The sequence below is a fragment of the Schistocerca piceifrons genome, chromosome 5 (genome assembly GCF_021461385.2).
Source record: "Schistocerca piceifrons isolate TAMUIC-IGC-003096 chromosome 5, iqSchPice1.1, whole genome shotgun sequence".
Taxonomy (NCBI): domain Eukaryota; kingdom Metazoa; phylum Arthropoda; class Insecta; order Orthoptera; family Acrididae; genus Schistocerca; species Schistocerca piceifrons.
The window spans coordinates 275,964,084-277,117,516 of record NC_060142.1 but is presented as its reverse complement, the minus strand read 5'-3'; the positions used below and the strand labels follow the sequence as shown (position 1 = coordinate 277,117,516).

The 1,153,433-nt window shown below is 43.1% G+C and overlaps 1 protein-coding gene, 3 long non-coding RNA genes and 2 other non-coding genes across 9 annotated transcripts; 3 read left to right on the top strand and 3 right to left on the bottom strand.

Moving 5' to 3' along the window:
* Positions 1-305,594: 305,594 nt before the first annotated feature.
* On the bottom strand, positions 305,595-1,051,601 carry LOC124799283. 4 transcript variants are annotated; one of them, XM_047262858.1, is made up of 20 exons: positions 1,051,462-1,051,601; positions 463,763-463,854; positions 437,381-437,512; positions 426,041-426,124; positions 413,063-413,166; positions 400,077-400,181; positions 398,990-399,107; positions 391,567-391,694; positions 391,333-391,483; positions 383,049-383,597; positions 375,489-375,624; positions 362,287-362,456; positions 349,553-349,697; positions 342,676-342,771; positions 338,999-339,110; positions 331,393-331,494; positions 317,234-317,332; positions 316,094-317,143; positions 314,127-314,276; positions 305,595-306,560 (listed from the first exon to the last, which is right to left on the bottom strand). In XM_047262858.1, exons 1-20 carry the CDS (start codon positions 1,051,587-1,051,589, stop codon positions 306,222-306,224), a joined length of 3,990 nt encoding a protein of 1,329 aa, XP_047118814.1. In that variant the 5' UTR covers positions 1,051,590-1,051,601; the 3' UTR covers positions 305,595-306,221. The 4 variants fall into 4 exon arrangements, with proteins under 4 accessions (XP_047118814.1, XP_047118815.1, XP_047118818.1 ...); XM_047262859.1 differs by having other exon boundaries at positions 362,329-362,456; XM_047262862.1 differs by lacking the exon at positions 317,234-317,332.
* Positions 306,011-351,529, top strand: LOC124799284. Its single transcript, XR_007017005.1, has 3 exons — positions 306,011-306,582; positions 351,232-351,375; positions 351,472-351,529. It is a non-coding gene; the product is annotated as an uncharacterized LOC124799284 (long non-coding RNA).
* On the bottom strand, positions 556,530-556,603 carry Trnat-ugu. Its single transcript has one exon. It is a non-coding gene; the product is annotated as a tRNA-Thr (tRNA).
* LOC124799285 lies at positions 570,097-790,974 on the bottom strand. Its single transcript, XR_007017006.1, has 3 exons — positions 790,934-790,974; positions 668,372-668,433; positions 570,097-570,148 (listed from the first exon to the last, which is right to left on the bottom strand). It is a non-coding gene; the product is annotated as an uncharacterized LOC124799285 (long non-coding RNA).
* On the top strand, positions 886,689-886,763 carry Trnas-gga. Its single transcript has one exon. It is a non-coding gene; the product is annotated as a tRNA-Ser (tRNA).
* Positions 1,051,602-1,123,853: 72,252 nt separating the features above from the next.
* Positions 1,123,854-1,125,010, top strand: LOC124797839. Its single transcript, XR_007016886.1, has 2 exons — positions 1,123,854-1,123,976; positions 1,124,635-1,125,010. It is a non-coding gene; the product is annotated as an uncharacterized LOC124797839 (long non-coding RNA).
* The last annotated feature ends 28,423 nt before the right edge of the window (positions 1,125,011-1,153,433 follow it).

The window sequence follows — 1,153,433 nt, the reverse complement described above, 5'->3', positions numbered from 1 at the left end:
CAGCGCGGCTGAGGTTTAGACTGTCCATCGTATCTGCTATGTTTTCGAATGCACGACTTGCTGATAACACGCAGTTCCTTATGTACCGGCAGAAACCACTTTTCTATAGAAATTGTTTAGACTGGTATTTAGAATGTGCCAGCCGGTGTGGCCGAGCGGTTCTAGGCGCTTCAGTCTGGAACCGCGCGACCGCTACGGTCGCAGGTTCGAATCTTGCCTAGGGCATTAATGTGTGTGCTGTCCTTAGGTTAGTTGGGTTTAAGTAGTTCTAAGTTCTAGGGGACTGATGACCTCAGAAGTTAAGTCCCATAGTGCTCAGAGCCATTTGAACCATTTAGAATGTAACAAAACAATAACATGCCATACTTCAAAATACATTCTTTTCTGCTACCACTTTCTTTCGCCGACCCCATAAATTATACAACCCAATCACAGACATCGATTTGTTCTAGGAATTTGGAATTCACACTGTGGTCCAACACTGCGAAAACTTCGGAAAAAAAAGAACCAAACTATATACTGACTCATAACCACCACGGATTAAAAAAAAAATTACATAATAGTAGCTAAACGCAATTACCTCTTCATTCTCATGAAGTAATGAGTGCTGTCGTCAAAGAATCTCAAACTTATTCCATATTTCTTGATTTCCACAACGCGTCTGACCTCGCCCCCACAGGCGGCGGCTATTAATCAAATTGTGTACCTATCCAGTATCGTCTAAGTTGTGCTACTAAATTAGTGATTTCATGTCACAAAGGTCACAGTTTGTAGTAACTGACGAGAAATCATCTAGTAACATCAAAGTTATATCAGGGGTTCCCAAGGAAGCATTACAGGACATTTGTACTATTCTTCATCTATATAAACGATTTAGGATATAATCCGGGAAGCCCTCATTGTCGGCAGATAATACCGTCTAGTAAAGTCATCAGAAGATGAAAACTAATAACAAAATTATTTAGACCAGACGCCTGCACGGTGCGAAGAATGGTAACACTCCAGATATTAAAAAGAATGATGTCCTCTACATGAAGACTAAAAAAAAGTCCGTTAAATTTTGGTAACACGACGTATCACAGAAATTTAAAGGTTGCCGATTCAACTAAATAACTAGGGTTACAAATGCGAACAATGTACATGGGAACAATCACGAAGAAAATGTTGTGGACGGGGCGAACCACAGACTGAGTTTATTGGTAGAACACTTAGAAGATGAAACAAACCTACTAAAGGGACTTCCTGCACTACGTTTGTACGTCCTCATCTGGGGTAATGGAGCTTGGCACGGGATCCTTACCATATAGGATTAACGGAATACATCGAGAAAATTTAAAGAAGGGCAGCTCATTTCGTATTATGGTGGAATAGGGTAGTGTGTATCACGGCGGTGATAAGAGAGTTGGCGTGGCAATCATTAAGACAAAGGAGTCTTTCGTTGCGGCGAGACATTTTCACGAAATTTGAATCACCAACTTTCTCGTCCGAAAACCAAAATATTTTGTTGTGTCCCACACACATATGGAGAAATAGCTATAGCGCTATTCGAGAGTGGAAAGGTAGATGAACAGTGTGAAAGCAGTTTGATAAATTTTCTGCCAAACACGTAAGAGCGAAGGCTAGTTTTTGCTTTATTTTCAATGGGAATACCAGGCGTACAGGCAAGAAAGATGTCTAGCGTGTTACAACAATCTGTTCTGTCCAGCTTAGACGTTCATCTAGGATTATGCAGAGATATTTTACTGCTTTTATTTATTTTTTATTAAAGGTAACGAGGTACAGTAAGGAAGTAGAGCAGGATCAACTTCACGATAGTACTCACTAATCACTGATGACTTGCTCCTTCTCAAGATTCAGTTTTAGGTTCACGTTTTGTGCTCATCTTGGCACGTAACAACAGTCATAATTCAAGCCTGATACGAGCTATATTCTTTGGTCTGGTACTTAGTTACAGCGGATGGCGATGCCGTATTTATTGTGATTGGGTTTTTCAAATATTCTCTTTTTTGTTACATGCTGTAGGATCGAGATTACTTGCCGGTTTTCGATGCGTTTCAACTGACGAAAGTTCCTGATGTGTCACAGGAGAAGTGGTTAACCTTGATAAGAGTCGTGAAACCTGCTGAATATAGATACAGAGTACAGCTTGACTGCTATCGGTTGGCAATCCTACGCCCAGCATTCGCTGCGAGACGATATGAGATTCGCTATACATTGCAAGCGATATACGACAGCGATGGGGAGCGAGCGGACGTATTAAATTTAAAGGGAAACGATAAAAGATCCATGTCGGGGCAACAGCTATGTGCGTCGCTTGCTGCGTTGCACGCTGGTTGCGCAGAGGTATTAGTCTGTGTATTAAAGAACCTTTTCTTTTTCCTTCCACAGGAAATAATGACAGGAGTTTTCGGAGACCTTTAATCTTTTTTTGTTCCTTGAAATAGAGTGAAGTGACAAAAACTCACGCGATATCTCCTAATATTGTGTCCGACCTCCTTTGCCAGTCGTAGTGCAGAAACTCGACGCGGCGTGGACTCGACAAGTCGTTGGAAATTCCCTGCAGAAATACAAAGCCATGCTGTCTCTCCAGCCGTCCATAATTGCGAAAGCATTGCCGGTGCAGGATTTTGTGCACGAACTGACCTATAAACGTTCGACGTCATTCAAGTCGGGCGAGCTGGGTGGCCAAATCATTCGCTCAAATTGTCTAGAACGTCCTTCAAAACATTCGCGAACAGTTGTGGCCCGGTGACATAGCGCATTGGCATCCATAAAAATTCCATTGTTATTTGGGAACATGACGTCCATGAGTAGCTGAACATAATCATTTCCAGTCAATGACTGATTCAGATGGACCAGAAGATTCAGTCCATTCCACATAGACACAGCTCACACCATGCCTTCGTGGGGTCTGCAAGACACTCGAACCCTACCAGCAGCTCTTACTAACTGAAATCGGACTCACCTGACAGGCCACAGATTTCCAGTACTGGCCAATGAAGGATGCACTCTGCGGGAAGCAGTACATGGATGATGGGAAGGTTATTGATACAGGAAGACACTGTCTCTGACGTCGACCAGTAGAGTGGTACCATGTGGGCATACAAGCACTCGCAGTAAAGCAGTGTAAGGCCGTGAAATTGACCGGAGATTATGTTGAAAAATAGGGTTTTGTAACCAAAGAGTGGGGAATAATATGGAGTACTGGAATCCTGAATAAAACAAACTGCTTTCACAAAAAAGTGTTGCTGGATTTATTGAACGTCCTTTGTGTATTTTTATATGGTCCATACAAAATGGCTCTGAGCACTGACAGCGGAGGTCATCAGTCCCCTAGAACTTAGAACTACTTAAACCTAACTAGCCTAAAGACATCAGACACACGCATGGCCGAGGCAGGATTCGAACCTGCGACCGTAGCGGTTCCACACTGCAGCGCCTAGAACCGCTCGGCCACAGTCCATACTACCCGACACTTTTATTAACATCTCGAATTATAAGTCTAAGAAGACCTTTTATTGCTGTGTGTAATTTTGGTTAGAAATCTGTTTTCACCGTTTATACAAAAAAGTTCAAATAAAGGTTTTCTGCAGTTATATCTCATTTCAAAACAACAACAACAACAAAAGTTTTATACCAATTTTGGCTTATGTGGCCCATACTAGGCGCCGTTCCACCACTGTCACCACGGCATCGTCCATTCTGAAAACTAAGTCCGTGTGAGTATTGACCAAAGACTGATGAACTGGGTGTCCTCGGATGCTCCCAGAAGAAGTCATCCCATAGCGTCCTATCTGGAGACCGAGTTGTCCGTGAGACAGAACAACCGCGGCGACACCACTGTTGTCAAAACGAAATGCAATAACTATGTTATGAGCCGCCAGATATTGTGGGTTCCCTATAAAAACGACTTGAAAAAGATAGAAGAGCGAGGTACCAGCGACCGGGCGGACAGACTATGTTTGTCGTACCACACCGCCCATGTCCCTTTATCCCCGCCCCCTCCCCATACCCACGCAATTCAATTCCTCGTGCGGCTCACACACACACACACACACACACACACACACACACACACGGGCGCGCGCGCGCGCGCCCACGGAGGGGGAGGGGGAGGGGGAGGGAGGGAGAGAGGGAGAGGGAGAGGGAGAGGAAGAGGGAGAGGGAGAGAGGCCCAACAATATTCGCCCAGTCCATTGTATAAATTAGGAAGAACGAAGTCCGCAGCTCTTGGTCGTGCGGTAGCGTTCTCGCTTCCCACGCCCGGGTTCGATTCCCGGCGGGGTCAGGGATTTTCTCTGCCTCGTGATAACTGGGTGTTGTGTGCTGTCCTTAGGTTAGTTTGGTTTAAGTAGTTCTAAGTTCTGGGGGACTGATGACCATAGATGTTAAGTCCCATAGTGCTCAGAGCCATTTGGACCATTTTTTTGAAGAACGAAGACGATAGAGGGCAGAGCACGCGGAGCGATAATTTAATCGGCTTTCGGTAAGACTCTTAACTTAAGCTGACATCCAAACCAGGAGACAGCGGCCTAAAATAAAATATGAACAACGGCGATTTCTTGTCTTTTGTGGCACAAGAGTCACATGCGAGCACCTGAGCCATTCTTGAAATGTTCGTATACCTGCGAACTATATGCCAACTACGAGTACGTCCAGCCAACCTCATGAACACAATCAAAGAGCTGAGCAGAGAGATCTAAAAACCATCCCGACGGACTAAAGTTAGAGATATGCACGGATAAGAAAAATACTGTCCCCATCTGCAGATGTTAAAATACTGTAAACTGGAGCTCTGAAGGTAGGCTTTACGCCTCGTATGAATTTTCGTCTTCTCTGTTGGACTAGATCTATATACACACACGCACACACACTTCGCAAGGCATCCTACGTTGTGTGGAGGAGGGTACCTTGTACCACTACTGGTCATTTCCTTTCCTGTTCCATTTGCATATACAGCGAGCTAAAAACGACAGCCTATATGCCTTCCTACGAGCCCTAATTTCTCTTGTCTTCTTGGTCCCCACCCGAAATATACACTGGTGGCAATAAAAACTTTCTACAGTTAGCTTCAAATGCCTGCTCTACGTTTTCTCGATAACGCTCCATGCTCCCGTGTTTGATCGAACCTACTGGTAAGAAATTTAGCAGCCTGGCTTTGAATTGCTTCTTTGTCTTCCTTAACTCCGGCCTGGTGGGGATCCCAGTACGCAAGAATGAGTCGCATTAGTGTTCTATATTGTCCCGGGATTCTTTCACAGACGAACCACACTTTCTTAAAATACTCCCAATAAGCCGAAATCGACCATTCGCGTTCCCCACTACCGTTCTTGCGTGCTCGTTCCATTTCATATCGCTACGCTAAGAATGTAGATAGACCTGTTCGTACAGTCGTAACGCACACCGTGACAGATTGAGAGAGACAGAGATGAGACACACCGTGGTGTGGTTTTTAGTCAGTTTCTCACGTTAATTCAAGCATATGCTGGGCTGGTTCCCAAATTCCGCCTCAGAGAATACAATTTACAAACAGTTAAAATACAGTAACACACAGAACAAAGGTTGCTTGATTCACAGACAGATGGTGGACAAGGCTTCCCTCCCTTAGATTGCCTTGACGACGAAGGAGCATCTCGCCACAACGATAAATAATATATATTTGGCAAATCCTCGAAAAGCGGACCTCGTATTACGCGGGGAAGAATGTTGATACCGATCATGGCCACATTTTAGTACAACTTTGTCCGCCATCTTCTTGATAGTTTTCTAAGTTAAATTTTGCTATCGTAATTATTGAGATGAATTCCGTGAACTTTTCTGCAGAATATTTTCCCAATATTGATAAGCGAAATGAAATCGTGTTACACGTTGCACAATGTTAAATATTAGTCATACAAACAATCCAGTCTCACTGATGTGACCACCCCGTACTTTCGACGTCAATGTGTAATTAGCACTCACAGCCAGCAGGTAGCAGCACTAGCAGTGCCGGGTATACAAAGCGTGTCGGGGAACACTGAAAACAATGCTGTCGTCGTCGTAATGCGGAACCGGGGCAGTTTATCTGACGTCCAAATGGGCATGATCTTTGGTTTTCGGGCCAAGGTTGAAAGCATTTCTGAAACGTCTCAGTTTGTAACTTGTTCATGTGTCGCCTATACTATGCATGGCAAAATGGCGCTATCCAAAACCAATACCGAGGCAACTGTGGTGCACCCCAGGCCGAAGATGACAGAGGAGAACGACGGCTGCGGAGATGTGTACGGGCGAAGAGAGGTTCAACTGCCGAAGTAATCGACCGCCCAGATGAACCAAGGGGCTATCAACAGTGTCTCCTCAACGACAGTTTAGCGAACATAGCTGTGTGTGGGCCTCCGCAGCAGACGCCTGGGTCATGCGCCCAATCTCGCTGCTAATCATCGACAACGAAGGCTGGAATTTGCACGTCAATACCGCAACTGAACTTCAAGTGAGTGGCGACAGGTGACCTTTTCAGATGAATCACGATTTATGCTTCATCGAACAGGTGGCCGTTCGTGAGTACGACTTGAAACGTCTGAAAGCAAACACCCTGCAACAAACGTCGTCGGAAGGGTCCAGGCCAGAGGAGGGAGTGTTATAATCTGGAGAACGTTATCGTTGCATTCCCTGGGTGATGTCGTCACTCTGAAAGGAACAATGGATCAACACAAATACGCATCTATCTGGGGACCATGTCCACCACTACAAGCAGTTTGTTTTTCTTCCGCACGATGCATCTACCAGCAGGACGATTCAACGTGTCACATAGCTCGCAGTGTACTTGCGTGGTTCGAAGAACACCACAATGAGTTTACCGTACTCCTCCGGCCAGCAAACTGCCAGTTCTAACCCAATCGAGAATCTGTGGGACCACCTCGATCGGTCTGGATCCTCAACCGAGAAACCTAGCGCAAACGGCCAAGGCACTATAGTCGGCATGGTTCCACATCCCTGTCGGTACCTTGCAGAAACTCACTGACACTCTTCCTGGACGTCTCGTGGCGGTCCGCACAGCAAAAGATGGTTATTCAGGCTTTTGACAGGTGGTCACATTAATGTGTAGTATAAATGTACGTTACTGGCTATAATGTTAAATCATGTTGACGTGTTACAACTCACAATGTAATAAGCGTAGTAGTGTACTTGTTGATTTTTGTAAGCCACTTTGCGACTCCTAATCAGATACAATGGAATCTCGCAAACTGGACAGTTCAGCCTGCTCACAGTGGGAACTTTGTAACTGTTTTGGGTGCGCCCACCAGAAGCATCCGGTCGCTTTGATGCGGACGATTAGGTAGCAAGTAGTTACCTTGGAGACTCTGCAGCAAGCAGATGTACATTGATCAGCTAGAACATTATGGCCACCGACTAATTATCGACAGAAACTCGTCCAGGAGACAGCAGCTCACCTGGCAGGAAATGACTGCTGGTCAGACACACGCACTGTGCATGTAGTATCAGTGAGCGTGCTGTCTCTGTTTGTAGAATGGGGAAGGCGCGCGATCTATCTGTGTTTGATGGAGGGCAGATTGTGATGGTTCAGAGTCTCGGAAACTGCACGACTTGTCGGGTGTTCGAGGAGTGCTGTGGTGAGTGTCTTCAGCACGTGGCGAAACCAAGGTGAAAACACGTCCAGAAGTCGGGCGGAACTAACATCAGACTTTAATAGTGGGCAGAATACAAGTGTAAAATTGAAACAATTGAGCTTTCGGTCACGATTTTTTTGTCTTATTAACCAGGTTTCAACACTTCTAAGAATGCCTTCATCTGAATTTAGACATTTAAAATTGGTCTATAACAAAATTACAAATTTATGGGAAGAAAAAATTTTTTATATAAAGAAGTGTAAGTACTGACTAACAATGCAAGACAGAGAGAGTACTTACATGTCACGTATAAAGTAAATAACTGGCCAGAAGGGCTTTAGTCAAAAAATATTTAAAAGTAATGTGTGAAGGCGAGCCTCTAAGGGCTGCTTATACCTGTACAGCCACAGGTTGTAATCTGCCCTTCTGGCCTGTTATTTGTTTTATACGTGACATGTTTGTACTGTCTCTGTCTTGTATTGTTAGTCAGTACTTACACTTTTTTATATATAATTTTTTTCTTCCCATAAATTTGTAATTATGTTATACACCACTTAAAAGTGTCTAAATTCTGGTGAAGGCACTCTTAGAAGTGCTGAAACCTGGTTAATAAAACTAAAAAATTGTGACCTAGGGCTCATTTGTTTGAATTTTAATTTATAAACGGTCACCGAACCAAACAGCTATGTTCAAAACTTTGAGAATACAAGAGTGTCTGAACATATGCGGCACCGAACACTAACGATGGGCCTTTACGACCCATGCATTTGCCAATGTTAACATCACGACATCGGCATCTACGACTGAAACGGGCACGTTACTTTCGGTACTGAACGTCAGCGCAGTGGCAGAGCGCTGCATGGTCTGATGAATTCCGATACCTTCTTCATCATGCCCACGGGAAGGCACGAATCCGTCTTCTTCCAGGGGAACAGCTCCTGGACACTTTTACTGCAGGACGGAGACAAGCTGGCGGCAGCCCCATTATGCTCTTGGGAACATTCACGTGGGCTTCCTTGGGTCCAGTGGAGCTCGTTCAAGGCACCATGACGGCCACGGAGTATCTTATACTGATCGCAGACCACGTACGCCCCTTTATGATGACCATGTTTTCCCGATGGCAGTGGCATTTTCAACACGATAATGCACGATGTCACAGGAGAAGGAGTGTGATGGAGTGGTTCGAGGAACACAGTGGCGAGTTCCAATTGACGCACTGCCCCCAACGCGCCAGATCTCAACCCGATCGATCACATCTGGGATGTGACTGAACGTGGCGTCTGAGCTCATCGACCCCTCCCTGGAATTTACGGGAATTAGGTGACTTGTGTGTGCAGATGTGGTGTCAGCTCCCTCCAGCAACCTAGCAAGGCCTCACTGCTTCCATGACGCGATGCGTCGCCGCTCTCATCCGTGCCAAAGATGGACATATCGACTATTAGGTACGTGGTCATAGTGTTCTAGCTGATCAGTGTATTCATAGTATGGCAAGCGCCGCAGCGAGAGGAATGCACTGTGTCTTGTCACGTGTTAAAATAACAGGTAGCCGGCAGACACCGTAGCAAAAGGAAGTATGTCTGCGCCAGCCAAGCACTGCAGTGGGCAGGCTTGTTCATTTTGTAAGGCATTACAAGAACAAACGTATTTTTATGCGAAGGTTTGCTGAAAAGTAGTGGCTTCGAATTTTTTATGTGAAAACTCTTAAAGCTTTTTAAATGCAACAAACGTCAGTAATATTCTACATCTTTAGTCTTCAGTCAATATATTTACTTCTCAACATAGTCACCCTGGCGAAGTACACATCTCTCCCAATGGGAGGCCAATTTGTTGATACCGTCGCTGCAGAGCGTTTGTTGACGGAGCCACAACCTTACCTTTACTTGCACCGCTTCCTAACAATCAAAATGAAGTCCTCTAAGATGTTCTTTACGTTTTGGAAACAGATGAATATAGGATGGGGCCAAGTCGGGACTGTATGGAAGGTGATCGATGGCACTGAACCCAAGGTGTCGAATTGTTGCAGATGTTGCTGCGTTCGTATGTGGTCTGGTGTCGCAATACTGATGGAGATGGTACTCCATGTGTGAATAAACTCTTCGAATTCGAAACTCGATTACAGCACGCTGTTTCTCAAGCACCGATATAGTTACGACACACACCGCCGTGTTACACGCTACAATTTGGGGCCCTCTAGCGGCAGAGGGTTGCAAATATATAGACGTGAAGAATAAAGACGCAGAATGTTATTAACATTTGCTTTATTTAAAAGCTTTAGGAGTGTTCACATAAAAAATTCCGGGGCATTACTTTCAAGCACTCCCTCGAATTAGAAGAGGTGATCGTGTAATTCATTTGAGTGAAAATAAGGAGAGATCAATGAATACCCCGTAATACACGCCCTCGAGGTAAAAGTATTGTAAATGTACCCATGCAGGACCAGACGCTTGCAAGTGAACTGTGCACAGTAAATATATTTAAGAGAAATGTTGACGGAATCACTGGTTTTATGCGAAACACTTTTTTCCCCGCACGTGATGCACAAATATGAGTCTCAATATAAAGTTAAGTTTCCAATGGATGGAGTGATCCAGAATAGTCTTCAAATAAATTTGTGATGGTTTTCAAAAATTACCTGAAGGACTTCTGTTGATTCAAATGAAACGGGGAACACTTAAAAGTAAGGCAACTGCTCGTAAGAACGGAAGCAGAAAGTACGTGTAACACTGCTGAAAACCGGAAGGATCATCACGTCATCCTCTTTAGCACCTATAGAAGTCAACAACGCTTCTATGATCTCCAGGACACTGCGCATTCAAGCCAAATCACAGCGCATTTAAGCCATTACAGTTTGCCCTTTTCTGGGAGCGGAGGAATCTGGGGAAATCTGTCCACTTCCAGACGGTATGGAATGTTTCTCAACCGGCCGCTGTGGCCGAACGGTTCTAGGTGCTTCAGTCCGGAACCATGCGGCTGCTACGGTCGCAGGTTCGAATCCTGCCTCAGGCATGGATGTGTGTGACGTCCTTAGGCTAGTTAGGTTTACTCAGTTCTAAGTCTAGGGGACTGATGACCTCAGATTTAAGTCCCATAGTGCTTAGAGCCATTTTTTGACTGTTTCTCTCGGTGACCAACCTCAGCTACCAAACAATAAAACACGTTAATAGTGTACTTCCCTGTGTTCTTTTGACTTCTTTCAATTTTATGCACAGTATTTCGACGAACGACCTAGCAGGCTTCTTCAGGTGCTGCGAGTCTTGCTGTTACGTGTACTCGCTGCCTGGTCTCTTAAGGGACTATGGGTCTGCATTGTGCATAAAATGTAAAACAACAACTCTGCAGAACACCGGGAAGCACACCACAATCCGTCGCGCTGAGAAAGCCTTACACATCACAACAGAACACGTTGTAGCATCCTAGTAGACGTTCTAAATGCAACGTTGATTCCAGCGTGCTGTCTGCCGTGTGAGGAAAAGGCGGGGCTTGTTTCCCCTACACCTGTCCTCCATCCGCAGCAGCGCATAAACCAGGTGGTGATCGCTGCTTACACTCCCAGCATACCTAGTTTCGTTAGGACTGCTTCCAAACTGCAATGCTATCTCGTGGCAAGCTGCAGCGTTACGATCCTTTCCGTTTCAAAAACAATTGCGTAAAAAGTCAGAGCACTAGCATTACTCAAGTACGCATCCTGGCCGCGAATGTAAGAGTAGGTGCCTGACACTCGTCTGAAAATGACAGTGGAGCAGCGACTCAACATCAAGTTTCTTGAATCCTCAAGCGTTTTTTGGGCGAGAATTCGTCGAATTCGGCCCGAACACCGAGAGGCAGGTTCGTGGCTGGTCTTCCACGACGACACCCCAACCCACAAAGCGAAGATTGTGCTCGAGCTTTTGGCCAGAAAATGGATCACAGTCCTAGATCACCAACCGTATTTGCCGGATTTGGCCCCATTCCACCTCTGGTTGTTTCCCAAATTGAAGTTGATAATGAAATGACACCGTGATGACGCAATTAAGGGCATCCAAGAAAATTGTACTGCAGTATTGAATGCAACTCCAGAAAGGACCACCGTGACTGTTTCAAAACACTTTTAAAACGATTTCAGTTGTGTTTTGATTCGGGGAGATACTATTTTGATCAAGGATAGTGACTTTCAGAACATAATCCACCAATTTTATTTTCCGAAGCCACAGCCCTAACGTAATTGGGATTGTAAAAGAGGCTTAGTAGATGAAGTTTTGATAATGAACCCATGTCCAGAAATGTACCATTTGAATGGAAAGTAAGTTTGCAGATCTGATCAGTTTTGTATCTCCCGCTTCACGGTAACAGCGCAGTTCTGACCTGCGCGCTTTAGGAGCACATGGCACGGACAGTGTTTCGAGCTTTTGTCCTCGAGTTCTCTTCTGCTGACGAAGGTCATCTTCAAAGTCGAGAGCGCAGCGTGTCCGCAGAGCACCACAGCCAGCCCTCCAGGTTAACGGTACATTTCCGGACAGGCGTTCCAAATCAAAACATCCTCTACTAAGTCCCCTCTACTAAGTCCCCTCTACAACCCCTAGAGGTCTGTGAAAGGAATTTTGAATCCTTTCATAATTGATGATGATAATAATATCTTAACCCTCTATTGCATGGTGCCATTTGGCAACAAACCGTAAATTTGCGCATAAGGAAATCATTCGCTTATGCGTGACGCTTCTGTCTGGCAACACACACTAACTGCATCGAACTGAACTGTATTTGCCTCATTATGTTGGCAGAAACAGTTGAAAATCGGCAATCTTCGCTAAAGGTCGAGTGTACGGTAAAATAATCGGAAACAGCAGAAAGACTGAATTATTAATGCCAGTTGGATCACATCTAGTTAAATTTTTTTAGGTATGTAAAATGATGCTTAATAATAGCACAGGTAGTGATTCCGTGTCTCTATAACTGAGCGATTTATAACTGAGCGATTTATAACTGAGCGATTTATAACTGAGCGATTTATAACTGAGCGATTTATAACTGAACGATTTATAACTGAACGATTTATAACTGAACGATTTATAACTGAACGATTTATAACTGAACGATTTATAACTGACGAATATTTTAGTTTTTTTTAATCGTACGTCAGTTTCTATGTTCAACTTATTACATAGTATTTTGCGTATCTGATCGTAACGCCCAGATACTTTTTTCACAGACATTGGTTTCCCTAAAGTCATGCAACAGAGGTTAAATTACAGTAATTATTATTATTATTATTATTTTTATTATGACCGCCTCCGTAGCGCAGCGTTAGCGTTACCGCCTACTACGCAAAGGGGCCCGGGTTCGATTCCCAGCAGGGGACTGGGTGTTGTATGTCCTTCATCATCATTGACACGCAAGTCGCCGAAGTTGCGTCAACTAAAATGACTTGCAATACGGCGGCCGAACCCCGAAGGGGATATCCCGGCCAATAAATGCCATACGAACATTTCATTTCATTATTATTATACATAGCCAGTACTGCAACAAATGGAGAAAAATAATAATACTGACTACAGTACACATTTACTTTTAAGCACAGAGTAATTCGTATTGCGGATATCCGCGCACCTCTATGGTGTATTCAAAATAGGTGTACACTCTAAAGGACTCCACAGGTGAACAGGCTGCAGTGGTGGACGAAAGAAAAACCTGAAGTAGCAGGATGAAGCGAGCCCTCGTTCAGTATGTGTGTGTTTTGTAGCAGCCAATGGAAGCGGGGGCGAGGGAGGCCGGCGTTACGCTGGCCGAGTGATCAAAGAGCCCGAAGCGGCCGACCTGTGGCCAACAGAAGCCAGAAGCCAGAGGGCAGAGCATAGTGGCCCGCTCCGAGCGTCCGCTACATCACCTGATCCCGCTCTGACGGTGAGTGCAGTCAGCTGGCGTGTTGGAAGGCATCACCACGAACGCGGGGGGTGAAGTTCTTTACCCACTAATACAAATCCGCAGGCAACAACGAATGCCACGTTAACTCACAAGGGGACTCCACGCCGTTCGGATCATGAATTTATTTCAAACTTCGTACTCTTTTAGTAGGCCATCAGGCAAACGAAGTGTGCAAGTAGTAAGGCGTACTACTTGGGCAATTTCGAGAAAATCGCGAGAGCAGTCTTACACATCAGTGATGTACCGATGCGCTTGCGACCCTGAGCACGAGATGGAATGGGCATTTGGATAGCGTTCAAGCTCCGTAATCTGCGAATCGCTGGGCCGATTCCAGCTCGTTTTTTTTTTTTTTTTTTTTTTTTTTAATTTATAGCTTTTTCAACACAAGCCATATTATTTTATACTTATTACATTTGAAAGATAATATGATAATGCACGTGTATTTACATAAAACTTTTATTGAATTACCAATGTTATTTGGTTGTTCGCCACTTTTTATTATCACAACAAATATTATATTTGCTGTTGTCGACAAGTAAACGATCAAACGTCCGACGTGATTACCGAAATCCCTTATATCTGCAATCGGGTAGGGTACTGAGAAATGCTTTGTACCTGGACGCTTCGATGTGTAGACACAGGTTTCAAAAACGAGGAACAGGAATGTAAAGCTCAAGTCAAATATCGATAAATAAAGGTGCAAATAACTTTATTCGATTATACAATTATTTACAATATGCCGGAATACGATCATAATGTACAATTAATCGTCGGATGTGCTTTCGACATTTCAAGTCCGCGGGATAGTATATCTGATATAGACACTGAAAACATAAAATTAAAACGTCATCTACTACATCGAATGAATGCAGGAATCTTGTGAGTTTCTAAGGAAAAAACAAGCTCGCTGGCATTTTGAAAAATGTTTCTTTCCTCCGACAATATGGATGCAAATCATGCGAAACGTAACATTTTCGTAAATATTGGTTCCGAAAGTTGGCGATGTACGATTGAAGGTATTTTAAAAGCATCTTCAAGAGAAGCAATTTCTCGTTCGTTGTCAATCAAATATGACCAAGTTTGAAGGCGCTTGATGAAGTTTTTAACTTCCCTACAGAAATAAAAGTAGCATAATATCTATTGTAATAATGAAAATTAGTAAATAGAGAAACAACATTGGGTATTCAATAAAAGTTAATGCAAATCCACATGTCTTTTCATAAATATTACTTTGCAAATATATTATGTACGAAATAGTACAGCTAGCGTTGAAAATAATATAAATTAAAAAAAAAAGACCTATGAGCGATCCACCGATTACGGAGCTTGAACGCTAACCACGTGACCACCGACAGCTCGTGCATAGGGTCGCAACGCAGCTGTACATCACTGTCGCATAAAATTACTCTTGCTATTTTCTCGAAATCGCCTTACCATTTGCACTGAATGTTATCCCAGTTGACTATTAGAAATGTAGAAAGGTTAGAAAATTCGTGATCCGAACGTCGTGGCCTCCCTTGTCAGTAGCGCCAAAAATTGTCTATGAGCTATAGCAATCCACGTAATGTGGAGCTCATGGCAGTAGTTTCAAAACTAAATGAGTATTCACATAACAAACTGCAGTAATCTGGTCGCCTCTTAAAAGGCTTGTTACCCAGATTTCACTCACTCAAGAAGTTTAGGGAGTAATGCACGTATCCCCACCTATTCCCCCCCCCCCCCCCCTTTGCTGTTCCGGTTAATGTTGCAGTGTCTCTAAAAACCAGGAGTCTGGGTTCAGTTCCGGCGCAGCAAAAAGTTTTAATCTACCAGGAAATTTTGCAACACAAACAGCTGCACAGCGAAAACTTCATCCTGAAAATAGCATGAAATGCTTCAGCCAGTCTAGTACGAAGCTTTGCTGCCAAATCTGACTGAAAGCTTTTTCGTATTTACACATCCAAGTAACAAGGAGGCTCTCCCCCTGTAACGATCGAAGATCAAAGGTTGTTTTCATCGTCACCTCGTTTTAGAGGTTTTAATTGCCTACGCGTGTACTTACTACATCACACATTCCGACAGACTTCGTATCTCTTAATACTTTGCCGCCAGCTGCTGTATTCGTATCAGGTCTTTACTCCATGGGTCAATTTCTTTATCGACTACATATCATGCCGCGCAGTGGTTTGTCAACGTGCCAGTAAGACCAAAGGGAACATCAACGCTCAAGAACTCCATTGTATAATGATGGCATTGCATTAACTGCAGTAAAATGCTGCGAGTCTTATAATGCACACTAAGGGAAGCAAAATTGAAACTGAAAACTTGAAAAACAAACGTAATAACTGTCAAAAAAATCCACTAAAGAGACGCAAAAAAGCGTCAAGATAAGCGTTGAAAAAACAACAACAATGCAGTAAGTTCTGCCACTGAGGAAGCAATTACACTCGAAACAACAGGTGCGCCACGGAAGTCAGGAGAATAGCCCTTTGAACAAGATTCGAGTAACAAGAAACTGCTTATGACAAGCAGGTACCTAATTATTAAAAGCACGAAAGAATTCATCAAAACATTTGTTTCGCGTGTTTTTTATATGCCTATGAAAGATGGGTCCTAATGAAATACGATATCCAAAGGTTAGAAGTAATGGAAATGTGGAGCAGGATGCTGAAAATAAGTTGGAGAGAGGAGAAGTCGAACGAATGGGTTCTCAGGGAAATAGATGAACAAGTTAAGTGTGGACCACCATAGATATCCGGCGTTCCCCTAGGAAGTGTTACAGGCCCTCTATTGTTCCTGATATGCAGGTTGGTCCAGCTGAAGTTTCGGATGAGATTATCTCGAAAACTATTCATCGGGTAAAAATAGTGGGTAAGACAAGTTCGTAAGCTCAAAGGGGGACATCAAATGATACTACACGTGACCCCCCAGCCCTGCCCCCTTGGGTGGGGCGGGGGACAACTTTTAAATCTTAAATTGAAACCCCCATTTTTTATTGCAGATTTGGATTCTCCATAAGAAACAACAGAGTTGCTTGGATGATAGATGGTGAGTATTCAAAGTTCCTCCGAGCCGATACCTTCATTGTTGGCTATGCCTCGCCACAACCGTCACACCCCCAGATAGTAGCTGTACTTTTGATCGACATGGTCGGTAGCAGACTTTGAGGGGATATTTGAGAAGCAGCCCAGTTCTAGCAAATCGTTTCCCATGTCCCGAATTCGTGATGCGATCGCTAAGTCGTCTGCTGAAGCAGTCCAGGCATGTCTCACTATGAAGTTAAAATCCGGTTAATCGTACGAATCTTGTTCGTCGATGACGTCCTGACGTATCTACAATGTTTACTATTCCAGTACGATGCCAGAAACAACAGAACACTCTTTCAGCAAGTCAAATACAGTGAGCTGTTATTCTAATATTTCAAGCTCAAGTATCCACGAATTAGACTTACTGAAATAAGCACCCTCGATACTGGAAAACTATTTAAGTTTACTCAAAGTCAACAAGGCCCCAGGCCCTGACGTAATTCCTATCAGATTTTATTTTACACTGATACGATGAAGAACTGGCCACTTTCTTAACTCAGATTTACCGAAATTCTCGCGTGCAGCGAACAGACTTGGTTGATAGAATAAGAGCACAGGTAACTCTTGTTTAGAAAAGAAGGGTAAATAACTGATGCACAGAATTGCAGACCAAAAGCGTTAACGTCCATGCGTTACAGGAGTCTGGAGCATGTTCTGGACAAAAACGTTACGAAAAGAAGCATGGTAAACAGTAGAAGCAGGTGAGCAGAGTTCATTTTATTAGATTTACGAAAAAAGATCGACACTGTGTCGCACCTTCGGCTTTACGGAGTATCTTTACCTATATGGGATGGGTCGATGACGTTTTGGTAAACGGAACTCTCTGCTTCAATGAGGACTTTCACGACCGGATAACATTGCTGCTGGTAGAGTTTTCGGGAAACTCTTCAGGAACGGTCCGCAGCTCGTGTCTAGTGGCTAGCGTCACTACGATTACGGGGTCCCGGGTTCGAATCCCAGCCGGGTTGGGGAATTTACTCTGCCCGGGGACAGGGTGTTTGTGTTGTCCTCTCATTCCATCATCATCCTCGTCATTCTTGACAGTGGCTATATTGGACTGTCACAAAATTGGTACTTTGTACGGGCGCTGATGACCGCGCATTTGAGCGTCCTACAAACCAAACATCATCTTTAGGAACAGAAATGTTTCATGGACCACGACATTATACCCAGATGGGTTTACCAGCAGCAGAACTCTGTGTTTTACGATGGAGTGGGGTCGACTATACAAGAAGCGTATTACAACTGATGGGTTAAAAGCGCACCGCTAAAAGTACACAATACTAGACGTCTCAGTAAACGTGGGCTCTTACACGTATACCTTAAGAGCTAAGAGCGCTTGCTTATCCCGTTACTGGGAAACCAATCTCTTCTGCTGAACAACTCCCATAAATCTTAATGTATGAATTTTAGAACCCATATTACTGAATTTTTATTCTCGATCTAGCCCATACTGCCTCCTCCAAAAAGAAGGTAAACAAAGGACTTGCAGTGGAAGAGACGTGTTTCACATCGAAGATGAACAAGTGATCAACAGCTCTTAAGGTATGAATTAGAGCCCATATTTGTTGAGACTTCTTTTTTGTTTTGTTTCGAGTGTCGTGTACTTTCAACCGCATGCTTTTACGCCATTAATTTGATACACCCTGTCAACAGAAACGAAGGTAACGTCAAATGTACTATCAGGAAGCGTTATAGTGTCTTTAATATTTTCAATATACATAAAGGATTCATGAGATTGCGTCAACAGCAGTTATCAGATTGCCGGCCGCAGTAGTCTAGCGGTTCTAGGCGCTCAGTCCGGTCGCTGGTTCGAATCCTGCCTCGGGCATGGATGTGTGTGATGTCCTTAGGTTAGTTAGGTTTAAGTAGTTCTAAGTTCTAGGGGACTGATGACCACAGATGTTAAGTCCCATGTGCTCAGGGCCATTTGAACCATTTTGAAGTTCTCAGACTGCTCATTGATGGTGATGACGTGTGCAGGTAGGTATTGTAAAGGGACGAAGGTATCGTAATTGGACATCATAAGGAAATGAAGAAAGGCTTTAACAAAATTTTCATTTTGTTTAACGAATGGCAGTTTTCTTTAAACAAGGACACATGCGAGATATCTATAACAGAGAGTCATGTATAGTATCCAAAGAGAAGGCAAGAAGTAAATATCTGGCTCAAGACACATCGTTTAGATACAGAGTGTTTCTGGAAGAACAGTAAATGTTTTATAAGATGGTAGTATAGAGTAATTCGAATAAAATATTCTGCGTGACGTGTACGATTTTTGTTGTTTAATGACATACACTTACCACTATTCTATATCTGTTGTTGTCTTGCCTGTGTTATTACTCATGCAGTCAGCTACAGAGAGACATGAAGTGAAAGTACTGTTGGCATCTCAACAGAAATCTTAGCATTCTACACTCGAAGGCAATCAGTCACGTTCTAGTGGACAAGCATCAAGCGGTTCCCATTGCGAGAGCGTAGGTAATTAGTCACGCTTGTGAATGCTGAGAATGCAAGTCTTTCTGGAAAGACATTATTTAGCAAGAACTCCGCAACAAGCTGCGTTCAACCCAATTTTGTTAAGTCACTATCTTTGTCGCTTACAGCCATATCATCAGGTGCATGTCTAAAAAAAAAAAAAAAAAAAAAAAATGGTTCAAATGGCTCTAAGCACTATGGGACTTAACAACTGAGGTCATCAGTCACCTAGACTTAGAACTACTTAAAACTAACTAACCTAAGGACATCACACACATCCATGCCCGAGGCAGGATTCGAATCTGCGACTGCAACAGCAGCGCAGTTCCGGACTGAAGCACCTAGAACCGCTCGGCCACAGCGGCCGCCCATGTCTAAACAACAAGAAATAAACTATAGTAGTTATTGAACCCATATACATCAAAGCAACACCAGAGACATAAGCACCTAATTATGAGAATAGAGAAAAGCACTAGCCTACTATTTACTAACATTAAAACATGGTGAACATCTCATCTCAAAGTAGCAATTGGAAACTACGTCCACAATTATTTGCTGGATGTATTCCAATCTCTGTCTTCCTCAGCAATTTTTTACCCTCTACAGCTCCCTGCAGCACCGTGGAAGGTATTCCGTGATGTTTTAACGGATGTCCCTTCTTCTTGTCACGTTTTCCATACGAGCATACACCTTTCCTCGCAGATTCTGCAGAGAACCTCATTTCTTACCTGATCAATCCATCAATTTTCGATGTTCTTCTGTAAAACCATATCTCGAATGATTCGATTCTCTTCTTCCCGGTTTTTCCACATTCAAAGTTTTCCTACCATATTATGCTGTGCTCCAAACGTACATTCTCAGAAATTTCTTCCTCAAATTAAGACCTATGTTTGATACTAGTAGACTTCTCTTGGCCAAGAATGCCCTTCTTGCCAATGCCAGTCTACTTTTTTTCGTCCTCCTTGCTCCGTCCATCGTGGGTTATTTGGCTGCCTAGGTAGCAGAGTTCCTCAACTTCATCTACTTTCTGATCCCCAATTCTGATATTATCAGTTCGGCTGCTTTTTTCGTTTTTCTTCGCTCTATCCTCTATCCATATTCTGTACTCATTACACTGTCTATTCCATTCAGCGCATGCTGTAAGCTAGCGTGGATAGTCAATGAATGAAAAGGCAACAACGATATGCCTATAATCAAAGAAAGAAAATGAGACGCTGGACCAAAATCATTGATTATCCGTCCTACGGACATTATGGTTTTAACTATGTAAGGTGGGCCTTCTACATTCTCCACCATGTTATTTACCATGTTTTCATATTTGTAGGCACACTGTTGTTTTTATCTTTTCTCATAATTAGGTGCTTATGGCTCTGCTATTACTTTGATGAATTGGGGTTCAATCACTATCACTGTTTATTTCTTGTTGTTTGATAATGCACCTATGATGTGGCTATAAGCCATAAAACCTGCAGTGCCTTAATAAATTTGGTTCAAAATACAGCTAGTTGTGGAATTCTTGCTAAGTAATGTCCTACGAGAGGTGTGGATGCCCCGACCACAGAATCGTTTGTCTGTGGGAAGAATTTCACAAGCCTTTAGTAACAGATGTGAATTCTTTGAAACACACGGTTCAAAAGAATTAGGAGAACACGTGTATCACCGTCTGTTACCCACACTTCACATGCACTTTGCTTAGCAGACTTACGTGGAGAATTAACAAACGTTTCCAACATGAGAGCCAACGAAGCAGGACTGGTAGATGCCCACTGTCTTCCTGAATATCACAAATCGTTCCACGCAATTCAAACTTGTCAATGATGAATTTCATTGTTAGGCAGGTTGGCAGTTCCGTTTCAAACTCCCGCCTCCACTGACGTTGACTTCAACAGCATTATCAAGCTTGAAAAATCACTTCACAATACATTTATGTTTCTTTAATGCCAAGCGTGCTCCAACCATCTTGTTTTCTCAATACTGAGATGAAAGTACTAACATCTCTTGTGCCAAAGACCATACTACAACACACTCTTAACTCAAATCGAACAACAATATTGATATCTCGATAGAGCCTGACAAAGAATGTATACATTTTTCTGGCAGACTCTGTATTATGAGTGAGTGTGATTGCAGGTGAATGACAAAACTGTCAATTAAGATTAGCAAGGACTTGGCGGTGTTTTGTATCAAACCAAACACAATAAATTAAAGTTTTTACTCGCAAATTATCTTTCAATTAATCACTCAGTTAACCTGATACTGAAAGACCTTTTAACGTGACCTGCAAAGATGAGTAGTGCAGCAAGTTTCTGCTACAGCTTTTTCTAGCCAATGAACAATATGCATTTTTCTAACAGGGAAGGCGAGTGGACTGAACTGCAGAAGAAGAAATCACCACAAGGTGAATGGAACTGTTTTCTGTTGGACAAAACACAAATAACCATGCTTTTGCCCATAGTCAACACATACTACGAGAAACTTTGCACTAATATACAGAAGTGTGTCAATGCTGAGAACATCGACGGAGTGTATTTGTGTATCAAAATGGTGATGACGTGTGCAGGTAGGTATTGTAAAGGGACGAAGGTATCGTAATTGGACATCATAAGGAAATGAAGAAAGGCTTTAACAAAATTTTCATTTTGTTTAACGAATGGCAGTTTTCTTTAAACAAGGACACATGCGAGATATCTATAACAGAGAGTCATGTATAGTATCCAAAGAGAAGGCAAGAAGTAAATATCTGGCTCAAGACACATCGTTTAGATACAGAGTGTTTCTGGAAGAACAGTAAATGTTTTATAAGATGGTAGTATAGAGTAATTCGAATAAAATATTCTGCGTGACGTGTACGATTTTTGTTGTTTAATGACATACACTTACCACTATTCTATATCTGTTGTTGTCTTGCCTGTGTTATTACTCATGCAGTCAGCTACAGAGAGACATGAAGTGAAAGTACTGTTGGCATCTCAACAGAAATCTTAGCATTCTACACTCGAAGGCAATCAGTCACGTTCTAGTGGACAAGCATCAAGCGGTTCCCATTGCGAGAGCGTAGGTAATTAGTCACGCTTGTGAATGCTGAGAATGCAAGTCTTTCTGGAAAGACATTATTTAGCAAGAACTCCGCAACAAGCTGCGTTCAACCCAATTTTGTTAAGTCACTATCTTTGTCGCTTACAGCCATATCATCAGGTGCATGTCTAAAAAAAAAAAAAAAAAAAAAAAAAATGGTTCAAATGGCTCTAAGCACTATGGGACTTAACAACTGAGGTCATCAGTCACCTAGACTTAGAACTACTTAAAACTAACTAACCTAAGGACATCACACACATCCATGCCCGAGGCAGGATTCGAATCTGCGACTGCAACAGCAGCGCAGTTCCGGACTGAAGCACCTAGAACCGCTCGGCCACAGCGGCCGCCCATGTCTAAACAACAAGAAATAAACTATAGTAGTTATTGAACCCATATACATCAAAGCAACACCAGAGACATAAGCACCTAATTATGAGAATAGAGAAAAGCACTAGCCTACTATTTACTAACATTAAAACATGGTGAACATCTCATCTCAAAGTAGCAATTGGAAACTACGTCCACAATTATTTGCTGGATGTATTCCAATCTCTGTCTTCCTCAGCAATTTTTTACCCTCTACAGCTCCCTGCAGCACCGTGGAAGGTATTCCGTGATGTTTTAACGGATGTCCCTTCTTCTTGTCACGTTTTCCATACGAGCATACACCTTTCCTCGCAGATTCTGCAGAGAACCTCATTTCTTACCTGATCAATCCATCAATTTTCGATGTTCTTCTGTAAAACCATATCTCGAATGATTCGATTCTCTTCTTCCCGGTTTTTCCACATTCAAAGTTTTCCTACCATATTATGCTGTGCTCCAAACGTACATTCTCAGAAATTTCTTCCTCAAATTAAGACCTATGTTTGATACTAGTAGACTTCTCTTGGCCAAGAATGCCCTTCTTGCCAATGCCAGTCTACTTTTTTTCGTCCTCCTTGCTCCGTCCATCGTGGGTTATTTGGCTGCCTAGGTAGCAGAGTTCCTCAACTTCATCTACTTTCTGATCCCCAATTCTGATATTATCAGTTCGGCTGCTTTTTTCGTTTTTCTTCGCTCTATCCTCTATCCATATTCTGTACTCATTACACTGTCTATTCCATTCAGCGCATGCTGTAAGCTAGCGTGGATAGTCAATGAATGAAAAGGCAACAACGATATGCCTATAATCAAAGAAAGAAAATGAGACGCTGGACCAAAATCATTGATTATCCGTCCTACGGACATTATGGTTTTAACTATGTAAGGTGGGCCTTCTACATTCTCCACCATGTTATTTACCATGTTTTCATATTTGTAGGCACACTGTTGTTTTTATCTTTTCTCATAATTAGGTGCTTATGGCTCTGCTATTACTTTGATGAATTGGGGTTCAATCACTATCACTGTTTATTTCTTGTTGTTTGATAATGCACCTATGATGTGGCTATAAGCCATAAAACCTGCAGTGCCTTAATAAATTTGGTTCAAAATACAGCTAGTTGTGGAATTCTTGCTAAGTAATGTCCTACGAGAGGTGTGGATGCCCCGACCACAGAATCGTTTGTCTGTGGGAAGAATTTCACAAGCCTTTAGTAACAGATGTGAATTCTTTGAAACACACGGTTCAAAAGAATTAGGAGAACACGTGTATCACCGTCTGTTAAGTTAAATCTATTTTGATACAGTCGGTACCTGTGGTCTTATTGCATGGCGTGTGATCTTGGCTTTGAATTTAGGCAACAATTAATATCATTCGCCATCTATTGGATGTGTTATGCAACACAGTTTAAGATGACCCCTCAGAAGGAAGTGAATCTACAGATTTCCAAGGTTCTTTGATGCTGCAGGGTGGCTTCAGTGTTTACAGCCATACTGATCTCCTCCATTATCCATGGTCACCTAACCGCCACGCAGTACATCGAACGGATTCTGTTGGCCTTGTGGTGGCTGCTGCATATGGTGGTGGTCCAGAATTCCTTCCACCCGTGCGGTGACCGTCGGCAGGGATATTTTGCGAAGCCTGGAAACTGAAGCAAAGGACTGGCCGGCAATGAATCCCAACCTAAACCCCATCGTGCGTATGTGGGACGTTCTTGACAGGCGTGTTCGTGGTCGCCCTGTTCCACCACAGACTCTCCAAGAACTCCCCTGGGCTCTCATTGAGGAATGGGGACGGATGCTACAGGGTGATCTCAGTAGACTCACACGGAGCGTGCCACTTAGGTGTGAGACAGTAATAAACACTCACGGTGGGGATACATGTTATTGAAGATCAAAGTTCAATGAAAAGCACTCAGGATGACGAGATGATTGACTTTTCCACTTTGTTTTCGATCCATGTCGGACATTTAAGTCCCCTTTTACGTAAACGATCAAGGATGTGATGATGTTTCGTAAAGTACTTTAGCTTTGAAAGGTACAATTTTTGTTCAATGGAGTATGACAAACGCCCAAAGTTCTTTTGAGCACTGTAAAAAGCATATTAATTTCTGATTTTGTAATGAGATGAAGTTGGCCGTCCATACTGTGAAAGAAAAACAAATACGAGAAGAGACACGTTACTGTTCGATTACGCTATTGGAGAAACTGGAAGCAGGAACCACTGTAAAATACCTTTGAGTCCGTCCGGAGCGACCTAAAATGAAATGATCACTTAAAAACTAATTGTACGAAAAGCAGATGCCAGCCTGAAATTAACTGGAAGGATCTGAAGGAAATTCGTACACTCAAGATGTGGCATACAAAACCGTTTCCCCACGTTGGCATTCACGTATCGTGAGAGAGCGGTTTAATGATAAGCCATCTCGGCCGCAATATTTCAAACGCAGCGGGAGAAATCACGCCAACAGGAATACTGTAATTGATAGCCTGTGCCTGCCAGAGCTATAGTACTGTTTAGATAAGTTGACATTTCACAGGGAGCGAGGCCTGAACTGTTTAGGGCAGCAAACGAACGTGAGCCGTGCTGACGGCTCCCACTGTGTTACCGCTTCTGCTGCACAAAGCACTGAGCCTGCCAAATCTCAGAGACGAAACTTTTCTGAACGCGAAAATTTCGCCTATTGCTTGAGAAATTACAATTAAAGCCGAGAACAATATTTTTACTTGCTTAGAGACATTACAGAGATTTATATCAAACGCGAATTTCAAAGTTACTTGTGTGATTTTGTAGAAGAGCGCGATTTTAGACTTCATCTTAGGAGTTAAATACCAGCAAAGCCGCAAAAGAGGCCGTATTCCGAAGCTTATATACAGCAGCTGCCATGCGATAAGAAACTTTGGATAGATCTGTTGCCGAGCGAAGTAAGCTTACCAGACACAAAATTAGTCACTCAGGTGCGCACATAAAGATGAATCGTTATGTCTTTACAGTTGACGCAACGATCTAGTCACGAGCTCAATCGCATTCGCGCTGCCTCTACGTGAGCATAATGCTGTAGCGATCAGTGAGACATCTATGTTGCAAGCGGACATTTTACGTGAACATGACCACATGTAAAGATGTAACAGAGTGACAGAAACGGGAAATCATGTTTGGTCGTGACCACGGTCATATTGTGTGTGAAGTTGCGACATTTGTTGGCTTCATGGCGGACTGTCGAACGTGTCTACATGCACACGTGGCCACGAAACGCAGAGTCAGAATTATGGCCGCAAAAATATACGGACTGAGAGCGACCGACGACTCGTTCCAAGACTCGTAAATCGAAATGTCTTCCAAACTAGGCAGAAATTGCTGCAGGCAGTGAATAAAGGTCCCTACCGACTTGCTGGTGAGAGAACATTGCGACGGGAACAGCACGTAATTAACATTAGGAGTCCGTCACCTCGTAAGACGTCGCTGCTCATACACGAGCATAAAAACGACAACAGCAAAGTTCACTGGGCCGGAAGAATATGTGGTTTCCTGAACACTCCCCCACCCTCGATGGGCCCCTAGAATCGCCTGACGTGAATCCCATAAAAAATCTGTGGGACATGTTGCAAGAGGGGGGGGGGGGGACGCCGCAATCAACACACCCGCAATATGGTGAAACTATGTTATCAAATCCTCAGAGTGTGCCCTAATATGGATGCGATATACCCGCACAATCTTGTGGACTCGTTTCCTAACCGAATACAAGCTGTTATCAGGTTCAGGAGCGGAATTAGACGGTATTAAATAATGTTTGTAATGATTTTTCTAGCGGAAACCAATTTTTTGTCCGTTGAGATTATATCGCTAATAAACAACAAATTTAATTGCAAGGCGTTCAACAGTTTTCGAGATATGACGTGATAAGTATGAAACAGTGCCCTAGCGAGATTTTTCATCTGTTCCAAAACCGTATCTCCGGCTGTAAGGAAAATTAAAAATAGAAATCTGACATGCTTAAAGGCACAGCAGAGGTGTATGCCGTACGTAAATTTAAGATGTTTTAGCTCATTTTTGCAGGATACAGAGACTTTAAAGCGATTTTCTATCGCCGCGGAGAGCGGAGCGGTGTAAACGTCAGATGCCAACTAATTTAAATTACAGTAGAAATCTGGCCAACTCGGGCCCTGGGTTAATACTTGCAGTATTAGTTCGTACACAACAATCCTCCCGTACTATCACCAGTAAGAATTGATCGGCAGCTCTCACTGCTAGTCCCTCGTTCAAGAAGTCCCTCTTCGGAGGCTCTGACTCTCCATCAACGTGATTCTTTTGCACTACTTTCCGAGGCGGTATGTACAGCTGGTGGTATGTACAATAGACATCAGTGCTGTCAAGGAGATCAACCGCTAGCTAACAAATGTATCTTTTGGGTTGCTTAGTGCCTAGACACACCCCAGGATGAACCAAGCACCTCTCAAAATGAAAATTAAACAAGAGCAGCGGAAAACTAACGAAAGTACGTGACGCGGTAAACAGTTATTTGGCCTCCCTATGTGAAGTTCTGTTTCTATCGCCTCTGTTCTTTCCTTGTTTGAGTCTTAACTAAGCGGTCAGTTTTCCCGGGAGAAAGAAGAGCGTCTGATTATGTTTCATAAACACGGGAGTATGTGTAAGTGCTGTTATTTACTTTTAATCTCTTTCAAATGGTTAAAATGGCTCTGAGCACTATGGTACTTAACATCTGAGGTCATCAGTCCCCTAAAACTTAGAACTACTTAAACCTGACTAACTTAAGGACATCACACACATCCACGCCCGAGGCAGGATTCGAACCTGCGACCGTAGCAGCAGCGCGGTTCTGGACCGAAGCGCCTAGAACCGCTCGGCCACAACGGCCGGCTTTAATCTCCTTATAAACTAAAATAACAGTATTTGTTGCTACTTATCAGACGTATTTTCATCGGTTATTACGTGTCACAACAATAACCACGTATCACTGGCAAGAGCGTTACGGGTTCCCCCGAGGGCCCGTCCTTGACAGCTGGTGTGGTTATTTTCAGTATTAGCCACCAATAACGCTATTTTTGACAATGATTAATTTAATTACGGCCTGAGAGGTAAGCCTCTACCAGGAGAACGATCCGGTCGTCCGCAGCCTAAGCGACTTCCTTTCTCGGCAGCGATTAGATGACCCCTGCGCTGGCATGGAGTGTAGGTGTTGTCGGGGAAGAATGTAAACACGGCAGGCAGGAAGGCCCGCGTCCGTCATCGGTGCAGCTGGCTTCCGCTGCCTCGGCGTACACATTTCCAAGACTGCGTCGCGCTATCCTCCCTTCAACTTACCCGACGTTAGACCACCAGCAACATTTCAGCAACGAACAGTTTAATGAAAAACACAAAAAAAGATGGCCAATACATTGTAACTGGTGCTATCACAAGGCTAGCGTAAGGTCTGCAAGCCCTACTTAACAATGACTTTACCTTATATAAATACCCTCGCTAGTTCCACAGGATGACAAGGTTACGTGCCTGGAAAGAATGTTCCAATGCAAACACAATTCCGTACAAGTGCGTACCACCAACGGGTATCTGTATGAGTAGAGCTGTAAGCATATATGACGCAAAGAACAGCTACGAGAGTGCATTACTATTGTCCCTTGTGACCGTATTATAGGGCTTCCCAATCTATTATGGTTGAGACCGCTAATACGGGAAACCCCAAATATTTTTGGAAGATTGTGCTCGACAGCTCGTAGATATCTGAAGAGCGTCAATGACTTACCGCCCAGTGTTTCGACCATAGACCATCATCAGGTTCGGAAAAACATTTATATCACAGTAGGCGATATACAATCAATGGCGTCAGATAATAAATACCAAAAATTCTTCACTGCTGCCCCCGTTCGTGGCGCTAATGGTGACTGTTGATACAGCTTGAAGAAGTGCAGTTTCTGGTACATTTTATGATTGACAATGTAATTTATATACACTCCTGGAAATGGAGAAAATAACACATTGACACCGGTGTGTCAGACCCACCATACTTGCTCCGGACACTGCGAGAGGGCTGTACAAGCAATGATCACACGCACGGCACAGCGGACACACCAGGAACCGCGGTGTTGGCCGTCGAATGGCGCTAGCTGCGCAGCATTTATGCACCGCCGCCGTCAGTGTCGGCCAGTTTGCCGTGGCATACGGTGCTCCATCGCAGTCTTTAACACTGGTAGCATGCCGCGACAGCGTGGACGTGAACCGTATGTGCAGTTGACGGACTTTGAGCGAGGGCGTATAGTGGGCATGCGGGAGGCCCGGTGGACGTACCGACGAATTGCTCAACACGTGGGACGTGAGGTCTCCACAGTACATCGATGTTGTCGCCAGTGGTCGGCGGAAGGTGCACGTGCCCGTCGACCTGGGACCGGACCGCAGCGACGCACGGATGCACGCCAAGACCGTAGGATCCTACGCAGTGCCGTAGGGGACCGCACCGCCACTTCCCAGCAAATTAGGGACACTGTTGCTCCTGGGGTATCGGCGAGGACCATTCGCAACCGTCTCCATGAAGCTGGGCTACGGTCCCGCACACCGTTAGGCCGTCTTCAGCTCACGCCCCAACATCGTGCAGCCCGCCTCCAGTGGTGTCGCGACAGGCGTGAATGGAGGGACGAATGGAGACGTGTCGTCTTCAGCGATGAGAGTCACTTCTGCCTTGGTGCCAATGATGGTCGTATGCGTGTTTGGCGGCGTGCAGGTGAGCGCCACAATCAGGACTGCATACGACCGAGGCACACAGGGCCAACACCCGGCATCATGGTGTGGGGAGCGATCTCCTACACTGGCCGTACACCACTGGTGATCGTCGAGGGGACACTGAATAGTGCACGGTACGTCCAAACCGTCATCGAACCCATCGTTCTACCATTCCTAGACCGGCAAGGTAACTTGCTGTTCCAACAGGACAATGCACGTCCGCATGTATCCCGTGCCACCCAACGTGCTCTAGAAGGTGTAAGTCAACTACCCTGGCCAGCAAGATCTCCGGATCTGTCCCCCATTGAGCATGTTTGCGACTGGATGAAGCGTCGTCTCACGCGGTCTGCACGTCCAGCACGAACGCTGGTCCAACTGAGGCGCCAGGTGGAAATGGCATGGCAAGCCGTTCCACAGGACTACATCCAGCATCTCTACGATCGTCTCCATGGGAGAATAGCAGCCTGCATTGCTGCGAAAGATGGATATACACTGTACTAGTGCCGACATTGTGCATGCTCTGTTGCCTGTGTCTATATGCCTGTGGTTCTGTCAGTGTGATCATGTGATGTATCTGACCCCAGGATGTGTCAATAAAGTTTCCCCTTCCTGGGACAATGAATTCACGGTGTTCTTATTTCAATTTCCAGGAGTGTATTTCCACGAATTTATAGCTTTTATAATCTGATGCCAAAGACTTTTTTATCGCCTAGTAAGCTGCTATGTTTTATGAAACTGATGATGGCTCGTGCACAAACTGGTTGTTCAATGAAAAAATTTTATCAGCAGCTCTTGGTGGTAAATCAATACGTTCTTAACCCCAAATATATCACGAGCGACTGAAAGTAGTGATGAAACAAAACGTGTTGGCCCACCTTCAGAACCCAATATAGCGGCGATACTGCGTGGAATTGATTCGACAAGCCAATGGTAGGTTTGTGAAGGTATGTGTCAAGATCTCCACGTACAGGTCACGCAGTTCTCGTAAATTACAGACCGGTGGTTGTGGGCGCGGAGCTGGCCTCCTATTGCATCAGAAATTGTTCCATCGCGTTCAGATCATGGGAATTTGGTGACCAAGACATCAATGTGAATTCACGATCATGCTCCTCAAACCACTGTACCAGTATTCTGGCCACATGGCACGGACAGTCATCCAGTCATCCTGATGGGAGATGTCATCGCCGTCAGAGAAGCATCAAGGAACGAAGGTGGTCGCCCATAATGTGCACTTAAGCCACAGCTGTCGGCGTAGTACTGCCCGCACTGGCCAAGCGCGAAGCATGTTTCGAGCAGCCGTTCGCCCGGATGGCGGCGTGTCAGGACACGATCATCGACGTGGTGTAACGAGAAACATGATTCATCTGACCAGGCGATATGTTTCCACTGATCCACGGTGCCATCACGATGATCTCGTGCCTACTGTTATCGCAATTGGCAACAAAGGAACACGTAGGGGTCGGCTGCTGCGGAGCCCCATCTACAACGTGCGCTGGACGGTGTGCTCCGAAACACATGGTGCCTGAACCAACATTGTGCCCTATCGTCAGGTATGCAACAGTCTACCGCGTATCTTGCCTTACAGAGCGGGCAAGCCTCTAACGCCACGTTCTGTGATGAGGCGTGGACGTCCAACACCTTGCCTACTTGTAGTTTGATCAGTTCATTCATTTTCCACAGACGCTCATGATAACAGCGAGCAAACAGCTGACCTGTTTCGGTGTTTCCTAGGTGCTCGTTCACAGACGCTGGGTCATAAAATTTTGCCCTTCTTCAATGGCGCTCATGTCAGTAGATTTCCTCATGTGCTGCGCATATCGTTGCTAGAATGATCCCTTTTGGTTTCTGCTCCGCTTACATGCTCTCTTTACCGGGTAACGTGCCCGCGACACCACCAGGCGGCACTGAATGTCGCGATGGGCTGAATTCGTCATGTTTCTGCTCATCAGTACATATCAAGATGACGTTTTAGCTGAATTACAACGGAAAACGAGGCGAACTTTCTGACGTAAGCATGTAATTTTTAACACTTATAACCGTAAACGGCTGCATTCTTTTTCTTTAATATAACTACATACATTATCTGGGTCATTGGAAAGAGCTTTCGAGGAAGACTTCAAAGACATAAGATATGTGGAACTTTATCAATTATTAACAAGGTAAGCTCGACGCGAAACTTAGTCCCGTCGTCAAGAGAAGAAATTCAATAAATGTTTGCCACACTGTACGAAATGTAAGAAAGCACGTAACTCAGGTACGGCGCGTGTGTTTACCATTATTAGTACAGTAAGTGGTGTCCGCGGCTCGTGGTCTCGCGGTAGCGTTCCCGGGTTCGATTCCCGGCGGGGTCAGGGATTTTCTCTGCCTCGAGATGACTGGGTGTTGTGTGTCTTTCATCATCAATTCATCCTCATTCACTCGCAAGTCGCCTTAGTGGCGTTAAAGAACTTGTGGAGCGGGGGCCGAAGCACCCCGCTCATTATTATTACAGTAAGTGGTCAGGCACTAATACATGCCATAAAGCGATTCCGGACAGACAACGCTGAAATTTATCTGGACATATCGGAATTTATCTGGACATATCAGGAAGTGTCATACAGTATTTCATGCTTTCGGGAGACGACATTGTTTACTATTAGACCCCCTGTTTTATGTTGGCTCTGAGCACTATGGGACTTAACTTCTGAGGTCATCAGTCCCCTAGAACTTAGACCTACTTAAACCTAACTAACCTAAGGACATCACACACATCCATGCCCGAGGCAGGATTCGAACCTGCGACCGTAGCGGTCGCGCGGTTCCAGACTGTAGCGCCTAGAACCGCTCGGCCACTCCGGCCGGCTGTTTTAATGTTTTTCAGAGATAGAAAACTAGAGATGTTAAGTCTAGCGAGCGTGCAGGTCATTTTGTGTATCACGAATGTGCTGTTCACCCTCTGACTGCAATTCTTTTTTTTTCTCTCCGGAGTGAAAGACAAAGTATGCATCGCCATTTTAATTACTGCTGTAGTCAGTTCCCTCTGTTTCATTTTCCAATGTGGGAAAGGTTGGTGCATAAATGGCTACTTCTATGCACCTCTGAGTTTTAGGAAGACGACTGTGCAAAAGCAAGACACACAGGAAACAGACACACATCAGTTGACGGAGCACCTCTCCACTCATCCTACAGGTGCTCGATTAAGAGCGCAGTTTCTGACGCGGCAAACTTGAATACGTGCGTGCAGTTCAGAGACACGAATCGTTCAGGAATGCGCGACATTTTGTCATGCTGGTACCACATGAACTACCTTATTTACAGTGGGATATCTTCCAATAACTGCAGCAGTAATTTTGTTAGGAGCTGTAGATGCCAGTGATTGTTTTGAGTCTCACCAATAAAAACAGCGAGCAATGATGCGATAGTACGCTGATCAGTATTGAATGTTGCAAGGACTGAGTTCCCCACAGTTTATGAACGATGCTTCATCCGTAAACAAAATCTTTCACAGAAACGCCGCATCACTTTGCACTTTTCGTAGGCATTATTAAGAGAACTATTAATTAATGCGTTGGGCTCCCACTGTAATTTCCATCCGCCACACTTTTCTCCATCAAATTGACGATTCCTTGAAGAGTCAGGCCTGTGAACCAGTCCCTTCTTTTGCTGAGGTTGTACCATAAATTTAGTTTTTCCTCAAATCGATTCAGTAACTCCTCATTAGATACTCGATCTACTCGTCTAACGTTCAGTGTTTTTCTGTAGCATCACTTTTCAAAAGCTTTTATTGTCTCTCTTAGTTTATCGTCTATGTTTCGCTTTCGTAAAAGGTTACATTCCACACAACTAGGCCCACGTCCAGAAAGAGACTTTCTAACACTTAATGATCATTGTATAACCTCTCGGCAAGATACTATCCATTCCGTTCATCTGTTCTTCCAAGTCCTCCTCCGTCATTATCAAGCCTCAACGTTTTCATTTCTTCTCCTTGAACTTTGATTCCCTTAACCCCGCCTCACTATCTTCTTAACTACAGCTTCCCTTTCATGCACTTCGACTCTTGTAACTGGGTTTTCCGCAGAACTCATTACTTTTACCGAGCGAGGTGGGGCAGTGGTTCGCACACTGGACTCGCATTCGAGAGGACGACGGTTCAAACCCGCGTCCGGCCGTCCAAATTTAAGTTTTCAGTCATTTGCTTAAATCGCTTCAAGTATGTGACGGGATGGTTCCTTTGAAAGGACACGACCGATTTCCTTCTCTAATCCAAGCTTGCGATGCATCTCTAATGATTTCGTTGTCGACGGCATGCAAAAGACGAATTTCCTCTTCCTTCACAACTTTTCGTTCCCTATTACCTTCAGAATTTCAGAGAGAATGTCAATAGTTGCTTAAATATCTACGTAGATAGAAAAATTACTTTTCCTACCGTGCAATTAACTTGTTTAAAAATCTCTATCGTTATTGGATTTAAGCAATTATTTATTTTACTTATGAAGAGTAGAGCCCGCGAGGGACCCTCAGCCAACCAAGCCAACTATTCTTCTCACAGTTTGCTGTACATGAAGTTGGGAGGCAAAAATTTTTGGATGAGAGGCATTGAGAGTCCAGAGTATTCATGATGATAACGGGCGTAAGATTAAGAATAAGAAACTGTATTTAGAAAAAAAGAAAAGAATAATAATGCTACATCTAAAGAGGTAAAGGAGAATAAAAATGGTTCAAATGGATCTGAGCACTATGGGACTTAACATCTGAGGTCATCAGTCCCCTACAACTTAGAACTACTTCAACCTAACTAACCTAAGGGCATCACACACATCCATGCCCGAGGTAGGATTCGAACCTGCGACCGTAGCGGTCGCGCGGTTCTAGACTAGAGCGCCTAGAACCGCTCGACCACACCGGCCGGCAAAAGATAATAGTACAAGAGGTTATGAACAAGACAATATAAGATTTCTGAGGAAAAAAAATAAGTTGACGAGATGAGGGTAAGAAAACAGTAATGACAGAGAAGCAGTATTTGCTTATACTACATGGAGAGGCTCACGCAACAAAAACGGGGGAAAAAGATACTGCGATAGGAAAACTTCCGGTCTATATTAAACACGGGATCTTATGTATATTGTAGGAAAATTCAATTCAGGTGAATTCAGGTAGGTAGGTAGGAGGGGGGGGGGGGGGTAGGGGTAGGGGTAGGGGCAGATGTGTGTGTGTGTGTGTGTGTGTGTGTGTGTGTGTGTGTGTGTGTTTGTGTTTGTGTGTGTGTGTGTCAGGAATGGGAAACTGTTCGTGAATGAACTTTCATAAAGAGAATTTGTTTTGCGAGCACACTGTGAGAGGGGTAAAATAATAACGAAAGCGGTGGGCACAAGAGTAACTTCGTTTCCAATACGGGGCGTGTTTTTCTAGCTCAATTTAATTTACCTCCCTCCTGGGATGCGTAGTATCTAAAACGAATAAAGTTACGGTTTTCATTAGTTCTGCTCCGCTGAACGTCAGACCGCTACGCGGTATGACCTATTTGTGTAACTCTCTTTTTTTTCCTTCGTCTCAGTTCGCCACTGTTTTCCGATGCGTTTTCCCAAGCTGCGTACAGTGTGCGCAGCGACCTTTAAAATTTTGATGTAGGAAGTCTGTGATACCGGGAAACCTCTACCGTCGAATCTTAAAAGAATCTAGCTCTCACGTGTAACATGTCATAATTCCGGAACTACGAGGCGAACGATGATTTACTTTTGCAGGTACATTCGATGGTACATGTGGATGTTCTCTGGAAAAGTGTTGCGAATAGAATTAATAGTAAAGAGGTAATACATTAAAACTTAATACCTGATGGTGCAGAACAGCTTTTTTCCTTTCATTACTTTCAGGAGGACGTCAGCGAGAATAAGTTTCGAAAAGTTTTTAAAGTGTGTGTAAAGTTGGAAGTGCCTAATTTCTCTCATTCTCAGGTACTGAATGAATAGGGTCAGGATAATATGCACGCCGTGAGTTATGTCGCCTCAAAACATATATACAGCTACTTACTGTAATACTGACAGTGTTAAACCTTTAACATACAGTTACAGCTCTTAATAAGTAGATCATGACAGCATTTTAATTTCCGTCAATAACTGTTTAAAATATTGAAAACCATATATTTAATGCCCTTGACGGTCGTTAGATAGGCAACCTGCAACTGGGCAGCTTGGATCGTGTTAACAGTTTCGTAATACACACAGTGCAGTTGCAGCATTTAAAAGATCATAAACAATTCACTGTCGACGTTAAGTACTGTAGGACGTGTCGGTTCGATGCCATTAGCTCTGGTGTACGGATCCTCTTAAAAAAAATTTTTTCTCGTAATTGTAATAATATAGCGTACTCTGTTAAATACTAATCGCCATCGTAGCGGTGCTCTTTCAGTGAGAGAGCTACGCTATATTCGGTTTTGTACCCACACAGGATGAAATCCCTTTTAACAGTCTATCGATAGTAGGCAATGAAAACCTCGTAACTCCGTATATCTGTATATCTGTGGAAACCCCGAATTCCAGTGACCAGTAGCTCCATACTGGATGATCTGTAAGTGCTTTGATCTCTGTTATCTGTTAAGAACTATGCTTCTAGTATACAGTTCAAAATGGTTCAAATGGCTCTGAGCACTATGGGACTTAACTTCTGAGGTCATCAGTCCCCTAGAACTTAGAACTACTTAAACCGAACTAACCTAAGGACATCACACACATCCATACCCGAGGCAGGATTCGAACCTACGACCGTAGCAGTCGCGCGGTTCCGGACTGAAGCGTCTAGAACCGCTCGGCCACCGCGGCCGGCTACATAGAGTTACATATGTAGCAACTATCTATATAACTTTATATTATTTTTTAAGAAACCACGTTTCTTCACCTGTAAAATTTAACAAAATGGTAGTTACGAGGTTTTCATTGGCTAACACCAATATGTTACTCCACGACAGAAGGAAACAATTGGGAATCACCACTCCGTCATCAGAAACTGAGCGCAAGTTTGGCTTGGGCATAGATGGAAAAAGAAAGAGAGGAGGTGTATTTTTCAAAGCAATCATCCCAGCGTACACCTTCAAAAGATGTAGGGGAAACGACCAAAAACCTAAATGTGGATGGCTGGACGGTGATTTGACTCCCGCCTCTTTCGAATGCGAGAGCAATGACAGATGTACTGTGCCAGTTACGAAATGGTTGAATCCGCGGCCTACTGAGAATAGTTCCCATGGGAACAATCCGAGATATCGCCCAACAATCAGCGAATCACCAAGTGCAGACTATTAGGTTTATTCTCGCTTTATATCCAACGTAGCCCTCCGTATGAAACTTAGGAAAAACTTACCAAGTTAGCACATTCAAAGACACTAATGTATTACGGTATGAAGATCCCATTCTTTTTACAAGTCGCGGAATCGCTTCAAGCATACCGATAAACAAAATGAATTTACTACACAAACACACTATGATCAGTACGAAGAATCTTTCGATCACTGCAAAATTAGGACATTAACAGACAGTGGTCCGTCCTGGTGCCTTTTACACACCGCAGAGTCTTAAGGATTTGAAACAAAATTACTTACGAGGATAGAAGTGTTTCAACAGTGAATTCTGAGGAGGATATTGGGATTTCACAGAACAAGAGACGGTCAGTATAGAAGACGATTGATCCAAGGACTGTTATGCTGATATACAGAGTATGTCTGACACAATCAGGAAAAGAATGGTAATCTTCTTTAGAAATCCTTACAACTGACGAGAAGAGGCTGATACATCGTCAGATACGAGTGTACCATCTGTGTGATTGGACTTAAGAATTTGGAGCTAACAGAACGCAGAACGTAATTCTCAATGTAGAGAATCATTGACACACAGGAATAACCTCGGGCGTACCCCAAGAATTACTACTTTTCACGATATACATAAATGACCTGCTTGATAATGTCAAAAGTTCCACGAGGCTTTTGCAGATGATGCTATTGTATACAGAGAAGTCGCAACGCTAGAAGACAGTAACAAAATCTGGGATCGACACTTGGTGCAGAGATCAGCAGTTGACCCTCAACATAAACTAAAGTGAAGTACTGCGCCTAACAGAAAGACCAATTATTGTATGATTACAGGTTTTCAGAACCATCACTGGAATCAGTCTCATCCATAAAATATCTAGGAGCGATTTCAAGTGGAACGACGACATACAATTAATCGCAGTAATGCAGATGCTGTAGAAATTCATCAGAAGAATCTTCAAGGGGTATAGTGTACACCCAAAGGAGATAGCTAACAACATCCTCGTTTGAATATTGCTCGTCAGCATGGAATCTCTCCAGAATAGGATTCATAGAGGATACGAAGAAAGGGAGAGCCAGTCCCGACAAAACTCTACCATCTGGTGAACAAGATGTATGAGACAGGCGAAATTCCCTGAGACTTCAAGAATAATATAATAATTCCAATTCCAAAGAAAGCAGGTGTTGACAGATGTGAAAATTACCGAACAATCAGTTTAATAAGCCACAGCTGCAAAATACTAACAGGAATTCTTTACAGACGAATGGGAAAACCGGTAGAAGCCGACCTCGGGGAAGATCAGTTTGGATTCCGTAGAAATGTTGGAACACGTGAGGCAATACTGACCTTACGACTTATCTTAGAAGAAAGATTAAGGAAAGGCAAACCTACGTTTCTAGCATTTGTAGACTTAGAGAAAGCTTTTGACAATGTTGACTGGAATACTCTCTTTCAAATTCTGAAGGTGGCAGGGGTAAAATACAGGGAGCGAAAAGCTATTTATAATTTGTACAGAAACCAGGTGGCAGTTATAAGAGTCGAGGGACATGAACGGGAAGCAGTGGTTGGGAAGGGAGTGAGACAGGGTTGTAGCCTCTCCCCGAAGCTATTCAATCTGTATATTGAGCAAGCAGTAAAGAAACAAAATAAAAGTTCGGAGTAGGTATTAAAATCCATGGAGAAGAAATAAAAACTTTGAGGTTCGCCAATGACATTGTAATTCTGTCAGAAACAGCAAAGGACTTTGAAGAGCAGTTGAACGGAATGGACAGCGTCTTGAAAGGAGGATATAAGATGAACATCAAAAAAAGCAAAACGAGGATAATGGAAAGTAGTAGAATGAAGTCGGTGATGCTGATGGAATTAGATTAGGAAATGAGACACTTAAAGTAGTAAAGGAGTTTTGCTATTTGGGGAGCAAAATAACTGATTATGGTCGAAGTAGGGAGGATATAAAATGTAGACTGGCAATGGCAAGGAAAGCGTTTCTGAAGAAGAGAAATTTGTTAACATCGAGTATTGATTTAAGTGTTCCGAAGTCGTTTCTGAAAGTATTTCTATGGAGTGTAGCCATGTATGGAAGTGAAGCGCGGACGATAAATAGTTTAGACAAGAAGAGAATAGAAGCTTTCGAAATGTGATGCTACAGAAGAATGCTGAAGATTAGATGGATACATCACATAACTAATGAGGAGGTATTGAACAGAATTGGGGAGAAGAGAAGTCTGTGGCACAACTTGACTAGAAGAAGGGATCGGTTTGTAGGACATGTTCTGAGGCATCGAGGGATCACCAATTTAGTATTGGAGGGCAGCGTGGAGGGTAAAAATCGTAGAGGGAGACCAAGAGATGAATACACTAAGCAGAAGGATGTAGGCTGCAGTAGGTACTGGGAGATGAAGAAGCTTGCGCAGGATAGAGTAGCATGGAGAGCTGCATCAAACCAGTCTCTGGACTGATTACCAGAACAACAACAACAACGAAGAAAAGCCAAAGAAGAGCAGCGCGTTTAGTTACACGTGCATTTAGTAAGAACGAAAGCGTCACGGCGATGATTAACAACTCCCGTGACAGACGCAGCAAGAGAGGCGTTCTGCACCATGCTGTAGTTCACTGGTGAAAGTCCTTGGAGCGTACGTTCGTAGAAGAGTTAGCCACTATATTCCTTCCTCCTGCGTATATCTCGCGAAAAGATCTAGATAAAATTAAAGAGATTTGAGTTCGACGAAGGCTTACCAGCAATCGTTCTTTCCGCGATCGATTCGCGGCTGGAACAGAAAAGGAAGGGGACGTGACACTAGCACACAAAGTACCCTCCACCACACACCGTAAGGTGGCTTGCCGAGTATACATGTAGATGTAGATAATGTGTGGTTTGGGAACTAGAGAAGCCCAGCTCTGGAAGAAATGGGAATACATGAAACAGATTTACAACGGATTATTTTCGAATAAAACATTGAGGCTACCACACGTTTCGAGGGCAGAATTAAACTTCGGACAAAAACATTATGGACAGAAGAGCGAAGAGACCGCGAAATGAGAGAGCGAAGGAAAACTGGACATGGGTAAAGAGCAGAAGAAACGAAGCGAAGAGGAAAACTAGAAGTAAGAAATATTAAGAAACAGGGCACACACTACCACACGAGTAGCAGCTGAAAACCAATTGAAGGGGCGGTCGGGGTGGGGTGGGAGGCATAACAGGGGCAGGTAGATTGTAGAGAATAGGTGGCAAGTCACAGGAACTAAGATCTGCCAGAAACCAACTTTCAGGTTGTAATGGTACTTGAATTACGTAACCATTACGGCACCTCACCGCAACCTCTCGATACCAGCAATATTCTGCTGTGTTTCTGTAAAGTAGTGAACATATTTCTGAGACAACATTCAGATTTGATTTCATTAATGTAGAGGTACTTTGATACATCGATATGTTCATATTGCAATGATATTATTCTTATGTGAATTCTTTCTTTTGTCACTATGATCTTTGACGTACTTGTAACTCTGGTTTTTGGGCACGTAAGCGGTTATTAGAGAGTTAAGTCTTGGTCGTCATGTTGAAAAGACGCAAATTGTAGTCAGTTTATAATATGTAAACTTTAACAGTGAGGAAGATATTTTCAAGTATGTTTTATATGATGAAGTGATGTTTTGTGTGTTACGTGATAGTGCAACAACAATAATAAAAAAGAAGTGTAACTTAAATTCGGAGTGCTGATTACTTTTTTTTACATCACCATTGTGCTAACTTGCAAAAGTTTAATCTTCAAGAATGGTTTATGAAACACGTCTATAAAACTTTTGAATATCGCAGAATAACACCTAGGCCTCTGTGCATCCGAGCTTGGAATCATCACTACCTAGATTTTTCGACGATTGAGCCATGAGTTCACAACGAGACCAGCGTGGGAAACACGAAAATGTGTCTAGTTTATCCATTATTTCACGAAATGACTTTATTAACTATGCTCTAATGACACCTGCCACATAATATAACTTTGTTGTTGCCCGAAAATGCAATATTTAGCAGCGTGAGCAACACTACAATCGTAATTAATTTTGGCCTTTGTTGTGGTAGGGTTGTTAGAAGGTTTATGACCGAACAATACATGGTAAATGTTCCCACTCTCATCCTGAAGACTTCATGAGTTTTGTTTCAGAGACGTCTCTTGGACTCATAGTGTAGATAACTTGGCGAAAGTGGTTTCCAAGCGGTTTCCTCCCGCTTGAGAGCGTCGTGCGTACGGTGATGGCGGGTTAAAGTGGCGAGGGCTGAGAGCATCCATCGGGACAGCCGCTAATTGACACTTAATGGCGCCCATTACAGCGCGATTGGCCGTCCGCCGTGGGCACGTCATCATTTGGGCGCGCCCACGTCGCTTCGCTACCTGCATATCCCACTTTAGCACACAAACTCAGCAACAGCTAGCTATAGGTGCATTTCTGCGATCAGCCACATCCCTTGTTAAGCTATCTCTACATGCAACATCAAGGAGGATGCATCTGAATGGAATTAACTATGGCACAGTTTTCAAATTTAAGAAAAGAGTAGTAAGAATAACAACTAAGTGTAGTAGCCGAGCTCACTGTAAAGAACTGTGCAAGAAAAATTCATATCCTTACTCCACCAAGTTAGTACGCCTACCAATCTACTGATCATATCAAGGAAAACCTCGGTTAGTATTTCACTAACAGTTCTGTACATAATCACCAAACAAAGGCCAGTATGGGCTTACATTTTTCAAGGAAAAACAAACAAAAAACTCAAAATAGCGTTTTCTGTCAGCGAACAAAACTATATTGGTTTAGTGCACAAGTTCGAATCGTTTTTCCGTAACTTTAATAAACAAAACAGATACACAAAACAAATGTTTTAGGCATCAATAATACAGTCTCTTTCACCATTTACAAGTACGCCAACGTTGGAGTAACTTTTAGATTAAGCAACAGTAGAAATCACATGCTTTTGACTCGTCCAGCCATGTTAGGAGGGAATTTTCATCCGGTATGAAAATTCCTTGAATATTGTTCGACAGAGAGCGGAAAAGGTGAAAATTTGAGGGCATAAGATTAGGTGAATAAGGTGCGTGCGGAATAACTATTCAAATGGACTCCTGTATAGTGTTTTTACTCTGTCTAGCAGAATGCGTGCGGGCGTTATCGTGGAGTAGTACCACTTCATGCAGTCTTCCTGCGTCTGCAAGATGTCTGAGTTGTTGACAATAAATGTCAGACGGGATGGTTACATCTCGGGGAAGCAATTCGCAGTACACCACACCGTCGCTATTCCACCAGATGCTTAAAAATCTCTTGTGGATGGGCGCAGGTCTTTTTATGGAGGGTTGCTGTTTTGCTTTTTTCCCCCTTATGTTAGCATGAAGACACCATCTTGCGTCACCAGTAACAATACAGGACAGGAATAGTCAGTGTTGTTCACGAGACAATTGATGACGAGTAAGCAGAGATGCGCATATGGCCACCTGCTGATATTTGTGATTTTGGTTTAGCGCTTGCTGTACCCACACAACTGAGTTTTGAACCTTCCCCATTCCATGAAAACGTCGCACGACGGTGGAATGATCACATTTCATCACATTTGCCAGTTCTCGAGTGCACTGACGCGTGTCATTGTGGGTCAATGCGTTTTAAGCTACCTTCATCAAGCCCCGAACGTCTTCCTGTGCCGGCCGTGGTGGTCGAGCGGTTCTAGGCGCTTCAGTCTGGAACCGCACGACCGCTACGGTCGCAGGTTCGAAACCTGCCTCGGGCAAGGATGCGTGTAATGTCCTTCGGTTAGTTAGGTTTAAGTAGTTCTAAGTTCTAGGCGACTGATGACCTCAGATGTTAAGTCCCATAGTGCTCAGAGCCATTTCAACCATTTCGTCTTCCTGAACGTGGAGAGTCGCACATCCACTATAACACTGCCTGGTCACAACTGCCTAGTATGCACATCTGTTGTTTACAGTTGTTAGTTTAAACTGCCATCGTATTTACTGCACTGACGTCGCTTATACGCCACGAATAAAATCAGTCTCGCCACTTTTTGGACGGACTTTGCACATTCATTGTAACAATGAATGTAATTTAAATCCATATGTGTACATATCTATACTATCATTCAAGATCGACGTACAACTTCCGAGAATGCGAATGAGGACAAAAGAAAATCTTTGCTCCGCCACAGGCAAACTGTGTTTAGTGTTGTGTCATCAACATCATTTGAGGCGTAACTTTCTGCAAAGTGATTAGTGCTTCAGGAGTAACCTACGGACTAGATAAGTAAGTATTGCCACGAAGTCTACATTATTGACTTGGCTCTGAGCACTATGGGACTTAACTGCTGTGGTCATCAGTCCCCTAGAACTTAGAACTACTTAAACGTAACTAACCTAAGGACATCACATACATCCATGGCCGGGGCAGGATTCGAACCTGCGACCGTAGCGGTCGCCTGGTTCCAGACTGTAGCGCCTAGAACCGCTCGGCCACTCCGGCCGGCGAAGTCTACATTATGATTGCATTATATAAATAACTCCAAGTACTTAGCTTAAAGTGCTCACTTGCTTCGATATTTCTTTCTTTCTTGCCACAGTTACACACAGTCCCTCGCAATGCTGTAAACGATCACTGTGAAAAACTAAAGGGGAATTCCACCTTATGCAAGACACAGTATTATAGCCTAATTTTCACGCATACATGTTTCAACACCTTTTGTGCTGTCTTTACCTGATTCATTCGTTTATTTACTTGTTCAAATGAAGTTATAATTGCTGGCAGTTTCAAACTTACTACACAAATTGTAGTTTGTCATAGCTTTTGATGTTGCTGTATTTTTTCCCTTGTTTGTGTCGAGTTAACAAATGGCTCTGAGCCCTATGCGACTTAACTTCTGAGGTCATCAGTCGCCTAGAACTTAGAACTAATTAAACCTAACTAACCTAAGGACATTAGACACATCCATGCCCGAGGCAGGATTCGAACCTGCGACCGTAGCGGTCGCCCGGTTCCAGACTGTAGCGCCTAGAACCGCACGGCCACTCCGGCCGGCTCGAGTTAACACGCGAATTTCTTTGTTAGCTAACAAATCATACAAAATGGTTATGTAACGGCAATAGCGAAAGAAATAAGCGTGTTAACTCGACACAATGGAAAAAACACAACAGCATGAGAAACCGTGACAAGATGTAGATTGTGTACTAGATTTGAAGTTACCAGCATAAACATCTAACAGCTTAACGTTAAAAAGAAAATAAATAAACCTACTAAGGATAGCACAAAAAGTGCTGAAACGTGTCTGGGTGAAAAGAAACTATAAAACGGTGCCTTGCGTAAGGCGGAATTTCTCTTCAGGTTTTTTTTAGCAAGCACGGATATGCGAAGAACTGCTACGTCCACGAGATGATGATCACTATAAATTGTATCATCTCCTGATAAGTCGCTAAGCTATTTGGAACGGAAAATGGGAAAATAAAAATTGTACCGGCACCAAAGGCGACTGAAAATCGCTTAAGATCTTTTTTTCTGAAATATTCTTGCGTTAGTGCTAATTATAGTAACTTCCCTTTTGCAGTGCTGTGGTTACTGAATATCGTAGTAGCGTCTCGCAAGAATACATTTCGTAACGAGCTCTGAAAGCGCTCCCAACGCTGAGGGCCGGGTACACGGAGACGCATTTGCACATTTTGTCTTACAAAGCACTGCCATTGGCGCGGAGCTAGGCCGCGCGGAAGCCGTACGCTGCTGTGAGGAAGCCGCAATGTCCGCCGTTGAGCAATGGGCGTGTCGGCCGCCGGCCGGCCGGCTGGCGGAAGAGCAGCTTTCTTCTGTAAAACACTGCCGCCTCTGCCGGCCTTGCGCCTCCGACTGTACATGAGACCCGACGGTACGGTAACCAACTCTCTCGTATTTCCCGGGATCTACCGTATTACAGCAATTTTTTCCTATCCTCCTGGTTACCTCATTAACCGCCTGTTTTTTTTTCCCATATATGTCGTCACCGATCAATCTTAGAAGTATGAACCAGCGAAATACTATCGATAGTTCACATTTCCTAATCGACAGAACTCTAAACCCATTCGTATAATAAGCGATATTATTGTCGATATACAACCTTCTTTCTGTATGTGTATCTACGGAAAGAAGACGGTTTGGCTCAAGGGAACACTAGGAGTGGAGAAAGACTGACACAACCTCTGTGTCTAGAAAGGTCGTGAGAAGGGCAATGTTTATTTGTTTCTCGGTCAGTACTGACAACCAACGGATGCGCTCCACTCGCACCGATCAGTAGCTATGGCAGTAGTGATGATGATGATGATGATGGTTTCTGGGGCGCTCAACATCGTGATCATCAGCGCCCGTATAAATTCCAATTTCTCCATTTCCAGTCTCGCCACTATCCGAATGATGATGAGGACAACACAAATACCCAGTCCCCGGCCGCAGAAAATCCCCGACCCGGCCGGGAATCGAACGCGGGACCCCGTGATCCAGTGGCAGCAACGCTAGCCACTAGACCACGAGCAATGGACAGTAGCTATGGTACTGAATAAATAACACACGGAAGTAACAAGTATTCGCGATGACGGATTATAGAGACGTTCATGTTTAACCAAACTCGTTACATTATTTATTATTTCACCTGACTCGAAGACAGTCAACACGGAATATTCTGATTTGTGTATACTACACTGGTGTCCAAAATTAAAGCGACAAACAGAAATTTTGCAAGATTAGGGCCGGCCGTTGTGGCCGAGCGGTTCTAGGCGCTTCAGTCCGGAACCGAGCTACTGCTACGGTCGCAGGTTCGAATCCTGCCTCGGGCATGGATGTGTGATGTCCTTAGGTTAGTTAGGTTTAAGCAGTTCTAAGTTCTAGGGGACTGATGACCTCAGAAGTCCCATAGTGCTCTGAGTCATTTGAACCATTTTTTTTTTACAAGGTTGGGTTTATTTTGCCACAAAGCAGTATAAACAGGTAAGAGTAAAGTAGAAACAGTGTAAAGAGTACAGAATATAACAACTGCAACATGCATACCGGTAGACAAAAACGTTCTTTGTTTTTTCCAACTTAACGGATTTGCGCACACATTCAGACAACTGGTTAATGGGCTCAATAAGGGATGTGACCACCTCTGGCAACAATACAGGTGCCGCGCGGGATTATTCGAGCGGTCTAGGGCGCTGCAGTCATGGACTGTGCGGCTGGTCCCGGCGGAGGTTCAAGTCCTCCCTCGGGCATGGATGTGTGTGTTTGTCCTTAGGGTAAAAAAATGGTTCTGAGCACTATGGGACTCAACTGCTGTGGTCATCAGTCCCCTAGAACTTAGAACTACTTAAACCTAACTAACCTAAGGACATCACACACATCCATGCCCGAGGCAGGATTCGAACCTGCGACCGCTGTCCTTAGGATATTTTAGGTTAAGTAGTGTGTAAGCTTAGGGACTGATGACCTTAGCAGTTAAGTCCCATACGAATTCACACACATTTGAACAATATAGGTGTGACACCAACTGGGCACGCCAATCCTTACTGCAGAGCTGCTCGCAGTCTTGGAGAGTGGTTGGTAGGCCACGCAATGCGTGCAATTTCTTCTGTTTCCAAGAAAACATCTGTGAGATTGAGCATTAACGACCATCAGTACGAAGTCTGGACCCATGGCACCTCGCAACAACCGCAAATGAAGTCCCAAGATCTCGTCACGATACTTGACAGCAGTTAAACCTTGTTTCCTTTCGATCAGCGTCCTCTCACTACCCTTACGGCCCATGGCGCTAATTACTCTGTATCGGCACCGTTTAGAATCACAACAGGCGATAGAGTGGTGCCGCGCACGGTTGACTCTAGTGTGTGCCGTGGGTCAGCGTTATAGTTTAATCACTGCGCGCAAATGGTGTACGAATACTTTATGAACTAGCTCTTGTATTACATTTTCTATTTTGTTAACCTTGCTGTCGATTTGGATTATTTCTGTCCTGCCTTTTCAACAAAAAAGACTTACCGAGGTACTTCTTACATGACTGGCTCTTCAGATTTTGTATACATTTCTTTTCATGTTACACGGACTTTGTTTTCTAAAAGATATGCAGCGAGACGAATACTTTTTGGACTCACTACAGCTCGGGGAACGGCAGGTGGCCGATGCCACGCATAATGTGTTCTGACTATCGGCTCCGTCTAGTCAACAGTATGTTTTGTTTACTGTGCGGGTCGGATTTGGCTCTGAGCACTATGGGACTTCACATCTGAAGTCATCAGTCCCCTAGAGCTTAGAACTACTTAAACCTAACTAACCTAAGGACATCACACACATCCATGGCCGAGGCAGGATTCGAACCTGCGACCGTAGGAGTCGTGCGGTTCCAGACTGAAGCGCCTACACCGCTCGGCCACTCAAGTGTTATAACTTCGTGTTATGATCCCGAGTGTCGCAGTCGACGAGTATACACGGAGTGCTCTGCGCTCGTTGGTGATACACCGCGTCCTATACTCGTCCACCGCGGCGCTCGGAGTCACAGCATGAAGTTATAACACCTGATGATGGGCGTATAAGAGCCCGAAACCGGTCGTAATTTAAATAAAAGAACCTCACAACGCTATTTTCTACCTCTGGTATAACGCTCAGTTGCGGATGTTCCACCGTCAGGACTGTTTTAATTGTCAGGACTGTTTTAATTGCACTTTAGATGCTGATGATGGAAGATAAGAATGTATGGTGTCGTCCGAAGAGTGAGGTCCCATAGTAATGTTGGTACTTCACGACGGAACCACATGCCAAAGACGGTCACTGCCGCTAATGAGAGACGGCGACGAAGGCACCCTCTCAACAAGTCCGACACGTCGCCGCTGCATGGAAGTCTACTTACGTTAGAGCGGAACGCCGCTCGTCCATTCTGACAGCAGACTAATAGTTCAGATACAGCAGCGGACTAGTGTCGTTAGTGAGAACAGGGTACTAGACTTCAGAGTCAAATGTGAAAAGTGAAACTTCACTGTCATGTTTGCTTCAGAACATTTGTGTATAGAACTTATCTAATACACGAGCCATAAACAGCTGAGACGACAGCATTAGGCTACTATTATTCTATGTAAAGAACGGTTTTCATTGCGTGTGGGTTGGCTGGCTGGTTGATTTGGGGGAAGGGACCAAACAGCAACGTCACTGGTCCCATCGGTAATTTTTATAAACAGAGTAAATATTCTAAATATGGTTTATTTCTGGGCAGCAAAAATCAGGTCTTCAGTTTCCTTCTGTAGTACTGACCAGTCAAGACCAGGTCTTTTCCTTATCTACTTTGGCTTCGATCTCCTCTGCATCTAAGAGTTCACTGTTTTGAAACATCCTGACAGTCTGAAACTGTGTGACGGACCAGGACTGAAACCCATGCTGCTCTTACTGACTGATCTATCCAGGCATGATTCTTGACTCGTCTTCACAGCTTCACATCTGCGAATATCTCTTCCTTACTTTCCAATCTTCACACACTCCCACAGGCTGTGGCTAAGGCGCTAAGCTGTTTCCCGGGACTATGGGGAAGGAAGTCGGCCGTGTCCTTTCAGAGGAACCATCCCGGCATTTGACTGCAGCAATTTAGGGAATCACGAGAAACCTAAGTGAGGATGGCCTACACCGAGTTTGAACCGTCGTCCTCCCGGATGCGAGTACATTGTGCTAACCACTGCGCCACCTCGCTCGGTGTGTGTGTGTTCTGAGATTGTATTACGTATTATCATTCCACAGAAGGATCGGGATGTCTTCTAAATACAAGTATTTGTTATTAAAGTGTTCTATTGAAACTGATCAAATGGCATTTAAAAGTTGTAGAAATTCCTCGACCTCCTCCAGAAGTTAAAACCGTGGAACTGTCGTCTGGGCTTGCTACGAGATATAAAAGAATGGACGTAGCATCTTCAAAAATTAATAGCAATTAAAAGCCTAAAGCGACCTTAACGAATTAAGTGTGAACTGATAGCGTTTTGTCAGCACTATCGGAAAACGGAGACAGTTTTTGCATTACAGGTGAAAAATTTGGATGATGGTCGGGAATGTGAATTTAGAGAATTGAAAAGATATTTTAGTGCAAAATACATTTCAAACCAAACGTAGCAGCATTATTACATAACAGACTACAATATTTTGTGGTTTTATTCATAGAGGTTTTTCCTCAGCAACTGTAGTATGGTATATATGAGTATTTCTGAATTAAATCAGTCATCAGTTGCACAGTTATTTTTATTATGCTTTGTCGGATTCGGCTGATTGATCTATCACCTTCAGAATCATGCAAAATTTGGATTATACAAATCATAATAAGAACTTGGCCATACATTTATGTAAAGATAAGAAGTGAATTACAAAAAAAATTGCTTAACATAGGTTTAGCAAACCATTTCACTGAATAAGATGCAAATAACCCAAAAACCAAGAACCCAGCAGGAAAGTCACCACAGAAAAGCTGACGTAATTATCGTGTTATAAAATAGGTAAGTTAACGCAATTTTAATGAAACAGGCATTTCTTGACATCTCACAGGAATTAGACTGGACAAGCACGACCCATTTAAAGTGTCTGGATGTGTATTTTCTGCTCTGATATGTGCAGTATGTGTAACTTTGTGAGTTTTGAAACGATAGATCGAGACTACAATCGTATAAGAGCAGCGGCCATGTTGACCTAGACCAAGTGGCTACTCGCTATCAGTGAGTCAAGAAGCACGCTGATGAGTGTCATGTCAGTTGCAATTTAAGTTTTTTAAATTTTGCGGGCGTCAAGTCTTGGAACTTGTAGAATCTCTGCAGTACTTCGGGAATTCACAAATGATTTCTAACACTTCCGCTCGTGGACTTAACTCTGAACAACAGTGTTAAACTTGCAAAATCTCTGCATAGGTTCGTGGGCTTTGAATTGCAGAGTCGTGTCAAGACCTATGAAATTTCAGCACAGGCTCGCGGCCTTTTAAAAATCATCATCAACCGAATTTATCGAATTTTAACTCTAAACATTCATGCGGTGAGCCGAAATTAGCGCAATCTAGATCTGGCTGATGACTCGATCTGTCGTTTAACTAACAGTGTTAAGCAACGATTAAATAAACATTTAACTGCTGTAACCAGCTTGTGTTGAGGACATTTATTAATTTCCCCAGTCATAATCATGCCTGCAAATAATCAAGTTATAGGAAGTTCACAGAACATCAAGAGGGTGATGCGACAAAGGTGTGGCCGTCTCCTATAAACATACTTCAAAAATAGGTCAAGCCTTTTATACACACAAAGGCTGAATAACGAGAGAGAGAGAGAGAGAGAGAGAGAGAGAGAGAGAGAGAGAGAGAGAGAGAGAGAACGTTGCAGTATCCTGCACAGCCAAAGTGGTCCCACAGTCCGGAAACGAGCGCATGTGAGCAGATGTAGGGAACTTGCATCGCAGCTCGTGGCAAGGACCTAGTGGAGGTTGTTAGCCGTTGCTTTCCTCAGATATGTTCTGAAGTGTGTATCTGTGTCGTGTGGGTGACTGAGGAGTGCCTGTACGGAGGTCTGTGTACCCTGTTCCAGCATATACCTTACTACTCTCGAATAGCACCAAGGGGGCCGTGGAACCTAACGACCCCATACGACGAACGAATCACCATCAACAGTGTCACATGCGCTCTCGTCATGAGACACTTTGGAGAGGTTTGGAATTTAATCTAGGAATTTGGCGTAAAGACTGGTAGTCAGAACTTAACGCCAGCACCTTTCATCCTTTTACCGACCACAAACTGGCAGTGAAAATTTTCCGGCATCAGGAATCGAACCAGCTTACCTGCGAGTCGATCGACACCGCACAGGCGTGCGTTAACGACTTCACCTACGTACATGGCTAGCCTGCAGAATATGGAGATGTAGAATTACGGTACCCTCTCGGGAATAATTTGACAGTTCGCATCGAATTAAGACTGACTCGCCATACAAGCGCCAGCGTTTATATCAACCCGTTTTCTACACGACTTTCATGATCGGCAGTGCTACCCGACTGAAGCATAGTGCACCGAATCGTACAACTCTCACCACTATGATGACCGAAACAGGCACATTCTCAGACCAATACGGTCTTTCTGTTAACACACCATCCTTGCTACGAAGCTGACAATGCAGTCACCTGATCCAGCACTCACATTGCACCGAAGCGTCCTCTGTACACTATTTACATTAATTTATTCACTTTACTGGTTGTTGAGCTCACTGACTACGAATTATATTATTTTAAGAAATACAGCAATCAGTCAGTTTTTTGTGTGTGTTTGTGTATGCCAAAGTGCGTTTTGGGTTTTCCTCCATCTTCTGCTGGCGTAATACATGTTTAAAACTTCACTTAGCTCATCGTTAGAAATATACACTGCAAAACGGCGAATTTGGGCTGTTTTTTGTGCAACATAGAAAGAAAGTGTTTTCGTCACGATTACAAAAGCGAAAACTTGGAGGAGCAACTAGCAGGATTCAAAAATAACTGCTGTATCCAAATTGCAGTCCATATTTTTAAAGGTGTGCTACCTGAATATTTAAGTATTTATTACGACAACTGAAGATGCGCGAAAGCCTGAAAAGCATAAAGTGATTGGTTGCTGTATTTCCCAACAGTATTGCCTGCAGGCACGCCTAAGTGTTAACTGGTTGAGTGAATCAGCATTCGAAAATGAGAAACGTCTCCCATTGCCTGCGCGATACGCGTACCATCCGACAAAACGGGAAATTGAACGCGCAGACGTCAATAGTGCTGCGCCTTCTCTCTCGCTCCTCTCGAGGACCGAACAAACAAGAAGAGCAGCAGCGTCTGGCGGGCAGCGCAGTGAACCGCGAGAATCCAGAGCAGTGGTTCCTAACCTCTCTCAGACCACTGCCTCTGAACGATATCGTATCCCCAACAGAGTTTAGTGCCTAAATAAATTTGTTTTTTAAAAACGATTGCACACCGATATTGTACAATCTATGTTAATTATTTGTAGTTCGGGTACGAAAGGTCTCCAAAGTCTTCGAATCGCATTCGATGAAACCTTTCGAACTATTCATTCTTACTAGCAAGCAGTTCACTAGTGATTATTTCCGTCGTACACTGCACTACTTTTTAACACTGCTGTTACCCACCGACGACGGCTGTTCCCTCTTCTTCTTCTTCTTTTTTTTTTTTTTTTTAAAATCACGGCACAGCACAACAAATGTGGCAGTTACTAGCTTGACTCGCTCCAACACCAACTCGAACCACTATGCGCGGCACGGCGCCGCCCCTTCCAGATTGAGTTTTCGAGCACACTGTTTCCTCTGATGTATCGACAACAGACGGAATGAGGTCAGCGAGAAGCCCTTAGTGTGGAAATGCCTTAATGTATTCAGACATTATTAGTCTGGACATTCTGAAAGTATAGATAGGACTGGCACACGAACCTCTACTAAAGAGATACGACTTAAATGACAACAAAAAATTATTTGAGTATGTTAGCTGCATTAGGTACACAGTAGTGTATAATCTGAAGTGCACCAACCGAAAATAGCAGCATAATTCACAAATTTTGGTAAATTCGTTGAGTTTCTTAAAGAAAAAAAAAAAAAGGTTCAAATGGCTCTGAGCGCTAGGGGACTTAACTTCTGAGGTCATCAGTCCCCTAGAACTTAGAACTACTTAAACCTAACTAACCTAAGAACATCACACACATCCATGCCCGAGGCAGGATTCGAACCTGCGACCGTAGCGGTCGCCCGGTTCCAGACTGTAGCGCCTAGAACCGCTCGGCCTCTTAAAGAAAGAAACAGACGTGGGATCAATCTCCTCCATACCTTAAAAATGGAGGATGGAATGGGATACAGAAATTCCCTGTGGGTGACTACAGAAAGTTTCGAAATTCTTCTGAAAATTACTGGGGTACACATTTTGAAAAAGAAAAACGAAAATTTGAAACTACCTATTTCTGCTTCCCTCGACGTCACACGCCGCGCACCTACAGCACCTGAGAACAAAGTGAAGCACCCAGGTGACATGGTCTGATGCCAATGTACTTTCGTACCATCGGCAGGTATGTAAATTATCACAGGTCCATTTGTCTGTGACAAGATGAACCACCATCAGACTGCATCAGTGTTCTTCGGTTGTAACCTGGTCCGGTAGAGTACATAAGGGGTATGAACAGCGTCAGTTGTCGAGCGATTACTGTGAAGGACACAAAGACACTGCGTACTCTTTATCAGCACCTGACAGAATTTAAAAGAGGCCTCACTGAGGGTCGCCACATGGCCAGCTGGTCGAATTGGGCATAATCCAGATTTGCGGAGGCATCTGGATGTGACAGTCGCCTTACGTGGAGTGCAGGCATAATCGTTGTCGACGTTCCGGTCGATTACGTCTGACGACCACAACGGAGATTTGCTATATTGTACACCAAGCACATAGTAAGCACTTCACATTTGTGCCAACCATCCGAGAACAAGTAATGGTTCGGGGACTAGTAGCAGCCAGACTAGGGAATACCGTGCCGCGAGTATGCTGCTGTTAACACAAACGGCCGCTTTTGGAATGGTGTCGTGACTAGGATGCGTGGACTGCTATATATGCATTGCATTCAGTGATGAATCACGGTTCTGCAGTACCTTTTCGATCATCGACGACGAATATGCTCGCCTTTGTCCGTCGACTTAGTTGGCGAGCGAAGTGCTAACGAAAGAAGAACTGTGACCAAACCGATAACTCGCTGGACCCAGTAACGAATATACTGTACGAAGCAAGTGGCTGGCTGTGGCTAGCTGCCATTGCAAGCTGCACGTGAATTTCAGACAATGTCATTAATACATTCGCTTTGGTCTTCCGCAGCATCATCTGTTAAAGTTCATATTGGACAATTTTAGAATCAGTTACCTGTCTAGAAATTATTAGCACAACGAGGTACTGAAATCAATCTTTTAAAACAATTTAGTTTCGTAACTAAACCCTAATCGAACTCTTCCTGTTTTTAAGCCACCGGAAAATTTCATTTCACCTGTCTAGGAGGTAATCACCCTCAGCTTGGGAACCACTGATCTAGAGGCAATGCATATGTGTCTGACCGAAACTAATCCTATAAAGTGAAATCCAAAAATTACGAAACAGTTAGTTAAGCCGATCATTCTGCACGTTAACGGAACATGGCGTCAAGGAACGACAAATGGAGGAGTGTTCACACTAGGAGGCCGTCGTGGCGCTGCCAGCATTCCTGGATGGCTGTAGAATTTATTACTGACCCAAGAAAACTCGTAATGGAGGTTCTTGACACAGGTCGCAGGGCAAATTCTACACAATTCTGGAAACTGAAATGTGTTATACTAACTTTCTCAACATCAACATTTATCACATACAAAAATATACTAATGATATATTTACTAAGATGGTATCTGTTCTTTCGGACATGTCCGAAAGAACAGATACCATCGGTGACCAAGCAGCTCGTTAGAATGAAATTGCAATGAAATGAACACCCTTAGCTGCTTACAGGCGTTGACATACGTCAACGGGGACAGATGAAAATGTGTGCCCCGACCGGGACTCGAACCCGGGATCTCCTGCTTACATGGCAGACGCTCTGTCCATCTGAGGCACCGAGGACACAGAGGATAGGGCGACTGCAGGGATTTATCTCTGGTACTCCTCCCGCGAAACCCACATTCTCAACGTATTGTCCCGCACTACATTCGTAGTGCCCCCGCCCATTATACTCAGTCCAGTCTGTGCCCTGTACAATCGTTAACTGCCGTCGTGGTTCTGACAGCATACAGACCCGCAGGGGTCGTCTGCTGCGGAGACCAATGTTCAACAAAGTGCGTCTGCCATGACATGTCCGAAAGAACAGATACCAGCTTAGTAAATATATAGTTAAGGCTCACCGGCCACTTGACCATCTTCTCCTTCTGTGCGAAAGCACAAACAGTGCCCGAACTCTTACGGGAATCGGCAACGCGCCGCGAGTAATGAGTATAATGGGCGGGGGCACTACGAATGTAGTGCGGGACAATACGTTGAGAATGTGGGTTTCGCGGGAGGAGTGCCAGAGATAAATCCCTGCAGTCACGCTATCCTCCGTGTCCTCGGTGCCTCAGATGGACAGAGCGTCTGCCATGTAAGCAGGAGATCCCGGGTTCGAGTCCCGGTCGGGGCACACATTTTCATCTGTCCCCGTTGACGTATGTCAACGCCTGTAAGCAGCTATGGGTGTTCATTTCATTGCAATATACTAATGAACCCAAATACTATGACTACCTGACTAATATCGTGTTGGTCCACTTTTGGAACGCAATATAGTTGCGATTCTGCGTGACATGCATTCGAGAAGTCCTTGGTAGGTTTCTGGAGTTAAGTGATAGCTATAGCCTACACACGGACACCACCCTCGGGGAACCCATCAGTCATGAAAAGATGCAGGTGGTCCACAGTAATGTTTATGTAATATGCAGCTGCCATAGTGTCTTCCATTACCACTACAGATGCCGCGGAAGAACAGGTGAGTGTCTCCCACAGCATAACACTGCACCCACCGGTTTGTGTCCGTAGTGTGTCATTCGCTGGGGCGATGACGTATCTATACGCAACCGCAGAGCTGATTCAACGAGAAATGTGATTCATCCAAACAGGCTACAAGTTATCATCGATCCACAGTCCAGTCTGTGCCCTGTAAAATCGTTAACTGCCGCCGTGGTTCTGACAGCATAGAGACCCGCAGGGGTCGTCTGCTGCGGAGACCTATGTTCAACAAAGTGAGCTGAACGGTGTGCTCCGAAACGTATGGTGCCTGCGCCAGCGTTGTATCCTATCGTTACGTCTGCCACAGATCATGCACGGCCTATTCTGTTTCACAGAGCAGGCAAAACGCCGACCTCCGCGTACCGTGACGAGGCATGGTCGTCCAACACGTTGCCGCCTACTCGTGGCTTCAGCCATTTTCCATAGATGCTCACGACAGTAGCACGCTAACAGCCGACGAACTTCGCCGTTTGCGAGATGCTCTTTCGCAGGCGCTGGGAGAGAACAATCTGCCATTTGTCAAAGTTGCTTTGACAGAGGGTTTCCCCTTGTGTAGCCTGTTTCATCGCTGGAATAATCTCCCACTTGTCTCTATTCTGCTTATATACACTCAAAGAAAATAAATACTACGCACAACAAAGGAGATATGCAACTTGGTCACAAACTGATAATCACACAGGTATCGACGGAAAACCCACAATTGTAACTTCGGCGGGCGATGAATGAATGTGTAACGCTGCGGCGCAATTTCACCGCGCAGCTGCAAGGGTAGTAGACAGGACAAAGTAGCTGGGAATTTCATTCCGTATACTCAGATGGAGAACAACAATGCCTCGCTGACAGGCGGGTGAATAGTATACGCAGATGTCAGCATTTGGGAGAGGACGTATAGTTGGGCTCAAAGAAACTGGATGGAGTAATCCGCGAATCGCTCGACATTTGAACAGGACCGCTGTCATTATCCGACGTTGTTGGCAGGAACGAGTGAAACATGGCCGAAGGTAGCGGTCAATCTCGAGAGACGACAGAACGTGAGGAACGACCAATCGTCAGAGAGGCACTCACCCTGACTCATCACTACCATCAATACCACGTGCAGCTGGCGCCTCAGTGACCACAAGGACCATTATAGTCAGATTCATGAACGATGGGGGACCGCGCAGATCGAGGCACGGACGAGACTTGCATTGTTGCCAATTACAAGCGACAGTTGTTGTACGTGTATATAAGGGCTTTACGATTGAAGAAAGCGTATGTCCTGCAAATCATCTCTGACGCCTGCTTATATAAAATGTGTCCTTGCCACCACCATCAGGGATGGTAACTCGCAACAAATGGAATAAAAATTTACTAAATAATTCGTTACAATCACGTTCAATGTTCGCATCGGCTACTACATTCACAACAGAGCGATCAGAACACTGCTGGAAGCTCATTGACTGTCGAGGAATGCGTGACATAGGTGCGCAGAACAAACATGAACTTGACCGCCATCGTTCGTCAACTCCAACTACAATACGCGACACACAGAAAGGGGGCTGAGCTCACGGTGCCCTTTGTGCCTATTACCATTGACTTCTGTACTCCAACAAGCCTGTTTGCAGTGGTGTCGGGCACATTTGGCTTGGAACCTCATTGACAGGAGTAGAATTGCCTTCAGTGATGAGTCCCGCTTCGAACCGAGCCCCGATAACCAGCGAAGACGTGTCTGGAGACGCCCCAGACAGCGGTGGAATACCAACCAGTCGCCCGCAATACGGCCCGACGACCAGGAATGATGGCCTGGAGGTGCCATTCCATAGCAATACCCCTTTAGTTGTCATGCACAGCAACCTTACAGCACAACGGTACGTTGACGATAGATATCCTACGCTCTAGATTGTTGCCCTTCGTGGTAAGCCATCCTAGGCTCATATATCAGAAAGATAATACCCGCCCACATACGGCGAGAGTTTCTACTATTTGCCTTCGCTCTTGCTAAACCCTACCTTGTTCAGCAAGGTCGCCGGATGTCTCCCCAGTTGAGAACGTTTGGGGCATTATGGGTAGGGCCCTCCAATCATCTCGACATTTTTGACGATATAGCGTGCCAACAGGACAGAATTTGGCGCGATATTCCTCAGGAGGACATCCAACAACTATCACTCAATACCAAGCCGAATAACTGCTTCCATAACCGCCAGTGGTGGACCAACGCGTTATTGACTTGCTGAATTTGTGAAACTCTTTCTCTTGAATAAATCATCTATTTTTTCTGAAATTGTAATCATTTGTCTGTACATGTACATCACATCTACCTATTTCCATTCCATTCTGATAATTCCTTTTTATCTTACAGTGTACTTTCCTTACCGCGTCATGTGGTCACGAAACTACCAGGCCGCATAAAGTCTCATTGTGTGAAGTTTTGACGCAAGAATGTATATCGAGTAGCAAATTTCGCTAAGGTACAGCGGACAATGGGAAGAATTTTCTGACGCAAGCAATTAATTTGTAACATTTGTAGTTGCTTATGATCAGAATATGCGCTAATGTCCTGTATTAAATCGCAGATTTCACCAGGATGGCTTATGATGCGACAGCATGATACGACACTTTCAGGCGATTCGTTCGTCAGACTGCTACAGTCAGCTCCGCTGCCCCCTCCCCTCCCCCCACCGCCCAAATAGGATGTTGTTCGAGAGGAGAAGGATATGAGTCAGTAGCAGATTGCGTTCTCTTCCTTTTGTCATCATCATCACACACACGAGAGACGACGACTCAAATTTTGAAGTTACAGTTTTTGAGCGGCCGTGTTGTGTAAGATTTAAAACGCAACACAACAAACCACCATAAACGGGAATGAAACTTTATTTTACCAATTCCCTTCTTGTTCTGGGGCATTCTTATATATCAATTTTGGCACTGGTATTTGGTGGCTGGATGTCATTTCTGACGCCACCAATTCGCCCAATTTGCGAAACGTGTGTCTGAGGCTGGCCGTGGGCTCCAGCCCGGTATTCTCCTTGCTGAGCGGGGGAAACCACCTGAAAATCACACCGAAGCTGGTCGGCTCACCAGAGCTCGTCTTTAATTCGCGAGGCGGATTCGATCCGGGACTGACTCTCCTCTCCGTGCCCAAAAGCGGGCGTGTTAGCGCTCTCGGCTATCCGAGTGGGTTATTCATTTTACTGTTACTTTATGTATATATTTTCTGGATGCTGAATGTAGCACCATGAAATGTACAAGTCGTTAGTTAAGTTATGGAACTGAGTATGTGTTGCCATTTTTCCTGGAATTAATAGATTTTGAGCTACTTGTTGACTGCGTTTAAGCAATATTTGTGTTTACAGTCCCTGAAAAACAAGTCATTGATTCAATCTGTATTAGTACAATGGAAAATATATACGCCTATGCTAGAGCTTCCATTGCATTTCATCAGGATAGTACGATATGTAGAATGAAAAAGAAAAGATGCATCTCACCAAAACTGTACTCAGCATCCCTAAACTAAGTTTTCTGATCTTTAAACTGGGAAAACAAACGAATACGTGTTAATAGAACATAACTGAACACGGTTTGTTCCACCTGTGAATTTTACTGTATGCCTCTACCGCAGGGAAAGTTCAAGAAAGAATTTAAAAGAGCATGTCTGGAAGTAACCATGACTTAAATAATGCATAATCAACATACCGAAAAGAATATAACAAAAGTTAACAGTGAACTAACAGAATCATATGGTGATCCACCAAACTTTAGCTGCAGTTAAAATTTAGCTTTAACCCGTTCAGCCACCCTCGAAGCGCACCGAAAGGCCAAAGGTAAAGCGCTCCCGCCCACCTTATACGCCGGTAGACGAGCAAATTGCGCAAGTGTACACAGAAAATCATAGCGGAATAGTCCAACTGCTTAGCTGAGTGGTAACGTGCTTGCCTACCATGCAGCGGGCCAGGGTTCGATTCCCGGCCGGGACGGGGATTTTCTTCACTAGGGGACTGAGTGTTACGCTGTCATCATCATCATCCTTTCATCACCACCACCACCACCACCACCACCAACACGCAAGTCGCCCAATGCGGCGGCGTCTGAGAAGACGCACCCGCCGGCCGAACTTCCCCTAATGGGGCCTCCCGGCCAACAATGCCACACGACCATTCCATTTCATAGTGGAAAGAATACCATATGAGGAGCCGAGACATGCTACTGTGACGCACTCTTTGACGGACGCTGTATCACAAATTCTCGTCGACGAGGAACCGTAACAGTGCCTATGAGAGTTAACTATTACCAGTGTCAGATTCGACATTTTGTCAATGTTAAAACTATCATCGCGGTTCAGTAAACCATCTGTCAAACGCATTGCATATGATTTCCTGACTGCGGAATCATAAAAGGACGAAACAGATGTTTAACTCCGGATATTCTAGTAGTCCTTAAAAAAGCCTGTTTTATCAGGCTATAGCATCGACATTGCGCGCAACATTCTTGAACTACAAGCAAAGCACGTCCGATATGCGATAAACCACACTGACAGGATATCTCATACACGCCTGCCTTCCGTATAACCACATCATTCTTCACTGTGCCGACGAGCGCGGCTATCTTTGGTGCCGCAGCAAAATAATCTTGACTTTATGTTTATAGTGTATACGAGCTACTTTAGAAGCAGCATTTCCTACAACAAGAGGAAGGCCACGAACTTGGAACTTTCCTCTGCAGCGTCTTCAGACTGGACACTCACCCTCCGTTTGAACTGCAAAGGCGTGGTGGATAGCCAATATATTAAAAGAAAAATGAGTTTAAGTTAGTCAGTTAACACTTTCACTATCGCGTCGCACGATAGCTTACCAGTCACATATGTGCTACTGCATGTCTCTAAGTTTCCATCTGCATGCGCGCCGTGGAGTACTTTCATTAAGGGCAGGTGTGTTACAACACGTAAAAAAATCATCCACTCCACACTGGCGTATCGAACTAGTTTGTGTCTACAGACAGACAGACAGCCCAATTAAGAGATCTGCAAAGCGGGTTGCTATCATGCCTTGTAAGAAAATTCGTGTGAACAAAGTTGACGCACATACTACCGTCAGCCCTGCCACAAACGGTATTCATATGTAGCATCTACACTCCTGGAAATTGAAATAAGAACACCGTGAATTCATTGTCCCAGGAAGGGGAAACTTTATTGACACATTCCTGGGGTCAGATACATCACATGATCACACTGACAGAACCACAGGCACATAGACACAGGCAACAGAGCATGCACAATGTCGGCACTAGTACAGTGTATATCCACCTTTCGCAGCAATGCAGGCTGCTATTCTCCCATGGAGACGATCGTAGAGATGCTGGATGTAGTCCTGTGGAACGGCTTGCCATGCCATTTCCACTTGGCGCCTCAGTTGGACCAGCGTTCGTGCTGGACGTGCAGACCGCGTGAGACGACGCTTCATCCAGTCCCAAACATGCTCAATGGGGGACAGATCCGGAGATCTTGCTGGCCAGGGTAGTTGACGTACACCTTCTAGAGCACGTTGGGTGGCACGGGATACATGCGGACGTGCATTGTCCTGTTGGAACAGCAAGTTCCCTTGCCGGTCTAGGAATGGTAGAACGATGGGTTCGATGACGGTTTCGATGTACCGTGCACTATTCAGTGTCCCCTCGACGATCACCAGTGGTGTACGGCCAGTGTAGGAGATCGCTCCCCACATCATGATGCCGGGTGTTGGCCCTGTGTGCCTCGGTCGTATGCAGTCCTGATTGTGGCGCTCACCTGCACGGCGCCAAACACGCATACGACCATCATTGGCACCAAGGCAGAAGCGACTCTCATCGCTGAAGACGACACGTCTCCATTCGTCCCTCCATTCACGCCTGTCGCGACACCACTGGAGGCGGGCTGCACGATGTTGGGGCGTGATCGGAAGACGGCCTAACGGTGTGCGGGACCGTAGCCCAGCTTCATGGAGACGGTTGCGAATGGTCCTCGCCGATACCCCAGGAGCAACAGTGTCCCTAATTTGCTGGGAAGTGGCGGTGCGGTCCCCTACGGCACTGCGTAGGATCCTACGGTCTTGGCGTGCATCCGTGCGTCGCTGCGGTCCGGTCCCAGGTCGACGGGCACGTGCACCTTCCGCCGACCACTGGCGACAACATCGATGTACTGTGGAGACCTCACGCCCCACGTGTTGAGCAATTCGGCGGTACGTCCACCCGGCCTCCCGCATGCCCACTATACGCCCTCGCTCAAAGTCCGTCAACTGCACATACGGTTCACGTCCACGCTGTCGCGGCATGCTACCAGTGTTAAAGACTGCGATGGAGCTCCGTATGCCACGGCAAACTGGCTGACACTGACGGCGGCGGTGCACAAATGCTGCGCAGCTAGCGCCATTCGACGGCCAACACCGCGGTTCCTGGTGTGTCCGCTGTGCCGTGCGTGTGATCATTGCTTGTACAGCCCTCTCGCAGTGTCCGGAGCAAGTATGGTGGGTCTGACACACCGGTGTCAATGTGTTCTTTTTTCCATTTCCAGGAGTGTATAATGAGATTTAAAAACGTGGAGATATGCAATCATCCTCTGAGACCACGGAGATGCTTATGAATAACCCTGTATGTCCCACACCTTCCCGCTTTGGAAAACGAAACGGTGGGAAAAAAAATTTTTTGCGTGTTGTTACACCTAAGTACGATAGTATATGAAATAATCGAACAACAACGTCTTTCAGACTGAAAAAGAAAGAAAAATAATGTGAAAGGGTTACATACTGCGACTTGATAGCCGGTAAAAGAAATAGATAAGTAAACAGCGCCTCGGGTGATCCTAGTACAGTAGAGTTTCCAAAACTAAGTTTCTAATGAGGCTCGAAAGAAAAAGTTTACTATTAGTGCGTATTACCAGTTGTGACTAGCATGGACTTATAATGCCAAAATGAATCAGAAACTGAGGGTTGGTCTGTGAGAAACAGAGGGATGCAGGCTGTCAATTACGAACCAAGGTGTCAGGAACCAGACTGGAGTGTAAAACGAGGTCAAGACAGTATTAAAAATGAAATGTACGTTCTGCTTGTTGAACTAACCGGAGAAATGGAAAAGGGCCTCGTCACTTTTTTTTGCCATGTCTTCGTCTTAATTGATGGAAGACAAAGTTTCTTCAGAATGAGATTTTCACTCTGCTGCGGAATGTGCGCTAATATGAAATTTCCTGGCAGATTAAAACTGTGTGCCGGACCGAGACTCGAACTCGGAAGGTAGGAGGCGAGGTACTGGCAGAAGTAAAGCTGTGAGGACGGGGCGTGAGTCGTGCTTGGGTAGCTCAGTTGGTAGAGCACTTGCCCGCGAAAGGCGAAGGTCCCGAGTTCGAGTCTCGGTCCGGAACACAGTTTTAATCTGCCAAGAAGTTTCAAAATTTCTTCACATAATCATCTTCGCTTTACGTAAGCTGTTACTTTCAGAGCTTGAGCAATTTGGATATTGCTAGGATGATAGGGTAGCTCGTTGTGTAAAACTCGTCTAATCGTGCTGTTGCAAATGCCATGTGTTGTGCCACGTTGGTGGTTCGGCTTCTTTCGTTTTCAGCTCTTAAACGCTCGATGTTTTCGGACTACGTACTGCCTTTGGTTTCCAAGGCTTCTTTATCTTCATTGACCAAATCTCTTCAAAGTTCTTAATCCACCTATCAATCGCACAGGCAGACGACAGAGCTCCGATCCGATTAATCCGAAAATGTGTACGAAAGGCACGGCGTGCCTGCACGTAAGAACTGACGTTTTGGTAACACATTTTGACAGCGCAAGCGCGATGCTGTGGTGTCCACCTCTCCATTGCTGCTGAATGCTAACGTGTCAGGAACACGGCCGACAGTATTCGCACCACCCATCATCTGAGCACGATTTCCGTGCATTTCGCCGGCCGCAGTGGCCGAGCGGTTCTAGGCGCTTCACTCCGGAACCACGCGGCTGCTACGGTCGCAGGTTCGAATCCTGCCTCGGGCATGGATGTGTGTGATATCCTTAGATTAGTTAGGTTTACGTAGTTCTAAGTCTAGGGGACTGATGACCAAGTCCCGTAATGCTTAGAGCCATTTGAACCATTTTCCGTGCATTTCAGAACTACTCTTTACTCTGCTCCACTCCGTATGTGAACCTGGCTGAACATCGTAATGGATGAATAAGTCTTAAGAGGAATTTCTTCCCATAGTGAACGTTGTGGTGTCGCCAGAGGAGTGAGGTCCCATGTTAATGTTGGTACCTCAAGACGGAACCACAACCAACAGACAATCGCTGCCAGGGACAGCGGTGAATGATGCCACTCTAGTAACAGCCTCCCCGTACTTCTGATCCGGGGGCGAGCTTGTGTCGTAACTCAGAACTGCGCACTGTAGTTCCTAGATAAATATAAAGCGACATTCGACTGTCACTCAGTACAAGGACTAAATTGTTCTTGTGTTCTGCGATTGTATCAAATGTATAACGCCCCTTATGTGGGCATACATTTCTTACGAAGTATCATGTTTCCAGAATGAGATTTTCACTCTGAAGCGGCGTGTGCGCTGATATGAAACTTCCTGACAGATTAAAACTGTGTGCCGGACCGAGACTCGAACTCGGTCCGGCACACAGTTTAAATCTAAGTATCATGTATTAATGAGTTTTATTGAAACTGACCAAATGTTCGTTGCATGTTCTAGGATCTACTCGACCTCCTCCAATGGTAGAAACACAGAACTGTTATATGGCTTTGCTACAGCATATGAAATGAAATGTGTGTACGACATTTGTGGCCGGGATCCCCCTTACGGTGAATTCGGCTGCCTGTTGCAAGTCGTCTTATTTGACGCCACTTCCGCGACTTGCGCGTCTATAATGATGCAATGATGATGAGGACACCAAACGCACACACCTAGTTTCGAACGGAGAAAATCCCTGGCCGGCCGGTAATAGAAACCAGAGCCCCGAAATCGATTGGCAGCAATACAAACCACAAGACCACGAGCTGCTAACGCCACGACATACAAAAAATATTAAATTGATGGGTGTGGCTTATCTTTAAGAAATTATTTGAGGAACCGAATACCATATGTATCCAAAGTACAGACACAGTTTTGAGAGAATAAGAGGTCTGACATTTTTTTTAAAGAAGTCTGGACATCCTATTTTTCCTATAAAAAGTAATGTATTCGCTTTACGTTTTGAAGTATTAATTATTTTTTAGGATTTTATTTAATATTAATTCACAATATTTGCTTGGGGTTGGGTTGTTTGGGGAAGGAGACCAGACAGCGAGGTCATCGGTCTCATCGGATTTGGAAAGGATGGGGAAGGAAGTCGGCTGAGCCCTTTCAAAGGAACCATCCCGGCATTTGCCTGAAGCGATTTAGGGAAATCACGGAAAACCTAAATCAGGATGGCCAGACGCGGGATTGAACCGTCCTCCTCCTGAATGCGAGTCCAGTGTTTAACCACTGCGCCACCTCGCTCGGTCACAATATTTCCATGTATAAGCTAATGACAATAGTGTGTTCTGGTTGTTGTAAATTTCGTAATTAACGAAAAACTAAATCCACCAAGCACACAATTATGACCTATTCAACAATTCATAGTCCTCGTTATCATCGTTTTCATTAGGCACATTGTGGCTTGAGAGTCGGATAAAACTGACAATATACACTATGTAGTCAAAAGTATCCGGACACCTGGCTGAAAATGACTTAAGTTCGTGGCACCGTCCATCAGTAATGCTGGAATTCAATATGGTGTTGGCCCACCCTTAGCTTTGATGACAGCTTCCACTCTCGCAGACATACGTTCAATCAGGCGCTGGAAGATTTCTCGGGGAATGGCAGCCCATTCTCCACAGAGTACTGCACTGAGGAGAGGTATCGATATCGGCCGGTGAGGCCTGGCACGAAGTCGGCGTTCCAAAACATCCCAAAGGTATTCTACGGGATTCTGGTCAGGACTCTGTGCAGGCCAGTCCCTTACAGGGATGTTGTTGTTGTGTAACCACTCCGCCACAGGCCGTGAATTATGAACAGGTGCTTGAGCGTGTCTAAAGATGCAGTCGCCATCCCGGAATTGTTCTTCAACAGTGAGAAGCAAGAAGGTGCTTAAAACATCAATGTAGGCCTGTGATGTGATAGTGCCACGCAAAACAAGGGGTGCAAGCCCCCTCCATGAAAAACACGACAACAAAGTAACACCACCCCCTCCGAATTTTACTGTTGGCACTACACACGCTGCCAGATGACGTTCACCGGGCATTCGCCATACCCACACCCTGCCATTGGATCGCCACATTGTGTACCGTGATTTGTCACTCCACACAACGCTTTTCTACTGTTCAATCTTCCAATGTCTACGCTCCTTACACCAAGCGAGGCGTCATTTGGCATTTACCGGCGTGATATGTGGCTTATGAGCAGCCGCTCGACCATGAAATCCAAGTTTTCTCACCTCCCGCCTTACTGTCATAGTACTTGCAGTGGATTGTGATGCAGTTTGGAATTCCTATATCATGGTCTGAATAGATGTTTGCCAATTACACATTACGACCCTCTTCAACTGTCGGAGGCCTCTGTCAGTCAACCGACGAGGTCGGCCTGTACGCTTTTGTGCTGTACGTCTCTCTTCCCGCTTCCACTTCACTGTCCCATCAGAAACAGCGGGCCTAGGGATGTTTAGGAGTGTGGAATTCTCGCGTACAGACGTACGACACAAGTAACGCCCAATCACCTGACTACGTTCGTAGTCCATGAGTTCCGCGGAGCGCCGCATTCTGCTTTCTCACGATGTCTAATGACTACCGAGGTAGCTAGTATGGAGTACCTGGTAGCAGGTGGCAACACAATGCACCTAATATGAAAAACGTATGTTTTTGGGGGTGTCCGGATACTTTTGGTCACATAGTGTACCTCCGATTTTGAAGTGTTAGCACTACGTACGTGATATAGATACAAAATTATGTCGGCAACCATGGATAAGAATTGAGCAGTGCAGAGCAACAATATTATTCTTTGTTATTTGGGACCATATGGAAATGAATATAAGAGAAATAGGTGAGACAGGTGACTGCTCATATATACAATGTGGGCCAACAATACAGACAAAACTGGGTCACCGTAGACGGTGTGCTTTGAGCCCTTATGGTTCTCAGTGCCTCATTTCTTAGTTATCTCGAGTAATCGCATGGCGCCTTTGTTCCTGAATTGTTTTCTTTCTTTTCCTGGCGGGAAATGATTGTGTTAAGACTGCGGAGTGCTATTCTTTCGCCGGGCACACACTACACAAGACAGCTATACTCATGATACAGCACTCAGTTTTCGCGAAGGTAAGATGACAATGTGCGGGACGAAACAAAGCATCCTCGACTGCGCGGCTGGACGTACCTCTCTCTGTATGCTGCCCAATATTGCCTCTAGACATAACTTCAGCCAAGCTCCACCTCGAGGGCTTCGAGACGACAGCCAAACTGATAACGACGTGTGCCCGTGCCAATAGAAGTTCCATTTCGTCGGCTGTATTTCATCTGCCAGAACCAATAAAAATGTCTGAAGTGATCATCGCTACAAAGAATGAAAGCTGTATATTGTCTCTCTCTCTCTCTCTCTCTCTCTCTGACTATAACACTGCAGGAAAAGATTGTTCCCTGACTCCATGGGATATGGAATGTAGTCCAATTAAATCGGGCGATGCTGTGGGAATTAGATAAGGAAATGACACTACAAGCAATATGCGAGTTTCGCTGTATTGTCAGCAAATTAACTGATGCTGACCGAATTAGAGAGTATATAAGATGTAGACTAACAACATCAAGGGAAGCATTTCTCAAAAGGAGAAATTTATTGACGTGGAATATAAATTTTAATGTTAGTCTGATATGTGATCCTGAGAGGACAAGATGGCTTCTCGACGCAAGTACTTAGATCCGAAGTGATCGAAAAACCGAATCCAATAAAAAATGTGCAAGTGAGATGGAACAATAAATGAGATTATCTTATATCTATATGGAGTCTAGCCTTGTACAGTACTGAAACGTTGAAGATAAGCAGTTCAGACGAGAAGAGAATAGAAACTTTTGAATTGTGCCACAGGAGGATGGTGAACATTAGATGGACAGATCGGGTAACTTACGAAGAAGTATTGAATCAAATTGAAGATAAAAGAAATGTATGCCAAAACGTGACTAAAAGAAGGGGTTGATGTGTTAAAAATTGTTGAGAGAAACCACGGCTACAATATAATAAACAAGTTCGGATGGACGTAGGTTGCAACAGTTTTGCAGAGATGAAAAAGACATGTGTAGGACTACCACAGCAACAACAGGAGATTTTAATATGAACATACAATAAACCAAACGACGGCGCACAGGGGAGTTTTAATTTAAAGTTAGTCTTCTTATAATAGTTACTCGCAACTCAGGAAATGTTAGCATCAATCCTATATTGTATTTCAGTGTGTGTGTGTGTGTGTGTGTGTGTGTGTGTGTGTGTAATAAAAGGGAGGTTCCGTTCGGACGTATGTATTGAAATTGCTTTTGCAAATTCTGTTTCCTCATTTCACAAGTACTTAGTCCTAAGTGGGTGGTACATGAGTGCTATGCCATTAGATCCACTAAGAGTAATCTTCGCTAAAACACCAAATAAGAATATATACATCTGCTCTTAGTATTGTTCTCTCCCTTGGAACCAGTCATTGGCGAATCTTTATAAACTACCGCATATGCCATTTACTGAAGTATTCCCGCTTGTAATCAAGGACATCAAATCATTGCTTGCTCACTGCCAGATCACTGGAGGCCTTAATTGTATTTCGACAATGTAAATTCGATTCTGCGTTCTCGCCATCTGAATTTTATGTAGTCAGCAACTGGTCCACAACGCCTAATGTACATGGATGTAATGTTACAGATCAAGGATTGGAACTATTCTCTGATTGGGGCACTTCGGCACGCAAGAATGAATTAACAGAGACAGCAGAAATACTTTATAAAATACCTTATGCAGTCGTTTATAAGGCTAAGTCAATGACTGAATACAAGGAAGACATATAACTTAGCAAATATTACTTGTGGAAATTTTATATTATATTATATAGACTGAAACAAATAAAAATTAGCTGGAAAGAGCCGTGTTATTGTAAATGTAGTTATGGGCTTCACTTACAACGCCTGAGTTCTTGTAATTTTTTTTAGTATGGCACAGCTTTAACGAGAACTTCTGCATCAAACCAAAAGCTAAAGATTTCGTTCATAGCACTACTACGTAAACATACGAAGTACAGGGTGTTTCAAAATGAATACACGGGTTTTAAGGCTTTGAGCATTTATTACATTTAACTTACAATTATAAGTAATACATTAAATAAGAGCAACTATAACAGTTTTTCTTAAAAGTGTTCAATGTGAGCACCATCGCCACACGCCGAGGCGATAGGTGAGTTTTTCCGAAACCTTGATCACTATGTCTATAGTAATTGTCGCAACAGTGCTGTTTCTGAAGTCGGATAGATCACCTGGTAACGGTGACATATACACTTCATCCTTTATGAACACCCAAAGGCAAAACTCTCATGGGGTCAGATCGTATGTGAACATGAAGATCATATAAAACTCTCCCTGTCATCCAGCGCTTTGCGGCCAATCCGGCGATCGGGTACAGCGTCGTTTAAACAGTCGCGTGCTGAGTTATGTCAGTGAGATGGCGCACCATTTTGCTGCTGAGAAACACCAGTTACAGTTGCTTCACCGAAAAAGTCGCGAGGAGTCTCGTTGCAACTGTACCATCTCGTGGGGATTTGCTTACCCCCAGATACACACATTACGTGTGTTCACATTTCCATTCAGGTGAAATGTCGATTTACCACTGAAGACGACACGATCCAGAAGATCTTCATCTCATGCAGAAAAATTTCGTTTACGAAGCTGGCACGTAAACCGTACTATGTAGGCTTTAGAGCTTGTAACAACTGCGAACGACAAGGACAAACTGATTGCTTGGGACTATGCGTGATAGACTGTCACTCGTTCAAGATGTTTTTCATTCATTCTTCCATATTCTTCCCTATGCGCGCGGATATACAAACAAATCTGTGTTACTCTTTCATTGATGTGTTATTTATAATTATAAGTTGAATGTAATGAATGCTACCAAGCCTTAAAACCAGTATACTCTTTTCGAAACCCCTGCATTTAGCACAGATGCTGCAATTGGGTGATGGGCTGCAAGAGGTGCGTCTGATATCCAGTGACTGAACATTTTATGTATACGTGCATGTTATGGGGTCTCGTGCTTATCTTCATGTTCTCATTTATTAAATCTTCTTTAACGGGGGCTCCGATCATTTGTTATCAGTCGCTAGAGTTTGTATTTCCTTCAAAAGGTCCAAGGACAAAAGGCATGAAAATTGTTTAGATACAGGAAAAACACACACACACACACACACACACACACACACACACACAAACACACACACACCGCACCGCGCTCTAATAGACTTCCGGACGGACACAGGCATAAATATGGCATATAAATATATATATGCAATAGGAAACTTTGTTAGCAAAAATCTCTGAAAGTTCCTCAGCGATTTACTTCATATTTTTACATGGTACTCAAACGTTCATAAAGACACATGCAATACTTTTTTTCAAACAGCAAAGTTTCTGTAAAATCCGACTGCGAGAAATAAAATGTTATTAAAATGTACGGTTTTGTTTTATTTCTCGCAGTCAGTTTTAACTACCATTGCAGGGCATTTAAACCATTATATAAATTGTTTCCCAGTCAGACATTCTTTCTCCTTATATATAATTTTAAATAAAATTTGCATACATAAACATGTGCTGTTTTCTTTCTTTCCTCGTCGTCGGTTTTAACAGAAAACAAGAAAGTTGTATTTATGGCTTATCGGCTTATCATTTAGAGTACTACTCTGAATCATCCGCAGATTAAAAGTATGTGAAATACTGTCATTGACGCTGCTATCCTCGAAGATCCAGCAGCTGGAAAAGTCTCTATATTTGGATGGTACTTGAGGGAGCTGTAGAGGGTGAAAACTGTTGGGGAAGACAGTGGCTGGAAAACAACAAATAAATAATTGAGCATATTGGCTACAAGTGCAACTCTGACATGAAGAGGTTGGCACAGGAGATGAATTCGTGGCGTGCCGCTTCGAACCGCTAAGGAGACTGCTGGGCCAAGAATTTTATACGTACAAAGTTCGGCTGAAATTAATTCAAGTATGTTGGAATTACGGTTTATATGCCACTCAGTCCTTCCGTCAATCCAACCTCTGCGGGAGAAACAGGAATGTCACCAATCAGTCCCACAATTCCTGTGCATTACACACCAATATCGTTTGTTTTCAATTAGTTTTACAAATTATCTGTTCACATCCCTTCCTTCCACTAAGAGTGCAGGGTGTCTTATCTCGACAGTACATTTTTTCTAGATAGTGAGTTATGTAGTTTTCAAGTTTGGTAGATAGTTCATACCCTCCAGAGCTACACTCACGTATCAGCACTCGCCCACCCTCGTATCCATAAGTAGGAGTGCTAGGGGTGTCTTACATCCACGGTAATTGTCTAACATCACTAACATCATGAATTTGAAAGTCATTGCCTGGGCAACTGTTCCTTAAAGTGGTAAACGCTTTTCTCAAACAAACTAGAGAAAATCCTACTTTAATATTTGAAGATTTTGTAGCGATGCGAAGTACAAAACATTTTCATTTTCATAGAGCCGCCAAGGCCGTGGCGTATGTTTTGTAATCGTGAAATAGCTGCTTCGATTATCGCTAGGAGCAAGATTTTTTAAAATTAAATTTCGTTTTATATTTTTTCAAATAAAAATTTTAACTAACAAATGTTAATCATAATTTTTGTGAGTGCTCTTATTATATGGATCTAATAATTACATTAAAAATATGTTGTTTGTGCTAAAAAATTACGATTCAATATTTGTTAATATCTCCAGATTACAACAAATATAAAACCAAATAAAAATAAAAAACAGTTATTCTTGACAAGAATCAAACGAGTGACTTCATGACTATAAGGCTAATAATACGCTGCGCACTTGGCTAACGGCGACTCTATTAACACGTTTGAACATTTGAAAACTTTGGATGCTGTGAAGTACTAAACATTTCAAAAGCAATGTTTTCGAGTTTGTTTGAAAATTTAGTTGTACTGCTTTAACAAATTTATGTCCAGGAACTGCCTTAAAAATTTGTATTGCATGAAGAAAATCGAAGAGAGGCCAGACCATAAGATTCCCTTTTGAGTCATTTAGTACCAAGTTCTGGCCGTCTGCTTCGGCAACAAACGTGAATCTGTATGTTGCGCCTCTCTGCCGTCATACTACATGGCGGTCTTTCCAGTGCTGCTGTGACAGGTGTGGACTCGCTCGACGCTATCTCTCATCCCAAGCGCTGTCGGGCCCATTGCGAGAATGACCTCTTGTAGTCCGCCATCTTACACGTTACACGTTCCGCTGCAAACCTCGACGCTCTGTATCGACATCGGATGATATTTCTGGAGTTTCCTATCCTACACTTGTGCCTCAAGACCCTCTACTATCACTCCAAGTCTATCGTTACACTCTGTACATAGAGGCAGGTAAACCCTTTTTGGAAATGCATGTAGAGCATTAGGCCACTGTGGAGCGTCGAAGTTTGAGGGCAATTGCGTCATTGCATCCTGGCACTGTGTTCCGCATCCTCAGTAGTTATGCAACCCATTAACCATGACCGTTATGGTAGATGCACGGTTTTCGGTGCCCCTTAGGGACCAATTTCCAGACAGGGATTCCATCTTGAAAATGGTCAGTTCACCGCCCTGTCCAACACATTAACCTCCCGCAGGCATAGTCCGTGCGTCCAAATTACTCTCATGGCTTAAATTACGTTATTAGTATATCTTGGTCTTGCGGTAGCGTTCTCGCTTCCCGCGCATGGGGTCCCGGGTTCGATTTTACCTTCCTCGAGATTACTGGGTGTTGTTGTGTCGTCTTCATTATCGTCATTTACATCTACATCTACGTCCATACTCCGCAAGCCACCTGACGGTGTGTGGCGGAGGGTACCTTCAGTACCTCTATCGGTTCTCCCTTCTATTCCAGTCTCGTATTGTTCGTGGAAAGAAGGACTGTCGGTATGCCTCTGTGTGGGCTCTAATCTCTCTGGTTTTATCCTCATGGTCTCTTCGCGAGATATACGTAGGAGGGAGCAATATACTGCTTGACTCTTCGGTGAAGGTATGTTCTCGAAACTTCAATAAAAGCCCGTACCGAGCTACTGAGCGTCTCTCCTGCAGAGTCTTCCACTGGAGTTTATCTATCATCTCCGTAACGCTTTCGCGATTACTAAATGATCCTGTAACGAAGCGCGCTGCTCTCCGTTGGATCTTCTCTATCTCTTCTATCAACCCTATCTGGTACGGATCCCACACTGCTGAGCAGTATTCAAGCAGTGGGCGAACAAGCGTACTGTAACCTACTTCCTTTGTTTTCGGATTGCATTTCCTTAGGATTCTTCCAATGAATCTCAGTCTGGCATCTGCTTTACCGACGATCAACATTATATGATCATTCCATTTTAAATCACTCCTAATGCGTACTCCCAGATAATTTATGGTATTAACTGCTTCCAGTTGCTGACCTGCTATTTTGTAGCTAAATGATAAAGGATCTATCTTTCTGTATATTCGCAGCACATTACACTTGTCTACATTGAGATTCAATTGCCATTCCCTGCACCATGCGTCAATTCGCTGCAGATCCTCCTGCATTTCAATACAATTTTCCATTGTTACAACCTCTCGGTACACCACAGCATCATCTGTCATCCACCAGGTCATTTATGTATATTGTGAATAGCAACGGTCCTATGACACTCCCCTGCGGCACACCTGAAATCACTCTTACTTCGGAAGACTTCTCTCCATTGAGAATAACATGCTGCGTCCTGTTATCTAGGAACTCCTCAATCCAATCACACAATTGGTCCGATAGTCCATATGCTCTTACTTTGTTCATTAAACGACTGTGGGGAACTGTATCGAACGCCCTGCGGAAGTCAAGAAACACGGCATCTACCTGTGAACCCGTGTCTATGGCCCTCTGAGTCTCGTGGACGAATAGCGCGAGCTGGGTTTCACATGACCGTCTTTTTCGAAACCCATGCTGATTCCTACAGAGTAGATTTCTAGTCTCCAGAAAAGTCATTATACTCGAACACAATACGTGTTCCAAAATTCTGCAACTGATCGACGTTAGAGATATAGGTCTATAGTTCTGCACATCTGTTCGACGTCCCTTCTTGAAAACGGGGATGACCTGTGCCCTTTTCCAATCCTTTGGAACGCTACGCTCTTCTAGAGACCTACGGTACACCGCTGCAAGAAGGGGGGCAGGTTCCTTCGCGTACTCTGTGTAAAATTGAACTGGTATCCCATCAGGTCCAGAGGCCTTTCCTCTTTTGAGCGATTTTCATTGTTTCTCTATCCCTCTGTCGTCTATTTCGATATCTACCATTTTGTCATCTGTGCGACAATCTAGAGAAGGAACTACAGTGCAATCTTCCTCTGTGAAACAACTTTGGAAAAAGACATTTAGTATTTCGGCCTTTAGTCTGTCATCCTCTGTTTCAGTACCATTTTGGTCACATAGTGTCTGGACATTTTGTTTTGATCCACCTACCGCTTTGACATAAGACCAAAATTTCTTAGGATTTTCTGCCAAGTCAGTACATAGAACTTTACTTTCGAATTCATTGAACGCCTCTCGCATAGCCCTCCTCACACTATATTTCGCTTCGCGTAATTTTTGTTTGTCAGCAAGGCTTTGGCTATGTTTATGTTTGCTGTGAAGTTCCCTTTGCTTTCGCAGCAGTTTTCTAACTCGGTTGTTGTACCACGGTGGCTCTTTCCCATCTCTTACGATCTTGCTTGGCACATACTCATCTAACGCATAATGTACGACGGTTTTGAACTTCGTCCACTGATCCTCAACACTATCTGTACTTGAGACAAAACTTTTGTGTTGAGCCAACAGGTACTCTGAAATCTGCTTTTTGTCACTTTTTCTAAACAGAAAAATCTTCCTACCCTTTTTAATATTCCTATTTACGGCTGAAATCATCGATGCCGTAACCGCTTTATGATCGCTGATTCCCTGTTCTGCGTTAACTTTTTCAAATAGTTCGGGTCTGTTTGTCACCAGAAGGTCTAATATGTTATCCCCACGAGTCGGTTCTCTGTTTAACTGCTCAAGGTAGTTTTCAGATAAAGCACTTAAAAAAATTTCACAGGATTCTTTGTCCCCGCCACCCGTTATGAACGTTTGAGTCTCCCAGTCTATATCTGGCAAATTAAAATCTCCACCCAGAACTATAACATGGTGGGGAAATCTACTCGAAATATTTTCCAAATTGTCCTTCAGGTGCTCAGCCACAACAGCTGTTGAGCCAGGGGGCCTATAGAGACATCCAATTACCATGTCTGAGCCTGCTTTAACCGTGACCTTCACCCAAATCATTTCACATTTCGGCTCTCCGTCAATTTCCTTCGATACTATTGCACTTCTTATCGCTATAAACACGCCTCCCCCTTCACTGTTCAGCCTGTCTCTACGGTATACATTCCAATCTGAGTTTAGGATTTCATTACTGTTTACGTCTGGTTTCAGCCAACCCTCTGTCCCTAGTACTATATGGGCATTGTGATCGTTTATTAATGAGAGCAGTTCTGGGACCTTTCTATAGACGCTCCTGCAGTTTACTATTAGCACATTAATATTGTTATTCCCTGTTGCATTTTGCCTACTCCTACCTTGCCGCGTCTCAGGAGGCGTCTTGTCGGGCCTAGGGAGGGGATTCTCTAACCTAAAAAACCCCCATGTGCACTCCACACGTACTCCGCTACCCTTGTAGCCGCTTCCGGCGTGTAGTGCACGCCTGACCTATTCAGGGGGACCCTACATTTCTCCACCCGATAGCGGAGGTCGAGAAATTTGCACCTCAGATCTCCGCAGAATCGTCTGAGTCTCTGGTTTAAGCCTTCCACTCGGCTCCAAACCAGAGGACCGCGATCGGTTCTGGGAACGATACTACAAATTGTTAGGTCTGATTCCACCCCGCGAGCGAGGCTTTCCGCCTTCACCAATTCCGCCAACCGCCTGTACGAACTGAGGATGACCTCTGAACCCAGACGGCAGGAGTCATTGGTGCCGACATGAGCAACAATTTGCAGTCGGGTGCACCCAGTGCTCTCTATCGCCGCCGGTAGGGCCTCCTCCACATCTCGGATGAGGCCCCCCGGCAAGCAGACAGAGTGAACACTGGCCTTCTTCCCCGACCTTCCCGCTATTTCCCTAAGGGGCTCCATCACCCGCCTAACGTTGGAGCTCCCAATAACTAATAAGCCCCTCCCCCCCTGTGCCTGCTCGGACCTTGCTGAAGGAGCAGCCACATGTCCACTCACAGGCAGAGCGGGCGATGCCACACGGCCAGCCTCCACATTGACCCTCCGCCTCGTGCGCCGCGAACGCCGCTGAACCCGCCACTCCCCTTGGGGAGAGGGTGGCCCAACCGCGCCCGGTACCGGCGAAGATGTCTCGACAGCAGGGACAGTGTGTGAAGCATGTAACACCTGGGGTGTACCCTGCGACGCGCCAGACTCCCCACTGCCGCTACACTCCGAGGCAGCAGCCTGAAGACGGCTGACCGCGGCCATCAACATGCTCAGCTGTTCGCGAACAGTGGCCAGCTCCTCCTGCGTCCGTACACAGCAATCACACATCCTATCCATCCTAAGGAATCAATTTACTGAAGAGAGTTGTTCAACCTTTAACTAGACTGCTAATTCACTAAAGGCGGCTGTTTATTCACTAAACTGGGGTTGCTAGCCACTTCTTGTAGAAAACAATGAAAATTGCACTACCTGTCTCTGGACTGTATTGAAAACAAACACTAGCACTACTGGCACTATGGTTGACTAAAGCGACTCTCTCTGACTGTATTCAAAACAAACACGAAATCTATGGAACACTATTAATAGCACCAGACAATTAAAGCTTCCTAAAAGCAAATACACACGGAAGAAGTGACAATTGAGAAAAATACAGTTAATACTTAAATTAAGGTAGCTCGCTGCACAGCAGACGTGAAGCAGACGGCAGTTACGACGACACTGACTCTACTGGCACTTACCCGCATTACGGTCGGAGGAAGGCAATGGCAAACCACCACCGTTAGGACCTTGCCTAGTACGGCGGTGCGGGTCTCCTGCATCGTCCCGTACGCACCACAGAGTATGGGACATCATCATCATCATCAGCATCATCATCATCAACTAATTACGTTACCGAACACAATCAGAGTAGGCTTTGACGCCACCGCTCTTAAATTTAAACGTCCTACACCGCCGAAAATGGCCTGTCAGCCGTCTGGCGCATCATCATAAGCATCAAATTGGAGGAAATTTCCTCCTCGTACATGACAACATTCATTTATTTTTCCTTTGACCCACACACACACATCACCAACGTGCTTTATTCAGTGGTTTTGTTTAGTTTTTATATTATTGCGCGTTTCAGTATGCCTTTAATCTACGCCTTACCAGTCAATGATGTGAATATTCGTCGTAAACGGCAGTGGTTAGGATTCCACGTTCACCTAGCTGTAGGTCCCATTCCCCCCAACAGGATTCGTATAGGATACGGACACCCAAGTCGTGAAAGTGGAGACCAATTTAAAGACGTGCACCAAGTCGTCGTGAACTACACAAAATAATAATACACTAGTGGCCACTAAAATTGCTACACCACGAAGATGACGTGCTATAGACGCGAAATTTAACCGACAGAAAGAAGATGCTGTGATATGCAAATGATTAGCTTTTCAGAGCATTCACAGAAGGTTGGCGCCGGTGGCGACACCTACAACGTGCTGACATGAGGAAAGTTTCCAACGGATTTCTCATACACAAACAGCAGTTGACCGGCGTTGCCTGGTGAAACGTTGTTTTGATGCCTCGTGTAAGGACGAGAAATGCGTACCATCACGTTTCCGACTTTGATAAAGGCCGGATTGTAGCCTATCGCAATTGCGGTTTATCGTATCGCGACATTAGTGCTCGCGTTGGTCGAGATCAAATGATTCTTAGCAGAATATGGAATCGGTAGATTCAGGAGGGTAATACGGAACGCCGTGCTGGATCCCAAAGGCCTCGTATCACTAGTAGTCGAGATGACAGGCATCTTATCCGTATGACTGTAACGGACCGTGCAGCCACGTCTCGATTCCTGAGTCAACAGATGGGGACGTTTGCAAGACAACAACCATCTGCACCAACAGTTCGACGACGTTTGCAGCAGCATGGACTATCAGCTCGGAGACCATGGCTGTGGCTACCCTTGACGCTACATTACAGACAGGACTGCCTGCGATGGTGTACTCAACGACGAACCTGGGTGGACGAATGGCAAAAAATCATTTTTTCGGATGAATCCAGGTTCTGTTTACAGCACCATGATGGTCGCATCCGTGTTTGGCGACATTGCGGTGAACGCAGACTGGAGGCGTATATTCGTCATCGCCATACTGGTGTATCACCCGGCGTCATGGTATGGGGTGCCACTGGTTACATGTCACTGTCACCTCTTGTTCGCATTGATGGCACTTTGAACAGTGGACGTTACCTTTCAGATGTGTTACGACCCGTGTGTCTACCCTTCATTCGATCCCTGCGAAACCCTGCATTTCAGCCAGATAATGCACGACCGCATGTTGCATTTCAGCCAGATAATGCACGACCGCATGTTGCAGGTACTGTATGGGCCTTTCTGGATACAGAAAATGTTCGACTGCTGCCCTGGCCAGCACATTCTCCAGATCTCTCACCAATTGAGAACGTCTGGTCAATGATGGACGAGCAACTGGCTCGTCACAATACGCCAGTCACTACTCTTGATGAACTGTGGTATCGTGTTGAAGCTGTATTGGCAGCTGTACCTCTACACGCCATCCAAGCTCTGTTTGACTCAATGCCCAGGCGTATCAAGGCCGTTATGACGGCCAGAGGTGGTTGTTCTGGGTACTCATTTCTCAGGATCTATGCACCCAAACTGCGTGAAAATGTAATCACATGTCAGTTCAAGTATAATATATTTGTCCGATGAATGCCCGTTTTTCATCTGCATTTCTTCTTGGTGTAGCAATTTTAAAGGCCAGTAGTGTAGTATTTATTGTGAAACCAATAAAACTCCGTCCGAACGGGCCTCGGAACATCCATCGGTACCGATCGACCACCGTGTCATCTTCTGCCGATTGACGTCACTGGATGCGAATATGGAGGGGCAAGTGCTCACCACATCGGCCTCCTGGCCGTTATCAGTTTTCGTCACCAGAGCCGCTACTTCTCAGTCAAGTAGCTCCTCAATTGGCCTCACAAGGCCTGAGTGCAACCTGCTTGCCAACAGCGCTTGGCACACCCAGGCGGTCACCCACCCGAGCCCGACAGCGCTTAACGTCCGTGATCGAACGAGAGCCGATGTTACCACTGCGGCAAGTCCGTCGGCGTAAAACCAATAAAGATAGCACAAAATGTTGAAACATTTGAGGGTAAAAACCAAAGGTAGATGCACTGTACATCATGAATAGCGGAAATTTTCTCAGACTTTTACAAGCACGTAAATTAAGAAGAAGCCGACCTCGGGGAAGATCAGTTTGGATTCCGTAGAAATGTTGGAACACGTGAGGCAATACTGACCTTACGACTTATCTTAGAAGAAAGATTAAGGAAATGCAAATCTACGTTTCTAGCATTTGTAGACTTAGAGAAAGCTTTTGACAATGTTGACTGGAATAATCTGTTTCAAATTCTGAAGGTGGCAGGGGTAAAATACAGGGAGCGAAAGGCGATTTACAATTTGCACAGAAACCAGGTGGCAGTTATAAGAGTCGAGGGGCATGAAAGGGAAGCAGTGGTTGGGAAGGGAGTGAGACAGGATTGTAGCCTCTCCCCGATGTTATTCAATCTGTGTATTGAGCAAGCAGTGAAGGAATCAAAAGAAAAATTTGAAGTAGGTATTAAAATCCATGGAGAAGAAATAAAAACTTTGAGGTTCGCCGATGACATGGTAATTCTGTCAGAGACAGCAAAGGACTTGGAAGAACAGCTGAACGGAATGGACAGTGTCTTGAAAGGAGGATATAAGATGAACATCAACAAAAGCAAAACGAGGATAATGGAATGTAGTCGAATTAAGACGGGAGATACTGAGGGAATTAGATTAGGGAATGAGACACTTCATGTAGTAAAGGAGTTTTGCTATTTGGGGAGCAAAATAACTGATGATGGTCGAAGTAGAGAGGATATAAAATGTAGACTGGCAATGGCAAGGAAATCGTTTCTGAAGAAGAAAAAATCGTTAACATCGAGTATAGATTTAAGTGTCAGGAAGTCGTTTCTGAAAGTATTTGTATGGAGCGTAGCTATGTATGGAAGTGAAACATGGACGATAAATAGTTTGGACAAGAAGAGAATAGAAGCTTTCGAAATGTGGTGCTACGGAAGAATGTTGAAGATAAGGTGGGTAGATCACGTAACTAATGAGAAGTTATTGAATAGGATTCGGGAGAAGAGAAATTTGTGGCACAACTTGACTAGAAGAAGGGATCGGTTGGTAGGACATGTTTTGAGGCCTCAAGGGATCACAAATTTAGCATTGGAGGGCAGCGTGGAGGGTAAAAATCGTAGAGGGAGACCAGGAGATGAATACACTAAGCAGATTAAGAAGGATGCAGGTTGCAGTAGGTACTGGGAGATGAAGCAGCTTGCACAGGATAGAGTAGCATGGAGAGCTGCGTCAAACCAGTCTCAGGACTGAAGACCACAACAATAACAACAACAACAAATTAAGAAGTGCTACAGTATCTAAAAGATTATACTAAGTGTTGCTGGAATTTTTAAAACACCTTGAGTAGATACGGAAGCTGTGAAGAACCCAACGTACAAACATAAATATGGTCCCAACACGTAGCTCTGTGGAACGAACACCTGCCATTCGCCCTTCCCACTTGACACAGAGAAGGCTCGAGCCGCGAGCGTCGGCCCGGTGGAACAGCTACGATGCCTACCTGCGCCATTTTTTTTTTTTTTTTTTTTTTTTTTTGAATATATGCTGTGTAGCTATGCAAGCAGCGGAGCACTCACTGTAAGAGATTCTCAAGAACAAAAAGCGTCCCGCCACCGAACCCTGTGGAAACCTGTCGCCTCTTGACACAGAGACGGCTAAAACCAGGAGTACCGGCGTGTTGGGGTCGCTGCGATGCCTACCTGCGGGAAAGACGTCGCACCACCCGCCACGCTGTGCGAAGGCAGCGGCGACGTCGGCTGCTGCTGTTGCTGTTGGTGCATAGCCAGACTCCGCGTCGCCATGGCTATGCGACTGCCCGGCACCGGGACCCGCGTCACGGGCATGGCTGCAGCGCTCAGACACCCACACGACACACTACACTACCGACACCACCACTAACTACCAGCACAACTACGACCACCACCACTAGCACCAACACGGACAACGGCAACTCTACTGGGCCGAGGCGCGGCGAGGACGTGCTCGCGGCGCGACTGCTCGCTACTTACTGCTGCTCGAGGCGACGACGGCCACGAGAGAGGAGGAAGACGGCCGCGGCGGCAGAGACCAGCGGAACCGAGGCGGCCACCACAGCGGACGCGGCAAGGCGGCACCGGAAATCAGATAAAGAGGAAACGCAGCTCAGCGCTCGCTCCACTGCAGACTCGCGCTCTGCCCGCTCGCAGTGCTCATTCTCGCTCATTGGTAATTGGCCAATGATGAGGGCACGGGCAGGGCCGCTGTCTTGTATAATGGCGACCAACTGCAAGGGCCACGTTATGTCTCATAAATCAATTGCTACGAGTCTGTCAATGATGTACGATGTGCGCGAGCTTTACACTGCTTCGCAGTCCTTTTACACACAAAGTCTTGAATTAGGCAGTTGAGTCGCTGAAAGACGAATTTTTTTATTTGCACAGAAAAATGACAAACTACGGTAGGTGCAAAGAACGTACACAGTGTTCCAAAAACACCGTTACACAGTTCTAGGACTTGTAGAGCGGAGTGTGTACGTAGTATTTGGAATAGGAACCTATATCTGGAAACGTACCTTTTCCGTACTACAGCCGTTTGAAAACATGTTTGCTAGGTAGCTGTGCAACAGGGTAGTCTCGGTAGGGGAGAGGGGTAGTTAAGTCGAATCGGCTGATGTCATTTGACGTCTATCCTACCTCTCTGACGTAGTTCCAGCCTCATTCGGGTTAAGGAGGATAGGACGTCAGACGGGCCGACTTGGAGCAGGAGAGGCACCACAGGATATTTTAATTTCCACTGTCTATACTTTTACAAATAAATTCATAAAACTTTGCCAGCATGACCAGAAAGGATTCAGGATTCATACTCATAGCAGTGGAAGTTCAAAAAAGTAACAGAATAAATTTTTTTAACATGTAAAATTTCATCATTTTTTTCACCTACTATTGGCTGCATTTGTTGCTATAGGTACACTTTTCTTCATAAGTAAGAGAGATTCTTCGATGAATTTTGCACAGCATACAAACCATACTTACAGATGTATGAAACGCTAGAATTTTCCAAATCTATTGGAAACTGTGGTAAAAATTGAGATAATTAACTATAAAATTTGAGTTTTTTCTAAACATGAAATTTAAAATGTAACAGCTCATTCAGTTTTTCATAAATTAAATAAATTCTAGACTTTCATACACCCTTAAGTATGGTTTGCATGCTGTGCAAAATTCATTGAAGAATCTCTCTTACTTATGAAGAACAACGTACCAATAGCAACAAATGCAGCCAATAGTAAGTGAAAAAAAGATGAAATTTCACATGTTAAGAAAATTTATTCTGTTACTTTTTTGAACTTCCACTGCTATGAGTATGAATCCTGAATCCTTCCTGGTCATGCTGGAAAAGTTTTATGAATTTATTTGTAAAAGTATAGACAGTGGAAATTAAAATATCCTGTGGTGCCTCTCCTGCTCCAAGTCGGCCCGTCTGACGTCCTACCCCCCTTAAGCTTATACACTGATGAGCCAAAGAAACCTGCACAAGTGCCTAATATCGTGTAGTACCCCCGCGAGCACACAGAAGTGCCACAATACGACGCAGCATGGACTCAACTAATGTTTGAAGTAGTGTTGGAGGGAACTGATACCATGAATCCCGCAGAGCTGTCCATAAATCCGTAATACGAGGAGGCGGAGTTCTCTTCTGAACAGCACGTTGCAAGACATCCGAAATATGCTCAATAATGATAATGTCTGGAGTGTTTGGTGGCCAGCGGAAGTGAACTCAGAAGAGTGTCCCTGGAACCACTCTCCAGCAATTTTGGTCGTGTGGGGTGGCGCACTGTCCTGTTGGAACTGTTCAAGTCCGTCGACATGCGCAATGGACATGAATGGATGCAGGTGATCAGACAGGATGCTGTCTGTGTCGTATCTAGACGTATCTGGGTCCCACATCACTCCAACTGCACACGCCCCACACCATTTACAGAGCCGCCTCAGCTTGAACAGTCCTCAGCTAACATGCGGGGTCCATGGATTTATGAGGTTGTCTTCATACTCCGTACACGTCCGTCTACTCGATACAATTTGAAATAAGACTCGTCCGACCAGGCAGCATGTTTCCAGTCATCAACAGTTCAATGTCGGTGTTGACGGGCCCAGGCGAGGCGGCGTCAAGCTTTGTGTGGTGCAGTCATCAAGGATACACGAGTCGGCCTGCGGCTCCGAACGCTCATATGGACGATGTTTCGTTGAATGGTTCGCACGCTGCCACTTGTTGATGGCCCAACATTGAAATTTGCAGCAATTTGCGGAAGGGTTGGACTTCTGTCACGTTTAACGATTCTCCTCATTCGTCGTTGGTCCCGTTCTTGCAGGATCTTTTTCCGGCCGCAGCGATGTCGGGGATCTGATGTTTCACGGAATTCCTGATATTCATGGTACACTAGTGAAATGGTCGTACTAGAAGATCCCTCTCGGAGGTGCTGTATCCCATCGCTCGTGCGCCAACTATTATACCAAGTTCAAACTCAACCTGCCATTCTAGTAGCGGTAACCGATCTAACAACTGCCCCAGGCACTTGTCTTATACAGGCGTTGTCGACCGCCGCGCTGTATTCTGCCTGTTTGCATATCTCCGTATTTGAATATGCATGCTTATACCAGTTTATTTGGTGCTTCAGTGTATATTACGGATGTTTAAGAACCAGTGACTTTATTCAATAAAAATACAGAAAAATGCAACCAGGCATTTTTGGAAATAGTTATTTGTTCCATTAACCGGTTTTCGAACCTTGGTGTACAGGAGGATATATAGCTAGTTCAAAGCGTAATGCCGAGTGCTGAATCTGTGACAAGAAGCATGGCTATGCATTAAGGCATGTTCCACCTTTCTGTCACAGAGCCAGCATTATACTTTGAAATAGCCATGTAACCTCTTTTACACCATCGGAAGATGAGCCTGAAAAGGTTCGAAAACCGGTTCAACTATTACAAAAAAAATTACTGGTTGCAGTTTTTCTGTATATATATCTTCATTCATGTGTCTGTGAATATTACAGCAACATGGTTGAGTATACATTTGCAGAATACATCGACATGATCTTTCTGAATCGCGAAGCTCACGGTAATGGAAGAGCTGCTCGTCGCCTTTATTAAGATCGTTCTCCACAACGCCCGACTCCATCGCATACCCTTTTCGCGACAATTATGCAACGGTTTCGAGAAATGATACCTTCACCATCAGAAGGCGTGATTGTGACGCCACACACCCGATTTGGAAGAGGCCATACTGCATCACGTTGAAGACAACCGATCAAAGAGTACACGAGCAATGTATTTGGCTATTAATGAGTGGAGTTGTAAAACAAATGATGTAGTGGGTCACGCCTAATCAATTACTTGGAAGAGTGGTTGCATCACCAATATGTTTCAAAATGATTGTATCACGGTAACTGTAAGTTTCCAGAGACGGGTTCCAATTCAAAATATTATCTATTCACTCCCCTCTACAGGTTCTAGAAGTTTATAACGGGTATTTCCGGACCCTCTACTGGGTACAGAAAAGCAGCCTGATAATAGGACCTGAGCTTCCAGAAGTATTTCCAAATAACCATTTAACGACAGCCAATCAGAGATGAGCACGTGGAAGTGTAGGCATTCAAAGTTACTTTCTCAAGTTAATGGCCGTTATGCTAAAGAGACCAGTTACTAATTACATTAGCTGAAGGTAATTGTTTCAGCCGCAGAGTTAAAGCTAGACAAACTTTAAATTCATGGCTGGTTACGTATACTCGGATTGTTCTGTGATGTTTATTGGGTAAAGACTATCAAGTCATTTACGCTAAAAGTTCCGCAATTCCACTGATTTGTCAAGTTAATAACCAATGCTGCAAAAACAGCAACTCTGTAAGATAGTTTCATTGCCAGACACATTGGCTGTCGTTTCATGGCCAGAGTCTCCACAAGATTACATTTATGCCTACGATTACTTGATTAAAAAAAGTAACGTCCCGTCCACATAGGTCGACATCGTGATCGTTAGAGACGCAGCACAATATCGGATTGGGGATGATTCGGGAAGGAAATAGACCGTGCCCTTTCAGAGGAGCCATCTTGCCATTTGCCTTAAGCGATTTAGAGTATTCTTGGAAACACTAAATCTGAATCAAATAAATTGCAAAATGAATTAAATATCTGTATGGCGCGAAAAGTGGAAATTGACTCCAAATAAAAAAAGGAATCCGCTAAATTTGGATTACACGATAAATCACAGAAGGACTGTACATCCAACTAAATGCAATTACGGATAACTTAAATTGGAACGATCATGTAGAAAATGCTATGGGGAAGGCCAACCAAAGGCTGCGTTTTATTGGTTCAACACTTATAAGATGCAACACGTCTACTAAAGAAACTGTCTATACTACGCTTGTCCCTGCTCTTCTGGAACACTGCTGCGTGGTGCGGGATCAGTGTCACATAGGATTGATGGAGGACATCGAGAAAACTCGAAAACAAGCGGCTCGTTTTGTATTATCGCGAAATGGATAAGGGAGGGTGTCTCAGATGTGAAATGCAAGTTAGAGTGGCTATCATTAAAACAAAGGCGCTTTTCGTTGCGGCGAGATCTTTTCACGAAATTTCGATCACCAACTTTCTCCTGTGAACGCGAATATATTTTGTTCACTCTCGCCTACAGCTCTCCTAGAGTTCGCAAAGAAAGATTTAAGGGTTCGTTTTTCCCGCACGCTATTTGAGAGTGCAACGGCAAAGAGAGGTATTCTGAAAGTTCTCGGAAAAACCTTCTGCCAGACACTTCAGTGTGAAGTGGAGCGCAGACGTCTATACGTAGATGAAGATGGATGGCCGAACGGGGATTTGATTCATCGTCCTCAAGAATGCGAGTACAGTGCGCTAACCACGCGCCACCTCGATCTGTCTTCGGTCCGAATTCCCATAGACTGACCTTATCACCAGTCTGCTTTCCCCCCCCCCCCCCCCCGCAATCCTCTTTAGTGTGGACTGGCAACAAGAAGAAAAGTTTTTTTCTGAAAAAGAGAAATATATACAAATAAAGATCTTCGCGATGTTCAGCGAAATAAAATTTTCTGACAGTAAATGGAAGACGACTGCACGTCTTCTGAAATGTCGCGGACATCCTGCTAATTGACGCGCCAAGAAAGCCAACAAAATTTCATTGCAAAGAATAATATGGTAATTTCGAATACAAATTGAAGTGTTGGGAAGTCTTCTATGGGTACGAAACATGGTCGATATACACCATAGATATGAAAAGAATAAATACTTTTGAAGTGTCTGCCACAGAAGAATGTTGAAGATTCATTAGTTATCTACGACAAACTGAATCGAATTGAACACACTAAGTAATGTAGATACGAAGAAACTTACACAGAATAGACTAACTTGGACAGTTGCATCAAACCAAACTTGAGACGACGACGACATACTTAATGATGGCCTCTGAAAGAGTGTCACAAACACTGACGGTATTAACCAATATGACGAGACTTTACAACCCGAGCAACTACGCATACGTGAATTACGACAGTGGAAGGCTACATTTGATAGAGAGAAAACGGCCATTAAGACACAGGCACAGAAGAGAGTGTACATTTTCCATCCAACACGCAGGTATAAAGTATGAACGGTGTCTGTTAATTCCTTCATGCAGTGCGTAAACCGAGCTTTAGAGCCAGATTTCTCTAAAAGAAACTTCTGTGTAGGCCAATGACGGAAAGGCTTTGTGATCGGATTGTCGACTCGTTACCAGTTAGCATTCGGCATGTAGGTCTTAATGGGTGATATCTTCATATATGAAACCAACCTTGAGCGCTGCGTTTAAGTGATACTGGCCAGTCGCTGCTCAGGACAGAGTAGGAATTTTAGGAGGCCGTTCGCGGATAGTGCAATTTTATTTTCAGTACTTGGAAAACCGGTTAGTTATGACGAACTCCAGGAATTAGGAGAGTATGGACGTTTTGCGTAGGGATTGGCAGCTGAGCCTCGACATAAATAAACGTAACATATTACACATAAGTAGCCAGAACGAGGCATTAATATACGGTTACGTGATTGGCGGTCAACCACTTAAAAACAGTAACGACATTAAAATACGAGGGTCATTTCAAAACTAATGCCTTCAATTTCTTTTTCTCTTGACAGTTCCGATCCACACTATGATAATGTAGCATTAACTTTTTGATCTCCCTTCTAATACCCTGTTCGTCCCGTTGTTCTGCGACACACACACACACACACACACACACACACACACACACACACATCATTTTGGAACGCTCGCCTTCTGTTGGTGACTTCGAGGTGCGTACAAAACAAATGAGTTGTTGAATTCCTCATTGCTGAATAACCTGCGGCAGCTGATATCCATAATGGACTTGAGTAATGCAAAGCGGTGGCGTACAGCGTTTCAATGGCAGTGGAAACGATGTGCACGTCTTGGTCAGTTGCCATCCCTCATAATGAACAGCGTCTCCGTCAACTCATCTTAAACCATCGCCGCATTCGACCATGGAATTAAGTGTCAGCCGTTATGCCTTAGACAAGATGTTGAACCATCTTATCGCAAAGTGTGTGCGTAATGTCATCCCACGGATACTTACGCAAGGCCAAAAACCATCATCGAATGGAAATTTGTCAGGACCTGCCGGACCGAGAGGAGGCTGAAGCTAACAATTATCTGAACACCACATCGCCTGTGACGTGGTGTCGTCACTACGAGCCAGAATCCGAAAGACTGTCCACAGAGAAGCAACATGCAATATCTCCAACAACGAATCAGTTCAAGACAAAGCACTCTGCAGGCAAAGTAATTTGCACAGTCGTCTGGGACAGGCAGCGTGTGGCTCTTTCAGATGTCTTGTAGCGCTCGAAATTGACACTTACTTTAGGCTTCAAGACGACTGGGAGTCATTGTGAAGTTTAGTTGGATCGTCCTACCACATCTACCATAAAGTCCTCTTTTAGCATCTTCAGATTCCCATCTGCTTACGCTGATGAAAGATGGAATAGGTGGCTAGCATTTTCCAGATTCAGATGCTGTCGTCAAAGATGTAGACTCAGCTGGTCCAGGTTATTTAGAGAGAGGTATCGTTGTTCATTCTTGGCAAAAGTTCATAATGAATGGTGGTGATTGTGTTGATAAATTACAGTCCGTATTTCAAATGAAATGTTTTTTCTGTGTCTGTCGTAATTTCCCATGAAACTAAATTAGAGGACACTTATATGGCAGTATGTGTCCAAAGCGACCTAAAGCGGAACGAATACATAAAACATATTACAGGAAAAGCACATAACAGGCCGAGATTCACTGGAGGAAAAAAAGGCGTGAAAGTGTAACTCGTCCACGAAGCGTCTTACAAAAATCCCGTTCGACTGATTCCTGAGAACTGCTTTTCAGTTTGGAACCACAACCATGTATGACTGATAGATATGATACACGAGTTCCAAAGCAGAATAGCGCGTTACATCTCGGATTCGCGTATTAAATGCGAAAGCGTCACAGAGATGCTCATTTAACTTAAGACGCAGACACTACCCCATTGGTTGGTAGGTAGGTTTTAAATTGGGGGGGGGGGGGGGGGGAGGGGGAGACCAAACTGCTTGGTCATCGGTCCCTACGCTATGCAAGAGGTGTTTTGCATATCAGAGGGGTCTACTGCTATAATTTCAAAACTGGAGGTCCCAGGAAGAGTGAAGTATCATAAGTATCATATTTTTCCCACATACATTTCGTATAAAGAGCATGAGGGTAAAAAATCAGAGAAATGCAAGATCATATGCGACCTTGCCGACAGCAGTTCTTCGTGTGCGTCATTCACATATGGAGCAGGAAAGGTGGGAAATTATAGTGGTAGCGGAAGTATCCTGAGTGCTGACAATAAGTATGCTTAGGAAGTATACACGTAAACGCGTGATTTTAGCGATCCATTCGAGTTCCAACATTTTCAGATCGTGAACTTCATTAGCAGAGCGTAACAGTACAATGGAAAGTGGAATGCGTTTAACCTCGTATCTTGTAATTAATTACGACAAATAGGTTTATAGTGATTGGGTGACACTGGCTCCTGAGTTTAAGGGACTACAAATGGACAGTACAGCTTTAACACACGTTAGGCGTCCTTCTTGGATGCACTGGTCTGAGAAGCCTTTGCGTACCGCTAATGCTCCGTCATTGAAGAAAGGAGGGAAGGTAGCAAGACTACGGTTTAGTGTCGGTCCAAGTTGATCATGAGAGACTGAACGAAAGCTCATATTGTCTAAGGATGGGGAAGGAAATACTACATTCTTTAAAATATTCTCTTTGCACGAGGCATAATACGGTCCTCTGCGATTTCTAAAGGAGAAACCTCCTGGATGATTATTCCTTACGTACACGATTTAGATGGCGTTACTTCCAATTATGGGGGTCGTTCAATAAGTAATGAACCCATTTCTTTCTTAGCCTAATTCGGTTGAAAAAATGCGGAATTTGTTGTGGAACATAGTGGAATATTCCTGCTTTATTCCCTACAGTTTCATGAAGTTCCGACAGGTGGCGGCGCTATACGTAGCTTTCAAAATGGATTCTGTAACGGAGGTGAGCTCCTAGTAGGAGCTGTCATTGAGTTTCTTTTGGCGGAAAACCACAGCATCGCAGCTATTCGCAGTTGCTTGCAGAATATTTACGGGGACCTGGCAGGGCAAGAAAGCACTGTGAGTCGTTGGGCGAGGAGAATGTTATCATCGCAACAAGGTTGTGCAAACCTGTCCGACCTCCCGCGTGCCGGCCGCCCGCACACAGATGTGACTACTGTAATGCTGGAACGTGCGGACACACTCCTTCGTGGCGCAACAAAAATGCAAACGAACTTCTCCTTCTCCATGACAACGCAAGGCCTCACAAAAGTCTGCGTATCCGAGAGGTGGTCACAAAACTTCATTGGACCGTTCAACCTCATACACACTGCAGCACTGATCTCGCACCTTCCGACTGCCATCTGTTTGGGCCTCCGCGGGAAACAGTACGTGGATAACGGGGAGATTATCGATGCAGCAAGACGTTGGCTTAGGTGTCGACCAGGAGAGAGTACCCTCCCAGTGAGGTGGCTTAATTGCCATCGCACTGAAAGTAGGTTATGTTGAAAATAGGATTTTGTAGTCAGAAATAAAACCAACCTGGTTTCAGGAAAAAATTGTTGCATTACTTACTGGATGCCCACTGTACTCTGTGTGCCGGTTACGCTGAAATGTTCATCACTTTCGTATACAAACATGTTGGTCTGACGTATTTTGCATGGCACTTCCGTGGCGTTGCAATTTTAGTAGCCAGCAGTACAGCTTTAGCAGTGGCGCTCGCAGCGAGTGATCTGGGCGAACAAGGCAGACTTGGAAGCCCTGGCCTCAGCGCTTACGCTGCTGATCCGGCACAGAGATGGCAGGATAGTCCAATACCGCTGCGCATCAATAGCTGGCTCTATCCTCACCAGCTCACCGCCTCGAGACGCGCACAGGACTAGCTGTTGCCCACGCCTGCCTCTACTGCTCAGGGACACGCGAAGTGTAAACAGTACCATGCTTGACGATGCCATTATGGCCGTATCACTTTAGGAAGATCTGAGGATGGTCAATACAGACTGAAACCGGTCATCGTCTAAAGAATTCATATTGTGATCACAGACTGAAATAAAAAAAGCGTTTTACAGTATTGGATCACTGTATATGCGACTATGTCGCAGTTGGTAAACAGTACCACTTCTAGCTCTAACAATGCTGACAAAGATCGTCATCTGAAGTGACGGGCATGAAATAGACAGTGATTGTTCAACAAACACAAACGCGTAAACACTTCCTACTGAATGTCTATGTGGTTATGAAAGAGCGAACCAAATTCTGGCACGTCGAAGCTGACCCTCATCATAGTGACAAAAGATAATTACACTACCTTGTAACTAATTACAGGACCCTACCTGCCAGTTTGGAAACTGATTCAATATGCTCCTGAACGTATTGCTATCCTGTACAGGGTGAGTCGACTGTTGCTAATTTGCCGGCCGAAGTGGCCGTGCGGTTCTAGGCGCTGTAGTCTGGAACGGCGAGACCGTTACGGTCGCAGGTTCGAATCCTGCCTCGAGCATGGATGTGTGTGATGTCCTTAGGTTAGTTAGGTTTAACTAGTTCTAAGTTCTAGGGGACTAATGACCTGAGAAGTTGAGTCCCATAGTGCTCAGAGCCATTTGAACCATTTGTTGCTAATTCAAACTTTGATACATCGAACTAGTTGTCCGGTCCTTCGAATAAACCCAGATAAATCGAAGAAATCCTGCGTATTTTGACACACTCGATAAATCGAACTGATTACCATGACAGCTTACCCACAAACACACCATAATATACAATAGCTAATTCGAATGTTTCGTTAATAGTTTCGTTACTTCTCTCGAGTTTCAATTTTTCGCCACTGTCGTTTACTCAATAATGAATAACGTACGAGTACTATAATATACAAATCAGTTCTAAAAATGATTTCAAACAACATTCTGCTAGGTCCGTCTTCCTGACTTTGCGCAAATGTGACTATGTACATTATTTTGAACACATGGAATTCCGCGGTGTCCTGATTGACGTTGAAATTTAGTTTGTCCTGGCTCACAAATGCGGAGACGATGTAAAAGCAGAAGCACAAGCGCCGATGCCATTTGTGACTCCAAAGAGACGAAGTCGTTGAGCATGTACGTCCTAAGCCGTATCCCAATACGCTGCAGGCCGCTGAAGCAAAAAAGGATGCCTCTTTTCTTTGCAATACAATACTGAAGTCTTGTTGTGTAGTTTCGGAAATCAGTACCTAAACAGTGTGTTAAAGTTAGGGCTATGGCTATGAAAAACAAAGGTCATGGATTATGTTCAGCTGGCGTGTGTGGCCGAGCGGTTCTAGGCGCTTTAGTCTGGAACCGCGCGACCGTTACGGTCGCAGGTTCGAATCCTGCCTCGGGAATGGATGTGTGTAATGTCCTTAGGTTAGTTAGGTTTAAGTACTTCTTAGTCCTAGGGGACTGATGACCTCTGATGTTAAGTCCCATAGTGCTCAGAGTCATTTGAACCATTTTTTGATTATGTTCACAAAATCACTGTATTTCTTCGAAGTAGTCTCCCCCTGAATCAATACACAGCTAAAATCGTTTTAAAATTGTTTCGAAACAGATGCTATAGTCCGGTTCTGGAAATGCATTTAGTACTGTAGTACAATTTTCTTGGATGTCCTTAATTGTATTGTAGTTGTGCCCTTTCATTGTCAAATTCAATTCAGGGACAACCAGGAGTCCAGCAGGGCGAAATCCGGCGAGTCATTCAGGACTGTCATCCCTTTGCTGGCCAAAAACGCGCACACGATCTTCGCTTTGTGGGCTGAGGCATTATCTGGGATGATTGACCAGGAGCCTGCCTAGCGATATTCGGGTCGAATTCGATGAATTATCACCCAAAAACGATAGAGGACTAAAAAAAACCTTGATGTTGCCTCGATAAGTGTCAGACAAGTCATTCGCAGCCAGGACGCCTGTTTTAGTGAAGCACTTTGACCCCCTACATGACCGGCGTCCAGACTTCAAGTATAGTAACGCCAGAACTCGCAACGCATTGCAGTTTGGAGTTTCACACAAGCAGTCCTAACGGAACTAGGATACAATGTGTATTTTTCGTTTGCAGTGTTAAAATCATCTGATTTCAAAAGGCTAAGCCTTGTCTCTGCAGACGTAGCATCGTCTCTTCAGAATTCCTCTTCATCTCCATGTATGAAGAACATCCCATCTCAGTGATCATATTTTTTAAATAGCATCACCCCTTCCGTTTCTTCCCTCCGACCTTTCCTTCTAAAATGTTTTGTAATAGATCATGTCTAAGTGCCCAATGATTTTTGCTTTCAGTAGCTCATTCTTCTATTTCTTGCAGAACCATCTCCTTCACTTTCCAATCTTTCCAGCCGAGTCTCCTACAGAACCACAATTCCGCAGCTTCAAGGAGGGCTTTCTCCTGCTCCACTAACTTTTTTGCAGGTTTCACATCCGTATGTCAGGACACTTCATGCACAAGGTCTTTACAAGTCTTTTCTTATTGTGGAAACTGATGTGCTCGTTCAGCAGAAGGTTCTTATTTCGGTAGGTACTCATGGTCAGAGCTACTCTTCTCTTGAATTCCTAGAGCCATCTATTCTTTTCCTGCACATTGATATTGTCAGAAATTCGGTTACTTCCTCGAGTTGTTCACTGCCTATTCTCAAGCCAGTCTTACCTCCTCCTCCTTTCTGATCTATAATCATGATTTTTGTCTTCTAGGTATTTATTAACATCAAAATGGAACTGATGGCTCTCAAACTAGCCTGTTTCGCTGAGACCTACTAGCGGCTGCGCCTGCACACGATGTTATAAATTCTTCATCGTAGCCAAGATAGCTGTTTTTCCTAAGTTCTAGCAGGAGTTCAGCATTGGTCCCTCAGCTAAGATCAATAGGTATCTAAGATTATTGACGGATCTTTGATCATCTTTTACATTTAATAATGCCAAGATTTGTGCCTTGTAAAGCGTTGGGAGATCATATTAGTGTAATGGAGTAATGTAATCCAGCCAAATTTAATCTGAAGACGCGATTCAATATCGTGAAACCGGTTGTATCTTGATTCCACAATAAACGAGGACTAGCAGGTACAAGCGGACTCTACAATATTTTTATAAAGCAGGATCTCAAAACAAACAAAGAATTTCAACTGCGTTTATAGATCTATGTGCGGTTTATATAATAATGTGTGGAGGAAAAGGGCAATATTCAAACTTTTACGAGTCTTACTATGTCATAAAATTGGAAAACTCGTCAACACTGTGCCAAGCAACAGATCCTTCCAGTTCTAATGGGCAATAAATTGACCAGCCTAAGGAAGCATAATAATGGCCATCCACAAGAATCAGTCCTACCCCTCATCTGGTTTTCCTGTATATAGCACATAGGCCTAAGACAGCATCAAGGAAATTTGGATATACTGAAGACTGGGTTCTTGCTGCGCGCACAAATACTTGGGCATTAGTGAGCATTCTTGACAAATACTTCAAAAACTGGAGGTTACAGTCAAGTGCTGCCAAAACAGGAGTCATCATTCTCCATCTTAACAACAAGCTCGCAAATAACTAAATAAAAGCATATTTTGAAGGAAAACAGTTCAGATACAACATAAAAGAAGGTTCTCGGTTGATCTGCGAGCCAGGAATGCACCGCTTCTTTCACTGCTTCGTCCGAGGCAAATCGACGGCCCCTAAATGCCTGTTTGAGTGGACCAAACAAGTGATAGAAGGGGGCAAGATCGGGACTACATGGAGGATTATCCAGTACTTCAAATTTGAGTTTCTGGGGCGTTTCAGCAGTGTGGGCAGCAGTATGCGGACGGGCATTGTCGTGCAACAACACATCACCTTTTGACAGAAATCCTCGGAGTTTGCTTCAAATTGCAGGCTTTAGCTTGGTAGCAAGCATCTCACTGTAACGTACACTATTTATTGTTGTGCCCCTTTCCCCATAATGTTTTAGTACTGGACCTTTTGCGTCCCAAAAAACAGTAAGAATCAGTTGTCCTGCGGACGGTTGGGTCTTGAACTTTTTCTTGCACGACGAATTTGGATGTTTCCATTCCATACTCTGCCGTTTACTCTCTGGCTCGTAATGATGGATCCAAGTTTCGTCACCAGTGTCTATCCTGTATAAGGAGTTGTCCCCTTCATTGCCATAGAGATCCAAATGTTTTCTGCAGATGTCCAAGCGCGTTTGTTTATCCATCTGGCGCGTTTGTTTATCCAACTGTGTGAGTTGTTTTGGGACCCATCTTGCACAAACTTTATGAAACCCAAGTCTGTTGTGGGTGATTTCGTAGACAGAACCGTGACTTATTTGCAGACGATGTGCCCCTTCGTCAACAGTTAATAGTCTGTCTAAGAGAATCATTTCACGTGAACGCTCAATGGTTTCTTCATTTGTGGCGGTAAACAGTCGTCCGGCTCCTTCATCGTGCGTAACACTTGTGCGACCATTTCGGAATTTTTCAATCCATTCCTACACACTCCGTTGTGGCAAAACACTGCTCCCGTACTGTACCGAAAGTCTTCGATGAATTTCGGCCCCTGATACGCCTCCCGACAAAAAGAGAGACAGCGGAGTAGCCATGATTAACAGCACGGCAGCGATAACGAAACTAACCTAGCAGCTTGAAAATTGCAAGGATATAACAACAAATAAAACATGTGTCATCAACGTAAAACGACAGTACTAACAAAATAAACAACAATATAACTAAATTGCGGATAATAATTGACTTACTCTCGCACATCCAACACATTAGTCTGTTGCAGCTGCACATTTTACAAACCATATGATATCGACTCTAGATATTAATATCTTTGTACTCTCAGCTTCCACAATGTGTGTTAACACCATTCTCATTTTACCGCTATTGCAATCCAACCACCATGTTGTCTACACGAACGGTTTATTTCGGTGCATAGTGTGAATGTAGTTTTTATTTATTGGAAGGAGATCGCTGTATTGCGCTTGCCACAAAGTCTGAACTCTTACGCTGTTTGGAAAAATGGGGGCCGCGCGGGATTAGCCGAGCGGTCTCAGACGCTGCAGTCATGGACTGTGTGGCTGGTCCCGGCGGAAGTTCGAGTCCTCCCTCGGGCATGGGTGTGTGTGTGTTTCTCCTTAGGATAATTTAGGTTAAGTAGTGTGTAAGCTTAGGGACTAATGACCTTAGCAGTTAAGTCCCATAAGATCTCACACACATTTGAATTTTTTTTTTTTTTTAATGTGCTGTGGTTATACCACCATACATGTTTGTATTGAGACTGCTGGGAACTGCGTTCCAGCACGTCAAGATTTAATGTTGTAAAGGGGGCTTTAACATCCCACGTAAGTATCTTTATGTTTTCAATTCTAAAGTTTTGTTACATCTGCAACTCATTCTTATTTTATTTAGTGATAGTGCCTGCTTCCATTAAGCTTGAAAATGATAACCTGTCGAAATATATTTAACGCCCATAAGCGGAATGACTACGTATAATATGTAGTCTATCAGTTGAGTACAGATGACTAAGAGGGAGAGATTGAAATCCGGTACCGGCACGAAACCTACTATTCCTAAATAGCAACAAGTGAGCCGCCAAGCTTAACGTCCCCATACGACAGACGGAGCACCATTAACAGTGTCAAAATGCCCGCACTTCAAAGGAGACTAAGAAGAGGTTTGGAGTTTAATACAGGACAATGACGGACGCGCTCTTGATTAGAAAATTTACGCCACCACCTCTTCTCCTTCCACTGATTAAATGCTGAAAACTAGGATTCGAACGGTCTACTTCAGCATCGAGCACTTCGCTGACGTGCGTTAGCAAACAATACTAGCTACGGAAAAGCTGTTTGGGAGTTACCTACATTGGTAGGTATTTAGTGAAAAATCTGAGAAAAGATTTCCTACAAGTATTCAACGCGTGTATCGTTCGTCAAACTGCATTCACATTTTATGAAAAGTCGAGTTATAACTTCGCATTCACTCATGAGTAACTGAATTACACAGGGGAGGGAGGGGGAGAGGGAGAGGGGGAGGGAGGGGGAGAGAGAGAGAGAGAGAGAGAGAGAGAGAGAGAGAGAGAGAGTTAAGTCGTTAACACAGTTGGCTGGAAGACTAATTATTGTCTAATTGGAAGGGCAGAGAATGGTACATTTCCGTAACGAAGTGTATCTGTTCATTACAAGTGACTGATTAGTGCGTATGCAGTTTTGGTGTTTGGGTCGTTGACGGCGTTGAAGAAGCGGTAGTGCTGGGATAGATGGAGGGAAGGTAGGTGGGGGGGGGGGGGGGGGGTGACGGATAAACTTGAGTGACGACACACAGCCCACTCCTATCAAAGAGCACCAACGGGTCCGTTGAATTTACAGTCTCTTTCCGGCAGATGGATCACCCTCGACAATGTCAGTTCATGAGACAATACAGAGAAGTACACAATTTAACCGAGGTTCAAAAATGGTTCAAATGGCTCTGATCACTATAAGACTTAACATCTGTGGTCATCGGTCCCCTAGAACTTAGAACTACTTAAACCTAACTAACCTAAGGACGTCACACACATCCATGCCCGAGGCAGGATTCGAACCTGCGACCGTAACGGTCACGCGGTTCCAGACTGAAGCGCATAGAACCGCACGGCCACACCGGCCGGCTTAACCGAGGTCACTGGCCATACGTTTGGTCTTCAGCAACTTTGCGCCGCCACCACCACTCTTTCCTTCCCAGTCAAACAGTGACCATCCAATTCCCTTCTACCACCACGATTCGAAATCTGACTTGAGCGCCCTTTCGCACGCATGTACAACTACTTCAGTCGGTATTAGATCTAGGTACAGATGGACACGGTGGTGCTGCTGCTGCCGCCAGGGTGGGTGGACCAGTTCGGCTTGCAACGCTTGGGAACAATTAGCTTGGACTGATAACCGGCTGCAAATGTTGGTATACGTCGGCGGCCAAGTACAGGAACGTCGAAAACAAAATGATGCGCTGAAGCCCCATTCCGAACAGGACATCGTTTAGACAGGTGGTGGAAGTGTTATTGTGTGAGGGATTTTAACATGCGACGAAACAGTCTTCCTTGTCTGTCACCGTCTCTCGTGGGCAAACGGTACAGGAACCTACTCTCCGATCGTGTGATCTGTTTTCTCGCTCTGCACTCTACAGGTGAGCTTTACCATCAGGACGGCTATATGCCACCTCATCGTTTTTGGTAAGTGGTGGTAATGATTTGAAAGAAGGAAGAAACATGAGGATTTAACATTCCATTGACAAAGAGGGTTAACACAGTCAAGGATTGTGCGAGAAAATCGAGCGCACCCTTTTCAAAGGAACGATCCAGAAATTTAAATGTCAGAGTGCGGTGCCGCTTAGATTGGGAAAACCGGTAGGCCTGTTGCCATCGGCGTAGCGGAGCATGAGCGTAATATTTGACTGAGGCAGTACAGCAGATCGGCATTTAATGAGCACCATCGCAGTTCTGGGCAGCCTAAAAATTTCAGGAAGTTCGAGTACGTGCGATACATTCGTCGATGCGCACAAGCAAAATAAAAGTGCCAACGGAAACCCTGAAGCACAACAGAAGAAATGTTGGCTACACGCTATCGGCACCCTGGTAGCCAGCAATCCCGGCACGACAAGCCGAGTGCGATCGCAAGACATTGGTCTCACCGGGCACGGCAACGACCGGCTGAGCAAGTGAGTGCATGCGGAACTGGCGTCGTTTCTACTGGCCTAGCAGTTGGAAAAACGCAGCCCCCAGATGCTTGTTCCCGACTCGCTACCAAGTAATAGCAAGTCCGGTAACTCTAGAATAGTCTTCCACAAATCCCCTCCCTCTCTCTAACACCGCCCAGCGGTATTTTAGGACCAATAAAGCCAATAAATGTCACATCGGTGCTCTTATGATACCGTGAACGAAACAACACAGTGTGTCCCAGGAGAAATGGTCAATAATCAGAGGTATGACAGGAACTATCATTCGAAGCAAGAAGGTCTAGTAAACATGGGCTCATACCTGAAGAGGTATGAGCACTTTTAAGCTTCGCTATTGTGAAACCCATCTCTTCTACTAAACAAATGCTCACAGCTCTTGAGGTAAGTACTTTAGAGCCCATGTTTACTGGATTGTTTTGCGTCGAATATCGTTCCTGTCATATTCTCCTGAGACACCCTGTATACTGAAACACCCACTGCCCAGCTAAATCAGTCTATGAACTAAGGAACGCCGCTGAAGGGCGAACAAAACGCGGAATATATTTGTATTTTAGCACTTTAAGTGTTTCACAAAACGATGTCGCATTGCACCCAGAAGGATATTCAGGAGACATGTAGGTATATGCCTTGACTGACTTAGGTAAAGGACGAATACCTGAATATGAGAGGTTGGAAGGGGATTTTAACAGTCCCCTATCGAATACACTATCTAGTTAGGTAGAATGGTTTGAGAACTGTCGCGTGGCACGAGGGTACTTGTGTGCCCCACCACATGTGAGCTCAGTTGTACTGAAAATTTTGAAGAAGAAAGAAGATTAGTGTTTACCGTCCCATCGACAATGAGGACATTAGACACGGAGCACATTTTCGGATTAGGAAAGGACGGGGAAGGATATAGGCTGAGCTCTTTCAAAGGAACCATCCCGGCATTTGCCTTAAACGATTTTAGGAAATCACGGAGAAATTAGGATGTCCGGACGGGAATTTGAACAGCCATCCTCCCGAAAGCAAGTCCAGTGCTGCGCTACGCGTTGCGCCACTTGAGCGTTTTGGGTGCAATGTTGCGAGGCATGTGCACCTTCGACCCAGCTCATACCACTTTCAGCGCTTGGTGGATAGAGGTTGGAAGGACTCTTGGAAAGATGCCACGATGAAGCGTCGCCTTCATTAGAGCGGGACTGAGTGCTTGACCCAAGTACGAAGGTTCCTGTAACTCAGCTGCTCATGAGTGTTTATCGGTACCTTTGGAGTAATTCAAGTGATAACTTATTTAACTGTGGTTCTATTGTCGGAATTGCCTGTTGACAGCAGAGGCACGTAAGCACACCGCAAAAAAAGTCACCTCCAGCAGAAACGACGCTAATAACGCCGTCCCTAGCCACAGTTCGGCGAGGAGGAGAGTTCACAATTTTATACGGGTATACCACTCATTAATGATCAGATTCCGTCTAGCTACTGAATTGCGGGGATGTTGATTGCTAAGTTTCACCCGCCATTACAAATAAGAAAGGACGCAGCACTTCGTCACCGAGAATTCTGAAATTAACACCTGGCTGATGATCAAGGTAACATCAATGAGTGGACCCTAGTCACGGTACGGAACCCACCCACGAAATATCATAGAACCACTTCCGACCTTAACTATACCCTCCATACCCTCTTGGTTAAACACATTTCCACTTTGTGCGTTGCTTAGCCAAATGAAAACGTCCAACTTCTAGTGTCATCGTTAGCAACCAACCCCTTTCGGAAGAACCCTCCTCCAAATGTCCATTTTATGCCGTCCCCTTCGTAATATTCGTTCGGAAACTGGTCGAGATGGATCTGCGTTCACTGACAGCAACAATTTCTGTCGCGCTTGAAACTGAGTGTCATTGACATGAAGATGTAATGGGCGTTCCGCGTTGATGCACCAACAAATTGGGTAACTTCCTCCACGGTGTGGTCATGGGCACGTCCAAACACGATAGCTCCTGTCTGACATTTTGTCACGTCTCCACGTCTTACTGCCCTGATTCCACACGACAGGCTGGGACACACAACTATTTTACTGCCATTAATTACGTCAGGGAGAGTGTCAAATGAGTATCTGGTACCACTTTTAAACCATCTGCAGCGCTCCAAAGCGAACAGTGTGATGTTTAAAAGGGGGGACTAATATTTTGTTGAGGAGCTTGCTCAAGATTCGTTATGAATTCTCCACAGAAAGAAATGGCATACTGTTTGATCGATTTATTGTGAGGCAAACATGCCCGGTTGGTTGGTTGGTTGGTTGGTTGGTTTTGGGGAAGGAGACCAGACATCGAGGTCATCGGTCTCATCGGATTAGGGAAGGACGGGGAAGGAAGTCGGCCGTGCCCTTTGAAAGGAACCATCCCGGCATTTGCCTGGAGCGATTGAGGGAAATCACGGAAAACCTAAATCAGGATGGCCGGACGCGGGATTGAACCGTCGTCCTCCCGAATGCGAGTCCAGTGTCCAACCACTGCGCCACCTCGCTCGGTAAACATGCCCTGTCATCTGGTCGACTTCGCGTCATTCAGTGGTTGGGGACGATTTCTTAAGCCATCCCACAGGATACGATTAAGTGTGACAAGTTAAAACTGCGTGCCAAATCAGGTTTCGACCACAGATTCCTAATTTCATGGGCAGTGCACAACCAGTTACGCCATTCGGGCACCGAGTGAAAGCTTCAACTTGCTACGGGTACGTTTTTTCCAAACTCTGCGGAGGCTCCAGAATCGAATCCAGTGCTGCAAAGCGTTTTATCTTGTCAAATACAATCATTATAGCAAATACTGCACTTACAGTAAAACGATTAACCAATGATCCCATGCTGGCCAGCAAAGAGATGTTCTATCTTTTAGTTCGCTGCTTCGTCTCAGACTTGAAAAAACAGCCTCTGTACTAGCATGCCGACATGAAAGCCGGCCTAGCATAAGTCAATGAAGACTAGGATATGACTGAATGACACACACACACACACACACACACACACACACACACACACATATATATATATACACACACACACACACACACACACACACACACACACACACACACACACACACAAAAATCACAAACCCTGTTATACTGGAATATCCTGTTTGCAGTACTCTGTATCGACAGATAAGAAAATGGAATCTAGAAAGCCACCTTCACGCACCAATAGCACTCTTGCGACCTTGACCTGCACAAGTACGCTTTAAAAAGCTTCTCACAGTTAATAAACGATGTAATTACAGCTGGAGATAATTCGCTACTACATGTTGTTATGATTTATTTTCCATCACTATTGGGTTTTATCACAAGTCATTCTTAAGTGTACAATAGAGGTACAAATCATACAAACTGTATGAATAGAAAAATAGATTCTCATGCAAGCAGAAAGTTTCGCCATTTTATAACTTATGGTATGAAGCTGTGTGCGAAGGCTCTCCCACATAATCAAACTTAGGTTACGATGCTCTTCGAAATCCGTGTTTCTCCTTCTAAACAGACGTCCAGTGCTTTTAACACTGACTTTATCATTCTGAGCTTCACAATAAAGTTTTGTACTGCATGTACATTTCGCTGTAATTACCTTCCCTCTTTCCAAGCTGACAAAGACATAATGCCTTCTGTTCGGGCCGCTATACTGTTATAACGCATCACTCAAACGGTAACTTGCGGAAACGGTTTACGATCATGCATCCCACTATATTGGTGTCTGTTTCATAAGGGCGTTATTGTTACCAATCAATACTTCAAAAAGGTGTGGTAATCATGTCTCGCGTAGTATTAATATAAAGACAACGGTGTCGGCTTATTTTACATAGAGACGCCTCTTTAACGATCTTGGAATCCTTCTACTCACTTCCAACATTTACAACGTAAGGATGGTTGTCGATGACGATAAGCACTAGTTTACCTGAACTGTGATTCGCACGTTCACAGCACAAGACACTAAAAGTAATTTAATGTGCACTTTGACTCCCTATCTACAGAGTGGAATTATGGGTTCTGTTGCAACGGTCTTTAGACTGCGCCTGTCTAAAATAAAGCAATAACATGGGAAGCCGTGCCAATTCAAAAGTGAATAACCTAGTGTATTACCCACAGCAAAAAATTGTCCGATTGTTTAGATTTAAGGATTGAAATTTTTTTGTTATTTGTACGTCATGTTTCAGAGTATAGTAAAACGAGTCTGATACTAAACATGGGGCTCTCTTGTTACAGGGAAGTCAAGGAATGCCATATTTGTCTCTTTTCCTTCGAGGGTACACCAAGGAGGATAGTGCTGTACTCTCTTTCCTACTGATGTTACAAATGCCCTACTTTTTTTCAGTAAAGAGGTAAAACAAGTCCATGCTATTGCGACAGATGGATTTAAGCTGTGGAGAAATTGATATTAAACGTTCTGAAGAGTTAGAATGTGAACTACACAGCCAAGATAAATCACCCGCACATGAACAGAATGAAGGCAAAATGTAAAATGTATTTTCATAACTAGGAAACAAAGCAAAAGACAGACCTACTTCGTTTTAAAAATTCGTACGGTATTACTTATTAAACTATAGTTTAACTTTACATTGAACTGAAAAATGCAGTTACAAAAGTTTAGTTTGATCTACATCTCAAGTGCACTTGACAGTATTACATTAAGAGGGCATAAAAGGAAAATAGGAACGAAGCTGAAAGGTCAGGAAATATTAGGAAGGTGTGTCGTAATCCTGGGGCATCCTACTTAAACTAAAAAAGGAAATGACGACTCAGTAGATACAATAAAAATCGCTAAAAAAAACCTTTCAGGTGACTACGATGTAACATTAAGATTTCTTACCTACTCAGTCACTTGAAAAATCGGTTACAAATCGAAAAGGACACAATCTTCCAGAAAATAAAGTGGTTGCAATTTGAGAGTGGGGGGCAGGAGAGTACTCTTTACCGTTAAGTCTAAAGAGCACACAACACAGACATCGATTTCTATTCCATAATTCTCAATAAGCGTCAGATTCATTACCTTTTATTTATGTAAGTTGACATGTTTTCTTCGAATGCTTGCCTGTGATTTTAAAGACCAGATCAGAAAAAAGTCGGCAAGACAGCAGCAATGAAAAAGACGATACGATGATGAACTAATACATGACATTTAATTTTTTGAGCATCATCTTCTCATTTCTAGTGCGTGTGCGATTTTAAACTTGGAAGAATTGTATGTTCGTTGCATAACCAATGTGGGCCCATTTAATTGTAATGTTTTGCTATGTATAAAAACAAAAATTTAAATGTTCATTTGTTCAGAATCTTATATCTCCGAAAGTTCTTGAACAGTTGGTTTGAAATTCTGACACAACGTTGCAGGCGTGTTCTGTGGTACCTATTCCTTCAAGAAGGGCGCGCTCCGAAATTTCTTCATGGACTGCTTTGAAATTTTGACACAAAGTTGCATTCGAACACACTAGTTTTTTATATATCTACTGGAACGCCATCTGGTATATATGTATATAAAAAGAGTAACGTTATAAAAATACTAATGTTGTGTTATCCAAAACCCTAAATCTCCGAAATTTCTTGACCGATTGCTTTGAAATTTGGACACAACGTTGAATTCTGGACAACATCGTTATCAAAAATATCAGAAGGCACCTCTCCTATTTACTTCAGGTTTTCACACGTTACTGTAATTAAAGTTTAGACTCATATAAATACCTTTTTAACACACACACATCAAAAAAAGTTTTGAACCACCTCGGTTCTGAGAGTTCAGCAACCTGTACAGAAAACTGGAAAAGAGATCAACATAAACTTCAATTCCGCCCTTTTTATTACTCATGAAAACCACACATTGCGCGTTGTACCACGATACAGCGAAACCTTCAGAGGTGGTGGTCCAATTGCTGTACACACTGATACCGCTAATACCTAGTAGCACGTTCTCTTGCATTGATGCAGGCCTGTATTCGTCGTGTCATTCTACTCACAAGTTCATCAACGCACTGTCAGTCCAGATTGTCCCACTCCTCAACGGCGACTCGGCGTATATCCCTCAGAGTGGTTGGTGGGTCACGTCGTCCATAAACAGCTCTTTTCAATATGTCCCTGGTATATTCGATAGAGTTCATGTCTGGAGAACATGCTGGCCACTCTAGTCGAGCGAAGTCGTTATTCTGTAGGAGGTCATTCACAAGATGTGCAAGACGGGGGAGCGAATTGTCCATGAAGACGAATGCCACCCCAATATGCTGCCGATATGGTTGCACTATCGGTTGGAGTGTGGCATTCACGTATCGTACAGCCGTTACGGCGCCTTCCATGACCACCAGCGGCGTACGTCAGCCCCACATAATGCCACCTCAAAACAGCAGGGAACCTCCACCTTGCTGCACTCGCTAGACAGTGTGTCTAAGGCGTTCAGCCTGACCGGGTTGTCTCTAAACACGTCTCCGACGATTGTCTGGTTGAAGGCATATGCGACACTCATCGGTGAAGAAAACGTGATGCCAATCCTGAGCGGTCCATTCGGCGTGTTGTTGGACCCATCTGTACCGCGCTGCATGGTGTCGTGGTTGCAAAGATGGACCTCGCCATGGACGTCGGGAGTGAAGTTGCATATCATGCAGCCTATTGCGCACAGTTTGAGTCGTAAAACGACGTCCGCTGGCTGTACGGAAAGCATTTTTCAACATGGTGGCATTGTGTCACGGTTCCTCCGAGCCATAATCCGTAGGTAGCGGTCATCCACTGCAGTAGTAACCCTTGGGCGACCTGAGTGAGGCATGTTATCGACATTTCCTATCTCTCTGTATCTCCTCCATGTCCGAACAACATAGCTTTGATTCACACCGAGATACCTGGACAGTTCCCTTGTTGAAAGCCCTTCCTGGCACAAAGTAACAATGTGGACGCGATCGAACCGCGGTATTGACCGTCTAGGCATAGCTGAACTAAAAGACAACACGAGCCCTGTAGCACCTTCGTGGTGGAATGACTGGAACTGATCGGCTGCCGGACCCCTTCCGTCTAATAGGCGCTGCTCATGCATGGTTGTTTACATCTTTGGGAGGGTTTAGTGACATCTCTGAACAGTCAAAGGGACTGTGTCTATTATACAATATTCACAGTCAATGTCTATCTTCAGTAGTTCTGGGAACCGGAGTGATGCAAAAATTTTTTTGATGTGTGTATAAACATATACGCAAGTGAAATGTTGTCAGTAAAGAAAATTGTTCAAATGGCTCTGAGCACTATGGGACTTAACATCTATGGTCATCAGTCCCCTAGAACTTAGAACTACTTAAACCTAACTAACCTAAGGACATCACACAACACCCAGTCATTGTTGTTAGCAAATAGGAAAGCTGTATTTATGAATTATTAGTTTATGGTTAGAATACTACTACAGAATCTGAACTTGCGGTAATCATAAATAAAGTTCAAGGACAGAGAGCGACGTGAAGAGGATATGGACTAAAGTGTGGGAGGAAACGGACATAGAAAACGGGAAGGAGGAGATGGACAAAGAGAGGGGGGCAAGAGGAGATGGCGAGAGAGCGCAGGAGGAGATGGATATGGAGAGAGAGAGAGAGAGAGAGAGAGAGAGAGAGAGAGAGAGAGAGAGAGAGAGAGAGAGAGGGGGGGGGGGAGGGGGAGAGGGGAAGAGGGGGAGAGAGAGGGGGAGAGAGAGAGGGGGAGAGAGAGAGAGAGGGGGAGAGAGAGAGGGGGGAGGGGGAGAGGGGAAGAGGGGGAGAGAGAGGGGGAGAGAGAGGGGGGAGGGAAGGAGGGGGGCGTTGGGGGGGAGGAGAAGATGGACAACGAAAGGGAAGGGAGAGATGGACAGAGACAGGAAAGGGAAGGAGGTTAGGATGTATACCAAATTCCAATACATACATATTAGGAACGTGCGCTTTCTATTTTCTTTCTTTACCATTTAAGCAGAATGAACCATAGCAAAGCGTGGCCGGGTACTGCTACTGCATAATAATGTAGGCTGATATAGAATTCAGTATTTCCAGTATTAAAATATGTTTGTTCTTTTACAAGCAATTGGCTCTCAGATAAAAAAAACTGTAGTTTATAAATAGCTTTTTTTTCAAATTTCTGTTTTCCTGCATATTATACGTTTGTAGTTAAAGAACTTGAGCACTGTTGTCCTGAAGCTAAGTAAGCAACAGGATCCTTCCCTCCTCCCCCCCCCCCCTTTTTTTTAAAAAAAAGTAGTGACTTACTGCTAATTTCTAAGGTTATGTTTAGCTACTGAAAACATAATAATCATAAGCATTATTCAATGCACATATAGGTGAAGCTATCCGCAACTCGGAACCGCAGTGTTTTAATGAATATGGTCCTGTTGTACAATTTATGACCTTACTTTCGTCAGAGCATTAAACTGACTTATCCAGTCAGTTATTAGGGACCTAGAGTTGAATGTAAGCTCCGTACCACGATGCAACTCGTCATTTTTCACATACACAAATATTTCTCAGAGGTAAAAAAGAGGCGAAAAGTGACAGAAAAAAATTCGTAGAGCCTACTGAGGACCCAACTGGGGAAGTTTGCATTCGTACTTTCATGGCAGAAAATAAAACCTACTCATTCCCTTTTTATTTTTACACTCCAACAGCGGCATTAATTGTTTTCAAATTTAACTGCTATTAATTTCGAAGAAACAAGATTCCACCTTCAGGCACTAAATGCGAGAATCGACATATGGCATATCGGCAAGAAACCGTTCATCCCATCATCGGCATAAGCCACAGAGGGGTGGCTTCTGCGTGATTGAGTCGACAATTTATTTGGACCTGGCAGTCGAGGTGTTTTTATACTTCCCGATCTTTGGATGAGCATTTTCATCATGCTCAGATGAGACGCTTTCGGGTGTATCATACACTGATTCTCGCAGCTTGGGCCTGAAGAATGAGTCATTTGGCTTCGCAATTGATAGCAATTAAATTTGAAAGCATTGAATAGAGCTGTTTGGCTACAAAAAGGCGTATCTATAGCACTTGTATGTTTCTTGACGATTTCCCGACAGACATAATATGTCATCATTTTTGAAGTGCATTTGGGACAGCAGTACATGCTATAGCGATATTTCAGTCATGAGCCTTACTGCCATCTTGAAGGCGAGTCAGTGAAAACGCTCTTAAAGGTATTGTTTAGAATTATCGCTGCCTCGCACTCTGACACCTGGCATCCATTTTCATCATTAAGCACTTACATGATAAGCACTGTAAATTTTCATGCTCGGCGCTTGCAATGTTTGCATCTTAGACGAATAAATTGTATCCGTGGCGCATGCGCATTTTACTCGATTAGATAGCTTTGAATCTCATGGCTTTATCATACCAGCGTATAAATACGTTACGAGCGGACACTCGGAACTCACTCACCGACTCGCTTTGAAGACGACTATCAGGTACACATCCGAAAAATCGGAAGAGGACGTACTGTTGTTCGAAAAATGACGAAAAAAATTTATTTTCTGCAGTGACATGTCAGGAACTGACATCCGCATCAATTTTGTTACTGTGAAAGCTACAGGATCCGACACTTACCCAAAGAGTCACACTACTACACTATATTAACAATGAGTTTTCATTAAGCAGCGTAGTGATAGTTCACTGTGAACACCATCTATACACTCAATTTCTAAAAGTTGCTCGTCTTTTGTTTTTGTGCACCGTGACTCATTCCACGTCCCTGGTCATTCTCCCTCCTGAAGGGCCATATGGGATTACTACGAATGGGCGAAGTGAATCCTGGTATTATTTCTTGATCACTCTGTACTGTGTGTCCGAGAAGAACCCGTACCTCAATGCCAAAACACTGAATTGTACATTTGAGTACTTAAATATAAAAACCATGAATCGAACGTATCTGTGTGTGCACCCTCGCGCCTTTCACTGAGATCTATGCCCCTCCATGTCCTCCTTGGTATATTGAGCAGCATCTCATGAGTTATGGTCGAAGGGTTCCTCAACCGTCTTGCGCAACTCTTCATTAGACTTATACCCACGTTGAGCCACATGGGACTTTAACTACCGCTAATGAATTGTCTAGAGTGGTAAGGTCAGCACTTCGTGGCGGCCACTTCAATATTGTTGGAGATGTTGCTGAATCACGCCCAATACAGCAGCCTCAAAACTGTTCATGAAGAATCTCACAAATCTGAATAGCAAAGTCTGCTTCGACTCCGTTCTGATGAAACCACATGTGATCCATAATTATTTGGTCTTCGAGCTGACTTATTAACCATGTGTGTCATGTGTTCAAACAAGAATTTTCATTCGCTTGCCCATCAGAAAATTAGCATCCGAACTGATAACATGATGACAACGCGGCGCTTGTCATGAGACCAATAAAACCATCGCTCCCGATTCTTTAAAGAATCGAATTCCAGTGTATAAAACAGCTTCAAACGTCTGACTACTTCCAAAAGAACTATCATATAAAATATTTGAGGTTAAGCATGTAAACGAGAAAAAGTTTAGAAAATGTTTGGAATTATCAAACATTGGATGAGTATAGTCTAGATAATTTGTGCTCCGTTTTCAGCAAAAGCTAGTTTTTCACGAGTCTCAATGTTTATGACGTCAAATCTCCTTTACCATTTGTCGCAAAATGATACGTGTAATTTTGCAGGTACAGTCAATGTATTGGTGGATATTGTCTGCAAAACGTGTAGCAAATAGAGCTAGTAGTAAAAAACTAATAAATTGGAGCATTATGCCCGATGCTAAACTTTTACTGCATGAAGAGCGAAAATACGGTAAACGATAAACTTTTCTTCCTTTCATTATTTAGTCGGAGATGTCAGCGATAAAAAGTCTCTTAAAGCCTTGAAAGTATGTGTAAAGTTTGTTGCAAGTCAATAAGTTTTCATTCTCAAATATTGGACAAATGGTAAAACTTTCATAAGACAACATAGCGTAAATATTTCTTTATTTACAACCAACCAGTTTCGACAGACTTTGCTGTCATCTTTAGGTCCTCAAAAATGTAAGGTTCCTTATACGCTGTCTAAGGTGGATTTTCAATTATAAGAACATGTACGGCTAAAGTTAACAGATGTGCTACTGTGCATTTTATTGTATAAAGTGTTTATTATGACTTAACTATCATCTGAGTATGGCCAAGTGCACAAGGCGCTTCTTGACTGTAAATGTTTTATTTATGAAAAACTTTTATATTATGTGCAACACTTTACCTACATGACAATTTGGCGTGAGCGCCAACTCGAAATGAACATAAATTATAACATAAATTTTTGGAGATCTGAAAATGACAGTCAGTCGAAACCGGTTGTTTGTAAAGGAAGAAATATTTATGCGATCTCGGCTTTAGAACGTTTTTGCCAAGTAAAACAGATCGCTTCTTCTAATTTCTCAGCACGAGAAAATTCAATCACATTGGATGAACACAGTCTGGGTAATTTGCGCGCCTTGAGTTGTGTGCCTCAAGAAATCTAAACAGTCTGTAACTATAACACTTGTCTTACTGTGTTAAACCTGTAACAAAAGAGTTATCTCTTAATGAGTTAATTATGACAGCATTTGTAATTTGGTCAATAATTACATGAAATACTGAAAATATGATCTGCTGCCACTGAAAGCCGTTAGTAACATAAATGAGGCGGGTTCGTTTCCAACTCTTGCACATAATGAGGATTTTCCTTAGACTACTCCCGTGCGATCTGCGATACATCGCACATTCACCTGAAAATAATACTGCTACGCGAGACACGGAGTTTGGAAATTTCGCCAACAAATCACGGCAGGCTGCTCCGTGTCGTTGTCAGGAAATTCATTCACAAACATCGGTCGATGATTTTTCCTTTTCAAACACTTTTCTTCATGTGGTCGTGCATTCCTGGACACGACACTTTTCGGTTTAGTTGTTCTCATGCGAATGGATGCCAAGTTATTTCCCCAGATGTAAAAAGTTGAGAGGGGTACCGCATCTTGTCGGACACCCGGTAAACAGCTAAAGACAGAATGAGGACGTTCTTCGATAGAAACTGCGCTTATAGTCAGCACGAATGAATTGCGCAAATGGATATTCAGAGAGCAGGCGTCCAGTAGCCGTAGGGAAGGAAGGAAGATTGGGTTTAACGTCCCGTCGACATCGAGGTCATTAACGACGGAGCACAAGCTCTGAGTGTCTCAAGAATGGGGAAGGAAATCGGTCGTGACCTTTCAATGGAACCATCCCGGCACTAGCCTGGAGCGATTTAGATAAATCACGGAAGACCCAAATCTACACTCCTGGAAATTGAAATAAGAACACCGTGAATTCATTGTCCCAGGAAGGGGAAACTTTATTGACACATTCCTGGGGTCAGATACATCACATGATCACACTGACAGAACCACAGGCACATAGACACAGGCAACAGAGCATGCACAATGTCGGTACTAGTACAGTGTATATCCACCTTTCGCAGCAATGCAGGCTGCTATTCTCCCATGGAGACGATCGTAGAGATGCTGGATGTAGTCCTGTGGAACGGCTTGCCATGCCATTTCCACCTGGCGCCTCAGTTGGACCAGCGTTCGTGCTGGACGTGCAGACCGCGTGAGACGACGCTTCATCCAGTTCCAAACATGCTCAATGGGGGACAGATCCGGAGATCTTGTTGGCCAGGGTAGTTGACATACACCTTCTAGAGCACGTTGGGTGGCACGGGATACATGCGGACGTGCATTGTCCTGTTGGAACAGCAAGTTCCCTTGCCGGTCTAGGAATGGTAGAACGATGGGTTCGATGACGGTTTCGATGTACCGTGCACTATTCAGTGTCCCCTCGACGATCACCAGTGGTGTACGGCCAGTGTAGGAGATCGCTCCCCACACCACGATGCCGGGTGTTGGCCCTGTGTGCCTCGGTCGTATGCAGTCCTGATTGTGGCGCTCACCTGCACGGCGCCAAACACGCATACGACCATCATTGGCACCAAGGCAGAAGCGACTCTCATCGCTTAAGACGACACGTCTCCATTCGTCCCTCCATTCACGCCTGTCGCGACACCACTGGAGGCGGGCTGCACGATGTTGGGGCGTGAGCGGAAGACGGCCTAACGGTGTGCGGGACCGTAGCCCAGCTTCATGGAGACGGTTGCGAATGGTCCTCGCCGATACCCCAGAAGCAACAGTGTCCCTAATTTGCTGGGAAGTGGCGGTGCAGTCCCCTACGGCACTGCGTAGGATCCTACGGTCTTGGCGTGCATCCGTGCGTCGCTGCGGTTCGGTCCCAGGTCGACGAGCACGTGCACCTTCCGCCGACCACTGGCGACAACATCGATGTACTGTGGAGACCTCACGCCCCACGTGTTGAGCAATTCGGCGGTACGTCCACCCGGCCTCCCGCATGCCCACTATACGCCCTCGCTCAAAGTCCGTCAACTGCACATACGGTTCACGTCCACGCTGTCGCGGCATGCTACCAGTGTTAAAGACTGCGATGGAGCTCCGTATGCCACGGCAAACTGGCTGACACTGACGGCGGCGGTGCACAAATGCTGCGCAGCTAGCGCCATTCGACGGCCAACACCGCGGTTCCTGGTGTGTCCGCTGTGCCGTGCGTGTGATCATTGCTTGTACAGCCCTCTCGCAGTGTCCGGAGCAAGTATGGTGGGTCTGACACACCGGTGTCAATGTGTTCTTTTTTCCATTTCCAGGAGTGTAGATGGCCAGACGCGGGTTTGAACCATCGTCTTCGCGAATGCGAGTCCAGTGAGCTAACCACTGCGCCACCTCACTCGGTTAGCCGTAGGCATATGAGCCGGAGCTCCCGCGCGCCGCCAGCGTGGCTCGGCTCGGCTTAGCGGCTGGATGGGCGCGCCAGATACCGTATCGCTGCCTAAAAGCCTCCTCCCACGCGAGGCGGGGCCAGACAACACTCTGCTCTGCCCTGCTCTGCACCACACGCGTTCCCGCACAGCAGTCTCCTCTCTGTAGTTCCCTGTCTTACACAGCAACACTGTCTGACAAACTAAGTTTTCGCTGAACGTGCCTCTGTAGCAGACGCCTTCACACGGTGTTTCACTAATATTCATTCCCTTAGTTACATCGGAACTAACGAGATTACCAAACGAAACCACGCAATAATTTCATCGTTATCATCATACCGCTATTTTAAAATACGACTTTATTAAGGCAGCACTGTTTAGTTTAGAGTTTTGCTCAGTCTATAGTGCATCTAGAGATGCAACACTTCAAAATTAAATTGAAGTGACAATATGAAAGCATCTACAATTGCACTGGATGTAGCGTTTTCTCAGAAATAGTGTGATACTTACTACAGATGCGGATACAGCATCAGTGTATGTATAAACAATCACATTCCATGCCCAGTTGCGAATAGTATGATCGTGAATTCACACAGGTCAAAATACACTGCCTGACCAAAAAAGTGAAGCACTAGAAAGACAAGGTTGGTTGGCAATGTAACTCTATGCGGGCACACACAATCGGGGGGCATGTAAGTGATTAGAGCTGCAATTCTCTGTGGCAGGTAGAACGGACAACAGAGTGCATTAGTATTGTTCGTGCTTATTTTATTTTTTATTTTATTTACTTTAATTTGTGGCACGTACCTAAGGGACCACATTTCTGAGCTCATCGGTCCCTAGGCTTACACACTTAAACTAACTTACGCTAAGGACAACACACACACACACACACACACACACACACACACACACACACGCACGCACGCACGCGCGCGCGCGCGCGCGCGCGCGCCCGAGGGAGGAACGAACCTCCGATGGGGGGAGCTGCGTGAATCGTGGCAAGGCGCCCCAGACCGCGCGGGGTAGCCGCGCGGTGCTTATTGTTGTCTCCATCTCTCGTATAGTACATAAGGGGCATGAACTGTGTCAGATGTTGAGCGATCGCTCTCAGGGACACAGAGATACCGCGTACTCCTGTGAGATAGCGTTATCAGCATATGACAGAGTTTGAAAGGAGCCTCATAGTGTATCTCCATTTCGCCAGCTGGTCTAATCGTGCAGCATCCAGATCTGTGGGGTATTCAGGTGCTAGAATGACCCGATGTGGGCGCTGAGCGCACGCATACTCGTTGCCAAGGTTCCAGTCGTCCACGTCTGAGAATAGCACAATTGGGCATCAAAGCACATCGCAACCCCTTCACATCTGCGTCCGGGAACAATTAATGGATTCCCTGCAACATTCTGCCATCCGGCACCACTGGCCGAACACTAGTACTAGCCGGATTACGGAATTTCCGTCCCATACGTCGTTAACATAACAGCACAAACGACTGCATTTGGAGTGGTGGCATGACCGGTAAGCAGGGCCTGCAAATGAATGACGTCGTATTATGTACAGCCATGAATCACTGTTCTGCGTACCCTGTTTGTCCATCACGGGTAAGTATGGCGTCGATCTGGAGAGAGGTCTAATTTTTGTCACATTCTGGAAAGGCTCAGCTCGGTGTTACCCTGCGGTCACGATGCGTGAGCCATCGTGCTTGACTTCAGGTCACGGTTGGTAGTGATTAAGGAAATTCTGACGGTACCACGGTACGTCACGCACATCCTGCATCTTCATGCGTTTACCTCTCACGCGACAATGCCGTTGTGCCATTTTCAACAACACAATGCTCGTCCCCACATGGAGCGTGTCTCTATGAGCTGTGTGGGTGATTATGCACTCCTGTGGCCAGCAAGATACCGAGATCTAACATAGGGAGTCACGAAAGAGGTATGCGGCCATGTTGAAAATGTATGCAGCCTGCAAAATGATAAATAGTTGCTGACGAAAAAGTCACTGCATTCAAGCTGACTAATGTTACTCCAAGCGTTTCGGACACAGCCATCGTCAGATATCCTGGAACACCATGTTGCACATAGATATAAAAGTTATATGTTGCAGTAGTAACGATTAGAATCTGATTATCATCGTTGCTACTACAACATGTAACTCTTGTAGCCATGTGCAACGTGATTTTCCAGGATATCTGATGATGGCTACGTCCGAAATGTGTAATATTAGAATAATAAAGTCAGCTTACGCCCTGGCTATGTCTTTTCTCCAAGCGTCCTATTTATCAGCGTTTTCCAAGTTGGACATATCCCGGGATGTGTCCGCAATAAGATCTGTGTAAGACCAGCTCGGACATCAACTCCGCCACACTGCCAGTATCGAGGATATCAACGGCCCATTACAACAGTTGTAAGCTAACTTTCCTCATAACAGGATACAACTGTTCTGTGAAACCTTTCCTAATTGAATCAGTGCATGCATCGAGGCTAGAGGGGGCAACGTCATACTGGTAAACGGAGCTATACTAATGCGTTATTTTTAAATTTCACTCGATCTTGAAATCACTGGAATAACTTGATATACTCTCTCAACCCGTGAAATAGCATTCCGGTTCCTTCTCTGCTTTTGGGCGCTTCATTTTCTTTGTTAGGCAATTTATAATGCGCATGGAGAAAGGTTGTTTGTTTTATGAAGCTGCAATAGAAGTGATAAATAATTTTGTCCTAGTTTCCAGACACATGTCTGCAGTCCTGGTGCGCAATAAAGCTCCCGCGTTACGGCATCGAAGCAGGTCGGTATCACAGCGTTGCCCTTATTAAAATGGACTATCACGTGGCAATTCATTTTTGCATTTGGAGGGAAACAACGCTACGAAGAACTATGCTGACTTGGTGGGATTGTACGGCAACAACGCAACATCATGGTTGGGAAGATAAAACGCTTGCAATGTGGCCAAGGAGGTCTGAATGAACGAAGTGATAGACCATCTCTCCATGAAGAACCAGGAGTCGCAACAGAAGTGAAGCCTCTGGTTCCTGAAGATCAACGTATCACAATCGAAGCGATAGTCGAAGTTAAAATCAGTAACTGATTACTTTTCAACATCTTGCCCGACATCTTGAACATGGCAAAACTGGTAGTCCATTGAGTTCCGCGATTGTTCACATTCATTCAAAATACCCGCAGAACTGAGGCAGCAACAGAGTGTTGTAGCGGTGTCAGGCCAATACAGATTACTTCTTTAGCATCTTAACTACCTGGGGGTAGTGCATGGTGTATCACTATGAGCTCGGGGCACATGAATAAAGCAAGTGGTGGAAGCATTTGGACTCACCACCATCACAACTACCGCCATCAGCACCACCACGATCGAGCAAGCGATGCTGAGCGGCTTTTGGGATCATTACGGTGTGATCCCAACAGATAATGCTCGTAAGGGAGAAACCATGACAGAGGCATACTGCCGAAATTCCCAACGATGTAACGGGAGACTGTCAGGACGAACTGTCGAGGGAAGTTGTGCAAGATGCTGTTTCTTATCCCCGACAAGGACGACGCAATGATTTCCGATGTGGAAGGTTTCCTGAATAGCCAAAATGTCGGCTTCCACTACTAAAGTTTCCGTCAAGCCATCCAAATGCGTCGCACTGAAGGGTAAATATGCCTAGAAGGACTAACACCACTAAGTTTCATGGTCGCAGTTTGGTTTTTTTCACGAAGTGATAATTGAAACTGTATGATTATCTCTCTTAAACATTTACATACAGACTCCGCGAGCCACCATACGGCGCCTGGTGGATGGTGTCCTGTACCGTTACTAGTCACTCCCTTTCCTGCGCCACTCGCAAATGAAACGAGGGGAAAAAGTGTATATACTACCGTTTGAACCCCGATTTCTCTTCTCTTTGCGGTGTCACATCCGAAACGTAGGTTGGTGGCAGCAGGGTTGTGCTGTTGTCTATCGCAAATGCCGGTTTTCTAAACTTTGTCAACAGTGTTTAGCGAAAAGAACGTCTTCTTCCCTTCAGGGACTCCCTTTTGAGACACGAAGCATCTTCGTAACTCGCATGTTGATCAAACATACTACTAACAAATCTAGCATCACACTGCTTCGATGTCTTTCTATACTCCGGCTTGATAGGGTTCAAATGGCTCTGAGCACCATGGGACTTAACTGTTGAGGTCATCAGTCCCCTAGAACTTAGAAATAATTAAACCTAACCAACCTAAGGATATCACGCACATCCATGGCCGAGGCAGGATTCGAACCTGCGACCGTAGCGGTCGCGCGGTTCCAGACTGTAGCGCCTAGAACCGCTCTGCCACTATGGCCGGCACTTGGTAGGGATTCCAGCCACTAACAGTAATCGAGAACACGTCACACGTCGCACTTGCGTTCTACACGTGGCATCCTTTACAGATGAGCTGCATTTCTTAAAACTCTCCCAAGAAAGCGATGTCCACCGTTCACCTTCTCTGCCACAATCGTCATATGCTCGTTCCGTTTCATATCGCTTTGCAGAGCTAGGCCCAGATATTTAAACGACGTGACTGTGTCAAGCAGGACACTACTAATGCTGTACCCGAACATTACGGGATTGTTCTTCCGACATCTGCATTAATTTACATTTTTCTACATTTAGAGCAAGCTGCCATTCATCACACTAAATGAACACCTGTGAAAGTCATCTTGTGTCCTCCAAAGGTCACTTAATTACGACACCTTCGCTTGCACGACAACATCGTCAGCAAACAGTCGCGATCGCTTTCCACTCCATCCGCCAGATCATTTATTTATATAGAGAATAGCAGCCTACCTATCACAGTTCCCTGGGGCACTCAGGACGATGCCCTCGTCTCTGATGAACACACGCCATCCAGGACAACGTACTGTGCCTTTGTCATATTGCTTACGAAGTCTTGGAGCCTTTCCGTCTTCTGGGAACCTACTCCGTATGCTCGGACCTTTTTTAACATTTTGCAGTGGGGTACGTGTGAAATACTTTCCAGAAATCTAGGGATATGCAATCAGCCTGATGCTCTTCATCCATGGTTCGCTGGAAATCATGCGAGAACAGGGCAAGCAGAGTTACGCTTTCTAAAGGTGAGTTGATTTGTGGACATCGCTTTCTTGTCTCAAGGAAATTTATTGTATTCGAAATTCGAATATGCTCAATAATTCTTTACTAAACCGATGTTAAGTATGTCACATATATCCGTAAGTGGACAGGACGGCTAGTTTTAACAGGCGACCCCCGCGTCCACGTGAGGGCAGAGAGCCGCAGTAGGCGAGTGGCCGGCGCAGACGCGGTGCAACTCTACTGAGAGTAATGCCTGCCGTGCCGCCCGCAGCTGCGTGTCCTTGGCGGGTGGCACGACCCACGCATATCGATGCGGCCGCGCTACCGCCGCTACCACCACTGCACCTGTTCCAGCGTGCGTGCCCGCCTGGCCGGGTCAAACGGCTGCGCTACTCGCTCACCACCACGACGTCGACATCCAGCCGTAAAAGAGGCATTTATTTGAACAGTGACAAAAAACGTCTCCAAGCGAAACAACTCGTATCAAACACAATTTGATCCTCTTTCTTCTTGTTTATGGCCAGCAGCATAATACATGTCTGATAACGACGCGATTATCTTAATAGATGCACCAAAGTAGCCGCTTATGAAAACAAATCTTTATTTACGACAGACTGTTTCGGGGGACTGGAATTCGATAGTAGGAAAAGGAAGAGAAGGAAACGTAGTAGGTGAATATGAACTGGGAGTAAGAAATGAAAGAGGAAACCGCTTAGCAGAATTTTGCACAGAGCATAATTTAATCATAGCTAACACTTGGTTCAAGAATCATAAAAGAAGGTTGTATACATGGAAGAAATTTTATATAATGGTAAGACAGAGATTTAGGAACCAGGTTATAAATTGTAAGACATTTCCAGGGGCAGATGTGGACTCTGACCACAATCTATTGGTTACGAACTGTAGATTAAAACTGAAGAAACTGCAAAAAGGTGGCAATTTAAGGAGGTGGGACCTGGATAAACTGAATGAACCAGAGGCTGTACACAGTTTCAGGGAGAGTATAAGTGAACAATTGACAAGAATGGGGGAAAGAAATACAGTAGAAGAAGAATGGGTAGCTTTGAGGGATGAAGTAGTGAAGGCAGCAGAGGATCAATTAGGTAAAAAGACAAGGGCTAGTAGAAATCCTTGGGTAACAGAAGAAATATTGAATTTAATTGATGAAAGGAGAAAATATAAAAATTCAGTCAATGAAGTAGGCAAAAGGTAATACAAACGACTCAGAAATGAGATCGACAGGAAGCGCAAAATGGCTAAGCATGCATGGCTAGAGGACAAACGTAAGGATGTAGAGGCTTATCTTACCAGGGGTAAGATAGATACTGTCTACAGGAAAATTAAAGAGACCTTTGGAGAAAAGAGAACCACTTGCATGAATATCAAGAGCTCAGATGGAAACCCAATTCTAAGCAAAGAAGGGAAACCAGAAAGGTGGAAGGAGTATATAGAGGGTCTATACAAGGGCAGTGTATATGAGGACAATATTAAGCAAATGGAAGAGGACGTAGAGGAAGATGAAATGGGAGATATGATACTGCGTGAAGAGTTTGACAGAGTACTGAAAGACCTGAGTCGAAACAAGGCCCCAGGAGTAGACAACATTCCATTAGAACTACTGACAGCCTTGGAAGAGCCAGTCCTGACAAATCTCTACCAACTGGTGAGCAAAATGTATGAGACAGGCGAAATACCCTCAGATTTCAAGAAGAATATAATAATTCCAATCTCAAAGAAAGCAGGTGTTGACAGATGTGTAAATTACCGAACTATCAAATTAATAAGACACAGCTGCAAAATACTAACGCGAATTCTTTACAGACGAATGGAAAAACTGGTAGAAGCCGACCTCGGGGAAGATCACTTTGGATTCCGTAGAAATGTTGGAACACGTGAGGCAATAGTGACCCTACGGCTTATCTTAGAAGCTAGATTAAGAAAAGGCAAACCTATGTTTCTATCATTTGTAGACTTAGAGAAAGCTTTTGACAATGTTGACTGGAATACTCTCTTTCAAATTCTGAAAAGTGGCAGGTGTAAAATACAGGGAGCGAAAGGCTATTTACAATTTGTACAGAAATCAGATGGCAGTTATAAGAGTCGAGGGACATGAAAGGGAAGCAGTGGTTGGGAAGAGAGTGAGACAGGGTTGTAACCTCTCCCCGATGTTATTGAATCTGTATATTGAGCAAGCAGTAAAGGAAACAAAAGAAAAATTCGGAGTAGGTATTAAAATCCATGGAGAAGAAATAAAAAATTTGAGGTTCGCCGATGACATTGTAATTCTGTCAGAGACAGCAAAGGACTTGGAAGAGCAGTTGAACGGAATGGATGGTGTCTTGAAAGGAGGATATAAGATGAACATCAACAAAAGCAAAACAAGGATAATGGAATGTAGTCGAATTAAGTCGGATGATGCTGAGGGAATTAGATTAGGAAATGAGATACTTAAAGTAGTAAAGGAGTTTTTCTATTTGGAGAGCAAAATAACTGATGATTGTCGAGGTAGAGAGGATATAAAATGTAGACAGGCAATGGCAAGGAAAGCATTTCTGAAGAAGAGAAATTTGTTAACGTCGAGTATAGATTTAAGTGTCAGGAAGTCGTTCATAAAAGTATTTGTATGGAGTGTAGCCATGTATGGAAGTGAAACGTGGACAATATTGAATAGAATTGGGGAGAAGAGGAGTTTGTGGCACAACTTGACAAGAAGGGACCAGTTGGTAGGGCATGTTCTGAGGCATCAAGGGATCACCAATTTAGTACTGGAGGGCAGTGTGGAGGGTAAAAATCGTAGAGGGAGACCAAGAGATGAATACACTAAGCAGGTTCAGAAGGATGTAGGCTGCAGTAGGTACTGGAAGATGAAGCAGCTTGCACAGGATAGAGTAGCATGGAGAGCTGCATCAAACTAGTCTGATGACTGAAGACCACAACAAAAACAACTGTTTCGGCATTTATCGTCATTGTCAAATACGTCTAGACTGATGTGACGTCGACATCACGTCGTTAGTGAATTGTCTTATAACTGTCACTTTTTTAGTAAGATGGTAAATGACGTAATATATTGGAAATAAAACGTTAATTATGGTAAGATAGTAGTCTGACAGGTCCACTGTTACGATACTATATGTTTACATATAGCGTCGTACGAGTGGAACTGTCGAACTACTGTCACACCGTAATTTACGTTTTATTTCCAATATATTACGTCATTTACCATCTTATTAAAACAGTGACAGTTATAAGACAATTCAATAACGATGTAATAAGGAGGTCACATCAGTCTAGACGTGGCCGGTCGGTGTGGCCGAGCGGTTCTATGCGCTTCAGTTCGGAACCGCGCTGCTGCTACAGCCGCAGGTTAGAATCATGCCTCGGGTATGGATGTGTGTGATGTCCTTAGGTTAGTTAGGTTTAGCTAGTTCTAAGTTCTATGGGACTGATGACCTCAGATGTTAAGTCCCATAATGCTTGGAGCCATTTGAACCATTTGAATCAGTCTAGACGTACATGACAATGGCGATAAATGCCGAAACAGTCTATCGTAAAAAAAGACTGGGTTTGTAAGCAGCTATTTTCGTGCATCTACTCAAATAATCATGTCGTTATCAGACAATTTGCTCTATTCGAACGCGATATCTTGCGAACAACACAGACAGGTGAAAAGGTAGGTTAGGTTTCACGAAGCCCCCGAAAGACGTTCGACACTATGCCACATAGTGGAGTAATAAATAAGGTTCGATCGAGACTGTATTTTTAGTCTCAGTGGGCACGATACCAGAATCGAATCTCTGTCTCTGCTGAGATTTTAAGGAATATGAGCAATATTGCGAAAGATGTATCAGTTTCTCAAAATATAGCTTTGATACAAATATAGGAAAAATTAAACATAATTAATCAAGTTTGCAAAAAATCTTTTTAATAATATGTATGCTTACTCCCGTAATAATTCTAATAATGGAGATCAAACTATGTAATGTTTTAGAACTAAAACAATTTTCCGGCGTTCTCTCTATTACAACGTTTTAGGCGGAATGAAGGCTATGTGATGATGCTGTGGTGCTAGGAAGTGCACAGCCACAAAAACAAAGGCATAGCGCTCCTGCTGTCAAAGTACTATAAAACCGAAAACCGATATTGACTAAACTAGCTGATATTAGATAAGAAACCAATCTATGTGATGTCCCCGATCTCTTACTCGGATGACGTCCAATAACAAGTCCACATCCGAAGTCACTGAGCTCTAAGGACAGATACATTTTGCTGTTACTGCCTCTGTGGTATACTTAGGTACCACACACGAAGAGTTTGCGACAGTTGGTACCAGAAATACCATGAATGTCAATCCGCAGCAGTAACATCACTAAGCGCAAACCAATCACGCCCCTAGAGCGCCAGCGCTACAGGAAGATTGACGCGCGTAAGTTACCGAGCAGGAGTAGAAGTTGTGAGTGGCAAGCTGTAAGTCAGCCCGAGTTTCGTTAGAAAGTTCCTGCAGAACGTTCGTCGAGTCTTCAAGTTTTCTAGTAGTCGAATGAGTTAGAAAAAGTGACCAATAGATAGACAGTTGTTAGTCTTCTTTTGAAACAGAACAGAGAATAGAATTACCGTGTAGGGACAGAGACGGTCTGCCTAGAGAATTAAACTAAGTACTGTTAGTTTGGAACTGTTCTTCGACTACAACATCAAGGCAAAAGATTAGTTTTCTTCCGACTTTAGTTCAAAGAACATCATTTAGTTTGTATTCATGGAATTGTAGTCAACGTAGAAAATATAGGCTAAACCTTTATTCTACAATTTCAGTAACCAGCATTACAGCAACTGTAGAATGAAGGTTGAATAACATATTTTACTATTCACTATTGTGGGTTGCTTTCATTTTGTGTGTGTGTGTGTGTGTGTGTGTGTGTGTGTGTGTGTGTGTGTGTGTTGCCCTAGAACCCAAGCAACGGTCCTACCAGGACCCCTTTATTAGTCTTTTCCAGCGGCAGCGAGATTTTCATCAAAATGGACGCCACCCCCCCCCCCCCTTCTACCGACAGCACAATATTCCCCACCCGTGTTTATACTGGCGGATCCGCCTCTCGTCACAACTAGTGGTCAATTCTCAATCACGAAAATAACCCTAATTCCCGTACGTGCAAGAATAATACACGTGAGTACACATCTCAACGTCGGCTCACGATTGCTGCTAGAAAAAATCTCTCGCGCTCGACTGCGCTCCCAACACTATGTGCACAAAGTACCTTACTGAGTCCAGAAAGGTAGTTTTACTTGTTTGCTCTATTCGCTGACGCCGTTGCCTGACGTGGCTCTTTTCCATGATAGATAACGGAGCTAGAAGGGAAAACGATGAACTTCCAGTTTCCGCCCTATGCTCTATAAAAACGCTAGCGCTTTCCACGGTCGTTCATTAATTTGATTGTTATTTTTGCCCCACTTTGCTCTCTTACAGTCCTCAGATCCGTAAAACGTTTTCCTCTCACTTATCTCAGTCTTGCTTCCATCGTGTAGCGCTGCAATACACACCAATACGCTTTCGAAAGTGTAAAGGTAGCCGTCGTATAAAAGATTAGTACCACAATAAAAATTGTCGTCCCGACCTTCCCCCACTTCTAACGTACTACATATACCTAATATTTTAATAATAATAATAATAATAATAATAATAATAAAAGTAAAAAATATATAATGATTTACTATGTACTAATAATAATTTGTTTAGATAGTTCTAGCCAAAATTTCAGTACACTGAAATTCAGATAAATATAGTTTTTTAAAAGCATTCGAACAAATATCTTACACCTGTAATGCAAGTGGTAACGAAAAAATATGAGAATGAAGTAATTCGCATAATACAACGTGGAAGTGCGCACTCACCTTTATCGGTGTTCACTTAGAATTGCTACGGTGAAAACAGCTCTTCAGACTTCGATTATTGAAGCGTGCAAATTGGGGAAATAATTATTTCCGCATAATTTGGAAAATTCAGTCTTATTATTTTCCAAGTGGAACTCACCTCCTTAGTTCATTAAGTTCTTAATCACTTTTTCCCACTTTCCTCTACTGCATCCGTTCCCCAAATATCCCAAAACCTCACACTCTGCGTCGACTGTTCTTCCCTCAAGCATGCTTCGTTCAATCTCATTTATGACCTCTTAGCTGTGATCACACTCCACTTTTTTCGTACTAATCTAACACTCCTTACTCCGATGTATTTAAACGTAGATCTCTTGCCTTACTCAACTTCCCGTGGTTTGTCGGTTCTAGCTTTGGGCTCGCGAACCGTGTTGGATTTGTTGTTGGCTGTGCAGTAGGTAGGGCCAGCGTGTGATCTGGCGCCTTTACCTGCTTCCATTGTTTTCTGCAGGCGGTGAGGCTAGCCCGGGAGCAAGCAACTGCAAAGTATACTGTGTTAAACACAGCCTGTAATTTGCTAAGTTTCCTTGGCGTTGTCAAAACTCTTCATACTACTTACTTTCTGAAAGTTTGGTTAGAAATTACGAAACTGAAATGAGTAAAAATATAAAAGCTCTCAATAAAATGTTCTTAGAGGGGGGTGTGCTCGACCCCCAGTCCCCACTCCTTGCATCCACGTCTGGAGCCAGTAATGCTGTCGTGTTCTCCGGATAGGTCCTTTCTTCAGAGACCGGCGTACATCAGTAGAGGACCCGCTTGACTGTTGTGTGTAGCGGGTTGCATACACCAACATATTCAGGCGATTCTCACACCCTGGCACACAGTAGTCGTCTGCTCTTACAAGCGAAGAATACACACGACGGCTCACCGATACTGCTCGCCTTTCGCACGGTTGTTGTACATATCTAGCTATAACGACAGCTGACGTAACATTATGTACGTCCGAAGCGTTGTCGAGAACTGAAGGTCGAAAGCTTCACGTGGCTATTCACCAACAGACGAGAGCGCCAGCCGTTCAGCAGCACCCTTAGCGCAGCCGGCAAAGGCGGCGGGCGGACTAGAGGTCTGCCCGTGCTGCTCTTGAATCGCGTTATTTTATTTTATTTTCTAATCTTCCAATAAACACTTGTATCGCTACAAGGAGTCATTTTTCTTAGCACAGGAAAAATAACATTAATTATAATCACTGTTGTGGCAAAGTATAATCCAGATATAATTTTCAGTCGGGATGAAATCAGCATTTACCTACCGACATACTGACGTGCTTTTCGCAAACACAGCGTGCATTATTCAAGATACGTATATTTCGGTAAGACATCACTACAGTATGTGCATGAACCTATTGATAAATAAATGTCACGAGTCCTTGTTACACCACGATTGCACGTAGTCATGAATGTACCACAGTGGTTGTTACTATTACAGGTAGTCAAATGAAAATGAGTCACACGGTAAAAAGTAAGTTTACTGTTTATTACTTCAAAAGTGATCACTGTAACTGATAATACATTTATCCCACTGTGAGACAAGGTGGTCAATGAAACTTCCTGGCAGATTAAAACTGTGTGCCCGACCGAGACTCAAACTGGGGACCTTTGCCTTTCGCGGGCAAGTGCTCTACCATCTGAGCTACCGAAGCACGACTCACGCACGGTACTCACAGCTTTACTTCTGCCAGTATCTCGTCTCCTACCTTCCAAACTTTACGGAAGCTCTCCAGCGAACTTTGCAGAACTAGCACTCCTGAAAGAAAGGATATAGCGGAGACGTGGCTTAGCCACAGCCTGGGGGATGTTTCCAGAATGAGATTTTCACTCTGCAGCGGAGTGGGCGCTGATATGAAACTTCCTGGCAGATTAAAACTGTGTGTCCGACCGAGACTCGAACTCGGGACCTTTGCCTTTCGCGGGCAAGTGCTCTACCATCTGAGCTACCGAAGCACGACTCACGCACGGTACTCACAGCTTTACTTCTGCCAGTATCTCGTCTCCTACCTTCCAAACATTACAGAAGCTCTCCTGCGAACCTTGCAGAAGTAAAGCTGTGAGTACCGTGCGTGAGTCGTGCTTCGGTAGTTCAGATGGTAGAGCACTTGCCCGCGAAAGGCAAAGGTCCCGAGTTCGAGTCTCGGTCGGGCACACAGTTTTAATCTGCCAGGAAGTTTCAAATCATCGCACACTCCGCTGCAGAGTGAAAATCTCATTCTGGAAACATCCCCCAGGCTGTGGCTAAGCCATGTCTCCGCTATATCCTTTCTTTCAGGAGTGCTAGTTCTGCAAGGTTCGCAGGAGAGCTTCTGTAAAGTTTGGAAAGTAGGAGACGAGATACTGGCAGAAGTAAAGCTGTGAGTACCGTGCGTGAGTCGTGCTTCGGTAGCTCAGATGGTAGAGCACTTGCCCGCGAAAGGCAAAGGTTCCGAGTTCGAGTCTCGGTCGGGCACACAGTTTTAATCTGCCAGGAAGTTTCATGTCAGCGCACACTCTGCTGCAGAGTGAAAATCTCATTCTGGAAGGTGGTCAATGTCTTCATAGAGTCTATGGTCTACATGACTACTTCGCAATTCACACTTACGTGATTTGTACAAGATTCAGAGAACCACTTTCAGTCTGTTTCTCGACCAGTTTGTTTTTCTTGATTGTAATCCCTAGGTATTTATGTGAAACGGCGACCAGTAAATTTATTTGATTTATCGTCCGAACTAAATTTAACAGATTTTTTTTCTGTATTTATGAGGAGGGTCTCACTCGGACTACCGTCACCTTAGTGGAACCATCCCGGTATTCGTTGAGTTATCTGAGGAAGGTACAGGACATCTAAATGTGGAAGGCCAGAGGGAGACAAACATTGTCCATCCCGACCGTGAGTCCTGTGCCTTCACTGCTGCACTTCCTCGCCCCGTTTTACTGCTAGTCTCCTATAAGAACCTATTCCCAAAACTGGAACAGTCTAGTCTGAAACGAACTGTGTCACGAAATTAGATGTGTAGCGTACATGTTTCAGACGATGGAAGACTAACTGAAATCAACGCCTGTAAAACAAACGTTAGGGGTCTTCCATATCTTATCCAACATGACCGCTCCTTAGTTGTCACAAAGCGATACTAATGTTTTGAGACGGATAGTGCGAGTGACGAAACTGTATGAGTAGTAAATTTCATTCTCTCTGAGGGTTTCGCTGGGCAGGCGGCCAAAGGGGAGGGGGGGGGGGGGGGGAAATCAGGTGGTGGCGGTTGCTGATCGTGGGAAAGAATGATGGTTTGGAGCCTAAATCGTTGCCGGCCGCTGTGGCCGAGCGGTTCTAGGCGTTTCAGCCCGGAACCGCGATGCTGCTACTGTCGCAAGTTCGAATCCTGCCTTGGGCATGGATGTGTGTGATGTCCTTAGGTTAGTTAGGTTTAAGTAGCTCTAAGTGCTTAGAGCCATTTGAATCTAAATCGCTACAGCAGCAAAAAAGGATAAAAGCAACAACGCTACAAACAGTAGCGTAGTTTGTTTTCCACTTTACATCGTAAAGCTGTTCGGTAGCTAATGTTGAGAATCCAACACACACACACACACACACACACACACACACACACACACACACACACACACACACACACACAGAGAGAGAGAGAGAGAGAGAGAGAGAGAGAGAGAGAGAGAGAGAGAGAGATGGGGGGGGGTGAAGTATGTGGAAGACACGGATTATGCGGTTACAGAACCAGTTTACGAGATTTTTGTGCGTGGATGATCAGAAAAGGGTGGGGGGCTGGTAAAAATGGCAGTGTGAATTACTACTTCCAGCTTATGGCAGTGAGACGTGTACTTTTACTGCAAGAACAATTCAAAAAATTAGGTGTTCTGCAAACAACCGAGAGATGCATGTTCGGAATTATTACTGGAATGCAAAACGTATTAATGTCTAATGAAATGGAAGTTGGTGGGGCATGTTTTTTGGACGATTTGTTGGGGATAGACGGTTAAGGGACTGAACATGAAGTCATCAGCCACTCTCCCAGCCTACCACAAATTAGTAACGGAAGCCAGGAATATGACCGAGTTGTGATGGTACGTAGGGGTGGTAAACTCGAGACACTGAAAGTACTGCTGGTGCCACAGACAAGAAATAACTGCACGAGTGGTAGAGGTGTAAGTGTCGCACACCATCCTAGGAGGGGCTGATCTGCGTCCGATTGTCCCGCGGATCCGATGTACGGATAAGATAATACGGGAATAAATAATTCCTTGGAACCAGGTGGAGAAAAGATCCTTAAGATTAAAAGTGAAAAGGCTGAAAACGTTATGGATGTCAGTAGGACCGAAAATATTAGAATGCGAGAGAAGTAATCTGGCCGGGAAGTGTGCGGGCAGCATGTGGTGGGAGGCGCACCTCCCACATGCCACCCCCAACCAGTTACTCTCAGAGCACTGGTTCAAAATGGCTCTGAGCACTATGGGACTTAACTTCTGAGGCCATCAGTCCCCTAGAACTTAGAACTACTTAAACCTAACTAACCTAAGGACGTCACACACATCCATGCCCGAGGCAGGATTCGAACCTGCGACCGTAGCGGTCGCGCGGTTCCAGACTGTAGCGCCTAGAACCGCTCGGCCACACTGGCCGGCCCTCAGAGCACTAAAGATGGCAATAGAACTTACTCTCAAGGAGGAAGCATAAAAAACTGTTCAACTGTTCTTTTGTCGTCAAATAATACCAAGCATAAGGAATTTTTTTAGGACTTGGTTTCATCGGTCTGCTACATGAAGAGGCACTCTTAAAAAAAATACGATCAGGCAGAAAAAAAGGTTAACTGCATCTAAAAGCGATTAAAACTAAGTGAACGAGGGCTGACTAGGGTGGCAACGGAGAAGGTAGGGTCGAAGGTCCCCTGGGCCTAATATGCGTCAGGAGACTTGCGGTGGGACACGTAGCGAGGATAATACGAAGCTGAAAATATCAAATTTCTGAACACTAATAATACCATACAGGGTGATTAAGCTGCCCCTGCCTATGGTTTTATGCAGCCCAAAACGCCTTCAAATACCGCACACAAGATTTTAACTTTCTCTCACTTGCTGTACAGAAGCTATTAGCCCTACGGAAAAAATGAACAAAAACTTTTAGTAGGAAATTGAATGTATTTTAATTTGGTACTGGGATACATTTTCGCCAGAGACCGCTGTTTTCGAATTATTAAAAAAAGAGTACAAAAAGGACCTTCAAATATGTTTTTCTTGAAGAACTCGAAAACTGTGACCTCCAACGAAAACGTATCCCAGTACAAAATTTAACTACATTCAATTTCCTACAAAAAGGTTTTGTTCAATTATTTCGTAGGAAAAATAATGTGTACTTAGCGAGCGAGAGAATATGAAATATCGCGCGTGGTTTTTGAAGGCATTGCGCGTTGCATGAAACTCACGGGTAGGTGCAGCTGAATCACCTTCTATATACAGTAATTTTATTATACCACTGTACCAAAAGTGTACAAGAGTTGTTGCAGGCAACCAGGAACTTAGATACAGGAACCGCCGGAACAAGAGTCGTAAATTATCGTACCTGTGTTGGGAACGTACCAGAGCTCTGAGCGCTAATAAAAAGCACGAATGCTCAAATAGGTACTGAAAGCTGGCTAAAGCCGAAGATAAGATCAGCCGAAATTTTTGCGAAGAACGTAACGGTGTTCCGAAAGCATAGGCTAAACACAATTGGAGATGGTGTGTTCGTTGCTTTAGAAGTACTTCATCTTGAAATTGAAGTAGATGGTTCCTGTGAGTTAGTATGGGCAGAGGTCATTGTTGGCAACCGGAATAAAATAATATTTGGATCCTTTTACGGACCTCACAACTCAGGTGATACAATTGCTGAAAGATTCAAATATAATTTGAGTTTCATTTCAAACACTTACCCGACATACAAGTATACTTGGTGGTGACTTTAATTTACCCTCGATATGTTGGCGAAAATACATGTTTAAATCCGGAGGTACGCATAAAAGATCATCCGAAATTGCGCTGACGCATTCTCTGAAAATTATTTCGAGCAGTTAGTTCATGAGCCCACACGAATAGTAAACGTCTGTGAAAACACACTTGACCTCTTAGCAACAAATAATCCTGAGCTAATAAGAAGCATCAATACGGATACACAAAACGGGTCAGAACACTGTTGCAGAAACAATGAAAAAAGCATACCACATTTAAACGCAAAATCTCCAAGAATGGCGATCTTTTACAAAAGCTCAAAATTTAGCGCAGACATCAACGCAAGATGTTTATTATGGTTTCCACAACGAAACTTTGTCTCTAAAACTGGCAAAAAATCCAAAAAGAGTCTGGTCGTATGTAAAGTATGCAAGCGGCACAATCAATGCCTTCTCTGCGCGATAGCAATGGAAATACTATCGACGACAGCGCTACCAAAGCAGAGTTACTAAACACAGCCTTCCGAAATTCCTTCACCAACAAAGACAAAGTAGATAGTCCAGAATTAGAATCAAGAACAGCTGTGAACATGAGTAACTTAGAAGTAAACATCCTCGTAGTAATGAAACAACTTAGACCATTTAATAAAAGCAAGTCCTCCGGTCAATACTACATACTAATTAGGTTCCTTTCAGAGTATGATGATGCAATGGCTCCATACTTAACTATCATACACAACCGCTCGCTCGACGAAAGATCCGTACCCAAAAACTGGGAAGTTGCAGAGGTCACACCAATATTCAAGAAAGGTAGTAGGAATAATCCAGTAAATTACAGGCCCATACCATGAACGTCGATACGCAGCAGAATTTTTGAACATATATTGTGTTCGAACATTATGAATTACCTCGAAGAGAACGGTCTATTCACACACAGTCAACACTAATAATGAAATCATTGTTCTTGTGAAACACAACTAGATCCTTATACACATGAAGTGTTGAGTGCTGTTGACAAGGGATTTCAAATTGATTCCGTATTTCTAGATTCCCAAACGGGTTTTGACGCTGTGCCACATGAAAGGCTTGTAGTGAAACTGCATGCTTATGGAATATCGTCTCAGTTATGTGACTGAATTCGTGATTTCCTGTCAGAGAAATCACAGTTCGTAGTAACTGACGGAAAGTCATCAGAAGATCAAAACAAATTGCCACACGATTTAGAAAAGATTTGTGTATGGTGCAAAAATTGGAAATTGATCCTAAATAGCGAAAAGTATGATGTCATCCATGTGAGTGCTAAAAGGAATCCGTTAAACTTTGGTTGCTCGATAAATCAGTCAAGTTTAAAGGCCATAAATTCAACCAAACGAATTACAACTGTGAACAATTTAAATTGAAAAGAACACACAGAAAATGTTGTGGGTAAGGCTAACCAAAGACTGCGTTTTACTGGCAGAACACTTAGAAAATGCAACAGATCTACTAAAGAGACTGCCTACTCTACGTTTTTCCGTGCTTTTTTAGAATACTGCTGCGCGGTGTGGGATCCGTATCAGATAAAATTAACGGAGTACATCGAGAAAGTTCAAAGAAGAGCAGCACGTTTTGCATTATCGCGAAATAGGGGAGAGATCGTCATTGACATGATACAGGATTTAGGGTGGACATCATTAAAGGAGTTTTTCGTTGCCGCGGAATCTTCTCGCGAACTTTCAATCATCAACTTTCTCCTCCGAATGCAAAACTATTTTGCTGACGCCAACATACATAGGGAAAAACTATCGTCAGAATAAAATCAGGGAAACCAGAGTTCGCACGGAAAAATATAGGTGTTCATTTTTTTCCGCATGCTGCTCGAGATTGGAATAATAGAGAATTATTGTGAAGCTGGTTCGATGAACACACTGCCATGCACTTGAGTGTGATTTGCAGAGTATACGTGTAGATGTAGGTCAAGTAAATTGATAGCCTCAATAAATAAGGAAGTAACTGGAGACCACGATGCAAGTAAAGACCGAGGAAGTGTCTAAATGACATTAGGAAGCACATACAAGCAACACGGATGCGAGCAGCTTAGCACCCACTCGGATAGCCGCCCGCGTTGTGCTTCCGGGATTCGGGGAGGCGCTAGCCCCTGAGCGAATCTGCCCGACGGATTAATGATGAAGGCAGGTGTGCCGACTAGCCTCGATGTGGTTGAGGCGGTTTCCCACATCTCACTGGTGTGCGGACATTTGCCACGGCGGACATTTGTCACGATTTTACCTGCTCCGAAGGGTTGAGTCTCCGCCCCCCCCCCCCCCCCCCTCTTCCTCCTCACCCGCCGCCCGATCCGCAGTAAAGGGACTTACTGAGCCTTTCTGCTGGTTTACTTAACATAGGACCAGAATCTCTGTGGATTTTCCGCCACATTTCTAGAGAGAGTTTCATTGTGGAAACTATTAAATGCATCTCGCATTGTAATCGGCACCAAATTTCGAGCCTCAGTAAAACTTCGCCAATCTCGGAGATTTTGCATTCGTCTGAATTATACGTGCCTTTTTCGGTGCTCCTGCAGCAGATTTCTGTCGTGTATTGTGTACCATGGGGGATCAGTTCCGTCTGATATTAATTTATTTGGTATGAATCTCTCGAGTGCTGTTGATACTATTTCTTTGAACTTAAGCCACACACGGTCTTAACTTATATAGTTTGGAAGGATTGAAGAATTTTTAGTTGCTTTTATAAATAGGTATATTTCGCGTTTAGTTTTAGTGAATTTGTTTGTTACGGAATTGAGTCTCGCTACCACCGTGTGTTCACAAATCCCTGTATCCGTCATGATGCTCAGGATTATTTGTGGCTAAGAGGTCAAGTGAGTTTTCGTAACCATTTACAATTTGAATGGCCTCGTGAACTAATTGTTAAAAATAATTTTAAAAAAGCATTTAGAACACTTACGGAAGTTGTTTTCTATCTACAATAGGGCCTGAAAATGTATTTTTGTCAAGATACGGAAGGTAGATTGAAGTCACTGCCCACTATAATTGTATGATTAGGGTACCTATTTGCGATGAGACTCTAGTTTTCTTTGAAATGTTGAGCAACTATTTCATCTGAGACCGGGGGTCGGTAAAAGGAGCCAGTTATTAATTTATTCCGGTTGTCGAATATAACATCTCTGCCCGTACTAAGTCACAGGAACTATCTGCTTCAATGTTGCTTGTGAGCTGCAAAACACATTACATTATTTTTCCTTAAGTTGTGCTTCTTGTTTCTGTTGTAGTCCAGATCGTTACAATTACGGCTTTTCCCTCCAAAATGGGATGCTTTCTCTGTGACCCTGTCAATACCAGAGCTAAACAATGTAGAACAACAACGTACGTTACAAGCATAGCATTCTGTATTACTTCATTGCCTTATTCCTAACATTTCAGAATTGTACGTCGACTTTGGATGACATGTCAATCATAGATGTTCTTATCTCTGTTTGTGAACGTACTTTCAGACATGTTTTGAACATTGCCCCGCTATACTTTATTAACTAATGTTTCGCCGCAAGGGATATCGGAATTTAAAGAGTAAATTAATATGGAGTATGTCGTTTTTCTTTTCAAACATTCACATACCCATTTCTTCTTTCCTTATTGTCTTTCGGGCATGCAGTTGTGGTAATTAAAGTAGACACAAATACAGTACTAAAAAAGAAATGATTAGCGTACATTTGCATTCTCTTTAATTCGTTCCTTTCTTGTTGCTCTCATGGCGATGGACTGTTTCTATCGCAATCAGTAAGCGAGAAAGGAAGCTACCGTACAGACAGGGGGATCTATATTTATACTTGGCAGAACTAATTACATACTGACATAATCGTCGGAATTGACTTCGTTTCCCCAAAGTTATAAATATTTCGATTTCGGAAAAGAAGCTCTGTACTTCGCCAAGATGTCGAAGAAGAAGGTCCCTCACGTACTGGTTGTATCGAGTTAGATGTGGAGACGGCGGTTTGAAAGCGGACAGAAGTAGTACGAGGAAGGGCGTCCCTTACCTGAGGGATCGCTACTTAAGCTACCTGGCGAAGGCGCAAGTGTGGCAGAAGTCCGGCGTGGCAAATGTCCGGCATTCATCTCACTAGATACATACCAGACTGCTATCCAAGGGGGCGGGGGCGAGGGCGGGGGGTGACGGCATGGGGAAGAACATCGCGTCACCTCTACCGCTAACACTGCCAAATCCAACAATTCACATGTTGACTACGTACGATATGGCGTAAAGGACAGTAAAAAGAAGGAGAATGTTGAAGAAGACGGATGTCAGTAGCTTTAGCCTGCAATGATGTCTTTTGGCTACGGCGATCTCGTATTTCTGCCATAGAGAATTCGTGACTCATGGAGAAAACCTTGTCAAGGATGAAACTGAACCGACTCGTCCATCAGGAACGAAGCTACTCACGAACGCCTCGAGGTTGCGATAGATGACGACGTGCTGTTGCGAAGTAATCCGATCGTGCGAGAATCCAAGTTTGTACGAGGCATGCTCTGTGCTAGAGCTCACAGACAGGTGTATTAAACTGGAAAGGACGGTTAGAGTTTGGCGAATTGTGAATTAAAAATCCGGACAGTTTGTAATATCCTATAGTACTTATTACTTAACCTGTTTTCGGCCGTTAGTCATTATCAGGTCGAATATAAATATGTGGCAATGAAACTTTTAAGATCAAACATTTTAAACTAGATGTGACCAAAGTCTTTCAGTTTACTGCTAAAGAAGATGGTTATCAATATCCGATATAAATTTACAGTGAGAGGAATTATTCCGATAAAGATGTGAAGTAAAAGCTATTTAGCTTAGATAAAATATATGACACAGTTAGTTAATGAATTACGTGCCAAATCACAAGGACCGTTCAGAGTACAGATTTTTATTGAAATAATTCCTCTCAGTTTAGTTTTATATAGAACAATGACAGTTTTCATCTTTGACAGCCAAGTGAGAGATTTTTTGGGAGCACGTAATTTAGAATCTTTAATCTCACAAAATTCACAACCGCACAAATTAACCTTTGTGCCTGATAATGACCTAACAACCGAAACCCGGTTAGCTAAATAATAAATATTGTAGAATATTACACAAATGTCGTGTGTTTTTCATTCATAATGTACAAAATGTTAAACTAACAAGCGGCGGAACAGTCATTTCAAGTTTCGCGACTTCTCGACGTTAATACAGCCTAAGCGCTAGCTCGTCGACACGATGAGGACGGGAAAGGACGAGGCGATGGTATATCGGTGTTTTTAAGGTACAAGCCAAGAATTTGCATAAAGCGATGTAGAAAAATTCATGGGAAAGACAATATCAGCATGGCGTGACTTGGATAGGATTGTAGCTGTGATCGCCCTGAATACCACACCAAAACACTAACCAAGGTGACACTTGCTGCTCTGTAGCATTAGGAATATAGGCGTTGTGGAGAGCATTGTTTGTTTGATAGTGTTAGACACAGCGCCTAAAGGATTATAGCAACTGATCGTAAAACAATCCAGGTTGCTTTCTATGTATATGTTGTGATTCTATTAGATTAAGAAACGCTCTTTAGACTAACCGCCAAAAAGAAGAATGAACATGCTACAATTTCCACCATGAGGTGATGTCTTTGGCAGCATTGATGAAACAATATCGTACCCGTCAGCTGTGTAACGTATACAGATTGTGACTATGTCAACTGAGCACTGTTGGGCAAACAGGCAATGTATAATGCTCTGTTCCATATTATACTGTAAGAAGAAGAATGAGGAAGAAAGAAGAAATAAAAATAGAGAACGACGTACCACGAAGAAATTATCAAAAAGGGACGGAAATCGGTAGACGTGATGCACATTTACAGAGAGATAAATTACTACAATTTCAGAAAAATTGGATGATTTATTCAAGAGAAAGAGCTTCACAAATTGAGCAAGTCAATAATGCGTTTGTCCACCCCTGAACCCCTGACCCTTACGCAAGCATTTACTGGGCTTTGCATTTATTGCTAGAGATGTTGGATATCCTCCCCAAGAGGTGTTGGATGTCCCCCTCTAGGATATCGTGAAAATTCTGTCCACCTGCCTAGATTGTCAAGATCCTGGGCTGGTTGGAGGGTCCTGCACGTAATGCTCCGAGCGTTCTCAATTGAGGAGAGATCCAGCGACCATGCTGGACAAGGTAGGATTTTGCAAGCACAAAGACGCAGTAGAAACTCCCGCCGTCTGCGGGTGGGCATTATTTCGCTTAAATGTAAGCCCAGGATGGCTTCTCACGAAGGACAACAAAACGAGGCGTTGAATATCATCAACGTACCGCTGTGCTGTAAGGATGCGGTGGATGACAACTAGAAGGGTACTGGTATGAAAAGAAAGGCACCCCAGACCATCACTTCTGGTTGGCGGGCCGTAAGGCGAGCGCCAGTCAGGTTGGTATCCCATCGCTGTCTACGGCATCACCAGACACCTCTTCGCTGTTCATCGGGGCTTAGTTCGAAGTGGGACTCATCACTGAAGGCAGTATCGAAACTGATGATGATGATTGGTTTGTAGGGCGCTCAACTGCGCGGTTATCAGCGCCCGTTTAAATTCCCAACCTTTGCTCAGTCCAATCTCACCACTTTCATGAATGATGATGAAATGATGAGGGCAACACAAACGCCCAGTCATCTCGAGGCAGGTGTAAATCCCTCACCTCGCCGGAAATCGAACCCGGGACCCCGTGCTTGGGATGCGAGAACGCTACCGCGAGACCTCGAGTTGCGGACGTATCGAAACTGGATGTCCACGGAGTAGCGACAGATGCTCTTTTCAGACGAAACATAATTTATGCTCTATTGGAAAGATGGCCGATGGCGCGTACGGTGTGAAACGTCTGAAAGCAAACACCCTACAGGCGTTATGGCCTGTTTCAGTAGAATTCCCTGGGTGATCTCGCCATTCTGGAATGCACAGTGGATCCACGCTTGGTGACCATGTCCACCACTACATGTAGTTTCCTTTTCCCCGATGGCATCCACCAGCAGGGCAATGCAACGTCCCACAGCTCACAATGTACGTGCGTGGCTCGACGAGCGTCAGGACGCATTTACCGTACCCCCTGGTCACCAAACTCCCCGGATTAATGCACAGTCGAGAATCTGTGAGGCCACCTTGAGCAGGCTGTTCACGCCATGGATACAAAAATGATAAACCTAGCGCAGCTTGCACTGCACTGAAGTCAGCATGGCTCCACATCCCCATCGGCAGCTTCCAGAACCTCATTGACACTCTTCCTGCACATGTCACAGTGGTCCGGGTGGCAAAAGGCGGTTATTCAGGCTTTTGGCAGGTCGTCACGTTAATGTGATTGGACAGTGTGTATAACCTGCACTATTCTTGTGTAACAACACGTTTCAAAACCTTCTGTTCTATTCTTATCTGGGCCGTGTATCGTTCGTACAAGACTACTGTCCAGGCAAATAGCCAACATTTAAAATTGGTACTAGACGTTAACAAATTCCTCTATTTCAGAACTGCCACTCTGCATTTTCTATCTTCCCTATCCCTTCCATCATAAGTTATTTTGCTGCCAAAATAACGAAACTCTTCTACAACTTTCAGTATCTGATTTCCTAATCTAATTCCCTCAGACCGACCGCCTGATTCAAATCGACAGAATTCCACTATCTTCTTGTCTCTCTTCTTCAAGATTCATCCACAGGATTAGAATGTAATCGGCACACCTCAAAGTTTTTGTTTCTTCTCCCTTAACTTTAATTCTCTTTTAAAATTTATCCTTGGTTTCCTTTACTGCTTGCTCAATATACAGATTGAATCACACAGGCTGCCACCCTGTCTCACTCCCTTCCCAACTACCACCTCCCTTTTTTATGTCCTCTGACTGTTACAACTGCAGTCTGAATTTTGTACGTGCTGTAGATGTCCTTTCGCTCCTTGTATTTTATCTATGCGACATTCAAAATTTCCACAAGTGCATAAGTTTCAGAATTCATTACTGCAACGGTGAATGTCTCATGGCAAGATGCTTCGCTGAGGCATGTACGAATTTCGTAATAGAAGACGTCGTTTTCTGTCATTCTCACATAAGGCAAAGCCTACAAACGAACTTTGTCCCCATCGCATGTTGGAAGGGAATTCGTTGACGACACACGCAAGCACTGGTGATGAGGTCACGCTCAAGTTAACTTTAGGCATGGCGTTGGGAAGCTAATGCTGCAGGGATTCTGCATTTTTATCTCGTCTCTCTGACAGGCTATATTTTTATGCGACAATTTTGCTTACGCCTTGTTACAAGGCTGATAGTGATACACCATTCCTTGTACACACATTGGACAGCCAACAACTAGGGCACCGTTTTTCACTGGATGTTGATGGACGCGTCCAAAGGCGATAGCTTCTTTCTGCTGTTATATCACGCATTCACGCCAAACCGTCTCAGTGCGCTGATTCCACACCACGCAACCCACTGACAAATACACAGACAACTGGGCTGCCACGACTGAAATCAGCGGCGGAGCGTCATATGGCCGCCTGATACAACTTCTACACCATTTCCGGCGCACTAAGGCAGGCTAGGTTGCTGTTTTATGGGGGGGGTGATTAATACAGTGTGTATCAAAAAGAATCATCCGATTTAAAAAAAAAACATAACTCTTGTGTTATTTGAGATATGTACTGTTAGAACGAGCAAACTCAAGAGTTTTACATGGTTCCCGCTAGGTAGCAGTGTGTGCTCACTTCAGTTCTAGTGAAAATGGTGTCGACGAAAAGAGTTTTGTGTTTTTCGTTTTGCGCAGTGCGGGTCAGTAGTAGCTGTTCAGCGTGACTTTTGTACTAGGTATGGTGTGGATCATCCTACAGCACAGAGCATTAGACGATGGCATGAAGAGTTCCGATAAACAGGTTGTTTGTGTAAAGGCAAATCGCCCGGCCGTCCGCGAGTGTCTGACACAGACGTCGAACGCATCCGCCATACTTTCACAAGGAGTCCGCAGAAATCCGTTCGCCGTGCAGCTCGGCAGCTAACCATGCCCCCGATGTCCGTCTGGCGTGTGTTGTGTCGACGTTTACACATGAACCATACAAAATTCAGCTACAGCAAGCTCTTCGTGAAGGTGACGAACAACAACGTTTGGTGTTTTGTGATTTCGTTCTTGTCAATATGGAGGATGACAGTTTTCTTCCACGCTTAGTGTTTAGCGACAATGCAACATTCCACTTAAATCGAAAGTGAAGTCATAATGTGACGATATGGGTAAGAAACAACCACATGAAGTTGTACAACATGAGAGGTACTCTCCAAAATTTAATGTGCCTTGCGCAGTTTCTTTGTCGAGAACACTGTTACAGGAAGCAAATATCTCGATATGCTTGAGAACTTTCTTTTCCCACAGTTGGAGACTGATTCGAACGGCTTCGTTTACCAACATGACGGGCCATCGCCACACTGGCGTCTTGAAGTGCGGGAATTCTTAAATCAAAGGATTACTGGACGATGGATCTGTCGCACTGGACCAAATGATTCAGCCTTACATTACTGGCCTCCAAGGTCAAGGTTTATCTGCCTCCGTTACCAACAACAATGAATTAACTGAGACATCGCATAACAGCAGCTGTGGAAGTTGTAACTCAAGAGATGCTGGCTGTAGTGTGGGAACAATTTGAATAACGCATCGAAGTATCCCGTGCATCCCAAGGGGGGTATACTGAACATCTATGAAAAGGCATGAAAAGAAAAAAAAAAACCTTTTGAGTTTCCCGTTCATCAAAAAACAAAATTCATTGTATATGTTTATTAGTTTCAGATATTATATTTCTGCCAAATCCGATGATTCTTTTTGATACACCCTGTATTTTGTCCGTCGAGTTTGTATAAACCTGACAATATACATGGTACAAAAAGAACGATTAGATTTGTTTTGATCTCACGTACAATGTATCCACATCAATACAACCGGTGAGTTACCCAGTCTTAGAACTGCGATTATGTTTTAAAGGACAACATCGGGGAGATGGCCTCCTCCTTCGTGCACACACATTTAAAGTCTTTCTTTGAAGTTCAGCATAACTTTTGTCAAAGCGTCCTGTTAAACAGCAGCAATTTCTTCATGTATTCAAACATCAGATCGAACATTGAACGAGGTTTGCGGCAGTAAATGATCCCTTAAGAAGTAGTCGCAAACCCGACAGCTCTGGAGAGCGTGCAGGCCAGTGAAGATCGCCGAAACGTGAGGTCAAGTGTTGAGAAAACATTTCTCGAACAACTGCCGTGGATATATTAGCCGTGTTGGCTAATGTGGAACCACATTTCTGCCATGTTGATCCCAAAGCCTCAAGTCATGCCCGCAAGAAAGTGCGTAGCATTGTAACATAACGTTCAGAATTTCCTGTTAAAGTAGCGCCACCTTCTTTAAGAAGGCTCAATGATCTCCATTTTGGAAGCTCCACACCATACTGTCACTTTACTACTGTGGTTTATGATGCAATTCTCTTGCGTTGTCTGCTGCCCAACAGAGATACTTTTGCTTATTTACAAGACCGTCCAAGTGAAACTGAGCATCGCTCGTCATTAACACAAATCACTAGTAGCAAGAACATCAAGCATTTTCTCACAAAACAAGCTGCCGTCTGTCAAACTCATGTTCGCTATGCTTCTGTACGGTCATCATTTTATAAGGATGGAATTGTAACTCACAGGTCAGGATGAGCTATAGGGAGCGACGAGACATGTCCAAATTCGGACCACGCCGCCTAATGGAGCAGCGAAGACTTTGAAGAACAGACGCCCTTACTCTACCGAGATTTTCTACAGTTCGCGCTGCACGAGAACGACTAATCGATCTTCTTTTCTTAACTGATCCAGCTGTGCGAAATGACTCAACCAAACGAAGTATTGGCCAGCCGGGGTGGCCGAGCGGTTCTAGGCGCTACAGTCCTGCCTCGGGCATGGATGTTTGTGATGTCCTTAGGTTAGTTAGGTTTAAGTAGTTCTAAGTTCTAGGGGACTGATGACCTCAGATTTAAGACCCATAGTGCTCAGAGCCAACGAAGTATTGTGTTGCGATTAGGTATTGAACAATTACACTCAACTTTGAACTTTGTACGGAAAAGTCGTTGAACGGAACCGACAGAATAACAGCGTTAGGGGGTGACTGAGCGCTCCTCTCCACTTCGACTATGCAACTTAAATCCATGTATCTGCTACCCTTTACAAACAAGTCAGAGGTAGCAGAGTTTAACAACCCAACACTAGCGACATGAACAAGCTACATATACTGTTTCAGGAAGATATGTACACACTTTTGGAAACACATAGTATCTCTTTTCTGATGTTAAGCAGATTCCTGTCGCCTATCCGTGGCTGTAAGCCATAAAGAGGACAACAGCTTAAAGCGCTGTAAACAGGTTAGGTCTAATGAGTGTTGCTCACGACGCCTGCAGGACGTCAAATGACATGGTGCTTCATTCACGACTTAAATATTTTGAATTACCATCAGCTCCGTACAAGGCTAAACAAACATTTGCCACTTAAAATCTTAGATTTGCAGAATATGGAGCAGTTACTTTGCAATTCCACCGTTCTAGCCCATGAGGCGCAGTGGTTAGCACACCGGGCTCACATTCCGGACGACGACGGCCTTTCTGATTTAGTTTTTCTGTGACTTCCCTAAACAGACCAGGCAAATGCCGGGATGGTTCCTTTTAAAGGGCATGGCCAATTTATTTCCCCATCCTTCCTTTTCCGAGCTTGTGCTCCGTCTATAATGACTTCGTTGTCGACGGGACGTTAAACGTTGATCTTCCTTCCTTTCTTTTCCCATGAGACGCTTCTGTTGTCCGTTGCAGAGTAAAGAAAGTTCACGCTAGTCGGTTGACACAGTTGCGAGAGGCGACAGTCTTCAGCTGACACTCTTATCGTACGTCTGTAAGCAAACCTGTCGGTTTATCATCGAGCCAACGCGACGTCTGTGGAATTTGAAGCTGCGACCTTGCCCAAACACTTGCTGAAGACGTGGAACTTGCGAAAGAACTTCTGCGCCCGTATAAGCATAGTCCGAAGCGAGATGCCGTACAACACGAGAAGATGGAATGTGGTATTCGAGACTTGTCTCGCCACCGACATTTCCATGCATCTTCCGCTTTACCACAAAATTCTGTAATATAAATCTTGTCAGTGAAAGCTGACATCGGGAAATTGTCACACGCACTAGATACAAAATGAAAATTTCACTATTAGCAGAGCAGGTTATATTTTTTCTTCACATGTTAGTTTCTAGTTCGACGGTGCAAAACATCAACAAAACACTGTTTCAAACATTAAGACTCCAGCCATATAGAAAAGTTTGTGTTATTTTTAAAAAGATGAAATCTACTACAGTCACCTCTAAAGGACACAGCGTTATTGTTAGTACCTGTCTTCTGGAAAACGACATCTCTATTGCAAAATATTATGCGTTCCTAAGGCAGACGTGAAAGAATAATAAATCCTGCCTTTTAACGCACCATTTCAAGCTGCCAAGAATTTGATATCTGCTTTCAAACATTGTAAGGTATTAATGCACATATGTACTCTTAATGAAAGTTTTGTACCTTCTGTATTTATATAAAGAGTCCTGCCGCTGTAGGTGACGTCGCTGGTGCAAGAGTGACCGGTGTCCCTTGTCTCTAACACAGCTGATTCCGATCTTTATAGTGGAAGAAATTTTGAATTTTTATTATTAGTATTTGAGCGGAAAGGGGAGAAGACGTGGCATACAGTTTTCTATCAGCAGACTTGGCACCAATGTCATGGTTCAAATTCCAAAACTTCCCTCCAGTATGTTGGTTCAAATGGCTCTGAGCACTATGGGACTCAACTACTGAGGTCATCAGTCGCCTAGAACTTAGAACTAATTAAACCTAACTAACCTAAGGACATCACACACATCCATGCCCGAGGCAGGATTCGAACCTGCGACCGCAGCGGCCGCTCGTTTCTAGACTGTAGCGCCTAGAACCGCACGGCCACTCCGGCCGGCTCCAGTGTGTTGAATGAAATATGACTGTTAGTGGTGGTCCGTCCGTGAGATGGGGACGTTAACCACGGGGGTTCTCTTTGTACCAGCCGAAAGGAAAACTTATAGCGCCCAAGTGCTGTAACAAATATGTATGAAAAGGCCGCGCGTAGAATCGTGATTTTGGAGGGGAGGGGAGGGGGCGGGCGGTTCTTAGTGATCGGTTTTAATTTGAGCTACGGATAAGGTAAAAAGTTTTTGGTTTAGCCCGGACAATCGGCTATTTGTATAGCCATTCGAACATTTGACTTACTGTAGCTCTGATACAGTGCATTAAGCAAGGTTTGAGTGACGAACTAGAGTTGTCGTCCAGGAAAATTGTGAGAATCGATTAATTCATCTTGCAAAAGATTTTAATTGGTTTGAAATTAACTCTCTTCTAACGGCACCATTTGTATGTGCACAGTTTAGATTTTACGTGCAAGAAGCACGGTTTTTTTAACGCGCGCCACTTTTATGTTCCAAACTTGTGCGAATCGGTTCAAATTTTTTAAGAAGGTAGACAAATACAAGTAATTAATAGGCATCCTGTTCCTTTGAGAAAGCTTTATCTTTTGTTACGATACAAGCAACACAGTTCGAAAGACAATAAAAAACCTGTACCGGATCAGTCGCCGCGCGAGTCAACAAAAATTTACTTCGGTTGCCAAGCTATGGCGTTCCAATGTCAAAATTATGGTAGAGTAAAAGATGGGAACCGGAAAGAAAAACGCTCATATCATAGTTCAAAAAGGCGAATACGCCCTGGGCAGAGTTAGAGATTTAAAAGAAGGGAACTAGCTTTTCGACTTGTTTGGCAGCTTCAAAGACATTTAAATCAAAACATCTTGACATATTCGCGCTATTTGAAGAGTTAACCCTACTTCCCAACGCAGTAAGCTCTCTTAGCTTCAAGGTGTTGGCACATCTGCATCTTGCGATTTAGAGGCTAAAGTCCCTGATCATTTGCCCAACCTTCAGACGATTCGCAAGCCATAGAAAACAACATATAATATCTGTGGCTGGAAAGCATGTATATATACAATGCCTAAAAAAAAATTCTCAGAGGAAAAAATTTCTAGGGATGGATTTGCTTCTGAGGAGACGCTAAAATAATTTCTTGATCTATGAGTGGGGGAGGGGTTGATTTTTTCCCCGAGGGGACCATTTCTCCTTCAAACCCACCTACTGTGACATGTATGGTGAGGGATGTAAGAAGAAATAGACACCAATTTATGTGCTGCTAGAGAGTGGGATGGATATACAACAGGAAGTATCCGGTAGTAGGGGTGCATCTACAATAGGAAGTATTCCAGAGTGGGGATTCATGAATCAAACTTTAACGACACTTTGTATCATAATGCAGTACATGACAGATGCCATGTTGGATAACATGATGGCAGGTGTCGTCATGTGTCGTGTTACTTTACTTGACACGAAGCATTATACGAGTAACATTTCATAAATGAGGTACAGGTCGGCATTACTGTCTATTGTTTGATGTAATAACAATGAAAATTACGTCATATGTGGTTGGGAGCTTTTTTACCGCTGTGTAATCTAACATAAAATTGGCGACAGGTAGAGATGAACCATACAAGACCAGAGGTCGTCCATCAAGATCAAAACCTTACGTGACAAATACCCTACAGAAATATAGAGTGCATTAAGTGAAGTTTGTGGTGAGTTTACAGCGGACCGTAGAACAGTGTCACCTTGGGTTAATCGTTTTCGTGGCGGTAGTATGAGCGTAGACGATAATCCAAGACTCAGACGGTCAAAAACGTCAACAGATGAACGAAGTGCGGAACTTGGGGCAGAGGCTCTTGAAGAAGACCGCAGTGCGACTTGTGATAAACTCTCTGAAGCCACCAGAGTTCTCCAAACATCAGTATTCCGTATTTTGACAAATAATTTGAAGAAGAGAAAAATTTCTACGAGATGTGTGCCACACTGTTTGACTGCTGAGAAGAAGCAGAAACGCCTGGACATTGCAACCTTGCTCATACAACAATACGACCTTGAAGGCCAAGGATTCTCGTGCCGAACTGTCGCTCCTGATGAAACGTGGATCAGAGACTTAGAACCGGAGTTGAAATCAGAGTCCAGTGAGTGGAGAGCTTCAGGTTCTCCACCTCAAAAAACATTTCGACGATCTGAATGAAAGCTCAAGAAAATGATGATTTTTGCTTATAATCTTCAGCACTATATTATCGCAACTTAACGAAAAACCTGTGTAGAAAATTCCACAAAACCCGGCCTCAGGTGCTCGAGGCTGGGCCACTCATTCTCCACAACAATGCTCGCCCGTATATCGGCAATGTTGTAGCCCAAAATCTGCGGGAATACGGATGGGAAATGCTGCCGCATACTCGCTACAGCCCGCACGTGAGTCCATCAGACTTCGACTTGTTCCCGAAGTTAAGAAGACCTATGCGTGGAAGTTATGTTTCTATGGAAGAGCTTTCCATCTCCGTTACCCGAGCTATTCGACAGATAAATAAAAGAGGTGTCCTGGGTGAAATTATAGAGCTTACGAGACGTTGGGATTCAGACACAGAGAAACAGGGAGACTGTAATTAAGGACTGTAAAGAGATATTGAAAATAAATAAATAAATAAATAAACGTGTAAGTAAAAAAATAGTGTGCATTATTTATGAAAGGTCTTGTCGTCAATTACAATTAGTTTCCTTTCCTGTTCCATTCGCAGATAGACCGAGGGAAAAACCTATGTCTATATGCCTCAATATGAGCCTTAATTTCTCGTACCTCATCTTCGTGATCCTTACGCAAAATGTATGTTGGAGGCAGTAGAATCGTTCTGCAGTCAGCTTCAAATGCCGGTTCTCTCAATTTTCTCAATAGTGTTCCTCGAAAAGAACGTCGCCTTCCCTGCAGGTATTCCTATTTTAGTTCCCGAAGCGTGTTCTTAACACTTGCGTTGGAACCTACCAGTAATAATTGCTTCGATGTATTCCCTTAAGCCGAACTATTACGGATCCCAAACACTCGAGTAGTACTCAAGAATAGGTCACACTAGCGTCCGATATGCAGCCTACTTTACAGATGAACCACACCTTCCTAGAATACTCCCAACAAACCACAGTCGACCATTCGGCTTCCCTACCACAATCCCCACACGCTCGTTCCATTTCATATCACGCTCTGCAACGTTACGCCCAGATATTTAAAAGACGTGACTGTGTGAAGCAGACACTGCCAATCCTGTAACCGAACATTGTGGGTTTGTTTTTCCTACTCAACCGCTTGACAATTTTGTAATTACTGTATTAAGTTAAACAGGGAGCTGATGAACTAAGCTAATAACTGACTGGGAAGCACTAATCTGTAGTCAAACAGAGTGAGCTGTCGCCGCCGTTAAACATATAGACATGACAACAGTAGGACACGAGAAGTCGTTGACGTGCAAACAGAAGCTTGCTCTCCGAGATTAGTGGCTACGCAAGAGACAAGAGTCTGAGTAACTGAGGTCTGACCATGCGCGACTCAGGCGGAAAGAACGTTCATTTATTGCGCACTGACCAAATGTAAACAAGCATTGCGGTTTCATTTGCATTGCCTAACATGAGTTTCGGTGTTTTGCGAGCTCACGAAAGTGTCAGTTGCTAGTTCGCTTAGCCAGAAAGTAGTATTGTCTTCCTTATCGGTTTCAGCTAGCCATTAGCACAGTGGTGTAGTAAGAAGTTTCAGTCAGCCGCACACAGTAGAATGAACATCGCAGTGGTGTAGAGTTGGGCAGCGCAGCGTAATATTAACTGTGGCCTGGTCGCGAGAGATAAGGCCTCATGCTAACGCAGTGCCGCCCCATCTGTATGTGTCCAACGTTGTGTGCTGCCGGTCTGCGAGTTGCTTTCTCTGTTGTAGCCGAAACGCCGGGGGCAGCCGTGGAAAGCCTGGACAGCGGTGCTGCTGTTCCTGTGTTTGTACAAAGCGACCTAACAGCATACAGCAGGTGTGAATTGTGAAACGCCGTAAGTGGCTACTTCAAAGACGCAGAAGAACATGTGTCGTCACAGCTGCACTCCTCTGTGACAACAGCTGACGTAAACCAAGCCAACCGTACGCTCTAAAGCTGCTACGTGGCGTGGGGGGCTCTGGAAATCATGGCTCCAAGGCACGACATTCGTGCCCCGGGATTTCGGCAGAGAAAGGTGAAGAAGCGAGTCTCCCTTCCTCTCTCTACGTGAGCGTCCACGTAGTGACCGCAACGAGCTGTCAAAATTGGTGTAGGCTTCAATAAAGCGAATGTGATGGTTTTCCTTGATTTACTGGCAGACGCTTTCAACAAACACTCATATCCAGCAGATCGAGTGTATAACGTGGACGAGACAGGCCTGCCCATTGTCCAAATCAAAATTCCAGTAGTGATAGGGATGAAAGGGAAGAAACAAATTGCAGCTGTAACGTATGCAGAAAGAGGGGCTACAATCATAGCTACCGCGTGCACGAGCGCTTCGGGACATATGTCCCGCCAATGATAATTTTCCCTAGAACCAACATGTCCCAACCTTTGATGAGAGGCTGGCCCCCTGGTGCAATTAGTAGAGCCTATCCTTCAGGATGGGTTCAAAACAATTAGTCCACCGAATGGTTCGTTCACTTCATTGAGAAAACATGTCCGACTGAACAAAGGCCTGTTCTCATCATCTTGGTCATTATAGCCACGTTCGAAATACAGATGCGATTGACTTGGCGAAAGAAACCACGTGACTGTCATCACACTACCTCCACATTGCACCCACAAACTGCAGCCTCTAGATAAGACGTTCGTTGGGCCTCTGAAAACTTACTACAGCGAGGCAGTGAGAGAATGGTTCCATCACAATGGGCGTCCTCTCACATCGTATGACGTTATGGAGGTTTTTGGCCAAGCCTACCTTCGCATCCAATCAGCTGAGATAGCAATAAACGGATTCAAAGTAACTGAGTTATACACTATGAACCATTACATCTTCACGGACACTGATTTCATAGCTGCTGAGTTGGTTGCAGGAAAAACTTGCTCCACAGTGGAACACAGACCTAATGTTTCTGAATCACATGCACCTCTACTTGCTATCATTGGACCATCGACATCATCTGCTTCTTCTTCGAGTTATCCTGATGTACAGTCACATTAAGTTCTAGCTATGCCAGTTGATGAAACCACTTGAACACTGGGACGTTCTCCAGGGACTACAACAAGTGCTGTTTCACCATTCGGCATATCTCCTGTCCCTAACATTAAGAAGAGAACCACAACGCGGGCACGAAAAGCAGCAATCGCCTGCCACATCACAGGAAGGCCATACAAAGATCAGCTGACAAAGTAGCTTGACAAAATTGCTGTCAAGAAGAGGACGTTGAGTTTCTCTGGGGTTAGAGGCCGCCCTGCGGACAGAGGTGCAAAATCCAAAGGCCTTCAAAAAAGGAAAATTTTTTCCACAATACTATCTGATTCATCATCGGACTCTTCAGGCTCCTGCAGCCCTCACCTTGTGAACAGCGATAATGACTTTGATGTGAACGATGGGGATACACCGGACTCAAGCGATGCAAATTGCATCTTTTGTGATGAAAAGTTCTCTCAAGACAGGAGAGGAGAGGTGTGGATTAAATGTGTTACGTGCCAAATGTGGGCACACTTAGATTGTGCTGGCGCTGAAGGAGCTACTTACGTTTGCGATTACTGTAAATAAATTCAGATTTCATGCATAAATGTACGAAAGTTGCTATTTGCAGACTAGTCTACCATTTTGTATTGTTTTAACCCATTTCATTAAAATATCTTAAAAGATTTCTTGCACCTTTTTGTGAATGCCCGTATTTGCACCTCCTTTTTTTTAAGTTCCATTTTACAAACTTTTTGTAAATCTTTGTTTCGTCTCTCATCATTTGTTAAACTCGTTATAGTTGTTAAAGAAGGTATACAATCTAGAACTTTTACAAAAGAAGGTACCTTTAAGTCAAAAACAATAGGGGTGTCCATATTTACACCTTTTCCTCTAGTTTTATAACAATTCCGTACATTTAACACACGAGGTGCATAACATGCAACAAGCACAACTTAAAATTCAACGGCGGAATTATAAAAAAAGTTAAGAATGGCTGGCGGAACTATACCAAGGCTTTCACCCCCCCCCCCCCCCCCTCCCGCATAAGTCGGTGGGACAAACCTCGCCCCTCTACTCTATTCAGTCACTTTTTAATTTTCTTCTTCAAATTAGAATGTAATTTTCTTTTTCACGTTTATGTACACTTTATGTTCAATAACTATAAGTAGAAAAGTTGCATTACATAAAAATTAAATAAGAAGAAAAAGAAACAGAGAAAATAAAGTTCAGGCTCCACGTGGTATTGATGGGAAAAATTGACTGGTTGAATCCGATACCGGTATTTTAGTTCTCAGTGACCGGTATTTTTCGGTATTTGTTTGGCCTCTGTTATAACACGTGTTTTTTATTCTTTGCTAATAACTGGTTAAAAACCGAAATATCAATTAGCCATGGTAGCAGTGCTAGAAGTTTTCGTTTTTAAATAAACCATTTTTAAAAACTGAGTAATTTTTATTCGTAAAATTTCGACTGCTTTGAAATACTGCGTTACTATATAAAATGGGAGAAGCGATCAGTGCTATTTCAATAACAATGCGGACAGAAACGAGCAACTGACACATCGCAAAAGAGTTGGTACAGCGTTGCTGAGACAATAACGCACCTGTTACCATGTGGCGGGGCCTACTGGGTGGTAGACATGTACATGCAGTGTTAAAGACTTGCCCCATCTGGTCTATATGCAGAAATCAGTTGCATTACAGAATGGCACCATCCGGAAGTATTTTACGAAGTTTAGTGTCAGTGAAGTACAATGCCCCATTTGCTAAGAAAGAGAGGAGCCACAACAAACTTATGTCATCTTGTCAGGAGGAAACTTGACAATTCATTTATAGTTGACAATGAAGATTGAAAGTGGTTAACCCGTTGCCTGTGTCTACATAATATGATTCAACTGCTTGTAATTGTTAAAACGGGACAAATTAACATGAAAAATAGAGTTCTTCAACCTCAGTATTCACATTTTAGCACTGACTATATGTAATGCCCAATTAGTGGTATGATATTCGATTAAAACATTTTTGTGCAGAGTAAAAAGAAAGTAATAGAATCAATAGGAGAATATTGGGAATTTTTTGTAGTATTCAACCAGATATTAATTTTCGAGAAATCCACCTGTCATAAAATAAGCTATTCAATACCGCTTCAACCGCACGCGGGCCATGTACCGGACATCCATCACGCTGGAAGTACATCGCCATACTGTCATGCAGTGAAACATCTTGTAGTAACATCGGTAGAACATTAAGTAGGAAATCAGCATACATTGCACAATTTAGAATGCCATCGATAAAATGGGGGGCAATTATCCTTCCTCCCATAATGCCGCACCATACATTAACCCGCCAAGGTCGCTGATGTTCCACTTGTCGCAGCCATCGTGGATTTTCCGTTGCCCGATAATGCATATTATGCCGATTTACGTTACCGCTGTTGGTGAATGACGCTTCGTCGCTAAATAGAACGCGTGTAAAGAATCTGTCATCGTCCCGTAATTTCTCTTGTGCCATGCAATTCCTGGTGCATAGAAATATGGTACTGGTGCAACCGATGTTGATGTAGCATTCTCAACACCGATGTTTTTGAGATTCCTGATTCTCGCGTAATTTGTCTGCCACTAATGTGCGGATTAGCCGCGACATCAGCTAAAACACCTACTTGGGCATCACCATTTGTTGCAGGTCGTGGCTGGCGTTTCACATGTGGCTGAACACTTCCTATTTCCTTAAATAACGTAACTATCCGGCGAACGGTCCGGACACTTGGATGATGTCGTCCCGGATACAGAGCAGCATACATAGCACACCCCCGTTGGGCATTTTGATCACAATAGCCATACATCTACCCGATATCGACCTTTTTCGCAATTGGCAAACGGTCCATTTTAACATGGTAATGTATCACGAAGCAAATACCGTCCGCACTGGCGGAATGTTACGTGATACCACGTACTTATACGTTTGTGACTATTACAGCGCCATCTATCACAAAGCGTACTACACGAACATGTAATAAAAAATGGGGGTTCCTATTTTAAAAAACGCAGTTGATATCCGTTTGACCTATGGCAGCGCCATCTAGCGGGTCAACCATAGCGCCATCTGGTTTCCCCCTTCAAGCTAGACAAGTTTCGTTCTTGTAGTGTTTTCGTTTGATGCTTATTTCGTGAGATATTTCGCCCGGTCACGATCAATGGACCACCCTGTATATCCGATATCATGTTGTACACGTAGCATCAGTCGCTGCTCTATCGTCTCTCGAACAATCTCACAACGGAATGCCTCCACTTCCGCCACACAAGACAGACCCGAAGCGACACGAGTAAATAGGATCGCTCTAAAGTTCTCGGCCCCTCACGCCTCAATCGATGGACGGTGAGGAGCGCCAGGGCCCGGCGCCGAGTTTATCTTGGAAGATAGCGCGCACTTTTTGAGCCTTCGATAAGCTGCTGGATTAAGCCCAGCATGCCGGATTCTCACGCCTCCCGTGGAAGGCTGACGCTCACAAGCCCGTACTGCAGCAGGGGCAACGGGGAAATGGTCCCAAGCTCCCAGCTAACAGAGGCATAGTATTTGAAGCAAATGAGAAGGTAATCTGATGTACTGGTCACTCTTGCAGCATTTATTGTCTACCGAGAAACTGCACCAACAACAATGCCTGGAAAAAAAGGAAAGTATCCAGAAGGGGAGGAAGAAACGAAATGAAACCTCACGGTTAAGATGGTATGAAATGTTATTTCAGTGATTACAAAATTGAACCCAATTTTCTAACAACTTCGCAGTATGTGCCCACTTACCAGTATGACGTTGCACACCATTTGACTTTTATGCATGCACTGATTTTGTTGGGAAGTGTGTAGTAATGCCGTTGTATTCTCTCCTGAGGAAAGGTGGGACACAACTGTCGTAATTGGTGCTTGATTTTCTGGGTATTGCCACCGGGACGAAGTTTACGTCTGACCTGGTACCACATATGTTCTGTAGAGGACAGATGTGGGCATCTTGCTGGCTACGGGGGTACCTTAACATCACGCATACAGTTCAAAGAGACAGGTGTCATGTGTGAACGAGCATCGGCCTGTTGAAAAATGGTCCCACGATGGCGTCGCATGAAAAGTAACACATGAGGATGCAGGACGTCAGTGATGTACCGTTGTGCCATCACAGTACCTTCAATCACTACCAGATGTGACTGAATCCATACCCTATGGCTCCCCATCCACAACATCAGGCGGAACACTGGTTCAAATGGCTCTGAGCACTATGGGACTTAACATCTGAGGTCATCAGTCCCCTAGACTTAGAACTACTTAAACTTAACTAACCTAATGCCCAAGTAAGGATTCGAACCTGCGACCGTAGCAGCAGCGCGATTCCGTACTGAAGCGTCTAGAACCGCTCGGCCACTGCGGCCGGCGGCGGAACACTGCCGTGCCTCCTCAGAACATAGGAAGAATGGGAACCCTCCCCAGGCCGCAGCCATACTCGCTGAAGATGGTCAGCGAGGTTAGTGGAGAACCACAATTCCTCACTGAACACAATGCGAAGCCATTTGTAAGCAGTCCATGCTTCTCTGTCACGGCACCAAATGTAGCCGTTTGTGTTGTGGTGTTAACGGCAGACTATGCATGGAACTGTAATTCTCGAGTCTGACTACTACCAGTATCTAATTAATGGTGTGGGGTGACAATGAATGTTACAGGAAGTCCATTATTTGGTAGGTGCTAATGTGGAGGGGTTGCCTGGTGCACAGTACGGTGATCCTCCCTTATGGTGGCCGGACGTGGTCGATCAGAACCTTGTCGACGAGTATGACTGCCCTCACGATCAAACACAGTCCAACAACGCTCCACTGTAACATCAAAAAGCCCTCAAATCTAGATATTGCACGATTCGACCAGTCGCCCAAATCGAGACCCAAAATGCCTCTTTTACACTCAGCCAGCTGTTGATAATGCTGCCTCAAACGCGTATGCGACATCTCCATGTCCTTCACGGTGATCACTCAACATCTGACGTCGTTCAGGCATGTTAAATAAACTACCAGTCCTGTTAACAAAATTAAGGTAAAGTCCCCGAATATGGTCCCTTATCCAAATATGGCTACCCTATATAAACTCTGCAGCAAGTGGCGGTATTATAGTAAACTACTTCACAGGGCGCTGATGACCTACGAAGATTGCGTGAAACAAGAAGCTTTCTCTGTGATACTCCGAAATGTTGTGTTTTCTTTTCGGAGCAAAGGTAAGTTTTGGGACGTTTCAGTTAAAGAATGTGGTTCACCATGAAATATAAATATTAGGAAACCAGTTTTTCAATCACAGGTAGTCAGCATTCTTTCTTTATTTTGGATTTGTTGAACATATTTTACATTACCTGTACCGTTGGCACTCATGCGACATGTTCAGTGCATACCGTTCTCTTAATATGGTCCACATACCGGATCTAATTATGGCTACAGGGCCATATTTAGGTAAATAGTTTAGCATATCGCCAAATAGTTTCTCTTCCCATTTTAAGACGGCAAAACGACGAAATTGGAATAAAAACGCAATGTTCAGTGCAATTAAAGCTGTTCAAGGGGAAAATGTGCTTGTTAAACAAGCCGTTCGCGAATTTCGGATACCGAGAACAACAATGAGGACGTATTTGAAGACCCATAAGTCGTACAACGCTGATTCTTCAGATGTTTTGAATGTTCAACTAGGAAATAAAACTGTTTCACCCCCTAAGACAAGGCTCAGCTCGTCGAGTACCGCAAAACAATGGAGAACAATTATTATGGGTTACATGCAGATGATGTTAAACGTATGGCTTTACGGCTAGCCATTACAAATAATATTGAGCATCCTTTTAAGTCTAAACAATGACTCTCAGGTAGGAAATGGTTACAACTGTTCACGAGAAGTCATCCAGATATCTCCTTCAGAACAATGTAACTGCTGTCTAAAGCTAGAATCCAAGGAGAATGTGGACAATTTTTCTCGACGCTAAAGCCGGAAATTGAGAAAATGAAACATAATCCTATGAAAATCTTCAGTGTTGATGAAACAGGCTTGACGATAGTTCACCATAAATGTAGCAAAATTGTTGCTGTAAAAGGCAAACATCAAGTTCACTGATCGTCTCCTGCTGAACGTGCTACACTTGTAACTCTTGTAACGTGAACGTCCGCATCTGGATAGTTCATTCCGCCCACGATTATTTTTCGACGCAAGAATTTCAAGGCCTATCTACTATACGGAACTCCTCCGGGTACCGGGTACGATCGGGGCAATGCATCTTTCTGGGTGGATACAGCTGGACATGTTCACGAAATGGTTTCAGCACTTCATCAACATTGTCAGACCATACAAAGAGAATAGAGTGCTCCTGATTTTAGATGGCCACAGGACACACGCTCGTAACATCGACGTTACGCAGCTTGGCCCAGATAATTGTGTTTCCATAGTTTGTCTGCCTCCGCACTGCGCTGGTAAAATGCAACCGCTGGAAGTTTCCCATTAAAATCGTACTATGCCCAAGAAATTGGAAAATGGTAGGATGCTAACGAAAATAGCGTTGTTACTCACTATCAAACAGGAGCTCCGATGGATAGTGCTTACGCAAGAGCTGCAAATATGTCAACGGCCATCAATGGGTTTCCCCACGAATGAAAATGTCTTCGACCCACATTTTATACAAGCAGACCTTGCTCCAGAAGTACCATATGACCTACGAATATTCGATCTGTGCGCGTCATCGAACCAAATACTTCTACCCGACGATTTTCAGCTACCCTTATCACAGGCTCACCTCACAAAAATATTAATGTGGAATCACATCAGAGAAAGCAAAACAAAGAGGAATCAGCTGCAAGGGAGAAGACAGGTTGTGCAAACCGAAGGAGGAAAAGGAAAGTTTCTTCCTCTGAATCCTCTGGACATTCTGTTTCTCAAGAAGATTTCGGTTCAAATTCTGATGAAACAGATGTTAGTGACGAATGTGACGGCGGTGAAGATGCAAAATGCCCAGTTTCCAACAAACTTTATTCGCAGGACAACAAAGGACAAAAATGGATTCGGTGCGTAGAGTGCTTTTTGTGGAGCCATGAAAAATGCCATGGACGAATTTCACATAAAACTGCATTTATTCGCACTCTTTGTTTGAAACTTAAATATTAATACTCGAGAGTTTTCTAGAGTTAACTAATTTTTGTAAGTTCTTACGTGTTTTGCGATTTTATTACCAACTGTCAAAGTTTTGTGTGCCTTTAATACATAGGGGCCATACTCGGATCACCTTTCTCATAAATAAAGGAGTGCCACTTTTTTATCATCATTATTTTTTACATTCTTCATAAAGTTATTACAAAAGTTGACCTTGGTACATACAGTAAACATACTTGGGTGTATAATGACCCTTTCACTTGTCTTTCTTCTAACAATTTGATGGATTTACAAGTGATGATAAAAAATGGGGCCATACTTGTGGACCTTACCTTACACATGAATAACACTAATGCACTCGGGTGTGGCCGCTCTGTCACAAGAGAATAACAATTCTAACCATTTACATGCCCACCAATGTATGTATGTATGTATGTATTTATTGAAGTGGGGACCTAAAAACGACGGAGAGGCTCCGTCCCCGTCGTAGCCCTCAGTGGTACAACAACTCCACAACAGGTTACAGCAGTCCACTCACCCCACCGCCACCCCACACCGAACCTAGAGTTATTGTGCGGTTTGGCCCCCGGCCCCCAGTGGACCCCCCCCCCCCCCCTCTCTTCTCTTCGCGCACGGGAAGCAGCGCGGCTAGCCGGGCGGGCTTCCCGCCAATGATGTGTACGAAGTTACAATGACATCCGACCGTGTCTTCTGGCAGGCAGTGTAGTTGTAACGGAAGCAAGTTTCATCAATGACAAACAATGTACGAATTGACCGGCTTCACGGTCAACTGGCTAACGTTACGGGCTACAGACGCGTTCGATTCGTGGTCACCACCTCATATATTTCAGTGGTTCAAAGGGCTGGACCTTAGTCCATGCAGGAACTACTCTAGCGAGGAATTGTTCCAATAAGGAAGCAGCGAAATTGGCACGCAATAAACGCAGAAACTACTCCAGTGAGGAACTACTCCAATAAGGAAGCAGTGACTGTAACGCAATCCCCTACGTCAAATAGAAAAGTTTTCGTCAGGCTGGGAGCCACAAGACATTTATCTAAAATTGGATGAATTTATCCACGAAAGGAAAGGCTTACAAAACACTTGTTCAACCGATTTTTTTAATATTGCTTGTCTTTCCGGAATCCTTATTAGATTATATATCAACAATACATAGAAGAGTAGCGAGTTTCGTTGCGGTTTGGTTTACTAAGCGCGAGGTCGTCAGGCAGATGTTCAACAAACTGCAGCGACAGAGACGGAGCGAACTCAATGTAGCTACGTTGAGGAGGACGGCGGCTAAGTCCATCGTCCAGCCATCGAGATTCATGTTTTTGTGGTTCCTCTAAATCGCTAATTCCGAGATGGCTCCTGTGGAAAGGGCGTGCTAATTTTCTTCCCCAATCCGAACCTGTGCTTCCCTTGTAACGATCTCGTGGTCGATGTATTGCTATCACTTTTATACTTTTTTTTATTTCTGAGATACTGGAGGAACTGTGCTTTTTAAAATGAAACGATTTACTGTTTCTTTAAGGCTGGTAGTGATAGAGGGGACCCTGCTGGGACACAGAGGGTGAGTTACTGTGAATAGTTCAGTGATAGGTTTGTTCTCATTAGAATCGACAGCTAACCAACACCAAAACAGCAGTTCAGGTAGACATGCGACGTCGCAAGCAGAAAATGAGGACGTTGGACGGATAATTCAGAATGTAAAAGGAGATGAAATCTAATAGTCACGGGGGATTGGAATGTGGTTCAAAGAGAAGGAGTACAAGAAAGAGCTACAGGAGAAGATTGGATTTGCAGAAACGAGAGAGGAGAAGAATGATTGAATTATAAAATAAATTTCAGCAAGTAATAACTAATACTCTGTTCAGAATCACTAGAGGAAGAGGTATACTTGGAAAAGGTATGGGATACGGAAACATTCCAGTTAGATTACATCATGGTGAGGCAGAGTTTCCGTAATCAGAAACTGGATCATAAGCCGTACCCAGGAGTAGATATAGACTTAGATCACAATTTTGTGATGATGAAGAGTAGGCTGAAGAGACTAGTCAGGAAGAATCAGTGCGCAAGGAAGTGGGATACGGAAATACTAATTAATGAAGAGATACGCTTGAGTTATCTGAGGCTATAGACATTGTAATAATGAATTATTTTGTAGGCAGTTTACTTGCAGAGGAATGGAAATTTCTAAAAAGAGCACAAAATGTGTTGAAAGGACAAATACGGATAGCAGGAAGTTAGCTGCGACGAAACTTTGGGCAACAGAACAAACACTGGAATCGATCGACGAAAGAAGGAAGTAAAAAATTTTCAGGGAAATGTAGGAAAACATAAATGCAAATTACTTAGGAATGAAATAAATAGCAAACTAAAACGAAATGGAGACGTGAAAAATGTGAGGAAATCGAAAAAGAAATGATTGTCGAAGGACTGACGCAGCATATAGAAAAGTCACAACAACCTTCGGTGAAACAAGAATGCAAAGGGAATACCACTGTTAAATGCAGAGGAGAGAGTGGATAGATGGAAATAATACCCTGAAGGCCTCTATTGGGGAGGGGGGAGGGACATTTGTCTGGTGATATGCTAGAAGAAGAACGAGAAGTCGATAGAGACGAGGTAGGGTATCCAATATTAGAATCAGAATGTAAAAGAGCTTTGGGCGATTTAAGACCATATGAGGGAGAAGTGATAGAAAACATTCCATCGGAATTTCTAAAATCAGTGAGGAAAGTAGCAACAAAACGACTATTCATGTTGGTGTGCAGAATGTATGGGACTGACAGTATACCATCATACTTTTGGAAAAACATCATCCACACAATTCCGAAGATTGGAAGATTACAAGAGCCGACAAGTGCGAGCACTATCGCACACTCCGTTCACGCATCCAAGTTGCCGACAAGAATAATTTGCAGAAGAATGGAAAAGAAAGTTGAGGATCTGTTAGATGACGATCTGTTTGGCTTTAGGAACGGTAAAGGAAACAAGGAGGCAATTCTGATGTTGCAGCTGACAATGAATGCAAGACTGAAGAAAAATCAAGACATGTTCACAGGATTTATCGACCTGGAAAAGCCGTTCGACAGCGCCATATGGTAGAAGATGTTCGGAATTGTGAGATAAACAGGGGTAAACTATAGGGAAATATACTACCAAAAGGGAACAATAAGACTGGAAGACCAAGAACGAAGTGCCCGTATTAAAAAGGGTCTAAGACAGGGGTGAAGTCTTTCGGCCCTACTGTTCAATCTATACATCGAAGAATCAATGGCGCAAATAAAAGAAAGGTTCAACAGTGGGATTAAAACTGAGGATGAAAGGATATCAATGACAAGATTCGTTGATGGCATTGCTATCCTCAGTTAAAGTGAAAAAGAATGACAAGATATGCTGAATGGAATTAACACTCTAATGAGTACCGAATATGGATTGAGTGTAAATCGAAGAAAGACGAAAGTAATGAAAAGTAGCAGAAATGAGAACAGGGAGAAACTTAACACCAAAAGTGGGGAGCACGAAGTAGACGAAGTTAAGGAATTCCATGATGGACGGGGCAAGGACGACACGAAAAGCAGACTAGGACTTACAGAAAGGGCATTCCTGGCCACGGAAGATCTACTAGTATCAAGGACAGGTCTTAATTTGAGGAAGATATTTCTGAGAATGTACGTTTGGAGCAGAGTACTGTATGGTAGTGAAACATGGACTGTGGGAAAACCTGAACAGAAAAGAGTCGCAGCATCTGAGATGTGGTGTTACAAAAGAATGTTGAAAATTAGATTGACTGATAAGGTATTTATTTTTTATTTTATTTATTTATTCAACCGTAGACAACTTGTGTTGTATGGATGTCGTCAACTGTATACATGGAATGAGTATATACATAATAGTACTTCTGGTAGTACATATTTCTATGGTGCAACTTAATCGTTTGTACACAAAACAAATACAGACCAATCTTAGTTACAAATAAATATAAATTTACAAATGTATTCTTGCATGGATTACACAAAACAAATACATACCAATCTTAATTAAAGATAAATATAAATTTACAAAGGTATTCTTGCATGAACTGAGGTGAACACATGTCATTTACAGTATTCTTTGACAGTATAGTAACATTTATCTGCTAAATAATTTTTTGCAGCTTTCCTAAAGGCATGTATTCCAGTTTCAGCTTTGATCTCCTCTGGAAGTCTATTATACATTTTTAATCCATTAAATAATAAACTATTTTGGGTTTTTGTTTTGTTTTTTCGTATGAGATGCAAATGGTGGCAGGATCTAGTCCAGTGTTGGTGTATAGATCTGTTTTGTGTGTACTGGTCAATGTGTTTCTTTATATATATCACAGTCTGAAAGATATATTCACATGGTACTGTCAAGATTCCCATGGTTTTGAATAAATCAGTACAGTGAGCTCTCTTGCTGCTTTTTGTTATTATTCGTACTGCCCTCTTTTGCAGCTTGAAAATTGCTTGTATTTTCTGCACATTTGTGCCCCAGAAGGTTATGCCATAACTAATTATTGAATGCACATATGCAAAGTATGTCGTCTTAGCACATGAACTATTGCATACTGACATAATTATCCGGAGTGCATAGCAAGCAGTAGCAATTTTGTTTTCTAGTGCTGGAATATGGTCAGTCCAGTTAAGCTGTGAGTCAACATGCATTCCTAGGAATTTTGTGTTTGTGACACAATCTATAAGTTCATCTTTAACTCTTAGGCCTATGCTATTATGTTTTTTATTTATGTGGAAATTAATACTGTTTGTTTTTTAATATTGAGGGTTAATTTGTTGCTTACTACCCACTTGCATACATGATCGAGAGTTTCTTCAGCTTTATCTCTCAATTTGTCTGGTGACTCGTCACTGATAAGGATGCTGCTATCATCTGCAAATAGTATTGCTTCCCCGTATTTCCACACTCTGGGGAAAATCATTGATATATATTAGGAAGAGTATTGGCCCTAACACACTTCCCTGAGGGACTCCTATGTTAATATGTTCTGGTTTGGAAATGTGTTTTGTCAATGTGCTGAACTTCGTTTGTGAGATCTCTACACACTGTACCCTATTTTCCAAGTACGATTTAAACCAATTATTTACTGTTCCCCTTATTCCTAGTGCCTCCATTTTGTTTAGTAGTATTTTGTGGTCTACCGTGTCAAATGCTTTGCTAAGGTCAAGGAATATGCCTGTTACATGTTCACCTTCGTCAAGTGCTTCTAAGACAAAGTTTGTGAAGTGAACTACTGCTGAGCCTGTGCTTCTTCCTGGCCTGAAACCAAACTGTTCTTTACACAGTAGGTTGTACTTGTTTAGGAAATCAATTAGCCTCTTTTTCATTATATTTTCTATTACCTTGGAAAAGGATGAGAGTAATGAGATGGGCCTATAGTTTTCTATATTTTCTGGATCGCCTTTCTTAAATAGAGGCAGGACTTTTGCACATTTTAAGTATTCTGGGAAGCAGCCTGCAGTGAAAGATTCATTTATGATGTGTGCCAAAGGATGTTGTATGCTGTCAATGCAGTCCTTTAGTAAGCACACTGGCACTTCATCTAAACCTGCTGATGTTTTATTCTTTAGAGTCTTCACAACCATCCTTACTTCTTCTGTAGAAGTCGGTAACAGTAACATTGAGTTATCCATATAAGGTAAGAAACGAGATGGTTCTCCACAGCATCCGCGAGGAAATGAACATATGGAAAACACTGACAAGAAGAAGAGACAGGATGATAGCACATGTGCTTTGTGGTAAGACATCAGGGAGTAACTTCTATGGTACCAGAGTGAGCTTAGAGGGCATAAACTGTAGAGGAAGACAAGAGTCATGACACCTTTCCCAACCGATTCAACGCAAGCGCCCAGCCCTGGGACTGAAGACGAGAGAGGAGGGGATGGGGGGTGGGAGTCGCCAGCACCGTCCTTGTGGCAAGTGGGCTCGTACTGCAAAGTTGTTTGTGAATCATGATCTGTGAACCCGTAAATTTTCATTTCGCGCTGTCCTCCCCTTCTGTGTGCTTTTCTTTTTGCGTCAGGCAGTGTAGTTTTACGTGGTCGTTCCACCCTAGGCTCCTTTGAACCAATGCCCTTCTGAATACGAGTCCAGTGTGTTACTACCACGCCTCATAAATCGACAGATGGATGGATAGATAGATAGATAGACAGACAGAGACAGAGAGAAAGAGGGGGGAACCTGGCCATTACTGGTGCGCGGCGATACCGTGTGTGTGTGTGTGTGTGTGTGTGTGTGTGTGTGTGTGTCGGCGTGCGCGGCGTTCCGTGCGGCGTGTCGCGGGTCAGCTTTCAGCCGCTCCACAGAACAGGCCATCGCGGCGCGGCCCCCCAACGTGCCGCCAGACACAACACAACACAACAGCCAGACACCGCGCCTCCTCCCTGCCCGCTCGTCTGCCCCGACACTGGTCGAGCTTTTATTTTCGGACCTGGACTGGGAGGGAAGGCACCCACCGCTCTATTTACAGATCCGTCGCGCCCCGCGCCTACCGCAATGGACTACTTGGCTGGACGTAGCAATGGGACACACGTCTCATCTCTGTTCCACTGTCCACGTCGTTTGAATTCCACCACCACTTATGTTCTGGCAGCGACACATCATCATCTTCTGGCGTGTAGCGCTTGACACAGTCACGTCGATTAAATATTTGGGCGTAACATTGCAGAGCGATATGAAGTGGGACAAGCATGTAATGGCACTTAAGGGGAAGGCGGATAGTCGTCTTCGGTTCACTGGTAGAATTTTGAGAAGATGTGGTTCATCTGTAAAGGAGACCGCTTATAAAACACTAATACGACCCATTCTTGAGCGTTTGGGACCCCTATCAGGTCGGAATGAGGGAGGATATACAGGGTGTTACAAAAAGGTGCGGCCAAACTTTCAGGAAACATTCCTCACACACACAAATAAAGAAAAGATGTTTTGTGGACATATGTCCGGAAACGCTTAATTTCCATTCGCGATTCAATAGATCGACCTCCCGCCGACTTATCTCCAAGGGTTTATTGCTGCCCAGGTCACCTGATTGTCGTTATCCTGTGAGCCTAGTTTTTCGAATGCGACGCAAAACTGACAGTTAAATGTACATTTCACAGTTAATTCTCACACATCACAGGAAGGTAAATTGACATTTGGCGCCAAGAAAGACGTCCTTTGTAACTGACCGGCTGAGCGTACTGCTCAATAGAAAATACCACTAACACTAATTGAAGAGTGGAAGAATCAAGTGCCAAATCTGACGTTTATCAGAAGAATCAAAAACCAACGCTTCTCGTTTTGTACATAACTTATTTCTGACCGAAAATTGAGAAGCTATTCAAATAACTCAGAGCTCTACTTTTCAACTCGTCACTGCAAACACTGATAAATTCGAAAATAAATACATTATTAAGAATGTACCATACCAGGGAAATTACTGGTCCTAAATTCGAATAAGCAAGTTTTTGTTTCAAGTGCGATTAATATTGAGGCACTATGATTTTTTATTTTGATATTAAAATAATCGTTTTCAATAAAGAAAATTTCTTCAGCCGCACATTTCCAAGGGATATGACGAGAGAATCTGCAGTTGATGATCCCCTTGCCACATCCACGTTTGCTACTGGTTGCTGCCTCCTACACACATTGGTTTCTGCCTCATAGAAAGTCTCTTAATTTTTCCATTTTTTTTCTATCACCGATCTTTCGCATGGCGGCAGCTCAGGTAACTTACTGACGACAAATTTTTCAAAGTCAGATAACGAATCCTACTATCGTTGTTGTTGTTGTCGTCGCCGTCGTCGTTTCTGCTGTGGTACAGGGAAATGAGGGAATTTTACTTACGTCACTACTGCTGGTGCTAAGCAACGCAACATTTTCTGTAGGGAGGAGGAGGAGGTTAGTGTTTAACGTCCCGTCGACAACGAGGTCATTAGAGACGGAGCACAAGCTCGGATTAGGGAAGGATGGGGAAGGATGTCGGCCGTGTCCTTTCAAAGGAGCCATTCCGGCATTTGCCTGAAGCGATTCAGGGAAATCACGGAAAAACTAAATCTGGATGGTCGGACGCGGGTTTGAACCGTCGTCCTCCCGAATGTGAGTCCAGTGTGACAACCACTGCGCCACCTCGCTCGGTTTTCTGTAAGGAGACATGCTTCTGTTTAATATTTTCATAACTATGAATTGTAAATGTATATTTCCGTAATTTTTGGTAATTTCCCGTAACTCCGTAATTAAGGAGATAACTCCGTAACAATTGAGCAGAATCCATAATGGCTGCCAGCCGTGGGTTAAGATACACAAGCAAGTCAATTTAATGAATGTTTTGATATAAAAAAACAACCTTGGTCTAAATGACTTGCTAGTGAGTAATCCGTTTGCTCTGTTACTCCATTTATCACTGTGGCTGCACTGCACACGAATCCAAATGCATATGATAAAGAATGTGAATAGTTTTAAAGGCTATACTTCTCCTCCTCCTCTTCCTTCAGAGTTCAACTAGGTACTGCTCAATCCTGCTTCAGGTTTTCTTACTGACAGCGTACACCACCATCAGCCGTTTGGAATCTACTGGTGGATAAAGAAGGTCACAAATTACATTTTCCAGTTATACACAAACATGCAGCTTCTGAATATTTTCTACGCTCTTCTACGTAGCTTTTATTATATGTTCGACTGTTTTATCTCTTGGAATTCAGCAAAGAACTTCCTTGGCCCACCTACCCTTCATTAGTTTGTTACGTCTACCGCCTAACTCCGTTTTATTTTCGTTATAATAATAATAATAATAATAATAATAATAATAAAAATAATAATTATAACGATTTCCACTCCCGTTCTTTCTGTGAATCACTTTCCTTTTTTCCGTTTCTCCTGGGAACTCCTGTCGTGTATTGCTAAGTCAGTAGAGTTTCGTAGCCTGGCTGTCTCTGTGATGCTATCTTTCAACAAGACAACGCAAGACCTCGTGTTGCCGTTCTGTACTGACCTACAACGATACAGAACGTGTTAGACTGCTGTCTTGGGCATCACGTTCCCCAGATCATTCACCCACTGAAAACGTCTGCCGACGATCTGCATAGACTGGCAAGCTAACACTCACCAGCCAGTACCGTTGGTGTTCTCTGTTATCAAGTTGAACCAGCGTAGCAAGATGTATCAGTATCTGCCATCCAAGCTCAGTGCGACTCGAGGCCAAGCCGAGGTGGCAGTTCTGTGTACTAAATTTCGCACCATACAGAGTTATTCGTAACCACCTCCGAGATTTCAGAGGAAGATTGCGCGAAAATTACAAGGCATACACAAAATAGACTATATCAGTGGATAGTGCGTAACTCCAGGTTTTTAACTCACATAACAAGTGCACATTGCTGGCACCATTTGTGACACGACAAATGTCAATACGATGGCCAAGCTCTTGCCATGCACATCCCAGTATCTCAAGGTTGATATAAGAGATTTCAATAATTATCCTTCCTTGCAACTCTTCAAAATTAACATAACCACGTAAGAGGAAATTACTCAGGATCACATGAGGTGACTGTGGCGGCCACTGAAGAAGCATGTCCAATCCAATGCCGAGGCAGTTCGGCGGCGAAGTAATCACGACAGTCTGAAAGAAAGTATGATTGAGCACTGTCTTGCTGTACTTGTAGCATAAGCCATTGCTGCAGAGATGTTTTCCTCGCATCTCGTAAGCAGCCAGTCTCTCAGAATGTATTGTACCACCGAAGGATTGTTTTGTCTACTGGAGCATTCACTTGTATTTGGTACGTAATCGCCTCTGAGCGATAACACGTATCATTCGGCGAATGGAGAATTCTAGGGCATAACCAAGCATCGCTCAATTGTAAGCCATGTTCTGGCACAACTGCCACCTAGTGGAAAATCTGCAACTACATCACGGTAAGTGATGTTCTATCCACAGATGTGTGTCATTTTTCTGTACGCCTTTTTTTTTTTTTTTTTTTTTTTTTTTTTTTTTTTTGCACAGCCGGCTCCTGAAACCCCGGAGGTACTTATGAATAACCTCCTATATACCTCGTTAATCGTGTATTCCACTGTCTGCACTGTATATGCACAAAATACGAAATTTTGTTACTTGTTACCATTCTTGGTAAAGCAGTTTCAATGGCCAGTAGTGTATCTACACATATTACGCATGGGGACAGGTGTCTTAACTCAGCTACTGCGATGGTTTTTATTATTGTCGACACTAATAAAGGAAATTGTGAAACGAATAACAGTCAACTTAGAGATGAGAAGTGATCCTCTGGAAACAGTTTTGTGGGTAAGTGATAAAACGCATATAGGTGACTGGGTGCGCAGCATTTATTCACGTCAATAATCGAACAAATGTTATTTCAAGACTCCTAATACATATTTCAGATCATTCGAAGACACAAACAACTTCTACTACTACTTAGAACCTGCTTTTACCAATATTACAGCGATCAATCTTTGGAAAAGTTTCCTACAACATTTGGTATAACTCATCTTCCATATATCTGACACTTTTTTGTCCCAATACTGTTCCGTAGGATACAGATCGGAGCTTGAACAATCCAGTCTAGGAAGTCTACTTGACTTTCTTAGAACGAAGCACTAGTCATGGCTATCGAACTTTATTAATGTAGGAAGTGGTATGGTTGCTAGTAAAGGAGATAAACTTCATTAATATTTAAGACAACGCACAAGACATGGTATCAGGCGGACATCAAGAAAGCGCGCCAGCAATCAGCATGAATTCAGACTTGTTGATTAGGTGAGGACACCGCCCTCGTGCAGCAAAGTGACTAGCAGACGCCGGCATATAGCCAGAATGGTCAAGAACCTTCTAGGTCTGCAAGCATCTTTAGGGAGACCTTCGGAAGAGTCAGGGGAAAACATCTGAACGGGAGTAGCTCTCAGTAAAATGCCGGTAAAAATCAGTAGCCGCCAGTGCAGATGGCCAAGTCAGTACCATTAGTTAGAAGGAATTATTATCAGGAAGCAGCCAGGGGCACTACGACAGTCGAGTCGTCGGGAGCAGTTATTACAGAATGACACTTTGATGCTGCAGCAGCAAAAACTAAAAGAAGACTGTACACATTCGAGGGAGGACAACTGCATTTCCGGTAAGTATTCCGCAACAGTTATTATACTGAGTTCTCTTCTCGTTAGAAAAGAACCAAGCTTTGTGGAGCTTATCTCTAGTAGTAGCAATGATTAACAGTCGCTGTTTCTGTGTCTCAGAACGTAAAGAGGAACGAGCACTGCCTCGCACTTGTCTGCTATTGTGAATGATTGCATGTAGTCACAACGAGTAATATTCGATATTTTCTGAGTGTCAAAATATACGAAGGAACAAGTGCTGGCCCGCACTAGTTCCATAGCGGTTAAAGTGTTTGTGTATTGTCGGAATAAGGTGCAAGCGGAATGCTCATCTCTGATAGCGAAAGCTAGATCTCAGGAACTGGGAGTTACTGAAAAGGACTAACATATAGAGTGGCAGTGAGTAATCGTAGATGTGCACGGATAGAAAGCCGCAGTAAGACATTTCTCAGAATGAGGTGGAACTATTGCAAAATAAATCGTTATTAAATTGAATCCTTAAGTGTTTGCACTCTTATTCACCCCCTACGAAGCCAACAACTTACCCTCTCTGCTCCAAAATCACTTGCGCATTCCATCCTAGGAGACGTTCTCCTTCTCACTCCGTTACGGCTAACTTAGTGCACCTCAACTCCCACAGTCGTCTAAGCCCTGACTGCGCCATGCTGACCACGCCTACGTCCAAGCTGGTGACAGAATCTGTGCCGAGACGTGACCGGAGTTCTTATCCACAAAGCGTTTCCAGATTATCTTATTTTCAGACTGACAGTAATTCATTCTGCAATCTGTTTTATTAGCTTACTGAAACTGATCAGTATCCATTTCCAAACTGAAGCCATAGTTTCGGAAGCTATTGCGTAAAAAGTTCTTATAAACGGCTGCGTTCATTATGCTACTGACAGATATATTGGGGAGAAACATTGTCAGACCAGCTGGGGGGAGGGGGGGGGAGGAGGAGGGGAAGAGGATTATTATTATTATTATTATTATTATTATTATTATTATTATTATTATTATTATTTCTTTTCTTTCTCAGGCGTTATGTCTGGTTAAAAATGGAAAGTGACGCGGATCTTGATCAAGCGTGACTTCCTTTTAGCTGTACGGTATATGTTACATTGCATTTAGGAACTTTCGGGTAATTGAACATGTATCAATAATTACAGATTTCTGTAGTTGTGTATATAAGTTTGGATGTAGCTGTATTGCATTGATGTACTGGTGGATATTGTGTGGTATGACTCCTGTAGTTAATAGTATAATCGGCATAATGTCAACTTTATCTTGATGCCACATGTCCTTGACTTCCTCAGCCAGTTGGATGTATTTTTCAATTTTTTCTCCTGTTTTCTTTTGTTTATTTGTTGTATTGGGTATGGGTATTTCGATTAGTTGTGTTAATTTCTTCTTTTTATTGGTGAGTATGATGTCAGGTTTGTTATGTGGTGTTGTTTTATCTGTTATAATGGTTCTGTTCCAGTATAATTTGTATTCATCATTCTCCAGTACATTTTGTGGTGCATACTTGTATGTGGGAACGTGTTGTTTTATTAGTTTATGTTTTATAGCGAGTTGTTGATGTATTATTTTTGCTACATTGTCATGTCTTCTGGTGTATTCCGTATTTGCTAGTATTGTACATCCACTTGTGATGTGATCTACTGTTTCTATTTGTTGTTTGCAAAGTCTGCATTTATCTGTTGTGGTATTGGGATCTTTAATAATATGCTTGCTGTAATATCTGGTGTTTATTGTTTGATCCTGTATTGCAATCATGAATCCTTCCGTCTCACTGTATATACTGCCTTTTCTTAGCCATGTGTTGGACGTGTCTTGATCTATGTGTGGCTGTGTTAGATGATATGGGTGCTTGCCATGCAGTGTTTTCTTTTTCCAATTTACTTTCTTCGTATCTGTTGACGTTATGTGATCTAAAGGGTTGTAGAGGTGGTTATGAAATTGTAGTGGTGTAGCCGATGTATTTATATGAGTGATTGCTTTGTGTATTTTGCTAGTTTCTGCTCGTTCTGGAAAGAATTTTCTTAAATTGTCTACCTGTCCATAATGTAGGTTTTTTATGTCGATAAATCCCCTTCCTCCTTCCTTTCTGCTTAATGTGAATCTTTCTGTTGCTGAATGTATGTGATGTATTCTATATTTGTGGCATTGTGATCGTGTAAGTGTATTGAGTGCTTCTAGGTCTGTGTTACTCCATTTCACTACTCCAAATGAGTAGGTCAATATTGGTATAGCACAAGTATTTATAGCATTTGACTTGTTTCTTGCAGTCAATTCTGTTTTCAGTATTTTTGTTAGTCTTTGTCTACATTTTTCTTTTAGTTCTTCTTTAATATTTGTATTATCTATTCCTATTTTTTGTCTGTATCCTAGATATTTATAGGCATCTGTTTTTTCCATCGCTTCTATGCAGTCGCTGTGGTTATCCAATATGTAATCTTCTTGTTTAGTGTGTTTTCCCTTGACTATGCTATTTTTCTTACATTTGTCTGTTTCAAAAGCCATATTTATATCATTGCTGAATACTTCTGTTATCTTTAGTAATTGGTTGAATTGCTGAGTTGTTGCTGCCAGTAGTTTTAGATCATCCATATATAGCAAATGTGTTATTTTGTGTGGGTATGTTCCAGTAATATTGTATCCATACTTTGTATTATTTAGCATGTTGGATAGTGGGTTCAGAGCAAGGAAGAACCAGCAAGAACTTAATGAGTCTCCTTGGTATATTCCACGCTTAATCTGTATTGGCTGTGATGTGATATTATTTGAATTTGTTTGGATATTAAGTGTGGTTTTCCAATTTTTCATTACTATGTTTAGGAACTGTATCAATTTAGGATCTACTTTGTATATTTCCATTATTTGTAGTAACCATGAGCGGGGTACACTATCAAAAGCTTTTCGGTAATCAATGTGTGCGTATGTAGCGACCTTTGTTTAGTTTTAGCTTGATATGTCACCTCTGCATCTATTATCAGTTGCTCTTTACATCCTCGTGCTCCTTTGCAACAGCCTTTTTGTTCTTCATTTATAATTTTGTTCTGTGTTGTACGTGTCATTAATTTCTGTGTAATGACTGAAGTTAATATTTTGTATATTGTTGGTAGGCATGTTATGGGGCGATATTTAGCTGGGTTTGCTGTGTCTGCTTGATCTTTAGGTTTCAGATAAGTTATTCCATGTGTAAGTGTATCAGGGAATGTGTATGGGTCTGCAATGTAACTGTTAAATAATTTAATTAGATGTGAATGTGTTGAGGTGAACTTCTTTAGCCAGAAATTTGCTATTTTATCTTTTCCAGGGGCTTTCCAATTGTGAGTGGAATTAATTGCTTGGGTGACGTCATGTTGCAAAATTATCACTTCAGGTCTTTGTAGTATCATCTTGTATGTGTCTGTTTCTGCTTGTATCCACCATGCATGCCTGTTATGCTGTACCGGGTTTGACCATATGTTGCTCCAGAAGTGTTCCATGTCTGTTATGTTTGGTGGATTGTCTATTTTAATGTGTGTTATCTATTGTCTGGTAAAATTTCTTTTGGTTTGTGTTGAATGTTTAGTTTTGTTTCCTTCTATTTTCACTTTTTTTTTATCTTCTAAGTCGTTTGGCCAATGCTTGTAATTTCTGCTTCTTTTCATCTAATTGCTCTATCGCTTGTTGTTGTGAGATTTTACCTAACCATTTTCATTTTTTGTCTGATATCTCATTTCTTATAAATTGTGTTAGCTGTCGGATGTCTTTTCTCAGTTTTTCTATTCTGATCTGTAGCCTGTGTTGCCATGCTGGTTTTGTGGGTTTCTTCTGTGTCTTGGTTGGTTCTGATCTCTGCCTAGTGTGTATATTTAGTGTGGTGAGTGCTCCTATATAAATCAGTAGTTGTAACTCTTCCATAGTTGTATTTTCATTTATTTTGTTGTGTATGATTGTGTTGATAGTTGTTATTGTTGTTTCGACTTGTGGGTTATTTGGTGGTCTATGCAAGAATGGCCGAATGTCTGTATTTGTGTCTTTGTATTCTATATGTGTCAGTTGAAATTTTTCTTTAAATGCGAACATTTTTAGGTTAGGCTTTACCGTGACTGTTACTGACATCAAATGAAACAACAAGTTTACTGTTACCAGTCACCGTTTTATTTTTTCCCACGACGCGTTTCGAAGGTTTAAACCTCCATCATCGGGTGGATTTACATTAGTTAGTATTACATATGTGTGTATGTTGTGTTACGACATTTGGAGGAACTTATGGCACTGCCTAGTGGAGAAACAAGACACTATTTCAGAATATGGTTTTGGATAACTTTTGACAAAAAATTAAACTGATATTTAATGGTAAACTTTAACAAGTAAACTAGAGTACCCATCAGTTGTCACAGGTTCCTTTTTCTGTCGTAACACTTCACATGTAAACTGCCACATTTGTAAACAAATATGGCGTCTGGAATCAGCTGGGTGCAAGGTTCGTACAGCAGAAGAGAAGACATAATCGCAAAGTGCAAAGAATACATATTGTAACAACATTATTACAGAATAATCGTTTAAACCATTTGGAGGTGTTTGTTTTGAGGTGTCAAATATGTGTGTGTACTTCAGGTGGTATATAAATCCAATTTTGAAAGGTTAAAACAGCTAAACATTCGTACTCGTTTATGCAATCAGGTGAAAAGTTAAAATGGCTTAAACTTCATACTTGCTAATAACAATTAGGTAAAATGTTATAGGCTTCAATTACAATGATCATATTGGCTACAGCAGTAAAATCATACATAGATGACACTCTTTGAAGAAAGAGAGAGAGAGAGAGAGAGAGAGAGAGAGAGAGAGAGATGAAGGAGTGATTATTTGAGAGCAAACATTTACATGGCAAGGAGTCTTAAGATTACATGTTGCATATATTAGCTGCCTAAAGGTTGGGGTAATACACTGGTTAATGTTATAAAATATGCAGATAGATATACATTTGTGCCAGTAGATGATGTACATACAGTTTTAAGCTGACAGGGGGTACAAGCTGTTGGTGTGATGAATTATCTGTGAACGAGGTCAATCTCTTGTACTCTTGGCGGCTGTCAATATTTATGGTAAATATTAGGGTATGTGCACGTGTGTGTGTGCGTGTGCGTGTGTGTGTGTGTGTGTGTGTGTGTGTGTGTGTGTGTGTGTGTGTATTTTAAGACTGTAGGCAGTTGCTGAAAACAGAGATGATACTATTGTAAATATTGTTATTTTTGTCATTTAAGATGGATTCTGGTTGTTCCATTTGGTGTTTTTATATTTGGAGTGTTTCAAGGATGTCTAGTTTTCTGCCTTTTGGTTGGATGTGTAGGATGCTAATACTTGTGTTGTTAACATGGTGTTTTGTTTCATGTAGGTGGGTAGCTATTGCTGATGTGTGGTATTTTTTGTTTTTTAGTGCTGCCATGTGTTCCTTGAACCTAATCTCAAATGATCTGCCTGTCTGGCCTATGTAGAAGCAGTCATAGTCCAAACATTCAATTTTGTACACACCTGTGTGCTGAAGTGGGTTTCGTGTGCCGATGTTGTGGGGTAACTTCTGTCCAATCTTGTTGTCTGTTGTAAAGGATATACTTATGCCTTTCCGTTTGAAGACATTAGCAATCTGGTATGAAATGTTACCCAGAAAGGGGATTGTATGCAAGACATTATTTTCCTTTTGTTTTTTGTGTTGTGATTGCTTTGCCATTATTGAGTGTTTTAGAGTGTCTATTGTGGAGTTGTTATAGCCATTTTCAATAGCTGTTTGTTTTATTATTTCAATTTCTTGATCACGTTTATCTTCTGAGAGTGGTAGTTGGATAGCTCTATTAATCATGTACCGGTATGCTGCCATTTTGTGTGCTGCGGGGTGGCAAGAGGAGTTGTGGATTGTAGTATGTGTTGTGGTAGGCTTCCGATAAATTTCAAACTGATGTCTGTTATTCTTTATTGTAATGGTATGGTCTAGGAAATTTATACTGTCATCTTTTTGGTGTTCGACTGTGAATTTTATGCTTTCATGGGAGTTGTTGAAAAAATGATTCAACTCACTGATGTCATCTTTAGTGCCTTTGATTAAAATTATGATATCATCTACATATCTGTAGTAGTAGATGATATTTTTGAGGAGGTGGTGATTGGAATTCAAGATTTTGTCTTCTAGGTTACTAATAAATATTTCTGCTAACAATTCGGAAAGATTTGAGCCCATTGCCAGACCATCTGTTTGTTTGTAGATTTTATTGTTAAATCTAGAGTGTCTTGCATACGTCGGGAGAGTTGACAATAACTCAATATTTAATTAACGTACGATTGACAAAAGTAAGAAATAAATTAATTTTTTGACGGTGATGGTTTAAGGTAAGTCTGCGAACTGGAGAGCGAGAAGGTTCGTTCCCTCCACCTAACTACGCCAGAAAGGACTATTACAGGCTGTTTCATGAAGTTATGCCGAACGTCATTTAAATCAGCAGCGATGCAGTGTGCAGACATGCCCACAGATTGTTCTTTCTCACTAACTGCGGTAAATGACAAGGAACACAAATATTGGTAATTAATATAACTACCGGATGAAACGAACAATGACAAACTAAATACGAGGCGTGTTTTTTAAGTAAGTATCGCTTTGAAATTAAAAAAAGAAGTCCTAACACACCTCAATTTTATTTTTACATTAAAGCCCGTACCTTAACACTTCTCACAGAAGTCTGTCGCCTGACTTGTTAACCACTGCATCACCACTGTTTTGACTTCGCCATCGTCTTGAAGACGCTGACCGCCCAGGTGTTTCTTCAAGTGCAGCAAAAGATGGTAGTCACTGGGCGCAAGATCGGGGCTGTACGGAGGATGGTCAAGAGTTTCCCATCGAAAAGATGTGATGAGATCTTTGGTCCGATTCGCCACATGCTGACGGGCATTGTCTTGCAGCAAAACGATGCCCTTGCTCAACTTCCATGGACTGTTGCTTTGATTCTGGTGTGACGTAGGCCACCCATGTTTCATCGCCCGTAGCAATTTGGCTTAAGAAATTACCACCATCGTTGTGGTACCGCTCAAGGAAAGTCAATGCACTGTCTAAACGTTTGGTTTTGTGCACATCCGTCAAACATTTTCGGTACCCAACGTGCCCACAATTTTCGGTAATTCAAGTGCTCGGTCACAACGCCATACAAAACACTAAAAGAAACATAAGGAAAGTCATCCCGCAAGGAGGAAATCGTGAAGCGTCTGTTTTCTCTCACCTTATTGTCCACTTCCTGCACCAAACCTTCATTAACGACCGAAAGACGCTCACTCCGTTGTTCATCATGTACATTTGTGCGGCCATCTTTAAATGCTTTCACTCACTTTCTTACCATTCCATCACTCATAATGTTTTCTTCGTAAACTGCACAGATCTCACGATGAATATCGATCGCTTTTAGGCCTTTAGCACGAAGAAATCTTATAACAGCCCTTACTTCACAGTCGCAGGACTCACGATTATCGGAGGCATCTTAAACACTCAGTACACAACGTAAACAAGGAAGAAATGGTTCAAATGGCTCTGAGCACTATGGGACTAAACATCTATGGTCATCAGTCCCCTAGAACTTAGAACTACTTAAACCTAACTAACCTAAGGACATCACACAACACCCAGTCATCACGAGGCAGAGAAAACCCCTGACCCCGCCGGGAATCGAACCCGGGAACCCGGGCGTGGGAAGCGAGAGCGCTACCGCACGACCACGAGCTGCGGACAACAAGGAAGAATCGGACTAATGGCATCAGTGCGTAGATTAAGGTACAGGCTTTCATGTAAAAATAAAATTGAGATCTCAGCACGTCTTTTTTTTAATTTCAAAACGGTACTTACTTTCAAAAAAAATCACGCCTCGTAATTAAAGGCACGATTCTTAGAACGGCAGTTGTGGCGTTCTTCCGAACCACTTCCACCACGACAAGCACTACTCGCTATTCATTTTAAGCCCGTTTTACACGAGCGACTTTCTTATCCAAATCGACTACGTGTTGGGGTTGCGCACCACGATTTTGCGTGTAAATTAGACGCTAACCACGTCAGTGTGGGTAGTGATGTCAATGATCAACTGACTCTGCCGAGAATGCAATTCTAGAATCTTGAGTTAATTTTTGTTTATTTATTTGCAACACGCTAGTTTACAATATTTTTAATACTACGAGTATGGTCCATTGATAGTGACCGGGCCAAATATCTCACGAAATAAGCATCAAACGAAAAAACTACAAAGAAAGAAACTTGTCTAGCTTGAAGGGGGAAACCAGATGGTGCTATGGTTGGCCCGCTAGATGGCGCTGCCATCGGTCAACGGATACAGCTTCGTTTTTTTTAAATAGGAAACCCCATCTTTTTATTACATATTCGTGTAGTACGTAAAGAAATATGAATGTTTTAGTTGGACCACTTTTTTCGCTTTGTGATAAACGGCGCTGTAATAGTCACAAACGTATATAAGTACGTGGTATCACATAACATTCCGCCAGGTCGGACGGTATTTGCTTCGTGATACATGGACCGTTTACCAATTGCGGAAAAGGTCGATATCGTGTTGATGTATGGCTATTGTGATCAAAATGCGAAACGGGCGTGTGCTATGTATGCTGTTCGGTATCCTGGACGACATTATCCAAGTGTCCGGACCGTTCGCCGGATAGTTACGTCATTTAAGGAAACAGGAAGTGTTCAGCCACATGTGAAACGTCAACCACGACCTGCAACAAATGATGATGCCCAAGTAGGTGTTTTAGCTGCTGTCGCGGCTAATCCGCACATCAGTAGCAGACAAATTGCGCGAGAATCGGGAACCTCAGAAACGTCGGTGTTGAGAATGCTACATCAACATTGATTGCACCCGTACCATATTTCTATGCACCAGGAATTGCATGGCGACGACTTTGAACGTCGTGTACAGTTCTGCCACTGGGCACAAGAGAAATTACGGGACGATGACAGATTTTTTTGCACGCGTTCTACCTAGCGACGAAGTGTCATTCACCAACAGTGGTAATGTAAACCGGCATTATATGCACTATTGGGCAACAGAAAGTCCACGATGGCTGCGACAAGTGGAACATCAGCGACCTTGGCGGGTTAATGTATGGTGCGGCATTATGGGAGGAAGGATAATTGGCCTCCATTGTATCGATGACAATCAAAATGGTACAATGTATGCTGATTTCCTACGTAAGGTTCTACCGATGTTACTACAGGATGTTTCACTGCATGACAGAATGGCGATGTACTTCCAACATGATGGATTTCACATAGCTCGCGTGCGGTTGAAGCGGTATTGAATAGCATATTTCATGACAGGTGGATTAGTCGTCGAAGCACCGTACCATGGCCCGCACGTTCACCGGATCTGACGTCCCTGGCTTTCTTCCTAGGGAAAGTTGGACGATATTTGCTATCGTGATCCACCGACAACGCCTAACAACATGCGTCAGCGCATTGTCAATGCATGTGCGAACATTACAAAAGACGAACTACTCGCTGTTGAGAGGAATGTCGTTACACGTATTGCCAAATGCATTGAGGTTGACGGACATCATTTTGAGCATTTATTGTATTAATGTGGTATTTACAGGCAATCACGCTGTAACAGCATGCGTTCTCAGAAATGGCAAGTTCACGAAGGTACATATATCACACTGGAACAACCGAAATAAAATGTTCAAACGTACCTACGTTCTGTATTTTAATTCAAAAAACCTACCTGTTACCAACTGTTCGTCTAAAATGTGAGCCATATGTTTCTGACTATTACAACGCCATCTATCACAAAGCGAAAAAAGTGCTCCAACTAACATTCATATTTCTTTACGTACTACACGAATATGTAATAAAAATGGGGGTTCCAATTAAAAAAAACGCAGTTGATATCCATTTGACCTATGGCAGCGCCATCTAGCAGGCCAACCATAGCGCCATTTGGTTTCCCCCTTCAAGCTAGACAAGTTTCGTTCTTTGTAGTTTTTTTGTTTGAAGCTTATTTCGTAAGATATTTGGCCCGGTCACAATCAATGGACATTATAAGGCTTGTGTTGTATGATGATGATGATGATGATGATGATGATGATGATGATGATGATGAAAGGAGAGGGTGAAACCTGGTGCTGGCACATAGCCTACTCCTCGCGAATAGCACCAAGCTGGCCGCCATGATTTACGTCCGCATCAGACGGATCACCATCAATAGCGTCAAACGGCCTCACTTCATGACACATTGTGGAGAGATTTGGTATTTAAAGCAGGACATTGGCCAAAGGCTGATGATCAGGAACTAGCCAATTCTCCCCTTGCCGACCAAATAGTGGCAGTGAAAATTTTTTCCATCACCAGGATTCGAGCCGGCTTACCTCCGTCGAGTGCCACCGCGACTTCGGCCACGGAGGCACGTTAAAATCTCGAGTACGCTACAGAATGTGCATGTGCAGGTACAGAGGATTGCAGCTTCGTCTGGTAACTTCAGAAGTTAACCTATTCTCGCCGAGCACGCTCCTATGATAGCAGTGATTTGGTGTTTTTTGTGCGTGCTTGATCTTTATTTTCTTCTCTACTTAGCCGTCGTTGTACACTAGAAATGTTGCACGAGGGCCCGGTATCTTTCCAGCTAGGGTTCGACACAAAAGAGAGGTAATATCCGAACGCAAAAAGGTATTTACGTTTTCAATACTGGGATAAAAAGTCTACGCTATGTACAAATAAGAAAATTAAAAGGTGAAAGTTTTTTAACTAAAATTATTTCAACGGTGAAAAGTCAGATCCACTTAACGAGAAACGTAATTTTCAAGGTTACGAGGCAAATAGAAAACAAGATACACAGAATAAAGTAAAAAGGCGCTGTTTAATGCCTTTTAAATATCGTCTAATGAGTTCGCAAGTGTGTATTTTCTCGAGAAAATAAAGATCTGCTAGAATATTTGTGTGACACTTTTCCTATTCATTCAGTTATCAAGAGCGTGCAGAATTTACCATACGACCTTTGTCAAGAACATTCACTACAAAAATTCTTATGGTCACTAAGAAACCCTACTATCATTGTTGTTCGTAGTTTTATCGTAAAGTCACCTTCAACGTTCAGTGCCGAACGGCACAGCAGACAGCTGCCACAATTCACAACGGGCGCAATTTTGGCGCTGAAGATTACACAAAATCAACCAGTCGTGACTTATTACAGGAGCAAAACGTCAGGAGCGCTATTTAATTCTAAAACACCACGAGTGCTCGACTGAGACAAAACATTCGCTAGCTTTACATGCAAACTGTACCGCAATAAGTCAAAAAATGGATGGTTAGACGGTGATATACACTGTTCAAAAAGTATCCGGACGAGTACTATTGGACATTAATAAGCGATGCGTCCACTCTTCAGCTATCAGATGGCTTTAAGGCTACTGGACGCACATTCAGTGTGTTGTCTGAATGTTTGGAGGAATGGCAGGCTATCTAACTCAAGAGCTGAAATTGGGGCAGCAGTGATGTTTGACGCTGGGGACTGCAGCGAAGCCGACTTGTGACTCATCCTAAAGGTGTTTCACTTGGTTTAAGTCGGGATTCTGGGCGGGTCGGTCGATTTCACGAATGTTATTGTCCACAAACCATTCCTTCCCTCACAGATACTGTTTTATGACAGGGAGGACTGTCATGTTGATACGATCAATCATTTCTCCAAACTGTTTGTCTACAGTACGAAGTAGACAATGATCTAAACTTTATTCGTACCCTTCCGTATTTGCGTTTTCTTAAGCACAATAAGAGGACCACACCCTAACCACAGCCGGCCGTTGTGTCCGAGCGGTTCTAGGCGCTTCAGTCTGGAACCGCGCGACCACTACGGTCGCAGGTTCGAATCCTGGATGTGTGTGATGTCCTTAGGTTAGTTAGGTTTTAGTAGTTCTAAGTCTAGGTGACTGATGACCTCAGATGTTAAGTCCCATAGTGCTCAGAGCCATGTGAACCATTTTGAACCCTAACCACGAAGAAAACCTCCAGACTGTAACACAACCTCATCCGTACTTCACTAATGGCTTTGCAAGTAACGTTCGCCCAATCCTAGCCCTTCTATCGGGTTACCATAGGGTACAGCGTGATTCGTCACAGAAAATCACTCATTTCTAGTCATAGATTGTCTAGTGACGTCGCTCTCTGCACAATCATAGGTTGGTTGGTTGTTTTGGGGAAGGAGACCAGACAGCGAGGTCAGCGGTCTCATCGGACTGGGAAGGAAGTCGGCCGTGCCCTTTGAAAGGAACCATCCTGGCATTTGCCTGGAGCGATTTAGGGAAATCATGGAAAATCTAAATCAGGATGGCCGGACGCGGGATTGAACCGTCGTCCTCCCGAATGCGAGTCCAGAGTCTAACCACTGCGCCACCTCGCTCGGTCACAATCATAGGCGTCACTTACCAATGACTACAGGAAAGTGTGCCTTGTGAGGAGCTGCTTGACCATAGTATCCCATTCCTTGTAACTCCCAACGCACTAACATTGTGCTAGCTGGGCGGCAGATGGCAGTTTGCAAGTTACGAATCGTTCCTCCTGCTGATTTTTACCACCAGTCTCTGCAATGTTCGACTGTCCCTGCCTGTTATTAAATGAGGTAGAAATGTTTTTAGAAATTTGTGGTAAGATCCTTTGGGACCAAACTACAGAGGTCATCGGTCCTAAGCTTACACACTACTTAAACTTACACTTGGGACAAAACACACACACATGCCCGAGGGAGGACTCAAACCTCCGACGGGGTCTGCCTGGTCTTGGTTTAACTGTGGATGTTCCTTCGCATCTTCACACCACAATCAGATCATCAACAGTCGACTTGGACAGTATTAGAAGGATCGAAACGTCGCTGATTGATTTGTTACTCAGGTGACATCCACATCTACATCCATACTCCGCAAGCCACCTGACGGTGTGTGGCGGAGGGTACCTTGAGTACCTCTATCGGTTCTCCCTTCTATTCCAGTCTCGCATTGTTCGTGGAAAGAAATATTGTCGGTATGCCTCTGTGTGGGCTCTAATCTCTTTGATTTTATCGTCATGATCTCTTCGCGAGATATGCGTAGGTGAGAACAATATATTGCTTGACTCCTCGGTGAAGGCATGTTCTCAAAACTTTAACAAAAGCCCGTACCGAGCTATTGAGTGTCTCTCCTGCAGAGTCTTCCACTGGAGTTTTACTATCACCTCCGTAACGCTTTCGCGATTACTAAATGATCCTGTAACAAAGCTCGCTGCTCTCCGTTGGATCTTCTCTATCTCTTCTATCAACCCTGTCTGGTACGGACCCCACATTGGTAAGCAATATTCAAGCAGTGGACGAACAAGTGTACTGTAACCTACTTCCTTTGTTTTCGGATTGCATTTCCTTAGGATTCTTCCAATGAATCTCCGTCTGGCATCTGCTTTACCGACGATTAATTTTATATGGCCATTCCACTTTAAATCACTCCTAATGCCTACTCCCAGAAAATCTATGGAATTAACTGCTTCCAGTTGCTGACCTGCTATATTGTTTCTAAATTATAAAGGATCTTTCCTTCTATGTATTTGCAGCACGTTACACTTGTCTACATTGAGATCCAATTGCCATTCCCTGCACCATGCGTCAATATGTTGCAGATCCTCCTGCATTTCAGTACCATTTTCCATTGTTACAACCTCTCGATACACTACAGCATCATCCGCAAAAAGCCTCAGTTAACTTCCGATGTTATCCACAAGGTCATTTATGAATATTGTGAATAGCAACGGTCCTACGACACTCCCCTGCGGCACTCCTGAATCACTCTTACTTCGGAAGACTGCTCTCCACTGAGAATGACATGCTGCGTTCTGTTACCTAGGAACTCTTCAATCCAATCACACAATTGGTCCGATAGTGCATATGCTCTTACTTTGTTCATTAAACGACTGTGGGGAACTGTATACAACGCCTTGCGGAAGTCAAGAAACACGGGATCCACCTGGGAACCCGTGTCTACGACCCTCTAAGTCTCGTGGACGAATAGCGCGAGCTGGGTTTCACACGGTCGTCTTTTTCGAAACCCATGCTGATTCCTACAGAGCAGATTTCTAGTCTCCAGAAAAGTCATTATACTCGACATAATACGTGTTCCAAAACTCTACAACTGATGGACGTTAGAGATATAGGTCTATAGTTCTGCACATTTGTTCGACGTCCCTTCTTAAAAACGGGGATAACCTGCGCCCTTTTCCAATGTTTTGGAACGCTACGCTCGTCTAGAGACCTACGGTACACCGCTGCAAGAAGAGGGCAAGTTCCTTCGCGTACATTCAATGTCTAGTCTATGTTTGTAGCTACTGAGGTCTTCTGAACGACCTATTCTACTGCAACTTCCTGGCAGATTAAAACTGTGTGCCCGACCGAGACTCGAACTCGGGACCTTTGGCTTTCGCGGGCAAGTCCTCTACCATCTGAGCTACCGAAGCATGACTCACGCCCGGTCCTCACAGCTTTACTTCTGCCAGTATCTCATCTCCTACCTTCCAAACTTTACAGAAGCTCTCCTCCCAACCTTGCAGAACTAGCACTCCTGAAAGAAAGGATACTGCGGAGACATGCCTTAGCCATAGCCTGAGGGATGTTTCCAGAATGAGGTTTTCACTCTGCATCGGAGTGTGCGCTGATTTGAAACTTCCTGGCAGATTAAAACTGTGAGACGAGATACTGGCACAAGTAAAGCTGTGAGGACGGGGCGTGAGTCGTGCTTCGGTAACTCAGATGGTAGAGCACTTGCCCGCGAAAGGCAAAGGTCCCGAGTTCGAGTCTCGGTCGGGCACACAGTTTTAATCTGCCAGGAAGTTTTATATCAGCGTACATTCCGCTGCAGAGTGAAAACCTCATTCTGGAGACCTATTCTACTGTTATAGTTTTTCCACTGACAACACGATACTCCCCGCCTTCTTATATAGTGGCATGTCCGCCTCTCGTGACAAGTAGTGGTCCGTTCTGCATTACACAGTGATGGCCGGACACTTATGATCAGATAGTATGAAGAACCCCTATCCTCCTGAGGGAGGGAGGGAAGAACGGAGAGAGGGATTGGAGAGAGAGAGAGAGAGAGAGAGAGAGAGAGAGAGGTTTGTAATATGTTTAAAACGTCGTCCGGAGTATGAGTGAAACGGTAAAGCAAGTTGTGTCGCGGCTGGCACCGGGCCAACAGCAGGATGCGTCCGTGAGCTGCTGGAGGTCGGGGCGGCTGCGCGTGCAGTGGTGGCGGGGACGGGGACGGGGACAGGGTGGCGCTTAGGTGAAAAGGCTCGCGAGCCGCACCGCACCGCAGGCTCGGGCTGTCCTTTTTTCTGGGAAAGGTCCGCCCAATAGCTGGCAGCGCGCCAGCCCGGTACGGCACGGCCAGTGAATATCACGACGCGACCCGCGCCCGCGGCCCTAGGGGGACGCGTCCCGGCACTTGACGCCCTCGCCCTTCTACACACGCTACCTGGCCACGCACATCCCTGCTAACTCTGCAGCGCGCTGGGACGTTTCTTCAAGCTCACTTCTCATATCTGGCAAAGCTTCGCGCGACTAAGTAAACTCTAGTCCCAGCCGCAGAGACGTCTAACGCGTTCGATTGATAGAAGTCGGCACATTCTTCAGGGTGCACCAACAAACCCAATAATGAAACCTCCTGGCAGATTAAAACTGTGTGCCCGACTGAGAGTTTCATATCAGCGCACACTCCGCTGGAGAGTGAAAATCTCATTCTGGAAACCCAATAATGTCATATTAGGGTACGAGACTGAACGAGCAAAATTTTTCAAATAACCTCAGCTCAGAAAACTGCGCTGTCGAGTTACGGACGTAGAACTAACCAATCGGCGGCGAACGCACGGCAGTGTGCGCATTTAAACAACTAACTTGCTCCAGCTAATACCTGTTACTCGGAAGAGCGAAGATACTAATTAACTTTATTACAAATCTTAAAATTAAGAACACATTGTCCCAAAAACAATAGAATAACTACACACAAAAATCAACAACACAACGAGAAATACTACACCACTGGCCATTAAAATTGCTGCACCAAGAAGGAATGCAGATGATAAACGGGTATTCATTGGACAAAAAAATGGTTCAAATGGCTCTGAGCACTATGGGACTAAACTTCTGAGGTCATCAGTCCCCTAGAACTTAGAACTTCTTAAACCTAACTAACCTAAGGACATCACACACATCCATGCCCGAGGCAGAATTCGAACCTGCGACCGTTGCGGCCGCGCGATTCCAGACAGTAGCGCCTAGAACCGCTCGGCCACTCCGGCCGGCTTCATTGGACAAATATATTATACTAGATCTGACATGTGATTACATTTTCACACAAAAAATGGTTCAAATGGCTCTGAGCACTATGGGACCTAACATCTATGGTCATCAGTCCCCTAGAACTTAGAACTACTTAAACCTAACTAGCCTAACGACATCACACAACACCCAGTCATCACGAGGCAGAGAAAATCCCTGACCCCGCCGGGAATCGAACCCGGGAACCCGGGCGCGGGAAGCGAGAACGCTACCGCACGACCACGAGCTGCAGACATTTTCACACAATTTGGGTGCATATATCCTGAGAAATCGGTACCCAGAACAACCACATCTGGTCGTAATAACGGCCTTGATACGCCTGGGCATTGTGTCAAACAGAGCTTGGATGGCGTGTACAGGTACACGATACCACAGTTCATCAAGAGTAATGACTGGCGTATTGTGACGAGCCAGTTGCTCGGCCACCATTGACCAGACGTTTTCAATTGGTGAGAGATCTGGAGAATGTGCTGGCCAGGGCAGCAGTCCAACAATTTCTGTATCCAGAACGGCCCGTACAGGACCTGCAACATGCGGTCGTGCATTATCCTCCTGAAATGTAGGGTTTCGCAGGGATCGAATGAAGGGTAGAGCCACGGGTCGTAACACATCTGAAATGTAACGTCCACTGTTCAAAGTACCGTCAATGCGAACAAGAGGTGACCGAAACGCGTAACCAATGGCTCCCCATACCATCACGCCGGGTGATATGCCAGAATGGCGATGACGAATACACGCTTCCAATGTGCGTTCACCGCGATGTCGCCAAACACGGATGCGACCCTCATGATGCTGTAAACAGAACCTGGATTCATCCGAAAAAATGACGTTTTGCCATTCGTGCAGCCAGGTTCATCGTTGAGTACACCATCGCAGGCGCTCCTGTCTGTGATGCAGCGTCAGGGGTAACCGCAGCCACGGTCTCCGAGCTGATAGTCCTTGCTGCTGCTGGAGATGGTTGTTGTCTTGCAAACGTCCCCATCTGTTGACTCAGGGATCGAGACGTGACTGCACGATCCGTTTCTGCCATGCGGATAAGATGCCTGTTATCTCGACTGCTAGTGATACGAGGCCGTTGGGATCCAGCACAGCGTTCCGTGTTACCCTCCTGAACCCACCGATTCCATATTCTGCCTACAGTCATTGGATCTCGACAAACGCGAGCAGCAGTGTCGCGATACGATAAACCGCAATCGCGATAGGCTACAATCCGACCTTTATCAAAGTCGGAAACGTGATGGTACGCTTTCTCCTCCTTACACGAGGCATAACAACAACGTTTCACCAGGCAACGCCGGTCAACTGCTGTTTGTGTATGAGAAATGGTTTGGAAACTTTCCTCATGTCAGCACGTTGTAGGTGTCGCCACCGACGCCAACCTTGTGTGAATGCTCTGAAAAGCTAATCATTTGCATATCACAGCATCTTCTTCCTGTCGGTTAAATTTCGCGTATGTAGCACGTCATCTTCGTGGCGTAGCAATTTTAATGGCCAGTAGTGTAAATGAGTACACATTACTCTGCAATAAAACACGCACACACGAGAGAGAGAGAGATATTAGTCTGCTCTTTCCACTAAAAAATTAAAACCCTAGGAGATGTTCTACCTGCAGATCAGTTTCTATGTCAGCTTCTCCATTAAAAATTTGACTTACTCTAAATATTATCTCTGGCGCGATTAATATTTACGTTTCTTCTTTGCGTCACACTTAACCCTAGATTACTAAACCCTCGTAATTTGCAGATAGTATTAATTCGCGTTCCCGCCAATCTGGTATTGTCAGTCCAAAGTATAAAACTTATTTTGTAGGCGACTTATCACTGGAGATCTTATAAGTGTAATTAACTAGAGTGCAAACTATAAATTTTTACTTCATTTGAATGGAGTAGTAAAATTTACGGTGGTTTTGTAACCATGTAGCGTTCTAGGGTTAATGAACTAACGACGACAAAACAGTAACAATTGCAAGCAATGCCTCCTGTTCAACGCAGACTCTAACAACGCACGCGTCAGAGAGAACGACAGAATTTTATGTTATTCACCGATCGTCAAGTGAGATTCTGGTGCTTAACGCGGATATTGGCATCACATGCATGTGTATACCACTCGTACTATGTTCAAGCGTAGTCTATTGAACATTCTTATGAATATTCCCCGCTTAAACAACAGATCTGAGCATTGCCATACATCTTTGGCCGTATTTATAGATAGGGAGTTCGGAGCAATTTTCCTGTTCGCGGTGACAGACGGTAAGTGATCCATTGCTGTACGCTTAGTGTTAATGTACGTGTTTACATATTTATTTTTTAAATTATTTCTAAGTGTTGTCCTTACGTGCTTTCTTACTAATAACACACATTTCTCAAGCCAAACGTTATTTCAACTATCAAACCCACTCAATAAGCGCAATCCTCCTCCCTTCCTCAGAGCCACTAGCTACCTCATCCAACCATTTATACAGAGTGTCTCAGGAGGAATCCTCAATATTCACGGATGTAACAGGAACGATCATTCGAAGCAAAGAAGTATAATAAACGTGGGCTCTAAAATGCATACTTTAAGACCTCTAAGCACTTTTTCATCTTCGATATTGTTAAACACACGTCTCTTTTACAGAAGAAGTGTTCATTGCTCTTAATGTATGCATTTTAGAGACCATGTTTACTAGACTTTTTAGATTCGAGTAGTCGTTCCTGTCATATCCTTAAATATTGATCACTCCTCCTGGGATAAACGATATAGATATGGATATGGGAAAAACGGTATGTTTCTTATCGGAGATAGCAGCCACGGTGCAAAAATAATCAAGGGACATTGTATTCGTGGTCCAGTGCTATACATTTCTGCATAGCACACGTAGAAACTTTGTGTCAGTAATAACGGATACAGGGGCTGCTTATGAGCTCATTCTCCGCACAAAGGGCAAGTTATAGATGGATGATTCAGAAATAAAGGCGAGAGTCACTTCACTTAGTCATAGCAATGATGCAGGGAATTTGGCGACGTAAAACTGTGAATCACTTACAGAGGTTACTAATGCAGGAGATTTTATCAATTTCCTTTATAAAACAACTGATGTTACAAGAAACTCTGCTTTTTCGTTTACACTATTACTGGAAAGACAGTTTCGTTGGTAGGACGTGTATTTTACTGGATTTATTTGCTAGTATAGTCCCACACTATCAACGATAATGACTCCAAAGAAATCTGTAGCATCCACAGTAAATATAATCATGCAAGAACATGAAGGAATACTTTATTAAAACGATGTACAGAATCAGTGCGAAGCGTGAAGACGTGTATCTGGCGTTTGTTTTTGTAACGTCCACAACACTCCGTGTGGTATATCAGCCACCCATCTATACTTTGAAGCACTCTGGACACCATTTTCTTTCTACAGTTAAAGCAGCGTATGTCTGATGGGTAGTCTGTCCAAAACAACCATTTCCAAACTGTAACTAAATACTTCGAAATTCCGGAGAAACCACTGCAGTTGTGACGACACTGGAATCTTAAGCAGGATGATGAGGGTTCAGATTCTTGTCCGACCATTCTGATTTGGGTATTAGGTTGTTTCCCTAAGTGTAAACCATTACTGGCGAATGTCCAGACGGCTTCTTTAACAAGACCATGACCGATTCGTTTCTGCAACGCTGCCCACTTGCACTAGTGGTTTGTCTCTGATGACCCTGATGTCGCCTTTGATATCTTATAGAACGTACACGAATACATTATTGTTTCTTAATAACGTAAGTTTTTGGAAAACTAATCTGAAAGCTGTACGCAGTCCGGACCATCTTCATGAGTAAGCTTTTCTTTTCCAAACCAGCGTAACCAATCTCCAAATGTTGTCTACGAACGGTCATACACCTCAAGAACATCAGTTTAGGAGTATTTTCCGTCGGATTCACTCATACGTTTAATAGTCATATTGACATGGCACGTGATAAAATTTTTTTACACCAATGCTATTTAGTTTCGTTCTCCTGGTTAAACATACGCCAGTGTGCAATATTTCGGTGTTTTTATGTCAAGAAAATGTGGAGAGCTTCAAGCCAACGTGAAGTTTGGCTGAAAAGATCAGTGTCAAACAACGGAAATAGTAAAAGCAGACGACACTTCCAGAGGTAATAGTAAATCAGATAAAATGGCCTACCACTGACGATAATATAAATCAATAAAATGGAATGGGCAAGGTAACACAAACACTCTTTTGTTAGTAGTTACAAAGATATTTGTAAAGCAACTATGGACCCTTGTCGTCCTTCTTCTTCTTCTTCTTCTTCTTCTTCTTCATCCCAGAGCAACTGCTTCAAGCGACATCCATTGCTTATTGTGTATATCTTTTGGTCTCCCTCTACAATTCTTTCTCCCCCACAAATTAACGATTCATTGAAGGCTCAGGATCGTCCTACCAAACGATCCCTCTACTAAGAAAGTTGTGCCATAAACTTCTTTACTCCTCATTCGATTCAGTACCTCATTAGTCACGTTATCTACCAATCGAATATTTGATATTTTTCTACAGCACCACATTTCAAAAGCTTCAATTCTCTTGTTGTCTTAACTTTTTATTCTATACGTTTTACCTCCGTGCAAGTCAACACTCCATGTAAATACCCGCAGAAAATATTTCCTAACGCTTAGATTTATACTCCATGCTAATAAATTTCTCTTTCTGAGAGATTCTTTTCTTGGTATAGCCAGCTGACGCTTTATATCCTCTCTATTTCGGCCACCATAAATTATTTCACTGTCCAAATAGCAAAAGTAGTTTACTTCTTTTAACCTAACTCGCCCACCATCACCCGATTTAATTCGATCATACATCTTTTTTTTATTGATGTCCATTTTATAACCTCTTTTCAAGACACTATTTCGTTCAACCACTCTTCCAAGTTCTTTGCTGTCTCTGACAGAATTATAATGAGACCGGCAAACGTCAAAGTTTTTATTTCTTGCATCTTGGCCTTTAATTCCCTTTCCAAATTTCTGCTTTGTTTACTTCTCGCTCAGTGTACAGACTGAGTAACACTAGGGACAGGTTACACCCTGTCTCACTCCCTTCTAAACTATGACTTCCCCGTCACGTCTTTCGACTCTTATAAAGGCAGTCCGCTTTTCGTACAAGTTTTAAATAACCTTTCGCTCTCTGTATTTTATCCTTACTGCCTTCAGAATTCCAAAAAATGTATTCCAGTCTACACTGTCAAAATCTTTCTTTAAACATGCAAATGCTACAAACACAGATTTGCCTTTCTTTAGACTATCTTCTAGTACAAGTCGTTGGGTTAGTACTGGATACTATGGACAAAATAGATACACAGATGAAGAAATCATTAGTATGAATGCTGTTGCTGAGAGGGACGACACGCTTGAGATGCAAAGAACGCCAATGGAAAAGCGAAACCACGGCTAGACCCAGAGTGTCACTGGCAACATTCCACGAAGAGAAACTGACCATGGACTGCAAACTCTTGTAACTCCAGCAGAGATTTCCGACAAGCCGCTAGGTGTACTTCGTAACAGCCTCTAAGCCTTGACGATGTCTGAATCGGAAACAAATCTTCCTTGCAATTTATTCTTTTAGTAATGACGCTTTTCGCTTTCGTGGGGCATCTTTAGATTATCTTAAAAATTTGCTTTCACAAAATTTTCTAAACAATAAAACGGCTCTGTGCTATACTGAAGCACGCTGTGAACCAGATAAACATACAGAGGCCTTAATAAAGTCGTATTGTCAGGCCAAAATGGTAAAACGGAACGGTTTTGAAAATGTTGTAAAAGGGAAATTTTAAGATAATCTGAAGATGCCCCATGAAGGCGAGACGCATTGTTAGTAAAGAATAAATTGCAATGAGGACTGTTTTAAACTCAAATATTCTACATAAGGTAGCAGTACTACCCGGACTAACGGACTGGAAGATATTTTACTCGCTGATGTTGATTTCATACAATCAAATTTCTCGACGTATCCTTCCATTTCTCTTGCCTACATACGGCACACGTAATCTGAAGCACTGGCTGCTGCCTATTATGCATATTTCATGATTTCAACAATGTGCATTCACAGGCTCTGTTGGCAGACTCCTGCAGAGAAAACCGTCGCTATTCTTTGCATATTCAGGAACCTCTGTCGTAAGTTAAACAGCTCGAAATAGCGCCCGATCCTATAAAACAGTTCGGAATTGCAACGTTTTCCTGCTCGTTACTGGAATGAGACGGGATCAGCAGAATACACACGAGAAGGTCTCGAAACAGGGTATCTTCCGCGCTCTAAGACACTACAGCCGGTACAGCGAGGGAACAATCATACGTGTCAACAATGCTCATACCGGTCATTAGTAAATCTCTGGAATCCATCCAAAATACACCACCACCACAGTGCGAGAAAGACTTAATACCTGGAAATCAGGCAGCATTTTAAAATAAATAAAAACGTAACGATCGACCCGGCCCCAGTGTGCCCCATCTCGCGATCGTGTCCCATGTTTTTGCCTGGATGCTGAGCGCGCTTTAGAGAATGGTACTCGTGCGTCTACTATAAGCTGGTGATACTCCGGAATTCCAGCACAAACCATCGAATTAATGAAATCAGTTGTCGACGACATACCAAGAACAGTAGTAGTCAACAATTATCAAACCAATGCACACTCAAACGACGAGTTCGGCTGGTTACTTTTACAACACCATTGGTGTATAGGTTACATACCACAGACACATCTGCTACCACAGAAAAGGAACGAAAACCTAGTCCTGAACGCAGATACCACTTTAACATGGATTAAAGTATGTCGTATAATAATCACTGAAAAGCCTACTACTGGTATCTACATATGAACTTAACGCAGAAAAAGAGACAAAAACCTGAAGACTGATCCATATATGGGGCAAAGGTTAACGTCAACCACTGTAAAAAGAACCCACACATAGCGATGGATGCCAGACTACCTTGGGAACACACGTGGGCGACCTAATCAGCAAAGCAGGAAGCAGATTCTTATTTATCAGATTTGTCAAAGGCAGAATAAATGCTGCTGTCATAGAGAGTAATCACCAAGCAGCCGTATGTTTTCATAAGATGTTAATTTATTAACATGACCAGTTTCGGCATCTCATTAATGACATCTTGAAGCCCCTATGTACTCCATGTATAGAGAATCAGATACATCAAAGGAAGCATAACCGGAACCACCAGTATCTTGATTCCGCGAAATTTTTTGTGGAGTGTGTACTTCTGAGACTTGACAGCAACAGTACACTACTTGGACGTACACGCTCCATAAAATATTCACAGGATCCAGGCATTGGTGGCTCCGATGACGTATGCTTCGATGTATTTGATTCTCTATATATGGAGGTGCCAAAACTGGTCGTATTAACATAGTAACAGCTTCTGAAAACATTCAGCCGTTTGCTGATTTTTCTTTGGTAAATGTCTGACCGGCCGCTGCCCCGTACCCACGATGGATCAACTGATAGAGATACTCGTCCACACATACAGGACGTTCATGAGGCCAGATCAAGACTACGTTGAGGAGGTGTGGACGACTTTAGTATAACACGGCAAGAATATTCAGGACAGACGGGATTACTCAAGAACTGCACCGAACAGCAACAGAAAAGAAATCACGTTTGGAACCGCCACAGTAAAAACATTATGTACATGGTCAGTTTGCAATACATAATTAAACGAAACTATAACAACTGATCTCTTAAACGGATCAATAGTGGTCTTCTTAACTCACGGTTCCAGTGCCCTAACCTAATGCGTACAATAACGCTAAGCATCCACGCCACAAACATCGATCTCCTGGACCCTACACCGTGACTATGTATCTGCCAGAGGAGCACAGTAGACACATCAGATAAAGACTGGAAAATTCGGGAAATACACTTAGCAAGACCTGACAGACATCTCGTCCACAGTTGAAGTTTTTATTAACTTTGGTATGATGATAAACACAGCTAAAACATGTAAAATATTCCTGGATGGAAGGATGCAGGATGTTTCTGTGACATCATGCGAATTCCCATGGATAATGGAGAATGGCAGGTGTATCATCATGGAACTACCCTTCCACTATTTGCTCAAAAGTATCCAGACGCCTATTACTGGGTATTAACATGCGATGTGTCTACCTTTGCCTTTATGACGGCTCGAACTCTGATGGAGAGACTTTCATTGAGGTGTCAGAATGTCTCTGGAGGAATGGCAGCCCGTTCTTCCTCAAGAGCCGAAACCAGAGAAGGCTATGTTCGGGTGTCCGGATCGCACAGTGTATAACAGCCCAATTATTATCTTAAGTAACTGGAACGAAACACAAGGTGTTTCATATACAACACAAGCGCAGCTTCTGGCGTTGTACGGGAACCAGAACCTAATAGGTTGGCCCACCCCGTCGCATGGCACTCCGGCCCGTTTCTCGGACGGTGTGGCTAGAGGGGCATCGGCATCAGCCGTGAATAAACATGGGGCAGCCTTGAAAGGAAGTGTGCTAAATTCGTTGCGGCATTGAACATTTCGGACTGGTATGTAGTAGCACCTGTTCATAAAGTAAAGCAATTCAACGTAACTACAGTGCAGCGATAGCACACTTGCTCCTGGCTGGAGAGATCTACGACATGAGAGTTCGACGAGGGTGGAAGCTGTGGAGGAGGAGGGGGGGCGGGGGGGGGGGGGGGGGGGGAGAGCCTTTCCACGAATCTTCAAGGTCCAGCGGCGCCCTCACAAGTTGAATACCGTGGCGTAGCTAGCGTGTGTATCTACAGCCTTTCAAGTGAAGAGTGCCTACCGGCTAAAGGCGACCGCATTAGGAAGACAAGACTGCGTTAATGTTGCAGCCTCAATTCCGGCGACTGCAGAAAATTAAAAAAAATTAAACAGATCAACACCCTACTTAAAGCATACTGCAAGTCCAGCATACAATAAAGAGCTCTGAGTGGTGCCCACCCATATCACAATTTTTTTTAGGAAATCGTTACAACCATATGCAGAAACGTAACTGGGCGATTTGAGGTCATGTGTCGGTGGAATACTGCGTAGTTTTTTTAAAGAGTGGGGTTTTTAAATGCTACGTGTCCGGGACAAGCCTTGCAACTTTTAATATGGGAAGAGACAAGGCAGTGTTTACCATACTGTTTGCGTTCAAAAAATGGTTTAACATCTGCGGTCATCAGTCCCTAGACTAAGAACTACTTAAACTTAACTAAGCTAAGGACATCTCACACATCCATGCCCGAGACAGAATTCGAACTTGCGACCGTAGCAGCAGCGGCCTTCCGGACTGAAGCGCCTAGAACCGCTCGGCCACAGGGGCCGGTCCTGTTTGCGTGTTGACCCTTATGAAGACCAGGTACTTCTTAGTTAGATGAGATTTACTCAGTCATTTGTTTACGGGTTTCCCAGTAGAGTGTTCGAGTTGGTGTTTTAGATTGCTGTAATTTTTGAATCAATCAAATAATGCAAATGCATAAGTACGTCCTTTATTACGAATTGTACATTCGACTATGGACACGTACCAAGGCATCGGGTATTTTTAAACGTGCCATTGCTGTGAATGACCTATAAATACATAATAATATAATTCATAGTACAGCTTTCCTTCGAACTTCATGTGCCGTATCCGACAAAACCCTCATAACGTAATTCGTTGAACACACTGTACCTTAATTTCCGCAATTGACGGCTGCCTAATATATGAAGTATAAAATCTGAAAATATTGAAAAGGAAAAACAATCTTTTCCCAGAATTATTTAGAGCAACATTTGTAATCTTTCTCAATGGACGGTCCCTTTTTATTAAACTGTACAATGTCAAAACATTTAAAATACAGACCAATCAAAAATTGGCATACCACATACGGTACACTGCTGAAGATTAGATGGGTAGATCACATACCTAACGCGCTGTTGAATAGAACTGGGGAGAAGAGGAGTTTGTGGCACAACTTGACTAGAAGAAGGGATAGGTTGGTAGGACATGTTCTGAGGCATCAAGGGATCACCAATTTAGTATTGGAGGGCAGCATGGAGGGTAAAAATTGTAGAGGGAGACCAAGAGATGAATACACTAAACAGATTCAGAAGGATGTAGGTTGCAGCAGGTAGTGGAAGATGAAGTTTGCACAGGATAGAGTAGCATGGAGAGCTGCATCAAACCAGTCTCAGGACTGAAGACCACCACCACCACAACAACAACAACAACAACAACAACAACATAATAAATAATTAAGAGAGTCAATAAAATGTATATTGCAGATAGGTAAGCGTACACGAGGGTCAGACGGGACGAAATCGCATGGAATCAGCGTGAGGAATCACCTGTAAGCTGCAAAGTGCTGTCAGCAGTCCAGCGAGTACGATGAGTGTGCGTAGGAAGTTGAAAAGAATGGGGTGCAATGGTCGAGCAGCTCTTCATTCGCTACACATTTCTGGAGTCACTGCTAAGCGACGCTTGAGGTCCTGTAAAGAGCGACTCCACTGGACAGTGGATGAATGGTTCAAATGGCTCGGAGCACTACTGGACTTAACATCTGCGGTCATCAGTCCCCTAGAACTTACAACTTCTTAAACCTAACTAACCTACGGACATCACACACATCCATGCCCGAGGCGGGATTCGATCCTGTGACCGTAGCGGTCGCGCGGTTCCAGACTGAAGCGCCTAGAACCGCTCGACCACACCAGCCGGCGATGAATGGAAACGAGTGATCTGGGATGACGAATCACCCTATGCCAACCCGATGGTAGAGTGGGTTTGGCGAATGCCTCGAGAACGTAACCATCATGGGTAGTACCGACAGTGACGTACACAGGAGTGGTGTTGCAGTATACGTCCTGGTTTCGGCTCATGAGGAAGAATGGGCTGTCATTACCCTATGAACATTCAGGCTTCTCACTGAAAGTGTCCACAATAGAGTTCAAGCAGTCAAAGGTGAAGGGTATCCTGATACTGTTGATCAGATAGCGAACTATTTCCTCCAATACATATCTCGCTTAAGGGCACAACGTTGAAGTGAGGAAAAAATACAGAAATCTGCTGATAGTCTTTTCGTCGCGTACCATCCCCGAATGCAATACGACGCTGGAACGGGGACGAGGAGGTGCGTGGTGGGGGTGCACTGGTTCACCAAGTAGTATGCTCCACCTACACAATAGGGTGGCCTGCGAGCTCAGGAGTAGATGTAAGTTCGATCGAACGTCATTTTAACGGTTGTATCGTTATACGATATGTGAGTGTCTCGAAAACTTTTTAAGTAATTGAACACAGTGCGCTGACCTCGACGAGTGTTCATCAGAGACAAGGAGTCCCCAGTGAATGTCTGACAGAAGCTCTCTTGTTGTCTACACAAGGTGTTTAAAAATTCTTATGACAGGTTTCTAGAGGTTGTAGGGAGGATATAGCACGGAAAGTTTTGTAAGGAACCCATGTTCGGAAACGTCCCGTTTGGACATAAAATAAGTTTGAAAAAGGGATCACTTTCATCTCTGTCGCCTCACTGTACGGTATGTAACGGTAGAGCTGCAGGGGGCATGTATCGATAACGTTTTACGGATAGCTTCGGTCCTTTACATACCAGTTTTGTTTGGCTACAACAACGGCTGCGACAAACTGGGATATTTACAGCTAGGAGTGTTGACTATCGTGTGCCACGAACGCTCACCAGTGTCTGCGGACCGTGTTTATTGAAGTGTGCATCCCAGACACACCTTGTGCAGCGAACAGCAGACACGCCGCTACGTGGAGGACTGAGTTCACAATCATTGCTGTGTGCGTATCGCGAAGCAGGAAATTTGGAAATGATCCGATCTTTAAATTTGTTTTACATCCCAACGGTAGAGGAAAGGTGCCTAATATGAGACACACTTATGTAAACTCATTTGAAAGGTCTAAAAGTAAGTACAATTTTATTTTTATGATGGTAATAATATCTTGCATTACTTAATTTTATCATACAATTATCGTATTTACAATAATAAACAATCTTTCAGAGTAGTTATTAAATCTTCACAAACAAGGCATTTCGTAGAAATGAGATCAAGGTTTCCTAATATGAGACAGTAATAATATTTTGCTTTAAATATTTTATTACAGAATAATGACATATGAATATACAATTTTTACATGTTCATTCATTTCTGTTATCCTTCACTCATTTCACACTACTTAGGTTTATATTAACGACGTTCGGGCCAATCAAAATTGTCTTCTGTGACACCGCAATCTTCATGAGCTCATAACATTTTGTGCACTGTGCCCATTTCTCCCCGTGTTTGTCTTCAGAAAAGCACCCAGTACAGAAAAGACATTCTGCGTCATCGTCATCACTGCTGTCTGAATCCCCACTGTCATCAAGATGGACATCGGATGCTGAGTCACTAGACGATTCTTCTGCTTTAGGTCTACGATTTGAAGATTTTCCACTCTTCTCCCCAAATAACTTTCTGGCTGTTTTCTTAGCTTCAGCCTCTGATTTCTTCTGTTTAAATTCTTGCAATTGCTTCACATAAGAAGTTGAAGCTAGTAACACAGCAGAGCACGAACGCGATGTTTGACCTATTTGACTATCTCCAAGTAATCCTTGTTTATGATAATTTAATCGAATTAAAATAAACGCAGTTGCCAAAATTTTACTACACTAAACGATAAAATATTGTTATCTCATGATAGTATAGCGTCAATTACATATAACAAATCGTGAGAGAACGAGTTCCCCCAATATGCGATAGGTATCGTAATATGCGACACTGTATTTGGATCCCCATACTATCGCATATTAAGAATTTCGCCATCTTACACAAAGAATCGCGGACTTGCTAACAAAGTTCGTTGGAAAATTAACCTAATTGTCAATGATTATAGGTAATACCGTCACAAATAACAGCAATAAAAGAGTGCAGTAATATCTACTCAGCTTTAAGCTGAAATATTGTCTTAACACCGACGTCGCAAAAACTCCAAACACAAGAAATTTTGTATCAACCTCTACATACTGTGTCCGGCTCAACTATGGCGTCCTACTCGCTGTGTCGTCGTCTGGCACGCAATATACGTGTTTAATAAACTCTCCACCAGAGTGCAACCCCTAACATGAACACAGGAACTATCGCATAATATGCACCTTTCCTCTACACTTCCAGATATGAGCCCCTTATCGAAACGCTACCTAATACGTCCTCTCTGCAACATTTAGACACCTGTAACAGGAATTTGGAAACAACTTGTACACAAAAAACAGTCTGACGGAAAGCGTGAGCAGCAATCTGCGCTGTTTGTTGATGACGCTGTAGTGTACGGGAAAGTGAAGTCGTTAATTCTGTGACTACCATCGGGTCGTATGTTTCCCACGACAGGTTATCGGAGAAACAACTGGAAGTTCTTGCATCTTTTTGCTGTGTCAGAGTCCCACTGGTAAAGGGAAGCCAGCAAATGTTTAGTAGCACTCTTATTATTTCAGATGCTCCTGTAGGTTGTGTTGTCCTCAAGTTTCATTGTTAACCCTCGTCTCCGTACTGTCACATCGAATTATTTCGCACCTGCAGATAGGCAACTCAATTACCAGATTCGCAAAGCGGGCTGCCTTCGCGTCTTCCCAGAAACATCGTGTCTCCGATTTGCACCCACGAATTGACGTTTGCCACATCTCATCACAAACGAAGCCCATACTGAGCACCTGCAGTACGTGTTGAACAGATGCTCTGTTCACTGACGTGTGTCTGTTTTCAGTAAATTTTGTATGAGGATACAGGATGACTTGGACAGAATTTGTAATTGGTATGATGATTGGCAGCTGGCTGTAAATGTGGAAAAATGTAAGTTTGTGAGTTTATGGGGACGAGTAAGAGATAAAATTGTGTTACGTTTAATACAGTATTAGTGGTATGCTCCTTGACACAGTGATTTCGACCAAATATCTATGTGTGACGTTACAAAGCGAAATGAAACGGGGAGAGCACGTAAGTCGGTTGTAAGGAAAGCGAAAGGATGGATCTTCACCAGGTCCAATTACAGAGATACAGCGAAGCAATTAAGAGGCGTGTTGGTACATTTCGTTCCGGTAGGTTTGATCAACACGCGAAAATTATGTAAATTCTCCGTGAACTCAAATGGAAATCCACGGAGGGAAGACGACCTTCCTTTCGCGAAATACTCTTGAGACATTTTGAACAATAACGGCTTGGCTGGTCTTGTAAATTTGTTTAACGACTGGTTCCGTAATCATCAGGTTAAATCTGTTAAATTAAAAAAGGCTTTCGCTACAATTATTGTCGAATTATAGTTACAATCAACAGTGAGAAACAGAGCAAATTATTTACATGGTGAACCAGTACACTGAAGTTGTAACATGGACGGAACCGAACATTCCTTGTCTATGAACAAATCAAGAAATCAGCGCATCGTCAGGTAAGCGCCGTTCCTCAAGCGTGCCCAAAAATTTCTGAAAACCCTAACACCCGTCAAGAAATAGCGTCCCAACCTAATGCTATCAAAAGCCAACGATGGGCTAGAACATATACTCAAAAATTAAAAATACCTACCATGAGTCCAAACGGACGACAATAGGCTGAACATAACCAGTTAACAATTGAATACAGCAATCCATCTAGAATCCCCAAAAATTAATAAAAATGTGGGAAGTATCAACAAGAATCCGCTTCGTAATAAAAACAATGTAAAACGATAACTGTTGGCGAAATTTGTGTGAAAATGACAAACGGTAAATACAACAGACCGCAGTGCATGGAGATGCAAGAATGAAACTGGACAGCTGTGGACTGAGCGGTAAGTCGTGTCGGTGGCGGAAATTGGGTCTACGCATAATTCAAGATGTCTACTTATGACCACTGTTGTCCCGCATACAAGATAGTGCTTAAAGACAGAGAGTTTAGAGAATCGGATTATGCGACAGACTGCAGAACTATCCTGTTGCCACCAAGGCACATCTTGCGTAAGGATCGCGATGACAAGAAAAGAGAAATCAGGACTAGTACGGTAGCACACAGACAATTGCTTTTCCCTAGCCCCATTTGCCAGTGGGACGGAAGAGGGAATGACTAGCAGTCGTATATAATGGATCCTCCGCTATGTGGCGTATAGTGACTTACGGAGTAGGTTTGTATATGTATATGGTACAAGGGGTCACTAGAGGCGAAGGCAATTTGGCGAGATGGCTCCTTTGAAAAGAAACGGCCTCGCTTCCGAATTGCTGTTTCTCTAGTGACGATAAACTCTAAGCGTTCCTTGCTCGCTTATTGAATACACACCGCGGTGCTGCATGTTATAGAACAGAGGGACGCAGAGTGGCAGCGCCCAGCTGTGCCTGTTGTGGCCCGGAGTGTGGGCCCGGCTGCGTCACAGTAGTAGGGGGGGAGGCGGTGAGGCGCAAGCTCGGCGCATTCCACACTCCGCCACGCGCTCCTGAGCACCAGCCAGCGCGGCGTAGCCACAGCTGGAGCACCACCCCCTTACGGCAGCCTCTTTCTCCTGGACCGTCTACGCGACCGTTCTTCACTGCAGTAATGTGACACAGCTCTGAATGGTTGTAACTGGGCGGCTTTGGTGCCGGGTCGTCAGTCGTATCTGGATACCAAAGTCGGTAAGAACAATGGGCATCATGGATAAAATGGCCACCACGGATAAAACTGGCGTACCGGCAAACAGTTCCAACCGGCAGGAAGATTTCATAGCATCCACGCTGCTCCTGCATGTTTTCTAATGTGATCTACCCCCGTTCCGTTAGATCGTCGGCCTGGACTTATTTTTGAGAATCCAGTTAACACCTTCCTTGATGCATCTGGAAACAATTCTTGTCCATTTAAATTTCATTTTCACTACAGCCATAATTACGTCTTCCACTCCAGTATCTTCCCTAACCCGTTACGAGTATCTTCCCGTCTCTTGTATTTTACAATACACTATCTGTTCAAAAGTATCCGGACACCTATTAGTGGAGATTAATATGGGATGTGTCCACCATTCGCCTTCATGACGGCTTCAGCTCTGCTGGGGATCCTTTAAATGAGGTGTCTGTCTGTGGAGGATCGACAGCTCCTTCGTCCTCAAGAGCCGAGACCAGAGAAGGTATTAGTGTTGGACGCTGAAGTCTGGATCTAAGTCGACGTTATAATTCATCCCAAAGGTGTTCCATTCAGTTCTTGTCGGGAATCTGGTCGGGGCAGTCCATTCCAAGAACGTTATTCTCGACAAATCATTGCCTCGTAAATTCCTGGTAACTGCCAAACCCTATCCATCCCATCGGATTGGCCGACCGGTGTGGCCGAGCGGTTCTAGGCGCTGCAGTCCGGAACTGCGCGACAGCTACGGTCGCAGGTTCGAATCCTGCCTCGGGCATGGATGCGTGTGATGTCCTTAGGTTAGTTAGGTTTAAATAGTTCTGAGTTCTAGGTGACTGATGACCTCAGATGTTAAGTCCCATAGTGCTCAGAACCATTTGAACCCATCGGATTGCCACAGGATACAGCATGATATATCACTCCAGATCACTCGCTTCGTCCAATGTCCAGTGGCGTCAAACGTCGCTTAGCACTGACTACAGAAATGTGTGAAGCGCTTGGCAGCGGGTACTTCTCAGTGAACCACGTGTTAGAGCTTCACCCCGTTTCATTCGTGTTCCCCATTCCTTTTAACTCCCTACGCACAATCATAATACTAAGTAGACAGCTGGCAGCATTTAGAACTTATGAGTGATTCGTTTCGCTGATTTCATGCAATTTTTTAAAAGCACCGTCCGCAATGAGTGGTGGTCCCTACCTGTAACTACCAGAGGCTGTTGCTAGTTTGGTTGGGGCTGTTTTTTTTTTTTTTTATTTCCACTTCATAATCACATCACCAACCTAGACAGCTTTAGAAGGGTTGAAAGATCCGGAATGGATTTGTTACTCAGGTGATATCCGATGACCTGTATACAGTCGAAGATACCGAACTCTCTTGAGCGACGTATTCTACTATTGCTGCACCTCTAACAACACAGTACTCCCCGCATCATTTTATATTGCCATGTCCGCCACTCGTGACTTCTAGTGATAAATTCCGCATCACTTAGGGAAGTCCGAATACTTTTAATGGCAGAGTATATGTGTTGGACGAAATATCAAGTTTTTTCGTATTCAAGTCGCGTCCATAGCCCTCTAAACATATTACTTAATGCATAAACTGGGTACTTCACTGCATTTAATGTATGACGCTATATACAAATGATCGTGATTGGAAACATGCCCTGTGAGTAATGCTGTTTTTTTATGCCATGAGGATGGTCTGTGGTTTAACCCAAACTGGTAGGTTGCATGAAGTAACATAACTACTGTGACAGATCATCATTTTTCAGAATAACTTAGAAGTTGTAAATCGACGTAGATACTATGCAAACCACTGTGAAGTGCTTTGTAGAGGGCACTTCTCAGTGTATCACATGTTAGGGCTTCATCCCGTTCCATTCGTGTTTGGAATGTGGGGATAATGATTCCTTAAATGCCTCTAGGTAATTAGTCTAACCACTGTCTTCGAGATTCCAAAGGATGCGATACGTAATATGGTCCTGTATTCATCACTTAATACTATATGGCTGGGGTACCACTTAATTGTATCAGTATTGTAAGATGGGTTGCACAAGTGATTTGTAACCAATCTCCTGTGCAAAATAGTAATCATCAGAAGATCAAAACCACTTGCAAAATTATTTACACAAGCTGTCTGTATGGTGCGAAATGCGACAATTTACCCCAAACAATAAAAAAGTGTGAGTGCATTCATACCAACATTAAAAGGAATTCGTTAAATTTCTGTTACACGACAATCACTCAGATTCAAAAAATATCAGTTCAACTAAATAGCCTTGGATTACAATGACGAACAAATCAAAGTGGAAAGATCACGTGGAAAATTTTGTGAGGAAGAGGAACAACATATTTTGTTTTACTGACAGACACGTAGAAAATGCAACAGGTCTACTAAAGAGACTGCCTACACTAAGCTTGTCCGCCATATTCTGGAGTATCGCTGAGCGGTGTGGGATACTTACCTATCACGGATATGAAACGCGGAGTTGAGGCGGCAATCATCAAAACAAAAACGTTTCTCGTTTCGACTAATCTTTTCACGAAAGTTCGATTGCTAACTTTCTCCTTCGAATGTGCGAAATCTTATTGACTTCCACTTACACAGTGAGAAATTACTATCAGGACGAAATAAGAGAAATCACAGCTCACACGGAAAGATCTGAGTGGTCGTTTTTCCTAGGTGCTATTTGAGTGTGGAACGATAGAGAAATAGACTGAAAGTAGTTCGATGAATCCTTTGCCAAGCATTTAACTGTGAATTGCAGAGTAGTCATGTAACTACAGATGTTGACTGCATTTTTCTCGTACTGTTCCAATGAACCGATGTCTGACACCTGCTTTACCTACGACTGAATTTATAGGACACCACTACACATTTAGACAAAAAATGGTTCAAATGGCTCTGAGTACTATGGGACTTAACAGCTGTGGTCATCAGTCCCCTAGAACTTAGAACTACTTAACCCAAACTAACCTAAAGACATCACACACATCCATGCCCGAGGCAGGATTCGAACCTGCGACCGTAGCAGTCGCGCGGTTCCGGACTGCGCGCCTAGAACCGCGAGACCACCGCGGCCGGCACACATTTAGACACCAAGGTATTTGTATTAGTTCACCGATTTCAATAGTGACTCTATACTGCAGTTATAAGATGCTCTGTTTTTGTTTGTTTTGGGAAGCAGGTTACACAATTTTAGATTTCCGACACTTAAAGCGAGCTACCCTCTTTGCACGGTTTTGAACTCGAATCAAACGCTGACTAAATACCTGTCCAGCGTTTTCGAAACAGTACTTCTTTATAGATAAATGGATTATCTGCGAGAAGACTGACATTAGTGTTCTACATTTACATGGTTACTCTGCAATTCACACTTAAGTGCCTGGCAGAGGGTTCATCGAATCATTCTCAAACTACTTCTCTACCATTCCACTCTCGAATGGCGCGTGGGAAAAAGGAACACCTAAATATTTCTGTTCGAGCTCTGATTTCTCTTATTTTATTATGATGATCATTTCTCCCTACGTAGGTGGGTGTGAACAAAATATTTTCGCATTCGGAAGAGAAAGTTGCTGATTGAAATTTCGTAAATACATCTCGCCGCAAGGAAAACCGCCTTTGTTTCAGTGACTACAACCCCAACTCGCGTATCATATCAGTGACACCCTCACCCCTATTGCGCGATAACACTAACGGGCTGCCCTTCTTTGCACTTTTTCGATGTCCTCCGTCAATCCTACCTGGTAAGGATCCCACACCGCACAGCAATATTCCAGCAGAGGACGGACAAGTGTAATAAAGGCTGTCTTTAGTGGGTTTGTCGTATCTTTTAAGTGTTCTGCCAACAAAGCGGAGGTTTGCCTTCCCCACAATATTACCTATGTAGTCTTTCCAATTTAAGTTGCCCGTAATTGTAATTCGTAGGTATTTAGTCGAATTGACAGCCCTTAGATTTGTGCGATTTATCGTATACCCAAAATTTATCGGATTTCTTTCAGTACCCACGTGGATGACCTCGCACTTTTCTTTGTTTAGTGCCAATTGCCACTTTTTGCACCATATAGAAATTCTCTCTAGATCATTTTGTAATCGGAATTGATCGTCTGATGATTTTACTAGACGGTAAATTAGAGCGTCATCTGCAAACAATCTAAGGGGGCTGCTCAGATTATCACCTAGATCATTTATGTAAATAAGGAACAGCAGAGGGCTATGACACTACCTTGTGGAACGCCAGATATCACTTCGGTTCTACTCGATGATTTACTGTCTATCACTACGAACTGTGACCTCTCGGAGAGGAAATCACGAATCCAATCACACAACTCCATATGCACGCAATTTGATTAATAGTCGCTTGTGAGGAAAGATATCAAAAGCCTTCTGAAAATCTAGGAATATGGAATCGATCTGAGATCCCTTGTCGACAGCACTCATTACTTCAAGGGAATAAAGAGCTAGCTGTGTCGCACAAGAACGATATTTTCTGAATCCGTATTGGTTATGTATCAATAGGTCATTTTCTTCAAGGTGATTCATAATGTTCGCGTACAGTATATGCTCCAAAATCCTACTGCAAATTGAGGTCAATGATATGGGTCTGTAATTCAATGGGTTACTCCTATTTCCTTTGTTGAATATTGGTGTGACCTGTGCTACTTTCCAGTCTTTAGGAACAGACCTTTCGTCAAGTGAGCGGTTGTATATGTTTGCTAAGAAAGGCGCTATTGTTTCTGCATACTCTGAAAGGAAACTGATTGGTATACCATCTGGACCGGACGACTTGCCTTTCTTAAGTGATTCGAGTTGTTTCGCAACACCTAAGATATCTACTTTAATACTGACTTCCCTGGGGCATGTCTGAAGTTACTTCCACATCTGTTGAGTCTCTCTCCAAGCTAAAAAGATGTGTCCTCCGTTACCAAGAAACGCTAAAAACAATCACAAGTTTCACTCGATTCCCCATACGATCGTACTTTGGATATGTAGTTGTGATACTTAGTGTTATGCATTTTGGAAACCAACGAATGCGCCATCTACCTTACTGCCGTGATCCACGTATTTCAGGACGCCAAGTGCGACCAAAAGCGCGAGTTAGGTTTCACAGGACCGAGGTTTCCGAAATCCGTACTGACTGGAATGGAGAAGATCATTCTGTTGGCGGTATATCATTACGTCATCGCTTCTTTAAAATAATATAAATACCTATTCAATGAACGATGCCTTTGGTGCACGTTGCACATAGTTGTTACTCATCGAGGCTTGCTCGTTAAAAAGAGAGCGCGCATGTCTTATACGGCGGAAGATCCTGAGCCGCACGCAGTGTCTGCAGCCATTGAGGTTAATCACCTCCAGTACCTGCGCCGGTGCAGTCCAGTCTGCTGACCTGAGGCGTGTGTCACACAGCAGACTGGACACATAAATCAGCAATCCTATCAAGCGGCAATACCTGTTAAATCAGGCGAAGCAGCGCTGACTCATGCATTGTTCCCACAATTCATGGCCACTAGCCGAACGGCATGCAGTTCGAATCTGTAGCTGATTGCCAGCAACACATTTCGGCCGTTTTTGTGTTACCAGTAACCCTAGACTCTTTTAAGAATCGAACTTTCAGGTGTAAAACAACTAAGTGCTCTCATCATCCAACACAGGAAGAGTATAGTCTGGGTAAACAGCGCTCCGTTTTACTTGAAAGCTAGTTTTTCACGAATGTTTATGCCGTCACATTTCCTGAACTTGTCGTACAATGATATAATTCTGCGGCTATATTCAGTGGTGTATGTGGATACTGTCAACAAAACGCGTTTTTATCGCTATAAAAAGGTACGAACAGGTTTGAATGAATGTGTGAAGTTTGTTGTACATCGCTAAGCACTCTCATTCTCAAATAATGGATGAATATTTGTTTTAAGCGCCTGAGTTCCGCTGTCTCCAGATACAAATGGTTCTGAGCACTATGGAATTAACTGCTGAGGTCATCAGTCCTCTAGAACTTAGAACTAATTAAACCTAACCAACCTAAGGACATCACACACATCCATGCCAGAGGCAGGATTCGAACCTGCGACCGTAGCGGCAGCGTGGTTCCAGACTGTAGCCCCTAGAACCGCCCGGCCATTCCGGACGGCTCTCCAGATACAGTTTACAACTGTAATACTTGGCTCATTGTGTTTGTGTAAGTTTATACCACTTAATGGGTCGATTATACCGGCATTTTAAATTTTTTGTTTCAGTCAATAATTATATAAAATAAAGAATATGAATTTTTTTCATGGAGATATAATAATGTCATGACGTCACAAACTTGAAACCGACGTCCGCTAAACATTAACTTCTGGTGAAAGTGTCTTTATCAAAAACGCCAACTTGCGTTCTTTACGGCTGTACTGACCATTACGATTAGTTTAAAAGAATCACGTTCATTCGTAAGTGGTCTCGTTTAAGCGATACTTTCGTTTATATTCGTGAATTTTGGTTGCTCTGTTTACTTCTACTGTAGCGACTCTATTTTTTTCACATGTCTAGATTTGCTGTCAGTGAGAGGGATAAATTGGAATATGTGCTCAGCATTTTCGGGAAGACAACAGAAAATAAGAACGAAGAGCAATCGTAAACAGTAGTCTGCTAATGTTTTGGGACATTTAACAAGGCGGCGTCAGCTTCAAAGCGTCGTAGAGCCTTAGTCTGTAGCGCATCTCCCCGTATGATACCTACATGAATTTTTTCATGCTCCTAGCACCTGTTAGGCAACCTGCAACTGGAACCAACTGGTTGGTTTACAAGTCTAGTATATACATGTCCTGCAGATTCCGGAACGGAATTTCAACTGCCTCTTTGAAACAGTGTTCTTATTAATGGAGCTAAGCAGACACGACAAGGCCCCACAGCTTTACTTCTGCCCTACTTTCCGAACATCACAGATGCTCTCGTTTATGCCTTAATAGCGAAGCGCACTTAGAAGAAAAGATATCGCGCAAACATGTTTCAGTCGCGGTGCACATTCTGCTCCAGAATGAAAGATTCACTATGGAAACAATCCCTAGATCGCACCTGAGCCATTTCTTCCGGAATATCGTTTCCTCTAGAAGTGCTAGTTCTGCACGGTGGTCGCGAAAATTTCTATGAAGTTCACCTTCAGACTATTGCTCGACCGTTCCATTCTCGAATAAAATGTTCAAATGGCTCTGAGCACTATCGGACTTAACATTTGAGGTTATCAGTCCCCTAGAACTTAGAACTACTTAAACCTAACCAATCTAAGGGCATCACACACATTGATGCCCGATGCAGGATTCGAACCTGCGACCGTAGCACCAGGGCGGTTCCGGACTAAAGCGCCTAGAACCGGTCGGCCACAGCGGCCGGCGAAAAAAAGTGGGAAAAATGAACCTAAATTTTACCGTGAAAGCTCTTATTTTACTACTATGGTCATCTATCCCTCTGAAGCTGAGAGTCGACAAAACATTTTCGCTGTCGGAAGAAAAACTTAGTGATTGAAATTTCAAGTAATAATCTCGCGACAACGACAAACGGCGTTGTCTTAATGATTGTCACACCAACTCGCTCACCATATCCTTGGCATTCTCTCTCCAATTTCAGTGTCCTTCGTCAGTCCTATCTAGTAATGATCCCATGCCACTCAGCAGTACTCCAGAACAGGACGGGCAAGCGTAATTTAGCATATCTCTTTAGCATATTTGTTGCATATTCCAAGCGGCTACCAGTAAAACGCAGTCTTTGGTTATTTTTGCCCAAAACATTTCTTTCCAATTTGATTCGTTCGTAACTGTAATCCCTGGGTATTTAGTTGATTTGACAGACTTCAAATTTGAGTGATTTATCGTGTAACTGAAATTCAATGGATTGTTTTCAGTATTACTGGGGAGCAGTACACACTTTTTATTGTTTACGTTCAGTGGCTACTTTTTGCACCATACAGGTATCTTGTGTAAATTTTGTTGTTCTTATTTATCTTCTGACGAATTTACTAAAAGGTAAACGATAGCATTATCTGCAACCTAACAATAAGACAGCTCCACGGATAGCCTTCTATGTCGTTTTTTACGTTGCTGCCCTCTGTACACAGTTGCGTCGTCAATGTTTCAGCCTCATACGCCTACAGACTGTATCTACCACGTCATTTATAAATATATCGTGAATACCAGCGGCCCTGTCACGCTATCCTCGGATACTCCGGTTGCGACTCTTGCTTTTTATGAAGCCTCCACTTTAAGAAAGGAATACCGAGTTCTGTTTCCTAGGAAGTCTTCCAGCCAACTGTATATGTCTTTCGATATTTCCCATACACGCGTTTTGCTCCCTACGCGCCGGATCGGTGCTCTGACGAACGACTTCTCGAAGTGGGGAGAGAGAGAGAGAGTTCCGTTATAGGCTGTCTTCTGAAACTCAAGAAGGAATTTCACACGGTAAGAGCTTGCGGAAAACATGCTGATTCCGAGGTAGTTGTCCCATCTCCACTGGAGTCATCGTATACGTTTTATCCTTCTACAACAAGTTCACGTCAGTAAGACAGGATTATAGTTCTGTGCGTCGATTTTGCGATTCTTCTTGTAGATTGAAACGACCGGTGTGTCAGGGTCTGTTTTCCCTGCGATCTGCGTTAAGTCGATGCTAGTAGTGCATCCAGTTCAAAATGGTTCAAATGGCTCTGAGCGCTATGAGACTAAACATCTGAGGTCATCAGTCCCCTAGAACTTAGAACTACTGAAACCTAACTAACCTAAGGACATCACGCACATCCATGCAAGAGGCAGGATTCGAACCTGTCGGCCACACCGGCCGGCAGGGCCTAGTTCCTCGGGATATTAAATACAGAATCCGACGGACACTACATCAGGTCCTGTGATTTCCTGTTATCGAAAGATCTGAGCTGTAACTTAAATTCTCTGCTTGCTTTGAATTCACTAATGCTTCTTGCACAGCTTCGTTTGACTTCATCGTTCAGCTTCTGTTTCTGTTTTTCAGAAACGGTTCCACTAACAGACAGAAGCAGCCTGCCAAATTTGGCAGTTAATTGTGCTAAACAGAGCTCGAATATAAGCCGTGATATATATGGCGGATGTACAAAAATACAGGAACACCAAAAACACAACACGTTACCCTGCCTAATACAGTATAGGAAAACCTTTGGCGTTCGAAACAGTATCCAGTTGTCCCGGAATGGTTTTCACGGGACCCTCCTACCATTCTTCGTACAAAACAGTGACAAGTTCAATTAACGATGATGGAGGCGGATAGTGATCACGCATTTATCTCTCCAAAGTAGACCACAAAGGCTCAATAATAATGATATCTGGTGGTTGCTGTGGCTAGGGCGTGCTCACAAAACAAGTCTTAGAAGATGCGAGCTGTGTCAACAGAGCATATCGTCTTGGAACATAGCATCGTCACTGGGGAATAAATATTGTACCATTGGATGGACCTGATAAGTCAAAATGGTCACATAATCATGGTGGTGGTAAGATCCTATGGGACCAAACTACTGAGGTTATCGGTCCCTAGGCTTACACACTACTTAATCTTCACTACTGGCCATTAAAATTGCTGCACCAAGAAGAAATGCAGATGATAAACGGGTATTCATTGGACAAATATATTATACTAGAACTGACATGTGATTACATTTTCACGCAATTTGGGTGCATAGATCCTGAGAAATCACTACCCAGAACAACCACCTCTGGCCGTAATAACGGCCTTGATACGCCTGGGCATTGAGTCAAACAGAGCTTGGATGACGTGTACAGGTGCAGCTGCCCATGCAGCTTCAACATGATATCACAGTTCATCAAAAGTAGTGACTGGCGTATTGTCACGAGCCAGTTGCTCGGCCACTATTGACCAGACGTTTTCAGTTGGTGAGAGATCTGGAGAATGAGCTGGCTCGGGTAGCAGTCGAACATTTTCTGTATCCAGAAAGGCCCGTACAGGACCCGCAACATGCGGTCGTGCATTATCCTGCTGAAATGTAGGGTTTCGCAGGGATCTAATTAAGGGTAGAGCCACGGGTCGTAACACATCTGAAATGTAACGTACACTGTTCAAAGTGCCGTCAATGCGAACAAGAGGTGACCGAGACGTGTAACCAATGGCACCCCATACAAGCACGCCGGGTGATACGCTAGTATGGCGATGACGAATATACGCTTCCAATGTGCGTTCACCGCGATGTCGCCAAACACGGATGCGACCGTCATGATGCTGTAAACAGAACCTGGATTCATCCGAAAAAATGACGTTTTGCCATTCGTGCACCCAGGTTCGTCGTTGAGTACACCATCCTAGGCGCTCCTGTCTGTGATGCAGCGTCAGGGTAACGGCAGCCATGGTCTCCGAGCTGATAGTCCTTGCTGCTGCAAACGTAGTCGAACTGTTGGTGCAGATGGTTGTTGTGCAAACGTCCCCATCTGTTGACTCAGTGATCGAGACGTGGCTGCACGATCCGTTTCTGCCATTCGGATAAGGTGCTTGTCATCTCGACTGCTAGTGATACGAGGCCGTTGGGATCCAGCACGGCGTTCCGTTTTACCCTCCTGAACCCACCGATTTGATATTCTGCTAACAGTCATTGGATCTCGACTAGCGCGAGCAGCAGTGTCGCGATACGACAAACCGCAATCCCGATAGGCTACAATCCGATCTTTTATCAAAGTCGGAAGCGTACCTCGTTACACGAGGCATGACAACAACGTTTCACCAGGCAACGCCGGTCAGCTGCTGTTTGTGTATGAGAAATCGGTTGGAAACTTTCCTCATGTCAGCACGTTGTAGGAGTCGCCACCGGCGCGAACCTTGTGTGAATGCTCTGAAAAGCTAATCATTTGCATATCACAGCATCTTCGTCCTGTCGGTTAAATTTCGCGTCTGTAGCACGTCAACTTCGTGGTGTAGCAATTTTAATGGCCAGTAGTGTAACTTAAACTAACATATGCTAAGGATAACACACACCCATGCCCGAGGGAGGACTCGAACTTCCGAAAGGGGGGGGGGGGGGGGGGAGAGCCGCGTGTACCGTGGAATGCGCCTGAGACTGCGCGGCTATACCGCACGGCGTCAGATAATCCTTGGCAGTAGTGCGAACGCGCAGAGGAACCATGGGATCTACGGAATACCACGATATGGCTGCCCAAGTCAACACCATAACCCCGTCAGGTTTCAGTCTTCGGACTTAAACTCTGTCAGAAGTCAGAATCAGTGTGCAACAAGACTAATCCGACCAATGACTCTTCGATTGCTCCATACTCCAAATTTTACGCCTTCGGCAGTACGTTTTCCTGTTACGAGCATTTGCAATACTGATCAGTGGATTTACAGTTCCAATTGGCCCTGCAATTCCCTTCTTATGGAGCTGTCTTAGTGCTGAAACGGTAAGCGAGTGAAACATTCAGTTCTGCAGTGATTTTTGCTGCTGTCGTCCTCTTATTTTTCGTCACAAATCTCCTCAAAGTCTGTCTGCCATCATTCAACATACACTTTGGTCCGCGATGCGACTTCGCAGATGATGTTTCTCACTTTCCCTGTATACAGTATAAAACATCTGAAACGACGGTGCCTCTTGAAATATCAAAAACTTCGGCTACCTTGGTTGCGGCCGTACCCACTATACGAGCACCAACAATTTGTCCACGTTGTATTTCAGTTAGTTCCGACACAATTCACTCACAACTACACAAAACACTGTTCTGACCACGACTGACACTTTTATCATATTGAGGGGCATTGCATAGATGCCGCTCGGGGTCAAATACAACAGCGCAATCTGCAAGCTTGGCTAGGCTCTGCATTTATGTTCAAGCGTGCATTTCTCACGATTTTTTCATAATTCTGTCCAATTCCTGTATTTAAATTTCCACTACGCTACAGAATCTATACTTTGAAAGGGATTTTCTTGTGATCTAAACTGGTTGCCTAACAACACGGGGATTGAGGCCACCACTGAATTCAGCGCTGCGTTCTTCCTAATGAGATAAGTGGACTAAGGTAGCTGAAATCCGCTGTTAGCATTGATAAGATTACCCGCCGGGGATACGGGGGTGGGCAATTCCCTAGGCGCAACCAAGCTCTTCGGTAGCCGTCTTCGTCATTTTAACAGCGTGCGGGAGTCGGTGATGCAATCGTGTCGTTCGTTTATCAGTTGTGGCCGCAAGTCGTCCGTGTTTCTGACAATTAAAGTCAGCAGTTATGGCTTCAGGCCTTGGAATAAATTCGTACGACAGGATGCCTTCATTATTCTACTAGAAAAATCTCCTGTGGAAGGACAGAAACTCAGAAGGAAGATCAATGTTCAGTGTCCTGTTGACGCCGAGGGGATTATAGTGGGAGATGAGCTTCATATGCAGTGATGATTTTTCTTGTTACGGTTGTTCCACTGTTTTCTTGTTCTTCTTCCTCCTTGTCATTTTTGTATGCTGACATAAAACACTATTTTCTTCGTCGGTATCAATCCTGGACAGAATTAATAATTGCTGAAAGCGAGCAGCGAGAGATAAAGAAACAATTTTCCGCACATTTTATTGTGTTTTTCCCTTTTTTCACTGCCGTGGCTCACGGCCTAGTGCAAGCCTCTTTCACTGTTGGTGCTACTTGGGCGGTATGCGCGTCAGGTTTCTTTAAGCAGCAACAGTCTCGACAAACTCACAGTCTCGTTTAGAGAGCAGATGATTTGCGTCTGTACTTTAGAGCTGTTGACAATGATGATGATGGAGATGGTGAAACCTGGTACCAACATATAACGTAAGCTCTTGAAAAGCATAGAGGAGTTTGCCGAACTCAACACCCCATCCATAGGATCACGTGCCCTCACTCTAAGAGACACTGCAGGGAGCTTTGTAATTTAATCCAGGACATTGGTGCACAGTTTGGTGATCAGGGCCTATACGCCACCATATCTTCTCTCCCTGCGAGAAAACTCTGGAAATGAAAATTTTTTCGTTAAGGTTACAAAATGTGCAGTACTCCTTTCATTAAATATTTTAGCCTTCTACAAGTAATGAGAACGACACGCGATGATTGGCACATCGATTGAGTCGAATTTTGGAATGGGCATCCCCAGTATGTCTGTTAAATAGTGGCCTATTGTTGTTGTCAAATGTTTAATATTTAAGAGATGACTGCCACTTATACGACGCCTTTAGAAGAAACTTTCAACCTTTCCATTGTTGAATGTTTTAAGAAGTGTTGTTCACCAACACAGACATAAACGTTTAAAACAAACGTCGATAAAGAGCACGACTAACGAGCTACTACAAAAAGACGTCGATTTGGCACAAAGATTCTAGAAGAGTGAAGTGCACCTATCGTGGGACACAGAGGAGATGATGATATTTGGTTTGTGGGGGCACTCAACTGTGTGGTTATCAGCGCCCGTACAAATTCTCTATCTTTTCACTGTCCAGTCTCGCCACTTTCCCGAATGATGCTGAAATGATGAGTACAACACAAACACCCAACCCCCGGGCGGAGAAAATCCCCGACCCGGCCGGAATCGAACCCGGGACTCTGATCCAGAGGCAGAAATGCTAACCACTAGACCACGAGCTGCGGACCGGGACACAGAGGGAAAGATGGTTGTACGACCTGTATTATTGCTCCTGAATGTTTGGGCAGATTTAGAGCAACGGTATTCCGAGAAGACTACGGCAGTTCTGCTACTTCTACCGTGTATCTCGAGTTCCGAACATGAAACTACGACGAGAGAGAGTAAGGTGTATGTACTGGCACACAGTCACAACTTCATACGTGATTGCAGGTGATACGAATTCCGCTATCCCCCCGCCTCCTTCCCCATCCCCAATATGCACTGTGTGTAGTAGCTTTTACTTTTTTGAATTAGTATTCTGACTCATGGAAGTTATTACCTAATCGAAGTGACCTTATAAATAAAATTACGTCAGACACTGTTTTTTGACAAGAGTTCATTTCCCGCTCCCATGACACACACACACACACACACACACACACACACACACACACAGTTTGAAAAGTTACCCATACATTATCTCCGGGGGGGGGGGGGGGGGGCACGTTTTTGCCAGGCGGATTTGAACTGGGCAGTGTAGTGCAGACAATGAGAAGTTTTAGATTCGAGCGCGCTTGCATTTTCGTTTTTCTCATTCGGCTGCTGGCAGCTAAATATTCGGGGACGGCGTTACGGGGAATACTGATGAACATAAAATTTGAGAGTAATACAGACGAGAGGTAATGAGGGCAACAGTGAGGAGAGGAAGAATATTAACTAGTATTACGGTGGACGAAATGGTAACAATGATTTATTAACCCTGCTGTTGTGTTCGGATTAACATGACCTGGAAAGGAGTTAGTTCTTCTATAATTTCTTATATTTAAACGCTAGCGCTCGAAACTTAATGACTCTCTGGCTACGCATTCTACATCGCTTAAGCCTTAAAGCTCAAATGAAATAAAAAAAAAAAAGGTTTCTCTCTCCTTATTACAGATTGTTACATTTGCATCCCTTGAAAGCTATACGATCCTGGTATTAAAAATTCACAACATGTACTAATGGCAATGGTAAAATTTTGTTTCTACGTATCTGAGAGACATGCAAATTGTTTTTAGAAGAGTGCAGGTCATTGCTTGGTTACTGTCGACATTTGTGTAGTTACACAACAATGCAGGTCGCTTGGTAAGTTAAAATTATCAAACCATCGTCGCTACCTGTAATGTTTCGTAAAATGTTCACCGCGGACTCGGTTCACGTATCTAACTTAGTAATTTCTGTGTGGCTTTCACGATGGAAAGATTTCTTTTTGAAAAGTTACAAGCTTTAGTAAATGCATATTTCTGAAAAAGAAAACCACACCAGTACCGACGGCATTCATCTCACATCTGAATCAGAAGACACTTCAGACATCTATACTTCAAATGACGTGCAACCTACTGTGCAAGTGGTTCAGTAAAGACAAGTATATCATGTAGAACTTGGAACCTTTTCCACATACTGGAAGAGTATCCACTGACTATTGTTCCAACAAGATACGCTATATCCTGAGTACGATATCTGAAACCCTCTTTTCAAGTTCTTATTAACGAAATTTTCCCAGTATTGTGTTGGAAATGACTAATATTGGGGTTAAAAAAATTTTATGGTGACGGCGGGGAAGACTTAGATCAAATTACACATGAAATCTGTATTGGTTTGTTATTACAGGTTGGAGTGTATAAATCGTCAGGTGAATCAACAAAGAATCTATGGGATCCAGAAACATATAGTGTGTCAAGAATATCAGTTCACGAATGCACAAAATGTAATCTTCCGCTTTTGTTATAGCATTTACTGATGTGTCACAGCAGTAAGCAGTTGTTAGTGGTTTACAATGCTGTCCTGGACCGTCCAGGTCTGTGGCAAGGTTACTTCCATATTTTCTGCCCTAATGTCACAGACGTTTCACTTGTGTCTCACGTCTGGTCGAAGAGCAAATGACAAGCAAATTGGCATCTATAAGAGTTCTATAGGGAAAGTGGCTGGGAATACTTTTGAAACTTATATTCTGGCACAAAGTAACAGTAACAATTATGAGTTTATCACTATTATTCCCTTAAATGACTATCGGGTCATTAAGAGCCGAAAGATCATGTATGTACAGCTTAAAACTGTTCAAGTTACAACTGAGTGTGAATGATAAACAGGATATGTCCTGTACGATTTTTCATCTATGTTTTCGTAATTTTTGGGAAATGTTTTAGAATGACAATAACCAGCGTAAAATTAGTATTATAGCAATGGTGACGAGGGCGAACTGGAACTGTAGGGTGAGACATGCCTCTATAATAAACAGCGGGGACATTTAAATTGAAATGGATAATAATCAAGCTATATTTAAATCGAATACATGGGATGTGTACTAGCAGGTACTAGGCACATGTTCTCAGCTCTTAACTACCAGTGTTCATTATTATCCGAATCCAACCCCTCCCCTCTCGCAACACAAATAATTCCCACTTGTCTTTAATTAAATTTGCGACCGCTTAGGTCCACGAAATATAGAACGCAGTGAAGACGAAAGCTTAAAATTTGTATTCGTTTCATCAAATCGTGCTTTCCACAGTTTCTGATAGCCGAGTGGCTAGGACAAACGGCCCTGAATTGTGAGTGGGTGAACTCTAGCCAAAGGTATCTCTTACGATTTTCCTAGTGAAACTTTCAACATAATCTGCATGGTAGCAATGCATTGAGGGAAAACACTAACAAAAGCGGAAGAATTCTCTTTCTTAGAACTACAGTTGCATCAGCACTCTTTTCAGTAACATCTGTGCTGGTAATTGGCAGTCCAGAGCTCACTGTGCACGGGGCGCCGCTACGATACTACACTAAAGAATCCGAAAGAGATTGTAATAACTTTACTTTTAGGAAAGGCGACAAAACTGAATCTCCCTTATTTTAATTACTCTAATTACATGCCTCCTCCAAAGATTACAAGAACAAATCTACCGCAATAGTGGCGAATACCAAGGGGGGTCCCGCATTGGTCGAGGTTGTAGGGAACAAATATTGAATTTAAAATTACAAAGCCCTCAGCAGCAGCCCGATCATATGCTCCATTGTGGACTTCAAGAAGGCGTACAATTCAATCGATAACGAACCCCTCCATCATCCTCTAAGAACAAGGATTCCACCTGGAAAACCTAAATATCATCAAACACTCACCAACACAACCCCATCACCCCCCAAAGTAAAATTCATGGGAAAAGGTGTCAAAACAATTTCTGATCAAAATAGGAATTAGGCAGGGCGACGGTCTATCAATCATCTCCTTTAATCTAGCTTTGGACAAATTTATCCGAGGGTGGGGAAAAGGAATTTAAAAAACAAAACTATTGCAAACCCACACAACTCTGAAGACCTAAAAATAAAATTCCAATTTCTTTCCTAGCTTTCGCAGACGATCTGGCAGTTTTAGCAGACGACGAACGACAGCACTCAAACAGAAACTCTAAAGGAATACACTGAAACATTTGGGCTCAAAAACTGCAGGTACATCTGCTCACAACATCCTAGTCAAAAACTGATCACAAAATATAGACAAATCGTCTGTGTTTCGTACGTCCAGTATTCAGGCGAAGTCCTTTAACCTAAGGAGGGAAACAAAATGGCACAGAAAATTCGCATGCAAAAATTTAGGAAAACATACGGTAACATCTATAACAAAAACATATTTATGTGGGACAGAGGAAGGAACTGTGGAGCCACTACCAGCTTGCACAGTGCCTTGTTGACAACCTGGGTGTACGGCCTCGCGGGGTCTGCGCCACACTCGACCCCTACCATCAGCTCTTACCAACTGAAATGGGGACTCATCTGACCAGGCCACGTTTATCCAGTCGTCTAGGGTCCAACCGATATGGTCACGAACCAAGGAGAGGCGCTGCAGGCGATGTCATGCTATACTAGCAAAGGCAAACTGGTCGGTCATCTGCTGCCATAGCCCATTAACGGCAAATTTCGCCGCACCGTCCTAGCGGATGTTTTCGTCTCACGTCCCGCACTGATTTGTGTGGTTACTTCATGCAGTGTTGCTTGTCTGTTAGCACTACTCTTCTCGGTCGTTAAGTGAAGGCCGTCGGCCACTGCGTTGTCGGTGGTAAGAGGTAATGCCTGAAAACTGCCGTTCTCGACACTGTCTTGACTCTGTGGATCTCGGAATATTGTATTCCCTAACGATTTCCGAAACAGAATGCCCCATGCGTCTAGCTCCAACTATCATTCCGCGTTCAAAGCTGCCGTCGTGCGGCCATAATCACGTCGGAAACCTTTTCCCATGAATTACGAGTACAAACGGGGAACGACTGCTCCTTGACTCCTAACCATTAGCGAGTTTTCTTTGCTGAGCATGTTGAACACTGAGGGCAAAAATATGCTGTTTCTGCTGGTCCTGTGAGGAAGAGTGAAAATAAAAAGTTTCTCTATACGAGCCGGCCGATGTGCCCGAGCGGTTCTAGGCGCCTCAGTCCGGATCCGCGCTGCTGCTACGGTCGCAGGTTCGAATCCTGCCTCGGGCATGGATGTGTGTGATGTCCTTAGGTCAGTTAGGTTTAAGTAGTTTTAAGTTCTAGTGCACTGCTGACCTCAGATGTTAAATCCCATAGTGCTTAGAGCCATTTGAACCATTCCCTATATTAATAGGCCTTGGGTGATGTGATGATATCATGTGTCTGCGTCAGTGCACTTCCCTTTTATACCGTAGGTACCCGATACTACCGCCATCCAATGACTTGTCACCTCAGAGTATGTTGAAAACCAATTACATGTCACCGGCCGTTATTGTCATCCAAAGAGCGAAAGGAAACTATAAACAGAATGCGTGACCGAGATTGTTTTCCAGTGCGTTGTTGCTTTGGTCGCTATTATGTAAACAAGTATCTGGAAATGTTTTGCTATTCCGATCCGGGTTCAGGGCACCGCCGTCTGCAAATCTGGCATTGGCAGTACATGGTAGGTCAACACGGCGTGAGGCAGTATTCGTCCTGCTGGTATATCAGGCCTACCAGCGAGTAGCGAGCGGGCGAGGGCGTCGCATTCGGTAAGGGACCCCAAAAAGGGCGCGACGCGTCGGATGTGGAAGCAGCGCGATCGCCTGGCGTTTAAGTGCGGCGTGTGCTCACCAGGACAATTGAGTTGATTTGCTGAATTAGGTCACAGTTGACCTGCGTAGGAAGAGGATGCTGGACGCGGCAGCGGCAGCCGGGCAGCAAGCCCTGGCCGAGCGCGCCTGCCTCTGCCGCAGCGCCAACGGTGCAGGGCCTCACCTGCTGGTGAGGTCGCGACGATGCGTCGACCGCTGCGTGGCCCTCGCAGCTGGCGGCGTACAGAGCAGGCGTGAGGCACGCTAGGATGGGGTAATTATCAGTGGGGTCATGACATCCCCCCCTCCCCCCCCATTTACTAAAACAGTTTATATTATTCATACACTGCCGGAAGTAAATTAGTAACCTTTTAGAGATTCTAAGTTCACTCAAGATTTGTAGATCAATAACAGAAGGGGTTCAGAGGTACCAGGCATCGATCCGTTCTGAAACACCCACATTACACTACTAGCCATTAAAATTGCTACGCCACGAACATGACGTGCTACAGACGCGAAATTTAACCGACAGGAAGAAGATGCTGTGATATGCAAATGATTAGCTTTTCAGAGCATTGACACAAGGTTGGCGTCGGTGGCGACACCTACAACGTGCTGACATGAGGAAAGTTTCCAACCGATTTCTCATACACAAACAGCAGTTGACCGGCGTTACCTTGTGAAACTTTGTTGTGATGCCTCGTGTAAGGAGGAGAAATGCGTACCATCACGTTCCCGACTTTGATAAAGGTCGGATTGTAGTCTATCGTGATCGCGGTTTATCGTATCGCGACATTGTTGTTCGTTGGTCAAGATCCAATGACTATTAGCAGAATATCAAATCGGTGGGTTCAGGAGGGTAATACGGAACCCCGTGCTGGATCCCAACGGCCTCGTATCACTAGCAGTCGAGATGACAGGCATCTTATCCGCATGGCTGTAACGGATCGTGCAGCCACGTCTCGTTCCCTGAGTCAGCAGATGGGGACGTTTGCAAGACAACAACCATCTCCAGCAGCAGCAAGGACTATCAGCTCGGAGACCGTGGCTGCGGTTACCCTTGACGCTGCATCACAGACAGGAGCGCCTGCGATGGTGTACTCAACGATGAACCCGGGTGCACGAATGGCAAAACGTCATTTTCTTGGATGAATCCAGGTTCTGTTTACAGCATCATGATGGTCGCATCCGTGTTTGGCGACATCGCGGTGAACGCACATTGGAAGCGTGTATTCGTCATCGCCATTCTGGCATATCACCCGGCGTGATGGTATGGGGTGCCGTTGGTTACGCGTTTCGGTCACCTCTTGTTCGCATTGACGGTACTTTGAACAGTGGACGTTACATTTCAGATGTGTTACGACCCGTGGCTCTACCCTTCATTCGATCCCTGCGAAACCCTACATTTCAGGAGGATAATGCACGACCGCATGTTGCAGGTCCTGTACGGGCCTTTCTGGATACAGAAAATGTTCGACTGCTGCCCTGGCCAGCTCATTCTCCAGATCTCTCACCAATTGAAAACGTCTGGTCAATGGTGGTCGAGCAATTGGCTCGTGACAATACGCCAGTCACTACTCATGATGAACTGTGGTATCATGTTGAAGCTGCATGGGCATCTGTCCCTGTACACGTCATCCAAGCTCTGTTTGACTCAATGCCCAGGCGTATCAAGGCAGTTATTACGGTCAGAGGTGGTTGTTCTGGGTACTAATTTCTCAGGATCTATGCACCCAAATTGCGTGAAAATGTAATCACGTGTCAGTTCTAGTATAATATATTTGTCCAATGAATACCCGTTTATCATCTGTATTTCTTTTTGGTGTAGGAATTTTAATGGCCAGTAGTGTAGTATGTGGTGTAACCTCCACAGCCAGCAATGCAGGTGCTGAGTCTGGCATCTAGTCGATAGTACAGATGGCGAATACTGTCCTGGGATACGTTATACCACGCCTGCTCGATCTCTTCACGTAGTTCTGTAGGAATAGTTGGCTGACGAGTCGCATGAGTCACTTCTCTTCCCATGATACCCATGCGTGCTCGACTGAAGTCCAGAGATCGTGCAAGTCAGGGAAGTTGCTGCACGTTTTGCAGGGCACATTGATTTTCGCCGGCAGTGTGTGCGCGAGCATTGTCCTGTTGAAACAGCAGCTCACTTTCCTGTTGCAGGTACGGCAAAAGAACATTCTGCACGTACCGAGCGCTGGTTAGCGTCACTTCTGGAAACACGCAAGGTGAACAAGAGCCGTAGCTTATCACATCCCAGACTAAGAAGCCTGAGGTGGGGCAGCAGCGTCAGGGACGAATGCACTCGACAAGACAGCACACACCAGGTCTACGTCGTACGCGCAAACGACCATCACATGCGTGTAGGCGGAAGCTGCTTTCATCGCTGAAGACTGCGGCGCGCCATTCCATCTTCCGAGTGATCTTCTGACGGCACCAGTTGAGCCGTGCACTTTCAGGCTATGGCGTGAGGTGAAGACGGGCTACAGGTATGCTTTCCCGTAGTCCCACTGCCAATAACAAGTTCGCAACTGTTAGTGTTGACACATCTGCGCCCACAAGCCCTCTTACCTGTGCTGTGGTACGAGGGTCACTCCAAAAGAAATGCACACTATTTTTTGTAAAAATACAGTTTTCATTCTGCATGTGTGAAAGTTTTACAGTGTGTAGATACATCCTTTCCGCTTGTTTTCAAACTTAGTTCAACCCGTTCCCGTGAGTGGCGCCGTCACAGCATGTCTTCAAGATGGCTGCTACACTTGACGTTCGTCAGAAGCAACGTGCTGTAATAGAATTCCTGTGTTGTGAAAACGAGACAGTGGGAAACATCCACAAGAGGTTGAAAAGGGTGTATGGAGATGCTGCTGTCGATCGCAGTACAGTTAGTCGGTGGACAAGCAGGTTACATGATGAAAGCGGGCACGGCGAATTGGTGACTGCTGACAGACGCATCACAGTGAACGAATTGTCACGCTACGTTGGGATAGGGGAAGGAAGGGTTTGCAGAATACTGAAAGTGTTGGCGTTAAAAAAGGTTTGACCAGGTGGGTTCCCAGGATGTTGACAGTGGTTCACAAAGAAACAAGAAAAACGGTATGCAGCGAACTTTTGGAACAGTGTGAATGGTGGAGATGAATTTCATGGAACAATTGTGGCAAGGAAAAAAAAAAAAAATATCAAAGCCACACCTTCTGCTGGAAAAGTTATGGCTACGGTGTTTTTCGATTCAAGGACTCTTGCTTGTGGACATCATGCCAAGTGGAACCATCATAAATTCTAATGCATATGTGACGACATTGAAGAAACTTCAAGCTCGACTGAGTTGTGTTCGACCACATCGCCAAAAGCAGGATGTTTTGCTGTTGCACGACAATACACGGCCACGTGTCAGTTATAAAACCATGGAAGCGATCACAAAACTCGATTGGACAACACTGAAACACCCGCCTTACATTCCTGACCTGGCTCCATGTGACTATGATCTCTCTGCGAGACTGAAAGGCTCTCTTGTGCACGCTGCCTAACAGTGGCTCGAACAGATCGGTCCAGAATTTTACCGTTCGGGTATACAGGCGCTGGTTCCAAGATGGCGTAAGGCAGTTGAGAGGGATGGAAATTATGTGAAGAAATGAATATATTGTTCCTAAGGGATGTATCTACACACTGTAAAACTTTCGAACATGTAGAATAAAAGATGGATTTTAAAAAAATAGTGTGCATTTCTTTTGGAGTGACCCTTGTAGCTGTACGATCTGTTACTGCCGCTCTTACTGTACGACGATCCTGGAGGGCGTCTGTGCTGTCTGGACGTCCAGCCCTCGTCTACGTCTGTGAAGAATGTTCACGTCACCACTGATACCAGCATAGTTGCACAACTGACGCAGTAAGCCTAACTTGTGCGACAAATCTCCGAAACGACCATCCTTCCACTTGGAAGGCCACAATTTGACCCGTTTCAAACTCACTCAGTTTGCTGTAGGAAGCACGAGTGCATCGCTGTGGCATGGTTGCCTGCTTGCTTCACACGTCTGCACCGCATTGACCCTTCTGGCTAAGAGCATTCCCTATTAAAGGGTAGGCAAGATGGCCCTACCGTAGCTATGCCACTACGCTGTCACTGGTGGAAGACGTTGAAACCACTATCAGTATATTTGCTATCCCCCAGGTGGCACATGCCTTCATCGGGTCAAAATCGACGCCGTTATTCAGGGTGTGCTAATGTTTTTTCCGACAATGTATATCACTCTCCAAGGTTCTTAGATGAGTTAAAAATTCAGAGCTGAGAGGCAGTAGTCGATATGTAAAACTACTATCTGACAAACCCGGCACTATCAATTCATTTTGCAGTGAAGTATTAAAAAAATAATTTCATGTATTCTTGAAAACATCCTTGAAAGTACGAAATTATCGTATAAAGAAATACGCATAATGTACAAATGTATCAGTACTGTACCCAAATTAAGAAACATAATCCCGGACAGTTTCTGTACACTGTGCGCAGCTGCTTCGCGTGTCTACAACGCGATTTTGTAAAAGTCTCTATGGCAACGTCTCTTCATGGCTCTATAGACGGCTATGGTTTTCGCCTACGGCCGTTTGCGCTTCACAGATGAAAGCTGTGTTTCACGCGTCTCAGTGTTTACGACTCCATATATTCTGAACTATGTGTCGTGCATGATATACTTGTGTAGGCACATTCAGAGATATATGTTTGTATTATCTGCGAAATATGTTGCGAATACAGTAAGTAGAAAAAAAGTAACAAATGTCATCCACGATGCGGCAATATTTCACGAATCTCACTGTTCATGACGTCGTATCACCTGATTTATGGGTTATTTTGTAGATACATTTGGCGGCACATGTGAATATTTCTGCAAAATGTGTTGCACATAAAGTTAATAGCAAAGAAGTAAAAAATAAATGCCATGCATTATGTGGCATTTTTTCATACATCTCATTTTTTATGACGTCAATTTTCTTGAATTATCATACGTAGATAGTTCTTGTTGTTGTGGTCTTCAGTCCTGAGACTGCTTTGATGCAGCTCTCCATGTCACCCTACCCTGTGCAAGCTTCTTCATCTCCCAGTACTTACTGCAACCTACATCCAACTGAATCTGCTTAGTGTATTCATCTCTTGGTCTCCCTCTACGATTTTTACCCTCCACGCTGCCCTCCAATGCTAAATTTGTGATCCCTTGATGCCTCAGAACATGTCCTACCAACCGATCCCTTCTTCTAGTCAAGTTGTGCCACTAACTCCTCTTCTCCCCAATTCTATTCAATACCTCCTCATTAGTTATGTGATCTACCCATCTAATCTTCAGCATTTTTCTGTGGCACCACATTTCTTATCCCACAGCAATTGTTGCCTGACAGTAGGGGAGATGTGTACCAAGACTGGTTGAAATCGGTCCAGTGGTTTAGGAGGAGATTTGGACACACACACACACACACACACACACACACACACACACACACACACACACTGATATTTATAATCTTGCCTCCAGAGCTAGAGCCCTCCCCCGGCACGACGATTGGTCACGTGATGTCAGCTCCGCGATTATCTCTGGCTGGCATCATCTTTCTCGACTAAAAGTAATCGATGGTCTTTCTGATGGCGCAAAGTCGACATCCGTATGTTATACAATTTAACACCTTCTTTTTAAGTTGAAATTATGAAAGTCATTGTGGATCTCGTAAGGTCTCTCTATACATGCGCGCAAGGTAATGAGTTCTCTTTGCTAAAACGCTGTCTCACTGAATTTTATTTCGTGATTCCGGAAAACCGGCCGTTGTAACCGAGCGGCTTCAGTCCGGAACCACGCGGCTGCTACGGTCGCAGGTTCGAATCCTGCCTCGGGCATAGTTGTGTGTGATGTCTTTAGGTTAGTTAGGTTTAAGTACTTCTTAGTCCTAGGGGACTGATTACCTCAGATGTTAGGTCCCATAGTGCTTGGAGCCATTTGAACCGTTTTTGATCTCGGAAAACATGTTCTGCCACAACAGATTTGTCAGTATGTCCCAAACGGCAGTTCGTTTTGTGTTCGGAAAAGCGGGTGTTAACAGTTCTTTTTGTGGTTCCAAGGTACATTCGCCCACAATTACGAGTATATAGAATTTTATACACCTCAAGTGTCGCTACGTGATGCCATACCACTTTTGTCATTCTTAAGTATTCTTATATATTTTAGGTGGGTCTAAATATTGTTTCAACCCCTGGACCAATACTTTCCCGACGCGATGCACAATTTTGTTAATAAACGGGAGAACTCTTGCGCCCTTAGTTCCTGAGTAGTCCTGGCTTTCTGACTTATTCAACGGAATATTCGATGCACCTCCTTAATAGAGTAATCATCTTCCTTGAAGGCCAACCGTAAGTGAATCATCATCTTATAAAAAATCCGATTCGCAAATTTTATTAGCTCTGTTCACTAAGGCTTTAATCACACCTCTTATGTCTCGGGTGATGTTTACATTCCTTATGGAAATTTCGATCAATGTGTATAGCTTTCCTGAACACCCTATGGCCGAAAATCCCACTCACCCGTTTCATCACAGATTCGTCAGGAAACTCAACTTGCTAATTGCTCTCTTTCCCCGTCGCGAACTGCCATCCACGAAACTCTATAAATGCGGACGGCTCGCAAGTTCTTCATGCAGCTGCCGTTTTCCCTTCGAAGATGTCTACCGCAACGTTAGGGAAGTAGTTTTGTTAGGGGCGATCAAAAAGATTCCGACTGAGGATGTTGCTGTAGCATATATGCAACGTAGCGAGACTCCGACGCGGCACTCGTGTCTTTCAGACGTGCGTGCGGTATAAGTGGAAACATGAAGTATGGCGACATTATTACCAAATGCGTCCAAACAGTACCGCCGCGCTGTTATTCTTTTCTTGACTGCCGAAAGACAAACAGCAGCAGACATCCATCGGTGACTGAATATTGTGTATGGTGCACAATGTCTGCCGCAAACCAACGCCGTGCAATGATGCGCCAAGTTCCGTGCTCCTCGCGATTCGACACAAGACGCCCTCATATCACAAATGTCGTAACGCGGCGTCAACAAATATGCGAGACACTCGAGCACCCGCCCTGTACTCTGATCTCTCTTCATTCGATTATCACGCCTTCGGTCCCTTACAAAGGCCTTGAAAGGTCGGGCGAGATTTTGCAATAGGCAGTTACGGCCTTCTTCACATATCTCCTCATTCGATTATCACGCCTTCGGTCCCTTACAAAGGCCTTGAAAGGTCGGGCGAGATTTTGCAATAGGCAGTTATGGACTTTTTCAAGCAGCAGGACATGATGTTTTACCCAACGGGTATGTTTAATCTGGTGCGGCGGTTGGATGATTGCCTCAAAGCTCACGGCGATCTTGACTGAGTGGCATAATGGTTCTGAACTGTACGACTTTCGAACGGAAACTTTTTGATCGTCTCTTTACACATACTAACCACGGCCTCTCAGCCCGAAAGTTGTGACTCAAGCAAATAATGATCCGTGAACGCCCTCATTGAATTCTTAGGTAGTTTCCAGAAAATAAACTAGCATGAAAACAGTATAAAAACTGCAACGAATTCTAGAAAACTACAACCTGTCTTTAACACATGACACATTTCAGCCGCTTAGGTCAGGCAGCAGAGAACAGTGCCGATTCTGATCGGCAGATCGAAACTGCTGAAACAAAAAATCAGATATGCGTAAAATTTGGTTGACAGGACATTCGCAAGTGAGTCTCGTGGAATCAGATAATAAGGTGCTTCAGTTGTAAAAGATTTACTTGTTCAGTCAAAACCGGTTTCGGGCGATTATAAGCCCATCTTCAAGTGAAGCAAGAACGATGAGGTGCGTGGCTGCCGCACATTGGACTCTAGGCTGCGGACTGGTGACAGTTGCACGTGAAGGCGGTCGCCACTGAACAAATAAATCTTTTACAACTGAAGCGGCATATCTGATTCCAAATCAGAGACTGTTCTTGACCCCGTTGGTAGAACCAGCAAAGCACAGGAAGTTATTTAAGGTAAAGTAGACATGGAGAGGCCCTAGAGTAAGCAAAACATACAACTGTAGGCGTAAATGACTGAAAGAAAGAGCTTTTCTCTTATAGACTTAGCTTGTAGGCCTGTGTTCACAACTCAAATACTGATAAGGGTGAGCGCACACAATGCATAAGTGGGCAAATTAAACGGGACCAAATCATGTTTTACAAGGAATTGAAGCGCGATTGTTGAACTCTTCAACGAATGTTGTTGTGTTGACTACGAACAACAATTGTAGGTCCCCTCCAGTTGAGTTTTACGCTTGGATGCGTAGCAATGTGTCCCCGACAGGAAAACTTTGCGTTTATGTTAAAATGGACATTTCAGCGAAGAAGCAGGCAAAAATAATTGCTATTCGTGAACACAAATCTATACGAGACACTACCACCGTTGTTTGTGTGGGAAAATCTTGTATTTGAAAACGAAAACACAACCACGGAACTGACAAAACTCTATTTAGAAACAATAGAGTTCATACTCCTTCAGAGAGAATTCCTGGCTACTGGGATTGAAACTGACTCTTCAGCGGTCCCTGTAGGCTTCCTGATTGTGGGGAGAAGGCACGGAAGCTAATAAAGAAGTAGTTGTTAACCTTCCCATGAAGAAAAATCGGTTGGAATGGGCCAAAATATATAAACCTTGGACCTCCACCCTACTGGAAACCTGCAGTTTTCAGTTATAACTCACATTTTATTGTTCAAGGACACATAACAAGGGTTGTCAGGCGAAGCACCGACGAGGCAGTGAGAGCAGAGCATCTTAAACTGACTGTAAAATACCCTTCCAATTTTTTGTGTGCTTTTTTCACTGTAGGTGGCCTTGTGGCACTTGTTCTATTTGATTGTATGATGAATTCAACCAAATACGTGGAAATCCTTGGGCGCAGATGATACCATTCCTACAGACCTTTGAAGATGGTAAAGGAACATTTAAACATGATACGGCCCCGCGTCACGCTTCTAAAGCAGTCAAGACGTTCTTGGAAGAAAACAACAATAATGTGCTTCAATGGCCTGGTAAGTCACCACACTTAAATGCCATCAATAATTTGTGGAGAACTGAAAAGGCGTCTAGGTAAAATGGACTGTTCAACTAAAGAATGAAATTGTGGTTTCATGACGACGAACTACGAAACATTGTCACTCTTTCAGCATTCCACAGTCACGAGTTGTGCGCGGGAAGAATGAATGTTAATCAGCTTCCGCTGTGAGTCCCAGTCTCCCTAACTCTACTCTTACGGTTTTTTTTGCGAGATATACTTTAAGAAGAAGCAATATTTTGGCTGTCTCTTCCTCCAACTAACGCTCTCGTAATGTTAGCAGTAAACCGTAACGTGATGCACAACTCCTCTCTTACAGCGTCTGCCACTGGAGCTGGATGAAAATTTCTAACTCTTTTGCACTTACTAAACAGAGTTGTTATGCAACACACTTCTCTAATTCAACTATCAGTCCTTTCTCGTGCTTGTCCCAGACTAACGAGTAATATTCTAGTATCGATCGTGCGACGCTTTTGTAAGTTACCGTCTTCGTGTGATTGCTAGACTTTCTGAGGATTCTCGCAATGAATCTGAGTCTGGCACCAGCCCTTCCTACGATTAGTTCTATGTGGTCTTTCCACTTTCAACCGCCCTGAACTCACAATTCCAGATACTTAATGGATGTGGCTGGTTCCAGTGCTTCTTTTGCAATCGGGTAATCATTCAATGACTGGTTCCTGCAATTTTCAAATCGCTACAACTTTAATTTCTGCAGATGTGGTTCTAGGCCCATATGATTTTTTTTTCTGAACGACGCCGTTATTTCCACTAAGACCTTATACGGTGTGTAGCATAAGACGGAAAACTTGTTTTCTTCGCCAACTATTCGAGATTGCTACACGAGGATTTCGGCAAATAATTGTACGTAGAGGGGCACGTAATTTTATTGCGTTTAATTATCGTAACTATGTTTTTTTAACTGAACTTTTCTTAACGGCTTTCAAAAGCCCTTTAAAACTGGGCACAGTGATATAAAGGTCGTTAATGTTGGTACTGAAAATTTTCGCAAAAATATCTGAGAAATGCGTTAAAATTGAAAGGCAAGGTCTCCGGTGTGAAACCGTAGAGTGGGGCTCCCAATGCCAGGTTACGTCGTCGTTTACTAGTTTCCACAAAAGCAGTTCACTTAAAAATGAGTGTGTACACACATCTGAAACATTTTTTTACACGCCTTCTGATACGCTACAACTTAGGATATAATTCCATTATAACAGCCATAGCTGACCCTGTTTGTGTTTCGTATACAGTGGGGGCCATGCAAGATCTCAACGATCCCAGTCTACTGGCAACCAACAGGAAAGACATACTGTGTGATTCAGTGATGATGGAGAAGGGAAAATTCGTCAATTTGGGGTATGGGACCCTAGTCCGGAAAAGACAGACTCGAAAGGTGTAAGTGAAAAGTGACTGAAATTCCACATCAGACTCGCGAAGCGCTCAAACTATGGGCCCCAACTTCTGAACCCAAATCGTGACATATAAAATTCCCCCTGAATACTCCCCAGTACCCTCAGTTAATTACCTTGGTTAATAGCTAGTAACAGCGCAAGCAACTTGATATCAAAGGGACCGAAAATCCTGTCTACGGTACAGTAATGATGAATTCCAAGTACCTCCACAAGTTTCACAAGCTGCTGCATTTATAGCAGTTGTTCAGAATGACGTCCCCAACGTCAATGCAGGCATGGCATCGTCGCACAAAGTTCTGTCGTACCCGTTCTAATATCCCCGCTGTCGTTTGAACCGCGCCACAGGCAGTGAGAATTCTTGCCAGGAGATCCTCTTCACTCTCGATACGCGTCTCGTACACGAGACTTTCCACCTGGCGCCACAAGAAGAAATCATCTAGGGTGCGGTCAGCTGAACGTGGTGGCCACGAAACAGTAGCACCTATTCCTATACACTTTTCAGGGATTGTCTGATCCAGGTGTTCACGGACCCTTAGAAGAAAGTGAGATGGGGCGCCATAATGACGTACCACATCCGTCGACGAAAAACAAGTGGCATGTGTTCCAAAAACCATGATAGTACATTTCTCGTAAGCACTGTGTGAATTTAAGCGGGAGGAAGACCAAATGGGTCTAGTACGTAATCACTGACTATGCCTGCCGACACAATGACTCGTAACTGGCTCTTCAAAACTTGCGTAGTGATTCTCATCGGCCGAAACATGACTACTGCGACTATTTACTATTTAGTTTCTGGTGACAAGCACATATTCAGGAAAATGAGGGTCGAGTGTAAGGCGCTGCAAGAACCAATGGTTCAGCACGACGCGAGGTCCCAAGTCAGCAATAGTCAAAGCATGCATCTTCTGTGGATGGTAGAGGGTAGTTGGATTCTCCGTAATACTCTCCATACAGTACTCTGCTAAACATTCATTTCACGTGCTATTTGCAGGGACCCCATCCACTCTTCTAAGTAGGGAGTCTGTGTAGCTCGTCGTTCTCCTCAGTCGCCGTACTCTGGTGTTAACTCCCCTGGTTCACTTAATCGCTGGAACAGTTTTGGAACATGGTGTGAGCCGGATGTCTTGTACGCGCATATACAACTTTCCCACCTCTCTGTTGCTTGCATTTGTTTGTCCATATGCGAATATCATTTCTGCAACTTCCTTCACCAGGTGCAACTCCATTTGGTTAGGGCTGTACTAACGTCGGTTAGTACAGGGTGACAATCATTGAACTTTATGGGAAAAAACGTGAATTACTTTCAAACACTTTATGCAACATGTAAACGTCACTAAAGATATTCCGATTTAATTACGACAAGTTCCATATGCCTGCCATCCTTAGCGATGATGTGGCGCAGACGAAATTCTGAATGATCCGCTGCAGTGTCGGAACATTGGTGCTGTCGATGACTTCCTGAACGGCTCTTTTCAGCTCAGCAATGGTTTTGGAGTTGTTGCTGTACACCTTATCTTTAATATAGCCCCACAAAAAGGAGTCGCACGTGTTTAGATCCGGAGAATATGGCGGCCAATCGTGGCCCATGCCAGTAGCCACTGGGTACCCTAGAGCCAGAATGCGGGCCCCAAAGTGCTCCTCCAGGACATGGAACACACTCCTGCTTCGATGCATGAACCACATCTTGTCGAAATTAGGGTCACTTTGGACAATGGGAATTAAAACATCTTACAAAACCTTCAAGTATCGTTCGGGCCATCAAGGAATATCGCACTGAGTATTCCGTAACTGAACACTAAGCACCACACAGTCATTCGTTGAGGGTGAAGAGACTTCTCGATCGCGAAAAGCGGAGCCTCATTCTCCCAAATGCGCCAATTTTGCTTATTGACCCACCCATCCAAATGAAAACGGACTTCGTCGCTAAACCGAACCGTGCAGCTCGTCTGATCGATTTCCTGAGGCTGGTTTGAAACACAGAGCGTGTCTTTTCAATGTTTTCTGGCTTTTTCATCCTTTTAGGATGACCGACATTGACAACACTGTTATCACGAACACTACCCATTTTCTCAAACTTGCGAATCAAATTTTTGATTGTTAGCACACTAGGACCGGTTGTCTTTAGCTTGAACTCGGTCGCAAACTTCCTTCCAGCCGCAGTTGGGCTGTTATTGCTCGCATAATAGGTCTTCACAAACGATACATGCTCAGGCACTGTATCGTGTTATTTTCACGTGCGAATGGCCGACAAAAAGGTGCGTGCGCATGCGCATATTAATTCCCATCATGCCCTGCTGCCAACCGTGTAGTTTGTACGTCCTAGCGCAAACCATTCAGAAGTTACGACGGTTTTCCTTCATATTGTACTTCTGCTTGTAATCACAGACTGTAGTCTACTATAGTACAGACACTGTACACCAGCACTGCTCATGTCAGAGCACAGTACGGCATCTACATTGGATTGAGTTGTTACCCTAATTTATACGCCTAAGTACCAGTCAGGACCGTCTACCCTACAATCTTAGCAACAACAGTACAGGTACATGTATTCTACTGTCAGACGTATCAGAACGATTTTAGCTTATAAGTCTCGACTCTGTCGTTTCGAGGCCGGGGTCCCTTCCCTCAAATTGATACATTTATCCTTCTCTATCATCCCTGAAAGTTAGTAACATCTTTACGGGATCACTCTGTATAGGGTGTAAAAAACACTAAGCATACAAAAATTTTACAGCGTTTAATAGAGATGTTTCGAAGCTAGTGATGTTCAGAGACAGTGTTCTAACTGCCGCCTGATGAAAATTGTGTTTAAGAAATGGTGCTGATGCAATAGTGATCGCCGGCCGGTGTGTCCGAGCGGTTCTAGGCGCTTCAGTCTGGAACCACGCGACCGCTACGGTGTGTGATGTCCTTAGGTTAGTTAGGTTTTAGTCGTTGTAAGTTCTAGGGGACTGATGACCTCAGCAGTTAAGTCCCATAGTGCTCAGAGATCTTTTTTTCTATATATTTCTTTTTGTGGAGGCGAGATGCAGCGTTTGTGTACGAGACACCGATAGACACTCCATAAAATCTGGCTGACCGTTCGGCTGAAGCTGCTGCCATTATTCATTAAAACTTGGTTGTTTTAAACATGTTAGACAATCTTTAATACTCAGATGTCGGATATACAGTATATTAATGTAAACGGACAGCAGTTTCAGCATCAAGTAGTCATTTCTCAATATCTGGATCGGCTAGACATGTCAGGTAAAAGCCATAAATAATTGGCCAAGCCACGGCTTAATGAATAACGACATGATTCAATTTCAGCTTGGAGTGTTGGGTCTTATTCTTCTGGAGGACAGTTTGTTAACGTGCCATGGCCCAATTATCAGTGGAAGTTGGTAACCTATACTACTGCCAGCATTTAATAATCTACTTGTTTAGGCAGAGGCTGTATTTTATTTACCCTAAAACACTGATGTAATAAAGAAGGCGAGTTCCAAAGAGGAGCAAAAAGCTTTAACGTTGCAAATGTATTCCCATAAATCACAGTTTCCACGACTTCCTAGCGGAGCAAGTCTCGTTGGTTATGAAATATGCTCGGGATGAAATCACAGTGCAGTGCGATGCTCACTTGGTTCACAAAGGCTGCACGCTTCCGGCGTAGAACGGCTGCGGTCCATGTTGACAAGTGGGGAGGGTCCGTAGTTCGTGTTTGCTCTCCACAAACACTGCGGTCGAGCTAGGGCGGCAGCGGCGTGGCTGCTCTTCTGTATCAACCCTGACCAGGCCAACGCTAGAGCACTTCTGGCCGCCGCTTTTCATGAATAAGCGCCGAGAGAATAGCTCAGAGCGACTAACACATGCGGCACTGTGTTTGGCCTTTTAATATGCATGAGGTAACAGGCACTGAATGCGCGCGCGCTCCCACGAGAGAGAGAGAGAGAGAGAGAGAGAGAGAGGGGGGGGGGGGGGCAGGCCTGTGCACGTTCATTCACTAAGATTGTCAACACAGATCAACTCAAACTAGTTGAATGATTAATACGAGGGAGGATGGGAAAGTAACGCACAATAATTCGTTTCTCCTCTGGTATTGCAGCTGGAACGTTGAAATGTCACGACGATATATAGTCTGAAGTCTGTTGTTGCTGTTGTTGTCTTCAGTCCTGAGACTGCTTTGATGCAGCTCTCCATGCTACTCTATCCTGTGCAAGCTTCTTCATCTTCCAGTACCTACTGCAGCCTACATCCTTGTGAATCTGCTTAGTGTATTCATCTCTCGGTCTCCCTCTACGATTTTTACCCTCCACGCTGCCCTCCAATGCTAAATTTGTGATCCCTTGATGCCTCAGAACATGTCCTACCAACCAGTTCCTCCTCCTTGTCACGTTGTGCCACAAACTCCTCTTCTCCCCAATTTATTCAATACTTCATCATTAGTTATGTGATCTACCCATCTAATCTTCAGCATTCTTCTGTAGCACCACATTTTTCGAAAGCTTCTATTCTCTTCTTGTCCAAACTATTTACCGTCCATGTTGCACTTCCATACATGGCTACACTCCATACAAATACTTCCAGAAATGACTTCCTGACACTTAAATCTATGCTCGATGTTAACAAATATCTCTTCTTCAGAAACGATTTCCTTGCCATTGCCAGTCTACATTTTATATCCTCTCTACTTCGACCATCATCAGTTATTTTACTCTCCAAATAGCAAAACTCCTTTACTACTTTAAGTGTCTCATTTCCTAATCTAATACCCTCAGTATCACACGACTTAATTCGACTACATTCCATTATCCTCGTTTTGCTTTTGTTGATGTTCATCTTATATCCTCCTTTCAAGACACTGTCCATTCCGTTCAACTGCTCTTCCAAGTCCATTGCTGTCTCTGACAGAATTACAATGTCATCGGCGAACCTCAAAGTTTTTTTTCTTCTCCATGGATTTTAATACCTACTCCGAATTTTTCTTTTGATTCCTTCACTGCTTGCTCAATATAGAGATTGAATAACATTGGGGAGAGGCTACAACCCTGTCTCACTCCCTTCCCAACCACTGCTTCCCTTTGATGTCCCTCGACTCTTGTAACTGCCATCTGGTTTCTGTACAAATTGTAAACAGCCTTTGCTCCCTGTATTTTACCCCTGCCACCTTTACAATTTGAAAGAGAGTATTCCAGTCAACATTGTCAAAAGCTTTCTCTAAGTCTACAAATTCTAGAAACGTAGGTTTGCCTTTCCTTATCTTTCTTCTAAGATAAGTCGTAAGGTCCGTATTGCCTCACGTGTTCCAACATTTCTACGGAATCCAAACTGATCTTCCCCGAGGTCAGCTTCTACCAGTTTTTCCATTCGTCTGTAAAGAATTCGCGTTAGTATTTTGCAGCTGTGGCTTATTAATTTGATAGTTCGGTAATTTACACATCTGTCAACACCTGCTTTCTTTGGGATTGGAATTATTATATTCTTCTTGAAGTCTGAGGGTATTTCGCCTGTCTCGTACATCTTGCTCACCAGATGGTACAGTTTTGTCAGAACTCCCTCTCCCAAGGCCGTCAGTAGTTCCCGGTGCCTTGTTTCGAGTCAGGTCTTTCAGCGCTCTGTCGAACTCTTCACGCAGTATCGTATCTCCCATTTCGTCTTCATCTGAAGTCTGTTACAGAGGGTATTTTGTTTTCATGTGTAGCTCCACCGACAGAAGCCTGAACTATGAAACAAACATGTTTCTCATGTTACTGTCGTCAACTTGTGAAGAACAGTCGGCCGGTGTGGCCGAGTGGTTCTAAGCGCTTCAGCCTGGAAATGCGTGACCGCTACGGTCGCAGGTTCGAAACCTGCCTCTGACATGGATGTGTGTGATGTCGTTAGGTTTCAGTAGTTCCAAGTTCTAGCGGACTGATGATCTCGGGTGTTAAGTCCCATAGTGCTCAGAGCCATTTGATTTTGTAGTTCGATTTTTGGGGCCAAAGACTTAATTCGAATGAAATTCACACAGACACGCTTGGCGTGTATGGGGCAACCCGTTATGGACCGTAGCAATGTCTCCTGGTGATGGTTAACTCTACGAAGAGATCCGTGTGAACCTTAGTCATTTGCCACGCTCCGGGCGGCCGGTAACAGCTAGAACAGTGCGCTTGTTCGCCCACTGCTTGAATACTGCTCAGCAGTGTGGGATCCGTACCAGATAGGGTTGATAGAAGAGATAGAGAAGATCCAACGGAGAGCAGCGCGCTTCGTTACAGGATCATTTAGTAATCGCGAAAGCGTTACGGAGATGATAGACAAACTCCAGTGGAAGACTCTGCAGGAGAGACGCTCAGTAACTCGGTACGGGCTTTTGTTAAAGTTTCGGGAACATACCTTCACCGAAGAGTCAAGCAGTATATTGCTCCCTCCTACGTATATCTCGTGAAGAGACCATGAGCGATTGGAGCCCACACAGAAGCATACCGATAATCCTTCTTTCCATGAACAATACGAGACTGGAATAGAAGGGAGAGGTAATCAAGGTGCCCTCCGCCACACACCGTCGGGTGGCTTGCGGACTATGGATGTAGATGTAGAGAACCCCGTAGAAAGTCGGAGCCATTAGGCAGCTATTTTAAATGGCCAGCGTGTGCGGTGTACGGTATTGTTCCTGATACGTTGAAATTTCGTAAAGTTAGTGCTCGCTGGGTGCCTAGGACCCTACCGATAATCACAAGGGCCAGCGAATGATGACAAGCCCGGATTACTTAACGCGTTACGCTGCAGAAGACATGTCTTTTTGAAAGAAGTCGTGGGCGGTAAGTCGTGAGCGTACCACTACACGCCCGAAACCTAGCAGGCCTCTATGGAGTGGCAACATGCTGGTCCCCCAGTATGGAAAAAAAAAAAAAAAAAAAAAAAAAAAAAAAAAAAAAATCATAGTGACTCAATCGGCTACGAAAATGCTTGTGACAGTATTCTGGGATATCCATTGTGTGTTATTGGTGTACTTTGCTGAACACAGGACTACTGTGATACTTCATAACATTGCTCGCCCGTATGTTGTTGCTGCAATTCGTGAGGAAACTGTCAAATTTTTTTTACAGCTTGTACAAAATAGATATATCTTTCGAAGTTTTACTGGCCTTCAAAGTAGTCACCAGCATTGTGTATAATCCGTCGCCAGCGATGTGGAAGTCGTAGGATGCTCTTAGCAGTGCCAGTTGTGTTGACAGTTCGAGCGGCGCAGTCTATTGCCTCACGAATTTGTAGCAGTTCTGAAGCGAATGCCGTGAAGTGTTTCCTTCGGTTTATAAATCGAATTCAACTCACGAGGGCTTAAGTCAGGGGAGTGCAGTAGGTGGTACAGCACTTAGCAGCACCATCAGTCAAACAAATCAGTAACAGCTCGCACTGTACATGCTTGAGCATTGTCCTGCGAAATCATGGTCAGGTCCTGCAGAAAGTGTCATCACTTCTGCCTCTATGCTGTTCATTTTTGGAACACAACCTACGACCAACTTAGAGACACAAGTGATGACACTTTCTGCACGACCTGGCCATCATTTTGCAGGACAATGCTCAAGCACGTACAGTGCAAGCTGTTACTGATTTGTTTGGCTGATGTGGCTGCTAAGTGCTGACTTAAGCCCTCGTGAGTTCAACTCGATTTCTAAACTGAAGGAAACACTTCACGGCATTTGCTTCAGAACTGCTACAAATTCATCTGGCAATAGACCGAGCCGCTCGAACTGTCATCACAACTGGCATTGCTAAGAGTATCCTACGACTTCCAACGGGTTATACACAGTGCTGGTGACTACTTTGAAGGTCAGTAAAACTTTGAAACACGTATCTATTTTGTACGAGCTGCAAATAAATAGTTGCCACAATTAAAGTTCCAACCCTCGTAGAATGTAGGCATGACAACAAGAGTATCTAGTAGTTGACGTGAGTACCACTCACAACAGTATATAGAAATTAGAATATTTACTGGACGCTGTGTTGGTTGGCGATGGAGTGCAACCCGGGTTTCGAGGCACATAAACCTGCACTCTTCCAGCCACTAATCACTTAGCGGTGTACGCGCAGATCAACTAGCGATAAAGTTGCAGCATTTACTACCATCACAGTTCTCTGATTTTCACAGTATACACGCCATCAAACCAAAAACGGAATAGACAATGTTTGTGGAGTTGGGGCGTAACATCAAACGCGCTTGGTGCATACATCAATAGAATCCACGCCATCCTTGGCTTCTCATCTCAAAGATGAGGGTGTTTCTCTTAACAGACATTTAACGAGACATTTGTTCAAATAACGCCCTTCCTAACTGCGATTTCTGACTCAGTGAAGAGGATATTGTACATACATTAATAGAATCTTATAAATACAATCATCCAAGAATAATTAGGACGTATAATGTTTCAAAAATTACCGATTATTTTTCTGTTAACAGTTGCTCTTAGCTCCATGAATGCCTTGTCATTCATTTCTGTAAAAGAGAACTTTAAAATTTTACGATATTTTCCCGCTTTCTATAAAAATTGTTTTTTCTTGTAATAGTGCAGTCAGACTAATGTACCTTTTAGAAAAATTATCTCACATAATTGTTTGCTTACTTTATATATTCTGGTTTTAAGTAATGGGCAGCATTTCAAATTTTGTTGCTAAGACCAATAAATGTCCTCTTTGTATCATTGGACAACTGATTGTATCTCGTCAAACAGGCTTTGGCTGAAACTAATTACAAGACATATATGGCTTAGCTGCAGATGCACGAATTTCCTGTGCTTCCAGAAATGGTTCAAGGTTCTCAGTGGCTCTGCGTGATCACACGTAAGTCTCGTAAGATAAAGCGGACGGATTAATCAATCAAAAACGGCCAGAAAACATTGAAATATACGTTTCTCAATGTTCTTGTACAGATAAACAGGATAATATCTTTATACACATTTCAACCCACGTTATGGCGGAGCCTAATCACCATTCTGCTGCAGTCATGGACTGTGCGGCTGGTCCCGGCGGAGATTCGAGTCCTCCCTCGGCCATGGGTGTGTGTGTTTGTCCTTAGGATAATTTAGGTTAAGTAGAGTGTAAGCTTAAGGACTGATGACCTTAGCAGTTAAGTCCCATAAGACTTCACACACATTTGAACATTTTTGAACCATTTCGCTAGGTAAATCTCGAGTCGACTCTGGCAGCACGCGGGCAGAAAATGTCTAAGATCAGGGACTCCTTGTTCACCTCCATCACTGATTGTTATGTACCTTTAATTTTGTTTACTAGAGTGTATGATCAGAATGTATTTCCCTATACATCCAGGACTTAATTTAACAATCGAAGTTTGTCACAAATATTACCGTGAAGTGTGCGCACATAATTTTGTAGATAACCACCACACTGAGTGGGAAACGACTATTATGATTTAGTACCCGTCGGAGATTCTGAAGACAAATGGCGGGCTACATAAATCGTTTAAGAAGGACGCGGACGATTTCCATCCTCTTCCTTCTGCAACCCAAGCTTGTTCTTCCTCTCTTGTGTCCTAGTCGTCGACGGAACATCAAAACCCTACCCTTCCTATATTTTCCTGAAAGGAACCTTGCCGGACGTATCCTTAATCTTTCTACTATCATTAAAAACACTATACAGATACTCTCTTAAAGGTTATAATAATCCGATTGGAATTTACGGGCGTATATTATTATAGTTTTTCGAGCCAGAACTATATAGTTTCGAAAGTATATCTGCCCACTTTTCCCACAGAACTCTTATAGGGGCCAACTTTTCATTTGCTCTTGAGACTTAACACCGTAGTGCAACAAACTTGAAATGCAACAATCATTTTTATGACAATGCGGCAAGAACGATGGCTCTACCTGCTTGTGGATCCTACGAACTCTCCATTGATTCGCCAGACGATTTATATACATCACCTGGTAATAACAGACTTGTATAACGCTTCCCACAGGGCCAATATAAACTTTTTGACCTTCAAAATTAGTCATTTCCACCACAATAATCTGAAAATAATCGTTCATAAGAGCTTTAAACATGGGATTTTATATCACCGCAAGCTCTTCCAGTTTGCGGAAAGTTTCCAAGCTACACATGACACTTTTGTCGTTTGACTGTACCGCTTCCACCGCTAACAAGTTGCCATCCGATGTGTCAGTGTCTGAAGTGTCTTCTCATTCAAATGTAGAATGCATGCTGTACGCACAGGCGTAATTTCGTTCTTCAGAAATATTCTTCTCACTGTCAGATGCGGTTACTAATGCTTCCAACTTACTGTCAGAAAGAAATCGTTTCGCCATGACAGCCACAAAGGAATTACTACCTTACAGATACGAACTGTGTCTGCACCCGGCACTTGAAACATTATTTGTATCGATAAGGCTTTGATAATATGAACGTAATAAGAGAGCTGCATTATTATTATTATTATTAAAAAATAACCGCTATGCATATCCCTCAGAAATGTAGGAATAAAATGTTGCTACTGATATTTATACATGCTGTGAATTTTAACACCCGGATTGCATAGACCCAAGGCACTCCAAGTGTAACAATTTAAGCTATAACAAGGGCGTGGGAGGGGGGGACACAAAACCTATGTTTTCATTTGTGCCTTAGACTATGAACATTTACCAAAAACAAAGTCAAAACTTTTGAGTGCTAGCGTTTAATTCATTTCTAACTAACGAACTCATTTCCAGGTCATACTGACCCGAAAATACAAGTAACTTTAATCCAGTTATAGAAACCACAGACAACAAAACCTGAATAATTAGAAAGATCTTAAGCTCGTTTCATTTGTATACGTCCATTGCCCCCGACTGTGACAACTTGCTTGGTAACTGAGTGGTTGAGAAAGTCCGGTGACAAGTGAATTAACGACGTTTCGTCTGCAATTAGGCCTGCCATCACTTAAATTGCCGACCCGGACAAAGACTTGGAAAACCGCGGCCATTTGGCTCAAATCTGATTTTCCGGGCTGCATACTGTCTGTCGACGCTAAGTTGATCGTCACAAATAAAACCATAACAAGTTGAAACATCTTACCAAATATAAACGATTCAGGCTCACGCAAAGTCGATGTAATGCAGTATCGAGATAGTGTTTGCGCCACGGACTTGTGGAGTGACACGTACCCCCGCACAATTTCCTTGAACATGCACAATTATCTGGCGGGCGGACGACGACGACACAGTGCATGCGATAGTCGACTGTCGGTGGCTTTACACTGTTCTCAATAAAGAAGTACGTAAAACGTGTATAGGAGAGCGTCTATGCATGCTTGCTGGTGTTTTTTTTCATATTAATAGGAACGAAACTACAGTGGCAGTCTTCATTTAGTGAATTTTAATAAATTTACTATTTACTTTCAATCAATCGTATTTCTCCAGACACAAAAAAGTTTGGATTTAGCCCGGACAGTTGTATAGAAAGCTCCCAGAACTTTGCCGCGCGCCCTCAAAATCAGGACAAATCCGGAGGAACCAAAACGTATGCCAGCCCCTCGCCTTCAACGGAACAATTCCTTGTGAAACTCTGTAACTCCCGAACCAAGCACCGAATAGATTATTGGGGATGCGATGCTGAAAATTGTAGACGAGTTTTACTCTTTGAGCTGCAAAATAACTGACCACGACAGAAGGAAACAGGACGTAAAATGTAGACTGACAGTAGTAAGAAAAGCTTTCCTGAAAAAAAAGTATTGAAAATTTGATAGGTTTGGTTGGATAACAAACGAAGTGGCACTGAGTGGAATTGGAGGAAAACAGCTTTTGACACAATCTTACTATAAGAAGGGAGAATAGATAGGACACATCGTGAGGCACCAAGGAATAATCAATATTGTCACGAAGGGGACTGTGAGGGGAAGAGGTGGTTCTGTAGAGAGAGATGATGTGATTGGCACGGGATAGGCTGACACGGAGGATTTCTGGTATTCATAGACTTCTTTTAATCAAACCTTACTTAAAAGGGAAGTTAACGATCCTAGTGATTGAATGCTGGCCCTTATTTTTAATGTACTCAAGGTGAGATTCCTCCAATGCTTCAGTCGGGGGGTTCTCCAAATTGATGACTACAACAGCAACAGGCGTACAAAATGTGCTTTGCCGTGAAACAGCTTGGAATCTGCGATTTACGGAGTATTCCCCTGTATTGGTTTAAGTATGGAGAAGTGACGATCACGACTTCATATACAGGGTGATTCAAAAAGAATACCACAACTTTAAAAATGTGTATTTAATGAAAGAAACATAATATAACCTTCTGTTATACATCATTACAAAGAGTATTTAAAAAGTTTTTTTTTCACTCAAAAACAAGTTCAGAGATGTTCAATATGGCCCCCTCCAGACACACGAGCAATGTCAACCCGATAGTCCAACTCGTTCCACACTCTCTGTAGCATATCAGGCGTAACAGTTTGGATAGCTGCTGTTATTTCTCGTTTCAAATCATCAATGGTGGCTGGGAGAGGTGGCCGAAACACCATATCCTTAACATACCCCCATAAGAAAAAATCGCAGGGGTTAAGATCAGGGCTTCTTGGAGGCCAGTGATAAGTGCTCTGTCACGGGCTGCCTGGCGGCCGATCCATCGCCTCGGGTAGTTGACGTTCAGGTTTCATAACTAACCTTTTTCGTAGGACTCTCCATACAGTTGATTGTGGAATTTGCAGCTCTCTGCTAGCTCTGCGAGTCGATTTTCCTGGGCTGCGAACAAATGCTTGCTGGATGCGTGCTACATTTTCATCACTCGTTCTCGGCCGTCCAGAACTTTTCCCTTTGCACAAACACCCATTCTCTGTAAACTGTTTATACCAACGTTTAATACACCACCTATCAGGAGGTTTAACACCATACTTCGTTCGAAATGCACGCTGAACAACTGTCGTCGATTCACTTCTGCCGTGCTCAATAACACAAAAAGCTTTCTGTTGAGCGGTCGCCATCTTAGCATCAACTGACGCTGACGCCTAGTCAACAGCGCCTCAAGCGAACAAATGTACAACTAAATGAAACTTTATAGCTCCCTTAATTCGCCGACAGATAGTGCTTAGCTCTGCCTTTTGTCGTTGCAGAGTTTTAAATTCCTAAAGTTGTGGTATTCTTTTTGAATCACCCTATATTATGGAACGCAAATACTCGAGATCAGGCGGATCTCGATCTTAAGTTACATATTTTTTTATGATTATTATTATTATTTACTCTCCCGATATGTGAAAAAATTGCATCACGCATTATTTTTTCGAGTCCCCTTGTCACACTGGTGGCATGTACAAAGCAATAGCATTCCATCCCCTAAGAGCGGGGAGTGGCATGAGAACGGATAAATAAGCGGGATGACGGCGGAGGCGAACACGGCCGAGCCTACGAGAAATGCCATCGCTGCATTGTGCGGGCCGTTAACAAAGGCACGCAACCAAATTCCACGACGTCTGCACGAGCGTCCACTCGGGAGCAACGAACGTCCATTTCGCATGAGTGTCGGGGAGTACCCAACGCAGATCAAGTTATCTGCATTAAAAAAATTGACTACAGGACATACGGTAAATGTGACAAAGCTATTCAACGGGGCATACAATTAACACGAAATAAGAAGAAGCAAGCGTCAAAGCAAAGGCTGGTTTAAAAACTGAACTGCTTTACTAAAACTGGCCCAGTGGAGGTGGTAAAAAAACAAACAAAAAAAACGAGATTTCCAGATTTTTCTGGCTTGAAATTCCACATTTTCCCGAGCCCATACTTTTGGTTGGTTGGTTGGTTGTTTGAGGTTAAAGGGACCAAACAGCAAGGTCATCAGTCCCTTGTTTCAAATAGACTCCATTCTGCTAACGGGACATCTCAGTATAGTCAGAAAAATAAAACGGATAAAGGGGAAACGTAAAAGGGCAGTCACGTTGTCATTAGTAAAAACAAATGAGGGAAGTTGGCAAGAGAACGAACCCAACACTATGCTGAAACAGCATAGGCAAGACCACCTGTGACTTAAAAGGTACAACTGCTATAATGCAGAAAGTACGTATGGGAATAGAAAAACTAACCAAGCCTTAAAAAGAAGGGGTAAAAACAGAGTAAAAGGGAAAGAAAAGAGGATTCCGGTCAGGGAGGTGAATCGGGAATCTCTGAACACTGCCTACAGTGGGAGACACCCAAACACTCACCGCCCTGCCCCAACACCAGAGGGAGATTAAAAACTTTAAAACTGAGAATAAAAACCACTCTCCCAGAGGAAACCTAGAACCAGAGAGACCATCCGGGAATCGTCAGCCAACATCAAAGGTAAAGTGTGGGGGAGTCTGTACTTAGCACGCAGAGCCAAAAGAAGGGGGCATTCAACCAAAATGTGGGCCACTGACTGGAAGGCTCCACAACCACATAGCGGGGGTGGCTCATCACGCAAAAGGAAACCATGGGTCAGCCTGGTATGGCCAATGCGGAGACGACACAGTGTGGTCGAGTCCTTGCGGGAGAGGCTAAAGGAAGAACGCCATGGGCCTGTATTCACCTTAATGGCACGAAGTTTATTAGACAGTGGAGTAGCCTCCCAAGAATTGGCCCATGACTGTGCAAAGTGGGATTTGATGTGAAGCCGTAAATCCGCTGCAGGAGGGGTTACGGAAAACGGGGGGTAAGTAACTGCTCCCCCAGCCAAACGATCAGCGAGCTCATTACCCGGGATACCCACATGGCCCGGGACCCATAAGAAGTCAATGGAACAAGCAGCACGGTGAAGATCAGCGAGATGGTCATGGATGGCAGAGACCAAGGGATGGCGCGAAAAACACCGGTCAATAGCAAGAAGGCCACTCATCGAGTCCGTACATAACAAAACGCGGTTGTGTTGGGATTGTTTAATAAAGGTAAGGGCCCGGGAAATTGCCATCAATTCCGCAGTAAACACCCCACATGTAGGTGGCAGCAGATGATTTTCCGTTCCAACAGAGGACGTGAAGGCATACCCAACATGATCAGCAGATTTAGAGCCATCAGTGTAAAAAATAACAGCATCCCGAAACTCCCATAAAATTTGGCGGAAAAAGGTACGGAACACCACCGGGGGGATGGAATCTTTCGGTCCGCGGCGGAGATCCATCCGAAGTCGAGGCCGAGGAACTAACCAAGGAGGGGTGGAGGGGAGGGAGCGAGGAAGACAGGACAAAGAAGGAAGCCGAAAATCACGGGTAAGAGACGCAAGGCGCAGCCCAACCGGTAAACCCGCCCGAGGGCGGGAGTCAGGCGGGCGACGTCCATGGTCTAGGAATAGGATAGAATAGGAAGGATGAGCGGGAGAAGAACGGATAGTAAGGGCATAAGACACCAGAAGCTGGGACCGCCGAACAGAAAGGGGGGGGATCCCAGCTTCAACCAGGAGACTATCAACAGGGCTAGTAGGGAAGGCACCGGTGGCCAAACGGATACCACGATGGTGGACTGGATCCAGCACGTGCAGCGTGGAAGGAGCAGCTGAACCATAAACTTGACAACCATAGTCCAAACGTGACAGAACTAGAGCACGATAAAGACGGAGGAGGAGGGAACGGTCCGCACCCCAGGAGGAGTGGGCAAGGAAGCGAAGGACATTGAGTTTACGGAAACATCCTACCTTCAGGAGTCTGATATGGGGCAGCCAAGTGAGCTTGTTGTCGAAAAGAAGACCTAGGAAACGAAACTGTGGAACCACAGGCAATCTTTGTGCAGCGAGATAGAGCTCTGGATCAGGGTGGACCGTAGTACGGCGACAGAAGTGGACCACCCGCGATTTTAAAGGAGAGAATTGAAACCCGTGGGAGAGGGTCCATGCAGAGGCACGCCGTATAGCCACCTGGAGCTGCCGTTCTGCAGATGCCATCGAGGAGGAACTAACCCAAATGCAGAAATCATCCACATACAGGGCAGGGGCGACCAAGGGACCGACAGAGGCCACAAGTCCATCGATAGCAATGAGGAAAAGAAGGACACTCAAGACAGAACCCTGTGGGATGCCCGTCTCCTGGGTCCGTGGAGAACTAAAAGCAGTACCAACTCGAACTCTGAATGACCGATGGATCAGGAACTGGCGGATAAAAATCGGGAGTGGGCCCCGAAGACCCCACTGATGAAGGGTTAGTAAGATGTGATGGCGCCAGGCCGTGTCATAGGCCTTGCGAAGGTCAAAAAACACTGCAACCAAATGGCGGCGCTGGGAAAAAGCCTGCCGAACTGCGGATTCCAAGCGAAGCAAATGATCGATTGGAGATCGTCCCTCTCGAAAGCCACACTGGTAAGGGGACAATAGATTCCGAGATTCGAGGACCCAAGTGAGCCGACGGGCTACCAGCCGTTCAAGTAACTTACAACCAACATTGGTCAAACTAATTGGCCGATAGCTGTCAACAGATAGGGGGTTCTGACCAGGCTTAAGGACAGGAACCACAATGCTATCCCTCCACTGAGAAGGGAAGTCACCCTGGAGCCAGATACGGTTAAACACCCGAAGAAGATGGTGCCGTTGTGGAGCACTGAGATGTTGAAGCAGCTGGTTATGAATGGAATCTGGGCCAGGAGCCGTATCATGAGAAGCAGATAGAGTAGAAAGAAATTCCCATTCAGTGAAAGGTTCGTTGTAAGATTCTGACTCACAAGTGGTGAAACATAAGGTGACAGCTTCAGCCTGCTGTTTTTGATGAAGGAAAGCAGCTGGATAGGAGGCCGACGCTGATGCCACTGCAAAATGGGTCGCAAGATGTTCTGCGAGAACTAATGGGTCCGTACAAATGCCATCTGGGAGGTGAAGGCCTGGGAGGGTGGACTGCCGATGGCAACCTTGGAGAGAGCGAAGTGTAGCCCATACCCGTGACAGAGGGACAGTGGAACCAAGGGAAGAAACGAATCGTTCCCAACATATCCGCTTGCTCTGTTTGATTAAATAACGGGCTTTAGCGCGAAGGCGCTTAAAGGTAGAAAGGCTGGCTACAGATGGGTGCCTCTTAAAGTGTTGCAAAGCTCGACGGCGATCACGGATGGCAATGGCAATGGCCGTACTCCACCACGGGACTTGCCGACGACGAAATTGTCCAGATGAGCGCGGGACAGCAAGGTTAGCAGCGCGAACAATCGCGTCAGACACGTCACGTAGGACGTCATCAATACAACCCGACAAAGAGGGAGAAAACTCGACCTGTGCAGTATATAGAGGCCAATCGGCGCGGTGGAAAGACCAACGAGGTAACCTCTCCATCGGGGAGCGGGAAGGGAGCGTGATAATCAACGGGAAATGGTCACTATCACAAAGGTCGTCGTGTGGCGACCAGTGTAATGAAGGGAGGAGAGAGGGAGAAGAAAGAGAAAGATCAATGGCAGAAAAGGTACCATGACCAGCACTGAAATGAGTAGGGGAGCCATCATTAAGAAGGCACAGGTCGTGGTCTGCAATAAATTGGTCGATAAGAAGACCTCGTCTAGATGGAAAGGCACTGCCCCACAAAGGATGATGAGCATTAAAATCCCCAAGGAGGAGGAAGGGAGGAGGAAGTTGCTGAAGAAGGGTGGTTAAGGCAGCAGGTGTAAGAGTCCTGTCAGGACGGAGATAAAGATTGCATACTGTGACTGCAGAGTCTAAGTGGACCCTAACAGCAACTGCTTCCAATGTAGTTTGGAGAGGAATCCATGTGCTAGCAATGTCTGTACGGACCAACGTACAAACGCCACCAGAAGCCCGCAAGGGTCCGACCCGATTTCGACAGAAAACACGGAACCCACGGAGGGTCGGTGAGTGAGCATCAGTAAAATGAGATTCCTGGAGAACCACACAAGCTGCTGAGTAGGACGAAAGAAGGGATTTCAATTCCGGAAGGTGACGATAGTAGCCATTACAATTCCATTGGAGAACCACAGAACGATGGTTTAAATGAGGGCTGAACACGCTAAATCCAGTCATACCGCCGGGTCCCCACCCGTCACCGACAAGGAGGGGGCGACATCCATAAACGACAGGTCAGAATCCGGTTGCGAAGCCGGGGAAGGGACCTCCGGTGACACCAGAGGCTCTTTGTCCCGGGACTTATGTTTCTTCTTCTTTTCAGGCTGAGATCGAGGAGGGCTGTGTGGCATAATGGAGCCAGCTGCAGCAAGATCAGGAACAGAAAGAGACCGGGCGACCTGGGGGCCGATAGCCCGCGGCTCTCGCGGTCGCCGCGCTGCAGCAGACCTTTGACCTGGAAGGTGCCGGGAAGGGGCATCCCGGGAGAGGCGCCCTTGACCGGCAGACGCCGAAGGAGTGGGACACTTCTCCGGCCGGGGAGGGGGAGCGGCGCCCAGAGGAGAAGGTGTGGGAGCCGCAGGGGAGGGGGGAAGGAGAGGGGTCCGGGACGGGGGTAAGGAAGGGGGAGGAAGGGATGAAGATGTAACCAAGGCGTAACTAGATGTCATGGACACAGGGTGCAATCGTGCATATTTCTTACGGGCCTCTGTGTAGCTTAAACGATCAAGAGACTTATACTCCTGTATCTTTTTTTCTTTCTTATAGACTGGGCAATCTGCTGAACGTGGAGAATGACTACCATGACAATTTACACATACAGGAGGGGGAACACAGGGACTCCCCTCATGGAGTGGACGTCCACAGTCACCACAGAGAGGGTCCTGGGTACAGCGAGAAGACATGTGGCCAAAACGCAAGCACTTAAAACACCGCATAGGAGGTGGGATGTACGGCTTCACATCACAGCGATAGACCATAATCTTAACTTTCTCAGGGAGGGTATCCCCTTCAAAGGCCAGGATAAAGGCACCAGTATCAATACGATTATCTTTAGGACCCTTCTGAACACGCCGAACAAAGTGAACACCCCGCCGTCCGAGATTGTCCCGAAGTTCCTCATCAGTTTGAAGGATGAGGTCTCTGTGAAAAATCACACCTTGTACCATATTTAGAGACTGGTGAGGGGTAATGGACACGGGAATTGTGCCAAGATGGGTACAGGCACGAAGGGCCGCAGATTGGGCAGCCGAAGCAGTTTTTATCAGTAATGAACCCGACCGCATCTTGCTCAGGGAGTCCACTTCGCCGAACTTGTCTTCAATGTGTTCCACAAAGAATAAAGGTTTGACACTGGTGAAAGTATCTCCATCAGTCCTGGTGCAAACTAGATAACGGGGGAAAGGTTTTGCCCCTAGACGACGGGCCTGACCCTCCTCCCAGGGGGTAGCCACGGAAGGGAAGGCCGAAGGGGCAAGAGAAGCAGCACTTGAGGAATCAGTACCACGCAGAGAGACGGCCGCAGAAGAGCGGCCAGAGGTTTGGACCCTTATGCGTTTCATCTGCATAGCGTCCGCCCTGATACCACCCACTCCGATCAGGGGCTCTCCTCACGGGCGCCACCCAGCCACAGCAAGGGCCGTCTGGCACGGCGGCCATTGCCGGGAGTTCCGATGCTCCAGGATGACGAGCAACCACTCCAAGGCATGCATGAGGAGGTCACAGCTCAGGTATCAGAAGTGTGATCCCTGTGTGTTCAGGGGGCTCAACCAAAAGGGTACATAGCGACCCCACCACACGGGCTGGCTACCGTGCTGGCTATGCACCCTAGCATCAGACAACGACGTAGAAGAAAAGGTGGAATATACTAGGAGGGCACACGTCGGAGACACTAGGTAAGGTGCTCTTCCCCAAATGGCTCACACTACGGGAGAGAAATTTTGGAATGGAGGTCAAACCCCAGAGGGGGACCAAGGAATGCCAAAAGGAGGAGATGATTACGCAACAAAGCCAGAGTGTAAAACCAACAGAACCAGGAGGATAGCGGGGGCCAACATAAGCAAGGACACCAATAGAGGGAGAGGAGAGGGCGAGGGGAAAGGGGTATGGAGGGGAAAGGAGGGGAAGGGAAAGGAAATGCAGCCCGGGAGAGAAAGAAGGCTGCAATGGCTCGGGGCCCCGTGCTCGCCACGCACGTATCCACGAAAGAGTTGTGGACCCCCTGGGGGGGCCCATACTTTTGTTACCTGTGAGACCAAGTTTAAGGTTACTCGCTTTTATGGCCGAAAGTGAACATTTATAGAGTTACCACGTGACTCATTAGTCGTTATTCCAAGTTCAGCTAAGATTTATATTTTCATCAACAATTTCATAGGATAAGCTATTGCCGCCCTTGGTAATTCCTTCGTTACCGACTTCCACACTATTTCGTGCCACGTAGTGTCATTGTACGATAACCAAAATTATACGACAGATCCTCTGAGGAACTCTACAAAACGCTGTTCCGGAACTTGTAACCATTTGTACCGCAGGTGCAACAAAAATTCGATTTACAATAAAAATTATTTCATTACACTGTGGCAGGGCGCAACAGCAACTAGTTCGAATTATTCCAGAGTAAAAACGGTCTTGGTTGCGAAATTATCTGATGTCAATGACGCGTTTCACCCTTTTGGGGCATGATCAGATTGTGTAAAAGTAGCTGGATATGTAACTGATCCACCATTAAGCTATTTAAAATGGAAAATGCATACAAGTTACTGTTGCGTCCATTTACCGCGTTATATGGCTTTATGATAGATGGGTTACATTTCCAGCTACTTTTACACAATGTGATCTTGCCCCAAAAGGGTGAAACGCGTCACTGACATTAGATAATTACGCAACCAAGACCGTTCTTACTCTGGATCGACTTACCACATTCTGCGTAATTATTTACCGAATTTAAAAATTTGAAATACTGTCACAATCTGCTCATTAAGAGGTTTAATCTTATGTTAAAAGTTGAACACAGTGAAGACAAGTATAAAAATGGTGAGAGGAAGAAAGTTTATCCCTTATTACCTTTCCATTATTCATGCAGTAAAACTTCAGTGCCAGGCGTGAATTTTTAATTTACTATTTCTTTGTTACTAATTCTAGTCAACGGCCTTGCCGCAGTGGATACACCGTTTCCCGTGAGATCACCGAAGTTAAGCGATGTCGGGCGTGGTCGGCACTTGGATGGGTGACCATCCGGGCCGCCATGCGCTGTTGCCATTTTTCGGGGTGCACTCAGTCTCGTGATGCCAATTGAGGAGCTACTCGACCGAATAGTAGCGGCTTCGGTCAAGAACACCATCATAACGACCGGGAGAGCGGTGTGCTGACCCCGCGCCCCTCCTATCCGCATCCTCCTCTGAGGATGACACGGGGGTCAGATGGTCTCGGTAGGCCACTCGTGGCCTGAAGACGGAGCGCTTTTTTTTGTTCCTATTTCTATTGGAAACAGATTGTAAACGGTATCCACATATACTATTGCATGTGTCTGCAAAATTATATCATTTTATTATACGGTTGAGGAGATATGGCTCATAAACATTTAGATGCGTCAAAAACTAGCTTTTGATGACAATGGAGACCCAACTACGTATTTTGTATCCATCTAGTGTTTCATAATGAGAGCACTTTGTGACTTCCAACGAGCTTCTAGCATAATTTCAAACCTCTACTATACTTTTTCTATCTTACATTCTTAAAGGCAAATACATCACACATTAACTTATTTATAAAGTAATCAGACGTTTGAAGCTGCGTTACACACGGGAGCTCGGTTATTTAAAGAATTTACTGTAATGCTAATAGACTGTGATAGTAACGACAACAGCTGTTGTTAAAATATCGATAATTTCTCCAAAATGTATTGATATATATCGGCGATATTCTTTTACATAATAGGCCTATATCGATGTCGAAATGGCAGTATCGAGGACCAATATTTTATTTTATATTACGTTTTATCGCAATTTTCAATAAATATTTGAAGTTGTTCTTTTGAAACTGTAGTAGAACATAATTTTATTTTCATTGTGTGGAGGAGTCTTACTACTTTTACAGCTTCCATCACTTTATCATTCTTTGACTGTGTGAAGCAAATACAGTGACACCAAAGTAGTAGTCCGAAAGCACTGTGAGGCGGGGGTGAGAAAGGAAAAACAAGATATCCGATGTGAAGAAATAGCACACTAGTTGCATTAAAAACAACTTTTAACGCAGCTAGTATGCTATTTCTCCACACTGGTGTTCTTCAAAAGCACTAGCTCAAACTCATGAACAAAAATGTATATGACAAGGTTAGTCTTTGCGGTGGGCGGAGATGTGTGAGAGAAAATGCTGACGTAATCGGCGTTTGGCACTACTAAAAGAAACTGCAACATTTTTCACCACGTAATTTAGGCACTAGTATTGCCAGGTCGCCGGAGTTTGCAGAAATGGAAAAATCAGGGAAATCGACATGAAGTGCTCCGAACAAATCCGAAAAGGGACTAAACCGAACGACGGACCCGTCGGACATGTTTTATTGTGACACTGAATGCAGTTACCATTGTTAGCAAAGTGGTCTTCACCAAGCATTAACGTTCATCGTTTTCCTTTCAATTCTTGATATAATAAGCAGGCTGCTGGGATGTTGATCTACAATGTGTCTAATAATAAATCAGTTCTTAAATATACAGCTTTAATACCGGCAGTATATTTACAGTGTGCAGGTAATATTTTATAGGGCGGTATGTGCGTCAAAATCTCCTGATTCTTCCCTGACTTTTCTGATAAATTTAACTGTCCTGAGAATCTCTGATTTTGCTGGTATCAAAATGGTGAAAATGGCTCTAAGCACTATGGGACTTAACATCTGAGGTCATCAGTCCCCTAGACCTAGAACTACTTAAATCTAACTAACCTAAGGACATCACACAGAACCATGCCCGAGGTAGGGTTCGAACCTGCGACCGTAGCAGCAGCGCGGGTCTGGTCTGAAGCACCTACAACCACTCGGCCACAGCGGCCGGCTTTTGCTGGTATCATTTTGTCCATTCTTCGACCAATGGAGAAATTCCACTCATACGTACGGTAGAATACATAGTTTACAGTGGAATCAAACACCGAGGTTCTTGGCATTTAAAGCCGTGAAAAGTATAAATCATATCAAATACGAGGAGATTTGAAAAATTAAGTTATACATTATTATGGCTGGCCAAGTAACTTGCACCGAATGCTCTATTACACTTCTACGTGCAAGACACATAACACTATTTATCAAGAAACCCACTAAGTGTCTAAACAACGATCTGAACGCCCTACTAGTCGTTTAATTCCTCGACGGTAGAAATCCGCTACTTTGTCACACAGCCACTTGAGAACCGCTATGTGAATGCCCTCATCGTCGGACCGTCTCTTCCCCCCAGTCCTGATGTTCTTTAGGCTTGCCGAAAATGTGGAAATCGCGTGGTGCATGATTTGGACCGTATGGCACATACTTCCAAATCTCGCATCGAAAACACTGAAGCAAAGCTTGTGTTGCGCGCGCATGTGGAATGTTGCAATGTCATGTAGGAGAAAACAAAGCCTTGTTTATTTTCCACGTCTCTTGTTCTTTACGGACATAAACCTTGAGACACTCTGTACAGGTGACTGATCACGGAAACCAGCGTGAGCACAATTTCCGATGCCGCGGATGATCTCGAACCGCGAAATGGGCACTTCTTATTAAGATGCGCATCTGCCCAGCAACGTCTGCAATAGTCACTCAGCGACTACTGCGAATCAGCTTCTCGATTGCCTGTACACTGTGGTCGATGTGAATGGCCTCCCTTTCCGAACAGAATCATCCATGTCTGTGCGGCATTGATCAAATTGTTGGCAACATTTCATTACGTCTGGACGCGACACTGCATTTGGTGCTTATACCGCCAGAATTTCGCGGCGAATCTGGGTGCAATTTTGATGTTATTTCACTCACACACTGTGATACACTTACCCGCACGGCAGCAAAATGGCTCTGAGCACTATGCGACTTAACTTCTGAGGCCATCAGTCGCCTAGAACTTAGAAATAATTAAACCTAACTAACCTAAGGACATCACTCACAACCATGCCCGAGGCAGGATTCGAACCTGCGACCGTAGCGGTATCTCGGTTCCAGACTGTAGCGCCTAGAATCGTACGGCCACTCCGTCCGGCGCACGGCAGCAGAACTGTCTCTTCAGCGAAGAGCATTGATGCATGCCTGTATCCGTCGGGACATACTATCCACAAGTTCATCAAGGCACTGTCGGTCCAGATTGTTCCACTCCTCAACGGCGATTCGGCGTAGACCCCTCACAGGTTGGTGGGTCACGTCGTCCATAAACAGCCCTTTTCAATCTATCCCAGGCATGATTGATAGGGTTCGTGTCTGGATAACACGCTGGCCACTCTAGTCGAGCGATGTCGTCATCTGCAGGAATTCATTCACAAGATGTGCACGATGGAGGTGCGAATTGTCGTCAATGAAGACGAATGCCTCGCCAATATGCTGCCGATATGGCTGCACTATTGGTCGGAGGATGGCATTCACGTATCGTACAGCCGTTACAGCGCCTTCCATGACCACCAGCAGCATACGTCGGTCCCATATAATGCCACGAAAAAACAGCAGGGAACCTCCACCTTGCCGCTCTCGCTGGACAGTGTGTCCAAGGCGTTCAGCCTGACCGGGTTGTCTATAAACACTTTTCCGACGACTGTCTGGTTGAAGGCATATGCGACACTCATCGGTGAAGAGAAAGTGATGCCAATCCTGAGCGGTCCATACGACATGTTGTTGGGCCCATCTGTACCGCGTTGCATGGTGTCGTGGTTGCAAAGATGGACCTCACCATGGACGTCAGGAGTGAAGTTGCGCATTATGCAGCCTATTGCGCACAGTTTGAGTCGTAACACGACGTTCCTGTGGCTGCAGGAAAAGCATTATTCAACATGTTGGCGTTGCTGTCAGGGTTCCTCCGAGTCTTAATCCGTAGGTAGCGGTCATCCACTGCAGTAGTAGCCCTTGGGCGGCTTGAGCGAGGCATGTCATCGACAGTTCCGGTCTCTCTGTATCTCCTCCATGTCCGAACAACATTGCTTTGGTTCACTCCGAGACGCCTGGACACTGCCCTCTTTGAGAGCCCTTCCTGGCACGAAGTAACAATGCGGGCGTGATCGAACCGCGGTATTGACCATCTAGGCACGGTTGAACTACAAACAACACGAGCCATGTACCCCCTTCCTGTGGAATGCCTGGAAGGTTTTGGCTGTCGGACCCCCTCCGTCTAACAGGCGCTGCTCATGCATAATTGTTTATATCTTTGGGCGGGTTTAGTCAAAGAGACTGTGTCTATGACACAAAACCCACAGTCAACGTCTCTCTTCAGGAGTTCTGGGAATCCGAGTGATGCTAACCTTTTTTTCATGTATGTACTTTGTGCCACCTATATTTACTTCTCACAGTCAAAGAGAAAGATTGGACGTGATGAAAGTTCAAACAACAGCAAGACCCCTTCAGACAGTGAAAGTAAATTTATGTTGTTCTAGAATTTTAAAAAAAAATCCAAATACTTACCAAAAATTGCGAAAAAAATACAAAACAAAAATATCGGCACTCGGTATTGCCATTTCAATATCGATGTATCTGTATAAGTTGTTCCGCATACACTTAACGCTGTTTTCGAAAAATATCTATATATCGATATTTTATCTATAGCTCTACCTCAAATATGCAGCGAGCAACTGAATGCGAACGAGCTGTTATATTGCAGACAGAGCGCTCCTACCGCCACAATGCTTGGCACAATTTGGCATCTCATAGCTGGAATACCGTCAGACTTTGCACTGGCCGTTGGCGTGGCAGCCGAGACAGGATGGACAAGACGCGCGGTACTGAGGTATTTGATCGTGATCGGGCCGCGGCTACCCAACGCAGGGAACATGCCATCTCTAATATCGTGCAAGCTCTATCTCAATTATCAACTTTTGTACCATTTTATAACTGTCGGAAGTGCAGCTTGCAGACCATCTGCTTTATGCCTCTAGTAGACAATTCACTGGCAAACTTATTCTCGAGGCAATTTTAACCTCCTTAGATAGCTGCTTACCACACATTTATGGTTACCTTCGTGCAGTTAAGGTCAGACATCGAGGTTCTTCTGAAGCGGTTACTACAGCTACATTATTCCTCTTAAATTCACACTTAAGTACTTGGCACCGGATTTCTCAACTGTTCCACTCTCAGATTCCAAATGGGAAAAATGAACTACAAACAACTTTCCTTGTGAGCTCTGATTGTTCTTACTTCGTCACGATGGTAATTTATCTTTTAATAGGTGACAGCAACAAAATATTTTGCCGTTCGGAGGAGGAAGTTGGAGATAGAAATTACGTGGAAAGATCTCGCCACAACGAGAAACTCTTTTGTTTTAATGAGTGTCACCCCAACTCTTTCTCATACCGGTAGCACACACTCCCCATTTCTTGATAATATAAAACGAACTGTCCTTTTCGGGACTTTTTTATGTCCTCCGTCAATTCTATCTGGTAGGATCGCATGCGGCGCAGTAGTACTCCGGAAGATGACGGACAAGCGTAGTGTTGACAGTCTCTTTAGTAGTGTTCTACCAATGAAATGCAGTCTTCGGTTCACCATTGTCACAATATTTTCTACGTGATGCTTCCAATGTCGATTGTTCGTAATGGAGAACTCTGTACTGACCTGCAATCCTGTGCTTTCGAATCGTCATCCAATCCTCGAAACGAAACTCTCCTGCTGCGAGTGGTGTTTCTGTCTAGTAACGTTCAAGAGGGGAGGAGAGGAGGGGTGATTTCCCTTACAAAACTAGGTTTAAATGGCATATTTGTTGCATTATACTGTGAACTTTGCCAGAAGACTACAGGACGAGGACGAGATCGAGATGTGTTCAACGGTAATTTTGTAAAGTCGGAGATGCATTAGCCCGAATCGCTGTTGTGTTGGTAAACATGTCTGAAAAATATCTCTACAGTGTTAGTCATGACGGGTATTTTGTCCGTCGTGAGCTGTCAAAAAGGTTACAGGTGTTTTAGTAGTATTGGAGGTTATTTAATTTATAAGTATAGAAATGTATCAGATAATTTGTATTAAATTCTGCTATACGAACGGAGTAAAGCGCAGCAATGTTTTAGAAATGTTAAAAATTGTCTGCGAGTCTGCTGTGAGCAAAACAAGGGTTTTGCGAGTGGTAAAGCGTTTCGGAGAAGGCGATGAAGTCTTTGAAAATGCCCTAGCACATTAACAACCGATGAAATCATGCCAAAAGAAATCACTAGGAACGATCGTCAAATTACAATCAGAAAAAATAGTGCTGGCATATCAACTTTTTCACGCTATGAGGTTTTTTCGGAAACATTTTTCCACACAAGTGACATACACTGCTGTTCTAAAGTATTGCACGCTCTTGACTGCAATGATGATGTTCTGTTAGTTACAAATTTTTACGCATATATATATATGTGTGTGTGTGTGTGTGTGTGTGTGTGTGTGTGTGTGTGTAAAAATTTGTAACTATATATATATATATATATATATATATATATGCGTAAAAATTTGTAACTAACAGAACATCATCATTGCAGTCAAGTACATATAAGGTGGGGGGAGGAGCCTTGCGACAGTGCCTAGTAATAATGTGATCTCATACCGCCATACACTGCCTTAGGAAGTGCTCTGTGTTAACTCAGATTTGGAGTTCTCTAGCTCTGGTCTGAAAGTAATGCTGGATTTTTAAAAGTTTCTTCCTGCTGTGCTTGTGTGTATTTACCGTCATAGTGAAAAGTCATGAATTATCCCTTGCAAAGAATAAGCACATCGAGGTTTTACACAAGACCGAAACAACACTGAAACTGCGAAGAGATTAAACTGTTCGAGGTCATTTGTGAGTCGAAATCTGCAGAAGCTCATGGCCACAGGAAATATGGAAAATGAACTATAATGCGAAGGCCCACGCATTTCTTCGCACCGGGAGGACAGAATCTTCGTCGAATAAGCACGGATAACAGGAGTGGTTCTACACCGCAACTGGAAAAAGCACCCGGCCAGAGTGGCGGAGCGGTTCTAGGCGCTACAGTCTGGAACCGCGCGACCGCTACAGTCGCAGGTTCGAATCCTGCCTCGGGGGTGGATGTGTGTGATATCCTTAGGTTCCTTGTAAGTAATTCTAAGTTCTAGGGAACTGATGACCTCAGCAGTTAAGTCCCATAGTGCTCAGAGCCATTTGAACCATTTTTTTTTTTTTTTTGGAGAAAGCATGGCAGGAGGCAACGGGAGTTGATTCTACCTCCGCAGCTGTTAGGGAGAAGACTATGTGCAATGCGGATGAAGCCTACAGCTGCCAAGAAGAAGTCGTTGTTTGCTGCTGCAATGATAAAAACGAGGCTGGCAGGGACTAGAACGCACGTAAACTGGACAAAAGGGCAGTGGAGAACTGTGGTATTTTCAGATGAAAGTCGATTTTCCATGATGGATGACAGACCAAGGCTCGTCAGGTCCGAACCCAATGAAAAGGATGGATCCTGACTGCCTTCTGCGAGCCATAAAACATGCTCCATTGTTAATGGTGTTGCGAGCAATGACATACTAAGGTGTTGGAAGGCTTTTACTTTGTTAAGGGAACAATGAACAGTGATCAATAGGAAGCTCTGTTGCGACGCCTTCTGATGTTCACTGAACGTGATGCTTTCCCAAATGTGCAGTGGAGTTTTCAACAGGATCTGGCTCCGTGTCACACACAAAAAATATGGTTTTTGGTTATTTCATCTTTAAAATACATTTTCCAAGGTTACTTCTGTTACTTATCGTCCAAATCTATCGTTTCAGATTCGTTCGGTCATGACTGAATTGGGTACCAGAGAACTTCCTTGGCTGGGAAATTCGCCAGACCTTAATCCAATTAAGAATTTGTAGCGACTGGTTGGGAAAGGGATTCAGAAGAAGAAGCCTGAACAAAATAGGTGGTCTGGGAAGGGATTGTGAAAGTATGGCACCATGAAAGTGACATCAGTAGCATTAGAAAATAGATCGACTCCATGCCTGACACAGTGAAGGCTGCTGTAAGGACCAAGGGGGTCCAGCAAAATACTAGGATAATTTAAAGAATGATTACTGAATAATGCACATGTGAAACAATACATTTACACTATGGCGAAATTAAAAGAAAATTGCATAAAATATTTAATATTTAACTTCGGTGTCATCAGTGACGTGGCATTAGAAACAATCTTTTCCTTCATTATAATGTTCCTTCACACTTGTAGACCATCCTTTTTTAATAAATATTTGAAATTTCAAAGACCAATGGGTTTTCAGAAGTTCTGCACCAAAATTCTATAGGAACGTGCAATACTTTAGAACAGTAGTGTATCATTTGCACCCCCCCCCCCCAACTCTTTTTTTCCCCTCATACACTTTCACCCGTGCTAGTTTTCGCTACTGATAAGCAGTGTATAAAAGTATAAAAGTCTTGTACTTTTACCCCCTTGGTTCCCCTCTCAACTTTGCGACCGAAAGCGACCACTACAAACTGTGATACGTCGAGTATAGATAGCTTAGAGTGGTGGTGCCTCTGTTATCTCTCTCACCTCGACGCCCCAAGCGGCTTGTGTTGCTTGGAATTTAAACCAATCTTGAGAATGTGTGATAGCAAACTTGTTCCAAATTTATCGAATTTCAAACAAAAATAGCAACGAACGCAAATTACTCAGGAAGTGCTAAATGAATTCAGCAACGGTACCCGAACCGCTTAAACGTGTCATAATAAGTGATTTAACGTGAGTCTATGGTTATGACGTCGAAGCTAATGCTCAATCGTGCAGTGGAAGCATTCTCGGTCGCAAAGACTGAAAAAAGCTCTACAATTGCGGTCAAATGTAAATGTTATGCTGTGTTCTTCGATTTTAACGGCACCGTAAATTCGTGCCACAAGGTCGAACGATCAATAACGAGTACTATTTATGCCCTTTGCGTGAAGCGATCCGAAAAAAAAAGAAGAAGAGTTCCCAGATTTGCAGCGAAACAATTCACGCCTTTCACGTCACGATAATGCATCCAGTCGCACTTCGTTGCGTGTTCGTGAGGTTTCGGCCAAAAAAAATACTGCAATGATGTCCTAGCCTCCATATTCGTCGGCAAACTTAGATACAATTTTTTTCTGTTCCAAAAAATAAAGAAAACCTTAAACGACCGTCGTTTTACAACCACCTATTGGCTTAAAAACACAACTGCGTAGTATCTATTTCGACGGAGTTACCATTGATGTAGGTGAATAAGCAAAAATTTTCCGCAAAACAAAAGTTCTCTTTCTTGTATCGTATCTCGTATTCTTGCCATGAAAGGGAAAACTCGACTGAGCCGCCGTGAGTCTAATGCACAGTTTATCGTTACAATTTAGCCACATGCCTTCCAGAAGAGCTGCATGCTTTTTTTTCTCTAGGGAGGACTATTGGAGTTTTAGATGACTGACTGTAATTACAGCTTTTGTCCACCTTTATAATATTTCCTTAACTATACTTCACTTTTGAGCACTGGTATAAATTCTACATTGCAATTTCTTCCACGCTCTGCGATCTGCACCTATACCGCACGACATGTACTAAAGAAATGCGACTGAATACCATTGCAACATGAGGGTTGGGTTGATTTTGGGGAAGAGACCAAACAGCGAGGTCATCGGTCTCATCGGATTAGGGAAGGATCGGGAAGGAAATCGGCCGTGCCCTGTCAAAGGAACCATCCCGGCATTTGCCTGAAGCGATTTAGGGAAGTCACGGAAAACCTAAATCAGGATGGCCGGGGGCGGGATTGAACCGTCGTCCTCCCGAACGCGAGTTCAGTGTGTTAACCACTACGCCACCTCGCTCGGTCATTGCAAGATGAATGCTGTGTTGCTTACAATGTACTTTTCTACACAGAAAAAAATTCGCTTACAGGAAGAAGCAATTTTTGACGTTGCTAACAAGTAGCCTGGTTTTCTTTGCAACATCGAAAGTCGATAATTTATCTTTAATATCAATGATACGAATTTTCGTATTTCTGTATCTATATTGAAACATCGATATTTTTACTCTCAACGCTGTAAATATCGATAACCGAACATTCACTATACAGTGACTTGCGGAGTATAAATTAGATGTGCACTGTCATAATCACTGACTCAACCTGGGTTATTGTCCTCGCTACCAATCCATTTTATCCAGAAAGTCGTGTGGCAATTTCGTTTAAGCGCGACCTTTAGCTAAAAGATTACACGTAGGCTAGAATTCTTGCCAAAATACAGTAAAGCGAGAGCCAGTCGGACTCCTAAAACGGCAATGTTCCACGCGACCGGTTTGTTCGCTTCGCGCCAGAGCACTACCCGAATACACAAGTATCCGATGACGGGTTCCAGCTGAAAAAGTGGTGTACGAGGTGAAAATTCAAGGTCTTTGGAACGAATCAGCAATTAGAGCACAGGAATTGTTTGCAAAGTCCACACACTTTTGAGCGTACAGAGAAACACGCAAATACTGCGCGTTTTTGATCCTTCGCTTGAGACATTATTTAGTTGTTTAAAAATGTTATAATTATTTATTACAGTCACTGTCGGTCTCTCACGGAAGAGACGCGGGAAAAACATGCCGCAGAATAAGGGTTTCTACTCAGAATGATACCCACTCGGTTTCCTTTCAGGAATATCGAAGAGTGCAAGAGAATTTAAGAAACGACATGTCGACTACACACGGCTCAGTAAGAACCAACAACATGAAGTAATGTGAGGGGGAGACATACCTCTACAGAACAAGCTTTGAAACAAATAAAGCCCCGTTCAGAGGTATTCAAATGAAATGCAGGGCAGTACCACATAAAAGAACTAACAATTTAAAACAATGGTACCCGATGATGGAGACTGTCTCAGAATTTCGCTGCCACAAGTGAATAAAATCGGAAACTGAATGACAAATGAGGTTAGGTATGCAAATAATTTAACCTACTTTTGGCCTCACAGTGCACTGTATCCTTAATAATAATAATAATAATAATAATAATAATAATAATAAATCACAAACCCGCTTGAGTCAATCAGTTGTTCGATTTCCAGTACGGAACAGCTGGTTTCCCCATCTGAGTCTGCATGCAGAAACAGGGATTTTTGATAACGACGCACTACCAGGCCGTTGTGCAGGAGTCTACCATAAGTCTATCCAGGAGAAGCAGGAATAGATGATACCTGCAGAAGGTGTGAGGGATCAGAAGGAGACTATGCCGCACATTATATATGGATGTAAGGCTCCGGCACACAGAGAATATTAAGAATGGAAATGATGTCCCATGCGTCTTGACAGAGCATAGGGGAACGATGTAGAAGACCCGCACCGCTGTACTAGGCAAGGTCCTAATGGAGGTGGTTTGCCGTTGCCTTCCTCATACCGTAATGGTGATGAATGATGATGAAGATGACAACACCCAGTCACCTCGGAGCAGATGAAAATCCCTGACCCCGCCGGGAATAGAACCCGGGACCCCGTGCTAGGGAAGCGAGAACGCTGCGGACAAAGTTAAGGAGAGCAGAGTTTATGAGACCTTGGGGCAGCAGTATCAGGCTACAAGTTCGACCCTTTCACTGTTACGAAAAATGACAAATTCAAAATTTACTTGTACCGTACGGTAACTACTGATAAAACAATGTGATGCAATAGATCTCACTTAATAATGATCATAAAAAGATGGGTACGTTGTGTGCCTCACAGACATCGCTGTACCCAGCACAAGCGATTTGCTTAACCATCTGCAATGAAAAGATGGCGACAAATAGGAGGATCTGGTATGTGATATAACAGCTATGTGGAAGCAGAAATTTGAACTGTAAAAGAGGGTTGCGCTGTACATAATATGTACAGCGCACATGATATACAATAGGTTGTCGATGTCTCCGAGAATGCAGTTAACATACTTCTTATATAGACAATTATCAATATCTATGTCACAGTAAGTGCGCCAACAAATAATAATCATAACAGTAAAAAATAAAAATCAGAACATAAACATGAAGTGTAGATATTACGGGGAGATTTTCGCGCAAATGTCAGACGGGTAACTGCGAACATGAATAGTGGTGTTGGTCACTATCTAGCGCGTAAAAACAGCATAGAAAAACAGAAAACAACTCGCTGACTTATGTGAGAATCATAATTTTTGTCTATCCCCACACGTTTTCGACGCCTGCCCACAAAGGAAACAGCACAAAGGCCACCTGAGACAACATTAAGAAAATTCGAAAAGATCACGTCGCTATATCTCAAAGGAACAGTCCATAAATAATTAAAGTCGGGCGAAAAAGGGAATTACTACGTTTGACTTGTAAAGTTCCGACCCAAACCTCCTAACAGAAAAAACAACACTATAGCTGTGTATCGAACCAAGAATTTACAGGAAAAATAAAATTAATTCAAAGAGTTAACTCAATCAGAAGACAAAGTTTTCGAAAACACAAAAAGAATATTACAGACTGCAAAGTAAATCCTTGGTTTCAAAGAGAAAAACACATGGTCCAATAATAACTGCAAACGAGCATTAAAATCTGAAAATAGTCACTGCTGACCAGAACCGGTAGGTCAAGGACCAAAAATTTTGTAATCATTGAAATAAAACAAATTTGTCCTACACTTCCTGAATTAATTTGTGTGGCCATCACTGTTTTAAGCCGTCACCATGTCTAAGCTTGTGAAACGAAATATATTCTATGTTAGAAAAGATCAGTGAGAAGATGATGGAAAAGAATTACGTTTTATGGCAAGGTAAAACGAGTCGCAGCACGTGGTCTTGCGTTAGCGTTCTCGCTTCCCGCGCACGGGGTCCCGGGTTCTATTCCCGGCAGGGGTCAGGGATTTTCCCTGCCTCGAGATGATTGCGTGTTGTGTCGCTTCATCATCATCATCATCATTCATACCCATTCCGGTCGGAGGAAGGCAATGGCAAACCACCTCCGCTAGGACCTTGCCTAGTCGGCGGCGCGGGTCTCCAGCATCGTCCCCTACTCTCCTCGCAGTATGGGACCTCATCGTCATGATCATCAAAACGAGTGAGTGATGCGTAATGGAATAAATGTGCCTGCAACATCTTTGACTTGAAACCGAAAACAAGAATACCGTGGTAAATGAAGGTCAAAAAACAAACACAAGACACCCAAACCAGCATCATCTTCAGAACAGCTGCAACGATTGATACTTTGCAAAATGAGGCGGATCATGTAATTTCGTCGAAAACATCTAGTCTAGACGAAATTGGTATACAACCAAAAGACACCAAACTGAGTAAATCTTTGAGATTTTGGGAGACGAGAAACGAAATGGTGAGATGGACGCCGTTCTAGGCACAGAGTGATAAAGAAACACAGCTGGCTTAAACAGAAAAACAACAGAACAATTGTGTCCACGATGCATCATCAGAGAATTGTTATAAAGGCTATAGGGCTGTCGTGGTCCCTAGATTGTCGACTAAAAATAAATGAAAAAGCAATAATAATATATGCCAAGCATATTTTGCCGAAAAATCCAAATATACATAAAACTTCGCATACCAAACGAATATTCGGTGAAATTTTGTAAATACTTCCAATCATTATAGCAGCAGTGATCATAAAGAATCGCGAGACACTTGCGCTGACTTGTGGAGAAAGCACAGAATGACAGCAACTCTATTTCAATCACGGGAGAGGTGGGAGATACAGAGGGGAGGGAGAGAAAAGTGGTTGAGGACGACGAGGAATTAGCGAGCATTTTTGATTAACCTCTATCGACCGAACCGGCCAAAATAAGTTTTGCGATTATGGATCGCATCATAAAGGCGGAAAGCTGACGTATACGGAAGGTGCTTACGTTTAGTGCCTAACAAGCTTAATACTAGAAGAAGCAGAAGCTCTTTGTACGTAGCTAAAAGGAATATTAGAATACTGTAATTATTATTATAAAACCAGTATTCAGTGGATGCAGAGCCTCGAGTTGCCCGTGAGACAATAAATCAAGTCGTAATCTACGATGGTCATTTCATCTTTAATGCAGATATGGCAACAATAAGGACAGAATAGTGAAACAATACTGAATATACAATGGCAACCTCGAAGAGGAAGCGAGTGTTTCTCACTCACAGCGCTACTGGTAATAAAGCGAGCTTGAAATATAATTTACACGGGTCTCTGCCACTGACTTTTGAAGATCAAAGTTCGAACACTAAAGTTCGAAACATCACGTCGCGAACACCAGACAGGAATCCCTTATGCTTTAATTGAATTTTGTCAGCGACAATTTAACAGTTACCGTAACCGTAATACAATTTTTTGCTGATGGAATCCTCTTGGTACTGTTCGTGTGAAGTACGACCGAAAAGACGGGAATCGTACAAATAAATGAATGAGATGTAAAACTTGTGACTAACGGACTTCACGAGATCGTCATTCACCAACATTCTGAGACTAAAGGCATTTAACCAACATTAGTATTCCAAATTCTTACAGATGTCTTTAACAAGGGCAAAGTTTCTGCAATTTGCATATCTCACAGCTTGATTTCCAGACAGAAGCTGAGACGGCTAAGCACCGAAGCCAAAGATTCTACGCAGCAGCTGAAGAACCTTGCATCTGAACATACAGTATCTGATCAGAAGTTATTCGGACATCCATTACAGGACATTAATATGGGGTGCGTCCACCCTCCGCCTTTATGGCGGCTTGAGCTCTGCTGGGGACAATTTTATCTCCTTAACCACGAAAAACATTCCCATGCAATACCACCACATCGATCGTTCACTGCTAGCCCTTCACGTTATAGTAGGTAACGTTCTCCAGCCATTCGCCAAACTCAAACCCTTCCATCGTACAGAGTGATTAATCACTCCAAATCATTCGTTTCCAGCCATTCACTGTCCTGTGGTGTCCCTCTTTACACCACCTCAAGCGTCGCTTAGCGTTGGCTACAAAAATTTGCAGCGTATAAACCACAGTACCCGATTCTACACTCATGTTCAGAAAAAAAACCAGAACACTTTGAACGATTGTAAACAGGACGTTCGTACTCACAAGATACGTACATCAGTAAGTTCTGCAGAAATGATTAGCATTTTATTCACATCGGTTCAGCATGTGGCCTGTTGCCGAGTACACACGTGGTCCGCCATATGGACCTGGTAACTTGTTCCGTGCTTGATGGCATCGACGCGTATAAAGCATGAGTGGCGTCCTGTGGTATAGCCATCCATGCTACATTCATATGGTTCCGAAGTTCCTCTGTAGTGACCGCCACTGGGTCACAGCACTGCACTTGTTGTTTCACCTCATCGCACACAATTTCGATTGAGACAAGTCTGGTGATCTGGCGGGCCAGGGCGAAAGGCTGACATCCTGTGAAACCAAGAAGGCACGAGTTCGTGCAGCAACATGTGATCGTGCATTGTCATGCTGAAAAATGGCTTCTGGGGTGGTGTACAGAAAGGGTATGGCCACGGGTCGCAGATGTCATTCACGTAGGTCACACTGGTCACAGTGCCCTGGACACACACCAACTATGATTTGTGGTTGTTCCCAATAGCATCCCACACCATAAAGTCTTGAGTTGTCGCTCTATGCCTTGTGTGAGTGCAGTCACTGTGATGCCGCTCCCCCCATCTGCGGCGAACCAAAATGCGGCCATCATTTTCAAACAAACAGAACCTGGATTCGTCCAAAAAAACTATCTAATGCCATTCCTGTCTCCAGTGACGTCGCTCCATACACCATTTCCGTCTAGCATGTTTCTGCACGTTCGTCAAAGCTAGGCGGAGAAGTGGACGACGCGCACGTAGCTCATGCTGCAATAAACGGTGACGGACTGTCACCCCTGACAGTGTACGGTGTGTTACACTGTTCTACTGTTGCGCTAGAGCCAAGGAGAATGCAGATCTATCTTGCAATGCTATACGGATGGGTGTCAATCTTCTCATGATGTGGTGTGGGTGTTGCGACCTGACCAAACTCGTCGTGTTCTACGACCTTCCATGAACATTCTGCACCGCCCATTGCACTGCTGGAACACTTCGTTCCACACAAGCAGCAGTGTCCCGAATGGATGCAACACATTCTCTGATGTTAATGATGGGCCCTTTTTCTGTCCCACAACATAGGGCAGGGAGAGCTCTATAGGCATAGTGAAGCCAGCTTCCCTAAACGAGTAAACCTCATACAAATCCTCGTCCTCTAAGTTGGGGGTTGGGCAAGCGGGTGACAACCCCTTCCTGTAAAAAACCTTCTTCAGAAACCTCAGAGAATTGAGGAGGCCAAGTCCCATCCTGGAATGTATGCCAATGGAAGAAGGAGAATCATTTCTGCAGAACATACTAATATTCATGTCCTGTGAATATGAACGCCCTATCTTTAGTCGTTCAACGTGTTGTGTTTTTTTCTGAACATGAATGTATTTAACTCCCTATGCACAGTTGCTGTGCTAGCTGTCAGCGCTTCGGAACTCACGAGTGATTCCTTCCGATTATTTCACGCGATTTTTCATAACCACCCCTGGGGCAATGCATAACGGTCCTTCTTCGTCAGTACATGAGGTCTGCCTGGTCTTGGATCGGCTGTGGTTGTTTCTTCGGGATTCCTACTCACAGTATCATGTCCTACAGCATACTTGGGCTACTTCAGGAGGGTCGAAATGTCCCTGACTGGCATCGGGACATCTAAGCTGCGCCGAGGAATGAGCTGAGAAACGGCCGCGACAGGGAGCAACCGTGACAGACAGGACTCTGGCAACACTGTGGATACAGATGCCGTCTGACATTCCAATCACGAGACGCTTATGACGTTTTTACCCCTGACAAACTACACGTTTCGATCGAGGATTTCCATGTGTTTTTTCAATCACATGCGGCAATGTACAAGACGCTACCTGCTGGCAGTTGCCTTGGAGCTACATGACCAAAGTGGATACAATTAGGTACTTATATTTGATTTTATACATGGTATGGTAACTAAGTTGTGTACCATAGATTATACACTGACTAGCCAAAACATTATGACCACTGCCTGCCGCGAGACTGAATACAGCCGCCTGGTGGAGTTGAGGACACGTGAGGCGGTAAGGAAAGGTTATAAGCTGAGCAGAGACCAGGGAATCATTCTGATATGGGGTGCATGTGGGGAGATCAGGAAAGAAAGGGCAGGTTGTTGTGGCCTGAAGCCTGGGAACAAGGGTCTCGGCTGTTCGCGTGCTTCCGTCTTGAGCATCTATGGGAAGTAATAGCAAGACGGTGTAAACATCAATACGCGACAAGCTGTTGGGATGTCTACGCCTCATCATAGAAAGTGGAGGTAGGCGACTTGGGCAACTCTGATGAGCAAAATGTTGGTACAGGCACAAGTAGAGCTGCGCTCTGGCAAAACTACAGTTCGGTAGTTTTTGGTGCAGCGCATAAATGACGTAGTAAATACTCATTTTACTAAGGTTTGAAGCTCCTCTTTTTGTTCTTCCGTGTTTGTGATTTAAAAACTGGATTGTTTTTGAAAAATCGGCCTTATACAAATTAAATTAAATTATTTTTATATTTACCCAGACATGTTTCGACACCTATGTGTCATCTTCTGTGGGTCAATTTTTTTTTTTAATTTCTGTAAATGTAGTAAATGGTAGGATTGCCTGTAATAGTGGTAGCGTTGCGTGAGAGAGAAACTGCCAACGACTGTCCCTTGTTTTTGTTACTTTGTTTGTTTCGCACATATGCCACACATCCTTCAGTGTTAGTCCATTGTGTATTTTATATCCTTATAAAACGTAAATTGCATTTTATAAGTAAATTAAATTCGTTCCTCCAGCAACTTCTGCGCTCTTGTAACCAAAACAATTACTTCTGAGGCAAGTAACTTACAGTTTATATGCACAAACACAAAAAATTTATATAATTAGTGTTGTTGATGTTTTGTATTCAACAGAATGTTCTTCATTATCATCGATGGCCAGAGTTACATGTTGTACTGAAGCAATGTCTGATATGTTCTTGTTTTGCTTTTCTTTTTAATATTACCTTTCTTGATGAAATTGCGTTTTCTTTAAGTTGTATGATGAACTGTTTTTTTTTAATTTAATAATCAACAGTTTTCGAGTAACACTTGAATTAAACAATAAAAGTTTCAATTTTGCTATTAATACCGTTTATTTTTAAGTAACATACAGGACAGTAAGTATGCTGAACAAAAATGTTCCGTACATTACATGGCCCTTCATATATTTACACTCAAGTTTCTAGACGGTTCACCGCTTCCGGTTTCTACGGGAATCTGGTAAGAAACTGATCATATATGCAAACAAAGCGATCGAAATGAGGTAACGCCCGATAGGTATGCAACACACCTGGCATACAGGTAACGCAGTTACGATCTTAACTGAGCAACGATACTAGGAAAACTGCCGTAGTCTATGCTTGCTTAGGATAGTCTGCAGTAGCGTACGGTAGTTTTACAACTCTAGACACATGTGTCGGATCGCACTGCTCAGCACACCTTGTTGAACATGAACCACAGGAGAAGAACCCCGCGCGTTCCCCTGTTGACCCAAAGGCAAGTCAATTTCGATTGCTGGAGGGTGGGGGCACAGGATGCTCGAGATTAGACCGTTGGTTAACAGAAGCGCGTCGCCTGGTCGAATGGATCACGCTTATTGTTACACCAAGTCGATATACGTTTCTGATACGTCGTCATCCAAGTGACGTCTGATCGAAAATTACACAGCGCCGCAGACGCTGGCCGATGCAGTAATCTGCTATGGGGCACATTCCCCTGGGATTTCATGCGACCTGAAGTAGTAGTCGATGGTGCCATGACAGCTGTGAACTACGTGTACATTATTGGGAACTCAAGTGAAGCCTTTCACGCTTAACGTCTTCCTCGATGGCGACGGCACCTTCCTGCAGGATGACTGTCCGTGTCACATGGACACAATCGTATTACAGTAGTTTGAGGAGAATGATAGTGAGATCTTGTTTATGCATCAGCCATCAAATTCGCGTGATCAGAACTCTAAGGAACACGCTATCGGGCTACAGGTCCGCGCCCACGAATGACCAGCCCGAAATTTACGGGAATTGCATGACCTGTGCGTAGACACAGGGTATCACGTAAGTCATGAAGTCTACCAAGGATTTGTGGAATCCATGTCACGCAAAACCGCTTCTGTTTTGCGTTGCAGAGGTGGACCAAGACACTACCAACCTAGTAGTCATAATGTTTTGTCTCATCACTGTATGTTGTTTTTGTAATTTTAACTTCATCTACAGATCTGAGGATGGGTCACGTGGAACCGAAAAAGGTCATTTTAAAAATAAAATAAATCTGGATGGACAGTACAATCTGTTGAACAACAAGTGATTGTTGATTTTCTCCGAGGACACTTCATGGATTTTTGCAAAAAATTTACAGTCGTATTTTAAAGTTTAAAATCTACTCCAAGTTTGTATCTTCATTCCTGATGCAGAATAGTCTTGTGAAGACGGGTGAATCTTACTGAAACGCTCTGTGTTTTTCACACATAGATATCTTCGCCGGAGGTGAAAAACGATTACTGACGAAAGTCCTAGAACCGACTGAGGACTGAACTCTGAATCTTTTGATCAATAGTTTCACTTAACCAACGAGCCACTGAACAATCTCATGTAGTAATTTAGCTGAAAGTCAGCGTACTACACAACCTACATTTCATCGTCGCATTGCTTCGGTGTAACGCATGACAGTGAACACAAAAATAGAACAAAAGTTATAATCCCCGACCCAGGAACGGTTTGGTCACCCTTGAACCTACAGCACACACGACCCTCTCCTCTGTCGCAAATTTAAAATGACTCGTAGGGGGTTTGCCTGGATGCGAGATAAGGAGCGTCGTAATACACGCAAACAAAGCTGCACACTGTGTTTTTTACTTACGTTCTCACAACAGTGACAAGGGCGCAAAAGAAAAACCTACAGGGAGCCTATCTGTATCAACGGATAACTTATTGTTTCATTACGCCTCCATCTACGTACACTGCATGGCATAATAAAGAAACGACTACTACCGAACACACTTCTATCGCTAACATTACGTTTTGTATGGCAACAGTGCGCTTGGCTCACCAGCAACAAGTCGCTCATATTCAACATTGGAGTTCTTTCAGCTAATAACTGTACGAGCGTTCTTAGTCATTATGGCTATTGACAGCTGTTCTCGAAGTTGAATGCTCGTGTAAACAAATCTGGTCATCGGCTGTGTCGCTCAAGCATCTGGTGTTACAAGATCACAGAAAATCGGCTGTACTTATTTATTAGGTATTATCACTCTAAAGCGGAAGATACTCTGGAACGTGCTACAGAATAGAAAGTCTTCTTGTATCAAATTTCATGGACTGTCGGTTCGCTATGCTTCAGTTTCATTAAATCTACTTACAAAGTAATAAAATTTGCTTAATCCGCATAGAACAAAATCCTGAAAGAGTTTCGTGGGGGAGGGGGCAGCTTTGGCAATTCTGGCAGGGGTATAGGATCCACCTTGGTACGGCTCTGCCTGTGTACGGGATAGAATTTTTCTAATTCTACATTCGTCTTTACTGTGCGGTGTTTGTTGGAGCCTGAACATTTGTGCACCCGTTTTGGGACGTGTACTCTCGAAATTTTGTGACTGAGGCTTTTTGCGTCTCCTGTATAACGACTTCTACTGTCGTTTGTTGACCATTTCTGCGATACCCTCTCTGATCAAGGACGCGCGTAAGCACAGGCTATGTAGGAAGTAGCGTAGGTGGCCGCACCTCTGAACGACCCACACCACGAAAATTTAATACAAAAAAGTTTTACTTTTAATACTGTGCGCATCCCCTTATAATCGTAAAAGACGCAGGCCTGGGTATTTTGTATGGACTTCTTCGGCTGAGTTTTTTAGTGGACAGCTGATCTGCATAACTAAACAGCTAACTGATGCACGGTTTCAGTTGCATGTTGCTTATCTAAAGGCTACAAGAGGCAACAAAAATTTGATCTTCAGTATTTCATATAGACATAGAGCTAATTTAAAATGCTGTCACAATCTACTCATTAAAAGGTGTAACCTTATGTTAAAAGTTTAACCCAGTAAAACAAGTATTAAAGTTGGAAACTGTGCTCATGCCTTGCGGCAGTGTAACTCACAACGCGCAAATTATCCTGACTACATTCATCCAGTATTTGAGAATGAGAGCACTTGGCCACTTCCAACAAATTTTCCACATAACTTCAAACCTTTTTCTCGCCGATATCCCCCCCGCCCCCCTCAGACACACACATAAAATTAATTTAAAAAAAAAAAAAACAATTGTAACACCTATACAGTTTCGCTGTTCGTGTAGTGAAGCTCAAGCGTCAGGCATGATAGTTCGATTTATTTCTTCCGTGCTACTAACTCTATTCGCAACACATTTTGCAGGCAGCATCCACATACATCAGCGAATGTACCTACACGATTATATCATTGAACGACACACAGTTCACGAGGTATGACGTTTTACGTACGGGAGTTCGATTATTTAAAGGATCGACGATAGGGGTGAAGGGTGCGGGAGGGGAAGTGCGTTACTGCTACAATTTAAGATAAATTCAACTATAAAACCTTGCGTCAAATAACCAGCGGCACCAGTCACACACGTGGCACTTCAGTTGTCAAACCCGTAACAATATTAAAAGTAAGGTTAGCGGAATTTTGGCAATTTAAGATGAGTTAGTTTTCCGGAAAATTGTTTCCACGTCTCATTTCATCCTAACCAGGCTCCATCAAACGTGAAAGTTGTTTTCTTAATATCAAGGTCAGTATAAGAATATGAACACAACCGAAACCTTGATATTCCGTGAGACGCGTAAAGTTTGGTTTTGCTCGGCAATGAAAATGATAAAAATATAGGATCGTATGGCATTTCTGGCCAGGAGACCCCTGGGGTTGTACGACCGTCTAGTGTGAGTCTTTTTGCTTGACGCCACCTCGGCGACATACGCGTCGGTACAGAAAGTGATATTTTATAATAACCATGAAGATATGAAGTGTGAACGTAAACCAATTAGACAGTTTAAACCTTTCATTTTAAGACTGTACACGTACAAGATCCAGTTGGAGCAGCAACTGAAACCCCATGGCCCGTAGCAACATTCTGAATTTTCCCTTCGGGTTCTGGCACGTATCGAAATTGATGATCTGTGACCGGGCAATATTCTACGAAGTGACAAGGCACATTTTACACTACAGGGTGCAGTGAATACGCAGAACTGCCGAATTTGGGGTAGTAGTTGTGCACGGAGAGCCACTGTACTCGCCGTTTGTGACTGAGTTGGTCTGGTCCGTTCTTCTTTGAAGACAATACACCCAGAGGACTTGTCAGGTGCACCGTGACATCTGCGCGTTATCGAGACGTCCTTTTAAAGTATTTGATTCCTGCACTGGAAGAGTACAACTGAGTGGGAACCACTGCTTTCATGCAGTATGGGCACGCCGCTCGCCCACTGAAAGATCTGCTTAATGCAAGCTTGCACGAACGTGTATTCTGCAGAGGTTTTCCAGATGCATGGCCAGCAAGATCATCTGATCTGAATTCATGTAACTTTTGGCTTTGTGTTACCTAAAAGAATACGTTTACCGAGGACACGTTCGGTTTCTACCGCATGCGAAGGCCAGTACATAGAACGCGTTGCTCAGATTCCACCAGAATTGCTGCGAGCAATTGTTTATCACGTGTTTTACACACACATATCGTCGGCGTCTCCGGTTTTCATATTGAACAAATTGTTTAAGTATGATATTGCAGTCCTCGTGTTATTCCGAATTAAGATGCAAGCATGCATTGCATCGTAATTCGGAAGAACACAGGCACTGCAATATCGTATCTATCGGCAGACACCGGGGCAAGCGATTCCTCTGTTCGGGAACATACATAATGGATGTACGAGTACAGGTTGTAGAACATGGTTGACGACATATAGAAGTTTGGCTCTGGCCCTGGCTCGGATACCCAAATAGTAAGGAGACCAATCGCAATAAGCGGGAAATCCGAGTTAGAGTCCCGGTCCGCCACAAATTTTCATTGTCATTCCATCATGCAGCTGATGGTTGTCCATATTCGCAACTGCGAATATTGTATAAGTGATTGGGTGACCTTTTTTTACTCACATCCCGTTCCTAATTCATTACCAGGGTGGCTACTCAGACATGGAAAAAATATATATATATATCTCCCTGACAAATCCAGGTGTTAGAAGGAAGACAGTGCCAAGAAGCTCCTGACAAGTTAATGGTAAGCAGGGACGCAGGGTGGGGGGGTGGGGGGTGGGGGAGCACACCACCATAATCACTTTTCTTTCCTCTCAGCTGTGCTATATATCAGCCATAAGCAGTAGGTTAACTATTGTTTTTAGACATCGATAATTTATATGAAATAATATTCATATAATTACCACACTTTGAAATATTAAATATTGTAAAATTTATGATTTATAAAACTCAATAAAACTACATTTCAAAGCTCGATTAAAACTCAGAGTTCCCTGAGATTTTTCTAATTTTTCAGGTAAAATGTAATTCCCTGAGGATTTCAGGTTTTCAGGATGAGTCGCCACCCTGATTACACATTTTTGCATTTACAACGCCAGATTTGCACCTGGTTGCCCAAACTGGAACCTTTTTTTCATCGTAAATCGATTCTGCATTAGTGCACTAGAATATCTACCAACTTTCTCTTCTTCTTCTTCTTCTTTTCTGTTTTTGCTTGTGCCTTTTCCCTGCAATGACGCAGGGTCGGTATGGTTAATCGGATGTAGCAAGGTTAATTTAAGGGGTGGCCGAATGCCCTTCCTGCCGCCACCTCGTACCCCCCGGGACGGAATTAGTGTACCCCAACTGTCTGTGGCTAATGTAATCCATGGAATACTGCGAAGGTGTCCAGATGTCTGCGCGCCTTGTAGCTGAGGCGAGACGTGGGGACCAGCCCGATATTCACGTAGTTGGATGTGGAAAACCGCCTAACAACTACATCCAGGCTGACCGGCACACCGGCCTCTGTAGTTAAGCCGCCAGGCGGATTCGATCTGGGGCCGGCGCGCCTACCCAAGTCCAGGAAGCAGCGCACTAGCGCTCTCGGCTAACCTGGCGGGTATCTACCAACTTTCTCTGCCATACGATAATTACAGCCCACACTGGACCTCTGTGAGTAGGTGCACTTTAACTATAACCACCCGGTAGTATCTTCTCGACCTCCTCCAGAACTAGACTTGCTACAATATACCACATTATTTGGACAGCAAAGTAACTGATGATGGCCGAGGTAGAGAGGATGTAAAATATGAAGGGCAGTAGCAAGAAAAGCGTTTATGAAAGAGAAAGAAATTAGCACCGAAAATAAATGTTACAAAGTCTTTTTGTGCAGGTAACTGGAGTGTAACCTTATACGTAGGTGGAACGTGGCTGATAAACAGTTCAGACCAAAAGGAGTAGAAGATACTGAAATTTGGTGCTATAGAAGGTTCCTGAAGATTAGTTGGGAAGATCGGGTAACTAATGAAGAGGTACTGGATCCAACTGATAAGGAAATAAATTTATCCCACAACGTAACTGAAAGAAGGTGCCAGGTGATAGGTCACATCCTGAGTCATCCTTAAGGAATCATCAATTAACTAATTATTAAGGTAAGTGTGTGGGGGTGAAAACTGTAGAAGGAAACAAAGGGTTGAATACAGTAAGCAGGTACAAATCAACGGTAGTTGCAATAGTAAGAGAGATGACGATGCTAGCTTGCACAGAATGGACCACTGTGGAGAGCTACATCATACCAGTCTTTGGACTGAAGATAACAGTGTAAGACGCTTCCAGGATATACGGCTTATTACAAATTTCAGCAAATTAGCTTCTCTTAAAATACGAGGGTGAACAGAGAGGAATAACAAGTGCGATAGTGTAATGGTTAAGGTCTTTAGCTACGAAGTAAAAGGTTCTGTGTTCAAACCTTGTTCGATGCTTGATATTTTAGGGTGCACCCATCTGCAGGTGGTCGCTCATGTCGGCACCAATGATGTGTGTCGCTATGGATCGGAGGAAATCCTCTCTGGCTTCCGGCGGCTATCTGATTTGGTGAAGACTGCCAGTCTCGCTAGCGGGATGAAAGCAGAGCTCACCATCTGCAGCATCGTCGACAGGACTGACTGCGGACCTTTGGTACAGAGCCGAGTTGAGGGTCTGAATCAGAGGCTGAGACGGTTCTGCGACAGTGTGGGCTGCAGATTGCTCGACTTGCGCCATAGGGTGGTGGGGTTTCGGGTTCCGCTGGATAGATCAGGAGTCCACTACACGCAACAAGCGGCTACACGGGTAGCAGGGGTTGTGTGGCGTGGGCTGGGCGGTTTTTTAGGTTAGATGGCCTTGGGCAAGTACAGAAAGGGCAACAGCCTCAGCGGGTGCGGGGCAAAGTCAGGACATGCGGGGACCAAGCAGCAATCGGTATTGTAATTGTCAACTGTCGAAGCTGCGTTGGTAAAGTACCGGAACTTCAAGCGCTGATAGAAAGCACCGAAGCTGAAATCGTTATAGGTACAGAAAGCTGGCTTAAGCCAGAGATAAATTCTGCCGAAATTTTTACAAAGGTACAGACGGTGTTTAGAAAGGATAGATTGCATGCAACCGGTGGTGGAGTGTTCGTCGCTGTTAGTAGTAGTTTATCCTGTAGTGAAGTAGAAGTGGATAGTTCCTGTGAATTATTATGGGTGGAGGTTACACTAAACAACCGAACTAGGTTAATAATTGGCTCCTTTTACCGACCTCCCGACTCAGCAGCATTAGTGGCAGAACAACTGAGAGAAAATTTGGAATACATTTCACATAAATTTTCTCAGCATGTTATAGTCTTAGGTGGAGATTTCAATTTACCAGATATAGACTGGGACACTCAGATGTTTAGGACGGGTGGTAGGGACAGAGCATCGAGTGACATTATACTGAGTGCACTATCCGAAAATTACCTCGAGCAATTAAACAGAGAACCGACTCGTGGAAATAACATCTTGGACCTACTGATAACAAACAGACCCGAACTTTTCGACTCTGTACGTACAGAACAGGGAATCAGTGATCATAAGGCCGTTGCAGCATCCCTGAATATGGAAGTTAATAGGAATATAAAAAAAGGGAGGAAGGTTTATCTGTTTAGCAAGAGTAATAGAAGGCAGATTTCAGACTACCTAACAGATCAAAACGAAAATTTCTGTTCCGACACTGACAATGTTGAGTGTTTATGGAAAAAGTTCAAGGCAATCGTAATATGCGTTTTAGACAGGTACGTGCCGAGTAAAACTGTGAGGGACGGGAAAAACCCACCGTGGTACAACAACAAAGTTAGGAAACTACTGCGAAAGCAAAGAGAGTTCCACTCCAAGTTTAAACGCAGCCAAAACCTCTCAGACAAACAGAAGCTAAACGATTTCAAAGTTAGCGTAAGGAGGGCTATGCGTGAAGCGTTCATTGAATTCGAAAGTAAAATTCTATGTACCGACTTGACAGAAAATCCTAGGAAGTTCTGGTCTTACGTTAAATCAGTAAGTGGCTCGAAACAGCATATCCAGACACTACGGGATGATGATGGCATTGAAACAGAGGATGACTCGCGTAAAGCTGAAATACTAAACACCTTTTTCCAAAGCTGTTTCACAGAGGAAGACCGCACTGCAGTTCCTTCTCTAAATCCTCGCACAAACGAAAAAATGGCTGACATCGAAATAAGTGTCCAAGGAATAGAAAAGCAACTGGAATCACTCAATAGAGGAAAGTCCACTGGACCTGACGGGATACCAATTCGATTCTACACAGAGTACGCGAAAGAACTTGCCCCCCTTCTAACAGCCGTGTACCGCAAGTCTCTAGAGGAACGGAGGGTTCCAAACGATTGGAAAAGAGCGCAAATAGTCCCAGTCTTCAAGAAGGGTCGTCGAGCAGATGCGCAAAACTATAGACCTATATCTCTTACGTCGATCTCTTGTAGAATTTTAGAACATGTTTTTTGCTCGCGTATCATGTCATTTCTGGAAACCCAGAATCTACTATGTAGGAATCAACATGGATTCCGGAAACAGCGATCGTGTGAGACCCAACTCGCCTTATTTGTTCGTGAGACCCAGAAAATATTAGATACAGGCTCCCAGGTAGATGCTATTTTTCTTGACTTCCGGAAGGCGTTCGATACAGTTCCGCACTGTCGCCTGATAAACAAAGTAAGAGCCTACGGAATATCAGACCAGCTGTGTGGCTGGATTGAAGAGTTTTTAGCAAACAGAACACAGCATGTTGTTATCAATGGAGAGACGTCTACAGACGTTAAAGTAACCTCTGGCGTGCCACAGGGGAGTGTTATGGGACCATTGCTTTTCACAATATATGTAAATGACTTAGTAGATAGTGTCGGAAGTTCCATGCGGCTTTTCGCGGATGATGCTGTAGTATACAGAGAAGTTGCAGCATTAGAAAACTGTAGCGAAATGCAGGAAGATCTGCAGCGGATAGGCACTTGGTGCAGGGAGTGGCAACTGACCCTTAACATAGACAAATGTAATGTATTGCGAATACATAGAAAGAAGGATCCTTTATTGTATGATTATATGATAGCGGAACAAACACTGGTAGCAGTTACTTCTGTAAAATATCTGGGAGTATGCGTGCGGAACGACTTGAAGTGGAATGATCATATAAAATTAATTGTTGGTAAGGCGGGTACCAGGTTGAGATTCATTGGGAGACTGCTTAGAAAATGTAGTCCATCAACAAAGGAGGTGGCTTACAAAACACTCGTTCGACCTATACTTGAGTATTGCTCATCAGTGTGGGATCCGCACCAGATCGGTCTGACGGAGGAGATAGAGAAGATCCAAAGAAGAGCGGCGCGTTTCGTCACAGGGTTATTTGGTAACCGTGATAGCGTTACGGAGATGTTTAATAAACTCAAGTGGCAGACTCTGCAAGAGAGGCGCTCTGCATCGCGGTGTAGCTTGCTCGCCAGGTTTCGAAAGGGTGCGTTTCTGGATGAGGTATCGAATATATTGCTTCCCCCTACTTATACCTCCCGAGGAGATCACGAATGTAAAATTAGAGAGATTAGAGCACGCACGGAGGCTTTCAGACAGTCGTTTTTTCCGCGAACCATACGCGACTGGAACGGAAAGGGAGGTAATGACAGTGGCACGTAAAGTGCCCTCCGCCACACACCGTTGGGTGGCTTGCGGAGTATCAATGTAGATGTAGATCTTTCTTAGCTCGCTGTTCCGCTGGAAGCCTCGAGTGCGCAGCTGCAGGCATGCTCAGATTCGAGGACCTTCCACAGAGGAGCATGCCTTGCTGTTAAGTGGCGAGATTAAGTTAAGAGGGTCAGTACACACGCAACAGGCACTTGATGAGGTCGCCTACGAGTCTGGACCTTCGTGTTTTGGGCAATGACCAGGGCCTTGGCCCCCTGGGCCTGTTGCGGACATCATTCCTGTGACACTACCACTTCCTCGCCTCCACTGCTGTAGCAGAGGCACAACAGCTCTGATTGTTGGAATATGGTTTGGGTAACAGTGCAGTCACCTGTACATGCTGTCATTAATTTTGATAAATATATTGTTTTGTAGTTGTCTTCAGTCCAATGACTGGTTTGGTGTACCTCTCCATGCTAGTACAATCTGTGCAAGTCACGTCATTAGGGACAGGAAACAATCGATTTTATAGCCAAATTTGGTGTTACTTTTTGCCAAAATCGGTGTTTTATTTTGCCTGATACGTTCTTATTTGTTCAGATTAGTTAATACTTTTGCCAAATTATTTTTCTGCCAAAGCCGGCCGCGGGGGCCGAGCGGTTCTAGGCGCTCAGTCCGGAACCGCGAGACCGCTACGGTCGCAGGTTCGAATCCTGCCTCGGGCATGGATGTGTGTGATATCCTTAGGTTAGTTAGCTTTAAGTAGTTCTAAGTTCTAGGGGACTGATGACCACAGATGTTAAGTCCCATAGTGCTCAGAGCCATTTTTCTGCCAAATTTGGTGTTTTTTGCCAGATACAGAGTAATTTTCTTTTGCCAAATTTGGTATCTTTTTGAAATATTCGGTGTTATTTTTTGCGAAACTTCGTGCTTTCTGCCTTTTTTTGGGCAAATTCGATGATATTTTTGACATATTTGGTGTTACTTCTTGTGCCAAGCTTGGTGTTAGTTTTTGCTACTTTCGGTGCTACTTCAGCCGTCACATGAAAGTTCGTTACGCCCGAAATAAACGCTAAGTTTAAGATTATACACAAACCTCAGCCTTGAGGACATTAGAAGCCAAAATGTCATTTTAACATTCAATAACTATCAGTTACGAATATTAGTGAACTACCGTCCTCTGATTTATAACGTTTGTACGAAAAAAAAAAAAAAATTTCGCAACATCGCGTTGTTTCACTAAAAATTGCTAAATTCGTATTACCGTAAATTTCCTGTCCTAGTCATTCTCTCTACATAACTACTGCAGCCTACGTCTATTTGAACCTGCCTTCAGTATTAGAGCCTTATCTTCACCTACAAAATTTGACCCTCTCCTTGCACTTTAATTCCATTTCCAAATTTCTCTCCTTGGTTTCCTTCAGTGCTTACTCAGTGTACAGGTTGAATAACATTGGAGGGATAGGCTACAACCCTGCCTCACTCTCGTCTCAGCTACGTCTCCCCTATCACGTTCTTCGAATTTTGTATCTGCAGCCTGGTTCCTGTACAAGTTGCAAATAATCTTCGTTCCCTGCATTTTATCCCTGCTACCTTCAGGGTTTAAAAAGAGTGTAGCCCAGACAACACAGCTAAAAGCTTTCTCTAAGTGTGGAAAATGGTATACGAGGGCGGTTGGTAAGTCCGCTAAATTTCCATGAAAGGGAAGAACACTTGTTTCGCCTTCATGGTTGGTAAACTTGAGTACTTCAAGAATCGTATAAAAATTTCAACAACATACAGCGTCCAGTTCATAGTTGATAGCCGTCTGAATGTGTCGACTGCGATTGAAGACGGCAAAACCCGAGTTCAGTGCTGCTATTGAAGTTTTGGACCGCCGCACAAATAAAAACAGAATTGGATAAAGTTCACGTGGACTCTGCACCATCGCTGAAGACCATTTACTTCTGGATTAATGAATTTCAACATGGTCGGACACGCACCGAAAAACGAAGCGCGCTCCGGCGGTCCAGTTGAGGTCACTACAAAGGAAACAATTGACAAAATCCATGATATGATAATACAAGATAACCGAATAAAAATTCGTGAGACTGCTGAGACTGTAGGAATCTCAACTGAGCGAGTGCACAACATCCTTCACGCAGAATTGGCTATGAAGAAACTGCGTGCGAGGTGGGTGCCGCGATTGCTCAAAGTCGACCAAAAACGCGTCCGGCACATTTCAACATAGTGTCTGGCGATGTTTAATCGCAATCGCAAGAATTTTTGGACCGTTTTGTGACTATTGATGAAACCTGGGTCCATAATTACCAATCAGAGTCAATAAGGCAGTCAAAACAATGAACTAAGGCTGGTGAAAGTGCGCCGAAGGAGGCAAAGACCATTTTGTCAGTTGGTAAGGTGATGGCCATTGCTTTTTGGGATTCTCAACGAGTAATCTTCATAGATTACTTGGAGAAAGGCATAACCGTATCTGATCCCTATTATGCTTCCTTGTTGGAGCGTTTGAAACTCGCGTTGGCTGAAACGAGAACAAGGATGGCATGCTAAAAAGTGCTCTTTCACCAGGATAATGCACTAACTCACATATCAGCGATAACAACGGCGATAGTGTATGGACTTGATGTTGAATTATTTCCTCATCCACCGTATTCATGAGACTTAGCCCCACGTGACTTCTTCCTGTTCCCTAATATGAAACTTTGGCTTCCTGAGAAAAAATTTTCATCAAATGAAGTGATGGTTGGAGTCAATGAGTATTTTGCAGAGAATAACAGAACCTATTTTTCCGATAGAATGAAAAAGCTAGAGGATCACGTAGCAAATCGTCCTCGTAAAAGATTTGCTTTTCCTTACCATATTTTTCAAATTAGGTCACAGGGCCATTATCCACTCGCATGTTCCTAAATTTCTCCGGAACCCGACCCTATTTCCCCGATGTCGGCTTCTACCTGTTTTTCCAGTACTCTGTAAATAATTCGTGTCAGTATTTTGGAAGCACGACTTATTTGTATTGATAGTTCAGTAATAAAAATGGTTCAAATGGCTCTGAGCACTATGGGACTTAACTTCTGAGGTCATCAGTTGCCTAGAACTTAGAACTACTTAAACCTAACTAACCTAAGGACATCACACACATCCATGCCCGAGGCAGGGCGCGGTTCCACACTGTAGCGCCTAGAACCGCTAGGCCACCCCGGCCGGCAGTTCAGTAATATTCACACCTGTCGCACCTGCTTCGTTGAAACTGTCATTATTACGTTAGTTAATTCTGCTGGAATGACATCCAATCCGGGAGCCTTGTTTCGACTTAGGTCTTCAAATGTTCAAATGTGTGTGAATTCCTAAGGGACCAAACTGCTTAGGTCATCGGTCTCTAGACTTTAACTAACTTATTCTAAGAATAAAAACACACACACACACACACACCGGCCCGAGGGAGGACTCGAACCTCCGGCGGGAGGGGCCGTGCATTCTGTGACATGACGCCTCAAACCACGCGGCACTTAGGTCTTCCGGTGCTCTGTCATATTCAGCAACGATTAGCGTCGAAATGTAATTTGTCAGAAGACTAAGAGATTGAAGAACAAGGTTGCAGTCCATAACGGAAGTATGCACTACGTTTTCCACAATTCTATTGTACAAAACTGCTTTATCGGGGAACCGACAGGGAAACTGATAGTTGATTAGGAGAGGACTAGTTTGGTTTTAGGAGCAGTTGGGATACAGCAGACGCAATTTCAGCAGGATTGCTTGTCCTCGCAGTCTGTATTCAATTTGTATATTGAAACGGCAATGAAGGAAGTGAATAAGTATATTGCGGTGAAAGCTGTCAGTCATGTGCAGAAAATCAGCATGATACGGCTCGCTTATGACGTTACATGCTCGCCAAAAGTGAAGAGTGAGTCCGTTGTTTCATGATGTAGAGCGACTGCTGACGGTTATGAGTGGACACGAAGGTAATAGTGTGCCTAAAAAAATCCAGAAATATGCAGTCTCAGACCGGAATGATTTTCCGATTTGCATCGTAGCTTTGTATAGGTAGGAAACACGGACAGTTGAGAAGACAGAAGTGAATGATCAGAAGTCTTTGAAGAGTGGTGTCAGAGGAGATTGTTGAGAATCACGTGTCCTGATAGAGTAAGGTATTACGAACTCCACCGAATCAACAGAAAAAATGACCAATACACCCATAATGAATCAGAGACAGAATGGTCGGGTTCATGTTACGATACAAGTCGTTACTAAGAACAGTATTTGAAGGGATGGCGAAAGGTTAGAATCCCAGGGGCTCGACGTTAGGTAGCAAAGTGTTGACGTAGGATCCAGAAGTTTCGCTGAAATGAAGACAATAGCTGGCAAGCGCCAGGAATGCACCAAACCAAATGGATGACAAATCACGCTTATGGTTAATGATTGAAATAGCAATTTCACTGCCTTATTACATCCATTCTTTCTTTCCTTTTTAAACCTACTGCGTCAACGTCGAGGTTCTCAGTGATGAAAAGGTAATTCTACTGGTCATATACAATGGTATACAACGATCGTGTCGTTACAAATCAACACAAGTATTCAACACAAATGCCAAGAATCGTAATCATATATACCGGATGGAAACGTGAATCCGATCGTCTTATCCACTGTGCCTCGTCGCTCGATCTTCATTGACATAAAAGAGGTCTAATTACGACGTAGAACGTCAAAAATTTCAAAGTAACCTTTTCTTTCCAGAGTATTCCGTTAAATTCATTACACTTCTATTTCCCACCACCTTCTCTCATCATCTCCGTACTACATCAATCCCTACTTCGCCGAACGCAGTAAAGATGAAAAATTCACAAGCAATTAGAGAACTTGCATTTTTTTCCCGATGAGACTCCCAGGCTGGAGCTGGAAGAGCAAAAATGACACGTTACGCCTGATTTATGAGAACAAATACTGACCAAATACCGAAATGTACGACTTTTGTATTTACTAACAGGCAACTGATGTTGCAATTAAACGCTTACGTAATGTAACGCATTATTCGGATGGCAGTGTTTGATTTGTGACGGTACGCACCAGTACTCCGTTGTGGTACCTCTGACGAAAAAAAATAAATAAATAAAAATCAGAACCGCTGACTTATGAGGTGTGGTAGACAGAACTCCATTTTTTACCAGAAGAAATTCGCACATTTAAAATGCTCGCAAAACCGATGAAATAAAGATTTAAGAAGTCTAAATTTGTGTCCCGGGCACTGAACACGTTACAATTCGAGCACTGCGGAATGGTATTATTCCCGTTTTATCTATGCTTCCTCGCCTGCGTGACTTAGCCGTTGCTGGGCACGATCGCTTTTATGTGACTGGAATCATACCTCCAGGGAATCTAAATGATCTATTTTAAACTGTGTTGGCTACGTTCCGATTCGAGCCGCTGTCATCTAAAGTCCGAGCTAAGTGAGGTTTTCGCGCGAAATGCGCGTTTATTTTGACTTGTGCGAATGGCATGGCACACATCGGCCAAGCAACGCAGGCAACACGTCGTCGCTCAAAACAAAATTCTATATGAGTTTTATATTAGTCCAACACCACTCTTTAGACAGTTACCCTATAGATTATGCTGTAGCAGCAGAAAGAACGGTCAGAATAAAAAACAACAAGAATAACGGCAACATATATTCCAGACAACGTGTGATTTCCTGCCGTGTATCTTTGTTGCAGCATATATCGCAAAAAAATCTAAAAGCTACCATCGAAATACGTAACATGTAGCAAATCGAAGAAAAACGGCAGAACAGATACTAACGACAGTTCAGGGGAATATCTATTATCAAACTTTCCCCAGGGATCAAGATTTGTGTTTACTTATGTCGCACGCACTCCTGCGTTACCATAGCGAGCAACTGATGCGCATCAGCACGCCTGTGACGGAATGTTTTCTGACAGCAACACGACAAACTTAAGTTTTAATCCGACGGCGCAACTGAAATTAGTTAATCATGTTAACTGAGCTGCAGTACAATTACAAAACTATTATCAGCCGCAAGTCATGGAGACACTCGGGATATTTGAGGGGAGTATAATTAGTATGTAAGGAGTATAGAGCACATTGTTTACATTCGGTACCGGTATATAAACAAAACTGATGAAATGAAAATAACTTTTATAATGAAAATATGCGGTTTCCTTAATCCGAAAATATCATGCTTCGCTAACTATCGTACAGTACGCATTTCGAATGAATTCACCTCGTACGCGCAACTATCAATCTAGAAACGTTCATGACATGATTACAGGGAGGTCACAATAATAAGATATTATTATAAACAAATGAACAGCTCACATTCTTTTTCATGAATTTTAATGTAGTCGATCGCTTATTATTACTAAACACAATACTCACCGAAAACTATCAAACACATTTTCCTCCAAGTTCGCTCGTATCAGTGTAATACAGGTAATGAATGGCAAGTTTTTACTGTATATAATTAAAATCAGTTTACCATATCTCATTCTGGGTTACGGACGGGTATCTACTTTGGAATTTAATTTAGGAAATGTTTCCTTAGCGACTGAAAAAAAACCTCCCGTTGCAGAAAGTTCCTATCATTATTGAATAACGAGGATGAATCGGTTAACATAAACCCCAACTAAATTCAACAACACAATTTTTGTTGCACCGAGGTCTTACAACAAATTATCTTGCTCGAAACAGATGCAAGCAGTCGGCAAAACAAACGGACAACATTTTAACTCGCAAGTTTTGGCGCCACATGAGACACCTGAGATATAGCAAAAGCTTGTTTCCTTTAAATGCCGCTTAAAATACCAATAAAGAGATTAGAAACGCTAATAATACATCTTAGACTTTGGTGGAGTCTTACCACTTCTCTGCATTTTCGGAGGATATCCACTTCATTCACCAAATTCACATAACGAGCGAACCTGGCACTCTACTGCACACAACACTTGCCAATGTTTTCAAGATGCCTTTCACTGCCAGTGTGACCAACCTTCCGCAAGAAACTTTATGTCAAACCAAGTACCAGCGTAGGACCAAAACAAATGATAATCTATGAAGGATAAGAAGATGTTTACTTATTGTCATGTTTAATGACAACATCTTCACACCAAAACATAATTTTATTTGGCTGACGGGTATTGGATGAGTGCATGTATATGTTAACAATCAGCTGTTAACGCGACCTTTAGTGTTATCGACAGAAAGTGAGCTACTGTCAAATCAAAATAACGTTAAGTGGTGTTGGAACATAAAAACAAATTGTAAAATACTGTGAACAGTGGAATTTAGCACTAAAGATAGGTACTAATAATGTGTAGTATCGTAATAACAATTGAATATATTAGCACTGTTTTTGTTTCCCAAAAGACAAATAAAAACTAATTGTTTTTAGCTGCTTACCGAACGCAAAGAGACTTAATTTGTAGGATTTAGAGCTTGAACTTCTAATCGTGGCAGTGTGATTAGTGTCTATAATAATAAATTATATTATTTGAAATAGATGTACATAAACCTACCAGAGTTACATTAAAACTAAAGTAATATTTCCAATTGTGCCGTATTTCGTCGCAGTTTCACGACTTCCTGGCTGTTATTTGTACAAGACAGATTTGTTTATTGGATTGTCACCTTATTATACTCGGAGTTGTTACTGTTATTAAAAACTGTATAAATATGAGACCACTTTTTCCAATTTTCACATGATGATCGATAATTTCAATATGATCTATTACGGTATACAAAATAACTGATAAAGTTAGTTTGCACATTACTGTCACAGGGCAAATAGATCTGCAGATACTCCACACAAGGTTTCCATGTGTTCAGGTACTCATCTTATGTAATCAGAATGTTCCAATTTATCTTTCAAATAACTGTTAAAATATTTATTCTTCGGTGATTGTGCTATTAGAAGACCACAGTTAGATCTTATTGCCAGTTTTATTGTTTTTCTTTTAGTTGCGTCAACCCATGACAATTGCCAGGTGAAGACTCGAAGATATGAATTCTTATACATTACAGTGCCAGCCACAGAACATGAACAGCTGAAACATTTCAAAAACCTTGATCTCTGAAATAGGAGCTCTTTTCTCTTGTGATTGTAATTAATTATATAAGGTTGTAGCATTCATGGGTAACTAATGACTGGACACCAAAAGTTATTTTGCAGTTGCATGATGGCAGCGGAGAGTCTGATTCACTACATTCATCATTATTTTTGTCTTTTTATTATGCGAGTTAGAGAGAATGAATGAGGATGAAACTATAAATTAACATACATAGAAGGAAATATCTGATAAGCTGACCCTAATGATACCATGTGTTGACTTTGTCCCGTAATTTAATGATGATGGTTTGGTGTATGATGTCATACGTGCTTAAACAACACACTGGCAATATTTGTTTTGTGTCTGTATCAGTTTTTGGAAAATGGATTGTGGTGACAGACTGATCTGTAGTGTGCCCCAATGTTTTAGTTAAATTGGAAGGTGGCAGTTTGGTTGTGGTTGACAAAGCAGTATTAATTGCTTCATTTATCTGAGAAATCTTTGTACAAAGCTTTAACAAGTTGTCACGTTTGCAACAGTTACAAGATACAACAATTATTCTGAACCTAGTATCGGTTATCAGACAAAGAAAGAGAAAAGAGTTGGTGGAAGTGGGGCAAGTATTAGAAAGGGTATACATCTGGAACCCACTTCAGTGGAAATATAAAGGATTGGAAGACGGTGGAAGATGGCAAGCCATTCACAGAGGAGAGTTGGAAACCAGCATTGGAAATATAAATTTTAATGACAGCAGTTGGTAAGTCAAATATAAGACAAGAATGTGTGAAAAATAAGCTTAAATGATTGTAAGAGCAGAGATCACACTCCTGTGCCCATAACATAGACGAATTTTCCCTTTGTTGATATTGATATATTATTAATATCTTCATCATCATTTTACCTTCCTGAAATAAATAAAAGCTTTTTCTGAGCTTAAATTTATATGTTTGTTTAAAACATATATGATTAATTTTGCTGTCTCATTTGCACATTTATGTCAGCAATAGTTATCTGTTTGTGTTGTAACATTCATGTCATCTTTCTCAAAATTGACTTTTAACTTGCTGATTTACAGCTCCATACTATAATAGAAGATTCATCAACAAATAATACCTGTGTAATGCCAGCCGCTACTCTTCATTTATGATATATCCATTTTTTCAGCAATCAGTAGCTGGAACCCTATTTTTCAATGCTTCCACATCCACCATGTTCTTATAAGCTGTGACTTGCCAATGCATGCAATCCAAAGATATCTCTGTCCATTGGATTGAGGTACATTGGTCACTTCCAATAATTTCCACAATGTAAAATTTCTTCAGTGACCAGTGAAGTAAAGTGACATAAGTTGAGAGTCATCATTAGATATATAAATACTTCCAGTGTACTCCAGAGAAACGATTGTGGGCCCTTGCTGTTTGTGTTGTATGTTACACTTACACCTACATCTTCATACAAACTCCGCAAGCCACTATATGGTGCATGGTGGAGGCTAGCCTGTACCCCTATTAGTCGCTTTCTTTGCTGATTCACTCAAAAATGACTGTATTCCTCTGCCTGTGCCCCAGTTTCTCCTGTCTTCTCTTTGTGGTTCTTACGTGAAATGTACTTCGGTGGGAGTATAATCATTCTTCAGTCAGCTTCAGATGCTGCTTCTCTAAATTTTCTCAATAGTGTTCCATGAGAAGATTGTCGCCTACCCTCCAGGGATTCTCATTTGAGTTCCTGAGATGTCTCCATAATACTTGCATGTTGATTGAACCTAATGGTAACAAATGTAGGAACCCATCTCTGAATTGCTTCAGTGTTTTCTGTCAATCCGATCTGTTTGGAATCTCACACACACACACACACACACACACACACGCACACACACACGCACACGCACGCACGCAGTTCTGTAAGCGGTCTCCTTCACAGATGACCCACACTTTCCTAAAATTCTCCCAATGAACTGAAGTCAAACAGTCACTTTCCCTACCAAAATCCTTACACACTTGATCTGTTTCATATCACTTTGCAGCATCACATCCAGATAGCTGATCAACATGACTGTGTTGGGCAGTGTGCTAATAATGCTGTATTTGGAAATTATTTGGTTGTTTCTCCTACTAACCTGTATTAATTTACATTTTTGTACATTCGGAGCTAGCTGCCATTCATCACACAAACTAGAAATTTTGTCTAACTCATTTTGCAGCCTCTACAATCACTAAGTGACAATATCTGTATCACAGCATCATCAGCAGACAGTCACAGATTGCTGCTCACCATGTCTGTCAGATCGTTTATGTACATAGAGAATAACAGCATTTCTTACACACTTCCGTAGGGCACTCCTGATGATATCCTTGTCTCTGATGAACACTCACCTATAAGAATAACATACTGAGCTCTATTACTAAAGAAAGCTTTGAGCCACTCCCATGCCTTGAATCTATTCCATATGCTCATGCCTGTTAACAGTCTGCGGTGGGGCACCATGTTAAACACATTTTGGAGATCTAGGAATTTGGAGTCTGCTTGTTTCCCTTCATCCACGGTTCGCAGGATATCATATGAGAAAAGGACAAACTGAGTTTAGCACATGTGATACTTTGTAAAACCGTTCTGATTTGTGAACAGAAGCTTTTCCGTATCAAGGAAGTTTATTACATTCAAACTTAGAGGATGTTCAGAAATTCTGCAGCAAACTGATTTTAAGGATATTGGTCTTTAAATATGCTGATCAGTTCTTTTATCTTTCTTTCATGTTAAGTTCAAGCTAAATAGAATTTGGATATCATCTGGACGTGGCAGCTTACTTGTTTTTAACTGTTTCAGTTGCTTTTTATGCCAGGGATGCCTATTAGTATGTTTACACCGGGGAGGCCAATTACTATATCCGCGTATCACTATGCGATTGTCAAACGATGGTATGTTTGTACATTCATCCTGCTTGAACAATTTCTTAAACACTGAAATTTAAAAGTTCTGCTTTCCTTTTGTTGTCTTCAATTGCCACGCTACACTGGTCAGCAAGTGGCTGGATAGAAGCGTCCAACCTACTTAGCTATTTTGTGTATGACCAGAATTTTCTTGGGTACGTGGGGAGATCTTTTGCTAAAGTATGATGGTGGTAGCTATTGTATGCTTCGTGCATCAACTTTTTTTGCATACGCATGAATCTCTACTAACTTATGCCTGTCATCATGTGATCATTTTCTTGGAACCAAGAGTCTCTGTTTGCTCAACATTTCGGCGAATTTTGTTATTAAACCATGATGGGTCTCTTCCACCTACTTGGCACATGAGAACACTTAGTAACTTGCAACAAACTTTACACATAATGTTAAACTATTGCAAAACTTTTTCTCATTGATATCCCCCACAAAATGATGGAAGGGAAAAAAAAAAAAAATATCATTTGCTACATTTTTGCTGTTCATACAGTAAAACTTCAGTATCAGGCATAACGTTTTAATGTACTGCTTCTTTACTACTTAGTCTATTCATAACAAATTTTGCAGACAGTATCCTTATATGATACTACTGAATGTACCTGCAAAATTATGTCATCATACCACGTGTAGTTCAGGAGATATTATGTCATAAACATTGAGATGCTTGAAAAACTAGCTTCTGCATAAAATGAAGTGCAAATTATGTAGACTATGTTCATCCAGTGTGTCATAATAAGAACAATTAGCAACTTCCTTCATTCTATCTTCAGAAGACACAGGCACTGCTGACTCAAGATTTTGCTGTGCATGTGGTGTTCAAGCAGTGTTTTCTGCAGCATTATGCCAGACAGCCATATTATGACACATATGTGTTGGTCACAGGTTAGGTGTCATTCACCTGTGCAAGTGTGTTCAATGCCCACAGTTTCCATGTGTAGACAGAGGCAAACCCCCACACCACCCACAAACAAGGTCATCAAGAGAAGTTCACTGTCAGTGTAAGAGCTGGCAAGGCCCCATATGTTTCCTCCTTGTCTCTCAGGCAACATTAATACAACATTCATCTGAGAAGTGCTGCCGGAATTACATATGTAGTTCCAGCATGGTTGGGCATGTTTCATTTATTGCATATTGAAAGACCTGCTGCCTATTTTACAATTTTGCGTGTTACAATATATTGTTCCATATTTCTAACATTTTTTCTCTTGAGCAGTAAAATAAAGAGTAACAATAATGGGTTGGTAATGGAATAAAATAAACATAAATTGAGGTAAAGCAACCAGAAACAATTTAAAAAATTAAGAAGAAAGTTTTTAATGGAAGAAAGTGTCCTGCTACTTGGCTGTTCCAGGTTGGAGGGCTTCAGAACAACTTCAAGCCAGTCACAGATGGAGCAGCAATTTACTTAGGTCTAAGTACAAATGATATTAGAATGTTATTTTCAATTTTTCATTAAATATAATAAATTAGTATACATTTTGGATATTAATTTTACTGTTGTCTACTGGTAATGTCATGGCTTTTCCTGTGGGAGAGGAGCCTCGAAAGTTAGTTAAGCCTCGCCTCCCCAGGAAGTTTCATCCCAGTGTATTTTTCTAATGTATGCTGTTATGACGTTAAATTTAGCAATTATTTACATATGTTTTTATACGTTTTCTATTGTTAGATAGTGTTCAATGTATACTTAATTATTATTAGTACTTATATTATTCCACGAATCCAGATTGTCTTGTTCTGAGTTTGTTGAGGCATCCGAGTCAATGGTTGTGTTGTTGTCGGAATTGTGTTGTCTTGTGGGGTGATTCCCTATTCTCCATCTCATGTATGGTCGTTCGTGTCTGCATGCTGTATGGAGTGCTTGTGAAATTTTGTTGGTGATGGAGCTTAGTTCTAATCAGTCATCTGGCTGTCTCGTCCTTTGTTGTATGGCACTGTTATGCCATTGCAGTCGCAGATGTTGTGGGTATGGTCCATGTCCCATAATAAAGTCAACCATACCATGTGTCGGATCTATATATTTCATTTGTTCTCTGATGTTTGTGAAGAATTTGTGTACTCTGCGTTCTTTTTCTGTTGCATCCTATTCAGCCTGCCAAGTATCTTTTCGCCATCCATTAAGTTGTTTCTTGCCAGTTATTTGTTTTTCCTGTAGTTTCCTGTACTTTGTCCTGTTGTCCCCTCTTTCCCATATACTTAATGTCTATTGGGCACACAGCTAGGTATTCTGCAGAGCCGTCTGGATGTCTCAGTGTCAACAGTACAAGTGGTGATTTGATTTTCACAGTGTGCAGTTTGTACGGCATTTTATTTTCCAGCTAATGTTGTCCTAGTGCTCCTGTCTTGTCTTGTTCAGTTCAGTTTTATGCCTGTCTTTAGTGTCATGATAGATTTGAAGTCTAATTTTTCATTCTCGTCCCATTTTTGACCTTCGATAGTGTCGTCTTATTGTCTCGTGAGTCTTTCCGGAATCTGATCAGCATTGTGGACTGTGGGATTTCCTATTTGCATCCTTCTTTTCATCTGGCATGGCTTTTTGTAATGTATGTATCAGTGTGTAAACTCTGAAATCGATACTACCGTGTGTGGTATAGAGGCATGAGTTATTGATCTCCTCTCCCAGAGTTGCCAGATTGCTTTGTGTAGCAGCAACCATGGGTGCTGTGTTGTATGTGTGTTTGTGTCAGTAGATGTTGCTGCGTGTGTGACTTACATTGTGATCACAATGTGTGACTTTGTCTAGGACATGCCAGTTTAGAAAGTGTGTGGCTGATTTTTTATTTGTGAGAGTAATGTCAATGTTATTGGTTCCACCTGCATATCGACAGAAGGTCCATAGTTGTCGTGCTCTATTCAGTACGGAAAGGTTACATTCGTTTATTGTGTGTACAGCATTCTGCCCTCTGGCCTTCATTCTGACAGCATATCAGAGGGTCGAGCATGCATTGATGTTGGTGTGTATCAATAAGCTTCTGCCTCGTGTGATTATATTATCCCCCTTATTTTATTTGTTAAAGGTTCTATTTCAAGTGAGTACTGAGTATACATGGAAGAGATTACCCAGTGTTCCGTACCTAGTGAGATTTCTATTGTTACTGAGTGTTCCATGTTCAACTGTGTAATTTGTGTGACTGTTATCTGTGTGTTTGCCACCACAATTGTTGCCTTTCTGTTTGTGGAAACTGTGATTACAAGTTATTTATTGCCTTGGAATGCCAGATATTTTTCCATTGCGCATTTATGGTTCCTGTAGGCAGATTACGTAAGCTGCTTTGTTCTTTATTGTTTCAGTTAGCTCAGTCCCCCCTAAGGCACTACTCATGTCATTTAGTTGGACAAGTTTCATGTTATTGGTGGATATTTTGTGTAGACATAGCTATTTTGTCCTGTCTCTTTGGGGTTATAGTAAACATGCCCATGTGCCATTACAAAGTCCTTGTAAATTTTTTTTCAGTCTATTCCTTTACCCATTCTTGAGCATGCATGTCACAGGAGTTTGATTAAGATGTGGTGGTCTGTCAGGAGATTTGCCTTTCAGAGTATCATTCTATCTGTTTGATCAGTGGTTGGAAAAATATATTTTATCCACTTCTGGATATTTCATATGTATACCATTCCTTGCACTGTCTGGAAATACCTTTATTTTCTAGTCTACGAAGAGATAGGTTACTTTCAAATTACTTACATATTAACTCGCTGTTGTCTGTTGTACTTTGTTTGTCATCTGCGTAGAAGTAGAAGTTTATTGTCTCATAACATACAATTTCAAGCCATTGACTTAAAATATAGGAGACTCGCCAAAACACAAAAACGGTTTACAATTTTCCTTATAATACCAGTAATATAGTACACAATACTGAATAATTACTTAATTAAGCAATTCATAATTTTTCTTCATAAGTAACAAACTTTTAACATTAATAATCCTAAGTACTTGCTCTCCCCTGCTCAAATTTTCAGGTTGTCATTTATGAATTCTTCGACTGAATAATAACATTTCTGCACTAGTTTATCATATAATGATTTTCCAGTGTTTCTAAATTTATGCTGAGCAATTATCTTCCTTTCACTTTGTTATAAATTTTCGTACCCATATAATGTGGAGTTTGAGCATAAAGTTTTAAATGGTGGGTGGGCAGCATAAAATTATTTTGATTTCTGGCATTGTAATCATGTTGAAAATGATTTGCTACAAATAAATCAGGGATACTGTGTACAAAGATAATCAGCTCATATATGTATAGTGAGGGACACTTAGTATACTTAGATTTTTTAGGAGTGGGCAACATGATTTTCTTCACCCTACATTGTGCATATTTCTAATTGATGGTTTTCTGAAGTTTTAGTATTCAACACATATGGTTTGAGTTACCCCAAAATACAATTCCATACCATATTACTGACTCAGAGTAGCTGTGATATACTGCTTTTCTTATGCCCATACTGGTAGCATTGTACAATACATGATGCTTCATTTGTTGTTGTTTCTATCTGTTGTATGTGTATCTTCATCTAGTTTTGTTTGAGCCGAGTATTTCTCCTTGCCTGTGAGTGTATTTGATGTGGGTGATACGCTGTCTGCTTATATTCCTACAGTATAGTGGCTGTGCTTGCCTTTTGTTCTTGTGTTAGGTTTGTTTTGCTGTTTGGTGTTTTGGAGATCTTGTGGTCTTCATTGGTGGCATTTGTGTGTAATTTGACTGTTGATGTATCTTGTGTACTGTGTTGGTCATTTTTGTTTTCTTTCTTCAGTGTATCTGGGCTGTGTATGCTGCCTTTGTATATAAAACATATTGGTTTTATTTTGTTTTTACATTTTGTCATGTCATACTCTTTTTTGTTTTCTGCATTTTCATATTGTGTGCTAGTAGTCTGTGTATTCCTTTGACTCATGTGATCTTTCTCATTGTTATGCGGATGTGTTGTGTGCGTACTACTACGGTGTCGTATGTCATTCTTTGTGTGACTTGAATGCGTCTTACTTTTGCTTTGTCTCTCTATTTTGTGTAAATTGCTATGTGTTACTTGATTTACACTATCAGCTCTCAACAGTGTTACATAATGGAATGTTGCCCACTGAAAGAGTTCATGTTTGATTTGCCTAGCTAAGTAATAGTCCATGGCTCCTTGTGTGCCTGCATCATTAATGTAATCCGTCATGCGAAAGTATTTTTCTTCTACGAAGTTACCCATAAGGAAAAGTGAGTCTTCATTGTGCTCAGAGTCTATTGTTTGTGATAGACCTAAGTGTTGTCTCCAGACTACTGTGCACATCCATCCTCTTCTTTTTGTGGTGGGTGACTTGTATTTCCTCCCATAGCTGTTCTGGACTGTCTCAGTAATGGCAGAGTGGGATGTTGCCCCAACTGTTTCATATTCTGTTATATTATTAAACATTTTATAGTGAGTCATAGTCAGTTCTTTCTATTGGTCTCTCATACATTTGTCTGTATGTAGGGAAATCTGGTCCACTGGCTTAATTGCATGTTCTGCTGTGGTATTTGCGTGGTATACAGCCTATAGTGATATCTTCTGTGCAGTCAGCCATTTTGTTACCAGGCTTTGCACATTTACTGCACACTTGCTCTTTGTCACACCGTTCTTTTGGGTGACCATACCCCAACAGTTGAAGCATTTCTGAACCACCACAAACTCTTTAATACTAAGTGATTCGAACTGGATTCAAATTTTGTCGCTTTGTAATAATTTCTGGTGAACTCTTGGGCTGATTTCAATTACGTTATTTCCCCGTTTGTTTTCCCCTTGGACCAGTTTTGAACTTGATTGTTACCTGTTCTATGAATTGTTCTTTAGACATATGATTGCTAAGATTAATTTCGTGCAGTTCCTCCAAGATGTTATCATCCGGTAATGTTGTAGGAATGTTACACACTGCCAAGAGCGGCCACAACTGGCGCCGTTCTTCACACCTGATGTGTTTTAGGTTTTCTGTTTTTGCTATAACTCTCCTTTTGTCTTCCAGAGCTTCTGTTTCCAAAATTACTTTATTGACTGTTGTTCTGATTACTTTGACCTCAATTTTGTCGTCTCTTGGATTTGAGACCTTGATAATTGTGTATCTAATTGTGTTTGCATTTTGGTTACTTCCATATTTGAAGAACAGTATGCTGGTTTGTTTTGCTTTAGTCTATAGAGTGCTATCCTTTACCTTGCTTTTTGGTTTTCATACATTAGCTCTTGCAGTGACTGCCACAAATGACAGAGCAGGAGGTTTGGTTCCTGTACGCAATTTATTATTTTCAGCTTTTACGTCTGCTATTTCGGCCTCCAGATACTGTATGCGATCTAGTGCATCAGGGTCTTTTGCGGTGGCTAGTTCTCTCTGTAACCGGTCATTTTCTGTTCACAGTTCTTCATTCTGTCCGTAAAGTTTCACCTGTCCTAGAGCCAAGACTCATATTTTGTTCTTAATTGGTGCAGGTATAACCAATGACTCTCTCTTGTCTTTAAGTGTTGTCTATAACTCTTTCAGTATCTCATCTACAGGCGCCTTCATTCATGTTTCCCTGGCTCTCCCTTTAGGTGTAAGATCCCCCCCCCCCCCCCCCCCCCAAGAGTGTCTTCATGTCGGGGTATCGTCTAGAGCGTTCCTGCGGCCTCCAGTGGGGGTACAATTCACATCAGTGATGTTTCCAGCTGCAGGTGTCAGCTTTGCCAATTTTCGCCACTCCTTGTGTTCATGTTGTTAACACAAACAAGGAGCTACTGGTCACTTTGGAACCAAGTTCACATGTCCTATGTATTTCTCATCGGGAGATTTTAGGAGATTGCTGCAGGTTTCCGTTGCTAAAGGTTTGTTATTACACTTTGGTAACAGCTACATTACTTAAAACAGTCTCCATATACACTGAAGCACCAAAGAAACTGGTATAGGCATGCGTATTCAAATACAGAGCTATGTAAACAAGCAGAATACGGCACTGCAGTTGGCAATGCACATCTAAGACAACAACTGTCTGGCACAGTTGTTACATCAGTTACTGCTGCTACAATGGCATGTTATCAAGATTTAAGTGGGTTTGAACATGGTCCTATAGTCGGTGTGCGAGTGATTGCAAACAGCATCTCCGAGGTAGCAATGAAGTGGGGATTTTCCCGTACGACCATTTCACGAGTGTACTGAGAATATCAGGAATCCAGTACAACATCAAATCTCCAACATTGATGCAACTGGAAAAAGATCCTGCAAGAATGGGACCAATGCAGACTGAAAAAAATCGTTCAATGTAACAGAAGTGCAACCCTTGTGCAAATTGCTGCAGATTTCAATGCTGGGCCATCAACAAGTGTCAGCATGTGAACCATTCAATGAAACATCATTGACATGGGCTTTCTGAGTTGAAGGCCCACTCGTGTACCCTCGATGACTGCACGACAGAAAGCCTCTGCTGTTCACATGGGCCCATCAACACAGACGTTGGACTGTTGATGACTGGAACATGTTGCCTGGTCGGATGAGTCTCGTTTCAAATTGTTTCGAGCAGATGGACATGTATGGGTATGGAGACAACCTCATGAATCCATGGATCTTGCATGTCAGCAGAGAACTGTTCAAGCAGGTTGAGGCTCCGTAATGGTGTGGGGCAGTTGGAGTGATATGGGACTCCTGATACATCTAGATACGACTCGGACAGGTGACACGTACGTAAGCATCCTGTCTGATCACCTGCATCCATTCATGTTGACTGTGCATTTGAACTGGACTTGGGAAATTCCAACAGGACAATGTGACACCCCACACGTCCAGAATTTGTACAGAGTGGCTTCAGGAACACTTCTGCTGGCCATCAAACTCCCGAGACATGAACATGATTGAGAGTATCTGGGGTGTCTTGCAACATGCTGTTCAGAAGAGATCTCCATCCCCCCTTGTACTCTTATGCAATTATGGACAGCCCTGCAGGATTCATGGTGTCAGTTCCCTCCAGTACTACTTCAGACATTAGTCGAGTCTATGCTACATCATGTTGCGGAGCTTCTGCGTGCTCGCTGGGGCCCTAAACAATATTAGGCAGGTGTACCAGTTTCTTTGGCTCTTCAGTGTAGTTATAAATTACCACACCCTCAATGTTTCTCGCAGTCACTAAAAGACAGTCTATTTCTAGTTTGCCTGTAGCATAAAACCAGATCGCTTAGGGCAAAAACTAGTCACATGCCAGTTGGATGGCACTTTGCGGCCTACTTTGCATGTTGTTACTCACATGCACATGTCAACACTGTTACTGCTGACACGTCTGACGTTTCTGCAGTTGCTAACATCACAGGCCACATATGCCACAGAATCAATGTCCTCGGTGGCCAGTGGTGTCGGCTGGTACGCTGGTGCTGCTGCTGATGTAGGCTCGCTGACATTTCGCAATCCAAAGCAATGCTCCATGCTATGACCCGGGCCGTGGAGAATGACTGTTACACGTAGGCAAAAAGTATTTACACATCTTTTGTGACCACAATTTTATCTGTACAGGTCACACTCACTCGCAGTGGTACTGATGGCACTACCTACACTCGCTAACCGAATGTGATCGTTAGTGGATCCCGTTTTCCACCGTAAATGCGTAGTACAACTGGAGTGGACATTAACCCATTTACAACACAGCAGCCAAGAGAGTGCACCTCACACACTTCATTCAAGCTGTCAGGACCCATATTGGATGTATGTTTGGGGATCAATGGATTGGTTGAGGTCGCTGTTCAAGGCAACCTCGATTGCCTGACCTCAAGTAATTGGCCTTCTACCTGTGGGGCCATCTGAAGATGTGCTGTAGTCACCGGACAATGTAGTGTTGAGGCTATATGCAGCGTGTGGGATAGCTTGCACCATGCCCGATTATCTTTGAGCGAGTGTGGGAGTCACTGATACCCAGATGTCAGGAATGCTGTGATGCTGGAGGCAGGCATTTTGAGCACATACGCACTGAAAGACCTGAGTCAAAACAAAGCCCCGGGAGTAGACAACATTCCATTAGAACTACTGACAGCCTTGGGGGAGCCAGTCGTGACAAAACTCTACCATCTGGTAAGCAAGATGTGAGACAGGCGAAATACCCTCAGACTTCAAGAAGAATATAATAATTCCAATCCCAAAGAAAGCAGGTGTGGACAGATGTGAAAATTACCGATCTATCAGTTTAATAAGTCACGGCTGTAAAATACTAACGCAAATTCTTTACAGACGAATGGAAAAACTAGTAGAAGCCGACCTCGGGGAAGATCAGTTTGGATTCCGTAGAAATATTGGAACACGTGAGGCAATACTGACCCTACGACTTATCTTAGAAGCTAGATTAAGGAAAGGCAAACCTACATTTCTAGCATTTGTAGACTTAGAAAAAGCTTTTGACAATGTTGACTGGAATACTCTCTTTCAAATTCTGAAGGTGGCAGGGGTAAAATACAGGGAGCGAAAAGCTATTTACAATTTGTACAGAAACCAGATGGCAGTTATAAGAGTCGAGGGACATCAAAGGGAAGCAGTGGTTGGGAAGGGAGTGGACAGGTTTGTAGCCTCTCCCCAATGTTATTCAATCTCTATATTGAGCAAGCAGTGAAGGAATCAAAAGAAAAATTCGGAGCAGGTATTAAAATCCATGGAGAAGAAATAAAAACTTTGAGGTTCGCCGATGACATTGTAATTCTGTCAGAGACAGCAAAGGACTTGGAAGAGCAGTTGAATGGAATGGACAGTGTCTTGAGAGGAGGGTATAAGTTGAACATCAACAAAAGCAAAACGAGGATAATGGAATGTAGTCGAATTAAGTCGGGTGATGCTGAGGGAATTAGATTAGGAAATAAGATACTTAAAGTAGTAAAGGAGTTTTGCTATTTGGGGAGCAAAATAACTGATGATGGTCGAAGTAGAGAGGATATAAAATGTAGACTGGCAATGGCAAGGAAAGCATTTCTGAAGAAGAGAAATTTGTTAACATCGAGTATAGATTTAAGTGTCAGGAAGTCGTTTCTGAAAGTATTTGTATGGAGTGTAGCCATGTATGGAAGTGAAACATGGATGATAAATGGTTTGGACAAGAAGAGAATAGAAGCTTTCGAAATGTGGTGCTACAGAAGAACGCTGAAGATTAGATGGGTAGATCACATAACTAATGAGGAAGTACTGAATAGGATTGGGGAGAAGAGAAGTTTGTGGCACAACTTGACTAGAAGAAGGGGTCGGTTGGTAGGACATGTTCTGAGGCATCAAGGGATCACCAATTTGGTATTGGAGGGCAGTGTGGAGGGTAAAAATCGTAGAGGGAGACCAAGAGATGAATACACCAAACAGATACAGAAGGATGTAGGTTGCAGTAGGTACTGGGAGATGAAGAAGCTTGCACAGGATAGAGTAGCATGGAGAGCTGCATCAAACCAGTCCTCGGGACTGAAGACCACAACAACAACAACAACTCTAATTGTATTTAATTCGTAAGTGGCGAAAGCATTGTTGTAAGGAGTACCCACTATTCGATAAACTAAGAGTCTCAATTGCAATGGAACATTTAATTTTTTACATTTGTTTCACATGTTCTTTACTTTGTACAATGTATTTTAATTTCCTGTACCCATGGAATAAATGGTAATGTACGTTCCTTATTGCCACACATTCCAGAGGAGTAGACGGTGATGGCTGCTGCGGAGGCCAAGACTCGTCTCTGTAATTTCGATGTTTTTATTCTCTGTCTGTTACACCCTGTATACTATATCACAAAACTTGGAGATTGCATAGAGTGTCCTGGGAGACAATACACTGTGGAAAAAAAAGCCCATGTCCAACACCATCAGCCACGATGGCAACAGAGCACCACTTTCGTAGGAGCCAAGGCTTGTCTGTGCAGCAGCTAGTTTCATCTGCTCCATTGGCGATCATGGCAGTCTGTCACAATCACCGAATATTAAAACCACAGATCTCGACCTGCCCTCAGTCTGTTCCTATTCAACATCGTGCTTGCTGCCTGAGGGTGGGGCTGGAATGGATGCCTAGTGGAGAGCATTGGTGCCTATAACTTAACACACACTGTAACGTTGTTGGATAACCTTTCTGGTCATGAGTTCATATTCCCACTTTGTTCCTCACAATACCAACGTCCCCTCAAAGTTTGTCAATGTAAATTTGAAACACCCTGCATATGCGTGGTGCCTGTTCTGTCGGACGTGTGCTTATGTTGGTTTTGTTTTGTCGTCATTTCTGGACACTATCTCACTTGAATGCCCTCTTTGCCACTTCTAACATCTGAGATTTTGAAATCTCATTCACTGCTGGCATTTGTTTGTTGAACTGTATACTATTATGCCTTGCATGTCCTTTCCTTGTGAAGTTCAAGTTTCTGTGTCCTTTTCTCTCTTCCTATTGAGGAAAGGCATTTCATAACACAAAAGCTACTGCAAGCATCTGTTAGATCTATAACTCAGGGCTTTATTATCCTTCTTGAGATTATAATTGTCTCAACAGCTGGATAAGGATTGGCTTTTTATGCATATCCTGTGCGGTTTGCCACAGTGATGTTATGCTAGTGTGCTCTACAACAGACATATATTTGTGTTGATGACTGCCAAAAGACATGACGTCATATACCAGCAGTATGCCTGAAGGATCAGCAACCCTTGGGTGGAGAGGCATCGCATACATACGTATCTCCAAGGTGGCGTCTCGCAAGACTTGGCCAACGACAACAGTCATATTTAAACAGGGAGATGGTGGGGAAAATGTCACCGGAGGTCCTCCTCACTGGGGATGTATTCTGCTCCGCTGAGTTATTTGCATGGAAATAGATCCACAAGTGTACCTCCGTGCAATGGCTATTTATAACAGCGCTGTTCCACTCTTTGGCAGTTCTCTGACAATGCTTTGGACCACCTCACGTGCTGGATAATCCTAGACTTTCAGTCACAGCCTAGTAGGAGCCACCACTGCAAGACTTTGAACCTCTCCAACTTCATCCCCAAGAAGTATCTTCGGCCATCTTCTGCCAAGTACACTGTACTTCCTTCCTGTGGGGAAACTACGTTAGGTTAGTCTCTATGTCCTATCATCTTAATTCCCTTTGTTGTTTTCCAGCGGCCCACCTGATAGAACACGGAGGAAGTTTTGTATTAATTTTTGTGAGAACAATTTTTTGTTTTGCCAGTTCCTGTTGTTTTGTTAATAAACCGTTCCCTTTTTGATCTGGAGTGTGTCTCTTAGGCATCTCACTATCTGACATATAGCGGTAAATATCCCTCTAGCAAATTCTGTTTAAAACAGCAGAGTGAAACAGCACAGTGCCAAAGAATCATTGTTTTCCTAAGACACCTCTGAAAAATTACATGAAGTTTTCTTCACGGAAACCATAACTGATTCTTTGCACTATTTTAATTATATTGATACAAGTGATTCATTTCCAGTGATAGTACTTTTGAAAATGGGTCACACATACTTCACTCCCCTTCCCAAACCACAAAAAAAGGCATTTGCCAGTTGAGAACCCCAAGTTGAACAAAATGGCGACTAATAAATAAATTGTTGGAATGATAATTGATCTATGCTGAGTGTATATGTAAGTTAGAAAGAGACTAATGGGGCTGGTATAACAATTTGCTTTGCAGTTTAAGTAAATTATTTTAGCACAGAAAATGTGTAGTGGTAATATTATATAGAAGCAGCAATAGATAACAGTTAGAATCTGTATAACCCATTCTTCTCTCCTGGTTACCATTCATTCTTGATCTGTACCGTGAACTGTATTTCTCTGTATGACGTAGCATTGCTTTTATGTTGTCCTCATTGAGTGCGCATTGAAGGACTCGAAATCATTAGTTGTAGTGTGCACCTTTAGTATTGCAAGAAGTAGTAGCTGGGGCTCTGCTGTTCACTGACAAGCCATTGCTGAAGTTAAGGTTTCTCTGATGAACATTCTTCATTGAATTTGAAGTAAAATAGTTCAGATGCTACTTTCAACTACAGTTTTCATACAGTGCTGATTCAGCACTTAGGAGTGAAGACAGACGATAAATGTGTGATGCTAGTAAACAACATTAGCTTTTTTCTAACTCTTCCTTTTATTCATTTTTGTTTCATCTTATTTTTGTTCTTCTCCATTCCATCCAGCATATCTTAATCATCCAAGCCTTTATTTCTTTTCATTCTGTTGTATTGTTGCCAGTAACTAAGTCTTATGAGAACTTTTTTAGGACAGATCTTTTGCTTTAATGGTGACGAAACATCTTAAACTATTATATGGGACATTAACTTTCGAAAATCCTGTAAACCAAACAGTTCTTGCAAATAATAAACAAACAAATTTTTCTTTATTTATTTTGTTTATAATTTTAAAGCAACTAACTGTTTGGGCTGTTGGGACTTTTATTTATGCTGAACTATGCCACCAGAGATTGTGTTGACCTGGAGCTTTTATTATGTTGAACTGAACAACCATAGGTATGCCAAGTAGTTTCTCACTCTATTTTTACCTTGTCGCTTTTGGCTTCTGGCAGAATACAACAGAAACAAGATTATGTATGTAGGAAATTGCTTAGGCTACCATCATCACAGACACAATCAATTTTGTAGAAAATTATTGTGGAATAAGGACCCAGTTCAAGGTTGGAAACAGCCATATACTATTACACTATAACAGTTTGTTCCTTAGTAATGCAAATAGGTTCATTTCTTCTGTGACAAGGTAGTTGTCAGAAGGGTTAGGGAAATTTTAATACAACATTGAAGTGTGGTGGTAAGCCTGCTGAAAGCAGATAACTTTGTTTTTATTTTTTCACTAAATTTTTATGTTTTTCTGTTTGTCCAACTAGTTCCAGAACTGAGGGAGGCAAACAATTGAAGATCATATTAGTCACAACCACATGTAACTTTATGGAATTTCATTCTAAGATTATAATTTGAACACCCCCACCCCTCATGAACCATGGACCTTGCCGTTGGTGGGGAGACTTGCGTGCCTCAGCGATACAGATAGCCGTACCGTAGGTACAACCACAACGGAGGGGTATCTGTTGAGAGGCCAGACAAACGTGTGGTTCCTGAAGGGGGGCAGCGGCCTTTTCAGTAGTTGCAAGGGCAACAGTCTGGATGATTGACTGATCTGGCCTTGTAACAATAACCAAAACGGCCTTGCTGTGCTGGTACTGCGAACGGCTGAAAGCAAGGGGAAACTACGGCCATAATTTTTTCCGAGGGCATGCAGCTTTACTGTATGATTAAATGATGGCATCCTCTTGGATAAAATATTCCGGAGGTAAAATAGTCCCCCATTCGGATCTCCGGGCGGGGACTACTCAAGAGGATGTCGTTATCAGGAGAAAGAAAACTGGCGTTCTACGGATCGGAGCGTGGAATGTCAGATCCCTTAATCGAGCAGGTAGGTTAGAAAATTTAAAAAGGGAAATGGATAGGTTAAAGTTAGATATTGTGGGAATTAGTGAAGTTCGGTGGCAGGAGGAACAAGACTTCTGGTCAGGTGACTACAGGGTTATAAACACAAAGTCAAATAGGGGTAATGCAGGAGTAGGTTTAATAATGAATAGGAAAATAGGAATGCGGGTAAGCTACTGCAAACAGCATAGTGAACACATTATTGTGGCCAAGATAGATACGAAGCCCACACCTACTACAGTAGTACAAGTTTATATGCCAACTAGCTCTGCAGATGACGAAGAAATTGAAGAAATGTATGATGAAATAAAAGAAATTATTCAGGTATTGAAGGGAGATGAAAATTTAATAGTCATGGGTGACTGGAATTCGAGAGTAGGAAAAGGGATAGAAGGAAACATAGTAGGTGAATACGGATTGGGGTTAAGAAATGAAAGAGGAAGCCATCTGGTAGAATTTTGCACAGAGCATAACTTAATCATAGCTAACACTTGGTTCAAGAATCATAAAAGAAGGTTGTATACGTGGAAGAATCCTGGAGATACTAGTAGGTATCAGATAGATTATATAATGGTAAGAGAGAGATTTAGGAACCAGGTTTTAAATTGTAAGACATTTCCGGGAGCAGATGTGGACTCTGACCACAATCTATTGGTTATGAACTGTAGATTAAAACTGAAGAAACTGCAAAAAGATGGGAATTTAAGGAGATGGGACGTGGATAAACTGACTAAACCAGAGGTTGTACAGAGTTTCAGGGAGAGCATAAGGGAACAATTGAAAGGAATGGGGGAAAGAAATACAGTAGAAGAAGAATGGGTAGCTCTGAGGGATGAAGTAGTGAAGGCAGCAGACGATCAAGTAGGTAAAAAGAAGAGGGTTAGTAGAAATCCTTGGGTAACAGAAGAAATATTGAATTTAATTGATGAAAGGAGAAAATATAAAAATGCAGTAAATGAAGCAGGCAAAAAGGAATACAAACGTCTCAAAAATGAGATCGACAGGAAGTGCAAAATGGCTAAGCAGGGATGGCTAGAGGACAAATGTAAGTATGTAGAGGCTTATCTCACTAGGGGTAAGATAGATACTGCCTACAGGAAAATTAAAGAGACCTTTGGAGATAAGAGAACCTCATGTATGAACATCAAGAGCTCAGATGGAAACCCAGTTCTAAGCAAAGAAGGGAAAGCAGAAAGGTGGAAGGAGTATATAGAGGGTCTATACAAGGGCGATGCACTTGAGGACAATATTATGGAAATTGAAGAGGATGTAGATGAAGATGAAATGGGAGATACGATACTGCGTGAAGAGTTTGACAGAGCACTGAAGGACCTGAGTTGAAACAAGGCCCCCGGAGTAGACAACATTCCATTGGAACTACTGTCGGCCTTGGGAGAGCCAGTCCAGACAAAACTATACCATCTGGTGAGCAAGATGTATGAAAAAGGCGAAATACCCTCAGACTTCAAGAAAAATATAATAATTCCAATCCCAAAGAAAGCAGGTGTTGACAGATGTGAAAATTACCGAACAATCAGTTTAATAAGCCACATCTGCAAAGTACTAACACGAATTCTTTACAGACGAATGGAAAAACTAGTAGAAGCCAACCTCAGAGAAGATCAGTTTGGATTCCGTAGAAATACTGGAACACGTGAGGCAATACCGACCTTACGACTTATCTTAGAAGAAAGATTAAGGAAAGGCAAACCTACGTTTCTAGCATTTGTAGACTTAGAGAAAGCTTTTGACCACGTTGACTGGAATACTCTCTTTCAAATTCTAAAGGTGGCAGGGGTAAAATACAGGGAGCGAAAGGCTATTTACAACTTGTACAGAAACCAGATGGCAGTTATAAGAGTTGACGGACATGAAAGGGAAGCAGTGGTTAGGAAACGGAGTAAGACAGGATTGTTGCCTCTCCCCGATGTTATTCAATCTCTATATTGAGCAAGCAGTAAAGGAAACAAAAGAAAAATTTGGAGTAGGTATTAAAATCCATGGAGAAGAAATAAAAACTTTGAGGTTCGCCGATGACATTGTAATTCTGTCAGAGACAGCAAAGGACTTGGAAGAGCAGTTGAACGGAATGGATGGTGTCTTGAAAGGAGGATATAAGATGAACATCAACAAAAGCAAAACGAGGATAATGGAATGTAGTCGAGTTAAGTCGGGTGATGCTGAGGGTATTAGATTAGGAAATGAGACACTTAAAGTAGTAAAGGAGTTTTGCTATTTGGGGAGCAAAATAACTGATGATGGACGAAGTAGAGAGGATATAAAATGTAGACTGGCGATGGCAAGGAAAGCGTTTCTGAAGAAGAGAAATTTGTTAACATCGAGTATAGATTTAAGTGTCAGGAAGTTATTTCTGAAAGTATTTGTATGGAGTGTAGCCATGTATGGAAGTGAAACACGGATGGTAAATAGTTTGGACAAGAAGAGAATAGAAGCTTTTGAAATGTGATGCTACAGAAAAATGCTGAAGATTAGATGGGTAGATCACATAACTAATGAGGAAGTATTGAATAGGATTGGGGAGAAGAGAAGTTTGTGGCACAACTTGACCAGAAGAAGGGATCGGTTGGTAGGACATGTTCTGAGGCATCAAGGGATCACCAATTTAGTATTGGAGGGCAGCGTGGAGGGTAAAAATCATAGGGGGAGACCAAGAGATGAATAAACTAAGCAGATTCAGAAGGATGTAGGTTGCAGTAGGTACTGGGAGATGAAGAAGCTTGCACAGGATAGAGTAGCATGGAGAGCTGCATCAAACCAGTCTCAGGACTGAAGACCACAACAACAACAACAACAACAATTTGAACACTTATATGTATAAGTATATATTGAGGAGTCCAATTTTACAGTGAATATACTTAAAAGTTACTTATTTAGCTAATGCATATTACATTTTATACCATGTGTCGTGCCTGGTTCAAAAATTGTCTTTAATAATTGGAATCCAAATATTCAACACCAGGTTCTGGCTTGCCAATTGCCATAAGTATTTTCTCTGTGAATCATTAAATAAAAATGATTAATGGAAAATCTCATATAAAGATGTGAAACAAATACTAACAAAGAGATAGAGGGGATGGCCAGTACTTATCTCAGTTCAGTACAGCCGATAGATCCACAAAAAACAAAACCGAAAATTTACGTTCCTAGCTTTCGGAATAAATGTTCCTTCATCAGGGAGGAGAGAGGGGAAAGAAAGGGAAGAAGGGAAAGTGGACTTAATTACTCACAACCCAGGTTATGAAGCAACAGGGAAAGGAAAACAGGGAGGGTAGCAAGGATGGTGGCATGGTTGTCAGAGGGAAGCCAAAGATATTCTACTGTAAGTACTGTGCCAGCTTCAGTCCAAAGAGGATACATACAGAAGTAAAGAGGTATATAGTATAAAGATAAACACAACTATGTAGGATGAGAAGATGCGTGAATGGCTAAAGAGGAAAGGGAAAGAGAAGACTGAAGAGTAAATGGGAGTGAGGTTGTTTAATGTAGGTTCAGTCCAGGGGAATGGCGGGATGAGAGGAACAGCCATGGGAACCAGGATGGCTCCGTCCATTGCCAACCTCTTCATGGGCCGCATGGAGGAGGCTTTCCTGAAGACCCAACAGCTGCTTCCCCTGGCCTGGTATAGGTTTATAGATGACATCTTTGTGGTGTGGACTCATGGTGAAGAAGCACTCCTTAGTTTCCACCATAACCTCAACTCCTTTTCGAATCTGAATTTCACCTGGTCCTTCTCCAAAACCCAAGCCACCTTCCTGGATGTTGACCTTCATCTTGTTGCAGCTCACATCCACACCTCTGTCCATATCAAACCCACAAACAAACAACATTACCTTCACTTTGATAGCTGCCATCCATTCCACGTCAAACCTCCCTTCCCTACAGCGTAGGTATTCGTGGCAAACGTATCTGCTCCAGTGACGAATCCCTCAACAATTACACCAATAACCTGACCAGTGCTTTCCTCTCCCGCAACTATCCTGCAGACCTTGTCCACAAACAGATCTCCCGAGCAATACATTCCTCCCTGTCCAACAACAGTGTTCCTACCCCCAGACCACACAGAAGCATCCCCCTTGTCACCCAATATTATCCTGGCCTCGAATACATCAACAAATTACTCCCCCAGGGATATGACTTTCTCAAGTCAACCCCTGAAATGAGATCATCCCTTGACAAAATTCTCCCCACACCACCCAGAGTTGCCTTTCGTTGCCCCCCTAACCTCCGTAACATCCTTGGTAAACTCTACAATATTCCCAGACTACTTTCTCTACCCAGCGGTTCCTACCCCTGTAACCGACCCCGCTGCAAAACCTGCCTCATGCATCCCCCCACAACCACCTACTCCAGCCCCGCTACTGGTAAAACATACAGAATTCAAGGCAGGGCCACATGTGAAACTACACGTCATTTATCAGCTGACATGCCTGCACTGCACAGCCTTTTACATCGGTATGACAAAAACTAAACTGGCTGAGCGCATGAACGGGCACAGACGAACTGTCCGCCTAGGAGATGTCCAATACCCAGTAGCGGAGCATGCCCTCCAGCATCATTCTAGGGACCTAGGAACCTGCTACACCATATGTTCCATTTGGCTTCTCCCACCCAACACCAGTCCCTCTGAACTGCGGAGATGGGAACTTGCACTCCAACACATCCTTTCATCCCGCCATCCCCCTGGACTGAACCTACGTTAAACAACCTCACTCCCATTTACTCTTCAGTCTTCTCCTCTTTCCCTTTCCTCTTTAGCCATTCACGCATCTTTTCATCCTACATAGTTGTGTTTATCTTTATACTATATACCTCTTTACTTCTGTATGCATCCTCTTTGGTTTGAAACTGGCTCAGTACTTACAGTAGAATATCTTTGTCTTCCCTCTGACAACCATGCCTCCATCCTTGCTACCCTCCCTGTTTTCCTTTCCCTGTTGCTTCATAACCAGGGTTGTGAGTAACTAAATCCACTTTCCCTTCTTCCCTTTCTTTCCCCTCTCTCCTTCCTGATGAAGGAACATTTATTCCGAAAGCTAGGAACATAAATTTTCGGTTCTGTTTTTTGTGTATCTATCAGCTGTACTGAGCTGAGGTAAGTACTGGCCAGTCCCTCTATCTCTTTGTTAGTATTTGTTTCATTAAATAAAAACTTTTACTTGTATTTTGTCTTTATTGTAATTTACATCATTTATTTAGAAACATTACAAAATATGTACATATATGATTGTTTAGTACATTATTAATACATGATATACATAATATACACATTGTGTACTAATACACCTGTTTACAAAGGCACATAATCTTTGGAATCTTTGAGAAGTAAAACAATAATATCTGTTTGGCACTTACAAACTATACTACTTCATTGATTAACAGTCTTGAATGATAAGGTATCACTGTGAAATAATGAAAGATCATCCAGAAATAAAATATATGATTTTCAAAGTTCACTGAGATTTGTCTATAAAAGGAGACCTTATGAGTGGCTAGTTATGCTTAAAGCATTTGGTCACTTTTTCACTCATGTATTTAATTACACATAGAATGTGAAGTGATTGGAAAATTAAGTGGTCTGTGTAATTTCTATCAGTATACATGGCGAAGAAAAAGTAATACTGATGGACAGTTTATTTATGATTATACAAGTATGTCATAATCTCAGATATGAAGAGATACCATATGTAATGGTACTCAGTAAATCAATATGTTTGCGAAACAAATCGTATAAGCTTTTGTAATGTCTGTAGGATGAGTGGATTTCACAGTATTGATGTTCATTTATGTTGCAGTTGCTCCCAAAATGCGATGCTAGATTGCAAAGTCTTTGCCCTAGGCTTTTCGTTCAGAGACGGCATTGAAACTGATATAGTCTTCTGTTCCACTTGCAGTTCATTTGGAGGTGAGGATGAGAGGAAGCTGCTGTCATCTGAAGTGTATCCAGGTGTTGAGTCATCCTCCTGTCTAATCACACTGTTCCTCTGAATGCTTCTCGGTGGAGACTGGCTCGAATCATGTCCATGAGTGTACAAGTTTCGATCCATCTGCGCTGGCAAGTTTCGTTTGAGGCCTTCACGAAACTCCCTGGAGATACTCCTTGCTGTCAGGCTGTGTACCTATGTTCATTTTCATTGTTAGGTAATTTGACAAAGACTAGTCTCTTGTGATAAAATAACACAGTTGTATAAGCATGAATTAAAAAATTCTTCTAGACTTGGAGTGCAGTGAGATGTATGCTACAAATGTAAATTTGCACAATCAGTTTGTATGCTTGTCTTATCAGTGCACACATTAGAATTACTACCGTCAAAAATGGAAAAACTGATTGTTGTTAGAACAATAGAGCTTCCCATAACTTACTTACCATCTAATCAACCTATATTACGTAAAATTCTTTTCTTTTCTTCTCATTCATTCATCATGTTCTGTAAACTCCACCATGAAGAAGAAATTAAGGGATGTGGAGCTAGTTGAGATGTACATTTTAAAAAAATCATAGAAACATAATCTGTACACCTTATCAACAACAAACTATCACTTTAATTCGTAATACTGTCTGTGCTTATGTCAGACAAATTTAACCTAACAAGTTATAAGGAAAGCAGATAATGTACCTTGAAAAAAGCTGCTGCTGCTGCTTAGGTTATATTAAATAGCTATTCTTTATTTTCTATTGAAAGTCTAGTATTTACCTGATTACATTAGTATTTGTCAAAGAAATTAGTTACTTACATCTGTAACAAAAGAAATCTGTCTACAACACACTAGTGCCTGTTGTGGAGCTTTACAGTGAACACTGATACTTGTCATGTAGCTAGTAGTAATTTTCAGTCCTTGAAGTTTGATAATCATTTAATTTATAGGAGTGGCTAAGTTTCTTTCGAACTGGCAAGGATTCCACAGGATGGGAAGTTCTTGTACACATTTGCATGTTCTTGGGTGCTGATTTGATTATCTGAAATATATATGTGTCTGTGTAGGGGGGGGGGGGGGGGGGGGGTGGCAATATACCAAGAAATTATTTTTGTGACGGTGATTCATCTATTTTTTTTAGTGATGGAAAATACTCAGCTACAAATTTTCTGCCACATTCATTTTTAGGGATAAACGGTTGACTGTATTTTGAATGGCTTATCTTCATTTTCTTTTGCCTTTCTCTCTCCCTTGCCCCCTATTTCTCTAAGACAAATGAGCCCCCCAATATATGTCTAATCAAGTTTATTTTCCCTCTTTTTATTACATCCAGTTCGTGTCTTTGCTCTTCTCAGTACCTCCCCATTTTTCACTCTATCCCTGCAACTTTTTGTTGCCATCCTCCACCATATTCACATTTCAAAAGCCTCTAGTATTGCTTTGTCTTACTTCCTCAATGTCCATGTTTCAACACCATACAGGACACTCCATACGAAAGATTTTATTGGACTTTTTCTCAAATCTTTGTCCATGAAAATTCTCCTTTTCTTGCAAAATGCTCATTTTGTCATTGTTTTCCTGGTTTTAATATCTGTTCTGCTCTTCCATTCGGTTTCTACCATGTTTTGTAAGTATTTACAGTTCTGCACATGTTCTAATATTTCTCCATTCAGCATTATCTTAACATTTCTATTTCCTCGTATTGCCATTACTTTTGATTTCTTTGTACAGATTATCATTCCATAAATCTTTCCTTTAGCTTTGATGATACCTACTATATCCTGTAATTCTTTTTCATCTGTTACTACAAGGACCATGTCATCTGCAAACCTCAAACAATACATTCTTCTTCTTCTTCTTCCTCTTCCTCTTCCTCTTCCTCCAATTTTTGCCTCCTTGTCATCCAGTGGGCAATGGGCAGTCATATTTTCTAACCACTGACTCAAGAGTGTTGGCAATAGACAGAAGCTTTTTCTTAGTCCTTTTCCTAGTTCTGTCCAGTTGGTACTTTTCCTCTCCACTCTCACTGATACTTTTTGGTTCAAATATAATGAATTTATAACTCTCCCTGTTTTCCAGTCAACTCTCGTTTCCTTCATTATAGCTGCAAGCTTATCCCAAGCTACATTATCAAATGCATTTCTCATGTATAAAACACACAAACACATATATAGCTCTCTTCCCTTTTCAATAAACTTCTCCCCCAAAATTTCCAAGAGTCCTACTGTATCTCTTGTGCCTGTATTATGTTTAAAGCCAAGTTCTCTTCAGCCAAATTCTCCTCCATTACTTTTTCCAATCTGTTATTAATGGTTCTTAACTTTACTGCATGTGAAAAGAGTCAAACTGTCTTACACTACCTGCAATTTGTGACATTTTCTATTACTGTTGCTATCGTTATATTGCCTTTCCTTTTTGTTTTAACAAGAGCACTGTTCATTCACCCACACCATGCTCACATGAAATGGCGCTGATGGCCAAGCAGTTTAGCACTCAACAATATTAAATCTATCCATCCACTGGATATTTGTTTCTTTGCTATTGGAATCATTACCATTGTCTGAAAGTCCTTTGGTCATTCACCACTGCCAAGGTAAGTAACTTCTGGAACTGTCTCAGAATTTAATAGTTCCCTTTCATTAATTTTACTTTTGACCCAGTTACATATTCATCTGCACATCACAATTTCAATACACAGGGAACTCCTCACAGATGTTGAATTAATCAATGGGAAGCACTGCTGCAAACTGTTCCTGTGTTGTACAAAACTATAAATTATCAGTAAAGGTTGCTTTATGTTATGACAATTATAGGTTCTAGCTTGTATGTATGTGCATATGTATTTAACTGGGGACCAGAAATGATAGGGAGGCTTTGCCCCCGCCGTAGCCCACAGTGGTATCAAAGTCCCCACAACAGGCTACAGCCTTTCCGCTCAGGAAGCAGTGTGTTGGACTGCAGGGCTAGCCGAGCGGACTAGGTACTAGCTTACTTATTTTATTCTTAAAGTAGTTACACAATAACACTTTACTCTAAAAACAGAAAACAGCTGCTTCGAAAAGAAGTGCTGCTTTTCCAGTTATAGCCTATCGACATCTACATGAATACCCTGCAATTCACAATTAAGCACCTGGCAGAGGGAATTGTGTACTTTATGTTTATTGAAGTACACAATTACTATTGAGAATGTTGGTTTATTTTATTGTGAATTTAATAACCCACACGACTGATAGGCATTGACAACTCCTGAAACCAGATAGTTTTATTCCACACAGAATCTAGATTCAGAGTTACATGTCTGCTATTTAAAATTCTGCCTGTACATCAGTACTTTGTAAAACATCATATGGTGAATGTCTACAACAGATCTAGTTAAAATGTCTGCTTGTGTCTGTGTATGTGCGGATGGATATGTGTGTGTGTGTGTGTGTGTGTGTGTGCGAGTGTATACCTGTCCTTTTTTCCCCCTAAGGTAAGTCTTTCCGCTCCCGGGATTGGAATGACTCCTTACCCTCTCCCTTAAAACCCACATCCTTTCGTCTTTCCCTCTCCTTCCCTCTTTCCTGATGAAGCAACCGTTGGTTGCGAAAGCTTGAATTTTGTGTGTATGTTTGTGTTTGTTTGTGTGTCTATTGACCTGCCAGCACTTTCGTTTGGTAAGTCACATCATCTTTGTTTTTAGATATATTTTATCAGTCACCTAGACAGTGTAGCAGAAAAGAATAAAAAATAGAATTTTGAAAACAGCTTGGTTTTTTAGACTGCTGTTAGAAGTGCTCTTGCTTCTTGAACAGGGGGAAACAAGTTACATGGCTCCAATAACATAGCCTCATAGCTTACAGGTACTGTAATGAACTGTATTCTCTTTCATCCACTGGGGATACAGAAATGTGACCCACATGCTTTTATGTAGGTATGTTGCAAATGGTCTTAACTAATTACTCTGCATAGAGGGAGAGCAGTTAACCATCAACATACACACAAAGTACAATACTTATTTGTGCAAGACTTTTGGGAGAAATACTATGAGAGGAGAGTATTTTAATCAATAGGAGGAATTTCTTGTGAAGAAATAGTTCATTAAGAGTGAAAGCAACTGACTTAGAGGCACCAAAGGCATAGATTGAGTAGTCAGCTGAATAGAAACTGATAAGAAATCCAAAATTCAAAAAAACATAGGCTGGGGAGGGGGCCAGGGTATGGGTGGGCAGGAAGTTGGTAGTAGGTAGGTCACTCAAAGAAAGTGCAAGATGGGCCAAGTAAATTTGTCCCAGGAAATACTTACAGTAAGACTCTAACAGAGTTTTATTGTGGTCAAACTCTTTTTGGTTAGTTAGGGTTTTAATTCATAGAGAGCTCATTTTGCCACTAAGGGTTGTATTGCAGATATTTGTGGATGTTTTTCCAAAACACTTCCAGTCTTAAGCTCTTGCACGAACAGTTCTGCACACAGAGACATTTTTCACAAATTGTGCTTTGCAGAACATGCAAAAAAACACTGTTTTATCATGAGCACTATTTTGTGTTGCATTCAACTGGTCACTAAACACTTCTGTTCCTCTCACTTACTCACTTGAATGTAATAACACAGTACTTTGGACAGAGATGTGTGTGTGAAATGTCAGGCCAACCGATTAGTGCACTGAAGTTATGGTTGCAAGCATTTTCTGTGATGGGCAGTACTCCTGTTCATGAACAAGGGCCAATTCCATGTCAGGCTTATCAATATTTTATTTTTCCCACTCTGTATGCACTTTTCAATCAGTTGCCACTGTCTACTTTACTACCCCTCCCAACCATCTCCTGTCATAGATTTTTAATATTTCATTTGTTAATATTTTAAGTACCAAGTATCTGCATTTCTTTTGCTACCAGAATGACTTCAACAATGTTTCTACTAGGTGCACTGAATGAAAATCCTTTCTCAATGTGGGTAATACTCATAAACCAGGAAACTAACCCAAGAGAACTTGATTACATTAGTAGCTAAATTATGTAGCTTGTCTTATTGTGAAAATGTCTATGCTAATGGTATGAAGTGATTCAAAGTGAGATGGAATGAATACATAAAATCAGTAACAGATAAGAAAGGAAGGAAGATTAGACTTTAATGTCCAGTTGACAGTGAGATCAGTAGAGACAAAGCACAAACTTGGATTATGAAAGGACAAGGAAGGAAATTGGCTGTGCCCTTTTCAAAGGAACCACCCCATTATTTGCCTGTAGGAGTTTAGAGAAGTCACAGAAAACCAAAATCTGGAGGAAAACTAAAATATGGATGGCTGAACATGGATCTGAACCATCAAGCACCCAAATGCAAGTCCAATAATAGAGAAGATGAATGGGAGGCTTACATTCATTGGGAGTACTCTGGATAAGATTGGTACATGTGTTAAACTGCATACAAGACACTAATGCAACCTGTTCTAGAGGTGTGCTGCACCACTTAGTAACTGTATCAAGTAAGTACAATGGCCAGATATTGGACAGATCAGAGGTCCACTACCCAAATTGTAACAGACCAGTATGGTTCATATGAAAGTGTATTGGTACATAAATGAGTATTATTTTCATGAGGTGATGATTTACAGCTTCAAGTTATGCCAAGTTTTTTGCCACAAATATACCATGTGCTCCAGATTTATATCTGAATTAACACATTGGAGTGTTGACATGATGCTTGGTAGCAGTTGTGATTTGTCATAAATCTGATTATGGTGGCATAAGGTAAGTAGCAAATAGGTTATGAATGACGATTACAAAATTTTGACTGTTTTTGTAATTACTCAGTGAGCTTCACTTTGGTCTTTATGTTGTACGTAGACAGCTGAAGAGGGTCATTTTGAGACTGAAACTGATTGTGTAATAAAGTGTGTGAAAACCATTATTTTTCATAAATTAGTATCTTTGGAAGAGAGACTGGATAAGCTTAGAGAATGAGCATTATGTGATATACCTCATATACCAGCTCTGCTGTAATCATTGCACAGATTCTTATTTATTACCAACAAGCTGCCCACTAGGATTACTGTCAGCTACCAAACTATGGCAAAGAGCAAAATGGACCAATCTGTGGCACAATATGCAGCTGAACATAGTAAGCTTGAGTTTAATGGCTGCTTCACAAGCCAGGCCATCTGGATCCCAACCACCACCAGCTTTTTTGAACTGTGCAGATGGGAGTTACCCTTACAACATATTCTCTGCTCCTGAAATAATCCCAGCTGCAACCTACAGTACCCTACTGTCCCCCTCGCCTTCCACTGAAAAATGTCTGCCCTATCTCTCCTATCGTCTCATCCGAATTCACATTCCCCCATCCTAATTGTGTGCCGCTCTCTGCCAAATATACCTCGGTCTCCTCCCCTTCTCTGCTCCCCTGCCCCCTTAACCACAGCCTCCAATGCTGTGCCTGGTAGCCTTGTCCTTCTGCCATCTAGTTCCTGAACGCTCCATCAGACAGCAATCTCCTCTCTGCCAAGCCTGCTATCCCTCCCCCTTCCTGGCCCCATTCTGGATTGCTGCTTTCATTCACCATGACAGCTGTATTCTGGTCAGAGAGGCCAGGGACAGTGGTCATGAGTGTGTGAAGTGTGCTTGCTTGTGTGAATGTGTTTACTTTTCTGAAAAAGGCTTTGGCCAAAAGCTCAATGTGTAATAGTCTTTTCATTGAGCCTGTCTACAAATCAGTGTATCATATTTACTGTGAGAAGCAGTCTACCCTTTTCATAATACTGTTGATAGTCCAACCTGGACTTTCCATTGTTTGAACCAGTATTAGAGGTAGATAGTGCAACCATTCTCCTGCTTTGATTTTATTTTATTTTCAATGCAGTGAGGCATAAAGGCACCCTTCATCCTCCTCACAGGAGCTGGTTACTTCTCAACACAGGTATCTGAGTGACCTTTCCCAATTTATCTTCCTTTTCTCCCGGAGCAAGGAACTAACACTACCAAATACCAGGTGGAGTTTTTTCTACTTTTAAATGTGTCTGTTGACAGTGCTTGGTATTTCACCACCTCAAGATAAGAATCTACCTACCAATCTCTCTTTGTAACTGTACATATAGTATTTCAGATTTTATAAATTTATGCTACAGTTATCATCATCTGAAATTCCTAGATGCTACACTGTCTAGGGTGTTGTATTAAGGTACCGCATCTTCATAGCTAGAAACAATATATTATCCGATTTCCAAGCTTAAAAAAATAAAAAATAAAAAAACATTATTTTCAAGGAGTTCAAAATTGTGCAAGAATCCATCGTGCAGACTTAGGCACAAAAATTAGTTTATACAGTCTGCTGTTGTGTGTGGTGTGCAAGAAATTTAAGTTTGATTGAGCATAGCTATATGAGGTCCATGGGAGGCAGTGATATGTAATAAGTGTGCCTGCAAGTACTGTACATAGCTTCACATGCTGCTGTGCAAAATGACATAGATTACACGTAGAAAATTTATTTTTGCATCGGGACCAGTCTTGTGTCGTGGGAAGCAAGTGTATCAGTATTCTGTGTCTGGAGAAGCTGTGAAAGAAGCATATTACTACGGTATATAAATGCAACTGTTTTGCAGCATCAAGAAAATTTCTTCTGTACAACCTCGTACTGTTTTTTGAGGAAAAGGTGCTGAAGCAGGACAACAGAAGTGTAACTTTATTAAAAAAGAAAAAAGCAGCAGTGTTCATTCCAGCACCACAAGTGTCTATTGAAATGACTCTCACTTTCTATGAACTGCCTTAACATCTTTATGGTGACGCAAGTAGCTAACCTCTCGCGTTGCATGATTTGGGCTTAGGTTGTGTCTTCCAGTCATGGGGCCCTCCATAGGAGGGGTTGCATCTGGGGTGAGTCTCTCTGGAGTTGACGCTGTCTTCAGCTTCCCATCTGTTCGATTCCACATCGGCACAGGGCTTGGACACTAGAAATGAGAGATGGGTTATATACAATATTTTCATCTCTTTTGTATGGAATTTCCCTAACTTTCATTGTTGTAAAAGTAAACATGGAACAAAAAATAACAGTTGGAAGGGTCACACTGAAAGTTATGAGCAGGCCACTGTTATGAGCAATAATTTTTATTTTTTAGACCAACTACGTACATCATTTTAATCTACAGACTTTTCTGTAATTTTTCAATATAGTCTCTATTTCTCTGCTTACATTTTCCCATAATTCTATAGGGCTGAAGATTCCTACAGCATATAATTCTGCTCCAGCATCTGCCCAAAGATACTGACAAAGCACTTACTGGATGCCCTCAAGTGTTAGTTTTGTAGCTGGTATTTCTCAGAACTGAAATGCTGGTAATCATTGTGAAAATGTTTATAACTTGCCACAATATTCTTCAGAAAATTTACTCTTGTCAAACTGCCTGGTAGATTAAAACTGTATGCTGGACCAGTACCCGAATCTGAGTCCTTTCTCTTTTGCGAGCAAGTGCTCTACCAGCTGAGCTATCTGAGCACAAAGCATGATCCACCACTTTTGCCAGTACCCCATCTCCCACCTTCTCAACATCACAGAAGTTCTCTCGCATAAATAGTGAGACTATCATTCCTGGAAGAAAGGATACTGTGGAGACATGGCTTAGCCACAACCTTGAAGGTTGATTCCAGAATGAAGTTTCAGTTCAGTGCGGCACATTGCAGAGTGAAAATTTATTCTGGAATTATTCACTTAGTTTCAGAAGCTCTGAAGACAGTTTTGGATGATGGTTCATTTCTAAACTTTGTGGTCTTTGGACACAAACTTTTCAGTATTCCAAGCTTTGAGTTATTTCTGCACCGGAATATGCCCTATTGTAAGTATTGTTGTGATTTCACTGACAATGACAGTTCGTCTTTTTCAATGAACTCGTCAACTTTTTCCTTGTTGCATAGCGGGCATTTTGAGAGCAATCACTATGAGTTGATCGTGGATGCTTATGTTCCCATCTTTGAAGTATGTGATCCATTCCCTAACACTGCTGACATCCAGGCATCCCTCTCAGTACGCATGCTGGAGTTGGAAATGAATTTAGATAGTAGATTTTACCTCATTAGGAAGGAAATTGGTGCCAGACATTTTGCAATTTTAGCCTAAGGCTATACAAAAGTAGTTATGACCTTACAATGTGTCAACACATTTTATAGAGTTTCTAGATTATGATAAAGCAATCATTGAAATTGTTGATCCAACAAATGGTTTGCACATAAGTTTCAGTATCATCCTCTTGCACATAATTTTCAGTATGATTCTCTTAACATTTTTGCAAGTACTCCAGTTTTCTTAGACTTTTCCTTATAAGATGTTTTCAACATTCAAAGTCAGTGCTCATCCAGTACTCTGTTTCTGACTGATGTTAATACGTACTGGAAAATCATACCAGTATTGGCATGAGGAAAGATAACTCAACATATTATAGAAGCACAGAGCAGTGTATTGGCACACAAACAAGATATAATTGAAAGTATTATAGAACCATAGAGTAGTGTATTGGCACATAAACAAGAACTGGAGAAAATCTCACAGATTTATTCTCATGCACACACGCACATTGCGCGCACCCACTCTCTCTCTCTCTCTCTCTCTCTCTCTCACACACACACACACACACACACACACACACACACACGCACGCACACGCACACACACACACACACACACACACACACACTTTACAGAACTGCCATCATGCTTCACAGTGATTTTGTATTTCTGGCACATACAACAAACAATGAAAGAAACAGTTCTTACCTTGACTGAAGAAGCTGATGAGTCACTCTCATGCATTCCTTGGAACTGTTTGGCTAATCGTTTCACAGATGGCAAGAGATTGTAGACTTCACTATCTGATGAATTAATACTGCCTTCACTTGTTACCGACATCGTATCTTGTTTACATGATGAATGTAAATGTCGTTCTTTCATTGCTTGTCTAAATGTATTATTTACATCGCTTTCACTGTTATCTGATGCTGTGCTGACAGTTATTTCTGGACTTTTGTTCACAATCTCAATATGTGAAACTGTCTCACTGATATTTGTTTTCAAGTGAACTATATCAATGTTTCCTTCTGTTCTTGGTTTTGGCACTGGTTTAACATTTCGTTTGCTGTGTCCATTTTGGATAGTTTGTTGTGGTGTTCCAGATGTCACTTTATTTTCCTTTGGGTTGCTGCTGTTGTTTATTTGATAATTATGAGCACCTGTTCTCATTTTAACATTTCCATTCTGTTTTGTATTGTCATTGTGTTGAACGAAAGTCCCTGCTGTCTCATGAATTTTATGTTTTACTTCAACAGTGTTATCAAGCCCTCTCGTTCCATTAATATTATTATTGTCTGAAACACTTATATCTGAAATTTTATTCTTAATTCCTCCATTTTGTCTTAAGCTGTTTATCTCTTGTATGTATGGTTCTCCAACATCTTTCTGTGTACTGTGTGTGTTGCTGCTCTCCTGGCGATTCATACTTGAAACCTTAGTTTTCACAATCCTGTTCTGTCGTAGACTGTTTATATCATCTTCATATGTCTCAACATTATTCACAGTTTTTCCATTCAGGTCTTCTTTTGTTTTTGTTTTGCTAATCTCTTGAAGGTAAATTTCTGCTATTTTTGGTCTCATTTCACTTTTATTATTATTAATACTTCTGCTTTTGCTATCATTTTTCACATGTTCAATTTTCTGTAAGTTGTTGGAATTGTCTGACATTACAGCCTCTGCATTTTTCATCCAGAGTTGTTCAGTTTCATTGATGACACTCTGCCAGCGAGCAATTTCACTTATCACTTTTCCAGGAGCCTGCAACAAATGGTTTGTTATGAGAACAAGCTAAAAAAAAGTGGCGTACAATGTTATATTTACATATAAAACAAGAGATCTGAGACTCACCGGAATTTCAGGATCACTCTCATAGTTAACAGAACTCTTTCTGTCCGATACTGGTACCTTCTCAGTGTTATTAAGAGGTGCCTCCTCCTTGACACATATCTGTAAAAAATCATTTAGATTACTCCAGGAAGGCTACGTCTAGCGAATAGCTATCTTTTTCTTTTGTTTGTTTGCTTTTTTCATTACAAGACTAAGATTAAGACAGGCTTAATCCAAACTGTGATGGAAATTCAAACAATGCTTCAACCAAACTCGTGTTTAGTACAGTGTGAGGCAACAATGTAGGGAAAAGATAGATTGCCACTTACCCTAAAGACGACACATTAAGTTGCCGATAGGCACAGTTAAAAGACACTTATGCATTAGCTTTCAGCCACAGCCTTCATGAGAAAAAGAAAGAGAAACGCACACACACTCATTCATACAAGCAAGTGCACCTCACACTCACATGATCACCATCTCTGGCAGCTTGGACCAGAATCCAGTGGTGTGTGTGTGTGTGTGTGTGTGTGTGTGTGTGTGTGTGTTTTGATGAAGGCTGTGGCTAATGTGTAAGTGTCTTTTAATTATATTTTTCTGCAACTTAACATGTCATCTTTACAGTAAGCAGCAATCTATATTTCCCTTATATTGTTGATATTCCAACCTGGAGTTTCTACTGTTTGACAGTGTGAAGCAATTTCTTCCAAAGGAAAGCTATGACGGCTGATCCTTTTGGCAGAAAACATGACATAGGCTGTCAATAAAAATGATGCTGTGCTTAACATTTAAATTGTTAGTTTCTCCTACAGGGAGGAAGGGGAATAGTTTAAGGAAGGTTGAAAGTTGAGACATCTCACTCAGGTGTTGAGAGGGATCCACATATTGTGACGTTAAGGAAGGAAAAAGATGAAAGTGGAGATGTCAGAGCAGTAGGTCAAAGACAGTATAGTGATAAGTACTATGGCAGCTGATAGAAGGATAGAGTGCGAAGTAAATATGGATTAAGAGGGAAGAAATGAAAAGTCGAGAAAATAGTGCACACACACACACACACACACACACACACACACACACACACACACACACACACAGAGAGAGAGAGAGAGAGAGAGAGAGAGAGAGAGAGAGAGGAGGGAGGGAGTGAGGATAACTGCAGGAGGGTGGTAGGATGCAATCAGATATCGGAAGGCAAGTTCCCATTTTCCGATTTCAGGAAAATCCAAATGGCCTGTGTATTGTAGCATGAGTCAGTCTGTACAATACGCTCAGCAATAAAGTACTTGATATCGTGATATCCACAAGATGGATAGGTCTTCTGTTTGCATTCAGTGTTTAGCTGGTTTAGTGGTGGTAATTCCTACATATTGGACAAAGAGTAAAGGAAGTGACAGTTCTGAAAGCTAATTACAGTTTTTTCTACTTCAAACTGTCTATTCGCAGTACTTGAAATTTCACATCCTAAGTATAAGTACTGTCTTCTGGTGTATTTTTAGTTTTCTCAAGGTGGATTTTTCTTTTGTTACCATTTAAATGTGGAACCCCCCCCTTCCAAGAACCATGGACCTTGCCATTGGTGGGGAGGGGCTTGCGTGCCTCAGCGATACAGATGGCCGTACCGTAGGTGCAACCATAACGGAGGGGTATCTGTTGAGAGGCCAGACAAACGTGTGGTTCCTGAAGAGGGGCAGCAGCCTTTTCAGTAGTTGCAGGGGCAACAGTCTGGATTGACTGATCTGACCTTGTAACACCAACCAAAATGGCCTTACTGAGCTGGTACTGCGAACGGCTGAAAGCAAGGGGAAGCTACAGCCGTAATTTTTCCCGAGGGCATGCAGCTTTACTGTATGGTTAAATAATGATGGCGTCCTCCTGGGTAAAATATTCCAGAGGTAAAATAGTCCCCCATTCGGATCTCCGGGCGGGGACTACTCAGGAGGAAGTCATTATCAGAAGAAAGAAAACTGGCGTTCTACGGATCGGAGCATGGAATGTCAGATCCCTTAATCGAGCAGGTAGGTTAGAAAATTTATAAAGGGAAATGGATAGGTTAAAGTTAGATATAGTAGGAATTAGTGAAGTTCAGTGGCAGGAGGAACAAGACTTTTGGTCAGGCAAATACAGGGTCATAAATACAAAATCAAATAGGGGTAATGCAGGAGTCGGTTTAATAATGAATAACAAAATAGGAGTGCAGGTAAGCTACTACAAACAGCATAGTGAACAATTTATTGTGGCCAAGATAGACACGAAGCCCACACCTACTACAATAGTACAAGTTTATATGAAGAAATGTATGATGAAATAAAAGAAATTATTCAGATAGTGAAGGGAGACAAAAATTTAATAGTCATGGGTGTCTGGAATTCGGTAGTGGGATAAGGGAGAGAAGTAAACGTAGTAGGTGAATATGAATTGGGGCTAAGAAATGAAAGAGGAAGCCACCTGGTAGAATTTTGCACAGAGCACAACTTAATCAAAGCTAACGCTTGGTTCAAGAATCATGAAAGAAGGTTGTATACATGGAAGAAGCCTGGAGATACTGACAGGTTTCAGATAGATTATATAATGGTAAGACCGAGATTTAGGAACCAGGTTTTAAATTGTAAGACATTTCCAGGGGCAGATGTGGACTCTGACCACAATCTATTGGTTACGAACTGTAGATTAAAACTGTAGAAACTGCAAAAAGGTGGCAATTTAAGGAGATGGGACGTGGATAAACTGACTAAACCAAAGGTTGTACAGACTTTCAGGGAACAATTGACAGGAATGGGGGAAAGAAATACAGTAGAAGAAGAATGAGTAGCTTTGAGAGATGAAGTAGTGAAAGCGGCAGAGGATCAAGTAGGTAAAAAGACGAGGGCTAGTAGAAATCCTTGGGTAACAGAAGAAATATTGAATTTAATTGATGAAAGGAGAAAATAATAAAATGCAGTAAATGAAGCAGGCAAAATGGAATACAAACGTCTCAAAAATGAGATCGACAGGAAATGCAAAATGGCTAAGCAGGGATGGCTAGAGCACAAATGTAAGGATGTAGAGGCTTATCTCACTAGGGGTAAGATAGATACTGCCTACAGGAAAATTAAAGAGACCTTTGGAGAAAAGAGAACCACTTGCATGAATATCAAGAGCTCAGATGGAAACCCAGTTCTAAGCAAAGAAGGGAAAGCAGAAAGGTGGAAGGAGTATATAGAGGGTCTATACAAGGGCGATGTACTTGAGGACAATATTATGGAAATTGAAGAGGATGTAGATGAAGATGAAATGGGAGATACGATACTGCGTGAAGAGTTTGACAGAGCACTGAAAGACCTGAATCAAAACAAGGCCCCGGGAGTAGACAACATTCCATTAGAACTACTGACGGCCTTGGGAGAGCCAATCCTGACAAAACTCTACCGTCTGGTGAGCAAGATGTATGAGACAGGCGAAATACCCTCAGACTTCAAGAAGAATATAATAATTCCAATCCCAAAGAAAGCAGGTGCTGACAGATGTGAAAATTTCCAAACAATCAGTTTAATAAGTCACGGATCCAAAATTCTAACGCAAATTCTTTACAGACGAATGGAAAAACTGGTAGAAGCTGACCTTGGGGAAGATCAGTTTGGATTCCGTAGAAATATTGGAACACGTGAGGCAATACTGACCCTACGACTTATCTTAGAAGACTTAGAGAAAGCTTTTGACAATGTTGACTGGAATACTCTCTTTCAAATTCTGAAGGTGGCAGGGGTAAAATACAGGGAGCGAAAAGCTATTTACAATTTGTACAGAAACCAGATGGCAGTTATAAGAGTCGAGGGACATCAAAGGGAAGCAGTGGTTGGGAAGGGAGTGAGACAGGGTTGTAGCCTCTCCCCGATGTTATTCAATCTCTATATTGAGCAAGTAGTGAAGAAATCAAAAGAAAAATTCGGAGTAGGTATTAAAATCCATGGAGAAGAAATAATAACTTTGAGGTTCGCCGATCTCATTGTAATTCTGTCAGAGACAGCAAAGGACTTGGAAGAGCAGTTGAACGGAATGGATAGTGTCTCGAAAGGAGGATATAAGATGAACAACAAGAAAAGCAAAACGAGGATAATGGAATGTAGTCAAATTAAGTCGGGTGATGCTGAGGGAATTAGATTAGGAAATGAGACACTTAAAGTAGTAAAGGAGTTTTGCTATTTGGGGAGCAAAATAACTGATGATGGTCAAAGTAGAGAGGATATAAAATGTAGACTGGGAATGGCGAGGAAAGCGTTTCTGAAGAAGAGAAATTTGTTAACATCGAGTATAGATGTAAGTGTCAGGAAGTCGTTTCTCAAAGTATTTGTATGGAGCGTAGCTATGTATGGAAGTGAAACATGGACGATAACTAGTTTGGACAAGAAGAGAATAGAAGCTTTTGAAATGTGGTGCTACAGAAGAATGCTGAAGATTAGATGGGTAGATCAAATAACTAATGAGGAGGTATTGAATAGGATTGGGGAGAAAAGAAGTTTGTGGCACAACTTGACTAGAAGAAGGGATCGGTTGGTAAGACATGTTCTGAGGCATCAAGGGATCACCAGTTTAGTATTGGAGTGAAGCGTAAAGGGTAAAAATCGTAGAGGGAGACCAAGTGATGAATACACTAAGCGGATTCAGAAGGATGTAGGTTGCAGTAAGTATTGGGAGATGAAGAAGCTTGCACAGGATAGTGTAGCATGGAGAGCTGCATCAAACCAGTCTCAGGACTGAAGTCCACAACAACAACAACAAATGTGTATTGTGATTTATGACACTAGGAGTAACGACTGTGACAACTTTAAATTTTGCCCTACATGTTTAAAAAAATCTTAATTCATCAGAGACGTTTCATTACTTTTCAGCACAATCTTCTTTGATCTACCTGTGTATTTCTTGTATCTCTCTATGTTCTTCATCAAGGTGTCATAAAAGAGAGAGAAATCAACATGTTCCGACAGACAATAAAGAGAGTTTCTCCAGTAGAGCTACCAAAGTTACAGTGTTGATGTAATAACTTTCAGAGATTTAGGTCATTTGATCATGGAACGAGAGGAAAACGTAACATACACAAAGAACTATATTTTTTTGCAATGGACTCAAATTGTACAACCCCATTGCTCAGGAACTGGAAGAGAGAAACAAAACTAACATTTTGAAAATGGAAGTTAAAGCAAACCTCTCAAATAATACAAACTATAAAATAAAAGATTACTTAAATAACACAAATTAGGGACTGGAAAAAATTAAAAAAACTATACATCTCTGTTTTTCCACAATACAGGGTGTTACAAAAAGGTACGGCCAAACTTTCAGGAAACATTGTTCACACACAAAGAAAGAAAATATGTTATGTGGACATGTGTCTGGGAACGCTTACTTTCCATGTTAGAGCTCATTTTATTACTTCTCTTCAAATCACATTAATCATGGAATGGAAACACACAGCAACAGAACGTACCAGTGTGACTTCAAAAACTTTGTTACAGGAAATGTTCAAAATGTCCTCTGTTAGCGAGGATACATGTATCCGCCCTCCATTGCATGGAATCCCTGATGTGCTGATGCAGACCTGGAGAATGACGTATCACAGCCGTCCACAATACGAGCACGAAGTGTCTCTACATTTGGTACCGGGGTTGCGTAGACAAGAGCTTTCAAATGCCCCCATAAATGAAAGTCAAGAGGGTTGAGGTGAGGAGAGCGTGGAGGCCATGGAATTGGTCCGCCTCTACCAACCCATCGGTCACCGAATCTGTTGTTGAGAAGCGTATGAACACTTCGACTGAAATGTGCAGGAGCTCCATCGTGCATGAACCACCTGTTGTGTCATACTTGTAAAGGCACATGTTCTAGCAGCACAGGTAGAGTATCCCGTTTGAAATCATGATAACGTGCTCCATGGAGCGTAGGTGGCCAAAACTAAAATGAGCTCTAACATGGAAATTAAGAGTTTCCGGACACATGTCCACATAACATCTTTTCTTTATTTGTGTGTGAGGAATGTTTCCTGAAAGTTTGGCCGTAGCTTTTTGTAACACCCTGTATACTGTCAGACTATAATATATGTTTGTGGTTCAGACTGTAATATATGTTTGTGGGGCAAGATTCTAAGATTGTCATTTTTGATAAGTGATTCTGAAAGCTTGAAAATGTATCCTGTCCCAAGAACTAAATTTGCACAAAACTTACTGTATCACAAACAGTTCATAGGTATCCACTCAAAGCTTTTAAGTATATTACTTTGACACCTAAGTGGTGAGCATAGTTCATTAGTTTATGCTAAGTTCATTTTTTATTTTATTTCTATGAATATTCATACTACCCTTTAGGTTCAGCGATCTGAAATTACTTCCTTGTTATGATAATATCCAGGGTATCCAATGAGTTGCAAAAATATTTCTATTCATGTGTCAACTGTCTTAGTGTTACACTGAAAATTAAAAAGAAATATGGCAGAAAAATAGGAAATAAACTTTGAACAATGTTTATTCAACAGTGATGCCACCTATTACAATTTGTTTGCTTAGAAAATTTTACATCTGGCCTTGTAAATGGATTTATCCATCACACAGAGCCAACATCTGAGTTCATACAACCATCATGAAATTGGTCAGGACAATCGACTTTTTAACAGCCCAGGATTGGGCCAAGATGGTCTTCATTATCGTGCAGCCATGCAACTGAACTACAGGACTCTTAATTCTACAGTTGCTTGTTGTGCTCTGCAGTACCCTGTAGAATTACAAAAGGTCCTAATTCCTGGTGTGGTCTTGTTTTCAACTTCGAAATTTCACACCTTCTTTTTCCTTTTTACTTGACTGGTGCATTTTGGTCCATAAATGAAAACACGTGTGGTATAGCATGGCCATGTTCTCCAGCAGCTATTAAAGTAGCTTGGCCATGTAAACCAGAAACTCAGCAAGTCACCATGTATCTTCTTCGTCCACAGATAGTAAACTACTGATGTGATTATATTGTGTAACAAGGGGAGGGGGCATCCTCGTGGGATCTGGTCAAGTTTACTACAGCCATGTTTAGGTTGTAATGAGAATTGTTTTGGGATCCCTATGCCAGTATGTTGGCTTTTTAACACCTTAGTAAGGGCTGCATGAGGGAGTGACAGAGAAATGATTGGGAACTTTATATGGGATCAGTTCTACAAAGATTTACTTCCATCTTGACTGCGTGGCAGCACTAAACCTGCCTCTGCATTAAGGAAGTAATGTAATATCCCGCAAGCAGTGTGGAAACCAAATAAATCCAAGTTACTCAGTAACTGCTAAGTTTACAGTATTGCAGTTCTATACCTGTGTAGCACATTTGCAGAAATAATTACTGGAAATATGTGAGAATTATTGCAAAGAATAATACGTCCACACTTATCCCCTGTTCCTATCCTTCTCGCCCCTCCTTGCTGTCAGCTATTAACAGCAAGGGCGACAAACACATTTCTCACATTCGAATGTAATAAATGTTATTTATTTGAAAAGCCATTATTTCCATTTTCACATCAACATACATACAATCATGCACATTCCTGTGTAAATGTTATGGCTTTGATCACATACCAAGAGGTAATACTTAGCATAGAATTAAAATATTACATTTTCTGTTGAAAGAGGGAACTGAATAGTAGACTTCAGCTGGAAATTATATGGGAACTGTGGCTTATGTGAAAGATCACCATTATTATAATAATCCGTCCAAACCGGCCTCGGAAGGCCTAACTGTACCGACCGACCGCCGTGTCATCCTCAGCTAATAGGCCTCACTGGATGCAGATAAGGAGGGACATGTGGTCAGCAAACCGCTCTCCCAGCTATTGTCAGTTTTAATAAATGTAAACATGGTCCGTAGTAGGCTGTAATGCAATGTTTATTTAATCATGGCTACTTTTTATTTGTAATTAAGACTGATTTGAAAATGACATGAAATACAGATGTTACAAATGTGCTTGACAATGAAGCTTAGTTGAAATTAGCTAATTGCACAATTAAATAAACACTGCATTACAGCCTACTAAGGGCCCAAGTTTATGCTTATTAAGCATTTGGAGGCTGTGATCCCCAGAAATACATTTTTTTTTTTTGTTTTCAGTTCTCATGAATGGGGCCACTACTTCTCAGATGATGACAAGCAGATACTTCTATCTGCTGTTAAATTCTTGGGATTACAGCTTGACAATAAATTCAACTGGGAGGAGCACACCACAGAACTGCTGAAGCATCTAAACAAATCTCTATTTGCAATGCAAATTATGTCAGACATAGGGAGATACAAAAATGAAAAAGCTGGCTTACTATGCTTACTTTCACTCCATAATGTCATATGGGATTATTTTTTTGGGGTAATTCATCAAGCCAAGCTACAGTTTTCCGGGCACAAAAACGTGCAATAAGAGTTATATGTGGTGTGAACTCAAGAACATCCTGCAGAGGCCTGTTTAGGGAACTAGGGATACGAACTACTGCTTCCCAATATATTTATTCCTTAATGAAATTTATCATTAAAAATATATCACTTTTTCAAACCAACAGCTCAGTTCATAGGATCAATACTAGAAATAAGAATAATCTTCACAAGGATTTAGTCACTTACTCCTGTACAAAAAGGTGTGCATTATTCAGGGACACACATTTTCAATAACTTACCAGCAGCCATAAAAAGCTTAACAACCAATGAAATTCAGTCTACTGATAAATTTCTCAGTAGAACCAACTGCTTTTGTTTGTTAGTTTGTGTGTATGTGTACTGTAGTAGTTCTGTTATATGTTTAATACCATATAAATAAATAAAAAACATTTTTTAATCCGATCATTCCACTTGCGACCTGTGGAAGGTACATTAGCTTATTTGTTTTAGTTGCAAATATTTGTAATGTATTATTGTTTTTCTGACATGTTCTGCATCCTGGAGGACCTCCTCACTATGGATCAATTGGAATGAAAGTAAGTCTAATCTAAATCTAATCTAATCAGTCAAGTAGCTGCTAAATTGACTTCACAAGGCCTGAGGACACCCCGCTTGACAACAACGCTCAGTAGCCTGGACAGTCACCTATCCAAGTACCAGTCAAGCTCGATAGCACTCAACTTCAGTATCTGATGGGAGTCAGTGTTACCAACTGCGGCAAGGCTGTTGGCCATTATCAGGATAGCTCCACAAAAATTATTATTACAAATTAGCAGTTAGGAGCTACCTAGTTTCTTTAATAAACAATGATGTACTTCAGTCCTCAAAAATATGAAATGTAAGGCTTAAAATGAAAGATGTCATCAACCATTTATGTAAACATTTCCACTGTTGAATTTAAAGTGAAACAGAGGGTATAAGTCACTGATCTTTTATGGGCAGGAGTGGTGTTCAAATCCTTGTCTGACCATCTAGACTTATTTTCGTGGGTATGCCACTTCTTCCCCATCCTTGTCAAACTGAATTAGTGCTCTGTCTCTTAACAATGTATATGTCAATAGCACCTTACATTTTTTGTAGTTTTAATTCCCTCCTGAAAGTTACCACTACACATATGACACAGGTAATTGCTGTTATATGATCTCGTACACTTCACAGATTGATTTTGACAAAAACTATTACTTGTATAATTGTGTTTATTGTAATTAGTTCTCCATTTTTGGCTGCTTAGCAGTTCTGCATAACCAAATCTATATGGCTAAAAAGAGTTAATTTTTCATGGACAGCTGACTCAGAAAGGAATAACAAATTTCTCAAAATGTAGTATTTATCTTTGTGCCAGTGTTTGTCAATGTACGTCTCAGTTTCATTCTGCTAGCAACACATGCAAACCAGTCACATTGGCATTACATATGCTCGGTGTATGCCACTTCTGCACCAGTGAGAATCTCATGACCTGGGACATTATTTGATGGTAGATCTTATATACATTTTATATGTGTTGTCTTGTATTTGCAACACTTTATGTCAGACTGGCAGAATGACAGTTTTGGCTCCACTGGTATGTTCAAAGTTTTTGAAATGTTTGGCTGCAGAATAAGCTTCTGGTGGTGCTGGTGATTTTTCAGTTTCTCAAGTTAATGAACATTTGCTGAAAGGAGAAGTTTTCATTATTTAATGGGCTATACTTTTTCTTTCTATTATTCTACTACACATTATTTGCGAACAATGGAGAGTCCAGGTTGGAAAAATGACAGTATTATGAAAAGGATAGATTGTTACTCACTATATAGTGGAGGTGTTATGTTGTAGACAGGCATAACAAAATGGCTGCTAAACAAGTAAGCTGTCAGCCAAAAGGCCTTCTTTTGAATTTCACAACATACACACACACACACACACACACATTCATGCAAACACAACTCACATACACATGACCACGACAGAGTTGTGTTTGCCTGAATGTGTGTGTATGTACATTATCCAATTCAGAAGAAGGCCTTTTGGCTGAAAGCTGACTTGTTTAGCATTAATTTTGTTATGCCTGTCTACAACTCAACATCTCCACTATATAGTGGGTAGCAATCTATCATTTTCATAGTACATATTTTTAAGTTTATTGTTAACAAAAATTCTTTATTAGATTATTCGATTAACATCTCTTCTGAGTTTTCTTTACTTTGATCATAAGTATTATGTTGTCTGTGAACCTTAGACCTGGTATCCGATGATGCCAGCCAGCGAGATGGTGCGGTGGTGAAACACTGGACTCCCAACTTGGGAGTAGAGTGGTTCAAATCTCTGTGTGACCATCTAGATTTAGGTTTTCTGTGACTTTCCTAAATTGTTTAAAACAAATTCTAGGATTGTTCCTTTGAAAGGGCACATCTGGTTTCCTCCCTTTTCATGCTTTTGCACCATCCCTCATTACTTCATCTACATCTACAAACAAGACTACTCTGCAATTCATAAGTAAGTGCCTTGCAGAGGGTTGATTGAACCACCTCCGAGCTCTTTCTCTACTGTTCAACATTTGAACAACGCACGAGGGGAGAAAGTTGGTGATTGATATTTTGAAAAGCTCTCACCACAATAAAATATGCCTTTGTTTTAATAACTTCACCTCAACTTGTGTATCATATCTGTGATGTCCTTCATCAATCCTATATGATATGGATCCCATACCATGCAGCAGTACTCTAGAAGAGATCGGACAAGCATAGTGTAGGCAGTCCATTTAGTAGATCTGTTGCAACTGCTAAATGTTCAACTGTTTTACTTCCCCCACAACATCATCTGTGTGAATCTTCCAGTTTAAGTTATTCATAATTGTATTCCCTAAGTACTTAATTGAACTGACAGCCTTTAGTTTTAAACAATGACAATTAAAGATTGGAATGTCAACAACATAAGAAAAAAGATAGATTGCTACTGTCACCGAAAGATGACACATTGAGTTGCAGAAAGGCACATCGAAAAGAATGTCACACATTTAGCCTTTGGCCAAAGCTTTCCTCAGAAAAGAAATACACACACATTCATTCACACAAGCAAACACACCTTATGAACATGACTCCCGGTGATGGCAGTCATGTATGTGTGTGTGAGGTGTTTGCATGTGTGAACAACTGTACGTGTGTGTGTGTGTGTGTGTGTGTGTGTGTGTGTGTGTGTGTGTGTGTGTGTCCTTTTCTGAAACCATATAGCCATATGTAAAAGGAACACGGGACTTAAAATCCAAATCATAATACATGAAAAGTGTGTGTGCAGAAAACAACTCAAATAATTGCAGTAATAATAGTCACTGTAATTCATATAGCTTGTATATAGTGTCCTGTTAAAAAGTGAGACTCCAGTGCTACAGTCAGGTTTTAAAATTAAATGCAGTTCACAAAGTATTACACATAGTCAGAAATTTTCTGTAAAAACTAGAAGGAGCTATCCAAAAGATAAAATGTTAGCTACTTCTGCAATTTTATTGTATACCTTTATGCTTCAATAATGTACTCCCTTCTGTGCTGTGTTCAGATTTATTTTATCTTTGTGATGGTCATGTTTTTTTCTTGTATCACAATACGTACTGTGTCTTTTCTAAATTGTATGATTTTTTGTGACAAATCACGGAAGTGAGAAAATGTATTGGCATCGCATGGTGAGGATCCCTGACAGTTGGAATAAATTTCTGTAAGAGCATCTACTCATAATTCTGAGGACCCTCTTCTGTGCCACAAGGACTTTATATGCAAGTGACTGGTTTCTCCAGAATATGATGCCATATGCCATAAGTTTGTAAATGGAAATTTGCAAAGGTAGAGTTGGTTGGTACAATAGGTTTATGAAGCGTAATGACTTAGTATGCAAACCAAAATATCTCAGAAAGAAAGCAAGTTCAGATGATGATTTTCAGGGATTTTATAGGTCAGTTCGGTTTTACAAACTAAGAATGTTTTTAGGCAGTTGACCCTAAATAATGAAAAGTTAGGTCATCCACATGAGTGCTAAAAGGAATCTGCTAAACTTCGGTTACACGATAAATCAGCCAAATCCAAAGGCCGTAAATTCAACTAAATACCTAGGAATTAAAATTATGAACAACTTAAATTGGAAGGAACACACAGAAAATGTTATGGGGAAGGCTAACCAAAGACTGCGTTTTATTGGCAGGGTACTTTGAAAATGTAACAGATCTACTAAGGAGACTGCCTACACTAAGCTTGTCCGTCCTCTTTTAGAATACAGCTGTGTGGTGTGGGACCTTTAGCAGATAGGATTGACGGAGTACACTGAAAAAGTTCAGAGAAGGGCAGCACGTTTTGTATTATTGTGAAATAGGGGGGAGAGTGTCACTGAAACAATACAGGATTTGAGGTGGACATCATTAAAACAAAGGCATTTTTTGTTGCGGCGAAATCTCCTCACGAAATTCTAATCACCAACTTTCTCCTCTGAATGGGAAAATATTTTTTTGACACTGACCTACGTAGGGAGAAACAACCCATGATAAAATCAGGGAAAGACATAGGTGTTCGTTCTTTCCGCGTGCTATACAAGATTGGAATAATAGAGAATTGTGAAGGTGGCTCAATAAACCCTCTGCCAGGCACTTAAATGTGATTTGAAGAGTATCCATGTAGATGTAGATATGCAGCTTTGATTATTTACAGATGCAATTGAACAAATGGCAAAAACTTCCAAATTACACTTCTGGAACCCAAAGTGACTTTTATTAAGAATATTGTGTTTATTACCATGATCCATAATCCTCTTGTACATAAGCTTATCCAGAACTTTAGGAAGACTTGTTGGCAGTTTAACTCGCTGATATTTGGAAATCTCAGATTTATCATCCTTTTTGAAGAGTGGTGTGTCAGTTGTATGTTTGAGTTATAGAGACAGTACCTTGATTCAGAGACTCATTCAATATGTGACAATGAACTTTAAGAATAAATTTACATACACATTGATTGTTATATTGTCCACATCAGTGACATTTTTGTTTTCCATTTATTTTATTCATTTCTTAATCATTTCTGTTGTGATACGGGGCACAGGTATTTGGCTGGCTAATTTTGATCTGTACTGATTTTATAGAATGTTCAGGGCTTCAACCATAGACCATTTACAACCAGTCTGATCAGCCACTGTCCAAAAATGGTTGTTGTACTATCAAAAAATGGTTGTTGAAGATACTGGCAACTATTTCATCTTTTTCTACCACACTGCTGTTATAACTAACTTTGATACTGCATATATACTCCGAACTTTTGCATGTCCGCCTTTTTAACACCTTCCCAATTGCTTATATTTTATTATTTGGATCTGATGAACATGCTCTTGGATTTTTAAATCACATTATTTAGCATTCTATACTGTAATGTGTAGTGCTCTGTGGCCCAAGGTTTATTGGAATTTCTGAGAAGTAAAAGATTTACAGGATGTTTTGACTCCTTTAGTGAGCCACTGTCTTGAGCAATCACTAAGTTTGTTACTTTTTGACATTCTCTTAGGAAATATAGCTTCAAACAGGGCAACAAATTCAAAATTAAATTTATCATTGGCATTTTGAACCTGATACGCTTTGTTCCACTCCAGCTGCTGCAAATGTCTGCTGAATATCTGTAAATTTCACTGTTGATTAACGTAAAGGTTGGTTGATTTGGAGAGTAAAGGGACTAAACAGCAGGATCATCAGTCCCTGATTAACGTAAAGCAGCAGTGTTTTATTGAACTACAACCAACAAAGAATTATGTGGAAAAATACATACAGAAGTTTCCATTGCTGTGTTGTTAGTCTCACACTGTGCTTCAAGCGCCTTCTTTGTTTCAGAAATGGGTTCACGAACTTGAGCAATGCTAACGTTGTTGACCTAGAATCAAATTAAGCATACTATGATAGTCATCCATTTATTACTTAACAAGCAAATATTTGGCATAAAACTGAATCTTTGCACTTGATTTACTTCATGTCATCTGTGATAGATTATATAAAACTAAAACAGAGAATGGAGTAATTATTTTTCTGAAAAACAGGTCACATCCCCTCACTCATAAATAGTAAGAAATGATGAAAAATGCAAACTGGATAGAATTACACTTTTTTATTTATTTTTGTTTATTTATTTATTTTTTTTTTATTTGGCCAGTTCTGTCTCAAATGAAAGGGGGTTAAATCTGCAGGTCAGTTTCCTGTACCAACTTCACAAGAGATAATAAGTAATTCATTAACTCCACCAAAGTCAAACAAGCGTAAGACTTGTGTGGAGATTCATTCCTTGTGATATGGTTCATACAGTGAACCAATATTACTTAACTGCTATAATTTTACTGTTCTTCATCTGATAAGGATAATGAGAAACCTGCATATAGTTACAACTATGGAAACTGAAAAACTAATAAATACACACATTTAAATTGTGTTATTAGTAATTCAAGACCCATATATAATTTTGTAGAATTACCACACATTTTAATGTAACAAATTAGTTCTCATTACGAAGATGGTTGTCAAATCTATTAAAATGTTTGACAGTATAACCGATTTTTTGACTGCTAGTTGTATAAAAGCTCTTTGGCTGCTTTAACTGGTGTGCATTATCTTGGAAGCCACAGAATAGGCATGTGACATCTGGAAGTCTTTGTTCCTCTGTTTTTTTTTCTGCTAGGCAGGAAACATAATATTATAATATTATGTTAAGGTAGAAGATACTGTAAGAGTATCAAAGATGCAAATAAGTGTGGCTTAATTTTTAGTTTCTACAGTATGGTAATTCTACACTTACAGCTGTATACGTTATTACACAGGTTAAAAACACCACCACCTCTTTTATTAGTCAGCATTTTGAACGGCTCCTTTGCGACTAACACGTTTGTAAGTTACAAGGAAATATACCAGTAGAGTTAAACATTCATACTGGATAGTTCATCATAATGAAGAATCTTAAGGATTAGTGCAGTGTAATGTATAGTGTCTCCCAAAATGTATCCTCATTCCCAGTAACAGACTTGTGACAGGCTACATTTAAACAGGAAGTATGATACAGTTTGTCCCTATCAGGTGAGAAACTTTATGAATGAAAAAAATAAAATAAAGTATTTAAATACAAAGATTCAGAAGTTAATTAACATGAGACCATAATTTGACATGTGAAACTAAATACAACTTTGAATAATGAATATACACCACATAGTTTCATACTGTTGCACATGTTTGCAATACTGTGATAGTCTTAATTCATTCATATCTGAAAAATGAATTCCTGTTTCTTTCCAAGTAATCCTGCCATACCAGAAGCAGCAGCACAGCTATTCTTTTCCTTTTATGTATATTCTATTGCATGCATTCGACTAAACATGACCTTAAAATATTTGAACAACTGAAATAGATTTCCTATTCTCACTGCTCCTGTTTGTAACTCATTAATAATCCATCACTTTCATCATTACTTAAACAATAACCTTTTGTGACCTACTTTGCATGTGGTTATTAATTTAGCCTTTTGATTATCTACTAAATGTGAGATATCTTTTGACATGTCTTGCTAGTGGTATAAGTGGAAGAGAGAACACTAACATCAAGGATCGATGGAACACAAATAAATAAATAAATGTCTGCTGTGTGTTGCAGCATTATTACTGATAAAAGTTAGTCATGCTCATGCTAAACATAGCATCATTTACTTTACAGCAAGGAGTTTGGACAAAGGAGAAAGACTTTAAACCCTAAAATACTACCAAAGCTTTACAGAAAAAGCATTACAAGTAGATAGTGTTAAATTACTTACCATATTAAGAGCACTTTTTCTTGATGTACACAGCAGCCTGGATTTGCATGTGTGCATTTTACTCAGTATAATGTTTGAATTCAGAAATAAGAAATTCAAGAGTAAGGAAATGACTGACTCAGTGCTTTGTGAGATACAGACAGCCTGAACCGGTTGCCTAAAGTACTAGAAAAGAATTACTTTTCACTTCTTATGTTGTGTGAATAATTCCTTGATAGATACAGCAGATGCAAAATGCAGTAATGAAGTACAGCATCATAAAAACATTCACTTCAAAGACAAAATATTAAAATCTACTAGCCAGCTGATGAAACTGCAGCAGTCTGGGTAGATCTGGTAGAAATGAGAAAGAAAACTGTACTGTGTTCCTCTGGAGCACGTCTGTCTCATACAGTACACATCTATACTCTGCAAACCACTGTGAAGTGCATGGCAGAGGGTACGTCACGTTGTACCAGTTGCTAGGATTTCTTCCCATTCCATTTGTGTGTGGAGCAAGGGAAGAATGATTGCTTGAATGCCTCTGTGCATGGCTGTAATTATTCTAATCTTATCCTCATGATCCATATGTGAGTAATACGTAGGGTTTATAGGATATTTGAAGAGTCATCATTTAAAGCAGAGTCTTGAAACTAAGTAGGCTCTCTTGGGGTAGATTTCTTATATCTTCAGGAGCCTGCCTGTTCAGTTTCTTCAGTATCTCTTTGACCTTTCCCATGAATCAGACAAACAAGTGACCATTCATGCTACCCTTCTCTGCATATGTTCAGTATCCCTTGTTAGACCTATTTGGTACAGATCCCACATACTTGAGCAATTTTCTAGAATTGGTGACATGAGTGATTTGTAAGCAAAGTACCATCAGCTTTACCCATGACTGAACCTATTTGATCATTACACTTCATATCCCTATAAAGTATTACATCCAGGTACTTGTACATGTTAGCCTATTCCAACAGTGACTCATTGATATTATAGTCGCAGGATACTGCAGTCCAAAATTTTACATTTTACAACATTTAAAGCAAGTTGCCAATCTCTGCACCACTTTGAAATCTTATCAAGATCTAACTGAATATTTATACTGCTTCTTTCAGACAGTACTTCATTATAAATAACTGTATCATCTGCAAAAAGCCTGAGGTTACCATTAGTATTCTCTATAATGTTATTAATACACAACATGAACAATAAGGATCCCAACACACTTCCTTGGGGCTCACCCGAAGTTACTTCAACATCTGACAATGACTCTCCATCCAAGATATCATGCTGCGTCCTCTCTAACAAAATTTTCTCTATCGTCACAAATTTCACTTGATACCCCATAATATGATCACACTTTTGACAATAAGCGTAGGTGTGCCCTTGAGAAGTTCTTAGTGAGTTTTTGCTCCCTGCTTTAGCATTATCCCAGTCCTTAACTTTCTGCATCACTATTCCAAAGAAGGAACTGCTAATTTTGAAATATACTGATGCTTCGTCCTTTCTTGTGTGTTTATCTCAGCTCTGATCTAGTTGTTCAATTTTTGATGCGTAGTAATGTGTCCCTTTGCAACCTCCCACATTTGAAAATAACTGAGTATAATGACAGTGAAAAACTAATGTTTCTGGTTGATGCATAATAAATCATTGCATCAATGTGTTTATGTTTACGACTCAAAAGTGTATTCTAGTATCTGCCGGATAATGCTGTATCATGTGAAGTAACACGGGTTCTCGACAATGGTCTGTTGTTGGTATGAAGTCTGTTGTTTGGTGCAAGGAAACAAAATACACATAGCATGTAAAATGATTCACATATATTCCTATAAATTTAAAATTTTGCAAAAAACTGGAGCTTAACAACAGGCCATATTAATAGGGACATGCTCAGCTGTGAGGTACGGCGTCTACATGGGTTAGACCACAAATCTAAAGGTTCTGGGATCCTCCGAATTGCTCGTACAATTTTCACTGGCAACTGACATGATTTTCACTCCTGTGAACGCTGTTTATATGGAAATATCAAGTGTCACAATGCTTCTGATTCTTCCCACTATAATTGCGTGGATGAATTGGTTCTAGGGACAAAGGACTATCATTTTGGAACATGCCTATTAACAATCCTGACTTTGTTTGAAACATTTTGTTTTCATATAAGACCACCTTTCATCCTTATATATCACGTTCAAATTCAGGGTTCACAACAGAGGTTTAGAACTGAATGACTGATGTGAGCTAAAATTGAGGTAATTGTTGTAACTGCGACCAGGACAGTTGCGGGGTAGCACCGATGGAAGGTGCAGCGGTACCCGCGGAGAGGCCCGCGAACAATAACACAACAGAAAAGGATGGATACGACCAATGTAGGACAGGATGAATACGACAAGACCGAACAAAAGAGTCACAAGGAAACAAACTCGTACACGAACCAGGAAGAAAGCAGTCTAGCGCAAGCGAGGTGTAAACCGACGTAAGCGAGATTAGACTGCCTGGATGAGCGAGTGGCCGGCGCTTAAGTACACTCTCAGGGGCACCGCTATTGGCCGCTGGGACCATGTGTTCCACTGTGGCGCCCCCACACTAAAAGCGGGCCAGGAGGCGTGCGCCACCGCAGCTTGCGGTGCAGAGACCTCTATGGGTCTTTGACGTCCATGACGTCCGGCACGGATTCAAATTCCGCGGCGTACCAGAGTAATACCCAATACTGTTGCAAAAATATTTAAACTTTCTATTCATAAGAGCAACTAAAGTCTATGAATACTGAAACCATCAACAATTTATAATGCAAAAATTAAAATTATGGACACATTCTTATGCACTATATGAGAGAAAAGTTTGTCATAATGTTTTGTGCTGTAAATGTACAGTGTAGCCTCATATTGAAATGAAGCATAGATGATAAACAGTTCACAAAACAAGAGATCTTTTGAAACGTGTGAAGGTAAGATAAATAGATAAAGCAACTAATGAGGAGGTACTGAATCAAACTGAGGAAAAAAGAAATTTATGTCACAGTTTGAGAAGGGACCAGTAGATACTACGCAAGGTGCAAAGGAGGAAAGTATGGAGGTAAAAATTATGGAGGCACACCTAGGCAAAACAAAGTAGGCCAGGTAAAATGAATGTAGGCTGCAGTAGTTATTCAGAGATGAAGGGGCTTGCACAGGATAGACTAATATTGAGAGCTGCATTAAACCAAATCAGACTGAAAACAAGAAAAACATCAATGACAGATTTTGTTTGCTATGTTCTTTGTAAAAAATTTAATACACTTATATCTACTATATTTGCAAGGTGATCTTTGGACGACTTCTTCTTTGGATCTACACAAAATAAAGGAGAAAAAGAGCTACAGTAAAAGTCTGTACACAAGTCTAAGGAACATAAGAGCCTAGCTCATGAGAACAAGCAGCTAGTGATGTGTACCACAGATGGTAAGTAACTGGTGAATAAATGTCACACTGACATAGTGGTAAGGATGCTGAATAAAAGAATGAACTGCAAATGGCAGTAAAGTTGCATCCAGCCATTCCGATTCAGGTTTCCCGTGATTTCCCTTAATTGCTCCTGGCAAATGCTGGGGTGGTTACTTTGAAAGGTTATGGCCAATTTCCTTTCCCATCCTTGACACAATCCAAGCTTGTGCTCCATATCTGATGAACTCTATGTCGACAGGACATTTAATAGTACTCTGAATCTTAAAAATTAAACCACTCTAATTTTCCAATCTTTCCATATACCCTTGTCTTTTCTGATTACAGATTTGTAGTGACTTTACATCCCTCCAGCATTTGCACATCTGGCTCTTCTCCGCTTGTACTTTGTATCGATTTCTTTTAGTGAATAAATGAAAAGAAACGCCAAAGTCTAGAAAGGGAACCATGTTTTATGATTTTTGCTGCTATCAGACTGTTTCAGTTGTTTCTGTTTTGGTCAATGGTATTTATATTATCAGACAGAGTCTCTGTCAGATATCCTTATCTGTCTGTCAATCATCGCCACCATCATCATCACTGTTCTGACATAGGTATTCTGCTAACATATTTTGCCGTCTTACAAGGAGTTGTAACTTTTGTCTGATTGATTCTGCAGTATATATTATTCCTTCTTGTATATCTACATAAGGCAATATATAAAAATCCAACTATGGAAACAAATGTGAGATGTCCTGTAAGTGAAAGTTAATGAATAATTCTTAGGAAAATTGTTTACAAATGCTATTGAAACCGTTTTGTATCATTTCTTAACATATGTTTGTTTGGAAGAAAATTCTCTCTCTCTCTCTCTCTCTCTCTCTCTCTCTCTCTCTCTCTCTCTGTCACACACACACACACACACACACACACACACCTCATTGTAAATTTTTTCTTGGGTGCATAAAATGCATAAAGAAAACAGAATATTTTACTATGGATCTCTGTGATTTTCTTAGAGAGTACAATTTATTTACACAACAGTGTTTGACATAAAAGTACAGTATCAGATTATAAGTGATCAAGAATCAATACATTATTGAGTTATAATGTATCTGTTACACAATGCCACAGTAAAACAGTTTGCACATGTACTGCAATTATTTTCAGTTGAGCTTTTATGTCTAGATAAAACACTTTAATAACAACATATTGGTTTTTGTGCATGCATGTGTTTGCAGTGAACGGAAGTCATGCATGGAGTAGTAAGTGCTCAGTAATGCAAATTATACAACAATGGATTTTAAATAAAGCATACAACACGAACTACAGGAGAAGCAAGATACAGTAGTGCAAAGTTCAGATTCTACAATAGATAATTTCAGATGTCATGCACAACTCACTTTAGTAGTTACAGATTACAACAGCATTCTGATTTACAAGTAAATACAAGAGATTCTGCAACAGCTCTTCATTAATAAAATATGCAGCAAACAAAAATCATACATACCACAGGTTTTCAGAATTTATGATAAAAATTAAGCTTTACGAAGTTGCATACTTCAATGATGATAAAAATGCCATAGTATTAAACAAATAGTGGAATGGTAGGGCACATCAGTTTCTGAAAATACATAGTGAATGCTTAATTGTGCTACTTTAGAGGGCTTAATGCACAGAACTGTAACTCAGTTATTTATTGATCAAAGAGATGTCAGGTAATCATGTCCCCTAAACTTTCGAGTTCTGAGGCTCCCTCCCATTCTAATATTAGTATCTCCATGTCTTGGTCTGTTCAGCTTGAAGCTTTCAGATCTTCGAATTTTGGATAAAGGTTCCAGAGTCCTCTCAACCACCTGAGGGACTTTAGGAGGAATAAGCCGGAGTGAGTGAGAAGCTGACTGGCTTTCAACCAGAGAATCCAGAGAACTACTGTAACCTGACTCCGAATGAGGGTTTGTTCGCTCAGCATCCAAAAAGCGACGTCCAGTACTGGAGTTGCTGACCTTATGTCTTGAAATTTTATCTAGACTAGATTTTCCTGCAGCTTCAGCATGATCGTCAGGTTCATAGAGAGGATTCATTTTGAAATGTGGGGAAGCACTTCGTGACCGTAATGATGCATGGTGAATATCTCTTTCCATAATTTGCTTTTCCAGACCATATACTGCAAAATGTGCAGTATCACTTACCTGGGATGTATTATTTCTTGGTGTTTGTTCTCTTGCCATGTGCCTACTGGGTAGCTGTGATTTTTTTTCAGGCTCTGGTGTTTTGGAATTTACGTAATAATCTCTCCCGTACCTAAAAGCAAAACACAGTATACTGAAATATTCTTTATTGTATTCTGAAAGAAGCAATAAAACATAACAGTAAATTACTTATAATCTTGAGTTCACTATGGAGAGCTTGAAAACAGCTGTTAATACGCAACAATGACCTTCTTTGCTTGATATTATAGTTACATTTATTTTCAATAGTTTCATTACAGTGTTTCTCCCTACAGCAAACATGAGAAGGAATGTTACTTGTGGACTGCTGCTGTCCTATGTAGTAATCGGATTTTTATCAATCACAGTCTGGATTTTAAAAGCACTTCTTTATTGAGGCAGCTGTTCCCTGAGCAAGCAATAAAATTTTGAAATGATGGAACTATCACCAATTGGGAACTTTGGTGACTTATCAAAGGCATTTGATTGTGTTAATCATAACATTCTATCACAGAGTTAAGATTTTATGTGTTATGTGGCTACGCACATGCCTGGCATAGTTCTTTCTTATTCAAGACACAGGAACACTGGGATATTTAAGAAATACAAGTACAGATACCACCTGCATGGGAAGAAATCACAATGACCCTTCCACAAGATTGGAACATGGGGCCATCCTGTTCTTGCTCTTTGTTCATCATCTTAAGAGTTCATTAGAATCAGAAGGCAGAATTAGACCTTTCTGCAGATGGTTCAAACATTAACATCAAGCTGAGCAAAGAAGCATCTCAAGGAAAGATAGTAAATGATACAATATGTGATCAAAAGTATCTGGACACCCCCAAAAACATATGTTTTTCATATTAAGTGCATTGTGCTGCCACATACTGCCAGGTACTCCATATGAGCAGCCTCAGTAGTCATTATACATTGTGACAGAGAGTGGGTTGCAGCGCTCCACAGAACTCACAGACTTCGAATGTGGTCACATGATTGGGTGTCACTTGTGTCATACGTCTGTATGCGAGCTTTCCACCCTCCTAAACATCCCTAGGTCCACTGTTTCCAATGTGATAGTGAAGTGGAAACGTGAAGGGACATGTATAGCACAAAACCGTACATGTCGACCTCGTCTATTGACTGACAGAGACTGCCGACAGTTGAAGAGGTTCATAATGTGTAATATGCAGACGTCTATTCAGAACATCACACAGGAATTCCAAACTGCATCAGGATCCTCTGCAGCTACTTGGACAGTTAGACTGGAGGTGAGAAAACTTGGATTTCATGGTCAAGTGGCAGCTCATAAGCCACACATCATGCCGGTAATTGCCAAATGACGCCTCGCTTGGTGTAAGGAGCATAAACATTGGATGATTGAACAGTGGAAAAACGTTGTGTGGAGTGATGAATCACGGAACGCAATGTGGCAATCCGATGGCAGGGTATGGTGAATGCCCGGTGGACTTCATCTGACAGTGTGTGTAGTGCCAACAGTAAAATTCGAAGGTGGTGGTGTTATGGTGTGGTTATGTTTTTCATGGAGGAGGCTTGCACTCCTTGTTGTTTTCTGTGGCACTATCAGAGCACAGGCCTTCATTGATGTTTTAAGCACCTTCTTGCTTCCCACAGTTGAAGAGCAATTCGGGGATGGCGATAGCATCTTTCAACACGATTGAGTACCTGTTCATAATGCACGGCCTGTGGCAAAGTGGTTAAATGACAATAACATCCTTGTAATGGACTGGCCTGCACGGAATCCTGACCTGAATCCTATAGAACACCTTTGGGATGTTTTTGAATGCTGACTCTGTGCCAGGCCTCACCAACCAACATCGATACCTCTCCTCAGTGCAGCACTCCATGAAGAATGGGCTGCCATTCTCCAAGAAACCTTCCAGCACCTGACTGAACACGTCTGCAACAGTGGAAGCTGTCATTAAGGCTAAGGGTGGGCCAACTCCGTACTGAATTCCAGCATTACCGATGTAGGGCGACAGGAACTTTTAAGTCATTTTCAGTCAGGTGTCCAGATACTTTTGATCACATAGTGGTTTTTCATAAATGGATTAGTTTCAACATAAATAAATAAAAATTGAAAAAAAAGTCCTAGCTCATTCAGTTTAGGACTGTAAAAAATATCCCACAAAAGAGAAGAAGAGAACAGAAGTTTTAGGAAAAAAAGGTATGGCATGTTGTTTATGATCTTCTGCCACATTAATAATTGTTGCGTGACTAAGTAATTTTCATAGCAGTTGGACAGTAGGAGTTTCATTGCATGGTGGGACAGGCAATAAGGAAGTTAGAATCATTGCCACAAAAGAAGGCAGCCAAGACTTTTGGGAATAATAAAAAAGCCACAACAAATTACAAAGTTGCCCTTGTAGTCATTGGAGTAATGCTATTGGCTAATGGCGGTAGCATGTCTAAGATCATTCACTTTGCATTTGTCTATTTATTGGTGCAATATAGCATAATATTCTGGAGTAATTCTGTTCAAAGAGAAGCATGAAAACTCACTTAAAAAGTTAGGATTGCTGATTTGCTATTGATCCAAGCCTCAAGTTCAGAGGAAACTGTTCCATTCAGCCAGTAAACAAAAGATAGACAAAGGGTCTTTATGTAAGCTGTAATTCAGTGTCTACTGTTGAGAAAGGTCTCCATTACCTTACAATTACTGTTCCCCATCAACTCCCTCAATAAACAGAAAAGCCTGCTGTGATACCTAGCAGACTGTCAAGATTACAATGATCTAGTGTCAGTAAGTCTGTTCACCATTGTGGTCTGGGCTCCACGTGACTCAATGTGGCTGCTTTGCACATCTGTCACAACTAATCAAGTTATGTGATTTTGTTTATATTTCTATGGCAATGGCTCAAGGTTGGTACAGTTCTAGACAAAAATGGTTTTCAGTCCGTCCTGATGACAACCTTTGGTATGGTACATGCTTGGTGGTCTCCTCACTATGGACCTATGGAACAAAAAGTATATATCTATCTATATATAGATTGGTAACAAGTGAAACCTGGGAACAGCATTGCCAGCTGTCAGGGTTCTTCTCTCGCTTGGAAATCAACTGAGCTACCCAGTGCCTCAAAGTTTTCCGACGTATCAACTGAGTACTATTTTGAGACCAGTAATGTTACTATTTAAACCACTACAGAAAGTAAAAGGAAAAATTGTACATAATACACGTTTACATATTCTCACTTCTGCAGCTTGAAGAAATAGGTGAAAATATTCTTGCAATAATGCCCAATCCTGAGACTGTTTAAGATTTTTTGCTATGTAACCAACAAGTTCTGTGACCAAAATATTCTAATTTAAGGATTGCCACAGATTTTTAAGTAGTAATTAAAACAGTGCTCTTTCCGCCTAGTAGTTCACTACAGTGTAAAGGTTCTGCTGTGCCTTTAATAAGTACAAACAGCATTTTATGTGATACACTTAACAACGAGAGGCTTTATATTTTCCACTCACCTACCATCAAGATGACACAATGATTGTCTTTCTTCTACACACTTTATCACATATCCTCCCAGGTTACAGACTTTTCCTACGGTGACATTTCCAAACACATTTGTCTCATACATTATCATAACAGCACTGATAACTGTGAAATGTGCCTACATATTATAAACTGGTGAATAATTACATACCGCTTAAAGTCAAGATCTTGTGGAGCACAGACGATATGGAGAGGTTCTGCAATGGGACGTGGCACCATATTCTCATCTTGTAGGTCTGGAAACTCCCTAAAACACAAATAAGTGGTTATTACAGTATAAATGAAAAAGAAGTTGCTCTGAAATAAAACTGACTTTTGTCACCAAGTAAATGCAGAATGAATAGGCTTACCAAATCCCCCCCCCCCCCCCCCCCCCCCCAAATGGTCTGTGGATTGCCGGTTCATAGTGTCCAACAGTCACTTTATATTTCAGTTATCAAACACATCATCATTGTCAGGTGCAGTGACGAACTAAGCTGCTTGGGGCAAGTGGCCTACCTATATACCCTGCCTCCCCATGAGCCACACACTGTGTGATTCGTGCCAGAGGGCACACATCGGCGATTGCAGAGGCAATGGAATCAGTGTCTGTGGTAATGTAAATGTAGTTTCTCTGTCCATCCTGGTCACCAGACTGTTATCTTTCCTGAGGGTCTTCTTAATTAGACCCTTTGCTTGTTGCCAAGCCTTGCTGAGATTATAGTCACAGTCCCGGTTGATGAGATTGTGTGCTACAGTCCTGGTACTTTCATATTCCATCACATGATTGCCAGACAAATGGTGCTCTGTAACTGCTAACTTGGCAGGATACATCAGCTGAGTGTACCATTGGTGTTTTTGGCATCACTCTTCAATTGTTTGCTCAATATGTCTTGTCACTCTGGCATCGAATCTGATGTATCCCAGGATTCTGCAAACCAAGGTCATCTTTGATACTTTCCAATAATGGCTGTGTTTTATTGGGTGGGAAAAGACAGTTTTTACTCTGCACTTTCTTCAGTATGCATCTTATTTTTCCTGATAGTGTGTTGGTGTATGGTATAAAGACAGTGGCTAACTCTTCCGCCATGACTTTTCTGTCTCCACGAGCTTAACTGTAACGGTGGACCAGACCTGCCTAGTCTGCCTTTCTAAGTAACTGTTTTTTCAGAAAATAGTTATGAGGTGTTCCAATTCCTGAGACAGACTCTCATCAACAGAGATGGTGCACACCACCTGTACTAGTGTTTTTAGTACCCCATTTAAATGTACAGGGTGGGAGCAACTGACTGCATGCAATTGCAGGCCAGTGTGGATTTTCTCCTGATACACATTGTGGCCCAGGGTGCCATCAGCTTTTCTCTTGACCCTGACATCCAGGAATGGTATAATTCCTTCTGCTTTGATCCTCAAAGTGACTCTGATGTTGGGATGTATGGAGTTCAGATGTGAAAGCAATTCAAGGAGTTTGTCTCTTCCTTGTGGCCAGATGATGGAACAATCATCCACATAATGGAAAAAATAGACAGGTTTCCATTTGGATGATATCAGGGCTTCTTCCTTAATATGCTTCATCTACAAATTCGCAACCACAGGCAAGACTGGGCTGCCCATTGTGACCCCTCCATTTGTTCATAGTATTCTCCATTAAATAGAAAATACATGGACACCAGGACATGCCTGTAAAGTCTGTGGTCTTCACATTAAATTTCTGACCAATAAGTTCTAGTTATTCTCACAGAGGCACCCTGGTAAATAATGAAATGACTTGTGCAAGGATTTACCCACATAAGGGTTTAATATTGTGTCAGATATTTTACCAACAAATATGTGGGACCCCCTGATGTTGCTCATTGGATACAATGAACCGGCAGTATACCCCCAGACCATTCAATCAACAAATACACCCAGAGAAACAAGAAACACTGCATTTTTCATATGATGTGGTAGTCAATCTTGGAGGTAAATGTGGATTTTGAAATCTACAGACAAGATGTGGTCATTACAAGAAAGTAGAGAGTAGCTAATACAGCACACTAAACAAACCTGTATGTTCCTACACAGAATCTTGCACTAAGTAATGGAATGTTTTGATGAAATATCTCTTGCTGACAAATTAAAATTTTGTAGTTTCTGATCTTCAGTAGCACTCTACATAGAAAGCCACACAGATGCGCTTAATAGATCACTTTGGACTCCTTTCAGTGAGCAGTGTTAGTCCTACAGTACTGACAGAGTTTTAAATGCGGTTTGCAACAGTCAAAGGAAGTTAGCGCTTGGTTGTAGCTTTGTGTATGTCCCATGTGTACAAGAGAAATCCAAAATTTTCATTTGTTATGTATAATGAATTTGATAATTAAGACACAAAAGGAATTACAGATATTGGTTGCTAATGGGCACTGGTTAAACGAATGCATCAATGCGGAAAATTGAAAATTTGTGCCAGACCGGGATATCCAATGCATGGGCGACTATTCTTTTAAACTTGAGCCACAATTCCTCTACATTTCCCTGCCCTGTGCTGAAAGCTTCCAATTCTTCATTGAGATATGACACTGATGTTTTATCTAATTTTCTGCTCCTGCAGAAGTTCAATGCCAGCCAGAACAAATGAATCTTGATGGCCAATATAGGACAGTGTCACTGCCATTGCATTGCACTCACCTAGTGAGTGTGCCACTATCTCACCACTTGACTACACTGGTCAACAGTGCCCCTCATGGTCGGTATGAATACCACCACATCTTTACCACTCGGTAATCATGTACTTTATCCAATAGCATTCGCTTTCTATCTCCTCTGTACTACTGTCTGCTCGCTGACAACTTCACTTTGATATTGGTTTTTCTCTCTGGTCTTGTTTTGGATTGTGGTCGTACTTGATCTGTTGAGAGGTCCATCGAACTTCGTTGTACCCTAGACTGCCTTGCTTTTGTTGTGTTGGATCTCCCTGTTGCTCGATTCCGGTGTGAGTTTGAGGCCCAACTGCAGGGGGTCTTCCAGCCTTGCATCATCATCATCATCATCATCATCATCATCATCATCATGTCTAGTCTGTTTGCTGATGTGTGTGCCGGTTTCCAGCAACTCGTGAATACAGCATATATCTTGCTGTTTGTTTTAGGTTCCCTTTGTACTAGGGTAATCATTACTGCCACAACCACATCATGATCACTGATACCAGTTGTGATATGAACATTGTTAAAGAGGTCAGGTCTATTTGTTGCCATTACATCCACTACATTAACAGCTTAGTGGGGTTTCCAACTATCTGTTCTAGGTAGTTTTCAGGGAAGGGATTTAGTAAAGTTTCACAGGACATCTTATCGTGCCCAGCAGAAATAGAACTGTAATTTTTCCAACTGATCGTTGGATTATTAAAATCTCCACCAATGATTACAGTATGATTGGGGAACTTACGTACAAGTGAACTGAGATGTTCTCTGAAGTTTTTGAATACATTAGGAGATGAGTCTGGTGTGCGACAGAAGGATCCAATTACAATTCATGACCACTCGTCACACTGAGTCTTGCCCGTACAATCTCTCATGAAGCTTCAATATCTACTATCTCGATTGATTTGAGTTTCTCGTCGACTGCAACAAATATGCCACCTCCATTTCCCATTTGTCTATACTTTCGATATACACTCAAATTTCCCCCCAAAATTTCATTGCTATCAATTTCAGGTTTCAACCAGCTTTTTGTACCTAATATTATGTGAGCTTCACTGATTTTCAGGAGTGTTTTGAACTCTGGTATTTTGTTTCAAATGGTTCAAATGGCTCTGAGCACTATGGGACTTAACATCTGAGGTCATCAGTCCCCTAGAACTTAGGACTACTTAAACCTAACTAACCTAAGGACATCACACACATCCATGCCCGAGGCACGATTCAAACCTGCGACCGTAGCGCGGTTCCAGACTGAGGCGCCTAGAACCGCTCGGTCACTCCAGCTGGCTTGTTTCAAATGCTTCGACAGTTAACCGCTAGGATATTAAAACTCTCTCCTGTAGGAGGCATTTCTTATAATCTTACACCAATATTTCTGGGCCTCCTACAGATATCATTATGTAGAATGGATGCAATGTTGGTTAATCCAAAAAACCCTTGTGCGCACCCCACATACAGACAGCTACCTGGACAGCAGTCTCTGATGTGTAGTGTGCACCTGACCCATTTAGTGGCACTCTATAGATCTCAAACCTATGGCACAAGTCCAGGAAGTTGCAGCCTAGCTTGTCACAGAACTTCTGAAGTCTCTGGCTCAGCTCTCAACTCAGAACCAAGGGGTCTCAATCAGTTCTGGGGACAATGCTGCAAATTGTGAGCTTCGCTGAAAGTCCACATGCAAGGCTGGCCTTCTCAACCTTCCCTGCCAGTCTGTGGAATGGTCCAAGTATGACCTCGGAGCCCAGGTGGCAGGCATAATTTGTTCCAACATGCTTCACAATCTGTAGTTGCTTCCATCCTGTTCCCTCAAGGGTTGTTGGAATAGCCTCTTCAAGATACTGAAAGAGGCCCCCAGACATACACACTGAGTGCTCCTGGTGCCCTTTCATATCCCTTGCTGCCATGTCCCTAAGGGGTATCATCATTCACCATTCGTTTCAACTGACGGTGATTAATAAACCCATACCCTTCCTTGTCCCCGGACACATTGTACAGGTAACCTAGATCTACCGCTGAAATGACACTAGTAGTCAAGTGGATGAGTAATGATAGACCCCATACTTTCTGCAGAGGAGACAAGACCCACAGGAGAGAATAGTACTTGAGGTACCTTGGTACTAGTACCTCAGGTTCATGACCCTTGGTAACTCTTCTGACACACTAATTCAAAGCAGCTGCCTATCATTTGACAGTAGTCAGGGAAATTTACAGCTGGTTATAAACATCAACCAACTTATCCTGTGTTCGAAAACGGCATTTACTGTGGGGCTGCATTTTGGCTGGTGCAATGTATTACAGGACAGTGAACAAATACCTTTAAACTGAGCCTGCTGATTATCTTTTCTATGTGTTGAGCTAAAGAATAACTAATTCCCTTTAAGAATTGAAGCAAATACACAAGATTAAGACAACAGAAAAACCTGTGGCAAAATTATTAATTTCATAAAACATTTTGAGGTTAATTAAAGTAATTAACAAATTCAAAATATAGAGTTAATTTACAGTAAATTTTGATAATATATACGTCTCTTTAAGGGAAAATTAAATGTAAGACAATATGTTAGTGATAATCATAACTAAATCACAAATGCCAATTTACTAAAAATTAGATTATGCAAAGAAGAATGGTAACTTCAGAAAATTTTCAAAAATGCACATTTATTTGCATTGACATACAATGAAATTCAGGATGATCTTTTCTTTGGCAGTAACTGTGAATCACAAAACTATGATTTGATACGAAATAAGTTATCCAAAAACACTCATACCAGTAACTTATGAAAATATAGTTTTGTAAATGCCAGAAAATTTTCAAAAATTACCTGTTTCTCACATAATGAAGCAATGAAATTAGAAAACATCTGGTTATCTGATTGTTTTCTCAGAATTTCATGCTGAATTTAATGCTCCCCATGTTTTTAGCAACATTAGATTATCAGAAACTATTCCACCAAGTGTGCAAGATACATGAGACTGGCGACTTACGCTCAGACTTCAAGAATACTATAATATTTCCAGTTCTGAAAAGACAGGTGCTGACAGATGTGAGTATTATCGAACTATCAGATTAATAAGTTATGGTTGTGCAATATTGACACCAATTTTAAGCTCCATACAAATGTAGGAACATATGAGGCAGTACTCAACAATTTATTTTAGAAGTTAAAAACACGGTAATTCTATGTTTGCAGCATCAGTAGCAACAGTTAAACCTTTTGACAATGGTCACTGGACTATAGGTTTTGAAATTCTGAAGACATTGGGTCTTAAAGAACATGGACATGAATGTTATTCAGAACTTGAACAGAAACCAGAGTGCAGTTATGAGAGTTAAAAGATGTGAAAGGGAAGCAGTAGTGGAGAAAAGAGTGAGATAGAGCTGTAGCCGCTCTCCAATGTTATTCAATTTGTGCACTGAGCAGGCAGTAAAGGGAAACAAGGAGAAGTTTGGAAGGATAATTTAAATTCAGGGAGAAGAAATAAAAATTTTGAGCTTTGTCAATGACTTGAAACAGCAGCTGAATGAAGTGCTTAGTGTCTTGAAAAGACGTTACAAAATGAACATCAATAAAAGTAAAATAAAAGTAATAAAATGTAATCAAATCAAGTGGTGCTGATAGAAGTAGATTACGAAATGAGACCCCCAATAGCAGATGATGAGTTTTGCTATTTGGGCAGTGAAATAACTGGTGATGTCTAAACAGTGCTAATATAAAATGCGGACTGGCAATAACATTTCGGAAAATGAGAAATTTGTTGAGATCAAATGTAAATTTAAGTCTCAGGAAATCTTTTCTGAAGCTATTTGTCCACCATGTAGCCTTGTACGGAAGTGAGACATTAATGATAGACAGTTCAGAGAAGCTTTTAAAAGTGGTGCTGCATAAGAATGCTGAAGATTAGATGGGTAAATCAAGCAACTAATGAAAAGGTGCTTCATCAAATTCAAGAGAAAAAAAATTATGGCACCAGTTGAGTAAAAGAAGGGATTAGTTGGTGGGACACATCCTGATGCATGAAGGAAATATCAATTTGGTAATGGAGAGGAATGTTGGGGCCAAGGAACTGTAGAAAGAATACAGTAAGCAGGTTCAAATGGATGTAGGTTGCAGTAGTTATTCAGAGGTGAAGAGGCTTGCACAGACTGGAGAGCATAGAGAGCTGCATCAAAATAGTCTTTTGACTGAAGACCACAACAACAATGGCAACATAGTGGCATTGCACTACCTTTCAACAAACTCTGACACTCTGGGAACATTTTATATTGACATATAGATTACTATAGGCATTGTCAGTGTCTAGTTTCTGATTGCCATAGACACACCCATTAGAAGTACAGACAAAAAATTACGACTTCACTAACAGTATACTCACACAGATGCCTCACTGCTACTGCTCTGGCTGCTTGAGAGCTTCATTCTGTTGCTGAGTCGTTTTGAAATGTTTTCTGGTGAGTATGGATTATTTGGCAAAGGTGGAGCAGTTTCCCATTTCTTGTGTTCCCTTTCTGCAATTGTACCTGTGCATAACAGAAGGAGTTCAATACCATGCATGTAGTTAAAACAAAAGTAAGTTTCCCTGTTTAATTACATAGCAATGTTTGACTGGAGGATACTATAATTTTCATATTAACTAGTTTCTTGTCCTACTGACAGCTGTTATTTGACATTAACGACCGATCAGTGTAGTTTTTGCACAATAATGTATGCTTCATGTCATAGGTACTACAGGGAATATTCTTCTTACCTTACTGTATCAACATGTTATCCATCATCTATTCATCGTTTCAGAAGACAAAGAAATGTGTAGGATACAGACGATTTTTCTATCACATCTACAAGTAGCAAACTTTGTATTGTGGGCATACACAGCTCTATAAGTGTAACATGATGAAAAAGACCACTTCAGCTACACAATAAATGTTTGTGATCCAACTAGTTTCACAGTGCTACACCCACACCTTCATGGATAAATTTGTATATAAACAAGAGCAAAATGAATAAATATCCCATATCAGTTAAAATGTAGCTGAACTGTACATGAAGCTATATAGGAAAAATTATGTACTCAAATTTATTTCGTAATTTATTTTGTAATTTATTTCAAATGATAAATGACCCAACATTCTTTTTTCAGTCATGATGAAATTATTCACCATCACGAGGTTGGTAGTCCAATTTAAAATAGAGCAGAATGCAGGGAACATCATTCTGATATAGGAAGTCTAGGATAAGAATCTAGAATAAGAATGAAATGGTAGACCAGATGGATATAAAAGATAAAAAATGATATGTGTAGGTGGTGAAAGCTATTCACCCTGGCAAGGTAGAATAAATCTCATAAAGCAGAGTCTGTACGACTGTGTGACAGGTAACAATGGTGCAGTCTGGATAAAATGTTGCTTACAAAATACACCATACTCTAGATAAAAGAAGGACTGAAGAAAGGAATACTTAAAACCTTGTATACACTTACAGAAAGGGTAACATTGTCACAACAACATGAGGTCTCAGCTCATTCATCTAGGTGGTCACTGCGGACATCATGGTGTCTTGGCAATGTTACCCTTTTTATATGTCCGTATTAGACTTCAAGTTTTCCTTACTCTGGTCTTTCTTTTATTTAGATGATGGTGTATTCTGTAAGCAGCATTTTATCTAGACTAGACCACTGTTATGTGTCACGTGGTCATGCAGGCTCTGCTTTATCAGATTTATTTTACCTTATCAGATAAACACGTTTCATCACCTACACATCATTTGTTTTATATTTTCAGTCCATCTGGTTTTACTGCTTTATCATTATTCTAGTTTCCTGTATCGAAATGATGTTCCTTGCATTATACCTTTCCCCAGTCTTTGTTTTAGCTAGCTGGTGTATTTTATAAGCAGCATTTTACCTAAACTTGACCTTCATTAACTATTGTACAATCACACAAGCTCTGCTATATGTAATTTTTTTTTACCTTGCCATGTGGATATAGCTTGCACCACCTACACATATTTGTTTTGTCTTTTATATCCATATAGTTTACCACTTTATTCTTATTCTAGATTTCAATCGGGATGATGTGCTCTGCATTCTGCCATATTTTAAATTGACAACCAATCTCTTGAGGACTGAACATTTTCATCACAACTGGACAAGAATGTTGGCTCATCTACTGGTTATTGTATGATATAAGTTATGAAATGAATGTGAGTACATAATTTCTCCTATAGAGCTCTAAGTAAGTTCAACTATATTTTAACCAAAACAGGGTATTTATTTATTTTACTCTTCTTTATACACAGATGTATCCCGGAAGATGTAGCTGTAACATTGCAAAACTAGTTGTATCATAAATAAAGGCTTACCATACAGCTGAAGCACTCTTTTTCATCATGGTACATTTACATGTGTTCTCTGCAAACCAGGGTAAGACAGTGTACCAGTGTCACCCCTCTCCCCCCTCCATGTTTCCTATTTCATTTGCAGATGGTGTGTGAGATGGTTGTCAGTAACTCTTCGCAGACATTGTTTGGAATGTATGATGTCGGAATTTTGTCAGTGAGGCTCTCCACAATGCAAAAAGTTTTCTTGCAACATATCCCACTGCAGTCAACTGATCATTTCTGTGATAATGAAATGAATGCCAAGGTGGGAGTTGGCTGAGTGTGTGTTCTGTCATCAGGGAATTAGAAACCTAAAATGCTTAAATCACATGGGTGACCATTTGCAAAAAAAGAAATTAAATCAAGTGTCACAGGAAAACAACAAAATGTGTCTTCTCTTTACCTGCTCATTGGTGATGAAATAGGGAAACTTACTTTTGTACTTACGCATATCGCTGATAGTCACAAAGTAACCCAAATTTCCACATGCAAAAACAAACAGAACGTGAAAGAGACAAACATTAATTACTTAAAAATTGCCTTCGTGCTGTTTTAAGTATGCATTTACATTCCACATATAGCTCAGAATTTTAATCAAGGACAAGAAAAGTGAATACACACATTGAAGAATTAGAAAACCAAGACAGCACATTGAGTTAAAAATCAAAAAGTGTATCGGAAGAATGTGCAAACAGAAAACCAAAGGCAATATTGTAAACAGACGTGCACAAACATTTTAAGCAGTGCATCAGCAAATAGCAGTTTAATATTGCTAAAATTTTAAATATTTAACTCATAAAAGTTCTTTTGGTTAAATATTTAAAAGTTAATGTAGATGAGTAGGAAAAACAAACCCGAAATGTTTGCATACATCATTAGTTGCGAGCTGCTTGACACAGTCACGTCGATTAAATGTCCAGGTGTAAGTAACACTGCAAAGTGGTATGAAATGTTATGAGCATGTAAGCATTGCAGTAGGGAAGGCAAATGGTTGACTTTGGTTTATTGGAAGAATTTCAGGAAAGTGTGGTTCATCTGCGAAGGAGACCACATACAGGACACTAGTGCAACCTGTTCTTGAGTACTGCTTGAGAGTTTGGGATCTGCACAAGGTCAAATGGGGGAGGACATACAGGAAATTCAGAAGCAGACTGCTAGATTTGTTACCAGTAGGTTTTAACAATATGCAAGTTTTATGGAGATGATTCAGGAATTCAAGTGGGAGTCCCTAGAGGGAAGTTCACGTTCTTTTCTAGGAATACTACTGAGAAAATTTAGAGAAGCAGCATTTGAAGCTGACAGCAGAATGATCCTATTGCCACCAACATACTTTTTGCATACGGACTATGAAGATAAGATATGAGAAACTAGGGCTCATATGGAGATAAATAGTCATTTTCTCTCATTCTATCTGCAAGTGGAACGGCGAAGGAAACAAGTAATAGTTGTACAGGGTATCCTCTGCCACACACAGCATGGTGACTTGCAGAGTATGTGTGTAGATGGAGAAGGAACATAATTCCTCCAAACCTGTGTGGGAGGATTAATCCAGAAGCCTCCATCACCAGGGTTATGATAAAAGTGCTTGTAAGCCCAAGCAATATTATGTACTCTAATACTTTTTCATTAATTGGTTACTGTTTACTTTATAAAGAATTTTCTGTGAAATGAAGGACAGTCTGACCAGTGCACTCCCTTCACTGTTTCATTATTTGTATTCTGTGCTTTTCCTTCAATTATTTATTACATTGATGAATGATAATTCCTCTTGTAGTTGTCATCCACACATTAAATTTTTTTGTCATTTTATAGAGGCTTCAATTCCAAAAGTTAAAATTTTTTCAACTGTTTCGTCAAATGATTTGTTGAACCATAGACTGATGAGTAACTGTATTAAAGACAGTTACTTAGTAGTGTGTAGCTGCCCCTTTCACCCTCGTGATGGCAGTGGCACACAGTGACATGGGCTCAGTGAGACATCAGAAGCTTTGGGGGGAGGGTGCACTGTGATTCATGATCACTCAAATGCTGGCCATAACTCTTAGATATTGGTCAGAGCTGGGTCCAAGACACGCACATATTGCTCGATGGTGTTGCATATGTGTACAATAGAATGGCAGTGATTAATTCTTCTTAGGAAATTAGCTAAAAAGATATTAATTTCAGAGCAATATTTTAGTAAGCTTATTATTTGTCATCTTCTGGGAAAGTGTCTATGTTCTATTGGATGGATGCTGTTATTTACATGTTCAGTGTTGTGTCTTTAATCTCCTGGAGTTACACCAGGTTGGTCAATTGCAAGTGCATTGAAGTGAGATTAGCAAATGGTGGTGACAGAGGTGCTGAGGAAGTGGCTGCAAATCAGGGCCACCAGTCCGTCCAATTTATTGCTAGTCTTATTTTCAGAGACATACTAGACTCCATAAAAGATCCCTTAGGACTAAGAACATTACATGCACGGCATCAGGTGTAACTGTGACTGTCAGAACATTGGCCAAAGGCAATGTTGCATCTCACGAAGATGTGTGGAACTTGTGCTGGATATCTGTCTTAAGTAAGCTGAAAGAAAAGTCAGCCATATTGAAACACAGCATCATCTAGGGACGTTCGACTTTGAAGCAGCAATAGAAATTAAGAATACCTGAAAATTTACTGAAAAGAGACAGTGGCTTCCATTCCAGCTCCACTTGGAAGGAAGTAATACAAAAAATTTGTCAAGAGAGTTCCCTGGTTAGGGTGGCAGCATGGACTGTGGCACTTGGACTCAACTTGCGAATATCCCCTCATCCCCCTGCCCACCTCCACATATGCAAGAGACTCATTTCTAAGTGCTCAGAACAGGCCTCTCTAGTGTAACTATGGTAAATGAAATACATGATCCTGAACATATAAATAACAGCATCCGACATGACCTACATGCGTCACCATAAGATGGAAAGTAAGGAATTTGTTGAAACATCACTTCAAAATGAAAATATTACTAGAATGATTTCCTAAGGAGAACTCATCAGTTCAGTTCAATGAGAAAGCTTGCATTCACAAATAAGATTGCAATCAGGTGAACTAGGTGGTGGTTGTTGGGATGTTTAAGGGGGACTAAACAGCTAAGGTCATCAGTCCCCCATTCCAAAAAAAAGGCGAGACAGAAATGCACGAAGCAGGTAAAACCCCAAGGGGAAGGAGACTCCCCCCCAGGCCCTAAAAGAACACAAATGCGGTAACGAACACTACAGACACGAAGACACCAGACAAAAGGAAACAGAACAAAAGAAGATGACGGGAGACTGGTTGACTGACCACGACAACAAAAAAGGGAAAGAGTCAACCAACCGACTACACACTAAAATCTGCAACCAAATATGAGAGACTCGAGGACAAGAGACACACAAAGGGAAAGGTGCAGGACCACTCTAAATGGAACCATAAAAAGGACTAGCACGGATAAAATGTAAAACACTGTCAGCCATGGAGGCATCGTCGCATAAAATCAAAGGCAAGGTGCCCGGGAGATTAAAAGACTGCCGAAGGGTGCGCAGTCGGGGACACTCCAATAAAACGTGGGCGACCGTCAGCCGGGACCCACACCGACACAGGGGGGATCCTCCTGGCGCAAAAGATGGCCGTGCGTCAGGTATGTATGGCCGATGCGGAGCCGACACAGGATAACAGACTCCCTGCGAGAAGACCGCAGGGAGGAGCGCCACACATCGGTCGTCTCCTTGACGGCCCGCAGTTTATTCTGGGCTGTCATGCCATGCCACTCAACAGACCACACCCCAAGCACCTTACGGCGCAACACCAGCTGCAGGTCGCGAGCTGTGAGGCCAACCTCCAAAGCTGGGGCGTCGATCGCCCCTTTGGCCAGCCTGTCAACACGTTCGTTCCCCGGGATGCCAACGTGACCTGGCGTCCAAACCAAGACCACCGAACGACCAGAGCGGGCAATGGCGGAAACAGACTTTTGAATAGAGGACACCAGAGGAGAAGAGGGATAGCAGCGGTCGATGGCCTGAAGGCTGCTCAGGGAGTCACTGCAGATGACGATGGACCTACCTGAGCAGAAACGCATATGCTCAAGAGCGCGCAATATGGCCACCAGCTCTGCAGTAAAAATACTGCAGCCAGCCGGCAAGGAGCGCTGCTCAACATGGGCAGCGTGAGCAAAAGCGTAGGCAGTGCGACCATCAACCAGGGAACCATCCATGTAGACAGGCTCACAGTCCGAAAATGAGGCGAGGAGCGCAAGAAAACGGCGACGGAGGGCCACAGGCGGAACCGAGTCCTTGGGTCCCTGTGCCAAGTCCAGACGGACGGACGGACGGACGGCCGGGACAAACACCAGGGAGGCGTAGGTGCACGAACCCGGAAGGGAGGCAGAAGAGGGAATGACCCCAGTTCTGACAGCAGGGACCGGACGTGGACAGCTACGGAAAGCCCAGACCTAGGTCGCCGTTCGGGCAGATGGAGGACCACGGCAGGGAAAAGCAGGCGACGATTGGGATGGCCTGGCGAGCAATGCACGTGGACAGCATAGTCGGCGAGCAGACGATGGCGGCGAATCCGCAGCGGGGGAACCCCGGCCTCCACCAGTAGACTATCCACGGGGCTAGTGTGAAAAGCGCCAGTGGCAAGCCGAACCCCACAGTGGTGTATGGGGTCTAACAACTTCAACACTGAGGGTGACGCAGACCCATATGCCAGGCTCCCATAATCAAGCCGGGACTGCACAAGGGCTCTGTACAATCGCAGCAGCGTGCAGCGATCTGCACCCCAAGAAGTGTGGCTAAGGCAGCGGAGGGCGTTGAGGTGCCGCCAGCATTTTTGCTTCAGCTGAGTAACATGAGGAACCCATGTGAGCCGGGCATCAAACACGAGTCCCAAGAAGCGGCAAGTGTCCACCTCTTCAAGCAGGTGGCCGTCGAGGTAAAGTTCAGGATGAGGGTGGACTGTCCAACGCCTGCAGAAGTGCATAACTCGAGTCTTGGGTGCAGAGAACTGAAAACCATGAGTCAGAGCCCATGATGCTGCCTTGCGAACGGCGACTTGCAGCCTGCGGTCGGCGACTCCCGTAGTCGTGGAGCTAAATGAGATGCAGAAGTCGTCGGCATACAAAGAAGGAGACACCGACGGCCCCACTGCTGCAGCCAGACCATTAATGGCCACTAGAAATAAGGAGACGCTCAACACTGAGCCCTGTGGGACCCCATTTTCCTGTATATAAGATGAACTAGAGGTGGCACCAACTTGCACCCGGAAAGAGCGGCGCAATAAAAAGCTTTGAAGAAAAGCCGGGAGCCGACCATGAAGACCCCACTCATGCAACGTGGCGAGGATGTGATGCCTCCATGTGGTGTCATACGCCTTCCGCAGATCGAAAAATACAGCAACGAGGTGCTGACGTCGGGCAAAGGCCATACGGACAGCAGATTCCAGCCGCACCAAATTGTCCACTGCAGACCGGCCCCGACGGAAGCCACCCTGGGATGGAGCGAGGAGACCGCGCGACTCAAGGACCCAATACGTTCGAGCAATTTGCACAAAACGTTGGTGAGGGTAATGGGACGATAGCTGTCCACCACCAGTGGGCCCGCACCGGGCTTCAAGATGGGGACAATAACACCCTCTCGCCATTGCGACGGGAACACGCCTTCGCTCCAAATGCGATTAAATATCGCGAGAATGTGTCTCTGGCAGTCCCTGGAGAGATGCTTCAGCATCTGCGCGTGGATGCAGTCTGGGCCTGGTGCTGTATCAGGGCAATCGGCGAGGGCAGCGAGGAATTCCCTCTCGCTGAAAGGAGCATTGTATGTTTCAGAACGACGCGTGTAGAATGAGAATGGCGTCCACTCGGCTCGCTCCTTTAGAGAGCGAAAGGCAGGGGGATAAGATGCAGTCGCAGAGCTCTGAGCAAAGTGCGCGGCAAGCCGTTCAGCAATGGTGGCAGCGTCCGTGCAGACAGCGCCGTCCAAGGAGAGCCCAGGGACACCCATAGGGGTCTGGTATCCATAAATCCGCCGGATCCGGGACCACCCGAGTGAGGGGGAGACATGGGAGCCCAAGGATGAGACATACCTCTCCCAGCACTCCTGCTTACGCCGTGCAATAAGACGATGGGCCAAGGCACGGAGCCTCTTAAAGGCGATGAGGGTCTCAAGAGACAGGTGCCGCCTATGACGCTGGAGAGCCCGCTGACGGTCGCGAATAGCCTCAGCAATCTCCAGCGACCACCAGGGTACAGCCTTCCTCCGAGGGAGGCCAGAAGATCGGGGGATGGCAGCCTCGGCCGCTGAAATGATGGACGTGGTTAAAACACGGACCACCTCGTCAATGTCACCCTGTGGGGGAGACTCAATGGTTGCAGCAGAAGTAAAAGCCGGCCAGTCTGCCCTGTGGAGAGCCCAGCGGGGCAGGCGCCCAGAAGAACGACACTGGGGTAGTGACAAATAGATGGGAAAATGGTCACTACCGCACAGGTCAGGGTACACCCTCCAGTGGAGGGATGGGACAAGTCCGGGGCTGCAAAGAGAGAGATCGATGGCCGAGAACGAGCCATGGGCAACACTGAAATGCGTGGGAGCACCGGTGTTCAAGAGGCTAAGGTCGAGCTGAGCCAACAAATGCTCCACGGCCCGACCGCGGTCATCAGAGACAGTCCCACCCCAGAGAGGGTTGTGGGCATTGAAATCGCCCAGAAGCAGCAATGGTGGCGGGAGTTGAGCCAGCAGCGCAGCTAAGACATGTCGGGGGAGCTCCCCATCCGGAGGAATGTAAACAGAGCAAACAGTAATAGCCGGCGAGAGCTCAACCCTGGCAGCAACTGCCTCTAAAGGCGTCTGAAGGGGTACTGGCGAGCTACAGACAGAGTGGTGAACAAAGAGGCAAACCCCACCTGACGCTCGTTGACAGGCAGCATGGTTCTTATAGTATCCCCGATAACCGCGAAGGGCGGGGGTCCGCAGGGCAGGAAACCAAGTTTCCTGCAGAGCAATGCAGAGAACAGGGGAATCACTCAGAAGCATCCGGAGCTCAGGCAGGTGGCGGAAATAACCACCGCAGTTCCATTGGAGAATGGAAGCAGGAAGGGACTGGGAGGGCGTGAATGCGACTAAGAGGCAGACAGCGCTTCAGAGCCAACTGCTGCCACCGCGGGAGAGTCAGCTGAGTCCATAGGAGAGGCCCCCAAGGGTTCCGTGAGGGCGAGATCCGCGGCAGAGGCGAGAATCTCCACCTCATCCCCGGAGCCAGGACTATGTACAGTAGGCGGTGCTGAAACCGCCGGAACATCCTTCTTCTTGGACACATGCCGTTCCTTCTTCTCACGTCGGCCCTTAGGGTGAGAGGGCTGGGAGAGCTTCTCTGAAGGAGCGTCGGAGGCTGACGACGACGCAGAAGCCCTACGACCAGCAGGTAGCGGAACCTTCAGCCACTGGCTGACATCTGGCTGGGAAGGAGAAGAAACGGAGGAAGGGAGAGCCCCGAGGGACCCCTTCCGCGAGAGAGGAACTGGCGGAGGCAAAGCCGGCGGAGAGGGAGGGGGAGGGATCGAGCCTCCCGGTTGTGGAGCAGATGTCACTCCCGACGTAAGCGTGGGGGGAGCGACAGAAGAGGGTTTGCCCCCAACTGCTAAGGGGGCAACAGAGGAAGGTTTGCCCCCAGACACGAGGGAGGCAGACAGAGATACACGGCCCCGAGGGCCCACTGAAGGCGGCACAGATGAGGCGACAACCGTCGCTCGCGTGGGCGACGAGAACGTGGCTGCAGCATAAGATGGTCGAATGGAAGCAGGATACAACCTTTCATATTTCAGTTTTGCCTCTCGATAAGTAAGCCGGTCCAGGGTCTTAAATTCCATGATCTTCCGCTCCTTATGAAGAACGGGGCAATCCGGCGAGCATGGAGAGTGGTGCTCCCCACAGTTGACACATACAGGCGGAGGCGCACATGGAGAATCAGGATGAGAGGGGCGTCCTCAATCTCGACATGTAGCGCTGGATGGGCAACGGGAGGACATATGCCCAAACTTCCAGCACTGGAAGCACCGCATCGGGGGAGGGACGTATGGCTTCATGTCGCAACGGTAAACCATCACCTTGACCTTCTCGGGCAAGACATCACCCTCGAAGGCCAAGATAAAGGCACCAGTGGCCACCCTGTTAGTCTTGGGTCCTCTATGTACACAACGGACAAAATGTACACCACGTCGTTCCAAGTCGGCTCTCAGCTCGTCATCAGATTGTAACAAGAGGTCACGATGGTAAATAATCCCCTGGACCATATTTAAGCTACTGTGGGGAGTGACGGTAACAGGGACGTCACCCAGCTTATCGCACAAGAGCAATGCTCGTGACTGGGCTGGGGAGGACGTCTTGAGGAGGATGGACCCAGTCCTCATTTTAGACAACCCCACCACTTCCCCAAACTTATCCTCCAGGTGTTCCACAAAAAACAGAGGCTTCGTCATAAGAAAGGAGTCACCATCAGTCCTGCTGCAGACAAGGTATTGCGGTACGTAAGGCTCCCGCTTGGCACCAGATCGGCGTCCCTCCCATGGCGCAGCCAACGAGGGGAATGACTGAGGGTCATATTGTGCAGCATCAAAGTCTACTCTACCACGCTTAGAGACGCTGGTGGCCATGCGACCACCAGCTTGGTGTGATTTATTGCGCTTCATTGCGCCACATCCGCCCAGATGCCACCTACTCCGAACGAGGGCTCTCCCCAAGGGCGCTACCCAGCCAAAGCAACGGGTACCTGGCCGATATCCCGTTGCCTGGAGTCCCCGTGCCCCAGACAAGATGGGCACATACTCCTTGGCATGCATGGGGAGGAAACAGCTCTGGCATCTGTAGTGCGATCCCTGCGTGGTCAGGGGGCTACCACCAAGAGGGTACATGACGACCCCACCACAACGGACTGGCTACCGTGCTGGATTTTAGGTGTTGGAAGGGTCCACAGTTGTCGTAGGCGCTAAGAAGAAGAGTGCGCACAAGGCGAGAAGGAGACAACCCAGAAGGTGTTGGGCGTAGTCCCCCCCCACACAACAATAGGTAACATGCAAAATGGTGGAGCATGATGGACCAATAGAAAAACACCACGTAAGGTGTCCTTCCCCAAATGGCACACACTAACAACGGAAATTTGGAAAAAAAAAGGAGGTCAAACCCAAGAGGGGACCATCACAGAAGGCCGAAACGTTTGAGACTCCTTTTAGTCGCCTCTTACGACAGGCAGGAATACTGCGGGCCTATTCTTACCCCCGAACCTGCAGGGGGTTCAGGTGAACTAGGAGGTCACACTATCATCCTCATATCTTTTGAGTACCTCAAATCTGTATGACAGAATTTTGGAGCAGTTGTCTGAAGACATTGTAGGTCATCTGCATGGTGTTGTAGGTGAATGAATGGATGGATGCCAATGACTTGACATTGGAATCCTGTACTGTATTATATTTTATTACACTGCCAGTGAGAGATGATGGCAACCAAATTAGGGATCTAATTTCCTTATATGTAAACATCTACCATACAAGAGTACCTCCAGTGACTTCCTGAATGATAACCATCAGCAAGAGAGATGCATCAACTTATGGGGCTTTTGATGTACTCATACCCTGTTACTGGAATGTACCAATTTCTACCAGAATCACTACTTCATGTGGCAGTTTTCTGTACTTCAAGCATTAAACAGCTGTGTTCCTGAGTCCATGGTGATCTGTCCCCTATGATGCATTGTAAAAGGCACATGAATGGGGCAGTGGTTTTTGTACACCATAACAGGAAGATTGCGCTGGATGGTATGACTTCTCACTGACTGATGTTGTTGTTGTTGTTGTTGTTTAAAGGGCCCCTGATCATCAACACATAGTTGCTCATGGTAGTTGACTGCGGTGGTGGCAGTTTTCCCCAAATCAATGTTGAAGTTGTAAAATGTTTTCAGAATATGATCTCAGATATGGAGTGTCCCCACTCATCACACAACCACAAATGGGCCCCAGAAAGCTGCACTTTACACTGCATGTCTCGTCCATCCTGTGTTTGACTAGTATCATAGGCAAGTACAGGGTCTGATGACATTCGAGTCACATGTCACATGATACATTAAACCATTCAATTTACTGTGGCTACTAGTGCAGTGTCTCATCAACAAAGAAACCATATCAAATATAATTACTCATGTAAGGATATAGATGACACCCATACAATTGCAAGATAAAAAGAAATATTAAAACTTTCCTTGGTTTCACCTAGGGCAACATGGACCCATCAGATTTTCTTTGGCACTTGGGATGTCATGCAACAGTGTGCCCTAAGTTTGGCTCATAAACATGACTGTGCTTGTTAATACAACTTTTATGAAACTTGGAAAAGTAAATATCTTAATTTCACAGGAAGAACTCAGCAGCATGCAACATACAGCATACAGTTTAATGTCCTTCTGATATAATAGGCAAGTAGAATATACAAGGTCAAAAGAAATTTTCAGGATTTTCTCACATTTTCCTTAAAAATGTTGCATGACACACAATTTTTTTTTTTTTTTTTAATTTTTGGCTCATGATGGCCAGAGTTCTGTTCGGATAGAAAACATGGCAGTTCACACACACACACACACACACACACACACACACACACACACACAAAACACACATAAACAGATAGATAAGCAACATCTGAAAGGAAGATCAAGTGTGTTTTAATATGACATCACTGAGAAGTAAACCAAGAACTCCAGTACCTGTGCAAGGAAGCGTGCAGTTTCCATCAGAGTTTTCTGTACCTGGCCGAGGTGGAGCCGCAAGAGCTGATGTCTCCTCATCCACTACAGAAGAAGTCACAGCGTCATCAGACTCTGCCAATGGTTCCTCTGCATCTATATTCGAAGGCTCATCATTTGGCACCATTGATCTGCACAGAATAACAACTTTAATCCTTCAGAAATTGTCTCAGGAAATTCACACTTACGAGTGACTAATATTCCACAGTGTGTCTGAATTACAGAAAATGATGTTCAGTTTCAAGTACTTGATTTAGTTTTATTTCATGATTATGTCAACAGAAAACTGAAAAATGACTGGAAGAAAAGGAAAAACCTCAACTGCAGCAGTTGCACATATCGCTGGACTTGTGGCAGTGATTAAAGAGAGGAGACTGTAGTGGTGTGGGTACTTAATGTGTCAGGAAGGCCAGATCACTGAGCACATGGGGCACGAAGACATCAGAGGGAACAGACCTATGGGAAGTCCATGTCTGAGAAGGATTGACAGGGTCAGAAAGGATATACGTACAATGGGACAAGCTGTTGAATAATACATGGATGAAAGAAGACAGAGGAGGCTAATTGGTGAGGCCAAAGACCACCTGCAGTTTGTGTGGCCAATGACGTTCTAGTAGAAGTGGTAGTAGTAGTGGTGGTGGTGGTGGTAGTAGTAGTAGCAGAAAAATTAAAATGTCTGAATGGTTATTTTGTTGACCAGACTTGTGATCCTTTATTCAGTGCAATCAGAAGGGTAACTCAACAATAACTTTCATCATACATGTGTTCTCAATATGAATGATTGCACATGCACAGAAACATGATTACAGTGAATCTGACAAAACAAATAATCCAGTGTCACCCTAGCCTCAAATGCTTCAATACATTTCTCTGACAAGGCTATGATTTATGTTAGTAAAGCCCTATATGAAATCATCTCTCCTTGAAATCCTTCCCACATCACCCACTGTCACCTTTCATGCCCTTCTAACCTCCACAACATCCCTGTCAAAGCATGTGACACTTCCAGACCATTACCCTACCTTCTTGTTTTCCTCCTGCAATCATTACCTCTGTACAACTGGTTCTGCACCTACCCACCACTCCACCTCACCAGTGTTAAATCCTATAACATGAAAAGCTGAGCAACACATGAGTCCAACGTATTTTCTTCACCAACTCACGTGTGTTCACAGCTTGACTTTTTAGATTGGAATGATCACCACTACACCGGCTGAGCACATGAATTGACACAAAAGAACTATCCACTTTGGGGATACCTGAAACCCAGTTGCTAAGCATGCTCTAACAGCATGTCTTAAGGGACCTGAGTGCCTGCTACACCACAGAGACAATTTTAATCCTCCCACCAAGTACTTGTTTCCCTGCATACCACAAGTTGGGACTTGCTGTCCATCATAGTCTTACACCCTGTAACCCTCCTGGACTTAACCTTCATTAACAGTGCCTCATGCCCATTGTTTCATTCTTTTCTTCGCTGGTAGAATTTTATTTAACAACGATGGGACTTCCTGGATGGAAAAATATGTAAAATAATGAAAAGGCAACCACTCACCTACAGTGGATACATGTGTGGAGCATAGAAACATCTCACACTAGCTTTTGAGCTCCTGATCTTTTTCTAGTAAAAATACACACATACACACATTCACACACACACACACCACACAGAAGCCCAAATACACACACCCATGTTCACAATGAGACTGATCATTAATAGTCAACTGTTGGAAGCAACTGGCTAGGCTGATGAAGGTGAGGAGGGGTTAGGACAGTATGCAAGGAGGCAGTAGCAAGAAGGGGGCAGGTCTTTCAACAGAAAACCCATTGACTACACAAAAAATATGAAAGGAGAACAGAGGGTATAGCATAAATGAGATATAGAAGGAGGGAGAAAGGGAGGAGGAGAAAAAGGAGAGGAAGGTGGAGACGAAGAGGGAGACAGGTTTGGATGGAATCCCAATTCAGTTTCACGAGTACGCTATGGCATTGGCCCCTTACTTAGCTTGTATTTATCACAAATATCTCTTCTAACACAAAGTCCCAAGTGACTGGAAAGAAGAGCACGTGACTCCTGAATATAAGAAAGATAAAAGAACAAACCCACAAAATTACAGATCAGTCAGTATCCTTAACATCAGTTTGCAGAATTCTTGAACATATTCTTATTTCAAATATAATAAATTTTACTTGGGATGTCAAAGCTTTTGTCTGTGAATCATCACGGTTTTAGAAAGCATAGTGAAGCTCAAGTTTGTCCCCCCCCCCACCCCCACCACACACACACAATATCCTGCAAACTATGGATGAAGGGCAACAGGCAGATTCCACAATCCTAGATGTCTGAAAAGCATTTGATACGGTGCCCTCTGCAGACTGTTAATGAAGATATGAGAATATGGAATAGAGATGTGAATGGCTCAAAGACTTAAGAAACCAAACCCTCTACATTGTCCTCGACAGTGAGTGTTCATCAGATACAAGGGTATCATCAAGTGTGTCCCAGGGACATGTGATAGGATCACTATTATTTTCTATATACATAAATGATCTGTTGCACATGGTGAGCAGCAATCTGTGGCTGTTTGCTGATGATGCTGTGGTTTATAGGAAGGTGTCCTCACTGAATGAGTGTAGGGCAATACAGAATGACTTAGACAAAATTTCTAGTTGATGTGATGAATGGCAGCTAGTTCTAAATGTAGCAAAATGTAAGTTTATGCAGATGAGTATGAAAAACAAACCCAAAATGTTCACAGACAGCATTAGTAATGTGCTGCTTCACAAAGACACATGGATTAAATATCTAACATTGCAAAGTGATACAAAATAGAATGAGCATTTAGGGATTATAGCAGGGAAGGCGAATTGTTGACGTCAGGTTATTGGGAGAACTTTAGGAAAGTATGGTTCATCTGTAAAGGAGACCGTATATTGGACACTAGTGTGACCCATTGTTGAATGCTGCTTGAGAGTTTGGGATACACACCAGGTCAGATTAAAGGAAGACATCAAAGCAATTAAGAGGTGGGCAGCTAGATTTGTTACTGGTAGGTTTGAACAACATGCATGTATTACAGTGATGCTTCAGGAACTCAAATGGGAATCTCTGGAGTGAAGGCAATGTTCTTTTCAAGGAACACTATTGAGAATTAGAGGGGTGGCATTTGATGCTGACTGCACAACCTTTCTACTGCCACCAATGTAAGATTGCATAACAACCATGAAGATAAGGCAAGAGAAATTAAGACTTGTACAGAGGCATACAGACAGTAATTTTTCCCTCACTTTATTTGCAGGTGGAACAGGAAAGGAAATGACTAGTAGTTGTATAGGGTAGCCTCTATCAAGCACCAAAGGGTGGCTTGCAGAGTATGTATGTATGTAGAAGTAAGAAACGGAGAAGGGTGTAAAATGAAGACAGAGGGAGGGAGAGGAAGAGAGAGGGGGGATGCCAGCATGGAATGGAGGAAGACTGGTTGAAGAAGGCAATACACGATCTCGAGAGGGAAGGCATGGTATGGACAGAAGACAGGAAGGAAAAGGTAAGGTGAGGCAGTGTGGGTAACAGGAAAGCAGAAGTTTGGGCCAGGGGGATCGCAAGACATAGTATATGCTGTAATGAGAATTCCTATCTACTGTACATGTAATGAAGCATCTATTGAAGTAATTTGTGTTTTGTTGCACAGCCATGTTTGGCAGTTGGATGGTCAATTATATGGTTTGCCACAGTTTGGTGGTGGCCATTCATGCGAGTAGACAGTTGGTTAGTTGTCATGACCACACAGTGGGCCCCCATTCCCTCCACATTTGGATCCTGCCCCACCATACTGGTAGATTTATCAGTATCAGTTTGAAGGAAGAAAATTAATGGATACTGACAAGTAACAAGTGTACCCAGAGCCATTTGCAATGAAATCTCGAAACTATTTTGCCATTCACCACATATTTTCCTTCTGACTGGATCTGTGAAATGATGCATTGTATCTTCAATCATTGGTGTTTTTATCTTGTGTTACCAGCTAATGTCAAAATCTAAGAATTTGAATATTGAAAATATTCTTTTGTATTTGAGTGTTAGCTCCCTGATAGCAAAATAATATGTATAAATCTCATCTATACAGTTCTGTCTTTGTTAAGTATAATATATGTAGCAGATACCTATCTAAAATGGGAGCAGTAATGTGTTTGGTGATTACTAATCCTGCTATTGCTAAGGAACAGGAAATAAATAAAAGTACATGATTAAACCACGGGGAAGGGTGGCAACAATATCTTACTGTTAACATGATTTTGATTATGAATTATTTTTACTCACTAGTACCAATGGTGAAACTGCAATGTCCTCAAAATTTTTAAGGTATCATTAATGAGCTTCTCTTATGGGCAGCAATGTGTCTGGAAGAAGAAGTCCCTCTCTCTCTCTCTCTCTCTCTCTCTCTCTCTCTCTCTCTCTCACACACACACACACACACACACACACACACACACACACACGCACACACACTTTTTGTTGCTACATCTAACTTTTTGCTGTGAATATCTTTATCTTTTTTGTTGTAAATTTTTATTCCATATGTTGTGGAGTCTGAGTATATATTTTGGTCATGGAGCAGGACAAAATTATCCATGTGTCTTGCATTTTATGAATGAGCAATATCAAGTTCATTAAGTAAGTCCAGTGTGCTGTATAAAAACATTAAATTTTTTCAAAACTTTCTTAAATTTGTTGAAATGTGACATTTTCTGTTTTCTACTCCATAATGTACTTCAGACCTTCCTGAACATTTTCGTATATAATACATTAAAATCAGACAATTGTGAGACCTTCAAATAATATACTGAATGTTGACATGTGACTATCAAATTTCGCGGCTACACAGTCATATCTAGGGAACTACAAAGCCTAGAAGGCTGTGAATTGCTTTGTTTTGTGCCTACTGCTACGTCTCAGAAGTTAGCATTACAAATAAACAAATCAATCCTTCGTTTCTGATAATAGTTTTCATTGAAAGTAGTGTGATTATTGGCTATTTTTGTGGTAAGCCAACTTCTATTGCTTTTTATATGTAAATAAAATGACTAGCATAAAAGTAACTGAAAGAAATGCAAATTTGCAGGTAACAGATGTGTGAGACCTGTATTTTCTTTTGAAGTACTTGAAAACATGAATATCAGCCGATGAAAAGCCATGTTATGCTTTGTGTCCACCTCCACCAAACACTCAGTGTAAATATAGGGAAGCTGAATTTTCTGGCACCCTGCATGAGTTTACACATAAACATTCTCTTCCTTTGGCAGTAATGGAGGCAATCAAACCTATTTACAGAGGTATGGAAAATCCTGAGCTACTAAAGATGTATTTACATGGGAAGACCTAGAATGTGAATGAGTCCTTCAATAACGTTGTGTGGTGCCATGAGCCTAAAAATGCATTTGTTGGCCTTATGACTCTAAAGTTAGCATGGTCTGACGCTGCAATAACTTTTAATGGTGGAAACTATGAAAGACTTAAGGTTCTGGAGATGTAGACAGAACACAGCTAAAGGACTGTGGGAACTGAATGAGTTTCGTGCACGTGAAGCAGAGTTAGCTGCTCAGCAAATGACAAAAGAAGGTGGCATGCACTGGGCTGTTGTTTAGTTTAGTTTAGTTTAGTTTTGACACTGAAGATGACACAGACTATGGGCCAGGGCAATTCTGGTGCATAAAAGACGCAGAAATGTAAGTCTGTATAAGAATTTGTAATAAAAAAAAGTTTTAAACCTCAATATCTCTGAACTACGTTTTTTGCAATAAATGACCTGTTTTCTAAAAAAGTACTGATGGTAGAGACATGAAATTTTCACAGCATGCCAAGCGTGAGATTCAACACATATGGAACTAGAGTAATTAAAATATCCTGAGTTGTTTTGTTTTTATGCTCATTTATTTACAAAAGTTTGCCAAAAAAATTGAGTGTTTGAAAAAAAAGAAGAAAAAAAGATAACATGCCCCACAGTACAATTTTGGAAATAATTCTAGTTCAATGTATCTGGAAATGTGCATTAAATAACTATGGAAAATTGCAAATTGGCGTCTTAAAACGTTTCCAAGACAATGAGTCACAAAATTCAATAATTTAACATTAGCGGCATAGGACATACAATGTCCCCTTAAAGTTCTTCTTGTGCGCAGAATTATAAAATGGAACAAAGTTTAAATTTCTTATTTTTGTATTGTATTGCATGGTTTTTTATGATTCCTGAGCTCTAACATGTACAATACAAGCACTTTAGGTATTGGACATGTAAATGTTTATAAGTATATTGAATTTAAATAGATAATTACAGTTGAATATCTGACACATATACATAATACAAATAAACTGTGATATGTGCATATTTGTAATAATAGGACCTAACAGTCTCGAGGGGGGTAGTTTATAAATGTAGCAACTTTAAACAGAAATCACAACTGAATCACTGATTCATAAACTTTAATATTGATTATCTTAATACTGGTAGAAGTTTTCTATAGAACTCATCTCGACTACAGAAGCAGTGCATAAGTAAATATCCCCTCAATGCTGCTTTAAATTTTATGTCAATTATTATGCTAATTTCTTTTGTAATCTTATTGTAGGAAGAGGAAGAATTCCCATCTTTTTAAAGGAACATATGCAGGGTTTGCTCTTCTTTCCTGCCAGTATTCTCACCATTAATTATTGCATCCTAAAGAGTTTTGGGCTGGATATGAGTTGTCCCAGACACTGATCCCATATATTAGGGTACAATATACATTAGCATTAGTCATCAGACAATCTTTATGGCAACAATACTCAAGCACTCTCTTTAAATACCACATGGTACTTAATCTTTTAAATATACTATCAGTGTGTCTATCCCATCTAAGGTTGCCTTGGAGCCAGACCCCCATAAGTTTTGTACTGGCCACACTTACAATATCTATGTCTGACATCTGAATTTTTATGTCCTATTCACTATTTCTCTTGATGTTATGGAAATTTCGTGCTACTGTTTTATTTTTATTTATTATCAGTTTACTATGGCTGAACCAGTTCAAAATAACAGTGTTTGCTGAAGAATATCTTCCCTCTTATCACTGGTTAAGATGCTTGTGTCATCTGTAAATTGAATAGTGTTGCAGCAGTGTACATTTAATGTTGGATCATTTACTTGGATCAAAAACAGAATGAGCCCCAATATTGGCCCTTGTAGCACAACATATAGTTTGTCCCAAGAAGAATGACCCATTTTTGACTTGTAATAATATTGAGACAAATGTCACTAAGTAACTGAAACAGCTCTAGATGTAATCAGCATGGTCTAGAGTTTCAGGAAAAATCCACTAGATGTTGCTACGAGCGCTGACCTGGAGCATGCAGCCAGTCTCACGCAATATGGTGTCCACGCAACAGAAGGCGTATTGTGTTATTGAATTTAGTTGTACTCAATTAGTGATTGCAGTTCATTGGGCATTTCTTATTCGATTTTGTGCTAAACCACCATCACCAAAGAACATTTGATGATGGTATAAGCGGTTTGAAGAAACAGGGTGCCTCTGTAAAGTCAAAAGTCTTGGCCAGCCACACGTTCCTGAGCAAACAGTGGAACAAATCTGACGAGCATTTGAGTGGAGCCCCCAAAAATATACACATCGTGCTAGCCGAGAACTTGCATTACCACGCATGACAGTGTGGCATGTGTTAGAGCACCGTTTAGCCCTCAAACCATACCAATTACAATTGGTACAAGCTCTTCAAGATACTGACAAAGTGAAGTGAGTGGACTTTAGCAATGCTATTCTAGAGGACATGGAAGGTGACACTTTTTGTCATGGTTGATATTTAGCGATGAGGCAACTTTCCATATTAGCGGTAAGGTTCACTATCATAATGTGCGTATATGGAGGCTCAAAAATTCTCAAGAAACAACTGAATACGAATGTGATTCACCAAAAGTAAATATTTTTCTGCTCTTTCCCAAAGCAAGGTTTATGGAGTCTATTTTTTTGAGGAAGAAACCGTAACAGGACAATCATATCTTGCAATGCTACGGAACTAGTTATTCCCACAACTTGACTCTGACAATTTCATCTATCAGCAAGATGGAGCACCACCACACTGGCACAACAATGTGCGCAGTTTCCTCAATGCCAATATGCCTCAACGTTGGACAGGGTGTACAGCACCACAAGAGCAGGCTTTACACTCTTGGTCTCCTAGGTCCTCTGACTTAACACCATGTGATTTCTTCCTGTGGGGATATGTTAAACAATGTGTTTATGTTCCTCCCTTACCTAGTGACATTAATGAACTAAAAACCAGAATATCAGCTGCTGTAGCTTCAGTGACAGAAGACACCTTACGCTCAGTTTTGGGTGAATTCGGCTATCAGCTAGATTCGTCCGTGCAGCCAATGGGGGACAGATTGAACATTTATGATGGATTTTTATTAACTTCTGTCTTTTCTGATTCATTTAGTATGCGATTTGTTGGTGTTAAGCCCTTCTTCCTAATAAATAATTCTGTTTAAAATTGGGTCATTCTTTTTGGGACACCCTGTACTTCTTTGCACTCGGAATAGTGACTGATTAATTTGTTGCTTTTGTGAAATAGTATTTCTACTACTTGCTTGCGGCCAGTAGGCTATGATCTTAGCCAACCCTTAGGTGTCCCTCTGATGCCAACTTGGTTTCTACAGCAATTGATTATGGTTTTTAATGTCAAATGCCTTGGACCAGTCAAGGCATATACTTGTGAGTTTTCATGACTACCAAGCTTTTGGAGCATTGTGTTAAGAAATGAAAGTACTGCAGTTTCTATTGATGTGCCATTCCGAAAAAAAATGTTAAAACAATACTTTCTTTTCTTGAAATATTTTTCTAGATATTTCCAAAACACAGATAACAGAACAATGGTTCTATAATTGGCTGCTACTACTACTATTTCTTTTTTCCCCTTTTTGAAAAGTGATTTGAGCTTCACCGTCTTTTAAACAGGAAGGAGAGATTCCTATTGTAAATGTAATGTTGAATGGTGGGCTAATAATATTGCAATAAGGTCACCAGAGTTTTATTGCCAACAGCCTTGAAAACACCAGTTCCTTTCAGGTTACCAAAGTTAAGCAATATCAGGCATGGTGAATACTTGGATGGGTAACTGCCCAGGTATGCCACACACTGTTGGCAGCTGGGAGCATCAAGTTCCTGATCGCCAGGCTTGATACCAATGTCCTGATGTCCTGAACTAAATTACAAACCTCTTCACAGTGTTTCAATGCACAATATGAAACATGACAGCACTCTCTCTCTCTCTCTCTCTCTCTCTCTCTCTCTCTCTCTGCAGTCATCGTACCAGGTACACTTAACACATGACTCTCACACTTCACCAAGGAGAGATGCCAGTGTGCATGAAGAATAGGAAAAGCCTTTCCAGTTAGGCAGCTGAACTTGCCTCTCAGGGTCTCCCAGCCAACCAAGTCATACAACTATAGTTTTATAAGAGGTGTTTAAAGGATTTAGTCTGGAATTTCATCCAACCCAGTTGAATATTTCACAATTACTGACATTTCTTTGGATTTGGTTGGAGATAAGAAGAGTGAGTCAGAGTTTCTATTTAGGTTTACAGGTTATATTGTATGATTTAATAACTATTCACTAATATTAGAAAATTATCTATTAAAGATGTTGGCTATCTTTGCTAGGTTGATAATTTGTTTGCCATTTTGATCTAGCAGCAGGTTTACATTTTGAGGAAGGCCATTTCCCTTTTTGCTGTTTAACTATTTCCCCTCATTTTCATTTTATACCTATCCATTGTATATGGTGGTCATTTGCCAGTTTTTTACCTTTTCTTATGACTTTTGAAGTCCTCTCTTATAATCATTAAAGCAGTCCATGTCAATAGCTGTGTGGCCAGTGTGGTGGAATGCCATGCAAATGGGCCCGAGTTTGATTCCCGGCTGGGTTGGAGATTATCTCCACTCAGGGTGTGTGTTCTCTTCATCATCATATAATTCCCATTGATACGCAAGTCGCCTAAGTGGCATCAACTAATGAGACTTGCACCAGGCGACAGGTCTACCCGTTGGGAGGCCCTGGCCACACGACATTTCATTTCATTTGATTAAAGTACACAAACAATACTTCAGACACATTTTGTGTCTCTGAAATTCCATAAAGTCTCCTCTTTTCAGCACAAGATACGAGGGCATATCAAATATAAAAGGGATTTTATTTTTTATTTAAATTCATTTACTGAAAAACTCAAGGCAATTATAATTTATTTTTCCACATAGTCTCCTGCCTTGGAAAAGCATTTGTCTCAATGTATGGGCAGCTTTTTGATGCCCTCATCATAGAAAGAACTGGGTCATGTCACCAGCCAGTTGTGCACGAAGTCTTCCACATTCTTGTCATCTTCAAATCGTCACCCCTCCTAGAGCTTCTTTAAGGAGTCTGAATAAATGTAAATCGCAGGGACATAAGTCCAGGCTGTAAGGTGCGGGGGGGGGGGGGGGGGGGGGGGGGGGGGGGGGAAAACTGTAGAAAGAACCTTGCCCGCTGACAGTCGAGTCTTGGCTTTCACTGGTGCTACTTCCCCTTTCCTCTGCCACTCCTTACTGGCTTGTTTGGATTCTGGAGTGTAGTGGTGAACCCATGTTTCATCACAGGTGACGATCCGACTCAAAAATCCATCATCTTCTTCCATAAACCTTGCTGTAAGCCTCTGACAGACCTCTAAACATCTCAACTTCAGATTTTCGGTCAAAAGTCTAGAGACCCATATGGAACACATGTTATGGAACTGTAGGTAATTTGTGATGACTGCTTGGCAGCTCCCATAACTGATTCCGACAGTTTTTTGCAATTTCTGATACTCTCACCCATCGATCGTCGTCAATAATGTCTTTAAACCACATGAATGTTTTTGTCTGTAACGCTGGTCCGAGGACGGCGATTATGTTGCTGATTTTCCAATGTTCTTGTCCTTCCTTGAACTTTTTATGCCAGGCAAACACACTCATCTCTGATAATGTTTCATCACCAAACTGGGCAGTGCAAGAAATTTGATAATTACGCATTGCGCAATGGAGGACCAAAAATCCCATTTATATTTGATGCCCCTCGCATTTTAATAACTGATGTCAACCAAAGTACATTTTTTCTATTAGGTTTTAGTTTCTGATGTTTAATTAGAAATGAAACATTGAAATAATGAGAGGATGTTTCCATGAACATGTCAAATTTTTCACTGTACCCCCAGTTTCACACATCATTCCATGTTTCTTTTTTATGAGTGCCTGAAGTCTTCTGAGTTATGAGGTCTCAAACGTCCTCCTTTTCTTGTTATTTATGATTCAGCAAAAAAGGCAGTGGCCTATATTGCAAACTCTTTAAACTGCACCACTGAAAACTTTATCCATATTTTTACTTTTTTATAAATATTTCCCTGTATCTATGAACACCAGATCTATAGCAATTCTGGACGATTTGGTAACTGTTAGGAGATGTAATGAGAGCATGCCTGTTGAAAGTTGTAAATAAGCCCTTCAATTTTCATCACTTTTTGGGCATTATTAAAATTATTGATGCTATAGACTCTGTAGTGAAACACTTCCTTCAAGTGTTTGAGGACCAAAAATGTGCTCAAGTCACCTTTTGTGATATAAACAAGACCCTTGACTGTGTTGGGCATACATCACTTCTAGAAAAAAATTGACTTCTGGGCAATCAGAGATTAGAGATCCTATCTATAGAACCCGTAAGCATGTTGTCTGTGTTGGTAAAGAAATGTCTAGTACAGAACAAGTTAAGGTAGGTATTCCATATGGATCTGTACTGAACCCCTTCCTTTCCTTAATAATGACTAATGGCCTGCCATTACTTATCAGATACAGTAAAGTACTACTGTAGATCCAGATAACACATCTTTTTTCACAGCAATGATCAGCAGCCTTATAGCATGTGTTGATAAGGCAATTGCTCAAGCATGCTATTGATTTAGAGCAAATGGGTTCTTGCTAGATGAAAACGGAAGTCATCAGATGGTTTATACACTTAAAAGACAAGTTCCCTCAGATGATCCAAATTATGTTAAGTTTTCAGGGGTGTACTCAGATGATAAATTATCCTGGTAAGTTGTCTCGAGTAATTTATTTGTTAAAATGACTTATGGATTGTGTGCAGTTGAAATATTTGTTAGAACATCATATTTTTCATTTTACCAAATGGGAGTGTCATATGGTCTTATTTTGTGAGGAGACTCTACTTGCGTGCATGACATCGTAATACTGGGGCACAGTAAAATGTAGAGTACTATAGAGCTTGGTGCTTGGTCCCTTAAAATTAAAACTAAAACTAAACTAAACTCCACTCGAAAATATGAAGGCCCAACAGTACCAACCAGCTGCCATGTCATCCTCAGCCTACAGGTGTTACTGGATGCGGACATGGAGGAACATGTGGTCAGCACACCACTCTGCCAGCCATAAGTCAGTTTACATGACCGGAGCCACTACTTCTCAATCAAGTAGCTCCTCACTTTGCCTCACAGAGGTCCCTTACTTTTCTTGATCTTTATTAATGATTTCCATGGTGTATCACACAAAAAGCACACTTCACACTCCTTGCAGATGACACAACCATTATGATAGACAAAGTACCAAAATGCAGTCTTCAAAGAAGCTCTAGAGTGGCTCAGTTCAAATTATCTGTCCCTCAATGTTTAACATGACTTAATTCATTCACTTTCTAATAGCAAACAACAAAGTGGAAAATACTGAAATGAAATGTGATGATGAAGTTACGTCTTCCAAACTCCGAGATTAAATGTTAACAACACTCTAAATTAGTCTGTTCACATTTGACCAATGTAAAAAACTGAATTTGGCAGCATTTGCCATTCACTCAGTTTCACCTGTTTGTGACTTGGAAACAATCAGAGCTATATACTTTGGATATTTCTGTTCACCTATGACATAAGGCATTGTGTTCTGGGGAAACCAGTCACAACCAAATAAAAATATTTTGAATGTTATTTTTAAAAAAATATTTTTTTTCTTTGTTTTCAGTAATACATATTTTGGGTATTATACACATAATATGCAACATAATTTGCCCTAATTACTAATTTCAATTTTATGAAAGTAGCAGCATACCTTGGTTTTGGCACTGGAGGTGTGGTTGGCTCTGGTTCACTCAGGTTTGTTAAACTATCTATCTGGCGCCGTGTTACAGCATCATAATCTTCTGTATATTCACTGTCCTTCTGGCCAAACTCGGATGAACAGTCGACTGTTAGATTCAGAAAAGGTTTTAAATGACCAAATAAGTCACTGTCTAATAGACACACATGAGACAAGAAAATTCTAAATATGAATTTAAGAAAGGTATGAGGAAATAATGAGGTAAAATACACATGAACACAAATTTCATTGTCTCTGTTTCTTCTATGGATAGTAAGTGCATCCAAAACTCAAGACAATTTTATGCATAATTTTATCAAAAGTAGTAGAACATTCCTTGCAGACTAGTTTTGATTATTTTTGTCAATCTTTGTCTGTTTCCATGGGAATGGGAGTACTTTATTACAGCTTTCAGGTAGATATGAAGCAAAGTTGACAAATTTATCTTTTAGTGTTTGCCTTCCAACACTGATGTATTCAGTTAACGAAATCAAATCTGGCTGCATTAAAAATGAAATTTCAGGTAACAAATAGGGCGCACTAGGCTGCATTAGTTGTGTTTCTCGCATTATCATAAAAGGCTGCTTTACTGAGATGACTGATAAACATGATCTTGAAGGTGAAACAATCCCACTGTCTGGTACTGACATTATGTTACTGTGAAAAATTGCTACTACATGTAGTTTTCCAATTTCTCTTGTAATTATGGATGTTATTTACAGCTTTAACTGCAAACCATACAAGATGACAATGTTAATTATTTAGAACTTCACAAATAATTCATGTAGTCACATTTTGGTATGAAAAACCTTTGGTTTTTGGATTAACAACATATTTGTCTCATAACAAACTGCTTGTTTCCATTTCAGGCTAATCACCGACATTCAGAACATTGCAGAAACATAAAACAGTCTGAGGTCTTGAGTTTCCTTACTGATGCTATGTGCATTGGAAAATGGATGGACAACAAGAGAAATAAAAAGAAGAGTAAAAAGGCCTGAGAGTTTTCTGTATTAAGGGGATTAGCAATCATGATGTCATTGTTGCAACTGTGGTTATGAAAGTTAATAAATCAGTCAAGAAGGCTAGAAGTTTGATAGATAAGCAGTTATTAACATCTCACTTAGACAGTGAATTGGCATCCTTAGTTCCAGTAAGATTGATGAAGAGGAATTATGGGCAAAGTTTAAGCAGATTATAAATCATGGTCTGGAGAATTATGTGCTTAGTAAGTGCATAAAGGATGGAAAACATCCACCATTGTTTATTAACAAAATTCGGCGGGTGTTGAGAAAGCAGAGGCTGTTTCGCTCTCTGTTCATGACAAGCAAAGGTTAGCAGAGATTCATGCATCTGTGAAAAGATCTATGTGTGAAGCATACGACTACCACCGTCACACCGTAGCAAAATATCTGGCAGAGAACGTGAGAAAATTCTGGTCATATGTAAAATTGCTAAGTGGGTCTGAGGCTTCCATTCAGACCCTTGTTGGCAAGTCTGGTGTGGTAGTTGAAGACAGCATAACAAAAGCTGAAGTTTTAAATTTCACATTCAAGAAATTGTTCACACAGGAGAACCATACAAACATACCATCATTTGACCATTGGACAATCTCCCATATGGATGACATAGTAATACACATGTCTGGTGTAGAGAAACAACTAAAGGATTTGAAAACAAATAAATCATCAGGTTCGGCTAGATTCCCAGTTCGATTTTACAAAGAGTACTCTATGGCATTGGCCCTTACCTAGCTTTCATTTATCTTGAATCACTCATCCAGTGCAAAGTCCCAAGCGACTGGAAAAAAGTGCAAGTGACTCCAGTATATAAGAAAGGTGAAAGAACATATCCACAAAAATACACACTACTGCTCTTCCAAGTCCTTTGCTGTCTCTGACAGAATTACAATGTCATCGGCGGACCTCAAAGTTTTTATTTCTTCTCCATGGATTTTAATGCCTACTCCGAACTTTTCTTTTGTTTCCTTTACTGCTTGCTCAATATACAGATTGAATAACGTCGGGGAGAGGCTACAACCCTGTCTCACTCCCTTCCCAACCACTGCTTCCCTTTCGTGCCCCTCGATGAACTGCCATCTGGTTTCTATACAAATTGTAAATAGCCTTTCGCTCCCTGTGTTTTACCCCTGCCACCTTTAGAATTTGAAAGAGAGTACTCCAGTCAACATTGTCAAAAGCTTTCTCTAAGTTTACAAATGCTAGAAACGTAGGTTTGCCTTTCCTTAATCTTTCTTCTAAGATAAGTCGTAAAGTCAGTATTGCCTCACGTGTTCCAACATTTCTACGGAATCAAAACTGATCTTCCCTTTTGTGGCGGTGTTCGTAGCGACAAACACTTCGCTGTAGAAACGGCTTACGAAGTCACCGCCACACTTTTAATAGCGGGCCGACCGGTCCGCTGGAACAGTGAACAGAAAGATGAAAACCCAAACACTCTGATTAAATAAAAGTCGGTACTTATCTTTATTACGAAGATACAGAAATACAGTAGTGAACTCCGTGTCTACAGAAATCTGTCTAGTTCGAGTCGGAGCGGCTAGGTCAGCGTCGGCTGACGACAAACAACAACTCTGCTGCGATGAACACACAACTGACTAGCAAGTACACAATTCGGTGGCGAGTATACAACTGAGCGGCAAATACAGAACTGTCCTAGCGCTCGCGACTCCAGCGCTTAAGAAGCCAGAAACCAGCGGTGGCGCGCGCAGACTTGTGGCGATTTGCTGTCTCGCTGGCGCTGCTTATGCGGACGGCGTCCGGACTTTGATGCTGCCAACCTTTTGGCAGCGGGCTCGGGTGGCATTACTGGCTAGAACATAACATTCCCCAAGGTCAGCTTCTACCAGTTTTTACCTTCGTCTGTAAAGAATTCGCATTAGTATTTTGCAGCCGTGACTTATTAAACTGATAGTTCGGTAATTTTCGCATCTGTCAACACCTGCTTTCTTTGGGATTGGAATTATTATATTCTTCTTGAAGTCTGAGGGTATTTCGCCTGTCTCATCCATTTTGCTCACCAGATGGTAGAGTTTTGTCAGGACGGGCTCTCCCAAGGCCAGTCAGTAGTTCTAATGGAATGTTGTCTACTCCCGGGGCCTTGTTTCGACTCAGGTCTTTCAGTGCTCTGTCAAACTCTTCACGCAGTATCGTATCTCCTATTTCATCTTCACCTACATCCTCTTCCATTTCCATAATATTGTCCTCAAGTACATCGCCCTTGTATAGACCCTCTATATACTTCTTCCACCTTTCTGCTTTCCCTTCTTTGCTTAAAACTGGGTTTCCATCTGAGCTCTTGATATTCATACAAGTGGCTCTCTTTTCTCCAAAGGTCTTTTTAATTTTCCTGTAGGCAGTATCTATCTTGCCCCTAGTGAGGTAAGCCTCTACATCCTTACATTTGTCCTCTAGCCATCCCTGCTTAGCCATTCTGCACTTCCTGTCGATCTCATTTTTGAGACGTTTGTATTCCTTTTTGCCTGCTTCTTTTACTGCATTTTTATATTTTCTCCTTTCATCAATTAAATTCAATATTTCTTCTGTTACCAAAGGATTTCTACTAGCCCTCGTCTTTTTACCTACTTGATCCTCTGCTGCCTTCACTACTTCATCCCTCAGAGCTACCCATTCTTCTTCTACTGTATTTCTTTCCCCCATTCCTGTCAATTGTTCCCTTATGCTCTCCCTGAAACTCTGTACAACCTCTGGTTTAGTCAGTTTATCCAGGTCCCATCTCCTTAAATTCCCACCTTTTTGCAGTTTCTTCAGTTTTAATCTACAGTTCATAACCAATAGATTGTGGTCAGAGTCCACATCTGCCCCTGGAAATGTCTTACAATTTAAAACCTGGTTCCTAAATCTCTCTCTTACCATTATATAATCTATCTGATACCTACTAATATCTCCAGGATTCTTCCACGTATACAACCTTCTTTTATGATTCTTGAACCAAGTGTTAGCTATGATTAAGTTATGCTCTGTGCAAAATTCTACCAGATGGCTTCCTCTTTCATTTCTTAACCCCAATCCGTATTCACCTACTATGTTTCCTTCTCTCCCTTTTCCTACTCTCGAATTCCAGTCACCCATGACTATTAAATTTTCATCTCCCTTCAATACCTGAATAATTTCTTTCATCTCATCATACATTTCATCAATTTCTTCATCCTCTGCAGAGCTAGTTGGCATATAAACTTGTACTACTGTAGTAGGCATGGGCTTCGTGTCTATCTTAGCCACAATAATGCGTTCACTATGCTGTTTGTAGTAGCTTACCCGCACTCCTATTTTTTTTATTCATTATTAAACCTACTCCTGCATTACCTCTATTTGATTTTATATTTATAACCCTGTAGTCACCTGACCAAAAGTCTTGTTCCTCCTGCCACCGAACTTCACTAATTCCCACTATATCTAACTTTAACCTATCCATTTCCCTTTTTAAATTTTCTAACCTACCTGCCCGATTAAGGGATCTGACATTCCACGCTCCGATCTGTAGAATGCCAGTTTTCTTTCTCCTGATAACGACGTCCTCTTGAGTAGTCCCCGCCCGGAGATCTGAATGGGGGACTATTTTACCTCCGGATTATTTTACCCAAGTGGACGCCATCATCATTTAACCATACAGTAAAGCTGCATGCCCTCGGGAAAAATTACGGCTGTAGTTTCCCCTTGCTTTCAGCAGTTCGCAGTACCAAAACAGCAAGGCCATTTTGGTTAGTGTTACAGGACCAGATCAGTCAATCATCCAGACTGTTGCCCCTGCAACTACTGAAAAGGCTGCTGCCCCTCTTCAGGAACCACACGTTTGCCTGGCCTCTCAACAGATACCCCTCCGTTATGGTTGCATCTATGGTACGGCAATCTGTATCGCTGAGGCACGCAAGCCTCCCCAACAACGGCAAGGTCCATGGTTCATATGGGGGGAGGAACAAACGTATGAGCATACAGAATAAGTTCACAGCTATGTGAGTGGATCGAAGACTTCTTAAATAATAGAATCCAGTTTGTTGTCCTTGAAAGTGAATGTTCATCAGAGACAAGGGTATTGTCAGGAGTGCCCCAGGGAAGCGTGATAGGACCGCTGTTGTTCTCTATATACATAAACGATTTGGCTAACAGGGTGGGCAACAATCTGCAATTGTTTGCTGATGATGTCATGGTGTGCAGTAAGGTGTTGAAGTTGAGTGATTGTAGGAAGATACAAGATGACTTAGACAAAATTTCTTGTTGGTGTGATGTGTGGAAAAATGTAAGTTAATATGGATGAGTAGGAAGATCAAATCTGTAATGTTCAGATACAGTATTGCTAGTGTCCTGCTTGACACAGTCAAGTCATTCAAATGTCTGAGAATAACTTTGCAAAGTGATGTGAGGTGAAATGAGCATGTGAGAACTGTGGTAGGGGAGCCGAATGGTCGACTTCAGTTTATTGGGAGAATTTTAGGAAAAGAGGTGTTCACCTGTAAAGGAGACTGCATATAGGACACTAGTGAGACCTGTTCTTGAGAACTGCTTGAGTGTTCGGTATCCACACCAGGTCAAATTGAAGGAAGACATTGAAGCAATTCAGAAGCAGGAAGACACTGAAGCAATTCAGAAGCAGGCTGCCGGATTTGTTATCAGTAGGTTTGAACAACATGTAAGTGTTACGGATATGCTTTGGGAACTCAAATGGGAATCCCTGGAGGGAAGGCGACATTCTTTTCGAGAAACACTAATGAGAAAATTTACAGAACTAGCATTTGAAGCTGACTGCCAAATGATTCTACTGCCACCAACATACATTATGCATAAGGACCATGAAGATAAGATACAAGAAATTAGAGCTCATACGGAGGCATACAGACAGTCATTTTTCCCTCGCTCTATCTGCGAGTGGAATAGGAAAGGAAATGACAAGAAGTGGTACAGGGTACCCTCCACCATGCATTGTATGGTGGCTTGCAGGGGATCGATGTAGATGTAAATTGTAATAAGACAAAGACTGGGGTTGATACTGTTGGCCTAATGTGCAATAAATATTCAGTAACACAAATGACAAGAAGATGGACAATTGCTGTGTGTTACGCATTGTTGAATATGGTGGTATCAATGCACAGGTATTTTTTCAAGTAAATGAAAGGAACAAGAAACATCCACTTTGAGTTTTTTTAAACAACTTTTCTTTTCAGCTCATAAAACCACATCTTATCAAAAGATTTGTAAGACCAAATTTACCAGCTGATCTTAGCATGTGCCAGCATCATTATGAAGGTCAAATGGTGCCCATACATAAGCAACCAATGAAGAAAAAAGGTAGATGTGGAATTTGTGGAAGGGTAAAGAATAGCTCCACAACTATGAGATGTAGTTCTTGTATTTATTCTGTTTGCAAAAATCATTCTCAAACAACAGTTCTTTGTGAAAAATGCAGTGTGCATTCACCTAAGATTGAAGATGATTAATATGCGAGTAAATTATTTCTGTTATATATAAAAACAAAGATGAGGTGACTTACCGAACAAAAGCGCTGGCAGGTCGATAGACACACAAACAAACACAAACATACACACAAAATTCAAGCTTTCGCAACAAACTGTTGCCTCATCAGGAAAGAGGGAAGGAGAGGGGAAGACGAAAGGAAGTGGGTTTTAAGGGAGAGGGTAAGGAGTCATTCCAATCCCGGGAGCGGAAAGACTTACCTTAGGGGGAAAAAAGGACAGGTATACACTCGCACACACGCACATATCCATCCACACATACAGACACAAGCAGACATGTCTGCTTGTGTCTGTATGTGTGGATGGATATGTGCGTGTGTGCGAGTGTATACCTGTCCTTTTTTCCCCCTAAGGTAAGTCTTTCCGCTCCCGGGATTGGAATGACTCCTTACCCTCTCCCTTAAAACCCACTTCCTTTCGTCTTCCCCTCTCCTTCCCTCTTTCCTGATGAGGCAACAGTTTGTTGCGAAAGCTTGAATTTTGTGTGTATGTTTGTGTTTGTTTGTGTGTCTATCGACCTGCCAGCGCTTTTGTTCGGTAAGTCACCTCATCTTTGTTTTTATATATAATTTTTCCCACGTGGAATGTTTCCTTCCATTATATTAAATTATTTCTGTGTAACACACTCGTTATTGTTAATTATGAGCTTAAATGTTACTTGTAATCACTGTATGGTGTAACATAAATTACTGCAGTAGATGATAGAGATATAGCACTAAATAGTCATGTATAAATGTGTACATAATAAACTGTGCATTTGATTCTGTACATTAGGAAGCACACCTGCTCTAGGGTTAAAATAGGTACATTTATTCCAAGGTATCTGTTTTGTGTTACACATGGGATACAACTGAAATGAACAGTACTGCTTAGGACCATAGCATTTCATCTATGAATTACACAATCTTTATTCTGGTGAATATTAATGCTATCATCCTACAAATCTACGCAAAAAATCCCTATATTTTGCTGTCAATAATTATTCCAATACTCAAAGGAAAATATTTATCACAGAAGATACTTACTTGATGCTTTCATTAGCTCCAAGTTTGTTGCTTCTCTGATATCCAAATCTGCATCTAGGGTAGAACTCCCTTCTTCATCTTCAGGTCCCGTTATCCTTATCAGTAATTCACTGCTGTTGTTGCCATGAGATTTTATCTCAATACTTTCTTCTTTCAGAATATCAAAATCAGACGTTTCTCCTATATCCGGCATCACAGGAAGCTGCACATTATTTCTGATGACTTGTACATCCTCGTGCTTTTTGTCTTCATCATCTTCAACATCAGCTAACACTGTTTCTTCCAAAGCACTGTCACTGCACTCTGATAAGTCAGAGATGTCCTCAGCATCTCTGTCCCCAATTAGGGCTCTGAATTCCTCACTCGGGTTAGGAACCAACATTGGTACAGGCATCTGAGTTGACGCTCCACCAGCCTTTAGGCGCCGACGCTGGAACAACCAGTTCTCTTCCCATGATTCCACAGGGCTTACAATGTCCGTTGGCTTGTGGTCTGTTGAACTATCAGAAAAGTTATCATTTCCATCCTCATTATTTCCAGTAGCTTCACCTGAAAATGAAGACAACAATTTAGTGTTATGCAATACATAAACACAGTTCATCAGACTTGCAAATGGAAAAGCTTGGAACACAGCAAGACTGAATTTACTTTACTAACAGACACATTGATTTATTATATATTTAGAAATTCTCCTCTGGACTAGATGGAATTCCCAAACAGATATGATTTCAATTTGCATTTGAAGTTAATTTTATTGCCAATTAGATTCTTTACATCACTGGATAAGTGGCCAAAGATTTAATTGTTAATACGTGATTCCTTTCTCAACTACACCTAGGCTGAATGATGTCGGGTGTTAAGTCATTTCTCCTTCTGATGTATCTCATGTGAACCAATAACACTCCTGAGGGCAGTAAATGCTTGCTTTTGGAGAGGGAAATAAACAATTTTGGACAATAAATACCTGGTAAATATAAAAATTATTTCAAAGGCTTTGTTTTCTAAATTCATGTTATTTGGACAGTAATCTATGTTTTTCCATCCTATGTCATATTTATTTTCAATGAGAAGATTTTATTTTACAGAGGACCTGATGTTCACAATTTTGTGTTGTGTGCCATAAAAATTTTGTGTGTGGTAATCTTTTTCTGGAACACTCTGGCTTATGCAATTGAAAGTACTAATTTTCCTGATTATAGAAATATATTTGATTTTTGTATTGTGCAAAAAATTTTTAGATACCTTCCTTATTTGTTTGTTTATATGAAAAATGTATTAATGAAAACTGACTGAATTTTGCTCCAAAAAAGGGGCAGGTTAATTTATTTTTAAAAGGCATATAAATTACAGAGATACACAAGGAAATGTGTGTTAAGCCTAGTATGATACTGGCTAAAATTACACGATAATAAACTTGTTGGAATAAGTTCATCTTAATTTTTTGTAAAGTGTTAATATAAATACATTCCTACTTACAAGACAACAATAATAGGCATACTTTTACAGTTACCAGTTTTGGCAGTGATCTACAGCCGCCTTCATAGCACTGCTGCATCACACAGGGGTGTATGTATAGCCTCTGTGTGTTGCAATGTTGGTCAAAGATGGCCCTAGATCACAGCCAGATTAGTAATTGTTATTATCATCCAGTAAATACAAAAATAAAAATGGCTTATTTATCAATCGTAGTATTCTCTGATATGACAATTATGTCATATTTCACAAAATGTTAGAAAATAGTGGTGAAAGGTAATTTTCAATCTTTCTCAGGGCATAAAAACCTTGTTTTAGGCATATGGCAGAGAAGCCTAGGGTACTCTTACCCCCCCCCCCCCCCCCCCCCCCACTGTCAAACTGTGATTTTTTTCACAGTTATTAACAATCATTTAGAGGGATAATGCCTTCTGTAGTATCCATTACAAAGAGATGGTCATGGAATGGGAGTGGGCAGGAGAGACAGGAACAGTAAGGAGAAGGAAGACTGTGCTGGTGTGGAAAATATAAGTATGCAGATGGGAGTAGGCACCTGTGCAAGACAGAACAGAGAACTTGTTTAAGGGAGAGTTCCTGCCTGTGTAGTTTAGAAAAGCTGGTGGAAAGAACCCAGATGCCAAGGGTTATGAAGCAGCCTTTGCTGTCATCTGAGCAATGTCAATAACTGGATTATCTAGTTGACCGTTGTCCAGTTTGACACTGGTCATTCATTCATCCATTCAGGCAGTCAACTCCTACATAGCCACAGCATGTAGAATGCTGTGCAGTGAAGGACTCTGCAAAAACTGTGACCTTTGTCGATGACGGACATATACTGATACATGATGCAAACACAGCCATGTCAGAGACACACGGACACACATTGGATGAGACTTGATGTGTGAATTTCCAAGACATACAGACAATTTGATTTAACTAGAAAGCTCAGTTTCGGTTGACTTGGAGTTAGATATCTCTCTCACCATGCTGACTGTTGAGGGACTGCTAGACTATTTCCACTCAATGTTTTGTCCTTCTCTATGACCTAATCTATTTGAAGGACTCAACAAAAGGGTGTGATAAGACTATTCTTTAAAGTTGATAACTAAAGCCTCTTTGGGGACCTTGCAATTTTCCATAAGTACCTTTCTTCACCGATTCTGCAGATAACCTCTTCATTCTTTATCCTATTATCAGTCATAATTCACTGTTTTTATATTTTACGGAAGTTGCCTGGAGTGGCTGCTTCTGCATATGGACGTACAATGTGACTCATTCCACATCCCAAAGGCCTCTACTTCATTATGGAATTTATGTACATTAAAGATGACTGAATGGATGAATGAACAAGGGATGGAGGTTATTAAATGGTGTGGCTGCCTCCACTGGTAACCAGCCTGTGACAAGGTAAGAAATATCAGGAACTGTCACTACTGCAGAAACATAATATAGAGCTCCACACTTTTAGGTAACCACTTTCTCTTCCTGATGCTATGATCGCAAGTTCTGTACCTGATAAATCTTCACTCACTGTGAATGTGGTATCTTTCTTCTGTGGCTCAATCCTTCTGCTAGTAAAAAATCAACTTAATGGAAGAAGGGACTGCTTCTATTTCACGTGAAGTATACTATCAATCAATTACAGCTAGTGCTAATCTACTCACATCGATAATTATGGAAATTACTGCTTATTTTCTTTATCACTATATCAGCAAAGCAGCACCAGCTTCTGGTGTGTTTGTGTGTGCGTGGAAGGGGGGAGGGGGGGTGAAGACAGAATCCTTTGATTCTCTAAATAATGGTTACATTAAAGCCTGAATGTGATGTGAACATAAATATTAAATAAAATTTATAACAATATTAGAGAAGGAAAGTTGCCACTCACCATATAGAGATGCTGAGTCACGATAGACACAACAAAAAGATTCACACAGCTATAGCTTTCAGCCATTAAGGCCTTTCTCAGCAATTGACACACACACACACACACACACTCACACACACACACACACACACACACACACACACACACACACACACACACGTCTGCAGTCTCAGACAAGTGAAACCACACTGCGAGCAGCAGCACCCAGTGGCAACTGGGTGGGGGTAAGGAGGAGGCTAGAAGTGGGGAGGGGGAGGGATAGTATTGGTTCTGGGGGGGGGGGCATACAGTGAAGTGCTGCAGTTTAGGTAGAGGGCAGGAGAGATGGTGTGGAGGGGGAGAGTAAGTAGCGGAAAGGAGAGAAATAAAAAGAAATTAAAAGACTGGGTGTGGCGGTGAAATGACGGCTGTGTAGTGCTGGAATGGGAACAGGGAGAGGGCTGGATGGATGAGGACAGTGACTCAAGAAGGTTGAAGCCAGGAGGGTGATGTGCACGTAGGATGTATTGCAGGGAAAGTTCCCGCCCGCGCATTTCAGAAAAGCTGGTGTTGGTGTGAAAGAACCATATGGCACAGGCTGTGAAGCAGCGTGCTCAGCGACAGGATGGTCCACTTGTTTTTTGGTCACAGTTTGTCGGTGGCCATTCATCTGGACAAACAGCTTGTTGGTTGTCATGACTATATAGAATGCAGCACAGTGGTTGCAGCTTAGCTTGTAAATCACATTACGGGTTTCACAGGTAGCCCAGCCTTTGATGGGATAGGTGATGTTAGTGACCGGACTGGAGTAGGTGGTGGTAGGAGGATACATGGGACAGGTCTTGAATCTAGGTCTATTACAGCGGTATGAGCCATGAGGTAAGGGATTGGGAGTAGGGATTTTGTAAGGATGGACGAGTATATTGTGTAGGTTCGGTGGACGGCAGAGAACCACTGTAGGAGGGGTGGGAAAGATAGTGGGCAGGAAATTTCTCATTTCACGGTATGACGAGAGGTAATCGAAACTCTGGCGGGGAATGAAATTCAGTTGCTCCAGTCCTGGATGGTACTGAGCTACAAGGGGAATGTTCCTCTTTGGCCAGACTGTGGGACTTCGGGAGGTGCTGGAAGACTGGAACGATAAGGCACAGGAGATTTGTTTTTGTACAAGGTTGGGAGGATAATTACGGTCAGTGAAGGCTTCAGTGAGACCCTCATATATTTTGAGAGGGACTGCTCGTCACTGCAGATGTGATGTCCATGGGTGGTTAGGCTGTATGGAAGGGACTTCTTGGTATGGAATGGGTGGAAGCTGTCGAAGTGGAGGTATTGCTGGTGGTTAGTAGGTTTGATACGGACGGAGGTACTGATGTAGTCATCTCTGAGGTGGAGGTCAATGCCTAGGAAGGTGGCTTGTTGGGTTGATGAGGACCAGGTGAAGCAAATGGGAGAGAATTAGTTGAGATTCTGGAGGAATGTGGTAGGGTGTCCTCACCTTCAATCCAGAAAGCAAAGATGTCATCAGTGAACGATGTGAGGGGTATAGGATTCAGGGTTTTTAGGAAGTATCCTCTAGATGTCCCATGAATAGGTGGCATAGAATGATGCCAAGCGGGTGCCCATAGCCTCCTTGCAGTACCTTCTCTCCATCCACAAAATTCTCCTGCTATGTAATCCCAAATTCCTGGAACCCATTGAAACTCTTGCCCTGCAGGAACTTCAGGAACATGCACAACGCTACCTCAAAAAGCTCTCCATCCTACTCACTTCCTACTCCCACCTCGAGTACCAATGTCCACCACCTCTACAACAACCTCCCAACCTCCCCCATATCCCCTCATAGCTGACAAACCCTGTCTCGCAGACCTGGTACACTTACCCCACCTTCCAAAACTCCCTCCTACCACTACACAGAACCCAGAACCTAAACCGACCCGCAACACAGTCATGAACCTTTCCACCAGGAGCCTTAGCCCCACAGAAATATCAGTCCTTTCCAAAGGCCTCACCTTTTGCCCCATTCCTAAATTCAATCATGCAGGACTGGTTAAAGATCTTCTATTGGTCCCTACAGCGGAAACACTTTTTCGTCACCAATCAGACTCAACAAAAGACCAATATTGAACTTTACCTGACTCAGATCACTTCTCTATCCAACCTTGATCCATCCCCACTGCCTCCCAACCACCCCCTGTTAACTTTCCAGAATTTCTTAACCTTGAACCTTGCCTCGCCATCATTCCCCAAATCCCTCAACATGCAAACTAACCTTACATCCATAGAAATAACTGCAGTCCACCATCTAAGAACTGATCCCAACCTTATAATCCTACATGTAGACAAAGGCTCCACCACTGTTGTTTTGAACCGCATGGAGGAAGGACTCCATCAGCTGTCAGATACTTCCACCTACCAAGGGTCTCACTGAAGCCTCACTGACCGTAATTATTCTCCCACCTTTGTACAAAAACAACTCTCCTGTGCCTTATCTTTCCAGTCTCCCACCAACTCCCATAGTCCCACAGTCCGGCCACAGAGGAGCATTCCCCTCATAACTCAGTACCACACGGGACTGGTGCAACTGTATTACATTCTCTACCAGGGTTTCGATTACCTCTTATTGTGACCTGAAATAAGAAATGTCCTGCCCACTATCCTTCCCACCCCTCCAACAGTGGTATTCTGCCGTCCACCGAAACTACACAATATGCTGGTCAATCCTTACACAACCCTTGCTCCCAATCCCTTACCCTGTAATAGACCTAGATGCAAGACCTGTCCCGTACATCCTCCTACCACCACCACCTACTCCAGCCCTATCCCATCAAAGGCAGGGCTACCTGTGAAACCAGTCATGTGGTCTACAAGCTAAGCTGCAACCACTGTGCTGCATTCTATGTAGGCATGACAACCAACAAGCTGTCTGTCCGGATGAATGGCCACCGACAAACTGTGGCCAAAAAACAAGTGCACCACCTTCTTGCTGAGCACGCTGCCAAACATGATATCCCTCATCCTAATGACTGCTTCACAGCCTGTGCCATATGGATCCTCCCACCAAAACCAACTTTTCTGAATTGTGCAAGTGGGTTCCTTCCCTGCAATACATCCTACATTCCCGTAACCCTCCTGGCCTCAACCTTCTTTAGTCACTGTCCTCACCCATCCAGCCCCTCCCTGTTCCCATTCCAGCACTGCACACACTGGTAAACTTTTGTTACATGGATATATTCTTACAGTTGTACAAGAGCCTGGTACATGTCACACAATATCTACCAGAATGAAATTGAAATCAAAAGGTAATCGTATAATGCACATTACATACTTTTTATAGCTAGATAATCAGTGTCTTCCCATTTTCATGTAGATAAAGAATTATGATATGCATCTAAATGTTTCTTGTTGTAATGGGTTATGTTATTTTATTCTGCTTAACTTCTGATTTTGATTTCATGGTTTAATTTGTAACTACACTCCTGGAAATTGAAATAAGAACACCGTGAATTCATTGTCCCAGGAAGGGGAAACTTTATTGACACATTCCTGGGGTCAGATACATCACATGATCACACTGACAGAACCACAGGCACATAGACACAGGCAACAGAGCATGCACAATGTCGGCACTAGTACAGTGTATATCCACCTTTCGCAGCAATGCAGGCTGCTATTCTCCCATGGAGACGATCGTAGAGATGCTGGATGTAGTCCTGTGGAACGGCTTGCCATGCCATTTCCACCTGGCGCCTCAGTTGGACCAGCGTTCGTGCTGGACGTGCAGACCGCGTGAGACGACGCTTCATCCAGTCCCAAACATGCTCAATGGGGGACAGATCCGGAGATCTTGCTGGCCAGGGTAGTTGACTTACACCTTCTAGAGCACGTTGGGTGGCACGGGATACATGCGGACGTGCATTGTCCTGTTGGAACAGCAAGTTCCCTTGCCGGTCTAGGAATGGTAGAACGATGGGTTCGATGACGGTTTGGATGTACCGTGCACTATTCAGTGTCCCCTCAACGATCACCAGTGGTGTACGGCCAGTGTAGGAGATCGCTCCCCACAGCATGATGCCAGGTGTTGGCCCTGTGTGCCTCAGTCGTATGCAGTCCTGATTGTGGCGCTCACCTGCACGGCGCCAAACACGCATACAACCATCATTGGCACCAAGGCAGAAGCGACTCTCATCGCTGAAGACGACACGTCTCCATTCGTCCCTCCATTCACGCCTGCCGCGACACCACTGGAGGCGGGCTGCACGATGTTGGGGCGTGAGCGGAAGACGGCCTAACGGTGTGCGGGACCGTAGCCCAGCTTCATGGAGACGGTTGCGAATGGTCCTCGCCGATACCCCAGGAGCAACAGTGTCCCTAATTTGCTGGAAAGTGGCGGTGCGGTCCCCTACGGCACTGCGTAGGATCCTACGGTCTTGGCGTGCATCCGTGCATCGCTGCGGTCCGGTCCCAGGTCGACAGGCACGTGCACCTTCCGCCGACCACTGGCGACAACATCGATGTACTGTGGAGACCTCACGCCCCACGTGTTGAGCAATTCGGCGGTATGTCCACCCGGCCTCCCGCATGCCCACTATACGCCCTCGCTCAAAGTCCATCAACTGCACATACGGTTCACGTCCACGCTGTCGCGGCATGCTACCAGTGTTAAAGAATGCGATGGAGCTCCGTATGCCACGGCAAACTAGCTGACACTGACGGCGGCGGTGCACAAATGCTGCGCAGCTAGCGCCATTCGAAGGCCAACACCGCGGTTCCTGGTGTGTCTGCTGTGCCGTGCGTGTGATCATTACTTGTACAGCCCTCTCGCAGTGTCCGGAGCAAGTATGGTGGGTCTGACACACCGGTGTCAGTGTGTTCTTTTTTCCATTTCCAGGAGTGTATTTCGTAAAATATTTCCTTTGTGTGAGTATCAATCGCGGAAACTTCACTCACCTTCAACAATATCCATGCCGAACTCTGGAAATGGTACTCGTCTTTGCAGTAACTTCAAATCAGGTACAAATAACTTCTCATCAGAGTCACCATTGTCATCTTCACATTCAGAATTACTGTAAGTGGTAACCTCCTCAATACGTTCCTCTATCTGTAAAAAAAAGAAAGGGAATGGAAATTAAATCATTTTTAAATTGTAAAATGTGTAAAGTACATGTCTGCTTTAATACTTACCATTAGAGAAAGTGAGGGGTCTGTTAGTTCTGATTTTTTCCACTGTATTTCATCTGAATCAGATTCACTAACATCTTTTGATGAAATACTTTCATCATCGACCTTCTTTACTCCTATCTCCAGAGAACCTTAAAGACAATCATCACAATGACTTAATCAACTGAACTATTTCATATATAGCAGACCAGGATTGGTATTCCATAAATGACAGGCAGATGAAATCATAAGGATTGAGAAATACAACTCAAAGCAGATAATTAAGAACATAAACAGAAGCAAATCATACAGATACAAATAATATCATACAGATAACCAAATATATAAAATAAACAAATTCTATGTTTACATTATATCCAGTGACATGTGGCTATGTTTAACTTAAGTTACAGATGTCCTCAAATTCATAAAATTTATGTACTCCTCACCGTCCATTTTCAGAACAAAAGGAATAAAAAAGGCTTAGGAGAGTAAATTTCTGGCTCATGAAAGTGTGTAGCTGTTAGGTCTACATCTGTAGCTCTTTTATCCAACAAATTACACAGTCTCAGCAACAAAATTGCTATTGTTCTCCAGAGTAATATGAATTTTTCTTGGGACACAGTGCATTATAGAGGAATATAAATCACACATTCTCTGTTTATAATTTATTTGTGGAGTTCAGAGATGATGATGAAAAACTGAATGTGTTCTATGCACAGAATTATTAAATTTGTTACTGAATCATTTGAATTAGAATTGTTCCAACAATTGCATGCATTTCTAAAATAAATATGTTTTTCTTTGTGGACAACAGGTAAAAGCACAGAAAATGACAATGACAAAGTTTACTCTAAATTCCACGTTTGACAAATATTTTAGGAAAGTTTGAAAAGCTGTTCTTGCATTTTTTGGTTGGAAACAGAAGATATCAATTATTTTGCAAACAAAGAAAATATTTACATCAACAAAGATAAATCTCTGCGACTAAAGAAACAAGGAAACAAATAGCTCAAACATATTCTGAGTTGGCTGCATAAGGTTTGTTGAGTCCAAAGATAACTTTCTGAGATAACCGAAGCTATAACTTTGAAGGAAAATGATAAATTTAATTACTGAGATAAAATAATCCTATAATCATATTAATACTTTACATTATCTCTTATAGTGGTGTTAAGTTTAAATTTTCCTCTTTATGGTTCTTTGAGTGCACAAGGCAATTTCAGCGTAACACACTTTATGCAGCAAACACAAATGTCATAGCTAATTTAGCAGACTAGTTCTGATTTTGAGAAATGGTATGAAAAAGGACAACTATTGTGGCAGGAGAAAATGCATGTAAAGGTATTGAAATTTGCAAGCTTTCACGGCCAGTTGCTCCGTGTGGCAAAAGGGGAGGGAAGACAAGTGAAGGAAAAGGACTGGTGAGGTTCAGGAAATGGGGAGAGTTCGGAAAGCTAAGTGCATTATATGTGCTAGCGGTGGGGGGATGGTGGAGCAGCAGGGACAAATACACACGTCAGAAAATAAAAGATATAGAAAACTTACAAGGAGAGAAGTAAGGAATAGTTACTGAGACGAAATGCTGAGACCAAAGACGATGATGTAAATTAATTGAAGTGGGTGGTGAGAACCAAGGACATGTTGTAACAAAAGCTTCTCACCTATGAAGTTCTGAGAATCTGGTGTCTAGGGAAAGAATCCAGATTCCACGTGTGGTGAAACAGGCACTGAGATCACGACAGTTGTGTTGTAAAGCGTGCTCTGCAAAAGGATATTGTGTGTTGCCAGTTTTCATCCTCTGCTCATGCCCATTCATCCTAACTGATAACTTGATGGCAGTCATGCCAATATAAAAAAGGCTGATCAGGGTTTGCGTCACAGCTGATACATGATATGTGTCATTTCACAGGTGGCTCTCCCTTTCATAGCTTATAGGGCTCATATAGGTGATGGTAGGAGGGTGCATGAGGCAAATCTTACAGTGGGGACAGCCACAGGGGTAGGAAATGGGTGGAGAAGGGAGCATGAGGTCTGACAAGAAGGATATTTCAGAGATTGGGAGGATGACAAAAAGCTATTCTAGATGTGGTAGGAAAAATCTTAGAATTACCTCATTTTAGGGCAGCATAGCCTTATCAAAGTAGCTGATCATACATTTAAGACTGGAATATACTGAGCAACAAGAGATATACTCTTTTGTTTTTTGGAGGGTTCAGCAGTACCAGGATTGGATGTGGTGGCCCAGGAAATCTGCTTTTGAATTAGACTGGTGGGGTAATTATATCCAGTGAAGGCTTACACAAGAATGGTGTATTGCTATAAGGAGTCTGCATCTGAACAAATATGTCTGCCTCGAGAGCCAAGGCCATAGGGGAGGGAACGTTTGACATGGAAAGAATCGCAACTGTCGAAATGTAAGTACTGTTGTTTGTTAGTGGGATTAATGCCAAAAGAAGTGTGTAGCTGGCTCTTGGTGAGGATGACGAGGTCAACATTGAGGGCAGTGGCATGTATATGAAATTTAATTAAATAGGGAGGATGTATTTTAGCCTTCACTAGATGTGATTACCCCACTAGGCTAGTTCAAAAGCAATTTTCTGGGCCATCACATCCAATCCTGTTACTGATGACCCCTCCAAAAATGACTCAGGAGTACAGCTGTTTCATTCAGTATTATAAGTACTGTATTACTCAGCTACTTTGAAAAGTCTATGATTTCCTAAAATCATGCTCTGAAATGAGGCCCAGTCCATCCAACATATCTCCCATCACACCTAGAAAAGCTTTCCATCACCCTCGTAATCTCCGCAATATTCTTGTCAGACCTATGCTACTTCTACACTCATTTCCCTATCAATATGGCTCCTACACCTGTGACGGTCCCCACTATAAGACTTGTCCCATGCACCCTCCTACCACTACCTACACAAGACCTGCAACTGGCAAAACATATACTATCAAAGGGAGAGCCACCAGTGAAATGTCACACGTCATATACCAGCTGTTATGTAAACACTGTTTGACCTTTTACATTGTCATGACTAAATCAAGTTATCAGTTAGCATGACTGAGCATAGCCAGAGAGTGTATACTGGCAGCACACAATATCCTGTTGCAGAGCACTCTATACAACATGATAGTGGTGACCTCGGCGCCTGTTTCACACCACGTCATCTGGATTCTTCCTCCAGACGCCAGTTTCTCAGAACTCTGCATGTGGTAAACTGCTGTTACAACATGTCCTTGATTGTCGCCACCCACCTGGCCTTAAGTTACGTTAATTTCTTTTGTTTAGCATTTCTTCTCAATAACTACTCCTCTTTTCACTCCCGTCCACAGCTCGTGGTCTCGCAATCACGTTCTTGCTTCCCGAGCACGGGGTCCTGGGTTTGATTCCCAGCGGGTTCAGGTATTTTCACCTGCCTCGAGATGACTGGGTGTGTTGTCCTCATCATTTCATCGTCATTCATTCATGAAAGTGGCGAGTTTGGACTGAGCAAAGGTTGGGAATTTGTACGGGTGCCGATAACTGCGCAGTTGAGCACCCCACAAACCAATCGTCATCATCATCATCATCATCATCATCATTTCACTCCCCTTTAAGTTTCTATACCTTATTTTCTGACCTGTCTATTCCCCCCCCCCCCCCCCCATATCTGCCACATACAATGAATGCACTTACCCCTTTTTCCACCTTTAAGCTCTCAGGCTTTCATATCTTGTCTAGTGCAGTTCCGAACAATCAGTCTGTCCTTCTCACCCAATCTCTCCACATTTCTTAAATCTCACCACTCCTTTTCCTTCACACCTCTTCCTTCCACTTCAACCCTTCTGCCAGAAGAAAGGGACACTGACTCCGAAAGCTTACAAATTTCAATACCTTTATATGCGTTTGCTAGTGCCAGTGATTTACTGGTAGGTATTTTTATCTATCCAGTGGCTTCACACTTACAAAAATTGATTATTTTCAGTAACTGCCTTGAAATTCATTACTGCTATGATAGGAATATCGTTGTCCAATGTTATACATTAATTGTCGTATTGTGACTTATGATTCACATCTTTCCCAGTTTGACACATGTGTAAGTGCAGAGAACATGTAACTATTTCCTAGAAATTATGAGGTGTTAAATAAATAAGGAAGATTACAGTGATTTGCTCTTGTATAAGGTTGCCTTTTCAGTTCACGCTAATGACAGTGATGTGAGATGTGAAATCACTATTGTTTAAAGCTTTTATTAGCAGAATGTTTTCTTGGTCAAGCTTCCACCAGTGAGAAACTGCGACGATTGACCAAAATTTGATGTTGTTCCAAAAAATTCAATATCAGATATAATAATGGAAAGTCTACAATGCAATAACTGCAGTATTATGAAAACAATAGATTGCTGCTCACCATATAAAGGAGATGCTGAGTTGCAGACTGAGGACACAGCAGGCAGAGACAGTGGTCGTGCGTGTGTGTGTGTGTGTGTGTGTGTGTGTGTGTGTGTGTGTGTGTGTTTTCTACTTCAGAAGAAGGCGTTTTGGCTGGAAGCTCAATGTATAGCAGTTTTTTTGTTGTGACACAACCTCTCCTCTATATGCTGAGTAGCAATCTATCCTTTCCACAATATTGGCAATATTGGATATATTCATACAAGACAGAAACCAAACAGCAGTCTAGGTGTTTCAAGATGAACTGAAACAAACAAAATTGGTTCATTCATAATGTACATAAAATAAAATGATGAATTGTTTCTTTGATTACCATAAAATAGAAGCAACCTTAGACAGACTTCACTACATTCTGCTGTGCAAAAGATCTGTTCCCAATGCATTTTGCACAATTTGGCTGAAGCTCAAACATGTCTATTGGTGCAAGGGAATTCTCAAAAAATTTGCAAACACAAAGTACTTTCAAGAAAATTGTCACTTGTTTCTTTAGTTACATTGGACATGTAGTGACCATTGCTTTAGAGGATAAGAGAATAGTAAATGCTGAATGGTGAAGTCAAGTGAAACAACTGAAAATATCACATAATTCTTAATCATAAAAATGCCAGCTGTTTCACAGCATGTCAAGCAGTTCATTATTTGATTAAAATCTTTTTGTTTTACAAGCCATATCACTCCAATAAAACACTTGAGCTATCAAGGCTGTTATCTACCATCACTATCAGGAGTAAGAAACAACTAACTACCAGGCCTGGCATGGTGTTTTGCTTTCATAGCCATGATAGCAGCAGTTGGAACCTTCAAAAGAGGGCCAAAGTGATGCCTATGCAGGAAGGTGAGATGGGCAGGTTGTAGTAGTTGTGGATTACTGCAGAACCGGTGATGTCAAGTGATGAAAGGAGCCAGCACCATGTTTCCCTACAAGCATCAAGCATCTGTCTTTGCTTTCACTTGATATCTGAAGCCTGTCCCCATGCCCTACCAAGGGTATACATCTGCTCTCTGTTAAAACTGTTGCAGTTTAGGCTAATCTCAGCTGCCTCCTTTATAACAGAATCCTCATCTTTTTGATTTGTGTTTTATGTCTTTATTCCTGGAAATGTTCAGCTACAGCTGACTTCTCAAGTGCCCTTTGTTTAATATGTTGCACATGTTCAGCATTCACGTGCCTTCACAAAAGACTCCAAGAGCACATTGCTTACGTGATGGAGAAAAACACTGAATTAATATTTCATTGCCCATATTCACCTGATTTAGGACTTAACTATGTACTTTTGTTCCCTTATGTCACACAAAACGTGTGAACAACCAAACCTTCTTTTGAGATACCAATATTACAATGGAAAAACACTGTTTCCAGTATTGGTTCAACCACATGCAGAATTGTACAAATTTTAAAGACGAATATTTTGAGAAACAATAAAACAGTTTTTACCAAAACAGGCAACCCCGATCAGTCAGTAGTGGCTTCACCATACAAAATATTTCTGTTTGTACTGGTACTGTACACAATGATTTGCCTCAATAGATCTGGTGTTTCATTAAAAATAAGACGAAGGTGCAGTGGTGCCTCAACTGTATGTACACTAAGAAAATGAATGGTGGAAGACTTCGTTTGTTATTGTATGTTATCTGTGTACTTAGCAGATGGAAGATGACTGTACTATGTACAGGGTGAACCAGAACTTCACTGACAATCTTCCTGAGATTGTTCAGAGATACCTTTTGAGTATTTTGGTATAAGGTCTCCAGTGGCTCATTATGAAGTAATAATGCAATTATTGATTGATTCAGTTTGTTACTGCAGTTGCCTTCATTTCTGTAAAAATACCTTCATAATAGTGAAGAAGCCTTTATAAGATGCAATAACCAAAATGCACCACACACAGCACAGAGTAATGCCATAGCCGGCTGGTGTGGCCGTGCGGTTCTAGGCACTTCAGTCTGGAACCGCGTGACCGCTACACTTGCAGTTTCGAATCCTGCCTCGGGCATGGATGTGTGTGATGTCCTTAGGTTAGTTAGGTTTAAGTTCTAGGGGACTGATGACCACCGATGTTAAGTCCCATAGTGCTCAGAGCAATTTGAACCATTTGAGTAATACCATAACACTTATATAAAGACGCAAAAATGCTGCAATTCTACTGTTGTGTATCACTGTTAATGTACAACTAACACTGATGGAAAATAAAACCCTGGACAGAAATGAGCAGTACTGGATGCAGACTTGAGAGCAACAAGATAAGGAGGGTATTACGGTTGCCAACAGCATGTACCATGACCAAATGGAAACAAGACACCCAGTGCATACTATCAACATTTACACTGTTATGCAATATTTTCAGTGCAGCACAGATACAAAAATTACTGGGGCAAGGAAACAAACACAATACAATAACACTGTAATGATTTGCCAGAGACTGTGGTTCCTTTATAAAAAAATTCTCAGAACATATCCCTGATCAACCTCTGAAAGTTTGTTGGTGGAGTTCTGATTCACCCATAATTATTCCTCACAAAACCAAGCTTTTAAAATTCAGAACACAGATTTTCAAATAATCTTAATTTAGAAAATAATTAAACCTTTCTAAAGAAAGTTTTTGCTTTGAGAAATAAGACTTTACAATTTTTAACAAGTCTTGTTTGTAAATAGATTTTGTAAACACATTTTTCTGTTTGATGATACATGGCTACAATAGCCTAAGGATTATTATATGCACATAAGAGTATTAAACATTTACAAATTTTGTGACATCTTGTTTAGTACATTTTAAACAAAATATATTTATGATTTTTTGACTTATTCTGCACTCATAAGGACCAGTACACTTGGGATCTGTGGAAGGTAAATTAGCATATTTGTTTTTCTTTGTAAATGTTTACTGTGTCTCTTATTTTTAAGACATGTTCTACATCATGTACGATCTCCTCACTAAGGATCTTTTGGAACAAAAAGTACATATAATCTTATCATCTGACAGCTCTTAAATTTTGCGACATAACTTACTTATGTATTTTGTTTGTTGCTCCATGGACACTGTGGAGTAGCTGGAACTGAGGATGTTGCTGTTGCCATCAATGGCTGAACCGTTATGAAACCTGTGAGCCTGGTATTTTTCAATAACCTACAACATGAAAACTGATCTTACTTATGACAGTCTATCATGAGAGTCTCTGTGACTGCTAGTGTGAACAGCTGAGCTAGCTTGCACTATGCTGGCTTCCTGTTCCTGAAGCTGTCAGCCAGTATTGAATTAAGCCCGAGTGTAGCACAAAGCCATACAAGTTGTACAATATTTCAAAGTCTTCACATGGACTAAATAGACTGCTCTGGAAATATAAATAATTTTTCTAGAAAGTATACATAATGGACATCTTATTGTTGATTATATTTACTTATCTCCTTCTTATACATTTAGGATGAAAAGAGAAAGCAAATTCTGCATTACTGATTAGTGTATCAGTTAAAGTGGTTCATGCATTATAATGACACCAGGGATATATACAATTCCTACTTAATTTTTTTCTTCCACTGTACACAGAACAATGATTGACAATACAAAGAAAGATACAAGGCTAAAATTAAAAAAAAAAAACCTAATGACTAAAATTTTAAAAAGTAATGGCTACTCCTATTCTAACATTCGGAAACAAGTCTTGGACATGAACTGAGGAAGAAATGTAATTTTTGAAGCAAGGTAAAGGAAGCCTACTCCAGTAGGTGAAGAAAAAATATTAATATCTTATCAGCAAGAAACACCGTGTCTTCTTCAGAAAGCTAATGTGTTGTGAATCAATATTTTCATGTTAATCTTATCCTTGATACAGTAAAAACATAATATTTTTGGTTTCGGTTGTGGTTTTTTTGTTACTTTCAAATTAGGATTTGGAATTAAGACTTAAATACTGATTAAAAAAAGGGTATACAATAAGCAACTCCTTTCTCAAAAAACACTACTCGTGGCTTATTTGTCATGTACAAGCTGGAAATCCTCTCTCAGGTTTAAGAAATTACAGTGTAAAGTTTAACAAACAACTTCTTCACTAAAGTCAGTGCAAGGAAATTTTTCTAACACGTGATTCAGATGACCCACCTTGTTTAAAATTGCTGTTGCTAATATATCCTCATAGGTTTTTAAGGCCATTTCATCTTCAGTTGTATAATTCTCTGGCATAGCTGCTTTTCTAACATCCACCTGCTACAAAATTTTGTGTATCTATTAGAATTTTATTGACAATTATGTTTGTAACACACATCTAAAATGTAATATTACATTTAACTATCAATGTTTATTCTGTAGTTCCTCTTATTTCATGCAACTATGGGCCTGCACAAAAAATGCCCCTGCCCTGGCTAATTACATAATAAACTATACAGTTCATAAGTTGACTAAAGTATTTTTGTTTATTATAATTTATAATGAAAGGCACATGGTCACACTGAATAACTTCCAACTTCAATTAAATTAAACTCAGAATGGAGAAACACCACTTTTGAGCAGTAGTAGATAATTTTCTAAATATGTTCAAGTCACTCCATTTAAAATTAATAGCTTTACAAGGAACTAAGTTAAGCTATACAGTGGCAATAAAAGTTTGGTGATGAAATTAAGGAAACAATAACTAATGTAGATGCCGGTCAGGTGGACATTAAAAATTATACAAAATCACTAATGTAATGATACTTAAAGTGTACTTTTCAGATCTTCCATAATTTTCACTGAATTTACATAATCTTTTTCATGCTTGGGTCCACAGCCAAATTACATTCCTTGAAAAAAGCTATTTTCCTTCAGAAGGAGCAATTTCAGAATTGCCAATAGACACATCTTCCCCAATCTGCCCTTCTCTTGAAACTTCCTGGCAGATTAAAACTGCGTGCCAGACCAAGACTCAAACCTGGGATCTCACCTGTTGCAGCAAATGCTGTACCAACTGAGCTATCCAAGCACGACTTACAACCTGTCCTTGCAGTCCTACTTCCACCACTACTCCATCTCCTGCCTTCTGAACTTCACTTAGGTCCTCCTGAATACATTGTTGGATCAATATTCCTGAAAGTACGGCTACTGCAGAGACATGACTTTGCCACACTGGAGGATTGTTTCCAGAATGAATTTTCACTCTGCAGTGGAGTGTGCACTGCTTTGTAATTTCTGTAAACGGCATAGGTCCCAGGCTATATTCTCTGTCTCGTAGGTGCTGATAACCATGCAGATTAGTCCTTTTACTCCCCAAATCAACCAACCAAATTGTGTCTGGCACACAGCTTTAATCTGACAGGAAGTTTCAAGTGGGACAATTCACTCCAGAGAGAAAATTCATTCTGGTATCCCTCTATTCTTCCCAAGGAGGAAACCGTTAGTTCAAAAAATGCTCTGATGCCTCCCCATGGGTCTTTGTTTATCCCTATTCTCATTGTAAGTGGGTCCCTCTCATCATGGAGTCTGAGTGAACTGCCTTTCCTTTCTAACCTCCCCCAGTTTATCCCCCTCTCCTCCCCAAGGAAGGAATTAATAGTTTTGCAAACTACACCCTAAGGATATGCACTTATGTATCACATTTATTAATTTTCTCAATTGAAATTTCCTTTGAGACATACACTGGAACCTCACTCATTCAAAATAAAGGAATTTTTCATTCCCTTCCTCTATCCTTCGTCACCAGGCATAGGCTTGATAGATAAATGATGTAATTGGAATGATCACACAGAAAATGTTTTGGGGAAGGTGAATCAAATACTCTATTTTATTGGTAGAACAGATGGAAGATGCAACAAATGTACTAAAGAGACTACCTACACTATGCTTGTTCATCCTCTTCTGGAGTATTGGTGCACAGTACAGGATCCTTGTCAGATATGATTGATGGAAGCCATCAAACAAGTTTGAAGAAGAGCAGCTCATTTTGTATTATCACAAAATAGGAGACAGAGTGACACACATAGGAAGTTGGATTAGCAATCATAAAAGAAAAACATTTTTTTGTTACAGAAAGTTCTTTTTGCAAAATTTCAATCATCAGCTTCCTTCTCTGAATGTGAAAATATTTTACTGACGCCCATCTACATAGGAAGAAATGATCTTCGTAGTAAAATAAGAGGTATCAGAACAAACATCAAAAGATTGAAATGTTTGTTTTTTGCACGTGATGTTCAAGAGAAATGATAGAGAAGCAGTCAAGGGAGGGTTCAACGAAGCCTCTGCCAGGTACTTCAGTGTGAACTGCAGATTAGTCATATAGATGTAAATGCACTTTTGTTATCAATAACCAGCAAATCCCGTTATACACAATAATGATTGAGTAAAGCTTTTACGTCAGACAACAGCTGTCTATTAGATTAGTAATTAAAATCATAAGGGGCGTAAAACATTATCTTTGGTTTTTCCTTAATATGCACATTTCTAGAAAAATGTTATTATTGGCCAACACAGTCATTTACCGAGTAAAAATATTGCTTGAGTATATATTTTATAAATTCTGCCATTCATCTTCTAACCTTCTGATGCAGGCTGGCAGTCTGTTGTAAAGTTTAACGCTGATATGGCGTATATAGCTTTGTGTGTCTGTTCTTTTTGTTTGCTATGTATGGAGTGCCATGCTGTTTCCAGTATTGTAACTACAAAAGTCACCATTTGTCTGAAAATCTTCAAGTTCAGTCTGATATATGTAAAAGACATTTTTGTATATGTATAGTGAATGTACTGTTAGTGTTTCAAGCTTTCTCTATGTGTGTTATTATTTCTGTAATTGCTTAAGTGGCAAATGGTGGAACCATAAAATATTATTCGGTATGTTGCAAGAGACTGAAAATAACGAAGGTATGCCATCCTGGCACCTTCTGGTGTAAAAATGTTTGTGATAATTCTACAACAAAACAGCTGAATTGAGTTTCCATGCAAACTTTATTACATGGTCACTAAAATTTGAGTTTTCATCAACATGAATTCCCAGCAATTTTGTAGATGCTACTCCATGTCTATGTCTTTGTCATCCAACACCAGATTATTTTTCCCTATTGTATGTAGACTGTTACATTTACATTTAATGTTATCCTGTTTGCACTGAACTTAGGGTGGACATACTTGTGGACTTTATCGGTAGTTGTTTGCAGCAACTGCTTTGACACACTTATTGTTACCCTATAATGTTATAGCATGCATAAAAAATCTACTCTCCAAGTGGTGGCAGAAGAAAATGTATACAAAGGGTAAGTAAAATGCAAGGTTTTCGAGCCAGTGGCTCCTTCTTCTGATAGGAAGGCTGAAGGGGAGGGAGAGGTGTGAACGACTGGACTGGTGAGTTTTAGGAAATGGGGAGCGTATGGGTAAGGGGTGACTTAGCAGATGGGATGAGAAGGAAAGACTGCTGTTTTTCCTTCTTTCTGCCAGAAGAAGGAGTCACTGACTCTGAAAGCTTTCATTTTTGCTTAACCTTTGTACATGTTTTCTGCTGCCACCACTTAGCAAGTAGATTTTTTATCTATGCAATTACATTATATTTTCAAAAACTGATTATTTTTATTGTTTTATTATCACACTAGTATCATCTGTGTATAGCATGATGTTGGGTGCACTATCTGAGATGTGTGTCATTTAATTGATATGAAATAATATGGGATCTAGAACTCTCCTTTGTGATACTTCTATTTCCACTTTTTTTCTGTTTTTTTTTTTTTCGTTTCTTTTTTTGCATCTAATACTAAACTGATTTTGTGATTGTAGCAAGCTTATATCAGTCCCACTATCTGTATCTAGCTTTGTAGTTTGAATCCAAACTGCTTTTTGCCTGTCCCTTGAATATCAAATACATCCAATTTTTTTTAAAAAGGAAGCAGTAATTGACAGTGTCAAAAACTTTGGGGAGATCTAAATTAACTCCTATTGTTTTTTTTTCTAAATTTCTGATTACTTGTTTAGTAAAGTGCATTACTGCTGTTTCTGTAGTTTTACCCACCTGAGAGCCATGCTGTTTTGTTCAGTAAATTATGGTAATTTAGATATTTGTTGAGTTAGTGCTTCAACAATCTTTCTAATCTGGACAGAGTGATATTGGCCAACAGTTTTTTACCGCCTCCTTCTCACTGCTTTTAAATAATGACTTCACTTTCAGGATTTTCAGCCTTTCAGGAAACACTCCAGCATTGAAGTTGCAATGTATGCCAAGTTCAAATGGTTCAAATGGCTCTGAGCACTATGGGACTCAACATCTATGGTCATCAGTCCCTTAGAACTTAGAACTACTTAAACCTAACTAACCTAAGACATCACACCCACACCCAGTCATCACGAGGCAGAGAAAATCCCTAACCCCACCGGGAATCGAACCCGGGAACCTGGGCGCGGGAAGCCAGAGCGCTACCGCACGACCACGAGCTGCGGACGTATGCCAAGTCCCTTGCAATCTGTGGAGCAGTCTAAATTATATCAGGTATGTCAGGCATCAGCAACTCATCTACTCCTGCTGGTTAAATTTCAAGTTTTTTATCAGTTTTAACATTTCATGTTAGTTTGTTAGATCTCCACTTGTGGCACAAGCAGGGTTTGAACATTCTGATTTTTTTTGTTTTTTTTGTTTGATTTATGAATTCTGAGTATAATGAAGTTTTGGCATATGAGAAATAATTGCTTATATAATTTGGCAACTCTTCTTTTTTTAATATTAACGTTTTCTGTGCTTTTGAGAATGCTACCCTGTTCCTCACATCCCCACATAGCTTTAGATTTGCTATCAGACCTGTCATTTCTCAGAAATTTTGCCCTGGCAGTAACTATTTGATGTACTATCTTGTAATTATTAACATATTAAATAAACTGTGAATTAGTGGATATTTTAATTTACAAAATTAATCTTTTACATTGCTGCAATAATTTTTCATGCCAGCTGTGGTCCAGCAACTTGGCTGTCTGTCACCGTGCATCATAGCGAGTAGACTCGCTATGCGTGCATTTAAGTTTTTGACATCTTTGGAAAGCAGATATCAAAATATTCTACAAAGATTGAAGAAAATGAATTATATGCATCCTTGGTATTTGTCAGGGACAGCATTTTCACCCAGGAGTAATTATTTGGGATGTTTACAAAGTTTACACGGTTTTTGTAGAAAATGTCATGTATGCATCAACTGTACTTTTCTTTCTTTCAATGGTATTGAAGGAATTTTGAAAACTAAAGCATTGTCAGATACCCCTAAACCAGCATATATTATTTCTACTTCTGTATGTCCTACATCTGAAAATGTATTGTCTATGAGACTGTATTATTTATATCCAAAAACAAAGATGATGTGACTTACCGAACGAAAGCGCTGGCAGGTCGATAGACACACAAACAAACACAAACATACACACAAAATTCTAGCTTTCGCAACAAACGGTTGCTTCGTCAGGAAAGAGGGAAGGAGAGGGAAAGACGAAAGGAAGTGGGTTTTAAGGGAGAGGGTAAGGAGTCATTCCAATCCCGGGAGCGGAAAGACTTACCTTAGGGGGAAAAAAGGACGGGTATACACTCGCACACACACACATATCCATCCACACATATACAGACACAAGCAGACATATTTAAAGACAAAGAGTTTGAGCAGAGACGTCAGTCGAGGCGGAAGTGCAGAGGCAAAGATGATGTTGAATGACAGGTGAGGTATGAGTGGCGGCAACTTGAAATTAGCAGAGATTGAGGCCTGGTGGGTAAAGGGAAGAGAGGATATATTGAAGAGCAAGTTCCCATCCCCGGAGTTCGGATAGGTTGGTGTTGGTGGGAAGTATCCAGATAACCCGGACGGTGTAACACTGTGCCAAGATGTGCTGGCCGTGCACCAAGGCATGTTTAGCCACAGGGTGATCCTCATTACCAACAAACACTGTCTGCCTGTGTCACAGTGTAGGCAGGTCAGTTGGTAAATCACGTGGGTGCTTTCACACGTGGCTCTGCCTTTGATCGTGTACACCTTCCGGGTTACAGGACTGGAGTAGGTGGTGGTGGGAGGGTGCATGGGACTGGTTTTACACCGGGGGCAGTTACAAGGATAGGAGCCAGAGGGTAGGGAAGGTGGTTTGGGGATTTCATAGGGATGAACTAACAGGTTACGAAGGTTAGGTGGATGGCGGAAAGACACTCTTGGTGGAGTGGGGAGGATTTCATGAAGGATGGATCTCATTTCAGGGCAGGATTTGAGGAAGTCGTATCCCTGCTGGAGAGCCACATGTGGGAATGACCAGCAACAAACTGTCCATTCGCATGAATGGACACAGGCAGACAGTGTTTGTTGGTAATAAGGATCACCCTGTGGCTAAACATGCCTTGGTGCACGGCCAGCACATCTTGGCACAGTGTTACACCGTCCGGGTTATCTGGATACTTCCCACCAACACCAACCTATCCGAACTCCAGAGATGGGAACTTGCTCTTCAATATATCCTCTCTTCTCATTACCCACCAGGCCCCAATCTCCGCTAATTTCAAGTTGCCGCCACTCATACCTCACCTGTCATTCAACATCATCTTTGCCTCTGCACTTCTGCCTCGACTGACATCTCTGCTCAAACTCTTTGTCTTTAAATATGTTTGCTTGTGACTGTATATGTGTGGATGGATATGTGTGTGTGTGCGAGTGTATACCCGTCCTTTTTTCCCCCTAAGGTAAGTCTTTCCGCTCCCGGGATTGGAATGACTCCTTACCCTCTCCCTTAAAACCCACTTCCTTTCGTCTTTCCCTCTCCTTCCCTCTTTCCTGACGAAGCAACTGTTTGTTGCGAAAGCTAGAATTTTGTGTGTATGTTTGTGTTTGTTTGTGTGTCTATCGACCTGCCAGCTCTTTCGTTCGGTAAGTCACATCATCTTTGTTTTTGGATATATTTTTCCCACGTGGAATGTTTCCCTCTATTATATAGACCGTATTATTTGTTATACTTATATTCATCCAGCCATTCTTGTGCCCAGTACAAGTCCAAAGCCGGGTCAGGGTTAGCATGGTACTTCTCCACTTCTGTGCAGAACCATACCTTTATAAAGGTTGTTATTATGATGAGGTTGTTACTCAAAAAGGCATTTTAAAGCTACTGGTGCTAGGTTGACTTCACAATGGTGTAACTGCGCGCCTTGCTGTGAGGATAAAATAACTAAAAGTTGGATTTTCTTTTTTTATGCTATTGAAAATTTGCTCATGATTAAGGTAAATGACTAATTACACATTTGAAACATAGTTTCAAATGTGTAATTAGCAATTTCCACTAAGCATCACACAGGTATACTGCAGTTGGTGAGAAAGTAAGCAACCATGCTCATTGCATGTGACAGTGCAGAGTGGAGAAAACATGGAAACCAAAGCAGGGCTACGTAAGTGTGAATGTGCAGACTGTGGGATTCTCATGTACGGTTTTGTCATCAGCAATTTCCAAGAAAAGAGGAACATAATACAAGAAGGTAGACATACACCTGGATAATGTGTAACAACTGAGATGAAATCTTGCATAGTGCTTCAGTACATAACTATATGAAATTTATTTGCAGTTGTGAATATGGACACCATCAGCTGTATAATGGAATGATGACAATGAATATCTGTGCCAGACCAGTGCACAAACCCAGATTTCCCACTTATCATGAACCGATGCTTTACCATTAGGCTATCTGAGCGTGACTCACAGCCAGGCACAAACCTCTGTATGTCATCAACCATGTGTCAACAAAGTAATCAATCATGTGTCAACAAACTGAACTTATACTGTTCCAGCACAGTTTTCATTTGGACAGCTGATGGTTGCCTATATTTGCAAATGCTATTACAAATGATTGAAGCGATTTCATAATTTCACTGTAGCTCCATTCATTGACATATGGTCACGACACACTACAGATACGTAGAAAAACTCATAAAGTTTTGTTCGGCTGAAGCCGCACTTCACATTTCTGCCACCAGAGCACTCGAGAGTGCAGTGAGACAAAATGGCGACAGGAGCTGAGACAGCGTATGTCGTGCTTGAAATGCACTCACATCAGTCATAACAGTGCAACGACACTTCAGGACGAAGTTCAACAAAGATCCACCAACTATTAACTCCATTCGGCGATGGTATGCGCAGTTTACAGCTTCTGGATGCCTCTGTAAGGGGAAATCAACGGGTCAGCCTGCAGTGAGCGAAGAAACGGTTGAACGCGTGCGGCCAAGTTTCACGCGTAGCCCGCAGAAGTCGACGAATAAAGCAAGCAGGGAGCTAAACGTACCACAGCCGACGGTTTGGAAAATCTTACGGAAAAGGCTAAAGCAGAAGCCTTACCGTTTACAATTGCTACAAGCCCTGACACCCGATGACAAAGTCAAACGCTTTGAATTTTCAGCGCGGTTGCAACAGCTCATGGAAGAGGATGCGTTCAGTGCGAAACTTGTTTTCAGTGATGAAGCAACTTTTTTTCTTAATGGTGAAGTGAACAGACACAATGTGCGAATCTGGGCGGTAGAGAATCCTCACGCATTCGTGCAGCAAATTCGCAATTCACCAAAAGTTAACGTGTTTTGTGCAATCTCATGGTTTAAAGTTTACGGCCCCTTTTTCTTCTGCGAAAAAAACTTTACAGGACATGTGTATCTGGACATGCTGGAAAATTGGCTCATGCCACAACTGGAGACCGACAGCGCCGACTTCATCTTTCAACAGGATGGTGCTCCACCGCACCTCCATCATGATGTTCGGCATTTCTTAAACAGGAGATTGGAAAACCGATGGATCGGTCGTGGTGGAGATCATGATCAGCAATTCATGACTTAACCCCATGTGATTTCTTTCTGTGGGGTTATGTGAAAGATTCAGTGTTTAAACCTCCTCTACCAAGAAACGTGCCAGAACTGCGAGCTCGCATCAACAATGCTTTCGAACTCATTGATGGGGACATGCTGCGCTGAGTGTGGGAGGAACTTGATTATCAGCTCGATGTCTGCCGAATCACTAAAGGGGCACATATCGAACATTTGTGAACGCCTAAAAAAACTTTTTGAGTTTTTGTATGTGTGTGCAAAGCATTGTGAAAATATCTCAAATAATAAAGTTATTGTAGAGCTGTGAAATCGCTTCAATCATTTGTAATAACCCTGTACATTTCATAATGGCTGTAGTTGGTGCAATGCCTGTTCCTTCAGACATGCATGCATGTCCAAAGAAACTTTGCAATGTATTTGTGATTGTGAACAACACAGGCACTGCAATATTGCACAATACATAACTTGACAACAATAATGAATAGTTGTGATGATACCCTGATCACAAAGGCCATGTCTGTTGTTTATAAATTATAAACCTATTTGGAATAGTGTTAGTTATTGTGTCATGTCTGATGTCCATGGACATAATGGAATGTTTAGCTGATAAAGTTTTTTTCTTATCAGTGGAAGAGATGGTGCTCAGAGAAAATGATGGATCACATGGGTCCCTGAATAAAGGTAAATATATTGAACTCTTACATCTCCACAGTAAATACGATGAAAAGCTGAAACATCATTTAAAACATCCTTCAATGTTTAAAGGAATGTCAAATCCAATGCAGAATCACTTAAATGTTCATGTTTCACACACACTCATGAATAAAATAAGAAAGGAGCTAAGTGAATCGAATTTTGTCTCTGTTATTCTGGACGAAGTAACCAGTGTGAATAGTTTATTGCAGGTGTCAGTACTTTGCTGTGTCATAGCTGATGGTGGACTCCATGAAATATTTTTAAAATTCATGGTGGTGCAGTTATGGCTGGTCATTTGAATGGGTTGCAGTCTACACTGAAGAACACATTTCCTAGTGCAATGTTTGTTCACTACTTCACTCACTGACTGAATTTAATGCTATTGTAAGCCATGTCAAAGGTCAAAGAATGTAGACTGTTTTCCTCTGTTTGAATGGTCTTGGCATTTGCTTCTCCACCTTATCCAAAAGAACCAGCACTCTAAATGAAGAAGTACAGAAATGAGTGCCAGAAGTGGAGCTCTGCATCTCATTCCATGAACTGATTTCACTTTTCAAGAAGATAACAGATTCAGATAAGAAGTGAGACCAAGGAACAGCTCATGGATTTAAAATCACTATGCAAGATGTCAGTTTCAGTTTCTTTCTACACACTCTTGCATATATTTTCCCTCTCACTGGCGCATTATCCAACTTACTGCAAGCCAGAGATTATGACAGTGAATATTACGTGAAAAAAAATTATGAATTCTGAGAAATGTTGAAAACCAAATGTCACAGATTTGAAAGAATTTGGGAAAAGAGTCATTCATGGGCAACATATAGATGAACTGTTAACTAAACATCCTAGGTACAATGCAGTCAGCTTAGAAGCAAACTTAAGAAAAATCTAGTGTGAAATAATGGACAGTTACAAGATAAGAGTCCTTAACATAGACTATGTTATTTTATGAACTTTTAAATGTATATAATATTGATAAATATAAATACTATGTTCCTGAACTTACTTTACAACAACTAAAATACCACTACGGATAATTTTTGATTTTTACTTCTAAGATCACAGCTAGTGGTTAAATGTATTTCAGGAGAAATGTGATATGAATGTGTTGTTAATTTGTTCAGGTCTATTAAGTCAAATAGACTCCAAACAGAATACCATAACATTGTAAATCTCTGAACTTTTTTGACTTTTCTTGCATATAGTGCCTTAGCTGACAGAAGCTTTATAGCCCTGGAAAGGATAAAAAATTATGTATGTAATTCACAAATTCAATAAGATTTACAAACTTCACTCTATTATCCACTGAAAAAGGTCGCTTCTGACAGTTGAGGAGTGAATCTGAGGAGGAGGAGGAGGAGGAGATTAGTGTTTAACATCTGTCGACAACAAGGTCATTAGAGACAGAGCACAAGCTCGGATTACGGAAAGATAGGGAAGGAACTCAGCCATGCCATTTCAAAGGAACCATTCCAGCATCTGCCTGAAGTGATCTAGGGAAATCACGAAAAACCTAAATCAGGATGGACGGACGCGGGATTGAACTGTCATCTTCCCGAACGCGAGTCCAGTGTGCTAACCACTGTGCCACCTTGCTCGGTGGGTGAATCTGAGTTTCACAACCTAGTGGTCAACAAATTCACCAAAAGGAAGGCATTACATATAAAATGAAACTTTTTTCCTTTTGTAACAGATTATCTTAGTGAAAAATTCAGTACATGCCACTGGCAACTGTCCTGTATTATTAGTGACATTCAAACAAAAACCCAAATGTTCAGTTTCAAGGGTAAATAAATACAAAATAGTTTTTAATGACAAAATTATGAATAGAATGGACTGCTACTCGCCACATACTGGAAATGTTGAGTTACATACAGGCACAACAAATGCAATTCTCACACACATCTGTAGACCCCAGCATATGCCAGAGAATAGAATATTAGAATAAAATAGCTATCATCTATGCCTGCATGCAAATAAAAACTATAACCTAGCATTAGTGATTGATTTTCTTATGCAATAATAGTCCATTTGCTTTCTTCTGTCTGCAGCTAAAATGGCTATAAATGAATTCTCATTCAGTAACACATAATACTTATCAGCCATACTCATACTATATTGTAAATTTAAATGTGAACTACACTCCTGGAAATGGAAAAAAGAACACATTGACACCGGTGTGTCAGACCCACCATACTTGCTCCGGATACTGCGAGAGGGCTGTACAAGCAATGATCACACGCACGGCACAGCGGACACACCAGGAACCGCGGTGTTGGCCGTCGAATGGCGCTAGCTGCGCAGCATTTGTGCACCGCCGCCGTCAGTGTCAGCCAGTTTGCCATGGCATACGGAGCTCCATCGCAGTCTTTAACACTGGTAGCATGCCGCAACAGCGTGGACGTGAACCGTATGTGCAGTTGACGGACTTCGAGCGAGGGCGTATAGTGGGCATGCGGGAGGCCGGGTGGACGTACCGTCGAATTGCTCAATACGTGGGGCGTGAGGTCTCCACAGTACATCGATGTTGTCGCCAGTGGTCGGCGGAAGGTGCACGTGCCCGCCGACCTGGGACCGGACCGCAGCGACGCACGGATGCACGCCAAGACCGTAGGATCCTACGCAGTGCCGTAGGGGACCACACCGCCACTTCTCAGCAAATTAGGGACACTGTTGCTCCTGGGGTATCGGCGAGGACCATTCGCAACCGTCTCCATGAAGCTGGGCTACGGTCCCGCACACCGTTAGGCCGTCTTCCGCTCACGCCCCAACATCGTGCAGCCCGCCTCCAGTGGTGTCGCGACAGGCGTGAATGGAGGGACGAATGGAGACGTGTCGTCTTCAGCGATGAGAGTCGCTTCTGCCTTGGTGCCAATGATGGTCGTATGCGTGTTTGGCGCCGTGCAGGTGAGCGCCACAATCAGGACTGCATACGACCGAGGCACACAGGGCCAACACCCGGCATCATGGTGTGGGGAGCGATCTCCTACACTGGCCGTACACCACTGGTGATCGTCGAGGGGACACTGAATAGTGCACGGTACATTCAAACTGTCATCGAACCCATCGTTCTACCATTCCTAGACCGGCAAGGGAACTTGCTGTTCCAACAGTACAATGCACGTCCGCATGTATCCCGTGCCACCCAACGTGCTCTAGAAGGTGTAAGTCAACTATCCTGGCCAGCAAGATCTCCGGATCTGTCCCCCATTGAGCATGTTTGGGACTGGATGAAGCGTCGTCTCACGCGGTCTGCACGTCCAGCACGAACGCTGGTCCAACTGAGGTGCCAGGTGAAAATGGCATGGCAAGCCGTTCCACAGGACTACATCCAGCATCTCTACGATCGTCTCCATGGGAGAATAGCAGCCTGCATTGCTGCGAAAGGTGGATATACACTGTACTAGTGCCGACATTGTGCATGCTCTGTTGCCTGTGTCTATGTGCCTGTGGTTCTGTCAGTGTGATCATGTGATGTATCTGACCCCAGGAATGTGTCAATAAAGTTTCCCCTTCCTGGGACAATGAATTCACGGTGTTCTTATTTCAATTTCCAGGAGTGTATATAACTTTCTGAGTTATTTGATAAATGATTTTCTCACACATTATTTAATACTGATCAGTTAATCTTACCTGCATAGGTGGAAGAGTCATTGCTTCTCCTATTATTTTATGAATTAACTTCTTTAGGGCAGCATGAGCAGCTGTTGGTGAGTCTTCCTCTGGTAAAGGCTTATCTGAACACAAACCAATATTTTCTTAAATTTTATTTTATTCAAAATGCATATAAAGTCTCAAAACAGCAGTTTTTCCCAAGTTTGTTAATGCTTATAGTGATGAATACGTACTCACACACCAACTTTTACCTGATACCTTTATGTGAGAACCAGCCATTAACTTGATACTGCAAAAACCATTTTATAAAGACCTAAGTAATCTTATAGATCTGAACCTTTAAATCTTTTACAGACACTCTTACTATATTATGGCCATCATATACATCCTCAGTATGTAATGTGTGTTACACACCCTTATCAAAGATATCTGAATGAAGCATACAAAAGGTCAGTAAGTTAAGTCTACCATTCATATTAATAACTATGATACAGGTTTCATCTTTTTATGTGTAACTTGCTTTACAGTAAATAGAATCATCTTCTAATAAATTCTATACAGATGCCAAAGAGGAATATACTAGCAATAAAAATGATGAAATACGAATGAATGAGGAATACATTGTGACAACTGAAACTTAATGCCCAAACATTTCCTTGATTTCTTCCTTTTTGTGAGCTGTCACTTTAACCTTTAGGCTTTCTGAGAATGCCTCCAGGCCTTGCTCAAACTTTCAAAGACCCTGACGTCTCCATGTATTATTTCTGAATGTTGTTACCAAAGGTTCCCCCATGGGGTATGTGGGAATGGCACCACTAGGGGAATTGCGTTGGTGGAGGACTGTAGCTTACTCTGCCATAACGGATGACCACTGTCCACCGTGTGACTGAACGTCACCTGGTGTTGTTGTGGAATGTAACATGTTAAGGAAAGCATATAAGCAGAGCGTAGACAAGTGGGGAATATTATAAAATAATACACGCTGCAAATGGGGAAGTCACTGACATAGGCAACCTTGACAACAGGCACATTGTTATGGCCCAACACCTGGGAAACAACATCTCAGAAATGCTGTTCAGTTGTTAGTGTGCTACTGTCATGAGCATCTGTGGAAAGAGATTAAACAACATTTAATCCATGAGAAGGTAACAAGGAGATGTCTACACCTCATCACAGAGCATGGAGGTTGGAGGCTTGGCTGTTCCATCAAACAGGATCGGTGGTGATTTGTGGCAGATCTGAAGACAAAGTACTATGCACGTGCAGACACAAGTGTTTTGGAGCACACTGTTCAGTGTATATTGTTGAATATGAAGCTCCGTAGCAGGCAATCTATACCTGTTCTGATACTGACCCAATATCACTGTCAATTATGATTGCAGTGATTATGGTATTCGACTGTGGATCAATACAAAGATGTAGCCAAGTCAGATGAATCACTTTTCTTGTTACACCAAGTTCATAGTCACACACCTCTGTCCAGGCAAATGGCTACTTGAAACATGCACCATGCCACAGACATAGGCCAGTGGGGGCAATATTATGCAGTGGGGATCAGTGACGTGACTTCCATGGGACCTGTGGTAGTAATCAAAGGCACCATGGTTGCTGTGGACTCCATGAACATTATTGTGAATTATCTACATCCCTTCATACTTGATGTTTTTCCCCATGGTGATTGACTCTTACTGATGTAAGACCATGCCACAAGCTCTGAATCATGCTGCAGTGGTTTGGGGAGCATAAGAGAGAACTCACATTGATGTCTTGGCCACCAAATTCCCCTGACCTCACATGATGGAATATAACAGGGATGCTGTTTGAAGCCGGCTCCATACCCACACACCACCAGTCAGTGATTTACGGGAACTGCATGACCTGCTCATAGGTATTTGGTGCTGGACACAAACAGAAACCTACCAAGAATGCAGCCCACAGGTGCTCACTATACTACTAAGCAGGTGCTCATAAAGATTTGGTCCACCAGTGTATATGAAATAATTCAGAGTCACTGACAGGAAAGCATAATAGGAGTGAAGTAAATGAGGATACAATGACATGAAATGCTATCAGGGAAAGCCAGTTAGAATTTTGGAATTTTAGGTAGAAACATCAACGTCAAAGAAACTTAAGTCATGTCTGGAGGCATGGTTGAAGGGCCTAATGCTTAAGGCAACTGCTCACAAAGAGCATGAGATCCAGGCTCAAGTCCTGGGCTGTCACAAAATTTTTGGTTATTACTACATACTCACTATATTCCAGCTTCAACTTTTCTCACTGGCTTTCACTGGTATATTTCATTCCATTTTATTTTACTGATTTCATCGTCATCATCAATTCATTTCAGCAGATATAATTTGCTTGATGAAAGAATGAGTTGCAGTCATTAACAGCCAAACTCACTTGTGAAATCAACAAGAATCAGCTGAAGGTATAGAGGGCAGGAGATCTGAGGGAGAAGGAGTGAGAGCAGACAAAATGGAGAGCAGAAACTCAAAGTCAGATAAAATGAATCAGTCCACAATGCCTGATAAGAAAAGCGAAGGATTCATAACGGAAGGAGGATCAAATTTACAAAGAATTTGGCAGTATAACCTGACTTATTAGTATGATGTTGCACCATCTCTGGCCTGGATGTATGCACTGATTTGGTTTGGAAGAGAGTCGTACAGCTGTTGTATCCTCCCAAGGCAAAATAGCCCATAACTGTTGTAACTGGTCCTTGCATTCAGGCTACTGGCACTGGAGCAGAGTTGATGTTTGACCTGGTCCCACACACGTTCTGTCGGGAACAGATCTGGGGTTGTGCTGGCAATGAGAGTACCTCAAGATCGTGAAGACATTTCATAGAGATATGCCATGTGAGACAAACATTGTTGTGTTGCAAAATGGCACCACAATGCCACCAATAAGGAGGTAATAAATGAGGACGTACATTGTCCACAACATACCATTGTGCCGTCAGAGGTCCCTCACTCACTACCAGTCGTGACCTGAAGCTATACCTGATGGCCCTCCACATTGTGACACCAAGACTAACACTGTTGTGTCTCTCCAAAATGTTGGAAGACTGGATCCTCACTACAGGTTGCCACCATACTCACTGATGATGCTCATCTGGGGTTGTCGAGATGAATTATAATTTTTTTTCTTCCCAATTCAATTCAGCATATCACTAGTTATTCAATCTACCCATATAATCCTCAGCATTCTTCTTTAACGCCACATTTTGAAAACTTCTATTCTCTTGTTGTCTGATCTGTCTGTTGTCAATGTATCACTTTCATAGAAGGCTACTCTCCAAGTAAGTGCCTTCAGAAAAGACCTCCAGATTCTTAACTTTAATTTTCACGTTAACAGATTTATCTTCTGAAGTACATTTTTCATGTTATTTTCAGTCTGCATTTCCAAACACTGAAATTCATCTACTTTTTTTCTCATATCTTACTCTTAATTCCTTCAGCTTTGTCTTCTTTAATCTGAAAACATTCTATTATACTTGTCTTACTTTTACTCATGTTCATTTTATGACCTCTTTTCGAGACACTATCCCCTTTGTTTGACTGCTCTTTGGCATCTCTGGCAGAATTACAATGTTATTAGCAAACTTCAGAGCTTTTATTTCTTCTCCCTGAATATTATATCCCTTTCCAAATTTCTCCTTGGGCTACAACACTGTCTCACTTTGTTCTCAAGCTACTACTTCCCTTTCCTATCTTTTGACTCTTATAACTGCAGCTTCATTTCCATACAAGTTGTAGATAACCTTCTGCTTCCCTTGCATTTTATCCCTATTACCTTCCGAATTTCAAAGAGTGGATCATAGTCAACACTGTCAAAAAATTTTTTTTTCAAGGCTAAAAATGCTGCACATGTAAGCTTGCCTTTCTTCAGTCTATCTTCTAAGGTAAGCTGTAAGGTCTGTATTGTTTCAAGTGTTCTTACATGTTCCAGAAAACAAACTGATCATGTGTGAGATCATCTTCTACCAGTCTTTCTGTTTTCCTGTAAATAATTGGTATGGTATCAGCATTATGCAGTATTTTGCAACCGTGAACTATTAGACTGATGGTGCAGTAATAGTCACATCTGTCAGCACCTACTTTGTTTGGGATTGGAATTATTACATTCTTACTTAAGTCTAATGGTTTTATGCATGTTTCATCTTAATGTGTACATGACATTCTGATGGTTTATCGCAGAACAATAGTTTTCTCAGTAAGCCTATAAAGCCGTTTACAATGGACCATGCTAACAGAAATCTTGTGTTTGAATCGTAATAAACAGTGAAGAATTGCTGTAAAGGTTACTTGTTAATTTTCTTTCAAATTTATAGAGATTCTCAATTTATTGCTCTACATCAGGCAGGAAGATCACTGCACTGAGGTACAGAATCCCATTTTGCCCACTAGACAAGAAGGCAAAATCTACACAGAAGTTACTTTTTGTTCTATATTTTCAGTTTTGTGACTAAGTAAAGTTACATTAAATAGATTACCTAGGCAGTAATATATAAAAGTCTATGTGTAATACACAGAACAGATATTCAAACACCAAAAACATGGAATTCCACAAATGCAAACAATAAAACTTATGTACATATTATAAATAAAATACTTAATTCTACATACAAGAAAAATATATCATGTAGACCACATGTGAAAACAACTTTGGAGTGAAGGCAACCTTGAAAATGTTTATGTAGTGACATGAATTAATCCTATCACTCACTAGTGATGCACTGCAATAGGAACTGCAGAAATTCAGAGTAAGATAATTCTTACTGAACATTATGTTTGTGTGTTTGTGCTGCTTATTTGTTTCATGTGAATGTAGTACAACTGAGAAACCAACCCTGGCAATTATAAATTAAATATTTATCATCTGTTATGGATATAGTAATGTGTAATGAAACATTAGAATGCATACAATGCATGAAATATCAAACTAAAGAACAAGTGTGTTAGTACCTCCACATCAGCATGCCAAGGTAAATATGATGTTAAAAGTTAAAATAATATGCCCAACTCCATGGTCAAGGCTGTTACACTATGATGATATGGCCGTGCCTAATTGATGTTAGTCACATTGAATCCCAAAAGTGGAAAGAAGTTTCATCATTCAACATAAGCTATCAGTGTAAATGAGGTGATCTTCCTTTCACTTTGCTGCTTCTGTTTCCAGGAATCTGCATCATTGTTCCAAATCACAATGCTTTCTTTTACACAGTTTTTGTAAACATGGTTCAGCTCATCCACACCATCATCAATGGGTTGCTAATTTTGTCTGAAAATTCTGATTTGAACAAGAGTAACAGTTACCCCAATATTAAATTGGGAATGTGCCATTAATATTGTTAAAATACTGTTTACACTCAGTATTACTTTAATGAATTTTTGTTTATTCAAGTGGCTTTCCACTCCATGAAACTTGTTTTTTTTTTTTTTTTTTTTTTTTTTTTTTGCTGTCTGGCATGTAGGTAAGGGTAAATAATAAAAAAATCTGTGGCATAATATAAATCCAAAAAGCAATGCTGAATGTTACATGGGGTTAAATTCTATTGAAAGTCTCATTGCAGTGAAGACATTTGACACTGATGATTACAACTTATCCTTTGTGTCATGCCCTCCTCCTGGTCCTAACAACCATTAACAATCCTCCTCCCATTTTTCCACTTGCTTCCCTCCTTCCAACCCCGAGGTAGAATTTCATTATTTAATGAATTCTCTCTCTCTCTCTCTCTCTCTTTTCCTCTTCCCTTCCAGTTATTAACTGCATAATTCACTCCACTCTGTTTCTCTTCTTCTTAATACATCTTTACTTCACACTCTCTCTCTTTTATCACCTCTGAACTAAAACTGGCACAGTGCTTATCTTTGACATCTCACTCTTAAATCTCCCTCTTCATCTTTATCTCCATCTACCCTCACAACAGGTGACTTCCTCTCATCCAGAGGTCTGAGGGACCTGTGCCTCCTTCACAATTTTACGGTCTTCCCAACATATTCACCTTTCCTCCATTACTGTAGTGGCATCTTTGAAACTGAATAGCCTGTGTAATATTACTATCTTTTTCCTAAAGGGTGCTTGCCATAAGGTGCATCCTCTGATAAGATCACACCAGTATCTGGCATATAAAAAGGCTTAGGAATGGTCTGAGTCAGTTGTAATGCTGTCTGTGGAGTGCACTGTGAGTGTGCTATTAGTTTTGCTATGGTGTTTACACTGTGGACTCTATTTGCCATAAAATGAACTTTGATATGGTGTGGTCTGGGCATTGCTTTGGAATACACTTACAATAGCTTGCACTGTTTCTGAGGAACATCCTGTACATACCTCTTGTTGTGAACATACAGGGCCAAGCCTCAGTTGAGTGTGTTCATGTGCGTAGATCACCTTCTTACAAAACTGAAGGAGGAGTACAAAATTTCATAATGATTGGAAACTTTTTCTACCTTAAATGTTTCTGTCAGCACTATTTAAAATTTTATTCTCTTGTAATTTATCCAACAATGATTTGTTTGTCAAAAAGGGATATTAAGTCTGGTGGTGTACAAGGTGCTTTTTACCAGGACCAAGGTATGTGATGCCACTGAATTTAATCTTTTAGCTTTCTTCGATTTCCATTCTCACCTACACATCATTAAAATGTCATTTCATGTAAGAGACATGCATTATAGTCAGTTAACATTTCACACGAGGGATACATGCCACAGGGAAACTAAAATAACTGTCTCCAATAGCATCTGTTCAACAGCACCAATGAAGGATTCCCATAACTTTTCCTCAGCAATTACAGAACACATGAGCTGATTCAAATGAGGGAAGATGAACACATACCAACTGTTAGTCACGTGAAGAAATTTATCAGATGCGATATGTACACAGGGGAAAAAAAATTGCAACCCCAAGAGGATGTTGTGCAACATAGATGAAAGTTGATGGGTATGTTTCTACATCTGAAAGATAATGTCTATTCAGATTTCATGCCAAAATCAGATTTGCTTTAAGTACATACGGTAATGGTAATGAGAGTTAGTTACATTTGAGATTAGGTATGGTGAGCTGATGTTTGTAAAAAATGCCTTTAAGGTGACAATGTTGCCATTAACACCACCTCAATGAGTTTGAATGAGGTAGTGTAATAGTGTTATGAGAAGCTGGATGTTCCTTCTGCAATATTGCAGAAAGACTTGGCAGGAAAGTAGCCACTGTACGTGATTGCTGGCAGCGGTGATCATGAGAATGTATGGTTGCAAAAAGACCAGGCTCTGGACGCCCACATGGCACTACCAAGAGGGAAGACCTTTGTGTTTGGTGTATGGCTCTGGTGCATCATAATGAATCTGCAGCAGCAATCTGGGCAGCAGTTGGCACCATTGTGACACAACAAACTGTTAAAAATCAATTACTTCAAGGTCAACTCTGAGCCAGACGAACTGTAGGATGCATTCCACTGGCCCCAAACTTAACCCATTTAGGACTTCAGTGGTGTCAGGTGAGAGCTCACTGGAGTATAGGGAGGGGGTCTGTTGTGGTTCTGCCTCAGTACCAGTGATGGGTGCGTGTTGGTTAGGAGACCAGCTGAAGGTCTGCAACCAACCTGTATGTGTGCTAGACACACCGGACCTACACCTGGAGTTATGATCTATATCTACAGGAGCACTGTGGTTATCCCACGCACCTTGACTGCCAATTTGTATGTCAGTCTAGTGATTAGACCTGCTGTCCTGCCATTATGAACAGCATTCAAAGTGGTATTTTCCAACAGGATAATGCTCATCTACATACTGCTGTTGTAACCCAACATGTTCTACATAGGGGTGACATGTTGCTTTGGCCTGCTCAATCACCAGATCTGTCTCCATTCGAGCACATTTGGCACATCATTGAATGACGACTCCTGTGTCATCCACAAACAGCATTAATCATGCCTGTATTGGCCAACTAAGTGCAACAAGCATGAAACTTCAACCCACAAACTGACATCCGGCACCTGTACAACACAATGCATGCACATTTGAATGCTTGCATTAAACCTCCGGCTGCTACACCAGTTATTAATGTAGCAGCATTTCACATTTTAAATGGCTTAATATGCACTTACATTCACCTGTCATATTCCAATGTTAATCATTCAAGTATTTTACTCAGAGAAATGTATTCCCAAATTCATTACGTAATATTAATTGTTTTTTGGTGTTAAGATTTTTTTCTGTTGGAGTATTTACTTCTACAGGACAACAAAAAGAAAGATTACAGAGTATAAGTGGAGCATCTCCATTTGTTCTAGAATCACTACTATAGTAATTCTGACAATGTCAGGTAATTATTTTTCCTTTCTTTTATGCAATATTCTTTTGGGCTACAATCACCCAATAAATATTAAAAATTATTTTGGCTATGTTCTCCAAATTCTTATTATGCACATAGTAACTTACGTTTTTCTGATTTCTGGCATAAATTTTACTAATGAGCTTTATTTATGGAAGAGCTTCAAGCCGGCCGGTGTGACCAAGCAGTTCTAGGCGCTTCAGTCCGGAACCGTGCTGCTGCTACGGGCGCAGGTTTGAATCCTGCCTTGGGCATGGATGTGTGTGATGTCTTTAGATTAGTTAGGTTTAAGTAGTTCTAAGTCTAGGGGACTGATGGCCTGATGACCTCCGATGTTGAGTCCCATAGTGCTTAGAACCATTTGAAGAGCTTCAAAAGTGAAGTTAATAGTGGTATGTGCTCCAAAACATTTTGCTGCAACATTGCCCCAGATTAGTAAATAAATATACACACACACACACACACACACACACACACACACACACACACCACAGTCTCTCGCTGCTGAGGCCAGGCTGCAAGCTGCATAGCATGATTGGAGAAGCAACCAGGTGGTGGAAGTACGGAGGAGGATGGGGGAAGTGGGTGGGGGGGAAGGGGGGGGGGAGAGGAGGGATAGCCCAACATGAAGTCCTTCATTTCAATCACTGCTTCCATGGTCCTGTGCCATCTGCATCTTTCCCACCAACACCATGGCCTCAAACTTCATTAGTCATTGTCCTTACCTACCTAGCCCCTACCCTGTTCCCATTCCAGCACAACGCAGCCCCCTATTCCACCAATGCACCCACTGTCTTTACTACTCTCCTCTTCCACCCCCCCCCCCCCCCCCCCCCGGTCTGCCCTCTGTCTAACCTCCAGACTCCAGATAGTTGCCATGCCCTGTCTTCACCTCGTCCCTGTGTGCTCCCACAAGCAGTACTTTACTATCTCTCACCCCCAAGCAGCTATCCCTCCCCTCTCCGCCCCAGCCTCCCCCTTACCGCTACCACCCAGTTGCTTCTCCCATCGTGTGTTGCTGCTTGCAATCTGGTCTCAGCAGCTAGAGACTGGTCTTGTGTGTGTGAGTTCCATTTCTGTGTGCATGTATGTTGTCTATTTCCAACGAAGGCATTGTTGGCCAAAGGTTCACTTTCAGAAAATCTTTTTGTTGTCCCTATCTGCGACTCAGCATCTCCACTATATGGTGAGTAGCAACTATCCTTTTCATAATATTGTTACATTCAATCCTTGATTTTCCACTACGCAATAATTTAATTATTAATTAAGTAATTTTAAATTAAAGATTTTATTTTTATATAAAAATTTAATAGCACTAAATTCTATTTCACACAAATAGGACTTGATTATAAGGATTTTGAAATGATATGTGAATTAGGTGATAACTAGAAGAAAATAAGCATTAATTATCCAACATTATTATCTAAGATTATGTTACCATAAACTGTATGAAATATTTGAAATACCGGTATAAATTCACTCTAACTTACACTATGAGACAGAGCAGGAGTCAAATCTTTAGTTGAAGGTATATTTAGAGAAAGCTTTTATGGGAGAGTTCTAAGAGCAGCAGGCAATATTGGTATGTAAGTGATGTGTGGCATTTCAGGCTATGACTAAAACTTGACTCCTTAGTGAAACATAATTTTTTTAAGTCATAACTTTTAACACAAGTCTACTTATATTTATAGACTGAAACACTACAGTGTGAACATGGTCTTGGGTCAATACAGTTTAAAAGAATGTCTGCTGGTTTCCAGTGATTTAAGGTGATTCAAAGATTTTTTGACTAAGTACTAAACAATCCTTGTTGAATGATTACTACTGACTAATGCGAGATTCCCAAGACTGCCTCTCAACACCATAAGAATTCATATGATGGCATACAAAGAAGAAACCCAGAAAATAAATAATTGGAGGAAAACTAGGAAGCAGCTGAAGCAAAATTTGGGTGATGATTGTCAGTCTTTACAAAAATTTAAAGTACGTTAACTATGAGAATGGTGTTAAATGAAACTATTGGTATTTATGGAATTGAAATACACTAGACTGTCAATAATCCAGCCATTCCTGGCACATATGGGTGCCGGGTTAGCAGAAGTGCTGGATTATTGGGTATCTGAAATTTATTTTGTTTTTTATTTATTTTGAAAAAGTAGGGGATATAGTGTACTGTACTTTATTAAACCGAGGGATACAATTTTGAAACATAGAGGATATACTTTATTAAATCCAAAAATATATTAATTTTCAAAGAAAACTTAGTCCTTGAGTGTACACTTTACATAATTATACAGTCGTATCACTAACTATAAAACATGTCCCTAATTTTTAACTTTCGCAATGATGAAATGTGACGGTGCCATGCTTTATCATGCAACTGCTTTACAAGCATTACATTGGTACTGCATGTATTTGGTAGTTGCATAATGTACTCCAGGAAGACCTCCGCAGCTTCAGCAGCAGCAGTGTGAGAAATCTTCATGTTCTCTCCTCCTGTGTCCTCTTCTTCATCACTTCCATCATTACTTTCTTGCACACTTTTGATTATTTCTTCATCTGTTAACGTTTGGTCCATATCACAGTTTTCCTCATTCAGCCACTTAGTAACATCTTCATCATCAATTTATTATCCTCCTAGCAGGTTGTGGAATATGTCAGTGTGCAAAGTAATTGATAATTCCAAATTGACTGGTTCATCACTGTCACTCACTACTGGATCCAACTCAGCATCAATGGTTCAAATGGCTCTAAACACTATGGGACTTAACAGTATCAATGGATGGCCACAATTTTCTCCAGCTCTTCATTATGGTAGCGCTCTCCACTTTATCCCATGCTGTGGCTGCTTGGAAAACAACATCACATATGTTAATTACTTTCCATGCCTTCAGCATAGTCTCGGTAGAGTCATTTTCACTTTTGTTCAGCAAGGAGAAGGGAAGTGAATGTTGATAATGATGTCTGATTCTAAAATTCCCTGGTCCATCGGACTATAGAGAAACACTTTAAGGATGACTGAGAGCGTTGTCAATTATAGGGATAGCTTTCAGTGGAAGCTTTTTCTTCTTTAGCTCCTTTCTGACTGCTGGTACAAACATTTCATGGAACCACTGAGAGAATATTTGTCTGTCCATCCATGCTTTCTTCCGAGCGCAATACTGCACTGGTAGAGTATTTATGACAGTGTGTTGAAAGAAACGTGGATGTTGGGATTTTCCAGTCACCATAAGCAATAGTTTATGACTCCCATTTGCATTACAACATGCCATTAATGTTACAAGCTCTTTCTGTTGCTTTTAACCACAAACTTCCTTCTCATTCTTGGCAGATAATGTTTTTGAAGGAAGCATCTTGTAAAAGAGTCCTGTTTCATCAGCATTATACAAGGCATCAGCAGTTAAATCTTCTTCCTCTATTATCTTCCATATCTTGCTTACAAACTCACCAGCATCCTAATCATTAGCTGAGCGACTTTCCCTGGTGACTGTCTGCTGCCGAATGCCATGTCCTTTTCTCCAGTTTGATAGCCAGCCTTCACTCGCTGCAAACAAGTTACTAACGCTAAGTTATTTGTTAAATGCAGCTGCTTTTTCCTTTATAATTGGGCCACTGTCTGGAATTCCTTTACTGTGTTGTTGTATGAACCATTTATAAACAGCTACGTCCAGTTCTTCATTCTCACTCTTTCGCATAACCTTCCGCTTTCCCAACTCGCTATCCATTTGTGTTGAGTACTGTCAGATAACGTCATCTTCCTTTTTTATGTCATAAACAGTTGCTCATTCAACATTGAACTCAGCAGCAATGGCTTTCTGTGAAGATCCTTGATTTAACTTATTTAAAATTCTGAGTTTCTGCTTGAGGTCTAACGTAATGTGTTTCCTTTTAGAAGACACGATTCCAAACTGTAATGAAAGCTACAATTTCAAATACAGTATATAAAGCATTGTTTAACTGAGCATTGTTGCACACGATAATTCATTGTGCATGTGGTTTTGGATGTGCGTCGGATTACTGAGAGGCTGGACGACTGAGGGCTGGATTAGCGAGAATCTAATGTGTGTTAATAACTAAAGGGCTGCGTTAAAATACCAGTGAGATCATCTGCTTGAAAGTGTTGGAGGCACATTATATGTTACCCCTACTTGGCACACAATGTGATGAATCAGACAACAAAATATTGACCAAATTTTTACTTTTGAATAACTTATTTCCATCTTATTCATTCTAAAACAGTTCCTGCAAAGAATAAGATTCTATAACGTAAAAACTTAAAATTCTGTGCAATGTTTTAAGCTGACATCCTTAACTAATGAAAGAGTGAATATCCATTAGTAGGAGCACAGTAGTAGATACAGTATTCTCACAGTGTCTGGCGGTACAAAAGGGGGCATAACTGGAAACAGGAGTAGGGATCCATCTCAATTTGATACTGCTAATTACTCAGTGAGTTCAGCAGATCATTTTTAATGGCATATGTACTGAAAAGAGTGACAATAAATATAAAGAATTCATCTTTTGTCTTTTTATTCTTATGATGTTCATTCATTACAGATTTATGTATCTTATCATTTTGGTCAGCATTCTCTTTCTCTAAGTAATCAACAGCACATCATGACAAAGAAATTTCATTAGAGCAAAACATATATTTCAACTTACTGGCAATTGCCATCTGCAAAGCAAATGAAAGCCTGGCAAGAGCTTCACACAGATTCGCGTGGTGGCAGGCAAACATGCGGTCATCTGCAACAGCCCTCATTACAATGCAGCCAACATACAGTTAGGAAAGCTTACATGCATAAGTCATTCAATCCCTCAAAGATCTGCATCAGCATTTGTTACATATTTTTTTATGTGACACTATGCATGTTTCTCTTGAGATCAGTTCTGTTGTTAGCATATGTCATCTATATGAATTTGGTCATTGCTTTCAGACTCTTACAATGCAAAAAAGTAGTAAAACCTATTTCTCCACTGATGCAGAGCTTTGATGTAATTGTGTTGTTCCTCAGAAAAATGCTTTCTCACCCATTCCTTTCTCATAATTTTGCATTTACATGCTGCTGGACATGAAAACCACTGTACACCACAACAAAACATGACAGCGTACAAAATTATGTAGCAGACATTATAAAGCATTAGCAGTTATGCTGTATATAAATGTATACACAGAAATAGTCATTATCGATATTTGAGAAACATTTGATGTAGCTATGGCATACATTTCACAGAAAGATTTCCAAGCATGCAAAATAGTAGGCAAAGTTGCACTGCTGGCAAACCACACTGTAAGCTTATATCAATCTTCATTCCTTGTTAAAAGAATGGTAATATATAGCATGATAGAAAGTAGGGCACAGCTTAGATTTCTTTGTTTGCAAAAATACATGCAATTGTAAAATTTTGGTGTTAGCCTTTAATGATCTGATTTGCTGTATGATGGAAGTATATTTGCCTATATTTGCACTAATGAACCTGAAAAAGGATGACAATGTATTCAATACTGAGCAAATCCAATGGCAATACTGGTACCAAGGCAGAAACATTAGCAGTATCACAGTCAATGTCTTTTGACTCAGTCCTCTGACAAACAGCCCATAAACACTTGCATGCAGCTCACACACACACACACACACACACACACACACACACACACACTGCTGTGTAATGATTGAAGGCTTCTGTAAAGTGACATCCTAGTATCCATATAGCATCCCAGTGCTTACTTCCTGTTTACATTCATGGATTGGCAAATTTATATTACACATTTTGATTTTGTCTTGGTTTACAATTTGACTTTTGACTCAGATGATGAATCTGTACACCAGTTAGTTGAGGATTTTATAACTTCTTTTCAACAGATAATGACCTTTATACTTCTGCCACTACCAACAGAGCAGTCACCAGCTATGCACATTTGCTGCAGCATTCAATGAATATGTTCAAGGGATACTATTGTTCCCATTAGTATAGTGTTCTGACACACAAATATGAGAAGCTATAGGTTACCACAATACATAATCATGCCAAATTCAATAAATTAAATTCAAAAGTTTATGATGAAACTAAAGACACAAACTCCACAAGATATGAAAACTTTTTATAATGATCGCCAATACAGCATATTGCACATTCCCTCACAGTAATCTCCCTATTAATTTTTATATATTAAGTAAATTATAATATTTAAGAATTTTATGTATTTTACATACAGAAGAAATACTTTTAAAGAAATCTTGTCTAAGATTTACAAAACATTGAAATAAAGAGGTCAGAAGTTACAGTCATTGGGAGTTAAAACTCTATCAAAATAGATGCTGTAACTCTTCAGATTTTCCACGTGAGCTGTTGACACATTGAGGTGTCGGGTATTCTGCTGGATATCAACATTGTTCTTGCATGATATTTCAACAACATGACTCGTTATCTTCATAAGGTGCTACCTGAGACTGCTGGTTGAGTGGAGTGGATCCAGTTTTTATATCTGTGCTCTTCCCCCCCCCCCCCCCCCCCCCATCCCCCCCCCCCCTACATTGTCGGATCCATGCATTCTGTCTGCAGTTCACTCTCACTAGCAGCATTCTTAGGCATACACTCTTCATTCCAGAGTGCCTATCTGTGGGCTGGCATTCCATTTCTGATCTGCTGCAGTTCCAGGTGTTCTCTCTGTGATATGTTCCTGCTAGAAACATTCTTAGGCATTCCGTCCTCAGTCTGATGTACCAGGATGAGTTCTGGTGTCTTGTTTTCAGGTTTCATGCACCCGTCTGCATACTGGCATCCCATTTTTGGTCCAGTATGGTTCAAGGTGTTCCCTTTGTGGTCCAATCCCTCTACAAGCACCCTGCAATGTTCCACCTTCAGTCTGATGTACCTGGTGCTCTATCTGGGGTTTATTTCCTATGTCCACACCATTAGCTCTTTTTTTGTGGCATTTTGCTGCTGCCCTATTGTGTTTTAAGCAACTCCAGTGCAGGATCCCAGGCTTGGTACTCAGAGTTGCAACTCATCGGATTATTCATGACTTTTATCTCCATAGATTTTCTTATAACAGAGTTCCAGTAATTGGGAGTCTGTACCTGAACCCTCATTTCATCATAGTTATGGAGGACCCACGTACAGACTTTTGGAATGTGACCCTACAGACAAACTGGCCAAGAAGACCCGGGGTCTTTTGAAGGAAATTGGTATGCCTGAAAAGTTTGTTAAACAACTATGAACAAGAGCACCAGTTTCAACTACACTTCATGGGCAGCCAAAAGTACACTAAGAGGGTGTGCCACTGCCTCAAGCTGTAAGTAATGCAGATGCATCAATGTACCCAGTAGCCAAGTACTTGAAGTAACTGCTGCTCTCATACAAGGGAAAGTGTATTCATCACATCGGCAACTTGGGGGGGGGGGGGGGGGGGGGGACTTCTTACAATGCCTCAAGAAACAACATATTACACAATCTGATAAAATGGTCAGCTTTGATGTGGTACCCCAGTTCACTAGGGTGCCACTGAAAGACTCACTGGAACTGACTGCAGAGAAATTTGACGACACTCTGCTGGACCTGTTCAAACATGTACTGGCCTCAAATTATTTTCTGTATGGGGGCAATATTACAAGCAGGCAGAAGGTGAAGCCTTGGACAGCCCTTCTGTCTCTGGTGGCTACAAATATATTCATGGAGAGATTTGTACAGAAGGCATTACTAGGACTGTGACAACCAGGAATTTAGAATAGACCTTGCCAATGTGGCATTTTGTACACTGGTCAAACAACTAGGATGGTGGACATAAGCTGCAAAGAACATCAGAGGCATACCTGAGCAAGACAGGCAATTAAATCAGCCATTGCCAAACACTGGAACTTAATCACTCCATGAACTGTGATGAAACAAAGGTTCTGGTACAGACCCCCAGGTACGGGGACACTGTTATATGAGAGACTATACACATAAAGGTAACAAAAAGCCTGATGAATGATGACAATGGGTACCAACTCAGCAGAGCCTGGGATCCTGCACTGGTGTTGTTGAAAATGCAATGAGGCAGCAGCAGAACTCCACAAAAAGAAGAACTTAGGGTGCGAACATGGTAAACAAACCTCAGATGCACCAGACTAAAGATGGAACATCAAAGGGTGCTTCTAGTGAGAGTAAACTGCACAGGGAGCACATGGTACTCCACAAAATGCCAACAGGCAGTCTGGTGCATGAGGCTGAAGACTAAACACCAGTGCTTGGCCTTGTGCACCTGACTGAAGAGGGAATGCTTAAGAATATTTCTAGTGGGAGTGATCTGCAGAGGAAAAGAGTGAAACTGTGGCGGACCAAAAACCGAGTGCCAGCCCACAGACAGATGCTCTGGACTGCCTAAGGATGCTGCTAGCTGGAGTGGACCGCAGAGGGAACACCTCAATCAGCAATGGATGGAGAAGAGCCCAGGTAAGGCTCTGTTCCACTCAGTGAGCAGGCTCAGGTAGCACCTAAAGAAGATAATGAGTCATACAGTTGAAATATAGTGCAAGAACAACACTGATATCCAGCAGCATACCAGACACCTCAAGATGTCAACACAGAAGTTCCTGAAGCTTTGGCTATCAAGTCTGAATGTAGCTCATTGTATGACAATGCATTCCAATGATGGTACATTGTGAGGTTGGACCAATGTGTTGCGAAACACAGGAGCCAGTTCCTGATGAGAAAACTGATGGTGCATGTTAGACAGTATGTATGTATGACTACCTGCTCTCTGTATGGTGCTGCCATCTTTGAACGTCGCATTCGGGAGGACGACGGTTCAATCCCCCGTCCGGCCATCCTGATTTAGGTTTTCCGTGATTTCCCTAAATCGCTCCAGGCAAATGCCGGGATGGTTCCTTTCAAAGGGCACGGCCGACTTCCTTCCCCGTCCTTCCCTAATCCAATGAGACCGATGACCTCGCTGTCTGGTCTCCTTCCCCGAAAGAACCAACCAACCATCTTTGAATGTTTTCTAGAGCTACTACAAAAGCAGATATAGCAAACTTTTAACAGCTATAGTCTGTGCCAAAATCAGTGTGTGCTCATGTCACTCTTGAGAAATGTGCCTCTCTTGCCTCATTTTCACAGTTTCTTACAATTACTTTTGCAAATATGCAACATTTGGTAAAACAATAAATACATGAAGTGGTAGCAGAAATGGTTTCATGAAAAGCTTCTCACGGATGCTGCAGATACTTTTGTTTTTCAGTGTGACACTAGCCATTCTTATCAAATGAATGAACATCACTTTTCCATAATTTGTCACTAAGTTTGTGAATGATTAATTTGGAGAGGCTGAGCACAAGCTAAAGAGAGCTATTTGCTTCAACCAATCACAACAGATTTCCAGAAACACACTTTCTACAAAAAAACTTAATAAATTAATAAAATTTTACAACCTATCCAGCAAAGCAATTAAGAAGAAAACGAGCTGACAGTATCCTAACTGAAGTACTCCTTGCTTCATCACAGAATGCTTCAAATTGTTTCACATTATTAAAGCCAGTCACTTGCTTAACTGTTGAGGAGGAGGAAGAAACAAATCAGGAAGAAGTATCACACATTTTTCCTCTCCATTGGAAAAATTATGATGAATTAGAGTGTCACAATAAAGTTGTAAATTTGTTTTGAAGGTTGATCCTTTGTAATATGAATTACTCATTAACAATGAAAAATAATAAAATTCATAATAGAGTTATGCTTTAAGATATATGAAATTCAATACATGTCTACATTATTCATCAAGAATGTGGACCCTGTTCCTTTTGAATACCAGTACAATGACTTAACCATTGTGCAAACTCACTCAGAAGGCTAATACAAGCTCTCTCAATAATACTGAGAACATGAATAGGCTGAATTCAGCTTTGCTGATGTTCAACTGTGCTGTGACTAGTGTTACCAGATGTCTGGAAAATGCCAGACATGCCCCACATTTTAACTTTATGTCCAGCATCCAGGAAGAATTTAAGAAACCTCTTGAATGTCCTTCATTCTGAGGAAAGCCTTAAACATGGGCAATTCAACTATACAATTAGCAGTGGGAGTTTTAATTGGACTATTTTCGCCCTGATTTCTGTGCTTCCAGATTCAATGGGTTGCTATGAAGTTCTCCTTATTTTTCTCTATAACTACAATTATGGGAGCCTTTATATGCTGTGGCATGTATCATGTGCTCAGCAGTGCAGATCATGGTGGGCTTATACTAGTGAAAACTGCAACCTGGTCTTGCTACACTGTGTTTGACATTTGTGATCATTACTGTCTGCAAGTCAGTCTTGTGCTATCACAAGATCCACTGTGATCTAATTTCATTTACAGATGCTGTCTCAGTGTATGATATATGATAAATGTGTGTTCTATTTGAAGTCCCTGGGTGTATCATTTGTACATTAAAATCATTTGAATAGGCATATTTAAATTCAAAAGTGTCAATAAATGATTTTCAAAGCTGTTTTCCATTTAAAAATGGTGTGATGGTTGTTGACATACATTGTGACCTATTACATAATTAAAATTACTTTTTTGAACAAAAACTGTATCCTTTCAAAATTTAAATTTTAATGATGAATGGCTTAATCAAACAATGGAAATTTGGGATGGAATAACAACAACATGGAAGGTATTGATGCTACTAACCACATGGAAGAAGTGTTGAGTGGCAGTTGGCCACACTGCAAGAAAGACTGCTTATATAACTAAGGTATCGAACTTAGTAGTCTTTCATCAGGTATAGATAAAATTGTGCACACACACATGCACACGCACGCGCACACACACACACACACACACACACACACACACACACACACACACACACACACACACACACACACACAAAGCATCACAGTTGTCTCTAGCTGATCTGGCCAAACTGTGACTATGGCTGTGTCTGAGATGGGCAGTGATCTTTTTGTTGGGGTAGGTTGTGGAGCTACAGAAGAGGTGTGGGGCAGTGGGGCAGGGAGAGGGAGGGATGGCAAGGTAAGGGTGGGAGAAGTGTTTCCCATTGGGAGGCTGTACTGGAGTGATTTGGGGGGGGGGGGGGGGGGGAGGGGGGGAGTTATGAGCAGGGAGGAGGGCAAAGAGGAGAGGAGATGAAGAAAGGGGAAAGGACTACGCAAGTGCATTGGTGGGATAGAAGGCATGTGGGAGGCTGGAGTGGGATGAGGAAAAAGGATGGGCAGGAGGAAGACAGGGACTAGCAAAGGTTAAGGCCAGGGAAGTTACGGGAACAAAAGATATGTTGCAGGGAGAGTTCCCATTAACACCAGCTTTTATGTATTGCACAGGTGGTAACTCTCCCTGCAATGTATCCTCCCTCTCCTCAGCAGAGGTAACCTACACTTCACCTAGTACCCAATTATCCTGTCCCTGTGATGTCCCTGCACACTTCCACAACCAGCACAAGCATCTTCCCCCACCCTTACACAGCTATCCCTCCCCATTCACACTCCACACTTCTATATGCCTACTATCTACCCAGGAAACATCACTGCTCACCTCAGACGCAGTCTCAGTCAGCTCTTAATGCCTGGAGACAACAGTGTGTGTGTGTGTGTGTGTGTGTGTGTGTGAGTTTATTTGTTTTGTCTATGTCTCTGACAAACAATTTAGCCCAGTTTGTAAACCATATCTAGCAGTCTTTTTTCAGTGTGCCTGTCTGCCACATAGTGCCTCCTCTATGTGGAGAGTAGCATCCATCATTTGTTGGTAAATGATTTTGACATTTCATCATACAGAACTGCAGAAAATGGAACAGTACTTTTTCCATTACTCCAGTACATGATGCAAATGTTGAATGTGTTTTATCACTTGGTCTCCCATTATCATCACAACAGCTGGCTCCCTCTCATTCTGGGATCCTACCTCAGTTTCGTCCCTGAAGAATGAACTAATTGTTTTGAAAGTTAGAATTTTTTCCCTACATTTACATGTCTCTCTCTTAAATAGTTGGAATTTCCCTTCCTGAAAGTGCTAGCCAGCTATTCTAGATCTTTGTAATTTAGTTGTTGTGGTCTTCAGTCCTGAGACTGGTTTGATGCAGCTCTCCATGCATAATGTAGTTATGTTTCACAATAATACAATAAGTAAAGTCAAATTTTACCTTCCAGTATTTGATCTTATACTGTATCATGATATCCTACATTTTTCGACCTTCATGTCTCATATTCCCTTGTCATATCTTATATTTTACACTTTCATGTCCTTCATTTTCTTGTGCTGCAAAGAATTTCAAAATACCAATCACTGTTGCAAAAGGCTTTTACCAGGATGACACTGTATGCTACTAATGTCAATCAATACAGTTCTCTATATCAGTTTAGTTAGTCTTCCTGTCCTTGTTACCACATGAAATGTGCCTTATGGAGCTTGGTATCGATCAGATGACAGGAACAGGGAGTCAGGGTGGAGTTTAGATGTTCTAATTAGTTAGTTGTTTACCTGTTCCATAAATCACAATTGCCATCTCTCTTAACGGCACAGAGTTCTATTGGTGACTTACCACACAAGTTCCATGGTTATGTGGTAAAGGAATACAAACAATCAAATCAAGATCCAGGTAGGAATGTCAACAATGTAGGAAAAGACAGATTGCTACTTACCATAAAGAAGACATGTTAAGCTGCAGACAGGCACAATTAAAAGACCCTTACATATATCTTTTGGGCACAGCTTTAATCAGCATAAGAGAAACACACACCATTCATACACATAAGCAACCACACCTCACCTACATAACCACCAACTCCAGCATCTCGGCCGGAAGATAACTTCTGCGGGGGAGGGGGAGAATATGTTGCACGGTGAGTATGAATGGTGTGTGTTTCTATATTGATTATGAAAGCTGTGGACGAAAGCTATATGTAAGTTGTTTTTTTTAATTGTGCCTGTCTGCAACTTAACATGTCTTCATTATGGTAAGTTGTAATCTGTCTTTTCCTACATTGTTAATACGAGAATGGAACATTGACGTATTGTACAATGTGATGTGATGGTTGGTTGGAAACATAGAAGATGTTTATTCAAAATGTAATGAAGCTGACTTAAATACAGTATACCTTGTGTATCTGCTGACTGGAGATGAGGAGTGCATGTCTGCCCTCAATTTCTTGTATGTTTTATTTTGTTCCCCATTATTATCATCTTTCCCTTCCAATGATGAACACATTTTTAAATCTCAAAGATCTAGAGATTCTAGTATTATTACTCTTCTTCTTATTATTATTATTTAACATATGAGCCACTATGGACTACATTTATTTTTGCCCTTTCTTCTTTTTTTTTTTTTTTTTACATTTCTCTCATCATTTCTTGATGTTTCTCCCTTATTTCTTCTGTTCAAGTGGATCTAATCTTCTTCTTAGGCTTTTCATGGACACCTTTTGAATCTGTGAATTTCTGTCTGATTTGCAGTCATTCCTCAATATCTTGTAGAGTAATCTGGAGTTTGTCCCTTCCAATTTCTCTGCACCATATCCACCTGTGGTAATGTGTTTGCCTACAATGTCGTGGGCCTGGGTTTCAATCCTGGCCAGGTTGGAGATTTTTCTCCACTTGTGGACTGTGTGTAGTGCTGTCATCATCGTCATCTAATCATCACTGACACACAAATTGCTCAATGTGGCATCATCTGAAATTAAGACTTGCACTCGGCAGCCGAACTTCATCAGATGGAGCCTCCCGGCCAACAATGCCACACGATCATTCCTTTTTTCTCTGCACAATGTGTTATCAATTTTTAATTTCCCAAATAAATGACACACTTTTTGTCAGTCTGTTGGGATTAATCCTCTGTATGCGGTCTTAGAAAGCTTAATCATGTCTCTTTTTTTTTTCAATATGTGCATAAATTTCACTATTATGTCACCTTCTGTATTGTGTTCGCTCTTTAACTGGTACAAAAATTTTCCTTAATATTTTTCTTTCTGTGATTTCCCGTGCTTTCATCATTGTTTTTTCATTTAGAGTTAAACATTCTGGTGCATAAAGCGCTTCTAAGTAAATTACTGTAGAGCAGTTTCTAACTTTGGCATTTAGGGATGTTCATTTCTCGTTATATACAGTCTTAGTCAGGTGGTGCATGTTTTCAACTTATTAATTCTTGTTCAATAGCTTCTTTCTCTGAAATGTCTTGTTCAATTATTTCTCCTAGGTACTTGAATTTGTCAGTTTTCAATGTTTCATGTACAGTTTTCACTATTTCAATGTTTGTCATAAATTTGGTTTTTTCAAGGGAGACTTTTAAGCCTACTTTATTCAGCTTGTTCTTTATTATCATCATTATCATTATTATTATTATTATTTGTGAATCTTTCTTTTATCCTACAGCTGTGCCTGGTTCTACAACCGGTATATAGACAGTCAAACCTACCTCAAGTACTGTTATTATTGTTTAATTCTGCTTCAGTTAATTTTTCCTTTCTTTTTGCATATGGAGGAACTCCAGGTTACAAATGCTTGTGAGTCATTCAACTTTTGTGCCTGCCTTTATGTTTTCTTCTCCCTATCTTTCATTACCTACTCATGCAAATTGGGCAGGCTGTTATAGAGCTTTGTTCTTTTCTACCCAATGTCCCAGCAGGCTGTGAGTGAAGCTGAAGGGGTTCCAACTTGAAAATATTTGGAAGGTGATTGCCAGTTCTGGCATTTGACAATTGACCAGAGAAAACTTCCTGAAAACTATGACTGGAGTCATGGGGCTGGTCCTATTTTTAACGTTCCATACAAAAACAAAACGGATTTTATGAGTTTTTACAACAGTGGATATAATGTGTTTTCTACGTTGTAGTAAAGTCAGTGATGTGATCCTGATAATTGATAAAACCCAGAAAGTGCTTCAGAGAATGAAAATGATGACTATAATGTGTTTTGCATCTTCTTTAACCTTTTTCTCCACCATCCCTCATTCCTCAAACAGGTGTGATCTGAAATACTGTCATGCAAGTTTCCCATAGAACACATCCAGGAATACTCAAGATGAAAAACGTATTTCATTAATAGTTATTCACATTTGCTGTGTTGTAAGAAAGTACACTACTAAAAAAATGTCTATATGACTCAAAATTTATTAGTGTCTCTGATGTGACATATCATTAGCAGCTCCATCAAATGAAATCTGCCTCCAGAACACTCTATTACTGGAGACTGCCTGACATAGCTCACTCTAGCATGTCTCTGTGAAGGCAGTAGAAATTATTATATTTTTGTCTACTTTGTTTAGCTTCAGTACAGGAAACAGCGAACGATATTATTTTCTTTACAGCAGAAAATTGTGAAACCTCAATATTCTTCACAATTTATCATACCTTTAAGTATCTACACAGTTTCAAAACATAATTTGTGATGTAGTGGTTTCCATGTCCAGTTATCAACAGCAAAGGAAAGTTTAAGAAACTAAGCTGAAAAAAGAGAACCTTGTTAAAATATATTATATTATGTGGAATATTTTATGAATAGTTAGGACACAAAGGCAAGACCAAGTGAGAGAGTATGACCTCTGATAAATTAAGCCAGGAAAAAAAATTGTTATGGCAGAGAGATGGCATACAGTGTGTTAACTTTAACTTGTAAAGTAAGAAATCAGTCCATTATTTTGTGAAATATAGCTTCATTGTAACCATTATGTGTTTTGGAAAGATATTTTAACTCCAAAATCTACAATACATTATATTACTGCACAAACATAAATATTGAAAAACAGAGAAATGATTAAAATTCAAGGTTGAAACATCTATCAGTCATCACTAATAATGTCACCATAATAAATCCTAGACAATGAAGACTAGGGAGATGATCAAACAACCCTTCCAAAATGTGTTTTGATTCTAATAAAGTGTATTTCACAGACATCCATAACAGTTCCAAAGTAAAATCATGCAAGCAGAGATGATTGTATGTTGCAGCAGATGCTGATTCAAGCAGAGTTTAGTCCTTAATGTATGAAAAACTTCGTTTAATTAAGAGTCAGTTCAGAAATCTGCTTACAGTCTGGGTGAGAGTGGAGTTTGCCAACACACACGTCATCCAGCCCGCCGTGTACCAGCTTCTCTACGAGTTTTTCAATGAACTCGCGCACCTGCAATGATTCAGGCTCCATCCCCAGGCCATTGTCATCATCTGTAAGAAATTGTCACATATTTAGTCGTTTTTGGAACTGTTGGTTACTTGGTGTATGATGATACATGTCTTCCTCTTCAACTCAATGATTTTCCATTTTAGCTTAATTGCTTTACTTTCTGCAAACTGTATAATCATTACTCTTACAGGTTTCCTAACCAACATGTGACATAAAAGTAAAATGTTCTATGTAATATATTATTTTCTACATAACATACTTTTCTATATAATATATATTTTCCATACAATATATTATTGTATTTTCCTTAGCAGTTTAACCCAGCACCAAAAATACTAACAACATTGCTTCACTTCATCAATCTCAAGAAGAACCAGCAGAGAGACTAGAATCTGAACTGCAGACGGGAAGGAGAAAATGATTAGACAGAATAGCTACAAAATTCTAATTTTATTGACAGTGCTCATAAAAGCATGGGGACTAATATAAAATATGACATTTTAGAATGGAAAGAGAGTGGTTGGGAAAAAGAAGTAACATCTTTCTAAGGAATTTGCACTTAATCTGAGTAAGTCTATCTGTGCTCGATTCAAATTTGGTAAGTAATGGAAACAGTCTTTTTTACCTTGCTCTATTTGCAAGTGGAACAGGAAGGGAAATACTATCCTCAGCCACGTGTTGTACAGTGGATTGCAGAGTATCTATTTAGATGAAGATGTAAATGTATGTGGAATTACATTTGAATTTTACATGAACTCACATAACACACATTCTTAATGGGAGCCATTTTATAAATATATGTTAAATTTATTTTTCTTTGTCACTTTTGCCTTTCCATTCAAAATCATAAATTTCAAAATGCAGCATAAAATAAGAGCCAAAGGGAAAAATATAGGCTTACTGGTGTCATGTAACTGTATGCTGTGCAGCCTCACCATATGAGTAAAAAGATTCAATAAATACTGCAAGTAACAAAAATTACATGATAATTGTTTGATAATCATTTTGAACACCACAAAAAATATACATGATGTATTTTACTGCTTCTTGCAAACATATTCTAAAATCTGTATAACTTACATCAAGGAGTTACTGTGCTGAAATTATTCTAAAATCTGGCCAATATTGATAAACAATTCTACAAAACAATTTAACCCTTAATGCTACGAAATGGCAAGAATCAACAGGATCAAATGTTGCCACCTTTTGAAGAAATCATAATGACATTTACCTAGCAAGAATAAGGAAACATAACTGGGATGGATGGGGAAACATTTAACCCAAATTCATCAGAAAGCAATAAATATCAAAAGGCTTACATCATGGTGCAACTGCTTATTTATTCTGTCGCCTTCACAATATTGAGGAAATTCTTTGAAACTTTTTTTCACACCCTCCAGTCAAGAAAAATCCAAGGTGCTCACTGTGGTTTAACCTTGGACCTCAAAGGCAATTGGCAGTGCTCTTTATCCACTACGATATGTTGGAAGCTTATCACTTCCATAAAGCCATACCTCTTCTAAAAGGACACCTACTTGTACAACATAAACATGCAAACTCTGCAAGCAACTACCATCCATTCCCTTCCCTGCTTCACATACTAATGGAATGAGGGAAAAATGACTACCTGTTTGCCCCCATACAAGCTTCAATCTTTCTGATATTGTCCTTTTGCAACGTGAATATCAGAGGCAGTAGAACTACTCAGCAGTTTGTTGCAGATTCTAGTTCTTTGAACTTCAACAGTGTTTCAGAAAAATATCATCTACTCTTTCAGGGTTCCAATCTTAGCTCACAGAATATTTCTGTAACACTCCCATACTGATCAAATGAACCAATAATAACTCCAGCAGCTCACTTCTGAAATGCTTTGATGTGTGCCTTTATTCCAACCTGGTGGGGATCTGAAACAGTCAACCAGTACTCAACAATGGGTCACACAAGTATTCTGTGTGCAGTCTCCATTTGTAGGTATGCTGCACTTTCCCAGAATGTGTCCAATAAACCAAATCAATCATTCATCTTCTTTACAAACTTATGTGCTCATTCCATTTCATGTTTCACTTCATTGTGCCTAGACATTTAATTGACATGATAGGGTCTAGAAACATACCATCATTTCTGTATTTGAATGTTACAGTAATGTTTTTCCTACCTATTTCTACTAACTTACACTTATCCACATTTAAAGCAAGCTGTTATTCATTGCACTAAATAGAAATTGTGTCAAAGTCACACTAAATACCCATACAATCACTCAAAAGTGATACTTTTGCATATACAACCTCTGATGGTGAATGAAGTCAGAATGGTCTATTGGGCAATACTGACAACTCACAACGCTGCACATGTGTAGCAGCCGGTGTTGATAACCTGCACCCCCCAAAGTGCAGTTGAGCATTGTGTTTGTTCTGTGTCAGACCTGTAGGATGAAGTGCCTGAGTAGTGCATTGGTTCTGAACCGAGAACAAGACAATGAACGAGCAAAGGATCAATTTAAAGTTTTGTTTTAAGCTTGGCAAGACACCAAAAGAAATGCATGCAATACTGGTTGTGTTTATGAGAATCAAGCAAGCACTGTCCATGAAGCATGTGTACAAGTGGTTCACTCATTTTCGAGTAGGCCAGGGAAGTGTTTCTGCCAATCCCCATAGTGGATGACCGGTGACTGCCATCAGTGAAGAAAACACTGAGAAAGTGAGGACATTAATTACAAACAACCACTGATTAACTGTGAGCATGATAGCAGATAAACTGCAGATGAACCGTAAATCTGTGTGACAAGTCCTTACCCAGGAGTTAGGGTTGAGGAAAACATTGCTATCTTTTGCCACATCATTTGACTGATGATCAGAAGCAGGCTCGTTTAGAGGCTTCACAGGATTTTGTCAAAACAGTGGGTACGACACCCAATTTCTTGAACTGTACTGTCACTGAGGACGAAACCTAGTGTCTCCGGTATGACCCTGAAACGAAACGGCAAAGCATGGTGTGGCATTCACCGTCATCACCTTGTTGGAAAAAGGTCTGAGCCGAAAAATCACACATCAAAACAACGCTCATCACCTTTATCGATAGTCAAGGCTTTATCCACAAGGAACTTCTGCCTGAGGGAGCGATGTTGAACACTGCATGGTACATTGAAATTTTGACCCATTTCATGCAACGTCTGTGCACAGTATGACCCCAGTACGCACAACAAGGTTCATAGTTTTTTGTTCACGACAATGCTCGCCCACACACAGCCAATATCGTCAAACAGTTCCTGGCAAAAAAGGGGCTGGTGCAACTTGAACATCCACCATACTTGCCATATCTCAATCCTTCAGACTTCTTCCTATTCCCTCGACTCAAACTCGCTTTAAAATGAGTGATTTGACAATATTCCTAATGTCCAAAAAAACATGACACACAGATTTTGAATACCATCCCAAAGGAAGACTTTGTGCAAAGTTTCCAGGGCATGTATCACAGAGCTCAGTGGTGCATTGTTATGGGAAGTGGCTATTTCGAAGGACAGTAAGGTAAATGTAGTTCATAGTTCATAGGTAACTGTAGTTCATAGTTCATCTACGTTAATGCTACAGGACTATTCACTAAACTTTATTGTCAGAGGTTGTAAAACGTTGCCATCAGCAAGCAGTATCCTACTGCTGCCTACCATACATGACAGCCTGTTTGTATACAAGGGGAACAAGAGTAATTTTATCACACTTCCATGGGGCACTCAGACGTTAACTTTGTTTCTGATGACGTAGTGACATGTCTAGCAAAGCACTGTGTTGTTCCAGTTGGTCATCAAACTGATTACTACTTAACTTATGAACTTTTGAGCATGTAACAACTGTGCTTTGAAGAGAAACGGAAGTGTGATTCTGAGAATGAAGTGCATGAAAAACACAGAAGCCAGCAGAAATCCCTCCAGAATCCCACACTGCAAGGATATTAAAAGAGGAGCATAGGAAAGGTAGAAATGAAGAGCCAAATATTTATATTTTGACGCATAAATAAGCTCTCAGTTTAATAAACACACTGAGCGAGGTGGCGCAGTGGTTAGCACACTGGACTCGCAATCGGGAGGGCGATGGTTCAATCCCGTCTCCAGCCATCCTGATTTAGGTTTTCCGTGATTTCCCTAAATTGTTTCAGGCAAATGCCGGGATGGTTCCTTTGAAAGGGCACGGCCGATTTCCTTCCCCATCCTTCCCTAACCCGAGCTTGCGCTCCGTCTCTAATGACCTCGTTGTCGATGGGACGTTAAACAACACTAACCTAACCTTTAATAAACCTCAAAGTGGTCATTCATGTAGGCAGGTGTATACAGAAACAAGAGATGTGTTTAAATAAAAATTGCATAATCACAGAAATGTTTGTGTAAAAGTGTACAAACCCTGAATACACTAGCAAATTAATCAACCTGTAAAAGATGAAATGCCTTAAGTAGGTCCAGTTATTCATATGTGGTTGTGTGATCTAAAATCAAATTTAAAATGTCAGAGAATCACATGGCCTATGGTGAACCTGAACTCCACCGAATACCTTTCTATGAACTGTAATGCATTACATCTAAAAGACTACTCTGTAATTCAGACTATTTCTCAACTATCATTTTTGAGTAGCACATGGGAAAAATGGACACCTCCATCTTTCGATTTGAGTTCCAATTTTTCTTATTTTATTACAATGATCATTTTTCCCTATATAAATGGAAGGCGAGAAGATGGTTTCATATTCGGAGGAGAAAGATTGTGATTGAAGTTTTGTAAAAGGATCACATCCTAACGAATGATGCCTTTGTCTTAATGATTGTCCACTAAACTCACATATCACATCTGTGACACTATCTCCTCTAATTCGCGATAATACACTGTCCTTTGAACGGGTTCAATGTCTTCCTGTCAGTTCTATCTAGTAAGGATCCCACACTGCGTATCAACACTACCTTGCATCAAGTGTTCTACAAATATACCCTGTCTTTGGTTTGTCTTCCGTACATTTTCTGCATGATGATTCCGATTCAGCTTGTTCCCAATTTTGATCCTTATTTTTAATAGGTATTTAGCTGAATTGTCCATCTTTAAATTAGTGTGACTTATAGTGAACAGAGTACTTGAGAGTTTCACAACAGTGTTATAACTTTACTCTTCGCCCTCAATTTGAATTCAGTTCTTTTTTGGGCAGTTTTAGATATACTCAGCAGTATGGATAGGTTTACCAGTGAAGAGTTGGCCGATATGTGTCTTGTTTGTGGATTCACTGAATGAATTAGAAGGGCAGCACAACGATGCTATGCTATTACCATAGCAACAGTAACTGTATTACAAAGAACATTGTTTCGTCCAGGACTTCAGTTGGAAAATGATGGCTTCCAGTACTCACCAAATTTTTCAACATTTTCCAGACAGGTTCAAAGGGATGTTACTCTGCAGTAATTTTTATTTTACGCAAAGACGGCCTCTGCTGATCGTCTCCCAGTTGCCAACCAGGATTTCACAGATGGCAGCAGGTACAATTCAGAAAGAGGAGGTACAGCTGAAATGATGAATCAGACATATGATCCACCAAAAGGTATTTCTTAAAGGGGTTACAATCTCATTCACAGGACTGAATGAGTGTTCACACTCAGTTGTTGGTATAGCAATAGTGTCTGAGGCAAAAAGCAGTGGCAGTAAATCATGAGGCTTCCTTTTAGTATTTCTGTATTCCTTGTATCACTGAAAGCTTTCATAATTTTCTTGTTATCTGCGATTGTAAATTGCTTGCAGAGAAGACCAAGTAGTTACCAATCTTGATTCTAAATTGGTAGCAAGACTCCTGTGAAATGGTGCTTCATGAATGATTTGTATTTTATCGGATCTTAACGGAGGCACAGATTAGAATTTACTTAATTTGGTCCTGTTACCTGTAGCTACTTTGGCATAATGGCCAAGATTTTGCTACAACAACTGAAGTGCTCTAACAGTTTTTTTATCAGCTGCTGGCAGTGTCATTTGCCAGACCACATGAAAGACCAGGTAATCCTATCAATGCATCTAACATTATTCCTAAATTTTCTACAAACTGTGCAGTGCCTAAATACGGCTGTTAACCAGAATATTTGGCTCTCCTTCTGATCTCTTGTAATATCATTCTCTGCCATGACAAAATAGGAATATAGACTCTCAAAATTTTCCAAAACAGCTTGTATAGTTCTTTTAGTTGATGAAATCAATTGAATTGTGGAAATTTTACCAATACACCACATATGTTGCCCCAAAGCTGTTGCACAGGTGTTTACACTGATTTGAAAAAAGTTACGGGATACCTCCTAATATTGTGTCGCAGCACTTATGCTTGGCAACTTGATATGGTGTGGACTCCAAAGTCATTGGAAGACCCTTCCAGAAATCTGAACCATGCTGCCTCTACAGCGGTCATAATTGCAAAAGTGTTGCCAATGCAGGATTTTGTGCACTAACTGTCGTCTCAATTATGTCCCATAAATGTGCGATGGGATTTTTAACAGGCGATCTGGGTGGCCAAATGAATTGTCCAGAATGTTCTTCAAACCAGTTGCGAAAAATTGTGGCCCAGTGACATTCCATAGTTGTTTGGGTACATTAAGTCTATGAATGGCTGCAAATGGTCTCCAAAGGAGAGAGATAAAGTCAATGATGGGTTCAGTTGTACTAGAGGCCCCAGTCCATTCCATGTGAACACAGCCCACACCATTATGGTACCGCCACCATCTTGCACAGTGCCTTTGTTGACAACTTGGGTCCATGGCTTCGTGAGATCTGCGTCACACTCGAACCATACCATCAGCTCGTGCCAACTGAAATCGGGGATCATTTGACAATACCGCAGTTTTCCAGTCGTCTAGGGTCCAACAGATACGGTCATGAATCCAGGACAGCGTTGCAGGCAATGTCGTGCTGTTAACAAAGGCACTTGCGTCATTCATCTGCTGTCATAGCCCATTAACGCCAGATTTCGCCACACCGTCCTAACGGATACGTTCATGTCATGTTCAATATTGATTTCTACGATTATTTCAGGCAGTGCTGCTTGTCTATGAACACTGGCAACTCTACGCAAACACCACTGCTCTCGGTCGTTACGTGAAGGCCCATCCCTGGTGAATGGTAATGCCTGAAACTCGATATTCTCGGCACACTCTTGACACTGTGGATTTCAGAAGTTGAATTACCAAACGATTTGCGAAATGGAATGTCCCATGCGTCTAGCTCAAACTACCGTTCTTCATTTTCAATGTCTATTAACACGTCAGAAACGTTTTCACATGAATCACGTGAGTGCAAATGACAACTTGACCACCGCCACCACCTCCAGCAGACTTAAGGAGATCTCTGCCAATGCACGGCCCTTTTACAGCCCGTGTACGCGATATTACCGCCATCTGTAGGCCCTACTGTGTATGTGCATCATTGTCCCACGACTTCTGTCACCTCAGTGTGGTTCCCTTGGGTTCTTAAGAGGCTGATTGTATAGAGCCTACAGTTTTTCTAGAAATATCTGAAAGTAATTTATTCCATGGACTTCTCTGATGGAATCATAAATGGGTAGCTCTAGTCAATGGTTCCTGCAGCGCCACGTTATGATATAGGGAAATAAATTTTTAAATTGTACCCCTACACCACTCAGCTTATGAGACATTCCTCTAAATATTCTTCACTCATTCCAAACAAGTTGAGGTTTTTTCTAAGAGGGGTAGTAGTAATACTAGAAGCTGTCCCACACTCTAGTTCAATCAGATCTAAATACATAGTTTGACAACTGTCAGCGTCTTCCATAGGAGCTTTTAAGCATACAACTAGTATCTGCTTTCTGCTTCACGTGGTAGATCGTATATTAACTACCTATTTTCCGTTTGTTTTCTACAATATGTTTCTTGATCCTTTCAGCGATATCAGACAAGATATTAGCGCAAAAGAAATTTGTGTGAAGAATTCCTCCAACACTGAGCTCGTTAAGAATTTGGAGATGTATATCAATCGGCGTATCAGTATAAGATTTCTGATATTTTGCAATTCTATAAGCTGTTCTAAAAACACGAACAGTGGTTTCGTCTGCTTCTTGCATTGTTATAACTCCTTGTTCTAAGTATTGTTCTGTGCTTAATTTTCCTATTTTTGACGCAGATACGTACCATTTGCTAATTAATGTTCACGATTTTTTCCCTCTAACTCTGTTCTTGAGCTTGTTTATCACTTCCATAACAATTTATGTCCCCTTGCATTCATTCCTGCGAAATGTAAAGTTCGTGAGGCTTGTTAGGAATAAAATTTGCCTCTGAACATATCTACATCCTAAATTACCTTTTAGATAATTATCCACGGCTTCAGTATTAAAATAATTATAGTGAATAGCGGTCCAACAAGGAGGCAAAAGAGTGACGTCATTGAATAAACCCGTTACACGATTTATTTCAGAGCTACTTACTGTATTTCCCACTGCGGCGGGTCTTTCCACTGCACTTACGGCACTATCACTATCTTTATTTGAAATTTCTGAAACATTACATTCAACTTCACCGGTTTCACCACATTTCTTTTACCACCTCAGTAAAATCATTCTGCTTCTTCTTTCACGACCACATACATAATACGTACTTCATTCCTAACAAGATACGGTACCCGAAGCCACTGAAATCGAAATTCTGTTAACGTAAAAAATGATTGAATCTTCGGTCATCGCTAAACAGTAAGGTATCGCATTGACTATTACCGATTAACATTTAACATGTTTTGGTGCAAGCGGAAGACAATGGTACACTTCAGAAACTATCTCATTATTGAAGCACATTTTTATTGTAGTTGCAAAGGACTAAAACGTGAGGCAAAACGAAATATGTTTCTTTGATATTACAGTCTCACCCATTATTAAGTGTATGGTATGAGATTATTTTCTATTATAAGACCGTTTTAGTAAATTTATAGAATTTTTAAACAATGATAGGATTGGTATTTTAAGAGCTGGTCCATAGCACAACATATCTGCAGGTTTTAGAACTTCCGACACCCTATTCGGACAATTCTGTAACTACCTGTACGGTACTGCGTGCCGGTGAGTACCGGCCCAGCTAAAGCCCCGTTTCGTCGGAGAGTTGTTACAATATTCTGTGTTCTGTATTGTAATCCTACAATTTGGTGACTGCATATTACAGGCTTTTTCACAGTTTTAGCTTGTAGTCTTGTGTTAATTTTACTGACTCTCGATTCCCGGGCGCGTCGACGGCTTTCTCCGTTCGGGACTGGGTGTGTATGGTATCATCATCGACGTGGCGTCAAATAAAAAGCTTGCACCAGGCGGTAGGACTCACCGCAAGGAGTCTCCCAGTCAAAAATGACGTACGCATATTTTTTCATTGTTTTGAATATATTTTCACAGAAACAAATGTAATTGGCGTAAAAAATTGCATTTTATTCTGTAACAAGCCACCAGCGACTACCTCCGAAATCTTCAGGTTCACCACGTACAGGATGAAAAAAAAAAAAAAAAACCGACCACTGCTTCAGACGAAAGACATTAGTAGGTACCTATCTGTCTTGTCGAACTGGAATATTGATCCCAACTAGCAAAGTTTCCACAAGAAAGTTACTTATATTTTGAAGTAATATTTCTGAACTGATACAGAGGTTTAACATATGATACACGATGGTGACCAGCATGTGGCTTCGGGTCACGTTTAATTCATAAACAAGTTTTTCTGAGTTCATAATAAAATTTTAAGTTTTGCTCCCGTGCTTGCAGAAAACAATAATGAATCAGAGAGGATCCACCTTCTTGCACGAACATGATAAAACCTAAATGTGCAGTGAAGAGTGTAACTAAGCCGCAGCGGGATAACAACATGACTCATCACTGAGCAGCAGAAACATCATTTTAAACTTAAAAAATATGACAAGAAATACAGTTAGCAGCCAAATAAAAATTAAGTACAGCTCAGGACAGGTCATCTACAGCAATAATGACATTTTTCATCCATTTACAGTGATGAGCCAAAACATAACCGCTTGCTTGTCCATCTTTGGAACGAATTACATCACTGATTCCGCGTATCAGGTATCCGTCACTTTGTTGGTAGGTTTGTGAAGGTATGTGTCAGATGCAATGCACAGGTCATGCAATTCGCGTAAATACGGGCCGCTGATATGCGTACTCGGTGATGATGCCCGATAGCTACCCAGATGGGTTCCATAAGATTTACATCAGGCGAGTTTGATCGCCGAGATAATTATCAACAGAAATTCACTATAATTCTTCTCCCACTACTGTAGCACGGTTCTGGCTCCGGGACACGACAATTATACTGCTGAAAAATGACATCGCCGTTGGGGAAGACATCAAGCATGAGGGATGCAGGTGGTTCGCAGCTGTCAGCGACTCTTCGATTAGTACTACAGGTCCCATGCAAGAGCAGGAGAATGTCTCCCACACCACAATACTGCTCGCACCAGCCAGCGCCCGTTGCGCGCTTCACGTTTCGAGCCGCCGTTCGCCTCGATGACGGCGTTTGTGGATACGACCATGGACCTAATGTAGCAAAAAAGTGATGATTCCCCCGAAGAGCTGACACGTTTCCATTGATCGACGGTCGAATCCCCGTGGTCTCGTGCCCACTGCAATCGTTAACTGACCATGTCTCTGGGTCAACATGTGAACACATAGGGATGGTCTGCTTAAGTAGAGATTAGATTAGTTTTTCGTTCCATAGATCCGTGCTGAGGAGATCCTCGTGGATGTGTAACATGTCAATAATTTTTTTAAGCTGCAATAACAATACTAATAGTATGAATGTATACAATACATCATTTGTTTCTATTAAAAAAAGTCGTCAATGGAGTAGAGGGAGTTGGCCACTAGTAAGTCTTTCAGGCTCGTTCTAAACTAACAAAATTTTTTATGTTTGCTGGCAAATCATTGAAGATGAGTGTTCCTGAGTGGTGGACCCCTTTTTGAACTAAAGTAAGTGCCTTTAAGTCCTTTTGCAGATCATTTTTGTTCCTGGTATTGTATGTATGAACTGAGCTGTTTGTTGGAAAAAGAGATATATTATTTAGGACAAATTTCATTAAGGAGTAAATATACTGAGAGGCAGTAGTTAGTATACCCAGTTCTTTGAAAAGGTTTCTACAGGACGTCCGTGAATTTACTCCACAAATAATACGTATTACTCGCTTTTGGACTCTGAAAACTTTTGTTTGACTTGAAGAGTTACCCCAAAATATTATACCATATGACATTATGGAATGGAAGTAGGCAAAGTATGCAAGCTTTTTCATTTTTATGTCGCCTATGTCAGCTAACACTCGAATTGCAAATACAGATTTGTTAAGGCGTTTCTGCAGTTCTGTAGTGTGCTCCTCCCAACTGAATTTATTATCAATTTGTAATCCCAGGAATTTAAGACTGTCAATCTCTTCTATCTGCTCTTCTTCATACTTTATGCATATGCTGGGTGGAAATCTTTTACAGGTTCTGAACTGCATATAGTGAGTCTTTTCGAAGTTTAATGTCAGTGAGTTGGCTTTAAACCATTTATTAATATCCATGAAAATATCATTAGCAGATCTTTCTAGAACTACACTCGACATACTGCGGAGCTCATTGTTCAACACTGAGCTCCGAAACACTGGTGTGTGCCAGCATTGTGCTCTTTCAGTAAAGATGCCACAGATCACCATCTACCCTGCTTTATACAGCAGACAAGCCTCCGAACCCCACGTTCTGTGAAGAGTCGCGGACGTTCAACCGTTTAGTGGTAGTTTCGCTGTTCTCCTAACTCTTACCTTAGATGCTCACGAAATTTGTACGTGAACATTCGACCAGCTTCGTCGTTTTAGAGATACTGGTTCACAGGCTCTACGTAATAGTAATCTGTCCTTTGTTAAAGTCGCTTATCTCATTTGATTTCCCCATTTGCAGCCCATATCTTTGCTAGGGTGATCCCCGTCCGAGTGTGTTACTGCGTCACGTGTCCGAAACGCCACCAGGCGGCATCCATCGTCGTAGTGGGCAGTGGCGATTATGTTTTGGTTTATCTGTGTAGACTTATGGCTGATTTCTGTTGGCATCGATAGGGCACAAACAAAGTAAAAAGAAAGAAAGAATAAAAGAAAACAATGCTGAAGTATGAGTAGGATTTGCACTAGCGCACTGAGAGTTCCGTGCAATATTCTGTGTGTGTGTGTGTGTGTGTGTGTGTGTGTGTGTGTGTGTGTGTGTTTGCGTGTTTGCGTGTGTAATTCATCGATTTTGGGAATCGAGAATCTCAACGAGTTTTGCATGTTTTCAATATAGATAGTGGTTTGTTACCGGTCCTAGGAATTCCAAGTCCGTATAAAAATCTCTACAGTAGTTCCTCAGACGAGCCCGGGCTTACAAAAAGAAGCGAGCAGGGGATTCAGTTTATACAGGGTGTTACAAAAAGGTACGGCCAAACTTTCAGGAAACATTCCTCACACACAAATAAAGAAAAGATTTTATGTCGACATGTGTCCAGAAACGCTTAATTTCCATGTTAGAGCTCATTTTAGTTTCGTCAGTATGTACTGTACTTCCTCGATTCACCGCCAGTTGGCGCAATTGGAGGAAGGTAATGTTGACTTCGGTGCTTGTGTTGACATGCGACTCATTGCCTTACAGTGCTAGCATCAAGCACATCAGTACGTAGCATCAACAGCTTAGTGTTCATCACGAACGTGGTTTTGCAGTCAGTGCAATGTTTACAAATGCGGAGTTGGCAGATGCCCATTTGATGTATGGATTAGCACGGGGCAATAGCCGTGGCGCGGTATGTTTGTATCGAGACAGATTTCCAGAACAAACGTGTCCCCACAGGAAGACGTTCGAAGCAATTGATCGGCGTCTTAGGGAGCACGGAACATTCCAGCCTATGACTCGCGACTGGGGAAGACCTAGAACGACGAGGACACCTGCAATGGACGAGGCAGTTCTTCGTGCAGTTGACGATAACCCTAATGTGAGCGTCAGAGAAGTTGCTGCTGTACAAGGTAACGTTGACCACGTCACTGTATGAAGAGTGCTACGGGAGAACCAGTTGTTTCCGTACCATGTACAGCGTGTGCAGGCACTATCAGCAGCTGATTGGCCTCCACGGGTACACTTCTGCGAATGGTTCATCCAACAATGTGTCAATCCTCATTTCAGTGCAAATGTTCTCTTTACGGATGAGGCTTCATTCCAACGTGATCAAATTGTAAATTTTCACAATCAACATGTGTGGGCTGACGAGAATCCGCATGCAATTTTGCAGTCACGTCATCAACACAGATTTTCTGTGAACGTTTGGGCAGGCATTGTTGGTGATGTCTTGATTGGGCCCCATGTTCTTCCACCTACGCTCAATGGAGCACGTTATCATGATTTCATACGGGATACTCTACCTGTGCTGCTAGAACATGTGCCTTTACAAGTACGACACAACATGTGGTTCATGCACGATGGAGCTCCTGCACATTTCAGTCGAAGTGTTCGTACGCTTCTCAACAACAGATTGGGTGACCGATGGATTGGTAGAGGCGGACCAATTCCGTGGCCTCCACGCTCTCCTCACCTCGACCCTCTTGACTTTTATTTATGGGGGCATTTGAAAGCTCTTTTCTACGCAACCCGGGTACCAAATGTAGAGACTCTTCGTGCTCGTATTGTGGACGGCTGTGATACAATGCGCCATTCTCCAGGGCTGCATCAGCGATTCCATGCGACGGAGGGTGGATGCATATATCCTCGCTAACGGAGGACATTTTGAACATTTCCTGTAACAAAGAGTTTGAAGTCACGCTGGTACGTTCTGTTGCTGTGTGTTTCCATTCCATGATTAAAATGAGCTCTAACGTGGAAAGTAAGCGTTGCCGGACGCATGTCCACATAACATATTTTCTTTCGTGGTGTGTGAGGAGAGGAATGTTTCCTGAAAGCTTGGCCGTACCTTTTTGTAACACCCTGTACATATATAGGGTGGTCCATTGATAGTGACCGGGCCAAATATCTCACGAAATAAGCATCAAACGAAAAAATTACAAAGAACGAAACTCGTCTAGCTTGAAGGGGGAAACCAAATGGCGCTATGGTAGGCCCGCTAGATGGCGCTGCCATAGGTCAAACGGATATCAACTGCGTTTTTTTAAAATAGGAACCCCACATTTTTTATTACATATTCGTGTAGTACGTATGAAACATGAATGTTTTAGTTAGACCACTTTTTTCGCTTTATGATAGATGGCACTGTAATAGTCGCAAACGCATAAGTACGTGGTATCACGAAACATTCCGCCAGTGCGGACGGTATTTGCTTCTTCATGATACATTACCCGTGTTAAAATGGACCGTTTACCAATTGCGGAAAAGGTCGATATCGTGTTGATGTGTGGCTATTGTGATCAAAATGCCCAACGGGCGTTTGCTATGCATGCTGCTCGATATCCTGGACATCATCAAAGTGTCCGGACCGTTCGCCGGATAGTAGCGTTATTTAAAGAAACAGGAAGTGTTCAGCCACGTGTGAAACGTCAACCACGACCTGCTACAAATGATGATGCCCAAGTAGGTGTTTTAGCTGCTGTCGCGGCTAATCCGCACATCGGTGGCAGACAAATTGCGCGAGAATCGTGAATCTCAAAAACGTCGGTTTTGAGAATGCTACATCAACATCGATTGTACCCGTATCATACTTCTATGCACCAGGAATTGTATGGCGACGTGTACAGTTCTGCCACTGGGCACAAGAGAAATTACGGGACGATGACCGATTTTTTGCACGCGTCATTCACCAACAGCGGTAACGTAAACCGGCATAATATGCAATATTGGGCAACGGAAAATCTACGATGGCTGCGACAAGCGGAACATCAGCGACCTTGGCGTGTTAATGTGTGGTGCGGTATTATGGGAGGAAGGATAATTGGCCCCAATTTTATCGATGGCAATCTAAATGGTGCAATGTATGCTGATTTCCTACGTAATGTTCTACCGATGTTACTACAAGATGCTTCACTGCATGACAGAATGGCGATGTACTTCCAACGTGATGGATGTCCGGCACATAGGTCACGTGCGGTTGAAGCGGTATTGAATAGTATATTTCATGGCAGCTGGATTGGTCGTCGAAGCACCATACCACGGCGCGCACGTTCACCGGATCTGACGTCCCCGGATTTCTTTCTGTGGGGAAAGTTGAAGGATATTTGCTATTGTGATGCACCTACAACGCCTGACAACATGCGTCAGCGCATTGTCAATGGGTGTGCGAACATTACTGAAGGCGAACTACTACGTATTGCCAAATGCATTGAGGTTGACGGACATAATTTTGAGCATTTATTGCATTAATGTGGTATTTACAGGTAATCACACTGTAACGGCATCCGTTCTCAGGAATGATAAGTTCACAAAGGTACATGTATCACACTGGAACAACGGAAATAAAATGTTCAAACGTACCTACGTTCTGTATTTTAATTCAAAAAACCTACCTGTTACCAACTGTTCGTCTAAAATTGCGAGCCATACGTTTGTGACCATTACAGCGCCATCTATCACAAAGCGAAAAAAGTTGTCCAACTAAAACATTCATATTTCTTTACGTACTACAAGAAAGTGTAATAAAAATTGGGGGTTCCTATTTAAAAAACGCTGTTGATATCCATTTGACCTATGGCATTGCCATCCAGCGGGCCAACCATAGCGCCATCTGGTTTCCCCCTTCAAGCTAGACAAGTTTCGGCCTTAGTAGTTTTTTCGTTTGACGCTTATTTCGTGAGATATTTGGCTCGGTCACGATCGATGGACCATCCTGTGTGTGTGTGTGTGTGTGTGTGTGTGTGTGTGTGTGTGTGTGTGTGTGTGTAATTCATCGATTTTGAGAATCGAGAATCTTAACGATTTTTGCTTGTTTTCAATTTAGATAGATAGTGGTTTGTTACCGGTCCTAGGAATTCAAGTCCGTATAAAAATCTCTACAGTAGTTCCTCAGACGAGTCCGGGCTTACAAAAAGAAGCGAGCAGGGGATTCAGTTTATATATATATAGAAGATTTAATAAAATATTTTTTACTTACTAATGCATGACTATAGCTTCCATTTCATGTTTGCATGCAGTAATGATCATGCTTTTGACGGTTGATGAGTGCAATGCATGTTGTAATGACAAAAAGATTTTTTTTGTGTGTGTGACTTACAATTTGACATTTTGTAAATTTTTTTTTGCTTTAATTGTACTGTGAAACCTTGCTTCATGCCGAATTTCATGATTCTACGTCACGGGAAGTACTCCATAGGGTTCGACGAGTGAGTTTTCGGGTATCAGAATATGTAACATAAATGGTCGTATCATTTGATTGAATTGAGTTAGAGTCTTAACATTTTTACATTCCTAATGGACGATAGAACTTGGTATGTGACGTTAATTTGAACCAGATACTTGTACCCGTTTCTGAGAAAAATGGTTTGTGATAGTCGGGCAGACGTACAGACGGATAACAAAGCAATCCTACAACGGTTCCGTTTTTACAGATCGGGACACGGAATCCTGAAAACCCACTGAAAATGCCACAACTGTGGTGAAACCTATTTTGGGATTAAACAACAGAAAAACTGTAAGATGGCGTATTGTTTTTAATTCATTATTATGCTGTGTTGTTTTTTCCTCATTCGATATATGTGGGCGAAAGTTACGAGAATCTGAAAATCGTTCTTCCTAAGGATCAGCAGAGCATGAACTCGATTAAACTGAGACCACAAAAGAGGGCAGAAACAATTTAGAAAACTAAAAAAAAAAAAGAAGATATGTTTGGAGTATGGTGGCTTTCTGTCCCACGGGAACTGCAGAAGCCGGGTAGAAGGTATCAAGATGCAGGAAATGAGCGGCACCATTTACGTCGCCTCTAGATTGGGATAATTGCCAGAGAAGAATGGAGGAAGCCTGGGAAGGGCGGGAGCTCTGGAACGGGTCTGTCAGCAGAAGTGGGATGAAGGTGCACGTGAGCCGAGGTTGAGGCGTTCGCGTTAGCAGCAACTAGCGCCTCCATCTGGGGTGTTGCCCTCTCAGGCTCAAATTTGTTAAGCAACAAAACTTACGCACTGTGAAAGAATGCAGACAAAATAAGCAACGCATATTTTATTCGTGAAAATATACCTTTCATAAACAGCAAAGGAAAAAGCATCCAATGAAGCAGGGCCGTACCGAGTGGGTGGCAAGATAATCCCTCGCCAAGGACGCTAGCATAGAGAGGATAGAAAGATTCACCGAAAAAGACGGTTTAAGGGGGTCGGGCAGTTTGGTATGCCCGGCCTTGAATAATGTAAAATTTATGTACAATTACGGTATTTTTATCAGAAACTAGTGGGAATAAAATTTTTAAAAGGTATGGCTTGTACGTTACACATTTCAAATCAGGATTTCTATAAATATTGCGTAGTTTTAAGGTAACAATTAAATTTTGTAAAAGGTGGCCATCAAACTAGGAAACTGTACATTTTTCCATGTGTGTAGGGCTCTAGATTTTTTAAATTTACAGAATAGGAAAACCTCTTTGTTAAAACATGCACAATACTCATATTAGTGTACCCTGTAATTTTGAAAAATTGTGGCAGGTAGAAACTGAGAAAAAGTACAGTTTATTCTTAAAAATACAACTTACGGGAAACAGCCATTAAAGTTGTCAATACAATCCAGCTCCATGCGATGGATTGCCTGCATTCTCTTCCAACCCACCTTGCAATGCTGCAATGTCCGTTTTCCTACTCGTCTGCATTATCTTGTTCTTGGTTCAAGGGCTCTAATGGCTCTATCTGGTGTCCTAACTTTTTCTTTATCTACAGTTAACATTCGTTTCACTGTGTAACGACCAATAGTTGTAACAACCTTTCCAGGACTTCAAATATTGCAACATTTCCCTCACTGAACGTTGCTGCTGCAGCAAAGACATCAAAATGCTATGTGCTAATTGACACAAACTCTGTCTTGGAAATTCTGACCCAGATTAGGCTGCTGTTGGACACATTAGGATTCTGGGTGCGGCCGTTCAGACGTTTCTTTAATAGTCTTACATCTGACAAATCTCTGAAAATTTCTTTCAAGACTTCCACTATGGCAAAAGGTATAGCTAGTTTGTGACTAAATTTCTCACTGTTTTGCAGTGCTCTGTTGTATTTGCACCGTGAATCATTTCCTGGAGGACATAAGCCACGAACGGGTTTATCATCTGTTGAAGAGGGGTAAAACTAAACTGTCCATACAGCTTTTCTCATATTTTCTTACGCTACTAATATTTTGCCCAATGTCACGCCATAGCAATTTTGGATTTTAACAATGGCAGATTGTGTTAGGCTATTCTAACTAATCCTCTGTCATCTTTCAATTTCTTTTTCTTGTATGCAGTTTTCAGTTGTCACAGCCTCGTACTCACTCGCTTTTGTACATGACGTATTCACTACAGTTTAGTGATAGTTACATGTTCTCCTTATGGCTTTTCTTCGTCAACTGCTTTCAAAATTTTTGATTCTTCGTGTCCTAAATAATGGCCCTCGTGGTGGGTGAGTCAAAAAAATCAAATTCCAGTCTGTAAACTGTCAAATGTGTATGGTCACATCCACACAGTGTTTTGTTTAAAATTAATGAATAAACAAGAAATATATATATATAGTTTTTTTTTCACTGATCTTAATCTACGCAATCTCCTCTATATATGAAGATGGTATCTGTCCCCGAAGGAAAAGCTGCCGACAGGTGTTGTTGATATACATCAATGGGAACAGCTGAAAATGTGTGTCCCGCCCGGGACTCGAACCCGGGATCTCCTGCTTAAATGGCAGACACTCTATCCATCTTCTTCTTTTTTTTTTTTTTTTTTTTTTTTTTTTTTTTTTTTTTTTTTTTTTTTTTTTTTTTGTAATCTCATTTTGTTCGTTTTCGTTCGTTGCATCCGCTCGGGGCGGATGTCACAAGACATCCGTTTCAGTTCGTCGTTGATCCATTAACTCAGTTTTTTTATTATAGATCCATCTGAGCCACCGAGGGCACAGAGGATAGCGCGACTGCAGGGACTTATGCCTTGCACGCTTCCCGTGAGTCCCACATTCCCAACTGTCCACAACCTACATTCGAAGTGTTCCTAATAGATATTTGCCCATTCACTCATTGCTCGCGCCAGACTTAGCTGAAGAGTCCCGTAAGAGTTAGGGCAAAGCGTGCGCATTTTCAGCTGTCCCCATTGATGTATATCAACAGCACCTGTCGGCAGCTAAGGGTTTCGATTTAATTATCATTTAATTCTAGAGAAGCTGCTCGGTCATCAATGGTGTCTGTTCTTTCGGGAACAGATACCATCTTCATATAGTTAAAAGCTACCCAGCCATTGACCTCCTCCTGTGCAGCCGCAGCTGTTGAAAGGCATGATGTTAGGAGGAACTCCGCTCACAGCTGGTAAAATTGTTGTTTATTAAAACAAGGCCGGTTTCGCCGCTTTAAGCCACATCATCAGGTCAACAATGTTAAAAGATCATAGGCATACCCATCGCTCCAACGTTCGCGCGGACCGCTTTTGCCTTACTCTGCAGTGAGCCGCCCTGCTGTCATACTGATGCAGCAAATTTTAGAGAATGTGACATGTCTTCTTTATCTTTCACTCAACACAATATTGACGATATTCTCTGAAGAGTAACTTTTGACTAGGAGTGATGGGTATGGCTATGATGCTTTAACATTGTTCACCTGATAATGCGGCTTAAAACCGCGAAACGTGTTTTAATAAAAAACAATTTTACCAGCTGTGAGCGGAATCCTTCCTAACATCACGTGTTATTAATTTTTGTACAAAGACAATTTCAATAAAAACTCCAGTAATATTACTAAGCAGCTGCAGAAGTGCTATTTTTGAACTCTTTTTTATTCACACACATGATCGTACCAACCAAAACTAGTGAGCAGCGAAAGTAGTGATATGCGGAGTATGTACATTAATTAGTACATGTACATTATTACATACCACAAACCCCTCTTTCTTTAAAGAATCAAACTCCCATGTATAAAACGGCTTCAAACTTCTGATTGCAACTGAGTTAATCTGTTTAATATTTGCCTTTAAGCATGTAAACGACAAAAAAAGTTTAGAAAAGGTTTGAAATTATGCTTAGAGTGTGTTGGAAGTCGCTAAGTCCTCTCATTCTGAAACATTACATGAATATAAAGTGGCTTATCTGCACTCCATTTTAAGCAAAAACTAGTTTTTCATGCATCAAATTGTTTATACCTCATTTCTCTTGAATTGTGACGTTGTTGTGGTCTTCAGTCCTGAGACTGGTTTGATGCAGCTCTCCATGCTACTCTATCCTGTGCAAGCTTCTTCATCTCCCAGTACTTACAGCAACCTACATCCTTCTGAGTCTGCTTAGTGGATTCATCTCTTGGTCTCCCTCTACGATTTTTACCCTCCACGCTGCCCTCCAATGCTAAATTTGTGATCCCTTGATGCCTCAGAACATGTCCTACCAACTGGCCCCTTCTTCATGTCAAGTTGTGCCACAAACTCATCTTCTCCCCAATTCTATCCAATACCTCCTCATTAGTTATGTGATCTACCCATCTAATCTTCAGCATTCTTCTGTAGCACCACATTTCGAAAGCTTCTATTCTCTTCTTGTCTAAACTATTTATCGTCCATGTTTCACTTTCATACATGACTATACTCCATACAAATACTTTCAGAAAAGACTTCCTGACACTTAAATCTATACTCGATCTTAACAAATTTCTCTTCTTGCAAGTACATTCACTGGTATATGTGGATACTGTCTGCAGACTGTGTTACGAATAGAGTTAAGAAGTAATAAATTAAAACGGAGTGGCTGACGCTGAAATTTGACTACATTGAACAGCGAAAACGAAGTAAGTAATAAATTTTTTTTCCTTTCATAATTTTTGAGCGATGTCAGGGAGAAAAAGCTTTTTTAAAGGTCCGTAACTGTGTGTAAAGTTTATGAAAGTCGCTAAATGCTCCCATTTTCAAATACTGGATGAATAAAATCCGCGTACTTGCATGCTGACAGTTACGCTGCCTCAAGACAAACATACAGTTTCTAATTGTAATACCTAACTTAGTGTGTTCAAATTTTTACATCAGATTATACCTCCTAATGAGTAAATGAAGACAGTATTTTAAATTTTTAAATTCGGTCAATAATTAGGGGAAATATTGAAAATCAAATTTTGCTGCCCCTACGTTGCAACTGATTCCGTATAGCGCTCTCGTCATCTACATACCCTCTATCACGGATACTAGATAATATCCGTGCCCTCCACCTTCTTCACTTGCTTCGTCTACAGTCGCATCTTGCTCAAGTGCTCAGTCGGAGAAAGTCGGGAATAATCGGAGCTTTTCTGTCAATTAGCACATTATTTGCTTCAGCAACCCCTCGCTGATCTCTGAGATTCTACAATACCGTAGCGAAGTAGTAGCAAGGTCTCCATTGTTGAACAGGGGTGAGCCGTATAGCAGTGTTGAGAACTTTACTCTCAACTAATGTCTAGATGGTTTCTTAAAAATGGCAGTGTTGAAGAAAAGCCGCTAGATACGATTAACATCTCTAAAATTCCTCATATTTTGTTTGCAGAAGTTAAAAGCTCATTAAGACATTGTAAATATCACAAGATAAGAACTCAATAATATTGAAATATTGTAGAATGATTATAATTTATATGCCAGTGCTGACAAGATTTAGTTGCATGATAGTTCACTTTTTAAAAGCTTGTTTAATTTATTAACACTAGTTCTTCTCTTCCACCATCAGAAACGTTCGACGCACGCCAATATCACAGAACTATAAAATAATGAAATAACAGCTTATTAAAACCGCTCAACAAATATAACTGCACAATTTCTGTGGGGATTTAGGGGATTTCAACCCTGAAAAACAATCCTGTAATATAAAATTTTAACTGTAATTGTAATGCTATACATCAAAATACAGCATAAAACCGATATTTAAATATGGAATACGCACCAAACTGAAATTCTTTAGTTAAAATATGTAAAGACCCACTAGTGATTGTTTGTGTTAAAAATCATAGTGTTGGGGTGTGCACTGCAGAAAGTCGATCGCAGCCTACTGTACCAGTAGAAGTAGATGGTCCAGAGATGAATTCTGGATCTGTGCCGATTTTTTATAGAATCTTTTCTGCAAGTTTGCAGTTCTTGCAACATCTTTTGTTCCTTCGTAAACCCGCACATACTGTCAGGACTGTATCAAGCGTTTTTACGCTCATTTAATTTCTTTTCTTCGTTTTCGCTCAACTTCAGCATTGGACCAAGGCAATTAAAGAAGCATAATGTCAAATTTAAATAACTTTGGAAAAAAGATCAGCCCTCTTGCGGATTTTCGTTTTGATAGTTCACTCCAAAACGATACTGTATTCTTAGTCTCGGAACATTTGACTGTTGTTAGGCCTACCAACTACACTACAATTTTTGAAATTTCATTTGCTGCCAATAACAACATCACTGCAAGAGGTCCCGTCTCCGGCCATCCTGATTTAGGTTTTCCGTGATTTCTCTAAATCGTTTCAGGCAAATGCCGGGATGGTTCCTTTGAAAGGGCACGGCCAATTTCCTTCCCAGTCCTTCCCTAACCCCAGCTTGCGCTCCGTCTCTAATGACCTCGTTGTCGACGGGACGTTAAACACTAACCACCACCACCACCACCACCACCACCACCAACACCACTGCAAGAGGAAATAAAGGGTCTTTTATTACTTTTACAGCATTTTCTACAGATATGAATGCAATCGCCCTGCGCGTTTCGAAATTCTGAGGAAGCCTCTCTTGTAGCACTTTCAATAGTTTTGCAAGAAACCTCAAACAACGACCTCGGAGCTGTCGATCCTGCTCTGAAGACAATTTCAGCCTTTCACCTTCACATTCAAATTCACAGAAGAGATAGGCATTTACATCAATATAGGAATCAACGTTGTCTTTAAGAGGGGTTGAGGATTAAGCGGTAGGTGGAGAAATGTATGGTACACAGTGCTGTCTTACAATATACTTATTCACAACCGGGTTCGATCATTGATCATCTTCACAGTGGAAAAATATTGTTACAGCTTCACATATCATTTATGCTATTTAACCAGAAAATAAATAGCATGTATGGTTAAATAGCATGTATTGTTAAATAGCATGTGTGACATGTAAAGCTGTAACAATATTTTTCCTCTGTTAAGGTGATCAATGATCGAAATCGGTTTTGAAGAAGTATATAGTAAGACAGCACAGTGTGTACCATGTATTTCTCCTACTATGTCGATGCTGTTGACAGTCGCCTGAAAAAATTTGTTTTAGGCGGTAGGTTGGTTAAACCAATTTTGTAGCCTGCACTATTCGACTCAAATGACTTACTTACTGCCCGTACTTCACAAAATAATTGGTTTCAAAAATAGCAAATAAGCTTGTAAGGTTTCATATTATACTGTAATTCTACAGTGTAACAGCATTCCTTACAAGGAGCCATTTCAAAGAAAATTTTTCAAAGAAAAGCGGCAGTTGCGTGAAGCGAGTGCACTGTTGCCATGAAACCGTGTTAGACGTATGTTCGGGATAAGTCATTTCTTTAGAATGTTGTTGGATACAACAACATTCTGACAATAGCGTTTGAAGCCGCGGGCCAAGGAAAAGGCTTCACGTGGTTCGGACTACACGTTAAACCGTAGGTCCCCTTGCACTGTTTGTAGAGTTGGGGTAGGTTAGTGACGAGCAAGTCGCCAAAATGTCGTCCAATTGAAAGACTTGCATTCGGCCTTTGAGCCACTCGAAATTATTGCTAAATACTGGACTTCTTAATGGTTGTGCCTTTAGACAGCTGTACTTTGTTTGCCTAAACTGAACCTTTCGATAAGCAAACGTAAAATGGAGATTTTCTGAACTCTTACAGTCCTTTATTTCTAATTAATAATTTTAAACTAATAATTTAAGAGAAACAAAACCTGTTACTTACTATGCATTATATTAAAACCAATGTACAGCAGCTGATATTTTTGAAGGTTTATACAATTTGTAATTTATTTGCGTCAATGGTACATTTCATTTGGTGTGTGCAATATTTTTCTTCAATACCCGGCGTGCAATTTATTGAAGTATTATTTTCAGTCATAACACAATAAAAAAAGGAAAACGCTGCACCACGAAGGAATTATCCGAATTGAACGAAATCGGCTGACGTGATGAACATGTACAGACAAACAAATGACTGCAATTTCGGAAAAATTGGATGATTTATTCAAGAGAAACAGGTCCACCAATTGCGCAAGTCAGTAACGCGTTGGTCCGCCTCTTGCTTTTATGCCGGCAGTTATTCTGTTTTGCATTGGTTGATGCAGCTATTAGGTGTCCTCCTGATTGACATTGTGCCAAATGGTGTCCAATTGGCGCGTTAGATCGTCAAAATCCCGAAGTGGTTGGTGGGCCCTGCGCGTAATGCTCCTTACGTTCTCAGTGTGGGAGAGATCTGGCGACATTGCTGGCCAAAGTAGGCTTTGGCAAGCAGGAAGACAAGCAATAGAAACTCTCACCGTGTGCAGACGGGCATCATTTTGTTGAAATGTAAGCTCAGGATGGCTTGCCGTGCACGGCAACAAAACAGGGCGAAGAATATCGACGAACCGCTGTGTCGTAAGAGTATCGTGGGTGACAACCAAAAGGGTCCTGCTATCAAATGAAGTGACACCCCAGACCATTAATGCTGGTTGTCGGCTCGTGTGGCGGACAACAGTCAGGCTGGTATCCCACCGATGCCGTCTTCAGTCTGTAATGTCATTCACTGGAGTATAATTGTCTTCAGTGATGAGTCCCGCTTCGAATTAAGCGACGATGACCAGCGCTGACGTGTTTGGAGACACTCCAGACTGTGGCCTGGTGGACAGTTTATTTTCACAGTAGGATCCCTGTGGGTGACTTTCGCGGGACCCTTACAGTACAGCGGTACGTCGACCATATTCTATGCACCCGTTTTGTCATCCTGGGCTTACATTTCAACAAGATAATGCCCGCATTATTGCTATTTGGGGAGCAAAATAACTGATGACGGTCGAAGTAGAGAGGACATAAAATGTAGACTGGCAATGGCAAGGAAAGCATTTCTGAAGAAGAGAAATTTGTTAACATCGAGTATAGATTTAAGTGTCAGGAAGTCGTTTCTGAAAGTATTTGTATGGAGTGTAGCCATGTATGGAAGTGAAACATGGTCGATAAATAGTTTAGACAAAAAGAGAATTTCGAAAAATGTGGTGCTACTGAAGAATGCTGAAGATTAGCTGGGTAGATCACATAACTAATGAGGAGGTATTGAATAGAATTGGAGAGAAGAGAAATTTGTGACACAACTTGATTAGAAGAAGGGATCGGTTGGTAGGGCATATTCTGAGGCATCAAGGGATCACCAATTTAGTATTGGAGGGAAGCGTGGAGGGTAAAAATCGCAGAGGGAGACCAAGAGATGAATACACTAAACAGATTCAGAAGGATGTAGGTTGCAGTAGGTACTGGGAGACGAAGAAATTTGTCGAGGATAGAGTAGCATGGAGAGCTGCATCAAACCAGTCTCAGGACTGAAGACCACAACAACAACAACAATGCCCGCCCGCACACGGCGAGAGCTTTTGCGGCTTATCTTCGTGCTTGCCCAACCCCACCTTGGCCAGCGAGGTCGCTAGATCTCTCCCCAATTGAGAACGTTTGGAGCATTACGGGCAGGGTCCACCAACCACCTCGAGATTTTGACGATCTAATGCGCCAATTGGACAGAATTTGGCACGATATCCCATAGGAGAACATCCAACAGCTCAATCAATGAATGCGAAGGCGAATAACTGCTTGCATAAGACCCAAAGGTGGACTAACATGCTACTGATTAGCTCAATTTGTGAAGCTCTTTCTCTTGACTAAATCATCCAATTTTTCTGAATTTGTAATGATTTGTTTGTTTGTACATGTGCATCTCATCTACCGATTTCCATCTCATTCTAATAATTCTTTCGTGGTGCGTCGTGTTTTCTTGTGTAAAACACCGCTGCACTCTCATTAAACCTACTTACAAGGTTACGAAATTTTCTGAATTTACGTAGGGAAAAGTTGCAGAAAGGCAATTTTACTGAAGGCCGGTCACAGTGCATCTGAGACAGAGTAGCAACGCAAGCAGTGGATACATCTGGATTCATCAATGGGTCAGCGCTGAGGACCACTCCGTTTTGCTATCGACTGCGCAATGCTTCCGTGTACTCACCGATTGCGGCGCTGTTCGCGGAGCGGGCCGCGGTTCTGAAGCGGCGGGACGCCTGCTGCTGCCACCAGTCCCCCGTCTGCTGACGCACCTCCCTGCACACAAAACACAACACTCCCATCAGCACAGCAACCCAGCTCACCACCCCGTTCCTCGCAACACTTACCACCTGCTCAAACTGTGTGCCGGTACGTGAACGCCAGCTGATACGAAAGATAACGCCCTTAACAAAGAGAAATATAGTAACTCTGTTTAGCACTTGCTATCCGATAGATCCTCCTCTCCCCTCCTCCTTGAACCGTGGTCTTTGACGCAGTGAGGTGACTTGCACGTACCTCAGCGGTACAGATAGCTTTACTGTAGACACAATCACATCGGAGGAATATCTGTGGAGAGGCCAGTCTAAATTATGATTGCCGAAGAGGGGAAGCAGCCATTTCAGTAATTGCAGGGCAATAGTCTGGATTATTAGCTGTCCTATACATTAGCCAACAAGGCGTTGCTGTACTGGTACTATGAACGGCTAAAAGCAAAGGGAAACTACAGCCGTTATACACCGACGACTAAAAAAGCGACGCACCCAGAAGGGGAGAAGGAAACTAAGAGAAACATCGCGGGTTGAGGAGGTATTTGATGTTATTTTAGTGATTACAGCCGGTGTGGCCGAGCGGTTCTAGGCGCTACAGTCTGGAACTGCGCGACCGCTACGGTAGCATGTTCGAATCCTGCCTCGGAAGAGGATGTGTGTCATGTCCTTAGGTTAGTTAGGTTTAAGTACTTCTAAGTTCTAGGGGACTGATGACCTCAGATGTTAAGTGCCATAGTGCTCAGAGCCATTTGAACCATATTGAGTGATTACAAAATCGAGTCAAATTTACAAAGAACTTGGCAGTATGAGCCCAACTGGCTCTTGGACGGAGTACACATCCCAGCTGGTCCGACACATGTTCCGTCCGGGACAATTAAGGAGATCTGGAGATCTTGCCGGCTACAGCAGTACCTCAATATCACGCAGATAGTTCACACAGATACATACCATGAGTCAACGAGCATTGTCCTGTTGAAATATGGCACCACGACATCGTCACATGAGAAATAACACAGTTACGACCACCGAGCGCGGTGGCGCAGTTGTTAGCACTCTATACTCGCGTTCAGGAGGATGATTGTTCAGACCCGGATCCGACCACCCACATTGAGGCTTCCCGTGATTTCCCTAAATCGCTCTACGTAAATGCCAGGACGGTTCCTTTGAAAGGGCACGGCTGAGTGCCTTCCCCATCCTTGACACCCATTCGAGCATGTACTCGATCTCTAATAACCTAGATGTCTACGGGACGTTGAATCTAATTTTCCTTCCTTCTTTCCTTCCTTCCTTCAATCGCGACCAGCCGTGACCTGAAGTTTGCTTCCCACACCATGACGGCAGGAGCAACAGCGCTTTGCCTCTCCAAAATATTGTAAGAATGGGAGCTCTCCGCAGGTCGCCGTCATAATCGCTGACGGTCACCATCCAGGGTAATGCAAAACCGCAAATTCATCATTGAACACAATGCGGTGAACTCATCGCCACTCCAGGGTAGGGCAGCACTCCGAACGCAGCTATTTGTGTTGTGGTGTTAACAGCAGCTTACACATGGGACGGTAATTCCCCACTCAGGCTGCTGTTAGTCTCCGACCAATGGTATGGAATGACAGAATGTTGCTGGGATTCCATTACTTTTTCTCGGATGGAGCCGCAGATTATAAGAGGTTCCGATGTGCTTGGAGCACAGTACGGCGATCCTCCCTTCTGGCGGTCATACTTGGTCGACCAGAACCTTGACAATGAGTATGTCTGCACTCACGTTCCCCTGCAGTCCAACACTGGGCCACTGTTACATCTGAATGCTCCACAAATCTATACATTTCAGGATTCGACCAGTCGGCCAAATGGAGACCCACAATGAAGTCTCTTTCAAACTCTGTAAGGTACAGATAACACTGTCTCACAAGAGTGTGTAGGATATCCGTGTCCTTGACAGTGATCACTCAACGTCTATTCCCGCCCCTTACATACCCTACCAGGGCTGTTAACAACACTAAACATGAACAATACTCATGCACTCCGGTAGCCGTTCTACATGTCAAATAGAATTGTAACTTATCATCTACATACTCGCCTATGGTGTGTGCATTACACTGACATCCGAGTATATCTTCTGCGTGCTTGACTTTCCTCGCCAAGCAATGTATTTCCCGAGGATATGCGCCTCTACTACTTGGTTTTACCCATTGGCTTGTACAACCGGCTCACACCTGGCCGCAGGTTTCAAGTCCGGTATTACACTGCCGACTGTGAGATGGGTCGAGGAGCTACAACTTCTTCTTTGAGTCTCTTCTCTTCTGTTAATAGATGCGTGACATGTTATACACCATTGGAAAATCGAGAAATCGGTCTGTTTAGTGGTGTACAACACACTCGATTTCTTTCGATATTTTGCGAGTTATAAGCAATCATTTTCTCGTTTTGTTAGCTTTATTCCCCCCCCCCCCCCTTCCCCTCAATCCCATCAATAAAACACCTTCCAGAGATTGTGTAATGTGCAATGCAATGAAGAAGAAGAGAAGTGAGACACGGTATGAATGTGAGAAATGTCTAGTGGTGTTGTTTCGGGCACACCACACCAACAAAAACATCTAAAACAGTATTATCGTCACTCCTTATCACTTCAATCGAAATGCCGTGTGGCTAGGGCCTCCCGTCAGGTAGACCGTTCGCCTGGTGCAAGTCTTTCGAGTTGACGCCACTTCGGTGACTTGCGTGTCGATGGGGATGAAATGATGATGACAAGGACAACACAACACCCAGTCCCCGAGCGGAGAAAATCTCCGACCCAGCCGGAAATCGAACCCGGACCGTTAGGTATGACATTCTGTCGCGCTGACTACTCAGCTACCAGGGGTGTACATCACTTCAATAAACAATGATTGATTTACAAGAAATTCCTATCAAAAAAGCTACCTAATTTTTAAGAAAAAGTGTAAGACAAAATGTCCTTATTTTCCTAAATCTAAATGGTAAATGTAGGGCCGACTATGGCGAAAAATATTAGTAAGGCAATGCGTTAAGGATAATGGCATCCTCCTTAGTGAAATATTTCAGAAAGTAAAATAGTCCCCAGTTCGGATCCATGGGCGATGACTACTTAGGAGGATGTTATCATCAGGAAAATCAAAACTGTTTTTCTGCTGGTCAGCGTGCGTAATTTTAGAACCCTTAATCGGGTAGGTAGGTGAGAGAAGAAGGTATCAGAACAACCCTCCGCCGCTCGCCTTAAGGTGTTAGTTGTCCAACTCAACCAAATATTCATTTTTCATCCTATCTATGCTCCCTTTTCTCTGAAATATCCAGCAGGGTCTTAATAAGATTTCAGAACGATACAAAAAGCGATACCTTGTTTTAAATGATCAGATATATGCGAAATTTTGCACTTTACAAAACGCAAAAAACATGATGTCGTATAACGACAATACTAACGAGCCACATTTGTAACCAGTCAGTTTCCATAAATAACTGAGCGTAGCTATTTGCAATGATAGGAAATGGAATGTTCACTTAGGCTCAGTCGTGAGTTAACCAGGTGGCAGACTACTTCTGTTCATTGGTAGAGCCGTATCCAAGGGGTACTCGACTTCCCGGGCTACAGCTATGTCTGCAGGGTTGCCTACGCGGCAGTCGTAATCAACATGCCACGTGTTTACTGTCTAGCTTAAGGATGACACCAAGTCTGACAGATGACGCCAACGTAGCTGCATTACTTAACTCCTTCAGTGACGTGCACTGATCTGGTGCACGACTGTATCCTTCCGCTGAGCTGTCACCATGTTGCCAGAGGGCTCTCTACAGACAATGAATGGTCTACGACTGTCTATTTCCTGGAGCCTGTGAGCCATCGTCTCTAGATTTGACTTAGTATCTGGGACGTGTAATCTACTTTGTTTGGACTTAGTGACCAAGTGATCATTAGCAGGCTTGAGGTAGAACTGTTATTATTGTAATTGTAATACATGTATTGTCTTTAATTAGATTCTTTAATTAGTTCTGTCACTTTGTAATTGTGTAGCAACCTTTGTAAATTGAGGCATTAACTTTTGCATGCAGTAGTACCGAAAATCAGAGCAGGTGGGCACTGGGAAAACACAATCAAGCTACAAAAGGGACTGCATGTATTCGACCTAGAACATTACACAAGTTTATCGAATGTGCACAAAGGAAGTCAGCACTAATGGTCACAGATTCGTTTGAGCCGTGGGAGAGTGTTGTAAAAAAATGGTTCAAATGGCTCTAAGCACTATTGGACTTAACATCTGAGGTCATCAGTCCCCTAGACTTAAACCTAACTAACCTAAGGACAAACACACATCCATGCCCGAAGCAGGATTCGAAACTGCGACCGTAGCAGCAGCGCGGTTCCGGACTGAAGAGCCTAGAACCGCTCGGCCACAGCGGCTGGCAGAGTGTTGTACCCCCGTACGTATTGCTCCAGTAGTGATCGGGGTAACTATATTAGACTAATTACAGCGCGCGCAGAGCCGTTTAAACGGCCATTCTTCCCGCGCTCCACACGTGAATTGAAGAATCCGTAACACATAATACAATGGGAAGCACCCTCTGTCATGCACTTCACAGTGGTTTATAGAGCATAGATGCAGGTAAAGCAGTTAAAGTCTGATTGATAGAGAGGTCATTAGAGCCGGCGCAGGAGCTTGCCCTGAACATGGACTGGACAGGAAATCGGACTTCACTTTACCCTAGGAACAGCTCTGGACTTCGCCTGAAGTCATTTACAGGAGTAACTGCAACCTTACACTGAAACTGCGTTCTTTTTGAAAAGCGTTTTCCCCAAATACGAGATCTGTGTGTTAGTAATACAGCCATTCTGCCCCGTTACTTAAGATCAGACCTGTGAGTCCACCAAATTCGTTTTTCTTGCGTGAAAGCTGATCCCGAAACGCAGGACTCTCAGTCCGAGTCTTCAGCCAGTAACAGTTTAGCCTTTAATGAATATGAAGTGCAATGAATATATATTTTACGTGTAGCAAAGAATTTATATTACAAAATCAGTCTGCAGTAACAAGGCTGAAACAAAGACAGTAAAGATAGCTCACGGACACATTCGGACGAGGACAACAGAAGTTACAGCACATAATGGATGGTCATTGGAGCTAACATTTTACAAACGTACACATACAGACAGCTTATAGACACTGACATTTTTCCTTTTTTTTCACGTCTACTCCTCAGGTTCCATCTTCCCTCTCTTTCGACGGACATAAGTTATTTTAATTGTAGCACTACCTCTTTAAATCACAATTTATTTAATTTACATGTTTATGTTCGCTTTCCTGAGTGTAATCGATAGGTTTTAAATTACTCAATTCGACCACGTTAACTTTAGGACTAAGATTTATAACAATAAATTAAAACAATCATCTGTGTCAGGCACTTTACATTTTCCTCAACGACGCGCTTCGAGGGCTTGCTTTCTCTTCAGGTGGATCAGTGGATTAAATTACAGTTTTGTTTGCTGGATGTAACCACTTGTCTGTTTTGAGTTTCGTTTTGCTATTGGTACGATATGATTGGCACTTGTTGATGTAATATGGCACTGGAATTACAAATTTTAAACAATAATAAAGCTATCTACGAAATGTTCCAGCAGAACGAATCCTGAGTGTCGTTATACATTTTCATCTTTAGATGCCATCTAGTGTTATTTCTGCTGGAACAACTTGTAAGTAGCTTTATTACTGTTTAAATTTTGTAATTCCAGTGCCATATAACGTTCACAAGTGCCAATTACAGCTTATTTGTAGCGAAATGGAACTTATAAGAGACAACTGGCTACATTCAGAAAATAAAAATGTAATTTAATTCATACTTCCACATGATGACGAGGCTGTAAGATCTCGAAATGCGTCTTGGGAGAATATAAATGTGTCTGACGCAGACAATTGTTTATCTTTTGTGTCATGAACAGCTGCAATTTACGAAAGGACAGTCCAACATGAACGACGTAAGTTTAAGACTACGAGTTACAGACATAATGTCTTTTCCCTGCAACTTTCTTGCTCAGTACAAGCTTGGCACTTTATTAGTCTTACCTTTTCAGCGCAGTGAATCCTCTTCCTGACGCCTAAATGCCACCTTAATGCAACGAAGAGAAAGTCGTGTACGCCATCTGAATGTTAAGAACTATCCTATCGTCAAAAACATCTTCTAATACTGTCATTAGATTGTGCTGCGTGTGCTCCAGAAGAAACTGCTTGATGGAAAAAGACTATTTCAATAATTGGTCTTGCACTAATTGCACACCATTCTTCTGTTTTCACATTGTGCGGAGGCTTTTAATGTAACAGATGAGGATTATCACAACTCGTCAACGTTGTCAGTTAACAAAACGCAGTGTTTTGTAAAGTGAAAAAGTGAACTTTCGAGGGAATTCTCGCAAAAATATGTACTGTGTTGGTGTCTGTATTTGCACAGTAGATGGGAATGAAGACAAGAACGGAAACTTCGAAATTATGACACGCTACCAATATACAATAATGTAAAATTGGTCCTACATAACCCAGCAACGTAGAAAAAATAAGTACTGAATAAAAGTAAACATTTTAGATGGCACAAAGACGATGAAACATGATTGGGAATCTATAAAAAAAGTTGTTTGGATAACAGGCAGATATGAAATGCAGTAATTTTGTCTGCCGACGCGGCTACTGCTAGAGCTTCAAAACCAAATGATGGATGATTATCGTATTCATGAACCGACACTACCATCATATAAAGAGCAGTCACTGAAAACAAGACAGATGGGAAAAAGTAAATAAACTGTTCACTACTTGAAAAGTAATGGCGATTTATCCCTCAGTGAGACAAGACGGTCAGGGCCTTCATGAAAAATGTTTGCGGTTGTCTACGGAACCATGTTGTACCCAGGCGTGCATCGCCTCCTCCGAAGGAAAGCGACGGCCACGAATATCTTTCTTCGAGGCTACAAAAATATGGAAATCGCATGGCGAGAGATCGGGACTGAGTGGAGGATGTGCTAGTACTTCCCAACGGAACTTCTGTAGTGTAATCGAAACAACCCTGACAGCTCAGGCTGATATCTCGCAAGTGTGCTTTTTTTCTCCTTAATTAAAAGGTCAAGGTACTGATGTTTCCTTGCTAAGTGTTCTGCCAATAAAACGCAGTCGTTGGTTCGCTTTTCCCCGCAACATTTTCTACGTGATAATTACAATTTAAGTTGTTCGTAGTTGAGGGATACTTAGTTAAATCGACAACCTTTAAATTTGTGTGATCATCGTGTAACCGAAATTTGAAGGGTTCATTCTAGCACTCATGTGGAGGACCTCACAAATTTTGTTGGAGTCAATTGCCATTGCAGATAGCTCGTATGAATCATTTTGCAGTTGGTTTTGGTCTTCTGATGGTTTTAATAGACGGTGAATGACAGCATCGTCTGCGAACAATCTAAAAAGGCTGCTCAGATTGTCTCCAAAATCATTTGTATAGATTAAGAACAGTGGAGGCCCTATAACACTTCCTTGGTGAACGCCAAGTCATCCCTTCTTTTTCACCCGATCGCTTTCCGTCAGTTACCACAAGGAAAGGAAATTTATGAGAGGAAATTACGAATCCGGGTGCACAATGGCGACGATACTCCGCAGCGAAGCAATTTGATCAGGAACTGCTTGTGAGGAACAGTGGCAACCAGTTGGAAATGGTATGTCCGTCGTTCAGACCTATAATCGTTTATCTGACTAGTGGAATGTTTGATGCTTTACTTTCCATTCTTGTCTCCCTATGCATTTGGCTGCAAGAGTAGGTCCGGAGTTACAGATGTAGATAAATAGCGCACTCGTATCGAAGTATCGAAGTAATGCCAGGTGACAGTTGAAGCTCGTGTGTTAGTGTTAAAATTGTATCTGTCACGTTGAGACCGGCTGCTGGACGGTAGCAATATACACTACTGGGCATTAAAATTGCTACACCAAGAAGAAATGCAGATGATAAACGGGTATTCATTGGACAAATATATTATACTAGAACTGACATGAGATTACATTTTCAAGCCATTTGGGTGCGCAGAAATCAGTACCCAGAACAACCATCTCTGGCCGTAATAACGGCCTCGATACGCCTGGGCATTGAGTCAAACGGAACTTGAATGGCGTGTACAGGTACAGCTGGCCATACAGCTTCAACACGATACCACAGTTCATCAAGAGTAGTGACCGGCGAATTGTGACGAGCCAGTTACTCGGCCACCATTGACCAGACGTTTTCAATTTGTGAGAGATCTGGAGAATGTGCTGGCCAGGGCAGCAGTCGAACATTTTCTGTATCCAGAAAGGCCCGTACAGGACCTGCAAGAAGCGGTCGTGCATTATCCTGCTGAAATGTAGGGTTTCGCAGGGATCGAATGAAGGGTAGAGCCACGGGTCGTAACACATCTGAAATCTAACGTCCACTGTTTAAAGTGCCGTCAATGCGAACAAGAGGTGACTGAGACGTGTAACCAATGGCACCCCATACCATCACGCCGGGTAATAAGTCAGTATGGCGACGACGAATACACGCTCTCAATGTGCGTTCACCGCGATGTCGCCAAACACGGATGCGACCATCATGATGCTGTAAACACAACCTGGATTCATCTGAAAGAATGACGGTTTGCCATTCGTGCACCCAGGTTCGTCGGTCGTCGAGTACACCATCGCAGGCGCTCCCGTCTGTGATGCAGCGTCAAGGGTAACCGCAGCCACGGTCTCCGAGCTGATAGTCCATGCTGTTGCAAACGTCGTCGAACTGTTCGTGCAGATGGTTGTTGTCTTGCAGACGGCCCCGTCTGTTGACTCAGGGATCGAGACGTGGCTGCACGATCCGTTTCAGCCATGCGGATAAGATGCCTGTCATCTCGACTGCTGGTAATACGAGGTCGTTGGGATCCAGCACGATACGATAAACCGCAATCGCGATAGGCTACAATCCGACCTTTATCAAAGTCGTAAACGTGATGGTAAGCATTTCTCCTTCTTACACGAGGCATCACAACAACGTTTCACCAGGCAACGCCGGTCAACTGCTGTGTGCGTATGAGAAATCGGTTGGAAACGTTCCTCATGTCAGCACGTTGTAGGTGTCGCCACCGTCGCCAACCTTGTGTGAATGCTCTGAAAAGCTAATCATTTGCATATCACAGCATCTTCTTCCTGTCGGTTAAATTTCGCGTACGTAGCACATCAACTTCGTGGTGTAGCAATTTCAATGGCCAGTAGTGTAAAATGAAGGAAGGACGAAAAAGGACAAGTGTGTCAGATGATTGCGAGACGGAGTAGTGGAGCAGACTTGACCAGCAGCAACGCAGAGGCAGCCGGCGGAACGCAGTGTTGGCCGTTGGTTTTTCTGAGCGCACGTTCGGCGGGCCTAACCGCGCCTTCGCCGCAAACGAGCTGGTAGTCTTGTGGTCCTCGCGTTCCCCGCCGCCAGACACCGCCACAGTTAGGCGCCGGGTCCTGTGCTCTGACAGCGGACTCTGCCATAACCTCAATCACTACACTGCTGGCTGCCACGTTCTCCTGTCCTCCATTCTCCATGAAACTGCACAACGGACTTGGGGAGATTATAGCAATCCTAGGAAAATTTCTATCCGTCCTTATTTTCAGACTGATCGGTTTTGCGTCAGCAACGTGCATTTCCATTGCTTCTGTGCACCCCTTCTCTTTTCACACGCAGTCATCAGTTTGGAGCTCCCGCCTGGGAGGATTTCTAGGATTCAAATTGTTTGTGGGTTCTGTACCTGGCAGCCAAAAGAAACTGTTTATACAGGGTATCTTAAACCTTTTGCATCAAATTGAAACAGGTGATAGTGGCTCCACAACCGATTATATAATGGGGAACTGAAGGTCGGAAATGCATATTCATTGTTATGGACATACTCAGCGTACACGGCATTACAAAGACGTAGCCCACAGTAATTGGTCAAAGCTAAGACTGCAAGTCTCAATATACGTATTACAACGGCGCATGGAGTTCTACCGCATTCTCGTAAAGATCTCGGATGTCTGGAACAGGTAGCAGGTGATAAACAGCTGACCACCGGACAGACATAGTGCACAAAACTTAGCCCAAAGCACGTTTCTCATGTGACGACCGCATGCATCGCACCAGCATATTAACCTGTGCCGCACGCACACCTCTATCCCTGGTGTCAGATGTCCGTTGCAGCGGACAGCTTGTGATGTATCCATGGTGAGGTGTTCAAATGGTTCAAATGGCTCTGAGCACTATGGGACTCAACGGCTGAGGTCATTAGTCCCCTAGAACTTACAACTAGTTAAACCTAACTAACCTAAGGACATCACACACATCCATGCCCGAGGCAGGATTCGAACCTGCGACCGTAGCGGTCTCGCGGTTCCAGACTGCAGCGCGAGAACCGCGCGGCCACTTCGGCCGGCATGGTGAGGTGTGTTACTGTGTACATTACATGACGCATAGCCAGAGATGGAACGTTACTCGTCACGAGAGTTGGTAGACACGCATTTAAAGTATGGTGCGGCAGGATGTAGTGCTCGTAAAGCAGTACGGATGTGCACAAACGCTTTCCCAACCGGCTTCATCCCAAATGGAAGAAAGTCCGTGGATACCAACTTAAGAGAGACGAGGTCGTTCACGCCAAAGAGAGCTGACTAAGGTCCCAGCCAGAGACATGTCCGAACACAAGACTTTGAGGAGACGGTACTGGATCGTGTGTACGACCACCCAACACTAACAAGGGATACTCCCCATCAGATCTCACCTTGATTTAGTGGTAAGAGGGCCGAGTGATCGGCCCCTCAAAACTGGACACAGATCAAGCATGAAAACAGGAAGGAAGTGTACTGAATAGTGAAAAAAAGCAAAATAGAAACAGTGAACGGTCCAAGTATAGGAACTGCAACACAGAGCAGTTTGAAATAGCGATGGCGCCGTTGTAGTGTGCTCACGGTGTTGGACTGCAAAGCGGGCGAGCCGTATTCAAAACTACCTCCTGTCAATTTTTTTTTCTTCTTTGCTGTTCACTGTATTCAAATTTCTGTCTGTGTCGTGGTGTAACGTCCGTTTGCAACAGCGAGGTGTAAGGAAGGGACTTATAATGAAAGTTGATTCTGCACAACTACTCTATTACCAGCCGGTAGGAAGTGGCTTTCGAACAGGAACCGCAAACATTTGATGACAAGGCGAAAAAAAAAAAAAAAGATTCAAATGGCTCTGAGCACTATGGGACTTAACATATGAGGTCATCAGTCCCCTAAAACTTAGAACTACTTAAACCTAACTAACCTAAGGACATCACACACATTGATGCCCGATGCAGGATTCGAACCTGCGACCGTAGTAGTCGCACGGTTCAAGGCGACACGTCAACCGAATCTTCCACCGGAAAACACGTCTGGTGATGACAGGGATTTAGTATCGATGCACCTCATTTGTAGGCCTGGTGAGTGAGATATGCCTCCTAGCCCGATTCAAGTCTTCGTATGAATGTGAATGATCACTCCCAAGGAGACGACGACAACATAGTAGTTTGTCATCTAAGTTGCAACAAATTAACGCGACAGTTTCACAATCACACAGTTTTTCTGTGTTCTGTACAAACATCTTTATAACCTTTTTGAAGTTGTGTTCCCTTTTGGAAGTTTGGACTCTTGAAGTCTTTTGTTGTAACATAGTTCACAATCGTTTTATTTGTTGTTTCCATATCTGTGAGACGTCTATTGTGGTACCTTGCCTGCTCTCACTATTCATCACATTTACTTACGATAGTAAAGTATTCTTGCCACATGATTCATATCCCACAACAGGTGCATAGTATGACAACTGCTAAGACTGCAGAAAAAGAACAAATTCTTTAATGGCAGGACGGACAGTTCATAGTGTTTGGGGGGGGGGGGGGGGAGAGGAGGGATAAACTGACAAGGAGTTTTGAACTCGACTCGTTCGCTTTGCAGTCCAACACCTGAACACTTAACCACGACGACATCGCTGAGTCCCTTTACTCAATGTTGTATTTGTTAAGCTTGGACCGTTCATTGTTTCTATTTTGCTTTTTGTTCAGTGCACCTTCTTCCTATTTTCATGCTTAGTCTGTGTTCAGTTTTTGGTGGGCTAACCACTGGACCATCATACCACTAAATCTGAGGGGGGTGCGACATGGAGTTTCCCTTGTAAGCACTTGTCAATTTTCCTGTGAAACACACACTTCGAAGGACAAAGTGTTGAGACTACTGGTCGGAGAGGTATTACACCCCTGTCATAAAGAACGTGTGCAAGCACTGGGACCAGCGGATTTTAAGCCCCGTCTTCACTTTTGTCAATAGATTATCCACTCCTGTCCTGTAGTAACGAACTTCGATGAATTTAAAATGTTCACGGATGAGATCTCATTCACCTGTGATAGTGTCTTCAACAGCCTCAACAGCCACGTCTGGAGTAAAGATACACATTGGTGGCCACCAACAACAATTCTCTTTCAAAGTACGGGCTGACTAAGATCAGCTTATAGCACCTTATTTGCTGCCTCCCTGTTTGACTGGTCCACGTTACTTGGTGTTCCTGCGAAATGTGCTGCCACAATTCTTGTAAACTGTATCCCTTGTTCTCCGCTCAAGGACGTGGTTTCAACCCGACGGTCCACCAGCGCATTTCGATGTTAATGTCCATGAGCATCTGAACAGCACGCACCCTCATCGTAGGATTGGAAGGGGAGGTACTATCACACGGCCAGCGCGATAGCCGGGCCTCACACTTCTGGGGTTACGCCAATACGCCAATACGTTGGCTCCATTTAGCAGTTAACCTGCGCAGCGGCGAGACGTTGCTAATGTAGCACGAACGAATAGTGTAGGTGCAAATTTTTTGGATGTCACAGAATTCACACTTGTACATGAAGGTGTGAGCGGGAGTTGAACCGTCGTCTTATACACGTTTGTCTTACGAGTCTCGAACGCTACGCACTTCAACACCATGAACTCCGACGTTCAGCACCTACGCACAGATACATCTGTTGCATAATAGACGCGTAAAAGTTCTCTTGAGATTTTCTCGAAATTGCCAGAGTAATGCACCTTATTGCTTGCACATTATGTTATTTTAATGACTTCTAAAGGTGTACAAAGTTCGAAATAAATCCGCGACCCCAACGTCGTGGCTTCCCCTCGTTAGTTTCCGATTGGCATTTCTCGAATATACTACTTTACAAAGTCACAAAAACATTTCCAGGCACACACTTTACACCAGATTACGAGGCTCACCCTACGAAGTGCAAATGAAAAATATTATCGTCTAATACTCCTATTACGCAAAGCAACGATGCGGATTTTCGCAACATATTTTCCCGTATTCGAAGTTCACCGCGTGCTGCTACATCTACATCTACATCCATACTCCGCAAGCCACCTGACTGTGTGTGGCGGAGGGTACCTTGAGTACCTCTATCGGTTCTCCCTTCTATTTCAGTCTCGTATCGCTCGTGGAAAGAAAGATTGTCGATATGACTCTGTGTGGGCTCTAATCTCTCCGATTTTATCTTCATGGTCATTCGCGAGATATACGTAGGAGAGAGCAATATACTGCTTGACTCCTCGGTAAAAGTATGGTCTCGAAACTTCAACAACTGAGCGTCTCTCTTGCAGAGTCTTCCACTGGAGTTTATTTATCTTCTCCGTAACGCTTTAGCGATTACTAAATGATCCTGTAACGAAGCGCGCTGCTCTCCGTTGCATCTCCGCTTTCTCTTCCATCAACCCTATCTGGTACGGATCCCAAAACGGTGAGCAGTATTCAAGCAGTGGGCGAACAAGTGTACTGTAACCTACTTCCTTTGTTTTCGGACTGCATTTGCTTAGGATTCTTGCAAATAATCTCATTCTGGCATCTGCTTTACCAACGATTAATTTTACATGGTCATTCCATTTTAAATCACTCCTAATGCCTGCTCCCAGATAATTTATGGAATTAACTGCTTCCAGTTGCTGACCTCCTATACTGTAGCTAAATGATCAAGGATCTTTCTTTCTGTGTGTTCGCAGCACATTACATTTGTCTACATTGAGATTCAATTGCCATTTCCTGAACCATGCGTCAATTCGTTGCAGATCCTCCTGCATTTCAGTACAATTTTCCATTGTTACAACCTCTCGATATACTACAGCATCATCCGCAAAAAGCCTCAGTGAACTTCCGATGTTATCCACAAGGTCATATTGTGAATAGCAACGGTCCTACGACACTCCCCTGTGGCACACCTGAAATCACTCTCACTTCGAAAGACTTCTCTCCATTGAGAATGACATGCTGCGTTCTGTTATCTAGGAACTCTTCAATCCAATCACACAATTGGTCAATTAGTCCATATGCTCTTACTTTGTTCATTAAACGACTGTGGGGAACTGTATCAAAGGCCTTGCGGAAGTCAAGAAACACTGCATCTACCTGGGAACCCGTGTCTATGGCCCTCTGAATCTCGTGGACGAATAGCGCGAGCTGGGTTTCACACGATCGTCTTTTTCGAAACCCATGCTGATACCTAGAGAGTAGATTTCTAGTCTCCAGAAAAGTCATTATAATCGAACATAATACGTGTTCCAAATTTTACATCTGATCTACGTTAGAGATATAGGTCTGTAATTCTGCACATCTGTCCGACGCTAGGAAAGCTTCTGTCTTCTATTTCCGCATCGCAACGTCGGCCTCGCAGCTCTTACACTACTGGCCATTAAAATCGCTGCAACACGAAGATGACGTGCTACAGACGCGAAATTTAACCGACAGGAAGAAGATGCTGTGATATGCAAATGATTAGCTTTTCAGAGAATTCACACAAGGTTGCGCCGGTGGCGACACCTACAACGTGCGGACATGACGAAAGTTTCCAACCGATTTCTCATACACAACAGCACTTGACCGGCATTGCCTGGTGAAACGTTGTTGTGATGCCTCGTGTAAGGAGGAGAAATGCGTACCATCAAGTTTCCGACTTTGATAAAGGTCGGATTGTAGCCTATCGCGATTGCGGTTTATCGTATCGCGATATTGCTGCTCGCGTTGGTCGAGATCCAATGACTGTTACCAGAATATGGAATCGGTGGGTTCATGAGGGCAATACGGAACGCCGTGCTGGATCCCAACGGCCTCGTATTACTAGCAGTCGAGATGACAGGCATCTTATCCGCATGGCTGCAACGGATCGTGCAGCCACGTCTCGATCCCTGAGTCAACGGATGGGGACGTTTGAAAGACGACAACCACCTACACGAACAGTTCAAAAATATGGTTCAAATGGCTCTGAGCACTATGGGACTTGACATCTATGGTCATCAGTCACCTAGAATTTTAAACTACTTAAACCTAACGAACCTAAGGACAGCACACGAACAGTTCGACGACGTTTGCAGCAGCATGGATTATCAGCTCGGAGACCGTGGCTACGGTTACACTTGACGCTGCATCACAGACGGGAGCGCCTGCGATGGTGTACTCAACGACGAAACTGGGTGCACGAATGGAAAAACGTCATTTTTTCCGATGAATCCAGGTTCTGTTTACCGCATCATGATGGTCACATCCGTGTTTGGCGACATCGCGATGAACGCAGATTGGAAGCGTGTATTCGTCATCGCCGTACTGGCGTATCACCCAACGTGATGATATGGGGTGCCATTGGTTACACGTCTCGGTCACCTCTTGCTCGCATCGACGGCACTGTGAACAGTGAACATTTCAAATGTATTAAAACCCGTGCCTCTATCCTTCATTCGATCCCTGCGAAACTCTACATTTCAGCAGAATAATGCACGACAGCATGTTGCAGGTCCTGTACGGGCCTTTCTGGATACAGAAAATGTTCGACTGCTGCCCTGGCCAGCACATTCTCCAGATCTCTCACCAACTGAAAACGTCTGGTCAATGGTGGCCGAGCAACTGGTTCGTCACAATACGCCAGTCACTACTCTTGATGAACTGTGGTATCGTGTTGTACCTGTACACGCCATCCAAGCTCTGTTTGGCTCAATGCCCAGGCGTATCAAGGCCGTTATTATGGCCACAGGTGGTTGTTCTGGGTACTGATTTCCCAGGATCTATGCACCCAAATTGCGTGAAAATGTAATCACATGTCAGTTCTAGTATAAAATATTTGTCCAATGAATACCCGTGTATCATATGCATTTCTTCTTGGTGTAGCAATTTTAATGGCCAGTAGTGTATATTCTGCGTGTCGCAATGGACGGCGTGTGAGCAGCGGTTTGGAATGGAGACGTACAGTGGACGGCACAGAGACGGCACAGGGGACGGCGGTGGGAGAGACGGCACACAAGCGCACACAGAGCGCGGTGCCTGACCTGTGGGCGTGGCAGCGCGCGCACAGCCAGTGGCCGGGCTCGCCGCTGCCGCTGCCGGGGTCTGCCGCCCGCCACCGCCACGCGGCGCAGTCAGCGCAGACGGGCCGTCCGCAGTCGTCGCAGCGCGCACCGTCCGATCGCTGCACACCGCCGCCCCCGCTGCCGCCTCCGACGCCACCTCCGCACCTCTCGCAGAGCTGGCCTTCCCTGCCGCCGGCCCCTGACTGCTCCCGCAGCTTCCTGCTGGACCCAATCCCACGCGTCACACTGTGTCCACACTCTCTCTCCCTGCCAACTGTCAACATACACTACACATAAATGATCTTTTGGATAGCAATGTGCGGCTGTTTGCTGATGATGCTGTGGTGTACGGGAAGGTGTCGTCGTTGAGTGACTGTAGGAGGATACAAGATGACTTGGACAGGATTTGTGATTGGTGTAAAGAATGGCAGCTAACTCTAAATATAGATAAATGTAAATTAATGCAGATGAATAGGAAAAAGAATCCCGTAATGTTTGAATACTCCATTAGTAGTGTAGCGCTTGACACAGTCACGTCGATTAAATATTTGGGCGTAACATTGCAGAGCAATAAGAAGTGGGACAAGCATGTAATGGCAGTTGTGGGGAAGGCGGATAGTCGTCTTCGGTTCATTCGTAGAATTTTGGGAAGATGTGTTTCATCTGTATAAAACACTAATACGACCTATTCTTGAGTACTGCTCGAGCGTTTTGGATCCCTATCATGTCGGATTGAGGGAGGACATAGAAGCAATTCAGAGGCGGGCTGCTAGATTTGTTACCGGTAGGTTTGATCATCACGCGAGTGTTACAGAAATGCTTGAGGAACTCGGGTGGGAGTCTCTAGAGGAAAGGAGGCTTTCTTTTCGTGAATTGCTACTGAGGAAATTTAGAGAACCAACATTTGAGGTTGACTGCAGTACAACTTTACTGTCGCCAACTTACATTGACCACAAAGATAAGACAAGACAGATTAGGGCTCGTACAGAGGCATATAGAAAGTCATTTTTCCCTCGTTCTGTTTGGGAGTGGAACAGGGAGAGAAGATGCTAGTTGTGGTACGAGGTACCCTCCGCCCCGCACCTTATGATGGATTGCGGAGTATGTATGTAGATGGAGATGAGACTGGTATAGGCATGCGTATTCAAATAAAGAGTTACACTATGTGATCAAAAGTATCCGGACATCAGGCTGAGAATGACTTAAAAGGTCGTGGCGCCCTCCATCGGTAATGCTAGAATTCAATATGGTGTTGGCACACACTTAGCCTTGATGACAGCTTCCACTCTAGCAGGCATACGTTCAATCAGGTGCTGGAAGGTTTCTTGGGGAATGGCAGCCCATTCTTCACGGAGTGCTGCATAGAGGGGAGGTATCGATGTCGATCGGTAGGGCCTGGCACGAAGTCGGTGTTCCAAAACATCCCGAAGACGTTCTATAGGATTCAGGTGAGAACTCTGTGAATGCCAGTCCACTACAGAGATGTTATTGTCGTGTAACCACTCTGCCACAGGGGGTGCATTATGAACAGGTGTTCGATCGTGATGAAAGATGCAGTCGCCATCCCTGAACAGTGGGAAGCAAGAAGGTGCTTAAAACATCAATGTAAGTCGGTGCAGTGATAGTACCACGCAAAACAACCAGGGGTGCAACACCCCTCCATGAAAAACACCATACCATTACCTACGAATTTTACTGTTGGCACTACACACGTTGACAGATGACGTTCACCGGGCATTCACCATACTCACACGCTCCCATCGGATCGCCACATTGTGTACCGTGATTCGTAACTCCAGACAACGTTTTCTCCCTGTTCAATCGTCTAATGTTTACGCTCCTTACACCAAGCGAGGCGTCGTTTGGCATTTACCGGCGTTATGTGTGGCTTATAAGCAGCCGCTCGACCATGAAATCCAAGTTTTCTCACCTCCTGGTAACTGTCATAGTACTTGCAGTGGATCCTGATGCAGTTTGGAATCGCTGTGTGATGGTCTGGATTGATGTCTGCGTATTACGTATTACAACCGTCTTCAACTGTCGGCGGTCTCTGTCAGTCAAGAGACGAGGTCGCTTTTGTACTGTACTTATCCCTTCCCGTTTCCACTTCACTGTCACACCGGAAACAGTGGACCTAGGGATGTTTAGGAGTGTGGAAATCTCGCGTACAGACGTATGAGACAAGTGACACCCAATCACCTGACCACGTTCGAAATCCGTGAGTTCCGCGGAGCGCCCCATTCTGGTCTCTCCCAATGTCTAATGACTGCTGAGGTCGCTGACATGGAGTACCTGGCAGTATGTGACAGCACAATGCACCTAACATGAAAAACGTATGTTTTTGTGGGTGTCAGGATACTTTTGATCACATAGTGTATGTAAACAGGTAGAATACGGCGCTGTGGTCGGCAACGCCTATGTAAGTCAATAAGTGTCTGACGCAGTTGTTAGATCGGTTACTGCTGCTACAATGGCAGGTTATCAAGATTTAAGTGAGTTTGAGCGTGCTGTTACAGTCGACGCACGAGCGATGGGACACAGCATCTCCGAGGCAGCGATCAAGTGGGGATTTTTCCGTACGACTATTTCACGAGTAAATCATGAAAACCAGGAATCCGGTCAAACATCAAATCTCCGACATCGCTGCGGCCGGAAAAAGATCCTGCAAGAACGGGACCAACGACGACTGAAGATAATCGTTCAACGTGACCTAAGTGCAACTTTTTGCAAACTGCTGCAGATGTCAATGATGGACCATCAACAAGTGTCAGCGTGCGAACGATTAAACGAAACATCATCATATGGGCATTCGGAGCTGAAGTCCTCCACTTCCCTCATTGCCTTTTCAGTATGTTGTCGTTGTCGTCTTCAGTCCTTAGACTGGATTGATGCAGCTCTCCTTGATAGTCTATCCTGTGCAAGCCTTTCCATATCAACATTCACTACTGCAACTTGCATCCATTTCAACCTGCTCTCTATATTCAAGCTTTGGTCTCTTTTCTATAATCGGCCCACGCAACTCACCATTAACAAATGCACGACTCCTTCATGCCTCAGTATCCCTTCTATCAGACAAGTTCTACCACAACTTTTTCCTCCCCACTTCTATTGATAACCTCTTCATTAGTTATCTGATCTCATCTTCAGCATTCACCTGTAGAGCTACATTTCAAAAACTTCTATCCTCTTCTTTTGTTAATTTTTTCCTACTTACGTTTTAGTCCTGTTCAAGGCTACGTTCCAGACAAATACCTTCAGAACTGAATTCCTAGCACTTAAATTTATGCTTTATGTTAGAAAATGTCTCTTTTTTCAGAAATGCTTTCCTTGGTACTTCCCGGCAGCACTGTACACCTATACACGTTACTAATTTAAAGTCATCCTCGACGTTTCTCTGTCTGTATATGAAGGCTGATCTCAAGAACTACTGCAGAGATTTTGATACTCTTCTCACTAATAGACTAATTCACGAGGAAGTTTTGTGAACGAGGAGAGACCTATCATCGTGGGACATGTGATCAGTTGCCTCCAGTCCCTACGGTTGTTATTTCCAGTAGATGAATAGTGCTGCTGCTGCTTCTTTATTCAAACATTTCCTCATTTGACCTCACGTGGCCGAGTGGATCCCGATCCAGACATCCCTGCCTCAGAAAAAATTTCTCGAGGTACCAGGAATCGAACTCGGCTCCTTCCGCGCCGAAGCCATCGTTACTTATTCTGCTAAATTATCATCAGTGGTACTAGTGAGCAACTGTGCCTTACACCTTTCCTGATTTCGATCTTCTGTGTCATTCCGTCAGCGTTGACCATTCCAGCCAGCTTCACGCAAAAAGCTTCTACCCCTCTAGTCGTGCCTGCGCAGCGCGGTCGGTAAGAACATTATTAGTGAAATCAAGGCTCGAGTCCCGGTTCGGCATGAAGTTTTAATCTGACAGTGAGTTTTAAAAGAAGACACACTTGCAACAGACCGAAAGATTCATTCTGGAAGCACTGTTAACTCCATCGAGTGTTTGGTACAGAGAGTGTGAAATATTCACTTTTATTACGTCGCAACGAAGCCAAGGTTCCGGAAAAGCTTCACAAATGGGTTTTTGACGACGGGCGATAAGCACTCATCTCTATGCTACATGGATGTAGATATTTGGTCTGTAAGCGTGAAACTTCCACGTGCTTGTTCACTCTTGCGCTCTGCATCGGCTGCCGCAGTTTACAGGCTGGCAAAATAAAAGTGGTCTGGAAAATATTTCACGCACCCTAAGATAGGCAACCCAACTTAAATCACTGCGCCACCCCGCTCGGTCACGTTCTCCCAATATTTTAGAATAGGAGCACCAACTAACTTGAAACAAATCGGATGATTTGATGGGGTTGTCTGTCTTACGGTACGTGAAATATTTTTCATTTTGTTCAGCAAAAAGTTTCGATCGGTCTGTATGTGATTAAGGGTTAGTTGCAACCTTCAGACTACAAACCTAGTATCACGGACAGTAAGAGCGAAGGAAGCAAGGAACTGTCTGATCAGCAGGGCACTGCACTGCTTTATGAGCAGAAGCGACATAATCGGAGTGAAAACTTGCTCCACGTAAACTACATATTTACAATCTCACTCGTCCAAATGGCAACAGGAAACTTGGTGCTCCAAAAATATTTAGTGAGCTTCGTATCTTTACTGCAGAGAACTCAGAAGCATTTCGAATGCCTTTCCCAAAATCTGTCACCTTGAACACATGTAACATCCGTAAGTGCAGGTAAATTTTTTGAAAACTCGATATTTAAGCCAGCTGTTGAAGAAAATATAATGTCACATTTTCAGTACATGTCTCTATGACACTGCCATCATGTATATTATTAAGCAGTTATCCCGGTTCATGGTTCATGATGACAATTGTAGGACGCCTATCTGAAAGCATCCAGGGCAACAAAAATTTGAGTTTCAATATTTCATGTAATTATTCGCAGAAGTCAAATATTTAAAATGTTGTCATAATCTACTCATTAAGAGGTATAATCTTATGTACAGGTTTAATACTATATGACAAATATTGCATTCAGAAACTATGAGTCCTGAGGCAGGTTAGTATACAGCGCGTAGATACCCAGATCTTATCCTTCCAATTAGTGGAACACATTAGTGTTTTAATGTCCCGTCGACAACGAGGTCTAGAGACGGAGCACATGCTCGCATTAGGAAAGGATGGGGAGGAAAGCAGGCGTATCCTTCCGAAAGAACCATCCCAGCATTTGCCTTAAGTGATTTAGGGAAATCACAAATAATATAAATGAGGATGGCTGGACTGGGGTTTGCACCGTCGTCCTCCCGAATGCGGGTTCAGTGGACTAACCACTGCGCCACCCCACTCGGCCACGTTCTCCCAATATTTTAGAATAAGGGCACTAACTAACTTGAAACAAACTGAATATAATTTCAAACCCTTACGAACTTTTTCTCGCTGACACCCCCCATAAAATGATAGAAGGAAAAAAGTTTATCGCTTACTACATTTTTTCATCAGGCATGGCGTTTTACCTAATTACTTCTTTTCAACTAACTCCGTTCGCAAAACATTTCGCAGACAGCCACGCCTACAGCACTGAAAATGCCTTCATAATTATATCAACGTACGACACACAGTTCGAGAGATATGGACTCATAAACATTGAGATGACTGAAATACTACGTTTTACCTACAACGGACGGCTAATTACCCACACTAATCTCATCCAGTATTTGATAATAAGAGACTTCGAACAAACTTTAAACATACCTTCAAATCTTTTCTAAACTTTTTGTCACTCACGTGCTCAACGTCAAACATTTAGCGCGTTAACTCATTTATAAAGTAATCAGAAGCCTGAAGCCGTTTCAAGCTTGGGAGTTCGATTCTTTGCGGAACTCATTTTAGATTCTAAAGGCAGTTTATACTCAAAAATACCTTGTTTATATGTAATATGTATGGAATGTAGTCGAATTAAGTCGAGTGTTGCTGAGGGAATTAGATTAGGAAATGAGACACTTAAAGTAGTAAAGCAAAATAACTGATGATGGTCGAAGTAGAGAGGATATAAAATGTAGACTGGCAATGGCAAGGAAAGCATATCCGAAGAAGAGAAATTTGTTAACATCGAGTATAGATTTAAGTGTCACAAAGTCATTTCTGAAAGTATTTGTATGGAATGTAGCCATGTATGGAAGTGAAACGTGGACGATAAATAGTTTAGACAAAAAGAGAATAGAAGCTTTCGAAATGTGGTGCTACAGAAGAATTCTGAAGATTAGATGGCTAGATCACATAACTAATGAGGAGGTATTGAATAGAATTGGGGAGAAGAGAAATTTGTGGCACAACTTGACTAGAAGAAGGGATCGGTTGGTAGGGCATATTCTGAGGCATCAAGGGATAACCAATTTAGTATTGGAGGGCAGCGTGGAGGGTAAAAATCGTAGAGGGAGACCAAGAGATGAATACACTAAACAGATTCAGAAGGATGTAGGTTGCAGTAGGTACTGGGAGACGAAGAAGCTTGCACAGGATAGAGTAGCACGGAGAGCTGCATCAAACCAGTCTCAGGACTGAAGACCACAACAACAAAAACTTGTAATATTTATTAGAAGTGTAAGCAATCGACGTCAAATTCGTCCAAGAGGCCTCTACATTGTTTACAACTCTTCATTTTGCGAATTACGCGAATTACAGTACCTAATTTATTGAATTCTGCAGGCCGGAGTGGCCGTGCGGTTCTAGGCGCTACTGTCTCGAACCGCGCGACCGTTACGGTCGCACGTTCGAATCCTGCTCCGGACATGGATGTGTGTGATGTCCTTAGGTTATTTAAGTTTATGTAGTTCTAGGTTCTAGGGAACTGATGACTTCAGAAGTTAAGTCTCATAGTGCTCAGATCCATTTGAATCGTTTTTATTGAATTCTACTGCATCTCGTGGCGTTCTTTTGTACGACTGTGGAAAGTATGAGCAAAATATACGTGAAATAAAGCATCATCAATTTTTGATCAGCCTGTCAGTATAAAGAAATACTAGATTTCTGAAAAGATACAGCAGAAGTATCAGTTTTTTCTGATTTAATCTAGAAATAATCTATCTTGATCTTCTTCAGACATCTGAAACATGCGACGTAATAGGCTCATGTGAGCCATATTGTATTTGGGCAAGGTACGTATCACGGGGATATCTGACTAGCACACTTAGACGGGAGTAGTTCGATCGGTATCCGGTTCACACAGAGATCACCGTTAGTAAGACAGGTAAGACGCTACACTAAGAAATGTGAGTCGTATGGCATTGTTGTCTGGGATATCCCGCGTGGCCGGTTCAGCCACCTATCGGATAGGATTTCTTCCTCCGCGCACATTAGCTCCTTTCCTTAAAGATATGTGAGAGTTGTGTCGTATGTGTATTTTTAATGGATGTTTGGTTCTATGTTGATGATGATGATAATGATCAGAGAAGGGAATGAGGGAAATTGCTGCTGAGCTTAACGCCCCCATTCGACGGACGGATAAGCCATCAGCAGTGTCATACGCCTTCGCTTCATGAGACACTACGAAGTGAATTGGAATTTAATCCAGGGCATTGGCGCGAAGATTGGTGATCGAAATCCTTGTGCCACCATCTCTCCTCCCCATGCTGGCCGCTGCCGGCAGTGAAAATTTTATCCACTGCCACGGGTTCGAACCGACTTACCTCCGAGTCGAGCGATTCCACACAGGCGAGCGTTAGCGTCGTTGGCCACGGAGGGAACAGGTGCCACAGTGACCGCTAGCCAACGATAGCAAAACGTTGCACGGGATTGTGGGGTGACGCGTGCGTCTGTTTTCGGCAACTGCGGCCCCTACACGGCAAATGACGTCACATGCACGGTCAGGCAGCACGTCATGGCGCGGCCTTCGCCTCTGAAGTTTTACGGCCGCAATTAGGTGCCATCTCGAGCCGGCAAACAATTTTCTTGTGGCCTCGCCGCGGGCCTGCCGCCTCATTATTCCAGCGAACGAGTTATCGAGAGGAACGATGCCTGCCGAAGACATATTCGCTGAATAAGCGTTAGCGCAGCGCTCGTTTTAGCAATAGCGTCGACGAAAAGTCCTTGACCAATGCTGGATACTCCTGCCAACAAAGATTAATTCGAAGAGATATTGTAACTAACTAGTGAACCCTTCAGCTGGGAGACAATCTCCGACTACAGCAGTACACGCGAGGCCGAAATCATTTAGTAAAGCCGTCGAACGGCTATCGGTTGCACGCGAAAGTATCATATTGTGGCCGCGCGGTCTCAGGCGCTGCAGTCATGGACTGTGCGGCTGGTCCCAGCGGAGGTTCGAGTCCTCCCTCGGGCATGGGTGTGTGTGTGTGTGTGTGTGTGTGTGTGTGTGTGTGTGTGTGTGTGTGTGTTTGTCCTTAGGATAATTTAGGTTAAGTAGTGTGTAAGCTTTGGGACTGATGACCTTAGGAGTTAAGTCCCATAAAATTTCACACACATTTGAACACACATTTTATCATACTGAGAATAAGCACACCGGACAAAAAGTTAGTCGCCTGGAGAAATCATGCCGGTAACGCCTCTTGCCTCGATAATGACTTCAGTTTGTGGAGGAAGAGAGACCATAAGTTTTTTCGAGTACGCAAACCCAGCTGAAGGCACTGATTGATGATTAGATCCCACAGAGATGCCATATTGCGGGGGTGTTGGCTGTCATGTTTCAAGAGCAGTTCCAAGCAGTCCCACACGTTTTCTTTGGGATTTAGATCGAGTGGTTTAGCGGATCAGCCCAGATGCAATAGGGTGATCGAGTGTTCGTCAAACGAGGAACGTAAGCGTATGGTCTCGTGAACACGATTATTGTCATCTTGGAAGACGCGAGTGCATCTCTGGAGGCAAGACGGTCCACAAGTAACTTGTCCCTGATATCGTCGATACTGGCACTGGGACGAAGTTTCTGTCCAAACTGGTCCCACACGTTACGTTGAGGACACATCGTAAGTAGGCTGTTTAGGCTTTTATGTTGGTAACGCCACATAGCGCTCTGTGTGTAAATCGATGAGTGCGCTGTGTACAGTCTGTGGTTGGTTGGACTCATTGTTGGAACATTCGCTTGTGTAGTGTTGGGCATTGGATGTGAACAGCCCGAGGCGTTGAGCAGTTGGAGGTGAGCCGCCAGCGGATGTGGGGAGAGAGATGCCAGAGTTTTGAGAGCGGGTGATCTGAACGTGTGTCTGTCAGAAAAAGGAAAGTTGTAAGACTGGTTGTCATGAACTGATATATATATATATATATATATATATATATATATATATATATATATATTACGATTTTTGAGCACTATTAAGGTAAATATATTGTTTGTTCTCTATCAAAATCTTTCATTTACCGACCATACTTGTCGGTAGTTAGTACCTTCAGTAGTTTGAATCTTTTATTTAGCTGGCAGTATTGGCGCTCGCTGTATTGCAGTAGTTCGAGTGGCGCGAGATTTTTGTGAGGTAAGTGATTCATGAAAGGTATACGTTATTGTTAGTCAGGGCTATTCTTTTGTAGGGATTATTGAAAGACAGATTGCGTTGCGCTAAAAATATTGTGTGTCAGTTTAGTGATGATCAGAATAAGTAAAGTCTGAGTTCGTTCAGCCTTGCTCAGCTGTTTGAAAATCAAATAATGTAAGAGTTTTTCCAGCACTGTCATTCTTTACATACGAAGGGGAAGTTTCAACATCTGGGAAATTGGTGGCCACGGGAGTACCTCAATATCACGGCAAGTTTTCGTAAGAGACAAGTGATATGCGTGGACAAGCGTTGCACTGTTGAAACATTGCACGACGATTCTGTCGCATAAGAGTAAATACATGAGGACGCAGGATGTCTGGTGACGTATCATTGTGCCGTCCGAGCACCGTGAGTCACATGTGGTGACCTGAAGTCATACCCAATGGTTCCCCACAGCATGACGCCACGAATAACATCCACTGTGCCTCTCCAAAACATTGGAAGAATGCGACGTCTGTCCAGGCCATCACCATATTCGCAAACAATCGTCACAGGGGTAAGGCTCATGTGAGCGCAGAATTGAGAAGTATTTTCTTCTGCATTCTAGTGTCACTTGCGACCGACAATATTGTATTTGGGCAAGATAGGAAGCACGGGATTTCTGACTTAGACGGAACGAGTCTGACATACGGTTCACACAGAGATCACTGTTAGTGAGGCAGGTGAGATGCCACAGTAAGGAATGTAAAAGTCGTATGGAATTGTTGTCTGGGATATTTCACGTCGTGAGTTCAGCACGATTCATCGCTAACTTTATGCGACGCATTCATTAGCAATTCATGCTTCCCAATCACAGCACCACTGCAGACACAGCCGTTTGTGTTGCGGTGTAAACAGCAGCCTACAGATGTGACCGTAATTTCACTGTCCGGCTGCTAGTAGTGTGCAATCAATGGTGCAGTATGACAGCAAACGTTTCAGGCAGTCCATTGCTTGCTCCCGGATGGAAGGATCAGATGTGAAGAGGTTGCGATGTTTTTTGTCCACAATACGGCGATCCAGTGGTGGCCAGACATGATCGACCGCACACTTAATGACGAGTACGCCTGTTGTCACGTTCGAAGCAGTCCACCATCGGGTCACTGCCACATTCGAGTGCTCCACAGATCAGGATATTGCACGATTATACCAGTCGTCCAAGTGGAGATTCGCAATGAGGCTCTTTTCAAAACACTGTGAGGTGCTAATAACGCTGTGTCACACTAGTGAGCCGTGGCCAACTTGCGTTGATGCCGTTCGTTCTTTGGCAGTTTGTCGCAGTCGAGTTATTACCATAATGAGTTGCTGACTTGCCTCTGTCAGCGGCAGCAGCAGCTCTTATCGATATTAGAACTACTGTACCATCTTTGGTGTGACCGCTATATTTCCATGTGGTGGTGTGTGTGGCAGTCGGTCGGTCGCGACGGAGCAGCGAGGAAGTCTTCATGGCACGAGGTCAGGCCGGGACCGCTGGCGGCGTGCACGCGCGGTCGGTTTGTGAGGCACTAGCTGTGAGAGCTAAAAAGTTCGTTGCCCACCGAACCTGGACACTGAAGTTGAGTGATCAGTTAACCTGTTATGAAACCTCAACTGCTGTGACATCTCTTCATTCATTGTCAGTTGTTGCTTCCTGGGCCGTCCAGGCTAGCAGCAACGTAAGGTGTGTTGGAGTCGGCGAAATTTTGCAGCCGTCTTCCTGTGTGGTCACTGACTATTAAATTGGTTGGTAGTTATCAGTGAAGTGCACCAGCGGTATTTTCTGCTTTCTGGCCGTTAACGCCGCAGTTACCTGCCCTGGTCATTAGTGTAGTTTTCCGGTAGTGTGTTTTTCCTCACCGTGTTGACGCAGTCTGGCACGGCATGTAGTTCGACAGCCTTTGGTGTTGTTCATATATTTGAGTGGTTAATGTGTCTTGGCTGTATTTAGACGTCAATTTTCAAGACGTAGTGCTGCTGGTATCTTCATCCTCGATGATTTTTCCGTTGTCGTGCTGTTGGTTGGGCGGAATGAAATTGATTAGGTTGTTGGTCAGTCCTTCAGCTGTCCCTGGGTCAGGTTGCTATCTGATTATTTAGTATTATGCTTGGCTGCCTGTCTCACCGAAACTTATATTAGAGCTAGTTCCTCAGGCCGATCCTTGGTACACTGCTGAGCATCACTGTTCTGTTGGTTTTAGATTGTGATTTTCATTTTAGTCTGATGTACTGTGCGAGGCCTTCAGCTGTCTATTAATTTAGTTTGTTTTAATTTTAAGATAAGGCTTTCAGTCAAATTAAAGTTTGAAGATTGATTTGTTTAATAACTAAAATTTTGAAAGTTTGTTCTATCTGAAATTCTTGTTATCCAGGCCCAAAGTCCTGAGTTGTTCAATGTTCAGTGTGTGGCGTTTAGGTGAGCTTTTACGTGAAATAATTTTAAGATAAGGCCTTCAGCTATCTTAAATTAAAATTCTGAAAACTGATTTGTTTAAAACTAATTTTTTTAAAGAAAAGATTTGCTCTATCTGAAATTCTTGTTATCCAGGCCCTAAGACCTGAGTTGTTCAATGCCTTGTGTGTGGCCTTCAGCCGAGTATTTACGTCAAATATTTTTTTCAAGTAAGGCCTTCAGCCGTGTGTATTCTTTAAAACAATTTTTATAACTTGTGTTCAGGCCTTCAGCCGTTCTTGTTTCTGGTGTGGTTTTGGGCCCTCAGCCCAGGAGGTATCGCAAGTTTTCTTAACCAGGCCTTCAAAAAAATGTGTGTGAAATCTTATGGGACTTAACTGCTAAGGTCATCAGGCCCTAAGCCTACACACTAGTTAACCTAAATTATCCTAAGGACAAACACACACACCCATGCCCGAAGGAGGACTCGAACCTATGCCGGGACCGGCCGCACAGTCCAGGCCTTCAGCTGTATTGTTTTAGTTTGCTTGGCATTGTGTAATTAAATGGTTCTTAGGAAGATAAAAGTTTGTCTGTTTTGTGCAACTAGCAGTAACTGATTACGACCCCCCCTCCACAACAATAACCTGATCCGCTCTGTCCAAAATATGGTTCAAATGGCTCTGAGCACTATGGGACTTAACATCTGAGGTCATCAGTCCCCTAGAACTTAGAACTACTTAAACCTAACTAACATAAGGACAACACACACACATCCATGCCTGAGGCAGGATTCGAACCTGCCACCGTAGCGGTCGCGCGGTTCCAGGCTGAAGCGCTTAGAACCGCTCGGCCACACCGGCTGGCTGTCCCCTGGATACTTCATTATTTTTTTTTGTCAGGCGGTGTAGAGCAAGCACGTGCGATGCCCTGTTGTTGTAGTGAGTGCAGTGTACTGGGCAGAAGCGCGGAACGAGACAAGCCGCCGACGGCAGAAAAACCTGGAGCAGTCCTGCGTGTAGCGTCAGAGGCAGAGCGCTGGCTGCGGCGTCTCGGTAATTATCGCTGGCGGACGGGTTTGGTCGCAGTTAGCGCTTCCCGCCTCCTAGTCGCAGCCGCATTGCTATTCCCCTCACTCTCCACGGCAGCTGCTTCTGACAGGAAAGCCAACTGCTGCACTTTCCCTTACGCTGAACGCCGTTCGTCTTCTGACTGAAGACCGGGCTCTACGGCACCAAACCTAGCAATATTAACTCATTTTCCACAATGCGTGCGACTAAATTTCGTTGGTTGTTCTTAACTTCTATTAAAATTTTTAAATGGGCACTGATGTGTAAGTAGGGTCAGGAACTGAAGATATCTTGTAAAACAATCTCAGCAGTATCATCGCGTTCTCCATAACGTTTACTACTGAGGGTGGAGTTGGGAGGGGGGGGGGGGGGGAAGGATGGTACTTTATCAACACGACAGACAAATTTAAAAAAAAATACAAATTTCGTTAATTTTCACAGACTTTTATTCACTACACACTTTTTAAAGATACGTCGATGAGCCAAAACATTATGACCACCTTTTTAATACCGTGTTGTTCCACTTTTCAAGCTGGCCGGTGTGGCTGAGCGGTTCTAGGCGCTTCAGTCCGGAACTGCGCTACTGCTACGGTCCTGTCTCGGGCATTGATGTGTGTGATGTCCTTAGGTTAGTTAGGTTTAAGTAGTTGTAAGTCTAGGGGACTGATGACCTCAGATGTTAAGTCCCACAGTGCTCAGAGCCATTTGAACCATTTGAACTGATTCCGTATGCTCTGCCCTCCTTTAATTGTCTGCATTGCAGCAGCGTGTTAAACGCTTTCCGGAAATCTAGGAGTATGGAATCTATCTGTTGCCCTTCACCCATACTTCGCAGGATATCGTGCAAGAAAAGGACAAGCTGAGCTTCAAAAGTGCTATGCTGCATAACTATGTGCTGATCTGTCGAAAGATATCTTGTGTCCAAGGAAATTCATTACTTTCAAACTTGGGTAAGTTCGAGAATTCTGCAGATGCTGGCCCATAATTTTGCGAGTCCGTTCTTTTATGCTTCTTGTATACGTCAACTTCACATTTTTCCAGTCACTTGGGACTTTGCGCTGGGCGAGAGATTCGCGACAAATGTAAGCTAAGTGGGGAGCCAGTGCCTTAGGGTACTCTATGTAAGCCGCACGGAGTGACCGCGTGGTTAGAAGCGCCATGTCACGGATTGCGCGGCCCCTCCCGCCGGAGGTTCGAGTCCTCCCTCGGGCATGGGTGTGTGTGTTGTTCTTAGCATAAGTTAGTGTGTAAGTTTAGGGACCGATTACCTCAGCAGTATGCTCCCTTAAGAATACACACACACACACACACACACACACACACACACACACACACACACTGTAAAACCGAACTGGGATTCCATCCGGACCTGGCGACTTATTTATTTTCAACTCTTTTCAGCTGCATCTTTACGCGGGGCTGCTTCCGAGGCGTATTCAGTATAAAAAGTAACTATAATTCCGTCACAGCCTGGTGCTTTGTTCGCTTTAAGCAGTCGTAACTGTTTCACAGTACCGGTCATTGCTTAACTCTCATTTGTGAGTCTGTGCTGCGATCAGACATTGGTAGGGCAGCCCCGGTTGAGGTACGAACTGTCGGTGGGTCTCCCCACGTGCAGCTGTGCGAAGCCGAGGTCAGGCAGCACTTTGCCGCTGTACACGGCCATCAAATGGGCACTGACTCCACGTCCGGATGACTTTATGGCGGCTGCTCGCCTATGCGTGGCCACGTAACGGCAACTTCAGCCTACTCGCCACACCCCCAATCACTGCGCTCCGCTCCGAGGTCCCAATTGCTTGTACAGCACACTCCGTTGCACTCCAGGTGGCATTATTTCGAAAGCACTGCAGCAGAACCAGAGTTCACCTCCGCGTTTTACGGTTTTCGCACTGAGCTACATAAAAACGGATCGATTGAAGGATAGGCACTTAGTCTCAAGAGAATCACGTCAAAGAGACTATGAAATGGTTTACATGGAGGTGACAAAAGTCATGGGATATATCCTAATATCGTGTCGGACCTCCTTTTGCCCTGCCTAGTGCACCAACAATTCGTTGGAAGCCCCCCTGCAGAAATATTCAGACAAGCTGCCTCTATGGCCAGTGCAGGATTTTGTGCACGAACTGACCTTTTGATTATGACCCATAAATGATCGATGGGATTCATGTTGGGCGATCTGAGTGTGCAAATCATTCGCTCGAACTGTCTACAATGTTCTTCAAACCAATCGTGAACAGTTCAGGCCTCGAACTGTCCAGAATGTTCTTCAAACCAATCGTGAACAGTTCAGGCCTGGTGATGTGATGTCCATGAATAGCTACAAACGGTTTTCAAGTAGCCGAACATAACCAGTAGCAGCCAGTTATCGGCTCAGTTGGACTGGGGACCTGGTCCTTCTGTGTAAACATAGCCCATACCATTATGGAGCCACCACCAGCTTGCACAGTGATTCTATAATGAATTTGCAGCTGTTAGCCCCTCTGTTATCTATAATCTCTCACAGTTACTTCGAACAGAAAAACCGTAGGCAGATGTTGGAAAAAAAACATTGGCCACACACAGTTAATAAAAGGATAGTAGAAGTGATCTACAAAATTACTCTCCAGTACCATTGATATCAATTTTTTGTAGGATCTTGTTACTATACTGAGTTCAAACATAATGAGGTATCTCGAACAGAATGGCCAGCTTCATGGATTCCGGAAACATCGATCATGTAAAACCCAAGTTGCACTTTTTTCATATGACATAGTAAAAGCTTTGGATCAAGGCTGTCAAGAAGATGCAGCATTTCTTTATTTCCGAAATAACAAGACGTCCGATGTGAAAGACTAGCACATCAGTTGCGTTAGTGTGCTATTTCTTGATAGCAGCGTTCTTCAAATACAGTTGGTGCTGACGAACAAAAATCTAAATGACAAGATTGGTCTTTGCGGTGGGTGGAGAGATGTGAGGGGAAATTCTGACCTAATCGGCGCTCCACCACCCAATTTTGACATTACAACTGCTAGGTCGCTGGCATTTCCACAAATGGAAAAAAAACAGTGAAGTCGACATGAAGTGTTCCAGACAAATCCGATGTGTGGCGAAACCGAACGACGGACCCATCGGACACCTTTTATTGTGCCACTTACATGCAAATACACTTGTTAGTTTTCATTTCAGTTTTGCTCTAAGGGAGATAAACAGACTGCTAGCTTGTTGATGTACAGAATATCTAATAGTAAATCAGTACTTAAATATACACCTCTAAAACTGGCAGTATATTTACAATGTGCCAATATGCAGCCTTTTTTTTTGCGGGAGGGTGGGGATGGTACGTCGATATTCTTCCGTTGAATATCGATATAACGACTATATTTATGGACACATCGATGGGCGTTAAGGATATATTTTTAAATATCGATATATCGGATAGCCGATATTTTTAAAAATATGAAAAGTCCTAGTATGTACTACAACCTCCTGCATCTCTCTCCCATAGGGATCGTGGGACAAGATTACGATGAGATAACGAAAGTCATTGGACAGCGGTATGCACATACACAGGTGGCGGTAGTATTGCGTACACAAGATATAAAGGGGCAGTGCATTTACGGAGACGTCATTTGTACACGGATGATTCATGTGAAAAGGTTACCAACGTGATTACGGCCGCACAATGGGAATTAACAAACCTTGAATGCAGAATGGTAACAGGACATCCCACTTTGGAAATCGTTAGGGAATTCAATATATGGGCATGGTACGACTGTATTGGTCGACGTCGGAGCCAAGGGTTTGCTGCATCAATAACCTCCCCATCATCCATGTACTGCTTCCTTCATTGAGTCATGGAAGGGCCGAGATCCAGGTTGGATGAGCAAGAACAGTCCTATGAAGTTTTGTGAGCTCCTCTACCGACAAAGACGTCGATTTGAGCTGCGAGGTGTTTGTCCGAGTGTGAGTGTCCGCAAGTTCCAACATTGCATGAGTCACAACTGTGTGCGGCCGGCCGACACGAGGGAGATCTGACAGGTTTGCTCGACTCGTTGCGATGATGACAGACGCCTCGGTCATGACTCTCCGTGCTTTTGTCCACTGCCATGTCTCCGTAGACATTCTTGGTTGGTTTGTGGGGGTCGAAGGGATCAGACTACAAAGGACATCGGTCCCTTGTTCCACGACCATAAAAACCTACAAGGAATAAAAACAAGTAAAAGAGGTAACAAGGGACGACACAGAACAAGAAAGACACAAAGACCAGAAAACAAGGAAATAAAAGCACCTAGAGTAGTACAGTGGTTGGCCGACCATGGAAATGAAAAGGAAAGGCCAACCACCAAGAGACACACTATAAACTCCAATCTAAAACCGTAGGCCAAAGGCCAGACGCAACACAAAACTGGTTCAAATGGCTCTGAGCACTATGGGACTTAACTTCTGAGGTCATCAGTCCCCTAGAACTTAGAACTACTTAAACCTAACTAACCTAAGGACATCACACACATCCATGCCCGAGGCAGGATTCGAACCTGCGACCGTAGCGGTCACGCGGTTCCAGACTGTAGCGCCTAGAACCGCACGGCCACTCCGGTCGGCAACACACAACTAAGCCTGCCATGGCAGCATCGTCAGTTAAAAATGCAGGGAGCGTATCAGGCATCGCTAACGTCTGCCTGAGCGTGTAGACATTCTGCTAGTGTTCTGTTCGATGAACCCTCTGCCAAGCACTTAAATTTGAATTGCAGAGTAATCATATAGATATAGATGAATTTCTGCGATGCTCTAGTTTTTCACCAAAAGAAACTCAGTGACAGTTCTCTGTTTAGAACGGGCCTCCGTTACAAACGCCATTTCGAAGGAAGATGAAGTAAATATTCAAGAATTCGAAACCAGAACAGCTGTTAGCAAGAGTGACATAAAAGTAGATATCTTAGGTGCTGCGAAACAACTCAAATCACTTAAGAAAGGCAAGTCTTCCGGTCCAGATGGTATAAGAATCAGGTTTCTTTTAGAGTATGCAGACACAAAAGCGCCTTTCTTAGCAATCATATACAACTGCACACTTGACGAAAGGTCTGTTCCTAAAGACTGGAAAGTAGCACAGGTGACACCAATATTCAAGAAAGGAAATAGGAGTAACCCATTGAATTACGGACCCATATCACTGATCTCAATTTGCACTAGGATTTTGGAGCATATACTGTACTCGAACATTATGAATCACCTTGAAAAAAATGACTTATTGATACATAACCAACACGGATTCAGACAATATCGTTCTTGTGAAACACAGCTAGCTCTTTATTCCCATGAAGTAATGAGTGCTCTCGACAAAGGATCTCAGATCGATTCCGTATTTCTAGATTTCCGGAAGTCTTTCGATACCGTTCCTTAGAAGCGACTATTAATCATATTGTGTGCATGTGGAGTATCGTCTCAGTTGTGTGACTGTATTCGTGATTTCCTCTCAGAGAGGTCACAGTTCGTAGTGATATACGGTAAATCATCGAGTAGAACAGAGGTGATATCTGGCGTTCAGCGAGGTAGTGTCATAGTCCCTCTGCTGTTCCTGATTTACATAAATGATTTATGTGATAATCTGAGCAGCCCCCTTAGATTCTTTGCAGATGATGCTGTAATTTACCGTCTAGTAAAATCATCAGACGGTCAATTGCAATTACAAAATGATCTAGAGAGAATTTCTGTATAGTGCGAAAAGTGGCAATTGGCACTAAACAAAGAAAAGTGCGAGGTCATCCACATGGGTTCTAAAAGAAATCCGGTAAATTTTGGGTATACGATAAATCGCACAAACCTAAGGGCTTTATACCTAGGAATTACAATTACGAGCAACTTAAAATGGAAAGACCACATAGATAATATTGTGGGGAAGGCGAAACAAAGACTGCATTTTGTTGGCAGAACACTTAGAATATGCGACAAACCCACTAAAGAGACAGCCACTACATTACACGTGTCCGTCCTCTTCTGGAATATTGCTGAACGGTGTGGGATCCTTTCCAGGTAGGATTGACGGAGGACATCGAAAAATTGCAAAGAATGGCAGCCCGTTTCGTGTTATCGCGCAATAGGGGTGAGAGTGTCACTGATATGATACGCGAGTTGGGGAGGCAATCACTGAAAGAAAGGCGGTTTTCTTTGCGGTGAGATCTACTTACGAAATTTCAATCACCAGGTTTCTCTTCCGAATGTGAAAATATTTTGTTGACACCCACCTACATAGGCAGAAATGATAATCGTAATAAAATAAGAGAAATCAGAGCTCGAACGGAAAAATTTAGGTGTTCCTTTTCCCCACGCGCCATTAGAGAGTGGAATGGTAGAGTAGTAGTATGAAAATGGTTCGATGAACCCTCTGCCAGGCACTTAAGTGTGAATTGCAGAGTAAGCATGTAGATGTAAATGTAGATGTAGCGCCGCCACCAATCGCCTCTTATGAAACTGGAGGGGCTGAAGAGGGATTATTCCACGATGTCCCACAACATCCTGCATTTTTTTTTCAATCGAAATTGGCCGAGAAGTAAAAAGGTTTTGCATTACGTATTGAACGCTCCTTGTAGATGTAGACATATCGCAAAAGGGTCGCACTGGAAGAGCCAGCAAGGGTTTGTAAAGAGTGTGTAGAGTTTCCGTCAAAACGCGCTGGCTCGAGGCAGTTGACCGACGGACGGACGGGCGCAGCCCAGTCGAGGCACGAGCCGTCGCGAGGCCATAAGCGGAGCTGCGATCGGCCGCCGCCTATGCAGGTCGCCGGAAGCCGCTTCCGGCGCACGCTTCCGGCCACCGGTTCGCGCCGCTGCGGGGGCGTGCGGGGGCGGCCGCCCGGCGGCTGCTGCCCGGGGAAACGCGTCGCTGCGAGGCCGAGCGGCGCCGCATGCTGCGTGTCGAGCCACATGTACCGGAGAGGCCCCTGTCCTTTGCAAACACACACTGTGTTCGAGCGTTATGAATTGCCTCTGACAGAACGGTCTATTGACACACAGTCAACATGGGTTTCGAAAACATCGTTCTTGTGAAACACAACTAGCTCTTTACTCACACACAGTGTTGAGTGCAATCTACAATGGATATCAAATTGATTCCGCATTTCTAGACTTCCAGAAGGCTTTTGACACAAGCCTATGCTTATGGAATATCGTCTCACAAGGGGAGGCCACGACGTTTGGAACGCGGATTAACTGTAAATTTCGAACACTCGTAGTACTCCATTAGGACAACAAAATGTGTAAGCAGTAAGCAGCGCGTACTTCTCAAGCGTTTTTGAGGAAATCGCAAGATAATTTGGGTCGTCAAATATCGTCAAATGTATACCTGTGCGTGGCCACTTTTACCAGGAAGAGTCGGCAGCCGAGTGGTCCTCCGACCAGCTTCTCTCGATCCACCGAGCAATGTGGCACCTATTTCTCCATTATTGTACCACGTCGCCAGTTGTCTCATAGAACTCAGCTACGTTCGGGCCGGTCTTCCAGTCACCCGTCCTCCCCGTACAAAAGATTATTATCATTTGTTTATGCTGTCCAACCCTTGCGACCCCATGGTGCTACAGCATCCTGACATTAACTGGCGAAGGGTTTGGGGGTGTGTGCATGCACCCTTTTTACCGTCGTCTGTGTCTGCACTCTGGTATGTTTTAGTCTATGGAAAATTCCCGACTAATAGTCGACTTTATCGCATAGGACTGGCCGCCTCCCCACTCTGCCCTGACACCGACGAGCACCGTCTTACGTGCCCCTGAACGAAACGTATGCCTCCTTATCCAACGAATCGTGGGCTTTTACCTCCGTGCCCCGCCAACGACGGTAACCCCGGATTTCTTGTTGTTGCCCCACTACCCTCTTGCTAAGCACCATACCCTAATCTGGTTTCGAGGACAGGCTTTAGAATACCTCTTTCAGAGTGGTCCGCATACAGTCCTTGACTTCTGGTACAAAGTTGTGACCGCGCATAGCACCCTCACCCGAAAACCATCTTACCGACAAACTTTTGCCGGTTATCTCCGCAGCGTCTTCCTTGACCCCCCTCATAGTTGGGGTGTGCCATGCCTACCTGTCACATGATGCAACACCCTTATCCACGTTCTCATGCATCGACCGGAAAACAAATAAAAAAAAGGAAGAAGACAGAATATGTTATATTTTGTTGTATTTAATGTTTTTTTTGTTTAACTAACAGTCATTTGTATTTGTTTAAACGGTACCTTGAAGAACTCTTGCACAGTGAATATATATGTACTTTCAGTTTGTTCAATGAAGATTGTTAAAAGTTGGTAGAGCACTTGCCCGCGAAGGGCACAGGTCCCGAGTTCGAGTCTCGGTCCGGCACACAGTTTTTAATTCGCGTTGTTGAAACGTTTGTATGTGTCTGAAAACTTTTCATTAGCCACATTAATTTCGCTCTTTACAGCGCACCAAGAATGTAAATGACAACGATGCGTAATGTTCACAAAAACTACCTTAGTATATTAGTTTGTTCAGAAAAAAAAGTGGTTAGCGTTCAAACCCCGTAATCGGTGGGTCGCTGGATCGAGTCCCGCTCGTCAGTTTTTTTTATTTCTAACAAAATTATTTTCTTTACTATTTATATTACAATTGATGTAATGGGAAAAATACGTGTAATCGGATGAACTTTTATTAAATTTACAATGTTATTTGGCAGTCTACATATTTTTACTATCACAAATAATATAATATTCATAACTACCGAGTAGTAAACGACCAAACGCATAAAGTGATACTGAAAATGTATGCGTGTCCGTGTCTTCAAAATTGTTCGTATTTAATCGAAAGAGAACGAGAAATTGCTTCTCGTGAAGACGCTATTAAAACACACCCGATACTTCATGACCAATGATCAGCGCCGGTATTTAAGGAAATGCTGCGTTATGCATGGCTTGCTTCCAAATTATCGGCTGAAGGAGAAGTTTTTGAAAATGGTAACGAGGTTTGTTTTTCCACGGAAAACCTCAAAAGACCTTGCGTGTGCGGAAACATAGCATTTATTCAATGCAGCTGGTGCCGTTTAACTTTGTTTTTAATTTTGTACGAAATATACCATCCCGCAACTTGTAATGTCGAAAGCGACGATTAATTGTACATCTTTCGAAAGCCGTTTGTGCCGGTCAAAACTTGGAGGTAACAAGTCGTTTCGGGCTCCTTCCAGGTATAAGGATTTCACAAATCACTGACAAGCATCCATTTTCAGTATCACTTTATGCGTTTGGCCGTTTAATAGTCGCTAGCTATGAATATTATATTATTTGTGATAATAAAAATTTGTAGACTGCCAAATAACATTGTAAATTTAATAAAAGTTCATCCGATTACACGTATTTTTCCCATTACATCAATTGTAATATAAATAGTAAAGAAAATAACTGTGTTAGAAATAAAAGTAAAAAATACCGACGAGCGGGACTCGATCCAGCGACCCAGCGATTACGGGGCTTGAACGCGAACCACTCGGCTGCCGACTCTTCCTGGTAAAAGTGGCCACGCACAGGTATACATTTGACGGTATTTGACGACCCAAATTATCTTGCGATTTCCTCAGTAACGCTTGAGAAGTACGCGCTACTGCTTACACATTTTGTTGTCCTCATGGAGTACTACGAGTGTACGAAGTTTACAGTAAATCCGCGTTCCAAACGTCCTGGCCTCCCATTGTCAGCTACGCGACTGCACTCGTCATTTCCTGTCAGAGAGGTCATAGTTGATAGTAACCGACGGGAAGCCATCGAGTAAAACAGAAGTGATTTCCAGTGATCCCCAAGGTAATGTTATAACTCTCTCTTTTTCCGTATCTTTATAAACGATTTAGGAGACAATCTGACCAGCCGTCTTAGGTTGTTAGTAAATAATGCTGTCGTTTATCGTCTAGTAAAGTCATCAGAAGATCAAAACCAATCGCAAAACGATTTAGATACCATACCTGTACGGTGCGAAAATGGCCAGTTCATCTTATATAATGGAAAGAATGAGATCATCCACGTCAGTGCTAAAAGGAATCAGTTAAACTTCGGCTACACAATAAATCAGTCAAATCTACAGGCCGTAAGTTCAACTATAAACCTAGAAATTACAATTACGAACAACTTAAATTGGAAAGGACACACAGAAAATGTTTGGGGAAGGCGAACCAAAGGCAGCGTTTTACTGCAGAACACTTAGAACATGCAGCAGATTTACTAAAGAGACTGCCTACACTACGCTTGTCCATTCTCTTTTGGAGTACTGCTGCGCAGTGGGGGATCCTGACCAGACAGGATTAACGGAGTACTTCGAGAAAGTTCAGAGAAGGGCTGCGCGATTTCTGTTATAGAGAAATAGGAGATAGAATGTGACGGACATGATACAGGACCGGGTGTGGAAATCATTAAAACAAAGGCGTTTCTCGTTGCGGCGGGATCTTCTCACGAAGTTTCAATCACCAACTTTCTCCCCCAAATGCGAAAATATTTTGTTGACGATGACTTACATAGGGAGAAACGATCATCACAATAAAATAAGGGAAATTAGAGCTCGGACGGAAAGATATAGGTGTTCGTTTTTCCGCCCGCTGTTCGAGAGTGGAATAATAGAGAATTATTGTGAAGATGGTTCGACGAACCCTCTGCCAGGCCCTTAAGTGTGATTTGCAGAGTAATCATGAAGATGTAGATGAAATTTTAGTGGGCGGCAGTAGCGACAGTTTGAACAGGAGCTTGCGGAATATCGGACCTGCTCTATGACAGGATTCAGCACTTTCTACCAGAGAGAAATTGGTTATCACGAAGTAAATGGAGTTCAGGAGTTCTGCTACGTAGACAGCAAAATAACGCATGATGGGCGGAGCAAGGAGGATATAAAAAGCAGACTTGCGCAGGCAAAAAAGGGCGTTCCTGGCTAGGAGGGGACTGCTAGTATTAAAATAGACCTTAACTTGGGAAGAAATTTCTGAGAATGTACGTCTGGAGCACGGCACTGTACGTTAGTGAAAGACAGACTGTGAAAAAAACCGAACGGAAGAGAATCGAAACATCTGAGATGTGCTACAGAGAAATGTTGGAAGTTAGATGCACTGATAAGGTAAGGAATGAGGAGGTTCCCCGGAGAATCAGTGAATAAAGGGATACATGAAAAACACCGACAAGAAGAAGGGACAGGATGGTAGAACATCCGTTAGGAATAACTTCCATGGTACTATAGAGAGCTGAAGAGGATAAAAACTCTAAAGGAAGGCAGAGATTGGAATACATCCAGCAAATAATTGAGGACGTATGTTGCATGTGTTACTCTGACATGAAAAGGTTGGCACAGGAGAGGAATTTTCGCATCGAACCTGTCAGAAGACAGAGAGAGAGAGAGAGAGAGAGAGAGAGAGAGAGAATTCAATACATCCTTCATAACGGTGTTAATTTGACATGTGTAAACGTGGCGTCGCTTACTGTTTACCATGTAGAGGATGTCCCATTTAGTTAAATGTTTACATGATCCGTAGGTCATTTGAACGATTCTTTTATCTAAATGATGTTTAACAGGCCACCGTACAGAACATGTACACATGATTTGTTAACGAACACGTTTTTTAGACCTACTAATGCAACAACTACACTTAAAAATAGTTTTAATTTTTGTTTAGTTTTACTGGCTACCAGTTCTGAAATACAAGTGCAACAATGGAATATAAGTTGGCCAAGAGAAATGTTTTTAACTTACATTTAAAACTTGTTTTGCTACATGTCAGACGGATAATGGTACTGGGCAAATGACTGAAGATTTTTTTTCTGCGTTGAGGACTCCTTTGTCAGCCACTACAGCTTTATTAAGGGGTAATAAAGGTCATTTTTCTCTTTGGTGTTGTAGGTACGGACGTTACTGTTCATCTCAAATTGTGATGGATTATTTATGACGAGTTTCATTAACGAAGGTATGTGTTTGACGGCGGGGTTAAAATGCCTACCTCCTTGAATATCAAATTTTATTCTTACTGCTCGCTTTTGTGCCATCAATGCTTTCTTCTAAGTAATGCGTTACCCCAGAAAATTATTTAAGACATTATCGAGTGCAAACACGAAAAATATGTCGGGAGAGTAATTCATTATTTCCCACATTAGCAACTACACGAAGAGCGCAAGTAACTGAATTTAATTCTTTAAGAAGCTCAGTAGTATACTTCTTCCAGCTCAAGTTTTCAAAAAGCAAATTTGCAGCATTCTATCCTGTTTATTATTGCTTATCACGTGCTGCATCAATCGTTGGGTTGACTAATTGTTGTACAGAACTGAATAAAGCGTGATTTTTTTTTTCAAATTTTAGGGAGAGTCCATTTTCTGAGAACTACTTAACAAGTATTTGTAAAACATCATTTACAATCTCTTCTGTAACTTTCTCTCAAATGGGGGTGGGGGTCATATTTTGTTGCAAGTGTCTACTCTCAATGTGGGTAGTTAGCCTTGTTTTCTGAGAAGGAGTGGTAGGTGGCACTCATGACGCACTGAGAATTGCTTTCTCATTATTTAGAAAAGGTCATCAGAAATAAGTAGTACCAAAATTCTCATTGACTTGTTATTAGTTGGTAGTTTAGTGATATACGTACAAAAACTTAATATAATTTATCTTCCGTCAGTTTACAAATGAAAGTTTTCAAAGAAAATTCTTTTTCAGCCTAAAGTTTAGTTACACGCTAAGGTTTAGTTATTCGCTGATCTTGTGTGGCTTGGTAGCTAAGTGAGTAAGAGTCAGGGTTACATATTTAAAGTTACTGCGTTCAATCGTTGGGCTGTGCTAGGCAGCTTTTTCCTGTCACTTATGTCTTCTTTCACCTCTAGTAACGATTTGTTAATGTGAGAAATTCGAGTCCGCATAGTGACTCGGAGTATAATTGAAACTGTATGTCTCCCTATAACTTTTCCCCCTCTCTCCATTACGTGTGGACTATCACATTCCTATTTCTCTCTGTTTGCCGCCCTTTCTGTCAAATCTCTTACTGACGCTGCCCAAGTTGTAATTTGTTGTTCTGCTTATCAGGATGAATATCTTTTCCGCTGTTGTTACTACTGTTCACATTATTTACGTCACGGTTATTTGTAGGTATTGGTTTTCATATTAAATGTAAAACTTCTTATTACATATACATGATGTGAAATATGTAGACTGCTGGGTCAGATTTAATAGAGGTCCTAAGGGTTCTAATCTTAACGGCGTAAATAAATAAAGATAACCGGCGATAATTCAGTTTACACATCAGAGTAAAAGACAGGCATGCCAATTGGAATATGGCCATGCCTCGTGAAACACTGTGGTGTCCAAATCAATCGTTGGGTTGTGAACAGTTTTACATCCTTATTTCCGATTCAGCATCCTCACCCTTTAGTTTGAAGAGACTTCCAAACAGTTCAACAAATGAGATGACATTTTTGTGTTGTTTAGCGTAGTACTCCAATAAACATTTAGCTATCAACATGTACCATGAGGTAGTAACGTTTTTGATGTGAATTCATTCCTAATATAATTATGGAATATAACGTTTGGTTTTATGTGTGTAAAAGAATCTGATAACTGCAATGCATAATATGTAATATCAAACATGTGCCTGAAAATGGCTTACTACCGAAATTAGCTAATGGCACGGTTTAAATAAAGAATGTTTATTTTACAGCCTATTACGCACCATGCTTTCCTTTATGAAATATTTAGACATGAAACTAGTTAATGTAATAGTACAGAAAAATATTTTCCTTAGCAAAAATCCTGCACTTTTAACCAGCGTGCAGATATAAACTACTGTGGTACTGTGAAGAGCACGTCATGGTGGCACGAGGCTCGGGCAGCTGCAGTTTTGTTGACTGTATGTGGTATCTTTGTGTTCTCGCTCTTACTTTCTGCGCAAAACGTTCTTATTTTCACCACTTCTAATTCGCTCATGTGGTGGTAATATATGGTTGGCCTGATTATCTCAGGTCTTCTAAAGATGTCACGTTGTCTTTCCTGAAATTCTTCTCATTAGCTTGCGGCTTCTAATACAGCTATTTTCAACAGGAAAATAACTGTGGCTATTGATATTGCTACAATTGTCATTACATTAATGTTCAAAGATTTTGATTTAAGAAAAATGGTTACCATCTTATTTATTTGACCAAATGAGTGAAATAAAGAACCACTTACAACTGGCGATATACCAGAATCAATGTTGCGTGAGAACCGGTAAAAATTCCCAAGTCTGTGTTACAATCGAGACATCTAATCACAGTATTACAGTCTTTTGTTAAGGGTGATTTAATGTAAGATCAAATGTTGGTCGAGGCACTTTCAAAGTATATTTCACATTTAACATTGTTCAGTGGGACAAGCTGATGGATATTTTGAAGAGGAAAGGAATAGATTGGAAAGAGAGACGACTGATACAGAATCTATATTTATACCAGAAAGTAAGGATAAAGTTGGAAATAAAATGTCAGAAGGAAGCAGCATTGGACGAGGTGTTAGACAAGGTGGTTGTCTTTCACCACTGTTTTTAGCGCATACCTTGAAGAGATTATTGCGTAAGGCTTAGATGGGAAAGAAGAATATGCATTGGTGGAAAGAGAATAGGATGAACAAGATTTGCTGATGACATGGTATTAGTGGCAGAAAGTGAGCGGACAGTGAATAACATGCTGAAAGATCTGAATGAAGGTTGTGTGGAATATGGGATGCAAATAAACACAGCAAAAACAAAGAGTATGGTCATCAGTGCAAGACGCAGACCGTCCAATATTAAAATAGGACAATCTACCACTAGCCAAATAAGTGCATTTAAATATCTTGGAAGCACAATAACAGAAGACTTGAGATGTCACCAGGAGATGAAAACTCGAACTGCTATAGCGAAGGAGGCATTCATCAGAGGGGACTCTTATGTGGCAAATTAGATAAAGGTCTAAGGAAAAGGCTTGGCAAATGTTTTGTCTGGAGTGTGGCACTATATGGGGCAGAAACATGGACGCTGAGACGAGAGAATGAAAAAAAGGTTAAAAGCATTTGAGATGTGGATGTGAGGAGATTGGAGAGAATAAGCTGGAAGGAAAGAGTGAGTAATGAAAGAGTATTGGAAAGGGTTGGTGAGAGAAGATATGCGCTGAAGGTTGTAAGAGAAAGGAAAAATAACTGGTTGGGACATTCAATGAAAAGGGAGTGCTTGCTAGCAGATGCTTTGGAAGGATTGGTTTGTGGGAGAAGACTGAGAGGAAGAAGGAGATAAAAGATGATAGACGACATAAAGGGAAGAGGAAGTTATGCAGTCCTGAAGAGGATGGCAGACGACCGGACAGCCTGGAGAACTACCATGTGAAAACCTGCCTTTTGGCAGAACACTGATGGTGATGATGAACTACAAAACTGCAACTTGTCCACTCCATAACGAGTTACCAGTTCATATCACCGCGCACCAGCTTAATGACCACGCCTAACAGTTTCCCACTTGGCCGAGCATGGTGCGTTTCTGTTAAGAGATCGAAAGCTCCGCCGCCAGTCATCACGTTGATTTGAGTTCTTTAATCTTACGAAATTTTTTTAAACAAATAATCTGAAATGTCAGTGTGGATAAGGATTTCTCTATGGTCAGCTTGGTATTTTATAAGTTATGTATTAATTATCACTTGATGTTACGTATATTGCCGCCAGTCTTGTACGGGAGTTTCCAAGGTCAAGCTCAAGGATGAAGTCTCCCACCGACAGAAACTTAATACGTTACGCAGATCGCCTACCGACTAGTACAACCATACTATGCAAAAATCTTGCACCTCAACTGTGGGTCTGTATGCCATGACTGTCAGTGCCAAGAGTATACCACTACACATCCAGGCTCATCCTACATGGTCAATAACCGCAAAATGAATTATCGCTACTATGAGCATAGCTACAGCTTCGCCGATCTTAGTTTCAAACCATTACCAGCTTTGAACACCATGCGTGGTACCGGTAAACAATAAGTGCGTGTTCTCTCCAGTCGCCCACGAAAGAACTGTGGGTGGAGCGTGACGCTTCCAACACTGTAGGACAATCTGGTCACGAAGTAGGCAGCTTCGGGGTCGTTTCGCTTGACTTCTTCAAGATACTCGATCCACGTGACTGATCTCAGTAGCTGCGGAGGGTCGCGGCCGGAAAAATCTAACTATACGCCAATTCCGAGACTCGTTCTGCCCTGGACTTTCGCAGTACGGGATCACTTTCCTAGAATATAAAGGCGCCAAATCTGCAGCGAGTGAAGTCGCACAATAGCTAAGTAATTTGAGAATCAAAGATTCAAGATTGTCTTTCGACAATTCAGATTTACATTTTCCTAAATCTCTTACGGCGAATACCGGAACGCTTTCTTTCAAAAGGATATGGCCTATTACCTTCGCAATCTTCATCCAGTTGTGATAACACAAGTCACAGCGTCCCTTTAAGTAGTTAAATATGTTGTCAGAGATATATTTTGTGTTACAGTAGGTTAGTAAATGTATTCCTTGTAGTTTGCGGATGTGATATCATGCGGTGTGTGTGTGGAGGACTCGGTACAGCGATGAGCATGCCATTCTATTTTTTGGCGTTCGCGGGGGCATCATCTGTGGTACAATTTAGTAAATGTGTTCTGTGCAAGTCGTACTTAAGCTATTACGACAGATATTCAAATATTTAAAAATATTTTCCAGTTATTATTTTAAAGCTGTAGAGTTTTATACAGCCCAGTCTGGTGTTCCGTTTATAATGACTAACGACATGTTATTGACGGAGAATTCAGCTCTTAATCTTCCTTCCTTTACTCTAAGCAAATTTGTCGCAATGTTTCCTCATTCACTGTACACAGTTGGACATTTAAATGTTATTTAACTAATGAAATCAATTATTTATCTTCACTGGCTCAGTAGCACCTATTTTAATAAGAATAGAATCTCTGACTTTCTACATATGTTAAATGTCATTCGAAAAAATAGAGGGTGCTGAAAAAACTCGCAGCTTATTTACTTATTTGAATTAAAGATTGGTACGTCTATGTGTAATGAGATTCTTATTAACTACTGATTACATGTGAGAACTTGCTTTTTGCCCGCAGCTTCGCTCCCACGCACATATGTCACGTATATTTCAGACACACATATTTTTTCAGAAAAAAAAATTTTCGCTCTGCAGCGGAGTGTACACTGATATGAAACTTCCTGGCAGGTACATATATTTTTCTTATATTTAACACATTTCACATTTGATCTGTATGTGCAGCGAATTTCACCCCACTGTTTATTTGCATCCTGAGGGAACTTATAATTCTGCCTGGATAAGAAGAATACAATAATTATGCAGAAGTGTTCAGTTTTTTAGATGTGAGAATGAGACAACCAGTTTTTACGTTTGTAAGACGAAAACTAACCTTACTTCTTTCAGTTCACTATTACTTATTTTAAATAGTTTGCTTATCGCACTGAACAATACAAATAAGAGACCGACTGCACTTCGTACTAAATACAGTAAAGAAATACCGAGTGTTCCCACTATTCGAGCCAGAGGTTTGGTAGAACGAGTGATGCCACAGGTTTAGGTTTCGCATCTTGTGGAAATACCTTCGGAAACTTTTCAGAAGCATAGAGGCAAATGAAAGTTTTCTTGCTATGTATTTTATGTCCAGTAGAGATGCTCATCCAAAGTTATACCAAAGTTCTTCATTGTTCTTTTATAACATAATGGAATATCGCCGAGAAAAAATCGGAGGAAAATTTTCGTAGAATTCAGAACTTATTAATTTCTGATAGGGTACTAAAGTTACTTGGAACTTTTTTGGCATTTAATTTAAGCCCCAAGTAAGGTGGCCATTTTACCACGTAAGACATATCATTATTCATATATGAAGATGGTATCTGTCCTTTCGGACATGACCATGCAGCTCGTTAGAATGAAATTACAATGAAATGATTACCCCTAGCTGCATACAGGCATTGATATAAGTCAACGGGCACAGTTGAAAACGCGTGTCCCGACCGGGACTCGAAGCCGGGATCTCCTGCTTACATGACAGACACCCTATCAACCTGAGCCACCGAGGACACAGACGATAGTGCGACTGCAGGAACTTATCTCTGGCACTCCTCCCGTGAGACCCACATTCCCAACTTATTGTCCCGCACTATATTCATAGTGTCCCTGGCCATTATACTCATTACTCGCGGCTTTTTGCCGATTCCCGTAAGAGTTAGGGCACTGTTTGTGCATCCTCACGGAAGATGGTCAAATGGCCGGTGAGCTTTAACTATGTATGTGAAGATGGTATCTAGTCTTTCAGACATGTCCGAAAGAACGTACCCTCTGTGTCCTCGGTGGCTCAGATGAATAGAGCATCTGCCATCTAAGCAGGAGATCCAGGGTTCGAGTCCCAGTCGGGGCACACATTTTCAACTGTCCCCGTTGACTTATATCAACGCCTGTGTGCAGCTAGGGGTATTCATTTCATTGTAATATTATTATTCGTCTGAACGATCGCTATATTGATGTCTTAAGGTCTGGTTGAGTAAAACTGGCGAATTTCCGGCATACAAATAAAAAAAGGATCTTCAGCAGGACAGGACTGACGAGATGTCATTGACAAGAAAGTAACAGTGGGCTCAGTACTGTCCGCTCTCAGCAGTGCCACACTTGCAATCTCTTTTTATTTCATGTGCAAACTCATAACAAGTGCAAGTAATGCCGTACTGAGGTGCAGTCTGTCGGCGCTCAGTAGCGCATTTCGTGGTCTTCTCTAACGCGCGACTGAACAGTAGAATGCGAAAGGTGTAAGCGCAGTTACCAGAGACGGCATACTTATGCTGACGTCGCAATACTGTCGCTGACTTCTTCATTATTCTTAGTTTTTATGTAGTTCATAAGCGTAATAAGTATCAGAATGAACGACTCTGGCTTTAATCGTACGTGAAGGTAGACCTGTTCTACAGTGGAGTATTTCTTGTCAATTGTCGTGCGCCATCTTAGGCACATCACATAAGAGAAATTTAGTGTTTGCAGTTAAATGGAAATGAAAGGATGATGTCAAATGTATGGAGAGTGCTGTAAGAAGATTATTCAGTATACGTGTGAAATTAAGGTGCGTCTCAAAATTAATTTGTGTGTTACCAAGAACCGTTATCATTGAGTGACTGCTATGCATAATATTCGGCTGCGCAGAGGAATTTGCAATTTCTACAATATCGCAATATTCCTCTTATCATCATTGGACACTTCAACTAAAAAATCGCATTCATTCCGCTCCACGAACTCCGAAATCACATGCAGCAATTTACCATTGCACCCAGGTAATCCCTGATTCATCCACATGGCTTAGAATATATCCCTGTGTGTGTCGTACTAAAGAATTTCAGGGAGCGCAGCAGCTTTCTGCGATCAACGTAAAACGTGACTTCGTCAAGTAAGTGAAAACCGAGTGTGTGTGTGTGTGTGTGTGTGTGTGTGTGTGTGTGTGTGAGATCAAGAGTTACAGTTCTGTCGACGGATTATGCAGTTGAATAATCCATCACTGAGAATTAAAGACCGACAATTGCATTTTTATATCAGTTCAGAATTTCATCATTGCACATTTAGTGTAATTATGCGCGATTCATGGCAATGACTGCTATCACTTAAAATTCAAGTTCATACTCGCGAGCTATTGTAAGAGTCAGATCTATTAAATGGCAGTACCAGTTAGTGAATGATTGATTAAAGAGTTTAAATGTCCAGCTACTTCGAACTTTATAACTTTTCAGCATTAAACGGTTTGGTTTGTGAGAATGTATGCTGTGTAATCCCAACTTACCATAAGTAATCGAATTTCTTCTCGATATATACAGTTCAGTTGCCAAATAAACTAACAAACGAACGGACACATACATCCACTCGTATTTCGGTAAAGAGAGAGATTTTTAGATTTCCAGAAGGTTTTCGACGCTGTTCCTCACATGCGTCTTCTAACCAAACTGCGTGCCTATGGAATATCGTCTGAGTTGCGGAACTGGATTCGTGATATCCTGTCACAAAGGTCTCAGTTCGTAGGAGTTGGCGGAAAGTCATCGAGTAAAACAAACGTAATATCTGGCGTTAGCCAAGGAAGTGTTAATGGCAGTCTGCTGTTCCTGATCTACATAAACGATTTAGTAGACATTCTTAGATTGTTTGCAGATGATGTTATCATTTACCGTCTTATACGGTCATCATATGATCAAAACAAATTTCAGACCGATGTGGATAAGATATCTGTGTGGTGCGAAAAGTGGCAATTGACTCTTATAATGTAATGTAAATGTCGTGTGACGAGGACATCCCGATGGGTAGACCGTTGCCCGGGTGCAAGTCTTTCGGTTTGATGCCACTTCGGCGACTTGCGCGTCAATGGGGAATGATGACCAACCCGGGCCCTTGGGATTGACATGTCGCGCTGACCCCTCAGTTACCGGGGGCGGGCGACTCTTATAATGATAAGTGTGAAGTCACCACATGAGTAGCAAAAGGAATCCATAAAATTTCGGTTACACAACAAATCACACAAATCTAAAGGCTGTAAATTTAACTATACACTTAGGGATTACACTAACGAATATCTTAAGTTACAACGATCATACAGATAATGTTGTGAATAAAGCAAACCAAAGACTACAATTTATTGGCAGAATAACGAGAAAATGCAACAGGTCTACTAAAGAAACTGCCTACACTACACTTGTACGTCTTTTTCCGGAGCACTGTTGTGCGTTGAGGGATCCTTGTCAGATAGGATAGACAGAAGATATCGAAAAAGTTCAAAGAAGGGCAGCTCGTTTTGTATTATCGCGAAATAGTAGAGATAGTGCCACAGACATGGCACGTGAATTGGAGTGGCAATCATTAAAACAAAGGCGTTTTTCGTTGCGACGGGATCATCTCACGAAATTTCAATCACCAGTGTGCGAGCGGTTCTAGGCGCTTCAGTCTGGAACCGCGGGACCGCTACGGTCGCAGGTTCGAATCCTGCCTCGGGCATGGATGTGTGTGATGTCCTTAGGTTAGTTAGGTTTAAGTAGTTCTAAGTCTAGGCGACTGACGACCTCAAATGTTAAGTCCCATAGTGTTCAGAGCCATTTGAACCATTTTAATAACCAATCCTCTGATTGCGAAAACATTCCGTTCGCGCCCATCTACGTAAGGAGAAATGATCATCACGATAAAATAAGAGAAATCAGGACTCACACAGAAAAATTTAAGTACTCGTTTTTCCCGCGCGCCGTTCGAGAATGGAACGGTAGAGAGACAGCTTGAAGGTGATCCATTGAACCCTCTTCCAGGCGCTTTATAGTGAATAGCACAGTAATCACGTAGATGTAGATATCGTACACAGCAACGTACCAAGAGCAGTTACGTGAGTGAACGGTGGTTTGCCGGATTGGTCGCAACACGATTCGCTTAGATTCACTGTCTACCCCTTGGTGCTAGTGGAATGTACGCTTCGGCGTGTCGTCACCGCATGTGGATGCCCTCCATTGTTCTCGCAGTGGCTGTGTTGAGGGGCGGCATTAGGCAGGGGGCAGGAAGACAGCGCCTCTTGAGGACGCCGGAAGGTCAAGGCCGACGGCTGGTTGTCTGGCTGTACGAGGTTCCTCTCCAAGGCCGACTTCGCAGAGGCCAGGGCCCTCCACGCAGCAAGCTGCGGCTCGGAGCCGACACATGTCCCTGGGCACCGCACCACCACACAGGCGAACCTGTCGGCGCTATAGGACCATTACATTACGTTACATATCGCGGATCACGGACCGTTAAGATCGTGCGCTGACTTTACAACGTTCCTCCATATACGGCGATCTTGTGCACTTTGGATCCATTTCTCATGGACATCCAACTGCTGAAGATCCTTCTGCATTTCATCCTCCCATCGCTTCCTTGGTCTTCCAATTGGACGCGTTCTGTCAGGTTTTCCCATAGGCACGGCTTTGGTCGGGCAGGTTTCTGGCCTCCATCACTCTAGCTCGCCAGGTCACGATGATCTTTTTCAAGAAAGCTGAAAAGCTTCGGGAACAGCCCATCGCCTTGTATGACTCCTGTTTTGATATCAAGGGATTCTTTTAGGCATGTTAGGAACTTTATTTTGAGTTCGTAACCGACAGGGTGTTTCTACTTAAAGTGAGCAGTTTAAGGCCAACCCTGAATTTAGGGATCTTTGAAAAGATTATTAATGTATTAAAATATTTTATATCTTTTATTGTTATTATAATTATGATCGTAGGTATCCCTTGCACCACCAACAACACCTCAGAACTGAACTGTTGATCCCCACCGGAGCCCGATACACATCTGCTAACAGTAGCTGCGCCAACACTACAAACATAAGGCGTTCCTGCTTATCACTTGGTGGTCCGTCATTACTAATTCAGTTTTCGGTAAGTAGATGTAGATGGCAACTCTGTACTTGTAGTGGTTTTTTGAGCATTTCTGCACTCAGAAATACGCTGGTAATATCGGAGATAGAAAGAGTTAAAGGGAGTTAAAATTATATACGAGTGACCGATGGAAACACTAGAGTATGAAGCATCTGAAGAACTAATTAGGTAGATTCGGATGTTCTACGACAATCTTGAAAGTCGATTAGTATCCACTGGCGGGGGGGGGGGGGGGGGGGGTATCAGGCGACTTCACATTTCTCAGGGGTCTGCTGTTTGTCCTCTCCTCTTCATCATAATAAAGTAAACGAACACCAGAGGTCTTCCGACATTAGCACCTTCCACAATGCTGCATGCTGATAATGTTCTGCTGGTTTCTGAAGACAAGAATTGCCTTCACGACAAGTTCAAGCATAGACGAACAGCTTTGAGCAGTCCGGACTACGTCTCAGGCTAAAGGAGACTGAATGTCTCTCAACAGATGCAAATAATACGGACACCATCAATATCGATCGTATAGATTTGCCAAATTTCTTAAAGAACCTTGGCTCAAAAATCGCTGCCAACGGCTCACTAGTTCCCTGAATCACAAAGCATGTTAGCAACGCTTTGCTTAAGTGACGGAGAATGACTGGTTTGTTTTGTGAGAAGAAGATCCGGGACCGACTCAAGTCGAAAATATACCGTCTACAATCTGCCGAGTTGTCTTGTACGATGCAGAATGTTCGCCGCAAGCAAAGAAGTAGAGCATCGTCTTGTTATAAGGGGAACCAAAATGTTTCAGTGGACATCTGGCCTGACTCTTCGTGATCGTGTGGCCAGTGATGAAAGTCGCAGGCGGCACCGAGTGGCACCTATCGCTGAGAATATGAAGGAAAGTCTTCTTCGGTGCTATGGACATGTGGAGGAAAATATCGAAAAGGGAGGACCCCGCTACACTGACGGATAAATGTTGAGGAAGAAGAACAACAACAATAAAGTGATATGAAGATGGTAACTGTTCCCGAAAGAACAGATACTGTTGATGACCGTGCAGGTTCTCTAGAATGAAATGATAACTAAATCGAAACCCTTAGCTGCCCACAAGTATTGTTGATATACATCAATGGTGACAGCTGAAATGTGTGCCCCGACCGGGACTCGAACCCGGGATCTCCTGCTTACACTCGATCCATCTGAGCCACCGAGGGCACAGAGGAAAGTGCGACCGCCGGGTGGCGATTGCAGTGTGGCTCAGATGGATAGAGCGTCTGCCATGTAAGCAAGAGATCCCGGGTTCGAGTCCCGGTCGGGACACACTTTTTCAGCTGTCCCCACTGATGTATATCAACAACACCTGTCGGCAGCTAAGGGTTTCGATTTATCATTACAATAAAGTGCATTATGGCGTTTGAAAATCTATTGATGTGATTTCTGAAGGTATCAGGGGGAAGAATTCGACACTTTCAAATTTCTTAACTTGAAGCACGCCCGAAAAGCAAATGTTTCCTTTGATCTTTGTTCGCACAATTACGAGGGTCGTTCAGTAAGTAATGCAGCACCTTTCTTTTCTCGACCAATGCAGAATTTTTTGGGGGACATTGTGGAACATTCTCGCTTCAGCCCCTATAGTTTCATGAAGTTTAGACAGTTGATAGCGCTCTTCATAATAGCGTCTGTAATGGAGATGCGTTCCAAGTAGACAGCTGTCATTGAGTTTCTTTTGGCGGAAAATCAGGGCATCGCAAGATATTCATAGGCGCTTGCAGAATTTCTATGCAGGCCTGGCAGTGAACAAAAGCGCGGTGAGTCGTTGGGCGAGGCGTCTGTCATCATCGCAACAAATTTGCGCAAATCTGTCCGATCTCCCACCTGCTTGCCGGTCGCACACCTCTGTGTCTCCTGCAACGATGGATGTGTACGGTCACACCCATTCGAGGTGATCGGCGGACCACAATGAAACACATCGCTGTTCAACAGGAGGTCTCAGGTGGTAGCGCTGATACACTCGTCCGCCAGTTGTTCTTCCTCATCCACCCCACAGCCCGCATCTCACTCCTTCGGACTTCCATTTGTTTGGCCAAATGAAGGATGCACTCAGCGGGAGAGCGTGCGTGGAAGAAGCGGAGATAACTGGTGCAGCAAGACGTTGATACCGACGCCGATCAGTAGCCCGATACCATGTCGGCATATACACTCATGCTCATAAATTAAGGATAATGCAGATACATGGTGAAACAACGCTCTGGTGGGAGGTTTGCGGATTTAAATCACCTCGGGGTATGACCATGCAGCACATTTGACTTGCCGTCGTCGCACGGTAGCGCTGGCAGCAGTCCAGGTGTGTTGGTGCATGTCAGCGTACGGTGCAGCGACTAAGTGCGCAGACGGTTTCAGACGTGCTAATGGTGACTGTGTGTTGAAAATGGCTCAAAGAACACATATTGATGACTTTATGAGGGGTAGAATAATAGGGCGACTGGAGGCTGGTCAAACGCAGCAGGTCGTAGCACGGGCCCTCCGTGTGCCACAAAGTGTGATCTCACGATTATGGCAACGATTCCAGCAGACAGGAAACGTCTCCAGGCGCTACAGTACAGGACGTCCACAGTGTACAACACCACAAGAATACCGATATCTTACCACCAGTGACCGCAGACGGCCACGGAGTACTGCAGGTAGCCTTGCTTGGGGATCTTACCACAGCCACTGGAACAGTCCTCTCCAGACACACAGTTTACAGACGACTGAACAAACGTGGTTTATTCGCCTGGAGACCTGCAAGGTGCATTCCACTGACCCCTGGTCACAGGAGAGCCTGTAAAGCCTGGTGTCAAGAACACAGTACATGGTCACTGGAACAGTGGTCCCAGGTTATGTTCACGGACGAGTCCAGGTACAGTCCGAACAGTGATTCTCGCCAGGTTTTCATCTGGCGTGAACCAGGAACCAGATACCAACCCCATAATGTCCTTGAAAGGGACCTGTATGGAGGTCGTGGTTTGATGGTGTGGGGTGGGATTATGAATGGTGCACGTACACCCCTGCATGTCTTTGACGGGGGAACTGTAACAGGTCAGGTGTATCGGGACGTCATGTTGCACCAGTATGTCCGCCTTTACAGGGGTGCAGTGGGTCCCACCTTCCTCCGGATGGGTGATAACGCACGGCCCCACCGAGATGCCATCGAGGAGGAGTAGCTTGAGACAGAAGATATTGGGCGAATGGAGTGGCCTACCTGTTCTCCAAACCTAAACCCCATCGAGCACGTCTGGAATGCTCTCGGTTGACGTATTGCTGTACGCCTTCAAATCCCTACGAAACTTCAGGAGCTCCGACAGGCGCTGGTTCAAGAATGGGAGGCTATACCCAGCAGCTGCTCGACCACCTGGTCTAGAGTATGCCAACCCGTTGTGCGGCCTGTGTACGTGTGCATGGTGATCATATACCATAGTGGTGTCGGGGTACACGCGCAGGAAACAGTGGGGTTTTTTCAGCACATGTGTTTCGGGGCGGTTTTTTCAACTTATCAACAATACCGTGGACTTACAGATCCGTGTCGTGTGTGTTCCCTATGTGCCTATACTATTAGCGCCAGTTTTGTGTAGTGCCATGTTGTGTGGCACCAAATTCTGTAATTATCCTTAATTTATGAGCATGAGTGTATGTCCTCCAGTAAGGTGGCGTGACGCGTCGCGTTGACCGGATATTATGTTGAAAATAGGGTTTTGTAGCCGAAACAGTCGGAAATAATACGGTATCCTGCAATCCTGAATAAAATCTACCTGGTTTCAGAAAAAAATGGTTTGCTTTACTTATTGAAAGTCCGTCGTATTTTCTTTAAAAAATTATGTTCGTTAATTCATTCAGTTACACGGGATGTGCTCCATTGAATTTCTCAGTCCTGTTTACTCCTATGAACGATCAACTCTTCAGTTAGATGCAACTTTTAAGTCAGGGATACCAATTTACGTATTTATGCAGTTTATCGGCACCGTAACTTCTGTGACTGTCAGCAGATTTTATTGCAATCAAATCGGTCGCCTCAATGTGCGTATACACTGTCTGATCAAAAGTGTGGGGACGCCCCTGCGTCATCTATCACAAAGCGGAAAAAGTGGTCCAACTAAAACATTCACATTTCTTTACATACTACACAAATATGTAATAAAAAATGGGGGTTCCTATTTAAAAAAACGCAGTTGATATCCGTTTGACCTATGGCAGCGCCATCTAGCGGGCCAACCATAGAGCCATCTGGTTTCCCCCTTCAAGCTATAGTTTTTTCGTTTGACACTTATTTCGTGAGATATTTGGCCCGGTCACGATCAATGGGCCACCCTGTATAACCTGAAGATGGCAATCACGCCAATATAGGCCTAGTGTAATAAAAATATATTCGAATACAGCAGCATTTTGGTCTCAAAGCATAGGATTTAATGTCTTCATATGAAAAATATACAGATGAAACCGCTACATAAAACCACCTTACTAAACGTAATGTGTTACGCGACACCCTGGTGAGGTCGAATATGACATATTACAAGTTCTGCACTTCGTTACCATCATCCAGCGAAGACACTTTCGTGTAGAGGAGGGCCTCACAGAAAACATGCAAAGCGAGCAGACAGTGACCTTTCTAGCAGCGAGTACAGTACCCTCTCGATCGTCACTTGGAATAGAATGGGGAGGCATGTGGTGACGTGTGTAAACGAAAAAACGATACCGAGGTAAATATTTGTTTGTATTTTCTGTCACAGCGCAGCTCAGTTTATTCAAGCGCGAACTACTTGAAGGTTTCTCATTTTCCCATTTAGTTGCACTGCGAATTCTGATTTATTTTAAAATGACTCGCCCCGGATGCGGACACACAAAATAATTTTAAGTCCACGACAAACGTACATTTCCTACACTTTCTTCAGTGCTGTTAAGAATGTCACCTCCAGTTATGTGCCTGTGATATATACACTTCCAAAGACTGCTAAAGAATATTCAAAAAACTCGGCACAAAGATTTTTGCAGGATGGCTCTGAACGTCGTCTGCCATAACCTAGTAGTGTTCGATAAGGCCACCACCTGAAAGTTATACCTGAAGCGGACATAAATTTTCAGTTGCAACTACCAAGTATTCTTTTGTTAAATCATCATCCAAAAATTATCACAAGGACTTTGCTAAAAGTAGTACAATTTAGAAACTCATCCTAACGGCACACTCACCTGATTTTTCTTCCTCCTCTTTTTCGTTATCGACAGCTTCGTTTAAGTTTTGAAAACCTCTAGTACACGCTCAAGTTCTTCGCATTTTCCATTCCCGTATTTTTTAAAGTGGTAAGACGTGTAGTGCCTTTGTAAATTCAGCTTCCTGAAAGTATTCGTGTCTTATGATACACTAAACATTTTGTGGACTCATATTTTCAGTAAACATATAAAATTTCTCGCAGTGCGGATTGAAATGCGAAAATACTATCTGTGTTACACACTAGAGTTGTGGCGATTCGTGAATGAGTCGTTCATTTGAACGACTCTAAATAAAGAATCGTAAGAATCGAATCGTGATACGGACGAATCGTCGTTCAAAAGAATCGTAAGAACGATTGCGTGTTTCCTAGTCGTGACGATTCCAAGTTCCAACGATTCATCGATTCTTAGTACGCTATGCTTCGAAGGCAACTTCCCGAACCATGCCGAGTCGTGCCGTGCCGAATGATTACGACCGCCAGATGGCAGTCACGTGGAGGATGCGTGTGAACAAAGGAAGCTCGGAAGGAACAAACGAAGTTCGTGGGCCGTAATATTACTCGACGTGAAAACCAAGATGACACTTGGCGGTGGCTGACGGGAACGAGCGTAAAGGCATTTCCCATTTACTATCCCCATATAGTGCACATACGCGGATTCGTATCATCCTACGTTTTTATGTGCTCTTTCTAATTCCACAGCACCTTATATTTCACAATAAAGCAACTGTCAGCCCTCACACACTGAAAATTTAGCTTAACTTTTGTTTCGTCGAAATATAAAGCATAGGTATTTTGCTTTTAATTTGTCTGAGAACTTGCTTCTGCCACTACTATTTACGTGAGAAGACGACATACTTTTAAAGTGTAGGATACAATCGTATACAGCGTCATTAGTTCACTGCTAATTTGCTAATTCTGCTAGATCCACCAGTCCCGCCACTAAATGGCTGTCGCACTAGACCAATATTACAGAGCCTACATAGAGAGAATATAGGCTCTCTAACCAATACCTTTCTTGGCAGATCGCCGTGTAATACCGCCTTTAAACAAAAGCTTTTTAATTAATAATTTCCAGTTCGAGTTTTCAAATGTTATCCTGTTCACATTCATATTAAATTTTAGTGAAGTAATGTCGACGTATACAATTGAATCCTATTGTTTAGAAGTATGTCGTCTTCTCACGTAAACAGTAGTGACAGCGGCAAGTTCTCAGACAAATTAAAAGCCAAATACCTATGCTTTGTATTTAGAAGAAATGAAAGTTACGTTAAATTTCCTGTGTGGGAGGGCTGTCAGCTGCGTTATGAATTACAAGGGTGATGTGGACTTGGAAAGACATCTTAGCACAGGAAAACTTTGAATGATGTGAGCCAAACCACGTCTGCCTCACTGCTAGATTTTGTTATTATAAAACAGACGTCTGCAGTTAGGCGCGTTCAAGCCACACAACCAAACTGGCATACCACGTAATTTTGCACCATCTTCCGCACAAATCGACTCCTCTCTCCTGGCATACTGAAATAAAACAATAGATGCAATCAAATCAAACGTGACCTTTCAACAATCAACATTACACGTATAAATCGAGAATCGCACTTGTAACGTCATATGCATGTTTACTCGTAAATAAACTATTTCTGGCATATCTTATCAGTTCGATTCTAACCCCTTTGACAATTTTAGACCTGTCCTGCCATCTGAGAGTAAGATGTAGAACTTTTTGCATTCCGTAAGAATTGTGCCATCGCAGACTAGAATGAATCGTGAAAGAATCGTGAACGAATCGTAGGAATCGATTCGCAATGTGAGATTGAATCGTAGGAATCGAATCAGGAAAAAGAATCGTGTTGCCCAACTCTATTACACACTGCCGACTCGCCATTGTGCTATTAGATGGCATCGCCGTCAGAACTCAGCTTCCCCTATTTCACAGCTGGCGCTCCCCTCGTGTTGTGGAGACCACATGGTGTGCGTACATTTCCTCACTCCCCACTACGCCTCAAGCGCTGTGCTCGCGAGTGTGAGCAAGCACGAGTGTTCAAAAAAATGGTTCAAATGGCTCTGAGCACTATGGGACTCAACTGCTGAGGTCATTAGTCCCCTAGAAGTTAGAACTAGTTAAACCTAACTAACCTAAGGACAGCACACACATCCATGCCCGAGGCAGTATTCGAACCTGCGACCGTAGCGGTCTCGCGGTTCCAGACTGCAGCGCCAGAACCGCGCGGCCACTTCGGCCGGCCACGAGTGTTCACGCTCGAAATCAGCGAGTTGTTAACGCCTCTAGACAATAGCGTCGTCAGCGAAGAGTCTTAAAGTAAAAGTAAAGTTGTTTGCTACGTGAAGATTGGTTTGAACACCACAGTGCTTTACTATAATCTGTTCATCGTAAGAATAAACTAGATGCAAAAATGATTGGTCAGTACACACATCTAGGTGTCGTCACGCTCTTGGAAGTAGGTCCTACTTATGTATTAGATATCTTATTGCTAAGATGCGTTAAAGGAAACTTTAAGGTATTCTAATGTATTAACAGCCATCAACGTTTTTCTTAATCACTCTTTAGCTATGCAGTTTTTATTTAAAAAATCGTGTACAGTCACAGTCTCTACACGGTTGTGCTCCGATTGTCGTGCTGTTAATCCGCAGTATGCCACTTGCCTGAGGCTGTTTCCTGCTCCATAGTGAACCACCCTTATGGAACACGGTTTAAAAGCGCCGAGAAATGTGTTATTAATAATGTTTTTCGTAAATTTCCAGGAAAGTCGGCCATTAAGTTTTCCAAGGGACTGTATTTGATACAGCTGACACACAAATACACATTGGACATATAGCGGAAACGGTAGAATAATACCAGGATGGCCCAGAAGGTAATGCACCGCATTTTTTCTTCAACAATTCCTTATTGAACATAATGAGAACTACACACACGAAAGAATTGTGTTTTATCTGAACACCATATTTTTCCGCGTAATCTCCATCCCATTCCATGGCTTTCCTCCAGCGCATTTCTCTGCATTGAGAAATTCAATGAAGGCATATTCCTTGTAACGTATGTCACCTACAAACGCCTGTCGGTACCAATCCTTGTCCTGAGGGTGGTGGAGCCAGTGCTTCACTGTTTGAATCACCTCATCATTGACAGATACAGCGCCAACTGCCGAGTAGTAATGCGTCTGTCCTCGCGAATGACAACATCAGCTCGCTGCAATTTGTCAGGTGTGACAGCTGTGTATGGTCTCCCCGGACGCTGCAAATCGTGGAGCTCGCCGAACCGCCTTCTGATGACCTCACCTTCCATGCCCAGCGACTAACTGTATTTCTGTTGACAGCAGATGCTCAATAGATTTCGCACAAGCGTTTGTGAATATTCCACACAGTTTCTTTCTCTGCATTGAGAAATTCAATGAAGGCATATTCCTTGTAACGTACGTCACCTACAAACGCCATTTTGGAATTGTCCTACAGCTACGCTATCTGTCGGAAGTGGCGAAAACTTGGCGCGCTCACTCAGAACACTTCATACAATACATATGTAACGCTTCGCATTCGTAGCATTGTTTTCAGCTGAGAAAAAAAGTGCGACGCATTACGCTATGGGCAACCCTCGTAGATTAACAACCTGGCGCTGTTAATGGATTACTGGTTCAGGTCTCGCTTTGGTCATCCTTTTTTTTAGTTCACTTTGAAACACCTCCATCTGGTAATTCTAAGATTCATCATAATTTTTATGAATAATGCAAGTCTTTTTGTTTCTAATTACATATTGCACGCGAAATTCCTGTTTTCATTTCAAATATAAATTCTTAGTTATCGATATTTTATGGAAGATTGTTAATAAAGGTTGCTCAAATTAAGAAACCCTAACAGTTTAATATTTTAGGACAAAACTGGAAATCCAAATACTCTTTATTTGGACGATGCCTATTGTTTTATACCACAAATGTAGTCGGACACGAACCAGCGTGATGTGTCGTAGAAACACGAAAAACAATCATTTTCACAGCATCGAGCACACTATACAAATGCTGTTTTTTTTCCGTTTTCCACTGTACCATTACAATATAAACGCAACAGAACTGATCTGGAGCCAAGTTAACGGATATGTCGCGAGAAATAATAAAACTGTTAAACTGCCAGACGTACTGGAACTAACGCACGCAGCTGTTTCACACGTCACTGCCGAAAGTTGGCAGGATATAGTTCCGAAGGTGCTTTGAGAAAGGGAACTAAATCCAAGGGAATTATGGTAAACTGTCTAGCTTCTGCCAATGATTTATTAATTTTGGCAAACGACATAGAAACTGCTAGAATTCAGACTGAACTGTTAAAGGAAACCACTGAACAAACTTGTCAGCAGATATCATTTTGAAAAAAAAAAAAATAAAATAAAAAAATGAAGTAATGGCTGAAACTAAAGGTGTCCCCCAAAACTGCAGACGAAATATGGAAACCTCAGCAGAATAGAAAAATCTAAGTACCTCGGTGAGATCATTAAGAAAAACGTACTGGACAAGGAAACAGTTAAGAACCGGTTTTGTAAACTTGAAATACCCAACCAAACGTCGCTGAAGATCTACAATAAAAATGCCTTTCTCAAAACACTAAAATACATCACTATGAAACAGTTCTGAAGCCAGTAGTTGTGTGCATTCAGCCGAAACCCTTTACCAAAATGCAAATAAAGATCTCGAAGAATTGAAGAAAAAAGAGCGTAGCATTATTAGGCCTATTATGAGAGTCAATTATAAGAATGGATCCACCAAAATAGATCGAAGAGGAAAGTGTATGTAAAAATAGAGAAAATTGCAGACACAACCCGCTAAAGAGGTGTCGGTCATCTCAAACGAATGAACGAAAACAGGGTCACCCAGAAGACCTTCCACTTTTTTCATCCAAACATCAAAACCACAATTCCCTGGTTTAGAAATACCAAAGTATTCCTCCAACAACGCGAAGACGCCTGTGACAAGAGCCTCTTCCGCAAGAAATGGTTCAAATGGCTCTGAGCACTATGGGACTTAACATCTATGGTCATCAATCCCCTAGAACTTAGAACTACTTAAACCTAACTAACCTAAGGACATCACACAACACCCAGTCATTCCGCATGAAGGTAGTGACTAATTGGATACAGCGAGACGAGCAACGAAAAAGAAGACGCGACAATCAATTGGACGTGTGAGCGTAAGTAGGCGCTCTCACAAAGAATTAAGGAAATTGGGCTTCATAAAACGCAAATTTCACTGTCAAACGTAAAAAGACAAGATGGTTCTAGATGGAACCAGCTAAATAATAAAATTAATAATAGTAAGAAAAAGAAGGAGAAGAAGAAGAATTCGTATGCCAATAAAGCAAAATCGCCGTGAGGCGACGCACCCGTTTGGTAAAACACGGGGTCCTGCTGTGTGTAAAAGTCCGACAGGAGTCGTCGACCCTTCAACGCCTTTTTTAAGGGACCCAAGGTATGATAATCGCATGGAGTGAGATCAGGGCTACAGGGCGGGTATTCGAGAGCGTCCCACTGGAAGAGGCTGGCCTCTTAGACCGACCGGCGGCCAGCAGCGAAGTTGGCGCACTATTCAACAACGGTGGTTTTGGACAGACATGTTGCCCCAGACACATTTTTCATTCTCCAAAGGATGGCTACCGGCGCTTATCCTTCGGCAGCCAAGAAAATAATAACAGCACTTTGGCCATGTTTGGACGCTTCTGGCAATAACGTTGTCACAGTTGGCGTTTCTGCATTTACCGCAAGCACGTCGGAAAGAAACAAATGCTACGCTAATTCCTTGCCCAGAGTCGTGCTACGTTGCATACACACCGCAGAAACGCCCTCGAAAATCGCAATTCAGTTAAGTACAGCATTTGGAAAGCTTTCGTCCAAATATCTGAGAAACGTGTGTGTCATTTAAGATATCGAATGAAACACCAAGTTTACTGTTACCAGTAAGTGATTTATTCATATCCACAACGTGTTTCGAATGTTTAGACCTCCATCTTGAGGTCAACCTTGTGTGAATGCTCTGAAAAGCTAATCATTTGCATATCACAGCATCCTCTTCCTGTCGGTTAAATTTCGTGTTTGTAGCACGTCATCTTCGTGGTGTAGCAGTTTTAATGGCCAGTAGTGTAAGAATATGCTCAGATTTTCTGTTGACTTTTGGAATGCACCATATGCTGGTAACAATTTTTTTTTCATACGTACTGCTAGAAAGAACTGTTTGCTATACAGGGCGAACCATAATAAAACCGAAAAACTGCAGGGACAGATCCTTGACCCGAAATGGAGGTAAAAAGATCCTATGAACATGTGTCCGGAAATGCATCGTTGGCATGGTAGATGGTTCTGACGAAGGACAGTTGCTCTGACCATGTACATTGTGTAACTTGTGTGTTGCACGCTGTGTGATTGACGTAGCGTACTGTAAGCAGCAGCATGGTCCGATATTCAAGTCGGGAGCAAGTCGAGATTGTGTCTGTATATGGCCAAGTGTATGGAAACGTTCGAAAGGCAGCACGGCTATACGAAAACAAGCACCCGCACGTACACCAACCGTATCACACAAAATTTCAAGCGCTTTTTGGGCGTTTGTGTGATCATGGCTCTTTTCAGACATACGAACGTGCAGGGATTCGGCGCACTGTGCGTGCACCAGATTTTGAGGACCGGATTCTACAGGATATTGAGACGTACCCTAGCACAAGCTCCGGACAGGTGGCCAGCCAGCATGGTGCAAGCCAAAATACGACTAAGTGTATCGTGCATGACAACCGCTACTGTCCCAGTTTCCTTCCAGAGTATGCAGACACAATAGCGCCATTCTTAGCAATCATATATAACTGCTCACTTGACGAAAGGTCTGTTCCTAAAGACAGGAAAGTAGCACAGTTCACACCAATATTCAAGTTAGGAAATAGGAGTAACCCGTTGAATTACAGACCCATTTCACTGACACTCAATTTGCAGTAGGATTTTGGAGCATATACTATAATCGAACATTATGAATCATCTTGAAAAAAAATGACATTGATACATAAACAACACGGATTCAGAAAATGTCATTCTTGTGGAACACAGGTAGCTATTTATCCCATGAATTAATGAGTGCTGTCGACGAGGGATTTCAGATCGATTCCACATTCCCAGATTTCCGGAAGACTTTTGATACCGTTCCTAACAAGCGACTATTAATCAAATTGCGTGCATATGGAGTATCGTCTCAGTTGTGTGACTTTATTCGTGATTTCCTCTCAGAGAGGTCACAGTTCGTAGTGATAGACAGTAAATCATCGAGTAGAACAGAAGTGATATCTGGCGTTCCACAAGGTAGTGTCATAGGCCCTCTGCTGTTCCTGATTTACATAAATGATCTAGGTGATAATCTGAGCAGCTCCTTTAGATTGTTTGCAGATGACGCTGTAGTTTACCGTCTAGTAAAATCATCAGACGGTCAATTCCAATTACAAAATGATCTAGAGAGAATTTATGTATGGTAGAAAAGTGGCAATTGGCACTAAACAAAGAAAAGTGCGAGGTCATCCACATGGGTTCTAAAAGAAATCCGATAAATTTTGGGTATACGATAAATCGCACAAATCTAAGGGCTGTCAATTCGACTAAATACCTAGGAATTACAATTACGAGCAACTTAAATTGGAAAGACCACATAAATAATTTTGTGGGAAAGGTGAAACAAAGTCTGCGCTTTGTTGGCAGAACACTTAGAAGATGCGACAAACCCACTAAAGAGACAGCCTGCATTACACTTGTCCATCCTCTGCTGGAATATTGATGCGCGGTGTGGGATCCTTACCAGGTAAGATTGACTGAATACATCGAAAAAGTGCAAAGAAGGGGAGCTCGTTTCGTGTTATCGCGCAATAGGGCTGAGAGTGTCACTGATATGATACGCTAGTTTGGGTGGCAGTCACTGAAACAAAGGCGGTTTTCTTTGCGACGAGGTCTATTTACGAAATTCCAATCACCAGCTTTCTCTTCCGAATGCGAAAATATTTTGTTGACGCCCACCTACGTAGGGAGAAATGATCATCATAATAAAATAAGAGAAATCAGAGCTCGAACGGAAAGATTTAGATGTTCATTTTCCCCACGCGCCATTCTAGAGTGGAACGGTAGAGAAGTAATATGAAAACGGTTCGATAAGCCTTCTGCCAGGCACTTAAGTGTGAACTGCAGAGTAACGATGTAGCAGTATCACTGCAGCCCCATGGAAGCCACTCTGAAGATGTGTTGTGGCGTAAATGCAATACAGGTCTCTACTGTGTTCCGGTACGATTTGTTGCCGTTGCATGCACACCGTCCATTTCCAGACACATGCTCGCAGAAACTTTTTTCCCTACATTTCCAGTCGGCAATTCGTCCCTACAACGTGTCGGTTTTATTAATGTTCACCCTGTATAACTTTTGTCTTACTGTCCTGACTTCTTGTGTTTAAATGTAACTAAACATACAATACGGAGGATCTCAAAATACGCTCTTGTGTTGTAGCACTTTCTTCCGTTGACCCTTTCATATGTAAAAATGTAAACGCTTATGCAATATTTATATGCAATATTCTGAAGATGGCAGGGGTAAAATACAGGGAGCGAAAGGCTATTTACATTTTTTACAGAAACCAGATGGCAGTTATATGAGTCGAGGGACATGAAAGGGAAGCAGTGGTTGGGAAGGGAGTGAGACAGGGTTGTAGCCTCTCCCCGATGTTATTCAATCTGTATATTGAGCAAGCAATGAAGGAAACAAAAGAAAAATTAGGAGTAGGTATTAAAATCCACGGAGAAGAAATAAAAACTTTGAGGTTCGCCGATTACATTGTAATTCTGTCAGAGACAGCAAAGGACTTGGAAGAGCAGTTGAACGGAATGGACAGTGTCTGAAAGGAGGATATAAGATGAAAATCAACCAAAGCAATACGAGGATAATGGAATGTAGTCGAATTAAGTCGGGTGATGCTGAGGGAATTAGATTAGGAAATGAGACGCTTAAAGTAGTAAAGGAGTTTTGCTATTTGAGAAGCAAAATAACTGATGATGGTCGAAGTAGAGAGGATTTAAAGCGTAGACTGGCAATAGCAAGGGAAGCGTTTCTGAAGAAAAGAAATTTGTTAACATAGAGCATAGATTTAAGTGTCAGGAGCCATGTATGGAAGTGAAACATGGACGATAAATAGTTTGGACAAGAAGAGAATAGAAGCTTTCGAAATGTGGTGCTACAGAAGAATGCTGAAGATTAGATGGGTAGATCACATAACTAATGAGGAGGTATTGAATAGAAATGGGGCGAAGAGGAGTTTGTGGCACAACTTGACTAGAAGAAGGGATCGGTTGGTAGGACATGTTCTGAGGCATCAAGAGATCACCAATTTAGTATTGGAGGGCAGCGTGGAGGGTAAAAATCGTAGAGGGGGACCAAGAGATGAATATACTAAGCAGGTTCAGAAGGATGTAGGCTGCAGTATGTACTGGGAGATGAAGCAGCTTGCACAGGATAGAGTAGCATGGAGAGCTGCCCCAAACCAGTCTCAGGATTGAAGACCACAACAACAACAACAACAACAACAATGGGGGTGAGGGTGGGGGTGGGGTGGGATGTTCATGACTTCCATAACGTCCTGCCCCTCCCTTCTTCGACGCGATAGTTGGAATCATACCTAGCGAAGAGTGCAGGGTGACTTGCACACCCATGCGCTGTGTAGGGCACTGGTGGACACGACGCACGGTGGGCTCGACCACTTTCTTAGATCTCCGAAGCTAACGGCAGCGCGTTGCCCGACTCTTGCATTTGGTCAGAAGGTCCGAACCGCTTTCGCTTCCGCGTCCGCATGCTGACGTAACGTTAGGAAAGCAGCAGTGCCGCATGGACCCGAGGCGCGCCCATTAACCTGTTCCTCATCCCAAGCACATTCCGTACCGCATGCCACGGCTCTTGTCTACACAGTGTGTTACACAATTCCTACTAGAGGTTTCTAGCGTTACACACGGAACTTAGTAGTTCTGATGAGGAATCCATGTCCGGAAATGTACCGTTTGGATGTAAAGTATCTCTGAAGATCAGGTTACTTTCAAATATCCTGCTTCACAGTATGCTCACGAACTGAGAAGAGGGCGCCGTCATGAGTCTCTATTGCTATTATGACCTTTTATGCCATTTTCATTCGATCTGCAAATTTATTTTACATACAAGAAGAGAATAGAAGCTTTCGAAATGTGGTGCTACAGAAGAATGCTGCAGATTAGATGGGTAGATAACATAACTAATGAGGAGGTATTGAATATAATTGGGGAGAAGAGGAGTTTGTGGCACAACTCGACTAGAAGAAGGGATCAGTTGGTAGGACATACTCTGAGGCATTGAGGGATCACTAATTTAGTATTGGAGGGCAGCGTGGAGGGTAAAAATCGTAGATGGAGACCAAGAGATGAATACACTAAGCAGATTCAGATGGATGTAGGCTGCAGTACGTACTGGGAGATGAAGCAGCTTGGACAGGATAGAGTAACATGGAGAGCTGCATCAAATCAGTCTCAGGACTGAAGACCACAACAACAACAACAAACGGTACATTTCAGGACACATACTATCAAAACTTTATCTACTAAGTTCCCTCAACAAACCTTAAAAGCCTGTAATACGAATTGTGAAGCATTCTGTATAAATCTTTTCGAAACAAAACTTCCCCGCGAAAATGTAAAGCAGATGACTAGCAACAACGGAGTTGGTCGGTATTCTCCTTTGACATCAAAACATAGATTTGGCACAGTGATTGGAAACTTCTTCGGTACAAAGGACAACGTATATGCTAGTGTGCAATGCAGTGAGACACACGTTTGCCATCTATATTTGTTTTGTTACGGAATTAAGACAGAAATAAAAAGAACATTGCCCTCCGAATTTTTTTGTGTGTCCCAGAGTAAGATGGGTATTTCGAATCATCATTCTCTCTATACAGGAGTAATTTTGGGCAAGGTTAACTTTAATGCAAGGCCTTCCAAACTGTGATTAACAGTCGTCAATAAGGTGGCGGTGAACGTTAGAGAGGCCTCTTGGTTTGAAGGACGCAAGGCGCATAGTGATATCGTCATGAGAGGTAGCTGGCGGTTGGAGCCAGCCAGGCAATGGTAACGTAACAGATCTGTAGAGCTCGCTCCGAACTCGCTCTTGAGGCGGTTATACCTTTTTGTAGTAACGCCAGTACAGGGAGGCAATAGAAAATAGGATCTATTTTGACAGTCTGCTGCTTTCTTGTTGGGAAGGAGTTTTTTTAACAAGATCCCGCAAGGTCACTCATACTTTGGTGGTGTCCAGGAGCAGTCGACACGTAGAATCAGTGTTCGTCGCGGAGCAACTCGTGGTAGTCGCCACGTAAGCGAAAGTATGGCTCTAAGGCCTTTCGCACTTTAGGTTAAAAATGGTTTAATGGCTCTGAGTACTATGGGACTTAACTTCTGAGGTCAACAGTCCCCTAGGACTTAGAACTACTTAAACCTAACTATCCTAAGGACATCACACATCCATGCCCAAGGCAGGATTCGAACCTGCGACCGTAGCGGTCGCGCGGTTCCAGACTGCAGCGCCTAGAACCGCTCGACCACTCCGGCCGTCCTCCGCACTTTAGGGCTAGTGAGAGGCTTTGAGAATCGATTCGTGGGACGTAAATGACCTACGTGATCCACGCGACAGGAAGACAACCGCCGGCCGCCGTCTCCATAAACATGCGGAGATGCTGCGTCCTACAGGCTAAATAGCACGCTATCATGCTCCGCGATTGGTCCTCACTGCTAGTATTTCCCTCTCTCGATCGTCTCAACACTATTGTGGCGTTCTTGCTATCATTTTGTACTTTTATTTTTAATTCATGCTTGATCACTTATTAAACCTAATACTGAATACTATTGCACTCTTTCTCTATATTTCAGTGCTTAACATGCGTTTCCTGTTAGTTGCAAATCTTAAGTGCAGAATACAATATAATGAGTAAAATTTAAGCTCTTCCCATTTTTATGACGGCATTGTGGCCTTCTTGTTTACCTGCATCACCTTAATAAGCTTTCATTATCAATGTTCATACTGATTGCTTGATTCATGCCTGTAACTACACTCCTGGAAATGGAAAAAAGAACACATTGACACCGGTGTGTCAGACCCACCATACTTGCTCCGGACACTGCGAGAGGGCTGTACAAGCAATGATCACACGCACGGCACAGCGGACACACCAGGAACCGCGGTGTTGGCCGTCGAATGGCGCTAGCTGCGCAGCATTTGTGCACCGCCGCCGTCAGTGTCAGCCAGTTTGCCGTGGCATACGGAGCTCCATCGCAGTCTTTAACACTGGTAGCATGCCGCGACAGCGTGGACGTGAACCGTATGTGCAGTTGACGGACTTTGAGCGAGGGCGTATAGTGGGCATGCGGGAGGCCGGGTGGACGTACCGCCGAATTGCTCAACACGTGGGGCGTGAGGTCTCCACAGTACATCGATGTTGTCGCCAGTGGTCGGCGGAAGGTGCACGTGCCCGTCGACCTGGGACCGGACCGCAGCGACGCACGGATGCACGCCAAGACCGTAGGATCCTACGCAGTGCCCTAGGGGACTGCACCGCCACTTCCCAGCAAATTAGGGACACTGTTGCTCCTGGGGTATCGGCGAGGACCATTCGCAACCGTCTCCATGAAGCTGGGCTACGGTCCCGCACACCGTTAGGCCGTCTTCTGCTCACGCCCCAACATCGTGCAGCCCGCCTCCAGTGGTGTCGCGACAGGCGTGAATGGAGGGACGAATGGAGACGCGTCGTCTTCAGCGATGAGAGTCGCTTCTGCCTTGGTGCCAATGATGGTCGTATGCGTGTTTGGCGCCGTGCAGGTGAGCGCCACAATCAGGACTGCATACGACCGAGGCACACAGGGCCAACACCCGGCATCATGGTGTGGGGAGCGATCTCCTACACTGACCGTACACCACTGGTGATCGTCGAGGGGCCACTGAATAGGGCACGGTACATCCAAACCGTCATCGAACCCATCGTTCTACCATTCCTAGACCGGCAAGGGAACTTGCTGTTCCAACAGGACAATGCACGTCCGCATGTATCCCGTGCCACCCAACGTGCTCTAGAAGGTGTAAGTCAACTACCCTGGCCAGCAAGATCTCCGGATCTGTTCTCCATTGAGCATGTTTGGGACTGGATGAAGCGTCGTCTCACGCGGTCTGCACGTCCAGCACGAACGCTGGTCCAACTGAGGCGCCAGGTGGAAATGGCATGGCAAGCCGTTCCACAGGACTACATCCAGCATCTCTACGATCGTCTCCATGGGAGAATAGCAGCCTGCATTGCTGCGAAAGGTGGATATACACTGTACTAGTGCCGACATTGTGCATGCTCTGTTGCCTGTGTCTATGTGCCTGTGGTTCTGTCAGTGTGATCATGTGATGTATCTGACCCCAGGAATGTGTCAATAAAGTTTCCCCTTCCTGGGACAATGAATTCACGGTGTTCTTATTTCAATTTCCAGGAGTGTATGATCGAGCCAGATGCTTCCAAGGCCACACGGTATGGCATCACCTCCTTTGAGGTCCACTTGTTAGACGAGATGGTGGGCAGGCGAGGTCTACCACCACACTATCAGACGCCTCGTACCTACTTTTGCCATGATAAAGTAAGAGGCTCATCCTCGTGTTTTGAGCACTCATCGGTCAGAGCTATGTGAAATTTGATGGTATGCATTTATATTGGATTGGTGAGGTTAGATAATACTTGCTATTTAAATCTCATTGTTTGTGAATCAACTGGGGGTAATTTAATTTCAGATGTCAGATGTATTTGAAAAGCCAAGCTTAACTTGTGCAGGTACAACACGCTACACAACACTTCGAGTTTTGTATCTGTTCCACGGTTCATACATTCATTCAACGTAATCAGAAAATAAATATTTTTAAAAGAACGTTACAACCTCCCATCATGTATGGTGCAAAGCTGAAGCACAGAGAAGGTGGTACGACGGTATGGGCTTTTTTCGTGGTTAGGATGTGAACCTCTTATTGCGCTTAAGAAAATGCTGTATGCAGAAGGAAGTGAAAACATTTTACAGCACTGTGTACTACCCACAGTAGACCAGCAGTTCAGCAAGACAATCCACCCTGTCAAAGCAACACCTGTGAGGCAATGGTTTGTCAGACTATAACGTTCCTGAAATGCACTGGCTTACCCACAGTCGCGACCTGAATCCAATGGAACAACTTTGGGATGAATTATAACGTCGACTTCGCGTCCGATATCATTACCTTCTCTGGTTTCGGCTCTTGAGGAACAATGGTTCGCCAGACATTCAGACATTTCTTTGAAAGCGTCCCCAGCAGAATACAAGCACACAAAAAGGTAATGCGTGGACATAACCTATATTAATGTAAACTAATAAGTGTCCAGATATTTTTGATCAGATCATGTGCGAATGGACTCGGTTCATAAGTGAACGTACGACGTTAGTGGCAGCTTTTAGAATGCAGAGCAATGTGGCGTTTTTAGCTGCACGCGTCGAGAGCTGGATCGTACATGCCTTCGATACTACCAGAACAGCAGTTTCTCAGATCGATTCTATATGTTCTGGATGGAAAATATGGTTGTACGTCCCGTCATACTGGCGTTCCTTTTATCCTGCAACCAGTTCATTTCACCTTCTTGTGAAATGGGCTTTTGAGTGTAGCAGAAAGACAAGCTACTTTTCGGCGTCCATTGTTACTATTTCAAACGACACTTCTTCTACATCTACATGATTACTCTGCAATTCACATTTAAGTGCTTGGCAGAGGGTTCATCGAACAACAATCATACTATCTCCCTACCATTCCACTCCCGAACAGCGCGCGGGAAAAAACGAACACCTAAATCTTTCTGTTCGAGCTCTGATTTCTCTTATTTTATTCTGATGATCATTCCTACCTATGTAGGTTGGGCTCAACAAAATATTTTCGCATTCGGAAGAGAAAGTTGGTGACTGAAATTTCGTAAATAGATCTCGCCGCGACGAAAAACGTCTTTGCTTTAATGACTTCCATCCCAACTCGCGTATCATATCTGCCACACTCTCTCCCCCATTACGTGATAATACAAAACGAGCTGCCCTTTTTTGCACCCTTTCGATGTCCTCCGTCAATCCCACCTGGTAAGGATCCCACACCGCGCAGCAATATTCTAACAGAGGACGAACGAGTGTAGTGTAAGCTGTCTCTTTAGTGGACTTGTTGCATCTTCTAAGTGTCCTGCCAATGAAACGGAACCTTTGGCTCGCCTTCCCCACAATATTATCTATGTGGTCTTTCCAACTGAAGTTGTTCGTAATTTTAACACCCAGGTACTTAGTTGAATTGACAGCCGTGAGAATTGTACTATTTATCGAGTAATCGAATTCCAACGGATTTCTTTTGGAACTCATGTGGATCACCTCACACTTTTCGTTATTTAGCGTCAACTGCCACCTGCCACACCATACAGCAATCTTATTGCGCTTAAGAAAATGCTGTATGCGGAAGGAAGTGAAAACATTTTACAGCACTGTGTACTACCCACAGTAGACCAGCAGTTCAGCAAGACAATCCACCCTGTCAAACGACACTTCATCTACATCTACATGATTACTCTGCAATTCACATTTAAGTGCTTGGCAGAGGGCTCATCGAACCACAATCATACTACCTCCCTACCATTCCACTCCCGATCAGCGCGCGGGAAAAACGAACACCTAAACCTTTCTGTTCTGTCTGTAAATTGACTCGGGCCGCGAGCTACACACTTACACTCTTTACACCTCCACACAATAGTTTAATGAACAAAATAAGAACCTACGGAATACTGAAGCAGATCTGCAACCGGATTCAGGGCTTTCGGCCGTATAGAAACCAGCTGGATCAAAAACTGTCAGACGTAACAGTGGTTTTGTGCATAACAAGACCACACTGTTTGGTTATAACTTCTACGCCCGTCTGTCTCTAACTAGCAAAAGCAGTGATGGTGCACGGAAAGACGCGGGCGGACTGAAGCGCAGTGTGCAAGGGTCTGGAACTGGCTGGGCCACTTTCACTTCGTTTGGGGGTCTCGCGCCGGACTTCCCGCCCGGCGCTGACCGTAATGTTTATCCGCCACATAACTCACTGGCGGCGCTGAAACATGCCGCAGTAAAAGCTAGGAGGCTGACGCTACTGCTGCAACATGCAAACTTACAACTGTATCAAAGAGGGCAGAGCTCTCACGGCTAGTGATGTGCACTTTTGTGGAAATAGTTGCGTCTTGAAAGCGTTTACGTTTATAGATGCATTGCTCTTTTCGTCATATCCTCGAAGATGATACAATCATATGGTTCAAATGGCTCTGAGCACTATGGAACTTAACATCTAAGGTTATCAGTCCCCTAGAACTTAGAATTACTTAAGCCTAACTAACCTAAGGACATCACACACATCCATGCTCGAGGCAGGATTCGAACCGCGACCGTAGCAGTCGCGCGGTTCCGGACTGAAGCGCCTAGAACCTCTTGGCCACCACAGCCGGCATGGCACAATCAACCAAGCCATCTGTCGTTGAAATGAGGAAATCACCGCATGCCTGTGTACAAGCATGTAATAAGTCTCGAGAACAAACTTGGTACTAATAGCACTGCACAGTGTGTTATATTGAATGGACCCAATTTTTTTCGTGGATGTCGAGTTAATTTCAGACTTGATGCTGGCACAGGCAATACTGGAAGTGGATGGTTTACTCTAGCTATCGTCCGATGTGAGAATGCGTCTCTACCTGGACTCGAATCATTCGCCGACCGAGATGTCATCGCTTACAAGACCTGGCATTGTGGAATAGATGCTGAGTCCCAGTCCAGACCTAGTTATATATATAGTAACATGCCTTTTACATTGTATACCCGTTCTTGTCGTAAAGTTAGTAATGATGAAAAAATACATGTTTGGATGAAAGGACTTGGTGTACTTGCTGAATAATGTATCACCCATAAGACGTGTACTTTACTTCTTATGAAGGAGAGTTGACATTACGATAAGGTTTAAGATCATCACCGTTAGGTGTCAACCTAGAAAGTCGCGGCTGGAGGGTAGGCCTCTCACCGCCGGTTTGGCCCTGAGGCTTTCCATACCTATCCATACTCGTAATAAATACTTCTCCTTCTTCATCGTCGTTTGGATCTACTGAGGACAAGGTCAACATCCGGCAGATAGATTACGGCACTCACGTTGATGCTATGTCCTTTGACCTTGCGAAAGCATTAGATACACTACCATGGGGGCATCATTTTGCAACATGGCGCGATGTACAACCGAGAAAAATTTATGTAAATTGACTCGGGCCGCGAAAGCTACACACTTACACTCTTTACACTTCCACACAATAGTTTAATCAACAAAATGAGAACCTACGGAATACTGAAGCAGGCCGCCCGGTGTGGCCGTGCGGTTCTAGGCGCTTCAGTCTGGAACCGCGTGACCGCTACGGTTGCAGGTCGAATCCTGCCTCGGGCATGGATGTGTGTGATGTCCTTAGGTTATTTAGGTTTAAGTAGTTCTAAGTTCTAGGGGACTGATGACCACAGATGTTAAGTCCCATAGTGCTCAGAGCCATTTGAACCATTTGAATACTGAAGCAGATCTGCGACCGGATTCAGGGCTTTCGGCCGTATAGAAACCAGCTGGATCAAGAACTGTCAGATGTAACAGCGACTTCGTTAATACCCCAAGGGGGTGTCATATAGACTCAGTATTACTATTGACGACATCTATGAACGATCTGGTGGATAATGCCGGTTGTTCCGTGACGCTGTTCACTGCTGATACTGCAAGAAGAAAGAAACATTACAACGCCAAAAACTTGGTGCCGGTACCATAGATTGATCGTCAGTGTAAATAAATGTAACGCACTGCGTATAAGAGCCATGACGTTTCGATTACAGTACGACTAATCACGGAAGAATCAGTTCAATAAGTCATGGTTGTGAAAAACTGACACGAAATACTTACATAAAAGCAGAAGAACTGGTAGAAGCAGAAGACAGGCAGGCTCAGGTTGGGCTCCAGTGAAATGTAGAAACATGTGAGGCAATACCAACCATACGACTTATCTTAAAGATAATCGACATTTATGGCGTTTGTAGATTTTGAGTAAGGTTTTTACAATTTTGACTGGTATACATTCTCAGAAATTCTGACTGTAGCATACTGTACGAAGTGCGAGGAGCGAAAGGTTATTCGAAACTCGCACAAAAACCAGGCTTCAGTTATAAGGATCGAAGGATATAAAAAGAGGAACTAGTTGAGAAGTTTGCTACATGACAACAACATTGTGAGACTGATGTTCAGTGAGAAGCATATGCGAGATCCGGCGGCAAAATGCAGCACGCGTAATGTTCTTCTCGCACTTTCAAGTCTTAACCTAACCTCTTAGACATCTCACATGCTCCTGCACGAAATCGCCAGTATGTATAATACACCTTCCACCTGTTGATTGTGGTTAGCCACAAAATAAAACTTCCTGACCCGAATTATACATTTTTCGTGTAAATATCTGTTATTAATTTTTTGGTTAGAGTTACTTTTTTTTAAAAAAATAAGAAAAATAAATGCTGCCCGGAATGTCTCTTACTGGAGAAATGGCAAGCACATTGTTTCGTTAGAGGAAGTGGCAACCGAATGGGAGCTGTTATGGCGGAGGGTAATTTGGTGAACTGGTGGTGGCAGCAGTCCACTCCTCAAGCTGTCAAATGCTAACTACCGCAAATCGGGCTATAGTAACGCTAAAAGTGTTCGATACAATCCCTCACAACCAGCTAATGAACAAAATACCTAAGTGCGGAATATCAGACCACTTGTGTGACTGATTTGAAGAGTTTCTAACATAGGGAGGACAGCATGTTATTTTCAACGGAGAGAAATCTTCAAACGTAAAACTAACTTCGGGCATACTCCAAGGGAGTGTTGTAGGAGCATTATGTGGTCCAAGATATACAGGGTGTTCCAGGAGGAACTATCAGTATTCAGGAACGACCGTTCGAAACAAGGTTTAGTAAACATAGGCTCCAAAATGCATACCTTAAGGACTATGGGTACTTCATTTTCGATACTGTGAAACAAACCTCTTCTACTGCAAGCCGGCCGGGGTGGCCGAGCGGTTCTAGACGCTACAGTCTGGAACCGCGCGACCGCTACGGTCGCAGGTTCGAATCCTGCCTCGGACATGGATGTGTGTGATGTCCTTAGGTTGGTTAGGTTTGATTAGTTCTAGGTTCTAGGTGACTGATGACCTCAGAAGTTAAGTCCCATAGTGCTCAGAGCCATTTGAACCATTTTTTTTTACTGCAAGGTCTTTGCTTTCAATATTTTGGGAGAAGGTAGTACGGCCGAGAACACGAGAAATAGTCCCATAAACATGGTCTATAAAATGCTTACATTAAAAGCTGTGAGCACTTGTTCAGTAAAAGAGATGTGCTTTTCAGTGGCTAATGAAGTGCTCATAGCTCTTAAGGTATGCACTTTAGAGCCCATGTTTACTTGACATTTTTCTCTTTGCATAATCGTTCTTGTCATATCCATGAATATTGGCCATTTCTCCTGGAACATCTTTCACAAATAACCTAGTTGATAGCTTGCGTTCCAAGGTGCTTTACGCCGATGCTGCTGTTCTATGCGGAGAGGCCGCAGCGCTAGAAAATTGTAACACGATACAGCAAGAGCTCAGAAGATCGATTATGGTGTAGGGAGCGGCAACTGACACTCAACATGCACAAATGTGACCCATTACACATAAATAGAGAGAACCATTGTTGCATTATTGCACCATTGCAGAACAATCACTGGAAGCAGTAAAATCCATAAAATATCTAGAAGTAGGCGTACGGAGCGATTTAAAGTGGAACGACCAGATAAAATTAATCGCAGGTAAGGTAGATCGAGATTCATTAAAAGATTCGTCGGGAGCTAGCTTCCAAAACCCTAGTTCGATCAACACTAGAATATTGCTCGTGAGTCTGGGATGCGTACGAAATAAGATTGATAGACGAAATAGAAGGATCCAAAGAGCGGCTCGTGACATTACGGCTCAGTTAGTAAGCATAGAGGTATCATGGAGACGAGCAGCCAATCCAGTGGCCGACGCTGCATGAGAGGCATTCTGCATCACAGGGTGGCTTATTGCTAAAGATCCGAGAGCGTACGTTCCTAGAAGAGCCAACAAATATATAGCTTCCTCCGACGTACATCTCGCGAAAAGACGACCAAAGTAAAGTTAGAGAGTTGCCGGCTTACACGGAGGCTTGCTAGCAATCCTCCTTCCCGCGAACTATTCGTGACTGGAACAGGAGAAGTGGAAGTGACGGTGGTACACAAAGTACCCTCCGTCATACACCGTACAGCGGCTTGCGGAGAATGCACTGAGGTGACAAAAGTCATGAGGCAGCGATATGCATGTATACTGAGGGCCGTAGTGTCGCGTACACGATGTAGAAAAGGGCAATCCAATGGCTTAGCTCTCATTTGTATTCGAGTGATTCACCGGAATAGGGTTTCTTCGTGATTATGGCCGCATAACGGGTCTCAAATGACTGCGAACGCGGAATGGCTCTGAGCACTATGGGACTTAACATCTGAGGTCATCAGTCCCCTAGACTTAGAACTACTTAAACCTAACTAACCTAAGGACATCACACACATCCATGCCCAAGGCAGGATTCGAACCTGCGACCGTAGCAGCAGCGCGGTTCCGGACTGAAGCGCCTAGAACCGCTCGGCCACGACGACAGTCTAACCCGAATTGTAGTTGAACTAGATACACGGGGCATTCCATTTTGGAAATAGTGAATTCAAAATTCCGAGATCCACAGTGTCTTGAGTGTGCCGAGAATACCAAATTTCAGCCATTACCTCCCACCACGGGCAATGCAGTGACCGATGGCTTTCATTTAACTACCGAAAGCAGCAGCGTTTGCGTACAGTTGTGGGTGATAACAGACAAGCAACACCGCAAGAATAAATGTGGGAGGTACGACGAACGTATCCGTTAGGAGCTCGAGACCATATCGGTTGGACTCTTAAAAAGCTGGAAAAGTGACCTGGCTATATGAGTCGCGATTTGGTTGGTAAGTGTTGGTGTTAGGTTTCGAGTGTGGCGAAAACCCCACGAAGCTATGGACTCAAGTTAGCAACAAGGCACTGTGCAAGCTAGCACTGGGTACATAATGGTGCGAGCCGTATTTACATGCCGCGTGGCCATGGATTGCGCTGCTCCTCCCGCAGTAGGTTCGAGTCCTCCCTCGGGCATGGGGGTGTGTGTGTTGTTCTTAGCATAAGTTAGTTTAAGTAGTTTGTAAGTCTGGGGACCGATGACTTCAGCAGTTTGGTCTCATGGGAATTCACACACATTTGAACATTTTTTGTGTTTACATGGTCCCCTGGTGCGACTGAACCGATCATTGACTGGAAATGTGGAAGTTCGGCTACTTGGAGTCCATTTACAGCCATACATGGACTTCATGGTCCCAAAAGTCCGCGCCGATAGTTGAGTGCTGTCGGTACGGTAGCTCAGCGTGATCGGTCAGAGGGCCGAACAGATGTAACGAACAAAAGATGCCGGCACGGTAGCTCAGCGTGTTCGGTCAGAGAGCTGGTTGGCCTCTATAATAAAAAACTGAGTGAAAGGATCAAGAACGAACTTGAACGGATGTTACGTGACGTCCGCAACGACCAAACACAACGATCAACAACAAACAAAATGAAAAAAGAAAAAAAAGTGGTCAGCGTGACGGATTGCCGTCCTACGAGCCCGGATTCGATTCCCGGCTGGGTTGGAGATTTTTTCCGCCCAGGAACTGGATATTGTGCTGTCTTCATTATCATTTCATCCCCATCCGGCGCGCAGGTCGCCCAATGTGGCGTCGAATGTAGTAAGACCTGCACCAAGGCGGCCGGACCTGCCTTGCAAGGGGCCTCCCGGCAAATGACGCCAAACGTTCCTTTCCATTTCCATGTTCCCAAACAATAATGAAATTTTTACGGATGACGATGCGCCCTGTCATCGGGCCACAACTGTTTGTGATTGGTTTGAAGAACATTCTCGACAGTTCGAGCGAATGGTCCACCCACCCAGAGCGCCCGACATGAATCCCATCAAACATTCATGATACATCGAGAAGTCAGTTCGTGCACAAAGTGCTGCACCGGCAACACTTTCGCAAATATGGACAGCTATAGAGGCAGCAAAGCTCAATATTTCTGCAGGGGACTTCCAACGACTTGTTGAGCCCATACCACGCCGAGTGTTGCACTATGCTTGGCAAAAGGAGGTGCGAGTGTATATTAGGAGGTATCTCATTACTTTTGTCACCTCAGTCTACAGGGTGTTACAAAAGGTACGGCCAAACTTTCATGACACATTCCTCACACACAAAGAAAGAAAATATGTTATGTGGACATGTGTCCGGAAACGCTGACTTTCCCTGTTAGAGTTCATTTTATTACTTCTCTTCAAATCACATTAATCATGGAATGGAAACACAGCAACAGCACGTACCAGCGTGACTTCAAACACTTTCTTACAGGAAATGTTCAAAATGTCCTCCGTTAGCGAGGATACATGCATCCACCCTCCGTCGCATGGAATCCCTGATGCGCTGATGCAGCCCTGGAGAATGGCGTATTGTATCACAGCCGTCCACAATACGAGCACGAAGAGTCTCTACATTTGGTACCGGGGTTGCGTAGACAAGAGCTTTCAAATGCCCCCATAAATGAAAGTCAAGAGGGTTGAGGTCAGGAGAGCGTGTAGGCCATGGAACTGGTCCGCCTCTACCATTCCATCGGTCACCGAATCTGTTGTTGAGAAGCGTACGAACACTTCGACTGAAATGTGCAGGAGCTCCATCGTGCACGAACCACATGTTGTGTCGTACATGTTCTAGCACCAGGTAGAGTATCCCGTATGAAATCATGATAACGTGCTCCATTGAGCGTAGGTGGAAGAACATGGGGCCCAATCAAGACATCACCAACAATGCCTGCCCAAACGTTCACAGAAAATCTGTGTTGATGACGTGATTGCACAATTGCGTGCGGATTCTCGTCAGCCCACACATGTTGATTGTGAAAATTTACAGTTTGATCACGTTGGAATGAAGCCTCATCCGTAAAGAGAACATTTGCACTGAAATGAGGATTGACACATTGTTGGATGAACCATTCGCAGAAGTGTACCCGTGGAGGCCAATCAGCTGCTGATAGTGCCTGCACACGCTGTACATGGTACGGAAACAACTGGTTCTCCCGTAGCACTCTCCATACAGTGACGTGGTCAACGTTACCTTGTACAGTAGCAACTTCTCTGACGCTGACATTAGGGTTATCGTCGACTGCACGAAGAATTGCCTCGTCCATTGCAGGTGTCCTCGTCGTTCTAGGTCTTTCCCATTCGCGAGTCATAGGCTGGAATGTTCCGTGCTCCCTAAGACGCCGATCAGTTGCTTTGAACGTCTTCCTGTCGGGACACCTTCGTTCTAGAAATCTGTCTCGAATCAAACGTACCGCGCCACGGCTATTGCCCCGTGCTAATCCGTACATGAAATGGGCATCTGCCAACTCCGCATTTGTAAACATTGCACTGACTGCAAAACCACGTTCGTGATGAACACTAACCTGTTGATGCTACGTACTGATGTGCTTGATGCTAGTACTGTAGAGCAATGAGTCGCATGTCAACACAAGCACCGAAGTTAACATTACCTTCCTCCAATTGGGCCAACTGGCGGTGAATCGAGGAAGTACAGTACATACTGACGAAACTAAAATGAGCTCTAACATGGAAATTACGCGTTTCCGGACACATATCCACATAACATCTTTTCTTTATTTGTGTGTGACAAATGTTTCCTGAAAGCTTGGCCGTACCTTTCTGTAACACCCTGTATATGTAGCTGTAAGAGGGGACGGTTAGAGAGTTTGACGGCAGTTGGCTCACCTGCAAGGGTCGTGCAGCGCCCACACTACCATCGTGCCCGAACCGAGACTAGGCTAGAGACGGAGCTGGAGCTCAGTGGCCCTGGTAAGCCAGCGGCAGCCGCGGCGCAGGCGGCGGCGCCGGCCAGTTGTCGTTGTGCAGCGGTCGCGCGTCGCCGTTGGCGATCTTGACGATGACGGCCTCGAGACAGCAGACGAGGAAGAGCACGAGGAAGAGCGCCAGGTCACCGGAGCGCGCCGCGGAAGCGAACCCGGGGCCCTCGCCCGCCAGCGCCGCGAAGTCTGCCAGCATGGTCCGCTCCCACCTGACGCCGAACAGACGACTGCGGCTGCAGCAGCGGAGGCGGAGGCGGCGACAGACCGGCCCGGACGAGCACTTTCTCCGCGCGGCGCGGCTGTTACGTCACGCGCACTCATCCTATCCGCTACCGGAAGCACACTCCCTACCCTCGCACACGTAACACAAGCCCCCGAGACAGACGGGTATAGTCTGTCTGCAGACTGAAGAGCGAGCATGCGAGTCCCTACTTCCTGCACCACAATAACAAGGAGACCTTAAGGATAGGGTTGCAAGGTGTCCGGCATTAGAAGGACATACTCTCCTCAATATACGGCATGTTACACGCTACTAGAAGCTGTAGAGGGCACTTAGTAGAGCAAGTTTTACATAGGGACCCATGTCCGGAAATCCATCCAACGACGCTACAGACCTTGGCTGTGAGCAGGCACTGATTGAATCAATGGGGAAAGTTGAAAATTTGTGCCGGACCGGGATTCGACCTGGGTCTCCTGTTTACTAGGCAGATGCTCTGCTCTGACCACTTTTTTAAAAATCTCCTTTTGCTCGTTACTCTATGCTGCATTTGTTCGGGATGGACGTCCCAAGACACCCACCCCAAGTGCATCACCGGTCCATTCACTCAAATCGTGCGGAGTGGTGCAGTGGTTAGCACATTGGACTCGCTTTCCGGAGGACGACGGTTCAAATCCGCATCCGGCCATCCTGATTTAGGTTTTCCGTGATTTCTCTAAATCGCTTCACGCAAATGTCAAGACGGTTCCTTTGAAACGACACCCCCGCATTCCTTCTCCATACTTCCCTAAGCCGAAGACGCTAAGCTACCACGCCGGCATTAGCCACCCAGATACAGAGGTCATTGCAACTGCACGTGCTACCCTAGCTTGCCTCCCATCGGACCCATATTCTCAACTTATCCATGCACTACTAAAGTAGTGTCCCTTACCCATATCCTCATTACTCGTAGCACTTCGCCCATTTCCGTAGGATTTCGAGCCTGATGTGCATCTGCACTGAAGAGATCACTCGTAGTCTCTCCTTAATTATAAGACTATGTGGTGTCTGTTCTTTCGGACATGTCCGAAACAACAGACACCACATGTACATGGTGGAGCAGAGAAAGCCCATGTTTTCCACTATTGAATGACTGGGACACGGTTTGATAAAAATAATAAAAACAAGCATTAAGTGATAAATTTTTAATGCAGTTTTGAAATATACATATTTTAATTAGATTCGAAAAATAATGTCTTGGAGATGACGTCGTTCTTGCTGGATACAAATCTGTTTCCTCTCCCGAAAGTCACGCATGGCTCTCTACAACATTTCATTAGGAACAGCTTCAATTTCCTGACGAATGGAATTCTTCAGGTCATCGATTGTGCGGGGATTGTTCATGTGGACTTTTGATTTTAAATATCCCCACAAAAAGAAGCCGCATATCGACAAATCGGGTGAGCGATGGGGGCCAGTAAACATCACCATATCTCGAAATAACATGTCCTGGGAACATTTGTCGAACCATTTCCATGGATCCTCTCGCCGTGTGAGCTGCGGCACCGTCTTACTGAAAGCATATTTCTCTCATGTTCACTTCACGTCTTTGAAGTTCTGGACGAAAATAGTTGTTCAACATTTTAATGTAGCGCGCTGATGTCGCAGTAACTGCAGTTCGTTCCTCTCTAAAAAAAAAAAAAAAAAAAAAAAAAAAAAAAAAAAAAAAAACCAATTCCCATCTTTGAAATGCAGCACCACACTGTTACTTTTAAACTGTGGAGAGGTCGTTGGTGTAATTAATGTGGGTTCTCCGGCGCCCAATACCGACAATTTTGAACATTGACGTAACCGTCTACATGAAAATGTACTTAATCACTCACGAAGACTGTAGCATCTGCATCTTCCGTAAAAATTTCGTCCATTACGCGACAAAACTCTCTGCGCTGCACAAACTCTCCTTCACTAAGCTGCTGGACGATCATTATCTTGTACGGGTGAAACTTAAGATCATTGAGTAAGATGCGGTGAAGCGAACGACGTGACATACCCAGCGCTACAGCCTGTCGTCTAGCAGTTCTCACTGGGTATGGAGTATGAACTGAACGGGGAAGACCAGGTGGTTTCTTTTTCATCACAGATCCAGTACTTCTAGAGGCTGTAACTCATCGGAGTACAGTTTTTCGAGCAGGCACTGCACCTCGACGTCCAATTCTAAAATTTTGACGGAAAAGATGTTGCACTGTGACTACGAAATCACTGTTTGTAAAGTACTGCTCGACAACGAACACACGATGCTCCAACGCTCCATAGCGACTGAAACTGCATTGTATGTGTACTCTGCCAACATTCATTCAAGGGCAATACCCCCTCTCGTCGCCGCATACAAGCGGTTCAAAAAACATACGTTTCCTCTGCTCCAAGCTGTATAAATACGAGATGCTCGAGAGATACATCAGTGCATCAAGAACTCAGTGCGGCGGCGGGATGATGCAGATATCCTGGTTAATAATAGAGGGCATAGAACATTTCGTTTAGGAAAGCGTGGCAAATGAAGAAAACTCCATCGGCCAAGACCGCTAAAAAAGCATGTTTATTGGATGACCGGTTTCGACAGATCTATCACCGGATCTTTTCCTTTAAAAATTTTTACATTTTTGCAAAATATTTTGAAGCATAATATCCTATGATGAGAGCATAGCACTGTCGAAATCAATCATCCAATCAAATGCATTTTTAGCGATCTTGGCTTTTGTATTTTTCAGCTATCATACATTGCAGATCGCCCCCAGACTGGCCATGTCAGGAATATTTAGGAAAGTGTTCCCTAATGTGCTAGTATCTTCTTTTCTTGTGTATTTCTCATGATTAACGTGTTGAATAGTTGTAGAAACTGAGCTCTAACATGGAAATACAGCGTTTCCGGACCCGTGACCATATAACGTCTTTTGTTCCTCTACGTTTAAGCAATGATTCCTGAAAGTTCGGCCATACGTTTTTGTTACACCCTTTATAGTGCCCACCTTGAAGGATGAAAACCCTGCAGTGATGCCATCAGTGGCTGTGTACAGCCTTTAACACTTTATCTATCTCATGTTGGTTCGCGACCTCGGTGACTGTGATAATTTAAACGACCTCCATGCGAAGGTTTTCGGGTGCCTCGAATCTTGATCCCAGGAAACGTCCAGTGGCATAATGTTCGGAAAAATAAAGTCGTTTGGCATAGTAGGTTGTGCGAAAAATGGCTCTGAGCACTATGGGACTTAACATCGTAGGTCATCAGTCCCCGAGAACTACTTAAACCTAACTAACCTAAGGACATCACACACATCCATGCCCGAGGCAGGATTCGAATCTGTGACCGTAGCAGTCGTCCGGTTCCAGACTGAAGCGTCTAGAACCGCTCGGCCACATCGGCCGGCTGGTTGTGCGACCAACAATATGTTCCAATCGCCTAACTCCTTACATGCAGTACTTCCCTGACCTCACATAATACGACTGTTGTGTCTCACGTCATTCAGCTCCAAGTGGGTGGTTGTAATGAGTGCATACAGAGTTTATCATTCTGTTTATGGTGGTGTTGACGATGAGAGATAGAAAGGAGGGGCTGAAACTCTGCGTCTGCACAGAAGCTACCCCTCTCGAATAACGCCAAGGGGATCGCTGAGCTTTAAGTTCTCATGCATGAAGAGCGCTATACATTTTCACAACATGATACATCTACATCTACATGGATACCCTGCAGATCACATTCAAGTGCCTGGCAAAGGGTTCATCGAACCACCTTCACAATTCTCTATTATTCCAATCTAGTATAGCGCGCGGAAAGAATGAACACCTATATCTTTCCGTACGAGCTCTGATTTCCCTTATTTTATCGTGGTGATCGTTCCTCCCTATGTAGGTCGGTGTCAACAAAATATTTTCGCATTCGGAGGAGAAAGTTGGTGATTGGAATTTCCTGAGAAGATTCCCTCGTAACGAAAAACGCCTTTCTTTTAATGATGTCCAGCCCAAATCCTGTATCATTTCTGTGAGACTCTCTTTGAACTTTTTCGATGTACTTCGTCAGCCCTATCTGGTAAGGATGCCACACCGCGCAGTAGTATTCTAAAAGATGACGGACAAGCGTAGTGAAGGCAGTCTCCTTAGTAGATCTGTTACATTTTCTAAGTGACCTGCCAATAAAATGCAGTTCTTGATTAGCCTTCGCCACAACTTTTCTATGTGTTCCTTCCAAAAAAATGGTTCAAATGGCTCTGAGCACTATGGGACTCAACTTATGAGGTCATTAGTCCCCTAGAACTTAGAACTAGTTAAACCTAAATAACCTAAGGACATCACACACATCCATGCCCGTGGCAGGATTCGAACCTGCGACCGTAGAGGTCTCGCGGTTCCAGACTGCATCGCCTAGAACCGCACGGCCACTTCGGCCGGCTGTTCCTTCCAATTTAAGTTGTTCGAAATTGTAATTCCTAGGTATTTAGTTGAATTTACGGCTTTTAGGTTAGACTAATTTATCGTGTAACCGAAGTTTAACGAATTCCTTTTAGCACTCATGTGGATGACCTCACACTTTTCGTTATTTAAGGTCAACTGCCACTTTCCGCACCATTCAGATACCTTTTTTTCAATTCGTTGTGATCTTCTGATGACTTTATTAGTCGATAAACGACAGCGTCATCTGCAAACAACCTAAGACGGCTGCTCAGATTGTCTCCCAAATCGTTTATATAGATAAGGAACAGCACGGGGCCTATAACACTACCTTGGAGCCGCCTAGGGTGGCCGAGCGGTTCTAGGCGCTACAGTCTGGAACCGCGAGACCGCAACGGTCGCATGTTCGAAGCCTGCCTCGGGCATGGATGTGTTTGATGTCCTTAGGTTAGTTAGGTTTAAGTAGTTCTTAGTTCTAGGGGACTGATGACCTTAGAAGTTAAGTCCCATAGTGCTCAGAGCCATTTTTGAACTACCTTGGGGAGCGCAATAAATCGCTTCTCTTTTACTCGATGACTTCCCGTCAATTACTACGAACTTGACCTCTCTGACAGGAAATCACAAATCCAGTCACATAACTGAGAAGATATTCTGTAAGCAAGCAATTTCACTGCAAGAAGCTTGTGTGGTACAGTGTCAAAAGTCTTCCGGAAACCCAGAAATACGGAAATACTGAATCGATCTGAAATCCCTTGTCAATAGCACTCAACACTTCATGCGAATAAAGAGCTAGTTGTGTTTCACAGGAACGATGTTTTCTTAACCCATGTTGACTGTGTGTCAATAGACCGTTCTCCTCGAGGTAATTCATAATGTTCGAACACAATATATGTTCCTAAATCCTGCTGGATATCGACGTTAACGATATGGGCCTTAATTTAGTGGATTACTCCTACTACTTTTCTTGAATACTGGTGTGACCTGTGCAACTTTCCAGTCTTTGGGTACGGATCTTTCGTCGAGCGAACGGTTGTATATGATTGTTAAGTATGGAGCTAATGCATCAGCATACTCCGAAACGAACCTAATTGGTATCTACATCGACAGCTACATCTGTACTATGCACGTCACGTTATGGTGTGTGGCGGAGGGTACTTGGTGTACCGCTGTCACTTCTCGCCCTCCCCCCCCCCCCCCCCCTCCCCGTCTCTTACCCGTGAATGATACGCGGGAAGAACTATATGTTCTGTTGGTAATCCTCCGCGTGAGCTAGAATCTCTCTAATTTGACTTTCTTTTTCTTTCCGCGACATATACGTAGGGGGAAACAGTTTATTGGTTGACTCTTCGAGGAAAGTACGCTCTTGGAAGTTTAACAGTAAGCCACACCGTGGCGCACGACACCTCTGAAGCTGTGTCGAAATGCGCTTCTCTTCTTTGGATCGTCTCTATTCCCGCTATCAAAACTATCTGGTAAGAATCCCAGCTGACGAGCAATTTTCAAATACTGGTCGGACGAGGATTCTGTGCCGGTCAGGCATCTGCCTCATCTGCGATTAGGATTATGTGGTCGTTTCACCTTCAGTCACTCCGTACACATTCTCTCAACGAGTGTGACTGATTCCAGTGATTGTCCTGTAATCGTATGATCGTACGACAATTGGTTATTTTCCTATTTGTACCCAAGACATCACATTTGTCTGTGTTGAAACTCAACTATCAATCGCTGCACCAAGTAACCATCCTGGAAAAGTCTTCCTCCAGTTTTCTACAAGTTTCTAGCCTCGTGACTTCTCTGTATACAACAGCATCACCCGAGAATAGCCTCGTGGAACTTTTGACGTTATCTACTAGGTCATTTATATATATTGTGAAAAGTAATGGTCCTATTACTTCCACTTGAGGCACTCCCTTAGCTACTTCTACGTCTGAAGATTTCTTTCGTTTGACAATGGCATGCTGTTTTCTATTTGCCAGATACTCTTCAATGCAGTCACACAGTTACTCTAATATTCCTTACGCTTGTGTTTTGTTCAACAGGCAGCAGTGCGGAACTGTGCCGAACGTCTTCCAGAAGTCAAGGAACGCGGTATCGACCTAGACGCCAGTATCTACCGCTCATGGACGAACTGGACGAGGTAGGTTTTACGCGATCGCTGTTTTCGGATGTTCACTCAAGTGGTACATAAAGAACCAACCACACAACGAGAAGACTTTCTCGTGAAACTACGAGCGGGCACGATTCAAGGGTGCTCAAGAAACGTATTACTTCTTTTAAATTTCAACGCGCGTAACAAGCGCGTCGCTTTAATGAGAGAAATTGAGGGCTTACACGAACTCGAGCCGACTCTTCGTTCTTATCTTTTCATCTTCATTACCCGCGATGTAATGCAGTACAGTGCTCGCCATTAAAAGTGAAACACCAGGAAGACTACCCCACAAATAGTGAAATTTTCCTAATTTTACCTACGCAAAACGGTAGGAAGACTATACGCTTATATTTGTAGGTGAGTTGGGGGTATACGGGGTGCAAAATCTAGTACACAGAGCGGCCATGGCCCACTTCCTTTCGAACTTCAATTAGAGATGAAGTGATCCTCACACGCATTCATATCGGACACCTCCCAGTGTCGATACTTACCTCTTGCGGCACGAAGACAAAATGGTTCGAATGGCTCTGAGCACTACGGGACTTAACTTCTGAGGTCATCAGTCCCCTAGAACTTAGACCTACTTAAACCTAACTAACCTAATGACATCACACACATTCATGCCCGAGGCAGGATTCGAACCTGCGACCGTAGCGGTCGCGCGGTTCCACACTGAAGCGCCTAGAACCGCTCGGCCACACCGGCCGGCGCACGAAGAGACACCCAGCGAGGTGGCGTATTGGTTAGCGCAACGGGCTCACATTCGGCCGGACGACGGTTCAAATCCGCGTGCGGCCATCCTCATTTAGGTTTTCCGTTATTTCCCTAAATCGCTTCAGGCAAATGGCGGGATGGTTCCTTTGACAGGGCACGGCCGACTTCCTTCCCAACCTTCCCTAATCCGATGGGACCGTTGACCTCGCTGTTTGGTTCGTTCCCCAAAATCAACCCACCAACGATGACCCAACGGAATGCAGTGTTTGCAGCGTCATACTCACGGTGCACCATGTTCGAGCGCCGTGCCTTTTTTATATGGATGGGAGGGAAGCCTTTGATATGACGGAGGACTTACCCTCAATTTTAGGCAATGACGAAACAATAGTAATCGTTATTTTGCGTGGCGTCAGAGCTCCTCCTCAATGTAATTGGACGAATTTTAATTATTAATGTATGACGACCGTATAAATAGCTGTACTAGATACTGTATGCGGACATTTTTTATGTCTGTGATTCTAATTTACGTTCTTTGCTTTTAGCTTCAACAAGAGTAACTACTGATCATAGAATGAAGGCTTTCCCGGCAGGTGTTGTCATCACTTAAAACTTCCGGCTGAGATGCCGTGGTCCATACATAAGACTCTCCCCTGACGATTGTCCTCCGAGGACAATCAGCGATTGTCCTCGGAGGATGCCTTCCGCAGTCGAAGGCGAAACGACAGGGGAGAGTCTTATGTATGGACCACGGCATCTCAGCCCGGAAGTGTTAAATGATGAAGAGTAATCTTTAGCTGCATACAGGCGTTGATATAAGTCGACGGGCACAGTTGAAAATGTGTGCTCCGACCGGGACTCGAACCCGGGATCTCCTGCTTACATGGCAGATGGTCTATCCATCTGAGCCACCGAGGACAGAGAGATAGTGCGACTGCAGGGACTTCTCTCTGGCCCGCCTCCCGTGAGACCCACATTCGCAACTTATTGTCGGGTCAGAGTTCGGGCAATACGTGTGCATCTGCACAGAAGAAGAAGGTCAACGGCCGGTTAGCCTGAACTTTATATGAAGATGGTATCTGTTCTTTCGGAACATGACTGAGATTTTTGACGTGAACGGGCAGCGGAGAACGCTGGCCATGTGGAACACCTGTTACCATGTGTTGGCCCTAAAGTGCATACCTGCAGTTTGGATCCTCGGGGACTCTGCCATAAGGTGTTCATGTAGTCACTCGTAATACGTCACATCGGGGAAACTATTGGTTGTTAGCGTTATTCGCTTGTTTCACTGTCGTCTACTCGCCTCTTTTGTTTGTACATGAGATACTCAAACACTCTATATTTTGTTCGCCAAGGAATTGTCGACCACCAAGAAATCTAAAAAACTAATCAGGTTATTTCATATCCAAGACTTGCCATATATATGACTCTGAACAAGAAAAGGATTATGAACATTTATCTCAAAAATGTTCAAATGTGTGTGAAATCTTATGGGACTTAACAGCTAAGATCATGTCCCTAAGCTTACACACTACTTAACCTAAATTATCCTAAGGACAAACACACACACCCATGCCCGAGGGAGGACTCGAACCTCCGCCGGGACCAACCGCACAGTTCATGACTGCATGGCCCAGACCGCACGGCTAATCTCGCGCGGCCAACATTCATGTCCTTGGCAGAAAGTCCTGGCAACCTGCAATACATAGAAGGCTTTGGTCGAATGCACTGGGGCGCTAAATTTGGATCTGGCAGAACATGTTTTTGTTGTTGTTTTTGCAGTTGCGGTGTTCAGTTCGAAGACTGATTTGATAGAGCTCTCCATGCTACTCCATCCTGTGCAAGCTTCTCCGAATAACTACTGCAATATACATCCTTTTCAATCTGGTGACTGTAATCGTCCCTTGGTCTGGCTCTATAATTTTTACCACCCCTTCCCCCACCCACACTTCGCTCCAGTACTAAATTGGTGATCCCTTGATGCCGCAGAACGTGTCCTATCAACCGATCCCTTCTTCTAGCCAGGTTGTGCTACAAGTTCCTTTTCTCCCCAATTCTGTTCAGTACTTCCTCAGTAGTTGCACAACCTACCCAGCTAATCTTCAGCAAGCTTCTGTTGCGCCAGGTTTCAAAACCTTCTATTCTTTTCTAGCGTAAACTGTTTATCGCGTCCACGTCTCACTTCCGTAAATGACTACACTCCATACAGATACTTTCAGAAAAGACTTCCTGACACTTAAATCTATACTTGACGTTAATAATTTTCTCTTATTCAGAAATGCTTTTCTTGCCATTGGCTGTCTACATTTTATATCCTCTCTACTTCGACCATCATCAGTTATTTTGCTGCCCGAAAAACGAAACTCATCTACTACTTTCAGTGTCTCCTAATCTACTTCCCTCAGTATCACCAGATTTAGTTCCATTATCCTTGTTTTACTTTGGTTGATGTTAATAGGAACACAACGCACGACGAAAGAGGTGCCAGCCGATGCCGTTACTGACGTCACCACGTCAGATGCGCTGTCTGGAGCTATCTGCCTCGCTTATTGCTGCTTTCTTCCCTCCCATCTGCCGCGCAGCGCCCAACTGGCTACGCAGCGAAGCGGGACTAACGGAAGCAGCTTCCGGTAACTACCACCATCATTCGTGAGCGGAAGAAATACCTCTGCGTTTTATATATACAAACGAAACTTGAAACATACAATACGGTCAGCATATCTGTGACAAGTTAAAACTTAATGCTGGGTCAGGAATCGAATACGGATGCCTGATTTTCTCAGGAAGCGGTCTCACTGACTGGTCTAGTCGTCTTCGGTTCCTCTAGAAGACCACATGTCAATTGTTGCTCTCGATTCCTTCCAAATGTAAGAGAATAGAAGAAACGATTCCAGTCACTGTCAACATATCTTCAACATGAAACAATGATTTCTTAGTTCTTCACTTAAACAGGTATACATCCTTGTTGAGAAAGCAGATGCTCCATAGACTTTGGCCAAGCGTTTGTGAATATTCCCCATAGTTTCTTTCTCTGCAGTGAAAAATTCAATGATGGCACGTTGCTTGTAATGTACATCACCTACAGACGCCATTTTAAAACTGTGCTGCAACTACGCTATCTGTCGGAAGTGACGTAAACTTGTCGCGCTCACTGAAGAGAGTTCTAACACATACGTAACGTTTCGCATTCGTGGCATTGTTTTCTGCTGAAAAAAAAATAGGTGCATTACTTTCTTGGCAACACTCTTAAATAGGAAAACGCTATATAGCTTTCGTAACTAATATAGCCATCGTTGGGGAGGTGAGATGGATAAAAGGAACTATTATTTTCGAAAATTGTCGGGTGGCTATAACTGTAGTGGAACTACTCACAGAGGTCCAGTGTGGGCAGTAATTATCGTATGGTAGCGAAACTTAGTAGATGCTCTAACGCCTTAATGCGGAACCAATGCACGCTGTAAAAAAATTAGCTCCAATTTTGGCCACCAGGTACAAATCTGGCATTGCGAAGACGTAGAGAAATGTTTCAAATGTAATGGATTAGGAACGGGTCGTAGGCAGAAAAGGTCACACAAGTGAGAAAGGCATAAAGTTGATTTTATTATTAACCTCTGGTTACACGATTTGTTCAATATGAACCCCGGAGACGTCGTCGAGATGCTCTTCAGCGCCAGATTAGTACCTGGTGGCCAAAATTGGAATTAATTTTTTGGAGCGTAAATCGGTTCCGCATTAACGCACTGAATTATGTACCAAGTTTCGCTACCATGTGACAATTACAGCCCACACTGAGGCTGTGTGACTAGTTGCACTCTAATTATAACCACCCGGCAGAAATTGTGTTCCTTTTACTTTTACATGTACCTATCGGCAGTACTACGCATTTCGCCTGCCTAAGGTAAGTATCGGTCAAAAGGTTTCTCTCAGAAACCATCAGACGTGTAGGCATTGTGTAGTACCCAGTAAGGACACGTATGATCATACTGTTTGTTATCGAATGAAAATCTATATATATGAAGATAGTATCTGTTTCCGAAAGAACAGATACACTCGATGACTGTGCAGCTTCTCTAGAATGAAATGATAATTAAATCGACACCCTAGCTGCAAACAGGCGCCGATATACATCACTGGGAACATGTTGAAAATGTGAGCCCCGACCGGGACTCGAACCCGGGATCTCCTGCATACATGGCAGACGCTCTATCCATCTGAGCCACCGAGGACACAGAGGATAGTGCGTCTGCAGGGGCTTATCCCTTGCACGCTCCCCGTGAGACCCACATTCCCAACATCACCACACCACTACATTCGTAGTGCGCCTAATAGATGTTTGCCCATCACTCTCATTACTCGTGGCAGATTAATCTACGAAGTACCGTACGAGTTGTGGCATTGCGTGTGCGTTCGCACAAGAAGGTCAATGGCCGGGTAACCATATTTAAACCATATATATGAAGGTAGCTGCACGATCACCAATGGTATCTGTTCTTTGGGGAACAGATACTACCTTATATATATATATATATATATATATATATATATATATATATATATATATGTAGCTTAAATATGGCTACCCAGCCATTGACCTTCTTGTGCGAACGCACACGCAAGGCCCCAACTCGTACGGGACTTGGCAGATTAATCTGCCCACGAGTAAAGAGGGTCATGGGCTAACATCTATTAGGCGCACTACGAATGTAGTGGTTTGAACATGTTGGCAATGGGGGTCTCATGGGGAGCGTGCAAGGGATAGGTCCCTGTAGGCGTACTATCCTCTGTGCCCGCGGTGGCTCAGATGGGTAGAGCGTCTGCCATGTAAGTAGGAGATCCCGAGTTCGAGTATTGGAGGGGGCAGACATTTTCAACACGTCCCCAGTGATGTATACAACGCCTGTATGCAGCTAGGGTGTCTATTTAATTATCATTTCGAATGAAAATCGATAATAATGGAATGGTAACAGCAGTTTAAAAATGGTTCAAATGGCTCTGAGCATTATGGGATTTAACTTCTAAGGTCATCAGTCCCCTAGAACTTAGAACTACTGAAACCTAACTAACCTTAGGACATCACACACATCCATGCTCGAGGCAGGATTCGAACCTGCGACCGTAGCAGTCGCGCGGTTCCAGACTGTAGCGCCCAGAACCGCTCGGCCACTCCGGGCGGCAATAGCAGTTTAATATCGACACAGGGGCGACTAATGGTGAAAATAGAAAACCAACGATCCATAGACGGTACGACTCAGCTTAAAATGTTGGAAACTGTTGTATCTTCTATTTTCTTTGTTTCGTGATTTACACTGGACAAAATTAGTTCACAATTTGGCAGCCACATGCAAATCTGGCGCTGTGAACGCAAGAAAGACGTACAAATACGCTTATATATGTAACGGTCCAGGAAGGGGACGTAGGCAGTAAAGATCAGGCGCCGGCCCGTGTGGCAGTGCGGTTCTAGGCGCTACAGTCTGGAACCGCGTGACCGCTACGGTCGCAGGTTGGAATCCTGCCTCGGGCATGGATGTGTGTGATGTCCTTAGGTTAGTTAGGTTTAAGTAGTTCTAAGTTTTAGGGGACTGATGACCACAGATGTTAAGTCCCATAGTGCTCAGAGCCATTTGAACCATTTGTACCAAAGTTCAGGCAAGTATAAAAGGCGCAATGTTGATGTTATTACGAGTATAAACCGCCGCTTACGTAATTTGCTGAATATGAGCATCGGAAACGTCGACCAGATGCTGTACAGCGTCAGATTTGCACCTGGTGGTCGAAATTGGAACTGATTTTTTCCACTGTAGATCGGTTGAGACGCTGGTCAACCGACGCTAGTCCAACTCCACCTCACCCCTGCAGACTGACTAACTTTGCCTTCGCCACGGGCTCTAGTGTGGTGTCACCGCCAGACACCACACTTGCTAGGTGGTAGCCTTTAATTCGGCCGCGGTCCGTTAGTATACGTCGGACCCGCGTGTCGCCACCATCAGTGATTGCAGACCAAGCGCCGCCACACGGCAGGTCTAGTCTAGAGAGGCTCCCTAGCACTCGCCCAGTTGTACAGCCGACTTTTATAGCGATGGTTCACTATCTACATACGCTCTCATTTGCAGAGACGACAGTTTAGCATAGCCTTCAGCTACGTCATTTGCTACGACCTAGCAAGGCGCCATATTCAGTTACTATTGACATTGATATTGTGAATCATATACCGTCAAGAGCGACGTTCATCATTAATGGATTAAAGTTAAGTATCAAACTAATTACGTCCGCTTTCTGAATTCTAATTCCTTGTCATGTGCCAGACCTCACGTCAATATAGTTCTTCTCTCCTCACGCCAGCCTGCGTGAACTAAAACGCGCGCATTTCGGACTCCACTAGTAACACGGTGTTGGTTTTTATGCCAACAAAATACTAGTAGCGGGCTGCGGCTGTGACTGCCGCGTTCTTGCGGCGGACGAATGTGGCACATGAAGTCAGTAATGTCACGCACGCTATTCCCTTGCGAAACGGCGCTTTTTACGGCTCCATTGACAGAGGGGGAACACAGGGCTTTCCGCGATGGCGTCAGGAGCCGTAGCCGCATCGCGCCGTTTCTTGCGCCGTGGGAAGACGCGAAGAATGGGTATTGTTCCGCGGGCGGCCCGCTAGCCACTAGCCGGCTAGGCTAGAGGAAGCGGGCGCCGCTAGCCCGCCCCAGCCAATGAGTGCGGGGCCCGCCGTGAGGCCGGCCCAACACCGGAGCTGCTACTCCCCGCTTTTTCCGGCTGCACCGCGCCAGTCGCGCCGCGGGGCGGGAGGCATCCAACGCTACACGACTTTCGTCCCGTCGAGGGGGAGCAAACGGAGGAAGCATTACCATCTAACACGTCGAGTGCCACGAAGCCGCCGGTGGGCACAGCAGAGCCTCACGCTTGATGCCCTGTGTCTCCCGGCGGCCACAAGCTCCATCCTGTGTAGTACAAGTTAAAATGGTTCAGATGGCTCTGAGCACTATGGAACTTAACATCTGAGGTCATCAATCCCCTAGAACTTGTTGTTGTTGTTGTGGTCTTCAGTCCTGAGACTGGTTTGATGCAGCTCTCCATGCTACTCTATCCTGTCCAAGCTGCTTCATCTCCCAGTACCTACTGCAGCCTACATCCTTCTGAATCTGCTTAGTGTATTCATCTCTTGGTCTCCTTCTACGATTTTTACCCTCGACGCTGCCCTCCAATACTAAATTGATGATCTTATGACGCCTCATAACATGTCCTACCAACCGGTCCCTTCTTCTTCTCAATTTGTGCCACAAACTCCTCTTCTCCCCTATTCTATTCAATACCTCCTCATTAGTTATGTGATCTACCCATCTAACCCTCAGCATTCTTCTGTAGCACCACATTTCAAAAGCTTCTATTCTCTTGTTATCTAACTTATCGACTACGTTTCACATCCATACATGGCTACGCTCCCTACAAATACTTTTAGAAACGACTTCCTGACATTTAAATCTATACTCGATGTTAACAAATTTTGCTTCTTCAGAAACGATTTCCTTGCCATTGCCAGTCTACATTCTATATCCTCTCTACTTCTACCATCATCAGTTATTTTGCTCCCCAAATAGCAAAACTCCTTTACTACTTTAAGTGTCTCATTTCCTAATCTAATTCCCTCAGCATCACCCGACTTAATTCGACTACATTCCATTATCCTCGTTTTGCTTTTGTTGATGTTCATCTTATACCCTCCTTTCAAGACACTGTCCATTTCGTTCAACTGCTCTTCCAAGTCCTTTGCTGTCTCTGACAGAATTACAATGTCATCGGCGAACCTCAAAGTTTTTATTTCTTCTCCATGGATTTTAATACCTACTCCTTTATTGCTTGCTCAATATACAGACTGAATAGCATCGGGGAGAGGCTACAACCCTATCTCACTCCCTTCCCAACCACTGCTTCCCTTTCGTGCCCCTCGACTCTTGTAACTGCCATCTGCTTTCTGTACAAATTGTAAATAGCCTTTCGCTCCCTGTATTTTACCCCCGCCACCTTCAGAATTTGGAAGAGAGTATTCCAATCAACATTGTCAAAAGCTTTCTCTAAGTTAGAACTACTTAAATCTAACTAACCTGAGGACATCATACACTTCCATGCCCGCGGCAGGATTCGAACCTGCGACCGTAGCAGTCGCGCGGCTTCGGACTGAAGCACCTAGAACCACTCGTCCACTGCGGCCGGCTTAGTAAAGGTACCAGTTTTAGGTTGGCGGGGGGGAGGGAGGGGGGGGGGTAGCACATCAACACCGGGCTTGGCAACGCACCGATCATGACGGTAGATATAGAGATAGATTAGTTATATGCTCAGAATTAGGATAATTAGATTAGCATAGAACTGCAGCGACAAAGTCATCGGACAGTCCAGTGCCAGGGGCACTCCCACTGGGGTTAGCTCAGTGGGAAAGGCCAGCAAAATTAGGTTTGTTTCTTCTGGCACACCTGTGACGCTACAGGTAGAGTAGTCATAGTAACATGTTAAAAGTAGTATGAAAGTCTAACAGAAATAGAAAGTTCAATCCAATTATCATAACAACATGCGTAGTAAATAACAGTAGAATAGTCGCCATAGTGGTGAAGGCATTATAGTATAAACCTGTAGTGTTAGAGCCTGCCGGAGTGGCAGTGCGGTTGTAGGCGCTACAGTCTGGAGCTGAGCGACCGCTACGGTCGCAGGTTCGAATCCTGCCTCGGGCATGGATGTATGTGATGTCCTTAGGTTAGTTAGGTTTAATTAGTTCTAAGTTCTAGACGACTGATGACCTCAGAAGCTAAGTCGCATAGTGCTCAGAGCCATTTGAACCATTTTGTAGTGTTAGAAAGCAAAAGCTGCAGATTGTCAATTGTAATAGTTAGAAATAGGGCCTACAACTGTACTTAGATAGTAGGTTAACTTGTATAATTATAATGATTTGAATAAAAGTACCAGTAAAATCCTAGATTCTTTAAAACAGTGCTCTTCAAATTTTTTTGGAGAACGGCCAATACTAACATTATGATATGTCACGTTGGGCCGCATATGAACCGATCTTATTAATAACTGGTAACCTTCTTTCATTAGTATGTTATGTGCCGCTAACAGACTACAGTGAGGGCGCGATAAACTGACCGCCGGCCGCCAGGTACTGATTGTTAGAAGTCGTCACCATTCGGGAAACTTCGTATTGACCGTTCCCTGTTTCTGGTTTCTCTCACCCCCAGCGAACCAAAAATTGTGACATCGTAACTACCTGACGAAGTGTTCTTGTATCACCTGTGGGCGGGGCAGATGATTAATTGATTAATCAGAGTAACTGTACTTATATTTATATGCATTATGCAATTTCTGACACGATCACAAATGTTTGTTAAACGTTTTCATGCCATTTTTCTTCTACTCATTGCATTATATTAAAATAGCCTTAATTTATTTTTATATTCTTTGCTACAAATAAGTACCGCGTTTGAAGACAACAGTCTCTGTAATGTACAGTCACGAATCCGTGTTCCTTCCGTGTCAAAATTTATGCCATAGCGGCTGATCGGTACAACTCGCGCAGGCCCTTGAATTGTCAGTAATAGAAGACAAAGAATAAAACACCCGCCAGGTCAGCCGAGAGCGCTAATGCGCTGCTTCCTGGGCTCGGGTAGGCGTCCCGGCACCAGATCGAATCCTCCTGGAAGCTTAACGACGGAGGCCAGTGTGCCGGCCAGCCTGGATGTGGTTTTTAGGCGGTTTTCCACATCCCACTAGGTGAATACGGGGCAGGTCCCCACGTCCCGCCTCAGTTACACGGCTCGCAGACATCTGAACGCATTCGCACTATTCCATGGATTAGACTAGACACAGACAGTTGGGGCACACTCAATCCGTCCTGGGGGGTACAGGATGGCGGCAGGAAGGGTATCTGGCCACCCCTTAATTTAACCTTGCCAAATCCGATTAACCATGCTGACCCTACGTCATTGCGGGAAAACGGCACCAGCGAAAGAAAGAAGACAAAGAATAAAACATTCCCCTTCTCACATCCTCTAAGAACCACAGTGGTCGCATTGCTTACCCCTATGACCCTGATGTACGTGGCCGACTTTACTTATCTCACTGCCGAATTCACCAATATCGATTAAAACTAAGCACATCAAAAAATGTTACTGGAAGTATTTTTGTTTATTATTGAGCAGGAAAACTGCACTCTTAATGTGAAACGTCCCCTTAGAAAAATTAATGAATTACTGTGCTGATAAACCTCTTACACTATTTGATTTTAAAACAGCTGAGCAGAACTGAACGTACTCAGACATTTCGCTCTTTACCTATTCTGATCAACATTAAACTGACACACAATATTTTTAGCGCAACGCAATCTGACTTTCAATAATCCCTACAAAAGAATGGCTCTGATTAACATTAACCTACAGCTTTCACAAATCACTTACCTCACAAAAATCTTCGTTACTCGAACTACTGCAATACAGCGAGCGCCACTACTGCCAGCTAAATAAAAGATTCTAACTACTGGAGGCACTAACTACTGATAGGCATAGTCAGCAAATGAAAGATTTTGATAAAGAACAAACAATGTATTTACCTTAATAGTGTTCAAAAGTCATAATATATATAGCAGTTCATGACATCCAGTCTTACAAATTTACTGTCTCTGATGGACACACGTCCAGATCAACCGCTCTCAAAACTCCGCCATTTCTTTCCCCACATCCACCACTGCTGGCGGCTCACCTCCAACTGCGCAACGCTACGCGCTGTTAACAGCCAACTGCCCAACACTACAATAGCATATACTCCAACAATGCAAACCAACCACAGCCTTCACACAAACACAGTCAGTGATTTTCATATAGAGCGCTACATGGCGTTACCAACATAAAAACCTAAACAGCCTACTTACAAATGAACAGGAAAACTGCACTCTTAAGTAGCTCTTAATGTGTCGACTGTTTGTGATTCGTCTGTTAGTTTCTAGATCATGTTATAAAATAGGCTGAGAACCGCTGGCCGCACCAATACTTCATTCGGGCCACATGGTGTCGCCGGGCGCAGTTTGACGACGACTGCTATAAAGAATCGAACTTCCACTTATAAAACAAATTGAAGCGCCCAAGTACTTTACAAATGAGTTAATGTGTCAAATATTTGACGTTAAGCATGTAAGTGAGAAAAAGTTTACTTAAGGTATGAAATTACGCTTACAGTTTGTTGTAAGTCATTAAGTGCTCTCATTATGAAACACTGCTCGAATATAAACTGGGTTATCTGCGCTCCATTTGAAGCAAAAGCTAGATTTTAAAGCATCTCAACGTTTATGATGTCATGTTTCCTGAACGATGTGTCGCACATCAATATAGTTCTGTTAGTAAATTAACTGATGCACGTAGATACCGTGTACAAACTGTGTAGCGTACAGAGCTATTAGTAAAAAAGTAATGAGTTAAAGCGCTATGCCTAATGTTGAAGTTTTACTGCTTGAACAGAGATAATATATCAAGCGATAAACTTTCTTCTTTCATCATTGTGTGAGGGGTACTTGGAAGCAAAAGTTCCGTAAAGGTTTGCCATTATCTGTAAAGTTTGCTGCAAGTTGATAAGTGCTCTCATTCTCAAATACTGGATGAATTAAGTCTGTGTACTTGCGTCCGTCAGTTGCGCTGCCTCACGACAAATGGTTCAAATGGCTCTGAGCACTATGGGACTTAACTTCTGAGGTCATCAGTCCCCTAGAACTTAGAACTACTTAAACCTAATTAACCTAAGGACATCACACACATCCATGACCGAGGCAGGATTCGAACCTGCGACCGTAGCGGTCGCGCCGTTCCAGACTATAGCACCTAGAACCGCTCGGTCACCTCGGACGGCCGCCTCACGACAAACCCGCAGTTCCTACCAGTAATATTTATCTTAATGGATTAAAATGTTAACATAAGATCATTCCTCTTAATGAGTAGATTATAACAGCACCTTAAAATTTTAAATTCAATCAATAACTACAAGAAATATTGAAAATCAAACTTTTGTTGGCCCTATACTGCAAGTAGTACTGGGTTCCGGGATTCCGTTTGGTAATATACACTGTGCAGTACCATTCAAGGTGTCCGCCCCTGGTAGCTGAGTGGTCCCTTAACCCATTTCATTTGAAGCTAAGCCGGCACTGTAGCTCAGCGTGTTCGGTCAGAGGACTGCGTGCTCTCTGTAATAAAAAATCTGAGTCAAGGAACCAACGATCAACTTGAACGGATGTCTTTTGACGTCCGCCCAGACCAAACGCAACGAACTTTACCGGAAAAAAAAGTGGTCAGCGCGACGGAATGTCATACCAAACGGCCCGAGTTCGATTCACGGCTGGGTCCGAGATTTTCTCCGTTCAGGGACTGGGTGTTTGTTGTCCTTATCACCATTTCGTTCCCATGGACAAGCAAGTCGCCGAAGTGGGGTCAACTCGAAAGACTTGCACCAGGCGACCTGTCTACTCGACCGGAGGCCCTAGCCACACGGCATTTCCATTATACCATTCAAGGTTCACATTTTCGAAACCAAGAAATTGCCTTATATTTGGGTCAAAGTGCCTACAAACTTCCTCTGTAACGGTGCGGAAGCATGCCGCCCTGCGACGTCACACTCGGGCTCGGCAAAGCTTCGAAGAGCAGAGGTTTGACAAGGGCGAAAAAACGCGAAAGCTCAGAACTTAGCGTGAGGTGTAAGATGTGTAAACGACATTACATTGGCACCAAACTTCATCACAATTCAGCCAATGTCACCGTCGACGTGTCGCACGACGGCAACGTCATCATACCACCTCTTACCCGCATCTCAACCCTTTCGTTGACGAACCTCGATGAACGTCAGTATCACGACACCCAGCGTTGAAATCATGCGGTTATCTTATGAGTGGACGAGGTAAACGTTTCAGACACACCACCGCACAGAATCGATACGAAAAGATCTGAGGAAGTGGCATAAACGGCGTCAGTAAAACCACCCATTCCCTTGAGGCGTTGATTCCCAAACATTTGGTTGTCGAAAACGACAGTTCGCAGTGCGATGAGCAGCAGAACTATGTTCTTGACAACCTTTGACAATTCTCGAGGTATGAATTAAAAAACGCCTTCAGTCACAATCTTCCGTGTTTTATTCGGTACACGATGCATTTCGGACCCTGTGGGTCCATCTTCAGGTGTAATTCGTCTTAATACATGATTCATTTGAATGAGATGAAATGCATATTGTTGTCACGAAAAGGTTTGATGTTAGGTCAGACACGGGAAATATGTCTGAAATAGTGGAAATTATGAATAGTGTAAACTTATCAAATAATCCAAGAAAAGCGTTTTTAATGTTTTAATAACAGCAAAACGATGGAGGAAAAAACTTACGCTGTTGCTAAAATGTTAAAAACGCTTTTCTTGGATTGTTTGGTAATTTTACACTATTCATCTTTTCCACTATTTCACACATTTTTCCGCGTCTGACTTACGAAGTTCGTAAGTCGCAGCGATTCATCTCCGACGACGAGGTGAAAGAATTTCATAACTTTCTGAACAACATGGCGGCGAGCTGGTATGACATCGGCATACAAAAACTGCCACAGCGTCTACAACAATGCATCTACAGAAATGGTGATTATGTTGAAAAATAGTTAAATGTTCAAGCTGTAAACTGATGTAAACCATTGTAGATACAAACAGGTCTATGTACTTATAAAGAAAATAGGAGACTTTACTTTTGGGATTACCCTCGTGCACTAACCTGTAATCTTGCAATGTTCATCACTTATGTACGCTACCTAGACAAATGTATCCCTAAATTTCATTACTCTACGTTAATAATGTTTTGACGCTGCGATTTCTTTCTCCGTCAGTGTAATATAATGACAGTTACACGCGCCTTGTTGATGAAACATTTACTGTGGATCAACGTTACCTGTAAAGTCGATCTTGAGTTGGCGAGGTGTTACGAGTTTAGTCTTGGTCGCAGTTGTAGCTTCTTACATTTGTACTTGCTGTAGATTTCTTGCAGCCCATTTCTTGATTATAACCAACAAAGTCGTTATCAATGGCACGGCTGCCGCTGTCAGTACTGCCCACAAACGTATCTTACTCTTGAGAAAAACGTCGAAATGTTTATTCTTCCAGCATCCTCAGTAATTTTTCAACAGTGAAACTAGTCTTTTCTCGATGTGTACAATCGGTTGACGATAGCGGATCCATCTGAGTCATTACCACCACCATCACCACCACCACCACCACCACCACTACTACTACTACTAATACTACTACTACTTTATTACTATCACTACTACTATATCTATACTCCGCAAGCCACCTGACGGTTTGTGTCGGAGGGTTCTGGTACCACTAATTGATATCCCATTCTCTGTTCCATTCGCGAATGGCGCTTGGGAATTGTCGGTAAATCTCTATATTAGATTTCTCGAATGTTCCCGTTTTGGTTATTTCGCAAGACGTATGTGGGAGGTAGACAAGCTCTGTGCTTTCCACTTTTTGGGAGGACCAAATCGAGGGAAAATCTAAGACAAAAAAAGACGCATCACTAAGGAAGTATCCCAATGGGACAACTCGTGGTTGTCGGGTCTTACGGCTGGCGACAGTCCGTTTGGTGTCCGACCGCTACCTGCGTTCGGCCACAGTTGGCTACTGCCTGCCAACATTGTCGAATAGTGGTGTCGCTCCTATTCAAACGTCGAGCGATTCGTTGATTACTCCAACTGGCGTTTACGGGGTGTCCCAGGAGGAACGGTGAATATTCAGTGGTATGACAGGAACGATCATCCAAAGGAAACCGAGCGAGCTGGCGCAGTGATTAGCACACTGGACTCGCATTCGGGAGGACGACGGTTCAATCCCGCGTCCGGCCATCCTGATTTACGTTTTCCGTGATTTCCCTAAATCGCTCCAGGCAAATGGCGGGATACTTCCTTTGAAAGGGCACAGCCGACTTCCTCCCCTAATCCGATGAGACCGATGACCTCGCTGTCTGTTCTCCTCCAACAAACAACCCTTCAAAGGAAATAGGTCTCGTAAACATGCACTCTAAAATGCAACCTTAAGAGCTATGAGAACTTGCTCTGCAGAAGAGACATATTTTACAGAAGATGAACAAATATTCATAGTTCTTAAGGTGTGAACTTTAGAGTCCGTGTTTATTGGATTTCTTGTTTTGGTCCGTACTACCACCCCTCAAAATATGGCAAGCAAAGAGCTTGCAGTAGAAGGGCTTTTCCTCACACTATCGAAGATGAAGAAATGATAATAGATCTTAAGGTATGCCTTTTAAAGGCCGTGTTTACTATACCTTTTGCTTTGGATGATCATTCCTGTCATATCCCGGAATTTCGACAGTTTCTCCTGGGACACCCTGTACGTATTCAATCGGGGAACAACCCTAAGAGCGATTATATAAATACTTTGGACAATCGAACATGGGCGTCCGCAGAAATGTATCCAAGAGGGGGCAAGATTCCAAAAGTGCTATTTTTTATGCAATGTATAAGAAGTATACATTTTAAATTTATTAATATGGGTTTGCAGCTAGGAAACCTTCGGAAACAACTATCAAACTGGTCGGTAGAATCAACTATTAACAGCCTAGGACCGAACAAAAACAGTCCTTGTCTCCTTGGTTAACAATGTTTTGTATAGCCGTAGCAACTAGACTTCGGAACTCAAAACTTTATTGCTGTTTTGCACCTCAAGTAGTTTAAGAACCATATAGTTTAAGAACTGTATAGCTTAAGAAGGCCCAGACGCCTTTCCGACCTTAATATGTCATACTTTTTTCCCTCTCTTTCAGCGGGGAAATTGGCATTTCCTTTGGATCTGGGCCCACCTATGAAGTATAGGTGAATATACTTACAGTATAGCTAAACCGTGTTCTTCACACTCTGCCACCATCCCCGTACTATGTAAAACTGAAGGAAGCCTCGGCAAGTCTTGACGGGTCAAACGCAAACCTGCTGTTAAGTTTAAGAAGTCCAACAGACGAAAGGGATGTTCCTGTGGGAACTGGGGCGGGTGTCGCGCTGGTACACTGCAGCCCTGTTTGTGCTGTGCTGGGTGTTGCAAACTGTCCCTTTCTGCAGACTGTTAATGGTTGTTTGAGTACTGCATTTTGGCAATGTTCCGTAAAGGTTAAATCCCAAAGGATTGAAAAACCACTTCGAAACCGCCTCTACGACAAGAAAACGGTACAATTTCCCCTGAGCAACATAACATCCAAACAATGTAGTGTTTACTAAAGCCGCAGAGTTTCCCCTGTGCTTGGCAACGCTAAATGTGCGGCTTAGTAGAAACAGAGACTCTGAAAAGCTGGCCTCTCTCCCTTGTGGATGGCTATGCCTTCGAACAAGTGTGTCGTGTCGTGTAGGTTAACAGTCACCCGCACCGGAATGGTACCGGTGGTACCGGGAGCCATGAGCACGCACGTACTTCATACCTTCGTGCGAAAGTACAGTATAAGAGAAAGTGTACGTCAAATATGAATTTTCACGAGTGGCTGACCACTCGATTCGTTATCGCGTCGTAGAAACTACATTGATCCGTGCCACGACGGTTAAGCGCGCCCTCGTGGACAGGAACTGTGTATCGTGCAGTCTGTGCCTAGCGCGGCGAAAAACGCTATCTGCGGAACTGTATCTATCGACAGTTAAGGTTACTCTGGGGCTGGAGTAGGAAGAGCACGGCCCACATTTTGCGTATACTTTCTGGTCTAAACAGGAAAATGATTTCATCAGTCTCCTGCGAGCGATTCTACAGTCTGTCCTTTCATCTCTCATGTGGATGTTAATGAATTGCAGGAACGCATTCTGTTGGTGGAAAAGGAGAACGCGGCCAAGTCTGCAGTGGTAGATTTTTTGTATATATCCATATCTGCCTCCATCGGCTAACTTCTTTAGCTTTATTGCTTTCAAATGAAATGTAATTCACAGATATTATATCGTGTGCAACTTAAATGTCTTTTTCAATAAATAACTACGAAAATAATTTCTGCAGCAGTCACATGCTATGCTTGTGTGATCTCACATTGTTGATTTTGTCACCGTTGTTGCAAAACAACTGATGGACAACTGTCTTCCTATTTATATACTAACTCGTTAATGAAACATCTGTTCAAGTCATCTTCCGTTAAAATTCGCAAATAAACTGAAATGTTTAGAACAAGATCACACATTAAGAATGATTGAAAAAAAAGATCAATTCCGTACTGAACGGAATGTTCCTTAAGCCATCAAATAGTTACAGCAAAATTAAAATACAATGATGTTCATTCATCTAAGAATATGAAAAAAATTCTCTCTTGACGTAAAACTTGCCATCTCAGGGACTAAATGTTCTTGTCATTTTATCTCACAGTTAACAGTGGTCTTGTATGCTTGCATAAATTTATTCTCACAGTGTCTTTATAGCTAAATGTTAAAATTTTTAACGACAACGATATAATATGGAAATGAATGGTTGCAATGTTAACTACAATGACACCATGCCACAGCATTGTTTGCCAAAGGGGGTACATAGACGTTACCGGCACCGGTCAACACCGTTCATCGTCGTAGTGAGTGTTCGCATATAACCATCCATATTTCTGCCGCGCTCTTTACAAATTTGAAGGTTAAAAAAATATTGTCAGGTAGCGGGGTAACGACCTGACAGGACGCTTACTTACTGTACCACGTGGCGAGAAAGAATGTGGTTGTATTGGGTCTCCAGCTGTGGTGGCACACTTACCTGTAACAAAAAGAGACGCAAATAAGTCGCTACATTTTTTACAAAAAAAGTACCTTTGAGGTTATTATGAAGGAATTCCTCATAGGTGGAAAGAAGAATATCATAAAAAACACACATATAAAGGAATTGAACTGGACAGGAATTAAATGAATGGATCACCGAGGAAAAATCAATGAAGATCGAGTGATATCAAACCGTAGCAGTACAACTGTTCAGATATGCTGGACCTGCAACGTAATTAATATGTCCTGACAGCTGTAAATTCGTGCTAGAGGAAGAATCCGTAACCAAGTTTTCTGCTAATTTCTAGTAGTCGCCTTATAATTAGATGGGATGTAAATTTTATTCCTTAAATTGATAGTGAGTAGATTTTCGACGTTGTATACCGCTGTCTTTATCATCCAGTCACCACCAGGGTCATACCATTGGAATACACACTGCCTCTGTTAGTTAACCCTTTGAATTTGTAAATGCTAAAAAATGTAGTTTACTGAATCCAAGTAGATATTATTGGCGTGTAAAACTTGTTTATACGACAAAAGTAGATGAATGTATATACATCTTATCCATGTACACAGAGATTCAACTCCTAGAGAGACGACGTTGCACTTACGCGCCTTCAGAACCACAAGCCTGCAACCCGTTAAGCATTAATCCTGGGACTTTCCAATACATGAACTTGAAGTATAAGTTAATAATGATAGTGCCTTACACAACGTTGGTCTCCGCTACCTACAGAGGCGTAATGTATGAGCATGTGAATAGGTGCACAACAAAGAGATTACTACAAATTGTCATCAAATCTGATCAAGGGATCGAGAATAATTACATGGAATTAACAAAAGCCGGCCGAAGTGGCCATGCGGTTAAAGGCGCTGCAGTCTGGAACCGCAAGACCGCTACGGTTGCAGGTTCGAATCCTGCCTCGGGCATGGATGTTTGTGGCGTCCTTAGGTTAGTTAGGTTTAACTAGTTCTAAGTTCTAGGGGACTAATGACCTCAGCAGTTGAGTCCCATAGTGCTCAGAGCCATTTGAACCATTTTTGAATTAACAAAAACGTAATTTGGATTACTCAAGATCCGCAGAAAGCGGCTATAATGACCTTGTGTTTGGAGTATTCTGAGAGCTGCAAGGAAACTGAACGTTAATGGAAAAAGTGATATTGATGTGGAGATGGGCTGGTACACAACTTTTAAGGTAATGAGGAGACAGACCAAGTAGAGAAGCGAGTGATGTGTAAAGAGCACGATGATGAAACTCCCTCTCAAAGTGGGCGGAAAAATGATAAAAATACAATCTAGATAAAGGACAGAGCTATGTACACACAAAATCACAGAACCCATGGCAGCAGTTGTCCCAGAAAATCTTCTATACGCATTTCACTACTGAGATTTATTCGGGGGCTATATAAGACACATTTTCACCGTACTGGCGTACTGGTATGCAAAAGTAATTTTGCAGCAATGAAGAAATATATAAATCACGTCAAGGTTTGACTGAAAAATAGTCATGGAAAATCAATGAATCCGTAAATATTATGATGAGGCTGAATTAAGTCTACAGTTTGTATTTGGACACTGCTAATTACAAGGTGCAATATAAAGCAGAAATTAATAAGTTCAGAATTCCGCGGGCAATTTCATGTTATAGTGCTTGAACGGCTTGGGTGTAACACTGAGCATATCAACTGGGCAGAATATACTGTAGCAATGTGCAAGAAGACTACCAATTACCTCTATGCCATGAAAAAGTTTCACAACAAATTTCCACGTGATGTGAATTGTAAACACGGGCATCACTCCTTTTAGCGAACGTCCACTATCGTAATGTAATTCCGCAAGACACGGGTAATGGTCGTTCTACATGGTTAGAAACTAGGCATGAATGCTTGTGCGTGTTACATCTGCGACACTCGTCGATACGACCATATGAGTGGTTGCAGCCAGGCACGTTACATAACTACCACAGCTATGTTTACTTCACCGGCTTCTCAGTGAGCAAGCACCCCTGTACCTCGCTTCGTAGATTAAATGCCTGTCAGCTCATTATAGTCGAAACATAAGGTCCCACTTACTTAGTATCCCTGCTGTGCCCATTCATAGAACAAACACATTCGCAACTCCTTTGCCTTTGCTGCAGCACTCCACTGGCACAAGCTGGCTGCACTCTGCGTGCACTTAAGTGCCCTGTTGCATTTAAGGAAAAGCTGAAGCACTTCCTTCTGTCCTTCTCATTACGCTTTCCCCTAAAATTAACATGGCCAACTTTCGCTCTGTCAAATAGTGAAGCCGATACTCGTATCTTCTGCCACTTACTTTCTTTCCCGTTTCCTTTCTCTTTGGGTCACACCAAATTTCTTTTCCCTTCTATTCATTGACTGTAGGTTATATCATGTTCCTCTTTCTCTGCTTCTTGCACCCTTTTCTCTTATGCCCATTGTTGCTATCGCTCGTAATTAAAACCTAGCTTCCCGTAATTTCTGTTTATCGTTGCAGAGAGTCCGGCAGAATGAATAGTAGGATATGTAAAGTATCTAACCTGGGAACAAACTGCCAAATTTATTGAAACACACATTGCAAACAATGAAAAATATCGTAAATACCTGACCTTGTCGGCTGGAGAGCGATCAATCAATCCAATGTAAAGGAAGCTTCTGTGTGAAGTTTTTTATTGCCTTGATCGCATGTATGCACACAGGATTACTAGTTTCGAAAAGACAAAGCTGCCATTTTCAGATCCACAGATCACGAAATCATGCAATGCGACACACCATACGTTTGTTTTCGTACTATGGAAGCAAACTCATACCAAAAAAACAGAGTAAAAATTAAAAAATTACAGCTGTGCCTTCCCATGAACAACATTAAACATTATAGCTGTGTCTTGCCATGTTCTATTCTGTTTTTATTGTGAGTCCGTTTCAATGGTATGAAAACAAATGTGTGTTGTATCGCACTGCATGATTTCATAACCTGTACACTGCGGATCTGAAGATGGGAGCTTAGTGCTGTCGAAACTAATAATCCTGTGCGCATACACGCGATCAAGGGAATAAAAAACCTCATGCCAGAAGCTTTCTTTACATTAAACAAAAATATATGCCGTTATATGTCAAATACTCCATTCATTTGGTTTTGAATATAACACCGTACAGATGGTCGGCTTCATTTTCTGTTCATTTCTCAAAGAGTCAAACGAAAACTTCAATCATCCGAGTCAGCATGTTCAGTGAGATCTCCTACACAGCAGTTAAATACTTTCCTTAGTTCAACCACGGTACACAATACCGTATACTCGACTACTGAAGTATCCCAAAAGAAGAGCTCAGGAGATAGTTAGGGACCGGCCGCTGTGGCCGAGCGGTTCTAGGCGCTTCAATCCGGAACCGCGCTGCTGCTACGGTCGCAGGTTCGAATCCTGCTCGGGGATGGATGTGTGTGATGTCCTTAGGTTAGTTAGGTTTAAGTACTTCTAGGTCTAGGGGACTGATGACCTCAGATGTTAAGTCCCATAGAGCTTAGAGCCATCTGAGCCTTTTTTTTTTTTTTTTTTTTTTTTTTTTTTTTTTTTTTTTTTTTTTTTTTTTTGAAAAGTCATGAAGCGTGAGCGAAGGTTCGTTGGGCAGCTGTATCCTGTTCGTTCTGTTTCTGCAGGACCAGCATTTTGTATGAGTGGACGTGCAGTTTATCAGGTATGATGCGTCACAGGGAACGATATGTCATTGTTACCGCCAAGACATGTCTGGTGGGAGAACGATGAGGACTTCGCATGAGCGCTTGACGCGCCTCCTTCACTCATCCGCGTTCCGCTGCGTCCTTTTCACCCTGGACTTGTCTGCTTTTGCACAAGATACAGCAGCGCAGTAGTGCACACACTGTACTATCTTCCCATGGCCCGGGACTATCATGTCGTTTGAAACCGCAATGGGGACGATATGTCTTGATACTCTAAACTCCAGAAGGATGTAACTGCAAACGGCAATCCTTCCTCAATGCAGGACGCACATACACTCATGCCCATGCTGATACATGGTGAAACAACGCTCTGGTGGACGGTTTGCGGGTTTAAATCACCTCGGGTATGACCAAGCGGTGCATTTGACCTGCGGTCGTCGCACGGTGGGGCTGGCAGCAGTCCACATTGCACAGGTGTGTTGGTGCATGTCAAAGTACGGTGTAGCGAGTAAGTGAGCAGACGTTTTCAGACGCGCTAATGGTGACTGTGTTGAAAATGGCTCAAAGAACACATATTGATGACGTTATGAGAGGTAGAATACTAGGGCGATTGGACACTGGTCAAACATAGCAGGTCGTAGCATGGGCCCTCAGTGTGCCACAAAGTGTGATCTCAACATCATGGTAACGATTCCAGCAGACAGGATCGTGTCCAGGCGCTACAGTACAGGACTTCCACAGTGTACAAAACCATCAGAAGACCGATATCTCACCATCAGTGCCCGCAGACGGCCACGGAATACTGCAGGTAGCCTTGCTCGGGACCTTTCTGCAGCCACTGGAACTGTTGTCTCCAGACATACAGACGACTGAATAGAGACCTGCAAGGTGCATTCCACTGACCCCTGGTCACAGGAGAGACCGTAAAGCCTGGTGTCAAGAACACAGTATATGGTCATTGGAACAGTGGTCCCAGGTCATGTTCACGGACGAATCCAGGTATTGTCTGAACAGTGATTCTCGCCGGGTTTTCATCTGGCGTGAGCCAGGAACCAGATACCAACCCCTTAATGTCCTTGAAAGGGACCTGTATGGAGGTCGTGGTTTGATGGTGTGGGGTGGGATTATGATTAGTGTACGTGCACCTCTGCATGTCTTTGACAGAGGAACTGCAACAGGTCAGGTGTATCGGGGCGTCATTTTGCACCAGTACGTCTACCTATTCAGGGATGCAATGGGTCCCACCTTCCTCCTGATGGATGATAACGCACGGCCCCATCAAGCTGCCATCGTGGAGGAGTACTTTGAAACCGAAGAAATCGGGCGAATGGAGTGGCCTGCCTGTTCTCCGGACCTAAACCCCATCGAGCACGTCTGGGGTACTGTCGGTTGACGTATCACTGCACGTCTTCGTACCCCTAGGACACTTCAGGAGCTCCGACAGGCACTGGTGCATGAATGGTAGGCTATACCCCAGCAGCTGCTCGACCACCTGATCCAGAGTATGCCAACCCGTTGTGCGGCCTGTGTAGGTGTGCATGGTGATCATATACCATACTGGTGTCGGGGTACATGCGCAGGGAACAGTGGCGTTTTGTAGCATATGTGTTTCGGGACGGTTTTCTCAACTTATCACCAATACCGTGGACCTTCAGATCTGTGTCATGTGTGTTCCCTATGTGCTGATGTTATCAGCGCCAGTTTTGTGCAGTGCCACGTTGTGTGGCACCACATTCTGCAATCATTCTTAATTTATACACGTATTTCGCGCAGGTGCAACAGCGATAACGTATTATGTGATTCAAATCTTACTATTCATTCTGCCGGACCATGTACTTATCAGGCATGAATATGAACTGTGTGTGTGTTTTTTTTGTCAGTACTACTTTAATTTTCTTCGAGGTACTTCATAAAGTTCGAATACAGTATATGTTCCAAACCCCTTCTGCAAATCGATGTTACTGATATAGGTCTGTAATTCAGCGTGTCATAAGATTTTACGCGAAGATTTAAGGAAACGTAAACTCAATGCATAGCTCGTCCCTCACAGACTACCAGATGAACAGAAAGAGAAAAGACGAAGAATTTCTGCTGAAATACTGGACAGGCCAGACGTGACCCCACACTTCTGTCAAAGATTATTGCTGGGTTTGATAGTACACTCCTGGAAATTGAAATAAGAACACCGTGAATTCATTGTCCCAGGAAGGGGAAACTTTATTGACACATTCCTGGGGTCAGATACATCACATGATCACACTGACAGAAATTTAGTATAACATGTTTATCCTGATATGTGTAACGTAAAATACTCCCTTAGTCACAAAAGTTCCAAAATACGCTTTTTATATCTGAGTTTGCAGTACTAAAAGGGAGCAAATGGTTTTATTGTACCTGCTATGTATGCGTCCTTGAAATGACCTTGAACATGTTTCTGCACACACTCACTTAGCAACACGAGTTTTGGTTCTTGGCGCATTAGTTACGGTGATACAACAGTGCTGAGTGTAAGCAAAGAGTGAACATCAAGTTCTGCGTTAAGTTAGGTGAAAAACTCTAGTGACACGTGGACAGTGATTAAGTGAGCACATGCAGACGAGACGCTCTAATTAAGTCGTGTTTGCGAGTGGCACAAAAGGTTTCGTGCAGGCAGAGATTCAGTGCAAGACGATCCCAGAGGTTTTCACCCGTCTGCAGCACACACCGATGCAAACGTGGTCTGTGGGGCGTCATGTAATCGTGCTCGCGATATCAGAAGAACTTAATTTGAATTGTGATGTGTCTACATCTACATCTACATCTACGTCTACGTGGTTACTCTACCATTCACAATAAAGTGCCTGGCAGAGGGTTCAATGAACCACCTTCAAGCTGTCTCTCCACCGTTCCATTCTCGAACGGCACGCGGGAAAAACGAGCACTTAAATTTTTCTGTGCCAACCCTGATTTCTCTTATTTTATCGTGATGATCATTTCTCCCTATGTAGGTGAGTGCCAACAGAATGTTTTTGCAATCGGAGGAGAAAACTGGTGATTGAAATTTCATCTACATCTACATCTACATTGATACTCCGCAAGCCACCCAACGGTGTGTGGCGGAGGGCACTTTACGTGCCACTGTCATTACCTCCCTTTCCTGTTCCAGTCGCGTATGGTTCGCGGGAAGAACGACTGTCTGAAAGCCTCCGTGCGCGCTCTAATCTCTCTAATTTTACATTCGTGATCTCCACGGGAAGTATAAGTAGGGGGAAGCAATATATTCGATACCTCATCCAGAAACGCACCCTCTCGAAACCTGGCGAGCAAGCTACACCGCGATGCAGAGCGCCTCTCTTGCAGAGTCTGCCACTTGAGTTTATTAAACATCTCCGTAACGCTATCACGGTTACCAAATAACCCAGTGACGAAACGCGCCGCTCTTCTTTGGATCTTCTCTATCTCCTCCGTCAACCCGACCTGGTACGGATCCCACACTGATGAGCAATACTCAAGTATAGGTCGAACGAGTGTTTTGTAAGCCACCTCCTTTGTTGATGGACTACATTTTCTAAGCACTCTCCCAATGAATCTCAACCTGGTACCCGCCTTACCAACAATTAATTTTATATGATCATTCCACTTCAAATCGTTCCGTACGCATACTCCCAGATATTTTACAGAAGTAACTGCTACCAGTGTTTGTTCCGCTATCATATAATCATACAATAAAGGATCCTTCTTTCTATGTATTCGCAATACATTACATTTGTCTATGTTAAGGGTCAATTGCCACTCCCTGCACCAAGTGCCTATCCGCTGCAGATCTTCCTGTATTTCGCTACAATTTTCTAATGCAGCAACTTCTCTGTATACTACAGCATCATCCGCGAAAAGCCGCATGGAACTTCCGACACTATCTACTAAGTCATTTATATATATTGTGAAAAGCAATGGTCCCATAACACTCCCCTGTGGCACGCCAGAGGTTACTTTAACGTCTGTAGACGTCTCTCCATTGATAACAACATGCTGTGTTCTGTTTGCTAAAAACTCTTCAATCCAGCCACACAGCTGGTCTGATATTCCGTAGGCTCTTACTTTGTTTATCAGGCGACAGTGCGGAACTGTATCGAACGCCTTCCGGAAGTCAAGAAAAATAGCATCTACCTGGGAGCCTGTATCTAATATTTTCTGGGTCTCATGAACAAATAAGGCGAGTTGGGTCTCACACGATCGCTGTTTCCGGAATCCATGTTGATTCCTACATAGTAGATTCTGGGTTTCCAGAAATGACATGATACGCGAGCAAAAAACATGTTCTAAAATTCTACAAGAGATCGACGTAAGAGATATAGGTCTATAGTTTTGCGCATCTGCTCGACGACCCTTCTTGAAGACTGGGACTATCTGTGCTCTTTTCTAATCATTTGGAACCCTCCGTTCCTCTAGAGACTTGCGGTACACGGCTGTTAGAAGGGGAGCAAGTTCTTTCGCGTACTCTGTGTAGAATCGAATTGGTATCCCGTCAGGTCCAGTGGACTTTCCTCTATTGAGTGATTCCAGTTGCTTTTCTATTCCTTGGACACTTATTTCGATGTCAGCCATTTTTTCGTTTGTGCGAGGATTTAGAGAAGGAACTGCAGTGCGGTCTTCCTCTGTGAAACAGCTTTGGAAAAAGGTGTTTAGTATTTCAGCTTTACGCGTGTCATCCTCTGTTTCAATGCCATCATCATCCCGTAGTGTCTGGATATGCTGTTTCGAGCCACTTACTGATTTAACGTAAGACCAGAACTTCCTAGGATTTTCTGTCAAGTCGGTACATAGAATTTTACTTTCGAATTCAATGAACGCTTCACGCATAGAAGATCCTGTCGCAACGGTAAACACTTTTGTTTTAATGATTGCCACTCCAATTCACGTATGATGTCTGTGACACTATCTACCCTATTTCGCGATAATACAAATGAGCTGCCCTTCTTTGTATTTTCTCGATGTCATCCGTCAGTCCCACCTGATGCGGATCCCACACCACACAGCAGTACTCCAGAATAGGGCTGACAAGCGTGGCGTAAGCAGTCTCTTTAGTAGACCTGTTGCACCTTCTAAGAGTTCTGCCAATGAATCGCAGTCTTTGGTTTGCTCTACCCACAATATTATCTATGTGATCGTTGCAATTTTCGTTATTTGTAATTGTAATCCCTAAGTATTTAGCTGAATTTACAGTCCTCAGATTTGTGTGACTTATCACGTAATAGAAATTTAGCTGATTTCTTTTAGTACTCATGTGAATAACTTAACACTTTTCCTTATTCAGGGTCAAATGTTCAAATGTGTGTGAAATCTTATAGGACTTAACTGCTAAGGTCATCAGTCCCTAAGCTTACACACTACTTAACCTAAATTATCCTAAGGACAAACAGACACAACCAAGCCCGAGGGAGGACTCGAACCTCCGCCGGGACCAGCCGCACAGTCCATGACTGCAGCGCCTGAGACTGCTCGGCTAATCCTTCGCGGCATTCAGGGTCAATTGCCACTTTTCGCACCGTACAGATATCTTATCTAAATCATTTTGCCAAGTCGTTTTCATCATCTGATGATTTTAAAAGATGGTAAATGACAGCATCATCTGGAAACAATCTAGGACGGCTACTCAGATTGTCTCCTATATCGTTAATATAGATCAGGAACAATAGGGGGCCTATAACACTTCCTTGGTGAACGCCAGGTATTACTGGTGTTTTACTCGATGTCTTTCCGTCTATTACTACGAACTGCGATCTTTCTGACAGGAAATCACGAATCCAGTCTCACAACTGAGGCGATACTCCGTAGACACGCAGTTTGGTTAGAAGACGCTTGTGAGAAGCGGTGTCGGAAGCCTTCTGGAAATCTAGAAGTATGGAATCAATTTGACGTCCCCTGTCGATAACATTTATTACTTCATGAGTATGAAGAGCTAGTTGTGTTTCACAGGAACGATATTTTCTGAATGCGTGCTATGTGTCAATAAATCGTTTTCTTCGAGGTACTTCATAATGTTCGAATACAGTATATGTTCCAAAACCCTTCTCCAAATCGATGTTACTGATATAGGTCTGTAATTCAGCGTGTCATAAGATTTTACGCGAAGATTTAAGGAAACGTAAACTCAATGCATAGCTCGTCCCTCACAGACTACCAGATGAACAGAAAGAGAAAAGACGAAGAATTTCTGCTGAAATACTGGACAGGCCAGACGTGACCCCACACTTCTGTCAAAGATTATTGCTGGGTTTGATAGTAGATCGGATTACTAATGATGAGGTAGCGAATCGAAGCAGGTTCAAGTGGATATAGAATGTTATGCTGAGATGAAGTGTCTTCCATACGAGAGACTAGGGTGCGGCGCTGCATCCAATCAGTCTTTGGACTGAAGACAACAACAAAACACGTCTGACTTTCGCGTGTGATTCTTTCGAGTTGCAGTAAAACGTGACGGGTGACGAAGCGCGTCGTTAAGTTGCAACGTAGGACGGTAGAGAGAGAGAGAGAGTAACGGAGCCTGCTTACTTCAGCAGAGTTCTGCTCCGGCTGAGCGTAGCGCCACCGCCGGTGTGGGAAGTGGTGCCACACGACTGCAGAAAAAACAAGGAATTCCCACGGTGCTTGCCTCAGCTGAGCTTTTGCAATACCTCCTTTGTAACAAGATATCATCTACACCTGTGCTAAGAATCTATATCGCAGTAAAGTTGTTATCACCCAGAATATTTTTCTTAATCATTAGTTACCGTTTCTACAGATGGCTTTGAGATCTACCTACATTTATTTTCTGCTCAATTAGTACATAATTCCACAACTCTCGGGGATGTACTTATCGTAGCTAAACATTACAAGCCTACATTGTTCCAAAACAAAACAGAAACCATCGTAGGCTACTGTACGTACAGACCGAGCGAGGTGGCGCAGTGGTTAGACACTGGACTCGCATTCGGGAGGACGACGGTTCAATCCCGCGTCCGGCCATCCTGATTTAGGTTTTCCGTGATTTCCCTAAATCACTCCAGGCGAATGCCGGGATGCTTCCTCTGAAAGGGCACGGCCGACTTCCTTCCCCATCCTTCCCTAATCCGATGAGACCGATGACCACGCTGTCTGGTCTCCTTCCGCAAAAACAACCAACCAACAACCTGTACGTACAGAAAGCAATGTTTAAGTGTTAATACAAACAAATATGCTTAAGTTATAAAGGGTTGTTCGTTTGTTTCCTGTCGAATTCTTGCCTAATAACTGTAATGCGTCGCGTTTAATTCCTTTCCTCAGGCAGAAGTTGACGACTTAAATATCGGAACTGAAACCGTCGCAGAACAGCGAGAGTGAATTATCTTATATCTGAACCAAGTTTTGTTTCGTGAAAAGTTAGATTATAATGAACGGAAAGCCTTACGTTTGAAGCAATAGATTACTTGTAAATCTAGTGCTTACAATCTTAGATTGGCAAAGAAACTGTTTAATTGAACAAAGTTATATCACAACACGAATCATAGCAATATACGAGGGGCGTCTGAAAAGTCCGTGCAAAAATAAGAACTACTTACCTGTTTGGCGTAAACCTTTTTTATTTTTCGACATAGTCTCCTTTTAGACGTATACACTTCGTCCAACGCTGTTCTAATTTGTTGATCCCTTCCGAATAGTAGGAATTGTCCAAGTCTGCAAAATAGCTATTAGTTGCTTCAGTCACCTCCTCGTTTGAATAAAATCTTTGTCCCACCAGCCATTTCTTCAAACTGGGGAACAAAGAGTAGTCCGAGAGAGCCAAGTCTGGAGAATAGGGGAGATGTGAAACGAGTTGGAATCCTATTTCCATTAATTTTGCGACCCACAACTGCTGAGGTGTGTGATGCTGTATTGTCGTGATGGAAAAGGACTTTTTTGCTATCCAATCGCCGGCTTTTTTCTTGCAGCTCGGTTTTCAAACGGTCCAATAACGATGAATAATATGCACCTGTGATAGTTTTACACTTTTCCAGATAGTCGATGAGGATTATTCCTTGCGAATCCCAAAAGACAGTCGCCATAACCTTTCCGGCCGAAGGAATGGTCTTCGCCTTTTTTTTTGGTGCAGATTCTCCCTTGGTAACCCATTGTTTAGATTGTTGTTTGGTGTCAGAAGTATAGTAATGTATCCATGTTTCATCCACAGTGACGAAACGATGCTTAAAGTCCTGCGGATTCTTCCTGAACAACTGCAAACCATCCTTGCAACACTTCACACGAAACCGGTTTTGATCAAGCATGAGCAATCGCGGAACCCATCTTGCGAATAGTTTTCTCATATCCAAATGTTTATGCAAAATATTATGTCCCCATTCATTCGAGATGCCCATAGCACAAGCAATCTCACACACCTTAAATCCTCTGTCATCCATGACCATATCATGGATTTTATCAATAATTTCTGGAGTCGTAACCTCCACAGGGCGTCTAGAACGTTCAGCATCACTTGTGCCCATATGGCCACTCCGAAAATTTTGAAACCACTTACAAACTGTTTTCATCGAAAGGGCAGAGTCACCGTAATGTTTATCAATCTCCTTTTAGTCTCCTGAGGCGTTTTGTCTTCAATAAAGTAATGTTTAATCACCACACGAAATTTTTGTTCGCCCAATTTTTGACCATCGCTCTACTTCCTTGATTCACACGAACGCCAAACACAAAGAAATAGACAAATATGGCTGAAACTTGGTGTGCGGTCTTTACAAACATGCTACCAACTGAACATGACCTCGATACGTGCCGGTGGTCCCATCTCTCGGACTTTGCACGGACTTTTCAAACGCCCCTCGTATTCTGTAAACAGAGCTCCACAGCATCAAAGTATTTAAGCAATTTAAGACGCGTTTTCCTAGGAGCACGAATTTTGCACTGCGGGAACAGGATAGGACGTTTTGATTCGGCAGAGACGCAGAACTTAAATATGTCGCGCTTTCGTGTTCTTGCAGAAAAAGAAACCGCATGCACAGTAACTACTCAGTCCACACGTGTTGTTTGAGAAGATTCGGAACGACATGTTTTGTGACTCTTGAAGCTTTCCCGGCGGATATGTTGTAAACAGTGTTTACGGGTTTGCCGCCGGATCACGTTGTGCAAATTCCACAATATTTCCTCGGAGCAACTGTCCGACATCTTCAGGTGGTTCAACCTTGCTAGTGGCTAGGTACGACTGACGGTATAAGCACGTCGACACCCCGTTTCTAGAACACGCGCACGCCCTGAAGTCACGCATGCGCAAAGATTTGCAGATAGATGGTGCCACACTCAAACGCCCTCTGCCGAAAATCGCAGAGCGGTTCTCTTGCGCGTGCGCTGTGCGCTGAGTTTACTAACAGTGCGCCCAGACGTTACTCACTAAAAAACCGCACTATACCAATGTTGTGAAAAATACAGGCCTTCGTCAACCTGAAAAGTTGGCAATTGCGGAACACTTTCTGAATACAGGACAGCGCATGATTTATGAAAAGACGTAAGTTTTATTAAAAAAAAATGGCTCGAAGCACTATGGGACTTAACATCTCACGTCATCAGTCCCCTAGACTTAGAACTACTTAAACCTAACCAACCTAAGGACATCACACACATCCAGGCCCGAGGCAGGATTCGAATCTGCGACCGTAGCAGCTGCACGGTTCGGGACTGAAGCGCCTAGAACCGCTCGGTCACAGCGGCCGGCTAAGTTTTATCCCCGCCACCATCTTTCTGGGACTGCGTCATTAAGGAAGCAGTACATATCCGTACAGCCGATAATCTGTTTCAATAGGGATTCGAGATTTCAATTGAGCACAGCGTGGAACCCTGAATTGGCTGCTATTAAATCATGAAATGAAAATCAAGATTTTTCAATAACAGACCCGTCATAACAATGGTCTAGTACGGATTTTTAATTGATAACGTCTGGCCGCACTGTTAGTAAACACAGCGTACAGCGCACGCGCAGGAGAACCGCTCTGCGATTTTCGGCAGAGGGCGTTTGAGTGTGGCACCATCTATCTGCAAATCATTTGCGCATGCGTGATTTCTGCGGCTGCGCATTCTTCGCGCGCGTTTTCTACAAACTGGGCGTTGACGCGGATACCGTCAATCGTACCTAGCCACCAGCAAGGTTGATTCAACTGAAAATGTCGACAGCTGCTCCGAGGAAATATCGTGGAATTTACACAACGTGATCCGGGGGTAAACCCATGAATACTATTTACACGATATGTTTTACTTACTAAAAACATTCAACAGCCAAGATCGCGTAAATATTTCTGTATTTAAAAATATCCCGTTTTGACAGACTTCGCTGTCATTTGTAAGACGCTTGTCATAACTAAATTATTTAAAAACTTGAAGCACGTTGTACAAATGGCCATGTCCATCTATACATTGTTCACAGATGGTTGTTACGTCACAACACCACAGTGCACAGGAGTACATCTGTTTACACAAGTGCCACATATTCTAAACGTTTAGAATATGGCTAGCTCATGTAACACATGTACTACTGAGTACCGTGTTTTTGTCGTAACAACCGTCTGTGAACGGTTTACCTGAACAGGGTTCAAATGGTTCAAATGGCTCTGAGTAATATGGGACTTAACTTCTAAGGTCATCAGTCCCCTAGAACTTAGAACTACTTAAACCTAACCAACCTAAGGACATCACACACATCCATGCCCGAGGCAGGATTCGAACCTGCGACCGTAGCGGTCGTGCGGTTCCAGACTGTAGCGCCTAGAACCGCTCGGCCACACCGGCCGGCACCTGAACATAGCCATTTCCACGAGGTACATTATGCTTCTAAATATTTTAGTTATGACAGACCTTCTATGAAGCGCTGCTTTTTATTCACACGGTAACTTGGCGTGAGGTCCAACGCAAAATTTATAACAAAATATTTTTTAAGAACTGAAGACAACAGAAAAGTCTGTCGAAACCTGTTATTCTTAAATAAAGAAATATTTACGCGATCTTGGCTGTTGAATGATTTTAGCATGTCTGAGAAGAGTATTTGACCACAAGGTTGTTACTTTAATCACAGTGCAATATACTCTACAGTACTGATGGATCGCATGGGAGGGAAGAGAAGAGAATTCCTAGGTTTTCTGATAGCTGTACATGGACGACGAAGAAGAGAATTATTTGCTCCGTACTTACGCGAAGCGCAGAACAATTCAGCAATACGTTTTTGACACTGCGTCAATAATTAATAGCTTATCTTCCTCGGTACTGAAATGCACTTGTAGCATTTTAATACACTATGTAGTCATTTATCACACAAACTTTATCTGACTTATAGCAATTGCTTCACTAGATCGCAGCGTGCAACGCATTGGACTCCTCCAGAAATAGATGGCCGGTAACGCCTGACATAAAGCTCAGGCGCATTACATGTTGGGCGCTGTCGGAAAACACCATCACTATTTCGGCACGCCTCCTTTTTGCACTTGTATATTGAAAACATTTGAGGCCCTATTAGCATCCTTGGGGTACACCCGATATACTTTGGATGTCTGTGGAACATTCGCCATCCAGATAGTATTCCAGCTGTGTAAAGAAGTTCTCGTTTAGTCCGACGGGTGACGGACGACAGAACCGATTGAAGTCATATATTGAGCTTCGCTGATTAGTTTGCGGTGATTCAGAACTACACCCGCAGGAAGCGGACACCAGTCGAGGTAGCTGCGAGCGCCGGGGAAATGAGGCAGAAGGCTTGGGGGGCAGTGGCCCCACTCTGAGTGACATTGCTGGAGCGCACTGGAGTAGACCAGAGCGCCGTCTCGCTCCAGTTCCACCTCGCCTCCAGCCCGCGGTCACCCCCCAGGCACGGACAGCTGGACGGTTGCACGTCCAGGGCGAACCCGCCACGGTTTCACATCGCTGCGTATTTCAGGCCAACTCACCAACAAAACCGTGTGTCAGCCGGTGCCAGCAAGTTTCTCACCAACGCAATACGACTACTCCGGAACGCATCTACACCTGTGCGCCTTGCGGCTAGTCACTGTCCGGCTGTGCTTGCCCTACACGCAAGTAGAGGCACGCATCCAGGCGTTTCTCAGCTTGTGCGCACGAGTGAGCCCATTCACATCTAGATTATTTACCCTTATCGTCGCGCTACTTTGGCAAAACGAAGGCGCGCGCACAATGGCTACTCTACAGTCTTCCTCAAACCGTATTACGGAAACTACTGGATGAAAAATTTTGATCCTTCTGTTGTTTATAGCCTTATATATCAGCTTCAAGATGAACTACCTAACTTTTTGTGAATGGCTATAGTTCTTGCGATATTTAGGGGTTACATACTACATCACACGAAATTCGAATAGTTTGCCATGAAAAATAGGCGTCGCTAGTAGTTTCTATTTGGTGAATGTAAGGTCATGTATTGCAGCGTATCAAATGTAGCAAACATACTTAACTTTTCTTTACTCTTAGGAGGAAGTCTATATCCTTCTCCGGTCTTGAGAAAATAGATTTTATGTATCTCATTCCCTTCTGCCAGCACATGCAACGATATGGTTGTAATGAATTGGCCGGCCTCTGTGGCCGAGCGGTTCTAGGCGCTTCAGTCCGGAACCGCGCGACTGTTACGGTCGCAGGTTCAAGTCCTGCCTCGGGCATGGATGTGTGTGATGTTCTTAGGTTAATTAGGTTTAAGTAGTTCTAAGTTCTAGGGGACTGATGACCTCAGATGTTAAGTCCCATAGTGCTCAGAGCCATTTGAACCATTTGTAATGAATTATTCATAATATCAATCATATTTCGGAAACGGTTCACAATATTGAAATGAGTTTTAGTAAATGGTAGCACATAAAGAGAAGATTAATTTGGAACATCGTTAATACGCAAAACCTTCATATATATCATGTCAGAAGTGACTATAGATTTTTCAGTGGCATTTTTTTCATTCAATTTGAATACCTACATCATCTTTATAAACTTCATTCAATATATGAAAAATTTACATATCACATGCAAAATTCAAATTTTAATTACAAACATACATTCTTAGTTACTGATATTTATAAAAGACTGCTATTAGAAATTGTTAAAATTAAAAGCCATCATAAATTTATTAACAATATTTTATAAAATACCGATAATGAACAAGTATTCTTTGCAATGAACTCTAGAACTTTAGGTGCAGTATTTAGAAACAAGAAGACGTGCATCATTTATGAAAGTAATGATTAGATGTGTGTTAATTGGCATATATTTGATAAATTTTGCGTTTAAGTGATGTAAGTATTTGAACCTAACGAAAAAATGAAATTAAAAACACTCTGGCAATATTCGAACAGCGATCCATTGCTTACCCACTTATCATTCTGCAACGTTACGGTGGGAGCCACGCTGCCTGTCGTACAAATCGCCTTTCCGCTGTCAGCATGTTACACAGATTTGTCGGGAAATGTAGACGATCATTCCTATTAATTTTGTCTTTATAATCTGTAGAACAAACGAACCACAAACAAGGGAAAGAATACTAGTTGTTTCTCATTAGCCCAATCAGTCACGATGCTAATCGAAACGCGTGCAAGAAACTGTATCTTTCAGGCGTCGATTACATTAAACAAACCAATAAAGGCGAGAGCCGTGGACATACACACGACTGTTGCACGTGCGCACACATCAGAGGCATGTGTAGCTTTGCCCCGCCGCATGCTGTCCCTTGCCTCTACATTCAACGCCGCATGCCCCTAATGCGCAATGAATGTGGCACAGATATAAACGCACCAGACGCGAACGACGCAACGCAGCAATCCGTCGTTATGTCGCGGGATCTGTCCTCACACTGCTACCCATCAAAACTGCACTCCAGGAATGGTGGAAATAACGAACTTTTCATACTGTGCTTGTGCGATATAGTAGGAAGAATACATATTACAGATGCAACTGATATGGGGTGTGCATGGTGCGACATAAGGTTCACAGAGCTGCCATCTCTGGCAGCAACTACGGCTACAGTCCGACTGGGTATCGAGTCGAAGTGAATTTGGATAATAGGTACGACTACAACATGACATCTACATCTACATGATTACTCTCCAATTCACAATCAAGTGCCTGACAGAGGGTTCATCGAACCAGCTTTATGATACTTCTCTACCGCTCCACTTTCGAGCATGGCTCTGAGCACTATGGGAGTTAACTTCTGAGGCCATCAGTCCCCTAGAACTTACAACTAATTAAATCTAACTAACCTAAGGACATCACACACATCCATGCCCGAGGCAGGATTCGAACCTGCGACCGTAGCGGCCGCGCGGTTCCAGACTGTAGCGCCTAGAACCGCTCGGCCACCCCGGCCGGCCTTTCGAGCATGGCACGGGAAAACGAACAGTTATATCTTTCTGTGCATGCTCTTATTTCTCCTTTTTTATTGTGACGATCGTTTCTCCCTGTGTAGGTGAGCGACAGTAAAATATTTTCACACTCTGAGGAGAAAGTTGCTGATTGAAATTTCATGAGCAGGTCCTACCACAGCGAAAGACGCCTTTGTTTAAATTAACGCCACCCCAATTCGGGTATCATATCCGTGACACTCTCGCCTCTATTTCGCTGCCTTTTCTTGAACTTTTTCGATGTCATCTGTCAATCCTATTTGATGCAGATCGCACACCACACAGCAAGAATCGAGAAGAAGACGGACAAGCGTAGTGTAAGCAGTCTGTTTAGTAGACTCGTTACATTTTCTAAGTGTTCTGCCAATAAATCGCAGTCTTTGGTTTGCTTTCCCCACAACAGTATCTATGTGATCGTCCCAATTTACTTGTAATTGTAGTTCCTAAGTATTTAGTTGAGTTTACAGCCTTTTTATTTCTGTGATTTCTCGTATAACAAGTTTAGCCGATTCCCATTAGTGCTCATGTGAATGACTTCAAACTTTTTGATCTGAGAGTCAACTGCCGCCTTTTGCACCATACAGATATCTGGTATAACTCATTTGGCAATACCTTTTGATTATCTCATGATTTTACATTAGGGTAAATGACAGCATTATCTGTAAACAATCTAAGAAGACTGCTTAGTTTGGCTCCTAATTCGTTTATCTAGACCAGGAACAACAGAGGGCTTGTAACAGTCCCTTTGAGAAAGCCGGATATTACTCCCGTTTTACTCCATGAATGTCCGTCAATTGTTACGAACTCTGACTTTTCTGACAGGAAATCACAAATTCAGTCGCACAACTGAGACGATACTCCATAGGCACGCAATTTAGTGACAAGTCGCTTATGAGGAACGGTGTCAAAAGCCTTCTGGAAATCTAAAAACATGGAATCCCCTGTCGACAGCACTCATCACTTCGTGAGAATAAGGAGCAAGTTGTGTTTCACAAGATTGAGTTTTTCTGAATCCGTGTTTTCTATTTGTCAATATATCATTTTCTTCGAGGTAATTCATATTGTTCGAGCACAGTTTATGTTCCAAAACCCTACTGCAAATCGACGTTAGTGATATGGGTCTGTAATTCAGAGGATTTCTATTTTCTTTCTTGGATATTGGTGTGACTTGTGCACCATTCCATGCTTTCAGTATAGACCTTTCTACGGGCGAGCGGTTGTATATGATTGCTTCGTAAGGAACTACGGTGTCAGCACACGCTGAAAGGAACCTGACTCGGCTGGTCCCGGCGGAGGTTCGAGTCCTCCCTTGGGCATGGGTGTGTGTGTTTGTCCTGAGGATAATTTAGGTTAAGTAGTGTGTAAGCTTAGGGACTGATGGTGACCTTAGCAGTTAAGTCCCATAAGATTTCACACACATTTTTGAACGTGACTGGTGTACAATCTGTACCAGAAGCCTTGCGTTTCTCAAATGTTTTAAGCTGCTTTGCTACGTCTAGAATACCTCTTTCTAAGTTACTCAAGGTGGCAGTTGTTCTTTAATCGAAATCTGCAGTATTACTTTTGTGAAGGAATTTCGGAAAAACGCATTTAGTTACTGTTTTATGGCGCTGTCATCAGTAACATCAGCATTGTTATCGCGCAGTGTTCATGTGAGCAGCTCGAAGTCTTGTGGTTAGTGCTGTGACCAAACGAAACTACCATTGTCCGGCCACAGATGAGGGTTCTTTGACTGCTTGATGAGGTGACACATGAAACTAGAACACATTGAAATATTAGTTCAATTTATTACGTAGATGAATAAAAGATTTACTTACCTTTGACACAGATCTTTGCCACAGGATTGCTTGATAAGCTGCAACTGTTATCGACTAATAAAGCGTCACTTGATACACAGATTAATAAACTGTTCTATTGCAGTACAATTTTCCACATTTAAATGATCAAGACCATGAGAACCTATCACGTAGGTTCTATACTATGATGTCGACTTCAGATGAGGTCACGAAGTGGGTGAGCTCTGGAATGCTCGAACTAGATCGAACTCAACGTGAGGGCGCTGCAGAGCTTATACGGGAAACGTGGTCTTCAGGAGCGCCTCCCACACGTTGCTGCGGATCGCAGCGAGCCCACACCAGTGTCTGACGTATCGATCCGCATTGGCAACTTTGGTGTGGCAACACTATCTCTGTACGATACCACAGTTTGCATTGCTGACTCGATCACAGGGCCCCAGGTTTGATTTGATTACCAGTCGGTTGGTTGGTTGGTTTGGGGAAGGAGACCAGACAGCGAGGTCATCGGTCTCATCGGATTAGGGAAGGACGGGGAAGGAAGTCGGCCGTGCCCTTTGAAAGGAACCATCCCGGCATTTGCCTGGAGCGATTTAGGGAAATCACGGAAAACCTAAATCAGGATGGCTGGACGCGGGATTGAACCGTCGTCCTCCCGAATGCGAGTCCAGTGTCGAACCACTGCGCCACCTCGCTCGGTGATTACCGGTCGGGTCGGGGATTTCCTGCGCTTGGGACTGTGTGTGTGTGTTGTACTCTTCTTCATTTCATAATCATCAACGTGCAAATCGACAAAGTGGAGTCAGATGAAAAGATTTGTACCAGGCAGCGAAACTCCCCGAAAGGGGACTCCCGGCAAAAAATGCTATACGCAGATATATTTATTTATTACATGTTCCTTCATCTACATGGCAGTTCATCAATCGCAATAGCTGGAGAGTGGTGGGGTCCCTACCTCTCGACAGTCGATATGTAGTGAGAGATCTGAGGAACATGCTAAACACGATAATAGTCTCTGTATCGAGCTGGTTCAGGACAGCACAGGCAGCAAGTGGTCTTGCATTATCTTGCTGAAAGATAACGCCACAGAGACTTCGAAGACAGGGCACAGACCTGGCCTTAACACGACTGAAATGTAACGCCTTCCATGCAAATTGCCGACTATGCGGGCCAGAGGTGATCGCGCTGTGTATGCAATGGCACCCAATACCATCACGTCAGATGTTGTGCCCTATAAAGATGACGAAAGTCTAGCAACGTTCGTTCTCCTTGAAGTCTCCACACATGGATACGCCCAACGTGCTGCTCAACGCAGAACCGGGACTCATCTGAAAATACGATGACGTCTCACTTCCGTGCCCAGTGTTGGACGCATCACAATCGCTGCACCTCTCTTTGCGGCCCTTGTCAAGGAAAGCAGCAACAACGATCGCCATACTGTCAGTACGTGGTGCTTCTGGCTTCGCGCAGTGCAGTATTTGTACTGAAATCTTGGCAAAAATTGCAAAAATTAAAGTTTGCCCAACGTCTGTAGCAGGTATATTTTATAGTAACTGACCAACTAGTGGGTTCATAACTCAATTTTCGGGGACGTGACACTCGTCTGTTAGCCCCTGGCAACAGTTGAAGAAAAGAGGGTGTCAAATTAAGCGCCTTTCAGCCGCCAATTTTCAATCTTATTTTATTGGGCAACCAGTTTCATCGATTTACTATGCCATCTTGAGGCCCTACTTGTTGCAGTGACCACTTCAACCATCACCTGCAGTAAAACGATGAGACTGCCTGCCCAATAAAATAAGATTGAAACTTGACGGCTGAAAGGCTAAAAAGATTGACGTACAGAGTGGAAGAAATGTTTTCTTGCCAGGGGACGTTTTTCTTTAGAGGGGTATTAGCTTGATTCTGCGATAGTGTTAGATGCTGAAGCCGGTCTCTGTGGCCGAGCCGTTCTAGGCGCTTCAGTCCGGAACCGCGCTGCAGCTACTGTCGCAGGTTCGAATCCTGCCTCGGGCATGGATGTGTGTGATGACCTTAGGTTAGTTAGGTTTAAGTAGTTCTATGTCTAGGGGACTGATGACCTCAGATGTTAAGTCCCATGGTGCTTAGAGCCATTTGAACCAATTTAGATGCTGAAGAAATGAATTAACGTTTTTGTCAGGGCCAGGACTTGAACCCGGGTCTCCTTGTTTACTGCCATGTGTGCTAGTCATTACACCACTGCAGCAGTCAAGGCAACGCCACTGTGACGGCCGCAGTGGCCGAGCGGTTCTAGGCGCTACAGTGTGGAACCGCGCGGCCGCTACGGTCGCCGGTTCGAATCCTGCCTCGGGCATGGATGTGTGTGATGTCCTTAGGTTAGTTAGGTTTAAGTAGTTCTAAGTTCTAGGGGACTGATGACCTCAGAAGTTAAGTCCCATAGTGCTCAGAGCCGTTTGAACCGTTTCTGAACGCCACTACATGGACAACCATAATCCCATGCCCTCCCTAAAACAATTTTCAATTCACGTTTTCAGCTTCCTTCTTAAATCGTCACTATTGCCGAAGCTATTTAGTATTGGTATAACACTCCAGCTTTGAACATAATGGGAAAATCCTGCTTGTACTTCAGGCGTAGGTGATCTATGGCTATGATATAATTATATTATCCTTGAGACATATCAGCCTCAAATGTATGTATGATAATGTTATTTATTTTATAGAAAAAATCATCTATTTTTCGATTGCAGACAACTCTAGAACTAAAAATGTAATCTGCATGGCTCATGTAAAACTACAAAATTTTATTTATTCACGTTTGGTGTTCTTTTCAATCAATAATCAGTATGTCAATAATAAGCAGTACATAGTCAGTATATATTTCCTTTTACACGTTCATACTAGTCGATCTTCAAACGAGTAGACTCGCGCAAATTCGTACATTGAAAATTTTATAGTACCTACCGGAAGCATACAGGTGAAACAGTTTTATGTAAATACTTGCAAGTACTCTTCATACATTCTCTTCCAAAATATTACGGTCTTATGTACAAATAAAACCACGAACTGAAGGTGAAAAAAACGGACAGAAGCCTGGGACAACCGCCTACCAAAATCGGGATAGTTAGACAAATGAGCCTAAGAGCCGCGTCAAACTAGGCTACACATACACAGTTCAATAGATGTACATACACTGATCAGCCACAACGTTATGAGCACCGGACTACTAGCGATATAAACCCGTCCAGGAAACAGCAGCGTCACCTGGCGAGGAATGACTGCTAGTCAGACACACGCACGGTGCATGTAGAACCAGTGAGCGTGCTGTCCGTGTGTGGAATGTGGAAGGCGTGCGATCTATCTGTGTTTGACCGAGGGCAGTTTGTGATGGTCCAGGGGCTCGGCACGAGAACTTCGAAAACTGTACGACTTTTCGGGTGTTGGAGGAGTGCTGTGGAGAGTGTCTTCAACACGTAGTGATACCAGGGTGAAACCAAAGTGAAACCACGTCCAGACGTCGTGGGATCGGGCGGACACCCGCCATTACAGATGTCGGGCGTCGTAGGCTGGGCAGATTTGAAAAACAGGATAGGCAGCCAACTGTGGCGGCACTAACATAAGACGACATGGGCAGAATACAAGCGCGTTTGAACACAAAGTGCACTGAACGATTGGCCTCCGCACCCGTCGACCCATGCATGTGCCAATGTTAACATCACGACATCGGCAGCTGCGAACGCATTGGACATTGGTGCAATGCCGGAGCTTTGCATGGCCTGATGAATCCCGATACCTTCATCATGCTGAAGGGAGACCACATGTCCGTCATCTTCCAGGGGAACACCTCCTTGACATCGGCACTGCGGGACGGAGACAAGCTGGCAGTGGGTCCATTATGCTCTGGGGTACATTCAAATGGGTGTCCATGGGTTCAGTGGAGCACGTGCAAGGCACCATGAGGCCAAGGAGTATCGTACACTGGTTGTAGACCAATACCCCTTCATGACGATCGTGTTTGCCCACGGCAGTGGCATTTTTCAACAAGATAACAAGCAATGTCACAAGGCCAGCAGCACGATGGAATGATTCGAAGAACGCAGTGGCGAGATTCATTTGATCTGCCACTCTGTAAAAATCAAGTCGAAGCATCAGGCATTTATATTAAGGAGAGAAACAAATCTAAAAATACTGATACTATCTGAATTTCAGTGACCTGCGTTCTGAAGCTTGTGCTGCAGACGTAGAAATTCATGGAAAGTTAATAGTAATAATCTGAATACATTGAGGTGACAAAAGTCATGGGTTACCTTCTAATATCGTGTCGGACCTCCTTTTGCCACGCGTATAGCAGCAACTAGACGTGGCATGAACAAGTCGCTGGACGTCACCGCAGAAATATTGAGCCATGATGCCTTTATTGCCGTCCATAATTGCGAAAAATGTTGCTGCTGCACGATATTGTGCACGAACTGACCTCTCGATTATGTTTCATAAATGTTCGATGGGATTGATGTCTGGCGATTTGATGGCAAAACCAATCGTTCGAATTGACCAGAAACTTCTTCAAACCAAACGTGAACAATTGTGTCCCGGTGACCTGGTGCACATTCCATCGTTGTTCGGGAACATGAAGTCCATGAAAGCCTGCAAATGATCTCCAGGTTACAGCACATAAACATTTCCAGCCAATGATCGGTTAAGTTGGACCAGAGGCGCCAGTCCATTCCATGTAATCACAGGCCAGACCATTATGGAGCCGGCTTGCACAGTTTCGTGTTGACAACTTCGGTCCATGGCTTCGTGGGGTCTGCGCCACACTCGAACCCTAGCATGAGCTCTTACCGACTGAAATACAGACTCATTTGACCCTGCCACGGTTTTCCAGTCGTCCTGAGTCCAACCAAATGGTCACAAGACGAGGAGAGGTCCTGCAGGCGATGTCGTGTTGTTAGCATAGGCACTCGCGTCGGTCGTTATTCATATTCTATTAGCGCCAAATTCCGACGCACCGCCCTAACGGACACATTCGTCGTAGTGCGACACTGATTTCTGCGGTTATTGCACGCCGTCTTGCTTGTGTCTTAGCAAACTCTACACAAACGCCGCTGCTGTCGGTCGTTAAGTGAGGGCCGTCGGCCACTGCGTTATCCTTGGTGTGAGGAAATGTCTGAAATTTGGTATTCTCGGCTCATTCTTGACACTGTGGATTTGGAATGTTGAATTCCCTAACTATTTCCGAAATGGAATGTCCACTGCGTATAGCTTCAACAAAGCCTACTAATTCCCGTCGTGGTGCCATAATGATGTCGGAAACCTTTTCACATGAATCACCTGAGTTCAAAAGACAGTTTCGTCGATGCACTGCCTTTTTACATATTGTGTACGCCATACTACCGCCATTTTTATATGTGCATATCGTTATCTTATGAATTATGTCACCTCAGTATAGCCGGCCAGTGTGGCCGAGCGGTTCTAGGCGCTTCAGTCTGGAACCGCGCGACCGATACGGTCGCAGGTTCGAATCCTGCCTCGGGCATGGATGTGTGTGATGTCCTTAGGTTAGTTAGGTTTAAGTACTTCTAAGTTCTAGGGGACTGATGACCTCAGATGTTGAGTCTCATAGTGCTCAGAGCCATTTGAACCGTTTTGAACCTCAGTATAGCTTCTAAACGCGAGAGGACCGGTACTGAGAGGGGGCAAACACGCTCTTATTTAGCCATTAATCGCAGGGGAGCTGGTCACATTTTTATAGTTCCTTAAACTACAGCTTGTTTCGCTACTACATAAAACTTTACCTTTCACGACTATCTGTCTGTACATAATATGTAGAGGAAGGTATGTTACGTTTGTGAGTACTTCACTGTGCATTAAGGAGTCCTACTCCAAGTATTTCAGGGGCCACTCATATATCGCACGACGGTGAAAACTGTACTGATCGTCACATATGTCCACTCATCAAGATCAATATTATTATCATCATCATCATCATCAAGATGTTCACCACCAATTTTGTGATCTGAATCTATCGGGTCCTTTGTCTTTGGAGAAAAAAAAGTTGCAATCTTCCACATTTGAAGAGAACTGCCATTAACCACACCATATGGATTTTATCGAGGTCTTTCTGATTTCCTTACAATTGTCCAACGGCGGTACTTTCAGCAGACAGCAGCAAAATCAGCGAACAATCTTCTGAAGCTACTGATCTTATTTGGTAAAACGTTTATCTATTTGAAAAACATTATCGATCCGATTACATTTGCTTTGAGGCACACCCGGTATTACTTCCATTTTTATTGGACATTCGCTCTCCAGAATAATGTACTGGGCACTATTAGTCAAATATTCATCGAGCCAATCAGGTGTGCGCGAAGATAGTCCGTACACGCATTTTAGTGAGTGGCTGACGATTTAGCACACTGTCGAACGCCTTACGGAAATCTGGAAAGACAGAACTTAGCTTTTCTCGGACATCTACCGTTTGCAAGCTATCGGGAAAAAAGTAGTAAGAGCAGGTTGGGATTCTTTATCCAGTTGGTAGATACTGCGAGATCCCTCAGAGAAAAGACCAGCTGAAGCACACATTGAGAATAATTCAATTATTACGTTTTGCTTGTGTGGCACGTGGATTGTCTGATAAGTAGTGGGCGCCGGCTAGGGTGGGAGCAGGAGGTACCGGTGGCTGGCAGGTGGTCGCAGCCAGCGCTGGAATGTGTGAGCCGTGTGTGGCATGCAGAGCAGCGCACGGCTGGGAACGGCCAAACAGCCAGCGCCACGGTCACATATTCATACGGGGCCACCGCCGGAGGATTCGCCAACGGACGGGACAAAAAATAGGGCCATCCGTACACACCTCCTATAGTAAAATACTTCAGCCACACCAATACCCAGGAAAGGAAGCAGGGGAAATCCGTTGAACTGCATGGCCACACCATTGACGTCTATTTCCAGTAGGATTTTGGAACTTATACTGTGTTGGAACATTATGAATCACATCGAGGAAAACGATCTGTTGACACAAAGTCAGCACGGATTCAGAGAAAGTAGTCAGTGCTATCGACTGGTTGTCTCAAATTAATTCCATGTTTCTAGAATTCCAGAAAGCTCGTGACACCGTTCCTCACAAGCGACTTCCAATCAAACGTGTGCCTGTGCAGTAGGCCTACTGTCTCAGCTGTACCACTGGATTCGTGATTCCATGTGAGTAGCGTCACAGCTAGTAGTAAAAGATAGAAAGTCATCGAGTAAAACAGAAGTGATATCTGACATTTCCCAATGAAGTGTTACAGGCCCTCTGCTGTTTCGAATCTATATAAACGAGTTAGGAGACAATCTGAGCAGCCCACTTAAATTTTTTACATTGTTTACCGTCTTGTAAAGTTAGGTGATCAAAACAAATTGCAAAATGATTTAAATAAGATATCTGTATAATGAGAAAAGTAGAATTTAAACCCAAATAATGGAAAGTCTTCCACACGAGTACTAACGGGAATCCGTTCAATTTCGACTACGTGATAAACCACACAAATCTAAAGGCTGTCAATTGAACTAAATACCTAGGATTTACAATTACGAACAACTTGAGCTGGAACAATCGCAAAGATAATGTTGTGGAGAACAAAAATCAAAGTATGTGTTCTATTGGCAGAACACTTAATAGATGCAACAAACAGGTCTACACTACGCTTGTCCGTCCTCTGCTAGCTTATTCCTGCGCAGTATGGGATCCTTACGAGACAGGATTGACAAAGAACACCGAAAAAGTTCAAAGAAGGACAGCTCTATTATGGCGAAACAGGGGAGGGAGTATTACGGATATGATACGCGAGTTGGGGCGGTAATCATTAAAAGAGAAGCGATTTCCGTTGCAGCGAGATCTCACGAAATTTCAATTTTCAGCGTTCTCCTCCGAATTTGAAAATATTTTGAGATCCCCCTACGTGGAGAGAAATGATCATTATAATAAAATAAGAGAAACTACAGCTCGCACGGAAGGTGTTAAATTTGGTTTTTTCTCGCGCGCTGTTAAGAGAGAGGAACGGTAGAGAACTAGTGCGATAGTGGTTCGATGAGCCCTCTGCTAGGCACTTAATTGTAAATTGCAGAGTAGTCATGTAGATGTGTATGTAGGTGAGCCACAGTTTGTCGCAGGAAAATCAGTTTATGTAATTCAATCAACAAAGCAGTCGGTATCGCACTTTATTTATTGTTGTTATGGGTTCCAGCCGAATTAGACCATCTCAGATTTAACACTAGGAAAACGAGCTCCTCGTCCGGACCGTGAATGCCCAAGTTATGTCTACGGGCCGCCGTGTCATCATCTGCCTTGCGGCGTCATGCAGGTGCAATATGGAGGGGCATGTGGTCAACACACCGCTTTCCCGGCCCTTTTGCAGACTTACTAGATCGTGAAGCCGCCACAACTCGGTCAAGCAGCTCCTCAAGTGGCGTCAAGAGGATGAGTGCACCCGGAAACAGTTCCTCACCAAGGAAAATCCTTGGAAATACCGTGAATCGAACCCAAGTACTTTACATGGTAGCCATCTACGCTAACTACTCAGCTATCGAGGGTGCAAGATCTTAGCTTATGAATGGAGCAGTCTTACTATTTCCTATTTACTTCGTACATGATTTTACAGTATCCTTACCAAGCTGTGAATAGGAGTAATTTCAATAGACAAAGGCCAACGAATATTTGTCTTTTGAAACTCATAATATAGAGGTGATTCACGAAGATATGCAAATACTTCAATATGTTATTCTACAAGTAAAACTAAAGAAAAAAGTTTATATAAACACTAGAACAGAGAGAAATAAAAACTTTAACATTTTATTCGTATTTACCTTTTGTAACGAATTTACCAGTAACCCATCAGCAACCATATAACTTTTTTACAAAAGCTAATATACGAAAAAAAGTGAAAATATTTATTTTTATTTTTATTTATTCTAACGTTAAATCTGAGGCTGAAACCAACATCAACAGTTAATAAATGTGATACAGGCTGTTTTTCTATAATTACGTAAAAATGTCAGCTTCAATTACGTTTATTTTCCAATATTTATTGACAGTAGCTACCATCATATGGTACTGAACAATTATTTAACATCAGTTGCTTATATTGTGCATTCCTAATGCGAATGAATACGTTCCACAACATTGTTTCTGGACAGATGACTACCGTTACATGCTAATCACTGTTGAAGGTATCGGCCGACATCTAATCTCGTTCAGAGGTAATAGCGTCAGAGAGCTTGGCAGTATCTCCAAAGGTTTCACTCAACCAGATTTTATTAGCTTCTCGTTGTTTATAAGGACATGAAACTTTTCTTGGACATGAATATCTTAGAAATACAACACCGAGGATGCTGATAAGGTCTGCATGAACAGCGTATTTAATAGCGTACTGCATACGAAATTCGGGCGACAACGTTCGGTTCCCGATAGAACTACTAAAGAGGTTTGGAAAGATGTAGTGTCAAATTTATATGTTTCATGTCGTACCTTTAATGTATCTGATACCATTATTATGTTCTAACGATATTTTTGAGAAACTTTTGACATAGACTGACTGAAGAAATGTCTTTAGAAATCATAATGTGAACATGTGTAGATTGTCGTGATGATTTTTTTTACCTGAAAATGGCTTAAAATGTCGTAACTGGTTGTATAATAAAAGTTCGTCTAACACCTGTCAGTATGTCTACACAGGCTGATTCACAAAGATTTGCAAACATATTAGTATGTTATTCTACAACCAAAACTATAGAAAAAAGTTCACATAAACACAGGTACGCAAATGTTAGTTACGGAATTACGGTTAAAAAAAGATTTTGCCTGAAATTTAGCAACTTCGCTAATATGAAGCTATCGCAAAACTGTACGAGGTTAAAGTAAAGCACGATTTCCACTTATTTTGCTGTTACTGATCTGGTGAATCTAACAAAAAAAGCCCCAGATGTGTATTGCGTAGTTTTCCAGAAAATCCAGAGAAGCAAAGAATTAATTTCGTAAAATTTTTAATTTATTAACTACTTCGTCCAATTTGTTTTTTTAAATTCCAGATAATTGCACGAAGTTTTCAACAGAAGTTGTAGAGAATTTAATTTTGTAAAAATGATGGTAATAACGTTAACTAAAATAAATGTCGTGTGACTAGGGCCTCCCGTCGGGTAGACCGTCCGCCGTGTGCAAGTCTTTCGATTTGACGCCACGTCGGCGACTTGGGCGTCGATGGAGATGAAATGATGATGATTAGGACAACACGACACCCAGTCACTGAGCGGAGAAAATCTCCGACCCAGCCGGGAATCGAACCCGGGTGCTTAGGTTTGACATTCTGTCGCGCTGACCACTCAGCTACCGGGGGCGGTAGCACACGTGAATTCATGTTAAACCGGAAAAAACAAAGCTCATTGTTAAGGAAGTTGTACAGTGTACATAAAATTTCACAATACATCCACAATAAATGTTCAAAAATGTCTCCACCGAGTTCAATGCATTTAGCTGCACGTGTATGAACAGATTTTGTTACTTGTTTCAGTTTCACAGGGTTGTTCTTAATGTCGTCTATTGCATCCATATTGCGAGCAATTAATGCCTTACTTGTATTGACTTTGTCCTCATAAACTGTTGATCTTTCACTGTCAATACAGAAAACTAAGTCATTTCAAGATTAGAAAACGACTGAAACAACTAACTAACGGTTGCCAACAATGACATAAATGTTTCTACATTCTTAATGGAAAATAAACAAATTTACTTGTATAATAATCTTTGCTTATCTGGATTTTCTGGAAAAGTACTGCAGATACACGTCTGGGACATGTTTTATTAGATTCATCAGAACAATAACAGAAAAATAAATGTAAATCGTGCTTTACTTTTACTTCGTACAGTTTTGCGATGGCTTTATATTAGCAACGTTGCTAAATTTCAGGCAAAATCTTTTATTAGCCGTAACTCCGTAACTAAAAATTTGCGGACCAACGTTTATTTGAATAAATATTAAAATATTTGCATATCTTCGTGAATCACTCTGTATATTATGAGTTTCAAAAGACAAATATTCGTTGGCCTTTGTCTATTGAAATCACTGCTTTTCACAGCTTGGTAAGGACACTGTTAAGTCTGCACGGAGTAAATAGGAAATAGTAAGACTGCTCCATTCATAACATAAGATCTTGCAGCCTTGCTTGCCATTTCACAGAGGAATATTGATTAAGCATGATCGGGTATGCCCAGACATTACACCAGCCGGTGACACATGTACTAAAATCGGTCAATGTATATTTAAACATTTACCAATCGTTGTCTACAATAAGTAACACATTAGCAACTGGAGCGGCTTGTCACTAATTCAGTACACGATTGTGGAGCAGCAGCACTCTCCAAACGCGGGGAAACTAGTAATATAAACAGTGCATGAATAAACGTGTATTTAAAAGTTCGTGTTCTGTTCGTGCGTCGAAGTCTCTAACAAACGGTATTGCATTCAGGTCGCCAGCGTCAGCGAGCCTTTGGAGGTGATACTGTGGTGCGTCTTGAGTTCTGTTTTTAATTTTAACATGTGTTAACGCTTTTGTCACTTTTGAAGTGACCGTCGTTAGTAGTACTTTTAACAAATAATGTACAAATTACATGACTGTGCGCGTAATGCTGCAATAGTTTTAAATGTATGCATTAGATATTCCGCTGGGATCTCTACAGCAGTACCAGCACAGCTTGGAAAAACAAATGAGTTACGAAATGACGTGTAATTCACGATAGATCCTCTAGGAGACTAGTAAGCAGCTATGGCTGACAATGGAAGATTGACGACACAGCAACGATCGGCAATTGTGTTACTTTTCATGACACGAAAAGCCTTGTTGTGACTCAGAGGCGTTTTCGATAACAGTTTAACACACGATGGGTGCCTTGCAAGAAGACCATCCACAGGTTGTACGATAAATTTGTACAGGAAGGAACAGTATTGGAAGCGAAGCGACCTCGGCCTAAGCCTGTATGTTCGCCGGAGAATATTCAAGCGGTACGAGTTGCTGTATAGAGAAGTCCCGGGAAATCGTGTAGAAAGGCAGCAGTGCAACTGGGATTATCCAGACGCTGCGTTCAACGCATTCTTAAAAGTGACTTCTATATGTACCCATACAAGATGACCTGTGCACAGAAGCTCACTGAAGAACACAAGCAGCAGAGACTACTGTTTGCTCAATGGGCGGAGGATAGGGAAGAAACTCTCAACAACGTTTGGTTTTCAGACGAGGCGCATATTCATTTAGACGGTGTGGTTAACAAACAATTTGTACGCTTTTGGGCCACTGAAAACCCACAAGTGCTACATGAACGACAACATTATGCCCCGAGGATTACAGCGTGGGCAGCAATTTCCAGTCACGGACTTATTGGACCCTTCTTTTTCTTTGAATAAACTGTGAACAGCGAGCGTTATTTGAGCATGCTTCGCAATAGCTTCATTCCACAGCTTTTGCTGCTGCCTTGCCCTTCAACACGCAGTGGTTCATGCAAGATGGAGCAAGGCCACATACTGCAAATACTGTGTTCCACTTTTTACACGAGCATTTCGACATGCGGATCATTTCACTCAGGTTTCCAGGTCGCTTCAATGACGGACAAAATTGGCCCCCCAATAGTACAGACCTCAATCCTTGTGACTTTTTCCTTTGGAGGTACCTAAAGGAAAAAATTTTCCCGAAACGTCCAGGTGATTTAATGGAGCTCAGAAGACTTATTCTTCAAGCTTGCAGTGAAATTACGGAAGATATGTGCCCTAGGGTAATCACTAACTTCAGTGTTCGTTTGAAGGAAGTTAGGAAACGAAATGATGGACATATTGAGCATGTGCTGAGTTAGAACAAATCTCCATGGACGGCTCTTCATTGTAGTATGTGTTCCTTTCAGACTGTATTGACAATAAAGTTTATATTCAAAAACAAAATGGTAATACATTTCGTGCGCCACCCTGTACATTGCTGCTGCGAGTGGTGGATGAAATCTTTTCCTTGTCTTGTTGGATAACTCACTCTCTGTTGCTTTTCGTATAGCAACATAAACATAAAATAACTGACTAGGTTAATAATGTAGTCTACACCATAGTAAATTAAGACTCAGCATTTTATTTATTTTATTTTTATTTATTTATTTAACCTGATCAGATTAGGGCCATCAGCCCCTCTCTTACATCGGACCAGTGTTCCACACATGCAGCATTTCACACATCAGAGTTACATCATGAACAAAGTTTAAATGAGAAAATTAGCTTACTCTAGTGACAATATGAATAAAGAGTAGTGACTAAGACCTAATAAAGTAAATGTGGAAGTATTTTTAAAACAGTTGCTATACATACAGATTATGATAAAAGCAATAATAATAACAGTAAAACAAAAAATCAAATAATAATGATAAACATGACTAAGACCTAATAAAGTAAATGCTGGCAGTATTTTTACATCAGGTGCTATACATACAGATTATGGTGAAAGCAATAATAATAACAGTAAAGAAATCAAATAATAATGACAAACATGAGAAAGATTGGCAATAGTAATGAAGGTTTGTGCAGATGTACATTAATATTTTAGTGTGTAAAGTAGATGTTTACTAGTATAGCGAGTTTTGGGTAAGGGAGGTTTAAGGAGGGGGTGAGAGGGAAGTAATGAGGTGAAGTGCACTCATGTACAGAGGAAGGCATTACTGTTGCTTAAGTAGATACGTCATTAAGTGTTTTTTGAAGCCGGTCATGTTTTTAAGTTCTCTAACATAACGAGGGAGGTTATTCCAGAGTCGGGTTCCCGCTACTGTAAAGGACTTGGAGAAGGTGACTGAGCGATGCAGTGGAACGGAGAGGATTTTATTAACGTGTGTTTCTGTCATGTTGTTCCGACATGAGTGTTAGGGACGAGGAGAGATATGAGGGAAAGTGTACATTTATAAGGCAGTAGATGAGACAGAGTGTATGGAAATCTCTGCGTTTGTCTGCACGCAGCCAGGACAATTTTGCATATGCTGGTGAAATGTGATCAAAAAGTCGAACGTCACAGATATATCGGACGCAGGCATTCGTGACCAGTTCTAGACGTCGGGAATTTTCCTGAGAGAAGCCTTGTAGGATAATATCGCTGTAGTCAATGATTGGGAGTATAAGCGTTTGTACTAATTTCTTTTTCAGATCGAAAGGGAAGAGTTTTTTATATTTTTGTAGGACATGAAGGGATGCTGATGCTTTTTTGCACACTGCAGTTACGTGCTCTGTCCAATTTAGATTTTCATCTATTATTACTCCCAAACTCTTTGCTGAGGGCGAGAAGTTAATATTTGTTCCATTTAGGATAAGAGGTGGTACGGATTCCCGATGTTTAAGTACATTTCTTACAAAAACGACAGCGTTCCTCTCTTTGTGTCTGCTCACTTCAGGATCAAACGGCTCTGAGCACTATGGGACTCAACTGCTGAGGTCATTAGTCCCCTAGAACTTAGAACTAGTTAAACCTAACTAACCTAAGGACATCACAAACATCCATGCCCGAGGCAGGATTCGAACCTGCGACCGTAGCGGTCTCGCGGTTCCAGACTGCAGCGCCTTTAACCGCACGGCCACTTCGGCCGGCTCACTTCAGGATCCACTGGGAAAAGACAAATTACTTCTTCCCTTTTCTTTTTTCAATTATTTCAATACAACTGAAAATGAGACTGCGTCAGTTGCTCAGTTGATCATCTAGTCGATAGTAAAAAACATGTGACAAGAAAAAATAAGACGCGAACGCCACACAAAACCATCAGACTAATTGTAAAGACATGAAACGTATTCGCAGTTGAGAATATGTAAAGCCTTTAGCTGCACAATGGAATGACGACACTGAAAATCTGTGCCAAACCTGGATTCGAACCCGGATTTCCCGCTTGTCACGACTGGCCGCCTAAACTACTTCGACTATCCGAACACGTTTCATCGCAAGACCCAAAGTTTTATATGTCTACAACCTGCACTCGTACATTCATTATGTAGATTTCCATCTGGGGAGACATTTTAATTGAAAGTCGCTTGCCCGGGTTCGAATCCTGGTCCGGCACAACATTTCAAAGTCGTCGTTTGATTATACAACTGAAGGTTGTCCATACTCACAACTGCGAATTTGTTACATGTGTTTCATAAAAGATGTAGTCGCCGCAGCACCTAACCTATGGACATGCATCCACTGCAGTATCATATTATCTGCCAATACCGGGCAAGCCTTTAGGAATTACACCTAATATGGATGTTTCCGAGGAGTTCTGCCTTTCACCACGAGATGGCAATGGCGTCGTTTTCACAGCAGCAGGGAACAGTAATTCGTCATAGTTCGACAAATTTTCAAAAAATATTTATAATTTATAGCTACAAATCTTCCTTGTGTACTGGTCTGTTAATGAAAATGTATCAAAATCCCCGAAGATGCGGAAAAAACTGTTGCGCGGGACTTTAATTATAAAAGCTCATCGAACAAAAGATTAGTCACCCCGGTGCGCTCACACAGATAAATCGATAACCCTTTACAGATGGCGCAGCGATCGACTCACGTGTTCAACCGCCCCTACATGAGCATAATGCAATACAGATCAGTGACACATTTATGGCCGGCCGGTGTGGCCGAGCGGCTCTAGGCGCTTCAGTCTGGAACCGCGCGACCGCTACGGTCGCAGGTTCGAATCCTGCCTCGGGCATGGATGTGTGTGATGTCCTTAGGTTAGTTAAGTTTAAGTAGTTCTAACTTCTAGGGGACTGATGACCTCAGATGTTAAGTCCCATAGTGCTCAGAGCCATTTCAACACATTTATGTTTCAAGCGGACATTCTACTTAACGGATAGATGTAAGGACGTGACAGAGTGGTAAAAAGGGGGAATAGTGTTTGGCCGAGCCCGTGGTCATTCGGTGCGTAAAGTTTCGGGATTTGTTGGTGTTTTGCGGTTGACTGTTCAATGTGTATTCAAGCAGTGGAATAACACACGTCGCCAAGAAACGTAACGTCAGAATTGCGGTCGGAAAAAGATCTTGACTGAGAAGAATCTCGTTCCACGACTTGTTAATCAAAACCGCTTTCAAACCTGACAGGAATTGCTGCGGCTAGTGAATGAAGATCCGTACCAACAGAAAATCAGGGCTCGCACAGAAAAACCGTAAGTGCTCGTTTTTACCACGCGCCATTCGAGAGTGGAACAGTAGAGAGACAGCTTGAGGGTGGTTCATTGAACTCTCTGCCAGGCACTTTATTGTTAATAGCATAGTAATCACGTAAATGTAGATGAACCTTTTGGCGAGAGAACATTGCAGCGGGTAGTGAATGCAATAAACGTTTAGAGTCCGTCACTTAGCAAGACGCCATTGCTAATACAGACACACAAAATCGAGAAAAACAAAGTTTATCGGGCTGGAAGAATATGTGACTGGTTTTATGAACGCTCCTGTACCGTATTAAATTTCGATTGGCCTGCAGAATCACCCGAATTAAGCCTAACAGAAAATCTTTAGGACATGTTGCAACAGCTGGTAAAATACCGAATTCAGCTTCCCAGCCACTTTGGTGGAATTGTGCGATCAAATCCTCAGCGAGTGGCTAACATGGATGCGACGTACAAGCACAACCTTTCGAACTCACTTCAGAATCGAAACCAGGCAGTTATCAAGTCCAGGAGGGGGGGGGGGGGGGTATGAAACGATACTTGTAATTGTTTCTCTAGCGGTGACTAATTTTTTGTCTGATGAGCTCATCTGCAGGTAGAAGATAGATTACTATTGTTTGTTGTTGTTGTGCGATAGTGAACAATCTCAGTAGCAAGTTTGTGAAATGTTATTCAATGGAAACGTTCGAATTCCCTCTCTTGACCAGGTGATTTCCTTACGAAGTCAGTCATGATAAATATTTTCTGCCTTACGTGGCCACATTGCCAACATTTGTTATTGGTAATGATCCCAGCCATTCTGTTGCTATCCACAAGACACGCACCACGAAAAAGCGAAAGCAGCACATGATTGGCTTCAACGCCAAAAAGTCGAAGTAAGTGACAAATTTGAAACGGTGGAGCTAATGGATCTATGATTTTTTTCCATAAACCAGAGTCTCCAATACACGAAATCGACACTCTGGCAAAAATATAACGGTACATAATGATTAAGTTGCCGTCTTGTCATTGCCACAACAAACAACAGAATCCAATGGATCCGATTTAAAGGTTACTTTGCTAGAAATAACAAAACAAATTACTCTGTCTGCAAAAAATGGTTCAAATGGCTCTGAGCACTATAGGACTTATCTCTGAGGTCATCAGTCCCCTAGAACTTAGAACCACTTAAACCTAACTAACCTAAGAACATCACATACATCCATGCCCGAGGCAGGATTCGAACCTGCGACCGTAGCGGCCGCGCGGCTCCAGACTGTAGCGCCTAGAACCGCTCGGCCACTCTGGCCGGCTACTCTGTCTGCAGTTGAGCCACTTAGCAACGAGTCTTAGGAAAGTTAGCTCTGAAGAATGGAAGAAACCGTCAAGGTTTGACTGTTAATAAGAAGACTACTATCAGCAACAGAGTCCGAATGAAATTCATCTCAGGAACTGTCAATCTTACAAAAGAAATGTCCCTCTTCTGTTTACATCATAACTGTTGCAACACTGAGGTTGTGTTTTTTTTATCACTGTTCTACTTTCGTCCAGACCGATAACATATTTCTCATCTCTATTAACAGGCACAATTTGTTTGGCATGTTACAAATAAGTGAAAACTTTGATAAGAAAATGGATTAATTGCAAACCTAGCACACTCTTTGTGGGAACGGAACCAAGTGGACGACCAGTATGGTTTCCACGAGCGAGTGCAGCACTACAGGTAACATTTAATTCAAATTATCTCGTGTTAGAGATCTCCGACATAGCACCAGTTTTGAGAAAATGAAAGTATGATGTATTCTTAATATTTTGTTGACATAATACGTTCACCAAAAGTCAAAAACAAAAACTTTCCCGCACGTCGAAAATTCAGGAATTTCGCTACGAAACACAGTTTCGTTAACTTTCTGTACATTAGTCCATTATATTTCGGGCATGCAGCCGCGCAAATAAAATTTCCACCAATGATATTTCGGCCGCGTATGGTCCGGCCATCCTCAGAGTGAGTCACAAGACTGACGATAATATGCCAAGCGCGGCCTTATATGCTCCACCACGGCGGCACTGAGCGTGCTAGTCACAGATGCTGGTCGGCGGCAAAGAGATACGCTTACACATGCGCTGCGTGTGGCGAAGGCGTACGGACATTCGATTCGCTTATCGATGTATGATCGGAGGTGGGGACGCCATGACGACTTCTCTGCAGTTTAATTACCCAAAGAGCCGGATTCCATGCTTTGTCCAAATTAAAACATTCTTTCTTTCGCTTACGCCAGAGTCCAGCAGCGATCGCAGGGTCGGCGTGGTTAGGACGGATTTGGCAGTGTTAGTTTTTAGGGATGGCCGGATGCCCTTCCTGCCGCCACCCCGTACCCCCCAGGGCGGAATCAGTGTACCCCAGCTGTCTGCGTCTAGTGTAAAGCGTGAAAGAGTGCGGACGTGTTTCAAACGTCTGCGACGCGTGTAACTGAGGCAGAACGTGGGGACCAGCCCGGTATTCGCCTAGCGGTATGTGGAAAACCGCGTAAAAACCACAGCCAGGCTGGCCGGCACATCGGGCCTCGTCGTTAATCCGCCGGGCGAATTCGATCCGGGACCGGCGCGCCTACCCGAGTCCAGGAAGCAGCGCGTTAGCGCTCTCGGCTACCCTGGCGGGTGTCCAAATTAAAACCATTATCTCTATTTATTAAATTATTAGCTTATCTAATCTCTATAGCTACCTTGAAGACAGAGTCCCAAAAGGAAGAGGTGGATGTTAAAATCTTCACATCACTGTAATTCATGGAATGCCCTGTATCAATACAATGTTGGGCCACAGCTGACTTGTCTGGCTGTAGTAAGTGTGTATGTCTTCGATGCTACACACATCTCTCATGAACGGTGCGTGTTGTTTGACCTATGTACGACTTCTTACAATTCCCGCAAGGAATCTGATACCCGCTTTACGAAGCTGTAAATCGTCCTTCACAGAGCCGAGTAATGCTGCAATCTTCGTGGGGGGCCGAGGATCACGTTAACACAGTGTTTCTCAAGAATACGGCCTATCTTCGAGGAAAGAGCACCCACACAGAGCAAAAACGTACTAGATCTGAAGGAATTACTATCTTCTTCCCCATCACATACCTGCATTCTAGGTTTTGCATTGAATGCTCTACGAACTGTTGCGGAGAAAATCCATTCGATTTAAACTTGAAGTATGTGAGCTCTCTTGCAAATTATCTTTATCGGAGATACAGTGCGCCATATGAACTAAGGTCTCAAGGACACCTATGGTCTGTGAAGGGTGATGGCAGCTACTGGCATGTTGATAAAGATCTGTGTGTGTTGGTTTCCGATATACATTGTCTTAAAAATTTGGTAACAGCAATGGAAACATTGTCAACTCTTCCAGAAGACACTAGCGCAGTTCTGTCTTTGTACATCGAATAGTTTGTGAGTTTGAGATAGTTGAATGAAATGTAAGTTTATACGTGGGTTCTGTGCAGACGTGGCAGTTCAGCTTTGCACCTCCAAGTGTTCCTGCCCACGTGTCAATTCTAAACTAAATTTTAAGAGAGTGTACAGGATGGGCAAAATAAAACTGCACCGGAAACAATTCATGCATGTTGTAAGTAGGCTGTTTAGGTTTTTATGTTGGTAAGGCCACGTAGCGCTCTGTATGAAAATCACTGACTGCGCTGTGTGCAATCTGTGGCTGGTTGGACTCGTTGTTGAAATATTCACTTGTGTAGTGTTGGGCAGTTGGATGTGAACAGCGCGTAGCGTTGGGCAGTTGGAGGTGAGCCGCCAGCAGTGGTGGATGTGAAGAGAGAGATGCTAGAGTTTTGAGAGGTTGCTATACGCGGACGGTCTGGACGTGTGTCCGCCAGAAAAAGGAAATTTGTAGAGATGGATGCCATGATGACTTTTGAACACTATTAAGGTAAATACATTGTTTGTTCTCTATCAAAATCTTTCATTTGCTAACTATGCCTCTCAGTAGTTAGTGCCTTCAGTAGTTTGAATCTTTTATTTAGCTGGCAGTATTGGCGCTCGCTGTATTGCAGTAGTTCGACTAACGAAGATTTTTGTGAGGTAAGTGATCCATGAAAGGTATTGGTTATTGTTAGTCAGGGCCATTCTTTTGTAGGGATTTTTGAAAGTCAGATTGCGTTGCGCTAAAAATATTGTGTGTCAGTTTAGTGATGATCAGAATAAGTAAAGAGAAAACTGTTTGAGTACGTTAAGTTTTGCTCATCTGTTTGAAAATCAAATAACTAGAAGTTTACCAGCACAGTCATTCACAATTTTTCTAAGGGGACGTTTCAGTATTAAGATAGGCACCTCAAATCACATTATCTGCACCTGAGACACAAGATGGAAGTTGGGTAGCCTACCTTAGCTGCATGAAACACATTGCTCCCCCAAAAAGGGGGAATTACGCATAAGGCATGGCCTTATCAATATAACTTCGCAACCTTAAGTACCATCAGTGGGTATGTAAATGATTACAGAGGCAATTCTCTGTCAGAGACAGAGAAGGCCACGAAGGTGCATTAATGTTGTTTGTCTTTAATGTTGTTTCCAAGCGTCGGATGGTACATAAGGGGACGTGAACAGCATCAGATGTTGAGTGATCACTGTGAAGGGCATGCAAACGCAAAGGGCACAGAAATACCGGGTACTCGTTTGAGGTAGCATTATCAGCATCTCACAGAATTTCATAGGGGTCTCGTTGAGACCATCCATTTGGGCGGCTGGTCAAATCGTGCAGTATCGATTTGTGGGGCATCCACATGTGACAGTGGCTAATGTTGGACTGCATGGGAACTTGAAGGAAGGTGTACTCGTCGTCAAGGTTGCGTTCGGCCACATCTGACCTCTACAAGAGAAGATCGCACCAAGCACGTGGTAAGCCATTCATATATGCGTCTGCCATCCGAGAACAGTTAATGGAGTCTCTGCGACATTCTGTGTCATCATGCACCATTCATCGGAGACTAGCAGCAGCCATACCAGGAACTACTGTCCCTTGCACGGGCTGCTGTTAACATCTCAACACAAAAGATTGCGTCTGGACTGGTGCCGTGATCGGGTAGCATCGATGGCCGATGAATGGTGTTGCATTTTGCTGAACAATGAATCGTGGTCGGTGACGCACACATGTGTAACCCCTGACGTCATGGTGTGGGGCTCTGTCGGATATGACTTCAGCTCGAAACTGGTAGTGACCTGCTACAAACTTTTCCTGTGATTCCGCCTTAACACATATGGGCTGCGCACTACAAGAGACAACGGCCACATCACCGCACAACTGCACACATAACTTTTTTTGAGTCTTCGTGTTTTACCTCTCGTGTGGTGGTATCGTGATGCCATTTTTTAACAGGACAATATTCGTCCGCACGTGACAGGTGTATCAATGAACTGGCTATGTGATGTTAAGGTACTCCCACGACTAACCAGATTCACTGATCTGTCCCTAACAGAACATGAAGAACCAGATCGGATGTGAACTCCGTTCCAGTCAAGGACAGCTTACGACAGCTGTGTGCCAGCTTGCATCAGAAGAGCAAGCAACGGCTTTACGACACGCTTCACAACCGAATCACTGCTTGTTTCCAGGCCAGACTAATAAGTGGGCACACATTGCCAACTTCTTAGGAGATTTGCCTATTTTACAGTCACCTGTTCTCTCAACCAGCGTAGTTTCATTACGTATCCTCCTTGCCTTCCAAAAATATGGTTCAAATGGCTCTGAGCTCTATGGAACTTAACATCTGAGGCCATCAGTCCCCTAGAACTTAGAACTACTCAAACGTAACTAACCTAAGGACATCACACATATCCATGCCCGAGGCAGGATTCGAACCTGCGACCGTAGCGGTCGCGCGGTTCCAGACTGAAGCGCCTAGAACCGATCGACCACAGTGGTCGGCTCGTCTTCCAGGTTCCCACTTTCTTCGCCAGGCAGTGTATTTACCGGGAAAGTTTTATTTTGGGCACCATATATATAGCGCTGGCCACTGTGTATTGCGAGAGTCTCCTAGTGCAGACGACGGCGTATTTCAGCGATTGTGCGGTCCCGATATCGGCGCGCTACTCTCCGTTAGCCCGCCGAATGCCGTTTGACGACGGACCAGCCTGTCTGTTTTTCCGGCCGTGCTGCGGTAAGAAAGGCCGGCAGTGATCGCCTGGGGACGCCGACATGGAAGCGCAGCACGCCACAGACTCAGCCACGGGGCCAGTGGAGCGTGAGGCGTGGCGGCCGGGCCGCTCCCAGCGGGACGCCGCGCCGTGGCTGCGGCTACGGCTGCGCTCGCGCCGTTGGATGCAACAGCCTGGCGTTGGGCGCGGCGGCAGATGCCAGTAGACAAACGAGCAGCGCTACGGCTGTTGACCCTTTTCGCACAAGGCCTGTCGTATGACGCAGCAATAAAACTTTATTCTCTGGAATCGAAAAAAAACTATTTTATACTCGTTTTTGTCAGAAACAGCACATTTAGCGTCACTTTTAACTTTAGGCATCAGTGCTGTTTCAGACAATAAGTAGTATAAAAAAGTTTTCTCCATTCCATTTTTAGGCCCTATTTCTTATCGAATTCGTGGCCTTCTAGTTAAAAAATATGGATGCAAATTTACCGTTTCCACTAACAATATACGGAACGAGGTGGCGCAGTGGTTAGCACACTGGACTCGCATTCGGGAGGACGACGGTTCAATCCCCCGTCCGGCCATCCTGATTTAGTTTTTCCGTGATTTCCCTAAATCGCTCCAGGAAAATGCCGGGATGGTTCCTTTGAAAGGGCAGGGCCGACTTCCTTCCCCATCCTTCCCTAATCCAACGAGACCGATGACCTCGCTCTTTGGTCTCTTCCCCCAAACAACCCAACCCCACTAACAATAAATGGCAATAAAATCTTATTCACAATATTAAGTTTAGGAGTTTATAAAATCACTTATGACACGTGTCCCGTTTATTATACAGGGTGGTCCATTGATCGTGACCGGGCCAAATATCTCACGAAATAAGCGTCAAACGAAAAAACTACAAAGAACGAAACTTGTCTAGCTTGAAGGGGGAAACCAGATGGCGCTATGGTTGGCCCGCTAGATGGTTCTGCCATAGGTCAGACGATATCAACTGTTTTTTTTAAGTAGGAACCCCCATTTTTTTATTACATATTCGTGTAGTACGTAAAGAAATATGAATGTTTTAGTTGGACAACTTTTTTCGCTTTGTGATAGATGGCGCTGTAATTGTCACAAACGTATGGCTCACAATTTTTGACGAACAGTTGGTAACAGGTAGGTTTTTTAGATTAAAATTCAGAACGTAGGTACGTTTGAACATTTTATTTCGGTAGTTCCAATGTAATACACGTACCTTTGTGAACTTATCATTTCTGAGAAAGCATGCTGTTACGGAGTGATTACCTGTAAATACCACATTATTGCATTAAATGCTCAAAATGATGTCCGTCAACCTCAATGCATTTGGCAATACATCTAACGACATTCCTCTCAACACCGAGTAGTTCGCCTTCCGTAATGTTCGCACATGCATTGATAGTGCGCTAACGCATATTGTCAGGCGTTATCGGTGCATCACGATAGCAAATATCCTTCAACTTTCCCCACAGAAAGAAATCCGGGGACGTCAGATCCGGTGAACATGCGGGCCATGGTATGGTGCTTCGACGACCAATCCACCTGTCACGAAATATGCTATTCAATACTGCTTCAACTGCACGCGAGCTATGTGCCGGACATCCATCATGTTGGAAGTACATCGCCATTCTGTCATGCAGTGAAACATCTCGTAGTAACATCGGTAGAACATTACGTAGGAAATCAGCATACATTGCACCATTGAGAATGCCATCCTCCCATAATGCCGCACCATACATTAACCCGCCAAGGTCGCTGATGTTCCACTTGTCGCAGCCATCGTGGATTTTCCGTTGCCCAATAGTGCATATTATGCCGGTTTACGTTACCGCTGTTGCTGAATGACGCTTCGTCACTAAATAGAACGCGTGCAAAAAATCAGTCATCGTTCCGTAATTTCTCTTGCGCCTAGTGGCATATCGGGGATGTATGTGTGTGAGGTCCTTAGGTTAGTTAGGTTTAAGTAGTTCTAAGTTCTAGGAGACTGATGACCTCAGATGTTAAGTCCCATAGTGCTCAGAGCCATTTGAACCTAGTGGCAGAACTGTACACGACGTTCAAAGTCGTCGCTCTGCAATTCCTTGTCCATAGAAATACGGTACGGGTGCAATCGATGTTGATGTAGCATCTCAACACCGAAGTTTTTGATATTCCCGACTGTCGCGCAATTTGTCTGCTACTGATGTGCGGATTAGTCGCGATAGCAGATAAACCACCTACTTGGGCATCATCATTTGTTGCAGGTCGTGGTTGACGTTTCACATGTGGCTGAACACTTCCTGTTTTCTTAAATAGCCTAACTATCCGGCGAACGGTCCGGGCACTTGGATGATGTCGTCCAGGATACCGAGCAGCATACATAGCACACCCCCGTTGGGCATTTTTATCACAATAGCCATACATCAACACGATATCGACCTTTTCCGCAATTGGTAAACGGTCCATTTTAACACGGGTAATGTATCACGAAGCAAATACCGTCCGCACTGGCGGAATGTTACGTGATACCTCGTACTTACTCGTTTGTAACTATTAGAGCACCATCTATCACAAAGCGAAAAAAGTGGTCCAACTAAAACATTAATATTTCTTTAAGTACGACACGAATAGGTAATAAAAATGGGGGTTCCTACTTTAAAAAAAACAGTTGATATCGTCTGACCTATGGCAGAACCATCTAGCGGGCCAACCATAGCGCCATCTGGTTTCCCCCTTCAAGCTAGACAAGTTTCGTTCTTTGTAGTTTTTTCGTTTGATGCTTATTTCGTGAGATATTTGGCTCGGTCACTATCAATGGACCATCCTGTTTAGGGCAAACTGGGAGATCGTTCAGTGTTGGGTACAAGGAAAATTTATTGCGGGAAAGAGGCAGTAATATACACTAAGTGATCAAAATATCCGGACACCCCCAAAAACATACATTTTTCATATTAGGTGCATTGTGCTGCCACCTACTGCCAGGTAGTCCATATCAGCGACCTCAGCAGAACGGGGCGCTCTGCAGAAATCAACGAACGTGGTCATGTGACTGGATGTCCTTGTGTCATACGTCTGTATGCGAGATTTCCACACTTCTACACATTCCTAGGCCCACTGTTTCCGATGTGATAGTGAAGCGAAAACGTTATGGACACGTGCAGCGTAAAAGCGTACAGGCCGCCCTCGTCTGTTGACTGACAGAGACCGCCGACAGTTGAAGAGGGTCGTAATGTGAAATAGGCAGACATCTATCCAGACCATCACACAGGAATTCCAAACTGTATCAGGATCCACTGCAAGTACTATGACAGTTAGGCGGGAGGTGAGAAAACACATCACGCCGGTAAATGTCAAACGACGCCCGGATTTGTGTAAGGAGCGTAAACATTGGATGACTGGTCAGTGGGAAAACGTTGTGTGGAGTGACGAATCGCGGTACACAATGTGGCGATCCGATGGTAGGGGGTGGGTACGGCGAATGCCCGGTGAACGTCATCTGCCAGCGTGTGTAGTGCCAACAGTAAAATTCTGAGACGGTGGTATTATGGTATGGTCGTGTTTTTCATGCAGGGGGCATGCATCCCTTGTTGTTTTGCGTAGCACTATCACAACAGAGGCCTGCATTGATGTTTTAAGCACCTTCTTGCTTCCCACTGCTGAAGAGCAATTCGGGGATGGCGACTGCATCTTTCAACACGATCGGACACCTGTTCATAGGGCACAGCCTATGGCGGAGTGGTTACACGACAATTACATCCTTGTAATGGACTGGTCTGCACACAGCCCTGACCTGAACCTTAGCTACAGTATCGGCCAGTTCATTATGATATGTCTTCGTTTCGCATATTATAAGACGCACCACGCATCACTGGAACAACAGCGGTGCCACCAGATGTAAGTCGGCATCAGACAGTAAGGTGCCTTGCTGAGTATTCACTGAGGTGACAAAAGTCATGGGATACCTCCTAATACCGTGTCGGATCTCCTTTTCTCCGGCGTTGTTCAACAAGTCGATGTGACATGGACTCAACAAGTCGTTAGGAGTCCCCTGCAAAAATACTGAACGAAGCTGCATCTGTAGCCGTCAATAATCGCGAAAGTGTTGCTGGTGCAGGATTTTGTGCACAAACTTACCTCTCGATTATGTCCCGAAAATGTTCTATGGGATTCATGTCGTGCGATGTGGGTGGCCAAATCATTCGCTCAAACTGTCCGGAACAGTTATGGCCCGATGACAAAGTGCGTTCTCATCCATAAAAATTCCAACGTTTCTTGGGAACATGAGGTCAACGATCGGCTGCAAATGGTCTCCAAATAGCCGAACATAACACTTTCCAGTCAATGACTGGTTCAGCTGGACCCACACAATTATGGAGCCACCACCAGCTGGCACAGTGCCTCGTTGACAACTTGGCTCCATGGGTTCGTGGGGTCTGCGCTACAATCGAACCCTGCCTTCTGAGGTTACCATATGACATAGAGACTCATCTGACCAGGCCTCGGTTTTCCAGTCGTCTAATGTCCAACCGATATGGTCAACAGACCAAGAGAGCCAATGTCGTGCTGTTAGCAAAGCCACTCATGTCTGTGGTATTCTGCCATAACCCATTGACGCCAAATTTTGGCGAACTGTCTAAGTAGGCTGTTAAGGTTTTATATTGGTAACGCCACGTAGCGCTCTGTATGAAAATCACTGGCTGTGCTGAGTGCAGTCTGTGGCCGGTTTGCATTATTGGAGTATATGCTATTGTAGTGTTGGGCAGTTGGCTGTTGACAGCGCATAGCGTTGCGCAGTGAGCCGCCAGCAGTGGTGGATGTGGGGAGAGAGATGGCGGAGTTTTGAGAGCGGATGATCTGGACGTGTGTCCATCAGAGAGAGTAAATTTGTAAGACTGGATGTCATGAACTGCTATATATATATGTATTATGACTTTTGAACACTATTAAGGTAAATACATTGTTTGTTCTCTATCAAAATCTTTCATTTGCTAACTTTGCCTATCAGTAGTTAGTGCCTTCAGTAGTTAGAATCTTTTATTTAGCTGGCAGTAGTGGCGCTCGCTGTATTGCAGTAGTTTGAGTAACGGAGATTTTTGTGAGGTAAATCTTTCATTTGCTAACTTTGCCTATCAGTAGTTAGTGCCTTCAGTAGTTAGAATCTTTTATTTAGCTGGCAGTATTGGCGCTCGCTGTATTGCAGTAGTTTGAGTAACGAAGATTTTTGTGAGGTAAGTGATTCATGAAAGGTATAGGTTATTGCTAGTCAGGGCTATTCTTTTGTAGGGATTTTTGAAAGTCAGATTGCGTTGCCCTAAAAATATTGTGTCAGTTTAGTGTTGATCAGAATAAGTAAAGAAAGTACTGTCTGAGTGCGTTAAGTTTTGCTCAGCTGTTTGAAAAGCAAATAATGTAAGAGGTTTATCAGCACAGTCATTCATAAATTTTTCTAAGGGGACGTTTCAACTGCCCTAATCGAACGTTCGTCATACGGCCTATGTTGATTTCTGCAGTTATTTCACTCAGTGTTGCTTGCCTGTTAGCACTGGCAACTCCACGCAAATGCGCCACTGCGTTGTCCGTGGTGAAAGGAAATGCCTGAAATTTGTTCTTCTTGGCGTACTCTTGACGCTGTGGATCTGGGTATATTGAATTCCCAAACGATTATTAAAATGGAATGTCTCATGCGTCTAGCTCGAACTACCATTCCGCGTCCAAAGTCTGTTAATTCCGGTCGCGCGGCCATAATCACGTCGGAAACCTTTTCACGTGTATCACCAGAGTACAAACGACAACTCCGCCGAAGGACTGCCCTGTTACCTTGTGTACGCGATACTATCGCTCTGTGTTATATGTGCGTATAATCATCCTATGACCTTCGTCGCCTCAGTGTAGGTGAAGATGTGGAAACAGCAGCCATTGTTGGGACACAACACTGTAGTCGTGCTGAGTGTGTGCTGGCCTGTGCAGAACAGCTGCAGAAGGTGGGACGAGAGGTGCGGCCCGAGAGGTGCTGCGCGCTTCCCACGGCCCCGCGGAAAACACGCGTCCCTGCCCGCCAGCGGCCCCGATACCTGCGCTGCGGGTGGCCAACGAGCGAAGCAGCAGATCAACCGACTAACTAAAAGTACATACACACGATCCATCTAAGTACCACACTGACGATAGCATGGCCCACCAATACTGTCTGGTAACATTACATCTACATCTACACTCATACTCCGCAAGCCACCTGACGGTGTGTGGCGGAGGGTACCTTGAGTACCTCTATCGGTTCTCTCTTCTATTCCAGTCTCGTATTGTTCGTGGAAAGAAGGATTGTCGGTATGCCTCTGTGTGGGCTCTAATCTCTCTGATTTTATCCTCATGGTCTCTTCGCGAGATGTATGTAGGAGGGAGCAATATACTGCTTGACTCCTCGGTGAAGGTATGTTCTCGAAACTTCAACAAAAGCCCGTACCGAGCTACTGAGCGTCTCTCTTGCAGAGTCCTCCACTGGAGTTTATCTATCATCTCCTAACGCTTGCGCGATTACTAAATGATCCTGTAACGAAGCGCGCCGCTCTCCGTTGGATCTTCTCTATCTCTTCTATCAACCCTATCTGGTACGGATCCCACATCGGTGAGCAGTATTCAATCAGTGGGCGAACAAGTGTACTGTAACCTACTTCCTTTGTTTTCGCACTGCAAAGCAGAATTAGTGCGCAAAGAAGTCGGATACGGAAATACTGAGGAATGAAAAAATGGTTCAAATGGCTCTGAGCACTATGGGACTTAACTTCTGAGGTCATCAGTCTCCTAGAACTCAGAACTACTTAAACCTAACTAACCTAAGGACATCACACACATCCATGCCCGAGACATAGCGGTCGTGCGGTTCCAGACTGTAGCGCCTAGAACCGCTCGGCCACCCCGGCCGGCCTGAGGAATGAAGAGATACGCTTGAAGTTCCCGTAGAGTATAGATACTACGATACGGAATAACAGTTCAGTTGAAGACGACTGGAATTCTCTAAAAAAGGGCAGTCACAGAAGTTGGGCAGATTAAGCTAGGTTTAAGGAAGATAACTGCGAAGAAACCATGGGAAACAGAAGAAATACTTCAGTTGATCGACGAAAGAAGCAAGAACATCAGTGTTCCTTGAAATTCTGGAGTACGTAAATAGGAGTCACACAGGAATGAAATAAATAGGAAGGGCACGGAAGCTAAGGCGAAATGGCTGCATGAAAAATGTGAAGAAATCGAAAACGAAATGAATGTCGGAAGGACTCAGCATACAGAAAAATCAAAACAACCTTAGACGAAATTGAAAGCAAGGTCGGTAGCGTAAAGAGTTCAGCGGGAATTACACTGTTAAATCCAGAGGAGAGAGTGGAAAGTTGGAAAGAGTACATTGAGGGCCTGTATGAGGGTGAAGACTTCTCTGATGACGTGATAGAAGAAGAGGTAGGGGATCCAATGTTAGAATCAGAATTCGGAAGAGCTCTGGAAGACTTAAAACCAAATAAGGCAGGGATAAATAATATTACTTCAGAATTTTTAAAATCTCTGGGGGAAGTAGCAACAAAACGATTATTCACATTGGTGTGTACAATGTATGAGACTGGCGATATACCATCAGACTTTTGGAAAACATAGCCCACAATTCTCAGGATCGCAAGAACCGACAAGAGCGAGAACTATCGTACAATCATCTTAACAGTCCATGTATCCAAGATACTGACAAGAATAACATCAAACAATGGAAAAGAAAATTGAAGATCTGTAGGAGCGTGATCAGTTTGGCTTTAGGGAAGGTAAAAGCACCAGAGAGACAGTTCCGACCTTGCGGCTGATAATAGAAGCAAGACTGAAGAAACATCAAGACACGTTCATAGGATTTGTCCACCTGGAATAAACCGTTCGACAATGTCTAATGGCGCAAGATGTTCGAAATCCTGAGAAAGATAGTGGTAAGCTATAGAGAAAGACATGTAATATACGAGTACAATATGTACAAGAAGCAAGAGCAAACAATAAAAATGGAAGACCAAGAACGAAATATAAGGATTAAAAAGGATTACGACAGGGATGTAGCATTTCTCCGCTACTGTTCAGTCAGCATGTCGGAGAAAAGTGGGATTCAAATTCAAGGTGAAAGGATATCAATGTTAAGATGCGCAGATGACATTGTTTTCCTCACTAACGTGAAGAAGAATTACAGCATCTGTTGAATAGAATGTCTAGTCTAAGGAGTACAGAATAAGGATTCACAGGAAATCTAAGAAAGATGAAAATAATAAGAAGCATGCGAAATGGAAACGGCGAGAAACTTGAAATCAGCGTAGGTGAGCACGAGTTAGAATTCCACTACCTATGCAGCAAAACAAAACATAACTGACGGAACAAGGAAGACGTAGAACACTAGCTAGTACTGGCAAAAAAGGCATTTTCGATTACGAGAAGTCTACTAGTATCAAACACAGTTCTTAATTTGAGGAACAGACTTCTGAGGATTTACGTTTGGAGCACAGCATTTATGCTAGAGAAACATGGACAGTGGGAAAACGGAAACGGAATAGAATCGAAATATTTGATATCTCGTGCGACAGAAAGAAAAATGTTGAAAATTAGGTAGACTGGTAAGGTAAGAAATGAGGAGGTTCCCCACAGTCTCGCGGAGGAATGGAGTGTGTGAAGAACACTGACCGGAAGAAGGGACAGGATGATTGTACATTTGTTAAGACGTCAGGGAATAACTTCCATGGACTAGAGCAAGCTGTAGAGGGTAAAAACTAGCAGGAGACAGAGACTGGTATACAATAACAGCTAATAAATGAGAACGTAAGTTGTTAGTGTTACTCTAAGATAAAAAGGTTGGAAAGGAGGGGAATTTGTGGAGGGGCCGCATCTTTCCAATCAACGAATTGCAACAACAAGTCCGGCAACGCAGATGGTCACTGTTGTCTGACAATGTTTGGGGCAACACATTTGCAGGCCAGAACCGTTAATAAGAACAATGATATTGCCACGAAATGGACGAAAGTAAACTAACCGGAGTTCGTGCAGTACTCCTGTTTTTGCACTCCACAAGGGGAAAAAAGTTAGCAAGAAAACGATCTGCTTGTCTTTGTGTTATGCGCCCTTGTTTTAAATAAGCAAACTGCTTCAGAAGCGTCAACTTATAAGCTCATGCTCAATATATGCCTTTTCTGGAAATTGAACAGAATGTTGAAACATGATTTTGAATCTTTGAAATGCATACCGTCGTAATATGATCTCCAGAGCTACTTCCTTTAATGTTTTATTTGCCTGTACCGTTTCGAGAAACTGCTCATCCTCAAGCAGTGCCTAGAAACGCTCGAACTATTATCTGTATATACGAATAAATGTAAGATATTTGGTAGCATTATAATTTTTACGTATGTTATAAGATCTTAAATATTACTTTTCATGTTAACAGAATCTACTTTCGTTTTATGTGATCTGAGGCTTTTCAAGCATAAATGCTGATTCCATGGTTCTCGGGTGAACTGCCGAATCCGATCGCCGGAAGTCCACGATATTCTGACGGACACCGTTCGCCATCATCAGTTGGTGCTCATGGAATAAAGACACTTGATTCCATCAGCACCAGCTGATGATAGTAGAACGGTTGTCCGCAGAAATATCGTGGACTTTCGTCGATCGGATACGACAGTACAGCCGAGACCCATGGAATCATACTTTTGTTTTGTCATATTTGTGCGTGGTTGATACAATATCGATCTCTGTGTTGGACACAAGCCTTGTTACTAAATTTACATCTTTGATGAAAATCGATTTACATTTTGTGTAAAATTTAGGCTTATCTTTTGTTCTAAATTGTCTGTGACCAATAAGAATGATGTCGACGTTCTCAACATATTTCTCTCTCAAGTACTGTTTATTGGTTTAAAATGTTATTTGGATTTTTTGCCAAAATTATGTAGATTTCTCCTGCTTCTAAAATACAAAGAACATATAAAGAAAAGCGAAAATAATCTCTCCATATTTTGTACGCATCTTCGAGAAAATCGACATTCTACACTAGACATAAGCACTACCCTCTCCATTCTTCGTACACCAGGGAAAGGAAGGTACATGAACATCTTCCAGGAAATAGGGATCTACACACATTTGACAAAAATTACGAATAATGTTTTAAACCAGCAAACAGTGAAAAAATATTGGGAACTTCGACAAAATTCTTTTCTGGCATAGATAATTCAGAACAACAGCCAAACGTAAATTTTACGTACCATAAAATCAAGAACACCTAGAGACGAGACTATCAACCGTATTGCGACGTCATAGTCTAGCGGTGATCGTAATATATAGCAGAAAACCCCAACAGAATGGCGTGGCTCGTAAAATTATTGATTCTCAATTGATAGTTGAGTGAGGTTAGTTAACAGAGAAAAAAAATAGTTGTTAGTAGGGGAATAAGTCAAAAACAACGAAGAACGCTTTACGGCGATTAATTTCTTGCTTAGCATATGTAACATGATTTGCACATTTGTAAACAAAGCTGTTGATGTCTCTGAAAATATACGTTATTTTCGTGCGCATGAATTGTTAGGCTCATCTGAGACTTTTTGAATGTACCGTAGTAAAACATTCACAGATTTTCAAGTAATATTTTTTGAACAAAAACACTGAGGCACGCACATCACAGTACTCTCACAATTTTATGTTACGCGTACAGCTTCGAGAACAAATTCAGTGACTAGAATTATTGTTTAACGAAACTGTTTTTGAAGACACCTCCCCTTTCAAATGATAATCAATCACAATGTACACTAAGTAATGGGACTGCACAGATAAACCATTGCGATAAAAATAATGCACTCTTCTTTCATTATTTTCATCCATTTCTTCGGTGAAGATATCTTTCAATTGGTGAAGGTTTCTATATGAAATTATTTTCAAGTACTCATTATGTCTGGCTACACCAATCTTGACGCTTTGCTGCAATGCTGCTGCCTCCAGCGAGCTACCTCTACTGATGGCTCTGCAGCTGACAACAGCTAGACTAGACAGATCGGAAAAATGACTGGCACAGAATTTGAACGAAACCATGGTTTTGCAAGTGGAGCAGTTATGGTTTTCCCGTCTGTGGCAGATATTTCCCAGATAATACCGCTAGCTTTGAAATGGCTATGACACGCCCGAAAAATGAGCAGTGAAGTACATTAATCGTCGTATACTCCAGCCAAGTGATCCGACAAACGATAATACCCGTATACCATAATCTAAAACAAGCGTTACTAAATTCAGAACAAAACTTACCACTGAATAATAGGCAGGTAACGGCGAAATCCTGCCTTAGAATTGAATGGAGCCTTGTCTCTTTGCATCGTCTTTGGGAAACTTTACACACTGACCTCGTTTACTGCTGTATTATTTCCATTGCCTTTTGCCTTGCAACGCTTCATACCCGTAATGAAGGTGAAACTGCAGAAACTTATATTATGTTGCATTAAAATCGCACAAACACAACTTAGTAACACACAATATGATTTCTGTGTAACAATCTCGTAACTATCACTTAGCACAACGAAGTTTTTTATACCCAGCGCATTGTTCATACAACGCAAGACAGCTGTTGACCTTGGTTGATTCTCACTGACACTACAATTCACGTCATGCTCAAGGAATTCGTTAAGACAAAATGAAATATCTCTACGACTCGAGTTGTAGGAAGTGGAAAATAATGTTAGCATAAAAAAAAGGGAGAGAGAGATTGACAATCGACAAGTTTATGTGCATCAACTTAGCAAACGTGATTAGGCAAAAAAAAAAAAAAGGTTACCCTCTATTCAGAGGCTGTTGCACGCAGCGACTGTTATTGACTTGTTATTAATAGATTTCAGCTACCAGTCGTCCTTTTGAAATTTTATTGGCTGATCTAGATTTCAGCTAGAAACTAGCCATTCTCAGTGCACCATCATTTTTGATCAATGCATGTAATGCCTGTTGGTAGGGCTTCATCCACAGTTCATTGAATACTAGAATGGCTAGTTTCTAGCTGAAATCTAGATCTGCCAATAAAATTTCAAAAGGAAGACTGATAGCTGAAATCTATTATTAACAAGGAAAGAGACTCCTATATAGAAGACAGACGTGGCTCTGCTGCAGATCATCTTCCTAGACGCTGGTAACAGAGAGTATGCCATTTTCAAATTACTGTCTCTTTTCGAGTCCGTAAGCGGTGTTATGTACGTAGATACATCACATTCGATAAGGAAAGAAAGCTACATACGATAGCATCGCTGGCTAAGTGAGACTGTTCGCATAATAAGCTGCATTGTTTTAAGTTTTCTCCGGGATGTACATCTGAACTGAGCCAGTCCTGGCACCTTCAAAGATAGGTCGCGATAGGAATCAATGTTGATTACATGATGGCTCTGCGCGATAATGGATGCATGCCATTACGGCAAACAATGGCGACTTAAGAGAAGTTGGCAGCAGTGGATAAATGAAGTGGCGCTTGCCAGAAAAGCTGCGGTGATTGAGTCGGCACGTCTAGGAGTGGAGACAGACGCCAGACGCCAAAGAGTGGAAAGCGGGGGGGGGAGGGGGGGGGCATTGCGCGCGACTTCCGGCGCGTGCCGCGGTACCTACCCCATCGTTACATCCTGTCGTCTGCATGACGCACACTACCGCCAAATAATAGAGCCTTGATCAGCGGTCAACAGCCGCACTCATCTTCACTGCTGACACTACACGCTTAATTACTGGACTGACAAGCTGCTTCATCCGCTGAAACCTACTGGCAAATTACACTGCGGTGATAGAAGTCATGGGATATTTGCTAATATCGGGACCGGCTTCCTTTTGGCCGGCGTAGTGCGGCGTGGACTCAACTAGTTGCTAGAAATCATCTGCAGAAATATTGAGCCATTCTGCCTCGTCCATAAATGCGGAAGTGTTGCTGGTGCAGGATTTTGTGCACGAATTGAGCCATCGATAACGCCCATAGATGTTGGAAGGTATTCTTGTCGGGCGATCTGGGTGACCACATCATTGGCTCGTATTGTCCGGAATGTTCTTCAAACCAATCCCGAACAACAGTGGTCGGGTGATTTGGCGGATTGTCATTCATAAAAATTCCATCCACATGGTAAATAACGAGATTCTGAATGAAATGACAGACTTTAGAAATTCACTTTTCTTTTCCAGTTTCACTACAGTACTCCTAGAATAAAAGATACATAACATGACAGTCGTTTGACTCTAGCCCCAGCAATAGCTTAGAAATATGCAAAATAAATAGTTTATATCATGGTGTGTTCAATAATATTGTAACAGGTGCTCAATTTCTAATGTATTTCGTCAACCTACATCTGTAATACGATAACAAGAGGTGCAGAAGACATGTAAACATCTGACACCACATAGATCGACAAATCGATAGTCAAATCGAAACCAGCTGTATTCGACCGCCATCTTGTCCACTGCACTACAGAACTGTTTGTGATCGTGTTTCCAAGTTACTGCTACGTTAGTGACAATTTTTGAACAGTGACCAAGAGGGCCACAGAAATGGATTGGATTGTTTGGGGGAAGAGACCAAACAGCGAGGTCATGGGTCTCATCGGATTAGGGAAGGATGGGGAAGGAAGTCGGCCGTGCCATTTCAAAGCAACCACCCCAGCATTTGCCTGAAGCGATTTAGGGAAATCACGGAAAACCTAAATCAGGATGGCCGGACGCGGGATTGAACCGTCGTCCTCCCGAATGTGAGTCCAGTGTGCTACCACTGCGCCACCTCGCTCGGTCCACAGAAATGGATACACCGCAACACATCACAACGAGACTGCAACGCCAGAAGAACAAAGTGAGTGACCGTTACAAAACATTTACGAGCAAACATCAGTCCAGCTTCCAAAGTGACATCGCCTCTTACTAAGTTTTTTTCTTCTGCTACAGGATGACCACAGCATTTACGAAAAGACTACGTAACAACAGCATAACCTTATTGTAAAGTTGTTTTTGTAATGCCATTTAGCCTGAAGATGAGGTATAACCCTCGAAACATGTCGCTAAATAAATAAGTAATACAATAGTTGACAAAGTTTGTGACTGGTAGCGGTAATTAAAAAAAAAAACCTTCACATATTTCTTGAGACAGTCACGGTCGAAAAATGGTTAAAGTGGTTTCAAATTCCATCGTTGTTTGGAAACATGAAGTCTATGCGTCGCTGCAGATGTTTTCCAAGTAGCCGGACATAGCCACTTCCAGTCAACGACCGGTTCAGTTGGACAAGAGGATCCAGTCCATTCCACGCAAACACAGCTCACACCACTATGGACCGACCACCAGCTTACACGATGCCTTGTTCACAACTTGAGTCCATGGCTTCGTAGGGCCTGTGAAAGACTCGAACCCTACCATCAGCTCTTACCGACTGAAATCGGAACTCATCTGACGAGACCACGGTTTTCCAGTCGTCTAACGTCCAACCGGTATGACCACGAGTCCAGGACATCGAAATAGGTGTCCAAGGAATAGAAAAGCAACTGGAACCACTCAACAGAGGAAAGTCCACTGGACGTGACGGGATACCAATTCGATTCTACACAGAGTACGCGAAAGAACTTGCCCCCCTTCCCCCTTCTAACAGCCGTGTACCGCAAGTCTCTAGAGGAACAGAAGGTTCCAAATGATTGGAAAAGAACACAGGTAGTCCCAGTCATCAAGAATGGTCGTCGAGCAGATGCGCAAAACTATAGACCTATATCTCTGACGTCGATTTGTTGTAGAATTTTAGAACATGTTTTTTGCTCACGTATCATGTCGTTTCTGGAAACCCAGAATCTACTCTGTAGGAATCAACATGGATTCCGGAAACAGCGATCGTGTGAGACCTAACTCGCTTTATTTGTTCATGAGACCAAGAATATTTTAGATACAGGCTCCCAGGTAGATGCCATTTTCCTTGACTTCCAGAAGGCGTTCGATACAGTTCCGCACTGTCGCATGATAAAGTAAGAGCCTACGGAATATCAGACCAGCTGTGTGGCTTGATTGAAGAGTTTTTAGCAAACAGAACACAGCATGTTGTTCTCAATGGAGAGACGTCTACAGACGTTAAAGTAACCTCTGACGTGCCACAGGGGAGTGTTATGGGATCATTGCTTTTCACAATATATATAAATGACCTAGTAGATAGTGTCGGAAGTTCCATGCGGCTTTTCGCGGATGATGCTGTAGTATACAGAGAAGTTGCAGCATTAGAAAATTGTAGCGAAATGCAGGAAGATCTGCAGCGGATAGGCACTTGGTGCAGGGAGTGGCAACTGACCCTTAACATAGACAAATGTAATGAATTGCGAATACATAGAAAGAAGGATCCTTTATTGTATGATTATACGATAGCGGAACAAACACTGGTAGCAGTTACTTCTGTAAAATATCTGGGAGTATGCGTACGGAACGATTTTAAGAGGAATGATCATATAAAATTAATTGTTGGTAAGGCGGGTGCCAGTTTGAGATTCATTGGGAGAGTCCTTAGAAAATGTAGTCCATCAACAAAGGAGTTGGCTTACAAAACACTCGTTCGGCCTATACTTTAGTATTGCTCATCAGTGTGGGATCCGTACCAGATCGGATTGACAGAGGAGATAGAGAAGATCCAAAGAAAAGCGGCGCGTTTCGTCACAGGGTTATTTGGTAAACGTGATAGCGTTACGGAGATGTTTAGCAAACTCAAGTGGCAGACTCTGCAAGAGAGGCGCTCTGCATCGCGGTGTAGCTTGCTGTCCAGGTTTCGAGAGGGTGCGTTTCTGGATGAGGTATCGAATATATTGCTTCCCCCTACTTATACCTCCCGAGGAGATCACGAATGTAAAATTAGAGACCCTTTCCGGCAGTCGTTCTTCCCGCGAACCATACGCGACTGGAACAGGAAAGGGAGGCAATGACAGTGGCACGTAAAGTGCCCTCCGCCAGACGCCGTTGGGTGGCTTGCGGAGTATAAATGTATTTGTAGATGTAGAGGCGCTGCGGGCGATGTCATGCTGTTCGCAAAGGCGCAAATGGTTCAAATGGCTCTGAGCACTATGGGACTTAACATCTGAGGTCATCAGTCCCCTAGAACTTAGAACTACTTAAACCTAACTAACCTAATGATATCACACACATCCATGCCCGAGGCAGGATTCGAACCTGCGACTGTAGCGGTCGCGCGGTTCTACACTGAAGCGCCTAGAACCGCTCTGCACACCGGCCGGAATTTCTAATCCTTAGAACGAACTTTACAGGGTTACCAGGTGAGTTTTCTGTAATTTGTGTAAAAAAGAGAGTTCCAATATGAATGTGTTATAGCTTAGTTGAACACAGCGAAGTAAGAGAGAATGTTCATTTGTAAGCACTCTTCCCAATTAGAATGAGAGATCTGAAAGACAGAGTGATAGCTGCGTAGTTTGCGACAGAGGCGTGACCGCGGCGGCTATCACAACGTCAGAAAGCACTTCCCTCGGGCGGTGCGTCCATCCTGTGCCACATATCGAGCCATGCTTTCACTGGAATGTGCGGACGCGGTTATAGGCGGGAAAGCGTCTGCTGCCTTCAGACGTTCACCTGCCTCATCGGGCCGCCTGCTCTCACCGCCACGCACAAAAAGGGTCTCCACTGTCTCTCTCCTACACGCATTCTCTGTCGCCTCTCCACACACACACACACACACACACACACACACACACACACACACAGCTTGTTTCCGAAAGATTCGTCAGATTTAACAAGACTATACCTTCCAAACGAATGAAGGTAGAAATTTAGAGTGATTTTTAACTTACGAATTGGCCGGCCGAAGTGGCCGTGCGGTTAAAGGCGCTGCAGTCTGGAACCGCAAGACCGCTACGGTCGCAGGTTCGAATCCTGCCTCGGGCATGGATGTTTGTGATGTCCTTAGGTTAGTTAGGTTTAACTAGTTCTAAGTTATAGGGGACTAATGACCTCAGCAGTTGAGTCCCATAGTACTCAGAGCCATTTGAACCATTTTTAACTTACGAATCGAAACTAAAGGTTTACTTTGGAGCTAGCTGCATGTTGGTTATTCATGCGGTTGCAGGTAGGGGAAGGGACACGGTATCGAAACAGGTATCGATACTTTAATCATGATTGGTACCGCAAGGAAAATATTGATACCTTCGATCGATATTTATCTTCTATAACACGATTAGAGTTGATTTTCTCAGTCGGCTCGAGTCTCTTGACACGTGTTTTTAAAAACAGTAATTGAGCAAAATAGTCGATTTTCACACGTTTTAAACAGAGTAATACCAACAAAGAATTCTGAAAAAATTTGGGCCTGCTGTATGAAAATACAATTTAAAAACTGAGAAGGAACAGGGTGTATGGAAAAACAGACTGTCATAGATAGAATGAGAAAACGGAGGAACACATTTTATGGCTACTTTAAAAGAATAGATAGCAAGATACCGAGAAAAATATTCAATTACTTTGACAAACAACCAAAAACCCGATTTAGTGGTTTATACAGTTTGGAATAACAGACAAAGACCTAGGAAACAGACATGAATTCAGAAAGAAGGTACGAATTTTTGCCAGAAGAAAACACGGCAGAAGAAAGAAGGTACATGTAAAGATGAAAGAGAGATTAACAGCGAGTATAAATGTAGGAGTGTGGGAAGCCAAAAAATAAAAAGAATACCAACTGTTTTACGTGGTCTTGACTTGACCAAATTAGAATAAAAATAACATTAATAATAATGATAATAATGTTAATAATAGTAGTAGTACAAGCGCTTAATGAAGAAATGTCTTATTTCTTTAAACGCTTTTTCATGTTTTAAGTGCTTCCAGAAGACATCTAATTTTTGAAACAGATTAGGCGCCTCACTTCATTATTATCCAGTTTGTCAAAATACTTCCATGTTTCACTTACGGTAGGCGCCATCATGTCTGCTAGTTCAAAAAAATTTGACTGTCAACAACAATACAAAAAAACAACAGGCAAGTCTAATCGTGAAAACACAGGGATTCCAAGTGAAAGAGCTGCGAACGAAATGTTGCAAATGTTTTCGTACACTCACCGTGTCACTCGCAAGCACCCTGCTCGTTCAAGTGTTGGCCTGTTGGTCCTTGTCCGTTCAATTGTAATTATTGAAAGTGTTGGAACGGAGTCGCACGGTCAAAATTTTGCGTGAAAATCCTTGCAATGATCATTCGATATGATACCTGCTGTAAAGTACTGATATAAGTAAAAGTATCTCAGCGAAAGAGTGTTTTGTTTTAGTGCGCAAAAACAGCTAGCGTCATACGCGCCCATGTCAGAAAGGTAGAAGACGAAGACAAAGAGAGGAGTTAAAAACGACTACGCGTTAGTCCCAATCGACGGAAGAGAAGAAAGCTAAAAACAGGGACATAGAGGAAGGTCTATAAAATACGCCATAGAGAAACGGTTTTAGTTAGGTTGCGTATCGGGCGCTGTCGTTTTAGCCACTGCCATTTGTCAAGTGGTGCTCCCCCACTACTTTGTGCTCATTGCCCTCAACATTTGACGGTCCGCCATTTCCTGACGGAATGCCCTTTTTTTAACCACTTACATTCTCATTTGTGTTTGCCACCTGAATTATCGAACATTCTGGCGAACGACGTGCGAGATGTCGACCGCATTTTACTTTTTATCCGTCGCAGCACTGCACTGATACCATTGGTCATCACTTCGAACACCTTCTGTAAATAGACGTTCATGCAACCTTTCTGACCTTCGTTGACCTTCAAAGACATTACTGTTACACATCATTGGATTCGTCTCTATAGCCGCTATCAGAAAATAAGTACCAATCTATAGCATCCCATTAAAAAAAACAAAGTTGACCTTCATATCTCTGAAGCGACCCCACCTAGCAACAAAAAATAACATCATATTATGGCCTCCGTTGTCCCATGCAACATTTGTCCCACAAACGTTTCAGCTACTATCATACTTTCGGAGTTATTCTAGGTGGCAACAGTTAGCGAGGCACCCTGTATATTTAGGTCTTTGTATGCTGTGCGGGTATCCAAGTTAGTTTGTTTGCTTTTGTTTTAGTTATGCGATGTGAAAGTGCATGTATTTCATTTTCCTCCCACACACGTTTCGAGAAATGACCTCAAAGAAAAAATAAGAGGTTCACCGAAAATCGTTCTTTCCGAGGCAATGTTTTCGAATGCAACATGGAATTGAAGAAATGGTACAAGGGGACTTCAAGAAGCAAGTTAAATATTTAGGCGAAATAACTATTGTTGAATGCTCTATTACACATCAAAGTGACAGATACATGACACTATCTTTCGACATTATCCCCAAATCTCCATAAACAACGGTTCGAAAGTTTTACCGAACGTTCAGTTCCTCGACGATAGAAATCCGCTCCTTGGTCGCTGAGCCATTCGGTAACCGCTGTGTGAACGTCCTCATTGTTGGAAGACCACTTCCCTACCAGATGTTCTTTAAACTTGGCGAAAGAGATGTAAGCCATATAGTGTAAGATTCGTACTTCCCCATCTGTCGTGCCTTGGTCAAACGTCAAAACGACTGGACATAAAATTTCATTAGGTCTCATAAATCGCCAGAATTTCGCCGTAGATCTGTATGAAATTTAGAGATTTCCTGAAGTAAATTGTAGTGTCTCACGTATTTCAACTTTGGAGTACGGTTTCAGTTGCCGCGCCATTTCTCTCGCTCACTGTGAGGCACCTGTTATCAAAACCGCAGCAGAACTGTGTGTGCTCTCTTCTGACAATGCGCTACTCTTGTTGCGCAATGGTCTTAGCGCGGGATGGCACGTGTAACTTACTTTCCCAAGTCCCTACGTACTAGTATCAGAAGTACCCTCAGCGTTAAGTGACCTGTGGAGTACGAATGAGCCGGCCGCGGTGGTCTAGCGGTTCAGGCGCTCAGTCCGGAACTGCACGACTGCTACGGTCGCAGGTTCGAATCCTGCCTCGGGCATGGATGTGTGTGATGTTCTTAGGTTAGTTAGGTTTAAGTAGTTCTAAGTTCTAGGGGACTGATGACCACAGCAGTTAAGTCCCATAGTGCTCAGAGCCATTTGAGTACGAATGTAGATTCCGGTTCAAATGGCTCTGAGCACTGTGAGACTTAACTTCTGAAGTCATCAGTGCCCTAGAACTTAGAACTACTTAAACCTAACTAACCTAAGGACATCACACACACCCATACCCGAGGCAGGATTTGAACCTGCGACCGTAGCGGTCGCGCGGTTCCAGACTGTGGCGCCTAGAACCGCTCGGCCACCCCGGCCGGCGTAGATTCCGGCCTGGCAAAGATTTTTTCTAGCACCAGGATTCGAACAGCCTATCTTCAAACCGTCGCTCTCATATGCGTTAGCGACTTACGGTGAGAGAGTGGGTATGGCGTACTGTGAGTTCTTTGGCAGTGAATCGCCGAGCAGTCTCTTACACAGTGATTCTGCTTCCAGAAAACTTGGTTCAAAAAGAAGAGGCATTTGGTTTTGAAGGCCGATGATTTGAGAAAGCGCCTCAGAGAGCTGCCTACTGCTCTGCCGCGTGGGCCCCAGAGGGAAGCTGCGGGCACCCGCGGCCTACTTGGCGCCCGGCCTTCTGTCGATTCTTGCAGTTCCCACAGTGGACCTCCAGTTCAGACAGACCACACGTTACGGGATTCACTGCCCTAACTTTTACGTCGCAAGGTCTCTTAGTGGTATTACTCTGGAGCTAATGTTTTAACTTACATGAGCCGGCCGAAGTGGCCGTGCGGTTAAAGGCGCTGCAGTCTGGAACCGCAAGACCGCTACGGTCGCAGGTTCGAATCCTGCCTCGGGCATGGATGTTTGTGATGTCCTTAGGTTAGTTAGGTTTAACTAGTTCTAAGTTATAGGGGACTAATGACCTCAGCAGTTGAGTCCCATAGTGCTCAGAGCAATTTGAACCATTTTTTTTAACTTACATGATACCAGGATTAGTCAAACAGTTTTAATTATTACATCAAAACCCGCTTCCGGCATCGATGTCGCTAGCGTACGCTCGTGCAGTGACGCTTGACTCAGAGGCAAGCTGGTTGGAATTCTGGCGGTGGATCAGATTTTCACTGCCAGTATTTGGCCGGCAAGGGGAAGAGAGATAGTGGCGTAAGGTTCCTGATCACTAGTCTTTACGGCAATATCCTGTATTAAATTTAAAAAAAAAGTTCAAATGTGTGTGAACTTTTATGGGACTTAGCTGCTAAGGTAATCAGTCCCTAAGCTTGCACACCACTTAACCTAAATTATCCTAAGGACAAACACACACACCCATGCCCGAGGGAGGGCTCGAACCTCCGCCGGGAACAGCCGCACAGTCCATGACTGCAGCGCCCTAGACCGCTCGGCTAATCACGCGCGCTAAATTTCAAACCTCTCAATAGTGTCTCATTTTGTGAGGGCTGTGATACGATGGTGATCCGTCTGTCGCATGGGTCGTTAAGCTTCGCTGCCCCATTGGTGCTACTCCAGGTGACAAGGCTATGTGCAGGCACCAGGTTCCGCCCGCTCCCTTCTCTCATGATCATCATCAGCCGGCCGGTGTGGCCGAGCGGTTCTAGGAGTTACAGTCTGGAACCGTGCGACCGCTACGGTCGCAAGTTAGAATCCTGCCTCGGGCATGGATGTGTGTGGTGTCCTTAGATTAGTTAGGTTTAAGTACTTCTAAGTCTAGGGGACTGATGACCTCAGAAGTTAAGTCCCATAGTGCTCAGAGCCATTTGAACCATTTTTTGATCATCATCATCATCATCATCATCATCATCATCCAACACAAACATAACACTAGACTCCGTCCATTACATTGACCTACACTCCACAAATACAAACATACCACACCTATCATGTATCCACAAGAAAAAGAGCCAATGTCCGCGTAGGAAGAACAGCATCTCGGACATGTAGCTGAACCAGCCGTGTGGGATATGCGAGTCGACAATACCATACGACATTTACACTTTTTATCGCCTAAAAAGAAAAATCAAGCTGAAACATGCTTATGGTGCTAGTCCTTCCTCCAATTACATAAATTTTTCAGAGCTGTGGATGTGTCATCGGAGATGGCTGCAGCGGAAATCCGCATTTTTGATTTTCAGGAAACTGTTCTTGTCGATCATGATCTCCTTCTCATTATGGTAATGCCTACCGAGCAATAATTTCTTCATCCAAGGAAAGAGGAAAAAAATCACTGGGTGCCATGTCACGAGAATACAGTGGATAAGGCAAAATTTGATAGCACGAAGAAACAGCGTGTGCGACTGTGTCTTTTGTGTGGCTGTGCTTCGTACAGAATGAGCTGAGCTATTGCGGTGGAGCAAGAACGTCCTCCTGGGTAGTTTCCCTTGACGCTTTGTCTTGACAGCGGCGACACAGGAGAGTTTGGTAGTATGCACCTGTGCCTGTTTGCCCCTTATGAGCATAAACTGGTAGCACTATATCGTAGCATTCCTCCCCCTCTTCCCCCCCCCTCCCCCCCCCCCCAAAAAAAACCACGAAAAACCAAAAGACATTCAACGTCACCTTGCCTAATTTAGCCTGGGTCATTGCCTTTTCCGGTGTTGGCGAAGCCACATGTTCCGTTGCTTGTTTTGTTCCTTTGCCTCAGGGCCATAATAATGCGCGCAGGAGTCTTCCACCGTGATTAAGCAAACTGGCCCAACAAAGCTGCAACATTTCCGCTCCTGCCCCAGTTCGGTGTTGTTTCTTGGATGGTTGCAGTGGTCGTGAAGCCCAAGGGGTGGTGATCATTTTGTCATATTCAGAACGTCGTGCAACATGCTGAAATTTGACACATGATTGATTTACAGTTTTTCCGCCGTCGCCTCAATGTTGATACGGCGTTCTTCGAGCAGCGGCGCTACTACTTCTCTTGCGATTCTCGGTGAAAGGCAATTTTATCAATTTCTGTTACAAATTGAATTTTTACAGGACAATGGGATGGCTGTATGGTGCAACAGCGCCGAAGGATAATTTGAGAAAAGTACATCTTCACCGTTCGACTCAAAAGCCAATGGATGTGTGCGAACAACACAGCCAGTTAAAATATATTAGGACTGTTAGTGCAGGTACAATTGATGTTGCAAATGTATGTATGGCATACTGAAGTAGGACTGTATCCTCTGTCCATTAAAAGCAACTGTACTTCCTTGGGAAACTCAATATTACTTTTGAACCATAAAAGTTTCCTAACTATGACGCAGTTTACAGAAAATGTAGCCTATGGCGACTGATAACAAATCTGCACTTATCTCGCAGCAGTTAATTTCAGGGCCCATGTTTACTCAGACGTTTTTGCTTATTGTATCTTATACTTCCAACTGCGTCAGTTAGCGCCACTAATTATGAAACTCCCTGCGCCTAAGGAATGTGGATTATTGAAAGAATAGAAACAACTGAACGGGCATGATTACATTTAGTACAACTGTAATGAGACAGGAAATACACTCAAAGTTTTTGAAATGTTATCAGAAAGAATTTATTCCGTTCGTAAAATTGTGATTAATTCGAAACCACTTCCTTAGGAAAACCCACGCAGAAGTAAACAAATGATAAAACTATGTTGCTAGGCTATTGAGATGGCAATCCGCCAATATCAATGGAAACATATCCGCCGGCCGGGGTGGCCGAGCGGTTCTAGGCGCTACAGTCTGGCACCGCGCTACCGCTACGGTCGCAGGTTCGAATCCTGCTTCGGGCGTGGATGTGTGTGTTGTCCTTAGGTTAGTTAGGTTTAAGTAATTCTGAGTTCTAGGGGACTGATGACCTCAGACGTTAAGTCCCATAGTACTCAGAGCCATTCGAACCATTTTTTTGAAACGTATCCGTATTCGGACGTTGTCTAATGAGACTGTGTATGTGTTAAATCTTACGGGACTTAACTGCTAAGGTCATCAGTCCCTAAGCTTACACACTACTTAACCTAAATTATCCTAAGGAGAAACACACACACAACCATGCCCGAGGAAGGACTCGAACCTCCGCCGGGACCAGCCGCACAGTCCATGACTACAGCGCCTGAGACCGCTCGGCTAAACCCGCGCGGCTCTAATGAGACTTCGGGAAGAAATGGCTGCGGATATTAACTTACTTGGTACGAAAATCACTGGCTGGTTATTTTTACCAGGGTCATTTGAGCTTATCAAGATCCTTATCTTGTCCTTGTTGTGTGCGTGTGAAGTGTGTCAGGAAGCCAGTGGCTTGGATTACACGTTGAGGAGGTGGCCTCGTACAGACGGTAAGCTTGCTCACATAGTTAGCGAGATATATACAGCAGACAGGCTACTGGCCACTCTGCTACATTCTGAAGCACTACTCCGGGGGACACGTTTCTCTCTTTCTAATTATATTAGACGTAAGCGGTGGCCATTTAATGTGACTGGACCGTGTAGGAGGCATCAGTTCGTCATGACGCTCGTGTTTTACGAGTGTATGAGTTTGGTCAGTTCGTAAAACTGAGGAAGATAAGGGATACAATATGAAACCGAAGAAAATGTCAAGGCAGCAATGTCAGCCACTAAAAGACAAATGTGGAAAAAAAAGTTCACTGAGGGCAATACACATTTAGGAGAAGCAAGAAATTTAGGAGAAGGAAATTTATTAAAAGAGCCAAGTTGAAAGAGAAGGATCAGTGCAACAAAACAGTGGGTAGACCAGTACGGGCAATTACTGACATAAAACAGAGTTGAATATAAACTATTTTACAGTCAGAAATATTAATCGAAGGCGAAGAGAAACCAATGACGTTTCCATACGTGAGAAAACTGTGCTTCAATTAAAAAAAGACCGAGCTACAGGTCCACAAGGACTCCCAGCAGTACTCATCAATTGTGAGAGCTATTCGAAGCTTGGACCAGGTGTATAAATAAGTTCTTAAACGCCGCCCCTGTACCAGATCAGTGGAAGGATGCCTCAGCCGCGTTAATTTAAAATAAGGGAAATAAACATGATTGTGCAACTTACAGAGGTATCTCAGTGACTTGTACGATGAGTTGTGTGAATGAAAGGATTCTCAGAGATCTAGTGGAGTCAGAAGACGAAGATCAAGAGTCAGAAGTGCAATCAGCATTCAGAGCTGGTGGGACTTGCATCGACAATGTATTTTCTTTGAAGTAAGTTACAGAAAAAATATCAGAGACCAGGCATTAAACCCATCTTACGTTTGTAGATACTCATAATTCATATGGTGCTATATCCATACAAAGGCTCTGGGAGTCACACATCGATTCCACTTTAATAATATCTCTTCAAAATTTGTATAATATTTTATAATCAGGAAAAGACTTTCTAGACATTCTTGAAGCTCTACTATCAACAAAGGCAAAGACTGTCGTGAGTCACTTACCCTGCTTAAAATACACGTGGCAAATGCTCTAAATCAGTGGAAAGGTAATGCAGACGAATGGGTATAGATAGAGGTGGATCAGGCTTGTATACACTGCAGTTTGTGGAGGATGTTATTAACTAGAATATACGACGGTTGCCCAGAAACTAATGCACCGCATTTTTTCTTCAACAATTCTTTATTGAACATAATGAGAATTACACACACGAAAGAATGGTGTTTTACCTACACACCCTATTTTTCCACGTAATCTCCATCCCGTTCTATGGCGACGACGTTTTGGTTTGTGGGGCGCTCAACAGCGCGGTTATCAGCGCCCGTACAAATTCGCAATCTTTACTCAGTCCAATCTCGCCACTTTCATGAATGATGAGGACAACACAAGCACCCAGTCCCCGGGCGGAGAAAATCCCCAACCCGCCCGGGAATCGAACCTGGAACCCCGTGATACAGAGGTGGCAACGCTAGCCACTACGCCACGAGCTGCGGACATCCGTTCTGTGGCCTTGCTCCAGCGCGAAACAAGGGCGTGTACGCCTTGTCGGTACCAGTCCTTCGACTGGTGGCGGAGCCAGTGTTTCACCGTGTGAAACACCTTCTCATCGTCCTCAAAACATCTTCCACGAATGGCATCCTTTAATGATCCAAACATGTGTAAGTCCGAGGGGGGTAGTTCAAGGCAGTAGGGTGGAAGTGGTAACACTGTCCAATCCTGTTTTGCGATGTGTTCTGCAGTCCTCAGACTTGCGTGGGGCCGAGCGTTATCGTGTTGCAGCTACACATCTCCTGGGTTGTTGTGGCGCAGAAGTCGTCGGAAGCGCGTCTTGAGTTTGTTACCGTGTTGGCAAGTGCTTCTGACCGCCTCTTGGCATCACATCAATGAGAATCACACCTTCATAGTCCCAGAACACCGTGATCATGACCTTACCGGTAGAAGTAGTTGCTTTGAATTTTTTCTTCTGTGGGGAGCGCGCATGGCGCCATTCCATCGACCATTGTTTTGTTTCGGGCTCAGATTGGTGAACCCAGGTTTTATTCCTGTTACAATCCGGGACAAGAAGGCCTCACCCTCAGCTTCAAAACGTTGCAACAAATCAAGACTTTTTTTCTGTGCGATTTGTGATCCACCGTTAGACACCGCGGGACCCATCTTGCATACACTTTTGAATATCCAAGAGTCTGGATAATTGCATCCACACTTCCTTTGCTGATTGACACATGCAGCACCAACTGCCGAGTCGTAATGCGTCTGTCTTCACGAATGACCACATCAGCTCACTGCAACACATCCAGTGTGACAGCCGTAGATGGTTTCCCCGACCGCTGCGATCGTGGAGCTCCGCCGAACCGCCTTCTGATGACGTCACCCTACGTGCCCAGCGACTAATTGTATTTCTGTCGCCGGCTAGAGTGGCCGAGCGGTTCTAGGCGCTTTAGTCTGGAGCTGTGCGACCGCTACGGTTCCAGGTTCGAATCCTGTCTCGGGCATGGATGTGTGTGATGTCCTTAGGTTAGTTAGGTTTAAGTAGTTCTAAGTTCTAGGGGACTGATGACCTCAGATGGTAAGTCACATAGTGCTCAGACCCATCTGAACCATTTTTTTAATTTTTTAATTTTTTTTTACTTCTGTCGACAACAGATGCTCCATAGACTTTGCATAAGCGTTTGTGAGCATTCCCCACAGTTTCTTTCTCTGCAGTCAGAAATTAAATGACGGCACGTTGCTTGTAACGTACAGACGCCATTTTGAAACTGTCCTGCAGGTACGCTATCTGTCGGAAGTGACGGAAACTTGGCGCGCTCACGCAAGAGATTTCAAATAATACATAAGTAACATTTCGCATTCGTAGCATTGTTTTCAGCAGAGAAAAACGCGGTGCATTACTTTCTGGGCAACTCTCGTATAATACGAAAACTACTGTAAGAGTTAAACTACTGGGCTTAGAACCTAACATCCAGAAAACAAAATATGTATCAATTGGCGCAGAAGCGCTCAGCATCAACTCGACAAAGAGGTAATTGTGGCCTTGTAGTATTTACACCTATCTAAGAACAGAATTTGATACCACAGCTAAAGATAATTGAGATATCACAAAACGAATAATTCAGGCAAGCTAGAAGACTGACCTCTTATTCACGCGGAATCCTTTGGAGTAGCGAAACAGAAAAGAAACGGAAATACATCTCTACATGTAAAAGGAAATATCCTGACTGACTTGTCATCTCTCAGCCCAAACCGCTAAGGATGGGAAGCTGAAATTTGGAGAGAGTGTTGATCTTATACCATAGACATCGTGTAAGAATGAATCTTTCGATATTCCACCTCTAAGGGGTGAAAGAGGAGATGAAAAATTTTTTGACTCAGGAGTCCCGAGTTCGAGTCTCGGGCAGGCACACAGTTTTAATCTGCGAGGAAGTTTCATATCAGCGCACACTCCACTGCAGAGTGAAAATCTCATTCTTTTTTGGCCATTACTGTTAACGCAATTTTGAAGCTAGAACTACGAAAATTTGTATTTGCTTTTACACTGTTTGCACAGTATGTTGTTTTGCACAAGAGCAATTGGCATAACACCATGAAAATTCTATTAGAAAAAAAAGAAAAAGAAATTGTGCAGACCATACATTCAACGTGAGTGAAGCATTGTAGTTGTCTATAAAACTCTAATTAAAGTTCCCTATTGTTGGGGGCAGAGACGAAGATGGAGGCCACCGAAATGGATGTTTTCAGACAGTCACTGGGAATATCCAGAACAGAGAAAATATGTGACAAAGAAGTCTGATTTTGAATGGGTGTAGAAGGGTCATTAACAAATTACATCGAACGGAAATAATTAATATGGAGTGGTCATGTCCAAAGGGTGGATGAGTACGGGTCAGCTAAGGAGAGTCTGGATGGTTCTTTCGGTCATCGCCTTTACCGCCCTCTGGCTACGTTCTACGGAACAGTGGTGTCCCTGTGTGAGACTTTTACAGGTATCCATGTTTGGTTTTTCGCTGGGAAACACGGCGTGGGAAGCTGACCACGGCCCGAGGCTACGGACGGCCGCGGGATAAGGAAGGATGCAGGCGAGACGGGGCGCATCGGCCGTGTCGGGGACTTTCCCTAGCTATCTGCTCACACCACTCCGACGTGTTCCCGCCAACTCGGCAGACACCCTCCGGTGTCTAAGCCAACAAGACGTGGCGTGCGACCGAATTCGCCTGCATACGTTATCAATCGAAGACGTAAAGTTTGTGTACTAGTCAGAAATCATATTTGGCACTTTATGAATAATTGTCCGTCTAGATCTCGCTTTATCATATCATTCACATATTATGCGTGCGGCCGTCTGTCATCACCAGCCGGCAGGAGTGGCCGAGCGGTTCTAGGCGCTACAGTCTGGAACCACGGGACCGCTACGGTCGCAGGTTCGAATCCTGCCTCGGGCATGGATGTGTGTGGTGTCCTTAGGTTAGTTAGGTTTAAGTAGTTCTAAGTTCTAGGGGACTGATGACCTCAGGTATTAAGTCCCGTAGTGGTCAGAGCCATTTGAACCATTTGAATAGGACGCTGGTGCGACCTATTGTTGAGCACTGCTCGAGTGCTTGGGATTCGCACCAGGTCGGTTTAAAGGAAGACATCGAAGTAACTCACAGGCACACATTCCTAAAGTTCTCCCAATAAACCGAAGTTGAGCATTCGCCTTCCCTACCATAATCCTCACATGCTCATTCGATTTCATGTCGCTGTGCAACGTTACACCCAGGCATTTAAACGACATGACTGTATCAAGAAGGACATTACTAATGCCATACCCGAATATTACAGGTTTGTTTTCCCTATTCATCCGCATTAACTTACATTTTTCTACATTTAGAACTAGCTGCCATTAATCACACCAACTAGAAATTTTATCTAAGTCAGCTTGTATCCTCCTAAAGTCAGTCACCTTCGACACCTTCCCGTAACCACAGTATCATCAGCATTATCGATCTTTTGGATTAGTACAAGATATTTCTAACGGTCTGCAGGGTTCGTCTCTACAACCTTCGTCTCGCCTAAGAATGGTAAACAAAAGAATAAGAGGGGCATGTAGACAATCACGCTGAATTAAGAGCGTAGTTGGCAAGCGATAGGAAAGCTGATGCCCAAAACGACAAAATCGAACCACATTAACATTTTCGCGTCACACCTAGTCAGCATGTTTTAAAGAAAAGTGTCACGCATTGCTAGAGGAGGTAGTATTGGTCAAAACTAAAAGAAAATATTCTGTAATGATGTGACTGAAAACCAATACGTGTTAAGAAAAAAATGGTTCAATTGGCTCTAAGCACTATGGGACTTAACATCTGAGGTCATCAGTCCCCTAGACTTAGAACTACTTAAACCTAACTAACCTAAGGACATCACACACATCCATGCCCGAGGCAGGATTCGAACCTGCGACCGTAGAAGCAGCGCGGTTCCGGACTGAAGTGCCTAGAACCGCTTGGCCACAGCGGCCGGCTACCTGTTAAGATACGGGCCGTCGAATATCCGCATTTCACAGACTGCCCTTTATTTACAGATGAGGCAGGATTGGAAGGAGATGGCATAGTAAATTACGTGTGCGCTGACGCAAATTCTCGGGCAATCACGGAGGTGAGACTTCAACATCGCTTCAGTATTCGTTCATGGGCAAGAATTGTTGATGGCAGGTACACAGAGCTATACCAAACGGATTAAAATGTTCTTTGTATCACAGACTTCAGTGAAAGGAATTACACTGCTATTGGAGAACATAACCCTTGCAGAAAGACGATTGCGGTTTATGCACGTCGGGCACCACCTCATTGTCTACCAATCGTGCGACAGTATCTCATCGCAATGTTTTGAGGATGATGGATTGGTCGGGGAGGTCCGGTAGCATGGCCTGCCCGTTCCACAGACTTAAATCCGTTGGATTTCTGGCAACGTGGACATTTAAAGGCATTGGTGCCTGCCCAGATCATGGACAACGTGCAGACCTTGCAGGAGCATGTGACCAATCCATGTGAGGCAATCGGAATGGAGCTACGTGTATTCGAAAGAGTAGATGGTTCCCTGCGAAGAAGGGCTGAAGGATGTAGCAGGACACTTAGTAAACAGTGCTGCTTAAAGCGTCTACTTCTACGAAATACACTAACGGAAAACAGAGGGCAGATTGGCCTACACTTTCCTTCTAGTTTTTACGAACACCACCTCTTGCACTATCGTTTATAGCGACGTCAGTCATCTTCCTGTTTATCTATTTTCGGATGTCAGCTGGCTATCTTTATTTGCCGGTCTGCTGAGCGACTCTCTTTGTAAGTGTGACGCAAACCACCGCCAGTGCGGCGCGCTTTGCCCCGTCTCTTGCCGGTGAGTGCGGTTCCGGTGCGGGTACGGTCTGGTATGCGAGAACTGAGCAGCTCGACTTTCCCGTGACTGGCGGTTTCCCCATTATGTCGACAGAAGACCGAGAAAATTTGTTGATATCTTAAATTATTTGATGATGGAAGATGTTTCAGAGTACAAATCTCCTCTTCTGACAACAAAGGCACTTCAGAAAACATTTAACGTAGATACTGAAACTGTTCTTTGCAGTCTTGGCGTGTGTTGTGGTAATCTTGCGAAAAAGGAGAGGAGTAACGTAATATGAGGGAATATTAACTTCGTTAGTTGGTCTATCGTCCAGATAAAAACACCAAATAATCATTCACATTTTTTATACGAAAGACTGTTTTCTTGTGGTGTGTTCAGTCACTTCCATTGCTTTTGTTCCTTGGATCTTGCTTATTTTTTTGATGGATCAGAAACAGGTACAGCCCACTGTCTAGTAAGATTAAAGTACGCTGACGGAAACCGAAAGGGTTACACCATGAACACCTTCATCAAACGCTAATGCTCTGCTATTTCTTTTAATCATTTCGCTTTCCACTCCGAGGAGGGAAGAGAGCTGTTCGAGATTCGACCCATTACAGAGTCGCGCTGCTGTTCAGCCCCTTAGCAGACAAGCTGATGGTGCAGCAGATGAAGGATACCAATTGGGAATAAACGCGAGGGGACTTCCCAGTTCTGGCACTCGTCTTACAACCAAAGGAAACTTCCCAAAAACCGTGGTCGGAACCGGGGAATTAGAAATCAATGAATTTATTTCTGGAACATCGTCCTTGTTAAGGACGTTGTCCTAGCCAAAAATTAAAATTTGTGTACTTTAAAATTATATACATGTTATACTTATGTATGTACGAATGCATAGAAGTACGTGTTGCTCTACTACTACCATGCTTGAAGCGTATTCAGAGTGAACATTAATAAAACAGACAGACTGAAAGGACGGATTGCTGTCTGGAAATGGAGGAATAAACATCCTATGGACCTGTGTCCGGAAAAACATCGGTGCCATGGCGCTGACGAAAGACAGTTCCCCTGACCACGTGCCATGTGTTGCTTGTTTGGTGCAAATGGCTCTTAGCACTACGGGACTTAACATCGTCCCCTAGACTTGCAACTACTTAAAGTGAAATAACCTAAAGACATCACACACATCCATCCCCGAGGCAGGATTCGAACCTGCGACCGTAGCAGCGGTGCGGTTCCGGACTGAAGCGCCTAGAACCGCTCGGTCACAACGGCCGACTTCGTGTGTTGCAGGCTGTCTGACGTAACGTTCTGTAAGCAGGAGAATGATACGGTATTTCAGTCGGGAACATGCCGAGATGATGTTTGTGTACGGCTAAGCGGAAGGAAACGGTCGAGAGACACAACCCGGTCATCCAAATCTGCTGAAACGACTCATGATCACATAAACGCCCAAAAAGGGCTTGAAATGTTGTGTGATGTGGTTGGTGTCCGTGAGGGTACTTGTTTTGACATAACGGCGTCTCTGCCGTTCCCATCTGCTTGGCCGTACACAAACACCATCTTGGCTTGTTCCAGACATGAACACTGGATCATACTGCTGCTTACAGTACATTGCGTCAATCACACAGTCTGCAACCCACGATGATGATGGTGTTTGGTTTGGGAGGCGCTCAATTGCCCGGCCATCAGCGCCCGTACAAAGTCCCAAATTTCACACAGTCCAATTTTTACAGAATCCAATCTACCCACTGTCACGAATGATGATGATGAAATGATAAGCACAACACAAACACCCAGTCCCCGGGCAGAGAAAATCTCCACCACGGCCGGGAAACGAACCCGGAACCCCGTAATCCACAGGCAGCAATTCTAGTCACTAGACCACGAGCTGCGGACTACAACACAAGAGGAATTGACGAGACGTCGTTAGAGGAACCTTCACTCGTCAGCATCATCTACCGTGGCAATGATGCATTTCCGCACATGTTCATAGGACCTTTTTTCCTCCATTTCTAGTCAGGAATCTGTTCCTGTAGTTTGTCGATTTCATTAATGTTTACCCTCTATACTGATTAGAATTAATCAGTATGCGAGCGTAACTTCAGTATTTTCAACACTGAAAAAAACCCATTCGTATATATGAAGAATAAAGTGGGCACATGATGACCGTTGAGTGCGTCTGACGTTACTGTCAGTTTTCATATGGCGATTGCAACACATTGTGCCAAGAAGACGTGCACTAACGAATTGTCACCACGTTTAGGATTTTGAGAAACGTCGAAATATTCACGTGAGCGGCGTGGGACAGTTGGCTGTACACGAGGTGGACCTAGACAACAGTGTACTAACAAGAATAAGCACGGTCCTTCCAGAAGGGTTGCACAACGAGAAGATTGTTCGACTGGCTGTAAGGAATGTACAGGCAAACGTTAGAGGCAACCTGTAACACTTACATAGACCATCGAGACTGTAGCATCTGTATTCTGTAACATATTTGACTTGAGAAGCATGTAACTATTTTTTTCTCAATTCTGCAATTTTATGTAATCAGATATATTTTTGGAACTGCCCTTTTAAAAGCTATATGTTACGTTATGTTTTGTACGTACTAAATTGTAACGTATGTAATTTGTTCAAGCTTAGGGAATGTAGGATTGTGGGTCATAGAAAACATCGAGGGGAGCATCTCTGTAACAAAAAAGTATAGGCCGGAGTGTAAAAGGTGGATAGGAGCGAACTGGCGCGAAGCAACTTTGTTGCAGAATGAGTCTGGCTAGTTGACATCCCGAGAGCTCAATGAGGCAAGGACTTATGGAAAAATGGATTGAATATGCCTCGCATGTGAATTGTTATTAGTCTTGGTATCATGTGATGTATTGGATGGCTCTGATAGGTGAAAAATTTACAGCGCAGTACAACGAGAAACATAACTGTATCACACGACATCGTCCCATCGCCACAGAATATTGGCGGTCACCACTACGCCCATCTTCGTGCAAAGCAATGTTTAGTTTTTGTACATGCATTCGAGGATCAATGTTTGATAAAGTGTTCGCATTATAAGTGATTAACACTAACTTTGTGTCACGAACCTTCATTTATCCCAAATCACTCACCTCGATAATATCCTTTTCCTGTTACAAAAGTTCTCCAAGTTTTTCCAAGTAAAAGTAAGGAACTAAATAAGTGAATTTATTTAAAAGAATGTTTTGGAGCAATAATTTCGATTTTGCAAGTAGTCTTTTGTGTGAAGCGCTCCACGCGGTAGCAAATACCGTAAGTGCAGCACTTAGTAAAAGAATTTTAATTAAACTTCCTGCAAAATCGTTAACGTTCAAGATCCATTAAAATCATTTTCTCAGAATATGAAATTTGCTGGGAAACAGTGACCACAAAATCAGATACCAGTGCATAACAGTTTGAAGTCCTGCAACATTTCCAGTTGTGTAACAGGTTTGTAATAGCCCTTTCGTTTATTTGTATTTATGTGTAGTCTACATGTTGCTATCGTTTAGTGCTAAGAGGGTTAATCAAAATGCCAGTTAGCACGTAAAACATTTCCAGGGCTCTCCTTTGCTTAAGTTATAGGTTAGTAATTCTGCAGTGAAAGTTTGTGGCAGTCGGTTGGTCTCACGGGACTTTGCCTTTTTTATAATAGATTCAGGGTTCCTTATAAGAGTCATGATCTGTGCAATGCAAAGGCTTACGTACATTCTATGAAAACAAACAGTGTTCGTGTTAGTTAAAATAACAGCTTGGTAATCATTTCAAAATCATTGTTTACCAGTAGCGAAGCTTCAGGAGCACCACATGGTAGATATATTAGTATTTTTGGCCTGCTAAGTGGCATAATGTAATCAGTATTATTCTTTACACACTAAAATTATTAGTACTCGTTTGTGTGAAGTTGACTGTTGCCAGTATATTTAAACAGATAGCACTTACTTCATGAATAACTACCTTTTTGGTGCTTGCTAGTGTTCTTCGTGTCCAATTACGTAAGAGGTTTAAAACTGAAGTGAAATTTAGTTCGGCAGTTAATTTCTTTTGTTTACTGTAGATGAATTTGAAATTAGTTTTGCCTAGTTAAGCTGGACACCGCCTTTAATTTTGTATGACCACATCTTTTAATTTTAACAACGTATCATAGGTTCGATTCCTGCTCGAATAGTTCTTCAGGTGCAAAATACAGTCCGATTACTTTACATTAACATAGACCATCGTGGTGAAGTTAAAATACTGGTAAAAGGGTAGCGTCGCAGCGTGGAATTGCAAACTAAGTTAGTAACGCAGCTGTAGTGTTACTATCACCACGAAACGCCGGGAGCTTACTGGAAGCTGGGTAGGGATTTCGAGTTGCAATGTGTCGCTTAGTGTTGTCACCATACTACAGACAACAGAAATTTGCATCGCGCAGAGACAGAATCAATTACTAAAATGTAGCCTCCACGGCCGGAAATATCACGTCCATTATAATTATCCGGGCTGTTATGCCGTGGTGCGAGCCAGTGAGTGTGTTGGACCTTCCATCGAGCTACGGACCCCCTTGAAGATGTCTCCCGCAGTCGGAGACGAAACATTGGGAATCGACACAGAATTCATCAACCAACCACGGCATAACAGCCCGGATAATTATAATGGACAGAATCAATTGTGACGTTGAGCTATATTTCGTGATGTTCAGTGATGAGTCTCACTTCCGTTTGTGACGAACCGATTGAAACCTACGTACCCGTAGAAGACCTATTCAAAAGTTACAAGAAATAGCGATTTTCGACACCCTTACCTCTTCTACTCATATCATGGCGTGGGGAACTATTGGATATGACAACAAGACTGATTCGGTAACTATTCAAAGAAGACTCAATTCTCGTCAGTATTTGCCAAGAATGGTAAACTCTGTGTCATGTCCCTGATGAACATGCTACCAAATGACATATTCCAATATAACAGAAGAGTGTGTTCACTCACGTGGCGGTCACACGTTATGCTGATGGTGGACGTCATTTCCGAGTAGAATGAAAGTTTATTCATTTGATACCCGTTATGTGATGAACATCACCGTCAACTCTAACCATTACTGAACTGGTGTTTCAAGCCGTAACACTTTTCATTTCCGCCAGTGTATTTACAAACGTGTTCCATACACGCACTTGTTTACGTCTGCCGAGAGAATCTAAGAGAGCAGCTGTGACAACAGAAACCTTCTATTGCTCTGACACGACTGTACGCTCTGAACCAAAGAGGAAAGAAGCGGAAACCAGTAGCGCAGCATGCAACATCGCCCTAACTTTCCTCACGCGACGCTTACAGCGCACGCTACTGGTCGACAGGCATCATCCGACCATCGTGTCGCTCGTGCGGTGTGGCTACATATGCGGGCACTTCTTTTCCAGCCTGTATATGTGGACGTTATTGAGGCAGAAACAAATACGGGGTAAAGCAGATATGACACTGAAATTACCTCTGTGTTTCTTCAGTGTGTGACTGAAGTCTGTTTAATCATAAGTTTGATGTCCACTGTATTTACACGTGTTGTAGTACACAAGGAAATGTATTGCTGTAGCTAGTCATTACTAAAACCCCGACCGTAATTAGAAATATTAATAGAAATACCAAACTTCTACAGGCAGCATATTATATAAGCAACGGGGAATGTGTGCTGCTATATTTCAACAATTTTATTACTCAGTGTCGGTAATTTAGACAAAAAACTCCGTGCCATTATCTCTTGTCTAATTAATAAAAAAATAAATTCCACACGATAGTATGATAGTAGCCGAACTTCCATCTTGGAGTGCAAAACACTGGTTCAGTTTTCGCCGTGAAAGTTGCTGTTACACCCATTCATTGAAGTCACCCGTTTTCATATTGTAAGGTAACTGGTTTTATGTGAAATGTTAAAATTATGTGCTGACTGGGGACTCGAACTCACATCCTGTCTTTCATAGGCAGACATATTATTTGTTTAATGCCACAAAATTCGTAAAATAACAGAGCTGAATGGTCGGGTGCGTTGTAGTGGTCACAAACTGCCTTGCCACAACAGTGATCTCTTTTTGTAGATTTGCCCGCCCATCCTTGAGAAACTCTGTTGCATAATACTGACAGTGCGCTGTTCGGCCTTGAGCCCTAACTCTAACTGTGTGATCCTACTGGCAATGAAAGACTCTGTGTGTGTCATTTTCACGATGGACATGCCGGAAATTTTCAGGAGACAGAGACATGGATCATTGAACAGACTGGAGTGGAAATGATATGAGTTTCCATGGGGTAAGATAAGACGCAGCCGAGCGCTAATGGAATGTGTGTGGAAGACGTTAGGAACGTGCATTGGCAATATGACGGCTTTAATGCATGAAAGACTCATGAAGTGGCCTTTATCCCTTAGTGGATATCAAACGGCTGAGGATAATAATTCTGAAGAAACGTCGAGTCGAAGATGAAGTCATTAGAGACAGACTTAATGCAACAATTTGAAATGAGGCTGAAAACGTATTTTAATAAAACTAAAATGTTATTCCATGGATACTTCGGAAGGAAAATCGTACATTAACAATGAAACAACTCAGTCAGTTTATGATTTAATGTATTTTGGACAGTAATTAGTTGGGCAGTAGTGCTATTTGAGAAAGAAAACATGGATGAAGTAGGTGTATTTCTTTTCTTTATCTGTGCGATCGGCCAATTTCAACCTTGGATCATTTTCAAGCACGTATGTCAAGCTTCCAGCTTCATTTTACATTGTAATACATCGCTGGCATTACAAGCTAGAAGTTTAAGACATGTGCTTGGAAATGACCCAGGGATGAAATTGGCCGCTCGCACGGATAATGAAAAGAATACTGCTTACATGGACCATGTTTTCATTCTCAAAGCACTTAGAGGCTCTGGACTCTATAAAAGTAAAATCAATAGCGCCTTTGGTAAACGAAACAAGGTTTTCAGAATTAAGGCTTCTATGGGTCTGTAAAGAGAAGTTTACCATCAGCGTGTGGCACCACGGCAAGAGGGAGGTGGACTTTTAATTCGAAGACCATTCAAAAACTGAGGTTTCAAATTGGAAAAGGTTGGGGGACGAAACTAGCTGAGACCTTTTCAGAAGAATCATCCCGGCTTCCACATGAAGTTACTTAGAGATATCACAGGAAAACTACAGGCGGATTGCCATGGTCCGTACTATGCACCTCGCGAATGCAAGATTTGTGTCAACCTTTACACCACCTCTCTCGGCTTGTAGTCTCTGATGGACGGCTTTCCGGAAGGAAACGAAATACTTTCTGAACTGAGGAACCACAAGGGAAGGCGAGCAGACTGCCACAGGATGTCATCGAATCCGCGGCCAGAATGCGTCAGACGAACCGTCGAATCAAGGACTTGAGGCGGCCTTACAAGTCAAGGCAAACGTCAGCGTGATGCGACATGTCTGTTGCATTCACGTACGCACAAGTAGCGACTGACGTTTCACGAGGCTTGTACGACATGCAAGCTGACTCCGCGCCCGAGGACACTAATTGATATCATTGTGGTTTTCTGTCCGAAAGTAGTCAGTTCGAATCTCGATCAAAGAGTGCGATACAAATTGACTGGCAAGAAGAAGGCGGTGTTATACGCAATTACTTATCATCTAGTTGTGTTCGACGTTTTAGGTTAAATTTCATTTCGTTCGCTAGCGACCAACGAACACAGAGTGCCCCACATGAAGCTGGAGACAGAGATCGAACTTGCACCGTATTTAGAGAGGATTATGACAACGACGCTATGACACAACAACGCAAATCTTTACCACTTCTATTTATTTTGCGAAAACATTCTTTTTCAACGTCATGTAAGACTGTTAAAAAAGAACACCGTGAATTCATTGTCCCAGGAAGGGGAAACTTTATTGACACATTCCTGGGGTCAGATACATCACATGATCACACTGACAGAACCACAGGCACATAGACACAGGCAACAGAACATGCACAATGTCGGCACTAGTGCAGTGTATATCCACCTTTCGCAGCAATGCAGGCTGCTATTCTCCCATGGAGACGATCGTAGAGATGCTGGATGTAGTCCTGTGGAACGGCTTGCCATGCCATTTCCACCTGGCGCCTCAGTTGGACCAGCGTTCGTGCTGGACGTGCAGACCGCGTGAGACGACGCTTCATCCAGTCCCAAACATGCTCAATGGGGGACAGATCCGGAGATCTTGCTGGCCAGGGTAGTTGACTTACACCTTCTAGAGCACGTTGGGTGGCACGGGATACATGCGGACGTGCATTGTCCTGTTGGAACAGCAAGTTCCCTTGCCGGTCTAGGAATGGTAGAACGATGGGTTCGATGACGGTTTGGATGTACCGTGCACTATTCAGTGTCCCCTCGACGATCACCAGTGGTGTACGGCCAGTGTAGGAGATCGCTCCCCACACCATGATGCCGGGTGTTGGCCCTGTGTGCCTCGGTCGTATGCAGTCCTAATTGTGGCGCTCACCTGCACGGCGCCAAACACGCATACGACCATCATTGGCACCAAGGCAGAAGCGACTCTCATCGCTGAAGACGACACGTCTCCATTGGTCCCTCCATTCACGCCTGTCGCGACACCACTGGAGGCGGGCTGCACGATGTTGGGGCGTGAGCGGAAGACGGCCTAACGGTGTGCGGGACCGTAGCCCAGCTTCATGGAGACGGTTGCGAATGGTCCTCGCCGATACCCCAGGAGCAACAGTGTCCCTAATTTGCTGGGAAGTGGCGGTGCGGTCCCCTACGGCACTGCGTAGGATCCTACGGTCTTGGCGTGCATCCGTGCGTCGCTGCGGTCCGGTCCCAGGTCGACGGGCACGTGTACCTTCCGCCGACCACTGGCGACAACATCGATGTACTGTGGAGACCTCACGCCCCACGTGTTGAGCAATTCGGCGGTACGTCCACCCGGCCTCCCGCATGCCCACTATACGCCCTCGCTCAAAGTCCGTCAACTGCACATACGGTTCACGTCCACGCTGTCGCGGCATGCTACCAGTGTTAAAGACTGCGATGGAGCTCCGTATGCCACGGCAAACTGGCTGACACTGACGGCGGCGGTGCACAAATGCTGCGCAGCTAGCGCCATTCGACGGCCAACACCGCGGTTCCTGGTGTGTCCGCTGTGCCGTGCGTGTGATCATTGCTTGTACAGCCCTCTCGCAGTGTCCGGAGCAAGTATGGTGGGTCTGACACACCGGTGTCAATGTGTTCTTTTTTCCATTTCCAGGAGTGTATTTTACATTTTTTCAAGTTCCTTGGCTGAACAGCGGGAATTGTATTTGCTGACAGCTCCCCCCTCCCCCCGCCCATGTGGGACACGGAGGGTGAAATAACTATACATAACGAAAGTTCGTCTACGCCGATCATGACATGTTTCTCGGCGGCTGGAGGCACGGGTTCTACACAGTGGCTAGGTGCTGCAAACTCACAATCGCAACAAACAAGTTAGATTATGTCTTGTTGTTGTTGTGGTTCACTTTGATTCCAAACACTGGTTTAACGCAGTTGTCCTCGCTAGCTTATCCAATGGAAACCTCTTCATACCTGGTTAACTGCTGCATCCTACATCTGTATGAACCCGCTTACTGTAGACAAGCTACGGTCTCCCTCAACAAATTGCACCCCACATACTTCCCTATATTACCAGGCTGACTATTCCTTGATGTTTCTTAGGGTGTCCCATCATCCGATCTCTTCTTTTAGCCAAATTGTGGCATACTTTCCTTTTCCGTCCAATTCGATTCAATGCTACCACATTAGTTATAGAATCTATTCAGCATTTTCTGTAGCATCCACTTCCAAAGTGTCTATTCACTTAAGGCCTGAACTCTTAATCATCTACGTTTCACTACCGTACAAGTCTACATTCCAGACAAATACCGCCTTTAAATCGTTCCTGACACTTAAGTTGATATTAATCGTAAACAAAATTATGCAGCCTACCTGGCCCATGTTTTCCTTCACAAAACACTTAGATTCTGTGCAACCCACAAAAAGAAAAAAAAGAAAATTTTCTAAAATTTAAATTATTAAAAAATTTCTCTTTTTCAGAAACTCTTTCCTGCTACTGCCTGTCTGAATTTTATATCTCCTCTACTTCTACCGCCGTCTGTTATTTTACTCCTCAGATAGAAAGAAACTCGCCTACTACTTTGGTTGGCTCGTTCTCTAACCTAATTGCCTCAGCATCACCCTACTCAATCTGGCTACCGAGCGAGGTGGCGCAGTGGTTAGACACTGGACTCGCAATCGGGAGGACGACGGTTCAATCCCGCGTCCGGCCATCCTGATTTAGGTTTTCCGTAATTTCCCTAAATCACTCCAGACAAATGCCGGGATGGTTCCTCTGAAAGGGCACGGCCGACTTCCTTCCCCATCCTTCCCTTATCCGATGAGACCGATGACCACGCTGTCTGGTCTCCTTCCCCAAAACAACCAACCAACCACTCAATCTGGCTACATTCCATTGCCATTGTTTTACTTTTGTTGTTGTTCCCCGTATAGCCTCATTTCAAAATACTAGCCATAACTGACCTTTTATGTTCTTCTTCTGTCTCTGACAGAAATATTATGTCAATGGTAAACATTAAGATTTTTATTTCCTCTCCGGGAACTTTAATTGCCTTTCCAAATATTGCCTTCACATCTTCATCATTGTACAGATTGAACAACATTGGGCCGAACGTTGTGGCCGAGCGGTTCTAGGCGCTTCAGTCCGGAACCGCTCTGCTGCTACAGTCGCAGGTTCGAATCCTGCCTCAGGCATGGATGTGTGTGATGTCCTTAGGTTGGTTAGGTTTAAGTAGTTCTAAGTTTAGGGGACTGATGACCTGAAATTTTAAGTCCCATAGTCCCATAGTAGAGCCATTTGAACTATTTGAACAACATTTGGGATAAACTACAACCTTGTCTCACTCCCTTCTTAATTACTTCCCTTTCATGTGGGGGGAAGGCAGGGTTCCGAACATAAGAGCGTTCCTGACGTATTTTTGCGTAACGCCACATCCGATGTATAGCTCATTGGAAGCCACTATACTGGTTGGCAAGATCGTCATGTACTATCATGTCCACTGTCCCTTTGATGACCGAATCCCAGAACCCACGTCATCCCGCTGGGCCCTCGGCAGAGGAGTATGCGGTCCAGTGGCTATGAAGGAACTAAATGGACGTAAAACCAACACTTGGCTTGAAAATGACGAGTAGGAAACACGTCGAAACCTTGCGACAACACGACGCCAAGAGTCGGCTGAAAACCCGAGATGATTTTGTCAAAGAATCGTATCTATAGAACATATCAAGTAGCGTAACTACCTATATAATGATTAAAAAAGAATAAATTGACCTAAAGGCACATGCTGCAAGTGGGTACCGTTATCTTGTCATTAATGCTGAAGGCAAATATAGCGGTTCAGGTTTTGTAGGCAGAGTGAAATGCTCTCTTTATCTTCTCATACATACCTATATTCCGCGATAGGAACACCTATTTCGATGGGTTTTATAGTTACATCCTTGAAAGTAACGTAATGAGAACAGTGTCATTCTCATCATCATCATCATCACCATCATCATCATCTCCTCCCAAGGATTACGTTATTAAACACCTGTTTCGGTCTTATCACACATCCATCCATCTCTTACGAGATCAATATAGTTCTCTTTTTCCAGTCGGCCGATAATTCATTATCTTTTTTGGCATTCTGTTTTCTGTCATTCTAACAACAAGATCGTTCCACTTCATTCTGTTCTCTTCTGTCTTGTCGTTAGCTTTTTTTTTTCGAAATACCAAAATTAATGGAGGTAAGATATCAAACGAAAAACAATTACTCTGTAACTATCCACTGGACCTCAAGAGGCCATTATACACTAAATTCGCGGAACAGCCTCCAAAATTTTGTCTTTGACTTTCGGATTAGTCGTATTAAAAGTAATATTTGGCGTGTCAACACGCTAATGCATTAGGACAGAGAACAACGGATGTTTCCAGAATGAAATTTTCACTCTGCAGCGGAGTGTGCGCTGATATGAAACTTCCTGGCAGATGAAAACTGTATGCCGGACCGAGACTCGAACTCGGGACCTTCGCCTTTCACGGGCAAGTGCTCTACCAACTGAGCTACCCAAGCACGACTCACGCCCCGTCCTCACAGCTTTACTTCTGCCAGTATCTCGTCTCCTACCTTCCAAACTTTACAGAAGCTCTCCTACGAACCGTGCAGAACTAGCACTCCTGAAAGAAAGGCTAGTGCGGAGACATGGCTTAGCCACAGCCTGGGGGATGTTTCCAGAGTGAAATTTTCACTCAGGCAGAAGTAAAGGTGTGAGGACGGGGCGTGAGTCGTGCTTGGGTAGCTCAGCTGGTAGAGCACTTGTCCGCGAAAGGCAGAAGTACTGAGTTCGAGTCTCGGTCCGGCACACAGTTTTAATCTGCCAGCAAGTTTCTTAACAACGGATGTTGTTTCGAAGTACCTTCCATAAGTCAAAGGCGTGTGGCTTCTGTAATACAGACGCAGATACGAAGATGCAGGTGACTGGGTAGGTGCACTGCGACCCAACTGGTGGCTTGCCGCCAGCCCGGACGCTTGCGCTGCCAAAGCATGGCCACCGAGCTGCCAAAGCCGCAGCGCCCGGTCCAGCAACACAGCTTATGACGTCCAGCTCCAGGACTGGCTGCCCGTGTGCTGCATGTGGATTGAAACGGGAAGGCGGGGAACAAGGAGGTTTCTCAAAAGGAATTAGTACCGGCGGCCATTTAGCAAACATGAAATATAGGTTGTAGCACGCCCGGGGTACTTTAAACTGACTTCTCGTTTCGTGACCGTGCGCCCTGTCCAATCCACGTACCTGATAATCCCGCGGCGGTTGTACTGTTCTGCTTCACACTGCTGCTGGCTTGCCTGAAATTATTTATCGAAATACGCAAGCGGGTTTCGGGGAGCCACTCAACGTTAAAACACAACAGTGTCCTATGTCTGGTATGAACATCTATATTCTGAGACGATATGGAAACCACAGGTTGCACTGTTTACACTCTAAATCGTAAATGTTTATCCCAATTAACAATCTTGATGATTAACAGTCCAAAATATCATTCTGACGAGCGTACGCGTAACAGACGCGACGCGGGTGATTGTTGATGATGCGGAAGCCGAATGATCGAACGAAAGTTCTTACGCTCGTCACATACACAAATATCTGGTAATAGACCTCCTTGTCACTAGTAATGATACAGCACTGTTCGTAAAGTTAATTTTTCAGTTCTCAGTTCTCACTTGTACGAGCGTGCGCGTAACCGTCGCGGCGCGGCTGATTGTTGATAATGCGGAAACGCGATGATCGAAAGCACGTCTTCTATGGTAACTAATTTCTGCTGATTCACATTAATTCATTCCGGGAAACCGAACACTGCGCGGATGATCGATGTTGTGCGACACGCAACGAGACGATACATAAATACGTTATCGACGGCACTGCTCATTTTTTTATTACTTCTTGACGCACTTTCTTCTGAATCACTTCCATATTTCATCGCTTTACTGTAACAGCACTTGTAGCAACACTTCAGCCTGAATACTAACAAAGCCTCTCACATGCAGAGCTACACACTACACAACATAACAGTACCGTGTCCCGCGCTCGACTCACTACAGACGCGGCTGCCCGCAAAGATACTCCACAACTAAGCCAGCGATATGACAATACGCGGCCGGTCGGGGTGGCCGATCGGTTCTAGGCACTACAGTCTGGGACCGCGCGACCGCTACGGTCGCAGGTTCGAATCCTGCCTCGGGCATGGATGTGTGTGATGTCTTTAGGTTAGTTAGGTTTAAGTAGTTCTAAGTTCTAGGGGACTGATGACCTCAGAAGTTAAGTCTCATAGTGCTCAGAGCCATTTGAACCATTTTTTTGACAATACGCTTACAGGATGATGCCGGAGTACATCAAGAAGACCTATACATAGGGTGTACCGGGTAATTACAATGCTTAATTGGCCAACTGAATGAGATTCGCTCAAATGAAATGGATGGCGACGGGTTGTGAGCGTACTGTCGTTCCGATGTAGTCTTATCTTTGGACCTATCGGGTTTCCTACCCAAACTGTTGAGTGCAGATGGGCACTGTCAACGTATTTTTAAGTTTGTCGCCAACTCTGCGCGAGTAGCTAGAGTCAGAGCGAATCGGGCTATATACTGTCTGATCAAAATTATCCGGACACCCCTACGTAATGCGGAATTGACCACTATGTCAGCAAAGCATCAAGTCCATTAGGGAAATTTCAACCGTTGTACTGCTGCCCAAGTCGACTGTTGGTCACGTGATTACGAAATGGAAATGCGAAGGAACAGCCGCAGCTAAACCAAGACCAGCCAGACCTCATGTACTGACGGACAGGAACCGTTGAGCACTGCAGAAGATGTTCAAATGTTCAAATGTGTATTCATTTGCAAAGTACCTGGGCGCTTCAAGTTAATTGGAAATTCGATTCTTTATAGCAGTCGTCGTCAAACTACGCCCAGCGACCGCATGCTGCCCGAATGAAGTATTGGTGCAACCCGCGATTCTCGGCCTATTTTATAATAATGTGATCTAGAAACTAACAGACGAATCATAAACAGTCAACGCATTAAGAGCTCCTTAAGAGTGTAGTTTTCCTGTTCATTAAGACTGCAGTTTTCCTGCTCAATAATAAACAAAAATATTTACAGAGGCAGTATCATTTTAAGATGTGCTTAGTTTTAATCGATATTGGTGAATTCGGCCGTGAGCTAAGTAAAGTTGGCCACGTATATGAGGGTCATAAGGGTAAGTAATGCAGCCACTGCCGTGTTAAGAGGATGTGAGAAGGGGAATGTTTTATACTTTGTCTTCCATTACTGACAATTCAAGGGCCTGCGCGAGTTCTACCGATCAGCCGCTATGACATAAATTTTGACACGGAAGGAACACGGATTCGTGGCTGTACATTTACAGAGACGGTTGTCTTCAAACACGGTACTTATTTGTAGCAAAGAATATGAAAATAAATTAAAGCTATTTTAATATAAAGCAATGAGTAGAAGAAAATTGGCATGAAAACAATTAGTAAACTGGTGTGATTGGGTCTGAAATTGCATAATGCATTTAAATATAAGTACAGTTATTCTGATTAATCAATTAATCATCTGACCCTTCCACAGGCTGTACAAGAATACTTCGTCAGGTAATTACGATGTCACAATTTGGGTTCGCCGAGGATGAGAGAAATCTGAAACAGCGAAGAGTCAGTACGAAGTTTCCCGAATGGTTACGACTTTTAACGATCAGTACCTCGCGGCCGGCAGCCAGCCTATCACGCCCTCTCTGTAGTCTGTTGGCGGCACATAACATACTAATTAAAGAAGGTTACCAGTTATTAATAAGATCGGTTCATATGCGGTCCGGCCGGCCAAGGTGGCCGAACGGTTCTAGGCGCTACAGTCTGGAACCGTGCGACCGCTAAGGTGGCAGGTTCGAATCCCGCCTAGGGCAAGGATGTGTGTGATGTCCTTAGGTTAGTTAGGTTTAAGTAGTTCTAAGTTCTAGGGGACTGATGACCTTAGAAGTTAAGTCCCATAGTGCTCAGAGCCATTTGAACCAAAAATGTTCAAATGTGTGTGAAATCTTATGGGTCTTAACTGCTAAGGTCATCAGTTCCTAAGCTTGCACACTATTTAACCTTAATTATCCTAAGGACAAACACACACACCCATGCCCGAGGGAGGGCTCGAACCTCCGCCGGGACCAGCCGCACAGTCCATGACTGCAGCGCCTGAGACCGCTCGGCTAATCCCGCGCGGCTGCAGAGGATGATTGCAAAAAACGTTACATGAAATTAGTGGAAGAAATGCCAAAGTGCTACCAGCACTCCAGCTAGCACAGTGACTATGTGTACGGAGTTACAAAGGCAGTGGTACAATAGTTGAGCAGCACCTTATAAGCCACACAGTAGTGTAGACAGTGCCAAGTGCCTTGTCGAGAGTCTTGACCTGAATCCAATAGAATACCTCTGGTATAAGCTACAACGTCGCCTTCGCCATTCCTCCACAGACATTCAGACACCTCATTACAAGTGTCCCGAGCCGTCATAAAGGCAAAAGTGGACACACAATTTTCATTAGCAGGTGTCCGCATACTTTTCATTGGATAGTAAATGTCGCTGAATGGACAGCCGTAGCATACAATCACCGTGGCGTCACTATTAAGTGAAAACATGATTTTAACAGCTCAAAAGCATGTAACGTAGCTTAGAAAGTCTCACTCTCATATCTTATGAACGGGAAGTGGCTGATTAGACGAGAAATACATACCTTGTCATGTTCTAGGCCAATAACAGTACAACGTGTGAAACGTATTCGTATTACGATCAGACAATTAAAAGAAATGTTTATTTAGCCGCGTCGGGACTGAATTAGAAATAGTATGAATTCGGTAATCAAAAATGGAACCTTCCGTAACTATTGCAGAAGAAACGGGACTCATAATACTTAGTAATGGTAAATCAGTGATCTCTTCTGGCCATCAGTAAATCAATTTATACAGAACTCTGTACAACGTAACTGAATAATTTGCATGAAGCACTTTCAGAAGTTTATGCACGCGATCCATCTGGCAAAGAATGGTTTACCGTTGTGCCAGACAGGGTATGAATCGACAACCAAGCGCCTTTATAAGTACTTAGGGCACTTACAGGGAATGAAATTTTAAACTATGGAATGACATGAGAGGATATAAAAAGCAGACGAGGTATGCTGAACACGTTATGCAATTAACATGTCGTCACTAATGAGAATATGTTATTTTGCTCACATTTTCTTCCTCTACACAGGGCGTCCGCAGTTGTCGGTACTAGTGTATTGCAGTTTGTTGAGTAGGCGCCACAATTGTGTCCAACAGTTTTTACACGACTTTTTCAACCGTTAGGCCCATTTGAGTGTTTCAGAAATGAACAACAGGAGACTTTCGCTCAGTTACATTCTTCCTGATACACTTTTCTGAGTATTCTAAGCGACAAAAGAGCTCCTGTTGTTCTGCTGGGATTTTCCTAATAGCGGAAACCGGTCGTGTAAAAAACTTTCTTGCCGCAACTGGAGCTACTATCCAATAAAAATAATGAAAATTTGTTCCAAGCCGAGACTCGAAACATGATTTCGTGGTTTTCGCGAGCAGTCGCCTTTACCATTAGGCTTCCTGCAAACGTCTCCACACCTCACTCAAATTTCCATTGTCTCTGATGTTTCCCCTATGATTTGTAAACATTGTCAGCAAAAATTCTCTCAAAGGCTTCTGGGATCAGCACCACTGGGGCAATGAACTCTATGGAGGAGTACTCGAATGCACTCACGGTTAAGGCGACCGCACGTGAGAATCAGGAAAACTGGCTTCAAGACTCGCTCTGGAAAGAGTTCCATTAGTCACGACATAATCAACTCAAATACACAGTTTCCGCCTTGTGTGGTGCTAACGTTTAAGAACAGTGCATCACAGCTTCTACAGATTGTGTCTGATATCATGATTAATTCCGCAAGCCGTTAACCATCGGCGTAAAGTGGATGTGCCTGATTACTACGTTGAGTGCAACTATAAACTGATCGTTTCTCAAGAAGGACCAATGGCTAGAAATTCCTGGACGCTGTTCAGCGTCAAATTTTCACAACGATTTCATTTTGTTAAGAAACACAACAAGAGTATGACAACATGCAGCGCATTGCAAAAGAGGTTCAGAATTTTTATTAGGTGAAAAACAGAAGGACATTTAACACTTGAAACATGCTTGTAGTATTTGAAAACGAAGCTACAGCCCCGATTCGCGCCGGACTTCAATAGAGAAAAAAAAAGTCTGATGGCGGCATCCAAATTGTTTAAGTACGTTTAACCTTAATTATCCATTATCGTCTTGAAAGGGTACAGTACCGCCCGACATTGAAAATAGGTACAACATTCTTCGTTATTCTTGTCAGAACAACATATTTTTTGTAATAATAACGCAATTTCACTTAATACACCGAAGCCGGATACCAGTGTAGGAAATAAGGACAATTTATTTATTTAGTTGATCACATGTGCACTCCCACAAAATAAACCCCACCAGCCAATTTGGTGAGATCTGTGAAATGAATGAATGTATGGTCGTCTGCTAACGGCAGATAGTGAATGTGCAATATATGATCATCTTTGAGAGGGTCCTTTGGTCACCTTTGGTGGAACCAAAGAGATGAAATTTACTTGAGCTTTGAGCGCCTGAAATGTGGCTGACCAATACGGTAGCATGGTGCTCCCACACCTCGGCGGCGGTGCGAGATGGCCTGAAGAACGGCCATGATTCAGCACTCTGGCGCTGGATCTTGTGTTGGTAAGACCTGTCTTAGGTGTGCTCCGTATAGACAAAAGAGTGGTGACAATGGTATGCATGTGAAATACTTAAGAGTAGTTTGGAATAATTATTTCTCTATTTCAGGAACTTTTGGGGGGAGAATTAAATGTCAGGCAGGTAATATTAAGGGGATCGTAGTAATCTTCGGAAGTGACCAATAAGTTGAAATACTTGCGAGTGCTAGTACTAAGTTGAAATACTTTCGAGTGCTAAAGTTAAGCAGATTTACCGGCGTGTGTACTATAAATTGGAAATATTTAAGAAATGGCGTGTGCAGGACTTGAAATTAGAGACGAGCACTTCCACGTGGTGAGTACTGAGTGAGTCTCAATCTCTGTATGAGACAAAGGATGAAGAGATGTACTCGTCCAAGGTATCAATTGAGGACTCGCGTGTGTGACGAATATGATCTTAATATTACTTTGCGTGAGTCACCCGTCTATCCAGCAACGCCACTTGGCTTGCATTGCACAGGAAGACGTGCATATATCCTCCAGAGTTCGTAGTAGGAAATAAAAGTTACGAAGTGGGGCAGTGTCGTGTGGAACTGGGATGAATACTAATTGAAGTGGGGAAGCTGAAAGTGAAGTGATTCTAACGTTATGACTATTCTTTGTGATTGTATTCTATGTTGCCAGTGTGATGTATTTCACGTAATTTAATTATGTGTAGTTTGCATGGGAGAGTAGCAAGATAGGTTCAGAGGCAGAGTATTATGCATGTTCCTTTTTGTACCGCTCGGTCTGGAGGAAATTTTCTTGATGATGGGTGTGAGAGTCGAAGTGTGAGATATACCAAAAGATCCACTATCCTATCCAGAAAGTGCACTGTAGCGTTAGATAATTACGAGACCATAAGATAGAGAATCACCAATGTAAAGCCATGCCCACTGGGCGGAGTTTCTCATGTGTAATTGTTGTATAAAATGTAATGGTGTGTTTAGGTTATCTTTGAATCATAATAAAATTGGTCGGAATAAAAACGATAGTGAAAAGAAAAAGATTGGTGGCCTTGTTCTTCGAATTGTGTGTAGTCATGATATCCAGAATTTATATTGTGTATGCCATTCATATTCAGTGCGATGGCCACGTGTTGATTAAAGCCGTTGGGTAAGAAAGAAAATGTGGTATTGCCAGTGCGTAGTGAACAATCAGAGTTGTGTAAATTACTAATAGTCAGATTTGCGTTATCCGTTTCCGTTGCGTAATATTCAAACAGGAGAATAATTTTTAGCTTAATTGTGAGTACTAGAGCTCATAATCAGTCATTGATGTTACTCGATAAATAAGAACAAATCCACTCGCTTTGCAGACCACTCATCTTGCAGGCCTGACTGCTTGATGCCACAGTATGAACAAGGCATGTGGGTGCCTCTCAGTCTGACCAGAAGGACGAAATGTCTGCTTATGCTGTTAAAACTGTGTGTGGGTCAGCCACTCCAATGCGGATGTTGCTCTTTCATATTATGTATGCTGGGAGCGGCGAGCAGTTTGGGAAAGCAGGACAGAACCACTGGCGGGCTCAAGCCTCGACTCGAACGGTGGGATGCGTCCGCGTGCCAGCGAAAGGTAGAGCCGTAGGTTCGACTCTCGGATAAGTAGGCAGTTTACAACTGTCAGCGACATTCCACCACAGAAAGAAAGTACCTTCCGAGAAACTAGCTACGGCACGATCTGTGTCTACATATATACCATGCAAGCCACTGTACAGTGTGGACTCCATTCGCTTTCTCTAATACTGATTTTCATGTCCCTTCCTAGTAACGTGCCGCTATTATCGAATTTCTTTCCTTTCCATTCTCGTACTGAGCTTGAGAAAAATAACTGTCTGTATGCCTCTGTACCTGCCCTAATGTTTATCATCTACTTTCGTGATCCCAATGCAAAGAATACGGTGAAGGCAGTATAATGTCCGCACAGTATTCTTCTACAGGTACTCTACATTTATTCAATAGGGTTCCGCAAGAAATACATCGTCATTCTTCAAGCACTTCCATTTACATTCCCCAAAGATTTCTCTTACTTTTTTGTATGGGATATACTGACGTATTACGACCCTACCAGCACGTCTCTGAATTCGTCCAATATCTAGACTCATGCCAACTCCATAAGGGCTCCGGACACTGGAAGAGTACTCCAGGATTGATCATACTAGTCTTGTATAGATTTCTTTTACAAACACATATTTTCCCGAAACCCTACCAACGATCTGTCTTCCATTCACTTCCTGATGATGATGACGATGATGATTTTGACTTATGGGGCGCTCAACAGCGTCGTTGTCAGCGCCCGTACAAATACCCAATCTTATCACCATCCAGTCTCGCCATTTTCCCGAACGATGATGAAGTGAAGAGGACAACACAAACACCTAGTCCCCGGGACGTGAAAATCTCCGACGCGGCTGGGAATCGAACTCGGGGCCCAGTGATCCAGGGGCAGCAACGCTAGCGACTAGACCACGAGCTGCGGACTCCATTCGCTTTCTCTAATACTGATTTTCATATCCCTTCCTAGTACACAGCCTGACAAAAAGACTGTAGCACCCAGAAGGGGAGGAGGAAGGAAATCAAACTTCGCGGCTTGAAAGGATATGTGGAGCTATTTGTGTGTGTGTGTGTGTGTGTGTGTGTGTGTGTGTGTGTGTGTGTGTGTGTGGATTCCTAAGGGACCAAACTGCTGAGGTCATCGGTCCCTATACTCGCACTCTACTTGAACTAACTTATGCTAAGAACAACACATACACCCATGCCCAAGGGAGGATTCTGACCTCCGGCGGGAGGGGCCGCGTAATCCGTCAATGGCCCCTTAGACCGCGCGACCACTCCACGCGACAATACGCTATTTTAGTGATTACAAAATCCATGCAACTTTACAAAGAACTTGGCGGTATGATCCCACTTCCCATCTGGCCCAGATGCATTGACTGATTCGCTTGAGACTCTAGCTCGTCCTTGACGGAGTTTACGTCCGAACTGGATCCACAGATGTTCTATCGGGGACAGATTTGGATATCTTGTTGGCCACGGGAGTAACTCAACATCACGCAGACGATTCATAGATACACGCGCCATGTGAGGCCGAGTATTTTCCTGTTGAAAAATACCGGTACGATTCTGTCGCATGACAGGCAACAACACATAAGGGCGAAGAATGTCCGTCACGCACAGTTCTGCCAGCAGCGTCCCTCAGTCACTAGCAGCCCTGATGATGAAGATGATGATGTTGGTCTGTGGGGGGGCTCAACATCGAGTCACCAGCGCTCTTACAAGCTCCCAATCTTTTCAGTTCCAATCTCGCCACTTCCCGAATGATGATGAGATGATGAGGACAACACAAACACCCAGTCCCCGGGCGGAGAAAATACCCGTCCCGGCCGGGAATCGAACCCGGGACCCCACGAACTGGAGGCAGCAACGCTAGCGACTAGACCACGAGTTGTGGATATTAGCAGCCGTGATCTGAAGCTAGCGAAGCAAATTAAGCCACTCAGCAAAGGCAAGTCTATTGGTACAGACTACAAACCCGTTTGGAGTTCAAAATGGTTCAAATGGCTCTGAGCACTATGCGACTAAACTTCTGAAGTCATCAGTCGCCTAGAACTTAGAACTAATTAAACCTAACTAACCTAAGGACATCACACACATCCATGCCCGAGGCAGGATTCGAACCTGCGACCGCAGCGGTCGCTCGGCTCCAGACTGTAGCGCCTAGAACCGCACAGCCACTCCGGCTGGCCCGTTTGGAGTATGCTGATATAATAGCTCCATACGTAGCATCATATACAAGCACAACAAAAGGTCCGTCTCTAAGAATTGGAAAGTTGCACAGGTTATTTCAATACACGAGTATGAAAAATGAAATAATCTGTTAAACTACTGACCCATACCACTGACATCGATTTGCAGCATGCTTTTGGGACTTATATATACTGTATTCGAACATTATGAATTTCCTCTAAGAAAACGACCTATTGTCACATAGCACGGATTTAGAAAATGTCGTTCTTGCGAAACACAACAGGTTCTTTACACGAAGTAATGAATGCTATCTACAAGGGAGGTCAAATTGATTCCATATTTCTACATTTCCAGAAGACTTCAGACACCGTTCCCCACAAGCAGCTTCTAATCAAACTGCATGCCTGATGGAACGTGATCGAGTAAAACAGTTGTGATATCTGACGGTCCCCAAGGAAGTGTTACGTTGTGCCGGTTCTAGACGCTTCAGTCCGGAACCGCGCTGCTGCTACGGTCGCAGGTTCCAATCTTGCCTCGGGCATGGATGTGTGTGATGTCCTTAGGTTAGTTAGGTTTAAGTAGTTCTAAGTCTAGGGGACTGCTGACCTCTGATGTTGAGTCCCATAGTGCTTAGAGCTATTTGAACCATTTTTTACGGTGTACGCGATCTGCCTAATAAATAAAACGATTTAGGCGAAATTTGAGCAGCTCTTTTAGACTGATAGATGACGCTGTCGTTTGCCGCCCAATAAAGTCGTCAGAAGATCAAAACCAATTGCAAACTGTTTTAAGCGAGGTATCTGTCTGGTGCGAAAACTGAGAATTAATAAAAAAAAACAGTGAGGTCATCTACATGCGTTTTAAAATGAATCCGTTATATTTCTATTACACTGTAAATTCCACAAATTTAAAGGCTGTCAATACAAATAAATACCTGCGGTTCACAACTGCGAACAACTTAAACTCGAACGATGACGTTGATAATGTCATGAGGAATGCGAATCAAACACCGCCTTTGTTGGTAGAACACTTAGGACATGCAACAGATCTACTAAAGAGACTGCCTACACTACGCTTGTCCCTCCTCTTCTGGAGTATTGCTGCCCGGTGTGGGACTCTTACGCATTAACACTGACAGCACCATCGAAAAAGTTCAAAGAAGGGCAGCTCGTTTTGAATTATGGCGAAATAGGAAAGAGCATGTGACGGAATGATATACAAGTTGGAGCAGCAATCACTAAAACAAAAGCGTTTTTCGTTTCGGCAAGGTGTTTTCACGAATTTTCGGTCAGTAACTTCCTCCTCCGAATGTGAAAATCCTTTATTATTATTTTGTTCTGATTTCACGATAGTCTTTGTAACAATTATTGGTTAAACACAGATAGCGGCATGAATGGAAAAGTTAATAATAAAATCTGTGCCTTTTTTATTGGGCAGGCAGCACTGCTTTGTGAATCCTCCGTTTTTATCGTTATTCAATTGTTTTTATTCAGTTTAGAGTTGATTGTTGCGAACAGGAGCTTGTATGTCGTTTACAGCTCTTTTTGGCTGTTTTAAAGGCAAATCAGTACGAAATGTCGAGTACAGAAAAGTGCAAACTTCCGACACATTTTACTCTTCGAATTTAATAGAGAATCTAGTGCTGTAGAAACCACGAGAAGAATTTGGGGGGCGTATGGGAGGAAGCATTTGTTGAGAGACGGTACGGGAATTATTCGACTTGCGTAATTAACGAAGTTCTGTAATATCTCTTTTTGATGAAAACCACCTAAATCAGTTGGTTCACTACAGTCCTCGCCAAACAACGCGAAAATAGGTACAAATTATAGAATACGACCACATAACCATTGTGCATCGTTTGCGTTCATTGGGTAAGATGCAAAAATTGGGTACATGGGTACCGCATCTGCTAAACGACACGAACAAAAATCAGCGAGTAACCATATTTTCGTCTTTCCGGCCTGTTAAAGTTTGACTTGTCGTAGGTACAAACCCTTCCTTAGGAACACTGTTACAGGTGAGGAACGGTGACAGTATGTGGACTGAAAGAAGAGGAATGAAAAGGAACGCGCAGTGCGAAGGACTCTGCATACCCTCAAAAAATCTTGTGCATTTTGGGGAACCAAATTGGCTCTCTTTATCATAAATTACGACCAAGAAATGAATGGTTATAAATGCCGCCGCTTACAGTGAACAGATAAGAAGACTCCCTGTTATTAAAAACGAAACTTCTGGTAGCCTCGTGTTCTTAACACTGTAAAAAATGGCAGGAACTTGGCACCGATCCAATACATTTTAAACACGGATTCATCTTCCGCTAAAGTATATGCAGATATTTTTAAACAGGTAGCTCTGATTTGTGGTGCCTTTGGTTGCGTTTGACATCGCAAGAAAATATCTGCCTCAGAATATTTAAAAATGGTTCAAATGGCTCTGAGCACTATGGGACTTAACTTCTGAGGTAACCGGTCCCCTAGAACTTAGAACTACTTAAACCTAACTGACATAAGGACATCACACACATCCATGCCCGAGGCAGGATTCGAACCTGCGCCCGTAGCAGTCAGGCGGTTCCATACTGAAGCGCCTAGAACCGTTCGACCACAGAGGCCGGTCAGGATATTTAACTTTAAACTAAAACCGCACTACAGCCTCCCAACAACATGGGTTCTGCCACGTTGGCATGACAAGAAAGTGCTTCGATAGTCGCCGGCCGGGGTGGCCGAGCGGTTCTAGGCGCTACAGTCTGGAACCGCACGACCGCTACGGTCGCAGGATCGAATCCTGCCTCGGACATGGATGTGTGTGATGTCCTTAGGTTAGTTAGGTTTAAGTAGTTCTAAGTTCTAGGGGACTGATGACCTCAGAAGTTAAGTCCCATAGGTGCTCAGAGCCATTTTTTTTTTTTTTTTGCTTCAATAGTCGACTCAAATCCTGTAGATAAAAATTGTGCTTCGAATTGAGAAATTCAGAATAAAATACGCCGTTGGAAGCCCAGCAGTCGTACTGTATAGTTAATTTTCCACGTAATTAACATTTGTGAATGTTCTCGAAATATTTCAAAAAATATTGGTGGTAATTTCCCAGATACGAGGTACTAGCATTCAGTAATTATTTTCTCTTACAAATGGGCATCGTACCAATAGTTACTGGTTGTAATTTCATTATCTTGAGCCTCCAAATATTTCAAAGTGCTCTTTTCTGTTTCCCACACGAAGAAATGTTAATTGAATTTGCTTACATTTAAGGTTTATAAGGCAAGATTTCCGCCACGGTGCAAGGTCAACAAAACGTTTACTTACTACAGTATCAGACAGGATAGGCGGCGGCTACAGAGGTTATCAGCGCAATGTGACACACTTACCTGTAACAAAAAGAAAAGAAGTCAGTGAGTACAATCTTACGAAAGGGGCAGTACTGGGTTGCAATGGAAATCTTACACATGTGTGGAAGACGGGGCATCAAATAACATCTAACGCACTCGGGAATTATTTTTAAATGCCGCAGCTGTTTGTTCAGTTTTAAATGAAACATACGTGAGATGATGGGAACCTGAAAACAAATTGCAATTATTCCCCGTTGCAGTCAGGAACAAAAAAATTCCTCTTCGATATCTACGTCATTGACTTCCCTCCCGGTTATCCGATAACGTTTTCTTTACTTTCTAGTTAAGAGGGTTGGAACTTTAACAGTAGCAACTATTTATTTACAGCTCGTACAAAATAGATAAGTGTTTCAAAGTTTTACTGACCTTCAAAGTAGTCACCAGCATTGTGTACAGCCAGTTGCCAGTGATGTGGAAGTCGTAGGATTCTCTTAGGAGTGCCAGTTGTGTTGACAGTTCGAGCGGCGCGGTCTATTGCCCGACGAAATTGTAGCAGTTCTGAAGCGAATGCCGTGAAGTGTTTCCTTCAGTTTAGAGATCGAGTTGAACTCATGAGGGCGTAAGTCAGCGGAGTGCAGGGGAGCTCATCGTAGGTTGTTCCAAAAATGAACAGCATAGAGAAAGAAGTGGTGACACTTTCTGCAGGACCTGACCATCATTTTGCAGTACAATGCTCAAGCACGTACAGTGCAAGCTGTTACTGATTTGTTTGACTGATGGGGCTCCTAAAGTGCTATACTACCTACTGCGCTCCCCTGACTTAAGACCTCGTGAGTTCAACTCGATCTCTAAACTGAAGGAAACGCTTCACGGCACTCGCTTCAGAACTGCTACAATTTCGTCGGGCAATAGACCGCGGCGCTCGAACTGTCAACACAACTGGCACTGCTAAGAGTATCCTACGACTTCCACATCGCTGGCAACGGGTTATAAATAATACTGGTGACGACTTTGAGGGTCAGTAAAACTTTGAAACACGTATCTATTTTGTACGAGCTGTAAATAAGTAGTTGCCACTATTAAAGTGCCAACCCTAGTACTTACTGTGTGAATGGCAAGAGGAGTTACTGAAATTGGTCCCGGTTACCATGGGGGAAGTTTAAGATTCTTATACCGGGAAAACCAAGGAAGAATACGGATTACTGGAACATACCTGAATCATAATCGTTTTGCTTCTGACATTATCTTGTGTGCCTATACCGCAGGTTAACTCCAACTACGTAGGGAAGAATTTAATAAAAAACATTTTCAAACTTGTCCCAGAAACAGTTATACACTGCTCACTATCAAAATTGCAACACCAAAAACAATAGAAGGTAACGAAATTTTACTTATTGCGCATATACAGTGTAGTAGGAAGAACGCACAATGAAATGTGTGGGTGGTTTGGTGATGTACAGTTTGCGAAATGTAGTAGACAGACCTGGCACCTCTGGCGTAATAACGGCCTTGATACGCCTGGGCATTAAGTCAAACAGAGCTTGGATGGCGTGTAGGAGTACAGCTACCCATGCAGCTTCAACACGATAACACAGTTCATCAAGAGTAGTGACTGGCGTATTGTGACGAGCCAGTTGCTCGGCCACCATTGACCAGAGGTTTTCAGTTGGTGAGAGATCTGGAGAATGTGCTGGCCAGGGCAGCAGTCGAACATTTTCTGTATCCAGAAAGTCCCGTACACGACCTGCAACATGCGGTCGTGCATTATCCTGCTGAAATGAAGGGTTTTGCAGGGGTCGAATGAAGGGTAGAGCCACGGGTCGTAACACATCTGAAATGTAACGTCCACTGTTCAAAGTGCCATCAATGCGAACAAGAGGTGACCGAGACGTGTAACCAATGACACCCCATACCATCACGCGAGGTGATACGCCAGTACGGCGATGACGAATACACGCTTCCAATGTGCGTTCACCGCGATGTCGCCAAACACGGATGCGATCATCATGATGCTGTAAACAGAACCTAGATTCATCCGAAAAAATGCCGTTTTGCCATTCGTGCACCCAAGTTCGTCGTTGAGTACACCATCGCAGGCGCTCCTGTCTGTGATGCAGCGTCAGGGATAACCGTAGCCATGGTCTTCGAGCTGATAGTCCACGCTGCTGCAAACGTCGTCGAATTGTTCGTGGAGATGGTTGTTGTCTTGCAAACGTCCCCATCTTTTGACTCAGGGATCGAGACGTGGCTGCACGATCCGTTATAGCCATGCGGATAAGGTGCCTGTCATCTCGACTGCTAGTGATACGAGGCCGTTGGGATCCAGCACGGCGTTCCGTATTACCCTCCTGAACCCACCGATTCCATATTCTGCTAACAGTCATTGGATCTCGACCAACGCGAGCAGCAATGTCGCGATACTATAAGCCGCAATCGCGATAGGCTACAATCCGACCTTTATCAAAGTCGGAATTGTGGTGGTGCGCATTTCTCCTCCTTACACGAGGCATCACAACAACGTTTCACCAGGCAACGCCGGTCAACTGCTGTTTGTGTATGAGAAATCGGGTGGAAACTTTCCTCATGTCAGGATGTTGTAGGCGTCGCCACCGGCGCCAACCTTCTGTGAATGCTCTGAAAAGCTAATCATTTGCATATTACAGCATCTTCTTCCTGTCGTTTAAATTTCGCGTCTGTATCACGTCATCTTCGTGGTGTAGCAATTTTAATGGCCAGTAGTGTATGTTTATTGCACTCTAAATACTGCCACACATTAGTTATAAGTTCTCTCTTTTATGTAATTTAAATAACTGCCATAAAAAATACAAAAAGATCTGTAGCAGCTTCAAATATATTTAAAGGAAGGTACGCTTACACATTCCTGGAAATAAATTGTTTCTCACGGCACAAAGAAATTCACCTTTAGATTATTAAAAAAAGGTTATGTAATGTTTTTCCTTCCTCCTGAATAATTTATCAGTCGTCAGTTGTGCCCTCGTCTATCGCGGAGCACAGAGTTCAAGAGTTCAATAGATTTCTTAAGTATATTATTTGTATAAATATATGATACTTCGTGCATAAAACGTGTTTAATGTATGTATGAATAATCTCTTATAAGGCGCTGTTTGTAATTATTGTATACATTTATGCGTGGTTTGATCTCCTTTGATATGTATGAAGTTGACAATCAAAAAGACAATAAGTAATGCAGCCATGAACAGTATAATCCAGTTGTTAACATTCATGGAAGCGGCCCAACACCGCCCTACACAAAATATTTCACATTATCTTACTTACTCGCTTTATTTGGATATTCCCGCACAGGGGAATCTCTGTTGATTTTGCATTGGATGAACAAGCTAAGAATACACAAAAATATCATTAGCTCAGACTTTTATTTTTTGGTGAGAACAAAATCGTGTGAAATGTGGAAATCTCATTGAAATTCAATAAATACTGTGAAAGGTAGGCACTGCACCATATTTGGGACACGTATCAAGTTGGTTGCATAAAACCAGAACAAGTACAAGTTTCACGATTTACAGTCCGATATTCAGTAATTGGAACACACTCTCCCAGCCATACCGAATAATAACCCTTACTGCGATAATGAGGAAGTTTCTCATGATATTAATCACTAATTGTTTGCGTGCAGAGAGTCTGAGAACTCTGGTCAACATCTTTAATTTCGTTTCTACGAACGGTGCCTCAGCTTCTGACGTCAAGAAACCTTCAGAGAAATCTGTGGTTTACTGAGTGGAAACGACACTTGTTTGTCATGACTTTAACGCAGCAACGTTAATATTTTATATACAATAGCTCGTGGTCTCGCGGTAGCGATCTCGCTTCCCGAGCCCGGCGTCCCGGGTTCGATTCCCAGCGGGATCAGGGATTTTCACCTGCCTCGAGATGACTGGATGTTGTTGCGTCGTCTTCATCACCACCATTCATCGTCTTTACGGTCGGAAGAAGGCAAACCACCTCCACTAGTACTGCGGTGCGGGTCTCCCGCATCGTCCCCTATGCTCTGTTACGGAGTATGGGACTCCATCATCATCATACAAGCAATGTCAGTACACTAATAATGTGGTTGAGGTTGTGTAGCGGGTACAGCAACAGACTCTGAACCTGGTGGTCCCAGACTCAATCCCTCCATTCCTTCCAGTACGGTCCCAGGTCCACTCAGCCTGCTATTGAAGCGAGTACCGGACTTCTTTCCCGGGGGGTAAGAGGCGGCCGTGGTGACGGAGAATAAGATGCCAGGAACTGTGAGTGTTAAGAAAGTGTTTGTAGGAAATCCCGTAGGGAAGAGTAGAAGAGGGAAACCCAGGAAGAGGTGGCTTGGAGATATGAAGAAGGACCTCAAAGCTATGGGAGTCAGAAATCGGCGAAGGAAAGCAGTGGACGGAGAAGAATGGAGGTAGGTGACGAAGGAGGCCAAAGTTCTAGGAGTGAACCGGCGACCAATAAGAAAGATGGCACTGAGAAGCAGCAGTAATCAGAATAGCAAGAAACTTAACATCAAAATAGGTGACCACGAAGTTAAGAAATTCTTCTACCTTGGTAGCAAATTAAACTAACGGACAAGGCAAGGAGGACATAAAAGCAGACTGCCGCAGGAAAAGAGAAAAGAAAACTGGCACAAGCAAAGAGGGCATTCCTGGCCAAGAGAAGTCTACTGGTATCAAGCATGGGCCTCAATTTGGGAAAGAAATTTCTGAGAATGTGCAGCTAGAGCACAGCAATGCGTGATATTGAAAAACGGACTGTGGGAAAACCAGATCAGAAGGAATAGAAGCGTTTGAGATGTGGTGCTACAGAAGAATGTTAAACATTAGGAGGCCTCTTCAATAAAATTCTTCAGGGTATCAGACCGCATCGTCATAATTTAAAATGCGCCAACGTTTCGGCCAGCGTTGCAGCTAGCCTTCATCAGGGCCGAAACGTTGGCGCATTTTAAATTATGACGATGCGGTCTGATACCCTGAAGAATTTTATTGAAGAAGACAACGGCCGCGGAAGCCTACGCTTACATTAGGAGGCCTGATAAGATGGAGAAGTTCTCTGCAGAATCGGTGAATGAAGAATGGAAGGTACGCAAAGCGCTGACAAGAATAAGGGACAGGATGACAGGGCGTTTGTTAAGACATCAGGGGTTAACTTTCATTGTACTAGAGGCAGCTGTAGAGGGTAAAAACTATAGAGCAAGACAGAGATTGGAATATATTTAGTCAATAATTTAGGACGTAGGCTGCAAGTGCTACTCTGACACGAGGAGGCACCATCAAACCAGAAGACTGATGGCTACAAACAAAAAACTAGCTCGGTCATATCTACGGGTAGCAAAAAGAATCAGTTCTACCTATCCAGCTCATAACAGAACGCGGCTCCGGCGAGATGCCTGGCATTTTCAATTTATCCCTTGTGCCAGCCTTTCCAGAATCAGAAATTGAGACAGGATTGAAAGGTTTAGGTTTAAACTGACGTCTTCCCGAACGCCAGTCCGGTGACTTAACCACCTCGCTCTGTCAGAGACTGGAACCTGGACGGTTCCCTCTCACAGGCAGTGGGCAGTGGTCTTACCAAGAGGAATATTGCCTGTAAAATGGACTTGTGAAAGGGACGCGCCCTATCCGATTCCCCGGTCCAGCACGCGGTTTTAACCTACCACAGAATTCCAGCTCAGCTAACTTGCACAGACAATTTATTTTTAATTGCTTCGATCGGGAATGAATAGCCTTTAATCGATTTTCTTTTTATCTGAATCAGGAGAAAGGTAAAAAATCATGTTTTAACGACACGTGCAATGAAATACCAATAAGAATCACTATTAATGTCCTTTTGTACCATCGTAGTTACTAGACACTATTATTAAGTATGCAATGGCTTAAACATGATTACGACATGCTAAACTGAAATCAGTGCCAAATAAAACAAGTCTCAAATGTCTATGATTTATATATGCAGACTGAAGTAATGAATGGAAATTCGTACCAACCCCAGGATTCGAATCCACCTCTCCTGCTTACTAGGCAGACGCACTAACCAATACGCCATCCTTGAACAGTTACTTTGCACAACTTGGACACCTCCGTCCTCAATCCAGATTCCCAGTCACATCATAGATGTTTGAGACTTTAAAATGTCTCAGGAACCATACAGTTTCATTTCATTAAACCAGCTATGCCTGGTTTCAGGCAGGATCCCCTAATTCGCTCGATGATGAGGTGCCATTCCAATACAGTCGGAAAGCCTCTGTAATGATGTTTAAGTTTATGAGGAATACCAAGTAGGCTGAAGCGTGAATGGGAATTTGTATTGAGGAGGGAGGCGTGTTAGGGTAGTCACTGTGCCGGATGGCATACTGGTTAGCGCATCTGCCCAGTAAGTTCCAGTCCCGGGTTCGAATCCCGGCCTTGGTACAAATTTTCATTCGTTTCTGCAGTCTGCTTGTATGTAATCAATGTACTTTCCCCCGTAGGGGTAGTCTGGCTATTAACGTTAAGCTAAAGGACATCATGTCGACAAGATATCGCAATGGTAAGACACATGATTCGCATTCGAGGGCACGGTGATACGAATACCCGTTCAGCCACCCAGTTGTAGGTTTTCCGTAGTTTCTCTGCATCGCATAAGGCTAGTGCGGAAGTGATTTCTATGAAAAGCACTTCCTTCCCTATTGCTCGTCGCCTGCGGGAAGTTAAACCTTAATCGTCCTCCCATCCTAAAAATCATCATCTCGAAGTCTGTAATTAACGCTACAGTGCTTTACAAGGAAAACCCTTGCCCTCACCTTCTTCAGAGCTGGGAATCAGTCATCTCGCCAGCCATGGACTCCATCCATTCCCCTTACCTACACTCCACAGTGGCCGAGCGGTTCTAGGCGCTTCAGTCTGGAACCGCGCGACCGCTACGGTCGCAGGTTCTAATCCTGCCTCGGGCATGGATGTGTTTGATGTCCTTAGGTTGCTTAGGTTTAAGTAGTTCTAAGTTCTAGGGGACCGGTTACCTCAGAAGTTAAGTCCCATAGTGCTCAGGGCCATTTGAACCATTTGGCAGTCTGCTTTCGCTTCAGTAGTTGAAAGCAGCAAACCTATAGCGTTCATTTCTATAGATAACACCACACCTATCTATACAAATGTACTCTATCGGTTTGCTAATTTCAGTTACCGAAGCGAAATCAGACTGACAAAAGAACATTGCTACATATTCTGAAACCTCCTTTCCACATAACAATTTCATGCATAATTTGTTAGAAAAAGATCAGCATCCGTGGGTTTCGAACTCTGTACCTTTAGCACGATAGTCTGACGCTCACCAACTCACCGCTCCCAGAATGATTCCCCATTCTTCTTTCCCCCGGTAATAAACTTTTCTCCGTCCGGGGTTATAAACTGCGTCTTGCCAGTGTAGAAATTTTCGCACTAGTTGCAGATTTCATTAAATATCTCCATAGAAATGTATTTTACTTAGGAGAAATATTTTATAGTCTATTCATAGGTGCTACAGTAAGGTTCATTTCTGGGGCCAGCTGCCATTCTTGGAGAAGTCACTTTTCATCTTCAAGCCTTCCTACATTTCGTGACAAATTCTAGTGACGTGAAGTTCCTGCTTATGCCAGCGTCTTCTGACACCCAAACCTCCAGATGTCAGACAGATCGGTACCAAACGTTGTGTGTCGATAGAGTATCAATCAAAACTCCGATTTAGTTCGCGCTGTGTGCTGTCGTCCAGCAGAAGATGCGTAAACGGTAATTAAAAATAGTACCACAACTACCGAGTATACACCAACAATATCTGTAAGCTCGCAATGTGAGGATCTCTGGTAGAGCGTATGATTGTCGTGCCTTAGGTCCCGAGTTTGAAACCCACTGATGGTGATTTTCTTTTTAACAGATTATGCCTGAAATTGTTACTTGGGAGAATATTTTTCTGCCATGTAGAAGGACATTTCAGAGTTTGTAGCAGTGTTCTTTAGGCAGTCTGCGCAGGCCGCCATTAATAAAACCACGAATGGTTAGACTTCAACTTCGCTACCAGTACTGAGTTGCTCACTCTTGAAGCGGGTGATCGTCCCGTCTCTCTGAACCTGCAGATGTCAGACACTCAGATGGGTACCAAGCATTGTGTGTCGATAGAGTATCAAGCAAAACACCAATTTAGTTTGTGCTGTGTGCTGTCATCCAGTAGAGGATGCATAAACGGTAATTAAAAGCAACACCAGAACTACTGACTATACGCAAACCGCATCTCCATCGCCTCCACAACAAGGGAAGTTTCCAGTTGAAATGAATGAGGAGGGAGGACGACCAAAGGAAGACTTTACATACATTTGAACATTTTTCTTCGGATTTCACGAAAAATAACACACACACACACACACACACACACACACACACACACACAGTTTGGACGTGACGTTGATTGCTCTTGGAGGAAGACAGCTCCATCGTGTGAAATTTCAATTACCAAGTAATTTTAATCAGGCTATAGTGTGTTGAACAAAGGGAGTTAATCCACTAGTAAGTGTCTGGATGTGCTCTTGACTGACTAGTGGTCCGCCATGGATTTTCGGCTGAAGAAGGGGTCCGCCAGCTGAAAAGGTTGGGAAGCCCTGGTGTAACAGATATGTGTTGATAAATAGTAACTGACAGGCATTTGAATACGGGTGCCGGCCTTCCTGAGCCTCAATATTAAGAAGGAAAGGTCGTCCACTAAATGCGATTAATTTGTATGTTAGCGCCATGAAGGCGTATGTATTTAACATTTGTTCATTGGCTGTCCTCCCAGGGCCTGCGTCCAACTTGACACGGACACGTGTTACCAACATCTGCTCTATATCGAGTACAGTTCACGTGCAAGGCCGTTTATACACATTAGTGGAATTTTTCTGTGTCAAAAAGCTTTTAATGAGAAGTTATTCACGTATTCAGACATTATTTGCACTATGTATCCTTTTTCTTTACGTAAGTGTTATAAAAGCTGAATCATTTTTCAGTTTAAGATATTTGTCCTCTTTTGTGGCAGAACATTTGTTGGAAAAATCTCCAAGGCTCGTGCAGCCTTCACAATGTGTCTCGAACACAAAGCGCACAATAAAATAAAGACTACAGAGGCACAAAAGCACATAGTCCACTACCATAGCACGAGTGATCGCGTGGAGAAAGGACGGCACACTCTCCTCATCAGCTCATCAACGTCAAAGCCAAAACTTTCTTCTCGAGAAACCTTGACATTGAAGTTTCGTTAACGAGCTGTGTGAGCGTATCGGACTGTTTAGACGCGTTCGGAATGGCGTGTGGTCGGAATTTATGCTACAAAATCGTAGTGGTTCTATCTGCATAATTTCGGAGAGATCCGAAAGCGCACTTGTTCTAGCCTCCTCTGGAAGCCTAGAAGGTCAATGTCCGTTGGAACAGCATCAGGCAGCAGCAGAACGGAGAAAGTGTGTACCTGAGTGACGGGTGCGTTTACAGCTGGAGGCAGAGTTCAGCCGTGACCTTGGCTGGCGTCCACACACACACACACACACACACACGCACACACACAGATACCGCCCCACCACACAGTGAGAGCAACTGGCGCCGGTGCTGCAGCGAAGCGGCGGTGCACTCAACTAGCATTCCGGGCGCTCTCCTCGCTTTGAAACTCTCCTCGCTTTGATCTGTAGTTAATAGTAAATTTTATGTAGGAATTCCTGCCAGAGCGAGCCATAGACTGGGCCGTAACGAGAGCTGGCATCGCCACGTGACTCGGTACAGTCGCGTTCCACTTCAACGTAGAGTTCGGTGTCACCTCGCAATGCGAGGATCACGGAAAATACCAGGACAGCTTCCTGTCTGCGTCATTATAAAGGTAAGGAGAGAGGAGTACCGATGATTACGAAAAACGTGACGGAACGCGCAAGCAAAAATGTTAGGTTGAGCAAGTCCATGGTGTGCAAATTGCGGCAGCAGGAACGTGTTGCTGAGCAGAACCTGATGTAAAGATGTGCCACAAACAAAAAAGAAGACGACGAAGAAGAAAAGTGTCTCTACCATGTATCCTAGCGAACGGGACCCTAAATGTTTTGTTTCACCGCCTTTGTTGCACAAAACTGTACTTCAAGGCTACCAAGGAATCTCTGAGAAAAACTGTTCTGCCTATGGGATTTGGTTTTGGAAGGGGACATAATAAACGAGTCGTCATGTGTGTGAACGGCATAGTTCCAAAACAAGGCATACTATATCAGAATTTTACTGAAAAAGAAGCATCAGAATAAAAGCGGACAGTGATTTATTCAGACGAAACGTGGCTTCATACACATCACACAGTAAATTACTGACGTCGACGGGTGCAAGGAGTATTGTCAAAACTGCCGATCAGTGTTTCATTGTCGTACTACGCAGGGCACTGAGTATAGACGTGTAGCGTGGGACAGCGCTCGAGTCTTACGAATTCCGTAGTGTACACTATTAATATCTCCCCTCCTGGCCCTCGGGCGTGAACACGACGATGCTGCCATCCTGACCCTATAGCCTGTAAATCAATAAATATAATAACTGTAAGTGTGGTTTGTCCGTGCGCTCCTCTATAACTCCGCAACCCACCCCCCCCTGTCCCGCAAGCGTTGCATGGTATGGTAGCCCACCATCCCCATCTATGAGGAAGGTTTTGGTTTGAAATTACATGGTTCAGTTCAAAGAAATGGCTGTCAAAAGACGACATCGAACCAATGGACTTCTTATGGGAAGTCCGCGAAGCATTTGGGACTCGTACGCCGAGACTAGCCAGAATGTTCCTTCCAGAATATTGGAGAGTGTTGTAAAATTTTTCAAAATGTCACAGAATATTCCAGAAGGTTTGGGAATGTTCTAAAATGTTAAGAATGTTATAGAATCTTAGAGAAAGCTCGAGAATGTTCCGGAATGTTTTAGAATTTTTCAGAATGTTCTAGTCTCGTTCAAGGTGTTCTCGAATGTATTGGACTGTTCCGTTATCCTATCGTAGAGGGGACACAATCCAGCTTAGAAACGTATATGTAATTATATAGGCGATGGTAAGACATATGCACCAGTACAATTTTGAACATCGGTTCGAGTGGATTAAGCAAAAGAGGGAAAGAAAGTGAAATTTATGTGAAAATGGATTGCTTAAGATAGTGAATAGTGTATTAAGAGGAATTTTAGCCTGCTAACTAACATTAGTATTTAGCTTTATCTATTTATTACTACGAATTTAATTCGAAATTAGGGAATTTTGTTGAATACTTAGGCATATTTAAGAGTACTTAAAGGGTAGCCTGTTTATATTATTTGAGAATCTTTACTGAGAGTGGAATACTAACATTTCTACGTTCTTATGAATATTCATTGTTCTCTATTGATCTGCAATTTCCGAAAACAACTGAAAATAAAGACTAAACGAAGCAGGTCTTTTAAAGATAGTATTAAAAGAGCGTCATAATTACCATGGCAGTCCGCTGCTCGAATGAATACTTTTTACTGTCTAAGAATTTCCATCCCATAGATCAACATCAAGTGATTAAAAACGAAGTCACTGTATTTAACATACGTAACAGTATGACGTCTTTCAACAATAAAATGTAATCCTACTCACTAAAGCACGGTGTATCGTCATGCATAGACTAAACAAGTTTTGAATGACTAGAATACGAGTATCATCGGATCTACATGATTACTTCACGTATAAGGAGAACAAGATGTTTTTGCCTTTACGACAAGTCACGTATATAAATTTCGCATAATTACATGTTAGCCGGCCAGAGTGGGCGAGCGGTTCTAGGCGCTACAGTCTGGAACCGCGCGACCGCTACGGCCGCAGGTTCGAATCCTGCTTCGGGCATGGATGTGTGTGATGTCCTTAGGTTAGTTAGGTTTAAGTAGTTCTAAGTTCTAGGGGACTGATGACCTCAGAAGTTCAGTCCCACAGTGCTCAGAGCCAGTTACATGTTAAGTACATTGGCAAGATCTGTTTATTGGCCTGAGACATTGCTGAGTGGTTAGCGTCGCTGCCTTCGGTGCGGAAGGACGTGGGTTCAAGTCCCGGGTACTCAGGTTTTTCCTGCGACAAGGAGGTCTGGAACGGGGTCGACTCAGTCTCGTGATGCCAAATGCGGAGCTGCTTGAACACAGTAGCAGCGGCACCATCAGTATTCATCTACTGGCGAAAGCGGCCGGAGGCATTGCCGACATGCTGATCACATGTCCCACGGGAAAAAATGCTAGTACGCAAAGAACCGTAGCGGCTCTTCTCACTGTATCAATATCGATACGCTGTTATCTTCGGCTCTTAGATGTTGTAAAGCAAGCGCAACTCCCTGTAGCGTGGCCTGGAGGGCCGGCTTGCTGGGCCCGCAAGGGCATTGTGGCAATTACACTACTGGCCATTAAAATTGCTACACCACGAAGATGACGTGCTACAGACGCGAAATTTAACCGACAGGAAAAAGATGCTATGATATGCAAATGATTAGCTTTTCAGAGCATTCACATAAGCTTGGCGCCGGTGGCGGCACCTACAACGTACTGACATGAGGGAAGTTTCCAACCGACTTCTCATACACAAACAGCAGTTGACGGGCGTTGTCTGGTGAAACGTTTTTGTGATGCCTCCTGTAAGGAGGAGAAATGCGTACCATCACGTTTCCGACTTTGATAAAGGTCGGATTGTAGCCTATCGCGATTGCGGTTTATCGTATCGTGACATTGCTGCTCGCGCTGGTCGAGATCCAATGACTAATAGCAGAATCTGGAATCAGTGGGTTCAGGAGGGTAATACGGAATGGCGTGCTGGAGCCCCACGGCCTCGTATCACTAGCAGTCGAGATGACAGGCATCTTATCCGCATGGCTGTAACGGATCGTGCAGCCACGTCTCGATCGCTGAGTCAACAGATGGGGATGTTTGCAAGACAACAACCATCTGCACGAACAGTTCGACGAAGTTTGCAGCAGCATGGACTATCATGGCAAAACGTCATTTTTTCGGATGAATCCAGGTTCTGTTTACAGCATCATGATGGTCGCATCAGTGGCTTTCGCGACATCGCGGTGAACGCACATTGGAAGCGTGTATTCGTCATCGCCGTACTGGCGTATCACCCGGCGTGATGGTATGTGGTGCCATTGGTTACACGTCTCGGTCACCTCTTGTTCGCATTGACGGCACTTTGAACAGTGGACGTTACATTTGAAATATGTTACGACACGTGGCTCTACCATTCATTCGATCCCTGCGAAACCCTACATTTCAGCAGGATAATGCACGACCGCATGTTGCAGGTTCTGTACGGGCCGTTCTGGATACAGAAAATGTTCGACTGCTACCCTGGCCACCACATTCTTCAGATCTCTCACCAATTGAAAACGTCTGGTCAATGGTGGCCGAGCAACTGGCTCGTCATAATACACCAGTCACTACTCTTGATGAACTGTGGTATCGTGTTGAAGCTGCATGGATAGCTGTACCTGTACACGCCATCCAAGCTTTGTTTGACTCAATGCCAAGGCGTATCAAGGCCGTTATTACGGCCAGAGGTGGCTGTTCTGGGCACTGGTTTCTCAAGATCTATGCACCCAAATTGCGTGAAACTGTAATCACATGTCAGTTCTAGTATAATATATTTGTCCAATGAATATCCGTTTATCATCTGAATTTATTCTTGGTGTAGCAATTTAATGGCCAGTAGTGTAGTGTAATGAGAGCTGTGTGTGTGTGTGTGTGTGTGTGAACTCCTAAGGGACCAAACTGCTGAGGTCATCGGTTCCTAGACCTACACACTATTTAAAGTAACTTAACGCTAAGGACAACACACACACACACACACACACACACACACACACACACACACACACACCCATGCCTGACGGAGGACTCGAATCTCTGGCGGGAGGGGCCGCACGATTAGTGACATGGCGCCTCCAACCGCACGGCAACTTCGCGCGGCAATGAGAACAGTATTAAAGGAGCAACCAGGCGAAAAGGAGGCCTTTTGCAGCCACCCACCTGGGTGGCTGCAAACTGGGAAGGATTGCAGGGGTTAAGCTGGCCTGTGTTTGGCTAGCAGAGCCGAGGAACCTCAGGAGTGGATTACTGAAAACCCGCCGAGCTGTCAGACGCGTGTTCGCCGGAATTTCTGGATGCTCCGGTTCTGTTTACTGAAGTCCGTTCCTCCATGGAATTTTCAGGCTGAATGTATGAGAAAGAATGTATGTGTTAAAATGCCTGTTAATTTTTAAAATTAGATCTTCGTATATTGCATCTTATTAGAAGTTTAATCTGTTAATTTTAAGTGCCAATGGTGGCGCCTTCAATTTGGTTTAGCGTCCGTCTCCACAAGGAAGCTTCTTGTGAAGTTCGTTGGCAGTGTAGTATTTATGTGTATTTAATTGCTGCTACCTTCCTATTATCAATTCTCGCTTTCCTTGAGGCATATAACTATCAGCTGATATTAGTTTTGGCGCACGGTATTGGCCTATGTTTAGTATTACCACATATTGTCTATTCCTGGTGTGAAAGTGGACTTCCGTGTTGCGCGAATGTTATCAGGGTTAGTGTTAAGAAACGTGTCACCTATGTTTAATTTGAACATTTTGGATAAATGCTCAATTTTTAGTTGTCGTTTGGTGGAACATTAGCCGTCTTTCTGGACTGTGTCTTATTCGTTGAGGCTAATGTACAGTTTATTCTGCTTCAGGTCATGTATATAGTATGTTTATTTTATTTAAGTAGTTTATATGGAAAGTTTAGTCTGCTTTAGGATACATTGTCCGTTCTGAGCTTTGCCTGAACTGTGTACGTACCCAGGAGCCGTAGAGCTTAAGGCAACTGATTCGGCACTGGCTCAACCATTTGTTCCAGCAGGATATGGTGTAATTACGCAATTCTGAAATTTCCTTAAGCCAACTGTGAATAGTGTCCTAAAATTTCTGTTAACATCTTAGAAAATGTTAAATTTCGAGCACTACTCCATAAGAAATTGCATTTACTATTGGGAGCGTAATCTTTATTTATTATATTGAGCTTGCTGTTATTGCAATTTGTGTGCTGAAGGGAATTTTGTTAAAACTGCTTGTGCGCTGGCGTCGCTGCTGTTTACCGAATCTTGTCAGGCCCACTCATTGTGGGCTCAGTCGGCTTACACAGCTGCCTGTTCATGAAATCCTGTGCTTATGCCTCGGGCAGCGAAAGCTCGCGCTGTCCTCCTTCCGCAATGTTATTTCTTCCAAGAGCAATTCTGAGTCATTCCATTTGTTAATCAAAACAGACACTCTTTTCATAACCTTATCGCTTCTTTAAGTTATATAAACGTTTTGCTAGTGGTTATTTAATGTAACTATTAATTATTTGAATATTATTGTGGAGACCTGTAAGCCTTGCTACCATGTCTGTTTTAAGAGTTTAAATCTTGTGTTGTCCTTCATTGGTCACCTTGTATTTTAGTATAAGAATTTTTTTGGCAATGGTCTATTATATGGCAGGTTCAGTTTTATTAATTTTTTTTGTTTGCTGCTCATGAAGATTTGGTCATTTTCATAGCTTTTTGAAATTTGGCTTGAAGTTTGTACCATTAATATTTTATCTTATGGTCTGGCAAACTGTGTTTGTGTGCGAGTTATACTTAACATTGTCTGCCGGCACTGACTGTTTTTCACGATTCAAATTAATTGTTGTTTAATTAAATTCTTAATTGGGTTTAGTGTAATCCAGTCTGTGCAAAATAAGTGTGTATGTTGAACTAGCGAATGAACTGCACCAAATCCCCGTTCGTCTAGCCCTTCCTCGTTTATCTTCCTGAGCAAATTAAGAGGCCATATTTTCACATTTCACCTACTACAAGGGAAAGTACCCTCTGTCATGCACTTAAAAGTTGTATACAGAATATTGATCTAGATTCACTTAATGCCTTCAGTCCTTATCCTTTTCATAACTATGGTTTTGCACCACTTTCTACAAAACATCATTTTCATCGCGTGAAACATTTCTTTCAGTTTCACTTACAGATTTTTGAAATCTCTAGTTATCTAGAAACTCATTTACGCCATGCACTATAACAGAACTCGTAGGAGTCTGGACAACACGTTTCATTTCTTTCCACGTGAAGTGATCCCAAAGTAACAGGGTAATTTCTCGCAGATAGCTTCGTGAACGACTATGATGACGAGGCACCTGCAGACTTTGGCGTTGGTACGATGGTGCCACTGAAAGGTGTTTTCCTTCTTCGATGGATTGGCAAACGTGTCCATTGCCCTTACCACAAAATTTTCCGAAACAAAGTCATCGCCTTTTTGTGGAGAAGTGTGAAGTGCATTATGTAAACAAACACCGTCCGAACAGGCCTTGGAAGCCCAACGGAACCGACCGACCGCCGTGTCATCCTTAGCCTTTAAGCATCAACGGGTGCGGATACAGAGGGGCATGTGGTCAACACACCACTCTCCCGGCCGTTGTCAATTTTCGTGACTCAAGCTGTTACTGCTCAGTCAAGTAGCTCCTCCATTGTCCTCACAGAGGCTGAGTGCAACCCGCTTACCAACAGCACTCGGCATACCCTAACGGTGACCCAGCCAAGTTCTAGACAAACCCGACAGCGCTTAATTGCGGTGATTTGACAAGAACCGGTACTGCCACTGCGGCAAGGCCATTGTCAATAGCGTTATGTTCGAGGCAGAAATAATATACGGGGCGTTCAAAAAGAAACGAGCCGGAGTCTGGAATGCGCAAACCGCTGACAGGAGGGTAATATCGTGGCGTGTGTAACAAGGTGTGGTTCCGACCAGAGCGTGGAAGTTCACACCCCGTCGCTAGAGGGCACTCGTGTACGTCACGTGACTGTACAGAGCTAGCACAGCATGCATCAATCGTCCAACGCTGCCAGTCGCATTGCAAACAGTGACATGGAGGCGTCAAAGGAAGAGCAAAGAGGTGTTGTTAGTTTTCTGACAGCGGAAAGAGTAGGAGGATCGGACATTCATCGATGAATGTAACAAGTGTACGGCGAATACTGCATGACCCTCGCAAGGGTCATGGCGTGGCACAAGCGCTTCAGGGAAGGATGGGTGTCGTTAGCCGATGATCCACGTTCTGGACAACCACACTGCATTACCGATGACACCGTCCAACTGGTGGATGCACTCATTGCCCAGGACCGCCGAGTGACATTGAAAGCCATAGCCGCCGTGGTCGGATTGAGCGTCAGGTGCCGTGGTCGGATTGAGCGTCGGAAGTATTCACACCATCATGAAGGAACGACTGCACATGCGCAAACTGTGTGCCCAATGGGTGCCCCCAGTCTTCAACCACACCAGGAAGCACGTCGACTGGCCCACTGTCTTGCTCATCTGCAGTGCTATGTTAGGTGGTGGCTGGAGATGAGTCATGGGGTCATCACTTCGAACCAGAATAAAAACGACGGAGTCTCCAGTGGAAGCATCCAGGGTCACCACCACCAATAAAAGCTAAGGCCATCCACATGAGTGCAGGAAACGTTATGCTGACGTTCTTCTTTGACCAAGATGGCCCCCTTCTGATTCACTTCCTGCAGCACGTGATAACAGTGAATTCCCAGCGTCATCTGCAAACCTTGACCACCCTTCTCCAGGTGAACAAATCAAAACGACCAGGCAGTCTCACCCGAGGGGTCATTCTGTTCCACGACAGCGCAAAGCCTCCTACAGCCGACACAGTCGCGGCACTCCTGCAGAAGTTCAAATGGGAGGTGCTCGGCCACCCTCCATACAGTCCGGACCTCTCTCCCTGTGATTAGGCCATTTTTGGTCTCCTTAAAAAGGCTCTGGGTGGCAAACGATTCACCTCGGACGACGACGTCCAGCTGCACGTGCGGAACTGGTTAACATTGCAGCTATTCACCGCCTTGTGTCACAGTGGGACAAGTGTCTCAACAGCCAGGGTCTGTACTTCTAACATTCAGGTACTGGTTTCTGTAATTAGGCCTCCGGCTCGTTTGTTTTTGAACGCCCCTTATACATGCCAGAAGAAGTGCCCTTACTAATTGTTCCAATCTGGAGTGGTAATTTGTGAAACTGCCATTGTTATGATAAATTAAGACAAAAAAATTAACAGAATTTTCTGTTTATTAGTCCAAAGTTTTTCGGGACGAATTTTATTCTTGTTTTACGTTAGCACCACACATTATCCAACATCACATACGCCGCTAATATTTAGTATATATTTAGTGTAAATGGAGGTACTTTGACCTACTTAATATATTTCGTGCGTAAACTGTAGATCCAAAGTACCAAGCATGCTAAACGTATGTAGAATGATGCAAAATGATCCATATGACGTTGGTAATTACGAATCGTCGATGTAAAATAGCATAAATGTCTATCGCGAGTCTGTCATGCAGTCAACAGCCTCTAGGGAACGGAAGAGCGTGTATGTCTTCAGAATTTACAAAAGGTATCTCTTGTCTTTCTTTCGCTTGCGCTTTGTCCCGCAATTTCGGCGGGGTCGGCATTGTTACAATCGAATTTGGCGTGGTTAGTTTGAAGGGGTGGCCAGATGCCCTGCCTGCCGCCACCCCGTACCCCCCGAGATGGAATCAGTGTACCCCAACTGTCTGCGTCTAATGGAAATCATGAAATAGTGTGAAAGTGTTTCAAATGTCTGCGAGTCGTGTAACTGAGGTGGAATGTGGGGACCAGCCCGATATTCACCTAGGGAAATGCAGAAAACCGCCTAAAAACCACATCCGGGCTGGCCAGCACACCGGCCATCGTCGGTAATCCGCCAGGCGGATTCCATCCGGGGCCGACGCGCCTACCCGAGTCCAGCAAGCAGCGCATTAGCGCTCTCGGCTAAGCTGGCGGGTCAATTTACAAAAAATGAATAAGAATGAAATTACAAAGTACCACCACCAACGTCCGTCTGTTGCAGGATTCTACAGAATAATGCGGGCTCACACGCTAAGACGTTCGAGAGGAAAAGAACTTTCTCTCAAGGTATCAACGGGAAATCAGGAAAAAAAAATTCGAGAGAAATATAGTTCACTTCATTAATACACGGCTTCTTTCAAATAGTACGTGCAGTTGAACGATAGATTCAATCTGAGCTAGATTTTTGAACGGCCGTGGCGACACTACCAAACTATCGACTGATAATCAAGGTATGTTCATACGGAATACCTTCACAGATAAGCGATTGCTTCCAACGATTTTTTTACTAACTCAACCTAACACAGGATGCTACACTGCGGAAGTTCAGAAGTAAGATCTGGAAACCCCGCGAAAGCGTGATGTGACCGCTAATATTATTAATATAAAGGTGGCTTAAAAATGCTTCATCTGATATTGGAAACTGTCTTCTGCTTCAGTGAGGTAAGTAATTAAAGAATACATGTGGCTAGGTGATTATGATCATTAATTTAATAATATTCATGTTATTTTATGAGCGTACGTAAGAGTGAATGGCTTTTTTAACTTCTAATCTTCATCTTTTTTAAATTCTAATCTTCATCATTTTCTTGTCATTCATGTTATGTTATGAGCGTACTTGGTTGTGAATGGATTTTTAAAATTTTAATCTTCGACATTTTCTTATTATTCGCTTGTTTTTGTCTCTCCGACGAGCACAATTTGCGTGACTTCTCAATCGTCACCCGTTGATACACAGGTAATTACTTATTGCAAAGAATGTCAGATTCTTTGATAATTTTCACTTATGGACCGTCTGACAGCAACTGAATAAAACACAATTTTAGTGCCATACGCGTTTCGCTTTTATTTTCTGCAAGGCATCATCAGTGGCCTGGAATGTGTACATGTGTTAGCTATTTTATTTACATTTTTGTCACTGTGCCTGTAGGTTATAAACAGTTCTGGTGGTTGGTATTTCCTATTAAGTAGTAATGTTTTGAACTGTACTTACAGGTTGCGTAGACATCCAGGGCACTGATGATGCCTTGCAGAAAATAAAGGCGTAACGTGTATGGCACTAAAATTGTGTTTTATTCAGTTGCTGTCAGACGGTCCATAAGTGAAAATTATCAATATACCGTAGCATTACGCGCAACTGAGGAGGACAGGACCACAAAAGTTGAAGATGTCAGATTCTTTGTTCACTTTCCTGTCCGATATTTGTAATATTTCGTTTTATTAGAGCAACTAAAATTTCAGTTCTTTCAGGCTTCGTGTAACATGTGTAGATTAGCCGCTATGTGAATTAAAGTTGTGAGCTCCAAGTAATAATCCAATAGCATCGTAATAATACGGCCTGGTTACAAGTCATCTTTCCTTCACCCTATATGCCAATGATGCAGGGCAGGAAAATCATGTATATTAATACGAAGCATGCTCTGTCTACTTGCAGAGAGGAGATGAATAACATTATCAGTCCGTACTTCTGCAACACGTCTTTGTAACTTTCATATAAAAAGTGTATTCCTTCAGCCCTTTCAGCACGAATGTTTTTGTCAAAGGCAATTGTACGTAACACCTAAAACATTGTAGATAAATTTTGCTGTGATGATCTGAGAAAATTTGTAGTCATATAGTCGTACCTTGACTGAATGCTGTACTGCCGCCTGTTTCGTAAGCAGCGTTTTCTGGCAAACAGGCGCCAGATGTTGCGTCTCCAGTGAACGACGTGCCGGGGACGCGACGCCGAAGGACAAACTCGTCATGAAACACCGGCGCTCAGATCTTAATTGATACCGCAACAGCTTCGGGGTATTTACGTCACAACTGGGGGAAAAACAGACCCGGCCGGCATTATTGCGTACTGCTGTGAAAGGAAACAAGCTGACGGCTAGGCTATGAATGGCAGTCTCGACAATTTTCCCGTACAGTCGCAAACGGAAGAAGTACTGTGTGTCCGATAACGAACGTAAATTTTGAAGTGCCCGCTATTTCTGTCCGACAGAACTGAAAGTTGCACGATTTTTATCCGTTCTCTTTGGTCAGTAATGGAGCGCTTCACAATTGATCAGCTTGTTGTCATCGTGAAAACTTATTACAAATGGAGTGAGTGTCGTTCAGGTGCTGGTCGCAAACATCGTGTAATGTTTGATGAACTTAATTTAAGAAAACTGGTTCGGCTGAGAAGATGAAACCTTCGGGGAGTCCATATGCTCGTCCTTCTGCGAAAACATCGTCAAAGCGAGTGATAATGTTGCCTGTTAAAACCTGTGAAATCTATTCGCCGGCGTTCACAACTACATACGTATTCCAGAAACAGAATGCAATGAATTCTGTAAGATTATCTGCACCTTTGTGACTATAAAATCCAACTGACACAAGAACTGAGGCCAAACGATCACGAAAAATGCCGAGCTTTTGACCACTGACAGCTTGCGAAACAAACAGCGGACAGTAGTTTCATGTCGAAAATAATGTATATCACTAAACGACGTACTCGGTGCGCTGTCACCCCGGTTGCCTATCTAACGGCTTCCAGGGGCAAAAAAATTGATTTTGCATATTTCTTTAATTACTGACTGAATTTAAAAATTTTAAATGCTATCCTGATCTTCTCATTAACGGATATAACCTTACGATACAGGTTTGACACAGTTAAGACAAGTAGGCAGCTACAGTTAGAAACTGTGTAGTGCATATACAGGGTGATACCTTGATGATGCTAAAAACATTCAGGGATGATGGAGAAGAGTAATCAATATGAGGCCAGGGACCCTGATCTGGAAACAATCGAATCGGAAGTTATAAGCGAAAATCGTTGTGATACCTCTGGAAGTGGAACACATGTGGAAGTACTGTTGCTAAGATTGTAGGGTAGGTACACTATGTGATCAAAAGCATCCGGTCACCCACAAAAACATGGGTTTTTCATATTAGGTTGCATTGTGCTGCCATCTACTGCCAGGTAATCCATATCAGTGACCTCGGTAGTCATTAGACATCATGAGAGAGCAGAATGGGACGCTCCGCGGAACTCACGGACTTCGATCATGGTCAGGTGACTGGGTGTCAGTTGTGTCGTACGTCTGTACGCGAGATTTCCACACTCCTAAACATCCCTAGGTCCATTGTTTCCGATGTGATAGTGGAGCGGAAACGTGAAGGGACAAGTATAATACAAAACCGTACAGGTCGACCTTGTCTGTTGACTGACAGAGACCGCCGACGGGTGAAAAGGGCCGTAATGTGAAATAGGCAGACATCTATCCAGACCATCACACAGGAATTCCAAACTGCATCAGGATCCACTGCAAGTACTGTGACAGTTAGGCGGGAAGTGAGAAAACTTTAATTTCATGATCGAGCAGCTACTCATAAGCGAATGCCCGGTGAACGTCACCTGCCAGCGTGTGTATTGCCAACAGTAAAATTCGGAGGCGGTGGTGTTATGGTGGGGTCGTGTTTTTCATGGAGGGGGCTTGTACCCCTTGTTGTTTTGCGTGGTACTATCACAGCAAAGGCCTGCATTAATGTTTTAAGCACCTTCTTCCTTCCCACTGTTGAAGAGCACTTCGGGGACGGGGACTGCATCTTTCAACACGATCGAGCACCTGTTCATAATGCACGGCCTATGGCGGAGTTGTTTCACGACAATAACATCCCTGTAAAGGACTGGCCTGCACAGAGTCCTGACCTGTATCCTATAGAACACCTCTGGGATATATTGGAGGGCCTACTTCGTGCCAGGCCTCACCGACCGACATCGATACCTCTCCGAAGTGCAGCACTCCATGAAGAATGGGCTGCCATTCCCCAAGAAACCTTCCAGCACCTGATTAACATATGTCTGCGAGAGTTAAAGCTTTCATCAAGGCTAAAGGTGGACCAACACCATACTGAATTCCATTACCGATGGACGGCGCCATTTTCAGCCATGTGTCCGGATTCTTTCGATCACACGGAGGTGGTAGTATGACCAAAATTTTAGAAAGATATCTAGTAAACATGGGCTCAAAAATGAATACGTTAAGAGGTATGAACACTTGTTCATGTTCGATACTGTGACACATATCTCTTCTGCTGCAAGCTCTTTGGTTTCCATATGTATGGAGGAGGTAGTGTGGACAAAACTAGAAAACTGACCAATAAATATGGGGTCTAAGACGCATACCTTAAGAGGTATAGGCACTTGTTCAGAAACAGTATCGAAGCACCTGTTCACACGGAGAATACAAGAAGTTTTTGGTGTGTCGCCTCGACATACATTCGGTAGTGAGCCAAAGAGCGAGAGGCACATGAACCGCCAACTTGCAACAAGCGCTATGGGAAAGTTTTAATTTCGATGCGTAAGCTAAAATACATCACAATTCTATGTTCTTACGCCTAAGATATAACGTTTTGAAACAGGTGGAATATTTTGCAACGTTCTGTACAATCAACACACACAAAAGAAACAAGTACCATCAATAAAGTCATTAGAGGTTTTGTGTGTAAGATAGTCGCTGGACGGACTGCGAACGAAATATACGAAAGGGTACGGCAATCGATAACTTATGCCCATATGTGCTAGGAAGAAGTCTAATACTGGATAAAAAATGGACATGTATCCGAGAAGAATGATGTTCAAATTGTTATCAACCATTCTGATACATGTTCCCTGTTTTAGATTTAGCAAAGTGAAAGACCGGATAATTTCTTCCCCTATGCGAGCTTTGCTCCGTCACTGACGATTTCACAGCGACGGTAAGGTTCTAAACTTCATCCCGGCTACATGTTTCTTGTAACACTAGTAAATTAGTCGGATAAGTAGGTGCACTCGGTATGTTTTTTAGAGTGAGACTCGGTTATGACTAGTTTCCTTCCGTATAACTTTATGCATCGAAGGACAGGTAAGTTTGCGTCTTTGCGATGCATCTCTGATGATTTCGACCTCGATGTGAAAGTCAAACTTAAAGCGTTTAACTTCTTTTATAGTCAAGATGTACTCCTTGAGTGTTCATAGAATAACGAGAAGCTGCAGTTTCACTAGAAACGACACAGCTTATAAACCGTATATACGACCTAGTCGGGATCAGCAATCAGCTTTGATGGGTCAGCATCGCAGCGGATGATTTGGCCTTCTGGAACCATCTATTCAGCCATTCATCACAACTACAGCGACTATCCATTTTATTCTACAAAATATTTTCAGATGTGTTTGGAGAACAGACACACACGCAAGCGCACATTTAAATTGTACGTCTACACCCGAGTCGGGATCTCGGACCCAGACGTCGGTTTAATAGTCAACAGCCCGCAGGGTCGGCGAAATATTGTTCATCTATAGCGATGAGCCATCCTTAAGGAGTCTCAAGCTATTTCATATGAGTTACACACATTAATTAGTTTTCGCATACAAACTATAGCCAGGTATTGTTCACGTTTGTCCGCCTCCGTAGCTGCCGGGTCAGTGCGCCAGGTTGCTAACCGAAGGGATCTGGGTTCGACATCCGGACGGGACGTAGATTTTCTCCGCTCAGGGAATGGGTGTTGCTTTGTCTTTATATTCATGTCGTCATAAGTGACACAAAAATTGCTTGCAACGTGTCACATAATAAGTCTAAGACTATTTAACTTCGTACCAGGTATGGCTTGACCGTAATGAATCTTCTGAATTGTCGTAACACATTGTCGTATCGTCTTTCAAATGTTGAGACGGCTGCATGGGCACGTCCCAAAACCCAATATTTTTTTAAAAAAGGTATTTACTTAATCCATTCATCGATAGAGCAATACTACAATATTTCCCATTATAGGCAGATGCCGACAGGTGCAAATACTACCAAACCATCAGATTAATATGTCATGGTCGAAACATATTACCACGAATTATTTCCATAAAAAGAGAACAACAGGGAGAAAATCGGTTTTGGTTCAGGAGAAACAAAAGAACATGCGAGACTGACCTCCCAACTAAAAATTAAATTCTGAAATTGTCTGCAATAAAATACAGGGAGCGTAAAATTACCTACAACTCTTATAAAAGACGAACTGCAGTTACAAGTGTCAGGCATGAAAAAGGAATGATAGAGGGTTCGAGCCTATCCACATGTTATTCGATCTGTACGTAGAGCAAGCACTAAAGTAAACCACGAAGAAATTTGGAACACGAATTAAAGTACAGGGAGAATAAATAAAAACAGATTTTCTAATGATTTTGTGATTCTGTAAGTGGCATCAAAGACTTGCAAGATTAGTTAAACGACCTTTAAAAAGATATAAGATAAGCGTGAATAAAATTGAAATACAGGTACTAGAATACAATCGGGTGATGTTGGGGTAACTGGATTAGGAAGTAAGATGTTGTAAGTAGTGGACGAATTTTGCTGTTTGGGAAGCAAATTTAAGTTTGGACGACCGAAGTAAAGAATATAGAAAATGCAAACTGGCCATACCAAGAAAAACTTTTCTAGACAAGAGGAATTTATGTAGGTGGAATATAAGTAAGCGTTAGTAAGGCTTTTACAGACGTTAAAAGAGTAGTAACTTCTGAAGTGCGATGCTACAGAAAAATACTTAAGATTAAATGATAATGGTAATAATTGGCACCCAGAGCTAAATTCCACTGTGTGTCCTAAGCTGACAACGCCCGATATTTTGTTTAATCCTCATCGCTGATCAGGCTGTTTATTCGTTACCTGAGATCAACATAACTTTGCGGCACAGTAAATGTTACGCAGCTCAGTGGCTTTCTTACGATACATTTCAAAACATTGGAAAACGCCGAAAGTCACATTGCTTGCAAAAGTAACCCGATTCCTTTCTCACTGATTCACTGTATATCCACGCAAATAACAAAACAACGAATGCAAAATATACTCTTTACTCTTACGTTGAATTGGCTCACTTGGCATAACGAGAGTGATTCCAGCTAGTGACAGAACAAGAAAAATGGCTACCTGTACCAGGGAGATGGTACTTCTTACTGCATTGTAAATCAGTGAAATGCATTGTGACTGTGTTCATGACTTCCTTTCACACGTCTCCACCCTCTTCCCACATTAGCGAGCTCCAGTCCTACCTCTTCTTTTCCTCTTCCTCCTCCTACTTTGCCATCCCTCATCCTTTTTTCTTTTGCCCTCTCCATTTCTTTTTTTTTTTTTTGTTTGCCAGTCTGGTAAGTGCCATAACCTAGTTGTGCCACTAGATGCGTAGACTGGGTAACAAATGAGGGAGCGCTGATTTGGAAGGGCAAGAGGAGAGCTTTGCGTGACAACTTGACTAAATGTATACGAATGGGTTGGTTACTAGGACACTTTCTGAGGCATCAGGAATGTAGGATTGCAGTATTTATGCAAGACAGACTATAACCACACTCCCAAGTCCAAAGAAAACAATCCTCTGCAGCGATAGCAGGTCAAATAATATCTAGCCCTTGTAAGGAAGGAACGTGCGTCGCTGGTGCCGATGGTGCGCTAAAAAATGGTTCAAATGGCTCTAAGCACTGTGGGACTTAACATCTGAGGTCATCAGTCACCTAGACTTAGAACTACTTAAACCTAACCTAAGCACATCACACACATCCATGCCCGAGGCAGGATTCGAACCTGCTACCGTAGCAGCAGCGCGATTCCCGACTGAAGCGCCTGGAACCGCTCGGCCACAGCGGCCGACCCAATGGTGGGATACAGAGAAACAGTGGTAAAGCTGCCTGCGTTCGGAGTACATCGTCATGTGCTAAGACGTCTTGGAGTCTTCGAAAAAAAGTTATGATAATTCGGTTACTATTTGAACAGCGTCTGAGAGAGTCGGGTAGAAAAATGTAGTCGCGCATCCACGCCGGGAACCGATACGCAATCTATAATTTCAGTGCGGGAAGTTATAGTAGTACATCCAGTCGTAGAATCTATTGTACTTTTTGTGAAACTTTGGTCGCCGATGGATGATTTGAGATCCCAATTAGTTAGGTAGTTAGTTTCGTGTTCCATAGATCACTTTTTAAGATATATCGTAATAACGTAGAACGAGACATTTTACTATCATATCGCAAGTTAATTTGTGAATATGGTCACATTCTGAACATTTCTAAGTTTTTTCCCCAAAAAGAAAAACAGATAAACAAATGTTACGAATTAGTAAATTCTACCCACAACGTTTTCACATTACAGTAATAGAAATTCTTCTACGGAGTAGAAGGAGTTGTCTAGTTGAAGCTTTCTGAGTTTGTTTTCAAATTTTACTTTCTTGTCTGTCAGACATTTTATATTACTGAGTACGTGATCAAAAATTTTTGTTGCAGCACTGTGTACCCCTTTTTTCGCTAAAGACAACCTCAATGTGGAGAAATGAATGTAATTTTTCCTTCTAGTATTGTAATTACGTACATCACTGTTCCTTTTGAAATATAGTGGATTATTTACAGCAAAATTCATGAGGGAATCAATATACTGTGAAGCAGTTGTCGGAATGATGATGATGATGACGTTTGGTTTGTGGGGCGCTCAACTGCGTGGTCATCAGCGCCCGTACAAAGTCGCAATTTTTTCACACGCCAATTTTTTACGTAGTCCAATCTAGCCACTATCAGGAATAATGATGATGATGAAATGATGAGGGCAACACAAACACCCAGTCTTCAGTTGTCAGAATGCCCAACCCCTTAAATAGATATCTACAAGACATGGGTTGTTTGTGGGAGAGGACCAAACAGCGAGGTCATCAGTCTCATCGGATTCGGGAAGGACGGAGAAGGAAGTCGGCGGACTCGGCATTAGCCTGGAACGATTTAGAGAAATCAGGGAAAACCTAAATCAGGATGTCTACAAGATGATCGTGGGTGAGCACCGTATATTATTCTAAAACACGTTTTTGCACAATTAAGACTTTCTTTTTTAAAGGTTGTGATACCCCAGAACATTATTCCATATGACATTGCTGAAAGAAAATATGCAAAATATGTCAACTTACTCGTTTGTCTCTCCCAAAGATATCCAGTGGTTCTAAATGCAAATATGGTTCAATTAAATTGCTAAATATCACTATTTTCATACTGGAACCTTCATTACCCCATTCATTACGGAGCTCTCATTGATTCGACGAGTCTCATTATGGGAAGTACTACTACAATTACTCAGACAAAAGTAACGTCATAGTTAAATACAGTAAATAGCTTTAAGTGGATGTACGAGTGCTGTAGTTACGTGGAGATGAACTGAGCTGCGCAAAACAGACTAGCGTTGAGAACTGCAGCAAAGCAGTGTTCTGACTGATGGCTACATCAACAACATCCCAGTAAAAAGAAATAAAAACGCACGGGCAGTGCACATCAAGTGTGAATTAGGGGTAGACAATCTCGGACAGTGCTCTAGGCTAGGGGTAGGCGCGTACCTGTGTGGAGTTTCCTGCGCCCTGTGGAGCGTCCTTGCCCTGCGCTGAAACACCCAACCGTACTCCTGCCGATGCACTACTGTCTGCGCGACGGCGACTGATGGCCGGTGGCATCCCCGGCGCCGCTCGGCACACCTCGGCTGCGGTCGGCCGTCTCCGGCGCCTCACCAGGCCGTGCCTGTGGTTGTGGCTGGCAGTGAAAACGAGCGCCGGCGGAATTCCTGCACCCGACAAGCCGGCTTCTCGTCCCCCACGGGGCATGTGCTCAGTCTTAACCGACGCCACTCGGCATGTCTCGTCAACATAAAGTGCTAAAGCAATAAGTTGTTGTTGTTGTCTTCAGTCTAAAGACTGGTATGACGCAGCTCTCCATGCTACTCTATCCTGTGCAAGCCTCTTCATCTCCATTTAACTACTGCAACCTACATCCTTCTGGATCTGCTTAGCGTATCCATCTCTTGGTCTCGCTCTACGATTTTACCCTCCACACTGCCCTCCAATACTAAATTGGCGATCCCTTGATGCCGCAGAACATGTCCTTCCAACAGATCCCTTATTCTACTCGAGATGTGCCACAAATTCCTCTTCTCCCCAATTCTATTCAGTACCTTCTCATTAGTTACATGATTTACCCATCTAATCTACCGCATTCATCTGTAGCACCACATTTCGAAAGGTTCTACTCTCTTCTTGTCTAAACTGTTTATCGTCCATGTTTCACTTCCATACATGGCTACACTCCGTACAAAAGTTTTCAGCAAAGACTTCCTGACACTTAAATGTTAACAAATTCCTCTTCTTCAAAAATACTTTCTTTGCCATAGCAAGTCTACATTTTATATCCTCTCTACTTCGACCATCATCAGTTATTTTGCTCCCCAAATAGCAAAACTCATCTACTACTTTAAGTGTCTCATTTCCTAATCTAATTCCCTCAGCATCACCTGATTTGATTCGACAACATCCCATTATCCTCGTTTTGCTTTTGTTGATGTTCATCTTATATCCTCCTTTCAAGACACTGTCCATTCCTTTCAGCTGCTCTTCCATGTCCTATGTTGTCTCTTACAGAATTTCCGTGTCGTCGGCAAACCTCAAAGTTTTTATTTCTCCTCCATGGACTTTAATTCCTACTTCATATTTTTCTTTTGTCTCCTTTACTGCTTGCTAAGTATACAGACTGAATATCATCAGGGGTAGGCTACAAATCTGTCCCACTCCCTTCTTAACCACTACCTCCCTTTCATGCCTCTCGACTCTTATAACTGCCATCGGGTTTCTGCACAAATTGTAAATAGCCTTTCGCTCCCTGTATTATACTCCTGCCTCCTTCAGAATTTTAAAGAGAGTATTCCAGTCAACATTGTCAACAAATGCTAGAAACGTAAGTTTGCCTTTCCTTAACCTATCTTCTAAGATAAGTCGTAGGGTCAGTATTGCCTCGCGTGTTCCAACATTTCTACGGAATCCAAACTGATCTTCCCCGAGGTCGGCTTCTACTACTTTCTCCATACGTCTGTAAAGAATTTGCGTTAATATTTTGCAACTGTGACTTATTAAACTGATAGTTCGGTAATTTTCACATCTGTCAACACCTGCTTTCTTTGGGATTCGAATTATTATATTCTTCTTGAAGTCTGGGGGTATTTCGCCTGTCTGATACATCTTCCTCACCAGATGGTATAGTTTTGTCATTGCTGGCTCTCCCAAGGTTATCAGTAGTTCTAATGGAATGTTGTCTACCCCCGGGGCCTTGTTTCGACTCAAGGCTTTCAGTGTTCTGTCAAGTTCTTCACATATTATCATGTCTCCCATTTCATCTTCATCTACGTCCTCTTCCATTTCTCTCAAGTACGAGGCCAGTTCAATAAGTAATGCAACACATTTTTTTTCTGAAACAGGGGTTGTTTTATTCAGCATTGAAATACACCAGGTTATTCCCCAATCTTTTAGCTACACAACACTATTTTTCAACGTAATCTCCATTCAATGCTACGGCCTTACGCTACCTTGAAATGAGGGCCTGTATGTCTGCACGGTACCATTCCACTGGTCGATGTCGGAGCCAACGTCGTACTGCATCAATAACTTCTTCATCATCCGCGTAGTGCCTCCCACGGATTGCGTCCTTCATTGGGCCAAACATATGGAAATCCGACGGTGCGAGATCGGGGTTGTAGGGTGCATGAGGAAGAACAGTCCACTGAAGTTTTGTGAGCTCCTCTCGGGTGCGAAGACTTGTGTGAGGTCTTGCGTTGTCATGAAGAAGGAGAAGTTCGTTCAGATTTTTGTGCCTACGAACACGCTGAAGTCGTTTCTTCAATTTCTGAAGAGTAGCACAATACACTTCAGAGTTTATCGTTTGACAATGGGGAAGGACATCGAACAGAATAACCCCTTCAGCGTCCCAGAAGACTGTAACCATGACTTTACCGGCTGAGGGTATGGCTTTAAACTTTTTCTTGGTAGGGGAGTGGGTGTGGCGCCACTCCATTGATTGCCGTTTTGTTTCAGGTTCGAAGTGATGAACATATGTTTCATCGCCTGTAACAATCTTTGACAAGAAATTGTCACCCTCAGCCACATGACGAGCAAGCAATTCCGCACAGATGGTTCTCCTTTGCTCTTTATGGTGTTTGGTTAGACAACTAGGGACCCAGCGGGAACAAACCTTTGAATATCCCAACTGGTGAACAATTGTGACAGCACTACCAACAGAGATGTCAAGTTGAGCACTGAGTTGTTTGATGGTGATCCGTCGACCACCTCGAACGAGTGTGTTCGCACTCTCCGCCATTGCAGGAGTCACAGCTGTGCACGGCCGGCCCGCACGCTGGAGATCAGACAGTCTTGCTTGACCTTGCGGCGATGATGACACACGCTTTGCCCAACGACTCACCGCGCTTTCGTCCACTGCCAGATCACCGTAGACATTCTGCAAGCGCCTATGAATATCTGAGATGCCCTGGTTTTCCGCCAAAAGAAACTCGATCACTGCCCGTTGTTTGCAACGCACATCCGTTACAGACGCCATTTTAACAGCTCCGTACACCGCTGCCGCCTGTCGGAAGTCAATGAAACTATACGAGACGAAGCGGGAATGTTTGAAAATATTCCACAAGAAATTTCCGGTTTTTTCAACCAAAATTGGCCGAGAAAAAAAAATGTGTTGCATTACTTATTGAACTGCCCTCGTACATCGCCCGTGTATATATCCCCTATGCACTCCTTCCACCTTTCTGCTTTCCCTTCTTTGCTTAGGACGTGTTTTCCATCTCAGCTCTTGATATTCATGCAGGTGTTTCTCATTTCTCCAAAGGTCTCTTTGATTTTCCTGTAGGCTGTATCTATTTTACTCCTAGTGATACATGCCTCTGCATATTTACGTTTGTCCTCTAGGCATCCCTGCTTAGTCATTTTGAACTTCCCGTCGATCTCATTTTTGAGACGTTAGTATTCCTTTTCACCTGCTTCATTTACCGCATTTTTGTATTTTCTCCTTTCGTCAATTAAATTCAATATCTCTTCTGTTACCCAAGGATTTCTACTAGCCCCCATCTTTTTACCTACTTGATCTTGTGCTGCCTTCACTATTTCATCTCTCAAAGCTACACAAGCTTCTTCTACCGTATTTGGTTCCCCTATTCTTGTCAATCGTTCCCTAATCCTCTCTCTAGAACTATCTACAACCTCTGGTTCTTTCAGTATATGCAGCTCCCATCTCCTTAAATTCCTAACTTTTTGCAGTTTTTTCATTTTTGATTTACAGTTCATAACCAGTAAATAGTCGTCAGAGTCCACATCTGCCGCTGGAAATGTCTTACAATTTAAAATCTGGTTTCTAAATCTCTGTCTTACCATTATCTGAAGCCTCCCAGTACCTCCAGGCATCTTCAATGCTTCAGTGTACACAAAGCTAAACCAATAATCATCTATAAAAAGCTAAAACGGTCATCAACCCGAAGGTTAGTTTCATCACCACAGCACCGTACTAACCTTGGTCCTGTTGGAGATGGTGCACTGTGGGCCAACTCGCTTCAAAACCTGGACAGAATAGAAACAGAAAAAGGTGCGCGTTCCGACTTTAATCCCACGAAATCTTGTGCAGATTGCACTAATGCATACTTGTCCATTTCTGCGGTGGCAGTCCAGTCGCAAGTGGATATGATACTTGGCTTGAGAATAGCCGGTAAACAGTGAATCGGACGACTACACAAGTTTCAGATGTTGTTTAACATACGAAAGTGACCCAGCTTCCAGAATAAAATAGGAATTGTAGCACTCCAGCAGATGTGGTTTTGACGTCTTTAACCGGTGTAATAGTGAATACTCCGTTGAATAATCACAAAAGGAGCAGGTACTCATGGAAAAGGCCGGGAGATTCCAGTTAGATCGCAGCATGTGTGTGTGTATGTGAATTTCTAAGGGACCAAACTGCTAGGGCATCGGCCCCTAGACTTACACACTACTTAAACTAACTTATGCTAAGAAAAACACACATACCCATGCCCGACGGAGGATTCGAACCTCCGGTTGGAGGGGCCGCGTAATCCGTTTCATGGCGCCTCAAACCACGCGGTCACTCCGCACGGTATCACATCATACTCACGCAGAGATCCGAACTCGGATATTGGATTGTAAGGCGTACCCAAGAGCAGAGAAAGATTTAGGTCACAATTTGGAAGTGATGAAGAGTAGGCTGAAATTTAAGAGACTAGTCAGGGAGAATCAGTAAACAAAGAAGTGAGATACAGAAGTACTAATAAATGAAGAAATACGCTTGAAGTCCTCCGAGGCTACACATACTGTGATAATGAACAACTCAGTAGGCAGCTCAGCTGAAAAGACATGGACATCTTCAAAAGATGCAATCACAGCAGTTGCAATGAAAAACACAGGCATAAGGAAGATAACTGCGAAGAAACTATGGGTAACAGAAGAATTATTACATTTAATCGACTAATGAAGGAAGTACAAAAATGTGTAGGGAAATCCAGAGGTACAAAAATACAAGTCACTTAGGAATGAAATACGTAGGAAGTGCAGGGAAGTAAAGACGAAATTGTTGACGAAAAATGTGAAGAAATCGGAACAAGATACGACTGTCGGGAGGACTGACTCATTGAAATCGAAAGCAAGGGCGGTAACATTTGGAGTGCAATGGGAATTCCATTGTTAAACGCAGAGTAGAGAGCAGATAGATGGAAAGAGTACGTTGAAGGTCTCTATGAGGGGTAAGACTTGTCTAATGACGTGTCAGGAGAAGAAACAGGATTCGACAGGGAAGGGATAGGGGATGCAGTATTAGAATGAGAATTCAGAGGAGCTCTAGAAGACTTAAAATCAAATAAGGCAGAAGAGACGGATAACATTCCATTAGAATTTCGAAAATCTTTGGGAAGTGGCAACAACACGACTATTCACGTTAGTGTATCGAATGTATGAAACTGACGATATACCAGCAGAAGTTCGGAGAAAACGTAATCCACAATTTCGAAGACTGGAAGAGTCGATAAGTGCGAAAATTATCGCACAATCAGCTTAATCACTCATGCATCCAAGTTTCTGACAAAAATAACATACTGCAGAACGGAATAGGGAAGTGAGGACCTACTAGACGACGATCAGTTTTGCTTTAGGAAAGGTAAAGACACCAGAGAGAGACTTCCGAGTTTGCAGTTGATGATGGACGCAGGACTGAAGAAAAATCAAGACCTGTTAATAAGATTTGTCGATCTGGAAAAAATGTTCGACAACATAAAAAGGTGTAAGTTGACAGAAATTCCGAGAAAAATAGGGATAAACTTTAGGGACACAGGTAATGTGCATTATGAACAAGAACCAAGAGAGAAAAATACGACTGGAAGACGAACAACGAACTGCTCGGATGAAAAAGGGTGTAAGACAGGGATGCAGTCTTTCGCCCCACCTGTTCAATCTACACATCGAAGAAGCATTGAAGGAAATGAAAGAAGGGCTCAAGAGTGGGATTAAAATTCAAGGCGAAGGGCTTAATGATAAGATTCGCTAGTTTACATTGTTGTCCTCAGTCAAAGTGAGGAAGAATAACAGGATTTGCTGAATGGAATGAACAGTCTAATGAGTGTAGAATATGGGTTGAGAATAAACCGTAGTAAGACGAAAGAAATGAGAAGTAGCAGAAATGAGAACACCGAGAGTCTTAACATCAGAATTGGCGATCATGAAGTAGACGAAGTTAGAGAATTCTGCTAGCTAGGCGACAAAATAAGCCATTGCGCACGGAACGTGGAGGGCATGAAAAAAAGACAAGCACTGGCAAAAAGGGCATTTCTGGCCAAGAGAATTCTACTAGTAACAAACAAAGGCCTTAATTTGAGGAAGAAATTTCTGAGAATGTAAGTTTAGAGCACAGCATTGTATGGTAGCGAAACATGAACTGTGGGAAAACCGTAAAAAAAAAAAAAATATAGAATCTAAGGATCTGAGATGTGGTGTTACAGAATTATGTTGACAATTAGGTGGGTTGATAAAGTAAGGAATGAGGAGGTTCTCTGCAGAATCAGTGATCTGTAGAAGGCAAAAGATGTAGAAGAAGAATGAGACTGGAATAAATACAAGTAATTGAGGACGTAGGTTGCAAGTGCTACTCTGAGATGAAGAGGTTGGCACATGACAGGAATTAGAGATGGGCCGCATCAAAGCAGTCAGAAGACTAAGGAAAAAAAGGGGAATATATCGACTTACAACTAACCTATAATCGATTTATCCGAAATCATTGGCAAAAAATTTCCCTCTGCGTGACTCCACTTTCGTAAATGGCTCTCCTACTACCTTAAAAGTATAGTTAAAGAGTTCAACTGTATTTGCGTACACATATTTGCGCGCTTTTAGTGGACATTTTTGTCGTAGGTAGGCTATTATTGTGCAATAATAGACCATTTTTGCAATAATGCGCGATGCCGTTATCAGTACACATGGTTTGGGTGCACGGATATGCCATAATCGAATCTGTTCCGTTGCCTATCGGCTGTCTGAAGAATCGCAGGAATCTCGAATAAGGATATCCTTATTGCAGTGAAAAAACAGTGTATGACGTATACCATCGGTTTTGGCATTTTCGAATTCACTCATCTCGAGATTCCAAAAAATGAGAACTGAAGAAGATAAACAGACGCCACCTGAGGTAAAAGACCTGATTTTCGAAGCTTCTCCCACTGGACACTGCGACAGCGACCTACCGATAGCGATAATGCCAGAAGCAACGAATGTGGCTACGATTTCGACTGAAAAATATATAGATTAGAACATTTGATTACGTTACTTTTGACTAGTTCGTTATCAGCGACGTCAAAATACTTTATACATGAAATTTTACTAGAATACGCGGAATTTATAATTTTTGATGTGCCATTTCGAATATTTTAAATTAAGACGTCGTATTCGTAATCAGCGACCCCAAAAATATCTAAAAAGAACAAGATTTTAATTCCATTTTTCTACTATATGCAGGTTTTGAAGCGAGTTGGCACACTGTTGCGTGCCGTTGGCTTACTCAGAGTTCTGAACTGATTTGCGCAGCAAGTTACAGGTGGAGCTACATCTTAACGTGGACAGCGAATCATGACGCAGTTCGTTATTTTTCACGTCAACAAACATTGCCAGAGCTGCGTAATACGCTAGTAAAATGTGTGATGATTCCTGGAGGAGAGATACTTTGAGGATTAGGAAATTGAGAAAAAAAAATCGGTAGGCATTGATTCAAACAAATGCAATACATCATGTCTTGAATTTATTCCCTTCTCGTTTAGAATCAAACCTAAAACAACCAACCACGAAATTACTTTGTTTCATATGGGGGGATTTTAGCTGATGTTTGTTATTTTTAATGTTAAGCGATATCATGTGCGATTATACGCTTCAAAGACGCAACGCGAAGGAATAATACGAATAGGACGGAAATCGGTATATGTAATGTAAATGTACAGACAAGCAAATTATTACAGTTTCAGAAAAGTTACATGCTTTATTCAAAAGAAAGAGCTTCACAAATTGGGCAAGTCAATAAAATATTGGTGCACCTCTGGGCCCGTATGCAAGCAGTTATATGGCTCGGCACTGACTGGTAGTGTAGTTGGATGTACTTCTGGGAGATATCGTGTCAAGTTCTATCTAACTGGGTCGTGAGATAGTCCAAATCCCGAGCTGGTTGGGGGTCCTGCCCACAATGCTTCAACGTTGTCAGTTGGGGAGAGATCCAGCGACCTCGCTGGCCAAGGTAGAATTTGGCAAGCACGAAGTCAAGGAGTAGAAAATCTCGCCGGGTGAACTTTACCTTGCTGAAATGTAAGCCCAGGATAGCTTGCCATGAAGGGCATCAAAACGGGGCTTAGAATATCGTCGGCGTACCGCTGTATTGTAAGGGTACCACGGATGACTACCAAAGGCGTCCTGCTATGAGAAAAATGACAACCCAGATCATCACTCTTGGATGTATCGCCACATTGCGCGGTATAATCAGGTTGGTACCCCACAGCTGTCCGGGAGGAGGGGGGAAAGGTGTCTGAAGACACATCTCCGGCCTGGAATCTCATTGTCTGGAGAAGAACTGCCTTCAGTTAAGAGTCCCTCCGCTTCGGACTGAGCCCCGGTGACCAGCAACGACTTGTCTGGAGACGCCACGGAGAGTGATGGGATACCAATCTGACTACAGCCCGACAACCAGAAGTGATGGACTGGGGCACTATTTGATTTCATAGCAGGACCACTTTGGTTAACATTCGCGGAATCCTTACACCACACCGCTATGTCGACATATTCTACAGTCCTTTTTGTATCCGTTCATGATAAGCCATCCCGGGCTTACATTAGAGCAAGATAAATCTCGCCCGCACACGGCGATAATTCCTACGGCTTGTCTTCGTGCTTACCAAAACCCATCTTAGCCAGCAAGGTCGCTGTATCATCCCCCACTGAGAACGTCTGGAGCATTGGGAACAGGGCCCTCCAACCAGCTCGGGATTATGACTAACCAACTTGCCAATTTGGCAGAATTTGGCACGATATCTTTCTACAGGACGTCTAACAACTCTGTGAATCAATGCCAAGCAGAATGTTTGCATAAGGGCCAGAGGTAGACCAACCCATTACTGACTTACTCAATTTAAAAACCTCCTTCTCTAGAGTAAATTATGCAATTTTTCTGAAATCGTAGTCATTTGTTTTGGACACATACATCACATCTATCGATTTCCATCCCATTCGGATAATTCCTTCGTGAGTCATCATGAGTTGGATACAGTTGCATTGAAATCGAACTGCAACAAACACATTAAAAATTTACGATCTATGCTGGCCTTCCTCCTAGCTTGGATGATAACAAATAGTATGAAGTATTAGAATGTGTGATATATTTGAGTATCTCTCTCGCACGGCAATTTAATGTGTTTTTTTAGGGGGCATTTTCGAACCTGCAACTTCGTGATTCATTTCAAAGAGTACATTTTCTTGTTGCTTTAATTACAGTAATACGCCTCATTGCTAATTGTCGTGAGACAGAACACGCAAATATTAGATCATTTATTTTGCTTCTAAATACATCTCACGTTATAACTCACACCCGTACAAAGACCACAGTATACTGTTGTATGTCATTGATTTACCTCGTAACTAAAAGTTACCATTTTCCTGTTTCATGTTTTTCATGGTAATACTATGATCCGAGTGGAGAACATATACCAGACAGAGTACAATGATTAGCAACGCGGGAGGAGACTTTTCGTCAGTGCAACTCGACTGCCAGTTTGTAAATTTTACGTATTCTTGTTATGGCTGTTGACTAAATATCGATATAGGGGGAAACCACAGATGTCAATAAATACCGGCCAATATCCTTGCTCACAGAATTTTCAAAAATCTACGAGAAAGTAATGTACTCAAGAGTGGATAGCCATCTCAATAGTAATGGGATACTTAGTAAATTACAGTTCGGATTTCAGAAATGCTGTTCCACCGAGACAGTAATATACAATTTCACTGTCCACATAATAGAGTCTTTAAATAGCAAAATGTCACCAGTAGGAATATTCTGTGACTTATCCAAAGCATTTGATTGTGTGAACCATGAGATTATGTTAGAGAAATTACAATTCTATGGTATAAATGGAACAGCATATGAGTGGTTTAAGTCATATCTACAGAACAGGAAGCAAAAAGTCTCTTTATATGCTTCAAGTGATTCAAAGGAGTTTGCCACTTCATCCAACTGGGGTGAAATTACAGTAGGTGTTCCACAAGGTTCGATCATGGGTCCCCTCCTGTTCTTGATATGTGTGAATGACCTCCATTCTTATGCGAAACAAAATGCTGAACTGACACTGTTTGCTGATGATACAAGCATAATTATTAATCCAGTAAAAGAAAGTTCGATAGAAAATGATACAAATAAGGTCCTTGGAGAAGTTATTAATTGGTTTTCTGCTCTTCAAATGGTTCAAATGGCTCTCAGCATTATGAATTGGTTTTCTGCGAATGGGCTTGCTCCGAACTTTGAAAAAACACAGTACATCCAATTTTCTGCTGTAAAAAGTATAATTCCTTCAATAAACTTAACACATCAAAAGAAGTCAGTAGCCAGGGTAAAGCATACTGTGTTTTTGAGTGTAAATATAGATGAGAATCTTAATTGGACAATTCATATTTTGGATCTCCTAAAGCGACTAGGTTCAGCAACTTTTGCAATCAGAATAATTGCCAATTCTGAGGATGTAGAAATTAGTACGCTAACATACTTTGCATACTTCCACTCTCTGATGTCATACGGAATAATATTCTGGGGCAACTCAACACTTAGGCAAAAGGTATTCACTGCACAAAAGAAAGTAGTTAAAATAATGTGTGGGGTTCATATTCGAACATCTTGTAGGCATCTGTTTGAAAGGTTAGGAATACTTACAACTGCTTCACAGTACATTTACTCAGTAATGAAATTTTTCTCAACAACATTGGCCCGGTTTAAAATCAACAGCAACATTCATTATTACAATACCAGAGAAAAAGAAAGACCTACACTATCCTTTACTTAAGCTATCTTTACCACAGAAAGGAGTAAAATATGCTGCTATTAAACTTTTTGATAAATTACCAGACGAAATAAAACGTCTGACAGACAGCAGTAATAGTTTCAAAAACAAATTGAAATCATATCTCCTTGACAACTCCTTCTATACCATAGATGAATTCTTGAATATGAGTAAATAAATCTGGAGATATAATATACGCATTTTGTGCCATTTAAGGGAATGGGATAGATAACAGAAAATTTAGGTATAACACTATAATGAAAAAAAAAAACCTTGATTCCTGTGCGCATTTCTTGTGCATTTGACACGTTCACATCATAACGGTTTTTCCGTGTTATTGATCAATGGAACACGTAACTAACTAACTACATCGATGTATTTCCAAAAACGTATCGATGAACATTGGGGAGATTTCTTCTTCTTACATATCGATATGCAGCAACGACATGGTAGTGTCGAGTGCCGACATTTTTGTTTTATATTATGTTTTTTTTCGCAAATTTTGGTAAATATTTGGAACCGTTCTTTTGAAATTGTAGTAGAACATAATTTTAATTTCACTGTGTGAAGGAGTCTTACTACTTTTTGAGCTTTCATCACGTCCCATCTTCTCTTTGACTGTATAAAGCAAGTATAGGTGGCACCAAGATGATGTCCGGTTGCACTGACGGCTGGCGGTGTGAATGGAATAAAAAGATTTGCGATGTAAAGAAAACTATTTTTAACGCAACTATCGTGCTACTTCTTCGCATCAGCATTCTTCAAAAACAACTGCTAAAAATGAACAGAAATCTAAATTAAAAGATTGGTCTTCACGGTGAGCAGGGACGTGTGAGGGTAAATGCTGAAATAATGAGTGCTCGGCGTTACTACCAGAAACTACAAATTCTAGCTTCACCGCGCTATTTTGACACTATAAGTCCTAGGTCGCAGGTATTTGCAGAAATGAAATATCAGGGACGTCGATTTGAAGTGTTCCAGATAAATCCAATATGTGAAGAAATCGAGCGACGGATCCATCGGACACGTTTTATTGTGCCACTACAAGCAGTTACCAGTGATAACAAAGTGGTCGTCACCAAGCATTAACGTGGATCGTTCTTGCTCTAAGGGGGAGAAGCGGACTGCTAACTTGTTCATGTAGAGTGCATACCTTAAGAGTTATGAGCACTTCTTCTTCTTCGCTACTGTGAAACACTTCTACTGAACAAGTTCCCATAGATCTTACGATATGCGTCTTAGGGTCCATGTTTACTGCAACTTTTTTCTTATTTTGATCCAAAACATGAAAAGCAAATACGTTGCAGTAGAAGAGATTTGTTTCATAGTCTCTTAGATGTAGTACTCATAGCTCTGAAGGTAAACATTTTAGACACCACATTTAGTAGACTTCGTTGCTTCAAATGATCAGTGCTGTCAGATCCTTGACTACCGACCATTCCTCCTGGAACACCCTGTATAGAGGTCTTCAGTATGCTCATCCAAGGCATGAGCGATGAAGTGAAAAAGAAATGTGGCAACTTCATTTGTGCCCAATTTCGTAATGCGTTCAGCATAAACATAAAAAGAGGGACTTGCCTGTTGCAATAACTTGGCTATAGAACGAATACATCAAAAGCTACATCTTGAATTAAACACCATTGTTGGCCGCATTTGGCACGGAAACGTTTTTGACAAAGTCTATGCATACAGGAACATTCCTTTTGTTTTTCCTTGCCGTCAGTTTACTACGGGGGGGGGGGGGGGGGGGAGGGAGGGGGGAAAATGCACTAGATTTCTGTTTGCTGTGATCTCTCGTAGCTGAATGAGTCACCACTGATTTGCCTGAAAAATCGACTTACCTGGTTCTTTCCCTTTACAACAAAACTTCGTCTTTTTTGTTCTGTTCTAGCCTCTCAGAAGATGCGTATTATCGGTCTACATCGAGCTGTAGCAATAACTCAATTTCGACACAAAAAGTGACTTACCTTGTGTTTTCCCCTGACCCTTCACTTCTGTTCTTGTTCTAAATGGACACTTCTTTCAATGGCGCGTATGTCGTGTAGCGAGTGACAGCGCTCCAGTTGTAAGAGTACTGTAGTGTTCGCCTTTACCATCTCCCAGACCTGCTTCTCGTCTGTAAACACGATGCTGCTACCGTCCTGGCCAGGAGTCCAGTTCGCATTGCGGAGAGTGGAGGTGTAACAGCGAATACGCACCTGTCATAAATCTCGTCTGCAAGCAATCTGATCGAATGATGTTGAGCTCAGAGTAAGATTCTATCACTGGATTATCTTTTGCTGCACAACAGCGCTACCGAGCGAGGTTTTTTTTATTCTTTAATTTTTTTTCATTTACACGTCAAGTTGCGTAGGACCAAATTGAGAAGTAAATCTCCAAAGTCATGGAATGTGTCAACACATGAAATTACAACATAAAAGTAATAACAGATAAAAATAAATGTTCATGAACCTGAAAAAAGTCAATCCATAAGTTTAAGTAAACGATATTTGCAATACAATAAGAATCAGCTTAATTTTTCAAGGAACTCCTCGACTGAATACAAGGAGTGACCCATGAGGAAACTCTTCAGTTTCGATTTGAAAGCGCGTGGATTACTGCTAAGATATTTGAATTCGAGTGGTAGATTATTGAAAACTGATGCAGCAGTATACTGCACATCTTTTTGCACAAGGGTTAAGGAAGTCCGATCCAAATGCAGGTTTGATTTATGCCAAGTTAAATTAACCGAGTGAAAGCTGCTTATTCTTGGGAATAAACTAATATTGGTAACAAGAAACGACAATAAGGAATATACATATTGAGAGGCCAATGTCAAAATACCCAGACTCGTGAACAGAGGTCGACAAGAGGTTCGTGAACTCACACTTATTGCCCAAACCGCCCGTTTCTGAGCCAAAAATATCCTTGTAGAATGGGAAGAGTTACAGGCAAAATATAACACCATACGACACAAGCGAATGAAAATAAGAAAATAAGCAAAGTAGACTAATTTTCGTGTCTGATACCGTTAGAATAGTAAAAAAAAAAAAAAATTGTTCAAATGGCTCTGAGCACAATGGACTTAACATCAGAGGTCGTCAGTCCCCTAGAATTTAGAACTACTTAAACCTAATTAACCTGACATCACACACACCTATGCCCGAGGCAGGATTCGAACCTGCGACCGTAGCAGTCGCGCGAGTCCGGACTGAAGCGCCTAGAACCGCTCGGTCACCGCGGCCGGTGAATAGTAAAAATGGCAGTATTAAGTCTTTGAACAAGATCCTGAACGTGGCTTTCCACGACAGCTTACTATCTATCTGAACACCTAGAAATTAGAACTGTTCGATTTCACTAATCATATGCCCGTTCTGTGAAATTAAAACGTCAGGTTATGTTGAATTTTGTGTTAGAAATTGTAAAAACCGAGTCTTACTGTGATTTAACGTTAGTTTATTTTCTACAAGCCATGAACTGAGGTCTTGTACTGAACTATTTGAAACCGAGACAATGTTGCACACAACATCCTTTACTACCAAGCTAGTGGTTAGCACACTGGGCTCGGATTCGGCAGGACGACGGTTCAAACCCGTGTCCGCTTAAGTTTTCCGTGATTTCCCTAAATCGATGCGGCGAATGCCGTAATGATTCCTTTGAAAGGGCACAGCCGACGTCTTTCGCCATCCTTCCCTAATCCGATGAGACCGATGACCTCGCTGTTTGATCCACTCCCCCGAAATCAACCAACCAATCAAAAGCTTGTATTGTCCACGAGAATTTTTGCCGTGGTATTGCCGAGAAAGTCGCAGCGCTCGGCTAGCGAGACAGCGATAACGCGCGTCCTAAGCTGGCTACGTACGTGCTCGCTACACACAGGACGATCGGAACAGCGGACACGTCCGGGCGAGGTCGCGAGATAAGAGCAGAGAAGAAAGCGGGCGCGTCCTCCCGCAGAGGAGTGACTGGGCTGCGACAAATGCAAAGTGTGTGTCCAGGCCCCGGATTCCGGGAGAAACGCCGGAAAGCTCTGCCAACACAGGGACCGGGTCAGCGGAACTGTGCCACTGCCACTGCCGGCTGCCAGATAATACCCACTGGCCGCCCAATATCGGTATTTGTTTGGTTCCCTACATGAGTGAAACTTTCTTGTTGTCTAACAGAAACCAAGACGAAATGCTTTCCTGCGTTATGTAAGCAATGCGTGGCACGTTGGCGAAAGACTAAGAGTTCGGCAAATGTTGATCAAGGGGAATCAGTTACGAAGCATTGTTACGAGGCTGACACGTTGGAAGTTGCATCGTTCTTCCCGCGTACTGCTAATGCGCTACAACATTTTCAGAACTCGTGGAACCGACGTTCGCTTCTGCTGGAGGGGGGGGGGGGGGACGATCAAAATTTTTCACCCCCCCCCTTCCAGCCTAGCTCTACCTCTTCCGAATATACACTACTGGCCATTACAATCGCTACACCAAGAAGAAATGCAGGTGATAAACGGGTGTTCATTCGACTGATATGTGATTACATTTTCACGCAATTTGGGTGCATAGATCAGAAATCACTACCCAGAACAACCACCTCTGGCCGTAATAACGGCCTTGATACGCCTGGGCATTGAGTCAAACAGAGCTCGGATGGCGTGTACAGGTACAGCTGCCCATGCAGCTTCAACACGATACCACAGTTCATCAAGAGTAGTGACTGGCGTATTGTGACGAGCCAGTTGCTAGGCCACCATTGACCAGACGTTTCCAGTTGGTGAGAGATCTGGAGAATGTGCTGGCCAGGGCAGCAGTCGACCATTTTCTGTATCCAGAAAGGCCCGTACAGGACCTGCAACATGCAGTCGTGCATTATTCTGCTGAAATGTAGGGTTTGGAAGGGATCGAATGAAGGGTAGAGCCACGGGTCGTAACACATCAGAAATGTAACGTTCACTGTTCAAAGCGCCGTCATTGGGAACAAGAGGTGACCGAGACGTGTAACCAGTGGCATTCCATACCATCACGCCGGGTGATACGCCAATATGGCGATGACGAATACATGCTTCCAATGTGCGTTCACCGCGATGTCGCCAAACACGGATGCGACCATCATGATGCTGTAAACAGATCCTGGATTCATCCGAAAAAATGACGTTTTGCCATTCGTGCACACAGGTTCATCGTTGAGTACACCATCGCAGGCGCTCCTGTCTGTGATGCAGCGTCAGGGGTAACGGCAGCCACGGTCTCCGAGCTGATACTCCATGCAGCTGCAAACGTCGTCGAAATGTTCGTGCAGATGATTGTTCTCTTGCAAACGTCCCCATCTGTTGACTCAGAGATCGAGAAGTGGCTGTACGATCCGTTACAGCCATGCGGGTAAGATGCCTGTTATCTCGACTGCTAGTGATACGAGGCCGTTGGGATCCAGCACGGCGTTCCGTATTACCCTCCTGAACCCAGCGATTCCGTATTCTGCTAACAGTCATTTGATCTCGACCAGCGCGAGCAGCACTGTCGCGATACGATAAACCGCAATCGCGATTGGCTACAATCCGACGTTTAACAAAGTCGGAAACGTGATGGTACACATTTCTCCTCCTTACACGAGGCATCACAACAACGTTTCACCAGGCAACGCCGGTCAACTGCTGTTTGTGTATGAGAAATCGGTTGGAAACTTTCCTCATGTCAGCACGTTGTAGGTGTCGCCACCAGCGCCAACCGTGTGAATGCTCTGAAAAGCTAATCATTTGCATATCGCAGCGTCTTCTTCCTGTCGGTTAAATTTCGCGTCTGTAGTACGTCGTCTTCATGGTGTAGCAATTTGAATGGCCAGTAGTGTACGATGAGTTTTCAATAACTAACGTAACACATTCTGTTTCTGGAAGCAGATCGATTTTATTCAGGATTCCAATATAGTATGTTTTCCCCTACTCGTTTGGCTACAAATTCCTATTTTTCAATATCATCTCCATTCAGTGCGACGTCCTTACGTCACGTTACTGGGAGGGGCCGCATGGTACCACTCTACTGATGACGTCGGAGCCGACGTCTTGCTGCGTCAGTAACTTCCCCATCACCCACGTGCTGCTTCCTGTGGAGTGCATCCTTCGGTGGCCCAAACAGATGCGAAGGTGAGAGATCCAGGCTGTGGGCTGTAGGCTGGATGAGGAAGAACAGTCCAGTGAAGTTTTGTGAGCTCCCCTCGGGTGCGCACCTTGTGTGAGGCCTTGCGTTGTCACGGAGAAGAAGTTTGTTTGCTTTTTTGTGCCGAGTAACTCAGCTGCGTGCGGCCGGCCGGCACGCAGGAGATCAGACGGGTTTGCGCGACCTTGTTGCCATAATGACAGACGCCTCGCTCAAAGAGTCACTATACTTTTCTTCACTCCCAGATCTCCGCAGACAGTCGGCAAGAGCCTATGAATATTTGCGACGCTGTGGTTTTCCGCCAAAAGAAGGTCAATGACAATTTTCAGGACCCAGTCCATTATATGTAAACACAGCCCACACCAGCTTCCACAGTGCCTTGTTGACAACATTGGTCCATGGCTTCGTGGGTTCTGCGCCACACTCAAATCCTACCTTCAGCTCTTACCAACTGAAATCGGGACTCATCTGACCAGGCTACGGTTTTCCAGCTCTCTAGCGTCTAACCGATATGATCACGAGCCCCAGAAATGTCGTGCTGTTAGAAAGGGCATTCGCATCGGTCATCTGCTGCCACGGCCCATTAACGCCAAATTTCGTCAGAAACCTATTCACATGACTCGCCAGAGTACAAATGACAGCTCCGCCAATGCACTACCCTTTTATTCCTTGTGTAGGTGATACTAACTCCATCTATATATGTTCATATCGCTATCCCATGACATTGTCACCTCAGTATATATATACAGCGTGTTACAAAAAGGTACGGCCAAACTTTCAGGAAACATTCCTCACACGCAAAGAAAGAAAATATGTTATGTGGACGTGTGTCCGGAAACGCTTACTTTCCATGTTAGAGCAGATTTTATTACTTCTCTTCAAATCACATTAATCATGGAATGGAAACACACAGCAAAAGAACGTACCAGCGTGACTTCAAACACTTTGTTATAGGAAATGTTCAAAATGTCCTCCGTTAGCGAGGATACATGCATCCACCCTCCGTCGCATGGAATCCCTGATGCGCTGATGCAGCCCTGGAGAATGGCGTATTGTATCACAGCCGTCCACAATACGAGCATGAAGAGTCTCTAAATTTGGTACCGGGGTTGCGTAGACAAGAGTTTTCAAATGCCCCCATAAATAAAAGTCAAGAGGGTTGAGGTCAGGAGAGCGTGGAGGCCACGGAATTGGTCCGCCTCTACCAATCCATCGGTCACCGAATCTGTTGTTGAGAAGCGTACGAACACTTCGACTGAAATGTGCAGGAGCTCCATCGTGCACGAACCACATGTTGTGTCGTACATGTTCTAGCAGCAGGTAGAGTATCTCGTATGAAATCATGATAACGTGCTCCATTGAGCGAAGTTGGAAGAACATGGGGCCCAATCAATACATCACCAACAATGCCTGCCCAAACGCTTACAGAAAATCTGTGTTGATGACGTGATTGCACAATTGCATGTGGATTATCGTCAGCCCACACATGTTGATTGTGAAAATTTACACTTTGATCACGTTGGAATGAAGCCTCATCCGTAAAGAGAACATTTGCACTGAAATGAGGATTGACACATTGTTGGATGAACCATTCGCAGAAGTGTACCCGTGGAGGCCAATCAGCTGCTGATAGTGCCTGCACACGCTGTACATGGTACGGAAACAACTGGTTCTCCCGTAGCACTCTTCATACAGTGACGTGGTCAACGTTACCTTGTACAGCAGCAACTTCTCTGACGCTCACATTAGGGTTATCGTCAACTGCACGAAGAATTGCCTCGTCCATTGCAGGTGTCCTCGTCGTTCTAGGTTTTCCTCAGTCGCGAGTCATAGGCTGGAATGTTGGTTCAAAAATGGTTCAAATGGCTCTGAGCACTATGCGACTTAACTTCTGAGGTCATCAGTCTCCTAGAACTTAGAACTAATTAAACCTAACTAACATCTATGCACGAGGCAGGATTCGAACCTGCGACCGTAGTGGTCGCTCGGTTCCAGACTGTAGCGCCTAGAACCGCACGGCCACTCCGGCCGGCTAGCTGGAATGTTCCGTGCTCCCTAAGACGCCGATCAATTGCTTCGAACGTCTTCCTGTGGGGACACCTTCGTTCTGGAAATCTGTCTCGATACAAACATACCGCGCCACGGCTATTGCCCCGTGCTAATCCATACGTCAAATGCGCATCTGCCAACTCCGCATTTGTAAACATTGCACTGACTGCAAAACCACGTTCGTGATGAACACTAACCTGTTGATGCTACGCACTGATGTGCTTGATGCTAGTACTGTAGAGCAATGAGTCGCATGTCAACACAATGACCGAAGTCAACATTACTTTCCTTCAATTGGGCAACTGGCGGTGAATCGAGGAAGTACAGTACATACTGACGAAACTAAAATGAGCTCTAACATGGAAATTAAGCGTTTTCGGACACATGTCCACATAACATATTTTCTTTCTTTGTGAGTGAGGAATGTTTCCTGAAAGTTTGGCCGTACCTTTTTGTAATACCCTGTATATTGAGTGAGTTAGGAAGAAAGATAAAATGCTTTGAGCGGTGATAGTGGTTCTGATCAAAAAACTTCAAATGAACATCCGGCCTTTTCTGAACCATATCCGACATGCAGCTGTTTGAAAATCACGGAAGTCAGTCGCGTGTTCTTCCTCACTAACACTGACGTACGAATACAACCAAAGCGACATTATGCTACGTAGTATTGTCTTTACCGACCATTAAAATGCCCAGAAGTCATCTGAGTTTATTTTTTCATCGCCCTACTATGCGCAAGTGAAGCTGGATCGGTCGCTGTGGGGTCATTTCTTGGCCACCGAGGTCACCTTATATTACTGCATTAGGTTACTTTTTGTGGCTAGCTTAAGAGCGGAGTCTACAAGCGCAGACTGGACACGAAGGAGGACCTTCTCGCTCGTATTTTACATGCGTGTGCTTAAGTAAAGGACAGTACGAATGAGCTCAGATCATCAACACAGCAGCTGTCTACAAGAGCTGCAAAAATGCATTGCAGTTGACGGTGCACGTTTTGAACATGTTTTGTGAGGAATATTAGATGACAAAGTTTCATTTACAGTCACCTGCAGTTGTCCTGTTTCCAATGGTTTTCATTAGCTTCTTCGAAAATTGTTATCTGCAAGACGTATGTTCAGAATGACAACATTATCAACCTACCCCCCCTCCTAAAAACATGAACTTTACCTCCAGAGCCACCCTGTGTATGCGATCGATTTCGGTCACGCTCTAACCATCCTTGGGACACCTGTACCAAAGGATAAGAATTATATTCGTATAACTTTTGATACAAATAACCATGTAGCTACTTATGTCTTCGAATGTAAACAACATACACGCTCCAACCTATAACCAACGTCTTTAAGCAGTTATACCAACAGACAAGGCATTAATGTTGCTCCAAAGATGTTGCTAGTTTGCACTGGAAGAGAGAAGTATAGGATTAGTTACACCACAAGTTACACCAAAGTGGAACAATTCGTAACTTCGATTAACCATTGTAATTGTGTGAGGGGTGGTCTAAAAGTTTCCGTTAGAAGGTCGTACAGTCCCGAATCAGTACGCTATTTAGGCAAAACAGCCGCGAGCATTGAAGCTGTCATCCCGCCGGCGCATCATGTTGTGGATACCCGTTTGTAAAACACCGTGTCCTGCCGCGTGATGAAGTTTGTAAATGCCTGCTACGCATCCTCGTCCGACGTGAATCGTCGATCCTTCACAGACCGAAGGTGTGGTGATCTCACAGGGAGAGACCAGGTCTAGAGGGCAATATGGGGACGTGCGTTATCATGAAGGAGCAACATCCCTTTGCCGCAGTGCTATCACCGTAGATTTCGACAGCCATGCTGCCGTATACATAATTTTCATTCTACGATGGATGTCTGCAGGTGTTTGTCCTTCGGCGGCCAAGAAATGAATAAGAAGACTTGTCCTGTTTCGAAGCATTTGGTAATGGCTCTGAGCACTATGGGACTTAACATCTATGGTCATCAGTCCCCTAGAACTTAGAACTACTTAAACCTAACTAACCTAAGGACAGCACACAACACCCAGCCATCACGAGGCAGAGAAAATCCCTGACCCCGCCGGGAATCGAACCCGGGAACCCGGGCGTGGGAAGCGAGAACGCTACCGCACGACCACGAGATGCGGGCAATTTGGTAATAAAGTGGCCACAGTTCACGTTTCCGCATTTATCGAACGCACGTCGGAAAGAAACGAATGACACATTAATCTCTTGTCTACATGTCGGTGCTCGGAGTCAAGCCACGTTCCATATACGCTGCAGCAACGCCATCAAACGGAAATTTTATGATCGCCACAAGAACGTACAGTAAAATGCTTATTTCCTAAGCGTATTCTTGGTAGAACTTAGGCACTATCTTCAATTATTGTGTTCATTTAGTTAGTATAAGCACTGGCTGACAAAAAAAGTGAAGAACTCAGAAGCCATTAACGGATGTCAATATAGCTTGTTACACGTACACGCCATCGGCGAGTATGTAAATGATTGGAGTTAGAATTCTCTGTGACAGGTAGAACGACCACCAGATTACATTAACGCTGTTCGTTTTTAGTGGTGTTACAAGGCTTGCTGGAGAACGCATGGGACGTGACCAGCGCCAGATGTTGAGTGAACACTGTAGAGGACACGGGGATGCAGGATATTCTTGGGATGCAACGTTATAAGCAGTTGACAGAGTTTGAAGAGAGCTTCATTGTGGGTCTCCATTTGGCCGTGCAGTATCCAGATTTGAGGGGCATTTGGATGTGACAGTGGCCCGATATGGGACTGCATGGGAACGTGTGGCCACGCATACTCGTAGTCAAGGTTTCTCTCGACCACGTTTGGCCACGTCTGACCACCACAACAAAGGATAGGCGTGTTGTGCCCCAAGTACACCATAACCCCTTCACGTCTCCCCCTGCCACCGGAGAACAAGCAATGGACTTTCTGCAATATTCTGTGTCATATTGCATCACTGGTCGGAGATTAGAAGCAATTGGACCAGGGAATTACCGTCAATGTGTAGGTATGTCGTTAATGCAACAACACAAACGACTGCGTTAGGAGTGATGCTGCGACCGGGAAGCATGGACTGCTGATGAAGAGTGTCGCAGTTCAGTGATGAATCGCAGTTCTGCACTGTTCCGAATGACCATCGCCGGCGAATATGTCGGCGACCTGAGGAGGGGTCCCATTCTTCCAATATTTTGGACATAACATTGGTAGTGATTGAGAGAACAGTGGTACGTGACGGTACGTGACGGACATCTTGCGTCCTCATGTTTTACCTCTCATGCGACAGTGCCTTAGTGACATTGTTGAATAGGACACTGCTGCTCCACACGCGGCACTATTCACTATGGGCTGTCTGCGTGATGGTGAGATCCCCAGATCTGTTCCAGATAGAAGAAGCTTGGACGTCAATTCCGTCCCTGCGCCACTCCAGTTCGCACCAGTTCTGTGGAGGTTGGGTTGGGTTGTTTGGAGGAAGAGACCAAACAGCGAGGTCATCGGTCTCATCGGATTAGGGAAGGATGGGGAAGGAAGTCGGCCGTGCCATTTCAAAGGAACCATCCCAGCATTTGCCTGGAGCGATTTAGGGAAATCACGGAAAACCTAAATCAGGATGGCCTGACGCGGGATTGAACCGTTGTCCTCCCGAATGCGAGTCCGGTGTGCTACCACTGCGCCACCTCGCTCGGTCCTGTGTCACTATCCAGGATATCAACGACCAATTAAAGCAGTTGTGAGCCAGAAGAGGATACAAGAGATTTGTGACATCATCCCTAATCGAATCAGTTTGTACATCCAATCCAGACGGGTGCAAAGTCATACTGAGAAGTGGGTTCGTACAGTAAAGATATTTCTAAATTTGACTCGATTTCGTAACCACTGAAATAACATCAGATTCATCTCGTTTCCTTTTCCACTTCTGGGGCTTTATGTTTTTGTCAGGCAGTGTACTCACTCTCCTCTGGTACAGGTGACTCGAGGATGGTCAGATTGTGACCAAAATTGATTGCGTAAATAAAAGTATGCACAGTCGTGTATAGCAAGACGAAGTTCGTAACATATTTATTTTCTGTTTTTTAAGAAATGCTTTGCATGGTAATGCAAGTGTGCACGTTATATCATCAGCTATTTTGCTTCCGAAATAAGAAAACTCATCTACTAATTTTGGTGTTTCATTCCCTAATCAATTTTCCGTAGGAAGCAGTTCACATGTCAGACGAGAGTGGAATGTCGGAAAGGGAAACGGTTTCCGGTACTTCAGACACCGCCATGTGACACCCCGCGACGGACGAAAGTTCTCGGGTCGATTTCTGCACTACCTGTGAGGCGCTGTCAGTACGGGAACTTGCGGCTCGCAATCGTTACGAAAGCGTGTCGCACGTTCCAACGCTTTCGTCATCCGCCGTTCTTACGGAAGCTGGCGCCGTCGTCGCGAGGAAGTGAGATCAAAGGCGAAGGAGACCTCGCGCTGCCTGGAGGGACAGATCAGCAGCGTCGTGGCCGTGTCTGCAGCGGGCAAAAACTGAGTCCTGGGGAGGCAGTGGTGAGTCAGCTGCCAACAGGTGCGTGTGCAGGAAGCGGTACCGTCCAGGGCGAGGCAGGAAAACGCCAGTAGCCTAGCAACAGCTCCTACTGCATCACTCGGAGCGATATAAAAAGATGAATCTTTTTTGTGGTACACTTATACCAGTTTTGTCTATATAATTTTCAAATATTTTTTTGGTGAACTATGATGAACTGAAGTCCCTCGGTGCATTTTTCCGTCTTTATGTGAAGGCTAACCTCAGAAATAACTGTAGGGGTTTCTGTTGTGTCTAGACAAGACAGCCTAGACACAATGAGAGGAAGCCGAAAGGCACGCGCTTAAACTCACGCAGGGTGGCGTGAGGTCTGAAACAGGATGCGTAATGAATGCTATAAAGAAAAGTACGTAGCTTCTGGAATACTTAACTTTAATCCACAATTGTAGAACATCGCTCTTGATGATACATGTTATAACCACAATATCTTTAGCAAAGTATTATGGCGCCTTGCTAGGTCGTAGCAATTGTAGCTGAAGGCTATGCTAACTATCGTCTCGGCAAATGAGAGCGTAGTTGTCAGTGAACAGTTCCTTGCAAAGTCGGCTGTACAACTGGGGCGAGTGCTAGTACGTCTCTCTAGACCTGCCGTGTGGTGGCGCTCGGTCTGCTATCACTGACAGTGGCGACACGCGGGTCCGCCGTATACTAACGGACCGCGGCCGATTTAAAGGCTACCACCTAGCAAGTGTGGTGTCTGGCGATGACACCACAGTTTCACTAATAGCTAGACCGATTCACGAGGGAGGTTTGATGTCTAATTTATTACTGTTATACCAAACAAGTCGTCCGGCCGTAGTACTTGCAGTTAGTGCTATACACGTGCGAAGCTGGGGCGGGTCGTAAGTTCCCGACTGTTGCACTTTCGGACAAAAAAAATTGGCTCTGAGCACTATGGGACTTAACATCTGTGGTCATCAGTCCCCTAGAACTTAGAACTACTTAAACCTAACTAACCTAAGGACATCACACACACCCATGCCCGAGGCAGGATTCGAACCTGCGTCCGTAGCAGTCGCGCGGTTCCGGACTGAGCGCCTAGAACCGCTAGACCACCGCGGCCGGCCGCACTTTCGGACAGCACATAGATAAAATGAATATCGAGATCTTTCCGTGCAAGCTCTGATTTTTCTTATTTTATTAAGATGGTCTTTTCTCGCTACATAGCTCGAAGTCAACAAAATTCTTTGGCATTCACAGTAGAATTTGTGTCATCAGACATTTTCTGGAAGTTTTTGTTTGACCGCGCTGAGTTTATCGTGATTCACACACTCACTGACAACTTCATACTGAAAAGGAAGAATAATAATTAACCAACTAATACACAGAAAATAAAAAAAATGAAACCCACGGCTTGCATACCATTCACACATTCCTACACAATAGCAAATATTTTCAGACCGCAAAACATTAACATCACTTTCATGGCACACAACAAACTGCAACACGGGCGTTTGAAAAGTCCATGCAAAAATAAAAATTACTTACGTGTTTGGGGTACACCTTTTTTATCTTTCGACATACTCTCCTTTTAGACTTATACACTTCGTCCAACGCTGCTCTAATTTGTTGATCCCTTCCGAATAATAGGAATTGTCCAAGTCTGCAAAATAGTCATTAGTTGCTGCAATCACCTCCTCGTTTGAATAAAATCTTTGTCCCGCCAGCCATTTCTTCAAATTGGAGAACAAACAGTAATCCGAAGGACACAACTCTGGAGAATAGGGGGGATGTGAAGCGAGTTGGAATCCTATTTCCATTAATTTTGCGACCACAACTGCTGAGGTGTGTTCTGGTGCATTGTCGTGATGGAAAAGGACTTTTTTGTGGTCCAATCGCTGGCGTTTTTCTTGCAGTTCGGTTTTCAAACAGTCAAATAACGATGTACCTGTAATAGTTTTACCCTTTTCCAGATAGTCGATGAGGATTATCCCTTGCGAAGCCCTAAAGACAGTCGCCATAACCTTTCCGGCCGAAGGAATGATCTTCGCCTTTTTTGTGTAGATTCTCCCTTGGTAACCCATTGTTTACATCGTTGTTTGGTCTCAGGAGTATACTAATGTATCCATGTATCATCCACAGTGATGAAATGACGCTTAAAGTCCTGCGGATTCTTCCTGAACAGCTGCAAACCATTCTTGCATCACTTCACACGATTCCGTTTCTGGTCAAGCGTGAGCAATCGTGGAACCCATCTTGCGGATAGCTTTCTCATGTCCAAATGTTTATGCAAAATAGTATGTACCCATTCATTCGAGATGCCCACAGCACTAGCAGTCTCACGCATCTTAACTGTTTTGTCATCCATCATCATATCATAGATTTTATCAATAATTTCTGGAGTCGTAACCTCCACAGGGCGTCCACAACGTTCAGCATCGCTTGTGCCCATATGGCCACTCTGAAAATTATGATGCCACTTATAAACTGTTCTAATCGAAGATGCAGAGTCACCGTAATGTTTATCAAGCTTCTCTTTAGTCTACTGAGGCGTTTTGCCTTTCATAAAGCAATGTTTAATCACCACACGAAATTCTTTTTCGTCCATTTTTTGACAATCACTGGACTTCCTTGATTCACACGAATGCCAAACACAAAGAAATAGACCAATATGGCTGAATCTTGCTGTGCGTTTTACCAAAGATGCTATTAACTAAATATGACCTCGATACGCGCCGCTGGTGCCATCTCTCGGACTTTGCACGGACTTTTCAAACGCCCCTCGTACACAATCACACATTGACAAAACAATGTAGTACGTGCAAAGCCTTCCACGTAAGCCGAACTGGGAGAGACTTCCCAAAAATACTCAGTGAACATGTAAATGCCTACAACACGAAAAATCACGTTAAATCAGCAGTAGCCACCCGCATTAAGAAAATGAACACCAATTCCAGGATATCGCGAATGTCACATAAAATGGGGCACCAAACTGACATGTATGAGCAACTCGGACTTTTCATTTACGGCACAGTACAAGCTAAGAGGCCCCTAAATGAGAAGCTAGAAAGTAATAACGTAATTTTTTTCAAAAGTTCCGTCGATATGGAACGTTTATTTTATTAATATAAAGAGTTAACTCAAAATATCTCAACGGTAAAAAAAAAAAAAAAAAAAAAAAAAAAAAAAAAAAAAAAAAAGAAGAAAAAAAAAGAAATACCGGGTAATCGTACTGTCTAATATGTGCCATGACATAAATGTGTTTATATAAAAAAGATCGTATTTCCATGGTTTGTACTATTTTAGCAATTGAAATAAGCCTGTCTCAGCCGATAAATAGTTTCTGAAATGTAAACATCGGAATGTAGAAGTGCTAAGTAATGATGGCGTGTTTGATACTAAAATGGCCTTAGGTACCGCCAGCAAAAAACCAAATGTATGGTTCCGATACGTGGATGACACGTTTGTGCTGTGGAGACATGGTAGGTAGGAACTAAGCCTGTTCGACGAACATCTGAACAGCATAAAGACGAGAATTCAGTTTACAATGGAGGAGGAGGTAGATGGCAAATTACATTTCTTCGATGTGCTTGTTTTTAGAAACGAAAATGGTAGTTTGGGCCACTCAGTATACCGCAAATCCACGCACACGGACCGTTATTTGCACCAGGAATAAACCACAACCCACAACAGAAGCGGGGTGTTATCAAGACGTTAGCGGACAGAGCCAGAAATATTTGTGAACCTGAGTTGCTCGACGCTGAGATGGAACATCCCCACAATGCACTAATGAAGAACGGATATTCGTCCGCCGAAATAAAACGTGCGTTGAGGCAGCCACGCAGAAATCATACTGACGTACAGGCTACTGCAAAATCTAAGGTTTTCCTGCCGTTTGTTAAAAATGTAACGGAAAGAATAGAGAGGATCTTGACGAAGCGGAATATTACCGTAATTTACAAGCCCACCAGGAAGATACAGGAATACCCTAAGCCTGCCAAGGACTCTCGCAAACCATTGGAAAAAGCTGGAGTGTATAGGATCCCATGCAGCTGTGGTGATGTTTATGTGGGTGCCACCAAAAGAACTGTTTCTAAACGTTTGGAAGAGCACAAGGGAAATTGTAGAAGAGGAGAAACGGAACGATCAGCTGTTGCGGAGCATGCTTTCCAGCCAGGGAACCACAATATTCGTTTCGAGGAGACGCAAGTGCTAGCGACCACAAGCGAATATTACGAAAGGCTCTACAGGGAGGCAATCGAAATCGCTAAACACCCAAATAATTTCAACCGAAAGGAGGAGGGCGTGAAATTAAACGGTATATGGATGCCAGTGCTAAAGAAGATGTGTACCACCCGTCCACTACTGGGTGATGGCAACGGCGATCGACGGCGACGGACAGCGGCCAATTGCACTGACGTTTTCAACACACGTGACGTCACGCCGCGACGTGGGAGCGCGCGGACACGGAATTTAGCGGCAGTCAGTAGCGAGCCAGTGGGTGTGTTGGACCTTCCATCGAGCTACGGACCCCCTTGAAGATGTCCCCCGCAGTCGGAGACGAAACGTTGGGAATCGACACAGAATTCATCAACCGACCACGGCATAACAGCCCGGATAATTATAATGGACATGATGGCGTGTTTATTGCTATCATCCGTGTGCCCGAAAAACTTCCATCCAAAATGTTAGTAAATAAATTATTGAAACGATTTATACGTACAGCTCACTTAAGGCACATAACAAAATTAATGAATCTTTCTGTACGGATTAAACTTCGGTACGTAACTGTAAAGATTTATATCCGTCACCGGTACCCGCGGATTTGAATTCCCGCCCAGCTAGTCTAGCGCGCCGCTGGAGGTCCGCACACGGCGGCCGCAAAGTACTGGGAGGACGCTTCGCGGACTGGACGAGCAGAAGTGCACTCTCTGCGGCCAAAATATTCCTGTGGAGCGATCAACCCGGTCACATCGCTCGATCGAACCACACCTTTACACGTTATTGAGAAGCAGCTGCACGGTCTATCGACAGAAACTTGTTCTTGCATGACTTGATACCAGTTTCATTGCACCATTCTAACTTACGGACATGGTATTGAACCAGAAGGTGAATGCACTATTTTCTATGTTTCGTGATTTATTAGGAAGTTAAGTTAGAACATTTTGTGATCCATCTGGTGAGGCCGGTGTTAATGGCCGATATCTGGTGCTTCCTTCAAGAAAGCTTTATCTGTTGTTTAATGAATCTCTTTGGTGATTTAGAGTACCATCTGCTCTCTCACTTGCTAAGGGGCATTGCTCCTCGAGTTCATTTCTTCTTCGATTTTGTTCAATCAATATTCTACAGGCAGAGTGCTAACTAAATAAAGGTTACTTATTTTTAATGACGTGTATTGGTGTCACGGTTGGTCAACTTTAAAGGGACTTCCTTGCTACTGTCTTAATGAATGTGGATTGTTGGTTTCCTAATTAATAATAAAGTACAAAGTAAATTTGCGGGTCGCCCCTCCTGGTAGAGAATGAGTGTTTAAGATTGTTTTAAGAAATAAATAAAGGTTAACTTATGATCAAATTGTTATGCACACCAGCTAGTAATACTCATCACACATCAGATTAATGTACCTAATGAGAGCACAAACTACCGAAACACGTCTTGCTAATAACTATTAATAAAAATTGACTGAAGCTTTAAAAATTATTTCATAGCTCTATAATAAGTCCCTGACCTCAACTAATTCCAAAAATATCGATGGATCTAATTTTAAATTAATTATGTAACTTATATGTCATTTAATGCATTTCGTTATTAATTCTGTGATATCATTAGCGTCATATAATAGAATATTCGCAATGTAGTTTACAGATGCAGAATACTAAATTCTCAGATTATGCGTTCGGCCTTTTTTTTTTTTTTTTTACTGTTGAGAATGAGGATTCTGTGCTGAGCTGACCGAATGAAATTACTGTAAAAATAAAATAATTGTTAACTCCTCAAGTGTCAAAAAACTACTACAACTAAAGAAAAGTTTATCACATTTTTAACAATCAGCATCAATAACTGACGTACTTATCTCACAGCAAGAAGTAAAAAGACGAGCTATCTTAGAAAAAACCGATGGATGTCAGGTAATTTAAAAGCATCGCTAGAAAAGAAGTTTGCGGACTTTTATACCACTGAACAAAATAATGTGATGCAGAGTAGTCCTCTGGTGCTAATAAACGAATTCGTACACGTGGCATACAAAAATCTAAAATTCTTTTTTGTTTAGTCACTAGCTTTTTGCCAACGATTTCGTCCATGTACGCAAACGTCACATATATTCCACACACACACGTGTAGATATTTCTCAAATATAAACATAATTCACGCATTTTTGTTCACGTATTTCATATATAACTGCAGTGTCATATAAATCTTGAGGAAAGCATTTGTTCTCTTTTACGCGATGCACAAGAGAGGACATTCAATGTGATTGCGATAGTCAGCCATGTGGGATAATATTTTCCAGCATGTTTTTCTGGTAAAAATCTCGCAGCCCAATCTCGCAGCCTGGTTGTCGCACTGACCAACACAAGTCAACCAAAGAAAGGAAAGAATACCAACAAGTTGTGGTCAAATACTTTCGCATCTCCCTTTCTAGTCCACACTCCATGCCTAGGGGTAGTAGAGGCTTCCTGCTGCCACGATGCCTTTATACAGATAGTGAATCATCTATATACCAAATTAAGATGAAATTGCTCTAGGCACTGCTGGGTTATGTCTTTGTCACACTTTTTAACCCCCGCCCTTAGCCATAGGGCTCTTAGGGGTGTCTGAGTGTCACAGTAATATTTTCCATATTAAAAGTGACACGTGTGCTAAGTTTCGTAGAAACTGCTTCGGGCATTACAGAGATATTCCAATATGTCACGGTCTTTGCACCCTCCGCCCCCTCCTCTTCCGCTCTAGAGATAAGACGTCATGGTAACTGTTACGAATGACCCTAAAGCCCGCGAAAACTATGGATTTGATACTAATATCGGTCGCTATCGAATATTTTTACACGTCATGGGTTCTAAACTCCACTCCCAGCCCCACCTCTACAGGGGTGATTCGGTTATGGCTGTACTAGTTCAGAAATGCTCGCAGGCGGACACACAACGATTCATCAAATTTCATCGTAATCGGATGAATGGTTAGGAACTCACAGAAGACGATCACAAAAGCAAATAAGTATTCATCGGCACGCTTGCGAGAGCATGCGCTACCTAATATTTACCAAAACAACGCATATAAAACGGGATTCTGTTCCCGTTCATACCTCGGTTTCTATTGGTGACAGAAAGGTAGGCCGAAGTGTTTTGGATAGCCCTTGGGATATGAATCATTTGTATACCAAACAGAAAGATCGTCTTAGTGTTACAATCCTAGAGTACAGGGTCAAGGTGTTACTATTACACACTTCCTCCTGCTTCGACAAACGGAGCGAATCAGTTGGTTGTTTTTGCATTTGGTGTGGTTTATGGTGGTCCTTAAGCGGGTTTGGAGGCGCCCGTAGTTCATGGGCGGTTCCTAAAAAACCCCGAAAAAAGTTTTTTTTACCAATTTTGGTACCAAAACCGAGCCGCGGATTCCACTACAAAGCAAATGATTGAAATTTTTAAGATAAACTCCTAAAATGCAGATCTCGAACAACCTAGAAAATTCTCTTGATATCTTTATCCATTTCTGAGAAACAGAGTTTCAAAGTTACCTTACTTCTACACGTAAAATCCCCATGTAAAATCTGGTATGAGGCGAAATATAAATAGTAAATAACCGGTGGTAATTGTTCCAATTCTTTAGACATTTAGCTAGAAGTGCAATCTTCCCGTTTTCAAAAGTGTTTATTAGTTCACGGCTGGTTCATCAAAAAAACCCAAAAAAGATTTTTAGCATTTTTCGTACCAAAACCGAGTCGCAGATTCAAAGATTGCTATGCATAAATAAAAGAGTGAAATTTTTACACCATCTTCCAAAGATCCCGATCTCGAACAGCCTTGAAAATTTTCCTGACATCTTTATCCGTTTTCGAAATATAAAAGATCAAATTTACCCTACCTGTAGACCTAAAATACGCACGTAAAATCCGGTATGAGGCGAAACCGTAGTTTATAAAGTGACGTAGCACGGAGAAATACGCAGTAAAGTGTTTACGTTATCACTAAAACGGTTCTGTGAACGGTATATTGCAGTACTGAAGCACACGCAAAATTTTTGTGCACATAAAATCCAGTCTGAGGTGAAATGTCCCTGATGGGTTTGTTGTTTAAATGATATCCAATGACTAGTCCATGTTCGAAGTCTCTGCCGGGCCGTTGTGGCCGAGCGGTTCTAGGCGCTTCAGTCTGGAATCGCGCGACCGCTACGGTCGCAGGTTCGAATCCTGCCTCGGGCATGGATGTGTGTGATGTACGTGGGTCAGGTTTAAGTAGTTCTAAGTTATAGGGGACTGATGACCTCAGATGTTAAGTCCCATAGTGCTCAGAGCCATATTTTCAGGAGCTTTAGAACGCAGCTGAAGTATATCGTTTTATTAATAAAAATACTTGATTCAGTATTTGGGTTGATACAAGAGATAAGTGAGACAAATAAGCAAACCAATTACACGTCCTTCGCGTGCTGTCATATACTGGGAACCTCTTTCCGGCAAAAAGCCGAGTGAAAATTCATGTTATTCGTCCTACATACTAACGGTTCAATTTTGTTGCCTCTAGCTGGCATAAAGCTAACGGATTTCAATTTAAAAAATATATTAATTAATTTTTGGTGACAATCTTAAAACGACAAATTAGGCCTTTCCTTTGACAAGCCTCCCATGTTGTTATTTAAACTCGTCTGTTGTGACTGGAGCAACGAAGTCAAATGCACTGAATAGCAATGCTGTAAGAATAATTTTACCCGAAGAACTTTCAGCCCGGAAGTTCTTACAAACGAGCAACCAACGAAGCTACACAAACGCAGAAGACATAAAAAACTGAAGGTGTCCGATTCAATCAGACGAAACATGATTGGTTTAGAACCAAAAAAATTCTGCGTACAAAGACGAATAATACGAGTAGTTACTTCTGTCTACAAGATAAGCACCATTTAAATCAACACTGAGAAGGAACAGCTGCGAATATTATGTTATTTTTCTGTGGTGAGCAGATAATTTTTGACCTTGTGTGGTCGTGGTCATTCTGGTAACATTTGTTAACCTTGTGTTCTACTCGCATCGAAGGCGTCGCGAAGCCCCTGCAGGAGTTCACTTAGCTAACCCGCACAACCGCCGAGTCAAGAACGTCGCATAGTTGCAAGGCGTACCCGGAATATGCCACCTTATGTACCCTCTTATCATGTTACCTGGAGGTGTAGTAATAAACGTTTGACTGGAAGCCGAAAGCTCGCTGGATGGAATCCAAGACTGACCACAGAATATTTCTGTCTTCTTTTAACCTAGTCTTCACTTTCGTGATGATGCGTCACGAATGACACGTAGTTCGGATTCCACGTTAAACTGTAGGCCCCTTTAAGCCTATAGGTTTACTGCAGTAGCTTAGGGACATGCAAGTCGCCGAAAGGCATCGTATTGAGTGACTTGCACCAGGGCCTTGAGCTACACTTAATATTAATGAGAACAATAATGACAACAAAAATAACAATAATGCACAAACCACCACATGCCACGCTTCTAGCGTACAATACATGAAATGCATTCGCAGCTGCGAATATGGACAACCATCAGCTGTATAATGGTATGACAATGAAAATTGGTGCTGGACGGGGACTCGAACCCGTACATCCATTATGTATATTCCCGTACAGGAGAGACATTTTACTTGAAAGCCGCATGCCCGTTGTCGGAAAAACACGATACTGCAGTGGCTGTGTTATTCCGGGCAACTGACTTTCACGTAAAATGTCTTGCCTGTAAGGGAATATACGAGGGTTGGAACTTAAATAGTGGCTAATATTTATTCACAACCGATACAAAAGAGTTACATGTTTGAACCTGTTACTGTCATTCAAAGTACGTCACCAGCGTTGTGTAGAACCCGTTGCCAGCGAAGTGGAAGGCGTAGTACACCGTTAGCAGAGCCTGTTCTTGGAGCTGTCTACTGCCTGTCGAATCTCTGGAACAGTTCTGAAGCGAACGCCACAATGTGGTTTCGTCATCTTCAGAAACAAATCAAAGCCACAAAGAAACAAGAAAAACCATAAAGTTCACCGAGGCGTACAGTGGCAGACTGTGTGCAAGACATTCAAGAATCAGCTCTGATAGAAGTCAGCAAACCAACAATCAATACCAGAACTCCAAAGCCGGACTCAGTTTGCACAATAAAGCATTGCATCGGCAGTTCTAGAAGATGATTTAAGGCAAAATAGATGAAGATAAAACCTGGCCTTGCCTGAACAACGGAACCCTACGGAAGGAAACTGAAGGACTGATTCTTACTGAACAGGAACAAGCCATCAGAGCTAACGTCCTCAAATCCACAATCGAAAAATAAGCAAAAAAGCAAGAATTACAGACTCTGAAAATAATGTGAAGAAACAGCTGAGATTATGTTGAACTGTTCCAAAAAGATCGCTAGATAGCTCACGCTGATTACAAATAGAGCCCCAGTGATGTGGCACGGATAATCTACTGAAACTTATGGCACAGCTACAATCTGCTGGTGCCAAGGAACTGGTGGGACAACAAGCCAGGAATGTTGGAACGACAGAACCTATGGGTGGTCTTTGTTTACATAAGCGTCGCTCTTTTCACCGTCTTTCTTGTTACCAGGGGAGCCAGGCGCTGCACTGCCGCAGGTAATGGCGCCGCGATAAGCTGCCGGCCCCTCAGCCCGCCTCGCCTTGACCTCCACGGCGCCGTACGTCGAGGCAAAAGACACCGCGTCACCCTGACAAGGCGCTATTATACCAGCAAAAACCAGTGGCGTCGCGAACCTGCTAATCGAATGCCGACTATTTCCATCTTCTCTTTTCAAGGCTAATGTACTGCTGAAAAAGAAGTTAGTACCGCAGAGGGATGAACGTGGAAAGCAGGCAGTTTGCGTCACGTATGGCCTACGGCCACATTAAGTAACTTAAAAACTCCGGTGTTGTACATAATACACCTTACTACAACCTTCCTAATTAAGTGCCCATTTGTGATAATACATTTAGTATATTAGGGAATGAAACTATAATTTAAAGCTGAAAATCTTGCCTCTCTATTTTCTGCGTGTCCCCGACGTGAGGGTGAGACGGAAATTACGTACTTAAAACTACTCTCTCTGTACAGGAGTAATTTTGTCCTATTAAATTTTAATGCAATGCCTTTAAAAGTATAATTATTGGTGGTCATCAAGATAGCGGTGACCGCCGGAGAAACTTTTTGGTTGGTTTGTAGAAGGACGCCAGGAACTCAGGGACACATTTGTCGAAGGTATCTAGTTGTTAGAACCAGCCAAGTAATGGCAACCTAACAGATCTGGAGATCTCCCACAGACATCGCTGATAAGAAATTACGTTTTGTAGGAACTCTCGTATATGGTGGAAACAGAAAATAGCACCTACGACGAGAGTCTGTCGTTTTGTTGCTGGGAGCGAGTTTCTAAATAGTATCCACCAGGATCTCTCAGCCTCACATTTTCGGTTTCCGGGAGCAGACAACACATAGTGCCCGACGTTGTAGACAACCGCCAGCCGCCGTCGACACGACATGGCGAGATGCTCAGGCCTTCAGTCTAGGTAACAAACACGCCATAATACTCCAATGTTACTCCTCATTGCTCTCTCTCGTTCGTCTCAACCTTAGAGGGGCTACGACGATTACATTTTTGTAACTTCGCTCTAATTGATGCTTGATAACATGTGAGCTCGATTCCGAATGCTAATGCAATACTCCCTCCCGATTTCAATGCTTAATGCTTGTTTTATGTTGCTTTGTAAATCTCGAATGCAGAATATGTCGTAATTAAGGAGTCGAATTTTGCTCTTGCATTGTCATGATTGTGGTTCTTTCCTTCCTGTTCACCGACACCCCCATGATCGATGAATCAGTGCTCAAAGTGGCTGCTTGATTCGCACCTACGAACAGGATCGAATCAAGTGCTTCCAAAGCTACTCAGTATGACATCACCTTCATTGGGTTCCACTTGTTAGCGGAAGCACCACACATTGTTTGTCTCCTTAAGAATATCAATTCCCGAAGCCTCTACCACGCTATTGATGTTCCGAAGCCTCTGTTATTCCTTCCCTTCTCTATATCTTCTACATCGCTAATATTCCTATACTGTCCACCAATTCCAGTGTGATTTCCTAACCTGGTACAACCGGTGTATCCTAAAGATAAAACCTTTCCAAAACGTAGGCAATAATAATCGGACGAATCATTGGCCCACTATTCTAAAATACTTCGGACGAAACCTCGAACGATACGTAGCGCAGAAGCCCCATCTACTAATCATCCAACTGAAAGTTCACTATATATTACTACGATTAAGCAGCCGAAGAAGGGGATTGCATTCTTCCACTATTCCCCACACCTACGAAGCTTTCCTCCTACCCATTCTCTCCTATGCCTAAGTCGCTTGCAGAGCCGCTTCTCTCAGGTTCTAACAGTCCATCCACATCTTTGAACGCCATACAACCCGCTTTCCGTCCTCTACCTGAACCTTCTAACATACTATCTAATTCCCCTCACCCCTTGTTCGCGTTGAATGTCTCCATTTATCCTAAATACATTCAACACTTCACTCCAAGATCCTCAGCGTTCTAGAATGCAGCAGACTGCCTGCTGTCTTCAACCTTCCTGGCAGATTAAATTTGTGTGGTCGACTGGAACTAGCGTAAAAACAAGCTTCCGAGTTCGAGGCCTGGTACCTCACTCAGTTTTAATTGGCATTAAATTCCAGTCACATCACTCCCGATCTGTTTACTGGTCCTGACATACTACAGACCCAATAACAACACATACTCATTCCTGATGCAACTTAACTTCACAAGCATCCTTCTACTAGACATCCTTCCTATCATATTTATCATTTTTCATATCAGGTTCTCTTCTCCTTTCCCATTCTACACATTCCTGCCATCCCCATAACCAAGGCCTGACCTTCAACCTGTTTACCTCCAAGCTAAAATCCATTGTCATTTACCATCTACTCACCCACACCACACCCCTCACATACCAACCAACCAACCAACCAACTAAATTGTCATAATGATGCTTACTAGATTGATTTTCGATCTTTTATATTTTAAACGCTAAATGATTTTAATTTTTTTTATTTTCGCTTCTTCTTACAATTATTTGTTTTGTATTAAACGTGTATTAAGTACCAGGCATACATTACACGTCAAGTTTAAGGCAGATTCAATTCAGGGAGGTTGCCTCCCCTGAGAACCGGAGGGAAAATATTCAGCATAACCAGAGACAGGGAAGCAGGCACATGACGATCATCTTTTCAAAGCCTGATTAACATCGAACTGGAATATTGCTTCCCATCTCCGACAGCGCAGTTACGGCTTTGTCTCGCGAATGTTACTGATCATCTTGCGGGGGAACTTTTCCCTTGTCATCACTTTGAATGTTTTATCACTGACTGATAATCTCCAAAAGCACACGTCGTCGGTGATTACAGTCAAGAGAAAATGACGGGCAGTTGCCACAGACATTCGGTCAACGAAGTTCCCAGGAAACGAACAAGTCGAAGTAAAAGCCTTTGCTGCTGCAGTGAAAGTATTATATTTTGCACATTATTTGTTGGAGCGGTTCCTGTGTCGAGTACAGCTCCGTCCTGTATATATTGAACAAATGATGTTAGCCACGTTTTCAGAAGAGAAAAGCATATTTTCTGTTAAAATTACGCTCGCAGAAGTATTTTTTCTCTACGTTATCAAATCTTATACAGAATGAGTGTCGTTTATGGCGAGTGGGAGTATTAGGCTAGGGTAACTCATAGCTGGATTGTTGTAAACAATTGGTGCTTCGCAATGCAAGGGTTTGCGTTATAAGGTGCCTGTACCGCGAGAAACGTCGATGTTACCCCACATTTTTATTCATTCCTGAATAATTTAAAATATGTAAATATACAGGGTGTAAATTTGAAGTGGACAAACCAGAATAACTCGAAAAATAAGCTTCACACGAAAAAATGTGTAGAATCCGAAGTTGATTATTTTCGAGGGGGGCATCTGCTGGTGCTAAAATTAGCCCGCCACCCCAGCCCCTGGGGGTGGGGCCGGAGGCAACTTTAAAATTTCAAATGTGAACCCCCATTTTTTATTACAGAATCAGATTCTACGTAAAAAAACTACGTACATTTTGTCTTAAACATTTGTTTTGATTCTTGGTAGTTGGCGCTGAAATTCAAGAAAATCCATGTTTTTATTTTTACGTGGAAAATTGTTACGGATAAATAAAAAATACTTATATACTTCGTAAATTTTGATTCGCTAAAACTAAAACTCTCCCTCTCTCCCCGTAGGGTGGGGTTTGAGAGAGAGGAATTAGATTTTTACAAATGTTGACCCATTACGAAGTAAATAAGTATTTTTTATTTATCTGTAACCATTTTACAAGCAAAAATGAGAACATGGATTTTCTTGAATTACAGCGCCAACTAGCAATAATCAAAACAAATGTTTAAGACAAAATGTACGTAGTTTTTTTACGTAGAATCTGATTCTGCAATAAAAAAAATGGGGGCAGGGGTAGCGGGCTAATTTTAGCACCAGCAGATGCCCCCCTCGAAAATAATCAACTTTGGATTCTACACATTTTTTCGTGTGAAGCTTATTTTTCGAGTTATTCTGGTTTGTCAACTTAAAATTTACACCCTGTATATAAACACACCCTGGAGTCTTTCGCAGTGGAGGCGGAAGATTGCTAAGAATATGCAAGTGTAAGAATAGGAAATGGTTTTGATACATCATATCAAGCCATCGGTGCAATCGACAGGAAGCATAAGGTGCGTCGAGAAGACGCCTAAATTGTGAGGTGAGGAGAACACCAGAGGCCTCAGGCAGCGTCGTTAACGTCAGACCTCAGCACGACAAGGAACAGAACAGACCACAACAGAAAGAGAGGAAGCGGTGTCAGAGCTGACGAGAGGGTGCAGACATTGAAAGATATTAGACGGCAGTGAAAATATCGAGAGAGGTTAAAATTGTAGGAAGAACACTGAGAGATATGGTAGGAGCGACGGTTAAATGATAAAAGGAGTGAACAAGATTATTTTTACATAGTGTCTACCAGCGTGACGTGATGTGGTGCACACCATGGTCAGAGGGTATGATAACAAATGGTGACAAAACAACCAATTGAAAAGTAAAAGGTGATAACTGAAAAGAAAGAATTGCAGCTTTCCTATTTCATTTAATCACTTACGTACGGAATATTTTCAAGAAAAGTTCGACGTTCTCAAGATGAACTCACCATCGTCTTTAAGGTAACAATGACCCTTTTTACATATGTGTGGAAGAGTATTTATTCCAAGATAAAGACTCAGTAATTTTAGTGGCCAGAATTAAGTCTGAATGCAGGATATTATGTTAATAACATTTTATGCAATCAGACAACACCATAAGAAAGTATATAAAAATCCGTTGCACAAATAAATAGCGAAAAACTAATAGCTGAAAGTTCATAAACATTCTCATAAAGTAATGACACGTTATACTGGGCTTTACATCCCAAGACACTAATACCAGAACAGCATAATAGTTTTACCGTAAAATGCAGGTAAGGGTTACTTCAGCAGATGCCTGGGGCTGTACTTCATCAATGTTGAATTCCCTGTCTGCATGTTAAATTTAATGTCAACCTGTATCCACGACTCAATACACAGGACTCCTTGCCTCTGCTGCCTATCAGTCTCACACCTTCGCGATAAAAGGCAGCACGTGCAACAGCATCGTATCTTCCCAAATACGTGGAACACTCCTGGGGGTGCCACAGCAAAATTATTTGTAATATCCATCACTTGAATTATGTTGACACATCGGTTGATTAACAACAGAAGCACTGCAATAGAACTAGTCTCGTATTTATCAGTACTTTTTCGTCACATAATTCCATAACATGTGCCACAAACAACTTTTTAAGAGCAACATAGCTTGTCTAGGAACATTCACAGGCAGCATTCTACAGAGACTGATTCTGACATAAAAACAAGAGGTTGCCAGGGCAACACAATCGTTCGCGAAAGTTCACACAAGAGAATTCGAACAGAAGTGACGCTGACGTGCAGCTCCAACTGCCACACGCATATTGCCGCATCACTGACGCACCGACGGATACGTGCTCCATTGCTGATACAAATGAATATGCTCTCGTGTGCTATATAACAGCTATGGAGATGAAGCTACGTGTCTTAAAAGCGGGTAATAAGCTCAGCAACGGACCAATAGTTTGCACTATGTATTGAAGATTAGGCTTAAATGGACGTGTAAGAGAATTCCAAACAAATGAATCAAAATCCATGAAAATTATCTTCAGACGCCGACAGCGATGGCATGGTAAGAATAATTCACCTTTAGTTTTCAACATCAGTGTGTTCGTGTTAATCTGAAACCTCTAGTTTGTTTGTAAAGCCAATATTCGTGGTGTAATGAATCTTGCCTCCTCAGAACTTTCGTACTTTAAATGAAATGTTCGATCCCGTATAAATTTCGGCCTGACTTGACTTAATTTTTGTACTTAAACTATATATTACATATATAAACATAATTGTGGATATATATCCAAAATACTATTTTTCTGATAATATAATTTTATTTTTCATGTTGTTGTTGTTGTTGTTGTTGTTGTTGTGGTCTTCAGTCCAGAGACTGGTTTGATGCAGCTCTCCATGCTACTCTATCCTGTGCAAGCTTCTTCGTCTCCCAGTACCTACTGCAACCTACATCTTTCTGAATCTGTTTAGTGTATTCATCTCTTGGTTTCCCTCTACGATTTTTACCCTCCGCGCTGCTCTCCAATACTAAATTGGTGATCCCTTGATGTCTCAGAACTTGTCCTACTAACCGAAACCCTTCTTCTAGTCAAGTTGAGCTACAAATTTCTCTTCTCCCCAATTCTAGTCAATACCTCCTCATTAGTTATGTGATCTACCCATCTAATCTTCAGCATTCTTCTGTAGCACCACATTTCTAAAGCTTCTATTCTCTTTTTGTCCAAACTATTTATCATCCACGTTTCACTTCCATACATGGCTACATTCCATACAAATACTTTCAGAAAAGATTTCCTCACACTTAAATCTATACTAGATGTTAATAAATTTCTCTTCTTCAGAAACGCTTTCCTTACCATTGCCAGTCTACATTTTATGTCCTCTCTACTTCGACCATCATTATTTATTTTGCTCTCCAAATAGCAAAACTCCTTTACTACTTTAAGCGTCTCATTTCCTAATCTAATACCCTCAGCATCACCCGATTTAATTCGACTACATTCCATTATCCTAGTTTTTTTTTGTTGATGTTCATCTTATATTCTCCTTTCAAGACACTGTCCATTCCGTTCAGCTGCTCTTCCAGGTCCTTTGCTCTCTCTGACAGAATTACAATGTCATCGGCGAACCTCAAAGTTTTTATTTCTTCTCCATGGATTTTAATACCTACTCCGAATTTTTCTTTTGTTTCCTTTACCGCTTGCTCAATATACAGATTGAATAACATCGGGGATAAGCTATAACCCTGCCTCACTCCCTTCTCAACCACTGCTTCCCTTTCATGCCCCTCGACTCTTATAACTGCCATCTGCTTTCTGTACAAATTCTAAATAGCCTTTCGCTCCCTGTATTTTACCCCTGCCACCTTCAGAACTTGAAAGAGAGTTTTCCGGTCAAGATTGTCAAAAGCTTTCTCTAAGTCTACAAATGCTAGAAACGTAGGTTTGCCTTTCCTTAATCGATTTTCTAAGATAAGTCGTAGTGTTAGTATTGCCTCACGTGCTCCAACATTTCTACGGAATCCAAACTGATCTTCCCAGAGATCAGCTTCTACCAGTTTTTCCATTCGTCTGCAAAGAATTCGTGTTAGTTTTTGCAGCCGTGGCTTATTAGACTGATAGTTTGGTAATTTTCACATCTGTCAACATCTGCTTTCTTTGGGATTGGAATTATTATATTCTTCTTGAAGTCTGAGGGTATTTCGCCTGTCTCATAAATCTTGCTCACCAGATGGTAGAGTTTTGTCAGGACTGGCTCACCCAAGGCCGTCAGTAGTTCCAATGGACTGTTGTCTACTCCCGGGGCCTTGTTTCGGCTTAGGTCTTTCAGTGCTCTGTCAAATTCTTCACACATTATCATATCACCCATTTCATCTTCATCTATATCCTCTTCCATTTCCATAATATTGTCTTCAAGAACATCGCTCTTGTATAGACCCTCTACATATTGCTTCCACCTTTCTGCTTTCCCTTCTTTGCTTAGAACTGGGTTTCCATCTGAGCTCTTGATATTCATACAAGTCGTTCTCTTATCTCCAAAGGTCTCTCTAATTTTCCTGTAGTCGGTATCTATCTTACGCCTGGTGATATACGCCTCAACATCCTTACATTTGTCCTCTAGGCATCCCTGCTTAGCCATTTTGCACTTGCTGTCGATCTCATTTTTGAGACGTTTGTATTCCTTTTTGCCTGATTCATTTACTGCATTTTCGTATTTTCTCCTTTCATTTATTAAATTCAGTATCTCGTCTGTTACCCAAGGATTTCTATTAGCCCTCGTCTTTCTTACCTACTTGATCCTCTACTGCCTTCACTATTTCATCTCTCAAAGCTTCCCATTGTTCTTCTAATGTATTTCTTTCCCCCATTCTTGTCAATCGTTCCATAATGCTTTCCCTGAAACTCTCTGCAACCTCTGGTTCTGTCAGTTTATCCAGGTCCCATCTCCTTCAATTCCCACCTTTTTGCAGTTTCTTCAGTTTTAGTCTACAGTTCATAACCAATAGATTGTGGTCAGTGTCCACATCTGCCCCTGGAAATGTCTTACAATTTAAAACTTGGTTCTTAAATCTCTGTCTTTCCATCATATAATCTATCTGAAACCTTTCAGTATCTCCAGGCTTTTCCATGTATACAACCTTCTTTTATGATTCTTGAACCAAGTGTTAGCTATGTTTAAGTTGTGCTCTGTGCAAAATTCTACCAGGTGGCTTCCTCTTTCATTCCTTACCCCCATTCCATATTCACCTACTACGTTTCCTTCTCTTCCGTTTCCTACTGTCGGATTCCAGTCACCCATGACTATGAAATTTTCGTCTCCCTTCACTACCTGAATAATTTCTTTTATCTCATCATACATTTCATCAATCTCTTCGTCATCTGCGGAGCTAGTTGGCATATAAACTTGTACCACTGTGGTAGGCGTGGGCTTCGTATCTATCTTGGCCACAATAATGCGTTCACTATGCTGTTTCGAGTAGCTTACCCGAATTCCTATTTTTTTATTCATTATTAATCCTACTCATGTGTTACCCCTGTCTGATTTTGTATTTATAACCCTGACCAGAAGTCTTGTTCCTCCTGCCACCGAACTTCACTAATTCCCACTATATCTAACTTTAACCTACCCATTTCCCTTTTTAAATTTTCTAACCTACCTTCCCGGATAAGGGATCTGACATCCCACATTCCGACCTGTAGAACGCCAGTTTCCTTTCTCCTGATAACGACGTCCTCCTGAGTAGTCCCCGCACGGAGATCCGAATGGGAGACTGTTTTACCTCCGGAGTATTTTACCCAAGAGGACGCCATCATCATTTAACCATACAGAAAAGCTGCATGCCCTCGGGAAAATCAGGGCTGTAGTTTTCCTTTGCTTTCAGCCGTTCGCAGTACCAACACAGCAAGGCCGTTTTGGTAAGTGTTACAAGGCCAGATCAGTCAATCATCCAGACTGTTGCCCTTGCAACTACTGAAAAGGCTGCTGCCCCTCTTCAGGAACCACACGTTTGTCTGGCCTCTCAACAGATACCCCTCCGTTGTGGTTGCACCTACGGTACGGCTATCTGTATCGCTGAGGCACGCAAGCCTCCCCAACTAACGGCAAGGTTCATGGTTCATATTTTTCATATCGATCCATATTTAGCAACGTCGATCTTGAACCACGAAAATTATTAAACACAACTGTTAACTTAAATGAGGCAAATCCCTGTTTATGATGGAACTAATATTATTATGCTTTAGTTTTCATACAAACAAAATTTCTGTTTTAATTTTTCTAATTTTATTATCATTAATTGAATTGGCAATTATAAAAAGACAGGAAACTGATAGTCCTCACATTGTCAAAATTTGCAGCCTTCATTATAAATTAACAGTCGCATACATCTAGATATAAATAATTATTTCCAGAAAACGTTATGTAAATTATACCTGAAAAGTAATTGCAACTAAGACAGTCATAATATTTATTCGAAATACATCCTGTTCTATAAGGATGTGGTAGGTATGTACATACTTATTATGTGGATTTTAGGCAATAAACGCATTGTAATGGTTGCAGTTGTTGTCGAGGCTGGTAAATGTAACTATCACGTTCTCTGTGTTGTGCTAGAATGTTACACAATGCATTTACTTAACAAGTGTTGTTGTAGAAAGTGTCAAGGATTTATGAATAAATACTGATGATGTCAAAAAGAAACAATATTCCAGCGACTTTTACTGAAATAAGAAACCGTGGACTTATCAATTTGAAAGCATAAACCCGATCCGACACCCTAGACAACGACACTGTCATACTAACACGTAAATATTGACAACACAAAAATAGTTCAATGTAGGACATTTATTTTTTTGTACTTCTACGAACATGTTGATAGTAGGGGTATGCAACACTATAATGGCCAACGTAAAACTCCGGATTTTCTTAGAATTCCTCACGGTAGTGAGTTTTTCTCCTCATCGGTGCCACTGAAGAAATCATAAAGGGCGAAGGGGCCATTGTTAACAAGTTTTATTACCCAAGTAAACATAGTTTATTTCTTCGTACATGCCCTGTTGATTTAGAATACTTCCTTCTGCATTATGCTTGGAGGTAGCTCTGCGACCGTCCATCTCTCTTGCTTCCTGTTTCGCTGTTGAATACGTAGAAAAGAAAAATTCTTCCAGCAATAAGTTATCTTCACGTTGTAAGCGTTAGAATGTGTTTATCAGGTGAGACAGGAGCAGCTAGTGCGCCTACCACTTATGCAACTCTTGAAGCAGCTTCGGCTCACCGGCTACATACTCAAAAGAGTGTAGGCTGCGCAGCTGACATGTTAGCAATAAAAATTTATTATTCTTAAGCATAAATACACGCTCGAAACCAGATAGGAGTATTTCACATAAGAACGGGGACAACCATCGTAAATAAGGACTAATTTCAAACACTCTCCAGTTAAAAAAAAGAGGTTTTTTTGCCCGGAACTCAGCTCAACAGCAATAGTTGGTTTATAAGTACCAAGCAAAACATAAATCATCATTCGATTATGATCAGCTTATTATGTATGATGATGAAGCTAAATTACCAAACTCGATCAAAAAGCTGAATTTACTGTGTCAAAAATATAACGCGAAGATCTGTACTCATAAGAGAAAATAAAAGCATTTAGAGGAGTCGAAGATAATATGACCAAAAATTGTCGTAGATGATAAGATATTAGAAGAAGTAAAAGGTATTCAGTCGCCTGTCAAGCAAATAACCTAGCTAGAACATCATTATTAGATACAAAAAGTTATAAATTTCCAGTATATTTCAGGCAATGTAGACAGAATTTTAGAAAAGAAGGCGAGGAAACGAATTAAAATTTAATTTTGTAAAACCATTGCTGTTATTTTACTTCTTTGCGGTGATGAGACCTGCACCCATACCGAACGGATGAGAAATAGGATTCAAGCGTCTGAAATGAGATTTCTTATAGCTGCCAAAATCCTATAAAATAAAAAACATGGAAAAAGAACGTTGAAATAATGTTAGATCGGCGATTACCGCTACAAATCGTGAAGTGTGCACCACCTTGGAAAATAAATCTTGGAAGAACCAAGAAATGATTGTGTGATCGAGGCGGAAGATCGAAAAGTTGTCACGCCTGATCCCTGAAAGTGAAGTTGATGACGCAAAAAAATCAACGCTAAATAAATGCACTAACAAATAATTAACCGAAAATCTTCCAGTCTTATTGCAGTTATTCTTCATCGAGGTACAAGAAAATCAAAGTAACGTTTCATCATCATCATCTTCATCCATTACTTTCAAGGACACACACCTTTGTAGCTACTGCACGTTATCATGATGGTAGTGTCGTCTACATGACACGAGATTACGGCAAGCTAACTTGTGCCATCTTCAGGCGGTGCTGCTGACTGAATGTCATCCTGTGGGTGTTATCTTGTAAATAATGATGATCATGTTGAATTTAGGGTGCTCATCAGCATAGTCATCAGTATCCTTACTGGATATCAACATACACATCTCGTTGTCTGAACGATGTCTGTTCTCACTAGTGAATCTGGAGCGACTATTTCCCTGCAACAAATTTCAGTGCTTTTCTCCAGAATATATGGTTGATAACATTAATTTAACAGTTACCCTGTCGCGTGAAAAATCACACCAGTCAAAAGGAGAAACGTTTCTGTGACGCACTGTCTGTTACGTGTGGATGGCTGATAGGTTAATAACAAACCGGGGACAAGCCATCCATCCACTCAGTATTCATTGATTTTCTCCCCAACAGTGTAGGTAAGATGCCCGACATTTCAGAATATATTAAAATTCTTGTTACACTGTTGTTATAGTGAGGTAGGATGGTGGGCAGGTCTTCAACCAAGCGGAAGCTTGCCCCTGCTTCAGCATATGAAACACACATAGTTGAAATAAAGTGCCTGACAAAAAAAGCAAATAAACCAGAAGGGAAGGAGAAAACCAGGTAAACTTATGGGTTTAGAGGTTTTAAATGAAACAACAAGTTTACCTTTACCAGTCACCGTTTTATTTAATTCCACGACGCGTTTCAAAGGTTTAAGCCTCCATGGAGGTTTAAACCTTTGAAACGCGTTGTGGAAATAAATAAAACGGTGACTGGTAACAGTAAATTTGTTGTTTCATTTAATGTCAATAACACTCACGGTAAAGCCTAACCTAAAAAGCCGGCCGGTGTGGCCGTGCGGTTAAAGGCGCTTCAGTCTGGAACCGCGTGACCGCTACGGTCGCAGGTTCGAATCCTGCCTCGGGCATGGATGTGTGTGATGTCCTTAGGTTAGTTAGGTTTAATTAGTTCTAAGTTCTAGGCGACTGATGACCTCAGAAGTTAAGTCGCATAGTGCTCAGAGCCATTTGAACCATTTTTTTTAACCTAAAAATATTCGCATTTAACGGTTTAGAGGTTATTTAATGTTACTTCAGCGGTTACAAAATCGTATCAAATTCACAAAGAACTTGGTAGTTGAAGCCCACTAATCAGTACGATGTTGCATTATCACGTCGCACCCCTCCTGGCCAGGACGTATAACCTGATCCGGTTGGGAAGCGTATCATAAAGCCGTTGTGTCCTCTAGTAAGGCAAGCTGGCTCACAGCTGTTACAAATGGTCCTCGGTATCCTAAACAGAGACCATGAGACGGAGTTGACGTACGAGCTGATCACACACATGTTCTATTGGGTACAGATCTGGGGAACCTGCTGGCCACAGGAGTACTTCAACATGACACAGTCTTCTTAGAGACACATGTCATGTGCGGACGAGCATTATCCTGTTGAAAAATGCCACCACGATATTGTCACTTTGGATGTGACACATGAGGGCGCAGGATGTCCGTGACGTACCATTGCGCCGTGAGCGTTTCCTCAATCAGTACCAACTTTGAGCTGAAGTCATAACCTATGGCTCTCCACACCTTGACGCGAAGAGTTGCACCGCTATGCCTCTCCAAAACATTGGAAGGAAAAGACCTCAAGTAGATGGCCGCCATTCTCCCCCACGATGGCCAACTTAGGTAGAGTGGAACCACAACTCATAGCTGAACATACTGCGACGCCATTCATGAGCAGTCCGTAGTTACTGGTCAGAGTATCACTCCAATCGCAGCCGTTTGTGTTGCGGTGGTCCTGGCAACCTACGCGTCGGTTGGTCATTCCCTAGTCTAGCTGCCAGTAGTCTCCGACCAGTGATGCAGGATGACACATCACTTGTTCTAGGATCGTAGGCGCAGATCTTAACAGGTTACGACTTGTAGTCCAACATCGGGCCACTGTCGCATCCAAAAGCCCCACAAATCTGGATACTGCACGATTACGGCCACCAGGCAAGTGCAGACCCAATATCAGGCCTCTTTCACTATGTGAGTTGCTATAACGATATCTTACATGAGTACGCGGCACTTCCGTCTCCTCCACGGCTATTACTCAACATCCGACGTTGTTCAACCTCCTTATATAACCCAACAGCCCTGTATACGAAGAACACTAATGTACTTTGGTGGCCGTTCCACCTGGCACAGAGAATTCCAACTCTATTCATTTGTATACTCGTTTATATTGCGTACATTATGAAGTTATAGTGACATTCGACCTTGCCTTCTTGTTGCTTCACTTTATTGTCAGGAAGTTCACGTATTACAGTCATGTGAAAGGTGAGAAAATTTTACCCTTTGGGTAGGGGTGCTAGTTTCTGAGTTTTCACCTTTAAACGAGTTAGTTGTCGTGCATCTTCAAGCTTTCGCGTGGTCATGAATGCTCCATTAGATTTCGGATGTGCAAGCAGTGAAGCTTTATTTCTTCAATGTTTCGGCAGTATATCTTTCAGCGATTCTGCCACGAAGTCTGTCGTCTCTCTCTAAGAATAGTCGCATGGTACACGACCGAAATATTACGCCGAAATCTTATGGCTCAAGTTAGTTCATATGCACCGGAATAGTAAACCCTTTGAAGGTTTGTGCCCAGGGTCCACAGGGAAACTGAGAATAGCGCTTGCGATTGCAGGCTAGTTGGCGCGAGGTAGCCGGGCTCGCCATGGCATGTGCTAACTAGCGGCCCATTCACGCGCTGTTAGCAGATGCCGCTGCGGCAGTCAGCACCAGGTTACATCGATTCTGCACACAGTCTTCAAAAAGCCAGCGAGATGGAGTGGATTTGCGTCCACACAGCTTGTTACGTAAATCATGTAGCAGTTTTCAGCTGTAACAACGTAACATTTTCATAGAACTGTAGTTTCTGGCTTCGATTCAGCTTAAACATGAGGATAGAAAATATTTTGGGATGTGGTGATACAGAATAAATCGTATGAAGTTTTCAATATAACACGTGTCCAATTCCAATTCGTTACAGAGGTACAGCTGGTTACAGGGAAATAGTCTGAAGGTGGCTCGGTGAACCCTCTGACAGGCACTTAATTGTGAACTGTGGACTAGTCATGTTGATGCAGATAGAAATCAGTTTTCATATGCGTGTTGGTAATACAGTTTCTATGGGTCTACTCATCAACTGTCATTTATACAACAAAAAATTACAGAAACTGAATGATTTATTCAAGAGAAACAGCTTCATAAATCGCGAAAATCAGTAACGCGTTGGTCCACTTACGCAAGCAGTTATCGTCTTGACTTTAACTGATAGAGAAGTTGGATGTCCTTATCAGAGGTATCATGCCAAATTGTGCTCAACAGGCCCATTAGATCGTCGAAATCCCGAGCTGGCTGGAGGTGTAAATGAGCTGCTTCTGTGTTGGCAGCGCTGTGTAGCGCTTTGAATTGGATCTCTGACTCCGCTTTCCTTGTAAGAGACTCTGTGGCTGGTTGGACTCGTTGTTGGAAGTTAATCGCCAGTAGGGTTGGGTAGTTTGAAGTTAGTCGCCAGCAGTGATGGAAGTTCTGTTGGGCGGTTGGAGGTGAACAGACAGCAGTGATGGATGTTTAATGTGAGAAGTTAACATTGACGGAGGGTAGAGGTCTGAAGTGTTAGCGTAGGCTAACGATCTGGAAGTATGCGACTTGGAGATCGAATATTATTCATGATTATATACCTTTGTACTGGATCTCAATGACGATTTATATTCGTGTTTGAAGTGAATCTCACATTATTAAGGTAAAAAATACATTTTTTTGTTTTCCTTTTCTAACCACATGCCTATTAGTAGTTTGTGGCTTTAGTAGTTAGAATCTTTTATTTAGCTGGCAGTATTGACGTTCGCTGTATTGCAGTAGTTCGCGTAATGAAGATTTTTGTGAGGTAAGTGCTTAATGAAATGTATAGGTTATTGTTAAGATTTATTTTTAATCAGGGCCATTCTTTTGTAGGGATTATTTGAAGTCAGGTTATCTTTCTTTGAAAGACAGTCAGACTACGTTGCGCTAGAATATTGTGGGTCAGTGTTGACATGATAAGAAAAAGTAAAGAGAAAGTAGGCTCAGTACGTTCAGTTTTACTCAGCTGTTTCAGAATCAAATAACGTAGAAGTTTCATCTTCTCAGTCATTCTGCAATTTAAGTACAGACACACTCATTTAAATAAAGAAGTTTCAAAGGGTCCTGCCCCAAATGCTTCGAAGGTTCTCAACTGGGGAGAAATGCGACGACCTCGCTGCCCAATGTAGGATTTGGCAAACACGAAGACAAGCAGCAGAAACTCTCGCTGTATGCGGACAGGGATTGTCTTGCTGAAATGTAAGTCCAGGATGGTTAGCCATGAAGGGTAACAAATCGGGGCGTAGAATATCGTCGACGTACTGCTGTGGTGTAAGACTTCTGCGGATGACAACCAAAGCGGGCCTGGTACGAAAAGAATTGGAACCCTAGACCATTTGTCCTGGTTATCGGGCCGTATGGCGGGCGACAGTTAGGTTCGTATCCCACCGCTGTCCGTCTTCGCTAGCCATCAGGGCTGAATTCGAAGCAGAACTCATCACAAAAGACGATTCCGCTCCAGTCAATGAGACTCCAGGCCGAAGTGTCTGGGGACGCCTTAGACAACGGCGGGTACCAACCTGTCACGAGCCATACGGCCCGACACCTAGAAGTTATGGTCTGGGGTGCAATTTCTTTTCATAGCAGGAATCATTTGGTTATCATCCGCGGCTCGCAGACAGTATAGCGCTATTTCGACGATATTATACATCCCGTTTCGTTGCTCTTCATGGCAAGCCATCCTGGGCTTACATTTCAGCAAGATAATGCCCACCCGTACACGGCGAAAATGTCTATTGTTTGTGTTCGTGCTTGCCACACCCTACCCCGGTCAGGAAGATAGGAGGATATCTCCCCTGTTGAGCATTAGCATTACGGAAAGTGCCCTCAAACCAGTTACTGATTTCCGCCCATTCGGATAATTCCTTCCTGGTGCGCCTCTTTCTGTCGTACAGTGCTTATACAAGTTAAACGCGTGCTTAAGTTTGTGTACTTGAATTTATCAATTGCGGCTGTAATGGTGGTTTGTTGGCCAATTCTGCTTTACCGTTTAAGAATTTTGGACGTATTTACCAGGAGACTTCAGAAAGTAAGTTACAAATTTCGTTCAACGCCAAGACCATCGGGCAACAAGTCTGGCGCATTGTCAGAAGAGAGAGCGTATTCCAGGGTTCCTGCAGAGACAACTATGCTGCAGTACAGGTAAAAGGTGCAACACGTTGTGCGAATGAAATGGCGTAGCAACTGGAAACGTATTCCGAAACTGAAGGAAGTACGCGTGACAGTACGATTATTGTGGACAAAATGTCTAAACTGCACACTTATTCATCGTGAAATTCTGGCGGTATATGTCGCGTCGGCCCATAGTGAAATAGTGCCAAAAATTTGACCAAGACCGTACATTCGTAGGTGACGTAGACCGGCAGAAGGAAGGCCATCGACATGGATCACAAACGATAATGTCCAGACAATCGAGGAACTGATTCTCAGCAATCGGTGATTTTTCGACGGCGACGACGTTCACACAGCGGTTCTCGAATGGCCTCAAGGCCAAGCAGCGGATTTTGATCGTCGAGGAACCGAGCGTTTGGTAGAATATTCCGACCATTTTTTAGAGAAACTTGATGACGCTGTTGATAAATAGTGTCACATATCTGTATCTCTTTGAACTATTGTACAGCATCCAATAAAAGTTACTTGAGCCGCCTCGATGTGTAACATTTTTGAAGTGTCCTCGTACGTATGATGAGTATGCCGATTCGATATTTACGTACAGATTTTGTAATGGAAGTGTTATTTCTGCTGCTTGTAGAGAATACGGCAGACTAATTCCTAACCGGACAGTTACAGATTCAAGAATATTTGTTTACTCGTGTTGTTACAAAATGCGTGAGACTGGTGCAATGCCAGCAGTCATATTTCGTATGAACAGCAAATGGATTAAGTGAAAGACCTTCAACAATCTCTGACAGAATTTGTATACTTATGAGTTTTCCACACACAAAATTACGTCGGATGTTTCGTATGCGTGACCTCCATCTTTATCATTAACAGCGGATTCAACTCTTTAGAGAAGGAGGCGAAGCTTGTCGCTTTAAAAGCTCATCCTCGTCATTGAGAGCCTAATCTACGTTTCCGATATGCGTTTCACGTGTTGTGAAATCTCTGATTCGAGTTCCAATCTACCCTCAGTTTCTATAATGTTGTGGCGTGACTGCTTTCTATGAGAGATGTATTCTATGGAAATACCAGGGTGCTTGCGAACCACTTTATTTAGAGTCTCACCTTCTCAATTTGCTACCTGGTCTGTTGAAATAATTGGGTTCTCTTTTAGAGTTTCTACGCCCTAATCTCGCAAGAATTAGGCAGCTTTGGGGCCGTTTACTCTTTTTGACACCGGCAAAGCAAGCTTCCCTCGACAAGTTCGGCTGTCTATCTGATTATTTTGGGATACCATCTGTTCTCTTTTCCAGCTTTATTGGCATATTTCCGGAATGAAATCAAGACAAGGGAATCTAATTCCTTGGAATTTGCCCTAAATAATTCTTCTGTAGCATATTTGTCCGCTATTCCGTTGCTTATGATACTCACAGTCCCTTTTGCCCCTCACAAACTTTACATCAGTTTTGATTTTTCTAGCAGTATGAATGAAGCTGAATCCATACTGTCCATAATAATATTATAAATGCGAAAGTAACGGTGTTTGTTACGTTTTCGTGACTAAATCGCTGACCCGAAAAATGTTCAAATGTGTTTGAAATCTTATGGGACTTAACTGCTAAGGTCATCAGTCCCTAAGCTTACACACTACTTAACCTAAATTATCCTTGCGACAAACACACCCACCATGCTCGAGGGAGGACTCGAACCTCCGCCGGGACCAGCCGCACAGTCCATGACTGCAGCGCCTGAGACCGCTCGGCTAATCCCGCGCGGCCGCTGACTCGATTTCGATGACATTTGGTATGGAGATATACTGATGCCTGTGGAAGAATATAGGCTACTTCAGAAATTGTGTAGGCCCTACTATAAGATATTTATGGATTTGAAGAATATAATGCGAGGGTAACACTCGCCTCGCAACACTTCTTGAGTCATGAAGCCATTTTACGCCACGCGCAATATCGTGAAGCCCACCGCACTATCAACAATCGATTCTACAGGTCCATATTTATTTTGGCATATTTAGATGTTTTGTAGTATAGCTTGCAGTATACCGTCTCAAGGCAATGGCACACTGAAAATGTATGACAAACACGCCAGCCTTATCATTAAATGTCAATTAATAACGCATCAACGAAATAAACCTTCAAGAGATACTATGATAACTAAGATTTAAGACAATTGTCAAATGAGTAGGCGGTAGCGCAACGGATAAAATCTTGGATTAGGGAGACAAAGGATGTAGGTTCGCATTTCACAACATGCTAACATTTTTTTAATTTTAGTTTAGTTAACACATTCTGGGCCTTACTTATGGATGTAACATCAAAACACGACGCGGGGGTGGTGTGGGTGCCTATGTTCGCTCTGATCTGAGACCTACTATACTATGCACATCGGATGCAAAGGGCAAAGGAGAAGCAGAGTTCTTGTTTTTCGAAATAAATACATCAAATCAGAAACTGCTAATTGGAGTAATCTATAAACCTCCGAACGTCGGTGCTATGTCCTCCTTTCAGTCTGCCCTGTCCTCGCTCGTGACACTGTACGAACACATAATCTTTATGGGCGACACAAACATCGACTTACAGTTAAAATCTCCCTCTGCAGAAAAACTAAGGAGACTGTTCCATTCCAATGACATGAGTTTAACACCGCTGGACCCAACTCATCACACGCCACACAGCCATACACTCATAGATATAATAGCAACAAAGCGACCAGATAAAATAATTCGCGCCAATCAGACATCCGCTCCAGGACTCTCTGCTCATGACGTGATATTCTTAAATTACTCAGTACATACTACCAAAGAAAAATCTCACCTGGTAACCAACAGAAATCTAAAAAATGTTAACCATGACGCTCTTCAAAAGGATTGCTCAAACATCCCTTGGCATGATATAAGCAATGAACCGACTTGAGACGGAAAAATTCGGGAATTATGTCGCAAAATTATTGCACTGTATGATAAACATGCTCCTCAACGCACTGTCAAGGTAAAGAGAGCTCCCGCTCCGTGGCTCACCACTGCATTACGCCAGTTAATGAATAAACGTGATGCTGCACATAGGGCCTTCAAGCGTAACCCAACTCCCGAGGTGTGTGAAGCTTATAGGAAACTCCGAAATAGAACCAAGCAAAACGTGAGGAATGCCAAAATCAGACATGCCCGCTCTGTCGTATGCGGCATATCAAAACCTGCTGCCCTGTGGAAAAAGCTGCGCAGTTTCGGTATAGGGAAGCGAAGATCTGATGCTGTTTATCAAGCGTCTGCAGAAGAATTAAACGATTTCTTCTCAACAGCTGTAAACTGCCACACAGCGACAAATTACCAGCCCCAAGATATCAATCTCTCGAGAGACAAGTTTTTCCTAAAACATGTCACTACCGGCACAGTACACAAGGCAATTATGAGAATCTCTTCCCAGGCAGTAGGAAATGATGGAGTGAGCATTGGCATGATTAAGAACGTCGTAAACACTATTACTCCAGTTATCACAGACATCTTCAACCTGTCTCTTGTCAGTAGTACATATCCTACTGAGTGGAAGCAAAGTTTAATTCAACCTATACCCAAGACTGACAACCCTAAGTCGCCAGGTGACTACAGGCCGATCAGCATACTTCCTGCAATATCTAAAGCCCTAGAATACATCATCCACGAACAGCTGACGGACTACCTCAAAACTCATAACATCCACGACAAATATCAGTCAGGCTTTCGAAAGCACCATAGTACAGCAACTGCATTAATCAAAGTAACTGATGACATTAAACATGCTATGGACAGACGTGAAGCTACCATCCTAACACTGCTTGACTTTAGCAAGGCTTTTGATACAGTTGACTTTGATATATTACTAATTAAAATGAAGCAGCTGAATTTCTCAAACAGCGCAATACACTGGTTCGACAGCTACCTCAAAAACAGAAGTCAACAAGTCATTTGTGGGTCGGAAAAGTCATCATGGAAAAACGTGCGCTCTGGAGTTCCCCAAGGCTCCGTCCTTGGTCCATTACTCTTCTCACTGTACATTAATGATATTTCTTCAGTGATTCACTCCTGCAACTACCATCTATATGCCGACGACATCCAACTGTACATAAGTGCAAGCCCCAAGAACATTGCTGACGCAGTAGCGAGTATGAACGCAGATCTTTGCTCTGTTTCTCGATGGGCACAGAACCTAGGTCTGAAACTAAACCCCAAGAAATCCCAGGTCATACTTATATCTCATCCAAAGTTAATCAGTCGGTACTTTCGCGAAACAGTCCCTCAAATACTCCTCAATGGTACCCAACTACCATACCAAAAAACAGTAAAAGACCTTGAAATAATCTTGGATGAACACCTAATGTGGTGTCACCGCCAGACACCACACTTGCTAGGTGGTAGCTTAAATCGGCCGCGGTCCATTTAGTACATGTCGGACCCGCGTGTCGCCACTGTGTAATCGCAGACCTAGCGCCACCACCAAGGCAGGTCTCGTGATACGAGAGAGCACTCGCCCCAGTTGTACGAGAACCTAGCTACCGCCCAGTTGTACGAGAACCTAGCTGCCGCCCAGTTGTACGAAGCCTTTCTCTCTCATTAGCCGAGAGAGACAGAATAGCCATCAGCTAAGTTAATGGCTACGAACTAGCAAGGCGCCATCAGCCATACAGTGATTGTACTTAAAGTCTCCTATGTTTCTGAAGATCGATGTACCACAAGGATTAATTAAAGTTAAGTATTAAACCTGCTCCGTACTTTTCTTCCTAACATTAATTACGTATCCTGTTCCAGTACTTCACGTCCGTCTGCGTTAGTCTCGCGTGCATTTTCAGCCACCTCAGCTTCACGGTGTCGGCCCGGCTGCCGACACAACATTGGCGACGAGTCTACAAAGGATCTTGTGTTTTGCTTTCTTGTGTCGGTGTGTCCACATACCGTGTGATAGTGAAATTGTTTCCCCGACGCGACGTAGCAACTCTGTCCTACGAGGAAATTTTGTCTGCATTGGATGCCTATTTCAAAGAAACAGTTAATGTGGTTGCAAAACGGTATACGTTCTTTCGTACAAAACGTACGGCCGGTCAAACTAATAGGGAGTGGGTAGCAACGTTGCAAGGACTTACTAGGGACTGTGCCTTTGAATGTGACTGTGGTCTTTCTTATTCGGATACAATGGTGCATGATGCAATTGCACAGAACGTTTCTGATGTTCGCATACGGGAGCAAATTTTGAAACTAGTTAATCCCTCCCTTCAACAAGTGATAGACATATTGGATAGACAGGACACACTTGACTGTGCTCAGGAATCTTTTGAAACTTCGCCAGCCGTGTGTAACATTAACCGGCCCGCTGGACGCGCTGCGCGGCCCGGTCACCGGGCCTCGCGCACGACCGCACAGCTGCCGCCGCGCGAAAAGCCACGTGTGCAGCGCCAGCCCACAAATGTAGTGAAATCGTGCCCGCGGTGTGCTACTAGACATTCGCGTGAACATTGCCCGTCACGCCAAGCTATTTGCTTTTTCTGCAATAAGAAAGGACATGTTCAAAGTGTTTGCCAGAAAAAGCTCAGATCAGACAATCACAATCATTCCAGGCCCTTTGCTTTGCGCCGGAATCGAACCAAGGACACTCAGGCTCGTGGACCTTCGCCTATGGACATTCATGTCGTTAATTCCGCTTCGTCCAGTGACACTTTCTCTAACAGTAACTGTGATCGTCCCACAAAAACTGTGCGTCGACGTCGCCGGAAATCACGTCAATTAGCAAGTGATTCTGTACCAGTGTCTATTCAAATTGCACAAAACAGTCGCTCTTGTCGTCAGCAGGACAATAAACTTTTTGTGGACTTAGACTTTGAAGGCCAAGTGATACCATTCCAGCTCGATACCGGAGCTGCAGTTTCATTGCTCAATCACGACACGTACAAACAACTGGGCAAACCTCCGTTGCGTTCCGCAAATGTTAAGCTAACTACATATTCCGGACAGAAAATTCCTGTGTTAGGACAGTGCAGCCTTCTTGCAACATACAAGGGACAAACAAAACTTGTGTCATTTTACGTTCTTCGTTCTTCTACGCCAGTGAACTTGTTTGGTCTAGATTTATTTCAGTTGTTTAACATGTCTATTGTAAATCAGGTCCTATCAGTGAATCAGACTGTGCCTACAGACAGTGTTTCTCGGCTGTGTGACGAATTTGCAGACATTTTTGCACCGGGCTTAGGTTGCGCTAAAAACTATGAAGCACATTTAGAACTGAAGGTAAACGCGCAACCGAAATTTTTCAGGGCGCGCAATGTTCCCCACGCATTGCGTGATGAGGTCGCAAGAACGTTACACGATCTCGAATCACAGGGTGTAATTGAAGTGTGCAAGCTTCTCTCTGGGCCTCACCCTTAGTAATTTTGCCAAAACCTTCCGGAAAATATTTTTCAAAGTTGGACCTAGCCGATGCGTACTTGCAAATACCGGTGGACGCCGAATCCCAGCGCGTATTGGTGGTTAACACGCATCTTGGATTGTACCGCTTCAAAAGACTGCCATTCGGGTGTGCATCCGCCCCTGCCTTGTTTCAGCAATATTTACAAACTATTTGTGCGTCGGTCCCTACTGCAGCAAACTATCTGGACGATATAGTGATCTCCGGACAGACAGAAGAAGATCATCGTGCGAATTTACGAACATTATTTCAGGTCTTGCGGCAAAATGGTCTTCGCTTGAGGAAGGACAAATGTGTGTTTTTTGCTCGTGACTTACCATACCTGGGACATGTCATTAATGCCCAAGGCATACATCCGAGTCCAGAGCACCTCCGTGCCATACAAGCATTGCCTTCCCCTCAAAATGTGAAACAGCTACAGAGTGTGTTGGGTAAAATTAATTATTACCATAAATATGTGCGCAATGCCTCTTCCATTTCAGCTCCGCTTCATCGCTTACGCCGTAAAGGTGTTCCGTTCGTCTGGACGACGGAATGTGAACGCGCCTTTCGCCAGTTGAAATCGGCGTTGCTTTCTAATACTTGCCTTACGCCATTCGATCCCCAGAAACCCCTTTTGTTGATGGTAGATGCATCGGATTTCGGGATCGGTGCTGTGCTTGCGCACAAAGTTGGCTCCCATGATCGCCCTATTGCCTTTGCGTCCAAATTGCTCTCGTCTGCGCAAAGAAATTATTCACAGATAGAGAAAGAAGCTTTGGCTCTCGTGTTTGGTGTTACTAAGTTCCATGATTTTTTGTATGGTCGTCACTTTACCATCATCACAGACCACAAACCGTTGACATCGCTTTTTCATCCGACCAAGCCTGTACCTCCACGTACAGCGCAGAAATTCGTTCGCTGGTCTATTTTCCTCTCGCAGTACCGCTACGATATCTTGTATCGGTCCACTGCTAAGCACGGAAACGCCGATGCGTTGTCCCGTTTGCCTGTTGCTGAGGATAAAGCATTCGATTCTTCCGCACTTGCTTGCATGTTCATTGATTCGGAAACCGATGAAGTGGTCGAATCGTTTCCGATTGATTTTCGTCGTGTCGCTACAGCCACAGCTGCTGACCCTGTCCTTGCTACTGTTTTACGTTTTGTTGCTACGCAATGGCCTTTGTCAAAGTCTCGGATCGAGGATCCGTTGGTTCGCCGATTTTTTGCTCACAAAGAGAGCCTTTTTGTTCGACGTGGTGTTTTGTTGTTGCGTTCTGTTAATGATCAGTCCAGAGTCATGGTCCCACATTCGTTACAGTCCTCTGTTTTACGGCTTCTTCACCAAGGACATTGGGGTATAGTGCGAACGAAACAACTTGCTCGTCAGCACTGTACTTGGTTCGGAATCGATGCTGCGATTACGAATATGTGTTCTTCGTGCCCGGCGTGTGCCGAACAACAATCCGCACCGCCGCGGAAAGTCTTTGCGTGGCCAAAAGCCACTTCCCCTTGGCAACGCTTGCACATTGATTTTGCTGGTCCATTCTGGAATGCTCGATGGTTGGTTCTGGTCGACGCCTTCAGTAATTTTCCTTTTGTTGTCCGGATGTCTTCCACGACGTCCTCCGCCACCATCCAAGCGTTGTCTGCTATCTTTTGCATTGAAGGTCTTCCGCAGACGATTGTTTCCGACAATGGCCCACAATTCATGTCCGCAGAATTTCAGTCATTCTGCCAGGCCAATGGTATTCAACATCTGACATCCGCGCCGTTTTCGCCTCGGTCCAACGGTGCAGCTGAAAGATTGGTCCGGACTTTCAAGTCACAGATGTTGAAATTGAAAGAGTCGCATTCTCGGGAGGACGCATTGTTGCTCTTTTTGTCTTCGTATCGCTCTCAGCCCCGCGATGGTCGCTCGCCGGCTGAGTTGCTCCACGGTCGTCCTCATCGCACCTTGATGTCTTTGCTGCATCCGCCGCATCAGGTTCCTGTGCAGCGGCAGACTCCTGCTTTTGCTCCAGGCGACGTTGTATATTATCGCCACTATCGAGGTTCACGGCGTTGGCTCGCAGGGCGCATTCTTCGCTGCCTCGGCCGCGCGATGTATTTGGTTTTGGGGGCCTCTGGTGAGGTGCGTCGGCATCTCAATCAGCTGCGCCTCTGTCGTCGCTCGGGTTCTGCCGCTCCCCGTCTGCTTTCAGCGACGGTGCCGTCCGGTCAGCGCCCTGGGGACCCATCTACTGGCTCGCCTCATCCCCAGGTGTTACCGACGATGCCTTCCATTTTGCCCCATGGCGACGCGCCGCCGCCGCCGCAGCAGCAACAGCCGCCGCCGCCGCCGCTTGTTCTCCCGCCGGCGCCGCCTGCATTCGACGCTTCGTTGCAGCCGCCAAGCGCCTCCCAGGGTCACGCGCCGCCGATCGCTTCCCGTGACCAGCTGTCCTCCGCCATGGAACTCCCGCCCGCTCCGGACCACATGACGTCATCGCGCGTCGGCTACCCCGACGCAATGGAGGTTGATCCTTCAGTCCCTCCTGTCTCTTTACGGGCGCATCCACCGCATGTTGACGTGCACCCTGGACTAGTTTTTCAGGCGTTTCCTAGCTCCCCTCGGACCGAATGGCCGGGTGCGGGTGGCACGACCTCGCCTGTTGTTAGGCTCCCCACCTCATCGCATACGTCAACATGTGGTCCTCCCCACGGCGGGCGGAAGCCTTATCACACGACCGTTCGCCGATTTGCGGGGGAGGAATGTGGTGTCACCGCCAGACACCACACTTGCTAGGTGGTAGCTTAAATCGGCCGCGGTCCATTTAGTACATGTCGGACCCGCGTGTCGCCACTGTGTAATCGCAGACCTAGCGCCACCACCAAGGCAGGTCTCGTGATACGAGAGAGCACTCGCCCCAGTTGTACGAGAACCTAGCTACCGCCCAGTTGTACGAGAACCTAGCTACCGCCCAGTTGTACGAAGCCTTTCTCTCTCATTAGCCGAGAGAGACAGAATAGCCATCAGCTAAGTTAATGGCTACGAACTAGCAAGGCGCCATCAGCCATACAGTGATTGTACTTAAAGTCTCCTATGTTTCTGAAGATCGATGTACCACAAGGATTAATTAAAGTTAAGTATTAAACCTGCTCCGTACTTTTCTTCCTAACATTAATTACGTATCCTGTTCCAGTACTTCACGTCCGTCTGCGTTAGTCTCGCGTGCATTTTCAGCCACCTCAGCTTCACGGTGTCGGCCCGGCTGACGACACAACACCTAAACTGGGAAGAACAAACAGTCACAGCTTGCCGGAAATCGCTCTCCTCCCTACATGCAATTCAAAAATTTAGAAAAATATTTCCAACCCATGTTAAACAAAAATTAGTCCAAACACTAGTCTTGCCTAATCTTTACTACTGTGATGTAGTTCAACACGGCACAAATAGTGAAAATTCGAGATGCCTCGAGCTAGTGATGAATGCTTGCGTTAGATACGTATGCAATATACGGTTGTATGGTCATATCAGTCCTTCATACTCCCAGCTAGGTTGGATACGCCCACATAAGGCACGCGATCTCCACACGATGTGCTTACTTCATCGATTTCTTAGCCACTGGTGCCCCCAATACGTATCTTCTCACATTAAACACCTATCATCATTCCACAACCGCAATACCAGATCGGAAACGTCTAGCATCTTGGCTGTACCTTTACATAACACAAAATCTTTCTCCGTGTCATTCTCCATGTCAGCCATACGACTATGGAACGCGCTCCCCTGTGATCTGCGTCTTATCCAGAACCACTCAACATTCAAGAGGGAACTCAAGACTTACATATTAGGGACGGTATAGCCACCATTGTTGTGCCCCTCTCATCTTTTTCTTTCTCCTCTCCATCATAGCTTCGAATTTTACCATTCTATTTCTCTTCCTCTAACCTATCTACCTCTTCTATATCTCTTTCACCCCATTCCATCGTCTTATGTCTCTGCTTGATGAGAATAACTCACAATCTGCAAGAATATAACGAGAAAATTCCCAACTAGCAATAGGACTGACATTCATAAAAGAAAAATATGTTTACTTTCATATACATAGTCATTATTATTATTATTATTATTATTCTTGATTGTTATAATTATTTTTTGATTGTTATAATTATCATTGTACTACTTTTATAATCTCTATTTTTTTCTTTAACATTAATACTGTATAACATGTTATATGTCCTTAATGTTCTGTAGAAACTGAAATTTGTTGAACCTGAGTATGCCTGGTTAGGTGTAAGAGAGGGTCTGAAGGCCCTAATCTTGCCAGGTAAAATAAACGCATAAATAAATAAAAATAAATAAATATTTCTGCAATTTTCGATGTTATTTAACATTTCCATCTAACTTGAGAACAAAAGATGAAATAAATATTTGCTGTTTATTTCTGAGTATGTGACGATTTCCGAGTGTGTGACTAGGCGGGAACGTAAGAGGACAGCTTTAATTGCTGCGAATGAAACGATGAGCTATGACTTACACATTCTTCCTTGTCACAAATATTTCCCGGTTATCAGTCATCTCACAACTCCTCCTGCACACCAATGGCACTTCCGGTTAGTATCTTTCTGCCGCTGAGTACACGTGTCATCTGTTACCCATGCGAGAGAGCCCGACATCGAACGCTTACGAAGGTCGACAGCAGTTCCTGCGGTTGTCGATGTTGCGCGTGACGTCAAAATAACGTCGCGTTTGGAAGAAGTGTTTTTGAAACGAGTGTTACCCAAAACGCGATTTCGGGAAAAATATTAACTACTTGAAAAACCTATTTGATGTTTGAATTTTCAACTTTATCATATTTTTGAAAACTTTTATTGCTTGATATGTTCTACGTAATACGATACAATATAATGATTAAATGCTTATAATCCTCAACGTTTTTAATACATATTTGCATAGTTACATTATTAAATGCAAAACTAACTCTCTCACGTTTTCCCACTAAACTACTGAACCAATTTAGATGAAATTTTGAATGGAGATGGCTTGAACTCGGAGGAAGAAGATAAGCTACTTAAAAAAAGTAAAAAAGAAAGCAATCGTCCCTTAAGATGGTGAACTAGGGAAAGGAACATCATTTTTTACATCAGTGAACATACCATATTAAAAATTAAGAAATTTGTTGTAAAATGTTTTTTTTTTGGTGGGGTTTAAGGGCGCTCAACTACTGAGGTCATTAGCGCGCAGTCACTGTTGTTAGAGCACATGGAATCTAGTAAAACTCAAGGGGAGGGGGGGACACCAGAAAGACCTGACAAAGATGCGGATAAAATAAATAAAAAGGTTCGATGTCTTTGGACAAGCCAGTCAAAGTTATAAAACGCAGAACACGAGCAGCTGCTCGAGCGTCATCAGCTAAAATATCTGGTAAAGTAGATGGCAGGGACAGGACAACACGAGATTGACTAAAGCGGGGACACGACAATAAAACATGGCGCACTGTTAATGCCTGACCACAAGGGCACTGCGGGGCTGGGTTACCGGAAAGCAGGTAGCGGTGGCTAAACCGGCAATGCCCAATCCGCAACCTGGTCAGAAGGACCTCCTCTCGCCGAGATGGTCGGGAGGAGGTTGTCCAAGCAGTTGGGAGCGGTTTTACTGCCCGGAGCTTGTTTCCTTGGAGGGATGACCAAGCATCCCACCACAACGACACAAGCCTCTTACATACATCCCCACGAGCGTCAGATGACGGGACACAATGGGAGGCTGGCCGAGGCAGGAGGACTGCAGCCTTGGCTGCAGCATCCGCAGCCTCATTTCCAGGCACTCCTACATGTCCGGAAACCCACAGAAAGCTGACAGGAGAACCATTATCAGCGAAATGCTGTATTCGTTGAACCAAGGGATGGACCGGATAGGGAGCTCCAAGGCTCTGAAGAGCACTGAGTGAGTCAGAGCAGAGTACATACGATGAATGGCGGTGGCGGCGGGCATACTGAACGACCTGATGGAGAGCAAAAAGCTCGGCCGTAAAGCTGGAACATTGGTCGAGGAGCCGGTATTTAAAGGTGGCGGCCCCGACGACAAAGGCACAGCCGACACCATCGTCAGTTTTGGAGCCATCGGTGTAAATAAAGGTGTGACCGGCAAGTCGAGCACGAAGTTCGACAAACCGTGAGCAATACACTGCAGCTGGAGTACCCTCCTTCGGGAGTGAGCTGAGGTCGAGATAAATATGAACCGGAGCCTGGAGCCAAGGTGGTGTCGGGCTCTCACCCTCTCTGAAGGTGGTAGGGAGGGCAAAATCCAATTGTCGAAGCAGGCGACGGAAGCGGAATCCGGGGGGCAGCAGGGCAGACACATACAACCCGTACTGACGGTCGAGAGAATCGGCGAAGAAGGACTGGTAAGAGGGGTGGTCGGGCATAGACAACAGCCGGCTGGCATACCGACACAGCAGTACGTCACGCCGGTAGGTCAATGGTAATTCGGCAGCTTCATCATAAAGACTCTCGACAGGACTAGTGTAGAAGGCTCCGGTCGCAAGACGTAACCCCCGATGGTGGATGGAGTTGAGACGGCGTAAGAGGGATGGCCGAGCAGACGAGTAGACGAAGCTCCCATAATCCAGCTTCGATCGGACAATGGACAGATACAAGCGAAGCAGGACAGTGCGATCCGCTCCCCAAGATGAACCACTAAGAACTCTGAGGACATTAAGGGAACGTGTACAACGGGCCGCCAAATAAGAGACATGCGGAGACCAACACAGTTTCCTGTCCAACGTGAGCCCTAGAAACTTAGTTGTTTCCACGAATGGGAGAACAACGGGACCGAGATGTAAGGATGGCGGAAGGAACGCTTTATATCGCCAAAAGTTGATACAAACCGTCTTCTCTTCAGAGAACCGGAAGCCATTTGCCACGCTCCATGAGTATAGGCTGTCTAGACAACGCTGAAGGCAGCGCTTCAGGAGGCATGTTCTCTGGGCACTGCAGTAGATCGCGAAGTCATCGACAAAGAGAGAGCCTGAGACATTAGGTGGAATGCAATCCATAATTGGATTGATCGCGATGGCAAAAAGGGCTACGCTCAAGACGGAGCCCGGAGGCACTCCGTTCTCCTGGAGGAAGACGTCGGACAATACGGAGCCCACACGTACCCTAAACTTTCGATCCGTTAAAAAGGAATCAATAAAAAGGAGCAGACGACCGCGTAGGCCCCACCTGTGCATAGTGCGGAGGATACCTCCTCTCCAACAGGTATCATAAGCCTTCTCCAAGTCAAAGAACACGGCTACCGTTTGACGCCTTCGCAAAAAGTTGTTCATGATGAATGTCGACAAGGTCACAAGGTGGTCAACAGCGGAGCGGCGGCGACGAAAGCCGCATTGGACATTGGTAAGTAGCCGTCGAGATTCAAGAATCCAAACTAACCGAGCATGAACCATGCGCTCCATCACCTTACAGACACAGCTTGTAAGAGAAATGGGGCGGTAACTAGAAGGAAGGTGCCTATCCTTCCCAGGTTTGGGTATAGGAACAACGACGGCGTCACGCCAATGCATGGGGACCTGACCTTCGGTCCAGACGCGATTGTAGGTACGAAGAAGGAAGCTTTTGCCCGCCGGAGAAAGGTGTGCCAGCATCTGAACGTGAATGGCATCTGGCCCCGGAGCAGAGGACCAGGGCAGTGCAAGCGCACGTTCGAGTTCCCGCATAGTAAAGGCGGCATTATAAGTTTCCAGATTCAGCGAGTGGAAGGAAGGTCGCCGAGCCTCTTCTGCCTCTTTCCTGGGAAGGAAGGCAGGGTGGTAATGGGCGGAGCTTGAAACCTCCGCGAAAAACCGGCCGAAGGCGTTGGAGACAGCCACAGGATCAACGAGGACCTCATTACCTGAGGTCAGGCCAGGTACCGAGGAGTGGGCCTTAATGCCCAACAGCCAGCGCAGGCCACCCCATACGACAGAAGAGGGAGTAAAACTGTTAAAGGAGCTGGTGAAAGAGGCCCAACAAGCTTTTTGCTGTCTTTGATGACTCTACGGCATTGCGCTCAGAGTCGTTTGTATCCAATACAATTCGCCAACGTAGGATGGCGGCGAAAGGTGTGTAAAGCACGTCGTCGAGCACGGATAGCGTCTCTACAAGCCTCGATCCACCAGGGGACGGAAACGCGACGTGAAGAAGAGGTGGTACGAGGAATGGAACGTTTGGCAGCATTGATGATAACAGCTGTGAGGTATTCGACGTGACTGTCACACTGAGAAAATCGTGGTCAAGAAAGGTGGCCAGGGAGGAGTAAAGTCCCCAGTCAGCTTTTGGTATGTTCCAGCTCGAATGACGTGGGGATGGGGTGTGGTGCAGGAGACGAACGACACAGGGGAAGTGGTCGCTCGAATAGGTGTCAGAAAGGACATACCACTCGAACCGACGGGCAAGAGTGGTAGAACAGATCGAGAGGTCCAAGTGGGAGTAGGTATGAGTAGAGTCCGAGAGGAAAGTCGGGGCGCCAGTATTGAGGCAGACAAGATTGAGATGGTTGAAGACATCCGCCAAGAGTGAGCCTCTTTGACAGGATGCAGGAGAGCCCCAAAGGGGATGATGGGCATTGAAGTCGCCAAACAATAAAAACGGCGGGGGAAGCTAAACAATCAGGTGCATCATGTCAGCCCGACTAACAGCAGATGACGACGGAGTGTAGATGGTACAAACTGAAAAAGTAAAAGCAGAAAGAGTAATATGGACAGCTATTGCTTGGAGTGGGGTGGTCAATGGGATGGGATGGTAATAGACATCATCCCGAACGAGCAACATGACCCCACAATGAGCTGGGATACCGTCCACAGGGGTGAGGTCATACCGCTCCGAGATATAGTGGGTAAAGGCAATACGGTCAGTCGGGCGCAACTTGGTTTCCTGGAGACCAAGGACGAGCGGACAGTGCAGGCGGAGGAGCAGTTGTAATTCCTCGCGATTAGATCGAATACCTCTTATGTTCCAATGTAACAAGGCCATCGCTAGTCAAAAAAGAGGGGGAACGAGATGGGGGAAGAGCTGGTGACCTCGACGGCCGCGGAGGGCCAGGTTTCGAGGGAACAACGCTACAACCAGCGGGAGGCGGATCCTGTTCCATCGAGTCGTCGCCAGCTGCGGCCGCTGTCCCTGGTGGTGTAGGAGGGGCAGCATCATTTGCCGATGAGAGGCCAGCTGAGCGCCTGGCAGCAGAGCATCCCGGCGAAACTGAGGACAGCCGGGAGCAGCGACTCACGGATGGAGCGTCAGACGAAACGCGCCGGGGTGGAGAGGGGGATAGAGACTTCTTCTTGGAGGCCTTCTTGGAAGTCCAAGGAGGCACAGGGATGGTGGGCTGGACCCGAAGAAGGTCCTCACGCACGGGGTCCGTTTTGGAACGCCGGTCCTCGGAAGCTGGGGTCCGGAACGTTTCCCCGATGGACGCCTGAGGAGAGGATGGGGGAGGAGGATTTGGAAGGGAGGGATTTGGGAGGCGGAGGCAGAGACCCCGGATGGGGGGAGGAGATGGAGGGGGGACAGGATAGGGGTGAGGATACCGCAGAAGGAGTGGACACAATTGAGGCAAACGAAGTGGTCAAAAGCACGGGATGGAGGCGGTCATACTTTTTCCTGGCCTCAGAATAAGAGAGACGATCCAAAGTTTTGAGTTCTTGTATCTTCTTCTCCTTCTAATATACGGGGCAGTCTGAGGATCTAGGCGAGTGGATGCCAGGACAATTAACGCACCGAGGTGGTGGGGTGCATGTATGTTCCTCACGAAGAGGACGTCCACAATCGTCACAAAGGGGTTCAGCCTCACACCGTGACGACATGTGCCCAAAGCGCAAACACCGAAAACAGCGCATAGGAGGCGGGACGTAAGGTCGCACGTCGCACCGGTAGCACATCACCTTTACCTTCTCCGGGAGAACGTCCCCCTCGAAGGCGAGGATAAAGGTCCTGGTGTCGATGCGATGGTCTTTGGGGCCGCGCTGGACTCGCCGGACGAAATGCACGCCTCAGCGCTCCAGGTTGGCCCTGAGCTCCTCATCAGATTGCAGCAGAAGGTCCCGATGAAAAATAACCCCCTGCGTCCTATTTAGTGCCAGATGCGGGACAATGGACACTGGGATGTCCCCTAGGCGGTCGTACGCCTGGAGCGCCGCCGACTGTGTGGCGGAGGTGGTCTTTATAAGAACGGACCCTGAACGCATCTTACTGAGAGCCTCGATTTCCCCGAAGATGTCCTCAATGTGCTGAACAAAGAACATGGGCTTGGAGGTGGCGAACGTCCCCCCATCGGTTCGAGAACAGACCAAATAGCGGGGGAAGTACTTCGCCCCAAGCCGGCGGGCCTGTCCCTCCTCCCAGGGAGTGGCCAAGGGGGAAAGGGCAGGAGAACCAGAACCAGAGACAGTACCTTTCCTTTTGAAAGACTCGGCCGCAGAGCGACCTGATACGTGTTGACGTTTCATCTGCGAAACGTCCGCCCTGATACCACCCACTCTGACCAGGGGCTCTCCCCACGGGCGCCACCCAGCCTCAGCAAGGGCCACCTGGCAGGATGTCCGTTGCTGGGAGTCCTGATGCCCCAAGGAGACGGGCATCTACTCCTTGGCCGACGTGGGGAGGGTGCAGCTCAGGTATCGGCAGTACGATCCCTGTGTTGTCAGGGGGCTACAACCTAGAGGGTACATGACGACCCCACCACAACGGGCTGGCTACCGTGCTGGATTTCTGGTGCCATGGAAAGTCCATCATGATCGTAGGTGCAGATGGGGACGCACTATGGGCGTAACTTGTACAACCCATCAGGCATTTAGGCCCAATTTGAGGAATAGTGGGTATGGTTACAACGCCGGTACAATGCTGAGTGCCAAGGTCTTAGTGCACTGAGAACCAGTGGTACACCACGTAAGGCGTCCTTCCCCAAAAGGCTCGTACTTCTGTAGAATTTTGAAAAATGGAGGTCAAACCCCAAGGGGGACCATCACATGGAAAGCCGAAACGGTTGAAACTCCTTTTAGTTACCTCTTACGACAGGCAGGAATACCTCGAGCCTATTCTTACCCCGGACCCGCAGGGGGTATTGTATAATGTATAGCTACTCCGGTGGCATTACGCATAGATGTGTGGTCCTGCCCACGCACTTCCTCATGCACCGTTCGGAAGCAACGCTGCAAGGCCCAGCAGTTTTGGGGGGAGGGTGCACATCATTAGCTACATCTACCCAAAGAGATAGACACGTGAAGACAGCTGACGTTATTGGACACAGTCTAGCTTATTTACTAATTACCACTCATCATAAAAAAACCACCAATATGCGAGCATAGCTGTGGGTATCATATGTGTAATCGTTTTCTGGTGTATGTCTATCCAGTTTAAAGTACTTTTAGCATCTATTATGTCCGGTATGTTATAGAAAACATTAATTATGCCTAAAGCAAAATTGAGCGGTTCCTTAGATAAAGTGTATTTTCTTGCAGTGTTTGTTAGTGGGCATGTACTGTTCCTTCAGAAGTCTTGGAAATGTCTGTACAGCGACGACGCTTTACTGGTGAAGCAACGAATGTCCCATAAACATGATGAGGTATGAGCGTTTAATGTTGGGTCCACATGGAGGTCGCAAGTGAATGGAGCTCAAGCCTGGATGGGACAAGTGAGGAGAAGGAATAGGCTGTAGTCTTCTTATGGACACTGTTCTAGTTGCACTTTTCATTCTTTACTGTTAATATATTTGGGAACAATAAGCGCAGTATAATTATTACTCATACACTCCTGGAAATGGAAAAAAGAACACATTGACACCGGTGTGTCAGACCCACCATACTTGCTCCGGACACTGCGAGAGGGCTGTACAAGCAATGATCACACGCACGGCACAGCGGACACACCAGGAACCGCGGTGTTGGCCGTCGAATGGCGCTAGCTGCGCAGCATTTGTGCACCGCCACCGTCAGTGTCAGCCAGTTTGCCGTGGCATACGGAGCTCCATCGCAGTCTTTAACACTGGTAGCATGCCGCGACAGCGTGGACGTGAACCGTATGTGTGAAACGTCCCCTTTGAACAGTTATACACGACTGTGCTTAAACTGACACACAATATTTTTAGCGCAACGCAATCTGACTTTCAAAATTCCCTACTAAAGAATGGCCCTGACTAACATTAAACTATACCTTTCACAAATCACTTGCCTCACAAAAATCTTCGCTGCTCAAGCTACTGCAATACAGCGAGCGCCACTACTGCCAGCTAAATAAAAGATTCAAACTATGGAAGGCACTAACTACTGATAGGGATAGTTAGCAAATGAAAGATATTAATAGAGAACAAACAATGTATTTACCTTGATATCATCATGTATAAATATAGCAGTTCATGACAAATTACAAATCTCTGCCATCTCTCTCCCCACATCCACCACTGCTGGCGGCTCACCTCCAACTGCGCAACGCTACGCGCTGTTCACATCCAGCTGCCGCTGCCCAACACTACAATGGCAGACAACAATGCAAACTAGCCACAGACTGCACACAGCACAGCCAGTGATTTTCATACAGAGGTGGCGTTACCAATAAAAAAACCTAAACAGCCTACTTACATGTGCAGTTGACGGACTTTGAGCGAGGGTGTATAGTGGGCATGCGGGAGGCGGGGTGGACGTACCGCCGAATTGCTCAACACATGGGGCGTGAGGTCTCCACAGTACATCGATGTCGTCGCCAGTGGTCGGCGGAAGGTGCACGTGCCCGTCGACCTGGGACCGGACCGCAGCGACGCACGGATGCACGCCAAGACCGTAGGATCCTACGCAGTGCAGTAGGGGACCGCACCGCCAATTCCCAGCAAATTAGGGACACTGTTGCTCCTGGGGTATCGGCGAGGACCATTCGCAACCTTCGCAACCGTCTCCATGAAGCTGGGCTACGGTCCCGCACACCGTTAGGCCGTCTTCCGCTCACGCCCCAACATCGTGCAGCCCGCCTCCAGTGGTGTCGCGACAGGCGTCAATGGAGGGACGAATGGAGACGTGTCGTCTTCAGCGATGAGAGTCGCTTCTGCCTTGGTGACAATGATGGTCGTATGCGTGTTTGGCGCCGTGCAGGTGAGCGCCACAATCAGGACTGCATACGACCGAGGCACACAGGGCCAACACCCTGCATCATGGTGTGGGGAGCGATCTCCTACATTGGCCGTACACCACTGGTGATCGTCGAGGGGACACTGAATAGTGCACGGTACATCCAAACCGTCATCGAACCCATCGTTCTACCATTCCTAGACCGGCAAGGGAACTTGCTGTTCCAACAGGACAATGCACGTCCGCATATATCCCGTGCCACCCAACGTGCTCTAGAAGGTATAAGTCAACTACCCTGGCCAGCAAGATCTCCGGATCTGTCCCCCATTGAGCATGTTTGGGACTGGATGAAGCGTCGTCTCACGCGGTCTGCACGTCCAGCACGAACGCTGGTCCAACCGAGGCGCCAGGTGGAAATGGCATGGCAAGCCGTTCCACAGGACTACATCCAGCATCTCTACGATCGTCTCCATGGGAGAATAGCAGCCTGCATTGCTGCGAAAGGTGGATACACACTGTACTAGTGCCGAGATTGTGCATGCTCTGTTGCCTGTGTCTATGTGCCTGTGGTTCTGTCAGTGTGATCATGTGATGTATCTGACGCCAGGAATGTGTCAATAAAGTTTCCCCATCCTGGGACAATGAATTCACGGTGTTCTTATTTCAATTTCCAGGAGTGTATTTTGTAGCTAAGATCTCGTCGGAGATTCATTCTACCCATTCGATTATAGTCCTAGATATCTTCAAATTATTGTGTCCTGCAAGAGGAAGTGATGATTCTGGTCATTTTGTGAAACAATTTTAACTTCCACTTTCGTTAAAACCCAACTCGAAGTTCAGGTAGTAATTTTTGTGTCTGTACTCATACTACTCCATACTACAACTTGTACCCGCGTATCTTTGCATGCACTGATATAATTGTCAAAAATTCTCTACACAATGCTCTTCAAAGCTATCACTCGCCGGCCGCTGTGGCAGAGCGGTTCTAGGCGCTTCAGTCCGGAACGGCGCTGCTGCTACGGTCGCAGGTTCGAATCCAGCCTCGGGCATGGATGTGTGTGATGTCCTTAGGTTAGTTAGGTTTAGTAGTTCTAAGTCCAAGGGACTGATGACTTCAGATGTTAAGTACCATAGTGCTTAGAGCCATTTGAACCATTTGAGCTTCGCTCATTTCCAAAGATGTAAATAAAAGTGTGAATAAGTTTAATAAGTTACGGTGCAAGCTACTAACACGAATTATTTACAAAAGAATAGAAAAACGGGTTGAAATAGACCTTGGAGGATCAGTCTGCGTTCTGGAGAAATGTATGAACACGAGAGGCAATGCTGACCCTACGACTTACAGGAGGTGCACAAAAATATGGAGACATCGAAAACATAACACACTGCATTACCATGGCTAATACCGTGCAGGAAAACCGTTGACATTCAAAACAGCTCCCATTCACCTCCGAGAGCGTTTACAGGTCCTTATAACATTCTTCTTGCAAAATAGTGGTAAATACAGGTAATGATGGTGAAGCTACGTAGCTATCAAGCATCCTTTTCTCCAAAATAGACCACAAAGCCTCAACAATATTCCTAGCTCATGACTGTGGTGAGACAATTCATCCTCGTGCTTACAAAACCGCTACTGGACGATGCGACCTGTGTGAATAGTAATGTTTTCGTCCTGGACCACACATTACCATTTGGGAACAAATATTGCACCAGACAAAATGCTGACACCATCCTTGTCAGTAATGCGACCTTCCAAAGTAGCCACGGCGCTCATGGGATACCACAACATGGCTGCCCGAATCATCGCCAAACCCCGCCATGTTTCGCTCTTGGGTCGTAAACTTAGCTATCAATTGAAAACTCTGTGAAATAAGACTCATCAGACCAAATGACTTTGCTCCATTCCTCCATACTCCAGCTTCTTTCTGTTACAGGTTGTTGCACCAATGAGTGGTTTTGGAATTCGGGCTCGCGCTGAAATTCCCTGCTTATCGAGTTCCCTTCGAGTTGTTTTGATGATGACAGGATTCTCGAGTGCAAAATTCAGTTCTGCAGTGACTTTTGTAGCTGTTATTCTCTTATTTTTCGTCAAATATCTCTTCAATGACCGTCTGCCACGACCACTCAACACACATCTCCATCAGCGATGTGATGTAGCGAATTATATTTTTCCGCTTTCCCTGTACGCGGTATATAAATCTGCTACACGGTGCCTCTTGAAACACCAGACACTCCGACTACCTCGGTTACGGGTGCACCCGCCACACGAACACAAACTATTTGTCCGCGTTCGAATTCACTTAGCTCCGGCATAATGCACTCACATCATTACACAGAACACTGTCCTCGCCATGACTGACAAGGGGACCCTCCATACTGTAAATCACGGATTTTGATGCGCTTCAAATATGTTGTAGAGGCACTTACCCTCTGTACCTGGCAATCTGGCTTTTTAGCGACGGGCCTTGGTTTTTGAGAACATCGATTTTGAAGTTCATTGCGCGTTTTGTATATCCGTAACATTACATATATTCCGAATAAGTCGTCAGCGTGGCGCAGTGGGAAAGGTTCGCGGCTACCACACTGGAGGTACCGTTTTAGAATCCCGCTCGTGTAATTTCTTTTTTTTTTCAAAATCGACCGAATTTTTCAACTTTATTTCAAAGAATGTCAACAAACAGTGAAAGATGTGCGAAGTTATAAAGATATATTCAGTTATTAATTTTTTCTGTCATACAATATTTAAAAAATCTTATTCTTCATCGTCCACATTGCTTGATGTGCCAGAACAATATTGTGATACTTATCATAGAAACAACCGAAGCACATATTTTCGCAGTGCCACGCGCATTTTATGAAAGCAACCGTCTTGCAGGCGCACGGTTTCTTCATTGATGGTACCGGGAAACACAATTCTTTTGCTTCAAAAAAGTTTCTCTTTCTTCCAGTAATTTCGATGCGAACCATGTGTATCCAATCATTCTTTCAAAATTAGGTGCGCTGTATTGATCTACGATTACCGAATGTAATATTATCGAATGTTCCCTAGCAGCGAACACTCTATTGTCTTTCATCAAGTCGGGAGCATTCTAAATAATTTTCGTGAAGATTTTCACCTGTCAGTAAAATCAAAAACCGGATAGCCAGGTACTCAGGGTAATTGCCTCTACAACGTATTTGAAGCGCATCAAAATCCGTGATTTACAGTATGGAGGGTCCCCTTGTGAGTCTTGCAACGTTATGAGGGCATTTTACAGGCGCAGTCTGTTGTCAAATACAACAGCACAATCTACAGGATTGGCTAGCATATGTACTTACGTTCGAGAATGCGTTTTTCGTGGTGGTTCCATATTTTCGCACAACCACTGCGTCTTAGAAGCTGAGCGAAAAAAGGCAAAACTATATTTATAATTTTTGTAGATTCAGAGAAAGCTTTTGACAATGTTGATTGGAAAACACACTTTGAAATTCTAAAGGTGAAAGGGATAATATGCAGAACCGAAAACTTATGTATAAGTTGTACAGAAACCAGACTGCAGTTGTAAGAATACAACGACGCTAAAGGGAAGCCATAGTAGAGAAGGGAGACACACAGTGCTGTAGACTCTTCCCGATGATACTGGCTCTGTGCATTGAACAAGCAGTAAAGAAAACCAAAGAGAAACTAGGAAAGGGAATTAAATGTCAGGGAGCAGGAGTAAAAAGGTCAAGGTTTGCCAACGATATTATAATTCTGTCAGAGATGGCAAATGACTTGGAAGAGCAGATGAACGGAATGGATGCTGTCTTAAAAAGAGACTATAAAATGAACATCAACATAAAAAGGGGGAGATGGGATGTAGTCAACTTAACTCTTGTGAAGCTGAGAGACTTAAATTAGGAAATAAAGGCAGTGAAGGTGGTATACGCAGGGATTTGCCCCTGCAGATGCGGCCAACCGCTTACGGATATGCTTTGTGGGCCAACTACGGTCCCTGCCTCACTTCGAAGGATGTTTGTCAACAGAAGAGTCACTGCACTGTTTACCGCCAAGCCTCTTGCAGCAACCACTACGGGGCATGCAGGTCGCGGCAGACAGACACATAAACGGATGGGCTTCTGTGTACTGTGTTTTGTGAAGTACCAATCATCTGTGAGTGAAATATACTGAAGCGCCAAAGAAACTGGTATAGAAGTGCGTATTCAAGTACAGAGATATGTAAACAGGCAGAATACGGCGCTGCTGTAGGCAACGCCTATATAAGACAACAAGCTTCTGGCGCAGTTGTTTGATCGGTTACTGCTGCTACACTGCCAGATTATCAAGATTCAACTGAGTCTGAATGTGGTGTTATAGTCGGCGCACGAGCGATGGGACACAGCATCTCCGAGCTAGCGATGAAGTGGGGATTTTCCCGTACGAGAATTTCACGAGTATACCGTGAATATCAGGAATCCGATAAAACATCAAATCTTCGACGCCGCTGCGGCCGGAAAAAGATCCTGCAAGCACTGGACCGACACGACTAAAGAGAATCGTTCAACGTGACAGAAGTGCAACCCTTCCGTAAACTTATGGAGACTTCAATGCTGAGTCATCTTGCGAACCATTCAACGAAACATCATCGATATGGGCTTTCGGAACCAAAGGCTCAATCGTGTACCCTTTATGACTGCTCGACACAAAGCTTTCACCTCGCCTGGTTCTCTCAACACCGACATTGGACTGTTGATGACTGGAAACGTAATAAGTTCCCTTTAATTTGCGTCAATGGTCACAAACTTTTTGCTAACAGATTACCTGTTTCGGTTTATAATGACCATCGTCGGATCTGTTTTATAAAAACAAAGTCCTAATGTACTGCAGCCATAGTGGCATCGTCAAATGTTAAATGCAAAATCAGCACCAGCATTTAACATTTGACGATGTCACTATGGCTGCAATACATTAGGACTTTGTTTCTATAAAAAAGATCTGATGGTGGTCATTATAGACTGAAACCGGTCATCTGTTAACAAAAAGTTTGTGACCATAGACGTAAATTAAAGAAAACTTATTGTCTATATGGGTCACTGTTTTATCCGCGACAATGTCGCACTTTGTGAGACTGGAAACATGTTGCCTGGTCGGACGAGTCTCGTATCAAATTGTATCGAGCGGATGGACGTGTACGGGCATGGAGACAGCCTCGTGAATCCATGGACGCTGCATGTCAGTAGGGACTGTTCAAGCTGTTAGAGGCTCTGTAATGGTGTGGGGCGTGTGCAGTTGAAGTGGTATGGGACCCTTGATACGTCTAGACACGACTCTGACAGCTGACACATCCAGTCTGATCACCTGCATCCATTCATGTCGTTTGTAAATTCCGACGGACTTGGGCAATTCCAGCAGGACAATGCAAGATCCTACACGTCCAGAATTGCTACAGAGTGTCTCCAGGAACACTCTTCTTAGTTTAAACACTTCCGGTTGAGCTATCTGAGATGGCTTGCAACGTGCTGTTCAGAAGAGATCTCCACCTCCTCGTACTCTTAGGGATTTATGGACAGCCCTGCAGCATTCATGGTGTCAATTCTCCAGCACTACTTCAGACATTAGTCGAGTGCATGCCTCGTCGTGTTGCGGCACTTGTGCGTGCTGGCGGGGGCCTTACACGATATTCGGCAGATGTACCAATAAAATCAACAGTTTTATAACAAAAAGATTTTTTAAGACGTGAAGACGACAGCTAAGCCTGTCGGAACCGATTGTCTTAAATAAAGGAATATTTATACGCTCTTAGCTGTTGAATTTTTTTAACAAGCATTAGCGTTATATATATATATATATATAAGGGAATCTGTAAGTGAATTATATACACGAAAATGATAGAACTAAAGGATCGATTCCGCATCACCATGAAGAACGAAGAGAGTGATGTCAACAATGCGAACTCATATAACTCAAGAAAACATTACAATCTGAAGCGTGAAGGGGCGGTTCCGGGGAGGCTACGTTCTACTGTATTTTAGCTCTGCGCTGGAGCCTAGTCGTGCTTTCCGCCCATCCTTTGCAGCAGCACGCCTTGTCAACGCTGCAGTGTCGCTCTGTTGACTCTGACTTCAAACCACTTAGCGCCGTTTCTGAAAGGCTGGAGACGCAGCATACACGCAGAACATCGTGTCTCTAGGTAGTGCTCTAAACAAATGAGGTGTGTCGCGTTTTTGTGGATCCGTGTTGTCGTGAGGAATATGAACGTGAGATAAAAATACCAGAGGAAAATCGAATCAAATACACCCAGTAGAACAAATAAATACAACACAAATGATGTTCGTTTATTTTCCGCGTAGCTTTGTAAAAACTTCATACTATTATAGACTACACGCTACCCAATGAATTGACCAAAAGCCTTCGATACAAGCAAACACTAATCAAGGTAAAAACACCAAAAAACGTAGTAATAAAAGACGATCATTAGGCCTGATTCTTCGATGAATACTTTCGTTGTTAAAACGCTTGATACATCCAAATATGTATAAAAACTAGGTGAGTGTGACATAGACAGAAAGATTTGTCTTTGGCACAAACAGATGAAACCCATTCCTACAATGTTTTTGCAAATACAAACCATTACTGTGACCATTGTGCTATAGTTTTAACTCGGGACGTGACATTGGCGGTTGGGTTTTCCATGGCGGCTGGGTTAAAACTATGACTGATGGGGGTTAGCAAGTTTCAGGAGTAACCGCAGGACTGAACCGATAGACATTTTTTTTGGGTGCGACATGAAGTCATGTAGGAGGATTGCGAGCATTGTCTAACTGTTTTCAGTTACTGTACACCACGTGATAAATTTTTTTAGTGAGATAACCTACTGTGTTACAAGTTAAAAAAAGGTCGATAAGGCATCACGTTCTAGATGCAGTGAAACTCTCTAGGACCAACCAAAATTAAAAACAAAGATTATGTTTCCCATTCACAACTAACCAAGTTTTGCCTGGTAAGCTTATAAAGTGTGGCATGGTGGACAAGTGAAGAAGGGGTAGACTGTAAATCCGGTTTCAATCCAAAGTTATCTCTAGGATTTTTCCTCGTCTTATTGCTCTTTCACCTCTCGATTTTTTTCAAATATGGAAAATGCCAAGATGCATTGTTTTTCAGAGTCCACGCTAAATTACAGGTCCTCCTATAAATATCTACACTATCTTGATCAGAAGTATCTGGAGACTCCTGTGTAGTGCGGAATTGACCACTGGAAGTCAAAAGAGGGGGACACACTAGCAAAAAAGGAGGTGGAGAAAAGTATGTTGTCAGTAGAAAAGTATCAGCATAATGGGTTGTTCAGGAGACCTCAGTTGTGTTGGCGTAAGCTATCGCCTGCACACCGGTCGGCAAAGAGGTTGCAAGAAGATAGATAATAGGCGCTGAATCAAGCGCGCCTGTCAGGAGAGAGACCAAAGACACACTCGCAAGCAACGCGCCGCTAACGCCCTCTAGACTGCAAGTGTTTAGATCGCCACCGCGGACCAGAGGGCCCAGTCAGTCATAGACAGTCAGCCCAGTCGCAGACAGAGTCAGTCGCTGTTGCAGTGAGCTCAGTTACTAGTTCAGTCACTATTCTAGTTGGCATCTGTCAGTTCACATCAAGGCTACGAGAGTGTAATGTTTAGAGCGGGTCTTGTACTTCACCAGCTGTAAGCCTAACGTGGACTATTAAGGAAGCGCTTGTACCATATCTAATAGAAGCTTAAAGATAACTAGCTTCTTGTTCTTGTTAATAAGGAACCCTGATAATACAAGCGTGCAGTTGTGTTGTAGGAAGACGATACCGGCCACCGAAGAACATCTTTGGCCTTGCTTCGCCTGGTACAAGACTCAACAGACGACACAAAATCAGTGACTTTGAACTTGGACTAGTTATTGGATGCTCTCTGAGTGACAAATCCATCAGGGACGCTTCAGCCCTTCCAAAGCTGCCCAATTCAACTACTGGTGATGTGATTCTCAAGTGTAAACGCGATGGAACAACTGCAGCTAAACCAAGACCAGGCAGACCTCATGAACTGACAGACAGTGACCGTCGAGCATTGCCTAGGCTGATTGTAAGGAATCGCATGAAACCAACGGAAACAAACATTCGAGAGTTCCAAAGCCCTACCAGCATTTCGTGTAGCACGTTGACTGTGCGTAGGGAGTTTAAAAAAATAGAGTTCAAATTGTCGAGCAACTCTTCATAAGCCAAACATTTCTGGAGTCAATGCTAAGCGCCGCTTGAGGTGGTGTAAAGGGCGACGTCACTGGAAAGGGGATGACTGGAAGCGAATGAGTTAGAGTGATGAATCGTTATATACCCAGTGGTAATCCGATGGAAGGGTTTATCTTTTGCAAATACCATGATGTTAAGTGCCACTAGCGAAGAATGGAAAAGGCAGTGTTTAGTATGGGGTGGTTTTGGTGGTTAGTGCGCTTAAGAAAACGGTAAGTGCGGAAGGATATGAACGCGCATTACAGCGTTGTGTACTGAGTGCAGTAGAGGAACATTTCGGAGACGACGATTGTTTGTATCAGCATGACAATGCACCCCGTCATAAAGCAGCATCCGTGAGTCAATGGTTTGTCGACCGTAACATTCCTGAAATCGACTGGCCCTCACAGAGTCCTCACCTGAACCCAATGGAACACCTTCGGGAATGTCTATTTCCCCAAAACCACCTGTAGTGGTATGCCATTCCTCCAAAGACATTCAGCCACCCAATTGAAGGTGTCCCCAGGAGAGTCCATTCGTCACATAGGTGATGGGTGGACACATACTTAATAATAACCACTCAGTTGAGTGGTCAGCGCGTCTGACTGTCATAGAGCAGGCCCGGATTAGATTCCTAGACCGAGCGAGGTGGCGCAGTGGGTAGCACACTGGACTCGCATTCGGGAGAACGACGGTTCGGTCCCGCGTTCGGCCATCCTGATTTAGGTTTTCCGTGATTTCCCTAAATCTCTCCAGGCAAATGCTGGGATGGTTCTTTGAAAGGGCACGGCCGACTTCCTTCCCCATCCTTCCCTCATCCGATGGGACCGATGACCTCACTGTTTGGTACCCCAGACCCAATTCAACCCAATCCATAGATTACCGGCCGGTTCGGAGATTTTCTCCGCTCTGGGACTAGGTATTGTGTTGTCCTCACCATCATTTCGTCATCATCGATAAGCAAGTCTCCCAGTGTAGCGCCAACTGAAAAGATTTGCAACTCGGCGGCCGAACATCCCCAGGTGAGGACTCCGGCCACAAATGCCGTCCGATCATTTCATTTCAGTGCCGACTGATGTATTTCTGGTTACTTTTCATTAGATAGTGTATACCAAATGCGTCACTTACTACGGACAGTTGTACGCTGAGGACATGTAGCAATGCCGTAAGAACAGACCATATGCACTGAAGACCCAAAGAAACTGGTACACCTGCCTAATATCGTGTAGGACCCCGCGAGCACGCAGAAGTGCCACAACACGACGTGGCATGGACTCGACTAATGTTTGAAGTAGTGCTGGAGGGAATTGACACAATGAATCCTGCAGGGCCGTCCATAAATTCGTAAGAGTACGAGGGGTTGGTGATCTCTTCTGAACAGCACGTTGTAAGGCATCCCAGATATGCTGAATAATGTTCATGTCTGGGGAGTTTGATGGCCAGCGGAAGTGTTTAAATTCGGAAAAGTGTTCGTGGAACCACTCTGTAGCAATTCAGAACGTGTGGGGTTTCGCATTGTCCTGTTGAAACTGCCCACGTCCGTCGGAATGCACAATGGACATGAATGGATTATGGTGATCAGACAGGATGATTACGTACGTGTCACCTGTCAAAGTCGTATCTAGACGTAAAGGGGTCCCATATCATTCCAAAATGGCTCTGAGCACTATGAGACTTAATATCTGAGTCCCCTAGAATTTAGAACTACTTAAACCTAACTAACCTAAGGACATCACACACATCCATGCCCCAGGTAGGATTCGAACCTGCGACCGTAGCTGTTGCGCGGTTCCAGAATGAAGCGCCTAGAACCTCTTGGCCGCACCGGCCGACCCATATCATTCCAATTGCACACGCCTCACACCATTACAGAGCCTCCACCATCTTGAACAGTGTCCGCAGCTCGGGGTCGTGCGGTAGCGTTCTCGCTTCCCGCGCCCGGGTTCCTGGGTTCGATTCCCGGCGGGGTCAGGGATTTTCTCTGCCTCGTGATGACTGGGTGTTGTATGCTGTCCTTAGGTTAGTTAGGTTTAAGTAGTTCTAAGTTTTTAGGGACTGATGACCATCGATGTTAAGTCCCATAGTGCTCAGTGCCATTTGAACCATCTTGAGTTGTCCCCTGCTGATATGCAGGATCCATGGGTTCATGAGGTTGTCTCCATACCCGTGCGTGTCCATCTCCTCGACACAATTTGAAAGGAGACTCGTCCGACCAGACAACATGTTTCCAGTCATCAACAGCACAATGTCGGTGTTGATGGGCCCAGGCGGGGCGTAAAGCTTTGTGTCGTGCAGTCATCACCGGTACACGAGTGGGTTTTCGGTCCGAAAGCCCATGTCAATGACGTTTCGGTTAATGGTTCGCACGCTGACAATTGCTGATGGCCCAGCATTGAAATCTGCAGCAATTTGTGGAAGGGCTGCACTTCTGTCACGTTGTGTTATTCTCTTCAGTCGTCTTTTTCCGGCCGCAGCAATGTCGGAGATTTGCTGTTTTACCCGATTCCTTATATTCACGGTACACTCGTGAAATGGTCGTACGGGAAATTCCCTCTTCATCGTTGCCTCGGAGATGCTGTGTCCCATCGCTCGTGCGCCGACTATAAGACCACATTCTAACTCACTTAAATCTTGATAATCTGCCATTGTAGCAGCAGTAACAGATCTAACAACTGCGCCAGACTGTATTTGAATACGTTTGCCTATACCAGTTTCTTTGGTGCTTCAGTGTATCACTGTCACTGCCGGAAAATACGGGTTGCAATTGCATAGCTGCCCTGTATGGCACAATGTACCTTTTCCACAGCGTTAATGCGGTCGCGTTATAAGGAACAGAAGAAAGTGGTGTACGCTATAGGCGATGTGGGCAATACACATGTATAAGAAGAACAGGGAAATATAAAGAGCAGAAAAACATGAGAGAAGTGCTCGACTAAGAAAGGACATAATTGTTTCTCTTCTACAGTTAAACCTGTGTGCCGAAGAAGCAATGGAGTAAATTAAAAGATATTCAGAAGCCGGATTAAAATTCGTAGAGAGAGATATGAATGATAACATTTACTGAGGAGATTTCTATCCTCTATAAAAGTGAGAAACAATTACAGGAAGTGCTGAGTGGAATGAACAGCCTATCGAGCACAGAATCTGCACTGAGAGTAAACCAAAGAAAGACGGGGTAACTGAGAAGCAGCTCAGATGAGATTAGCGACAAAGTTAACAGCACTGGGGACCACGTAGTAGGTGAAGTGAAAGTTTGCTACCTTGGAAGCAAATCGAAGGGTGACAGACGAAGCGGACTAACACAGTTAAAGGGAATGTCCCCCGCCAAATGAGTATTTCATATCAAACGTAAGCATTATCTTACGAAACAACTTTCTGAACTCGTACGCCTGGAACACAGTACTTTATGGAAGGAATCATAGCCTATGGAAGAACTTGGAAAGATTAGAATCGTAGTCTTTGATATATAAAAGGTAGATGTACGCCGTTGTTGAATTTTTTTTTTTTTTTTTTTTAATTTTCAATCTAAGAGTGGTATTAACATGCAAGGGGAAAGGGTAGCAATGATAAGATTCGCTGTTGACATTGCTGTCTTCATTAAAAGTGAGGAAGAATTACAGGATATGTTGAGTGGAATGAAAAGATTAAGGGGTATAGAATATTGACTAGGGGAAATCGAAGAGAAATGAAAGTAATGAGAAGTAGCAGAAATGAGAACAGCGAGATGCTTAACATCGGAATCGGGGACCACGAAGTAATCGAAATTAAGGAATTCTGGTACATAGGCAGCAAAATAACCCATGATGGACGGAGCACGAACGTAAAAAGCAACCTAACACTGGAACACTGGCTAAAAGGGTATTCCTGGCCGAGATAAGTCTACTAGCATCAAACGTAGGCCTCAATTTGAGGAAGAAGTTTCTGAGAATGTACGTCTGGAGCACGGCAGTGTATGATGGTTTAACATGGACTGCGGGAAAACCGAAACGGAAGAGAAGCGAAGCATCTGGTACGTGGTGCTACAGACGAGTGTTAAAAATTAGATTGACTGATAAAGTAAGGAATGAGGAGGTTCTCCACAAAATCTACGAGGAAATGAATATATGTAAAAGACGGACAAAAAGGAGGGACAGGATGATAGGACGTGTGTTACGACAATGGGGAATAACTTCCATGGTACTAGAGGGAGTTGTACAGGGTAAAAACTGTAGAGGAAGGTGGAGACTGGAATACATCCAGCAGATAATTGAGGACGCTACTGTGAGATGAAAAGGTTGGCACACGAGAGGAATTCGTGGAGGGGCGCATCAAACCAATAAGAAGACTGGTGGCTCAAAAAAAAAAGTTGTCGGCTGGGATACCCCAACTGGTGCGTTCAGCTACCTTGCGGAAAGAGTGTTCGTCCTCCGTATACAACGGCCCCTTTCCTTACGGTAAGTGAGAGTTCTGTCTTATGTGTATTTTTGGAGTGCTGGTGAGTGTAATGGATACGTTCACAATTGCGTTTGTGTTATATTATGTCGATGATGATGATGATGATGTTTGTGATGATGAGAGAAGAGAGAGGATGCACCCGGTGGTTCCAAAACCTACTCTCGAATAGCATCAAGGGGACCGTTGAAATCAACAATATCACATTCCCTCACTTCATGACACACTATGCAGGGATTTGGAATTTAATCCACGGCATTGGCGCAAACACTGGTGATCAGGAACTTTAGGCCACCAACTCTCTTTCCCTTGCCTGCCAAATACTTGCAGTGAAAATTTAATTTGTACTATCGCGAAATAGGGGAGATAGTGCCACAGACATGATACGTGGATTGGAGTGGCAATCATTAAAATAAAGGCGTTTTTCGTTGCGACGGAAACTTCTCATGAAATTTCAATCATCAGTTTTCTCCTCCGATTGCGAAAACATTCTGCTGCCACCCACCTACATAGGGAGTAATGATCATCACGATAAAATAAGAGAAATCAGGGCTCGCCCAGAAAAATTTAAGTGCTCGTTTTTCCCGCGCGCCATTCTAGAGTGGAATGGTAGAGAGAGAGCATGAAGATGGTTCATTGAACCCTCTGACAGGCACTTAATTGTGAATAGCAGAGTAATCACGTAGATGTAGACGTTGATTCACACTATGATTGAAACTGGGTTACCCCCTAATGAAGCGCCATATCATAGGAGTGCGTCTGCGATCTCAGCTATGGAGGCAGATGATAGACGAATCACGAGAAAGGTCTTGTGTATTTAATTTATTACCGCCGACCCAGACAAGTTGTCCAACTGTAGATGCTTAGTGCTGCCCGTGCAAAGCAGGAGCAAGTAGCTAGTTTCACATAAAACGTGACACACAAAAGATGACGCACGGATGTCGAAATATGTTTGGGTAAATAGTAAGAAGAGAAGGGATTCGTATTTTACATCGGCTTATCTCTGAGTCAAGCATACTCGCATAGGTGTTTGTTAGTGACCACGGTTACGGACGAGTGTGTCTGAATTGTGCTGCCATAGAAGAATGCTGTAAATTGAGGGGAGTGGAGTGAGGTGACTCTCTGTAGGATCGGTGGGGAGGCTAAGATGCGGAAAACAATAGCACGATGGGACATGTATTGAGAAATCAAGGAATAGCGTCCGTGGCAATTGTAGGAGCCGTTCAGAGTAAACATTGTAGGGGAAGATAGGAGATAGATCACATACGACCACTGATTGAGGACGTGGGAAGCAAGTGGTACTGTGCAACGAAAATAGCACCGGACTGCATCAAACGATTTAGAAGACTGATGACCCAAATAAAGGCAGGGAAGGCCGCTTTCTGAACTGACTGGGCGCGAGCCTACGTCACTTTCTCTGCGGAGAGCTGGTTGGGGGCGTGGACCAACGGTGCCGTATGTTGACATGGCACACGTAAGGGCCGCTAAGCACTTTCCCTCGCCTCTATGGATTCGTTGCCTAAACCTTTACCCGTACTGCATTTCGACACGACCCTAATTTCCGATAGTACATCTACATCTACATTCATACTCCGCAAGCCACCCAACGGTGTGTGGGTGAGGGCACCTTACGTGCCACTGTCATTACCTCCCTTCCCTGTTCCACTTCCACTGCTACCAGTGTTTGTTCCGCTGTCATATAATCATTGAGGTGGCAAAAGTCATGGGACAGCGATATGCACGTACACAGATGGCGGTAGTAACGGGTACACAAGATATAGAAGGCCGATGCACTGGCGGAGCTGTCATTTCTACTCGGATGATTAATGTGAGAAGACTTCCAATCCGATTGTGGCTGCACAACGGAAACAACCAGACACTGAACGCGGAATGGTAATTGGTGCTAGACGCATGGGACATTCCATTTCGAATATCGTTAGGGAATTTATTATTGTCAGAGGGCACCAAGAATAAAACATTTCAGGCATGGCCCATCACCACGGACAACGCAGTGTACGATGGCCTTCACTTAACGACCGAGCGCAGCGGCGCTTGCGTAGAGTTGTCAGTGCTAACAGGCAATCAACACCGAAATAACCGCAGAAATCAACGTATCCGTCAGGGCAGTGTGGCGAAATTTGTCGTTAATGGGCTATGGCAGGAGATGACCGATACGAATGCCTTTGCTAACAGCACGACATCGCCTGCAGCTCCTGTCTTGGGCTCGTGACCGTATTAGTTGGACCCTAGACGACCGGATAACCGTTCCGATTGCATTTAATAAGAGCTGATGGTAGAATTCGAGTATGTCGCAGACCCCACGAAGACGTGGATCCAAGTCGTCAAAAAGGCTCTGTGAAACCTGGTGGTGACTCCATCTTCTGGTCCAACTGAGCGTATCATTGAGTGGAAATGGTCATTTGCGGCTACTTGGAGACCATTTGCAGCCATTCATGGACTTCATGTTCAGAAACAAAGAGGGAACTTTTATGGATGACAATACAGCGTGTCAATGGGCCACAATTGCTATCGTTTGGTTTGAAGAAGATTCTGGACAATTCGAGCGAATGATTTGGTCACCAAGTTCAGCCGACATGCATCCCACCGCAAATTTATGGGACATAATCGAGAGGTCAGTTCGTTCACAAAAACCCGTGTCGGCAACACTTTCGCACGTAGAGTCAGCATGGGTCTATATTTCTGCAGGGGATTTCCAAGGAGTTGTTCAGTCCATGCCACGTCGAGATGCTGCACTACGGCGTGCAAAAAGAGGTCCGACACGGTATTAGGAGGTATCCCACGACTTTTGTAAGTCTCATGTTGGTTAAGAGTTTCTGTCTCTAGAATAGTTAGCATAGCTGAAACAGTGCCAGTTACGACTTCAGGTACCACTTTTCTCGAATGTAATTCGATGCTGTTGCTTTTTTTCGATACCGAGGATGAATGATTCGACTCTAAAAGTATCGAATACTTACTTGCATTTACTGTATTGGAACATCCTTATTCGTTGCAACAAAATGTTCAGAAAATATCCCCGAAGAACATCTGGACTTTTAGGGGTGTAGTTGTGGTTCACCCTGCATAAGCGCAGGAGAGGAATGGAGAATCATTCTAGCGACAGTACGGGCATACAGACAGGTAAATTGGCGGAGATCAGCCCCTCTCACAGAGCGCTCGGCCGTATCATCCAGTGTTAAGCCGTCGGTACACGGACCGTGCTGTCGAACGTTAACATTGAGCGTGACAATTTCGACGTGCTCAGGAACGATGCGACTTGTGCATACGGTACGTGGGCCCCAACGTGGTATACTCGATCGCAACGCACTCCAGCGGTAGTTGAGGGATGTTTCTAGTTCGTAAATCACAATGTTTAGTCAACGGGCGCGCGTAAAATTCCCAGGTTAGCTCTATTAAAACGCACATTTCCTCCATCGTCCACGAAAAGGAAAGTACCATGTCCAATCAAAAAGGACACAGGCTTATAAAAGTTCCATTACAAACAGTGCGCTACAAATTTGGAATACTTCTCCGCATAATATAAACATTATTTCATCATTCCCACATTTTAGTATAACCCCACGGTCAGTCTTACTTGATCACTCTTCCTACCCAGTAGCAGAATGTTTGCAACATGTGAATTACGAAGCGTAAGAGAAAAAGGAGCAAAATATCTTTATACAAGTAGCGCAAGCTTTCCCGCAGATTAAGCCAATCGAACAAACTAGCCGGCACGGTAGCTCAGCGTGTTCGGTCAGAGGGTTAGCTGCCCTCTGTAATAAAATAACTGAGTTCATCGATCAACAACGAACTTAAACGGATATCTTACGACGTCCGCCCCGAGCAGATATAACGAACAAAAGCGAACAAAATGAGATTAAAAAAAAAAGGTCGCCCCTCAAAAAAAGGTGAACTTATTTTTACATAACATCTGATACTACAGCATATATTTATATTAAACTAATAACAAAGTATCAGAACCTAATAAAAAAGCGAATGTTAGGAAAAAAAATTTGGAAGTCTTACGACGCGAACCACCGCCCTAGCAGAGAACTCATAAATGGATAGTAACGCTACTCATTACGCTTTTTTTTTCTTTTTTTTGTTATCGAGCGTAGTGTTTGGTCGTTCCGGACGTCGCAAGACATCCTGTTCAAGTTCGGTGGTTGATCCTTCCACTCAGTTTTTTATTACAGAGGCCAACCGGCTCTCTGACCGAACACGCTTTTTTTTTTTTTTTTTTTTTTTTTTTTTAAAATCTCATTTTGCTCGCTTTTGTTCGTTTGGTCTGCTCGGGGCGGACGTCGTAAGACATCCTTTTAAGTTCGTTGATGATCGATTAACTCAGTTTTTTTTTATTACAGAGGGCACGTAACCCTCTGACCGAACACGCTGAGCTACCGTGCCGGCTACGCTGAGCTACCGTGCCGGCTATATATCAACAGCACAGTTCCTGCACTTCATCGCATTGTGTTAGCCATTACTGAAAACGTTAGTCGTAGATAACAAATTGTACCAAAAACAATGCGTTTTGGGTGGATATTCAGTGTGTCGCTGCCTTCAAATAGCCTAGTCTCATAACACGCAAGTTACAATAATTCTTCAGCCACGAATATGATGTTTCTCATTATTTTATTGGAACGAATCATACACGTAACAACGGGTTTTGCAGTGATTCTCAGTTTTCTGGTGCTCAGAAACGGCATATATACATATAGGCTTGAAATGAATGCCAATATGGCGCCTCACAACTCACTACTGATGGGAGACGGCGTGCGTGTGACGTAGGTGGCGTTGTGCCATCTCATTGGTCAACGCTCAGACGCACGCTCAGAATATCTGACCTGCCAGATATTGCTCTGCACGTTCGGAAAGACTCCCGAGCGTGCTATTCCATACTGTGACGTCAGAAACTCGGCACGCTCAACGTTCGGATGCACGGTCCGTGTGCCGACGGCTTTAGGCTTGGTACGGCACGCGTCCCTGGCTTGGGAGGGGTCCGTGACGCCGGCGCAGGTTGCGGTGTAGAGTGGCGACCAGCAGGTTACGCAACAGCGCCGCCTGTGGGAGATTTCCCAGGGCAGACCTCTACAGCAGCCCGCCCGGCGCAGCAGAATTACTAATGACACGCCAGCAAGAGTTTGTGCGCTTCTCTCCAGACGCCGACATATCCTAACACGAAAGATCCGTACCCAAAGACTGGGAAGTTGCACAGGTCACACCAATATTCAAGAAAGGTGGTAGGAGTAATCCACTAAATTACACGCCCATCATTAACGCCGATATGCAGCAGGATTTTAGAACATATGTTGTGTTCGATATCTTGCGAACCATGGTTGAAGGGTATCAGACGGATGCCATATTCCTTGACTTCCGGAAAGCGTTTGACTCGGTGCCCCACTGCAGACTCCTAACTAAGGTACGAGCATATGGGATTGGCCCCCAAGTATGTGAGTGGCTCGAAGACTTCTTAAGTAACTGAACCCAGTACGTTGTCCTCGATGGTGAGTGTTCATCGGAGGTGAGGGTATCATCTGGAGTGCCCCAGGGAAGTGTGGTAGGTCCGCTATTGTTTTCTATCTACATAAATGATCTTTTGGATAGGGTGGATAGCAATGTGCGGCTGTTTGCTGATGATTCTGTGGTGTACGGGAAGGTGTCGTCGTTGAGTGACTGTAGGATACAAGATGACTTGGACAGGATTTGTGATTCGTGTAAAGAATGGCAGCTAACTCTAAATATAGATAAATGTAAATTAATGCAGATGAATAGGAAAAAGAATCCTGTAATGTTTGAATACTCCATTAGTAGTGTAGCGCTTGACACAGTCACGTCGATTAAATATTTGGGCGTAACATTGCAGAGCGATATGAAGTGGGACAAGCATGTAATAGCAGTTCTGGGGAAGGTGGATGGTCGTCTTCGGTTCATTTGTAGAATTTTGGGAAGATGTGGTTCATCCATAAAGGAGACCGCTTATAAAACACTAATACGACCTATTCTTGAGTACTGCTCGAGCGTTTGGGATCCCTGTCAGGTCGGATTGAGGGAGGACATAGAAGCAATTCAGAGGCGGGCTGCTACATTTGTTACTGGTAGGTTTGATCATCACGCGAGTGTTACGGAAATGCTTCAGGAACTCGGGTGGGAGTCTCTAGAGGAAAGGAGGCGTTCTTTTCGTGAATCGCTACTGAGGAAATTTAGAGAACCAGCATTTGAGGCTGACTGCAGTACAATTTTACTGCCGCCAACTTACATTTCGCGGAAAGACCACAAAGATAAGATAAGAGAGATTAGGGCTCGTACAGAGGCATATAGACAGTCATTTTTCCCTCGTTCTGTTTGGGAATGAACAAGGAGAGAAGATGGTAGTTGTGGTACGAGGTACCCTCCGCCACGCAACGTATGGTGGATTGCGGAGTATGTATGTAGATGTAGATATGAATTACCTCGAAGGAAACAGTCTATTGACACACAGTCAACATGGGTTTAGAAAACATCGTTCCTGTGAAACACAACTAGCTCTTTATTCACATGAAGTGCTGAGTGCTACTGACAAGGAATTTCAGATCGATTCCGTATTCCTGGAATTCCGGAAGGCTTTTGACACTGTACCACACAAGCGGCTCGTAGTAAAATCGCGTGCTTATGGAATATCGTCTCAGTTATGTGATTGGATTTGCGATTTCCTGTCAGAGAGGTCACAGTTCGTAGTAAATGACGGAAAGTCATCGCGTAAAACAGAAGTGATTTCAGGCGTTCCCCAAGGTAGTGTTATAGGCCCTTTGCTGTTCCTTATCTATATAAACGATTTAGGAGACAATCGGAGCAGCTGTCTTCGGTTGTTTGCAGATGGCGCTGTTGTTTATCGACTAATAAAGTCGTCAGAAGATCAAAACAAACTGCAAAACGATTTAGAATTAATATCGGAATGGTGCGAAAAGTGGCAGTTGACCTTAAATAACGAGAAGTGTGAGGTCATCCTCATGAGCTCTTAAAGGAACTCAAACTTCGGTTACACGATAAATCAGTCTCACCTAAAAGCCGTAAATTCAACTAAATACCTAGGTATTACAATTACGAACAACTTAAATTGGAAAGAACAAATAGAAAATGTTGTGGGGAAGGCTAACCAAAGACTGCGTTTTATTGGCAGGACACTTAGAAAATGTAACAGACCTACTAAGGAGACTGCCTACACTACGCTTGTCCGTCCTCTTTTAGAATACTGCTGCGCGGTGTGGGATACTTACCAGATAGGACTGACGGAGTACATCGGAAAAGTTCGAAGAAAGGCAGCACGTTTTGTATTATCGCGAAATGTGGGAGAAAGTTTCACAGAAATGATACAGGATTTGGGATGGACATCATTAAAAGAAAGGCGTTTTTCTTTGCGAAGGAATCTTCTCACGAAATTGCAATCATCAACTTTCTCCTCCGAATGCGAAAATATTTTGTTGACACCGACCTACATAGGACGGAACAATCACCACGATAAAATAAGGGAAATCAGAGCTCGTACGGAAAGATATAGGTGTTCATTCTTTCCGCGCAGAATTGTAAAGGTGGTTCGATGAACCCTCTGCCAGGCACTTAAATGTGATTTGCAGAGTATCCATGTAGATGTAGATGTAGATGAGACCCCTGGCAAATACTCGGCGCAAAGGCAGGGTACGTGTTGAAACATTCCATTCATTGCTTTACGCAGAATTTTTCACGGAAAGTGGCTCGAGAACCATCAACTCATTCTTTCTCCGAGGAGAGAAGTAGATCGTGTACCGATAGCTAAAGCAGCTGTTGAAATTAGTCGAACATTTGACTCATTAAAAACCACTCAGAGCAGTCGACCGTCAGGTCTTGGCAGAGCAGTTACTGCTCCGTGCCGCCGTCCCCAATAGTCTTCAATGGAGCAGCTGGCCTGAAGATAATCTCACACAGATCGAAACCAATCACCTTCTAAAATAAAATTTACCGCTTTTATTGCCACCAAAAAGTTTAAAAAAATTTTTACTCTTTCATTCATTCTCATCCATTTATTGAGTAATTCACTGAACGCGTTCCGTAAGAAGAGCCGTTAGCGATGTGGAACTTGTCAAGTTGTACATTTAAATTCGACTATTTGACAACATTGGGCAGCAAAATTTCGCTTTTACAGGAGTTCCGTGACAGAAACTGTATCTCTTGTGTTCTGTTACAATTATATGTTAATCTGTTGTCTGAAAGGCTTGTGCTAATTTTGCTTGCGATCCTAGTAGCTACATCATTTATATCACGTTCTACGGCGTTCATAACACATGTGTCATATCCAAAGGGGAAAAACTTGGAGTAACCTGTCCCGTTCAGTGGCGAATATATGCTATACACTCTTAAGACAGCAAAAAGCGACATACCAAGAAGGAATTGTTCGAATGGAATGGAAATCGGTACAAACAAACAAATGATTACAATTTCAGAGAAACTGTATGACTTATTCAAGAGAAAGAACTTCGCAAACTGAGCACGTCGTAATTCGCTGGTCCACCTTTGACTCTTATGCAGTCAATTATCCTGCTTGACATTGTTTGATACATTTGTTAGACGTTCTCCTGAGCGATATCGCGTCAAATTCTGTTGAACTGGCGCGTTAGATCGTCAAAATCCCCACCTGCTTTCCATGACAGGATCCTTTCACCTGTCATCCGAGGCACCCGTACCGAAAATCGGTAGGTCGACGATATTCTGCGCCTCGTCTTATTGGCCTTAACAGCCCACCCACACACGGTGAAAGTTTCTACTGTTTGTCTTCGTGCGCCGGCCGGGGTGGCCGAGCAGTTGTAGGCGCTACAGTCAGGAACCGCGCGACCACTACGATCGCAGGTTCGAATCCTGCCTCGGGCATGGATGTATCTGATGTCCTTAGGTTAGTTAGGTTTAATTAGTTCTAACCTGTAGGGGTCTGATGACCTCAGATGTTAAGTCCCATAATGCTCAGAGCCATTTGAACCATTTGTCTTCGTGCTTGCCAAACCCTGCCTTAGCCAATAAGATTGCCGGATCTCTCCCCATGGAACATTATGGGCAGAGCCCCCCAACCAGCTCGGGATTTTGGCTATCTAAGGGGCCAATTGGGCAGAATTTGGAACGATATCCGTCCAGAGGACATCCAACTACTGCAGCAGTCTGTGCCAATCCGAATAACTGCTTGCATAATGGCCACAGGTGGACCAACACGCTATTGACTTGCTCAATTTGCGAAGCCCTCTCTTGAATAAATCATCCAAATTTTCTGAAATTATTATCATTTGTTGGTCTGGGTATGTACGAATACATCACGCCTTCCGATTTCCGTCGGTTCCTACAGGGTGCACAGTTTTTTTTTGTCTTAGAATTAGAACATATATCGAGAAAAGCAACCTAATCAGATTGAAACCTCTTCCCCGTTTGTTGATACTGGAAGACAATGTTATGCTTCAAGCTTCCAGATATGAAGCCAACTAGTGATGAACGTTTCCTGATCATGTAATGTTCTAACCAGTGTTGCTCTACTCAGAACGAAAAGTGTGAGGTCATCCACATGAGTGCTAAAGGGAATCCGTTAAACTTCGGTTACACGATAAGTCAGTCAAATATAAAGGCCGTAAATTCAACTAAATATCTAGGTATTACAATTACGAACAATTTAAATTGGGAGGCACACATAGAAAATGTTGTGGGGAAGGCTAACCAAAGACTGCGTTTCATCGGTAGGACACTTAGAAAATGTACCAGACCTACTAAGGATACTGCCTACACTACGCTTGTCCGTCCTCTTTTAGAATACTGTTGCGCGGTGTGGGATCCTTACCAGAAAGGACTGACGGAGTACATCGAAAAAGTTCAAAGAAAGGCAGCACGTTTTGTATTATCGCGAAATATGACAGAGAGTGTCACAGAAATGATACACGATTTGGGATGGACATCATTAAAAGAAACGCGTTTTTCGTGGCGACGGAATCTTCTCACGAAATTCCAATCACCAACTTTCTCCTCCGAATGCGAAAAAAAAATGGTTCAAATGGCTCTGAGCACTATGGGACTTAACTTCTGTGGTCATCAGTCCCCTAGAACTTAGAACTACTTAAACCTAACTACCCTAAGGACATCACACACATCCATGCCCGAGGCAGAATTCGAACCTGCGACCGTAGCAGTCGCGCGGTTCCTGACTGAGCGGTAATTTACAGCTGTCAACGACTGTGAAAGCATCACCTGATGCAAAAATTAAGAAGCTTTTCTCTTCAGGTACAATGTTCAACATTTAGTGCAGTACAAGTTCATAAGAAACTTTAGAAACTCGTTGTCCTACGCTACGATGTTTACTTCTTTAGATGAGGTCACGAACTGGGGCCGAGCTCTTGCTTGCTCGATACTTTATTGATCTGAGGATGAGGGTGTTGCTATGCTGTGAGGGAGGCATGGTGTTCTAGAGCGCCTCCCATTGGTTGTTGCGGACTGCAGCGAGCCCTTGCTAATGTCTGTGGTATCGATTCGCGTTTCCAACTTTGGTGTGTCACTGTGATTCTGGATGATAGCACAATATGACCTATGGAATGACTAAGTAAATAACGTTGTGTTAAACACAGTATTGTGCTACGTTCTCACTTATAAGGAAATAAAACCGGCAGATCTGCCTTATGAAGAACAATTAGACTGCGCTTGTGGCGTATCCATAATAAGCTGTATATTGTCAGAAGTACATAGAATTAATATACTTCAGCCATGCTATACGAAAGCACAACTCGACTGCGTGCCACTTCTGAAGCAAAATCATTAAATAGAAGAGATCTTAACGCGCTAGCTGCAGCGAGCAGTATGGTGCGTCTTCTTAGAACAATTCGCCACAGTCGCTAATGATATAAGTACTTACGCTCCACAGATATGATTCTGCGTCAGTGCGTGACACTCACCTGAAAAATAAAAGAAGAATATCATTAGAGTTGAGTGATATACATTATAATAAAGTAATTTGAGTAGGTAGATATTAAGGGTATTGTGTAGCTACAAGCAATTTCCATTTCTTAAGTGTTTTATGCCGTAATTGAACGGAAAATATAGAGGGGAGTTCAGTAGCTTTATAATTTCAGGTGCTGTGCTTAACCCGATGTGATATGAACAACAATGGTTTATGAAACTACAATAAATATATTGTATTTATTTTTTCCTATCTTTGACGATATTTTCACTCTGTCAGCTTCCCTCGTATGGTTCAAGTTTGTGTATTTGGTTTTTCTTTTAAAAATTATTATATTTAACGTTTTAGCACCAGCATACATGCTTTCCTCCATCGTTTCCGTACATATCACTTCATTCAAGAGGCACATTTGCATACACATATTCGTAAACACTTCACAGATGTTTTAGTACATGGTGTGATCGAAGATGAATTTATTCGTAATGCTGAAGATATAATTATAAAACACTTGACATATGCAGTAGGTCTTTAAAATTACTGAAATAACGGCGGCCTGCGAAATCTATTTGTTCATTTATCACAGGTTCTGGTTTTCTGATTTTGTGGAGGTATATTTCCAGTTGTTCTAACAGATTTAGGGTCTTACCGTTGCCTTCATTATGTAGTACTACCAAATTTTTTTCTAGATTGTTGATGACATGTTTCATTCCAACCTATGTTGTGCAATGACTGATTTTTCGGAGTGGTTGAGCCTGAAAGCATTTACGTGTTCCTGAAAACGGGTTTTGAAGTTTCTGCCTGTTTTCCCTACATAGTAGGCAGAACAACTGGGACATGATACTTTTCACATTCCACGGTTGTTGTATGTTTGCGTATTTGATTTTATGCTAAGGTCGAGTACGTTTCCTAACTACTTATCAGCTGAGAATGCAACTGTTACCTTAATTTTTTTTAATGTTAGCTTTTTTGTGATGTGGAGCCCAGTTAAGGGATATTGGCAAATATTTTCTCTTCTTTCACAGAGCGGCCATTCGTTGCCTTACTTTTGTATATTTATCTGTCTGAATTGCCAATTGTTTTGGCTGTGTAGCCATTGCTTATATTAATGCTCTTTATCGTATCTGTCTCATTATTGAGGGTGTTTCCTGCTAAATCAAGAGAGTGTACTCTGGGTAGCATGGACCTAAATGCATGTTTCTGTTGGTGGGATGGCATGACGAGTTGTCCAGTGTTGTGCCTGTGTGGTGTGCGTTTTCTGTGTTTGTTGGTGGTTGGTGATTTTGAGATCCAGGAAATTTATGCTTTTTGTTTTCCTCATTGTTCTATTGTGAATGTTATAATATATGAATAAAACTAAACAACTATCTCGTTTTCGAAGTGACATAATAAGCTTTGTGGAGGACAGCTTCTATTGTTTATATGAGAGCACTGCATATCATAATTTTCACACGTTTTTAGGAGGACATTCTGATATTATTAAGGTAATTCAACTGAAGTATGAGGCCAAAATATCTCTATCCTGACAAATAGTTTTCTTTAAAATACAATTTTTTAATGACTTTCATTAATTAAAACCGCTGAAGATAATTCATTGCCCGCATCTCGTGGTCGTGCGGTAGCGTTCTCGCTTCCCACGCCCGGGTTCCCGGGTTCGATTCCCGGCGGGGTCAGGGATTTTCTCTGCCTCGTGATGGCTGGGTGTTGTGTGCTGTCCTTAGGTTAGTTAGGTTTAAGTAGTTCTAAGTTCTAGGGGACTTATGACTACAGCAGCTGAGTCCCATAGTGCTCAGAGCCATTTGAACCATTTGATAATTCATTTTAAAGCCACATGACAGTTAATCGACTGTGACTGTTTCAAAAATACAAATAGGCGGTTCAGACTTGACCTCATAAATTATTTAATGAAGCAACTCGTTTCAAGATAGAAACCTAATCTTCAGGCTTCAGTGACAATACAAAAACATTTAACAAAATTCACATAGTTATTCAGTACAGTCCAGGCTTATACTGTGGTTATCCTGTGGAGAAAGAGAAGGCAACCTTCGTAGTGAATATTCCCTCAGATTTCTTCACTTCATAGTGAATATACCCACATGTTACTTCGCTTCTTAGTGAATATTTCCTCATATAACTTCACGCCTTAGTGAACATTCCCTCATTTTAGGTTTTCATCTTTCTCCACAAGATGAAAACAGCACTTGCCAAGACTGTACTTTTGTTAAATGTTTTTTGTGTTGCTGTTGTAGCCCGAAGATGAGATTTGTACCTGGAAAATTGTTGCTTCATTAAATAATTTAAATAATCCAACAATATGATTGGTAGCGGTCTCTGAAAAACATGTTGGTAAAGATACATCGGCAACTCTCGGGATACTTCGCCTAGACAAAATCCAATTTCAGCCTCATCACCCTCTCAGCAAACAAAATCGTTTGATAAACATCAAAGTAACTTTTTGTTCTATTCTCATTTTGGCGATTTTTAGTGCTTTTTATTTTTGTAAGTTTTTAGCCCTTCCATTCCCTTTCAGCCTGGTCCTATTAGTATAAGCACGATTTGCATGCGAACGGAACCGCCATTTTGGGAGGTACACCGAATACTGAATCGTCCATATGATTGACCACCACCATAGCTTATAGTTATATACAACCGAATTTGATTCATGAGACGCGTCGTAATTCTGACTCAGAGCTTGCTTGACAACACGGGAACGACGCCACAAATCACCAGAATGTAAGAAACAGCCTCAGGTGAAGTTTGTCATTTATGGAGAGTGTTGGCACGACATAGACGTGTTTAGCAAGCAAACGCTTTGACGCCTACTGGCTTGTATATTTTTCAAAATGGCACTGTACTGATTTGCCTCGTGTGAAGATGACATTGCTACAACGAGATAATTCAGTGCATCTCGCTTTTGTTATTGTTTTTATACTGGACAATAATATACAAACATTACACGAAGTTTTTATGTGTTACTTAATAGAGTTAAGAATAATGAATTAAATACGGCCCTCCTTCTTGCAAGTACACAACTTTTTTCCATTTCATTTCGTCCAAAATAAATTTCGCAACAGTCGTGGCATATTCAGTAGGGATCTTCTTTTATTGTTTCTGAATATATACACACAAATTTTATGTAGGGTAAGAATATGTTGACGTTGAATTTGGTTGTAGTTTAGATTGTATATTACTTCACCTTTTTACATTGAGTGTGCCCTGTTTCTACCAACAGAGATCAGCCACAAGTATAAATTAATACCGTATGGAATCTCTAACACAGGGCAGCATCTGAAGAGAATTTTTGTTTAGATCATATATTCTGGTGGACTGTGGCGTACAACCCTTTTTAGCGCATACCGTTACCCTAGTAGTTCTGTCTTGAGCTGTACTTGGTTAGCCGGCCGGAATGGCCGTGCGGTTCTAGGCGCTACAGTCTGGAACCGAGTGACCGCTACGGTTGCAGTTTCGAATCCTGCCTCGGGCATGGATGTGTGTGATGTCCTTAGGTTAGTTAGGTTTAATTAGTTCTAAGTGCTAGGCTACTGATGACCTCAGAAGTTAAGTCGCATAGTTCTCAGAGCCATTTGAACCATTTTTTTGTACTTGGTAATTATTTGTCTGCTGAAAGTGTTGTTGTTATAGTATTTATGTTTAAAATGACCTGTTGATACTGATAAAATATCGGGAGGGGGCGGGGCTGGTTTGGTAATCCATTTGGATTGTGTTGCGGATTTTTAAGAGCGTTTACTTTCCTTTTCTCGTGCTCATTTGAGAATTCTGGATGTTACTATGTTCGTGTGGCATAGGCACTTTTTGCCGCACGTTAATGTTTCAGATATGCTGTTGACAGGCTTTTGTTTCCCTGTTTTGTTTTCGATTGGCAATCACGAAGTTAGAATTTGTTTGGATGTGGTTTCAAAATGGTTCAAATGGCTCTGAGCACTATGGGACTCAACTGCTGTGGTCATAAGTCCCCTAGAACTTAGAACTACTTAAACCTAACTAACCTAAGGACATCACTCACATCCATTCCCGAGGCAGGATTCGAATCTGCGACCGTAGCGGTTGTGCGGTTCCAGAGTGTAGCGTCTTTAACCGCTCGGCCACTCCGGCCGGCGGATGTGGTTTAACTTTGTTTCTTTGTGTGCATGCATGTGTGTGTGTGTGTGTGTGTGTGTGTGTGTGTGTGTGTGTGTGTGCGTATTGTATTTTGTTTGATAATTCCCTTAGACCGCTAAAATAATGTTCTGCTGCAAAGAGCTGTTTGATCAATGACGATCTTTTTGCGTTGTGTGGTAGCTTCTTGAGTGTCGTAATTCTCCTCTGTTCTTAAAACTTTGTGCAGATAATTACCGAGTTTTAAGATCTGGGGGCCTGTTTCTATGCTACGGTGCTTATTTTCAATGAGGTAGGCCCCAAATGTGGAGCTGTGCATTCGCTGGGTCACATCAAACGTAAACTAGGGCTGTGGACAACGAAGGACCACAACTAAATATATCAACAGGAGTTGCGGATTTGGAAGGTTACATTATTACTGCGGGCTCGTATGAATGCCATTTCAAAGGAACATAAATTTCTCGAAATGTAAAGTGAATTCTCCGTTTTTTTCCAAAATCAAGATGCGTCATTGACTGACACATTGGTTCAAATGGCTCTGAGCACTATGGGACTTAACATCTGTGGTCATCAGTCCCCTAGAACTTAGAACTACTTAAACCTAACTAACCTAAGGACATCACACACATCCATGCTCGAGGCAGGATTCGAACCTGCGACCGTAGTAGTCGCGTGGTTCCGGACTGAGCGCCTGAACCGCTAGACCACCGCGGCCGGCGACTGACACGTTGTCCCGATAATAGTTCTTAACTTGGTTCCCTCACGGCCAGTGTTCCTCTTTCTATTCGAATCACGTTAAAATTGGTCGTGTCTCGCAGAAGCCAGTAAGATTCCCCGCTGTGTTTGCGACAGTGGTCCTCGTTTATGCCGTATACGTCACCCAACACACGGGCTCACGGAATACATTTCCATGCATCCCGGCCGCGGGAGTTTCCCCACTCAGCCCCTCACTCTTACAACGAGACACAAACTGCACGCAGTGTTCTGTACTGCCACATGGTGCACAATGTTAGAAAACTGTTAAGCAGAGCCAAATGATGGTTATACTGATGAGTCTCTTTCAATCACTATTAAGGGTACAAGTTTTATGGTGATGGTATGATTGCGAGGCACCCTTAGGAAACATTGCCTCACGTCTCTGACAATAAAGGTCTTCTGAGCTTTTTACCGTATTGTCAATACGTGAAATTGTAAATACATGAAATTTTATATATTGACAAACTATTTTGTATTCCGGGTAATCGCAGCTGTTGAAAGGCTTACGGTTGGTGAAATTGTTGTTTGTTAAAACACAACCGGTTTCGCGGCTTAAAGCCGCATTATCAGCGGCAACCTACACCATGAAAAACAAAGTACAGTATCACAACATTTTGTGGATATCACAAGTAAAGGAGTGTCTCAACTATACTCACAACGTTAAAAGTGCTCCTCGTCATGAGTATATGACGTCAAACTGTTCACGTGGATAGTTTACGTTTTGCTAGCCAGCTAGTCTCTCTTTGTCGTTCGTGCGGACCGCTTTTTTCCTTGCTCTGCTGTGATACTGGGAAGACACTGGCACCTGATACTTTCCACATAGTAATTTGCGTAGTGGCGCGACTAATCATGTTAGCAGTGACAATTTTTTATCGCCAATCCGACCCGTTTTTATTAACTTTTAGCGTCCACTCACTATAAAATATTTTCTTTCTTCTTTTTAGATGCAAGCATATTTTAAAGAATGGAGTACGTCTGCTTTACCTTTCGTTCGCCACAGTACTGACGACATTCTCTGAATAGTAAATTTTGACTGGGAGCGATGGGTGTACCTACAATCTTTTAAAGTTATTAATTTTAATATCCACAAAATTCAGTGATACCGTGCTTTACTTTTTACCGTGTAGGTTGCACCTGATGAAGTGGCTTTAATCCACGAAATCGTTTTTGTTTTAATAAACGACGATTTCACCAACCATAAGCGGGATTCTTCTAACATCATTATATACTGAGAATGCAGTCAACAGCCCAGAAGAATTTTGTTGACAGCGACAACGGCCGTGCAAGCCTATTCTTACAATCAAGTCTCTAAGTTTGGCTGTAAAGGCTACTAAACGCTATTAATAATGTTCAAATTCCTGGTCAAATGAATTGTAGTTCCAAACTCTCCTCTTTTTTTTGTGGTTTTAGGGCGCAAAACTTATATGGTCATTAGCGTCCAGCCCGTGACGTAGGAAACAGGAAAAAAACTAAATTTAAAATCAGCAGCAATGGGAACAAAGTCATAAAATTTGAGAAACTAAAGGCAGAAGGAATGCTTAAAAATCCACTATAGAGAGGGGTTGGTTGTCCCCAAAAAAAGCTTCAAATGACTGACGTCATTTCACTGTCACTAATAAACTGTAGAACGCGGTCAGCTGAGCGCGTGTCATCTGCTAAAATCGACGATAGATCAGGCGATAGCTGGAGACGGGAGCGTAACGGATTAAAATAGGGGCATTCAATTAAAAGGTGTCTGACCGTCCACAGCTGAGAGCAGTGGGGACAGAGTGGGGGAGGATCACCGCTTAAAAGATGTCGATGGCTAAAAAGACAGTGCCCTATCCGGAGTCTAGCTAAAATTACCTCCTCCCGACGACGCGTTCGGGAGGAAGAGGTCCAAGCGCAAGGAAGGGCTTTCACTTCCCGCAGTTTATTATGGGGAAGTGTTGACCAATGCGCATGCCATAAATGAGCAACTTGGCGACATAAACCGCTCTGTAGATCGGTAAACGGAAGAGACTGAATAGCCGGCCGAGGAAGAGAGACTGCAGCCTTGGCCGCTATATCGGCCGCCTTATTCCCACAAATACCAGCGTGTCCCGGGAGCCAGAGGAACGCCACTGAGACGCCCCCCAGGTGGAGCAAGCGCAGACAGTCCTGAATCCGGTGGACCAGAGGGTGCACAGGGTAAAGAGCTTGGAGACTTAGGAGAGAGCTGAGAGAATCTGAGCAGATTACGTACTGTATCCGCTGATGGCGGCGGATGTAGTGGACAGCCTGGAGAACAGCGTAAAGCTCCGCAGTATAAATCGAACACTGGTCGGGAAGCCGAAAGTGATTTGGGGTGTCGCCAACAATATAGGCACTCCCTACACCTAATGATGTTTTCGAGCCTTCGGTGTAAATAAATGTGGCTTCCGTCATTTGTGCACATAGAGCAGCAAATGCCCGACGGTAAACAAGTGTAGGGGTACCATCCTTGGGAAATTGACATAGGTCTCTGAGCAAGTCGATCCGGGGACGGAGCCAAGGCGGTGCTGTACCCCAAGTTGTCAAGAAGGTTTTAGGAAAGCGGAAGGAAAGAGAATGGAGCAGTTGACGGAAGCGGACTCCCGGGGGTAGGAGGGAGGAGGAGCGGCCTGCATACCCGACATCAAAGGAGGCGTCGAAAAAAAGGTCATGGGCTGGATTAGCAGGCATGGAAGACAGATGGCTAGCATAACGACTCAGAAGGACTGCCCGCCGATTGGACAGCGGAGGTTCAGCAGTCTCAGCATAAAGGCTTTCCACAGGGCTGGTGTAAAAAGCTCCCGACACTAAACGTAATCCACGGTGGTGGATAGAGTCGAGACGCCGAAGAATAGACGGCCGAGCAGAGGAGTAGACTATGCTTCCATAATCCAATTTCGAGCGCACTAAGGCGCGACAGAGGCGGAGAAGGACCACTCGGTCCGCTCCCCAGGAGGTACCATTCAGGACACGGAGGGTGTTAAGGGAACGCAGACAGCGAGCCGAAAGATAGGAAACGTGGGAGGACCAGCACAGTTTTCTGTCAAACATAAGACCCAAGAATTTAGCGACGTCGGAAAACGGAAGGTTGACAGGACCTAGATGTAAGGAGGGCGGAAGAAACTCCTTACGTCGCCAAAAATTAACACAAACGGTCTTACTGGGTGAGAAACGGAAGCCGGTTTCGATGCTCCACGAGTGGAGGCGATCGAGACATCCTTGAAGACGTCTTTCAAGAAGGCTGGTCCGTTGAGAGCTGTAGTAGATCGCAAAATCGTCCACAAAGAGGGAGCCCGAGACATCAGGAAGGAGACAATCCATAATTGGATTAATGGCGATGGCAAACAGTACAACACTCAGCACGGAGCCCTGGGGTACCCCGTTTTCTTGGGAGAAAGTACGGGAGAGAGTAGTGTTCACCAGCACCCTAAATGTGCGCTCTGCCATAAATTCGCGAAGAAAAAGGGGCAGCCGGCCTCGAAAGCCCCAAGAGAACAGTGTGCGGAGGATGCCTGTCCTCCAACAGGTATCGTATGCTCTCCCTAGATCAAAGAATATTGCTACCGTTTGGCGTTTCCGGAGAAAATTGTTCATGATATAAGTGGAGAGAGCAACAAGATGGTCAACGGCAGAACGATGCTTTCGGAATCCGCATTGGGCTGGTGTTAAAAGACTGCGGGATTCCAGCCACCAAGCTAAACGGTAATTCACCATACGCTCCAAAACCTTACAGACACTACTCGTGAGAGAAATGGGGCGATAGCTAGAGGGGAGATGTTTGTCCTTTCCAGGTTTCGGAACGGGAACGACAATGGCTTCCCGCCATCGCCTGGGAAAGGTACTGTCGGTACAAATTCGATTATAAAGGCGAAGGAGGTAACGCAGACTATGGGTTGATAAATGCAGCAGCATTTCGACATGGATACCATCCGGTCCTGGGGCGGAGGAGCGAGAAGAAGAGAGGGCATGTTGGAGAAAACAATATTGTAGCTTTCGTGATTTTGAGAGGAGAAAGCAAGATGTCGCACTTCCGCTGCACGTTTCTTCGGGAGAAATGCTGGCGGGTAATTTGAAGAGCTCGAAATCTCAGCAAAGTGCTGACCCAATGAGTTAGAAATTGCGACGGGGTCCACTAAGGTATCATGCGCGACAGTGAGCCCAGAGACCGGGGAGAAACTAGGCGCGCCTGAGAACCGTCGAAGCCGACTCCAAACTTCCGAGGAGGGAGTGAAGGTGTTAAATGAGCTAATAAAGAATTTCCAGCTTGCCTTCTTGCTATCGCGGATGACGCGACGGCATCGCGCACGGAGCTGCTTATATCGGATACAGTTGGCCAAAGTTGGATGGTGACGGAAAATGCGAAGAGCACGTCGCCGCTCACGTATTGCGTCACGGCATGCCTCGTTCCACCAAGGAACTGGGGGGCGACGGGGCAATTCGGAGGTGCGTGGTATTGAACGTTCCGCAGCTGTGAGAATAACGTCGGTAACATGTGTGACCTCATCGTCGACGCTGGGAAAGCGACGTTCATCGAATGTCGCTAGAGACGAAAAAAGTGTCCAATCGGCTTGGGCAAATTTCCAGCGTCGCGAGCGCAGATATGGCAGTTGAGGCTGCAGTCTAAGAACACATGGGAAGTGGTCACTCGAGTGTGTATCATCAAGGGCGAACCATTCGAAGCGCTGAGCTAGCGGAACAGTACCGACCGCAAGGTCCAAATGAGATAAATTTGTCGTGGAGGCAGACAAAAATGTGGGGACCCCAGTGTTGAGGCAGACTAGATCCGCTTGGTGGAAGACGTCTAGCAATAGTGAGCCACGTGGACAAGGATGTGGAGATCCCCAAAGCGGGTGGTGGGCATTGAAGTCCCCAACCAGCAAATAGGGGGGTGGAAGCTGATCAAGAAGATGAAGGAGATCAGCTCGTGCCATTGCTGTGGACGATGGAATGTATACCGTACAAAGAGAGAACGTGTATCCAGAAAGGGATAGACGGACGGCGACAGCTTGGAAGGAACTGTTTAAGGGGATTGGGTGATAATGGAGAGTATCATGGAGCAGAATCATGAGTCCTCCATGGGCTGAAGTGCCTTCAACAGAGGGGAGGTCATATCGGACGGACTGAAAATGAAGGAGAACAAAGCGGTCATGGGGACGCAGCTTTGTTTACTGAAGACAGAAGATGACCGGCGAGTAGGATCGTAAGAGGATCGACAATTCATCCCGATTGGCTCGAATGCCGCGGATATTCCAGTGGATAATGGACATAGGGTGAACAGAAAATGGAGGAACGTGACGAAGGGTGCTGTCAACTCAACGACTGCTCAGAGCTTGCGACCGACAACATGGAATGGCATTCAGTCGAAGGCAGAAGATCCTGATCCATGGGTTGGTCAGGAGCAGCTCCTGCCACCAACGATCGGCCAGTTGACCAGCCACCAGCAGTGCGCCTCGGCGACACAGAAGACGGCCGAAGGCGATTTCCGCCAGGTGGTGCTGTAGATGGGACACGCCTTGGCGGAGAAGGAGAGGAACTGTGTTTCTTCGTAGCCTTCTTGGAAGTATGATGTTTAGATGAAGGAGGAACCGATGGTTGTGAAGTTGCGGTACGTAAAATCTCCTCACGAGAATGCTCTTTTTTCGAAGACTTGGCGTCTGACTTTTGGGCTCGAGATTTAGCAGAACACGACGAAGGGTGAGCCATAGAGTGGGCAGGCGAAAGTGGTGAGGTTGAACGGGCGATCTTTGCGCTGGCCGATCTGACGACCGTGGTACTAAAGGTGAGGTCGCAAGTCTGCGTGGCCGCCTCCTTTGTTGGCCGAGGAGAAGCAAGGACAGTGCTGTATTTTCCTTTCTGAGGCACGGTGGGCTGTCGACTGGCGAGTAACTTTCGAGCAGCAAAGGTCGACACCTTTTCCTTCACTCTTATTTCCTGGATGAGCTTTTCGTCCTTAAAAACGGGGCAATCTCGAGAGGAAGCAGCGTGGTCACCCATACAGTTGATGCAGCGAGGGGATGGAGGTGGACAAGCACCCTCATGGGCATCCTTGCCACACGTAACACATTTGGCCGGATTGGAACAGGACTGGCTGGTGTGATTGAAGCGCTGACAACGATAGCAACACGTAGGGTTTGGGACATAAGGGCGAACGGAAATTATCTCATAGCCTGCTTTGATTTTTGATGGGAGTTGAACTTTGTCAAATGTCAAGAAGACAGTGCGGGTTGGAATGATGTTCGAGTCAACCCTTTTCATAACCCGATGAACAGCCGTGACGCCCTGGTCAGACAGGTAGTGCTGAATTTCTTCGTCAGACAATCCATCGAGGGAGCGTGTATAAACGACTCCACGCGAGGAATTTAAGGTACAGTGCGGTTCCACCCGGACAGGGAAGGTGTGGGGCAGAGAAGTACGCAGCAATTTTTGAGCCTGGAGAGCACTGTGTGTTTCCAACAACAGGGTGCCATTCCGTAATCTGGAACAAGACTTTACAGGACCCGCAATTGCGTCGACACCCTTCTGAATAATGAAAGGGTTGACCGTGGAAAAGTCGTGACCTTCGTCAGACCGAGAAACAACAAGGAAGTGTGGCAACGATGGAAGAACCGTCTGTGGCTGAGACTCAGTGAACTTACGTTTGTGAGCAGACATAGTGGAAGGTGAGGAAACCATTGCGGAAGAATCCCCCATGATTACCGGCGTCTCCGATGGCGCGCTCCTCCCTTGTGGGGGCCCTCACCGAGGGCACACCCGCCTTAGGTGATTGTTCACACCTCAGGTCACACCTCCCGACAAACGGACGGAGGGACCAATCGGCACTTTCGGAAGGTATCAGCTCGGGTAATCACCCCTCCCTGGGCCTGGCCGTTACCAGGGGGTACGTACGTGTCCTACCTGTCTACCCGGGGCGGGGAATTACGCGTTACCCCCGTCACCGGCTACGCATGGAAGTGCGTGGGTCGGCCTTCAGACACGCACAGGGAGGAAAAAAGAGAAAGGGAAAGGAAAAAAGAGGGGGTCTCAAACGCCGCAGCGGAGAAAAGGGCAAGGAGAAGAGGGAAGGAAAAGAGAAGGACAGAGGAAGGACGAGGACTTGCAAGTGTAGAAAGCAAGGAAATTGGAACAGTTTCGAGCGTCCGTCTCCGGACGTAGGCACAAACCCTACTCCCAGAGGGGGAGAAAGGGAAGGAAAGAGCCAGAGGTGAGGGGGGGGGGGGCGAAGATGGGGGACGGGGAGGGATGCGGAAAGGGAAGGGAAGGTATGCAGCCCGGAAAGGAAGGAGGGCCACATTAGCTCGGGGTCCCGTGCTCGCTACGCACGCGTCCACAAAAGAGTTGTGGACCCCCTGGGGGGACTCTCCTCCTTGTGTGGGTACAATTGATTCTTTCGGTGAAGGCATCATGATGATTTAATAATCAACATAGTGCAGAATTTCACCATCTTCATACACTGAAGCGCCAGACAAACTGGTATAGGCAAGAGTATTCAAACACAGAGATACGTAAACATACAGAATACAGCGCTGCGGTCGGCAACACCTATATAAGACAGCGAGTGTCTGGCGCAATTGTTAGATTGGCTACTGCTGCTATAATGGCGGGTTATCAACATTTAAGTGAGTCTGAAGGTGGTGTTATGGTCGGCGGACGAGCGAGGTAGCGATGAAGTGAGGAATCCGATAGAATATAAAATCTCCGAGATCGCTGCGGCCAGAAAAAGATCCTGCAAGAACGGGACCAACGACGACTGAAGATAATTGATCAACGTGACAAATTGCTGCAGGCTTCAGTGCTGGACCATCAACAGATGTCAGCATGCGGACCATCCAACGAAACATGATCGATATGGGCTTTCGGAGCCGAAGGCCCACCAGAGTGCCCTTGATGACTGCAAGACACAAAGCTTTATGCCTCGCCTGGGCTTATCAACACCGACACTGAACTGCTGATGACTGGAAAAATGTTGCCTGGTCCGACGAGTCTCGTTTCAAATTGTATCGAGCGGATGGACGTGCACAGGGATGGAGACAACCTCATGAATCCAGGGACTATTCATGTCACCAGTGGACTGTTAAAGATGGTGGAGGCTCTGTAATAGTGAGGGGCGTGTGCAGTTGGAGTGGTATGGGATGCCTGATATGTCTAGATACGACCCTGACAGGTTACACGTACGTAAACATTATATCTGCTCACCTGTATCCAGTCACGTCCATTGTGCATTCCGACGGACTTGGGCATTCTAGTACGACAATTCGACACCCCACACGTCCCGAATTGCTACAGAGTGGTTCCAGGAACACTCTTCTGAGTTTAAACACTTCTGCTGGCCACCAAACTCAACAGACATTAACATTATTGAGCATATCTGGAATGCCTTGGGTGCTGTTCAGAAGAGAGCTCCACTCCCTCGTACTCTTACGGATTTATGGACAGTAATGCAAGATTCATGGTGGCAATTCACTATAGCACTACTTCAGACATTAGTCGAGTCCGTGCCACGTCGTGTTGTGGCACTTCTGCGTGCTTGCGAGGGCCCTACACGAGATTAGGCAGGTACAGCAGTTTCTTTGGCTCTTCAGTGTATATACTTCGCATCTACCTTACGTTGTGTGGAGGAGAGTACCTTGTGTGCCACTGTCAATTCCCCTTTTTCTGCGAATGCTGATAAGGCCCCATGCGAGGTCCAATCTCGCTAAGTTTACGTGTATCGAATTATTTGTGAGATATATGTGCGAAGAAACAGTGTACTGTTTGACTCTTCTAGGAACGAACGCTCTCGTAACTTTAAGGCCAGGTTCTCACTTAGGTAGAACAATACGCAATACGATAAACAATGCAACTCGTGATACGACACAGGAAAAACCCACACTGGTGGAGCCCATCGGAACGTAGTTGAAGCGACTTAACTGGTTCACTCTAGGAACGCTGATACTTTTAAAAATATCATTATATGCCTTCGATATATCGACAATAACTATTGACGTATCGATGGAAAAAGTATCGACGTGTCGGCCTATAAAAAATTTCGGCTGCGCATCTTAAATATACTGCCGGTTTTCTAGTTGTATATTTAAGTATTGATTTGATATTAGATATTCTGTAAACCAAGAAGCTAGCATCTTGTCTACCCCCCCCCCCCCCCCCCACACCAGAGCAAGAATTGAAAGAAAGCTAAGTAACTTGAAAATCTGTAATTTAGTAATGAGACTTTTTGCAGACGAAAAGCTTGTATTACAATACTTTTTTTGGTCGATGGTTGTGTTGTCAATTCACAACTGTGTACATGATGCATTGTCATGCAATATTTGATTCCAGTTAATCTCTCTTACCTTCTTTTCTTAATTTGTTACTGGCTACATGTCGAAATAAACCTTTTTTTTGCGTTGATGCAGCAAAACTGCGTGTGAAGCTAAATATTACAGTTTCTATTGGTAGCGCCGAGCGCCCACCACGCCAGTATTTCCCCTCACTCGTCTCCATCCGCCTCAAAGAACAATCTTGTCATTTAGATTTTTGTTCATCATTTTCAGCAGCTGTTTTTGAAGAACTCAGATGTGAAGAAATAACACACTAGTTGTGTTAAAAATTGTTTTCTAATGCACCTAGTGCGCTATTTCTTCACATCGTAAGTCTTGTTACTCGATTCATTCCGCCCGCCCCTCTCCATAGTGCAATCGTACTTCTTTTGTGCCTTGTACTTGCTTCGCACAGTTAGATAGAATGACTGGGCGTGATGAAAGCTCAAAAAGACTCCATCACATAGTGAAAGTAAAACTAAGTTCTACTACAGTTTCAAAAGAACAATTTCAAATTGCGAAAAAATATAATATAAAATGAAAATATCGGCACTCGATATTGCCATTTGATATCGATATGTCTGTGTGCATGTTATGCGTGCACATATCGATTTTCTATGTTGGATGCATCAATACGTCAATGTATCGATGTTTTATCAACAGTAATGGTACACACCGGGGTGACAGCGATACAACAGCGACACGATTCTCTGTCGTATCGTCCGTCGAAACACAGTTCTGGTTGTTCCATGAAGTGAAGCTACATCCGTCTCTGTAGTCAGTCTCTCAGTAAAACGTTTAAGTTTCGTATAAAAATTAAAGAAAAAACACTGTTTTGAGATTCGCACCTGTTTTCCGCTACGCTATCTTTTTCGTTCGATTTTAAGAAAACCGTTCAGTAAAAAAAAAAACAAAAAAAAGCATCACAGTTTCATAACGAAATGGTCTTCTTCTCACTATTGCCTATAGTCATTGTATTACTTCGAAATTAAATAAAACACAGCACAAATGTTGAAGAGTTGCAGTAAAAAAGGAAGTCAGTGGTCAGTTTACTTTTGGTGCACTTCAAGCCATATAGTGTTGCATACCAAATGTAGCTAACATATCGAAATTGTTTTTATCACTGGGAATGTCGAATAAATATGTGATATATTTGGAGGTTTTCTGCGATGAGGCTGGCAGCGATGCACCATACGAGAGGGTGTTGCTGCCTGTCGTGTATAGCTCAGTTGGTAGAATACTTGCTTCCAAAAAGTTCGATTCACAATCAGATACCCAGTTTTAATCTTCCAGGAAGTATGAAATATCGCTTTGACAGCATTATCACATTACCTTAGATGACGGCTATCTTGACACACGATTTTTGTGATAACTATATTCTTAATCAGACGATATGTTTAAAGTGACTGCTTTTACCGAGATGTTATCGTTCGTGTGGTACCATATGCGTACGAAAGCAAAACTTAATTGAACACTTAAATTTGATGACTACACACATTTTTATTGACAGATTAAGTAATCGAAATATTATAATCACAGGGTGAGCGGAGTCGTCTATGGGGATTACATTGCGTTCAGTACATGACTCTCTCCTCGAAGAGCGAATAATTTCATTCGCTTAGTAAGGAAGTAATTTAGGGTGTTAACGTGACATTGACGACGAGGTCGTTAGAGACGTAAAACAAGGTTCGATCAAGGAAGGACGGAAAAAGGAACTCAGTCATCTACTCTTCAACGGCCTGAAGCGATTCGGCGAAATCAAAAAAACCTAAATCTCGTTGGCTAGTCGGAGATTTAAATCGTCTTCCTCCCCAGCGATGTAATCTAAAGCAGAGGCAAATTTTATTACTGAACACGCTGTGCTACGTGTGCTGGTAGACAAATCGTAGGAACAAGGAAAACTAAGGCTCCAGCAAACGAACACGTCAAAACATGAACGTGTAAACGCCAATGCGGATGATGACCAAAGAAATGTGGAAGCTGAATAGCACTGAAGCTTACATGAAAAGTAAGATGCCGATCAAACCGGGCAAGGAGGACCCATCTGCTGAGATATACGCCGAGAGAAATAAGACCAAACGGAAGCCCCGAAATCCAAAACATTGACTCTATTTAGCAACACTGGCAATAATGTGGAAAAATATAATTATGAAGAACATTATCATTGGATTTGTCGACCTGGAAAAAGCGTTCAACAATGTAAAATAGTGCAAGATGTTCGAAATTCTTAGAAAAGTAGGGGTAAGCTATAAGGAGAGACGGGTAATACACAATATGTACAAGAGCCAAGATGGAATAATAAGAATGGCCGACCAAGAACGAAGTGCTCAGATTAAAAATGGTGTAAGACAGGGATGTAGTCTTTCGCCCTTACTGTTCAATCTGTACTCTGAAGAAGCAATGATTGAAATAGAAGAAAGGTTTAGGAGTGGAATTAAAATTCAAGGTGAAAGGATATCAATGATACGATTCGCTGATGACATTGCTATCCTGAGTGAAAGCGAAGAAGAATTACATGATAGGCTGAGTGGAATACACAATCTAATGAGTACAGAATATGGACTGAGAGTAAATCGAAGAAAGACGAAAGTAATGAGAAGTAGCAGAAATGAGAGCAGCGAGAAACTTAGTTTTGTGGCGGTGTTCGTAGCGACAAACACTTGGCTGTGGAAATGGCTTACGAAGTCACCGCCACACTTTTAATAGCGGGCCGACGGTCCGCTGGAACAGTGAACAGAAAGATGAAAGCCCAAACACTCATATTAAATAAAAGTCGGTACTTATCTTTTATTAAAGAAGATACAGAACAGTAGTGAACTCCGTGTGTACAGAAATCTGTCTAGTTCGAGTCGGAGCGGCTAGGTCAGCGTCGGCTGACGACAAACAACAACTCTGCTGCGATGAACACACAACTGACTAGCAAGTACACAATTCGGTGGCGAGTATACAACTGAGCGGCGAATACAGAACTGTCCTAGCGCTCACGACTCCAGCGCTTAAGAAGCCAGAAGCCAGCGGTGGCGCGCGCAGACTTGCGGCGATTTCCTGTATCGCTGGCGCTGCTTATGCGGACGGCGTCCGTACTTTGATGCTGCCAACCTTTTGGCAGCGGGCTCGGTTGGCATTACTGGCTAGGACATAACACTTAGCATTAGGATTGATGGGTGCGAAGTAGATGAAGTTAAGGAACTCTGCTGCCTGGATAACAAAATAACCGATGACGGACGGAGCAAGGAGGACATCAAAAGCAGACTAGCACAGGCAAAAAAGGCATTTGTGGCCAAGAGAAGTCTACTAGTATAAAACATAGGCCGTAATTTGAGGAAGAAGTTTCTGAGAATGTACGTCTGGAGCACAGCATTGTATGTTAGTGAAACACGGACTGTGGGAAAACCGGAACAGAAGAGAATCGAAGCATTTGAGATGTGGTGCTACAGACGAATGTTGAAAATTAAGTGGACTGATATAGTAAGGAATGTGGAAGTTCTGCGCAGTGTCGGAGAGGAAAAGAATATGTGGAAAACACTGATAAGGAGAAGGTACAGGATGATAGAACATTGTTAAGACATCAGGGAATGATTTCCATGGTACCAGAGGGGCTGTAGAGTGAAAAACTGTAGAGGAAGACAGAGATTGGACTCCATAAAGCAAATAATTGAGGATGTAGGCTGCAAGAGCTACTTTGAGATGAAGAGGTTGGCACATGAGAGGAATTCTTGGCGGACCGCATCAAACCAGTCAGAAGACTGGTGACCCAAAAAGAAAAATTCGTTTCCAGATTTTGAAGTTATAGACACTGAAGTGGCAGAAGTAATGGGATGGCGATATGTACATATGTAAATGGTGGTAGTAACGTATACACAAGGTATAAAACGATAGTGCATTGTCAGGGCTGTCATTGTACTCAGATGATCCATGTGAAAAGCTTTCCGACATGATTATGGTCGCACGACAGGAAATATCAGATTTTGATGTGGACACATGGGACATTCCATTACGGAAATCTTTAGGGAATTAAAATATCGCGTGATCCCTGCTCCAAGAGTGTGCCGAGAATATAGCCTTCATTTAACGACCGAGAGCAGCAGCGTATGCGTAGAGTTGTCAGTGCTAACAGACAAGTAACACTGCGTGAAATAACGGCAGAAATCATTGTGGGATGTACAACTAACGTATCCGTTACGACAGTGCGGTGAAATTTGGCCTTAATTGGCTATGACAGCAGACGGCCGACGCGAGTGTCTTTTTAAGAGCATGACATCGCCTGCATTGCCTCTCCTGCGCACATGACCTTACAGGTTGGATCCTAGACGACTGGAAAATCGTGGTCTGATCAGATGAGACCAGATTTCAGTAAGTAAGAGCTAATGGTAGGGTTCTAGTGTGGCTGTCAACAAGGCACTGTGCACGCTGGTGGTGGATCCGTAATGGTGTGGGCTGTGTTTACGTGGAATGGACTGGGTCCCCTGATCCAACTGAAACAACCATTGAATGGAAATGTTTACGAGGGACGTATGAAAAGACCGTGCAAAGTCCGAGAGATGGCACCACCGGTGCGTATCGAGATCATGTTTAGTTAGTAGCATCTTTGGAAAGAATGCATACCAAGTTTCAGACACATTTGTCTATTTCTTTGCGTTTGGCATTCGTGTTAATCAAGAAGGCGAGTGATTGTCAAAAAATGGATGAAGAAGAATTTCGTGTGGTGATTAAACATTACTTAATGAAAGGTAAAACGTCTCAGGAGACTAAAGAGAAGCTTGGTAAACATTATGGTGACTCTGCACCTTCGATTAGAACAGTTTATAAGTGGTTTCAAAATTTTCGGAGTGGCCATATGGGTACAAGTGATGCTGAACGCTCTGGACGCCCTGTGGAGGTTTCGACTCCAGAAATCATTGATAAAATCCATGATATGGTGATGGATGACAGAAGAGGTAATATGCGTGAGATTGCTAGTTCTGTGGGAATCTCGAATGAATGGGTACATAATATTGTGCATAAACATTTGGATATGAGAAAGCTATCCGCAAGATCGGTTCCGCGATTGCTCACGGTTGTCCAAAAACGGAATCGTGTGAAGTGTTGCAAGGATGGTTCGAAGCTATTCAGGAAGAATCCGCAGGACTTTAAGCGTCTTTTCGTCACTGTGGATGAAGCATGGGTACGTTATACTCCTGAGACCAAACAGCAATCTAAACAATGGTTTACCAAGGGAGAAACTGCACCAAAAAAGGCGAAGACCATTCCTTCGGCCGGAAAGGTTATGGCGACTGTCTTTTGGGATTCGCAAGGGATAATCATTATCGACCATCTGGAAAAGGGTAAAACTATTACAGGTGCATATTATTCATCGTTATTGGACAGTTTGAAAACCGAAATGCAAGGAAAACGCTAGGTATTGGATCGCAAAAAAGTCCTTTTCCATCAGGACAGTGCACCAGCACACACCTCAGCAGTTGTGGTCGCAAAATTCATGGAAACAGGATTCCAACTCGTATTCTCCAGACTTGGCTCCCTCGGACTACTAGTTGTCCCCCAATTTGAAGAAATGGCTGGCGGGACAAAGAATTTCTTCAAACTAGGAGGTGATTGCAGCAACTAACAGCTATTTTGCAGACTTGGGCAATTCCTATTATTCGGAAGGGATCAACAAATTAGAACAACGTTGGACGAAATGTATAAGTCTAAAAGGAGACTATGTCGAAAAATTAAAAAAGAGGTTTAACCCAAACACGTAAGTAGTTTTTATTTTTGCACGAACTTTTCAAACGCCCCTCGTATGTTCGGCTACTTTGAGACTCTTTTCAGCCATATATGGACTTCATGTTCCCAAAAAACTACGGAATTTTATGGATGACAATGCGCCGTATCACCCGACCACAGTTATTCGGGTTTGGTTTGGAAAACATTCTGGACAATTCGATCGAATGGTTTGGCCACCCAGATCGCCCGACAAGAATACCTTCTAACATTTATGGGCGTAATCGAGGGGTCAGTTCGTGCACAAAATCCTGCACCGCCATCACTTTCGCAATTAGGGACGGCTGTAGAGACACCATGGTTCAATATTTCTGCATTGGACTCCTAACGACTTGTGGAGTCTATTCCACGTCGAGTTGCTGCACTACATCGGGCTAAAGAAGGTCCAACACGACATTAGGACGTATCCCTTGACTGTTGTCCCCTCAGTGTGCAGAAGACACGTGCACATGTAGGCCTACGAAAAGGATGAGAAGTAATCTGCAACTTAAGGCATCTACATACCCGCATCATACTGGTCTTTTAGTTAGTATGACAACGCATCGTACGTGCATTACATGTACGAAACGCTAATCCACGGGTGTGGGCCATAGTTTACTTTGTAATGTATGCTTTGTCTAGTAGAAGAGAAACGATTTTTAATGTGGGACGTTGATGAAAAACACACAGTATTTCAAAAATTGACCAAATCCACAATTTTGGAGATGTGGTGATGAAATTTTGTACCACACTTTACATGAAAGTAACACATTTACACATAAAATCCTTTGATTATATATATTCAACTTTTTTGGAATGAAATTTGAAGGTTAAATGTGAATGTATGCTTTCCCGGCGTATACAGCTGGCGAAGAGTTCTCGGGCTTCCAGCCGGGTGGCGGTGTCTACAAACTGCGACGTTTCGACGAGTGACGTATTCATCATCTCCTGGCGAAGGGCACTTCGCCAGAAGATGATGAGTATGTCACTCGTCGAAACGTCGCAGTTTGAAGACACCGCCACCCGGCTGGAAGCCCGAGAACTCTTCGCCAAATTTGAAGGTTTATTTTCAAAAAATGTATGTTCGTTTATCTCAGAAAGTATTCAAGAGATTTCTACAAAACTTTCTGTGTTTGATCTCTTTATATGTTGTAAGCTTCTCACATGAGGTTTTTGGAATAGGTCAAATAGGAGAATTTTTATGATTTTTTTATTATAATTCCACAAGTAAAATTTTAAATTCATGCAAAATTCCAGGCACTTTGCCACATATCTCAGCTTGCAATCAGAATTTCGAAATTTGTTCTTGAGATAACGTTTATTAGATTTACAGAAATATATGTAAAAATTTTCATAATTCTAGTATTCATAGAATCTAAGGAAAAGGTACATAAACAACAAACTTTTCAGGAAACACAATTTAAAGTTCAACCTAACTTTTTTCCTTATGTCACTTCTTCAGAAGGCACCACATTTGTACTCTGGGTCGTCTTTCCCTTCAAGGCTTCTCATCTGGTTTCTTGTTGTCTGTCTTCTTTCCTGTACCAGGTCTTCAACTGACTTTTCAGCTCCAGAGACGATCTGAAAATCTATTTTTCTCAGGATGTCCTGAGTAAAATTTCTTGTCTTGAAGCCTATTCTTTCTAATACCTTCATCCTCCCGGCTTTCTCATCATCAAATACAATAGCTGCATCATAAGTTGCAATTCTGACAACTGTAGCAGATGCAAATGTGTTTTTTAGGGCATAGTTTCCATATGAGTGAATTTAGAGACTCATTTGGATTTTGGGTTTTGCCATGAACACACTTTTTGAGAATTGCAGGATCGGCCAAAGATGATCTATAAAACCAAAGAGTATGTACCACTGCCTTCTAGATGTATCTCGCATACGTTTGGTTGAAAGTAATACACAGAATCGTTGTTCACTGAGCTGGTATTGAAGTACTGCTTCAACACGTGGGCGTGGCAGGGAGGCGGCGTCACAATTAATTTTCAGGCACTTCGGATGCGATTTCAACATTGAAACTTTGGGAACCTATTGTCTATGAGTTGTACTAACAAATAAAAAATGAGTCAAAATTTGACATTTTTGGTCAATTTCATCAAAATCCCCCCTTAAATCCTGTGTTAGTAATTTGGCTTTTACGTTTTCCAATGTTGCTTTTTGTTAATCCAATTCGAATTAAAAATTGTGTGACTGCGCCTGATAGAAAATAAAACATTATGAACACTTTTGGTTTTAAAAATTTTGGCATGATTGTTGTGTTAGATAGTTCATTACGTAAGAGCCCCCGCCTCTGTCTGCCGGCCAAGCTGCAGTATTCCGACAGGAAGATTAGAGGACCTTTCCTCGACATTTTCTGGTCGCAAATTACACTGGGCGCAGTTTACAGAAGCCACTGATCACAACCCACTGTGGTGAGAATGCACTGGAAAGTAAAGAATAAGAGAAGGACGATTACGTTTCACCGCCTCGTTCTTGAGGAGTTAATTACAGACGGAGCTCACGCTGGGGCTGCGAATGGGTGGGGAACAAATGTAATGTATTGCGAATACATAGAAAGAAGGATCCTTTATTGTACGATTATATGATAGCGGAACAAACACTGGTAGCAGTTACTTCTGTAAAATATCTGGGAGTATGCGTGCGGAACGATTTGAAGTGGAATGATCATATAAAATTAATTGTTGGTAAGGCGGGTACCAGGTTGAGATTCATTGGGAGAGTGCTTAGAAAATGTAGTCCATCAACAAAGGAAGTGGCTTACAAAACACTCGTTCGACCTATACTTGAGTATTGCTCATCAGTGTGGGATCCGTACCAGATCGGTCTGACGGAGGAGATAGAGAAGATCCAAAGAAGAGCGGCGCGTTTCGTCACAGGGTTATTTGGTAACCGTGATAGTGTTACGGAGATGTTTAATAAACTCAAGTGGCAGACTCTGCAAGAGAGGCGCTCTGCATCGCGGTGTAGTTTGCTCGCCAGGTTTCGAGAGGGTGCGTTTCTGGATGAGGTATCGAATATATTGCTTCCCCCTACTTATACCTCCCGAGGAGATCACGAATGTAAAATTAGAGAGATTAGAGCGCGCACGGAGGCTTTCAGACAGTCGTTCTTCCCGCGAACCATACGCGACTGGAACAGGAAAGGGAGGTAATGACAGTGGCACGTAAAGTGCCCTCCGCCACACACCGTTGGGTGGCTTGCGGAGTATAAATGTAGATGTAGATGAACAATATTGGCTGCTCCTTTTAGAGAAACTAACCTGGCATTCGACTTCAGCGAACGGGGAAAATAACAAAAAACCTAAATCTGTATGGCTGGACAGAGATGTGATGCCCTGTCCTCTCGAATACCAGTCCAGTGTGTTATCACTGCTCCATCTCACTCGATGAAATGCGCTGAAATTAAATTTGTTTAATTTATGCAGGACCATTACATATCCACCAGCCATATCAACAGCTTAAATTAGACGTTTGAATGATTTTTGCTGTCAGAGCAAATCACTGCGAAAACTCGCCATAAGAGCTTGACTTCAGTCGTAACGACCAGAGGCGAGGGAAAAGTGTCGGAAGCTTGTAAATAGCTTTCTTATCTCCTGAAATCTAGAGCTGCGTCTCATTGCGGCAGCGCTACTCCACAGCGGAAAACGGGTCGATTTCTCAACGCGCTTCCGTAAATGATGTTACTGCATCCTGCCATCTGCATACAACGGGAAGTCGCTGTTAGGACTCTGGAGTAGAATAACAGGAGGATAAAAGTGTAACGTACCAAACATAGATTCCTTTAGTTTCACACTCGAAATACTCCAAAAGTGAAGCACTCGATAACAGACCGCGAGTAGGTAAATATTATAGAAAAAGAGATAATGTTCTGTCATCCGTTATTTAATGTTATATGATTGTAAAAATGCCGTTAAAATATTTCAGTTTACAGCATGTTATGTGAAATTAACGTTTCAAAAAGATATTATGTTAATTCCGTTTTATAGTATATTTCATGATTTAATAAGAAACTAACTAAACTAAAATGTATAGTCCCTACACGAGATCTTGTGAGAATAACAGTAGTTGAAATAAAGGTGTAATTAGTTCGAAATTTAATATTATTTGGAACTAATTGTTTAAAAAATTACATTTGCGAGAAATCTGTGTAGAAAAGCCTTCTCCAAAATTTTATTTATGCCAAACATTTTTCGTTCTTTTGTAAATTTTAATGCTGTACTCAACGTTTGTAAATTCATAATTATTAATCGTAAGTTCAGTTTTGTAGAAATTTCAACACTCGCATACAGTCTTGTAATGGTTATGATGCCACTTATACAACGGCTGCAACGTCCACCAACTTAGACGATGTTTTGTGTTGAGGTGTCGTGTCCATGTAACTGAAAAGTTGTAATTCATATACATATTGTGAAAAGTTACGTTTCGGTTTAGAAAAGAGTAAACAAAGTCCCAAAACGCCTATGAAACTGTCTTTTTTTTATTTGTAGAAGTGCACGGACGAGACCCTAAACCCATAAATTTTCAGCCTATGTATCAGCAGCGAAAGGATTATCGCCACCCCATTATCAACATGATGATAGAGAGTTAAGTACCTGGAGTGTAACCATATGTTCTTAATGTGCTTCGAAAATCACCTGAAGCAAAATGCAAATATATTTTACTTTGCTTTCAATCATAGTTCCAATTGTAGCAGACCGTTGCAACCGCTTTTGAATCCGTAGGAATTATTTTGATGTTCAAAATCGCTAGCGCTGTCGAAGTCGACATTAGGACGCCTCCTACTGACTTTCTCGTGAAATCTCATCAGTCATCACTCCATCTGGCTCGACATCCATCCAACGGCCTTTTGCGCTGGGTGATATCACTGGTTCACCAAATACGTCGTTCTTGTGGCATGCGCCGCAGTACACGTTGAAGAAGTCGGTGCATGCACGATGGGGTATGCCCATCTCCCTTGAGATCAGACTTTGTTACTCCACATACTGGATCAGAACTAAAATCCTCTTAAAGCGCAATTCTTTCAGGTCACTTACCAGCTAGGTGACAATTTAATGTACACTACTAGCCATTAAAATTGCTACACCACGAAGGTGACGTGCTACAGACGCGAAATTTAACCGACAGGAAGATGATGCTGTGATATGCAAATGATTAGCTTTCCAGAGAATTCACACAAGGTTGGCGCCGGTGGCGACACCTACAATGTGCTGACATGATAATGAATTTGGCTTCAGTGCTTCTCCGATGACCTATTTTTGTGAATATATGTATACAGTTTTCGAATAGCACACTTAGTATAAGCATTTACTGTTAGAGGCTATAAATAAGGTAGATGTCATGACATAACAGAATTATCAAAAAATGAGTGTAGGAAGAGAGTAAGTTGAAAATGTAACAGATACATCCAGAAATGAGGAAGAAATATATCTGTAACGTTGAAATACGAATATATGTAGTCTGAATAATGATTACATCATGTGGATATGATACTTTATAATAAAATGCAGGCAAATTGACATGATGCTTTTTGCAGGTAAATTGACATGAAAGGTATTGTTATGTGAATATGATGTTTTTGGCAGAGATAAAAGATATTATCAGACATGTCTGAGGTTTCAGAGACCCTACAGTATGCATACAGTACAGAAGTTAGAAAACTGATATGTAAACTAGCGTAGTTCATGACACTGGGCTAAGACATATCACAGATTGACTGAGACTTTGGCTTTGAAATGACCTTAATTTCCTGTCCTTTTCCTTTACGTGAACCAACATACACTTGTTTGTTTCTTCTTTATTTCTCGTCTATGTAACTCCTTCCTCTTATGCTGCGCATATGTTTTCCATGTATGTATCTTTGTTATCACTGTTCTATATTTCACGTGTCAGATGTTAGTTCTGAGGAATGAAACATTTTTACAACATAAGATCTCATATTGTGTGCACACTAGATTTCCTATTCATTTTAATGGCCATTTGTAGCCATTAGAAGGTAACTATTTTGTCAGTCGTTCCACTTGTTAGCTTTACTTTGTATCTGGCATAGAGCAGTGCATAATTTTCTCTGTATGTGGATGTTTTCTGATCACACCGACTATTTAATCTATAATCTATAAATGTTCATCTTTTGTACATAACCTTCGTCTTACATTTTCATGTATTTTTCTTGTGCTATTTCATGTGTTTGCTAGGAATAACGTCATTCCTTAGAGAGACAATAGTGCATGTACAGTTTAAATACCCTATTTGTAACGTAAATCACAAATTCAATGAAGTTGCCAGGTATTTAAATAAGTTTTGTACAAACTTAAAGGAAACACTAGAACTGAATCTATCTTCGAGACAGCAACTGGAGATATGCGTTTTCAGTGGAAAATTGCTTCCTTGAGTCTGCTCATATATTTGAGTCTACATTTACTGACAATCTTCAGAGTGTTTCAGTGATGGCAAAGCAATTGCCTTACTGGTTGCCCTTAAGTCTTGAACATTCGTCATATTCGTCAGCTTTGTTCACCTGTTCAGTTTACATCGTCAGCGGCCCCATAGGTGGCCGCACTTCAAAAAATGTTTCAATATTGTTGCTGTTGCATTCCTACTCTTAGCCACAAGATTAATTACGAGAGACAGTAATAGTATCTTTATTTGTGCTAAGTAATGCGACATTTTACCTTAAACTGTCTTCACATACTAGCCTCAAGATTAATAATATAAGACATTAAAGCAAATCATCGATGGTTTTGTCTGATGCAACGTTCATCTACAAGCTACAGAATTCAACAAATAGTGTGTGTGTTTTCTTCCTGTGCAAAGACAATCTTCATATGTAAAACACCAATCAGAACATTGTTTTGTACATTTTGTAACCTAAATACTAATACTTGTAATGTTACATATAATTGTAACTTTTTTCTGCTCACTTCTTTATAATTTTAAAAATTTATTCTCCTTGCCTTACCACAGCTAAGAAAATCCATATGAAATTTTTCTGGGGATAGGGGATAATGTAAGGTTCTCGTATGTTTTATGCTATTGTAAATAATTCAGCTTTATTGTACTGGGAAAAAGATGAATGACAGTAGGAGTAGTGAATAAGATCCTTGACTCTGTGTTTAGTTTTATCTGTGTCTGACATGCAAGTCCGTCAGTTATGCAGCACTGAAACATTCTTACGTGAGGCATGGTAGCGTACCGTTGAGTTTTTCAGAGAAATAGATCCATTATTTGTGAATCTGGGAGAAATTACATTCATAAAATTTTGGAGGAATTTTAAAGGAATGTTTTTAGTTTCTTCGTAACGAGAGAATTTTGTGATTGTTAGAGTGTTTTTTTTTTCAATAATCGGAGTTTGATAAGTCAAGAATGATTTACTTTTGAGTAAAACCTACCTCCGTGATCCATAGTAAAGTTTTGAATTTTTATCTTGTGTGCGTTGCACCTTACGCCAAACGAAGCAACAGATTGTATCCGACAAAAAAAAAAAATGTATTTGCTTTCGAGAACATCAGTAATCAGACATAAACACAGCACGCTGAGCAAGAGGCAAGTCACTTTTATTTCAGGACAGACCTCACCTTGCATTCTTGAGCAAACTGTGTGAAGTCGCGATTGTCATGTGTCGTGTTAGCAAGAACATTAATTTTTGTTAAAGAGTGTTGGTAATTTCAAACAGTTATTTTCTTCCGAGTAGTTTATTTTTTGCAGATATTCTTAGTCTAACATTGCACTTCATATCGCTCATCGTTCATAATGTTCTTCGGTACTGAGTTTTATAGTTTTCACAGAGCGCACAATTAGTTTCCTCTGGTATTTAATTAGATTCATTTTCTTTATTTCAAATTTTGCGTTTCATGAAAGTTTAAGGTTTTATTTCACGATACTGTTTACATACGCAACAAAATGTCAACCAACAGTCAGTTTTGCCCAGCAGTAGAATACGTTACGAGTATCTAAAATACATGTCACGTGTGGAAAAAGTTTTCGAAATAAATGTATTCAGTTTCCTCTTAGACAGACAATATTTTCGAGAAAGTTTACACTGGGATCAGCGTAATCTGGACTTGCTGCATTACGTTTTGCTATTAATTTTATTTACTGCAGAAGATTTTTAAGAAATGAACATGAAGCTTACAAAAATCCATTTCCTGATGACGTTGCCGAATTTTCGACATACATCAAACTTTTTTGGATGTTGAACTTAAATGAACACATTATGCGTACGAAATATTAATGATGCATTATATTTTCGCCCGTTCCGCGCCGCGCCGCGCCGCGTTCTTTGAGTTGAATGTGACGGATATCTATATTACTAAAACCTGGTACTAGTTGCAGACTAGGGGCAACAAAATTCGATTTTCATTATTTCGCGTGATTATTGACCAAACTTTAAAATTTATGTTACGAGTCTAACACAGTAAGACAAGTATTACAGACAGAAACTGCGTGTTTGTTTTGAGGCAGCGTAACTGACGATACGCTGATACCCAGACTTTATTTGTCCATTTTGAGAATAAGTGCAATTAGCTACTTCCAACCAACTATCAGCATAATCCCAACTCTTTCCTAAACTTTTTGTCGCTTATATGCTCAAAGACAAGAATTAAACACATTAACTTGTTTGTACAGTAATCATATGTCTGAAACTGTGGTGCATGGGAATTCGATTCTTTCAAGAATAATGGGTTTGCTGATTGATTGCAATTGAAGAACGGAGAAAATACAAAAATGCAGCAAATGAAGAAGGCAAAACGGAATATAGACGTCTATAAAAGCAGATTGAGGGGAAGTGCAAAATGGAAAAAGCAGAAATGGCTAGATGAGAATTCAGTACTGTAGACGCATGCATGACTAGGGTAAAGACAGGTGCCGTCTACAGGAAAATTAAAAAAGAGAGTTTTGGAGAAATGGGAAGCAGCTGTACGAATGTCAAGATCTCAGGTGACAAACCACGGCTAAGCAAAGAAGGGAAACCTGAAATGTGGAAAGTGGGAGCAACATACAGAAGTCCAATTCAAAGAGGCAGGAGGCTCAAGGCTTAACGTCTCGTTGACAACAAGGTTATTAGAGAATGATAATAAGCTTGGATTTTTTATTTTCAGATTTTTTAAGATGAAGAAGGAAATCCGCCGTTCCCTATCAAAGGAACCATCTATGCATTTTCCTGGAGAGATTTAAGGAAATCACGGAAAACCTGAATTTGGAAGGCCGGACGGGGATTTGAACCGTCGACCTCACGAATGCGAATCCAGTGTGCTAATCTCTGCGCTGCTTCTCTCCGTAAGGGCTATTTTAGGGAAATGAACATGCAGACAACGTTATGGCAAGGGAAAAAGAAATAAATCAAGATGAGAAGGGAGGTATAACACTTCGAAAAGAATTTGACTGACAAGTGGAGGGTTCGACATGTGGGTAACCGATTTTGTTCAAGTTTAACAAGGACGTTCTGTACTGAAAATAAAGAGACACGTATTTCGGCTTTTTGCTAGACACTAGATTTTTAAAATATCGAGGTCAAATTTGATGACGGAAAATCATACTTTCAATGCTGTACATCGAAAGTTCGTCTGAACACCAACATTTTTATTAATATAATATGGAAGCAAAAGTTAATAATGTTCAAGCTATTTTGTGTTTTCTTGCTATACGTTGCGCATCCATCACACAACGTGTGTAGCGAAGCGAGGTTGTCAGTCGAGCAGTCAAGGCATTAAACTACCAGACTCCTGGCCCATGTTCAATTCTTAGCTGTGCCATTTTTTTTTTCATTCGATATTTTTTTCGGTGTAGCTGATGGAAACGGAAATGAGCGTTTGGCGTCATTTGCCGAGGGGGGGGGGGGGGGGGGAGGCTTGCGGCGCAGGTCCGGCCGCCTTGGTGCAGGTCTTATTACATCCGACGCCACATTGGGCGCGCCGGATGGGGATGAAATGATGATGAAGACAGTCCCTGAGCGGAAAAAATCCCCGACCCAGCCGGGAATCGAACCCGGGCCCGTAGGACGGCAGTCAGTCACCCTGACCACTCACCTATCGGGGCGGACCGGTGTATCTGATAATATTGTGATAATCGAAATACCTTTCGTTCCTTTCTTTTTTTTAAGTAAAACACCGTCAGTTACGATTAATAATCAAACAAACATATTGCCAGTTATTTTCATCGTGAATGCTGAAGACTGAATGGGTAGATCATGTAACTAATGATACGGTGCTGGCAGAACTAGGGGGACAAGAAATTTGTGCCACAACCTGACTAAAAGAAGGGATCGGTTGATAAGTCACATTCTGAGAATCAAGGAATCATTAATTCAGTACTGAATGGAAGTGTGGTGGGGGTAAAACTTGAAGAGGGAGACTACGAGATGAGTACAGTAAACAGACTCAGAAGGACGTAGGTTGCAGTATTTACTGGGAGACGAAGAGGCTCGCACAAGATAGAGTTACATGGAGAGCTGCATCAAACCAATATTAGGACTGAAGACCACAACAAAAACATAGTCCAAAAATACAACTATAGTATATTATTGCGTAATCCTAACTGATCATCTGTTCGTTCCCGCAATCAGTGGGGTGAAACTTATTATAGAAACAGGCAAAACATAAGTATTTCTCCCTCCATGCGCAACACACAAGGACTAAAGACCACAACAAAAACATAGTTCAAAAATACAACTATAGTATATTATTGCGTAATCCTAACTGATCATCTGTTCGTTCCCGCAATCAGTGGGGTGAAACTTATTATAGAAACAGGCAAAACATAAGTATTTCTCCCTCCATGCGCAACACACAAGTGAAATCTCGCCTGATTAACAGGTTTTCCGGTACATTGTTTGTGGAAAACATATGAGTCACGTTGCTAAAAACAGATCTATCAGACACCAATCTGGATGCGTATCAAGGGTATAAAAGCATATCTTCAAAGATTATGCACACCTGGATATGGATAAACGCATGAACTTTGATCGCATCCACCCTATCTTCTAATTCTCTGCTCTGCTGTGATGTCACATGGTTTTGCAGTGGTGGGATGAAACTTTTTTGCCTGTCAGAAGAAGTAAACATCACACGGTTGACAAGGAGAGGTAGGCTACATTTCGTTGGTATCACTGTCACAGAGCAGGTCGATGGTGAATCACTACCAACGAAAGTGCTATCGTAGCGTGTCATGTATCACGACGAAAATAGTTACCAATACACTATATACCCCTATTTGATTATTAAATATACTTCCCGATGTTTTACTTTTAAAAAAGGAAAGTAAGGTATTCCCCATACCGGAATAAATGGAAATGATTGGTTTTAGATGATCTTTCGATGTACAGCATTGAAAATACAATTTTCCGTCATCAGTTTCGACCTCGATTTCTTTTTTTACATCTAGAGAGTGTCTAGAGAAAAGCCGAAACACGTATCACTTTATTTTCAATACAGAACCTCCTTGCAAAACTTGATCATAATCGGTGACCCACATGCCACACCCTCCTATTGTGAGCTCTAAAATACCTAAGTCGAGACATGTCCCTTGCAGTAGGTGACAGTGTCTCCAAATTACTGAGAATCTTGAAAGAACCAGCTATGGCAAAACTATTGCATCTTGTAGGCGAAATACTCTCAAATTTTAAAAAATTGATAATTTCTGTTCCAAATAACGCAGGTGTGAATATGATAGAATTCTCAGTTTAATAAGTCATAGCGGCAAAAAACTGACACGATTTATTCATAGAAATATGGTAAAATAGGCTGAGGCCAATATAAGATAAAATTATTTTGGTTTCTGAAGAAATGTAGTAACACAAACTTACGTCATAGCATTTGTTGATTTAGAGAAAACTTTTAACAATTTTGAAAGAAACACACTCTTTGAAATATTGAATGTAGCAGGGTAAAGTACTTGGAGCGCACAGTTATCTACAGTTTGTACAGAAAGCAGACTGCAGTTAGGAAGAGTCAGAGGACATGAAAGGGAAGCAGTGTTTGAGAGAAGAGTGAGACACAGCTATAGCCTCTCTCCGTATTTTTCGATCTGTACACTTAGCAAGCAGTAAAGAAAATCAAGGGGAAATTTGGAACGGAAATTAAAACTCAGAGAGAAGAAATAGATTTGAAAAAATGAGATGTTAAAAGTAGTCGACGTGTTTTACTCTCGGCAAAATAACTGATAATCGCGGAGAAGAGAGAGCATGAAATGCAAACTGGCAATGGCAAGTAATGCAGGCAATAGCTACAAAAGTGAATATAAATTTCAGTGTTAGAAAATATTTTCTGGAAATGTTTATATAGAATGCAGCATTGTACAGAAATGAAATGTAGACGATATACTGTTCAGGAAAGACCAGAATAGAAGCTTTTGAAATGAGGTGGTGCAGAAGGATGCTGAACATCAGATGGGTAGGTGGAGTAACTAATGAGGAGATACTGCATCGAACTGGGGAGAAAAGAAATTGTTGGCATAGGTCAACGAAAATGTAACTGGTTAATGGGACACATCTTGAGACATCAAGAAATCGTCAGTTTGTGAATGGAAGGAGGTGTGAGGAGTAAAAATTGTAGAGTTAGACCAATACTCGACTACAGCAATCAGGTTCGAATGGCAGAGGGTTGCAGTAGCTGCGTAAATGGAGAGACTCGCACATGATAAGAACAACGTGGAGAGGTGCATCAGCTCGGTGTTTGGACTGAAGACCACAACAGCAAAAAACACATGAGTTGACATAAAAAATGATTTTGGTTTTAAAATTGTTGTATGCTTGTCACAATAATTTGGCCTCTCCCGCCGGAGGTTCGAGTCCTCGCTCGGGCATAGGTGTGTGTGTGTGTGTGTGTGTGTGTGTGTGTGTGTGTGTGTGTGGGTGGGTGGGTCGGTCGGGGAGATGAAGAATGCAGAAGGAGACCAAAATTTAATACTGTATAACAAGCAGGTTTACTTGGGTGTACATTGCAGTAGTTACAGAGAGAGAAATAAGATTTTGTAGGATAGACTAGTAAGGAGAGCTGCATCAAAGCAGCCTTCGGACTGGAAACCAAAACAACAACAATGCTCCGCTCGTGCGTCAAGAGCTTACCGATGATCTTCTATTTGGTTTAATTACGAAAAGCACATCGCTGTCTTTCTATTAGCCTGTTATTACGTTCCCAACATAACAAGAAATTTATGAGTGTTATCTTAAATAAGTTAAGGAGACAGAAGAGTGTTGTTGTTGTTGTTGTGGTCTTCAGTCCTGAGACTGGTTTGATGCAGCTCTCCATGCTACTCTATCCTGTGCAAGCTTTTTCATCTCCCAGTACCTACTGCAACCTACATCCTTTTGAATCTGCTTAGTGTATTCATCTCTTGGTCTCCCTCTACGATTTTTACCCTCCACACTGCCCTCCAATACTAAATTGGTGATCCCTTGATGCCTCAGAACATGTCCTACCAACCGATCCCTTCTTCTGGTCAAGTTGTGCCACAAACTTCTCTTCTCCCCAATCCTATTCAATACTTCCTCATTAGTTATGTGATCTACCCATCTAATCTTCAGCATTCTTCTGTAGCACCACATTTCGAAAGCTTCTATTCTCTTCTTGTCCAAACTATTTATCGTCCATGTTTCACTTCCATACATGGCTACACTCCATACGAATACTTTCAGAAATGACTTCCTGACACTTAAATCAATACTGGATGTTAACAAATTTCTCTTCTTCAGAAACGCTTTCCTTGCCATTGCCAGCCTACATTTTATATCCTCTCTACTTCGACCATCATCAGTTATTTTGCTCCCCAAATAGCAAAACTCATTTACTACTTTAAGTGCCTCATTTCCTAATCTAATTCCCTCAGCATCACCCGACTTAATTAGACTACATTCCATTATCCTCGTTTTGCTTTTGTTGATGTTCATCTTATATCCTCCTTTCAAGACAGAAGAGTAGCAATACGAGATACGCTAGCTCTGATTTGCAGCAATTGCATTGCCTACAAGACATGGCGAAGTATCGCTTCCTCAGGAAAAGAATCTACGAGAGGCGTTCAATAATCAATGAAACATACTTTTTTTCAAATCAAGTTGGTTTTTATTCATGGTTCTAATCGCCATCTTATTCCCCACTCTTTTGGCTACAAAACCCAATTTTCCAACATAATCTCCGTTCAATTCGATGGACGTACACCACTTCACTGGGAGAGTCTGTGTGCGGCATGGTACCACGGTACAACTGCTGGTCGACGTCGGAGCCAACGTATTGCTAACATCCCCATCAACGACGTACTGATACCCGCAGAGAGCACCCTTCATTGGGCCAAACAGATGTAAGTCGGAAGGTGCGAGATCCTGGCTGTAGGGTCGATGAGGAAGAACAGGTCAGTGAAGTTTGCGCACACTTATGCGAGGCCTTGCGTTGTCATGGAGGAGTTCGTCTGAGTGTTCGTGACTACGTACACGGCGAAGTTGTTTCTTCAATTTTCTGAGGATAGCACAATACACTTCAGAGTTGATCATTGTACCATGAGGGAAGACATCAAATAGAATAACCCCTCAACATCCGTGAAGACCGTTGCCCTGACTTTAGCAGGTGAGAGTGTGGCTTAGAACATTTTCTTCGGAGAACAGGTGATGCGGTGCCACTCCATGGATTGCCATTGGTTTCGGTTTCAAAGTGATGAACCCATATTCCATCGCCTGTGATGATGTTCGACAAAAAATTGTCACGATCAGCCTTATAACGCACAAGCAATTCTGCACAGATGGTCGTTCGTTGCTCTTTCTTGTCTTCCGTTAGGCGGGTAAGCACCTTTGAGTACCCCAATGATGGACTAATGTTTCGGCACTGCCAACAGACACATCCAGTTAAGCAGCGATGTGTTTGATCGAGGTCCGTTCGTCACCCTGAAAGAGTGTGACCGTACGTTCCAACGTTGCATGAGTCTCCATAGACGTTCTCCAAGCACCTACTGTGATGGTCTGGATTTCCACCAAAAGAAACTCGATGGCAGCTCTCTGCTTGGAACGCACCTCTGTTGAAGACATCATGTTGAAGGCTGTGTATACTGCACTCGGCCGAATACTACTAACTCTTGCAGCCCCAAGAAACAAAAACAATGAAATGAATAGCGCGTAATGAACGATCGCAGGGGACAGAATACAGCCTGAAGCTGAAGTATAGAACAAGGGGAAAATGTTGTAATGGGGTGAAGGTTTGGTAACCACGGGTCTTGTGAACACGTACCAAGCATCCCGATTGAGCCTCACCGCGCAACTTTCTTCGCAGGTGTGAATCGTAGCGTAATATTCAACAGAGTATGGACGTTAACTGAGAACTTTACAGCTTTATGGCTGGTTGCGTGGCTGAAGCATGAATGCTCGATTGTGCACATCACTGAACTGAAGCACTTGACGCCGCTAAGAGCGACGGAAAATCAGTTGAATGCGCCGCAGAGAGGTACGTGTGTGGCCCCATTCTACGGTTCCTCGCGCGGAACGTCTGCGCGGAACGTCTGCGCGGCCCTGCAGACTGAGCCCAGCAGCGGCCTTGTACTCGCGGCCCGGCCTTGACACGCTCCCCCTCCCACTCTCCCTGCCATCCGTGACGTCATCGCCAGCCGTCACCTCCCAGTCACAGCACGTGAGTGTCAGCGGCGAGCATCAGAAAACGCGTTTTCTCCTTACACCTTACGACTGTGGAAAACCGGTGTTGCTCTGGTCCACACAGACGAGGCTGGACACATGCTAAGGTTCGGTGGCGACATCCATTAGCTGAGGTAGCAGCTATTGTGACTTGTCACCATAGTACTTAGACGTGTTTTACTTCATTATACCCCAAAAGAATATGAACATCTGGAACAGTTTAACTTTTTTCCGCAAAGTGGTTGACACAGTTCCCCGTTGCAGACAGATATGTAAATGGCTCGAAGACTTCTGAAATAGGTTGACCTCGTCGGCGATGGTTCATTATAAACTTCGTCACCGTCAGGAGGGACCCAAGGAAGTGTGATAGGACTGCTCTTATTCTTTATATACGTAAATGATCTGGCGGACAGAGTGAATAGCACCTATTTGGCCCAATGAATGATGCACTCCGCGGGAAGCAGTATATAATGAACCATCCTTCTCTAACATTACCTTTTTTTTTTTAATAGGGAGAACCGATATCATGTATACTATCGATTCTTGCATAGGTTAAAACTATCTCAGCTGTTTCATTAAAAGAATTCATATGATTTTGTATATGATGTATTATTATATACCAGGCTAAAATTAATGTGGTACAGTCGATATACACTAACAGCTAAAATTACTCATCTTTTAAAATATTTGAAATTACGAAATTTCTGGTATACTAATAATTCATGTTATTAATTGTGCAATCTAACTCTAATTATTTAATTTATTTCTGGATTTATTTATGAAATAATGATATAATTTGATGAAGATTCTTCTTTGGTAAAGAAAGTTTGTAAACTCTTCTGCTTTGTAAACTCTTTGGAATAATGTGAGTATCGCAGAATGTAAGTAGTTGTGGGCGTGCCTCTGATGGAAGTAGACGTTTTCTAAGTTTGTCACCAACAATGAAATTACTGGTTTTTTGAATGTGGAAAATGTGAAGTGTGATGTTGAAAGATGTGACAAAGAATAAAACTCAAGAATAATACAGGCAAATTTTCATCAGTTATTTTGTCATCAAGAACCTACAAAATCGAAATTTCAGCTGCAAGAATGTATCCCTAGACATGAGTTTGAGCCATCAACAATAACGAGGTAATGAAGATAAGTAAAGAGTTATTTTTTGTGTATCTTACGCCTCTCGAAGATTTAAAAATTTGTGCAAAGACGAGAATTTTAATAGTGATGTGTGCGACGGTAAGATTACAAGTGCGTCGTTGATGGAGAGTTTACTGATGCAGCAAGACGCTGCCTCCTTTGTCGACCAGTAGAGTTGTATCGTGGAACCACGCAGGCACAAAGGACCTTACCAGTAAGGTGGTGTGCGTCCATCGCATTGAACGAACATTATGTTGAAAAATAGCGTTTTGTAGCCAAAACAATGGGGAATAAGATGGCTATTCGAATCTTGAATAAAACCAGTTTGCTTTGAAAAAAAGTGTGTTTCATTACTTATCGAAAGCCACTCGCCGGCCGGAGTGGCCGAGCGGTTCTAGACGCTACAGTCTGGAACCACGCGACCGCTGCTGTCGCAGGTTCGAATCCTGCCTAGGGCATGGATGTGTGTGATGTCCTTAGGTTAGTTAGGTTTAAGTAGTTCCAAGTTCTAGGGGACAGATGACCTCAGAAGTTAAGTCCCATAGGGCTCAGAGCCATTTGAACCATTTTTAAGTTCTAGGGGACTGATGACCTCAGAAGTTAAGTCCCATAGTGCTCAGAGCCATTTTTGAAAGCCACTTGTAGACTCATTTGCTGAGGATGCGATACTGCGCCGTATCTCTCACTATTGGCAATGTAATTGGTGCAGGTCATAGATGGCGTTGTCTTCGTTGAGTGACTGTAGGATGATACAGGATGACTTTGACTGAATTTCTAGTTACTTGTGATATTGCAGTGGTTCAAATGGGTCTGAGCACTATGGGACTTAACATCTTAGGTCATCAGCCCCTAGAACTTAGAACTACTTAAACCTAACATCACACACATCCCTGCCCGAGGCAGGATTCGAACCTGCGACCGTAGCAGTCGCGCGGTTCCAGACTGAAGCGCCTAGAACCGCTCGGCCACACCGACCGGCTGATAATGCAGTGACTGTGTTATTCTGAATTACGATGCAATGTTCCTTTGGACATACATGTAAGGAATGTGCGAGTGCAAATTGTAGACAAATGCTTGGTGACATACGGAATTTCGGGTCTAGGCGGGAGTCGTTCTCGGGTATCCCAAATGGTAAGGCGATCGCTCGCTATAAGCGGGAAATCCGGGTTCGATTCCCGGTCCGGCACGAATGTTCGTTGTCGTCATTCCATTATATCGCTGATGGTTGTCCATATTCACCACTGCGAATACATTTCGGGAATCTATAGTTGGTTTGATAGACGACAGCTAGCTATAAATGTAGAAAATGTAAGTTAATGTGGATGAGGAGGAAAAATAAAGCCATCATGTTCGAATACAGCCTTAGAAGTGCGCTGCTTGACGCATCATATCGATTAAATATTTCGGCGTAACGTTGCAAAGCGATATGAAATGGAACGAGCACGTCAGACTAGTAGTAGGCAAGGCGCATTGACTGGGAGTATTTTGGAAAAGTGTAGCTCCTCTATAAAGGAGGTGGTGTACAGAACATTAATGCGACCCGTTAATGAATACTGCTCGAGTGTTTGGGATTCACACCAGGTGGGATTGAAAGAACACATTGAAGCAGATCAGAGACGCGCTGCTAGATTTTTTACCGATAGGTTCGATCAATACTCAAGTTATTACAAAGATGCTTTGTGAACTCGAATGGGAATCCCCGAAGGAAAGACGACTTTCTTTTCGTGAGGCACCATTCAGCAGGTTTAGAGAACCGGCATTTGAGGCCGATTGCAGGGCCGCTTCTTCCATTAGCGAAGACTAGGCGACCGCAAGGGCGGCAAAATTTTAAAGCCGGCGAAAGACGGAAAAAATTAATTTCAAATCAAATAGCGAATAAATTGAGAAAAAGACGAGAAAAATTGAAAAAGAGGAAACATTAAAATACCGAATTGTTTTCAAAAGCATACGGAACAGTTACTTAATAAGTCTTTACTTACTTTGACGAAAGTGTATGTTGAAGAAGGTTAAATTTATTCCTCATTTTAAAATTATTTCAATTACAACAGAAAACAAAAACGCCATGGTTATCCAGATGGCCTAGTCTAATGCTTCGATATGCCTCCCATCCGTATAGCATAATTTTTAAATTCAAGAAAAAAATCATTCGCAACAGAAAATAGTTTCGCACTATTATTAGTGCATTTTCTTGCAATTAAATAAGTATTTGACACAAGATTTGGTTGCACTATTATAATCATTTGAGATCTAGCTTAAAATGTTCAGCACATTCTTCGAATTTCAATTATTTTGCGAAATATCAGGAGTTAAGAGCAAAAAATTGTTGTCCTCAATCGGTTTTCAAGGAATTGAAAGCAAAGCATGAAAACTGTCGACTGTTCCCAGAAAATGAGGACGTTTGGTCACCTTAGTTTAATGATTTAGAGTATAATAGGAGATTTGCATTGTTGTGTCTTCGGATGTTGGTAGTGATGGAGGGAGTAGGGTATATCGGGGAGACCAATGCTAGTAAAAAAGAGGGTGCGTTATTTTTCAATTGTCGCCTAGGGCGGCAAAACGCCTAGCAACAGCCGTGGTCGCAAACCCCTGTAAGGACAACGAAGATAAGAGAAATTAGGGCTCGTACAGAGGCGTATAGACTATTGTTCTTCCCTCGCTCTATTTGCGAGTGTAACAGGAAAGGAAATGACTAGTAGTTGTAAGTGGTACCCTCCACCATGCACCGTACAATGGGTTGCGAAATATGGATGTAGATGTAGATCTCAGATGCATATTGCTACCTACCTATGCCTTGTTGAGTTCTGAAATGAATATCCAATACACGCGATGGGCTGAATAACGTGAATCCCTTTAGTTACATGAAGTCAGAAACGGATCCGAAAATCACGATTTTTCGCATTTGTAGCGGAAATATAGTACTGAATTAACGATTCAGCGATGTACTGTTTCAGTGATAGGAGTGGTAGTCATTAAGTTTTAATTATCACCCTTAAAAATCAAGCTACGACTATGAAACTTCTCTACATATTATCCTTCGACGCTACACATTGGGTAGATGACTTGGCGGAGACTTGGTTGTAGAAGTCTGTGTTTTGGCTGTCCAGGAAATTTTCCACCTCGAAAAACACCTCGTTGTCATTCTAGGAAGGCGTGCCACGTAAAGCTTCTTCACCTGAGGCAAAAGAACGTCATGGCTGGGTGCCATATGAGGAGAATATCGGAAGTAGGCAAAAATTTCGTAGCAAAAAATGATTCAAATGGCTCTGAGCACTGTGGGACTTAACATCGGTGGTCATCAGTCCCCTAGATCTTTACTTAACTAACCTAAGGACATCACACACATCCATGCCCGAGGCAGGATTCGAACCTGCGACCGTAGCGGTCACGCGGTTCCAGACTGAAGCGCCTAGAACCGCACGACCACACCGGCCGGCTGATTTCGTAGCACAAAGAACGTGTGGGACTGTTCTGTGAATGAAATATGGCATTGTCGTGGTGCTAAAACACCGCCTTAGACATCGTGATTCGTCTTGACAGAGTATCAAATCTCGCCGGGTGATTTCGGTCATATATGGTGGCAGTTCGCTTCTGACGAACATAATATTTTAGCCTCATAACGTGCCTGTCCCAAAATAGCATCACCCTCTCCGTTAACGGTTGGGTCTTCGTCTTTTCAGCTGTGGTGAATCGAAATCAAACAGGGGTAATGCAGGAGTAAGTTTAATAATGAAAAAAAAAATAGGAATGCGGGTAAGCTACTATAAACAGCGCAGTGAACGCATTATTGTGGCCAAGATACATACGAAGCCCACGCCTACTACAGTAGTGCAAGTTTATATGCCAACTAGCTCCGCAGATGACGAAGAGATTGATGAAATGTATGATGAGATTAAAAAAATAATTCAGATAGTGAAGGGAGACAAATATTTAATAGTCATGGGTGAAAGGAATTCGACAGTAGGAAAAGGAAGAGAAGGTAACGTAATAGGTGAATATGGAATGGGGGTAAGGAATGAAAGAGGAAGCCGCCTGGTAGAATTTTGCACAGAGCACAACTTAATCATAGCTAATGCTTGGTTCAAGAATCATGAAAGAAGGTTGTATACATGGAAGAAGCCTGGAGGTACTGACAGGTTTCAGATAGATTATATAATGGTAAGTCAGAGATTTAGGAACCAGGTTTTAAATTGTAAGACATTTCCAGGGGCAGATGTGGACTCTGACCACAATCTATTGGTTATGAACTGTAGATTAAACCTGAAGAAACTGCAAAAAGGTGGGAATTTAAGGAGATGGGACTGGATAAACTGACAGAACCAGAGGTTGTACAGTGTTTCAGGAAGAGCATAAGGGAACAATTGACAGGAATGGGGGAGAGAAATACAGTAGAAGAAGAATGGGTAGCTTTGAGGGATGAAGTAGTGAAGGCAGCAGAGGGTCAAGTAGTTAAAAATAAGAGGGCTAGTAGAAATCCTTGGTTAACAGAAGAAATATAGAATTTAATTGATGAAAGGAGAAAATATGAAAATGCAGTAAATGAAGCAGGCAAAAAGGAATACAAATGTCTCAAAAATGAGATCGACAGGAAGTGCAAAATGGCTAAGCAGGTATGGCTAGAGGACAAATGTAAGGATGTGGGAGCATATATCACTATATCACTAGGGGTCGATAGATACTGCCGAAAGGAAAATTAAAGAGACCTTTCGAGAAAAGAGAACCACCTGTATGAATATCAAGAGCTCAAATGGAAAACCAGTCCTAATTAAAGAAGGGAAAGCAGAAAGTTGGAAGGAGTATATAGAACGTCTATACAAGGCGATGTACTTGAGGACAATATTATTAAATTGGAAGAGGACGTAGATGAAGATGAAATGGGAGATATGATACTGCGTGAGGAATCGGGAGGACCTAATTCGAAACAAGGTCACGGGAGTTCAAATGGTTCAAATGGCTATGAGTACTATGCGACTTCTGAGGTCATCAGTCGCCTAGAACTTAGAACTAATTAAACCTAACTAACCTAAGGACATCACACACATCCATACCCGAGGCAGAATTCGAACCTGCGACCGTAGCGGTCGCTCGGTTCCAGACTGTAGCGCCTAGAACCACACGGCCACTCCGGCCGGCGTCCCGGGAGTAGACAAATTTCCATTAGAACTACTGATAGCCTTGGGTAAGCCAGCTATGACACACTTTTCCATGTGGTGAGGAAGATGTATGAGACAAGATGTATGAGACAGGCGAAATACCCTCAGACTTCAACAAGAATATTATAATTCCAATCCCAAAGAAAGTAGGTGTTGACAGGTGTGAAAATTACCGAACTATAAGTTTATTAAGTCACGGCTGCAAAAATACTAAAACGAATTCTTTACAGATGAATGGAAAAACTCGTGAAGCTGACCTCGGAGAAGATCAGTTTGGATTCCGTAGAAATGTTGGAAAACGTGAGGCAAAACCGACCCTACGACTTATCTTAGAACACAGATTAAGGAAAGGTAAACCTACGTTTCTAGCATTTGTAGACTTAGAGAAAGCTTTTGTCAATGTTGACTGGAATACTCTCTTTCAAATATTTAAGGTAGCAGGGGTAAAATACAGGGAGTGATAGGCTATTTACAATTTGTACAGAAACCAGATGGCAGGTATAAGAGTCGAGGGGCACGAAAGGGATGCGGTGGTTGGGAAGGGAGTGAGACAGAGTTGTAGCCTATCCCCAATGTTATTCAATCGGTATACTGAGAAAGCAGCAAAGGAAACAAAAGAAAAATTCGGAATAGGAATTAAAATCCATGGAGAAGAAATAAAAACTTAGAGGTTTGCTGATGATATTGTAATTCTGTCAGAGACAGCAAAGGACCTGGAAGAGCATTTGAACGGATTGGACAGTGTCTTGAAAGGAGGTTGTAAGATGAACATCAACAAAAACAAAACGAGGATAATGGAATATACACTCCTGGAAATTGAAATAAGAACACCGTGAATTCATTGTCCCAGGAAGGGGAAACTTTATTGACACATTCCTGGGGTCAGATACATCACATGATCACACTGACAGAACCACAGGCACATAGACACAGGCAACAGATCATGCACAATGTCGGCACTAGTACAGTGTATATCCACCTTTCGCAGCAATGCAGGCTGCTATTCTCCCATGAAGACGATCGTAGAGATGCTGGATGTAGTCCTGTGGAACGGCTTGCCATGCCATTTCCACCTGGCGCCTCAGTTGGACCAGCGTTCGTGCTGGACGTGCAGACCGCGTGAGACGACGCTTCATCCAGTCCCAAACATGCTCAATGGGGGACAGATCCGGAGATCTTGCTGGCCAGGGTAGTTGACTTACACCTTCTAGAGCACGTTGGGTGGCACGGGATACATGCGGACGTGCATTGTCCTGTTGGAACAGCAAGTTCCCTTGCCGGTCTAGGAATGGTAGAACGATGGGTTCGATGACGGTTTGGATGTACCGTGCACTATTCAGTGTCCCCTCGACGATCACCAGTGGTGTACGGCCAGTGTAGGAGATCGCTCCCCACACCATGATGCCGGGTGTTGGCCCTGTGTGCCTCGGTCGTATGCAGTCCTAATTGTGGCGCTCACCTGTACGGCGCCAAGCACGCATACGACCATCATTGGCACCAAGGCAGAAGCGACTCTCATCGCTGAAGACGACACGTCTCCATTCGTCCCTCCATTCACGCCTGTCGCGACACCACTGGAGGCGGGCTGCACGATGTTGGGGCGTGAGCGGAAGACGGCCTAACGGTGTGCGGGACCGTAGCCCAGCTTCATGGAGACGGTTGCGAATGGTCCTCGCCGATACCCCAGGAGCAACAGTGTCCCTAATTTGCTGGGAAGTGGCGGTGCGGTCCCCTACGGCACTGCGTAGGATCCTACGGTCTTGGCGTGCATCCGTGCGTCGCTGCGGTCCGGTCCCAGGTCGACGGGCACGTGCACCTTCCGCCGACCACTGGCGACAACATCGATGTACTGTGGAGACCTCACGCCCCACGTGTTGAGCAATTCGGCGGTACGTCCACCCGGCCTCCCGCATGCCCACTATACGCCCTCGCTCAAAGTCCGTCAACTGCACATACGGTTCACGTCCACGCTGTCGCGGCATGCTACCAGTGTTAAAGACTGCGATGGAGCTCCGTATGCCACGGCAAACTGGCTGACACTGACGGCAGCGGTGCACAAATGCTGCGCAGCTAGCGCCATTCGACGGCCAACACCGCGGTTCCTGGTGTGTCCGCTGTGCCGTGCGTGTGATCATTGCTTGTACAGCCCTCTCGCAGTGTCCGGAGCAAGTATGGTGGGTCTGACACACCGGTGTCAATGTGTTCTTTTTTCCATTTCCAGGAGTGTAGTAGAATTAAATCGGGTGATGCTGAGGGAATTAGATTAGGAAATGAGACACTTAAAGTAGTAAATGAGTTTTGCTATTTAGAGAGCAAAATAACTGATGATGGTCGAAGTAGAGAGGATATAGAACGTAGACTGGCAATGGCAAGAAAAAAGCGTTTCTGAAGAAGAGAATTTTTTGACATCGAGTATAGATTTAAGTGTCAGGAAATCGTTTCTGATAGTATTTGTGTAGAGTGTAGCCGTATATGGAAGTGAAACGTGGACGATAAATAGTTTAGAAAAGAAGAGAATAGAAGCTTTTGAAATGTGTTGCTACAGAAGAATGCTGAAGATTAGATGGGTAGATCAAATCAATAATGAGGAGGTATTGAATAGAATTGGGGAGGAGAGAAATATGTGGCACAACTTGACTAGAAGAAGTGAACGGTTGATAGGACACGTTCTGAGGCATCAAGGGACCACCAATTTAGTACTGGAGGGCAGCGTGGAGGGTAAAAATCGTAGCGGGAGACCAAGAGATGAATACACTAAACAGATTCAGAAGGATGTAGGTTGCAGTAGGTACTGGGAGACGAAGAAGCTTGCACAGGCTAGAGTAGCATGGAGAGCTGCATCAAATCAGTCTCTGGACTGAAGACCACAACAACAACAACAACCTTAACACAATCTTTACTGGCTGTCTGAAGGCAGTTATATCAGTCTGTGCACACTTGCTCTGTAAGCTTGACGGTAGCTTTTTAAATTTGTGTACCTCTTTACTTTATTAAATTTAAGAATTTCCTTTTCCTAGTTGTCTCGATGCAGCTATAAGTTACTCTGTCTTCCGGTATAGCTATTAAATTTTTAATCTCTGTGATGAGTTATGCTTCTATGTTGTCCTAAAGAGCCACCTGCTTCCAAATATTAATCATTTTTTGATTTGTTGAATCACTTTCTGAGTTGTGGTTCGTAAAGGGGACATTTTGAGTCTGCAATCTAAGAACTGCTGTTAGACACAGCTTTTGTCTTTAACTGTTACCTTTTTTGTTTAAATTATCACTATACTAAGCTGCGTAATTCCTTAAATTTGTTGTTTGTAATCCTGCTAATCCATTTCATTTTAGCTATTTTTCTCAAATAAACATGTTTGAATAAACTGTGGTGAATGATGTGAACCCCAGTCGGACCAGTCCTTCCACTTAATTTCGTGTGTATCTGCTGGAGGTCTGACAACCGTCATCTATTGTTTTCCATATGGTCTAAGCGTTTAAAAGATGAACTGCTTACGAAGGAACATTTGCGTGGATTGCTTCGTATCTTAGTTTAGTGTTCATATATTATGTAAAGGAGTGTAATCGACAAAAATTGTTTTTGACACCATCTGTACTCTGCTGGATTATTGTGGGCAGTCTCAGCTCCTCTGTAAATTGTTAACAGTTTACCCCGCTCTTTTTAAATTACATTAAATTATAAGCGCAACAGCAATTACATACAGAAAACTGAAGATCTTTTGGTCTTTGTAAAAAAATTGATGATACTCAATTTGTAGTGGACGCGTAAAGAATAATCATAATATTTTCTAACAACTCAAATGGTTCAAATGGCTCTGAGGACTATGGGACTTAGCATCTGAGGTCATCAGTCCCCTAGAACTTAGGACTAATTAAATCTAACTATCCTAAGGACATCCCATACATCCACGCCCGCGCCGGATTCGAACCTGCGACCGTAGCGGTCACGCGGTTCCAAACTGAAGCGCCTAGAGCCGCTCAGCCACTGCGGCCGGCTTCTAACAACTGGATCTTATTTTGAATTGACGGCGATGTGTGCTTCTCAATTTGAATCAATTAACATCTTATCCACGAACCGTACAGGCAGAAAGACAAGGTGAGTCTAAATTTTACCGACAATCTGTCACACGTTAAACTAAGTTGTTGGCTAAGTGACTTGATGTCAGGAATTCTTGATCCCCTGTGACTCGTTACGGGACAGTGCGTTCTGTTTGTTCTCCGAAGTACCTATGCTTCTGAATTGCTCTGATAATGGTAATACCTGCATATCAGTGCACAGCGTGTGTGGATTTGGCGCAAGGGCATAGTTAGCCTCCCTTGTACAGAAAAGACACTGTCGCTACCGTCCCCCTCCTCTCCGCCCCCGCCCAACTGCAAACGGCAACGTCTGACAAGTCAAAAATGTGTTGCAGTGGTGCCGTTTTGAGAAATGTTCAGAAAGCGTTCACGTAAATGACAAAAGGTAGCCTGGTTTCTTCGCCAATACCAAAGGTAGATATTTTTTCTTAACATCGATTTTACGATCTTACCTGAACTTCAATATCGATATTGAAACATCGATGTTCGTAATTCAAGTATCGAAATTTTGTGGATGTCGATTATCACCGAACATCCCAAGTACTAGCTCGCAGTTATTTCGCCCAGAATCCGATCCAACAGGACAATTAGCCATAGCTGGATTTGTGCAGCTTGCCCACTGAGGGCTGACGTCAGCTTGCTCCGCGAGGTAGTTAGGCATCGCGCTGGAGCCAAACTCGGCGGCCTCGTCCCGAGTCGTTACGGAAGAGCGGCGGCAACGCGGAAACACAACGCCGGTCGGCCGCGCATCTGCGACTCGTGTCATCCTCCTCGGGATTCCTGGCTGGAGGGCCGGTCTCGAGGAACAACACTAAGCCAAGCGCTGATCTACGTTATCGTTTACGCCCGACTTACCATTTCTTTTTCGCAATGATCGCTGCTACGGTGCTGGTCTGAGGCATACCCTCGATAATACTAAACCAACAATCTTACGGAATGAGGGGCAGCTACTGTGCGAGCTCTTTGTGCAAGAGATCCCATAGCGGCACGTTTTTTTTTAAGACTTTCGGCAGGTATGATGCAGTTCTATCCTGTGCTAATCATTTCAGCCCTACGTGACTATTACACCCAGTAGAGCCGCTTGTCTCAGTCTTCAGACTAACTCGTAAGTTCGTGACCGCAATGTCGCATACCTTAGCCACCATGTGCAATGGGGAACTGGCTGGCGATAGACACCTGGCGCAGCGAACCTGCTGTGCACGTACTGCCCGTAAACTGCCCCTAGGTGGTCAGCAGTACTGTACAATACTGTTGTTCAGCGAAACGCTATTTACAGCTTGTACAGAAACTACAACCAGTGTGAAAGTCCAAGGACTTGCCAGGGAAGCATTAGTTGAGTAGGGAGGAAGGCAGGGTTGTAGACTACCCGTGATATTATTCAATATGTGCACTGAGCAAGCAGTAAAGGAAACCTAACAGATGTGACGTACAATAGGATCACAAAAGTCTTGGGATACCTCCTAATATCGTGTCAGACCTCGTTTTGCCCGGCATAGTGCAGCAACTCGACGAGGCATGGACTCAACAAATCGATAGAAGTCCTCTGCAGAAATATTGAGCCATGCGACCTCCATAGCCGTTCATAATTGCGAAAGTGTTGCCGGTATAGGATTTTGTACATGCATTGACCTCTCAATCACGACCAATAAATGTTCGATGGGATTCATATTGGGCGATGTAAGTAGCCAAATCATTCGCTCGAATTATCCAGAATGTTCTTAAAACCAATCGTGAAGAATTGTGGTCCAGTAACACGGCGCATTGTCATTTTCAAAAATTCCACGGTAGTTTGGGAATCTGAAGTCCATTCTATGTAAACACAGCCCACACAATTATGAAGCCACAACCAGCTTCCACAGTGTCTTGTTATCAACTTGGATCCATGGCTTCGTGGGGTCTGTTCCTCACTTGAACGCGACAGTCATCTCTTACCAACTAAAATTTCGACTCATCTGACCAGGCCACGGTTTCCCAGTCGTCTAGGGTTCAACCGATAGAATCACGAGTCCAGGAGAGGCGTGGCAGGCGATGTCGTGCTGTTAGCGAAGATACTCGCGTCGGACATTTGCTGTCATAGGCCATTAACACCAAATTTCGCCACACTGTCCTAACGGATACATTGTACGGCCCGTAATGATTACTTCACGCAGTGTTGCTTGTCTGTTAGCACTGACAGCTCTACGTAAAGGCCGCTGCTCTCCGTCGTAAAGTGAAGGCCGTCGGCAGCTCGTTGTCCGTGGTGAGAAATAATACCTGAAATTTGGTGTTCTCGGCACACTCTTCACACAGTGTATCTCGGAATATTGAATTCCTTACGATTTCCGAAGTGGAATGTCCCTAGCTTCAACTATCATTCCGCGTTCAAAGTCTGTTAACTCCCGTCATGCAGTTATCACGTAGGAAACCTTTTCAGGTGAATCACCTGAGTACAAATGACAGTTCCGCCAATGCACTGCCCTTTTATACTTTGCGTGCGTGATACTGCCGCCATCTGTATATGTGCATATCGGTGCCCATGAGTTGGGCCAAACCAAAGCCAGACGATGTTAACTATTCTTGAGTTCTATATCACATGTCCCTCAAACCTGCTACATCTTCTGACAAGGATGTCAACGCATTTCTTTTCTCACCTATTCACTTTAGTACTTCCTCATTTCGTACTTCACACAGCACACACCATAACACAAGGACAACATAAACGTTCATCTTCGACAGTATTGGACCTACCCTCCTATGGCGAGAGGTGCGAACATCAGACATCAAAAAAGGTTTTGTATCACCCCGATTCTCAGAACTCCTGAAGACAGACGTTGACTGTGGGTATTGTACCACAAAGACAATCCCTCTGACTGTTCAGAGATGTCACTAAACCCGCCCAAAGATGTAAACAACTATGCATGAGCAGCGCCTATCAGACGGAAGGGTCCGATAGCCGATCAGTTTGTCATTCCACCAGGAAGGAGGTAACGGCTCGTGATGTCTGTAGTTCAACCATGCCTAGATGGTCAATATCGCGGTTCGATCGCGTCCGCATTGTTACTTTGTGCCAGGAACGGCTCTCAACAGGTGTTCAGACGTCTCGGAGTGAACCAAAGCGATGTTGTTCGGACATGGAGGAGATACACAGAGAGACAGGAACTGTCGATAACATGCCTCTCTCAGGACAACCCAAGGACACTACGGCAGTGGATGACCGGTAACTACGGATTATGGCTCGGAGGAACCCTGACAGCAACGCCACCATGTTGAATATGCTTTTCGTGCAGCCACAGGACGTCGTGTTACGATTCAAACTGTGCACAATAGGCTGCATGACGGGCAACTTCACTCCCGACGTCCATGGTGAGTTCCATCTTTACAACCACGAAACCAAGCAGCACGGTACAGATGGGCACAACAACATGCTGAATAAACCGTTGAGGATTGGCATAACGCTATCTTCCCTGATGAGTGTTGCATATGCCTTAAACCAGACGATTGTCGGAGACATGTTTGTAGGGAACCTGGTCCGGCTCAACGCCTTAGACACACTGTCCAGCGAGTGCAGCAAGGTGGAGGTTCCCTGATGTTTCTCGGTGGCATTATGTGGGGCCGACGTACGCCGCTGGTGGTCATGGAAGGCGCCGAAACGGCTGTACACTACGTGAATGCCATCTTCCGATCGATAGTGTAACCATATCGGCAGCATATTGGCGAGGCGTCTTGTGAATGACTTCCTTCAGGATAACGACATCGCTCCACTAGAGTGGCCAACATGTTCTCCAGACATGAACCCTATCGAACATGCGTGGGATAAATTGAAAAGAGCTGTTTACAGGCACCGTGACCCACCAAGGGATCTACGCCGAATCACCGTTGAGGAGTGGGACAATCTGGACAACAGTGCTTTGATGAACTTGTGGATAATATGCCACGACGAATACGGGCATGCATCTATGCAAGATGTCGTGCTACTGGGTATCAGAAGTACCGGTGTGTACAGCAATCTGGACTACCACCTCTGAAAGTCTCGTTGTATGGTGATACAACATGCAATTTTTGATGAGCAATAAAAAGGGCGGAAATGATGTTTCTGTTGATCTCAACTCCAATTTACTATACAGGTTCCGGAACTCTCGGAACCGAGGTGATGCAAAACTTTTTTGATGTGTGTAGATATTTAGGCACCTTACTTACAGGCACTTTACTTACAGAAACAACAGATGCAGCTTTGAAGTCAGAAAAAAATAATTTCCACAGAAAAAGATGCTTTCAGTGAAAGGAGACAGCTATCAATGATCAATTCATTCATACAAAATAGAAAAAGAAATTTGTCAAGACTTTCATTTGGAGTGTGGTACTGTATATCTGTGGAAGATGGGCCCTTAGACAGAAAACGGTGAAAATAAGTATAATGACAACCAGCTGGATAGAAAGAAAAGTAACGAGAATGTCCTGAAAGCATAACCCATTAAAACAAGCCACGAAGTTTCGCTAAGGGAAAGATAAATTTGGAAGAAAAAGTGAATAGTAATGTCGATCGAAGCAGCATCGAAATGTTCACGTGCTTTCAAAAATTTTTGTAGTAATCAATGAACCGTTCAGTTAGTTAACTGCCGCTTATCGAAACTGAACATCTATTTCCCTGCCATCTTTCAGCCACCTTTCGTATTACTAGATAAGAGCGGGCATTATGGCTGGTGTTATCGCCTTGTGAAGCAAAGACTGTTTGTAGCTCTCTCAGCCACACGTGACGTTTTCATTCTTCTACACTGCACAAATACGGCACTTACACTTTGCTAAGGAAAGCCTTTGCAACTAGATGTCTGATTAATACCTCAGGTGTCTTTCAGTATTTTACCTTTTATTTGTTTGGTGACAAGTTTTCTAAGTACCAGGAGATTATGTGGAGTAATTTCCATGTTAGTCACTTGCGCCTTTCGCATACGCCATTGGAAGGGAAACAGACCTTGTGCGTAGCGACTAGCAGCGGTCACGGCCGTTCTATTACACGCTTTGCGTCAGTCGGCACCTGCTCCGGCTGTGAGGCTTGTGGACTCTGTCACTGCGTGTAACCTGCGAACTTAGATGCTCAAGGATCTTGCCTTGTGTAAAAACAAGGTCTCCCTCACGTCACAGCACGTTTTTTTCCTCCTTTCGTCTCACCTCAGTTGTATGCAGAGGCCAAGAGCAATAGGGTGGGCTCGTACATCAAACATGTTGCGCTCACAAAGACGTCATCTGACGCGTCAGTGGCAATTAATACAGGTAGTTACGAAGATTGATAGGGCAGTATCTGCCCAAGTAGTTATCACAGATTCCTCTTGCGACGTACTCGTCCGTATACAGACCTCTGGTGAGCTCAGGGCGCCTGCTCGACAGGTACTTCGTCCATAAACAGCTGCAAGAAATGCAATATCAATTCTGCTGCATGTCGACTCTGCTTTCGCCTCACTCTTCTTGATTTATTAGACTCCGCTGGATGCTCGTAGCGGCGATATGGTCTTATGTTGCTTAAAACTAGTCCAAGGAAAGAATACCAACAGAGCAGAAATATTATAGAAGTTGTAACTACACCAGCCAAAAAAACAAAAATTCTCCTACACTATTATAGAAGTTGTAACTACACCAGACAAAAAAAAATTCTCCTACACGACACAGTGTGCTAATGTCGTATAACACCGACTCTACCTATAATAGTATCCACAATTCAACGAGGAAGTTTCTTCAGATATGCCGCAACCAGCTGAAGCCAATCGTTGATTACTGGATCCCGTAGAATTACCAAATTCTGGAGACGCTGAATGCTAAATTTCATCCGCTGCCCCAAATAGTCCCAAACATTTTATATGGGATTAAGATCGCCTGGTTTCGCGGGACAGTCGAGGTGCGTTGACGTGCCTGATTCTTCGTCAAACCAGCAGCGTAAAGGGGCAGCTCTGTGAACACAGCTGTATCATGAAGATTTAGAAGAAAGTGCAACACTTGGTTACTGAGTATGCTGAAATAAACATCCTTGCTCATGTTCCCAGTAACCAAACCGTATGACCTACGAACTGCTAGTTACCCCCACTCACACAAGTGATGGCAGTGAAGTTGTGTGTATGTGCCAGTCATATGCACACATCAAAAAAGGTTTTGCACCACTCCGGTTCCCAGAACTTCTGAAGACAGACGTTGACTGTGGATATTGTATCACAGACACAGTCCCTTTGACTGTTCAGAGATCAGGTCCAATCATTCCAGCAAGAAGGAGGTATACGGCTCGTGTTGTCTGCAGTTCAACCACGCCTAGACGGTCAGTACCGCGGTTGGATCGCGTCCGCATTGTTACTTCGTGCCATGAAGTGCTCTCAACAAGGGAAGTGGCCAGGCGTCTCGGAGTGTACCAAAGCGATGTTGTTCGGACATGGAGGAGATACAACAGACAGGAACTGTCGATTACATGCCTCGATCAGGCCGCTCAGACCGTTACTTACGGATTATGGCTTGGAGAAAACCTGACAGCTACGCATGGCGAGGTCCATCTTCGCAACCACGACACCATGCAGCGCGGTACAGATGGGCCCAACAACATGCCGAATGGACCGCTCAGGATTGGCATCAAGTTCTCTTCACCGATGAGTGTCGCCTTCAATCAGACAATCGTCGGAGACGTGTTTGGAGGCGACCTGGTCAGGCTGAACGCCTTAGACCCACTGTCCACCGAGTGCAGCAAGGTGGAGGTCCCCCTTTTTTTTGGGGTGGCATTAAGTGGGGCCGATGTACGCGGCTGGTGGTCTTGGAAGGCGCCGTAACAGCTGTACGATACGTGAATGCCATCCTCCCACCGATAGTCCAACCATGTCGGCAGCATATCGGCGTTCGTCTTCATGGACGACAGTTGGTGCTCCCATCGTGCACATCTTGTGAATGACATCCTTCAGGCTAACGACATCGCTCGACTAGAGTGGCCAGCATGTCGCTCAGAGAAGATCCCTATCGAACATTACTGGGATAGATTGATAAGAGCTGCTTACGGACGACTTGACACACCAACCACTCTGGGGGATATATGCCGAATCGCCGTTGTGGAGTGGGACAATCTGGACCAACAGTGCCTTGATGAACTTGTGGCTAGTGTGCCACTACGAATACAGGCATGCATCAAAGCAAGAGGACGTGCTACTGAGTATTAGAGGTACAGCAGTCTGGACCACCACCTCCGAAGATCTCGCTGTATGGTGGTACACCATGAAATGTGTGGTTTTCATGAGCAATAAAAAGGTGGAAATGATGTTTATGTTGACCTCTATTCCAAGTTTCTCTACAGGTTCCGGAACTCTCGGAACCGAGGTGATGCAAAACGTTTTTTGATGTGTGTAGAACCAGCGCATTAAGATGGATGGACGTGGTAATTGTGACGCAACAGAATCGCAGACAGGAGTCCAGTATTTACGCTTGTGCATGGCTACATCGCGAATGAAGTTGCCCAATTTGTTGCTGTATACATGAGAAATGTCCTCACCTGCCAGGATAGGCGTGCGCTCTAAGACGCCGCTTCCGGGATGCGGAGAGCCGCGCCGGCCCCAAGTCGAATCAGCCCAGAGGATAAATGACAAACGAAGGTCGGTGTGTCGGCCAGCCTGCATGTGGTTTCTAGGCCGACTAGGTGAATACCTAGCTGGTACTCCTGTCCAGCCTCAGTTCCGCGATTGGCGTATACGAGAGGGGTTCAGTAAGTAATGCAAATGGTTCAAATGGCTCTGAGCACTATGGGACTTAACATCTGAGGTCATCAGTCCCCTAGAACTTAGAACTACTTAAACATAACTAACCTAAGGACATCACACACATCCATGCCCGAGGCAGGATTCGAACCTGCGACCGTAGCGGTCGCGCAGTTCCAGATTGTAGCACCTAGAACCGCTCGGCCACCCTGTAAGTAATGCAATACATATTTTTTCTGAAAGCTGGTTGGTTTGATTCAAGGTTCCAATACACCATATTACTCCCTACTCTCTTGGCTACAAGTTCCTCATTTTCAAAAAAATCTCTGTTTAGTGCGACACCCTTACGCAACCTTACTGGGAGAGCCTGTATGCCCCCTTGGCACAAATCTACTGGTCAACGTAGAAGGCTACTCTTGCTCCCTCTTAACGCGCAAACAATTCCGCACAGATAGTCTTCTGTTAGGCAGTGACGTGGATAAAACTAGACGCAAGCAGATGGAATATACAATTCTAGCAGGCCGTGTGGCCGAGCGGTTGTAGGTTCTTCAGTCCGGAACAGTGCTGCTGCTACGGTCGCAGGTTCGAATCCTGCCTCGGACACGGGTGTGTGTGATGTCCTTAGGTTAGTTAGGTTTAAGTAGTTCTAAGTCTAGGGGACTGATGACCTCAGATGTTGTCCCATAGTGCTTAGAGCCATTTGAACCATTTTATACAATTTAAGTTCCAGGGAGGAGGCGTGTTAGAGGGGGGTGGGGGGGGGGGGGAGGGGGGACACAGGAAGGGCATGCGGCCAACCTCTACCACAGTTTCCGAGCGAACATGCAGTGGGCATTTGGAACGGGTATTCGCAGACAGAAGAGGATGGAAGCATTTGAGACGTGGTGCTGCAAAAGAATGTTGAAGATTAGATGAACTGATAATGTAAGGAATGAGGAGGTTCTCCTCTGAATTCGCGAAGAATAGGACATATGTTAAGGCACACGTCTTCAATGTAAACAATACATAAACTGACAGCTGCTGAGCGGAAACATGTAGTGCGCTCCGACTGTGAAGGCATTGCTATTTACGCATATAACATTTTTTCCATGATTTTCTTTCGTTTCCTTTTTTTCCTTTGTTCCTATCGGCATATGTAAAAATGACGACGTGACGTACTACTGCGGTTTTCAAATGTAAAGAGGTAATTGTGATTATTTCGTTTGCCAATGGATAAACATGTATCTTGATTTGTAGCTGTGGAAAAGCTTGTAAATTTCTTTTTTGGTATATTATTAATAGTGCAAAATGCAGTCGAGAACATTTATAAAGATCTATGTAATTTACGATAATGATATAACATCTGTGGGCATTGGACAGCGATAGCGGTATCGATAGTCGAACAGAGGATGCGTGGTAGAAGCTATGGTGGAAGATGCGTCTCTGAAGCGTGCGCGGGAAAATGATACTATGTTTTATGAGAAGCACCCGGAATCGGGTAATTTCCAAGAATGATTGCCTATCGAAGTCGCGGGGTTCAAACGATACATATCGAACATGCGACCGTAAGTCGATCATGCGATTCTGGTGGCGGGCGTTATAAGTATGTTTACGGTGATCACTACAGCAACAACAAAATAAGAGCGTTACACAAATACTTCCACCACCACAGTCTATACAGTCCCTTCTTTAAGTCGTCCGGTAGTACTCTATATTTGCGTCAAAAAGTCGAACAATTTTCTACGCTGGATAAGCATCGAATTAGATTTTTCCATGTGAGAGAATCCACCGAAGAAACGTCAAGAATACCAGACATCCCACTCACTACCGACGTGAATCGTCTGGGTTTCCCTAGCAAATCAAATAATTCGCAGAGATATGTAGTTTAGAGCAACTAAGGGAACGACACAAAACAGATAAAAATGACGATCACAAATAATTGATCATAACGCCTGCCACCTGAGTCGCATGATCGATTTACGGTCTCATGTTCGATATGTATAGCCAATGGTTCTTGGAAATTACCCGGAATTGTATGGACACTGATACTGAACTATGATAATGTCAATTCGCTTTACCACTGCAGTACGTAATGTCATCGCCAGCGAACTTTAGTAGCAAATAAACCGTACTGTGAAAGTGCCGCTAAAAAGGCTTCGTTGTGACCGTCTCAAACAGTGTCTTCATCCAAATGATATTCGTGTTGTGGAATTGTTATCTTCGCGTTTTATCGAGCCATGGAAGCGCAGACTTTAACGGACTGTGCAGGATATCTGACTTTCAGTGATACTACAGAAGTTTGAACTGCGAGAACAGAGTGGACATTGTTTACGGTGTGCATCACGTAAAAGAACAATTCTATGAAGTACGTATTTGTGGCTACGGCTTTATGAATGTGACGAACTGTGTAGTTATGGATGAAAGCGTCACGGACAGTGCACAAAGTCTATAAACGAATGCTGTCTACGCAATGTGCTTTGCAACAGGGGACATGTCAACAACTGTCGCATACCAGCGTCTTGTGGTTTGTTAATCGCCACTGGGTTACTGATACAGCAGTGCAGAAAGTTTGTTCGCGTTTCGCCGGAAAAGATTAACAAGCGGAAGTGACTGCACTCTACTCACAACATCGTAACCCGCCCACGTCGTGCTGCCTAACGTAACGCTTCGTTTGCAACGAAAAGTTAAGATATTTCGCCGAACGCTATCCCCTGATCTAAAAACTTTTTTCTCTATTAAAAGTGGTAGAATTGTGGACACTATTCAAATCAGTTCTTTGCTTGTTTATGTTTGCTTCCTGCTATCGAAAAGAAAAGTACCATTAGTAAACAAATAGTAGCACGGTAGTCATTGTTGAAACACCCGTAAATATAAACTTCTTCCTCTCATTAGAACTATTTCCCCTTGCACGTCAAAATTATTTCAGCCGCATTATTTTAGGTGATTTTATTTATTGTTATGAGTACAGCAATGTGATAGTGGCCAATAAGAGTATCTTGTCGCGAAATACGGCTGCTTGCGTAAATTACGGTGACCACTACAATTGCCTGAGACCCGACCAATGACGTAAAAGCGGCTGTTTCACCACTGGTGCATTTCCTGCTGTGAGCGCGAATCGTGTTATGTCATATCCATCTTTTGATTTGCAGCTCCTTGTATTGACCGTGTTTGCAGTTAAAATTTTTTGGGATTTGAGATCCACCAGTAGCGCAAAACACCGTTTTCCTCAGTACCCAAACATGTTTCGGCACCACTGTGCCATCATCAGTGGGTTTTCGTTTTTATTTATTCATTATATTTGGTGAGCATGAATTTTCTGGACCACTTTTGTGTTAATAACAAGCTACATTTAATAATTAACAGAAAAGTGGTCCAGAAAATTCATGTTCACCAAATATAATGAATAAATAAAAACGAAAACCCACTGATGATGGCACAGTGGTGCCAAAACATGTTTGGGTACTGAGAAAGGTGTGAAATCTTATGGGACTTAACTGCTAAGGTCATCAATCCCTAAGCTTACACACTATTTAACCTACATTATCCTAAGGACAAACACACACACCCATGCCCGAGGGAGGACTCGAACCTCCGCCGGGACCAGCCGCACAGTCCATGACTGCAACGCCTTAGACCGCTCGGCTAATCCCGCGCGGCGGTACTGAGAAAAACGGTGTTTTGAGTAACTGGCGAACCTCAAATCCCAAAAACATGTTATGTCCGTAGTCAAAACACGTGGGGAATGTTTACTCAGTATTAAAAGCTTCGATGTTGTATTGCTACGAGTCGTAGCATTGAGAGATGCTGGTTATAATCAAAAGTGGATCGATGTATGGCGAATCGCCCCAGTGTCCATGTAATTATTAACAGTGTTGTATGTGATTTACGTAGTTTTGTCACCTTTTCTAAATTCTGTCGGATATTCTCTTTCATGTTTTTGAAGTTTCGGAGGGTCCACACACAATTTTGTCGACTCAGGTTATTTTCAGAGCAGTCTCTCGTAAACATTGGGTTTTTCAGTTCATTTAGAGTGAGATTGTGACCAATTGAGAAGTATAACAAATAGTTCGGCTTTCCAACTAGAATTCTGGGTGACTTCACAGTTCAGATTTTGATAATTATTTTTCCTGTGCGGTGCGGTCATCGCACGACGTGTCGCGAGCTCACTTGTTTTCAAAACTGTGCAAGTAGTTGACTGCACCGATGGCTTAACGAGGTGTTTAATCTGCAGTATGTAGGAAGGTGTGGATCAGGAGGCATTAGGTTCTGTGATGTGTTGGAAGAAGTGTTTTCTGTACCACGACTGGACCCCAATCTTTCAAGTTACTGTGAACGCGATTTGTGATGTTCCCTTTTCTTCAACATCTTCATGATGAGTAGTCTGACTCTTGTCGTCTTCCAAGACGACAATAGTCCTGGTCACAGGTCTGCATTGCTAATCTAATCATCAATGAGCGGAGATAGCTAGATATGGCATACGTGAAGATACTTTTGTAGTCTCTGTCTCACTGAATTCAGCTCATTGTCAAGGCTGGACACTGTTACACAGTGATATCTGCTGGCCGTCACTCTCTGTCTGGTGCACTTCGTTATTACAATTAAAATATTCTTCCCTGTGGACCATTCTAACGGGCTTCACTCACATGTGCCTGAAAGGTGAAAGAAGCATGCAGAAGTAAACATAGTTGCTTGTATAAATCGGTGATTTCGTCTGAGATATTGAGTGCTCAGCAGCAACGCTAAGTTACTATTACAAGAGGTATATCTGACCTGTTCCGGAATAGTGTTGTTCCACGAATGTGTAGACACGTTAAAGACAACAAAGAAACAAGTACGCACACCTCCAACCTAAAGGTCTGTTCAAGCATTTTATAGGTAAAATGTAACGGTTTTGACTGCCGTATTAATAGGGAATACCTGGAGTTATTCAGAACCCACAAATACGCGTGACTGGAAAAGAGGGATATTTGAAGTGAAAATATGAAATGGCAGTTGTGTTCAAGAAAACAGAAGCAGGGGTGCGCAAAAACATGGAACATCAAAATCATAACACATTACTATGTTTAATATATTGCTGGAAAATGGTAGGCATTGTAAACAACTTCCAGTAATCTTGGAGTGCATAAATATAGGTCCCGTACGGTTTCAAAGTTAATCTTATATCATTTTTTGTGCAAAGTACACTACTGGGCATTAAAATTGCAACACCAAGCAGAAATGCAGATGATAAACGAGTATTCATTGGACAAATATATTATACTACAACTGACATGTGATTACATTTTCACGCAATTTGGGTGCATAGATCCCGAGAAAACGGTACCCAGAACAACCACCGTAATAACGGCCTTGATACACCTGGGCATTGAGTCAAACAGAGGTTGGATGGTGTGTACAGGTACAGCTGCCCATGCAGCTTCAACACTATACCACAGTTCATCAAGAGTAGTGACTGGTGTATTGTGACGAGCCAGTCGCTCGGGCACCATTGACCAGACGTTTTCAATCGGTGAGAGATCTGGAGAATGTGCTGGCCAGGGCAGCAGTCGAACATTGTCTGTTTCCAGAAAGGCCCGTACAGAACCTGCAACATGCGGTCGTGCATTATCCTGCTGAAATGTAGGATTTCGCAGGGATCGAATGAAGGGTAGAGCCACGGGTCGTAACACATCTGAAATGTAACGTCCACTGTTCAACCAAGAGGTGACCGAGACGTGTAACCAATGGCACCCCATACCATCACGCCGGGTGATACGGCAGTATGACGATGACGAATACACGCTTCAAATGTGCGTTCACTGTGATGTCACCAAACACGGATGCGACCATCATGATGCTGTAAACAGAACCCGGATTCATCCGAAAAAATGACATTTTGCCATTCGTGGACCCAGGTTCGTCGTTGAGTACACCACCGCAGGCGCTTCTGTCTGTGATGCAGTGTCAAGGGTAACCACAGTCATGGTCTCCGAGCTGATAGTCCGTGCTACTGCAAATGTCGTCGAACTGTTCGTGCAGATGGTTGTTGTCTTGCAAATGTCCCCATCTGTTGACTCAGGGATCGAGACGTGGCTGCACGATCCGTTACAGCCATGCGGATAAGATGCCCGTCATCTCGACTGCTAGTGATACGAGGCCGTTGGGATTCAGCACGGCGTTCCGTATTATCCTCCTGAACGCACCGATTCCATATTCTGCTAGCAGTCATTGGATCTCGACTAACACGAGCAGCAATGTCGCGATACGATAAACCGCAATCGCGATAGGCTACAATCCGACCTTTATCAAATTCGGAAACGTGATGGTACGCATTTCCCCTCCTTACACGAGGTATCACAATGTTTCACCAGGCAACGCCGGTCAACTGCTGTTTGTGTACGAGAAATCGGTTGGAAACTTTCCTCATGTCTGCACGTTGTAGGTGTCGCCACCGGCGCCAACCTTGTGTGAATGCTGTGAAAAGCTAATGATTTGCATATCACAGCATCTTCTTCCTGTAGGTTAAATTTCGCGTCTGTAGCACGTCATCTTCGTGGTGTAGCAATTTTAATGGCCAGTAGCGTAGTAGCGAGTTCAAGTAACGGTGATGGATGTGGATAATGATCGTGCTCCCTCTCTCCAAATTATTGGACAAAGACTCGATAATACTGAGATCTAGTGCCTGTAGTGGCCAGGGGAGATGAGACACTTCATTTTTTTGCTCACTAAACCAATTCTGGGTGACGCGAGTGGTGTCAGCAGGGTCCCTGTCGGTTTGGAACACAGCATCATCACTGGGGCACAAAATTGTATCATAATCGTTGGCACGAGACCAATGGATTACCACGATATGGCTGCCGAAATTATCACTGGCAACCCCCTCCCCCAAGTTGGGTTGTAAACTCGATCAGAAATTGGAAACAGTGTGGAACAAGACTCATACGACCAAATGACTTTCTTCCATTGGTCCATAGTCCAGGTTTTATGTCTTCCACACCACATTTTCCTCTTAAGGGCATTTGCATTTTTGATATGTGGTTTTGGAATTCCTGCTTATCCTGCAGGTCCCAGCTTATGGAGCTCCCTTCTTTGTTGTTTTGGTGCTGACATTCAGTTCCGCAGAGACTTTTTCATATGTCGTCCTCTTACTTTTCGTCAAAATCGTCTTCAATGATCTACCGTGACGATCACTCGACACACGCCTTCGTCGTGCTTTCGCTTTCTGCTGTTTAAATCTTCCATACGGCGCCTGTTGGAAGACCAAACACTTCGGTTCGCTTGATTACGGAAGCATCCACGATACGAGCGCCAATAATTTGCCTACGTTCGAATTCTTGTAGCTCCGGCGTAATGCACTCACACGTACACACAACACTGTTCCGATCACTACTCTCACTTGCAACGTATTGAGGACAGCGAACAGGCTGGCCGGAGTGGCCGTGCGGTTCTGGGCGCTACAGTCTGTCACCGCGCGACCGCTTCGGTCGCAGGTTCGAATCCTGCCTCGGGCATGGATGTGTGTGATGTCCTTAGGTTAGTTAGGTTCAAGTAGTTCTAAGTTCTAGGGGACTGATGACCTCGGCAGTTAAGTCCCATAGTGCTCAGAGCCATTTGAACCATTTCTTGAACAGTGAACAGGTGCCGTTCATGGTTAGATACATCGACATAACCTGCAGGTTTGGCTAGTGTCCACATTCATGTTCGAGAATGCATTTCTTAGAGCGTTTCGATACTTTCGTCCAACCTCCGTATGTTATCGTTCTGAGCATCTTTCGAAGTAAGTGACTGATTTCTAGATATGTTCAGTGACGGAACCTAGTGTACAGCCTTTTACGCCGTACGTTCTTCAGAAACAAATCTTAGCAGTGTCCTTATGCTCTTAACGGATACAAAACATTTTTGTAGCATACCAAGCAGTAGTCACAAAATATTTTGTGGCGATTCAATGCCTGCCGGAATTTAAAGAAAATGAGAGTAAAAGTGATTGTCATTATGATGCGGAGAATTGCAGCTCGCGTTAAACTTGGATAACTGCAAGATAATGTGAATACACTGGTGGGAAAAGTTATAGAATGTTATCGATGGAACTCTAGACTCCGACGCATCGATCAAATTCCTAAGGCAACTAAGCAGAGCATGTGTACTGGAATTAACGCGTAAAATCAATCGTAAGGAAAGTGAATGGAAAGTTTGATTTACAAGAGGAATTTGGGAAGTACAGCACAGCTGCAATGAAGACTGCCTAAAAAGATTTTCTACACATATTTTTGGATGACAGAAGATTAAAAGTTTTCGTCTCGTCGACGACGAGGTCATTAAAGGCGCAGAAGTAGTCCGAGATGGAGAGGGATGGGACAGAAAACTGTATTTGGCTTTTTCAAAAGAACAGGTAGACTTATTGCTACCAAGGCATCAACTGCACGCCCGCTTTGCCAGCCGGAGTGGCCGTGCGGTTCTGGGCGCTACAGTCTGGAACCGGGCGATCGTTACGGTCGCAGGTTCGAATCCTGCCTCGGGCATGGATGTGTGTGATTTCTTTAGGTTAGTTAGCTTTAATTAGTTCTAAGTTCTAGGCGACTGATGACCTCAGAAGTTAAGTCGCATAGTGCTGAGAGCCATTTGAACAACGCCCGCCTTATTCGGTAACATTTGCTGCGTATAGCTGACTTACTGGGGGAGAGCCTGCCCGGTTAACCGCGCGGTCTAAAGCCCGTCTCACACGGAGCAAGATTCGCTGTAAGTTTCCTTGCTGGCTCGCGTGACGGCTACCTTGCGGGCTCCGTCGTCTGCTAGCGGGCTACCTTGCTGGGAACCTAGTAAGATTTCCAGGATAGGTCCGGTGCTATTTTTCTTGTAAGGTTCCCTGCGTGCCACCTGCGTTGGCCAATCATGAGACGTTTCGTTTGTGACGTCAGTCGCGGAAAGCTTGGGCGGGAAGCCTTTGCTGATAGTCGCTTTTTTGCTGTTGTGAGGTGCGGTAGGAAGTTCGTATAATTATTAAATAATGGCACCGCAGTGGTCCAAGGAAGCGATTAAAGCATTGATTGTACTTATAGGTAAGAACAGTGTCCGTACGTCATGAAAAGCGCAAATAAACACTTGCCTACAGAAGCACTCGGAAGAGTTGCAAGTGACGTGTGTCTTCTTCGACCATATTCATACGTATAAAATTTGCAAAGGATGTACGATCTTCTATCCTATAAAATAATGTCGTATATAACAGTCATTATTGGTATATTTATAAAGTCAAACAGTAATGAAATAGTGATACTTTTCAAACAAAAGTAGGTGTTATGCGAACTAACCTCAACTCTTTATGAAGCATGAAGAGCACACCTTTTCCAGCGTTTCTCCTCTTAATACAGTTTTTCGTCAATTCTTTCTTTCTTCTTCTCTCATTAGCATGCATTTCTGCATCGTTTGGCACCAAAACAGCTAATAATGGCATTTTGCTCTGAACATCTGTACCTGAAGCAGCCATCTTCGTTCGATACAACATGCAACCGATCACAACACAACTAGCTGCCGATCTTGCACCGTGGGAGAGCTTCGACATGGAAGATAGCCGGATCCCTTCCCCGCAAGCCGGCGAGCATGCACGCCATCTCGCAAACTTGCGGCGAACCGTGCTCCGTGTGAGACGGGCTTAACGCACTGCTTTCCGGGTGGAAAGGCGTCCCCGGCACGAATCCGCCCGGGGGATTAAGTGTCCGGTCCGGTGTGCCGACCAGTCCGTGGACGGTTTTTAAGGCGTTTTTCCATCTGCCTCGGCGAATGTGGGCTGGTTTTCCTTATCCGCCTCAGATACACTATGTCGGCGATTCCTGCGCAAACACTGTCTCCACGTACGCGTATACTATGATTACTCTGCCACGAAAAACATTGGGGTTAGGGTTACACTCGCCTGGTGTGAGACGTTCCCGGTGGGGTCCACTGGGACCGAACCGCATAATATCCCCGGGTTCGGTGTGGTGCGGCGGTGGGGTGAGGGGACTGCTGTAGCCTGTTGTGCGGTTGTGGACCACTGCGGCTACGGCGGGGACGAAGCCTCTCCATCGTTTCTAGGTCCCTAGTCCAAACACGGAAACTCAGTACCATACGAGTATCAAACTTGACAGCATCAATGTCCAAAGTAAGAGGTGCTTGATTTCCATGCGACACAACGCCACCATCAACTTCCAACTGAGGCCACCAAGTGCCGTAATTATTCATCGTGATTCACAGTCTCACACACATGACCAGTCGCAGTGCACTTGTTGACGTGTCAACATAAGCTTTCACAAAAGGCCGAGCGGTTCTAGGCGCTTCAGTCTGGAACCGCGCAACTGCTACGGTCGCAGTTCGAATCCTGCCTCGGGCATGTATGTGTGTGATGTCCTTAGGTTAGTTAGGTTTAAGGAGTTCTAAGTTCTAGGGGGGTGATGACCTCAGATGTTAAGTCCCATAGTGCTCAGAGCCATCTGAACCATCTTTGACAAAAGGATCAGGGCATTATTGGTGAAGCTCTGTTATCTAAACAACAGTAATGCTGCAGCTGTACTTCAAGAATATCGCCGGCTGAAAGGATTACGGAAGGGTCCTCTTTCTCCACCTGCTGTGCGGAGCACAGAAGTTCGAATCAACTGGAGAACTGGGCATCACTCCGGGAAGGGGCCGACGACCACAGGTGGTTGATCAAAACGCTGTTGCTATGGCAGACAACGCTGCGCGCAATTCTCGATCGTCAGGCAATGTGCGTACTGTGTCGCGACAGTTGAACATCCCGTGGTCCACTGTTCGGAAGGTGCTTCGAACCATTCTCAAATGGTATCCGTACAAAATCGATATCGTACAGCAGCTTACACCATAGGACGCACAACGACGTCTTGACTTCGCTCTCCACTTTCTTGCAAGTATTGAAGTTGACGAGAGCTCGCCCTGGACCATCCTATGGACAGACGAAGCTCATTTTTCTTTAACGGATGAGGTGAACACACAGAATATCCGAGTGCGGGGATCTTCACCTCCAGTCACTGTGTATGAAGTTCCTCTGTATGGTGAACGTGTCACTGTATGGTGTGGCTTCAGAGCTACGCTCATCATTGGCCCACTAGTTTTTGAACAGGGAGGTACTCAATGACCGAAGACGTGCAGTGTGACTGGCCAGCTCTACTGCGATATGCTTCACCAGCATGTCATACCCGCTCTACAGGAGAAAGACGCGTTGAACTCAACAGTTTCCATTGAAGATGGGGCCCCACCGCACATCACTCGCGAAATTCACCTGCTTCTCCGAAACACATTTGGAAACGATCGAAATATCAGCCGGTCGTTCCCCATTCCTTGGCAAGCACGATCATCTGGTCTTACTTCCTGTGATTTCTGGTTGTGGGACTACCTGAAGGACAGGGTTTACCAGGGGAACATTCACACAAGTGCTGATCTGAAGGGCCGCATATCTAGAGAAGCAGCTGGAGTACCCACGGACGTGCTTCATTCTGCTGTGCAGAACGCTATCCTGCGCTTTCAGACTTTTCGCTGATGGGCGCCATATTGGCCCCTTTTGTAAAGGTATGATGTACCGTATCAGCACATTAAAAGTGTTTCGGTTAATTGATCCTGCATTATTTCTCTTGCCCATGTCCTTGACGTTAATGCTGCCAATCTGGTATTCGTACGGTAGTTAGTTTCCGTGTTATAACGTGTTAAATAGCGAAAGTTTAATTATTTGACACATGTATTTATTTCACCTATGTCAGACATATTTAATATGGTCACAAAGACATTAATAACATTAGCTGCCTGTGAGGATTGATTTAAATCAGTGAGGAAAGATGAAAATTTTTGCTGGACTGGGATTCGAACCCCCCCTCCCCTGCATTCCGCCAATTCCCGTAAGAGTTCGATCGTGGTGTTCACCCGCACTGAAGTGATCTATTGCTCGTCCTCGCTTTAACTATACATTTATGAGAAAAAAGAATATGACCTCCTGCTTAATAGCTTGTTTGTCTGTCTTTGGAAATACATCAATGATACTGCGTATCAGGCACCCGACACTTTGTTGGTAGGTTTGTGCAGATGTACTGCATTAGATGTCTACACATATCATGTAATTCGCTTAAATAACAGGGGCTGATCTGCGTACGCGGCAATGGCGCCCGATAGCGACCCAGATGCTTTCCATAGCATTTACTTCAGGAAAACTTGGTCGCTGAGACATCAACGTATGTTCGCTATAATGCTCCTCAAACCACTGTAGCACGGTTAGGGCTCCGAGACACGGACAGTTATACTGCTGAAAGATGACATTGTCGTTGGAGAAGACGTCAAGCATGAAGGTGATTCGCAGCTGTCAGTGTGTCTTCGATTACTACCACAGGTCCCATGCAAGCGCAGGAAAACGTCTCTCTTAGCATAATACGAGGGCAGTTCAATAAGTAATGCAACACTTTTTTTTCTGAAACAGGGGTTGTTTTATTCAGCATTGAAATACACCAGGATATTCCCCAATCTTTTAGCTACACAACACTATTTTTCAACGTAATCTCCATTCAATGCTACGGCCTTACGCCACCTTGAAATGAGGGCCTGTATGCCTGCACGGTACCATTCCACTGGTCGATGTCGGAGCCAACGTCGTACTGCATCAATAACTTCTTCATCATCCGCGTAGTGCCTCCCACGGATTGCGTCCTTCATTGGGCCAAACATATGAAAATCCGACGGTGCGAGATCGGGGCTGTAGGGTGCATGAGGAAGAACAGTCCACTGAAGTTTTGTGAGCTCCTCTCGGGTGCGAAGACTTGTGTGAGGTCTTGCGTTGTCGTGAAGAAGGAGAAGTTCGTTCAGATTTTTGTGCCTACCAACACGCTGAAGTCGTTTCTTCAATTTCTGAAGAGTAGCACAATACACTTCAGAGTTGATCGTTTGACCATGGGGAAGGACATCGAACAGAATAACCCCTTCAGCGTCCCAGAAGACTGTAACCATGACTTTACCGGCTGAGGGTATGGCTTTAAACTTTTTCTTGGTAGGGGAGTGGGTGTGGCGCCACTCCATTGATTGCCGTTTTGTTTCAGGTTCGAAGTGATGAACCCATGTTTCATCTCCTGTAACAATCTTTGACAAGAAATTGTCACCCTCAGCCACATGACGAGCAAGCAATTCCTTTGCTCTTTATTGTGTTTGGCTAGACAACGAGGGACCCAGCGGGATTGAATATCCCACAACTGGTGAACAATTGTGACAGCACTACCAACAGAGATGTCAAGTTGAGCACTGAGTTGTTTGATGGTGATCCGTCGATCATCTCGAACGAGTGTGTTCGCACGCTCCGCCATTGCAGGAGTCACAGCTGTGCACGGCCGGCCCGCACGCGGGAGATCAGACAGTCTTGCTTGACCTTGCGGCGATGATGACACACGCTTTGCCCAACGACTCACCGTGCTTTTGTCCACTGCCAGATCACCGTAGACATTCTGCAAGCGCCTATGAATATCTGAGATGCCCTGGTTTTCCGCCAAAAGAAACTCGATCACTGCCCGTTGTTTGCAACGCACATCCGTTACAGACGCCATTTTAACAGCTCCGTACAGCGCTGCCACCTGTCGGAAGTCAATGAAACTATACGAGACGAAGCGGGAATATTTGAAAATATTCCACAAGAAATTTCCGGTTTTTTCAACAAAAATTGGCCGAGAAAAAAAATGTGTTGCATTACTTATTGAACTGCCCTCGTACTAGCCCCCACCAGCCTGCATCCGTGGCGCGCTGCAAATTTGGAGTCGCCGTTCACGTCGGTTAGTGTAGCAAAAATGTGATACACCCGAAGAGCCAACATGTTTCCATTGATCGACGAATGAATCCCGATGGTACCGTTCCCACTGCAATCGTAATTGACGATGTCGTTGGGTCCACATGTGAACACCTTGGGGTGGTCTGTTGCGGAGCTCCATGTCCCACAATGTACGATGAACGGTGTGTCCCGAAATACTTGTTTCCATTCAGCAGAAGTGTTTAAAAACAATAACCTTCGCTTTGCTATCATCTCTTCTTATTTTTAGTCCTCTATCGTTTCAGTTGCACTCATTATCTTACTAATGTTTTATACTGTTCAGGTGGTAGGTCAGTGTTGCGAACTTGCAACCCGTATAAACATTCAGTACTCACCCCTGTAGTACAGTATTTTAATTTTGTATTTTTAGAGATGTACTTAATGTTGTAAATGTTTGTAGTTAAGCGATATGATAGTCCCTTCTTATTAATTCTTCCATCTATTGCGGATACTTCTAATTCATTCACTTGTAAGATTTTTCAAAGATATTTCAATTTACTAACCCTTTATAATTTATGTACTTGCACTACTATATATTTTAGTGTATTTTTTATGTTTGTTAATGATCTTTTTTCTAGCTGAAATTCTGCGAAATTCCTCGAAAAGAACTATCTAAATAACTGTTTCTTTTAGGTATGCTGAAAGTACTGCAAGCTCATCCGCAAATGCTAGGCAGTTATGATAATTCCACTCGATTTCCTCCACGAAATTGTAGGTTAAATTCTGCGATTTTTGAGCTCCAAATTCAAATATTTTCTTAAACATAATTAAATAACCCATCCGATCCTCTTAGACCTGTTTTATTTCGCACATAAATTTCACTTCAGGTACTGTGTTTGTTAGACATGAGTTATGTTTACTAATTTAATTTTAATCCACAATTCTCTGATGATTTTGTCCGTCGCTTCTCCGTCTACAGAGTCAAATAAATAAATATACTATTAAAGATTTGCTAGTTAACATTTTGCGGCGGCTTATTGACTTTTATTTACGCATCTGTTCTTTACGACCTCCCATTTCTTAAACAAGTTGTTTGTCAAGAATTTCTTAAACTCTATTCAAAACATATTAACAATACGGAAGTTATTAATGTTAACAGTTGTCCATTCAACATCTTTTAAGTTGTTTTCTTCCACTGCTTTACGCTCTTATACCACGATGGTGGGCAGTGTTTTGCTAAATGTAATGTGGCTGTCCCTTTCACTTGACCAAGCTTACTACGTCTTGCAACAAGTAGGACCCACCTGTCTTACGTAGAGTGCTAAGTGTATAAGTGGATGGTCTGTTGCCTAACAAGAGTAGACTCTCAGATCGCTTCAATGACGCCATTTGCGACACCTATGCGATATGTTAAGAGTGCTGTTATGGATGGACTGATACACGCTCAGTTTGTTGTGATCAGTGCGTCACCAGATTACCTGCCTCCGCGATAAGAGCGAGCAGAGAAAGAGGGCACGCGATAAACCAGCTCCCAGCGAGTATTATGGTACAGAGTGGAGCCAGACCCGCACAATCTTAGTCTTTTTTTTTTATTCACTGAGGACTTGGAATCAAGACAGAATCGCAAAAGAGTGGACGTTAGCCATGATTCAACCAGTACAGAAGAAAAGGAATAATTTAGACGTGATTAAATCAATACATAGGATAGAGAATAACAGGTTGACGAGGAACTACTCTTTTGAATGTAGTCTACAAAATTTTGTGTAGTATTATTTAAAACAGGCGAGCCATCTACCACAAATAGATTGAGAGAATATCGGTGAGAGTTTCGACATAATCATCAACAACAGAGCAGTTACTTGTCCCGGAGCAAATATATTAAAAAGAAACTTTCTGGTGGTGGTGGTGGTGGTGGTGGTGGTGGTGTAGGGGGGGGGGGCGGAGGTGTTCAAGCCACCAAACATGATTTCGCCTCCTCCGCCCCAGTCTCTTCCTGTTAGATCAGCGCTTACGCTCAAATTCGTCAATTATTATTTGTTCTATAGCATCCCAATCTCTATCCTCCACTACAATGCTTGTCCTCTACAGCTCCCTTTAGTGCCATGGAAGATATTCCTTGATGTCTTAACGTATGTCCTACCTTCTTTTCTTCCTTTTTGCTAATGTTTTCGACATATTTCACTGCTCGTCGATTCTGCAGAGACCACCCATTTCTTATCAGTCTGTTTCATTTTCAGAATCCTTCTGAAATTCCACATCACAAACGCTTCGATTCTCTTTTGTTAAGATCCTCCAACATTTCATGATTTACTACTACACATGTTAACTGAATCTTCCGTCTGTCCTTGGTAGAATAACATTATAATAAATGAAAAGCACCCGTCTGCTTTTGTTCTACAGTATTACTTTCATTGTGTTAGCCGGTTTGCGGCTCAGAATTCTGACTCTGCATTTGCTGAGCATGTGCTGAGTAATGGTCACAACTACCAGCCAGTGTCCCGTGTCCTTCACTTAACAAACAAAGGACATAAATTCAACCTGCTGGGAGCCCTGGAAATTAACAAACATACAGTCCACAGTCGAGATCTAATACTAAATGACCAGACACAGTTCAACACTACCCCTCTCCTATACCTCATATAATCATCTCTGTTGTTCATTACTTCCCACCCTGTCTGTTCCTACATACATTCCTATTTTCCTGTTTTCATTAAGTTCTGTTATTTTACTGAATTTGTCTACGTATTCCATATAGACTGTAGTTTCAATTTTTAAGGCTTTCTTTTAACTGGTACTCGTATTACTGTCCTTGTTTAATACGTCTTGTAGTTGTGTCATCAAATATTGTTTATATTGTACTTGGTTCATTTATTTAATGCAAACTGCTGTATAGCCTCAGTTTTGAATATAATGTTCATGTTTTTCCTGTTTCCTCCTTTTGCATTTGTGTGTTGTTCAGCCGTTTTACCTTTTAAAAGTGCAGTACCACCACACTCTCAAAGATTGCATTTACTGTATGTTCCCTCAAACTCCTCCATTTTTCTGAATTTATTTATATATTTCTGCTTATCTTTTTGATATTGCTAAAGTTCCTTATGTATTCTGTAGTTGCACTGATAATTGTTTTTTTCTTTTAATTGGTTTCTGTTTCACTCTCCATGTCATATACCTCCTGAAGTAGCCTTGTCAAGCACTAATTTTATTTTATTTTATTATTCTTGTTTATTAGTTGAAACTATTATGTAGGCATGCTGTTCCCATTTTGTGTTAAAGATTTTTCCTATCTACTCCATTTTTATCTACTATTCATTTATTTTTACTTTTTCACTGCATTACCACCAAACTGTCAAAGTTACTGTATGTCTCTGCTTCAATCTAGACGTGTAATTTCTCTTCCAGTGTTGTTTACAAACATTGTAACCTCTTTGGTGACAATACACAGTAAATGTCTGAAGATGGCCCTGTAAGCCGAAAACCGGTTAACGCAATAAAAGTAAACTGGTGCTTTTAATTTATTATTACTACATAGTTATGTGCTCCACATGTACGTTCTTGCAAACCGATTTCACGGATTAAGGCCTATGTATGATACTTGAAGACTGCGTTTATTGAAGAATGGTCTCTCTGCCTGTGCTAGTAGGCTTCACACATCTCGTTTGCTTCGTCACGTGTTACTTGCTTCCAAGGTACCAAAATTTCTTTAATTGCTCAGCTACGGGTTCCCAATTTTGATGTGAGGTTTGTCGCTACTCTCCTTTCTGTTTCTTGTGCATGGAATGAAAAGTCATACGACAACCATACTGAACTCCTTAACTTACAAGTGCGTTTGAAGCAAGTCTTTCACAGTCTGAATCCTGCAAAATGATACTGAGTACACCACTCACGCAAGCAACCCTGGTTGGTTCCAAGAGTGCAATATGAATGACTAAAGAATTAGCTGCTTGGCTTAGCAGCAATAAGGGAGCCAGTTTAGGAGATGGCCTCACTACAGTGCTTTCAATAGGACTCCTCAAGCAGCATACGTAAAACTTCAAGTATCTCTTTATATAGCCACAAAATCGAAACAGATACGTACACTCGCAGATAACGTAGCGATTAATATAAGAAGAAAGAGTCTTACTGGCTGGAAGAGGGAATAATTCGAAGGAAGCCAGAAACTTCAGAAGCCGCGCTATCGATGAAATGAAAATCAAGTACATGATGTCACCAGAGATAGAAAGTAACAACTTCCATAAGTTTTCAGCAGGCTTCAAGTTTTAACATATCCAGGACTCTGATTATCTGGGACCTAAAGTTGCAGACAGTTCGATATCAACATTTTAAGCGGTATTAGGTGCTTACACACGTTTATTAAGTTACTCGCCACCGCTACATTAAACAAACAGCCGAAACGGAAAATATACACTTTTGATCAGGCCAGTCCACGGAAGTGATACGTGGGCATTAAAGAAGTCTGTGGCAGGATCGAAATCTACAGAGATTTCGGTTTATTGTTCGGCGATGTTGCTGCTCGCGTTTACCGGAACACCACTGTCAAGTGAATATGAGATCGATGGGTTGTGGAGGTCTGTTGTCAACGCTATGCAGGATTTCAACGGTCCCAAGCGACTAGCGCGTGAGAGGACAGGCATATGGTTCAGTTGGCTGCGAAGAATCGTTCACCTTCCCTCGTAAGTTGTGTTAGGAAATGAGCTTGTTTTGTTTGAAACAAGAATCCACACCGACAGTGCGACGGCGTAAGGAGTAATACACACTGTCGGCACAGTGACCGTCAGAGCAGCTTCCCTCGATGTGAAAGCAGTCGGGGGGGCGCCAATAGTGGTGGCACAATGGACACATGACTGGCGCCACGTTGTCCTTTCAGACCCATCCCGGTTATGAGTAGAGCTTCACGATGGCGGTATCTGCAAGTGGGGACTTTGAAAATATCGAATGTTATTAATTGACGTTCTCCATCGTCGTATACTTTCGGCAACTGACGTAATGCCACGGGCTGCCATTAGGTACACAATACGAACACTTTGGTTCCCACAGCCGATAATTTGGATGGCAACTCTTATATTTCTAGCGCGTTAAGACTGGTGGTTGCGACCTCTCTTCGGGGAATCCGTGTCGTCTTTTAACAAGGTAGTGTGAGACAAAATTTGGCCCATGCTGTTCTGACCTACTTCGATGCAGATGTCGTTCGACCTTTGCCAAAGCAGGATACCCTCCAGATCTCTCAACTCCTGAAAACTCCTGGTCATGAACTGCCGAATTGAATCTCAATGTAGACAAGTGTAATGTGCTGCGAATACATCGAAACAAAGATCCTTTATCATTTAGCTACAATATAGCAGGTCAGCAACTGGAAGCAGTTAATTCCAAAAATTATCTGGGAGTACGCATTAGGAGTGATTTAAAATGGAATGATCATATAAAGTTGATCGTCGGTAAAGCAGATGCCAGACTGAGATTCATTGGAAGAATCCTAAGCAAATGCAATCCGATAACAAAGGAAGTAGGTTACAGTACACTTGTTCGCCCACTGCTTGAATCCTGCTCACCGGTGTGGGATCCGTGCCAGATAGGGTTGATAGAAGAGATAGAGAGGATCCAACGGAGAGCAGCGCGCTTCGTTACAGGATCATTTTGTAATCGCGAAAGCGTTACGGAGATGATAGATAAACTCCAGTGGAAGACTCCGAAGGAGAGACGCTCAGTAGCTCGGTACGGGCTTTTGTTGAAGTTTCGAGAACATACCTTCACCGAGGAGTCAAGCAGTATATTGCTCCCTCCTACATATATCTCGCGAAGAGATTAGAGCCCACACAGAGGCATACCGACAATCCTTTTTTCCGCGAACAATAGGAGACTGGAATAGAAGGGAGAGCCGATAGAGGTACTCAAGGTACCCTCCGCGACACACCGTCAGGTGGCTTGCGGAGTATGGATGTAGATGTAGATGTAGACAGGCTGGCTCGTCGCCAGTTGCCAGCTACCATGCACTATGAATTCTGCCGCGATGATGAAACAGCACTGAATGACGTCAGCGTGTCTGTAATCCAAGCTCAGATAAACTAGATGTCCAGCTGAGTTAAACAGACTAGCAGCTCTGTGTACTAAATTTGCACCCTGTATCACCCACGAATTTAGATATCTATTCTTACTGAAATACTCTATGTGCCTAGAAAACAAAATTTCGTTGGTTCAAATGGCTCTGAGCACTATGCGACTTAACTTCTGAGGTCATCAGTCGCCTAGAACTTAGAACTAATTAAACCTAACTAACCTAAGGACAACACACACATCCATGCCCGAGGCAGGACTCAAACCTTCGACCGTAGCGGTCGCTCGGCTCCAGACTGTAGCGCCTAGAACCGCACGGCCACTCCGGCCGGCTTTCGTTAGTTGCTGTCCTCGCTGGCGTCGCAGTTTAATTGCCAAGAGTGTACATGTCAATGACATACACTAAAGGAAAAAAATCGCATCACCAAAAAATAAAAGAATTCATGGAGAGTAATGACATTTTGGGACCGAATTTGTCGAGGTAACATACTTAAGTGATTGACATTGCAAGATCACAGGTTAATGTAAGCGCGAGATAAGCCATTGCAAATGTGAAATGCTGGTAATTTAAAAACCAATGTAACCGCCAGAATGTTGAATGCAAGCACGCAAACGTGCATGCATTGTGTTTTACAGGTGCCGGATGTCTGTTTCCGAGATGGTGTTCCATGCCTGTTGGATCTGGTCGGTCAATACAGGGACGGTTAATGCTGTTTGCGGATGATGCTGGAGTTGTCGTTCGATGATGCTTCATACGTGCTTGACTAGAGACAGATCTGATGATCAAGCAGGTCATGGTAACAGGCCGACACTCTGTAGAGCGTGTTGGATTAAAACAGCGGTATATGGGCGAGCGTTATCCTTTTGGAAAAAGTCCCTGCTGTCATACGAAATCGCACACCATACCTTAACTGGAGGTGCAAGTCTAATGTTTCTAACACGCAGACAAAATGGTTGCAGGCCCTCACCTAGCTTCGTTCTAACCAACACAGACTCTTTCATACCCACTGGCTCCGAGGTACAACTAGCTTTCATCAGAAAACACACCAGATCTCCACACTGCCTTGCAATGAGTTCTCGCTTGACACCACTGAAGTCACAGGAATGTACACTACGGGGTGTCTGGCTCGTGGCTGTCATTGAAGCAACCGATTTGTGACAGTTCATTGTGTCGCTGCGGTGACAACTGCTGCTGCAGATGCAGTCCGATGCACCAGAGCCATACGCCGAATACGACGGTCTTCTCTCTCACGAGGACATGCGGAGTCCTGCCTTCTTGCAACCGTACATCCTCGTGACCACCGCTGCCAGAAATTATGTACAGTGGCTACATTCCTGCCAAGTCTTCCTGCAGTATCGCACAAGGAACATCCAGCCTCTCTGTTGTGTACATAGTTCCGCGTAGTCAGCGCGTACACAACTTTGCCACTAGAGCGCGCTCCGCTAAGCACAACAGCGCACGCGCAGCGCTCGTCCGTCTCCACTCTACGAGATGGCGCTGCCATAAAGACGGACCAAATTCTGCTTCCGCCGATCCGCGTATTAATATAACGCAGCCAACGAGATTGCTGCTAACGTAGAACCTTTTCTCCTCGCGGATCACACTCGTGCAGTGATACCTGAACGCGCGAGGTATTATAACGAGTGTACAGATCTCCGATTAGTCAGTCTGCATGTATCTGCACCTGTCTGTACCAGTCTGCATTAGTCTGTACCAGTCTATGGTCAAGTTTCAGTCTGCACCTAAGAAGATTATCATATTCCTGTACATAGCCATGAAGAGAAATGTATAGACACTTTGTCAAGTATCAGAGATATGTGAGAATAAGATTAACGTACCAAGACCAAAAGAACTTCAGATTGTCAATTGTAAATAGCATCCAGAATCAAGTTAAGTAAGGTCTATGCTTTTTATTATTTTAATAAATGTGTGTGAAAATTAATCAAGTTCTGTTTAAAGTTGGTCACCGTCAATCTGCTACTCTAAGCGTGCAAGTGGCATTTCTATCGTCTGACCTAATGGTAGAAGACAAACACGCCGCGATAAGACCACAAGACATATTGCTGACACTCGCCTACTTCGTTAGGGCGACAAGTCATCTGATGGTGTGTGTACCGAAGGTCTTACAGTACGCACACCACATTCTCGTAGCTCTATGACACAACTTCGTGCAAACTCAGTGAGGTGTTGATAATATCGTCTTTGACTAACATCAACTCACCACATCCAGTCTCAAAGTTGACTAACGCTGACGACTGTTACAGCGTGTATTTAAAGTAAACCTGATTTGAATCCTCATAGTGGCCTTGCTAGCGTCATTCTTATGCGACAGGTGCGAAATCTGAATAGACATCATGTTTCAGATGTAGAAACACACCTACCAACTTTCGTTTATGTCGCGCACCTCTCTCTTGGTGCTGCCACATTTTCGGTCAGTGTATTTGCTTGCACATGATTCGAGATAGTCACATCACTTGTGTAAACATTCGCTGCATATCGAGCAAATTTGCTTTGTGTTTTGGGGATTTTGTATCAGTGATTCATATGTGTAATGTGAAGACAGTTTTAATGCCTTGAATAGAACACTGATAATACAGCTATAAATCTTCAAAACCTGTCTGCTAATAAATTTCACAAAAAAGCAGCTGCTTGGTGGCTTTCCTTCTTCTTCAAAACTTGCATAAGACTCTGGCTGAAATTTTTCATTTGGTACAAAGTTATTTTATTTCTTTCAATTTGGTTATTTTGAACAATGTATAAATTTTTATTTTCATGATTATTATCATAATAACCCCCCCCCCCCCCCCCCATGAACCATGGACCTTGCCGTTGGTGGGGAGGCTTGCGTGCCTCAGCAATACAGATAGCCGTACCGTAGGTCCAACCACAACGGAGTGGTATCTGTTGAGAGGGCAGACAAACGCGTGGTTCCTGAAGAGGGGCAGCAGCCTTTTCAGTAGTTGCAGGGGCAACAGTCTGGATGATTGACTGATATGCCCTTGTAACACTAACCAAAATGGCCTTCCTGTTCTGGTACTGCGAACGGTTGAAAGCAAGGGGAAACTACAGCCGTAATTTTTCCCGAGGGCATGCAGCTTTACTGTATGGTTAATGATGATGGCGTCCTCTTGGGTAACATATTCCGGAGGTAAAATAGTCCCCATTCGGATCTCCGGGCGGGGACTACTAAAGAGGACGTCGTTATCAGGAGAAAGAAAACTGGCGTTCTACGGATCGGAGCGTGTTAGATCCCTTAATCGGGCAGGTAGGTTAGAAAATTTAAAAAGGGAAATCGATAGGTTAGAGTTATATACAGTGGGAATTAGTGAAGTTCAGTGGCAGGAGGAACAAGACTTTTGGTCAGGCGAATACAGGGTTATAAATACAAAGTCAAATAGGGGTAATGCAGGAGTAGGTTTAATAATGAATAAAAAATAGGAATGCAGGTAAGCTACTACAAACAGCATAGTGAACGCACTATTGTGGCTAAGATAGACACGAAGCCCACGCCTACTACAGTAGTACAAGTTTTATATGCCAACTATCTCTGCAGATGACGAAGAAATTGAAGAAATGTATGATGAAATAAAATAAATTATTCAGATAGTGAAGGGAGACGAAAATTTAATAGTCATGGGTGACTGGAATTCGGTAGTAGGAAAAGGGAGAGGAGGAAACGTAGTAGGTGAATATGTATTGGGGGTAAGAAATGAAAGAGGAAGCCGCCTGGTAGAATTTTGCACAGAGAACAAATTGATCATTGCTAACACTTGGTTCAAGAATCATGAAAGAAGGTTGTATACATGGAAGAAGCCTGGAGATACTAGAAGGTATCAGATAGATTATATAATGGTAAGACAGAGATTTAGGAACCAGGTTTTAAATTGTAAGACATTTCCAGGGGCAGATGTGGACTCTGACCACAATCTATTGGTTATGAACTGTAGATTAAAACTGAAGAAACTGCAAAAAGGTCGGAATTTAAGGAGATGGGACCTGGTTAAACTGACTAAACCAGAGGTTGTACAGAGTTTCAGGGAGAGCATAAGGGAACAATTGACAGGAATGGGGGAAAGAAATACAGTAGAAGAAGAATGGGTAGCTCTGAGGGATGAAGTAGTGAAGGCAGCAGAGGATCATGTAGGTAAAAAGACGAGGGCTAGTAGAAATCCTTGGGTAACAGAAGAAATATTGAATTTAATTGATGAAAGGAGAAAATATAAAAATGCAATAAATGAAGCAGGCAAAAAGGAATACAAACGTCTCAAAAATGAGATCGACAGGAAGTGCAAAATGGCTAAGCAGGGATGGCTAGAGGACAAATGTAAGGATGTAGAGGCTTATCTCAGTAGGGGTAAGATAGATACTGCCTACAGGAAAATTAAAGAGACCTTTGGAGAAAAGAGAACCGCTTGTATGAATATCAAGAGCTCATATGGAAACCCAGTTCTAAGCAAAGAAGGGAAAGCAGAAAGGTGGAAGGAGTATATAGAGGGTCTATACAAGGGCGATGTACTTGAGGACAATATTATGGAAATGGAGGAGGAGGTAGATGGAGATGAAATGGGAGATATGATACTGCGTGAAGAGTTTGACAGAGCACTGAAAGACCTAAGTCGAAACAAGGCTCCGGGAGTAGACAACATTCCAATAGAACTACTGACGACCTTGGGAGAACCAGTCCTGACAAAACCCGACCATCTGGTGAGCAAGATGTATGAGACAGGCGAAATACCCTCAGACTTCAAGAAGAATATAATAATTCCAATCCCAAAGAAAGCAGGTGTTGACAGATGTGAAAATTACCGAACTGTCAGTTTAATAAGTCACGGCTGCAAAATACTAACACGAATTCTTTACAGACGAATGGAAAAACTAGTAGAAGCCGACCTTGGGGGAGGTCAGTTTGGATTCCGTAGAAATATTGGAACACGTGAGGCAATACTGACCCTACGGCTTATCTTAGAAGCTAGATTAAGGAAAGGCAAACCTACGTTTCTAGCATTTGTAGACTTAGAGAAAGCTTTTGACAATGTTGACTGGAATACTCTCTTTCAAATTCTGAAGGTGGCAGGGGTAAAATATTGCGAGCCAAAGGCTATTTACAATTTGTATAGAAACCAAATGGCAGTTATAAGAGTTGAGGGGCATGAAAGGGAAGCAGTGGTTGGGAAGGGAGTGAGACAGGGTTGTAGCCTCTCCCTGATGTTATTCAATCTATATATTGAGCAAGCAGTGAAGGAAACAAAAGAAAAATTCGGAGTGGGTATTAAAATCCATGGAGAAGAAATAAAAACTTTGAGGTTCGCCGATGACATTGAAATTCTGTCAGAGACAGCAAAGGACTTGGAAGAACAGTTGAACGGAATGGATAGTGTCTTGAATGGAGGATATAAGATGAACATCAACAAAAGCAAAACGAGGATAATGGAATGTAGTCGAATTAAGTCGGGTGATGTTGAGGGTATTAGATTAGGAAATGAGACACTTAAAGTAGTAAAGGAGTTTTGCTATTTGGGGAGCAAAGTAACTGATGATGGTCGAAGTAGAGAGGATATAAAATGTAGACTGGAAATGGGAAGGAAAGCGTTTCTGAAGAAGAGAAATTTGTTAACATCGAGTATAGATTTAAGTGTCAGGAAGTCGTTTCTGAAAGTATTTGTATGGAGTGTAGCCATGTATGGAAGTGAAACATGGGCGATAAATAGTGTAGACAAGAAGAGAATAGAAGCTTTCGAAATGTGGTGCTACAGAAGAATGCTGAAGATTAGATGGGTAGATCACGTAACTAATGAGGAGGTGTTGAATAGGATTGGGGAGAAGAGAAGTTTGTGGCACAACTTGACCAGAAGAAGGGATCGGCTGGTAGGACATGCTCTGAGGCATCAAGGGATCACCAATTTAATATTGGAGCGCCGCGTGGAGGGTAAAAATCGTAGAGGGAGACCAAGAGATGAATACACCAAGCAGATTCAGAAAGATGTAGGTTGCAGTAGGTACTGGGAGATGGAGAAGCTTGCACAGGATAGAGTAACATGGAGAGCTGCATCAAACCAGTCTCAGGACTGAAGACCACAACAACAACAACAACATCATAATGTAATATAAAATCCGAATAAATACATTTCAAAAGTATTTTTACAGTATTTACAGTCTTTCAGTTTAAGTTTATTCGGCTGAAATTAATATCTTTCTATAACAAATCTTTTCTGTGGCGACTTACCCAGATCACTGCAAACATTTTGTGTGGAAAACGTGGTCGAAATTGCAAACCGAATCCTTACTCGTTTGCAGAGGATATATTGAGTAGTCGCTACTAAATGTTTTCTTGTGTGTTTGTGATGAATTTCGATCATCTGGTACATACCGTAATGCGGTTCAAATTGAAGGGAACAATTATGAACTTTAAATGCACACGATGACCAGATCTAAAAAAAAAATGGCTCTGAGCACTATGGGACTCAACTGCTGTGGTCATAAGTCCCCTAGAACTTAGAACTACTTAAACCTAACTAACCTAAGGACATCACACACATCCATGCCCGAGGCAGGATTCGAACCTGCGACCGTAGCGGTCGTGCGGTTCCAGACTGTAGCGCCTTTAACCGCTCGGCCACGCCGGCCGGCTGACCAGATCTACCCAACATATTCTTTTAAAAATGTGTAGGAGTTGGAAATAGTTTATTTACTTCAGTCACAAAGGATTATTACAGAATTAACGTATTATTCAAATTTTTTCTTAAGCAGCACCAACCACGAGCTATTCACACATTATTACCGCTTTTAGTTGTGGTATGACGCGGTATGGGAAAGCATGGACACAGAATGACACGGTCGGTACGGCTGCGCCTTTGAAGAGGCGATGGCTGCGGTAGACAGAAGAAACAGGTCGTGCCATATGACTTATTTCTCATTGTTTCCGTTTAATAGTGTCCATAAAAAATAGCAATGCAACCGCGGTTCCGCCATCTTCGACTATGATGTCATATCTTGCTGCATTAACGTGTCATACCTCTTACTCTTATCTTCACATATCGACAGCGAGTCCAATAATTCTCCACGTGCAATATATGAAGAGTCATCAGTTCATTAGGTTATCAGCAATTATCTATAATCTTGATAAGCTCCTACCAAACGGGATTTCAAGAAAGAATAGCTCACTTGACAGCTCTTTAAGTAGTACCACCAGCATTATCGGTGGAAGAAGCTTTCAGCAATAATTTGTTTTGAAGCTGTTGCGACATAATTAACAAATGTCCGCAGGTTGAACACAGCACGTTCGAGAAAGTTTCCTCCATTTCATTTTGTGCTCGCAGCTAAAGTATCAGAGACGATCAAAAATTTTCTGTTTCAGGGCGTTGCTGTAGCGTACATGCAAGTAGCACGACTGCAATGCGATTATACAGGGTGGACATTAATAAAACCGACAATCTGCAAGGACGGATCCCTGACTGGAAATGAGGGAAAAGGTCCCATGAACGTGTATCCGGAAATGAGTCGTTGCCACTGTAAATATTTCTGACGAATTAAATTTCCTCTGACCACGTTCTGTGTCTTACCTGTGTGTTACAGACTGCGTGATTGACGCCGCGTACTGTAAGCGGCACAACAGTTCGGCATTCATGTCGGGAATAAGCCGAGATGGTGTTTGTGTACAGCTGAGTAGACAGAAAGAGTCGAGAGGCAGCACGGCTATACGAAAACAAGTACCCGCACAGACACCAGTGACATCACACAACATTTCAAGCCCTTTTTGGGTGTTTGTGTGATAATGGACCCTCTCAGGCAGACGATCGTGTTGGAAGGCGGTGGACTGTGGGTATACCAATATGGAGGACCGGGTTCTGCAGGATTTTGAGACCATCCCTAGTATAAGCTCCATACAGGTTGCCCGCCAACATGGTGTCAGCCAAAGCACGATTATGTTCATCCATTCTGCTTCTTACAGTAGCTAATCAATCACACAGATTGAAATACACAAGGAACACACGGCACATGATCAGAGGAACCTTCATTCGTCAGCGCCATCTACCGTGGCAACGATGCAATTCCGGATACATCTTCATACGACCTTTTTTCCTCCATTTTCAATCAGGAATCCGTCCGTGCAGTTTGTCCGTTTTATTTAAAAATGGTTCAAATGGCTCTAAGCACTATGAGACTTAACATCTGAGGTCATCAGTCCCCTAGACTTAGAACTACTTACACCTAACTAAGCTAAGGACATTACACACAGCCATGCCCGACGCAGGATTCGAACCTACGATAGTAGTAGCAGCGCGGTTCCGGACTGAAGCGCCTAGAACCGCTCGGTCACAGCGGCCGGCTTTTTATTTTCACCCTGTATAAGCACCGACTTGTAGACAAGGAGTTAGTGTGACATTCGTGTCTTTCCAAGGTGCGTGCGGTAAATGTGTAAACGTGGACTATGGCGATGTTGTTACCAAATGCATCCAAAGAGTACTGTTATTCTTTTATGACTGCCGAAGGACAAACATTTGTACACATCTATCAGAGAATCAAATGTATGTATGGGGCAGAACTTCTGTCGAAAACCACCGTTCTGGAATGGTGCGCAAAGTCCTGTGCTAGTCGCAGACACGTGGAGGCCAGTGGAAGTAAATATCCTCGGAGTAGTGACGCAACTTAATAAAAGCAAGTCTTCTGATCCAGACTGTATACCAATTAGATTCCTTTCGGAGTATGCTGATGCATTAGCTCCATACTTAACCATTATATACAACCGTTCGCTCGACGAAAAGATCCGTACCCAAAGACTGGAAAGTTGCACAGGTCACACCAATATTCAAGAGAGGTAGTAGGAGTAGTTCTCTAAATTACAAGCCCATATCGTTAACGTCGATTTGCAGCAGGATTTTGGAACATATATTGTGTTCGAACATTAAGAATTATCTCGAAGAAAACGGTCTATTGGCACACAGTCAACATGAGTCTAGAAAACATCGTTCCTGTGAAACACAACTAGCTCTTTATTCACATGAAGTGTCGAGTGTTATTGTCAATGGTTTTCAGATCGATTCCGTACTTCTGAATTTCCGGGAGGCTCTCGACTCTGTACCACACAAGCGGCTCGTAGTGAAATTGCGTTCTTATGGAATACCGTCTCAGTTATGTGACTGGATTTGTGATATCCCGTCAGACAGGTCACAGTTCGTAGTAACTGACATAAAGTCAACGAGTAAAACATAAGTGATTTCTGGCGTTCCCCAAGGTAGTCTTATAGGCCCTTTGCTGTTCCTTATCTATATAAACGACTTGGGAGACAATCTGAGCAGCCGTCTTCGGTTGTTTGCAGTTAACGCAGTCGTTTATCGACTAATAAAGTCATCAGAAGATAAAACAAACTTCAAAACGATTTAGAAAAGATGCCTGAATGGTGCGACAAGTGGCAGTTGACTCTAAATAACGAAAAGTGTGAGGTCATCCACATGAGTGCTCAAAGGAACTTGTTAAACTTGGGTTACACGATAAATCAGTCTAATCTAAAAGCCGTAAATTCAACTAAATACCTATGTATTACAATTACAAGCAACTTAAATTGGAAAGAACAAATAGAAAATATTGCGTTTTATTGGTAGGACACTTAGAAAATATAACAGACCTACTAAGGAGATTGCCTACACTACGCTTGTCCCTCCTCTTTTAGAATACTGCTGCGCCGCGTGAGATCCTTACCAGATAGGACTGACGGGATTCATCGAAAAAGTTCAAAGCAAGGCAGCACGTTTTGTACTATCGCGAAATATGGGAGAGAGTGTCACAGAAATGATACAGGATTTGGGCTGGACATCATTAAAAGAAAGGCGTTTTTCGTTGCGAAGGAATCTTCTCACGAAATTCCAATCACCAACTTTCTCCTCCGAATGCGAAAATATTTTGTTGACACCAACCTACAAAGGGAGGAACGAGCACCACGATAAAATAGAGGAAATCAGAGTTCGTACGGAAAGATATAGGTGTTCATTGTTTTCGCGCGCTATACGAGATTGGAATAATACTAGAGAATTGTGAAGGTGGTTCGATGAACCCTCTGCCAGGCACTTAAATGTGATTTGCAGAGCATCCATGTAGATGTAGATGTAGAATATTAATAATGTGAAACACCTATACAGGAACGTTTATAAGGAAAGAATAACTGGAACACTGTTGTAGGAACAGTCATATCATAAGGAAAAGAGAGATCGGAACATCGGTACAGGAGTAGTCATATGGGAAACAAAGATGCCTATAAGGAGCACATCCTAAGCGGAAGATAAAGATTTTACAAGACATATAGCCTTAAAAAAGTACTGCCGAACTAGTAGTAGAAAAAACCTTTGTGGGAGTTAGGAGACATTCGTTGGACACCTGGAACATGATCTTCGTGGCAGAAACGGTTTGTTTAGTCAGCGTGCGAAAGTCAGACACATTCAAAAACTTGCACTGGGAGACGCCACCCACAGGAAAGACCTTGCGCATACAAGTCACAAACTTCGAACAGCACACATTCCACAGTATGTCAATGAACAGAAGCTCACTGGACGAAATGTTAGTCACCGTCTTGAAAGAGCATTCTGATCACTTTGGAGCAACGTACATGATGTAGAACTGGTACAAGTTGTCATGTAACCCTCTACCGCAAGTCATCGCAGCGTGTACGTGCCAGTCGGTTTTAAGGAACAACGCCTAAGATGTGTGGAGACGTGGCAGAATGGTAGAAACTTGATATCACGTTTGGATGTGCCTTGACCAAAACGCGAATGAAGTTGTCGGTTTCGTTGGTGTATCAAAACGGACTGTTACAAGGAATGGTGTCCCACTCGCAACGAAGTAGCACACTGTAAGAACAGTGGTCATAAAAAGAACCTGTGCGACGAGGACCGGAGACAAGTACGATACCTTGCCAATGACAATCAGTATCAAAACCGACAATGATTGCTATTGTCAATGAACGCGAGTTGATTTGAACCTAGCGGACACTGTGAATAGAACTGCGTGAGAAAGACATTTGGAGTCGAGCACCACGCTTAATTCCATCGCTCACAGCGAGTCATAAAGCTGCCCGTCTTCCAAGGATAAAACAAAATAGAAACTGAACATTAACATGACTTGGGCTGACTTATTCCAGGTTACCATGAACATGACCCAGGAAGCTTATTTCAACATTCTCGGTGACTCTGCGTTAATTCAACGCGCTCTTAAGTATCCCATGTCAATCAAATATCCTCACACAAATTCGTCTAAAGTTTGGAGAAACACACATTTCGAGTTCAAACCTACAAATATTAGAGCTATTTGGCTGACTAGACGTCTTTCAGAAACCTTGTTATGAAGTATAAAATTAAACTAACCCCTTCAACTTTATGGAATGTGTGTAGTGTTGGAGCGAATAAAACATTGAAAGGAGTATACTGGGGCACATTTGTATGTGGCACCGGAATATGATTTTTATAAAAGATGTGTGCCTTTGATAGGCTTCATATCGCTGGCCCAGAGATATTATAATGTTGGAGTAAGAGAGCGCTTAGCGCGCAGTTGTGGGTAGCTGGAGTAACCTCCAGTGATGAGAGACCAGAACATATCGCGTTCCACCGTTGCTGCTCTAGAGGTAAGACAATTTAATTTATTTGTTACCAAGTGAAATCTTTGATATTAAAATAGTCAGGTATATATATTCTGGTCTCTCATGAAAAACAAAACTATGGTACCTAAGGCTCAACAGTGTGCAGTGCTGGCCATAATACTTGAAATGCATGTGAAATTCTTTTTTATGATAAATGAGAACATTTAAGAAACATCCAACTTCTTTGAAAAAATATATGACATGGACCGGGAGGCGGTACTGATTACGGTGAATTACTAACCCTGAGATTTTCTTTCCTTTTTTGCAAAATTATATTGCAAGTTAAGTTTGTCTTTTCAAGAACATCTGACAAACTGTAGTTGCATTACTCACAATTGATTCATAAACAATGAGATTTAAACAGCAGGTATTATCTAACGTCATTAAACCAGTGTAAATGCAAATCATCAAATTCAACATAGCTCTGTTACCAAATCTTGGAAACATTACTAAGTGAAATATCTAACTAGACTTTTTACCAAAACAGTTTACGTACATTCTGGGGTTACTCAACAATTACAAATTATCATCCAACTCATCTATACTAACGCTCTGGCAAAATCAGAAACCATAATTGTTTAACATCTTGACCTTGCTTGCGTGAAGACCTTTGCTTCCAAGTTCAACAACACTGACATACTTAAATTAATCTATCGCTTGGTGGCTTCACACAGTACACCACAAAAACTGACTACTCCATCGTCTCATCGTCTTTTCCTCACAGACAGCTACCTACAAATGTGCGCCAAGCGCTTTCTCACTCCAACACTATAATATCTCTGGGTCAGCGATATAAAGCCTATCAAAGACGTTTATGAAATCATATTCGGGTGCCACATTAAGTTTCGTCGTGTTTTTCACACGGAAAATTTATTTTCAAAAAGAAGTTTACCGCGGCATCATGAACTATACACCTCGCACTGTTTTTCGACACAGCCGTCACTGACACTGAGACATTTGTCGTAGCGTGCAATGTTTGAAGAAACCTCTTTGTTAAAACGCTGTGCCCCTTGTTGCAAGAAACTGTCGCACAGTCTGCTCCACCTCGGCACTAGTGTGGAAGTGATGTCGAGGGAGTGGGGCTTTCAATGCAAGAAACAGGTGAAAGTCCGATGGGGGCAATCTAAACGACGAATCTGATCCTGAGTGAGCCTTGCTGTGTGTTGTTTTGCGTTGTTGTCCCGGTGTGACTCTACAACGCAGTCCTTGCTATGAATTTTTGCGCTTACTTAACACATGAAACTGATGTATACGATGTATTGTCTACTGTAAATATGTATTGTAAATACTATGTTTAAATTATGTAATATTTAACACTGGTAAGTCAGGGCATATTTAGTTAACGTTGAAGTCAGAGAGATTGTTTTGTCGTGCCGCTGGGCGCGGGAGCGCGCCAGCGGGCAGTAGTAGCAGTGGCGCCGTGCTCGGAGTAAGAAGTACAGAGAAGTGCTGCTAGTCCTAGCTGTGTTACATCTAACGGCTAGTGTGTGGATCTAAGTACGACGGGAAAGTAATGGCCGGGCAAGTTATTATGGGTTAATGGGCATAGTGGTGCAGAAACGAGGGCTTAAATGTGAAGCGCACTGTGGGCCCAAGTCGCAACAGGTAAACCCCGCTGCCACATTGTGTCGCCGCTGTGGACTTCCGTCGATCCACCGACAACGAGGGAAGTATGATCTACGTAATTTTCGTAGGATAAAATTGTAGAAGGCTTGCCAGTTACTGTGCTTTTCTCTGAAGTTGAACAATTAATATCAAGCACTTTATAACCGAAGTGTTGCAGTTACATTCCACCCGACAATACCAACAAATGGCTCTGAGCACTATGGGACTTAACATCTATGCTCATCAGTCCCCTAGAACTTAGAACTACCTATACCTAACTAACCTAAGGACATCAAACAACACCCAGTCATCACGAGGCAGACAAAATCCGTGACCCCGCCGGGAATCGAACCCGGGAACCCGGGCGTAGGAAGCGAGAACGCTACCGCACGACCACGCAATAACAACAAGTAGGTTCCTTCCGATCCTTACCTTATTGAACCGAGTGTGTCACGCCATTATCAGGAGAAAATATGTTGATTATCAAATTATTTGCATAAACGGTGAAGAGTAAATTTCAGACTGTTTTGAACGATTGGTTGTCATAGTTAATTGTTGCACTTAATAAGCTTACGCCAACCGTAGTAACTTAATAATAAACTGAAGTAATAAATTTGATTATTAAGGTTTATTTCAATGCATATTCAGCTGAAGATAGTACAACGATATTTCATGAAACTATAAAGCTTATTCCACCTGACAATCGCCCTTCAAAACATAGTTAATCAATTATTGGCAATGTGTTTCATTATCAGTAGATTAAACTGTGCAAAGTGCGTAATTTTAAAGACAGAATGACTGTCCATTATTCAAAATCTCGATAGATAATTATCTGTGTTGTCAGCATAGCACTTAGCTGACAAATTATGAACAAAATAATTACCAAAATACTTATTGAAAGTTAAACAGTAATGTTTAAATGTAGTTAGATTGTTATGACATTATTTTATATGACTACTGAGCCTGACACAGCACTTACGTAAAAGTTCCCGTTCCACCTGCTGCGCTACAAACAGGTAAACTTTATTTTTGACACAATTATTCACGTACTTAACAGTACTGTCGCTCATCAGTTGAGCTGGCGACCGACTTTTTAATTCTTTTACAACTTAATCATTTCTTTCGGCAAAATTTCCACAGGCAAAATTTATTTCCAAATTATTGCCATTATTTCATTTACCGATCGTTATTGAATGAAATTACTCATTCAATAACGATCAAGTTATAACGTCTCCTGTTTCCCGCGGAATAATCATTATTTACTTCGGATTCGGATGCCTTATCCCGACACGGGTCAAAATTCATAATTCACGGTCATTGTTAGCTTGTAATTTCGCAAATCCCGGGAAGCAGGGAGGAGTTATACCGCCACCCATATTTTCGGAAACCCAACACATCAAGGAGCATGTATGGGCCTTAACAAAGCCAATACGCATTGTGAACCCCACATCTGATTCCGTTACTCGTCCGTCCGCTAATACCATGTCTTGTACTCTAGCAATGTCGTTTTCATTCGTAGATATTGAGGGACGCCCACTTCGGCCTTCGACCTTCATCTTCCACACTCTGCCTTCTTTCTCTGAACAAGCAACACCAGCGACTAGCCATTTGACGAGACATGACCTCTTCACCATACACAGTCTGTGGCGTTAGATACAATAATCCCACGTGCCCATTCATACCAGATACCAGCACACGCTTCCATAGGCGACCACGTTGTCTGCACACTTTCACATGCCACCATGATGTGTACTCGAATAACCTCGGGTACGCCGGACTGCTGCTTCTCTCTCTTCTTCGGTGCTCTGCGCGTGCTTCATTCCTTCTCTGCTGACTCCCCTATTGTTGCTGAACCAGCAACTTGAGTGGGTTAATATGACGTTTGTTTGTGTTACCTGGAATACCATCCTCTCTTTCAAAAACAATGACGAAATTTATTTTGGGAACATACCTCGTATTTGGATAAGAAAACGACTATCATTAGGAACTGGAAGAGAAAAAACTCTGTGTCATCACGAGAGCCGTCATAAAACGTCGACAAGGTGTTGCAGGCAGACTGGAAATTTTCTCGGACGCTAAACGTATTTCATTCGCTTGACTTGTCTGTCATTTTACATTTATTCTTGCCAAACGCAAGACTGCCACACAAGAATTTATCGATCTTTTGTGATTGCAACAGAGGAATCTTATCTCATCTAAAAGCCAGCTGTAGACTGTCCCTGCACAGTTATCTGTGTGTGTTTCTCGAGGTATGTTAAAAACTCAAAGCGATCCTGAAGACTTCACTTTCAAATCGGCAATACAATCACCTAACAAGACAGTTGCGAAAATCACGAAAAATTACAAAGAAAACAGTCTTCAAATGCAGATTGTTTTGAGATTGAACAGAGACAAAATTATTGTTTGGTGTAACATTGGGCTTGATGTTTGTTTTATTTCATGTGAATATTTGCTATATATACAATTTAGTTAGTAAAAATTTGGGCAAATAACTTTCTTGTACAACAAATTTGAACAAATGATTCTTATTATTAAAATAAATAACAAATGTTCACTTTCTTGTAACATAAATGAAATTCTTTAGGAATACATATACTTCTCAGAAATCGTCGTAATTCACAGAATGTATCAAATTACACAGAGGAAAAAAAATGTTCTACTAGAAGAAATTAAAATCAATTTATGTTGTTTAAAACAAAATATTTTCTTGTGGGTACAAAACGTAACCTGATATTGTAACCTTTTTTTATTGGTTGCTTATAATTTATAGGATGTGTTTATAATGGATACGCTTTGGATCTATATTTGTACTATGTTGAGGTTCATTGTATTTCTACAAGCTAAAAGATCTTCAGTAAAAAAAAAAAAGCATGTTAGTGCTATGGGAAGGATTTTGCGTTAGAATACTTGGAGCAGAGATATCCAATCGGGTCTAGATGTATTTTTTATTTGTTTGTTTTATTCCGCCCAATAATTCAGTAGTAAACTAATTTCTAAACAATAGGCACCTACAACTTCAATAATTTTTACTGGTAACATAATAGTCATTAGACAACAACGTCACAAATATTCATGAACTGTAACAGTTAAATAAAAATGACACTGTGCAACACATTTTAACTTTTTGTCTGCCCTCTGAATAAAATAATGGATTTTCACTTGTCATGGTTAAGGGTAATAACGATTTGAATTTGAATTTAAAAGTTTCCTATCACATACCGTTTTCAAAAATAGAGGTTTTATCATGTGTGGAAAATACATAATTTTGAAACCTTGCAAAGACAAATATTTCGCCCACAACCCTAGCTTGATTGTGACTACTTCTAACATTTTGATATAATTCCCGCTTTGTTCTACATGATATCCGTATCCCACAAATCAGCCTCCCGGGCTGCCCATTACTGCTGGTACCCCGTTTAGAATGTTCTAATGGAAAACAACTATCAAAGAGCATAAGAAATGTGTTAAGGAAAGCATTGTATTTATCACCGATGTTATCGGCACTGTAAACATCCTGCCACTCTTGTTCTTTGACAATGTTTAAAAAATTCTCTATTGCTACTGGATTAACTTTCCTAGATAGTTTGTAATTAAATATGACCTTGGTTTGAGTACAAAAGCCTTTTAGTGTTAAAATTTGTGCATCATGGTCTGCAAGGCCATTCACGCTTTTACTAACAGAATGCCCGTGTAGTAATGAAGAATGAATAAAAATATTGTCTATGGCTGTGCTACTGTTCCCCTGCACCCTAGTTGGAAAAAACAACGTTTGCATCAGATCATATGAATTTAGGAGATCTACCAACATCCTTTTTCTTGCACCATCATATACAAAATTAATATTAAAGTCGCCACATATAACTAGTTTCTGGTACTTCCTACAAAGTGAATCAAGAACCCTCTCTAGCTTGAGCAGAAATGCTCTGAAGTCGGAGTTAGGGGACCTATATACAACAACAATTAGAAGTTTAGTTTCACTAAATTCAACTACCGCTGCACAACATTCAAATATCTGCTCAGTGCAGTGTCGTGATACATTTACGGACTAAAATATAATACTTTCTTTTTTACGTATAGAGCCACTCCCCCATCCCACAAGGAATTCCTTCAAAAACAGCCAGTTAATCTGTTGCCTGGTAAAGGAAGCCTCTGAATTGTCAAATTATTTAAGTGGTGCTCTGTGTCACTCATCTCTTTCTATCTGAACTGGACTGACGGTTTTTGGCTGCATGATGTTAGAAAGATTTGATTTAATGCTTTAATGCTGAGAGTTAGGTGTACAATGAAGCAGAGTGTGTATATTTAATTAAAGAATTCTTTATTAAAGAAGTTGTTATTTCTCCTACGATTTTGTATTTTATGAACTATGTGTGAACTGATGAGAAAAGAGTGTTTTCACAATGCACATTGACTGTTCATTAAAATAAAGTCTTTTAAATGGAAGTCATTGTCGACGCTTGCAAGCAAGGGCAACTGTTTATCCGTTGGAATTCCTATTTTTAATAGAATGAGGGAGTCCATGCAGCGGCAGAATATTAACATTAGGCAGTTCGACAACGTATCTCGTGTAAGTCAAAATATTTTCACATGGGATTTTTAATCACCTTAATAAATCTTTATAAATCGTAAGTGACGTATAAAGTTTTAGTAAGGTATGTGATAGCATATAGTGCTGAAACATGGGCATTAAAAAATTTGATGAAAAGCAACTGGGCATATTTGAGAGAAATACCTTGAGACTAATTCTTGGGCCAGTGAAAGAAACTCGTGTCTGGAGCAGGAGATTCAACTATGAATTAAGTAATTTATTGAATGAACAAGACAGTGTCAGCTACATTAAGATTAAAAGGGTGGAACGGACAGAACGCATAGTGAGCAAAAGACAGAATGATTGAGAAGATATTAAGCACACTGCCCGAAGGAACCAGCAGAATCAGAAGCCCAGAGATAAAATGGGAGGAAGACGTCAGCGAAGACATAAGGAAAACTGGAATTCAGAACTGGAGGAATTCGGCACTAAACAGGGATGAATGAAATAATCTACATAAGGCCAAAGATCACAGAGGGTTGTTTTGCCAATGATTAAAAATATTTCATCAGCCTCTTTGAAAGCGGTGGGTCACCCAAGCTGAATGATATAGACAGAATTAATTTTATAACAACTCGGGATAAAGCCTATATCTATTTGTTTGAAGTAAATGTAGGGAATCATCGCTCAGTGGTGACCCAACGCCTCCGTAAAGACATTTCTTGGGTACTTATTGAACGTGTAACTGTTTGGGATGGGAAGTACTTCAAATTCTCCCCACCGCCGAGCCCCCTATGAGTTTTATACTGAAAATTTGTTTGGTCTCCATCGCAAAAAGGTATTTTATCACTCGGAAATGATAATCTATACTCACTGGCGACTAGCTCGGTGAATCAGCTAGAGCTGATAACGAACTTATGACTGACGGATTACTAAGTGGTGGCAACATTCCACTGAATTACACAAGATGCCATCACTTTGTTAACAAGTAACTTCAACTACAGAGAGCGTTAGCGATTATACCTACGCAAACCGATACTGTAATACACTGTTGTTGTTGTTGTGGTCTTCAGTTCTGACACTGGTTTGATGCAGCTCTCCATGCTGCTCTATCCTGTGCAAGCTTCTTCATCTCCCAGTACCTACTGCAATCTACGTCCTTCTGAATCTGCTTAGTATATTCATCCCTTGGTCTCCCTCTACGATTTTTACCCTCCACGCTGCCCTCCAATACTAAATTGGTGATCCCTCGATGTCTCAGAACATGTCCTACCAGCCGATCCCTTCTGCTAGTCAAGTTGTGCCACAAGCTCCTCTTCTCCCCAATTATATTCAATACCTCCTCATTAGTTACGTGATCTACCCATCTAATCTTCAGCATTCTTCTGTAGCACCACACTTCCGAAGCTTCTATTCTCTTCTTGTCTAAACTATTTATCGTCCACATTTCCCTTCCATACATGGCTACACTCCATACAAATACTTTCAGAAACGACTTCCTGACATTTAAATCCATACTCGATGTTAACAAATTTCTGTTCTTCAGAAACGCTTTCCTTGCCATTGCCAGTCTACATTTTATATCCTCTCTACGTCGATCATTGTCAGTTATGTTTCTCACCAAATAGCAAAACTCATTTACTATTTTAAGTGTCTCATTTCCTAATCTAATTCCCTCAGCATCACCCGACTTAATTCGACTACATTCCATTATCCTCGTTTTGCTTTTGTTGATGTTCATCTTATACCCTCCTTTCAAGACACTGTCCATTCCATTCAATTGCTCTATCAGGTCCTTTGCTGTCGCTGACAGAATTACAATGTCATCGGAAAACCTCAAAGTTTTTATTTATTGTAATACACCGGTGACACGAAAAACTCGTCCATCCACTTTGAGGCTAACGCACAGAACAACAACTGACGCAGTAGGTGAAGTACATGTCGTTGCAGTGTTACGTGAAATGCTTCTGGAAGTGGAAAGGAGAGCTAACGTGCGTGACGCTTCTGCCAGTAACGAGACAATTTTCCTTGTCGTCTTGCGACAGACGAGCCAACAGCAATAACGCAGCCAGGGTAATTAACGAGAGCGCGGAAAGCGGACCGTGTCGTGACAACAGCGCCAAATCCCTCCGGGTGCCGGTTACTTAAACACCGCACCTGAGCGCTTCATCTCCATTCAGGGAAGAATTGTCCGTAGATATTCGGTAGGCACTAAACTAATCTATGTGATCAAAAGTATCCTGACACCTCCAAAACCTTATGTTTTTCATATTAGGTGCATTGTGCAGCCACCTACTGCCAGGTACTTCATGTCAGCGACCTCAGTAGTCATTAGACATCGTGAGAGAGCGGAATGGGGCGCTCCGCGGAACTCACGGATTTCGAACGTGGTCATGTGATTGGGTGTCACTTGTGTCATACGTCTGAACGCGAGATTTACACACTCCTAAACATCCCTCGGTCCACTATTTCCGATGTGTTAATGAAGTGGATACGTGAAGGGACACGTACAACACAAAAGCGTACAGATCGATCTCGTATGTTGACTGACAGAGACCGCCGACAACTGAAGAGGGTCGAATGTGTAATAGACAGACATCTGTCCAGACCATCATACAGGAATTGCAAACTCCATCAGGATCCACTGCAAGTACTACGACAGTTAGGCGGGAGGTGAGAAAACTGGATTTCGGCTGCTCATAAGCCACACATCACGCCGTTAAATGCCAAACGACGCCTCGCTTGGTGTAAGGAGCGTAAACATAGGACGACTGGACAGTGGGAAAACGTTGTGTGGAGTGACGAATCGCGGTACACAATGTGGCGATCCGATGGCAGGGTGTGGGTACGGCGAATGCCCAGTGAACGTCATCTGCCAGCATGCGTAGTGCCAACAGTAAAATTCGGAGGCGGTGGTATTATGGTATGGTCGTGCTTTTCGTGGAGGTGCCTTGTACCCCTTGTTGTTTGCGTGGCACTATCACAGCAAAGGCCTACATTGATGTTTTAAGCACTTTCTTGGTTCCCACCGTTGAAGAGCAATTCGGGAATGGTGACTGCATCTTTCAAGATGATCGAGCAACTGTTCAAATGCGCGGTCTGTGGCTGAATGGTTGCACGACAATAACATTCCTGTAATGGACTGGCCTGCACAGAGTCCTGACATGAATCCTACAGAACACTTTTGGGATATTTTGGAACGCCGACTTCGTGCCCGGCCTCACCGCCCGACATCGATGCCTCTCCTCGGTGCAGCACTCCGTGAGAAATGGTCTGCCATTCCCCAAGAAACCTTCCAGCACCTAATTGAACGTATGCCTGCGAGAGTGGAAGCTCTCATCAAGGCTTAGTGTTGGCCAACACCATATCGAATTCTAGCATTACTGATGGAGGGCGCCACGAACTTGTAAGTCAGTTTCAGCCAGGTGTCCGGATACTTTTGATCACATAGTGTATCTGTACCATGTACCAGTCGATCAGATGACCAAGTGATATTAATTTAGACGATGCTATAGCTTTCTGACAGTACATAGCAATTAAGTCCTTAGAAGTAACATCCTTCATGAAATTAGTCTCAACAATCGTGTGCCACATGAAATGTAAACATAAGTCTGCAGCTAACGACCTACACCACTGTCTTCGCCAGATCCACGTAGCTGCTCTGATTACCACTGTACTATCCTTTAATAATAAATTGTCAACTTTTTTTCATGCTAAATAAATCCGCTACAGTTGTATGTGACAAATTCTTTATTTGGATAAAATCGTACACACGATCCGGGTTTCAGGATGAATATCCCATCTTCAACCGCTGTAAAAAAAAAAGGGAAATCTGAGAGGGATTCTTCATAAAAGTAATTAACACTAAAGGGACCATACAAATGTGAAAATGAGGTCATTCCTTGACTGCGTACGAGAAAGTCGTACCAGTCATGTAAAAAATCGAATTCATCAGCATCCAAGATCGCGTGCGTAGAGTTATAAAAAGTTTCTCTGACCCAGCCAGTACCAGACCGGGTAAACGGGGCCTAATCCAAAGAAACTATGAATGCTGTGTCGCCCGAACAAGACACAGCCAGGGCAAAAGCACCACAGGCGCAAAGGTGCGAGCTGCTTCCATTGCCGCAGAGACTCGCCACTTGCGTGAGTTCCACCTGCGCCACGGGCGGCACTGAGGATGAAGATTTCGACTTCGCCTCGGCCAATTTCCGACCTAGTACAATCCGCCAATGATGGGACGACAAAGGACAGAAACCTACTCGGAAGATAGAAGAGCAGCTCTCGCCCACTTTGTTGTAGGTCAACGTCCAGGGCTGACTCAGACACGGAACGTCGTTTAGTGAACTCTTAGAAGTGAACAGACAGTTTTGTAAATTGCATTTGCTATGTACTGTGAAGTTAATTCCCTTTATTTGTATTTAACCATTGAGGGCTTTTTTTGTATTACGTTATAAGCAGTGCTTCCAGAATGAAATTTTCACTCTGCAGCGGAGTGTGAGCTGATATGAAACTTTCTGGCTGATTAAAACTGTGTGCCGGACCGAGACTCGAACTCGGGACCTTTGCCTTTCGCGGGCAAGTGCTCTGCCAAGGAGGCGAGGTACTGGCAGAAGTAAGGCTGTGAGGGCGGGGCGTGAGTCGTGCTTGGGTAGCTCAGTTGGTAGAGCACTTGCCCGGGAAAGGCAAAGGTCCCGAGTTCGAGCCTCGGTCCGGCACACAGTTTTAATCTGCCAGAAAGTTTTATAAGCAGTGTTGCAGAGTTCATATTTCAACTAGCTACAGAGATGAGTAAACCTTTTAACTCATTTGTGTGACTCTGTTACTAATTTGTTGGAGTGTTGTACAACCTTCGTTCTCCTATTCTGTTACCTTACCCAGGGGCACAGTTGTGTAATAGTGACAAGGAGAGAAATTGTGTAACGGTGTACTACATCAGCAGCCATTTCACGAACTCACAAACTGGGCCTGCTGTAACAACTGTGGAAACTCGGCCTCCACAGTAGTAGAAACGAGGCCTTTACAAAACTGGCGACGAGGCTTGGATGTAATAGCAAATTAGCAGACATTGCCAGCCTAAGGTACCCTAAGAACGAACTACGAACGAATAGGCACGTGGCATGTCCTTAAGGCATTAAAATGAAGGCATAAAAGCCATAGAATGCCAATCTATTGGCCTCAAAACTAGTTTACATTAAAAGCCCAATTCCCCGCACGCCGTGGACGCTCAGCAAGACCGGTCAACGGACTGCCGCGCGGACCACAGTGAGACTACTGTGTAAAATGGACGTCAGAGACTGGCCGCCACCGGGAGTAATACCGAGGATGGGCGGGGGGCGGGGGGGGGGGGGGGTAGGATCACTGAAAAAATCACATCTAAAACAGGGCCGCAATCCCACATTTCTTTCTAAACGCCACTCGCGACTAACAGCGCTAAAACCACCTTATTTACTCATGGTATTAGCTGAGATAGGCCTAGTGCAGCGGAAAAGCAAGAATGCAATGTACACTACTGGCCATTAAAATTGCTACACCACGAAGATGACGTGCTACAGACGCGAAATTTAACCGACAGGAAGAAGATGCTGTGATATGCAAATGATTAGCTTTTCACAGCATTCATACAAGGTTGGCGCCGGCGGCGACACCTACAACGTGCTGACATGAGGAAAGATTCCAACCGATTTCTCATACATAAACAGCCGTTGCCTGGTGACAAGTTATTGTGATTCCTCGTGTAAGGAGGAGAAATGCGTACCATCACGTTTCCGACTTTGACAAAGGTTGGATTGTAGCCTATCGCGATTGCGGTTTACAGTATCGCGACATTGCTGCTCGCGTTGGTCGAGATCCAATGATTGTTAGAAGAATATGGAATCGGTGGGTTCAGGAGGGTAATACGGAACGCCGTGCTGGATCCCAACGGCCTCGTATCACTAGCAGTCGAGATAACAGGCATCTTGTCCGTATGGCTGTAACGGATCGTGCAGCCACGTCTCGATCCATGAGTCAACAGATGGGGACGTTTGCAAGACAACAACCATCTGCACGAACAGTTCGACGACGTTTGCAGCAGCATGGACTATCAGCTCGGAAACCATGGCTGCGGTTACCATTGACGCTGCATCACAGACATTTTTCGGACGAATGCAGGTTCTGTTTACAGCATCGTGATGGTCGCATCCGTGTTTGCCGACATCGCGGTGAACGCCATATTGGCGTATCACCCGGCGTGATGGTATGGGAAGCCCTTGGTTACACGTCTCGGTCACCTCTTGTTCGCATTGACGGCACTTTGAACAGTGAACGTTACATTTCAGATGTGTTACGACCCGTGGCTCTACCCTTCATTCGATCCCTGCGAAACCCTACATTTCAGCAGGATAATGCACGACCCCATGTTGTAGGGCATGCAGCTCTACTGTATGGTTAAATTATGATGGCTTCCTCTTGGGTAAAATATTCCGGAGGTAAAATAGTCCCCCATTCGGATCTCCCGGCGGGGACTACTCAAGAGGACGTCGTTATCAGGAGAAAGAAAACTGGCGTTCTACGGATCGGAGCGTGGAATGTCAGATCCCTTAATCGGGCAGGTAGGTTAGAAAATTTAAAAAGGGAAATGGATAGGTTGAAATTAGATTTAGTAGAAATTAGTGAACTTCGGTGGCAGGAGGAACAAGACTTTTGGTCAGGTGAATGCAGGGTTATAAATACAAAATCAAATAGGGGTAATGCAGAAGTAGGTTTAATAATGAATAAAAAAATAGGAATGCGGGTAAGCTACTACCAACAGCATAGTGAACGCATTATTGTGGCCAAGATAGACACGAAGCCCATGCCTGCTACAGTAGTACAAGTTTATATGCCAACTAGCTTTGCAGATGAAGAAATTGATGAAATGTATGATGAGATAAAAGAAATTATTCAGGTAGTGAAGGGAGACGAAAATTTAATAGTCATGCGTGACTGGAAGTCGAGAGTAGGAAAAGGGAGAGAAGGAAACATAGTGGGTGAATGTGGATTAGGGGAGAGAAATGAAAGAGGAAGCCGTGTGGTAGAATTTTGCACAGAGCATAACTTAATCATAGCTAACACTTGGTTCAAGAATCATAAAAGAAAATTGTATACATGGACGAATCCTGGAGATACTAGAAGATATCAGATAGATTATATAATGGTAAGACAGAGATTTAGGAACCAGGTTTTAAATTGTAAGACATTTCCAGGGGCAGATGTGGACTCTGACCACAATCTATTGGTTATGAACTGTAGATTAGAACTGAAGAAGCTCCAAAAAGGTGGGAATTTAAGGAGATGGGACCTGGATAAACTGACTAAACCAGAGATTGTACAGAGTTTCAGGGAGAGCATAAGGGAACAATTGACAGGAATGGGGGAAAGAAAGACAGTAGAAGAAGAATGGGTAGCTCTGAGGGATGAAGTAGTGAAGGCAGCAGAGGATCATGTAGGTAAAAAGACGAGGGCTAGTAGAAATCCTTGGGTAACAGAAGAAATATTGAATTTAATTGATGAAAAGAGAAAATATAAAAACGCAGTAAATGAAGCAGGCAAAAGGAAATACAAACGTCTCAAAAATGAGATCGACAGGAAGTGCAAAATGGCTAAGCAGGGATGGCTAGAGGACAAATGTAAGGATGTAGGGGCTTATCTCACTAGAGGTAAGATAGATACTGCCTACAGGAAAATTAAAGAGACCTTTGGAGAAAAGAAACCACTTGTATGAATATCAAGATCTCAGACGAAAACCCAGTTCTAAGCAAAGAGGGGAAAGCAGAAAGATGGAAGGAGTATATAGAGGGTCTATTCAAGGGCGATGTATTTGAGGACAATATTATGGAAATGGAAGAGGATGTAAAATGGTTCAAATGGCTCTGAGCACTATGGGACTCAACAGCTTAGGTCATAAGTCCCCTAGAACTTAGAACTACTTAAACCTAACTAACCTAAGGACATCACACACACCCATGCCCGAGGCAGGATTCGAACCTGCGACCGTAGCAGTCCCGCGGTTCCGGACTGCAGCGCCAGAACCGCACGGCCACCGCGGCCGGCTGAAGAGGAAGTAGATGAAGATGAAATGGGAGATACGATACCGCGTGAAGAGTTTGACAGAGCACTGAAACATCTGAGTCGAAACAAGGCCCCGGGAGTAGACAACATTCCATTGGAACTACTGACGGCCTTGGGAGAGCCAGTCCTGACAAAACTCTACCATCTGGTGAGCAAGATGTATGAGACAGGCGAAATACCCACAGACTTCAAGAAGAACATAATAATTCCAATCCCAAAGAAAGCAGGTGTTGACAAATGTGAAAATTACCGAACTATCAGCTGCAAAATACTAACGCGAATTCTTTACAAACGAATGGAAAAACTGGTAGAAGCCGACCTCGGCGAAGATCAGTTTGGATCCGCAGAAATGTTGGAACATGTGAGGCAATACTGATTCTACGACTTATCTTAGAAAATAGATTAAGGAAAGGCAAACCTACGTTTCTAGCATTTGTAGACTTAGAGAAAGATTTTGACAATGTTGACTGGAATACTCTATTTCAAATTCTAAAGGTGGCAGGGGTAAAATACAGGGAGCGAAAGGCTATTTACAATTTGTACAGAAACCAGATGGCAGTTATAAGAGTCGAGGGGCATGAAAGGGAAGCAGCGGTTGGGAAGGGAGTGAGACAGGGTTGTAGCCTTTCCCCGATGTTATTCAATCTGTATATTGAGCAAGCAGTGAAGGAAACAAAAGAAAAATTCGGAGTAGGTATTAAAGTCCATGGAGAAGAAATAAGAACGTTGAGGTTCGCCGATGACATTGTAATTCTGTCAGAGACAGCAAAGGACTTGGAAGAGCAGTTGAACGGAATGGACAGTGTCTTGAAAGGAGGATATAAGATTAACATCAACAAATGCAAATCGAGGATAATGGAATGTAGTCGAATTAAGTCGGTTGATGCTGAGGGAATTAGATTAGGAAATGAGACACTTAAAGTAGCAAAGGAGTTTTGCTATTTGGGGAGCAAATGTAGACTGGCAATGGCAAGGAAAGCGTTTCTGAAGAAGAGAAATTTGTTAACATCGAGTATAGATTTAAATGTCAGGAAGTCGTTTCTGAAAGTATTTGTATGGAGTGTAGCCATGGATGGAAGTGAAACATGGACGATAAATAGTTTAGACAAGAAGAGAATAGAAGCTTACGAAATGTGGTGCTACAGAAGAATGCTGAAGATTAGATGGGTAGATCACATAACTAATGAGGAGGTACTGAATAGAACTGGGGAGAAGAGGAGTTTGTGGCACAACTTGACAAGATGAAGGGACGGGTTGGTAGGACATGTTCTGAGACATCAAGGGATCACAAATTTAGCATTGGAGGGCAGCGTGGAGGGTAAAAATCGTAGAGGGAGACCAAGAGATGAATACACCAAGCAGATTCAGAAGGATGTAGATTGCAGTAAGTACTGGGAGATGAAGAAGCTTGCACAGGATAGAGTACCATGGTGAGCTGCATCAAACCAGTCTCAGGACTGAAGACCACAACAACAACATGTTGTAGGTCCTGTACGGGCCTTTCTGGATACAGAAAATGTTCAACTGCTGCCCTGGCCAGCACATTCTCCAGATCTCTCACCAATTGAAAACGTCTCGTCAATGGTGGCCGAGCAACTGGCTCGTCACAATACGCCAGTCACTACTCTTGATGAACTGTGGTATCGTGTTGAAGTTGATGGGCAGCTGTACCTGTACGCGCCATCCAAGCTCTGTTTGACTCAATGCCCAAGCGTATCAAGGCCGTTATTACGGCCAGAGGTGGTTGTTCTGGGTACTGATTTCTCAGGATCTATGCACTCAAATTGCGTGAAAATATAATCACATGTCAGTTCTAGTATAATATATGTGTTCAATGAATACCCGTTTATCATCTGCATTTGTTCTTGGTGTAGCAATTTTAATGGCCGGTAGTGTATAATGCAATTGTCAAGAAATAAAAATAATAAAAATGTGTAATGAAATTGTTAATAAATAATTATTAAAAACATAGTACAAAATATAAAGTTATTTAATCTGTAGTATAAAATATAAAAGGGGCCAAACCGACATACCACAAATTAAACATAACAGTGGAAGGTATGTCCATACACACACCACCTCATATTAAGAATGGAAGGCTCTGGATGCAGGTAGTGCAACACAACGTTTACGGTAACTAACAGAACCACGGTGCTTAAAATCTCCAGTAACGGAGAAACCAGCGTAACTAATAAACTCCAAAAATAGCTGCAGAGTTTCATATTAGGCACTAGGCTGAGGAACAACACATACGTACAATATATTAAAAGAAAAACTGAACCTAGTTCTGGAAACATTATGCGACACCTCACAGCTGACATGACACGCAACCTCCAAGACCAGGGGACGAGACTTTACAGATACAACTTACTCGGAGATGACCATATAGGACAGTCTATTGTCTCGGAGGCCACTGTAGACATTGGCAACCGTTATCGAGTATCTATTTATGTTTAAGTTCGGTTTGTTCATAGAGGCTAATGTCTGGATGTTGCAACTAGCACTTCATGACTTTAGCAAAAGTTGTGGATGTCCCGCAAAGAGTATATTATGCCAGTTTTCAACTTGTAACTGGCCGACACTTGGTGTAATGAACTGAAGCTCTTTTTACACGTGAACGAATGTAAGAGAATACTTATAAGAAAGGGAAGGAACCCAATATAATGTGATCACACGATTAGTGCTGAACATCTTGCGTGCGTCATATCGTGTTAGTATTTAGAGGTAACATTAAGAAAAGATACGGAATGGGATAGATAACCCATTGTTAGAGAAGTCAATGGAAGACTTAGATTTGGAGGAAGAGTTTTGGAGTTATGGGAAAATGCAGTGTATCAGTAAAGGAAATGACATCCAAGATGCCAGTGCGACCGATTCTCGAGTATTGTTCCAGTGTTAGAGTCCTTATCAAGCACAAATGTCAAGAGATACCGAACAACTGGAGAGTCGCACTGCTAGGATCGTAATAGAGCACTACAGCCCATGCGAAAGTAGTGTAACAGACACGCTCTGGGAACTTCATTGGGAATCCTTGGTAGAAAGAGAATAGGGTTCTCGTGGAATCCTCTTGGGTAGATTCACACAACTTCTATTGGAAGATGATTGCGTGACCACAATGCCACGTTATCCCAGACGGGTTCCATTGGAAGTAAAATAAACTGCAAGACAACTGTAATTGGTGGTTCTTTTATTCTCAATAAAGAAATAACCAACTGCAGCCGTCTTGCAGTTCATTTTACATCCATTCATCATGAAGTTTAACAACGGTGGCTGCCCGCATTACGAAATTCTTTGTGTTCCATTGGGTTCAGGTCGAGACTCTGGGTGGGCCAGTCTGTTTCAGGAATGTTATTGTCTGCAAACCATTGCCTCACAGATACTGCTTTATAACACGGTGAATTGTCATGCTGATACAATCATCGTATTCAAACTGTTTCTCTTCTATATGCAGTATATAATGCTGTAAACTGTATTCATATCCATCCGCATTAAGCGTTTTATGCAGTGCACTAGTGGGGCTGCAGACCCGCTAGGGTAGCCGAAAGCGCTAATGCGCTGCTTCCTGGAGTCGGGTAGGCGCGCCGGCCCCGGATCGAATCCGCCCGGCGGATTAACGACGAGGGCCGGTAAGCCGGCCAGTCTGGATGTGGTTTTTAGGCGGTTTTCCAAATCCCACTAGGTGAATACCGTGCTGGTCCCTAAGTTCCTCCTCAGTTACACGACTCGCAAGACATTTGCAGACATTCGCACTATTTGATGGCTTACGTTAGACGCTGACAGCTGGGGTACACTACTTACGTCCCGGGGGGTTTGGCGTGGCGTCAGGAAGGGCATCCGACCACCCTCTGCAACTAACACTGCAAAATCTGTCCTAACTCGGTGACCCCGCGTTGGCGCGGGACAAAGGCCGAAAGAAAGAAATAAAAAAACTAGTGGGGCTGCAGTCTAACTGTTACGGCGTAAAGTCAGGGCCAGCACACCAGTCGGGAATGACAGAGAAGAGAGGGCTGTGAGAAGAGGTCAGCCAATCGCACACTGACCGATCTTCCTGGACGACAACGCGACAGCAGCGGCACCTACGTGAAGAGGACAAAGCGCCGCGCCCAACTGGTGGCAGCCCACTTCGATAGCAACTTCAACGTTAGCCACTTCGTTAGCCAACACATTGTAGCCTCTATCATTAGAGATCTCTATGAAGTACAGACTTGTGTTTGCCGATTCTGAAGAAGACTATTTTGTATGTCGCCTTTTGCTTGCGACACATATCAGAGTTAAGTATTTGTACCTGTTTGGTTATAATAAAACTCGTTAATACGAGTTGTTTAATTGTTTGTCTAGCTAACCGAGAATGCAGAATTCCTAGACACAACACTAACTACTAAAAGTACCACTGTACCGTTCGACGCTCCCCGTCCGTCATTATATGAGATCTGTCTGGTCTTGGCTTAGTTGTGGTCGTTCCTTCGTGATTCCATTTCACAATCACATCACCAACAATCGACTTAGGTGGGTTTACAAGGACTGAACTCTCCCTGATGAATTTGTTACTTCGGTGATACCCAGTGATATTCCACATTCGAAGTCCCTGCACTCCCTAACCCACTCTGCTGTTATTGCATCCTTACTGACAACTCCGTACACCCTGTCTCCTTGTACACTCGTGGATCCGCCTCTCGTGACATCTACTTGTCAACTTCGCATCACATAGGGGTGTCCGGATACTTTTGATCAGATAATGTATAACGTCATTCTTCACGCACTTAACGCTAATTTTGGCTTCGTTCAGGTTTTGTTTGTCTCTGAGACTGTAGCTACATCTACTTAGGTTCGTATTTACGACTCGGTGTTTTATGTTTCATTTCCGTAAAGAGTATGCTCAAATCTGAGAGGTTGCTTTCTGACTAATGTAGAGACCCGAGCAATAATCGCAGTTAATCCTATAAATACCTGAATATTGGAAAAGAGAATGGAGCCTACTACTACTAGTATGCGCGCAAACTACTTCTTCCGTGGGGAATTACATTTTGTTCAAGTCCTGCCCATAAATCTCAGTCTGGCATGTGCTTTTCGTACAATTTGTTTTATGTGCTCGTTCCACTGCAGGTTACTCCTGTGCCACGGCTGCGTCCGCTCCCAGTGACTTATACCGTAACTGAACAATAGTATCCTTTTCACCTTTTTATGTGGTATACGTTACATTTGTTTGTATTGACAGTCCGTCCTCTGCCCCCGTTAATGTTTTCTCACGTTTGTCTACATCTATACATACATTACACAAGCCACTATACAGTGCATGGCGGAGGGTACATCGCAGCAATGTCCGCAGCTAGTAATCTAGTGGCTAGCGTTGCTGGCTCTGGATCACGGGGTCCCGTGTTCGATTTCCGGCCGGCTCGGGTATTTTCTCCTGATCATTCAGGAAAATGGCGAGATTGAAGAGTGAACGGACTGAGAATTTGTACGGGAGGCGATAATCACGCCACTGAATGTCTCACAAACAAAACTCATCATCATCGAACCAAGATGCTCGTTTTCTTTCATATTCCATTCGCAGATAAGGCAGACGTCGGACTGCGATTCATTGGAAGAGTCATCTGGAAATTTTGTCCACCTACACAAGAGGTAGCTTACAAAACCCCTGTTTGACCGGCACTCGAATATTGTTCATCAGTCTGTGAACTGTACCAGTTAGGATTGACACAGGAAGTAGAGAGGATCCAAAGAAGAGCCGCGCATTTCGTTACATGTTCATTTAGTAAGCACAAAAGCATCAAGGAGATGGTCAGCCAACTCCAATTTTATGGTTCAATCTTTGTATCATGCAAGTAGCCACTGTTTTTGGATGCAAGATTTTCGTAGTTTCCTGAGTGATTTTTGTGCGAGAGCTGCTTGTTTGTGTTTTGTGCCTGATTTGATGTGTCTTACATAATTGTCTGTTGCTGTTCACTTCCTGTAATGTCAAAAATGTGTTTGTTATTCTACCACTATATATATTATATAACATTACATTATATATTTATTTCATTTCCGTATAGTGTTGTTCTCCAAATGCACAATTCCTAATTTTTTATGAATTATTGTGTAATGTATGGCAGAAGAAAATTTATTTTAACAAAAATGGCCTGCTTTGTTTAATGTATCTTGCCTCAGTCATCTTTTATAATCTTACATCCTACACATAAGAAGCCTTTCAGTTTTTCCATTTTGTTCGCCGCAATTTGAATATTTTAGCATTTTTTAATTTCCCCTTTTGCTAAGCCTCATTACTTTCTTTTTTATTCGTTTGACCTCAACCCTCTTCCGTGCACAACATACTGTATATCTCGTTTAACCCTTGTTCTACTGTCATCTGCAAATATTGTCATTTTAACTGCTCATCTTGCAATTTCATTTTCGATACAAAATTTTGTTTTATTTCATTCATGGTCTCCTAGACCTAAACTTCAACAACAGTGATGATAAAACTGTGACCTTAGCTTGACACAAAGTTGTCTTTCTCGACTTTGCACTGTTATTATATCTGTGAAAACATTGAAGATAAACTAATTATAACAAGAATTAGTGGCTTGCACCTATTTTCCGAGTTCTAATTTAGGCTGTCCCCAAACTGACTTATTTTCTTCATAATACACACTAGGTAGAGTGTTTGAAGGTATGACCAAGACAGAATATTGATATTTTTTGTTTTGACGTTGAACAATAACTGTATGTGAGAAACAATTGGTCTGTCTCTTCGTCAACAGAGAATATCTTATACTACAGCTGAAACCTAATTTTTTTTTCTATTTCGAGCAATGATATCATACTTTGATGGTTCCACGGATTCTGGGCGAGACGCAAGACGTAAATAGTGCATGTCTTATCTCCGCGACGGTATTACCTGATATCGTATGCATGCAGACTCCGCGTGCGGGACTTCGCACCGTTCGGCCGCTCTGTGAAGGTCGCGAGGCAAGGATCGACCTCACGTATCGCTTTGTCTCCAATGTAAACATGACTGGCGCGTTCTGCGAACGAACGAGTTTACTGTTTCCTCTTCGTTTCTACAAACTCGGCCTCCTGTATCTCTGCCGTTCAAATAACTTAGGGAGGAACAGGGGCTTAGAGTAGCAACTCGTATCGAAAACGACTTTGAAAAACAGCCTCCTGCTCAAATATATTAGTGTCATTTCACCAGTCACCGTTTTATCACTTGTTTTATTGTTTTTGATCTCTACTCATTATGTTTTTAAACTGTTGATTTCGTGTCTGTTGCATTATTTTGGGAGCAGGTCTGTAGGCTGTGCTATGCGTTATTTGGACTCCTTACGATTTCAAAAAGGTTCAAATGGCTGTGAGCACTATGGGACTTAACATCTGAGGTCATCAGTCCCCTATAACTTAGAACTACTTAAACCTAATTAACCTAAGGACATCACACACATCCATGCCCGACACAGGATTCGAACCTACGACCGCAGGAGTCGCGCAGTTCCAGACTGAAGCGCCTAGAACCGCTCGTCCACAACGACCGGCAGTTAACGATTACGTGCCTGCACATCAGTGTACTGCATTATTTAGGAGCAGTTTGCAGGTCTGTCCAGCCTGGACGAGGCAGGCTGGACTTTCTGTAAACCTCCTAAATGGTTTCTGATCAGAGCTTGTCAGGCTGACTTCGAGGTTGAGTCATTTTCCCAAGACGACCTGTGTTTTCCACCATCACAGCGAGATGCTTACTAAAGTTAATAGATCCATCAAGAAGGCTAGAAGTGAAGGCACATCATTTAGTTCCACCATGACGGACGTAGAGGAATTATGGGTAATATTTAAACTGACTGCAATTCGCATTCTGGACAAGTATGTTCCGAATAAGTGCATTAAGGACGGAAAAGATCCAACAAGGTATACTAACAAAATTCGATAAATGCTGATGAAGCAAAAACTATTGTACAGGTATCTTATAGCATTATTTCCTCTTCTCTTTCGCCCTGATAACAGAAGACGGGAGAGGTAAGTCGATCACAAAAAGCTTCTACAAAAGAATAGGGGGAAGGAGGGGGAGGGTGCGGGGGGGGGGGGGGGTGAGGGGGCGCAGTAGTTTAATATTCAGCGTCGTCTTACAGCTGAGTAAATACGGAAAATAGCTCTGCAGAATGTTTCAGCGTACTTTTGGGTGACAGAGGTACCCTTGCTCTAAATTATGTGTGCTTTCCTACTATTTAGTCTAACTACTGTGTCTCACATATCAAAAATTTCGCTGAAAAAATGCGAGAATGAAATAGTTCTAGGACCGTTTGGGTAGCGTACAAAACTTATCAAGCGTCGTAGATATTAATTACACTGAAAGATGCGACGATTTTCTATTTTCCTTTAAGACACGCCATCAAAAGGAAATGCAATGCCGACATTGTGCATCCGCATCGTAAAGCCTGAAGTCTGAGGTGAATCCGACAGGATGTATCTCTAGAGTCTCGTTATCGACGCTAAACTCTAGCTTTTCTTCGCTATGCCACAGGGCCTTAGGAAAAAAAGTTAGCGTCATTACAGACAGAATAGAAGCTCGAAGTGTTTCAAGGATAGGTAAAGGAAATCGGCTGTGCCCTTTCAAAGAAACCAGCCCGGCAATTGGCTGGAACGATTTAAGGGTTGGGTTGTTTTGGGGGGAAGAGACCAAACAGCGAGGTCATCGGTCTCATCGGATTAAGGAAGGAGGGGGAAGGAAGTCGGCCGTGCCCTTTGAAAGGAACCATCCCAGCATTTGCCTGGAGCGATTGAGGGAAATCACGGAAAACCTAAATCAGGGTGGCCGGACGCGGGACTGAACCGTCGTCCTCCAGAATGCGAGTCGGAACGATTTAAGGAAGTCAGGGGGAACCTAAATCTGTAAGGTGGGACGCAGAGTTGAACCGGCGTTCTCCCGAATGTGAGTCCCCTGAGCCATCTCGCTCGGTGCAGCGGCTCAGAGAACAGATCGTTACCAACTAGGAGAGAGCTGGAAACAAACCACACGGAGTCCGGTTTGCATGCGTCGAACTGAAGACACACTGCCAAAAATTATACCAGAAAGAGAGTCTGATGACAAAATAGAGAAGAAATTGAGGCTTCTGTATTAAATACAGCTTGTTGTAGTCGTGTCTCATCTATCGTCCTTCGGTCATTTGTAATTCGCAGAAGAGAGGACGAACGCAACTGGGTGAACTGTTTCCAGAGAATTTTTGCAGCATTCCTCAAGCAGAGCTGAATCTAAGTACGTCAACAATGAGTACGTGAATTCATTACATCAAAGGTATTGTGGATGACGAAATGTAACTGATTTAAACGGGAGTTTTATGTATGCTATGCAACCAGTAGCATTTGGCGTTGGATGATATTTATTGTACCATTAACTACACTCATGCTCATAAATTAAGGATAATTGCAGAATGTGGTGCCACACAAAGTGGCACTATACAAAATTGGCGCTAATAGCATAGGCACATAGGGAACACACACGACACAGATCTGTAAGTCAACTGTATTGGTGATAAGATGAGAAAACCGTCCCGAAACACATGTGCTACAAAACGCCACTGTTTCCTGCGCATGTACTGCGACATCAATATGGGATATGATCACCATGCACACGTACAAAGGCCGCACAACGAGTTGGCATACTCTGGATCAGGTGATCGAGCAACTGCTGGGGTATAGCCTCCAATTCTTGCACCAGTGCCTGTTGCAGCTCCTGAAGTATCCTAGGGGTTTGAAGACGAGCAGCAATACGTCGACTGAGAGCATCCCAGACGTGCTCGATGGGGTTTAGGTCTGGAGAACAGGCAGGCCACTCCGTTCGCCTGATATCTTCTGTTTCAATGTCCTCCTCCAAGGTGGGGCCGTTCGTTATCATCCATCAGAAGGAAGGTGGGAAACACTGCACCCCTGAAAAGGCGGACATGCTGACCCAAAATGACGTCCCGATACACCTGACCTGTTACAGTTCCTCTGTCAAAGACATGCTGGTGTGTACGTGCAACAATAATAATCCCACCCCACACCATCAAACCACGACCTCTATACAGGTCCCTTTCAAGGACATTAAGGGGTTGGTATCTGGTTCACGTCAGATGAAAACCCGGCGAGAATCACCGTTCAGACTATACCTGGACTCGTCCGTGAACATAACCTGGGACGACTGTTCCAAAGACCATGTACTGTGTTCTTGACACCAGGCTTTACAGGCTCTCCTGTGACCAGGGGTCAGTGGAATGCACCTTGCAGGTCTCCGGGCGAATAAAACATGTCTGTTCAATCGTGTGTAGTCTGTGTGTCTGGAGACAACTGTTTCAGTGGCTATGATAAGGTCCCGAGCAAGGCTGACTGCAGTACTCCGTGGCCATCTGCGGGTACTGATGGTGAGATATCGGTCTTCTTGTGGTGTTGTACACTGTGGACGTCCCGTACTGTCGCGCCTGGACACGTTTCCTGTCTGCTGGAATCGTTGCCATAATCGTGAGATCACACTTTGTGGCACACGGAGGGCCCGTGCTACGGCCTGCTGTGTTTGACCAGCCTGCAGTCGCACTAGTGTTCTACCACTCATAACGTTATCAATATGTGTTCTTTGAGCTATTTTCAATACACAATCACTATTAGCACGTCTGAAAACGTCTGCACACTTACTCGCTGCACCGTACTGTGACTTGCACCAACACACCTCTGCATATGTGGACGGCTGCCAGCGCCACCGTGCGACGACCGCAGGTCAAATGCTCCGGATGGTCATACCCGAGGTGAGTTCAATCCGCAGACCGCCCACCAGAGCGTTTTTTCACCATTTATTGGCATTATCCTTAATTTATGAGCATGAGTGTAGTTTTCGAGCCACTGCAGGCTTATCATCAAATAGTGGCGTTACAGGAACTTTATTTTCTGGACCTCGTGCTGCTAGACTTTAAGATTGTGATGCTGGAGAAAAAATGCACATTTTGGCATGGGTTTACGTAAAGCGTGCATATGAAAGGATAGTTATGTTCAAGCATGTAATGTACACATTCCGTCAACTTATGCCTAAATTGCCGCTATTTACGTCAGCACCACGACCCTAACGTCTAGCTGCAACGGTTCAGATAATATTCATTTAATACCTCGGGCCGATAAGGAGCTTGCAGTGGTTCCAAAACTAATTAATGGTACAATAAAACGTATCAAATTAAAATAAAATAGTTGGTTGCATGTAGTGCCAGCATAACTGGGTGTTTATGGCTTGCATAAAAAAGGGAACAATGTGACTCTGCATTCATCAGTCTGTCGTAATCTATGCCGCATGATTGTCCCAACCAGCGATCATGTTGAAGTGTCTCCTTGGTGGTATCCTTAGGCTTCATTTAGCTGAAAGAAACTTCCGAAGCGTTCACAAACTTCCCCTAGTTCAACAACAGGGTGGGAAAATAGAAGTGGCCCGGACGAGTGGATACGATTTGTGGCTACATTAACGGAGGACGAAAATACAGTTACTTCCAACAGGATGGAGCAACTGCCCATACAGCCAGCGAACCTTGGAAGACACACTCTTCGCGTCTGGCAGAGTTGTTAATAGAAGTCATTCTGGTCGCGGCCCTAGGAGGGCACTCAGACCACCTCGTCTGTCAGCTTGCGATTACTTTGTGTGGGGAGCCCTCAGGTTTAATGTGCATCGCAACAACCCTCGTAGTCTTCAAGAACTGCAACGAAACATTTCGGATAAGACTGCGGTAGTTCCATTGGTCTAGTTTCGATCTGGCTTCAGCAAATTGCTACCGGGCTTAAAAGAGCCAAGAGATGAGTGGTGGTCACTTTCAAAATCTGCTACAGTCAGATTAGTACTGTATTTCTATTCCTCTGCTGTGTTTCGTTGTAGCCTTGAACTCTGTTCTCCGGGCCACTTTTATTTGCCCCGCCCTGTACAAACAACCTTACTGTCGAAACTGAGCAATAATTCACGGGCAGCTTAATTTTTTTTAGGTAATGTTACGTCTCTTCAGTCTTCTTACAAATTTGATTATTTAAAAAAAATCACTGGGGAAAAATTTCTCCCTTAAAAAATGATAGAAAAATTCAAAACACTTACTATAGGCATTTGAGAGGAACTACGGTACAGCTAGAGGATCTCCGTGAGTGATGTCACACTTACCTGAAAAAAAAATACATAAATTAGTGAACATATTCTTACGAGAGATTCCGATGTTGTGAAACTTTCATGAAGTTTTTATCAACATGTGTGACAGTACTTCACGTAAAATAGCTACAAGTGACTTGTAATACAGCCTAAATAACAGCAACGACTGAAATATGTTGTTTGCGAAATCTCTTGGATGTTCAAACCGAGAAAACCATTTATACTAAGATAGATACATCGTGATAGTAATTTTATGATGCAGTCATATTAATTAATTCAGGTGGAGAGTACTTATGATACAACTAACTTTTCACGAGTGGTGCGTGGGAAGAATAATTGTCGAAGAACCTCCGTATGCGCTCAAGGTTTTTATCTTCTCGTCGTGATCACTTCGAGAGACGTGTTTAAGGGCAAATTACATAGTACCCGAATCTTTTTCGAGCATACACTCTCGGAATTTCGACAGTCGCCCTCTCAATGACGCACAGCGCCTCTCTTGCTGCGTCTGCCACTGTAGTCTGTTGAGCACCTTCATAGCGCTCTTACGCCGATCCTGGAAGGAAGGGTGACATGCACTTCGTTCAGTCTTCTCGACCTCTTCTATTAGTTCAACTTTTCTGGTCAGACGAGTATAGAGTTATATCAGCAGCAGCAGAAAATGGAATAACGGGAATAGGATTCGTTATGAATAGGAAGGTGGGGCCATGAGTGTGTTATTGTGAACAGTTCATCGACAGGGTTGTTCTCATCAGAATCGACAGCAAACCAACACCGACAACGACGGTTCAGGTATACATGCCGACGTCGCAAGCTTAAGATGAATAGATAGAGAAAGTGTATGAGGATATTGAAAGGGTAATACAGTATGTAAAGGGGGATGAAAATCTAATAATCATGGGGGACTGGAATGCAGTTTTAGGGGAAGGAGTAGAAGAGAAGGTCACAGAAGTATATGGGCTTGGGATAAGGAATGAGAGAGGAAAAAGACTAATTGAGTTCTGTAACAAATTTCAGCTAGTAATAGCCAATTCTCTGATCAAGAATCACAATAGGGGGAGGTATACTTGGAAAAGGCCGGGTGATACGGGAAGATTTCAGTTAGATTACATCATGGTCAGACAGAGATTCCGAAATGAGATACTGGATTGTAAGGTGTGTCCAGGAGCAGATATAGACTCAGATCACAATATAGTAGTAATGAAGAATAGGCTGACGTTAAGACATTAGTCAGGAAGAATAATTACGCAAAGAAGTTGGACACGGAAGTACTAAAGAATGACGGTTGAAGTTCTCTAAGGCTGTAGATACAGCAATAAGGAATAGCTCACTAGGCATTACAGGTAAAGAGGAATGTACATCTCTAAAAAGCTCCATCACAGAAGTTGGGAAGGAAAACATAGGTACAAAGAAGGTACCTGCGAAGAAACCATGGGTAACAGAAGAAATACTTCAATTGATCGACGAAAGAGGAAGTACAAAAATGTTCCGGGAAACTCTGGAATACAGAAATACAAGTCGCTGAGGAATGAAATAAATAGGAAGTACAGGGAAGCTTAAACGAAATGGCTGCAGAAAAAATGTGAAGACATCGGAAACGAAAAGATTGTCGGAAGGACAGACACAGCATACAGGAAAGTCAAAACAACCTTCGGTGATATTAAAAGCAAGGATGATAACATTAAGAATGCAACGGGAATTCCACTGTTAAATGCAGAGGAGAAAGCGGATGGGTGGAATGAATATTTTAAAAGCCTCTATAATGTGGAAGGTTTGTCTGATGTGATAGAATAAGAAACGGGATTCGATATACGAGAGATGGGGACTCTATTATTAGAATCAGAATTTAAAAGAGCTTTGGAGGACTTAAGATCAAATAAGGCAGAAGGGATAGATAACATTCCATCAGAATTTGTAAAATCATTGGGGGAAGTGGCAACAAAACGACTATTCACGTTGGTGTGTAGAATGTATGAGTCTGGCGACCTACCATCAGACTTTCGGAAAAGCATCATCCACACAATTCCGAAGACGGCAAGAGCTGACAAGTGCGAGAATTATCGCACAGTCAGCTTAACAGCTCATACATCAAAGTTGCTTACAAGAATAATATACAGAAGAATGGAAAAGAAAATTGAGGACGCGCTAGGTGACCATCAGTTTGGATTTAGGAAAGGTAAAGACACGAGAGAGGCTATACTGACGTTGCGGTTAATAATGGAAGCAAGACTAAAGAAAAATCAAGACACGTTCATAGGATTTGTCGACCTGGAAAAAGCGTTCGACAATGTAAAATGGTGCAAGGTGTTCGAAATTCTGAGAAAAGTAGGGGTAAACTATAGGGAGAGACGGGTCATAAACAATATATACAACAGCAAAGAGGGAATAATTACAGTGGAAAGCCAAGAATTAAGTGCTCGTAATTGAAAAGGGTTTAGGACAAGGATGTAGCCTTTCGCCCCTCGTGTTCAATCTGTACATCGAGGAAGCAATGATGGAAATAAAAGAAAGTGGAATTAAAATTCAAGGTGAAAGGATAGCAGAGATACAGTTCGCTGATGACATTGCTATCTTGAGTGGAAGTGAAGAAGAATTACATGATCCGCTGAACGGAATGAACAGATTAATAAGTACAGAGTATGGACTGAGGGTACATCGAAGAAAAACGAAGGTAATGAGAAGCAGTAGAAATGGGACGAGCGAGAAACTTAGCATCACGATTGATGGTCACGAAGTAGAAGAAGTTAAGGAATTCTGCTACCTAGGCATTAAAATAACCAATGATGGATGGAGCAAGGATGACATCAAAAGCAGACTAGAAATGGCCGAAAGGGGTTTCCTGACCAAGAGAAGCCTACTAATATCAAATATCGGCCTTAATTTGAGGAAGAAATTTCTGAGAATATACGTATGGAGTTCAGCATTGTATGGTAGTGAAGCATGGACAGTGGGAAAACCGGAACAGAAGAGACTCGAAGCATCTGAGATGTGGTGCTACAGACGAATGTTGAAAATTAGTTGGACTGATAAGGTAAGGAATGAGGGGATTCTGCGCAGAATCGGGGAGGAAAGGAACATGTGGAAAATACTTATAAGAAGAAGGGACAGGATGCTAGGACAGCTGTTAAGACATGAGGGAATGACTTCCAAGGTACTAGAGGGAGCTGTAGAGGACAAAAACTGTAAAGGAAGACAGCGATTGGAGTACATGCAGCAATTAATTGAGGACGTAGGTTTCCAAGTGCTACTCTGAGATGCAGAAGTTAGCAGAGGAGAGGAATTCGTGGCGGACCGCATCAAACCAGTCAGATGACTGATGAAAAAAAAGAAATTATACCATACCCCCGGCCCGGCGTCTGTTGCACTCCCCTTCCCCACATTATCACCAACTTAAGCACCTAACTAAAGCGCAGAATGAAAGGTCTTTGTTGGAATAATTTTATTTTTAAAAAGATGAAACATGAATGATGTTTAGTTTGTGTGTGTGTGTGTGTGTGTGTGTGTGTGTGTGTGTGTGTGTGTGAAATACAGAGAGAGAGAGAGAGAGAGAGAGAGAGAGAGATAGAGAGAGAGAGAATGAGTGAATGGGAAGGAATTCGTGGTATATTTCAAGTGCTACTGACAACTCCTTCTCACATAAGAACGTTAACTATTCACAGTAAGTACTGCTGATCAACTGGGCGTCGCCAGTCGGTAGCGGCGCTTATGACCTCTTCACAAAGGGACCGCTGCTGTCGCGTTGTCGTCCTGGAGAGGGGTCGGTCAGCGTGCGATTGGCTGACGTTTTCTCACGGCCGATTCTTCTCTATCGTTCCCGATTGGCGTGCCAGCACTTGACTTTACACTATAACACAGTGCTCATTCCGTCGCCGGGATCTTCAACAGTATCAGCAGTTGTGTTCACGCTGGGTTCCGCGATCGCTGTCAGCTGCACTCACAAGGGAACCTCCCCATCGCACCCCCCTCAGATTTAGTTATAAGTTGGCACAGTGGATAGGCCTTGAAAAACTGAACACAGATCAATCGAGAAAACAGGAAGAAGGTGTGTGGAACTATTAAAAAATAAGCAAAATATACAAACTGAGTAGTCCATGTGGAAGATAGGCAACATCAAGGAGAGTATGAGCTTAGGAGCGCCGTGGTCCTGTGGTTAGCGTGAGCAGCATGCGGAGCCAGAGATCTGCGGTTCAAGTCTTCCCTCGAGTGAAAAATTTACTTTCTTTATTTTCACAAAGTTATAATCTGTCCGTCCGTTCATTGACGTCTCTGTTCACTGTAATAAGTTTAGTGTCTGTGTTTTGCGACGGCACAGCAAAACCTTGCGATTAGTAGACGGAAGGACGTGCCTCTCCAATGGGAACCGAAAACATTTGATCGCAAGGTCATAGGTCAACCGATTCCTCCACAGGAAAACACGTCTGATATTTTGTATACGACACTGGTGACAGCATGTGCGTCACATGACAGGAATATGTTGTCGACCCACCTAACTAGTACACTTGGCGAATGGGTGAAAAGATTCTTCTACCTTGCCCGATTTAGGTTTTCTTGTGGATGTAATAATCACTCCAAAAAAAGTGATGAAAACATAAGAGTTTTTCACATAAACTGAAAATAAAAAGTTAAAATTTTCAGTTGAGGGCAGGTTTGAACCAAGGACCTCTCGTTCCGCAGATGTTCACGCCAACCACGGGACCACGGCGCTCCTCTCCTCACATTGCCCTTAATGTTGCCTATCTTGCGCATGGACGACCCAGTTTGTATATTTTGCTTATTTTTTCATAGTTCCACACAACTTCTTCCTGTTTTCTCGATTGATCTGTGTTCAGTTTTTCAAGGCCTATCCACGGTGCCAACTTATAACTAAATCTGAGGGGGTTGCGATGGGGATGTTCCCTTGTAAGAAGATTATCATATTCCTATACATAGCCATGAAGAGAAATGTATAGACACTTTGTCAAGTATCAGAGATATGTGAGAATAAGATTAACGTACCAAGACCAAAAGAACTTAAGATTGTCAATTGTAAATAGCATCCAGAATCAAGTTAAGTAAGGTCTATGCTTTTTATTATTTTAATAAATGTGTGTGAAAATTAATCAAGTTCTGTTTAAAGTTGGTCACCGTCAATCTGCTACTCTAAGCGTGCAAGTGGCATTTCTGTCGTCTGACCTAATGGTAGAAGACAAACACGCCACGATAAGACCACAAGACATATTGCTGACACTCGCCTACTTCGTTAGAGCGACAAGTCAAATAATCTGATGGTGTGTGTACCGAAGGTCTTACAGTACGCACACCACATTCTCGTAGCTCTATGACACAACTTCGTTCAAACTCAGTGAGGTGTTGATAATATCGCCTTTGACTAACATCAACTCACCACATCCAGTCTCAAAGTTGACTAACCTTGCGATTAGTAGACGGAAGGACGTGCCTCTCCAATGGGAACCGAAAACATTTGATCGCAAGGTCATACGTCAACCGATTCCTCCACAGGAAAACACGTCTGATATATACTATACGACACTGGTGACGGCGTGTGCGTCACATGGCAGGAATATGTTGTCGACCCACCTAACTTGTACACTTGGCGAATGGGTAAAAAGATTCTTCTACCTTGCCCGATTTAGATTTTCTGGTGGATGTGATAATCACTCCCAAAAAAAGTGATGAAAACGTAAGAGTTTGTCACATAAACTGAAAATAAAAAATTAAACTTCTCACTCGAGGGAGACTTGAACCAAGGACCTCTGGTTTCGTAGCTGCTCACGCTAACCACGGGACCACGGCGCACTTGGTCCATACTCTCCTTGATAGAGCATATCTTGAACATGAATTACTCAGTTTGTATATTTTGCTTAATTTTTCATAGTTCCACACAACTTCTTCCTGTTTTCTCGATTGATCTGTGTTCAGTTTTTCAAGGCCTATCCACTGTGCCAACTTATAACTAAATCTGAGGGGGGTGCGATGGGGAGGTTCCCTTGTCAGTGGCACACGGTTCATGGTGTCTCTGGACTTCTTTGAGCGTAACTCCATGGAAAGCAATTATTTCTTAAGCCGCATCACTACGGGCGATGGCCGGCCGCGGTGGCCGAGTGGTTCTAGGCGCTACAGTCCGGAACCGCGCGACTGCTCCGGTCGTGGGTTCGAATCCTACCTCGGGCGTGGATGTGTGCAATGTCCTTAGGTTAGTTAGGTTTAAGTAGTTCTAAGTTCTAGGGGACTGATGACCTCAGGTGTTAAGTCCCATAGTGCTCAGAGCCATTTGAACTACGGGCGATGAGATGTGATTCCATCACTTCACACCTGCAATAAAGGGAGCGTTTATGGAAGGGGACACACGCCTTCGCCTCCGCAGAAGAAATGCAAAGCTGCCTCATCAGCAGTGAAGGTAATGATCACCGTTTTCTCCGATTGTGAAGGAGTTGTGAACACAAAGTTTACGGCAAAGTGCAGAGCCATTAATATAGATTCGTACTGTACAACACTGACATTTCTCCTCAACGACACGATGTACAAGACGTGTGGAAAATCAAGCAAAGGCATTGTTCTCCTGCATGACAATGCAACGGCACGCACAACACAATTTTGCTTCAGTATTCTCGGGGCTTTGCCGTACGGTACACAGCTTCCGCCATGCGATTTCCATCTCTTCGCTAAGCTTAAAGAACATTTGAGGGAAAGAGATTAAACAACGATGAGAACGTTCACGCAGCGGTTCTCGAATGGCTGCATGACCATTGTCGAGGAACTGAACGATCGTTAGAATGTTCCGACTTGTTTAGAGAACCTTGGTGCCTACGAGGGACATTCAATAAGTAATGCAACACAATTCTTTGAAAGCAGGTTGGTTTTATTCAGCATTCCAACGTAGCACTCTTTCTGCTACAAAATACTATTTTTCAACATAATCTGTTTTCAATGTAACAGCTTTACAACACCTCACTGGGAGAACCTATATGTCCGCATGGTACCACTCTACTGGTCGACGTCGGAACCAACGTCTTTCTGCATCAATAACCTCCCCATCATCCACGCAGTGCTTCCCACGGAGTGCGTCCTTCGTTGGGCCAAATATGTGGAAGTCGAAAGGTGCGAGATACAGCCTGTAGGGTGGATGACGAAGAATTGTCCAATGAAGTTTTGTGAGCTGCTCTTGGGGGCACAGACCTTTGTGACGCCTTGCATTCCCATAGAGAAGGGGACGTTCATTTGCATCTTTGTGGCGACGAAGGCGTGGAAGTCGTTTCATCAGTTTCCTAAAGACACTTCTGACGTGGTCGTTGCACAGTGAGAGAGAGCATCAAACAGGATAACTCCTTTAGAGTGCCAGAAGACCGTCACCATGACTTTAACGGCTGAGGATGCAGCTTTGAGCGTTTTCTACAGAGGACAGAACGGTGTGGCGCCAGTCAATGGATTGCCAATTTGTTTAGGTTTCGAAGTGCTGAACCCATCTTTCAACGCTCATGGCGATGTTCGACAAAAAATTATCACAATCAGCCCCGTAACGCGCAAGCAATTCCGCATAGAGGGTAGTAAATTTGGAAATTTGTGGTAAGTTCCTATGGGACCAAACTGCTGAGGTCATCGGTCACTAGACTTACACACTGATTAATCTAACTTAAAGTAAGTTACGCTAAGGACGACACACACACCCATGCCCGAGGGAGGACTCGAACCTCAGACGGGGGGAGCCTTGAGAACTGTGGCAAGGCCCCCTCGACACGCAGTACCCAGCGCGGTGGCATAGATGGTCTTCCTGTTAGACGGCGAGGACCCCTACTGGCCCATACCTTTGAGTACCCCGATGGTGGACGAGTGAGTCAGCCTACCAACAGAGACGTCCAGTTGAGAAATGGAAATGAGGGTTTGGCGTCATTGGCCGGGAGGCCCCTTACGGGGCAGGTCCGGCCGCCTTGGTGCAGGTCTTATTACATTCGACGCCACATTGGGTGACCTGCGGGCCAGATGGGGATGAAATGATGATGAAGATAACACAACACCTAGTCGCTGAGCGGAGAAAATCCCCGACCCAGCCGGGAATCGAACCCAGGCCCCTTAGGATGGCAGTCCGTTACACTGACCATCAGCTATTGGGGCGGACACGTCCAGTTGAGCAGCGAGGTGTTTGATTGTGATCACCTCAAATGAGAGTGTCCGCACGTTCCAACACTGCGGGAGTCACAGATGTGAGGGGCCGACCGGCACACGGGAGATCAGGCAGGTTTGCGGGACCTTGTTGAGGTGATGACAGACTCATCGCCCAACGACTCATCGTGCTTTTGTTCTCCGCCAGGTCTCTGTGGTCATTCTCCAAGTGCTATGAACATCCGTGATGCTATGGTTTCCCGCGAAAAATATTCAATGACAACTCTCTGTTTGGAACACACCTCCGTTACAGAAGCCATTTTCGAGGCTACGTATAGCGCCCCCACCCATCGGCACTTCCTGAAACTACAGGGGCTATTGAATGCCCCGCATACAAACTACCATCCGCAGGTAATATTCAGAGACAGCGTGTTGGAATGTAACAGCGATCCAAAGACCAGGGTGTCACCTTAGGTAGCTCGTTTACATACTCGCACTGCCTTAGGAATACAGCTGCAAAAGCGAGAAGTAGCAATGATTATTGCAAAAGCTAGCTTGAACTTCTCGGGGAGCCGACGCAAACACACTACGGAGACCTGTGAGTGAACAGAGCACGATGAGTCATTGGGCGAGGCGTCTGTCGTCATCGCAACAAGGCCACGCAAAGCTGCACAATCTCCTGTGAGCTGGTCGGCTGCTCACACCTGTGACTCATGCAGTGTCGGACACCATCATTAGAGGTGATCGACGGATCACCATCAATCACTCGCTCTCAACTAGACATTTCTGTTGGCAGTGCTGACACACTTGTCCACCAGTTAGGGTACTCAAAGGTGTGTGCCCACAGGGTTCCTAGCCGTCTTAACAGAAGACCATATAGCGCAATGAAAGACCATCTATACGGAATTGCTTGCGCGTTACTGGGCTGATCGTGATAGTTTTTTGTCGATCATCATCATAGAGATGAAAGGTGGGTTTATCACTTCGAACCCGAAACAAAATGGCAGTCCATGGAACTGCGCCACATCATTCTCATCCCTGTAGAAAACGTTCAACGCTGCACCATCAGCCGGTAAAGTCATGGTGATGGTCTTGTGGCACTCTGAGGAGGTTATTCTGTTTGATGTCCTTCGTCATGGTGCAACGATCAACTACGAAGTGTATTGTGCTACCCTCTGGCAATTGAAGAAACGCCACAAAAATGAAAACGAACATTTTCCTTTTCCATGACAGGGCAAGGCCTCACACACGCCTGTGCATGCGACCTGTGCTCGCAATACTTCATTGGACTCTTCTTCGTCATCCACCTTACAGGGGGGGATGTCGCACCTTCCGACCGTTTGGCCCAATGAAGGATGCACCCCGCAGAAGGCAGCACTTGGATGATTGGGAGGTTATTATTGCAGCATAAGGATGGCTCCGACGTCGACCACTGGAGAGGTGCTATGCGGGCACATAGGCCATCCCAGTGAGGTGGAGCAGGGCCGTCGCAATGAAAGGTGGTTATGTTGAGCAATAGGATTTGTAACCAGAAGCGTGAGGAATAAAATGATGTTTTGGTATCTTGAATAAATCCAACCTTCCTTAAAAAAAATGTGTTGCATTATTTATTGAACGTTCCTCGTATATTTGTTCCTCAGATGGAATGCTGCAAGTTACTTCTTCAGTGAGTTGGATTTTAGCTTCCACTTCCTGAATAGCCCATCACATAGATACAGGTACTCTGTCACTATTTGAAGAGTGAAAATATAAAATTTTCGAAGTGCCATTATTTCACAAAAGCTTTTCAGGACTGTGTTACAAGTCCCTCGACTTATTCAAGTGCCAGAACATGGAGAATGTGTTTCAGTCAGAACTAGAAGGCGTAAGGTCTTTGTGTCAAGCAGCTCTGGGATTCCAGCTGCCATGCGCCAAGGTGTCCTTCAATTAGTTGATGTACAGTTTGTGTGGTAAGTAAGTTGTTATCTTTATCAATAAAACACAATTTGTAGTGAAAACAGATAACGTGGGTTTCAGAAATAGCAAACAATGTAATAAATAAACAGTGTGATCAAAGTGCTTCGTACTCATCCATCTCAAACAGCTAGTAAAAATTCTTACTCCAAACAGAAGAACGGGAAAATGTCAGTGTATTAACAAGAGGAAAGACCATGGCTAACGCATCCCATGCCGAGCTTCATCTGGAAGACCTGCCATGTTTATCACTTGTAAATCAGACAGTCTTGTTGACGATCTTTCCATTTCTTCAATAGCACGAGGAGTTCTGTAGCAAACTTTATACCGTCTGATCCGAAAAATGAAATTGTGTAGGAAACAGAAGTCAACATTGAAGGATTTTGTGAAATGAAACTATATGGTTCGACAGACATTTTCGAGTCTCGAACATCTATGATACATGTATGCAGACTGAAGCGATGAATGAAAATTTCTACCGAGGATAGCATTCGAACCTGTGTCTCCCACTCTTGTACTGTTCCTGTTCTTGAATCTAATTTTTTCATTCCCTTGCAAAAATTTAGATGATATGAGAATTTTTTCGTTGATTAGTTCTGCTGGTTAAAATATTACTGATGTATATCTGTTCTTGAATTAAGACCAATAAAAACCAGTTTCTCAGTATTAATGACATTTGAAACAAAAATTTTCGTATTGGCAGTTAGAACCTATCAGTTTCCTGATATGGTACCCAGAACGTTCTTCTCATTATTTTTTTACAGTGATGAGACGAGCAGCATAATTCTTCGGTATCATAATACCTTCTCATTTTACGCGTGCTAATAAGTTATGTACAAAAATAGATTCAATGTTTTTCAGTTCTCCTTACAAAAGTGAGATTTGGTATTTAAAACGTTTGACATTTCCAACTCTTCGTTTCTTCTGCCTCTGACAGACTGGTCCATTGAGTCACCAGATAGATGTTACCAACGTATACAAATTTGCGAAACACAGTTTCAAGGCAAGTTGTGGATGCAGAGATTACGAGGGACCGGCCGTACAGCTTCTTAACCTCACGGTAATTTACTTTTGCCGAAGTTCCATTCCGTGGTGCGTAATTCGATGATCAGCGGAACGCGCTAATCGGCGGCTCTGGCTGCAACTGATGGCAGGAGGGGAAAGTGGAAGCAGGCTATGGCCACGCGGACACGCAGGGAAGAGCAGAGAACAGGTGTTCCTCACGCACACGAGGCCGGCACGCTTTCCTCGGGGCCGAAGACGCCTTGCTGCGTGGCTCTCCTCTCTCGCCTGCGGCGACCGCGGAGCTTTCTACACAGAGCAGACCCTCTGCGTCTCGTGCGTGTGACGCAGTGTGTGCTTTCCACCGTGCCTCTGGAGACAGTTTTACCTGTCTACGCACTGCTGCTGAGATACCTCTCGCGTATGTTCAGTCGCAAACGCACTCCGAGACGGTGCCGCGCAGGATACAGGTACCAGTTCGAATCCCTGCGGCGGACGAATTATCCATTAATTTCGGTTTCTATGCCACCAAGTTTACCTCTGGAAAAACCGTTCTCATTATTTAGTCGGTACAATCATGAAAAATTGTGTAAATGACGATCTACATCTACATCCATACTCCCCAAGACACCTGACGGCGTGTGGCGGAGGGTACCCTGAGTACCTCTATCGGTTCTCCCTTCTATTCCAGCCTCGTATTGTTCGTGGAAAGAAGGATTGTCGGTATGCCTCTGTGTGGGCTCTGATCTCTCTGATTTTATTCTAATGGTCTCTTCGAGATATACGTAGGAGGGAGCAATATACGCTTGAGTGCTCGGTGAAGGTATGGTCTCGAAACTTCAACAAAAGCCCGTACCGAGCTACTGAGCGTCTCTCCTGCAGTCTTCCACTGGAGTTTATCTATAATCTCCGTAACGCTTTCGAGATTACTAAATGATCCTGTAACGAAGCGTGCTGCTCTCCGTTGGATCCTCTCTATCTCTTCTATGAACCCTATCTGGTACGGATCCCATACCGGTGAGCAGTATTCAAGCAGTGGGCGAACAAGTGTACTGTAACCTACTTCCTTTGTTTTCGGGCCGGCCGTGGTGGCCAAGCGGTTAAAGGCGCTACAGTCTGGAACCGCGCGGCCGCTACGGTCGCAGGTTCGAATCCTGCCTCGGGTATGGATGTGTGTGATGTCCTTAGGTTAGTTAGGTTTAAGTAGTTCTAAGTTCTAGGGGACTGATGACCTTAGCAGTTAAGTCCCATAGTGCTCAGAGCCATTTGAACCATTTTTTGTTTTCGGATTGCATTTCCTTAGGATTCTTCCGATGAATCTCAGTCTGGCATCTGCTTTACCGACGATCAACTTTACATGGTCATTCCATTTTAAATCACTCCTAATGTCTACTCCCAGATAATTGATAGAATTAACTGCTTCCAGTTGTGACCTGCTATATTGTAGCTAAATGATAAGGGATCTTTCTTTCTATGTATTCGCAGCATATTACACTTGTCTGAATCGAGATTCAATTGCCGTTCCCTGCACCGTGTGTCAATTCGTTGCTGATCCTCCTGCATTTCAGTACAATTTTCCATTGTTACAACCTCTCGATATACCACAGCATCATCCGCAAAAAGCCTCAGTGAACTTCTGATGTTATCCACAAGGTCATTTATATATATATTGTGAATAGCAACGGTCCTACGACACTCCCCTGCGGCACACCTGAAATCACTCTTACCTCGGAAGACTTCTCTCCATTGAGAATGACATGCTGCGTTCTGTTATCTAGGAATTCTTAAACGGTGGTGGTTAATTTAGAGAAAGGGACCAAACAGCGAGGTCATCGGTCCCATTGGATTAGGGAAGGATGGGGAAGGAAGTCGGCCGTGCCCTTTCAAAGGAATCACATTTGCCTCAAGCGATTTAGAGAAATCACGGAAAACATAAATCAGAGTGGCCGGACGCGTGTTTGAACCGTCATCCTCCCGAATGCGAGTCCGGTGTGCTAACCACTGCGCCACCTCGCTCGGTAAATGACGATGATTTCACCATCTGTTTTCTTCTCGATATACTATTTCAGAATCGAATTTATAATCATTGTCAAGTGATTCATCATTGTCCTTTTAAAGTTAATTACACTGCATGGCCTACAAAATATTAACACCGTCCTGCCGTAGAAGGATCATCACGCTAATGCCATTAATGTGGTTTTTTAGGAGATAGAATGACACAGGTTTGACGACAGAGTACAATGCTGGTGGAGCCACAAGTGTTTCAGAGCACGCCGTTCAAAGGCCGTTCTTGAACATGGAGCTCCTTGCGTGTTCCTGTTTTGGCCCAAGGACATCGTCAGTTATGACTGCATGGGCACAGCATCAATGAATTTTCACCGTGGATCAATAGAAACGTGTCGCCTGTCGAATGAATCGCATTTCTTGTTACACAGGGTCGATGGTTGGGTCCTTACATGGCGTCATACAGGTGAATGCTGCACGAAACAGGCACCGCGCCACAGATACAGACCAATGAGGGCAGAATTATGCTATGCGGTACTTTGAGTTGGGCTTCCATCGGATCTGTGGTGGTAATCAAAGGCATAATGACAGCAGTGAACTACGCGAACATAATTGCGGACCATCTGCATTGCTTCATGCTTGAAGTCTCCCCCTACAGCGATGAAATCTTCCAGCAGGATAACTGTCCGTGCTGCAAGGTCAGAATCGTGCTACAGTGGTTTTGAGGGGCATTGTAGCGAACGTACATTGATTTCGTGGCCAGCAAATGTGCCTTATTTGTACCCACTGGAACACATATCGGGCACCAGCTGCGTGCCCGTAAACCACCATCCCGTAATTTGCAGGAATTGCTTGACCTGTGTGTAGACATCTGGTGCGACATACTTTCGGATTTAAGTCAAGGACTTGTAGAATTAAGGCCAAGCAGAATCTCCGTGAAACAACACGCTATTAATCGGGCGGTCATAATGTTTTGGCTCATCAGTGTACATCTAATGTCGGTTTTACGGAATTCGCAAATCAGCTGTCAACAGCACGGTCACTTACTGATACGGATAAGAAGACTACACAGGGCGTTTCTGTGGCTCGTCTGTGTGATTCCTTGATAGTTTCCGCATTCTCTTTTGTTACCTTTCTTGAACACAGAGACAATTCTTCACTTCTTCTTGTCTTCTGGCGTCCTCGCCTCTTTCCACACAATTCTCGTCATTCAATAGATCTAATGAATGGAACAACTTTCTTCACAAACAAGAGACACAATGCATTCGGTCTAAATTTACACTCTCGTGCAAATACTTTCAGTGCAATACAGATTCAATTGTTAACTGGGTAACAAATTAAATTGAATTAAATGCAATAACTGTGAAACTAGTCAGTATGCGTATCTGCACCTAGTCAGAAAATATCCTTGAACAACGCTCGCCCTGTACATTGCGAAGGAAGCTACGCCAACGATAAAAGGAAAGATTTTAGTCTGAAAAGTGAATGAAGAGCATCCCATACCTTATGAACTTTTCTCGTTTTTCTGTCATGTACTTGGGCTATGTGAATTGCAGTTCACCGAGAAGTCTCAAAATACGAGGAACCTCAGACTGACCTTCGTCAATTTCTTCCACCACAGGGTTTCTAACCAGCTACCTGAAGGTCGAGTGGGCATACCCTAGCACAGCAGCTTCAGCCTGGGGTAATACCCCCTGAGGGATAAAATGAAATTTTCTGAGGGGTAGAAACTAAACGATTCAATTCTGTTTCAGTCAAGAAACTAAATTATTTTCAAAAGATCATTACTATTATAACAATTTTGTAAGACTCTAATACTGATTATATAAGTTATCAATAATTACTTTTTCTCAATTAGGTGCATTAATGCGGTGGAGTTTACAGGTTCCTCACACAGCCCAACCACTACATATATATTCTGTGCTTTGTGCCATACATCTCTGATTATAAAAGTGAGACATATGCTAACAAATGCTAAATGTTTAAAGAAAATGTTTCCTGCAAGTAGATAGCACTGTAGTAGTCCAGCAATTGCTTCATTACTCGCTTCGAAACGGATAAATGAATTAACTGACAGCACGACACAGCAGTAACTACGTAAGAGCTAGTAGAGTGCTGTACACAGTATTATTATTGTCATTATTATTATTATTATTATTATTATTATTATTATTACTGTTAGTGGCTGTGATCAGACATAGAGCATTAACAACCTGAAATCTTCTAATTTCTGCCAGTTCAGAAGTATGGAGTGCAGCAATAAAGTGATTTACGAACTTTAAGTATAGTGCACACATTTTAACTTGGCTGACTTTGAATGGGGTTGCAGCGTGCAGGTCAAGAAAGTGCCATATTGGAGAGGAGTGATGCAGGGGAAGTATGTTTTGTAACAAGTATCTGCCCTCACTGTGGCCAGTTAGCTTACTTATGTAAGAAGGAGTTGTGCGTAGCAATGTATTACGAATTCCTTCTCATTCATTCACACGCACAAACTAAATATCACTCATCTTTCATCATTTTAAAGATAATAGTATTCCAGTAAAAGTCTTTCATGCTACAGTTTAGTTAGTTGCTTAAGTTGGTGATGATGAGCGGGAGAAGGGGGCTCAACAGATGGCGGAGGGGGGCGGGGGTACCAGCTTATGTCTAATTGACTCAGGGCTAATGGTCTAAGACATGTTGGGAACCACTGCCCAAGCACATATTGGCTGCCTCTGCAACGGAGGAGTCAAGCTCGAGACTGAGCTAGGGAATGGAAGGGCTTGGAAAGTTAACACCGAAATACTGGCCTCCACGCCAACTTCGGGAAAAGCTAAGTCGAGCAACTTAAAAGCTGAAGTAATCTGGAAAACTAACATTTCCCGTTATAATTTTTGTCGAACCGGAAATTATCTTCCAGATTGTCACAATGGCTTCATTCTCTGTGTTACTATCAGGGTAACCGCAACCGCAATTAGCTCGTTGATGAATCTTATTTCAGAAGCAATTAGCCTCCAGCTATTAACATTACTTGAGCCGTTTGTGACTGCATAACCTCAACAAACGTCAGAGATTAGGATAAAAAACATTTCTGTGGCTGAGGTATTTTTGATTCTGTTAACTACTAACGCGTAATCACGTTTGTTAATGTTACACCATGTGTCTTAAAACAACAGTTTTACTTTCTTTGAGAGATTTACTTATTCTACGATTTATTTAGATACGACGGCTACTTCGTGACTCTGCACTCCATTAATCGTCTTTCATAAACTCCATCATGAAGGAGAAAATATAGCGATATGCAACTGATTGATGTTGTTAAACATCTGGCGTTACTGTTCTTGTTATTGTTGTCGTCTCAGTCCGAAGACTGGTTTGATGGCCATCTCCATGCTAATCTGTATTGTGGAAGCCTCGTACAACTACTGCAACCGACATCCATTTACACATACTTTTTCACATTTCCTTCCATCACCAAACAGACGATTCCTTGATGGCTCTGGATATGCCCTATGAATCGATCCCTTCTTTTAGTCATGTTGTCTAATAAATTTTCCCCCAGTTCGACTCAGCACCACCTCGTTAGTTATTCGATCTACCCATCTAATCTTCAGCATTCCTCTGTAGCACAACACTTCAAAAACTTCTATTATCTTCTTGTCTGAACTGTTTATCATTCAGGTGTCAATTTCGTACTAGGCTCCACTCCAGTCAAACAATTTCAAAAATTATTTCTTGACATTTGACTTTACGTGAGACGTTAACAGATTTCTGTTCTTCAGAAACGTTTATCTTGTCATTTCCAGTTTACATTTTATAACCTCTCTACTTTTACCAGCATCAGTTATTTTACTGCCCAAATAGCGGAACGTATCTACTACTTTCTGTGTCTCGTTTCGTAATCTAGTTCTGTCAGCATCACCCAATTTAATTAGACTGCATTGCATTACCCTTCTTTTGCTTTCGTTGATGTTCATCTTGTATCCTCCTTTCAAGACACTGTATTTCATTTCAACTGCTTTTCCAAGTCCTTTGCTGTCTCTGACAGAATTACAGAGTCATCGGCAGACCTCAAAGCGTTAATTATTTTCCCCTGAAGTTTAATTCCGTCTTCAAATTTTTCCCTGGTTTCCTTTACTGCTTGCTCAATATATAGACTGAATAACATCAGGGATAGGTAACACCTCTGCCTCACTCCCTACTCCGTTACTGCTTCCCTTTCATGTCACTTGACTGTAGACTGGTCTCCGTACAAGTCGTGAATAATCTTTCGCTCTCTCTATTTTATCCCTGCTACCTTCACAGCTTCTAAGAGTGTATTCCAGTCAAAATTGTCAAAAGCTTTGTCTGAACCTACAAATTCTATAAACGTATGGTCGCCTTTCCTCAATCTATCTTCTAAAAAAATGGTTCAAATGGCTCTGAGCACTATGGGACTTAACTTCTGAGGTCATCAGTTCCCTAGAACTTAGAGCTGCTTAAACCTATTTAACCTAAGGACATCACACACATCCATGCCCGAGGCAGGATTCGAACCTGCGACCGGAACGGTCGCACGGTTCCAGACTGTAACGGCTAGAACCGCTCGGCCACCCCGGCCGGCTTATCTTCTAAGATGAGCTGTCTGGTCAGAATTACCTCGCGTGTTCCTACATTTTTCCAGAACGTAAACTGATCTTCCCCGAGGCCGACATTTTTCCGAATCTGTATAAATAATTACTTATCGTCAAACCGATAAGGTGTATATTGTTTACTCAAAATTTAACACGGAAAAATCAAGAGGAAAACGTCTGCTATGAGAAAAAACAACTTTTTCATTAATATTAATACCTGATTTTCATCTCATCTTGCCAGCTTAATACCTATATGGCCACACTGACATTTATCACGGGACAATAATTATCTGTGGGCTGTGAGAATGTAACATAAACCTTGCTACTTCATACGCCGAACAAGAATTTTGAATGTGCATAGTCTGGAATTTATTTTAAAAAAAGGAGGGGAGGGGCGATTAATATATGATTTTTAATTTTTAGTCGCATTTGCAGGGACTCCCAATTTCTTCCTTTATTGAGATGAGAGCATACCGATGACCATCTCACCAGAAAACAGAATATCACTCTGGAGCCTAATCTAAGAATCAAAGTCTACGTCTTAACTATTTTTGTGTCTAGTATTGATTGTGAAAATAGCATTTCAATTGAAAGTATTTTTATTAATAAGAATAATAGCACCAAGGAATAAATGCACTTCAGGGTGAGTAGATGACTTCGCAGATCTTTTAAGTGTATTCCGTAAGATGTCTGATTATACGCTTAAAACGATATTCATACTGTTCGCTTTTGGCGAATGAATACTACCTACGCTTTAGCAGCAAGACAAGGGCAAAGAGGACTGAGAGTATCAAAAACAGTACCGCATGTGGGTCTTGAAGTCAACACTGTAAGAAATATTTCTAAGTGTAACATGCTGAATTGGGCTTCTTTGTTAGTTCAACTATGTAATACAGCCATGTCGCCATAATAATTCCAATTGTAACGAAAACTGTGCAGAAGCAAATTTCATCTTTTCCCAGATTTCACAGAGACGTTCTACATTAGACCAAACGATCGACTAATAACCGAACTACGACCATACGGAGTTTCTGCAGAAATATGATTGACTCAAAGAATTTTTTGTGTACTTAAGATGAGTACATTATTCAACAGAAGGGAAAGCAACACTGATTGTTACAGGCCGGCTACTGCACTCAGTATCAGAAAGTGACAGCGCCATTGCCACACTTTTGGCTGGTGATGTTGTTACATACAGCAGGGCTTCCCAGACTGTGTTCGGCGGAACACTGGTGTTCGGCGGGAAGTGAATAAGTGCACTGCGAAAAACTATTTATAAAACGGCGCTCCTTTTCGACGTTTCGACGATACTTTCTCAAATTTCATTCTGATTTCTGCGGTATTATTTTTGATCTAAAATTGAAGTAACTCTCTGAATAAAATAAGTTTTTATCAGTTTTTAAGATTTTTTTTTCATTCAAAATGAACTCTGTGTTCCATCAAAGTACCAGGTTTCTCAAAGTGTTCCGTCAGAGGAAAAGTTTGGCAAACGCTATCTACAAGAGGAGCCGCCCGTGAATGACTAACGTAACTGGGAACGACTTGGACATGGTTTCCTTGTGGTTTACTGAGAGGCAGCTCTTCCAAAGCGCAGATGAATGCTGGTAACGAAGAAAAAGACGTTAGTATCCATTTATACGATTAGCTGTTTACGTCGTTCGAATAACTGGTGGCAATATTCGGAAACGATTTGAAATGAAAGTTTTATTCATTGTGGGCGTGGAACAGTGCGTCTGGAATGAATCAAGTTTCTCAGAAATAACTGCAACCAGACGACTTTTGTGATATTCGATTTTTGTTTTAGCGTGACCGGTTTCGAATCACCTAATTATCCCTATTCCGATGGTAGTCACTTTAGGGATTGTTTGTCGCATTTTGGTGATCGTTACGTTCTTTAGTGTGTTTACTTCATGCCGAGCAAGTGGAAGTTGGTGATTGTAGCAAAGTTTTTGTAATGTCATACAGAGACCGCGTTGCCACATCAAAGTCGACAACGCGAATCAATAGCACAGACATCAGCGAGGGCTCGCTTCAATCCACAGCGATGTGCAGGTGGCGCTCCTGGAGAACACGCCTCCCCTCTCAGTACAGCAGCACCCCCCACACAGAGGTCAATATAGCGTAGCGCTAGCAAGAGCTCTACCCCAGTTCGTGACCTCATCTGAAGGAGTTGACACAGTAGTGTGGGAACAGCGTGATAGTTGAAGTTTCTGATGAATTTGTTCATTTAAATGTGGAACACTGAACTGCAAGGTAACAGTTTGTTAATTAGAGCATCAAGTGATACTCTGATAACCATGACAGTTATAAATTGTCCTGTTCTGCTGTGACAACGAACTATGTCGAAGTTAAGTAAATCTTTCATTCATTTATGTAATAAAGTGAACTAATATCATGTGTCTTACATGCTATCTCAGCGAGTAATCGAAGAATACATGGTTGTAGCCAGACGAATGTAGTTTCACCTGGTCACAACAGCCCCCGCGACATAAATTATGTTTCAGAGTAACGTGTGGATCAGGATTAAACTCATGGATACTAAGTACCCTACACGACCTCCATAATACTACGAGCAATCACTAAAGTGTGTACATCTGAAATTAAGTCGGAAGATGATTCAAAACCGGTCATGGGGAAAAAAATGAACCATTACAAACGGAGATAGGTTGCTGTTATATCTAAAAACTGATACGAAATGAAACTAATGCTTGAAAGTAATAGTAGTAAAGACTCACACATGTTGGAAGGATTCTGGGCGAGGATAGACCAGTAAAGAAAACTGCCTGCAAGAGGTTAGTGCGGTGCATTCTAGGACACGTCTGCAGAGCTTAAAGTACGCATGCTGGTTAGGCTTACCATATTTCCGGGATTAACCTGAACAGTCCTGGCTTTTTAGCACTGCCTGGGGTAATGTCCCGGGTTGCGATATGTCCAGGGTTTGAGAATTTTATGACTGACGAGGATTTTTTCAAAATCTTAGACGTCTATGTTCTACATCGAGTTTTTAAACATTCTCTTACGGAGGGGGGGAGGGCACCGGGGGCCGAACTGCACAATAACCCTGAAAGAGTGGTTCGGTGTGGGCCGGTGGAGAGGTGAAGTGGACTGCGGTAGTCGTCGTGGGGTTGTGGACCACTGCGGCTGCGGCGGGGACGGAGCCTCTCCGTCGTTTCTAGGCCCCCGGTTAACATACGATACAATACAATACAAAGCTAAAGATAAAAAGAAAAGTGATCTGCAGCGTGCTGCTAAAGAGGGCACATTTTCACTCGAAACTGCTAGGCACGATCACCATTTGTGAAAAAAAGTCGTGCCTAGAGAAAAATACAACCACATAAATAAAGCATATTTGTGAGATTTTGGATGTGAAGTATTACTCCATCTGTAGTGGCTTGTTTTCTGTTGATTTCAAAAGTGTGTTTGAAGTTATTGTTGGTTATTAAGAATCCAGATAGTTTATCTATTTGTTCTTTTGAAGTTCTATAGTGAATTTCATTTTAGAGTGTAAGTTATTGAATTCCTGGTGTATTGTTTGTTTGTCGTGATTATTTCCTTATATGAGTAGCAATGTGTCACCGACATAGCGGTAGTAGTAACTTATGTTTTTTTTTTTTTTTTTTAGGAAGGGTTGTTGTGAGCTGAAGAATTTTGCTTCGAGTTTATTAAGGAGTATACCCGCTCTGGTTCCATACAGCTTCATATCTACAATCTATCAAATATGCCTTCTTTCATTCCATAATTGACAGAATTAAAAAGAGAGCCATCTACATACTAACAAACTGTATGGGAAAACGACCCGATAAAAAAAAACCTACTACAAAATACTAACGTGGATTTAGCCTTCATAACAATAAATAACACCACCACAAAATTACGTTCAAGAAAAGCCACACTCCCGAAACACCTAAACCCTGGAATTTACAAAATTAACTGCAACAACTGCACAAAATTTTGTATAACACAGATGGAAGAAATTTCATCGTCAGTTTCAGAGAACACACGGGAGAAACAAATAACAACCAACGCAGCTTCTTTACACATCCCAAAAATGAAAAACACACAGTTGACAACACTGAAAACGCACAACAAATCCTGCACAAAATCCCAAAAGGTCCAATCAGGAATATTTCGGAGGATTTTGAAACATACATGCACGCAGTGGTTTATCATCACGGTATGCTAAATGACTAAACCGAATTCAAGCACATACAGTTTTTAACGAATTTTGTTGAAATTTTATGTAGGGATAACGGATAACCAATACGTCAAAGATTACGAACTCATCAATAACAATTAGACCTAGACTGTGATAACAATTCCATAGATAACGATCCGCAAAACATAAATATCATTGAGTAAACAACTAACTGTCAAACATGAATGTCTACTACTGTCAAAATAATGAAAAACGTGTATGATATATGTGCAACATCAAATCATCGAAGAACTTTAAAACATTTCTGAAAAAATATTACATCCATCAATTACAGACAGCAGTAACAGTTTACACAGAGTAGACATATGTCCATTTACAACGTCAGGACGTAAGCACGACATCCAATGTAAAAAACCTTTATAAATTATAGAAGGTGTACAACTTTGCTACCGCCGTTTGCCGATAGGTGGCAACAACGGTATGTAGCGGTCAAAAGAAACAGATCACAGACGACAGGCAGTTAGCGTGGACTTCGGTCAACATAACCTCATTCAAACATTAGTCGATTTGTGTCTGCATCATAAAGTTGTTCTTGATTGAAAATGTCAGTTTACGAGCCTAATTCTCGTTATTTGCGGGTGGTGTTACTGTTTTGTTTCAATATGAAGAAAACAGCGGCTGAGTCACATCGAATGCTCTCGAGTACGTATGGTAAGGACGCTATTAGTGAAAAAACGTGTCGTGAGTGGTTTCAACGCTTCAAGAACGGTGATTTTAACGTCGTAGACCGGCATAGTGGTGGAAGAGAGAATGTTTACGAAGATGCAAAAATGGTTCAAATGGCTCTGAGCACTATGGGATTTAACATAGGAGGTCATCAGTCCCCTAGAACTTAGAACTACTTAAACCTAACTAACCTAAGGACATCACACACATCCATGCCCGAGGCAGGATTCGAACCTGCGACCGTAGCGGTCGCAGGGTTCCAGACTGAAGCGACTGGAACCGCTCGGCCACTCCGGCCGGCTCGAAGATGCAGAATTGGAGACATTGATGAGTGAAGACTCGCGTCAAACTCAAGAAGAATTGGCAAGATTAGTGGGAGTGACACAGCAAGCCATTTCAAAACTTCTCAAGGGTATGGGCACGATTCAGATAGAAAGAACTTGGCTCCCGTGGGAGCTGAAACCAAGGGACGTAGAACGGCGTCTGTGTATTTGTGAACAGTTGCTTTAGAGGGAAAAACGGAAGGGATTTCTGCATCGCATTGTGATAGAGGACAAAAAATGGGTTAATTACGATAACCCTAAACACAAAAAATCATGGGAATATCCCGGCCGTGCTTCCACGTTGACGGCCAAACCGAATATCCCGGCCGTGCTTCCACGTTGACGGCCAAACCGAATATTAACGGCTCCAAGGCCATGCTCTGCATTTGGTGGGAGCAGCTCGGCGTCGTGTACTATGGTGTGTTAAAACCAAGTGAAACAATCACAGGTGCTCGCTATCGAACGTAATTAATGCGTTTGACCAGATCATTGCAAGACAAACGGTTGCAATACAGCGAGAGGCACGATAAAGTGATTTTGCAGCACGACAAGGCTCGACCCCACGTTGTAAATGAGGTCAAAACGTACTTGGAAACGTTGAAATGGGATGTCCTACCCCACCCGCCGTATTCTCTCTGACTATCACCTGTTTAGATCAATGGCGCATGGCCTGGCTGACCAACACTTCCGATCTCATAAAGAGGTCACAAATTGGATCGATTCGTGGATCGCTTCAAAAGATGAAAAAATTTTTCGACGCGGGATTCGTACAATGCCCGGAGGATGGGCGAAACTAGCGGCCAGCGATGGAAAATACTTTGAATGATACATGTGCAACTAATCTGTTTTATTGAAGCCTCAAACGTTAAGGAAAAAACGGCGGAAGCAAAGTAGTACACCTTGTACCTTATGTGAAATATAAATAAATGCTATTGTTCGCAGACGTTCTGATGAAGGCAATAAAGCCGAAATAAGCTTATATACAAAATAAAATATCAAGCAGCATTCTGTCTACTAATTTTCTGCATGATGTCCTACGGTAACATAATATATGTTGCAGGTCCCACGACAAACTTATGTCAAGAAGTAGACTTAACGTTTCAGTAAATTTCTTTAAATAACTTAAAAACATGTCCTGGACACCCCCCCCCCCAAATAATGGTAATAAAAATATGGTAAGTCTAATGCTAGTAGATATTGACAGCATTCATAAATGCATTGCTAGGGTCGTAACTACTCGCTGTAAGCTATAAAAAGTGTTGCATCGATGGTCAGGATTGTCTTCAAAAATACGTTGTTCTTTCTAAACCATGTTGGGTAAATTTAAAGAAACGACATTCGAGCTAGATTGCTCTATAATCCTTTTGCTGTCGTCGTTTATCTCGCTTGGGAACTAAGTGTAGGACATTGTCGCCGTCTTTAGACTGAATCTGGGAAACGACTCGAAATGAACCCGCTGAGGCTGGACCAACCGGAGAGGGGGGATCAACAGCAGATCGCTGAGCGAGAACAGGAAGACAGACAACGAGGAAACGGAGACGGCACTGCAGATAAACAAAGAGAGAACATCTGGGACATAGCGAAAACGGAGACCAAGAACAGAACCAACGGTGCGTTACGACGACGAGACAATAGCGAAACAAATGCACCACCGAGTTTGGTGTGACTGCGCGGCGAAATCTACTCGTACCGCCATCTTAGCTGGCCGACAGAATTGTGTGCGGCGCTGCGGCCCGCTATGCCAACGATCGCGAAGTAACAGCTCTGCCTAGCGGCCGAGGTCCAGTACCACGCTCTTCGCCGGGCTCTCAAAGTCGCCGAGTCGGGATACTACAGGTTGGGGCCAATAAAAGTGGCCTGGAGAACCGAGTTACATGGTACGACGAAGAGGAAAGGAAATACAGCACTAACCTGACTATAGCAGATTTTGAAAGTGACCACAATTCGTCTCTTGGCACTTTTGGGCCCACGTCAGCAAGTTGCTAAAGTATCGAAGCTCGACTGCTGGAAGTACTGCAGGCTCATCCAAAATGTTCTGCTGCAGTTGTTGAAGACTATGAGGGTTGTTGCAATACACCTTAGACTTGAGGGCTATCCACAAAAAGTAATCGCACATTGACTGATCAGGTGACTTGGTTGGCCTGCTAGGGCCGCGACCAAACTGACCTCTGCTAACAACTCTGTCAGTCTTAAAGATTACGTAAATGTGCTCCAAAGTTCTCCCGAATGTCCATGCAGCTGTTCCAGTCTGTTTGAGGAAGGGGTACCTGATTTGCCACAGTACAGATAGTGTTGAGGATCAGTGGACAAAGTTCAAAACCATTGTACAATATGCGTTAGATGAGTATGTGCCAAGCAAGATCGTAAGAGATGGAAAAGAGTCACCGTGGTACAACAACCGAGTTAGAAAACTGCTTCGGAAGCGAAGGGAACTTCACAGCAAACATAAACATAGCCAAAGCCTTGCAGACAAACAAAAATTACGCGAAGCGAAATATAGTGTGAGGAGGGCTATGCGAGAGGCGTTCAATGAATTCGAAAGTAAAGTTCTCTGTACTGACTTGGCAGAAAATCCTAAGAAATTTTGGTCTTATGTCAAAGCGGTAGGTGGATCAAAACAAAATGTCCAGACACTATGTGACCAAAATGGTACTGAAACAGAGGGTGACAGACTAAAGGCCGAGCCGGCCGCGGTGGCCGTGCGGTTCTAGCGCTGCAGTCCGGAACCGCAGGGCTGCTACGGTCGCAGGTTCGAATCCTGCCTCGGGCATGGATGTGTGTGATGTCCTTAGGTTAGTTAGGTTTAAGTTGTTCTAAGTTCTAGGGGACTGATGACCTAAGATGTGAAGTCCCATAGTGCTCAGAGCCATTTGAACCATTTGAACTAAAGGCCGAAATACTAAATGTCTTTTTCCAAAGCTGTTTCACGGAGGAAGACTGCACTGTAGTTCCTTCTCTAGATTGTCGTACAGATGACAAAATGGTAGATATCGAAATAGACGACAGAGGGATAGAGAAACAATTAAAATCGCTCAAAAGAGGAAAGGCCGCTGGACCTGATGGGATACCAGTTCGATTTTACACAGAGTACGCGAAGAAACTTGCCCCCCTTCTTGCAGCGGTGTACCGTAGGTCTCTAGAAGAGCGAAGCGTTCCAGAGGATTGGAAAAGGGCACAGGTCATCCCCGTTTTCAAGAAAGAACGTCGAACAGATGTGCAGAACTATAGACCTATATCTCTAACGTCGATCAGTTGTAGAATTTTGGAACACGTATTATGTTCGAGTATAATGACTTTTCTGGAGACTAGAAATCTACTCTGTAGGAATCAGCATGTGTTTCGAAAAGATGGTCCTGTGAAACCCAGCTCGCGCTATTCGTCCAAGAGACTCAGAGGGCCATAGACACGGTTTCACAGGTAGATACCGTGTTTCATGACTTCCGCAAGGCGTTCGATACAGTTCCCCACAGTCGTTTAACGAACAAAGTAAGAGCATATGGACTATCAGACCAATTGTGTGATTGGATTGAAGTGTTCCTAGATAACAGAATGCAGCATGTTATTCCCAATGGAGAGAAGTCTTCCGAAGTAAGAGTGATTTCAGGTGTGCAGCAGGGGAGTGTCATAGGACCGTTGCTATTCACAATATACATAAATGACCTTGTGGATGACATCGGAAGTTCGCTGAGGCTTTTTGCAGATGATGCTGTGGTGTATCCAGAGGTTGTAACAATGGAAAATTGTACTGAAATGCAGGAGGATCTGCAACAAATTGACGCATGGTGCAGGGAATGGCAATTGAATCTCAATGTACATAAGTGTAATGTGCTGCGAATACATAGAAAGATAGATCCCTTATCATTTAGCTACCAAATAGCTGGTCAGCAACTGGAAGCAGTTAATTCCATAAATTATCTGGGAGTAGGCATTAGGAGTGATTTAAAATGGAATGATCAGATAAAGTTGATCGTTGGTAAAGCAGATGCCAGACTGAGATCCAGTGGAAGAATCCTAAGGAAATGCAATCCGAAAACAAAGGAAGTAGGTTACAGTACTCTTGTTCGCCCACTGCTTGAATACTGCTCAGCAGTGTGGGATCCGTACCAGATAGGGTTGATAGAAGAGATAGAGAAGATCCAACGGAGAGCAGCGCGCTTCGTTACAGGATCATTTAGTAATCGCGAAATCGTTACGGAGATGATAGATAAACTCCAGTGGAAGACTCTGCAGGAGAGACGCTCAGTAGCTCAGTATGGGCTTTTGTTAAAGTTTCGAGAACATACCTTCACCGAAGAGTCAAGCAGTATATTGCTCCCTCCTACGTATATCTCGCGAAGAGACCATGAGGATAAAATCAGAGAGATTAGGGCCCACATAGAAGCATACCGACAATCCTTCTTTCCACGAACAATAGGAGACTGGAATAGAAGGGAGAACCGATAGAAGTACTCAGGGTACCCTCCGCCACACACCGTCAGGTGGCTTGCGGAGTATGGATGTAGATGCAGATTAGATGTAGATCCTGTAGAAGGATTTGACAATAAGAGGGATTAGGGATAGTACGGAGGCATAGGAAAGTAGACGCTCGTTTATTCCTCACTAAACACGCGAATGGAATAGTGCAGATATTCTCCGTGTATAGAAGGCAATGTCCCAACTGATTGACCTACTCACTGACTCATCTACATCTACATGGCTACTCTGCAAATCACACCTGAGTGCCTTGCAGAGGGTTCGTCGAACCACCTTCACACTATTCTTTATTATTCCACTTTCGGACAGTGCGCGGAAAAAGCGAACACTTGTACCTTTCTGTGCGAGCTCTAATTTCCTTCATTTTATTATTATGATCGTTTCTCCCTATGTAGATCAGTATCAGAAAAATATTTTCGCATTCGGAGGAGAAAGTTGGTGATTTAAATTTCGCGAGAAGACTCCGCCGCAACGAAAAACGCCTTTGTTTTAATGATTTCCACCCGAAATCTTGTATCGTGTCCGTGACACACTCTCTCCTATTTCTTCATAATACAAACCGTGCTGTGCTTCTTTGAACTTTCTAAATGTACTCCATTAATCCTATCTGGTACGGATCCAACACCGCGCAGCAGTACTCCAAAAGAGGACGGACAAGCGTATTGTAGGCATCTCTTTAGCAGATCTGTAGCATCTTCTAAGTGTTCTGCCAATAAAACGCAATGTTTGGTTCACCTTCCCCACAACATTTTCTATGTGTTCTTTCCAATTTAATTTGTTCGTAATTGTAATTCATGGGTATTTAGTTGAATTTAGTGCCTTTATATTTTATTGATGTGTCGTGTAACAGGCGTTTAACGGATTTTTTTTAGCTCTCATGTGGATGACTTCAGATTTTTCATTATTTAGGATCGATTGTCAATTTTCGCAGTATACATCCTATCTAAATAGTTTTGAAATTGGTTCTAAACATCTGATGACTTTTCTGAACGATAAACGACAGCATCATCTGCAAAAAATCTAAGATAGCTGCCCAGATTGTCTCTTAAATTGTTTATAAAGCTAAGGAACATTAGAAATCGTTCCTGTTTTACTCGATGATTTTCCGTCAATTACATACAACGAAGTGTAACCTCTCTGACAGGAAATAACGAATTCAGTCGCATAACTGAGACGATATTCCATAGGCACTCAGTTTCATTACAAGCTACTTGCGAGGTACGGTGCAAAAAGCCTTCTGGATAACTAGAAATACGGAATTAGTCTGAAATCCCTTGTCAATAGCACTCAACATTTGCGAGTAAAAAGCTAGCTTCACTTCACGAGAACGATGTTTTCTAAATTCGTGTTGACTTTGTGTTAATGACTGATTTTCGCCAGGCCAAATCGCTAAGAATAGGCTTGAAATTTGCAGATGTTGATCTTATGCTATAGGCGTCGCTTAAGAAGAAATTTTTGGAAATTCGACCCCCAAAGATGTGAAATGGGAGATAAATGGTATTTTTGAACATATGTCCCTAGTGCCTTCCCCAAATCCTCCAACTAGAGGAATTGCTGGAGGATTGGAGGAAGGCGTTAGAAGAAAGAGGGATGAAAATTAGCAGGACAAAGTCAGAATATATAGCACTGAAGGATGAGCAGATGAGGTCTTGCAAGATCCAGGATGATGAGCTGAAATCGGTCTGCAAATTTAAATACCTGGGGTCGTACATACAGAGGGACGGAGGCCTGGAAAGTGAGATACAACACCGAGTAAATTGCGGTTGGAACAACTGGAGGAAAATGAGTGGAGTGTTGTGTGACAAGAAGGTGAGCATTGGGTTGAAAGGGAAAGTGTACAAGTCGGTGGTAAGGCCTGCTATGATATACGGGGCAGGTACATGGCCAATCACAGTAGCCCAGGAAAGGAAGATGGAAGTGGCGGAAATGAGGATGCTGAGCTGGATGTGTGGGGTAACAAGGAAGGACAGAATTAGAAATGAATTTGTTGGAGGAGCTGTGAAAGTGGGACCCACGGGGAAAAAGATACAAAAGAGCAGACTAAGGTGGTAAGGACCTTTGCAGAGAAAAGGGGAAGAGTATATCGGAAACAGAGTTGAAGATATAGAGATTGAAGGAGCGAGAAGGAGAGGAAGACCGAAGATGAGGTGGGAAGATAAGATATCCGGGGACCTATGGGAGAAAGTATGGAAGAAGGAAGAGGCAATGGATAGAGTACTATGGAGGAGAAGGATCCAGAAGAGCAACGCCGACGCTACGTGATGTGGGACAAGGCTACGATAAAGAAGAAGAAGAATGTCGCTATTACGGCAATTTGAAATTAGACCTATGAAAACTGGTATTTGTTTTCTCGGTTAAAAATAAAAAAAGTACGTGTTTCGGCATTTTTGAAAATTTAACCGCTATAGGGGTGAAATAGTGCATAAGAATTGTTTAAAATAAATCATTATTAAGGAACTAATAAAGTATTATTGAAGCTACATCTATGAAAATTGGCACTTGACTGGTCGGTTACAAATTAAAAAAATTACGTGTTTCACTGTTTTTTGGAAATACAACTCCAAAGGGGGTGAAATGTTTTATCAAAATATTGCATTGTGAAAACATTTTTAAAGCTAGGTCTTTGAAAATTGGTATTTGGCTTCCTGGTCAGAAATGAAAACATACATGTTTCACTGTTTTTGGATATTCAACGCCTAAGGAGGTGAAAGAGGGTCAAACTGATCCATTGACTCATTATTGTTAAGCCCAAACTACCAAGGATATAAACTTGAAATTTGGAGAGGGTATGGATCTTTTACATTAGGCATCGTTTAAGGAGGTATTGATCGAAATTACACGTCCAAGGGGGTGAAAAGCATTTTAAAAATATCTCGCTGTTAAGGTAATTTTGAAGCTAGAAGTGCGAAAATTGGTATTTGATTTCTCGGTGAGAAATTTAAAAAAATATGGTTCTGCAACTTTTGGAAATTCAAACACTACGGGGGGAAAATAATGGGTCAAAGTTTTTTGAAAATTAATCGTTAATAAAATACTGCTAAAGCATTTTAAAGCTACATCCATGAAAACTGGTATTTGATTTCTCGGTCAGAAATTAAAGAGATACATATTTCAGTGGTTTTTTTGAAAATTCAGCCCCTACGGGGTGAAATAGGAATATGAAAATTTTTGTGTTAGTGAACGAAGGTTTCTATGAAACTATCACTATTTTGATCAGAAGTACATTCGAAAAGTCCACGCTTCTATGGCCTTACTTAGTACGAAAAGTATGAAAAGTTTAGACGACGTTGTAGTTTGTGAACAACATAAAAGTTCGATTACAGAAAAATAAAAACATCTGTGCAGACTATACAGTCTACGCTAGCGAAGCAGAGGGCACTAAGTTAGTCGATAATATTGGTAGCGAAGTACCCTCCGCCGTGCGATATATGTTCGCATGCCAAAATTTTTGGAAAATTTTTTAAAGATGCTGAGGAAGGTAGAAAGAGGCAGTTGGTGCCACTCTTTTCAGTCAGAGTCTTTTAAGCAGTAGAATATTTGCCTTTTTTGTGCTCCGATAGGAGCATTTTTCCGCTGGCTCCCTATTTTCCCTGCTACAGCAGGGCATATCACTTATGTGAAAAGAACTTTATCGGTCAATAACGTAGTCCACTTATGTGAAATTGAAATAATGCAAAACTAATTTTACACGTCAGACCGAATGTTACGTGCACAAAAATGTTGCATGTGCTTCACTGCTACAACATGGGGTTTCCAGAACCATTCTGATGATAACGAAGACGTTTTACGGCACATTTCTCCGTGTTACGTCACTCTGTAAAATATTTTTTCGCCTTAAACCGGATTTTACTTGCGTATTTTCCGTGTACAACTAGGGCAACTCTGAACCTCTGTGTCTCAGAAACGGATAGAGAGGTCAAGAAAATATTCAAGGTTGTTCAACACCGGGGTCTTATGAATATATCGTAAAAATTTGCTGTGCATACCCGTCTAGGATTCCACGGCGCGGTTTTGGTACCCACAAACTCCGATTTTGGGGTGTTTCTCGATAACGGATAAAGATTTTTGAAAACGGGAACATAGTACTTCTAGATAATGCCTCGAAAATATATCTTTAAAATTTGAGCAACTTGCTTCGGTTAGATATTTAGATATCCGCTGCTGTCGCCGAAAAAATTTTTTTCTCAGAAACCGCCCATGAACTAAATGGTGCCTGCATAAGCCTCTCAAAGTGTACCGTAGACCACGTCTAGTGTGAAAACAACCAATCGTTTTGCTCCATTTGCCTAAGCTAGAGGATACGTGTGATATCCAAACTTTGCCCCTATACTGTATTTTAGTTACAGTAAGATGTGCCTTCTGTTGTGTATACAAATGGTCTCTACCCCAAAGGTTGTCCGTAACACTTGACCTTATCTTTCTATCACCAGCAGAACTGCCGGCCGGTGTGACCGAGCGGTTCTAAGAGCTTCAGTCTTGAACCGCGTGACTGCTACGGTCGCATGTTCGAACCTGCCTCGGGCGTGGATGTGTGTGATGTCCTTAGGTTAGTTAGGTTTAAGTAGTTCTAAGTTCTAGGGGACTGATGACCACAGGTGTTAAGTCCCATAGTACTCAGAGCCATTTGAACCATTTTTGAACCAGCAAAACTCGAGATATACGGGGTGATCAAAAAGTCAGTATAAATTTGAAAACTGAATAAATCACGGAATAATGTAGATAGAGAGGTACAAATTGACACACATGCTTGGAATGACATGGGGTTTTATTAGAACCAAAAAAAAAATACAAAGGTTCAAAAATGTCAGACAGATGGCGCTTCATCTGATCAGAATGGCAATAATCAGCATAACAAAATAAGACAAAGCAAAGATGATATTCTTTACAGGAAATGCTCAATATGTCCACCATCATTTCTCAATAATAGCTGTAGTCGAGGATCAATGTTTTGAACAGCACTGTAAAGCATGTACGGAGCTATGGTGAGGCATTGGCGTCGGATGTTGTCTTTCAGCATCCCTAGAGATGTCGGTCGATCACGATACACTTGCGACTTCAGATAACCCCAAAGCCAATAATCGCACGGACTGAGGTCTGGGGACCTGGGAGGCCAAGCATAACGAAAGTGGCGGCTGAGCACCCGATCATCACCAAAAGACGCGCGCAAGAGATGTTTCACGCGTCTAGCCATATGGGATGGAGCTCCATCCTGCATAAACTTCGTACGTTCCAGCAGGTGTTTATCAGCCAGGCTGGGGATGATGCGATTCTGTAACATATCGGCGTACCTCTCAACCGTCACGGTAGCAGTTTTACTGTCCGGTGCCATCCGTCGGACGTTTTGTGAACTTTGTTTTTTTTTTTGTTTGTTCTAATAAAACCTCATGTCATTCCAAGCATGTGTGTCAATTTTTACCTCTCTATCTACATTATCCCGTGGTTTATTAAGTTTTCAAATTTATACTGACTTTTTGATCACCCGGTAAGTCCAAGAAAAATCCCGTTTTTATGTGCGCCACTTTGGATTGTGGTAGCGCATGCTGTCGCATGCGTACCGATACAGTTATTTTGGTACATGAGTTTCTCGCAACGTTTCAACTCCACCTCTGTCAGTCGACAGTACAAACCAGTTTTTCGCGAACCAGTCGACATTTGCCCTTCGCTTCGGACGCTGATGTACACCTGGAACCTGCTTTAGAAACACACTTAAGGAAGACTGAAAGAGGAAATTGGGAAAAGGTGAGGAAAGGACCAGCTACACTCCTGGAAATGGAAAAAAGAACACATTGACACCGGTGTGTCAGACCCACCATACTTGCTCCGGACACTGCGAGAGGGCTGTACAAGCAATGATCACACGCACGGCACAGCGGACACACCAGGAACCGCGGTGTTGGCCGTCGAATGGCGCTAGCTGCGCAGCATTTGTGCACCGCCGCCGTCAGTGTCAGCCAGTTTGCCGTGGCATACGGAGCTCCATCGCAGTCTTTAACACTGGTAGCATGCCGCGACAGCGTGGACGTGAACCGTATGTGCAGTTGACGGACTTTGAGCGAGGGCGTATAGTGGGCATGCGGGAGGCCGGGTGGACGTACCACCGAATTGCTCAACACGTGGGGCGTGAGGTCTCCACAGTACATCGATGTTGTCGCCAGTGGTCGGCGGAAGGTGCACGTGCCCGTCGACCTGGGACCGGACCGCAGCGACGCACGGATGCACGCCAAGACCGTAGGATCCTACGCAGTGCCGTAGGGGACCGCACCGCCACTTACCAGCAAATTAGCGACACTGTTGCTCCTGGGGTATCGGCGAGGACCATTCGCAACCGTCTCCATGAAGCTGGGCTACGGTCCCGCACACCGTTAGGCCGTCTTCCGCTCACGCCCCAACATCGTGCAGCCCGCCTCCAGTGGTGTCGCGACAGGCGTGAATGGAGGGACGAATGGAGACGTGTCGCCTTCAGCGATGAGAGTCGCTTCTGCCTTGGTGCCAATGATGGTCGTATGCGTGTTTGGCGCCGTGCAGGTGAGCGCCACGATCAGGACTGCATACGACCGAGGCAAACAGGGCCAACACCCGGCATCATGGTGTGGGGAGCGATCTCCTACACTGGCCGTACACCACTGGTGATCGTCGAGGGGACACTGAATAGTGCACGGTACATCCAAACCGTCATCGAACCCATCGTTCTACCATTCCTAGATCGGCAAGGGAACTTGCTGTTCCAACAGGACAATGCACGTCCGCATGTATCCCGTGCCACCCAACGTGCTCTAGGAGGTGTAAGTCAACTACCCTGGCCAGCAAGATCTCCGGATCTGTCCCCCATTGAGCATGTTTGGAACTGGATGAAGCGTCGTCTCACGCGGTCTGCACGTCCAGCACGAACGCTGGTCCAACTGAGGCGCCAGGTGGAAATGACATGGCAAGCCGTTCCACAGGACTACATCCAGCATCTCCACGATCGTCTCCATGGGAGAATAGCAGCCTGCATTGCTGCGAAAGGTGGATATACACTGTACTAGTGCCGACATTGTGCATGCTCTGTTGCCTGTGTCTATGTGCCTGTGGTTCTGTCAGTGTGATCATGTGATGTATCTGACCCCAGGAATGTGTCAATAAAGTTTCCCCTTCCTGGGACAATGAAATCACGGTGTTCTTATTTCAATTTCCAGGAGTGTACATTATAAGTGAAATAGAGGTACGGGAGAAGGAATTTTAATAATGCGACCAATAATACAGGATATATTTGAGAAGACTAAGTTATCATACTTTGCATTCATAGACTTGGAATGGGCTTTTGATGATGTGGAATGGAATAAAATGTATTCCATCCTTAGGCACCGTGGTATCGACTATAAGAGTTGAAGCTTAATCCAGTCTGTTAACGTAATGGTGTAAGAGTGCATTTCATAGAATTTTGCCTTCGATCTTGATAATGTGATACCGCAATACTGATCTGATTATTTTTAACACACGTGATAGTAGACTGATTGCGTGATAATTTTAACGTACATCCGCTCTCGCTTTGTCCAGCAGCGTAATAATTATATTATTTTCTCAGTCTGATGGAAATTTTTCATTAGATAAGTTTAATTCACGGGCTTGCATAGTTTTTGACCACCGATGTGAGTGATGCCTGTAAGACTGCCCCTCGTATTTCATTAAACTCTGGGTATTTGATCCTTCCAATCACGCAAAGTTTTATGAAATTTAGAAATGTGTATAATATCACCCCTACCTTCATCTTGCCACTGTCCTCATTAGCAAAGGCTGAATTTGTTGTGGGAAACTGTAAAACTTATTCAGGTGTTGAATTCTCACCTTCGTTTTCTACTTTTACTATCTTTTTCAGTTCTAACTTCTGTGCTCATTGTTTGATACACCCGAAAATGATAATTTGTTGATCTTTCGTTACCATGTTTCAATTTCCTTTTTATCTCATTGCTCTAGCTATTCTCTTCTAGTTTTTGTATATGTCCAATTAATTTCATTTCTGAGTGACGTATACTGCTCCCATTCGCTTTGAATATCTTTACATTTTAGTCGTTTCTTTATTAATTTCTGTATCTCAGCTGTTATCCATACGTCTTGTATACCTAGTCTGATGCATTTAGTACAGGTATTTCGAGGGCATTCCACCAGTGTTTCACAGCACTAAGTCCTTCAAGCGTAATTATTTAAATCATAACATGGTCTTCCACGACCGTCAGAGCTTTTGGTTCAACACTATGCGCTGCTTTCTCTTCTACTTCCATAATTTCAAACAGCATTTTACTAGTGCTATGATATTGCTATTGGATATCTCTTACAGCTCTCAGCTGTTTCTTGAATATGTGGCCATTATACTACCTTTACGCGCTGGAATAATCCAGTTATAAACCCTTCTCAAACGCTTCTTGAAAATGTAATTCGCCTCGACGAATTATTAATATAATACAGTAACCGTTTCTTGTGATCTTGTATCCCTAACAAACGGAAAAATCCGTTTCAAAGCAAAACTAGTGCGTCATAATGTAATTGTTAATGAGAATGGAAGTAATGACCAGAAACTTAGCGATAACAACGAGGACGTTTCTGATCTGTCGAATGAAGATACGAGTAGCCAATCGCGAATATAACGATTCCACCGTGAAAAGTTCAGTGTGTGTAGAGAACTTAGAACGTCCACTGTTTAACAACATTTTGATGTTCACAGATATAAAACACATGGGAGCAGCTAATACACAGGCATCTCAAATTAATATCTAGAAATAATACACTGGTGTTTTCGAATACGAACTGAAAAAAGAGAAAATTTAATTACAAGTGATATTAGACAACGGAAAACAGTCAATTTTTTGACGTGCATCAGTAGTAATAACGATTCTGCTCCAAGTTTTCTGTCGTTATTTTACTCACAGTTTCCATCCAAACTATCTTTTTCGACCAGTATTACAACTTTCACGCCACAGCCTACTGTAAATGTCACTGTCCGCTAGTTAAGGTGTTGAGGCTTTCAAGCTGGCTAATGGACAGATAAACATCTGAAGGAATTGCCTAACTCTCCCGTCAAGAAGTATCCTCAATTTATAGTCGAGTTTTTGCGCGAAGGAGGAGGTTAGCTGTCCTTGCTGGCATTTCCAACCCTGTCTACCCGAGCCAGATAGACGCACTAGGTTTTCGATCTCCATAGATATTATACATTTCAATTATTGTCTGGTAGTATTTCACGCCACCTAACTAAGCTCCAAATAGGAAAAGAATAAACCAACAAGCAGCAGAATCATTAGAAACGTGAATTAATTTATAAAGTCGATCTGAATAAAATACAGTACTGTATATGTACAACATAGATCAGGGCTAGTTTAACTTCAAGATTTCGTAAGGCAGAAAACTATGCACAGAAAAAGAAATGTTGCAGCCAGTTAGCTATACAGAAGAAAGGTACACGGTAATCATTACGAAGTCCGTGAATGGGGATTAAGCAAACGTTACTTACACTTTTCGAATAAAAGACAACCTTCAACCAAGTGGAACGAGACTGACTAAACTAAAGTGTGCCTCGCTCATTGAAACTCAAATGGAAGAGAAACAAAAGAGCCTACTGGGAACTCGCCGGTTCTGTTCTCATGTTACGTACATTTGTGAAGTCGCTCCTCCTTCCTAGTTTCGGCATTAGTTTAAAGCAGGAAAGAATAGCTCCACACGCTTTAGGAAGAAAATCAGTTCAATTAGAAAATATTAAAAGCCTGTGTGTTTACTTGTTCATAGCACACAGTATTTACTCAGAGAATAACCTTCCGACACACCGCATCTAAGGATGATGTCAAGTTCATGGTTTTGCCGTTCCTAAGCAATAATCAACTGAGAGCCATCCAGAAATACAGCAAAATCTGTTTTGTTTGCCTATCCTCTTTCAGTCGGTAGAGCTGTCCAAAAAAAAAAATAACCCTCGCTTTGCCATCGCCTCCGATACTCTATATGTATTTTGATACATCCCATCATTGCTTCTTATTTCTCGATTCTCTTTCATTTGTGCGTACCAGCTATTTTCTAATAACCCCTCTTTCATCTTCCTGCCCAGCTTGCAGTTCGGTGTTAAGCACTCTTATGATTATAAAATTCAGGCCTGCCATTCTAGTACAGTAAAGGGTAATTCAAAAACAAAAACAAAATATTTCAGTTGTTTATTACAAACTATGAAAGATAGAAACATATTGCGCATCTCACTGGACAGAGGAAAGTTCAGAGTTTTGACACAGCTTCGCTGTTGTTTGTTTTTAACAACTTGGTGACTAAACTGCAAAAGAAATTATTTTGCTTGTTGGAAATTGGGCAAAGTCAATCCATTGTTCATGTACAACGTGCATTCCACCATCGATTAAGCAAGAAGCCGCCTCTCCGCAAGCAGATTTATTACTGGCGTACAAAATTTGTAAAAGTTGGTTGCATATAGGAAGGTAAGAGCACTAGTCGGCCACGCACATACGATGAAATGTTGGGCGTATCGGAGATAAGTTCACACGGATCCCTCGGAAGTCTACAAGAAGGGCAGGCCAGGAACTTCAAGTTTCTCAAACAACGGTGGGGAGTGTTGAGAAACGACGCCTGCAGATGAAGCCCTACAAGCTGCAGTTACTGTATTAGCTGCATCCCGGGGACCATAACAGAAGGTACGAATTTTACATTTCAGTCCTCCGGGATATGGCAGAGAAAACTTTTTTCTGAACGACTCGTCTTTTCCGATGAATCGACGTTCTTCTATCGCGTAAAGTAAACCGCCGTTACGTAAGCATTTGCGGATCACAAAATCGTGGCGTCGTCGTCGAACATGAAAGAGACTCACCGAAACTGAGTGTGCCAGCCGCGGTGGCGGAGCGGTTCTAGGCGTTTCAGTCCGGAACCGTGTGACTGCTACGGTCGCAGGTTCGAATTCTGCCTCGGGCATGGATGTGTGTGACGTCCTTAGGTTTGAAACTGTGTTTTGTGTCGTATCTGCTCACAAAATTCATGGACCTTCTTTTTTGCGGAGGAAACTGACAGGAATGTCATCCCCGGACAAGCTGCAAAATTGATTGTTTCCTCAGTTTCACGAAGATTCCAATGACTTCATTTTTATTCATGACGGCGCGCCGCCTCACTTTCTCTCTAAGGTTCGGCGTTGTCTTAACAACACCAACCCACAGCATTGGACTGGAAGAGGTGGACAACAAGATCTAGGTCACTGCTTTTGGCCTCCCAGGTCACCAGGCCTCACGCCTAACGATTATTTCCTGTAGGGGTTCTTAAAAAAATGGTTCAAATGGCTCTGAGCACTATGGGACTTAACTTCTGGGGTCATCAGTCCTCTAGAACTTAAAACTACTTAAACCTAACTAACCTAAGGACATCACAAACACCCGAGGCAGGATTCGAACCTGCGACCGCAGCGGTAGCGCGGTTCCTGACTGTAGCGCCTGGAACCGCTCGGCCACTTCGGCCGGCTGTAAAATCGTGCATGGAAATGTAATTTCCGATGTTCGAAGTTGACGGCAACACAAGAAATGCTGCTGACGCTCTCTGCAGAGGTATTTGTCGAGAAGATTGCCTTATCAGTTACAGTACAGGCTTAGTTTTATCAGAACGATCTGATAAAGTTAAGCTCGCTTTTAAAATACGGAGAGATGCTACGAACTGACTCGGCGTAGTTCTCAAGATGCCGGACGAGAGATTTCTTGATTACTTTCTTACGAGAGTAGGACGATTTCCTTGTTACTTGCACGTCAGTTTGAGCTGCATATAACTTTTTCTCATTCCATTGATTATGTCTATAAAATCGTGCATAAGCATCCACGGGAAGGTACAAGAAATAAAAAGTAACCGTTAATGTCACAGTGTTGAGGTCATTAGCAGAGAACGAGTGAAAGAAAAAGAGAAGGAACCTATACATGATAAAAGGACAGTCTTTTTTTAGTAATTTCGATAAAATAAGGAAAACGTAAATAAAGATGTTCAAGTGTTGATTTGAATCCTGCTCTTCTCGAAACAAGTCTTAATGGATGTAAGAGCATCATTACAGACTAATAATTCGAAAACTATAATCATCCACTTTCTCCGAGAAACACTACAAGTATAGTCGTTTAGGGAAGAACTTTCTAACACTTATCCCTGGTTTATATGACGTTTCCCTTCCTCTTTTTCTGAGCTGAAGTTCGATTTTGCACATCAGTCGTTTATGGAAAAGGGGTATTAACGTCCTTTGCCATGAATTTCATCGTGGTTTGCAGAGTATTTATGTAGATGCAGATGAAACGCGATACGCAGAACGTCTTTAAGTCACTGTGAATCGAATACTGTAAAGTTTCCTACTTAAGCATTCGTACAGAAATGTGTTGAATCTGGTAATACTGTCGTGTGCAGTGATGCTTACACAATCACGGATCATTATCGAGACGTGTACGACTTCAGGAATATTATCGGTTTTAACTGTGTAGAAGAGTCTTAACTGACAATACACCTCCAGTATTAATACGTTATTTTGGTAGAAGATCTTAAAACATAACTGTCTGATGCAATCGTTAATCGTTTTCGCATGTACTCTCCTACGTACCTCCGTATCTGATGTCACTAACACACACCTATGAGGTGGCTCTCGACATGGAGATAAGTCGATTCGAATCCTGTTTGTGGATGAAAGAGTCACCGCCAGCACTGGGCTGGCAAGGAGAGAATAGCTGGTGATGTAAAAGTTCCTTATCACTAGCCTTTGCGCCAATGCCTTGGATTAAATTCCAAATCTCTCCGCAGTGTCTCATGAAGTGATGGCGCGGGACGGTTGTTGATGGTGATCCGTCCGTGGTATGGGGCCTTTAAAGAGAGACGCCACCCTAAAACATTACATTTTTCAAAAAAGCTTCAATGAGTATTTCACATTTTTGGAGTGTTTATTCCTAGATCTCAAAAATATTTCGCCGTATTCGAATTACAAGTACGAGTAAGAAGTATTTGAAATATGGACTGTGAGAGGAGGCGTTGCACTCTGGCAGCCGCCAAAGATAATTATCCATCACCAGGTGTAATTTGTCTTAATACATGCTTTATTTTTTTCTCTCGAATGAGGTGAAATCCACATTCCTGTGATGAAAAGGTTTGATGTTAGTTTATGAATTTCGCAACTAAAACGCGATAAATATGTGCCAAATAGTGGAAAAGATGAACAGTGTAAACTTACCACATAATCCAAGAAAAGCGTTTTTAACATTCTGTTCTGCATCCTTTTCGTAATTATCACTTCACTCAAGACGCTCATCTGCATACACTTGTTTGTAAACACTTCACTGCAGTTTTTGTTCATGGTGTGATCAAAGATGAATTTATTCGCAGTGCCAAAGATCTAATTATTAAACAACTGACTTAGGAATAAGTCTTTAAAATTACTCAAATAACTGTGACTTGCGAAATCTGTTTGTTCATTTAATAAAGATTCTGGTTTTTTGATTTTGTGGACTTACGAAATTCATAACCTAACATCAAATCTTTTCATGGCAGGAATACGCATTTCACCTCATTCAAGAGAAAAAGTGAAGCATATATTATGACAAAATATACCTCATGATGGACCCACAGGATCCGAAATGCATCGTGTATTTAATAAAACACGAAAAGTTGTGAGTGAAGGCGGTTTTTAATTCATACTTCCAAGGAATTAACCGACTTTCAACGCGGAATGGTAGTTGGAGCTGGATGCAAGGGACATTACATTTCGGAAATCGTTAGGGAATTCAATATTCCGAGATCCACAGTATCAAGAGTGTGCCGAGAATACCAAATTTCAGCCATTATCTCTCACCACCGCGAACGCACTGGCCAACAGCCTGCCCTTAAGGACCGAGAACAGTGGCGTTTGTGTATACTTGCCATTACTAACATGCAATCAGCGCTGCATGAAATAACCATAGAAATCAATGTGGACGTACGATTAACGTATCCGTTAGAGTAGTACGGCGAAATCTGGCGTTAACGGACTATGGTAACCGATGACCGACGCGACTGCCTTTGCTAACAGTACGATATCACCTGCAGCGCCTCTCCTGGGCTCTTGATCATATCGGTTGGACGCTGGACGAATGGAAAATCACAGCCTGGTCGGATGTATCCCGTCTTCAGTTGTTAAGAGCTCATGTAAGGTTCGAGTGTGGCGCATGTCCCCTGATGCCATGGGCCTAAGTTGTCAGCCAGGTATTGTCAAGGTAGAGGAGCGACAATAACGGTGTGGGCTTTGTTTACATGTAATGGACACGGTCTTCTGGTTCAACTGAATCGATGATTCACTGGAAACGGTTATGTTCGGCTACTTCGAGATCATATGCATCATGAACTTCATGTTCCCAAACAACGATGGGATTTTTATGGGTGACATAGCTCCACGTCGCCGAGCCACAATTTTTCGCTATTGCTTCGAAGAACATTCTAGACAATTCGAGCGAATGATTTGGTCACTCAGATGGCGCGGCATGAATTCCATCGAACATTTATAGGATATAACAGAGGATTCAGTGCGTGCACGAAATCCTGCACCGCCAAAACACTTTCACGGCTATGGGCGGCCGTAGAAGCAGCGTGGCTCAATATTCGGCCTAGGACTTCCAACGACTTGCTGAGTCCATGCAATGTCGAGTTGCTGCACTTCTCTGGGCAAAAGGAGGTCCGACACGATATTTCCCAAGACTTTTGTCACCTCAACGCACAGCTAATGTAAAACAGAGTGTTTTTGAATACACAATGCAATTAAGTTTCTACATGATTATTTCTGAGATATCAGATATAATGAACCTGTCTCCGTGGCCGAGGACGCACCCAGAGTGTCAATATCCACGTGTAGCTATCGCCACTCGAGCATCAATAACCACTGCCGTCATTGTCTGATTCCATAGAAGATCACCGGTGGGAAACACGCAGAGTCACTGTAGAATATGTACGTGTAGGAGATGGAGGTAAGCATACAACAGGTAGGGCTTGTAAACCACTGGAAGTTGTGTAACACAAGACAGAAAGGGAAAGACTTACCTCACACCTCTCTCACACTAAAAAAAGGAAAAAATAACAGGACTGACATCACGCAAAGCAGACAGAAATGATCAAAAGAAATATCGTTCCCTTCATTTACATGCTGTCCGCCTCGATAGCTAAGTGGTTAGCGTGACCGACTGCCGTCCTACGGGCCCGGGTTCGATTCCCGGGGATTTTCTCCGCTCAGGAACAGGGTATTGGGCTGTCTTCATCATCATTTCATCCCCATCCGGCGCGCAGGTCGCCCAATATGGCGTCGAATGTAATAAGACCTGCACCAAGGCTGCCGGACCTGCCCCGCAAGGGGCCGCCCAGCCAATGATGCCAAACGCTCATTTCCATTTACATTTACATGATTACACACCATAATCTGCTGACCTCTATTCACAATTGTAGTGCTAAGTGAAATACTGATAGGGACGATGCACACTTTGGTCTCATGTCGGATAAAGTTTGATGCTGTCAAAGCTATAGAAGTTTGTTGTTACGAGGGGTGTTCGGAAAGTACAGTCTGATACGTCGCGAAATTGAAACGACAATGAAAATCCGTTGAGGCTTTGCACAGATGTTTTGTACAGTGTCTCTAGTATGCTCGTCGATCAAGTCACATTGCTCTTTTCAGTTCTGAGCACACAGTAAACACGTACAAATGCCTAGAGCAACGTATCTCCCGTCACTTAGAGGTGTCCGCTGTGAGCTTCCGCCTGATGACATGTAGCCCCACATAACGTACCTGTCACGTAATTCCTCCTTCACGACAATACTACCCCACACACTGCAAGGGCAATGAGGAAACCCCTGCAGCATTTTGATGGGAAGTGTTTGATCACCAGCCATACAGTCTGGATTTGGCTCCCTTCTGATGTTCATCTCTTCTCGCATGAACCGCTGGCTACGAAGGCAACGTTTTGGCACAGGCAACTTACTGTGGACCAGCGTAGAGAAGTGGTGGCAAGCACAGGCAGCTGCCTTCTATGCCGAAGGTATTGGAAAGTCAGTGCAATGCTACGACAAGTGTCCTTTTCGTAGCGTCGACTATGTAGAGAAGTAGCTAAAAGGTGTAGCAAATTATTGCAAATAAACCATTTATGATTTTTACTGTTGTCTCCACATCGCGACCGACAGGAACTTACTTTCCGAATAGTTCTCGTTTTATAATTTTTAAATAAATTATATGGCATAGGCACTTACCACACATTTGGACGAAAGATTTGCAAATGCTACACTTTTTTGAATGACTGTTTCTTGAAAGTGTTGTTACAAGGATCATCAGTGGCAACAAATATAAACAAATTTTTGTTATTATTATTATATTAAAACATTGTAGCTCTTTTATTACAATCATGTGCGAATAAGCCGGTTAGGAGAACGAAAAGTACTTAGAGATGGGCATTTGCCTTCCTTTGTGCCCCTGTTTCTCATTCTCTTCCTGCAGGCTTCCTTTCTCTCATCAGACCCTATTGTTCCAGTTCCCTTCTATATGGTTGTTCCTTTTGGTCAACTTGCGTGTGAATTTTAGACCTGAAGATCTTTTTGTTTTGGACGTCTTCTAGTGTAATTCCTATCAGTTTCAGATTATTTTTGATCTCACCAGTCCATTTCATCATGCCCATTTTGGCTTTACTCCTGTTGTCAAAGAATTCAAGTATTTGTTTTATATGTCTGGTTTCATTCTCTTAAGGTGTCCATAGAATAGTAACCTGTGATGTGTTTGTGTAGTGTATTGTTTGATTTGCTATCTGCCTCTGAGTTGGTACTGTTTGTTTACAAGTCTTGGACCCAGAATTTTTCTTACGATTTTGCTTGTCTTTGTGTCAACGGCCTCGATGGCAGAAGAGGAAACGTCCCAATGCCAGGACGGAAGATCTACTCGGACCGATTTATGCGTCCAAATTGCGGTAAATGGCAATGTGGTCAGCGTCGGATAACCACAGGTGGGCCTGGAATTCTTGTTTTGGAACTAACATTCAGGGTCTAAAAACCTGAACTACGATCCAAAGCTTGTGATACTCAGGTTCTATGAGACGCGGCGAGTAATTAACTTTTACCCTATAAGGTAACCAATTCAGTGCCGACAGGAACACTAGAACTAGACTATTGCATTCTGGGGGGCCTGAACTGATACACAAAAAAAGCCGGTCAGAGACCTGTAGCTAACTTCGCCCGAACACCAATACCTCTTTCGGAACACTAAACATAAATATATCTTTGTTTGCTATTATTGAAATCGTGGGCATCTGTGGTGTATTAAAAGCAAGGGCGACAGAAATTCAATTTGGGTGGGAGGGAAGGGAAAGGGAGGGGGAGAATAGTAATAAATTGTCACCCATCCCAGAACCGAACCCTGGATCCGAAACTGGAGCCAGCCTTGTTTCTGCTTCCTGGATTGCGCAGTGCTGGTATGGTAAGGCATCGCTCGCATGTAGAGTCGCTGACCATGAGCGAGTTTGCAAGTATCTTCCACTTGAATGATGAACTGACCCATTTTTAATGTATGCGACCATTCAGACTTGACATGTAGTAGTTCCTTGGAAACGTCTTGATCGCCAAATATTTATGACGCATTTAGAGTAATCATCATAAATAAAGTATTTAACGATCAAGACGTTTCCAAGGAATTACTACATGCCAAGTTGCAAGTATGGCCAAAAAAACGATTTATTGTGTTTTCTTTTTGTTTCTTTGTAATTATATTATCATTCCGCTTCATTTTCAGTGCAACTTGTTAAAACAAACAATGAAGAATAACCTAAGTGTGTTGCTGGGTAATGCTCCATGATCGCACATTGTGAAGCGGGAAAGCTCCGTACATCAAACTATGCTGACCTTACAGCTTTTCCTATTTCAGTATGACGATTTTGTCTAAACCAAAGTAGACATCTCGCGAAACTTTTGTACACAATGTGATGCCTGTTTTTCATGCTCCGTAAATGATCATTTTTTTCAGACCAGTAAACCATTTCATCTGAAGTCGAGGTTTTCCACTAGTGTTTGTGCTAGTTGTCGTTAGGCAAGATCGTATAGTTTCTGTAATGTGGCGACAAGGCTCTGTTATATATGCACTTTCAGTCATTCAATGGAGACGTGTTCACGATGATGACTTGTGAAATAATACATAAACCACCTTCAAAACAATTACTAATGTAAAGGGGAAGTATGAAGTCCACGAAGCATTAGAAAAATTGTCGTAGATAAATGATCACACACATTGTAACAAATGGCAGTGCCAATGCTTTTTTTTTTATTTACGTGGTGCCGGCAAGCTACCTATTAAAACTGGCGACAGGGGTACCACTAACCGTAATTGCGGTGAATGAGCTAAGACACCATAAGTTTACACTGGCATAATGAAGTGCTACAAGAAAATCTAGGAGAATGGTTGTTTGAGCGATGCAAAACGTTCTGCCCGACGGGGCGTGTCACAGGAGACAGTGGAAAAAATTATTCGAATGTGTGTGAATTCCTAACGGACCAAACTGCTTAGGTCATCGGTTCCTAGACTTGCGCACTACTTAAACTAACTTATACTAAGAACAACACACACACCCATACCCGAGGGAGGACTCGAACCTCCGACGGGGGCAGCCGCGCAGAGTGTGAACCGTATGAGGGACGTGACGGTGCACAGTTCCACTACCCAGCTACAGCAGAATTGTTGAACATTCCTCCGTCAACAGTGTGGAAATACTTCGTAGACGATTAACACTGAAGCCGTACTCATTGCACCTCCAGCAAAAAATAAGCCAAATTGCGCCATCTACAGCTCCGCTATAGTTGACACTTCGTGATTTCCTAGTTGCGTTACATCAAGGATAGCGTTTATGTTCACCTCTATCACGGAACCTCGAAGACTTGCGACCCCGCATCGCGGCAGCTGTTCTTACTGTCACTTCAGATATGCTGAGTAGCAGATAGGCCGGCCGCGGTGGTCTAGCGGTTCTAGGGGCTCAGTCCGGAACCGCGCGACTGCTACGGTCGCAGGTTCGAATCCTGCCTCGGGCATGGATGTGTGTGATGTCCTTAGGTTAGTTAGGTTTAAGTAGTTCTAAGTTCTAGGGGACTGATGACCACAGATGTTAAGTCCCATAGTGCTCAGAGCCAGTAGCAGATAAGGCAGAATTGGACTACAGATTAGATGTGTGCCGTGTGACGAAGGATGGACTCATAGATCATTCATAAAGGCTGTAGAAAGAGCTATGAGAATATGCTTTCACATACTTATTATTTGTGGGACTTTATAATATCCTGTACTTCGCACTGTGTCCACTCGTTATTCGTTGTACGAAGAGCTGTCATTGAGTTCCTTTTGGCGGAAACACAGAGCATCACAGATATTCGTAGGCCCTTGCGGAATGTCTACGGAGACCTGGCAGGAAGCAAAAGCACGGTGAATCGTTGGGCGATGAGTCTGTATCATCGCTATAAGGCCTCAAAAACCTGTCCGAACTCCCGAGCGCCTGCTGGACGCAGACTGCTGTGACTCCTGCAATGTTGGAACGTGCGGACACTCTCATTCGAGGCGATCGATCGGTAACAACCAAATACCTCGCTGCTTAAGTTGACGCCTCTTCTGGTAGTGCTTACACACTTGTCCACCGGTTGGGATACTCAAACGTGCGTGCCCGCTGGGATCCTAAGAGAAGACCATAAAGAGCAGCGAAGTATCATCTGTGCGGAATTGCTTGCACGTTACGAGGCTGAGCGTGAAAATTTTTGACGAACATCGTCACAGGTCATGCACATGGGTTTTCACTTCAAACTAGAAACAAAACGGTAATCCATGCAGCGGCGCCTCACCACCTCTCCTCCGAAGAAAAAGTTCAAAGCATCACCCTCAGATGATAAAGTCATGGGAATTGTCTTGTGGGACTCTGAAGAGGTTATTTCGTTTGATATTCTCCCTCATGCTGCGACAGTCGACTCGGAAGTGTGTCGTGCTGCCCCAGGAAACTGAACAAACGACTTCAGCATGTTCGTCGCCACAAAAATACAAACGAACTTGTCATTACCCCTGACAACGCATGGCCTCGCACAAGCCTGCGCACCCGAGAGGAGCTCACAAAACTTCATTGGACTGTTCTTCCTCTTCCACCCTACAGCCCGGATCTCGCACCTTCCGATTTCCATCTGCTTGGCCCTATGAAGGATGCACTCCGCGGGAAGCAGTACGCGGATAGTGGGGAGATTGTCGATGCAGCAAGACATTGGCTCCGAAGTCAGTAGAGTTGTACCATGCGGGCATACACGCCCTCCCCGTAAGGTGGCGTACAGCCGTCGTATTGAACGGAGATTATGCTGAAAAACAGGGATTTGTAGCCAAAAGAGTGGGGAATAATATGGTATATTGGAACCCTGAATAAAACCAACCTGTTTTCCGTAACAAACGTGTTGCACTACTTATGTAATGGTCTCCTATGTGTACAGGCCTGTCGAGTATCCCCGCACCCCTCTTGAGTTGTTGGCGCAATATCAGTTTTATTGGGGTCCCTACCTTCAAGCTGACGAAAAGCACCCTTGTCAGCATTATACTGCTTTGTTTCGGTGTTGAGTAGCTACATTTGTGAAGCTATGGCCAAAAAGAACGGGCACAATTAGTTTGTTGGGAAGTGATTACGAGCGTGCGTGTGGGGGCAAGAACGTTCACGAACAGGGTAAACAATGACATATATAATGAGTGCGTCGAGAGATCGATTTGGTATGGCCACCCTTGGAAAGCAGCGTTGTTCGATTGGGAGACAAGCGCATTTCTCTGAGCCAGTGTCAAAAACAGCCCGCGTAGTGGACGTAAGAATGGGCCATCACTCAACTGAGTAGCCTCTAACGAAATCCATTCCCAAAAGATCAGCTGGCCTTGAAGAAACGGCGGTGAATAACGCACGATCATATTTTAAAAAATTGAAAACTAAAGGATTTAGGCCGATATTTGTGAATGACTTCTCTGACAACGACATGGAGCAGCTTTCAGCAGCCTACTTTGCTTTGTTGCCACAATTTCTTGTTGCAGAGTGTTATTTTCTGTTATATGTACTATATGTTATAGTTCACACAGGAGAAATGTGATTTTCCAGTCTACGGAAAGTCTCCATTATCGGCAAGGGTATGTTACGATTTGGTCAGGGACATCAATACGATACGTGTTCGGATCAAATTTTTTTGAATAGTACGTGAATGGAAATTCGTATTTGGATATACACCTCAGCTCAAAGACAAGGAAATCATGGATCATGTGCAGTTACAATAGGGCACTTTGAATTTCAGGTGTGAGAGTTCCTTGGTAACAAATTGCGAGCAGCTGGGTTGAATGTGCTTCAGCGACACCTCCAGATCCAATGAAATGACCACGAAGAATCCCAGTCCGTACCATACCAGAGAACTCACTGTGGGGAATAATAAAGTCCCACGTGGCTTAACATCGCTACAAGACAAATGAAAAACTGGGTAAAAGTGTTGAGGAAGTCTTTCGAAGCATTGTCTCCTGAGATGCTCCATAATGTGTCAAGCAGGACATTGAGACGCATCGATCTCTGCTCGTATGAAGTCCATGAGCCAGAAGGTACTAAGCACATGTTCGGGGTTTGTTACCGTTCCAATCACATTTGAAGCGCAGGAAGAAAGACTACTTAATCTCTTCGTCCCTTGTGTAGTATACACTGATAAGCCAAAACATTATGACCGCCTGCTTAACAGCTCGTTTGTCCGTCTGTGGAACGAAATACATCATTGATTCTACGTATCAGGGATCCGACAATTTGTTAGGTTTCCCCCTGCAGGTATCTGGCGCTAGATGCCTACGCATTGGCCATGTATTTCGCATAAATAACGGGCTACTGATTTGCGTACGCGGTGATGGCACCCGATAGCGACCCAGATGGGTTCCATAGGATTTACATCAGGCGGATCCGGTCGCCGAGACATCAACGTGAGTTCACAGTAATGCTCTTCAAACCACTGTACCACGGCTCTAGTTCCGAGACACGGGCAACTATACTGCTGAAAAATGACATCGCCGTCGGGGATGGTGGTTCGCAGCTGCCAGTGCGTCTTCGATTTCTGCCACAGGTTCCATTCAGGTGAAGGAGAATGTCTCCCATAGCATAGCGCTGCACCCGCCAAACTGCGTCCGTGGCGCGCTGCACGATCCGAGCCGCCGCTGGCATCGATGACGGTGTTTGCAGGGAGGGACGACCAGCCACCTGATGTAACAAAAATGTGATTCATCCAAAGAGCCGACACGTCTCCATTGACCGATGGTAGAGTCCCGATGGTCCCGTGCCCACTGAAATCGTTGACGTGGTCTGCTGCGGAGTTCCATGTTCAACAATGTACGATGAACGGTGTGCTCCGAAACACTTGTGCGTGCAATAGCTTTGTGCTTTTTCGGCAGAGATGCCACAGATCGCCATCGGTCCTACTTCACAGAGGAGACAAGCCTCCGAACCCCACGCTCTGTGAAGATTCGTGAACGTCCAGCCTGTTTCCGCAGATGCTCACGACAGTAGCACGTGAACGTTCGACCAGCTTCGCCGTTTTCGAGATATTCGTTCACTGGCTCTGTGTAATAATAATCTTCCCTTTGTCAAAGTCGCTCGTTTCAGTGTATTTCCCCTTTTGCAAACCAACCTTCGCTAGACTGATCCCCCAGCCGTGTCTGCTCCGCTTACATACCTCTGTTACCGCGTCATGTGCCCGTAGTGCCACCAGGCGACATCCTACTTCGCGGTGGACAGTGGTCATAATGTTTCGGCTTATCAGTGTATATGCTACATCCAAATGTTTTTTTTTTTTAGCTCAGTGAATAAACTTAACTTTCTGCACCTGATTGTATCATATACTTTACACCACATGCTTTCAGTATATGCCCGCATCTCGTAGTCGTGCGGTAGCGTTCTCGCTTCCCACGCCCGGGTTCCCGGGTTCGATTCCCGGCGGGGTCAGGGATTTTCTCTGCCTCGTGATGGCTGGGTGTTGTGTGTTGTCCTTAGGTTAGTTAGGTTTCAGTAGTTCTAAGTTCTAGGGGACTGATGACCGTAGCAGTTAAGTCCCATAGTGCTCAGAGCCATTTGAACCATTTGAACCTTTCAGTATATGAATTGTTTTCGTCTGTGCATGTTACTAGTAGGTTGTAGCATCTGCCTGAAGAAAGCTTTTTATCGCAGTGCCAGCATGTCTTCGAGCAAGAAAGAAATAACCGGTTGCTTTTAATAATTTTGGTCTAGAATGTCTTTAGAACATGCTCTAATATGCTAATATATCTTACACTACCGAGTAAGTGATTGTTTATAACACCACAACACGGGTCCGCAGCTCGTGGCCTAGTGGCTGCCGGCACCGTAGCTCAGCGTGTTCGGTCAGAGGGCTGCGTGCTCTCTGTAATAATAAAAATAAAAATAAAAAAAAAACTGAGTCAAGAAATCAAGGATCAACTTGAACGGATGTCTCGTGACTTCCGCCCAGACCAAACGCAACGAACTATATCGAACAAAAAAAGAGCCAGCACGGTAACTCAGCGTGTTCGGTCAGAGGATTAGCTGCTCTCTGTAATAAAAGAACTGAGTTAATGAATCAACGACGAACTGAAACGGGTGTCTTGCGACGTCCGCCACGAGCAGTTGCAACGGACGAAAACGAACAAAATGAGATTAAAAAAAAGAAAAGTGGATAGCGTTGCTGCCTATGGGTCATGGGGTCCCGGGTTCAATTCCCGGTAGGGTTGGGGATTTTTTCTGCCCGGGGACTGGGTGTTTGTGTTGTCCTCATCATTTCATCATCATCATTCGTGACAGTGGTTAGATTGGACTACGTAAAAATTGGGACTTTGCAAGGGGGGTGATGACCGCGCATTTAAGCGCCCTACAAACCAAACATCATCAACATGGCAATATAATTTTTTCGATGCTGCAGTGGCCTGCATTCGGCAACGACCTATAGTTACAAATTCAAGTACCACTATTTTCATAATATCTGGGTGATTAATATTGGTCTTTCTGAGTACTGCACATATTTCAATTAGTTTCTAACATCAATAGTATTCATTTTGAATGATTTTTAATATTTTCGTGTATCACACCAATTTTTTAAGTTTAATGTTTTGGTCTTATTTTGTCCCAGAATAGTGTATTGACCACCAATATAAACGTTCCATTCATAAAATCTAGCCGGCCGTTGTGGCCGAGCGGTTATAGGCGCCTTAGTCCGGAACCCCGCTCCTGCTACGGTCGCCGGTTCGAATCCTGCCTCGGGCATGGATGTGTGTGCTGTCCTTAGGTTAGTTAGGTTTAAGTAGTTCTAAGTGTAGGTGACTGATGACCTCAGATGTTAAGTCCCATAGTGCTCAGAGCCATTTGAACTACTTTTCATAAAATCTAAGCTCATAACAGTGGAGATGAAATGCTTTTGTGCATGGGTTAATTAGTCTAACTTCGTTTTCACTTCGTTTAGGGAGCAATATGTAAGAGCTGTATCTCTAGATTCTTTACTTAATACTGCCTTTTGAAATTTTGAAAGGTTTTCGTGGGATGATTTGCGTCTGTCTTCAAGAGCCTATCAGTTTAGGTTTTTCAGGATTTCCGTGACGCTCTCCCTTCAGTCAATCAAACCTTATTTCTATGCCCTGAATGCTAAAACCATTTTTTCTGTGACCGCCATAGGCTGCTAGAATGTTTTTTGTACGGATGAACTTTATTACAGGAAAGTACTTAGTGTAGTTAAGTTCACCCATTCGAAATAGTTCTGGCAGCCTACGGTGGACATTAAAAAAATGGCTTTAAGCATTCAGAAGTTGCGCGAGGTGGCGCTGTGGTGAGTATTTGGACGGACGACGGTAAAAACCCGCACCCGGCCATCCGGTTCTAGATTTTCCGTGATTTCCTTAAATCGCTTCAGGTAAATGAACGGACGCGGGCGATTTCCTTCCCCATCCTTCCCAAAACTGAGCTTGCGCTCCGTCTTTAATGAGCTTGTCGAGGGTCGGACGTTAAACTCTAATCTCCTCCTGGTAGAGAAGTTACGCGGAGGCTGTGTACACAAGACTGAGGAAAATAGTGATTCTTTGTGTACAATCAACATCCTTGTAAGTTCAACCTGATTCGGGCTCAGTTATCCAGATAGCCCAATGCCTGTTTTACATCGATATAATCGGTAAATGAGGAGGTAACTTTAGAAGTAACAGAACTGTTCCACCCTTCCAGTAGGAACAAGTAGAAAATGAATATAACTATTATTTATATTAGGGTAGAAAATCTTCCAAAAGGGTTAGATTTCATAAGTAGCACCAGTCTTTCGACCACGTGCAAACCACACCAAGGAGCAGATAAGTATTGTTCGCCACACAACCAATTTTAATTTAACGTGTTGAAGACTACTGCGCAATCATGCTGTCCCTCCTATTCTTCTGACGACAGAAAATGACGTCTAGAATCACGCGTACCTTCCAGGAAATGCTGCTGATGCAGTCGCTTAGTCATCGAACTGAAACAGAAAATGGCCATAAGAAAATGAATTTCCCACCCACAATCTTCCGAGCGATAAGATTATCGGGGTGAAAGCAAACTGATACCGTGTTTTGTTCTCGCCCAAGATACAGCAGTGAGCCATTGTTCTGGTCTTAATAGCCGTGATTCACGCTCTGCCTCGCCCACCATCTCCACCATTATCCTGGGAACGTCAGGCTGGAGTGACAGAAACCGCGGAGTGCGCCAGGTGGATGAACGACGTTTACCAGTCTGTACACAAAGTTCCGCCCCACATACGTTACGAGACAAAACAAACGAGAATCTTGGAGTGATGCGGCGGAAAGTCGTTATCACAACACAGTCACCATACGTATTTGTATTCAGGATCGCCACCAAATCACTTGCATCAGCATGATATTGGTACTCCGTGAAGACTGCAGACTTATTACTTTTATAGGAACACGCGTAACACAGTACAGCCTGTCTCATGTGTGGGGTTCACACACGTACATCTTGCAGGCACCTCTTTAAGCAGCTGGGAATACTAGCATCAGGCTCGCAACACATTTATTTACTTATGAAATTTGATATCCATAATTCATCTGAGTCTGAGAGTTGCGGAGATATTCACGAGAACAACTCTCCGCACAGAAAGTACAGCACTTGAAGGAAAAATTATCTGCATTTCTCTTCAATGAGTCTACTCGTAATTTTGGCACTGAGAAGGACGAAATACGCAGTTAAAATTTCTTTGACGAAAGAAACGGTCTATTGCCGCACAGTCAACATGGGTTTAGAAAACATCGTTCCTGTGAAACACAACTAGCTCTTTATTCACATGAAGTGCTGAGTGCTATTGACAAGGGATTTCAGATCGATTCCGTATTCCTGGATTTCTGGAAGGCTTTTGACACTGTACCACACAAGCGGCTTGTAGTAAAATTGCATGCTTGTGGAATATCGTCTCAGTTATGTGACTGGATTTGCGATTTCCTGTCAGAGAGGTCACAGTTCATAGTAATTGACGGAAAGTCATCGAGTAAATCAGAAGTGATTTCAGGCGTTCCCCAAGATAGTGTTATAGGCCCTTTACCGTTTCTTATCTATATAAACGATTTGGGGGGCAATCTGAGCAGCCATCTTCGGTTGTTTGCAGATGACGTTGTCGTTTATCGACTAATACAGTTATCAGAAGATCAAAACAAACTGCAAAACTATTTAGAAAATATATCTGAATGGTGCGAAAAGTGGCAGTTGACCCCAAATAACGAAAAGTGTGAGGTCATCTATAAGTGCTAAAAGGAACTCGTTAAACTTCGGTTACATGATAAATCAGTCTAATCTAAAAGCCGTAAATTCAACTAAATACCTAGGTATTACAATTACGAACAACTTAAATAGGAAATAACACATAGAAAATGTTTGGGGAAGGCTAACCAAAGGCTGCGTTTTATTGGCAGGACACTCAGAAAATGTAAGACCTACTAAGGAGACTGCCTACACTACGCTTGTCCGTCCTCTTTTAGAATACTGCTGCACGGTGTGGGATCCTTACCAGGTAGGACTGACGGAGTGCATCGAAAAACTTCAAAGAAAGACAGCACGTTTTGTACTATCGCGAAATATAGGAGTGAGTGTCACAGAAATGATACAGGATTTGGGCTGGAAATCATTAAAAGAAAGGCGTTTTTAATTGCGATGGAATCTTGTCACGAAATTCCAATGACCAACTTTCTCCTCCGAGTGCGAAAATAGTTTGTTGACACCGACCTACATAGAGCGGGTCGATCACCACGATAAAATAAAGGAAATCAGAGCTCGTACGGAAAGATATAGGTGTTCATTCTTTCCGCGCTCTATACGAGATTGTAATAATAGAGAATTGCGAAGGTGGTTCGATGAACCCTCTGCCAGGCACTTAAATGTCATTTGCAGAGTATCCATGTAGATGTAGATCTGTCCGTGGAAATAAAATGTCCTTCAGGTAACGGAAGTGTTTTCAAACGTTGATCAAAGATGTTTTTTATTTGTAACATCTCCTTCCACAATTAATTCAATTACCAGCGGATACATCGTCAGGTGACGCGTCAGTGAAACCCATCTGACTGATTATCAAATACGTAAATTTCATTTATAAACAAGTTTTTTTGAACTAAACTTCGTATACAATAAACAGCATGTCGTTAGTGTAGTTCCAGAGATTACAAGAAAATCCAGAGAAGGAGAACGTGTTGCCGGCCGCGGTGGCCGTCCGGTTCTGGCGCTGCAGTCCGGAACCGCGAGACTGCTACGGTCGCAGGTTCGACTCCTGCCTCGGGCATGGGTGTGTGTGATGTCCTTAGGTTAGTTAGGTTTAAGTAGTTCTAAGTTCTAGGGGACTTATGACCTAAGATGTTGAGTACCATAGTGCTCAGAGCCATTTGAACCATTTTTGAGAACATGTTACAAGAGAGATGGGTCCATCCAATGAACGAGTGAATAATTATTTACATTTTAATGTTAACAATAGACGAACGAACGAATTAAACGCATTCTTGAAGGTCTTACGACAGCAGCACAAGCGGCCAGTTAGGGCGTCAAGCTGGGAGGGGTGTGAGTTAGTCGTCTCTAGAGCAAAATTTGTACACAGGGAGTATCATAATTAGTAGCGAAAAGAACTCATTTCCGCCGTCACCAGGTTTAGATTTTTTTTTAAAAAGACCGAGGAACTGTGGATAACACGTTATGAGGGAGGGAAAGTGTGTGTGTGTGTGTGTGTGTGTGTATCGCGGGGCGGGGGGGGAGGGGAGGGGGGAGTCGGCAAATGATGTGCCGTCTTTGAGGGAAGATGAATGGGGGAGGAGGGGCGGATTGGGGGGGGGGGCGCCATATAATACGTACCTTGTGTGGAAAAATATCCTCGAACTAGCTCTAGGCAGCACATGCGGAAATTAAAAAATGCTGCCTTAAGATCCTACATATATTTAAGTTAAATGATTTTGTATTACTATAGGTGCTTGGCATCAAGCTTCGAAATATGATGCATAAATAATATAACTTAGGCAGAATGCCAATGGCAGGATTAGGCTTAATACTAAACAAAACCGGAAAGGTTGGAAGGGCGAAGGAATATACAGAAAGCCTCTATAAAGGAAATTAAGTTGAAGACAATATTATTCAAGGGGAAAAAAGTACGTGATGATGAGCGTGCATTCACGAAGAATGAAAGAAGTGTGGGTCCAAAAGGAAATTCCACAAAATGTCAAGGAACATGTGTACGGAGCAGTTTGGAGTGGAACGACCACATAAAATTAATAGTGACTAGGACAGGTGACTGTCTGGGTTTCATTAGCAGACTCTTATGAGACTGGAGCTTGTGGTTTGAGACAATGGCTCGACTACAGCAAGCAAGTCCACATTGATGCAGGCTGTGTAGTTACGCAGAGATGAAGAGACTTGCAGAGTACAGACTGGTGTGGCGAGCTGCGTCGAACCTCTCTTCGGACTGAAGATCACAATAACATACTGTGACTGGCAGCGGTTTCTATAAAATCTGTTTATTAATTTCATCAAAGTCACTGTTGAGTGTAAGTCAATGTGCAGTAAAACTGTTTCAAGTAAACGTCACTTACTGACACGGAATACATTAATTGTAATGAATCAGTGCGGATCAGAAATCGACACAGCCGAATTCCAACCTTCGCCGCATTCCAGCTCAGTGGCCCAGCGTTAAACTAGAACTGAACAGAGCTCATCTCCCAGGACATCCACACTCTACCGGGCACAACGGCCAAGCAGCCAATGAGTGCGGAACGAGCGTCGTCTGCTCACACGACGGCAAATGTCTCTGCCAATCAGAGACCGGCCTTTGTCCTCCCGATGTTCGCCGCTGCTAGTATTAATCTCCAGTTCACACACTACTTTCTCGCTCAGATACACCAGTCAGTGGGTGCTGCTTAAATGCCATTTTGAGAGACAGTTACTCCCCATTCCAAATTAGCAGCATCTACAGGGAACAGAGATTCATCCTTGCCTATCGCACAGCGACGTTCAGAATACAGTGATAGATAATTTCATGGAGACTTCTCTAGTATCTGGATGTCATGAATGCCTAAGCGCCTCTGTAATGTTTGAAATTATATGCGCGCAATGTTGTCAGAGATGCTGTGTCGCCTGGAGGCGTGCTTGGACCATCTCTGCTTTGCAAGATGCGCGGGAGATGATGCGCACTGTTAATGGTGAGTCGAGGAGTCAAAGTAGTCGGCAGTGGTACGTCATGAGCAGTAGTGCGGCTTAGGCCGAGTGGTAGGGCTGCAGTTATATTCTGAAGAAGTAGAACACGTTGATTTACTGACATTATTTGAGATGAGGAAAGAAAAAGAAGCATTTGGGTAATAGAAGGGGATTTAATAAATGGTAAATTATTTCATATTTTTATTTTATTGCAGCAGCTTTTAGCTACGCATTCTTGGTTCAGACATCCAGAGACTTGAGTATAGGAAAAGATAAGCAGCCACGCATAATTTCAATTTGAATTTGGGGGTAGGAGTAACGTGGAATGTTTAATGTAGTTTTTACGAGTTGTAGTTTTGAAAAAATCTCATTTGATGTTAAAGGCTACTAACATTTGTCCACTAAAGAACAATAACTCTTTTGTGTATTAATATTTGTGAAGCAAGGAAAGAGATAATTTTTCTATATAGAACTGTTCTAATCAGAAAATTACATAATTTGATGTTATAATTTATCCCAAGTCATTGCCCGCATCCATAGTCCATGCCAAAATATGAGTTACCATTTTTAATTATTCAGATTTGTTATGAACCAATCATACTTTACCTTTCTTTAAGAACAGAGCGCATTACACCAAGCTCATCTCAGTAATTACCTTTTCGAGAATGACAACTACGGTAGCTTACACTGTCAGTAGGCAAAAGTTTTAGTGCATGACAACAAACATATTAACCTTATCAACATAACCTTCAACATCCCCTCCTCGCTCACCCCCCAGTGTGCGGGACTCAGCCGTGCCTCTCCCTGTCTATGGTTTCCTTTGTGGTTATTTCAAGTGAACAGCCGGAACGCGCTTCGTCTTTGTCGCTAGTCCGATCATGTTTAAATTTATCAATTCAAAAGGAAATGACCTTCAACGACAGTGCAGAAAACCCGCGAATTTCATCCAATTCTGTTTTGATTTGCGCGGTAGTCCAACCTTTCGAATGAGAATGCTTAAGAACAGCACGAAAATTTGTTTTCTCCGTTTTCCATCGCATTCAACACACTGACCAATTCAGGCGGTTGTAAACAATTAACTGTACGCTGTACGTTGTTGAAATTATTTATACAGTACGATCCTTGGAATAGCCATGCCTGCCAGCCATGAAGGCGGAATAGAAACGTTCATTTTCTTCATGGAAATTCCTCAGATTTATCAAACCACCCTCGTAATGTATAAATATTTCGTGCAACTTGGCTGGACAATAATGAATAAAAACCTGTCAACACTGATGTATCCGGCGACGGGTTCTGGTGACGATAATGATATTCTCCAGGTGGTTTACATACCAAAAACTGACCGAGCGAGGTGGCGCAGTGGTTAGCACACTGGACTCGCATTCGGGAGGACGACGGTTCAATCCCGTCTCCAGCCATCCTGATTTAGGTTTTCCGTGATTTCCCTAAATCGTTTCAGGCAAATGCCGGGATGGTTCCTTTGAAAGGGCACGGCCGATTTCCTTCCCAATCCTTCCCTAATCCGAGCTTGCGCTCCGTCTCTCATGCCCTCGTTGTCGACGGGACGTTAAACACTAACCACCCCCCCCCCCCCCCCCCAATACCAAAAACTGTAAGGTCAATGCATATCGATATTATGATTCACTAAGCAAACCAGAATCGTAGGCGTGGAATGGTCAGCCCTTCTTCACTCTGCTGCTGCAACCAAGGGCTTGCTGGTTGAGTTGGATGTGAAGTTTTTGATGATACAAATTACATTCCTGACCTCGTTAAAGCGATTTTCACCTTTCCAAGTCTGTCGAATAGTTTCTCGGTGGCTACATTTTGAAAGTGATACCGAGATGAAGAATGGACTGGTGGCAGCCATCTACGACAAGAGAATAAGGTAATGCAAGACCACCGAATAAAAATTCGTGTGAAACTTCCTGGCAGATTAAAACTGTGTGCCCGACCGAGACTCGAACTCGGGACCTTTGCCTTTCTTGGACAAGTGCTCTACCATCTGTGGCTAAGCCATGTCTCCGCAGTATCCTTTCTTTCAGGAGTGCTAGTTCTGCAAGGTTCGCAGGAGAGCTTCTGCAAAGTTTGGAAGGTAGGAGACGAGGTACTGGCAGAAGTAGAGCTGTGAGTACTGGGCGTGAGTCGTGCTTCGGTAGCTCAGATGGTAGAGCACTTGCCCGCGAAAGGCAAAGGTCCCGAGTTCGAGTCTCGGTCGGGCACACAGTTTTAATCTGCCAGGAAGTTTCATATCAGCGCACACTCCGCTGCAGAGTGAAAAATCTCATTCTGGAAAAATTCGTGTGTTTGTTGAGGCCGTAGGCATCTCAGGTCAGGGTGTATAATATCCTGGACGGATAATTAGCTACAAAGGAGCTGTGCGCGAAGCGGGAGCGGCGACTGCTCACAATCGATCAAATGCGCATCCGGCACAAGATTTCAATACAATGACTTGTGATGTTTAAACACAGTCTGCAAGATATTTTGCGTCGATTTGTGACTGTTGATGAGACCTTTATCCTTCATTACACACCAGGGTCAAAACGGCAATCAAAACAATGGAAAAATGGTAATGAAAGTACGCACAACAAGGTAAAGACCATTTCGTCAGCTGGTAATGTGATGACTACAGTTTTTCTGGAGTTCCCAAGGAATAATCCTCAAATTATTTGGAAGAAGGCAGAACCATAGCTGGACCCTATTACGCTTCATTGCTGGATCGTTTGAAACTTGCGTCGTCTGAAGGAAGGCCCAAGGCTGACACGAAAAAAATTTAAAAAAGATAATGCAACATCCCACACATGAGCGCTAACAATGGCGAAAGTGCAAGAAGCGGGCTTTTTATTGTTTCTACATCCACCATATTCAACAAGCTTAGCTCCAAGTGACTTCTTCCTCTTCCCTAACTTGAAACTTTGGCTGGGTGGGAAGAAATTTTCAGCAAATGAGGAAGTGACACTTGCAGCTGACGTGTATTTTGCAGAGTTAGACATAACGTATTTTTCAGATAATATGAAAAAAATGGAAGTTATCTGGACCAAGTCTATATCCCTTAAAGGAGACTACGTCGAGAAGTAAGGTGAGTTGTTTACGAAACAAAATTTTTCTTAGTTTTTTTTTTTTACCAAACTTATCAATCTGCCCTTTTATATAGAGAAACTACCTGTTAGTGAAAACCGTATCAAAATCCCTGGAGTAGTCCTTGAGATTTGCTTCACATAACGCCAGAGAAACGCGATGGGGGACTTCAGTCAATAATATGTAGTGAAGATTATAGAGCGGGTTTCTCAATCAGAAATCTAACTTAAGTATTGGTTGTGAAAACCACGTCATATACCTCTCGTACCTCTCGTAAGAAGGCAAACGTCTCCAGCACGTGCTGGAATCCGACACCGGCAGAATCGTGACCTATCGCGATAGCAGCTTACCGTTCCGTGATATTGATGTTGCTGCGGCCGTGATCCCAGAGCGGTGCGAATATGCAATCGAGGGTTTCAGGAGGACCGTAATCAACGCCACCAAGCTCTCAGAATCCCCAATCGACTCGTGTACGGGAGGACAGCGTATTATTTCTCAGTAGTGCAGGTCACGTCTTGTACCCTGATTGAAGAAATAGGTTTGTTGGCAACGTGACATTTACCCACACAGACAGTGCAACGACGTGTCGAGCACCATTGACTATCAGCTGTGAACAAGGCGGCAATTACTGCGCTTTCCTTCGACGAGGCGGCAACACACACATACACACACACGCACATGCGCGCACAAGCGCAGAGAGAGAGAGAGAGAGAGAGAGAGAGAGAGAGAGAGAAAGGAAGGAGGGGGAGGGGACCGCGCTGTAAGTAGCTTCAGACGGGTGCCGGTTTTGTCATCATCTCTGTGGAGTTTTCTTCATCTACATCTTCATCTACATTTATACTCCGCAAGCCACCCAACAGTGTGTGGCGGAGGGCACTTTACGTGCCACTGTCATTACCTCCCTTTTCTGTTCCAGTCGAGTATGGTTCGCGGGAAGAACGACTGTCTGAAAGCCTCCATGCGCGCTCGAATCTCTCTAATTTTACATTCGTGATCTCCTCGGGAGGTATAAGTAGGGGGAAGCAATATATTCGATACCTCATCCAGAAACGCACCCTCTCGAAACCTGGCGAGCAAGCTACACCGCGATGCAGAGCGCCTCACTTGCAGAGTCTGCCACTTGAGTTTGCTAAACATCTCCGTAACGCTATCACGGTTACCAAATAACCCTTGACGAAACGCGCCGCTCTTCTTTGGATCTTCTCTATCTCCTCCGTCAACCCGATCTGGTACGGATCCCACACTGATGAGCAATACTCAAGTATAGGTCGAACGAGTGTTTTGTAAGCCACCTCCTTTGTTGATGGACTACATTTTCTAAGCACTCTCCCAATGAATCTCAACCTGGTACCCGCCTTACCAACAATTAATTTTATATGATCATTCCACTTCAAATCGTTCCGCACGCATACTCCCAGATATTTTACAGAAGTAACTGCTACCAGTGTTTGTTCAGCTATCATATAATCATACAATAAAGGATCCTTCTTTCTCTGTATTCGCAATACATTACATTTTTCTATGTTAGGGGTCAGTTGCCACTCCCTGCACCAAGTGCCTATCCTCTGCAGATCTTCCTGCATTTCGCTACAATTTTCTAATGCTGCGACTTCTCTGTATACTACAGCATCATCCGCGAAAAGCCGCAGGAACTTCCGACACTATCTACTACGTCATTTATATATATTGTGAAAAGCAATGGTCCCAAAACACTCCCCTGTGGCACGCCAGAGCTTACCTTAACGTCTGTAGACGTCTCTCCATTGATAACAACATGCTGTGTTCTGTTTGCTAAAAACTCTTCAATCCAGCCACACAGCTGGTCTGATATTCCGTAGGCTCTTACTTTGTTTATCAGGCGACAGTGCGGAACTGTATCGAACGCCTTCCGGAAGTCAAGGAAAATAGCATCTACCTGGGAGCCTGTATCTAATATTTTCTGGGTCTCATGAACAAATAAAGCGAGTTGGGTCTCACACGATTGCTGTTTCCGGAATCCATGTTGATTCCTACAGAGTAGATTCTGGGTTTCCAAAACCGACATGATACGCGAGCAAAAAACATGTTCTAATATTCTACAACAGATCGATGTCAGAGATATAGGTCTATAGTTTTGCGCATCTGCTCGACGACCCTTCTTGAAGACTGGGACTATCTGTGCTCTTTTCCAATCATTTGGAACCTTACGTTCCTCTAGAGACTTGAGGTACACGGCTGTTAGAAGGGGGGCAAGTTCTTTCGAGTACTCTGTGTAGAACCGAATTGGTATCCCGTCAGGTCCAGTGGACTTTCCTCTGTTGAGTGATTTCAGTTGCTTTTCTATTCCTTGGACACTTATTTCGATGTCAGCCATTTTTTCGTTTGTGCGAGGATTTGGAGAAGGAATTGCAGTGCGGTCTTCCTCTGTGAAACAGCTTTGGAAAAAGGTGTTTAGTATTTCAGCTTTACGCGTGTCATCCTCTGTTTCAATGCCATCATCATCCCGGAGTGTCTGGATATTCTGTTTCGAGCCACTTACTGATTTAACGTATGGCCAGAACTTCCTAGGATTTTCTGTCAAGTCGGTACATAGAATTTTACTTTCGAATTCACTAAACGCTTCACGCATAGCCCTCCTTACGATAACTTTGACATCGTTTAGCTTCTGTTTGTCTGAGAGGTTTTGGCTGCGTTTAAACTTGGAGTGAAGCTCTCTTTTGCGGGGAACGGACGAAGCAAGACTGTGTGTATCAGCGCTGTAGGGATCTAGCATCTGGGTTGGTGGTATGGGGTGACATTGCGTATACATCCACTAATATGTCTACATTGGTGTCCAAAATTAAAGCAACAAACCGCTATTTCCCCATCCTGTCTCTAATTCAAGACGTAGTCATACAAATTGTCAACATATGTCCATAGAATTCTGTTCTGCATGAAAAATGGCATTCCGATCAACGGACAACCACCCGAACAATGACATCAAGACACGTATCAAACGGGGTAGTGTTTGCCAGGCAGTCCGACAACCACAATCGCTGTGTGCACTGTCACAGAAGGTGCAGTATGGCACAGAGAAGGCGCCTAACAGACTCTCCGTGGTGGAGGGCCATAGGAAGAATGGAAGCAGGACAGTCGCAAAGCGATACGGCCCGATGGCTTAATGTGAATCGTTCTGTTGTTTCTCGGCTGTTACAGAAACTGTACCCCGAAGACCAGGGCAGGGCCGACCATGTGTGACATCAGGAATGGGAGGACCGTTATTTGGCTGTAAGGGCAAGACGGTACCGCTTTAGTACTGCACTGCAACTGGCATCTGGCATCTGACCTCGCAGCACCCAGTGGACGTGTTGTATTGAGGCAAACGGTGTACAGAAGGCCTCGGCAGAGTGGCCTGCTATAAGTTTACCAAAATGGCTCTGAGCACTATGGGACTCAACTGCTGAGGTCATTAGTCCCCTAGAACTTAGAACTAGTTAAACCTAACTAACCTAAGGACATCACAAACATCCATGCCCGAGGCAGGATTCGAACCTGCGACCGTAGCGGTCTTGCGGTTCCAGACTGCAGCGCCTTTAACCGCACGGCCACTTCGGCCGGCTATAAGTTTACCTCTGACGCGTCTTCACATAAGGGAACGCCTAGAGTGGAGTTGTCAATATGCCACATGGACGGTCGAACAGATGGCCAATGTTTTTTACAAGTGAGTCCCGATTAGGTCTGGAGAGTGATTGTCGACGGATTCGCATCTGGAGGGCAAATGGAACACGATTTCGGGACCCAAACATTATGGAAAGAGACCGATATCGGGGAGGATTCCTAATGTTGTGGGTAGGACTATGTTGACTACTCTAACACCTCTTTATAAAATTGTATGGGTGAGTCGGCAAGGTTTAACTGCTGTCAGGTATCGTGACGAGATCTGGGGTCCTCCTGTGCAGTTGTTGCGAGGTGCTGTGGGCTCAGACTTCGTATTCAAGGACGATAATGCTCGAACTCATAGTGCATGGGAGGCTGATGTTTTCTTGGAAACGGAAGATGCTCCACGCATGGCGTGACCTGCTCGCTCTCCCTATTCGAATCCCGTAGAGCATGTCTGAGATGCACTAGCGAGACGGGTTGCATCACGTCAGCATCCACCAACCATTGTCCAAGACTAGCGAGCAGCTCTGCAAGAAGAATGGGCCTTATTGCCTCAACATTGATTGCATCTTGTCAGATTGATTACATAATTCACAGCATGCCCCGTTACTGCCAGGCCTGTATTGCTGCCAAAGGTGGCTACAGCCCATACTGAGTTCATTAACCAGCTGTCGGAATGTGTGCGCAAACCAGTTAAGTTGGAAAAAACGGAGAACATTTTTGTCTACAATTACACTTGTTGCAGTTATTTACGTTCTGTATTCAACACATTGTTCCTACTTTACTATCACTTGTTTACAGTGCTTTGTGGCAAACTAAATCAATCTTGCAAAATTTGCGTTTGTTTCTTTAATTTTGCACACCAGTGTACATCTACATCCACACTCTGCAAACTACAGTGAAGTGCATGGCAGATTGTACTGCGCGTTGTATCAGTTCTTAGGGCTTCTTCTCGTTCCATTCACATATAGAGTAAGCTGTAAGGAAAGGCTGGTAATGTACAATATGTGCAAGAACCAAGAGGGAACAATAAGACTGGAACACCAAGAACAAACTGCTGGCATTAAAATGGTTGTAACATAGGGATGCAGTCTTTCGCCCCTACTGTTCAGTATATACAAGAAAGAAACAATGGCTGAAATAAAAGAAAGGTTCAAGAATGGAAAAAAATCAGGGTGACAGAATGTCAATTTTAAGACTCGCTGATAAGATTGCTATACTCAGTGAAAATGAAGAAGGATTACGAGATCTGTTCAATGGAATGAACAGTCTAATAAGTACAGAATATGGACTGAGCGTAAACCGGAAAAAGACAGAGATAATGACATGCAGCAGAAATGAGAAAAGCAAGAAACTTCACTTCAAAATTTATGATAAAAAATTAGACAAAAGTTAAGGAATTCTTCTACGTTAGAAACAAGGAGGACATAAGAAGGAGACTAATACAGGCAAAGAAGGCATTCATGGCCAAGAGAAGTCTGCTGATATCAAACATAGTCCTTAAACTGAGGACGAAATTTCTGAGGATGTACGTTTGGTACACAGCATTGTATAGAAGTGCATCGTGGACTGTGGGAAAACCGGAACAGAAGAGAATCGAAGCGTTTGGGATGTGGTGCTGTAGAAGAATTTTGAGAATTAGGTGGATACATAAAATAAAGATTGAGGAAGTCCTCCGGAGAATCGACAAAGAAAGGAACGTGTAGAAAACACTGACAAGATGAAGAGACAGGATGATAGGACAAGCCTTACATCAGGGAATAAACTCCATGGTACTAGGAGGAGCTGTAAAGGGTAAGAACTGTGGGTGAAGTCAGATTTGAACACACAAAAATATTATCCTAAAATAAGAAAATGGCATGTGGAAAGAATAAAGAATGGGCGTCTAATGCCTCCATGCTGTAATTAATATTGTCCGTATTATTTCTACGAGGCTTCATCGGGATAGTTTCTGTCTCTCTTCAAGAATCTGCCAGTTTAGTTTCTTCAGCATTGCTGTGACACTCTCCGCTGGGTCAAACAAGTCCATCACCACACGTGCTTCCCTTCCCTGTATAGCTTTAATATTCCCTGGTAATTCTATTTGATGCGGATTCCACACGATTAACCGACTTTTTAGGGTGAGTCGCACAAGTGAATTCCAAGCAATCTCCATTTCAGACTGACTGCATTTCCCTACTATTGTACCAGTAAACCGAAGTCTGCCACATGCTTCACCCATGACTGAGCGTATGTGGTCGTTCCATTTCATATTCCTATAAGGTGTTACACCCAGGTGTTCAGATGGCTCAAATGGCTCTGAGCTCTATGGGACTTAACATCTGAGGTTATCAGTCCCCTAAAATTTAGAACTACTTAAACCTAACTAACGTAAGGACATCACACACATCCATGCCCGAGGCAGGATTCGAACCTGCGACCGTAGCGGGCGCGCGGTTCCAGACTGAAGCGCCTAGAACCGCTCGGCTTACCCAGGTGTATGAGTTGACACTGTAGATTTTATCAGTTGTCTACTTCTACAATTTTGATCACAACGCGATCACCTTTACTTCACATAGCCGGTAATTTGCACAGTAGCCGTTACGTTTCCTACGTGTTGAGACTGGTGACTGTTCCGTACTTTCTAGTTCTACGTGGCGTTATCTTTGAACATCATAATGCAAGACTTTATGTTACTGATGGTGATCTCACGTACTTTCACATAGAGGGTGTTGGACTGAAGGCCTGGGCGTCACGTTCTCCAGATATATCACCCAGTAAAAGGATGTGGCATGCGACCTCTCGCCATCCACTACGATTGATGGACTCTGACACAGATTTGAAACAGCGTCGAATGACGTACTCATACCTGTCATCCAAGATCAGTTCGACCTGATACCCAGCCAGCTTAGAACCCTTGTTGTTGCCATAGATGGCAAATCGGTGCACTTGTTTCGCACTCTGTGTACCCACACCACATATCAATTTAATTCTGTATTCTTTCTACTATACTGTACAAGTACAATAAGTAAAATTTCGCCATCTGTTATCCTTCCTGATGTCGAAATTTGAATTTCTAGCAGCGTGCCCCGTCAGTCAAAAGAGTACAGGAACTGGATTAATAAACAATATAGAAAAGTTACGATCGTGATTTCAATGCTTCAAGTGTTCTATATAATCTAACCCCCCCCCCCCTCCTCCCTCCCCCCCCCCCCTCCCTACCTTCGAAGTGCAGTGCACAGAACCACGTGAAACTGTTAGTCCTTCTTCGCGATGTTGCTCAATTCGTGCGTCGAATGTCGGTTTCGTCGTCAAAGCACTGATCCTCATGTGAATTTCTGTACTTTTTTTGTTTTGTGATGGGTTCGTATTGATAACGCCAAAGCTCGTCACCCGCTATGATTCTTCCCAGAAAGGAATTGCCGTGTTTGCGTTTCAATCGACTCGCGGTAGGCGTCCATCTACATATCGTTGTTATTGTTCGGGAGTCAAGGTGTGCACGACACAATCTGCACATACTTTTATCTTCTTCCAAACTTTCCAGAGAATTGTTAAAATTCATGGTGAAACCTTCAGCTGTCATTTATTTTGCACAATTCGGTACTAGTTTCGGTCAGTGACTATTATCAAGCTTCGCTGGCATAAACGAAACGAAAGTTTTACCATAATCTGCCGTTTATACCAGCTAGCTTGATAATTGTCTCTGACCGAAACTAGTAGTGAATTGTGCAAAATAAATGACAGCTGAAGGTTTCACCATTAATTTTAACCATTATTTGGCGGCTGAACATCTCCAACTGCAAACATATATAAATTCTGGAGAATATCTTAAACGATTTAGAGATGTTGCTCCATTGCGATTTGTAGCACATTATTGTTAACAGACTACGGCCACACATCCTCTACCTGCTCGCCACTGACTGGTCGAATACACATCTGTTGTTTACAGTTGTTAGTTCATGCTGTCACCGTAATTATCGCGTTGACATCGCTTATACGCCAGCAATAAAATCAGTTACGGAACTTTATGGACGGACGGTGCATTTCGCGTAATGGGCAGTATGGTAAATTTGAACAAAATTGTGTATTTACAGCGAGGTACCCATAAGCCTTTCCTCCCGCGTACCGTACGACATATACTATGGCAGCAGTAGTGGGGGTGGGGGGATGAATGCCCGCCACACACACCGCAGTGTGGCTTGCGGAAAACGGATGCAGATTCAGAAGGCGTTGATGGCTTTCATCTTATCAGGGCGCAAACGAGATGGAAGAGCTTCATAACTAGGAGCACCAACAGGCGTGTCAAACGACTTGGAAATTCTGTTGACTGGAGAGAGCGCCCGCGCTATTGCGTAAAGCGGTGTCTTTCCACGTGCTGACTAATTGTTACCTCACAGCGCGGTACGCCAGAGGATAACAGCGTTTTGCGGCGTCTCCATAATTACCAGTTGCAGCGGAAGTCGCTCCGCACTTACAGTAACACCACACGGCGTGGTAGATATGTGTGTTGCGGATATCGCTCGAAAACAACGCGATGCAGAAGGATAGTGCTCAGGCCTAAGAACATATTAGCGTACAACATGACGCAACAACTTTTACGCAATACCTTACTTAGGTCGATAATTATTATCTTTCATATGATGTCAACAATGACATTACTTCAGGAACAATAGCTTTTCAATAGTCGGACTGCTGGTGTTGAACATTTGCAAGATGGCGGACAAGGAAAAATTCGCTTAAAGAGTCTAAAACCACATGTATACCCCACGGTCGGCCCCTGGTAGCTGACTGGTCAGCGCGACGGAATGTCATACATAACGGCTGGGTCGGAGATTTTCTCCGCTCAGAGACTAGGTGTTGTGTTGTCCTGATCATCATCATTTCATCCCCATAGACACGCAAGTCGCCGAAGTGGCGTCAACTCGAAAGACCTGCACCAGCCGAACGGCCTACCCGACGGGAGGCCCTAGCCACACGGCATTTTCATTTTTATACTCGACGAATCACTACAGTATTCACGCAAAGGCTGCTTTCGGGCGCTAATGACCATAGCAGTTTTGCGCCCTAAAACCAAAACAAAACAAAAAAAAAAACAAAAAAAGGGCTGCTTTTATTTATCATTAGCGGATTATTTAGCGTTTTCCGGTTACTTATTGAGTTGATTTCAGTGGTATTTTAGGTAGCAAAAGTGATGTAGTCCGTCTGTTGTGTACTACAGACGTGGGCAAGGCTACGTTCTGGAACAGGGGGCGGCAGAGGAGAGCTAAAATTTGATTACTGGTGGCACCCCCGTCCCTCCTCCGTCTTCAAATATGACTTGCTGTCGCCCTCACTGCCACAGATCTTTAGGATTTTAATAACAAGAACAATGATATATGTACCATATAATGTTTTAATGTAATTTATTTATTTACATAGTTTGCGCCCACATTAGAGCACTATAATCAAACATAATACAACAGAGCCTGTTCAAATGTTCAAAATGTATGTGAAACCTTATGGGATTTAACTGCTAAGGTCATCAGTCCCTAAGCTTACACACTACTTAACCTAAATTATCCTAAGGTCAAACTCACACATCCATGCCCGAGGAAGGACTCGAACCTCCGCCGGGACCAGCCGCACAGTCCATGACTGCAGCGCCTCAGACCGCTCGGCTAATCCCGCGCGGCAACAGAGTCTACAATAATTAAGTCATAGCAGTCAGCAATTTCTTCATTTCTCAAAACTTCTTCATTCGCTGTGATCTGGCTGCTCGTTCTTCTGCAGATATGACATACTCCTTCCGTTCTGATGGATTGAATGCCAGCCGTGTGTATTTGTTCTTCAGAAGCAGTTTCTCTTCTCTTTGTTGAATTTGGTGTGTGGTGATGTTCAGTTCATCCAGATCACTTTTTACTTCTTTAAACCAGATGTTTTTGGTTTTACTGTACCAGAAGTAGTCAAAAAGTTGCTTCAGGATTCTAGTATTTGATAGGCGAGATATGTGGCCGAAAAATGCAATCCTTCTTTTCCGCTTTGTATCAATAATGGATTTACTCTCTTTATACACTACTGAATAGGGCAAAAATCACCATTGCCCATTAACTTGGTGTTTCTTTCTGATAATTGTTTGGAGTATTCTTCTATCAACTTTCTGCAATTTGTCAGTTGTTGCTTGAGTATTTAGTCTGAATAGTGTTTCACTTGCATATGTTGCTTCCGGTTTAACGACGGAGGAGTAATGTCGAAATTTAGCATTTATTGAGAGAGATAGTTTTTTGTAGGTTGGCCACGTGGTTCTCTGCACTCGCTGAAGTTTTAATGTTCTACTATCTATTTATGCTCTTTCATTAACATTCCAGGTAATAATCTCACCAAGATATTTTGTTGTGTACATAGTTTCGCGTAGTCAGCGCGTACACAACTTTCCCACTAGAGCGCGCCCCGCTAAGCACAACAGCGCAGGTGCAGCGCTCGTCCATCTCCGCACTACGAGATGGCGCTGTCTTAGAGACGGACCAAATTCTGCTTCCGCCGATCCGCGTATTAATATGTAACGTAGCCAATGAGATTGCTGCTTACGTAGAACCTTTTCTCCTCACGGATCACATTCGCGCAGTGATACATGAACATGCGAGGTATTATAACGAGTGTACAGACCTGCGATTAGTGAGTCTGCATTTGTCTGCACCAGTCTGTACCACTCTGCATTAGTCTGTACCAGTCTGTACGAGTTCTACATGTGTCTGTACCAGTCTACAGTCAAGTTTCAGTCTGCGCCTAATAAGATTACCACATTCCTGCACATAGCCATGAAGATAAATGTATAGACACTTTTGTCAAGTATCAGAGATATGTGTGAGAATAAAATTAACGTACCAATACCAAAGGAACTTCAGATTGTCAATTGTAAATAGCATCCAGAACCAAGTTAAGTAATTTTTATGCTTGTTATTATTTTAATAAATGTGTGTGAAAATTAATCAAGTTCTGTTTAAAGTTGGTCACCGTGAATCTGCTACTCTAAGCGTGCAAGTGGCATTTCTACCGTCTTACCTAACGGCAGAAGATAAACACGCCACGATAAGACCACGAGACATATTGCCGACACTCGCCTACTTCGTTAGAGCAACAAGTCAAATAATCTGATGGTGTGTGTACTGAAGGTCTTATAGTACGCACACCAAATATTTAAACTTTTTACTACCTTAATTTTTTGATCGTTATGGAGTATGATATGGGATGTGTCAACTGGGAAGCTGGGCATCATTTCCGTTTTCTCAAACGAAATTTGCAATCCGACTTTTGTCGCTAATCGTTCTAATTGTTCTGTCTGAACCTTTGCTTCATCAATATTGTTTGCTAACAGCGCCAAATCATCTTCAGATGCAAGGCAGTTAAGTTGAATCTTTCTTCCAATCTTAACAGATGGTGGGCATATCTTGTTCCATTCATGCATGATTTTCTCGAGCACACAATTGAACAATAATGGAGACAATCCATCGCCTTGTCGAAGGCCAGTAATGTAACAATAATAAAAATATTTTACGTTCCTGTCACGTAAAATATTAAATATAGTACCTTATTGCTGCTAGTTTTGGAGTCATCATTTTCATTAAAATATTTTAATATAATAATAATAATGTTTCTTCAAATAAGTGGTCCCATTTGTAGATTTTAGAAATGCATTTGATTCTTTTGCTAGCAATACATTACTCAGCATTTTAAAAGAGTTCGTACTAGACAACAAAAACAGAAACTATGAAAGCTACTTTACTCAACACAGTATCAAAAGTAAAATTTGTGGGAGAACTGGCACAAAATATTGATACAAAATCAGGAATACGACATGGAGATGGCTTGTTGCGCCTACTTTTTGATTGCCCATTACTGAAAGTGTTTAGAGAACGGAGAAAGGCCATGAATAACTACGGGTATGCAACTAGGCAGAAAACTAAACAAGATCACTATAGATTCTCTATCATTTGCAGATGACATAGCACTAGTTACAGACACTTGAAAGTGCACAATAATAAATCATAGACCTACAACGTCAAGAAGCAAAAGCAGGCTTATAAATATCCTTTGAAAAAACGCAGGATGCGACAAACATCAGGAATGCATCTAAAAAGCGTAAAATAAATAACAACACAATATCTAAAAGTAGATTGTTTTAAATATCTAGGAGAAAGGATATCAAACAACACGAAAAAAGACTAGAATACGTAGAATGGAGAGAGTTTTGAAACAACAAGAAAGATATAGGTGCATTCTATGAAAATCGTTAGCTTGTAATACAAGAATGAAACATTATGAAACAGAGGTCAGACTGGAAATGCTCTATGCAGCGGAAAATCTTAAACTGACTACGAAAGGAGAGCTCGAAAAATGAGAAAGAACTAAATCAAGAATCCTAAGAAAAATGTTAGACCCAAAATCAACTCAGTGACTCAGAATACAGATAAGGATCTAATACGGAACTATAGCGTGAAGTTGAAAAGTTACCAGATGTAATGAGAAAAGGGAGATAAAAATTCTAAGAACACACATACATAATGACCGAATAACTAAATATATCGTTGAGTTACTGAACAAACAATACAAAATGACAGAGAAGTTGGTAGAGGTATCGAAAAATGTAGCAGGCGACTTGGACACAATAAGAAAACGTTTTTCAAAGATGCAGTAGAAACGACTGGTTTTCAGGACAAGAAGAAAATCAAGAACTGGAAGAAAGTTGACACATGAAGAGACCGGAAGGAAACTACAATTGAGAACAAAGAAGCGGTAAGCATGTTGATTTATCGTGCCCTCTAGAAGGGTTATTCAATAGAAAATATTAGCAATAATAATAATAGTAATGAAAATAATACCAATAACAATAATAATAATTTATTTACATCAGTTCTTAATCCATCGCTTTGACTTAATTTCCAAGAAATTGTTGACGGGAGAAATAGGTAATTTGAAACACATTCGTCTGAAAATCTGAGATTTACGTGAGTTGTGCAGTTGGTTTTACAATTATAATACTGTGACTACTCTGAGTACGTCGTAATTCGGACGGCATAACATCGAAGTGTGTGCTCAAGATTATCAGTGTTTCCTTCGCAGGAGGGGATTGTGAACCAGGCTGTGGCCGTGCGAGCGTGTAAATGAGCGGAACGGTTTTTCTTACAGGGGCTTCCAACTACGTTCGGGAAAGTCAGTTTTCGTTACTCTCTTCCTAGTGGGGCCTGTTTCGCTTTCAACTTCTCGTAATCAGCTTCCTGCAGACGCACGAACCCTGTCGAAGTTGTTGCTGGAGCAGCAGGTACGGTTAGCCAATGGATGGTCCCAAATTCCTGCTTGCAGTGTTTTATGCAGGAAGTCAGGCCGCTATACCATCCACGTACGATAGCAACGGAAAACGTGGCTTGTAAGTTTGTAGAATTCCTTGGTTTTTCGAGACTCTGTTATCGTGCTATTTTATTCTCCGAAAGTATGAACACTAGTAGTAAACAGTAGTTTGTGTTCATGCGTTTGTGAGGGGAGGGGGGGGGGGGGGGGGGGGAAGAGTTTATGCTACTCTATGAGATTCCCTCTCCTGTTGGATCCGCTGTAGGTGTAAATACGAAGTTGACTTGTTTACATGTTTCTGAGAGAATAAATGCAAATTACAAACCAAAGCTCTCAAAAATCCATTTTGAAATTACTTTTATAGTAATTTTCAATATACGGGATATTTTTAGTGCACTCCACAGGTGAAATAATACATAAAATTTTGAGTAACGGAACTGTTTAGGTTTGATATCAATCAGTTCACTTTATAACCAGACCAGTTGCCGTGCATAGAAACTCAAGCGGCTAGATATCGAACTAGTCAGTTGATGATTTTACCTATTGTTTAACGAATAACACTTGTAATCGGAATAATAACCTTCTACACCGAAGAGCCAAAGAATCTGGTACACCTCCCTAATATCGTGTAGGGCCCCAGCCAGCACGCAGAAGTGGCACAATACGTTGTGGTAAGGACTCGACTAATGTCTGAAGTAGTGCTGGAGGGAATTGACACAATGAATCCTGCAGGGCTGTCCATAAATCCGTAAGAGTGCGAGGGAGTGGAGATTTCTTCTGAACAGCACTTTGCAAGGCATTCCAAATATGTTAAATATTGTTCATGTCTGGGGAGTTTGGTGGCCAGCGGAGGTATTTAAAATCGAAAGAGTGTTCCTGGAGCCACTCTGTAGCAAGTCTGGACTTGTGTGGTGTCGCATTCTCCTGCTGGAATTGCCTAAGTCCGTCGGAATGCACAATGGGTATGAATGGATGCAGGTGATCAGTCAGGATGCTTACGTACGTGTCACCTGCCGAAGTCGTATCTAGATATGTCAGGGGTCCCATATCACTCTAACTGTACATGCCTCACACCACTACAGAGCCTCCACCAGCTTTGTACAGTCCCCTGCTGATACGCAGGGTCCATGGATTAATGAGGTTGTCTCCATACCCGTACAGGTCCATCCGTTCGATACAATTTGAAACGAGACTCGTCCGACCAGGCAACATGTTTCCAGTCATCAACAATCCAATGTCGATGTTGACGGTCCCACGCGAGGCGTAAAGCTTTGTGTCGGGCAGTCATCAAGGGTATACGAGTGGGCCTTCGGGTCCGAAAGCCCACATTGATGACGTTTTGTTGAATGGTTCGCACGCAGACACTTGTTGATGACCCAGTATTGAAATCTGCAGCAATTTATGGAAGGGTTGCGCTTCTGTCAGGTTGAACGATTCTCTTCAGTCGTCGTTGATCCCGTTCTTGCAGGATCTTTTTCCGGCCACAGCGGTGCCAGAGATTTAATGTTTTACCGGATTCCTAATATTCACGGTACACTCATGAAGTGGTTGTACGGGAAAATCCCCCCTTCATCACTACCTCGGAGGTGCTGTGTCCCATCGCTCGTGCGCCGACTATAACACCACGTTTAAAACTCACTTAAATCTTGATAAAGTGCCACTGTAGCAGCAGTAACCGATCTAACAACTGTGCCAGACACTTCTCTTATGTAGGCGTTGCCGACTGCAGCGCCGTATTCTGCCCGTTTACATATCTCTTTACTCGAATACGCATGCCTATTCCAGTTTCTTTGGTGATTCAGTGTTTAAGGCATCCGAGATACTGAAACTTACCCTTTTTATATAAAAAATGACAGTGCTGGAAAAACTCTTACGTTATTTGTTTTTAAAACAGCTGAGCAAAACTGAACGTACTCAGACAGTTCTCTCTTCACTTATTCTGATCATCACTAAACTGACACACAATATTTTTAGCGCAACGCACTCTAACTTTCAATAATTCCTACAAAAGAATGGCCCTGACTAACAATAACCTATACCTTTCATGAATCACTTACCTCACAAAAATGTTCGTTATATATATATCAGTTCATGTCATCCAGTCTAACAAATTTCCGTTTTCTGATGGACACACGTCCAGATCGTCCGCTCAAAACCCTGGCATCTCTTTCTCTCCACATCCACCACTGCTGGCGGCTCACCTCCAACTGCCCAACGCTACGCGCTGTTCACATCCAACTGCCCAGCACTATACTAGCGAATATTCCAACAATGAGTCCAACCAGCCACAGACTGCACACAGCACAGTCAGTGATTTTCACACAGAGCGTTACGTGGCGTTACCAACAAAAAAACCTAAACAGCCTACTTACAATACTTGAAAGCAAATAAAACGAATTGTTTTCTTCCGATTAGCTGTATTTGTTTACAAGCCAGTATTACTACGATGGTTAAAAAGATGCAACGAAACAACAGTAATAAACATCGAGACAGTTTAAAGTCCAAAGAGTCTGTTTAGCCTTTCATTGAACAATTCTCGTAAATAGCTGCCACAGTTCCCACGCAATGGAATAACACAGAAATTCATGAAATCATGAAATATATACTTTACTAAATTTCGTATTACAAAAAGTGTTTACCTTTTCAAGGATTCTTATGTCAGTAGAAACTTTAGGTGACGCACAATTGGTTATTTACTAAAACAAGTAATAATTAAACAGCGTCTAAAATTGTTTCATAATAAACACTGGCGTAAGGAAATCATATTGTAGTCGTGTTTGTCAAAGACTTTACTCTTTTCTGATGTGCAGCTTATTTGTGATGCGGATGTCTAAATTGTAATGTAAATAAATGAAGATACATAAAAATTTCCGCGGCGTGTGGTTTTGTTTGAAAGGCAACGAAGGAGATTAAACTTTCTACACGAATTCGAGGACTTAGGAACACATAACGTAAATTTTCATTTTTGAAGAAAATAACGCAACGAAAGATAAGTACTAACATTTCGGTTTGACCCAATTCAATTACCTTGCATCAGCAGAGTTTGTAGTTCCAAGCTCACGACATGTGAGAGGACTCGCAAATTCCAGACAAGAAAACTGAATGCCGGTTATAGTCATACCATTTTTAAACAGGCAACGTAAAATTGCCCGTGAGAAAAATACGGCAGTATCCAGACCTTTCCACAGTATTGACAAGGCGAGGGCACGACGTTGGGATCACAGATTTATTTCAAACTTCGTACACCTTTATTCGGCCGTTAAAACAACATAATGTGCAAGTAATAAGGTGCACTACTCTGGCAGTTCCGAGAAAATCGCAAGAGAAGTCTTACGCGTCTATTATGTCAATGATATCTGTGCGTAGGTGCTGGCCATTAGAGTTCATGGTGGTCAATTGGCGCCGGCACGATAGCTCAGTGTGTTCGGTCGCAGGGTTCGCTGCCCTCTGTAGTAAAAAAAAACTGTGTGAACGCGTGTCATGGGACGTCCGCCCTGGACAAATGCAGTGAGCAATACATCTACATAGATACTACGCAAGTCACCGTAAGCTGCATGGCGGAACTCGTCGTAGGCTCCATATGAGCCCTATTTTCTCTCTCTTATCTTCGTGGTCATTACGCACAGTGTATGTTGGTGGCTGTAGAATCTTTCGGCAGTCACCTTAAAATCCCGGTTCTCTAAATCTTCTCAACAGTGTTTCTCGGAAAGAACGTCGCCTGCCCTCCAGGAATTCCCATTTGAGTTCCCAAAGTGTCTCCGTAACAGTTACGTGTTGTTTAAACCCACCGGTAACAAATCTAGCAGCCCACCCCTGAATTCCTTCGATGTCTTCCTTCAAACCGACCTAGTACGGATCCCAGACACTCTAGACGTACTCAAGAATACGTCGCATCAGTGTTCTATTTGCGGTCACATTTACAGCTGAAGCACTTTTTCCTAAAATTCTCCCAATAAACGGAAGTCGGCCATTCGGCATCATCACCGTAGTTCTCACGTGTTCATTCCAGCTCATATCGCTTTGCAACGTTACGTCCAGATATTTAAACGACACTAGCAATACTGTATCCGAACATTACAGGTTTGATCTTCCTACTCATCCGCATTAACTTACATTTTTCCACATTAAGGGCTAGCTGCCATTCACCACACCAACTGGAAATTTTGTCTGAGTTGTCTTGTATCTTCCTGCAATCACTCAACTTCGACACCTTACCGTACACCACGGCATCATCAACGAACAACTGCAGGTTGCTGCCCACCTTGTCCGCCAAGTCATTTATGTATATAGAGAACAACGGCGGTCCTATCACACTTCCCTGGGTCACTGCTGACGATACCCTTGTCTCTGATGAACGCTCGCCGCCGGGGACAACATACTGAATTCTCTTACTGAGGAAATCTTCGAGCCACTCACACATCTGTGAACTTATTCCATATGCTCATACCTTAATTAACAGCCTGCCATTGGGAACCGTGTCAAACGCTTTCTGGAAATGTAGAAATATGGAATCTGCCTGTTGCCCTTCATCCATAATTCTCAAAAAAATGGCTCTGAGCACTATGGGACTCAACTGCTGTGGTCATAAGTCCCCTAGAACTTAGAACTACTTAAACCTAACTAACCTAAGGACATCACACACATCCATGCCCGAGGCAGGATTCGAACCTGCGACCGTAGCGGTCGTGCGGTTCCAGACTGTAGCGCCTTTAACCGCTCGGCCACTCCGGCCGGCCATAATTCTCAGTATATCATGTGAGAAAAGGGCAAGCTGAGTTTTGCACGAGCGATTCTTTCTAAAACCATGCTGACTCATGCACATAAGCTTCTCAGTCTCAAGAAGGTTTATTCTACTCCAACTGAAAATATGTTCAAGGATCCTACAGCAAACAGAGCTTAGGGATATTGGTCTGTAATTTTGCGGGTCCGTTCTTTTACCTTTCTTATATATTGGATCACCTGCACTTTTTTCAAGTCTCTTGGGACTTTGCTCTGAGCAAGAGATACACCATAAATGCGAGTTAGGTAAGGGGCCAATGCCGTACTCTTTGTAAAACCGAACTGGGGCTCCATTCGGACCTGGTGAGTTATTTGCTTTCAAATCCATCAGTTGTTTTTCTATGCCCGGTATGGTTATTACTATGTCGCCCGTATGGGAGTCAGTCTGAAAGTCAAATGTGTGAGCGATCTCTTGAACGTGAAATTTAAAACCTCAGATTTGTTTTGCTGTCTTTAACTGCCACACTAGACTGGTCAACAAGGGACTGAATCGAAGCCTGAGACCCACTTAGCGACTTCACATGCGACCAGAATTTTCTCGGCTACTCTGACATCTTTTGGTGAGGTGTGACGGTGGTAGTTGTATGCTTCGCGCATAGATCTTTTCACAGACGCACGAATCTCTACTAACCTTCACTTTTTGTCGTTTGCGCGTTCCCTGTTGAACCGAGAGTGCAACAGCCTCTGCAATAACGAACTAAATGAGATCAACAACAAAAAAGTGGTTAGCGTTCGAGCTACGTAATAACCGAGCGAGGTGGCGCAGTGGTTAGACACTGGACTCGCATTCGGGAGGACGACGGTTCAATCCTGCGTCCGGCCACCCTGATTTAGGTTTCCGTGATTTCCCTAAATCGCTCCAGGCAAATGCCGGGATGGTTCCTTTCAAAGGGCACGGCCGACTTGCTTCCCCGTCCTTCCTTAATCCGATGAGACCGATGACCTCGCTGTCTGGTCTCCTTCCCCAAAAACAACCAACAATCGAGCTACGTAAGACAAACGTGTATTAGGCGACGGTTGGACTCCCGCTCAAACTCAATTTTTAATCTATATTTTTTTCCATCACTGGTCATATTATTTAATTTATATGACATTTGATAGGTAACATAATTTAATAAACCACGTCCATTTGCATGAAGTTTTAGTAAATTTCATATTATTTGACTACTTACTATTTTAATTAAATTTAATTATTAGAACAAACATATTTATAACTGTCGACAAGTAAATTAATAAGCATATAGAGTATTCCTGAAAATATATATCTGTCGTGATTTGCGAAATCGATTATACATGTACTCTGGTAAGGTACCCGGAACTACTTTGCACCTTGAGGCTTTGAGGTGCAGACACATAGGCAGGTCCCATTTGACAGTTAACCTGCATAGGGGAAAGACGTTACTACTGTAACAAGAACGAATAGTGTAAGTGTAAATTTCTCGAATACCACGGAATTTAAATTTGTACTACAAAAATGAAATCGAACCGTCGCTTCATACACGTTCGTATCGTGAGGTCCAACGGTAACTGCTTGATCTCCATGAACTCTGACGTCCGGCACCTACATCAGTTACGTGTTAGACGGCGTAGTATTTCTCGTTCGATTTTCTCGGAATTGCCAGACTACTTTCACATTATGTTGTTTTAAAGGCTAACTAAAGGTGTACAAAGTCTGAAGTAGATCCATAATTCCAACGTCGTGCCCTTCCCTTGTTAGTAGACTTCTGTCGTTTAGAGATCGCGGTGGAAGTCGCAAGTATCACTTCGCTCTCTTAAACTTTGAAATTTCTCAATCCGTGGGAGTACTTCGGATAGTTTTACACAACAACATACATTTCCAGACAGTGAGACATATTTGTTCCAAGGTTGGTGATGCCATATTCGATTTCTTAGCTCAATTACCTATGCTTCTAACAAAATGCCTTCGCAACAGCGAAATTTCCTCTAATATGCAGCCACCAAAACAAACAAAACAAAACAGAGTTACGCAACAACACACAGAAGAAACACGTACAGTTTTTATCACAGTGTATTCTGACGCTCTTCCACTGCATTCAGCGAACCCATTCACGACGTGCATATCTCCCATCGGATCAGTTAACCTATCCCCAGTACTGTGCACACTGTCAACTTACAACTAACACTGCCGACAAAAAAAATTACGGAGCTAATCAGTACTAAACGCAAGCCTAAGGAAGAAGAGTAAAGTGGCCCTCACTGTTGTCAAGATCAAGTGCCCCGGCTGTAAAGAAAACGTGTGTTTGCTAACAAGACACACAGCACGTACCGGCGATACTCGCACTGCTGTGACCATATTTTCAGTGCAAAACAAAAACAAAGATAAATGATAAAGAAATGAAACGAAATACGACAATACTCTCTAACGTGCCAGTGCGAACCATGGCTCTCTTCTACCGAGATATTTACAAAATATCCCTGAAGAACCTGCAAAATTTTTGACAGTGAATTTCTGGTTTCTGCCAGTACATTCGTGAGTGAATCTACATCTACATGATTACTCTGCAATTCACATTTAAGTGCTTGGCAGAGGGTTCATCGAACCACAATCATACTATCTCTCTTCCATTCCACTCCCTAACAGCGCGCGGGAAAAACGAACACCTAAACCTTTCTGTTCGAGCTCTGATTTCTCTTATTTTATTTTGATGATCATTCCTAACTATGTAGGTTGGGCTCAACAAAATATTTTCGCATTCGGAAGAGAAAGTTGGAGACTGAAATTTCGTAAATAGATCTCGCCGCGACGAAAAACGTCTTTGCTTTAATGACATCCATCCCAACTCGCGTATCATATCTGCCACACTCTCTCCCCTATTACGCGATAATACAAAACGAGCTGCCCTTTTTTGCACCCTTTCGATGTCCTCCGTCAATCCCACCTGGTGCAGTGGTGAAGAATAATCGATTGCATGCCTACAATAGCGTGCAAGTGAAACATTGTTCTCTAATTGAACGAAAAATGTGGTACACAGAGAAGAATTTATTTTCAGAGGAGATGGTAATCGTTTTTTGATAGCTCAGTTTTAAACCATGCGGTTGGTCAGCCAGTATCCGACTACGAATTCTTCGAATATCATACCTGTCTGACGGTCACAAGAAAGTGCCCCGGAAAATGCAATGTTCAATCACAATAATGTAGTGAACCCTATGTTCGACGTTATGCAATACCCGCTCAACGACGGCTTGTAGCAGCACTAGTAGTGCAGGGTACACAAAGCGTGCCGGCAGGAGGGGGCGGGGGATGCGGTTAAAAAAAAGAGGTTCAAATGGCTCTGAGAACTATCGGACTTAACATCTGAGGTCATCAGTTCCCTAGACTTAGAACTACTTAAACCTAACTAACCTAAGGACATCACACATTTCCACGCTCGAGGCAGGATTCGAATCTGCGACCTCAACAGCAGCGTGGTTCCGGACTGAAGCGCCTAGAACCGCTCGGCCGCAGTGGCCGGCGGGGGATGCGGGGAACAGCGCAATGGTTGTCGTAACGCCTAACGAGATCGATTTATATGACTTGCAAAAGGGCAGATCATTAGCTTTCGGTCCATGCGTGGGAGCATATCCGAAACGCCTAATTTTGTAAACTGTTCATCCGCCGTCGTAGTTGAAGTATACCGCGGATGGAAAAATGGCGCTATCCAAAACCAGTGTCAAGGCAACATTGTTGCACCACGGGCCTAGATGACTGGGGCGAACGACGGCTGCAGAAATGTGTATGGGCAAATAGACCTGCAACTGTTGAACAAATGACAGTCCAGATGAACCAAGGGGATGCCGACAATGTCTCCTCGACCACCAATCAGCAAACGTTGCTGCGTATGGGCCTCCGCAGTGAGCACCTGATTCATGCACCCTTGCTGAATATTGTTCACCGGCGACGAAGGCTGGAATTTGCACGCCAGTACCGCAACTTGGTTCAAATGGTTCAAATGGCTCTGAGCACTATGGGACTTAACAGCTGTGGTCATCAGTCCACTAGAACTTAGAACTACTAAAACCTAACTAACCTAAGGACATCACACGACACTCAGTCATCACGAGGCAGAGAAAATCCCTGACCCCGCCGGGAATCGAACCCGGGAACACGGGCGCGGGAAGCGAGAACGCTACCGCACGACCACGAGCTGCGGACGCGCAACTTGGCATTCGCTGAGTATTGACAGGTGACCTTTCCAGATGAATCACGTTTTATGCTTCAGATGGCCATTGGCGTCTACGGCGTGAAACGTCTGAAACACCTTGCAACCAGGAGGGAGTGTTATGGCCTGGGGAATGTTTTCGTGCCATTTTCTGGGTGATCTCATCATTCTGGAAGGCACAATGGATGAACACAACTATACATCTATTTTTGGGGGCACCCTTACATGCAGTTAGTTTCCTCGGTACGATGACATCTACCAGTAGGACAATGGAACGAGTCACACAGCACGCAGTGCACGTGCGTGGTTCGAAGAGCAACAGGATGAGTTTACTAAGCACCCGGGATTAAAACCCAATCGAGAATCTGTGGGACCACCTCGATCAGGCTGTTGCGCCGTGGATCTTCAGTCTAGATAAACTGGAGCAACTAGCTACGGCACTGGATGCGTCATGGCTCCCGTCTCTGTCAGTACTTTCCAGAACCTCACTGACTCTCTTCCTGCACGTCTCGCTCTGCAAACGGTGATTACTGATGTGGTATCGATAGCTACGATGCCAAGGCGTAGGTGCAAGTTCATAGGTTGGCACTACAACACCGATACCTACGACAGCGCCCTCTAGCAGGCGCTGTTCAGCTCTACGAGCGCCGCTGCAGATTCTGCCCATTTGATCAAGAGCAGACGGCCGGGACACTTCGCTTCAAATAGAGACTTTGCACTATTTACAACGGGTCTGAGGATTCGCATCTACGTGCTCGTCTGAACAAAGTTAGGTATGCCTCTGTATATATTCCTGCACCAGTAAACCACTTTTATTTGCTTGCAGTACCGACGTGTTTCACCTTACCTGCTCCTACTCGCTTCCTTCATTCGTCCAACCTTTCAGTTTTCAGGAGCAGCCCCGCGCGCCGACTTCAAGGCGGGATACAAAAACTGAGTCTTTTGACAGGCACTACAATAGTGTGACTGCACAGTGTATACCCGAAAAGCAGCAACGGATCCTGTGATTTCCACATAATCAGAAAATTACATGTTCAGAACTAACTCTATGTTCTATCTGTTCAGAATGCGAGTATAACCAAAATTATGAATTGACGGTGGACGTGAAAGAGTACTTCTGGACTGGCTGTAAATCTAACGTGTTATTCAGCGATGTTTGATTATGAAACATTTCCTCGCAACTCTCCTGATACCGTGGGCAGCTACCACTTCAGAGCAAAAGGAAGCTCAGGACCACACACTTTTTCTTATCAACTTCAGTCAGGAGGAAATGAGTCTCTACGCCACAATATATAACAAATGAAACGCGCTCATTACGTAAGAATGATTTGTAATGACCTATTAGGCCTCGGAAATTTTTTTGGCCTTGAAACTTGCTGTTGGCCGGTGTGGCTGAGCGGTTCTAGGCGCTTCAGTCCGCTACGGTCGCAGGTTCGATTCCTGCCTCGGGCAAGGATGTGTCTAATGTCCTTAAGTTAGTTAGGTTTAAGTAGTTGTAAGTTCTAGGGGACTGATGACCTCAGATGTTAAGTCCCATAGTGCTCAGAGCCATTTGAGCCATTTGAACCTTGCTGTTTAGCACCGATGTGTTATTGAGCTACGCAATAGTGGTCGTGAACGAAGCTGATGTGGAAAGTACCTGATGGTTATAATAGGCCATTTTCCTATGTTAAAAATATGGTTTGATTGTTGTTATTCTGATAATAACATTTAAATACCATTTACGGTCAATATTATCGCGAAATATCTGTTATTTTTATGTAATTAAAGCTTAAAAATCATTAAGTATTATGATCTGGTTACATAATCGAAAACGCTCTGTTATTGGCTGATGCCCCGGTGACGTCACAGACTAGGAGTAAGACGAAGCTACACGTCTGTTACACGAGATTTAGCCGAAGTTACGAGGTCTTTACGTACTTTTTCTGCAAACATTATAGCTATTTAGTAATGGAAAACGCAATTACTACTTTGATATAACAATAGAAACGAATTTTATGAACGCTGATATTGGAAGCCTTGCCAAAGTTGATGCGTTTATGTTCCAAAGAGCGGCGATATGTTGTACAACGGACGTTCTTTTTCCGTGCTCCCTACAACACCATTAGACTCGCTCAAAACTAAGGAACTGCACAACTTTTATAAACGGGTCCGTTTATTATAGCTAGCTTGTCGATGTCAGCTATGAGCTACGACGTAAAGCACAATAAAACTATACCTGGCAAAACTTAATGTTGATTTCTTTTGTACATGACACTCAGCAGAGCTTTGTATCCATCCGGCGTTCGGTGGCGCAATGGATAGTGCGCTCGACTGCAGATGAAGGGGTCACGTGTTTTTAAAAGTTTTACACGAAAAACGAAAATAGTGTTAGCAAGAGCTCATTGTAGCAGTCGTTTCGATTGTGGGATGTTGCATATATAGCTACACAGTAGCCTTAGCCTGAGAAATGGACAGCAGAGGATAAATGCATTTGCTTTGCCGACCAACAGTTCACTTTTTTTGGAAATCACTACAAGTAATGAGGTAATAACGAGGTATAGGACGATGAGGTCATACGGAGATGACACAAACGAAAGAGCTGTGATATTTGTGAGTGAAAACTAATGTTAGCGTCTGAAGCACACTTACTTCATCTTTGTGTAAGATGATGAAATTGCAGAAGTTTAAACAATAAAGATCCTAGCTGGACAGTCCGAAAATAAAAGCATTGCTTCCAATAAAGTAAAAAGTGCGCTGTCACATTAACTATAAAATATCTTTTTGAAGGTGACGTGTGTGAACGACGATTGCAAATGTAAGGGCTTATAAAAAGCAAGAAAAACACAATAATATTCTGTTTCTGATCGGCGTGGCGAAGTTTTGTACAGTGTGTAAACTTTTAGATGGCAGACCTCTCCCTAGTCCTGAATCGGTAGAAGTCGGTAAACGTCGGGAGGCTTCGGTAGGCAAGCAGTTTCGACTGCTGCCAACATTACGTAGCTGACTGTGTTGTACAAGGTAGCCACTGTCGTCTGCTTCGTTATTGTTTCATTGCAATCGGATGAATGGTTTGTGAGCGCATAGTAGACAAACATACATACATTCATTTATACATATACAGGGCTATTACAAATGATTGAAGCGATTTCATAAATTCACTGTAGCTCCATTCATTGACATATGGTCACGACACATTACAGATACGTAGAAAAACTCATAAAGTTTTGTTCGGCTGAAGCCGCACTTCAGGTTTCTGCCGCCAGAGCGCTCGAGAGCGCAGTGAGACAAAATGGCGACAGGAGCCGAGAAAGCGTATGTCGTGCTTGAAATGCACTCACATCAGTCAGTCATAACAGTGCAATGACACTTCAGGACGAAGTTCAACAAAGATAACTCCATTCGGCGATGTTATGCGCAGTTTAAAGCTTCTGGATGCCTCTGTAAGGGGAAATCAACGGGTCGGCCTGCAGTGAGCGAAGAAACGGTTGAACGCGTGCGGGCAAGTTTCACGCGTAGCCCGCGGAAGTCGACGAATAAAGCAAGCAGGGAGCTAAACGTACCACAGCCGACGGTTTGGAAAATCTTACGGAAAAGGCTAAAGCAGAAGCCTTACCGTTTACAATTGCTACAAGCCCTGACACCCGATGACAAGGTCAAACGCTTTGAATTTTCGGCACAGTTGCAACAGCTCATGGAAGAGGATGCGTTCAGTGCGAAACTTGTTTTCAGTGATAAAGCAACATTTTTTCTTAATGGTGAAGTGAACAGACACAATGTACGAATCTGGACGATAGAGAATCCTCACGCATTCGTGCAGCAAATTCGCAATTCACCAAAAGTTAACGTGTTATGTGCAATCTCACGGTTTAAAATTTACGGCCCCTTTTTCTTCTGCGAAAAAAACGTTACAGGACACGTGTATCTGGACATGCTGGAAAATTGGCTCATGCCACAACTGGAGACCGACAGTGCCGACTTCATCTTTCAACAGGATGGTGCTCCACCGCACTTCCATCATGGTGTTCGGCATTTCTTAAACAGGAGATTGAAAAACCGATGGATCGGTCGTGGTGGAGATCATGATCAGCAACTCATGTCATGGCCTCCACGCTCTCCCGACTTAGCCCCATGCGATTTCTTTCTGTGGGGTTATGTGAAAGATTCAGTGTTTAAACCTCCTCTACCAAGAAACGTGCCAGAACTGCGAGCTCGCATCAACGATGCTTTCGAACTCATTGATGGGGACATGCTGGGCCGAGTGTGGGAGGAACTTGATTATCGGCTTGATGTCTGCCGAATCACTAAAGGGGCACATATCGAACATTTGTGAATGCCTAAAAAAACTTTTTGAGTTTTTGTATGTGTGTGCAAAGCATTGTGAAAATATCTCAAATAATAAAGTTATTGTAGAGCTGTGAAATCGCTACAATCATTTGCAATAACACTGTATATAGATTTTAATGTACATGACGATTTCAGTTTCGTTTACGAACAACATTTAAAGCGAGTTTTACTTCCAAGCCTTTCGTTTGTTTTCGTGTAAGCCTGATGCGCAATTGTAGTGCCAGCACTGCAACTGGTAGGCGTGCCTTGTCCCCCCATCCCCACCCCCAACGGCTCCTCACCCCTCGCCAGCCAATGCTTGCTTCCTCCTCTCCCCGCACTCCCCTCACAACTCGGCCGTCTTACAGTTAATACACTGTAGTTGTGATTTGGTTTTCATATGAGAGGACTGTCGAGTCGTTTTACAAATAAGTTAAAATGTTCTTTCGGGTAACATTCGAAAGAGTGATCTATGGACGTTATCTTATAAAATTCGATGGTCGACTGTTCAAATAAATAAGCTGCCTAATAGTTGAGGTATAGTTCGGTAAAACGACAATTTTCACTAGGAGTTTAACATCGTTGAATGACGCTTGCCTTCATTTTAACAGTGGGAGAGCAAAGCTCGGAGGTGGTCAAATGCTTTCTCAGATCCCTCCGAATGCAGCTTTCTTCATTAGTGACGAGGCACATTTTCGTCTTAGTAGGTGTGTGAAAAAGCAAAACTTTCGCTACTGGGCTGAAAATAACCCCCCCAATTATTCATGAAAGACCGCAACATTCTCCTAAAGTGACAGTGTGATGTGCCATATCACAATTCGGCGTGGTAGGCCCTTACTTTTTTGAGGAGGAAAGAGTGACCATGACAGTGAATTCCACACGTTATGTTTTAATGTTGCAAAATTTTCTGCAACCCAGAATAGACGAGGTAGTTGAAGAACATGGACTGGGGGACTTGTGGTTCCAACAGTATGGAGTTAATGCTCACGCAGCTCGAATTTCACTTGATGTTTTGAGAGAAATTTTTCGGGGCCGTCTCGTCTCTTTGAGGGATGATGGATGGTCTGCGCGGTCACCAGATTTGGGCATTTGTGACTACTTTCTTTTGGGATATTTGAAGGAAAAGGTTTTCAAAAGCCGTCCTCACATCCTACCAGAGTTAAAAGAGTGGATTATTGACGAAGTGAATGCCATACCCCGCAATATGTGTGCAAGAGCTGTTCGAAACTTCAGGGATCGTCTGGTTCAGATGGCTCTGAGAACTATGGGACTTAACTTCCGAGGTCATCAGTCCCCTAGAACTTAGAACTACTTAAACCTACCTAACCTAAGGACATCACACACATCCATGCCCGAGGCAGGATTCGAACCTGTGGCCGTAGCGGTCGCACGGTTCCAGACTGTAGCGCCTAGAACTGCTCGGCCACTCCGGCCGGCAGGGATCGTCTACAAGAATATATGGATGCTAACGGCCGCCATCTTGAGGAGATTATTTTCAAAACTAAATGAATTTAAAAAGTAGAAAATACAAACTTTTTTCTCTATACACCCAGATTTACTTTTTATTGCTCCTTAAAACCACTTAGTCAGTTCTGCCGCACCCTGTATTATCTTCACAGTGCAACACATTTTTAATTAATTTAGTAAACTAGTGCGTCGACTTGGTGGCAATTTGCCGATACAGTGCAACCGCATTTTACACATCTTCTTAGTCTCTGGAACACTCAAAACCAACTTTTCAGGAACTTTGATAGATGCATTTGTACAGTATGGTACAACACACCATTTGTAAGCCATTTTCCGAAACGTAAACTCCAAAACAAGACATCACTATGAATTATCATTATGACAGTAGAGGCAGCGAGTTAGCCAGTGACGTCACAGGCATCACATGATTCGAATGGAATGTTTTAGCGGGCTTTCAAATTATTTGAATTTCATTTCCGTTTTTATAAAAGAATAATGAAATTCAAGAGAAAAAAATACACGTTAGGAGCATAAAATGACATAATTAATCGTTTAAGACAGTTTCCAGAAAACAGTCAAATAGCCTATTAAAATGCAGCTACACACAGAGGTCCAGTGTGGGCTGTAATTCTCTTATAGCAGCGAAACTTGATAGATATTCTAATGCATTAATACGGAACCGATTTACGCTGAAAAAAGTTAGTTCCAATTGCGGCCACTAGGTGCAAATCTGGCGTTTCTATGCAAGAGCGACGTAGAGATATGTTTCCATACGCAAAGGATTAGAAACGAGACGTGGGCAGAGAAGGTCAAACAGATGGGGCAATCATGATGTTGCTTTTATTGTTAAGTGCCACTTACACTTTTTGTTCAATATGAGCACCAGAGACGTCGACGAGATGCTGTACAGCTCCATATTTGCACCTGGTGGCCAAAATTTGAACTATTTTTCCCTAACAAAGATCGGTTCCGTATTAACTCATTAGTACATCTGCCAAGTTTCGCTACCATACGATGAACACTGGATCTGCTTGAGTAGCTGTACTTTATAACCACCCGATATATAAGGCGGAGCAGAGACGAATGGGGAATCATTCTAGCTACGTTACAGGTGAAATTCTACTGATTTATCAACTATGGCAAAGGGCAGATTGTTATGAACCAGGCCATAAGGAATTTTTAATGCTCATAAATCTTCCACTTGACAATATTGTAAGGGGTTCACCACCCTGATGGAGCAAATGTAATCTCGATATATTGCTCACTTGCTAGAACGAAAATTCACAGGCGTTGCCTGAGACATAAAATATCTTTGCCCCTGTCAAAAGAGAACTGCAATAGAGTCGCAGGTCAGAGCAGTCTCTGCCACAGTCGCAGTCGCTCGCTGCTACAGTGTAATTGTTGTCTGTAGCGGGTACAGCGCAGTTTATAGTAAGTAGTTGTTAAAGTCACAGTGCAGAACAAATTGTAAAATATTATATGGAACTGAATAATACTTGTAATCAGCCGCAGAGCTAAATGATGCCATGGAATGAGATGACGATGAACAATTGTTAATATAATGAAAAATCAGCAGTGTAATTAAGTCAACCATCTATTGTAAGGTAAATTTTATTATTTTTATTGGCATGCGCGTAGTTAAGCACTTGTCTGAGATTTTAATATGAATTTCTTCCAATCTTTTCTTTTGTTATTCGTCAGCACCAGTTGACCCAGATTTGTAATATATTCCATTTTCCCGCGTACTGGATTGTAGATCTTTATCAGTAACGTAAAAAATTTCAGAATATAATTGTTTTTACCAGTAAACTATAAAAGTATAATTTCCCCTTAAGTTATTGCCAGTCCTCGATCTAGTCATTTATCTAAATTAAAATATTCCAGAATTTTTGTCTGATCATAGTCATGCGCTGTTTAGTAATCAGACGACCAGATGTGCAGCTGTGTCAGTTAAAAAAAAAAAAAATGGTTCAAATGGCTCTGAGCACTATGGGACTCAACTGCTGAGGTCATTAGTCCCCTAGAACTTAGAACTAGTTAAACCTAACTAACCTAAGGACATCACAAACATCCATGCCCGAGGCAGGATTCGAACCTGCGACCGTAGCGGTCTTGCGGTTCCAGACTGCAGCGCCTTTAACCGCACGGCCACTTCGGCCGGCAGTTTTTCTCGTAATTCAGATCCCAGACAAATGTTATCCAGTATTAACAGAGAGGCCAGCATTGCACTAAGCTGTGCCATTTACGAGCTGATATATAGACAGCATTATCCGGCGACACCATCACGAGGTAAGAATTTTGCAGTTTATTTCTCACGGACAGATTCAGATTGATTTCACAGGGCCATGACGTAGCGCTGCATACGTAAAAAATTATCAGTTTTTCATGAGTTAAGATTTATCAGTTTTCATACGTCAGAATTTAATTATCCAAATTTCATTATTTTTATTCTTTATTTATACGGGAAGGTTACAATATTAACAATGATATGCACAATTACAAATGTAAAGAAAACGGTTTTCATGTTTTGGAGTCAAATATAGTGCACGCACGCATGTATCGCCTCTAGTGGAAAGAGAAGCTGTGTACAACTGATGTCACCAACACACATGCATACTCCTTGCGTTTTAGATAGTAAAACAACGCGCTTATATACAAACATACAGCATAAGCTGATTCACGGCTATGGGCCGTATTTTATTTTATGTTTATTTTAAAGAATGTTTTGTCAAGTGTAAGAGATACGATTTTTACATTCCATGTTTATAATTTGGTTTTTATGTTTTCCATTGTACTTTTTTTAGCACCCGGTCATAAGAAAAAATTGTGATTGCAATAGAAAATAAATTACATTATTTTCAAATGCAAAAGATTTGACATTATACGAGGCATGTTTTTTAAGTAAGTACCGTTTTGAAATTAAAACAAGACGTGCTAAGATATCTCAATAATTTTATTTGTACATGAAAGCCTGTACCTTAATCTACGCACTTACGCCATTACAGTCTGATTCTTCCTTGTTTACGTTGTGTACTGAGTGTTTAAGATGCCTCCGATAATCGTGAGTCCCGCCGACTGTGAAGTACGGGCTGTTATAAAATTTCTTAGTGCAAAAGGCCTAAAAGCGATCGATATTCATCGTGAGATCTATGCAGTTTACGGAGAAAACATTATGAGTGGTGGAATGGTAAGAAAGTGGGTGAGAGCATTTAAAGATGGCCGCACAAATGTGCATGAAGAACAAGGGAGTGGGCGTCCTTCGGTCGTTAATGAAAGTTTGGTGCAGGAAGTGGACAATAGGGTGAGAGAAAACAGACGCTTTACGATTTCCTCCTTGCGGGATGACTTTCCTAATGTTTCTCGTAGTGTTTTGTATGGCATTGTGACAGAGCACTTGAATTACCGAAAATTGTGCCCACGTTGGCTACCGAAAATGTTGACGGATGTGCACAATACCAAACGTCTAGACAGTGCATTGCCTTTCCTTGAGCGGTAGTACAACGACGGTGATGATTTCTTAAGTCAAATTGTTACGGGCGATGAAACATGAGTGGCCTACGTCACACCAGAATCAAAGCAACAGTCCATGGAAGTTGAGCAAGGGCATCGTTTCGCTCAAGACAATGCCCGTCCGCATGTGGCGATTCAGACCAAAGATCTCATCACATCTTTTCGATGGGGAAACTCTAGATCATCATATGTACAGCCCCGATCTTACGGCCAGTGACTACCATCTGTTTCTGCACTTGAAGAAACACCTAGGCGGCCAGCGTCTTGAAGACGATGACTAAGTCAAAACAGTGGTGATGCAGTGATTAACAAGTCAGGCGGCAGACTTCTATGAGGAGGGTATTCAAAAACTGGCACATTATTGACGGAAATTATTTAGAAAAGTAGATTAAGGTACAGGCTTTCATGTAAAAATAAAATTATTGAGATATCTTAGCACGTCTTTTTTTAAATTTCAAAACGGTACTTACTTAATAAACACGCCTCGTAGTTTTTGTTCGACCACCTCCAGAGCTCTTCATCAGTAGTGGGCGTAAATTTCACTGGGCCCAGTTTACAGGACACCGGTCGGTGCAGTCTCACTACACGTTTGGCAACGCGAACTATGTTCCTAGCCACGGAAGATCACTGCCCAAGTTATAAAACGGCCAGAGACACCGCGCTCCGCGTCATTCGTTGCTCAATCGCGTCCCATTAGTTTCTCGTTCTTTTGCAGTTGCTCATTCGTTTTTGTCAGTGTGAACAGTGGCGTAGCAGTCTGCCGCCACGCTAGATAGTAGCATGCTCTGACCTTCGTGACATTGGAGTCAAACTTGCAATTAAGTCAGTCGCGAGGCAAAGTTGAGGTCACGCATATCCGCGGTCGACATTACGAGCTGCCGGCCACATACATGCCGTAGCTAAGCTGGCAAGCGCTGCTGCACGGCGTAATAACTTCTCAACCGAACTTCATCTACACATTTCCTGTTCGGGCACATATTAAGTTCCTTGGCGTCTACTTCGACAGCAAACTCACGTGGACGTGACATGCTGCGTACTTCATCGACAAGGTGGATAACATCGTGAATATTTGTTTATTGTTGCCCGAGTATGGTGGGGAGAGGAACCGATTCTGCTCTTGACACCTAACTTATGAGGTTTTGATCCGTTCTGTCTTAGATTATGCCAGCATTGTCTACGGCAGAGCAACGCAATCAACTTTGCGCAAGCTCGATGTCATCCATTATAGAGTGATTAGTTTTGCCCTCTGGTCCTTGAAATCGGCGTCCACCAACGCCCTGCTAGTGGAAGCATTCGTCATGCCGTTGTCTATAAACCTGCAGTTGTTGTCTGATATTTTTCTCCTCAGTCGATCTTTGATATCTGATTGTGCTACTCTTAAGGGGACCACACCGTGGTTCAGGTCGAAAAAAATCAATTTTCTGTTTTCATCATATTTCGATAGATTAAGGTTCTATTTAAGTACTCTGAAAAGGATTTTGCTGAAAAAATTTTTTCGAGCATTTAAAGAGCATTTCCCTACCACGTGTGTTGATGAGCCACGCCCAATTTTCTATCACCCACTTCTCTGCATGTATTTTAGATCTTTATATCCCCTACATGGCACGTTAGGGATTTTTGTTTTTATTCCCGAGTGTGTTGGCTATCATTGGAATGCAACGGTCGGTATTCTTTTGTTTCTGCTGTTTGTGAACAACACACTTTCAAACACGTGGTTAGTTTTGTTCAAGTGTGATTGCAACTAGTTGTTAAAGAAAACTTGCAGATATACTATGGACAGGCAATTAGGAGAAATAAAGAAAATATGGAGGCAATGAAGAGAGATGTTTGGACCATATCCTTCCATAAGTCCTCTACTGATGATAAGCCATGTCATGGATTGTGTCCATCAGGAGAAAATTCGTGGTGCAAATACAATAGGGCTCAGGCAACTGGAGAATCTTATTCTCACCAGCATTCTCTTCCTGCTGTTATTATTACAGCAATTAAACCGATTTTCAGAGACTTGGCTCATCCTGACCTTCTAAGGAATTGTCTGCATGGGCAGACACAGAACCCAAATGAATGTTTCAACAGCATAATTTGGAACCGCCTTCCTAAAACTGTATTTGTAGGCATGCATACAATGAAACTAGGAGTTCATGATGCTGTTATTACATTCAGTTGTGGTAATATTGGAAAGTGTTGGGTACTGAAGAAGCTGGGAATTAATCCTAGTGAAAATATGATCAATGGGCTGCAACATTGCGATATAATGAGGATAGCCGATGCAGACAGGTCTGCATCTAATATGGGCAAGAAAGAAAGACAAACATCCAGGAAGGTGAAAAAGAAGCTGGAAGACCTGCTAGAGGCCAAAGAAGGGCCATCATATGCTGCAGGACAGTTTTAATTAACTGTTGTTGTTGTTGTGGTCTTCAGTCCTGAGACTGGTTTGATGCAGCTCTCCATGCTACTCTATCCTGTGCAAGCTTCTTCATCTCCCAGTACCTACTGCAACCTACATCCTTCTGAATCTGCTTAGTGTATTCATCTCTTGGTCTCCCTCTACGATTTTTACCCTCCACGCTGTCCTCCAATGCTAAATTTGTGATCCTTTGATGCCTCAAAACATGTCCTACTAACCCGTCCCTTCATATTGTCAAGTTGTGCCACAAACTCCTCTTCTCCCCAATTCTATTCAGTACCTCCTCATTAGTTACGTGATCTACCCACCTTATCTTCAGCATTCTTCTGTAGCACCACATTTCGAAAGCTTCTATTCTCTTCTTGTCCAAACTAGTTATCGTCCATGTTTCACTTCCATACATGGCTACACTCCATACAAATACTTCCAGAAACGACTTCCTGACACTTAAATCTATACTCGACGTTAACAAATTTCTCTTCTTCAGAAACGATTTCCTTGCCATTGCCAGTCTACATTTTATATCCTCTCTACTTCGACCATCATCAGTTATTTTACTCCCAAAATAGCAACACTCCTTTACTACTTTAAGTGTCTCATTTCCTAATCTAATTCCCTCATCATCACCCGATTTAATTTGACTACATTCCATTATCCTCGTTTTGCTTTTGTTGATGTTCATCTTATATCCTCCTTTCAAGACACTGTCCATTCCGTTCACCTGCTCTTCCAAGTCCTTTGCTGTCTCTGACAGAATTACAATGTCATCGGCGAACCTCAAAGTTTTTACTTCTTCTCCATGAATTTTAATACCTGCTCCGAATTTTTCTTCTGTTTCCTTTACTGCTTGCTCAATATACAGATTGAATAACATCGGGGAGAGGCTACAACCCTGTCTCACTCCTTTCCCAACCACTGCTTCCCTTTCATGCCCCTCGACTCTTATAACTGCCATCTGGTTTCTGTACAAATTGTAAATAGCCTTTCGCTCCCTGTATTTTGCCCCTGCCACCTTCAGAATTTGAAAGAGAGTATTCCAGTCAACATTGTCAAAAGCTTTCTCTAAGTCCACAAATGCTAGAAACGTAGGTTTGCCTTTTCTTAATCTAGCTTCTAAGATAAGCCGTAGGGTCAGTATTGCCTCACGTGTTTCAATATTTCTACGGAATCCAAACTGACCTCCCTCAAGGTCGGCTTCTACTAGTTTTTCCATTCGTCTGTAAAGAATTCGTGTTAGTATTTTACAGCCGTGACTTATTAAACTGACAGTTCGGTAATTTTCACATCTGTCAACACCTGCTTTCTTTGGGATTTGAATTATTATATTCTTCTTGAAGTCTGAGGGTATTTTTAATTAACTATAAGTAACAAATTTCTAAAGTTTTTTCTTTAAAGTCATATTCCCGCAAACTAAAATTTTCAGAACATATGCCCCATTATATCAGAAACTATCATAGATAAATGAATGAAATTTTCAGAGACTCTGGATAAAATAAAAAATCTCTGCATAACATAAAAAGTTTTTTCAGAAATAGGTCAAATATTTGCCTAAATTAACATGGGTTAGATAGGCAGGGTGTGGTCCCCTTAAGCGGTGGTTCGATTCTGGAGACTGACATAGGTACTTCATGGACGACGAATTAAACTCCTGTACTTCTTCGCAGCTACGAGAAATGGCGCCACCTCTTTCCACTCGTTCTACACGGCACAAAACTTCCCTCTTTTCGTTTTTCGTTTACCCTATTCTTCACCCAGCCCCAGTGGCATACCTGCCGTCCGATTTTCGAATGAACATCACTCACGACCTGGGGCATTTTCCCAGCATGGCCACAATATGCTCTCATCTATACGTACGGTTCTAAACATCAGGCGGGTGTGGGACACGCCTTCTTTTACCCTTCTAGTGTCGCCTACCAGATGTTTGCGCTTCCACCAGAATCTTCTATCTACACGGCAGAGCTATTGGCCATTAGGGAAGCTATTCATTATGGTACCCGGACATTCAAGTTCGTCCTGATACTTAGGACGCTCGAGGTGTGCTGAAAAAATTACAACATCACGTACTTGATAAATAGGCCAACAGGTATGTTCTGGACGTACTGGCGGCCGTAAGAGACTCTCAGATCTTGGGCATTGCCGTTCAATTACTCTAGATTAGAGGACATCACGGCATCCTTCATGATGAAACTGTTGACCGCCTTGTCGAGACGAGTATTACAGAAGACCAGTTACTCCCAACGCCGATCCCTTGTGTGAATCTCACGCCGACGACACGGAAGGCTGCTTATCACGCTTGGAACTGTGAATGGCTGTCTCTCACCACTTTAAGGATACAGGGTACTTATAAATGGTGCAAAAATCGAAATTTTTTAATGACTTTATTAAATTCTGTAGCCTCTCCTCATTACATTGATATACATTACAGGGTATCAAATGAAAAGTGACCTATATATACCAAATTTTAAAGTTACGGTCATGTATGCCGCCTTTATTTCTGTTACAGAAACCAGTATTATTTCGAAAAGAACTGTGAACTTTCTGTTTCCAGCGATTATAAGTATGATACATTGTATATATAGGTAACAGTTCAGGTTTTTAGTGTCTGTAAATGATTAGCTTTGCTAGCATTTACTTTTGTTTCGCTGAAGCAGTTTGTTCACGTGTTACTGAATGTTTGTTGCCCAAGTGCTAGATATATTTGTGGAAGTACATATCCTTTAGTGTGCAATAAATACGAACTATGCCACGCATCACGAAATTCAATAAAAGGAAATTCCGTGGTAACCAGTTCAAAAACAAAGCAAGCCAAGCAACGTATGTATCCGTTCCTCAGGGAAGAAAATACAACATGGCACGCTTCATGGCGATTCAAACACTTGTGTTAACAATGGCGCTGTTTGTAGTGGATTTGTTGTTGTTGATGTGGACCTCTTATCTTTCTTGATAAAGGAAGTGGCGAAATGTAAACAATGTGATGGTGTAGGCTGTCTGGAAATAACGGAACAACAAAGTAGCAGGAAGGGTTTAGCGTCAAAATTAGTTGTTCTGTATAGATCCTGCATTAAATCTACCTCGAAAATGACTTCGAACATTGTGCATAATTCATATGATGTGAATTTGAGGTGAGTGTATGCAATAGGAAAAGGAAAAAAAGGCTGCTCAAACGTTTTGTGGTTTGATGGATCTTCCTCCTCCTCCCCTTAGGTTCAGCAAGTACATAAAAATACTTTTAGGTGCCTTCACGGTTGTGTCTAAAGCATCTGTGGAACATGCAGTAGAAGAAACTGTAAATATCTGTGGAACCAGGGACATTGCTGTTGCACTTGATGGAACAGGCAACGTCGAGGACATTATTCCTTGAATGGTATTGTAAGTGCTACTTCTCTGGAGTATGGAAAAGTTGTTGATTTTGAGTGCTTATCTAAGTACTGCCACACCTACCATGGTAACACTGAAGGACATGTTGAACATCAGTGTTCTACGAATTATGATGGCTACAGTGGATGCATGGAGTTTGATGGTGCTCTAAAAATATTTCAGAGGTCGGTGCCCGTATATAACGTTAGATATACGAAGTACCTAGGCGACGGAGACTCTGAAGCTTTCAATAAATGAATGAGTTCAATGTTTAGGTGACACCTTGGTAACAAAACTGGAGTGTTGTGGACATGTGCAAAAGAGGATGGGTGCTAGATTGAGGAAGATACGAAGCAAAATGAAAGAAAAGTTACTGTCTGATGGGAAATCTCTGCCTGGCCGAGGCAGATTGACAGAAACTGAAATAGACCTTGTTTAGAGTTATTATGAACTGGACATTAGACGAACTGCACCTCTGAATGATACTACAGCAATGAGAAAAGCTGTATGGGCCACCTGCTTCTATAAGTTATCCACAGATGACCACACTGTTCACGGACTTTGCCTTAAAGGAGCAGATTCTTGGTGTGGTTACCAAAAAGCAAAACAAAGTGATCAAATATATCATCATAAGCATTCTCTTCCTGAGCCTGTTTTGCTTAGTAAATGTCTTCATGGGGGCACTCAGAATACAAATGAAAGTTTCAACCGTTGCATATGGGAAAGATTACCCAAGAATGTTTTTGTAGGACTAAATACATTAAAAGTTGGTGTACTAGATGCAGTGATAGGAAGGATGGAAGTCCTGAGAAATTTAGGCAGAAAATGTGGGTCTAATATGGAAGATCAATTGCTTGCTTGTGACAAACAACGGGTGCATGAAGCTGAAAGATTCGCTCTTCAAATTACCAAAGAAGCAAGAAGTGCTAAAAGGAATGCCAAGAGGAAGCTTGAAGGTGAAGAAATGTTGCAGGATGAAGAATATGCTTCAGGAATCTTCTGAGGCACAGTTTAATTGGACTCATATCTTCATTCGCAATTTCCCGCAACTTGTATTGTTCAGAATTCAGGTACAAATATTTCCTAAAGTTTATAAAGCATTGCTCTAATTTTTTCTGTAACTTTCCGTAGTCTATAATTATGTAGTGGACCTAAACTTTATTGTAGAATCAACTAAATTATAGAAAAAGTAATATTTTTATTAGGAAAAAATTATAAAAAATCAAATGTGAGATGTGATATTTTTATCCTTGTAATATACATAACAGGTGGAATTAAATAGGTCTAGTAGCTCAGCTATCATGTCATGCTTATCTGGTAAAAATCTCATCTCCTTCAAATGTATAACATTGAATTAAATGATACCTCAATTTGAGGAAGCATTTTAGAAAAAAAATTGCATCAATTTCTTTGTAATTTTTTAATAACTCTAAGCAGGTTCAAAAATATTCAAAATACTTATAATTTGTTTAAAAAGTGTGCTGCATTACCTGATATCAACAAAAAAAATCTGTAAAACACATACATTACAAACAGTGCCTTAAAGAAATAGGTGTTGATTTTTACATAATATTGTATCCTAAAGGGCCATTGGCGGCCATACAACCGAACATCTCTTCTCGACCATGGATCGCTTAGGTGCAGTTTCGTCGACGTCGTGTGACTTCTATCATTCTAGTGAGGCAGGGACCCGGATGTCACGCAGCGCACGTATATCGTTTGAAGATCATCAAGTATGGACACTGCGCATAAGGACACAACGGCAGTAGCGGGTCTTAGCCACATCGTCATGGCATCTTCCAATTACATGACTGCACGGTCAGACATGTACAAGAAATTGGCTGCGAGAGGTTACCTCTTCCCCACCAGTGTTCCTGTTTTACTCCACCGTTTTGATAAATATAACTTGCTCACAGACTATTGGAAAACCACCGGCATCCAAATTTATGAATTGCCGAGGTCTTCATTTTGACATGGCATCAGCCCGGTTCGTAATCGGGTGCGTAATTTTGTGTCTTAATTTGCGTACAGACCTCTACCTGCACATTAAATTTTCGTTATTTCTCTCTTGTGCATTTTATGTCACTGTTCTACGGGCACTATTGTACACACAGTAGGTTGTATTGTAATCGTCATTCTGGATTTTTATTTTATTTTAAGTACGTTTGTCTGTATTATCACATTGTTGTATAATGTTATTTGCAATTTTGTTCTTGAGCTATTGCTGTACTTATTGTGTGATGTAGAGTGTTTGCCCTTTCATGTTTTGTCTTTTACTATAAGAGCATATGCATGTTTGTCATAATGTTGCTGCATAGTGCTGTTTGTAAGTCTGCTCCACGGTCATTGTCGTCACTCTCGCCGGCTGTCTGGTGCTTGTCTAACTTAGCTTTTATTTTACTTTACGAGTGTGTTTGTATGCTAACTTCGTAATTTTGTGCTATTCTGTTTTTTTTTGCGATTAGGTTTCTTTGTTACTTTATAATCGTTGTTGGTTGTATGTTCCTTGTAATACAAAGCCAAAATAAAGAAATAAAAAAAGAGCGCTACTGCCCATGCCGACCCTTTACAATGAATCTCTAGAATTCTGATGACTCTTTAACAATTGCTGTTACCTATATGTGTGCTTTTCCCCCGAGCGCATTTTCTTTGTCTCTTACAGAAGTATGGTAGTTATTTTGTCTGCTTTCGGCTGGTCGTACAATTTCAAACATGCTACGGACTGGAGTATGTGAATTTCTCTATCTTTTTAACTTTTTTTCAGTTTTAGTATATGTGTGCAACAGAGCTGCTTTCACCGACAGTATGGCAATGTAGATTGGTGGCTCCCACTATGGAACGGCTGCCTCAACTTTTTCATTTCTGTTGAAGAATGTAGTCAGAATTCTGTTAACACTCACCTAACTGTTTCTTGCCTTTAACCGTCCCACTCGCTCCAGTACGTCCATGTGGCAGAAACACCTGCAGTACTACGAGAAATAGAAGGGAAGGAAGCTACAGTTAGTGAACAAGGCAACGTCTGTAATATTCTGCCTGTTGGATTTCGCCAATTCTTTCATCAGATAGAATTTTGTAAATTCAACCAACTTCATTGAACTCACATTTCTGAGAAAATCCCGATACAGACTTCTGTAACACTTTGGGCCAGCCTGAGAGTGTGTGCGGATTCGAAACTTCTTGTCAGAGTAATACCTGCAGTATCGTTTCTTCCGGGAGTGCTAGTCCTTCAAGGTATGAAAGAGAACTTCTATGTCGGCTGCTGTGGCCGAGCGGCTCTAGGCGCTTCAGTCCGGAACCGCGCTGATGCTGCGGTCGCAGGTTCGAATCCTGCCTCGGGCATGGGTGTGTGTGATGTCCTTAGATTAGTTAGGTTTAAGTAGTTCTAAGTCTGGGGGACTGATGACCTCAGATGTTAAGTCCCATAGTGCTTAGAGCCATTTGAAACATTTTTAGAACTTCTACGAAGCTTGTATGGTACTCTACTAAACAGACGTATCACACAACGCATGTTCGTCCTCTGCTAAAATTTTGGTGTGCTGTATGGGATCATTACCAGATACGATTGACGGATGTCATGGAAAATGTTCAAAGAAGGACAGATCGTTTTGTATTATCACGAAATTGGGGTGAGTGTCATGGATATGATAGGCGAGTTGGCATGGCAACCATTAAAACAAAGACGTTATTCGTTTCCACGAAATTTCGTCACCAACTTTCTCCTCTGAATGCGAAAATATTTTTTCGCCAACCAACATAGGGGGAAATGATCATCATAACAAAATAAGGAAATCAGAGATCGTACAGAAAGATTGAAGCGTTCATTTTTCCTTCTCGCTCTTACAGAGTGGAACGGTATAGAAACAGTATGAAGGTGGTTCGAAGAACGCCCTGTCCTCACTCTTAAGTGTGAAGTACAGAATAGCCATGTGGATGTAGAGGTAGTAGCGTAATTAAAACAGTCAGATCGGGTCTTGGGTCGTGCCTGAATAGCTTCAACGCTTTCAGCTCGAGACGATGGTTTGAATCTAACATAGGCAAAAGCTCTCTATATTTGCTGCGTTTGTAAGGTGTCAGGCAAATCCAACACCTTCCATGAAAACCCTGACATGATAAGCAAATCCAATAATATGTCACATAGCTCCGAATAAATCGTGATATTAAATTAACCAAAGTAATACGAGTGAGTGAGCAAATGGAATACCACAGACTAACACAAGAATGCCTAAATGCATGTCATACCTTCCCACCGCGAGACAGACGCAGTTCCGAGAAGAGAAACGAGATCAGAAGCCCAGAGCAGAACCGTGTTAAGCGAGAAGGCCCTACGATAAGGGACGGACACCCACGTCGCCAGCTAACCGCTACGACCACACCACCCGCAAGTTTTTAGCGTGAGACTTTTTCGCGTCTCTGTTACGTTAGGACCACCCCCAGCCCATGTTAAAAGCTAGAGCCCTCCAGAAGAACAGTATAGATCTTACGATAAGACAAAGGGCCACATCACCCGCAAGTTTTTAGCGTGAGACTTTTTCGCGTCTCTGTTACGTTAGGACCACCCCCCCAGCCAATGTTAAAAGATAGAGCCCTCCAGAAGAACAGTATAGATCTTACGATAACGCTAAAAGGACCACACCAGCTGCAAGTTTTAGCGTGAGATTTTTTCGCTTCTCTGTTACGTTGCAAACTTTAAAAACATTGCCCCACCACGAAAAGTATAACGTTTCTCATTGGATAGACAGAATTTTTGTAGGCGGAGCTTAAGGTTAACATTGAGACCCTGATTGGTCAGATGAAAACACAGCCAGATAGTTTTTTTTTTTAAACCAACTTCGGTAAATTGTAGTAAGGAGAAGTTAGAAGAGAGTTGCTTCCGAGACAGTGAGGTGAGCGGAGGTGTGCTGTCCGCCACCCCCTGACGAACACCGACAAGGTAATGAATGCACGCGATGCCGCATTTTTGAGCGCATAAGGCTTCACTCAGAACTGCAGAAGTCTCATCTGTTACATCCCCTTTTTGCGTAATACTAGTGTCGATCGTCAATTAAAGCTCATGGTGTTCACATTTGCCACTTGAAGTAAAAATCTGAAACGCGATGATTTTTCTGTTATATAGTTATTGAGAAGCCACATCAGCCACTGTAATTTACGACAAGTTAGATAAGTAATTAAAGATAATTGAGGGTCACTGTAGACCATTTTGATAGTTTTCTCTTTTGTGAAACTTAATTTAAACCTAGATTATAGATGTGATATGGCATAGGTCATCCTTCGATCCATTGTAGAACTCGGAAACCCATTCAGGGAATATTCGTTCACATTTTTGTTGAACGCAGTTGGTTTTTACCATCCTGTATTAAAACATTTCCTTTTGTCAATAGTGTAATTTATAAACGATGTTTTGTGAGTAGAATAAAATTTCCAATGGTAAACTTAACTGCTTTTTCGACGTTATTTTACCAGCTAACTAAAAATAGGAAAGCCTTGAACCCCTTCCACTAAATTTAGTTAGTATTAAGATTCCTTTACAGGGAGAGCAGTGGAGCTGACGCTGAAATCATTAAGTATTTGGTTATAACATCGCTAGTCTCACTGAACTCTTCTGAATTCTACATGTCATGTGTGGTCTGACGTCTCCTTACCAGCAACAGGTCCCAGGTTCAAACTAGTCAATTCCCTAAAAAACACACTCAGAGCGTCGTTGCGTGAAAGTGGTAGGGAGACACGATATAGAACAAACAGACACCACGCAGAATGTTTAGACGTTTGCAAGCAGTGGAGAGCAGCATCAAGCAGTTTCGTCTCCCATTTACTCAACGAGACCGCTCCGGCTAACATCATTCCACCGAGCAAATGTCGGAACATCCCAAATGATTTGTACCATTTAAAAAGTTCCTTTTTGAAATACAGTTATAGCCGAGTGAGAAAATCTGCCAATTGGTTATCCAGCTTTACGGCGTTTACAAGGATCTTGTAGCACTCAACGAAATGTAGTACTCGACGAAATGAAAGTGTTCGAACAAAAATAGAAACACAAGGACTGGTCAGCCGTTTGGAAAACGTGCGCAGTCCGCATCTGTTAACTCAAGTAAGGGCACAATTACCTCGGACCGAACAGAATACTCGCACTAAATTCTGAACTCCATGCAGCGCACCTAACAGGCTCGTCCAGGTGCACCACATGTGGTCTGTATAGCAAATTCGAGGGAGTTCATGAAACTTGCACATATAAACAGAACCGTGCCCGAAAACGTAACACCTACCGATATGTCCACTCCTGTTGACGGACTATACCCCACAACCACACGAAACGCGACAAATTCATAATGAAGTACTTTTGAACAGGTTTTCCGAAAGCTGTCTTGAGCAGCTAGTTCGGCAGCCCACACACGATGTAAGTATATTGGACCTTGTAGCTACAAACTGGACGTTATTTATGGCGTCAGTGTAGAGACGAGGATTAGTGATCATGATGTCATCATAGCGACTATGGTCACGAAAGTTAATACGTTACTGGCCATTAAAATTGCTACACCAAGAAGAAATGCAGATGATAGACGGATATTCATTGGATAAATATATTATACTAGAACTGACGTGTGATTACATTTTCACGCAATTTGGGTGCATAGATCCTGAGAAGCCAGTACGCAGAACAACCACCTCTAGCCGCAATAACGGCCTTGATACGCCTGGACATTGAGTCAAACAGAGCTTGGATGGTATGTACAGGTACAGCTTCAACACGATACCACAGTTCATCAAGAGTAGTGACTGACGTATTGTGATGAGCCAGTTGCTCAGCCACCATTGACAACACGTTTTCAATAGCTGAGAGATCTGAAGAATGTGCTGGCCAGGGCAGCAGTCGAACATTTTCTGTATCCAGAAAGGCCCGTACAGGAATTACAACATGCGTTCGTGCATTATCCTGCTGAAATGCAGGGTTTCGCAGGAATCGAATGAAGGGTAGAGCCACGGATCGTAACACATCCGAAATGTAACGTCCGCTGTTCAAAGTGCCGTCAATGCGAACAATAGGTGACCCAGACGTGTAACCCATACCATCACGCCGGGTGATACACCAGTATGGCGGTGACGAATACACGCTTCTAATGTGCGTTCACCGCGATGTCGCCAAACACGGATGCGACCATCATGATGCTGTAAACAGGACCTGGATTCATCCGAAAAAATGACGTTTTGCCATTCGTGCACCTAGGTTCGTCGTTGAGTACACCATCGCAGGCGCTCCTGCCTGTGATGCAGCGTCATGGGTAACCGCAGCCACGGTCTCCGAGCTGATAGTCCATGCTGGTGCAAACGTCGTAGAACTGTTTGTGCAAATGGTTGTTGTCTTGCAAACGTCCCCATCTGTTGGCTCAGGGATCGAGACGTAGCCACGTCTCGATCCCTGAGTCAACAGATGGAGACATTTGTAAGACAACGACCATCTGCACGATCCGTTACAGCCATGCGAATAAAATGCCTGTCATCTCGACTGCTAGTGATACGAGGCCGTTGGGATTCAGCACGGCGTTCCGTATTACCCTCCTGAAACCACCGGTTCCATATTCTGCAAACATTCATTGGATCTCGACCAACGCGAGAAGCATTGTCGCGATGCGATCAACAGCAATCGCGATACGCTACAATCCGACCTTTATCAAAGTCGGAAACGTGATGGTACGCATTTCTCCTCCTTACACGAGGCATCACAACAACGGTTCACCAGGCAACGCCGGTGAACTGCTGTTTGTGTATGAGAAATCGGTTGGAAGCTTTCCTCATGTCAGTACGTTGTAGGTGTCGCCACCGGCGCCAACCTCATGTGAATGCTCTGAAAAGCTAATCATTTGCATATCACAGCATCTCCTTCCTGTCGATTAAATTTCACGTCTGTAGCACGTCATATTCATGGTGTATCAATTTTAATGGCCAGTAGTGTAAATCCGTCAAGAGGGCTAGGAGAATGTCTCTGCTAGGAAGAGTAGACAAGGAGTTGTTAGCATCTCGCTTAGACAATGACCTGCAATCATTTAGTTCCAGAATGATGGACGTAGAGGAATTATGGGCAAAGTTTAAACAGATTGTAAATCGTGCTCTGGCCCAAGTATGTGCCTAGTAAATGGGTTAAGGACGGAAAAGACCAACCGTGGTTTAATAACGAAACTCGGAAAATACTGAGGAAGCAAAGGCTGTTGCACTCTCGGTTCAAAAGAGGACGCGCTAATGACGATAGGCAAAGAATATCAGACATCCGTGCGTCTGTGAAAAGATCTCAGCAGGAAGCGTACCTTGGCTTAAGATCTGGCGGAGAACCCGAAAAACTTCTCGTCCTATGAAAAAATGTCAAAACTGGACTAAGGCCTCCATCCAGTCACTCGTTGACCAGTCTGGTTTGGCAGTAGACGGTAGCAAAAGGAAGGCCGAAGTTTTTAATTCCACATTTGAGAAATCGTTCACACAGGTAAACCGTGCAATCTTACTGTGTGTATGACATAGTCATAAGCATCCCTGGCGTAGAGAAACAACTGAAAGAGTTGAAAACCAATAATTCGCCAGGTCCGGATGGAATCCCAATTCGGTTTTATAAAGAGTCATTGGCCCCTTACTTAGTTTGCATTTATCACGAGTTTCTGGACCAGCGCAAAGTGCCAAGAGACTGGAAGAAAGCGAAAGTGGCAGCTGTATCTAAGAAGGGTAAGATAACGTACCAGCAAAATGACAGACCAATATCATTGAGATCGCTTTGCTGCAGAATTGTAGAACACATTCTGAGTTCGAATATAATAAATTTCCTAGGGACCGAAAAGCTCTTGTCCACAAATCAGTACGGGTTTAGAAAGCCTCGCTCGTGCGAAACCCAGCTTACTCTCCTCTCACATGATATACTGCGAACTATTAATGGAGGACAAGAGGGTGATTCCATATTTCTAGATTTCCGAAAAGCATTCGACACGTTATCTAACTGCAAACTGCGTACATGCGGAATAGGTTCTCAGATATGTGACTGTCTCGAAGACTTCTTAAGTAATGGGACCTAGTATGCTGTCCTCGGCACCAAGTGTTCATCGGAGACGGGGTAACATCACGAGTGCCCAGGGAAGCGTGAGAGTACCGTTGCTATTTTCTACGAACATAAATGATCTGGCAGACAGAGTCGGCAGCAATCTGCGGCTGTTTGTTGTTCTTTGCTAGTAGCTTTGGTCAGTTAAGGTCGCTCCTGCGTTACCTGTGCGTAGGGTGTGTTTCATACCTTGGGCATTACCCCGTAACGATCGCTTTCTTTACGCATTCGGTCAATGTATTATTAGATCTATTTTACATCGTTATCCTCCTGTGTGTTACTTAATTATTAATAGTATTTATAGTAAAACTGAAATTGTTAAATGGTAATTCAGGTTTTATTCGAAAATTATTGATTTTTAAGATGAAACAGAGGTACGTTACAGTAAAAATACAGAAAACAATACATATCTGCCAGATAGCGCTAGAAAAAGCAATTTCCTCAGCATAAATATAATATACAAAACAACAGCAAAACAAAAATACATCAAACATCGCTTCAATACTTCATCGAACTTACAAAAAACAAGTTTATATTATCCATAAACAACTTTCGTATTTTTCAATAAGAACGTTCTACTGAGTACAAAATAACAGCACTTTATATATCTATGCTTTGGTTACATACAATGGACAGAAGTCACGCGATAAATTAATTTTCATTACTTATAAGTCCGCAGCTCGTGGTCGTGCGGTAGCGTTCTCGCTTCTCGCACCCGGGTTCCCGGGTTCGATTCCCGGCGGGGTAAGGGATTTTCTCTGCCTCATGATGACTGGGTGTTGTGTGATGTCCTTACGTTAGTTAGGTTTAAGTAGTTCTAAGTTCTAGGGGACTGATGACCAAAGGTGTTAAGTCCCATAGTGCTCAGAGCCATTACTTATAAAATGCAACTTTTAATCTGTAAGGGGTATATAAAACACACAAAGATCTAACACTGAATAATGTGCAGTTCTTACTATGTGCAAAACGAAAACCAAACAAATAGAAGTCATCAGCTCCCAGTTTCTCTCTTACACGTTCAAAAAATGGCTCTAAGCACTATTGGACTTAACATCTGAGGTCATGAGTCCCCTAGACTTAGGACTACTTAAACCTAACTAATCTAAGGACATCATACACATCCATGCCCGTGACAGGATTCGAACCTGCGACCGTAACAGCAGCGCGGTTCCGGACTGAAGCGCCTAGAACTGCCGGCCATAGCGGCCGGCTCTTAGACGTTCATTTATGTTCTTTCCCTACCAATTTTACGTATACTTCCGGTACTCCTACCATTTACAAGGTCATTTATGTAGTGTACCAAAACTACCGACCCGTAGTTTTGGTAGAACGCAACTCTAGTCTCCACACATCAGCTATGGAGTAGGGTCGGAAGATGGTCCGCTTTGGACTGAAACCGGTCACCAGTAAATGTGACTTGTTCGATCTAGACTGTGTTTCTAACCATAATAACAAATAATATTTGTAACTATGGCTTGCTCGTGACTTTCGAGGAGACTCTTGCAATTTCCACAGGACATGGTAATTGGATGTCTCTATAGGCCCCCTAGCTCAGCAGCTGTTGTGGCTGAGTACCTGAAGGATAATTTGGACAATATTTCGAGTAGATTTCCCCACCATGTCATAGTTCTGGGTGGAGATTTTAATTTTCCGGAAAACAAAATGTTAGACACTATGTGACCAAAATGGTACTGAAACAGAGGATGATTGACTAAAGGTCTAAATACTAAATGTCTTTTACCAAAGCTGTTTCACAGAAGAAGACTGCACTGTAGTTCTTTCTCTAGATTGTCGCACAGATGACAAAATGGTAGATATCGAAATAGACGACAGAGGGATAGAGAAACAATTAAAATCGCTCAAAAGAGGAAAGGCCGCTGGAGCTGATGGGATACCAGTTTGATTTTACACAGAGTACGCGAAGGAACTTGCCCCCCTTCTTGCAGCGGTGTACTGTAGGTCTCTAGAAGAGCGTAGCGTTCCAAAGGATTGGAAAAGGGCACAGGTCATCCCCGTTTTCAAGAAGGGACGTCGAACAGATGTGCAGAACTATAGACCTATATCTCTAACGTCGATTAGTTGTAGAATTTTGGAACACGTATTATGGTCGACTATAATTACTTTTCTGGAGACTAGAAATCTACTCTGTAGGAATCAGCATGGGTTTCGAAAAAGACGGTCGTGTGAAACCCAGCTCGCGCTATTCGTCCACGGGACTCAGGGCCATAGACACGGGTTCCCAGGTAGATGCCGTGTTTCTTGACTTCCGCAAGGCGTTCGGTAAAGTTCCCCACAGTCGTTTAATGACAAACTAAGAGCATATGGACTATCAGACCAATTGTGTGATTGGATTGAAGAGTTCCTAAATAACAGAACGCATCATGTCATTCTCAATGGAGAGAAGTCTCCGGAAGTAAGAGTGATTTCAGGTGTCCCGCAGGGGAGTGTCGTAGGACCGTTGCTATTCACATTATACATAAATGACCTTGTGGATGACATCGGAAATTCACTGAGGCTTTTTGCGGATGATGCTGTGGTATATCAGGAGGTTGTAACAATTGAAAATTGTGCTGAAATGCAGGAGGATCTGCAGCGAATTGACGCATGGTGCAGGGAATGGCAATTGAATCTCAATGTAGACAAGTGTAATGTGCTGCGAATACATGGAAAGAAAGATCCATTATCATTTAGCTACAATATAGCAGGTCAGCAACTGGAAGCAGTTAATTCCATAAATTATCTGGGAGTACGCATGAGGAGTGATTTAAAATGGAATGCTCATATAAAGTTGATCGTCGGTAAAGCAGATGCCAGACTGAGATTCATTGGAAGAATCCTAAGGAAATGCAATCCGAAAACAAAGGAAGTAGGTTACAGTACGCTTGTTCGCCCACTGCTTGAATACTGCTCAGCAGTGTGGGATCCGTACCAGATAGGGTTGACAGAAGAGTTAGAGAAGATCCAACGGAGAGCAGCGCGCTTCGTTATAGGATCATTTAGTAATCGCGAAAGCGTTACGGAGATGACAGATAAACTCCAGTGGAAGACTCTGCAGGAGAGACGCTCAGTAGCTCGGTACTGGCTTTTGTCGAAGTTTCGGGAACATACCTTCACCAAGGAGTCAAGCAGTATATTGCTCCCTCCTACGTATATCTCGCGAAGAGACCATGAGGATAAAATCAGAGAGATTAGACCCCACACAGAGGCATACCGACAATCCTTCTTTCCACGAACAATATGAGACTGGAATAGAAGGGAGAACCGATAGAGGTACTCAAGGTACCCTCCGCCACACACCGTCAGGTGGCTTGCGGAGTATGGATGTAGAAGTAGATGTAGAGTAGACATTGTAAATGATGGATTGTCCGATACTCGTCGACGAGAGAGCAGCTGTGTTGTGGTCACGAGTTTACATGAGGTTTTGTGCGTGACCTGGTACCCGTTACTTGGAGATGGGTCCGCGGTGCGGCGTTAGCGTACGTGCGTGGAGTAGCGAGTGTACGCCACCTGCTCGTATCAGGTCGGCGTGTTATCGCGTGCCGGCTCGGCAGAGCAAACAGCGGGGCGCGTGCTGTGGAGCGATCCATGTTAACAGCAACACGTTCGGCGCGGTGACTTCAAAAGCACCTCCTCACAAAGGAACCCAGCTCAGAAGACGCTAAGAGCGCCTTATGTCATCTTTCCCGAGAATTTCTAACTCCATACAATGCTTACGAGATAGAGATGCGTCGGGAGGGGAGAGCGGCAAACAAAAGCATGTTCGACCGATGATAGTCTAATATATGTTAGGAGCATCGTTACAAAACATCTTAAATGCAGCAGAGGTCAAAGTACAATTTGATGCGTTTTCACTCCAGTTTTGGTATGCTCTTTAACGCTGTCTTATCAGATCGGGTCGTTTCGTATTCTTTCCAATAATAATTCAGTGTAGAAAAACACGACTTGTATCAAATAATATTATGTACACCACAGACGACGATTCGAAACTTTCAGGACATATTTCCCACTAGCCCCTTTATTTGTTAATTATTCCACTATTTTCAACTTTCAGATCACAGTGTGGTGTCGATTGCAGCCGGCCGGTGTGGCCAAGCGGTTCTAGGTGCTTCAGTCTGGAACCGCGCGACCGCTACGGTCGCAGGTTAGAATCCTGCCTCGGGCATGGATGTGCGTGATGTCCTTAGGTTAGTTAGGTTTAAGTAGTTCTATGTTCTAGGGGACTGATGATCTCAGCTGTTAAGTCCCATAGTGCTCAGAGCCATTTGATCCATTTTTTTTTTTTTTTTTTTTTTTTGTCGATTGCAGGACTGCACTTTCATTCAATCATTCAACATGGAGGGCTATTAACAATGGGAAAGCCATCTAAAGAAGTAAAACAATAATCAGAGCCGCGAAAACTAAAAGCTTAGTAAGCAATAACACCTGATGTATTTTACGAATGATCTTTTTCAGTGACATTTGTTATGTCGGTGCATTGATGTATTATTTATGTGAGGAAGGTTGCTCAAGTGCATGCTTCAAAACTCTGATTGCTCTTTACTATCTGTAGTTATGACCCGAGGAAACATTTTTATGCAGTTCAACCGATCTCCACATTTAAGCAATTTTGAGGCGCCTTGTAATCACAAAGAAGGCAGATTTAAGTGTGGAAGCATTGCGGTACTGTACCTGGCGAAAGCCAATAATAAGATTTACAACATATCGAATAAAATGAAATAAGATAACAGACTCAGGTACATAAAAATAAATAATGAAATGAACGTTTTCAAATCATATTTTGTGCAAACATGATTGGATCAAAACGTATTAAGCGCAATTTAAAAATTATATGGTGCCTCTATGCACTGGGAAATGATTTCAGTCATGACTAACTCTGAAACATAATCTAAATACCTAAGCCCCGCCGTCATAATTTTGACATATTTCATTTGTTTAGGAAGTGAAACGTTTTTGTCGCTTCCTGTAAAATCATGACCTGTGAAGTATGATTTGAAACGATGCTCCTCATAAACACACTGTCCGCAGCTCGTGGTCCTTCGGTAGCGTTCTCGCTTCCCGCGCACGGGGTCAGGGATTTTTCCAGCCTCGAGGTGACTGGGTGTTATTGTTTCGTCTTCTTCAATATCATCATCATCATTCATCCCCACTACAGTCGGAGGAAGGCAATGGAAAACCACCTCCGCTAGGACGTTTCCTAGTACGTCGGTGCGGGTCTCCTGCATCGTCCCCTACGCTCCTCGGAGTATGGGACCTCATCATCATCACCACCTCATAAACACTTTGAAGTCATATTATTACGATTGCGACAGCGTATTCCAATCGGCAAGCAAACGTAAGCCGTCGCATCATCTGTTGTCAACATTGAAATGGAGCAAACAAGACGTGGTTATCTAACAAGTTATATAAGGCAACTGAAAGCAAACATTCCCTCTGGCAACGGAAATGCCTGTTGGTATTCTTAATGATATAGGTCTAACATTTCTTTTTAAACTGTACCTAAGTTTTCAACCCGGTTTCTGTCCTAAATACACTGACGGAAAAAAAAATCGCAACACCAAGAAGGAGGTGCGACATAAAAGAAACTTATATACTTATATGGATATGACCTGCAGCCGTCTAGAACGAAATTAGAATTATATTAGTACCTTCGGCTGCGGACGGGCGTTGATAAATATCAACGGGGAGCGGTGAAAATGTGTGCCCCGATCGGGACCCGCACCCGGAATCTCCTGCCTACATGGCAGACGCTCTATCCGTCTGAGCCACCGAGGACACAGAGGATAGCGCGACTGCAGGGACTATCTCGCGGACGCCTCCCGCGAGACCCACATTGTCACCTTGTATGTCCACACACTACATTCGTAGTGTCCCTACCCAATATAGTCATTACTCGTGGAACACATTCATACCAAGTCCCGTAAGATTTTGGGGAATATGTGTGCATCCGCACAGAAGAAGAAGGTCATGGCTGGTGTTGCCAGAACTGTATACTTATATGGATATAGTGTATGTCCTATATACTTATATGGATATGGTGTCTGTTCTTTAGGACATACACTATATCCGTATAGGAATATAGTTCTGAGCTTCTTCTTCTGTGTGGATGCACACACATTCCCCGAACTCTTAAGGGACTTGGTAAGAACGTTTCCACGAGTAATGAGTGTGTTGGGGTGGAACACTACGAATGTAGTGTGTGGACATAAAAGGTGAGAATGTGGGTCTCGCGGGAGGCGTGCGCGAGATAGTCCCTGCAGTCGCGCTATCCTCCGTGCCCTCTGTGGCTCAGATGGATAGAGCGTCTGCCACGCAAGCAGGAGATCCCGGGTTCGAGTCCCAGTCGGGGCACACATTTTCACCGCTCCCCGTTGACATCTATCAACGCCCGTCAGTAGCTGAAGGTATTAATATAAATCTAAACGAAACTTGGTAGGCGTGTTTCTGCATCTGAAACATGACGTCTCTTCAAATATCGCGGTACTGGCAGCGTCACTGCAGGGATGCAAATGAGGTTTCCTTTAGATACACCCTATACCTTTGAGACTTGACGTGCGAGTTCATGTTAGGTAAGAATGCCTTTACGGCCACAAACACGCCCTTATCGACATCTCACTGAACGAGTCGTATAACAGGGCTACGAGAAGCTCACTGTTCCTTCCGCGATACTGTAGAAAGACTTGGCAGGAATGTGCCCAGTGTACACGATTACTGGCGGCGGTGGTCACGAGAATGGCTCTGAGCACTATGGACCCTAACATCTGAGGTCATCAGTCCCCTAGAACTTAGAACTACTTAAACCTAACTAACCTAAGGACACCACACACATCCGTGCCCGAGGCAGGATTCGAACCTGCGACCGTAGCGGCAGCGCGGTTCCAGACTGAAGCGCCTAGAACCGCTCGGCCACACGGGCCGGCGGTCATGAGAATGTACGGTCGCAAGAAGACCGAGCTCCGAACGACCACGTGACACTACGGAGAAGGAAGACCATCGTGTTCGGCGTATGGCTCTGGCGCATCGTACTGCATCTGCAGCAGCAATTTGAGCAGTAGTTGGCACCATAGTGACACAACGAACTGTTACAAATCGGTTACTTTCACGGTAGCTTCGAGCCAGATGCCCTGTAGCACGCATTCCACCGAACCCAAACCACCGCCACTTGCTACTACAGCGGTGTCGAGCTAGAGCTCACTGGAGGGCCGGGTGGAGGCCTGTTGTGCTTTCTGATGAAAGTGTTTTATGGCTGCCCAGGCGTGGCGACCATAATTTGGATATGGAGTAGGACGTGACCAGGTTGTGACTAAAATCTGGTGGCAGGAAAACGATTAGTGACGAACTAGGGGCCAGCTAGTATAAAACAGTTACTAAGCTTTATTGACAGCGAAGAGTGTACCGTAGATAAAGTTCCAATTACTGTACAAAGAATATTCCTGATTCGTGGCCTAAGTCGTTATACAATACTGAATCATACAGCTAGCTAGCTAACCAGACAACGAACGACGGCACTGATGACTGCAACGAGCTGTCTGCAAGACCCTCTGACTCGGGGCCAGCGCTCCTGTCATATTGTGTAGCCAGAGGGCGCTGTAGGTCCCAGCTCAGCAATGGGGCGACGTCTTCGGTCGGCGACAACGCCAAGCGCCGCCGGCGGTCGCGACGGGAAACTGTGGCAAGCGATGCGCGACAGGGCGCGCGCGCTATTCGGTTGGGTCCGCGGATACAACAGTAGGTTCTGCCTCGGTGCCAGTAATGGCCGTGTGTGGATTAGAGCTGATAAGAACAAGACCAATTGAGGGCCTGCAACGAACCTGTCTGCATGATAGACACACTGGTCCTACACCTGGAGTTACGTATGAGAGCAGGAACACTCTCGTACTTATCCCACGCACCCAACTGAAAACTTGTACTGTAGCCTGGTTGAGCCCTGCACGGCTCGCGTTTATCCAATTTATTGTTTGTCAGCTTCTATTACGGTAGTGCCGCCTCGTTTTCTTATTCCATTTACTGCCGTCACTGATAATGATAATAATGAGCGTATGGCATTCTTTAACGCCACTACGGCGACCTGCGGGTGAATGAGGATGAAATAATGATGAAAGACACACAACACCCGGTCATCTTGAGGCAGAGAAAATTCCTGACCCCGCCGGGAATCGAACCCGGGACCCCGTGCGCGGGAAGCGAGAACGCTACCGCAAGACCACGAGCCGCGTACGCTGGTGTCACTAACTTCCTGCCTTTCTTTCCCGTGAGTGGCAGCAGCAGCGCGTAGCGATAAGTGCACTGTCGTACCATCTCTGGAGCGACCGAGTATTTCCGGGTCGTCGTGTGTCTGGCAGTCAGTTCGGGACTGACCAGCAGTGCAGTCGGGACGCAACAGCAGTGAAGTCGGGAACGGAGCGCCGGTGAGGCGCCGACAGCCAGTGCTCGCCGACCGCTGGCGACACACGTGAACTGTCCGACGGAGGGAGATTGGAGCGGGACGACCGTTGATTGGTCGTTCGGTTGTTCGTCTCATCGGCCGACATATATTTGGTCCTTTCACCGTTTCCGGGTCTGGGCAGTCGGTCGGTTGGCGTAGAGCGGTGAGCAAATCTCTGCGGCGCGTAGTTTGGCCGAGGCAGCTGGCGGCGTCCACGCGCGGTCGGAGTGTGAGGGGCTGTTCGCATTACTACGAGGTCCGTGGCTCACCGATCCTGGACACGAAAGTTGGGTTTTGACTTAATGGATCAGCAAGTCACGACTGTTCGCATTGTGTCGTTTGGATTTTGCTGTCGGCTGTTGGGACATTCCCGCGAGCTGCAACGTGTGTTTTCAGGTTGGCAAATTTTAGCCACTCTCCGGTGGAGTTTAACTGTAATTGGTTATTTTGAATTTAAGTGCACCAGCGGGATCGTCTGCTTTGTGGCCGTTAACGTTCCGGTTACCTGCCCTGGTCGTTGACGTAAATTCAGGCAGTGTATTTTCCTCATCGTGTGGTCGCTGTTCAGCACGGTGTGTAGTTTGACAGCTCAATGTATAATTGGTTGTGGGCGCCAATACTTTCTACGTTGTTCCATTGAACTCACTATTGTGTGCTGGTCAGGTAGGGCGGAAGTTATCTTGTCGGTGGGTCCGTTGACTGTCCGTCGGTTGGGTTGTCGTCGGATCGAGAATGGTTGGGCCGACTGCCTGTCTGGCCTAAGCGAGCGTTAGTGTTGGAATTCCAGGCCGACCCTGAGCGCCGTTGGATGTACTGCCTTTTCTTATTTATTCTTGTTGTTTGTATTTGCATGGCTTCTATCCGATTTTTAAATTAAGGTTGTTTTGCCCTTAAGGCATAAGATTGTTTGGGCCTTCAGCCTAATTTAAAGAATTGTTTTAAGGTAAGGCCTTTAGCCTACTAAAATTTATTTTGGTTTGAGTCTTAAGTGATGGGCCTTCAGCCGATTTTTAAATTAAAGTTGTTTTGCTCTTAAGGTGTCAGATTGTTTGGGCTCTTAGCCCAATTAAAGAAATGTTTTAAGATAAGGCCTTCTGCTTTTAGATTTCTGATTTTACTTTAAGTTATTGGCCTTCAGCCGATTTTAAATTAAAGTGGTCTTGCCCTTAAGGCATGAGATTGTATGGCGCATTCAGCCGGTAATTAAGTTCCAAAACTTAATGCTGTGTTTTTTTTTAATTTCTTGTCTCTTGTAATGTTTGGTCAAATAAATAAAGCTGTATGTTCGAGTGTAGCTGACAGCCGCTTATTTTGACCCCTTTCCACAATTTAAACTACCTGTTCTGTCCTGTGGGTTTAGCAGGGCGTCTCACTGGTGATTCGACCTGTTGTTGTGCCATTCGTGAACAACATTATAGGGTGGTGTTCTCCAACAGGATAACGCTCGCCCACATATCGCTGTTGTAACCCAACATGCTCTACAGAGTGCCGACATGTTGCTTTGGGCTGCTCTATCTCCAATCGAGCAGACATGGGACGTCATCCACAAACAGCATTAACCGTCCCTGTATTGACCGAGGAAGTGCGACAGGCTTGGAGGTCAAGCGACATCCGGCACGTGTACAACACAATGCGTGAACGTCTGCACACTTGCATTCAACATTCTAGCCATTACACCGGTTATTAATGTACCAGCATTTCACGTTTGCTTCGGCTCATTTCGCGCTTACATTTACCTGTGATCTGCCTAGGCAAATGTATTCCCGAAATTTAATTACTCTCCATTAATTATTTTTTTGCTGCTGCGATATTTTTTCCTCTGGTGTCTGTGCCCAGACAGTGAATATGACCTATCAATAAAGCTATCTGATTTCAGATTTTAAATTTCAGGTATGAAGGAAAATTACGAAAAGTGCAAATAAAAGGGGATAGGGTTACTCGGAAGTAACAGAATTTAGTTTTGAATTAGAACACTGACTGCAAACATCAGCCCGCATCTCGTGGTCGTGCGGTAGCGTTCTCGCTTCGCACGCCCGGGTTCCCGGGTTCGATTCCCGGCGGGGTCAGGGATTTTCTCTGCCTCGTGATGGCTGGGTGTTGTGTGCTGTCCTTAAGTTAGTTTGGTTTAAGCAGTTCTAAGTTCTAGGGGACTGATGACCGTAGATGTTAAGTCCCATAGTGCTCAGAGCCATTTGAACTATTTTTTTGCAAACATCATAATACACTGCCTAAAAAGTGTGCTAAAATTGGGTCTTATAAACTCAGTCTGTGCAGTATAAATGTGTTCGTCGTCAGTGTTCCAGATAAATCTAATAACCTGAAAACAGGAGCGTCAGTGGTGGAAACGATAATTTACGATAGCGCCGTCTCTGCTGCCGTATATCTCTCGGCACTGTATTTGCTTGCCTTACCTCAATCGCTGTGAAGTCCTTGCGAAAGATAATTGCAAGGACTGCTAGTGTTTGTATCGCAACCCTGAGAAAATCTGCAACATAACTCAATGCAGTATGTTGGGTACGAAGCAAATCTTAAAGACTAGCACATGGTGATAAGGGAAAATGCGGGATTTGCGAAAAAAGCAGACATTGAAGATAAGGAATTTAACGAAGATTATTGTGCGGCAAAATCAATTATACTGTATCAGTGAACACAAAACACAGAGCTAATCCTTACAGATCAAGACAACATGGGATCAGAACATATAACGCAGTCGGCCAGTGATGGCTCGTCTGTGAGTGGCTTTGGGCAGCGAAGACCATACAGCCAACAGTAGTTAAAAGTGTCATATTAACATAACTGCAATTTCCACAGTGGAGCTATGACAAAGTTAGATGTACGATCATTACGTAAAATCATTATGTGAAGTAAAAACACTAAAAGACGAACGCCAGACAGACAGCACAAGTTACAACAATCCCAAGTTAACACTCGTACAATTTCCACAATAGAACAATGACAAGAGTGTGAAGTAACAAGAGAAGTTCGTTATAAAAAATAAATTATTACGATCCATGGTTCGAACAGTGCCGGTTCCAGAGGAGAAAGACATCCACAGCAACTTATAACTGAAAACCGGACATTGGCGTTCTTTACGAACATAAGTTTTTAATGCAAAGTAAAAACGCTAACAGAAATCCCAGTTTTCGAAATGGGCTCACACAGAGTATCTCCCATGTGGCTGTTGCTGTAGGCTGAATTAATTATTTTTGTTCTTTGATATATTTTTTTGGGTAAGGATACAGGAAAGGAAAGACTTCATTTAATTTCTATAATAATGGATGAGGTCACCAACGAGTCATCGGAGGATGAGTGCCATACAACTTATAAGTCAAAGTGGTGTCTTTTAAGTAGTTCGCGAGTAAATAAAACTTAAATACATCAAACTGGTGAAGTAAAGCAGTTACACTTGTAGTTAGGGGATAGCCCCCGCAACCAATTTTTTGTACAAGACCGCCTGTGCAATGTCGTTGCGCCTATTAGAGCCTCCAAGACATCCAAGACATATCTGTTAATATGTTTGTCAAACAGCGGATGTTGTAGTGTCTGCAACACACTTCGTCAGTCCACGAGGATCAATACGTGCCGGAAAGTATGCGTGCCATAGTAAATAGCCTCCCTGATGGCCAGTCAGCTCTCCGTATAGATTGACGATTCAGGCGGCAACGCAAACATTTCGTAACTGTTCCTAGAGTGGTTGAAGAAGGTCATGTTTGAGTTGACAAGTGACTTATGCGTGACTCATGGGTTCGCGATTAACCACCTACAATGAAAAGGTCGCGCGGAGTGGCCGCGTGGTTACAGGCGTCATGTCACGGATTGCGCGGCTCTTCCCCCGGAGGTTCGAGTCCTCCATCGGGCATGGGGTATATATATATATATATATGTGTGTGTGTATGTTTTGTTCTTAGTGTAAGTTAGATTAAGTAGTGTATAAGTCTAGGGACCGATGAACTAAGCAGTTTGGTCCCTTAGGGAATTCATTCACACACACACACACACACACACACACACACACACACACACACACACACTCACACAACTAACCTAAAATGTTGGCATTTAAAGTTTTGTAAGTGAGATTACTTTTTTAGTGTTGCATACCATTGTCATTTGTGGGTGGAGATGGCCAGTGGATCCGGTTAAGCAGCTAGTAAGTCCGAAATTTCAAGCAGCGAATTCAAGTCGGAGGCTGACCAGAGCAAATAGAGTGACGTGTTGGCAACTGAGCTGGCTAAGAAAGACAAACAGATATCTACAAGTAGGTTTATTTACAACACATACAACTAACATACTACTGTTCATTCGCGTAGACTGTATGACTTGCACAGATTGTTTTTGTTTTTCTTTAATCTAATTTTTATGTTGTTCACAAATTGCAACACCTTCTGAAATTTACATGATAATTAAGGCCAAGGAATCACAGTCTTTTCAGAATGTACTTCTGACCAAAATGCGATTCTAGTATAGTCAAAACTTCCAAAACGGAACGCAAAAGTCATAACATGTGGTGCTTGTGTAGAACAAATTGTTATCATGCCTTTTGCGTTGGAGTGATATATCCATAGAAATTTTCGTCCCACAACATGTGTTTCTGTATATGTAACCGAGACGTAAAATACCAACTTTTATAGCTCTAGCTTTGAAATTTTTTTAATGTAACGAAATCATTTCTTAAAAATTATCTTCCTCTAGTTCATCATCTTAGGACTGAATGTCCAAAAATACTGAAAGACGACTTTATTTCTAACTGAGAAGCCAACACCAATTTCCATAGCTATAGCTTTAAAATGTTGTAGTAGTTCTTTAATTATGATTTATTAAAAAAATTACAACCCCCTTAGTAAATTAATTTCCAAAAATGCTGAAACACGTAATTTTTTTATTTCCGAACGACAGACCAAATACCAGTTTTCGTAGTTCTAGCTCCAAAATTGACTTAATAACGACGTATTTTCAAAAAACTTTCCATCGCCTATTTCACCTCCTTAGGTGTGGAATTACGAACAATTCCGTCTTAAATGATGCCTGCAGTATATGATTAACGCCTTCTCCAAATTCCAGCTGTCTATCCTTAGCGATTTGGGCTGGGCGATGGTTAGTCAGTCAGGAAGTCGAAAACTGAACACAAATCAAACATGAAAGCAGGGAGAAGATGTACCGAAGTGTGAAAAGGGAAACAAAATAAAAAATGAGCGATCGAAGCTCAAGATACGCAACTACGGGCGGACTACGCGAATCACGGCGTCGTGGTTGTGTGATCACGGTGTTGGACTGCTAAGAGGGTGATCAGTGTTCAAATCGCTCTTGTGCTCCGTTCATTTTTTTTTTCACAAAATTGTGAAATGTCCGTCCGATCATTGTCGTGTCTGTTCTCCTTCTGGAGTCTTGGGAACTATAATACTATCATACTATATACTTTTTATAGAATATAAGTCATATGGTAAGAATATACTACTGTGGCAAGTAAATGTGATAAACAGTGAGAGCGGACGAGATGCCGCAAAGACCTCTCACAGAAATGAAAACATCAGATAAAAGGGAGTGAACTATGTTACAACGAATTCAAGAGTCAAAACTTACAAAACGGAACGCACGAGTCTTGGCATGTCATACTGGTGTAGAACAAATAGGAGGTACGTACGTCTGGAGGTCCTTTCCTTACACCTCTCTGTTGCAAACGGACGTTACAACACGACACAAACACATATTTAAATACAGCGAACGGATCGGTCAATGACAAGACGGACAGATCATAGCTTTGTGAAAAAAAGAAGTGCAAGAGGGAAGTGGGAGATTTGAACCCTGATCTCCCCCATGCGGCCCAACACCGTGACCACATAACCACGACACCACGGCCTAACGGCTCGATGTTACTTGGACCATTCAATTTTTTGATTTTACTTCTTTTTACAGAGTTTGATACGCCTTCTTCCTGTTCTCATACTTGATCTGTGTTCAGTTTTTGGGCCATCTCACCACTAAATCTGAGGGGGGGGGGGGGGGGGGGTAAGATGGGTAGTTTGCCTTGTTAATAGCATTGTGCTACATAGACATGTTTTCTCACTGTGATCTACCGCACTAAGGTTAAAACGAGTCTAATGATGGACTGAATGCGGCGCGAAACTCTGAGTGCGGCTGTTTAAAAAGACACACCAGCCAATCGGAGTGGCAGGCAGTGAGGTTACGTGAATTCGGCGTCCGCTGTTGGCGTGTATCCCCCAGCGGAGACTGCGAGCTCGCTGGCGGGAGATGTAAGCTTGTGTCACACGGGGCGATTTTTGGCGCTGCTACCACTCGGGGCGAGTGGTCGACACTTCACTTAGCCGCTAATAGCTGGTCACAACGAGCTGTCGGTTTGTACCAGTAGGTAGTAGCCAGTGATACAAACATCATTCTTCGTTTACAACGTCGAACAAACCAATTCATATAGTTTTGAACCGATTCATTCGTTCGGCTTGAATTGCGTATGTAAGCATTTTAATATGGGAATTACGACTATACTGAAAAAAATGGGTTCACGACTGGATTAGTTGAAGAGAAAAAGTTTGTGTTTCTGGATTGCTGTTGAGAGAACTAGCTTTGGAAGACCCACTTGCGTACAGAAATATTCTACAGTTAACCGAAGCAGACTTTCATGAATTGCTTTAGTTGCTTACCTCTCAACTTTTTTTTAAAGAAAAGAAAAAAAAAAAAAGAGCAGTGATGAGAAGGGTGTTTCCGTGTAAGACCAAACTAGAAGCCGCATTGCGTAAATTGCATTATTTGTTCAGAATTACAACACAATATCTATCTTTTTGTCAGATTTTTACAAAGCCATTTAAATTGCCTTGGCACCATCTATTATGTAGAATCTTGTACCGCAAGGGAGAGGATGCTATTGTGAGTGACTGGTATCCTCCTTCTACAACGCAAATGCAGACGTGGATTAATACAGTTCTTTATTTACAAGAACAGGGAACTTAACTTGAACAGAGTCCATGTATTGTGGTACAAGCTCCTCAGTAATAGTCCTCTTCCAGAATCCTACTGTAGTCACTAATCTGGTCATTAAAAAAAAAAAAAGGCGTTTATCGTTGCGCCTTGTGACCTTTTCACGAAATTTCAATCTCCAGTTTTCTCCTCTGATCATCATCATTTAAGACTGATTATGCCTTTCAGCGTTCAGTCTGGAGCATAGCCCCCTTATAAAATTTCTCCATGGTCCCCTATTCAGTGCTAACATTGGTGCCTCCTCTAATGTTAAACCTATTACTTCAAAATCATTCCTAACCGAATCCAGGTACCTTCTCCTTGGTATGCCCCGACTCCTCCTACCCTCTACTGCTGAACCCATGAGTCTCTTGGGTAACCTTGCTTCTCCCATGCGTGTAATATGACCCCACCATCTAAGCCTGTTCCCCCTGACTGCTACATATATAGAGTTCATTCCCAGTTTTTCTTTGATTTCCTCATTGTGGACACCCTCCTGCCATTGTTCCCATCTACTAGTACCTGCAATCATCCTAGCTACTTTCATATCCGTAACCTCAACCTTGTTGATAAGGAAACCTGAATCCACCCAGCTTTCGCTCCCATACAACAAAGTTGGTCGAAAGATTGAACGGTGCACAGATAACTTAGTCTTGGTTCTGACTTCCTTCTTGCAGAAGAGAGTAGATCGTAGCTGAGCACTCACTGCATTAGCTTTGCTACACCTCGCTTCCAGTTCTTTCACTATGTTGCCATCCTGTGAGAATATGCATCCTAAGTACTTGAAACCGTCCACCTGTTCTAACTTTGTTCCTCCTATTTGGTACTCAATCCGTTTATATTTCTTTCCCACTGACGTTACTTTCGTTTTGGAGATGCTAATCTTCATACCATAGTCCTTGCATTTCTGATCTACACTCCTGGAAATGGAAAAAAGAACACATTGACACCGGTGTGTCAGACCCACCATACTTGCTCCGGACACTGCGAGAGGGCTGTACAAGCAATGATCACACGCACGGCACAGCGGACACACCAGGAACCGCGGTGTTGGCCATCGAATGGCGCTAGCTGCGCAGCATTTGTGCACCGCCGCCGTCAGTGTCAGCCAGTTTGCCGTGGCATACGGAGCTCCATCGCAGTCTTTAACACTGGTAGCATGCCGCGACAGCGTGGACGTGAACCGTATGTGCAGTTGACGGACTTTGAGCGACGGCGTATAGTGGGCATGCGGGAGGCCGGGTGGACGTACCGCCGAATTGCTCAACACGTGGGGCGTGAGGTCTCCACAGTACATCGATGTTGTCGCCAGTGGTCGGCGGAAGGTGCACGTGCCCGTCGACCTGGGACCGGACCGCAGCGACGCACGGATGCACGCCAAGACCGTAGGACCCTACGCAGTGCCGTAGGGGACCGCACCGCCACTTCCCAGCAAATTAGGGACACTGTTGCTCCTGGGGTATCGGCGAGGACCATTCGCAACCGTCTCCATGAAGCTGGGCTACGGTCCCGCACACCGTTAGGCCGTCTTCCGCTCACGCCCCAACATCGTGCAGCCCGCCTCCAGTGGTGTCGCGACAGGCGTGAATGGAGGGACGAATGGAGACGTGTCGTCTTCAGCGATGAGAGTCGCTTCTGCCTTGGTGCCAATGATGGTCGTATGCCTGTTTGGCGCCGTGCAGATGAGCGCCACAATCAGGACTGCATACGACCGAGGCACACAGGGCCAACACCCGGCATCATGGTGTGGGGAGCGATCTCCTACACTGGCCGTACACCACTGGTGATCGCCGAGGGGACACTGAATAGTGCACGGTACATCCAAACCGTCATCGAACACATCGTTCTACCATTCCTAGACCGGCAAGGGAACTTGCTGTTCCAACAGGACAATGCACGTCCGCATGTATCCCGTGCCACCCAACGTGCTCTAGAAGGTGTAAGTCAACTACCCTAGCCAGCAAGATCTCTGGATCTGTCCCCCATTGAGCATGTTTGGGACTGGATGAAGCGTCGTCTCACGCGGTGTGCACGTCCAGCACGAACGCTGGTCCAACTGAGGCGCCAGGTGGAAATGGCATGGCAAGCCGTTCCACAGGACTACATCCAGCATCTCTACGATCGTCTTCATGGGAGAATAGCAGCCTGCATTGCTGCGAAAGGTGGATATACACTGTACTAGTGCCGACATTGTGCATGATCTGTTGCCTGTGTCTATGTGCCTGTGGTTCTGTCAGTGTGATCATGTGATGTATCTGACCCCAGGAATGTGTCAATAAAGTTTCCCCTTCCTGGGACAATGAATTCACGGTGTTCTTATTTCAATTTCCAGGAGTGTAGCTCTGAAATATTACTTTCCCAACTTTCAATCGAATCTGTCATCACAACTAAGTCATCCGCATATGCAAGACTGCTTATTTTGTGTTCACATATCTTAATCTCACCCAGCCAGTCTATTGTTTTCAACATATGATCCATAAATAATATGAACAACAGTGGAGACAGGTTGCAGCCTTGTCTTACCCCTGAAACTACTCTGAACCATGAACTCAATTTACCGTCAACTCTAACTGCTGCCTGACTATCCATGCAAAGACCTTTAATTGCTTGCAAAAGTTTGCCTCCTATTCCATAATCTTGTAGAACAGACAATAACTTCCTCCTAGGAACCCGGTCATATGCCTTTTCTAGATCTATAAAGCATAGATACAATTCCCTGTTCCACTCATAACACTTCTCCATTATTTGCCGTAAGCTAAAGATCTGATCCTGACAACCTCTAAGAGGCCTAAACCCACACTGATTTTCATCCAATTGGTCCTCAACTAATACTCGCACTTTCCTTTCAACAATACCTGAGAAGATTTTACCCATAACGCTGATTAAAGAGATACCTCTGTAGTTGTTACAATCTTTTCTGTTTCCATGTTTAAAGATTGGTGTGATTACTGCTTTTGTCCAGTCTGATGGAACCTGTCCCGACTCCCAGGCCCTTTCAATTATCCTGTGTAGCCATTTAAGACCTGACATTCCACTGTATTTGATGAGTTCCGACTTAATTTCATCTACCCCAGCTGCTTTATTGCACTGCAATCTATTGACCATTTTCTCCACTTCCTCAAATGTGATCCTATTTCCATCATCATTCCTATCCCATTCTACCTCGAAATCTGAAACATTACTGATCGTATTTTCACCTACACTGAGCAACTCTTCAAAATATTCCCTCCATCTGCCCAAGGCATCCACAGGATTCACCAGCAGTTTTCCTGACCTGTCCAAAATACTTGTCATTTCCTTCTTACCCCCCTTTAGAAGACTGCTAATTACACTCCAGAATGGTTTTCCAGCAGCTTGACCCATAGTCTCCAACCTGTTTCCAAAGTCTTCCCAAGATTTCTTCTTGGATGCTGCAATTATCTGTTTGGCTTTGTTTCTTTCTTCAACATAACTTTCTCTGTCTACCTGATTTCTAGTATGTAGCCATTTTTGATACGCCTTCTTTTTCCTTTTACAGGCTGCCTTGACTGTGTCATTCCACCAAGCTGTTTGCTTCATCCTACTTTTACACACTACTGTTCCAAGACATTCTTTAGCCACTTCTAGTACTGTGTCTCTGTACTTTGTCCATTCCTTTTCCAATGACTGTAATTGACTACATTCAACTAACTGGTACCTTTCTGAGATCGCTGTTATGTACTTGTGCCTGATTTCCTTATCCTGAAGTTTCTCCACTCTTATCCTCCTACATATGGACCTGACCTCCTGCACTTTCGGCCTCACAATCCCAATTTCACTGCAGATTAAATTATGATCAGTGTCATCAAAGAATCCCCTAAATACACGTGTGTCCCTCACAGCCTTCCTGAATTCCTGATCTATTATTATATAGTCGATGACAGATCTGGTTCCCCTGCCTTCCCAAGTATACCGGTGAATGTTCTTATGTTTAAAAAAGGCGTTTGTGATTACTAAGCCCATACTGGCACAGAAATCCAAGAGTTGTTTCCCGTTCCTGTTGGCCTCCATATCCTCTCCAAATTTACCCATAACCTTTTCATACCCTTCTGTCCTCTTCTTTCTCACCCCTTACCCGAATGTCACTAACAGCTAAGACGTCCAGCCCCATCTTACTTGCAGCCTCTGCCAGCTCTACCTTCTTCCCAGAGTAGCCCCCATTGATATTAATAGCTCCCCATCTCATTACCATTTGTTTGCCAAGTCGTATCTTAGGAGTCCCTGGTTTGTCAGTTAGAGGTGGGACTCCGTCACCTCCAAAGGTCCGAGGCATTTTGCTCTGATTGTTGCCAGCATCATATTTAAAGTACCAGGGAAGCATGTTGCTAGCCTTACTTGCCCCGAGTCCCATTGGGTTTTACCTCTAACGGTTGAGGGACTAACCGGTGGATTTGGTAGTCTTTGCCGTATGAGCACAAAGGTGACCACGACTCAGAATATGTCCGAGATGTCCAGCCTTATTCCAAAGTGACTGGTATCCCGACTGTCGGGACCACTTACTTGGCCACTCATATGTTGCCCGTGGTTCATGAACTAGGACATGACTACAGGAACCCACACCATGAACCTCTGAATACGAAAATATTTTGTCGAGTTCCATCTAAATAGGGAGAAATTAGCCACATAATAAAATAAGAGAAATCAGAGTTCGCACGGTAAGATTTAGGTGTTCGTATTTCCCATGTTCTCTGCGAGAGTGGAAGACCCCAGCACTTAACGTGTGAACTTCAAATAGTCATGTAGATGTAAAATTCCAAAATCTGTGGTTCGATTCACAGTCGGTTCTGCAAATTCCATTTGTGTCGCTTATCACTTCTTCCATCTCCGAAACTGTTTTGTAAATATAAAAAAATTCCAAGCTGCAATGTGGTATGGAGTCCACGTTAAAGGATGAAAGAAGAGTAGCTTTTAATGTGTAGTCAAGAATTACATCTAGAATGAAATTTTCACTCTACAACGGAGTGTGCGCTGATATGAAACTTCCAGCCAGATTAAAACTGTGTGCCGGACCGAGACTCGAACTCGGGACCTTTGCCTTTCGCGGGCAAGTGCTCTACCAACTGAGCTACCCAAGCACGACTCACGCCCTGTCCTCACAGCTTTAATTCCGCCAGTACCTCGTCTTCTACCTTCCAAACTTCGCAGAAGCTCTCCTGCGAACCTTGCAGAACTAGCAGTCCTAGAAGAAAGGATATTGCGGAGACATGGCTTAGCCACAGCCTGGGGGATGTTTCTAGAATGAAATTTTCACTCTACGGCGGAGTGTGTGCCGATATGAAACTTGCAGCCAGATTAAAACTGTGTGCCGGACCGAGACTAGAACTCGGGACCTTTGCCTTTCACGGGCAAGTGCTCTACAAGGTTCTGCAAGGTTCGCAGGAGAGCTTCCGTGAAGTTTGGAAGGTAGGAGACGAGGTACTGGCGGAATTAAATCTGTGAGGACGGGGCTCAAGTCGTGCTTGGGTAGCTCAGTTGGTAGAGCACTTGCCCGCGAAAGGCAACGGTCCTGAGTTCGAGTCTCGGTCCGGCACACAGTTTTAATCTGCCTGGAAGTTTCAAGAATTACGTCATTAGAATCAGAGCAGAAGCTCGTATTGAGGAGAGATGGGGTAGGAAGTCTGCCGTGCCCTCTCAAATGACACACCGGCATTTGTCTTAAGACATTTCGGGAAATCAAAGGCAACGTAAATCTGAATGGTGCGATGGGTATTTCACATGCCTGTCCTCTCTCACCAGACAACACGTCAGTCAGTTTTCACGATCTTTCTGCGAGTCCGTGTATTCGCGACCCGACCTACCTGTGGTGCGAGTCGGCATGCACTGTGGCTGTTACCTGTCATTGCACAAAAGATGTGAAACACATCACCGATACTCACGGACAACTTTCACAGATTGTAGGATTATACAGCATCTCTTCGTTACAAGCTGTTGTGGAGTTTACTGCAGCATTTTCCCGAAGCTTTTAGTAACTTCGATACAAGATATCCTCCCCTTTTCTATATACAAAAGTATTTCGCGTTTTCAAAAGGATAAATTTTCTTCGCTTTACTCAGCGTGCTCAACACTTCAAGATCATTCTCTAACCCGGCGAGTGGAGGATCAGTGTGCCAAATATGGCTGGCCACCGCGGATCAACTGCAGTTGTTAGTCTGCATGCGCTTTTGTGCTCTTTGTATCTCTATTCAGAGTTCTCCCTCGTGTGTCTCTGTACATCCCATGATGCGATGACTGTCAGGCCTGTTGGTCTAGTGGCAAAGCACATACCAAGAAACTGAAAGGTCGCGGGGTCGAATCCCGATCTATTCCCCACTAAACAAAGGGTCTCCTTCTACTGATACTATTAATTAGATAGGTTAACGAGATGCACCAGGACGTTGCGCCACACGGAATTACTATTATGTAATGAGTATAGATGCACGATCGGTCATATCTGTTATACTTATGAGTACAGGAAAGTACAGCCAGTCGCTTTTTTTAAATACTCGTCTACTGCATTAATTAGTTTTCGAACCTTTCCAGGCTCATCTACAGATGGTGCATAAATGCCCGATCGGTCATATTTATTATACGTGCAGAAAAGTACGGCCACTCACTTTTTTTTGCAATACTCGTTTACTCCATTAAATAGTTTTCGAACGTTTCCAGACTCATCTTTAGATGGTGTACGTGCAAGTAACATTTTTTTCCGTAGTGTGATGTTGAGCACTGGCTCGCGACAGTAAAGGTGGTTTCGTAATTTTAAGTATATCTCGGATATTCAGCCGGATAGCGTCGTCCGGAAGGCTTTGTAAGTGGTGTCACCTGGCATCTTTAGCTGTCACCGTTAACTAGCCGCAGATCACTAACTTTTCACTATGTACAGCACATGCTGGATGCTGGTGATTTATTGTGACAGCCCCTACATACTTATATTCATAGTGAAAAGTGAGCGATCTATGGCCAGCTGGCAATCTCAATGCCAGCTTTCTGGTGGATATCAATTACGAAGTTGCTCATTCTGTCGCAAGCTATTACCCACGATGCGGAAATAAACATGAAATTTTTGTGTGTACCATCCAATTATGAGCCTGAAAAGGTTCGCAAACTATTTAATGGAATAGACGCATATTTCTAAAAATGAGAGGTTGTAGTTTTTTGTATTTATATTGAACTAGAGAACTCGACAATGAAGCTAAACACGTATGGGAATCGGATATACGTCCAGATCTACTTCTCTCCACCCCCACCCCATCTCTGTGTCCATCTCCTCCTCTCCTTCCCCTCTCTCTCTCTCTCTCTCTCTGATCTTCGAGCCTTCTTTAGTATTATCGCCAAATATATCTTGATTGGTAAATGAAGTCTCTTAAAATAAATGGGTAAATCGTTTGGGATAATTGGTATACGGGGTATAAGAGAAATCTCTTTTGCTGGGTAGTGGCTTCAGTTACAGTTTAGTATAGTTTTAATCTGCACACGGGTAACATTACAAAGTTTCGGCCGATTCAGATTCCGTAGCAGTATTCAAAATGTTCAAATGTGTGTGAATTCCTAAGGGGCCAAACTGCTGGGGTCATCGGTCCCTAGACTTACACACTACTTAAACTAAGGTTAAGAACAACACACACTCCCATGCCCGAGGGAGAACTCGAGCCTCCGACGGGAGGGGCCGCGCAATCCGTGACATGGCGCCCTAAACCGCGCGGCCACTCCGCGCGGCTAGTAGTATTCTAATCGTAAGCGGATAAGCCATAAATGTAACTTTCCTGTTTTTTGTTAAACCAGACTGCGAGAAAAAAAAACAGCACATAGCTGTGTATACAGATTTTGTTTAAAATTGTATATAAGGCGCAAGAATGTGCGTGGTGTGTCTAAAAAGTTCGGTGAATGTTGTCATATCTGAGCGGCAACTTGGCGCATGTGTGCGTGCATGCGCATGGGTCTTCAGAGTCTTGAGGAGAATCGATACACGGCATGCACTACATGTGACTGGCTGTGTAAACAGACTGCGACCAGTTGAACGTAGTCAGTGTGAGAGAAAGTGTCACATCGCAATGGAGCAACGTGTAAACTAAACATCATGTTCTGCTACAAATTGAGGAAGACTGCAACGGAGACACATGCAATGTTGGTGCAGGTGTCCGGAAGGGAAGCCGTGGGCAGAAAATGTGTTTACGAATGGCGAAGGGAAGGAAACAACTGAGGATGAGCCACGTTCAGGCCGTCCGTCGACAAGCAGAACCCCAGAAAAGATCGAGAAAGTGCAAGAAATGCTGGCGCAAGATTGGCGACGGACTCTCAGATTGAGTGCGGAGAAATTGGGCTTTAGCAAGGACACGGTGAACACCATCGTCCGCGATGATTTGGGTAAGCGGAAGATCTGATCTCGATTTATGGCGCACAAGCTCACAGACGAGCAGAAAGCAAAACGGATGGAAACTGTCCGTGATTTCATTTCCATGTGTGACCAGAATCCACCATCGTCGCGGAACATGAGACCTGGTGCTGCCATTTCGATCCGGAATCAAAACGGCAATCGATCTCATTGTGTTCACCGTCTTTCCCCGCGACCAAAAATAAGCTGTCTGCAAAAATCCAAGGCTTCTTCTTCGATAACAATGGCATCATCCTCAAGGAATTTGTTCCTGCAGGTCAAACCATTAATGCTGAACTTTACGAGTCGGTTTTGAACCGATTGCTACAGCTTATCTAGCGGGTTCGGCCAGAGTTTCACAGGACTGGAAAATGGATGCTGCTCCACGACAATGCCCCTGCACACTGCGCGATCTTTGTGCGCCAATTCCTGGCGTAGAAGATGGTAAATGTTCTTGAACACTCTCTGCACACCCCTGATCTGCCTCCTGCGGACTTCTTCCTGTTGCCCGCTTGAAGGCGGCCGTGAAAGGTGAACGTTGTGCGGAAGTGAATGCCATCAAACATCGTGTGATAGCCGTTCTACGATCGATTCCACAGGAGGCCATTGCTGATAGTTTTCAGAAGCTGAACGAACGTTGTCAAAAGTGTGTAGTAGCGAGTGGCGAAATTTTGAAGGGGCAATAAAGAACATTTGTTTGTATCTTTTGTTTTGTTTGCTGTCTGATAGCATTCATCGAACTTTTTAGACACACCATGAACGTATATCACAGAAACAATTTATCTAATGGCTTAACGGCCCTGCTCTCGTAATTAAAAAGACTGCGAGAAACAAAATGAAACTGCTCATTTTTCACAACACGGCATAACACAGAATTTTCTTTCTCACACTGAGTTTTAAGAGAGAATCTGTACAATGTATAGAGCCTACATATGTCTGAATCAATGTTACAGTATTGTGTAAAAATTTGAGGTAAGTCGGTCGAAGACATTTCGAGATTTTCACTAACAACTTTCCGCTGTTACACATTACATATGTTAAAAAGGAGGATATAAGATGAACATCAACAAAAGCAAAACGAGGATAATGGAATCTAGTCGAATTAAGTCGGGTGATGCTGAGGGAATTAGATTAGGAAATGAGACACTTAAAGTAGTAAAGGAGTTTTGCTATTTGGGGAGCAAAATAACTGATGATTGTCGAAGTAGAGAGGATATAAAATGTAGACTGGCAATGGCAAGGAAAGCGTTTCTGAAGAAGATAAATTTGTTACCATCGAGTACAGATTTAAGTGTCAGGAAGTCGTTTCTGAAAGTATTTGTATGGGGTGTACCCATGTATGGAAAGTGAAATGTGGACGATAAATAGTTTGGACAAGAAGAGAATATAAGCTTTCGAAATGTGGTGCTACAGAAGATTGCTGAAGATTAGATGCGTAGATCACGTAACTAATGAGGAGGTATTGCATAGAATTGGGGAGAAGAGGAGTTTGTGGCACAACTTGACAAGAAGAAGGGACCGGTTGGTAGGACATGTTCTGAGGCATCAAGGGATCACAAATTTAGCATTGGAGGGCAGCGTGGAGGGTAAAAATCGTAGAGGGAGACCAAGAGATGGATACACTAAGCAGATTCAGAAGGATGTAGGTTGCAGTAAGTACTGTGAGATGAAGAAGCTTGCACAGGATAGAGTAGCATGGAGAGCTGCATCAAACCAGTCTCAGGACTGAAGACCACAACAACAACAATGTTAAAAAGTAAAGTGTGTTATAAATTAGTTATATAAAAGTAATCTTTAATTGTGAAAAGGGTAAATAAGTTACAGAAATGTTTGATATAGCACTGTATGCGATATGTTGTTAAGTTTTATTCCCGCCTAACACTGTTATTTCCGGCTTCCCTGATAGCTGGCATAAGCAGTCACCATGGAGGCGTGTAACGGTGCAGAGCACGTGCGACGTTGTTTATGGTTTCATGAATCCAAATCCACCACTGCAGTTCAAGGACAATTCAGGACTACATGTAGCAATCTACCACCTCAAAGACAAACTGTCATTAACTGGTACAATCGTTTCACCGAAACTAGCTGCGTATCACTTATGATGCCTGGTTAGGGTCAGCCAGCAGTCTCTGATACAGCAATTGAACAAATTCGGCTGTCTTACATTCACAATGCGGGTAAATCAACGAGACGCGCCATCTTAGAACTGAATACGCCTACTGTTACAGTGTGGAATCTGCGTCAGACACTGCTGGCCGACCCTGACCTGGGGTCATATAGGACACACACGCAGTTTCGGTGAAACGATTGAACCAGTTAACAACAGTTTAGCTTTAAGGTGGTGGCTTGCGATATTTAGTCCAGAATTGTCTCTGAAAGGTAGTAGCAGATTTGGATTCGTGAAACCGTAAACAACACTGGTATGCTCTGCACTGTTATACGACTCCATGAAGACTGTTGGAAGAACTCATTCGTGCATGCCATCTTGCAGGAATGTCGGGAACTAACAGTGTTAGGTGAAAATAGAACTTGAAAATGTACTGTATTCAGTGGCCTACAGAACATTTGTGTAAGTTATTTATCCTTTTCGCAATTAAATGTTTCTTTTGTATAACTAATTTATAAACACCCTATATTGGTAGAGCACTTGCCCGCGAAAGGCAAAGGTCCCGAGTTCGAGTCTCGGTCCACAGTTTTAATGTGCCAGTATGTTTCATATCAGCGCACACTCCGCTGCAGAGTGAAAATCTCATTCTGGGACCCTGTATATAGCCTATGACCATTCAAATGGTTTTTTACATCATATACAAATTTTAAGTAATTCGCTTAAGAAATTTTCAAGACTTTGGTAAAAGGTTCCTATTTATATGATATTATATAGATATTTATATACTACATACATTTAAAATGTAGCCTACATCAATCCAAAGGTCTGTTAGAGTATCGTGTAAAAATCTGAAGTAAATCGGAAGATCAGATGGTTCAAAAGGCTCTGAGCACTATGGGACTTAACATCTGAGGTCAGCAGTCCCCTAGAACTTAGAACTAATTAAACCTAACTAACCTAAGGACATCACACACATCCATGTCCGAGGCCAAATTCGAACCTGCGACCGTAGCGGTGGCGCGGTTCCAGACTGCAGCGCCTACAGCCGCTCGGCCACCCGGGCCAGCACGGAAGATCTTTTCGAGATTTTTGATAATAACTATAAACAACGATTTGTCTTTATACAGTAGTATAGACATAGATATCCAGTCACAGGTCCTAGTAAGTCCGTAACGGATAAGCATAAGAACTTGTTTGAATTATCCTTCAAGCACAGATGAAATACAGAAATCCTTTTGTATGGTAAAGACACAAAAAAATTTTAAATGAGTAAGTTACAAGTGAACAGGGCACTTTCCGTAGCAGTTATGAAAAAACACTACCACAAGTTTCTACACGACTTGTATCGGACCCTTACTCTACACTTGCTCCCACAGACTCGTCTGCTTTCCAAAAGAAGAGATTGTCTATTACTGGCTGTACAACGTCCAGTTTATTTGCTACTGGCTTATTTCGATTTTTGGTGGTAACGGCCTTGCCGCAGTGTATACACCGGTTCCTGTGAGATCACCGAAGTTAAGCGCTGTTGGGCGTGGCAGGCACTTGGATGGGTGACCATCCAGCCGCCATGCGCTGTTGCCATTTTTCGGGGTGCACACAGCCTCGTGATGCCAATTCAGGAGCTACTCGACCGAACAGTAGCGGCTTCGGTCAAGTATACCATCATAACGACCGGAAGAGCGGTGTGCTGACCCCACGCCCCTCCTATCCGTATCCTCCTCTGACGATGACACGGCGGTCGGATGGTCCCGGTAAGCCTCTCGTGGCCTGAAGACGGAGTGCTATTTCGATTTTATACTCATTATCAAGCAACTTTCAGATATCTCCACATAATGTGTCGCAACACATGTAGAAGCAACTTTCAGATATCTACACGTAACATGTCGCAACACATGTAGAGATTAGCGGTATGTGAATGTTTCTTGAAAATGGATGTAAAGTCGAAATGGCGAGCAGCAAATGAACTGAAGATTGTACAGCAGGGAAGGAACAATGTTTTGTTTTGAAAAAGATATCGACGCCGCGACCCATGTGCGAACAAAATTATCAGTGCTCGTATATGTTACGAAGTGACTGCTAGAGAACTAGAGTTTATAACTAGGCGTACCGACAGTCGGTCTTCCCACCCATGTCCACTAATGGAACAGGATAGGAGGGAAATGATAATGAACGCGACATACTCTCCGCCACACTGCATAAGGGGGATTGCGGAGTATAATAAATGAAAGGCTGAGAAAATGTAAAGCAACGGAGAACGCGGCAGCGCGCAGCTGACCCTGTAAGGAAGCGCCGTGTGGGTTGAGGCTGAAGTAAACAGCGCCGGCGTACGGCGGCTGTTGTGCCAGATAGGCGTCCTCCATTAATATCCGCGACGTCAGGTCATGGGACTCACTGATGTCACGCAGATAAGGCGACAGCGGCAACCCGTAGGCGTGCTAGCTAGCTAGCTAGCTGCTGCTGCTCCAACTGCTACCGTGTGCTCAGAGTTCCACGTGCGGAGTGCGCGCTATTTCTTGCAGCTGTTTGCGTTTTGTACCTCCCACGTTGTTATTATTCCTTATTATACAAAGCTCGAGGAATATCAATCAAAAGAATAGAAATGGTTTTAAAACTGCTGGGTAGTCGCGAAATTATAGTCACAGGATATTTCTGGACCTATTTCATTTTTTTTCATTACGCGTTTCGGGCTCTGCCCTTCTTCAGATGACCTAGTAACAAATAATTTTTTTTACGGTCTTGTAAAATTATACACGTATATAAATGGGGCTTAGCCGCGCGGGATTAGCCGAGCGGTCTAGCCGCAGCAGTCTAGCCGCAGCAGTCATGGACTGTGCGGCTGTTCCCGGCAGAGGTTCGAGTCCTCCCTCGGGCATGGGTGTCTGTGTTTGTCCTTAGGATAATTTAGGTTAAGTAGCGCGTAAGCTTAGGGACTGATGACCTTAGCAGTTAAGTCCCATAAGATTTCAAAAATGGATCAAATGGCTCTGATCACTATGGGACTTAACATGTGAGGTCATCAGTCCCCTAGAACTTAGAACTACTTAAACCTAACTAACCTAAGGACATCACATACATCCATGCCCGATGCAGGATTCGAACCTGCGACCGTAGCGGTCGCGCGCTTCCAGACTGTAGCGCCTAGAATCGCTCGGTTAGTCCGGCCGGCCATAAGATTTCACACACATTTTTGAACAAATGGGGCTTCTGTACTAAACCACCTTATAACAAGACATTTAAGATGTAATGCTCTTTGGTACAAAGTGAACATATAGCGTTGGCAAAGTTGTCAATTAACGTTAAAAGTGACATAGGTTTTACAATTCCACACAGCAAAATAAGATTTGTCCTAATCATGTTGTGACAGGTGATCGATTTTCATTTCACTGCCCCCCATCGTTTCAGTTTTTTATTTTGTGCTATGCATAAAGTCTGGTTACAACAACTTCATAAAAAATTACTAAAGGCTGAACCAATCAAAAATCAGAATTCACATGTCATAATGACATGCATTACACAGGGTGTTTCACAGTTTCGACTAGAGACATCTAGGAGTTGTACAGAGGACTTAGTAGATAAGTTTTAATAAGGAACCTATGTGCGGAAATGTAGCGTTTGGTTGTTAAAATAAGTTTGAAGATCGAATCAGTTTCAAACCTTCCGCTTCACGATACGCATACAGCATAGCTGTGACAGTGAGCTATGATCTATATAGTCTGCAGCAGATGATGGCATGGCCAATGTTTAGAGCACTTGTCGTCACGTTCTCTTCTACATGACGAAGCGCAGTGCGTCCTTGGAGCACCACAGTCAACTCTCCAAGATGCGGGCGTTGTAGTTTCTCGCTGTCATTTTTGTAGTTGGACAAAAATGATATGTGATGTCGCAATTATACCAGAGATTGACGGAAGCGCCCTCATCTTTTTATATGCGTACCGCGAAGCGGGAGATTTGAAAGAGATCCGATCACCAAACTTACCTTACGAGTATACCCTAATCGCATACTTTCGAACATGGTTTCGGTATCGAAACTTTATCTATTAAGTTCCCTCTTCCAACTTCTAGAAGCCTGTAATCGGAATTGTTAAACAGCCTGTACATGGAGCTAATGTTGCCAACGACGAACATAGAACTCGGGGTCAGGCGATAGAGGACAAGTCACCGTCATTGTGCCTTCAGCCACACGTCTCACAAGAAAATATGCTACGTCATTGACAAGTGCAGCTTAAACAGTCGACATGACATAACCTCAGAGAAAAAAGCGCATGTGTGTTACGCAAGATGTGCGTGACGAACAAGGTGCTGGTTGGCCGGTACTGACGAACATGGAGTCTAAAATGCACAGATGCGGAAGAATACATATAGAATTTGCTACTGGTATGTGATTCAAATAACAAAAATTGAAGTAACAAAAACGAGACTATAGCCATGATTGTGCGGTTACTAAAGAACTGACTTCCATTTTGATCAGTAACGTCACGTTCGGGATTATTACTATCACTAATCACTATTACTGCCTTTTTTCTTTATTATTAGGACCTTCCAGGGACCAAATTCCAGTTTCTATTCTTCCTCTTTCGGTGTTGGCACATTTTTTGCAGTATTTCTTCATTGTTTCACAGTGTTTCTTTTTCCTTTGCTGAGCACTTTGTGCCTATTTTCAACATCTACATCTTTATTCTGCAAACTACTGTGAAGTGCTTGGAAGAGAATTCTTCCCATTGTAGCATTTATTATGGTTTCTTCCCGTTCCATAAGCGTATGGAGCGAGCTGTCATTCGTGTGACGTTATGTGTGTGGCCTCTACGGCAGCGATCGGCAGAGTGGCCATAGCACGAGGGTCCATAGAAATTTCACCAAGAGGGGACAAGATTCTCGAATTGTCAGTTTTGATTTAAGTCGCTCAGGGAATCTGAGAATGTGTCGTGCTCTTAGAACTAAATTTGACAGTAGTTAACAAAATTGTCTGTACCCAACGATCGATCGGCATCCGCTCAGTGTTTTTAAGGTATATTACTTTTATTCCTAAATGGTAAGCGTATTTCACCAGCAAAACCAAACTTGGTACACATATCCCTTACCGTCAGACAACAATCGCTGTGAGTGTAAGGAACACCTACCTGTTATAGTTCAGGAGATATGACGTCATGAACTGTGGTTGAGAAACTACTATATGATGCATGACGTTTAAATGTATTATTTCTCTGCTACAAAATGTATTTGCAAAAAATTTCGCAGACAGTATTGACGCATGCCGTTAAATACACCCAAAAAATTATATATGGTACCTCTCATAGTTCAGGATATACGACGACGTAAATTTTGAGAGGCGTGAAAAACTGAGGCACTGTGAATGACGTTTATTAGTTGTTTTCTACGAAGTTTCTTCTCAACACGTTTTGCAGACAGTATCCGCGTATGCAGGTGAATATACCTACAAAATTATTTCACTGTACGACACACAGAACAGGTAATATGACGTCACAAACACTGAGACGGCTGAAAACTGCCGGAGCTTGTGTACTACGCATTTCTGCCGCTGGGCGTGTGTATCGCAGCTGTCAGTTCGGTGCCGCCTGTGTTGTAACCTGGCTTGTTCTGTTCATCTGCACTGATTGTTTTTGCTAGCGCAGTTTTGTTCTTGTTTCGTTTTTTATGATGGCACGTTAAGGGAACAGCGTGAAATTGTGGAATTTCGTTTTCTGCTAAATAAAAATGCTGTTGAAACTGTTTTGATGTTGAAAACAGTTTACCAAGATGACGCTATGGGAAAAACTCAAGTATACGAGTGGTTCGCTAGATTTAAAAATGGCGACATGTCGGCTGATACAAACCTCGTTCTGTACGTCCATGAAATACCCGATTCATTCAGATTTTGTTGCCCCACGTCAGACCATCAAACAAACCTTTTATTTGGAAGTTTTAAGAATGTTTCGCAACAGTGTTCGGCAAAAAAGACCCGATTTGCGGCAGACAGGAAACAGGTTCCTCCACCACGACAACGGTTCGGGCATACACGGCCGTCTCTTCAGAGTTTTTGGCTAAAAATGGCACGATTCCGCTGTCCCAAGCACCTTACTCTCCTGACCTGGCTCGTTGCGATTTTTTCTTATTTCCAGGTATGGAAAGGGGCATGAAAGGACACCGATTTGACAACACTGAAGAAGTCTAGAAGAAAACCAGGAGGGGGGGGGGGGGGAGGGTGCTGTCAACAGTTTCTAAAGATGACTACAAAAAATGTTTCCAGCTGTGGAAGCACCCGTGGGACAAATGTATTAGTTGTGATGGACAGTATTTTGAAGGAGATAAGGTTGTTTTGCAAGTAATTTGAAAATATGTGAAAATATGTAGCTTCTAAAAAATAATTCCGGTTTTTTGGAGAACCCCCTTGCATTGTTTGCCGGCCGGAGTTGCCGAGCGGTTCTAGGCGCTACAGTCTGGAACCGCGCGACCGCTGCATGGATGGCATGGATGTGATAGAACCAAAGTGATCCTCGCCTATTACGTTTGACACATCATTATGCAGGCATATCAACCAGACCGCAGGATGCGTAACTGTGTAACAGACCGCTAAAATACGAGGGGAATATGTATCTTTTTAACATAATTGGCAACAGCTGTAACGTTTTCCTTGAACATCTCATTTGAATGTGTGTTTATGCACTTATCGCCGCTCATTACCTTGTCATTTCGTTGTTGTTTCATGCGCTGGTGTATGCGTTTAAAAGAATACGTATCAGTGATTTTATTCTTTCATTCTGACTATAATAGAACTTTACGATGTGTATTTTAATTGATGAGAAGAAATAGTTATTTTTTCCTCTCCCTTTTTATCGGTAGTATGATCCATATTTTTGTCGAGAACACGCCTGTCCGTGCTGTCGATTTTGAACGTGTGAGCGACACCTAGCAGCCCCAAAAAAAATAAAATCATGTTTCCAAGCGTTGCCACCAAAGGGAATTACCAAACAAGAAATTTTAAAGCTTTTGTTTATCAAAGAATAACAAAGAAAAATTAATTTAATGTAATATGTGTGGCCTATATTGTTTCGTAAGGTGAAAGACATTATTGTCTGTAACTGTGTAAATTAATTATGTAGGGAAGGAATTTTAATTTTCGCTCACTTTTTCTAACGCTTCCCACCACAGATTCTGCTAAGGTAATATTTTGTGTAGTCCCTTTGTAAAACAAAAAAGGACGTGCACACGTAGTGAATTCAGTAATTCAGAGTTTTCGTACCGCGAAGATTATTTTGAAATACGTGTTTTGTGCGATCGATTGTAAGTATTTTATTGAAATGTAAATGTCACAGAACCTAGCTTTCATTTAAATAATTTCAATGCAAAAAAGAGGGCGTTTCATTTTCGTTCTGAAAGTATCAAACAAATGTCCAGAGACGGGTAACTGTTCTAGTCTGAATACTACTTCACATATGCCTTTAACTAACTTTCTTTCAATGATTTACATTTTTAAGCTGATGAAGTTTAAGCTACAGTCGCGCACAGATAGCCGTAATTTTTGCACATAACAGTTACCAGTAGAAAAGCCGCAGAAAAGTAGTCGAACAGGGGTTCCAGTTGAATAATTATTTAGGATAACATATATTTTCTCCATTTGATAAAACCCATCAGTGGAGATACATTTTATTGCCTAACTACATCTTCACAACTTTCCGAAAGTTAATCCATACAATGGAAGCTCCACTTTGAACTAATACGACGAAATCGAAAAAAATGGCTCTGAGCACCATGGGACTTAACATCTGGGGTCATCAGTCCCCTAGAACTTAGAACTACTTAAAGCTAAGTAACCTAAGGACATCACACACATCCATGCCCGAGGCAGGATTCGAACCTGCGACCGTAGCAGTCGCGCGGGTCGAGACTGAAGCGCCTAGAACCGCTCGGCCACCACGCCCGGCGACGAAATCGAATATAGCATTAGTTACGTTCATCTAAATAACAAGTGAGGTCGATTTTTAATCAGTCACCTTATTTTATTTGAGATTTTCATTTATGAATATTCTTTCCATGGAGAAGGTCGTTGAAAATGCAAGTCACTGCAAGCATATGCATTACTACGTACAATAAATTTAAGTTGAATAACAAATGAAGGCTTTTGTGGCGACCACAGAGCTTGTTTTTCGGGTTTCTCATTGCATTTCGCGATTCCGGTAAATAACAATACTACAACTTCTTTCTTTTCGCAATTCTCATTACACTTCCTGAACAGTAAAACGAGAATTGTTTTCACATGGATGTGATGAAACGGTGGCTCTTCGCTTCCAAATATTGTGCATTTCAACGATATGAAGTACGCTAGGCCTTGACCAGATCGTTACGCTGAATTCTACTGAAATGACTAAAAACGTGCAGGATGGTCTGAAACAGTGTGAAAACTTGTAAGGGTGTTGCAGTGAAGATTGTGCTGAGAAATAATTAGATACGATTCGCCGTTTCCGAGTTAATTAGCATAGTAGTTAGCCAATCAGGCCGTTGGGCGCGTAAGGCAAGCCGCCTGCAAGATTCAGTTTCCATCACTTGTTCTCATAGCATAGATGATATCACGCGAGATTGCTCAGCCTTTGACTCGGTTTCGATCCTTACTACCGTCCCACATTCAATTCTTGCATCGCTTTCTCGTCCGGTTTTAGGGAACCAAACGAAGAACACGTTTGGCAAAACCGTTTCTGGCGGGCTGCTTGAATACATACATTCATCTACCTGATTGGCTAACTTCCAATGATAATTAACTCGAAAAGGCACAACGTATCGAAATTTTTTCTTAACAATTATTTCTCAGCACAACTTACCCTGTTACACCCTTATTAGCTTTTCAAACTGTTCCTGACCAGCCTGTATAATTTCTTTGATTGACGATGGCAAATATATTTAGACATAATTTGACTAATCCAGTTCTTACACCTAATAAGATTATGCTAGCCAAGACCAGTTTAATATAGCATTTTTTCTCCTTTTAGATTAGGATTTTATGTAAATTCAAAACCTGTGTACTTCGATTTCATTGAAAATATTCTTAGAAGCGGGACGGGACCGTAGTACACGTGTGCCAGTACTACTTTCTTTCGTGTGAATTTATATTCAAAAGAAGAGCACAACAGTTCACATATGTGTGACACCTATCACTATTGCTACCGACACATAACGTGAATCAAGATGGTGTTACATCCTGCAGACTTTGAGAAAGATCAGTTCCTGGAGATGACATCTTTTCGACCTTGAAATATCACACTTTCATTCCAGTCTTCTCGAATGACACTTTTTGCTCCATAGATGAGTGGATGCAAAAACCTTCAGGACAGCACAGCCGTGCCCTTCACGGTCTCGTACAGAAATTCCGCCGCGTAAAACTGAATGGATATTCTAGAAGCCGACACAAGTCCTCTTTGTTCAGTTGTGCAGTAGGAGCGTCCTTGTAAACGGCGGCCATATTTGTTGTGATGGGAAATTCTTTCCCGCAACTCCATAAGGACTGCAGAAGGAAACTGCAGTAGAAGGACTGGGAACACTATTTCGACTCCGAGCATCCACCTTGACTACAGGACAGGGCAGAGACTGCCACCGCACCAAAGAAACGGTATAATTTTCCGTGCCTTGGGTGATGACCATAAAATTCAAGTTGCTTAATGACTGCTAATGCCACAGATTCCCCACTACTATAAATACGTGTCATTGTTCAAACCACTTTTCCTTATACCTCGAAAATGTTCTATTTTCAAAAATTTTCTCCTAAACACACTGGACTCGCTTTCGGCAGGACGACGGTTCAGTCCCGCGTCCGGCCATCCTGATTTAAGTTTACTGTGATTTTGCTAAATCGCTTTAGGCAAATGCCGGGATGGTTCCTTTGAAAGGGCACGGCCGACTTCCTTCCCCATTCTTCCTTCATCCGATGAGACCGATGACTTCGTTGTTTGGTCTCTTCCACCAAATCAACCCAACCTAGACATTTCTCTTTCCATTACGTCTTCTTTCCTTATGCCGGCCGGAGGGGCGAGCGGTTCTAGGCGCTTCAGTCTGGAACCGCGAGACGGCTACGGTCGCAGGTTCGAATCCTGCCTCGGGATGTATGTATGTGATGTCCTTAGGTTAGTTAGGTTTAAGTAGTTCTAAGTTCTAGGGGACTGATGACCTCAGATGTTAAGTCCCATAGTGCTCAGAGCCATTTGAACCATTTTTTTCTTTCCTTATGTTGTTTCTTTAGAAGTGCCTTAACTTCTTGAAACCAAATGGTTTTTGAAATTTTATCCCAAGGATATTTAAAGGTACTTTTGGTTAATACATCCTCATTCATTCTTTAAAAGTGTCCAACTAATACCCTCTTCTTCTTAATTCTCTGTCATTTGTTTTCTACGTTCTGATCAATGTAACTGTTACTTCTCAATTTCCAAAATTCTCACGTTTTTAGAGAAATTAATTTTTTCCATATAAATATTGTATTTTTTTGTATATTTAAACGCAAAGGCTACACTGTCACAGCCGGCCGCTGTGGCCGAGCGGTTCTAGGCGCTCCAGTCCGGAACCGCGCTTCGGCTACGTTCGCAGGTTCGATTACTGCCTTGGGCATGGATGTGTGTGATGTCCTTAGGTTAGTTAGATTTAAGTAGTTCTAGGGGACTGATGACCTCAGAAGTTAAGTCGCATAATGCTTAGAGCCATTTGAACCATTTGAACACTGTCTCATCCAAAGTCTCAGGACACATGTGGGAAAAGCGGTATTGACCACTAGATGTCATGAGAGGCGCAGCCACCAGTATAAAAGGAGGTGGGGAGAATTGCATTGCCAGTACAGAAGCAATAACAGAATGGGTCAGTCGGGATAGCTCAGCGACCTTGAACATCGACTAGCCAACTTGGATGTCACCTGAGTAAATAAAGTTCATAAGGGACGTTTCAACCCTTCTAAAACCTACGAAGTCAATTTTTGGTGATATAATTGTGCAGCAGAAACGAGAAGAACAAACATAGCTAAACTAAGGCCAGTCAGACTTCATATGCTGACATGCACTGACCATCAAACACTGCAGAAGATGGTTGTAAAAAATTGCACTTAATCACCAGAACGAATCATTCGTGAGCTTTAGTGCTACCAGTAGCCCAGATAGTCCAATGACGGTACGTAGAAAGTGTAGTGGCCCCCCCGTTTAGGATAGGGAAAGTTAGTTTTGTGCAATATTCTGACCAAAAGTTACAGCCCGGTGCAGGCTGGATTGCAGTGAGTTACACATACCAACAGTTGCGAAGTAGAATAGTGGCCACAGGTCTGTCAAATTGCTGAAAGAGTATATGTAGCAGTTTTGCATGTCGCATATAACAGGCAGAATGGGCCCACTGGCCAGCCTAGCGTGTTTTGAGTACGTGACGTGAAGCGGCATGTATGGCAAAACAGAGGCACCTAGCCACGTATAAATAGATAGGGGTTTCTAACGAGATTCATTTAAGTGTGGCAGCTCTCCTGGATGGTGGGGCATGTCACAACACCAATCACGCACAGCAGCAGATGGGGCGCCAGCATTCCAGTCCACAGCAGGTCGCTGGTTCGACCCTCTGAGGCTGACGCAGGGTCTGTAGCCAGCCAGTGGTGGGTCACTCCATGGCTCGATACTGCGGACAGTCGTCCTGGCTTCCAACACATGCCAGAGGCATCCTGAGGCGAGGACTCTGGATCGCAGGCACTTGTTGTTGCTGCAATCTTAGACACGCTGGCGAGAAGCATGCAGCTGGATGCCTGCAGCTCACACCGAGTGGCGCTGAGTCAGCAAGGATGCAGACCACTGAGTTAACTGCCAGCATCCTGACGATGCCGCAACTCTGCTGCCGTACAAGGCTGACACACAACAGTGTGTGCACAGGTTGCTGAGGCAGCCATTCCGCGCCAAGCCGTTTCGCAGACAGTGAAGTGGTGTCCTCAGCATTGTGGGACCCAGTGACGCAGATCGAGAGGAATGGGGGCACTGTAATTGGAAACAGTAAATCTCTTGGAAAACTTGGACGAGTCATACTATGGTGTCGTCTACCTCTTTCCGCTACAGTTGGTGTTGCTGTTACATTCGGTGGCAGAAGTTACCACTACAAAAGTTAAAAAGAATGGGTTGCAATTGAGAAGCTACTGATAAGCCACACATTCCTATAGTCAGTGGTAAGTGGCGATTGAGGTGGTGTAAATAGCGATTCCACTGGACAGTAGATGACTGGAAACGAGTGATGTGGAGTGATGAGTCTCGCCATATCCTGTGGCAATCCAATGGAAGGATTTAGGGTGGGGGGGTTGTTGCATTTTAGGGCGCAAAAACAACTAAGGTCGTATGAGGCCATGTCAGAAGCTTAGAATACTAAGATGAAAAAGGAGTTAAAAGGGACTACACGGTAAGCCCAATCGACGGAAGGAAAGAGAGCGAAGAACAAGGACTTACTCTTCGAGAAAGGTCCACAAAATACGCCGTAGAGGGACATTTGTCAGGAAATGGCGAACTGTCAAAGGTTGATGACAATGATCACAAAGTGGTGGGGCCCTTAAGCAAGCAGTTATTCGGTTTGGCATTGATTTGTGGATTTTTTGGATGTTTTGCTGAGGGATATCTCGCCACATTCTGTCCAATTGGCACGCTATATCTCCAAAATCGCTAGCTAGTCTGTAAGCCCTTAAAAATGGCGACGGCTAAAACGACAGTGCCGAATAGGCGCCATAGCTAAAATGATCTCTCCGCAGCGATAGGGCCGAGAGGGGGTCGGCCAAGCCGCTGGCAGAGGTTTAATAGCCCAGAGCTTGTTTCCATGAACGGAGGACCAGTGGTGATGCCAAGGTGACATCAACTGCTGACAGACAGCAACACGAAGATCATCCAAAGGAATGAAAGAGCTAGCGGACCGATGTAGGAGGACTGCAGTCTTGGCAGGAGCTTCAGCAGCCTTGTTCCCCATCAGACCGACGGAACCAGGGAATGTCTGGAGGGCGCTACTTGCCATCATGGATACTGCAAACAGTGAAGTTCGGAGGAGGTGGTGTTACCGTATCGGGATGTTTTTCTGGTTAGGCTGTAGTTCTCTTATTGCGCTTAAGAACACGGTATTTGCGGAAGGATATGAACACAGTTTACAGTATTGTGTGTTGCGTACAGTAGAGGGACAGATCAGGATGATTGTTTACATCATCATGACAACGCATTTTGTCATGAAATAGTGTCTGTGTCACAACTGTTTGAAGACAGTAACATTCTGGCCTGCCCAAAGCCCTGAAACGGACCCAGTGGAGAACATATGGAATTAGTTAGAACGTAGACTTCGCTCTAGACCCAAGCGTCCAACATCATTGCCTTCTCTGGCTCCAGATGATGGAAAGTGCCCCCAGAAAAGTTCAAGCCGTCATAGAGGTTAAGGGTACACACACCTTATATTAACGTCCACTGCTAGCTATCCGGATACTTCTGATCAGATAGAGTATCAACTGACTTACCAACAGCTTTTTTCGACGATGTACATTTCGAAGCACAGGACTTCGAAGGACCTTCAGTGCAATGCGAACACATCAGAAACGTGTATTTTGTGAATTTTGCTGATTTCTGTTGGATACGACATCGCTGCTGACAATTTTATATGGAAATAGACAGTTTTCAAATACGACTCTACTGCGATGTCACACACGACAAAAATCTGCAGAACTGACACACGTTTCTACTCTGTGACGTCCCGATGAAAGTCCTTCGATAAGCAGCTGAAGATCTCATGATGCAAACGTATAGTGACGAAGCAAAAATGCTAATGATAAAACAACACACGGTTCACTCTCTCGGGTTTGCCTGGAAAAACCGCTACGACTGTGATGAAATCATTAATATTTTTTAATCGAATGTGGTGACAGACTGAGCTGTAGCTATATAAAGATCTAGATGAAGCTAGATACTGACAGTTTGGTTACAATTTAGTGAACAGAACGATTATATCACAACAATCTTCTTAACACGTCCGTTGATTATTCCATAGTTTTATTTACGTCTCTGCTGAAATCTTCTGTCTCCCCACTGTGGTTTGATGTTTTAAGACGTAAGGAAGTCCAGGTCAAAAACATATTCCGGCGGGAGAAACAGGAGGGGAGGAGACAAACCGTGATAGTTAAAAAAAAATAGATATTGCATGTTGCGTAGGTCGTCTATAGAACAGAGAAAAATGTAAATCTCGTGATTAGGACAGCACAACACCCCGAAAGCACAACACCCAATCCCTGAGCGGAGAAAAATCTCCGACCCAGCCGGGAATCGAACCCGGGCCCTTAGGACTGACATTCTGCCGCGCTGACCACTTTTTTTTGTTTCTTTCTTTTTCATTTTGTTCGTTGTTGATCGTTGTCTTTGGTCGTTGCGGACGTCACATGACATCCGTTCAAGTTCGTTTATTGATCCTTCCACTCAGTTTTTTTATTACACAGGCCAACCAGCTCTCTGACCGAACACGCTGAGCTACCGTGTCGGCTATCCACACAGCTACCGGGGGCGGACGTAACAGAGAAGATAGCGTATAGATCACTTACGCGGCCGTTTGTGACTATTGTTCGAGTGTTTGGGATCCCCACCACGAAGACACCAAAGTAATTCAGAGGCGCGCTGCTGGGTTTGTTACTGGAATGCTGGATAAACACTCTGATATTACAGAAACGCCCCATAAACTCAAATGGGACTCCCTGAAGGGAAGACGACATCTTCTCGCGAAACGCTGTTGAGAAAGTTTAGTTAACCGGCATATGGGACAGACTGCAGAGCGATTCTACTGCCACTCATCAGCCAGAACATTATGACCACTTACACGACCTAACAGCCGGTATGTCCACCTTTGACACGGACAACAGCGGCAACGGGTCGTGGTATGGAAGCATTGAGGCCTTGGTAGGTCGCTGGAGGGAGTTCGAACCACACCTGCACACACAAGTCGTGTAATTCCCGTAAATTCCGAGGAGGGGGGGCGATGAGCTATGACGCCACATTGAATCACATCCCAAATGTATTCTATTGGGTTCAGATCTGGTGAGTTGGGGACCAGCACATCAATTGGAATCCGCCACTGTGTTCCCCGAGTCACTCCATCGCACTTCTGGCCTTGTGACATGGCTCAACATCTTGTTGAAAAATGAAACTACCGTCGGGAAACTTGATCGTCAGGAACGGGTGTTACATGGTCTGCAACCACTGTACGATACTCCTTGGCCATCTTCGTGCCTTTTATGAGCTGCGTTAGACTCGAGGATGCCCACATGAATGTTTTCCAGAGCATAATGGAGCCGTCGCCAGCTTGTCTCCGTTCTGCAATACTGGTGTCAAGCATATATTCTCCTGGAAGATGACGGATTCGCGGACACCCGTCGGTATGGTGAAGAAGGTATCGGCATTGATCAGACCAAGCACCGCTCTGACACTGCGCCAGCGTCCAGTGCCGATGGTTACGTGCCTATTTCAGTCGTAGTTGCCGATGTTGTGGTGTTGATATTGGCACATGCATAGGGCGTCGGCTGCGGCGACCCATCTTTAGGAGTGTTCGGCGCACTGTTGGTTCAGACACACTTATAAAGTTTGACGTTAGTTCCGCCACAGTCCGCCGTCTGCCCAGTTTATCAGTCTGTCCAGCCTACGAAGCCTGACATCTGTAACGAGGAGTGGGTGCCCAACCCCGCGACGTCTGGACTTGGTTTCACCTAGGTTTCGCTACGTGTTGAAGATACTCACCAAAGCACTCCTCGTTAACCCCACAACATAAGAGAAATCAGGTTTCGTACGATGGAAGATAGACAGGCGTCTTTTCCTCGCTCCATTTGCAATTGCAACAGAAAAAGAATGTTTAACAGTGGTAGAAGATACCTTCCGTCGTGTACTGTATGGTACGGAGTATGTATGTAGATGTAGATGTCGTCAGTACAACGTCACTGTCGATTATGACTGAGAGTATCGTATTCTTCAGTACTGCCACAACTAAAATACTGTCTGTAAACAGTGCTTCACAGCTTCAATGTATTAACCGCTTTAAGTAACAGTGGTTTCTGCCTGAAATCATCATCTTGTTAATTTTTATTTTGGAATTGCAGTGCCTTTCGCATGAAATCACTGATGCTACTGCAAGACTTGGACGTCTCGTGGTACAGTGAGGTACTTCTAAAAATGTGGTGCATTGCAGCAGTCACTTCAGCGCAAAAGCAGTATTCAGCGCTGTGATTGCGTTACGTGATCGTAGGAGGTTGTGTTTTTTTTATATAGTGATCATATTGAGGAGATAACTGACAGTGAAATTAAGTACATCTGAAGTTATTGTAACGTAAATTTGAGTTTGTACTACCGTTTTTATGAGTGGTCTCCAAATGAAACCACCGACGCAGTATGTACACTTGTTAAAAATTGATTAAATTTTAGGCCCATTTTTGCTTGTTACTTAAGATTTTTTTTTACAGACATTATGAGCCCATGGGAGTTTTGAGATCTGGGATACGTCTAGGACAAATGCGAAATTGCTTTCAAAAACATCTCATGAAATGATGGGTGGGTGAAAATTCTGTATTCCATTGCTTCCAAAGTGAAACTACCTCGTTAAAAAATATGTTTTCTTTTAGTCTATTTATTTCCCCATTCATTGCTTACTATGATAATAAAGATTAATTCTATGAAAAACTTTAGTATTATAGTCCAAAGTGAGACCAACTCCTAAAACGAATTGATTGTTTACTTTCTGCCACTTACTTTTTGTATTCATTGCTTACTATTAAGACAAAGGTAAATTTTAAAATTCAATTTTTTATGTTATTGGGACACAAGGAGTTGAAGAACAGCATCACGACACGACCAAAAGCCACTGTAATGTGTACTTTTTCACGGACAACCATCCTTAAGTCACTGATGAACATTACGTCAAGGAAAGGAAGATTCACTGGTGTCAAATACGCAATTATTGTCAGTTGCTCCATGTGTCACTTACACATGCATCCATTATCTTATACGTTTTTCCATTAGTCACTCAGTGCACAAATTGACAATGTTCAGCATACTGTGTAACCAATATCGTATTATAAACTGAGAACTGGATCAGCCGATGTTTGTTTTCATACTTGCATGATTGTATCATAACTCGGTCACTAAGCATTTCCCAGCTTCACATTTCTACTACAGGAACAAGTCTTTCGGTTCACCCTGGAAAGCGCAAGATATCGTAACACCCACGCACCGGCCCCCTACTAGACTTCGACTACGATCGCGGTCCCGACGTATGCGGCACGCAGAGGCGGTGGCTGCGCACTCACCCGGCCCATCGGATGCCCGCGACCACCAAGTAGAACAGCCCAGACACGACGCCGACGATGATGCCGGCGGAGACGCCGCCCCCCAGCAGCGTCCACGGAGACAACGACGCCGAACCCGCACCGTGCATCTCGGCCCGCGTCTCGGCCCACACTGTCCGGGATGACTGTCGCCGGGGGAGGGGGGAAGGCTGGCAGCGGAGTGGGAGGCAAGGAGTGGGGACCACGCTATCTCCGGCGGCTGCGCGCCGCGTAATCTCAAAGCTCGACCCATTGACTGCTTCGCGCTTTCACCTCAAGGTCGCCGGACAGGCGTCACGTCGGCCTGACGCGTAGAAAGGACCCCCAGTCAAGAAAGCCGCGTGCATCCGCAATATCACGTTGAAGTGTGTTAGCCGGTCTCTAATAATGGCAAACCATACAGCACGCAACTGCCAAGGCTTTCCCGGAATAATAATTCATGGCTGCCTCCTCGTGATTGCTGCCGGATCATAAAATCAACGTGACACGTTGTTTCGTCCTACCATCTGTCCCCTATCTTCAGGAGATCGTCGCTGGGTTCCCCTCAAAACTGATGCCGATGCTAGAAATCGTCCTCCATCTATGTGATGACCCCAGACAGCTCACGGGGCCGCAGTAATAAAACACCGGTGCCAATGCTGTCATCAAACACTCCAGCCGGTCGCACCAAAGCCGGCTGTGTTTTGATGCGTCATACTACACGGTTCTACTGCCTGTTAAGAGGCAAACACTGATCTTCCGCTTCTTATACTTTATCCCTGCAACATTCAGAATTTCAAAGAGAGTATTCCGATCAACATTGTCAAAAGCTTTCTTTCCGTAACCTATCTTGTAACACAAGTCGCAGTGTTAGTATCGCTTCGCGTTTTCCTACATTTCTCCGGAATCCAAACTGATCTTCCCCGAGTTCAGCTTCTACCAGTTTTTTCCAATCTTCTGTAGATGGTTTAGAAAATACATGATGGCATAGATTAGATTAGTACTTGTTCCATAGATCATGAATACGACGCTTCGTAATGATGTGGAACATGTCAGGTTAATAGAAGGTGTCTATCCAAGATATTACATTACACAAAATATTACATGACACTTAATGTTTTTAATTTTTTTGGGTCGGGGGTGGGGAAATTATCCACTTCCTATATCCAAAAATTCATCTAATGAGTAGAAGGAGTTGCCATTCAGAAATTCTTTTAATTTCCTTTTAAATGTGTAAGTAGGCTGTTTAGGTTTTTGTGTTGGTAACGTCACGTAGCACTCTTTATGAAAATCACTGATTATGCGCTGTGTGCAGTCTGTGGCTAATTTGCATTGTTGGAACGTTGCTATTGTAGTGTTGGTCAGTTGGATGCGAACAGCGTGTAGCGTTGCGCAGTTGGAGGTGAGCCGCCAGAAATGGTGGATGTGGGGAGAGAGATGGCAGAATTTTGAAACCGGACGATCTGGACGTGTGTCCATCAGAAAGAGTAAATTTGTAGTACTGTATATCATAAACTGATACATATATATATATGATGACTTTTGAATATTATTTAGGTAAATACATTGTTTGTTCTCTATCAAAATCTTTCATTTGCTAACTATGCCTATCAGTAGTTAGTGCCTTCAGTAGTTAGAATCTTTTATGTAGCTGGCAGTAGTGGCATTTGCTGTATTGCAGTAGTTCAAGTAACGAAGATTTTTGTGAGGTAAGTGATTCATGAAAGGTATAGGTTATTGTTAGTCAGGGCCATCCTTTTGTAAGGATCAGATTCTGTTGCGCTAAAAATATTGTGTCAGTTTAGTGTTGCTCATAATAAGTAAAGAGAGAAATGTCTGAGTATGTTCAGTTCTGCTCAGCTGTTTGAAAATCAAATAACGTAAGAGGTTTAACGGCACAGTAATTCATTAATTTTTCTAAGGGGATGTTTCAAATGCTATATGGCTATCTGTCAGACTTTTGATGGTATTAGGTAAGTGACCAAATACTTTTGTGGCAGCATAATTTACCCTCTTCTGAGCCAAAGTTAGATTTAACCTTGAGTAGTGAAGATCATCCTTTCTCCTAGTGTTGTAGCCATGTACACTGCTATTACTTTTGAATTCGTTCGGATTGCTAATAACAAATTTCGTAGGTGAATATATATATTGTGAGGCTACAGTGAAGATCTGTAGCTCTTTAAATAGGTGTCTGCAGGATGATCTTGGATGAGCTCCAGCAATTATTCTGATTACACGCTTTTGTGCAATGAACACTCTTTTACTCAATGATGAGTTACCCCAGGATATGATGCCATACGAAAGCAGAGAATGAAAAAAGGAGTGGTAAGCTAATTTACTGAGATGTATATCACCAAAATTTGCATTGACCCTAATAGCATAAATAGCTGAACTCAAAAGTTTCAGCAGATCTTCTGTGTGTTTTTTCGAGTTCAACCCTTCATCAATGCATACACCTAGAAATTTTGAATATTCTACCTTAGCTACCGATTTCTGAACGAAGTCTATATTTATTAATGGTGTCATTCCATTTATTGTGTGGAACTGTATCTACTGTGTTTTGTCAAAGTTTAATGAGAGCCCATTTGCAGAGAACCACTTAATGATTTCCTGAAAAACATCCTTTACAATTTCATCAGTTAATTCTTGTCTGTTGGGTGTGATAGTTATACTTACATCATCGGCAAAAAGTACCAGCTTTGCATCTTCGTGAATATATAATGGCAAGTCATTAATATATATTAAGAACAGCAGAGGACCCAAGACCGAACCTTGCGGCACCCCATTCTTGATTGTTCCTCAGTTTGAGAAATCACCAGTTTTTTGCATGTTATGTGAACTGCTTATTTCAACTTTCTGCACTCTATCAGTTAGGTATGATTGAGCGCTGTCCCATTCATACCATAGTACTTGAGCTTATCTAGAAGTATTTCATGATTTACACAATCAAAAACCTTTGAGAGATCACAAAAAAACCCAACGGGTGACTTCCGGTTACTCAGTGCATTTAACATTTCATTAGTGAAAGTGCATATAGCATTTTCCGAGGAAAACCTTTCTGGAAACCAAACTGACATATTGTTAAGACTATATTTTTCCAAAGGTGTGAAGCTACTGTACAATACATTACAGTAGTAGTTATTGTTGTGGTCTTCAGTCCGAAGACTGGTCTGATGCAGCTCTCCATGTTCCTCTATTCTGTGCAAGCTTCTTCATTTGCGAATAACTACTGCAACCTACGTCCTTCTGTATCTGCTTACTGTATTCATATCTTTGTCTCTCTCAACGATTCATCCCTCCCCTCCCCCCATCCCCCACCACCACTTCCCCCCAGTACTAAGTTGGTGGTTCCTTGACGTCTAAAAATGGGTCCTATCAACTGATACGTCCTTTTAGTCGGTCTCTGCAAAAATTTCTTCACTCCCCAGTTCTGTTCAGTACCTCCTCGTTAGTTATCTGATCTACTCATTTAATCTTCAGCATTCTTCTGTGGCTCCACATTTCACAAGCTTCTATTCTCTTCTTGTCTAAACTGTTTATCACCTATGTTTCACTTCCATACATGGCTACACTCCATACCAATACTTTCAGAAAAGACTTTCTGACACTTAAATCTATACTCGAGGCAAATTTCTCTTCCTCAGAAACGCTTTTCATCCGAAATTTTGCTCTCAAAATAACAAAACTGTGTACTTTATGGTAACTGAATCTTCCGTCCGTTCTTGATAGAAGAACATTATAATAAATGAGAAGCACTAGTCTTCTTTTATTCTACAGTATTACTTTTATTGTGTTAACCGGTTTTCGGCTTACAAGGTGATCGTCAGACATTTACTGAGTATTGTCACCAAAGGAGTTACAATGTTATTTACAAACAATGTAACTTCTTTGGTGACAATACTCAGTAAATATCTGAAGATCACCTTGTAAGCCGAAAACCGGCTAACACAATAAAAGTAATGCTGTAGAACAAAAGCAAACTAGCGCTTTTCATTTATCATCTACTTTAAGTTATTGTTTCCTAATATGATACCCTCTACATCACCTAAGTTAATTCGACTACATTCGATTATCATTGTTTTGGTGTTGCTGATGTTCAGCTTGTATCCTCTTTTCAAGACACTGTTCATTTCGTTCAACGGCTCTTTCACGTCCTTTGCTTTTCTGACAGACTTACAATGTCATCGGTAAACCTCAAAGTTCATATTTCTTCTCCCTGGACTTTAATTTCTACTCCAATTTTCCTTTGGTTGCCTTTGTGGCTAGCTCAAGATACAGATTGAACAGCATAAAGGGCAGACTACAGCCCTGTCTCACTCCCTACTCAACCACTACTTCCCTCTCACGCCCCTTGAATCTAACAAACACACTCTAGTTTCTGTAAAAGTTGTAAATAGTCTTCCGCTTCCTGTATTTTATCCCTGCTACCTTCAAACTTTCAAAGAGAGTATTCCGATCAACATTGTCAAAAGCTTTCTTTCTATAAACGTACGTTAGCCTCTCCTTAACCTATCTTCTAACAGAAGTCGTAGCCTCAGTATCGCTTCGCGTTTTCCTACATTTCTCCGGAGTACAAACTGATCTTCCCCGAATTCGGCGTCTACCAGTTTTTCCAGTCTTCTGTAACGGTTCAAATGGCTCTGAGCACTGTGGGACTTCTGAGGTCACCAGTCCCCTAGAACCTAGAATTACTTAAACCTAACTAACCTAAGGACACCACACACATCCATGTCCGAGGCCGGATTCGATCCTGCGATCGTAGCGGTCGCGCGGTGCTAGATTGTAGCGCCTAGAACTGCTCGGCCAACCGGGCCGGCCTTCTGTAATGCATCCGTTTTAGTATTTTGCAGCCATGACTTATTAAAGACACTAATTAGCACCTCCTTTCTTTGGAACTTGATTTTTTACATTCTTCTTGAAATCTAAGGTATTTCTCCTGTCTCGTACATCTTTTACGCAACATGGAAGAGTTTTGTGATGGCTGTTTCTCCCAAGGCGTCACTAGTGCTGACGGAATGCTGTCTACTCACGGGCCTTGTTTTGACTTAGCCGCACGGGATTAGCCCAGCGGCCTTAGGCGCTGTAGTCATGGACTGTGCGGCTGGTCCCGGCGGAGGTTCGAGTCCTCCCTCGGGCATGGGTGTGTGTGTTAGTCCGTAGGATAATTTAGGTTAAATAGTGTGTAAACTTAGGGACTGATGACCTTAGCAGTTAAGTCCCATAAGATTTCACACACATTTGAGCATTTGATTTTTTTTGTTTTGACTTAGGTCTTTCAGTGATCTGGCAAATTCTTCTCGCCATATCATGTCTCTCTTCTCATCTTCATCTACGCCATCTTCTGTTTCTATAATATTGCCAGCAAGTTCATCTCCCTTGTGTAGGTCCACTACATATTTCTCCTACCACACAGCTTTCCTTTCTTTGCTTAGGACTGGTTTTCCATCTGAGCTCTTGATGTTCATACAGCTGCTTCTCTTTTCTCCAAAGGCTTCTTTAATTTTCCTCTCGGTGGTGTCCATCTCTCCCTTAGCGATGCTTACATTTGTTCTCTAGCCTTTCTGTTTAGACATTTCGTATTTCTTGTCACTCTCATGTTTAGACGTTTCTCATTCCTTTCACCTGCTTCGTTTACTGCATTTTATATTTTCTCTTTTCATCAATTAAATTCAATATCTCGTTATCCAAAGATCTCTACTAGGCCTTATCTTTTTGCCTATTTGATACTCTGCTAACGTTACTATTTCTTCTCTCAAAGCTAACCAGCCGCTTCCCTCTGCATTCCTTTCCCCTGCTCTTGTCAACCTTTGCCCAATGCTCCCTCTTAAAGCCTGAACAACATCTGATTCTCTCAACTTATCCACGTACCATCTCCTTGATTTCCTACCTGTTTGCAATTTCTTCAGTTTTAATCGACAGTTCATTACCAATAAATTGTGGTCAAAGTCCACAACTGCCACTGGAAACGTTTTACAATTTATAATCTGGTTCCGAAATCTCTGTCTTACCGTTATATAATGAGTGTGAAACCTGCTGATGTTTCCAGGTCTCTTCCACGTGTAGAGCCTTCTTTTATGATTTTTAAACCAAGTGTTACCGATTATTATATTATGCTCTGCGCAAAATTCCACCAGGCGGCTCCCTCTTTCATTCCTTTCCCCCAGTCCATTTTCACCTACCATTTTTCCTTCTCTTGCTTTTCCTGCTATCGAGTTCCTGTCCTTCGTCACTATTAAATTTTCGTCTCCCTTAACTACCCTAATGATTTTTTTATCTTATTATACAATTCTTCAACCTCTTCAACATCTGCGGTGCTAGTTGGAATATAAACTTGCACTGCTATGGTGGGTGTGGGCTTCGTGTCTATCTTGGTTACAATAATGAGTACGCTACGCTGTCCATAGTATCTTATCAGTATTCCTTTTTTTCTTTTCATTATTAAACCCACTCCTACCTTACCCCTATTTGATTTTGTTTTTATAACCCTGTATTCACCTGACCAGAAGTCCTATTCTTATTGCCATCGAACTTCACTAATTCCCTCCATATATAACTGTAACCTATCCATTTTCTAACCCAGTTGCGCGGTTACATTCTGATCCGAAGAACGCCAGTTTTGTTTCTCCTGATGACGACATCGTCTTGAGTAGTTGCCGCGTGGAGATCCGAATGGAAAACTATTTTACCTCTGTAATGCTTTACCCAAGAGGATGACATCATCGTTTAACCATAGAATAGAGCTGCTTGCCCTCGGAAAATAATTACTGCTGTAGTTTCCCCTTGCTTGCAGCCGTTCCCAGTACCAGTGCAGCAAGACAGTTTTGGTTGAGGTTACAACGTTAGATCAGTCAATCATCCAGACTGTTGTCCCTGCTGCTACTGAAAAGTCTGCTGCTCCTCTTGAGAAACTATACGATTGTCTGGCCTCTCAACAGATACCCCTCCCCACCAACGACAAGGTCCATGACTTATGGCGAGATGGGGGGGGGGGGGGGCAAATACACTACTGGCCATTAAAATTGCTACAAGAATAAATGCAGATGATAAACGGGTATTCATTGGACAAATATATTATACTAAAACTGACATGTGATTACATTTTCAAGTAATTTTGGCGCATAGATCCTGAGAAATCAGTATCCACAACAACCACCTCTGGCCATAATAATGGCCTTGGTACACCTGGGCATTGAGTCAAAAAAAAGCTTCGATGGCGTGTACAGGTACACCTGCCCATGCACTTCAACACGAAACCACAGTTCATCAAGAGTAGTGACTGGCGTATTGTGACGAGCTAGTTGATCGGCCACCATTGACCAGACGTTTTCAATTGGTGAGAGATCTGGAGAATGTGCTGGCCAGGGCAGCAATTGAACATTTTCTGTATCCAGAAAGGCCCGTACAGGACCTGCAACATGCGGTCATGCATTATCCTGCTGAAATGAAGGGTTTTGCAGGGATCGGATGAAGGGTAGAGCCATGGATCGTAACACATCTGAAATGTAACGTCCACTGTTCAAAGTAACGTCATTGCGAACAAGAGGTGACCGACACGTGTAACCAATGGCACCCCATACCATCACGCCGGGTGATACGCCAGTATGGCGACGACGAATACACGCTTCCAATGTGCGTTCACAGCGATGTCGCCAAACACGGATGCGTCCATCATGAGCCGTAAACAGAACCTGGATTCATCCGAAAAAATGACGTTTTGCCATTGGTGCACCCAGGTTCGTCGATGAGTACACCATCTCAGGCGCTCCTGTCTGTGATGCAGCGTCAAGGGTAACCGCAGCCATGGTCTCAGAGCTGATAGTCCATGCTGCTGCAAAAGTCGTCGAACTGTTCGTGCAGATGGTTGTTGTCTTGCAAACATCCGCAACTGCTGACTCAGGGATCGAGACGTGGCTGCACGATCCGTTACATCCATGCGGATAAGATGACTGTCATCTCGACTGCTAGTGATACGAGGCAGTTGGGATCCAGCACGGCGTTCCGTATTACCCTCTTGAACCCACCGATTCCATATTCTGCTAACACTCATTCGATCTCGACCAATGCGAGCAGCAATGTCGCGATACGATAAACCGCAATCGCGATAGGCTACAATCCGACCATTATCAAAGTCGGAAACGTGATGGTACGCAATTCTCCTCCTTACACGAGGCATCACAACAACGTTTCACCAGTTGACCAGGCAAGCCTCAACTGCTGTTTGTGTATGAGAAATCGGTCGGAAACTTTCCTCATATCAGCACGTTGTAGGTGTCGCCACCGGCGCCAACCTGAGTGAATGCTCTGAAAAGCTAATCATTTGCATATCACAGCATCTTCTTCCTGTCGGTTAAATTTCGCATCTGTAGCAAATCATCTTCGTGGTGTAGCAATTTTAATGGCCAGTAGTGTGTTTTCTCCTAACAGTAATCTTGGTTATTATATTTTATGAAACTTCAATACACTTCCGAGCGATCACGGAGGTGGAATTAAACAGCACCCCTCACGTGGGCTTCAGCAAATGACCTGAGCAGGTTTTGGCATTTTTGCGTGTTTGTGAGCAACAGTGATGCATACGTCGCTCATTAACCCCCACGGATGAAGCCAATGGGAAAGAGAAAGACGCGTTCAACATTTTACAATAAATGAGCTCGCACAAATGATGTACAAAAGGCTAACGCGTCAGTATACGTGATAAAAAGCCAGTCCTAATTAGTGAAGTTCGAATTAATGACAGTTTACTATATGAATTATTTCTACCAACGAGCTAAAGAAAACTCTACCAGTAGTTATAATTTAAAACCAGTATTTACAATGTGATAATCTGTCGACGGCATCATAATTTTTTAAATTTCAGACTGTGCTATAGTCTCACATCGCTGTCGTAATTTGCTTTCAAATCGTTTTCTTCTGCGTCGCTCGAGCTGTAACTGCTCCCTCCCACACGTAAATGTTTCCTCACAGTCTTCAGCAACACTTCGTTCTTGGCTTTCTCTTTGATGACACTGCAGTGCTGCTCAGTTGTTTCCTCCAGGTCTCTAGAGTCGTTTGATCCACCACTAAGTTTATCAGCTTCAGAAATGGTGAGCTTTATGATGTCTGCAGCAATGTATTGTTTTATTTACACCAGTAATCCTTTACTACGGAGACATTTGAACGTTTTCATGCTTTGCCTTTCAATAGTGTCGTCGATGATATATCTTGGAAAGTGTCGTTTCTTTCGCACCAAAAATTCGAGCAGATGAGCCTCCTTCAAATACTGTCTGAGATCCACTTCTTGCTTTTTTAGTCATTGAATAATTTTGTCTCTCTCTGTTGCCAAAGGTGGTGGCTTATTGTGAACAACAGAATGATACGGAGCATTATCTATAACAATGACTGCTGACCTTGCAAGATTTGTCGTAAGCGTTATTTCGCACCACTTTTGAAAGCGTGTGTTTTTCGAAGGAAACATTAACAAGCAGTTTGGTACAAACCTGCTCGACGTACCTTCACGTAACTCAGTATTCTTCTCCTTCTTTTCCCAACAGACGCTGCCATTGTCCCCTCGGAGTTACATCACTCAAAGCTCTAATGACTGCCATTGAACCTAGTTTCAGCTGGTTACTTTACATTACTGAAGGTCAGGCCCATCATACACCGCAGAAATCTGCGTCACCACGCAACATATACCTCGCACATTAATATCTGTCGCTCACTAACAACTGGGGAACCGCGCCTATGTCATTCAGCAGCGCTCACAGCAAAAATGAAGTGCCTTTAAAAAGGTCTTCTCTCTGAAGCAACGTGAACAGTTCAGAAAGTGCTCGATATTGTTCCTCCTTTAATAGCTATACAGGAAGTTTCAGGCCCAATAGTACATATTTTAGGATGTAGAAGTATAGACTAACTCGAGTAAAATATTCCATATAACATTTGTTCAATTTTTATCGGTTACAGGGCACAGCTAGTTACAGATATAGGTTTTCATTTCGCTTGGTTGTACTGCATTTACTATGGGCTTATTTATTGTTTGTAATTTGTAATTTGAAGTTCAAGTTGTGAAGCTCTGCTTGAATTTTTCAACTGTAGTTGATCTGTTGGCTAATTCTACCATATCATTTACAAATGCTGATTATTCCGATACGATTTTTATGTAGCGGTTTGGATACGCTGCTGCTGCCTGTAGACAATACGGTAACCGATTTCCTACCACGAAGTACTGGATTCAAAAGTTTTTAGAACACATTATTCAATTGGGAGACCATGGTCCTTCAAGAAGCAAAGGCAGAACTTCTACATACGTCAGTGCTCCACATACAACAACAGGGCGTATATTAGGTATGCACGGCCTCTTCCCTCAAGATTTACAGAGGATTCAACATCTTCGAGAAGGCTGACGAATGAAATATTGTTGTTGCGAAATTGAAAATCGCCGAGAAAGTATATCAATACCGTTTATCGATTAAGTCAATTCATTTATGATGGTATCGATGAACTCGTAACCTGAAACGATTGTTCGATGAAAAACAAAATGCCTTTGGGGAGACGCTAATTTGAGAACGCTTCTCTTTAAATGTGTGGTGTGTTATGATAGACAATCAGTCAATGAAACCTGTTGTGTTACCGCATCGTCTTACAGGACCCCATTATCAAAGACATTATTAAAAACGAGCTTCCAGCACTATTGGAAGGTTGGCTACAAGGATGAATACGTTCCTGCACATTCTAGTCGTCAGCTGACATAATCTAAACCTAACATTCCCTGGAAGATGGGTTTGCATAAATGGTCACGTTTTTTTGGCCACCCAAGTCCCCGGACCTTACCTACTTAGATTTTTTCTGGAGGTGATGGTCGAAAGACGAAGTCTAGATAGGAAAGATAGTCACAAGAGACAAAGTGATTTTTCAGATTATGAATAGCGCTGCCCCTATAAAAGAACGCCTAGACGACTTTACAAGAGCTAGACATAGTGTTATCAAGGGAATATGAAAGTACTTCGAACTTGTTCATTTGCTTTTGCTCGAAACCTTCTGTACGTATTTGTTTCGTCACATTCTAACATCTATATTTCTGTAACCAATAAAAAAGGGGATGCACCTTAAATACTGAGATGACAAAAAACAAGGGATAGCGATATGCGCGTATACAGATGGCAGTAGTATAGCGTACACAAAGTGTAAGAGGGCAGTGAAGGGGCGGGGCTGTCATTTGTACTCAGGTGATTCATGTTGAACTGTGTCCGACGTGATTATGGAAGGACGACGGCAATTAAGCCTTTGATCGCGGAATAGTAGTTGGAGCGAGAGGCATGGGACGTCCCATTCCTGAAATCGTTACGGAATTCAGTATTCAGATACCCACAGCGTTAAGTGTGTGCTGAGAATACCAAATTACAGGCATTACCTCTCATCATGAACGATGCAGTGTCCAAAGGCCTTCACTTAACCACCGAGAGAAGCAGCGTTTGCTTGGATTTGTCACTGCTGACAGAAAAACAACACTACTTGAAATAACCGCAAACATCTCAACATGGGACATTCGACGAATGTATCCCTAACGACAGTGTGGCGAAATTTGGCGTTAATCTGCTCTGGCAGCAGACGATCAACTCTCTAATAGCACATCGCCTGCAGCGCCACACCTGTCTCGTGACAATATCGGTTGCACCCTAAATGACAGGAGAACCGTGACCTGGTCAGATGAATCCCAATTTCAGTTAGTAAGAGTTTATGGTAGGGTTCGAGTGAGGCGTAGACCGTACGAAGCCATGGACCCAGGTTGTCAACGTGACACTATGCAAGCTGGTGGTGGCTCCACGATCTTGTGTGCTGTGTTTACATGGAAAGGGCTGGGTCCTCTGGTCCAACGGAACCGATAATTGGCTGGAAACATCTATGTTCGGCTACTTGGAGACCATTTGCACCCATCCATGGACTTCACATTCCTAAACAATTATCGAATTTTTATGGATGACAATGCTCCTTGTCAGCGGGCCACAACTGTTCGCGATTGATTTGAAGAACATTCTGGACAACTCGAGTGAATGATTTCGTCATCCAGATCGCCCGACATGAATCCCATCGAACATTTATGGGACATTGCAACGGCAACACTTTCGCAATTAAGGACGGCTACAGAGAGAGTATGGTTCGTCATTTCCGCAGATACCTTCCATCGACTTATTGAGTCCATGCCATGTCGAGCTGCTGCGTTGTTGTTGTTGTTGTTGTTGTTGTTGTTGTTGTGGTCTTCAGTACAGAGACTGGTTTGATGCAGCTCACCATGCTACTCTATCCTGTACAAGCTTCTTCATCTCCGAGTAGCTACTGCAACCTACATCCTACTGAATCTGGTTAGTGTATTCATCTCTTGGTCTCCCTCTACGATTCTTACACTCCGCGCTTCCCTCCATCGCTAAAATGGTGATACCTTGATGCCGCAGAACGTGTCCTACTAACCGATCCCTTCTTCTAGTCAAGTTGTGCCACAAATTCCTCTTCTCCCCGATTCTATTCAGTACCTCCTCATTAGTTACGTGATCTACCCATCTAATCTTCAGCATTCTTCTGTAGCACCGCTTTTCGAAACCTTCTATTCTCTTCTTGTCTGAACTATTTATCGTCCATGTTTCACATCCATACATGGCTACACTCCATACAAATACTTTTAGAAAAGACTTACTAACACTTAAATATATACTCGATGTTAACAAATTTCTCTTCTTCTGAATCGCTTTTCTTGCCATTGATAGTCTACATTTTATATCCTCTCTACTTCGACAATCATCAGTTATTTTGCTCCCCAAACAGCAGAACACATCTGCTACTTTAAGTGTCTCCTTTCCTAATCTAATTCCCTTAGTATCACTCGACTTAATTCGACTACATTCCATTATCCTCGTTTTGCTTTTGTTGATGTTCATCTTATATCCTCCTTTCCAGACACTGTCTATTGCGTTCAACTGCTCTTCCAAGTCCTTTGCTGTCTCTGACAGAATTACAATGTCATAGGCAAACCTCGAAGTTTTTATTTCTTCTCCATGGATTTCAATTCCTACTCCAAATTTTTCTTTTGTTCCTTTTACTGCTTGCTCAATATACATATTGAATAACATCAGGGATAGGCTACAACCTTGTCTCACTCCCTTCCCAACTGCTGCTTCCCTATCACGTCCCTCGATTCGTATATCTGCCATCTGGTTCTTGTACAAATTGTAAATAGCCTTTCGCTCCCTGTATTTTACCCCTGCCACCTTCAGAATTTGAAATAGAGTATTCTAGTCAACCTTGTCAAAAGTTTTCTCTCAGTCTACAAATGCTAGAAACGTAGGTTTGCCTTTCCTTAAGCTAACTTCTAATGTAAGTCGTAGAGTCAGTATTGCCTCACGTGTTCCAACATTTCTACGGAATCCGAACTGATCTTCCCTAAGGTCGGCTTCTACCAGTTTTTCCATTCGTCTGTAGTATTTTGCAGCCGGGCAAAAGGAGGCTCGACACGATATTAGGAGTTGTTGTTGTTGTGGTCTTCAGTCCTGAGACTGGTTTGATGCAGCTCTCCATGCTACTCTATTCTGTGCAAGCTTTTTCATCTCCCAGTACCTACTGCAACCTACATCCTTCTGAATCTGCTTAGTGTATTCATCTCTTGGTCTCCCTCTACGATTTTTACCCTCCACGCTGCCCTCCAATACTAAATTGGTGATCCCTTGATGCCTCAGAACATGTCCTACCAACCGATCCCGTCTTCTGGTCAAGTTGTGCCACAAACTTCTCTTCTCCCCAATCCTATTCAATACTTCCTCATTAGTTATGTGATCTACCCATCTAATCTTCAGCATTCTTCTGTAGCACCACATTTCGAAAGCTTCTATTCTCTTCTTGTCCAAACTATTTATCGTCCATGTTTCACTTCCATACATGGCTACACTCCATACGAATACTTTCAGAAATGACTTCCTGACACTTAAATCTATACTCGATGTTAACAAATTTCTCTTCTTCAGAAACGCTTTCCTTGCCATTGCCAGCCTACATTTTATATCCTCTCTACTTCGACCATCATCAGTTATTTTGCTCCCCAAATAGCAAAACCCCTTTACTACTTTAAGTGTCTCATTTCCTAATCTAATTCCCTCAGCATCACCCGACTTAATTAGACTACATTCCATTATCCTTGTTTTGATTTTGTTGATGTTCATCTTATATCCTCCTTTCAAGACACTGTCCATTCCATTCAACTGCTCTTCCAAGTCCTTTGCTGTCTCTGACAGAATTACAATGTCATCGGCGAACCTCAAAGTTTTTATTTCTTCTCCATGAATTTTAATACCTACTCCGAATTTTTCTTTTGTTTCCTTTACTGCTTGCTCAATATACAGATTGAACAACATCGGGGAGAGGCTACAACCCTGTCTTACTCCCTTCCCAACCAACGCTTGCCTTTCGTGCCCCTTGACTCTTATAACTGCCATCTGCTTTCTGTACAAATTGTAAATAGCCTTTCGCTCCCTGTATTTTACCCCTGCCACCTTTAGAATTTGAAAGAGAGTATTCCAGTCAACATTGTCAAAAGCTTTCTCTAAGTCTACAAATGCTAGAAACGTAGGTTTGCCTTTCCTTAATCTTTCTTCTAAGATAAGTCGTAAGGTCAGTATTGCCTCACGTGTTCCAGTGTTTCTACGGAATCCAAACTGATCTTCCCCGAGGTTGGCTTCTACTAGTTTTTCCATTCGTCTGTAAAGAATTCGTGTTAGTATTTTGCAGCTGTGGCTTATTAAGCTGATAGTTCGGTAATTTTCACATCTGTCAACACCTGCTTTCTTTGGGATTGGAATTATTATATTCTTCTTGAAGTCTGAGGGTATTTCGCCTGTTTCATACATCTTGCTCACCAGATGGTAGAGTTTTGTCAGGACTGGCTCTCCCACGGCCGTCAGTAGTTCCAATGGAATATTGTCTACTCCGGGGGCCTTGTTTCGACTCAGGTCTTTCAGTGCTCTGTCAAACTCTTCACGCAGTATCATATCTCCCATTTCATCTTCATCTACATCCTCTTCCATTTCCATAATATTGTCCTCAAGTACATCGCCCTTGTATAGACCCTCTATATACTCCTTCCACCTTTCTACTTTCCCTTCTTTGCTTAGAAGTGGGTTTCCATCTGAGCTCTTGATATTCATACAAGTCGTTCTCTTATCTCCAAAGGTCTCTTTAATTTTCCTGTAGGCGGTATCTATCTTACCCCTAGTCAGATAGGCCTCTACATCCTTACATTTGTCCTCTAGCCATCCCTGCTTAGCCATTTTGCACTTCCTGTCGATCTCATTTTTGAGACGTTTGTATTCCTTTTTGCCTGTTTCACTTACTGCATTTTTATATTTTCTCCTTTCATCAATTAAATTCAATATTTCTTCTGTTACCCAAGGATTTCTACTAGCCCTCGTCTTTTTACCTACTTGATCCTCTGCTGCCTTCACTACTTCATCCCTCAGAGCTACCCATTCTTCTTCTACTGTATTTATTTCCCCCATTCCTGTCAATTGCTCCCTTATGCTCTCCCTGAATCTCTGTACAACCTCTGGTTCTTTTAGTTTATCCAGGTCCCATCTCCTTAAATTCCCACCTTTTTGCAGTTTCTTCAGTTTTAATCTACAGATCATAACCAATAGATTGTGGTCAGAGTCCACATCTGCCCCTGGAAATGTCTTACAATTTAAAACCTGGTTCCTAAATCTCTGTCTTACCATTATATAATCTATCTGATACCTTTTAGTATCTCCAGGGTTCTTCCATGTATACAACCTTCTTTCATGATTCTTAAACCAAGTGTTAGTTATGATTATGTTGTGCTCTGTGCAAAATTCGACCAGGCGGCTTCCTCTTTCATTTCTGTCCCCCAATCCATATTCACCTACTATGTTTCCTTCTCTCCCTTTTCCTACACTCGAATTCCAGTCACCCATGACTATTAAATTTTCGTCTCCCTTCACAATCTGAATAATTTCTTTTATTTCATCATACATTTCTTCAATTTCTTCGTCATCTGCAGAGCTAGTTGGCATATAAACTTGTACTACTGTAGTAGACGTGGGCTTCGTATCTATCTTGGCCACAATAATGCGTTCACTATGCTGTTTGTAGTAGCTTACCCGCATTCCTATTTTCCTATTCATTATTAAACCTACTCCTGCATTACCCCTATTTGATTTTGTGTTTATAACCCTGTAGTCACCTGACCAGAAGTCTTGTTCCTCCTGCCACCGAACTTCACTAATTCCCACTATATCTAACTTCAACCTATCCATTTCCCTTTTTAAATTTTCTAACCTACCTGCCCGATTAAGGGATCTGACATTCCACGCTCCGATCCGTAGAACGCCAGTTTTCTTTCTCCTGATAACGACATCCTCTTGAGTAGTCCCCGCCCGGAGATCCGAATGGGGGACTATTTTACCTCCGGAATATTTTACCCAAGAGGACGCCATCATCATGTAATCATACAGTAAAGCTGCATGCCCTCGGGAAAAATTACGGCTGTAGTTTCCCCTTGCTTTCAGCCGTTCGCAGTACCAGCACAGCAAGGCCGTTTTGGTTATTGTTACAAGGCCAGATCAGTCAATCATCCAGACTGTTGCCCTTGCAACTACTGAAAAGGCTGCTGCCCCTCTTCAGGAACCACACGTTTGTCTGGCCTCTCAACAGATACCCCTCCGTTGTGGTTGCACCTACGGTACGGCTATCTGTATCGCTGAGGCACGCAAGCCTCCCCACCAACGGCAAGGTCCATGGTTCATGGGGGGGGGGGGATATTAGGAGGTTTCCCATAATTTTTGTCACATCAGCGTGTGGACCGTTTTATTCGAATTACTTTATACTACAATGTCATAAAATATTGACTTTTTCTCCTGAAGCATCTTGTATGTATGAGGACTAACGGCGTCTTTCTGCAAATCGCCCAAGGCTAGCATTTTGTTCCTCTGTAGCTTTTTTCCTGGTGTCTGCTGCCCTGTTGTCAGAACTTACTGGAATCTACATTCCACTGTTCTTTGCCTATCGTTACAACTGTGGTCTGACTTATTTTGAAAGTGTAAGTAGCCTGTTTGTATGGTGGCTGGGCTATAGACTGTATTAATATCGCTGACAGCGCTCTGCGCCCTCGGTAAGAGACTCTGTGGTTGGGCGGACTAGCAGTTAGCAGTTAGCGAGCGAACGGCTTCGAAGTGTCCTTCGTGGAGGCTTAGTGTTGGTAGAATATGCATTGTAATATGAGAATGGGTATGGTTGGCACTGTCTGGGTAGGGAATTATTGACGACTATGTAATCTCTGGAGTTGGATGTCACATGAATAAGGTAAAATCTGTTAAATCCATTGTTTGCTCTTCGCCAAAATCTTTCTTTTGCTATCCATATGCCTCCGAGTAGTTAGACCCTATAGTAGTTAGAATATTTTTATTTAGCTGGCTGTAGTTGCTGCTTGCTGTAATTGCTGTAGTTCGTTTTGTGAAGATTTTCCGTGAGGTAAGTGACTTATGAAAAAGCACGTGCCAGGTTAGCTTAGAGCGCTAATGCGCTGCATCCTGAACTCGGGTTGGCGCGCCGACCCCAGATCGAATCCGCCCAGCGGATTAACGACGTGGGCTGGTGTGCCGGCCAGCATGGATGTGGTTTTTAGGCGGTTTTCCACACCCCACTAGGTGAATATCAGGCTGGTCCCCACATCCCGCCTCAGTTACACGATCCACAGACATTTGAAACACGTGTCCACATTTTCATGGTTTACACTAGACGCAGACAATTGGGGTATGCTGTCTCCATCCCAGGGGGATATAGGATGGCGGCAGGAAGGGCGTCCGGCCACCCCTTTAAATTAACCATCCCAAATTCGATTTAACAATTTCGACCCTGCGAAAACTGCAGGACTAAGGTTCAAATGGCTCTGAGCACTACGGGACTTAACTGCTGAGGTCATCAGTCCCCTAGAACTGAGAACTACTTAAACCTAACTAACCAGAGGACATCACACACATCCATGCCCGAGGCAGGATTCGAACCTTCGACCGTAGCGGTCGCGCAGTTCCAGACTCAAAAATGGTTCAAATGGCTCTGAGCACTATGGGACTTAACATCTGTGGTCATCAGTCCCCTAGAACTTAGAACTACTTAAACCTAACTAACCTAAGGACATCACACACATCCATGCCCGAGGCAGGATTCGAACCTGCGACCGCAGCGGTCAAGCGGTTCCAGACTGAAGCGCCTAGAACCGCTCGGCCACATCGGCCGGCCAGGACTAAGGCACAAGCGAAAGAAGAAGTAGTGACTTATGAAAAACTATGGGTTATTGGTAGAGCTTTTGCAGTTCAAGGTCCTTCTTTTGTGTTAATTATTTGAAGCCATGTTGTCACTGGATAGCAGTGAGATTGCGTTCGGGTTGCATATTGTGGGTAATAAATGAATAGGTCAAGTCTGAGTTGCATTTGTCAGCGAAAATTCTGAAGGTCAGTGTTGAAATGACAAAAATAAGTAAAGAGACGGTACGTAGCAGCACACTCACTCAGTAGTTTCAGTTTACACTCGGTAGTGTCAAAAGTTGTTGCAGTCGTCTTTACAATATGAGCAACAATAAATAAAGACTCTCCATTCCCCTTTCCTTTCTCAAAGTTATCCCCCACCGAACACACGAATCCGCGGGTGTAGCAGTGTAGCACGCACTTTTCTGTGTTCACTTCACGTTCCGTGTCACTTCGTCTTGGGCTTGCACCACACTTTGTACTGGCTACATTTTGAGATAAAATAGGCCGGCCAGGGTGGCCGAGCGGTTCTAGGCGCTACAGTCTGGAACTGCGCGAGCGCTACGGTCGCAGGTTCGAAACCTGCCTCAGGCATGTATGTGTGTGATGTCCTTAGGTTAGTTAGGTTCAGGTAGTTCTAAGTTCCAAGGGACTGATGACCTCAGCAGTTAAGTCCCATATTACTCAGAGCCATTTGAACCATTTTGAGATAAAATAGATGTCAATAAACACTAAAAACTCAGGAAGCGAAATAAATTATAAGCTAGATTTCAAGTCAAACAAAGTGAAACGACAGGACAACATACACACAAGAAACTCATGTTTCGTTTCGCAAACGAGCTCGTTTGTTTTGCAGCGTCACAGCGTCTCTCTTGTCTGTTGTCTGCACAAGGGCGATTCGTCGTTGGCTGGCTTCCTGACGTCGCTAGGTAACGAAATGACGTTACTCAGCTGTCAGTTCCAATGAATCGTCTACCAAACCAAACATCTCACTTCATGATAGTTACATTCGAAAGGAGACAAATTAACAAAAATTAAATTTATTTGAGTGCAGCATTCGGGCTATACTATTTTCAAATGTCGAGACGTCTTAATCTGTAGGAATTTATGCCAGGATGTAAGAATTGGATTTAAGTGAATTCATAATTCAAATCTGTATTATTATTTATATTATCTTTGCTGCTGACATAACAATACAGGCTGTATCAAAAAAATCATCCGATTTAAAAAAATAATAATTATGTTTCTTGAGATATGTGCATGAACAACGAACTGTTGGAAAGATCAGACTCTCGAGTTTTACATGGTTCCCGCTAGATAGGAACAGTGTGCGCCCACTTCAGTTCTGAAATGATAATTAAATCAAGACCCTAAGCTGTCGACAGGCGTTGATATACAACAACGGGGACAGTCGAAAACGTGTTTCCCGATCGGGAGTCGAACCCGGTATCTCCTGCTTCCATGGCGGACACTCTATCCATCTAAGCCACCGATAGCACAGACTGCAGGGATTTATCCCTTGCACGCTGCCCGTGAGACCCACATTCCCAACTTAATGTCCACACACTACATTCATAGTGCCCCTGCCCATTACACTGACTACTTGTGGCAGACAATCTTACAGAGTCCCGGAAGAATTCGGGCAATGCGTGTGCATCCAGCACAGAAGGAGGAGGTCAATGGCCGGTTAGCCTTAACTATATGAAGATGGTATTATGTCCGAAAGAATAGATACCATCGGTGACCATGCAGCGCTCTAGAACGAAAATGATTGTCTGCCGCGAGTAATGAGTGTAATCGGCAGGGGCACTACGAATGTAGCGTGTGGACATTAAGTTGGGAATGTGGGTCTCACGGGCAGCGTGCAAGGGATAAATCCCTGCAGTCGCACTATCCTCTGTGCCCTCGGTGGCTCAGTTGGATTGCTGGCACGGTAGCTCAGCGTGTTCGGTCAGACGGTTTAGCTAACCTCTGTAATACAAAAACTGAGTAAACGGATCAACGAACAACCTGAACGAGTGTCATCGGACGTCCGCCACGAACAAATTCAACGAACAATATAGAAGAAAATGAGATAAAAAGGATGGATAGAGCGTCTGCCATGTAAGCAGGAGATCACTGGTTCGAGTCCCGATCGGGGCACACATTTTCAACTGTCCCCGTTGATGTATATCAACGCCTGTTGACAGATTACGGTCGTGATTTGATTATCATTTCACTGTAAGAGATTTGCATGGTTACCGATGGTATCTGTTCTTTCGGACATGTCCGAAAGAACGAATACCATCTTCATACACTTCAGTTCTAGTGAAAATATGTCGACACAGCAGAAAGCGTTTTGTGTTCTATGTATTGCACATTGCGGGACAGTAATAACTGTTCATCCTGACTTTCCTACTAGATACGGTGTGGATCCTCCTACACCACAGAGCATTAGACGATGGGATGAACAATTTCGGCAAACATGTTGTTTGTGTAAAGGCACATCGCCGAGCCGTTCCCCGGTGTTAGTCACAGACGCCGAACGCATCCGCCATAGTTTCACAAGGAGTCCGCAGAAGTCCGTTTGCTGTGCAGCTCGACAGCTCACCATGTCCCCGGTGTCCGTCTGTCGTGTGTACCGTCGACGTTTTCACATGGAATCATACAAAATTCAGCTGCTGCAAGCTCTTAGTGAAGGTGACAAACAACAATGTGTGGAGTTCTGTAATTTCGTTCTTTGCAAGATGGAGGATGACAGTTTCCTTCCACGTTTACTGTTAAGTGACGAGGCAAGATTCCATTTAAATGGAAAGGTGAACCGTCATAATGTGAGAATGTGGGGTACGGAACAACCGCATGAAGTTGTACAACATGAGAGTGTCTTTCCAAAATTTAATGTGTTTTGTGCACTTCCACGGGAAAAACTGTATGGTCCATTTTTCTTTGCCGAGAACACTGTTACAGGAAGCACATATCTCGATATGCTTGAGAACTTTCTTTTCCCAAGGTTGGAGACTCATTCGAACGACTTCGTTTACCAACATGACGGGCCACTGGAACAAATGATTCTGCCTTACATTACTGGCCTCCAAGGTCACCAGACCTGACTGTATGTGATTATTTCTTGTGGGAGTTTATAAAAGACTATTTATGTGCCTCCGTTACCAACGACAATGAACGGACTGAGACTTCAGCTTTGGAAGCTGTAACTCAAGACATGCTCGCTGCAGTGTGGGAACAATCTGAATACTGCATTGACATATGCCGTGCATCTCATCTCAAGGGGGGCATATTGAATACCTATGAAAAGGCGTGAAAAAAAAACTTTTTGAGTTTCCCGTTCATCAAAAAAACAAAATTCATCGTATATGTTAATTAGTTTCAGAAATATAGACGTGCCAAATCGGATGATTCTTTTTGAGACACCCCGTATTTTTCTGTATTTGTCTGTTTTACTATATTCTCTCTAATTAACAATTATAAAAACCCTGTCTGTCTAATTAGATATGATCAAAAAAATTTAGTCCTTCTCCACACCGCCAAAAAATGTCATTCTCGATAGACCTGGTAGTCCAGCTTTTACAGTCAGACGTTAGAACCAGTTGGATAAGTGAGTCAACAACGCATATTTTGGTTTTCCTAGATATTAGATATGCTCTTCTGTTTAGATATTAAAGGGAGCACAATACGTTTTGTTTGCATTCAGAATATTATATTTAATTTCCTATTGTATAATATTTGCTGCATTGACGATTGTTCCCATGTATTAAAGTAACTTTCAACGTATCATTATTTTTGGACACACAGATGAGCACAAAATATTTTTTTATTGATATTTAATGGCCTCACACTTCTGCTGAGGGCTTAGATTAACTGCTTGAGATGTATAATTTCATTTTAATTGCCTGCCTGAAGAACTATGACATTACTGGAATTTTATTTTTTAAATTTGTGCCCCTGTTTATCTGAGTAATGTGTTGGATCAGTTTTTATATTCCTACAATGAAAAAAATTATGAGAGCCTCCCTGTTGTACACAAGAGGCAGTGTTCAAAACCATTTGTAATTTTTTGAACGTTGATCTTGGAAGTAGAATTTTCTGTAGGATGTATTTTTTGGATTTATAGCTTTGTGTGGGAATTCTAATTATGTCTTAGTTTGCCATTAATGATTATTATTAACACTGCTTAAATATGTTCTGAAATCAACAAACTGTGCCTGTAGATCTGTTTTTTCTGAATTCTACTTGTTCATCATGGAGTAGAGATTGTGACTCATGACAACATTACAGGGCAGTTTAAAATGAATAGCGGGTACAAATGGGTATAGCTATTTAATGCATAGCGATACAACGAAATAGGTCTTTTATATGATTCCCCTTGGTCACAAGGACAACGTCTAAGCGATAACCCATTTAAAGCCATACATTCCGAAGCACACGAGGAGTCACCAACAAGGGCACATCAGAAGTGCTCATTTGGAGCTCTAGTACTGTTATCGGCGAAGGCTATGAATTCCAAGGTCTTTCAACAACAACAAAAATCCTGGGTGTCAGATCTGAAGATATAGAGAACATGTCATAGTCAGTCCAGTATGATTGACCAGTGGTTTGGAAGATTTTGATTTGAAAACGTACCAACCTTCATCCCCCATATGTGAGGTGCTCCATCTTACTGAAAGATGTAAGTCGTGGAATTCTTTCAAAATTTTGTGCTGATACACGTAGCCAGCTGGTACTTCTTCCATTGTACAAATTGCCAACGCGACTTCAGAGTGTTCTCATTTTCACTTACAATACGGAATTTTTTTCGTTTATGCATCACAGCGCATGGGCATGCTCTGACATGACATACCATACCTGAGCAGGGGTGATTGACTGTTTTTCAAGCGGTGTTTGGTTTTTGCCCGCCTCTGACGGGCAGCTGTGTTCGTGTCTACGATCTACTAAGCTGGCATGGATGGATAGCGCGCCAGCACCAGGCCATGTGCTTCTGCCAAATTTCAAATGCGGCAGATGTGATGTCAGTTCTCCCGTCGTCGTGCACATATAATGTATTTTGACTGTTCATTTTTGCACACCTGCAACGCAAACTGTTATAGCTACAGAGAAGTGCAATACATCATGTTAAAGAGGAGATAAAAGGATTCTGCGAATATGCATAAATGCTCTGCAATTAATTTGTGATCGAAATTATAGCGCCGAGAAGGTTTATCTAACTGAAATTCATCAAATAATGAATAGCTTTTATGATTTTTATGGTACCAAAGAAATCAACCTATAGAATTGTAGTGCTGTTCAGTGCGCATATACTGAGTTATGCACATGTAATGTATTACATCACAGTTAATTAACATGTGTTATACTTTTTCATTGAACCTTGTATTAAAATCAGCAGATCTTTCAATCCAACACATATATACAGTTGGCAAGGTGTTATGTATGGGAAGAGGTCATTACACGCCACATGCAATATTTACTTTGTAAGATTTACATTTAATAATATTTTCAATTAATTGTTTATTAATTCGAAGAGTTTTGCCTAATATTCAAAAACTAAAACAGCTATGTCAATTCTGATTGTGGCAGTGGAAAGAACAGGAAAATTCACCCAGGAAAAAGGTGCCATATTTATCTGTATTATAGTAGTTGATAGTACAGAGATCATAAACTATTTTCAGTGATGTTGCTAAAATTTTCAATTGATTAAGTATTAATTTTCAGTCAAACTACTCCACATAGAATAAAGCGTAATGTTTCAGTTTTGTTTAGCTTTATAGCGTGCTTCTGATGGTGCATTTAGATTTTTAATAACGTTTATATGTAAGAAGTTGTAAATCAGACCGGTGAAGGCATGAGGACAAAAAGTGACGTAGATTCGTGGTATTTCAATGGAAGAGAGAGCCGAAGGCGTGAACACTTGGTGACCGCCTCACTCGTCTGCAATGCTTGGGTCGGAGTTGAAAAGGCTAGACCTATGTTTTTCTGAGCGGTGATCCAGCCAAACGCAATGGTCAGAACTTCGTTTTCTTTCTGTTTGTCGTTCAGTAGTACATGTACTTTAGGTTGTGAAGCTGATTTGGAGTTCGAATTAGTTGAACAGATCCTGAATTTTAACTCAGGTTGTCAGTGGGGACTTTTATCATTTTTTAATGCTCATAGGCACTTATGTTTCATACACCAAGTGTCGATTAGACTTCTATTTATTCCAGTTAGTGTGGAGTTTGATTTCGATTAATAATTAGCTGTGACACTGTCCGTGTTTTCCAGCTATATTATTTTCATGTGTGAGTTTGCTAACCACTATATTGGGGCCTCAAGCTAGTTTCAATCCACTTAATCCCGTAGTAGCATTTACCAGTCCCTGAATAATGATGCCATTTATCAACAATAAATTATATTTGTTAAACGTAACCAATTGTAGGTGGGGTATATTATTTGGATTGAATGGACCCACGATCAACCTAACATTACTTTGTTTATCTGATTAACACATTCTAGTAAAACATATTTTTACTTAAAAAGCGACCAATACTGAGAGTGAACCAATCATTCCCATAAGAGTAAATGAGAAGCCACACAGTACAGGTAATTTATTGTTACAGAGCTTCCAATTCACTGAGTTTGCGCACTGGTCGAAAACTTTAACTTTTTTTTTACGTTCTCTCTAATTCTTAATGATGCATGTGTTAACGTGTAGTTATAGTCTTTTGATTGCAGTATTTATTTTCAATTTCTCTCTGTATTAGTTAAGATTTTGTGTGTCACATTTACCAGTGGAGGTATCGCCTTTCTGTTTATAACCTTCTTGTCAGTATTTAGGTGTTTCCTTTTGATTCCTCCAGTATAACTTTATTTAGATTTTCTACAGAGGAAAAGTTCTCAATCGAAAAATTCAGGAAAATGGATTTTTATTGTAATACCACGAGATATATCTCTAACAGAGTCAACTTCAAGCTGGTTCGTATGTAAATGATGTTGCAACTGCCTTGAGGTACGCTGTATGTTGTATCGTGGAATCTGTTTCGTCTTGAGACAGAACAATCTACCGTCACCCATCCTACGATGAGGGTGGTATGTTTCAGTGGAGACTATCGTGCTAATGCTTTTGAATATTTATTGCAGAAAGCTTCTTTCCACCTGTTATGACAGTGTCTGGTTTCTTAAATTACCCACGTGAGAAGAACGGAGTGTATGAAACTGACAAATTGCCTGTTAGCGTTTGTCTCGGATTCTTTGCTGACGTTTGGTCGACGATTTCTCTCATGTTTCGCCAGCACGAGCGCCTGCCAGATCATCTCATGAACTGCCAACATGAGTAACTTAGAAGTAGATATCCCCAGAGTAGTGAAGCCAATTAGATCGCTTAATCGAACCAAGTCTTCCAGTCCAGACTGCATACGACATAGGTACCTCGTTCAACACTACTTTCCGCTACCTACATTTGTGGCACATATGGAGCACTGCACGAATCAGGATGATACTGACCGTACGAACATGTAAAACAATAATTACTGTGACATGCAGCAGAAGTAAATAATGCCAAGTTTAGGCACGAGCATGGTTTTTTCAATATTTCTACCGCAAAGCAAACTTTGTTTACACTCATAAATGATTCTTGGTCATCAAATAGTTTACCAAGCATATCTGATCATTTCACCAGATATTGGTGCAGACAGCTGATGCTGTACAATTGACTGAGCTTGAGAGATGGCACACCACTGTCAGATTAATATTCATATCTTAGATCATGATCTACGTGTTCCCCAGTACTACATTTCGTATGTATGGTTTACAACCTTCTTACATGAGGAAATTGTAGGCAGTATGTTCATTTAACTGCACGTGCAGCTTGCAGAGAACATGTACCCGAGGCACTGTAATGGAGGCGATGGAGAGTAGGGAGAAAGATGGATTGCGGGCCATAAAAGCTGGTGGAAAGTAAGTGGAGAAAGCCACTTAAGAGAGACTGCTGTAATCTGAAATTTTGTGCAAATGGTGGGACGATCGTAAAACAACAAGCATTCTCAAGTTAGAAAATGGTTCAAATGGCTCTGAGCACTATGGGACTCAACATCTTAGGTCATAAGTCCCCTAGAACTTAGAACTACGTAAACCTAACTAACCTAAGGACATCACACACACCCATGCCCGAGGCAGGATTCGAACCTGCGACCGTAGTAGTCCCGCGGTTCCGGACTGCAGCGCCAGAACCGCTAGACCACCGCGGCCGGCATTCTCAAGTTAGAAGCTGGGACGATACGAACAGCGGGCCGGTGCACGTATTTAGTGGAGACAAGTAACTCCCCTAACACCAGGAAGTCGCCAGGTTCTTTTAGCGAGTGGAAATTGGAAATGGTCGTCCTGGAAAGATTAGATCTTTCCATAAATGAGGGACAGTGGTTATAACGCGAGCAGCAGTTTCCTTGTAACTGAACCTTAAGTTCTGATACGTAAAAGCCACGTATAACACTACAGTATATAGCTAGCTAGCGTTACCCTCCGTGAGGATTTATAGTTGTCTGACCGTGCGTTTGCCTACTGAATAGAGGGTATCGAACATTAATTCCGTATCTATGGCAATTAGTAGAAAACCGAAAGGCTTTATTTTGGAAGTAATGAAAGTAGTGAAGTTCAAGTGAATGAAACAACAAAAGGTCGCCGGCCTAATTAAGCATTATAATTTGACACATTAAGTTTAAATAAAAATGAATCTGAGTTGCTAAAGTGACTCTCATTAACACTCCTTTTGAATAGTGCAATGAATACACACGAATACCGGACGAACTGAGTAGTGGGTAGCAGTAGTTACCATTTACACAAATCAGTAATCATAGGAAGTTGAATGATATTTCACCCATAGTAATAATAGTTACTATCTCAACCATTAACCAATTCAGCACTAGGATGCTACTCAAGACATCACGAGACTAAAATTGGGCATGACAAGAGTCCTGGCTTAACTGCCATACAAAACCCCACTAATGGAGTTAAATAACACTACATAAACACTTTTTATACTCTCACTATTATGGAAATGTGTCATATTTCTTTAGCAAGTGCAATATTCCGTTTATCTTTCTTATAATAGAAAAGAATATAGTAGGGACCATCAACTGAAACTGTCTTTTCATGTAAATCCTGTGACTATTTCAAAAACAAATTGCAATTTGCCAATGTTGGTTTCTAACTCCACTTGAAATAATTTATATGTTCATACTTTAAAGCAAGTAATTCAAATATTAAGTTCAATTAACTTCAGAAAATAGTTCATAGTAATAATCAAAGCAAAATTACTTTCATGTAAGCTCACTTTGTGTGCGTTTCTCACTACCTGTGAAGCAGGTAATTTAACTAGCAACATTTATTCACTTTGACTCTGAACTTTGGCACATTTAATGCAGAAACAAATCAATAGTTATTCAGAAACAGGCTACTCGGGTCTTCTGCACGTTTAGGATGGGACCCTGCATTGGTTTCATGATTAGGACACTTTTAAGGTTAACACAGGTGTTTATATCACTGGAATTATTATTGAAAACCACTCACACAAACATACTGGTCCATACTATGATACATATCTGAGTTCCCGAAGCAGGCGGAGCAGTGGCGCAATAGTGGTGGCAAGCACGTGGCGGCTATTTGGTCTCACACTCTAGCTGTTGAATGCTCTTTATAAATTCTTCTTGGCGACGTATTATCCTTTTTTAGAGCCATTCCATAATAACAAGAGCACCATACGACAGCCGAAACCACATCCGAGGCAATTTCAATATAAATTGGCTTACAAAAACCTCACTTGGCACCCTCAATGTTAACCGTACAATGGCTAGCCACCCAGATCTACCGCCAAAACCACCTTTTAACGCGCGCCAGGCCACTTCCGTAGCGGTGGGGGTTCCCTACACCTTTTGTGCTATACAATACAAATTCCCTAAGCATTCAACGTACAATTTCTCTTTCTGAACATACACAGTTTATAAAGTTTCATTATTTTTAAACAATGTTTTAGTTTCTATAATACACATATTACAAACTTCAGCTTTCTCTCTGATAATTCAATGACCTTCATTAGTAAAGAACAACCACTTCACAGTTACATAGACATAAATACACAGTATAAACTATCGATATTGGTGTTGCATAGTCCCGCCTAGGTTGACGTTTTTTGCCGAAACATGGCCATGCTTACTGTGAGAACGACACCTCCCTTGTCTAAAACCTTCTTTTTCCAGACAAGAGAGATTTTGAGTCGCTGATTGGCTCCAGTCAGGATATGCAAAGCAGAGGCTTGCTCCCCCCAGTGTGGGAACCTTGGTGCTGTGTCTGGACTGGTTACCAAGCCAGCAGAACAGACAAGAGGGGAGATTCAGTGGGTAGAGGTATGTTCGATTGGTTTGCACAACGCGGAAGCGTTTTTTTTTGTTTGTTTTTTTTTCCTAATTCGGCTCCTGTTCTGAGGCTTGGTGGAAAGTGATGTGATGATTCTTTGTTTTCTTCTCTTTCTGGTCCTCCCCTGGTGGAGAACTTCGGGTCATTCCCTAGTGGATGGGATTACTGCAACATTGGTGGACTAAGAGCCAGTGGCAGTCTCCAGTTGTACCGACAATGGTACTGCATATCATCTCGGACTATCGTGCGTCACGAGGGTGAACTAATTCGTCCTGAGTCGGCCGCCTGACGTTTGACAATTCCAACACGCGTCGTCGTGTCTGTGAATCAAACTGGTTGGCCAGACCAGCGAACGGGTGCATCTCGCACTGAAATCTGCCAGGATGTCAGGGCTCTGATAGGGAAGTTTCCCGCGTTCTAATAACCAGACCGCCAGTCCGTGTAGTTCGTAAGTTTTCGTGGATTCGACAGAACATGACAGCTGCCGCATCGTCCATAACGTTCAGATTTCTGATGATGATGATGATGATGTCCCATACTCCGAGGAGCGTAGGGAATGATACGGGAGACCCGCACCGCCGCACTAGGCAAGGTCCTAGCGGAGGTGGTTTGCCATTGCCTTCCATCGACCGTAATGGGGATGAATGATGATGACGAAGACGACACAACACCCAGTCACCTCGAGGCATGAAAAATCCCTGACCCCGCCGAGAATCGAACCCGGGTCCCCGCGCGCGAAATGCGAGAACGGTACTGCAAGACCACGAGCTGCGGACTGCAGATTTCAGCTAGCCCCTGAATCAACGTGAAAGGGCAAAGTACTGCTGCACCGGCGTAGGGTTGTTAAATGATATTCACAGCTCTCTGTTCGTGAACGATAGTTTGTGGTGTACTTGGTCATAATTGATTCCATTTGAACAGAATTGTGCCTCACAGTGGATTCATGTAAACAAAGCCATATTGATTTGTAAGAGGGACAAATTCAGAACAGAATTTGTATAGTTTCCATCCCAATAAATGCTTTGCTAATCAAGCACCATCTCTTTTCTGATTTATGTTTGCCATTCTTGTAAGATTTATCAGCTCAATTGTAGTTATAAAAGAATAAGTAAACACTTGTCATTATGGCCTTTCTGCGGCTCCCAGCAGGGGGCACCAGGAGCGCCGCTTTCCTCCAACTACGAGCGTCTTCCGGTGCACGCGTACTGCCTGCTCCCGTCATGATAAAATTCGACGCCGTCGCGCGATTATCATCAGCTGCGCCTCGCAGCAGTGACAGCAGCAGCTACCACCACCGGATGATGTCGAGCAGCTGCATCGATGAAATATCCTGCGGGTTACACAATACGATCCGGCAGCAAACCCGAGAAGCGTGTTTGCACTTTTTACGTTGTTTGCTTAAACTCCCAGCGAATCACCGAGCGATTATAATTGACATTCGTAACGTGATCGGACGTCGATTCCGTAAATTTGGCGTATCTTTGGTTTTTGGTAACAATGTGATGCATCCTCTTAGAAATTCTCCCAGTATGTCGACACCTTTACGCATATCGTTAGCAATATGTAGGAAAACTTTCCTTAAAATATTAAGGTATTTCAGATAAAATTCAACATGAGCAACAGCCACTTCTGGAGATTTTCCTTTAGAACTCGTTTATATTGGCTCTGAGCACTGTGGGACTTAAATTCTGTGGTCACCCACTCTCCTAGAACTTAGAACTACTTAAACCTAACTAACCTAAGGACATCACACACATCCATGCCCGAGGCAGGATTCGAACCTGTTACCGTAGCGGTCGCGCGGTTTCAGACTGTAGCACCTAGAACCGCTCGACCACCCTGGCCGGCTCGTTTTTATTGCTTCCTCATTTTCCATAAGCATGTGAAGTGTTTCCCGAGGTAAACTCTTTATTGTAGCCTTTGGTTGATCGCTGTCACTCTACTTACGGTTTTTCTTCAAATGTTTCTGAAGACGTTGAGAGTGCGAACAGCTGTCCGCAGACACGCGCTGCCGCCGTTAACGTTGGCGCACTCGCTTGCCGGAGCGCTGCGCATGGATATGTTGACACCACAACCACATGGCAACACAGTTCAGAGATGAAGTGATACTAAATTGGCTGAATTTTTCAGTATTTTCCGAGAACGACAACTGATGACTGATGAGGTTGCTAACCAGATATCGGTCGGCTACGGACTCTCTGGCTGCTGGCTGCCACGAATTAATATATACAGGTTACGGCTCTTAAATCCAGACAAATTTTAATTTAAATTTCCCGCCATATCGTAGCTCCGCGGGCGGTCGCGCTTGGCGTTCTTGAAAGCCATAGGCATCCAGTAGAGAGTCAGAACCTCAAAATGGCCGAGATGTTACGGACAAGTGCGGAGTACAACCGAAGAGCCGTGACTATCGAAAGTCTTCGAGCTGGGCGTTCGCCCACCGAAATACATTAATGCTCATAAATTAAAGATAATACTGATACATGGTGAAACAACGCTCTGGTGGGCGGTTTGCGGGTTTAATCAGTCGGGGTATGATCAAGCGGTGCATTTGACCTGCGGTCGTCGCACGGTGGCGCTGGCAGCAGTTCACTTAGCAGAAGTGTGTTGGTGCATGTCAGAGTACGGTGCAGCGAGCAAGTGTGCAGACGTTTTCAGACGTGCTAATGGTGACTTGTGTGTTGAAAATGGCTCAAAGACCACATACTCATGACGTCATGAGGGGTAGAATACTAGGACGACTGGTGGATGGTCAAACACAGCAGGTCGTAGCACAGGCCCTCCGTGTGCCACAAAGTTTGATCTCAAGATTATGGCAACGATTCCAGCAGACAGGAAACGTGTCCAGGCGCTACAGTACGGGACGTCCGCAGTGTACAACACTACAAGAAGACCGATATCTCACCATCAGTACCCGCAGATGGCCACGGAGTACTGCAGGTAGCCTTGCACGGGACCAAACCGCAGCCACTGGAACAGTTGTCTCCAGGCACACAGTCCGCAGACGACTGAACAGACATGGTTTACTCGCCCGGAGACCTGCAAGGTGCGTTCCACTGACCCCTGGTCACAGAAGAGCCCGTAAAGACTGGTGTCAAGAACACAGTACATGGTCATTGGAACAGTGGTCCCAGGTTATGTTCACGGACGGGTCCAGGTATAGTCTGAACAGTGATTCTCGCCGGGTTTTCATTTGGCGTGAACCAGGAACCACATACCAACCCATTAATGTCCTTGAATGGGACATGTATGGAGGTCGTGGTTTATTGGTGTGGGGTGGGATTATGATTAGTGCAAGTAGCCCCCTGCATGTCTTTGACAGAGGAACTGTAACAGGTCAGGTGTATCGGGACGCCATTTTGCACCAGTATGTCCGCCTTTTCAGGCGTGCAGTCGGTCCCACCTTCCTCCTGACGGATGATAACGCACGGCCCCACCGAGCTGCCATCGTGGAGGAGTACCTTGAAACAGAAGACATCGAGCGAATGGAGTGACGTGCCTGTTCTCCAGACCTAAACCCCATCGAGCACGTTCGGGATGCTCTCGGTCGACGTATCGCTGCACATCTTCACAGCCCTAGGACATTTCAGGAGCTCCGACAGACACTGGTGCAAGAATGGGAGGCTATACCCCAGCCGCTGCTCGACCACCTGATCCAGAGTATGCCAACCCGTTTTGCGATCTGTGTACGTGTGCATGGTGATCACATCCCATATTGATGTCAGGGTACATGCGCAGGAAACAGAGGGGTTTTGTAGCACGTGTGTTTCGGGATGGTTTTCTCAACTTGTCACCAATACCATGGACTTACAGATCTGTGTCGTGTGTGTTCCCTTCGTGCCTATGCTATTAGCACCAGTCTGCAATTATCCTTAATTTAAGAGCATGAGTGTAGTTAGATTCTTTGGGTACCCGAGATCAACTGTTTACGATTTTGTGGCTTCGAGGAAACGCGTGTCACGAACTGCGGCAGTCATCGAAAAGGCTGAGGCGCTGATTTTGGAGGACGCGGGCAATCGCTGAGGAAACTGGCGTCAGTATTGAATGTCAGCGAGCGAACAATGTGTCGGATGGCACAGGAGGACTTCATACGAGCCATTAGTCCAAAACTGGCTCTCGGATAGCATTGACATAATCTGGTCAAAGGAGTTCGGATTTGAACCCCCTCGACTACTATGTTTGGAGCGTAGTTGAAAGAGTTACCAATAACTCGAGGCACCCTCATGTCGCATCTCTAACCACCGCTATCGAAGTGGCATTCGCGAATATGGAGAGCGACTGCTTCGGGACAAGATTGGAGGCGGTCATTGCAGCTAAAGGGGGTTACATCGAGTAATGTTACTCTTGAAAGATACCACTACTTATATTCAATAGAATTTTCATTTTGATTTGTATTTTGTTTTAATAAATTTGCTTTAAATAAGTTTCATTTGTCCTGATTTAAGCGCCGCACCCGGTATACGCATGCCTAAAATTTTCCATTTTCTCGAAACCGTTTGAGAGTTGCGCCTTCCTTTCTACACATGCTGATGTTCTAGCCATGATCTACACATCCTATCAATATGAATCAAATCGGTGAAGACAGTTAGGTACGGTCCCTTTGTAAGCCATTTTTCCCGACCCACTAATAGGAACAGCTAGAATTAACGCGATTTATTATTACACATTCTGTACATCAACAAGCTATCAGCCAGCCTATCCTCCCTAGAGCAAGAACTGAAAGGAAAACGATGGACCTTCGCACTTTGTGATAATCACTTTGCTAACGATTGTAACTGAATGTAAGTGGCACAATTATGGGTGTACGATGGGTCCGTCTTTCGGTTTCGTCACACATCGAATTTGTCCGGAACGCTTCATGTCGACTTCCCTAGCAGTTGTAGAGTCAAAACTGCGTGGTGAAGCTGAACGTTGCAGTTTCTGTTGGTAGCCCCGAGCGCTGATTACATCAGCATTTCGCCTAACACGTGTCCGTCCAACGCAAAGACCAATCGTCTTATTGAGATATTTGTTCATCATTTTCAGGAAATTGCTTTTTAACGCAAGTGTTGCGCTACTTCTTCACATCGGAAATCTTGTTATTCCGTTCACACCGCCAAAACCCCCCTTCCGCCCCCCGCCCCCCCTCCCCCCACCACTGCAATCGGACTACTACTTTGTGCCACACGTATTTGCTTCTCACAGTCAAAGAGAAAGACTGGACGTGATGAAAACTCAAAAAGTAGTGAGACTCCTTCAAACAATGAAAGTAAAATTATGTTCCACTACAATTTAAAATATTTACCTAAAACGGACTAAAAAATGTAATATGAAATAAAAATGTCTTCACTCGGTGTTGCCATTTCGATATCGGTATATCGATATATCTGGAAGGAAAATATACCCCATATATATATATATATATATATATATATATATATATATATCAACTTCACCATACAAAACAAGCATTACGCTACACTGCATACGCATCCGTTAGGATATCTATTCTCTACAGATACATATACGACACATTTAGGGCTGCAGATGAAATATCGATATTTTTCCAAGAATTATGATATATGTATCATATCGATATTTTATGTGCAGCCCTAAATGTGTCGTATATGTATCTGCAGAGAATAGGTATCCTAACGGATGCGTATGCAGTGTAGCGTAATGCTTGTTTTGTATGGTGAAGTTGAAAGACGGGAGAGGATGAAACCTGGAGCCATCACTTAGCCTACTCCTCTCAAATAGCACCAAAGGGGCGCCCAGCTTAACGTCCCCATCCGACGGACGGTTCAACAAGTGTCACATGCCCTCACTACATGAGAGACTGCTGAGATGTTTGGAATTTAATCCAAGACATTGGCACAAAGACTGTCATCAGAAACTTTAAGCTACCACCTCTCCTCCGCTGCTGGCCAGATATTGGCAGTGAGATTCACGTTAGCAAATGAGATAATTAAGCTAAGACTGAGTTAAGAAAGAGAGGGAAATATACCGTGTCCTTTTAATAAAAGGAGCCGCCGCGGTATTTGCCTTATGTGACTTAGGGACACCACGGAGAACCCAAATTTCATACTGCCTCCTTCCCAGATGTCTTAACCAGTGCACTCCTCGCTCGGTGACTGAGAAAGATTGTTGTAGACTTTTGACAACATAATTTGTAGGAGTCGTCAATTCATTAACTGCTGGACTAACTACATGACAGAAGCTGCGACAATGTCCCGAATAAAACAGTGACCTGTAATACAATAAGTTTCCTTCAATTTACGTCTATGGTCACAAACTTTTTGTTAACAGATTACCGGTTTCGGTCTGTAATGACCATCATCAGATCTGCAGCAAAAATTGGAAAAAACATAAATACACTCGCAGATTGCCTACAGCTTAAAAACAATAAATAGACCATAATGAAAAGTACTACTGACGTATATATGCATTTGTGCGCTTTAAGTATGAAGAGGCATACCTGTTTTATAAAAACAAAGTCTTAATGTACTGCAGCCATAGTGGAATCGTCAAATGTTAAATGCAAAATCAGCACCAGCATCGTCAAATACATATAAATAACATCACATGCACAAGTCATGTTGTCGGTAGTACTACTGTTTAAAACAAGCTGGCGTACAGTAGCCACAAGATGTTTGTGTTGTAAGTTCGCCAGATGTCGCTAATGTCGGCATACACTAGTTTTCAATGATTAATTGAACAGCGTAAAATAAAGGGGGATATAATAGTTGAAGTCTGTAATGAGCTTATAACGTATAAAGGGCATTACAGTACTAAAAAGCGATGGAATAGAACACGACAAAAGTCAGATTGTTAAAAAGAGGAAGAGTTAAGAGACAGAAGTTGATATATGCTCAAGTACCAAATTCTAGATAATGACATAAGTAATAAAAACCTGTGATAGTGCACGGAATAATATTTAAAAAACTGTAAAACAAATCGCTAAAAAAGCCACAATGAAAGAAAACATAGTGCTGCAGATAATCAGCGTCCTCGTTTGTGCTAACAAGAAGTTTGTGACCATAGACGTAAATCAAAGGAAACTTATAACTATATGACACTCGCGAAGTTTAACGGTTCCACGAGCCATTTCAACCAAGATGAACCGCATGTACTTTATTTTAGCGTCCCCGCAAGCGTGATCATTAAGGCAACCAAGCAGAAAAAATTGCAGCTGCGATCTCCTCAGACAAACATGGCTGGGTGTATGACCTTCACAAGGTCGGTGAAGACTCGCGGCTGGTAATGACCGCAGTGTTGTGAAAGCTGCATAGTCATGCGCTTGGCGCCAAACAACGACGCCACCAAGTGCATTCGTACGAAGGCCGTCTAACGCAGGAAGAATGTAGGCAATACATATTAACAGTAAGTCAAGATTTGCACCGGGCGGCCGAACAACCTCAGAACCAAGCCAGTAATGCCACACGATCACTTCATTTTTGTCATTAAATGTTTATTTTTTATATTTCAATTCGTTACCTTCGTATTTCACAAACGTGATCCCTCACTATCACACAGAGATTTTTTCTTTATTGTGGTTTCATCCCACCGAAGCTCCAAGAGGTTGGGGGGGAAACGCTACACTCAACCTGCACTACACACACTTAGGTTCTAATACATAAACATAAAGACAGAATGAAAATGATTTTAAACCCAAAAAACGCCCAGAACCGCAGCGGACGGAAAACGGAACGGCAGCGCTCCAGCAGGTCGCAGCGAGCGGGCGCGGACTGCAGAGGGAACGCCTGAACCCGCCGGAGGAGGGGGAAGGCCACAGACATAAATACTGGACGAGGTACACTCAAGCAGCAGTCTCAGGTAACACCTGATGAAGGTTACGAGCTACGTTACCGAAATACCGTGCAAGAACGACGCTGACATCCGACATAACACCCAACAACCCAAGATGTCATTAGATTGCCAGGAAAACCTGAAGAGTTACGATTTTAAAATACTTGTGAAATGCGAGGATTGTGAAAGACTAATGTACACTACTGGCCATTAAAAATGCTACACCAAGAAGAAATGCAGATGATAAACGGATATTCATTGGACAAATATATTGTACTAGAACTGACATGTGATTACATTTTCACGCAATTTGGGTGCATAGATCCTGAGAAATCAGTACCCAGAACAACCACCTCTGGCCGTAGTAACGGCCTTGATACGCCTTGGATGGCGTGTACAGGTACAGCTGCCAAGCAGCTTCAGCACGATACCACAGATCATCAAGAGTAGTGACTGGCGCATTGTGACGAGCCGGTTGCTCGGCCACCATTGACCAAACGTTTTCAATTGGTTAGAGATCTGGAGAATGTGCTGGCCAGGGCAGCAGTCGAACATTTTCTGTATACAGAAAGGCCCGTACAGGACATGCAACATGCGGTCGTGAATAACCCTGCTGAAATGTACGGTTTCGCAGGGCTCGAATGTAGGGTAGAGCCACGGGTTGTAAGACATCTGAAATGTAACGTCCGCTGTTCAAAGTGTCGTCAATGCGAACAAGAGGAGACCGAGACGTGTAACCAATGGCACCGCACACCATCAAGCAGGGTGATACGCCAGTATGGCGATGACGAATACACGCTTCCAGTGTGCGTTCACCGCGATGTCGCCAAACACGGATGCGACCATCATGATGCTGTAAACAGAACCTGGATTCATCCGAAAAAAATGACGTTTTGCCATTCGTACACCCAGGTTCGTCGTTGAGTACACCATCGTAGGCGCTCCTGTCTGTGATGCAGCGTCAAGGGTAACCGCAGCCACGGTCTCCGAGCTGATAGTTCATGCTGCTGTAAACGTCGACGAACTGTTCGTGCAGATGGTTGTTGTCTTGCAGACGTCCCCATCTGCTGACTCAGGGACCGAGACGTGGCTGCACGACCCTTTACAGCCATGCGGATCAGATGCCTGTCATCTCGACTGCTAGTGATACGAGGCCGTTGGGGTCCAGCACGGCGCTCCGTATTACCCTCCTGAACCCACCGATTCCATATTCTGGTAACAATCATTGGATCTCGACCAACGCGAGCAGCAATGTCGCGATACGATAAACCGCAATCGCGATAGGCTACAATCCGACCTTTATCAAAGTCGGAAACGTGATGGTACGTATTTCTCCTCCTTACACGAGGCATCACAACAACGTTTCACCAGGCAACGCCGGTCAACTGCTGTTTGTGGATGAGAAATCGGTTGGAAACTTTCCTCATGTCAGCACGTTGTAGGTGTCGCCACCGGCGCCAGCCTTGTGTGAATGCTCTGAAAAGCTAATCATTTGCATGTCACAGCATCTTCTTCCTGTCGGTTAAATTTCGCGTGTGCAGCACCTCATCTTCGTGGTGTAGCAATTTTAATGGCGAGTAGTGTAATAAGTCTGGCTCAATAGTTTCAAAGTAGTGATAAAAGTATAGTCAGACAGCACAGTATAAAAAACACATGAAGAACACTAAAACACTCGGAAAAATACTGGAACAACACTGAGCAACACTGACCATTAAAACGCAGCACTGCACGCTTTCACTAAATCTCGAAGGACCTGCCCTGGGATGGTAGGCGAAAGGAAAAGTAGTTACAGAGCGAGAAAGGAGATTGATGGGAATGAGAACTGAGGGCTAGTAAAAGGTTTGCAATGACAAATGAGAAAATTTGAAATGAAACGGCAGAGGGAGGCGAATGGATGGAGAAGAGGAGGAGGTGTTCGAGGGAGGAGGGAGAGGAGGGGGAGGGAGCCCCTGCGTGGTGGAGCGGGCAGGGTGGATTCAGAGTTGGTAGGAAGGGTATATTTCGGGCCGGAGTTCACGATCTGGGAGAAGGAGATGGTTGAAATTTTTTTGGGAGAGGGTGTGAAGGGTCTGAAGGTGGAGTGTTGGTGGAATGTGTAGGTAGGGGCGCGGCAGCACAGTGGGATTGGAGAGGAGAGGGGACCCAATAGGACTGTTGGGGTCGAGTTTGCAAGTGGTGTGGATTATCTGAAAGTGTTCTGTGTGAGTGAGGAGAGGCGATAATGTGATGTGTCATACAGATGGTAAAGCAAGACTTTACACAGGATACTTTGAAAAATTCGACTGCACTCTGTATATATTTTAATCAGTACACCCAATATCTTTCCCACACACGAGAAGCTATAACGAAAAAAATTAGTCCCGTTCTATTAGCTGTGTACAAGTGAAGAGAGAGGAAAATAACGACTTTTTGTTTCGCATTTAACTCAGATACTACTGGGCATTGCTGAGAAAAACGATACCAGTGCCATCTAGCACTGAATGGCAGGACTGTTTAGGAAGACAGTGACGATGTCAGCAATTGACGGAATGGAACATTTGTATGCGCCAACCAGAGACTAAATATTAAGCGCCATTGCAATTTTGTGACGTGTGAGAAATCTGAATTTATGCCGTCTTATACCTCCTTTGATATAAGAAGTAAAGTTTTACCTTTGATGAGGTCAGATGTTGAGTGAGGTAAGTATGTAATAATTTTTCTTTTTACTTATATTTTGACGTAAACTGAAACATTAGAAAGAGTTTATTTGCATAATTACAGGACGTGGTTGATCTAATAACAGCGTTCCTGCAACGTTTAAAATGTTTGTCAATGCTGAATTTTCTGTACAGTTGTGTATCAGTGGAGCGTGTGTGAAAATTTTGTTACTACCTGTAAGTGAAAAGAATTGTTTGTGAGTCTGACTTTCTAGCTCTACAGAAAATAATTCTGAATATCTTTCTGTTCCACAAAGCAGTGTAATGTTATTTTACGTGGTTTGACTTTTTCTATCCTCCTGATTGCAAAATGATGGCTTTCACTGTTTAACGAACTATTGTTTGGGGTAAAAAATAAATGTCGTGTGACTAGGGCCTCCCGTCGGGTAGACCGTTCGCCAAGTGCAAGTCTTTCTATCTGACGCCACTTCGGCGACATGCGCGTCGATGGGGATGAAATGGTGATGATTAGGACAGCACAACACCCAGTCCCTGAACGGGTAAATCTCCTACCCATCTGGGAATCGAACCAGGGCCCTTGGGATTGACATTCTGTCGCGCTGAATTGTTTGGGGTTATGTAAAGACTTTTGTTTCACTTGGCTGAAAGTTACCGTTGACAGACGTTCAAATTGTGTTTTCCTGCAGAATGGATCTGAAACTGTTGATGCAATGAGAAGGTTTGCTATTACAAGAAATGCTCTTATGGCTGAAAAGTTACTGTGAAAGTATGTATAGGGGCCAATGGTGGTACAAGTTTCTGTCACATTTTCAGGAAATATTCTCCCTATTGCACGTTCTTTGTCAAAACGTAACAACCTCACACGTTCCTGAAATCTGGTATTCAACGGAAGTAGTCGCTTCGTACTGGATGGCGCTGGAGGTGTAGCTTATTTGACTGTAAAGGTCCATTGTGACATTTCGTGGAGATAAAATTGCTCCTCCGTTACCTTTGTGGATCTGTTTCTCAAAATATACACAGTCGATTTTTTCCTAATGCTATTATATTATTACTTCGAAGGGACTTCAAAAAGTAAGTTACGCATTATTTTGGCGGGTCAAGTGACTTTTACTGAACGCTGCATTACACTTGAGTGTAACGCGCTGCTTCCCGAGCGGGAAGGCGTGCCGGTCCCCGGCACGAATCCGTCCGGCGGCTTAGTGTCTAGGAGCGATGTACCGGCCAGCCTGTGGATGATTTTCAAGGCAGTTTTCCATGCGGGCTGGTTCCCCTTATTCCGCCTCAGTTGCACTATATCGGCGATTGCTGCGCAAACACCACGTACGCGTACACCATAATTACTCCACCACGCTAATATTTGGGGTTGCACTCGTGTGGTAAGAGACGTTCCCGTGGATGGGGGGAGGGGGGGGGGGGCACTGGGTGCCGAACCGCACAATAACGCTGGGTTCGGTGTGGGTCGAAGCTGGGGTGGGTGGAGTGCTGTGGCCTGTTGTGGGGTTGTGAACCACTGAGGGCTACGGCAAGACGAAGACTGTCCGTCGTTTCTTGGTCTCCAGTTTAATACACAATACAATACGCACACACTTCAGTTGGATACGTTACACTATTTTTCAACATAGTCACCAAGTCTCAGGAAACAGCATTCTGAACATTATAATAACTGTTCAGTTCCTCGGCGATAGAGATTCGCTTATTGGGAACAGATACAGAATTGTTTGAGCTATTTTTCAATGTAACCATCCCCAGAACTGAGACATTTGTCACATCGAGAATCAACTTACATATTCTTGAGCCATGGAAGTCTGCCACTTGCAAGTACAACTAATGTGCAATAGTAGCTTTCAGATCTTCGTCATTGTGAAAAAGCTGACAGGAGGACAGGAATTTCTTGAGGTACAAAAAAAGATGGAAATCGGTGGGAACAAGAGCAGGACTACAGTAGGTGGTTAAACAGCTCGTAGCCGAACGACTTCACAACAGTTCTTATGCACAGAGCCGTATGTGGGCGAGTAACCCGAGTATTGTCATGGATCAGCACAACACCTCTCCTTTTCGATATATATGAAACGGAGGGATGGTAAGGAATGGGAAAGGGTGGGTGGGGAACTAGTGACTTCCACGTGCACAAGGCATTGTGAAAGTACAGTGACGAAAGTTGAAAATTTGTGCCGGACTGCGACTCGAATCCTCGTTTACCGCTTCTCATCAGCGGTTGCCTTAACCGCTTCGGCCATTCGGATACGGTCCCTGATCGACCCAAATTTGCAACCTATCGCACGCTGCAGTGCAGCGTCCCCTACTCGTAAATTATTTATTTCCGTAGGAGTTCGGACGATATTAGTGCAACCGCACTGGAACATGTCCGACAAAATAGACACCACTCGTGATGAGACGGCTGGTGTATATATTGTATGTACAACAGAGGAGTTTAAGTACCCGTTGGCTAAGCGTAGCGTCTTTGATTCATAATCAAAACGTCTTCGGTCCCGGGTTCGATCCCCACCACTGCCTAAATTTTGATAATCAGCATTGGCGGCCGAAGACTTCCGGCATAAGAAGTCAGCCTCATTCTGCCAATGGCCTTGTCAAAGAGGGCGGAGGAGCGGATAGAGATTCAGGGCATTCTCTTGTCCTAGGGGTGGGAAATTGCCCCTAAAGGCGGAAGAATCAGCAATGATCAACGACATGAGGATGCAGAAGGTAATGGAAACCACTGCTTTAAAGACACGTAATGTGTATCCACAGAACATGTGGCCTGTATTTGAAGAAGTGTCATGATGATGTCTCCATTGGCAAAAGATTCCGGAATAGTCCCCCATTCGGATCTCCGGGAGGGGACTGCCAAGGGGGAGGTTACCATGAGAAAAAGATTGAATAATCTACGAAAGGATAACGTTCTACGAGTCAGGGCGTGGAATGTCAGAAGATTGAACGTGGTAGGGAAACTTGAAAATCTGAAAAGGGCAATGCAAAGGCTCAATCTAGATATAGTAAGGGTCAGTGAAGTGAAGTGGAAGGAAGACAAGGATTTCTGGTCAGATGAGTATCGGGTAATATCAACAGCAGCAGAAAATGGTATATAACAGGTGTAGGATTCGTTATGAATAGGAAGGTAGGGCAGAGGGTGTGTTACTGTGAACAGTTCAGTGACCGGGTTGTTCTAATCAGAATCGACAGCAGACCAACACCGACAACGATAGTTCAGGTATACATGCCGACGTCGCAAGCTGAAGATGAACAGATAGAGAAAGTGTATGAGGATATTGAAAGGGTAATGCAGCATGTAAAGGGGGACGAAAATCTAATAGTCATGGGCGACTGGAATGCAGTTGTAGGGGAAGGAGTAGAAGAAAAGGTTACAGGAGAATATGGGCTTGGGACAAGGAATGAAAGTAGAGAAAGACTAACTGAGTTCTGTAACAAGTTTCAGCTAGTAATAGCGAATACCCTGTTCAAGAATCACAAGAGGAGGAGGTATACTTGGAAAAGGCCGGGAGATACGGGAAGATTTCAATTAGATTACATCATGGTCAGACAGAGATTCCGAAATCAGATACTGGATTGTAAGGCGTACCCAGGAGCAGATATAGACTCAGATCACAATATAGTAGTGATGAAGAGTAGGCTGAAGTTCAAGACATTAGTCAAGAAGAATCAATACGCAAAGAAGTGGGATACGGAAGTACTAAGGAATGACGAGATACGTTGGAAGTTCTCTAACGCTATAGATACAGCAATAAGGAATAGTGCTGTAGGCAGTACAGTTGAAGAGGAATGGACATCTCTAAAAAGGGCCATCACAGAAGTTGGGAAGGAAAACATAGGTACAAAGAAGGTAGCTGCGAAGAAACCATGGGTAACAGAAGAAATACTTCAGTTGATTGATGAAAGGAGGAAGTACAAACATGTTCCGGGAAAATCAGGAATACAGAAATACAAGTCGCTGAGGAATTAAATAAATAGGAAGTGCAGGGAAGCTAAGACGAAATGGCTGCAGGAAAAATGTGAAGACATCGAAAAAGATATGATTGTCGGAAGGACAGACTCAGCATACAGGAAAGTCAAAACAACCTTTGGTGACATTAAAAGCAACGATGGTAACTTTAAGAGTGCAACGGGAATTCCACTGTTAAATGCATAGGAGAGAGCAGATAGGTGGAAAGAATACATTGAAAGCCTCTATGAGGGTGAAGATTTGTCTGATGTGATAGAAGAAGAAACAGGAGTCGATTTAGAAGAGATAGGGGATCCAGTATTAGAATCGGAATTTAAAAGAGCTTTGGAGGACTTACGGTCAAATAAGGCAGAAGGGATAGATAACATTCCATCAGAATTTCTAAAATCATTGGGGGAAGTGGCAACAAAACGACTATTCACGTTGGTGTGTAGAATATATGAGTCTGGCGATATACCATCTGACTTTCGGAAAAGCATCATCCACACAATTCCGAAGACGGCAAGAGCTGACAAGTGCGAGAATTATCGCACAATCAGCTTAACAGCTCATGCATCGAAGCTGCTTACAAGAATAATATACAGAAGAATGGAAAAAAATTGAGAATGCGCTAGGTGACGATCAGTTTGGCTTTAGGAAAAGTAAAGGGAGGAGAGAGGCAATTCTGACGTTACGGCTAATAATGGAAGCAAGGCTAAAGAAAAATCAAGAAACTTTCATAGGGTTTGTCGACCTGGAAAAAGCGTTCGACAATATAAAATGGTGCAAGCTGTTCGAGATTCTGAAAAGTAGGGGTAAGCTATAGGGAGAGACGGGTCATATACAATATGTACAACAACCAAGAGGGAATAATAAGAGTGGACGATCAAGAACGAAGTGCTCGTATTAAGAAGGGTGTAAGACAAGGCTGTAGCCCCTACTCTTCAATCTGTACATCGCGGAAGCAATGATGGAAATAAAAGAAAGGTTCAGGAGTGGAATTAAAATACAAGGTGAAAGGATATCAATGATACGATTCGCTGATGACATTGCTATCCTGAGTGAAAGTGAAGAAGAATTAAATGATCTGCTGAATGGAATGAACAGTCTAATGAGTACACAGTATGGTTTGAGAGTAAATCGGAGAAAGACGAAGGTAATGAGAAGTAGTAGAAATGAGAACAGCGAGAAACTTAACATCAGGATTGATGGTCACTAAGTCAATGAAGTTAAGGAATTCTGCTACCTAGGCAGTAAAATAACCAATGACGGACGGAGCAAGGAGGACATCAAAAGCAGACTCGCTATGGCAAAAAAGGCATTTCTGGCCAAGAGAAGTCTACTAATATCAAATACCGGCCTTAATTTGAGGAAGAAATTTCTGTGGATGTACGTCTGGAGTACAGCATTGTATGGTAGTGAAACATGGACTGTGGGAAAACCGGAACAGAAGAGAATCGAAGCATTTGAGATGTGGTGCTATAGACGAATGTTGAAAATTAGGTGGACTGATAAGGTAAAGAATGAGGAGGTTCTGCGCAGAATCGGAGAGGAAAGGAATATGTGGAAAACACTTATAAGGAGAAGGGACAGGATGATAGGACATCTGCTAAGACATGAGGGAATGACTTCCATGGTACTAGAGGGAGCTGTAGAGGGCAAAAACTGTAGAGGAAGACAGAGATTGGAATATGTCAAGCAAATAATTGAGGACGTAGGTTGCAAGTGCTACTCTGAGATGAAGAGGTTAGCACAGGAAAGGAATTCGTGGCGGGCCGCATCAAACCAGTCAGTAGACTGATGACCAAAAAAAAAAATAACAGAGGAATGGGAAGGAAAAGGAATGGATGGGTGATCATTCGTAGAGAATCACGGTAACAGTCAGAGTCCACTGCTCGACCTCTACATCTTCATCTACATGACTACTCTGCAACTCACAATTACGTGCCTGGCAGAGGGTTCTTCGGAACACCTTTAGACTATTTCTCAGTCGTTCCACTGTCGAACAGTCACATCAACTAGAGAACAGACGACAAACGTAGAATGGTATCACTAAGGGCAGAATACAAAGGAATGCATCCATCTTGCGTATCCTAACCTCCTAGCTCGTCCCGTTCTTACGTGAAATCACGTTCCAACTATGAGTAATAAAAAAACTGGGAAGAATCCCTTCGACTTGTTCCTATAGTCTTACAAATGAAATTTTACAAAGTTACTCGGCATTCCCAAAGCAGTCACCTACCGTTACTAGTGCAACAATGTGAATCTTGATTACCGAGGGCCTATGATTTGTTTTCAGTATCAAACGCATACGGGTAACTAGTAGCTAGTAACTCTGGGATTTTGATCCAAAAGTCAGAAGAAAGCAGTATTTCAACCTTTTTATACTTCTTACAAATGCATAAGAATCCAAGTTGCATGAAATCTTTTCTGCCATTTTCAGTTAATCCAATGGAGCCAACAGGTAAAACTACAGTAGACCATTTTAGGCTAATCAGGACCGCTCATTCGTGGCTTTCTGGTGGTTTCAGCGCATTTACTCGACGTATAGCGGGGTCATGCTCCGACGTGAATTACTTTGCCCTTAAAGTGCTTAATCACCATAAATGGTTGTACATTTATACCTAGAGTACCGGCTCTTTGTTATCAGCTTTTACGACTGGGGGTCCTCCTTTTACTCTCAAAATTAAGTAAACAAAGGTAAAGGAGAATATAGTATGAAGTAAACATCAAATGCTTCCATCTTTCCAACTCAGTATTCAAAAACAGCGAAAATTAGCGATTTAAGACTTTTTAAAGACGATCAAATAACAACAGTAGCAATAATGTTATAGTAATAAGTAATTAAGTTTGGAACGCTCCAACATTCAGCTGACGATTATAAAAAGTTGCCTGTTCAGTCTATACAAAAATTACGGTATGAACTCAAAGATTTTCTTGAGACGGCGTTACTGAATTTCATTCTGGTCGTTTTCACCTGTGTTAGAGAAGGGACAATACAAATGACTTTACATACATTACTTTTTTTTAGCGATATTTCATCCTATGGTAAAAGTTGAATTCGCGTCAGCAAATGCGATGTCTACATCTACATCTACATTTATACTCTGCAAGCGACCCAACGGTGTGTGGCGGAGGGCACTTTGCGTGCCACGGTCATTACCTCCCTTTTCTGTTCCAGTCATAAAGGTAGCGAAGCGCAGATGCGTAGAACATTTTTTTCACTACTGTAGTAATAGTTAAGGCAGAAAGAATAGTACATTCGTGAAAAAGTGAAAGATTGGAGAAATTACAGCTATTTAAGAATAAAATGACTTTCTTGCAGTCAGAAAATAATATTTTCTCATTGTCACTTACTAAGTTCAGAATGTTTCATTAAAATTACAAAAAAAAAAAAAAATGGCTCTGAGCACTATGGGACTTAACATCTGAGGTCATCAGTCCCCTAGAACGTAGAACGACTTAAACCTAACTAGCCTAAGGACATCACACACATCCATGCCCGAGGCAGGATTCGAACCTGCGACCGTAGCGGTCGCGCGGTTCCAGACTGAAGCGCCTAGAACCGCTCGGCCACAACGGCCGGCATTCAAATTACATGAAAATTTCCAGTGACTATGAAAGGATAATTCAGGTCTACTTCCAAAAGCAAGCTGACAACCACAGAGCGGCCAAACAAACCTTGTGATATTTCCTAGTCTCAGCTTTTCCAATAGCAGGAACCTATTTTCGCATGGCTCTCAAAACCTCACTCTATTGCTGCTACTCAAATCTTGCTATATGTCCTGGGCTACCAGACACCAACATGCGGGCAGGCTTCATTCAATGCATCAACAGAATACACCGCTGAGTCTACATCGGTTCTGCCTGATATTTAGAATTATCTGAGTATGTATAATACCACAGAAACATAGTAAATGTAAGTACAGTATCCTGTAATTTATGTAACTGTGTTACTATATGTTTATATGTGTAACAACGTAATGAAGATATAATTGCGTCAAGATAATTGTCAAATATGAAAACTCTTAAGAACACTCTTGGAATGAGCCGTACCTATGGTAAGGATAGTTTAGCTATATTTCTAGGATTGTGAAACATCTAAATCGGCCCGTACCTCGGCTTTTGGCAGTTTTGCTAAGAAACACATCATGTAAGGCAGAGCCAGTGCTTCGCAAGTGAGCTGCAGACAGAAAGGAATCTGAGGAATTGCTTGTACCATTCGAAAGTTCATAGCGTATGAACCAATAATAAAAAGTAAACACCAACATGTCAGTTACTATAGACACGTTGGCACTCAAGTGTTACTGGCGATACATATTCGCTATCATCTTAAGTTCCTCATTTAAGCAGAAGCTGATACACTTGTAATTTGTCAAATGCGAAGTTTTTTCGTTTTTTGAGACAATATAAACATCAGACGTAAATTGCATAATTTTATAAAAGGCAGATACTTGTATTCCACCAAAAGGCTTAATTTCTTTGTCCTTTGATATAAGTTATTTGAGAACATCAGTTTTGACATCTTTGTGACAGGACATTAACGTCATCGTATCTTCAGTCACTGTTTCGTGACGGCGCTACCCCACGTAAAAATAAATATGACTCGAAGTGCAAAACGTATTCATTCAAACTACTGTTCATTAAAGTTCAGAACAGTGAAAAAGAATGCAGTGACCTGGCTGCTCAATCAAATAACTAGCGGTCGTTAAAATTCAGAATACCGGAAAGAATATTTCCATAAATTGATTATTAGACTTATCGTGACACATAGAACCTGAACAGTGACTTATTTCAATTGACAGCAGACGACACGATTTGTTTTTTTGAAATATCTACGGATTTAATATATTAAAATTACCAGACACTGTCAGTGTTTTAGGATGCCAACTTTAAATATAATGTTACAGTCCTCTTTATGAGAACATTTTATTAGCCAAGATCGCTTTCTCATAATCGTGTTTACAATTTCAAAGCCAAAAACCGTAGTTTTGAATTTTCGAGTTTGGAATTGTAAGTATGATTGTAACAAAGTGTCATGTTTCAGTAGTCGATGTAGACATTGCTTTCTGTTATGCGAGCTGAAGTCGGCCATTTTACCGGCTGAAACTAAAAATCAAGTTATCCATCCTTGCCATCTTAGCAGATAAGCTATCGCCAACAAGACTACAACACAAGATTAACATGCTCACCACAAAAATGAATTATGTCGTAATTTTAATCGCATTTACAGCACAACAGTTGAGATTTACGTTCACTAAGTCAAATTATTCAGTTTGATGCTGTCTTCAAGAGACATCTTTTGAAATTCATGTTTTGTAGTATTTTGCAAACAGGGGTTAAGGACTTGCTTCCAGTGGGAGCAATACTGAATCGTGTTATTCATTATGTAGAATTATTATCTATGATAAAGAGTGTAAACAATCCACTATTTACATGAAAAACCATACACGTCAGGTAAAAGTTATTTCTACGCAGGATGTGTTGAATAGTATAATTTACAGTACGGTACTTACTTAATTCAAACTGAACAGCAACTAAGATCTACCAGTACGTACTACTGTCTTAACATTTTAGAAGTTCGGCAACAATACGGGGCAGCACCTGGTACTCTACTGACATTGCAGCAGTTGGACACATGTACAGCATGACTTCGTCAAGCTCGCGACCGTGACTACAAGTTACCAAAATAAGTCTCCAAAAGAGACCAATGGGCTGTAAGAACATTAGTTGGCATGTCTGTTTATCGTTCTGGTTTTGCTCTGTTTGTGCGACCCTAGTTTTCTCGGTTAAAAATGAGCTGACCATTAATATCTGCAGACTTTTTTCCTGGTTTTGGACACTTCAGGGGTTGAGATCAAGCAGTTTTGTTTATCTACCAGTCACAAGCCTTATCTACAACATCTCTTCACCAAAGCAAAACGAGGAAATATTTTCACATAACAGTACATTAATTTGCGTATAGTATCATAATTTATGAGGAATGCCCAGTCGAATTGCGGAGGGGAGTAGTGGGTGTGCGCAGTAATGTGACAACCTGTTACTCTTGTCACCTCCACAATGAAGTGGCAATCTGCTGTGGAAGATATTTAATCGCCTGCATAAACATGTAAGCATATGGGATACTGCTGTGATTAACAAGCATAAGTATCGGTTGTGACAAAGTTGCGCAGGAACGATGAAACCACTATGTGTACACTGAAAATTTGCTTCTCACCACTTTATTCGGTCGTTATCAACGACAGTCCTCTTGCCAAAAATTTTTTTACGCGTTTCAGGCATAGTCGACTATCAGAACGTCATATAAAAACACTAAATACACAGTGCCATGCCACATGATTTCAGTCTGGACACTGGTGCTAAAAAAAGAAAAAAAAAGAATGATCGTATGGCATTGCCGGCCGGGAGGCCCCAACCGGGGAAGTTCGGCCGCCGAGTGAGAGTCTTATTACAGTCGACACCACATTGGGCGGCTCGCGTGCCGGTGATGAGGATGAAAGGATGATGAGGACAACACAACACCCAGTCCAGCAGCGGAGAAAATCTCCAACCCGGAAGGGAATCGAACCTGGGCCCGCTGCATGGTAGGTTGGTTGGTTGGTTGTTTTGGGGGAAGAGACCAAACTGCGAGGTCATCGGTCTCATCGGATTAGGGAAGGACGGGGAAGGAAGTCGGCCGTGCCCTTTCAAAGGAATCATCCCGGCATTTGCCTGGAGCGATTTAGGGAAATCACGGAAAACCTAAATCAGGATGGCCGGACGCGGGATTGAACCGTCGTCCTCCCGAATGCGAGTCCAGTGTGCTAACCACTGCGCCACCTCGCTCGGTCATGGTAGGTGTAACCACTCTGTTAAGCAGGCGGACACTGGTGCTGAATTAACATTCAAATGACGTGACACGGACCTATGGTTTGTGATTAAAACAATCTAGATTGTTTAATACAACGACATTCAGTAATTAAAAAATTGCGTGTGAAATCTTATGGGACTTTACTGCTACGGCCATCAGTCCCTAAGCTTACACACTACTTAACCTAAATTAGCCTAAGGACAAACACACACACCCATGCCCAAGGAAGGACTCGCACCTCCGCCGGGACCAGTAATTAAAGAGACATATTGATGTAGATAAAAAACTGTGCATTCTTGTGTCTCAACATTATGCCCACCAATATTAATACACTTCTCCCAACAATGAACAATATTTTTTATACCTTGAGCCACTTTTCCACATTTCATTGTCCTACGCTTTGTCTTTTGGTCTCTGCTTCAAAACGGTGAACCAAAGTTTCATCACACGCTAAACTCTTGTTTAGGAAAGGCTCATGTTCTCTTTCATAGCGTTCTTTTAAGTCTGAGTCCTGATTCCTTGTGTTGTTGCATTAACTCTTTAGGGACCCACTTTGTACTTCTTTTACTGTAATTGAGCTTGTTACTGATAACTTTATGAACTATGCCAACACCTATTCGAGCTGTTTTTGCTATATCTTCAACTGTGAAACGTCATTCTTCACGCATAACGTCGGCAATCCGTGTCTCAAGCGTAGGAATTGACACCTTTGCTGACCGGCCAGGACGGTACTCGTCTGTCACTACGGATCGATAGTTCGTGAACAGCTCCGTGCACTCACAATAATTTCGGCGGTTCATGCAACTTTCACCACAACATAATAGCTTTCTAGAAAGGACATCCACCTTCAGAAAGCAAAAAGACGGATTATTGAACGTTTTTCCACAAATGTGAAAGTTTAAGCGACCACACCATCGTAAAATTCAATATTGACATTATAAACAAACAATTTTTATACGTCAGCTATTCTTAGCTCATCCTTCACAACATAATAGCATTCTAGAACAGGTACTCTCAGCTTCAGAAAGCAAAAAGACGGATTGCTGAACGTTGTTCAACAAATGTGAAGGTTTAAGCGACCACACCCTCGTAAAATTCAATATTGAGATTGTAAACAAAGAATTTTTATACGTCAGCTCTTCTCAACCGTAATGATAGACGACCAGTGAGTTCAGAGTAAACAGCATAAGTTGCTCACGAGTAACTGATACGTAATAAACCGAATTTATGAAAGTTGGCAAATATGAAAATATAACAGACAACTTTCAAAGTACCTATTCCACGTATCTGACTCCATCAGACTTTTTTCTCTTCCAAAATCTCCAAGTCTTCCTTGCTGGTCAGCGTATGTCGTGCAACCAAGAAGCAGCTGTAACTCTATATATGAATCTAACAGCACATCTATCGGGACACTAGATGTATGAAATACGATCACTGACATACCAGTGGATGAATCGTATTGATGTTAGAGGAGTTTATGTTGAAACAAAAGTTTTTTAAAACAGAAATTACTGTTATTTTCACTATCAGGCCGAGAACTATTCAGAGCACACTTGTGAATTAGCTATTTAAAAGACACCACATGAGAGTAAAAGCAACACCATTTCATACAATTAGTGTCACATGAAAACGAAGCCCCAGACGAATCCCGGAAGTGCTCCTTCAGCAGTGTCACGAGGCATTCTGCCCATCCAAGGTCATTTTGAAGAGTGCTTTCATCTGTCTTGGGCAAGATGCAAAGGAGAGGCTGAAATATAACGACAAATTTCCTTTGTTTCTTCCTCCATTCGATTAGATTACAATAGATGTACTTTTCGTTCCAATTGATCCACAGTGAGGTGTTCCTCTGACACGTGAAACATGTCAGAGAACAAGAATACACAATGAATCTTTACAAAACAAGAACTGATATGCTAATGTACCTTCCACAGATCCCAAATGAAATTGCCCTTGTGGATGTGGAATCGGTAAAAAAATTTAAAGAATCCTAAGCATATAAAATTAGTCACCAAATATTAAATGTTCAATTCACTGGCGTACGTATGATAATTCTTAAGCTACTGTAGCCAAGCACCATCGAATAAAATAAAAAAAAATTATAACATTACTTACCCTGAACGTGATCATTGATTTTTCAGCAAACGAGGATTAACTAAAGAGTTTGTCTATGTTGTTCTTAAAATTCAATCTGTTTTAAGATTTTTCGCTCGGTTTGTCATAATTTCACGAAACAGATAAGATTAACAGATCCAGTATTAATATATGAAGTTAGTAAAGACTACCTTTGGTACAAATACAGAAATAAAATGTACACCTACAGCTTTCATTCATATCTACCTCTTCACATAGTCAATCGTGCTTCACTACGCGGCATTCTTTCATCGCTTCTTTTAGTATACTCTACAAAATAGCTTATTTCTTGCTAGTATTTCTCAACGCTAAGTAAAAGCTGAGTATGGTGTGATTAGGAGAAAGCGAAAATATGCCCTTGAGAAAGATCTATTCATTTACAGCTCGTATATTCTTAGCAGTCACTTCGTAAAAGATACTGTCTCTTACTCAAGAAAATTTATTGCGGCGTTCGTGAGAAGTGATAACCGACAAACAAGCGTGCAGGATAGTCCTGTTTCCCTTTTTTACCCGTATGTCCTACTTGCGCTGCAAATTCACAACTATGTTTTCGTAATTTGTTGTTTAGGAGTAGATCCTCGTGTATGCATGTTATTGTCTTCTATGTTATTGTCTTCTAATGACGGGCAGTAGGGGGACGCTAAAGGAACTGCCAGCTACTAAACCGTGAGGTAACAAATATCTCTCAAACAGTTCAAGACACCGAAACAATTCTCACAAGAAGTAACTGGATGCGAAGGGTGAATGCTTCACTGAATGACGAACACACTTTATTTTTGACAATCGATGTATTGAAACAATACTGTCCTTTCAAAATACAATGTGCTTTACCTAAGAGCATTAGAGAGCCTGAAAAGAGAAAGAGGATGATAGATTTTTTAAAAACTTGAATACAACGTATTAATGTTACACAATAATATTTATTAGTTCGTTATGAACAGTTTTTCGGTGTCTTAGGTCACCGTCAGATAACTTAATGCTAAACAGATAGTCCACACAACTTCACTGCTAATTCAAAGCTGCACAAAGAAAGCTATACAGAGATATGTAACTTTTATGACTATATCGATACAAAACACAAGCATGATGTAATACCTCTATTACTGTGGAACATTAATACGTTGTATTCAAATTAATGTTCGGTAGAAAAATAGCAACCACAACCGTGCAGCAGAGTGGTGGTCAGAGGAAATAGAGGTCCGCATTAGAGAAAAACGAAATGCTTTCCTTCAGTGGTTGGATGATAAATCAGAAGAAACAAGAACAATATACAAGGAAAAGAAAAATGAAGTGATGAAAAAAATAAATATGGGAAAAAATGAAGCATGGGAAAGAACATGTGCCAAGGTGAATAACAAATTAGGATTTGGGAGAGCAAAAGAAGCATGGTCAGTATTAAAAGGACTTCGACAGGATACAAAAAGGGAAACCAATTTCCAAATGATAACACAAAAGGAATGGGAAGAGTATTTCCAAAAATTATTAAATGAGGACAGAGAAGAATATCTAGAAGAAACAGTGGAAGAAAAAGATGATGAGATCCAGATTTTAGAAAGTGAAGTACTTCAGGCGTTGAGAACAGAAAAGAATGGTGAACCACCGGGACCAGACAATATCAATCTGAAGTGCCGGAAATATGGTGGTGACAAAATTGTGCAACTGATAACACAGCTCTTCAACAAAATGATACTTGGAGATTCAATATCCAACGAGATGAAGCTAGGTTACATTAATACCATATTTAAAAAAGGGGATCGCAAAATTTGTTCAGACTATCGAGGAATTTGTGTTACAAACACATTAATGAGAATTTTTGTGAAAGTAATTAAAAACAAACTGGGAAAAAATTTAGAACCCAAGAAGAACAATGTGGATTCACGGCTGGGAGATCATGTGTAGACCATATTTTCACATTACGACAGATTTTGGAGAAACATACGGAAAAATCAAAATATATAGGATTAAGTTTCACAGATCTAGAAAAAGCGTATGATACTGTTCCAAGAAAATTACTTTGGAGAGCACTACATATGGCAAACATAAACCCTTCCTTGAGTAAAATAACACAACAGATGTATAAAGATAACATTTGCCAAGTGAAAGTTGGTAATAAACTTTCACAGAAATTTAGAACAAACAATAGCCTTTTACAGGGCTTTCCCATATCACTATCATTATTTAAAACCTATATAGATATTAGCCTTAAAACATGGTCTCGTAAATGTAATAGTATGGGATTAGATATAAGAGATGGAGTTTACCTGCATCATTTATTGTTTGCTGATGATCAAGTAGTCATAGCACAAGATGGGGAGGCAGTAGCATACAAAACTTGGAGTGAAGATTAATTACCAAAAACAGAATACTTGACTAATGATTCAGATGAGCTATACATTGAAGGAAAGAAAATCAAAAAGATAAAAACTTTCTCTTATTTGGGATCCATTTTAGATATCGAGGGGAAATCAGAATCACAAATCAATAAAAGAATTAGTAGTAGATGGAAGGACATAGGCATGCTTTACTCAGTCTTGTGGAACAGGTATGTAATGAGCAGAACTAAAAAATTAATATACAAATCCATATTAGAGAGTGTGGTTCTGTATGAAACGGAGACCTGGACAATTAACCTGAAAAACATTAAAAAATTACAAGCTCTAGAGATGGACTTCTGGAGAAGATCGGCAAGAATCTCCAGGAAAGAAAAGATAAGGAACACCGAAATAATAAGGAGAATGGAAATAAAAGAAAGAATATAAGACATAATGGATGGGAAGAAATTACAATGGTATGGGCATGTACGATGAATGGAGGAAGCCAGAATACCAAAATTGATACTGGAGTGGGAACCGGAGGGGAGAAGGAGAAGACGGCCTATGACCACCTGGCTCCAAAATGTACAGCTCACAATGAGGAGAATGGGTGCAGAGGAAGAGGACACACAAGATAGAAACACCTGGAGGAATATTCTGAAAATATAGTTTAAGAACGTTTATTCTTTGTATTGTAATTTCCGAGTAAATTATTATGATGGAGATAAGCCTCTGTAATGAGGAAATGCTCAAAATAATAAAGAAATTCAAATTATTAGTATGTCTATGTTCCTCCAAGTACCGACGGAATATTCCATAACAATACAATTTTTGTTAATATCTGAAGGTCGACCTTTTGCAGAAATAACCATATTACTCTATAAATACGTACCCAGGGCAATTTCAAGCCCATTGCCAACGAAATGTCGCATTACGGGAATTGAATCGACGCCTTCGTCCTACCAGTAGACTATATTCCATCTAGTCTTACAAAACATTCGGTGCATTCCTTAATAGGTTTATTACCGCTGCCCCACTCTTTTCAGAAGCTCTAGGCTGTTCTAAAAACAGCATCTCCTTCCGTTAATAAAAAAGTTGAACATCAGTATCTAAGAAGATGAACAGCTTGTAAGGGTAGTTGACTTACACCTTCTAGAGCACGTTGGGTGGCACGGGATACATGCGGACGTGCATTGTCCTGTTGGAACAGCAAGTTCCCTTGCCGGTCTAGGAATGGTAGAACGATGGGTTCGATGACGGTTTGGATGTACCGTGCACTATTCAGTGTCCCCTCGACGATCACCAGTGGTGTACGGCCAGTGTAGGAGATCGCTCCCCACACCATGATGCCGGGTGTTGGCCCTGTGTGCCTCGGTCGTATGCAGTCCTGATTGTGGCGCTCACCTGCACGGCGCCAAACACGCATACGACCATCATTGGCACCAAGGCAGAAGCGACTCTCATCGCTGAAGACGACACGTCTCCATTCGTCCCTCCATTCACGCCTGTCGCGACATCACTGGAGGCGGGCTGCACGATGTTGGGGCGTGAGCGGAAGACGGCCTAACGGTGTGCGGGACCGTAGCCCAGCTTCATGGAGACGGTTGCGAATGGTCCTCGCCGATACCCCAGGAGCAACAGTGTCCCTAATTTGCTGGGAAGTGGTGGTGCGGTCCCCTACGGCACTGCGTAGGATCCTACGGTCTTGGCGTGCATCCGTGCGTCGCTGCGGTCCGGTCCCAGGTCGACGGGCACGTGCACCTTCCGCCGACCACTGGCGACAACATCGATGTACTGTGGAGACCTCACGCCCCACGTGTTGAGCAATTCGGCGGTACGTCCACCCGGCCTCCCGCATGCCCACTATACGCCGTCGCTCAAAGTCCGTCAACTGCACATACGGTTCACGTCCACGCTGTCGCGGCATGCTACCAGTGTTAAAGACTGCGATGGAGCTCCGTATGCCACGGCGAACTGGCTGACACTGACGGCGGCGGTGCACAAATGCTGCGCAGCTAGCGCCATTCGACGGCCAACACCGCGGTTCCTGGTGTGTCCGCTGTGCCGTGCGTGTGATCATTGCTTGTACAGCCCTCTCGCAGTGTCCGGAGCAAGTATGGTGGGTCTGACACACCGGTGTCAATGTGTTCTTTTTTCCATTTCCAGGAGTGTATATTAGTGCTCTTAACAGAAACACGAAGATATTCTACAGCTATAAGACGATCCGGCCATTGTGCTCGTTCGTTTCAGTGGAGCAATATAGATAGTTAGGCAGATAAGGTAGAAGACCTGCTTTCCGAGCGTTCATGTTCGCAACTTCTCTTGCCAGGGGGCATACGGCCTGCCGAAATTGTTTCATCGCGAATTATCGCAATATGGTTCCTCCTTTCAATCACAGCTCGAGTGCTGAATGTCAGACATTGAGATAAGTGATCGCTAAACAGAAAACCACAGAATACTGATCAACAATGGAAAAGCAACAGGATCGGATGAGAGGGTCTACAGAAACTACGCGAAACAAAGTACTCTCCTTCAAGCAGCAATTTATCTTAGGTCGCTGGAGAAACGAATAGTGCCTAGCCATTGGGAAAAAGCGCAGGTCGTTCCCGTTTTGAAGAAGGGGTTTCGGACAGACGCATATAATTAGATGCCTATTTCGCTGACATCAATCGGTTGTCGAACAGTGGAACATCTTTTATGCTCACGCATTATGACGTTTCCGAAGAACGAAAATTACCCACAAAATTCAGCAAGGATTCTGCAAACACAGTTCTTCGGAAAGTCAGTCGCTCTGTTCGTCAATGGGATTCAGAGCGCTGTAGACTAAGGCGAGTAGGTTCAGGTTGATTTCTCTGGCCACAGAAAGGCGTCTTGATGTAGTTCCATATTGTCGTTTGGTGAATGAAATGAGCTCACCGAGTATCGGGCCAGATATATAACTGGACTCTGAACTTACTTGCAGACAAAAATCGACCAGCCGCAAAGGTAATTTCGGAAGCATCTCAAAGGAGTGTTATAGGTGAAACGTCCCCTTAGAAAAATTAAGACTGACTGTGCTGGTAGACTTCTACGTTATTTGATTTTCAAACAGCTGAGCAAAACTGAACGTGTTCAGACATTTCTCTCTTTACTTATTCGGATCATCACTAAACTGAAAACAATATTTTTAGCGCAACGCAATCTGACTTTCAATAATCCCTAAAAAAGAACGGCCCTGAATAACAATAACCTATGCCTTTCATGAATCACTTACCTCATAAAAATCTTCGTTACTCTAACTACTGCAATACAGCGAGCGCCAATACTGCCAGCTAAATAAAAGATTCTAACTACTGATAGTCACAGTTAGCAAATGAAAGATTTTGATAGAGAACAAACAATGTATTTACCTTAATAATGTTCAAAAGTCATTATATATATATATATATAATTTTTTGACATCCAATTAAACAAATTTCCTTTTTCTGATGGACACACGTCCAGATCGTCCGCTCAAAACTCTGGCATCTCTCTCTCTCTCCACATCCACAACTGCTGCGGCTCATCTCCAACTGCCCAACGCTACGTGCTGTTCACATCCTCCAACTTCCCAACACTACACAAGCAAATATTCCAACAATGAGTCCAATCAGCCACAGACTGTACACAGCGCAGTCAGCGACTTTCATACAGAGCCCTACGTGGCGTCATCAACATAAAAACCTAAACAGCCTCAGCCTACTTACATAGGATCGCAACAGTTTGCAATTTATTAGGTTGATGGACAAGTTCGTACCGTTTTTTCAAAAGCTTAGTAAACACAACAGATATACATAATAGAGACATCAATAATCAATAATACACTAAAGGAAAAAATTGCCACACCGAAAAATGATTAAAGTAGAGTAATTAAATTTCGGGAATTTATTTGTCTAGGTAACATATTGAAGTGATTAACATTGCAAGATCACAGGTTAATTACTGTAAGCGTGAAATAAGCCATTGAAAATATGAAATGCTTGTACATTAATAACCGGTGTAACCTCCAGAATGTTGAATGCAAGCATGCAAACGTGCATGCATTGTGTTGTACAGATACCGGATGTCAGTTTGTGGGATGGGGTTCCAAGCCTGTTGCACTTGGTCGGTTAGTGCAGCGGACGGTTAATGATGTCTGCGGATGACGCTGGAGTTGTCGTTCGATGATGTTCCATGTGTGCTCGATAGAAGACAGATCTGGCGATCGAGCAGGTGAAGGCAACATGTCAATAATCTATAGAGCATGTTACGTTACAACAGCGGTGTGTGGGCGAGCATTATCCTGTAGGAAAACACCCACTGGAATGCTGTTCCGAACGGCAGCGCAACAGTTCTAATCGTCAGATTGCTGCCAGGGTGCGTGGGAGAACCACGAAAGTGCTCCTGCTGTCATACGAAGTAGCACCCCAGAACATAATGTAACATCACAACAGGTGTCATTACATGATAAAAAATGAGTGATGCAACTAATTAATCTCAGCCCCAACAACAGCATGCCTGTAGAAGCAGTATGGGTTTACACATATCTTTTTCATTCTCATGTGCAAGTCCTGTGACCTTATTTCCATTTTGTCACCTTCCTGAAAGTGTGTGGTCAAGTGTGAATGATTTGAATTCAGTAGATGCAGTAGCAGACGAACCAGAGAAGTGGTGGGTTTCTTAATCTTCTACCAACCTAAACGGTGTCGGTGGAAGGCAGAGAGCAGGAACAGGAGGGCTTGGCCAAGGATGAGTAAAGCAAAACGTTTTCCTAGCAGAGGTTTATCATGGGTCTCCCCCACCACCTCGGGCGGTTCGGAGAGTGCTCCGCGCGACGGTTACAGGTGGAGTTGTTCTGAAGACAGGTAAGCGATCAGACGTTCCCTCAGAACGCCTGTGTCGAACAAGGGACAAAAGGTAATTGAATATGTTAATAACAATTTGTTAATCTCAACAATTTCTTTTCCTAGCTATTTTTTGAATAACCATTCAAGTTCTGGATACAATTTTTGGTTCAGTTAATCAGTGTCATAATAGTGTGATTTCTGTTACGCGCGACCACGCAGTCTATAGATTCGAAGCGCATCCCAAGCCTTAAAAGTTACTGCTTTCCATATTATTTTATTTGTGCGGGACATTTGCAATTATCAATAAAACTGAACCGAGCATATATTTGGCAAGATCAATCGTTTTGATTCCAAGCGCTTCACACAAAGATATGCAGCCACCAAAATCTTGCTCGATGCCAGCCACGAGGTGCATACATTTCTTCCCACCCCACAGGACTCTACAGACTAAGGCCAACGTGGCTTGTTATTCTCGTATGAGAAAGCCATAGGATCGTATATAAATGTACCAGGAATGTTTTGTCCATACATTAAATACAAAAAGATTACTGTTAACATGAGAAATATTAGTCAAAAGTAAATATTTTATCATTTGAAGCTTTTTCCGTGATTGTTAATTTATTTTCAATATATATGAAACAGTGTCACATGTGTAGTATTAATAATTATGCTCCTAAAATCCAAAGTGCTTGGCTCAAGTTTATCTAAAGCACGTAGCTTTCTCTGACTGCCCAATAGAGTACCATTGCGTTATCCGTTGCGACCTTAACAAATTCTATCAGTGAAGGAATTGTTCCTAAAATTTAGATGGGCCTCAATCTATTTCAAATAACGGGGAAAACTATTTACAGAGGGTTACGCCGCAAAAAAAAAGGAGCGAATATGGACAGGATATGCCATCATAGCAGGCTGGAACAAAAAGAAATAATAATAATCAAAAGAAGCTCCTGCTAGCGAAAGTAAGTAACCCAATGGTGAGTTACAATAACTCAGGTGTAGATCCAGTGTGTGTAGCATACAGACAGGTGAATTGTAGGTCCTCAGTTGCCCTCCTTTTAACCAACACACGACCGTCAGACCGTCACTGGCACCGAGGCAGAACCAGCTTTCATCAGAAATCGCAATAGGCCTCAACCCTGCCTTCCAAGCAGCTCTCGATTGACACCACCGACGTCGCAAAGGGCGTTGGTTTGGGGTCAGTGGAATGTACGGTACACGGCGTCTGGCTCCGAACTGTCCTTCAAGTAAACGATTTGTAACAGTTCGTTGTGTCACTGTGGTGCCAACTGCTGCTCAAATTGCTGCTGCGGATGCAGTACGATGCGCCAGAACCAAACGCCGAGCACGATGGTGTTCCCTTTCGGTAGTCCCAAGTGGCATTCTCATGACGCCGCTGCCAGCAAACGCAGTAGCTACTTTTCTGCAAAGTCTTTCTGCAGTATCGCAGAAGAAACATCCACCTTCTCGTAGCCCTATTACACAATCTCGTTCAAACTCAGTGAGGTGCTGACACTGGCTTCTTTGTCTCCTTATAGGCATTCTTCAGTAACATCAGTTCACCACGTCCAGTCTCAAAGGTAACTAACGTCATGACCGTTACAGCGCGAATTTAAAGCAAACCTGACTTCCATCCTCACAGGGGGGCTACTAGTGCCACACGCGCGACTCGTGCGAAATTTGAATAGATATCACGTTTCAGATGTACACTACTGGCCATTAAAATGGCTACACCACGAAGATGACGTGCTACAGACGCGAAATTTAACCGAAAGGAAGAAGATGCTGTGATATGTAAATGATTAGCTTTTCATAGCATTCACACAAGCTTGGCGCCGGTGGCGACACCTACAACGTGCTGACATACGGAAAGCTTCCAACCGATTTCACATACACAAACAGCAGTTGACCGGCGTTGCCTGGTAAAACGTTGTTGTGCTGGCTCGCGTAAGGAGGAGAAATGAGTACCATCACGTTTCCGACTTTGATAAAGGTCGGATTGTAGCCTATCGCGATTGCGGTTTATCGTATCGCGACATTGCTGCTCGCGTTGGTCGAGATCCAATGACTGTTAGAATATGGAATCCGTGGGTTCAGGAGGGTAATACGGAACGCCGTGCTGGATCCCAACGGTCTCGTATCACTAGCAGTCGAGATGACAGGCATGGCTGTAACGGATCGTGCAGCCACGTCTCGATCCCTGAGTCAACAGATGGGGACTTTTTCAAGACAACCGTTCGACGACATTTGCAGCAGCATGGACTATCGGCTCGGAGACCATGGCTGCAGTTACCCTTTACGCTGCATCACAGACAGGAGCGCCTGCGATGGCGTACTCAACGACGAACCTGGGTGCACGAATGGCAAAATGTCATTATTCGGATCAATCCAGGTTCTGTTTACAGCAACATGATGGTCGCATCCGTGTTTGGCGACATCGCAGTGGACGCACATTGGAAGCGTTTATTCGTCATGGCCATACTGGCGTATCAATCGGCGTGATGGTATGGGGTGCCATTGGTTACACGCCTGGGTCACCTCTTGTTCGCATTGACGGCACTTTGAACAGTGGACGTTACATTTCAGATGTGTTAGGACGCGTGGCTCTACTATTCATTCGATCTCTGCGATACCCTACATTTCAGTAGGATAATGCACTACCGCATGTTGCAGGTCCTGTACGGGCCTTTCTGGATATAGAAAATGTTCGACTGCTGCCCTGCCCAGCACATTCTCCAGATCTCTCACCAATTGAAAACGTCTGGTCAATGGTGGCCAGGCAACTGGCTCGTCACAATACGCCAATCACTACTCTTGATGAACTGTGGTATCGTGTTGAAGCTGCATGGGCATCTGTACCTGTACACGCCATCCAAACTTTGTTTGACTCAATGCCCAGGCGTATCAAGGCCTTTATTAAGGCCAGAGGTGGTTGTTCTGGGTACTGATTTCTCAGAACCTATGCACCCAAATTGCGTGAAAATGTAATGACATATCAGGTCTAGCATTATATATTTTTCCAATGAATACCCGTTTATCATCTACATTTCTTCTTTGTGTAGCAATTTTAATGGCCAGTAGTGTATCGCACAACTCCTTCTTGATGTTGTGATTTTTCTCAGTTAAAGTATAATCTCCTTTACTATTTACAACAGTCAGCCAACGCTGGGATAACTTTTCGATTTCGCGACTGTAGAAATCGCGTGGTATTGAGGCGAACAAATCGTGGAGGCATGTTCGGAGCGCATTTTCTTCCGGAAAGGAAGTTCGTCGAAGGTTGTTCAGTAGAGAGCGGATAAGCTGAAAATCTAAGGGCGCATGATCAGGTGAAGAAGGTGGGTGCGGAATGACTTCCAACCCAACTCGAGTATAGTGCTTTTTGTCAGACTAGCAGAACGCGAGCAGATGTTATCGTGGGGTAGCATCACGTCACGCAGTCCTCCTGGTCGTTGTTCTTGGACTGCGTCTGCAATACGTCTCAGTTGTTGACAATAAACGCCAGCAGTGATGGTTGCACCTCGGGTAAGCAATTCGTAGTACAGCACGCTGTCGTTGCTCCACCATGTACATAACATTTTCTGCGGATGGCCGCAGTTCTTTGTACGGGGAACTGCTGCTTTGTTTGGGTTCAACCATTCGTTTCTCTTCCTTATGTTAGCATAATGAAGATGATGATGAAGTCCCATACTCCTTTACAGAGCGTGGGGGACGATGTGGAAGACCCGCACCGCTGTACTAGTCAAGGTCCTAGTGGAGGTGGTTTGCCCTTGCCTTCCTCCGACCGTATGGGGACGAATGATGATGATGATGATGAAGACGACACAACAACACCCAGTCATCTCGAGGCAGGTGAAAATCCCTGCCCCGCCGGGAATCGAACCCGTTACCCCGTACTCGGGAAGTGAGAACGCTACCACAAGACTGCGAGCTGCAGACTGTTAGCATAAAGACACTATTTGTCGTTCCCAGTAACGAGACACGATAGGAATGGTCGGTGTCGTTCACGAGCCAATTTATGACGAGCGGGCAGAGATGCACATATGTTAATTTTTTTTTTATTTTGGCTTAGAGCATGCGGTACCCTTACACCCGATTGTTGAACCTTCGCCATTTGCAGGCAAATGTTGCGTGATCGTGGAATGATCCAGTTCATCACATCTTCGAGTTCTTGAGTGCGCTGAGATGGATCGTTATGGATTAACGTGTTTCAACGATATCCATCAGACTCTGATGATCTTACTGAACGTGGAGAGTCATTAATGTCAAAATGATCCTCCTTAAAACGGTAAATCCATTTTCTTGCCGTGCTCTGTCTGTAAGTGGGCTGTTTAGGTTTTTATGTTGGTAACGCCACGTAGTGACTGCACTGTGGGCAGTCTGTGGTTCGTTGGACTCATTGTTGGAATATTCGCTTGTGTAGTGTTTGGCAGTTGGATGTGAACAGTGCATAGCGTTGTGCAGTTGGAGGTGAGCTGCCAGCAGTGGTGGATGTGGGGAGAGAGATGGCAGAGGTTTGAGAGTGGACGATCTGGAAGTGTGTCCGTCAGAAAATGGAAATTTGTAAGACTGGAGATTATATATATATATATATATATATATATATATATATATATATATATATATATATATATATATATATGACTTTTGAACACTATTAAGGTGGCTATCAGTAGTTAGTGCCTGTGAGGTAAGTGATTCATGAAAGGTATAGGTTATTGTTAGTCAGGGTCATTCTTTTGTAGGGATTATTGAAAGTCAAATTGCGTTGCGCTAAAAAAAAATATTGTGTGTCAGTTTAGTGTTGATCAGAATAAGTAAAGAGAGAAATGTCTGAGTACGTTCAGTTTTCTTCAGCTGTTTGAAAATCAAATAACGTAGAGGTTTAGCAGTACAGTAATACAATTTTTTTTTTCTAAGGGGGTGTTCCATGTCCAGTGGCGTTATCCCCATGTATCGCGCTAATGTTTCTGGTTGCCTCCGCTGTTCTCACCCCTCTACCGGAATCAAACAGAAAAATATGTCCGAAATGTTCCGATTCCTCCACTTGGCGCTCCATTTTCTAGCGGCCACAGCTCCACTCATTCTCTCCGAATGACAAAATGACATCTAAACTCAAACAGCAACAGTCAACTACAAATAAAAAAAATGACTATCGGTAAATAAACCCATACCAACATGCATAACGAAAACGCTAGTAACTACGTCACCATCCTAATAGATTAATGATCTAGCAGATGACGTTGGAGGCTCCGTGAGATAATTCAGACGTTCTCTATAGGAAGGTTGCAATGCTACAAGACTGTAGAGGTGCAGCGACGGGCAGTTGACCCAGAACGCAAATAAACGAAACATACTGCGTATAAATCTGTGAAGAGATCCACTACTGTTAGATTACACTGTTGTTGACAAATCGAAGAAAACCTTGCCTACCGTAAAACAATACGGAGGAACATAAAGTGCATTAACAACGTGACATAAATAGCAGGAAAAGCTAATACCAGACTTATACTCATTGGAGGAGTGATAAAGAAATGTGATTCATCCACAAAAGAAGAGGTTTATAAAACACTTATTCGGCTGATTCCTGAGTATTGTTTATCAGTCTGGGCGTCTTATCAAGTAGGATTAATACAAGAGAAAGAGAGAAGACTCAACGGAGATCGGTACGTTTCTTCACGGGACTGTTTACTTGACATGAGAGCTTTGCGGAGATCATCAATAAACTTAAGTGACACGTGCTGCAAGAGAGGCTCACGGACAGGTTTACTTTTGAAATTCCGAGCGAACATGTTCCGTGGAGAGTCGGAACACACATTACTTCGTACCGCATACCGTACGTCTCGTGAAATGATCACGATGAGAGAATCTGAGAAATTAGACTTCATACGGGGGTTTATCGACAGTCATTCTACCCACGCACTGTTCGTGAATGGATGGGGAAAGTGAGGACCAGATAGTGTTACCAGAAGTACCCTATGCCACACGCTGCATGGTAGCTTGTGGGATGCAGACATAAAAGCAGAACTGTGCTGGCCAGTCAATCCGAGCCGTTTCTGGACGTTGTGTAGGACACCGGTGCCACATTAAAAATCGTGACTTAGAATAACCAGCGGTTACACAGAATGCACTCATAAATACTATTTGTGACCTGTAAGTAAATAAAGGGTACAGCGCCAAAAAGAAAGGAAAATTTGAGTTATTGGTGAAATTCCGCTGTAAATGCCAACGCCATTCTATGTACGGCCCAGACTGACTAGGATGGAAACGTAAAATACTGGGAGGCCGGTATTGATCTTATACTGTAGGCGTCGTTTAAAAAGCGAGTTTTCGAAATTCCACCCCTAAGGGGGTGAATTAGGGGATTAATTTTTTTTTTAAATCTGTCGCTATTAGGACAATTTTGAAGATAGAACTACGAAACAAGATGTTTGGTTTCTCTGTTAGAAATAAAAAATATATGTTTCAGCATTTTTGTAAATTTAACCCCTATGGGGGTGAAATATTGGGTGAAAGTGTTTTACGAAAATAAATCGGTATTAAACAACTACCAACGTATTTTGAAAGCTACATCTACGAAATTATTCGACTTTTCGATTAGAAATAAAAAAAATGTGTTCCAGTGTTTTTGGAAATTCAACCCCTTAAGGGAGTGAAATAGGGGATGAAAAGTTTTATAAAATTATTTCATTATGAAATCATTTTCCAAGCTAAATCTATGGACATTTGTATTTGGCTTCTTTGTTAGAAATAAAAAAATTCGTGTTTCACTGTTTTTGGAAATTCAGCCCCTAAGCGGGTGAAAGAGGGGATGAAAATTTTTAACAAAACATCCGTTATAGTAATTTTTTTAAACTAAACCTATGAAAATTGGTATTTCACGTCACGGTTGGATGTAAAGAAATATGTGTTAGGGGATGAAATCAGCACAAGAACACAAAAGATACAGTTAACAAAAACCTTTGACTCCAGCTACGAGAATCGTTTTCCGTAAGAAGTACATTCGGGAAAGACCATCCTCCTGTGGCCTTAACTTGCTTGAAAAGTTTAAAAAGTGTTGCAATTTGTGGGGAACATAAAAATTCGGTTATAGAAAAACGAAACAAAAAAGTTGTGCAGACCATACAGCCTACGCGAGCGAAGCAGCTGGAGCTGTTTTTGTGACACATGCACCACAACAGCGGGGAACAGTGCTTCCAGCTGTCTAAAGACTGGACTCGTGTGTAAGACCAACATCGACACTCAAATAATGAGTCATACGTCAACTTCCTGTTAGTGTCTTGGCGTGCACTTTTGTGAATTGCCGTCAACTGAAGTAGCTCTGAGCTTTGTTTGCAAAAATAGGGCACTGCTAAAATTACATGTAAATAATACATAGTATTGCAAAATGGAGAGGAAAACTGCACCAAAACGGAGGAAGAGAGGTGATGTTAGTGCTCGAAGCGAAAGGAATAACTCCAGAAGACACTATTGTGCTTCCAGCTACACAGACTCCCAAGCATCAGGTAGATTTTAATTGTCATTTTAACATTTGTTATAAGGCCTGGAATCAACTTACGTGATGTGCTGTATTTTAATGCGTTTAATTTATTGCTGAAACGAATTTCGTATCGATAAAAATCATCGTTCTGATTATCATTTTGTAGTAACTACTTGCATGGAATCGTTTACTTATCTAACAGAAAAGGATTATTTTACGGAAACAGAACACAAGTTTTTGTGAAAGGACCCCCTTTTATGTCTTGCGATCGTGATTTTGCTCACATTGAGAAACGAAAGGGTATAATTATGTATGAAGTTACGAAAGATTTAGTTAGTCTCATTACTGAATCTACACTCACAACACCATTCACAGGGACTGTTGGCAAGAAAGAGATTTTCTCGACTTTAAGTCAGATTCTGGAAAAATACCAATTTCGCCAGTGAACATATTCGAAAACCACAAAGGATCAGACTGACTGCTGAACGGCTAGGTGTACTACAAGTTCGGTCAACTCTCAATGCAACTGAAGAGTTCAAGGAACATTACATCAGTACGACGAATGTGAAGCCTTCTGATCTTCAACAGGTTCAGCTGGAAACAGTACACTGTGAACCTAGGTTGTCTGAAGAAAACAAAAGGGATTTAGTTAAAATTATTCCATTTGAAAAAGAGGGGAATAGCTGGTTTTACGAGAACCTTGTGAAACGAGTGAAACTGGGTATGACGGCACTTGTATCGTTATTTATGTTGAAACCAAAGCATACAGAACATTTCATTTTCTTTAAATTTTGTGTCATTTTCTTCTTAAACCCGCTGGCGTAGAATAAAAACACTTATGACATAAAACCAGTAGTTTTTGTGCTTGTGTCATGTTCCCCAACTTTTTTAGTGCTTTTTTATAACCGCTAAACAGATTTTGTTGACTACCTCAAAGTCAGATTTTTGGTGTTTGCTCCAGTATTTACTTACATATAACATTTGGAACTGATGAAAAAGTCTTATTCATCGCTGGGACTACCAGTACAGAGGCCGCAGAGATTAGAATCAACAACAACAACAGCTTTAACTGGGATAGCTGCTGTAATCTTCGTGTTTCATGGAAGTGGAGTGTCGGCGTTGAGAAACTACAGAGAAATGCGACTAGTTGTTTACGATCAAACGAGAGCCACTACCGTCGCAGACATCAACACGATCTCTGGCAGCATGTCGTTCCGATGGTCTGCTGTAACTTTCACGCAGTCGACATCCGTCATTGCCGGCCGGAGTGGCCGAGCGGTTCTAGGCGCTTCAGTCTGGAACCGCGCGACCACTACGGTCGCAGGTTCGAATCCTGCCTCGGACATGGATGTGTGTGATGTCCTTAGGTTAGTCAGTTTAACGTAGTTCTAAGTTCTAGGGGACTGATGACCCATGTCCCATAGTGCTCAGAGCCATTTGAACCATTAGAACAGCTGTCATTGTGCCTTCGGTTGCTACCATTGGTCCCACGGAACCCCAGGTGAAAATCCCCCACAGCACAGTATTCCCCAGAAGCCAGGATCTATGGCGCAGTGCATGTTTCGAGTAGCGGTTTGCGTGGAAGGCAGAAGGCTTTTCCTGACCGGACCATCGATATAGCACACCAAGAAACGTGATTCATCCGAAGACGCGACACATTTTCATTGATACACCGTCCAAAGTCGACGAGCCGGTGTCCACTGCAATTACACTTGACGAAGTCGTGGGTCAACATGGGAACACGTAAGTGTCGTCTGCTCTGGAGCCCATAGTTCAACAACGTTCGCTGAATAGTGTGCTCCGAGACACTCGCGCCTGTACCAGCACTGTACCCTCGCCTCAGATCAGTCAAGGATCGCCACCTACCCTGCTTTACATTATATGATGCCAAGCACCTTGTGGCTTAATCCTCGTTTCACCGGCCTACGAACACTTTCCACACCACTTTTCATACATGTTAATGATAGTAGCACGCGAACAGTCGACTAGCTTCTCTGTTTCCGAGAAGCTCATTCCCAGGGGCCATGCCATAACAGTCTGCCCTTGTCAATGTCACTTACGTCACTGGATTCCCCGTTTGCAGCCGGTATCGTCGCCAGAATTCGTCTCTGCGCCACTTACACACTTTCCTTATCGTATTATGTGCCAGAAACCCTACAGGCGACATTCAATCGCTCGGTGGATCAGTGGCCACAATGATGTGGCTCACCAGTGTATATTGATTGACAAAAGTAGCGGCTCCAACACACTAGCTTCTGTCACGTCGGACGCTATCTTCGTTTCAGATTATGCCTAGCCATTAAGTACGATATAGATTTAACCTTTATAGAATGTTTGTCTTAGCACTGCAATTTTTAAACTGTCTCGAATGAAAATACAGCTCGAAGTTCCACTATATTACGTTTCTTTTAAACTTTGACCATGGTTTCTACTATAATAATATAGCCTTCTTCAGAAGTCCAAAAAATGATCAAAATAACCTCTAGAACAGTGATACAATCTACACATAAACTTCAAAATTACGAAAGTGATAAAAAATTACTTACATACACACTACAATAAAATAACTTCAACAGACATAAGCCTGTTACGAACATAAGGCAGACAGGTAGGTCTATACCCATAAGACATAAAGAACATATGCCGCCGAGGATGGGTATGAATAAGAATGGGTCAACGTTTGCTGAACACATCATCGAAGAAGGACATACACCCGAAACTGTTAACGACACCGAACTATTGTGTACATAAGCAAAGGGTATGTGATTCGACTTATTGGAGGAGGTGCAGATATACAAGCACAAAAAGTTTGATAATAGGAATTTACTGTATGATCAGGGTTATTTGAAAAGTTCCATCTTCCTTGAAGGTTTTCAGCCCGTATTGGGCGTAGCAGGTAGGCACTAGTAGTTACTCGATTGTGCCATATGATTGTATGATTATTTTCAGATGAACTAATGTTTTAGTACAATGCTCTAGTAGCAATTTGTCATAAAGAGTCATGAGCTGTCTTTATGTTAATAGCGGCTTGTGTTGAGACAGATATGTTAATGGGCTGTTTGTGATATCGTACCATGTTACCGCACTCATGCACTAGGATGCTAATCATAGAGCTGTAATGTCAATCATTGGTGATGTGGTGGTGGAATCAGCCCTATAAGCTATTAGAGCGTGTAATATAAGCTGAAGTTATGATTGTCTTGTTTACGAATCATGCATCAAATTGTGATACGACAAACTTTGTTGTATGAAATTGTTAATGTTCTACCACTCTAATGATCGTATGCAACAATATTTCATCTATTCTGGTAAACCTTCCGGGATGTAAGGTCGTGGTCCTTGAAACTCTTCAGCTCCTAACGTTTCGTCCAGAGCTGCGCTGGACATCTTCAGAGGGGTGTTTCTCCTCCGGTGAGTCTTGCCGACTGACGGGTCGGACCCGTCAGTCGGCAAGACTCACCGGAGGAGAAACACCCCTCTGAAGATGTCCAGCGCAGCTCTGGACGAAACGTTAGGAGCTGAAGAGTTTCATGGACCACGACCTTACATCCCGGAAGGTTTACCAAAATATGTGTCATCCGGTCGTGAAAGCCTTCATAATATTTTATCTGTTGGACATTCGTATTAATAAGTATATGGTCCTTAATTTGCACATGTAGGCTTGTTATTGATTCATTGTCGTACATATTGACTAGTTGCTGACAAACGGTGCGATGTAGCTCACTGTGGTGAGCGCCACCTATGGTGCGCGGGGTGCAGCACATTTGACGACCGTACGTCTAGTATAACAGAGGTAGTGGCGGAGGACGTACGGCGCAATATGTACGCTACTGGCTATTAAAATTGCTACACCAAGAAGAAATGCGGATGATAAACGGGTATTCATTGGACAAATATATTATACTAGAACTGATATGTGATTACATTTTCACGCAATTTGAGTGCATAGATCCTGAGAAATCAGTACCCACAACAGCCACCTCTGGCCGTAATAACGGTCTTGATACGCCTGGGCATTGAGTCAAACAGAGCTTGGATGGCGTGTACAGGTACAGCTGCCCACGCAGCTTCAACACGATACCACAGTTCATCAAGAGTAGTGACTGGCGTATTGTGACGAGCCAGTTGCTCGGCCACCATTGACCAGACGTTTTCAATTGGTGAGAAATCTGGAGGATGTGCTGGCCAGGGCAGCAGTCGAACATTTTCTGTATCCAGAATGGCCTATACAGGACCCGCAACATTCGGTCGTGCATTATCCTGCTGAAATGTAGGGTTTCGCAGGGATCGAATGAAGGGTAGAGCCACGGGTCGTAACACATCTGAAATGTAACGTCCACTGTTCAAAGTGCCGTCAAAGCGAACAAGAGGTGACCGAGACGTGTAACCAATGGCACCCCATACCATCACGCCGGGTGATACGCCAGTATGGCGATGACGAATACACGCTTCCAATGTACGTTCGCCGCGATGTCGCCAAACATCATGATGGTGTAAACAGAACCTGGATTCATCCGAAAAAATGACGTTTAGCCATGCGTGCACGCAGGTTCGTCGTTGAGTACACCATCGCAGGCGCTCCTGTGTGTCATGTAGCGTCAAGGGTAACCGCAGCCATAGTCTCCGAGCTGATAGTCCATGCTGCTGCAAACGTCGTCGAACTGTTCGTGCAGATGGTTGTTGTCTTGCAAACGTCCCCATCTGTTGACTCAGGGATCGAGACGTGGCTGCACGATCCGTTACAGCCATGCGGATAAGATGCCTGTCATCTCGACTGCTAGTGATACGAGGCCGCTGGGATCCAGCACGGCGTTCCGTATTACCCTCCTGAACCCACCGATTCCATATTCTGCTAACAGTCACTGGATCTCGACCAACGCGAGCAGCAATGTCGCGATACAATATACCGCAATCGCGATGGGCTACAATCCGACCTTTATCAAAGTCGTATGGAAACTTTCCTCATGTCAGCACGTTGTAGGTGTCGCCACCGGCGCCAACCTTGTGTGAATGCTCTGAAAAGCTAATCATTTGCGTATCACAGCATTTTCTTCCTGTCGGTTAAATTTCGCATCTGTAGCACGTCATCTTCGTGGTGTAGCAATTTTAATGGCCAATAGTGTAACTTTAGTTATGTTCGTAACAGGCTCATGTCTGTTAAAGTTATTTTATTGATCTTGACGCAGCCGCTGGGCTAAGACATTTTTCATTTATTAGTGTGTATGTAATTAATATGGTATCACTTACGTAATTTTGAACTTTATGTGTAGATTGTATCACTGGCTCTAGATGTTATTTTGATCATTTTTTTAGGACTTCTGAAAAAGGCTATATTATTATAGCAGTAACCATGGTCAGGGTTTAAAATAAACATAATTTAGTGCTACTGTGGGTTGTTTTTCATTCGAGACAATTTGTAACGGTTACTGTTGTCGCTGTCGTGTTAAAAATAATGGTATTTTTTAACTTATGAAGAAGATTTCGTAACAGCTATTTCAAGAGAGTTGTCTCGATAACGAGTGCATTTATATGCTCCCATTAGCTCTTAAAGATCAGGTTGCGCTGCCACGCTCACAGCATACACTGCCAGAAGATGAGGCGGCGGTGGCGGCTGTACTCCAGGCAAGCTGTACCCGGCGGCGGGTTTCGCAACGCAGGCTGCCGACACCTGCACGGCGCGATGAGCTGCTTTGCCGTCCTTGCGGCGAGGTCGCGCGCGGCGCTTCGGCGCAAACAGACGCAACGCAGCCACAACGGGCCGTCCGGTGGCGCAACGCAGCGGCGGCTGCGGGAGGCGAGCCGATAGCGTCAGTAGCACTGTAGCAGATCCGTCGCTGCCTCTTCACAAGACGTCACCGTACAACAGCGCTTGGCCAACGATAAACGCACGTATGTATGACGTCAGAAATGTAGTCCCATGGTCTACGATAAACACAGGTTTAAGCGCTCGGATGTGTGGCGTCAGCAGGGCAGTGTTCGTGGCCAACGATAAATACTTATCAATGCTCTTCGGTCAGATTTTTAATAGTGTAGGGAAGCTTTTACCAAAGATCTTTGGTAAAAGTTAGAGCGAGGCTTGGTGGTGAAAGCTATATGGGCGAAGAGGCAACAAGCCAAGTACTTCCATTCCAGACCACTAGAGGCGCTAGAGGTCAAACGAAGCTGGAATTGACCAATGAGAGCTGTCTAAACTCCAATGGTGGTTGTTTTGATATATTATATCGTCTTGCTTTGCACTGAAGTCTGTGGTCCTCGGTTACAGTCGTCTTTGTATTTGTTTCATATTTACATACTACTCATCTTCATTATAAACAGATTTTTTACTTTAAATTCATAAAGTTCACTGTGGAATTGAAGAGATTTCCTGCTGAAAAATTTCCTCAATTGATTGCAAATATTTTTCATTAAATAATCTCGTAGCCTATAAATGAAATGTATTCTTCTCTATTGTGAATTAAGCAGTGTGGTTTCCGTTTGTTTATTTAAATAACTTTAATATATCTGTAGTAGTTTTATTTAATGAAGACTTTTATGGGTTTTTTTTCAGAATATTCAACACAACAGATTGACGTTGAAATAACCCTGCAAGTTCCCCGACTGTTCATCTGGCTATTACGTGGGTTCAACGGAGGAAATTTGCAACAAGCATCTCTACAGGTTTTGAAAACATCAAGAGTTGCTTCTAAAGTGGAAGAGTGTTTGTAAACTGTCACCAAATGTGAACTGTGCTTCTTATTTTGTTTGTGAAGATCATTTTTTCGAAGAAGATTTTGTGAATAAATGTAGGCATAGGATAAACAGGGGTGTGTTTCCAAAACATGTGACAGGTGTTCCTTGTGAAAAACGGTTTAAAGCTTTATAACAGTTAAAAGAAAATTTTTTTGTGTGTTTGAGAAATAAATAAAAAGTAAGTTTTGTTTTCATTTCACTGTTTTTATTCACCTTTCCTGCTTTTGGTACATTGTATTGATGTTTTCTTTTTTGTGTTGAAGCATTTACAGTAGTAAGATGTAGGAACCTTTTTAAGGAATTAATGGTCAGTAGTGCAAGTTTGCTGAGCAGTTACTCAGAACTTACAACTCCTGAAACTTGTAACAAATTTTAGAATTCTTCATTAATTAATACTGTGATAAATATTTCTTAATTGAACCTCTTTAACTGCTACTTATACTCTTAATAATAGGCTTTTTTCCTCCATTAATCCAGCAGCTTGTATGAGGAAAAATTATGACATTATTCAGGAATATTTGTAGTCTAGTTTAGCTGCTACAATGTTACTTTTCTTTTGCTTCAATTATTTACACTAGAAGCTTGTTTCGACTTACTCTCAGTTTCAAGTGTTGCATCTATGCTGGAGCTTTTACATGTTGATAGGTAACAATATAAGCATGTCAATTTAAAAGTCTATTTTTGGCATTTGCGCCTGACAGTCGCTGCTCCTATCATGTTTTCTTGTCTGCCAGACGCAAACGTCAAAAATACACTGAAAATATTACTGAATAGGTTTCTCTCTGCTGTAGTACAGTGTGCTATAGCTGAGTTTCCATTATTTAATTATGATGCCAGCCAAAATAATTACATAGCACACCAGAAAAATAAGGTAATAGAATTAAAAGAAAAATAAAACCTGCAACGTAAGTAAATTGGGGGGGGGGAGACGCAACCCGCAATGTTTTCATATTTTAGTTCATTTCCATACCACTTTAGGCGCTGCTGTTGATCTGTGTTTCCCACTTTTAACACGGGAGTTGCGTTTCCCTTTTTTCTTGTTCTGTGGAGCGAGGGCCGTTGTTTTCATGTCGCCTCGCTTGCCTTAGCGCATTTAAGATATAAAATGATGCAGTATATTTGGTGCGTCGCTACCACCACAGCGATCATTGCGAAGTGTGAAGAATACGAAATTCTCCATAACACAAAGCACGCTGACTTCAAAAACCGTAATTAGCGGATGGAAATAGCTGCAGCAATCCGCTACGTTCGAAGTTCCTCCACAGCGGATGATGTTAAGCTTAAATATAAAAAGAGAATATGAGGAAGGAGATGGAAATGTGAAAATCTAAGTGCGTTCAAAGTGCATACAAGTGAAATAAAGGCATTTATTTGTGCTCTAAATTCCTCCATGTTTCTGGAATAATACGTAAAATGGCACACTGAGGGATTCGAGTACTGTATTACAACCTAGAATAGCTTTCGCTTGTTGTTAAAAATCTTAACCTAACCATGAGAGGATCTTTAGCAGAAACGGCATTCATGATTTACATAATTACACACTGCACCAGTTATGTATTAGTCTGTCCGATTGCAATACATCACACAAATACAACTGCAAGGCAAGAGAGCAGAACAATACCACGAAAATAACTATATAAATATTTCCTCTTTATAACGAGAATACATTCCCAAAAGGCGTTATATTAAGCGTGAAAAAATATGTAAGTAGTGCAGTGTTTCATTATTTAAATCCTTAATGATACAGCCGCAATCTGTCCAAAAATATCGATTACGGTGAATGGAATTAAGAAATGATATTTCTTAAATGAGTGTCGAATATGCAAATACGAAGGATCACTTTCATTAGCGCTAATTGAAATCATTTTCGTTAATCTTCATGTCCTCGCACTGTAGGTCACGAAGTGAATTCTGGTGATCACTTTGAGCTTTTCTTCTCGCTATGCAAGGTTTCACCCAAAATCGTTTCCATTTCTCTCTTTTCAAGCAGTGCGCTCGCCACCAACATATGTTACTGTACAGGCGTTTAACTTTGCCGCCGAGCGGTCTAGGCGCTGCAGTCAGGGACTGTGTGGCTGGTCCCGGCGGAAGTTCGAGTCCTCCCTCGGGCATGGGTGGGTGTGTTTGTCCTTACAATAATTTAGGTTAAGTAGTGTGTAAGCTTAGGGACTGACGACCTTATCAGTTAAGTCCCATAAGATTTCACACACACACAACTTTCGGCTTCCAGTCCCAAACAACTATAGCGAAAAATTTTACGATCGTGTGACAGCTCCAGTGAAGAAGTTAAGTCAAAGAAGTTCAACGAAATTTTTGACAAAAACCTTTTACAGTGTAATATGGGCCAAAAGCTTCAAGTGTTTGTGTCGGCCGGCAGTAACATTGCATTGCTTGACGTCACACAGACATGCTTTCAGGCCTGTATTTACCGCTGGCCACGAGTAGTGTTAACTGTCGGCCGACACTAAGGACTCTAGAATCTCCCTAGTTCTCAACATAGGTAATGCTATCTTCCCTTATTTTAACCTACGTGGCCGACACAAACTCTTGCTTTATCAAAGATTTCGTCAAACTTCTTTGACCAAACTACTTTACTGGAGCTATTACACGATCGTAAAATTTTTCGTCATAATTATTTGGGAATGGAAGGCAAACAGTTCACAAAGCATATGTTGGTGGCGAGTGCACTGCTTGAAAAGAAAGAGAACTGGAACCGACGGCTGGTGAAACCGTAGATAGCGAGAGGAAAAGCTCGAAATATTCACCAGTATTACCTACATGAGAGATAGTGCGAGGAAATAGAAAACAACGAAAATTATTTGAGAATAGGCGAACAGAGATTTCCATCTGCCCTCGTGAAACTGGCCCCCCAACTTGCATACACGATACTCATTTAAGAAATGCCGTTTCTTAATTTCATTCATCATAAACGATGGTTTTGAAAACCTGCAGCTGTAGCTTTCACGATTTAAATAATGAAACACTGCGCTAGTCACATCTATTTTCATGTTTAATATGATGCTTTTCGAGAATTTATTCTCATTATCAAAAATAAATATTCACATAAGTATTTTATGTCGTGTTTGTATGTGTGTTGTTCTGCCTATCTTGCCTTACACTTATATTATTATGGTCAACTGCAGTCGGACAGACTTCTTTTGTGCGATTTTCCGAAACATCGCATAAAATACCTATGTAAATATTTGCATTGTATCATGAGAATAAATTCTTGCAAAGCATTGTGCAAATTGTGAAAAAATACATAACTGGTGCAGTGTTTCATTCTTCAAAACATGAATGCTGTTTCTGCTAAAGGCAGTCTCATGGCTAATTTAAGGTCTTTAGCAACAGACGAAAGCTATTCCAGATTTAAATGTATTACTCGGATCCCGCAGTGTACCATTTTAGACATTATTCTAGAAACTTGTGAACCAATATATAAATCGCCCAATTAGGAATTCATAAATTTATTTGGAGTTCAAATCAACTTATTTGTTTCACTTATATATACTTTAAGGGAGGTTTACTATCTTTTGGTTCAAAAAATCGATTTCTTTAAATTGCATTTTTGGATTCATAAAAGTGTTTAGAATCCATCCCTGAAACGGTTTTTCCGAATACGGAACGGAAATGTTTGTTATTCGCAGTTGAACAAAAAAATGCACCTACCTGAAATCGGCCTATTTCACGCACCAGTTTTTTTTCTTTCGAAGGACGGGTTATTGTACCGGTGCTTGGGAGGAAACATACAAAATTCAAATGAAAGTTTGAACGCGTGTGTTTGGAAGTTAGTCCCCAAGCATTTGCATTCTGGTGCGAAGACTGTGGAGATTGCGACTTTCCTGGCTGTGAGCAGCTTCAACGAAGGGTATTCAGCAATACTAAAGTCCATGACAACGATGGACGTCACCCTGGGACTCTATTCGACTCAGTTCGCCATGCATTCGGACGACCACCGGATTCAAACGGCCGAAAACCGCCTGTCACCGGCCGTACGAGCGGCTCTGGAGCAGCGCAGGATGACCCAGATTGAGCAGAACGTCCTCTATGAGACAGAGGAAGAATTAGTTTATGGACCCGAAATAGCAGAGTGAAAGTAAGTTCCATAATATTGCATTTATATGTAGTCAAAACTTCAAACGCGTATTTCTCGAAATTAATTTTTTTTTATCGCTCAGTATGGTAACTTCAAATCTACTGAACCGACTGGCATGATTCTTTCAAAAAAAAAAAAAAAAAAAAAAAAAAAAAATGGCTCTGAGCACTATGGGACTTACCATCTGAGGTCATCAGTCCCCTAGAACGTAGAACTACTTAAACCTAACGACATCACACACATCCATGCCCGAGGCAGGATTCGAACCTGCGACCGTAGCGATCGCGCGGTTCCAGACTGTAGCGCCTAGACGCGCTCGGCCACTTCGGCCGGCCATGATTCTTTGTTTCCGACGAAGATAACTAAATTGTCTAGGAGATGTACCACTTTTATTCCGATCCGTCAACTATAAATATTTTTACTTGGCTGACGAATTCGAAAAATAGATGAAAAACGTTTTTTTTTAATGGTCGCCATTTTGTTTCCTATGGTCCAAATAACTTAAGCGAGGTATAACTCCTAAAGAATCTTATATACTTCGCTAACGTCAACTCAATTTTGATTTCAGACGAACCGGCTGACCTGTGACATACTGCGCGTGGGGGTCTACATCGAAACTTTGTTTCGTTCCGACGGCAATTCCGCCTTTGCTCTTCGACATTTCTGGTCGAAAAAATTTTAGTTTGTAGGGGAAATATCAACAAACATTTTGACCAAATTCGACATTGATATTTATAACACATCGCGAAAAAAAAATTCAGTTTCGGGCCAAAGATAGTAAACCTCCCCTTAAACATCCTTGGCTTTTAACATCACCTTCCATGTCCTTTCTTTTCTTTTTTTTATGTAAGTTTACCATCATCCGCAGAGCAGCAGCTTGGAATGCAGCTGATTGCTGCAGCTGTTTCTTTGTAAGATTGTAACCGCTTATTACGGTTTTTGTAGTCAGCGTGCTTTGTGGTTGAAAAATTTTGTATTTTTCATACTTAGCAACGATCACGGCGGTGGTAGCCACGCACCAAACCTACTTTATAGCTTAACTGCACTAAAGCAAGTAAAGTGACATGTAAACGATGGCCTCACTCTAACTTTTATCAAAGACTATTGCTAAAAGCTTCACTACTACACTTTCATTGACGACAGTCTTTGACACAGACATAAGATCTTTGACAAAAGTTAGAGTGAGGACCGTTGTTTACACGTCGATTCGCTTGCTTTACTTCGTTTATGCTATAAAATGGCGAATATGTTTGATGCCTGTCTGTCACCACAGTGATCATTGCGAAGTATGAAGAATACGAAATTTTTCATAACACAAAACACACTGACTACAAAACCCGGAAAAAGCGGTTCGAATCTTACAAAAGACATAGCTGCAGCAACCAGATGCACTCGAAGTTGCTGCTCTGTGTATGACGTGAAGCTTACTTATAAAAAGAAAAGATGTGGAAGGAGATGGAGGTGTGAAAAGCTAAATGTGTGCAAAGAGTACATAAGTGAAATAAATGTGTTTAAAAAAATTGTGTGTGAAATCTTATGGGACTTAACTGCTAAGGTCATCAGTCCCTAAGCTTACACACTACCTAACCTAAATTATCCTAAGGACAAACACACACACCCATGCCCGAGGGAGGACTCGAACCTCCGCCGGGACCAGCCGCACAGTCCATGACTGCAGCGTCTTAGACCGCTTTTTTTATCTCATTTTGTTCGTTTTCGTTCGTTGTATCTGCTCTGGGCGGACGTCGGAAGACACCCGTTTCAGTTCGTTGTTGATCCATTAACTCAGCTTTTTTATTACAGAGGGCAGCTAGCCCTTTGACCGAACACGCTGAGCGACCGTGCCGGCAGAAAATCCCCAACCTAGCCGGGAATCGAACCCGTGATCCAGAGGTAGCAACGCTAGCGACTAGACCATTAGCTGCCGCCGTAGACCGCTCGGCTAATCCAGCGCGGCAAATGTGTTTATTTGTACTCCAAATAACCTCATTTAACCTTCATAAATTCCTCATTGGGTGATTTATATATTTGGGCACGTGGTTCTTGAATTATAAGTAAAATGGTACACTGTGGAATTTGATAACGGTATTAAAAACAGGAATAGGTTTCGCCGGTTGCCGACAATCATTAGCAGAAATAGCATTCATCTGGCCGCTGTGCCCGAGCGATTCTAGGCGCTTCAGTCTGGAACCGCGCGACCGCTACGGTCGCAGGTTCGAATCCTGCCTCGGGCATGGATGCGTGTGATGTCCTTAAGTTAGTTAGGCTTAAGTAGTTCGAGGTTCTAGGGGACTGATGACCTCAGATATTAAGTCCCATAGTGCTCAGAGCCATTTGAACCATTTTGTAATAGTATTCATGATTGAAACAATGAGATACTGCACCAGCTACGCGTTTTTGTACGATGCTTTATGAGAAACTATACTCATGATCAAATACTAATATTTACACAGGTTCTTCGTATGATGTTTCTGAAAATGGGACAAAAGACATATGTCCGATTGCAGTAAAACTTAAAAACAACTGCAGAGCATGAGAGACAGAACACACACACATACAAACACAACATGAAGTACCTACGTGAATGTTTCCTTTTGATAATGAGAATAAATTCTCGAAAAGCGCCATATTAAGCATGAAGAAATACGTAACTACTACAGTGTTTCATTATTTAAATCATGAATGACGTATGTTTTCCAAAAACATCGATTATGATAAATGAAATTAAGACATGACATTTCTTAAATGAGTGTCGAATACCAGGGACCACTTTCATGAGTGCTAATGAAAACGTTTTTTTGGCCCGTCGTCAAATAATTTTCTTTGATCTTTATGTCCCCTCACTGCAGCTCACGGAAAAAATTCTGGTGAACACTTCAAGCTTCTCCAATCGCTATTCACGGTATCACCCACAATCTTTTCTATTTCTTCCATTTCTATTTCTATTCAAGCAGTGAGCTCGCCACCAACATCTTCTGTTGTACAGGTGATTAACTATTCGGCTTCCATTCCCCAACAGCTATGACGAAAAATTTTGCAAGCGTGTAAAGTCTCCAGTGAAGTAGCTTGGTCATAGAAGTTTGACGAAATCTTTCACAAAGCATGCGTTTGTGTCGGCCAGCAGTTAACACTACATTGATGACGTCGTAAAGACGTGCGCTCAGGCTGGTATTATAACAGCGGGCAGCGGCTGTTGAATGGGGAATAGGTAGCAAAGTTCTGCGGCTGCTTGAAAAGGGCGTTCCACTAGGATACGCCACGAATGACACAGGTCCAGCGCGGTTGCCATCTGGCGGTAGGACTGGTGGAATAAGAGAATAGCGGATGCATTATCGGCGCGTAGAAATACAACGATGAGACAAAACATTTTAATAGCGAGTTGTTCAACTTTCCAAACACACTATGTGACGGTACGTCACATTAATGGGCATTTGGAAAAAGGGAAAATAAGTTTTTGTTATGCGACGTGTGAAACATAAATTACCTAAAGACTAAGTACGTCTGCGCGATGTATAACAAATAGTAAAGAATGTAAATTATTGTTATCAAATATCGATGCAATTAACAACGAACCGCTTTTTGTTTAATCTCTGTGTAACATAGTACATGAAGATCAGAGACAATGCTTTGATTGAACTATCTCCTGTTTTTGTTTCGTATAGTGATAGGCCGCCATTATAGAGCTGCCTGTTAATTAATGCAAGTTTTTTCTGTATTTTAGCAAAATATAATAGAAATTGTTATTAGAAAGTGTGTATTATTGACTTCTGTACACCAAACTGATGGTGTACAAAGCTGTAGTCATTCCCACCCTGCTATATGGTTGCGAAACCTGGACGTTATATCGCTGCGATCTGAAGAAACTAGAACGCTTCAACCAACAGAAGCTAAGATATATCATGAACCTGAAATGGGATGACTTCATATCCAACACGGCTGTTCTACAGAAAGCAAAAATGCATAGCATGGAAGCTCTTATCATTGGGCATCAACTCAGATGGGTCGGACATGTCCAGCGGATGAAAAATGACAGACTTCCACGCCAAATGCTGTACAGCTAAGTGATCACAGGTAAAAGGCCACGAGGTGCCCCTCTCAAACGTTATAAGGATCAGTACAAGAAAAATCTGAAAAACTTGAACATCGATCCGAGTAACTGGTCCACAATAGCAGATGACCGAAGTCGCTGGCGCTCAGTTACCTCAAATGCTCTTCAAAACTTTGAGCTGGAACGTCGAAGAATGGAGAATGACAAACGCCAGAGACGTAAACTCCTCCAGGCTCAGCCACGTCCTCCACCTTTCATCAGCTGTAATGTCTGTGGCCGCCTGTTCCACGCTAGGATTGGATTGCTAAGCCATCAACGACACTTCCACGCCTGAACCGTGACAAAGGAAATCTCAGGAGAGAAATGAAAACTCGGATACGAGTATCAGCCGACGACGACGATTATTGACTTAGTTGTCACCTCATGGTCGCAACCATTAATTATCATTAACCACGTTTTTTCAGAAGTTCGAGATGCGGGGAACTCTTCTTCCCTGGCAGCATTTGGTCGGCCATTATGCGATCGATCTTTTATAAATAATAATTTATGTTATAATATTAAATGTAAATGCGAGAGACTTCTCAGTTTTGATCTTTCATTAATTTCAAAGTTAAAAAGGGTAGTGAGTGATTTCATTTACTGACGGCCGCGGTGGCCGGGCGCTTCTAGGCGCTTCAGTCCGGAACCTCGCGACTGCTACGGTTGCAGGCTCGAATCCTGTCTCGGGCATGAATGTGTGTGTTGTCATTAGGTTGTTTAGGTTTAAGTTGTTCTAAGTTCTCCTCCGATGTTAAGTCCCATAGTGCTCAGAGTCATTTAGGCCATTTGAGCCATTTCATTTACTAAAATTCACAGCACTGAATGAGTTCAGTATGTTCCATTTTGGCCGCTTAACAGCAGGTGAGATTCTCTCCAGTTTTGCCTTGCAAATAATGAACAAGAAATATTGAAAATCATTCCATTCAATAAGCTCCGCAATATCTCAGTTAATCTTTGTGACATTTGGTACATAAATAACAAGTGGCCCCTGAGACCCATATTAATAATTACAGTTTGCGTAAGAATACGCATATTTTCTTTTCTAAATAGCAGCGCTCAAGCAAACTATTTATTAGAAGGCGGTGTGTCGCTCGTTGTGTTTAAAAAATATTATATTGTACGTACTTCGGGGCAGCCGATGTCCATACGAGTGTTATCGCAGTATAAGTTAGTTAAAAGTCTCAAGCTAGCCCACAAATTTAAAGACACTCAACCAAAATCAGGAAATATAATCATAAAAATAAAAATATATAATTATCCCGTGATAAGAGGCCACATATATAGTTATACCGTGATAAGTACAACAGAGGCTCTGCTTGTAAAGGATTCTACAAGTCCTTGATAGGATTCCAGAAGTACGTGGCACCAAATGACTACGCACAAGTCGAGCAGTTCCCGCAAATTACGGGATGGTGGTTTATGGGCACGCAGCTGGTGTCTGATATGTGTACCAAGGGGTACAGATCAGGCACATTTGTTGACCAAAATATCAATGTGAGTTCACTATAACGCCCTTCAAACCACTGGTGCACGATTCTGACCTTGCAACATGGACAGTTATCCTGCTGGAAGATTTGTCGCCGTAAGGAAAGACTTGAAGTATGAAGCAATGCAGGTGGTCCGCAAAAATGTTCATATAGTTCACTGCTGTTATGCTGCCTCCGATTACCAACACAGATCCCACGGAAGGCCAACTCAGCGTACCGCATAGCGTAATTCTGCTTTCACCCGCCTGCATCTTTGGCGCGGTGCATGTTTCGTGCAGCCATGCACCAGGATGACTGCATGTCAGGACCCAACCATCGACCAGGTGTAACAAGAAATGCGATTCATTCGACAGGTAACACGTATTTATTGATCAACTGTGAAAGCTCAGTGATGCTGTGCCCACTGCAATCGTAACTGCCGATTTCTTTGGGCCAACACAGGAACGCGTAGGGATAGTGTGATGTAGAGCTCCATGTTCAACAATGGCCTTTGAACGGTGTCCTCTAAGCACGTGTGTCTGCTCCAGCAATTGCACTCTGTAGTTAGTTCTGCCACAGATTGCTGCCTGGGTAAAATAGTGGGGGATTTCCTGACCTCTACATTTTGTGATGACACGTGGTCGTCCAACACGTTAAACTTCGGTTACACGATAAATCAGTCTAATCTAAAAGCCGTAAATTCAACTTAATACCTAGGTATTACAGTTACGAACAACTTAAATTGGAAGGAACAAATAATAAATGTTGTGGGGAAAGCTAACTAAAGACTGCGTTTTATTGGCAGGACACTTAGAAAATGTAACAGACCTACTAAGGAGACTGCCTACACTACGCTTCTCCGTCCTCTTCTAGAATACTGCTGCGCGGTGTGGGATCCTTACCAGACAGGAATGACGGAGTACATCGAAAAAGTTCAAAGAAAGGCAGCACGTTTTGTGTTATCGCGAAATATGGGAGAGAGTGTTACAGAAATGATATAGTATTTGGGCTGGAAATCATTAAAAGAAAGGGTTTTTTTGGTTCAGACGGAATCTTCTCACGAAATTCCAATCACCAACTTTCTCTTCCGTATGCGAAAATATTTTGCTGATACCGACCTACATAGGGAGGAACGATCACCACGATAAAATAAGGGAAATTAGAGCTCGCACGGAAAGATATAGATGTTCATTCTTTCCGCGTGCTATACGAGATTGGAATAATAGAGAATTGTGAAGGGGGTCGATGAACCCTCTGCCAGGCACTTAAATGTGATTTGCAGAGTATCCATGTAGATGTAGATGAATACCATATGGTCTTCTCGTTAATTCACCATCCTTCAACCACTTTCCATACATGCTCTCGACACTAGTACGCCAACAGGCGACCAGCCTCGCCGATTCAGAGATATTCGTTTCTAGCCGCAGCGCCACAACTATGTGCCCGCTGTCAGAACTGCTCAAGTCAGTGGATTTCCGCATTTGCGGCCAGCATATTCGCTGTAATGACTGCCCATTCGTCTCTCTCCGTTTACATTCTTTCCTTACTACCTCACGTGGCCGCAGCATCACTAGGAGGCATTCAATCTCGCGTTGGGCAGTGTCACAATGTTTCGGCTCATTAGTGTAGAAAGTCTTAGGACCCCGCACACGATCCGTCGCATGGGCGACCAGTCCCTTCGTAGATCGCAGGTGTGTGGGCAAATCACAACGATCGGGCGCTGATCGTATGGAAGTGGCAGGCAATCTGATGGATCTCATGCGGTTCATACTTGCAATTGTTGGCTGGTTAGCACCGATGTGTGGCATCAGGAATACGATTCGTTTCTCTAGTTATTAAGTGTGGTCGTGCAGTTTTGTTTCGTTTCGTTTTGCCCACGTTGAATAAGAACTTTACGTTAGAATGTATAGTTCTTTAGGGACTACGAACTACTCTGACAAGGGAACCTCCCCATCGCACCCCCCTCAGGTTTAGTTATAAGTTGGCACAGTGGATAGGCCTTGATAAACTGAACGCAGATCAATCGAGAAAACAGGAAGAAGTTGTGTGGAACTGTGAAAAAATAAGCAAAATATACAAACTGAGTAGTCCACGGGTCGCATAGGCAACATCATGGACAAACTCAGCTCAGGAGCGTCGTGGTCCCGTGGTATCGTGAGCAGCTGCTGAACGAGAGGTCCTTGGTTCAAGTCTTCCAACGAGTGAAAATCTTAATTTCTTTATTTTTGCATAGTTATTATCTGTCCGTTCGTTCATTGACGTCTTTGTTCACTGTAATAAGTTTAGTGTCTGTGTTTTGCGACCGCATCTCAAAACCGTGCGATTAGTAGACGAAAGGACGTGCCTCTCCAATGGTAACCGAAAACATTTGATCGCAAGGTCATAGGTCAACCGATTGCTCCACAGGAAAACACATCTGATATATTCTATATGACACTGGTGACGGCATGTGCGTCACATGACAGGAATATGTTGTCGACCCACCTAACTTGTACACTTGGCGAAGGGGTAAAAAGATTCTTCTACCTTGCCCGATTTAGGTTTTCTTGTGGATGTGATAATCACTCCCAAAAAAGTGATGAAAACGTAACAGTTTGTCACATAAACTGAAAATAAAAAATTAAACTTTTCATTCGATGGAAGATTTGAACCCAGGACCTTTCGTTCCGCAGCTGCTCACGTTACCACGAGACCACTCCGCTCTTGCGTTCCGAATGTCCTTGACGTTGCCCATCTTCCCATAAACTACTCAGTTTGTATATTTTGCTTATTTTTTCATAGTTCCACACAACTTCTTCCTGTTTTCTCAATTGATCTGTGTTCAGTTTATCAAGGCCTATCCTCTGTGCCAACTTATAACTAAATCTGAGTGGGGTGCAATGGGGAGGTTCCCTTGTGAGAAACGAAATGGAGGTCAGAATCGCAATTTATGTTGAGAAGTTATACAAAATACACTCTCCGCTTTTACAGCGACCAGCATTATGCAGCTTGTACTGTAGAAGTAGAATTGATGAAAAGTAAGTCACAATACACTGGGCTCCATATGATAATTTTGAGTTATTTATGAAACAATAACAGGCATTATTAAACTTCTTAGCTTCTGAATAGAATGACGTACCGTAATGTTAAGTGGACATTTTAATTTAAATGTTCAGAGCAAAGCTGTTACACAGTTATAAATTGGTTCAAACGGCTCTGAGCACAATGGGATTTAACATCTGAGGCCATCAGTCCCCTGGAACTTAGAACTACTTAAACCTAAGGACATCACACACATCAATGCCCGAGGCAGGATTCTAACCTGTGACCGTAGCGGTCGCGCGGTTCCAGACTGAAGCTCCTAGAACCACTCGGCCACACCGACCGGCTACATAGTTATAGTTAAGTACCTTGTCATTTCAAATAATCTAAGTCCTCCACTCGTACAAAATATAACAAGAATTGCGGTAATCAGTAGAGCAGCTATTGATAACATTTCTACAGACACATCAAGATTGGAAAATCATTTGTGTGAGTACTTGAAGTTAAATTGTAGTACTAATGAATGTGAAAGGAACTGAGGACGAACAAAAGAAAAACTAACTGCATTAACACATTGCAAATATTTATACAAGCCACTTAGCGCCAGTGAAAAGTGTAATACATTTTATAAAGTAACCTACAGTTTCCAAAGGAAATTTGTTTACTTTATTTTTTCCAAGTATGAGAGCGGATACAACGATCAACTGTGACTACCGCTAAACACAGCAGTTCATTACCCATAGCATAAATTCCCAATTCCTCGCAACACTGATTGAAATTGCTTGGCAAATCGCTCGAGTGTTGCAGAGTCGAGGCGAGCGACCGATTGCAACGATGTAGCGTGTGCCTGGGGCTCCTTTAAATTACCGTGAATTTGCGTATGCAACAACGCAAGCATGCGCAGATTAGTCGGAGTATGCCTTCTCCTTATTATTGTTCACGGTTTATTGTTACTGCTGACACCTGTGGCCAGCAGTTGATTTAACACTCGCAATACCAAAGGGTGGGGTACTTTATGCCTTTTCAAAATTTTGTACCTGTCAGTTACTTTATATTTCGAAATTCTGAAAGAAATATTTATTGTGCTAACGTTCTACCAGATTCCATATATGTTATAAATTTTTTAGTTAAACTTAAACCAAAAATTTAAATCCCAGTAGTAGATGTCAATTTTCCAATGAATATTGTACTCAGTATTTTGAGGTTCAGGGCCTTACACATCCACGTCTCCTTAAAATGTATGTTAAGAGTAAAAGCCAATAACGATGAACGATAATTGAATTTTTGAAATTTTTTGCGGTTCTAAAGGTATCTTTAGGTTCTGGACTTTACTTACACATCAGTATCTCTTTAAAAAGTATAACGCAACAACAGTTAATGAATCTTGTTTTTTTTTTTTCGTGTGGGTATAAAGCCACTCCCCTCCCCCCCCCCACCCCCCCCCCCCACCCTTCGTAATGTGCGTTTTAAGGAAACTGCCTTGGTATTGCTAGGGTTAAGTTTTCCGTATTGGTGTTACGGCACATATTCCAGTTAATAAATTTCCATAAATGCGATAACTAAACAAATGCAATTTTTTTCATACACAGTTTCAGTTTTTTGCTGACAGGCTTTCTTTTTTGTACTGCTATTGCGAAAAGCATTCATTATACTAATTACTTCATATTCCAGAAACGGAATACAACAAAGCTTGAGATTCCTCATCCAGGTGACAGTAAGCAAAAAGCTACGAGCACTTGTTCATCTTCGCTACTGTAAGACACGTCGTTGCTACTGAACAAGTGCTCAAGCCCTTAAGGTATGGCCGGAGTGGCCGAGCGGTTCTAGGCGCTACAGTCTGAAACCGCGCGACCGCTACAGTCGCAGGTTCGAATCCAGCCTCGGACATGGATGTGTGTGATGTCCTTAGGTTAGTTAGGTTTAAGCAGTTTTAAGTTCTAGGGGACTGATGACCTCAGCAATTGAGTCCCATAGTGGTCAGAGCCATTTGAACCTTAAGGTACGCACTGTAGAGCCTATGTTTACTTGATACTTTTTCATGTTTTGGTCCACGGTCTGAAAGTATTTCAGTGGATTTTGGTTCAACCTTTATGTGAACGAAAGCAAATAAAAACGTAACTTTTTCACTCTTAGGAGTGGTGCGGGTTGTTCGAGATCCAGCCCATTAAGAGTCGCAGTTCTATTCAGCCAAATTTCAAACAGACTGACAGTGGGACAAACGGGGCATCCCAACTGGGAAAAAATGAGAGGGGCTTACCAGTTCCGGCGTACGTCTTACAACAAACAGAAACCTCCCGAAGACCTTTGTCGAAACCGGAGGATTGGAACCATATTGATTTATCCTTCCTTGAGAATGTTGTCCAAATCAAAAATTAAAAAGTTGTGTATTTGTAAAGTGTGTATATATTGTATCAGTGAATGTGTGTGTGTGTGTGTGTGTGTGTGTGTGTGTGTGTGTGTGTGTGTTACTGTAAAGGGTGGAGTGTTGTATACGTGATGTGATGGGGACATAAATTTAAATCCACTTTCATTTTAGTTCATATGATACATTTTTCTAGTGCATGTAACGACCTTTGTAATAAGTTTCTACTGTGGTACTTTTTGGTGGATTAAAACTGTGCGCCCGATAAGGTTCAAGACCTAGTGGCACACAGTTCTAAAATGTCAGGAAGTTTTAAATCAGCGTACACTTCGCTGCTGAGTGAAAATTCATTCTGAAAGTTTCCAATAAGTTAAATTTATATCATTACGTTTCTATTCGTGGAGGTACGGTAGTGTGCTCTCTTTTATACGGAAAATCAATTGAAGATGACTTTATTGGCAGAAACTAATCCTGTGCCAATACAATAAACACAGCATTATTGGAACTACGTCACCCTGTTTTAACAAGTGACTGCGTGTTTTTCTTCCTACAAGAACTACTTTTTATAATATTTCTTCAGAGCGTCCCAATCAGCAATAAGCAAATATTTCTCAGATACTTGTCCGGGGAAGTCGCCAGTTCCTTGAGCCATTTTACATTAAATTCATGAATTAAATTAAATCCACTGCCTGACTTTTTTTTTAAAAAGGAGTCGTAAATTATTAATTTTATTTTTACTTCCGACCCACCAAAATGGTGTAAATTCATTGCTTCTACCAATTTCAGATAAGCATCTTTCCGATTGTTTTTGCCTTTACAAGCAGCCAATTATAAGGCCCACAACCGTTTTTGAATTTTGTGCTCTTACCAGAATATAAGGCCTTCGCCTGCCTTCACTGTCTCGACTGACCACAGTGACCATGTGAAGAGGGAGTAGAGTGCTAAGGCGGACTTGAGGGAATACTTATTCGTCTGAGAAAGTGGAAAACCTGCGCATCCATTGTCTCAGCCGTATCGCTCACCCTTTGCTAGGCCGAGCACTGACCATACTTAATGCATTACATGAACACTCTGGCGATTGCACTATCTCGGCTGCGTACTCTGCAGATGTAATGCACCCTACAACCTGTTCGAAACTAGTTTACGACTGACAGACGTGTGTTTGGCTATGCGCACCTAGGTCACGGAACCAAGCTGCAACATCTTGTATGGGCCACACGTGTCTTACATTTCATTCATCTCACTCAAACTTGCAAACTATTCTGTGCAGAAACATGCAACTGACATCAGTGTGTTCTGACTGTTTCGCACTGTTTTTATGTTCTAGTTCTGTTTACAGCAACAAATTTTCAAGAAGATGTACAAAAAATTTATGGAAATGCGTTAAGTTACCAAAATACAACTTATTCACTAAACACTGAATTCTGGCCATTGCGACAGGGCGGGAAATAAGGGCGGCTGAAGTGTTCACACGAATGAGCGTATACAAATGTTCGTTAAGAAATGTTAGTGCAAATTTTGGCTCTCACGTAAGTCTCAGGGGATGATTTCCACACTTGGTGCATTAGTACACTGTTCCACACCCATGCGTTAGTTATAGTTTTTGAATTAATATTCACTCAGATATGAGTACAGTTTATGCTAGGGAACAAAAATTAGGCAATTATTATAGCAAAATCATTTTTCACGACACAGTTCAATTAAGTTTTTATCATAACTATTTATTGGCGTCGTCCTTTTCTTTTACGCAATGAAATTAGCACTGGTGAGACGGTTTACAGGTTTACTTTAATAATTTGACTCCGAGCCCCCAATAGCAGTAATGTAGGCTGCTACAATCGAAAGTTACTCAATCAACTCGAACAGAGCCACAAGTCCCACTGTCCTCTTTGTTCTAACAGTTTTGGCTCGAAATCACAGATCGCCACATATTCATTTACGCCGATGTATACCTCGTAATTAGTATTCACACAAATAATCTTAGCACTTCCAGTTCACTAAATATATGTTTGCATCATTGCACTATTAAACAATACTCTTTGTCGAAATAAATCGGTGCGAAAAAATTCTTACTCAAACAACCACATGGGCCACCCACAAGTGGGGCTCGCTCGCCACCCCACAACTCGCCAACGACTGCCCTCTGGCCAAGATGGCCGCTCGCTTATATGGGCTCGGATGTCTACCCCCCCTCCCCCTGGTTATGCAAGTACCAATCTCACCAGTTAAGGTCACAAATTGACACATATATCGCTCAACAGAAATAAGTACACCATCGGAACCGCGCTATAAAGTACATCTCATTTACAATGTTACATTATTTTCTAGGATTCGTCTATCGTCCGTAAATCAAGTTTTAGTTTTTGCAAAATGTCCCCAATTAGTGCAAATTTGTTTGTTTACTTCTGTGCTGCGAAGTTTTAACATAGAACTGCATATCACACTGTTTTTAGACGTAATCTATAGCGATCTACACACTGCGCTTCTCACAATCTTCATATCTATAACAATTAATTAATTATGGGCGATAAATGTTAATAATAATTTGCAAACAATGAAAACTATTGCAAGTTAAGTGTATAGTATAACTTAACTAGCTTAATATACGTGTGATGCCACCCAAATATTATATAGTTCTTTACGTCATGAATCTTCTATTGAATTTTATGAACAATTTTGACTCAAACTTTGTTTATTGCTCTTTACGGGCTGAATTATTTATGAATCTTAACATATGACTACGGCACTCGATCCGCTATGACGAGACTTTTTTTAATGTGTGCTCGCTCATCTCTAAGTTGTTATTTACTATTTTTATTAATTTTTCAGTATTCGTGGCATTAACCAGTTTCCAAGCTATTATAACTTTTGCGTCTCGTGACTTAAAATAAAGATCGATCTTTCAGTAGGTGCAATTTGCCGACCACAATCCACTGCCCCATCGCTCTTCACCGTAAGTTACATGCTTTTCGCGTAATGTGCGAAAAACCAAACAATGCCCCAAGCTGCGGGCCACGTGGCCGCCCGGCGGTGGAGGCATCCCACCGAATCGTTGCAAATCTCACGCGGGCGCGACACTCGCTTCCGTGAATGGCGCGCAATGTCGCGCGCACGCTCTCCACAAAGCAATCCTTGCACACTAGACCAATTCATCTAGTACCGGGGTTTGTACCGTCACACCATACAGTTATTTTAAACCTCTAAGGGCGTTAAGCTTCAACTGTCAAGCACAGGAATAACCTTCTTGCACTGAACTTATACACTGACACAAAAAAAATCGCAACATCAAAAACTAATTAACGTAGAGTGATTAAATTTCGGTAATACATTTCTCTAGGTAACAGATTTAAGTGATTAACCTTGCAAGATCACAGGTTAATGTAAGTACGAGATAAGCTATTTCAAATGTGAAATGCTGGTACACTACTAACCAGTGTAAACGCCAGACTGTTGAATGAAGGCATGTAAACGTGCATGCATTGTGTGTTATAGGTACAGGATGTCTGTTTTTGGGATGTAGTTCCAGGCCTGTTGCAGTTGGTCGGTCAGTACGACGAGGTTAATAATGTTTGTGGATGAGGCTGGCCTTGTCGTCCGATGATGTCCTATGTGTGCTTGATTGGAGACAGATCTGGTGATCGAGCAGGCCAAGGCAGCTTGTCGACCCTCTGTAGAGCATGTTGGGTTACAACAGCGGCATGTGGTCGAACGTTATTCTGATGGAAAACACCATCTGCAATGCTGTTCACAAATGACAGCGCAGCAGGTCGAATCACCAGACTGCAACCAAGATGCGTAGGATAACCACGTGAGTGCTCCTGCTGTTATACGAAATCGCACCCCAGACCATTAGTCCAGGATTAGTCCAGGTTGGTTGCAGGCCCTCAAATGACCTTCTAATCAACACACGAGAATCACTGTTACCGAGGCTGAAACTAGCTCTCATCAGAAAGCACAACAGACTTTCACCCTGCCCTCCAATAGTCCTCGCTTGACACCACTAGAGTCGCAAATGGCGGTAGTCTGATTCAGTGGAACGGACGCTACAGGGCGTCTGGCTCGGAGCTGTCCTTGAAGTACACTCATGCTCATAAATTAAGGATAATTACAGAATTTGCTGCCACACAGCGTGGCACTACACAAAACTGGCGCTAATAGCGTAGGCACATAGGGAACACACACGACACAGATCTGTAAGTCCACGGTATTGGTGATAAGTTGATAAACCGTCCCGAAACACATGTGCTACAAAACGCCACTGTTTCCTGAGAAGGTACCCCGACATCAATATGGGATATGATCACCATGCACACGCACACAGGCCGCAAAACGGGTTGGCATACTCTGGATCAGGTGGTCGAGCAGCTGTTGAGGTATAGCCTCCCATTCTTGCACCAGTGCCTGTCGGAGCTCCTGAAGTATCCTAGGGGTGTGAAGACGTGCAGCGATACGTCGAGCGAGAGCATCCCAGACTTGTTCGATGGGGTTTAGGTCTGGAGAACAGGCAGGCCACTCCATTCGCCTGATATCTTCTGTTTCAAGGTACTCCTCGACCATGGCAGCTCGGTGGGGTCGTGCGTTATCATCCATAAGGAGGAAGGTGGGACACACTGCATCCCTGAAAGGGGGGACATACTGGTGCAAAATGACGTCCCGATACACCTGACCTGTTACAGTTCCTCTGTCAAAGACATGCAGGGGTGTATGTGTACTTATCATAATCCCACCCCACACCATCAAACCATGACCTCCATACAGGTCCCCTTCGAGGACATAAAGGGGTTGGTATCTGGTTCCTGGTTCACACTAGATGAGAACCCGGTGAGAATCACTGTTCCGACTATACTTAGACTCGTCCGTGAACATAACCTGCGACCACTGTTCCAATGACCATGTACTGTGTTCTTGACACCAGGATTTACGGGCTCTCCTGTGACCAGGGGTCAGCGGAATGCACCTTGCAGTTCTCCGGGCGAATAAATCATGTCTGTTCAGTCGTCTGTATACAGTGTGTCTGGAGACAACTGTTCCAGAGGCTGCGATAAGGTCCCGAGCAAAGCTACCTGCAGTACTCCGTGGCCGTCTGCAGGCACTGATGGTGAGATATCGGTTTCTTGTGGTGTTGTACACTGTGGACGTCCCGTACTGAAGCGCCTGGACACGTTTCTTGTCTGCTGGAATCGTTGCCATAATCTTGAGATCACACTTGTGGCACACGGAGGGCCCGCGCTATGACCTCCTGTGTTTCGCCCTAGTATCTACCCCTCATAACGTCATCAATATGTGTTCTTTGAGCCATTTTCAACACGCAGTCACCATTAGCACGTCTGAAAATGTCTGTACACTTACTCGCTGCGCCGTACTCTGACATGCACCAATACACCTCTGCGTATGTGGACTGCTGCCAGCGCCACCATGCGACGACCACAGGTCAAACGCACCGCATGGTCATACCCCGAGGTGATTTAAACCTGCAAACCGCCCACCAGAGCGTTGTTTCAACATGTATCAGCATTATCCTTAATTTATGAGCATGAGTGTAACATATTTGTAACAGTTCGTTGTTGTGCCAGATTCCGCTCAAATTACTGTTGCTGATGCTTTACAATGTGCCACAGCCTTACGTTGAATTCGATGGTAGTGCCACTTGGCCATCCGGAAACCGGTCTTCTTGCGTCCGTACATTTTCGTGACCACCTATGCCTGCAATCAAGTACAGTGTCTATATTCCTTCCACGTCTTTGTGCAATACCGTAGAAGCAACATCCAGCTTTTCGTAGTCCTATTAGACGACCTGGATGAAATTCAGTGAGTTGTTGATAGCGGCATTTTTGTCGTCTTAAAGGCATTCTTGACTAACATCACTTCACTATGTCCTCTCTCAAAACTAACTAACGCTCATGACAGTTACAGAGTATTTAAAGCAAGCCTAATATGCATCCTCATAGTGTCGCTACTAGTGCGTGTCTTATGCGACTGACGCGAAATTCGAATAGACATAAATCCTCCAGATGTAGAAACACGCCTACCAACTTTAGTTAATGTCGCACAACTCCTTCTTGGTGTTGCGATTTTTTTCCGTCAGTGTATTTACCAACAGGTTAACCCGTCCCCTCCATTGTGCATCCAATCCGTACACAGATGTGCACACACAATTGTGAACAGCCATGCGACAGAACACTGGCGATGAGTGCCTTGTTCTATATCTGCACGCAGGCTTATCACGCTGAGATCTCGGCGGTGGTCCGCGAGTCATATTTCGATTCCGCCATGGTCTCACAGCACCTGGAAACAACAAGCAAGGTGTACTGCCATCTGCAATTTCACGCCACTTCTACCCACGATGCGGTATGCAATGAGAGGAAATTTGGCGTCTTGAGTGGCGTGGCTTCAGTCTACTTACAGAGAACCAAAAAGAGAACATGCGCACCTACTACTGTGTGACCAAGGCAGAATGTTGTGACGTGCCATAGACGAGAGAAATGGCTCGATACAAGGATAATGATGGAGGAAGCGAGGATTAGTAGAGCATCAGCTTTTCTTCGTTTCCAAAGCAGAGTTACCTCTGGACTCGAAGTCTCGAATGGAGACTATATTCAGTATTTCACCTACATATAGATGGTGAAACGGGAAATACTCTAACACACCGTCGAGTAGGTTTCGTTCCCCAAGGCTCCAAAAGATAGGGTGAAAAGGAAATTGTCGCCTCCTCCATACGTCTGTGTGAAAATGGCAACTATCTTTCTCCTCTTCCTATTTCTATTTTCTTTCTGTTTCTTCTCTATTTTTTGTTGGTTTTAGTTATTAAATGGTTCAAATGGCTCTGAGCACTATGGGACTCAACTGCTGTGGTTATCAGTCCCCTAGAATTTAGAACTACTTAAACCTAACTAATCTAAGGACATCACACACATCCATGCCCGAGGCAGGATTCGAACCTGCGACCGTAGCAGTCGCACGGTTCCGGACTGCGCGCCTAGAACCGCGAGATTTAGTTATTAATACTATTATTATTATTGTTAGTTTTTGTGTAATAAAAGGTGAGGAGTGATACGGCGCGCGCCGCTATCCTGTGATCTTGTTTAGAGCGCACACTATAATCGATTATAGTTCGCTGTCCTGGTGTGGGTGGCGCTCTGGTGGCGATTTGCTATGACGTCGCTGGCGTGTGTTTGCGGTGGCAGGCGGAAAGCGAGAGGGTAGTAGGTTAGGTTAGTGTTGTTTTAACGTCCCGTCGACAGCGAGGTCATTAGAGACGGAGCGCAAGCTCGGGTTAGTGAAGGATGGGGAAGGAAATCGGCCGTGCCCTTTCAAAGGAACCATCCCGGCATTTGCCTGAAACGATTTAGGGAAATCACGGAAAACCTAAAACAGGATGGCTGGAGACGGGATTGAACCGTCGTCTTCCCGAATGCGAGTCCAGTGTGCTAACCACTGCGCCACCTCGCTCGGTACAAGAGAGGGTAGTAGGTTTCCGGATATTGCACGGAACGTGAAGTTCGCTCTGCCTGACCTGTTAGTGACTAGCGCTAAGGTTGTTGTGCCTCGCAATATGAGCAGAGTGGTCTGGGGTGGAGGCGACTCGCCGCTGTGCTGGCCCTGCGGTGGTGATTAATTGGAGTCGACGTACTTGTTCTTCCTGCCTGTGTGATGTGGAGGTCCGGTAGGGTCCTGTGATCCTCTGGCCCAGAGACAACTACTTGCTGAGTTTTGGAGTCGTCTGCCAGGTTAGGGTGTGGGCTCGGTTTGCTCGTCAGATTTTCCGCTGGAAGCTCCAGCAGCGGTTTCTGAACTTCATCCTGATGTGGGACGGCGTTGTTGGAAGTTTTTGCTGTGTGTGTGTGGGGGGGGGGGGGGGGGGGCACGTTATGACATTTGTTGGTACTAATTTATTTGCTCAACTGGAGTATCTTTTGGTTATCCCGCTGAGTGGGTCGTTGTCCACCCGGAGTGCTCATAGTTACCTTTGGTGGTGCCTGTTTGTCCATTTTTGAAGGAATTCACGTAGGTGGTTCCTGTTACCTGCCCGGAGTTGCGTTCATTTATGGTATATTTGGCATTTGATGTGTTAGATAAAGTCTACCTAAGAAAGGCGGTTTTGGTCAGTATATGCATAGTGAATTACTGCTGCTTGGTATATGCGGTCTTCTGGGACCTGAACTACACGATCTCGTAAATTTGGTTGTGTAACAGCATTTCGTGGTATGTTCTGTATTTTTATACCACTGTGTTATTATTAACTTGGTGGTATAGTCGCGTTTGGTGTCGTTAAGGCACTTCTAAGACTGTGGCTTGACTATTCACGTGCGCTTGGCTTTCATTGTTTTGTTTTAACAGCCAAGAATTGTTTATTAAGATCTGTGTGTGTTGACTTCCGGCACTTGTTAAGAGCGCCCAAGTTAACGGCGCCGTGGTTATCATGTGCTGTCGGGATGTTGTACTGTTATTTAATTTTTGAATTTTAACTTGCGTTGATATTATCTGTCATGTGTTACAGAACATAACGAAGGTGCGTAAGTGATGGGCAGGTGTGGGAGGCATGTCGGGGAGCTCTCAGCGTTTTATTTCGGGGACCGTTTCTAGAGGGAAGGCTCCGAAGTGTTGAGAGCTCGCTCTTCTGTGATTGCGTTGGGAGCTGCCCTTGCCGTTTGGCTGTATCAAATTATTATTTTGTTATTATATTTATTGGTTGTGTGTTGCGCTTCTTTCATTTTATGGTGCCAAGTGCCATTATCTTTCTCAAAATCTTTTTATATAAATGATTTGAAATTGTAATGCCAAGTTAACTTATTATTGGATTTTGTCTCTTGGGTAAACTCTAAAAGCACTATTGTAAAAGGTTCTTTGATTTTGTGGTGGCAAGCCGCCGTTATTGTTTTTAAAGCTAATTCTTTTAACCATTTGTTAAGTTCTGTATGTTATATGAATTTGTTGTTATTTACAAGAGTTTAGTATTGGAAATTTAATAAATTGTGTAAAGAGTCTGCTGTCTGGATATTATTGGGTGGAACTCCTTGGACAGTTGTCCTATAAGAATACACATTCCAAATGAGTCGTCTCCGCCCCAGACCACTCTGCTCATATTGGCGAGGCACAACAACCTTAGCGTTAGTCACTAGCAGGTCAGGCAGAGCGGACTTCACGTTCCGTGCAATACCCGGAAACCGACTAGCCTCTCACTTTCCGCCGGCCACCGCAAACACACGCCAGCGACGTCATAGCAAATCGCCACCGGAGCACCACCCACACCAGGACAGCGAACTATAATCGATTATAGTGCGCACCCTAAATAAGATCACAGGATAGCGGCGCGCGCCATATCAGGGAGGAGTAATTTTAATGGAAAGTTTTAATGAATAAATTAGTATGATAGTTAGCTGAATTAAATGAACTGACAAGGACACGCAAAACAAGAAGCTCTCAGGGAGACACATGACGTAAAACACTTTATTCGTTGTAAAATAAAATACTTCTCAATAAACCACAAGAGCTACAGTTAAATCTGTCACAGAAGCACAACAAGACTTTTTGGTTCAATCGAATCTGACAAACTCTCTTATAGTTTGATAATCAATAACATGTCTGAAATAGACGTTAGTAGTGGAACACTTTCGCTGTGAGTCCAACAGTATAAATCTAAGACTGGTGGATACCAAATCCTAGCACCTGAGTCATGAGAGGCATGGTCAATGTTCGTAGGTTGTTGTAGACGGATGGTGACTTCGAGGGCGATGGTGTACAGGATGGTTCGTCAGCATCATCTGGCAATGCTGTGGCCGTGTGCTGTCCGAATTACAGTGTCGGTAGATGGATACGACCTTGTCTCCTTGCGGCCATGTGACATCGCGAACCCAAGTAGTACTGCAGTCGTTGCACCAACTATATGCGATGTGGATGCCACCTGTTTGTGAAGCGGACGGCTCTTGTCACAGTGGTGGTTTACAGAGATATCCCTGTTCGTAGTAACTCACTCTCTGCCCTACGTTCCTATTCCTAATAATCCTAGCTGTTTTCCTCCGGAACTAAGTTTGGTTCACGATGTGGTGGCACCTACAGATCCGTGTTTCGGCCACCCGCAGTACTTGCCTGTTATGCTGGTAGACTACTTGTCCCGGGACAGTTCTTACGGCTCGTTATTAGGAGAATGAAGTCCAAAAGAACACTGTGATGTAACTTGCAAGGGGAGGCCACGACGTTGGGATCACAGATTTACTTCAAACTTTGCACACCTTCAGTAGGCCATTAAAACAATGTAACGTGCAATTAGTGAAGTGCACTACTCTGGCAATTCCGAAAAAATCCCAAGAGAACTTTTTCGCGTCTGTTATGTGGTTTATGTATCTGTGCGTAGCTAAGAGACGCTACAGTTCATGGTGGTCAAATTAGTAGTGCTCAAGCTTTGTAAGACGAACGTGTATGAGGCGATGGTTCGACTCCCGCTCAAACTCTTAACCTATTCCTTTCGCCACTGGCCATATTATTTAATGTATGTCACATCTCAGAGTTAGTACAATGAAAAAAATACTACGTGTATTTGCACGAAGTTTCAATTTTATGTTTCCCCTCTCTCTATGACAAATACCATCCTGCAACGTGTCATGTCCAGAGCGTATCCGACGAGTAATTGTAAAGTAGTCTTGTGGTCTGGCACATTGTGATATACTATATTACTCATAACGAATAACGTCATTCGCATCATTATTTATCGAAGACTGACTTGGGATTTCCAAGCCTGTCCCTAGTTGGTAAAATTTAATTACACTACTGGCCATTAATATTACTACAACAAGAAGAAATGCAGATGATAAACGGGTATTCATTAGACAAATATATCATACTAAAACTGATACGTGATTACATTTTCACGCAATTTAGGTGCATAGATCCTGAGAAATCAGTACCCAGAACAACCACCTCTAGCCGTAATAACGGCCTTGATACGCCTGGGCATTGAGTCAAACGGAGGTTGGATGGCGTGTACAGGTACAGCTGCCCATGCAACTACAACACGATACCACTGTTCATCAAGAGTAGTGACTGGCGTATTGTGACGAGCCAGTTTGCTCGGCCACCATTGACCAGACGTTTTCAATTGGTGAGAGATTTGGAGAATGTGCTGGGCAGGGCAGCAGTCGAACATTTTCTGTATCCAGAAAGGCCCGTACAGGACCTGCACACATGCGGTCGTGCATTACCCTGCTGAAATGTATGGTTTCGCAGGGATCGAATGAAGGGTAGAGCCACGGGTCGTAACACATCTGAAATGTGACGTCCACTTTTCAAAGTGCCGTCAATGCGAACAAGAGGTGACCGTGACGTGTAACCGATGGCACCCCATACCATCACGCCGGGTGATACGCCAGCATGGTGATGACGAATACACGCTTCCAATGTGCGTTCACCGCGATATCGCCAAACACGGATGCGACCATCATGATGGTGTAAACAGAACCTGGATTCATCCGAAAAAAATGACGTTTTGCCATTCGTGCACCCAGGTTCGTCGTTGAGTACACCATCGCAGGCGCTCCTGTCTGTGATGCAGCGTCAAGGGTAGCCGCAGCCGTGGTCTCCGAGCTGATAGCCCATGCTGCTGCAAACGTCGTCGAACTGTTCGTGCAGATGGTTGTTGTCTTCCAAACATCCCCATCTGTTGACTCGGGATCGAGACGTGGCTGCACGATCCGTTACAGTCATGCGGATAAGATGCCTGTCATCTCGACTGCTAGTGATACAGTCATTGGATCTCGATCAACACGAGCAGCAACGTCGCGCTACGATAAACCGCAATCGCGATAGGCTACAATCCGACCTTTATCAAAGTCGGAAACGTGATGGTACGCATTTCTCCTCCTTACACGCCGCATCACAACAACGTTTCACCAGGCAACGCCGGTCAACTGCTGTTTGTGTATGAGAAATCGGTTGGAAACTTTCCTCATGTTAGCACGTTGTAGGTGTCGCCACTGGCGCCAACCTTGTGTGAATGCTCTGAAAAGCTAAACATTTGCATATCACAGCATCTTCTTCCTGTCGGTTAAATTTTGCGTCTGTAGCACGTATCTTCGTGGTTTAGCAATTTTAATGGTCAGTAGTGTATAAATTAAATGAAGTGACTAGTCGTGAAAAAAATATAGATTAAAAAATGTGTATTAACAAGATCGAACCACCGTCCTGTCCACGATTCTCGTACTCCACGCATACGCTAAACGATTGGCGACATTGACTTACTACGGTATGCACCTTCGTACAGTTACATAAGTTACACAATAGACGCGTAAAACTTCTCTTGTGATTTTCTCGCAATTGCCAGAGTATTGTATCTTACTACTTGCACATTATGTTGTTTTAATGGCCAACTAATGTGGACAAAGTTTGAAGTAGATCCGTGATACCAAACTCGTAGCCTCCCCTTGTTAATAGGTGATAAAAATTTAGTAAATGGAAAAAAAGGCACTCTAAAAATCTGTAAAGAGAAGTGCGTATTTGTTACGGAAACAGAACTGCGATTCCACGTAACAAACACAGTATTATCATTGAAATAGTGAGAGAATCATACCTGAAAAAGAAAAGTCAAGTTTTACGATCCTTTTTTCTTTCTTTTTCGAGATGGTCTCTTATCCTCCTCTAACGTAAAGGATGTGAGTGGTTCAAGTCTACTGACTTGTATGAGAAGATGAAGGTGTATTTTGTGTAATCTACTTGTAAAATATACAGTTATGAAATAATGTAATCAGTGTCAGTTATGAATAAGCTAAAGGCAAAAGTCACACTAACATAGTGTTGACTCATCGAACGTTCTCCAAGCTTTGAGAGAAAACAGCTTGTCACATTATTGTTTGCGAATGGTAATTGCACCAGAATGTTTTTGATATGGGTTGAGTTAACAAAGCTTTTTGCAGTATGTAGGAGATAGACAATGAAAAGTATTTCATGTATTGTGTGTAGTGATTTTATTGAGGAAATGTGAAACGTGTGAAATTTGACGTGGTATGGTAAATAAACAACATTTTCTGACAGAATAGCTATTAACTTCATACCATGTTATTTAACATCCTCAGCCTCAATTATGATATTATGCGGCATTTAAACGCCTCTGGACAATGACGCAATGTTCAAAAGTTAAGTGAAGTTTTCACAATTGTCTGATCTCACATTTCTTGCTCTTGAATACACACTGCTTGCTAAACAGTAAATGTTTTCATATAATGTCAAGTGAACACTAAACACAAATTTCTTATTGCTAAAGCAAGGGAGGGGCGTCACACCCTTCTTAACGGCTTTTATTGTGTTCGGGTGTCGTCGGTCTTTCCTTGTATACCTCTTATTATAATTTTATGCACAGATAGAAATTCAGAGACAATAACTCTGGTGGGTGTGCAGGCCGATTTTTGTTTCCCGAACGACGGCTTCAGTGATGTCCAGATCTTCTGTTGAGAGCATCTGTTCCTATCTGTGTGGCACGGATGCGATATCCGTCACATGGATTATCTCATGTCCAATGGAATGTCTTCCAATAATTGCGGCAGTACATATAAGGGGCAGTCAAACGAAAACGAGGCAGATGAAAGGAAAATAAACTGTT

What these genes read in the sequence shown, in the direction of transcription:
- LOC124799283 (XM_047262858.1), bottom strand. Translation starts at nt 1,051,589, where the DNA reads ATGCACGGTGCGGGTTCGGCGTCGTTGTCTCCGTGGACGCTGCTGGGG. An exon ending in GCGGGCATCCGATGGGCCGG is followed by an intron (nt 463,855 to 1,051,461) that starts GTGAGTGCGCAG and finishes TTTTGTGTGCAG; the next exon opens with GGAGGTGCGTCAGCAGACGG. An exon ending in ACTCCACTCTCACCCAGACT is followed by an intron (nt 426,125 to 437,380) that starts GTAAGCAGATTT and finishes GGGCTGTTGCAG; the next exon opens with ATGACCGCATGTTTGCCTGC.